The 1153433-nt window shown below is 44.2% G+C and overlaps 2 protein-coding genes and 1 long non-coding RNA gene across 6 annotated transcripts; all 3 read right to left on the bottom strand.

Annotated features, from left to right (window-relative positions):
- Window positions 1–223241: 223241 nt before the first annotated feature.
- On the bottom strand, window positions 223242–226519 carry LOC117353625 (rRNA methyltransferase 1, mitochondrial-like). Its single transcript, XM_033929787.1, is given in 3 exon segments — window positions 223242–223462; window positions 223710–223932; window positions 226490–226519. Coding segments are annotated over 3 exon segments (474 nt in total).
- Window positions 226520–294707: 68188 nt separating this feature from the next.
- LOC117353611 lies at window positions 294708–335465 on the bottom strand. Its single transcript, XR_004537988.1, has 3 exons — window positions 335370–335465; window positions 334880–334943; window positions 294708–295185 (listed from the first exon to the last, which is right to left on the bottom strand). It is a non-coding gene; the product is annotated as an uncharacterized LOC117353611 (long non-coding RNA).
- Window positions 335466–335974: 509 nt separating this feature from the next.
- Window positions 335975–859475, bottom strand: KHDRBS3 (KH RNA binding domain containing, signal transduction associated 3). 4 transcript variants are annotated; one of them, XM_033935054.1, is made up of 11 exons: window positions 858980–859475; window positions 754699–754776; window positions 725764–725882; window positions 719721–719768; window positions 687007–687123; window positions 684079–684225; window positions 647690–647826; window positions 602405–602570; window positions 486762–486844; window positions 348577–348635; window positions 335975–336493 (listed from the first exon to the last, which is right to left on the bottom strand). In XM_033935054.1, the coding sequence occupies exons 1-11, from the start codon at window positions 859065–859067 to the stop codon at window positions 336402–336404; spliced, it is 1134 nt and encodes a 377-aa protein (XP_033790945.1). In that variant the 5' UTR covers window positions 859068–859475; the 3' UTR covers window positions 335975–336401. The 4 variants fall into 4 exon arrangements, with proteins under 4 accessions (XP_033790945.1, XP_033790947.1, XP_033790946.1 ...); XM_033935056.1 differs by lacking the exon at window positions 754699–754776 and having other exon boundaries at window positions 858980–859473; XM_033935055.1 differs by lacking the exon at window positions 719721–719768 and having other exon boundaries at window positions 858980–859470.
- Window positions 859476–1153433: the final 293958 nt, after the last annotated feature.

Below are 1153433 nucleotides of genomic sequence, written 5' to 3' on the forward strand. Positions count from 1 at the left end.
TGCGCATGCGTCAGGATTGCTATTCAGAGATCCCTGCAGTCGCTTGGTGGCGTGATTCCGATCGCCCTCATTGGCATGAGGGCGATTCGTGAATCAGCCCCCCCGGACGTGGATCGGATCCGTGCCCTTAGTGAATCTAGCCCTAAGTCTTTTGAATAAGTTAAGCACCTAGATTGGCTGGGCAGGCGGCTTTTATACATAGAATCAGGGCCTCGGTGCTTATTTTTTCAGGGCCTTTTACACAATCTAGCCCTCCTATATAAAGCAGAACTTATAAAGTGTTCAAGACGTGCATTGGTTAGTTCGTATTCTATTTGATTCAGTACCTTTAAAGGCCAAATCTAATCGATGTGCCTACATGTGTGTATCCTTTGTATGTGTAAATGTCTACAATACTAGCACTTATGCATGAATGTGTACACATTCCCGTATAAGTGCCAGCAGGGTACCTAAGCGCTATTTGGCAATACCCTACTACCACTACTTATCATTTCTATAGCGCCGCATTGTACATTTTATTATCCATATAAGAGAAAATCCCTGCTTGACAGAGCTTGCAATCTAATCCAGTGCATCGCAAACGGTGTGCCGCGGCACACCTCCTGAGATTTCAGCTGCTGCCGCAGCACACTGGGGAGAAGGAGAGGCGCCGGCTGACTGCTTACGGAACATGCCTCTCGCGGCGAAAGGCACGTCCTGTGGGCAATCAGCCGGCGACAGTGCCTCTCCTTCTCTACGGCCCTCTTCCCTGCTGGCAAACCCAACCCCCCTGCCACTGGCATCTCGGGGCCACCTGAAGGGCCTTCGCGCGGACGTCAATGTGATGATGTCATGCATGCATGTGACGCACCTCCGGGCGTCTCAAGCTGTGACCCACTACCTTTAGTTTGCAGGCCACTGATCTAATCAAACAAACAGGACAATTGGAGGTAGGGAATTACAGAGGGAGTGACAAAATAGACACGGGTACCCTTAACTTACGTAATATATATTTACGGGGGAGCAAATACATAACTGGAGCATATGTAGGGCTTCTAATTATGAGCATAACTTGCAGAATAGTGCAAGTTACACATGTAACTGTCACATTTAGGCCCTTGCACTCAGTGGCGTGGTAAAGGGGTGCGGGAGAGTAGCCCGCCTCGGATGCGGTATTCCTTGGGGCGCTGTCACCCCTCCTGCTCTCTGCCCCCCTGCCGCGTGAGTGCCCCTTTCCTTCCCCCAGTGCCTTTTTATGTTCGGCGCAAGCAGTCGCAAAGTAGCTGCATGCGTCGGCTTTGGCGATCTCTGACATGACTTCTGGGACCCATGCCTAAGGAAGTGACGTCAGAGGGCGCTGAAGCTGACACGAGAGCGACTTCATGGCTGTTCACGCCAAACTTAAATAGGCCTGGGGAAGGGACACACATGCGGCAGGGAGGGCGGGAGAGGGGCGCCACTGCCCCGGGTGCCGCTCAACCCCACTACGCCACTGCTTGCACTCATACCTGGTCTATGGTTGGTGTTACTGCAGCCAATAATGTTAGGCATGCCAATAGCAGATTGTGCTGGTGCTCTGTAACGGAACTTCGGTCGTACATCCTCAGTGTGCCCAAATGGCTTACAGATATAGGCCCTCTTTTACAAAGGCGCGCTAAGCGTTTTAGCGCGGATTTAGCGCACGCTAAATCAACGCGTGCGCTAACCGCTAATGCGTCCATGGGATACCATGCACGCGTTAGCGTTTAGCGAGCGCCAATATTTGGCACGCGCTAAAAAGCTTAGCGCACCTTTGTGAAAGAGGGGGATAGTTTCGCGTTTATTCTGTTTGATGTACCGCTTAAGTACCTGGGAAGTTTACATAAAATGAATTTAGCGGTTACAACATTGATTTCACACACATTTGCTGCACACATTAAAAAAACTTTGGGCTCAGGACTGCTTCCAAATTTCACCAGTTGATGAATAGTTGGCATGCATTCCCAAGCTCCGTGAGCCGAACAGATTGGCTAACTGAGCAACCCCCCCTCCCCTCCCCCCATGCTGTATCAGCAGCGAGGAAGCCAGGAGGATTGCTTCAGACGCTGATGCTTCCACTTCTACGCATGCTCAGTTCTAAGCTCAGGTAGGAGCCTGCGCAGACGTGCTAGCGTCCGCTAGTAAAACATCCCGCTGGCTTCCTCGCTGCTGAGGCATCACGGGCCAGCGAATCTGTTTGGCTGTTGGAGCTTGGGCATCCCTACCAGCAAAGATATGTGTGGGGTCAGAGGAGAAAAAAAAAATAAATCTGAAGAGATGCTTATCCCCTTCTACAAAAGAACAACAACAAAAAAATCAGACTTCTGGTTATGTGGCGCAGTGGTTAAAGCTACAGCTTCAGCACCCTGAGGTTGTGGGTTCAAACCCACGCTACTCTTTGTGACCCTGGCCAAGTCACTTAAACCCCCCCATTGCCCCAGGTACATTAGATAGATTGTGAGCCCACCGGGACAGACAAGGAAAACTGCTTGTGTACCTGAATAAATCCATGTAAACCATTCTGAGCATCCCTGGGAGAACAGTATAGAAAACTGAGTAAATAGTGTGAAAAGTTACAGCCTCTGATAACCAGAGCTGAGATTGTGATGTCATAATGCCTCCTTCCACCAATGCCTAAGAGCCAACCTCATCAGTGATGTCACAATGGCTTGATTTCTTATACTTGGCTTACTTTTACTACACTTTGATTTCTAGACTGGCGCAGTGGTTAAAGCTACAGCTTCAGCACCCTGAGGTTGTGGGTTCAAACCCATGCTGCTCTTTGTGACCCTGGGCAAGTCACTTAACCTCCCCCCTCCATTGCCCCAGGTACGTTAGATAGATTGTGAGCCCACCGGGACAGACAGGGAAAACTGCTTGAGTACCTGAATAAATTAGTATAAACTGTTTTGAGCTCCCCTGAGAGAACGGTATAGAAAACTGAATAAATCAACTAAAATCTACCCACAAGTTGACAAGGATTTTTTTTTTTTTGCTTTGTAAATCTCTCATGGGTAATGGCATGTGGTAATGTGTTACTCTATAGGTGTTTAATGATTGGAGAGTTATCTGGCTAGCAGTGATTCCCTGATGTAATGATGTTCTTCATTAGATTTGCAAATGTAGCCGTTGCTACACTCTGACCAGAACATAAGAACATAAGAATTGCCATCTCCGGATCAGACCTTGGCTCCATCGAGTCCGGCGATCCGCACACGCGGAGGCCCCACCAGGTGTACCCTGGCCTAGTTGTAGTCCCCATATCACCGTATGCTTCTCAAGGGAGATGTGCATCTAATTTACCCTTTCTATGTTTATATAACCATAAGTCTCTATGACATCATAATGCAGGTGTAAAGAGTCTTAGCCTATAGGGAGAGGACATGCAAATATTAAGAACACTAGTCTTTAAGCCCGTTACATTAACGGGTGCTAGAACATATGTGTGTGTGTCTGTCTTTATTTCTTTCTCTCTCTCTCCTTAGCCGCTTTTTTTAGTTTTGCCTTTCTTTTTCCTTGGCTGTCCATCACCACCCCTTGCCTGCTCCCCCTGTCCATTTTCCCTTCCTTTTACCTCCCCTGTGTCCACCACCACCCCTTCACTGCTCTCCTTATGCAGCAGCAGCCCTTCTCCCTTTGTTTTACCTCCCCCCTGTCCAGCAGCACCTGTTTCCTTCTCCCCCTGTCCAACATTAGTCCTCCGTTCCTTTTTCTTCACCCCCCCCCTGTCCATCAGCATCTCTTTCGTTCTCCCCCTGTCCAACGGGTGCTAGAGTAGACTGTTTTTTTTTTCCTTTCTCTCTCTGTGCTTGGATGCTGTCTGTCTGTCTGTCATTCTTTCTGTCTGTGTCTCTGCCTTGTGCCCTGCCTGCCTGTATTTCTCCATTGCGCCATGCCTGCCTATCTCTTGGTGTGTGCCCCCAGCACACCATTCCCCCCAAAACAGCCCCGTTTTCCAATGCCCCTGCCCCCTTTTGTGCCATGCCTGCCTGCTCCGTGGCCCCCTTCTGTTTCCCCCCTATGATTGCTGCTGGCCCAGCAAACCCCTCACCTCAAAGCAGCCCCCTTTCCCTCTCCCCTTGTTGAGCCATGCCTGCCTGCTCTGTGATCCCGTGCCCCCAGCACACCCCTACCCCCAAAGCAGCCCCTTTCCCTCTCCCCCTGTTTGTCTGCCATGCCTGCCTGCTCCCTGTGCATCAGCATCAGCATTTCCCTCCCCTTCACCTGTTCCTTCGTAGCAGCATGCAGATAAAACGGCTCCCTTAGTTATTTGCTGGATTTTTTTTTTTTTTAAGTTTAAAGATGCCGACGCGGCTCCTCTCACGATCCCGCCTGTGTCGGAAGCCTTCTCTGACACAGGCCGGGATCGTGAGAGGAGCCACGGCGGCAGCGTTAAACTTAAAAAAAAAATCGAACAAAGAACTAAGGTAGCCGTTTTCAAAGCCGCCGCCGCGGCTTAAGGGACAGGATTGTACAGCTGGACTTGCTCCTGGGCCCGCGTCTGCCCTCCTTCAACAGCCGGCTCCCTCGAAGCCCTCCTCCCCCCCCCTTTCCCTTCCCGCGGTAACTAAGGGAGCCGTTTTCAGAGCCGCCGCCGCAGCTTAAGGGACAGGATTGTACAGCTGGACTTGCTCCTGGGCCCGCGTCTGCCCTCCTTCGACAGCTGGCTCCCTCGAAGCCCTCCTCCCCCCCCCTTTCCCTTCCCGCGGTAACTAAGGGAGCCGTTTTCAGAGCCGCCGCCGTGGCTTAAGGGACAGGATTGTACAGCTGGACTTGCTCCTGGGCCCGCGTCTGCCCTCCTCCGACAGCTGGCTCCCTCGAAGCCCTCCTCCCCTCCCCCTTTCCCTTCCCGCGGTCCGTCTGGCTGCGGTCCGGCCTGTGGAGGCGATTGGCTGGTGACGTACAACCCGCGCATGCGCACTAAAAAAAACGCGACAGCTCAGGGAACACGATTTTTTTAGTGCGCATGCGCGTCCTACCATTTTATTATATTAGATAAGAATTGTCATCTCCGGATCAGACCCTGGCTCCATCAAATCCGGCGATCTGCACACGCGGAGGCCCCGCCAGGTGTACCCTGGCCTAGTTGTAGTCCCCATATCACCGTATGCTTCTCAAGGGAGATGTGCATCTAATTTACCCTTTCTATGTTTATATAACCATAAGGCTCTATGACATCATAATGCAGGTGTAAAGAGCCTTAGCCTATAGGGAGAGGACATGCAAATATTAAGAACATAAGAACATAAGAATTGCCATCTCCGGATCAGACCCTGGCTCCATCAAATCCAGCGATCCGCACACGCGGAAGCCCCGCCAGGTGTACCCTGGCCTAGTTTTAGTCCCCATATCACCGTATGCTTCTCAAGGGAGATGTGCATCTAATTTACCCTTACCCGTATCACTCTATGCCACTCTTAAGGAGATGTGCATCTAGTTTACCCTTAAATCCTGCTTGTTTTCAGGGAATGCTAAGACCAAAGTGCCGAAACACGACAGAAACCTATCTTCATGACTCTTGGGTATTCTTATCTTCTCCGCCCCCCCCCCCCCTCCTTTTCTCCTGACTCCGGTGTTAAAAGCAAGAAAATTGAACAAGCCGAAATCTGTAACAGTACAAAAGGCAGTTGGAACAGTAATAAGCACCCTTCTCACTGATTGTTAGTCATTGCTTCGGTCTCCTCATTAGCAAGAAAAACCTGTCTCTACATGCATTTCGACAAAAGAATTACTGGCTCAGGCCTGAAAAGATAACAGCTGGATTGATATGATTAATGATACGGGTAGAATGAAAATTACTGAGAAAACTGAATGGTCTGAATTGACTAATCCAGACCCCTGAGTATTATATAAGTTACTTTATTAAGGGCACGGCTTCTTATTCTTCCCTCAGCCAGAGGTCTATTGTTTTGGGGTGGATTGTTAGGCCTAGAAGATAGAAACTAACAGTATCTGAATGTAATTTGAGTACATCCATACATAACATAACTTTATTTTTCTATACCGCCTCAATCAAAAGAATTCTAGGTGGTTTACACAAAAGAGGAAACTGGACAATCAGCGAAATACAAAATATTAATGGTAAAAATACAGCATATTAACTAAAAAGACATTAAAAATATTTATGTTAATACAGTAAAATTATTATGTTAACAATAAAACCTCGAATTAGGAGATAAATTTATCAAAAAGTACTGTTTTAATTTCTTTTCGGAAGGCGCCGTAAGACAGCATGGCTCCGCTAATATAGTTACCCAACCAGGACTGTTGTTTACTTGCTTGAAATGCGGGCTTTCGGGGCAGGAGCGATCTTCCTACACTCCTGACCCGTGTAGATCGCCAATAGGAAATGGCTGTGGGGAGTTCCCGTCGTAGTCTTGAGAGATCTGCACGGGGCAAGAGCATAGGAAGATCGCTCCTGCCCCGAAAGCCCGCTAGACCACCAGGTAAGGCCGGGATGCCGGGGGGAAGGCAGGAGGGAGGCAGGGGTGGGTCAGAGCCGGACCAGAAGATATTTGCAGTATTTCACCATTCGCTAGGCTCTGCCCCTATCCCCCGCGAATCCGGAGGGAGAAGTGTACTGCCTAAAATCTTTGGGTATGCAAATAAGTTACAATTCCTGGTTACCCTCACGGGGTTATATAGCACGAAATGAGAAAAAAAGTAGGTAGGGGCCAATCCCCAGACCAACTTAAAACAAAGGCATGAAAATTTAAATATTACTCGTGCTTCCACTGGTAACCAGTGTAATCTATATATATAAAATCGGAGGTATGTATGTGTGTGTGTATGTGCCGCGATCACGCAAAAACGGCTTGACCGATTTGAACGAAACTTGGTATGCAGATCCCTCACTACCTGGGATGATATGTTCTGGGGGTCTCGCGGCCCACCTGCACACGTGGGCGGAGCTACAAACAGAAAATCAGATTTCACCCATTCATGTCAATGGAAAAAATGTAAAAAGCTGCCATTCTCACAGTAATTCAAAAACGGCTTGACCGATTTGAACAAAAATTGGTATGCAGATCCCTCACTACCTGGGGTGATATGTTCTGGGGGTCTCGCGGCCCACCTGCACACGTGGGCGGAGCTACAAACAGAAAATCAGATTTCACCCATTCATGTCAATGGAAAAAATGTAAAAAGCTGCCATTCTTACAGTAATTCAAAAACGGCTTGACCGATTTTAACGAAACTTGGTATGCAGATCCCTCACTACCTGGGGTGATATGTTCTGGGGGTCTCGTGGCCCACCTGCACACGTGGGCGGAACTACAAACAGAAAATCAGATTTCACCTATTCATGTCAATGGAAAAAATGTAAAAAGCTGCCATTCTCACTGTAATTCAAAACTGGCTTGACCGATTTGAACGAAACTTGGTATGCAGATCCCTCACTACCTGGGATGATATGTTCTGGGGGTCTCGTGGCCCACCTGCACACATGGGCGGAGCTACAAACAGAAAATCAGATTTCACCCATTCATGTCAATGGAAAATATGTAAAAAGCTGCCATTCTCACAGTAATTCAAAAACGGCTTGACCGATTTGAACGAAACTTGGTATGCAGATCCCTCACTACCTGGGGTGATATGTTCTGGGGATCTCGCAGCCCACAACTCTATGTTGCTTGCTCAAGGGTGGGTTCACCCAAGAATTTATATATTCTTGCTCCAGGAGGTGAAACTAAAATTGTTGTTTATAATCACGTTTTGCGTTAGTTGTATTGTATTCATTTTGTCAAATATTTCACATTATCATTTGAATATTGTACTTTTTATTAAGCTGTAAAAAAATAATTTCATTCACCACTATAAAGTATCTTTATTTGAATCCATTTACAGTGTTATTGCTATAATTAAATACCCGTGCAATGCCAGGGCATTAGCTAGTAATCAATAATAAGGACTGATGTGATCGTTTTTCTTCAGCCCAAATCCATTGCACAAGGATGACGCATGAGTCATCAGTACAGATTCTACAAAAGTTTGGCATCTGTTTCTGTCACATTTGCAGTATCTTTCAGTCAAGATGTTGTAAAGACTGTTATGCATGTCACACTCCATTGTTTAAGTTAATATCTTAGGGCCCGATGCCCAAAAATCCCCGTTAAAATCCTGTGAGCTCTTGTAGTGCCCATAAATTTTCAAAATTTATTTAGGGACTTATATACACCTATCAAGGTTATCTAAGTGGTTAATAATCAGGTACTCGAGCATTTTCCCTGTCTGTCCCAGTGGGCTCATAATCTATTTAACGTGCCTGGGGCAATGGAGGATTGAGTGACTTGCCCAGGGTCACAAGGAGCAGCACGGGATTTGAACCCACAACCGCAGGGTGCTGAGGCTTCAGCTCTAACCATTAGGCCACTCCTTCCTCCGATGCTCAAAAACCTTCTCATGCAAATGAGGTCCACCAGAATTCCATCTGATCCGATGGAGAAAGCTACTGACACCTGCGCAGAATATTTCACAGAGAGAGGCATAAATATGCTCATGCCCCAGGAAAAGCTACATTGTAGGCACGCATGTCATAAGCATGTCTTATTGTAGCACATCATAAGTGCCACTGGGAGGGCAGAAAACTACCGTGGATGACCCGTTTCAGAATTTTGAGTTCACACCTGGGGACGTTTACAACGAACTGGCAAGGCTAAAGGTAAACAAGGCCATGGGACCGGACAATTTACACCCAAGAGTGCTCAGAGAATTGAGAGACGTTCTGGCAGAACCGTTGGCAGTGCTCTTCAATCTCTCACTAAGTACGGGGAAAGTTCCGTTAGACTGGAAAACAGCCAACGTCGTTCCTCTACATAAAAAGGGCTGCAAGGCTGAGGCTGCAAACTATAGACCGGTAAGCCTCACCTCAATAGTGTGTAAACTCATGGAAACACTAATTAAGTATAAATTAGATACGATCCTGAACGAGGGAAATCTCCGGGATCCCAACCAACATGGATTCACCAAGGGTAGGTCATGCCAGTCAAATCTAATCAACTTCTTTGACTGGGTAACAAGAAGACTGGACTCAGGAGAGTCCTTGGACGTCGTGTACCTAGACTTCAGCAAAGCGTTCGACAGCGTCCCACACCGCAGGCTGCTGAACAAGATGAAATCGATGGGATTAGGAGAGACTCTAGCTGCATGGGTTAAAGATTGGCTTAATGGCAGACTTCAGAGGGTGGTAGTTAACGGTACCCTCTCTAAAATGTCGGAGGTGACTAGCGGAGTGCCACAGGGTTCGGTCCTGGGCCCACTCCTCTTCAACATATTCATTGGGGATCTGACTCAAGGGCTTCAAGGCAAAGTAACCTTATTCGCTGATGACGCCAAACTATGCAATATAGTAAACGGCTATAATCTACAGGATGCTATGGAACAAGACCTGCGTACTTTAGAAAATTGGTCCTTGATATGGCAGCTGGGCTTTAACGCCAAGAAATGTAAGGTCATGCATCTCAGTAACGGAAATCCTTGTAAAACTTACACCTTGAATGGAGAAACTTTAACCAGAACTACGGCAGAACGAGACTTGGGAGTAATCATCAGTGCTGACATGAAAGCAGCCACTCAAGTGGAGAAGGCTTCATCTAAAGCACGGCAGATGATAGGTTGTATCAAGAGAAGCTTCGTCAACAGGAAACCTGAAGTCATGATGCCATTGTATAGAGCCATGGTGAGACCTCATCTGGAGTACTGTGTGCAATTCTGGAGGCCACATTACCGTAAGGATGTGCTCAGAATTGAGTCGGTTCAGCGGATGGCCACCAGGATGGTCTCGGGGCTAAAGGGTCTCCCGTACGAGGAAAGACTGAGCAAATTGCAGCTCTACACTCTTGAAGAGCGTAGGGAGAGGGGAGACATGATTGAGACATTTAAGTACATCACAGGACGGGTCGAGGTGGAAGACGATATCTTTCTTCTCAGGGGACCCTCGACCACAAGAGGACATCCGCTCAAACTCAGGGGAGGGAAGTTTCGTGGAGACGTCAGGAAATACTTCTTCACGGAGAGAGTGATCGAGCATTGGAACAAGCTTCCAGTGCAGGTGGTCGAGGCACGCAGCATCCCAGACTTCAAGAACAAATGGGATACCCATGTGGGATCCCTACGAGGTCATGCCAAGGATAGGGTCACTAGGTCTTGAATGAGCGGGTCAGTAGAGTGACAGTATAATTACAATTATACTTAAGAGGTCAGAAGACCTAAGAGGGTGGGTAAATAGTGTGGGCAGACTTGATGGGCTATATGGCCCTTATCTGCCGTCATTTTTCTATGTTTCTATATTTCTACCAACAATCCATGCCAATGGGTTTGGGGTTTTTTTTTATTTCTACCTCATGCAATCAGCAGCCCCAGAGCTGCCAGCATACGTTTTATTGAACGCGCCTGAGACATGCTTTTAACACATGCTTATTGCAAGATATACAGTATATGCTTCTTCTGGTGCCTCCCAATCCTATAAAAGTATGATGAATTTATTTATTTTTTCACTTCCATCTCTCATGCAATCAGCAGCCCCAGACCTGCTGGCATATGCTTTTAACACACACGGAACAATGCTACCGGCACATCCAGGCCTGTCAGTAATTTTACATAAGAACTTAAGAATAGCCTTACTGGGTCAGCCCAATGGTCTATCAATCCCAGTAGCCCGTTCTCACGGTGGCCAATCCAGGTCACTAGTACCTGGCCAAAACCCAAGGAGGAGCAACATTCCATGCTCCCAATCCAGGGCAAGTAGTGGCTTCCTCCATGACTTTTTCAATAACACTATGAACTTTTTCTCTTGGAAATTGTCCAAACCTTTCTTAAAACCAGCTCCGCTATCTGCTCTTAGTTGGTTTTAAGAAAGGTTGGAGCATTTTGTGTTTCATCCATGTTCTGTTTATTTGTATTTTCACATTTACAAATTCTAATAAACAATTTGAACTGGAAAAAAAAAAAAAGTCAGTGCTTCATTTTGTGCCTCACCCGGCAATGTCTCGGCATCACCCAGAGTGTTCATTTTCTGGGCTGGATTAAAGGGTAGGCACGTGCCTCGGGCCCGAAAATATCAGGGGGGCCCCCTGGGCCGAAGATAGGGGGAAGAAAATAGGGAAGGAGGCCCCTGACTGCCTGGTGAGGTCAGCTTCCCTCCCTTCCACTCCCCTCGCTGCCCTCTTGCCCTCCGCCCACAAGCGAACTGAATCCATGCTGCGGGGCTTTAACACTGCACGCACCGGCTTCCCTTCTTGTCCGAGAGAGGAAGTTATGTCATTCCTGATTCAGAGGAGAAGGGAAGACGGCGTGCGCAATGTTAGAGCCCCTCCGCCCTCCCCCGCCTGGGTTCAGTTCACTCTAACAGTGCGTGCCCTGGCTTCCCTCCTCATTATGTATTGAGGGAGAGGGAGGAGAAGGGAAGCCAGCGTGCACAGTGATAGAGCGAACTGAACCCAGGCGAGAGGGGAGGGGCTCTAAAACTGCGCGCGCCGGCTTCCCTTCTCCTCTGAAACAGGAATGACATAACTTCCTGTCTCGTACGAGAAGGGAAGTCGGCGCGCGCAGGGTGCTCAGTGGACTTGTGTGCCTAGGGGCCCTCGACGAATTAATCCTGCCCTGTTCATTTTAATATTAATGAAACCTTTTCTAGTTCCGCTATATGGTGTTTTTTTTTTGGAGATGAGGCGACCAGAATTGAACGCAATACTCAAGGTGAAGTCTCGCCATGGAGCAAAACAGAGGCATTATAACATTCTTAGTCTTGTTTAGCATCCCTTTTCTAATAATTCCTAGCATCTTGTTTGCCTTCTTGGCCACTGCCACACATTGGGCGGAAGGTTTCGGCGTATTGTCTACAAGGACACTCGGATCTTTTTCTTGGGCGCTAACCCTCAAGATGGACCCTAGCGTCTGGAAACTATGATTTGGGTTATTCTCCCAATGTGCATCACTTTGCATTTGTCCACATTGAATTGCATCTGCCATTTGGACGCCCGGTCTTTCAATTTCCTACGGTTTTCCTGCAGTTTTTCACAGTCGGCATGCATTTTAACAACTTTGAACAGTTTAGTGTCATCTGCAAATTTAATCACCTCACTTGTCATTCCATTATTAATATTCAGATAAAAATAGAATACATTAAAAAAAAAAAAAAGTAGATAGAAACAGAAACATAGAAAGATGACGGCAGATAAGGGCTATAGCCCATCAAGTCTGCCCACACTGTTGACCCACCCTTTTAAGTCTACTGACCCCCTTGATTATAGTTATACTGCCATTCTATTGACCCGCTCTTTCAGGTCTATACCCCACTGACCCTATTCTTTTGTTTGACCCTCGTAGGGATCCCACATAGGTATCCCATTTATTCTTAAAGTCTGGGATGCTGCTGGCTTTGATCACCTGCACTGGAAGCTTGTTCCAATGCTCAATCACTCTCTCCGTGAAGAAGTACTTCCTGGTGTCTCCACGAAACTTCCCTCCCCTGAGTTTGAGTGGATGTCCTCTTGTTGTCGAGGGTCCTTTGAGAAGAAAGATATCTTCCACCTCAACATGTCCCGTAATGTACTTAAATGTCTCAATCATGTCTCCCCTCTCCCTACGTTCTTCGAGAGTGTAGAGCTGCAATTTGTTCAGTCTTTCTTCGTACGAAAGACCCTTTAGCCCCGAGACCATCCTGGTGGCCATCTGCTGAACCGATAGCCTATTATAAGAATATAAGAACATAAGAATAGCCTCACTGGGTCAGACCAATGGTCCATCAAGCCCAGTAGCCCATGGGTCTCAAAGTCCCTCCTTGAGGGCCGCAATCCAGTCGGGTTTTCAGGATTTTCCCCAATGAATATGCATGAGATCTATGTGCATGCACTGCTTTCAATGCATATTCATTGGGGAAATCCTGAAAACCCAACTGGGGGAAATCCTGAAAATCCGACTGGATTGCGGCCCTCAAGGAGGGACTTTGAGATCCCTGCAGTAGCCCATTCTCACAGTGGCCAATCCAGGTCCCTAGTACCTGGCCAAAACCCAAAGAGTAACAACATTCCATGCTACCGATCCAGGGCAAGCAGTGGCTTCCCCCATGTCTTTCTCAATAACAGACTATGGACTTTTCCTCCAGGAACTTGTCGAAACCTTTCTTAAAACCAGCTACGCTATCCGCTCTTACCATATCCTCTGGCAACGCGTTCCAGAGCTTAACCATTCTCTGAACTGTTTGAAAGGATTTTTGTCATCTATATTACATTGCTATATGGCCCCTATTTATTTTTACAGTGGTTTCTGTGTTTGTCTTTTATATGTTGTACTCTGTATATATTTTAAAGTTCACAGAATGCTTAAGTGAATATTAAATTATCTATATTTCAAAACCCTGCTTATAAAGCAGAACTCCAGGGCATCTTCCCTTGATCAGTGAGATGCAACAATTTACATTGTTATCTAAACACTGGCTACCTTGTTTTCACTCTGTTTTTATTTATTACGCCCATAGGGTCTCTTCGAAAAGTGCAGAGAGATCATCAGATTATACCATAATAACTATATTATACAGTACATCCAAATATACGACTCAGTTCTTTCGATTTCTCTTCAGTGTTTTAAGTCCTTACCACAGCCTCAGTAAGGCAAAAGGTAGACGTGGGAAATTAATGGAATTTGTATAGCACCATATTTCGTGAGTGTTTAAGGGCTTCTTTTACGAAGGTGCGCTAGCGTTTTTAGCGCACTCACAAGATTAGCGCGCGCTATAGTGTGCGCTAGCCGAAAAAATACCGACTGCTTAAAAGGAGACGGTAGCGGCTAGCGTGCGTGGCATTTGTAAAAGGAGCCCTGCATCGATCAAAAATGGTTCCGTAACTAAAGCGAGCAGGACTTTGGCGCACCGACAATCCCGCGGTGACCTTTGCATGCCGCCGCTTCAGCAGTTCCCATTAGCAATGTGAGGGGGGATTGTGGGAACTACAATTAGAAGTGATCACGCTCCTGTGGGGGAGGGGGGCTTGGGAGGGGAACCCCCCAGTACACTGGAAACTCCTGTTTTCCTTCTGGTATTTGGGAGTTTCAGTGTAGTGTTGGGGGGGGAGGAGATTCCCACACACACACCCCCAACGGGAGCACAAACATTTCTAAGTTTAGTGGGGGGTTCCCTCACACACACCCTCAGAGCGCTAACGGGAACTGCTGAAGCAGTGGCACACATAAGTCCTGCATGCATATGTCACCATGGGATTGTCGGCGCGCCAAAATCCGGTGTGTTTTGATGGGTCACTATCAAAATGTGTTCGTGATACATGTCAATAGATTTTTTTTTTTTTTTTTTTCAGGAAGGGTGGTTGGAATATTATTTTCTCCCTTTTCCTTTATTAAAACCCCTCAGGGCTGACCCAATGGTCATATATCCCTCCATAAAATCCTGCCGTTATAAGAAGTTCCTTGAGAGAACCCTCTCATTTCAAGCTGCTAAATTGAATGTATGGCCTGAAAAATTATGTTAGAGGTCTCTTCCTATCTTGATTTTAGAACATTGTTAAAGACTCAACTCTGCTTCATTTTTTCAATCAAGTTCCTTATATTCAACTTGATGTATTTGATCTGTTCTATGTATTACGTCTTTCCCTGCCATACTGGTATTTTCTGCATTATATTGTAAATGCTTTCTGTCTTTATCTGTTTTTAAGTCCATTATTCTAATTTGTATTTTATCTGGATCCCAAGTATTAGCTCACCTTGTTGTGAACCGCCTAGAACTTTTCCGGTATGGCAGTATATAAGAATAAAATTATTATTATTTTTTGAGATTCTGTATAGAATCTTGTTACTCTCTGGGATTCTGGAATCTTGATAGGCTGGTATCTTAATGCATTCTGCTTCATTTTTTCAATCAAGTTCCTTATATTTAACTTGATGTATTTGATCTGTTCTATGTATTACTTCTTTCCCTGCCATGCCGGTATTTTCTGCATTATATTGTAAATGCTTCCTGTCTTTATCTGTTTTTAAGTCCATTATTCTAATTTCTATTTTATTTGTATCCCATATATTAGCTCACCTTGTTGTGAACCGCCTAGAACTTTTTCGGTATGGTGGTATATAAGAATAAAATTATTATGATTATTATTATAATGCCCAAGATGAACTTTCAACTCCCTTTTCCCCCCACTCCAGGGGTAACTCAAAACCTTACATCCACCTCCACCCCCATAGTCCAGCATCTTCCACTGCCCCTTCCTTACCCCCTCCCCCCTTACATTCCAGGATCGCCCTTTCCCTCTCAACCTCATTCCAACAGCCCAGCTTCTCTTATTAACTCTTTTCCACCTCCCCACAGTCCACTTTTTTCCTTTTCCTTTCATACTTCCCCCTTGTACAGCATCTCCCATTCCTCTCCCTAATCCGCCTCTCCAGCGTCCAATATCTCCCCTAATGCATCCAGTATATCCCTTCTCTTTATCTCTTCCTTCTAGGACTGCCCCAGGTATATTAGATAGATTGTGAACCCGTCAGGACAGACAGGGAAGTACCTGAATAAATCCATGTAAACTATTCCGAGCTCCCCTTGGAGAACGATATAGAAAATTGAATAAATAAATAAATATAATGAGTCCAATGAAGCATACTTTAAAACTAAAGATAAAAAGTGTTAACAAAGATGAGGTGGGAAACTACAAGTCGATTTGTGGAAAATTAATGGAGACACTGCTGAAGGAAAGGATATTTTTATTTGTTTTTTTCAAAGTCCAATGGGTTGCAAGATCCAACGCAACATGGTTTTTTTTTTAAACCAGAGGCAGATCATGCCATACAATTCTGATTGACTTTTTGATTGCTTTAAACAATTAGGAGTATAGAGTCTATATTGCCGGTATTCCTTTATAACTAAATCAAAATTAATTACCAGCTTCTTTAATGTATTCATCCAAAACTGTAATTTTTACTAATTTATATTCTCTAATCTTGCTGTTGAAATTATTTTGTTATTTCTTATAAATAAATAAGTGCTCAGTGTCTTGTCTCCTGCATAAGAGCCACAGCGAGATCATTCCAGGACCATCATCGCACTTATGGGTCCCTTATTACACGTTGTGTCTGATCTCAAAACAAAAACCATCCAGCCTGTGCTTATATATTTTCTATTACGTTAATCAACTAATAAATATTGCACTTATCTTGTTCGACATGGGTAATCAGAACTCGTGGCTCCGCAGTCTTACTTTAATCTGTGCAAATGTGCAAACTGTTAAACTTTCTCTGCTCCCCAACTCAGACCTGAGTTTCGCCGCAATGGCTTCTTCAGGAGGAGTATTGACTACAAATAAATAGCACTTATTTATTTATCGTCAAATATATTTTTTATTGAGCACCAAGAAAAAACAACAATCCAAAACAAGGTCAAAGATCAACAAGGCAGCTCAAAATTTCACACCAGAAACCGACAAACCCACCCCACCAACCCAACCCACAACCCATTCCTCCCCCCACCCACTCTCACTGACGCTAAAACAAAAAACACATGATAAACTAAATAAGAAATACAAATACCAAGGGGCTAGCAGTTCAAAAGGTGGCTACGGGCCACCGGAGACAATGTGGTCCAAAAAGGCTCCCAAATTCGTTGAAAGGCTCGTCCGGGCAAGGAAAAAATGTCTTGGACTCCTCTCCGTTCCCAGGAAAGCCACGTAATCATGTGACTACGCCAAAGGGAATAGTCAGGCGCCTCCGCTTCCTTCCACTTGAGCAAAATGCATTTGATAGCAATCACTGTCGTCCAACGCAGGAACGCGGAGGCCCCGGGCCTATGGGGATGAAAGTGGAGGGAGGCTCCAAATAACACCAAGGCAGATCGCTGAACTGTAATGTTCCAGATGTCGTCAACAAAAAGGAAAACAGCATCCCAAAAGGTCTGAATGGATGGACAAGACCAAAACATATGTCCAAGACCGGCGTCCGGAGCACCACAGCGTCGGCAGTCCGCTGTCTGGCAGAGCCCCACCAGAAAAGCTCTCCGAGGAGAGATGTACAGGCGAAGAGTCAATTTGTAGTGTTGTTTCCAAAAAATAGCATATTTACTATACAGAGGTAACTTTTTGATAGCATTCAAAATTACTTCATCAGAGAATTCCACATTCAAATCTCCCACCCAAGCATCTCGCAATTCAATACAAGCAAGCATAGGGGACTCGTCCTTCAGATGTCTATGGTGAAATTTCAAGGGGACAGGTTGTTGAGAGCACTTATTTATTTATAAGAAATAACACAATTATTTCAACACCAAGATTAGAGAATATAAATAAGTAAAAATTACAGTTTTGGATGAATAAATTAAAGAAGCTGGTAATTAATTTGAATGACTTTTTGATTGGTCATGCAATGGATGTGGTGCACTTGGTGCACGTCAGTAATTTCGCCGCTGTGTTTGCACCATTAATCTAAACTGGTCGGGTTAAAAAATTCTTCTGATCAGCCTTCATTTCCTTAACATCGCCAAAACTTTCTTGCCCCCTTCCCCCTCTTTTACAAAGGTGCGCTAAGCTTTTTAGCGCTTGCTAAACACGCGCTAAACGCTAACACGTGCATGTTATCCTATGGACGCGTTAGCGGTTAGCGCACACGTTGATTTTGCGCCCGCTAAATCCGCGCTAAAATGCTTAGCGCGCCTGTGTAAAAGAGGGCCTTAGATACAGCTTGTACCAGTGATCCAACTGTCAAAAGGTTGTCAAAAGGACCTCCAAAATTTTGAGTTGAGACTCTAGTTCAGTCCCTCAAGTGCCAATTCTGATCCACTCTTTAGTAATCTCTAGAATCGATTACTGCAATGCCCTCTATAAAGGAATTGCACAGAATGAAATAAGACGACTTCAAATAATACAAAATACTTCAATTAAATTAATAACAAGGACAAAAAAATTTGATCACGTAACACCACTCCTCAAGAAAGCTCATTGGCTGCCAGTGTCCCATAGAATAACATATAAACTAAGCCTACTCACTTTTAAAGCAATGTTTTTTAAAACACCTGCATTTATTTTTAATACACTAATTCCCTACTCTATAAATAGAACATTACGATCCAACGAACAGCATTTATTAACAATTCCATCTCTCAAAATCATTAACACTAGAAGACAATTTATCTTCTCTGTTACTGCTCCACAAATTTGGAATTCTCTGCCAATATATTTAAGGAAAGAAAATGATATTGAGAAATTTAAAATTAACTTAAAAACATTTCTTTTTAAAGATGCATTTGATTAACAAGTTCTTCCCTTGAATTTAATAATGCTGCTTTCGACAATTCTTTGAACTCCCATCCTTATGTTTTTCCCTACCTACTTTTCTATTATAAATTGTATTTCATTTCCCCTTTTTCCCTTCGTTCATGTTTGTTTTTATTTAATGGTTATATATTAATTAATGTTTTATTGTTAATTTTAAAAATGTAATTTTATCTTATAGTTGTAATTTAAATATTTTCTTTTATGTATGTACATCGCTTTGAAGCAAGATTAAGCGATTAATCAAAAATTTTAATAAACTTGAAACTTGAAACTTTTGTAATAAAATTAAATTGATTGAAATACCTAAACAATTGACCCGCTCTCCCCTCTCTCTCCCCAATAACGGTCCCCAACCTCTTACCCTTATCCTCTCTCCCCTCCTTAGCCCCCTTGAATTTCACGGTACTGTGATACATATAAACTGTTATCTTAATCATATCGTAATTTTTCGCTGTATTATCTGAAATGTGCGGCTTATTCCAAACAGGTCCGCTCAGACATTACCTACCAAACTGTATATCTTATACTCAATTTGTATTTCTATATTCTTGCTTTCTTAAAGTCTCTGCTCTCTGTATTTCCTCTGACTATCTGCATATTGTAATTCGCTGAATGTCCAGCTCTCTTAGAAACATAGAAACATAGAAAGATGACGGCAGAAAAGGGCCACAGCCCATCAAGTCTGCCCACTCTATTGACCCACCCCATTAAGTCTGAGTGCTAGTGACCTGGTTCCTTAACTCGACCCTCGTAGGGATCCCACGTGGATGTCCCATTTATTCTTAAAGTCGAGCACGCTGGTGGCCTTGATCACCTGCACCGGAAGTCTGTTCCAGTGATCTACCACCCTTTCTGTGAAGAAATACTTCCTGGTGTCACCACTAAATTTCCCCCCTCTGAGTTTGAGCGGGTGCCCCCTTGTGACCGAGGGTCCCCTGGGGAAGAATATATCGTTTTCCACCTCGACACGACCCGTGACGTACTTAAATGTCTCAATCATGTCACCCCCTTTCCCTGCGCTCCTCTAGGGTATAGAGCTGCAGTTTGCCCAGTCTTTCTTCGTATGAGAGACCCTTGAGCCCCGAGACCATCCTAGTGGCCATCCGCTGGACCGACTCAGCTCGAAGCACATCTTTCCGGTAATGTGGCCTCCAGAATTGCACACAGTATTCCAGATGGGGTCGCAAGATTGGGGTCGCAAGATTGTGGCAGTATAGAAGAATAAAGTTATTATTATTATTATTACTACTACAAATTTATGACATAGCCCTTTTGAAAGTCAATGAAATCGGCATATCTAGGGGAAAAGAGTATGAACGATCAGTTGTGGCTAAGAAGGGAGACTTGATCATTTTCATAATTAATCTTCCTTCTATGAGTGTCTTTAGAGAGCTAGAGAACAACCCAAGAAAAGCCAAATATCTTCATTTCACACCAGGCAATAGTCAGATTTACTATTATTCAGACATTGTTCTGCTGAAAGCCAAAATGATTTCAAGTATAAGTAGCTGGTGGCAAGGAAATGTCTCCTAAGCCACCCACAGTGTCTCTTGTCATAGCATAATACAACATAGCACATAATCTTATATGCCGTTGACACCGCACAGTTCAAAGCGGATTACAAAAGAGAACACTGAAGCTTATCTCCAGGATAACACCCACATAAAGCAAATTTAAAAAGCCAAGATCACAAAATTATTACCTTGGACATATTTTCTGAATAACCAAGTTTAAATTTTATTATTATTATTATTTTTTAATCTAAAATCTAAATACGAATGGGAACTTTGAAAGAAGTCCAAGATGTATTTCCAAAGTTTGGCAGACTGAAATGCCCAAAAGAGTTCCAGTGGCTTTAATCTCTTTGTATCATTGGGAGAAGGAAAGCCTATTCAATTGGAGTTGTTTGATTTACAGATCCTAAAAGAATTGGCAAAATTAGCACGTTTATATAAATGAAATGGTGCTAAACCATACAAGGGGCCGCTGAAAAGTTCCCACAACAAGTGTAAACCTCGCTGGTTAGGGTTCAATTTCAAAATTTTTTTTGGACTTCCTTGGATCACATGCTTCCGACTAAGCATAACGTTCCTCACGTTCTTGCACGTACCAACGTAAGCACCGGGAGCGGTGCTCTACTGATTAAAAACCTGAGCGTTCTGTCAGCTCGCCGCCATTTTCAGATTTACATTCATACGGAGGACACATGAGAATTTGGTTCCGTAAGTTGCTACATTAAATTTCGCTTAAACATATCTTGTTACAATGCAACCAAGAAATAAATGTAATAAATAAAATTTTGTATTTCAGGCACTGCTAACTTTCCCCTGCGGAAGCCACATCGGGTGAAACGGTGGCCCCGTTGGGAACCAGTGCTGACTATTCAGAGATAAGTGCTTTTGAAATTTTGCACTATCTTATTATAAAGTTCTATATTTATTTCTTAAAATAAGAAAACATAAAAAAACTTGAATAATCAAAAATAATATTTAAAATAAGTGACTTAAAATGTAAACACACGCCAGTTGCCAATGAATGAGAGCTTGACTGATGAGATGCAACATATAAATTTGTGCTAGATGATTCAGTCTCTGAGGCACGGCCAAGTTTACATAGAAATAACTTAGGAAGTAATTGTGTACTTTAGAATTCAATTGATACTTCCCTAGTATTTGTAATTTGGTTTTACCGCTGAAAAGTTCCCACAACAAGTGTAAACCTCGCTGGTCAGGGTTCAATTTCAAAATGGCACAAAAGCCCTCAATACATCAGCATATGAGATTGTTCTGTTTAAGCTTATATCCTACCTTCTGATTACATATGGCTGTATGCTCATTACTATTTTACTTTTGTCTGTTTTCAAAAAAATAAATAAACAAAAAGCATTTAATCTTTTACTTATCCATTTAATGCAGTGTCTCTAGCATGTCCCGCCGGGACCCGTTTCGCCCACACGGGCTTTTTCAAGGGTTCAAAGAAGAGCTTTGCATAATACAAAAAAATCAATTGTGGCATACATTGTTGACACCTTAAAGGCTGTGTTTTAACCTGAAATTAATTAATATACATAATTGATCACGTTATAAATATACATCATTGCTAATATTCTCGTAGTGCCGCAGAAAAGTTCTCGGCTCAACCAAGAAGAGAATGATGTAACGCCATGAAACTTTCAAGTTAGTCTGCACTTTTCTTGACACTTTTCGTTTCAGTGAGGCAAATGCATCTAGCAAATGGGCCCAAACCATTGTGACATCACTGATGAGGCTGGCTCTCAGGCATTGGTGGAATAAGGCATTATGACATCACAATACAAGGGGGCCACTAAAAAGTTCTCAGCCCAACCAAGAAGCGAATGATGTAAAGCCAAGTTATTCCGCACTTTTCTTGACACTTTTTGTTTCAATGATATGAATTGAAACAAAAAGTGTCAAGAAAAGTGTGGAATAACTCGTTATGTTTTCGTATTAATCGTGAATAAGGATAGGTAAGGTAGGACACAATTGTGCAACATTCCATCAGTGGAATTTGTATGTGGAAAGTCCCCGTTGTCCTATACATGTGTCATTCAATATTTTATGCCGATTGTAATTTGCTGTGGATACATGTTTTTATGTATCAGCAGACTATAAATCTGTTTAAATAAATGAAAGCTAGTGTATTCGCTCAACCAAGAAGAGAATGATGTGGATAAGGTTCAATCAATGATCTGAAACAATGTCAAAACAGAATTTCATTTAATGAACTAAGATAACAATCTTTTCAGCTACAGTGGAAAAATAATGCCTAGAATTTAGGAAGTTGGTTGGCTGGGCTGAGAACCTTTCAGTACCCCCTCGTATGTAATAAAGGTGAGCCAAGTATAGGACAATCGAGCCATTGTGACATCATTGATAAGGTTGGCTCTTATTGGTGGAATGAGGCATTATGACATCACAGTCTCAGCTCTGGTTACCAGAAACGGAAAGGTCTTCACACTACGAGGGGGTGCTGAGAAGTTCTCAGCCCAGCCAAGAAGAGAATGATGTGGGCACGGTTCAATCAATGGTCTGAAACAATGTCAAAACATAGAATTTCGTTTCTGCAAACTGGCATTTAATGAAATAAGGTGACACTCTTTGCAGTTACAGTGGCAAAATGACGCTCAGAATTTAGGAATCTGGTTGATTGAACATAAGAACATAAGAGGCAGAAAGCGATATATTCTTCCCCAGGGGACCCTCGGTCACAAGGGGGCACCCGCTCAAACTCAGAGGAGGGAAATTTAATGGTGACACCAGGAAGTATTTCTTCACAGAAAGGGTTGTAGATCACTGGAACAAACTTCCAGTGCAGGTGGTCAAGGCCACCAGCGTGCTTGACTTTAAGAATAAATGGGACATCCACGTGGGATCCCTATGGGGGTCGAGCTAAGGATCTGGGTCATTAGCACTCAGACTTGATGGGGTGGGTCAGAAGAGTGGGCAGACTTGATGGGCTGTAGCCCTTTTCTGCTGTCATCTTTCTATGTTTCTAAGAAATGCCTTCGCCGGATCAGACCCTAAGTCCATCCTGTCTGGCGATCCGCACATGCGGAGGCCAATCCCGGTGTTCCCTTCTAAGACCTTGTCGGTGTTCCCTTCTAAGACCTTGTTTACCCGTATCTCTCAATGTGGTTTGGGCTGAGAACTTTCAGTACCCCCTTGGAATCCCCCAAATTTAAAGGAGTCAAAGCAACTTCATAAGCTTTCAGTTGTAAGTTTACTGTAAGTTTTCTGAGACTCTTCACATATGTTAAGGGGAAGGGATAAAACGCGGACCTCACAGACCTTACGGACCTCGCGGATCTAAAACCGCACATCCTTAAAAATCCGAGGTCCGCGCCACTTTTGAGGTCCCTGCCACTTTTTGCCTCTGGCTCTGACAGAGCTCTATGACAATTTAACTCTGACGGATCCTAATGCTTTTCCCTCCCTATGCTAGGATCTGTCAGAGTTAAATTGTCATAGAGCTCTGTCAGAGCCAGAGGCTAAAAGCGGCGCGGACCTCGGATTTTTAAGGATGTGACGTGCAGTTCAGATCCGTGAGGTCCGCGAGGGAGCCGGGAGCCTGAGCTGAGCTGCAGGGAAAGCGAAGGCGGACGTGTCAATGCACGGACCTCAGATTTTTAAGGCTGTGCGGTTTTAGATCCGTAAGGTCCGTGAGGTCCGCGTTTTACCCCTTCCCTATGTTAGGCACTTAGAACAATATTTTCATGCCTCAGTACACCCACTATTAAATTCTTAAACCCACTGCACACCGATGCCTTTCTATAGAAACAAAAGTGGTCTAATTATTGTGGCCTGCTTATTAAGCACATCTGAAAAATTAGCTGGGTTGCTTGATTTGTTAAAAAATTACATGCTACATTTAATCAGCCATTCTTTAAAGGAAAAAATGTCATTAAACACCACTTAATTAGCCGGTTCTACATCCCGCTGTGTGAGCAATTGCATCCTTGACTGGTGCAAAACATGTTTAAGGTCAAACGCAGTGAAAAAAAAAAAAAAGGATCGTGGAATGCCCTCTGGTAAAAATAAAAATAAAAATAAATGAAAGTGCAAGTTATTTCCACAAAATGAATAGATTAGCTCACGATCACAGTTCATCAGAATTTGACAGTTACTACCCTGCACAGACTTTTAAGATATACTGCAGCAGAGTTTAAAGTTTGTTTATAATCGCGCCGATTTGCAGCACTGAGGCCCTCTTTCACTAAGGCGTGCTAAGCGTTTTAGAGCGCACTACATCAACGCGTGCGCTAACGGCTAACGCATCCATAGGATAACATGCGCACGTTAGCGTTTAGCGCATGATTAGCACCTGCTAATATTTAATGCGCGCTAAAAGGCATAGAACGCCTTAGTAAAAAGAGGGAGTGAATAAGAGGGTACACCGACAAATCCGCACACAACTGCGCTCCAACAAAAGCGCCCTGACAATTGCGTGCATGGACAAATGTACACACAATTGCGGCCCGTCGATTGTGCCCCGTGACTGAATCTGCCATAAGTGGATATGTGGAAGGCCCTGATTTGCTCAGACTCCTTAGATTCCAACCCTTGGGAGGGGCTTGAGGCACCTGAGGCACCTCAAGCACCTCCCAAGGGGCGGAGCCTAAGGAGTCTGAGCAAATCAGAGCCTTCACTTATGTAAAGGGTTCCCATAATCATCACGTAAACCTTACCCTAACACTAGATATCAAGTGAATTTTTTAAATGTAGTGGGGAGTCTCCCCCACCCCCTCAAAAAAGAGGGTTTCTTTGTAACCCTCAAAAAGACAAAAGAGTATCCACCATTGATGATGTAAACCTTACCCTAACACTAGATACCAAACATAGAAACATAGAAAATGACGGCAGAAAAGGGCCAGGGCCCAACAAGTCTGCCCACTCCAATGACTCACCCCCTAATTTCTTCCTTGAAGTGATCCTACATGCTTATCCCAAGTGAATCTTTTAAATGTACTGGGGGTTCCCCCCACCCACTCAAAAAGACAAAATAGTATCCACCATCGGGGCGCATTTGACAGGTCACCTCCCATTCAGTGCGCGCATTTGTCATGCACGCAATTGTCGAGGTGCGTTTGTCGGAACGCAATTGTTTTGCGCGCAATTGACGGGTCACCGAGTAAGGAGAGTTAAATGGTCCTGAAACTAAAGATCTGCTCAGATTATAATGTAGTGTGGGTCAGTGGCATAGCAAGGGTGAGAGGCGCCCCTCCCCGCCTTCATCTCTGCCCCCCCGCTCCTTCCCTGCTCCCCCATGCTGCATGCGCGTGCCTCCCTTTCCTTCCCCCATATCTCTAGCTGCTCACCACTGCGAGTAACAGTTCCTCGCGACCACGGCGGCTCTCCCTCTCATGTCACTTCCTATGCGTGGCAGGACAGCGCGGCAGGATGGCAGGATAGCTGATGCATTTACGAGAAATACTATAGGTGAAAAACTTGAGGTATGGGCAAAGGGAAGGGGGCGCGTGCATGGTAAAGGGAGGAGGGGCAGAGAGGTGGAGGGGTGCCGCCCCCTCCCCCCCCCATTACTACGCCATTGGTGTGGGTTCTTGCCTTTCAGATGAGTAAAAGTATAAACATGCAGGATCCAAATTTTCAATATGGCATCCGGTAAGGGTACACCGAAACAGGAGATGTCACTTTCCCAAAGTCTTTTTGCTTTTGCGGCAGCAACATTGGTTAGACAGAGAGACCAAAGCCTGTCTTATTTTTATCTTTTCATCTTATTCCAAGAATAACAGGTGACACAAATTAATCTTACTCATAAGTTCAAGATTCGGACTCCTGAGGTAGGCCTTAGTGAGTCTTAATAAAAACAAAGGAATTGAGCACCATGGGTCATCTTTAGTGTTATCCAGCAAGGGTACACAAGCTTCAGGGCAGCGAAAACCTGCCACACTGGGCCTTCCGCTCTAGCAGTTTGAACTCATTCCTTCATTCGGCCACTCTGCTTCTCCTCATTTCTGCCTTACGACTGTTGTATGCGTGAGTACGTGTGCAATCTAATTAATGAATGCACATGCATGGGCATCATTAGAGAATAAGATCACCGTTTATGTATTTTTTGAGGCACTAATGTTGGTACTGATGATAATATGTGGCAATAAAGAAGTTAATTCTATCAAGGATTTAACAAATTCAATCAATTATTTATTATAATTATATTCAAGTGCATCCAAATAGAATTTGTACATTTAGGCCCTCGTTTACAAAGGTGTGCTAAGCGTTTTAGCACGCGTTTAGCGCATGCTAAATCAATGCATGCGCTAAGCGCTAACACGTCCAAAGGATAACATGCATGCATTTCAGTGCGTGTTTGGCATGCGTTAAAAAGCTTAGCACACCTTTGTAAAAGAGGGGGCATTTAGGACAGTTAATTTTATTTATATAATTTCAACAAAACACATGAATTTATGTACTTTTTTAAAATATTACCTAGGGATGCTTGGAATGCCCTGGGAGATACGGCCAGAGAAGAATTGCTTATGTTGAAGAAATGAAGAAGGTAAGGCAAGCTATATTAACAGAAAGAAAAGTTTTAACACGCGGGCTTGCCGATTTATAAAATGAAAGTTCTTGAATTTTCAAGTTTCAAGTTTTATTATGATTTGATGAATTGCTTATTCGAAATTTACTAAGCGAATTGCAATAAAATAAAAATAAACATAAATTTAGGCATACTATTTAAAATTTGCATTTAATGGGCTAGACCGACAAACTTACAGACAAAATTGATACACAATGGGGCGAAGGGATAAAGTTATAAAATGAGTGCTTTGAAGAAGAAAAAGAGAACCATGAATGGAAAGAACACAAGGGAGGGCAAAGTGTATCTTTCGGGGGCCACTACGGTACTTCACTGCTTAAATATGAACTAAAGATTAAAAGCATCTTTAAAAAGAAAGCTTTTTAAGTTATTTTTTTAAATGACTAAGGTCCTTTTCCACTCTGATATATATTGAGGTAAAGTGTTCCAGAGTTTGGGGGCCATCACTGAAAACATATCATGGCGTCTGTTTCCGATCACTTTCAAAGAAGGGACTATTAAGAGCTTTTGAGCTGTAGAACGGAGCAAACGTGGTGTATTGTAAGGAATAAGCATTCTATTAATAACTTAGGAACACCACGTTTTCTTTTCCCTTCGGATACATCTAAACAACAATTAAATTTCAAATGTGGATTTTTATATTTTTATTTTACTTTTTTTTTTCTGAATGGTCATTCTTTACTTTTTTTTTTTTCTGAATGGTAATTCTTTACTTTTTTTTTTTTTTTTTCTGAATGGTCATTCTTACGCTATAAGGGCCAAATTCTATTTCTAGTGCAAAAGGCATGCGGGTCTTGAACCAGTGGGTTTTGTATCCCTACTCATGATTTGCTCTGTTTTATCTTTGGAATTTTGGGAAATTTTTTTGTCCAGTTTCAGAGGCTTTCTGGTCCTAAAGCAGTACCCAGTTCTCCTGGATGAGCTCTGCCTCTGGAGACACAGACCTTAGGTGGCAGAATGCTAGGAATGATAAAGAAGGGGATCACGAACAGATCGGAGAAGGGTATCATGCCGCTGCACCGGGCCAGGGTGCGCCCTCATCTGGAGTATTGCATCCAGCACTGGTCGCCGTACATGAAGGACATGGTACTACTTGAGAGGGTCCAGAGAAAAGCGACTAAAATGGTTAAGGGACTGGAGGAGTTGCCATACAGCGAAAGATTAGAGAAACTGGGCCTCTTCTCCCTCGAACAGAGGAGATTGAGAGGGGACATGATCGAAACATTCAAGGTACTAAAGGGAATAGACTTAGTAGATAAGGACAGGTTGTTCACCCTCTCCAAGCTACGGAGAACGAGAGGGCTTCTCTAAAGTTAAAAGGGGATAGATTCCGTATGAACGTAAAGAAGTTCTTCTTCACCCAGAGAGTGGTAGAAAACTGGAACGCTCTTCCAGAGTATGTCATAGGAGAAAACACCCTCCAGGGATTCAACACAAAGTTAGACAGGTTCCTGCTGAACCTGAACGTACGCAGATAGGGCTAGTCTCAGTTAGGGCGCTGGTCTTTGACCAGAGGGCCGCCGCGTGAACGGACTGCTGGGCACGATGGACCACTGGTCTGACCCACCAGCGGAAATTCTTATGTTCATAAGTAGCTGTGAGGGCCATCCTGTTACAGAGCATCAACCTAGCCGGCCTGCATTAATTCCCTTGTGGCTCATAGACCATTCCTCTTAAAGCAGTGCCTATCCCAGGCTGTGCCAGGGCTGGAGCTTTATTTTGAAAATCAGATATCGTCCATAGTTTAAAATCTTGGTTTCTATTAGTTGAGACAATTTCATTCAATTCATCCATTTTTAGAAACGGAAGCAAAAAAGACAATTGTTTATTCACCGATCCTTTCAAAATTGGACCACTGCAAATAGTATTGATGCAGGTTTATCTCGGGTTCAGATTTAAAGGTTACAAACCGTTTAAAATACAGCTATTCGCCTACTTTCAAAAGCATCACGTTATGATCATCTTACTCCTTTATAGGCCTCACATCAAAGACTCCCTTTTTTACCTTTTGCTTTTTTCCTCCCCTTTCTTTTTTTTTTTAAACAATGTATCCTCCCTATTTGCCCATGTGTATCATGTTGTGTCTGTATTGCAATTGTTTATGTGTTCCCTTTACGTTATTTTTTTTATATTTTAAACTTTTTAACACTTTGTATTAATTGGAAACTGCTTTGATTATAAAAGCGGTATAGCAAGACGTAAGTAAAGTTGAAAGCTGAAACTTGCTCCTAATTCAATTTCGAATAAAATTTAAAATTCTAATTTTGACTTTTAAATCGTTGCCTCAAGACTATCCTCCCCAGTAGGAACTAGTGAATAAAGTGCATTGTAGACGGTAAAAAACTCAGAGAAATAATCTAAAAAAAACCAGTTCATAGACTATCAATATCAATTTGCAGTTAGATGATCTGTAACTTCAATTTATTTTATTTTTACTTTTTATTCATTTATTAAATCTTAGAAGTTATACACTCATTCTAAAAATACAGAGTACTTACCAAACTAAAGAAAATTATGAAACAGCCAGAAACAATAACCTATGGAATACATCTCTTCCTTAGACCATTATCAATGGGCGAGAGAAACAACAATTTAAGTATTGAGTCTCATGGAAGGCTTAGACGGACTCTGTAACTTCAATTTAGGGCTCCTTTTACTAAGGTGCGCTAGGGTTTTTAGCGCATGCAGGAAATTACCACACGCTATGCTTCTAGAACTAACGCCAGCTCAATGCTGGCGTTAAGATCTAGCGTGTGCGGCAATGTAGCATGCACTATTCCGCACGTTAAAGCCCTAACGCAGCTTAGTAAAAGGAGCCCTTAATGTGAAAAAGAAAGCTTTCCCGCATTGTTATCCACTCCTTGTGGCGAACACTGCGTTAGTTCCAGAGGACAAACAGATGCACTAACACTTGCTGTAGCCTCGCTCTACATCCGATGGAGTTTCGCTGTAAGCGTCTTCAGGAGTCAAGACTTCCATAGAGTAATCCACAGGACTATGGGCTCCTTTTGCTAAGGTGCATCAGCGTTTTTAGCGCCCGCAGCAGATTAGCGCACGCTAACCCCGCGCTAAGCGGCTAGATCTAACGCCAGCTCAGTGCTGGCATTAGCGTCTAGCGCGCGGCTTTGTGGCACAAGCTATTCTGTGCATTAAAGCCCTAACGCAGCTTAGAACATAAAAACATAAGAAGTGCCTCCGCTGGGTCAGACCTGAGATCCATCGTGCCCAGCAGTCCGCTCGCGTGGCGGCCCAACAAGTCCAAGACCTGTGCAGTAATCCTCTATCTATAACCCTCTATCCCTTTTTCCAACAGAAAATTGTCCAATCCCTTCTTGAACCCTAATACCGTACTCTGTCCTATCATGCCCTCTGGAAGCGCATTCCAGTTGTCAACCACCTGTTGGGTGAAAAAAAATTTCCTAGCATTTGTTTTGAATCTGTCCCCTTTCAACTTTTCTGAATGCCTTCTCGTTCTTGTATTTTTTGAAAGATTGAAGAATCTGTCCCTCTCCACTTTCTCTATGCCCTTCATGATCTTGTAAGTCTCTATAATGTCCCCTCTAAGTCTCCTCTTCTCCAGGGAAAAGAGTCCCAGTTTCTCCAATCTCTCAGCGTATGAAAGGTTTTCCATACCTTTTATCAAATGTGTCGCTCTTCTCTGAACCCTCTCGAGTATCGCCATATCCTTCTTAAGGTACAGCGACCAATATTGTACGCAGTACTCCAGATGCAGACGCACCATCGCCTGATACAATGGCAGGATAACTTCTTTCGTTCTGGTTGTAATACCCTTCTTGATTATACCTAGCATTCTATTCACTCTCTTAGCGGCCGCTGCGCACTGTGCCGTCGGCTTCATTGACTTCTCCACCCCCAAGTCCCTTTCTTGGGTACTCTCATTCAATAACATCCCTCCCATCGTATAGCTGTATCTCGGGTTTCTGCTTCCTACATGTAATACTTTATATTTCTCTACGTTGAACTTCATCTGCCATCTTGTTGCCCATTCCTCTAGTTTGTTCAAGTCCCTTTGCAATTCTTCGCAGTCCTCTTTAGTCCGAGCACCACTAAATAGTTTGGTGTCATCTGCAAATTTTATTATTTTGCACTTTGTCCCTGTTTCTAGATCATTTATAAATATATTAAATAGCAGTGGTCTGAGCACCGACCCCTGCGGAACACCACTCGTGACCTTCCTCCAGTCTGAGTAGTGGCCCTTCACTCCTACCCTCTGTTTCCTAGCCGCCAACCAATTTTTGATCCATCTGTATACGTCTCCTTCCACCCCATGGCTCTTCAGTTTCCGAAGTAGGCGTTCATGGGGTACCTTGTCAAAGGCTTTTTGGAAATCTAGATATTTGATGTCTATGGGGTCTCGTTTGTCCATCTGTTTGTTAATTCCTTCGAAGAAGTACAATAAGTTTGTTAGGCATGATCTCCCCTTGCAGAATCCATGTTGGCTGGTTATCAGAAGTTGTCTTTTATCAGTGCTTCTGCCATCTTCCCCGGAATCTAGGTCAGACTCACCAGTCTGTAGTTTCTGGGGTCACCTCTTGATCCCTTTTTAAAGATGGACGTAACATTGGCTATCTTCCAATCCTCCAGGATCACGCCTGTTTTCAGGGATAGATTGCAAATTTGCTGCAGTATTTCCGCTATGTCCTCCTTTAGTTCTTTCAGAACCCTTGAGTGGATTCCGTCCAGACCCGGGGATTTGTCAGTTTTTAATTTTTCTATCTGCCTGCGTACGTCTTCAAGGCTTATTTCCATGGATGTTAATTTTTCTGCTTGGTCTCCTTTGAAGATTTGTTCAGGTTCCAGTATGTTGGATGTGTCCTCTTTTGTAAATACAGACAAAAAGAACATGTTAAGTCTTTCTGCCACTTCTTTCTCCTCCTTCACCACTCCCTTCCTGTTTCCGTCGTCCCTATGTGTCTATGAACATAATCAAACATCAACAATCTAACATGATTCACTAATAAATGCATGAATAATATACACAAAACTATCCCCCTCTTTTACTAAGGTGCGCTATCCTTTATAGCGCGCATTAAATATTAGCACGCGCTAATCATGCGCTAATCGCTAATGTGTGCATGTTATCCTATGGCTACGTTAGCGGTTAGCGCACGTGTTGATTTAGCGCGTGCTAAATCCACGCTAAAGCGCTCAACGTGCCTTTGTAAAAGAGGGCCTATATTGTAATACAAACAACAATATAGTGCCTTACGGCAGCTATGATCAAAAGTCCACGTCGCCAAACAGCTCATTAACGTCAAATGGAGAAAAAGGAGACCTCGGAAAAAGAATCATGCTCCTTATTTTCAGCACATCAAGTCCTGCAATCGAGTCATTGGTCTCTCAAAAAACTCCGCAAAAAAAAAACCCCAGCTCCTTCCAATATTTTCAACAGTTAACATACGATGCAATAATTTGTGGTGCTATGTTACATATTAAACCTCCCCTTGATAAATTTAAAAGCCGTCTTTTCTTGATTTTAACTGGAATTGCGGTTCAATTAATCACAAAAAACTGGAAAAGCCATGATCGATTAAATTATACAGTTTGGTGGACAAATGTATGTAATACTTATAAATATGAGAGAGTGAACGCAGAATGTTTGGGGTTTAGTGTTTTATTTAACAAAATATGGAGTCCATTGACTTTATTTGCTGCTTCACATTGAAAGATAATATATTACCTTCTGAGTTTTTTCATTACACATCTGGGATGGCGGGGGGGGGGGGGTAAGGTAGGGAAAGGTACTGGAAAATGGATATTAAATCTTCATATTATAGTAATAAAGATGTTTAGTATTATTAATAATTGATGGAAGGGGGTTAGGCATAGTTATGTTTGAAATAATGTATTCTCTGTAATAATTTACTATTTTCAATCAAATGTATTACACTGTTGTAATTTAATAAAATAATAAAAATGTTTAAAAAAAAATACTCCACAAAAATAAACCAGCTCTTTCCAATATTTTCAATAGTTAACATACGAAGCAATAATGTTTAGTATTATTATTATTATTATTAATTGATAGAAGGGGGTTGGGCATAGTTATGAGTCTATATATTATTTGTTTGAAATAGTGTATTCTCTTTAATAATTTACTATTTTCAATCAAATGTATTACACCAGGGGTGCCCACACTTTTTGGGCATGTGAGCTACTTTTAAAATGACCAAGTTAAAATGATCTACCAACAATAAAAATTTTTAAAAAACACAAAGCACATTGTATGCAGAGAAAATGTTAATTATCATTTATATTCCGGGATTTTAAAGAGGTCAAGGCAGATGACTCTATGCACTGTCACCTCAGTAACAACCATACAAAAACAGACAAATATACCCCCCTCCCTTTTTACTAAACCGCGATAACAGTTTTTAGTGCTGGGAGCTGTGCTAAATTTCCCGCACTGCTCTCAACGCTCATAGGCTCCCTGTGCTAAAAAACGCTATTGCGGTTTAGTAAAAGGGGGCCATAGTGCAAAATATTGACAGCAGATATAAATTCTCAAAATGGACACATTTTGATCACTAAATTGAAAATAAAATCATTTTTCCTACCTTTGTTGTTTGTTGATTTCATGAGTCTCTGGTTGCACTTTCTTCTTCTGACTGTGCATCCAATCTTTCTTCCCTTCTTTCAGCCGGTATGCTTCCTCTCCTCCAGACCTCATTCCCTCCCCCAACTTTTTCTTCCTCTCTCCCTGCCCCTTTCTTTCTCCCTGCCTCCCTTTCTTTTTTTTTTTCTCTCTTCATGCCTCCTTTCCTTCCTAATTAACTCCATGGCCTGGCATGTCTCCTTTCCTTCTCTTCTATCTCTTCCTCCCCCGCTATGCTCTGGCATCTCCTCTCCTTCCTTTCTCTCTGGTCTGGCATCTGTCTCCTTAATTTCCCTTCCCTCCCCCCATGCCCCGGCATCTTTCTGCTCTCCTCTTCTATCTCTCCCTCCCCCCTCCATTATCTGGAATTTTCTCTCCTTCCTTGCCCCTGGTCTGGCATCTGTCTCCTTCCCTTCTCTCTCCTTCCATGGTCTGGTTTCTCTTTTCCTTCCCTTCTCTCAGAAGCCCGTGGCATTTACTGTGCTTCTGCTGCTGCCTCCGTGTTTGGTAGCCAGGCTGGAGGTAAAGGGCAGCATCACCCCACATGTTACAAGGTCCGGTTTGGACCTCTCAGACTTGCCTACTAGTGGCCAAGCAATATAGATGCATTATAATATTTTTTGTTTTATTTTTAATCCCTACTTGCCCTGCCTTCTGGAGAAGCCCCAGTGAAGGAACGGGACACAGCTGGAGAGGGTGACAGAAAAGTTGGTGGGGAGAGCGGCACTCATCCTTTTATGTTCAGCGGTGCTCTCCTTGGGGGTGGACATGAGCAGAAACTTTACACAGGGGGGGAAGCCGACGCTCAGAGCAGGGCTGCCGCATCCTGCCCCTTCGACAGTCCAGATACATGCTGCTGTGGCTGCGCGGGACGCGCCTGCGGCTGCAGCTAGTTACCGAGAGTGTCGTGTCCCGAGGCAAGAGTTTGCAGGGTGCGTAGTTCCTGTTTCGGAGCACGCATTGTTATAGGAACTGAACCCGTGGGGGTGGGGCCTCTAACACTGCACGCGCCGGTTTCCCTTTTCTTCCAGCTTCCCTTCTCTTCTGAAACAGGAATGATATAACTTCCTGTTTCGAAGAAGAAAAGCCAGCGCACGCAGTGTTAAAGCCCCTGAGTTCAGTTCGCTTATGGGCAAGAGATCAATGTGTGAATGGAAGGGAGGGAAGCTATCTTCTCCAGGCAGTCGGGGAGAGGAAAGCTGATCGGCCGGTAGATTGTGAAGGCAATGCGAGTCGATCACGGAGCCCAGGATGGGCTCCTTGATCGACTCACTTTGCCTTGGCGATCTACCGGTCGATCGCAATCGACCTATTGGGCACCCCTGTATTACACTGTTGTAATTTAATAAAATAATAAAAATATTTAAAAAAAAAAATACTCCACAAAAATAAACCAGCTCTTCCCAATATTTTCAATAATATTAATAAATATGCAGTCAGGTACTTAACCTCATAATTGCCAGGGATGGTCAGTCATAGGTAGAAATATAATGGGCGCCTTAGCATTTAGCGTACGCTAAATCGGTTAGCGTGCCTTAGCAGAAGGACCCCTTATTAATTTAACTCATGAAATCAGAGCTTTATTGCCCAACTTGCCCATGGTTAAACCCCTCTTTAACTAAGGTGTGCTAACCAATTAGCACGCACTAAATGCTAACTCATCCATGGACTAACATACAAGTGTTAGCGTTTAGCGCGTGCTAATTCAATGAGCGCACGCTAATTGGTTAGCGCACCTTAGTAAAAGAGGGCCTAAGTGTACCTCATTGTTTTAAACCGTGTGTACCTGCAAACAGAAAATAACGAGTCGCTAGGGACAGCGATTAAGAAAAAGAAAAATGTTTTTGTTTTGTTTCTTTTTTTTCCCCAATTATTTATATATCAATTTTGCAAAATTTAACAAGCATTTTGAACATCTTGTACAGAAAAGATTACGTAAATTAAGTAAAGCATGGAGAAAAGAATCAATGTATACACCAAGCATAATAATCTCTAGTCCACAAGTCATGATCCAAGATTTTCATTGAGTGGATAATATAATTAATAAGTAAATAAAAAAATAGAACGCAAGACTAACCCCCTCTTTTACCAAGGTGCGCTATGCTTTTTAGCGCGCGGTAAATATTAGCGTGCGCTAATCGTGCGCTAAACGCTAATGTGTGCATGTTATCCTATGGACGCGTTAGTGGTTAGCGCAGGTGTTGATTTAGCGTGCGCCAAACTCACACTAAAACACTTAGCGCACCTTGGTAAAACAGGGCCTAACTAATCGCTAAACAAGGGGCTCCTTTTACTAATACGTTACAATGCCCCGCGCGCTAGATGCTAATGCCTCCATAGAGCTTGCATTAGTATTTTTAATTTAGCGCGTGGTTTGCGCGAGCTAATCTTCAGCGCACGCTAAAAATGTTATTGCACCTCAGTAAAAGAGGGCCTAACTAATCGCTAAACAAGGGGCTCCTTTTAATAATGCGTTACAATGCCATGCGCGCTAGATGCTAATGCCTCCATAGAGCTTGCATTAGTATTTTTCATTTAGCGCATGGTTTGCGCGTGCTAATCTTAAGCGCATGCTAAAAACATTAGCGCACCTCAGTAAAAGAGGGCCTAACTAATCGCTAAACAAGGGGCTCCTTTTACTAATACGTTACAATGTCGCCCGCGCTAGATGCTAATGCCTCCATAGAGCTTGCGTTAGTATTTTTCATTTAGCGCGTTGTTTGCGCGCGCTAATCTTCAGCGCATGCTAAAAACATTATTGCACTTCAGTAAAAGAGGGCCTAACTAATCGCTAAACAAAGGGCTCCTTTTACTAATACGTTACAATGCCCCGCGCGCAAGATGCTAATGCCTCCATAGAACTTGCATTAGTATTATTCATTTAGCGCATGGTTTGCGCACTAATCTTCAGCGCACGCTAAAAATGTTATTGCACCTCAGTAAAAGAGGGCCTAACTAATCGCTAAACAAGGGGCTCCTTTTACCAATACGTTACAATGCCGCGCGCGCTAGATGCTAATGCCTCCATAGAGCTTGCGTTAGTATTTTTCATTTAGCGCGTGGTTTGCGCGCGCTAATCTTCAGCGCACGCTAAAAATGTTATCGCACCTTGGTAAAAGAGGGCCTAACTAATCGCTAAACAAGGGGCTCCTTTTACTAATACGTTACAATGCCATGTGCGCTAGATGCGCGCTAGAATGCCATTTTCAGCATCATAATTAGTATTTTTCATTTAGCGTGTGGTTTGCGCGCTCTAATCTTCAGCGCACGCTAAAAACGTTATCGCACCTCAGTAAAAGGAGCCCAAGGAGTCAAATTAAATCATTGTCGTTCCCTCTTTCTCAAAGCACTTCAAGGTTGGTTAGGTGAACTGGGTCAAAGAATATATACTTATTAGTTCCATATTTAACAACACACTTGCACGGAAAATGAAGAAAGCAAGCCCCCCCCCCCCCCCCAATTGAAATTATACCAGGTTTTAATAGTAGAAACTTGCGTCTTTGGGTCTGGGTCTCTTTACAGACATCTGGGATAACCTGTATTTTCCTACCAAGGAACTCTTTGGGCTCCTTTTACAAAGGTACGCTAGCGTTTTTAGCGCACACCTCGGATTAGCGCACGCTACCTGAAAAACTACCACCTGCTAGCCTGCCGGCTAGCGCACGTGGCATTTCAGCACGCACTATTCCGCGCGTTTAGGCCCTAACACACCTTTGTAAAAGGATCCCTTTATTTCTTTTTTTTTTTTAATTGTTTCATCAGCCAATTCTTATGTAAAAAGCGCCGGTTACCAAGAGGACTTTGTTTTGTTTCTTAAGGCAGAACCATTTACTTTGTTGTGTCAAGAAAAATTACCTACACGAAAAGCGAGCTCACATTCTCTACAGAAAGGTTTTCTCTAGGATATAATGAAAGCAGAGCTTATCGTTTCTTTTCAATATCGCTGCCCATGGAATTTGCATAATGGTGTACAGGCTCATTATTGCTCCCACTATGCTAATTTTTTAATCAATATGCCACTTTCAGCCTCCTGCAAAGCCTATAAGCATCTTTGAATGTATTCTTGTTTATTCACCTGCTCTCCTTTGTAAGTCGTTTATTCCAGACTCCTGTCTGGCTTCAAATTGGGTAAATCAGTTTCTAATAAATGAAGGCAGCGAAAAAGACTCCATGTGTAATTTTTACCTGTTCTCTTGTCTTTTGCGGGTGTGTTTGCGGCAGTCCAGTGCTGTGTGCACTATGTAGCAGTAACTCCCCCAAAGTTCATCCGGAAGAAGTCAGAGAATGTAAAGATGGTGACTGTTGAGAGCTGAATATGTAGGGTTACCGTATGGCTTCAGAAAAAAAGAGGATGGCTTGAGACATCCAGGTTTTACTTCCACTGAAAGTACTACTACTATAAATCATTTCTATAGCACTACCAAAAGCACGCAGCGCTGTACAGAGTCACAAAGGAAACCGTCCCTGTTCGGAAGAGCTTACAATCTAAACAGACATGACAAACAGGATGTCATGGATACAGTTAAGGGGGAACGGTTAATCAGCTGGCTGGGTTGGAGGGCAGTGAGGAGTACAAGACAATCAATCCATTGTGACATCACTGATGAGGTTGGCTCTTATTGGTGGAATGAGGCATTATGACATCACAAGCTCAGCTCTGCTTCCCAAAGACAAACAGGATGTCATGGATATAGTTAAGGGGAACGGTTAATCTGCTGGCTGGGTTGGTGGGCAGTGGGGAGTACAGGACAATCAAGCCAGTGTGACATCATTGATGAGGTTGGCTCTTATTGGTGGAATGAGGCATTTTGACATCACATTTTCAGCACTGCTTCCCAAAGACTGAATCTCTTCACACTACTACTACATGAGCAAACTTTCGAGCTCCCACCCGGCCCTGTGTCGCTCCCTGAAAGGCTGCTGCCAGTTCTCACAGGACTCACGGCTCTTGCAGCAGCCATTCAGGGAGCAGCGCAGGGTCGGGTGGGAGCTCGAAAAGCTTGCTCCTGCGTGCCAGCCTGGGTGCGCCGCTGGCTGCTGGCCACGAGATCAGCAGGAGAAGTTTAGAATGGGATACACCACTGGACCACCAGGGAGGGAGTATCGGCCGGGACGGGAGACGAGAGGGATCCCTCCTGTCCCGGCCTACAACTAGAGAACTAGAGGGGGAAGAGGGTATAGGGAAGGAAGGTGGGACAGGGTACAGAGGCTGGCAGGGAGGGGGGACAGGGTACAGAGCCTGGCAGGGAGTGAGGGGGTCAGTTTCAGAACCTGGCAGGGAAGGGGGCTTTCAGAGTCTGGGAGGGCAGGGAAGGGAAGGGACACTGGGTGCAGATCCTAGCAGGGCATGGCACTTGAATATTAAGCCCTCGTCTCATATTCGAGTCAACCAATTTTCCTCCTTTTTGGATGGGAAAATGGGGGTCTCGACTTATATTCGAGTATATAAGGTACTTAGATAGTGGACTGAATATCTCTGCTAACCAGATACATCCCAGTACCTCCCTGAGTTCTTCCCTGGACTACCAGGATAATGCCATTTTCAGCATCATAATCTAGCTAAGAGCCTCTTTCACAAAGTCGCGGTAGTGAGTTCCATGAACCAAATGCAATGCAGCCCATTCAATTACTATGGAGAATTTGCTATCTTTAAAATAAGCTACCCAGCTATCAACTGTACATGCCTAATGATTGAATCTCCCACTATAACAGCCATCCTAGCCCTTCCCTCCTGGGCAGAAGCCTCTGGACAGAGGGAATTAAAGCCTAAACTGAAGGTGCCTGTGCCTTTTAGCCATGCTTTATTCTAATACTAAAATAGCCCCTCAAAATGCTAGCCTATGTGCACTAACAGAGACTTCCTATGCTAAAAAAAAAAAACCCAACTATCCCTAAAACAGTAGTGCCACAGTAGTGAAGATTCCAAAACTTTTCAAACTTCCCTGAAGCGCGCGTTTGAAAAGTTTTGCAACCTTCACTATTGTGGCACCACTGACCGTCACTGCACAGAACTCACAATGGTCACACATCTTTTCAAATTGTTGAATGGAGCGTCTTGTCGATTCTGATAAGTGGCTCTAATTTGCTATTGGGTTTACTGAAGAAGCCAGCGAAACGTGGTCCGTGTCGAGGCCCTATAAACAGGTTCCACATGTAAGACTCCTCTGGAAACTGCAAGGCCATGGAATAGAAGGAGATAAACTAAGATGGATAGGCAAATGGCTGGAGAACAGAAGGCAGAGAGTGGGCATAAATGGGAAATTCTCAGACTGGGAGAATATGACTAGCGGTGTGCCCCAGGGCTCGTTACTTGGGCCCATCTTATTTAATATCTTCATCAATGACCTGGAGGATGAAACATCCAGTGAGATCAAGTTTGCAGATGACACAAAGCTATGCCGGGCAATCAAATCGCAGAAGGACAGTGAGGAACACCAGAGCGATTTGAGCAGATTGGAGAATTGGGCAGATAAATGGCAGATGAAGTTTAATGTGGAAAAATGCAAAGTGATGCACTTAGGCAGAAAAAAATAAGGAACACAAGTATAGTATGTCAGGTGCAACTCTGTGAAAAATCAAACAGGTAAGGGACCTGGGCGTATTAATCGATAGGACCCTGAAGCCGTTGGCGCAATGTGCAGTGGCAGCGAAGAACGCAAATAGAATGTTAGGCATGATAAAGAAGGGAATCACAAGTAGATCGGAGAAAGTAATAATGCCGCTTTATAGAGCGATGGTCAGATCACACTTGGAATACTGCGTCCAACCTAAAGAAGGATATAAAACTGCTGGAGAGGGTGCAGAGACGAGCAATGAAGCTAATAAAAGGTATGGAGAACTTGGAATACGAGGAAAGACTTAAGAGACTGGGATTGTTCTCCCTTGAGAAAAGGAGACTGCGAGGGGATATGATCGAGACTTAAGGAATCGACAAAATAGAGCAGGAAAAAAAATTATTTACAATGTCCAATGTGACACGGACAAGAGGGCATGGACTGAAGCTAAGGGGGGACAAGTCCAGGACAAATATCAGGAAGTTCTGCTTCACGCAACGAGTGGTGGACACCTGGAATGCTCTCCCAGAGGAGGTTATTGCGGAATCCACCGTTCTAGGATTTAAGGGTAAGTTAGATGCACATCTCCTTATGAGTGGCATGAAGTGACATGGGTAAGGGTAAGCTAGATGCACTTCTCTTTACGAGAAGCTTAGAGTGATATGGGGACTAAAACTATGCCAGGGTACACCTGGCGGGGCCTCCGCGTATGCGGATCGCCGGACTTGATGGACCTAGGGTCTGTTCCGGAGATGGCACTTCTTATGTTCTTATGTTTAAGATAAGTGCACACTGTTCAGTTATAAAGAAATTCTTTATGCAATGTGTTTTCATATGCACTGATTGGGTGGTAAGCTCCCCTAATAGGAGCAAGGTTCCTAGGGGCTTCATGTCTCTGAGCATATGATAAAGACTAATATAAAACCAATATAAAGTCTCACACACAAGCTACATTTATGAGGAATGAATTGATAAATACTTTTGATTTCTGATTATATGCCCTGTTTTTTGGAGAAAAAGATTTCCCTGCCTATATATTTTTTGACTACAGTCAAGAAGAGGCAGGCAATTCAAACCCTGTGCTACTCCTTGTGACCCTGGGCAAGTCACTTAGGGGTCCTTTTACTAAGGTTCGTTAACCAATTTAGCACGCGCTAAATGCTAAGGCACCCATCGGTCGGCTAAATCGATTAGTGCGCGCTAAATCAATCCTCCTCTGCCCCAGGTACATTAGATAAACTGTGAGCCCTCCAGGACAGATAGGGAAAATGGGGAGGATGCGCTAAAAGCCAAAATAAATGTTGAACAACTGTATTCGAGGAATATCTCTGTAGCCCATACCACCTTAATTTTCTGCATCTCATTTTAGTTCGAAACATTCAAGATTTTGAAGGGAATTGACTTAGTAGAGAAAGAGAGACTGTTAACCCTCTCCAAGGTGAAGAGAACGAGGGGGCACTCGCTGAAGTTAGAAGGGAAATTATTCCGTACAAACGTAAGGAAGCTCTTCTTCGCCCAGAGAGCGGTAGAAATCTGGAACGCTCTTCCAGAAGCTGTTATAGGGGAAAACACCCTCCAGGGATTCAAGACAAGGTTGAATAAGATCCTACTGGAACAGAACATACGTAAGTAAGGCTAGACTCTAATAGGGCGCTGGTCTATGACCTAAAGGCCGCCGCATGAGCAGACTGCTGGGCACGATGGACCACTGGTCTGACCCAGCAACGGCAATTCTTATGTTCAATTATTATGTTTGCGTCAACTAGACATTATGCGTTCTTTTATTTAGGCCCTCTTTTACTAAGGTGCGCTAACCGATTAGCGCACGCTAAACGCTAACGCGTGCATGTCAGTCTATAGACGCATTAGCGGTTAGCATGCATTAACTTGATTAGCGCATGCTAATCGGTTGGTGCACCTTAGCAAAAGAGGGGGTTAGTTCCGCGGCTATGGAATAACTTCCCATAGACGAGAAAGTGTAGTTACTTACCTGTAACGTGGGTTCTCCGTGGACAGCAGGATAGTCAGCCACATATGGGTGTTGTCCCAACAGCTCCCAATTTGCGGATAAGCTCTCCAATAGCTCAGAGAGATTTTTTTTTTTTTTTTCTCTGAGCACGTGCAGTGCCCGGGCCCCACTGGGCATGCCCGAGCCCTACCCATTTCCCCCTGCTTCCCCCTAATCCCCAGGTCGGCCGTATGGGGAGGCGGGTGGGTTGTGTGGCTGACTATCCTGCTGTCCACGGAGAACCTACGTTACAGGTAAGTAACTACACTTTCTCCTAGGACAAGCAGGATGAGTCAGCCACATATGGGTGACTCCCTAGCCGAGGGATGTACCGACTGGACCTGCGCCTTAGCGCTTTGTGCATCCCTCGCCTGGCTGTGGAGGCCGAGCCGGGCAGGGTAATCAGGCAAAGTAGGTGAAGTTGTGGAAACAAGGTTTTAGATAAAGTGCTGTGTTAACTGAGCAATAATACTCACAGAACAGTGAACTGGTCAATGACAATCAATGAACAGTGAGAAACCAACTGGTCAACATGACCATTCGTACTTGCATGTGAGAATTCATACTTGCCTATTCCACATTCAGTCTAGACAGGAGTGCTGGAAGACCTACTTAACTCACAAAACAGCGAAACTGGTCAATGTCAATCAATGAACAGTGAGAAAACCAACTGGTCAACAGTGACAATTCGTAACTGGTCAACAGTGACAATTCGTATTTGCATATGAGAATTCATACTTGCCTATTCCACATCCAGACTAGACAGGATTGCTGGAAGACCTACTTAACTCACAGAACAGTGAAAACTGGTCAATGACCATCAATGAACAGTGAGAAACCAACTGGTCAACAGTGACAATTCTTACTTGCATGTGAGAATTCATACTTGCCTATTCCACATTCAGTATAGGCAGGAGTGCTGGAAGACCTACTTAATCAATATCTATAACACCCTACTTGATCAGTGTTTGTCGATATTTATAACACCCTACTTGATCAGTGTTTGTCAAGGCTGTGCTAGTGGTTGCTGACCCTCCCGGGAGGGAAGAGCCACTTCCAAGACTGCTCGGCCGAATGCATTTGGAGCGTGGAATGCTATGTCGAGGCAGTAGTGCTTGGTGAAGGTGTGCATGGAGGACCAAGTGGCTGCATCTCAGATGTCCCCTATTGGTGTGTGGTGCAGATGAGCCGTTGTGGTGGCTATGGTTCTGCGCTGGTGGGCGTTGGCTCCCACCTGCGGTTGATGCTGCGCTTTTCTATAGGTGAAGGGGGTGCACTCTTATATCCAGCGCGAGCGCCTGCGTTTGGTGGCCGGAAGTCCTGGTCTGTTTTGGTCGTAGGAGACGAACAATTGAGGCTTGTCTAATCTGCTGCATAGTCAGGGCCCGCACACAGTCCAGGAGGTGTTGCTGAGGTGGCGGTGTGCCTCCCTGTGGGGAGATGTAGATTGCCGGGAGGCACGCTGAAGCTACCTTCAGCAAGAATCGGGGGTAGGTTCTGGGTACCACCCTATTCTCATGGAGGAGTGTGTTGGCCGACACGATGGTCAAGGTTTTCCCGGCCAGGAATACGGGATCTGCCTCCCCCAAAGGTTTGAAGGGGTCGAGGTGAGCTGATGCGGTACCAAGTTGAGGTCCCATCCGGGTGGTGGTGGTCTGACCGGTGGGTGCAGATTGGACAGTCCCTTCATGAAATTTTGTGATTACTGGATGCCTCGACACTGGTTTGTTGTCTAGGCCAGCGTGGTATGCCGTGATTGCACTTAGGTGGACCTTGATGGAAGTGGGTTTTAGATCCCCCTGAGATAAGCTCAGTATGTACTGCAGGATGTCCAGTATGGGGCAGTTGTAGGGGTCTCGCTGCGTGTCTATGCACTGGTAGCGGAACCTTCTCCCTTTCAACCCATAGCGTTTTCTGGTTGAAGGTCTTCTGGCTGCCATAAGAGTGTGCTCCACGTCTTGTGGTAGGTTCATCCTCTCATCATCCATGCGGTCAGGGCTAAGGAATGCAGGTCGTGGTGGAGGGTAAGGTTCCCGCGTCGTGTAATGAGAACTGCACTGATTGGGAGGGGGGAGAGGTGGGTGAACCGCTATCCCTTGCCGGAATGGGAACCATAGTTGCAGGGGCCCGAACAGGGCAATTATGATCACCGTTGCTCTGTCCTGAAGAATCTTCTGCAGGACTTAGGGTGTGGCGGGTAGGCATATAAGAGTCCGTGGTTCCAACTCACAGACAGGCCGTCGGGGCTGAGACGGCGATGGATTGATCTCTTTGCGCAGAAGGTTGAGTATTTTGAGTTCGGTTCGGTTGCAAACAGGTCGATGCTCGGTGTGCCCCAGGTGCTGAAGATCTTCTTCATCGCCGCTAGGTTGAGACACCACTCATCGGGATCCAGCTGGTGGCTGAGTTTTTCTGCCAGGTTGTTCTGCTCCCACGGGAGGTAAGTTGCCTGGATGGGGCATTGAATGGAGTTGGAGAACTCCCACATGTGGCAAGCTTCCTTGCAGAGCGAGGTTGACCCTGTCCCTCCCTGTTTGTTGATATAGTGCAAGGCCATCTGGTTTTCTGTTTGGGTGAGTACTGCCCTGCCTGTTTGAAGGTTTTGAGGGCATTCTCTATGGCCCTGAGCTCCAATAGGTGGGTGGTCAGAGGTTGGGTACACTGGTCCCAGTGACGTCTGAGGTGCCCTTTCAGGGATCTCATGAGTAGTCTGGTGTGCTGCACAACAAAGACTGGAGCGGGCTGACAATGAGCTGCTGGCAGGGATGCACTGGGCCAGGGATGTCATGGCGTCGATCTGGTAGTCCCGTAGGACAGCCTTGGTCTGTGTGGTGTCGATGACTGCCCAGATGAACGATATCCCTTGGGTGGGTATCAGGTGGGATTTCATGTAGTTGATGAGGAACCCCAGTTCTTGGAGGAGGGTTATGGTGGTTGACGGGGCTGCCAGCTGTCGAGATAAGATAGGACGCGCACCCCTTGAAGGCGAGGATGTGCCACTGCCACGCACTTTGTGAACGCTCTTGGAGCCGTTGAGAGTCCAAGGGGCAGGACCTTGTACTGGAGGCGTCTGTCTTGGCTATAGAAGCGACGATGCCTCCTGTGGGCTGGGTGCATGGGATACTAGCCAATACTCGGGCTGTAACAGGGCCAAGAATGTACCCAGAGAGTGCATCTGGACCTTGTGTATGCACCTGTTGAGCTTGCAGAGATCCAGGAACGAGCGTTGTCCTTGTCCATGGTGACGCGGGGGTTCCTGGAGTAGAAACCCCATGGTGATCTCCTCTGTTCGTCACCGCCTCTATTGATTCTGCCGAAGCAGGTCCTCTCCTTGCTGCAGGAAAATTGGGTCGTCCGATGGAGGGTGCCCCGCCCACTCGGAGGGGGTGGGCGGGAGTGGAGACGAATTCGGAATCCCTGCTTGATGATGCTGAGGGCCCACTGGTTGGTGATCCTGGGCCAAGCCTTCGCAGACAATCTGATCCTGCTGGGCCGGAGGGTGGTCAAGGTTCTGTTTTTGCCTTGGGGAGAGGGCTGCCCTTGGATGCCCCTGCACCTCGGGCGGTGCTTGTTTGCGTAGCAGTTATGTTACTGTTGCGAGTGCTGGGGCACAGACTGCTGCCAGTGTGGACTGGCTCAGTAGTGAGCTGGAGTCCCTATTTTATTTTATTTATTTATTTCCTCTCACTGGCCTCCTGATAAAGCCGCATCTGGAACTGGAGCGCAGCAATTCGTGCGCTCAGCATTGCGCCCTCGAAGGTCTTTTTCCCCATGGAAACCAGGGTTTTTCAGGTCCTTCCCTGACGGGGGTTGGAGGGGGGGAGTCGTGCTGCCCTGTTTCTCTTAAGCTACTGCAATGTCCATGTATGGCTGCTGCGGGTTGTCGAATCCCTGGGCTGGAAAGATCTAGTACTTCAATCCCAGTCTCCTTGATGTTGGTTGCCCTGAGGAGGGAGTCAGCCAAATCTTGTCTCTGCAGTCCAGGAGGTTCTTGTGGACTGGAATCGCCACTGCCTGCGTGAAGTACTGGTACTGGTAGTTCAGGCCTTGTAGTACTCTGTCTTGGGTACTTGTTGTCCACCCACGTGGATCTTAAGAAAGGCTGTGAGTTTCTGGAGGGACTTGGGGTGAGTCCTCGTTTGTGGGCTTTCTTTTTTAGTGAATTATTTATTTATTTATTTTTTGTGGGTGGTGACTCGGGGCATGGCTGGAGGCTGGTGTGTAGCTTGTTCCTCCGTTGCTTGGGTGCATGGCATGCCGCTGGAATGCGCCATGTTGTTGTGCGTGGCTCCCTCTAAAGGGGGGCATTGTGGGGAGTGTAGCCCGCTGAGAGAGGAGTGGGTCAGCAGGAGGATTAACTGTGGCTGCTGGTCCCACCCCTGGTGGTTCGCAGGTTCATGTGCTGTTCCACTTGACTGGTTAGGTGGCTCCATGTACCCCACCGCCCTTCTCTGTCCTTCTTGAGAGGGGGGGAGAGCCTGCAGAGGGGGCAGGATGCACCCCTTCATCTGTGCCAGTGCTCCTGGCTGCGTTTCCCACTGTGCCTGGAGGCAGAGAAAGAGGAGTGATAATGCCTCTTGAGTGGGCTTCTCCTGCTGTACTGCCTATTATATATTAAACTGTACAGCGCTGCATATGCCTTTCAGTGCTATAGAAATCATGAATAGTATCATAGTCCCTCATGCTAGCTGGAAAAGCACTCTGCCTAGGTTTTATGAAGAGCAAACAGCTTTTTAGACTGAGGAGTTTCAAACCCCCACCTTTGGAGAGGCATGGTCTGACCTGCCGCATCTCTGATGATATCAGCACCCTGCTGAGAAAGGCAGACTCCTGGTTCCCAACATGAGAGGGGGAGGGGGGGCAGGGTGGGAGAGGTGTGAATTGAAGACTCTGCAGGACCCCAAGAGGGAAAGAAACATCGAGTTGGTTTTGTTTTTGGTTTTTTTTCAGCATGTCCTTTACAAGCTGAACTCTGGGGCAGCATGTCTCCTACTGGGGGGAGAGGTCTGCAGGTCCCCTCCAAGGGAAAGAAGCATGGGAGATTCTTGCTCCTTAAATTCAGATTGGGAGGAGGGTGGGGCAGAGTCCTCGGGGCTGCAACAGATTATCAGAGGTTTTCCCAAAAACAAGCAGATAGGACTTACCTTTGAACCCCGATCGGCTCCCTGCAGAGGCTAGCTGTAGTGGCAACATGCAGGGACTCCTGGAGAGATCTCTCAGTCTGGCGAGACTCCTATCGGCTGCCCTGCAGAGGCTGGCTGAAAGCGGCAACATGCAGGGACTCCTGGAGAGATCTCTCAGTCTGGCGAGACTCCTATCGGCTGCCCTGCAGAGGCTGGCTGAAAGCGGCAACATGCAGGGACTCCGGGAGATATTTCTCTACCAAGCCAAGTGCAGGCGGGGGGATTAGCTGAGCCAGGGCATCCTGTAGGCTCCTTGCCACTGTAGCTTGTGGATCCCCCGCTGCTGCATTCCGATGAGGATGGCTGCTGGAGGAAGATTCTCGGGCCTCACTTCTCTTCATGCCCTGCAGAGGCTGGCTGTAAGCAGCAACATGCAGGGGCTCCTGGAGAGATCTCTTGGTCTGGTGAGACTCCTATTGGCTGCCCTGCAGAGGCTGGCTGTAAGCGGCAACATGCAGGGACTCCGGGAGATATTTCTCTACCGGGCCAAGTGCAGGCAGGGGGATTAGCTGAGCCAGGGCATCCTGGAGGCTCTTTGCCGCTGTAGCTTGTGGATCCCCCGCTGCTGCAATCCGATGAGGATGGCTGCTGGAGGAAGATTCTCGGTCCTCACTTCTCTTCATGAAGTCTCTCAGTGCAGTGGCGTACCTAGGGGGGGCGGGGGGGGCGGGCCGCCCCGGGTACCAGCCCTAAGGGGGTGTTCCCGGCCTTGCCGTTCAGTCCCCCGCCACCCCCGAAGGACCGCTCGCCCCACTGACCTTCCTGCACCACCTGTGAAGCAGCCCGAAGCAGGATCGCGAAGTCAGCGTCAGCATCCCTGCGCTGCTTCCTGCGCCGCGATCCCGCCCCTCCTCTGACGTCAGAGGAGGGGCGGGACTGTGGCGCAGGAAGCAGCGCAGGGATCGCTGACGCTGACTTCGCGATCCTGCTGCGGCTGCTTCATAGGTGGTGCGGGGAGGCCAGGGGGGCGAGCGGTCCTTCGGGGTGGGTCGGGGCATCAGGCCTTCAGGGTGGGGCGGGCGGGCAGGCAAGCAGGCTTTCAAGGGGGAGGGGGTGACAGGCAGGCAGGCAGGCCTTCAAGGGGGGACAGGCCTTCGGGGGGGGTGCAGACCTTCAAGGGATGCAGGCCTTCAAGGGGGGGGGACAGGCCTTCAAGGGGGGGTGCAGGCCTTCAAGGGGGGTGCAGGCCTTCAAGGGGGAGACAGGCCTTCAAGGGGGGGAAAGGCAGGCAGGCAGGCCTTAAAGGGGGGACAGGCCTACAAGGGGGGGACAGGCCTACAAGGGGGTGGGACAGGCCTTCAAGGGGGGGGACAGGCCTTCGGGGGGGTGCAGACCTTCAAGGGAGTGCAGGCCTTAGGGGGGGTGCAGTCCTTCAAGGGGGTGCAGGCCTTCAAGGGGGGGAAAGGCAGGCAGGCAGGCCTTCAAGGGGGGGACAGGCCTACAAGGGGGGGAGAAGCTACAAGGGGGTGGTACAAGCCTTCAAGTGGGGGACAGGCCTTCGGGGGGGGTGCAGACCTTCAATGGAGTGCAGGCCTTCGAGGGGGGTGGTGCAGGCCTTCAAGGGGGTGCAGGCCTTCAAGGGGGGACAGGCCTTCAAGGGGGGAAAGGCAGGCAGGCAGGCCTTCAAGGGGAGACAGGCCTACAAGGGGGGGGGGGAGAAGCTACAAGGGGGGGGGACAGGCCTTCAAGTGGGGGACAGGCCTTCGGGGGGGTGCAGGCCTTCGGGGGGTGCAGACCTTCAAGGGGGGGACAGGCAGGCAGGCCTTCAAGGGGGGGACAGGCCTACAAGGGGAAGGGACAGGCCTTCAAGGGGGGTGCAGGCCTTCAAGGTGGGACAGGCAGACCTTTAAGGGGGGACAGGCCTTTGGGGGGGACCATGATTTAGAAGTACACGGAGGGAAGGGGGTGTTCAAAGAGACATGCATATGCCAAACTTTGGGGGAGGGGAAGAAATAATGGGTCTGAAAATAGAGGAGAGGGAGAGAGATGATGGACCATGGGATTTAGGGAGGGAAGGAACAGAAAGGGAGAGAAATTGGACACAAGGGATGGTGTGGAGGAGGGATAGAGATACTGGATAGGAGGGTAATTAGGAAAAGAAACGGAGAGATGGTGGACTCTGGGATGGTGGGGAAGGAGGGAGAGATGCCGGATGAAAGGGTATTTAAGAAAAGGTGGATCTATGGAGGGAGATGAAAAAAAGGAAAGATACCAGACTTCCTGGGAAGGGAAGGGAAATGGAAAGGGAGGACAGAGTTGGCAGATGGATGGTTAGCATGCAGAAAGAAGGAGACCCTGGCAAGCAAGTTATCAGAAGAAAACCAGAGCCTTGGACCAACAAGATTTGAAATATAAACAGACAACAAAAGGTAGAAAAATTAATTTTATTTTCTGTTTTGTGATTATAACATGTCAGATTTGAAATGTGTATCCTGCCAGAGCTGGTGTTGGACTGCAAACGTGAGCTAGGATTTAACAGAAAGAGGAAAAGTCCTTTTTGTTTCTTTATTTTATTTACACCACAGCGCCAGTGTGGTTAGGAGAAGCCAAAGGGGGTGAAAAAGCTATAAAACCCACCAGGAGTTTTGAAAAAAATCACCCAACTGGGCAGGAAAATCGAATTGAAAAACCAATTCAATAGGGCTGAATCGAATCAAAATTTTTTTTTCCTGTATCTGGCAGCATTAGTTTGCGCTACTGTCTTAGACTTTAGGACCTGGGATTGGGGAGAGATGGCATCCTCAGTACTTTATAATGCAAGTGAAACGAGGATTTGGTCAGACTTTTGAAGGGTCTGCAGAAAAAAAATATTGTATAGGCCGGGGACATGAGACAGCAGGAAATGGGAACTTTTCTTCCTTCTATTTTTGTGAATGGAAAGGCTGAGGATGTCAGAGAGGTCAGTTAAAATATGTGCTTTATAAGAAAATATAATAATGTGTTTTATAAAGTTTATAGCATAGCTGGCCTACCCAGTGAGGTGTTCCTAGTGGTGATGGTGGCAGCGTATCAATGTGTTGAGAGGAAGAGGTGGTCTGGGAAATTCTGCTGAGCAAACTCCGGGCCCATTTCCACCCCCCAGTTAGTCCACTCCACTCAACTGATTCACACACTGAGTGGGTCTTTGGGTGTTGTTTTGGGATCTCTTCCAGTGGTTTATCTCCTTCTGGTCCAAGGAAGGAAACTTTGTTATCCTTAGCATTGACCTACAGAATATGTTTGTAACAGCGCTGCTTGTGTGGCATTAGGCTATGTAGTGATCGAAAGAAAAAAAACAGACCTTTGCACATTTTTGCACTATATGGTGGGTGTATGAGGAGATTCACATTTCCTGCACAGCTAAGTCCATGTGAAGTTACCTTGTGCTGTATTTGACATCTAGCAAGGTCTCTGTTTGAAAGGAAAGATCTAAACTTAAAAATGAAGTGGCCAGAAGTTATGGTAAAAGCAGATAGTGTAGCTGGTTTTAAGAAAGATTTGGACAAATTCCTGGAGGAAAAGTCCATAATCTGTTATTAAGACATGGGGGAAGTGTCTGCTTGCCCTGGGTCGGTAGCATGGAATGTTGCTACTCTTTGGGTTTTGACCAGGTATTAGTGTCCTGGATTGGCTACCATGAGAATGGGCTACTGGGCATGATGGACCATTGGTCTGACCCAGTTAGGCTATTCTTATGTTATGTTCTCATCTGTAGGGGCCTTTGTTTTCACTTCTTATTTTAATGTATTTTTTTTCTGGGAACTTATCAGTGTTTTTTATAATGGGAACAAAAATGGAAGAGAATTAATGTGTGTGGAATGGGGGGGTAACTAATTTCTTCAGCTAAATAATTCAATCCACTTTAAACAGACATAGGAGAACTCACGCACCATTCACACACCCTCCAACCAAAAACGTCAAAAGAAAAAAACTGTTCGACAACCTCCTAGCCATTCGAGCTGCAACACTCGACCCCCAACTCTACAACCAATTGATATCAACCACAGACTGCAAAACCTTCAAAAAGAAATAAAAACCCTTCTATTCAAAAAACACATAAAACCGAACTAACACAATCAGAACTGTCCCAAGCATCACCTGCAACTACTCCATATGTACTTCTAATGTCATGACAATTTAGACATAATTTATGTTATGTTATGTTTGGAATAATGGTTACATATATGAGGTTCAATAAAAGAAAATTTTCACTGCCTGTTTCTATTCTGACCATTTATTCCATTTCATGGTTATTGCAAAAAAAAAAAAAAAAAAAAATTTTTTTACATGGGGGGGGGGGGGGTGTCAAAAAATGATGGGCCCCGGGTGCCACATACCCTAGGTACGCCACTGTCTCAGTGCCCTCTTCCTTAGCTTGCGTGCACGTGGTGACATGTGCGCACAATGCAAGCAACACGGAAACCTCGAGCGCCGGATCCAATCAGTGGGTGCACAATTCATGAGGATCCAGTGTGTTCATCCTCCTCCTGCATCCCAGTTGTTTCTTTAGATGATTCAGGCATCTTCAAGTTGATGAGTAGAAAAGTTGTAATGGAGAGCTGTAGAAAATCCGACCGATGGGAACGGGCGGAAACTAAAGACTGGGGATTAGGGGGAAGCAGGGGGAAATGGGTAGGGCTCGGGCATGCCCAGTGGGGCCCGGGCACTGCACGTGCTCAGAGAAAAAAAAAAAAAAAATCTCTCTGAGCTATTGGAGAGCTTATCCGCAAATTGGGAGCTGTTGGGACAACACCCATATGTGGCTGACTCATCCTGCTTGTCCTAGGAGAAAAGAAGAATCATATATAAATTTTAAAAAGACATCTAAAAGCACATTTTTTAAACTGGCTTTTTCAAATTGAAGAATTGAGTCTAGGACTGTAATCTGTATTCATGCAATGATTAATTTCTGCTATGGAGATTTTTAGTTGTATCTATTAGTTATGGTTTATTGAGATTTGATTGTTTTACTGTTTCATTATTAGAATTTTTATTATTGAGGTGTTGATTGTTATAGTATTTATGAGAAAAAAAATTAATTTTTGCATTTAGGCCCTCTTTTACTAAGGTACGTTAACCAATTAGCCCGTGCTAAACGCGTGTATGTTAGTCTATGGGTGCGTTAGCATTTAGCACGCACTAATCAGTTAGCGCAGTGTTCTTCAACCTTTTTACACCTAAGGACCGGCAGAAATAAAAGAATGATTTTGTGGACCGGCATCGGTCCGCAAACCAGCGGTTGAAGAACACTGGGCTAGTTGTGGGCCAGACCCCGCCCATCTCTACCCAATCTCCACCCCAGACCCTGCCCCCAGAGTCCTAATTGTAACACTATTTTTTCCATTCATTTTTCATAGATACACATAATATAATCTTATTAAGAACGCATCGATCGCACCGCGGACCGGCAGTTGAAGAACACAGTTTTGGGCCTGATGCACATGCCGGCCCTGTGGACCGGCAGGAAATTTCTGTGGACCGGCACCGGTCCATGGACCGGTGGTTAAAGAACACTGGGTTACCGCACTTTAGTATAAGAGGAGGTTATTCTTTCCTTTCCTATTTTTAAATGGAGTTCTTTTCTTAATGAAAGTGTAAACCGCTTGGATCCTTTTTAGGCTGTTATGCGGCGTGTAAATTTTTTAATAAACATAACCTGTTCCGAGTTCTCTGGGGAGGAGGGGATATAAAATGAATCAAATAAATAAATATAGGCTGCATTTTCTTCATGTTCAGATATCGCTGGTAAAATGAGTGCTACTGTTCTCCGCCTTGTCCAGCTGTGCCTGCATCTGGTGAAAACACTGCGGATCACCCAGGTGCGCTAACCAATTAGCGCGCACTAAATGCTAACACGTCCACAGGCTAATATGTACACGTTAGCGTTTGGCGTGTGCTAAATCAATTAGCGCACCTTAGTAAAAGAGGTTCCTAAAAGTGGCCTGGATGGTGCTCAGCGGTAATAAATTACAGGGAGTCATTTACAACCCACTGACCTCAAAAAAACTGCAGGGGCTGGTCTTTCAGGGCCCGATTCTCAACACTTTAACGCAGTCCCTAAACCAGTTCCAGACTGTTTAGCCCGCATGCATTATAGGGGCAGATTATCAAAACGGCTTATCACGGTCTTTAGCGAGCTTTCTAGCAGTCCCCGACACTGCCAAGCAAATGGGCTCTTGAATATTGAAACGAGCCCTCTGGTGGATTCTTAAAAATCACCGAGTCATTCTCCAAGTACGGCGTCTACTTTTGGCGACGAAATAAATCAGTGACTGGTCCGGGGCTGCCGGCACAGTGACAGCACTGTTAAAAGTGCATCTTGTGGCATGTATTACACGAAGAATCATAAATTGTAGTCTTTTTTTAAAGTGAGAGTAGTAAAAGCACACTTCTTGAGTGCGTGTATTATAGGCCCCATCGGCAGTGGGAGAGAGGCCCATGCTCTCCCGACACCACATAACCCCCGCCCTCTCCCACTTACCTTACTTTCAGATGGCTGGCCAGATGGATGCTTACTTCCTCCATCTAGCTGTCTCACCTCATCAAAATGGCGGGCCTTCCCCTCCCCGTTGCATCCTGGGATGCACTGGGGAGGGGCCTGAGGCTCTGATTGGCCCAGGTTATTTAAGGCCCCTCCTATGGGCTTTTTTTTTTTTTTGCTTTTTTTTTTTGAAGAGGTGGGTCTGCTGGCCGGAGAGAGTAGGCATTCCTCCAGCCAGCCATCTGAAAGTAAGGTAAGGAGGAGAGGGCATGGATCGATGGAGGCATGGGGGTATTGCATGGCGGCAAGAGAGTATGGGCATATCTCTCGCTGCCAGGGGATGTTGGGTGCTTTGTTGCTTGGCAGCGGGAGAGATTGGGCATTTCTCCTGTTGTCGGGTGTTGATTTTTTAGTGTTGGGTGTTGGGGGAGGGGGTTGCCTTTATTCTGCATATCACCAGCGATGGGCATATGCAAATTTAGCAAATCTTCGCTACTCTCCGCCAACCTCATTTGCATGAGCATTTTTGGGAGAATAACTCGCTTTCTTAAAATCACTACTATAACGGCTGCGACAGCAGTCCGTCGGTTTTTAACGTAACTTTTAGAGAATCTAGGCCTCAGTGTGATAATTTCCCTAGTGCATTCTCTCCCTCCCTATGATGCTGTACTCAGAGCATCTCTGCTGTCTCTCAGTCCCTAAAGACCTCAATGGTATCATTCAGTTTGTTTAAACATATAGAAATAAAAATGCTCAATCATTGGTTTTAAAATCTATGCACAGCTCTAGCAATTTTACTTACCCTAATTTGTGGCAGGGAAAGGGAATGGGGACTTGTATACTGCCTTTTTGTGGCTTTGGCATCACAAAGCTGACATTCAAAGCGGTGGACACCGGAGGCTGCTCCTTGTGACGATGGGCAAATCACTTAATCCGATTAAGTGACTTGCCCAGGGTCACAAGGAGCAGCACCGGGATTTGATCTCACAACCTCTGGGCACAGAGGCAGCAGCTCCACCAGCTTAATTATATTGGCAAGAAATCCTGTCTAACAAGCACTTGATCCAAAAGAAAAAAAAAAATGCTGTGGAGAGGATGTTCTTGATGCAAACACTTATTCCAAATTCTAAAAGACAAATTCATCCACAATCACTTGATACCATATCCTCCAACATATGCAAAATATATTTCCCTTGCAATTAGAAGCACAGAGCAACCTTTGGGACAAAAACATCTTTCTTAACGCATGAAGGCAGCGTTTATCATAGAGGCTCCATGTGAGTGTTTACGCAGAGCTTTTCATAAAAGAATGAGATATGAAAAGTGAAAAAATCTGAGTCAGGAGAAACTTTCTCTCTTTTTGCGACTGACAGAAATAATAAATAACTTCTTGCAAATCTTTTCCAAGAAGAAACAAGAACTATAATCAAAACGGCTGTAACATCTAACGTAAATGCTTTGCTCTCACAGGCTCTATTCAACTGATCTTTTCTGTGCCTGATCCACAGCTGTTTGGCTATTATTGTCTCTAGGCTAATGGACACCAAACAAGCATGCCTGAGTGGTGCACCTTGTCTCCCAGCATGGCGGGGGATTTAGGCCCAAACTCTCTAAATGGCTCATAACTTAGGTGGCAGTGCCTCACTGCCACATAACTTAATTGATTTAATTGGTGTTAATTAGTGTGGTAACTGACTGTGTCATTTAAAACCAATTAAAATGTCAATTAAAAAATGTACCTTTTTCGGGAAAAAAACGTATTTAAATATCATTTCGGGGTTTTTTTTATTACTATTATTTATGGAGTATAACAATTTATTATACATACAGTGTTCTAAAGAAACATGAGTCCACATCAAGGAGGAGAAAGTATTCTTAAACATAGTTAAACCTAAAGAAAAATTTTAAAAACATAAGAACATAAGCATTGCCCCTGCCGGGTCAGACCAGGGGTCCATCGCACCCAGCAGTCCGCTCCCGCGGCGGCCCCCCAGGTCCAAGACCTGTAAGTGCCCCTTACCTAAGATGTTTATATCCTATTTACTTAATGTCCTGTAAGTAACCCTCTATCTGTACCCTGCTATCCCCTTCTCTTTCAGGAAGTCATCCAGTCCCTTTTTGAACCCCAATAATGTACTCTGTCCTACATATTTTAAGGCAGTGGTTCATTGGGAGCTACTTTTTTCTTACAATTTCCTGCCAAATGTATGATTACCTATTTAAATATGTCATATGCTCTTTTTGAACCTGATAGAGAGACGGATGTTCAAATAAAGTGCACCACCAGCCAGTCAGGTTTTCAGGATAGCCCTAATGAATATGCATGGAACAGATTTGCATGCCTTGTCACCTCTATTATATGCAAATCTCTCTCATGCACATTCATTAGGGTTATCCCGAAAACCCAACTGGCTGGTGGTCCCCCAGGACAGGGTTGGGAACCACTGTTTTAAGGGATCCTTTTACTTAGGCCCTCTTTTACTGAGGCGCGCTAATCAATTAGCGTGCGCTAAAGTGCTAATCAATTTAGCGCGCACTAATTGATTTAGTGCGCGCTAACACGTGCATGTTAGTCTATGGACACATTAGCGTTTAGCGTGTGCTAATTTGATTAGCACGCGCAATCAGTTAGCACACCTTAGTAAAAGAAGTGGTAAGGTGCGTTATGCTTTTTGACACTAGCTAAATATTAGTGTGCACTAACCACGCGCTAAATGCTAATGTGTGCATGTTAGTCTATGGATGTGTTAGCGTTTAGTGCGTGTATAGATTTAGCGCGCTAATAAGCTTAGCACACCTTAGTAAAACAGGGGATAAGTTTTGGATCTTATCCCCTCTTTTACAAAGGCGCACTATACGTTTTAGCGCATGCTAACTGATTTAGTACACGCTAAACACTAACGCATCCATTATATCCTATGGATGCATTAGCGCACGCTAAATCAGTTAACGTGCACTAAAACGCTTAGTGTGCCTTTGTAAAAGAGGGGGTTAGTTTGAACATCCGACTCTCTATCTAACAGGTAACCATACATTTCTTCAGTATAAATCTCGAGTACTATCATTGGGAGCTACTTTTTTCCTTCAATTTCCTGCCAAATGTATGGTTACCTATTTAAATGTAAGATTACCTATTTAAATATGTCATATGCTGTTTTTGAACCTGATTGAGAGTCAGATGTTCAAATAAGGTGCACTATGTGTTTTAGCATGTGTTTAGTTTGAGGGGGGAGGCTGGGCCGGGAGAGAGAATGAAAGACAGAGGTGGCGGCAGGGAGAGAGAAAGAAATGAAAGAAAGAAAGGATGCACAGTCAGAACGAAGTGCAACCAGAGACTCATGAAATCACCAGAAAACAAAGGTAGGAAAAATGATTTTATTTTCAATTTAGTGATCAAAATTTTTCAGTTTTGAGAATTTATATCTGCTGTCTATATTTTGCACCATATTTAACGGGTTCTGGGATCCAGGAGGATCTGGAGGAGGGTCCGGACCTGTTTTGTGGGAAAAAATAAATGGTCACGTTAGGTTTACAGCAGAAATGACCTTAGGAGCTGCTGGGCATCTCCATAGATGCAATTCACATCAGACATAGGCTCCAGGAAAGTAGGCCTTCAAAACCTTCATATGTTCAACAGTAGGCGTGATTCTGCAAATGGCGCCATAGTGTGACTCGCAAGCAATTGGTGGTGTTTTCTTTCGCAGCTGCTGATGGAGGCGCCACTTGCAGGATCTGGCCCTTAGGCCCAGATTCTGTAACCGGTGTCGATTGCATGTCGGTCATGCCAGGATTTTCCAGGCCTACATTTGCAGTGCCTACCTTTGATGTGAATTACGCCTGCTTAGGCGCTTTGGACCCCCTAACGCCATTTTCAGCGATAGCCATGCCCATATTGGCGTTAGGCGGCCTAAAGCACCTGAAGAAGTGTGATTCTGGTTATAGGCGCCTTGAAACTCAGATGAAAACATTGTTTAAATTGCTTTCTTTTTTTTTTTTTTACTGAGCTTGGCCGCCTACCTAAATATCGACGCCGGTTAGAGAATCCGGGCCTTAGGCCCTCTTTTACTAAAGTGCGCTAAGAGTTTTACTAAAGTGCGTGCTTAAACAGCGCGTGCACTAACCGCTAATGTGTCCATAGGATAACATGCATGCGTTAGCGTTTAGTGCGTGATTAGCACACGCTAATATTTTCAGCGCGCTAAAAAGCATAGCGCACCTTAGTAAAAGAGGAGGTTAGTGTCCAGGATTAAACAGGTGGGTAGCTGATATGCTCTTTTTGCAGCTCCTAGAATGATATTTCATTTTGGTTAATAAATGGAAGCATTTTTATGCAAAATCAGTTTATCATATTTATTTTGCCAACTGCCATTATTAATCCTATAAAATAACAAGCAATTTTTGCATGCAGTGAAACAATTTATCTTTTTCTGTAATGATACACAGTACAATTGAAATGTTATCTATATCATTTAGATTAATAAGGGTAACCTTGCCTGGTCTAGTGATTGCAAAAATTAATAATTCACAGCCAAAACAAATTACTCTTTCTTTGCTCTAGATAATTACAATTAATTTCATTAGGGCTCTCTATAAATTATGAAAGATGGTTACTTTTTGTTTGTTTGCGGTCTTCCCCTTTCTTTCCTTGCTCTGCCCTGCTGCAGGTCTGTTAGGTCGGTCGCAAACTACCCTACCCTGGTCTTGGCCTGTGTGATTGCTCGGAAGTACAGTGTCTGCTGCAAAGTGATTTTTTTATTCCAGCCAACAAAGAATGATAGGGTTACCATAGGGCTCCAGAAAAAAGGAGGACGGATTGAGACATCCAGGTTTTACATCCACTGAAGGAAATGAAAGTAAAATCTGGATGGCTCAATCCGTGCTCCTTTTTTCTGGAGCCCTATGGTAACCCTAAAGAATGGGAAAGGTGCTTCAGAGAAGACACACCTGAAGGAAGAGGCGGACAGGGTGCGGGTGCTGTGAGGCGTCCCATGCTGGTAAAAATTCTGCTACTGCTGTACAGGGAACTGGAGAGGGAGAGGGAAAGGGGGCTGCTTTGGGGGGAGGGGTGTGCTGGGGGGCAGATAACAATCTTGGTTTGCTCTGGGGAGGAGACAGAAGGGGGCCACAGAGAGACAGGTAGGCATGGCGCAACAGAGAAAGGCAGGCAGGCAGGGGGCCAGGGAGGAAGACAGACAGAAAGAATGACAGACAGACAGGGGGCCAGGGAGAGACATAGACAGAAAGAATGACAAACAGACAGGGGGCCAGAGAGACAGACAGACAGCGGCCAAAGAGAGAGAGGCAAAGAAAAAAAAACTGACAGACAGCGGCCAAGGAGATACAGAGAAAGAAAAAAAGACAGACAGACACAGCCAGGGTGAGACATAAACAGAAAGAAAGACAGACAGACAGGGGGCCAGGGAGAGACACAGACAGAAAGAATGACAAACAGACAGGGGGAGAGAGAAACAGAGAGACAGCGGCCAAAGAGAGAGAGAGAAAGAAAAAGACAGACAGGGGTCCAGAGAGACAGACAGAAAGAAATACAGACAGACAGACAGCGGCCAATGAGAGAGAGACAAAGAAAAAAAGACAGACAGACAGCAGACAAGGAGAGAGAGACAGAAAGAAAGAAAGACACATCTATTCTAGCAGCTGTTAATGTAACTGGCTTAAAGACTAGTAATAAAATAAATAAATAACCTATGCCAGTGGTGTGAATCGGCATTGATCGGACCCTCCTGGAATGATCCTCAGACAGTTAAAACTACCCCATTAAGGTCGACTGTGTCCTGTATTACTAAGAATGTGATCTAAGCGATTACCTGTCCCTGTGTGACAAAATATATGTGAGAAGGAGCAATAGACCTATAACAACACATCTTACTGAACATAAATCAAAGATTAACACCTGGTTTAGCGCTGGCAGTCTAAACATTATGGTATCTCTGGCATAAGATAGTGCATCATTGAATCTGTGGAAAGTGAGCGGTTGGGTGGTGATATGCAACGTAAAATAAATTTTAGAGAGCAGTTCTGGATTTTTAAACTGCATGCAGTCGAGCCCTACGGCTTAAAGAAAGAAACTGAAAGGATGACGCTAATTTAGATCTTCAAGCTGATTGGGTGTTAGTATCGGCGACGAGTCAAAACCGCACGAGACAATCGCACGCGGACAATGCCGGCAGACAATCATGCGCAGGACGTCAGCGCACTGGATTAAAACACTATTTTAAAGCACTCCGAGGGGAATGTGGGGGGAACCCCCCACTTTACTTAGAACTGTTGGCGCTCCTGTTGGAGGGGTGTGGGGGGGAACCCCATTACAGAGGAAACTGTAATTTTTCCCTAAAAAAGAGGGGAAAAGGCTGTTTCTGCTATAATGGGGGTTCCCCCCCCCCCCCCCCACACACCCTCGGAGCGCTTTAAAATTGTGTTTTAATCTAGCACGCTGACGTCCTGCGCATGATTTTCCGCCGGCAATGTCCGCGCGTGATTGCCTCACGCAGTTTAGTCTATGTACCGTTAGTATCACATGCCCCTAGCATCTGGTGAATGAAAGAGACGCTTTGGCCATGTTATTTTTTTAATTATTACTTATTTATCAATTTTACATATTATTAACAAGCATAGAACATCTTGTACAGAAAGACTGCCTGAATAAAGAAAATAACTATTATACATTTAGCCAAATATAAACAAATGGGGAAAAAAGGGGATATACTGTATATACTCCCCGTAACAATTAAAGCAATCTCTAGTCCAGAACTAGCAAATCTATGATCCAAGACTTTCACAGAGTGATTTTAACATTTACAGGAAAAATAAAGAGTGTAAAGGAAAAAAATAAGTGACTGAAAGCTGAACCTGGGGGGGTTACATCTTATAGCCATTAAATCTCAGTTGTTCCTTCTTTTTCAAGACATTTCAAAGCTATGACGCTTCGGCCATGTTTAATTCTGAAATACATACTGTTGAGATATCTTGCTATGAGGTACGTCCTCGGAGGAATCCGTTTAGTATTTTCAAATATGTCAGTCTTTTATAATGGCTGTATTTATAAAAGCTTTTTCCTGACGCGTTTTTGTTTTGTTATCTCCAGGGGATTATTGCCTTGAAAAAGCCTGTGTAGGCGAAACATGAGTTCGGATCATCTATCCCCCTGCTGCTATTTAAGATAAGGGAACTTAATTGCTAAGATTTTAAAGCATTCCTATAAAGCGTCTAATATATAAAATATTGCAATTGGACTGATAAAGAGCGATCTCACTGATAATGCTTTGAGATTTTTACCTTTGAAGGTCTAATAAATGTTTGCTTAATGCGTATTGGATACGTAGCTTTTCTGATAGACTTTTTTTTTATTTTTCAAAATAAATATACAAAGTATACAAATAATTATTATAAATATGCAAATATTCAAAAGGGGGCATTCGGAGAAATTAAAAGGGGACAGGTTTAAAACAAATGCCAGAAAGTTCTTTTTCACCCAGAGGGTGGTGGATACATGGAACGCGCTTCTGGAGGCTGTGATAGGCCGGAGCACGTTACAAGGCTTCAAAGAAGGTTTGGATAGGTTCCTAGAGGATAAAGGGATTGAGGGGTACAGATAGGAGTAGCGGTAGGTTATAGGGATAGTCTGGGACCATTGCTCAGGCAATGGGCCTGATGGGCCACCGCGGGAGCGGACCGCTGGGCGAGATGGACCTCTGGTCTGCCTCAGCGGAGGCAACTTCTTATGTTCTTATGTTCTTGTAACTTAAACATGAAACAGACTAGTTGTACGTATCACAGTTAATAAGCGGGAAGATAGTATTATTTATAAGTCATATATTACAGATATACATATCTGATATATTTTAGAAAATTAAGTGCTCCATATTCTGTTATCAGATTAAAAGGGAAACATTGTGGGGGTCCTTTTATTAAGGTGCGCTAACCGATTTAGCGCGTGCTAACCAATTTAGTGCATGCTAAAGATTAACGCATGCTAAATTCTAAAAGCCCAAAGAATATAATGGATGCTTTTGCATTTAGCGCGCGCTAAATCGGTTAGCACACCTTAAAAAAATGACCCCTTAATTAGCAAAACTTCAATTCATCCCTAATAAGAAAGCTTCTGATTCTGAATAAAATGCCAAAATACATAAGTTTATCTAATCCAATGCCATTTCTGAGGGAAATTAAGGTGCATTGATTGATCATTTGTTTTCACTGAAGTAATCCCTCGTCAGCTTTCCAAAAGAGAAATGTTTTAACAGGAATACGTTAATCATATACTCCAGGGGTGCCCAAGGTCGATCGCGATCGACCGGTAGCTCGCCAAGGCAAAGTGAGTCGATCATCCAGGACTCACTTTGCCTTGGCGATCTATCGGGCCGATCAGTCTTCCTCTCCCCGACGTCAGTTCTGTCGTCGGAGAGGAAGTTTGGGCCAGCCAATCGCTGCCTGCCTGGGTGGAACTTCCTCTCCGACGGCAGAATTGACGTCGGGGAGAGGAATGCTGGTCGGCCCGAAGCAGGGAGAGCATGGGGCAGTGGCGGCGGCTTTGGGGCCTGTTATCCATTGGTGGTGTTTGGGTCCTGTTCCCCGATGGCAGCGGCAGTGGCTTGGGGAAGGGCAGGGAGAAAGAAAGAAAGGGGGCAGGCAGGGAGACAGAAGGAAAGAAGAGAAACAGAAAAAAAGAAAGGGGGCATGAAGAGAGAAAGAAAGAAAGGTCAGGGAGAGAGGAAGAAAAATTTGGGGGAGGGAATGAGGTGTGGAGGAGAGGAAGCATACAGGCTGAAAGAAAGATTGGATGCACAGTCAGAAGAAGAAAGTGCAACCAGAGACTCATGAAATCACCAGACAAGGTAGGAAAAATGATTTTATTTTAAATTTAGTGATCAAAATGTGTCTGAATTTATATCTGCTGTCTATATTTTACACTATGGTCCCCTTTTACTAAACCGCAATAGTGGTTTTTAGCGCAGGGAGCCTATGAGCGTCGAGAGCAGCGCTGGGCATTCAGCGCAGCTCCCTGCGCTAAAAACTGCTATCGTGGTTTAGTAAAAAGGGAGGGGGTGGGTATTTGTCTATTTTTGTATGGTTGTTACTGAGGTGACAGTGCATAGAGTCATCTGCTTTGACCTCTTTGAAAAAACCCCGGAATAGGAATGATAATTAACAATTCTATGCGTACAGTGTGCGTTGTGATTTTTTAAAGTTTTATTGTTGGTAGATCATTTTGACTTAGTCATTTTAAAAGTAGCTCGCGAGTCAAAAAAGTGTGGGCACCCCTGATATACTCATATTTCCCTATGCCTTCTAATCTTTGTTTCCAAAGAGGCCAAACCATTGGCACCTGAAAATCTTTCTCTGCATTCCATGCTCTCTCTTTCTCGGTCTGTTTCAGCCACTCTCTTGTCACTCCATGTCTGTTTGTGAATCTCCTACTTTTGACAAACAGAACCAGTTTCAGCATTTATCCAAGAGGTGCCTGTCATATTTTGCCCTATTTGACGCCTTTTGTCTTGCAGTTTTGAAAGCTAAACAAATAAAAGAAAAAAAAAAGAGGTCCATCCTCAATTTGATGCCAATACACACAGCAGGCAGGCAACGGTTGCTTGGCAACCAAAGGAAGCTGTGCCAGAGGGGCAGGAGAGGGCCTACACTGGAAAGATGTGAAAATGGGCAAGTAATACAGCTAGCGCATGCTTTAAATGCTGTCTCTAAGCTGGGGGTTTTAATTCTCAGATTGAAAAAGTGTCACTCCAATATAAAGGGAAGGGGAAAAAGATTAGGATTTACATACCGCCTTTTTGTAGTTTCACAACCACATTCAAAGGAGTGCTTCAAGCATTTTCCCTATCTGTCCAAGTGGGCTCACAATCTGTCGAATAGAAACAGAATACTTAGCGTTATACCTAGCGTGACCATTTATTTATTTTCCTCAAAACGGGACAGGACCCCCTTATCATCCCCTCCCTCCTCCTCCCCCCCCCAGAACCTCCGGATCTCATTTAATATAGTGCAAAATATAGACAGCAGATATTAATTCTCAAAACTGACACATTTTGATTACTAAATTGAAAATAAAATCATTTTTCCTACCTTTGTTCCTTCTGACTGTGCATCCTCTCTTTCATTTCTTTCTTTCTCTCTCCCTGCCCCCTTTCTTTCTCCCTCCCTGCCCCCCCCAAGCCACCCTGCTTCCCTGACGCAGCCTGCTTCCCCTGTTCTCCCAAGCCAATCCAAGCCACCCTGCTTTCCCGACACACCCTACTTCCCCTGTCCCCCGACAAGCCAAGCCACCCTGCTTCTCAAACGCACCCTGCTTCCATGACGCAGCAACACCAAGGCGCATGCAGCGACTGCACTGCACAAGCACCGGGACTACAAGCCTTCCTCCCCACCCCCACCGTCAATTCTGACGTTGGAGAGGAAGTTCCGAGCCAGCCAATCGCATGTGTAGTGCAGTCGCTGCAGCACCTGGCCTGTTGCTGCATCAGGGAAGCAGGAAGAAATCCTGGGCTCTGAAAACGGGACATTTTGGGTGTGCTTCGGGACAACGGGACAAGGTAATTAAAAACGGGACGGCCCCGTTCAAAACGGAAAGTATGGTCACGTTAGTTATTCCTAGAGGCATAGTAAGGAGGGGGGCAGAGGGGACGGGGGGGCGGTCCGCCCTGGGCACACTCTTGGTAAGGGTGCCAGCACCTGTCCTCCTCTCCGCTCCCCCTCCTTCCCGACCCCCCCCTGCCGCGTGCGTGTGCCTCTTCCCTTGTACCTTTCTAATTTTCCTTGCGCGAGCAGCATTACAAACTTGCTGCCCGCGTCGCTGTCGCCTCTCTCTGATGCCATGTCCGGTCCCCGCATCAAGAAAGTGGCATCAGAGGGATAGCCAACATGACACGGGCAAGTTCATGATGTTTCTCGCGCCTGGAAAATTAAAAAGGTACACAGGGAGGGAAGGGGGCACAGCAGGGAGAGTTGGGAAGGAGTGGGAGGACAGGGAAGAAGGCAGGGGAGGGGCGTTACTGCCCTGGGCGCCACTCACCCTCACTATGTCACTGGTTATACCTACACCTTACCCTTGTAACTTCTCCTACTCAAAATCCTTACTCCTTGTAAAGAAGCCTCTATTCTACCTTGTACCCTGTATTTATCACCTGAAAATGAACACACACTCTACTGAATGTTCTAAGTATGTAATTCTGTAACCCGTTCTGTATTATGTATGTAACCTTCTAACCCATTCTGAGCTCTTCTGGGTGACGGGCTATAAAACTAAATAAATAAAAATATTGAGATGCGAGTCGCTTGTTTTCACTTTCAAAAAATACTAGGACTAGGGAGCTTGCAATGAAGCTACTAAGATTTAAAACCAAACCAGAGAAAATATTTCTTCACACAACATGTAATTAAACTGTGGAATTTGTTGCCACAGAATGTGATGAAATAAGTTAGCTTAGCAGTGTTTAAAAAATATTTGGATAATTTCCTAAAAGAGAAGTCCATAGTCCATTATTGAGTTGGCTTGGGGAAATCCACTGCTTATTCCTAAGTTAAGCATCTTAAAATCTGTTTTACTACTTGGGATCTAGCTAGGTACTTGGAACCTGGGTTGGCTACTCTTGGAAACATTATAATGGGCTTGTTGGATCTTCAATCCGGCCCAGTTTGACAACCTTGATGTTCTTCTGTGAGCCAACTACAGATCAGTCAAGCCATTGTGACATCACTGATGAGTTTGACTCTTAGTCATTGGTGGAATGAGGCATTATGACATCACAGACTCAGCTCTGGAATGTTGCTGCTATTTGGGTTTCTGCCAGGTACTTGGTACCTGGGTTGGTCACTGTTGGAAACAGGATACCGGGCTTGATGGACCTTCGGTCTGTCTCAGCACAGCAATTCTCATGTTCTGATGTTGTTTTTATTCCCCCTCCCCCTTCACATCCCTAGGCTTAAGGTGAGATGCAATCAGGTAGGTAGCTCCATGCCCGCGAGAGTTCACAATCTAAGATGCCTATTCACAATGGAGCCAATACAGCAAAGCCACGCATTAGAACTCTGCGTCAATGGCTCAGTTCACAGCTTGTAATATCAGTGTAATTCTGGGCTCAAGCAATCGCTTAGGTAGCCACCTTGAGCTTGGAAAAGAGACGGTTGAAGGGGGATATGATTGAGGTCTAGAAAATCATGAGTAGGTAAAAATGAATCAATTTTTCGCTCTTTCAAAAGTACAAAGACATGGAAATTTCTTTTAAAACAAATAGGAGAAAATTTTTTTTTTCCCACTGAAATAACGATGGCCCGTCATAACCGTGAGGGACAAACACGCACCAACAATGGCCCACCAACAATGGCACGCAAGACTTATGCGCACTGGATTAAAACAGTTACTGTAAGCATTCCGAGGTTGTGTGTGGGGGGGAACCCTCCCATTAAACTTAGAAGTGTTCATGCTCCCGTTGGGGGGAACCCCCCCCCAATTATAGAGGAAACTGCCGATTACCCCCCAAAATGAGGTAAAACGGCAGTTTCCTCTGTAATGGGGGATTTCACCCTCTCCACCCTCCCCCCCAAGGGAGTGCAAACACTTCTAAGTTTTCCTCCCCCACACACACCCCTCAGAGCGCTTACTGTAACTGCTTTAATGCAGCACGCATAAGTCCTGTGTGCCATCGGCACGCCATTGTTGGCACGTGTTTCTCCCGCGCGTTGTAGTTAGTGTACCCAAATACACTTCCCCCTCAAACAGAGGCTCAAGGGATGATAGCCCAGGAGGGGGCCGGTAGGGCTAGAAAACCCAGAGGAAAAGCGGGGGAGTGGGGTGGCGGGAATGTGGGGAAACCGAAAGCTACGAGGGTAAAGGCTGAGGGCAAAGCAGAAGCACAGGGAACAGGAGAACTGCCAGAAATTCAAGGGGAGGCGGCCCAGGTAAATACGGAGGTGGAGGAAAAACGACGGGACCTGCGGTGCTTATACGCAAATGCAAGAAGCCTCATGGCCAAGATGGGTGAACTAGAGGTCGTGACCAAGGGGGAGGACCTGGATATAATTGGAATTACAGAAACATGAGGAGAATCAATGGGATGTGGCGCTGCCGGGGTACAAGCTCTACAGGAGGGACAGGACCCACAAGAAGGGGGGAGGCATAGCACTATATATAAAGGACTCTATCTACTCGGTCGGGATGGATATGGCAAAGAAGGCAGAGGGGCTGGAATCGCTATGGGTCAAATTGCTGGGAAACAAGGGTGCAGGCATAAAACTGGGGCTGTACTATCGCCCACCTGGTACGCCGGAAGAAGTCGGACACAACTTGGAAGCTGAACTGAGACAAGAATGCAGGACTGGAAGTGTAACAGTGATGGGGGACTTCAACTACCCGGGGATTGACTGGAGTACGGGTCACTCCAACTGCACTAGGGAAACAGGATTTGTAGAAGCTGTGAGGGACTGCTTCATGGAGCAACTAGTCAGGGAACCGACGCGAGGGAGTGCTACTCTTGACCTCATCGTAAACGGATTAGGGGGGCCTGCAAGAGGGGTAGAAGTGGGAGGACCGCTAGGCAACAGTGACCACAACGCGATCAGATTCACATTAGAAAGGGGGACACCCACAGTAAAGAGGACCGCAACAACTGCGCTCAACTTCAGGAAAGGGAACTATGTTGCTATGAGGGAAATGGTGGGGAGGAAGCTCAGAAACATCTTTAGGATGGAGACTGTAGGAAGCGCCTGGACCCTATTCAGGGACACCCTGCAGGAAGCACAAAGAATGTACGTCCCCAGTTTCAGGAAAGGCGGCAAGAACAAGCAGTCAAAGGACCCGGTTTGGATCTCAACAGAAGTAAAGAGGGCAATAAATGACAAGAAAGTGTCCTTCCGGAGATGGAAAAAGGACCCAACGGAGGAAAATCACCAGGAGCACAGGAAATGCCAAAAAGAATGCCACCGAGAGGTTAGAAAAGCATAAGGGAAATACGAAGAGGGGCTGGCCAGGGAGGCGAAAAACTTCAAGGCATTCTTCAGTTACGTAAAGGGGAAGCGACCAGCGAGAGAGGAGGTGGGACCGTTGGACGATGGGGATAGGAAGGGAGTGATTAAGGAGTATAAAGAGGTAGCTGAGAGGTTGAACACGTTCTTCTCGTCGGTTTTCACGAGAGAAGACACATCTAATATACCGGACTCAGAGGAACTCATGAGTGGGGAACAGGCTGAAAAATTGGAACACATAGAGGTAAGTAAAGAGGATGTCCTCAAACAGATAGACAGGTTAAAATGCGGCAAATCGCCAGGCCCGGACGGGATCCACCCAAGGGTTCTGAAAGAACTAAGACAAGAAATAGCGGGCACAATCCAGCATGTTTGCAACCTATCCTTGAAAACTGGAGAGGTACCAGAGGACTGGAAATTGGCGAATGTCACACCTATCTTCAAGAAGGGATCGAGGGGTGACCCCGGGAACTACAGGCCGGTGAGCCTGACTTCAATTATAGGGAAGATGGTGGAAGCTATGATCAAGGACGGTATTTGCGAGCACATCGAGAGATATGGCCTACTGAGAACAAGCCAGCATGGATTCTGTAAGGGAAGGTCATGCTTAACGAACCTTCTGTACTTCTTTGAAGGAATAAGCAGTCGGGTGGACAATGGGGAACCTATAGACATCATTTACCTCGATTTTCAAAAGGCTTTCGACAAGGTGCCACATGAAAGGCTGCTTAGGAAGCTGTGGAACCACGGGGTGGGAGGGGATGTGCACAGATGGATCGAGCACTGGTTGTCGGGTAGACTGCAGAGGGTCGGAGTAAAGGGACAATATTCTGACTGGTGGGGAGTCACGAGCGGTGTGCCACAGGGATCGGTGCTGGGGCCGTTACTCTTCAACATATTTATCAATGACCTGGAAAAGGAGGCAAAGTGCGAGGTTATAAAATTTGCAGACGATACCAAACTGTGCGGCAGAGTTAGGTCCAGGGAGGAGTGTGAGGACCTGCAAAGGGACCTGGACAAGCTGGAAGACTGGGCAAACAAATGGCAAATGCGCTTTAACGTGGAAAAATGCAAGGTCATGCATATAGGGAAAAAGAACCCGTTGTTCGACTACAAATTGGGGGGGGGCATTGTTGGGAGACAGCAGTCTTGAGAGAGACTTGGGTGTGCTGGTGGATGCATCACTGAAGCCATCTGCACAGTGCGCAGCAGCCTCGAAAAAAGCCAACAGGATGCTGGGTATCATAAAGAGGGGCATAACAACCAGGACGCGGGAAGTCATCATGCCATTGTATCGAGCGATGGTGCGTCCGCATCTGGAATACTGCGTTCAATATTGGTCGCCGTACCTCAAGAAGGACATGGCGGTACTTGAGAGAGTCCAAAGGAGAGCAACGAAACTTGTAAGAGGGCTGGAACACTGCCCATACGCCGAGAGGTTGGATAGGCTGGGGCTCTTCTCTCTGGAAAAAAGGAGGCTCAGGGGAGATATGATAGAGACCTTCAAGATCATGAGGGGCATAGAGAGGATGGATAGGGACAGATTCTTCAGGCTGAAGGGGTCAACAGGTACGAGGGGGCATTCGGAGAAACTGAAGGGAGATAGGTTCAAAACAAATGCAAGGAAGTTTTTTTTTCACACAAAGGGTCGTGGACACTTGGAATGCGCTACCGGAGGAAGTGATCAGGCAGAGTACGGTACAAGGATTCAAACAGGGATTGGACGGATTCCTGAGGGATAAAGGGATCGTGGGATACTGAGAGAGGTGCTGGGAGAAACCCAACCAGGTCGTGCATGTGCAGGACCGGAGGGTTAGGGCTTCGATGGGAAGATAGGACTCAATGGGAAACCAAGGTGGCAAGGGGGCCCCTTCTGGTGAGTCAGACAGGTCGTGACCTGTTTGGGCTGCCGCGGGAGCGGAATGCTGGGCAGGATGGACCTATGGTCTGACCCAGTGGAGGCACTGCTTATGTTCTTATGTTCTCCCCATTCGCGGTTTCGACACTCATAGTTTCACATATTCGTGATTTTTTTTTGGGGGGGGGGGAACCCCATAGTTTAGGACGTTCCTGCCTTCCTCCCGGCATCCCAGCCTTACCTGGTGGTCTAGCAGGCTTTCGGGGCAGGATCGATCTTCCTACACTCCTGCCCCGTGTAGATCGCCAATAGGAAATGGCTGCGGTGAGCTCCCATCTTAGTCTCGAGAGACTACGGGAACTCACAGCAGTCATTTCCTATTGGCGATCTGCATGGGGCAGGAGCATAGGAAGATCGCTCCTGCCCCGAAAGCCCGCTAGACCACCAGGTAAGGCCGGTATGCCGGGAGGAAGACTGGAGAGAGGCGGGGGTGGGTCAGAGCCGGACGAGGAGTTATTCGCGTTTTTTCTCCATTCGCAGTCCGGCTCTGCTCCTATCCCCCGCGAATACCGAGGGAGAAATGTATTAGTTAAGCTCTGGGACTCATTGCCAGATGTGGTACCATAGCTTGTGCACTGAAACATGCCTCTGCCTCAGTGTAGAGAGTATGGGATTTTTCAGGGAGTCACAGGGTTGTGCGAGTATAGATAGTAAAGAGAAGTGACTGGAGCTGGAGGCACTTTGCCTGAGTGGGAGGGGGGTGAGGTATATAAGGGGAGAAAGGAGTGGTCGAGGCTTTTGGTAATCCTAATCTCCTGCCAGAGTGCTAGGGATGAGGAGGAAACCAAGCTTTTAGTTATCCTGCTAGTAAAAATGTATAATTTGCTAATAAAAAAATATTTAAAGAAAAATGCCTCCGTATAAATCATTGGTATGCTGAATCTGAAATAAAAGTCCATAACTCCAAAAGAGATACAGAACGAATAGAGACAATCAGGAGAGGAGATCCCATAAAATAAACAAGAGTCTATATCATAAGTTTGATAAAGGAGAGGTTGCTGCAGCCATTTTGTTGAGGCAGCTGCTAGGGTCACCAAGTAGTGTGACCATATGGCTCCAGAAAAAAGGGGACGGATTGAGACATCCGGGTTTTACTTCCATTGAAAGCAATGGAAGTAAGGAGAACAGATTGAGACATCTTGGTTGCTTTCAATGGAAGTAAAACCCGGATGTCTCAATCCATCCCCTTTTTTCTGGAGCCATATGGTCATGCTCTGTCTTTGGCCCTAGTCAAATCCAGTCTAAAGGCCCATCTTTTTGAGGATACTTTTAACTCTTAACCCCCTTTTTCAGCTACTTAGGCCTAGATCCGTGGGTGATCAGTGGCCGAGTCTTGCCGGGCTACCGATTCACTAAACCAGGGGTGCCCATAAGGTTGATCGCAAAAGCAACGCCATCCCGGGCTCAGCGATCGACTCGCGTTGCCTTTGCATTCTCTCTGTTCCCCAATGCCACAACAGGCCAGCAGCAACTATGAAAGCGCCAGGCAAGCCAGTCTCCCCCCCCCCCACCCCTCCTCCTCAACATCAATTCTGACGTCGGAGAGGAAGTTCCGGGCCAGCCAATCGCTGCGGGCTGGCCCGGAACTCCCTCTCCAACGTCAGAATTGATGTTGGGGGGAAGGCTGCATCGTCGGGAAACAGGGAGAACTCGGCAGCAACGGCGTTGGTGGTTTGGGGGCCTGAGTCCAGACGACAGCCCCGGTAGTGGCTTGGGGAGAAAAAAAAGGGAGACAGAAAGACAGAGAGGCAGAACGGGGAGACAGAAAGGGAGGCAGAACGGGGAGACAGAAAGTCAGACAGGGAGACAGAAAGAAAGAAAGGGGAGGGGCAGGGAGACAAAGAAAGAAAGGGGAGGGGCAGGGAGAGAGGAAGGAAAAGGGGAAGGGAATGGAGTGTGTTGGGTGGCAGGGGGCAGGCAGGGAGAGAGGAAGAAAAAGTTGGACTCATGGAAGGACAGAGATGTTGGTTGGGAAATGGAATGAGGACTGGAAGAGAAGAAGCATACAAGCTGAAAGAAGGGAAGAAATATTGGATGCACAGTCAGAAGAAGAAAGTGCAACCAGAGACTTATGAAATCACCAGACAACAAAGGTAGGAAAAATGATTTTATTTTCAATTTAGCGATCAAAATGTGTCCATTTTGAGAATTTATATATGCTGTCTACATTTTGTACTATGGACCCCTTTTACTAAACCGCAATAGCGGATTTTAGTGCAGGGAGCCCACGAGCGTCGAGAGCAGTGCGGGGCATTCAGCATAGCACCCTGCGCTAAAACCTATAATCGCGGTTTAGTAAAAAGGGAGGGGGTATATTTGTCTATTTGATATAGTTGTTGCGGAGGTGACATTGCATATTTTAAAGTCATCTGCCTTGACCTCTTTGAAACCCCCCCCCCCCCAAATATAAATGATAATTAATATTTTCTCTGCGTACAGTGTACTTTGTGTTTTTAAAAATTTTATTGTTGGTAGATCATTTTGACTTGGTCATTTTAAAAGTAGCTCGCAAGCCAAAAAAGTGTGGGCACCCCTGCACTAAACAGTCCTCATACAAACTATTTGATAGAAGGCATGTCCCACACCGACCCCACGGATCGCTGCAGAGCGATCCAGATGCATGCACAGACCATCCACTTTGCCTGTAGCTATGATCCGCGCATGTACTTGCTCTCCACACAAGTGAAGTCAAAACAAAGAGGGAGGGGTGGCATAGGTACAAACAGGGCCCGAAAGGAAATTGTGCAGGCAGAATGGAACAGAACACGCTTTAAACCCCTGGGTTAAAACCGTCAACATGTTTCTATTTTATTCCATTTATATTTCATGTTGTCCAGTGATTTTAATTTGTTTTGCTCATTGTTTTGTTTTGTTTTTTTATTTTTCATAGACTCCTGATGCAAGCCTTAGGGCCGAAACACGAATCATGTTGAATCTTTGTAATGTCATTCATTGGTTTCCACAATAAAGGCAGTTGTATTTGATTTTTGTCGTCCAGTTTGCGCGTCTCTGTCAATGCCGTGGAAGCACAAGTCATCCCCCGCCCCCAAAAAGTTCAAGACAGAAAAATCTGCAGGCAAAGTTACGGCAACTGTCTTCTGGGAGATGAAGGGCTTTTGCTTCTGGAGTTCATGCCACAGAAGACCACCGTAACCGGGAGACAATCAAGGTGAAAAGATGAGGAAAACTCCACAGCAGGCGTGGACATGTCACGCCAATCACAGGCTGGCATCTGAGAATGTGGGTTTCAGCATCTGAACAATCCACCCTACAGTCCTGACCTGGCTCCCTTGAATTATCTTCTTTTTCAAGTTTTGAAGAAATCTCTCCACGGACAGCGGTTTTCAAGTGATGAAGACGTCAAGGAAGCTGTGGCGTTCTGGTTTAAAGGTCAAACAGAAGAATTCTTTTCTAAGGGGTTAAAGAATCACTATGGGAAACGTGGATGAAGTGTATGGAGCTATCAGGTGACTGTTGTGAAAAATAAAACAAAAATTTTATGAAAACTATTTTCTATCCTGCTGAGGTAGATAAATTATTGAGTGTCCCTCATATATACGGAGCTATTAATGCTACACAAGTTTCCAAGTTGTAAATTTGATTGAACGCTTATCAAATACTAACCCCCCTCTTTAACTAAGGGGTGCTAACCGATTAGTGCACGCTAATCGAATTAGCACGTGCTAAACGCTAACGCGGCCATAGACTAACAGGCGCGCGTTAGCGTGCAGCACGCGCTAATTGGTTCGCGCACCTTAGTAAAAGAGGGCCTAAGCGTTTTACAACAATAACATAGGGGGAAGAACAAAATTAAAAAGAACAATAATGAACAGTCCAAATTTACTCAAACATAAAACACAAAATAAAACGTACTAAGAACGAGCAGGAAAGGGGGGAGAACTGCAATATATACAGGAAAGAGAACATATATGGGAGAAAACCAAAAGGACTGAGGGGGGGGTCAACGAGAAAAGAATAACGGGTTCAATAGTCAAAAGCGTCAGCGAATAGGAAGCTTTTTAAAGCTCCTTTAAATTTTGCTATGCCCGAAGATGAGCAGGAAACGCATTCCAAAGTGTTGGTGCGGTAACAGAGACTATTGTTGATCTACGGGTATTTATTATTTTTAGAGAAGGAACCCAGAGCAGATGTTGTCCAGAGGATCTTAAGGATCTGGTAGATTCATAAGGTATAAGATTTTTGTCGAGGAAAGCCGGCTCTTTAGTTTTGAGGGTTTTGAATAGTAGGAGGGCAATCTTATAAGTTATCCTGCGTTGGACTGGAAGCCAGTGGGTAACGTGTGATAAGCAGTAATAGTAGTGGTAGTAATAGTAAAGATACATTCCAGCAGTCGGCATTAAAAGCTTGAGTATATCATTGTCTCTCACTCGACCCTTTCCTCCTCCCCTATCTACTGCCTTCTCTCTCTGTCTCTAGCATACTTAACATTGCAGCATCCATCAGCTTTTCGGTAAAGAAATACCCCTCCCCCCCTTCTCTTTGGCACTTCTTCCTTCTCACTTCATACCAGGGTCCCATCTGGGAAAAGACTTAAAAAAAAAAAAAAAGTTAGGGATTTTGCACCAGCAGGGGTTAAAAAAGAATGCTTGGCTAAAGAGCAAGCCTGCTGTAGATTAGTTCACTCCTCTTTTGAATTTAGGATCCTATCACTAATGAGAAATCTTCTTAGTAAATAAAGACTCTTCATTTGATTTACAGTGGGCGTTAATTACTTTAATGCATGCAATCAATCAGTAATGTGATTTTGCTAAATTCAATTTAAGGTGACCTAGGTTGGAGCAAACTCAGTTCTCAAGAGATGTATCCTCCACAGCTCTTTCCATTGCAAAAATCAAACAGGCTTTCTAAATAGCTTGGTCATGTGAATACTTTTCTTTAAAAATAAAAAAATAAATTGCTCTACCTGTTGAAATTATTATATGATGTTGCTCTAGTGGACTGGAGATAGAGCTACTGGAAAGCAAGAGAAGTACCTGGGTGGAGCAAGAGAGGCCTGTTTGATGTAAGAGGATCCTGTGGTCCCTGAAGGAGCTCCCCCAGTGCTGAAAGGCAGCCCTTTGATATGTTATTATGTTATTTATATACCACCTATCAATGGGGCAATGGAGGATTGGGTGACCTGTGCTGCTTATCCTAGGAATAAGCACTGGAATTCCCCAAGCCATCTCAATGATGGCCTATGGACTTCTCTTTTAGAAAATTATCCAACACTTTTTTAAACCCCGCTAAGCTAACTGATTTCACCACATTCTTTGGCAACGAATTGCAGAGTTTAATTACATGTTGAGTGAAGAAATTTTCTCCGGTTTGTTTTAAATCTACTACTTAGTAGCTTCATTGCATATCTCCTAGTCCTAGTATTTTTGGAAAGAGTGATTCACATCTACCCTATCCACTCCATTCAGTATTTTATAGACCTCTTATCATATCATCCCTGAGCTGTCTCTTCTCCAAGCTGAAGAACCCTAGCTGCTTTTGCCATTCCTCATAGGGAAGTCATCCCATCCCTTTTATCATTTTTTGTCACCCTTCTCTGTACCTTTTCTAATTCTACTACAGTGGAACCTTGGTTTAAGAGCATAATTCGTTCCAGAAGCATGCTCGTAAACCAAAATACTCGTATAGCAAAGCGAGTTTCCCCACAGGAAATAATAGAAACTCGCTTTGATACGTTGCCACACACCCCCAAGGCCAGCGGCGCTGCTCCTCCCCCCCCCCCCGCTCGCAAAGCCCCCCCCTCACATGAAACGTCACCCCCCCCCTCCGCACGAAACAGCACCTCCCGCCCGAACACCCCCCCCCTTCTGGCACCGGCACGCAGACCACAGGACGTGCCGGTGCCGCTTGAAGATCTTCCTGCCTCTGCCGGGCCTTGAGCATGCATCTGCACATGCTCAAGGCCTTCTTTCTCCCTCTCGCCGAGTGGGGCAGTATTCAAGGTGCGGCCATACCATAGAGTATACATTCCTTGATGCAACCAAAATTGCCAAGGAGGCGATTAGTTTTTGAGAGAGATTTTAAAAATACACCCACACCTCCGCCCCAATCTACCACCTGGCACCATCCCTTAGCTCACCTCAACTCTGTGGCCATGGCAATAACTTAAAAACATAAGAATAGCCTTACTGGGTCAGACCAAAGGTCCATCAAGCCCAGTAGCCCGTTCTCACGGGCCAATCCAGGTCCCTAGTACCTGGCCAAAACCCAAGGAGTAGCAACATTCCAGCAACTCAAAGAATAGCAAGATTCCGGAACCCCAATGAGAGCAAAATTCCAGAGCTGAGATTATGATGTCATAATGCCTCATTCCACAATGCCTCAGAGCCAACCTCATCAGTGATGTTACAATGGCCTGATTGTCCTATTCTTGGCACATGTAAGAGCATAAGAACAGCCATACTGGGTCAGACCAATGGTCCATCAAGCCCAGTAGCCTGTTCTCACAGTGGCCAATCCAGGTCACTAGTATCTGGCCAAAACCCAAAGAGTAGCAACATTCCATGCTACCGATCCAGGGCAAGCACTGACTTCCCAAGGGTCTTTCTCAATAACAGACTTTTCCTCCAGGAAATTGTCCAAACCCTTCTTATAGCCAGCTACTCTATCCACTGGTTTTAACAAGCTACCACCTTCCAGCTACCTCCTTATTAAACGTCATCTCCTGATGAAGTGACGGGATAATCGCGCGCCGACAATCCAGCGCCGACAATTCGGCAGAAGACAGAAGCACGCGGGGGAAAAAATAATTTTTAAAGAGCTCTGACTGGGGGTTTGGGGTGGCAACCCCCCCACTTTATTGGTTAGTGTTCGCGCTGCCATTGCGGGGGGGGGTTGAAACCCCCCATATTATACAGAAAACGGAACTTTTCCTGAAAAAAATCAGAAAAAGTTCAGTTTTCGCTATAATGGAGGTTTCCAACCCCCCGAACCTCCCTCCAACAGCAGCGCGAACACTAACCAATAAAGTGTGTGTGTGTGGGGGGGTTGCCACCCCAAACCCCCCGTCGGAGCTCTTTAAAAATTCCTTTTTCCCCGTGCGCTTCTGTCTTGCGCCAAATTGTCGGCGCTGGATTGTCAGCGCGCTGACGTCTTGCGCTCCACTGTCTATGAACCCCTGATGCTATAGGACCAGCTTTGCATTAAGGGTGGTGAGATTTTGCTGCCACAGAAGCAGGAGATGTCTTATTAATGCATTTCGCTGAAGATGCAAGGGAATACTTCTGTGCTGGAGTTCTTGGCACCTTAGTTCTCAATTTTAGTACAGCTCATTCAGCTTTGGCTGTGGCCATTGCTATCTGTGGTACTTTGCCTTGCATCTCCCTCTCTACAGCAGCTGGGATACTGCCCTTGAAGCTCCAGCTACGGCTGTGTCTTCCTTTCGGTTCTCCTTCCTCCCATCTCAGCTCGCACTTTGCTTTTGGGTTCAGGGCGTGGAATGCCGCCAGAAAGGAGATCTACAATTTGGCCTCCTCTACATTGGGCAGCCCTGAGGCAGCCGCCGCCTCCCTCTTATTTTTTTTTTCCAAATTATATTTGCAGGGTTACTCCAACTAGCTCCATATTACTGTGCCACCAGCACAACTGGCCCAAGATTTTGTCCTTTCACAAGGATTCATTGTCAATGCTGATTAAATCCAGAGGAACTGGGAACTTTGTCAATAGCCAGCAAATAAATAATGAAATACATAATAAGAAAATAATTTACTTGGAAAAAAAAAAAATCTAATTAATTCACAGGATTAGATAGTTTCGACATAGAATTGAAATGATTGAGGCTTATGAACAGGCTGAGATGGAATATATGTTTTTATTACTTCACTAAGCTTTTTATTACCGACATAAATACTATAATTTTACAAATATGATTGCTTCAGTAGATTATCATCCGTCTGAAGCATTACAGAGGATATGAAGACTATTTCTTAACTTTAATTTCTTTAGACATGAGGTCCAACCCGGAGACCAAAACCAGTTGGCTCACTCAGACTGCCAGAAGGTCCCTCCCTACACTAGTCTAGCTGAGGATATCACCCAGCTGTCACCCCATACAAGCCTGAAATCCTACGCTATTTTAACTGTAGCCATCGCCATTGTGTCGCCATTACCCCCATCCATGGTATTAAGGATGCATCCCAGCTGTCAGATGTTCAGAGCTGACTGCTTGCCCATTTCCTTTTGTTCACAAAGCACAAAGTTAGGCTGCACCACACGGCAGGAAATGTGTCACCAAGTGCCAAGATCGGAATCAGTCTCTCTGTGTACACGGAGAAGGGGAATTGGATTAAAAATGCTGGTGTCCTGATTCTAAAATTTGATGCGGGCCTACGACGGTCCACATCAATCCCAGTTCATCCAAATTCCTCATTTTAATATGAGCGGTTAATTTATTTTTGTTTATTCATCATGAGGTATTCATTCATTTTTTTTTCTATTTCAGTTATGTGTTTATGGCATAATATCACCGATGGTGTAAAGATTTCTCGCAGGCCATCGTTTCCTATCGTTGGCAGAAGTGAAATGGACAGGACAGGGGGCGCCAGTGGGTGAATTAAACAGGATGCAACTATAACTCGGCATGGTCTTGTAGGTAAGTATCGAAAGTTCAACAGAAAATAAAAAATACTGTGGCCACACCATATGGAGGGTTGCCAGCTGGTGCCTGATTTGCCTGACAGCCTGATTCAGTCCTGGATTTATCCCACTGCATGAAGAGACCTCTGGTTCTGATTCTCTAGTGCAGTGTTTCTCAACCTTTTCAAGCCAAGTACCCCCTAAGCCTAACAAATACCAACTGAGCCAACAAGTACCCCCTAAGCCTAACAAATACCCGCCCAAGCTCCACCCCAGACCAATACAAACCCTTCCCCAGACCTGCCCAAACTCTGCCCCTGACTCCACCCCCATAATAATAGTACTAATTGTAATGTAATTTCTTCCATCCATTTTTCATATACACACAATATAATCTTATTAATATGTAAAGGTAATCACAAAATTAACAAAACACAAAGCACACTTTACACAAGAAAATGTTAATTATCATTTATATTCAGGCTTGTTTCAAAGAGGTCAAGGCAGATGACTTTAAAATATGCAATCAGTAACAACTATAGAAAAAATAGATGAATATAGAGCAAAATGTAGACAGCAAATATAAATTCTCAAAACTGACACATTTTGATTGCTAAATTGAAAATAAAATAATTTTTCCTACCTTTGTTGTCTGGTAATTTCATGAAGCTCTGGTTGTACTTCTTTCTGACTGTGCATCCAATATTTCTTTCTTTCTGCCTCCTGCATGCTTCCTTTCCCTCAACCAACATCTCTCTCTCTGTCCCTCCATGAGTCCATTTTCTTCCTCTCTACCTGCCTTCCCGCCCCACCCCTGAAGCCTACCCTGCCACCTGACACACCCATTCCCTCCAACTTTTTCTTCCTCTCTCCCTGCCTGCTCCCTCACTGAAGCCACCATCACCGCCACTGATTCCTCCTTCCCCATCCCTGAAGCCGAACCTGCCACCCGACAAGCTCTATTCCCACCTCCACCGCCATAGCAGCTGCAGCAACAGGAATGGGCCAGGCGTATGCAATGACTGCACACAGCCAGCCCACAAGCCTTCCCACCCCCGACATAAATTCTGACATCAGATAGAAGGCTCCGGAACCTTCTCTCCGACATCAGAACTGACATCAGGGGAATGCTTGTGGCCTGGCCATGTGTAGTCGCTGCATGCGCCTGGCCTATCCCGTCCCTGTTGTTGCTGCTGTGGCAGCAGCAAGGTGGGTGGATGGGAATGGAGCATGTTGGGTGGCAGGGTCGGCTTCAAGGGTGGGGCAGGGAGGGAGAGATCCCAGGTGGCAGCAAGCCCGTCTACCCCAACAGGTGGCCCACGTACCCGAGGTAGGCATACCACAGGTTGAGAAACACTGCCCTAGTGCATTCCCTAAGAAAATCAAGGCCACAAGTACCTGAATACTACTATTTATCATTTCTATAGCGCTGTACATTTAACATACAATAGACAGTCCTTGCTCAGAAGAGCTAACAATCTAATTTGACAGACAGGAAATCTCAGGGTTGGGGAGATTATGATAGAGGAAATGATACTGTGGGTATAGGTATCTGACAGCAGTGAGTGGGAGTTAAGAGTTGAAAGCAGTTTCAAAAATGTGGGCTTTTAGCTTGGATTTGAAGACTGCCAGGGATGGAGCATAATGTATTGATTCAGGCAGCCTGTTCCAGGTATACGGTGCTACAAGAAAGAAGGGACGGAATCTGGAGTTGGCAGTGGAGAAGAAGAGGGGCTTCCCCGATGAACGGAGTGACATAAACCCAGCACTGTAACAACCTTTTGTATAAATCAGGACCAGTTAGAATTCCTAATTACATATGCACTTGTAATGTAATGTAATGTAATTTATTTCTTATATACCGCTACATCCGTTAGGTTCTAAGCGGTTTACAGAAAATATACATTAAGATTAGAAATAAGAAAGGTACTTGAAAAATTCCCTTACTGTCCCGAAGGCTCACAATCTAACTAAAGTACCTGGAGGGTAATAGAGAAGTGAAAAGTAGAGTTAGAGGAAAAATAAAAATAAAATAAACATTTTAACAAGACAGCATAGATGTTTATTTACCAATGTGAACACCTAATATGTCTAAACTGGAGCTTGCAGCACTTAGCATATGTAAAATGCAGCTCATGTCTTTGTCTATCGTACATCGCCAGGAGTAGATACGAACTGTCAATACATACATTCAGTGGCGTACCTAGGGTATGTGGCACCTGGGGCCAATCATTTTTTGACACCCCCCCCCCCCCCCCCCCCCATGTAAAAAAATTTTTTTTTTTTTTTTTTTTTGCAATAACCATGAAATGGAATAAATGGTCAGAATAGAAACAGGCAGTGAAAATTTTCTTTTATTGAACCTCATATATGTAACCATTATTCCAAACATAACATAACATAAATTATGTCTAAATTGTCATGACATTAGAAGTACATATGGAGTAGTTGCAGGTGATGCTTGGGACAGTTCTGATTGTGTTAGTTCGGTTTTATGTGTTTTTTGAATAGAAGGGTTTTTATTTCTTTTTGAAGGTTTTGCAGTCTGTGGTTGATATCAATTGGTTGTAGAGTTGGGGGTCGAGTGTTGCAGCTCAAATGGCTAGGAGGTTGTCGAACAGTTTTTTTCTTTTGACGTTTTTGGTTGGAGGGTGTGTGAATGGTGCGTGAGTTCTCCTATGTCTGTTTGAAGTGGATTGAATTATTTAGCTGAAGAAATTAGTTACCCCCCATTCCACACACATTAATTCTCTTCCATTTTTGTTCCCATTATAAAAAACACTGATAAGTTCCCAGAAAAAAAAATACATTAAAATAAGAAGTGAAAACAAAGGCCCCTACAGATGAGAACATAACATAAGAATAGCCTAACTGGGTCAGACCAATGGTCCATCATGCCCAGTAGCCCATTCTCATGGTAGCCAATCCAGGACACTAATACCTGGTCAAAACCCAAAGAGTAGCAACATTCCATGCTACCGATCCAGGGTAAGCAGACACTTCCCCCATGTCTTAATAACAGATTATGGACTTTTCCTCCAGGAATTTGTCCAAATCTTTCTTAAAACCAGCTACACTATCTGCTTTTACCATAACTTCTGGCCACTTCATTTTTAAGTTTAGATCTTTCCTTTCAAACAGAGACCTTGCTAGATGTCAAATACAGCACAAGGTAACTTCACATGGACTTAGCTGTGCAGGAAATGTGAATCTCCTCATACACCCACCATATAGTGCAAAAATGTGCAAAGGTCTGTTTTTTTCTTTCGATCACTACATAGCCTAATGCCACACAAGCAGCGCTGTTACAAACATATTCTGTAGGTCAATGCTAAGGATAACAAAGTTTCCTTCCTTGGACCAGAAGGAGATAAACCACTGGAAGAGATCCCAAAACAACACCCAAAGACCCACTCAGTGTGTGAATCAGTTGAGTGGAGTGGACTAACTGGGGGGTGGAAATGGGCCCGGAGTTTGCTCAGCAGAATTTCCCAGACCACCTCTTCCTCTCAACACATTGACACGCTGCCACCATCACCACTAGGAACACCTCACTGGGTAGGCCAGCTATGCTATAAACTTTATAAAACACATTATTATATTTTCTTATAAAGCACATATTTTAACTGACCTCTCTGACATCCTCAGCCTTTCCATTCACAAAAATAGAAGGAAGAAAAGTTCCCATTTCCTGCTGTCTCATGTCCCCGGCCTATACAATATTTTTTTTCTGCAGACCCTTCAAAAGTCTGACCAAATCCTCGTTTCACTTGCATTATAAAGTACTGAGGATGCCATCTCTCCCCAATCCCAGGTCCTAAAGTCTAAGACAGTAGCGCAAACTAATGCTGCCAGATACAGGAAAAAAAAATTTTGATTCGATTCAGCCCTATTGAATTGGTTTTTTCAATTCGATTTTCCTGCCCAGTTGGGTGATTTTTTTCAAAACTCCTGGTGGGTTTTATAGCTTTTTCACCCCCTTTGGCTTCTCCTAACCACACTGGCGCTGTGGTGTAAATAAAATAAAGAAACAAAAAGGACTTTTCCTCTTTCTGTTAAATCCTAGCTCTTGAGTGTCAGAGGAGGGGCGGGATCGCGGCGCAGGAAGCAGCGCAGGGATGCTGACGCTGACTTCGCGATCCTGCTGCGGGCTGCTTCACAGGTGGTGCAGGAAGGTCAGTGGGGCGAGCGGTCCTTCGGGGGTGGCGGGGGACTGAACGGCAAGGCCGGGAACACCCCCTTAGGGCTGGTACCCGGGGCGGCCCGCCCCCCCCGCCCCCCCTAGGTACGCCACTGCATACATTAATTTGGGTCTTGGGTTGACCATTGTTGGAAACAGGATACTGGGCTTGATGGACCTTCAGTCTGTCCCAGTATGGCAGTTCTTAAGTTCTTATGACATGAAAAGTAGTTTACACTTATCTTTTCCAGCAAATGATCACTTTCGATACACTCAATGTGTTTCTATAGTCCCGCAGCTCCTCTGAGAAATTTAAAAGGGTTCAAAAACATGAGGTCCTAAACATCGACAAAGACTAGCATTTCACTAACAAAGCCCAGAAAACTGGGTTTGATGCCCATTAGAACTCCTTGTGACTCTGGGCAAGTCATTTCTTGGACCTATCTTGTTCAATATTTTTATAAACGACCTGGAGGAGGAAACAACATGCAATATAATAAAGTTTGCTGATGATACAAAACTATGTCGGGCGGTTGGCACTCAAAGGGACTGCGAGGACCTCCAGAAAGATCTGAACCAGCTGGAAACGTGGGCAACAAAGTGGCAGATGAACTTTAACATAAACAAATGCAAGGTGATGCATCTGGGAAAGAAAAACAAAGAACACGAGTATAAGATGTTGGGGGTGAAGTTAGCAAAATGCAAACAAGAAAGGGATTTGGGGGTGCTGATTGACAGTACCCTAAAGCCATCGGTACAATGTGCGGCGGCGGCGAAGAAAGCAAACAGGATGTTGGGCATAATTAAGAAGGGGATTACGAGTAGATCGGAAGATGTCATAATGCCACTATATAGAACAATGGTCAGACCGCACTTAGAATACTGTGTCCAACACTGGTCTCCATACCTTAAGAAGGATATAACTCTGCTGGAGAGAGTGCAGAGGCGAGCCACGAAACTTGTCAAAGGGATGGAGCATTTGAGCTACGAAGATCGACTTAGGAAACTGGGACTGTTTACCCTCGAGAAGAGAAGACTGAGAGGGGATTTGATAGAGACTTTTAAAATATTAAAAGGATTGGATAAAATAGACCAAGAAGCAGCATTACTAACATTTTCAGATGTGACATGGACAAGAGGTCATAGCCTGAAACTGAGTGGCAGCAGGTTCAGGACAAATGTCAGGAAGTTCTGTTTCACACAGCGTGTGGTAAGTGCTTGGAATGCACTCCCGGAGGAGGTTGTGGAGGAGACTACTGTACTGGGATTCAAGCGCAAGTTGGATGCACACCTTCTTGCATATCATATTGAGGGATACGGTAAATTCGGGTCTCCAAAAAGGAGTACTTAAATGGGCCGCTGCGTGTGCGGATCGCCGGACTAGATGGACCTCGGTCTGATCCGGTGAAGGCGTTTCTTATGTTCTTATTTGATCCTTTGTTGCCCCAGGTACAATTCTTAATTTGTGAGTCCACTAGGGACAGAGAAAAATATCTGTATATAATAATTATAAAATTGCTTTAATTGTACCACAGAAAGGCAATATATCAAATCCCTTTACCCTTAATTATTTATTGGCTGTCCACTTTGTTGCAGCTAGGAAGAGACTTACCTGCATAGTAAGGTAAAGCAAAAATGTGTTGGGAGAATAGTAGAGATGTAAAGTGTCCCATAATTTCTTGTTCCTCGGAGAAAATGGGATGGCCATACTAGCAAGAAAAGTTTGCCATTTCATCTAAAGAAACTTCCCTTTACCTGCAGGGCTGATGAAGCTGGCAATTATATTAAGACAGTAGTTTATAAAAGCCAATTTTCAGACTCCCACACACGGACCTTGAAGCTTATCAAATTCCTACATAAACTCTCAGCAGAATAGGGTACAAGAACAGGTACATGTGGATCGAATTTTTATACTGCATCAAGATTAACAAAGGCTAGGAGACACTTGATGAAGTCACAGAGTAATACTTTTAGAACCAATTGGAGGAAATATTTTTTCACTCCGAGAATAGGTAAGATCTGGAATGCGTTGCCAGAGGATGTGGTAAGAGCGGTTAATGTAGCTGCTTTTTTTAAAAAAAGTTTCAGACAAGTTCCTGGAGGAAAAGTCCATGAGCTGCTGATGAGAGAGACATGAGAGAAGCCACTGCTTGCCCTGGATTGGTGGCATGGAATGCTACTACTATTTGATTTTTTACCAGGTACTTGTGAAATGGATTGACCTCCATGAAGACATGATACTGGGTTAGATGGGCCATTGGTCTGACCCAGTAAGGCTATTCTTATGTGAATCCCATTTACCACCACCCTCTGTTGTCTTTCAGTCAACCAATTTCTGATCCAGTTCACTACTTTAAGACCCACCCCCTTGGCACTCAGTTCACTTATAAGCATCCTATGAAGAAGAGTGTCAAAGGCTTTGCTGAAATATGAGGATGCCATATTTCAAATGCATGACCTCGATCTAGTTCTGTGGTCACCCAGTCAAAGAAATCAGATGCATTTGGCATGATCTTCTTTTAGTAAAACTATGTTGCCTCGGATCTTGAAACTCATTTTGATTCTACAGTAGAAAGTTTACTGTTTCTTTCAGTAGTGTCTCCATAGGTTTTCCTACCACCAATATAAGCCTTACAAGCCTGTGGAGTTCAAGAAGGGATTGGACAACTTTCTGAAGGAAAAGGGGATAGAAGGGTATAGATAGAGGGTTACGTAACAAGTCTGGACCTGATGGGCGCCGCATTAGCGGACTGCTGGGCATTATGGACCTCTGGTCTGACCCAGCAGAGGCACTGCTTATGTTCTTATGTAAATGACAGCAGATAAAGACCTGAATGGTCCATCCAGTCTGCTCTGTAATTACATGCATTACAATTTTGTGATTAAATTTAAATGTCTTATTTCTTTGTTGTTCCTGGGCCATAGACCTAAGAAGTCCACCCGGTGATGTCCTTAGGTTCCAACTACTGAAGTTGCCGTTGAAGCTCTCTCCAGCCTATCTAAACCATCTTCTTTGCGGGATTCAGACCCTGAAAATTTACCCGTTCGTTTTCTAATTAGAGATCCTCTGTGTTCATCCCACGCTTTTTTTGAATTCTGTCACCATTTTTTTTCTCCACCACATCCCATTTTTGGGAAAAGGGACCATATCAGTCCTTCTCCAATCCCGCGGAACCTCTCCCATCTCCAGGAGTCTGTTACATACATCATTTAGAGGACCCACCACAACCTCTCGAAGTTCTTTCAGTATCCTAGGATGTATTTCATATGGCCTCACGGCTTTGTCCACCTCAGGGCTCCTTTTACAAAGGTGCGCACGCACCGGATTAGTGCGCGCTATAGCGTGCACTAGCTGAAAAACTACCGCCTGCTCAAGAGGAGGCGGTAGCGGCTAGCACGCGCGGCATTTTAGCGCACGCTATTCCGCGCGTTAAGGCCCTAACGCACCTTTGTAAAAAGAGCCCTTAAGTTTTGCATAAACATTTTCTTCCATGAATGGTGTGGTATGATTGAAGTCTACAAAATCCTGAGTAGAGCAGAACGGGTACAAGTGGATTGATTTTTCACTCCGTCAAAAATTACAGACTAGGGGACACTCGGTGAAGTTACAGGGAATTACTTTCAAAACCAGTTGGAGGAAATTTTTTTTCACGCAGAGATTAGTTAAGCTCTGGATCACGTTGCCAGAGGATGTGGTAAGAGCAGATAGCATAGTCTATTATTGAGAAAAGCACGTGGGAAGCCACTGCTTGCCCTGTATTGGTAGCATGGAATATTGCTACTCCTTGGGTTTTGGCCAGGTACTAGTGACCTGGATTGGCCACCGTGAGAATGGGCTACTGGGCTTGATGGACCATTGGTCTGACCCAGTAAGGCTATTCTTATGTTCCCACATGTGCTTGGTGAGTCATTAGAGGTCCTTCTCCAGGATTTTCTTTTGTGAACACAAAATTTTATTTATTTATTTTTTTTTTTTCAATTTCAAATATTTTTATTGAGTTTTCAGTAACAAAAAGAGAAATCAATAATGGAACAAAAAACATCAGTTAACAAGTGAACAGTAAGGTTCAACAGAACCATCCAGAACTCCAAAGGGATGACATACATAGTATCTCAAAGAGAATCTTTTTTTTTTCTTTCCTTTATTTATTGGATTATTCATTACAATATCTCTGTAACAAACATACATGAATGAACACAAAAAAAAAAAATACAAAATACAAGATGTAAATTCCAAAATAGGAATTAACATAATATAAGAAAACTAATTCAACCATATCCTAGTCCACATTAAAAGTGATCACCAGTACAAATAAAACATCAAAGCAAAACTTCTATCTACTTTCTAGGAACAGGCAAATGGCTATTATATATATTATACATCGTCCTCCAAAAATAAACCAAAATAAGGAATTAAACTTTCAACAAAGGTTTCTCTTTGATAAAATCTTCCACCTGGGCTGGATCAAAAAACACATATTTATCATTTCCATATGATATCAGGCATTTACATGGAAATTTTAAGAAGAAAGTAGCTCCGACTGCCAAAACCTTAGGCTTTAGCTGAAGGAACTGTTTCCTCTTAAACTGAGTTTGTCTAGAGACATCTGGAAAAATTATCACCCGTTGACCACAAAACATCTCTTGCTTTTTCAGGAAATATAATTTCAAAATATCTTGTTTCTCAAGTTCTGTCTTGAAGGTCACGAGAAGAGTTGCTCGTTTCTCAATTATGTCTTTAGAAGACTCCAAAAACTGTGATACATTCAGACTCTCTGGTGATACTATTCTATCCATTCCACCTTCCTCTACCTTTTCTTTGGAATCTCTTGAAATGTAATATAGATTATCGACCTCAAAGGTCTCCACTTTGTTATAATGTAATATCTCCCTCAAATACATTTTCAAAAGTTCCATTGCAGAAAGGTAATGTGTGGTAGGAAAATTTAGCAAGCGAAGATTTTTAACTCTAATAGCATTTTCCATTTTTTCTAGCTTAGCATGTAACATCATACTATCCTTTATATTAGAAACAGCACTAGCTTGTAAATTACCTACTGCCTGATCTAACTTTTCAACCTTTACAGCTGTTTCTCCAATTTTATTATTTTGTTCTTTAATTTTCACAGTTACATCAGATGAAAATTGACATAAGTTCAAAACGGTTTTTTGTAAAGATGACTCTATTCTGTTAATACTAAGCCAAACATCATTTAGAGTGATCACTTTATCCCTGGGGAGAGCATCCGAGCTTTGCCCAGTACTCATCTGCACTGGGGTTAGTTCTTTAGCCTGTCCCAGGGACTGTCCTGAAACCTCCAGACCAGATACTGACAATGATTGAAGGGAAGAAGAAATTATTCCTTCCTTAAAAGGGGAAGGAGATTCTTCTAACCGTAAGGAATATGATGGTTGAGGAGGTGGTGTTGGTTCCCCAGAGGATAAGGAGACAGCTTGAATATTAAAAGTTACCTGTTCCTCAACAGGAGGCAAGATGGGAACCACAAGATGGCGATCCATCGGGCCTGTTGTTGCAGCAGATGGTATTGCCTTAGCTTTCCTCTTACCCATGCTGAAGAGATGGTAATCCTGCTCCCTGCTCCTCTTAGGCTCTGAAGGGGCTCAAAAGGGGCAAGCCCCTTTAGCCACGCCCCTTCAGCTCGCGACCCGAGGCTCGCGACCGCGGGCCGCGTACCGCGGCTGCTCCGATTTTCAAGGCTCCCCGGAGGACCCTCTCAGCTGGCTGGGTCGGGCTGCTGCGGGACTGCCTGTCCCGATGAAGACAGTGCTAAACAGCACTAGCGACAGGCTCCCTCGGCAGCTGCTCCGATTTTCAAGGCTCCCCGGAGGACCCTCTCAGCTGGCTGGGTCGGGCTGCTGCGGGATTGCCTGTCCCGATGAAGACAGTGCTAAACAGCACTAGCGACAGGCTCCCTCGGCAGCTGCTCCGATTTTCAAGGCTCCCCGGAGGACCCTCTCAGCTGGCTGGGTCGGGCTGCTGCGGGATTGCCTGTCCCGATGAAGACAGTGCTAAACAGCACTAGCGACAGGCTCCCTCGGCAGCTGCTCCGATTTTCAAGGCTCCCCGGAGGACCCTCTCAGCTGGCTGGGTCGGGCTGCTGCGGGACTGCCTGTCCCGATGAAAACAGTGCTAAACAGCACTAGCGACAGGCTCCCTCGGCGGCTGCTCCGGTTTTCAAAGGCTCCCCGGAGGACCCTCTCAGCTGGCTGGGTCGGGCTGCTGCGGGACTGCCTGTCCCGATGAAGACAGTGCTAAACAGCACTAGCGACCTCAAAGAGAATCTTAGGGGAAAACCAGAGGGTCCAGGGGAACCAAGTGAGAACCTGAGGAGGAAGCAATAAAAGGCGAGACAAGAAAGATAAGAAGAAGATGAGCAGGGACATTGAAACAGTAAGAGAGAGATGCGAGTGTGTAAAGGATTTAGGACGAACATCCCACCCCCAGGAGGGGGAGCAGAGAAAGAAAGAGGATATAGGCGGAATCAGCAGGATCAAAGGGAAAGACAACAGTTAAGGAGAGAAATGTTGAATAGGTTCCCAAATTCGGGAGATAAGCAGAGCTCTGTTAGAAAATTCTGCCGCTTTCATCTCATACAAATGGATCATAAGAACAGTGTTCCACCAGAAAACAACGTTAAGTAAATCGGCAGACTTCCAATTGTGAAGAATCAGCTGAATCGTCAAGGCGATCAGTATATTAAGAAGAGATTGTTGACTGGCGGAGAGAGGGTCTGGCACTGCTAAAGCTCTGAAAAGTAGAACATCAAATGAGAATTCAGAAGAGATAGGAATAATGCGCTTGATAAGGTGCCATATGAGTGTCCAAAACTCCTTAATGATAGGGCAAGCAAAGATCATGTGATGAAGATCCCCCAGCTCCGAGGTGCAATGCCAGCATAAATTGGAATCTCTGAGTCCTGCAATAAACATCTTATTAGGCGTCCAGAAGACCTTGTATGCAAGAAAGTATAAAGATTGAGATAAGCTGGCAGATGCCGTTGGGCGAACAATTTTACTAAAGTATCGATCCCAGTCCTGGCCAGATCCACGCCAAGAGGTATGGGATGACCAAACATCAGTAGATCTCCTAGATCTAGGATATAAATGGGATCGGAGTTCTTTGTAGAAGAGCGACGTGGTGTGACCGAGTTCCAGGCCTATATGTGTGAATGTCATGAAGGCAGAAGTCGGAGTATAGGTGAAGATGGAAGGAGAACATTTCAGCAAGCAATGAGAGAGCTGAATCCAATGAAAGCATTCTGACGGTGGTAAGGCAAACTTATCCATGATCTGAGAAAAGGATAGGAGCTTTCCATCGTCTAAGACTTGGCTCAATGTCCAAACCCCCCTATCCATCCAGAGGCGCCAGCAGATAAGACGATTATCGATACGAAAGGAGGAATTGTACCAGAGAGGCGAAGAAGTCATAAGACGTCTGTCGGATCCAGAAATGCGATCAAAATGATGGATCGCTTGAAGAGTAGGGCATAGACAGGGGGTGGGTAAGCAGAGTGGGCAGACTTGATGTGCTGTAGCCCTTTTCTGCCGTCATCTTCTATGTTTCATCTTCTATGTTTCTAAGTCTATATGGCAGTGGATTTAGATGGCAGTGAAGAGGGAGAGAGGAACGGCAAGCTGGATAGTGGGATCGGGCGTACAATATGCTGTTCAATGCGAAGCCAGGCAGCTGATTTCAGGGGCAAAGTAGGATCCTGAGTCCACAATGAGCTGTAGCGCAGGAGCGATGCTACATGGTAAAGAAAAAAATACGGGAATCCCAAGCCCCCATTTTCTTTAGAGGATTTGAGGATTTTCAGTGAGATGCGAGGGGTCTTTTTACACCAGAGATATGTTGATAGTTTGCTCTCGATGGTTTTGTAGAACTCCTTCGGGGCCAGCCTAGGGAGCATGGAAAGATAATAATTAACAATCGAAGTAATAGTCATTTTAATAGCTTCAAGGCGACCCCACCACGACAATGAAAGAGGGGTCCATCTCTTCACCAGAGCATCTACCTTAGTTGTTAAAGCAGATAAATTAATAGACATCATAGTATCAGTATCTTGATGGAAAAGGGTACCAAGATATTTCAAGGAAGAGCTGGCCCAACGGAATGAAGTAGGTCCGCAATTGGCTAAAGAAGTGACTTCGGATTTGTCCCAATTTATACGATAACCCGAACATCGAAAAAATTCGGATACCAATTGGAGGAGTACGGGAAGAGGAAGCAGGTTTAGAGAGAAACACAAGTTAATCGTCAGCATACGCTAATGTTTTGATTTGAAAGGAGCCTACTGGGACTCCCATTAGGAGAGGGTGTTGACGGATGGCCAATAACAGTCGTTCGAGGGCTATATTAAATAAAAGCGGAGACAAGGGGCAACCTTGTCGGGTGCCTCTGTGGAGGTATACGGGGCCAGATAGAGAGTCATTAATTCGTAGCCTAGAGTAAGGCTTGGTATAGAGTAGTTGAATCCAATGCACAAAGTCCGAACCACAGCCAAACCAATGGAGAGCGGCAAACAAGTGATCCCACTCTACCATATCAAAGGCCTTCTCGGCGTCCAAGGAGATCGCAATCAACGGGTCAGGAGATGAGTGAGCGATATCCAGAACAGCATGGAAAGTGCGCGCGTTATCACCGTTAAATCGGGATTTCATGAAGCCAACTTGGTCAGGATGAACTAGACTGCCCAGAACTTTATCCAATCGTAAGGCCAAAATTTTGGCCAGAATCATACAGTCAGTGTTAAGCAAAGAGATAGGTCGATAGTTAGCCACTAGGGTGTCATCTCTTCCCGCTTTAGGTAAAACTATAATATGTGCCTCCGCAAATCCACCCTGATCCATGGGATTAGAAAAAAGATAATCAAAGAGATGTTTCAGCAGTGGAACAAGATCGACAGAAAAGGTTTTGTAAAATTAAATCGGAAATCCATCAGGCCCCGGCGATTTGTGGGAAGGTAGAGACTTGATGGCTTCCAGAATCTCGGCCTCTAAAATAGGTGCTCCAAGGCTGGTAGCCTGAGAAGGATCTAAGGAGGGACGGGAGATGTCATTGAAAAAATCAGTACTAGATATAGAGGAAGAGGACGTAGACGAGGAGTATAAAGCTTTGTAAAAGGTAGTGAAAAGATGAGATATGGAGGTATCATCTGTAGCGGAAGTTCAATCCTCCCTCAATAAAGCTGCCACTCTAGATCGTTGTTTACGATTAGCAAGATAACGGGCTAAAAAGCACCCGGATTTGTTAGCAGACATATAGGTACCAGTTTTGGAGATTAAAAAGTCTTGCTGGGCTTTAAGTCGAGAGAGTAGATTGAATTCAACTTTTTGTGAACACAAAATTAAAGTATTTTGGTTAGATTTTCAATTGTTTAGCATCACCTCTAGATGGATGTAGAGTTAAAAGCCAAGTGCTAAATGATGAGAGACGGGGTAGACAGAGAGATCAGAGCTCCATGTAGGACATTTTCCAAATATTGTTAATTAAATCCATTTTGTCCTTTGGATGGGAGGGAATATGGAGGTGGGAGAGATTACTTGACTGGTAAATTGAATACTGCAGCAATGCTTGGAGATTTGGTTATAACCACAAATCATCTCCATCGTGTTTGGCTGCCTGTATATGGTTAGCATGATGGTGACTTCACAGCCAGCATTTAAACATGGGTGACTGGAGACTGCACAGAGCTGCGGGTGCGGTCTGGCCATGTCGTTGAGCAGGCTGGATGGACCGCGAGGGTCTTTTTCCGCCGTCATTTACTATGTTACCGTGTGTATTTAAATTTCCTGTAATAGATGTATTTTCTCAAATAAGGTCTCTCATTTTAAAAAAAGAAAAAAAAAATCCGGTGTAATAAAAGACGAATTCGATGACTTTTTAATGCGCAGCTCCCTTGTTGCAGCTATTACCGTCTTCCAGAATTTCAAATACCAATTAAAGAAAAAGTAACTTACACTTAATAATATGAATTCGCAGCTTAGTGAAGTCCTTTCATAGCAGCAGAGTAACAATTAAGGGGAAAGTTACTCTTAATAAATGAGAACTTCTTAATCAAGCGAATTTCTTTCATGAAAATAATGACCATTTCAAGACAGCGCCACTGTAATCTCTTCAGAGCACTCGCGCAATATCAAGTGCCTCTCAGCTTTGCAGTGGATGCATGTGGCTCTCATTACTCACTCTAATTACTGTTGCCATTCTTGGTCTTCCTTGCAATAAATAGCAGCTTAAGTGAAGCAGTTTAGCCTGCGTGATGACAAAGATTGCTTCTGACTGTGAACATGCAATTGTGTTAATGCAGCTAAAGCTCTTGGCCTTTTTCCTGTTGTTGTCCATGGCAAAAAAAAAAACACGTTTTTGGAGAGCAGAACCTATAGCACGATGCCCTTATAATCTCTAATTGGAAAACGAAGGATGTCAATTAAAGAACTAACACATCAATAAATGGCTATGGTATCTTAACTTATATATCAGTCCAAATAATGAAGTAGTACACCACCAAACAAGGACTAGACATTCAAAACCTTGCTTGCACAAGTTTTGTATTTGGAGTCGGATGACAGCGGCTACCTCGGGAGACCCTTGATAAAGCGTAAATACGCGAAACATGTCGGGTCTGGCTCCCAGGTTGGCGGATGCAGAGATAAGTACACAGTATTATAAATAAGTAAATAAAAAGAGAATGACACATAGCACTTTAAACGCACATTTAAGTATATTTTTTAATTATTTATGCTTCAAATACTTACGAATGCGGAATAGCCAATGATGAAGGTTACCACGTAATTCTCCCCGCAGGCGCAAACGGTAAAGCGGTGGACTGAGGCTTCCACATACAGTTATTGAAGAATTTTTTAAGAGGTTTTGAATATCTAGTCCTTGTTTGGTGGTGAATTAAAGCAGTAAGGCTGGTATTGGACAGACTTGCATGGTCTGTGTCCCGTATGGGGCGATTTGGTGTAGGTTGGGCTGGGGAGGGGATCGGTGGGAACTCTACTACTTGGAACATGAGGAGGTTACTGGCCAGACTTTATGGTAGATATCCCGCAAACAACGGGATTGGTTGGAAAGGCTGGCGTGAGCTTGGACGGCAACTTCAGCATTTGGAACTTAGGGCGATAGCAGACTTTACAGTCTATGGCCCAGAAATATCAAAGAAGAGACAAGATAATCTAATCATGTATTTTTTAATGGTTATAACTTATGGGCAGACTGGATGGACCGTTCAGGTCTTTATCTGCCGTCATTTACTATGTTACTACGTTATAGCAAGAGTAGAGCAGTATTTGCAGACATTTGAGAAAGTGCAAAAAGCAATGAATAGATTTTCTTAAAGGGGATCATAGACATATGAATAAGGGTAAGCCCCCTATACCTGGAATAAATTACCCGAGTTTGACTGCTATGCCCTTACCCACCTTTTTGACATAGCTTTTATTAAGTCGTCTGGTTAAAGACTAATCTAATCTAATCTAAACCTTAATCTAAACCTAGTTTCTGCTGGGTCTCCTCTCCTCAAGTCGCTTAATTGGCTCCCCATCCATTTCCAAATACAGTTTAAATTCCTCTTGCTGACCTACAAGTGCATTCGCTCTGAAACCCCCCGATATCTCTCCTCACTCAACTCCTCCGCTCTCCCCATGATCTCCACTCGTCGGGCAAGCCCCTCTTATCTGTATCCTTCTCTTCCACTGCCAACTCCAGACTCCGTCCCTTCTTTCTCGCGGCGCCGTATGCCTGGAACAGGCTGCCTGAATCAATACGTCGTGCTCCGTCCCTGGCAGTGTTCATATCCAAGCTAAAGGCCCACTTTTTTTTGAAACTACCTTCAACTCTTAACTCCCCCTCACTGCTGTCCGATACCTAGACCCACTATAACCTCCCCAACCCTGAAATGTCCTGTCTAAATTTAGATTGTAAGCTCTTCAGAGCAGGGACTGTCTACTGTATGTTAAAATGTACAGCGCTGCGCTATAGAAATAATAAACAGTAGTAGGTGTCAATACCACATATGTTGATACAGAACCCAGACGGTCTCACAGCTATTTGGAACTAACAAGTGTTTTTATTTCAGCGGGGACCCTCCAATCCAGAATCCAGAGCTGCTCATTGAAGATATGATTCAGTATTTTGCACTTATGTATGAATTCATAATATCTGCCCATTCAGTTTAGATACCGGGATGCCCGGATATTCTGTACGCCGCATAGTGGAAATGATCGTGTCAGTTATTTCTGTCATATATCATAAAATAAGTGAATAACATTTGAATGGATGTAGCTGCTCCAGCATACAGTTTTATGGAGTAAGCCTTTCTTATTGTGTCTCTGTAAAAAAAAAAAAAAAAAAAGTAATTCTCTTGTATGCATATCCCAGAGGCACTCCAGGATGTTTCCAAAGCTCAGCTAATTACAGCCCACAGATGAAGTGAGAGCAGATGATTTGCAGATCAAGAATTGTACGACTCTAGCAAAGAAGTATGACAGCACTGAACCTTATTAGGAAGCTGAAGTGGATTAAAGAATGAAAATCTGCTCAGAGAGATACACGGGTTGCTAAAGCATCTGCAGAAGTTATTAGGCAGCTAAAACAAGTAATGGACTTCAAGAAGAAATGGCATAAGAACAGGGAATCGTTAGCTGGAAGAATAAATTGGCAGCTGGGTCTGACTGTGTGTTGCAAATATACAGATAACTATAATTCTAGACTAGAGAATGACACGGGGTCAAATTTGTCCCCGTCCCTGCGAGTTTTAAAACTGTCGCTGCCCCATTCCTGTGAGCTCTGCCTTAACCGCTCAAGCCTCGAACACTTATGATTTTAAAGGGTTTGAGGCTTGTGCAGATGAGGACGGAGCTGAGGCATTGGTGGAATGAGGCATTATGACATCACAATCTGAGCTCTAGAAAGTTGTTACTTATGATTTTAAAGGGTTTGAGGCTTGTGCAGATGAGGACGGAGCTGAGGCATTGGTGGAATGAGGCATTATGACATCACAATCTGAGCTCTAGAATGTTGCTACTTAGGATTTTAAAGGGTTTGAGGCTTGTGCAGATGAGGACAGAGCTTGCAGGGATGGGGCAGGGCCAGGAAAAGAACTCACCAGGATGGGACAGGAAAATGAGATCCTGCAGGGACAGGGAAAAATTTGTTCCCATGTCATTCTCTAATCTAGAAGCACTAGCTTTCCCTCTTCTCTCTAAGTAGGAGTCCTCTTCCTCCTACAGTCCTACCAGTGAAGGGTTTTAGTTCACCATCATGTTTTCAATAGTGAGGGACAGGCAAGCTCTGCAGGACTCCAGAGAACCTTCCGGTCCCTAGGAGCTGAAATCACAATATTGAAGCATGCTTCCTCCTCCTGCTTACAACTTCCTCTCAGCTTAGAACAGAGGTGGGTAACCTTGGGCCTCGAAGGCCACGACCCAGTTAGATTTTCAGGATTTTGCCAATGAATATGCATAAGGCCTATTTGCATGCACCATTCCATTTTATGCAAATATATCTCATGCATATTCATTGGGAAATCCTGAACAAGGACCGAGGTTGCCCACCCCTTGCTTAGAGGAACCAGTGCTCGGTTTGGACCATAATTAGGAACAGTTCATGGATATTAGGCACCCTAGGCAAAACCTAAGCATTACACCACCTCAATTAATCTTTAGGCCACTTGGGGAAGATTCTCTAATGTTCACAGTAAAATCCAAAAGGCCGCTGTCGCTGTTGCCATTGTAACAATTTCAAAAAGACGAGTGATTCTTTCAAAAACACAAATTTAATGAGATTCATGGGTCACTAAATTTGCAAGGAATGAGTTGCTAGTGATAGCGACTGGCACATGCGCAGAATACACCCACAAACTGTTAAAAAAAATTTTTAAAGACCCCCAAATCTAAGATTGGTAGGAAGGATGCCTACTCGGTCCTGCTGCCACCTTCACCCCCCACCCCCACCCCATCACTACCCCAACAACCTCCCAGCAGCGGAAGGGATGCCCACTCCTCCCGCCACCATTGTCAAGCAACCCCTGCCGACCCCCCCCCCGGCAGCGGGAGGGATGGCCACTCCCTCCTGCCGCTACCGTCAAACAACACCCCTCTGGCAGTGGGAGGGATGCCCACTCCCTCCTGCTGCTGCCGCTATCACACAAAACCTCCAGGTGGTGGGAAGGATGCCCACTCCCTCCCACCACCACCGTCAAGAAATCCCTGCCGACATCTCCCCCGCAGGAAAAAGAGCTTTCTGAAAATCTAGATGCATTATATCAACAGTCTCACCTTGATCCACATGTTTATTCATACCTTCAAAGAAGTGAAGCAAATTGGAGGGGAGGGGGGAATGACTTGTATTTCACAGCTTCAGGAGTTTTAATGCACTTTGCACGCATATGGTTTGCCCAGCTGTTGGGACCCTTTTTAGTGTGTGTTCCATCTACGAGTGAATTTCAGTGGCGGGAGGACAAATGTATGCAGTGATGGTCCGATTGGGCAGCATATGCTTTGTTCACTTCATGTTGAACACTCATAGGCTGTGGGTCTGAGAGCTACACATAAAGTAATATTGCTATTTTTTTTGATGGTTTGAGATATTTATTCCCATAGTATATTCTGTTAATTTTAGTAAAACCATGTTGCCTCGGATCTCGTAACCCATTACATTCTAGGAAATTTACTATCCTTTCCTTCATCAGCGCTTCTATTATTTTTACAATAACCGAAGTGAGGCTGTAGTTTCCCACTTCGTTTATGGGACCACTTTAGTGAAGAGGGACCACATGAACCTCTCCCATCTCCAAGGCTCTATTGAGCAGATCTTTAAGAGGACCCACCAGAACCTCTCTGAGCTCCCTCAGCATCCTGGGATGGATCCCATCCAGTCGCATGACTTTGTCCACCTTCAATTTTTTCAAGTTGGTCGTAAACACTTTCTTCCGTGAACAGTGCGGTATCAACTCCATTCTCACATGTAACTTTGCCAGCCAACAGCAGTTGTACCACAGAAAGGCGGAATATCAAATCCATGACCCTGTAGCCTTGATCGCTTCCTGTGAATATCTTTAGCTAGAGCTATGTCCAGTTCCACCGTCTGTGTCAAAAATCTATAGATCGCAGAGGTATATGGATAGAAGTACCATGTCCTCTTTCCAAGATTTTCCATAGCATTTCCTCCATTCCCCACTACTCCTGCCTTTCATTTGTTTTGATACTATTTTCCTCATTTAAAGCTTCCCTTTCGCTGCAATCTTCAGCCTTCCTGAATATATTAGGGTCAATATTAAAAGGGAGTTATCCCGGTAGGAACAGCTCCTATCCATATACTTCCTGCGTATGGGGCCAAACTTGGATATTCAATGGCATCTAACCTCAATCCCCTCTCCCCATTACTCCGTTCATAACGCTCCTCATCAAATTGCTACAATGTAGCATATGCAGTTTATGATTCCTTATATCGTAAGTCGCCTTGAACCTATTGTGGCATAGTGCGACTCAGAAATACTAGATTAGATTAGATTGGATCTACCCAAACTGAAGAAGAAACTTCATATTTTCTTTCCTCCTCCAGACTCACTTCCTGTTGCTATGATCTCATTCCCATCCATCTACTCAGCACTATCCCGCCTACTGTCATCCCTTCTAGCTGTCGTATCCTCACTCTTTCACTTGCCACTGCTACTGTTCCTGATGCCTTCAAACATGCTGAGGTTGCACCACTCGTCAAAAAAATCTTTGCTGGACCCTACCTGCCCTTCCAACTATCCTTCCTTTTCTTATCTAGGCTACATCAGTGTGTTGTTCAATTGCCGTTGTCTTGGCTTTCTTTCTTCTCGAGTTACTCTTGACCCACTTCAATCAGGCTTTTGCCCTCTACATTTAACTGAGACAGCTCTTGCTAAAGTCTCCAGTGACCTGTTCCTGGCCATATCCTCACCCTTCTTGATCTATCTGCCGCTTTTGGCACTGTTGATCACCACCTATTCATTGATGCGCTGTCCTCACTTGGATTTCAGGCTCCATTCTTTTTTTGTTTTGTTTTCTTATGTCACCCATCACACTTTTAGTATATGTTCTGGTGGATCCTCTTCCACTGCTATCCCACTATCCATCAGGATCTCTTCTTTCCCCAATCTATACTTATTCCCTTTGTGCTCTGATGCTCTGATCTCCTCCCATGGTATTCAGTATCATCTTTATGCTGATGACTTCCAGATCTACCTCTCTCCACCAGAAATTTCAGCAGGAATCCAGACCCAAGTCTTAGCCCATCTGTCTGACTTTGCTGCCTTAATGTCTTACAACCATCTGACAAGATTGAGCTTCTTATCTTTCCCCCTAAACTTACCTTTCCTCTTCCTCCATTCTCTATTTCTGTAGATAACACTCTCATGCTCCTCGACTCATCATCTTGCAACCTTGGGGTCATCGTTGATTCCTCTCTCTTTCTCTGCATAAATCCAACAGATTGCTAAAACTTGTCATTTCTTTCTCTATATCTCTAAAATCTGTCCCTTTCTTTCTGAGCACACTACCAAAACCTTTATCCACACTCTTATCACCTCATGCCTTGATTACTGTGACTTGCTTCTCCCAAGTTCTCTGTTAACCCATCTCTCTCTCTTCTTCAATCCGTTCAAAATTCTGCTGCATGACTTTGTTTTGCCGGTGTCACTGTGCTCACGTTACCGCTCTCCTCAAGTCATTTCAATGACTCTCTATCCATTTCCGCATACAACTGAAACTCCTCATATTGACTTACACGTTTATTCACTCCGCAGCTCCTCAGTATCTCTCCTCTCTTATCTCTCCCTACACTCTTCCCTGGAAACTCCTACGTTATAGAACTCACTCCCATTAAACATGAGGCAAGAAATCAATACAGTGGTGCCTCACACAACGAACTTAATTGGTTCCAGGAGCAAGTTTGTTATGTGAAACGTTCGTTATGTGAAACGCGTTTTCCCATAGGAATACATGTAAAAAAAAATAATTCGTTCTGCAGCATAAAATATGCTAAGATGACATAAAAAAGATAAATTTTTTGTTATTATTTTTATTTAGATACATCTAAAAACATACATCTCCCTGTCCTTTTACTTCCAATATCTTCCTATCCCATCTCTATTCCCTTTTGTCCCTCTCCCCATGATCAATCATCTCACCACCTCTCTCTGCCCTCACCCTCAGGGTTCAAGATTGCTTCCACTCTTTTTCCTGTTGTTCTCTCTGCCTGTCACCCTATGATTTAGCATCCCTTCTGCCCTTGTCCAATATTTCCCCTTCTCTCCCTCCCTCTCATCCCCTGCTCCAACATGTGCTTTCAGCGGCCTTCTCCCCCCTTAAGCGTCTTTTCTTCTCCACTCCACCTTTCCTCCCTCCCTGCCTCCCCCTTTGTGGCGCTTTTGCACCCGACCGACAACAGAACAGGCCCGGTCGGACAAATCTCCCTGTCCTGTAGCCGCGAATCTAAATTACCTTCTTACAGCAGCTGGATTATTGAAGCTGCTGTAAGAGGTAATTTAGATTCGCGGCTACAGGGCAGGGAGGTTTGTCGGCCGGGCCTGTTGTCGGTCGATCGGGGGACCTGACCAGCTGTGCACATTCTTCGGGGCGGACCGCCCCCTCCCCCCTCTTTCGTTCACCATTGCCTTCTTCCTACCTGCCCTGCCGCAGCCGCACACAGCCGACCGGAAGTCTTCCTGATGTCAGCGCTGACGTCGGAGGAAGGGAGGGCTTTGCTTAAGCCCTCCCTCCGACGTCAGCGCTGACATCGGGAAGATTTCCGTTCGGCTGTGTGCGGCTGCGACAGGGCAGGTAAGGAGAAGGAGACTACCCTCGCGGCTCGACCAACCCCGCTGCGATCCAACCCCGCAGGAACCCCGGAAGTATGCAGCTCGGGCGACTTCGTTGTGTGAAACGAAGTACGTTATACGGATCACGACATAAAGTTCGTTGTGCGCAGCGTTCGCTGTGCGAGGCACCACTGTACTGCCAAATTCAAATCTAACCTTAAAGCCTTTCTTTTCAAAGATGCGTATGAGGTTTAGACCTGGAGCCTGATTTCAATTATACATAACGTGACCATTTATTTTTTCATCAAAACGGGACATCTATTAATTGTCAGTCCTGCCCCAATCCCGCCCTAGTCCCGCCCCCAATCTCACCCCCAATTTCTTCCATTCATTTTTCATGTACATGTGGAGGGGCATAATCGAAAGGAACATCTAAGTCCGTTTTCATCCAAGTCGCAAGTCATCCAAAGTAAAAAATAGCTTAGTACACATTTTCGAAAAATACGTACAAATTTTTTTCGTTTCTTTATATGTCCTGCTGATCTGATCATCCAAGCCGCTAAATCGTCCATCTTTATACCACATTTTCGTCCAAGTCAAAAACGCCTAGAACAAGCCCTGTTGGATGTGGGAGGGGTCTGCAAAGTGATGGATTGAACACCCAGACATGGCACCTAAATAGTTGGGTACCTTACAGGGCACTGCTGTGAACTTCACAAAAAGGGTGCCATGTGTTCATCTCACTATAGCTCCCTTATAGAGCATTGTGAGCCCCCAAACCACCTCCAGAATCCCCTAGACCCACTTATCTACCACTCCAATTGCCCTTATGGCTGCAGGAGTCACTTATATGCTAGTAAAAAAGGGTTTGGGGGATGTATAGGGGAGTGCACATGTTTCAATATCAATGCAGTGATTACAGGGGCTTATGGGCATGGGTCCACCTCTCTATGGGTCCCTAACCCACCCCCAAAATGGTTTAAGATGCCTCTGCCTCTGTCCAGCACAACTAGGCTTTCTTATGCCAGGCTGCCAGGTGATGATGTTCTGGAGGCACAATTTTCAAGTTGTGATTAATATTTTTATGGGGGGGGGGGGTCAGTGATCACTGGGGTAGTGTGTGGGGGTCTGTATTATGTGTTTTCATTGCTTATTTGGTCACTTTAGATGGAGTTTTGTGACTTAGACCATGTTTTAAATGGTCTAAATCACAACGTCCAAGTTCCGTCGATCCTGGGCTGTATAACTTTCGGTTATATATGCTGTACAACTAAGTCTAAGCCTGCCAACGTGCCACCCAAATCCCGCTCTCGACACTCCTCCTGAAATACCCCATTTAGCTATGGTCGTTCAGCGGCACTATGAAGGCCTAGGTCGTTTAGAAATACGTCCAAAACCCAGTTTTATTATCGGCACTTGGACGTCTTTCATTTATGATCGTCCAAATAATGACTTAGGCTGGTTTTTGGAAGTTTTGCTCTTTCGATTATGAGCCCCATAATATCTTAATTCATAATGGTAACCATAAAATTAAAAAAACCCACAAAGCACACTATATGCAGAAAAAATGTTAATTATCATTTATATTTGGGGGGTTTTCAAAGATATCAAGGCAGATGATTTTAAAAATGCAATGTCACCTCAGTAACTATAGAAAAATAGACAAATATATTGCAAAATATAGACAGCATATATGAATTCTCAAAACTGACTCATTTTGATCACTAAATTGAAAATAAAATCATTTTTCCTACCTTTGCTGTCTGGTGATTTCATGAGTCTCTGGTTACATTTCCTTCTGGCTGTGCATCCTTTCTTTCATTTATTTATTTCTTTCTGCACTCAGGCCCAACAATTGTCCCTTTCTATTCCCTCCCTCCTTCCTTCCTGTGTCCTTAGTGCCCCCAGTGCCTCCTTCCTATGTCCTTAGTGCCCTCCATCAGTGGCGTACCAAGGGGGGGGGTGGGGGGTGGTGCGCCCCGGGTGCCAGCCCTGAGGGGGTGCTCCCGGCCTTGCTGTTCAGTCCCCCCATCCCCGAAAGACCGCTCGCCCCACTGACCTTCCTGCACCACCTGTGAAGCAGGATCGCAACGTCAGCGATCCCTGAGCTGCTTGGACGCTGCTTCCTGTGCCACGGTCCCGCCCCTTCTCCGACGTCAGAGGAGGGACGGGACCGCGGCGCAGGAAGCAGCGCAGAGATCGCTGATGTCGCAATCCTGCTGCGGCTGCTTCATAGGTGGTGCGGAGAGGCCAGGGGGGTCGAGCGGTCCTTCGGGGTGGGTCGGGGCATCAGGCCTTCAGGGTGGGGCGGGCGGGCAGGCAGGCAGGCTTTCAAGGGTGAGGGGGGGGACAGGCAGGCAGGCCTTCAAGGGGGGACAGGCCTTCAAGGGGGGGGACAGGCCTTCGGGGGGGGTGTGCAGACCTTCAAGGGGTGCAGGCCTTGAAGGGGGAGGGACAGGCCTTCAGGTGGGGGGTGCAGGCCTTCAAGGGGGGGGGGGACAGGCCTACAAGGGAGGAAAGGCAGGCAGGCCTACAAGGGGGGGACAGGCCTACAAGGGGGTGGGACAGGCCTTCGGGGGGGTGCAGGCCTTCGGGGGGGGTGCAGGCCTTCGGGGGGGGTGCAGACCTTCAAGGGGGTGCAGGCCTTCAAGGGGGGGACAGGCCTACAAGGGGGAGGACAAGCTACAAGGGGGTGGGACAGGCCTTCAAGGGGGGGACAGGCATTCGGGGGGGTGCAGACCTTCAAGGGGGGACAGGCCTTCAGGGAGGGTGCAGACCTACAAGGGGGGACAAGCTACAAGGGGGTGGGACAGGCCTTCAGGGGGGTGCAAACCTTCAAGGGGTGGACAGGCCTTCAAGGGGGGGACAGGCCTACAAGGGGGTGGGACAGGCAGACCTTTAAGGGGGGACAGGCCTTTTGGGGGTGACCCTGGTTTAGAAGTACACGGAGGGAAGGGGGTGTTCAAAGAGACGTGCATATGCCAAACTTTGGGGGGGGGGAAGAAATGGGTCTGAAAATAGAGGAGAGGGAGAGAGATGATGGACCATGGTAATTTAGGGAGGGAAGGAACAGAAAGGGAGAGAAATTGGACACAAGGGATGGTGTGGAGGAGGGATAGAGATACTGGATAGGAGGGTAATTAGGAAAAGAAAGGGAGAGATGGTGGACTCTGGGGTGGTGGGGAAGGAGGGAGAGATGCCGGATGAAAGGGTAGTTAAGAAAAGGTGGATCTTTGGAGGGAGATGAAAAAAAGGAAAGATACCAGACTTCCTGGGAAGGGAAGGGAAATGGAAAGGGAGGACAGAGTTGGCAGATGGATGGTTAGCATGCAGAAAGAAGGAGACCCTGGCAAGCAAGTTATCAGAAGAAAACCAGAGCCTTGGACCAACAAGATTTGAAATATAAACAGACAACAAAAGGTAGAAAAATTAATTTTATTTTCTGTTTTGTGATTATAATATGTCAGATTTGAAATGTGTATCCTGCCAGAGCTGGTGTTGGACTGCTAGGATTTAACAGAGAGAGGAAAAGTCCTTTTTGATTCTTTATTTTATTTACACCACAGTGCCAGTGTGGTTAGGAGAAGCCAAAGGGGGTGAAAAAGCTATAAAACCCACCAGGAGTTTTGAAAAAAATCACCCAACTGGGCAGGAAAATCGAATTGAAAAACCAATTCAATAGGCTGAATCGAATCTGGCAGCATTAGTTTGCGCTACTGTCTTAGACTTTAGGACCTGGGATTGGGGAGAGATGGCATCCTCAGTACTTTATAATGCAAGTGAAATGAGGATTTGGTCAGACTTTTGAAGGGTCTGCAGAAAAAAAATATTGTATAGGCCGGGGACATGAGACAGCAGGAAATGGGAACTTTTCTTCCTTCTATTTTTGTGAATGGAAAGGCTGAGGATGTCAGAGAGTTCAGTTAAAATATGTGCTTTATAAGAAAATATAATAATGTGTTTTATAAAGTTTATAGCATAGCTGGCCTACCCAGTGAGGTGTTCCTAATGGTGGCGGTGGTGGAGGCAGCGTGTCAATGTGTTGAGAGGAAGAGGTGGTCTGGGAAATTCTGCTGAGCAAACTCCGGGCCCATTTCCACCCCCCCAGTTAGTCCACTCCACTCAACTGGTTCACACACTGAGTGGGTCTTTGGGTGTTGTTTTGGGATCTCTTCCAGTGGTTTATCAATATCTCCTTCTGGTCCAAGGAAGGAAACTTTGTTATCCTTAGCATTGACCTACAGAATATGTTTGTAACAGCGCTGCTTGTGTGGCATTAGGCTATGTAGTGATCGAAAGAAAAAAACAGACCTTTGCACATTTTTGCACTATATGGTGGGTGTATGAGGAGATTCACATTTCCTGCACAGCTAAAGTCCATGTGAAGTTACCTTGTGCTGTATTTGACATCTAGCAAGGTCTCTGTTTTAAAGGAAAGATCTAAACTTAAAAATGAAATGGCCAGAAGTTATGGTAAAAGCAGATAGTGTAGCTGGTTTTAGGAAAGATTTGGACAAATTCCTGGAGGAAAAGTCCATAATCTGTTATTAAGACATGGGGGAAGAGTCTGCTTGCCCTGGATCAGTAGCATGGAATGTTGCTACTCTTTGGGTTTTGACCAGGTATTAGTATCCTGGATTGGCTACCATGAGAATGGGCTACTGGGCATGATGGACCATTGGTCTGACCCAGTTAGGCTATTCTTATGTTATGTTCTCATCTGTAGGGGCCTTTGTTTTCACTTCTTATTTTAATGTATTTTTTTTCTGGGAACTTATCATTGTTTTTTATAATGGGAACAAAAATGGAAGAGAATTAATGTGTGTGGGATGAGGGGGTAACTAATTTCTTCAGCTAAATAATTCAATCCACTTCAAACAGACATAGGAGAACTCACGCACCATTCACACACCCTCCAACCAAAAACGTCAAAAGAATAAAACTGTTCGACAACCTCCTAGCCAATCGAGCTGCAACACTCGACCCCCAACTCTACAACCAATTGACATCGACCACAGACTGCAAAACCTTCAAAAAGAAATAAAAACCGTTCTATTCAAAAAACACATAAAACCGAACTAACACAATCAGAACTGTCCCAAGCATCACCTGTAACTACTCCATATGTACTTCTGATGTCATGACAATTCAGACATAATTTATGTTATGTTATGTTTGGAATATAAGAAAATTTTCACTGCCTGTTTCTATTCTGACCATTTATTCCGTTTCATGGTCATTACAAAAAATATTTTTTTACATGGGGGGGTGTCAAAAAATGATGGGCCCCGGGTGCCACATACCCTAGGTACGCCACTGCCCTCCGTGCCTCCTTCCTATGTCCTTAGTGCCCCTTCCCATTTCCTTAGTGCCCTCCGTGCCTCCTTCCTATGTCTTTAGTGCCCCTTCCCATTTCCTTAGTGCCCCCAGTGCTTCCTTCCTATATCCTTAGTGCCCCTTCCCATGACCTAAGTGCCCTCAATGCCTCCTTCCTATGTCCACCTCAATGCCTTCCAGCCTTTATCCCACCCCCTCCCCCTAAGCCTACCTGCCTGCCTGCCTACCTCCCTACCGCGTTAAAGCCTGCCTCCCTCCCTCCAGCACTGATACAACCCCCTCCCCCCAGATCCGCCGCAGCTGCTGCTTCTTGCCGCCCAGGAGCCTTCTTTCTGATGTCAATTCTGACGTTGGAGAGGAAGTTCCAGGCCAGCCAATCGCTGCCTGGTTAGCCCAGAACTTCCTCTCCAACATCAGATTTGACATCGGGAAGAAGGCTTCTGGGCGGTAAGAAGCAGCGGCTGCGGCGGACCGGGGGGGAGGTTGAATCGGCGCTGGAGGGAGGCAGACTTTAGCACAGCAGGGAAGGGAAGCGATCACCGGTCCGTTGTCCCCGTGCACAGCTTCTAGACTCTGTCCCTAAAAACGGAACATTTCAGCGTCCCAAAGCGGTGGGGCGAGACAACGGGACAGTCCCGTTGAAAACAGGACGTATGGTCACCTTAATTATACAAACAAACACTCAAATACAAGCAGAATATAAAAAAATAAAGTATAGCCACCAACAGATATTCTAGAATTATAGCCCCTTCCCAGAGACATGAGTGCCAGAGTAGAATGGAGAGCTTTTTTCTAGTACTGTATTGGAATATTTTTTTCCCATCTAAGCATTGTCTTGGTCAGGTATTAAAGTCATTTTTTTCAACTTGGGAAATGTGGTTGCTGATTGGCTAAGCTCCCTCTCATGGACTGTGATTGGCTTGTCAATAAGTCAAGCCACCCCCTTTTTAAAGCCGAGTCAGACGCCGAGTGGCCATTTTTTTGATGATGATCTTTGAAGCAGGAGCTCATTATGTAAAGGTGAATGTTTTTGAATTACTGTTTTTCAGGTTTGGATGTTCTAAATAAGGAACTGATTGTGATGTTTTTTGTCCTTAGAAATTCCCCTGATGCAGTTTGACCGTGAAACAGGGCCTGTTGGGAATACTAAGATTACTCCTAGTGCAAAGCTATATTAAAAGAAATTAGCACCGGGAGCTCTTTCACTGTGCTGCGGTGATCTTGCCTACACCAGAGGATACTTAAGATAAGTGCGGGTTTTTGATTCTATTTAAACTATTTTGAAGACTTTCAAAATTTTGAAGTTTATGAATATTGAATTTAAATGGAGTTTTTCTCTGACCAAGGATGTGTTATCTATGACTAATTTGTATTTGTCATAGTAGTTTCCGGAGTTTGTTCTCTGGAAACACTGAGGTCTTTTCTCAGTAATTTTTGTTACCTGCTCTGTCCAAGTCTCTGGAAAAGGGCTATAATTCTAGAATATCTGTTGGTGGCTACACCTTAATTATACAACACTAGTCTTTAAGCCCATTACATTAACGGGTGCTAGAATATGTGTGTGTGTGTGTTTCTTTCTTTCTCTCTCTCTCTCTCTCCTTAGCCTGTTTCTGTATTTCTTTCTTTCTGTCTTTCTTTTTCCTCTGCTGTCCACCACCACCCCTTGCCTGCTCCCCCTGTCCTTTCTCCCTTCCTTTTTCTTCCCCTGTGTCCACCACCACCCCTTCACTGGTCCCCTTATCCAGCAGCAGCCCTTCTCCCTTTGTTTTAACTCCCCCCTGTCCAGCAGCACCTCTTTCCTGCTCCCCCTGTCCAGCAGTAGGCCTCCCTTCCTTTTTTTGCCCCCCTGTCCATCAGCACCTCTTCCCCTGTCCAGCAGTACCTCTTTTCTGTTCCCCCTGTCCAGCAGTAGGCCTCCCTTCCTTTTTTTTGCCCCTCCCCCGTCCATCAGCACCTCTTCCCATGTCCAGCAGTACCTCTTTTCTGTTCCCCCTGTCCAGCAGTAGGTCTCCCTTCCTTCCCCCCCTGTCCATCAGCACCTCTTCCCATGTCCAGCAGCAACCCTTACCTCCACCGACATCTGACTAAAGCCGCCGCGGCCTGCAGGCACCGACAGCCTCTGCGACCTGCTCCCACTCCCTCCTCGCCGTCGCTTGCCATGCCGTTCCCCCCCCCCCCCCCGGGAAGCTTCGTTTCTGGCTTCGGCAGCCTCCTGTCTGCAGGCCGCCCGCCCGCCCATGTTTCACTTGAAAGCCGACACCGCAGCTCCTCTCTCGATCCCCGCCTGGTGCGGTTCGAGAGAGGAGCCACGGCGGGCGGGTGAGGAGGGTGAGAAGATCCTGGCAGGTGCGCCTGTGCCCCCCCCCCCTCCAAATCAGCGGCAGACTCTGGGGTGAGTGACGGCGAGGGGGGAGTGTCTCCGAGTTCTGGCCTGCCTCCGTGTTCGAAAATCGAATTCGGCATGGAGGCACACCTCACACCACCAGGAATCACGCTCTTTGAAAAGCACATGCGCGCTTAGCCTTTTATTATTATTGATGCCCTTTTGTCTTTTCCTCCCCCATCAATTTTTTTATTTTTTTTTTAAAGTTCAATAAGTTTTTATTGAATTCCATATAAGTGAAATAGAAACAATAGATAACCATCAACAAAACAGTCTTGCAGGTGTACAACAAGGCATATATTGGGACAAAATAAATTGGGTTTACCATAATGAAGCAGGAATAATAAGGAAATAGATATCTATAATGGTCGACACCCTTCTAAAATGGGAGACCATACAGAGGTAAATGTAGTTAAGGTATTCATTTTTTCAGCATTTTTTATTTTTAGCAATGTAAACCTACCTGTCTCCCTTTTTGTTTTCTGTGAAGTTTCCCTCATGGTTTGTTTTATATTTTAACTGTGTATCTCAGACCCCCCCCCCCCCCCAATTGTATTTTAAATTTATTTTTAGCTTTGTGTTATGTAAACTGCTTAGGAATGTTAAGTGGTAGATCAAGCTTAATTAAACTTGAAACTCCGTTAATCAGGTAAATCTCTCTTATCTATGCCCGTCTTTTCTACTGCCAACTCCAGACTCTGTTCCTTCTGTCTTGCTGCACCATATGCCTAGAGCAGACTTCCTGAGTCAGTCAGTATGTCAAACTACATCTCTGGCTATATCCACATCTAGGCCCACAATCATCTTGCTTGCTTAATTCCTCGTGGACATTGTTCCAGGAAGACTTGGAACTTTCAAGCTAAGTGTTTTATGAACTTTTGAACACAGTTATATTTATATATCATTGTATGATCTTTTGTGTGGCCTTTTCCAGCTTGGCTTGATAGTGCTTGTTATATGTTATATGTTGTTATATCTTGTCTGGTTTGTTTGTAGTGTTTGTATGGTGTTCTGTGTATGCTGTTCTATGAAAATTTTCTGATATTTTTGCAAATTTTAAATTAATAAATATGTACAATATTTCTACAAAAAAAAAAAAAATGCATTCACGTTTTTTTGAAATTCGGGGGGGCTTTCCGGAACAGAACCCCCGTGAATTTCGGGGGAGTACTGTACCCAGATATTCAGCACTGATATCCAGAGGTGGTCCAGTGCTGAATATTCAGGTATAAAAAGACCGAGACAGTCAGTGTTTTTTTTTTGGTTTTTTTTTTAAAACCTGCTCACTACTTGTTGTCTGCTATGGCCACATTTCATTTCTAGAACTCAATTAATCATATTTCTTTAAGAGCAACAATATGTAAATCTTTTCACCATAAAGCTGAAGTCCTGGAAGAATGTGATACAGAGAAAATGATCATTGAAACACTTTATAAAGTGTCTACTTTGTCACCTTAAAACTGTGCTAACGTTAGCACAAGCATATGAATTTTCAACACTTTCATTAAAAAATGATAATTTAGTAGGTCAGTTGGGTAAGTCATTTATCATAGTTTCCATGTATTTTGGAAGCATCCCTTTGAGTAAATAGTAGCATTTACATGTTTAAAGGGACCTAGACATGAAAATTTATTTCTTTATTCAGTTTTCTATACTGTTCTCCCAGGGGAGCTCAGAACTGTTTACATGAATTTATTCAGGTATTCAAGCATTTTTCCCTATCTGTCCCAGTGGGCTCACTCTAATGTACCTGGGGTAACGGAGGGATTAGGTGACCTTTCCCAGGGTCACAAGAAGCAGGGTGGGTTTAACCCACAACTTCAGGGTGCTGAAGCTGAAGCTTTAACCACTGCGCCACACTCTCCCCTAAGTGGCTTTTCACAACAGAATCCACCAATTAAAGAGCAAACTACTCAACACAGCAAAATACTACTACTCTAATTAGCCTAAACTGAGGACTATTGCAAGCAGTGAGTGGCACCGGGGGCGGTGGCGACGCTCCCCCCCCCCCCCCCCCCCCACTCCTTCCTGCTAAAGAATGACACGGTGACAAAATTCATCACCGTTCCCGCAAATAACCGCGGGAAATAATCCCATGTCATTTTCTAGTGTCTATTTCAACCTCGGTCCTTCTACACCAGCATTCTTCAAAGCAAAGCTTACAGGTCAGTGGCTGTGGCCATTCATGCTCTGATTCTTATGGGAGCCAAGGATAATGAAGCCATTGTGATATCACTGATGTGATTGGCTCTTAGGCACTGGTGGAATGAGGCATTATGACATCACAATATCTGCTCTAGATACCAGAGACTGTCATTCTGTAGTGTCTGTTTCAACCTCGGTCCTTCTACACCAGCATTCTTCAAAGCAAAGCTTGCGGGTCAGTGGTTGTGGCCATTCATACTCTGATTCTTATGTGAGCCAAGGATAATGAAGCCATTGTGACATCACTGATGTGATTGGCTCTTAGGCACTGGTGGAATGAGGCATTATGACATCACAATATCTGCTCTGGATACCAGAGACTGTCATTCTTCAGTGTCTGTTTCAACCTCAGTCCTTCTACACCAGCATTCTTCAAAGCAAAGCTTGTGGGTCAGTGGTTGTGGCCATTCATACTCTGATTCTTCCCTCTCTCCTTAAAGAAAGACATGAAGATGGTTTCCCGCGGTTATCCGCGGGGACGGGAACAGTGATGAATTTTGTCACCATGTCATTCTCTACTTCCTGCCCCCTCTGCCACACGTACCCTCTTCCATTCCCCCATACCTTTTAAATTTCCAGGCGTGAGCAACATGACAAACTTGCTGCCTGCATCATGTTGGCTATTCCTTTGACATCACTACCTAGGCGTAGGGCCAGGAAGTGATGTCAGACAGAGGCGACACCAACAAGTGCAGGAAGTTTGTAATGTTGCACACGCAGGAAAAATTAAAGAGGGAAGGGCCGCACGCATGCGGCAGGGGGTGTCGGCAAGGAGTGGGGGATGGAGAGAAGGAAGGGTGCCAACGCCTCAACAGAGACCCTGCCCAGCGCGGACTGCCCCCCTTACCTCACCACTGATTGCAAGGCTAATTTTTTTAATCAACTTTTTAAAAACATGAACCTCAAAACTCCAAGGAGACACCTACTTTCAGACTTTTCATATCTCACAATATGGAGTATCCAGCATTATCATCGGTTCTAGTCACTCTTAGGAGAGAAAAAAAACACAGCAAAAAAAAAAATAAAAAAATCCAACAGATTAAAAACGCTTTCCTCTAGCAGATGAAATTTAATGTGGACAAATACAAAGTGATGCACATTGGGAAGAATAACCTGAATCACAGTTACCGGAAGCTAGGGTCCACCTTGGGGGTTAGCGCCCAAGAAAAGGATCTGGGTGTCATTGTAGACAATACGATGGCACCTTCTGCCCAATGTGCGGTGGTGACCAAAAAAGCAAACAGGTTGCTAGGAATTATTAAAAAAGGGATGGTTAACAAGACTAAGAATGTTATAAGGCCCCTGTATCGCTCCATGGTACTTCCTCATCTGGAGTATTGCGTTCAGTTCTGGTCTCCTTATCTCAAGAAAGATATAGCGGCACTAGAAAAGGTTCAAAGAAGAGCAGCCAAGATGGCCAAGGGGATGGAACTCCTCTCGTATGATAATTACACAGACTAGGGGACACTCGATGAAGTTACAGGGAAATACTTTTAAAACCAATTGGAGGAAAATTTTTTTCACTCAGAGAATAGTTTAGCTCTGGAACGCGTTGCCAGAGGATGTGGTGAGAGCGGATAGCGTAGCTGGTTTTAAGAAAGGTTTGGACAATTTCCTGGAGGAAAAGTCCATAGTATTTTTTAAAGAAACCAGCTGAATATAGCACTGGGAAGAGTAAGGAGTCCCTGGTGTCAGAAGTTTGAGTGGACCAGGAAGGATACGGGCTTACGGAGGCCATTTTGGACTATATCTTTGAAGGCCAAGTTTTCTTTTGAACCATGAATGTTATTTTGGGATCTTTTGAAAATTTAAGTTCCAGATGGAATAAAGTACTTTAAGTAGGAATCAATCCAGGTGTTTTTATTACTTGATCCACCACTCCAATTGGGAATGGATTAACCGCTCGGTCAGCGCCGTGTACTCTGGGCTCTTTCGGCCAAACCTGCTTGGGCGCGGCCCGGCCTGGTGATGCACGGTGACAGCGGCCAGTCACTTTCACTTGCAGCTATTGCTTCATCATAATTATTTTGCATCTAACCAACTTAAACATTGTTATCAACATCACTGTCGTAATCCTGCAAATAGTGGTACAGCGGGGCAGTACTGGAGAGAGGAGTGCTCCAGCTTCATCCCTCTAGCCACCCGTGATCTCCACGGGTAAGTCCCTGGGTTGAAGGCAGTGCTGGGGAGGACTGGGAGAGGTGAGTTTTAAGTAATGAACGAGCCTTCCGGTTTAGTGAAGGTTCAGGGGGTTCAGAGCCACAGGAGGATTTGGGGATCAAGCTGGGATGGGGATTGGGTTTTGCAACTGGCACTAGCCTTTATGTGGGTCCTGGCTGATATTCAGGCCAACTCGGTATGAGTATGACTATCAGCTGGGAACCACATATGAGATGTTTCAAACGCTTGGCCAGTCAGACTCAGATAGCCAATGCTAGAGTGGATTAGGATCTGGTTAAAAGTACAGAAAATAGAATGTATAGATAAATAGCTAGTTTTCTCAATAGGGAAAGATGAAAAGTAGAGGACTTAAGGATCTTTATTGGGAATGGTGATTTTTAAAAAATATTTATAAATGTAAAATAGGAACAATGAATGACGTAATCAGATTTGCAGTGATAGGAAGTCATACAAGAAGATTGTGGAAAAATTGCAGGAAGACCTTGAGAGACAGCGAATTAAAATGTTAATAGATTTTCAGAAACAATATGTAAAGGAAATAATTAGAAAACAGATGCACTCAAATGTAATTCACCTTGAGCAACTGTTGAAAAGCTGTGAGCTAATTCCAGCAATTGCCTAAAAACATCCTCCTAAATAATGTCAAATATATATATTAAAAAAACAGATAATTCATTCATAATCCCTAAAGACTATCACATGAGTGAAGAGCTAAATGTAAAATGTGAAAAACTGAGAACAGAAAAAGAATAATCAAAGACAAATGTCTCTTTTCTTATGTCATGCTCCTTGCAGCTTCTCTGGGTATGGGACCTGACTCATTTGGCGCATGGTACCTCCACCTGGTAAAAGAGGTGCTAGCGGAACTGGAACAATGGGAAGAAGGGGGGGAACTACAATCTTGAAAGGAAAGAACACGAAGGGGAAAGAGGACACAATGAAGTCATTGAATCGTCCTTAAAAGAACAGTTATAGTCCAAAGGCGTCGTTGAACAGAAATGGTTTTGGTTTGGACCTAAAAGTAATTTAGGGTTGTCTTTTCTCTTATATAATTTGGGGTAGAATTCCACAGAGCGGGGGCAATGCCTACTGACATCTAAGAATGCTTCGGCGCCACTGGACACCATTCTATAAATGGTACCTAGTGGATGATTGACAACTGCACCAAATGGCACCTAGGAGTTAGACGCTATTTATAGAATCAGGACTAAAGGGTTCCAGGTCTACTATGTCCAACAGGTCCCAGGATCAGCAGCAGTCCACCAGTATTATCTTGTTGACCCTGATCGATTTTCAGAGGGTTGTGTTCGTGAAGAGCTAGCGAAAATAAAGGTAGAGAAAGCAATGGGGTTGGATGGTGTACATCCGAGGGTGCTGAAGGAACTTAGGAAACTTCTGGTGGCTCAGCTGACTGACTTTTTCAATGAGTCTCTAGAGTCGGGAGTGGTATCGGAGGACTGGAGAAAGGCGGATGTGGTTCCTCTCCACAAAAGTGGAAGTAAGGAAGAAGTAGGGAATTTCAGGCCTGACTTCTGTGGTAAGCAAATTAATGGAAACGCTTTTAAAACGGAGAGTGATCAAGTTTCTGGAATCCTGTTGATCACAGGACCGGAGTTAACATGGATTCACTAGAGGTAGGTCTTGTCAGACAAATCAGATCAATTTCTTTGACTGGGTGACCAGAGAATTCGATAGAGGATGTGCACTAGATGTGGTGTATTTAGATTTTAGCAAAGCCTTTGACAGTGTTCCACACAGACATCTAATAAATAAACTGAGTGCCCTCGGGATGGGCCTCAAAGTGACAGGCTGGGTCAAGAACTGGTTGAGTGGAAAGTGACAGAGGGTAGTGATCAATGGAGATTGCTCTGAGGAAAGGGATGTTACCAATGGTATGTCTCATGGTTCTGTTCTTGGTCCTGTTCTTTTCAACATTTTAAAAATGATATTGCTGAAAGGTTGTTGGGTAAGATTTGCCTCTTTGCGGATTATACCAAAATCTGCAATAGCGTAGACACGCCGGATGGTGAATAACATGAAGAAAGACTTGGCGAAGCTTGAAGAATGGTCTGAAATCTGGCAGCTAAAATTTAATGCTAAGAAATGTAAGGTCATGCATTTGGGCTGCAAAAACCCAAGGGAACGGTACAGATTAGGGAGTGAAGAACTTATGTGCACAACGGGACTGTATGTATGTGATGATCTTATGGTGGCTAAACAGGTTGAAAAAGTGATAGTGAAAGCTAGAAGGATGCTAGGTTGCATAGGGAGAGGTATGGCCAGTAGGAAAAAAGAGGTATTCATGCCTCTGTATAAGACTCAGAGACCTCATTTAGAATATTGTATATAATTCTGGAGGCCGCACCTTCAAAAAGATATAAAAAGGATGGAGTCAGTCCAGAGGAAGACTACTAAAATGGTGTGTGGCCTTCGTGGTAAGGCGTATGGGGAGAGACTTAAAGATCTCAATCTGTATACTTTGGAGGAAAGGCGGGAGAGGGGAGATATGATAGAGACGTTTAAATACCTACGTAATATAAATGGGCATGAGTCGAGTCTCTTTCATTTGAAAGGAAACTCTGCAATGAGAAACATAGAAACATAGACGATGACGGCAGAAAAGGGCCACAGCCCATCAAGTCTGCCCACTCCAACAACCCTACCCTCTTGAATTTACCCCCCTAGAGATCCCACATGTGTATCCCATTTCCTTTTAAAATCCTTCACGCTGCTGGCCTGAATCACCTGAGGTGGAAGTTCATTCCAACGATCGACCACCCTTTCGGTGAAGAAGAACTTCCTGGTGTCGCCATGAAATTTCCCACCCCTGATTTTCAGCGGATGGCCTCTTGTGGCAGAGGGACCTTTAAAAAAGAAGATATCATCCTCCACCTCAATACGGCCGGTGATATATTTAAACGTCTCTATCATGTCTCCTCTCTCTCTCTACGTTCTTTGAGTGAATATAGCTGCAATTTATTCAGCCATTTCTTCTTTGAGTCCCGAGACCATTTTGGTGGCCATTCTTTGAACCGACTCAACTCTCAGCACATCCTTTTGGTAATGTGGCCTCCAGAATTGTACACAATACTCCAGATGAGGCCTCACCATGGATCTGTACAATGGCATTATAACTTCGGGCTTCCGGCTGATAAAACTTCTTCGGATGCAACCCATCATTTGTCTTGCCTTTGATGAAGCCTTCTCCACTTGATTGGCAGTCTTCATGTCTTCGCTAATGATCACCCCCAAATCACGTTCCGCCTTGGTCCTAACTAAGGTTTCACCATTTAGTGTGTAAGTTTTGCATGGATTCCTGCTGCCGAGGTGCATGACCTTACATTTTCTAGCATTGAAGTTTAGCTGCCAAGTCGAGGACCAATGTTCCAATAGAAGTAGGTCCTGCGTCATACTGTCTGGTAAAGTGTTCTCACTTACTATGTTGCATAGTTTGGCGTCATCGGCGAATAATGTGATTTTACCCTGAAGCCCCTGAGTCAGATCTCCCACAAATATGTTGAAGAGGATCGGGCCCAAGACCGAGCCCTGAGGCACTCCACTGATCACCTCCGACGTTTTTGAAGGGGCACCATTTACCACCACTCTCTGAAGTCTACTGTTTAGCCAATCACCGACCCTTGTAGTTAACGTCTCTCCCAGTCCCATTGATTTCATCTTGTTCAATAGTCTGCGGTGCGGAACGCTATCAAAAGCTTTACTAAAGTCCAAGTAAACGACGTCTATAAAGCTTTTGATAGCGTTCCGCACCGCAGACTATTGAACAAGATGAAATCAATGGGACTGGGAGAGACGTTAACTACATAGGCATAGGATGATATTAAGAGGTGTTAGGCTCCAGAGTAATCTGAGGAAATACGTTTTTACAGGAAGGGTGGTAGACGTGTCGAGCAATCTCCCAGAAAAGTTGGTGGAAAAAGAGACTGTCTGAATTCAAGAGGACCTGGGATAGCCACGTGGGATCTCTCGGAGAAAGAAAGAAGTAATGGTTACTGTGGATGGGTAGACTAGATGGGCTATTTGGCCTTTATCTATCGTCATGTTTCTATGATCATCTCATGTTTGTAGACTATAGACGTTTACTATGAAATTTTACTTTGTTCTCTTTTTCATCTGTAAAAGGTTGTTCACATAAAAGATATTTCCATAGATTGTCTTTTCAGGCTGTGACATGGGAGAAGGAATTTAAAGCCCCTTTTACGAAGCCGTGTTAGCCTTTTTTATCACCGGTGTGGCCGTGTCAGGCCCCGGGCAAGTGGGGAAACCCGGCTCAGACCACAGATAAGATTTTTATGCGCCTTTTGTATGGCTGGTAGAAGGAAAACCCGGACACTGGATTCAGTCCAAACAAAACTTCACCGGGTTTATTGTAAAGAAAAAGAAAATCCAAAACATAAAACTGCTTTTCACAGTCATGAGTCACACTGTTCCTACCACTTAGCTCCAGTGCAGGATGTCTGTGCTTTAGTTAATGGACTGGACAGTCCTTGTCCTCAAGAATGTAAATCAAAATCAAAACAGGCTTTTCAGAATCTCGGATTCTCCAAGTTTCCCACCTTAGGGCTGCTGGCAGCTATTAGCTACAGTTCTTGCCAGCTCTGGCTGAGCACTACAGGTGCCAGCCCTTCTTTAGTCAATCTTCAGACAAAGAGAAAAAAAAAACGTCCTCTCTGCCACTGCTTTTATTTTATTTCTGTCCCCTATACGGATTTTCACAGCTCTGCCCTGCAGGCTGTGTGGAAGCAAGCCTCCCTTCACTCTCAGCTGTTCAGGCCCTCCCAAACGCCCCCAAACTCCAATATCTTTTTATGCTTTGAGGACCTTGCTAGTAAGGCTACAAACGTTTTCTCCTTCAGGCACTGTTGCCTTGCTATTTCCTACAGCTGCAATTAGGCTCAGGCATCTCTGGGCAAAGGATTGACTTTTCATGGAGGAAGTTAGTAACTTTTTACATTCAAATCACATCTCCATACCTTCCTCGAGCACACAGAACTCTGGTTCATCCTCACTATCCCTCCCACAACCTGTATCACTGGGGCTCTAGTCCATTAGGTCTCCTGTTTCACTTTTTTTTTTTTGTCCAAAGATGTATCCCCTGTTCGTTTAGTAGAATGTCATGTATAAGATGTGTATTTTAAATTCCGTTTTATTTTATGTAAAACGCTTTGAAATTGGAAAAGCGTTTAATCAAACAATTTAATAAACTTGAAACTTGAAAACTAAACTTCCACCTCCCATCCCCCTTCCTGGGTGTTTGGGACAGATTCAAAGCAGGAATCTTCCTGGCTTGAACTAACTTCTAGCCCTACCTCCCAAGGCTTATATGGGGTATTACCATACCTCTCTAAAGGGAATATTCCTGCCCTTTCTTCCTGACCTGGAACAAAACTCCTGCTTTATTGATAAGGGAAGTTTTTTTCTGGGCTGTTCCTCGGGTGCTGTGTCCTGCCTCTCCTGATAGAATCAGCTGGAGTTAATTTATTCATCTGCAGTCCAGCTTGAAGCTGAGGTGCCTGCCAAGCTTTGGGGTTAACTCCACCCCCTCTGGGTTGATCTTGTGTTTCTCTATAGCTCTGGGAAAGGAATAATATGAGACAGACTGTGTTTTCTGTGCCCTCCCTACCTGAATACCTGGCTGTGACATCATCTGCCTTTCTCCCTTCTTTCTTTTTGTCCTAAACTAGGGCTTTTAGCAGGGTGTAAAGGCTTTATTTTAGGGATTGCAGGTTTGAGGGCTGTACTTTTGACTGGGCTAGCAGTCTTTTTAACCGTGACAGGAGCTTCCCCGTCACACCGGCCGCAGTGGTATTAGCTCCGAGTGTCAGAGCTAATACTGCTGCGCCCAGCGCTAAAAAAGCCTACGCGGCTTTGCAAAAGGGAAGAGGGTTAGTATTTTGATAACCAACTCTATTTCATACCAACATTATAGGAAATTGCTTAAAACTTCTCTGTGTAAAAAAATTTTGCCAGCTTAAGTTTGTATCTCACTGTGATTGTACATATTTCTTTTATTGCTAACTCCATCGAAATGCAAATAAACCTTTATGTTATCTTATGTTTTGTTATTATCAGTCTATATCGTGGATTGAAGTCTAATGGAAATAAGTATGTTTTTAATAGCACTTTGAATAAGGGAAGAGAAATCTCAATGTGTTGTTAATATTTATTCATTCTTGCTCTATGATATAAACAGATTTTGATGCATTTAGGCCCTGATTCTATAAATGACATCTAACTCCTAAGGGCTGTTCAGCATGGTCTTCAATCATCCGCTAAATGCCATTTATAGAATCACACCTAGCGGCAGTCTTAACATTCATAGGTATCAGTAAGGAAGTTCTTCTTCACCCAGAGAGTGGTAGAAATCTGGAACGCTCTTCCGGAGGCTGTTATAGGGGGAAAACACCCTGCAAGGATTCAAGACAAGGTTGGATAAGTTCCTACTGGAACAGAACATATGCAAGTAGGGCTAGACTCAAATAGGGCACTGGTCTTTGACCTAAGGGCCGCCGCGTGAGCGGACTGCTGGGCACGATGGATCACTGGTCTGACCCAGCAGCGGCAAATCTTATGTTCAAGTTCCAAGTTTAATAAACAGTTTGATAAACCGCAATTTCATACTTCAAAACGATGTACAATATAAAATATAGGGAAAACCGACTACATTCATTACAATAAGATGTGGGCAAAACAGGCAGGTCCAAAAGGAAAAACGGGTGGAGCTACAAATTAATTAAAGAAAAGAATGACAAATAAAGCTAAGAACAGAAAGGGAAGGGATGTCTTTATCCAATAAAGATAAGCTAGTAACAGTTTTATGATTCAAATACATCCTTATATAGCCTTTTTTACACAGATGCTCAAGAAGCAGGATCTTCATTCACCGGCACCGGCACGTCCTGTGGGCTGCGTGCCAGTGCCAGATGGGGAAAGGCTTCTGTTTGGGCGGACGGGCGATGCCGGGAGGGGGGGGAGTTCACAGGCTAGGGGGAGCGATGCCGGGTCTCAGGGTGGGAGGTGGTGGAGCAGCGCCGGTGGCCTTGGGGGGGAGGGGGGGAACGAATCAAGCGAGTTTCCCTTACTTCCTATGGAGAAACTCGCTTTGATATATGAGCAATTTGGTTTACGAGCATGCTTCTGGAGCGAACTATGCTTGTAAACCAAGGTTCCACTGTATTTGCTTTAAATCAATTTTTGGTATGTCTCCAGGTTACCTGGTTTCCCATTTCTCTTTAAACCACTCTAACAAGTCCACACGTAGAGTTTATTATTTTCTTACCCTACCGTCAAATTATATAGTTTTAAGAGATTTCTCAAGGGGACCTTCTCTTTTCAGGCAGCCAAAATGAATGTCTGGTTTGGTAAAATTATGCCAGGAGTCCCATCTTATTATTCTTTTAGAAAATTATTAAAGACACAACTATTAGACAAATTTGTAACCAAAGCTCCCTAATTTCTTTTAAAATATAATTATGTACTGTTTACACTTTTTACGAAATTGATGTACTTCTTTATGAATTCTATATTTCTTGAATGTTCAGCTTACTTGTTGTGAACCGCCTGGAACCATCTGTGGTCTGGCGGTATATAAGAATAAAGTTATTCTTATTATTATTCCATGATCAACTGAAGTCCACAATTTTGAGATCCAAGATTTAAACAATGGAGGACTCGGGATAAAACTTCACATTTAAATTTTTTAAAGTTATTTTTACTTTTTTCACTGCAAAATGGGCAAAGTCAAAAACTTACCCTCTCTCTTACAAAGGTGCGCTATGCTTTTTAGCGCACGCTATAATACTAATGTGCACTAAACATGCGCTTTACGCTAATGCGTTCATGTTATCCTATGGACGCGTTAGCGGTTAGTGCATGCATTGATTCGGTGCAAGCTAAATCCGCACTAAAACGCGTAGCGCGCCTTCGTAAAAGAGGCTCTTAAGTTATGCTAATTTGATATTTGGGATTGATATTTAGTCTTATGAATTATCAGCAGAATATTTTCCTTTCTAAACTAAACTAAACTAAACCTTAGGTTTGTATACCGCGCCATCTCCATGGTGATAGAGCTCGGCACGGTTTACAGGGATTGAATGAGAAAGGAACTCCAGGGAAAGGGTTAGATGAAGATCGGAGGAAAGAAGAGTGTTAAAGAGCTAGGATGTCAGATGAGGAGGGAGTGATTAAATTTTTGAGAAAAGCCAGGTTTTCAGATGTTTAAGGAAGGGTTGGAGAGCACTCAGGTTCCGAAGAGGGGAGGTAAGGTTATTCCTTTTTAGTTGGACTCAGTCTTGTCTTTCCACATTTCCCCAATGAGCAATGAAGGATAGGTTTTGTGTTGTAAAGATGTTTATTCTATATTGTTTTGTGCCGGTGCCCATCAAACTCACGGCCCACCAGGTACTATTTTGAGGCCCTCATAAAGAATAATTCTTCATGGAAAACCCGTGCCCCACATGTCTGGCAGTCGTGTTCTGGACCATTGCCCACCCCTCTGCTGCCACCCCCCACGCTTTCCTGCATCTGCACGCGACCGAGGTGGAGAGGACAATTGTGCACAAATGCAGGAAAGTGCTTGTGTGAGGCTACAGCAGTGTGGCGGGCAACGCTCCAGAACGTAAGGTAACCGTGAAATTATTTTTCCCTTATTTAAAACTGGAGGGAAAATGCAGTCTTGCCAACCCTAGTGCAGTCTTTCAGTTCTCCTCCTTACTTTTCCTGCAGCACTGCTTTCATCTTTTGGTCTTTAAAATATGCATGTCACATCCTTAGTTGAAAGGATAGGATGTCCTCAAGTCACCCACAACACAAAGGCGATTTGTCCTAGGATTTGGATGGCGTGTGCAGAAATATTTTACAGATGGGTCTCTGGATTTCAGTAAACGCAAAGTTTCAGCACGGAAGGCAGAGGCAGCATTGAGGTTCAGTCTCCAAATACCGGGACGAATCTGCCAAATAAAATGCTAAGTGGCGCCTTCTCCTCACGGATGATTTTTGGAAGGAGGAGAGAGAATTGTTCATGGGCCGGATGTTTTAAATAATAATATTGGGCAATTAAAAATAATAACTTGTTGATTAAAAACACCAGACAGAGACACGTTATTGATGACTTGTGATGCAGATAGTTTGGTCCAGATTTTAGTAAATAGCACTCAAAAATCATCGTTGGAAAAAATAAAAAAATAAAAAAAAATCAGCATTCAGGCCCAGATTCTATAAACAGCGCCTGAAGATAGATCAGCCCACCTAATCGAATCACTAACAGCAGGTCAGCAATTTCATGTTTGAGTTCTTTTAGTACCCTGGGATGTAAACCATCAGGTCCAGGCGATTTATCACACTAAATGCTTTGATGCTTATAGGAATTCTGTGAACGTCAGAGCAGCATTGGAGCATTTAGTTCTTTGGGCCACATTAGAAACCTTTGTAAAAGGACCCCTTACTAAAAGGGGGGGGATAATTTTTTTATTTGCTTAATCAGTGCCATTAAGGAGCAATAAAGAGCTCCTAATTGGCCAAAATTAAAATTAATTGGGTGGTAAGGCACCTAACCCAGTAAGCGCCTATGACTTTCAAGTAGGCGCCCAGGCCAAGGTACCTACCAGAAAGGGGGCACGGTTAAGGGCAGATCCTGGCCATGTTTTGTATCTAGGTGCTTAAATAGGACTTAGGCAACTGTATTTAGACTGAGAAAACCCTGGCGTAAATAGGGGGGTGCCTAAGGTTTTTTACACCTACCAGTGGCGTAGTAAGGAGGGTGCGGGGGTGCGGTCTGCCTTGGGTGCAGTCTTCCTAGGCACGGCGACATCCTTCCTCCTGTCTACCGCCTTCCCCGCTTGCTCCCCTGCCCGCTAGCTCCCTGCTCTTGTTCTTGCCGCACACCCCCCTCGCCTTCCCCCGTACCTTTTTGGCACTCTCTCTGATGTCACTTCCAGGACCCACACCTAGGAAGTGACATCAGAGAAAGCACCAAAAAGATACAGCAAGAGGGAGCAAAGAGGGACGCAGTGGGGAAAGGGCATCGTCGCCCCAGACTCCCCTCACCCATATTACACCACTGATGCCTAAAGTCCAATTTAGGCACTGCTAGGCACCATTCTGTAAATCAGGGGTGCCCAACTTCGGCCCTCGCCATGCCAGGTATTCAGAAGTTCCCAAATGAATATGCATGAGATCAATATGCATACAATGGAAGCAGTGCAGGCAAATAGATCTCATGCAGATTCACAGGGGAAATCCTGTAAACCCGACTGGATTACGGCCCTCGAGGAACAGAGTTGTGCACCCCTGCTCTAAATGGTGCCTACCTCAACACTGACAAGTGATATGTGCCACATTCCTGGGTGTCTGTCTTTTTAGCACCTTTTATAGCATCAGGGCCTCAGTCACTGGCGTAGTAAGGGGAGTGCAAGGGGGCAGACTGCCCCGGGCACAGTCTGTGTAAAGGGTGCAGGCAACCATCCTCCTCTCCGCCACCCCTTCCTTCCCGACCCCACCCCCACTGCGCACGTGGGTCTCTTCCCTTCCCTCGTATCTCTTTCATTTTTCCTGCACGAGCAACATTACGAACATGCTGCCCACGTTGGTGTCGTTTCTCTCTGATGTCACTTCCGGGCCCTGCGCCTGCATTTGGGCTACAAAAACCCAAAGAAACAGTACAGTTTAGGGGGTGAAGAACTTATGTGCACGACAGAAGAGCGGGACTTGGGTATGATGTGATGATCTTAAGGTGGCCAAAGTTAGAAGGATGCTAGGTTGCTTAGGAAGAGGTATGAAGGATGAAGCGAGGGGCGAACCCAAAGCTAAACGCCTCAACACCCAATCATTGCATATTGTTAACACCTTTGTGAAAAACATTTTCTCTTCATTGCATAAGCTGAGATAAGTGTTTTGGATTTTTTTCAAGTTATCAATCGCTTGGACTGCTTATGCAGTGAAGAGAAAATGTTTTTCACAAACATAGTAACATAGTAGATGACGGCAGATAAAGACCCGAATAGTCCATCCAGTCTGCCCAAAGATGTTTAACAACATGCAATGATTGGGTGCTGAGGCGTTTAGCTTGGGGTTCGCCCCTCGCTTCAGCCTTCATGTCTCTGAGCATATTTTGTGACCAATTTGTGAATATATATTCATTATTTAAAGAAGTTTGAGTGTTTGTATAGGAGAGTGATTTTTTGATTGTTCTATTATCTTCTTTTTTCACTCCCACTGATATTTTCTCCAAGACTTTGCTTCCCCATTTTTGTTTTGACTAGGAAGAGGTATGGCCAGTAGGAAAAAGGAGGTATTGATGCCCCTGTGTAAGACTTTGGCGAGACCTCATTTAGAATATTCTGTACAATTCTGGAGGCCGAACCTTCAAAAAGATATAAAAAGGATGGAGTCGGTCCAGAGGAAGGCTACTAAAACGGTGGGTGGTCTTTGTCTTAAGGCGTATGGGGACAGACTTAAAGATCTCAATATGTATACTTTAGAGCAGTGTTTTTCAACCGCTGTTCCGCGGCACACTAGTGTGCCGCGAGATGTTGCCTGGTGTGCCGTACGGTCAGGGCCGCCATCAGGGCAGTACCACCAGTCTAGGGAGAGGGGCGGTCCGCCCCACGTGGACAGGAGAGAGCTGGACGGGGGACCCGCGGAGTTCAATACATCTCGAGCCGCGAGGCTCGTCTTCTGTTCCTGCCTGCCCTGCAGCTAACATATAGCCGATCGCAAGCGTTCCCCGATGTCAGCGCTGACGTCGGAGGGAGGGCTTAAGCAAAGCCTGCCCTCCGACGTCAGCGCTGACGTCGGAGAATATTTCCGTTCGGCTATTTGTGTGCGGCAGGGCAGACAGGAAGCAGAAGATAAGCCTCGCGGCTTGAGCTTCGTTTTGCTGAGAAAGTTGCAAAGATGGGCTGGTAGGCAAACACGGAACACAAAAGGGGGGAGGGAGTGCGTTTTGGACACAAGGCATGAACTTGGGAGAGAGGAAGGGAGGGAAAGAGATGCTGAGGTGGGGGAGGGAATGGGTTTTTGGACACAGAAGGCATGGACTTGGGAGAGAGGAAGGGAGGGAAAGAGATGCTGAGGTGGGGGAGGGAATGGGTTTTTGGACACAGAAGAAATGAACTTGGGAGAGAGGAAGGGAGGGAAAGAGATGCTGAGGTGGGGGAGGGAATGCGTTTTTGGACACAGAAGAAATGGACTTGGGAGAGAGGAAGGGAGGGAAAGAGATGCTGAGGTGGGGGAGGGAATGAGTGTTTGGACACAGAAGGCATGGACTTTGGAGAGAGGAAGGGAGGGAAAGAGATGGTTGTGTACATGGGGAATAGAAGAAAGGAGAATTTTTGGTCATAGGGAGTGAGTGAGGTACAGATAGTGGCATACCAGGGTGGGGGGGGCGGTCTGCCCCACCCCGGGTTTACGTCCCAAGGGGGTGCACAGCTGGCCACCCTCCAGTGTTGTCCCTAGGCCGGCAAACTGCGGCTCTTTAGCCACTTGAGTGCCACCGCCGCCAACGGTGTTGTTGGCGGTGGCAGCATTAAAAAATACTTTCTTTGTGTTTATTTGATTCCTATTCAAGAGAATTACTTTATATATAGTCAATATAGGCACAGAGTTAAATTTTTTAACATTTTCTAATGGTGATGTGCCTCGTGATTTTTTTCATGAAACAAGTGTGCCTTTGCCCAAAAAAGGTTGAAAAACACTGCTTTAGAGGAAAGGCGGGAGAGGGGAGATATGATAGAGACGTTTAAATACCTACGTAATGTAAATGCAAATGAGTCGAGTCTCTTTCATTTGAAAGGAAACTGCAATGAGAGGGGATAGGATGAAGTTACGAGGTGATAGGCTCAGGAGTAATCTAAGGAAATACTTTCTAACAAAAAGGGTAGTAGATGCGTGGAATAGTTTCCCGGTAGAGGTTGTGGAGTCAGAGATTGTGTCTGAATTCAAAAAAGCCTGGGATAGGCACATGGGATCTCTCAGAGAGAGAAAGAAATAATGGTTACTGCGGATGGACAGACTAGATGGGCCATTTGGCCTTTATCTGTCATGTTTCTATCTCTATAATAAAACCCTAAGCCGCGCATGCGCACTTCTACTTGCGTGTTCTGTATGTCCGTGGCCTGAAGAAGTGTGCATGCGCGACTACAACTGCCCCACACTCGCGGCCCTGTTTGCATTCCAGTGGCAGCAACTGAGTGGTGGACAGCAGCCCCACTCCGCCCGTTGACCCTCCACAAACCTCCCGGCTCCAGCGGCGTAGGCAGCACCAGTGGCAGCAACTGAGAGGTGGAGAGCAGCCCCGCTCCGGCCGTTGACCCTCCACAAACCTCCCGGCTCCAGCGGCTTAGGCAGCACTATAAACATGCTGCTTCGTACCCTTCTACTGCCGATTTCCTCTGCCGTGTCTCTGATGACATCATCGGAGACAGACGCGGGAGAGGAAATCGGCAGTAGAAGGCTGCGAAGCAGCGTGTTTAAAGTGCTGCTTACGTGGCTGGAGCCCAGAGGTTTGTCGGCAGTGGGAGGGTCAGGAGCAGGCCAGATCAAGCAGGACAACGGCAGTAAAAGAAGGGGAGGGGCCGAATGGAGCAGGGAAGGGTAAGGGAAGAGAAGGGAAAAGGGGGTGGGGGAAAATGCTGCTACTGCTACACAGGGACTTGGAGGGGAAGGGAAATACCACTGCTGCTTCTGCACAGGAAAGGGGGGGATAGGAGGGAAATGCTGTTGCTGCTGCATAGGGAAGTGGGATGGAAATGCTGCTGTACAGGGAAATGGGGAAAAATGATAGACAGACAGCGGGAGGGAGGGAGACAGAAAGAAAGAAAGACACAGGGGCAGGGAGAGGGACAGAAAGACAGACAAAGAAAGGGGGCCAGGGAGAGAGAGAGAGTCAGTGGGAGGGAAACAGACAGACATATATTCTAGCACCCATTAATGTAACGGGCTTAATGCCTAGATAATAAAACCCTAAGCAGCGCATGCGCACTCCTACCTGCGTGTTCCGTATGTCTGTGGCCGGAAGGAGTGCGCATGCGCGCCTACAACTGCCCCACACTCGCGAAGGGAGAAGATACAGAAACAAAGAAAGACTGACAGACAGCCAGGGAGAGAGACAGTAAGACAGGGGGGCAGGGAGAGAGATAAAAAACATAAAATAAGAAAGAAAGAAACACCTCAGCGACCCATTGTGCTAAAATTCTATACATCTATTCTAGCACCCGTTAATGTAACGGGCTTAAACACTAGTGTTTCTCTAATAAGGCTCCCAGAGCAATAAGCAATCTTATGGAGAGCTATCATCATCATTGGTCACAAAAAAAACCCTCATCTGCAATGTACTAATATTCAAAGTTAAACAAAATAATATTATTCATGTCCAGGAAACTGAGGAGGAGTGTGTGGCGCGGTGGATGAAGCTACAGCCTCAGTACCCTGAGGTTGTGGGTTCAAATCCCGCGCTGCTCCTTGTGACCCTGGGCAAGTCACTTAATCCTCCATAGCCCCAGGTACCTTAGATAGATTGTGAGCCCGCCGGGACAGATAGGGAAAATGCTTGAGTACCTGATTGTAAAAACCGCTTAGATAACCTTGATAGGCGGTATATAAAATCCTAATAAACTTGAAAACTTCGACATTCCTCACAAATCTATATGACTTCCAAAATCTATGAGGGCTGATTGAAAAGTAATGAAATAGTTTGGGGTTTTTTTTTATTCAGAATCAGATCTCAAGATCTCAACATTTTTCTTTTTCAAAGTAGCATCCTTCACATTTAAGTTTTGTGTTTTTCTTTACAGCAGTTCAGAAATGATTCAAAGACGTGCAGTAAACTGTTTTGTGATATCATTTTTAATGCTATGGCTAATTGTTTCACCAAAATACTGCGACAGGGCTAATTGTTTCACCACTGTACAAGTATTCTTACTCTAACATTTTAAGAGTTTCATTGCCAAAATCTATTCTCCCTTAACATCAATAAATCAAAGGCGATGCTCTTTTCGACCAAAGAGAACAAAATAAACATAGTAACATAGTAAATGACGGCAGATAAAGACCGAACGGTCTATCTAGTCCGCCCAACCATAAATTAATTTAATTTAAATGGTCCTTTTTCTTAGATATTTCTGGGCCAGAAACCCAGAGCCAAATCCTTTCTTCTCTGTTATGCATTTCTTCAGCCCCAATTCAGCTAGTATCAAATATTAAACTCTTAAGTGCGACTCTTGATATTGCACTTCCTTTCAAAACACAAATTAGCTCTGTAATTCAAAAATGTTTCTTCAAACTCAAGATGTGTCAATTCTAGAAGCAAAATCTCTTAATTTTCTCATTCATTCTCTGGTCATTTCCACCTTGGACTACTGTAATTCCCTTTACTATGGAATCACCCAAAAAGAGACCAGGAGATTACAAATCATTCAAAATACTGCCATAAAAATTATCTTTAACGCAAAGAACTTTGACCATGTCGCACCTCTTTTGAGAAAGGCCCATCTCCCATAGAATCACATTTAAAATTCTTTCTTGCGTTCAGTGTACAGGCCAATCACTCTCTCTGGTTTATCGACAGACTTCTGACCCCGTACGAAACCTCATGTACACTACGATCGTCTCAGTAACATCTTCTTACAGGGTGGCAAGTTCTAGAAGATGTGACCAGGCAGGCTGTATGCCTACCATGGTCACGGTGGTTTGCTGGCTGTTCACCAGGGAGAGCTAGAACAAAGCTAGAACTTAGAGCCCACAGAGAAACCAGTATCCAGGTCATCACCGGGGGAGCCAGAGAGAGGAACAGATCCCTGCTGACTCAGGCAGAGCAGGGCGTGTCCCTCTCCTAGAAAAACCAGCAGTCCGGAACAAGCTGTTGGGCAGGATAGGGAGGAAGCTGAGAGCTCTCTCCCTCGAGGACCTCCCTGGCTCAAGCAGGCGTAATAGCTGTAAACCCATGGAGGTTGAAGAATCTGAAACCTTACCAGATTTAACAGCAGCTGAGGAGGAGATTCCCATGGAGCTTCACATGGAGCCTCCTATTGAAGGGGTATGTGAAGCCAGTGAACCGATGGAGGTGGGAGTAACAATCAGATCGGACTAAGCAAAGACTGAGTTTTTGTGGATTTCTAATTTTTGTGACTGGGTTCTTTTTCCTTCTCCCAGTCATTTTTCTGGACTGTGTTTTGTTTGTGAAACTCAGAGTGAGTTGGGGGGAGAGAAGTTTGCTGACACCCGGGAGGGAGTTTTGAAAGCTGTGTGTGTGCTTTTTGGAAAGGCAAACTTAGACCACTCCTCTGTACCCAGCCCGGATATATTGTTAGGCTGGAGCTTTCTTTTTGGTTCATGGTTTTGAGACCAGGAAGACTGAAAGGTGAAAACATTATTTTTTGCAAGAACTGTTTGGGGACTTGTGAACTGCACTTACCTGAGCTCTGCTTGGGAGCAGACTTAGGTGGAAAAGAAACTCTGGGAAAAGTGAAAAATCCTGAAAGCTGCCAGAGTTTTTACTCTGGCCCTTTTTTCTTTTGTTCTGGACATTTATTTGTTTGTTAAGTTCTGAGCCATTCTGATTTGTGGAACATTATGACTTTATTTTGAAAAGTAAATTTTGCATATTGCCATTCTACAAGCCGTGTCTGTGGTTTGATTCCAGTTCCTTTAGAAAACCTGCAGGGTGACTCAAGTCCGGGTCACACGCCGGTGCACTTTTTGTTAGTGGCCATTGAAGGCACTGCTGAGTCCCGGCCTAGGGCTGCAGTGTGGCTACAAAGCAGAGCGTGCGGTAATTTCTTGCATGTGCTAAAAACGCAAGCCCACCTTAGTAAAAGGAGCCCCTAATCTTAAAACCTTTCTCCATATCGTTCTTTCCATTACCTGCTCAATTTTTTATTTTATAAATTGTAACCCTCCTGTACCATGTCTCGCCAATTCAAATTTTCATATGCATGTCCTTTCCCTTGTTTTTATTTATCCTTGGTTTTGAATTTTTTTTTTATAATGTAAACCACTTTGGTACTAAAGCGGTATATGAAACCATAATAAACTTGAAATTCAATTGCACACCTCTGGCTTACTCTCACAGAGAAGCCTTCCTCATCTGCTATGACAGAACATATGGCGTTCTTCCTCTTGCAGTCCAACCGCAGGTTCAGAAACGTCGATGTATGAGCTTCACAAGAACCAGCAGAGCATTGCCACTTCCTGAAAAGAAAACCGGGGGCAGTCTCATTACTTTTCGATCAGCCCTCGTATAAGTGAAAATTGAATAGTCCGTGAGTGAGGACAGAATAATCTGTAGCAACTTGCAGTAGTTCTAAATTTTGTTTAAAATCAGTTACTTATCTGAATGTCACAAAATGCAATTCTCCCGGCTCTCATAACTTAGAATCCAAACTTTTTTAAAAACTCTCAACAGAAGGACTTTTGTTTCGCTTGCACATTCGCACTGCGTCAGGGCGAAAACAAAATCCGTCCATCTCCCAACCCACTTCATTTACTGAGGTCATTTTTTTTTTCCCCTCACAGCATGCGTAATGCATGCATTCTCTATTTTGAGTCTCGGTTTCTTTCCGACAACAGTACGTTTAAATATTTAGTTGTCTGTGTCCATGTTATTTAGTGGTTTCACACCATGAAAAACATCATTTGCCAGTTTAGGTTTCAAGAACTTAATGACAGCCCAATGGTTTGGCATATGCGAGTACTTTCTAAAACAGGGGTAGGGAACTCCGGTCCTCAAGAGCCGTATTCCAGTCGGGTTTTCAGGATTTCCCCAATGAATATTGTGGCAACCCTGGGGTGCTGACTGGGACTCTAGAGCACCCCCAGTGGTTGCAAGAAAAATTCAAATAGCGTGTGACCCGGACCGGAGTCACCCTGCAGGACCGGACTAACCAAAGAAAACCAGGAACAAAAAAAACCAACCCACTGCTACTGTGGTTCCATCAAAATATATGTATAACTTTTAATTGTCAATAAATAAAGTCAGACATGGCATCAATAACCAATAGCCACTGATTCTTGTTCAGAAGCAAACAAAAAGCCAAAAATAGATGGCTCAAAAAAAAGTGAAGATCAGTTTTCTTCTTTTCAACTCAACAAGAAAATTCAAGTCCTGAGCACTGGCTCTCCTCCGAGCCAACAAACATACTGTGCTCTAAGCCTGCAGGATAAACTCTTACAAAAAAAAACCAAAATGCTAGGCTCAGTTCATAGCACTACTCATAGTCCTTCTCCTGAAGCCTCCAGCAGATTCAGGTAACACTGCTGGGTCAATTAGGAGGGTCTCCAGGTTTGTCTTACATTAATAGCTTTTAAAGTAGCTATCCAAAATCCCTTCCCAGAATCTTAACAAACCTCACCCCACAAAAGGAGAGCTCCTAGCTCCAGGGGATTACACACAAAACATTGCAGTGCTCAAACAAGGAAGTCCCAACAAAGCAAAAACAAAACCAACAGCATCCCAAAACACCAACTCACTGTTGATTGCAGGTCCTTATTAAACTCCTCAGGAAGGCTCTCTTATTCACCTCCCACAACGTGGCTTTCTTCACAGTATTCAAATCCCAAACTTTTCCAGAGTCCAGTTACCAGCATAGGTTGAACTGCCTTTACCTCTACCAGGTCTTGGGGAGTCCTGCTGAGAAACACCTGATCCTTCCCCTGAATTACCTCCCCATCTCTCAGCTGGCTGTCTTTTCTAGTAAAGACCACACCCTGCACTAGCCAAGTCAGCAGGAATTACCTCAGCCCTTGGGCTCCCCCTGGTGGCGACCTAAATAGCTACACCTGCAGAGCACCTAAGTCCCCGGGGTCTCCCTGGTGGAAAGACAGGAAAACAACATGACCAAGGCAGCGCAGAGCCCGCTTGGTCACAATATGCATGAGATCTATTTGCATGCACTGCTTTCAATGCATATTCATCGGGGAAATCCTGAAAACTCGACTGGAATACGACTCTTGAGGACCAGAGTTCCCTACCCCTGTTCTAGAAAGTACCGTACAGACAGCATTTATTTGTCCGTGAGAGCAGGTCAAGATTCAAGCTTTTAATTATGGAATGTCATTCAAGTCAAATGATGTTTTTATCATTTAATTGAAGCAGAAGTGCCCTCTTTTTCCTCTTCACACATACATCTGTAAAACACAGCAGGAGTGGGAAAGCTGTAACCTAAGGAATCAAAGGAAAGATTTGGTGATTGTACATAATGTACCTTACTGTACATATATGCAGGTTAAAAAAAAAAGTCTCTGCAAGAGATGTGAAACAGGCCCTGAATCCATAATGGCTTTCTTCCAAAATGCACTTATGTTTCTGTTAATGCTTTTCAGTGTTTTCTAAGCCCAGGCAATCTGCTACCAAGGTCATAGACTTAAATGCTATGGACCATACGAAGATTCTAAAGAACAAGAGTGAACATGGCAATGGTGAAATATTGTACATGCAGTTCCTGATTGATGAGGCCCGACTTAGTGCAGGAAGAGGCGGTTGGAGCATACAGTGATTTCCTGCACTTGCCAGCGCTCCAGCTGATCTCTCCTGCCTCTCCAGCTGTCCTCTCCTTGTCGGCGGTTCGCAGTTGGAAAATACCACGAATGACCGGGACTGTGAACTGCCGACCGTGAGAACACTGTATATTGATTTTTATGTATGCTGTTTATATATGTTTTTATAAGAATATTAGAATTGCCACCGCTGGGTCAGACCAGTGGTCCATTGTGCCCAGCAGTCCACTCACGCGGCGGCCCTCTGATCAAAGATCAGTGCCCTGAGACTAGCCCTACCTGAGCACATTCCGGTTCAGCAGGAACTTGTCTAACTTTGTCTTGAATCCCTGAAGGGTGTTTTCCCCTATGATAGACTCCGGAAGAGTGTTCCAGTTTTCTACCACTCTCTGGGTGAAAAAGAACTTCCTTACATTCGTACGGAATCTATCCCCTTTTAACTTTAGAGAGTGCCCTCTCGTTCTCCCTACCTTGGAGAGGGTGAACAACCTGTTTTTATCTGCTAAGTCTATTCCCTTCAGTATCTTAAATGTTTCGATCATGTCCCTTCTCAGTCTCCTCTTTTCAAGGGAGAAGAGGCCCAGTTTCTCTAATATTATTTACCTTGACTTCCAAAAAGCCTTCGACAAGGTACCACACGAGAGACTGCTTAAGAAGATATGGAACCACTGGGTGCAAGGGGAGGTCCACCAATGGATCAAAAACTGGCTGGCAAACAGGAAGCAGAGGGTTGGTGTAAAGGGCCATTACTCAGGCTGGAGAGGGGTCATGAGCGGAGTTCCGCAGGGGTCGGTGCTGGGACCGCTCCTGTTCAATATCTACATAAACGATCTGGAGGCGGGAACCAAGTGTGAGGTCATTAAATTTGCAGATGACACCAAACTATACAGCAGGGCTCAAACCAGGAAAGACTGCAAAGATCTCCAAAAGGATCTAACGCAGCTGGAAAAGTGGGCCGAAAAATGGCAAATGAGCTTCAACATAGGAAAATGCAAGGTCATGCACGTGGGGAAAAAGAACCCGATGTTCACGTACAGAATGGGGGGAACACCGCTAGGGGTCAGTAACCTGGAGAGAGACCTGGGAGTGATGGTAGACGCAACACTGAAGGCATCGGCGCAGTGCGCCACAGCCTCAAAGAAAGCAAACAGAATGTTGGGTATCATTAAAAAGGGTATTACGACCAGGACAAAGGAAGTCATCATGCCGCTGTATCGTGCAATGGTGAGGCCGCATCTGGAGTACTGTGTCCAGTACTGGTCGCCGTACCTCAAGAAGGACATGGCAGTACTTGAAGGAGTACAAAGAAGAGCAACTAAACTGATAAAGGGAATGGAAAATCTCCCATATACCGACAGATTGAAGCAGTTGGGACTTTTCTCACTGGAAAAGCGGAGACTTAGAGGAGACATGATAGAAACCTTCAAGATCCTGAAGGGCATAGAAAAAGTAGACAGAGACAGATTTTTCAATTTAAGGGGCACCACAAGTACGAGGGGGCACTCGGAGAAATTAAAAGGGGACAGGTTTAGAACAAACGCTAGGAAGTTCTTTTTCACTCAGAGGGTGGTGGATACATGGAACGCGCTTCCAGAGGCTGTTGTAGACAAGAAAACATTAAATGGTTTCAAAGAAGGTTTGGATAGATTCCTAGAAGAAAAAGGGATTAAAGGGTATAGATAGGTATAGACCACTACTCAGGCAATGGGCCTGATGGGCCGCCGCGGGAGCGGACCGCTGGGCAGGATGGACCTATGGTCTGCCTCAGCGGAGGCAACTTCTTATGTTCTTATCTCACTGTACGGCAACTCCTCCAGCCCCTTAACCATCTTAGTCGCTCTTCTCTGGACCCTTTCGAGTAGTACCGTGTCCTTCTTCATGTATGGCGACCAGTGCTGGACGCAGTACTCCAGGTGAGGGCACACCATGGCCAGTACAACGGCATGATAACCTTCTCCGATCTGTTCATGATCCCCTTCTTTATCATTCCTAGCATTCTGTTCGCCCTTTTCGCCACTGCCGCACATTGCGTAGACGGCTTCATCAACTTGTCGATCAGAACTCCCGATCATGACTTTTGTAGAATAAATTCCTGCACCCTGTACATTTTCCTGCAGTTTGGTTTTTGGGTTTCTAACATTTAGGTACATCCAGTGGCGCAGTAAGGGGCAGTGGTCCACCCTGGGCACCGTCTTTCTATGGGCATGACACTCCTCCTCCTTTACGCCCCTTGCCCTGTACCTTTTCTACTTCCCGGCACAAGGTTGCTGCCCGCGTTGGCATCGGAGCTCTCTCTGACGTCACAGTCGTATTTGACTGATCGTACTTACTCAGCCAACTATTCAAATACCTTTTCTCATCCGTACCCATTGAAATCAGCAGTACCGCAGGGTTCCATTTTAGGTCCAACATTGTTCAACATTTTTTCTTGTGTCGCTTGCTCTCGTTCTGCAGTCGCTAGGCTTTATATTTTACATTTATACTGATGACATTTAACTTATTTTGCCCTTAGACCAGGGGTAGGGAACTCCGGTCCTCGAGAGCCGTGTTCCAGTCGGGTTTTCAGGATTTTCCCAATGAATATGCATGAGATCTATTTGTATGCACTGCTTTCAATGCATATTGTGGCGGGGCCGGGGTTAAGCCTAGCGCTAGCAACCCAGCTCCCGCCCCAGGCGTAAGGACCAAGCGCTCCCAGGAGGACTTCCGCTGGGAAACAGTGAAATAATTAATGGAGGCTGCGTTAGTGGTAAAGTTCAGCTTTTCGTTTATTTCCCTCAGTTTACAGCACTAGGGTTCACGCAGTCCCTCTGGGTTGAGGAGACTTAAACAAAACATATTTTCATACAGTCCAGCCTGAGGTCCAGGCAGAAAAGCCAAAAATAAAACCAAAAACGTTTTCTCCTGATTTTGCTTTTTCTGTTTGAAAAATCGTTAGGCAGCTTTAGCACTGTCCCACCTGAAGCCCAATGCCCCCACTACCCCCAAGCTCTCAGGGTAGGGCTAGGGAACTTTACAACCCAACCGTTTCAGACTGCTGTTAGTCCCCTCCCAAAGTTCCTGCTTCAGGGTTAAACTATATCGGGACTCTAAGTTCCGTGCAAGCTTTCTAAGGAGGTTAATTACAGGTTCTCACCTCCTTCCCTATCTTCACAGGCTTTCCTCTCGGGCCCTAAGTAATTTATGCATACTAGTTCACAGTTAGACTAAGGGAGAAAGAACGCTACTTCCAAACATTCACTTTCATTCCCCTCCCCCATTCATACCTCGTTATCTGGGACTCTCCTGAAGCTCCCATGCTGCGAGATTGCATTCCATGTCACTGCTCTCAGATAACGCCCTTTCTAATTCCATTAGGGAATCCCCATTCTCTGAGCTAGGGTAAGAACTCCCTTCAGGGCCAGCTAACGGACAACCCTGTCCTGGAAGTCTTGCTACTCCCCTGCACTGCTGTTGAGGAGTTAGAAGTCTGGTCATTCGGGAGGGTTGTAAGACCAGCTGTGCTCTAGCTAAGGTCTGGGACAGAGACCTCTTGGCAGGCTCTCTCCTGCTTAGTGCAGCCTGGCCCTTCCCTGCATTCCTCCTTCCACTCCTCTCTCCAGTATTCTCCACAGTGTTCGTAATCTCCTCAGCCCTTCCTATTGTTTCCACCTGGGCTCATTTTATGCTGCAAGCCTAATCTCACTCTCCCTCTGGGTTCGTCCTGCTTGCTAGCCACACCCCCCTCATTAACCATGCCTGTGCTGGTTTTCTTTCTCATAGGTTTTGTCAGCTCTTTGCCCAAGGGATCATAAAAGGAATTATAGTGCCCCAAACTAGACGTTATGGTTTCTGTCCTTGCCTCTCTGCCTTGCCCTGCCTGTTGGCTCTTAGTGATAGGCACAGGGATACTAGACAGTTTCCTGGGCTTAGGAATAGGGACCGCCCTTTGCAAGGCAGGGTTTAAAACCGGGTTTAAACTGCTGACAGGCACTTCCCTGTCACAATATTCATTGGGGAAATCCTGAAATCCCGACTGGAATACGGCTCTCGAGGACCGGAGTTTCCTACCCCTGCCTTAGACACACATTCTCACGTGTCCTATCCATTGATTTCTGCAAAGCTGGACACCATTGCAGACTGGCTTATGGTAAATAAGCTCAAGATTAACTCTGAAAAGACAGCAGTGTTGCTTTTTTCTTCAAAGAATTCACCTGAAAATACTTTACACTTCACTATGACAGGAGTCTCCTTACAATTCTCATCTAAACCCAAAATTCTTGGAGTAACAATAGATAATATCCTAAGCTTTCACTCACACATCTCTAAGTTGTTTTCCTCATCTTTCTTTGCTCTCCGCCAAATTTGATCCATTCGTTCATTTCTTCAACAAAATTCACTCCGTATTCTAATACACTCCCTTGTTTTGAGCAAACTTGACTATTGAAATTCTGTTCTCACTGGACTCCCGAAATACCAATAACACAATTACATCGTCTACAATTAGTCCAGGACACTGCAGTGAGATTACTCCATCACTGCTCTAAGTTCAATCGTCTCACCATGTCTAAAATCAGAACACATGCTTCCGGTGGCATATTGCATCCCCTTTAAATATAATATCCTTTTTCACTAGATTCTATCGAGTGGTCTTCCCTCATTTTTATATACAGTGTTCCCCTGTGAATTTGCAGTTCGCAAATCACAGACTCAGTTATTCGCAGTATTTTCTGACTGCCTCTTCCGGTCAGAAAATACAGGGAATGAGTCTACGAATCAGCCTTCTGCACAGCCAATTCCTCCTCCTCTCACTCCCTGGTCAGCCAATCAGCCTTCTGCACAGCCGATTCCTCCTCCTCTCCCCCCCCCCCCCCTCCCCGGTCAACCAATCAGCCTTCTGCACAGCCAATTCCTCCTCCTCTCACCCCCTGGTCAGCCAATCAGCTTTCTGCACAGCCGTTTCCACCTCCTCTCCCCCCAGAGCATACCGGGTATGATTTACTGCACCCGCCGGCGCCCCGGCTGTCCTCCCCTGCCTTTTTACAGATTTAAAACCGCATTCACGGTTTTTTGAAATTCGCGGGTGTTCCTGGAACGGAACTCCCGTGAATTTCGAGGGAGTAATGTAATCTTCTGTACTCACCTCAAAGACCCTTACGCTCCTCACAACAGCAGTCATTAGTCATTCCCTCATTTAAACAACTTTTCCTGGATTTCTATAGGAAATTTTCATTCTGTGTTATGGCTCCTACTCTCTGGAATTCTTGGCCTTTTTACCTTCGTTCAGAGAAATCATTTGTAACTTTCAAGGTACAATTAAAGCCATACGACTTCTCTTTGACCTTTAGCTCTTAACTTACTTCCTCTTAATGGCTACTTTTTCTTTTCCCCTCTTTTACTAAGATGTGCTAACCGATTAGCTAATCGAATTAGTGCACACTAAACGCTAATATATCCATAGACTAACATGTACGCATTAGTGTTTAGCATGTGCTAAATCGATTATCGCGCGGCTAATCGGTTAGCACACCTTAGTAAAAGAGGGCCTTTGTGTGGGCAGAATTAAATTATTTTGTTTTCTCCCTTTCCACATTATTCATCCCTTTCCCCCAACCGGTGGATATAATATACTTGGACTTCCAGAAAGCGTTCGACAAAGTTCCACAAGAAAGGCTTCTCAGGAAACTACAAAGCCATGGAATAGAGGGAGACATACTAAGGTGGATAGGCAAATGGCTGGAAAACAGAATGCAGAGGGTGGGCATAAATGGGAAGCTCTCAGACTGGGAGAAAGTGACTAGCGGTGTGCCCCAGGGCTCGGTTCTTGGGCCCATCCTATTTAATATTTTCATCAACGACCTAGAATAATAATAATAATAATTTATTCTTGTATACCGCCATACCCGTAAAGTTCTAGGCGGTTCACATCCATTAATTAAGGTCCGTGATAACACACGGATTTACAAAATTTTGACAAAGATACAGGCAATGAAGTGGGGGGGGGAACTCTTTGAAGAGATTAGGTAGAGGTAACGGTAATACAGAAGGAAGGGTTGTAAGATATGATATAGCGAGAGAGAGATAAAATCGGGAGAGGGGGGGGAGAGAGGGAAAGCCGAAGGGGCGGGGTAGGGGCGGGGTAGAGAGGGAAAGGGGAGAAAATAGGGGGCAAGGGGGATTAAAAGGCCTGTTCACGGAAAAGGTGCGTTTGAAGAAGGAACGTCCAGTGGAATCATCAAGTTTGCAGATGACACTAGGTTATGTTGGGTGATCAGATCGCAAAAGGACAGCGAGGAACTCAAGAGACTTGAGCCAGTTAGTGAGATGGGCAGAGAAATGGCAGATGAAGTTTAATGTAGAAAAATGCAAAGTAATGCATTTGGGCAGAAAGAACAAGGAGCACGAGTATAGAATGTCAGGTGTAATATTGGGTAAGAGCGAACAAGAAAAGGACCTGGGTGTACTGATTGATAGGACCCTGAAACCGCCGGCGCAATGTGTGGCGGCGGCAAAGAAAACAAACAGGATGTTGGGCATGATAAAGAAAGGAATCACGAGGAGATCAGAGGAGGTTATAATGCTGCTTTATAGAGTAATGGTCAGACCACACTTGGAATATTGTGTCCAACATTGGTTTCCCTACCTAAAGAAGGATATAAAACTGCTGGAGAGGGTGCAGAGGCGAGCAACAAAGCTAGTAAAAGGTATGGAGAACTTGAGCTACAAAGAACGACTTAGAAAACTGGGACTGTTCTCCCTTGAGAAGGGGAGACTGCGAGGGGATCTGATTGAGACTTTCAAAATTCTAAAAGGAATCAACAAAATAGAGCAGGAGAAAGTCATTTACGATGTCAAATGTGACTAGGACAAGAGGTCATGGACTGAAGCTGAGGGGGGACAAGCCCAGGATAAATGCCAGGAAGTTCTGCTTCACACAGCGAGTGGTGGACACCTGGAACGCTTTCCCAGTGGAGGTTGCTGCGGAACCCACTGTTCTAGGATTTAAGGGCAAGTTAGATGCACATCTCCTCGCAAGATGCATAGAAGGATACGGGTGACTAAGGATTCGCCAGGCTGGGCCTCCGCATGGGCAGATCGCCGGACTTGATCGACCTAATGTCTGATCCAGAGATGGCAGTTCTTATGTTCTTATATTGTAATCCCTGATTCCCTCTTTCCCTGTGTTCTCAACTGTTTTTCTTTATGTTTTGTCTTCCTTTTGTTCTTACCCTATTCAATTTTAACTTTTTATCATAAACCGCTTAGATTTGTCTTTTGGTTTTATATTTGTGGCATATTAAATAAATTGAACTTGAACTTCCTGGAAGCCCGCCTAGGAACTAGCATCAAAGGGTGAGCCGACACAGACATGGGTATGCTGCTCAAGCCGGAGAAATTACAAAGGTACGGGGACAGGGAAGGGGAGAGTGCGTGCAACGGGGGGGCAGGGTACCACAGCTCCGGGCAGCGCTCACCCTTACCACGCCACTAGGTGCATCCATTTCTCGAGTTCTATCTTCGTGTCCTGGTGGAGATCTTTCCAGTATGGTTGCTGTGGGATTGCAGTCAATTACACTTCCCCGTCCGTATTCGCGGGGGTTAGGAGCAGAGCCAGCCCGCGAATATTGTTGGGAATTGTATTCTATGCTTTATAAAATCAATAAAACTCTTTGAACGTAAAAAAATAAATAAATAAATAAAATAACTGCGAATAATATTCGGGCCAGTTCTGCCTCTTCCCCCGGCTATTTTAAGCCCCCTCCCTTAAGCCTTACCTGGAGGTCTATCGGGTTTTCAGGAAGGAGCGATCTTCCCACGCTCCTGCCCCGTGCAGATCGCTCGCAGGAAATGGCTGCCTTGAGCTCCCATAATCTCTCGAGCCATTTCCTGCGAGCGATCTGCTCCTGCCCTGAAAACCCGCTAGACCACCAATTAAGGCTTAAGGGGGGGGCTTACAGGGCATAGTGGGGAGAGTGTGGTACAGTGTAGAGAATGACACGGGGAGCGATCCCCGCAGGCAGCTGCGGCGTGGCTGCGGTTTGGCTGCGGGTTATGGAGACTCCAAAGCCAAATCGCCGCAGACACGGGGACAAAAGTTTTCACCGCCCGCAAAAACGGTGAAAAGATTTGTCCCCGCAGGCCAATGTACCCCCTTCTAGGAACCGCTATTTACCTGTGTTTCACCGTGCTCCTCATTTGTCAGATCAACCCTTCCTGCCAATAGAACCCGCCCCCCCCCCGACGATCGCCGGCAGGAAGGTGCTCAGCCCTTCATGCCGACAGAACCAGCCCTCCCCAACGATCGCGGCAGGAGGGTACCCATCCCCTCCTGCCTACCCCAACAGCCCCCCCGACGATCGCAGCAGGAGGATATCCAACCCCTCCTGCCAGCTCCCCAACAGCCCCCCTATGATCACTGGTAGGAGGGTGCCCAACCCCTCCTGCCGGCCCCCCCAACGGCCCCCTATATCGCCAATAGGAGGGTGCCCAACCCCTCCTGCCGGACCCTCCCCCAACAAACCCCGCCATCCCGAAACACCACCCTTAGTCTTACTTTCCAAGTTGGACCGGACAGCTCCTCGCTCGTCTGGCCAGCAGGCCTGCCTCCGTCCAAATGAGGCGGGCCCGCCCCTCCCCTCCCCTGCCTAACCCACAGGATCCTAGGGCCTGATTGGCCCAAGCACCTAAGGCCCCTCCTATAGCGGGAGTGGCTTTAGGTGCCTAGACCAATCAGGCCCTAGGATCCTGTGGGTTGGGCAGGGGAGGGGCGGGCCCGCCTCATTTGGACGGAGGCAAGCCTGCTGGCCATACGTGTGAGGAGCCGTCCGGTCCAACTTGGAAAGTAAGACTAAGGGGGTTCCGGGGTGGGAGGGTTCGTTGGGGGGGGGTCCAGCAGGAGGGGTTGGGTACCCTCCTGCCGGCGATCTTAGGGGAGGCCATTGGGAGGACCGGCAGGAGGGGTTGGGTACCCTTCTGCTGCGATTGTCGGGAGGGCCGTTGGGGGGGGTCTACAGGAGGGGTTGGGTGCCCTCCTGCCGTGATCGCTGGGGGGAGGGGAGACTTGCAGCCGTAGCCGCGGTCACTATGCTAATCACGGCAGGGAGATCTTTGCCGCGATTAGGTACAGCGGCCGCGTCTACTTACCATGTAGGCTAACATTGTAAGCATTAAAAGTACATGTCGTGTTTGTTTTTGTATAGTTATTAACTAATATTTAACTAAGTTTTAAAGTTTTAAAGAATGTTTCCTTTATACGTAAATAAAGAAAAGTATTTAAAATTGTACCCGTTTGAGGCTTTTATGTATGCAGCGGTGGCGGTGACGGGGCGGTGAATGGGGTTGCAGTGGCGGTGACGGGGCGGTGAAGGGAATGGCGGTGATGGGGCGGTGCAGAGGATGGTGAGACGGGGACGGGGCGGTGACGGGGACCAATTTTTTCACCGTGTCATTCTCTAGTACAGTGGTTAAAGCTACAGTTTCAGCACCTGAGGTTGTGGGTTCAAACCCACACTTCTTGTGACCCTGGGCAAGTCACTTAAACCCCCCATTTGCCCCCAGGTACATTAGATAGATTGTGAGCCCACCAGGACAGACAGGGAAAAATGCTTGAATACCTGAATAAACTCATGTAAAAACTGTTCTGACCTCTCCTGGGAGAACAATATATGTAGAAAACTGAATAAATAAAAAAATAATAAAAATTAAAATAGCCTGAAAAATGAAAATGCATTTTTTTGATTTAAACCCACGAATAAGCGAACCAGTAGATACGTAATTCACGAATATGGAGGGGGAAGTGTAATGAGACCGGTGCTGGTGGACGCAGTGCACGAACGCCACGTCCTTAGAGCTGAGCCGAGTTCATTGAAGCAGGGCGGCCGCGCTCTGGCGCATCCGTTGATGTCGCTTTCCGGCTTTCGTACCGGCACGTTCTTAGCTCTCTGCCCCCTGAGATGCTGCCAGAGACTCCTCCGCAGATTCTGCTGTCGCTCGTCGATGGCAACAAACTGAGCTATTAAGTTTTGGCAGATTGCTCTTGGCTTTGTTAAAATCTGCTCCTCTACCCAAATGAAGGGTCCTTGGGACTTTCCTGCTCTGTGCTGAATTTCTGGTTAACTAAGAACATAAGAACATAAGAAGTTGCCTCCGCTGAGGCAGACCATAGGTCCATCCTGCTCAGCGGTCCGCTCCCCGCGGCGGCCCATCAGGCCCATTGCCTGAGCACTGGTCTATACCTATCTATACCCCCCAATCCCTTTTTCTTCTAGGAATCTATCCAAACCTTCTTTGAAACCATTTAATGTTTTCTTGTCTACAACAGCCAACCCTCTGCTTCCTGTTTGCCAGCCAGTTTTTGATCCATCGGTGGGCCTCCCCTTGTACCCCGTGGTTCCATATCTTTTTAAGCAGTCTCTCGTGTGGCACCTTGTCGAAGGCTTTTTGGAAGTCAAGGTAAATGATGTCTATAGATTCCCCTTTATCCACCTGGCTGTTCACTCCCTCAAAGAAGTACAATAAGTTTGTGAGGCATGACCTACCCTTACAGAAGCCATGTTGACTCGGTTTTAGCTGCCCATTTTTTTTCGATGTGCTCACAGATGCTGTCTTTAATCAGTGCCTCCATCATCTTTCCCGGGACTGAGGTCAGGCTCACCGGCCTGTAGTTTCCCGGGTCCCCCCTTGCGCCCTTCTTGAAGATGGGCGTGACATTTGCTATTTTCAAATCCTCCGGGATCTCTCCGGTTTTTAAGGATAGGTTGCATATCTGATACTGTAAATTAGGTTTTATTCCCCTTCTTTTGTTAATTAGGCTGTTTTCGCATCTGTTTGAGCCGTTGATTGGCTACTTACCTTCTCAGCATTTCTTTGAGGGGTTTTTCCAGATAATTTTGACTCTTCTCCAATATTCTCCTTGTCTTATGTATTTCTGCCACTGCCTTAGGGGGCATATTCTATAAATAGGGCTTCCCGATTGTAGTTGGAGGTAGGCATCCTTTTGCTGTCTAACCAGCCAATCGAGGCGCACGTTTAAAAAAAAAACAACAACAAAAAAAAAAAACCACGCAGAGGCAGGTCGCCTACACCGTAGGCATCTGTCGCGGTTGAGGGAATCACGTAGGGATACTTAAGCTCTTTCAAGGCTAGGCGTGGGTGTGGTTTCGCCTAGAAGTGGCCGTGGGTGGGCTTAGATGGCCCTACGCATCTCCCTAGGGCTGCAATAGGTTCCCGAAATGTAGGCCAAAACAAAAATCTGGTCTACATTTCAAATCTCGCTGCCACAAGCAGCTGAGCGGCCGCAACAGGGAACTCGCCCCCCTCCCTCCCCCGCAAAATCGGGCAGCAGGAGGGATGCTCACCCCCTCCTGCCACCACTGCCCCAATGCATCTCCCAGCAGGAGGAGAACCCAATTCCTCCTGCCAGAACCTCCCCTACCCACCCAACCGCGATAGGCAGAAGGAATGTCCACTCCATCCTGCCACAACACTCCCCCACCCGGTGACTAACAGAGGGGTTTGGGGAAGAGGGCGGGGGAGGGGTGCCTCTCACCCTTATTACATCTCTGGGAGGAAATATGCACTTCGGACTTTGCCACTAAAGATTACAGAACCGAGATCCTTTTTAGGATTAAACAATTTTTTTTTGACAGAAACAATGCGGATCCATAGCAAAAGTTCAGAGTACAGAATACAACGAAATAAGCGGGAATTCTGCTAGAACCAGACATAACAGTACCAAGTCATGTGTCATTTACATCAACCCCCATATCCCCGTGAACCCCCAGAAATCCCCCCTGGGACTGCTGCCTCCGTGCCACACGGGAGTCCGAGCCTCCCCCACCACTCTCCCGGAGATCATTTTTAAAAGGTAGGCATGGTTAGGTTCCTAGCTATTTCCAGACAGGTGACTGTCTCTGGAACTGCAGGCCTTATAAGCCACTGCCATTAGAAACGGAAGCCTGGCGACGTATCTCCTGTGCAATGTTCGAGAGCTCTAACAGTGCTGAACTAAAGCAAATGAATACATTTTCCATTTTCTAAATTGTTCATTTCCCCAATGGGCCCTTCCAAACACTTTGCAATCTCATATCATAGAAGGGTTTCCAAGGGCTTAAAGGTCAATGAAATTAAGAAACACAAAATCTTTTTTACATTAACGTCCTAATTGTTTTTATTGCAGGGTTTTCACTCAAATGTCAAACTTAATCTCTGCTTTCCATGTCACAGGTCGCAGATGTTTAAGTTTCTAGGGAGATATATAATGAGCCTTTTTATCTCTGTGATATCTGGCTATTTAAAATATGATTAGCTTTATCTGTTATGCATTGGCAAGAACAGGGAAGAGTAAGTGCAGTGATTAAAACCGTTAGGTTGGTTGGGCACCAGTTTTAAGAGGAAGCTTTTCCTATAGAAATGGTCTTTATTTTTATATAGTTATTAGCTGATCGCCTTGGCGTTACCCAGATATGTATTAATCCCAAAATGTCCCATCCCTCCACATGTCCCACAGAAATGTCCCTCTCTAAGGGGCTGAACTTGGACTTAAACAGCATCGGGAATGTCAGCATTCATCTCAGTGAAAACTATGGGTTAGACACTAATCTGTCAATTTCGATAAATTTACATGTCACCCCCTTCCCAACACCACAGTATTTTTCCCCAGATAGTAAGTGATATGTATACCAAGTTTGGTTGAAATCTCTCCATGCGTTTATGGATTAGACACTAATATCTGTCGTTTTCAATGTCACCCCCTTCCCACCCTCTGCCCCCCCACATGTCACTCGCTTCCTCCCCCCACAGTATTTGTCCCCAAATAGTAAGTGATATGTATACCAAGTTTGGTTGAAATTTCTCCATGCGTTTATGGATTAGACACTAATATCTGTTGTTTTCAATGTTACCCCCTTCCCACCCTCTGCCCCCCCCCACCCACATGTCACTCGCTTCCTCCCCCCACAGTATTTGTCCCCAAATAGTAAGTGATATGTATACCAAGTTTGGTTGAAATCTCTCCATGCGTTTATGGATTAGACACTAATATCTGTCGTTTTCAATGTCACCCCCTTCCCACCCTCTGCCCCCCTCCCCACCCACATGTCACTCGCTTCCTCCCCCCACAGTATTTGTCCCCAAATAGTAAGTGATATGTATACCAAGTTTGGTTGAAATTTCTCCATGCGTTTATGGATTAGACACTAATATCTGTTGTTTTCAATGTTACCCCCTTCCCACCCTCTGCCCCCCCCACCCACATGTCACTCGCTTCCTCCCCCCACAGTATTTTTCCCCAGATAGTAAGTGATATGTATACCAAGTTTGGTTGAAATCTCTCCATGCGTTTATGGATTAGACACTAATATCTGTCGTTTTCAATGTCACCCCCCTTCCCACCCTCTGCCCCCCCACATGTCACTCGCTTCCTCCCCCCACAGTATTTGTCCCCAAATAGTAAGTGATATGTATACCAAGTTTGGTTGAAATCTCTCCATGCGTTTATGGATTAGACACTAATATCTGTCGTTTTTTATGTCACCCCCTTCCTACCCTCTGCCCCCCCCCACCCACATGTCACTCGCTTCCTCCCCCCACAGTATTTGTCCCCAAATAGTAAGTGATATGTATACCAAGTTTGGTTGAAATCTCTCCATGCGTTTATGGATTAGACACTAATATCTGTCGTTTTCAATGTCACCCCCTTCCCACCCTCTGCCCCCCCACCCACATGTCACTCACTTCCTCCCCCCACAGTATTTGTCCCCAAATAGTAAGTGATATGTATACCAAGTTTGGTTGAAATTTCTCCATGCGTTTATGGATTAGACACTAATATCTGTCGTTTTCAATGTCACCCCCTTCCCACCCTCTGCCCCCCTCCCCACCCACATGTCACTCGCTTCCTCCCCCCACAGTATTTGTCCCCAAATAGTAAGTGATATGTATACCAAGTTTGGTTGAAATTTCTCCATGCGTTTATGGATTAGACACTAATATCTGTCGTTTTCAATGTCACCCCCTTCCCACCCTCTGCCCCCTCCCCACCCACATGTCACTCACTTCCTCCCCCCACAGTATTTGTCCCCAAATAGTAAGTGATATGTATACCAAGTTTGGTTGAAATTTCTCCATGCGTTTATGGATTAGACACTAATATCTGTTGTTTTCAATGTTACCCCCTTCCCACCCTCTCTGCCCCCCCCCACCCACATGTCACTCGCTTCCTCCCCCCACAGTATTTGTCCCCAGATAGTAAGTGATATGTATACCAAGTTTGGTTGAAATCTCTCCATGCGTTTATGGATTAGACACTAATATCTGTCGTTTTCAATATCACCCCCTTCCCACCCTCTGCCCCCCCCACCCACATGTCACTCGCTTCCTCCCCCCACAGTATTTTTCCCCAGATAGGAAGTGATATGTATACCAAGTTTGGTTGAAATCTCTCCATGCGTTTATGGATTAGACACTAATATCTGTCGTTTTCAATATCACCCCCTTCCCACCCTCTGCCCCCCCACATGTCACTCGCTTCCTCCCCCCACAGTATTTTTCTCCAGATAGTAAGTGATATGTATACCAAGTTTGGTTGAAATCTCTCCATGCGTTTATGGATTAGACACTAATATTTGTCGTTTTTTATGTCACCCCCTTCCCACCCTCTGCCCCCCTCCCCACCCACATGTCACTCGCTTCCTCCCCCCACAGTATTTGTCCCCAAATAGTAAGTGATATGTATACCAAGTTTGGTTGAAATTTCTCCATGCGTTTATGGATTAGACACTAATATCTGTTGTTTTCAATGTTACCCCCTTCCCCCCCTCTGCCCCCCCCCACCCACATGTCACTCGCTTCCTCCCCCCACAGTATTTTTCCCCAGATAGTAAGTGATATGTATACCAAGTTTGGTTGAAATCTCTCCATGCGTTTATGGATTAGACACTAATATCTGTCGTTTTCAATATCACCCCCTTCCCACCCTCTGCCCCCCCCCACCCACATGTCACTCGCTTCCTCCCCCCACAGTATTTTTCCCCAGATAGTAAGTGATATGTATACCAAGTTTGGTTGAAATCTCTCCATGCGTTTATGGATTAGACACTAATATCTGTCGTTTTCAATATCACCCCCTTCCCACCCTCTGCCCCCCCACATGTCACTCGCTTCCTCCCCCCACAGTATTTTTCTCCAGATAGTAAGTGATATGTATACCAAGTTTGGTTGAAATCTCTCCATGCGTTTATGGATTAGACACTAATATTTGTCGTTTTTTATGTCACCCACTTCCTACCCTCTGCCCCCCCCCCACCCACATGTCACTCGCTTCCTCCCCCCACAGTATTTGTCCCCAAATAGTAAGTGATATGTATACCAAGTTTGTTTGAAATCTCTCCATGCGTTTCAGAGTTATGCCGGAATGTACATACACACATCCGATTTATTTATATAGATAGATAGATAGATAGATTTAGTTATTATTTATTTTAAAAATTTCTATACCATCTAATTCCTAGGTGGTTTACGATATATCACGTACATAATACTTAATCAGTACAAAAGAGAGACAAAGCATCAAAATTTAAATTCGCAGTTAATCTTCAATCGGGACACGTCAGACCCTATAAGAATGCATTAACAAACAACTGCGTTATGAGGAACTTTCTAAAGATTCCCTATCAGCACATTTTCTCAACTGCCCCACCACCGAATTTCATAATTTCACCCCAGCACAACAAAAGGTCGTTGCACAGATTTCTACATATTTCGGAGTAACATTGACCTTTAATAAAGCAGAATTTTCAGAGCGCAACGATATTTTGGGCTGATGAATGGTCATCTTACTCTTGAAATACTCTGGAATCGTACCATAAAAAAATTGATGACAGATCATCACAATCTTATATTTATTTTAAAACCTTTATATTCTGCAAATCACAAAGCTCTATGCAGATTAAAAGGCAGATACTAACAGAGTAAAACAATCATAAATTAACATTTGAATTTAGATTACAATGTACTTTTCCCTTTCATAGAGCAGTGGGGTACCAAGGGGGGGGGCAGGGGGAGCAGTCAGCCCCGGGTGCACGCCCCAAGGGGGTGCACAGCTAGCCACCCTCCAGTGTTCTCCCTAGGCCAGCAAACTGCGGCTCTTTAGCCACTTGAGTGCCACCGCCGTCATCGGGAACAGGCCGGTGCCGAGTTCTCCCTGCTCTTCCCTGCGGGGTCAACCAGCTCTCGCCACCCGACGCCAATAACTGCCTGGCTAGCCCAAAACATCCTCTCAGACTTTAGAATTGACGTCGGGCGGCGAGAGTTGGTCAGCCCCGCGGGGAAGAGAAGCAGGGTGAACTCAGCAGTGGCAGCCTATTCCCCAGTGGCGGTGGTAGCATTTTCCCAATGGAGGTGGCATGGGGGAGGGGAGAGTAGGGAGAAAGAAAGAAAGATGGGGGACAGGGAGCCAGAAAGAAAGAAAGGGGACAGGGTGAAACAAAAAAAATGGGGCACAGAGAGAGAGAGAGAAAGACAGGGAATAACTGATTCAATATATTCCCTTCAAGCGGGGTTCAACCAAGCCCGGTTTTGGTGATAAGGTATCTCTTCGTCAGGAACCCATTATTAGCAGTTTGTATCAAGGTTAAAAACAAGCAAAATGCCCAAAGTCCCAACTAGGATCCGAGTTTCGGTGAAAACATCGCCTTCCTCAGGGGACAATTGTGAGCATGTCGGCATCTCTTCAACCAAAAGACAGATTGCTGGTTTCAAACCCACTGTTCACAAACATTGTAAGCATCTCCTGCTCTACTAGGGAGACATGTATAGCTGCCTAGGTTCGCCTAAGATGACTTCCGGGGCAAACCACGCCCACAGGCAAACCTAGGCAGCCATGCAGGCCTCCCTAGGCTCCCGGAGTGGCCTCCAATGTAGGAGGCCTGCCTGGGGAGCATTTTTTAAGAAAAAGTGTCCCCCGATTGGTTAGATAGCTGTAGGACGCCTACAGCTGCCTACAATCGGGACACTTTGCAGAATTTGTGCCTAAGGGCCAGATTCTATAAAAGGCACCTAACTCAGGCACCTAGAAAAGTGTACCTACCACATGTCATTTAAAGTTAGGTGCCATTTGTAGAATTGCACCTAGCGGTGCTTAAATCAACTCAGGTGCCATAGGTGTACACACCTTAGGCGCTGGTATATTAAGCCAGGGTTTTCTTTGCCTAAAATACCAACACCTAAGGTAGGGACTAACTCAATCCACACCCAAACACATCTGTTCTTAATTATGCCTAATTATGCTGTTTTACTACTAGCTAGGTATTGGGTTGGCCACTGTTGGAAAGAGGATGCTGGCTGGATGAACCTTCGGTCTGTCCCAGTACAGCAATGCTTGTGTTCTTATGTGAGCCAAGTATAGGACAATGAAGCCATTGTGATATCACTGATGAGGCTGGCTCTTAGGCATTGGTGGAATGAGGTGTTATGATGTCACAATACCAGCTCTGGAATGTTGCTACTATTTACGTTTCTGCCAGGCACTTGGGACCTGGGTTGGCTACTGTTGGAAAGAGGATGCTGGGCTTGAAGGACCTTCAGATTATCCCAGTAAGGCAATTCTTATGGTAAGCGCCTTGGTGTAGACGCATACATTAAAGATGTAGGCACCAACCAGAAAATTAATTTTTGACGTTGTTTTTAATTGGCTTTTAATGGCACTTTCAATTATTAGCACCAATTAAAAAAATTTAAGTTAGGTGCCTTGACACCTAACTTAAATTTAAAAATTTTTTAAATTTAAAAATTTTAGTTTAAAAAATTAAAAAATTTTAATTTTAAAAATTTAAGTTAGGTGCCCCGATCTAGGTGCCTAAATTTAGGCAGAATTTATAGAATCAGGCCTCGATTATAGGACACCGATATCGGCTTAAAAAGCAGCCACCGATTGCAGGTCAATCAGACAATGGCGCCCTATAGAGAACCACGCCTCTGTGACAGATAGGCACCGGAAAGGTAGGCCAGGCTTTTCTGGGCCTACATTTCTGGCATCTGCCTTTATCGTGAATCGCACCTATGTAGGCGCTCTAGGTTGCCTAATGCCACTTCTGACATTAGCTACACTCATAGTGGCGTTCGCTGGCCTAAAGTGCCTAAAGGCCCGATTCCGGCACATATTATTAGACATTGTAACGGTGCCTTATGGAGACACCCCCCCCCCCCTCTTTTACAAAGGTGCGCTAAGCTTTTTAGCACGTGCTAAATATTATCATGCGCTAAACGCTAACACGTGCCTGTTATCCTATGGACGCGTTAGCGGTTAGCGCATATGTTGATTCAGCACGTGCTAAATCCGCACTAAAATGCTTAGCACGTCTTTGTAAAAGAGGGCCGCAGCCTTCTTTTTTTTTTTTGCTCACATCAATTTTTATTGAAAAAGCTTTCAATCACAAATACAGTGGGACCTTGGTTTGCGAGCATAATTCGTAAACCAAAGTGCTCATATATCAAAGCTAGTTTTCTAATAGAAAGTAAGGGAAACTCGCTCGATTTGTTCCACATCCCCCCCCCCCCCCCATGAGGCCACCGGCGTTGCTTGCTTCCACCCCACCCCCATCCTATCCTAAAAAGACCCCCTCCACCCCTGAGGCCACTGGCGCGCTTCCACCCCTCCCCCGAGAACCAGCATCAACCCCCCCCCCCACACACACCCTGCCCGCGAGCCCTCACTCCCGCCAACCGGCATCACCCGTCCAAACCCAAACTCTTTCCGCGATCTGGCACCGACATGCAGCTTACAGGACGTGCCGGTGCTGGAAGAGCCTACTTTTTGCTGCTGATTTCTGCTGGGCTGGGCCTTGAGCATCTGCGCATGACTCAAGGCCTTCTGGCTCCCGCTCTCTCCACGAATCTCATTTGAATCTCAGAGAGAGCGAAAGCCAGAAGGCGTTGAGCATGCGCAGATGCGTTCCTCGTAAACCGAGGTTTGACTGTACATGTAACCCGAACAATAAGAAACAAAATCAACATACAGACGTAAACAGAAACATCCCATGGAGACATGATGGTGGAGGACTGCGTTAACACAATCTCAATTACATATCCTAGTAGATCAATAGACCAAAAGTGGTTGTCAAGTTTTGTTAGAAGTCCACAAAAAGCCTCTGATTTTGCAGTTCTCCCTTTGTACTTAGCAATCAGACACAAGTGATTCCACCAAAAGACTGATAATTGGGCAACTTGATGATAATGAAAAGTAACTATGCCCCATTGCATTAAGGGCATGCTCTGAGGGTTTTCCGTCTAAGTTAATTCATTCCAATTTGTAAGAGGGTCCATTCAGAGATCACTAGCTTAACTGCCCCAGCCAGCATAATGTCTAACAATTTTTTTTCAGATGAGGATGGAAGGAATCTGGTAAACAAACAGATCGGAAAATGACAAGTTTGTGAGATAAGGGAATAAAACAGGGGAAACAAAACCACAAACACAAATACAAACCGGCCTGCCTCAGGAGTCATGGGAGTCTTCTGGGTAATGTCAAAGGATGTTCTGGATGATATGTGGGAATGCATATCAGTGCTACATTATAGAGTGCTACTCCGGATCGCCCAGATCTTTTGGCTCCAAGCACTACCGTATAACACTCTAGATCAGTGGTCTCAAACACGCGGCCCGGGGGCCACATGCGGCCCTCCAGGTACAGTTTTGAGGCCCTTGGTATGTTTATCATAATCACAAAAGTAAAATAAAACAGTTTCTTTGATCATATGTCTCTTTAGCCATAAATTACAATATTATTAAGACTTGGCCAAAAGGAAAGATTAATAAACTATAAAGAGTTTTACCTCATGCAAAATTGTCATTTCTTTAACAAGACATTAACTATTTTTTTCTGAGGCCCTCCAGGTACCTACAAATCCATAATGTGGCCCTGCAAAGAGTTTGCGTTTGAGACCACTGCTCTAGATTGTAGCTCCGATTTGTATTTCCACATATCATCCAGAACATCATTTGACATTACCCAGAAGACTCCCGTGACTCCCGAGGCAGGCCGGTTTGGCCGAAACATGTACATGTCGAGTCGAGTCATTGAGTTATTTGATGAATAAAAGGACATTTTCATAACGGCTTGTGCTCACCAGTCGCATTAAGATAATTCCAGTCCTTATTTTATATATAAGTTTGTAAGATAACATTATCTGTCAAGGGATAACTTGAGAAATTTACGCCGGGTTTTACTAAATGGCGAGAAAGGTTTCTACCACGGGCTGGCGAGTTAAATGCTCTGACGCTCTTAGAATTTCTAGGCGCATCGGAGCATTTGACCTCTACCGTCGTTTAGTAAAAAGGGCCCTTAATTTTCCCACCTCTTGCTGTAGTTACTTAATCATCATTTATGTAATTTTGAGACAATATAAGATTCATATACAACCCTTTCTATAGGAGTTAAAGGCAGTCTTTTTTTTTTTTTAAGTCTTTTTTAAAAAAAAAAAAAATTAAAGAAATTAACATAAATTCACATTTTGTCCCCCTTTTACAAAACCGAGCAGTTTTTAGTGCCGGCCGTGGCAGTAACAACTCCGACACTCAAAGGGATTTTATGAGCGTTGGAACTATTATTGCCTTGGCTGCAGCTAAAAACCGCACTACGGTTTTGTAAAAAGGGGGGGAGGGGAGGTTCTCAATGAATATTCAGACATTAATAATAATATTCCAGGCAAAAACGCCAAATCATGTATAATACTCAAAAATACATAACAAAGGGGTCCTTTTACTAAGGCACGCTAGTGCCTCTTAGCGCGCGCTAAATATTAATGCATGGCAATGTGTCCTTAGGATATAATGGATGCATTAGCATGCCTTAGTAAAAGGACCCCAAAATGTTGGTGCCCCAAAAAAAATTTTTTTTTTTTTTAAACCAGAATTGACATATCAAAAACAGGAAGAAGGATATGAGTAAGGCTGAAAGCCAAGATTAAGCGAACACTTCGGGAGAAGCATTTATTGATGCAAATTGATTCTCTCCAGCCATTAGAATTACAGACCAATTCATCTTAGAGAAGAAACCAGTATTAGAAAGATTTAAAAGTTCCCTCAAAAGCTTCCTTTACACGGACGCATTTGATAAATAATTAAGACCAAATCAACAGATAAACATTACTCTGCACGATCATTATTCTGCGACGTTTATAAATTAGGCTTTTGAGGCAAACCCTTATCCCTCCCCTTAATGTTTTCCCCTTGTTTCTCTTTTTTTTAACATACGGTAATTGTGGTTCTACCTTTTTACCTCAATTTCAAGTTAGTCATGGCTTGTCTGTCTCTTATATGTTTCTACTATTGTTTTAGCCCGTTACAGTAACGGGTGCTAGAGATTCCTCTTCCTCCTGCCCTTGTTCCCTCTGTTAGGCGGTGTGGTTTTTTGTTCCACTCAATTTGAAGCCGTCACCGAGATCACCGTTAAAGCTACAGAAGAGCCTCCGTTCGCCTTTGTTTAATTTTTTTTTTTTTTTTTTTCTTTGTAGGCTTCTTCCCCCTCCCTTTCACCTTCCCGTCCCACCTTTCGCTTTTTCAACCCCCTTGCATTTCCCTTTGCACAGTCTCCCTCGTGCTGTGATCATCCGCTCCTTCTCCTAGCCTCACCCTGTGGCGGCGCTGAGTTAACTTCTCCCTTTCTTCCCTCCCGCTTCGCGCTATTCAAAGAGATCGGGCAGCCTTTCCTCGCTTTCCCTCCTTTCCTATGCCTGTTCGGAGGGGAGGCTCTTTTCCGGGATCTTGCTGTCACGGGGGAAGGGAGCCGGCGGAAAACTCCGGAGTGATGGCTTCAGCCTTGCCCTCCTCCCGCTTTTTTTTTCCTGCCCCCTCGGACTTCAACTTAGAGACGATAACGGGATCAAGGCCGGCACGTGAAAAAAAAAAAAAGAAAACATTCCCTACCTGTATCACCAACTGCCTCGCGCATGCGCACTCCTGCCGGATCACAGATCAGGAGTGCGCATGGGCGCTTAGGATTTTATTATAGTAAATATGCCTGTTTTTATTAATACAAATCGCTTAGAAATTTTTTACAAGCGTTTTGTCAAATCAAGAATAAAAATTGCTTGACCTCTAATACCAACAAAGCAGCTACAAGAAAATTTCCAATATAAAGTCAAAGACCTGTGGCTAAAGTGACAGGAAGTCTTTAGCCCCTCCCCCCCATCCCCCCCTATTCAGCCTGCGGACGTCAGCATTTTTCTATGCTAGCTAAATTATGCCCCGATACTTAGGCCCTCTTTTACTAAGGTGCACTATCCGATTAATGCGCGCTAAACACTAATGCGTGCATGTTAGTCTATGGACGTGTTAGCGTTTAGCATGCGCTAATTTGATTAGTACGCGCTAATCGGTTAACGCACCTTAGTAAAAGAGGGGGTTAGTGCCGGGCCATAAGAGGGATGCGAAATCTGGCCGAATGTCAGGCTGGGGCCCACATAAGTATTAGCCCCGTCCAAAATCCTGAGCCCCCTCCCAACCCACTGACCACCTCCGCCCCTCAACCTATGCCCCACCCAAGGGCAGTTATGCACATAACTGAAAATTAGCACCAATTAATAGCAATTAGAATCAGTAATTGTTTGCCAATCAATAGCTAATTATTAACCCCCCCCCCCCCCTCTCCCTTTTACAAAGCCTCATTGAAAAATACAATATTTTGACAAAGGACGAAGAACAGAAGTAATTTTCTCTTCGGCTAGTAGCCACCGAAAGAAGTTTCCTTCTCCATCAAAGGCGGCTCTTATGTCATAGACCGTTTATTTGTCGAGTGCACAAGAATTACAATATACTGTTAAGTTTAGCAGTATTTTGAAAAAACAACAAGATGGGGGCGATCCCTAATCTTTGTTTAAGTAAAAACTTTGTGTGGTTTTTCATTTTTATATAAAGGAATAAAATTAGCCTTGTGGACAAACCAAATGTGTTAATTAATTTTTTTTTGGACCAACCTAAATACGCCTAATTCTTTGGGTAGTTTATTTTTTAAAAGTTTCTAAAAGTATCCATTCAGTAGACAAAAACTGAAATACGGAGTGCTTGATAGATGGACTCCATAACGCTCTTCAGTTTTATCATGCCCTTGCTCGTTTGCTGTTCGTACGGGGCCTTTTATGACCTGGAGGTGTTCTTTGGTGCTGTTATTAATTCCCTCTCTTGTGTGACCTGATAGGAATGTTGCAGACAACATAATGTACAGCAAATGCAGGGCTCAGGGGCAGAAACCTGAGGAGAAGATCAGTTACTGCAGGATGAAAAAGAATAGCTTCTATCATATTGGACTGTAGCTATGCAACCTTGCGCCAACACATCCCGCAAAGTATGCAACAGGACAGCTATCCACAGGGTTTGCAGCCTGCTGAACCCCTACGGTTCACTGCGTCTTAAGTTATTCTCATATAGTTGAGCACATCTCTGCTTTGAAGTCTTTGGTCTTCTTTCTCTGTTGCCTTCAGCTTTTTTTTTTTTTTTTTAATCTGTTCTTGATTTGGTAAGAAGGACGGGGCTAACTAAACTAAACTAAACTAAACCTTAGGTTTGTATTCCGCGCCATCTTCGCAAGCGTAAAGCTCGGCACGGTTTACAGAGTTAGGATAGGAAGGAACTCCAATGAAGGGTTATGGGATAGGAACTAAGAGGGTATAGAGAGGCCAGGGTGCCAGAGAGGGGGGAGGTGTTACATTTTTGAAAAGAGCCAAGTTTTCAGGTGTTTGCGGAAAAGTTGGAGGGAGCTTGAATTTCTGAGCGGGGATGTAAGATTGTTCCAGAGTTCTGTGGTTCCAAAGGGGAGGGATGTTCCTAGTTTTCCTGCACGGGATATACCTTTTGTAGAGGGGAATGATAGTTTTAATTTTTGGGAGAATCTGGTGGAATTAGGGTTTGAGGAATTCCAAAAGAGTGGAATAACGGGAGGAAGGATGCCGTGTAGGATCTTGAAGGCTAAGCAGGCACATTTAAAGAGGACCCTGGAGGGTACTGGAAGCCAGTGAAGCTTGGACAGGAGTGGTGAGACATGGTCAAATTTGCTTGTTGCGAAAATAAGCTTAGCCGCGGCATTCTGAATCTGCTGGAATTTATGGAGGTTTTTCTTAGTTAGGCTTAAGTAGATGGAGTTGCAATAATCCAATCTGGAGAGGATGGTGGATTGTGTAAGGATGGCAAAGTGATTTTGATGAAAGCAGGATCTCACTTTCCTCAGCATATGAAGGCTAAAAAAGCATTTTTTTTACCAAGGAGTTGAGGTGGTCATTGAAGGAAAGAGAAGAATCTATGATGATGCCCAGGACTTTGCTTAAAAATTCAAGCTGAAGAGTGGGGCCGGAAGGCAATGGGATGGAGGTGGGTAAATGGTCTAATATTAGGCCGAGCCAAAGTAACTTTGTTTTGGACTCATTTAGTTTCATTTGTACAGAGTGGGCCCAGGATTGGAGGTTCATTATACATGTGGATATATTATCAACGAGATTAGTGAGGTTCGAGTCGGTCTCGAGGAGGATAAGGATGTTGTCGGCATAGGTGTAGAGAGTTTCTAGGGGGGATAGAAGGAGGAGTTTCAGAGAGGACATGTAGATGTTGAAAAGAATAGGAGAGAGGGATGAGCCTTGCGGGACTCCACATATCGGTTTCCAGGGGGAGGATGAGGTACCGTTTAGGTAAACGGTGTAAGAGCGTAGGAATTTCGAGAACCAATCTAGGACAGTGGAGCTTATGCCAATTTCGGAGAGTTGGAAAATTAGAATATTGTGATGGACGACGTCGAAGGCTGCGGAGAGGTTGAATTGTAGAAGAACAGCGAATTTGTTGCGAGAATGGAGTTGTTGAGCCCTAGAGATTAGTGAGGCCAATAGGGATTCGGTGCTGAAGTTGGGTCTGAAGCCGAATTGGTGGGGTAGGAGAATAGAGAATCTTTCTAAATAGGATGAGAGTTGGGTGGATATGATAGATTCTAACATCTTGGTTAGGAGAGGGATATTTTCTATTGGACGGTAATTGGATGGTATGGAGGTATGGGGCTACAATAGCTTTTGTTATATAAAGAGATAAAATGTCTTTACAGAAATAAATTTGTGACCAGCAACCTTTGCTTATGCTTGCTGGAGCTGAGGAAGTCATAGACGGAAGGCTGACCCTGTGGCTAAGCTTTAAATGCATTGAGTTCATTTTGAATTAAATATTTGGGGCCAAAATGGTGTCTCAAACTGACTTGTAAGTGAGAACTCCAGGAGCCTCTCTTAAGATTTAGCTGTTTGGAACCCCAATATGCAGGGACGGATTAAGACCCTTAGATGCCCTAAGCACTAACTAATTTTGGTGCCCCATTACACTTGTAATTCAAAATATTAAAACAATAAACCAAAAAATACAATTTTATTTATCAAAAATTCAAAATTAAACAAAACTTACAGTAAAAAGGAAAATAATATTTATTTCTGTATGCCTCCATTTTATTTATGGTTTAATAATTTCCTCCTACTGTTTTTTCTTGCAAAGTCTGTGATCGGAACTTCATAATCAGTATTACGTAACACATCTGCTTCTATACACCAGGGAGGGGCCTGGGCCTGATTGGCCAGGCACCTAAGGTAGGAAGACCTGTCCGGCCGACCAACTTTTAAGGTTAGTGGGGGGGGGGGTGTCTTCGCAGAGGGGTCTTTGCAGGGGGTGCTGGGCCTTCCAGCAGGAGGTGTTGAGCACCCTCCTGCTGGCGAACATCAGGGGGTCTCCCGGGTAGGAGAGATTGGGCATCCCTCCTGCCTCATTCGTTCGGGGGGGGGGGAGGGAGACTGGCGGCCGCAATCGCAGCCGCTATACTTATTGTGGCAATACTATACTTATTGCCGCAATAAGTGTAGCGGCCATGTCTACAGTAACCCGGTTTTGTAACCGGCATCTGTAACATGGACGTCGGTTATAGAATGGGGTTTATTGTAGGCCCGATTCTGTTTAGGACGCCCGTTGGCTTTTGAGAATACAGAATCCGGGCCTTAGTGCATGCCAATTTGGAGGTCTGAGCATTAAACCATTTTAAGCTGTGGTAGTACAGCTAGTACAGGGGTGTCCAACCTAATGCCCGAGGGCTGAATGTGGCCCAGGTCGAGGGCGATGCAGTGTTTTCCTCTGCTGCCCCCAGGTGTTTACCATCTTGCTGGCTCCCTCCTCTGTCTTGCTGCAGCGTTTGCGTGTTTGTGCAGCCCCGGAAACAGTTTTTTTTTTGGCCAATGCGGCCCAGGGAAGCCAAAAGGTTGGACACCCCTGAGCTAGTAAAAAAGGACCCCTTTTACAAAGCCGCACTAGGGCCTTAACGCGCCGAATTGCGCGCGCTAAATTGCCGCGTGCGCCAGCCGCTACCGCCTCCTTTTGAGCAGGCAGTAGATTTTCGGCTAGCGTGCGCTAATCCAGTGCCTGCGGTAAAACCGCTCGCGCGGCTTTGTAAAAGGAGTCCTAAATGTTTTAAGGCACAATAGCAAATTCACCTCCTTACTGCTAGCCAGGATAGGGGTATCAAGAAAGACGTTCAGAGAATGAGCGCCAGCCCACATTGGCTTTGTAGTACCAGAGAAAGGAAGCAAAGAGTCTCTCAGTCGACCGCTTGAATACTTGCTCCATGAATTATCGAGTGACTTTACTGCTGAACGTCAGCTCAAACAACAAGCCAAACCTTGACATTCTGAGCAATGATCTATTTACACTTCTAATAGACTTTCAAACATCTGAAAACCTGGCTTTTCTCAAAAATGTAAGCCTCTCTCCAACTTTGGTATCACAAGTCCTCAAAAACTCTTCATATCTGGCATCCCAAGGCCTCTAAATATTCTTCATACTTTGACCTCTAACCCTTTGTTGTAGTTCCTTCCTATTTCATCTACTGTAAACCGCGCCAAGCTCTACGAACGTGGAGATGATGCAGTATACTAACCTAAGGATTAGATTAGATTAGCCCACTCTGACTCAAGCACTGAAATTACACTAATTTCTAATACAATAAATCCCTAAGCGCGCATGTGCACTCCCACCTGCGTGCTCCCATTTTCCGTGCAATATAGGGCACCACAGGTAGGAGTGCGCATGCGTGAGAATCCCCCGAAGTGGCTGTCGGCGGCGGCTGCAGGCCACAGCAGTAGCTGTCGGCAACTGCAGGCCGAAGCAGAAGATGGCTGAAGCCTGGCTGGAGGAGGACGAGGAGGAGCTGCGAGAGCTCCGCAGAGGCAGGAGGTGATGGATTCGGGGGAGGGAGTGGGAGAAGGGAGAGATGTTGGACTCAAGTGAGGAAAGGAGAGAGAGACAGAGACAGATGGATGAGAAGAACAGAAGGGCTACTAGGGGGACCAGGAGAGATGGTAGGGGATAGGGAGAGATAAACTTCAGGGAGTGTGGAGGGGGCAGGAGAGAGAGATGGTCTTGGGGAAGGATAGAGGGGGACAGGAAAGGGAAAGATGGTAAAAGGGTGAAACAGGGTCAGAGAGAGATGGTAGAGGGTGTGAAAAGGGGAAAGGGAGAGATGGAAATGGTAAGACCACTGCTGCTTTGGGGCACTGAGGGAGGAAAGGTTGGTACGTCAGGGCTGCTGCTGCCGCCTCGGGTAAGTAAAGACCCTGTCAGGAGGGCCAAAGGGTACAAAGGAAATGGTGAAAGGTGAGGTGGTGGGACTGGGATCAGTGGGAGGCAGGGTCCGGGCATGATAGAGGTGGGGCATGGGTGGGGTCAGAGTCAGGGTCAGGGTATAGGTGGGGCTTTTCTAGCACCCGTTACTGTAACGAATGTAACGGGCTAAAACACTAGTACTATATAACCTGATTAGTTGTCTGCTTTTGTGTCCCGATTGGCTGCTTTTTCATGACGTATGTTCAGTTTTTAAGCGCTGTTTGCTTGCAGCTCTGTTAGCTCCTCCCCCCTTTTTGCCGGCTTGTTTGCTCCTGTTACTGCTCATGGCCGAATGACTACTGTTCATTTAACACTACAGGTTCCTGAGGAAGGGACCCAGAGTCTCCGAAACCGGCCTTGGTAGAATCTGACTTTGGCAGTGGGTTCCTGCGCCCCGCCATTGCTTTCAACTTCGGACCATGTTCTCAAGCTAAGTCTGCTATTTTTTCCCATCTGGGAGTCGGCTGGGGGACTTTCAGAGTATTCTACTCTGTTTTCACTTTAGCACTGTGATATTGTGATTTATGATTATCACGTATTAGTTTTTTCACTGATTTATTGATTTGAGCACACGGGAGGGACCCAGTGATGGTGTGCAGGTGGAGGTTATTATACCTTCACCAGAGTATGTGAGCTCTGGAGTAGAGAATGACACGGTGACAAAATTCATCACCATTCCCGTCCCCGCGGATAACCGCGGGAAACCATCTTCATGTCATTCTTTACGGAGAGAGGGAAGAATCAAGAGTATGAATGGCCACAACCACTGACCCACAAGCTTTGCTTTGAAGAATGCTGGTGTAGAAGGACTGAGGTTGAGATAGACACTCCAGAATGACAGTCTCTGGTATCCAGAGCAGATATTGTGATGTCAAAATGCCTCATTCCACCAGTGCCTAAGAGCCAATCACATCAGTGATGTCACAATGGCTTCATTATCCTTGGCTCACATAAGAATCAGAGTATGAATGGCCACAACCACTGACCCACAAGCTTTGCTTTGAAGAATGCTGGTGTAGAAGGACTGAGGTTGAAATAGACACTAGAAAATGACATGGGATTATTTCCCGCGGTTATCCGCGGGGACGGGAACGGTGATGAATTTTGTCACCGTGTCATTCTCTACGCTGGAGTATTGCTCTCCTTTCGCGTAGCCTTCACACTGAGGGTCCCCCCTTCACAGGTTATATAGTATTAGTGTAATTTCAGTGCTTGAGTCAGAGTGGGCTACCTTGAAAGTCTATTAGACTTTTTGCTGCTGTTTGTGGCTTCTATTTAGTATCTTGTGCAGTATTTTTTTGGAGTTAGTTTGGCTTTTTACACTTCTGGCGTTTATTTTACATCAAATAATTCAAACCGAAATCTCGACTGTTTCTCATCGCAAATAGCAGTGTCTCTCAAAACTATGCGCCACGGCATACTGGTGTGCCCCGAAGAGATTCCGGGTGCGCCACGAGAGATTCCAGAATTTTATTTTATTTTTTAAAAATTCCCTTCATAAGTCTACACTAGAATAGATGACATGTACATCGCGTCCGGAAGAGTCTGTCAATGTTATGAGCATCTGTGTGTGTGTAAGGATACAACCGCCCAGACAAACATCATTCTTTGTGATTGGTCCTGGAAAACTAACAGCAAGTAATTTTAGTTTTAATTTATCTTTTACGCAGTAGTTATCCTAAGTTGAGCAACAAAGCAATCAAGGCTTTGTTACCATTTGACAAAAATTAAATAAAAAAAAAAAAAAAGAGAACAACTGGAGATGGTAGATGATGAAATGTGTTTAATTGTCGACTATCGAGTCACGTTTTGAGTTAATTTGCACTCAAAAACAAGCACATCCATTGCATTGCAATTCTCTTTATTTATTCTTTATTCAATTTTCTATACTGTTCACCCAGGAGAGCTCAGAACAGTTTACATGAGTTTATTCAGGTGCTCAAGTACTTTTCCCTGTCTGTCCCGCCGGGCTCACAATCTATCTAATGTACCTGGGGCAGTGGGGGGTTTAAGGGCTAGATTCACTTACTTGACTCTCCGTGGCCGATCCGTGCAGGCCCGACCAATTCACAAAACAACAAAATTAAAATGAGGGCGATCGGAGGAATGCCCCCTCCGACCGCACGGATCGCTAGTGTGTGATCCTGACGCATGCGCAGACCATCTGCTTTCCCTGTAGATGGTCTGCGCATGTGTTCGGTGTTCGTTTTTGCTTGCGGGGGATGGGGGGTGTTTCTGGCCCTGAGTCTCTGGAAGGGCGATCCTGGCATTTAAAAGCAGGCAATTATTGACTCTCCTGCTCTCTGCTGCCCTTCTCCACGCTTTAAAACCACAGGCTCGAACTGCAGGGAAGGGTGGTAGAGAGCAGGAGAGTCGGGGCAGCAAGAGCAGGGCTCAGCTGGAAGGAGTAGAGAGCAGAGCGGCTCCATTCTCAGTTGTAAATTACCAAAAGGCCTAGAAACACTGAAGAAGTTAGGGAGAGAGAAGTGGCAGCGAGCAGGAGAGTCAGTGGAGCCAGAGAGAGTCAGAGGAGCCAAAGAGAGTCAGTAGAGCCAGGGAGAGTCGGGGCAGGCAGAGAACAGGTCACAGCAGAGAGCAGGAGAGTCAGTAGAGCCAGAGAGAGTCAGAGGAGCCAGAGAGAGTCAGGGCAGGCAGAGAACAGGTCACGGCAGAGAGCAGGAGAGCTGGGGAGCCAGAGAGAGTCAGTGGAGCCAGAGGAACCAGAGAGAGTCGGGGAGGCAGAGAGAGTCGGGGCAGGCAGAGAGAGTTGGGGCAGGTAGAGAACAGGTCATGGCAGAGAGCAGGAGAGTCGGGGAGGCAGAGAGAGTCAGTAGAGCCAGAGAGCAGGAGAGCTGGGGAGCCAGAGAGAAGAGTCGGGGCAGGCAGTACTTCAAGTGGAGCTTCGCCAAAGACAGAACAGAGAGCAGTTTTTTACACAAGCCAATGGTCCTCACCAGTCGCTTGTTCATCATCGGCCAGCCAGTCGGTGTCAGGATAAAAGGGCAGTGAATTGCGTCCTTCCTGCTTTGCATGCCTATTCCCCTCATTTGCATGCACGGATTGGGATTGGATCGCTACACAGGTTAGTGAATCGGGTTGGCGGGAAATCGGGTTGCAAAGGGCTCGCAAACCGATCGGTACACGATCAGTATGCTTAGCGAACTAGACTTTCCTTTAGTTTCACCATTATTACAATTGCCCACACATAAGGCTCCTTTTACAAAGGTGCGTTAGGGCCTTAACACGCGGAATAGCGCGCGCTAGCCGCTACCGCCTCCTTTTGAGCAAACGGTAGTTTTTCGGGAAGCGCGTGCTAATCCGCTGCGTGCGCTAAAAACGCTAGCGCACTTTTGCACAAGGAGCCCACAGCTTACAAAACTTTAAATAAACAACTCTCAAATGTAATTTTTTGTTGGTTTTGCAATTTTATAATTTCAATTATTACTGTGCCGTGAAAAAAACTTGCTCCATCTAGTATACCCGAGCGAAATGAAACATTTGGGAGACGCTGACATAAAAGTTTTTAAACTTGAAATCAAAGTGTGAACCATTTTTGTCAACATGTTCTTCGCACACAGCGTATGGCCGGGGCCTTTGGAGAGAAATGCAGAAGCGTCGTAGTTTTCCTGCTCCCAAGAAAAGATTGCAAAGGCTTCTAAAGGACTCAAACTGGGCTGCGTTATCTTTTCCGTGCCCCTTAAGAAAAAGCAAGCAGACAATGCAACAGAAAGCCAAAGCAACTCGTCATCGGTGTTCTATTTGTGTCACATATGTGGTCCCCGATGCTATAGTTAAACTAGGATATACCATAATCGGTGTCACTAGAATGCTGTCTCCACCCTGGGGTGAGAAACCCACTAATTGTCCACGTGCTTTCTGCTCTCCAGAGCAAAGAATCAAGTTAGCTGGGGACTGTTTTGCTCATTTTTCCTGTTGTTTCCAACCCCCAGCTGAAAATAAGCTCAAGAGGAGGGCAAAGGCTGTTATTAATTGCCAGTGCTTCTTTATTTTCTATTTATATATACAGTAAAGCCTTGGATTGTAAGTAACTTGGTTTGCAAGTGTGTTACAAGACAAGCAAAACATTTGATTAAATTTTAACTTGATATACAAGCAAAGACTTGCAATACAAGTACATACAGTATACACGCGTCACATCATCACAGCTGAGCCGATGGTTCTTCTCTCTCTGACGCTGCAAGAGTGAAGTGACTGTTCTAAACGAGCAAAGTCTTGCAATACGAGTACGTACAGTATACACGCTTCACATCATCACAGCTGAGCCAATGGTTCTTCTCTCTCTGACACTGCAAGAGTGTAGTGACTGTTCTAAACGAGCGAGATCTTGCAATACGAGTATGTACGGTATACATGCGTCACATCATCACAACTGAGCCGATGGTTCTTCTCTCTCTGATGCTGCAAGAGTGTAGTGACTGTTCTAAACGAGCGAGATCTTGCAATATGAGTATGTACGCGTCACATCATCACAGCTGAGCCGATGGTTCTTCTCTCTCTGATGCTGCAAGAGTGAAGTGACTGTTCTAAACGAGCAAAGTCTTGCAATACGAATACGTACAGTATACACGTGTCACATCATCACAGCTGAGCCGATGGTTCTTCTTTCTATGATGCTGCAAGAGTGTAGTGACTGTTCTAAATGAGTCAGGTCTTGCAATACAAGTACGTATAGTATTTTGTATTAAAGTTTATGGGTTGTGGAACGAATCTTCTGAGTTTCCATTGTTTCTTATGGGGAAATTCGCTTTCATATACGAGTGCTTTGGATTACAAGCATGGTTTTGGAACGAATTATGCTCGTAAACCAAGGTTTGACTGTATATATTTATTTCCTGTAATACCCTCCCACTTTTCCCTCCTCCCCCCACTGCTTTGTTTAAGAGATCACATTTTATTTTCTGTAACATCTAGTCACTGTTATGTTGTATTTCTTTGTTCATTCGTTGGCCTTGGCATGGAACAGACCGTAATGTAAATACCGACAACTTTTTTTTCCCACAAAGGCATTGAAAAAATAGAACAGTACAACCACTACTTTCAGAAGTTTTTGCAAGACCTTCAGAAGTGCCTCTCGTGAGCACACAACTTTTGCTTCAGAAGAATCCGCGCACTCAAGTCGTCATCAACTCTGCTTTATATTTCTTAATACTTCTTAAAATTTAAGTGAACTGTGAATTATAATAATAGTAATAATAATAAAGAACATAAGAATAGCCTCACTGGGTCAGACCAGTGGTCCATCAAGCCCAGTAGCCCGTTCTCACGGTGGCCAATCCAGGTCCCTAGTACCTGGCCAAAACCCAAGGTGTAGCAACATTCCAGTATCTCAAAGAATAGCAAGATTCCGGAATCCCAATGAGAGCAACATTCCAGAGCTGAGATTGTGATGTCATAATGCCTCATTCCACAGTGCCTCAGAGCCAACCTCATCAGTGATGTTACAATGGCTTGATTGTCCTATACTTTGCACATGTAAGAGCATAAGAACAGCCATACTGGGTCAGACCAATGGTCCCTCAAGCCCAGTAGACCATTCTCTTAGTGGCCAATCCAGGTCACTAATACCTGGTAAAAACCCAAAGAGTAATAACATTCCAGCATCTCAAAGAATGGCAAGATTCCGGAACCCCAAAGAGTAGCAACATTCCAGTTCAGAGCGATTTACATCAAGAGAATCTGCCAGCGCAGCAAAAATATATACAAGAACACATTCAATATTCATAGAGTACATCACTAAAATAATTTAAACAAATTTATCAAATAAATGAGTCTTCAAAGATTTTCTAAACGTTTGGTGTGAAACAGAGTTCAAGAGTATGGGCTCCTTTTACGAAGGCGCGTTAGCGGTTTAATGCGCGTAATAGCACGTGATTAAAAGTCTGGAGCAAAACTATAAGTGATATAAGGCTCCTTTTAGCGGCTTCGTAAAAGGAGCCCTATATCACTTATAGTTTTGCTCCAAACTCCAGCCTGATAAGATAGAGTTTTATCCCCCAAATTTTTGCAAACACATCTCTATGGGCTTCGGGCCCATTAGCGCAGGGCAGCCGCTACTGCAGCTTTGTAAAAGAGGCACTTAGTCTCTTGATAGTTCTCTTCAAAGACCCCAAGTATATAATATTACAATAATCTAAGATACTTAGAATCAGAGACTGAGCTAATAATCTAAAGGATTTATATTGCATAAAACCAGTGAAGTCTGCTTACATGACTCTTGGATTCATTGATGTGTTTTAGCGCACAGCTGAGAGATCTCCAGCTTCCTGTTCCCCACAGAATTACTTACGAAATTGCCTTACATACCTTTTAAAAACACATAGAAACATAGAAATAGACGGCAGATAAGGGCCACGGCCCATCCAGTCTGCCCACCCTAATGACCCTCCCCTGCCTTTACCCTGTGAATAGATCCCACGTGTCGATCCCATTTGGCCTTAAAATCAGGCACGCTGCTGGCCTCAATCACCTGCAGTGGAAAACTATTCCAGTGATCAACCACCCTTTCAGTGAAAAAGAATTTCCTGGTGTCACCTCGCAGTTTCCTGCCCCTGATTTTCCACGGATGCCCTCTTGTTGCCGTGGGACCCTTGAAAAAGAAGATATCTTCCTCCGCCTCGATGCGGCCCGTGAGATACTTGACCGTCTCGATCATGTCTCCCCTCTCTCTGCGCTCCTCGAGTGAGTATAGCTGTAATTTGTCTAGCCGTTCTTCATACGGGAGATCCTTGAGTCCCGAGACCATCCGGGTGGCCATTCTCTGAACCGACTCCAGTCTCAGCACATCCTTGCTATAATGCGGCCTCCAGAATTGCACACAGTAGTCCAGGTGGGGCCTCACCATGGATCTATACAACGGCATAATGACTTCCGGCTTACGGCTGACGAAACCCCTGCGTATGCAACCTATGATTTGGATGAAGCCGGCTTTCTTCGACAAACTACTCATTCCTCATGTTCCGCCCAGAGTTCTCAGATCTACCTCCCACGTAGGGATGCTTAAGCACGCCCAAGGCCACTTCCGGGTGAAATCATGCCCGCGTTCCACCTTGGGTGTGCTTAAGCATCCCTGCGCGTCTCTGTAGATGCGCTTCAGACGCCTCCAACGTAGATGCCCATCCTCGCTCCATTTTTTTCTAAAAAATGTGCGTCCCAGTTGGCTGCCAGACGCCTGCAATTGGAATGTGCGATCCGAGAATCAGGCCCTTATTGCCTACAAAATGGGTGGCGGTAAGGGTCATCACACTACCGACCACATGCTAATAGTGATATTAGTAGGTCCATTATTACAATGACTAGGGTTACCAATGTCTGGATTTCCCTGATCATGTCCACCAAGACAGCACCCCGGGTGGCTTACCCCACCACTGGGTGTGCATAATTCATAACCAAATGACAAACTGCGCTTCCAGATCTGAGCTTGCTTTCAATACGTTTTTTAATGAGGTTCCCATTTGACTGGTTGTACCATCACATTCCAGACACCTGTGAAATCTCCTGAACGGTCTGTTAAAAAAAAGATTTCATGGTGACGCCAGGAAGTACTTCTTCACGGAAAGAGTGATAGATCATTGGAACAAGCTTCCAGTGCAGGTGATCAAGGCCAGCAGCGTCCCAGACTTTAAGAATAAATGGGATACCTACGTGGGATCCCTACGAGGATGAGGATAAGGAATAGGGTCACTAGGGTGTAGACTTAAGGGGGTGGGTCAGTAGAGTGGGCAGACTTGATGAGCTGTAGCCCTTTTCTGCCGTCATCTTTCTATGTTTCTAGAACTCAAGGTCAGTCTTGGAAACTCAGTTATAACTTGAGATATCCTAATGAAAGCAGAGAAACCCCTACAGCAGAATTTTACGCAGCAGGGCTTGGTTTGCTGAATTTTGCCTTGCTTCAAAGTCAAAGAATAAAGACGAACTTTCTAAGTACGACTTTCAAACCAAAATGTTCAACATTGTTAAGCCACTTCGGGAGATTTCATTCAAGATAAATGTCTTTCATGGAGGAGGAGTGAAAATGGCTGCATTTTTTTAAAATCTATTTCAGCACAATCAGGTTCCCCTGCTCCCTTCTGCAAACTAAAAGACTTTATTAATCCCTTTCAGGCTACGCATACGGTACATTGTACTAACACCGTGACAAATGAGACACCGTATCTCCTTTTTACTGCCTGCCTTCAAAGAGAATCAAAGGTTCTGCAGACGCAGGTTCTGAAGCTATTCACTTTCAATACACTGTTACTAAGAACTGTAGAACCGCTTGAAGAATCCCTGGCTTTATCCACGCAAAGAAGGTAATCTCAAGGAGCTGATCTAAAGAACAGAGAAAGGAGTACAAGACTTTTCACAGCTCCCAAAGCTCTATACAATGCAACAGAAACAATGAGGACTCTGACTCATATTGGTGACCCTTTACGAATGTCATAGTTTAATTTAGCATTTATAGCCGCTCTTCTGTCGTGCATTCAAGTTCTTCACCCCCTAAACCAGGGGTGTCAAAGTCCCTCCTTGTGGGCCGCAATCCAGTCGGGTTTTCAGGATTTCCCCAATGAATATACATGAGATCTATTAGCATACAATGTAAGCAATGCATGCAAATAGATCTCATGCATATTCATTGGGGAAATCCTGAAAAACCGACTGGATTGCGGCCCTCGACACCCCTGCCCTAAACTGTACCTTCCCTCGGAATTTTGGAGCCCAAATGCATGACCTTGCATTTCTTAGCATTAAATTCTAGCGGCCAAATTTCAGACCATTCTTCAAGCTTCGCCAGGTCTTTCTTCATATTATTCACACCATCCTGGGTGTCTACTCTATTGAAGATTTTGATATCATCCGCAAAGAGGCAAATCTTACCTGACAGCCCTGTAGCAGCAATATCCTATATAATAAAATGCTAAGCACGCATGCGCACTCTTACCCCGTGTTCCCTGATCCCTAATCTGTCGGGCTGTGGCAAGTAAGAGTATGCATGCGCGCGTCTAAGGACCGGCGGCAGCTAACACGCCGCAACTTCCCCCCCCCCCGCCACTGACCCTACCTGGCACAACAGTAACACGCCGCAACTCCCCCCCCCCACGCAGCCAACCCTACCCGGCACACACGAAACCCCCGTTGACCCTCCCAGCCGACCCACCGCGAGATGAACAGAAACCTCCCAGCTTCAGCAGCGTCCGAGGCACAGTAAACACGCTGCTTCGCGGTCTTCTACTGGTTAATTTCCTCTGCCGCATCTCTGATGTCATCAGGGACACGGCAGAGGAAATTAGGCCAAGGGGATGGGAGGCAGGCAGGTAGGCTGGCATCGGGGGTGGGGGTGGGACAAAGTCTGGAAGATAATGATGGGGACATAGGAAGGAGGCACTGGGGGCACTAAGGACATAGAAAGGGGCACGAAGGACATAGGATGCACTGAGGGCACTAAGCAGGACAGAGGCACTGGGGGCACTAAGGACACATTACGCAGGCACTGGGCCACTAAGGACACAGTACAGAGGCACTGGGGCACTAAGGACATGGGAAGGAGGCACTGGGGCATTATGGATATAGGAAGGAGGTACTGGGGGCACTAAGGACATAGGAAGGGGCACTAAGGACATAGGAAGGAGGCACTAGGGGCACTAAGGACATAGGAAGGGTTACTAAGGATATAGGAAGGAGGTACTGGGGGCACTAAGGACATAGGAAGGGGTACTAAGGAAATGGGAAGGAGGCACTAGGGGCACTAAGGACATAGGAAGGGGCACTAAGGACATAGGAAGGAGGCACTAGGGGCACTAAGGACATAGGAAGGAGGCACTGAGGGCACTAAGGACATAGGAAGGGGCACTAAGGACATAGGAAGGAGGCACTAGGGGCACTAAGGACATAGGAAGGGGCACTAAGGACATAGGAAGGAGGCACTGAGGGCACTAAGGACATAGGAAAGGGTACTAAGGATATAGGAAGGAGGTACTGGGGGCACTAAGGACATAGGAAGGGGTACTAAGGAAATGGGAAGGAGGCACTAGGGGCACTAAGGACATAGGAAGGGGCACTAAGGACATAGGAAGGAGGCACTAGGGGCACTAAGGACATAGGAAGGAGGCACTGAGGGCACTAAGGACATAGGAAGGGGCACTAAGGACATAGGAAGGAGGCACTAGGGGCACTAAGGACATAGGAAGGGGCACTAAGGACATAGGAAGGAGGCACTGAGGGCACTAAGGACATAGGGAGAGACACAGACAGAAAAAATGACAGACAGACAGGCAGTGTGCAAGGAGAAAGAGACAAAGGGAAAAAAACCCCAGAAAGACAGCCATCTACTCTAGCACCCGTTAATGTAACGGGCTTAAAGACTAGTCATTTATAAAAATGTTAAAAAGAACAGGCCCAAAGAACAGAACCTTGAGGCACACCACTGGTAACATCCCTTTCCTCGGAGCGATCTCCATTGACCACTATACTCTGTCATCTTCCACTCAACCAGTTCTTGACCCTGTCACTTTGGGGCCCATCTTGAGGGGACTGTATTTATTGGATGTCTGTGTGGAACACTGTCGAAGGCTTTGCAAAAATCTAAATACACTACATCTAGCGCACTTCCTCTATCCAATTCTCTGGTCACCCAGCCAAAGAAATTGATCAGATTTCTCTGACAAGACCGACCTCTAGTGAATCCATGTTGCCACCGGTCCTGTAATCCACAGGATTCCAGAAATTTCACAATTCTCTGTTTTAAAAGCGTTTCCATTATTTTGCTTACCACAGAAGTCAGACTTACCAGCTTGTAATTCCCTACTTCTTCCTTACTTCGACTTTTGTGGAAAGGGACCACAGCCGCCCTTCTCCGTTACCACTTCCGACTCTAGAGACTCATTGAAAAGGTCAGTTAGCGGAGTTACCAGAATTCCCTAAGCTCCTTCAGCACTCTCGGATGTAAACCAACAGGCCCCAATGCTTTGTCTACTTTTATTTTAGCTAGCTCCTCACGAACACAACCCTCTGAAAATCAATCAAGGTCTACCACTCCTCCATCCCTATTCATGCTTGCCTTCTGTGGTCCCGCTCCCACAGCTTCAGCCGTGAACACAGAACAGAAATATTTGTTAAGCAATTCAGCCTTTTCTTTATCAGCGTCTACATATTTCTCCCCTTCAGCTTTGAGTCTCACAATGCCACTTTTGCACTTCTTCCTATCCCTAATATATCTAAAAAATGTCTTGTGCCCCTGTTTTACCGTGTCGGCTATTTTTTCTTCCATTTGCATCTTTATTTTTGCCTGTTTTCCCTTTTCTATGATCTTTTGTAGTTTATGAAAGCTAACCTCTTATTCCTTACCTTCTCAGCTACTATTTTTGAGACCCAATAGGAGGAAATTTTTTTCACTCAGAGAATAGTTAAGCTCTGGAACGCGTTGCCAGTGGATGTGATAAGAGCGGATAGCGTAGCTGGTTTTAAGAAAGGTTTGGACAAGTTCCTGGAGGAAAAGTCCAGAGTCTGTTATTGAGAAAGATACGGGGGAAGCCACTGCTTGCTCTGGATCGGTAGCATGGAATGTTGCTACTCTTTGGGATTCTAGAATCTTGTTACTCTCTGGGATTCCGGAATCTTGCTATTCTTAGAGATTCTGTATGGAATGTTGCTACTCCTTGAGTTTTGGCCAGGTACTAGTGACCTGGATTGGCCACTGTGAGAATGGGCTACAGGGCTTGATGGACCATTGGTCTGACCCAGTAAAGCTATTCTTATGTTCTTATGTCTTTATCTGTTGTCATGTGCTGTTAATATGTTACTTCTGTGGAAAGTGTGAGGTGATACCTGCAGTCATAAGAGTTACTGGAGTGGTAGACAGGTGGGTACAGTAGGTTTTGGGGGAGTTTTGTAGGGCTCACCATATAATGTAAGGGGATTAATATGAGCACAATATAATGTAAGGGGGTTAATATGAGCACCATATAATGTAAGGGGGTTAATATGTAAGGGGGTTAAATGAGCACCTGGCACCTTTAATGTGAAGTTCACAGCAATGACCCCCTAGGGTGTACCACTGCTCTGCTAGCATGCCTGTGTGACCAGTCCGTTACAAATGCTGGCCCCTCCTACATGCATCTAAATGTTAGCATATTAATGCCAACTTATTTTAGTATTATAAAGTGAAAATTACACATGGAATTGCCATTATACAATTTACATTTGGAGACATTTTACTAAGCTGTGGCAGAATTACCGCAAGGTAAAAAAGCATTAGCGTGAGGCGTGCGCAGGCAACCCATCGTACTACCTTGTGGGATTCAAAATGAACATCTTAAGACTGCGTATTATTCAGAATACTGCAATTAAACTTATATACAACCAAAGAAAATACGATCATGTTACTCCATTGTACCGCGAGATACATTGGCTCCCCGTGGAAGCGCGCATTGTTTTCAAACTAGGTTGTTTGTACCACAAAGTCGTCACTGGTCAGGCCCCACAATACCTGACAGATTCATTTGTTTTTTCATCTCAGAAACACTTGAGAAAAGCTCATGCATTGTTTGCCTTTCCACTAGTTAATGGCTGTAAATATAAAAAAAATTTCACGAGCGACAACTCTCTTTCCAAGCTGCCTTGCACGATAGTGATTTCAGACATTTGTGCTCATTGTCTCTCTCTTACGTTCAGTTTAGAAGAGCCATCTCTTTAACAAATTCATAGGTAATTAGATCTCTTCATTCGGATTATTTCTGTACCCTTATTACTCTTTTGTGAACCGCATAGAACGATGTGGTTATGCGGTCTAGAAATTGATTTATTGTGTATTGTGCATTATTGTGTACTTTCAGGATTGACACATACTCCCCACATGCTAAAAAATATGTTTTATTTTTTAGTGGGGTGGCATAGGGGCTGATAGTAGGTGTGCCCAGTGTTCTGGTGGGGATGGGAGTTGAGAAACTTTGGTGTCGCAGCCCCAAGAAGGATTTGTTGGCTCTCCAGTTCTTTTGGACTCAAAATGGCCTCAACTTAAAAATTAGTGAAGACCGTTGTCTTGCCTTAGACAGTTTGATTCCTCCGAACGATGCCTAATGCATATGTACTGTGGATTACTTTCCACTGGGTAAAGAGTGGGCAGTTTTCAGACAGGTCTTTTACCTGACTACATTTGTAATTACCCAGGGTAAACGGTTTTTTGAAACGACTCTCTCCATGAGTAACAGAGTCTGAAACAACATATTTCTAAGCCGGCAATGACATTATTAAGATGTTCTACGAAGGACTCCAAATGCTCCACCATGCATAAAGAACGTGGCGACATATTAAACCAACCCAACAGCTGCATAGATGCTGGATGCAACTCTAAAACAAAACGGGGAAAAGTGACCAGCCAAGGAGAAAATTGGGGCGCCAGGACAGGGAATTGAAAATGAAATTGCTGAACATGAGAAAAATGCTGAAGCATTAATGGAATATGTTCATGATGTCTTTTATACGTGGAAGCACCAAGGTTATCCCACCTGAATTTAGCTAAGACTCGCATCTTGCTTGGATAACTTCAGGACCAGTAAGGAAGGGGGTGCACTTGAATTTTAAACAAAGACACGTGTTCTCTTTCCATTGGCAATTGCTGTTATCCTACATATTGACGACGCTAATCGTTGGGAGCAGGAGGGGTGCCCGGTCCCTCCTGCTCCTTAGGCCTCCCCATGCACATCTTCGGGAGCAGGAGGAAGCACAAAGTCCTCCAGCTCCTGCTGCTCCTAAGGCCGCTACGCAAATTCCATGAAACACCACACTCTGATATCCCTCCGTCAACCTGTTTCTGGACCATAATTGTTGCTGTTGTCCAGGTCTCGCTGCATCTGGGTAGCTAGAACCGACATTTCAGCCATCATGCTGTGGCTCCCAAGGGCTGCTAGTCCTCTGCCCTGAGCTCTCTGCTCCCAAGATTTGCCGGTCCATTTCTTCAAGAGTGTTCCTTTTGGTACAACTCGACTAGCTCTAAAAAGAGCTCGGTGTCAGCCACTGACAGAGTTTCCCCATTTGCTCATTTGCAACATTGAAAATCAGATTTGAATAATTTATCTGTACAATAATATGCATGCAGATTTACATCACTAAAACGTAAAGAGGTTGATTCACCCTTTTCATCACATCATAGCAGCCAGTGGTGAACTGCCGTTCAAGCAGGCCAGCAAACAAAATGTTTGATGTGCAAAGCCGAAGGAAGGGCTGTGTAAGAGGGAATGGTATCAAATGAAACATTTCAGGCCTGTGCAGCTGCAAGATGCAAAATGCATTGGCTGCCTCATTGCCCCATGAATGATTCTCATTATGAAGGTGGCTCTAAAACAGAGCACCTGGTATGGAGCCTACCTCAAACCTATAGAATGCTAGTGCAAATGGCGGAAAATATGGGGTGCACCTAGGCACGACCATAGAAACAGAGAAAATTAAGGAAGATAAAGACCATATGGCCTACCTAGTCTGCCTAACCATGGCAGAGATCCAACTTACTTATTTATCCCTGTCTTCACGGTGGCCAATCACAAGTACCTGGCAATGAGTAGATGTGAATCGCTTGATTACGCTTTCCAAAAATACTAGGACTAGGGGGCATGCGATGAAGCTACTAAGAAGCAAATTTAAAACAAACCAGAGAAAATAATTCTTCATTCAACCTGTAATTAAGGTCTGGAATTTGTTCCCAGAGAGTGTGGTGAAAGCAGTTAGTTTAACAGGGTTTAAAAAGGGTTGGATAATTTCCTAAAATGAAAGTCCATGGGCCATTATTGAGATGGCTTGAGGAAATCCACTGCTTATTTCTATGATAAGCAGCATATAATCTGTTGTACTCCCTGGGACCTTGCCAGGTACTTAGGACTTGGGTGGGCCACTGTCGGAAACAGCATTTTGGGCTTGATGGACCTTCGGTCTGTCCTAGTATGGCAACTCATATTTCTTATGTGAGCCAAGTATAGGACAATCATGCCATTGTTACATCACTGGTGATTTTAGCTCTTAGGCATTGGTGGAATGAGGCATTATGACATCACAATCTCAGCTCTGGAATGTTGGTGCTCTTTGGGTTTCTGCCAGATACTTGGGACCTTGGTTGGCCACTGTTGGGAACAGGATGCTGGGCTTCAACGACCTTCAGTCCCAGTATGGCAACTCTTATGTGAGCCACGTATAGATCAATCAAACCATTGTGACATCACTGATGAGGCTGGCTCTTAGGCATTGGTGTCTGAGTGAGAGGGAAAGAGAAATGGTGCATATGGGGAAATGAAGAACGAGGTTAATTGTTGGGCATAGGGAGGGAGAAATATTGGACATGGTGGTAAGAGAGGAGTAAGGTACAGATGCATGGGGAAGAAAGAGACGACAGGGAGAAATGTTGGATGTGGTGGTGAAGAGAGAACAGTGGGACGGATGAAGAATAAAAGTAAGTGTAAACCTCTTATCTTGTCTTTCTATTTAAACTACAGTACTTTATTTTGAGGACTGTTTCTTTAATGTTTTTATACAGTCTGTACTGATCTGAGAACGGTATTGTGCTCTGTTGGGTATGTCCATAATGCCTGATGCTGTCAAAGCACCCGTAATCTCCTTTCAGTTTCAGTTCTTAGCAGGGATGGAAGGAAGACAGTATCCACTAGGGCAGGGGTCAGCAAACAGCCGATTTATCCATAATATTTGACCCAAGATTTACAAAGAGCTGCAAGGTGTAGGTTCTCTCTACTCCAACCCCTTGCAAGTCTCTGCACCTCTCATTCCTCCCTTCCCAGCTCCTCCCCCAAACCATAGCCACGGTTCTCTTTCTTCTCCAAGCATTGACCCTTTAATCTCCCTCCCAATCCCACGAGTCCCCCTCCCCCCCACCTCCCGGGCCTAATGATGTGGTCAAGTGGGATTCTTTGTGGCAGGAATGTAGCTCTCTCGTTCCTGCCTCCTAAAATGGCTGCCGCGACCTCTCATGTCAACTCACGATACTACAGGATGTAACTGGTCTAGATAAAAAACGTACTTTTTGTTAGACTTGGATGTGTATTCCTGTTCCATTATTGTTGAAAGATGTCCTAACTTTGGGGCCTGCCCTACTTCCACCCAAAACATGCCCATAACAAACTCAGTGGAAAATGTCCAAAATTCTATCTATTGGAAAATTGCGATTTAGACAGATGTACGTATTTTTTGGCCATTTTGAGACCTCTATCTGCTTCAAAAATGAGCACTGTAATGACCTAATAGGATTACCAGACGTCCGGGTTTTGAAAACCTATGTCGGGTAGGGAGGTGGGATTAGGGCCGTCTTGGAGGCGGGGCTAGGGGGATTCGGATTTTCCAACAGGAAAATCTGGCATCCCATGACCTAATTTATATGTTTTTAAACAGTCTGGTATATTTTCTGGCACATCCATGTTGCCCCCAGGGAGGAACTGACAATGAGAAAACTCGTGCGAATAACATACCTTTAGATGCTCAGCGGTCTTAGTGAATGCTATGTTTGTTATCGCATCTTTAATGCCCATTAATACATACAGTCAGTGGCGTAGTGAGAATAGGAGGTGCCCCTCCCCCGCCCTCGTTTCCGCCACCCCACTCCTTCTCCAATTCCCCTTTCCGCACGTGCGCCCCCCCCTTCCCTTCCCCCTACCTCTGGTTGCTCACCGCTGTGAGCAACAAGGACTTCAACGTGCTCCTCGCAACTTCCTATGCGCAGTACCCAGAAGTGACTTCAGCGAGAGAGACGACGCGGTTGCAAGGAGCACGTTAAAGTTGTTGCTTATTGCGGTGAACGCTTATTGCGGTGAACGGGGAAAGGGAAGGGGGGAGTGCGGAAGGAGTGGGAAGAGGTGGGGGCATCCAGGCGGACAGCCCTCTCCCGCCCCCCTCCCCTCTTACTACATTACTGCATACATTAAGCCTCTGTATAGGGCTCCAGAAAAAAAAAAGAATGGATTGAGATATCCGGGTCTTACTTCCATTGAAAGCAATGGACATGAAACCTGGATATCTCAATCCTTCCTCCTTTTCCTGGAGCCATATGGCAACCCTACCTCTGTGCTTGCTGCTTATGGCTTCTTTTTCTTTCCAATTGCCATACAGTTTGTGAATTATACGCCACATTTTCTTCCATATGTCAGGGAGGGCCGTATCTTGCACTGTCCATGAACTATTGTGAATTTTTAACCGTTTAGTTACAGGCGGTTTAGTTTAGACATTTTTAAAAATAAATAAGGTCTGCAAATTAATGCCTGTAAAAATGATGAAAAAAAAAAAAAAAAGTCCTAAAGGAAATCATCTCAGAAAACTGCACTGTCTTTCGTAGCTTTCCAGGGGACCGATCCTATTAGGAAGATTCTGCTCGGTTTTTGAGAAGTCTTCCATCAAGAAGCATTGTTGCTAGACAGGGAAAAGCACAAAAAAGAACATAGACTCCAGTTTCAGTTATGGGGGGGGAGAGGTTTCTAGCAAATACAAAGCAGCAAGTGTAGTGCCTAAAACAGAGGAGGTTCATGTTTTATCACTGAAAGTGAATGTGACAGTATGTTGAAATGCTAATGGAGGGGGGGGGGGGGGGGTAGGTGGAAGGAGGCACGGGCTAAAGAGCAAGGTTCCAGAGCTCTACTGTTCATTGCTTGATCTCTGCCCTGCAAGACTCCGGTGCTTAGACTAGTCTGCTAATCCGCAATTAGTTGCTTGCAAAAAGAGCTGCTTTCCAGCCGGTCTGTCCACGCAGTGACGTGCAGTGACTTATGCTACAGCGGTGAAAGCATTGGATACACCAGGGTTTCTCACCCGGTCCTCCGGACATGCCCAGCCATTCAGGCTTTCAGGATATCCCAAGATTTTAAGTTTATTAAAATGTGATATGCTGCTTTAAAAAAAAGTTGTCAAAGCGGTGTACATTACATTAAAAAATAAAAAAAATAAAAATATATATATATAAATATAAATATATATATAAAATTGGGAAAATATAGCTGATACTTTAGACGAAAACATGACAAACTGAAACATAAGGGAAAAGAGGTAGAACTACAATCATTGGGGGGGGGGAAGCTATGCTCTTCCTTAATTATTTATTATTTTTGTCAGAAATCTGTAGTCTGGGCAGGGCAGGAAGTCATCCCCTATAATAAAACCCTAAGCATGCATGCGTACTTAGGAGGCCGTGATCCTTGCCACTGTGCTGTGTGCTTCCATGGCTGTGTTCAATTGGTGTCACGTGTGGCGTGCGTCAGCTTGTGGCACATGCGGCAGTTTAAGTGGCGGCGAGAGCAACGGCAGGAGGGTGTCCTTCGGCCTGGATGAAGCGGACAGGGTGCGGGTGCTGTGAGGCATCTGGCTGCTACTGCTGCACAGGAAAGTGGAGGGGGAGAAGGAAAGGGGGCTGCTTTGGGGGGAGGGGTGTGCTGAGGGGGCAGGCAGCAATCTTGGTTTGATCGGGGGGGGGAGACAGAAGGGGGCCACGGAGAGACAGGCAGGCATTGCGCAACAGAGAGAGATAGGCAGGCAGGGGGCCAGGGAGAAAGACAGACAGAAAGAAAGACAGATAGACAAGAGGCCAGAGAGAGACATAGACAGAAAGAATGACAAACAGACAGGGGGCCAGAGAGACAGTCAGACAGGCAGCGGCCAAGGAGAGAGAGAGAGAAATAAAGAAAGACAGACAGGAGGAGAGGGAGAGACACAGACAAAAAGAATGCCAGAGAGACAGACAGAAAAACAGACACAGGCCAAGGAGAGAGAGAGACAGAAAGAAAGACAGACAGACAGACATATCTATTCCAGCACCCGTTAATGTAACGTTATGTAAAGAGTAAGATGGCCGCGGCGTCTGACCTCGGGTTATATATATTAACTACAGTCATTCATAAAACCTACACCTCCCCCACAGAATCTGATTGGACAAATCCCTAGCCAATCAAAGACATCCACTCTATCTCAGCGTTTAGACCCAAAGGTGTTACAGTATCCAGTGTGAAAATGTACCTCTGTTCACTCTCATTCAGTTTATTGTGATCTTTCCCACCATCCCTCCCAAAAACTCTCCTAATGACACGTCATCTCAAGTCTTCAATCCTGTGCTTAGGTTTTATGAATGACTGTAGTTACTATATATAACTCGAGGTCAGACGCCGCGGCCATCTTACTCTTAACATAACTATGAGTCGGATGACTAGCGCGTACTCGGTAAGCACTACTTTTCCAAACTTTAACACTATTGAAATAGAAGGCTAAGCTGAGGGACAGTAATGCAGAAAACTGTTTCCTTTCTAATCTGTATTTAGGGAGACCCTTGATACGCCGCCGTTTGGCGCAAAACATGTCGGGTTAGACTCCCAGACGTTGGCTGACAGAGCTAAGTATTTCGCATCACCTTTATATAGAGGATAATATTTTATGATTGCATGAATGATTTTTCACGGTTTTACATACATACTAAAAAATATGAGCAGCCGATGATGAAGTGCCACATAAATCTCCACGCAGTCACAAGATAGCACAGCGGTGGAGTGGTGGGGCTGAGGCATACTCATGAAACATCAAAAAAGTAAAGTTATTATTTGAAACTGTTTTCACTAGTCCGGTTTAGTGATATTCCTTAATCTTGGTGTCAGTTATTAAGTATTAATTGCACTAACCTTAAAATATAACAAGAAATTATAAAAATGTACTTTTTTGTTAAAACGGTACGCGATAAAAAATTTTAAACATGATTTTCGTGATCAGCAGCCAAAAATCTGTAAGAAAAGAACATAAGAATAGCCTTACTGGGTCAGACCAATGGTCCATAAAGCCCAGAAGCCCATTCTCATGGTGACCAGTCCAGGTCACTAGTAACTGGCCAAAACCCAGGGTGTAGCAATATTCCATGCTACCAATACACGGTGGCTTCCCCCGTGTCTTTCTCATAAACAGACTATGGGCTTTTCCTCCAGGAACTTGTCCAAACCTTTCTTAAAACCAGATACGCTATCCGCTCTTACCACAACCTCTGGCAACGCATTCCAGAGCTTAAATATTCTCTGAGTGAAAAAAATTTCCTCCTATTGGTTTTATGTTTAAAACTGTTTTTTATTAACAAGAAAAACCACACAGCAACGAATGCAACACAGCAAACAAGAATTGAAATTATACAGAAAAGTATTTCCCTGTAACTTCGAGTGTCCCCTAGTCTTTGTCATTTTTGACAGAGCGAAAAATCGATCCATTTGTACCCGTTCTACTGAACTCAGGATTTTGTAGACTTCAATCTCCCCTCAGCCGTCTCTTTTCCAAGCTGAAGAGCCCTAACCTTTTCATTCTTTCCTCAAACGCAAGGAGTTCTATCCCCTTTACCATCTTGGTCGCTCTTCTTTGAACCTTTTCTAGTGCCGCTATATCTTTCTTGAGATAAGGAGACCAGTCAATGTTGAAGAAGCAAAATCTTTGTTGTCCGATGCCATGTATGTCATATATAATGAAGGCATCACCTACAAATCCAGTAGTATAGTATGGGGTGTGCGCAGAGGGGGTGGTCTACCCCAGGCACAGTCTTGCTCACGGCGCTGGCACCCCACCTCCTCTCCGCCCCCTTTGCCACTCCCCTCCTGCTGTGCACACGCTCCTTCCCCTGTATCTTTTTAACTTCTAAACGAGCTGCCACCGACTTGCTGCCCACGTCAGCTTCGGCGCTCTCCCTGATGTCACTTCCGGGACCCCAGGAAGTGATGTCAGAGAGAGTGCCGAAGCCAACAGCAGGCAGCATTTGGGGGTTGCTTGCGCCAAAGTTAAAAAGGTACGGGGAAGGGGCATGCGCGGTGGGTTGGGGCAGGGAAGAGGGCAGGAGAGGGGCACACAGGCGTCGCTCACTCTTGCTACGCCACTGTGCAAATTTATCTTATGCTTCTTCACTGGGGATATCCTGAAAACGTGGACTGGCTAGGTGTGTCCTGAGCATGGAGAAAATCTCTGGGCTAGACTAATGGGCCAATCTAAGGGCTCCTTTTATCAAGCCACGCTAGCGGTTTAACGCGCGTAATAGCGTGCATTAAACCACCGGCCGCACTAGCCCCTACCGCCTCCTCTTGAGCAGGCGATAGTTTTTGGCCAGCGCGGGGGTTAGCGTGTGATCAAACATCACGTGCGTTAACCCCCGCTAGCGCGGCTTGATAAAAGGAGCCCTAAGTGCTCAGGTACTTGCATGTGTGGAAATCTAAGCAGAGCAAGTGGATTTTCTAACAAGTTACCTGAGCACATTGAAACTATCACTTCCTGCTCTGGTGCAGATGAACTCTCCGATCCTCCAATTTATGTGCAATTTTTGCAGACTTTGTGCTGATATTTTATATCACATAACCCCCATTAGAGAATGACACGGGGTAAAAATTCTGTCCCCGTCCCCACCCACCATCCCCTTCACCGCCCCGTCACCGCCATCCCCTTTACCGCCCAATCACCGTCCCCGCAGCATCCATAAAAAACCTCAGTACTGCAATATTTAGTTTATTCCTTCTTTATAAATCAAAGTTTTGGCTGCTGAACTAGAGAAAGAGATGTTCAGCTGGCAGGGCTTTGTTTATAAATTTTTATCAACACAACTAATATACTACTTTATCCCAAAGAAAAGAAAAAAAGAAAAAGAAAATAAATAGAATTTTTTTTTCTACCTTTGTTGTCTGGTTTCTGCTTTCTTCATCTTCTCATTCAATTCCTTCCATCCACTGTGTATCTTCTCTCTGCATCTTCCATTTGCTCTGTTACCCCCCCCCTCCCAATTGGTCTGGCACCCATCTTCTTCCCTCCACTCCCCCATAGTCTGGCATCTGTCTTCTTCCCTTCCAGTGTCTTCTCCCCACTCTGTCTTCCACATTTCTCTTCAGCGTCTGTTCCTCTCCACCCTCCTTCAAAGTCTGTTCTATTCCTTTCCACCACCACCCTTCCCTCCCTTCTTCACCATCTGTTCCTTTCTACCACCCTTCAGCTCCCCTCGTGCGGTCCGACCCCCTCCCTCCCTCTTACCTTCGTGGCGCATTACAATGTAATTTGTGCAAGCCGCCAGAGCCTGCGAGCTCAGTTCCTATCCCATCCCCACAAACCATCTCGTTTCTGTGTTCCTATTTTCCCCATTTCTAATATCTCCCCTATGTATCTGGCATTGCCCCCCTGTGTCCATCTACCATCCCCATGTATGTCCCCTTTATGTCTCTGTCCCTATACCCCCATGCACATAATTCCCCCCATGTATCTCCCCTTTATGTCTCTGTCCCTATGCTCCCTCTGTTTCTGTTACCTTCCTGTGTCCAGATTTCCCCTCTCTTCCTCTTCCACACCAATGTGTCTCTTCTCTGCAACCCCATCTAGCTTCTTTCCCTCTTTCTTCCCCTGCTTCCAGCATCTGGCTCACCTTTCTTTCCTGCTGTGGGTTTGTTTCTCTCCCTCTTCATCCCCTTGGCCCAGAATCTCTTTCCCTTTCACTCCCTCCTTCCTAGTGTGAGCCGCCTCCTCCCGCCCGATCGCAGCGTTCCGCCATCTCCCTCCCTCCACCTCATCTTAGATGCCGAGTTTGCCGACTTTAATTTTTTTTCTCCCAGCCACATGCTTTCAAAAAGCCACACACGCGCGGCTGCTCGAGTTGTTCAATCTTCTCTGACGCAACCGGAAAGAGGAAATTGCAGCAGAGGAGAAGATTGAACAACTCGAGCAGCTGCGTGTGCGGCTGGAAGAAAAAGAATTAAAGTTGGCAAACTTGGAGTCGGCATCTAAGGTGAGGTGGAGGGAGGGAGATGGCGGAACACTGCGATCGGGCGGGAGGGGGCTGCTGGACCGCGCAATCCGTGATTGCCTCACTGCGGAGACAAGACCATTCACCGCTCCACAGGGCGGTGAATGGCCTTGTCCCCGTCCCCGCAGCGATCACTATTTTTTCTCTCCCCGTTTCAGCGGGTTACCCGCGGCTACTTGCGGCTAGCTGCAGGTAACAACTACCGTGTCATTCTCTAACCCCCATGAGAGGCCAAGCTGAAAAGTTCTCAGCCAGACTACGAAGAGAAGGATGTGGAGCCCTAAAACTTACAAGTTATTCCCACTGTTCTTGATACTTTTCATTTCAATGATATGACATGAAACAAATGCGTCTGTGCTGGTCTGGAGGGACTAAAAGAAAGAAAATTAGCAGGTAAGAACCTAATTTCTCCTTATGTATATTGGTATTAGATCCCAGTATGTGTCAAGTTAGGAGAAAAACTTATATTGAAAAACTTGTACTGTAACTATGGCAAATTGTAATCCATTAACTGTATATTATATGTGTTAACCTGTAACTTGTTCTGAGCTCGTTGGGGAGTATGGAATAGAAAATGAATTAAATAAATAAATAAATAAAAAGTGTCAAGAGAAGTGTGGAATAACTTATAAGTTTCATGGCTCCACATCCTTCTCTTCTTAATTGGGCTGAGAACCTTTCAGCTTGACCCCCTCGTATTGTGATGTCATAATGCCTCATTCCACCAATGCCTAAGAGCCAACCTCTTTGATGATGTCACAATGGCTTGGTTTCCCTGTACTTGTGCCCATTTGCCAGATGCATTTGCCTCATTGAAACGAAAAGTGTGGAATAACTTGTAAGTTTCATGGCTCCACATCCTTCTCTTCTTAATTGGGCTGAGAACCTTTCAGCTTGACCCCCTCGTATTGTGATGTCATAATGCCTCATTCCACCAATGCCTAAGCAGAAACCAGAGACAACAAAGGCAGAAAAAAATGTTCTGTTTTTCATAGCATTGACCACTAGGCTACTCCATCCACTTGCTTGCTGCTTCCTTAGAAATGACCATAATATCTGGAACTGTCATAGAGCCTTGTATCTACTGTCACTATCACATCTTTAGGGGGTGGGAGTGAGTGAGGCCTTGATCCCTCTAGTGGACACCTGGTCTGTTAAAGCACCTTGTACAGACTTATGGCTCAAACAGGTCTCCATAAACATACTATTACTACTGTAAAGAGTCACAAAGAAGACGGTCCTTCTCGAAAGAGCTTACAATCTTGTACTTCTTTTCTGCCCTGGATCTTTTTTTTTCAGCTTTTATAATCTCAGAAAAACATCCTGATTTTAACCCCGCCCAAGTCTCACCCAAACCACGCCTCCAACATTCCCCCTTGCTGTTTGGACAAACCCGGTGCAAAACATCCCAATTCTGCCTTTTTAAAAATCATGATTTTAGACACTTTGGGCAGAAAAAACATCCATCTGCCACCTTGAGCTGCTTTTGAGACTTTTTTTCTCTTTTGAAAATGAGCACCAAAGCATACATTATACGCGCGCCATTCCCAATGACGCTCCGCCCACGCTCCACCCATAAGTACACCTATTTGTAACGTGTGGGCTATGTAAGCTTTATGCCTATCTACAGAATAGCGCTGAAACGGAAGTCTGGAAAACGCACACATCTGTGTGTCCATCCATGCCATGGTCCTAATGACACAACACATAATTGTTTGTGTGTACTTTATAGAATTTCTCTGCACACACCTTTTAGCCTTAATTCTCCCAGTATGAAAACAGGGCTGGCAAACTCAGAACGTCTTAGCTTGGGATTATTTTTTTTTTTAAAGTGATATATAGTAAATTGACAGGCACAGTATGTGTCGAGGAAGATAAAACTGAGGCTATGACAGGTATAAATTTGAAGCTGTGTAGCAAAAAGATTCTTTTTTTTTTTCAGTGCCCTGAAAGGGGGAAAAAGTCTTTGAAAACAGCTATTTGTAAGATGCTGCTTGAGTGGGACCTAAAAATCACTGCTATTTATTTCTATTGCTGCCGTTGTAAGCGCTCAGGCAGTTGTACAGATGAATGCTTTCAGAGCTGCATAAACACCATTATCAGACCTCTGTTCTTATCAGTTCGGTACGTCTTTATAATCTTATGGAAGTTAGAGCACTGTAAAGGACCTTAAAAAGTCATTTAATCCACCATCTACACCAAGACAAGGTCTACCGTACATAAATGATCCCAGACAGATGGGGGGAGGGGGGGTCATTTCATCCTCTCCACAATTCCCTATTGATAGAGATTTACCATTTTCAGAGCTAACTTGTTCCAGTGCTTAAGTACAAAATAGTTCCAAAATTCTTCATAATGTCCAAGTTAAATCATCCATGTTCCACTTTCAGTCCATTACTTTTCTCTGCTACCCTCAGAAGAGACAGAGAAAAACAATCTTTGTTATACAATTTTCTCCATTGTATGTTTCAATACTGCTTTCAATTCATCCCTCATTCTTTTCCTATTTAGCCTAATTAAGCGATAAATGATAGAATATTTCTACATTATATTAAGTGGCTGTTGTTAGACAAGTTTGCAAAACATATTCTGCATTGGATCTGAGTTTTAAAAAAAAGTTTTTAAACAAAGACATTGTGACTGTTCTTTATTTTGTCTTTACTTTTTCTGCACCGTTGCCATTTGCAAGCGAGAGGAGAGAAGCTATTGAGAACGCGTTCTCTTAGGCTTCCGCGGCTGGCGTCATGATCGTTGCTGCTGTCTGGGTCTTGGGGTTTTACAGCCCTTGACGCAGCCCTTATGAGGGCAAAACGCGGCCATGTCGGACTTGCACCTCCCTTGTACGAAGCCACGGCAGAGGTTTCTACCGCAGCCCGGAGTGCTAAATGCTCTGACGCTCATAGAATTCCAATGAACGTCAGAGCGGTGTTAGAGAATTTAGCACCCTGGGTCAGTAAAAAGCTCTACTGTGGCTTAGTAAAAGAAGGCCTTTGTATGTTTGATTTTATGTGGTGAATAAATTGTGCAATGGAGTTTTAGACCTCCATTCTGATCTACTGGGTTTTTTTGGTGGGTTGTTGAGGGGGGGGTTATATTCTGGATTAGAGAATGACACGGGGACCATTTTTTCCCCGTCTCCGCAGGATGCAATGGGATTTAAGTTTTTAAATAAATATTTATTTATTTAAAAACTTAACGGGTCCTTTTATCAAGCTGCGGTAGGGGTTTAACGCGCGTAATACCTTGCGTTAAACCGCCTGCCGCACTAGCCGCTAAGGCCTGCATTGAGCAGGTGTTAGTTTTTTAGCCGGCCGTGGGGGTTAGCGCGTGGTGAAATGTCCGACGCGCTAACCCCGCTAGCGCGGCTTGATAAAAGGACCCCTTAATATACCACCTGGAATCCCAGCGGTTTCCAAATAAACATTCATAGATCGAAAAACAAAGCCAATACAGATCATTCATCAAAATAATATCAACACATATGAAAACAAAACCTACCAATTCTTCAATAACATACCAATTCTTCAATAACATACCAGAATATAACCCCCCCCTCAACAACCCACCAAAAAAACCCAGTAGATCAGAATGGAGGTCTAAAACTCCATTGCACAATTTATTCACCACAAAAATACCCAAAATGTTAGGAAAGACAGATCATAAGTATGCGTCTACAAACGGCTTGGTTTTACTAAGGTGCGCTAACTGATTAGCGCGCGCTAAATGCTAACGCGTCCATAGACTAACATGCACGCGTTAGCTTTTAGCGCGCGCTAATTGGTTAGTGCACCTTAGTACAACAGGGCCATAATTTTAATTGCCCGGTAAACTTGTTCCAGTATGAAAGTCCAGAAATGAAGAACACTTGAAGTTGAGTTGACACATATCTTACATCATCAACTGTCAGCGCTACCAATTTCGTTTTCCCTTCAAAGCGCAATGCCCTCGGAGGTTTATAAAAAATTAGGGGTCCTTTTACTAAGACGCGCTAAGCTGATGTAGCACGCACTAAATGCTAATGCGTCCATTATAGTCTATGGACGCGTTAGCGTTTAGCGCATGCTAATATGTAGCGCACGCTAAATCAGCTAATGCGCCTTAGTAAAAGAGGGGGGTTAATCTCACATACTCTAGTTTATAAAATGTTCTGCTTTCAATAAAACTCATATATCTAGAGTTTTTGTGTTGTTGTTTGTTTTTTTTACTACAGCCCACCGAAAAATGCTAAGGCCTTCGTGGTGAAAAGCGATACAAGGGCATTATAACATACTCATCTTTGGGCACAGCAAGCAGCAGGCAAAATCAGAGGCGGCAGAGGCCTGAACAAATGGGCTCATGGGATTCGCTGGCATCGCAATGGAACGAAGGTTGATGAAGGCCTCACTGTCAGTTCCGCCCACCTTCCCCACCCTCACCAACCTCCGATGTCAGGTATGATCTGCCTGCTGATTGATCTCATGAGCTGGAACTTCTTTTTAGATGTAGAATTCTCTCCTACCAGAAGGTTTATTTGAAAAAAAAAAAAAAAACTGCACACATAGTTCTATGACAGTTAAAAATCTGGAGACAGTTGAAACGTCCAATTCCATATATTAAAATAATTAGAACAAAAACATTAATACTCATCTTTAATTCTTTAAAATCCAGAGAAACTCAATAAATAAATAAATAAATAAAAACTCAAATGCAGCTATCCATTTAGTTCATCGGTGTTTCTTGTTGGGACAAAAACTCCTTCAGCTTTTCAGGGTCTTCAAACTGGTAGAATTTTTCTTTATAAGTCACCCTCATTAGGGCAGGAAAGTAAAGCCCATATTTTGCCCCTATATCAGGGGTCTGCAACCTTTAAGACATAAAGAGCCACTTGGACCCGTTTTCGAAAAGAAAAAAAAACTTGGAGCCGCAAACCATTATAAAACAAATCTAACACTGCATATATTGTTTCTTATCTTAATGCTATATACAGGATCACTAAATTGAAAATAAAATCATTTTTCCTACCTTTGCTATTTGGTGATTTCATGAGTCTCTGGTTGCACTTTCTTCTTCTGACTGTGCATCCAATCTTTCTTCCTTTCTTTCAGCCTCCTGTATGTTTCCTCTCCTCCAGACCTCATTCTCTCCCCCAACTTTTTCTTTCTGTCTCCCTGTTCCCCCTTCTTTCTGTCTCCGTGCCGTCCCCCAAGCCACTCGGTTTGCTGCCACCGCAATCGGGGAACAGCCCCCAAGCCACCGCCGTCCCAAGCTTTCCCTGCAGAAGTGTTGCGCTGACCAGCATTCCGCTCCCTGACGTCAATTCTGACGTAGGAGAGGAAGTTCCGGGCCAACAAGGCATTTCTCCTCATTCCATCCAGCCTGAGCCCCATCTCTCCTTGATCCAGCATTTCCCTTCTGTGTCTGTCAGAATTACCATTCCACCTATTTTCCAGCATCACCCTTCTTTGTGTCCATCTCACCTATATCCCTATCTCACCACTTTTTCAGAATCTTCATTTGTCTCTGTCCTTGTCTTTACCCCATGTTCACCATTTGCCCTTTCAATGTCTTTATCTCCCCCCCCACACACACTTTTTCAGCATGTCTCTATTTAACCTCCTCTTCATGTCCCTTCTGTATCTCTATCCTTATTCAGTAGGTCCTGCTTACCCTTTCTCTTCTTTGTGTCATTATCTCCATTTTCAGCTTTCCCCCCTTTTCCTTTGTTACTGCACCCTGTAGCTAGAATCTTTCCACCCTCCCTCCACTCCGGCCCAGCCCAGTATGAAAGATTTCCTTTTGTTTCCCTCCCCTCTCTCTTTCTCTCTCTCTTCTCCTCCCTCACCCACGAGTCCTGCATCTAGCCCTCTCCCTTCTACCTGCACCTGGCAACACCCCCCTGCTCCGCGGCTCTCTTCAGCAACTCGTCAGCAGCAGTGATCAAGACAAGCTGCCGACATCGAGGCCTTCCCTCTACGAGTCCCGCCTTTGTGGAAAAAGGAAGTTGAAACAAGCGGGACTCGCAGAGGGTAGGCCCCGACGTCAGAAGCTGCTGCTGAGTTGCCGAAGAGAGCCGCGGAGCAGGGGATGTGGCCGGAAGCAGGTAGAAGGGAGAGGGAGATAGGAAGGCTGTAGATCTCCGGAGCATGACACCGACCCCGGCCAGGATGATTTCTTTTTCAGGTACCTTACAAGTCCAGCGTCGCGGCGGGAAATAGCCATGCTGAGCAGTGAGCTTAGCACTACACAGATGAAAGCCTTGCTTGCTGATTGGTCCGGCGGGGCGGGGCGGGGCCGCCGGACCAATCAGCAAGCAAGGCTTTCATCTGTGTATGTGCTGAGCTTACTGCTCAGCATGGCTATTTCCCGCCGCGACGCCGGACTTAAGCTGCATGCCTGCGTGACACACTACCGGAGCCGCAGCAAAGGTGGAAAAGAGCCGCATGCGGCTCTGGAGCCGCAGGTTGCCGACCCCCGCCCTATATCCTTCAATTGTTGCCTCATTTGTAGAAATTGTTTGCGAAGAAGCACTGTCGCACTTGCAAAGTCTGGGACAAACATAATATTTGAATCCTTGTAAGACAGATTTTTTTTGTCTCTTTTGCCACCCTTAAAATTTCTAAAACGTGCTGGAAACGTAGCAGGTGAAAAATTATTGGGCTAGGTGTCACCTGGCCGTGAGGTCTCCTTCCCGGGATCCTATGTGCCCTCTCTATTTCCAATGGCACCTTTAAGTTTAGGGGGAGTATTTTTTGAATCAGTTCTTCCAGGAAATACAACATATTTTTCCTTTCCACCCCTTCCTTTGAGTTTAAACTTAGGATCCTCACATTATTTCTTCTTGCCCAGTTTTCATAGTCTGTCATCCATTTTTTCCATTTCTTTGATAATCTTATGATCCTTTTTACACTGCTGCTGCTCTTGTTCCACTTTCTACATTCTGGTCTCCATCTGATCCATTCTGGCATTAACCATATCCATTTTGTTTCCCAGATTTGCCACTACTTCCTTCACCGCCACAATCTGCTCTGTGACATCCTTCAAAGCTGACCTAATATTTCTCAGCTCCTCTAAAAGTTCAATCATATCAAGAGCGTCCACAGGCAGGGGAGTCTTAATAGGAGAGGGTGGATTCTCTTTCAGTCTCTTAGCCTTTCCACCTGATTTTGAAGTTGTTTCAGGTTTAAATTGTTTACTAGAAGCCATTAGTTGAACAATTCCAGACTTTCTACCTTTAAGGAGAAAAATTATAAAGCTGAAAACCAACAAAAGGGTGTCCAGGGATGAGAGCTCAACAGCTACACAGCCATTTCCTGTGTCCAGTGGCGTACCTAGGGTATGTGGCACCCGGGGCCCATCATTTTTTGACACCCCCCCCCCCCCCCACCTCATGTAAAAAAAATATTTTTTGTAATAACCATGAAAAATAAATGGTCATAGTAGAAACAGGCACTGAAAATTTTCTTTTATATATGTAACCATTAATCCAAACATAACATAAATTATGTCTGAATTGTCATGACATCAGAAGTATATATAGAGTAGTTGCAGGTGATGCTTGGGACAGTTCTGATTGTGTTAGTTCGGTTTTATGTGTTTTTTGAATAGAAGGGTTTTTATTTCTTTTTTGAAGGTTTTGTAGTTTGTGGTCGAGGTCAATAGGTTATAGAGTTGAGAGTCGAGTGTTAAGAGGTTGTCGAACAGTTTTTTTTCTTTTGACGATTTTGGTTGGAGGGTGTGTGAATGGTGCGTGAGTTCTCCTATGTCTGGTTGAAGTGGATTTAATTATTTAGCTGAAGAAATTAGTAACCCCCCCCCCCCATTCCACACACATTAATTCTCTTCCATTTTTGTTCCCATTCTAAAAAACACTGATAAGTTCCCAGAAAAAAAATACATTAAAATAAGATGTGAAAACAAAGGCACCTACAGATGAGAATATAACATAAGAATAGCCTAACTGGGTCATACCAATAGTCCATCATGCCCAGTAGCCTATTCTCATGGTAACCAATCCAGGTCACTAGTACCTGGTCAAAACCCAAAGAGTAGCACCATTCCATGCCACCGATCCAGGGCAAGCAGACACTTCCCCCATGTCTTAATAACAGACTATGGACTTTTCCTCCAGGAATTTGTCCAAACCTTTCTTAAAATCAGCAATGCTATCTGCTTTTAGCATAATTTCTGGCCACTTCATTTTTAAGCTTAGATCTTTCCTTCCAAACAGAGACCTTGCTAGATGTCAAATACAGCACAAGGTAACTTCACATGGACTTAGCTGTGCAGGAAATGTGAATCTCCTCATACACCCACCATATAGTGCAAAAATGTGCAAAGGTCTGTTTATTTCTTTCGATCACTACATAGCCTAACGCCACACAAGCAGTGCTGTACAAACATATTCTGTAGGTCAATGTTACTATCGGCAGTTGGAACCCAAGCACAGTACCGGGTAAAGCTTTGGATTCTCGCCCAGAAATAGCTAAGAAGAAGAAAAAAAAAATTTTAATTGAATCAGGTTGGGCAGACTGGATGGACCATTCGGGTCTTTATCTGCCGTCATCTACTATGTTACTATGTAATGCTAAGGATAACAAAGTTTCCTTCCTTGGACCACAAGGAGATACTGACAAACCACTGGAAAAGATCCCAAAACAACTACCCAGGCACAACACCCAAAGACCCACTCAGTGTGTGAACCAGTTGAGTGGAGTGGACTAACTGGGGGGTGGAAATGGGCCCGGAGTTTGCTCAGCAGAATTTCCCAGACCACCTCTTCCTCTCAACACATTGACACGCTGCCGCCACCACCGCCACCATTAGAAACACCTCACCGGGTAGGCCAGTATTGCTTATAAACTTTATAAAACACATTATTATATTTTCTTATAAAGCACATATTTTAACTGAACTCTCTGACATCCTCAGCCTTGCCATTCACAAAAATAGAAGGAAGAAAAGTTCCCATTTCCTGCTGTCTCATGTCCCCGGCCTATACATTATTTTTCTTCTGCAGACCCTTCAAAAGTCTGACCAAATCCTCGTTTCACTTGCATTATAAAGTACTGAGGATGCCATCTCTCTCCAATCCCAGGTCCTAAAGTCTAAGACAGTAGCGCAAACTAGTGCTGCCCGATTCAAGAAAAAAAAAAAAAAATTTTGATTCGATTCAGCCTATTGAATTAGTTTTTCAATTCAACTTTCCTGCCCAATTGGGTATTTGTTTTTTCAAACATCCTGGTGGGTTTATTTTATAGCTTTTTCACCCCCCTTTGGCTTCTCCTAACCACACTGATGCTGTGGTGTAAATAAAATAAAGAAACAAAAAGGACTTTTCCTCTCTGTTAAAACCTAGCTCACGTTTGCGGTCTAACACCAGCTCTGGCAGGATACACATTTCAAATCTGACATATTGTAATCACAAAACAGAAAATAAAATTAGTTTTTCTACCTTTTGTTGTCTGGTTATTTTTCAAATCTTGTTGGTCCAAGGCTCTGGTTGTCTTCTGATAACTTGCTTGCCAGGGTCTCCTTCTTCCTTCTTTCTGCATGCTATCCCTGTGCTGCCTCCTCTAATGTCAGAGGAGGGGTGGCACCGCGGCGCAGGAAGCAGCGCCGAAGCAGCTCAGGGATAGCTGACATCGAGATCCCGCTGCGGGCTGCTTCATAGGTGGTACAGGGAGGCCAGGGGAGCGAGTGGTCCTTCGGGGTGGGGCGGGCAGGCAGGCAGGCAGGCAGGCCTTCAAGGGGGGGTGACAGACAGGCAGGCAGGCCTTCAAGGGGGGGGGTACAGGCAGGCCTTCAAAGGGGATGGGGGGACTGAACGGCAAGGCCGGGAGCACCCCCTCAGGGCTTGCACCCGGGGCGGACCGCCCCCCCCCCCCACCCCTCCCTTTAGTACGCTACTGCCTGTGTCTCCAAGTTCCGGAATCAAACGGGTAATAGCCAAACAGCAGGGGCATTTTAAGAAATTTAGGGATGTTTGGGAGCCATTAACAAAATATTGTACAGAATGAATATTATTTTCTCCCTTTGTTCATACACATCCAGAGTGGGGAAGGGGGAGGGAATACTTTCTGATTTATTATGATTAAATACAATTGTTGGGTATAAGGGAGGGAGGGATATTTGATGTGAGTTAAACTTTGATGGTATATTAAGTGATGTTAAAGTATAAAATGATTGTATCTTATGTTACACTTGTTGAAAGTTTTTAAAAAGAATAAAAACGTATTAAAAAAACAACAACATTCTCATCTTTGGTTTCCATTCCTTTCCTGATAATTCCTAACATTCTGTTTGCTTTCTTAGCTGCCAGCACACGTTGAGCCGAGGGTTTGAATGTATTCTCAATGATGATATCTTGATCCTTTTCCTGGGCAGTGGCTCGTAACGTGAAACCCTGCCTCATCAGCACACACATAAGCAGTGTGTAAGCAAAGCATAAATGGCCTCACACACATGTAATTTATAGAATTCTGTAAGTTATGAGTTCAATATTCAACATGATTTAAAGAGGCAGGAGAGGCTTCTTAAGCGATAGTCCTGCCAAAAATGCCCAGTTAGCTGAAAGCAGCTACTTTGGGGGCATTCCAGGCGGTGTGGGCACTTAACCAATTATTTGTTTATTTAATTCATTCATTTTCTATCTCGTTTTCCCCCAAAGAGCTCAGAATGGGTTCCCCCATCAGCTGAGCGGTAGGGAGTCCCAAAAGCCGCGATTCTGTAACTAGCACCCAAGTTGGATTGCCTGTCAATCATTCAAGGGTGCTGGTTACAGAATCATGGCTTTTGGGACTCCCTACCGCTCAGCTGATGGGGGAAGGGGGTGGAATACCCCTGCTGCAATCAGCTGAGCAGGATGGATGCCCACTCCCTCCTACCGGAACCCCTGAAATAACCCCTGGCAGGAGGGATGCCCAATCCCTCCTGCCACCACCCTTAAAACAATCCCTGACAGGAGGGATGGCCAATCTGCCTTGCAGCACTCCTGCAACATCCCCAGCAGGAGGGATGACCACTCCCTCCTGCCAGCACCCCCCCAAACACATGACTCCCTGAAACCCCCCTCCCCCTTGAAACTCCCCCAGCCCCCCTGGTACCTCTGTCTGCAGGTCCAGCCAGAGGGATGCCTACTCCCTCCAGCTCGAATGCCCGCTTCTTCAGAATGGCGTGCCTTCCCCTTCCTGGTGCATCCTGGGATGCACCGAATGGGACCTAAGGCCATGATTGACCCAGGCGCCTAAGGCCCCCTCCTATAGGAGGGGCTTTAGACACCTTGGCCAATCGGAATCTTAGGCCTTCTTCCCAGTCTATTCTGGGATACACTGAGAGTGGCCTAAGACTCCGATTGGCCAGATCCTTATGACCCCTACTGCCAGGGATGTTAGGGCAGGAGGGATGCACCGAATGGGACCTAAGGCCATGATTGACCCAGGCGCCTAAGGCCCCTCCTATAGGAGGGGCTTTAGACACCTTGGCCAATCGGAATCTTAGGCCTTCTTCCCAGTGTATTCTGGGATACACTGAGAGTGGCCTAAGACTCCGATTGGCCAGATCCCTATGGCCCCTACTGCCAGGGATGTTAGGGCAGGAGGGCTTAGGCATCACTCCTGCTTGGGCACCGTCTTGGTGGGGGTGCCGGCATCTTTCCCCCTCTTCACTTACCCTTGCTCCTTCCTGACCCTGCCATGCATGTGTGCCCCTTCCCTCCACAGGGTAGGAGCAAGAGAGTGGAGAAGATGGTGGGGAGGGATGCCACTACTCAGGCGCCACTCTTCCTCGTACCGCCACTGTCTCTCCCTTTGCACCCTAACATCTTTCTAGCTTTCACCGTTGCCTTTTCAACATATTTGGCCATCTTAAGATCACCAGTACAACCACACACTGGTCCTGATTGTCAGTGGCATAGTAAGGGGGGGGTGGTCTGCCCCAGGCACTGTCTAGGTGAGGGCGTAAGCACCCGTCCTCGTCTCCACCCACCCTCTCCTTCCCTGCCCCCCCCCCCACTGCCCCAAGTGGATGCTGCTTCCCTTCCCCCATACCTCTGTAATGTTCCTGGAACGTGCAGCAACCCAGAACCTGATGCTGCGCCTCTGACATCACTTCCTGGACCCGCACCTAGGAAGTGACATCAGAGGAAGAGCCAACTTTGATTTGACAATAGCATGGGGTTGCTGCTTGTGCCAGGAATGTTACAGAGGTACAGGAGGGGGGGGAGGGAGGGAAGTAGGTGCGTGGGAGGCAGGAAGGGACAGGGAAGGAGTGGGTGGAGGTGGGGCAGAGAAGAGGGCAGGGAGGGGCGCCACCACCCCAGGCACCTCTCACTCTCTCTGCGCCACTGCCAGTTGTCCTGGAGCAGCTTTAATTAGCAAAACACTGGCCACTGACAGTAGGGGGGACCAAATATCAAATACCAGTACTGTACTCCCCTGTGAACTCGCGGTTCAGTGTTCGTGTTCACGGCCCCAGTCGTTTGCGGGGTTTTTTTCCCTCCTCAAAACTATTACCCCATGTGCTTCTCTCCCGCGCCCTGAATACTCAGCACTCCGTGCAGCCGCTTTCTCCAGCACCCAAAGTTTTTCTGTTGCAGCTTTCCCTTCCAGGGGTTCTGTCTAGCTGAGGGGTAGGCAATTCTGGTTCTTGAGAGCCAGACAGGTCAGGTTTTCAGGATATCCACAATAAATATACACGAGATAGATTTGCATCTCAAGGAGGCAGTGCAGATCCATCTCATATATATTCATTATGGATATCCTGAAAACCTGACCTGTGGCTCTCAAGGACCGGAATTGCATACCCCTGGTCTAGCTAGAAGGGATGGCTAGCTACACTTGCATATACTCTCTATTGAACATAAGAATAATCTTACTGGGTCAGACCAATGGTTCATCAAGCCCAGTAGCCCATTCTCACGGTGTCCAATCCAGGTCACTAGCACCTGGCCAAAACCCAAGGAGTAGCAATATTCGATGTTACCGATATAGGGTAAGCAGTGGCTTCCCCCATGTCTTTCTCAATATGGACTTTTCCTCCAGGAACTTGTCCAAACTTTCCTTAAAACCAGCTATGCTATCCACTCTTACCACATCCTCTGGCAATGCATTCCAGAGTTTAACTATTCTCTGAGTGAAAAAAAATTTCCTCCTATTGGTTTTAACAGTATTTCCCTGTAACTTCATCGAGTGTCCCCTAGTCTTTGTAATTTTTGACGGAGTGAAAAATCGATCCACTTGTACCCGTTCTACTCCACTCAGGATTTTGTAGACTTCAATCATATCTCCCCTCAGCCGTCTCTTTTCCTAGCTGAAGAGCCCTAACCGTTTTAGTCTTTCCTCATACGAGAGGAGTTCCAGCCCCTTTACCATCTTGGTCGCTCTTCTTTGAACCTTTTCTAGTGCCGCTATATCTTTCTTGAAATAAGGAGACCAGAGTTGAACACAATACTCCAGATGAGGTCACACCATGGATCGATACAGGGGCCTTATAACATATTTAGTCTAGTTAACCATCCCTTTTTTAAAATAATTCCTAGCATCCTGTTTGCTTTTTTGGCCGCCGCTGCACATTGGGCGGAAGGTTTCATCGTATTGTCCAATGATACCCAGATCCTTCTTATTGCAATTTCTTTTTTTATAGGTTTGCCTTGTTCACAGGACTCCTTGTGTGAAAATGTTAATAAGTTAAAATAGCTCAAACTTTAAAAATGTGTCCTTAAGCTGTAGTCCTAAAAGAATGGCTTCAAACCTTCCCACCATTGCCGACTCACTACTTCGTGGTGGTTGGATTCTGCCCCTTTAAATGCAAAGATCCCAGCAAGCTGGTGAAAGTGATCTTGTCTGTCTCCGCTGCTAACCATCTCTGCAGGGGTTCTATTAAATATTTAATTCCCTCCCCCTCCCTCCCCCCCCCCCGAGACGATAACAGAAGTCATTTTCCCCATAGTGGCTTCAGAAGCTCAGCAGCGTGAATTTGCCTGTTAGCGTTTAAAAGTGCTGACTAGCAGCATTCGGTGACACTTCTCGCTCTGTCTCTTCCCAAACCTAAGCCTTCACTTTAAATTTCGTAGGCGTTTAGCCCTCTCAATACTCCCAGAATGAATAGTACTTTTTCAATACGCTGGCTGTCAGGACTCTTGATGCTCAAAGTGCGAGATGGATTTTTTTTTTTTCTCTCTCTCTCTCTCTCTGTCAACTCTTCCAAGGCATTTGAGCTGTTTCTAATGGGTTTTTGTAAGCTTTGGGACAAGATTCAGGGGTCCTTTTACAAAGGCGCGGAATACCGCGCGTTAAACCACCTGCCGCGCTAGTACCTAACGCCTCCATTGGCGAGGCATTAGGATTTTAGGCTGCCGCGGGGGTTAGCGTGTGATGAAATGGCTGACGCACTAACCCCCTTAGCGCGCCTTGATACAGGGAGCCCTCAGTAAATAATAATAATAATAATAACAACTTTATTTTTGTATACCGCCATACCCCGAAGAGTTCTAGGCGGTTCACATTAGTTAAACAGAGATTACAAGTGGTTACATATCAAATTGATCATAGAGTTGCAAACAGCAAGGCTAGAGTAGTTACAAGTGGTTGCATATCGAATTGATCATAGAGTTGCGAACAGCAAGGAGCGAAGTGGGGGGGGGGGGAGAGGAGGGAGAAGGGGGAGGGGAGTAGGTCAGGACGGGGGAAGGAGGAGGGTAGGAAAGGGGCATTAAGGGTCTTGGTCTCGGAATAGGTGAGTTTTGAGTAATTTTCTAAAGTCGAGGTAGTTGTAGGCCTGGAGGACCATTTGGGCTAGCCAAGGGTTTAGTTTGGTGGCTTGGAAGGCGTAGGTTTCCCAAAGTTATGTGCCGTTGAAATCTGCGCTTAAGGGCAAATTCTATAAGAAGCGCCAAAAACGTAGGCGCCGTAGGCACTGTTCAGCGCGACTCAAGTAAAATTGGGTGCTGTTTAACGAATCTCGCTGAGCGGCGCCTATTTTGGAGGGCGCCCAATAAATAGGCCCGCTCTAGGCACCGCTAAAAGTTAGGCGCCTAGGTGAGCGCCTAGGCACGCTTAAGAGCAGCGATTCTGCAGCAAGGCGCCTAACACGTAGCCACGCCCACGGCTAACGTGCATAGCGCCTGTTTATGTGAAGGCCACCTAAATTTTTAGAGGCGCCTTGTTGCAGAATCGCTCTTTCTTGATAGGCGCCTAAGTTTCAATTATTGCTGATTAAAAAGCTTAATTGAGCTTGTTAATCGATTTAGAGAGGCCCTTGTCTAGTTGGGCGCCTCCGAAATAAGTGTCTAACATTAGGCGCCGGTTACAGAATTTGGGCCTTAGCGCTTATTCTGCTACTACTTATTTCTATAGTACTTATTTCTACATTCCAGAGACAGTCCCTGCTCAGTAGAACTTACACTCTAATCAGGTAAACAGGACAAGTTAGAGGGTTTCTAAGGCATGAGTGCTTTATAAGCGAGTAGGGGTTAAGATAGATCTTACAAGAATTCTTTGAGATTTATAAACCGAGATCTAAATGGGATGAAATTAACCCCCTCTTTTACTATGATGTGCTAACTGATTAGCGCACGCTATTCGATTTAGTGCATGCTAAACGCTAATGTGCACTTGTTACTCTATGGACGCGTTAGCATTTAGCGCGCGCAAATTCGATTTAGTGCATGCTAAACGCTAACGTGCACTTGTTACTCTATGGACGCGTTAGCATTTAGCGTGCGCAAATTCGATTTAGTGGACGCCAAATGCTAACGTGCACTTGTTACTCTATGGACGCGTTAGCATTTAGCGCGCGCTAAATCGATTTAGTGCACGCTAAACGCTAACGTGCACTTGTTACTCTATGGACGCGTTAGCATTTAGCCCGCGCAAATTCGATTTAGTGGACGCTAAACGCTAACGTGCACTTGTTACTCTATGGACGCGTTAGCATTTAGCGCGCGCAAATTCGATTTAGTGCACGCTAAATGCTAACGTGAACTTGTTACTCTTTGGACGCGTTAGCATTTAGCACATGCTAATTCGATTTAGTGCATGCTAAACGCTAACGTGCACTTGTTACTCTATGGACGCGTTAGCATTTAGCACACGCTAATTCGATTTAGTGCACGCTAAATGCTAACGTGCACTTGTTACTCTATGGACGCGTTAGCATGCGTTAATTCAATTAGCACGCACTAATCAGTTAGCGCGCCTTATAACACAGGGGGTAAATTTTGAGGGTAGAATGTCGACTATGCATGCTCGGATCGGAGCATCGATGATAACTGTGGCTGGCGTAGAATTATGGGATGCCTTGCCTGGTATTCTGCGGTTTTGTGTGGGGAGGATGAATTTTAAGAAAATGCTGAACACTCAATTATTTGCCAATGCCTTCTTATGTTAAGGGATATTTCAGTTGATAATTGCCTTTTAGAATTTTTTTGACAGCAATGTATGATTTAAAGCTTGATAGTATTTCTGAATTGATTGAATTTGCGCTCTATCCCAATTTATAATAGGGACGATTAATGATGTTATTTAGACATGTCTAGGTTATATGTGATAATCGTAGGGAAACAAGATTTTATGTATGTGGTATGGAAACTGCATAGTTGTATGCGGTATATAAATTTTAAAATAAATAAATAAATAAAATTTTGCACCTGGAAAAAGAGGACGTGCCATTCCGCCCAATTCCACCCCAGCCAGGCACCATTCAGCACCCCCACAACCCCAGCCCCATGCAAACCTTTTCGCTTCAGGCCAAGACTGGAGTTCATCTTCGCGTGCGCACATGCAACGCGCTGATATTGCATGCATGCGCACAATCATGTGATGTCACCGCGTCGCATCCACGCATGCGCAGATGCACTCCAGATTCAGCCCCCGATCTCAACAACTTTTCAAAACCCAGACAAATTGCCGGGTTTTGAAAAGCCGTCCAGACTGGTAACCCTAGGTTAGAAGTTTAAAAGCAACCTCAAAAAGTGAGCTTTTAGCATGGATTTGAATACTGCCAGGGACGGAGCTTGATGTACTGACTCAGGCACTCTGTTCCAGGCATATGGTGCAGCAAGAGAGAATGGACGGTATCTGGAGTTCGCAGAAAAAAAGAAGGGTACAGATAAGAGAGACTTGCCCAATGAACAGAGTTCCCAGGGAGGAATGTAAGGAAAATTACCAAGGAGATGCAGAATGAATATACTTGTAAGTCATTAAGAGGAGTTTGAACTGTATGTGTAAATGGTTAGGCAGCCAATGAAGTGACTTAAAGAGAGGGGTGATGTGAGCATAGCAACTTTGGCGGAAGATAAGTCATGCAATAGAAATTTGAATGGATTGAAGGGGAGATGATGATGTGGAAGACCTGTGAGAAGCAAGTTGCAGTAGTCTATCCAACCCAGCCCATGTGCCCAAGTTACAGTAGTCTATCCAACCCAGCCCATGTGCCTAAGGCCCCGCCCACAGGGCCTAGTCCGGTTGGTCCAGGTGCCTAAGGCTCCTCCTGTGGGTGGGGCCTTAGGCGCCTGGCCCAATCAGACCCTAAGGCCCGCTATTCAGCAGATGGCGGGCCTGCCAGGCAGACAGGCTTGGGACCCGTCCGCCCAGCCAACTGATTGTAAGTAAAGAGGGGTGTCAGGGGTAGGGGGGATGGTTGGGGGGTCACGGGGTTCAGGGGTGATTAGGGGGTTTGGGGGGCAGTTGTGGGGGGGTATTGTGGGCAAGAGGCACTGGGATCCCTCCTGACCGTATTTTAGGGGGGTGCATCATAGACAGGAGGGCCTGGGATCCCTCCTGCCCATATTTTAGGGGGGTAATCGTTGGCAGGAGGGGTTGGGCTTCCTCCTGCCCATATCTTAGTGGTGGGGGGGGGTGCATCGTGGGCAGGAGAGGTTGGGTTCCCTCCTGCCCGTATTGGTTCAGGAGTGGGGGGGGGGGTCGCGTCTCGACAGGAGAGATTGGCACTTCAGAGTGAGGATCACGGCAGGGGAGATGAGGCATCTCTCCTGCCACGATCATTGTGGTGGGGGGTGGGCAGGTTGTCGGGGCCACTGAGCTAATTGTGGCAGCCACAATCAGTTCAGCGGTCCCTTTTCAGAACTTATACCTGTTATGACTTGGTCTAAGTCAAAACGTATAAGTTCAGACTAGGTAACCTGTTCAAGGTTTTGATTATACTTGCTGTACGATTAAGTCTAGGTCGTCCCACCTATCACCCACCTCCCGCCCTTTCTCCTCCTCTAAAAACGCCTCTTTTCGCTCTAGGTGTTTAGAGGCAGGGGAAAGGCCTAAGCTGGTTTTAGATATGTCTAAAACCAGCTTTGATTAATGGTACTTGGACGATCAGGCTTTTGATCGTCCAAGTAGGCCCCTTTTTGGACTTTTTTTTTTTTTTTTATTATGTGCTCCTTAGTCCAGTGAGTTTCCAGTTTTTTCGTAAGCTATTTTTTCTACAATACGAAAAAACTGGAAACTCGCTGGAGTCCTTGACAGAGACGCATCCTAAGGTACCAGAATTTAATATGGTATTTTTGAATCAACGGGAGAGATGAAAGGGTCATGTAGGATTTGGAATGGGAAAGTGAAGAGCTTGATGTAGGGGGAAACCGCGAATAAGCGAATCTGTAGATACGGAATTCGTGAATACGGAAGGGGAAGTGTACTTACATATCAAATCAAATTACATATAACACACATGTCTCATCAACGACGGATATCTTTTAAGGCCCAAACTGGCCAAACCCACACATAACATCAAAATATAAAATTCCATAAGTCATACAAGATGCCTCAATAACAGACATCAATAAACCAAATAAAACAAACCAGACCATGGAACACCTCCGGGGGATGGAGGAAGGGAAGGGGGGAGGGGTAGAGATGAGGGTGGGGAAGGGCGCCTCTCACCCTCACCATGCCACTGTGATAAGGTAGGGACTTCCAGTTTCTAGCAAACTTCTGTTGAGTGAAATCGCATGAGGTGATAAAGATGGCTGGGTCTTCGACATTTAAGCGCTCTGTTTAAGTCAAATTTTTTGATTTAGTAAGTTAAAAAGATACCAATATTTAGGTTAGGTACAAGTTGTTTGGTGTCTGATAAGCCAAAGTAAAGAAAAAAAATTGTGTTCAATCAACTGTTGATTTTAACCAGACAGCATGAAGTAACTTTTCTGGGTTGAGTCCTGCTGTGTCATGAGTCCATTAGAAAGCTGTTCTGGACATCCTACAGACTGAAGCGAAATGTTATTTGGGCTTTTAGCTGCCCACTTTGGTCGTGTTGAAAACGAAGCCGACTAAAGCTGGTACCGACCTTAAATACACTTTAAGTCACTTCTATTGTAGCTCATGCACTTCAAGACGGACTCAATGAGCATTTTGGTCATTAACGTCACTGCAAAGATTTGATTCTGGGCTGCGGTTGTGCTGCCACAGTTTCATCGGGGTAAAGGTGATGAAATACAAAGAACTTCTTTTCAAAGTAATGAAGTCAGTGAAGCTGTCATCGGAACAAACTGTACCAGCTTTATCCAGTAATGACTGTGGTGATGAAGATTGCTTTTCCGTTTTTCAGAATGTTGATGGCAGTGCAGAGGCTTACCTAGTATATTTGACACCCGGGGCCAATCATTTTTAACACACACAACCTCCTCTACATAAAAAAAATATTTTTATTTATAATCTATGAGTCAACGCAGCAAGAATGTACCTAGAGAAAGGCATAATCTAGTTCTCACTGCACTGTTTAAGAACATCAATACACCTATTGTAGAACTAAACAAGCCAGTTATTGATATTGATCCTGCACGGTCAATGCTAAAAAAAACAAACCATATCTTTTTCAAACACACAGAGCGCAGATACATCCTCGCCCAGTATGAAATAAGTAATCACAAGCTAAAAATAGAAATATGTAGACAGAAGTTATACTGAACCACCAAGAAACCAGACTCTGTATACAATGCAACACCACAGAACCAGTGATATGTTCCCTAATACTGTGCAAAATATAAAGATAGCAGATGTAAATTTGAAAAAACCCCTACAAAATACAAATCACCACTTTACAAATTAACAAATACTGTAGAAATAAAACAAAAAAAATAGAAAATAATAAAATACCATTTTATTGGACTAATCCATATTCTAATTAGCTTTCTGAGGTCAAAACCTTTCTTTAGGTCTGTTATGGTATCCTGTCCTGACCTAAGGAAGAGGGTTTTGCTCTCTGAAAATTAGTAAACAAAATGTATTAAAATTAGTCCAATGAAAAGATTAGCTTATTTCCATTTTCTATTTATAAATGTTTATCAATATAGTGTCACACAGCTATCCCCTGCTCTGACTGGCAGGCAGCTTAGCTGTGCTGAACCTGTCGGTGTGGCTTCCCCAGGAAAGAGGAAGGCTTTTCAGGTACAACAGACCTAGGCACATGCCTAGTCTGCCAGGCCACACTGAGATACTTTTCTAAAAAGAAGACACGATTCAGGTTTGTTCAAATTCGCATACTTAGGCTTTATTGAACAGGGGGTCTGAATACTTTCAGCCACCCTCATGGAATGCAAAAATTAAGCATAAAACAAAAATATCATACAGTTGTCAGAATTGTCAGAATGGCTTTAAGTTCAAGTATGGCATACAATTGCAGTTCCCTGGACTTTCTCTGCTTTAAAGATAGTCCTCTTCACCAGGGTTCAAATAAACAGAAATGCCATGAAAATAAACTTCCAAACAATGAAAGCAAACTGCATCACAAAGCAGATACATGAAGTGGCAAACTTTAGAAATAAAGTTTCAGGCTTTTCAGCTAACTTAGCTGGGTAACGTGTATAGTTTTCAGAGCAGACTCCTAGGCTCATTAGCATTAGCTGAGCTTCCCAGCCGACGGAGCACAGCGGGATAAGCTGGTAGATTTACAAAGGCTTTAACCCAGAGGCTTCACGCTATCAAAGATACAGTCCCTTTAGCAAACAACAATCTCCGGGCAGTCCCAGAGTGAGAGGTTTTCCTTCTCTCCCTAATCAATGACACCTGGGTTCTGGTTGCAGAGAGCCAGCACTCAAACGCAGCTTAGTGAGACAGATACTTGGCTTCCCTTCAGCTTATGGACTAACCTCCATTCCCTCTGGGTTATAGTCAGCTTCTGGACACACTTCAGCAGTGTCCATTGCCTCCTCTTTTCCAGCTGCTGGGCTCAAGCTTGGGAAGTCCTCTGCCATCTCCATGTCCTCACTACTGTGGGGTTGAGGAGGGAGACTTCTCTCCTCATCTGCCTGTTTGCACTGCTGCTGGTCGTACCTTTGCCTTGGTTCCTCAGCTTCCCCTCTATTCCTGCTCCCCCTCTGTGATTCAGGGCTCTGCTTTTACGTGTGTCATATCCCCACCTCTCTCTCCTAGGAGCAGGGGGGTTGGGCAGGAAATCCCTAGGGAAATAACTCTGGTTTCTCCTAGGCTGATAATGTACATACCTTGCAAGACTAGGTCTCCACTTCTTAGTAAAAGTCCTATCAGGCTTTCTGGTGTACTTATTCTGATATGGCACTCTCTGCTGGATATTCTTAGGCTCATACCTTTCCTGCTCTACCTCATTGTCTGAGGGGTAGTCAGCCATTTCTATATCCTTACTTGTAACCTGGTCAGCTCTCCTGACCAGGGACCGTGCTCTGCTTTTATCCACTACAGGGACAAAGCTGGCTAGGGGTTTGTCACAATAGCTACAATAATACTTTATTCTAGAGCAACAAAAATAATCTTTTTTCTACTTTTTGTCATCTCTGGTTCCTGCTTTCATCATCTTCTGTTCACTCTCCTTTCGATTCAGCATCTGCCCTATTTCTTTCCATCTCCTTTATACATAATTCATTTCAGCTTCGTCCCCTCTCCATTTCTCTCTCTCTCTCTCTCTCCATTCCCCCTCTATGGCATCTCTTTCTTCTCAATTTTTTCCCACCCCACCCCATGGTCTGGCATCTCCGTCTCCTTCCCTTATCCCCATGCCCTGGCATCTCTCCTTTCCTCTCCTTCAATTTCTCCCTCTGCATGCTCTGGCATATCCTCTCCTTCCTTTCCCTCCCTCCCTTCTTGATGGTCTGGCATCACTCTCTCCTCTCCGTTTCCTTCACCCTCCCAATTGGATGGCTTTATTCCTTACTCCTCCCTCTCTCCAATCAGTGCAGCATTTCATTACCCCCCCCCCCCACACACACACACACACACACAGAGCTCTCTATTTCTCTCTCATTGTTGGCAGCCTTTACAACTTAATGTTCTACCAGTGTCAGGCCTTTCTCTCTGCCAGGTCCTGCCTACCTCCTGCTTCTGTGAAGGTAGGACCCCGCAGAGAGGAAGGACTAATGCTGGCAGAGCAGCAAATTGTGAAGGCTGCCACTGCCAGAAGGTAAAGTTCTCAGATCATGACGCTGACCCTGAGAGTAACCCCCTTATGTTCTACACCCAAGGCAGACCGCTCCCACCCCACCCCCTTTGGTACACCACTGTGGCAGTGACAGAAGTGATATTGCTGCTGAACTGAACCTACTTCTAAATGACAAATCGCATGAAGTAATCAATGTATCACAGTTTCCTTATATGAAGGAGTTGATTTTTGAAGTATAATGTATTTGCTTTCAAGTGTTATTCAGCATGGGTGGACAAATTATGACTCATGGAAAATGCAGAATGACAGACAAACGTGTTGTAATGAGAACTGTTTAGTTAAAGCATGTTTTATGCTTCAAAACCAGTGCCTTGATATGAGGAAACTGTCATTGGACCTATAACTGACACTTCAACCTTTCTGATTGAACAAGTTTTTTTTTCTTTGCTGGCATTGTCACCAGAAGAAGACTGCCTGGTGATGACATAGGGAGGACTGTGGAATATAGATAATGTTTGATTCCTACATTGCTCACATGCTAGCTATTTTCATGGGTTTATTTTTCCTTATTTGCTTTAAACATCTCTAATTGTATTGGATCCCTATATTTGAGGACTTGAGCATTTTGGTGCTGATTCTGTAAGATGCGTCTGACGCTGCAGGCACTAGTGGTGCTTGCTGCGTGTCAGTCACGGACAGCCACCACTTTCAGAATCGTGGCTAGCAAGGACCCTGGGCCAGATTTTTAGTGGTCTACATTTCTGATGCCTAGGGTCCTTATAGAATCACAGCCAGTGGCACCTAGTGATGCCAAACTCCAGTGCCACCCCTAAACATGCCCACTTCCAGGCTTCGGCATCCCTAGGCACTATGGACTAAGGTGCCGGTCCTGGAGGGTGACTAGCAGCACCTAATTTTTTGGAAAAATCTGATTTAAATTGTATTTTAACGGCACAATCAATTATTGCACCACTTAAAACCAATTACAACACTTAAGTTAGGTGCTGGCAGGCACAATCTACATGCCTGTCTGTGCCTAACTTTCGGCGGCTTTTTTTAGAATCCAGCCCTTTCTGTGTAGATGTTTTCTTTGATAATGGATGAATTTCCAACGGCTAGAATTAATTTTATGGAATGTCAAACCAACTGTTTCCAAAAAGTAAATATTACTTTCATAGTAACTTAACATTATTACTTTCATTAAACAAATAACTAGTAACTGTAATATATGACTTTTTCCTTGCAGTAATTAGTAATTCACTATCCTGCCTTTTTACAAAACCACGGAAGCAGTTTTTAGCACAGGCCGGAGCACTGAATGCTCTGCGCTGCTCCTGACACTCATCATGAGTGTCAGGAGCAGCGAAGAGCATTCAGTGCGCCGGCCTCTGCTAAAAATCGATTTTGCTGTTTTGTAAAAGGGGGAATGGGGGGGGTTAATATTATTTTTACAATGTAACTCGCCCAACTCTGTGCTTGGTTGATAAGATTGGGATTAGAGAATGACACGGTGACAAAATTCATCACCGTTCCCGTCCTCGCGGATAACCGCGGGAAACCATCTTCATGTCATTCTTTAAGGAGAGAGGGAAGAATCAGAGTATGAATGGCCACAACCACTGACCCGCAAGCTTTGCTTTGAAGAATGCTGGTGTAGAAGGACTGAGGTTGAAACAGACATTACAGAATGACAGTCTCTGGTATCCAGAGCAGATATTGTGATGTCATAATGCCTCATTCCACCAGTGCCTAAGAGCCAATCACATCAGTGATGTCACAATGGCTTCATTATCCTTGGCTCACATAAGAATCAGAGTATGAATGGCCACAACCACTGACCCACAAGCTTTGCTTTGAAGAATGCTGGTGTAGAAGGACCGAGGTTGAAATAGACACTAGAAAATGACATGGGATTATTTCCCGCGGTTATCCGCAGGGACGGGAACGGTGATGAATTTTGTCACCGTGTCATTCTCTAATTGGGATGTCATGTGATTGCCAAGGTTAGCTGTGTCCTCTAGTCTTCCTAGTTTTTTGAAAGAGCAAACCACCAATTAATTTGAAATGTGTTCCATGTGAATTTGGGGCCAACTTTGATCTCAAACAGAATGCATTATGTATTAATTTATTTGGATGTATTGACACAGTTTCTTTGAGAGTGATTCAGAATACTGCCGTTCACCTCATTTTTGGTTAAAAAAAATGGGAGCATATCCCTCCTTTTTATTTGAAACTCCATTGGTTGCCGATAGAGTCGAGAATTCTGTTCAAATTTTCTTGTATTTGTTAAAAATCAGTTTCGGGTTTGTTACCAGGTTATCTTGTGTCTCATTTTTCTTAGACTCACCCCAAGAAGACCATACGTAGAGTGCACTTGTTTTCATATCCCTCATTAAAATCTTGTCATTATAAGAAGTTCCTTGAGAGAACCCTCTCATTTCAAGCCGCTAAATTGTTAAAGGCTGGTATCGTAATGCAATCTGCTTCATTTTTTCAATCAAGTTCCTTATATTCAACTTAATGTATTTTATCTGTATTATAATGTATTACTTCTTTCCCTGCCAGGCCGGTATTTTCTGCATTATATTGTAAATGCTTCCTGTCTTTATCTGTTTTTTAAGTCCATTATTCTAATTTGTATTTTATCTGGATCCTATGTATTAGCTCACCTTGTTGTGAACCGCCTAGAACTTTTCCGGTATGGCGGTATAAAAGAATAAAATTATTATTATTCTTTGAGATTCTGTATGGAATGTTGCTACTCTTTGGGGTTCTAGAATCTTGTTACTCTCCAGGATTCCGGAATCTTGCTATTCTTTGAGATTCTGAATGGAATGTTGCTACTCTTTGGGATTCTAGAATCTTGTTACTCTCTGGGATTCTGGAATCTTGATAGGCTGCTGTCTTAAGGCATTCTGCTTCATTTTTTCAATCAAGTTCCTTATATTCAACTTGATGTATTTTATCTGTTCTATGTATTACTTCTTTCCCTACCATGACGGTATTTTCTGCATTATATTGTAAATGCTTTCTGTCTTTATCTGTTTTTAAGTCCATTATTCTAATTTGTATTTTATCTGTATCCCATGTATTAGCTCACCTTGTTGTGAACCGCCTAGAACTTTTTTGGTATGGCGGTATATAAGAATAACATTATTATTATTATTATTAATAATAAAGCACAACGCCTCAGTCTCTGATTTGAATTTGTAAAAGCATATCACATTCATGAAAGTGAGGATTCTCTAAACTGACAGTTGACATTTGAAAATAAAATCCTAGAAGTCCCTACTTTATTCAACACATATCGAATGACAAGTGTTTTCAGTGTAAAAGTCTGAAGTCTCTCCCAAGTGGCTTCAAGATAACCTTTTCATTATGACTCTCCATATTCCTCTCATTGGCTGCTCAGTTTGACTTCTAGGGATGCCATTTTCAAGAATATTCTTCCCAAAAAGGGAACGCGGCAGCCTGAAACCACCAGTGACCTATAAAATTACCTTCTCAATAAGCTGGCACGTTTGTCATCTTTTACAATTACCACACCAGTGATGACAAATGTGCTGTATACCCTGGAATCCCATATAGCTGGTCTGACTGTTGTATTGATTTCTGAAGCCTTGTTTGCTTGCTTAATAAGAAAAAAGTTGCTTGAAACTGAGTCTGATCAGCTTAAAGATGTTATTTACTTTTTGAAAGGTGAGCTGAATTATGATTAATACGACGAACAGCAGAAATCCATTCCAGGCCATGCTTCTTCATATCCCCCAGATACCGAGTACTTGCGAAAAGAACTGAACAATTTTGCATGAACCCCATGACTCCATTTCATCTGTCAAAGAGGCATTTTTACCCCCCCCCCCCCCACATACTTCTGAGTGGCTTAAGCATTACAGGTGTAGCCAGTGTTTCTTAACTCGGTCCTGGAGTACCCCCTTGCCAGTCAGGTTTTCAGGATATCCACACTGAATTTGCATAAACTTGATTTGCATACACGGCCTCCATTATATGCAAATGTCTTTCATGCATATTCATTGCGGCTATCTTGAAAACCTGACTGGCAAGGGGGTACTCCAGGACCGAGTTGAGAAACACTGCAATAGAAAGTCTGCGGAAGTGCTTTTGTTAAGGCTGCGTTCCTCAGTTTATTCACAAGTTCCCGAGTCAGTAGTTGACTGCAATAAGCAGGCAGACAGTCTGCAGATTCTGAAAGACAGAAAGACGGGACAGATGTGATCTTTTAAAATCATCATCATTCTCTTTTTAATTGCCCCCCCCCCCCAAAAAAAAAAAAAATCAAAACCTCCAGCTACCTTCAGGGTCCTTTTACTAAAACACGTTAAGACTTTCCTGTATGCTAAGGGGCTCATAATCGAAAGAGAAATACGTCCAAAAACCGGCCTAAGTCGGCACTTGGACGTTTTTGAGAAATGTTCGTCCAAGTACCGATACTAATAACGGGTTTTGGACGTATTTCTAAACAACCTAGGCCTACATAGTGCCGCTGAATGACCAAAGCTAAATGGGGCATTTCAGGAGGAGTGTCGAGGGCGGGAGTTGGGCGGGACGTGGGCCAGCTTAGACTTAGTCGTACAGCATGTTGAGCATGGGGCATTGACGCCATTTGTGAAAGCTTCAGGTTTGAAAATAATTCTACATGCAAAATGACACCAGCGCAAGGTTTTAAAATTATAACCAGGATTTATTGAATTATTGGTTCTATTTTCCCATTATTAGATCAAAAGAATAGCATAATTGCTTACGTTGCGCTCATGGGAGATCATCATCGTGGCCAAAGACTGGCCTTCTCACAATGGTCTCGTTTTTCTATCTCATTACAGTCTATTATATAACTTTTGGTTTAGTGACATCATCAAGTTTGACGACCAATAACATTTCTATGGGTGGTCTCAAAGTTTAGACAAAGAAACATTCCTCCATGTTTAAAAGTTAGTCAAAGTTTCAGATGATTTCTGAATTAACATTAACATTCAAAAGAATTCACAATTATTAACATGGTAAATTCTCAGTCCTTCCATGCTGACAAGTTCTGAGCCTTAAAGGAAAAAAAAAAACTCCTAAGCTGACAGATGCAAATTGCACAGCCTTACACAGAAATCTTACTCAGGAGGAAAAGGGGGGGTTAAATCCCCCTCTCCTCTTCCTGAAGCGTGTTTATGCTTATAAAACCATTTATATAAACCATTTATATTTTACACAATCATATCATCACATATTACATCCATGGGCCCCAAACATTCATAATTTCATTCATATCTTGGCCATTCATACTTCATACATTTTATATCTCAGTTTGGAATATGGAATCTAATATGCTTTTTCTAACTGGTCTAAGCACATCTGTTTTCAATTAGAACCACGAGGCTAAAGGCAGGAAGCTGAACAAAGAACAGAAACTATTCACTGGCACAAGATGCTGGCCTAAGACAGGACAGTCATAGTAAAGAACCTAAACTGGACTCCATGTCTCATGTAGTCATGATTTCCACTATGATTTAGCTCAAACAGCAAAGTACACAAAAAACACCATTCTTTTCCTTATATTAATCTTTAGTATATTTTTCTTCTGGCCTTAGCTACATTATATTTAAATGTTTTATTCACCTATTTTTCGTACGCTTCTATTTGGGCGTGGTCCTTAACTAACACAGATGTTTGTCTAACTAGAATTACCCAGAATCATATGAAAAACTGGCTTTTTGTAGAAAAAAAACTCCACAAAAAATACTGCACTTATCATGTCCTAACATCCATTCTCATTTCCGTCCCATAACCAGCACCCCCTGCTGGCCACGAGCCACTACTCAATCCCCTCTTGGATATTACTGAATTTATGAAGTAATATTCATAATTGAGCTCGTGGTCTTATCTGTGGCGCTGGGGTTCACTCAGGGTACGGTTCTTCTCATGGATCAGTGTGTGTCTGTGCAAGTATATTCTTTTAAATGCCAATTAGATAGCAAAAGCCAGAAAAATGTACTACCTAGGCCTGCAACGGCAGGTGCCTAGAAGATCTTACCCAAAGCTTACTTGAATTCTCTAGTGAGAATGCAAGCAAATTCCATCCACTATTCTAGATAAAACCATCTAAGTGTACATTTATGTAAGTTGCTGTCTAAACCATATCATATAGGAAACTTACCATTCCAGTGGTAGTTAGACAGTGTCTGTTCTAGGTGCAAGTACAGTCCTAGAGCAGAGACGTCTGTTGTTTTATTCATAGAGGTATTCATGAAACTCCAGTACTTTTAAAGTTAAAAAGTCAGAAATTTAGAGAAAGTATAGTTAAAGAAAAATAGAACCCTAGATTTCCCTAAGATAAAGAGAACCTCAGTATTACCTAATTTAATTAGTCCCTATGCTCAAAAGTGTTATGTTATAACACCTTGGAATTATATCAATAAAGTGTAAAATAATGTACAGTGTTAAGAAAACCCAAATATATGCTTAATATGGAAATGTACTCATGTGCAGATAATGCATGCACATCAGATATAAGTTTTCTTTTTCTGTGTGTGTTGCAGGAACTCATTTCTCAAATTTAAATTAAAATCATTAAAAGGACTGATGATATCAGCTGTTAAACCCAATTAAACAATATTGTGGCACTGTGTTACAGCTTAGAAGCTGCCACTGTGTATAGAAATACAGTCATATGAAATAAAATTTAAAATACAGGATAAACAAAATATTTTCTGAGAACAAAGCATGAAAACAATGATAAAGAAAATACAGTTATTAATACAATATCAGAATAAGTCTATGAAATTATGCAAAAGCATAATTAAAGTTCAGAAGCCTAATTCAAATGAAGTGATTTAAAGTAACGTGGTTTAAGATAAAGTCTGTTTTTTTCGTTCAAAATTTTTTATATGAGTCCAGAAATGTCTTTTGCAAATAGTTTTAGCAACTTGTAAGGTCGGAGTCTCTAAATTAATTTCAGTGAAATTTAAATCATGGCTTTAAAAAGTTCATGCTGCAACGTTTTCATAATTCAAGCTTGGCTTTTCTGTAACTGAAAGCTTGGCTTTTCTGTACAACTGAAAGGTAAGCACAGCTCATTAGTTGAAGACAAAGGAACACTGAAATTCCCGCCGAAAATTCAGCATCGGAATTTTTTCTCTGTGTTCTCCACAGCTCTAGTGGTGGAATGTGGTACTGCTGGTCAGTGTAAATCCTGGAAGGAAAGCACATGTTCATTAACAAAAGAACAAAGAAAAAACACATAGCACTTTATCCCCTCTGCAAACTGTACCAATTCTTGTATTGCAGAGTTACAGTTTCTGTGTTGAATTGTTGAAAGGATTCAAAGAAGGTTCTTAACTGAAACACAAAACATACAGATTAAATAGACTTTTTTCAGGGTCCTGTAGTACCAAAATTGGCCACAGGAAAATTTAAACATGCAGACACATTCTCTACATGGTAAAATTAGACTTTCTTTTTTTCTAACATCAGGGAATTATTCTCAATTCCATATTCTTTATTAGGTTCCTATCCTGAAGAGCTTACTTGTAAAAAGTAAACAAAATTTCAATTCCGAATTCATCCACTTAAATAAAAGTTTATTATAATTGTTCTTTTCCGTTAACCAAGTTAGCAAGCCCTTTGTTTCACATTTATTTCGATTTTCAAAAAAATATAGGTACTTAACCTCTACTTTTCTTAATCTTTTTATTTTAAACTTCCCAATTTAATTTTAAAATGCATTTAAATTTAATTACTCCCTAATCATACATTCCAGACAATGCACAAGTTTAAAAATACTTTATAAACCATGCAGGGGCACAAAAATTCATATTCAAAATTAATTTGAAACACTGAGATAAAACACAAAGGCAGGGATTTTATTTTTCCCTTATGCACACTTGCCTGCTTTTAAGCATGGTATCTGTTTTTTGGAATAAATCTTTTTCTTTTCCACAAAATTATCCTTTCATTGTTGAATACCAAGTCCAGCAGAATTCTTTTCTTTTCTCCCATCTTCCCTATCGAACTTCTCCATATCAGATCCCTTACAATCAAGGAATTAACATTTCACAAGCTTTCTTTCCACATTCCTGTACATTCGTTCTACAAACTATCTCCCTGCTTTGAAACAGCCAAACATTTAAACGATCTAGCTATTCAAACTTTCTTTTCCTTTTCAATTCACTTTCTTGTTTAAAAATCACTTTCCAATTCCTTCTGATCCTACAGTTCTGTTCTTCCAATATTCTGATAACCTTTTTTAAAATATAAAGAAACAACATACAGGCTACATAACATCTTTTTAATGCATTCTTTAACATAGCCCTAGGCTACAAACAGCTCTGAAGCTACTAAAGTACCTCAATTGTTCTTAACAGCACAGATCTACACTACAAAAACAACATACACAAACTTTCCGGAACTCTAAACAGCATGCTGGTAAAGTTTTATCAGAGAGAGACCACATTGAATTCACACTACATAAGCTTTTCTTTTTTTTTTCTACTACATCGGAAACAAATTTAAGCTACGGATACATAGGATTCTCATGTCTTGTTAAACTACCAGTTCTCAATAAACCCTTTTAATATGCAAACAGACTTGCTCCGAGATAAGCAAATACCTGTTGGAAATCTGTAGCCCTGAGACAAAGGACTCCATTGCTGCTATTCCCTCCCCCTCTTTCCTCCCCCTTCCCCTCTTCCTGGTAATGAACAAAGGAGAAGCCCGCCTTCAGCTCACGTGTGTGGAAGGCATAGAGGAAGGAAAAAGGTGGGGGTGAAAATCCCCCATTTGCAGCCCGCTCTTTCAAACAAAGGAACAGCATAGCAAGGGAACGGGAAGCCATTAACTTTATTTTTCTTTTTCCAGAGACAAGAGAAAAAGTTAGGGCAAAGCAAAAAAGACAGAGAGACAGAACTGGAGTTTAGAAAGACAAAACTGAGAAACACAATTTCTTTTTTCTTTTCAAAGTAGTTACTTCAGATAGGCACTGAAAATGCAGAGAGAGAGACAAAGAAGGAGGGGGTGCCCTCAGCCCGTTTTTTTCAAACAAAGAGACGGGTGAGGGAAACTTTTCAAAGTCAGATTAAAACAGACAGTTTTCTTTTTTCACAGAGAGAAACAAGTTAGTTCAGAGACAAAGCTTAGACACACAGCAGGAAAGAACAAATTTGTTTTTTTCTTCAAACTTAATGACGCATTTTCAAACAAGCAAAAACTTACGTTCACAGAGGAGACCTGCTCAGATGGAAAAATGCCAGCACTGCAAGGAATTTTTTTCTTTCTTTTCACAACATTCTTTCTGTGTTACTTTTATTTCTAATTTTTTTTCTTTTTTCTTTTTCCATTAATATTTAATTTCCACTAACTTCATATAATTATGTACAGATATATACAAGCATGCATGCTCCTTACTGTTAAATAATTTTTTTTTTTTTTTTTTATTATTTTTAATTAATTTTTTTTTTATTAATTTTTTTTTTTTTCTTTAAACAGGCGTAATACTCACAATTTTCCAGTTTTCCGGTCCCGTTTTATCTCTAATTTCCGCCATATTCCTGCGCAGCCAGTCAACCTGTGACTACCTTTTGTTACACAACCATGCGAAATCTCCAGAGCTCCTAGAGTTTCCATGAATAACCTATAAGCTTTTTCAAGACGTCAAATTAGTTAGTTCCCGGGTTTCGGCACCAATTGAGCATGGGGCATTGACGCCATTTGTGAAAGCTTCAGGTTTGAAAATAATTCTACATGCAAAATGACACCAGCGCAAGGTTTTAAAATTATAACCAGGATTTATTGAATTATTGGTTCTATTTTCCCATTATTAGATCAAAAGAATAGCATAATTGCTTACGTTGCGCTCATGGGAGATCATCATCGTGGCCAAAGACTGGCCTTCTCACAATGGTCTCGTTTTTCTATCTCATTACAGTCTATTATATAACTTTTGGTTTAGTGACATCATCAAGTTTGACGACCAATAACATTTCTATGGGTGGTCTCAAAGTTTAGACAAAGAAACATTCCTCCATGTTTAAAAGTTAGTCAAAGTTTCAGATGATTTCTGAATTAACATTAACATTCAAAAGAATTCACAATTATTAACATGGTAAATTCTCAGTCCTTCCATGCTGACAAGTTCTGAGCCTTAAAGGAAAAAAAAAAACTCCTAAGCTGACAGATGCAAATTGCACAGCCTTACACAGAAATCTTACTCAGGAGGAAAAGGGGGGGTTAAATCCCCCTCTCCTCTTCCTGAAGCGTGTTTATGCTTATAAAACCATTTATATAAACCATTTATATTTTACACAATCATATCATCACATATTACATCCATGGGCCCCAAACATTCATAATTTCATTCATATCTTGGCCATTCATACTTCATACATTTTATATCTCAGTTTGGAATATGGAATCTAATATGCTTTTTCTAACTGGTCTAAGCACATCTGTTTTCAATTAGAACCACGAGGCTAAAGGCAGGAAGCTGAACAAAGAACAGAAACTATTCACTGGCACAAGATGCTGGCCTAAGACAGGACAGTCATAGTAAAGAACCTAAACTGGACTCCATGTCTCATGTAGTCATGATTTCCACTATGATTTAGCTCAAACAGCAAAGTACACAAAAAACACCATTCTTTTCCTTATATTAATCTTTAGTATATTTTTCTTCTGGCCTTAGCTACATTATATTTAAATGTTTTATTCACCTATTTTTCGTACGCTTCTATTTGGGCGTGGTCCTTAACTAACACAGATGTTTGTCTAACTAGAATTACCCAGAATCATATGAAAAACTGGCTTTTTGTAGAAAAAAAACTCCACAAAAAATACTGCACTTATCATGTCCTAACATCCATTCTCATTTCCGTCCCATAACCAGCACCCCCTGCTGGCCACGAGCCACTACTCAATGTATAACCGAAAGTTATACAGCCCACGATCAACGGAACCTGGACGTTGTGACTTAGACCATGTAAAACATGGTCTAAGTCACAAAAACCCACCAGAAAAGTCACCAGATAAGCACTGCAAACACATAAAACAGACCCCCACACACTACCCCAGTGATTACCGACACCCCACCCCCATAAAAATATTAATCAAACCTTTAAAATTCAGCCTCCAGACCATCATCACCTGGCGCCTCGCATAGGAAAGCCTAGTCGTCCAGCACAGAGGCAGCTTAAGTCGTCTTGGGGGTGGGTTAGGGACCCATAGAGAGGAGGACCCATACCCATAAGCCCCTGTAATCACTGCATTGATACGTAAACATGTGCACTGTCCTATAGACCCCCAAAACTCTTTTTAAATGGCATATAAGTGACTCCTGCAGCCATAAGGGCTATTGGGGTGGTAGATAAGTGGGTCTAGGGGATTCTGGAGGTGGTTTGGGGGGCTCACATAACCTATAAGGGAGCTGTAGTGAGGAGAAGCCTTGGTACCCTTTTTGTGAAGTTCACAGCAGTGCCCTGTAAGGTACCACTCTATTTAGTTGAAATATCTGGGTGTGCAGTCCATCACTTTGCAGACCCCTCCCACGTCCAACAGGGCTTGTTCTAGGCGTTTTGGACTTGGACGGAAAGTTGGACGAAAATGTGGTATAAAGATGGACGATTTAGCGGCTTGGACGATCAGACCGGCAGGACATATAATTAGACGATTTTTGAAATGAAAAAAAAAGTTGGACGTATTTTTCGAAAATGTGTCTTAAGTTGTTTTTTACTTTGGACGACTTGCGAGATGGACGTAAACAGACTTAGATGTCCCTTTCGATTATGCCCCTCCACGTCTATTTCTATAGAGGCAATATTTAAGATATTCTACTGCTGCTACTATTAAGATATTTTTTTTGATAATAGATGAATTTCCAATGGCTAGAATTAATGTTATGTAATGTCGAAAGAACTGTTTCCAAGAAGTAAAATGTAACTGAAAGTAATATTACTTTTACAGGAACTTAACATATTACTTTCATTACACAAGTACCGTGTTTCCCCGAAAATAAGACCTAGGGCTCCTTTCACTAAGGTGCGCTAGTGTTTTTTGCGCATGCAGCAGATTAGCGCATGCAGCAGATTAGCGCACGCTATCCCTTGCTATGCGGCTAGAACTACTACCAGCTCAATGCTGGCATTAGCATCTAGTGCACGGCATTGTAGCGCGCACTATTCCATGCATTAAAGCCCTAATGCAGCTTAGTAAAAGGAGCCCCTAGTGCGTTTTTTTGGCCCCAAAATTAATATAAGGCAGTGTCTTATTTTCAGGGTAGTTCTTATTTTTTTATCATGTAAAATGATCTTTTCTCCCTTCCTCTCCTCCACCCCAGTTCTTCCTCTTTCCTTTCTCTCCTCCACATGTGCAACATCTTTCCTCCCCTCTCACCCATCCCCTTGTGCCTTCCCTCTGCAGCATCTTTCTATCCCTCCCTCCCTCCCCCCGTACAGCAGAACCCTTGCACAGTATCTTTCTATCCCTCCCTCCCATCCATCCCTTGCACAGCTTCTATCCGTCCCTTCCTCTCATCCTCACATGCAGCATCTTTCTATCCCTCCCTCCCATCCCCCCCACTGCGCAGCCAAACCTCCGCTGACCCTGCCATCTCTCCCTCCCATCCTAACCCCACCAACTACGAGACCGACATACCTTCTTTCAAACGGCAGCGTCAGCAACAATCTAAACAGGCTGCTTCACAGCCTTCTCCTGCCGGGGCATTCCGTGTGCCACGTTGATAACATCCTTGCAGTAACTAGTAACTTCACTATCCTTACCCCCCCCCCCCCCACACACACACACACTTTTACAAAACTGTTGAAGTGGTTTTTAACGCAGGCCGGTGCGCTGAACGCTCTGCATTGTTCCCGACACTCATAGAGTTCCTATGAGTGTCGGGAGCTCCAAAGCTCAAAGAATTCCTATGCGTATCACTAAAAGAGAGCCTAATTTTTTTTTTTTTTCAGGTAATGTCAATTGTCATTTTAGAGAATCCTCACTTTTGTTAATGTGATATGCCTCTGCAGTTTCATAGCAGAGACAAACTGAGGTGTTGGGTTTAATTAACATCAGAGAACTATGTGTCAATACAACCATATAAATTAATACATAACGCATTGTTTGAGATCAAAATTGGCCTCAAACTCACATGGAACACATTTCAAATTAATTGGTAACTTGCTCTTTCAAAAACCATGAAGACTAGGGGACACAGCTAACCTTGGCAATCACACGCCATCCCAGTCTTATCAATCAAGCACAGAATTGGGCAAGTTTCATAGTAAAAATAATATACCACCTCCCCCTTTTACAAAACCACAGAAGCAGTTTTAAGTGCAGGCCTAAAACTCCCATTGGCCAGATCTCTATGACCCTAAGACTCCAGTTGGACCGTGTGCTTAAATTCCCTTCTATGGGAGGGGCCTTAGGCACCTGGCCCAATCAGGGCATTAGGCCTCTCCCCGGTGCATCCCAGGATGCACTGGGAAGGGGAAGGCCCACCATTCAGAAGAAGCGGGTCTGCCGGCCAGAGGGAATGAGCATCCATCTAACCAGCCTTCCAATATAAGGTAAGGAGAAGGGTCCAGGTGGGCTTCGGGGGTGGGGGTATTAGTGGGGGTGCTGGCAGGAAGGACTGGGCAACCCTCCTGCCAAGGATGTTCAGAGGGGCTGCCGGCAGAAGGGGTTGGGCACCTCTCCTGCTGGGGATGTAAGCAGGGTGTGGGAGCGCCAGCAGAAAGGAGTGGGCATCTCTCCTGCCGCCTAATTTGAGGTTGGGTACAGGGATTCCTTGCCAAGACTGCTCTCAGCTGATCGCGGCAGGGGAATCAGCGAGCTACAGCAATGGAGAGAGGATTGAAAATTGTATAGAGGGAGGTTAAGCAGGATTTTATAAGGAGGGGGATAAATAACTAGGTAGGAATTTTCATAGACTTAGAACAGCAATGTGGAATAGAGAGTCAGTAGGTTGGGAGTCCCTGTTACTAATGACTGGGGAGTCAATTCAGAGCAGTTTGCATGAGCTTCCGTAAAGGTGTTACAATACAGAGTTACAAAGAGCTTCTGCAAGGAGTTATAATGCATGTTACAGGGGCTTCTGTAGCAGTGTTACAATACAGAGCTATTAATACCGGCATAATTACATATGCCATAAGAAATCATCCTCCTTATGTTACTGGCAATTAAACATTATTGTTACTATTCAGTAAATAGTAAAAGAAACTTAGAAACCTTGCTCACCAGTAATCCATGTTATCCAGAGCTTCTGAAAAGAATTTGAAGTATGATTAAGATAAATACGTGGACTGGATAAATAGGCATGTTAGGCCTTGAAGCTTCAAATCAGAGCCTTTGTGCTGCATTTAACGAATGAAACATTCAGTTAGACAAGATTATCTTACTTTCACTGAGAATTATAAGGAAACAAGCTTTTGTTCCTGAGTTTCTAAGGAATGCAGCACTTTGCAATGAAACATGGACATTTTAGCAGTTGGTTGGAATAATTGTATGCAGCAGTAACTATTTATTTATTTAATTCATTATCTATCCCGTTTTCCCCAGAGAGCTCAGAACGGGTAGGCAATGAACTTGCTTTGTGAGCTCGAAAGAATACACTGGTGTAGTTTGCTACTGACCATCAAAGTGCTCCCTATGATTATTGATGACAAATCTGCACTCATCTCCAGTTCAGTTTTGACATATTGGGTTTCTTCAATCGTTTGATTAGAGCTTTCTCTGTATAACGCATGAGTTTACAGCTTTATTCGTTTGCAGAATATCAGTCAGTGATGGTATGAACGTGTCATATTACCAATACAGAATATGTAGCTTATGCAAAGACTCTAAAGATGGTGAGAGCCGGTTTGGCTGCTTTTGTTTATCTTCTTGCTTTTCAAAGATTTCTGAGCAAACCTTCTTAATGTCTCTGACATGTTATTAGCTCTGTCTCTTATTCTTGCTGTCACCGTAGAGGTAGGGTTACCATATGGCTCCAGAGAAAAAGAGGATGGATTGATACATTTAATTATTCAGTTTTCTATACTGTTCTCCCAGAGCAGCTCAGAAAGGTTTACATGGATTTATTCAGGTACTCAAGCATTTTTCCCTGTCTGTCCTGGTGGGCTCACACTCTATCTAATGTGAGATTAAGTGACTTGCCCAGGGTCATAAAAAGCAGTATGGGTTTGAACCCGCAACCTTCGGGTGCTGAGGCTGTAGCCTTTAACACTGTGCCACACTCTCTCTCCAACTGGGTTTTACTTCCACTGAAAGCAATGGAAGTAAGGACAGAGACATCTGGGTTTTACTTTCATTGAAAGCAATGGGAGTAAAACCCAGGTATCTCAATCCGTTCTCCTTTTTCTGGAGCCCTATGATAACCCTACACAAAGGTGTAGCCATGGGCTGGTCTGGGGCCTCTCTGTTCTGCTCTCATATCCATGTGTACCAGTCTGTATGGTATTGATAGCCTTTCACTAAGGGCATAGCAAGGGTTGAGCAGCCAGTGTGGCCATACAGGAAGCAAGGGAGCCTAGGGCATGTGGTCCACAGAGCATGTTTTCTGCTCAGAACACTTCTGCATATAGCTAATGTAAGAAATTTCTTAGAACCAGTAATAGATGTATTGGACTTGACAAATTTATTAGAGACAGTGTACTGTAGCCACACTTTTTGCTCAACGAGCTCTAGATTCAAATAGAGATTGGCTTTTGAAGATGTTTTTCACGTATAAAGATGTATTATTTTTGAATCAAAAAATCAGAATGTACCCAGATGTCTAGATTAACACGAAAAAAGAGGAAACGAGTTTTGCTTTTGAGACCTCAGGTTTTAAAACTGGGAGCTACTTTTGCATTAAGATTTCCATGTAAATGTTTGGTTAATTTTAAAGGAGCTCGATACATTTTCTTTGAATCTTCACAGTTATCTAGATTCATAGTAGATAAAGAAGTGGTGACAGCAAGTACCCTGAGCAATAGACAAGAATAAAGCTCTTGGTTAGTATTCTAGGCCCACTTTAGGTTCTCTGTCTGAGTTGCCTATCAAAGTATGTTGGAGTAAATTAGTCTCCAGTTTTGTAAACTCCTTCTCCAATTATTGTGGACTAACAGTTAAAAGAATGTTTAATTTCCTTTTATATTATTTCTTTAAGTATTTGGATGTTATGGATACTGTTGATTTCAATATGATTGTAGTTAGCTTAAAAATGTGAAACTATTGGAACAAAAAAAGAAAGTGGGGAAGGGACACAGGTCAAACCACTGTGTGGACAAATGCATTTATTTAATATGTCAATCAAATTTCAAATAAAATCACACAGATATATGAATAAATAAAATGTGGCAGGCATATAAAGTCCTTTGTAATAAAGCATATACTGGACCCCAAAACGGTCCGTGTTTCGGCCACAACGGCCTTCTTCAGGGGTGTAAAAAGTAGCCCAGTAGATGGCGCCAAATGGCATGAAATCAAGTAAAAAAGATGTAACTTGTAGTGAGTATTACAAGGTTTCTGCCGCCTGGCACATTGCTAAAACAAATGCGAACTCAAGATGATGCTGCGATAAAACGGAATCGCTGCAAAAGACGTTATATGCCTGCCACATTTTATTTATTTGAAATTTGTTTGACCTATTAAATAAATGAATTTGTCCACAGTGGTTTGACCTGTGCCCCTTCCCCACTTCCTTTTTTTTGTTCCAATGTTTTCATGTGATACATTCTCTCTAGTTTTTCTGAGACCTGCCTTGCATATACCTCATTCTCAAGGCATCCCTAGCATTATTGCATCACTTATGATCCCTTTAACAAAGTCGCAGTAGTGATTTTCCTGCGGCAAAAGCACTGAAGCCCATAGGAATCGAATGGGCTTTGGTGCATTTGCCGTGGGCAGTGGCATAATGAGTGTGAATGGAACCCAGAGCGGTAGCACCCCTCCCCCACCTTCTTTGCCACCCCCACTCCTTCCTGACCCTCCCTTGCCGCATATGTGCCCCCCTTCCCTCCTGAATTTCCCCAGTGCGAGCAGCATCACAAACTTGCTGCCCGCATCGAGCCAGCTCTCCCTCTGATGTGACTGCCTAGGCGTGGGATCCAGAAGTGAGGTCAGAGCTCACACCGACATGGGCAGCAAGTTCGTGATACTGCTCACACCTGGAAAATTAAAGGGAAGGGGTGCACGTGAGCAGCAGGGGGTGTGGAAGTGGAGTTGAGGATGGGTGCCAGTACCCCACCAAGACAGAATCACTCCACGCCTCCCCCACATTACGCCATATACAGGTCATATACAATGACACATTCAACAAATCTTCATTCCTTCATGTCTGCTACCTATAAACACAAAAATGGTTTTATTTGGATCAGTCAGAGACAGCAGGTCTCTCCATCAAATTTCTCTATGTTGGGAATAATGCTAAAGCCTGTTCTGGAAGGAGACCCTAATTCTGATATAGATCAGCGAAATATAAGCTTTGTCAACACGGATCTTCCTGAACTTTTATAGATAAGTCTCTGATTATTAAGCATGATTTCGATTTAATGTGTATTTAAAAAAGCATAGTTACAATATTTTTCTCTACAAAAGGGCCAATGAAGCATCATGACATGATTGTCCTCCAAAAATTGAAGGAGAGACTGGCTGTTTCTGACTGGTCCGTATTAAAAAAATAAAATAAAAAAAAATCATGTTTAAAGGTAGCAGATATGAAGGAATGAAGATTTTTTGCATCTGCCATTGTATATGGATTTCTAATTACCGTAAGTGATGTAATAAAGCAGATATGATATACCCCCGCTGAAACAGATTTGACCATTTTTAAATGGTTTATATTTCAGTCAGGATGTAACAGTTGATCCTACAGGTCAATTCCAGAACTGTGTAAGAAAATCTCCATCTTCACTCACTTCTTCAAGCAAAGTCATAAAAGCATAAGAATGACTATACTGGGTCAGACCAATGGTCCATCTAGCCCAGTATCCTGTTTCCACAGTAGCAAATCCAGGTCAGAGGTGCCTGGCAGAAACCCAAATAGTAGCATCATTCCATACTACCGATCCCAGGGCAAACAGTGGCTTCCCCCCATTTCTGACTCAATGGCAGAGCATGGGCCTTTCCTCCAAGAAATTGTCCAAACCTTTCTTAAATCCAGCTTTATGCTTATTCCAAATTGTTACATAGTTAACATATTTGCACTTTGAGGAGGAAAAAGCGCTTGTAATATTTTCTTCATAACCTCATAAGAATCCACATATGTCCAACAAAGCTTTATCCCCCCCCCTTTTTTTTTAACAAAACTGCAATGAATATTGGGGTACTAAGTTCTTAAATGTAGTCTTCTAAGTTAAGGCCTTAATTTTGTGCCTTTCTTGCTCTTCAGTTGTGCAGGATGGATGATCCTTGTGCTGAAAATCAGTGCTAAATTCCTTCCCTTTTTTTCCTGCCGTAAATCCACTTGTTTTTATGCTTCCAAATTGACCTTATAGATTGACTAGAGCGGAGCACGTGTTGTAAATGTGTAATTAAAATCTCACTAAACTCTGCCCCTGGAATGCCTCAAAATAGCAAGTCTTGCTTTACATGTCAGCACCATTTATTTATTTAATTTTCTATACCGTTCTCCCAGGGAAGCTAAGAATGGTTTACATGAATTTATTCAGGTACTCAAGCAGTTTTCCATCTGTCCCGGCAGGTTTACACTCTATCTAATGTTTGACGAAGATGGCAAACCAAAGTTTACAAAGCATGGTAAAAATATAATATGACAAAAACATTTAGGGCTCCTTTTACAAAGCTGCGATAGCGTTTTTAACATGCACAGAACTTTAGCGTGTGCTAAACCCGCGCTACACAGCTAGAACTAACACCAGCTCAATGCTGGCGTTAGCGTCTAGCGCACATGCTAAGACCGCTAGCGCAGCTTTGTAAAAGGAGCCCTAAATGTTTACTTTGTCTCAGTCTATGGATCAGTGGTTCCCAAACCCTGTCCTGGGGGACCCCCAGCCAGTCGGGTTTTCAAGATATCCCTAATGAATATGCATGAGAGATTTGCGTATAATGGAAGTGACAGGTATGCAAATCTCTCTCATGCATATTCATTAGGGATATCTTGAAAACCTGACTGGCTGGGGATCCCCCAGGACAGGGTTTGGGAACCACTGCTATGGATAGTGTGTCAAAGATAGTGCCTGTCTTCTTAGTAAAAAGGCACCAATTCTTAGCCCAATCCATTTCATTACCTGAAGTCCACCTTGAAGGACCAGTCATCATTACTTGATTCTCTGGCTGCAGATTTGATGCAAAAGTATTCCAGCAGCCACAGAAACATTCAAGGACTCCATTGCCATATGCACCTCTTTTCCCAGAGGGATGGTGAGCAGATAGCTACACAGGCTTCTTGTCTCAGGGGAAAGGCCCTTGTTTCCCACAACTAACAATGTAGGCTCTTCCCACAGAAATTCTGAGCGGCTGATAACAGGAACATCACCCACTGTATAAGATTTCCCAGTCGTTCCTATAACCCAGGGGTCCCCAAAGTCCCTCCTTGAGGGCCGAATCCAATCGGGTTTTCAGGATTTCCCCAATGAATATGCATGAAATCTATGTGCACGCACTGCTTTCAATGCATATTCATTGGGGAAATCCTGAAAACCCGATTGGATTCGGCCCTCAAGGAGGGACTTTGGGGACCCCTGGGTATAGGAACGACTGGGAAATCTTATACAGTGGGAGTCAGCCCAGTTTTATTTTAGCCTTCAGGAATTCCTGGAGGCTGGAAGTGCTGTAAACCTCCATAAACTCCATGGCTCCAGTACTAGCCATGCTGACTACTGGAATCAGGGGGCAACTGTTTTCTTGGCTAGTGACCACTTTATCTACTTTCAGAAAATATGCAGAACGGAGGACTGCTCTCAGGTTTATAGGATCTTAAAGATCATCCAGCACCAACCAGAAGCATTGCTGATTTTAAGCACATTTCATTTGGAATTACGGAATCTAGAGTTTCTTCTAAGGTCAAATAATGCAAGGGGCTAGCTTCTAAGCTGAGTCCCTGGTACACATGGCCCTCACAGAGGGCATCCAGCATTTTCCTTAAAACAAGCTGAACAAGTATGTTACGAGGTCTGGGCTCTAACCAGTTAAGTGCCACTGAAAATGACTGGTTGGCCCTGAACAAGCAATTTAACTGGCCAAAGCTGTTTTTGGCCAGTTAAATTGGCCAACATGTATTGCCTTTTGAAATAAATCACATAAAATGGATAACTGACTATACAGTAATAGGTCCAAGAAAACAACAATGCAACTGATCTAAAAAGATAGTGCAAAGATGGAAGAGCATGCCATATATACAGTGTATTGCTTATTGCATCACCGCAGCACACAAGGTAAGTTACAAACCACAGCACTGATTTACAACTTACTGGTGTGTTGTAGTGATGTCAGAAGCTACAGAGTGTATAACCGGTCTGTTATTTCATATACAGTAACTGGAAGCTTACAAGCAGGACTAAAACCCGCTCTGGTATTGCAAAAAAAAAAGAAAAAAAAAAAAGCTTAAAATGCTACTGTCACATATGATCAATCCACTGTTTAAAAACTGACTAGTTGAAACTGTGATCAGAAAACTAGTCTTAGAAAAGAAAGCTATTTTCTGATTATATTTAGGCTTTTGTTCATCAACAATAAACACATTTCATTCAAGTAGATAGTGAATGGCACAGTGGTTACTGTTATTTCATATACAGTAACTGGAAGCTTACAAGCAGGACTAAAACCCGCTCTGGTATTGCAAAAAAAAAGAAAAAAAAAAAGCTTAAAATGCTACTGTCACATATGATCAATCCACTGTTTAAAAACTGACTAGTTGAAACTGTGATCAGAAAACTAGTCTTAGAAAAGAAAGCTATTTTCTGATTATATTTAGGCTTTTGTTCATCAACAATAAACACATTTCATTCAAGTAGATAGTGAATGGCACAGTGGCTACTGATGTGGTGGAGACCCAGCTGTCTGCATATGCAATATACATGCCTGACTGGGCAGTCTGATGCTTATTCAGATCACTTGTCTCGAGAGACTTTTTCTCATTTGTTTTATAATATGTTATAATAAACTGCTAATATTACTTCTAAATCTGAAGCAATATTTCACATGTGGTTTTGTGTTAGTGTACCTAAAACACATCCCATTATTGCAATAAAGAATGTAGCTTGATTATCACCTCCTAAACTGTAAACTCCAGCGTAGACTGAGGTCCAGAACTGTGAATATCACATCTGCAGAAATTGTTCATTTTTTTTCTCAGATAGTTAATATATATGATGACATCTCAAAATTAGACATCTACGTTCTGATTTGCTCCATTATTTCTATTATGTGGGAAATACAAACCCAAAAAAGAGACTGCAGAGATGATGTACAAAAAGCCAAGACTTTATTTAAATCGATAAACAATTTGTATCCAAAGAAGATGGTTCACTTTATGTTTGTGACCTGGACCCGACATCTTCTTCAGGGGTCCTAGATGTGTAAAAAACTCAATTTCTGAGAACCATTTGAAATACAAACTGGATTGAAGTTTCTTTAAAAAGCTTCAATTTGATATTTCAAATATGATTTTCGTCCTCTGGCCCAGTAGAGTTTGCCATAAGCATTTTTCACATTGTGTTGAATTTGTATTGACATGTCTAACGAACAGACATGATTTATCACATCCTCCATAACCAGCTAACAAACGGTACAAATCTATCCGGAAAAGATGATAAAAATTAAGGCGAATGTCTTACAATGAATAAATCACATTCCCTATTGTACCAAAGAACAAAACTTCAGTCTTCAAGGATCTTCAGACCACCACCGAGTAGCTTAACTTCAGAAAACATTATCAACTGTGTATCCTTTGCATACCAATAAGCAAAGATTTGGAATGAACTGCCAATTGCAATTAGATCCTCATCAACTGGTTTGCTGAGTCAGGTTTAGCAGTTAATGTATCATGTTTGATGGTGGAATATTTCACCACTAGACCACCAGGTAAGGTCTGGGGGAAGGTCCAGGACGCAGGAGGGAGGCGGGGGTGGGTCAGAGCCGGCCCTGAAAGTTATCCGCGATATTTCAATATTTGTGGGCTGGCTCTGCTCCTAACCCTTGCAAATATTGAGAGTCTGATGTATTCCATTTCAACATTTCATTCAAGCCCCGAGGTTGTACGGTGTTAAGTAAAATATCCAATATTGCTCACAGAGCTGTATAATAGCTAGCCTGTCACCCCTATAAGCCAGAGATTCTTGATTCTCCTGCCATTTAAATTGTAGGTTTATTTCCCTGGCACACATTGCTCCATATATATATTTTGCTTTTCTTTCACACTATTTTCACAGTTTTACACTGATTCACTTTATGGTAACACACACTTGAGCCCGATGATGGTGTGTGACAGTTATGTGAGCTTTTTGCTCTCTTGTTCTGCCTAAGATTAAGTGCTTGAGCTGCAGTTTCTGTCAGCTCTTTAGCTTACCTTCTCACAATGAGGGCTTTTATCACTCATTATTGATCATTTTTGATCTTTGTATTATCCATTTTATGGAGCCTTTTGGCTTTGCTGCTTGTTTTTTTGCCTCTTTTAAGTATCTTAGTGCAGCATTTTTTTTAGATTAATTTTGCTACTTAAACCTCAGACATTTAGTTTGGCGATTTCAAGATTTCCTCAAGGAATATGCATAAGATCTATTTGCATAGAATGGAAGCAATATATACAAGTCAATCTCATGTTTATTCTTTGTGTTAATCTTGAAAATCTGACTGGATTGTGTTTAGAGAATGACACAGGGACAAATTTGTCCCCATCCTCACAGGAACTCAATTTCCCTGTCCTGTCACCATGACTTTTGCTGCTGTCCCGGTCCCATTCCTGTAAGTTCTGCCGTAACAGCACAAGCCTTGAACACTTATGATTTTAAAGTATTTGAGGCTTGTGCATATGGAGCTTGCAGCAGGAATAGGACAGGAATGAACTTGTGGGGCCTGGCCGGTAAAAATGAGTTCCTATGGGGACAAAGAAAAATTTGTCCCCGTCATTCGCTAGTTGTGTTCCTTGAGGACAATGGTTGCCCATCCCAGGTCTATTGAGTGTTTTTCAGCATTATCTGGATATCACCGTTAAAATAATTATTGATCCATCTTGAGCAGTGGTTCCCAAACCCTGTCCTGGGGGACCCCCAGCCAGTCAGGTTTTCAAGATATCCCTAATGAATATGCATGCGAGAGATTTGCATATAATGGAAGCAACAGGTATGCAAATCTCTCTCATGCATATTCATTAGGGATATCTTGAAAACCCGACTGGCTGGAGGTCCCCCAGGACAGGGATTGGGAACCACTGATCTTGAGCATGGGGGGGGGGGGGGAAGGGGGTGTCTGGGAGAATTATACAGATAGCAGCAGTATTGAGTCTGCTATCAGGATGGGCGGAGTGGGTTGTGACAGCCACTCCAGCAGTGGGGCACTGCAGCTAATGGCTGATGGATCTCTTCATTCTGTGTCCTGTATGTGGCAAGACAGAGCAGGATTTGCTGGAGTAGGTTTTGTTGGCAACTATGGCAGTTTGGTAGTAGGGCCAGTGCAGGGCAGTCTTTAACATTCTGAGCCCTGAAACTGGCAAGGAAAAATTAGGAGCAAGTATGTATTTTTTATACCACATTCATAGCATGAGTGCAGGTCATGTATATCACAGTGGGGGAGGGGAAGACATCGTATAGTGCAACCTAGTTCAACTTTGCTCGATAATGTGACTATTGGGCAGGCTGGATGGATGGACCATGTCCGTATTTATCTGCCTTTAGACTATGCTATTATCTGACCACAAAAAAAAGTTTTATGATATCCAGAATAGTTATCCTGATGGTTAGCCCTGCTATCTGGATAATTTTGGCACACACCACTCTCGCTATTTGGCGCTGCTCACTACTTGGATTTGTTTGGATTTTTTCAAGCACTACAGCTGGTGACTGAATATTGGCCTAATAGCTTATCAAACACTAACAAAAGGTAAAAAGAACAAGGTTAATATTGAACTAGAAAATCATTATAGAAACTCTAGGTATATCTTCCCTCCACAAAATGTGTCACAGACTTGCATGCACTGGATCCTCAGCTGTACATGCAAGAAAAAATTGTGTGTAGTAACATGGAAAAGCCTCTTGCTATATTTGAATTTAGTGTTCAATAATAAAACATTCAAGATGTAGAAATCAGAAACCATGTTCTCATTTCTTGTATGTAGGAGTTGGAAAAATGTGTTGTGCTTTAGGTATTGTATAAAAAATACATTATCAATGCATGAAAACCCATCTTGAAAAGCCAGGAGTAGAAAACATATTGTGGTAGATATTTTTATTATCAGAGGAAAGAGAACCTCCTCATGAGAGTTATTAAATTAGGATCACAGTGTATTGGTAAGAGACACAGAATGAACAGCATAACATGGCCCACTGGGCTTCCAACCTCTGCATTAAAAAAAGTACAAAAGAAAATGCAAATCAGATTTATACTACATGTACCAGTAATACTACTTCTCAGGCTGTCCAGTAACCTATTCATAAGAGATTAATGCAAATGAAACATTTTTGTTTTCCCAACTTACTGGTCTATATTGTACTCATATTAAAGGTTTGCATAATAGACAGCTCACAAAGCCACAGTCTTCAATTCAGTTTGCCCTTCTAGTGATCCTACAGTATATCTGTCTAAATTAGTTATGTACCACAAGAAGGGAAAGGATTTTTTGGGTGTACATTGTTTTTTAAATTGAAATTTTAGTAGAGGCTCTTTATTAACTGCTGCAGGATGGAACAACGATTTTATAGATCAATATACTAAGGTGTTAGCAAGAATTGTAAAAAAAAAGAACACAGAAAATGAAAACATTATAGTATTACTTAGCTTTTAATACATGAAATTAAAATATATACAAATGATTGTCAGGCTCCGGTGGTTATTTCATCATTGCTTAGGCACGCTGGCGAATATTGGATACTGCTGTTATGCAGTTCATAATTAGGCTGTGGAACAGTCCCTGGAAAAGAGCAAAATGACACACATTTATATACATGTGAAAACTAATAATTGCCACTGAGCCTCTAGGGGTTCTCAGGTTACAGGCAATAGAAAAAGGCAATTAAAAATTCAATAAGCTGATGCAGATCTCTGGAAAACAATGCAGAAATTGTAGCTAACTGTTCAGCGTGAGGGCATGGACTACAAGGCAGCTTGAACTTAATGAACATAAACTCAACAATTATGTGATTAATTATCATTATTAAAACAAAATTCACCTTCATTGTCTTTCCAAATGCAATAGAATCACTAATGAATATACGTAAGGTATGGCCAGGTCAGTTGACCTTGTGGCTTGCTTCAGATATGATTATAGGCAACAGAAAGAAAAAAAATAAACGTATTCAGATAGGCTGGAGTGAATTTTGATGGCAATTCCAGTAGCTGGAATGTAAGGGTGGCTGAATATTCATGAGGATTGTGGAGTGCTGCTATCTGAATAGCACTCCAGAAAATGTTATATAAGAATTGCCATACTGGGACAGAGCAAAGGTCCATCAAGCCCAGTTTCCTGTTTCGAGCAGTGGCCAATCCAGGTCACAAGAACCTGGCAAGATTCCAAGGAGCAAAACAAAGCAGCGGACCAAACAAGATCCAAATGAAAGGTCTTTATTCAAAATACTCCCAGGAACACAAAAAAGTGCTCGACGTGGACAGGGACAAACTAAAAACCAAAAGAAAGCCAGAAATAAAAAAAACACAATTTGTTTTGTCACACAGTGGATGTAGTGGACCGGGGCTACCATCTTGTTTTCTTAAGATCCCAAGGAGTAAAACAGAACAACAATTTTTCTGTGTGAATTTTACATAGATGGTTAACCACCAAATAATAGCTGATACCACTATTTGGGTAACATCCTGGTCTACCTAGGTAAATTCAGTAAAAAAAAAAAAAAAAAATCAGTGCCCTTTATAGAATAGCATGTAGCACCAAAATCTGTGCCAACTTTGGGTGGAAGGATTTATACCAACTGAAACCAAGTATAAATCCCGGTTTGCAAATTGGGTGCGAATCCTCCTAATTCTATAACACTGTGCACATTTTAAGGGAAAACCCCTGATCCACCCATGTCCCTCCCATCATGAAGTCCCCTTTACAGACCTGCTGTATAACTGGGAATGTAAGTGTAGGTCCGGGTGGATTTGCCATTTTTGGCCCAATTCAGTGCCTTGCTTCCATTAGAATGTTTTTTTCCCACACTGAAAAATTGGTGCAGAGATTAACGCATAATATTAGGCGCCATATATATGAGGAATTCCCTAGTAGCATAACATCACATCGTACTTATAAACCACATAACCGTAAGTTCAATGTAACTGGATAGCACCAAGACAGTCTCAGTATATTCAGGATAGCCAGGGATAACCAAGGCCAATCCATTTATCTGTATTTAACAGCTGCCATTATCCATAGCTTTGAATATTGGGTCCTTTTTTGACAGGCTATTTAAAGTATTACACACTTTTGAGAGGAAAGGATTTTGGATTTATCTTGTGCCTTTTTCAGTTTTGTGTTCCTGGAGGGCTTACAATTTAAATATGGATTTGAGGCAAAGGAGAAGCAGTATGATTTGAACCGGGCTTTCCTGTGTCTCAGCCCGCTGCTCTAACCATTACACTACTCCTCCGCTCTGGCATTTTCTTCTGATAGCATTTTGGCATTTGATATGCTTCAAATGTTTTCACTCAAATTAACTGCACGCTTAATTAAGAACCTTGGCTTTTCTCAGTAGTTAGTGTCTTTTTCATACCATTTGCACATTCAACATGTCGACTGTTCTGGATACACTGTTAATCATTATTTTCTTTTTAGTTTGCAGCTCCTTGTGACTCTGGGCAAGTCACTTAATACTTCATTGTCCCAGCTACAAAATAAGTACCTGTCTAGAAAATATGTAAACCGCTTTAATGGTGTAAGCCACACAGAAAAAGTGGTATACAAGTCCCATCCCCTCTACCCTTTAAATTCTCTTCTGGAGCTCAACTGGAATTTACTCCAGAAGCAGAAGTACCCAGCTTTTCCTAATACCTAAAGCAAAGTTCACTTCTCTGGAGAAAAGGGTAAGCACAAGATAAGAAAAAAAAAACAAAAAAACAAGACAATTTACAGAAAATGTAAAAAAAAAACCCACAACTTGATGTATTACTAAGAAAAACAAACTAAGCATTAAGCTAAAATTGCAGTCACATTTCTTTGTATTGTAAGCTATCCATTCACTTATAATTTTCATAAATAACAGGAACTTCTAGAGAAAAGAACCACCCTTATACCAGTAATGCTGATTTTTACAGCTACAAATTGTAATGCCACCAACTCACTGAATGCTATAGCAATGATGGAGTCACAAACAGGTCTGCTTTTTAGATATCTGTGCTGAATATGCCTGAGATACATTTGAGTACAACCAAAGCAATATGTGCAAATACATCTCATACATATTCATTGCAGACATCCAGGAAATTGGATTCATTTGTGGCCCTTGAGGACGAATTAACTTCCCTGTTTTTAATACTGTCATAGTACAATACTGAAAATAAACAAAAAAGCTCTAAACCAAGGATGTAGCTATACAAGGGCCTGGATGGGGAGAGGCCCACCCAGTCCCTCAGCCAATGAGGTGCTGATTTTCCTATAGGTGCCTCTCCTTTCCCACACACAGGTCAAATATCTCTCCCTGCCTCTACCCCCTACTTAGGTCTGGCATTTCTTTATCCCTTCTCCCCTTCCCCCCACTCTGTGGGTTCTATATCTCTCACCTCACCCTCTGGAAATGATAAAACAGACTGCTTCTAATTAGTCCTGTGGTCTTCCTTTAGCCATGATCTGCCGTCTCCACTATAACTTCATGTTGGCTTGTGGGCAGGTCACTGTAGACGTAGAGAGAAAGCACCAAGGTTGGCCAGAGGCAGTTTGACCTCATTGCTGCTGGTAAAAACACAGAACACTGCCCTCAGAATGATCTATTCCCTTGGAAAATTTGACCACATCACCAACAGCTTCCTAGATTCACACTGGCTTCCAATACAAGCCCGCATCCAATTCAAACTATACTGCATGTTATTCAAAACATTAAACGGAACGGCACTCACCCACTTAAACAACCGTCTAAATAGGAACCTCTCAACCAAGACAGAAGAGAACTCAGTCCCCTTTCTCCTACCCCCCTTTTAAAGGAACTAAACGCAAAAAGATGTATGACAACTTACTAGCAACACATGCAGCTAAATTGGACCCCACCATCAGCTTCAACTGACCTCAAGGCTTTCCGCAAAGAAATCAAGACCCTACTATTCAAGAAATTCACCCAAATGTCCTAACCCCTTCCTTTTCCCCTCTCGCCCCCTCTTAGCATCCTCACTTCAAAATTGTTTTAGACCTTACGCCTTTAATTGTATTCCTCTTCCTGGAAAAGTCCAGTTATCTTTTTGATGTACAGGTACAGGCGGAATATAAGCCATTAATGTAATGTAAAAAAGATATGCAAGTTGGGAGTGTAACAGGGACATAATAGACTTTCACAGGGGATGAGCGAGAAAGATGTTAGACCTGTGTGGCAGGAGGAGAGAGAAAGAGATGCTGGAGTCATGTGGCATGGAGGTGAAGAAGGGAAAAAGAAATCACGTAATGTAATGTAATGTAATAAGCTAGACCTGTGTGGGGTGTGGGAGAAAGATTCTGTGCCAATAGGGGAAGAGGACAGGGTGAAGGAGGGACAGAGATGCTTAGTGCCAACCCAAGTTAATTCTGGGCCCATCCAAAATATCAGGCTAGGCTATTCTATCACTCTGAATTAAACTCCTCGGCTGCCTTCCAGCTGTAAAAGCCGACTGTGTGCAAAAGGCTAGCTCTATATTAGGATGCTCCAAGCACCAGAGAGGGAAGAGCCTCAGGATACATGACCAGTCTGCAGAGGAAAGGGAAGACAAAGAGAAGCTGGTCCCAGGGATACATACTATCTTACAAGATGCAAGGATAAACTGAGAAGTGTGGTGTTCGTTAAGGGATGTTCTGTTTGCATGGAAGAAAAAGGACTAGGAGCAAAGCTATTCCTGGAGAACTGCATAGGAGGCATGGGATAAAGGCAGCTGAAAAGAGAATGTACAAACTCAGGTGGATGATGAAATGCTCTGCTTGAAGGAGTTAAGCTATCCTTAGAAAAAGGTGCACCAGAAGCACAGTGCTAAGGAGCTGGAAAGGATTGAAAGTTGCTCTTTAGAAGTTTGCAGGAAGTTAAAGGGTATCTTTAAGGTTTGGAAACTCACAATTGCAAAAGACAAGCTGAAGGGGAAACCCCTTGATAGGAAAATGCCTGAGCAGAGAAGTGTTTATACAGTGGATTCCCCAGTGGGGAGTCTACAAATTAGAATGGTCTAATGTTTGGCAGTTGAGATCTAATGGAAAGAAGTACAAAATGATGCACTTTAAGTGCAGAAATCCAAGAGAGCAGTATATGGAAATGGGTGATGGTGTCTGAAGATCTGAAGGTGGCAAAACAATGTGACAAGGTAGCAGCTGTGGCCTAAAGAATGCAAGGCTGCATAGAGGCGTAACCAGCAGAAGAAAGGAGCTGCTGATGCTCCTGTACAAGTGTTGGTGAGGCCCCACTTGGAGTAGTGTCCAGCTGTGGAGGCTGTATTTCTACAAGGATGTAAAAAGACTTGAGGTGACTCAGAGGAGGGCAACAAAAATGGTAGTTTGTGTCAAAAGACGTATGAGGATTTAAATATGTAAATGCTGGAAAAAAGAAGAAAGTTGATATGATGCAGACCTTTAAGTACTTGAACAGTATTAATATTCAAACAAACCTCTTTCAGAGACATAGGGGTGGTAGAATCAGAGGATTTGGAGGTTACAGGGAGGTAGACTCAGGCGTAATATCAGGAGATACTTTTTCCACAGAGAGAGTGGTGGATGCTAGGAATGCTCTTCTGAGAGGTAATTTTACTATGATATATTCAGGGATGGCAACTGTAGACAAGTCAGAAAGGGTCTGAAAGAGGTGGCAGAGTCCAAAACTGTGAACAAATTCAAAAATGCATGGGATAGACACAGGGGATGCTTAAATAGAAAGAAGATGGAAATAAATACATGGCAAGAATAGTAGGAGCCGAGGCAGATGCTGGACGGATTTGAATGGTTTGTCCCGCATATAGTGAGAGACAAAGAGTGGCCAAATCCAGCATGGGGGAATGGAGCCCAATGCCAGACTTGAATGGTCTGTGTCCTGCACATGGCGAGAGATAGGTGAAGGTTTAACAACTCTTTTGTTGATAATTTTAGTATCATATACTGCGAGTGGGGGAACTGCGTCCAGAACTGATCGCTGTACATGAAGGACACGGTACTACTCGAAAGGGTCCAGAGAAGAGTGACTAAAATAGTTAAGGGGCTGGAGGAGTTGCCGTACAGTGAGAGATTAGACAAACTGGGCTTCTTTTCCCTTGAAAAGAGGAGACTGAGAGGGGACATGATCGAAACATTCAAGATACTAAAGGGAATAGACTTAGTAGATAGACAGGTTGTTCACTCTCTCCAAGGTAGAGAGAATGAAAGGGCACTCTCTAAAGTTAAAAGGGGATAGATTCCGTACAAACGTAAGGAAGTTCTTCTTCACCCAGAGAGTGGTGGAAAACTGGAACGCTCTTCTGGAGGCTGTTATAGGGGAAAACACCCTCCAGGGATTCAAGACAAAGTTAGACAAGTTCCTGCTGAACCGGAATGTACGCAGGTAGGGCTGGTCTTTGACCTAGGGGCCGCCGTGGGAGCGGACTGCTGGGCATGATGGACCACTGGTCTGACCCAGCAGAGGCAATTCTTATATTCTTATGTCTTTGTCACAGTGTATGGAGACAGACTTAAAGATCTCAATATGTATACTTTGGAGGAAAGGGGAGATATGTTAAGAGATGTTTACATACCTAAATGGCATAAATATGCATGAGGCAAGTCTCTTAATTTAAATGAAACTCTGGAATGAGGGGGCAAAGGATAAAAAGTGAAAGGAGATTGACTCAGAAGTTACCTCAAAAAATACTTTTTCATGAAAAAGGTAGTGAAGGTGTGGAATGGCCTGCTGGTGGAGGTGGTGGAGACAAAAAATTCAAAAAAGCTTGGGACAAGTTCATTGGATCTCTAAAGGAGAGGAAGGGATAACAGACAGCATGATTAGGTACACAAGATAGGCCATATGGTCTTTATCTGTCTTCATTTTTTCTGTTTCTGTGTGAAAAGGAGAAAGTTGTGCTGTTTGTTAGTAGGTTGTATAAAGTCTAGTATGTGGTCTTGTATTGGATGGAAAACAGCTGCTGAGGGATAACAGCCCACAATAAAGAGGCGAAAAACCTGTCACAAGAGGGGGCAAAGTAACATGCAGACAAAATGTTCCCTGGATAGTGCTGGATCCAGAATGGGAATTGTTGCCCAGGGAGAGGAGTGAACCTTGAAACTGACACCAGGATACCTCCTAGCTGTGATAAGTGCCAGGCTATTTTTTTAAGGCTGTATGTATTCAATTTTGCAAAGAAAATCAAGATAAAGGAACAAATGAATCATTGAAATGTTATAAAGGATTTCTAAATAAATCTAACTATGGATATCATTATATAGGAGAAGATTCAGTTATATGACTGTATGTTGATACTAGAATGAGAGAATCAAATCAACATATCTTACACTAGCTAATACGACAATCCAATGAGAAGGGAAAATATGCAGAAATTTATATAATAAAAATGTGCAAAAGGGAATGCATGATTTTAAACAATTAAATCACATTTAAATTTCTCTGATAATACTATTCTGCTCATCAGAATATGTTTTAATATGAGATATGATTCCACCATTTTCTTAACATTAGTGTAAAGTCCCATGCATAATGATGTGGAAAAAGGCTCTGAGTGTACAGTCACTCTCCAATCCTTCCTTGTCCCTTGGTGCTCCCCTATTCTCAGACAGATGCCAGAGGGTGGTGGTTAATGGAAGTCGCTTGGAGGAAGGAAAGGTGAGTAGTGGAGTCCCTCAGGGATCGGTGCTGGGGCCAATCCTGTTCAATATGTTTGTGAGTGACATCGCTGAAGGGCTAGAAGGAAAGTGTGCTTTTTTGCAAATTATACCAAGATTTGTAACAGAAAAGACACCGAAGAGAGAGTGGTAAATATGAAAAAGGATCTGCAAAAGTTAGAGGAATGGTCTAATGCATGGCAACTAAAATTCAATGCAAAGTAATGCATCTGGGGATTAATAATCGGAAGGAACCATATATGCTGGGAGGTGAGAAGCTGATATGCATGGACGGGGAGAAGGACCTTGGGGTGATAGTGTCCGAAGATCTAAAGGTGAAAAAAGTGTGACAAGGAGGTGGCTGCTGCCAGAAGGATGCTGGGCTGTATAAAGAGAGGCGTAGCCAGTAGAAGGAAGAAGGTCTTGATGCTCCTGTACAGGTCATTGGTGAGGCTCCACTTGGAGTATTGTGTTCAGTTTTGGAGTCCGTATCTGGCGAAGGACGTAAGAAGACTTGAAACGGTACAGAGAAGGGTGACGAAAATGATAGGAGGCTTGCACCAGAAGACGTATGAGGAGAGACTGGAAGCCCTGAATATGTATACCCTAGAGCAGGGGTGTCCAAGCTGCGGCCCAAAGGCCGCATGTGGCCCCGTGAAGTATTTTGTGCGGCCCTGGTCGAGGGCGATGCAGTGTTTTCCTGTGTTTACCATCTTGCCGACTCCCTCCTCTGTCTTGCTGCAGTGTTTGCGCGGCCCCAAAAACATTTTTTCGGCCAATGTGGCCCAGAGAAGCCAAAAAGTTGGACACCCCTGCCCTAGAGGAAAGGAAAGACAGGGGAGATATGATTCAGACGTTCAAATACTTGAAGGGTATTAACGTAGAACAAAATCTTTTCCAGAGAAAAGAAAATGGTAAAACCAGAGGACATAATTTGAGGTTGAGGGGTGGTAGATTCAAGAGCAATCTTAGGAAATTCTATTTTATGGAGAGGGTGGTGGATGCCTGGAATGCGCTCCCGAGAGAGATGGTTGAAAGGAAAATGGTGACTGAGTTCAAAGAAGTGTGGGATGAACACAGAGGATCTAGAATCAGAAAATAATATTAAATATTGAACTAAGGCCAGTACTGGACAGACTTGCATGGTATGTGTCTATATGGCCGTTTAGGGGAGGATGGGCTGGAGAGGGCTTCAATGGCTGGGAGGGTGTAGATGGGCTGGAGTAGGTTTTGATGGAGATTTTGGCAGTGGGAACCCAAGCACAGTACTGGGTAGAGCTTTGGATTCTTGCCCAGAAATAGCTAAGAAGAAAAAATTTAAATTAAATCAGGTTGGGCAGACTGGATGGGCCATTCGGGTCTTTATCTGCCGTCATCTACTATGTTACTATGTGGGTTTTTTAAAAAATAAGCATAAATTCATTGCTACCCATGTGATATAGGTTGAAAATTATCCTCTGTCAATGAAATTTTTGTCAATGTAATGTGACAAAGCATTAGCACAAATAGTTTTTGGAGCACAGTAATTAAAAGCCCTCTTTTACCCTGAGCGTCGGAGTAATTAGCGCTCTGGGCTGCAGTAGAAACCTCTACTGTGGCTTCGTGAAATAATGGGGTAAGTTACCAACACAAACAAATTACTGAAGGACTGATCCTGCCCACAAAGTGTCACTATCCAGCTACAATGATGCACGATAGCATAGGTATCAGAATGTAGTGGGCCACCCTAAGCATTGGCTTGACTCAATTGAGTTGTTTAGAGTGGTGGGAACCTGTTTCTTCTCTCCTGTAACTGCTGCAAGGAAGACACCTAAATGATTTTGCATACATAGATGATTATTAAATTGATGTTTTATGTGTTATATATTCATATATTGCACTTTTGAAGTATGGAAAATCAATAAAGAATTATTAATTCAATTTTCTATACCATTCTCCCAGGGGAGCTCAGAACGGTTCCCTTTCTGTCCCGGCAGGCTCACAATCTATCTAATGTACCTGGGGCAATGGGGGGATTAAGTGACTTGCCCAGGGTTACACGACGCAAAGGTTTGAACCCACAACCTCAGGGCTGTGTTGGACAGTCTATTCCATGACCTGGACAGAAGACCTCTGGTGAAACTGTAGTTTATGATATAATAAACCATTAAACTGGATGTCCGTCAAACTTCAACTAAATGCCTCCAAGACGAACTCCTTTGGATCCGCAAAGAATACTGTGACCATGCCTGTCCCCCGTGCTGTGACTCAACTACTCTAACTGCAAAAGATCAAGTGTGCAGCCTAGGAATACTCCTTGACTGCAACCTATTGCTCTCTGACCATATCTCTCAGGTGGTATCTTCCTCATTTTACTACCTGCGACAACTCTGAAAAATAAGGAACTACTTTTCAGAGTCTGACTTTGCCCAACTACTCTATGCCCTAGTACTCTCCCACATGGATTACTGCAATGCGCTATTCAATGATCTCACGTCAAAGAAAGCTAGTGTTCAAATCCTTGCACGACATGGCATCGGGCTATGTGATGGCTAAACCTCCTCCGTATGTGCCAAACTAGGTCTTCTGTTCCCAGGATGAAAATACGTCACAAAATGCCCCCTGGTCGTGCCCTTCAACTACAAACTGCCAAACGACGGTCCTACTCCCACTTCATACCGAGCCACTAGAATTGACTGCCATCACAGATCAGATCTCTTGAAGGTCTCCTCAACTTCAGGAAAGCAATAAAAACATACTTCTTCATCTGACCCCTTGCTCTTGATCCAGAATTGTATATTGGTAACCGAACCAGTCTAAGTCACGTAAGGATAACTACACCTAATATGTGCCAACTAGGACTAGGATGAAAACTTGCATTGTAATCTTGTACTGATATTATGTATGTTTAACCTGTAACCTGTTCTGCGCTCTTTGGGGACAACGGGATAGAAAACACATTACCATTTTCTCATTATCTCCTGTATAGATTACTGTAACGCCCTCTTCAAGGGCATAACAAAAAATGAAATAAGGTGCCTTCAGATAGTGCAGTATACTGTAGTAAAAATCATATTTAATGCAAAAAATATGATCTTGCACAAAGCACACTGGTTACCTGTAGAACACAGAATTAGCTACAAAATCTTCTTCTAACTTTTAAAGCTTGTCTAAGTAACCAGCCCAAATTCATTGACAGACTTCTCATTCCGTATAATCCCTCCAGATCTCTTCGATCCCCGACTCAGAATCTTCTTACTATTCCTTCTTTAAAGCATATCAACACCTTGAAATCAAATATTTTTGTGGTGACTGCACCCTCTCTCTGGAACTCCTTACCTAATTACCTGCGTGAAGAAACATCTCTAAGTCATTTTAAGACAAAGCTAAAAATATTCTTATTCCTTGATGCTTTCGAATCATAATTGTCCTTATAAGGGCTAAATCATTCTGGAGGTGTTTTTTTTAAACAATTTACCCCCTCCCTTTGTTCTATCCCTATTTGTTCTCTTTTCTGTGTATATTGTAGTTCTTACCTTCTCTCCTCCCGTTTTGATTTGGCTTTGGTGTAAGTCTTTGTTTCTACTAATTATCCTCATGTATGACTTGTAAAGCTATGTTTTAACCTTGACTTATGATTGTTGTATGTTGTATAGATTTTTTATTATTGTACACTGCTTAGAAATTTGATTAAGCGGTATAAGAAATTTTTAAATAAAACTTGAAACTTCAAAAAATCCATTCTTCATTTATTACACCTCCAACAATAACTCATGTGCAACCTGTCCCAGCTACTCACTCACTCTCCAGTATTTTCTCAGCCTTCAATATCAGTACTTAAGTCATTAGTCTCATCAATGAAAACTACTGTAGCCCCTCATGACCCAATACCCCAAAGACATTTCATTTCCTTTGTATCATTTATTCATAGAATGATTTCCAATTGCATCATTCAAGGCATAGTGTCATACTCTTGGAAATTAGCCATCAACCCAAAAGTTAAAAATACTTGTCAATCTATCTCAGACAGCTCAAACTACCATTCAATCTGCAATCTTCAATTTTATGCAAAAATTGCTGAAAAACAGATCTCTAACCACTTAACTGCTGTCCTTGAAAAAGCAAATGCCCTCCACCCCTATCAAACTTCACTCCTTGGACTTACAACCGCATTACATTGATCTCAAACCAGTATTACCGATTTCCCTAGATCTTACTGACGCATTCGATACTGTTAACCACAATATTCTACTATCACACCTGTACAAACTTGGTATTACTGACAGCTCTTCAATGGTTCAAATCTTATCTAACCAATAATCACTATATTCTAAAGTTACAAGATTCATTCAATGGGCCTTTTACCCTACCCTGTGGGATAACCCAAGGATCCATTCTTGAACCTATTCTATTCAATATCTTTATGTCACCACTGCTCACACTTGACCAATCCATTGGCTTCACTACACTCATCTACACAGACGACATTCAACTTCTTCACCCTACTGATATCTCGGATCCCAAAGAAATACAACACATTAACCAAAAACTCAACTTGATCTCTATAATTAACCTATTGTGTACACCTCTTTCTTTTTTTTATTTGCAAATCGCTTAGCAAATTAAATTAAGCGATTCAATAAGTTAAAAATAAACTTGAAACTACATCAGTGTTCTTCAACCTTTTGACACCTATGAACTGGCGGAAATAAAATAATTATTTTGTGGACTGGCACCGGTAAGCAGACTGGCAGTTGAAGGACACTGGGCTAAGTTGTGGGCCAGACCCCGCCCATCTCCACCCAATCTCCACCCCAAACCTCGCCCCATAATAGTACTAATTGTAACACCATTTTTTCCATTCATTTTTCATATATAGTATATACACACACAATATAATCATATTAATACATAATGGTTAACCACAAAATTAAACTACATAAAGCACACTGTATGCTTCTCAATATTCATTCCTACCAGAACACAGATAATCCCCATGCAAATATGGGACCAAACACTAAAAGTACTAATATATACAAACAAACTCTAAGGTGCTTGCAGTGCAACCACAGAGGAAAAGAAACAAATGCATTTCTTCCTGAACAGACAGTGGATGTAAATCAATCACTAAATTAAAAAATAAAATCATCCCCTCTACTGTTGTTGTCTCCCTCCCTCCATGCGGTGCTTTGCCTTCTGGCCTGCCCCCTGGTGTTATCTTCGGGCCAGCTCCCTCTTCCTCAGTGCTGCAGTGCACAAAGTCATGGGCAGCGTCTTCTTGCACGTCCTGCGCCTCATTTGGAAGCCATCCTTCTGACATTGCGATGTCAGAGAGAAGGCTTTTGGTTCAGATGCAGGACGCGCGTAGAAGCCTCTGCCCATGGCTTTGTGCACTGAGGAAGAGGAAGCCGGCCTGAAGACAACACCGCATCGATTGCAACGTGGACTGGCGGCTGAAGAGCACTGTCTGGGGCCCGATGCACCATGCTGGCCCTGTGGACCGGCAGGAAATTTCTGCGGACCGGCACCGGTCCACAGACCAGCAGTTGAAGAACACTGCTCTACATGGCTTCACACTAATCATCTATCACTAAATCCTCAAAAATCTAGCCACGCTTTTTTGTACATTAATACCTTCTCCATTGATACTTTCCAATACTCTAATCCCATTTTCATCATCACTAAGAATTTTAAGTGTCACATTTGATCCCAAATTATCCTTTCAACCATAAATCTCCACTACCGTGCAACGCTGTTACTACAAATTATGTCTCATAAGCTTGATATCCCATCTCTTACTTCCCTCTACTATTGGATTGTATGGAATTTATTGCATTTGATATACCGCTTGTACATGAGTATTAAGCAGTTTATAATACTAATACATTAGGAACCCTCTCTGACCCAAACGGGCTCACAATCTAACTATATTACCTAAGAGAAAACATCACTTATATAACAAAGATATATAGAAAGAAGGAAGAAGATACCCCCAGAGAAAAACTTCAGAACATTAGTAACAAAGAATCCAAAGATCCAAGAAAAATAAAATAATATGGCTACTTTGCAAGGAAAAAGATAAAATAAAAATCTAACAATATAATATATAAATATCAGTATCAAGGCAGAAAATAAGAGAAATAAAAGTAAAAGAAATAAAAAGCAGAAATGAAACAAACCCAGCAAAATAAAACAAAAGAAGTTATAAAATAAGATAAACTCCAGTCTTTTATTAGATCTAAGCTTCATTCCAGTCCAAAAGAGAGGTACATCTGCCTCAACTTCACTATTTATTTATGTTGCAGTTCCGGTAGCAAACTCCAAGATTGTAGAGTAACAAAGGATGAACCCTCTGGAACTCCAACAAGGTCTGGGAGATGGACACAAGTAGGGAATCAGGGTCAGAAGCAGGGTGCAGAAACTATCAGGACATGCAATCACCAAGCCAAATTCTCTGTGGCCACCAATGGAGGCAGCTCCAGGCAGAGAACACCAGGCTAGACTAGGGATGAATACCAGCAGACCCAAAAGAACAAAGTGGGAATATATAAGACACTCCAAGCTCAAAGATAAATAACAATTCCCCTGCCAAAATTGATCACCTTTAATAGCGCCGCTGCAACACCAGTCTCTCTTTCAAAGGGTCTGCTGCTGGAGTCACAAGATCCTAAGCTCTGCCTCAGCAGAAAGGGGCAGGGCTCATTGCTGTACCACCAAGCAAAACAGCCTCCAGCAGCATGGGAGGAAAACCAACGGGAAGCAGAAACAGGCCAAAGATGCAGGCGAAGACAACTCACCTCAAAAGAAAGAGGACTATAATCTTCTGATGGATGTCAACACAGATGATTCAGGCCTTTATAATCATTGGACCAAAGTTCTACAACGGTCGAAAATGAAAAAATCAGTAGTAATAAATAAAGACTGAAGCCTCTAATCCACTTAGACTAGGTTAGAACAAACAAAACAAGGCAAGTGAAACAAAAAATGCAAAATAAAACAAATGGAGGCACCACAGCCCAGACCTAACCAGGTGTCATCTAGTCCATTTTTTTAGTAATTAGTACATTTGATTACTGTAATTCCTTATATTTTGGCATTAGACTCAAAGATCTACATTTACAATTAGTTCAAAATACCTCCATAAAACTAAAAACTGGAAAAAAAGAAGTTCGATCACGTCACCCTCCTCTTAAAATCAGCTTAGTGGTTTCCCATCATCTACCACTTGACATATTAGATTCTGCTTCTGGTCTTTTAAGACATATTCCAGTCAATCTTCTTCCTACCTTGATAATTATTTAATACTATACTTACCATTCCACACACTTTGCTCCCTCCAACAAAATCTTCTCACAATTTCACCTGTAAGATATATCACATATGCATCTACCAGAGAACGTATCTTCTCAGTCAATGGCCCACAGCTTTGGAACACCCTCCCTAATCATATCAGCCTTGAACATTTTAAATCCCTCCTAAAAACCTTCTTATATTCAGACACATTTGACTAACAGCCCTTTCTCATTCCCTCACCACTTTTTCACACAGAATTCTGTGGAAATCAATACGAATATAGAAGCATGCTCCTGATTTTCCACTAAACTGTTCTCATCTTTACTATCAAATATGTATTTCCCTCTTCCTACTACTCTTTCTTACTTCAACCTAACTCTACACACCTCTCTCTTAAAAACTATTACATTATTTTATAATGAAATGTAAACTGCATAGATGTTCTTGCCAATGCAGTATATCAAACATTAAATAAACTTGAAAATTGGAAACTGTTACAGAGTCTTGCTCACAGAGTCCTCAGAGCACTTTCAACCCATTAGTGTTTAGTAATCTAATCTAATATTTTTGAGTTGTGCTATGCCTAAATAGGTTCAAGGTGACTTACAATATAAGGTATTACAGAATGTATACTTATGTTTACTGGGGAACCACCTAGCCTCATCGGGAGTTAAGAGCTATAGTTACACCAATGACATCATGGTCCTCCTCCCAATATCCACTGTGCTGTCAAAGGAATCAAAGCGAATTGAAGGGATCATCCAAATAGAAGACTGGATGACAAAACACAAACTGAAACTAAACCCCGAAAAACCAAGTTCTTCTTTGCAAGCCCCTCAAACCTCAATGAGGAAAACATCACGATCAGCGATATAACTCTACTGCTACAGTCCACTGTCAAAATCTTAGGAGTGACTCTAGACCAGGGGTGTCAAAGTCCCTCCTTGAGGGCCACAATCGTCAGGTTTTCAGGATTTCCCCAATAAATATGCATGAGATCTATTTGCATGCACTGCTTTCATTGTATGCTAATAGATCTCATGCATATTCATTGGGGAAATCCTGAAAACCCACCTGGATTGCAGCCCTCGAGGAGGGACTTTGATACCCCTGCTCTAGACCAAAAGATGACCATGGAAAGCTAAATCGCTGCTGTGGTTCGCAAAGGCTTTTGCAGCACTCTGGAAACTATCAATCCGTTCTTACTTTGACACCCTTCCCTTCCAAATCCTATGCCAAGCCCTGATCCTCAGCGTACTAGACTACTACTGCAACCTCATTTACATCTCATGCCCTAAGAAACACTTCAACAGACTCCGGACGATTCAGCACACAGATGTGCGCCTTATCTTTGGCCTAAGGAAAACTGACCACGTCACACATTACTACAAGCAACTGTACTGGCATCTGATTGAGGCATGTTCACTATTTAAACTGGGTTGCTTTATGTACAAGGCTCTTTATGTCCTTCTACCAAATTACATGACAAAAGTATTTGAGTTTACTACCCCCCACCGCCACCGACCCGCCTTTTGCGCTCCAACTCCATTTTCGCCTTCCCCTCCCTGCAAGGGTTTCTTGGAAAAAAGATTGTATCAAGTCTTTAGCAATGGTCAGTACTCCAATTCTGGGAGTAACCCTTGTGGGGTACCTCAAGGTTCACCATTATCACCCACTTGTTCAACATCTATGTTGCTTCCTTGGCCAATCTTTTACAAAGCTTAAATGTAATCTTTTATATTTATGCTGATGACATCACAATACTGATATCAGTCATTTCTTTTACCACTGAAATAAAAAATCAGATTACTTTTATCCTAAATCAGATTGAACAATGGACCATTGAATTTAAATTGAAATTAAACACTGAAAAAACCAGATTCTTTTTGGCTAGTCCCAACGATAAAATTACGGATAAAACTCTGTTTAAGAGGACAAGAATATCAAATAGCCTCGTCTCTTAAAATTTTAGGAGTCATACTCGACAGCTATTTAACCCTGGGGGAGCATACTGATATGCTTGTAAAGAAATGTTTCTTTGCATTATGGAAGTTGCGCTCCATCAAAAAATACTTTGACTCTACTTCTTTCAGATTACTAGTTCAAGCATTAATTTTATCTATTCTTGACTATTGCAATATAATCTATTTGGGAGCTTATAAAACCGTCTTAGGAAGATTAAGGCTAATTCAAAATACAGCGGTTCGTTTAATTTTCAGATTAAAAAAACATGAACATGTCAGCCCTTACTACTGTCAGCTGCACTGGTTAAGAACATAAGAATTGCCGCTGCTGGATCAGACCAGTGGTCCATCGTGCCCAGCAATGTAAGCAAGAGTATTTTTCAAATTTGCTTGTATTTGCTATAAGATGTTATTTGTATTAGCTCCGCTATATCTCCTCTCTCATTTTGAATGGTACCGTTCAACTAGGCCTACTTGGCGTACTGATTTATTTACTTTTCCTAATCCCCAAAATTGCCATTATAAAAAATATTTTGATCGATCTTTGGCTTATCAAGCAGGTAAAGTTCAAGTATGGTTAGATGACCTGATTCAACAATCTGCATCTCATTGCACCTTTAGAAAATTGGTTAAGACCTATTTGTTCAAAAAATTTGTTACTTGATTGATGACTATGTCATAGTTTCTTATTGTATTTTTCCTTTTTTTTTTCAGTTCAAATTTTTTATTATAAATTTTACAGTACAAAATAAAATCAAAATATAACAGTGAACATGTTAGCTGCCGAAGGGCATCATACAACACTAACGGTCTGACAACACAGCTCATCAACTCTGTGAAAGTAGTAATGAGAGGATACAAAAGAAAGATAGAGAAAGTGAGAAGGGATAAAGTGTAGAACAGGATTATGATAGCGGAATGGTTGGCAAGCAGAATGTGTGTACTTTTCAAGAAATTTCCAAGGTGATACAGTTGGAATGTAAGAAGACATTCTAGAGATATGACATTTTTCAATAGCATATTGCTCGTGTTTATTGTACAAACATAATGAATTCCACCAGAAGGTGTAGTCTAAGTGAGAGGCCGATATCCAGTTCTTGAGAATATACATGATAGCAGTTACAAACATAGAGTCAATCAGCTTTGAAGGGCAGTCAGAGTTGTCAAAACAGGGGTGCTGAGAGCATAGCATGACAATATCAAATGTAATATGAGTGACATGAAGTGATATTTTTAATGGTCTTCCATATGCTGGACCAGAATGGACGAACAGCGTTACAGTGAAACATCATATGGTCCAAAGTGCTATCAGGACCGAGGCAATATTAGCATTATTGTATTTTTCACTATTGAAATATTGTACTGCTTTTCTGGATGCTTTGTATTATCACTAGAATGCCCAGTCCTCTTTATTCTGTGAACCGCCTAGAACTTTTTGGGTGTTGGAGGTATAGAAAAATAAAGTTATTATTATAATAAAAAAAGCTTACTTGACAAAACTACTATCCTATCAAGCAGCTCATCTCAGTCAGGAACTACTCCCCATTTAGGGTCTTCTTTGTCATACATGCATTTCAGTTGAGGATTGAAAACATGCTTGTTCAACAAATTCTGTGCCCTTTTTGTGTGTCTCACATGCTCCTCATGACGATGGAAAAGGATCTATGCACAGACTCATTACTATCTGCCCCCTCACCTTTTAGGTCTCCATATCTATCTATACTGGTATTCAAAAAGCTGTTCATCTACTTGAGTTCTTCTCGTATTACCATACCATAATTGTATTTGACTCTGACCTTATCATGATCCTATGTTATTTGTACTTGTGTCCTGACCTCTCATGTACGGTCTTCTACTTAATTCCTGTTAACTGCATCAAACTTCACAATGTATTGCGGTATACAAATAAAAGTTAGTTATATTATTATATCAATTTGAGGAGGGCAGAATTATGAATGGAGTAATGGGAAAGAGAGAATGGAGGTTCTATGGCTGCACTGGTACAGTGAGTAGTGTGGGATTTAGTGACATTAGGTATTTTGAGTTAGTTGTCTGTGGTGTGTATGTACTTGAAACCATTTAGTTCTATCAGAAAAATATTTTCACACACTTCTGTTTACAGGCACAAGCCAGATGGTTACTTCTGGCTATCTGACATGGGTAAGGCTTTCTTGCAATTGGTGTTTAGTTTGAGTAGGTGTCCCTGGATACTCAGATTGCTGCAGCTGTTTGTTTGTTTTTTTTTAAGCTTTTTTTTCCCCAAATGCTCATTGTGCCAGCTTTGCAGTGTTTTTCACCAAGCTGATTTGGCAACAGTTTGCTATTTCTCTAATGAATAATTGTAATATTCTTTATGTGAGGCTTTCCTAGAGGAAAATGAAGAGACTGCAACATATTCAGAAAACTTGAGCAGGGATGCGAGGTATCTCACCTTAAAAAACACTCTGCTGAGTTACTGTTAAATGCAGATGACAATTTAAATAACTGTTATGGATGTTGTCCCAAAGCTGTGTGTGAGGATAACGGGACAGGTGGTCTGAAAATGGTCACCTTAATCTTGCCGGCCCTGTGCAGACTGGCGGAAATTTCCTGAGGATCGGCACCAGTCCGCAGACTGGTGGTTGAAGAACAGTGGCCTAGAGAATGAAATATACAAACCATCAAACTTCAAACAGCAGATGCATATCAGAGCACACAGCAGGTACAAACATAGCATGCTCAATGAGTTATCCAATACAGATCCCCCCCAAGCAAACAAACAAGAATGAGGTGTGTTATGAGCAAGAAGTTAAAAGTTTAAAATATGACTCCTCACAGCTGGAGAAAAGGAATTCCAAAATGCCTCCAGGTATGTGTGAAACACTTCCCTAACAACAAATCCATAACCTGCACCTGGGTGCATTCCAGTTTAAGTAGGGTGATCATTTGTAATCTCCACTGAAGTATGGAAGGTCCACTTGCATCCAGCCATCTCAGCAGCAGTATAACTTTTTTCCTAAGCATAATTTCACACTATAAGGAGGAGGAGTATCCTTTAGGTGTTCATGATTGTAATGAAAAGACATCAAATAGAATTTGAGGTTCAAGCTTAATACCATAATTCCAAAGAGATGAAATGATACGAAGCAACAAGGACCAAAATTGTTGGACTACAAATCAAAGCCAGAACATATGTCCAAGGGTAGCAGCTGGTGATCCATGTTTAGGGCAACAAGCAATAGTGGTGATGCTAAGAATTTGTGCTTGTCATGGTGAGATATGCAGGCAAAGTGCAAACTTGTATTGTAATTCCCAGCAGACATCACTGTCTCTCACCTTACGGATAAGTAAGCTCAGGAGACATATATTGCAATGATTTGTGATGGTAAAAAAGAGGTACTATTATTTTGCAAGCCCAAGCTGTAAAGCACAGCTAATTCTTCCTCTTCCTGAACATCTTCTGCCAAATCTGTCCAAAGTAAACTACCAACGTAATGCTTGAATTGTAGATATGGAAAAATATCAACCAGAGAGAATATTCTTGTTGCAACTTCATAAAAGATTTCACCTTGCCCTCCTCAGAACATGGAATACATATTTAAGACCTTGCTGGTTCCCAACAAAGAAAGGCAGAAGAAGTCATGCCTTCAGAAAATGGAGGGTTGCCCTGGATAGCCAAATATGGCTAGGTCTTTACAAATAGTTTTTGTTCACATCTTTTTTACATTTATACACAGAGAAAAGTTGTGATACGTTATTCTACACTGAAATTCAGGTATACCTTTGAAATATTTATAATCTGTGTTTGGTTCCAGGATTTTCACAATTTATTAACAATGTAACATACCCCAGTAATGTATATTATTACTGGTCATACCTTCAGAAAGATTGTGCTATAACTATCTTACAATATTTTGTGCTCATGCCCTAATCAAAAAAGCACGCATTGGTTTCCACAGTTAGATTATAACATTTTAATCACTAAAACTGTCATGTTCTTAGTTTTTAAGACAATTTTCAAGCTTTTATTTTAATCGCTAAGTTATTGTATCATTTTCTTACATCATATAACTCATTCTTCAAACAATGTTTATGATTAAAAATGTGTTCACTGAGTGTTTTCCTTTTTTGTGGTTGTATTATGCATCTCTTAGAAAAATCTCTTGGTTTTAATTGTTTTTATAGTTATATTATAAACTAGTGTTTAAGCCTGTTAGATTAACGGGTGCTAGAATAGATGTTTAGACTTAACAGTTAAAAAAAATTACTGAAAACTTACCGTGAGAGCTTTAATATCCATTGTACGGTTGATTTCTTTTAAGTTTTTCTATTTTTCTTATTTGTTGTTGGATGCTTTGGACCTAAAAAATTGTTTGCTTTCCCATTTTTCCAGCAGATCTGTGTGCCCCACTGGAGCATATAGGTGCAATTAAAAACCCCAAATTGTCGGAGAAATCTCCTCATCTCGTGAGATCCTTCTCTCCTGTAACACTCTAAATGGCAATATTTTTATTCCAAACTGCTCCCCCCTCCCCAACTATCTATACAAACATGCAGACCAAAGCCTCAGTTACCCCAAACCTCCATCAACTGAACATAACACACATACTTTCCAGACAACAAAAGAAACCCTGACTAACTCAAGGGTGTAAAGGAATGCCTGGTGCTCAGATGCTTCTCTGTTTGGTGGTTATATTATACTGTCCATGTGCAGGCATGGAGTTTAAAAGTGTGCATGCGCAGCTAAGGGTTTTATTATTATTGTTAAGATAATTTTTAAAATTTTTTAAAATGTATATCTATAAAATTTCCTTATAGACAATATTCCTTGTGAAGAGTCTGTTTGAGTTTGGTAATAGTTTTCCTTGGTTAGGGCCATCTACAACTGTCATCAGAATGTCAGAAAAACTTCTAACTCTAGAAAAAGCTACATATAAATGGCCATGACTGAATACTGGTTCTGGCAAGTAAATGCCCACTTTTTCTAAAGTTTGCCCCTGAGCTTTATTAATTGTCATGGCAAAGGCTAATGTGACTGGAAATTAATAATAATAATAATAACTTTATTCTTCTATACCGCCATAGTCGTGAGACTTCTAGGCGGTTCACACTGAAGAGAGCTGGACAGTCAGCGAGTTACAATATGTTGAAGTCCTAAATACAGTATATAGAAACTTACAAAAAGCATATAGAATCTTACAAAAGGTCTGGGATACAGCGTATAGAATCTTACAAAGAGCATATAGAGTCTTACAAAAAGGCAGAGAGATACATACAGCATATAGAATCTTACAAAAGGCAGAGAAAATACAGCAAACAGAGTCTTAAAAAGGCAGCAAAATATAATGTTAGACATTTCAGACTTGAAAGCAGGAGAGGACATATGTAGTGTTAGGTGTAGATACTTTTTTAAGTGACAATTCTGTTGAATAAGGCAGTTTTTATGGTTTTTCGAAAGGCATTATATGTCAGTCTTGCTCCATTTATGTAGCTGTCTAACCAGTGTTGTTGTTTGTTAGCTTGGTACATAAAAGTTCTATCCAGGAAGGTTTTGTATTTGCAGCCGGTAATGCTTGGGTATGCAAATAGGTTGCTGTTTCTGGTTTGTCTCATAGGATTGTATAGAGTGAAGTGAGGAAGCAGGTATGTAAGAGCTAGTCCCCAAACCAGCTTGAAACATTTGCAAGAGAACTTGAATATTATTCGTGCCTCCATTGGCAGCCAGTGAAGCAGTCTGTAGTAGGGGCTAACATGGTTGCTCTTTTTTAATCCAAATATCAAGCAGACCGCTGTGTTTTGGACAATCCTAAGTTTCCTTACAGTTTTTTTGGGTATACCCATATAAACAATATTGCAGTAGTCCAGTGTTGAAAGCACTAGTGATTGCACTAGTAGTCTAAATGATAGAGGGTCGAAATATTTTTTGATGGACCTTAATTTCCAAAGTGTCAGGAAACATTTTTTTACTACTATGTTCGTGTGTTCTACCAATGTCAAGTGTGTGTCTAGTGTGACTCCCAATATTTTTATTGTTTTAGTAATCAGGTATGCATGATCTTTTATATGTAACGTTGTACTGGTAATTTTGACTGTTGGGCTTGCAAGGAAGACTTTTGTTTTTTCTGTGTTTAGTTTCAGCTTGAAGTTTATTGTCCAGTGTTCTATTTCGGTCATAATTTGAGAAATGTATTCTGAGGCCTCGTTTGTTATGCTGTTTACTGAGATTAGAATGGAAATGTCATCTGCATATATGTAGTGGATTAGGTTTAGCTTTTTTAGGAAGTATCCTAGGGATGATATGTAGATGTTAAATAGAGTAGGTGACAGCGGTGAACCTTCGTAATGTAAAGGGCAAATCAGTGGCGGTTGGAGCCAAATCAATACGTGGAATAAAAACTAATTCTCCTTCTGCTGAACTGGTTATGACTTGAGCAATGATGAGGTTGTTCTTTAAGTCATTAATGATGAGGCGGGTACCATTGCACAATCCTCTTTTAGTATTTAGATTTCTAAGCAGAATAATGATTGCTCCTTTTTTAAGGTTGAGTTTATGTTTTGGCATTCCTGTTAGAGTTAGTTCATTGAGGAACTCTATGGGATAGTTTTGTGTCTTCTTGAGTTGAGTCATCAATTGAGGTGGAGCTGAGATATGTTACAGTTTGTTCTTCCAAAATGTTGAGTACCTCTTCATTTATGGTGTTAACATCAGTTTTTTGGGGCAAAGTATAGATTTTTTTTTGTTAATTTTGGAATATCTGCAATAGTAATTTTTTTTCCAAAAAAGTCTGATGATATTTTCTGTGGTTAAAATTTGGGAAGGGATTTCAATGATGTCATCAGGTAAGCCGTCAATGTGTGGCGTATCACCATTACCAACTTTGATGAGCCAAATGCTGAAATCAGTGTTGACTGAGCAAATATTGTTTTTAAGGTTGAGGACTTTGAATTTGGGCCACAGGTTGTTATTCTCTATACATACCTCTACAATTTTTGTCCGGTCACCATGAGGCAGCACGGGAAGTGTTTGACGGAAATCTCCATCAAGTAAGAAAACTTTTCCTCCAAAGGGTTTGTTGTTATCCATTATTTCTTGCAGTAGTTTGTCAACCACTGTAAGAGCTATAGAGGGGGCCATAGTACATTCATCCCAAATGATTAGTTTAGCGGATCGTAAATTGTCAGCATCAGTAGAATTTAGACGCATATTTGATATTGAGTTCTCAAGTATAGGCACGGGAAATTTGAATTGGGAGTGGTATGTTTTCCCACCCTTAAGAAGATTTGCTGCTATACCTGTGGAGGCTACAGATAGTGCAATGTTACCTTATACACAAAATGTGCTGAGAAGTGTTGTGTAAAGGTAGGTTTTACCACTACCTCCTGGGCCATCCAAGAAGAAACAACGGTGGGAGAGGTTGTTATTTTGGGTTGCTGACAATATTTCTTGTAAAGCTGTTTTTTGATCTACGTTTAAGGTTGTCATCATTTGTTCAGCTGTTTGTTTTTCAAAGTTTTGGTCATAGGTATTTGTTAGTAGGTTAGTATTTGGTAGTGTGTATGGTAATCCAAAATCTTCCATTTACAGTTCTTAGATTTTCAAAGGATTGTGCACCAGAAACATTGAGCAACAGGAGGCACAGAGAGTAGTGTTCTGGATCAGATAGTAAATTCACAGAATACATGTGTCCAATAATTTTCAGCACCCCGTTGATGTAATTTTCAAGTACAATGGTCAGAGTCAAACACATAGTGTAAAGGAATGTCTGGATATAAAATACTCCTTGCTTCTTCGTGGTCTTGATTTAGTTTGAACCAAGATGTCAAATGAGTATTGTGTTGTGAAGCTATCTGTGCTGCTGTGAAAATGTTATTTGGGTTGAAAAATACAGTTTTTTTTAAAAGTTCAATAAAGTTTTATTATTTCAAAAAGGAACAAAGGTAACATTGTACAAGAACAAATACATACAGAAGTGCAAAAAGGACACCAAAATTTCAATCGTACAGTAGGACAATTGCCATGGTAAGAATGCAGACAGAGAAAGACATGAATTGTTTACAGCGATAAGAATACCCCTATATATAAAAGGGAGACATCTTTTCAATTTGGAGAAGAAACAGAAACATCCAGTAACAATTTCCAAGTGTGTTCAAAAGAGCACAAAGCTCTATTTTTAAGGGCCGCAGCCCGTTCATATTTGGCTACAATACAGATTTTATTCCACCACATAGAGAAAATCACCAATGAAACATTCTTCCAATTTTGCAATATTAATTTGATAGCCAATTGTAGCAACAGAGTGAAAAGTTTCGAATCACCCGGGCTCAGAGCAATGGATAGTTGGTGAGAGCCAAGGATGACAATGGCAGGAGTGAGAGGATCATTAATGTTAAATAACTCAGTTATATACTTCCAGATAGATTTCCAAAAGGGAGTAATCATTGGGCAGAAGAAAAGTTGATGCAGAAAGGTACCAGTGTCTTTGGTGCAAGACCAACATCGTCCAGATTCATTGGTCTTAAAATGCAACAATTTATGGGGAGTCCATATAGCCCTATGCATTACAAAAAAAAGAGATTGTTTAAGTGATGAAGAACAAGAATTCCGGGTTAAAGAAAACCATATCAATTTCCAAGAATCCAATAGTGGAGGAATTTGCAGATCAAACTCCCAGGTGTGTTCTGTGCCATTCGGATGATTGTGTAGTTCATTTTGTAGCCACTTATACCAGCGAGATGCACCGCCCCTGGAGATGTGCAAGGAGGAGAACAAAGTAAGCAAGCTCGGTGGTTCAGTGGCAAGGGGAGTCTGATGAGTGGCAGATGATAGGCAATGTATCAGTTGGATCCAATGAAAGTGTTGATTGGCGTGTAGGCCATAACACTGCTGTAACTGATTAAAGGACAACCAAGTGTTGTCTTTTTTCAAGACCTGTACCGTCATTATTCCATTTCTCTGCCATTCAACCCAATAAACTGGTTCATTCTGTATTTTAAAAGCAACATTGTTCCAGAGAGGCGCAGACATGGTAAGTGACCAAGGATGAGATAAGAACTTCTCCACCAACCCAATTGCAGATTTTGCACTGTGAAGTATAGGATTAGCAGTCTTGGTGATATGTTATAAGAACATAAGAACATAAGCAGTGCCTCCGCTGGGTCAGACCATAGGTCCATCCTGCCCAGCAGTCCGTTCCCGCGGCGGCCCAAACAGGTCACGACCTGTCTGAATCACCAGAAGGGGCCCCCTTGCCACCTTGGTTTCCTATTGAGTCCTATCTTCCCATCGAAGTCCTAACCCTCAGGTCTTGCACATGCATGACCTGGTTGGGTTTCTATACTTATTTTCTGGTTAGCTTTCTCAGTATCCCACGATCCCTTTATCCCTCAGGAATCCGTCCAGTCTCTGTTTGAATCCTTGTACCGTACTCTGCCTGATCACTTCCTCCGGTAGCGCATTCCAAGTGTCCACGACCCTTTGGGTGAAAAAAAACTTCCTTGCATTTGTTTTGAACCTATCTCCCTTCAGTTTCTCCGAATGCCCCCTCGTACCTGTTGTCCCCTTCAGCCTGAAGAATCTGTCCCTATCCACCCTCTCTATGTCCCTCATGATCTTGAAGGTCTCTATCATATCTCCCCTGAGCCTCCTTTTTTCCAGAGAGAAGAGCCCCAGCCTATCCAACCTTTCGGCATATGGGCAGTGTTCCAGCCCTCTTACCAGTTTCGTTGCTCTCCTTTGGACTCTCTCAAGTACTGCCATGTCCTTCTTGAGGTACGGCGACCAATATTGAACGCAGTATTCCAGATGTGGACGCACCATCGCTCGATACAATGGCATGATGACTTCCCGCGTCCTGGTTGTTATGCCCCTCTTTATGATGCCCAGCATCCTGTTGGCTTTTTTCGAGGCTGCTGCGCACTGTGCAGATGGCTTCAGTGATGCATCCACCAGCACCCCCAAGTCTCTCTCAAGACTGCTGTCTCCCAACAATGCCCCCCCCAATTTGTAGTTGAACAACGGGTTCTTTTTCCCTATATGCATGACCTTGCATTTTTCCACGTTGAAGCGCATTTGCCATTTGTTTGCCCAGTCTTCCAGCTTGTCTAGGTCCTTTTGCAGGTCCTCACACTCCTCCCTGGAGCTAACTCTGCCGCACAGTTTGGTATCGTCTGCAAATTTTATAACCTCGCACTTTGCCTCCTTTTCCAGGTCATTGATGTTGAAGAGTAACAGCCCCAGCACTGATCCCTGTGGCACACCGCTCGTGACTCCCCGCCTGTCAGAATATTGGCCCTTTACTCCGACCCTCTGCAGTCTACCCGACAACCAGTTCTCGATTCATCTGTGCACATCCCCTCCCACTCCGTGGTTCCACAGCTTCCTAGGCAGCCTTTCATGTGGCACCTTGTCGAAAGCCTTTTGAAAATCGAGGAAAATGATGTCTATGGGTTCCCCATTGTCAACCCGACTGCTTATGTTGAAATGGTCTAAGATGAAGAGGTTGGAGAGATGAGCAACGTTACAGATGAGTACAACGTTACATATAAAAGATCATGCATACCTGATTACTAAAACAATTTCCCAAGACAGCCATGACGGGACATAATCATCCAAAGATGGCAGGAACCAAAAGGAAGATTGTTGCATGATGAAAGCTATGTGATATTTGTGAAAATCAGGGAAATTAACACCCCCACTCTCCTTGTTGGCTTTGAGCTTATGCAAAGCAATTCTGGGAGGTTTAGATCCCCACAAAAACGTAGAGAGAGCTTTTTCAACTGTGGAGTAAAAAGAGAGAGGAAATAGGATTGGAATCATGTTCAAAAAGTAATTTATCTTGGGAGCGATCATCATCTTTATAGTGCTCAGTCGTCCCCACCAGGTAAGGCGCAGGGGTGTCCAACGTGACAGAAGATAAGAACATAACATAAGAACATAAGAAATGCCTCTGCTGGGTCAGACCCGAGGTCCATCGTGCCCAGCAGTCCGCTCACGCGGCGGCCCAACAGGTCCAGGACCTGTGCAGTAATCTTCTATCTATACCCCTCTATCCCCATTTCCAGTAGGAATTTGTCCAATCCTTTCTTGAACCCCAGTACCGTACTCTGCCTTATAACGTCCTCTGGAAGCGCATTCCAGGTGTCCACCACACGTTGGGTAAAGAAGAACTTCCTAGCATTTGTTTTGAATCTTTAAGATCTTTAATAAGAGAGGTTAATTTCGTCACATTAAGCGATATAGTTTCATCGATCGTGGGAGCAAAAAATATTCCCAGATATTTCAGTGCAGAGTCGGCCCAAGAAAATTCAAAATGCAGGAGATCGTGTTTGACTTCAGGATGATTGAGAGGCATGATTTCTGATTTGGATTGGTTAAGTTTGTAGCCTGACACAAGGGCATAATCAGAGATGGTTCGGAGAATATAAGGTAGAGAAGCTGGAGTGGTATAGAGTAATATGTCATCCGCATAGGCCGAATACTTGACAACAGTTGAACCCATCTGCATGCCAATGATATTATTATTGTTCTTAATAGAGAGTAAAAGCGGTTTCAAAGCGATGTTAAACAGCAGTGGTGAAAGAGGACAGCCTTGATGGGTTCCACGGTTGTGATGAAAAGGCGATGATAATTGGTTATTGATCAAGACGCTAGTGGATGGCGAGGTATACAGAACTTTAATCATGTCGATAGCTGATTCAGAAAAACCAAATCTTCGCAAGGCGTGGAAGAGAAAGCTCCATTCCACCCTATCAAAGGCCTTTTCGGTGTCTAGTCCAAGAGCAATATGAGGCGTGTCAAGCGTCTCTACGTGTTTAAGTACGTTGAAGAAGAGTCTGGTGTTGTCATGTGAAAGATGTCCAAGCATAAATCCAGTTTGTTCATTTGAAATCAGCTTAGGAAGGATTTTTTGCAGTCCGCCAGCAAGGATTTTAGCATAAAGCTTGGCATCCACGTTTATCATGGAGAGAGGTCTGTAGCTTTGAACTTGTTGTTTGTCTTTTCCAGGCTTGGGTAAAACCACTATGACCGCTTCAGTGAAAGAGCCAGTGACCTTTTGAGTTCGAACCAAATACTCAAATAGGTTCAACATCGGAGTAATAAGTAGGGATTGGAATGCCAGGTAGAACTCCACTGGGAAACCATCGGGGCCAGGCGTTTTCCCTTTAGCCATGTCAGATAGAGCTGCAGTAAGTTCAGTCTCGGAGATAGGTGAGCTAAATAAGGTATTATCGTCATCAGTGATTACAGGGCCTTCCAGGTGATTGAGGAAAGCGTCAACATCAGTGACTGATGGCGATTGTGACGTATATAATGTCTGATAATATTCCTGAAATCTCGCCAATATATCAGTACTACCCGTCAGGGTAGTATCGTCAGCAGATTTGATAGATGTGATAAATGTTCGTTCTGTCTGTGATTTGAGATAATTGGCCAATAAATGACCAGAGGAATCATGTTCAGCATAGTAGGTAGCCTCTCTCATAAACAGCGTCTTACCTGCCGTATTCGCTAAGAGGGTATTGTATTGCAGGCGTAACTTCATGAGATGATCAAGGGAAGTCTTATTGTGCGGGTCAGAGCAGACGAGGGCTTCAAGTGATCGTATTTGTGATTCCAAGGAAGAACGGAGAAGTGCAGAAGTTTTATTTTTTTTGGCTTTGTAAGAGATGATTATGCCACGCAAAAATGCTTTAAGCGTGTTCCAGAGTGTAGTCCAGCAACTATGTTCAGCAGTGTTGAAAAGAAAAAATTATTTAATGCTATCAGTGATAAGTGTCACAAATTCAGGTTCTTCTAGGAGTGAAGAGTCAAATCTCCAGCAAGGTTTCAATGAAGTGAGACCTAGAGAACTAAACTCCAAGCTAATCATAGCATGATCAGACACCATGATAGGATGTATAAGCGTACTGGTAACAAAGGGCAGTAATGTAGCTGATACTAAAAAAAAGTCAATACTTGACAAAGAAGAATGCGGTGACGAAAAAAAGGTAAATTGAGATGTGTCCGGATGTGCAATTCTCCATGGGTCAGTAAGATTTAGGTGTTGGATTATGTCTGAGAGAGCTAGCCAAGCCTTAGAGGATTTAGGAGAGGCAGAAGACTTCCTGTCCAGGGTGGGATCGATGACTAGATTAAAATCCCCTCCAATAAGTGAAGGAATTTCACCCATAGTAGTGATATTATTAGCCAGATTGTGAAAAAAATCAGGACAGTCTTTATTGGGAGCATAGATATTAAATATTGCTAGAGAAGAATGTTGAAAAGAGAGTGTGGCTCTTACCCATCTGCCCTCGGTATCGCAGGCTTGGTCAGTGACAACGAGATCTGGATGCTTCTTAACTAACATGAGGACTCCATTTTTCTTGTCTTTAGCAGGTGAAAAAATAGGAGGTAAAGCCCAGCTACATTTAAATTTAGAAGCTTCCGGTGCATCAAGGTGCGTCTCTTGCAGGAGGACAATGTCCGGGTGAAGCTGGGAAATATATTGAGATATTTTGATTTTTTTCAAAGGGTTATGCAAGCCTTTCACGTTCAGTAAAACACATTTAAGAGGCATCATATATGAAAACAAAGTCAAATGCATATACTGTACTCATAATCAAAACAAAAACAGCACTTCTGTATAATGTACATTCTCTGTAGCAAGAAAAAAACATAATGTACAGAGAATAGACCAACGGGTCAGTGAGTGAGGGAAAAAAGGCAAACATGAACAAGCAACGGCAAACCTATGCTTATAATGACAGATTCATATTGAATCAAGTAATAATCAGCAACATCTAGAATGAAATGAGACAGTGAAAGCCCAGTAAAAGGCAGGAGCGAGGCAGATGTTGAAATCTTAAAGAGAGTAGAAATACTAAATAGAGAAATGGAGGCACTGCCAAAAGAAAACACATAGAGTAGTACTGACACTAAAAGCATTGATGAAGGAAACAAATATAGCTTACGGTCATGGAAACAGAAAAAAGTGGCAGGAAAAAGGGAAATAAGCAGAAAGGCAGGCAAAGTCAAAATGGAAATGACTTAGCAATAAGAAGAAAATGAACAGTACAAAATCTGTGGCACATAGAACCAGATGAAAGTACAGGCAATATGGTAATTAAAAAGTCAAGTAACATCAATCGTGCTAGGTGAGATGGATTCCAGATAGTCACCCAGCATGTTCGGATCTGTGAAATCTTTAGTGCAGTTCTGGATCGTGACTCTCAGTCGAGCAGGGTAAAAAATCCCAAAGCAAGCGTTGAGTGCTTTGAGACGAGGCCTGTATTCAAGCAGCTGTTTTCTTAGTCGTGCTGAGGTCTTACTCAGATCGGGAACGAACATGATATTCTGCCCTTCAAATTTCAGCGGTGCCTTCATTTTCGCCTTCTGCATGATCTCAAGTGTCTGGTTGAAACGAAGCAGGCTCAGTATTACCGGCCTTGGAAAATTCTCAAATGGAGTGCGCTGCGAGTTGATGCGGTGAGCGGCTTCAATCTCGAGCGGCTGGGTAAAGGTGATGTCAAGTAAAGTAGGTATGGTGTCTTGCAGAAATTTTATTAGATTCTGGCCCTCCCGACCCTCCGAAAGACCAAGGATACGGATGTTCCTCTTACGGGCATGATCATTTGCCTCGTTCAGATCAGACTCTAGCTGTGCCACGCGCTTAAGATGGCGCTGCAAATCTTTCACGTTTTCTGTGACACGCTGTTTCGTCTCGAGAGATTCTACTCGAGTGCGAAAGTGGAGAACATCTGTTTTCATAGTAGCCATATCCTGTTTAATGTCTTCAATATTGGATTAGTCTCCGAAATCATATCTTTTAGTGCACGTATCTCTTCTATGAGCACCGTCATCGGTACATCCTCCGATTTCGAGGCCTGAGGTTTTGATGGAGAGGGAGGATCAATTTTCGTGCGTTTCCTACTTTTAGATGCCGACATCGCTGTATATTGATTGAGAAGCCTCTCTAGATTACGCGATGAGCAAGTGGGAGAAAATTAAGCAGCGTTGAGAAAGTGTATTCTTGATTTTATAGCAGAGGTTTACCGGAGCTCAAATTCAAGCTGCCACTCCTCCTGAAGCTCACTAGCGCCCCCCGAAAAATACAGTTTGATTGTCAGGCAGATGTACCGCTAATCTGTGCATGGTATGTGATTGATAATGCATTTCAAATCCATTCAAACGCCATGCTGCTTCTGGAGCACTCACATATCTTGAATTCATAAAAGTTTTAATTTCATCATGATTTAAACTACCGTGTTCTTCAATTACAACATTTGCATAATCATGACCTTTGTATACATATTTAAAAAGGTATTTGACGCTTTTCACAGAAGCACGTACTTCAACATTAATATGGCAATTGTACTTGAGGGCTAAATATGGATTACATGGTATAACCTAAGTATTATCAATTGTCTTGCAGTTAAAATTTGAAATTTGGCCTGTATTTCATCTTCTGTATTTGGGATAACCATTAATATTTGCAATAGTTTGTTGTTGAAATCAGTTTGGGTAATCCTTAGTGCATTTGCCATTTGTCATACACGGAGAATTTAGATTGTGTACTCCACATGGTCCATGAATCATATGTTTTGTTACAATTGCATATAAGCGAGGAATGGTGGTTATATTTGGAATTTATGCAGATACAATTTTGTCTATCACTTCTTCTGTTTTTGGTTTACTATCATCTTTAAGAATGAGTAGTATGTGAGCATGTGGTAAACCCCTCTTTTGAAATTCAATTACGTATACAATGGCTTTTGTTAGTCCAAAAATATGTTTTTTTACAGATATCATTGATCAGAGATTTTAGTTTTATGTGAAATACTCTTGCAACTAAATCTGGGCATGCATCAGCAGTTTGACCATGTTGTAGGTTATTAACAATCTCTTCCCATTTCGGGTTGCACGTCATTGTAATGAAAAGATAAGGCTTGCCATATTTTCTGACAATTGCTATTGCATCTTGATAATTTTGTAGCATCTTTCTGGGGCTAGCTGTAAATGTGGAAGGCAAAATATAAGTTTTTCCAGGAATTAGGCCTGCATCATTGGCTTCATTAATTAAATAGTCCATTAATCCTGAGTATTTTTCTGCTATTAATTTTGGCTGATTTTGGCATGTGTAATTTAGTCTGTTGACTTCAGTTTTGACATATGCATCTATGATATATTGTTGTGTAAGCCGGCCAGCATGTAAGAAGGGATTAAAGACATCTCTGATGGAAAGATGGTACCCATAATATTGCATTTGTGTTATCCTAACTCTAGGATTTCTTGACTGATTTGTTAAGCCTACTAAGGATTGTGGTCTATATTGCAAAGGTATGTCAATTCCCCAGCTTTGATCCCCATATGGGAAGAGCAATGGGTAAACCATGGGTTCCAGATTAGGATCAAGGACACTAATTTTTTGCGTTATCCTTTGTGTTGGATTGTCTGCACTTGATTTGCAGTGTAAAAGGAGATCTCATTCAAGTGGTGGTTCTCCATCATTATTTTGAAAAATAAATGCAACTTCATTATGTGTTGGTGCGTTATAGCGGCTTTGGTCATTTTTATGATCTTGCACTATTGTCATAGTTACCTCCTTAGTAACATTGCCTATTCTGATGGCATCCTCTTCATATTCTTTTTCAACCTGTTGCAACATTTTGCAGGCCTCTGCAAATAGATTGTATTGCGCCATAAGTGTGCTTAGTGTTCTGATTTATTCCAGAGTTAGGTGAAATTAGCATTCTTTGTTCTGCAGCTTCAGAGGGATCTAAAATATATAATTGTGCATACTGTCCGTTTTGTCCCTGTTGCGGGTGTAGTGTGCCTACTCTGTGACAAATTGATCCATCGATGCAGAAACAGTATGGGCCATGGCCAGCAGGTGGAGCAATGTTTGCTCCCATGGAGGCAAATGCTAGGCCACAATTTATGGATCGTATATTATTGAAGAAATTTTTGCTGTAGTGATATTGACCGGTCATGAGTTGCTAGATGAAACGATTTGTAGTAATTGGGGGAAGATAGAAACATAGAAATAGACGGCAGATAAAGGCCACGGCCCATCTAGTCTGCCCACCCCAATGACCCTCCCCTAACTTTCTCTGTGAATAGATCCCACGTGTCTATCCCATTTGGCCTTAAAATCAGGCACGCTGCTGGCCTCAATACTGAAGTGGAAGACTATTCCAGCGATCAACCACCCTTTCAGTGAAAAATAATTTCCTGGTGTCCCCATGCAGTTTCCCACCCCTGATTTTCCACGGATGCCCCCTTGTTGCCGCGGGACCCTTGAAAAAGAGGATATCTTCTTCCACCTCGATGCGGCCCGTGAGATACTTGAATGTCTCAATCATGTCACCCCTCTCTCTGCGTTCCTCGAGTGAGTACAGCTGCAACTTATCCAGCCGTTCCTCCTACGGGAGATCCTTGAGTCCTGAGACCATCCGGGTGGCCATTCTCTAGACAGACTCCAGTCTCAGCACATCCTTACGGTAATGCGGCCTCCAGAATTGCGCACAGTATTCCAGGTGGGGCCTCACCATGGATCTATACAATGGCATAATGACTTCAGGCTTACGGCTGACGAAACTCCTGCGTATGCAACCTATGATTTGCCTTGCCTTAGACGAAGCTTGCTCCACTTGATTGGCAGTCTTCATGTTCTCACTGACGATCACCCCTTAGTCTCGTTCTGCTTCAGTTCTTGTTAGGATCTCACCATTAAGGGTGTAAGTCTTGCATGGATTTTGGCTGCCCAGGTGCATGACTTTGCATTTTTTGGCATTGAAGCTGAGTTGCCAGGACCTAGACCAGCGCTCCAATAGGAATAGGTCGTGCATCATGTTGTCGGACATTGAATTTATGTGTGTTGTGCTTTTGCCCACTACATTGCTTAGTTTGGCGTCATTGGCGAATAATGTTATTTTACCTCGCAGCCCTTCTGCCAAGTCTCTTATAAAGATGTTGAATAGGATCGGGCCCAGGACCGAGCCCTGCGGCACTCCACTGATTACCTCCGTCATTTCGGAGGGGGTGCCGTTCACCACTATCCTCTGAAGCCTACCTCCAAGCCAGTTCCCAACCCATTTCATCAATGTGTCGCCCAATCCTATAGAACTCATCTTGCTCAGCAACCTGCGGTGTGGTACGCTATCGAATGCTTTACTGAAGTCCAGGTATACGATGTCCAGGGACTCCCCAACATCCAGCTTCCTCGTCACCCAGTCAAAGAAGCTGATCAGGTTGGATTGGCAAATCCATGTTGACGGGGGTCCCGTAGATTCTCCTCATTCAGGATTGTATCCAATTGGCTTTTGATTAGAGTTTCCATTAGTTTGCACACTATTGATGTGAGACTCACCGGTCTGTAGTTTGCTGTCTCCATCTTGGAGCCTTTCTTGTGGAGTGGAATGACGTTAGCCATCTTCCAGCTCAACGGGACGTTACTCGTACTAAGGGAGAGATTGAAGAGCGCGGATAGCGGCTCCGCCAAGACATCACACATCTCCCTGAGCACCCTGGGGTATAGTCAGGCCCCATTGCCTTGTTAACCTTAAGCTTTGACAGCTCGCAGTAGACACCACTGGGTGTAAACTCGAAATTACTAAATGGGTCATATGCGTCAACCCTTGTCTGTAGCTGAGGGCCGAGTCCTGGTGCCTCGCGGGCGAAGACTGAGCAGAAGTATTCATTTAACAGTTGGGCTTTTTCCGAGTCCGCTTCTACATAGTCTCCGTCTGGTAAGACGTACTATCCCACCTGAGTTCTTATTTCTGTCACTGATATACCTGAAGAAGAATTTATCTCCTTTCTGGATGTTCTTCGCTAGAGACTCCTCCATGCGGAATTTGGCCTCCCTAACTGCTATTTTGACGGCTTTTGACTTGGCCAGATAGACTTCCCTAGAGTCCTGTTTCTCTGATTGTTTGTAAGAGATGAATGCTTTTTTCTTCTCCTTGATGAGGTCCGAAATCTCCGCAGAGAACCACTGTGGCTTATTGTTCCTTCGCCGTTTACTTACTGATTTAACATAGCGGTTTGTTGCTTCTTGTATGGTGGCTTTCAAAGTCGATCACATTTCTTCCATGTTATCGGTTTCTGCTTGGCTTTGTAGCGCCTGGTGAACGAAGTCTCCCATTTCTTTGAAGTTTGTGTCCTTGAATTTGAGGACCTTGGTCAGTGTGGTAGATTTAGTGAAACCTTTCCTGAGATTGAACCATACCATGCTGTGGTCACTGGAGGCCACTGTGTCGCCCACCGAGACCTCTGTGACACTTTCTCCATTGGTAAGTATCAGGTCCAGTATTGCCTGATCCCTTGTTGGTTCCAACACGTTGCCTGAGTCTTGCTCCCTTCATAGAAGCAGAGGAAAGCGTGTCCCAATCCACATCAGGCATGTTGAAGTCACCTAACAATACTGTGTCCCCATGCAAGGTGATATTCTCTATATCTCCGATTAATTCCATATCTAGGTCATCCTGTTGTCTTGGGGGGTCTGTATATTACGCCAAGATACAGGCATTTGTCCTTCCCTCTGGCCAAATTTACCCAAAGGGATTCCCCAGTGTAGTGGACATCTGTGATTCTGGTGACCTTAATGTCATCTTTAGTATATAATGCTACACCTCCTCCCATTTTGCCCTCCCTGTCCCGGCGAAGCAAGTTGTAACCCGGTATGACCATGTCCCACCCGTGTGAGTCCGTGAGCCAGGTCTCAGATATCACCACCACATCCAGGTCGGCATTCCTCATTTCTGTTTCTAATTCCAGGATCTTGTTTCCCAGACTGTGGGCGTTTACGTACATAGCCCTCCATGTTGCATGTTTGTTACGTCTCAGTGGGGATGTTCCCGCTTGAGCTACTTGGACACCTTTAGCATTTTCGCATGTTTTGTACTTTCCCTAGACCCAGAGTTACAATGTGCACCTATCCCGGACTCCCCAGACCCAGAACTACAGTGTGTTCCTATCCCAGACTCGGAAATGTGTGTACCCTGTGGGGGTATTCCCGCTTGGGCTACTTGAACTCCTTTAGTACAATTTGCAATGTGTGTTCTCTCGCTGGACCCAGAATTACAATGTGTACTCCCTCTAGACCCAGAATTACAATGTGTACTCCCCCTAGACCCAAAATTACAATGTGTACTCCCTCTAGACCCAGAATTACAATGTGTACTCCCTTTAGACCCAGAATTACAATGTGACCCAGAATTATAATGTGAGCCAACCCCAGACTCGAAAGTTTGTATACTCTCCCCTGACCCAGATCGATGTACTTTTCCTTTTGAGCAACATTGTGAAAATTTACAATCTGAAGGTCTTTCTGCTTCAAAATGTTTAGCATTACAAAAGTTGCAGATGTGATCTAAATATCCACATGTGTGTGTTTTAATGTTGTCCTCGTTAATATTTTGCATGTCATTCAGAACTGCCATTGGTTGTATTCTGGGCCTCGACTGTTGGGTATGGATTTTTTTCTTTTGTGACAGATGTGTTATAATGGGTTGGTATAGGTTGGCGTGTTGCTTTGTTTGTGACTGTTGTTTTTCTGGAGTAATAATTTCTATTTTAGTTCTTTGGTGTTTTGACTTTTTTTGGCGTTGATTTTTCTTTTGTTCGATAGTTATATTTGCTAGTCTTTGTTTTTTTCTTTTTGCATGTTTCTGACGCAGTGATTGCTGTTCTTCCAGAGTGAGAGTTGCTATTTTAGTTTTTTTTCATTCTGAATTTATTTTTTACATTGATTTTCTTTTTCTTGAATAGACATAGTTTGCTTGTCTTTGCTGTTTTGTTTTGGCGTTGTTTCTGACGAAGTGATTGGTTTTCTTCTGGAGTCAGAGTTGCTTTTTTAATTCATTTTTGTTCTGCATTTTTTTAACGTTCATATTCCTGTATTTGTTTGTCTTTGTTTTTCTCTTTTGGCCTTTTTTCTTTTCAACTCTACCTGCTGAGGAGACTGTTCTTCCTGTAGATGTCTTGCAGTAGCCAAGGTGTTTTTCAAATTTTGTGTGAATTTTCCTTTAAGTGTGTTTGTTTAATGTTATGTTTGGAGTAGCTTGCTGTTGACACTGTGTAGTGTAAAACAGTGAGCATTGACACTGTGGAGGCTATTTAGGTACACTGACTGCTGACACTGGTTTTTAGGTACACTGAGTGCTGGCACTGTTTTTTTAGGGATACTGAATGCTGTCACAGTTTTTTTTTTAAAGGCACACCGAGTGCTGTCACAGTTTTTTTTAGTCACAATGAGTGATGGAATTGGTTTTTTTGGCACACTCACTACTGTCACTGCAACCAAGCACAACCATCCCACCAAAGCAAAGCAAAATCACTCCCTAACCCCAACCAATCACACCCCTCCCCCAAAAGCAAAACAATATCACTCCTTGACCCCAACCAAGCACACCCCCTTCACCCAAACCAATGCAAGATCACTCCCTGCCTACCTCCCCAGCACACCCCTCCCTCCAAAGTAAATTAAGATTGTTCCTTGCCCCCTACTAACCACACCCCTTCCCTTAAAGCAAAGCAAGATCACTCCCTGATTCCAACCAAGCACACCCCCTTCACCCAAACCAATGCAAGATCACTCCTTGGCCCCCTCCTCAGTACACCTCTCGCCCAAATCAAAGTAAAATCGCTTCCTGCCCCAAGCACACAAGTTTTGGCTTATCTGAGAAATCTCCCATTTTATAAAGCAGCTCTATCAGGGTCTGACGCAGGCTCCTTGTAGATAGGGAAACTGCTACTGGAGAAAACAGCTGCACACAAATCACCGCAGTTGCTAGAATATTTGTGTAGAGATAGGCATTTCTTTATTTATTTCCTGTATGTGTGTATTTCTTTCTCTCTCCCTGGCCCCTTTCTGTCTCTCTCCCTTGCCCACTGTCTGTCTGTCTTTTTTTTCTTTCTTTCTCTCTCTCTCCTTGACCGCTGTCTGTCTGTCTTTTTTTTTTTTTTAATTGTCTCTCTCTGCTTGGCTGCTGTCTTTCATAAGAACATAAGAATTGCCATCTCCGGATCAGACCCTGGGTCCATCAAGTCCGGTGATCCGCACACGCGGAGGACCCACCAGGTGTACCCTGGCATAGTTTTAGTCCCCATATCACTGCTTCTCAAGGGAGATGTGCATCTAATTTACCCTTAAATCCTAGAACGGTGGATTCTGCAATTACTTCCTCTGGGAGAGCATTCCAGGTGTCCACCACTCGCTACGTGAAACAGAACTTCCTGATATTTGTCCTGGACCTGTCCCCTCTCTGCTTCAGTCTATGTCCTCTTGTCCGTGTCACACTGGACATTGTAAATAACTGCTTTCCCTGCTCCATTTTGTCGAATCCTTTCAGTATTTTGAAAGTCTCGATTAGATCCCCTTGCAATCTCCTCTTCTCAAGGGAGAACAATCCCAGTCTACTAAGTCATTCCTCGTAGTCCAGGTTCTCTATACCTTTCACTAGCTTTGTTGCTCGTCTCTGCACCCTCTCTAGCAGTTTTATATCCTTCTTTAGGTATGGAGACCAATGCTGGATGCAATATTCCAGGTGCGGTCTGACCATGGCTCTGTAGAGTGGTATTATAACTTTCTCTGATCTACTCGTAATTCCCTTCTTTATCATGCCTAGCATTCTATTTGCTTTCTTTGCTGCTGCTGCACATTGCGCCAACGGTTTCAGGGTCCTATCTATCAGTACACCCAGGTCCTTTCCTGTTCGGTCTTTCCCAGAGTTACACCTGACATACTATACTTGTGATCTTTATTTTTTTCTGCCTAAATGCATCACTTTGCATTTTCCACATTAAAATTCATCTGCCATTTATCTGCCCACTTTCTGTCTGTTTTTTTTTTTTTTTCTTTCTCTCTCTCCTTGTCCGCTGTCTGTCTTTCTGGACCCCTGTCTGTCTGTCATTCTTTCTTTCTCTCTCTTGCCTTGGACACTGTCTGGTTATTTTTTCTTTGTCTTTCTCCTTGGCCGCTGTCTTTCTGTCTGGTTATTTTTTTTCTCTCTCTCTCCTTGGACGCTGTCTGTCTCTCTGGCCCCCTGTCTGTCTGTCATTCTTTCTTTCTCTCTCTCTCCTTGGCCGCTGTCTGGTTTTGGGTGTTTTTTACCCCTTTCTCTCTCTCTCTCCTTGGCCGCTGTCTGTCTGTCTGGTTATTTTTTTCCTTCTCTCTCTCCTTGTCCGCTGGCTGTCTGTCTTTCTTTCTGTCTGTCTCTCTGGCCCCCTGTCTGTCTCAGAGTCGCAAACCAAGGAGAAAGGGAGAGCCTATACGAGAGCTTCTTATGCCGGTGGTTGGTATGTGACGTTCGTTTAATTGAAATCTCCCCTTCCGTCTTGATAAAGATTATCGAAACGCGTTGGCGTTTTGGGGATTGATTACTATGCTACGCTGAAAGCTAAGTAAAGTTCTTTTCTTAATGGACATTGCAGAGATGCATAATTAACAAAAGCAATAAGGAAACAAGTAAACTTAAAGTAAGATTGAATAATAATAATAAAAATTTTTTTTTGATAAAAATCGCATTAAATAGGAGGAGGAGGCACCGTTGGGTAAATGAGGAATTTTCCCACAAACATAGTTTGTTTGTTGGGCTGTCTGATGCCCGTATAGGCTCTCCCTTTCTCCTTGGTTTGCGACTCTGAGACTGGTGCTGTACATTATTTTCATTATTAAGAACATTTGAAAGGATATATGGCCCCTGTCTGTCTGTCATTCTTTCTTTCTCTCTCTTGCCTTGGACATTGTCTGGTTATTTTTTCTTTGTCTTTCTCCTTGGCCGCTGTATTTCTGTCTGGTTTTTTTTTCTCTCTCTCTCCTTGGCCGCTGTCTGTCTTTTTTTTTCTTTCTCTCTCTCTCTCCTTGGCTGCTGGCTATCTTGTCTTTTTTTTCTGTCTGTCTCTCTGGCCCCCTGTCTGTTTGTCTTTCTTTCTGTCTGTCTCTCTCCCTGGCCCCCTGTTTTTCTTTCTGTATGTCTCTCTGTCTCTCTCCCTGGCCCCCTGCCTGCTTGTATTTTTCTGTTGTGCCATGCCTGACTGTCTCTCCGTAGCCCCCTTCTGTCTTCCAACCCAAAGCAAAGCATGATTGCTGTCTGCCCCCCAGCATATCCCTCTCCCCCTCCACTTCCCTGAGCATTTGAGAATGTTTAGCAGCATGGGACATCTCACGACACCCTCCAGCTGTTCCTCTAGGTGCCAGCTATCAGCAGTGAAACTGCCACCGCTGCTGAAATGCCTGCACGCGCCGACAGCTGTTGCATGCGCCTCAAGCTGCCGTGTGCCGTAAATAGAATATGGCCACGGAAGGACACAGCATGCTGTCAGGGATCACAAAACCCTAAGTGCACATGTGCGCTGAGGGTTTTATAGAGGATTCAACACTTATTTATTATCTATATGACTTAAATGTTTTTTTTTTTAAAAGTATGTTGTCCTCATTCTTTATGGCATTTCTAAGACACTTAAGTTTATGTTCATTTATTTAAATATTTTTAAAATGTTTTAAAAAATAATTTGTAGACTCCTGAGGCAGGCCTCACAGCTGAAACACGTATGCTTCAAGTCCTGATTGCAATAAAGATATTGAGCATCACAAGTCGCCTTCTCCATTTTGTGTTTCTGCTATGACGAGGTAGGATCTCCTGTTTGGGTGCATGTGTAGGTCTTTACAAAAAAATGGTGTCATCTGGAGACTTACTGCCAAGCAGTGATTGCAGAAGAAAGACTATGAGATTTATACAGTACCTCAGGCAGCCAAAGTCCCAATGAGTGCAGGAAGCAGCTAAAATGAACATTCCCCATAAGAGACAGCTCCAAAGGAGTGGCAGAGAAGTCCTCCACAGCATGATACCAATTGGTAATATGCCTCTGTAAGATAATGTATGTTCAAGAGTACCAGTCCCCCCCCCCCCCCCAATTAGCCGCTGGAGCACTGATAACAGAATAAGAAAGCCTTGCCCTCTTCCCCAACCAGAAACAAGACTGTAAAGTCTTATATCATTTTCTCTCATCACAAGATTTAAAAAATAAAGGCAACATTTGAAAAATGTAAAGCCATTTAGGTGCCAAAATCATATTGAAAAGATGAATTCAACCCATCAAGGAAAGAGGGTAGGCTCGCCATAGGTTCAGTTTTACAGTAGTTTCCTGCAATAAAGGCAATACATCAAGGGGATAAAATTGTGATAATTGTGCTGAAATACACACTCCTAGATACGTGAAACTGTGATCTACACACCATAAAAAAAAAGTCCCAGACCAATCAGTGTGAGTCTTTGGAAAAAACAAGAGCGTTAGACTTGTGCAAATTTAGTGTAAAACTTGAAACTTGAACTTCAAAGACCTCTGTGGATCCATAAACACAATCAAAACGTCATCCACATAAGCCAGGACTTTTACTGGGGTCGGCAACAAGGGAACACCCAGAACATCAGACGAGTGTTTGAGTACATGCAGCAGGGGCTCCAATGTTAAGAGAAACAAGAGATAAAGGACACCCCTGCCGTGTGCCCCTCAGAACAGGAAAGGAACCAAATTCCATTAATTAGAACACAAGCCCTAGGAGAACTATATTGCCTGGAGATATGGGCCCTGCAAACCCACATGAGAAAGAACTGTAAAGAACTGCCAAAAAACCTTATCAAAGGTCTTCTCTGCATCCAAAGATGACAATAGATGATAACTCATGGACCTGACAATATGCCACAGCTATAAAGCACAGTTACTTACCGTAACAGGTGTTATCCAGGGACAGCAGGCAGATATTCTTAACACATGGGTGACGTCACCGACGGAGCCCTCGGTACGGACCTTTTTAACTAGAAGTTTCTAGTTGGCCGCACCGCGCGTGCGCGAGTGCCTTCCCGCCCGACGGAGGAGTGCGTGGTCCCCAGTTAGGATAAGCCAGCTAAGAAGCCAACCCGGGGAGGTGGGTGGGACGTAAGAATATCTGCCTGCTGTCCCTGGATAACACCTGTTACGGTAAGTAACTGTGCTTTATCCCAGGACAAGCAGGCAGCATATTCTTAACACATGGGTGACCTCCAAGCTAACAAAGAGGGAGGTGGGATGGTTGGCCATTAGGAAAATAAATTTTGTAACACAGATTGGCCGAAGTGTCCATCCCGTCTGGAGAACGCATCCAGACAGTAGTGAGTAGTGAACGTGTGAACTGAGGACCAAGTGGCCGCCTTGCAGATTTCCTCGATGGGCGTGGAGCGGAGGAAAGCCACAGAAGCAGCCATAGCTCGGACTCTGTGGGCCGTGACAGTTCCTTCCAGTGAGAGACCGGCCCGAGCGTAGCAGAAAGCAATACAGGCAGCAAGCCAATTTGAAAGTGTCCGTTTGGAGACAGGACGACCCAAACGGTTGGGGTCGAAAGACAAAAAGAGCTGAGGGGCTGTTCGGTGAGCTCTGGTACGATCAAGATAGTAAGCAAGGGCACGCTTACAATCCAGCGTGTGCAACGCCTGTTCCCCAGGATGCGAATGAGGCTTAGGGAAGAAGACGGGCAGCACAATGGACTGGTTGAGGTGAAAAGCTGAGACCACCTTGGGAAGGAATTTAGGGTGGGTACGCAGAACAACCTTGTCATGGTGAAAAACAGTGAAAGGTGGGTCGGCAACCAGTGCATGCAGTTCGCTAACCCTCCTGGCAGAGGTGATGGCAATTAGGAAAAGCACCTTCCAGGTAAGAAGCCTGAGAGAAGTTGTGGCAAGAGGCTCAAACGGAGGTTTCATGAGAGCTGAGAGAACCACATTCAGGTCCCAGACGACAGGAGGAGGCTTGAGAGGCGGTTTGATGTTGAAGAGTCCTCTCATGAATCTGGAAACCAGAGGATGAGCCGTGAGAGGTTTTCCGAGAATAGGCTCATGAAACGCAGTGATGGCACTGAGGTGGACTCTGATGGAGGTAGTTTTGAGGCCAGCGTTGGACAGTGAGAGCAAATATTCCAAGACAGTTTCCACCGCTAAGGAGGTGGGTTCTTGATGATGCCGGAGACACCAGGATGAAAATCTGGTCCACTTCTGATGGTAACATTGGAGAGTGGACGGTTTCCTGGAAGCGTCCAAAATGAGGCGGACCGGTTGAGATAGATTCTCCGGAGAGGTCAGCCCGAGAGAAACCAAGCTGTCAGGTGGAGCGAAGACAGATTGGGATGTAGCAGAGACTGATGCTGTTGCGTAAGTAGAGTAGGAAACACAGGAAGTAGAATGGGTTCCCTGGAGCTGAGCTGGAGCAGGAGTGAGAACCAGTGTTGGCGAGGCCACCGAGGTGCGATAAGAATCATGGTGGCGTGGTCTTTGCGGAGTTTGGACAAGGTCCGCAACATCAGAGGAAGTGGAGGGAAGGCATACAGGAACCGATCCCTCCAATCGAGCAGGAATGCATCCGGGGCCAGACGGTGAGGAGAGAAGAGTCTGGAGCAGAATTGGGGCAGCTGATGATTGTGAGGTGCTGCAAAGAGGTCCACCTGCGGAGTGCCCCATCGAGCAAAGACGGAGAGCAGAGTCGGAGGGTCCAACGTCCACTCGTGGGGTTGAAGGATGCGACTGAGATTGTCGGCCAGAGAGTTCTGTTCGCCCTGGATATAGACCGCCCTGAGAAAAAGATTGCGGTCCGTGGCCCAGGTCCAGATGCGCAGAGCCTCCACACAAAGGGGGCGAGATCCGGTGCCGCCTTGCTTGTTTATGTAGTACATGGCGACTTGATTGTCCGTGCAAAGGAGGAGGACTTGAGGGCAGAGGAGATGTTGGAAAGCCTTGAGGGCATAGAACATGGCTCTGAGTTCCAGGAAATTGATGTGATGACGACGCTCCTGTGGGGTCCAAAGTCCCTGGGTGCGTAGATCTCCTAGGTGAGCTCCCCACGCGTAGGGGGACGCATCTGTGGTGATGATCATAGAGTGGGGGGGCAGATGAAAAAGCAGACCCCTGGAAAGATTTGAGGAGTTCAACCACCATTGGAGAGATTGCTGAAGAGATGATGTCACAGAGATGGGATGAGAAAGAAGGTCCGTAGTCTGTGACCATTGGTTGGCGAGAGTCCACTGAGGCGTACGAAGGTGGAGGCGTGCCAGAGGAAGGACATGCACCGTCGAGGCCATGTGACCCAGTAGGACCATCATCTGTCGGGCAGGGATGGAGGGGTGCATGAGTACCTGACGGCAGAGATGGAGCAGGGTCCGCTGGCGATCGGAGGGGAGAAAGGCCCTCATTAGCGTGGTGTCCAGAACTGCTCCAATGAATTGAAGTCGCTGGGTGGGAAGCAAGTGCGACTTGGGGTAGTTGATCTCGAACCCCAGGAGGTGGAGGAGAGAGATGGTGTGATGAGTGGCTTGTAGCACGAGTTGAGATGAAGGTGCTTTCACCAACCAATCGTCCAAGTAGGGGAACACCTGGAGGTTGTGAGACCTGAGGAAGGCCGCTACCACAATAAGGCACTTGGTGAAGACCCTGGGTGAGGAAGCTAGTCCGAACGGTAGCACCTTGTACTGATAGTGGTGGTGCAGTACCTGGAACCGTAGGTAGCGGCGAGAATTCTGGTTGATGGAGATGTGAGTGTAGGCCTCTTTGAGGTCCAGGGAACATAGCCAGTCGTGTTGAGAAAGAAGAGGGTAAAGCGTGGCAAGGGAGAGCATTCTGAACTTCTCCTTGACTAGACACTTGTTGAGGTCCCTTAGATCGAGAATGGGACGGAGGTCTCCCGTCTTTTTGGGGACCAGGAAGTAGCGGGAGTAGAATCCCTGACCCCTTTGATCTGGAGGTACTTCTTCGATGGCATTGAGAAGGAGGAGGGATTGAACCTCCCTCAGGAGGAGGGGGGTTTGAGATGAGTTTGAAGCAGACTCTACGGGAAGGTTGTCCGGAGGTAGAGTCTGGAAGTTGAGAGAGTAGCCGTGGCGGATGATGTTGAGGACCCACTGGTCCGACGTAATGACTTCCCAACGGCTGGAGAAAATGGTGAGACGACCTCCGATGGGTTGTGGAAGAGGTAGCAAGGGTGGATGACTGGCTATGCCCTGGAGAGAAGAGTCAAAAGGGCTGAGTTTGTTTAGTAGGCTGAGAAGGCTTAGAGGGTTGAGTGGCCTGAGATCGAGCCTGAGCATGATGTTGCTGTTGACGGGGCCGCCGAGATTGCTGGGGGGGCGGGTTGAGTGGTCTGGCTGAGAATCTCCGTTGATAAGATGTTTGTGGCCGATAAGGTCGGGTAGGCGGTGCCTTCTTTTTCGGCTTGATCAGGGTGTCCCACCTGGTCTCATGGGCAGAGAGTTTCTGGGTGGTGGAATCCAGTGACTCTCCAAAAAGCTCATCCCCGAGACAGGGGGCGTTGGCCAGACGATCCTGGTGATTGATGTCCAGGTCGGAGACTCTGAGCCAGGCCAAGCGACGCATGGCTACGGCCATGGCAGAGGCCCGAGAGGTGAGCTCGAAGGAGTCGTATATCGAGCGGACCATATACTTGCGCATTTGGAGAAGGCCAGAGATGTGCTGTTGGAATAGCGGGACCTTGCGCTCAGGAAGGTACTTTTGGAGGGCAGACAGTTGTTGGACCAAATGTTTCAGATAGAAGGAAAAATGGAAGGAATAGTTGTTTGCCCTGTTTGCAAGCATGGCATTCTGGTAAAGCCTCCTGCCAAACTTGTCCATGGTTTTACCTTCTCTGCCAGGAGGGGTAGAGGCATAGACACTGGAGCCCTGAGTCTTTTTTAAGGTGGATTCAACCAGAAGGGACTCATGGGGCAATTGAGATTTGTCGAATCCAGGAATGGGAATGACACGGTAAAGGTTGTCCAGTTTACGGGGGGCTCCCGGTACCGTGAGGGGATTTTCCAAGTTTTTGTAGAACGTTTCCCGTAGAATGTCATGCACGGGAAGCTTGAGGAACTCCTTAGGAGGTTGCTCAAAGTCTAGAGCCTCTAGAAAGGCTTGAGACTTTTTTGAGTCCGATTCCAGAGGAAGGGAAAGGGCAGCAGACATTTCTCTCAAAAATTTAGAAAATGAGGACTGCTCTGGTTTAGAGGTGGCATCGGGTGCCGATGGTTCCTCATCAGATGAGGAGGGATCCTCCTCGGTACCGAGAGGGGTTTCCTCCCATAAGTCAGGGTCCCTGACTTCTGGTCGAGACACCGGGGTGGAGGGCGCGGTATGTCGAGTTTTGGACAAGGACTTTCCAGAGCGCACCGAAACGGTACCAGGGGAGGACGACCGGCGTCTATCTCGGTCCCGAGAAGAATGCCGTACCGCCTGGTGCCGAGGAGGATCCAATGTGGCCTGAGAAAGAACCACCGGATCGCCTTGAAGTTGTTGGGCCGAAAGGATCGGCATGGATGTGTTCACCGGTACCGAAGGGGTGGACACCGGGGGCTCGGTACGGGGCTCGGGCCGGTCTGGTACCGGAAGGAGCGGTGCCAGGATAGTGGGCAACAGTTGTTCAAGTTGTTTCTTCAACTGTTCTTGGAGTTGAGCCTTTAAGATGGCCGAGATACGGTCATCTAGGGGTGGCATCGGAACCGCTTTCTTTTTCTTCGGTTCCTTAGATGCCGCTCCACGCCCCGGCGATGAGGAGGCCGATGACGAGGCACTCACCGAGATCGGGGCGGAGCGTTTGCGGGACCGGTGCGATGCCGGTAGGGACGGTGTCGCCACCGTAGCCGGAGGGCGCTCGAGGGAAGAGGAAGGCTTCTTAGCCGGCTTACCTGGCGCCAGTGACGCCGATGCGGGGTCGGTCGGTGTCGAGGACGACGGTGCCGATTTTTGAGGTACCGCTGTTGAAGGTGAGGAGTCCATCGCCGACTCGGTGCCGAAGAGGAGAGTTTGCTGAATTCTTCGGTTTTTAAGGGTTCTTTTTTGAAGAGTAGCACAGCGGGTGCAGGAGTCCGCCCGATGCTCCGGACCCAGACACTGCAAACACCAATTGTGTGGGTCAGTTATGGAGATCGGGCGTGCACACCGCTGGCACTTCTTAAAACCGACCTGCGGGGGCATGAAGGGGAAGATAGCCTCCGCAAAATCGAAGCCCGAGGCCTGTATACTGGCAACAGGCCCCGCCGGGGCAAAAACGAAAGAAAAAGGGAAAAAAAGCAAAGTTTTTTTTTTTTTTGCAAATCAAAGAAAAATAAACCCGAAGGTAAAGGAAGAAAAATTAAGGAAAAAAGCGCGAGCGGGAAGGCAAAAAAGTGGTTTCAACGGCCGTTGAAAAAACACACGCGTCTTCTTCGCTCCGCGGAAACGAAGAAACTGGGGACCACGCACTCCTCCGTCGGGCGGGAAGGCACTCGCGCACGCGCGGTGCGGCCAACTAGAAACTTCTAGTTAAAAAGGTCCGTACCGAGGGCTCCGTCGGTGACGTCACCCATGTGTTAAGAATATGCTGCCTGCTTGTCCTGGGATAAACAGTTTTCTAACATTTAAAACTGATTTACACCCTCTAATGCAGTGGTTCCCAACCCTGTCCTGGAGGACCACCAGGCCAATCGGGTTTTCAGGCTAGCCCTAATGAATATGCATGAGAGAGATTTGCATATAATGGAAGTGAGAGGCATGCAAATCTGCTCCATGCATATTCATTAGGGCTAGCCTGAAAACCCGATTGGCCTGGTGGTCCTCCAGGATAGGGTTAGGAACCACTGCTCTAATGAATCCAACTTGTTCTTCCCCTAGTACAGGGGTAGGGAACTCCGGTCCTCGAGAGCCATATTCCAGTCGGGTTTTCAGGATTTCCCCAATGAATATGCATTGAAAGCAGTGCATGCAAATAGATCTCATGCATATTCATTGGGGAAATCCTGAAAACCCAATACGGCTCTCGAGGACCGGAGTTCCCTACCCCTGCCCTATAAGATAGGGCAACACTGCAGCCAGCCTGGACACCAGAATGGCAGACATCAGCTTAAAGTCTACATTATTTAAAGAAATAGGCCAATAAGAAGTAACTAAGTCGGAGATTACCTTTGCTTTAGGTAATAAGTAGAGAATTATCACAAATCTATAGGACATATATTTCAGGTTGGACATTCACAATATTAATCCCTATTACAACTTGTAATGCCACTCTTATTTTTAAAATATTTTTATAATGCTGTGTGTATTGTATCCACAGTATTAATTAATAAATATAAATAAATATTGATAAAGTGCTCAGTGCCTCCACCCAGTCATACTAATGCAGTTCCTTTTTGACCAGCCACCAACAAACTTTCCTAACAGGTTCCTCAATATTACCTTATAACATTGTGCCAATCAAAGAGAATTCTAAATATTTTACTTACCATAAGATGCATACTAGATTTAGATTAGGAAAACAAGGAAAAAAACCATTCTAAACCAAATTGTATACTAATATATACCAGGCTCTGCACTCAGCCCCCCTCACTCTCTGCCAGATTCTGCACCCTGTCCTCCCTCCCCTCTATATCATTTTGCTAACTGAAATCTATATAAAATACACATCTTCCAGCATCTTGCACAGGGCCCTGCAACCAAACACTTCCACTGTGTGCCAGCCTATTAGCAGAAGGGAAGTCAGGCCAGGTAAGGTATACAAATTCAAGAGGCTGCAGCCAGCAGCAGTAACCTCTGGAGCCAGTAAAAGCATCGTTACCCTTTAATTTAAAAGTTAAAAACTTCATAGCACTTTTTAAAAAACCTGTTATTTCACAGCCATCCAGCCACCACTTCCTCCAGAATTCAGTGTTTCAGGTTCACAGCCATAACTCCTCCCGAATCCACATGGTGCCAGGGTACCATCACACAGTTGGTGGCTGTTCCAAAATGTGCTAGTGGCTAGGGAGAAAGGCCCCTGTTTGGCCTGTGAAATTCAGTTCAGTTCTCCAGTCCCCTTTGGTGCTCATCAAATAAGAATGCTAATGGCACTGCAGATGGGAAAGACCACTTCACTGTCCAATAGGAGTGAAGCAAGAAACTGGGCCTTTGCTCAATGTATGAACACATAATATTCCAAACTATAGGATGAGCAAAAAGACACCTTTTTCAATGAAATCAAGCACACTTATATACACATTTTGTCTAAACTCTAGGAACTGTATTGAATTATGCCTTAACACTGCTTTTTTCTGATATTGAATGCCATTTCTGCTCAGATGTTACATTTTAAAGGATCTTGATATTTAAAGGCATGCTTTGATTCCTTGCTTTAGCCCCTTTTCCTTTGGCGATTGTGAACTGAGGGTGGAAGTTGCATGCCATCCAAATTATGAAAGGAAAGAGATTCCTTCTTTTTTCTTTGCTTTTAGAAGATGTTCTATACTTAGCAATGCTAAGGAAAGGGTGGCGGTGGAAGGATGAAGACATAACACAAGATGATATGAACATTATAAACTAAACTAAACTAAGCCTTAGGTTTATATACCGCATCTTCTCCACTGAAGATATAAAGATTCATAATCAAAACAATGAACAGGCTTGGAAAGAGATTTTAAAGTGGGAACTTCTTCATGCTAAAGAATGTCCATATGAGCCAACATTGATTCGCTTTGGAGGTAAAGCTAAATTGTATTCTCCCAGAGCCAGAATTTGCTCTTGGATGGGGTACGAGTTACCTTTTCACAGGCATGATTGGATTGTTATTGATTATTATGATGAAGGAAAAGTAAAAAGAGACTTTCAGTTTACTATCCTTGATGTCCGTCCTGCTGTTTGGGACAAAATGAAAGTTGCACGGTGGTGTTGGACATAACAACTACCTACATTAATTCCTGTATTGTAATGTGAGCTACAATTGCAAATAAAGTTCCTAAGAAACCAAAAAAAGATGTTCTAAACTTACGACCAGAAACAAGGGAGGGCGTGGAAAGAAGGCCAGTCGCATACAAGCACGCCAATGCCCGGGCCTGCATTAGTGCGCTGCTGCGTGGGTGCAGGCCACCCCAAAACCACTGCTGCCAGTTCTCGCGGGACTGAAAGTAGCCATTCAGGAAGTGGCGTGTGCCCACGCAGCAGCGCACCAGTGCGCCACTGGCCCCAACACAGTAAGCAGCCATCCAGCGAACACCCAACTGAAGAATTGCTGCGGGCCCAGAAACCAGCGCGCCTGTGTGCTGCTGGCCGCGACATACTCAGCAGGCAGCCATCCAATTTACAGGTACCACCAAGGGGGGGGGGGGGAGGGTGTATATTTGCTTCATAAGATGCACCCTTATTTCTACCCACTTTTTTGGGGAAACAAAGTGCGTCTTATGGTCCGAAAAATATGGTATCTTTTCTTATCTTGTTGGTTCACTCGTTGTTCATTTTGTAAAGTTCCAGTCATATAACTCATGATGTTGCTCTCTATCGGGGCGACTTTTACTGCATATTCATGATTACTGTGTAAAAAGTGATCAATTCAATGCCAGTGCTCAATTTAAAATACTAATTGCTTAAACACAATAGAATGCAATTGAACCAAATGGTCATGTCTCAATGTCCACTAACCCAAGCTGGGTTTCACCATCATCCTCAGGGAGAATCACCCTAGGAGGAACTGCATCACAAACTCTCGTTTATTACTTTTCTACAACTTGACAATAACAAAGTTTTTGAAACTCAGCAATAGAAAGTTTTTCCTATTCAATTATCATAAATTTCTTACTTCTGCTCGGCTGCCGTGCCACTCCTGGGACTCCAATCTCAGTTCGTCTGTGGAAGACAACATTTTAGGTTAGCTTATGAAGATCATAAGATTACGTCCCAGCAAATCCACTGGCTGCTGCCATAATACTGGGTTTCCATGGATACCCTCCACCAGGGTCAATTACACTACTGGCCACTCAATCTCCTGACTGAGACCCTGGGGAGGGGGGGAGGGAAGGCTACTGTTTGCCATGTATAAATGAACTTCTGTTCTTTTCGCAATAATGTTTGAAATAGGTCTCCCCAATTCTGTAAGGTGACCTGTAGAAGAACTAAAAAATGTAGTTGTTCCAAGTGCTGTTGGCAGTGGCGTACCTAGGGGGGGCGGGCCGCCCCGGGTACCAGCCCTGAGGGGGTGTTCCCGGCCTTGCCGCTCAGTCCCCCCCCACGCCCGAAGGACCGCTCGCCCCACTGACCTTCCAGCACACCTATGAAGCAGCCCGCAGCAGGATCGCGACGTCAGCAATCCCTCAGCTGCTTGGGCGCTGCTTCCTGCGCCACGGTCCCGTCCCTCCTCTGACGTCAGAGGAGGGGGCGGGACCGCGGCGCAGGAAGCAGCGCCCAAGCAGCTGAGGGATTGCTGACGTCGCGATCCTGCTGCGGGCTGCTTCATAGGTGTGCTGGAAGGTCAGTGGGGCGAGCGGTCCTTCGGGCGTGGGGGGGGCAGTAGCTTAAGGTAGCCCGGCACAGGAAGCAGCTCCTAAGCAGCGCAAAGATAGCTGACGTCGCGATCCTGCTGCGGCTGCTTCATAGGTAGTGCGGGGAGGCCAGGGGGGCGAATGGTCCTTCGGGGTGGGTCGGGGCATCAGGCCTTCAGGGTGGGGCGGGCGGGCGGGCAGGCAGACTTTCTAGGGGGAGGGGGGTGACAGGCAGGCAGGCAGGCCTTCAAGGGGGGGTGCAGGTCTTCGGGGGTGGGTGCAGACCTTCAAGGGGGTGCAGGCCTTCAAGGGGGGGACAGGCAGGCAGGCCTTCAAGGGGGGGACAGGCCTCCAGGGGGGGGGGACAGGCCTACAAGGGGGTGCAGGCCTACAAGGGGGGGGGGACAGGCCTTCAAGGGGGGACAGGCCTTCAGGGGGGGTGCATGCCTTCAGGGGGGGTGCCGACCTTCAAGGGGGTGCAGGCCTTCAAGGGGGGGACAGGCAGGCAGGCCTTCAAGTGGGGGGACAGGCCTTCGGGGGGGTGCAGGCCTTCGGGGGGGGGGTGCAGACCTTCAAGGGGGTGCAGGCCTTCAAGGGGGGGACAGGCAGGCAGGCCTTCAAGGGGGGGACAGGCCTACAAGGGGGTGGGACAGGCCTTCAAGGGGGTGCAGGCCTTTGGGGGGGTGCCAACCTTCAAGGGGGGGTGCAGGCCTTCAAGGGGGGGGACAGGCCTTCAAGGGGGGACAAGCAGGCAGGCCTTCAAGGGGGGGACAGGCCTACAAGGGGGGGGGACAGGCCTTCAAGGGGGTGCAGGCCTTTGGGGGGGTGCCAACCTTCAAGGGGGGGACAGGCCTTCAAGGGGGGACAAGCAGGCAGGCCTTCAAGGGGGGGTCAGGCCTTCAAGGGGGGGACAGGCAGGCAGGCCTTCAAGGGGGGGACAGGCCTACAAGGGGGTGGGACAGGCCTTCAAGGGGGTGCAGGCCTTTGGGGGGGGTGCCAACCTTCAAGGGGGGGTGCAGGCCTTCAAGGGGGGGGACAGGCCTTCAAGGGGGGACAAGCAGGCAGGCCTTCAAGGGGGGGACAGGCCTACAAGGGGGTGGGACAGGCCTTCAAGGGGGTGCAGGCCTTTGGGGGGGTGCCAACCTTCAAGGGGGGGACAGGCCTTCAAGGGGGGACAAGCAGGCAGGCCTTCAAGGGGGGGTCAGGCCTTCAAGGGGGGGACAGGCCTACAAGGGGGTGGGACAGGCAGACCTTTAAGGGGGGACAGGCCTACAAGGGGGTGGGACAGGCAGACCTTTAAGGGGGGATAGGCCTTCAAGGGGGGACAAGCAGGCCTTCAGGGGTGGGGTTTAGGCGTTCAGAGGGGGACAGACCTTCGGGTGGGAGGTAAAGTCCTTCGGGGGGTGCAGGTCTTCAGGGGTGGGGTGTAGCCCTTCTGAGGGGGGACAGACCTTCGGGGGAGGGTGGTTCTGGTGTAAAAGTACACAGAGGGAGAGAGGGAAGGGGGGGTTCAAAGATACGTGCATATGCCAGACTTTGGGGGTTAGAAATAATGGGTCTAAAAACAGAGGAGTGGGAGAGAGATGGTGCATAATGGGATTTAGGGAGGGAAGGAACAGAAAGGGAGAGAACTTGGAAACAGGGGATGGTGTGGAGGGGGGATAGAGATACTGGATAGGAGGATAGTTGGGAACAGAAAGGGAGAGATGGTGGATCCTGGGGTGGTGGGGAGTTGAGAAAAGGTGAATCTGTGGATGGAGACAAAAAAAAGGAAAGATGCCAGATCTCCGGGAGAGGGAAGGGAAACGGAAGGGGAGAACAGAGATGGCAGACGGATGGTTAGCACGGAGAAAGGAGACCCTGGCAAGCAAGACAACAAGAGCCTGGGACCAACAAGATTTGAATATTGATCAGAGAACAAAAGGTAGAAAAAATAATTTTATTTTCTGTTTTGTGATTACAATATGTTAGATTTGAAAAGTGTACATGAGACAGCTTGAAATGGGAACTTTTCTATTTTTGTGAATGGCAAGGCTGAGTTCAGTTAAAATATATGCTTTATAAGAAAATATAATAATGTGTTTTATAAAGTTTATAAGCATTGCTGGCATACTCGGTGAGGTGTTCCTAGTGTTGGTGGTGGTGGTAGCATGTCAGTGTGTTGAGAGGAAGAGGTAGTCTGGGAAATTCTGCTGAGCAAACTCTGGGCCCATTTCCACCCCCAGTTAGTCCACTCCACTCAACTGGTTCACACACTGAGTGGGTCTTTGGGTGTTATTTCTGGGTAGTTGTTTTAGAATCTCTTCCAGTGGTTTGTCAGTATCTCCTTCTGGTCCAAGGAAGGAAACTTTGTCAACCTTAGCATTGACCTTCAGAATATGTTTGTAACAGCGCTGCTTGTGTGGCATTAGGCTATGTAGTGATCGAAAGAAAAAAACAGACCTTTGCACATTTTTGCACTATATGGTGGGTGTATGAGGAGATTCATTTCCTGCACAGTTAAGTCCATGTGAAGTTACCTTGTGCTGTATTTGACATCTAGCAAGGTCTCTGTTTGGAAGGAAAGATCTAAGCTTAAAAATGAAGTGGCCAGAAGTTATGTTAAAAGTAGATAGCGTAGCTGGTTTTAAGAAAGGTTTGGACAAATTCCTGGAGGAAAAGTCCATTGTCTGTTATTAAGACATGGGGGAAGCGTCTGCTTGCCCTGGATTGGTGCACTCAGCAGCAACAAATACTAGTTTTGGCTGGCTCTTTCCCCGCATTTCTCCTCTCTTCCCCACGATTTAATATCCAGTTCAGGCAGTAAGTAAATGCATCGGCAGGGGGGGTCTGGTAAGTCTTGGGGGCTGGGGATGGAAGGTGAGAATCAGTTCTGTAGGCTATCAGAAATTTGCTTAATTATCTACTCACACAGAAAAGCAGTAAAGTCAATAGGTTCTCTGAGTGGGAACAACCTGTTTGATCTTGCACTCTTGTGATTGACCAATTGTTTATCACTGTTTAATTTATCACATTGATTAATTTGAGCACACCTGAGGTGTCCTATGATGGTGTGCACTGCAGGCAGAGGAGCCTTATTGTGTAAAGCACTGGAGAATTCTCTCCTCTCGCTTACCTCTCACGCTGAGGACACCCTGCTTCAGTATAATCATTTATATGATTTATCTTATAAACATTATTACGTGGTCTTTTCCTCAAGTGCTGAGACATCAGGTTGTTCCCACTTGGAGAACCTATTGACTTTTACTGCTTTTCTGTGTGGCTTTAACATTTTTGCTATTCAGTATACCTAAACTATTATTCAGTAGAAAAAATATGGTTTGTTCAATCAAATCCTGTGTGGACATTGGACTTCTATGAGTGAATGTTCTGCTTGATTGAACAAACTAAATTTTTTCTACTGAATAATAATCTAGGTACAATGAAAGTAAATAGCAAAAATGTTTGAGTAGATAATTAAGGAAATCTTTTTCATATTGCTTGCTTATGGACTGGGAAAAAAGACTGTTCAAGCAAATGTCTCCAGAACTGCTTTAATGGAAAAATGTGATTTTTTTTTTTTAAGTACTTTGTGAAATTTATTGTTGTTGTGAAATTTATTGTTATACTTTGTTTAAACTTAAAAAGCGGTGTCATTAACAGTGAATCTAATCGAAAAATCGATTCAACAGGGTGAATCGAATCGAATGAAATATTTTTCTCTGAATCGGGCAGCACTATTGGCTACCATGAGAATGGGCTACTGGGCATGATGGACCATTGGTGTGACCCAGTTAGGCTATTCTTATGTTATGTTCTCATCTGTAGGGGCCTTTGTTTTCACTTCTTATTTTAATGTATTTTTTTCCTGGGAACTTATCAGTGTTTTTTTATAATGGGAACAAAAATGGAAGAGAATTAATGTGTGTGGAATGGGGGGGTAACTAATTTCTTCAGCTAAATAATTCAATCCACTTCAAACAGACATAGGAGAACTCACGCACCATTCACACACCCTCCAACCAAAAACGTCAAAAGAAAAAAACTGTTCGACAACCTCCTAGCCATTCGAGCTGCAACACTTGACCCCCAACTCTACAACCTATTGACCTCGACCACAAACTACAAAACCTTAAAAAAAGAAATAAAAACCCTTCTATTCAAAAAACACATAAAACCAAACTAACATAATCAGAACTGTCCCAAGCATCACCTGCAACTACTCCATATGTACTTCTGATGTCATGACAATTCCGACATAATTTATGTTATGTTATGTTTGGAATAATGGTTACATAAATGAGGTTCAATAAAAGAAAATTTTCACTGCCTGTTTCTATTCTGACCATTTATTCCATTTCATGGTTATTGCAAAAAAAAAAAAAAAAAAAAAAAAATTTTTCCATGAGGGGGGGGGGGGGTGTCAAAAAATGATGGGCCCCGGGTGCCACATACCCTAGGTACGCCACTGGCTGTTGGTCAGCCCAATGTTAAAGGAGCCTCAATTCTGCCTGTTCGTATGTTGCTCAAATGCTCTGCTATCCTAATTTTAATGGAGGCGCTGCGTATGCCCAATATAGTATAATTTACAGGGGCAAATAATATAGTATATGACCCTTGATGATATGCAATCTGTGTGCTGTTTTAATTTGAATGTGGCATGTCAATCTCTGTGATTACTATCCCTAGATCACAACATTTACATTTCCCACACCTAAAATGTCCCAGTTCAGTTGCCACTGCATTCTGAGTCATTTTCACTATTTCACCCACATTTTTACTGCGAGAATAAGCAAATTGTGGAACATTGCATAATGGTTGATGAAGAGCAAGAATGTGCCAATGCTTTCTAATTATCTTTTGTATGTTGGGAGTTATATGGTAAAACACACAACAAATCAGTTTGCTCCCCTATATTCTGAGTTCTATTATTGCTTTGATGCCAATGAGTATGTGTATATTTAGCTCTTTTATAAGCTTTCTTAATGAGTTTTTCCGGATATCCACGTTCTCTAAATCTGTTGGACAATTCCATAGCCTGTGCTTTATATATATCTGGATTAGAGCACAACCATTTCATTCTAGGAAATTGGCCATAGGGGATGCTATCCCTTAAATTTTTGGAATGGTAACTCCTATAATGGAGCAGGGTATGCCTATCAGTTGTTTTCCTAAACAGATGGGTTTCAAACTTCGTATCAGTTTTAATGATCTCAATATCTAGAAATTGTATATTCTTGTCATCCCATGTGTGTTAAAATTTGATATTGTCATCTACATTGTTTATATAGTTGATAAATTCTTGCAATTCTGCTGTTGTTCCTGCCCACATCATGTCATCAATAAATCTTCTCCAGGAAATGATGTGGTGTTTAAATCTACTTGTATAGATATATTGCTTTTCAAATTGGGTCATAAACAGGCATGCCACCGAAGGAGCCACTATAGCCCCCATGGCTACTCCCTTGAACTGAATAAAATAATCTTCTTGAAATCAAAAATAATTACAATTTATCACCAATTCCAACATAGATTGTAATAAATCAATCTTCTGGGACGAAATAGGTAATGTGTTGAGATATTCACCTATTACCATGACTCCTGGGGAATATTTGTATATAATGATATAATATCAAGTGTAACCATTACTATGGACTCAATTTTAATATCCTGCCCTTTAAGCTGTTGTAAAATAGTAATATAATCTTGTGAGTCCTGAACATACAAGGCTGCTTGGGAGACAACGGTTTTAAATAATAATCCACATACTGTGAAAGGGGCTCAAGTATTGATGATCGTCCCGAGACTATAGGTCTCCCCGGAGGTCTTGTAAGATCTTTATGAATTTTGGGGAAAAATGTAGATATAAGGCTTCTTAGGGTGTTGCTGATATAGAAATTTAAATTCTTTAGCCGTGATTAGCCAAGCAGAAGTAAGAAATTTATGATAATAGGAAAAACTTTCTATTGCTGAATTTCAAAAACTTTGTTTATTGTCAAGTTGTAGAAAAGTAACATAGTAACATAATAGATGACGGCAGATAAAGACCCGAATGGTCCATCCTGTCTGCCCAACCTGATTCAATTTAAATTTTTTCTTCTTAGCTATTTCTGGGCAAGAATCCAAAGCTCTACCTGGTACTGTGCTTGGGTTCCAAATGCCAAAATCTCCGTCAAAACTCCCCCAGCCCATCTACACCTTCCCAGCCATTGGAGTCCTCTAAAGCTCATCCTCCCCTTAATGGCCATATACAGACACAGATTGTGCAAGTCTGCCCAGTACTGGCCTTAGTTCAATATTTAATATTGTTTTCTGATTCTAGATCCTCTGTGTTCATCCCACGCTTCTTTCAACTCAGTCACCGTTTTACTCTCCATAAGCTCTCTCGGGAGCACATTCCAGGCATCCACCACCCTCTCCGTACAGTAGAATTTCCTAAGATTGCTCTTGAATCTACCACCCCTCAACCTCAAATTATGTCCTCTGGTTTTACTATTATCCTTTCTCTGGAAAAGATTTTGTTCTACATTAATACCTTTCAAGTACTTGAACATCTGAATCATATCTCCCCTGTCCCTCCTTTCCTCTAGGGTATACATATTCAGGGCTTCCAGTCTCTCCTCATATGTCTTTTGGCCCAAACCTCCTATCATTTTCATTGCCCTCCTCTGGACCACTTCAAGTCTTCTTATGTCCTTCGCCAGATATGGTCTCCAAAACTGAACACAATACTCCAAGTGGGGCCTCACCAATGACCTGTACAGGGGCATCAACACCTTCTTCCTTCTACTGACTATACCTCTCTTTATACAGCCCAGCATCCTTCTGGCAGCAGCCACTGCCTTGTCACACTGTTTTTTCGCCTTTAGATCTTCGGACACTATCACCCCAAGGTCCCTCTCCCCATAAACAAGAGTTTGTGTTGCAGTTCCTCCTAGAGTGGTTCTCCCTGAGGATGATAGTGAAACCCAGCTTGGGTCGGAGGACATTGAAACATGACACATGCACAGTAATCACGAATATGCTGTAAAAGTCGCCCTAATAAAGAGTAACATCAAGAGTTATGTGACTGGAACTTTACAAAGTGAACAACGAGTGAACCAACAAGATAAGAAAAGATAAGCAAAATATTTAGAATTCTCTTTGACTGGTATAATATTATGAGGTAATATTGAGGAAGCTGTTAGGAAAGTTTGTTGGTGGCTGGTCAATAAGGAACAATAAAGTGTAGTGATGGTTCCTAATCTATCGTGGTCATAAACTGCATTAGTATGAATGGGTGGAGACACTGAGTACTTTATCAATATTTATTTATATTTATAGTTATATTTATTAATACTGTGGATACAATACCTAAAGCATTATAAAAATAATTAAAAAATAAGAGTGGCATTACAAGGAATAAGTACAGAATGACACGGTGCCCGTTTCCCATGGTTACTTGCGGCAACCGCAGGAATGAGCAAAAATTTGATATATGTACCACCAGTGCGAGAGGCTTTGATCCCGTGGGGGAACCCCTCCCCCAACAAACACAGCAACTCAGCTCGCATCACTATCCCTCCCCCATCACGGGTCTGGCAGCTCCAGCCCCCCCCCCCCCCTTGCTCACAGGTTCGACAGTTCTAGCCCACCCACCCCTGTCTGGTGGCTCCAGCTCACTCCCCACCTTGTTCATGGGTCTGGCAGCTCCAGCCTTCGCCCTAACACGCTGGCCTGGTGGGTCCAGCCAGCTTTCCTCCCTCTCTGCTGCTAGCATATACCTTGAAGAATGAGCCTATCGACGGGGGATGGGGGGACAGAAGCTGGCTGGACCCCTAAGGTGGAGGGGCTGAACCTGCGGAACTGTGAGAGCAACATCACGAGTTATGTGACTGGAACTTTACAAGATAAGATAAGTAAAAAATACAGTAATCTCTTTTTGCAGTGCAATAAGTGTGCCATTCTGGACAAGCAGGACATACAAAAGAAATCTAGTGAAGGATGGCCTCGCCAGCAAGTAGCACTGAGGACCACAAAGGCACAGTGCTCCCTTGCCACCACATCCACTCTGTAAAACTTAGCGAATGTATGTATTGTGGACCAAGTCGCCACCTTACAAATCTCCGCTGGAGAGACTGCCCTAGCTTCTACCTCTGTTGCTCTCTGTGTGTGTCTGCCTTTCTGTCTCTCTCTCTCTCCTTGGCCGCTGTCTGTGTGTCTGTCTCTCTCTTTGGCCGCCGTCTGTGTGTCTGTCTGTCTCTCTCCTTGGCCACTGTCTGTGTGTCTCCTTCTCTCTCTCTTGTTGGCCACTATCTGTCTGTCTTTCTGTCTCTCTCCTTGGCTGCTGTCTGTGTGTCTGTCTTTCTGTCTCTTTCCCTCCCTCTCATTCCCCGGATGCACCCCGCTCCCCTTCCTCAAATCCCTATCCGAAAGGGCCGCCTGGTAAGAGAGGAGACGCTGAGAGGATTCTTTATTGCGACAATCCTTTACTGATGGAAAGTTAAAAAGACCATGGGAGCTTCATGTACGTTTGGACTGGACAGTAGTAAATGAATCAGTTAGTTAGGTGCAAGACCAAATAGAACTTTAAAGCAAAGACAGCCAAATTTAAATTTAACTGATGCCTCATCGGGCAACCAGTAAAGTTCCCGGTAGAAGGGGGCTGCATGGTTGAACTTCCTCAAACCATAAATCAAGCGGACCGCAGCATTCTGGACTATTTGCAGCCTAGATAAATTATTTTGTGTGCCTGCCAAATATACTGTGTTGCGATAGTCCAGTTGGCTCAACAGTAAAGATTGCACCAATAATTTAATGTTGCAACATCAAAGGAGGATCTTATACTACGTAGCTTCTATAATGTGTAGACGATTTTCTGCACTAGTACATCTACTTGGTTTTGCATAGTTAAATTCTGATCTAAGATGACACCAAAGATTTTAATGGTGGATTGTATTGGGTATGTGACATTATTTAATAACAAAGATGTTTCAGTAGGAGTTTGACCTGAAGATACAAAGAGGGCGTAATAGGGCAGAGTACGGTACTGGGGTTCAAGAAAGGATTGGACAATTTCCTGCTGGAAAAGGGTATAGAGGGGTATAGATAGAGGATTACTGCACAGGTCCTGGACCTGTTGGGCCGCCGCATGAGCGGACGATGGACCTCAGGTCTGATCCAGCGGAGGCATTGCTTATGTTCTTATGTTTAATTTTAATTAAAATTCTGACATCCAAGCTTCAATGACCTAAAATAGCGCCTGTACCTTATTTCTGATATGTGAAATTGGTTGAGAAAAAGGTAGGATGATAGTAACATTGCCATATCATCTTCTGAAGAAAACTGAAAACCCATCTGTTCGACACTTAATCTCCTGCATCCTCTCTTCTTCTCTTCCCCTTCCACCTCCATTCTTTCCCCTTCCCCTCCCTCTCTCCCCCTCTTATCTATCCTCCTCCCCTATCCTCCCTCCCTCTCCCCTCTCTTTAAAGTCGCCTTGAGCCTGTATAGATATGAGTGACCCAGAAGATTAGATTAAAATCATCAGTGAAACTGAATAATTTTATCTCCAGAGAAGTTTTACACCTAATGAGGACAGAAACACATTGAATAATAAAGGGAAAGTGGGGAGCCTTGCCGAACACCACAAGAACTCCTCCATTTACCAGAAAATTTATTATTAAATTTAACCTGATACGAATGGGTGGATAGAAATCCTTCAAAACAATTGTAAACTCCTTCATGTATACCAATAGCTTTCAAACATTCCAACAGTTTTGCATGATCCATCAAATCAAAAGCACTGCTCAGATCAAACTGCTTGACCAGCGCATTGGAACCCTTTACTTAACAAATTGTGCAGAAAATCTAAAATGGCAGCTAACACTGTTTCTGTACGAAACAGAGGACGAAAATCCGACAGATTCATGGAAAAGTGAATGGGATTCTAAATAATCCAATAATTCCAAGGACAGATCTTTCCATCATCTCTTGCTCTTTTGCTGTTCTCTTTTCATTTTTTATTCTCTGCCTTTCTTCAACCTCCTTCCTTTTTGTCTGCCTTTCCTTCTGTAGTTCTTGTCTTCTGGTCTAGAGAGGTCGACAGGGACAGTCTGATTAGGTCCAACACTCCCAACTTTCTCCCACTGATCTTTTATAAAGGTTAACTCAAACACAAGCATCTTCTCTCTGCTGCTGTCAAAAAGTATGTGTATTCCTTTTACACAGGCAGAGTTACATCCCACTTCAGTACATCTCTATTTCACACTTGCAGGTATGTATGTCCATCAGTGTATTGAGCTTCTCCATAAATCTGTCTTTCTCTTCCAGTTTTTGCTGTCCACAGAAACTTTGCTGGCTTGTTCCTACATGCTGTGGGGTTGTCGGCACCTCTCCGCCCCCCAAGCCATGCTCGCGTCCTCCCTTCCCAACCCCCTTGTACCTCTTTAAAATCTTTGCCAGTGCAAACAACTACTCTAGCCTGCTGCTTGCGCCTGCTTGGCTCTCTCTGAAATCACATCCAGGTTGCGGGGCCAGAAGTGATGTCAAAGGTAATCCAATGCAAGCAGCAGGCTGGAGAAGCTGCTCATGCTGGCGAAGATTTTAAGAGGTATGGGATGGGAAGGGAGGGTGCAAGTGTGGCGTGGAAGGAATGGAGAGGAGGGCATGGGGGTTGGAAGAAGAAGCAGGGGGCAGAGGAGGGCACAGGGTTGACACAGGAGTGGGGGGAAGCAGAGAGGAGAGCGCAGAGGGGTACCACCGTCCTTGGCGCTTCCTACCCTCGTTATGCCACTGCCTACATGGATTTCAACTTTGCTTTAATCCTAACATGCTGTTTAAAACAGGACAACTGAATTTTGGATTTGCTTTGTACATCTAAAGTAATCTAGTCATTGGATCACTGACCAGTTCATCAGTGCTGTAATCTGTGTCTTGATCACTTATGTCTCTCAAATACAATCCATATGTAATGAGATCCCTTACAGTTGGTAGTTCAGCTACAGGTATTTCTCTGCCTGATCTCACTTAATGAAGTAAATGAGTCCAAACTTGCAGTCTTGTATTTCTTTTAGACCATTTCAACATTAGACAATGCTCTGTTGAAGACCTGTGTCTCAGAAAATGAAACTAAGGTATTAGTCAATGTGGATGAATAAGTAAGAAGTTTATAATTGAGGCACAAAAGGCTTTAATATGAAATGCAAATACAAAAACTATAATCATAGCATTTAAACATATTTCAGTAATTTGTATATTTTTGCATAATTTCCTAGAAATTCCAGGTAGGTAACATTACACAAACTTTAAATCTAGTTGATTTTCTAAATGAAATTGTATCATTTTTTCACTAGTGCTTTTTAAAATTATGACCTCTCCATAATTGACACATCCTAGTAGCTTAATGTGATATCAGTGCACCTTAGATTTATACCCTTGCAGGTACATCAGCCACAGGCTTGGCATAAATGTGGCAGGAATGCATTCTATAACAGGGTTTCTCAACGCACGGTATGTGGGCCGCTTGTTGGGGGTACACATGCTGATCACTGTCCGCCTGTTGCCGCTGCTCGCTAAATTTAATTATAGCCCCGCTGGTGCCGCAACTACAGAAAGGGAAGGGCCAGGCGCGTGCAGCGATTGCATGCTGCTGGCCCACAAGCCTTCCCTCGACGTCAATTCTGATGTCGGAGAAAAGGTCTGGGTCAGCCAATCCCAGACCTTCTCGCCGACATCAGAATTAACGTCGGGAGGTGGGGGGTAAGCTTGTGGGCTGGCGGCATGTAATCGCTGCATGCGCCTGGCAGTTCCCTTCCTGTAGTTGCGGCACCAGCGGGGCTGTAATTAAATGTAGTGAGCAGCGAGTGATAGCAGCGGACCGGGTTGGGGAAGAGGAAGAATCGGCAGATGGTTAGCATGGGGGCAGGCAGGCTTCAGCGTGGCTTCACAGGCTTCGGGGGAGGGGGCACTAACTTGGGACATAGGAAGGAGGGAGGAAATAGAAAGGGACAATTGTTGGGCATGGGTGCAGAAAGAAAGGATGCACAGTCAGAAGGAAGTGCAACCAGAGACTCATGAAATCACCAGACAACAAAGGTAGGAAAAATGATTTTATTTTCAATTTAGTAATCAAAATGTGTCAGTTTTGAGAATTTATATCTGCTTTTTCTATAGTTGTTACTGAGGTGACATTGGATATTTTAAAGTCATCTGCCTTGACATCTTGGAAAAAACCCAAATATAAATGATGATTAACATTTTCCTCTGCGTACAGTGTGCTTTGTGTTTTTTTAATTTTGTGGTACCATTATGTATTAATAAGATTATATTGTGTACACAGTGTTCCCCCGTGAATTCGCGGTCTGCTCCGACCGCCTCTTCCTGTAGTAAAGTCAGGCTACATCAATCAGGAGCTGCGTGTCAAAGCAGCTCCTGATTGGTGTAGTCCGACTTTACTACAGGAAGAGGTGGTCGGAGCAGACTATGAGTGATTTTCTTCACCTGCCAGCACTCCAGCTGCCGTCTCCTGGAACAGAACCCCCAAGAATTTCAGGGGAGTACTGTATATGAAAAATGGGTGGAAGAAATTGCATTACAATTAGTATTATTATTAGTGGGGTGAAGTCAGGGGCAGTGTTTGGGTTGGTCAGGGGCGGAGTTTGAGCAGAGGTACTTGATTGGTATTTTTTAGGCTTAGGAGGTACTTGGCTTGAAAAGGTTGAGAAACACTGTTCTATAAGTTACATGCCTAAGTGGGTCCCACCCATTGCATTCTACCTTGCATTTATGCATTATGCCACTTCCATGCACTGTTATGCAATAGCACTTAGTTGCTCTGTTGTCACTTTTGTGGATAAATGTACACATATGTCCTTTAAGTATTCTGTATATTTACATATTCAAGTGGCACATGCATGTGAGCTCCCTGTTACAGAATTGCTCCTCAAGAAAAGAGAGCACAATTAATATTCTTAATATTTGTACTGTGTTAACAGATAATGTAAATATTGAGTGTATTTAATCTTAACTCCAGCTGAGATTTCTTATCTGCAGGTGTTTAAATACAAATACTTCTATTCAGCTCAATTCCTGAATTGTGTAAACAGCTTATTATCTGAAGACAACCCATGGGCTATTTTCCTCAAGTTGACCTGAAGAGTATTTGGGTGTGTTTCTCAGAGATATGCTGCTGTGCATAATTTGCTTTTCACTCCTGAATTTTTCAGAAACTGTTAGTTCACACAATAATGTAAACGAATGGCCTGAAATTTAAATGCATTTATCTGGGTAGCAGCACCTGCTACCCAGATAAATGCCACTGACCTGGGCCAGACATCGATTTTCAGCAGCAGTATCTTTATAGACAGCAGCAAAACTTTATAGACAGCTCCAACGCTATCCGGATACTGCTGATGCTTCCAGAATGGCACTGGAAATATTCATAGTACTGGTATCAGGAAAAACTTTCACTCTCCTAATTTATCCAAGTATGGGTGCTGAATATTGCTATTATCTGGATATTTTCTGATCTGTCCCAGCACTATCTGGATAGTATCAGAAGAGTCTGTACGTAATGATTTGTAGCAACATAATTTGGATAATGCTGCTGAAAATCAGTGGATGGTCTTGGGCCTAAGCTACCCTGTTATCTGAATACTGGCAACTATCATTAGAATACCCAGATATTCAATGCTGATATATAGGTAACATCTGGTACAGAATACCCAGATACATTTTTAAACATAAATTGCAGTGCTTGTTGTAGGTTTCTGGGTCTCACTGCATCTTTGTCAGGTAGAAACTGATATTTCAGCTAACATGTTGTGGCTTTCTTCAGGGTGTGCGCTGAAGTCTACAGTGTGACTTTGGAAATAGTGGGTTCATTGAACTGATTGGGAACAGGGCAGTCCACCAATTTGAATTTTGGCGGGAAAGTCTGTTGGTCAGAAATCTGATCAGTGAACCCACTATTTCCAACGGGGAGAACATCTTTAAACCTACCAAAGACTTTTCCATTCTATGGACTTTCCTGCCAAAATTCAAATTGGTGGACTGCCCCGTCCCCAATCAGGTCAGTGAACCCACTATTTCTAAAGTCACACTGCAGACTTCATAGCATACCCTGAAGAAAGCTACAGCATGATGGCTACCACAGGGTTATGCTACTGGTACTAAAGTAAGATTATTGAATTTGCAACCAATTTTTATTGTTAAATGTAAATAAAATGAAGTAAACTTATTCTTATGGATGTTAGCAACATACAAAATTGAAAGTGGGAACACACAACGTAACCCAGAGGGCTTTAGAAAGTAGGAGCTGAATAAGTGGAAAAAATAATGATTCACACTCAAAATAAACTTTATGGTATACTTGATCTTACTGCAAAAAGTATTTGGAATTTAATATTTTAGTCCTCTCCCTTTTTCAGTTTTTATCATTTCCCATTCTGTCTTCTCTTTGGGACTTTTCAGTTATGAAAGATTAGATTCTTACCATTGCTAATCTTCTGTCTTGTAAATCCACACTTTATTCCAGAACGAGTGGGTTATTTCCGTCCACCCGCCTGGACTTTGTAGGAAGCTTCAAATTTCAGAGGCTTTAACCCCCTTCCCCTCATACCTCATCACTGAGCATACTTCTCATCTTACCAGCCAGTAGTAAAGCAGCCAAGAACATCTGTAGAGGATAAGAACAAGAGAGGTACGGGGACACTCACTGACAAGTATATTCTGCTCACAGTTATAAATGCAAAACAGCAACAAGGAAACATAATCAGGATATCAATCATCAGTAATCTGAATGATAATAACAGTGTTAGCAGTAGAAACAAAATGTACTGACAAAAGGGGGGGGGGCCCTAACTGGGGACACCCCCCAAACTGAATGCTAACCCCATTTTGAAGGCACTCTAATAAAAACTGGACAGAAATAGAAATCCAGTTTACCAGTACTTGAATCAGCAAGTATAGGGTGGATTCCCAGAATAAAGTGTAGATTTACAAGAAAGACCAATAGGACATAACAAAGCAGTCCAGAAAATTCAGGGTGGGACTGATAAGCCTGCTGCCAAAACAGAGGCACCAAAAGCTGCATCCTGCTTGGCTACCACATTGATCCTGTAGAATTTGGTGGACGTATGCAAGGAGGACCAGATAGCGGCTGTGCAAAACTCATCTAGATAAACAGCCGATTCTGCCTAAGAGAACAAAACACCTCAGGTTGAGTGCGCCCGCATCTCAAGAGGGGGCTTCTTTCCATCTGCCACATAAGATGCGGCAATGGCCATCTAGAAACAGTGGCCTTCATAGCTAGCCTACCCCTGTGGGCAGGGTCTACCAGAACAAACAGGTAGTCAGAGAGACAAAACTCGTTGGAGACCTCCAGATATCGCAACAAAATCCTACACACGTCCAAGGACCGCAAAACCTGGTCCTGCTCCCTCGAACCAGAGGAAGCAACAGCAGGAAGCTGGACTTCCTGATTCACATGAAAAGTGGAACCACTTTTGGAAGCATCACCGTGGAATCCATAATACACAGAACAGGATCCCTGAAGGAGAGGGCCTGAAGCTCTGAATCTCTAAGGTCAGAGGTAACTGCCACCAGGAAAACCATTTTCACTGTGAGACATCAGGATCGCCTGTTCCATAGGCTCATATGGTGGTCGAGCCAGAGAGCAGATAAGCAGATTAAGGTTCAAGGTGGAACAGGAAAAGCACAAGGGAGGCCTAAGCCGCAGAGTGCCTCGTAGAAAACGTGCTACATCTGGATGAGCTGCCAAGGAGCTCTTCAAAAAAGGAGAGTCCACACATGAAAAACCGGCAATTGACACCCGGAGTGAAGCTACCACTAGTACCTGGAAAAAACTGCAGACCCTGAGAAATGGAGGGAAGAAACTGATCCACCTGACTCAGGATGCTACAGGTCGGGCACACCTCCAAGCCTTTGCATAGGCCACTACTGTGAACTTACTTGTGTTGTGAAGCAACGTGGCAATTATGGCTGAGGAATAGTCCTGGCTAGTGAAGACCACACGCACAAGAGCCATGACATGAGACCAAAGAAGTCTGGATTCTGCAACACAATTTGACCCTATGAGAGAAGGCAGCAATGACAAGGTAGGCGGAGCCCCCGATCCTTCTGGAGCCGAACCTAGTCGGCATACCACGGCTGCCTTGGCCAATCGGGAGCCACAGATCCATGTGAGCAGCTATCCACCTCAACAAACGCCCTTTCATGGGCTACGGAGGAAAGACATAGTGGAGGCCTTGTCATGGCCAGGACTGAACCAGAGCATCCAGGTCTTTGATGCTCACCTCGACAACTTATAGATCATGTTACCAAAAAGTTCTATGCAGTTTACAAAAAGATTATAAACATCAAACATAATCGTATATTTGAATGAGTCAGCTAGTCAGGCAATTTGGAGAAAAGATAGGTTTTTAGCTGTTTTCTAAAATGTCTGTAAGAAACAGCTGTGAGCAACAATGACCAAAATTCTTTTTCATGAGAAGCAGCCTGAGATGCTAAAGAGTGATTTAGGAATTTCTTGCTTTTACAACCTTTTACAGAAGGGAAATTGAACAAAGCATGAGTTTTTCTACTGCATTCGTGCATAGCTATGGAAAAACTATTAGCCAGATAAGTAGGGACTGTACCATATAAAACCTTGTAACAAAAACAGCTCAACTTGAACAATACCCAAGCTTCCACAGGCAACCAATGCAATTCGCAATAAAATAACGTAACATGATCGTATTTCTTCAATCCATAAATCAATCTAACTGCTGTGTTCTGTATCAATGATAATTTCAATAATTCCTTCTTAGTAATTGATAAATAAGCAAGAGTGCGATAGTCAAGGAGCCTCAACAGTAATGACTGGACCAATAATTTAAAGGCTGAAAATTCAAAATAGGGTCTAATTGTTCATAGTCTCCATAAAGTAAAAAACTTTTATGTACAACAGCATCTATCTGGGTTTTCATAGTAAGATGTTTATCTAATACGATTCCTAAAATTTTAATCATTGGATGGATTGTATAAGATGTTGAAAGTATATTGATGGCAGGTTCATGAAAAATTTGGTAGGAGATGCTACAAAGAACTTTGCTTTATCAGAATTAAGCTTAAGTTTGAATCACTGCATCCAAAGATTCATCCTTTCCATTACAGTCTCAATTTGAGTAGTAATCTGAGATAGAACCTCATTACAAGGTAAAACTATTGTGATGTCATCGGCATAACTGAACAGTCTTATATCCAAGATTGCTTAGGCACGAACCTAGTGATGAAAGGTAAATAATGTAGGTGATAGTTGAGATCCTTGAGGCATGTCACATGAATTTCTCCAACTAAAGAAGAATCGAGTCTGAAATCTGACTTGATAGGATCTAGATTCCATAAATCCCTTAAAACATGAGTAGACATTGCCATGTATACCTAAAGCGTCCAAGCAAATTAGTAGGTTGGTATGGTCTACCAGGTCAAAGGCGCTGCTCACATGAAATTGGAGCACCAGTGCACTACTGCCTTTACTTATTAAGTTATTTAAGTGATCCAGCAGTGTAGCTATCACTGTTTCAGTGCTGTATAGAGATCTAAATCCAGATTGTGTATTATGAAGTAATAAATGTTGTTCTAAATATTTTGTCAATTGTATATGAACCAAGCCTTCCATAAGTTTTACAAAGAAGGGAATTGATGCAATCTGTCTATAATTAGACGGCAATGAGGTAGATTCTTTGGTATTTTTAATTATCGGAGTGATGATTATATTGCCATCTTCTGAAGGAAATTTTCCCACATCCAAAGAGTCAGTTATCCACTCAAATAATTAAAATTTAAAGTGTACAGGAGCAACCATCATTAAATCTGGGGGACAAGGATCTAACTAGCAGTAAGACTGCACATATTTTTGGAAAAGTTTAATGAAATCATGCCAATCCGGCTTATCAAAGTTGAACCAACACTGATCTTCAGGAACTCCATACTCATTTAAGTTAAAATTAAAATAAGAATCTAAATTCAAAGAACAAGATGGATTTAAAGATCTCAAGGATAGTACCTTAGAGCTAAAAAAGGTAGCTAAATCGTCCGAAGATAGAAGGGGTAACAAAGAGGATTGCTTCTTTTTGGTAACATCAAATGCAGAATTAACTAATTGAAATAATTTTTGAACTTTAGTGCTTGTAAGCCCTACTTTGGCTGTATAATATACTTTTCGTTTTCTTGTAGACCGCAGTCGCCATGAAGACAAACACAGAGCACCCCCCACTGATCGACTATGTAGTTGAATGTTCTTTGAGAGAGTAACCACTCTCTGAGGTACAGCCTCAGACTGAGAAAGTCTGCTCGAACGTTGTTCACACCTGCCATGTGCGCTGCAGACAGTGCCACATGGTGTCTCTGCCCACCAGAAGAGCAGCTGAGGTTTCACACTCAGAGAGGGACATCTTGCTTCCTCCTGTCGATGGACGTAAGCCACTGCTGTGGCACTGACCGAGAATACATGGATGGCTCGATGACAGTGATGACCATCGAAGTGAAGAGCCAACCGAAGTGCCCCAAGTTCCAGGCCCTTGATCGACCACTTGCGCTCTGAGGGCGCCCATCAACCCTGAACAGGGATGGTCATGCACATCGATCCCCAGCCTTTCAGACTCGCAACCATAGACAGAATCACCAAATCCAAGATCCAGAGGGGAAGGCCCCTGGAAAGCAAGAGAGGTCACAAACCCCATGCAAGACTGTTTCGTGCCACAGTTGTCCAGGTTAGGAGTGCATGTAATAGGTCCCGCTGTGGAGTCAAGAGTGAAAGAGGTACTACCATGCCTTCGAGACTGGAGTGGTTAGAAGGTCCATGAGAATCGATCATAACTTCTCCTGATGGAACACTTGCAGAAACACTGTGTTGTGGCCCTTGTGAACTCGAATTCCTAGGCAGTCCAAATCCTGGGCTGGCTAGAGGCGACACATCCTGAAGTTGATCACCCAGCACAGGCACTGAAATAACTGTACCACCTGATGGACAGCTCTGATGCCCCTCTGACAGCGAGGGAGCGCTGGTCAACCAGTCGCCCAGATACAGGAGGACCAGGACATCCAGGGTGCAAAAATGGAGAAGGTCCTGGGCGCCATTGCCAATCCAAATGATATCGCCGCAAACTGGAAATCGCACCACAAGAGAATATGGGGATATGCCTCCATCAAATCCAGGGAGGCTAGAACTCCCCCGGCACCACTGAAGCTATCACTGAGCGCAGTTTCCATGAGGAAGTTAGGCATTTTCAGCACCGTATTGACTGCCTTGAGGATCAGAATAGTTCTCTAATCACTGGATCCTTTCCATGGAATGATGAAGTATGTCGAGTTTCTCCGAGTCTGATTCTTGCTCTGGAATAGATTCTATGGCCGCAATATCCAGTAGCCTGCTGACTGTGACCTGTACCAGAATCACCCTCTCAGGCAGCCAGCAGAGGAATCCAGAAAACAATGTCAGAGGAAAGAGAAACTCCATTATATAGTCATCCCTGAGAACCTCTAGGAACCTCTAGGACCCAGTGGTTGGAGGTAATGGCCTGCCATTCTGCCAGAAAAGCTGACAACCATCAACCAATGCGCGGGGAGAAGACAGCAGCCTGGCATCATAACTTTTATTTTTGGAAGCCACAGGCCAACTTGCCTTGGACTGCTGATGGTGAGACCCGCCGAAGCACGGTCTGTCAGATGAGGAGGACCATTGTCCCCTGGAAGAACCTGTAAACTGACAAGAATACCTGAAGGGAGGAAAAGTAGAATGCCTAGAACCCCTGGAAGGGAGGGATCTATACCCAGGAAATGCCTTGGGCCTACAATCTTGCACACTGGCCATTAGGTTATTCAGACCCTGGCTGAACAGGAGCTATCCCTTAAAGGCCAAACAGCTCAAGGTCTCTTTAGAAGATGAATCACCAGACCACTGCTGGATCCAAAGTAGTCTATGAGACAAAACAGAATGGGCGCCAAGTTTGATGACAACTGTGAAGATGTTGTATAAGATATCAGCCATATAAACCACTGTGGAGATGAGCAAATCTGATTTGTGAAGCACCACAGCGTCAGGATCATGGCACAGCTTGGAATGGCACTCCTCAGCCACAAAATAGGAGGCTGATGCCACCTTAACACTAGCAGTGGCCAAAATCAGACAGATGTTTAAGAACAAAACCTACATGTCAATCTTCAGGACTTCTCCCTCATCACTGTGGAGAGAAGTGCGCTTGGGGATCTATGCCACCGTAGAATTCACCTTCAGAGAAGTAAAGTGCTGTTAAAGGCAACCACCATGGGAGAAAGCCATGCCATGACACAAGCCCATTTCAATGAACCCTCAGGAGCCTCCCAGAGATCAGTAAGAATCCAAATGAGGTCAGGATGAACAGGAAGAGAGGCATATTGTGGTCTTTGGTCACTCATGAGGGAACATTCTTCAATGACAGTCTGGGCAGCCTGCAGCTGCAATTCCTGCAGAGATTCAGAGATCAAATCAACATGGTGTAAGTGCTGGGAAAAAAAAAATAAAAATCTGTGCACAGGGGGGGATCTTCCCCCAAATCAGGGGCTCTGCACAGGTCTGGATCCTGGAGATATGCCAAATTTGCCACATCTGTGAGTGCTGCAGCGCCTCTTGGTGAAAGAAGAGGCATGGAAAAGTGTCTGTCACAACTGCAGGCACAGCCGTCTTATCTACCGGCACCGCCAAAGGAGGGCAAGAGGACAGATCCTGGTCTACCAGAGCAGTGATCCCTGTGATCGGTACAGAGGCCGGCAAAAGGAAACAGGCAGAGACTTTAACTAAGTAAATATTGAAGTAAAGCCAATATTGGGCAGACTTGCACGATATGTGTCTGTATATGGCCTTTTGGTTGAGGATTGGCTGGGGAGGGCATAGATGGGCTGGAGTAAGCTTTGATGGTGACTTAAGCAGTTGGAACCCAAGCACAAAACTGGGTAGAGCTTTGGATTCTTGCCCAGAAATAGCTAAGAAGGCGTACCACAAGGATTCCCGCTATTCCCTGCTCTCTTCAACCTATACACTGCATCTCTCGGAACATACCTAGATAATCTAGGCATCACCACCTACAGTTATGCAGATGACATTACCATTCTCATACCTTTTGATCAACCAAAGACCGCCATGACAAACACACTACACCGAACACTAGAAACAGTAGCAACCTGGATGAAAGATCTCAAACAAACTCAACACAGACAAAATTAAATTCATCCTCCTTGAAAATGACAATCCCAACCATAACCAATATAGAAATTAACACAATCAACTATCCCATTCAAACTACCATAAAACTACTAGGAATGACTATAGACCGATGCTACACCATGCAACTGCAAATAAATAAAACAATACAGAAATCCTTCGCAGTGATGAGAAACCTAAGACAAGTCAGGAAATTCTTCGAAAAAAACACAATTCCAGCTTATAGTACAATCCCTAATTCTAAGTCTACTAGATTACTGTAACATCCTCTACCTTCCTTGCCCTGCTACAATGACTAAACAACTACAAACAATCCAAAATACAGCTCTGAGACTCATCTACTCATTGAGAAAACGCGACCATATTACAGAAGCTTACATCAACTCACATTGGCTACCAATCCAAGAAAGAATATTACATTACATTACTGATTTCTATTCTGCCATTACCTTGCAGTTCAAGGCAGATTACATCCAAACTAAAACAAAATTACATTCAAAATTTGAAGGAATAGAATAAGCGATGACATAGAATTTTTAATTGGGTAAAGAGTTACCAAAGGGAAGTGGAGGTCTTTAGGAGATAAGAATAGGGTGAAATTATGGGTTTTAGATAATGTTTGGTAGATAAAAGAGTATTAGAGAGTTCTAAGGGTAAATAGAATGTTGGATATTGGGTTGGGATTGGTTGTGCTGGATAGGTTTTATGTGTTTTTTGAAGAGTATAGTTTTAATGTCTCTTCTGAAGGCTTTGTAGTCTGTAGTCGAAGATAACAGAGTGGTGATTTGTCTGTCCAGTTTAGCTGCTTTGGAGGCTATTAGGTTATCATAAAGTTTTTTTCGTTTGACATCTTTGGATGATGGGTGAGTGAATAGTGAGTGGGATCTTCTGTGTCTGGTTGATTTAGTCGGTTATTCCAGTAGGTTGGGCTTTCTCCGTTGAGAGCCTTGTAAAGTAAGCAGTAGAATTTGAAGTGCACTCTCGCTACTATTGGAAGCCAGTGTGAGTCATGATATGCCTCTGTGATATGGTCATATTTTTTTAGGAAATAGACAAGTCTCAGGGCTGTATTCTGTATTGTCTGCAATTGCTTCATCATAGTCGCAGGACAAGGTAGGTATAGTATGTTGCGGTAGTCTATCATCCCAAGGATAAGAGATTGTACCAATAGTAGAAATTGCTTCTTTTCGAAGAATGTTCGGATTTTTCTTAGATTTCTCATGGTCATGAACGATGCCTTTATTATTTTGTTAATTTGGAGTTGCATGGTGCAACCTCTGTCAGTTGTGACTCCTAGCAATTTTAGTGTAGGTTGTATTGGGTATGAGATCGAGTTTATTACAAGATTAGTTAATGTTGGAGTTTTGTTGTTTTCTAGTAGGATGAAATTTGTTTTGTCAGGGTTAAGTTTGATCACAATACTATTTAATTTCTACTGTATGTTATTTAAAGCCTTAAACGGAGACAGCCCAACCTACCTGAACAACTGCCTCATCCAAACCCTCTCAATCAGACATAGAAAAACACACACTCCATTCACACACCCCTCGATCAAAGAAGTAAAACGGAAAAAACTATACGATGGCCTCCTGGCCACTCAAGCAGCTAAACTAGATAACCAAATCTCCAATTTACTGATAACGACTCCAGACTACAAGACGTTCAGAAAAGAAATAAAAATTACATTCTTCAAGAAATTCCTGAAACAGCCCTAACTTCAAACTTACCGTCCTTCCCCCCTCCCTCTTCCCGCCACACAGAAACTACATAACCTACTCTTTACCTCTCTAGAAAGGACAAATGTTCTTCCATTGTAACCCTCCGTTTTTTATCTCTTTTGTAATCCACCTTGAACTGCAAGATAATGGTGGAATAGAAATCTCTAATGTAATATGATGTAAAAAACGGACACATAGTAACATAGTAGATGACAGCAGATAAATACCTGAATGCTCCATCCAGTCTGCCCAACCTGATTCAATTTAAATTTTTTTAATTTTTTCTTCTTAGCAAACTTATTATCTAATGCAACATTATTTCCAATTGTAAGGGATAAACTATGAAAGTATTTATCATCAAATGACAACCCTCAAAACCAGAAAACAGGCTTCAAAATAGACCATTATTGGGTATCAAAAGCCCAGCTCATATCACTGGCTTACTCTTAACAGTTGGGAAAAACAGAACAGTAAAAACAACTCCTATAAAAGAATAGGAGAAAAAGATTGTTCCACAAAAACCCACTCTATCATTCCAAATCAGCCAGCCTTGTTCCAGCAATTGGAAATAACCCAGAAGAGACCACAATTGGGCGGGTGGGGGGGGGGGGGGCATGCAAGTTTATGTCACTAAGAAGATGGCCTCTGGAGTAGGGATACCTTATAGAGATGTGAGACTGAGGCAACCCCCCTCTTGAATGGAGGGGCTTGCATACTGAAGAACATTAACACAGACAAGACTTGGACACACATGCAACTCCCCCCATGGCTTGTATGGCTGGGGACAAATGGGAAGGAGAAACAATGGGTGGCCAGGCAAGCTTGTTACGGTTACCTGGCCTCAAAGGGGCTTAAGACATCCAGTTTTCATGGAGATGCCTATAAGTTCCAATCAGCTGAAAGGTTTTGCAAAAGTTACAGTGCATAATGTAGCCCCACTGCAGCTCATTGTTCATGTCCATTGATTAGTAATCTTGTTGTAAACTGCGTTGACTCCTTGCTGAAAATTGCAGTATATAAGAACTTGCATGGTATATTAGTAATCTAACTGGCAGACCCCTCCCTCCCCCGACTCCTAAGCAATGTCGTGAAAGGATTGTTCCGCAGATAACTTAGTATTGGGTTTAGGTTTTGGATTGTTGTGTAAACTATTCAAGGAAGTATGTGTTCTAATCTAATCTAATCTAGTCTTCGATTTATATACCATATCATTTCCCAGCGGAGCTCAACTCGGTTTACAAGTAATTAAAGAACAGCAAAAAAACGAACACGAGCATAAGAGAAAATATAAAGGTGGTGTTGATGTTAAATGTTGTATCAATAAATTTTTCTTTGTGGAAGAAACAGCAGGTGTGAAGTCTAACTCAGTTGGCGACTACCTACTTTAAGAAATGGCCCGCTCCTAATTAGAGCAGGTCCAGCACAAGGAGGTGGAATCGAGAGGTGGAGGGAAAGGAAGGGTGGCAGAGGGATAGAAAGGGAAAAAGGCAGAATTGAGAGGGGTAGGGAAAGGAAGGGTGGAGGAGAGATAGAAAGGGAAAGAGGTGGAATTGAGATGAGTAGGGAAAGAAGAGACAGGTTAGCGCAGACCATGGAGAGCAATAGAAGGGAGAAGCAAGTGGGAGGGAGAGACAACTGTGTCTTAAGACTTGCAGGCAGTAGGTCCTCACTGCCAGTTGGATTGCATCCAGCAGTGGTAATTGGTCAGGGGAGGCCATGAATGACTGGGGGGGAGGGGGCGATGGCGGAGGAAGAGATGGGAGGTCTGAGCTGTCAAACCTTATTTTCCTGTCATTGCCTGAACCAATTAGCACTTAGGCACTGACAGGATAGTAAGGCTACAACAGATCAGATTCTGCTGTTATAAAGTTTGAATGAGAAACAATGCATTTTCCTGCTGTGCATTACATGGAGTGCTCATTAGAATACTAATGAACTTCTTGTAATGCATTTGCATAAGGTTCAAGGTGGCTGCTACAATAGGTAACAGCTATAGAGAAGCCTTTTGTTCATCGGGAGGAAAGTTTCCTTGCCAATTAAGACTGGTTAAAAACAGTGGGCACTGGAAGCATTTCAATTCTACTCACTGAGACGACACTTCCTCCTGCTTACCGACCATGCCCCTCTCACAAAGAATCTAATGGTTGCTTCATGCATGGTTCATGCATCTTCCAGGTTTTTGACTTTGAAGTTCGACACTGAGAAGGCCAGGCTCGTGCAAATCCAGATTCTCTCTTTTGGGTGGTGGAACCTGGCCAGGCAGTCACTCAACTAGACGTGGTTGAGCTGAGAGGGAGATGATGTCCCATATAGCTGTGGCTATGGTAGTACCTCCCATATTGCGTAAGGTACTGCTTCTGGATACCTGGTTGAGAGTCTAGAACCACCAGGATATATTTGTTGCCTCGCTTGGCATGCTCTAAAAGTCTAACAAAGTCCATAACTACACGCATGAACAGGGTATCAACCACAGGCATAGTTATGAGGAGGGTTGGTGGAACCCTCACCGGACTGCTCAACTGGCAGATGGAGTAGGACTGGCAAAGTCCCTTCCCAAGGAAATCATGATAATACTGCCACTTCCAAATGGACCTGGTCTTGAAGAGTCTAGAGTCCAGTCTGATCACACTGGATTTGCTGTTACATAAGAAGTTCCCTACTCACCAGAGTCTTAACACTGCCCAAGTCTAACATGAGTGGATAGTGTCTCCCATTTAACTTGACTTCCAACAGGCAATTTCTTCTGCCAGAATGAGGGTTCTCTACTAGGTTACAGATATGTGGTTCTACCATATTTACATCCATGGTTTCATCCATCAGCTCTAGACAGTCCCTCATGAAATGACTTTTGGTCCCGCATGCAAAACAGGTGGTAGTGTTTACATCTTGTCCACAGTTCAATCAGGTTCGTCCTGTTTCACCAGATTTTTCTCTCTGGTTGTCCCAGTTTCCCAGCATCCAAGCTCTCTCCTTGGGGAAAAAGGCATATTTTTGGCATATCCTTTCCAGATCCTGTCTATCAGGGAGACTCTCATCTGGTTTATAGTCTTTACGTCCTCCTTCACTTTGAGCCTGGTGGAAGGCTTTGACGGTCTTAACTGCTGTCGGTGAGTTTAAATCCAACTGTTGGTATATCTACTGCTTCATGGATGGAGGTAGTCCTTACAGGAATTGTTTCAAGAGTACAAGTCTTGTGATATTGGGACCCTATTTCCCCTCAGATTGCAGCCACCGACATGCTATTTCCTTCAGCCAGAAAAAGAAACTCTGTGGGTTCTCTTTCCCTTGCAATGAGGTGTTCCTGAACCATTAGCAGTAAATTTCTGGGGTACAACTGGTGTGTTTCAAAATGGCATCCTTCATCTGTGCCAAGGTTGCCAGTTTGATGGAGTTTACATCCTAGAAGGCCGAAGACTACTTTCTGTTAAATTCCCCAGATACGCTGTCCAGGTGTGACAAATGGGCTATTTATTCAAAGTTAGTCAGGAATTAGCCAGGATCATCCTCTGGTCCCATCTTTTTTAGCAACAGAACGGGAAGTCCCAGGAACCATACTTGGGCTGGAGAGACAGATGTTGGTCATCCCTGTAGGTCTTGCTGAAACTCCATCTTCTGTAGTATTTGTACTTGTTGCTGTTCTAGAAGAGCTTGCATAAACCATTGCTGCTGCTGTTGCATCTGTTACTGCCCCTCCAACACCACCTGGATCAACTTCTCCAAGACAGCTATCCCTCTTTACTCACTCAGTACTGGCTCCCCTTAGAGAAAAAGAAGAATAAACCCCAAATTTCTGCCTGTTCGACTAAATTTTTTTCTGTATCAGGACAGAGCTTACCTCCTTATCCCTTTTTAAAAAAATATAAATCTTTTCCCAAGCCCAGAAGCTATGCGGGTTAACTCCTTTATATAAACATAGAAACATAGAAAAAGACGGCAGAAAAGGGCTATAGCCCACCAAGTCTGCCCATTCCAATTATCCGCCCCCCAGAGTTCACTCCCCTAGAGATCCCACGTGAATATCCCATTTCCTCTTAAAATCCGTCACGCTGCTGGCCTTAATCACCCGCAATGGGAGTCTGTTCCAATGATCCACCACTCTCTCGGTGAAGAAGTACTTTCTGGAGTCGCTACAAAATTTCCCTCCCCTGATTTTCATCGGATGCCCTCTGGTGGTTGAGGGTCCCATGAGACAGAAGAGATCTCCTAGTGGTACCTCCATATGTAAAATGGATAAAGTTACAGCAGAAAAAGCTTTGCAAATAAATAAATAAAAGATTTACACACTCTCTTGCGCTTGATTCTGCTCGGATTCAAGTAACAATAATACATTCAAGAAACCAAAAGCTAAAAGTAAAGTTCTGTGTTGCAAACAAAATATGCTTGTGTTTAGCAGCTACCACACTTCAAACACAGGGTTAAGAGAACTCTCTCTAGCACCCAGGTGTGGCCCTAGCCAGGCTTCAGAATAATGTTCACACTTCAAGAAATTAGTGGCTTACCTCAGCATGGTAGTATGTGAAAACAGTTTATAACCTCCCTTTTCCTATCTTCCTTTGGGCTCCCTTTTTTCCCCGCTAGCCCATCCTTTTATGTTTCCTGAGATTTACTTTCTGGTCTCCTCCTATTCTCTCTTCCCCCACCCACCCACTTAAGGAAGAAGCACAATTCTTAAGGTGGCTCTGAATCTGAAGGGACGTGTCCAGGAGAGGGAGAGGCAGGTTTACATAGTTTCCCTCACATAAATTCTTAAGGGGGTGCTAAGTTTGTGGGAAAGTTTCCCCAAAAAGGGATAGGCAGGGTTCTATATACTCCCTCACAGTGAACAAAATCATAGGACCAGAGGGGATCCATCCAATTATACTTAGGGATCTCAGAGAGGTTCTGGTAGATCCACTTAAAGATTTGTTCAATAATTCCCTGGAGAGAGGAGAGGTCTCATGGGATTGAAGAGCGGATGAGGTCCTTCTTCACAAAATGGTCACAGAGATGAAGAAGCAAACTATAGGCCAGTAATCCTCACTTCAGTTATTGGAAAAATAATGGAAGTATTGCTGAAGGAAAGGATAGTGAATTTCCTAAAATTTTATGGGTTACAAGATACAAGACAACATGGGTTTTAAGTTTCAAGTTTAATAAAAATTTGACATACTGCCTATCATACTTCTAGGCGGTTTTACATTGTAAAACAATGAAATAATTAAAATGATTAAACAAGAAAATCAGTAATAAAAAAGGGAGTTGACGAACAAGAGACTAACAGGACTAACTGGAACAAAAACAGTATTGAGGTAGGAAATCCATTTTAGAATAGAAAAGTAATCCAAGCAAGGGAAAATACAAAAGGAAGGGGATTCTCATCTGAAAGCTGGAGCAAGAAGGGGTCAAGATAAGACAGAAGAGATTTAAAGATTAAAGGTATCTTTAAAGAGAAATGTTTTAAGTTTCATTTAAATTTTTCTAGGGAGTTTTTGTTGCGTAGTTCAGTGGGTAATGAATTCCAGAGAGTTGGGGTAGTAACTGCAAAATTTGTTGTACGTGTGGTGCTTAAGATACAAAGTGATGGAATAGCAAGTAGATTTTGAGACTGGGATCTGAGTAATCTGGACTAAGCATATGGAATTAAAATATTGTTTAAGAAATCTGGTTGATTGGTATGAATCATTTTGAAAATTAAGAGTGTGATTTTATAGGTTTTACTAAAGGTAAATTGTGCCAAACAAATCTGATTGAATTCTTTGACTGGGTGACCAGAGAACTTGATCAAGGATGTGTGCTAGATACAATTTACGAAGATTTCAGCAAAGCCTTTGACATGGTTCCTCACAGGAGGCTTTTGAACAAACTTCTGACAGATTGAAGTTAGGATGAAAAATGGTGAACTGTTATAGAAATTGGTTGATGGACAGATGTCAGAGGGTGGTGGTTAATAGAATTTGCTCAAAGGAAAGGTGAAGAATTGGTGCTGGGACTGATTCTGTTCAATATGTTTGTGAGCAACTTTGCCATGGGGTTAGAAGGTAAGGTTGCCTTTTTACAGATGATTCCAAGATCTGTATCAGAGTGGACACCGTGGAGGGAATAGAAAACATGAAAAAGGATCTGCAAAACTTGGAATGATGGTCTAATGTCTGGCAACTAAAATTCAATGTAAAGAAAAGCAGAGTAATATATTTGAAGAGTAGAAATCTAAGGAAGATGTATGTGCTAGGATGCAAAAGGCTGATAAGCACGGTTGGGGATAGGGACCTTGGAGTGATAAGTGTCTGATGATCTTAAGGTGACAGTGTGACAAGGTGGTGGCTATATTCAGAAGGATGCTAGGCTGTGTAAGAGAGGTGTAACCAGCAGAATGAGGTATGATGCATCATAGAAACATAGAAAGATGACGGCAGATAAGGGCCATAGCCCATCAAGTCTGCCCACACCATTTACCCACCCTCTTAAGTCTACTGACCCCTAAAGTACAATAATTATACTGTCATTCTACTGACCCACCAATTCAAGTCCTAGTGACCCTATCCCTTGGCATGACCTCGTAGGGATCCCACATAGGTATCCCATCTGTACAGGTCATTGGTGAGACCCCACTTTGAATATTGTGTTCAGTTTTGGAGGCTATATTTGGCCAAGGATTTAAGAAGACCTGAAGTGGTCCAGAGGAAAATGATGAAAATGGTAGGGGGTCTGTGTCAAAAGATGTACAAGAAGAGATTGGAAGACCTGTACATATATACTCTAGAGCAGTGTTCTTCAACCTTTTGACACCTATGGACTGGCAGAAATGAAAATTATTTATTATTATTTAGCAGGCCAGCAGTTGAAGAACACTAGGCTACATCATGCCCATCTCAACCTAATCTCCACTCCAGACCCCGCCCTCATAATAGTACTAATTATAACACCATTTTTTCCATTCATTTTTCATATATATATATATATATATATATATATATATATATGTGTGTGTGTGTGTGTGTGTGTGTGTGTGTGTGTGTGTGTGTATACATATATACACACACAATATAATCGTATTAACACCACATAATGGTTAACCACAAAATTAAAATACACAAAGCATACTGTATGCTTTCCAACATTCATTCCTACCAGAACAGATAACCTCATGCAAATACAGGACCAAAAACTAAAAGTACAGTGGAACCTTGGATTACGAGCATAATTCGTTCCAGAAGCATGCTCGTAAACCAAATTGCTCGTATATCAAAGCAAGTTTCCCCATAGGAAGTAAGGGAAACTGCTTTGATTGGTTCCACCTCCTCCCCCCCGAGGCTACCGGCACTGCTCCATTCTCCCCCCCCCTTGAGGAATCCGACGCTGTTCCAACCACCCCCCCGGCGATCCGTCATTCCCCCAGCGATCCGGCATCCCCCCGGCTCGCGTTGCCCCCCCCCCCCGAGCAGTCAATGACACCCTTTACCCGACTTGGCACCAGTGCCGGTGCCCGAAGATCCTCCCTCTTCTGGCATGGCTGGGCGGTGCGTCGGAGATCCTCCTTCTTCTGGGCTGGGCTGTACTGGTTTTGAGCATTTGCACATGCTCAAAACCTTCTGGTCTCGCTCTCAATCTCGGAGAGAGCGAGACCAGAAGGCTTTGAGCATGCGCAAATGCTCAAAGCCAGTCCAGCCCAGCCCAGACTAGAAGGAGGATCTCCAATACACCGCCCAGCCCAGGCCGCGCCAGAAGAGGGAGGATCTTCGGGCACGGCACTGGTGCTAAGTCGGGTAAAAGGTGTCATTGACTGCTCGGGGGGGGGGGGGGGGGAAGTAGGATCGCGGTGGAGGGGGGCAATGCGAGCGGGGGGGGGGGGGATGCCGGATTGCTGGGGGAATGCGCTCGTACAGCGAGGCAAGCTCGGTTTACGAGGCATCAAGTTTGCGAATGTTTTGCTTGTCTTGCAAAACACTCGCAAACTGGTGCACTCGTAAACCGAGGTACCACTGTACTAATATTTACAAACAAACCATAAGATACAAGACTCTGCAAGCAGTACAACCCCAGAAGAAAAGAAACAAATGCATTTCTTCCTGAACAGACAGCAGATATAAATCAATCACACTAAATAAAAAAATAAAAGCATTCCTCCTATTGTTGTCTTTCTCCCTCCATGCTGTGCCTTGCCTTCTGGCGTGACCCCCGGTGTTATCTTCGAGCCGGTCCACAGGGCGATCAATGCGGTGTCTTTGGGCTGGCTCCCCGAGTGCTGCAGTGCACAAAGCTGTGGGCAGTGTCCTGCGCCACATCTGGAAGCCTTCCCTCTGATGTTGCGACGTCAGAGACCTCTACTGTTCAATATATTTATTAACGATCTGGAGGCAGGGACAAAATGTGAGGTTATCAAATTTGCTGATGACACCAAACTCTGCAGCAGGGTTAGAAACATGGAAGACTGTGAAGACCTGCAAAGGGACCTAACGAAACTGGAAGACTGGGCAAAAAAGTGGCAAATGAGTTTTAACGTAGAAAAATGCAAGGTCATGCATATAGGGAAAAAGAACCCGATGTTCAGCTACAAAATGGGGGGAACACTACTAGGGGTGAGTAACCTTGAAAGGGACCTGGGGGTGATGGTCGACACATCACTGAAACCATCGGCGCAATGTGCGACAGCCTCAAAGAAAGCAAACAGAATGCTGGGCATCATCAAAAAAGGTATTACAACCAGGACGAAGGAAGTCATCATGCCGCTGTATCGCGCAATGGTGCGCCCGCACCTGGAGTACTGTGTTCAATACTGGTCACCGTACCTCAAGAAGGACATGGCGATACTCGAGGGAGTGCAGAGGAGGGCAACTAAACTAATAAATGGTATGGAAAATTTTTCATACGCTGACAGGTTAAAAATGCTGGGGCTGTTCTCCCTGGAGAAGAGGAGACTTAGAGGGGACATGATAGAAACCTTCAAAATCCTTAAGGGCATAGAGAAAGTGAATAAGGACAGATTTTTCAAACTGTGGGGAGCCACAAGCACTAGGGGTCACTCGGAGAAACTGAAAGGGGACAGGTTTAGAACAAATGCTAGGAAGTTCTTTTTTACCCAGAGGGTGGTGGACACATGGAACGCGCTTCCAGAGAATGTGATAGGCCAGAACTCTGTACAGGGGTTCAAGGAGGGTTTAGATAGGTTCCTGGAGGATAAGGAGATAGAGGGGTACAGATATAACTTGAGGTAGGTTATAGAAATAGGCAGAAACCACTTCACAGGTCGCAGACCTGATGGGCCGCCGCGGGAGCGGACCGCTGGGCGAGATGGACCTCGGTCTGACCCAGTGGAGGCAACTTCTTATGTTCTTATGTTCTTAAGACAGATCATTAGGAATTACATTAAAAAAAACGTTGAAACATTGTAGTTTTAAAAAATTTTACGGAGAACCTGGAAGGAAATACATGATTGTATATGTTTAACTTTTTTTATTTTTACCAAATCTTTTCCAGAGAAGGGAAATTGGTAAAACTAGAGAGCATAAATTGCAGGGTGGTAGACTTAGGAGCAACATTAGAAAATTCATTTTCACGAAAAAAGGTGGTGGAAACCTGGAATGCCCTCTTGAGGGAGATGGTGTAGAGGAAAATGGTGATGGAATTCAAAAGAGTGTGGGATGAACAGAGGATCTATAATTAGAATATGAATGGTATAAACTGAAGAACTAAGGCCAGTACTGGGCAGACAATGTGTGTTCCGTATATGGCAATTTGGTTTAGGATGTGCTTGGGAGAGCTTTGATTTGAGGCCCAGCGATTTGGAACAAGAGGACGATGTTGGGCAAACTTTCATAGTCTGAATCCTGTAAACCAGTGTCTCGTAAAATTTGTAGTGCCGCAGCACATTAAACAGTGGTCATGGCTCGAGGAATCGGGATATTACATTACATTACATTACATTAGTGATTTCTATTCCGCTTGTGCCTTGCGGTTCTAAGCGGATTACAAGTTAGAAGACTGGACATTTCCAGTAGCATTGCAGTACATGTAATCAAGAATGCGTTAAGTTACAATTGTTATTCTGGACTTTTCCAGGATAAATTGGAAGCAGATAGTAGATAGTGATAGGTTGTTTAGACGAATAGAGATAATATTGTCCGGATTCTGTTGTTTAGACGAAAAGATATAATACTGTCCGGATTCGAGGTGTTGCTGGTGGTGGTGTTAGGGTAGTCATGAGAGCATTTTCTAATACTTTTGTGAGGTTATGATGATGGGAAGTGTTTTTTGAAGAGATGAGTTTTGATTTCTTTTCGGAATACTTTAATGTCTATTGATTTGGTCAGTAGATTGGTGATGGTAGTATCGATCTTTGCTGCCTGTGTCGCTAAAAGGCTGTCATATAGTTTCTTTCGTCGTGCAGATATGCACAGACATCAACGCAATGATGTCACGCGCATGTATGAAGGCCCTCCAGATGGATCCTGATCTGCCAGTGGGGGTTCCAGAAGGGAGGAAATGCTGGCACCAGCTGATTAACTACAGAATATGCCTCTCGCCTCAAGAGACACATCCTGTTGGCAGTCAGCCGGTACCAGTGCCTCTCCTCCTCCCCAGCATCTCATGGCACACTAGTGTGCCGCGGCACACAGTTTGCGATACACTGCTGTAAACGATGAGACAGTTTAGATAGGCTGGCGTGAGCTTCTAACAGCAACTCCAGTAGTTGGAACCTAAGGACAGTACCGGGCAGACTTCTAAGGTCTATGACCCAGAAATAACAAAAAACAAACAAACACTCTTTAATTATGAAATTGTAATGCATGTAAATATAGGGCAAACTGGATGGACCATTCAGATATATCTGCTGTCATCTGGTATGTTTATTAACACCGACAAGACTTGGACATACACGGAACTCTCCCTAGTTTGTACAGCTGGGAACAAGTGGGAAGGAGAAACAATGGAAGGCCAGGCAAGCTTGCTACATCTACTTGGCCTCAAAGGGGCTTAGAGTACCCAGCTTGCATGGCGATGCCTATATGCCATCGGCTGAAAGGGTTTGTAATGTTGTAGAATAAAATACATTAGTGATCTTACTGCCCTCCCCTCCCCCCCCACCTCCCCGACTACTAATCAACATGGAAAAAGGATTGTTCAGCAGATAGTATACTACTGGGTTTTGGATTGTTGTGTAAGTTACCGTGATAGTATATGTTGAAATATGTGTTGCATTTATGAACATGTTAAAGAAGGTGTTGCTGTTAAATGTATATCACTGCTGCAAAAATATCAATAAAATTTTCCTTTGCAGAAGAAATAGCAGGTGTGGAGTCCAACTCAGTTGATGACTACCCTCTTTGTGCTTCTTCTGTTGTACATCACACTAAATATGTGTGGATCCGGGTGGGAGCGATAAGCCTGCTTTCAAATCTGAGGCTCCAAAGGAGGAGTCCTCTTGAGCTGCTACATTTGGCCCATAAAGTTTGGTTCAGTAAAACTCATCCGGAGGAATGGTCCTGGCTTCAGCCCAGGAATAAGCAATCCTTCTTGTCGAATGCACTTGAAGCTCAAAGGGAGGCTGCCTACCGCAGTCAACGTAGCATGATGAAACAGCTGACCTGATCCATTTTGAAATGGTAGCCGGCCTCATCTTGAAAAGGTAGCCTTGGAAGCTATCCTCCCTTTCTTAGCCAGATTCGTCAACATGAAGAGATGGTCCAAGAAACAAAAGTCATTCGTAACCTCCAGGTAATGCAAGATAGCCCTCTGGACATCCAGCACTTTCAGGACTTTGTCCTTCTTAGAACCTGAGGGCTGGAAAGCTGGAAGGCAAACTTCCTGGTTGATGTGAAACACTGATACCACCTTTGCAAGAAATAGGGAACAGATCTAAATGAAACCCCAGCCTCTCCGATAAGCAGTTAAGAGTCCCTGCATGGCAAGGCTTGCAGTTTGGAAAAGCACCTTGCAGAAGTGATAGCAAACAGAAACACCGTCTTGATAGTCAAGTTCATTAGGGTGGTCTCCTGTAAGCACTCAAACAGAGCCCTTGAGAGTCCTTCCAACACAATGTTTAGATTTGAGGTGAACCAGAGGCCAAAGCCTTAGAGCACCCTTGAAGTACCTAACAACATCCGGGTGCACAGAAGAGAACATCTGGCATCCGGGAACCTGAAATAGGAAATTCCAGCCACTTGAACTTTCAGTGAAGTAACCACCAGCCCCGTATCCCGACAGCCGAAACCGAAGTGGCAGGATCCAACTTCTCCTTGCAGCACCATTGGACGGTATCCCATGCTTTGGTGTATGCTGTGAATGTGGCAGGTTTCTTGGCTTTCAAAAGAGTGCGTACCACCAGATCCAAGTAACCTTTCTGGCTCAAAGCCGAGTACTCAAGAGCCATGCCATGAGACTAAAGCCATCCAGATGAGGGAAGGAGTAACCCTAGCAGCTATCTTTTACAAAATACTACCACTGTGTGTGATCCTTAGTGATAGAATTACCAATAGATGAGTGGGTACTTTAATTTTATGTTACATCTGCACAAAGGATCCTTTTATTTAGTCTGCTGTAGATAAAATAACTACAATTCCTGAGCTATAGTTATATTTTCTGCAAAAAAATTAGTCTACAAAAAAAACTTACTTCATGCACTAGTTTTGAATTTTATTGTTTAAATAAATTAGTGAGCTGCTTTGCAACATTTTGTTTTGCTAGTGAAAAATTTACATAGAAAACTTTCAGTGCTAATTCTATTGCAAAGTGCCTCCTCAAAAGTATGTTATGCAAAATTTACCAAAAAATGCTTGAACTTTGGTGCATTTCTAGGCATTTTGTGCAATTTTTCATGCAAAGTAAACTTTTGTGAGGTTACTTTGCACTTTACTACAAAGGGCCTTTAGATGATCTATACAACGTTATACATAGTAACATAGTAGATGACGGCAGATAAAGACCCGAATGGTCCATCCAGTCTGCCCAACCTGATTCCATTTTTTTTTTTTTTTTTTTTTCTTCTTAGCTATTTCTGGGCGAGAATCCAAAGCTTTACCCAGTACTGTGCTTGGGTTCCAACTGCCGAAATCTCTGTTAAGACTTACTCCAGCCCTTCTACACCCTCCCAGCCATTGAAGCCCTCCCCTGCCCATCCTCCTCCAAGCGGCCATGCACAGACACAGACCGTACAAGTCTGCCCAGTAACTGGCCTAGTTCAATCTTTAATATTATTTTCTGATTCTAAATCTTCTGTGTTCATCCCACGCTTCTTTGAACTCAGTCACAGTTTTACTCTCCACCACCTCTCTCGGGAGCGCATTCCAGGCATCCACCACCCTCTCCGTAAAGTAGAATTTCCTAACATTGCCCCTGAATCTACCACCCCTCAACCTCAAATTATGTCCTCTGGTTTTACCATTTTCCTTTCTCTGGAAAAGATTTTGTTCTACGTTAATACCCTTTAAGTATTTGAACATCTGAATCATATCTCCCCTGTCTCTCCTTTCCTCTAGGGTATACATATTCAGGGCTTCCAGTCTCTCCTCATACGTCTTCTGGCGCAAGCCTCCTATCATTTTCGTCGCCCTCCTCTGGACCGTCTCAAGTCTTCTTACGTCTTTCGCCAGATACGGTCTCCAAAACTGAACACAATACTCCAAGTGGGGCCTCACCAATGACCTGTACAGGGGCATCAACACCTTCTTCCTTCTACTGACTACGCCTCTCTTTATACAGCCCAGAATCCTTCTGGCAGCAGCCACTGCCTTGTCACACTGTTATTTCGCCTTTAGATCTTCGGACACTATCACCCCAAGGTCCCTCTCCCCGTCCGTGCATATCAGCTTCTCTCCTCCCAGCATATACGGTTCCTTCCTATTATTAATCCCCAAATGCATTACTCTGCATTTCTTTGCATTGAATTTTAGTTGCCAGGCATTAGACCATTCCTCTAACTTTTGCAGATCCTTTTTCATATTTTCCACTCCCTCTTCGGTGTCTACTCTGTTACAAATCTTGGTATCATCTGCAAAAAGGCACACTTTTCCTTCTAACCCTTCAGCAATGTCACTTACATACATATTGAACAGGATTGGCCCCAGCACCGAACCCTGAGGGACTCCACTAGTCACCTTTCCTTCCTTCGAGCGACTTCCATTAACCACCACCCTCTGGCGTCTGTCCGACAGCCAGTTTCTGACCCAGTACACCACTTTGGGTCCTAACTTCAGCCCTTCAAGTTTGTTCAACAGCCTCCTATGAGGAACTGTATCAAAGGCTTTGCTGAAATCCAAGTAAATTACATCTAGCATATGTCCTCGATCCAGCTCTCTGGTCACCCAATCAAAAAATTCAATCAGGTTCGTTTGGCACGATTTACCTTTTGTAAAGCCATGTTGCCTCAGATCCTGTAACCCATTAGATTCAAGGAAATACACTATCCTTTCTTTCAGCAACACTTCCATTATTTTTCCAACAACTGAAGTGAGGCTCACCGGCCTGTAGTTTCCTGCTTCATCCCTGTGACCACTTTTATGAATAGGGACCACATCCGCTCTCCTCCAATCCCCAGGAATCACTCCCGTCTCCAGAGATTTGTTGAACAAGTCTTTAATAGGACTCGCCAGAACCTCTCTGAGTTCCCTTAGTATCCTGGGATGGATCCCGTCTGGTCCCATCGCTTTGTCCACCTTCAGTTTTTCAAGTTGCTCATAAACACCCTCCTCCGTGAACGGCGCAGAATCTACTCCATTTTCTCGTGTAACTTTGCCGGACAATCTCGGTCCTTCTCCAGGATTTTCTTCTGTGAACACAGAACAGAAGTATTTGTTTAGCACATTTGCTTTCTCCTCATCACTCTCCACATATTTGTTCCCAGCATCTTTTAGCCTAGCAATTCCATTTTTTATCTTCCTCCTTTCACTAATATATCTGAAAAAATTTTTATCTCCCTTTTTTACATTTTTAGCCATTTGTTCTTCCGCCTGTGCCTTCGCCAAACGTATCTCTCTCTTGGCTTCTTTCAGTTTCACCCTGTAGTCCTTTCTGCTCTCCTCTTCTTGGGTTTTTTTATATTTCATGAACGCCAACTCTTTCGCCTTTATTTTCTCAGCCACTAGGTCGGAGAACCATATCGGCTTCCTTTTTCTCTTGTTTTTATTGATTTTCTTCACATAGAGGTCCGTAGCCATTTTTATCGCTCCTTTCAGCTTAGACCACTGTCTTTCCACTTCTCTTATGTTCTCCCATCCTAACAGCTCTTTCTTCAGGTACTTTCCCATTGCATTAAAGTCCGTACATTTGAAATCTAGGACTTTAAGTATCGTGCGGCCACTCTCCACTTTAGCCGTTATATCAAACCAAACCGTTTGATGATCGCTACTACCCAGGTGAGCACCCACTCGAACATTAGAGATACTCTCTCCATTTGTGAGGACCAGATCCAATATCGCTTTTTCCCTTGTGGGTTCCGTCACCATTTGTCTGAGCAGAGCCTCTTGAAAGGCATCCACAATCTCCCTACTTCTTTCCGATTCCGCAGACGAACATTCCAGTCCGCATCCGGCAGGTTGAAATCTCCCAACAGCAGAACCTCCTCTTTCCTTCCAAACTTTTGGATATCCATAATCAGATCCTTATCAATTTGCTGCGATTGAGTCGGAGGTCTGTAGACTACACCCACGTAGATAGAAGTTCCATCTTCTCTTTTCAGAGCAATCCATATCGCTTCTTCCTCTCCCCAGGTCCCTTGCATTTCGGTCGCTTGGATATTGATCTTTACATAGAGAGCTACTCCTCCACCTTTATGACCATCTCTGTCCTTCCTAAAAAGATTATATCCCGGTATGTTTGCATCCCATCCATGTAATTCACTGAACCATGTCTCTGTGATAGCAACAATATCTAGATCTGCCTCTAATATCAGGGCTTGCAGATCATGAACTTTGTTGCTTAGACTGCGAGCATTTGTGGTCATCGCTTTCCTGCTATTTTTCAGCGATAATCTCCTTTTTCGTATGGATTTTTGTGTCGTTTCACTTTCCGTTTCAATACTAAGAAATGAGTTGCTGATATTGCTTATGTTGCAGCCTTTACTACTATCACATCTTTTCTTTTGCCGGGGGTGGTCTCTATAATTGTCCTTCGTACATACACCACCCCCACCTTCTAGTTTAAATGCCTAGAAAAATATTGTCTAAATTTCTCTGCAAGGTTTCTTTTTCCTGCTGTAGTAATATGTAGCCCATCAGTGCAATATAGCTTCTTGTCCTTCCATGTATTTCCCCATCCTCCTATGTACCTGAAGCCTTCTTGATGACACCAGGCTCTGAGCCATCTATTAAAGTCCTCTGTGTTTTTCATTCTTTGCTCTCCTTTTCCATATGCAGGCAGTATTTCAGAAAAAGCTAAAGTCTTTACAAAAGGTTTCACACCCTCACCAAGCTCCCGAAAAGCTTTCTGTGCTGCAAGTGTGGAGTTGTTGGCCAGGTCATTTGTTCCCAGATGGATAACAACATCAGTGTTAAAATCCTTAGTTTCTTCCTTAATTATAGTCAGTATTTGCCTGGAACTCCTGGTAGCTGAGGATCCTGGAAGACATTTCACTATTTTGGACTCCTCGCCCTGTGTTCCAAGGTTAATGCCTCTGATGATGGAATCCCCCAACAGTAATAGTTTTCTGTTTTTGGCTTTTTTATTTGTACTTAGGGTGCTCTTGTTCTCTTGAGTTTCCTTCATTGGTTCCAGTCCCACCTCCCTTCTGTTTTCCTGAGTATCGCAGTGCACTAGTGGAGCGAAGGAATTCTGTAGAGGTAATATTAGTGAACGTGGATGTTTCTGTGTTACATGTCGCAGTCTTCCTGAGCCTACTGTGACCCATTTATTCCTGGGCTGTTTTATTCTTTGAGGTAGAGGTGGTAAGTTGGTATGATTTTGTGGAGTGATGGAAGCTGCTTTAATTGTATTCAATTCCTGTTTAAGTTTGCAGAGCTCCTCCTTAATACTGGCAAGTTGAAGACAGATGGGGCAAGCCTTAAGCCTCCAAATAGTATGTATGTCTTGGAATTAAAGCACCACAGTGATTGCATAGAATAAAGGTCATCTTGATTGGTTGTGAAGTCCTGATTATATGGGTCTCTATATATGAATAGTGGTCCCTGGGGTTGGTGGGACTATAAGTAAGACTACTAGTAAGGCAGAAATATAGGCTCTATACCACCTAAAACACAGTATTTTAAACAAAAATGCAGGTTCTATCAGTGCTACCCTAAAATACAGGATTTATAACAGGATTTTCCCTACTTTAGTCACCCTGAGCCACAGGCACCAGAAATATAGGCTCTATACCACCTAAAACACAGTATTTTAAACAAAAATGCAGGTTCTATCAGTGCTACCCTAAAACACAGGATTTATAACAGGATTTTCCCTACTTTAGTCACCCTGAGCCACAGGCACCAGAAATATAGGCTCTATACCACCTAAAACACAGTATTTTAAACAAAACTGCAGGAAGAGGAAATAAGATTTAACAGAGGAAAGAGAAGGATTTTTTTGTGCTTTTTTATATTTTTTTTTAGTAAGAAACAGGGAGGAGAAGAGAAATTAAGCAGATTTAATGCTGAAAACCAGTGAAAAGAGCAGAATATGAAATGCTGAGTAACTTAGCTTTTAGAAGTTCACAGGGCAGCCTTGTTTCAGCAATGTCCCAAAGATATCTGGCACCAGTGCACAGGACATGCTGGTGCCCGAAGGTCTTCCCTCTTCCTTGTGCTGGGCTTTGAGCATCTGCGCATGCTTAATGCCTTTTAGTTCTCACTCTCTCCGAGATTCTCAGAAATCTCCGAGAATCTTGGAGAGAGTGAGAACTAGAAGGCCTTGAGCATGCACAGATGCTCAAGGCCCAGCACAAGGAAGAGGGAAGATCTTCGAGCACCGGCATGTCCTGAGCGCTGGTGCGAGATAGGGGTAAGAGAATGTGTTTGGGTGGGTGATGCCAGATTGCGGCGGGGGAGGAGGGGGCGACACGAGCGGGGGGATGCCGGATCATGGGGGGGAATTCCGGATCGCAGGGTGTGTGTGTGTGTGTGGAGTAGCGCCAGTGGCCTCGGGAGGGGGGGGGGGCGGAGTAAGGTAGAGCAGCGCCGTTAGTCAAGGGAACGGGGGAAGGAGGTGAAACTAATCAAGCGAGTTTCCCTTACATCCTATGGGGAAACTCGCTTTGATATACAGTACAAGTAAACTGGTGTATGAGCATGCTTCTAGAACGAATCATGCTCGTAAAACAAGGTTCCACTGTATTTGCAAACTCTCCAAAGTAGGTATAATATGTGCATGTACTCTAAGCATGCATTAATGTATTTTATAAAATATGTGTACATCCCAATTTACTCCAACTCTGTCAAACTATACTCTGGGAACACATATATATTATACACATATAAGTACACATATATACTTTAGGGTAAATTTGTAAACTGTCATTTCTATGGGCAAACAGGATGGGCCATTTGGCTTTTATCTGCCATCATGTTTCTGTTTCTATAAAATCCTTCCCAATTGTCAGGAATTTTGCCTGTTTATAAAAGTCTGTGCTGAATTCCCCCAGGTGCTGTGAAAAATTGATGACTTTTGTAAAATAGAAGTTCAGTGGTTTAAAATACTGATTTATATCAAGTCCATCAGAATAATTGCTCAAAACCCAGATGGGCTGTGTACACAAATTGTTATGTATTTAGATACAACACTTAAAGAAATTTAGTAACAGTTTGTTCTTACTTCTTATCTTGTTATATTATGTTAGAAAAAAACCCAAAAGGCTGATTCATGATATATGTGGATATTCACAACACTGATAAAATCTTTTCAATTGTTTTGTAAGCTCTGAACACTTTGTTATTTTCACAATATTTAAATGGCCTGCCTATACAACTTAGTAACTGTTAAGCATTGATGGGCCCATTTTGTGCTAGGCTAGGTTAAATTTCATTTATTCTGGTCTTATGATTTTTGAAAACCAAGTTGAGCTCTGTTCGGAGATGACCCGATATATAAACCAAAGATTAGATTAGATTACTATCAGTCAAACAAAATGAATGGGAAACAAACAATTATGTTGTGAGCCCTTCAGGCTTTAAAACTGAGGGTGTGCAGTTATGCAGGTATATATGTAAGTTCATTTATGCACAAATGCACTACACACTATTCTATAAGACAGTGCAAAATTTCAAGGGGGGAATATATGTGGGCAGAGCATGTGCAGGACTTAGGCAACTATGTTAGTCACGCTGCATTTAGGCATATCCACTTACTCCTGCCATTGATCTAATTTAAATGATTGTGTGTAAATTTAGGTACAGCAATGAAGGTTTTCACTAGCATTCTATAACCGAATCTCAGAACCAGAAGTCGCTATAGAATAGGTGTTCCCTGTGCAGCATTAGGGCACCTAAATGGTGGAATCCCCTTATAGAATTGCCCCCTATATTTATAACACTAGTCTGCATGATTTTGGGTGAGTGAAAACTAATATGTGATATCACCTCACATTTTTATGCCGATTCCAGAATTGTTCTTAGTTTTCTTCTATCATGTACAGTTTTTTCACAATTTTACTTCACAGATTTATTTCTGTGCCAGTAGGTATTGAGTATTGTTGGAGGGAAATTTCTCGATACTTTAAGCGAAATTTCTCAGTACAGACCTGTAAGCCTTTAGGCTGGCACAACTGTTGCTGCTAGTTGTTATTGTGTGACCTTGGAAGTGTTTTTTATCTCAAACACTTGCATTATCAGTGCTTCTCATTTTTATTTCTCTATTGCAGGTACTACAATGTCTACACGCAAGTGTGTGAACAATCCAAATGTTTTCTGTTACATTTGTGAAAATTATACAGTGCTTAAGCAAAGTGAACGAGCAAATTGATAGTGGGAAGCCGGTGGACATAATATACTTGGACTTCCAGAAAGCGTTCGACAAAGTTCCACACGAAAGACTTCTCAGGAAACTACAAAGCCATGGCATAGAGGGAGATATACAAAGATGGATAGGCAAATGGCTGGAAAACCGAAAGCAGAGAGTGGGCATAAATGGGAAGTTCTCCGACTGGGAGAAAGTGACTAGTGGTGTACCCCAGGGCTCGGTACTTGGGCCGATCCTTTTTAATATTTATATCAATGACCTGGAGGAAGGAACATCCAGTGAGATCATCAAGTTTGCAGACGATACAAAACTATGCCGGGCGATCAGATCGCAGGAGGATAGAGAGAAACTCCAGAGCGACTTGTGTCGGTTAGAAACATGGGCGGAGAAATGGCAGATGAAGTTCAATGTGGAGAAATGCAAGGTAATGCATTTAGGCAATAAGAATAAGGAATACGAGTATACAATGTCAGGTGCAACTCTGGGGAAGAGTGAACAAGAAAAGGACCTGGGTGTACTGATAGATAGGACCCTGAAGCCGTCGGCACAATGCGCGGCAGCGGCAAAGAAGGCAAATAGAATGTTGGGCATGATAAAGAAAGGAATCTCGAGTAGATCGGAGAAAGTTATAATGCCGCTTTATAGGGCAATGGTCAGACCACACTTGGAATACTGCGTCCAACATTGGTCTCCCTACCTAAAGAAGGATATAAAATTGCTGGAGAGGGTGCAGAGACGAGCAACAAAACTGGTGAAGGGTATGGAGAAACTGGAATACGAGGACAGACTTATAACACTAGGATTGTTCTCCCTTGAGAAAAGGAGACTGCGTGGGGATATGATCGAGACCTTCAAAATACTGAAAGGAATCGACAAAATAGAGCAGAGAAGATTATTTACATTGTCCAATTTGACACGGACTAGAGGACATGTAATGAAGCTAAGGGGGGACAGGTTCAGGACTAATGTCAGGAAGTTCTGCTTCACTCAGAGAGTGGTTGACACCTGGAATGCCCTCCCAGAGGAGATTATTGCGGAATCGACCGTCCTAGGCTTCAAGAGCAAACTAGATGCATATCTCCTTAAGAGAGGCATATAAAGATATGGTGGACTATAAATTACGCCAGGTGTACACCTGGCAGGGCCTCCGCGTGTGCGGATCGCCGGACTTGATGGACCGAAGGTCTGATCCGGAGATGGCAGTTCTTATGTTCTTATGTTAAGCAAAGAACGGATATAACAATTTGTGAAAAAAGTTTACTATGCTTATTTTAAAGTGAAACTTGGTGACCAGGATAAGGCCAAAGAAAGTTTGCCGCTATTGTGTTGAGAGGTTAAAATTGTGGACAAAAGGAAAGAAAACATGCATGCCATTTGCAATTCCTATGCTGTGGAAGGAGCTTAAAGACCACCTCTAATGACTGTTCCTTCTGTTTAATTAATGTTTAGGGGTGAAATTCAAAAAATAAGAACCAAATTGTGTATCCAACCATTCCTTCAGCCATTAGGCCAGTTCCACTTGGAGAAGACCTGCATGCTCCTCTTTCTCTAGCTGTTTTAGAGAACCTGGCAGAAGATGATGTTGTAAGTTAACTTGATACAATCACTAAAGGCGATACTGATGTCTACCAGCCTGAAAGCACACTTACCGTAACAGGTGTTATCCAGGGACAGCAGGCAGCTATTCTCACATGTGGGTGACGTCATCCATGGAGCCTGGATGTGGACAGCCTCGCAAGCAGACTTGCTTGTAGAAAAATTAGAAGTTTCGAGTCTGCCGCACCGCGCGAGTGCCTTCTCGCCCAGCACAGGGCACGTCTCCACAGTTCAGATAGCTAGCAGAGAAGCCAACCAGGGAAGGTGGGTGGGTTGTAAGAATAGTTGCCTGCTGCCCCTGGATAACACCTGTTATGGTAAGTAACTGTGCTTTATCCCAGGACAAGCAGGCAGCCTATTCTCACATGTAAGTGACCTCCAAGCTAACCAGAATGGATGGTGGGAGTGTTGGCAACTTAGGAGAATAAATTTTGTAATACTCTCTGGCCAAAATGGCCATCCTGTCTGGAGAAAACATCCAGACAATAATGAGAGGTGAAAGTATAAACCGAGGACCAGGTAGCAGCTTTGCAAATTTCCTCAATAGGAGTGGATCGGAGGAAAGCTACTGAAACTGCCATGGCTCCGACTTTGTGGGCTGTGACTCGACTCTGTAGATGCTGTCCATCCTGAGCATAGCAGAAAGAGATACAAGCAGCCATCCAGTTGGAGAAGGTAACATAGAAACAGACGGCAGATAAGGGCCACAGCCCATCTAGTCTGCCCATCCCAATGACCCTCCCTCCCTATCTCTGTGAATAGATCCCACATGTCTATCCCATTTGGCCTTAAAATCAGGCACTCTGCTGGCCTCAATGACCTGAAGTGGAAGACTATTCCAGCGATCAACCACCCTTTCAGTGAAGAAGAACTTCCTAGTGTCACCGTGCAGTTTCCCGCCCCTGATTTTCCACGGATGCCCCCTTGTTGCCACGGGACCCTTGAAAATGAAGATATCCTCTTCCACCTCGATGCGGCCTGTGAGATACTTGAATGTCTCGATCATGTCACCACTCTCTCTGCGTTCCTCGAGTGAGTACAGCTGTAACTTCCCTAGCTGCTCCTCGTATAGGAGATCCTTGAGTCCCGAGACCATTCGGGTGGCCATTCTCTGGACCGATTCTAGTCTCAGCACATCCTTACGGTAATGCGGCCTCCAGAACTGCACACAGTACTCCAGGTGTGGTCTCACCATGGATCTATACAATGGCATAATGACTTCAGGTTTACGGCTGACGAAACTCCTGCGACTGCAACCTATGATTTGCCTTGCTTTGGAGGAAGCTTGCTCCACTTGATTTGCAGTCTTCATGTCCTCACTGACGATCACTCCTAAGTCTCATTCCGCTTCAGTTCTTGTTAGGATCTCGCCATTAATGGTGTAAGTCTTGCATGGATTTTTGCTGCCCAGGTGCATGACTTTGCATTTTTTGGCATTGAAACTGAGTGCCAGGACCTAGACCAGCGCTCCAGTAGAAGTAGGTCATGCATCATATTAACTAGCATTGAATTTTTGTCTGTTGTGCTTTTGCCCACTACATTGCTTAGTTTGGCGTCATCGGTGAATACTGTTATTTTATCTTGGAGCCCTTCTGCCAAGTCTCTTATGTAGATGTTGAAAAGGATCGGGCCGAGGACGGAGCCCTGCGGCACTCCACTTATCACCTCCGACATTTCGGAGGGGGTGCCGTTCACCACTACCCTCTGAAGCCTACCTCCAAGCCAGTTTCCAATCCATTTGGTCAATGTGTCGCCCAATCCCATAGAACTCATCTTGCTCAGCAACCTGCGATGTGGTACGCTATCGAATGCTTTGCTGAAGTCCAGGTAAACGATGTCCAGGGACTCCCCAACATCCAGCTTCCTCGTCACCCAGTCAAAGAAGCTGATCAGGTTGGATTGGCAGGATCTCCCCTTAGTAAATCCATGTTGACGGGGATCCCATAGATTCTCCTCATTCATAATCGTATCCAATTGGCGTTTGATTAGAGTTTCCATTAGTTTGTTCACTATTGATGTGAGACTCACTGGTCTGTAGTTTGCTGTCTCCATCTTGGAGCCTTTCTTGTGGAGTGGAATGACGTTAGCCGTCTTCCAGTCCAACAGGACGTTACCTGTACTAAGGGAGAGATTGAAGAGCACGGACAGCGGCTCCGCCAAGACATCACACAATTCCCTGAGCACCCTGGGGTGTAGGCTCTCAGGCCCCATTGCCTTGTTAACCTTGATTTTTGACAGCTCGCAGTAGACACTGCTGGGTGTAAACTTGAAATTATTAAACGGGTCAACTGATTCAATCCTTGTCTGTAGCTGAGGGCCGAGTCCCGGCGCCTCGCGGGTGAAGACTGAGCAGAAGTATTCATTTAATAGTTGGGCTTTTTCCGAGTCCGTTTCTAAATAGCCTCCGTCTGGTTTTCTGAGACATACTATCCCGCCTGAGTTCTTATTTCTGTCACTGATATACCTGAAGAAAGATTTATCTCCTTTCTGGATGTTCTTTGCTAGAGACTCCTCCATGCGGAATTTGGCCTCCCTAACTGCAGTTTTGACGGTTTTTGATAGTCTACTCTAGAGTCCTATTTCCCTGATTGTTTGTAAGAGATGAATGCTTTTTTCTTCTCCTTGATGAGGTCCGAAATCTCCGCAGAAAACCACTGTGGCTTATTGTTCCTACTCCATTTACTTACTGATTTGCGTGGTTTGGTGCGTTCTAAGTAGAAGGCTAAAGCACGCTTAGAGTCCAGGGTATGAAGAGCTGATTCTCCAGGATGAGAATGATGCCTTGGAAAAAACACTGGCAGTACAATGTATTGATTGAGATGAAATTCTGAAACCACTTTAGGTAAGAATTTAGGATGAGTATGGAGGACCACCTTGTTATAATGGAAAACTGTGAAACGTGGATCAGCAACTAAAGCTTACAGATCACTGACTCTTCGAGCAGATGTGAGGGCAATGAGAAACACCTCTTTCCAAGTGAGATATTACAGATGAGACAAATCCATTGGTTCAAAAGGAGGCTTCATCAATTGAGCAAGAACAATATTGAGATCCCAAACCACTGGAGGCGGTTTGAGAGGAGGTTTGACATTGAAAAGTCCTTTCATAAATTTGGAAACCACCAGATGAGCAGAAAGGGGTTTCCCTTCGATAGGCTGATGGAAAGCAGCAATTGCACGGAAATGGACTCGAATGGATGTAGATTTGAGGCCAGAGGTAGATAAGTGCAAAAGATAATCCAAGACGGAAGACAAGGAGGCATCTTGAGGCTCCTTGTTATGAGAGTTATGATGGTAGCATTGTCTAGTGGCAGGCTTTCAGGAAGCCTCTAAAATGTCTCGAACAGGTTAAGAAAACTGAAGAGGATTTATGTTTAGAGATACCAAGTTGTCAAGTGCAGAGACTGCAGGTTGGGATGAAGTAGAGATCCTTGACTCTGTGTATACAGAGATGGAAAATCTGGTAGAAGGTATGGCTCCCTGCTGCTGAGCTGAAGTAGAAGGGAGTACCAAGGTTGCCTGGGCCACCGAGGAGCTATCAGAATCTTGGTGGCATGATCATTCTTCAGCTTGACAAGTGTCTTGAGAATGAGAGGGAATGGAAGAAATGCATACAGGAAGAGATTCGTCTATTCCAACAGAAAAGCATTTGCCTCGAGGCGATGAGGAGAGTACATCCTGGAACAGAACTGAGGCAGTTTGTGGTTGTGGGGAGATGCAAAGAGATCTATCTGAGGAGTTCCCCACTGAGAAAAAATGTGATGAAGAGGCGAGGAATTGTGTGTCCCTTCGTGAGGTTGCAGAAGACGACTCAACTTGTCTGCCAGACAGTTTTTCTCTCCTTGAATGTAGACTACTTTTAGGAAGGTGTTGTGATGGATCGCCCAATCCCACACCCTTTGAGCTTTCAGGAAGGTGTTGTGAAGGACTGCCCAATCTCAAACCTTCAGAGCTTTTTGGCAAAGAGGGAAAGATCCTGTTCTTCCCTGTTTCTTGACATAGTACATGGCGACTTAGTTGTCCGTCCGAATAAGGTCGTGGAAGATGTTGAAAAGCTTTGAGAGCATTGAAGATCGCTCCAAGTTCCAACAGATTGATATGACACCGACGATCTTTGCTGGACCAATGGCCTTGAGTACGGAGACCGTTAAGGTGAGCCCACCAAGCGTAGGTCAAGGAATCTGTCGTGAGGACCTTCTGATGAGAGGTTTTCTGAAACAGTAAACCTCTCAAGAGATTAGAAGAGAGCATCCACCAGTGGAGAGACTGTCTCAACGAAGGAGTGACTGTATTGTGTCGAGAGAGTGGATCATAAGCCTGCGTTCACTGAGATGCCAGGGTTCACTGAGAAATTCTGAGGTGAAGTCTGGGAAAAGGAGTCACGTTAACGGTCGAGGCCATTTGATTGAGTAGTACCATCATGTGTCTCGCTGAAACTTGAAAAGGAAGACACTTTGAGACGCAGCTGAAGAAGAGCATCCAGACGCTGCTGAGGAAGGAATGCTCTGAGCTGGATAGTGTCCAGGATAGCTCCGATGAACTGAAGATTCTGAGAAGGCTGAAGGTGGAATTTGAGAAAGTTGATTTCGAATCCCAAGCTTTGTAGGAACCACGTAGTCCATTGGGTCGCTACAATAACCCCCTGAGATGTTGAATCTTTGATGAGCCAATCATCCCAAGTAGGGGAATACCTGAAGACCATGGTTCCTTAGAGCTGCTGCTACTACTACTAGGCACTTGGTGAACACTCTGGGAGATGATGCCAGGCCGAAGGGTATCACTCTGTATTGAAAATGCAGAATCCCCACCAGAAATCTGAGGTACTGTCGGGAGGCTGGATGAATGGGAATGTGAGTGTAAGCCTCTTTGAAATCTAGAGAACATAACCAATTGTTCTGATCTAGAAGGGGATAAAGGGATGCCAGGAACAACATGCAAAATTTTTCTTTGACCAAAAATTTGTTGAGAGCTCTGAGATCTAGTATGGGTCGCAGATCGCCCATCTTCTTCGGAACTTTGAAGTGACGGGAGTAAAATACCCTGTTCTGCTTTCCAAGGGAACTTTCTCGATGGCACAGAGACGAAGCAGAGCTTGAGCTTTGTTGAGGAATTTCTGAAACTTACAGGTGCGATGGATAAGAAAGACAGCTTCCTGAAGAAGGGTGGGCTGGGATGGATTGGAAGGATACTCTCTTGGAGGAAGCTGAAAATGAAGCGTATCCTTCCCTGATTATTGACAGCACCCAGAGGTCGGATGTAATGATCTCCCATTGATGGTAAAAATGATGGAGACGACCTCCTATTGGGAGAGGAGAGGACAGAGGCAGAACGAAAGAGGTTATGCTCTGTGTGAGACAGTCAAAAAGGCTGAGAAGCCTTAGGTGTAGCAGAAGGCTGAGGTTTGTATTGCTTCTGCTGTTGTTGTTTCTTGAGCGGTGATCGAGTGTAAGGAGCTGCCCTTCGAGGATAACGCCTCTGATAGGTTTGAGGTGGTCAAGAAGGCTTTGCAGGAGTTGGCTTAGGCTTTGGTCTGACGATGGAAGCAAAAGACTTCTCATGCTCAGACAACTTCTTGGTGGCGGCATCTATCGATTCATCAAAGAGATCATTGCCCTCACAAGGAATATTAGCCAGATGATCCTGAATGTTGGGATCCATATCGATGGTGCGAAGCCAGGCCAGATGGCGCATCGCTACAGAGAATGCAGTAACCCTTGAGGAAAGTTCAAAGGCATCATAAGATGACTGAAGAAGATGCAACCTGAGTTGTGCCAAAGTGGCAATGACTTGCTGAAATTCTAAAAGCCCGTGTTGTCCAAGTCTTTAGAGAAGCCAGGGAGTATATCAATAAAATACTTCAAATAAGTAGTAAAGATGAAATTATAATTTAAAACCCTGGAGGCCATCTTCGAATTTTGATAAAGATGATGGCCAAACTTGTCCATGGTCTTGCCCTCTCTTCCAGGAGGTACGGTAGCATAGACCCTGGAATTATGACTCCTCTTCAATGAAGATTCCACAAGAAGGGATTGATGAGATAGTTGGGAGTTCTCAAAGCCCTTGCAATGTAGAGTTCTATACCTCGATTCCAACTTGCCTAGAACAGCAGGGATAGCATAAGGAGTCTCCAGGTTTCGTTTGAAAGTCTGAGACACAAGCCTGTTAAGAGGAAGCTTGAGAGACTCTGCAGGAGGTCGAGGCATACTCATTTCCTCTAAATACTCCTTAGAGTACTTCGATCCAGTGTCCAATTTAAGATCCAGGTCCTCAGCCATCTAATGGAGGAAGGAGGAAAAGGACAACTGATTCACCAGAGCATGGCCTCGAGAGGGACTCAATGACCTCGAGGCGCCTCGAATGGAAAATGAAGGTGAGGCCTCTCTGGAGTACTGGTATCCCAGCAAATAGACAGACTGGGACAAGGCATTGAAATCAGCTGAGTCCTCAGGTTCTGCGATCGGTGTCTTTGATCAAGAAGTTGGAGGCCTCGAAGAGCTGGAAGGCCTGGACAAGGTAGGCTTTTCTCTGGAATAGGACCTGTGCCTCGATAAGGGCCTCGACCGGCGACAAGAGTGCTGTCTGGAAGCAAGTCTCGTGTGAGGTCAAGGAGACTTTACCCTGTGCTTCGAAATGGGCTGGAAGCTGTAGATTGAAACCCCATAGATTCAGTGGTTTGGATCGAGGAATCTCAAAACACTCCCAAAGACTCGGCTCCTTGTATGGAGTGTGAGGATTCCAGTCAAGACACTCGCAAAGACTCGACTCCTTGCATAGAGTGTGAAGATTTCAGTTGAGACACTCGCAAAGACTCGACTCCTTGCATAGTGTGTGTAGATTCAGCTCGAGGCAGAGGCAAGGACTCGACTTCTTGTGAGACTGCTGAGTGCCCAGGCTGGACTGCAGGAAGCATAGTCGAGCAATAACAAAAGAAGGCAGACCTAGTCACTTCAAGGTTCATTAAGGGGACGCTCAGGAACACAGGCTGTGCAGACCACACAAACCACATACAATATAGTGTGAATGATATCAAAATGAAACATAGTTGAGGCAGGACTGAACATATTCCCACTCTAGAATGGTCTGGATGGTAGCCTGCAATTGTGGATCCGAGTCTGAAACTGGACCACTTGCTGAGACTAAAGGCTCCGAGGTGGCAGAGGAAGAATGCTTTGATTTGGAGGAATGATGCTTGGGTAGCTTGAGAACTACCTGCTGAGGTATCTGACCTGAGGGAAGCTCAGGAGAAGACTTGGCATATTTACTCGAGGGCGAGGATGTTCCAAACGAGGAAGGTCTTATGAGACTCGAGGTCGGAATTGTGGAGGCAGGAGGACACCCCACAATAGGCTTGACCAAGTCAGAGGTCGAGGGTATAGCAGGGGTTTCCATACTAAAAATCTTCTCCACTTGAATTCGACCATGTCTGAGGGCTCGAGGTTGAAGGGTAGCACAGCAGATGCACGACTCCAGGCAATGGTCAGGCCACAGGCACTGAAGACACCAGCTGTGTGGGTCAGTGAGGGAGATCGCACGCTGACACTGGCTACACTTCTTGAAGCCCGTGACCGGCCGGGACATAGAAGGAAAAATAGCTGTCGCAAAGTCGAAGCCCGCAGGCTGAGGGTGTGCAGCAGGCCCTGCCAGTCAGTCAACAAAAATAATTTTTTTTTTTTTAAAAAGAATGAAAACCCTCCCTCCCCCCCCCCCAAAACACAGTGACACGGTAATAAGAAAAGAAAACACAAGCCGTGGTAAGAGAAGGCACGGACTTCTTGGCTCCACAGAAAACTGAGAACTGAGGAGACGTGCTCTGTGCTGGGCGGGAAGGCACTCGCACATGCGCGATGCGGCAGATTCAAAACTTCTAAATTTTCTACAAGTTAGGCTGTCTGCATCTGGGCTCCGTGGATGACGTCACCCACGTTAGAATAGGCTGCCTGCTTGTCCTGGGATAATATGACTTTACTCCACAATGGTTCTTTCAGAGTGCACTTACATTACATTAGAGATTTCTATTCCGCTATTGCATTGCGGTTCAAGGCGGATTACAAAAGAATTATAAAAAAGGTATTACATGAAGAAGATATCTGGTAATTTCTAGAGGAGATATGGAGTAGATGAGGTTGCTTTGGGGAATCAGGAAGGTATTAGGGAGTGATGTTGGGAAGTGGGAAGGAGCTAGCGGTATTAAGTTGTTTGCAGGAATTTTTTGAATGATCTACTATGTGATTTGAATTTGCCTAAGCAATCTGCAGAACTACTTGGGTCCCGGCTTAAAAGCAAGAATCTTCTGGAACCAGTAATACATTGCTCATGGTACGGACACAGAGAAAAAGAACTAGTTCCTTTATTCTCACAGAACGATTCCTTGGTTTACTGCAATAACATAAATGAGTTAATGCACTTCTATGGCACTATACATGATCCTACTCAGTGGAGACTTTTTATAGACTCATCAAAGAGGAACATCAAAGGTGTGTTACTGCATAATGGGAATGTGTATGAGTCTATTCCTGTGGCCCGTTCAGTTCAAATGAAAGAGACATTCGAGAACATGAAGCTACTTTTAACAAGTATCCAGTATGAGGAACACAAATGGCTTATCTGCAGTGACTTCAAAGTTATAGAAATACTATTAGGACAACAAGATGGGTTCACAAAAATGCCTTGCTTTCTATGTGAATGGGACAGTTTGGCAAAGCAAGGACATTGGAGTGTGAGAGTATAGCCAGAGCAGCAAAATTTTGTGCCCGGAACTAAAAATATTCTGCATGAACCACTTGTAGACCCCCCAAAAGTCCTGCTTCCACCACTACACATCAAATTGGGATGAAGCAGTTTGTAAGGGCTCTACCATAATATGGGCCCTGCTTAAAGTACCTTTCTAAGAAATTTCCCTTCATCACACAAGAAAAATTGAAAGCTGGAATTTTTGTTGGTCCTCAAATAAAGAAACTGATGAAGGATGAAGATTTTGATAAAACAATGAATGAGAGAGAAAAAGACGCATGAACTGCCTTCTGATCTGTTACTGAAAACTTTCTAGGGAATAACAAAGATCCTAATTTCAGGGCCACTGTTGAAACAATGTTGGAAAATTTCAAGAAGTTGGGTTGTAGCATGAGTGTAAAAGTTCACTTTCTATATTCCCATATAGACTACTTCCCAGAAAATCTGGGACATTATAGTGAAGAGCAAGGTGAACGTTTTCACCAAGATATTAAGGAAATAGAGAGGAGGTACCAGGGGAGATGGAATGAAACTATGATGGCTGACTACTGTTGGATGTTGAAGAGGGACAGTCAAGGTCTTCAAGGATCTGCAAGGAAGTCAAAGAGGAGGAAGTTTGAAAATTAATGGAACACCGTTTTTTTGTTTTGTTACAGGGTAGTCAAGAAATACATTAGGGCAGTTCTTTACAGTATTTTTAAAATGTTTGCAATAAAAACTGACCTCATGTGAAATAGTTATTGAATACATTTGTGCTTACAGTAGTTAAAAATCATGAAAACATAACTTCTTATTTTGTGTAAAAACATGACATGATAGGCAAAAATCATGTCAGAATCAGCATAAAAAATTGATTCATCTGAGTAAAAGATTTAAAATGCAGACTGGTGTAATCACTCTTCAACAAACCAAAAACATGAGAATTTACATCATCTCTCATGTCGCCAGAAGCGAAGAAAGAAGCTGATCTATGGTTGGAGATCTGAACAGGAAGGATTAAAGATTATACTCTTATTATGTTTATCTGTTTTGGAAGAATCACAGTGGTTACCTTCCCATTAGGAATGCCAGAGAACTTATAATGATTTGGACAGGTTGTGTTTTTTTTCTACTTGCTAAATTCATTTTGTATTCTATTAACTACTGTGTTGGGAAAGGAATGATAGTTTTCAAATGTTTAAAATTGTTCATAGCACTATTAAAAATACCTACCAATGGTTCTGCATAATTAAGATATTTTTCTTCTGTTTGTTTCCCCCATGACAGTTAATGTTTCCTGGCAAGAGAAAAAAAATCTATTAATTTAACTCATCTAAATGGCACCACTTGTATATCGACATCACAAATTTAATAGGAGTACAATTAATATTAAAGCTAAATCATTAAAGAAAGAAAATCTTTAGCCAACATTAATAATTTTTTAAGACAAGTTCTTGGTTACCAAACTTTATGGAAAAATAAAGTATTACAAACTGCTAGTTATGACGTTTTACATATTGTTTAATAGGAAATAATTTGCTCCAATTAAAATGGCTTAACTAAGGCTTTTTAGATTGCTATAAATTAAAAATTTTAAATAATTTATATGTTCTTAAAACTTTTCTAAATTCTAAACTGAACTTTCTAATTTGTATTCTCCCTGATTTTATTGGTTATATTAAGATAAATTAAGTGAGATTAAAATCTTATTTGATTTATTTACCTTTGCAAATGAAGACCGTTTTAAGGGTTACACATCCTCTGTCTCTGATGAATGCGACCTCAATTAGTCAAGTCAGAATGTCTTTAAAAGCTTTGTGTTAATTGCTTCCAGCACGGAGTGAGATGTTCATTAAGGTAGCAAAATTCTCATAAAAATTCCAAAGTTGCACTAGTGAAAAAATGCTCAACAAGATGAAAACTAGTCATATCTTTTCAGAAAATTCATTATCTATTTTAAAGAAACATTTTAAACAAGATTTTTGTTTGCACTGTTTTAAGGTGGCACACAAGCAGACGAATATCATTTGAATACTTTAAACAGCATTTAAATCTACCATGTGCATATAAATGTATATTTATGTTTATACCAAATTTAAAAAACTGAACAAGATTTAGTGTGAACCTTTTATGACGACCACTGATCATTGTTAGATGAAATTTTTTCCCTGTTTACTACTATTTATATGTTTTTAAATAAGGCATAAAATTACTTTCCCACACACATGGACTTTCTTTCAAAAGTTTATTTAGTATCAAGCAAGAGTTGGCTTTTGCTCAACACTACAGAACATTTCAAGATTTGAATTACAAAAGAATATCACATTATTTGCATTTGTAATTTTTCCTCTTTAATGCATGTTTACAAGAGAAAACTTGAAAATGGTTAAAAGATAAAGGTAAAAGAACTAAGTTCTGTTCAAATCCTTTAAAATAAAAAGTTACGCTTATGTTAAAAGAATGGACTAACATATTTAGTAGACCTAGTTTTTGTTTAACACTAGTTAAAGGTTATTTTTTTTCTTTTGATCTCCTATTTTTTTCAAATACAGATTGTAAATAACAAACTTCCTCCGTTTACATATCATTCTGTTCAGTCTTGATTCTTGCAATAAAACTGTTTTATGTTCAGTCCAACCATTCAGAATGTATGCACTTTTGTTTAATAAAAAGGGATTGTTTATAGAAAAAAATTACTTTGAACAATATACAGGACTGGAGGAGACTGTGTATTTCATAACATCACAGAGTACAATCAGTATCTGGCATATGGCTGGTCTCTGTAGGCTCCCTTTGCTGTTCTTGCTGAAGGTCCCTTGTGTCTTGAGTTAGCCCACTCTTCTTGTCCTATCACAGGGAAAACAAGTATAATTAGAAATTATCTAAATGTTCTATGCTTCTGGTTTCCTATTAAACAATCCAAGCAATTACTTCAGCACATTTACTCCTAAAAACAAAATATTTTGTTAATGATTTACTGAACAGATAAAACGGAAAAAAACAAAAACCCCAGAAAAACAAGTAAATTCTAGAATGTTGTCCGATTAAGACCTGAGCTTCAGTGCTCCCTCTTTTGGTTTTTAATTTTTAGTTCAATTAGTTTTATTTTACAGGTTTTAATTTTATTTTGTTTCTTTCATCTACTTTATTTATAGTTTTATGTTGTTCTGTTAATTTTACTTTTAATTTTACCCTGGGCGTGTCACAAAATCACTAACATCTTTGAATGTAGGAGTTTGACAGTTATAGAACCTAAAGGCCTTGAACTGTTAATCTTTAGTCAAGGACTTTCCTACCTGTGTTTGGTGATGGCTGAGGATCGTTGCAGGATCGCAGCTCTTCTTTTCTCTCTTTTGGAGGCCGAGGTTGTGACTGAGTGGAGCGGCTGCTGTGTTTGGGCCCAGTTCTGCCCTGTGCTCTCTCTTCTCATCTTCTGCTTGTTGGCTGCACTGTGGATGCCATTGCTTGCATTGGGCACAGAGTTGGAGTGGGTCTTGGGGATCGTAGCTTCCCTTTTGTGCTGGTGGGACTGCGTTTTACCTGATGGCTGCACTGTTGGCTCCTTCCTTCCGGCGCCGGAGATTGTGGAGCACCACTTTTCTGGCGGGCTGGGACCAAGGATAGTTGACAGAGGCTATGTTGTTGGCTTGCATCAGTGGGGCCTGCCTAGATTGTGTGCAGTGGGTTGGTGACAGCGTCGGATGACCTTTCGTGGCTTGCCTCTTCTTCCTGGTTTCTTTGCCTTCTGGCTTGGGCCCTTATTGCAGCTCCACAGCCCACCATCACTTCTCTGTGTCGATACTTCCTTGCAGATGTGTAGCTCTATTGGACCGGACTCATGATTGGACTTAGCACTAGATTGGAATTTATTTTGCTCAATCTCTTAAATTTATTTGTACATTTTAAAAGAAATAAAAGAATAAAATTATCTTTTTCTTTTTTTTATTATTTCCCTCACAATTCTTGGAATTCTGTTATATCTTTTCTATTTTAATAATTGTTTACTCAGGTACTTTAGCTAGATTGTGAGCCATTGGGACAGATAGGGACGTTCTAAGTACCTGTATTTTATTATAAACCGCTTAGATCTGTAATGTACTTAAGCGGTATATCAAATGTTAATAAAACATAAAACTAGCTCCTTGTTATGGTGATTACTGGAGATGTGACAGCTTAAGATTAGGAAAGGAGAAAAAAATAAGAAGGGTGTGGGCAAATACTCTTCTTAGAAAACAAATGCTTCCAATAAGTATTTCATGTTCATTGAAGAGTTGCATTCTTAGTGACAAAACATAAGAAACTAGCTAAATATTATCTTAAAATAAAAGATGGAAAGATAACAAATACGTTAGATAGATTGTGAGCCCACCGGGACAGATAGGGAAAATGCTTGAGTACCTGATTGTAAAAACCGCTTAGATAACCTTGATAGGCGGTATATAAAATCCTAATAAACTTAAACTTGAAACTTGAATATGCCAATAAAAAACAGAAAAACCTAAATTTTTTATTTCTTTACTCGACAACCAATAAAAATGGGCATAAAGGCCATAATTTCCTAACAAGCTGGAGTGTTTAGTAAAACATCCAAAAAAAGTGTGTTTTATAACAACTTTGGACATCTAAGAGAGGTGGAGATATTAAAAGATGGCTACACAGAAGAGAACAAAGGATAATCTTTGAATTGCAGACTGTGGAACCAGATAGTTTAAATACAATGTGGAGTGGAAGGCATTTTTAAAGTAATTGTGGCTCCTTCAGTTGATAATTCCTTTTTGCTGTTTGTTTGCAACTATTTTTTGAAATTATTAAAGTTTAATTTTTGCTTTTTTCTAATTTTGAGCGGTGGGTAGGTGGGTTCTTAATTTTTATAAAAATAAACTCTTTAAACAAACTGATAAATTAAATAAACTCTTACATAGGAATATTTTTAGTGTGGGATGGGGGAGGTATGTCTTGTATTTTAATGGGTTTGTTCCTGATGAATGGGCTGGGTGTGGGTGGGGTCTCTTTTATATGCAATTAATAATTGTTAAGAATGTCAAGTGATTTTGTACGAATTAATTGATTGAATATTGTACACTTGTTGCAAGATTTGAAAATGAATAAAGAATTAAAAAAAATAAAATAAAATAAACTCTTTAAACATAAACTAATAAATTACACAAAAATATAAAAAAAACAAAAAAGTTTGCACTGTTGTTTTGGTTATGCTTTTTCTGGATGCATTATGCTGTTTAGTTTTTGACACTTTTTCGAATTCCTCTGAAACTCATTTGAAATCTTTTTGAATCTCACTCGCTGGATGATGTCACTTGATCAGCCTTTTTTAGCCTCGCCCTTCTCCTTCCGGTTGCAGCTGTTAGCAGAGAGGTCAGTTTGTTCCTGTTGTTCCCGACGCAGCACAATCTATTGCAAAACAAGGTTTGTCTTGTTGAAGATGTAAAAAATCTGGGTTGTGACCAGCCTACTGAGTTTTTGTTTCCTGCCAAGGACTGTGGCCAGATTTTCACGGCACTGCCCTAGACGGTGGTTAGAAAGCCGCACATCGATACAGCAGAAGGCAACACGGAAACCGCAGCTAAGCTAAGTGTTCTGCTTTTGTGTTTTATCAGCTGTTTTATATCTGTATTTGTAATACGCTGTTGATAAGCTGCTACCCTGGCCTTTTTCAAGCTTGCCTCCTGATACTACGTCCCTTAGTGGCAGGAGTTCTTGAGCCTCTGTTTGATATAAATATAGCCCGGAGATTAAAAGTCTAGGAAGCTTTTTCCCCCTTTTGGGGTTTTCTCCCTAGTTAATTGTCTCCAGTGTGGACCAGTAATAATCCGTTAGTCTCCATTCTTCAAGTCTTGTTACTTCAGGGAGCAATATCCGGTGGATTTTGAGGTCCATTTGATAGACACTGACTATTTTTAGGCTCTGATACTTATGACACTAAGGGCTCCTTTTACAAGGTGCGCTAGCGTTTTTAGCACACACATCAGATTTGCGTGAAAAACTACCACCTGCTCAAGAGGAGGTGGTAGGGGCTAGTGCACGCACGCTATTCCGCACGTTAAGACCCTAACACACCTTTGTAAAAGGAACCCTAAGTGTGACACTCAATTTTTTTGTTTGATTACTTGATAGTAAGTGTCCTAAGCTCTCGATTGTGTTTTATAAAAGCAAAAGAGGTGTCTATGTCCCCATATGTTCAAAACTCACCGTACCTTTAACCATCAATGCTAAATCAGTTTTAACTTGCTTAGCATCAAAGTATTTCAGCTATCCATACCCAAAATGGCAGATCATGATCTTTTCCGTGGTTTGTAGCAGCCTCCAATAATCATATGTAAATAGATTACAACGAGCTCATCAATATTACAACGAGCATTCTGATCGATGCCCAGATGATACCCAAGATGAAACGCTGGTTTTTAATGTTCCAAAATCTCCGACAGGCTTGGAGGTGCCGGTAGTGTTAAAAAAGGCACCTTGAATAGCAGCTTATTATTTTTTTTTTTTTAATCTTTATTAAATTTTCAAAGCTAACAAAAAGTGCAAAATATACATACATATATTAATAATCATAATAAGCACTTATAATCAATCAGTAACAATACAGAAAGAATAAAATCCCTCTCCCTTCCAGCGTTTTCAATCAGGGAATAAAACCAAACAAAAGAGATACCACCCCTCAAACAAAAGAGATACCACCCCCCCTCCCACGGATGTGCGTGCTAAAACAGAAAATAAAGATAAAAGACAACTATAACGAAGCCACAAAAGTCGTCAATGGACCCCAAACTAATTTGAATAACTTATTATGTCCCAGCATGTCAGCGTTCAACTTCTCATACTTGTAACATAAGCATAAATTTGCCCACCAAAAAGTATAACTTAGGCGATCCCAATTTTTCCAATTACGAGTAACCATTTACATGGCTATTCCGGTCATAATAAGGAAAAGCTAACATTTATATCAGCCCAATGGGGGTTTAAGATGCAATATAATCCCACATATGACTACATCATATGTCAATGGAATCGATGACTCCAGTATGGTATTAATCTGTCCCCATATTGACCTCCAAAAGTTGAGTATCAAAGGACAATAGAACAACAGATGATCCAGTGTCCCTAAGTCTAGATGACAGTGCCAGCATCTATTAGATTTAGAACTATCTAATTTCTGCAAACGAACAGGAGTCCAGAAACTTCTATGTAACAAAAAAAAACCATGTTTGTCTCAAAGATGCTGACGCGGTACATCTCATCCTCCAAGTCCAAATCCGTGGCCATCGAGTAGCAGAAATCTGCTGCTTAATCTCAATGCTCCAAATATCCTTTAGGCTCGTTTTTGGTTTCCTATTAAAAAATTCAGATATTAATTTATACCACTTGGCTGTCTGATGCCCTAGCAAATCTGTCTGAAAGCATAGTCCCGGCAAGCTATACTAATTATTTAAATTTCACCAATCAGGGAACCCTTTCTGAATGGCCTGCTTCAACTGCAACCACTTACTGTATTTTTGTGACCATAAGACACACTTTTTCCAAAAAGGAGGGTGCGTCTTATGTACCAAATACAATTTTTTAAAAAAACACTCGCCCCATCCTCATTTTGTAAATGCCGGTGGTCCAGCACGGTCTTGGCAGGAGCTTTCCGTGCTCCTTGCCCCTCCCTCACTGGATGACTGCCCTTTCTTGATGTGGAGTGTGCCACCTGCCTGGTCCCACGCTAATCTCTATGGCAGCAGCCGCACACACACTGCTTCCTCGTGCTTCATAGCCCCGCCCCTTCCATACAGCCCCACCTCTCCCATCTAGTACCCCGCCCCAACACGCGTTTGTGTGCGATCCCCGCTCTTCCTGCTCCACCATTAGTCTCTGGTCCAGAGCTCCGTCCCCTGCAGCGGGTTAAGTTTGCTCTCCACCACCGACTTGTTGCTCCTCCGCCGCTCCATGGCATACAGTCAGGGTGGAGGGAAGAAGGTCTACTCCTACTACAATGGTGAGTAACGGGGACGCCACGGATTCCCCTCCCGGAAGCACAGCAGGGACTCTAGGCTCCGCAATAGCAAGGGGGATGGGCTGCTTCACTGGGCCTGGTGGGGGGAGTGTCATGGTGCTTGTAGCGTGGGGGGGAGGGAGGTCTGAGGCCCTGAAGCACAGGGACCTTCTTTATAGAGGGAAGCCAGCAGCAAGTAACAAAGGTTGCAGAAAGCCCTTCACTCTCTTGAGATGCTCAGCTCCAGAGCCAAACACACCTGCACTTCCAGTGCTCAAACGCTGCCCTGATGCATGCTCCTGCATCACCCCCATGTCCCTAAACCATCTCATACACAGCCCCCTGCATCTCCCCCCCCCATGTCCCTAAAGCATCATCAGACCACCAGACGCACCTATATGTAGAGGAGGGAAAACTTATGGTCTGAAAAAATTCTGAAACAAAAATTTTTTTTCTTGGTTTTTCCTCATCTACAAGTGGTGCGTCTTATGGTCCGAAAAAATACAGTATATGCTTGAGACTTTGTAATGCCAAATGATTGTTGTAGTCATGAAAAATCAAGCATTGTCCCATTTGATAATACATCATCTAATGTACATATGCCTGCCTGCAGCCAATTCTTCCAGAGGATCTTAGACTCACCAATTTAAATCTTGGAATTCAACCATAAGGATTGAAACGTGGACTGTTGTACCGGTACAGATGTTAAGTTATTGATTAATTTTAAGGTTTTCCATGTGGCAAAAAGAATGCTATTGTCCTTATAAATCCTGGGTAATTTGATAGTCAACACATGACATAATTGTAATGGGGACATGAGCTGCTATTCTAAATAAAGCCAATCCGGAAGATGCTCCAAGATTTCAGGAAGGATCAAATACATACCCTGACGCAGAATAAATGGTTGATGGTATCTATAAAAATTTGGAAAATTTACCCCACCTGCCGCAATTGGTTTTTTTGCAAAGATACTAAAGCTATTTTACCAGTTTTATCCAGCCAAATAAATTTAGTATGAATACCATTTAATTTTTTATAGAAGGACCCTTGAAATAAACTGGCAACATACAAATTTGGTAGCAAACTACAGGCAAAATCATCATTTTGACAGTTTGGACTCTCCCCCCACCAAGAAAGATATAAGGGATTCCAATGTTCACACATTTCAGCAATAAAGATTTTTCATTTACTGTCATCGCGTCTTGCAATGTTTTCTGAATCATAATACCTAAATATTTTATACCCTCTTCCTTCCAAAGGAAAGGGAATGAATCAAATAATCCTTTTGCATGTTTAACGGAAGAACCTCCGATTTGCTCCAATTTACTTTGTATCCAGAGAATTTACCAAACCTATCAATCAATTCCAGTAAATGCGGAATGGTGGATTCGGTATTCTTCAAATGAAGCAAGATATCATCTGCATAAGCAGATATCTTATATTCTCGACCTGCATAAGGAATCCCCTGTATCTTCTTTGCCTGCTGTATAGCCAACAAGTGTTCCAGAACAATATCAAAGAGCAAAGGAAACAAGGGACACACCTGTCTAACTCCCCTCTTCAGACAGAAATGCTCCGAAAATGTATTATTAATATATAGTCTGGCTGAGGGGGAACTATACAAGGTTTGAATCGTTTGAATAAATCCGGATCCTATACCAAACCAATCCATTGCCTGATACATGAAAGTCCATTCCACACGATCAAAGGCCTTCTCTGCATCCAAAGAGACAGAGAAAGCCGGATCATTCATTTTTTTTTAAATAAAGTTAGCATATGAAATGCCAATCTGGTATTATTTGAAGAATGTCTTTGAGCAACAAAACCCGTTTGGTGCATACCGATCATATATGGGAGAGCCTTGGCTAATCTTAGAAACAATAACTTATCCAAAAGTTTTCCATCCACATTAATTAAAGAAATAGGCTTGTAGTTTGAAACCAACATGGGATCTTTATTTGGCTTTGACAAAACATAAAAGTTGTGCCAGGATATCCCCCCCCTCCCCACCGACAGCCCACATCACTGAACTTTAAAAAAAAAAATAAATAAATAAAAAATTTGCAAGAGGGAAGCCCACTCCCTCCTGCCTCAGCCACCTGTACTCCCTCAAAAGCCCCGAAACTTAAGATCTGCAGGAGGGATACTCTTGCCTTTCTGCCAACAGGGCCCCACCATGAACCCCCGTACCTCTCTACATACCTCTAAATTGAAGATAAACAGATAGGATGCTCACTTCCTCCTGCTGCCCCACATACCTCTAAATTGAAGTTCAGCAGGAGGGATGCTTACTCCCTCCTGCTGCTGGGGTCCCGCTACAAACCCCCCAACATACCTCTAAATTGAAGATTGGCAGGAGGGATACCCACTCCCTCCTATCGCCCCATCCCACAAACCCTTAAATCTCCCCACGTACCTCTAAATCAGCAGTCTTAAACTTGCGGCACACGGGTGCTATTTTGTGGCCCATGGTCTTGCACCAGATCTCGCACTCTGGGCAGGAAGAGAGGTGCCGGTGTCAGCTGACTTGCAACTTCCTGCAGCCATCACGTATGCCTAGACTCCTGCCTTCGCCTAGATACACGAAGGTAGGAGTCCAGGCATACGCGACAGCTGCAGAAGTTGCAAGTCAGCTGATGCTGGAGCCTCTCTTCCTGCTCAGAGTGCGAGATCGGGTACAAGACCGCAGCTGCAAAATACAGGTATTGCTGGACAGGGGAGGAAGGAAGAGAGAAGGGGTACTGCTAGACAAGGGGAGCAGGGGTGGGAGAAGGGGTACTGCTGGACAGGAGGGGGAGGTAAAAGGAAGGGAGAAGGGGTGCTGCTGGACCTGGCAGAAAGGGAGGGAAAGGAAAGGTCCTACATACTGGAGGAGAGGGTGAGATGGTGCATGGGGAGAGAGCATGTTGGGTTGGGTGGTGGGAAGGAGGGATGCCAATTAAGGAAGAGGCAAGGACAGAGCGAGAGAGAGAAAGCGTGCAGGAGGAAGGAAGTGGACTCATGGGGAGGACAGAAAGGATGGAAGGAGAAATGTTACACTGGGGAAGGGGGAGAGGACAGAGAGTGAAAAGTTGGACTCATGGAGAGGTGAGAGAGACAGAGAGACAGAGACAGACAGAGACAGACAGAGAGAGAGAGATGCTGTTTGGATGAGGGAAGGAGGACTAGAGAAGAAGCATGCAGGAGGAAGAGAGAAAAAAAATGTTGGACTGGTAGAAAGGAAGGAGAAATGCTGGACTGGTGGAAAGGAGGGAGAAATGTTGGACTGGGAGTGGGGTCAGAAAGGAGGAAGGGAAGGGAGATGGACTACAGTGGGCAGAAAGGGAAAGAGAAATGTTATACTGTGAGAGAAGGAGAGAGAGGTCAGACTATGGAAATAGGGAGGGAAGGAGAAAGAGATAGGAAGGGGAAAGTAGATTTTGAGAAGAAAGCAGAAAAATTGAATGTTAAGATAATGCCAAAGATGGATGCAAGTTTGATCCAAACAGACTGGGGATTTTAAATTACAGTCCACTTGAGGGGGCAATACTTTCAAAATGGAGTTGTGGGTTCAAACCGCTAAAGTTGGCACCGCTCATCTTGAAATATCTAGGCCAGGACCGAAATCCACAAGCAGAAGCCAGGAGCTGTGAGGAACACATCCATCAGCCTGCGGGAGATAGAGAATACTGGTTGGCCAGGAGGCTGTGCATCCAATAAGGCTGACAACTCAATTCTCTCTATCTCCACCTGCTGGTTGATGGACGTAATCCCATTAGTCTCTGGATTCATCTGCTGTTGATGACAAGAAGAAGCAGATTGTGGCCTCTTGTCACTCATGAGGAAATGTTATGCAGTGACAGGTTGCTCAGACTGCAGCTTTAATTCCTGGAGAGATTCAGTGATTAACTCCTCAAGATGTGCATGCTTGAAAAATCTGCACACAGTGGGATCCTACCTCAAATCAGGGACTCCACACCAATCTGGATCCCGGAGATCCGCTAGATTTGCAGCCGCTGTGGTGCTCTCCTGTGAAAGCAGCAGCATGGAAAGCTATCAGACTCAACTACAGATACAACCAGCTTACCTGCCAGCACCTCCAAGGGGAGGCAGGAGAGAAGACCCTAGTCCATTGGCTGCCGATGGAGGCACGTGTGAAATTCAAATTTGGTTGTTTCTGCTTTAAGGTACTTTACGGCCTAGCCCCCAGATATATAACCGACCTTTTCTCTTTCTCAATCGACTTTTCTCTTTCTCAATCGACTTTAAGAGAAGCTCAAACTTGAATTTTGTTTCCCCACTGGTTAAAGGATGTAAATTTAAAAAACATCATCAACATCTCTTCTCTTACCAGGCAGCATTATGGGGTAAAAATCTGAAACAATTACTCATGCTTGCGAATACTTATGGGGAATTTAGGAGAAACCTAAAAACATATTTGTTCCTAAAGTACTTAGACAATTACACTGAACAATCTTTCCCCACAATAACTAATGGCTAAATCTCAACTCCACGAGTACTACTCAATCTGTAACTTTTAATTATTGTAAACCACATAGAACTTCACGGTCCTGCGGTATATAAATTGTTATTATTATTATTATTACTGGCATGGAGTCCAGAGGAAGGGAAACAGGCAGAGACTTTCTAACCAAGTATGCCTGATAAAGCATATTAACAAAATCTGGAAAAAATCCATCCTTTGCAGCAGAAGCCAATCCCTATGCACTAGATTTGGACTGTTTGGAGGATTTACTGAGTTTATCTCCTGTGAGAAGCTTGCATTTCGCCAAAATGTCACCTGCGCACTCCCTAGAGCTCAAAAAGCCATTTTGGCAGGAGTCAGGACAGAAGACGCTTGAAGACCCTCCTTGGAGGTCAAAGCACTGAATCCGGGCAAACCTCGCACCCTTCACGGGCCGATGTGCATCCGCCAGCCATCTACTGCAAATGAGGCATAGATCCATGATATCATGCTCTGGGGAGGTCATGTGTGGTTTTCTTTCAAAAATGAAACTGGCAAGTATTAAAAAACCCTTTAAAATCAAATCTTCAAAAATCCAAGATGGCCACCGAGGGACTATTCTGACTAAAAATAACCTGCAAAAACCACGGGGAACCCGCAAAAAATACGATTTTAGGATTGTAGGGGTGGGGTAGGGCATGCAAGGAAACCACTTAAAACCCCCTTTTTAGAAACACCCCCCCCCAATCTCTGATTCAAGCTGTCAGCTTGTACTCACAGAAACATGTGCTGACAGGAAAACACTGCAGGCAGAGCTGAAACAGCTCACAGGGAGATACTCTGCCTAAACTTGCTGGAAAGCTGAACTTTGAATCTTCTGACTGCCCCACCAGCCTGATGTACACGGCCGGTCACCTCTGCCATCTTTGGACACACTGCGCAGCAAACCTGGTGGAGGAATGCAGTCTGGCCCTGATCCTAGGTGCGCCTCCACAGATCCATGCAGCCAGCACTCAACCCACTAGTGGACAAACCTGGGGTGAGCTAGCTCCCAAGGGAACGGTCACTTAGGCTGTCCAGAGGGCTTGCTGACAAGCAGGGATCCCTCCAGAAGCAGCCTATTCACAAAAGGTATGCGATCTCCCGTAGTCGGAGCTCTTCTCACAGGGAACCTCCATAGCATGATGGGAACCTTCACAGCACGATGGAGACAAACTGTGAATGCAATTTCAGTTTTGCATTTGCAGTTTGTCTCAAATGCTCTTTGAGACAAAGACCACTCTCAAATGCTCTTGAACGCTCTTTGAGACAAAGACTGAGAAAATGGGAACCTCCACAGCACGAACGCAACTGCGAATGCAAAGACTGAAATTACATGAAATAAAACATGAGCAGAAAAGACAAGCTGCTATAGCCTGGCTTGTAGGAAGAAGAACTGATGTTCACAGGGACAGTGATGAGGTAAGAGGGGGGAGGGGTTTAAGCCTCTGAAGTTTAAGGCTTCCTACAAAGTCCTGGTTAGTAGAAGTAAAATAACCCACTGGTTCCAGAATAAAATAGGATTGTACAAGAAAAGCCTTACTCACTGTGCTTGACCTGTGCCAACAATGTACTGCAGCCTGCCTCAGCTCCAAAGGTAGCTGGATCAGGGAGAAGAAACCATTCCCTCAAAGAGAACATCCATCCAGCCCTGAATCTTTGGGCTACCATTCAGACGGTGCCTGACCGAGCCTCAACCCCCGCAGACATGCCAAAACCAAAAGGGGAGGCAAAATGCAGTCTGCACACCACCACTGAGCCTCCTATGGATGCCTAACAGACCAGGGGACAGCCCTGAGATCAAGGCATCTGTAGGTTGGCTAACAGGTCAGGACCTGTCAGCTGCAGACCTTAGTCTGCTTCTACTCCATATAGGCAGAGCTGAACCCTCAAACAGGGGAGCTCTTAACACTGAAAACTGAGGAAAAAAAAAATGACTGGGGGGGAAAAAAAAAAAAAGCAAGCAGAACAGGCTCATGCGCAGAAGGAATAAACTGTAGGGGGCAGCAGACCCATCTAAGAAGTAGGAAGGATTCAGAAAAAAATCCAGAGTGGATTCCTTCTGCAACGCTCGTGGCTACAGGGAAATAATCCGCTTGTCCAGAATGACACACATATTGTACTGGAATATTGGCTTCACAATATTTTCAATTCAAGACTGTGTCACAAATTGCCTCTTCTAGCATTATTGCAACAGTAAGGAAAGCCCTTACACTTTCTAGTGATAATTTCACATAATCAAGAGCATGAAACTATCTTATGAATGTTAGATTGAACTGGGTATTCAGAAATCTTACTAAATATAGTTCCTAATATGTGTTAGAAATTAATACTTCTTATATTAGCTCAAATCTGAAGGATTATTTTTTTTCTTAAATTTAAAAGCTTCAGGATTTCTACAAAGATTTATAATCCATGAAATAACACAGTAACTCAACTGGATTAATTACTCACCATAAGAATCATATGGGTCCTCACCAATTCCATGGGCATAATCATAATAATCAGCATCACTGAAAGAAAAAAAAATGAGAGATTAGTCCTATAGTAATATGTAATCATTCCCTAACATGACTAAGTTTTATATAAATTGAAGTACATTACATTACATTACAGATTTCTATTCTGCCATTACCTTTCGGTTCAAAGCGGATTACAAAAAGAGTTATGGAAGAAGGGTTACAACGTTAGATCAGAGAAAGTTTCCAAGAGAGGGAAAAGTAGGTTCTGGGGTTAGGGAGGGGATGGTAAGAGGGGGGTTAAGCTTTATCATGGTATTAAGCTTTATTAAGGGATTTCTTGAAGAGTATAGTTTTTATTTCCTTTCTGAACATCTTGTAGTCTGGGGTTGTTGTCAATAGGTTGGAGACTTGGTTGTCTATCTTCACTGCCTGAGTGGCCAGTAGTCCGTTGTATAGTTTTTTCCATTTTACTTCTTTGATTGGGGGGGTAAGTGAATGGGGTGTGTTTTTCTATGCCTGGTAGAGGTGGTTTGGATGAGGTGGTCGTTTAGGTAGGTTGGGCTGTCTCCATTTATAGTTTTAATAGTATACAGTAGAATTTAAATTGTATTCTTTCCTGGATTGGAAGCCAATGAGAATTGATGAATGCCTCAGTAATGTGATCATGTTTTTTCAATGAATAGACGAGTCTCTGAGCTGTATTCTGAATTGTCTGTAGTTGTTTAATCATTATTGCAGGGCAGGGGAGGTAGAGGATGTTGCAATAGTCTAGGATACTTAGGATTAGAGATTGTACTAGGAGTTGAAATTGTGTTTTTTCGAAGAATTTTCGGACTTGTCTAAGGTTTCTCATAACTGCGAAAGATTTCTGTATTGTTTTGTTAATTTGTGGTTGCATGGTGCAGCCTCTGTCAATAGTCATACCTAGAAGTTTTAGGGTGGTTTGCAAAGGGTAGTTGATAGAGTTGATTTCTAAGTTGATTATGGTTGGTATTTTATTTTCTAGGAGGATGAATTTAGTTTTGTCTGGGTTGAGTTTCAGTTTGTGGTCTTCCATCCAAGTCATAAAGCACAGTTACTTACCGTAACAGGTGTTATCCAGGGACAGCAGGCAGATATTCTTGACTGATGGGTGACGGCACCGACGGAGCCCTGGCACGGACACTTTTAGAGTGATTGCACTCTAAGAACTTGGAAAGTTCTGGTAGGCCGCACCGCGCACGCGCGAGTGCCTTCCCGCCCGACAGAGGCGCGCGGTCCCCAGTTATGATAAGCCAGCTAAGAAGCCAACCCGGGGAGGTGGGAGGGACGCAAGAATATCTGCCTGTTGTCCCTGGATAACACCTGTTACGGTAAGTAACTGTGCTTTATCCCAGGACAAGCAGGCAGCTATTCTTGACTGATGGGTGACCTCCAAGCTAACAAAAAGAGGGATGGAGGGAAGGTTGGCCATTATGAAAACAAATTTTGCAAAACAGATTGGCCGAAGTGTCCATCCCGTCTGGAAATTGTGTCCAGACAATAATGTGATGCAAAAGTATGAACTGCGGACCAAGTGACAGCTTTGCAGATTTCCTCAATGGGCGTGGACCGTAGGAAAGCTACAGATGCTGCCATAGCTCGGACTTTATGGGCTGTGACAGAACCTTCCAGTGTCAGTCCGGTCTGAGCATAACAGAAAGAAATGCACGCTGCCAGCCAATTAGACAACGTACGTTTAGAAACAGGACGTCCTAACTTATTCGGATCATAGGACAGAAAAAGCTGAGGAGCTGATCTGTGGGGTTTCGTACGCTCCAGATAGTAAGCGAGAGCCCTCTTACAGTCCAAAGTATGTAGAGCCTGTTCACCAGAATGAGAATGAGGTTTTGGAAAGAAGACAGGCAGAACAATGGATTGGTTGAGATGGAAGTCGGAGACAACCTTAGGGAGAAACTTTGGATGTGTACGCAGAACTACCTTGTCATGATGAAAGACCGTAAAAGGTGGAGCAACTAGTGCATGAAGCTCACTGACCCTCCTGGCAGAGGTAAGGGCGATGAGGAAAAGTACCTTCCAAGTGAGAAACTTGAAAGTGGTAGTAGCCAAAGGTTCAAATGGAGGCTTCATTAAGACGGAAAGAACCACATTGAGATCCCAGATAACAGGAGAGGTTTTAAGAGGTGGTTTCACATTGAAAAGACCCCGCATGAACCTGGACACCAGGGGATGAGCTGAGAGGAGCTTTCCATGGACCGGCTCGTGGAATGCTGCAATCGCACTTAAGTGGACTCTGACTGAAGAAGACTTGAGGCCAGAGTCAGACAAAGTAAGGAGATAATCCAACAAGGTTTCCACTGCAAGGGAAGTGGGATTATGTTGATGGAGGAAACACCAGGAAGAAAAACGTGTCCACTTCTGATGGTAACATTGCAGAGTGGCAGGTTTCCTGGAGGCATCCAGAATTGAACGAACAGGCTGAGATAAAAGTGTATCATGAGAAGTCAGCCCGAGAGATACCAAGCTGTCAGGTGCAGAGACTGGAGGTTGGGATGTAGAAGGGTCTCCTGCTGTTGTGTAAGCAGAGAAGGAAACAGTGGAAGAAGAAAAGGTTCCCTGGAACTGAGTTGAAGTAGAAGGGAGAACCAATGTTGCCTGGGCCACCTTGGAGCAATCAGAATCATGGTGGCTCGTTCCCTCTTGAGCTTGAACAAGGTTCTCAACATGAGAGGCAGAGGAGGGAAAGCATACAGAAACAGATTGGACCAGTCGAGGAGAAATGCATCCGCTGCCAGACGGTGAGGAGCGTAGAGTCTGGAGCAGAATAGGGGCAGCTGGTGATTGTGAGGGGCTGCAAAGAGGTCTATCTGAGGAGTGCCCCACTGAGTGAAGATGGACTGCAGAGTGAGAGGATCGAGTGTCCACTCGTGAGGCTGGAGAACTCTGCTGAGCTTGTCCGCCAAGCAATTCTGTTCTCCATGAATGTAGATAGCTTTCAGGAATAGATGGTGATTTATGGCCCAAGTCCAGATCTTCTGGGCTTCCTGGCACAAGAGGCGAGAGCCCGTTCCACCCTGCTTGTTGATGTAGTACATCGCAACCTGATTGTCTGTGCACAGCAAGAGAACTTGAGGAAAGAGGAGATGTTGGAAGGCCTTGAGGGCATAAAACATCGCTCTGAGTTCCAGGAAATTGATGTGATGCCTCTTTTCCTGGGCTGTCCAAAGTCCCTGAGTTTGGAACTCGTTCAAATGAGCTCCCCAGGCATAAGGGGAGGCGTCGGTGGTGATAACCAGTTGATTGGGAGGTAGATGGAACAGAAGACCTCTGGATAGATTTGAGGATATCAACCACCATTGTAGAGACTGACGAAGAGATGATGTTACAGATATGTGTCGTGAGCAGGGATCCATCGCTTGGGACCACTGGTTGGCTAGGGTCCATTGAGGGGTGCTTAGGTGAAGACGTGCAAAAGGGGTGACATGAACTGTAGACGCCATGTGACCCAAGAGAACCATCATGCGCTTGGCAGAGATGGACGCCTGTAGAAGCACCTGTTGACATAGAAATTGAAGCATGAGAAGACGGTTGGACGGTAGGAACGCTCTCATGAGGACTGTGTCTAAGACTGCTCCAATGAATTGAAGTCTCTGAGTGGGGATGAGATGAGATTTGGGTAGATTGATCTCGAATCCCAGCAAACGTAGAAACAGAATGGTCTGGTTGGTGGCCGTGAGAACTGTCTGAGGTGAATTGGCCTTGATCAACCAATCGTCCAGATAAGGAAACACCTGAAGGTGGTGGGTACGAAGAAAAGCAGCCACCACAATCAGGCATTTGGTGAACACTCTTGGAGAGGAGGCAAGACCGAAGGGCAGTACCTTGTACTGGTAGTGACAACGATTGATCATGAAGCGGAGATACTTCCTGGAGGCTAGATCGATCGGTATGTGAGTGTATGCTTCTTTGAGATCGAGGGAGCATAGCCAGTCGCCTTGATTGAGAAGGGGGTAAAGAGTGGCCAGAGACAACATTTTGAATTTCTCTTTGACCAAGCATTTGTTGAGGTCCCGAAGATCTAGAATGGGTCTGAGATCTCCTGTTTTTTTGGGGACTAGGAAATAACGTGAGTAGAATCCCTGCCCCTATTGATCTAGAGGAACTTCCTCTATGGCGTTCAGAAGGAGGAGGGATTGAACTTCCTGAAGAAGGAGGGAGGACTGAGGAGAGTTCAAAGCAGACTCTTTTGGAATACTTTGGTCCGGAAGAGTCTGAAAGTTGAGAGAGTAGCCGTGGCGGATGATGTTGAGGACCCACTGGTCCGAGGTGATGGATTCCCAACGGCTTATGAAGAGAGTAAGGCGTCCTCCTATGGGCTGCGGAAGAAGGGCAGCAGGATGGAGACCGGCTATGTCCTGGAGAACTAAGTCAAAAGGGTTGAGTGGATTTTTGTGAAGGGGGAGGCTTCACCTGTTGTTGCTGCTGTGCTGGTCTAGCAGCTGGCCTCTGTTGTTGCCGCTGACGTCTGGGTTGTTGCGGGACTTGTGGCAAAGGACGAGCAACAAATCTACGTTGGTAGGCCGACTGCTGGCGAAAAGGCCTGGAAGGTGGGGTTTTCTTTTTGGTTTTGAGGAGAGTATCCCACCTAGTTTCATGTGCTGACAACTTTTGAGTGGTGGAGTCCATGGATTCTCCAAACAGCTCATCCCCCAGGCACGGTGCATTAGCCAGTCGATCTTGATGATTGACATCCAGTTCTGACACTCTGAGCCACGCCAGTCGACGCATAGCCACCGACATAGCTGTGGCCCGAGAGGTCAGCTCAAAGGTGTCATATATCGACCTGACCATGAACTTCCTAAGCTGCAACAGTGATTAAGTAGTGTGGCGAAAAGCAGATTTTTTACGGTCAGGGAGGTACTTCTCAAAAGCAGTTAGATCTTGAACGAGATGTTTAAGATAAAAGGAGAAGTGGAATGCATAATTCCCTGACCTGTTGGCTAACATGGCATTTTGGTATAGCCGTTTGCCAAATTTGTCCATGGCCTTACCCTCTCTGCCAGGAGGGACTGAGGCGTATACACTAGCTCCCGTGGATTTTTTTAGAGTGGATTCAACCAATAGGGACTCATGTGGGAGCTGTGGTTTGTCAAACCCAGGAATTGGGATGACCTTGTATAAGGAGTCTAATTTGCGAGGTGCTCCAGGGATGGTCAAGGGTGTCTCCAAATTCTTGTAAAAAGTTTCTCTCACGATATCATGGAGAGGTAACTTGAGATATTCCCTTGGAGGTTGGTCAAAATCCAGTGCTTCAAGAAAAGCTTTGGATTTTTTCGACTCAGCCTCCAAGGGAATAGAGAGAGAGTCACACATCTCTTTTAAAAAGGATGAAAATGAAGTTACATCTGGTCTAGAGGATGGATCTAAAGTAGAAGGATCCTCATCACCAGATGAACATTCCCCTTCAGAGAGCATAGGGTCTTCTGAATCACCCCACAGATCAGGGTCTCGAATTTGAAAACTGCGTCGAGATTCCGGAGTGGAGGGATCTAGGTGTCGGGATTTGCGTACCGACTTTCCTGATCTCATAGAGACGGTACCGGGAGATCGCGGTTGCACCGGTGCCGACGTCTGAACAGCCTGATGCTGAGCAGTCGACTCCGGTGCTAGGACTGGCATGGAAGTAGACTGTGTCGGTGCCGACAAAGAGGAAACCGAGAGCATGGGCTGTGGAACTATCGGCACCGATGGCTCAGACCGGACCGGTACCGGAAGGTTCGGTACCAGTAGTGCAGGAAGGAGTTGCTTTAACTGATTCTCCAATTGCACTTGTAAGACGGCAGCAATGTGCTCGTCTAAAGAAGGCACCGGTACCGCTTTTCTCTTCTGCGGTACCTTGGGTGCCGCTCTACACTCCGAAGAGGAACCCGATGTCGAGGGGCTTACCTCTATCGGAGCGGAGCGCTTCCGTGGGCGCCTCGCGGTCGGCAGGATTGGGCTCTCTGCTACTTTGACCGGAGGACGCTCCAGCGGGGAAGGCTTCTTAGCCGGCTTACCTGACTGGTGCGACGCCGACGCGGTATCGCGCGGCGTCGACGAGACGGGTGCCGACTGCGTCGGGGTCGAAGTAGGGACCGGTGCCGCCGAGTCCGACATGTCGGTACCGAATAATAACCGTTGCTGAATTTGACGGTTTTTAAGGGTTCTTTTCTGGAGAGTGGCACAGCGTGTGCAGGTGGACGCCTGATGGTCAGGTCCGAGGCACTGCAAGCACCAGTTGTGCGGGTCAGAGTTAGAAATAGGCCTCGCGCACCGCTGGCACTTTTTAAAGCCGGGTTGGGGGGGCATGAACGTAAACACGGCTTCTGCCAAATCGAAGGCCGAGGCCTCGATGGTGGCAGCAGGCCCCGCCGGGGTGAAACGAAAAAAATGGGAGAAAAACCAAAATTCGGGTTTTTTTTTTTTTTTTTTACAAGGAAAATAAATAAAAAGAGGGAAACAATATTTCCCAAGGAGTTTACGCGAGCGGGAAGGCGAAAAAATTAGAAAAAGTTCAACAGCCGTTGAAACGTGCGTCTTCTTAGCTCCGCGGAAACTAGAAAACTGGGGACCGCGCGCCTCTGTCGGGCGGGAAGGCACTCGCGCGTGCGCGGTGCGGCCTACCAGAACTTTCCAAGTTCTTAGAGTGCAATCACTCTAAAAGTGTTCGTGCCGGGGCTCCGTCGGTGCCGTCACCCATCAGTCAAGAATAGCTGCCTGCTTGTCCTGGGATAACTGTAGCTAGAGTTCTGTGTAGTGTGTCTGACATTAAGAGCATTGGTTGGTTGAAAGGAATGAGGATGGTGATGTCATCAGCATAGCTATAAGAGGATAGGCCTTGTTTGTTCAGGTAAACGCCAAGAGAGGCCGTATATAGGTTGAAGAGAGTAGGGGACAGTGGGAACCCTTGTGGAAAGCCGCAGGGGTTGAACCAAGGTTTGGATTTTTCTTTGTCTGATTTTACTTTGTATGTTCTGGATTTTAAGAAACCTTCAAACCATGAGTATACTTTATCTGAGATGCCTATTGAGTCCAAGATTTGCAATAGGATGTTATGGTCTACCAGGTCAAATGCCGCCGTCAGGTCCAACTGTATGAGCAGCATTTTTTTCCCAATGCTGAGGTGTTGTCTTGCTGTGTCAATAAGGGAGCCTAGTAGTGTCTCTGTGCTGAATTGCGTGGGGTGGAGTAAGTTATGGTCCTCAAAATAGTTGGTGAGGAATTTGGCTACTAATCCTTCTGTTAGTTTGATATATAGAAGTATTGAGGCTATTGGTCTGTAGTTGGATGAGAGGTCTGTTGGTCCTTTTGGGTCTTTTAAGATTGGGGTGATGATGATTTCGCTGAGGTCATTTGGGAAAATGTCATCTGTGAGCATGGTTTGTATCCAGTGTAGGAGTAAGGTACGGAACTTAGTGCTCGCTGATGACAGGAGATTTGTCGGGCAGTGGTTGAGTTCAAATGATGCGTGGCTGTACTTATTGTAGAGTTTGTTGAATTCGGTCCAATGTATCTTAGGGAATTGGGACCAAGATCTGTCTGCAGCACAAGATTCATTTTCTGTGGGGAGTATTGTGACTTCAAGTAGGTGGGTTGGGTTACTAATGAGAGTAGCTCTGGTGATTGTAATTTTATTCAGTTTATATGAATTTATTCAACTACTCAAACATTCTTCAATGTCTGTCCCTGCAGGCTCACAATCTGTCTAATGTACCTGGGGCAATGGGGGGGGGGATTGAGTGATTTGCCCAGGGTCACAAGGAGTAGTGTGGGTTTGAACCTATAACCGCCGGGTGCTGAGGCTGTAGCTTTAACCACTACACCACACTCTTCCCTAGCTTGGGCCAGGCTCTCAGAGTGATTTTATTCCTATGTGCCAGGTAGAGGCAAGTTTGTGAATGCTGGCAAAGAGGTCATGGAGGTTGACAGAGTCCGGACTGAATCACCCCAAAGTCTCCCATAGATAATCCAGCCTGGGCATAGCAGAATGAGATACAAGCTGCCATCCAGTTGGAGATGGTACGCTTAGAAATAGGATGTCCCAACTTATTTGGATCGAAGGAGACAAAAAATTGAGGAGCAGATCGGTGTGGTTTGGTATGTTCCAAGTAGAAGGCCAAAGCACGTTTACAGTCCGGAGTATTTAAAGCTGATTCCCCAGGGTGAGAATGAGGCTTTGGAAAAAACACTGGAAGTACGATGGATTGGTTGAGATGAAATTCTGAGACTACTTTAGGTAGGAATTTTGGATGAGTACGAAGAACCACTTTGTCATGATGGAACACCGTGAATGGTGAGTCAGTGACTAAAGCTTGCAGCTCACTGACTCGTCGAGCAGAAGTGAGAGTAATGAGAAATAAACTTTCCAAGTGAGATACTTCAGATGAGCCTTATCCATTGGTTGAAATGGGGGCTTCATGAGTTGAGTAAGGACAACATTGAGGTCCCAAACCACAGGAGGCGGTTTGAGCGGAGGTTTGACATTGAAAAGTTCTTTCATCAATCTGGAAACCACTGGATGAGCAGAGAGGGGTTTCCCTTCAATAGGCTGATGGAAAACCGCAATTGCACTGAGATGGACTCAAATAGATGTAGACTTGAGGCCAGAATTGGATAAGTGCAAAAGGTAGTCCAATACAGAAGATAAGGAGGAATGCTGAGGCTCATTATGATGAGAAAAACACCACGTAGAAAATCTAGTCCATTTTTGGAGATAGCATTGTCTAGTTGTAAGCTTTCTAGAAGCTTCTAGAACGTCTCTTACAGGTTGAGAAAACTGAAGAGGGGTTATGTTGAGAGGTACCAGGCTGTCAGGTGTAGAGACTGCAGGTTGGGATGAAGCAGAGATCCCTGACTCTGTGTAAGCAGAGAAGGAAAAAATGGTAGAAGATATGGCTCTCTGCTGCTGAGTTGAAGTAGAAGAGAGTACCTCGGCCATCGAGGAGCGATCAGAATCATGGTGGCATGATCGTTCTTCAATTTGACCAGAGTCTTGAGAATAAGAGGGAATGGAGGAAATGCATAGAGGAAAAGATTTGTCCAGTCCAGAAGAAAAGCATCTGCTTCGAGGCGGTGAGGAGAGTATATCTTGCAGCAAAACTGAGGCAGTTTATAGTTGTGGGGGCTGCAAAGAGGTGTATCTGTGGTGTTCCCCATTGTGAAAAAATGTGATGAAGAGGTGAGGAATGGAGAGTCCATTCGTGAGGTTGCAGGAGGCGACTCAAGTTGTCCGCTAAACAATTCTTCGCCCTTTGAATGTAGAAAGCCTTGAGAAAGGTGTTGTTGCGGATTGCCCAGTCCCAAACCTCCAGAGCTTCTTGACAAAGGGAGGCAGACCCTGTCCCTCCCTGTTTGTTGACATAATACATGGCGACTTGGTTGTCCGTGCGAATGAGGACTACTGTGTTGTGAAGGAGATGTTGAAAAGCATGGAGAGCTTTGAGGATCGCTCTGAGTTCCAACTGATTGATATGACACTGACGATCCGTACTGGTCCAGAGGCCTTGAGTACGGAGACTATCGATATGAGCGCCCCAAGCGTAGATCGAAGAGTCTATCGTGAGGACCTTCTGATGAGGGGGCGTTTGAAAAAGCAAGCCTCTGGAAAGATTGGAAGAGAGCATCCACCAACGGAGAGACTTCATGAAGGAAGGAGTGACTGAAATTTGTCGGGAAGGAGGGTCGCAAACTTGCAACCATTGAGATGCCAGGGTCCACTGAGGTATTCTGAGGTTAAGTCTGGCAAAAGGAGTCACGTGGACTGTGGAGGCCATGTGACCCAGAAGAACCATCATGTTTCTTGCCGAGATGGAAGATCGGGAAGACACTGTGTGACAAAGTTGCAGAAGAGCTCCAGACGTTGTTGAGGAAGGAATGATCTGAGCTGGACAGTGTCCAAAACAGCTCCAATGAATTGTAGATTCTGTGAAGGATGAAGTTGGGATTTTGGAAAGTTGACCTCGAATCCCAAACTTTGTAGGAACCAGATAGTCCGTTGGGTCGCTACAATAACCCCTTGAGATGTGGAATCTTTGATGAGCCAGTCGTCTAGGTAGGGAAATACCTGAAGACCATGATTCCGTAGAGCTGCTGCTACCACTACTAGGCACTTGGTGAACACTCTGGGAGACGAGGCCAGGCCGAAGGGTAGAACTCTGTATTGGTAGTGCAGATTTCCCACCCGAAATCTGAGGTATTGACGGGAGGCCGGATGGATAGGAATACGGGTATAGGCCTCCTTGAGATCCAGAGAGCATAACCAGTCGTTCTGCTCAAGAAGGGGATAAAGAGATGCCAGGGACAACATTCAAAACTTTTGACTAAAAATTTGTTGAGAGTCCTGAGATCCAGAATGGGTTGCTGATCGCCCGTCTTCTTCGGAACAAGGAACTAACGAGAGTAAAAACCCCTGTCCTGCTGCTCCAGGGGAACAGGCTCGATGGCATGGAGATGAAGCAGAGCTTGAGCTTCCTGAAGAAGAAGGGCAGTCTGGGATGGATTGGAAGGATACTCTCTTGGAGGAAGCTCTGGTGGAAGCTGAGCGAAATGAAGAGAGTATCCATCCCTGATGATGGTAAGCACCCAGAGGTCTGATGTAATTATCGTCTATCGGTGGTGGTAGAAATGATGGAGACGACCTCCGACAGGGGGAAAAGGGGACAGAGACCGAACGACGGAGGTTATGCTCTGTTTTAAACATTCAAAAAGGCTGAGAAGCCTTAGGAGAGCAGAAGGTTGAGATGGCTGTTGCTTCTGAGGATGCTTCTTTTTCAAAGGAGGACGAGTATAAGGAGCTGGCTTTGGAGGAAAACGTCTCTGATAGATGACAGGAGGGCGTGTAAGTTTTGGTGAAGTCGGCTTTGGCTTCGGTCTGACGATGGAAGCAAACAATTTTGCATGGTCAGATAACTTCTAGGTGGCCGCCTCGATGGATTCATCAAAGAGGTCGTTGCCTTGACAAGGAAGATTATCCACACGGTCCTGAAGGTTAGAGTCCATGTCAATGGTTCGAAGCCAGGCAAGACGACGCTTAGTCATTGAGCAAGAAACCGCTCGAGCAGATAGCTCAAAAGCATCATAAGATGATTGAAGGAGATAGAGACGCAATTGAGAGAAAGAAGCAATCAATTCTTGAAACTCAAAATGCATTTGGTTGTCCATGTAAACCAAAAACTTTGGCAGAAGGGAAAGAAGAAATTCAAAATAAGTAATGAAATGAAAATTATAGTTGAGAACTTAGCATTCTGGTAGATGCGACGTCCAAATTTGTCCATAGTTTTCCCCTCTCTCCCAGGAGGAACTGTGGCATAGACCTTGGAAGGATGGGATCTCTTTAAGGAGGATTCAACAAGCAGGGATTGATGAGAAAGCTGCGAGTTGTCAAAGCCTTTGTGATGCACAGTTTTATACCTCGAGTCCAACTTGACTGGAACTGCTGGTATGGAAAAAGGAGTCTCCATGCATCGAGCAAAAGTCTGATTTAAAAGCTTATGAAGAGGAAGCTTGAGACTCTCAGCCAGAGGCTGAGGGAGACGCATGACTTCTAGATATTCCTTAGAATATTTGGAGTCAGTATCCAATTTCACATCCAAATCCAGAGCTATCTGTCGCAAGAAAGAAGAAAAGGATAGCTGATCTGGTAAGGCTTGATCTCGAGAAGGACTCGAGGATGTCGAGGCAGCTTGTGTCGAAGAAGCTTCAGCATGGAAAAAAGCATTGAAGGAACCTGGTGACTTGGATGAGGCAACTGAGACCAGAACATCCTCGAGGTCCGGCATCGGAGACCTTGACCGAGGAGTCGGCGGTCTGGTCGAGGTCAGAGTAGAACGAAGCTTCGAGGAAGAGGGAATATCCTGCGAGGAACGATGCCTGGAAGAATGCCTCGATGAAGGCCTCGAACGATGATGAGAGCTGTGTCTAGAACCAGATCTCGAGGATCGAGGAGACTTCGCCTCGGAGACACAAGGAGCCGATGCCATCGTGTGAATAGGGCTAGAGGCTGTAGAACGAAGCTCCAGAGGCTTGGAAAAAGAACCTCGATGCACTTGCAAAGACTCTGCAATTTGCTGAGAGTGTGAGGATTCTTGTCGAGGCACTTGCAAAGAATCTACTCCTTGCTTTTCGTGCTTGGATGGCAGACCATACACTCGCAGAGACTCTGCTCCCTGTGAAGGTCCCGGCTGAGACATAGGAGGCGGCTCGACCTCGCAGGAGCCTGCCATTTCAATGTAACATGTTAAAATTATATTGTAACCTATGTATATCTCTCCTCTTGCCAATTTGTACCATGTAATCACTGACCACCCAGTGACCTCTGCTTTATCTGTACGCTGTAATTCGTTGACTGTACAACTATTCTTCACTGTGAACCACCTAGAAGTCGCAAGATTATGGCGGTATAGAAAAAATAAAGTTATTATTATTATTAAATGCCCAGGCAGGATAATAGGAAGCAGTTTAGGACCCATAATGGTAAGGTACTGAAGAAACTGCTTCTCTAAGATGGTCTGGAAAGAAGCCGCGTCTAAAACCGCATCTGAAACCAGCCCACCTACCTTGGCTGGAGGTTCCTTCGAGGTAATGTGAGAGTGCTTCGACTTTAGTAGTCTTGGACACTTTAATCACCACCAGTGGAACCGACTGCTAAGCTATCTGACCTGAGGAAACTGGGGAAGATACAGCAGGTGGCGTCGAAGCAAGAGCCACTGCAAACAATGAAGGTTTGATGAGGCTCGAGGTGAAGCAGGAGGCACCGAAGGAGCATCGATGGAAGTCGAGGACAAAGAAGTCTTCGAAGTCGAGGGATCAGATGGAGACTCCATGTCGAAGAGCTTATCCACCAAAATGCAACGACACTTGAAAGCTTGAGGTTGAAGTGTTAGGCAAGACAGGCATGAGGTTGGACGATGTTTCGGCCCAAGGCACTTGAGGCAGTGTCTGTGAGGGTCCTTAAGGGAGATTGTGCACTGACACTTGCTACACTTCTTAAATCAAGTAGCAGGCTGTGACATAGGCTGAAAAATAGCCGCTGCAAAGTCGAAGCACGCGGCCTGCGGCCGAGCGGCCCGTCCCGGAGAACGAACGGAAGATGAAAAAATCTTTTTTTTTTTTTTTTTTAAACAAATGAAAACAGCGATTCGTGACGAAAAAAACACAAACTGCGGTCGAAGAGAAGGCAAAAGTGAATGAAGTTGAATGCAGAGAGTCAAAGACGGACTTCTTGGCTCCACGGAAAACTAAGAACTGAGGAGACGCGCCCTGTGCACTGGGCGGGAAGGCACTTGTGCATGCGGGCGACTTGAAACTTCTAGTTTCTTCAAGAAAGTCTGCTTGTGAGGCCTCCGCATCGGGGTTCCGTCGGATGACGTCACCCACATGTGAGAATAGCCTGCCTGCTTGTCCTGGGATAATAGACTAAACTCACAGAACTGCCTTGCTTGCATCAGCTCATTCTGTAGCTGGACAAAGGAGAAGATTCCTGCCTCAGACAAGCATATCAGATCCTCCAGAAGTTTGTCTCTTTAGGTTGTCTTTTAGAAAGGCTCAGAGCCTGAAACCCTTGACTCTACTAGCTCCTCACGCATCTTTGAGGGGGAGGACACAGCTGGCACTCAGAGCCTGAAACACTCGACCCCACTAGCCCCTCACGAATCTTTGGGGGGGGAGGGGAGGAGGAGGACAAAGGGCCACTCAGCTTGCGCTCAAGCACCTGATAAATCAGGGGCATGCTGGGCTCCCAGAGGAACACACCCCACACTATCCTGTTAATGCAGGCCAGATAGATAGGTTCCCTGCAAAAGGGTTGCCCTCACCACCATCACCAGCTACAGCCCTCTGAATTGGAGGGTGTATCTTCTCCCAGACAGAGCTGTCCCAGAAATCCTGAGAACCTCTGGGGCACTGAGAAGCCTCACACTTCGAATTAAAACCCAATTGCAGAGCAGAAGAGACATCTCCTCAACTCACTTTCAAAAGGAAAAACTGAGGAGATAGAGACTGTCCACTGACACAAGGAGGTGGAGCTGAAAAGCTGTAGATGACTCCTTTTGCAAAAACACACGGGTAGAGATGACTAACCCACTGGTCAAGACTCAAGTTCCTTTTGTACTGGAAAGCTACCAATACATTTCTCATATATCGAAAAAGATAAGTGCTGTTAACAAAAGAAAGAGAACCAGGAATTACAATACAGTCCTTAATGAGTTGACAATCTCATACTTCACATTTTACATTTCTCTATAATATATTTTTGAAAAAGGTGGATTTTAAGATTTTTTTTTTTCCAAAAGATCTTATAAGTTACTTCAGATCTTAAAAGATAAAGTAACCTATTCCTATTTTAGCAGCCTGAAAACCAAAAGTCCTAACGTGTAATGCAATTTTAGATTGCCTGGAAAATGAAATCTAAAATGATCTCAGACATACATGACTCTGGGTTGATGGAAGTTTTAACAATACTCTATAATAAAACCCTTACCCTCGCAGTTGAAACAGCGTGATCCCTGCCGCTGTGATTTCTGCTTGCATGCCATGTTCCATTTGTGGCACGCGGCGGCTTGAGGCGCATGCAGCGATTTCAGCGGCGGTTTGACTCCTGTGCTGCCGCGATGCCTCTCCTCACCCCCGGACCAGCAAACGCAGCAGCCGCGGGGCATTTGCTAAGCCAGCCTACTTCGATAAAGTGAGGTAGGCCGGCCTAGCAAAAGTCCCGAGGCTGCCCGGGCTAGCGGATGCTGGACAGGAGGAGTAGGGAAAGGAGAAGGGGTACTACTGGATAGGGGGAGCAGGCAAGAGGTGGTGGTGGTGGACAGCCGAGGAAAGAGAGAGACAGAAAGAAAGAAAGACAGATAGACACATCTATTCTAGCACCCGTTAATGTAACGGGCTTAAACACTAGTTCATTCATATATGATGAATTTTCTCCATGAAAAACTTTAAAAACTCACTGTAGAAATTTTAAAATTGGCTTTAATCTCAATGGGAAGCCAATATAACTTTGCAATGGAGTAACTCTTTCAAATTTACTAGCTGAACATAACCTAGCTGAAGTAATTTGTAACATTTGCAGCTTTTCAGTTCTGAATCTCATTGATAGAGCAAGTGGTAAAATGAGTTAAAGTACCAGCTTGTATCTTGGTTTTTAAAAGGTCTGGACAAATTCCTATGGAAAGTTTATAAATCGTTTTTAAGGTAGGCCTGGGGAAAGCTACTGCTTATCATTGAGGTTAAATAGTGAAGAGTCTTCTTGCTTGTCGTTCTTGCAAGGATTGACAACTCCCAAGGCACTGGCTTCAATGCTAGATGCACTTTCAAAAAGGTGGTCATCTGGCTCAAAGCTCTGATCTTCCCCATGAACATTATGCATGTCATTTCCAGAGCTGCAAGAACCCTCTGTCACTACTGCCCACCACTGAGCAACAACTTTCTCCATAGTAAAAACTGATTGTTCTCGAATGTATTTTTTTTTTTTTTTTGTATATGTTCATTATTCAATAAAAAGAATGGAACTAAAAAAAAAAAAAAAGTAAAGATTTAGCATAACTGCACAATAAAATATACCACTTTAAAAGTAGATATCTTATGAACACTGCCAGTGAGCCTGCCAAGCTTGAAACAAATTTACAATGGTATAGAAACCCAATCAGAAATATTTATTGTTGAAGTAGCATCAATGGTGCTTTTCATGTTGTATTTTCATCTGCTATTTGCCTGCATGCTACCTTGATTCTTCATTACTTCAGAGAATGGAATGTTAGTCATTCAGATTTATATTTTGGAAGATCCTCTCTCTCTCCTTTTTTTTTTTTTAAAGAGCAAGGGCAGAAAGCAGTAGAATTATAGAACAAATAGTTACTCAAGGCAAGGGGCAGTGCCTTTCGTTTACAGGTGATAAAGGCTGTTAGAGCAAAAAGATAGATGAATAGCTGGTAGGTAACCAAATTTTTTTTTCCTCGAGAGGCTACATTTAGCTATTATTGAAAACAGTGTTTTGTTTTGTCTAACATAATATGCTGATAAACACATACAGGATCACCATTAAGGAGTGAGGTGGCCAGTAAGGTCTTACCTTTACACTAGCTATGTCCCCTGCTACCACCAGAGTCTCCATGAAAAAGCAGCATTGCAAATATTGCCCTTAGAACACACTGCTTTTAGGGGAAACAATCTAGATTGCTACAAATCCTTACACAGAAACTAAGGAGCAAATTCTATAAACGGTGTCCCAATTTTAGGCGGCCTACCGCTGCCTAAAAGCCAATCGGGATGCATATTTCTGAAAAACAAAAAATCCCCTCCTGAGGCAGGCTGCCTACATTGTAGGCGCCGCCGGGAATCTAGTGAGGCGTGTAGTAGAGAATGACACGGGGAAAAACTCTGTCCCCGTCACTGCCCCATCACCGGACCACCATCCCCTTTACCACCCCGTCCCATCCACCCTTCCCTCTTGCCCTTCGGCACCCTTCGGCACGCTTCTTGCCCTTCGGCACCTCACTGCCCTTCGGCACCCTTCGCGCGGTCTGTGCATCACCCTCCCTCCCCCTACCTACGCAGCGTGTTTAAGGTTTGAGTAGATTATTGAAAGCCGCTGGAGTGTTCGTGCAGTCGCGTGCGTGTGTGGGCGGATGTTTCTCCTCTGACGCAACCGGAAGTTGCATCAGAGGAGAAGCTTCCGCTCACACATGCACGCGACTGCACGTACACCCTGGCGGCTTTCAACATGTCTCAAACCTTAAACGCGCCGTGAAGGTAAGGGAGAGGGAGGGAGATAAGATAGATTCAGGTAGGTAGGAAGGAGGGAGGTGACCGCGCGCATTCCCTCCCTTAACTGCGGGGACAAGGCCATCCACCGCTCCATGGGGCGATGGATGGCCTTGTCCCCGTATCTGTAGTGAGCACCTTTCCCCCCTCCACTGTTTTGGCGAGTTACCAGCGGCTACTCGTGGGTAACATCTACCGTGTCATTCTCTAGCGTGTAGGGCCGCCTAACCTCACCTAAGGCTAGGCGTGGGTGTGGTTTTGCCAGAAGTGGCCTTAAGCAAGCTTAGGTAGCCCTAGATAACTCCCTAGGCTCGTGGAAGGCACCTGAAATATAGGCCAGCATTTTGCTAGCCTACATTTCAGGCACCTTCAAGTAAACGCGGCTGCTGAACTGATCGACCTCTCCCGAAGCCGGGCCTCCCATCCCTGAATGTCCGCAGCAGGAGGAGTGCCCAATTCCTCCTGCCGCCACCCCGCTGACACATGCTGGATATCCTCCCTCCCCAAAGGTAGGCTGCCACCCCCATTCCTAGACAGATCCTCCCAGCCGGACCACTCACCCTACCTTTAGTAGTTGACCAGCCAGAAAAAGCATCCTTCCATCTGGCCAACTACTAAAGATAGGGGGTGGAGGTTGGGGGGGGGTTGGGTGGGCTAGGGGATTGATCCAGCTGGGCTAGGCGGGGGAGGGTTCCGGCTGGGAGGTGGGGTGTCAACAAGAGGAATTGGGCACACCTTCCGCCGTGGACATTTGGGTATGGTGAGGCCGGCTTCGGGGGTCCCGGAAGGAGGGACAGGGCAATAGCATGCAATCGCCAGTAAAAGGGAAGGAAGAACTGTGCTCAGAAGAAAAATCGCTAGCAGAGCTCCTCCTCCTGCCTACCTGTCCAAAAAAAAGCAACCCTTATTTTTCCTGCCTGAACCTGCAAGCAAGAAGAGCAGGGGTTCATAGACAAAATCGCGTGAGACAACGGCGCGCCGAAGAAAAGCACTATTTTAAAGGGTTCTGACGGGGGGTGTTGGTGGGGAACCCCCCTATTTTACTTAACAGACATCGCGCTGGCGTTGTGGAGGGTTTGGGGGTTGTAACCTCCCTCATTATACTTGAAACCGAACATTTTGCCTGATTTTTAGGGAAAAAGTTCAGTTTTAAGTATAATGTGGGGGGTTACAACCCCCCAAACTCCCCACAACGCCAGCGCAATGTCTGTTAAGTAAAGGGAGGGAGGAGGGGGGGAGGGAGGAGGGTGAGGGAGGAGGGGGGTGTCCCCCCCACCCCCCGTCAGAGCCCTTTAAAATAGTGCTTCTCTTCGGCGCGCCGTCAACCTTACGCTCAGTTGTCTGCGCTCAGTTGTCGGCGCGCCATTGTCTCGCGCGATTTAGTCCCGTCACCAGAGCAGGGGTTGTTTTTTTTTTTGTTTTTTTTAAATTGACACAGATGTGTGTGCATAGCATACACACACACAACAGCTGCACCTATATAAAAAAATAAGCCCTCCCCCAATAAGCCTGTTAGTTTAGAGGGTCGTCCCCCCCTTCCCCCCCGCCGGCAGGAAGGATGCTCACTACCTCCCACCAGTAGGCCTACCTATTCCAAATGGCGGGCCTTTCTCTTTCTGGTGCATGATGGGATGCACCAGGGAGGGGCCTAAGACCCTGATTGGCTCAGGCACCTAAGGCCCATCTCATAGGAAGGGTCATAGGCACCTGGGACTATCAGGAAGTGGAAGGATTGCTATTTTGAAGAGGCGGGTCTTCAGCTGGTCTTCTAAAAAAGGTACCGGGGTGGGTGGGTGGGTGGGATGGATGGAGGGAAGAACGGCCCACTAGAGCACTAGGCTTTTGTGGTGGGGGACTGTTGGCGGGGTGGGGGGAAGCTTGCTGCTAATGGGCATGGGGGGAGAGTCTGAGGGGGAACAGCCCACTGGACCACCAGGATTTTGTGGTGGGGGGCTGTCAAGCTTGCTGTTGTGGGGGGGATTTTTTTTTTTATAGGCACAGTTTTTGTGTGCGCTATGCAGACACAACAGATGCGTCCATTATAAAAAAGCTTGTGGTAGGAGGGAGTGGGCATTCCTCCTGCTGATCTTCCATATGGGGTGGGGGCATCAGCGGGAAGCAGCAATGGTGGGGGGCACTAGACCATCAGGCTTTTTTGGGCTACTTTTATGAAGAATCGAGGGCTGGTGGCGGATTTGAGCTGCTTTATTTTCCTGTCAGTGCCTGAGCCAATCAGCACTCAGGCATTGACAGAAAAGTAAGGTTATGACACAGCTCAGACTTTGCCGATAAATATCGCTACTAATTCCTCGTAAATGGAAGGGTGTTCCTTTATTAATGACCTCATTATACTACAGTTTTACTATTAATGGACTCATTGTACTACATTTGCATAGTACAATCAGAGACTGCTAGAAAGCTTGGAAAAGACCACGGTGAGCTGCTTTAATAATCAGGTGGTAAAATCCGTGCATTTAACAATGGTTTAGTGCCATCGTTAAATGCACAGTGACTTTAGAGAATCTGCTTCTAAGTCAATTTTAGTAGGCAATTGAAAAGCTTCTGGAACTTAGTAGAACTAAGTACACCTTAGAAGAAAAAAAAAAAGCTGACTGGAAGTGTGAAGGCTTCTAGCCCTTTGAAAAGCAAAAGCTTTCATTATTTTTGCTTCAGGGCACTGAAATGATTGACAAGAGTCTGGCCAGATCAGATACACAGCCTGCAATGTACAATTTCTTTTCTTCCTCAGAGGCTTCAAATATGTTCTGCAGAAAATATTGCTGTGACATTATATTGGTAGAGCTATTACTGTATGGACAGAAATTGGAGTCATTTTCAAGATGCACTAATGAGGTTCTGATAAATTTTTTATCCTTCCTGGGCCTCACAAATAAGACCTCTTAAACTAGGTTCTACATAGTCAAGTTATTAGACCCTGAAATTACAGGAATGTAGATATACCTCCTACAGAAAATAATACATTCAAACTGCCGAGGGAAAATTAGAACTTCTGCAGATTTCATCTACAGAAATAAAACCATTCATTGTAATGATCTGTCCTTTGGAGTTTTGTACAGCAATCAATTTGTTGCAATGTCTTGAAAGGGCAATGTTTTAGAACAATTAACCAAAAAGTATTAATACCCTCCTACTGACAGTATGCATGCAATTGCATTCTATTTTTTGATCTTGAAGTTAAATATGGACCATAGAAAGTTAGCAAAAATTGGAAATTTATGATGTTAACTTAGATGACAGTATTTTTTTTATATACTGTATTTGAAAGCTTTTTTTTTTAAAAAAAAAAAAACCTGAGTCCTATTTAATGCTTGATTTGGTAAATCATAAGAACATCTATAATAATAAAACCCTAGAGCGCGCATGCGCTGTTGAAATATCGCGAGTCCTGGTGGCGTGAGGTGTGCTTCTGTGTCACTCCTCACGGCGCCTGCGCTAGCTGGAGGCGCATGTGCCAGCGACTCCTCAAAATTCAGCCGGGGGTGGGGAATCCGAATTGCACACGTGCTCCAGCTCCGGATCGGATCCCGCTGCTCCTCTCTCTCCCCCCCACCCCTTTCCCGGCTGCGGAGGGGAATTGGTCTCAGCCCCGGGTGGGGGCGCGTGCCGGTCCCCAGTCCGATCCTGCCTCCAGTTCAGGTTTTAGCCGCTCATCGGTTACCCCGGTTCCGCTTCGGGATCGGAACCGGCTCCGGCCGCAGCGGGGCGCCGACTCGGCTTCTCCCTTTCTTTTTCTCGTCCTGGGAGGAGGATCGGGGAGGGAAAGACGTCAGTCCGGAAACAGCTGGGCAAAGCCCAGCCCCGTGGGGAGAGAGGCAAAACTTGGATCCGGCAGGACAAGGCGGTCCAGACTGGCATCGGGGGGGTGGGAGGGTTTCAGTGGAAGGGGGAAGGGAGGCAGGCAGGCTGGCATCGGAGGGGGGTGGGGGGGTTAATGGAAGGCAGGCAGGATGGTATCGGGGGGTTTCCATGGAAACATGCTGCTCAGGGGGATGGGAGGCAGGCAGGCAGGCATGGGGGGGTTTCAATAGAAGGGGGATGGGAGGCAGGCAGGGAGGCTGGCATCGGAGGGGGTGGGGGGTTTCATGGAAACATGCTGCGGGCAGGCAGACAGACTGGCATCAGGGGGTTCAATGGAAGGGGAATGGGAGGTAGGCAGGCAGACTGGCACGGAGGAGGGGTGGGGGGTTTTCAATGGCAGGCAGACATGCTGGCATTGGAGGGGGTGGCGGGGTTTCAATGGAAGGCAGGCAGGCTGGCATCGGAGGTGGGGTGGGGTGGTTTCAATGGAAACATGCTGCTCAGGGGGATGGGAGGCAGGCAGGCTGGCATGGGGGGGTGTTCAATGGAAGGGGGATAGGAGGAAGGCTGGCATCGGAGGGGGTGTGAGGTGAGGAAGGAGGCACTGGGGGCACTAAGGATATAGAAAGGGGCACTGGGGGCACTATGGACATAGGAAGGGGCACTAAGGACAAAGGAAGGAGGCACTGAGGGCACTAAGGACACAGGGAGATTCACAGACAGAAAAAATGACAGACAGGAAGCGTGCAAGGAGAGAGAGACAAAGAAAAAAATACCCAAACAGACATCTACTCTAGCACCCGTTAATGTAACGGGCTTAAAGACTAGTAAGAACATAAGCAATGCCTCCACTGGGTCAGACCTGAGGTCCATCGTGCCCAGCAGTCCGCTCACGCGGTGGCCCAACAGGTCCAGGACCTGTTCAGTAGCCCTCTATCTATACCCCTCTATCCTTTTTTCCAGCAGGAAATTGTCCAATCCTTTCTTGAACCCCAGTACTATACTCTGTCCTATTACGCCCTCTGGAAGAGCATTCCAGGTGTCCACCACACGCTGGGTAAAGAAAAACTTCCTAGCATTCGTTTTGAATCTGTCCCCTTTCAACTTTTCCGAATGCCCTATTGTTCTTTTATGTTTTGAAAGTTTGAAGAATCTGTCCCTCTCTACTCTCTCTATGCCCTTCAAGATCTTGTAGGTCTCTATCATGTCTCCTCTGAGTCTCCGCTTTTCCAGGGAGAAGAGCCCCAGCCTCTCCAATCTTTCAGTGTATGAAAGGTTTTCCATGCCCTTAATCATTCGTGTCGCTCTCCTCTGGACCCTCTCAACTATTGCCATATCCTTCTTAAGGTATGGTGACCAATACTGAACACAGTACTCCAGGTGCGGGCACACCATTGCCCGATACAACGGCAGGATGATTTCTTTTGTTCTGGTTGTGATACCCTTCTTAATAATACCCAACATTCTGTTTGCCTTCTTTGCGGCTGCTGCGCATTGTGCTGTTGACTTCATTGTTGTGTCCACCAGTACACCCAAGTCTCTTTCAAGGTTACTTCCCTCTAATACTAATCCCCCCATTTGGTAGCTGAACATCGGGTTCTTTTTCCTTATATGCATGACCTTGCATTTCCCTACATTGAAGCTCATCTGCCATTTATTCGCCCACTCCTCCAGTTTGTTCAGGTCCCTTTGTAGGTCCTCACAGTCTTCCGCAGTTCTAACCCTTCTACAGAGTTTAGTGTCATCCGTAAATTTTATAACTTCACACTTCGTCCCCATTTCCAGGTCATTAATAAATACAGAGCGGTCCGAGTACCGACCCCTGCAGAACTCCGCTCGTGACCCTCCTCCAATCAACTTGGATTGTTGCTAGGAAAGATGTTCAAATAACTAAAAATCAGCTCCAACTTTTGCTTTACTTTCTACTCAAAAAGGAAGATGTAAAATAAATGTTTACTAAAAGATCAGAGGTTTGTTCGTGGCTAGTTATCTGGTAACAAACCTTTTTGATCATTATCAGAGAGGATGACATTTATAAGTTGATTTCTGTTTAAGTATCTAAGAATAAGTAGTGCATAAAGAAACAGATAAAAAGGTCTGTCAAGAAATAAAATATCAAAAATATTTGAGTTCTTTTACTTAGGCGCGCTAGCCGTTTTAGAGCGTGCTAAACGCTAACGTGTCTATTATAGTCTATGGACAAATTAGCGTTTAGCGCATGCTAAAACGGCTATCGCACTTTAGTAAAAGAACCCCATTATTCATAAACTGTAATAAAAGATAAAACACATATAAAGATGAAAAGGGAAAATATATAACGTAAAATGCATTAAAAATACTATTTTATATAACTAGGCATGCTATCAACCAGCAATATGAATGAAACTAAACAATATAAGTAAAACATACCACATCGCTCTTGATGGTGCATCACTTTTCCACTAAATGAAACAATGCACATAAAGCACCATAAAATAGTCACAAGTCGACTAATAAAAGAAAAATAAAAACAAATAAAACAAAACAGTCACAAATTACCTGATAAAATAAGACCACAGAATTAAAATGATAAAAAGTGCTAAACAAACAGAACAGAATTGGGCGAGATGAAAAAAAGATAACTTATCTCTGACAGATTTAAAAAAGCACTTAAACTTGCAATGAAATATACAAAGGTGAATCAAAAATTAAAAGCAATTGTTAAACTGCGTGATAACCAGAACAGAGCTAGCGAAATGCAACATATGTACATTGTGTGACAGTTCATACCTTGCAGTCAACCCTGTCACCCAGGAAGAGAGCAGCAGTCCTTCCAGACAGTTTAAAAAAAAAAAAAAAAAAAAAAGGCATGCACACAATGGAAATCAATCCAATGTATTCAGAGCTGTCTATCCCCAGCCAGAACTCAGACAAATCCCTTCTATGAGAGAGCAGGAAAATCTCCTGGGTGGCCACAAGGGGAGCTGAAGTCTGCTTCCCTCTCAACTAGGTTAGGGTGTGGCCCTGCAAAACTTCAGCTCAGCTTACAGAAGTTAAGCAGAAAAGTGCAGGAGCAGTTGCTGCAAAAAGCTCTCCAGGCCAAGCAGTGGTCATAAGTAATACATTGTTCAACGTTTGGCGCTCCATATCCTCTAAACATGATTCCACCACACTCCCCTCTTCTCCATCTGCCGAGGATCTAGCAAAATTTTTCAATGAGAAAGTCACTTCCTTACGACGCTCTTTCCCACCAGCACCCTCTTATAACTCCCTGGTGCTCACCGTCTCCAACCCTATCTTAACCATCGCCAACCATATCCCAGCCGACAGATCTTGGTCCGCCTTCGAGCTCATATCAGATTCCCTGGTTTCCAAACTCTGCCTTAAGCTAAAATCCTGCAACTGTACCTTGGATCCTTTTCCCTCCTACCTATACGAGAAAATTCCCACACAAGCCATCTCAACTCTCACCAAACTTATAAACTCCGCCCTACTTTCAGGCCTATTCTCGGCAGAAATGGGACACATTGCCTTATCCCCTCTACTGAAAAAAGCCGATCTAGACCCCTCAACACCCTCCAGCTATCACCCAATAGCAAATATTCCTCTCCTGACCAAGATGCTGGAGTCCATCATAGTCACCCAACTCTCATCCTATCTCGAGAGATTCTCCATTCTCATACCCTACCAACATGGCTTCAGACCCAACTTCAGCACCGAATCCCTACTGGCCTCATTAATCTCAAAGGTCCAACAACTTCACTCCTGCAACAAGTTCGCTGTCCTTCTTCAATTCGACCTTTCTGCAGCTTTTGACATTGTCCATCATGACATACTAATTCTCCAACTCTCTGAAATTGGCATAAACTCCACAGTCTTAGACTGGTTCTCAAAATTCCTACGCTCCCGCTCCTACTCTGTTAACATGAACGGCACCTCAACCTCTCCTTGGAAACTGATTTGCGGAGTTCCTCAGGGTTCTCCTCTATCCCTAATTCTCTTCAATGTGTATATGACCTCCCTGAAACTCCTCCAACTATCCCCCTTGGAAACACTTTACACTTACGCCAATGACATTCTTGTCCTCCTCGAGACCGATTCCAACCTCACCAACCTCTCCGAGAACATTTCTTCATGTATAGCGAACCTCCAATCCTGGGCTCTCACCATACAAATGAAACTAAACGAGACTAAAACAAAACTACTTTGGCTCAGCCTAGATTTAGATCAGCTACCCACCCTCATCCCACTATCCTCTGGCACCACATTGAAGCTTGAGCACTCAAGCAAAGTTCTGGGAATCATCATTGACTCTACACTATCCTTCAACGATCAACTCAACTCCTTAGTAAAAAAAATGCTTCTTCAATCTACACATGTTAAGGAAAGTGAGATCCTGCTTCCATCAACAACACTTTGCCGTCCTCGTCCAATCCATCATTCTTTCCAGATTAGATTACTGTAACTCCATCTACTTAAGCCTAACAAAGAAAAGCCTTCTTAGACTTCAGCGGATTCAGAACACTGCGGCTAAACTAATCTTCGCAAAAAGCAAATTCGACCACGTCTCCCCGCTTCTGTCTAAGCTTCACTGGCTCCCAGTAATCCTTAGGGTTCACTACAAATGCGCCTGTCTAGCCTTCAAGTCTCTACACGGTATCCTTCCTCCTCTTTTCCCACTATCTTGGATCTCCTCGAATCCTAACTCCACCAGATCTACACAAAAATTCAAACTATCCTTCCCCTCTTTAAAAGGAATATCCCACACAGGAAAACTAGGGACATCCCTCCTCTTCAGGATCACCGAGCTGTGGAATGGCTTTTCTGCCCCGCTTCGGAGTACAACCTCCTTCCAACGCTTCCGAAAACATTTGAAAACCTGGCTTTTTTTCTAAATTGTAACTACTCCCCCCTCTTTGATATGCTAAGTCCCTCTATCTTCCTCTTTACTAAGTCCTTCCCCTCTTCATTCGAGTTCCTTTCTATATCAATTCCTGTAAACCGTGTCGAGCTCTACTTTTGTGGAGATGATGTGGTATACAAACTTAAGGTTTAGTTTAGTTTAGAAGAAGGCCTGATGGAATGGCAGAGTCCTGAGGAACCACAGATCCCAGAGCCATGTGAAGGGATTGAAAGCATGGAAGTTGCTGAGCCAGAGCCTGTGCCTGCTGAGGAAATGGAGGTGAACTGGTCTGTGGTTGGCAAGTAACAGTTTATTTGCTTTTCTCTTTTGGATTAAGAGAGACTGAGGCCTGTTTCTGCGTTGTTGTTTTTTGAAAACCCATCTAAGTTTAAAGAACCGTGTTGCTGAAAGAGCTTTCAGCAAGCTGCTAGAAAAGAACTGCTGAACAGGTTTTGTTTTTTTCTCTTTTTTGCCTTTTTGGGGGAAAAGGAGTTTCTCTTTTCCTTTCTTTGTTTTTCCCTATCCTTACCAGAGCCTTAAAGCAGGTGGCACTGCTGGGGATTGTTAAATTGGGGAGTGTGCTGTGACATCTGGGTGGGAAAATTCTTTTTGATGGATACTTTTTGTGCTATCAAAAAGTAGTTTAAAGCAGACACAGTTCTATGGAGCAAGAACTGCCAATGCTTGGGTGAAGCAGGAAAGAGACACTGTATTAATAATGTGACAAACCCTTATGAAAGGTAAACTCTTGTGTTTGTTGCAAGGGCCCAGTGAAGGGAACCTTGCAAGGACTACTGAAGTCTGGGCACCTTGCTGGGTTGTAGCCTGTTACCTGCCCAAAAGGAGTTGGTGTTTTTGGGACTTACTGATACTTGTTGAACTGTTAGAAACAAGTGTTTTTCTCTTTTTATGCTGGTACCTGTTGGCATTAAATTGTATAGACTTAACTGAGAATTTGAGCTTTCCACCTTTTGGGGAAGTGAATATAATAAATCTGAACTTTTCTTTTGGAAGCAAGAACCGTTTGAGAAGTTTACCTTCCTGATTGAATGTTTAATCTCACCTTGTTACAGCCTTTAGGCACTAACACCCTGAAGGGCCATTCTCCTTTTTGAGTGGCACGCTTGTGGGTGACAACGGCCTGTTGGATAGTTCATCCACGCACAGTGCAGCACTCAGCCTTTAGTCATGTGGCAGCCACGAGGTCAAAAACATGTATGCTCCATTGCAAAATAGCACCAAAGAACGTGCACTAGTGTGCTTTCTCTGGGCAGAGGAAATTCACAGTCAGATATTGACTCAGTGCTGAGTGAGGATCTGCTAAGGCAGTGTCTCAAACTTTTTTTTTTTTCTTTTTAGCTCTGGCACACTAAACAGAGCAAATGTTTTTAGCAGCACATTATAATTAAATTTATAGACTTGCAAAACTGACAAAAAATTAAATCTGAGAGTTATTTATTTAAAGTTCTTTAAGCTATGTATGGGTAATTATAACAGTGAAACTAAAGTAGATAGAATAGAATTGCTAATCAATGCTATGGATGTGCTTGTTTTTCAGTGCAAATTAACTCAAAATGTGGCTCGATAGTTGACAAGCAAGTACGCATTTCATCATCCACCATCTGCAGTTATTCTCTTTTTTTCAATTTACTTTGTCAGAGCTGAAAACCCAGGTTTGCAGAGATAAGAAGATCCAAATAGAAACAAAGCCTTGATTGCTTTGTTGCTCAAGTTAGGATAATAACTGCATAAAAAATAAAATTACGTGCTGTTAGTTTTCAAGGACCAATCACATCAAAGAATGATGCTTGTCTGTGCGGTTGTATTCTTACGCACACAGACACTCATAACATTGACAGACTCTTGCGTACGCGATGTACATGTCTTCTATTCTAGTGTATACTTATGAAGGAAATTTTTTAAAATAAAATAAAATTCTGGAATCTCTCATGGCACCACCACTGTGCCATGGCACACAGTTTGAAAGACACTGCTAAGGGGAACAAAAACTCCATTGGAATATCTATCTGCTAGCATTCAAACTTGGGTTTCAGTAGGTTATTTCAGTGTCCTCCTCTTTTACTTCTTAGTTCAGTACTTTGCTTTTACAGCAGAGTCAGTTTAGGCAATAGAGTAGCCCAGTGTTCATCAACCGCCGGTCCGCAGAAAATTCCTGCTAGTCTGCGCAAGGCCAGCGAGATTGACGAGCTGCAATTTCTTTCTGGTCTGCAATTTCTGCCGGTCTGCAATTTCCTGCCTCCGACAGTGGCTTTCTTCCCTCCCAGCAGCTCTCGGTACTTGCCAGCACATAACATATAACTAGCAATCTTAGGGAAACTTAGAGTACATATTCCAACTCACATAGCAACTTAAAAAAATCACCAATATTAATATGCTGGCAGCAGTCCAGCAGCAAGATTGGGGCTATCCAGTCTTTTGCACTGAGTGTTACATGTTTGATTATCTCACATCTGACAAGTCATATGGGTGTGCTCGGTGTAAAGAGCTCTTAGTACTCAGGGAACGGGTTTGATCTCTTGAGGCTAGGAGTAGAAGATTTGGAGGAGCTGAGGGAGGTACAAAGAGGAAACCTACAGGGATGTTGTAGAAAAGTTCCACCTCCAGTCTGGCAGCCTCTGTGCTGCTTCAGAGGAGGGAAATAAGCATCACTCTGGTGAAGTAGGAGGCAATCTTGTATCCAGGACTTGCCCAGGAGATGCAATGTCTTCTCCCATTGAGGATGTGTCTACAGGGGTTTCTGCCCAGGAGAGAAGGGCTAGAATGGCCGTTATAGTGGGTGATTTGATCATTAGTCTTGTAGATAGCTGGGTGGCTGGTCGTGAGGATCACTTGGTCACTTGCTTGCCAGGTGCGAAGGTGGTGGACCTCACGCGTCACCTACATAAGATTTTAGACAGTGCTGGGAAGAAGACAGCTGTCTTGGTACATGTAGGTACCAATGACATAGGAAAACGCAGTAGGAAGGTTCTGGAAGCAAAATTTAGCTCTTAGGAAGTTAAAATTCAGAACCTCCAGGGTAGAATTTTCAGAAGTGCCCCCTGTTCCACACACAGGATCCAAGAGACAGGCAGAGCTCTAGAGTCTCAATGCGTGGATGAGGCGATGGTGCAGGGATGAGAGATTTAGATTTGTTAGGAACTGGATGACATATTGAGGGAGGGGAAGCCTATTCTGCAAAGATGAGCTCTACCTTAACCAGGGTGGAACGAGGCTGCTGGCATCAACATTTAAAAAGGAGATATAGCAGCTTTTAAACTAGAAACTGGGGGAAGGTCAACAGTCGCTCAGAAGAGCATGGTTCGTGAGAAGGTATCTTTAAAAGATATCATCATAGAAGGGGAGACAGAGTATTTTGATAGCGAAATTGGAATACAGACCACAGACGACCAGATTACCTTAAATATAGAGGAGGCTGATTTTAAAGATTGGAAATTATCTGTGCAAACTGCTAAGCAAATTGTAAATAGATATGACAAACATTGTTTCAAATGTCTGTATGCAAATGCCAGAATTCTAAAAAACAAGATAGGAGAGTTAGAATATATTGTACTAAATGAAAGGATAGATACAATATATATATCTGAGACCTGGAGGAAGGAAGAAAACCAATGGGACATTGTCATACCAGGGTACAAACTTCGAATTGGTGGAGGTGTAGCATTATATGTTAAGGAGAGCCTTGAATCGAATGGACTAAAATTTTTACAGGAACAAACACATCTTGGAATCCCTGCCATGGAATCATGGGTAGAAATCCCATGTGTAAAGATGAAACAAATAGTGATAGGAATGTACTACCGTCCGCCTGACCAGAATGAATGGACAGATGTTGAAATATTATCAGAAATTAGGGAGGCTAACAAACTGGGTAACACAGAAATAATGGGCTATTTCAACTTCCCCAATTGGGTAAATGTACTATCAGGACATGCTAGGGAAATAAAATTCCTTGATGAAGTCAAGGACTGCTTTATGAAGCAGCAGGTTCAGGAACCGACAAGAGGTGAAACAATTCTAGATCTAGTTCTTAGTAGAGCGCATGAATTGGTGTGGGAGGTAATGGTGTTGGGGCTGCTTGATAACAGTGATCATAACATGATCACCTTTGATATAATCTCTGGAATAAGATCACACAGGAAATCCAATACAATAGCATTTAACTTTAAACAGAGAGATGATGATATGAGGAAAATGGTAAAACAAGAAACTTGGAGGGACAGCTGTAAAGGTCAAAAATATACATCAGGTGTGGATGTTATTCAAAAATACCATCCTGGAAGCCCAAAGGAGGAAAGAAGACCAAATGGCAGCCAGCATAGTTAATGAGTGAGGTGAAGAAAGCTATTAGAGCTAAAAAGGAACCATTCAAAAGCTAAAAGGGAACCATAACAAGGCCATAACAGAGAGATTAAATGAATTCATTGCCTTGGTCTTCACTGAGGAAGATGTTGGAAAATTACCGGTGCCAGAAATGGTATTCAATTTTGTAACACTGGAAGATGTAATGGGTCAATTTGACAAATTGAACAATAGCAAATCACCTGGACAGGATGGTACACATCCCAGAGTGCTGACAGAATTGAAAAATGAACTTAGAGTTATTGTTAGTAATTTGTAATTTTTCTTTTAAATCCAGCAGAGGGTGGCCAGCATGATGCCAATTTTTAAAAAGGGTTCCAGATGTGATCCAGGAAATTATAGACCAGTGAGTCTGATGTTGATGCCAGGCAAAATGGTAGAGACTATTATAAAGAACAAAATGACAGAACATATACATAAGCATGGATTAATGAGAGAAAGCTAGCACGGATTTAGTTACGGGAAATCTTTCCTCACCAATCTATTGCATGTGCGACTGCCTTCCCGCCTGAAGAGGATCGAGGTACCTCAGTTCTTTGAAGGCAGTTTAAAAAAAACAAACACATCATTGGACAGTTTTGTGATTTATAACTATTTGTTCCCTTCTCACTGAAACAATACTGTCTTTTTGAAAAACATTTTTTTTGTCACAGATATGTTATTATTAACATGTAAAATAATTGAAAATAAATAAGACTTAATGATGTACGGGACAGGACTTATTTAGACAAACAGTCTGGTGCAAGTCACCAATGAGTTGTCTGCCCAGGGTAAAAATTTTATAAAAATTGAAAAACGATGAGTTTGGTTTACCCAAGACTGAAATCTTTACATTAATACTGATATTCTTCTTGTTGCTGTTAGCAGAATATAGACATCAGTGTTTGTTCTGAGTAGGATTGAAACTTAGTTGCCAATTGTTTTTTGGTTTTGACACATTTTGGCAAATTATAGATTATTTTTTTGGTACATTATTTTCTGTACATAACTCTAAATTCCAAGTAACCAACCACTTTTCTATATCAGTGTTTCTCAACCTTTTCAAGCCAAGTACCCCCTAAGCCTAACAAATACCAACCAAGTACTCCGCCCAAACTCCGCCCAAACTCCGCCGCAGACCCACCCAAACTCTACCCCTAACGCCATCCCATAATACTACTACTAATTGTAATGCAATTTCTTCCATCCATTTTTCATATGCACACAATATAATCTTAATACATAATGGTAACCACAAAATTAAAAAAAACACAAAGCACACTGTATGCAGAGAAAATGTTAATTATCATTTATATTCAGGTTTTTTCAAAGATGTCAAGGCAGATGACTTTAAAATATGCAATGTCACCTCAGTAACAACTATAGAAAAATAGACAAATATAGTGCAAAATACAAATAGACAGCAAATATATATTCTTAAAACTGACACATTTTGATCACTAAATTGAAAATAAAATCATTTTTCCTACCTTTGTTGTCTGGTGATTTCATGAGTCTCTGGTTGCACTTCCTTCTGACTGTGCATCCAATATTTCTTTCTTTCTGCCTCCTGCATGCATCCTCTCCTCCAGAATTCATTCCATTCCCCAATCAACATCTCTCTCTGTCCCTCCAGGAGTCCAACTTTTCATCCTCTCATCCCCCAGATCATGTGCACCATTTTTCACCACTGCACACCAGCCTCATGCCCATTTCTCCTTCTATCACCCCTCTCCAACACCATGCCATATCTCTCCATCCAGCACTATGCCCGATATTCCTTGCATCCCATTCAATCTATCCCTCTGTACCCTCTATATCACCATATCCCTCATTACCTCACTCCTCTTCCTTTCCCCATGTACACCATCTCTTTCCCTCTCACTCACACACTCAGGCCCAACAATTGTCCCTTTCTATTCTTTCTTTCCCTCCCTCCTTCCTATGTCCCAAATTAGTGCCCCCTTCCTCCCTCCCTTGTGTAAAATGGCCGCATTTACTGTTTTTCCTATTAATGCCCCCTCCCTTCCTTCTGTGTCCCAAGTTTGTGCCCCTCCCCCTCACTGCCGCCCTATTAATGACCCCTCCCTCCCTTCCTTACATGTCCCGCATTTATGCCCACTCCCCCTCACTGCCTTCCAACCTTAGTCCCACCCCCTTCCTCCCTCTCCTGAAGCCTGCCTTCCCCCTAAGTTGACCACCACCGATTCCTCCCCCCCAAGAATCTATTCTCCGATGTCAGAATTGACATGGGGGGGGGAGAAAGTTTGTGGGCCAGCGGTGTACATAAGAACATAAGAATTGCCGCTGCTGGGTCAGACCAGTGGTCTATCATGCTCAGCAATCCGCTCACGTGGCAGCCTTCTGGTCAAAGATCAGCGCCCTAATTGAGACTAGTCCTACCTGCGTATGTTCTTGTTCAGCAGCAACTTGTCTAACTTTGTCTTGAATCCATGGAGGGGGGCTCTCCCCTATGACAGACTCCGGAAGAGTGTTCCAGTTTTCTACCACTCTCAGGGTGAAGAACTTCCTTATGTTCGTACGGAATCTATCTCCTTTCAATTTTAGAGAGTGCCCTCTCATTCACCCTACCTTGGAGAGGGTGAACAATGTGTCCTTATCTACTAAATCTATTCAGTATCTTGAATGTTTCGATCATGTCCCCTCTCAATCTCCTCTGTTTGAGGAAGAGGTCCAGTTTCTCTAATCTTTCGCTGTATGGCAATTCCTCCAGCCCTTTAACCATCTTAGTCGCTCTTCTCTGGACCCTTTCAAATAGTACCGTATCCTTCTTCATGTATGGCGACCAGTGCTGTACGCAGTACTCCAGATGAGGGCGCACCATAGTCCAGTACAGCTGCATGATAACCTCCGATCTGTTCATGATCCCCTTCTTTATTTTTCCTAGCATTCTGTTCACCTTTTTCGCCGCCGCCGCATATTGCATGAACAGCTTCATCGACTTGTCGATCAGAACTCCCAAGTCTCTTTCCTGGGAGATCTCTCCAAGTACCACCCCGGACATCCTGTATTTGTGCATGAGATTTTTGTTACCTACATGCATCACTTTACAGTTATCCACATTGAACCTCATCTGCCATATTGATGCCCATTCCTTGAGCCTGATTATGTCCCGTTGCAGATCTTCACAATCCCTCTGTGTCTTCACTACTCTGAATAACTTCGCATCGTCCGCAAATTTAATCACTTCACTCGTCGTACCAATGTCCAGATCATTTATAAAGATGTTGAAGAACACGGGTCAAAGCACTGAGCCCTGCGGCACCCCACTGGTGATGCTCTTCCAGTCCGAGTATTGTCCATTTACCCCCACTCTCTGTTTCCTATGCTCCAGCGAGTTTTTAATCCAGGTGAGTATTTCACCCTCGATTCCATGGCTCACAATTTTATGAAGTAGTAGTTCATGTGGAACCTTGTCAAACGCCTTCTGAAAATCCAGATATACAATGTCGACCGGGTCACCCTTGTCTATCTGTCTATTTACTCCCTCAAAGAAATGCAGGAAGTTCATCAAGCACAATCTGCCTTTGCTAAAACCGTGCTGACTAGTCCTCATCAGCCCGTGTCCGTCAAGGTGATCAATGATGCGGTCCTTTATCAGTGACTCTACCATCTTTCCCGGTACCGAGGTCAGACTCAACAATCTGTTATTTCCTGGATCTCCCCTCAAACCTTTCTTGAAGATCGCCGTAACATTCGCCACCTTCCAGTCTTCCGGAATCTATCCCGATTTGATCGACAGATTGGCTATTAGTTGAAGCAGTTCAGCTATGGTCCCTTTCAGTTCCTTGATGACCCTTGGATGGATGCCATCTGGTTCCGGGGATTTATCACTCTTAAGCCTATCAATCTGCCTACACACCTCCTCTAGACTGACAGTCAATCCTGTCAGCTTTCAGTCTTCGTTTCCTGATGTATGCTGTGTATATCCTCTTCGATAAATACAGACACAAAAAATGTGTTCAGTTTGTCGGCGATTGCTTTGCCCTCCTTTAGCGCTCCCTTTAAAATGGTTAAGGGGATGGAAGAGTTGCTGTATAGTGAGAGATTAGAGAAGCTGGGCTTCTTCTCCCTTGAAAATAAGAGACAGAGGGGACATGATCGAAACATTAAAGATAATGAAGGGAATAGACTTAGTAGAAAAAGACAGGTTGTTCACCCTCTCCAAGGTAGAGAGAACAAGAGGGCATTCATAAGTTAAAAGGGGATAGATTCCGTACAAACATATGGAAGTTCTTCTTCACCCAGAGTGTTAGAAATCTGGAATGCTCTTCCGGAGGCTGTTATAGGGGAAAACACCCTCCAGCGATTCAAGACAAAGTTACACAAGTTCCTGCTGAACCAGAATGTAAGCAGGTAAGGCTAGACTCAGTTAGGGCACTGATCTTTGACCTAAGGGCCGCGGCAGGAGCTGACTGCTGGGCATGATGGACCACTGGTCTGACCCAGCAGCGGCAATTCTTATGTTCTTATGACAGCCAATAACTTTAAACTGGCATTTGCTATCATTTCATACAGGACTTGATTATTTATTGTAAAACTGCCATCAAGCCTTGAGGCCTACAGCAGCTGAGTCCCACTGCAGTACCTGTCAATCCTGTCAAAAGTGGCTCTGCAGTGTTTTGTTTGAGATCACTAGATATCCATTAGAAAAGAAAAGAAAAATTATAGTTTACTTACTGGATATATGTTCAAGGAAAGGGCAATGAACAATCTATATTTAAAATTGTTTAGATTTATTTTTGGTAGCTACCTCTTTTTAGAAGTAGTTACAATCTTTTTTGTATATATTTATAATTCAATCTCCCAGCCAAAAGGGCTGCCCAAAACAGCTTGCAAAATAAGTAGGTACTTAGTAAGCCAGATAAAAATAGAACATATTAAAATTTTGAAATTAAACAAACAAATTGAACTTAAAAAAATATATAGCATTAACAAAGACCAAGATAACAACAGCTGCTTGAATGGCATATAAATCAAACACATTACTATATTAAATACAATAATAAAACGCAATAAAAACAAAATAAGCTATCATAGAGAACCAGAAAATCTAACTTTTGAAGAAAAGAGCCATGCCTCAACTAATTTATGGGAGTGCAAACAGTTTATTTTGATTTGTACTGTCTGTTAACTTATCCAGGGAACAGGAATCATCATTGAGAATGTTCTTGCTTGTGTCACAGGTTTCCTAGCATTTTTGTAAACTGAAGAAACCACCAATAGTGCACCCTGACTTACTTGATTGAGTTGACAAGAAGGCATGTACTAAGTCAGTTTATTTTACAGAGTTTAAAACCAAGCATCATTAAAATTGTTATAGACAACCATCAATGGCATAGTTGGGGCAGTGGTGCCCAGTATCCCCCACCACCACCAGTAGTGAAAGGTCTCTTAAATGCATTCTCTTGCTCCTTAACTCTTCTAGTTGTCATCAGCAGCAACGAGAGATATGGTAAGGGGGAATGCATTTAAGAGACCCCTTTTCACGCCCGATCAGGAGTAAAGAGATGTCTGCATCCCTACAAAGCTGACACCTGGGGTGCTCCCCCCCTTACTACACCCACTGTAACCAATGTAAATTAGTTAAAGGGCCCCTTAGTGACATACATTGCTCTTATTGAATTTAACAACATAACACTGGCAATAGGGACAGATCAATGGTCCTTCTAGCTCAGTATCCTGTTTCCAACAGTGGCAAATCCAAGTAACAAGTACCTGGCAAAATAAACAAAGAGAGGACTAGAACAGACTTTTGATGCTCCTCACCTGAGCACAGAAAGGGAAGGACAGAGGTTGTCTGAGAATTGAGCCTAGGATCTCACAACCCCAAAGCAAGAATCATACCCCTAGACCAGTGGTCGGCGAGCCGCATGCGGCTCTTTAGCCACTTGAGTGTGGCTCATGACTTGTCTAGAGCAGGGGTGCCCAACCTGCTTCCCTGCTGAAGCGCTGGGCTGACCAACCTTCGCCACCCAACGTCAATTCTGATGTCGGAGAGGAAGTTTTGGGACAGGGAGACAGAAAGAAAGAAAGAAGGGAGACAATGACAGGGAGACAGACAGAAAGAAAGGGAGCACAGAGAGAGAAAGACAGACAAACAGAAAGAAAGGGGGTATGGAGAAAGAAAGAATGGGGCAGGGTGAAAGAAAGAAAAAGTTGATGGAGGAAATGAGGTCTGGAGGAAAGAAAGCATACAGGAGGCTGAAAAAAAGGGAAGAAATATTGGATGCACAGTCAGAAGAATAAAGTGCAACCAAAGAATGATGAAATTACCAGACAACAAAGGTAGGAAAAATGATTTTATTTTCAATTTAGTGATCAAAATGTGTCCTTTTTGAGAATATATATCTGCTGTGTATATTTTGCAATATGGCCCCTTTTTACTAAACCACAATAGCGGTTTTTAGAACAGGGAGCCTATGAGCATCGAGAGCAGCACAGGGCATTTGTGGTTTAGTAAAAAGGGAGGGGGTATATTTGTCTATTTTTGTATAGTTGTTACTGAGGTGATATTGCATAAAGTCATATGCCTTAATCTCTTTGAAAACCCGCGGAATATAAATGATAAGTAACATTTTCTCTGCGCACAGTGTGCTTTGTGTTTTTAAAAATGTTATTGTTGGTACATTTTGACTTGGCCACGAAGCTAAGGGGGAGGGAGGGAGGACAGCTGCTGAAAGACATCTAGTAATCCTTGCAGGCTTGACTGCAGGGAATTATTTTTGTAAAATCATGTTTTGTTATGTGACTGGCATTATTTAGACTTTAATTTCTATGAATGAATAGAATGAAAATGATATAAAATTGCTTGCTTGTTTTTATGTGTGTGCACTGAAGGGAAGTGGAGAGAGAGTGGGCTGAGGACGCTGAAGGGAAATGGGGAAGAGAGAGAGGGGAGAAGATGCTGATTTATAAATTGACAATTGTACAGAATATTGTTTCTTTTTATACTTTAATATATAATAAGTTCAGTATAAACCTATTTGAGGCTTGTGTGGATGGAATCAGATGTGTCATTCTCTAATCTCTGCCATGAATTGATTTCGACTATGTGCGGGCGAGCGGGGTGTCATTCGGGTTGACGTAGCCATCGTAGCGCAAGCGGGGGGTATGGCTCGTAAAAGAAATCTTAATCGTTGTACTGCTGATCTTTGGCTCTTGACTAATGAGTTTACCTACCACTGCCCTAGACCAACAAGCCACTTTCCTCTACATTTGACAGTTTGGCCCTTTTATCAGACACACTGCTTAGCAAAGTCCTCAATAAGGCCTTAGCACACTTAGTTGAAAATAGGCCACTAACCTGCAGGAAATCCCACAGATTAATATATCTCAATATGATATTTTATACTATCAAGGTGTTGAGAAGGGAGGAGAGAGAGAGAGCGCGAGAGTCCTGCACAGGTAACAGGTGAAGAGCCTACCCTGAAATCCCCTAACGTATTAGGCCAATAAACACAACTAAAGGCCTAAGATGGCTGAGAATGCTCCGACTAAAACTGTCAAGCCTTTGCACAATCTATGCTTGCTGAAATCAGCAAGCCAAGCGAAAAATGAGCGAGTGAAACGAAACTTATTCTTTTACATGGCAAATGGTGTCACATCTATTGTAATGCCAGGGAAGTGGATCTAAGAAGGATGAGAACATATTTTGCAAGAATATCCTGTGATGGGCAGGCTTTTACTGGCCGATGGCTTGAAGTTGCTGATGTGGTAGATTAAAGGGGCATATGCGGGAAAAGATAGATTTTCTGGTAAACAGGACATTCATATGGTATGACACAGATATTATGAAACAATCATCCCCACTTAAACTAGAATGTGTCTGAAAGTTCTATTTTACTAACAGGAGTAAGCCTCAGTAATGGAGCCTACGCGTAGTCAAAATCAATGACTGGGGTATTCAGCGTAGTTGTTTCTTGCTCCTTATTCTCCAATCATTGGCTTCACTCCTTCACTCCTATTTATTGACTTTATTTATCAAAAGACTAAAACTAATATAAATTCGTGGTGTTTATTTTAAATCGTTTTATACTAATTCTTCATTTTATAAAAATCCTATATTTAATTTATTTCCATTCCTTTCATTACACTCTTGTGAACTTCATGAAACTACATTCAACGGTTAATTCTTATTAAATTTAGGCAACATTTCTTATTCAGAAAGCCTACTTATCTTGAATCAGCGCTTGCATTATAGAAAAGCCAACGTGGCCATCGTTTTGTGGGCAAAGATTCCAACACACTGCATCAGGGCCGATTATGTTAGAAAACAAGCCGTTACTGCTCACTGTGTAGTTGAAAGCGGTTGAAAAGGATAAGTTTTCTGTCTCTGTCTATGCTGGAAGTAATCAAATGCAAAATGTTCTGTTTACTCTCTTAATGGTTTGGGAAGAGGTCATTTAATTTATGTTAACTAGGTTAGTTGTCTGAGACATGAAGGCTCAACCCCCCACAGCTCTTAACACCTTTAAGATTTAAACAATGAAGTACATATCCTGCTCACGCACCCCCTCCCCTCTTTTGTCCATCCCCCCTTTCCTGTGATGGTTACCACTGACCCATGTGAAAGGATATATAACTGAATGTATTCTGGAAATAAAACAGGTAATTTCTTTGGGCCTTCTGTGAATCCTTCTTACCTAAGGAAATTGCCTCCAGACGTCTGTAATAGATGATAGAATGTTTTTGCAGGACGATTTCGGGACCAAGAAACGGATCCTGTTCGTTTCAATTTGGGGGCTCGTCCGGGATGGACTTGACATTACCAATATTTTGTGAGTATTTCTGAATTTTGAATTCTGTTCTTTAATACTCACAGGTATTGGCATCATGTTCCAACCCTTTATTTAAATTGTAGGGTTTTTGGTAAACCCGCCGCTGTTACTGTCCTTTTGGCAAGGACAAATATTAATGTGGAGTTTTCGGTAAATTTCCGCCGCGAAAATAAGCAGCTGCCATTCTTTCGGGAAGAATGAAATTAAGTGAAGACTTTTGAAAAGTCTCTATTGTGGATTTATAGAAACGTCTGCACATTCTGTCATCTGTACCATTCTTTAACATAGTAGATGACGGCAGATAAAGACCCGAATGGTCCATCCAGTCTGCCCAACCTGATTCAATTTAAATTTTTATTTTATTTTTTTTTCTTAGCTATTTCTGGGCGAGAATCCAAAGCTTTACCCGGTACTGTGCTTGGGTTCCAACTGCCGAAATCTCTGTTAAGACTTACTCCAGCCCATCTACACCCTCCCAGCCATTGAAGTCCTCCCCTGCCCATCCTCCTCCAAATGGCCATGCACAGACACAGACCGTACAAGTCTGCCCAATAACTGGCCTAGTTCAATCTTTAATATTATTTTCTGATTCTAAATCTTCTGTGTTCATCCCACGCTTCTTTGAACTCAGTCACAGTTTTACTCTCCACCACCTCTCTCGGGAGCGCATTCCAGGCATCCACCACCCTCTCCGTAAAGTAGAATTTCCTAACATTGCCCCTGAATCTACCACCCCTCAACCTCAAATTATGTCCTCTGGTTTTACCATTTTCCTTTCTCTGGAAAAGATTTTGTTCTACGTTAATACCCTTTAAGTATTTGAACGTCTGAATCATATCTCCCCTGTCTCTCCTTTCCTCTAGGGTATACATATTCAGGGCTTCTAGTCTTTTGCATGCGCTTTTCTCTTCTATCGCTTAGATAAGATTTTATAGAGTATAAGATTATATTGTATATTATTAATGTACCTCGTAAGGTAAGTAAGGTAAGCGAAAATTTCTGCATTGTTATATTGTTTTTTTTTATTGAAAAAATTCCTGCATTGTGATATTGTTTTTCTAATGGGTCATAAAGGCACTTAGGATTCTCCACCTCCTAGACAGATGAGACTTTGTTTGCTTCAGTAATAATAATAATAATGGTAATAACTTTATTCTTCTATACCGCCACAATCTTGCGACTTCTAGATGGTTTACATTTAAGAGAGCTGAACATTCAGCGATTTACAATATGTGGAGGGAGTACAGAGTACAGAGACTATTAGGAATCAAAATTACAAAATATAATGTTTGCTAAGAATTTCGGAGCTGACCTGTAAAGAAAAATTGCAGCTTTCCTGAAAAAAGGGAAAAAATTACAATGTACAGTTTGTTTAGAGCAGGGGTGTCAAAGTCCCTCCTCGAGGGCCGTAATCCAGTCGGGTTTTCAGGATTTCCCCAATGAATATGCATTGAAAGCAGTGCATGCACATAAATCTCATGCATATTCATTGGGGAAATCCTGAAAACCCGACTGGATTCCGGCCCTCGAGGACCGACTTTGACACCTGTGGTTTAGAGATTCAGAAACAGCACGAATTAGGATTTCAGAGAGCATTGTGAAAAGAAAGAGTACTTGGTGAGGTTCTGTTTAGGTGATGTATCTGTCGAATAGGGTAGTTTTTATGAGTTTTCTAAAGGCATTGTAGGTCAGTTCTGTTTTATTAATGTGACTGTCTAGCCAATGTTGTTGTTTATTTGCTTGGAGCATGAAGGTTCTGTCCAGAAAGGTTTTGTATTTACAATTGGTTATGCTTGGGTATGCAAAAAAGATAGCTGTTTCTGGTTTGTCTTGTTGGGTTGTGGAGTGCGAAATGGGTTTGTAGATATGTAGGTGCTGGTCCCCAAACTAGCTTGAAACATATGCAGGAGAACTTGAATAATATTCTTGCCTCGACTGACAGCCAGTGCAATGGTCATTCTTTTTTAATCCATATATCAAGCGGACAGCTGAGTTCTGAATGAAACCCAAATAAATGATATTACAATAGTCCAGGGTAGAAAGCACTAGTGACTGCATTAGTAATCTAAACGATAGTGGGTCGAAGTATTTTTTGATGGTCTTTAATCTCCATAGCATCGTGAAACATTTTGTTGCCACTATATTCGTGTGTTCAATCATAGTGAGGTGTGTGTGTCCAATGTGACTCCCAATATTTTTATTGTGTTGGTAATTGGGTAATCATGGTCTTTTATATGTAGCGTTGAATTGGCAATTTTATCCGTTGGGCTTGCAAGGAAGATTTTTGTTTTTTTCTGTGTTAAGTTTCAGTTTGAAATTGCTTGTCCAATGTTCTATTTCAGTCATTATATGAGTAATGTATTTTGAGATTTCATTTGTTATGCTGTTAGGATGGAGATGTCATCTGCATATATGTATTAGATCAGGTTTGGTTTTTGCAGTGGGTGTCCTAGAGCTGATTCTGTGGCAGTCTTTGGCGGGAAGAGGGGGAGTGCAGCCCCTCCTTCTCATCCTCCTTCTCCTTTGTTGTAGTGACAAGCAGGCTGACTAGTTCTCAGCACTGTTTGTGGATAGCATGGAGTATCTGACGGGCCGGCTGAGAACTTTTCAGCAGCTTGTCTTTCCCGTATGTGTTTGCACTGCTTATAGGTTTAAATTTCTGCCGTTTCTTGTGCTGTGTCGCCGGAAAAAAAAAAAGAGAAAAAAATAAAATAAAAAATAAATTCCGTTTTAGGTTTCAGGTTTGTTTGGGGAACTTACCGAAACAAAATGAAAAAGGGTAGAAATACATTTGTGTAATTATTAAAACAGACAGTCAGAAAGGCATATATTTAAAAACAAAGCAAAACAAATTATAATGAAAAAGAAAGAGAGAAGGATGAAAACAAAAGGGAGGAAACAAAAAATAAATAATCTAGCACTTTGTAGAAAAGATTAAAATGAATAAGAAAAGCAAGGAGCAAAGTCCCATTACAGTCCTTAAAAGGACTATTATACTCCAAATGCGTCTTTAAAAAGAAAGGCCTTCAAGCTAGTTTTAAATTTATCAAGTGATGAACTTTATTAGTATGCATGGTGCCAAGGTGTCTTAAAGAGGGAATGGATAACAGGTTTTGATAAGAAGAATGTAATGTGCGATGCAGGTTGTGGGAGATTGATGAAATCAGGTAGACCGGAAGCTATGGTTTTATGTATCAGTAACATTATTTTATAAGTAAATCAATGATCTATGGGAAGCCAATGGGAGTTAATCAAAAGTGGTGTGACATGATCAAATTTTTGAGCTTTTAAGGTGAAATGATTTTAATGGTAGTATTTTGAATAATTTGGAGGCATTATCTTTCTTTCTTACTGATGCCTTTATATAATGCATTGCAACAGGATCGAGATACAATGCAGATAGAATTGGAAAGAGTAAAAAGTGATTTGACAGCCAGAAAAAAAAACAAAAAAACCACAGTGTTAGTGCATAGGGATGTCCTGACTTTCTGTATCTAAATACCAAGGTCACTCAAACCTTCACAGCCCTGCCGGACTCCTATCACTTTCCTGTGGACTTAATTTTGGAGACGCAGGATAAGGGAAAGAAGTCAGACCCTGAATTCAGCTTTGATTTTGGGCACTTGTGGCCGCCCCAATATTAATACTACCAAAGAGGATCAGGATAAATTAACTTTAATTAATACAGGGGCCAGAATTAGTTTTACAGATAGAGCAAGAAAAATATGGAAATTTGTGAGATTAAAGTTTCAAGTTTATTTTTAACTTATTGAATAGCTTAATTTAATTTGCTAAGCGATTTACAAATAAAAAACAAAAGGTGTACACATAAGCTTATTTATAGTAAATTACATGAGTTTGACATATTGACATACAAACTAACAGATACATAAGGAAAAAAGGGCAGAACTACAATTGTATTAATAAAGCACAAAAGAAGACATGAATGGTGAAAACAATAGGAATAGGGAATAAATAAATTAAAGGCGTCTTTAAAAAGGAAGCTCTTCAGATTGCCTTTAAAATGGTTTAGGTCATTTTCTTCTCTTAAATGCTGAGGTAAGGTGTTCCATAATTGTGGGGCCATTACAGAGAAGATATCATGATGATGAGTTCCGATAACTTTCAGTGATGGAATTGTTAAGAGTTTTTGATTAATGGATCTTAAAGAAAGTGATATACTATGGGGAGTAAATAGTTATTAATGAATTGGGGTTCGTTCAAAGACAGTGTTTTAAAAACTAAAAGTAGGATTTTAAAGGTAATGCGATGAGTAACAGGAATCCAATGTGATTCGATTAGGATTGCAGACAGAGCTTGATAGGTGTGGAAGAGGTTTAATGAAACCTGGACCCAAGAGGCAGGACTTAGTGCCCATGCAAATATGGATTTCCTACTTCAGACTTTCCTTTCTAACCTCCGTTCTCCTTTACAGATTCTGGTCAAACAAATGATTTCAGAATGGCCCACTAGTTCTCGTGCATAATTTCAGATTGAAAAAAGGAGCAGTGCGGGGTTTGAACCCCCAAGCCTCAGGTTCCTTAGGCTGTAGCGCTAACCACTACGCAACACTCTCCTACGCTTTGAGATCTCTAAGCCTCGGGAAATCCTGCATTATTAGGGCCAGCTACCTACCTGGGGACCGCGCCTGTCCGCTCCTCGTGGAAGAGGGGGTCACGGGTTTCGTAGCGGGCGGGCCCCTGTCTCCGATTGAGATGGTAATAATCCATCTAGAAGTACTGGATGTTTTAATTGCAGAGACCCTGGTCACTGGCTTAATCAATGCCCATCTGGCCGGTGCCCAAAGCCGCCCTTCGGACGGACTTTGGTGCAAAGAGGGGAAACCCTGTATACCAGCTGCCCTTGTTATTGCTGACATGTTCTCCCGATAACCTGAAGTTTTTTCCCACTACAAATGAAACTGCTCAGACTATGGTGAACATTTTACTTCGCGAAATCATCCCTAGGTGGGGATGTCCCACACACATCAACTCAGATAATGGTACTGCTTTCACTGCCAGAGTATGCAAAGATTTAGCTATCGCATTCCGCATTGAGTGGAAATTTCATCTCCCATATCACCCACAGAGTTCCGGTATTGTCGAACGCATGAACAGGATCAGGACTATTAAAGATAAAATCTGGAAAGCCACAGCTGGCACATTTGTGATTTGGAAAAAAATTCCTTCCTATTGTTTTAGCTGAAATTAGGATGTTGCAAAATTAAAATGTGTTTTTCTTTTCTTTTTCTTAGCAGCGGTTCGGATATATGCATACCCATCCCAGTTTTGGCACTAGGATATTTCTGGTGTTTTCCAGGGATTCTCTTTGTCACTGCAGAGATAAAGACGATCCAAAGAGACATTAGCTTTTCTAAATATGAGATGGTTATGATATGCATTATTTGTCCATATACTTTACTCATGTGTTCATCTCTGTTTTGTTTTTCTATAACAATGTGTTCATTTCCAGAGATAAGTTCAGCTCTGAACACTTGACCGATGGAAGAATAGTTTGAAGCCTAGAGCTATGTGTTTTGTGTCTTGTCTGTGCCATGTGGTCTGTGTTTTGTCTACTTGTTTTGGTTTGAGGGGTACCTCAGGATATAAAATATTGGCCATTTCTAGAGCTAGCTCTTTTCCCACTTTTTACTAGCCCAAATGCGCAATGTTCTTTTTCCCCTATAATTTGCATATGCTAAAAGTAGCTTAGTTAGGGGTTAAATTTTTAAGAAAAGGTTTTATTCTATATCTATACAGTGTTTATTCTATGGTGCTCACTTGATATGAACCATTCAGTACACATTTCTGACTGACATAATTTTTTTTTTAATACATTCAGTACAGAATTATGGTCTCTCTGAATTGCCATAATAGTTATATGCAGCACACAAAAACATATCTTTTTGGAATGTCTGATTAAGAACCTTAAGTACTTGAATATTGTCTCTCTTTTGCCATAACTATAACAAGTAAATGTATTAATATTGTCACATGTTGCCACATTCAGTACAGGCAACCTGGTCTCTCTCTCTCTCTCTACATTCAGTACAGGCAACATGGTTTCTCCTCCATTTTCTATCTCTTATTTGGATCACACTGGAGTACAGCTGCTGAATGATATCGGGACTCTTTTCAAATCCATCCCTGAATGCACAAACATCATTCCATCTCAAGGGTGAATACCACTAATTTGCAGTGACTGAAAGATCCTGTGCAAACATCAGATCCTGTGCAAACATCATTTCATCCCATCTCACCAGTTTAAAGAGACTGCCGGTTCCTGCTGGACTAATTCATCTTCCTGCACCCTGACTGCAAAGACTTTTCCACACATGCTGTACACAATGTTTGCTGTTCATCGGAGATAGCCACCTTCCTAAGAACCCTTTGCTGTACAATTCCACCTATTTAATCTATTCTATGGACATTTCAGACTTTATTTCATATGCTGTACATCCACTACCTCTTGGAATGGGGAATGAGACATTCCAAAAGCTGCTGAACTTTACTGAACTCCATACTTACATTGAACAACTTAAGAAAACCTCCAAAGAAGTGAATCATACTATCACTTTTGAAAATCGACAGATTGCACAAACTATAGAAAATTTGCTACGAGACGCTCATGTCTCAGTTTGGGAACTTTTCTTTGAGTATTCGCCCACTGCAAACCATGTATTTAATGTTTTAATTCATCCTATCTTAACTATTCTACAAATTTTGCTATGTATTGTTATGATTCTCCTTTGCTGTAGAGTGAAACACGTGTACATTTCTTTTAGCTTTTAAGGCAGTTATACATGAATTTCCAGTATCTTCTCTGACAACTTGCTAATTTGGTTCTAATTTGGTTTTAATTTGGCATGGCCTATTGCATTACCATTACCAGGGTCAGAGATAATATTATCCCATATCCCATACTTACATACTCTCTTATGACATCCTTGTACCTTTTTGCCTGGGCCTCCTGAGAAAGTTTCCTGCACCTCTTATGCACCGTTCATTCGCTCAACGACGGGTAAGATATAGATAGGACCTATGCAACCTAAGACAGAGGTTTGAACTCATAATGGGAACTGTTCATCTTCATAGCTTGGAGGACAGCTATGATATACTGTTAGAGATTGGCAAGGCATAAGCGAGGCAAGCTGGCTAAGGGTACCACAAGTTTGCTTTCATTTCAAAGAATATGGAAGATGTCAGCATAGCCGTTGCAGGCGTTCAGCATTTTCGGTTGGCATAGCTGGTGTCACCAAAGGCCTATGGGAAATTGTATCAATCTGACTCTGGCATGGGGATGCAGATAGACCCTGAGGGCAGGAAGATGGTTTCAAGTAGTCCTGATTAAATCATGATTAGCTAAAATGTGTTAATGTATTAATCAGAAACTATTGTCCGAGGCATACTGGAAATTTAACTACAGCCTAGTATTCTTTTTTGGAAATTATAGGTATGCTTCACTGTTGCCGCATTAGATTTTGCTTTAGGTGATATTTACTGGCTCTGTGGAGACCTCCGGCTCCGTGTTAAACTACCCAGCCAGTAGATAGGCCAGTGCGCTTTAGCTATGAGATAGGGGTCCCAAGAGGGGTCCCAGATGAATTCAAGGCCCGAGACCAGGTTAAGGCTAGGTTTGAGTCCCTTATTACTATCAATAAGAATGTTGATTGGATTAATTACATTTATTATAATCAGCAACGCTTTGTTGGGTGTCTAAAATTCTCCCCAGTACTTTATCCTGTTGCACCTTTATTCCTGACAATGCAGGTCCCACGGGTAAGGTTACTATGGCCATTAAAAAATTAGAAGACCTCTCTGCTGAACTTAAACTGGTTTATCTAATCATTGGGATCTGTATTTTAGTTGGATGCAGGGGTGGGTGAAAGACCTTATTGTTATATCTGCACTCTTGTTGCTTATGTAATTTTTAGACTGTTCCTGCGCTGTTTGACTCATATTGCAGCCCCTAAAACCCCTCCTCAAGAGACATATCTAGAATATCTCTCCCTCCACGCTCATGCTGTGCATTTATGATGTCATTTTCATGACGTAAGAGGGGATTGAAAGGAAAGGATAAGTTTTCTGTCTCTGTCTATGCTGGAAGTAATCAAATGCAAAATGTTCTGTTTACTCTCTTAATGGTTTGGGAAGAGGTCATTTAATTTATGTTAACTAGGTTAGTTGTCTGAGACATGAAGGCTCAACCCCCCACAGCTCTTAACACCTTTAAGATTTAAACAATGAAGTACATATCCTGCTCACGCACCCCCTCCCCTCTTTTATCCATCCCCCTTTTCCTGTGATGGTTACCACTGACCCATGTGAAAGGATATATAACTGAATGTATTCTGGAAATAAAACAGGTAATTTCTTTGGGCCTTCTGTGAATCCTTCTTACCTAAGGAAATTGCCTCCAGACGTCTGTAATAGATGATAGAATGTTTTTGCAGGACGATTTCAGGACCAAGAAACGGATCCTGTTCGTTTCAATTAGGGCTTATTTTTGGGGCAGGGCTTATATTAAGACCTACCCCAAAAATCATGCTAGGGCTTATTTTTGGGGAAACACGGTATTATATTTACATAAAAAAAGAACATTAACTATCAGAATTCCTTGAGTTTAAGCTGGTAATATAAAACCTTTTAGTTGAATAAAAGCAAAAATAAAATGCCGATATGAATATCACCTAGCAACAATGGAAAAATTTTTTAGGAGGCATACAACATTTTCATGAATTACAAGTTTGTGACAGTAGAAACATAGAAATAGACGGCAGATAAGGGCCACGGCCCATCTAGTCTGCCCATCCCAATGACCCTCCCCTACCTTTCTCTGTGAATAGATCCCACATGTCGATCCCATTTGGCCTTAAAATCAGGCACGCTGCTTGCCTCAATCACCTGAAGTGGAAGACTATTCCAGTGATCAACCACCCTTTCAGTGAAAAAGAATTTCCTGGTGTCCCCGTGCAGTTTCCCGCCCCTGATTTTCCACGGATGCTCCCTTGTTTCCGCGGGACCCTTGAAAAAGAAGATATCTTCTTCCACCTCGATGCGGCCCGTGAGATACTTGAATGTCTCGATCATGTCACCCCTCTCTCTGCATTTCTCGAGTGAGTACAGCTGCAACTTATCCAGCCGTTCCTCGTACGGGAGATCCTTGAGTCCCGAGACCATCCGGGTGGCCATTCTCTGGACCGACTCCAGTCTCAGCACATCCTTACGGTAATGCGGCCTCCAGAATTGCACACAGTATTCCAGGTGGGGCCTCACCATGGATCTATACAATGGCATAATGACTTCAGGCTTACGGCTGACGAAACTCCTGTGTATGCAACCTATGATTTGCTTTGCCTTGTATGAAGCTTGCTCCACTTGATTGGCAGTCTTTATGTTCTCACTAACGATCATCCCTAAGTCTCGTTCTGCTTCAGTTCTTGTTAGGATCTCACCATTAAGGGTGTAAGTTTGCATGGATTTTGGCTGCCTAGGTGCATGACTTTGCATTTTTTGGCATTGAAGCTGAGTTGCCAGGACCTAGACCAGCGCTCCAGTAGGAGTAGGTTGTGCATCATGTTGTCGGACATTGAATTTATGTCTGTTGTGCTTTTGCCCACTACCTTGTTTAGTTTGGTGTCATCGGCGAATAATGTTATTTTACCTCGCAGCCCTTCTGCCAAGTCTCTTATAAAGATGTTGAATAGGATCGGGCCCAGGACTGAGCCCTGCGGCACTTCACTGATTACCTCCGTCATTTCGGAGGGGGTGCCGTTCACCACTACCCTCTGAAGCCTACCTCCAAGCCAGTTCCCAACCCGTTTCGTCAATGTGTCGCCCAATCCTATAGAACTCATCTTGCTCAGCAACCTGCGGTGTGGTACGCTATCGAATGCTTTAATGAAGTCCAGGTATACGATGTCCAGGGACTCCCCAACATCCAGCTTCCTCGTCACCCATTCAAAGAAGCTGATCAGGTTGGATTGGCAGGATCTCCCCTTATAAATCCATGTTGACGGGGATCCTGTAGATTCTCCTCGTTCAGGATCGTATCCAATTGGCTTTTGATTAGAGTTTCCATTAGTTTGCACACTATTGATGTGAGACTCACCGGTCTGTAGTTTGCTGTCTCCATCTTGGAGCCTTTCTTGTGGAGTGGAATGACGTTAGCCGTCTTCCAGTCCAACAGGACGTTACCCGTACTAAGGGAGAGATTGAAGAGCGCAGAAAGTGGTTCCGCCAAGACATCACACAACTCCCTGAGCACCCTGGGGTGTAGGTTGTCAGGCCCCATTGCCTTGTTAACCTTAAGCTTTGACAGCTCGCACTAGACACCGCTGGGTGTAAACTCAAAATTACTAAACGGGTCATCCACGTCAACCTTGTCTGTAGCTGAGGGCCGAGTCCTGGCGCCTCGCGGGTGAAGACTGAGCAGAAGTATTCATTTAACAGTTGGGCTTTTTCCGAGTCCGCTTCTACATGTTTTAAAAGGAATCTAAAAATGTGTGCACCCAATTCTGTGAAAGCATTAACTTTCAGGGGACTTGGGCTTTTTTTTAAACCAAAATGAAACATTTTATGTACAAATTATTATTTTTTTTTAATCTGGGATTTTTTTTTTAAACTAGCATTCAGAATTCCATGTAGCTAATTAAAAATGTTTTTCTACCATTCCCCACTGCTTCAACTAAAAAAGAATGATTTTCCAACAATAGAAAATACTTTTTGCTAGTTTTCTCTACTGAATATATGACATTTATAACAATTTCCAGGTTGATTATAATTAAATTTTGAACTGAGAGGTAGCCAGAAAAGTATAAGCCACACCAAGCATTTTGTGCTGGACCCATTCCCCAACTGCCCACATGCTGCAGTAGCACAGAATCTGTCCTTACTTCCCCCTTGTAGGAATCTACTTATCCATCTTGTCACACAACACATTGGCAAATCTGCTAGTTCCTGAGTGGACCCATGTAACGCTCTCTTTACAGAGGCCTTCCCACTCCCCCCCCCCCCCCCCATAGATATGAAAAACAAAATTGGGATAGTCAGATCCACGAAGCACGGCTCCTTTACTTTCCAAACATCTATTTCATCACAGCTAAGATGACAAATCAAAGCAATTTTACTTTCCAAACATCTATTTCATCACAGCTAAGATGACAAATCAAAGCAATAGGTGTAAGTGAAACAGGCAGTCACTACTTGCTTGTGGATTTTTACTTCATTTTATTATTTTGTAAGTAAACTGCTGCAGCCAAAACAACGCTAGGGTGCTGAAAGAAAAGCATAGGATCCTGAAAACAAAAGACAAAAGGTATCCAGCAGCAGTAACATTTCCTGGTTGTGTTGCTAGAGAGAAGGACAAGGAAGCAGCAGGTTGGCATCCAGACTGAGCAGGTTTATAGCTCATGTCGTTCTACCTGCCTCTTCTTTCTCCGAGGAAATGCAAACTGACTAACTGGTCCCCTCCATTGCCCAACATTGTTTGGTATCCAGGCAGTTCTGCCCCTCATCTTTGCACCACACTCATCTATGCAGAAGAAAAGGCAAAGAAGAAGCTCCTGGGATCTGTACTGTGGTCAGTGTAGGAGAGAAGCTATTATCATAAGGCTGCATGATTTGGCAACACTAGTGACAAGGACACTCCAGGTACCCATGTGAGCTGGTTCCCCTTTTATTTTTTTATCACTATGTGGCCTTGAAGAACTGCAATGGATGCTATCCCCTCACCATCAGTAAACTGGTGGCACAGTTGCAAGTAGCTTGGACTTGTATCTATGTACATGGAACCACGCTGAAAATTTGTTTGTGGTAATAATAATAAACGCTAAGTGCACATGCGCACTCGCGCCGCGTGTTCCCTGATCCCTGAACTGTCGGGATGTGGCGGCAAGAATGCGCAAGCGCGCTTACTACATCACCAGAACTCCAGGACGCACGGAGTGGCGGCTGCTGGGAGGAGGACTGTCGGCGGAGGGCATATGCCGAAAAGGGCTCGGCACAGTGGAAAGAGGGAGGAGGCAGCGGCAAAAAAACAGCTCTCTCAAGACCCGCCCCCCCCCCCCCGTCCCGGTACCCCATCCTCCTCCGGGCCAGCATGCACCTCTCACACCCTGTCCCCTGTACTACCTTCAAAATTGTGTGAGGTACGTTGGACCCGTCTCTGCCTCGTCCAGCTCCACCGGAAACAGGAAATTGTGTCGAGGAGGGGGGGAGGGACACAATCGAGGGAAGATTGCGAGGCTGTGGTTGACAACAAGGAAAAATTATGTTCTTACCTGTTAATTTTTTTTCCCTTAGATGCAGCAGATGAATCCAGAGACCAATGGGATAGCCCACATCTACCAGCAGGCGGAGATAGAGAAACTGATTAACAGGTGGTCCTATTGGCTGGCACTCCTCCTGTTTATCCAGTATAGCTCCTTGCCCAAGCATCCGTAACCATCAATAGGCATAGCATGTAAAAAACTTCTTTCCCATAATAAATCTCAAAATGCAATAATACAGAAAACAACCCGCCAAAATAACAAACTGCGAAAGTTGCAAAAGAGAAAACCGAGAGACAATAACTAGAAAGGGTGGGGCTCTGGATTCATCTGCTGCATCTAAGGGAAAGAAAATTAACAGGTAAGAACATAATTTTTCCTTCCCTAGCAACAGCAGCAGATGAATCCAGAGACCAATGGGATGTAGCAAAGCAATCCACAATTTGGGTGGGAAGCAAACGCCGCCTCCGCAACAACCGAAGCACAAAACGCCCCTACCGCATGCGCCCCCACATCCAAGCAGAAATGCGGAGAGAAAGCACTCTCGGAAGACCAAGTAACCGCGAGACAAATCTCCTCCAAGGAAAAAAACCTCTGGGCCAAGCCCAAGAAGTAGCCATCGCTCCGGCGGAATGGTCATGAAGTTCTTTCGCCAACCGCTTCTCTGCCAGCAAACAAGCATAAAGAACGTCCTCCTGGAGCCATCGAGCGATGGAGGCTTCGGACGCCGCCATATGTTTGAGGCGTCCCTTGAAGAATACAAAAAGGAGATATAGACAACTAAAAGTCGTTAGAAACCGAGCTCGCGGAGAACGCTACATACGTACCAAAAAATGCAGTGAATAAAAGCACTGCTCCCAAGTTCTCCTCCCAGGAAGAAGGAAGGAAAAGTGGGTGTGATATAAAAGAAAGGATGACACCCCCCTTAGAAGGAAATAGTGGTACCATCCAAATTGATACCCCATATTTCGGAAATCAGAAATAGGAATCCCCGCTGAACAAGGCCTGCAACATAAAAAAATGCAGAGCTGAAGCCATGGCCACAAGAAACCCCGTGTTCAACGGCACAGCCCTTCAGAGTCCCAAAAGACAAGGATGAAATGAAGCCTTCGGTAAACTGAGAAGAAGTACGTTAAGATTGTAATCCAAACCGGGCTTTCTAAGAGGTGCATGAAGATACCACACTCTGTGTAGGAACTGAACTACATGAAGCTGAGAAGTAAGCGAAGAGCAATATACCTAGCCCTTGTAACAAACCAAGAATGGCACTAGAAGCCGAAGGGAATTGAACGCTAAGCCCTCGGCAATACACTCGTGCCCAAAAAGGAACTCTGGAGTGGTTCAAACGCTAAGAAGCACCCAAGAAAGGAAAAAACCTCCAAAAGGAAGCAGAAGCCACAGGAGAAGACATCCGTAGCACCTGAATAAAAGAAGAAACAACCTGCTTCGCATAACCCTTACACATCAGCCAAGACCTGTCCAAAAAGCTAGGTCGTAATACTAAAGTAGTACAAATATCCATGTAGATTGGACACTAGACGAGCAAAGCCGGAGATACCAGGAAACGTCTTAGTCCGGCTGTCGAAAGACTCATCAAATCCGCATAGTAAGGATGGCCCGCCAATCCAGAGATTCTACCAATACAGTGCCCAGAAAGCGAGCTCAAGATGGAAAATCCAAGCCATCATCAGCCACCGGAAAACACTGAAAAAGAGAAGGCAGAGGCGAAAAAGTATCCACGCAGCAACCTCCTCTAACTCCCACTCCCTGGGCCCGTCAAAGAAGCTAGGAAGCTTAGAATTGAGAGACGAGGCCATGAGGTCCAGTTCCAGGAGATCTCACGTCCATAAAAATAGCTAGAACGCCAGAGCCACAAATCTCAACATCCAGGATGTAGATTACACTATTACTAACATGCACACTTGCCCGAGCGCACACAGCGCTGTACACTGTAACATACAAGAAATAGGCCATGCTCAGATTCCGCAGAGAGAAAGTCTATCCAAACTCACATCCTGATCCAGAAAAGGATCTGCCAACAGAAGATGAACAATTTCACCTGCCAACTGAGCACAACACCTACTGCCCAAGCTGTAGAGAAATACCCCCATCCTAATACTGACCAAAAGGACCCTCAGCGGCATTCCGGAAGAATGATCTGAAGCTCCAGAAAAGTAGCCTTACCCTGCTCAAGAGTAGAAGAATGAACAAGTACTGAGTCGCTTCTGAAGACCAGACTTCTGGAGCTGAGGATGGAAGCCATCGAGCTCCCCAACCCGACAGCCCGGAATGGTCGGTGGTCATGAGCTAGTCCAGCAAAGACCGACGCATGCCTTGAAAAGAGAAATCTCGCTGAGCCACCAAATCATACAGAGCGATGCAGGAGGAGCATACCAAATAATTGGAGCCCTGAGATACCGGGAACCACTGGAACCAAAGCGACTGCTGTAGCGTCAGAAGGGGAAAGCAATCCGAAGTTCCCAGTGGAGTCAGCAATATGGATCCTAGAACCTGTACAGAATCCCATACTCTTGGACATGGTAAGCGAAGAAGAATGCCAATCTGAGACCGAGACCCCACGCCCAAGTCTCCGGAAAGAAACACGTCTCTCCTATATGAATAAAAACATCATCCCGATATACCTATAAATAGTACAGGAGAAAAGCGCTGCATATTCGAAGATGTACGTGTAAAGAACTGAGGAAAAGAAACCACCCTTTTCTTGTCAGTCAAATGGCCCGACTGGAAGTCGTCCGAATCAAGCAGGCAGTCAAGAAGAAATTAGATGAATCGCCTGGTAGCGCCAAAACGGTACCACCGCCCACATCATCTAAAATGTTTGTGAATCCTTGGGTAGGCAAAATGGCATGTGCCAAAACTGAAAGCGCTGCTCCAAGAGAGGCAGACAAACCTAGTGCCGATTCGGAGTCCATAGAGAAAATTAAATATACTCCCAGGTTATCAGCAGAAATGTGTAACCCTGAGAAACTAATTGCAGCAGAATGGGATCCAGCCTGCCCAATGCCCCCGTCTTGGCTACCATGCAGTAAGTGGTTCCCTAAGAACTACAATAACTGTCCTGAGGACCAGTAACACTTCAAAGAGAAACACAAAACAGAGAGACTCCATGAACGAACTGGAAACCTGAGGAGGAAGCAAAGGTGCAAGCATCCTGAAAAATGTTCACAGCCCCCTGACCTGTTTTTGTTTGTTTTTCAGTATAGCGACTACTCCCTCATGAGAAAGCCTGACGAGGCCTTGGAAGAAGTCAAGATCCCCTCAGAATGAAGTGCAAAAGGTCAGTAAACGGCAGGATGAGCACTATAGGAACTGGAAGAAGAAAAATTCTCCTAAGAAAAAAATCAAGGTTCGTAATGTAACCCATGAAAACAGTACTAACTCCATGCAACGTGAGCGAAATACGTATGGCATTCTAAGGGAAAACGTACTAAATGCAATCAAGAGGCTGTATCTACCGCCCTTTGGAAAATAACAGCAACTTAACAGGTAACAGACAAAAGCGTTGTGACCTGCCCATATGACAGCTCCCTGTCCATGAGAAAGCTGAGAGAGCTGACAGCGGAAGAAATGACCCCCACAAAGTGCAGCAGCGGTCATAAAACGTGCCGGAGGACAATCACAATTTCAGCAAAGAAGAAAGGAACACTCCTGAAACCCAACTATTCTCGCAATGTAGTAATGACCAAGACAGAAGACTGAAAAAACAATAGGAAACTGCGGCAGCCTGCAGTAACTTAAACTGCATGCAAGGTGCTCCAAAAACCAACCGCCCCCAAAGGGCAACCTTGTTTGGGTGTCATTTTTTTTTTTTTTAATTCTTTTTCACAGTAACCAAGGCGGCTCAAGCCCCTAGAACCGCACCATGCACCATAGGGACATAAAGCAGTTCCGCAGCACTACCAGACACACGCAGCACTGCCCATAGGCAGAAAAATCAAGGAAACCGGCACACACACACACACACACAGTCCCACTAGTCAGGGACCCCTAGAGAGAGAAAGAACCACCCAAATGAAACGTGGGCACTCCCTGCCCCCCCCCCCACTTCGCTGTGCCGCCTGCCAACCCATTCCGGAGAAGAACTGAGTACAGGCGGCTAACCCAGTGCAGAATCACATGTGAAAGTGCCTGGAGACAGAACAAAGCAGGCCCAAGAACAAAAGGCCGCCGCTCTGCAAGAGAAGCTGGGGGAACACACATACACACCAAACTTGACCACCTCAACAACGAACAAAGCTGTGGCAACGGCACCGACTCAGATGATAAGCCGCAGCACGCTCCGAGACAGCCAACTATACAACACAACCCTCTGAACGCTGCGGTGCAGGAGACTCAAGCGCGTGACAGTTTCGCGCCAAAATATGCCGGTACCGAAAACAGCACTGCAGAAAACAATCCCGGAGGCCCGCGCTGACATAGCAACACACATCCGAGACTCACCGTGAATAAAATACACCCCGGGGGAGGAGACGTATGAAAGGAGGTTTGGTCTCAACAGCGTTGGAGAACCCCCGCAGGCCACATGCGCTCCGCAAAGCCCCGGCTTCCGGACAGTCTCAGAAGAACACATCGGGAGCCGTCCTCATCACCCCGAGAGCCGCACAAACATGCAGCACCCCAAGGCAACACTGGGAGCTGTCCAAGTACGCGCCACCCCCCCTGGCCGCTATACTGCTGAGCAGAGTGAGCCCCAGAAACCGACCAATGCAGCGCACCAGCGCCAGGGAAGGAAAGGAAGCTCGCATCCCAAATGCGCGGGAAAGCACAGGCTCCCTCAATCGAGAGTAGCCCTTCACAGATGCAACCCCAAGAAAGCCAATTCCACCGCATCAAAAAGAAAAACTCAGCGCTTAACAAAATAAGCATCCCGCAGTTCAAACACCAGAAGAAGTAAACACTTACTCACAACCTCGTGATTAGTGTCAGCAGAAGCCCAAATGCCGTTGCCGAGCATGTGCAGGGCAGAAAAGTAACTGCAGTGTCCCCTTTTTTTTTGTTTTTTAATAAGGGAAAGAAGAAAAAAAGGGGGAACTAAGGCAGACCCTCTATCAATGGAGGGAGGGTGAAGCAGGGACCTGGGGGGGCCCAGGTGTAACCCCTAAAGCCGGCACCGTTCAGCCGGACATCCCTGAGTCACTGAAGAGAAAATCTCAACAGGAGAAATAGAACCAAAATCTCATTGAAGAGAAAACCTCAACAGGAGAAAATAAGATACCAGTCACAGCTAGTTGAATAGCGACCTTCCCCTGCTGGGAGATAGAGCATACTGGATAAACAGGAGGACTGCCAGCCAATAGGACCACCTGTTAATCAGTTTCTCTATCTCCGCCTGCTGGTAGATGTGGGCTATTCCCATTGGTCTCTGGATTCATCTGCTGCTGTTGCTAGGGAAATATGAATTGTTGCTGCTGGGCGCTGGTGAACTCCCAGAGACAAGTTTGAAGGTAGGGCACGGACGGTTTGAGAATGAGGGAGAGAACATAGCTGGGGAGAGTGGAAAATTGAAGGAGAGGCGCTCTCTCTGAATTTACTTTACATTTTTCATTTGTAATGCGCACTTACCAGAATCAGATCAAAGCTCACGGAAAGAATGCTGGGAATTCCCACAATTAATGTAAGTGTGGGGGGGGGGCAGTTAATTGTGTGTGTCACAGACTTAATGGGTGTGACTTGGTATCTTTGGCGTCAGGTTTTGGTTTGATTGCATCTACCTTTGTCACCCGTGGAAGCCAGCTGTTAAACTGGCCTGGTTTACACTGGATCCTAAGTTGTGTAGGGATGAAAGGGTTTGAGCTGTGCAGGTACGCTTCAGATCAACGTTTTCTATCACCATTACTTCTCTTCACCCCCCCAAAAAATTATATTTTACATTCAAACTATCCCTAATCTGTCGGGCTGCGGCGGCAAGAGTGCGCATGCGCTACAAAGGACTCCAGGGGCAGCGTGGGATTTGAACCCACCACCTCAGGGTGCTGAGGCTATAGCTCTAACCACTTACTTGGGCCAGGGGGAGAGGTAAAGGGGGCTGCTTTGGGGAGAGGGGTGTGCTGGGGGCCAGACTGCAAACATGCTTTGCTCTGGGAGGGGAGGAACAGAAGGGAGCCATGGAGCAGGCAGGCATGGCACAACAGGGGGCCAGGGGGAGAGAGAAAGGGGCCTGCTTTGGGGGGATGGGTGTGCTGGAGGGTAGGCAGCAATCATGCTTTGCTCTGGGGGGGGGAACAGAAGGGGGCCACAAAGCAGGCAGGCATGGCACAACAGGGGGCCAGGGAGAGAGGGAAAGGGTGTGTGCTAAAAAAACAAAACAAAACAAAAAACAGACAGACAGCGGCCAAGGAGAGAGAGAGAGAGAGAGAGAAAGAAAGACAGACACACACATCTATTCTAGCACCCGTTAATGTAACGGGCTTAAAGACTAGTAATAATAATAATATGTTGGGCAGCAGCAACATAGTGGAGCCACACACTGCACAGAAGAAAATGGCAAACCACTCCTGTACTCTGTCGTAAAACATCACAGGGTAGATTCCTACTGTGTGTGTGTTGCCATGAATTGATGGCGGACTTGGTGGTTTGATTCAGTCATCCAATATAGTACTTATTTATTTTAAAAAATTCTAACCTGCTTAAACCTAAGCGGTTCACAGGATATGTGCATAATCATCAATGGAACGATATAGTGACAAACATCACATATTCGTCTAAAAACTCTAAATAAATAAATCATTCAAGAGAAAGCCTCTACAAACAAAGTTGTTTTCAACACCTTCTTAAATTTCTGGATGTTTGAGAGTAGCCTAAATGGTCCAGTCTAATTATTCCATAGCAGTACCCCTGCCACCAAAATTATCAAGGCCCTTATATTTGCATAATGTATGCTTAACAGCTCATCACTGCCTAATCATAATATCCCCTCTGACTTTAAAGGTCTGCGAGGCCGATACACTTTCAACACCTGTGTCAGATACCAAGGGATCTTATAACGAATCACTCTGAAAATCAACAAAAGAACTTTGTAAACAATGCAAAATTTGATAGGTAACCAGTGAAGCAGTTTCAGCAATAGTGTGGCATATTCAAATCTGCTTCCTCCACATATTAACTGCACTGCTACATTTTGAATAACCTGTAGTGCTTTACATCGTGAAGATGTTATCCCTAAATAGAGCACATTACAATAATCCAATCTCTGGATAATTACTGTTTGGACTACGAGATGAAAATCATAGCTTGATAACAGATTTTAATCTGCTAAGCAACCGCATATGGAAGAAAGTAGATTTGAACACAGCCAACACCTGGTCTTTCATACTCAACGTTGAAACCAACCAGACCCCCAGTATCTTAAGTCACTTATGTATTGGAATTCACATATTGTGAATTTCAATACATTGAGGCCACATAGGATTTTCATTCCTACCAATTAACATCACATCAGCCTTGGTATGGTTTAACACCAATTTATGGTTCACCATCCATGTGATCAACAGCATGTTGACAATTTTAACTGCAGTTCAGTTTCCCAGTCGTCCACTGGAGAAAAGATCATCTGCATAGAACAATAGCTCACATTCAGCTGTTGAAATACATTTCAAAACAAAACTATATAGAGGTTAAACAACAGCGCAGAAAACAAGGAAACCTATGGTACCCCTTTACAGATAGACACAGTCCCTGATACTTAACCATTACTCTGTACTTGAATTGATCGCTCCTAGAAAAAGGCTAAGAATCAGTCAGACAACACCTCCTATTCCCATTGTCCTCAATTTAAGCAACAGAATATCAGTATCAACTGTGTCAACTATATCTAGGGAAACCATACAAAATGTTTTATTTTTGTCTACCCCTTTCCTTAGCTCATCCACAGTAGTTACAAGCAAGGATTTAACACAATGGCAAACCCGGAAACCAAATTGACGTCTGTCAAGTAACTTTTCACTCAACACAAAAGCCTATATTGTTTTAACACTATTTTTTCTATTACTTTCCCCATAAAGGTAGCACTGCTATGGGCCTATAATTACCTAAAACAGTCCCATCCATCTGCACTTTGTTAAACTTTGGCTTAACTGTAGCAATTTTCAGTAAAGTTAGCACTGTATTTGTGCTTAATTTATTCACAATCATAGACAAAGACGGAATAATCCCGTCCCTCAACTTCTGCACTACTAAGAGGGAACACGGATCATCTAATAATCCCGTTGGAATTAAAGATTGCAGGATTAGTAAATCTCCCTGATCATTTACCTAATCAAATTCTTCCCATTTAAGTGCCATATCATTAAGAACAGGCAATTTCCTATCATCAACGCGAGAGAAATTTTCCTGTAATTTTTCAACTTTCTTTATTAAAAAATTGAAATAATCATCCGCATTTAGTCCTTTAGCATCTTCCTTAACAATTTGTCCCTCAATCAAAAATGTCACTGTCTTAAATGACTCTCATAGTCTATTGGCCACAGTCTATCTTTTCACAATTAATATTCAATCAGACGGAATGAATAGTTGTCAAAATCATCTACATCTTTTGACTTTCTCCACAATCATTCAAATTTTCTTACTTCCTTTCACAACTCCTGTGTAACTTCTGTTCTCCAAGGGCAAGATCTACTAACCAGAGCAGCATTAGCCACTCACAAAGGAGCAATGTCATCCAAAGTTTTCTTCAAAATCTTATACCAATCATCAGTCATGGCAGAAACATCTGTACCAACTGCTGTACTGTCCTTGTGATAGTATTTTTTATTATTATTTCTTTATTCAATTTTCAAAAATACAATTCAAGATTTACTTGTACAGAAAGCTGTTAAGTCAAGAAAAAAAAAATCACAATAATATTATAAATTCAAAGATACTTAATTAAACTTAATTCAGCTCAAGTCCACATAGGATCCAAAATGTTATTATGAACGGAGAGAAACAAGAAATTATTATTAAGGAAAATAATGCTAGTCAGCTAGTGAGGACATCTATTTTTCTATACTCCTTCTTTCTTTTCCTTCTCGAGCCGAGAAAGAGATAGGAAGGATGTCAGCTGGTAAGGCTCAAAGAAAACATATTTTTGAGAATTATATTGTATGACGCATTTACAAGGATATCGTAGGAAAAATGTTGCTCCAAGAGCTATGATTCCCGGTTTTAACATAAGAAACTCTTTTCTTCGCCTTTGTGTGTCTCTAGCTAAGTCTGGAAACATTTGTATTTTAAGTCCCATAAATTCTTTCGCTCTATTTTTAAAGAAAAGTCTCAAAATCCAATTCTTGTCCATTGTTAGAGCTAAAGTTGCCACTAATGTTGCGGGAGTAGCCATTTCTCTATCTGATAATTCCAATAATGCCGATACATCCATTGGTCCTTGGCTTTCTTCCTGTTGCTGAATTTGATTTTTCTTGGGAAGATAGTACACCTGTGTAAATGGAGGTAATGAACCCTCAGGAACATCTAATATTTCCGTCAGGTATCGTTTTAACATCTCACGCGGAGTGATGGTTGTAATTCGTGGAAAATTAATCAATCTGATATTGTTGTCTCTTGAAAAATTTTCAAATGACTCAATCTTCCTTCTCAAATTTACATTGTCCTTAATTAAAGTCTCTTGAAGCTGTTTGGAAGATTTTAATTCACTTTTGATACTATCCAAAGATATATTTGAGTCAGCAATGTCTTGTTTTATTGAGGAAATTTCTTTTTCTTGGTCTTTCATTTTTCCCTCCACTTGCACTTGTTGAATAGTAGTTGTTTTTACCATATTAGCCACCAAGGCATCTAGAGTAACTTCTTGGGGCTTGACTATAATAGGAAATTGTAAATGAGTAATCAAAAGTTTTTGCTCACCAGTCGACCGCTCTCCTCCACTTCCCTCCGCCAGAGTAGGTCCAGATTCAGTTGTTACTGCAACCCCGTCCGTATTCAGGCTCTCCTGCAGAGCTTGTGAGCCTGAAACGGCTTCCTCAACACTGCTCCGCGCAGCCTCCGGGGGAGAGCCCATCCCGACTTCCGGTAGGCTCTCGACCCCTGGGGAGCTGGTTGCACGGGGGTGCATAGGAGGAGGTCTTACGTCGGGACTCAACGTGGTCTCAAAGCTTTGGTGAGACACCTCTGTCCGTTCACATGAGGTGTCTCTAACCGCAAATCTCCCGACGTCGTCATGGTGCCCTGGAATCGCCGAAACAGCGCTTCAATATTTCTGGAGGTAGGTGTTCCGGAGCGCAGGGAGGCCCCACCAGTGCTCTTTCCCCTTCTTTTCGGCATGTTAAAGAACAGATTAAAGCTCAAAGAAGAGCTCAGAAATCGTCAACTTGGCGTCTGTTCAGCGACCTGCTTTAGCGACTTGCATCCTTTCCTTGTGATAGTATTAGTGAGGTTTTCTGGCACCTGTAAAGTAAATCTTACTAACGAATGACCTGTCCATATCAAGGATTGTACTTTTGGGGGAGCTGTCAATTTTCCCAGCATCTCTGCTGGTAAAAACACCAAATCCACTCGTATGGCCTGTATTATGAGTCATTGTCTGTACTACCTAAGTAAAAGAACATATCTCAAACATCTGAATGAAGTCGCAATCTGCCTTATTTTCCTTTATCCAACATACCTTAAGTGGAACATTGAAATCACCTGTTATGCAAAATTTTTCATATCCACTGGGAGTTTCTCCAACATCTTTAGCAGAAACAATCCCTAACTAACTTTCCCAGAAGACTGTAAATAGTGTAAAACACTACATATTCCAGTAAAGAAGATGTTTCAGCAAGGCAAGTAATTTAAAACCTAAACCACATAAAAAAACAAAACAAAACCCATCAAAAACTACCCCTCAATTTCTTCTATCTGCTCTACAACTCCATTCCCAAGCATAAAATTATGGACAACATTGTTGCTCAAGTACATCATCAGAGTTTTGTAACCAAGATTCAGTTTAGAGAATGACACGGGGAGCGATCACCGCAGGGAGCTGCGGCGTGGCTGCGGGTTATGGAGACTCCAAAGCCAAATCGCCGCAGACACGGGGACAAAAGTTTTCACCGCCTGCAAAAACAGTGAAAAGATTTGTCCCCGCAGGCCAATGTACCCCCTTCTAGGAACCGCTATTTACCTGTGTTTCACCGTGCTCCACATTTGTCAGATCAACCCTTCCTGCCAATAGAACCCGCCCCCCCCCCCCCCGACGATCGCCGGCAGGAAGGTGCTCAGCCCTTCATGCCGACAGAACCAGCCCTCCCCAACGATCGCGGCAGGAGGGTACCCATCCCCTCCTGCCTACCCCAACAACCCCCCCGACGATCGCAGCAGGAGGATATCCAACCCCTCCTGCCAGCTCCCCAACAGCCCCCCTATGATCACTGGTAGGAGGGTGCCCAACCCCTCCTGCCGGCCCCCCCAACGGCCCCCTATATCGCCAATAGGCGGGTGCCCAACCCCTCCTGCCGGACCCTCCCCCAACAAACCCCGCCATCCCGAAACACCACCCTTAGTCTTACTTTCCAAGTTGGACCGGACAGCTCCTCGCTCGTCTGGCCAGCAGGCCTGCCTCCGTCCAAATGAGGCGGGCCCGCCCCTCCCCTCCCCTGCCTAACCCACAGGATCCTAGGGCCTGATTGGCCCAAGCACCTAAGGCCCCTCCTATAGCGGGAGTGGCTTTAGGTGCCTAGACCAATCAGGCCCTAGGATCCTGTGGGTTGGGCAGGGTAGGGGCGGGCCCGCCTCATTTGGACGGAGGCAAGCCTGCTGGCCATACGTGTGAGGAGCCGTCCGGTCCAACTTGGAAAGTAAGACTAAGGGGGTTCCGGGGTGGGAGGGTTCGTTGGGGGGGGGGGTCCAGCAGGAGGGGTTGGGTACCCTCCTGCCGGCGATCTTAGGGGAGGCCATTGGGAGGACCGGCAGGAGGGTTTGGGTACCCTTCTGCTGCGATTGTCGGGAGGGCCATTGGGGGGGGTCTACAGGAGGGGTTGGGTGCCCTCCTGCCGTGATCGCTGGGGGGAGGGGAGACTTGCAGCCGTAGCCGCGGTCACTATGCTAATCACGGCAGGGAGATCTTTGCCGCGATTAGGTACAGCGGCCGCGTCTACTTACCATGTAGGCTAACATTGTAAGCATTAAAAGTACATGTCGTGTTTGTTTTTGTATAGTTATTAACTAATATTTAACTAAGTTTTAAAGTTTTAAAGAATGTTTCCTTTATACGTAAATAAAGAAAAGTATATAAAATCGTACCCGTTTGAGGCTTTTATGTATGCAGCGGTGACGGTGACGGGGCGGTGAATGGGGTTGCAGTGGCGGTGACGGGGCGGTGAATGGGGTGGCAGTGGCGGTGACAGGGCGGTGAAGGGAATGGCGGTGACGGGGCGGTGCAGAGGATGGTGAGACGGGGACGGGGCGGTGACGGGGACCAATTTTTTCACCGTGTCATTCTCTAATTCAGTTATACATAATACATCAAACTGCTTTTCATTTAATAAATCATATACTGTATTATTATAGCCTTATTCCTGATGGAACATACATTAACTCAGTGGTCTCAAACTCGTGGCCAGGGGGCTACATGCAGCCTGCCAAGTACTATTTTAAGACCCTCGGTATGTTTAGCATAATCACAAAAGTAAAATAAAATAGTTTCTTCATCATATGTCTCTTTAGCTATAAATTACAATATTATTAAAACTTACTCCCTCTTTTACTAAGGTGCGCTATGCTTTTTAGCGTGTGATATAGAGAGCTGCACGGGAACGGGGACGACGGGAATCCCGCGGGACCCGCAGGCATCCCGCGGGTTCCCCCTTCGGGTCACGGGGATCCCGTGGGGATGCCCCCTAGGGTCCCGGGGATCCCGTGGGGACGCCCCCTAGGGCGCGAGGTACCTGCGGGGCTGGATGTACTCAGTCGCGCGGCTCTTCTCTCTACCTGCTCTGCTTGCAGCACAGAGCCGAACGGAAGTTTTGCTGACGTCGGAGGGGAGGGAGGGCTTAATCAAAGCCCTCCCTCCCTCCGACGTCAGCGCTGACGTCGGGAAGACTTCCGTTCGGCTCTGTGCTGCAGGCAGGGCAAGTAAGGAGACGGAGAGTAGCCTCGCGGTTCGAGTGGCTACCAAGGGAGGGGGCAGTTCGCCCTGGATGCAGCACAGCCGGCCAGGTCCCCTTACTTTTGTGGCGCTTCCCCGACTGACCTACAACAGCCCCGGTCTGACAATCCTCCCTGCCCTGTAGCCGCGAATCTAAATTACCTTCTGACAGCAGCTGTAAGAAGGTAATTTAGATTCGCGGTTAAGGGCAGGGAGGTTTGTCGGACCGGGGCTGTTGTCAAAAAGTGCCACAAAAGTAAGGGGACCTGGCCGGCTGTGCTGCACCCGGGGCGGGAGAGAAGGAGGGGGGAGAAGGACGCTGAAAGGCCATGGGGAAGACAGGCCGGAGGGGGGGGGGGAAGGACTCTGAAAGCACTTGTGGAAGACAGAGGGGGGAGAAGGATGCTGAAAGCACATGCGGAAGACAAAGGGGTGGAGAAGGACGCTGAAAGCACATGCGGAAGACAAAGGGGTGGAGAAGGACGCTGAAAGGACATGGGGAAGGGGGGGGTGGAGAAGGATGCTGAAAGGCCATGGGGAAGATAGAGAGGGAGAAGGACGCTGAAAGGACATGGGGAAGCAGAGGGGGGAGAAGGACACTGAAAGCATATGGGGAAGACAGACGGGGGAGAAGGACGCTGACAGGACATGGGGAAGTTGGGGGGGGGGAGAAGGACGCTGAAAGGAAATGGGGAAGAGAGAGTAGGGAGAAGACGCTGGCAGGGAAGAAGACAGATGCCAGACTATGGGGGGAGCGGAGGGAAGAAGATGGGTGCCAGACCAATTTGGAAGGGGGAAGAAAGGAAGAGGCACAGTAACAGAGCAAATGGAAGATGCAGAAGGAAGAGAGACAGTGGATGGAAGGAACTGAATGAGAACATGAGGAAAGCAGAAACCAGGCAACAAAGGTAGGAAAAGAATTCTATTTCTTTTTTTTTTTTTGCTTCAGGATAAAGTAGTATATTAGTTGTGTTGGTAAAAATTTATAAACATTAGAGGCTCTGGTAGAAACCCGTTTACAAAGTATGTATTCTTCCCAATTAATATTTCCAAATTAATAAAGTCTTTTTGCTTATTTGTAAATGGGTTTCTACCAGAGCCTTTAATTCAGTAGCATAATTAAATGAAATAACTATTTCAGAAGTTTATAGGGACAGGCGGGGATGGAGGGGATTCCTCACGGGGATGGGTGGGGATGGAGGGGATTCCTTGCGGGGACGGGTGGGGACGGAGGGATTCCTCACGGGGACAGGTGGGATTCCTCACGGGGACGGGTGGGGATGGGTGGGACTTTGGCGGGGACGGGTGGGATTTCTGTCCCCGCGCAACTCTCTAGTGTGATAAATATTAGCACAAGCTAAATGCTAATGTGTGCATGTTATTCTATGGATACGTTAGCAGTTAGCGCACATGTTGATTTAGCGCGCGCTAAAACACTTAGCGCACCTTGGTAAAAGAGGACCATATTCAAAAGGAAAGATTTATAAACTTTGAAGAGTTTTACCTCATGCAAAATTGTCATTTATTTAATAAGACATTAACTTTTTTTTTTTTCTGAGACCCTCTAAGTACCTACAAATCCAAAATGTGGCCCTGCAAAGGGTTTGAGTTTGAGACCACTACATTAATTAATCCAATATGGAGAGACATATTCTGTGTATCTCCATGTTCAGTTACAGCTACCTCTTTTAAAGCGATTGTCTTTCCTGGAACCAAACACTTAAAAGTTGGAATATGGGCTAACTCCTCATACCTCCTTGTCCCCAATACAACTGATATACAGTATACCCCATAAGAACTAATAATAAATAACCAAATTAAAACAATAACTAAATAAAATACAGAATCAATGAGAAATAACAAGCTTCTATTAGTAATGACAGGGGTTGCTATGCAGCTTATTTTAAGAAATTGGAAAAACTGGGATAGGTTGAACTATACATTCTGGTGGGAATCCCTGTGTTATTATACATATAAAATGAAGCGTTGCATGGCCATACAACAGGGACGATTTAAGAATTTTATTGATGTTTGGGAGCCATTGGCTAAATACTGTAAATACTGTAAAGAGAAATAATTAATTTTATTTTATTAACAAGTAAACATACACATCCTGGGGGGGGGAGGGGTAAGGGAAGGGAGTGGAATTGGAATTGATCCGGGGATTTTATGAATAGTTTCATGAAGGTTTTGATATACAGTATTTATATGATATTGCTGAAGGGTTGTCGGGTAAGATTTGCCTGTTTGCGGATGATACCAAAATCTGCAATAGAGTAGATATGCCAGATATGGGGGGGAGTGGGGGAATTTCTTTGTGCAGTAATATTTGTAAGTTTGTTGCGCTTATTATATAATGTACAAAAATGTGAATCATTTATTGCGCTTTTGTAGTTTGAAAATCAATAAAGAATTTAAAAAAAAAATACAGAATACCAAACCGGCTCACACCATGAACTAAACTGCCAAGTTTATTCAATGAATTGCTTCTCAAAAGCACGCACCTTAGATAATGCACCATTAGGCGCCTCAAATATATATCTGAGGGATCTGACATCACAACAGGACAGAAGCTGCTCCCAGGACTGATCAAAACAGCACAACCGGTTTGCAGCTAAAAAGTCTCAAAGGATGAACTTGTGTATATAATGTTGTCAGTGTGCATAGCACTATAAAACCTGATTTTAAGAATTCTTCCTTAAAGAGCTTACAATCAAAGGTCCTTTATTAAAATAGACTTGTCCCTATTCTATGCCCATGGAAAAATATTAATCAAATAAGGAACTTCATTTTATTATGAGGCGTAAATAAATTGCTCAAAGTAACACCAAATAGAGAAATCAACTCCCAACTGGATCCTACAAAGGAGTCAAATGGGATTAAATGAAAGTCAAATTAACAATAAGCTTCTCATAAGAGTCACAAAAGGAATAGCAGACATATTTCTCATAATCATCCTCTAAGGCCGGGGTAGGGAACTCCGGTCCTCGAGAGCCGTATTCCAGTCATGTTTTCAGGATTTCCCCAATGAATATGCATTGAAAGCAGTACATGCTAATAAATATCATGCATATTCATTGGGGAAATCCTGAAAACCCGACTGGAATACCCCTGCTCTAAGGCTTGCCTACTAAATACTTACACAAGAGAAACAAAAGCCTCAGTATTGGTCAAAGAGACAAAGATATCAAGACATCAGAAGCTTAAATGCATGTGCAACAGGAAATCAAATTAACAGTCCGTAGTACTAACAGATCAATTTCTACAAAAAGCAGAGTACAAGATATTGATTTACCACACACCATAAGGATGCCCTAATGTAAGAGTTCAGAAAACAGGGCAATAATTATGAGTTGAAGGCATTGCACAGAAAAAAATCAATGTGGAGTGACGATGTTCCCAAATGGACTTTATTTGAAAGTATCAAAGTTCCAAATGTACACTAAAATCATCCACATAAAATAATTCCTTCCACATAAAAGTAAATAATCCACATAAGATCCTTAAAGGACCTAGTCCGCTAGGGATACAGGACCCAACACGGTCCGTGTTTCGACAAAAAGTCTTCTTCAGGGGTCCCTGGGGGTCCTATAAAGGTGAGTACGTGGGAAACAATTGTGTGGTGAACCGGAAATAAGACACTGCTTTCATTTGCACTTCATGTTCCATGGAGAAGACGACAAGACACAAGATGTTTGAGAAGTTAGTAGCAAAAATTAAAAGTAATTAACTTGTTTGTACTACTTACTTGTATACATCCCATCAACAAAATAACCAAAAGCTACGGAATTTCTGACTTTAAAACAAAGGGAAAGAATTCACACAAAAATTGGTTTATTTCAGTTTTTCAAAGTGTTTTGAATACAGTTGACCATTTCACTGTTTTCACTATATTAAAATGTGCCCTTAAAAAAACAAAACAAACCAACAACATCCCCCCCCCACACACACACTTATTATCATTATCACATTAGAGACTGCAACATATCTGTCTCAGTTTTTCCTCACTTAGGGGGAAATTCTAGAAATGGCACATTAGGCGCCCTACTGGCACCTAAGAAACAAATGCCATTTAAAATGACAAAAACCTGACACCAAAATAATACATGCTGGAATTATGCCTACATAGACATTTTAGGTCATCGAATGTGACTAATGCCAAAAGTGGCTTAAAGCACCCATGTATGCATAATTCATAGCATAGATAGGTGCCGGAAATGTATGCCCGGAAAACCCTGGCCTACATTTATGGTGCCTATTTTTAATGTTGGTGTAATTTTCTATAGGGTGCCATTGCATGATTGACACGCAATCAGCAGCCACTTTTTAGGCAGCTGCTATCGGTGTCCTAAAGAGCAGTGTTTCTCAACACGCAGTATGCGCACCTTTGGGGGTACACGGGCCACTTGTTGGGGGTATGTGGCTTGGCCGCCACTGCGGATCCCTCCCTGCCCACCCCCTGCTGAAGCCACTGCCAAGAATCTCTCCCTACCTACCTCCCTGTCCGGTGCACCACCCCAACCTCCAAAGCTGACCCTGTTACCTCATTGGAGCCAAACTGGCTCCCTCCTCCCCCAGCAGCGTGTAGGGATGCAGGCAAAGACTCACAAGCTGCGTAGCTGACCCAGAACATATATGATGTCAGAATTGACATCAGAGGGAAGGCTTGTGGGCCATTCACATGCATGTGAATTGCTACACATGCTGTCCCTGGACAGAGTTGCTGCTGGGGGAGGATGGAGCAAGTCTGGCTCTAACAAAGTAACAGGATTGGCTTTGGGAGTGAGGTCTGTGGAGTGTTCATCTTGTGAGCGCCATTGTCATCTTGTCTGGCCAGACGTTTTCATCCACGGCGTTGTGTGGACCATGGATCCTAAGCTAAGTGAAACTTTTTGGTTTTTCTTTTCCTGTGCACAGTGATGGGTTTTGTCACCCTTTGATAAATACATTTCAGTGGTGGTGGGAGTTTTTTTGCCTATGATAGTAAATGAAACAGATTTGAATGTTTATCATTTTTGATTGTTGGCTGCTGACATATATGAATTTTGAGGCTTTTTCTCCACCTTTTGATGAAATGTTTATTGGGAGTGGGTTTTTTTTTTTGGTTTTTTTTTTTATTTTTTGGATTTAAACATCTCTATCGTATCTCCCCTCTCCTGCCTTTCCTCCAGAGTATACAGATTGAGATCTTTAAGTCTGTCCCCAGACGTCTTATAATGAAGACTACATACCATTTTAGTAGCCTTCCTCTGGACTGACTCCATCTTTTATATCTTTTTGAAGGTGCGGCCTCCAGAATTATACACAATATTCTAAATGAGATCTCACCAAAGTCTTATATAGGGGCATCAATACCTCCTTTTCCCTACTGGCCATACCTCTCCCTATGCAACCTAGCATCCTTCTAGCTTTCGCTGTCACCTTTTCAACCTTAAGCCACCTTAAGATCATCATATACAATCACAACCAAATCCCACTCTTCTGTCATGTACATAAATTCTTCACCCCCTAAACTTTACTGTTCCCTCGGGTTTTTGCAGCCCAAATACATGACCTTGCATTTCTTAGCATTAAATTTTAGCTGCCAAATTTCAGACCATTCTTCAAGCTTTGCCAGGTCTTTCTTCATGTTATTCACACCATCTGGCATATCTACTCTATTGCAGATTTTGGTATCATCCGCAAACAGGCAAATCTTACCCGACAACCCTTCAGCAATATCATTTATTTAAATGTTAAAAAGAACAGGTCCAAAAACAGAACCTTGAGGCACACCACTGGTAACATCCCTTTCCTCAGAGCGATCTCCATTGATTACTACCCTCTGTCGCCTTCCACTCAACCAGTTCTTGACCCAACCTGTCACTTTGGGTCCCATCCCAAGGGCACTCAGTTTATTTATTAGATGTCTGTGTGGAACACTGTCAAATGCTTTGCTACAATCTAAATACACCACATCTAGCGCACATCCTCTATCCAATTCTCTGGTCACCCAGTCAAAGAAATTGATCAGATGTCTGACAAGACTTACCTCTAGTGAATCCATGTTGCCTCCGGTCCTGTAATCCACAGGATTCCAGAATCTTGACCATTCTCTGTTTTAAAAGTGTTTCCGTTAATTTGCTAAACCACAGAAGTCAGACTTACCGGCCTGTAATTCCCTACTTCTTCCTTACTTCCACTTTTGTGGAGAGAGACCACTTCTGCCCTTCTCTAGTCCTCCGGTAACACTCCCAACTCAGCAACCCTTAGAAAATCATCCCATGGTCCAGGAAGCCAAAATGCTCTCGATGACACCATCCAAGCAGTCATCTCTTCCCTAGCATTTACCCTCAATAGGGATGATGGATGAGAACAACACATGTGCACCTGACCAGGGCTGTGGAGTCGGTAGATAAATGTCCCGACTCCGACTCCTCAGTTTTTTGTACTTCAGACTCCGACTCCGACTCCAGGTACCCGAAATTTCCTCCGACTCCGACTCCACAGCACTGGTTAATTTTCAGATCGTTAAAATAGAATGTCAAGTTGAGAGAAATGAGCATTTTCGACACCACCTTCTTTTTGCTTTTAATCAAGGTTCTAAGGCCGCAGAAGCTGCTCGCAACATTTGTGCTGTGTATATAGTGGGTGCTATAGCTGAAAGAATCGCTCGTGATTGGTATGCCAAGTTCAAAAATGGAGTCGGTAGATAAATGTTCTGACTCCGACTCCTCAGTTTTTTGTACTTCTGACTCTGACTCCGACTCCAGGTACCCGAAATTTCCTCCGACTCCTCGACTCCGACTCCACAGCCCTGCACCTGACTGCATCACTTTCTCTCCCTGAGCCACAATAGAAGATTAGGTTTTTACCTTAAATAATCTGTTAGTCCCTGTAGGATTCCATAAGTGTTCAATCCCTTCGTGCAATCCAGGAGTTGCAAAAATCCAAACACTATTCTGAGCATGAGCTCCCCTACCTTAGAGAGAGTTAGAGCCCCCTACAGTTAAGGCCCAAAGCCAAGCAACTATACCGGAACTAATCCAGGACAAAAGAAGGGGGCATGGGAGAATCTCCCCTGCAACAAACAATTTCTGTTATGGTCTGCTCTGCAAAATATAAAAACAAGTAATAAACAGGCAAAATGCAACACAGAAAAACCTTTAGGGAACAATGTAGAACTAACCTGTTATGTTTTTTGTTTGTTCTTATTGAATTTTTTAATGTGTACTTTATTCTATTTTGCAGTTTAAGGACATAATTGATTTTTAGTCTTCATCTGTTGTCTGATATTTTAACATTTAACTGGTATGTATGTGCGGTATTCTGGAACCGCATGTCACATTAGTCACACCATGTATTTCCACCTAGCCTTTCGTTCCCAGTGGAATCACTGTTCACCATGGCCTTTTTAGTTTTTAGCACCTTGCATTAGAGAACTTTCTGGTTCTTGTCAACTTTATGACTAGTCACCTATACTAAAGTCTTTTAAACAATCAATTACAAGCCATTTGTAATTATTCAGATTATCTTTAGCCACCTACATATGCTCATTAAATGAATAGCACTCATATTATTGGACCACATCACCTTTGCACAATTTTCAATCACTCATGCAATCCATTTAGGTGGCCCCAATTTCACTTCACAATTTCACAGTAGCACCTTCACATATTAATACAGTCAAAATTTTAACATTTTTAGGACCCCTGAGGAAGGTGTGTCTGCTGAAACAGACTGTGTTGGGTCTGTTAGGATCAACATATATGGACTATTTTTTTAATATATATATTTTTAAATTTTTATTGTGGAGATTTTCCAAAATAACATCTTCAGCCAGCCTCTTTTTGGTTTTATCTCGTGTGCAAAGAGCACCCACATGAAAACAGCCATTTGTAATACGCATACTCGCAGAAGAGCCGAACTTCCCACGGGATCTGTCAATTGGCTGGAAGAGCCTTAATCCTGTAGGGAGAATAACCGAGGCAGAAAGAGAGGCAGGCAATTTTGAACAACTGAGCATACACAAAGAGGGTGGGTCATATAGAATCCTAAAGAGACTAACAGAAAGAAGATTATTGAAGGTAAAAACCTAATCTTCAATTCTTTTACAACCCTTCTGGATTCCATACTCTAGGTGATGTACCAAAGCAATAGCATGTCTAGGGAGGGACAGAAGAGCCTGCTCTCAACACCGAGTTAATAATAATAATAATAAAGCTTTATTTATATCCCGTCATACCTTTTCAGTTCAAGACGGTATACAGTAGTGGAAAGGTACAAAGTGAATAATGAACCTATTCGGTTCTAGATAGTGTACAATAGTGGAAACAGAAGTTGATGGCTACAAAATGAGAGTGTGGGTACTGTTATCAATACAAATAAGGGGGAAGGGGAGTAGAGGGGGAAAGGGGAGGGAAGCAGGAAGAGAGGGGCAGAGGGGTTTGGAGGATCAGACAAACTTGTCGAATAGATGGGTTTTCAGTGCTCCTCTGAGGGCTTGGTACATTAGGGAGTTTAGGAGGAAGTTGCTTAGGGTGTTGTTCCAGATGCCTGCTTGGAAGGAAAGTGTTCTATCGAGAAATCTTGTAGTGGCATCTCTTGGGGGTAGAGAATGAGAATATCAACGTATTGCGGGAGGGACAGGGTTTGTCCTGTAGGACAAAGTGATTCAGGAGGTAGTGGGTGAGGTGCCCAATAGTGTCTTGTAGCAAAGGCAACCAAATTTAAAGATGATTCTGGCCTTGATCGGCAACCAGTGCTGTTTTCTGTAATATGGGATTATGTGATCAGATATTTTCAGGCCGAAGATCAAATGCACCACCATGTTTTGGATCATTCTTAGTCTTTTTATGGTTTTCTTATGGTATCCTAGGTATATAATGTTGCAGTAGTCCAGTGAGCTTAGTATCAAAGATTGGACTAGGAGTCTAAATGTGGCGAAATCAAAGAATGGTTTTAGTGTGCATAGTTTCCATAGAAGGTTAAAGCATTTTTTGATTAGGATGCTGGTATGGGCCTTGAATGTGAGTTGTTGATCGATGGTATACCTAAGATTTTTATCATGGAGTTGATTGGGAAGGTTCTTCCATTTATGTCAAGTGAGGAATTGGTGTTTTTGGTGGTCGGGGAGGTCATGAAGAATTAATTTGTGTATTTTCATTTTTTTCCGTTCGTGTATTTTTGACCAGGTTTCCGGTCTTCCTCTGGCAACCTGGCCTCGCGGGGCCACGGCTTTCTTTTTCTTATGTCCCGGCCTCATTCCGGTTTTAAAAACTGAACTAAGTGCAACCGGGTTATCTCCATCACCGATCCTCATCGTTGGTGTGTGGAGTGCCTGGGTGCAGAGCACCGCGCTGAGTCGTGTCCCTGTTGTGCGACCTTGCAACCGCAGGCTCTTCGTCGGAGGGTGGCCAAGATTCTCCAGCTCTTTGGCCCCATGGATCCTGCGGGACAGGCCTCGAGCTCAGCCTTGGCACCCTCGGTGTGTGCCTTGGCCTCGAAGTCCCCATCGGCCTCGAAGGCTCCGGCCTCGGTTCCTCCTGCTGCTCCAGCCTTGGGTAAGTCTCCACTTTCCTCCTCAGGTGTGCCGGCAAAGAAGCCTTCTTCGGAGTCTCATGTCAGCGCCGCCTCGTCGGTGTCTTTGAGACATCACTCTAAGCGTGCCTCCTCATGTAGGGAATACTCTTCTTCAAGGTCGTTACACGACTTCGAGGCAAAGTTACACGAGAAAATGGAGTAGATTCTGCGCCGTTCACGGAGGAGGGTGTTTATGAGCAACTTGAAAAACTGAAGGTGGACAAAGCGATGGGACCAGACAGGATCCATCCCAGGATACTAAGGGAACTCAGAGAGGTTCTGGCAAGTCCTATTAAAGACTTGTTCAACAAATCTCTGGAGACGGGAGTGATTCCTGGGGATTGGAGGAGAGCGGATGTGGTCCCTATTCATAAAAGTGGTCACAAGGATGAAGCAGGAAACTACAGGCCGGTGAGCCTCACTTCAGTTGTTGGAAAAATAATGGAAGTGTTGCTGAAAGAAAGGATAGTATATTTTCTTGAATCTAATGGGTTACAGGATCCGAGGCAACATGGCTTTACAAAAGGTAAATCGTGCCAAACGAACCTGATTGAATTTTTTGATTGGGTGACCAGAGAGCTGGATCGAGGACATATGCTAGATGTAATTTACTTGGATTTCAGCAAAGCCTTTGATACAGTTCCTCATAGGAGGCTGTTGAACAAACTTGAAGGGCTGAAGTTAGGACCCGAAGTGGTGAACTAGGTCAGAAACTGGCTGTCAGACAGACGCCAGAGGGTGGTGGTTAATGGAAGTCGCTCGAAGGAAGGAAAGGTGACTAGTGGAGTCCCTCAGGGTTCGGTGCTGGGGCCATTCCTGTTCAATATGTATGTAAGTGACATTGCTGAAGGGTTAGAAGGAAAAGTGTGCCTTTTTGCAGATGATACCAAGATTTGTAACAGAGTAGACACCGTAGAGGGAGTGGAAAATATGAAAAAGGATCTGCAAAAGTTAGAGGAATGGTCTAATGCCTGGCAACTAAAATTCAATGCAAAGAAATGCAGAGTAATGCATTTGGGGATTAATAATAGGAAGGAACCGTATATGCTGGGAGGAGAGAAGCTGATATGCACGGACGGGGAGAGGGACCTTGGGGTGATAGTGTCCGAAGATCTAAAGGCGAAAAAACAGTGTGACAAGGCAGTGGCTGCTGCCAGAAGGATTCTGGGCTGTATAAAGAGAGTTGTAGTCAGTAGAAGGAAGAAGGTGTTGATGCCCCTGTACAGGTCATTGGTGAGGCCCCACTTGGAGTATTGTGTTCAGTTTTGGAGACCGTATCTGGCGAAAGATGTAAGAAGACTTGAGGCGGTCCAGAGGAGGGCGACGAAAATGATAGGAGGCTTGCGCCAGAAGACGTATGAGGAGAGACTGGAAGCCCTGAATATGTATACCCTAGAGGAAAGGAGAGACAGGGGAGATATGATTCAGACGTTCAAATACTTAAAGGGTATTAACGTAGAACAAAATCTTTTCCAGAGAAAGGAAAATGGTAAAACCAGAGGACATAATTTGAGGTTGAGGGGTGGTAGATTCAGGGGCAATGTTAGGAAATTCTACTTTACGGAGAGGGTGGTGGATGCCTGGAATGCGCTCCCGAGAGAGGTGGTGGAGAGTAAAACTGTGACTGAGTTCAAAGAAGCGTGGGATGAACACAGAAGATTTAGAATCAGAAAATAATATTAAAGATTGAACTAGGCCAGTTACTGGGCAGACTTGTACGGTCTGTGTATGGCCGTTTGGAGGAGGATGGGCAGGGGAGGGCTTCAATGGCTGGGAGGGTGTAGATGGGCTGGAGTAAGTCTTAACAGAGATTTCGGCAGTTGGAACCCAAGCACAGTACCGGGAAAAGCTTTGGATTCTCGCCCAGAAATAGCTAAGAAGAAAAAAAAAAAAAAAAAAATTTAAATTGAATCAGGTTGGGCAGACTGGATGGACCATTCGGGTCTTTATCTGCCGTCATCTACTATGTTACTATGTTACTAAGTAATTTTTTTTCTGGGTTTAATTTAAGTTTATAATTGTTTGTCCACTGCACTACCTGATTGATGACTGATGCAATGAAGTCACTAGCTTCGGACGAAAGGTTAGAGATGGGGATGATGATTGTGATGTACATGTACGATTTGAGGTTCAGTTTTAATACAGTGTGTCCCAGAGAGGCCATGTAGAGATTGAAGAGGGTAGGAGAGAGAGGAGAACCTTGAGGGACGCTGCAGGGGTTGGTCCATGATTTGTGAGTAGGCTTGTTCATTGACAACTTGATAGGAACAGGATTTCAGGAAGCCTTTGAACCAGTTCAGTACATGGCCCGTAATGCCGATATCATTCGGGCAGCTGAGTAAAATATTGTGGTGCTTGTTTCCCGGTGCTAAGTATATGGGAGATGTGATCTACAATTGAGGCTATGGCGGTTTCAGTGCTGTGGTGTGTGCAGAAGCCTGATTGGCATTCGTGTAGTGCTGAGAATTTGTCCAGGTAGTTTGTCAGGGCCGTGTTGATCAATCCTTCCATCAGTTTGGTGAAGAAGGGGATGTTGGCTACTGGAAGATAGGGATATTGGATCTTTATGGTTTTTGATGATGGGAGTGATGAGTATGTGGCCAAGATCAGTTGGGAATTTACCATTGATCATTTGTGAAATCCAATCATAGAGCAGTGCTTTGAAGGGTGCGGGGGCAGATTTCATGATGCTGGGTGGACAGCTGTCAAGGCAGCAATAGGAGGTGGAATATTTGTTGTAGGGTTGGAGGAATTGGAACCAATTGGGGGTTTTGAAACGGTCCCAGTACAGGTCGGCTGGGATTGAGTCAAGACGGGGGCACGTACTGGTGAAAGGGTGTTTGGGGGGGGAGGGGAAGAATTTTGGAAGGATGACCTTAGCAATAGCATGTCTAGGGAGGAGCAGAAGAGCCTGCCTTCAACACTGAGTTCCCAAAAGCAGCATCAGAGTGAACCGCCACATCCACTTGGTAAAACAGGGGAAAAGGTATGAAGAGAGGACCTAGCAGCTGCCCTGCAAATTTTATCTGAATGAATCACTCAAGAATCCACTCATGACAAAGCAACACTTCTAGTCCAACGGGCCTTAAGAGAAACCAGTGGCTGCTTGCCGTAGACAATATAAGTTCTCATGTTAATTCTTGAGCGGTTGCTGCTGAACTTGATTGCCATAGGTGTCTCTACTTCACGGGCAATCGAGGTCTTAGAAGCCGGTCTACCTCGCCGAGACAAAGTAATCAGGGAGTGTGTGGTACAGTGGTTAGAGCAGGGGTCTCAAAGTCCCTCCTTGAGGGCCGCAGTCCAGTCAGGTTTTCAGGATTTCCCCAATGAATATGCATTAGATTTATGTGCATGCACTGCTTTCAATGCATATTCATTGGGGAAATCCTGAAAACCTGACTGGATTGCCGCCCTCAAGGAGGGACTTTGAGAATCCTGGGTTAGAGCTACAGGCTCAGCAACCTGAGGTTGTAGGTTTGAATCCCACACTGCTCCTTGTGACCCTGGGCAAGTCACTTAATCCCCATTGCCTCAGGCACATTAGATAGAGTGGGAGCCCACCGGGACAGTTAGGGAATAATGCTTGAGTACCTGAATAATTTGTAATCCACATAGAATTGTAGGATATGCGGAATATAAATTATTTTATAAAACGAGATGATCAGATAGCCGAAAGTCATTAGTCCTCTCCAAATAGTGGAGCAAGACTCTCCTGATGTTCAACTTGCATAAGATCTAATCTTTTTGCTCTGATCCCGTAGAGCAAAACGCAGGACTCCTGGTTGACATGGAAATTGGAAACCACCTTTGGCAGAAAAGAAGACTTTTGCACAGATTGCTTGCAGAAATTGAAACTGCAGGGGGCTCTAAGTCTCTAAGGTAGGAAGAGCACATGCTCAGAAAAAAAGATTATGTACTTACCATGGTAAACTCTTTTCCAGTAGACAGACGAGACATTCTAGACAGATAGGCAGTGTCTCCATGGTCGCGTGCCATCTGCAGAAGGAGTCCACTCTGAATTTTTTCTCTGTGCCTCTGCAGTACTTCATAATGCTCTCTTGCTCCACCTACAGTTAGTACCCAAGCACTAAGAGTCACCAAATCAGCATGAAGTAGAGACACCCATGGCAATCAAGTTCAGCAACAACTGCTCATGAATTAACATGAGAACAACTACAAATAGCCAGCAAAGGATTCAAAGGAGCTCAAAAACTACTCCCACAGAAAAAGTAACATATATACAGTATTCTTTCCCAGCTCCTAAGGGCTGACAGGTATCCAAGAAACAACATGGATAAGCATAAACAGACAGACAGTAGGCAAGCTCAGGAAGGACAGGGGGAGTCTATAATGTCTCGCCTATCTACTAGAAAAGAGCTTATCAGGGTAAGTACATAATGTCTTTTTACAGTGCAATAGGTGAGACATTCTAGATAGATGGGACTTACAAAAGCAGTCCCCTAAAAGGTAGGACAAGCTTTCTGCGCCGGTCCATAAGACTAAGGACCAAAGCAGAGCCCTGTCTTGCCACTACATCAACTCTGTAAAACTTTGCAAACATGTGTACGTAGAGAGGACTACGTTGCCACCCTGCAGATCTCCTCAGGGGAGACAGCTCTAACTTCGGCCTATGAAGAAGCTACACTCCTGGCAGAATGTGCCTTGATGGAAACAGAAGACTGTTTCCTGGAAAGAATATAGGCTGACGAAATGGCCCTACGGAACCATCTGGAAATCATGGCCTTGGATGATGGTCAGAGAGATGAAATTCATTAGTGACCTCTAGGTAGCAAAGAAGCACTCTGCGTATATCCAGTTTCTTCAAAAGGCAATTTTACTTCTTGGAACCAGTAGGCTGAAAAGCAGGCAAATGCACTTCCTGATTAACATGGAAAGCCAAAACCACTTTCAGCAAGAAGGAGGGAACTGTACACAGTGAAATCCCAGTTTCTGAGATGTGGAAGAACAGTTCCCTACAAGGGAGTTCCGAGACCCGCCGCCCAGAAACATGGTCTTGAGCCCGCCACTTCCTGGGTGCTTCTTGTCTTCCTGTTTTCATGTCTCATCTTGGGGCTCAATCTTGTACTCATAAACTTATTACCTTCTAGAAGAAAATTGCGAGTTAACAATTTTGGACCGAATTTCTTAAAAAGTTTGCTTTCTCCCAGAAACACAGTCTTGGGAGAAAATTCAAGATGGTGTCTTAGAAGGACGGATGCTATGAGGCTCCAAGTTTGGGGAATTTTTCTTCAAAACATTTACGTTTTGAAACAGCGATTAGATGGGTAAGAGGAAGGGGAAAGTCAGGACTTACCCTTCCGAGTCCTCTCTGACTCCCCTTTCCACCATCGACTGATTTGTGACCTGCATGGCGTGTGTCCCGCAGATCGGGTGCTGGCGAGGAGGCGGCCTTACCTATGCTCGATGTTACACTGAGCCCGGAGAGACTTTCGCCCTTGGATCCAGGCATTGAGCCGTACAGCGAGCTCTCGATGAGCCTGCTGGGAGAGGGAAACCTCTCACTGTTCGTTGCTGCGATCCTATCAGGCTAAGTGTTTGTTTTGGGGTTTTATTTGAAACCTTATCCACCTGGGACCCCTGATGAAGGCGTGTTTACTAAAACACGGACCGTGTCGGGTCCCTTGGTATGGTACAAGGTGGTAACATTAACCGCATTCATGATCTTGGTTTAAATAAATTTAGCCTGCATCCTTGTACATTGGTCTGCAGTTCTCTTTTGTTTTTGGATTGCTCTCTTCACTGCAGATTTTGTTGGATTTCTTTCCTTAGGGACATGGGGAAGCCAAGAGTGGGCAGAAGAGGTTGGAAGGGAAATGGGGAAGACAAGAGTGGGCAGAAGACAGAGATGCCAGACTATGGGGGGAGCGGAAGGAAGAAGATGGGTGCCAGACCAATTTGGGGGGGGGGGGGTGAAGGGAGAGGCACAGTAACAGAGCAAATGGAAGATGCTGAGAGAAGACAGACAGATGGAAGGAATTGAATGAGAAGATGAGGAAAGCAGAAACCAGACAACAAAGGTAGAAAAAAAAAATTTCTATTTATTTCCTTTTTTGGGGGGCTTTAGGATAAAGTAGTATATTAGTTGTTTTGATAAAAATTTATAAACAAAGCCTTGCCAGCTGAACATCTCTTTCTCTAGTTCAGCAGCCAGAACTTTGATTCATAAGGAAGGAATAAGCTAAATATTGCAGTACTGAGGCTTGTATGGATGCTGCGGGGATGAGGCGGAGAAGGGGACGACGGGGACAGGGCGGTGAAGGGGATGGTGGTCCGGGAACGGGGCAGTGACGGGGATAAAATTTTTTCCCGTGCCATTCTCTAATAGACATCTCTCCCGCTGTGGGGGAGGGGGTGTTGGTTGGCAATGGGAGAGACTGAACATCTCTCCCGCTGTTGTGTTTTTTTGTGGGGTTGTTTTTCTTTTTGCGTTTATTTTACGCATGTGCCCATCACTATCACCAGTGATGGGCACATACAAATTTAGAGAATCTTCACTACTCTTTGCCAACTTCATTTTCATGAGAATTTTTGGGAGAATGATTCTCTTTTTTTAATTTGCTACCAGAATGGCTGTGATAGCAGCCTGTTATTTTTTAACATGGTTTTTTAAGAATCCAGTAGTTAATTTTATCAGTAGTTAATTTTATTTGTAATGATCAGACCTGAAAAAATGAAACATTTTCCCACAAAGAGGTTCAGTTTAGAAATCACTGAAAATTACAACATTTCTGCTTTGTAACAAGAATAAAAATCCCTGAGTTTTCACTTTGTGGCTTCTGGCTGTCTAAAAGCAAATTTAAACTGTTGCACATCTATTACAGTACTTTCAAACTGATGGTTTCCCCTGTTAACACACATTCATTGCTCTCTTCTGACATACAACTTAAAGCAGATAATGACCATTCATTGTTAGTAGCCAGGTAAACAAACCTGCACCATTTTCAGCAGCCTTGTCACTTAGAGAAAATTTGGTAACAAACCTCTTTAACTTGGCATGTTAATTCTCTGTAGCATCTGTCACTGCTATGAATGGTTGATCATAAGTACCTCTGAAGTCATCTTGGTGCCATTAAGCAGATGGCAACGGTAAATCCAAATGATGTAGTACATCTCCCTGGTGGATTCTGTTTCTATACAATGTCATTATTTTACAATTCCTTAGTGATAAATCTCATGTATTATAGAGAACATTAAATAGTGAATTGACAACACAATTGATTTATTGGCTCTTGCTTGCCTTTGCTCTATTATTATCTGCATAAAGTTTTGTTTAGATCATACATGAAGATTCATTCCACAGTCTACAGTACATAATAAGTGTGCCATACTGAGACAGGCTGAAGAAGGTCCATCATGTCTTGTTTCAAACAGTGGTCAATTCAGGTCACAAGTGCCTGACAATCCCAAAAGAGTAAATATTTTCTTTATAATGTCTCAAATACCACCTAGAAGCCATAAAGCTATTAAAGCTGTGCACATTCAGATAAACCATATATTTTGCTATTCTCAGAAGGATTGTAATCTAAATTTAAACCTTGATGAAATGGAGGATTAAGTGATTTGCCCAAAATCACAAGGAGTTGCAATGAGAATTGAGCCAGGCTCCCATGGTTCTCATCCTGCTACTCTAACCATTAGGTTAGTTGCCCCCCCCCCCCCCCAACCTATAAAAAGCCTATTTTTAGGAAGGCATTTTGAAGGGATCCCTCTAACAATCAGGGTTATATAGCTCTATGCACCCATAACTAATCACCTGGTTGCACCTTTTTTTTATATTATTGAGGTCACAATTTTATATAATACCAACCCATAATTACATAAATTACAGCAAGATAAGATAGCCTTTTAATCAGCAGTCAGTTTCAGAATTTTTATTTTTTTAGATACAGTCCCTAACTGGTTTTTTTTTTTTTAAGTTATTCTCTAACCTGTTAGATTGATAATCCTGAGGAGCTCAAAGCATTCAGGCAGCTGCTGGAAGCATTTTAAGGAGCTTGTTCTAAAGGGAGTGGATTTTTCAAAATCATTTATATTGCAGATAAATGTTTCTGAGGAGGGATTTGTACAGTATTGTCCCAGATTCATGAAAGAAATTGTCCCATTTTTATATCAGTAGAAAGCTGTTTGTCGCTTGAAAAGGACCTTGCAACTGTATAGAAAGTATGTTTGGACATTAAGGCTTTGATTCTATAAAGGGCGCCTAAGTCATGCCTAAAGTTAGGCGTGCTTTAGGCGTCCAATCTAAGTAGTTAATAAGCCAATTAAGGATCTTAACAAGCGATATTGGTACTTAAGCGTCCAAAGGACATAGACGCCACTTTGTAAATGCAGCCACAATTTCATGGACTCCCATGTTTAAAACTCATGCCTAACTCAATAGGCATGGGCTTGGTTTGGGCAATGACTCAATTTAGGCATTCTATGATTCATTTACATAATACTGAGCGACCTAGGATGTCCATATGATGCCTATATTGTAGGCAAATGAAAACCAAGTCTACTTTTGAGCTTCAAATTGATTCAAGTTCTATGGACGAAACTTAGGCACTCTTTGGGCGTTCTTAATGTGACCTACTAAATAGCTCTCTGGGATTTATTTTTGCTTTATTAAGTTCAAAATACATTTAATAAGGCACTACATAAACGATGCATATTAAAACAGATATATTGTATGCAAAACCTTCTACTTTTGTGGACAAACAGCAATGCTATTTGCTAATTAGAGGAAAAGATCCATTAAGCACAGCACATAAAAAACATAGCTTTAGTTTTCTTGCTACAAAAGATACCCTTTCTTTTCTGACTAAACAGTGCTCTAATCAGCTCATTTTTGAAAGCAAAGAAAGCACATGGCAAAAAATATAGAGTGCATAGATAACTTCATTTGCAAAAGCTTAAAAGCATGAAAAAAAAACCCCAAACTTAGCATGGCTTCTACTTCATTGCAAATGGAGATTTGCAGCTGCACAATGGTGACCTCATTGTGAGATCCTGCAAGGTAGAATGCCACAATTAAAATATGTCCTGGGGGAGCTGGTTGGGATTTGAACTTATGACCTCTGGAAGAAGAGCACAGGGCTTTTACTTATTGAGCTATAGCAGCTTCCAGGCAGGTGCAGGTGTCTCTGACTGCCCTGTGATATAGCAGCTTAGCAGATCTCTAAGCTATCATATCACAAGGCAGTCTGATGGAACTGAAGAGAGTATCCTTCCCTGACGATGGAAAGGACCCAGAGGTCGGCGACCACATTTCTTCCACATTATCAGTTTCTGCTTGGCTTCACCAGGCGCTACAAAGCCAAGCAGAAACTGATAATGTGGAAGAAATGTGGTTGACTTTGAAAGCCACCATACAAGAAGCAACAAACCGCTATGTTAAATCAGTAAGTAAACGGCAAAGGAACAATAAGCCACAGTGGTTTACTGCGGAGATCTCAGACCTCATCAAGGAGAAGAAAAAAGCATTCATCTCTTACAAAAAATCAGGGAAGCAGGACTCTAGAGCAGACTACCTGACCAAATCAAAAGCCGTCAAAACAGCAATCAGAGAGGCTAAATTCCACATGGAAGAGTCTCTGGCAAAGAACATCCAGAAGGGAGATAAATCCTTCTTCAGGTATATCAGTGACAGAAGAAAAAACTCAGGCGGGATTGTAAGTCCTAGGAATCCAGACGGAGACTATGTGGATAAGGATTTGGAAAAAGCCCAACTATTAAATGAATACTTCTGCTCAGTCTTCACCCGAGAAGCGCCGGGGCTTGGCCCTCAGCTACAGACAAGGGTTGGCGCAGTTGACCCTTTTAGTAACTTTGAGTTTACGCCCAGCAGTGTCTACGGTGAGCTGTCAAAGCTCAAGGTTAACAAAGCAATGGGGCCGGACAACCTGCACCCCAGGGTGCTTAGGGAACTGAGTGATGTCTTGGCGGAGCCACTGTCCGCGCTCTTCAACCTCTCCCTTAGTACAGGCAGCGTCCCGTTGGACTGGAGGACGGCTAACATCATTCCACTCCACAAGAAAGGCTCAAAGATGGAGACAGAAAACTACAGACCAGTGAGTCTAACATCGATAGTGAGCAAACTAATGGAAACTCTAATCAAACACCAATTGGATAAAATCCTGGATGAAAAGAATCTACAGGATCCCCGACAACATGGATTTACTAAGGGGAGATCATGCCAATCCAACCTGATCAGCTTCTTTGATTGGGTGACGGAGAAGCTGGATATTGGGGAGTCCCTAGACATCGTGTACCTGGACTTTAGCAAAGCATTCGATAGCGTACCACACCGCAGGTTGCTGGGCAAGATGAGTTCTATAGGATTAGGTGACACATTGACGCAATGGGTTGGGAACTGGCTTGGAGGTAGGCTTCAAAGGGTGGTGGTGAATGGCACCCCCTCCGAAATGACGGAGGTGATCAGTGGAGTGCCACAGGGCTCAGTCTTGGGCCCAATCCTATTCAACATCTTTATAAGGGACTTGGCAGAAGGGCTTCGAGGTAAAATAACATTATTCGCCGATGACGCCAAACTAAGTAATGTAGTGGGCAAATGCACAACAGACGAAGATTCAATGCCCGACAACATGATGCATGACCTACTCCTGCTGGAGCGCTGGTCTAGGACATGGCAACTCAACTTCAATGCCAAAAAATGCAAAATTATGCACCTGGGCAGCCAAAATCCATGCAAGTCTTATACCCTTAATGGGGAGATCCTAGCAAAAACGGTAGCAGAACGAGACTTGGGGGTAATCGTCAGTGAGGACATGAAGTCTGCCAATCAAGTGGAGCAGGCTTCGTCCAAGGCAAGACAAATAATGGGTTGCATACGAAGGGGTTTCATCAGCCGTAAGGAGGAAGTCATTATGCCATTGTATAGATCCATGGTGAGGCCCCACCTGGAATACTGTGTGCAATTTTGGAGGCCGCATTATCGCAAGGATGTGCTGAGACTGGAGTCGGTGCAGAGAATGGCCACCCGGATGGTCTCGGGACTCAAGGATCTTCCATATGAAGAACGGCTTGACAAATTACAGCTATACTCGCTCGAGGAGCGCAGAGAGAGGGGAGACATGATCGAGACGTTCAAGTATCTTACGGGCCGCATCGAGGCGGAGGAAGATATCTTCTTTTTCAAGGGTCCCACGACAACAAGAGGGCATCCGTGGAAAATCAGGGGCGGGAAACTGCGAGGTGACACCAGGAAATTCTTTTTCACTGAAAGAGTGGTTGATCGCTGGAACAGTCTTCCACTACAGGTGATTGAGGCCAGCAGCGTGCCTGATTTTAAGGCCAAATGGGATAGACACGTGGGATCTATTCACAGAGAAAGGTAGGGGAGGGTCATTAGGGTGGGCAGACTAGATGGGCCGTGGCCCTTATCTGCCGTCTATTTCTATGTTTCTATGTTTCTAACAGTCGTCCATTGGTGGTAAAAATGATGGAGACGACCTCCGATAGGGGGGAAAACGGGAAATGGCAGAACGACTGAGGTTATGCTTTCTATGAGACAGTCAAAAAGGCTGAGGAGCCTTGGGCACAACAGGTGGCTGAGGCTTCTGCTGCTTCTGAGGATGTTGTCTCTTGACAGGCTGACGAATGGCAAGAGTCTGCTTCGGTGGAAAACACAGTTGGTAAATCAGAGGAGGGCGTGCAGGACGAGGAGGAGCTGGCTTCGGCTTCGGGCAGAAAATAGAAACAAAAGACTTCTCGTGGTCCGAAAGCTTCTTGGTGGCAGCCTCAATAGACTCATCAAAAAGGTCATTGCCAGCGCAAGGAACATTAGCCAGCCGGTCCTGCAGGTTAGGATCCATATCGATGGTACGGAGCCACGCCAGACGCCGCATGGCCACTGAGCAAGCAGTAGCTTGAGCACACAGCTCAAAAGCATCATAGGAGGACTGAAGAAGCTGCAGACAAGTTGGGACAAGGATGCAAGGACTTCTTGATATTCAAAATGTGCCCGAGAATCCAGATAAGGCATGAACTTCTGAAGGATGGAGAGAAAGAACTCAAAATAGGTGATGAAATGAAAATTATAATTGAGGACTCTGGAGGTCATCATGGAGTTTTGGTAGATGCGACGACCAAATCTGTCTATCGTTTTCCCCTCCCTGCCCGGAGGAACAGTAGCATACACCTGGGAAGGGTGAGATCTTTTCAAAGAAGATTCAACCAGAAGTGATTGGTGAGACAACTGAGCATTGTCAAACCCCTTGTGATGAACAGTCCTGTATCTGGAATCCAATTTGCCTGGAACAGCTGGAATGGAATAAGGAGCTTCCAGACAGCGGACAAAGGTTTGATCCTAAAGCTTGTGGAGAGGAAGCTTGAGGGATTCAGCAGGAGGTTGAGGAAGATGCATGGTCTCGAGATACTCCTTGGAAAACTTAGACCCAGTGTCAAGTTGAATATCCAAATCAGCTGCCATCTGACGCAGAAAAGATGAAAAAGACAGCTGATCTGCCAAAGCCTGGCCTCGAGAGGGACTCGAGGATGTCGAGGCGGCTTGCTCCAATGAAGAAGGAGACCTGGATGGAGAAAAAGAACCCACTGGGTCTTCGAGATCCGGAAGCGGAAGGGTCGAAGCAGGCAGTGGGGAATATTGAAGGAAAGGCTGCTTCCGATGAGGTGAGGCATACCTGGATGAATGCTTCGAAGAATGCCTCGATCGATGATATGAGCTGTGCCTTGAAGTAGGCCTCGACAATCGAGGAGAGCATGTCCCCGCCGAAGCCCCCAGAGAATGGATAGGGCTGGAGGCTCTGGAACGAAGCATAGGAGGCTGAGTAGAAAAACCTCGAGGCACTCGCAAAGACTCTGCTCCCTGTAGAGAGTGTGCATACGACTGAGGCACAGGAGGCGGCTCGACCTCACGGGAGACCTCCGCATGCCCAGAGAGAGAAGCTTCGGCCCCATGGTAGTAAAGAGCTGAATGAATTGCTTCTCCAATAAGGTCTAGAACGAAGCCGGCAAGGATGGATCCGCGTCTCCAACGGGACCACCTGCACGGGCTTTGATCTCCCTTGAGGCAGTGTGAGAGTGCTTAGAGTTAGAAGCCTTGGGGACTTTAAGCACCACCGGGGGAATGGGCTGCTGTGCTATCTGACCTGAAGAAACAGAGGAAGATGCTGCAGCAGGCATCGAAGACATAGCCGGTACAAATGAGGCAGGTTTGATGAGGCTCAGAGCACAAGCTGTGGAAGCCTGGAGAGCATTGGATGATGTCGAGAGCGAAGCACCCTTTGAGGACGAAAGCTCCATCGAAGACTCCATGCTGAAAAGCTGCTCCCACAGGATGCAACAACGCTTGAAAGCATGAGATGTAAGTGTTGAGCAAGGCCGGCATGATTTCGGGAGATGTTGAGGCCTGAGATACCGAAGACAGTGTCAATGAGGGTCCGTCAGGGAAATCGTGCGCTGGCACTTGGAACACTTTTTAAAGCCGGTTGCAGGCCGGGACATAGGCCAAAAAAGCTCCGCCGCAAGATCGTAGCCGTGGGGCTGCGGCCACATGGCTTGCCTGATCGAACAAACGGAAGAATTTTTTTTTTTTTTTAAAACAAGAAAAAATAACCTAAAACCACGAACAAAAGAAGGCACAAGTGAAAACACTTCACGCAGAGAGTCGAAGACGGACTTCTCGGCTCCGCGGAAAAGTAAGAACTGAGGAGATGTGCCCTGTGTACTGGGCGGGAAGGCACTCGCGCATGCGCGGTGCAGGCTACTCGAAACTTCGAGTTTCTTCAAGCAAGTCTGCTTGTGAGGCGTCCGCATTGGGGCTCCGTTGGATCATGTCAGAATACCTGCCTGTCGTGTCCTGGGATAAAGATCAAATTGAGGAGTACCCCACTGAGAAAAATGTGATGGAGCGGTGACAAATTGAGCGTCCATTTGTAAGGTTGCAGAAGAAGACTCAATTTGTCCACCAGACTGTTTTTCTCTCCTTTCAGAAAGGTGTTGTGAAGAATTTCCCAATTCCAAACCTTCTGAGCCTCCTGGCAAAGAGGGAGAGATCCTGTTCCTCCCTGCTTGTTGCCGTAGTATATGTCTGTCTGAATAAGGACTACTTGACATGAAGAAGATGCTGAAAAGCTTTGAGAGCATTGAAGATCGCTTTGAGTTCCAACAGATTTATGCGACACCTACGATCTGTGCTGGACTAATGCCCATGAGTACAGAGACCATCGAGATGAGCCCCCCCAGACATAGATCGAGGAACTGTCGCGAGGACCTTCTGATGAGGGGGAGTTTGAAATATTAAGCCTCTGGAGAGAATAGAAAAGAGCATCCACCAGTGAAGAGACTGATTCAACGAAGAAGTCACTGTAATGTGCTAAGAGAGTGAGTCGAAAGCCTGCGCCCACTGAGATGCCAGTGTCCATTAAGGAATTCTGAGGTAAAGTCTGGCAAAAGGAGTCACAAGAACTGTAGAGGCCATGTGACCTAGCAGAACTATCATGTGCCTCCCTGAGAGTGAAGTGAGAGATGATACTTTTTGACAAAGTTGAATGAGAGCATCCTGATGTTGTTGAGTAAGGAATGCTCTGAGTTGCACAGTGTCCAGTACAGCTCCAATGAACTGTAAAGTCTGAGAGGACTGTAGCTGGGATTTCGGAAAGTTTACTTCGAACCCCCAAACTTTGGTGGAACCAAATAGTCTGTTGGGTCGCTACAATAACCCTCCGAGATATTGAATCTTTGACGAGCCAGTTGTCCAGGTATGGGAAAACCTAACTACCATGGTTGCGCAGAGCTGCTGCTACTATCACTAGGTACTTGGTGAAAATTCTGGTAAATTATGCCAGGCTGAAGGGTGGCACACTCTGTACTGAAAATGCAGACTCCCCATCAGAAATCTGAGGTACTGTCGGGAGGCTGGATCCAGAGAGCATAACCAATCATTGTGATCTAGAAGGGGATACAAGCATGCTAGACACAGCATTCAAAATTTTTCTTTGACAAGAAATTTGTTGAGAGCTCTGAGATCCAAAATAGGTCAGAGATCTCCCATCTTTTTCGGGACAAGGAAGTAATGGGAGTAAAAACCCCTGCTCTGCTATTCCAGGGGAACTTCCTCGATGGCACGGAGATGAAGCAGAGCTTGAGCTTCCTGAAGAAGAAAGGTGGTCTGCTACGGATTGGAAGGATACTCTCTTGGGGGAAGATCTGGTGGAACCTGGATGAAGTGAACAGAGGACCCAGAGGTCGGATGTAATGAGCTCCAATTGTTGGTAAAAATGATGGAGACGACCCCCAATGGGAAGAGGAAAGGACAGAGGCAGAACGATTGAGGTTATGATCTGTGTTAATAATAATAATAATAACTTTATTCTTCTATACTGCCATAGTCGTGAGACTTCTAGGCGGTTCACACCGAAGAGAGCTGGACAGTCAGCGAGTTACAATATGTAGAAATCCGGGATACTGTATTTAGAAAACTTACAAAAAAGCACATAAGAATCTTACAAAAGGTCCGAGATACAGTATATAGAATCTTACAAAGAGCATATAGAGTCTTACAGAAAGGTAGAGAGATACAGCATATAGAATCTTACAAAATGCAGTGAAATATAGCAAGCAGAATCTTAAACAGAGACTTAAAAAGGCAGCAAAATTAATGTTGAGCATTTCAGACTTAAAAACTGGAGAGGAAATATGTAGTGTTAGATGTAGATACTTTATTAGGTGGTGATTTTGTCGAATAAGGCAGTTTTTATGGCTTTTCTAAAGGCATTATATGTCAGTCTTGCTCCATTTATGTAGCTGTCAAACCAGTGTTGTTGTTTGTTAGCTTGGTACATGAAAGTTCTATCCAGGAAGGTTTTGTATCTGCAGCTGGTAATGCTTGGGTATGCGAACAGGTTGCTGTTTCTGGTTTGTCTTGTAGGGCTGTATAGAGTGAACTGAGGTAGCAGGTAGGTAGGGTTTGAACTAGTTTGAAACATATACAAGAGAACTCCTGATGCAGAATAGTTTCCAATATATTCTGCAAAGCCGGCACCAAGACCACTGAATCTGGTACATTTGGTGTGGCTATGATCTCCGAGGAAGACGACCTCGAGGAAGAGTGTTGCATCAATTTTGATACATGTTTCCTGGATAGCCTCGGACTTACCGGTTCTAAGGGTGGCATGTCCGGAGGGGTTGGCTGAGCTATTTTACCTGAGGGAGACAGTGAGGATAACGGCGCCTTGGGAGAAGATTTAGCTGATTTCCCTGAAGACAAAGACTTCCCCATCAAGGAAGGTTTGAGCGAGGTCGAGGTTAAAGGTTTTTGCCCTGTAGAAGACTTTGCTGGAGTCGAGGTCAGGGCTGGAATCGGGGTCAAGGCCTTAGGTAACGGCTGATCCATTCCCCCGAATATTTTTTCAATCTGGACTCGACGACATTTAAGGGCTCGATTTTGAAGTGTAGCACAGCGGTCGCACGACTCCAGACAATGATCAGGTCCTAAACACTGTATACACCACTTGTGTGGGTCAGTGATGGAGATCGCGCGTTGACACTGGCTACACTTCTTGAACCCTGTGACCGGCCAGGACATGGAATGAAACACGGTCGCGGCGAAATCGAAGCCCTTAGGCCAGGGGTCTCAAAGTCCCTCCTCACGGGCCGCAATCCAGTCGGATTTTCAGGATTTCCCCAATGAATATGCATGAGATCTAGCAGCATATGATGAAAACAGTGCATGCAAATAGATCTCCTGCATATTCATTGGGGAAATCCTGAAAACCCGACTGGATTGCGGCCCTCGAGGAGGGAGTTTGAGATCCCTGCCTTAGGCTGAGGCCGGGGAGTAGGACCCACCATGACACAATCAGAAAAACAAACAAACTTTTTTTTTAAACAAACTTGAAAATAATACAGTGACCCTGTAAATAAAATACAAAAGCCATGGTGAGAGAAGGCACAAGTTTAGATCTAACTCTCTCGCAGAGCTTTGAAATGAGGGCTCCGCGGAAAACTTAGAGCTGAGGAGACGTGTGCCCTATGTCGGGCGGGAGGGCACTTGCGCATGCGCGGTGCAGCAGTTGCAAACTTTCTAAAAGTTCTTCAAGCAAGTCTGCTTGCGCTGCTGTCCGCATTAGGGCTCCGTGGATGTCACCCATGTGAGAATATGCTGCCTGCTTGTCCTGGGATAACTGCACTCAGCATTTGAGACGCAGTTGCATAATGGAGTGATACAAAGATATAATATTCTCATTTTTGCTTTCCATTCCTTTCCTAATAATTCCTAACAGTCTGTCTATTTTCTTAGCTACTGTTGCACACTGAGCAGAAGGTTTCAACGTATCATCAATGACGACACCTAGATATATTTTGTGGAGCAGTGGCTCCTAGGGTGGAACCTTGCATCATAGCTATAGTTTGTGTTCCTCTTTTCTATATGCATCACTTAGCACATGCTCACATTAAATGTCATCTGACAGAGATGCTCAATCTTCCATTCTTGTAAGATTCTCTTGTAATTTTTCACAATACACTTGTGATTTAACAATTTTGAATAGCTTTATGTCATTGGCAAATTTAATTACCTTGCTAGTTATTCCCATTTCTAGATAATTAAAAAATATGAAATGTACTGAACATGTTATATAGCACAACTTATTTACAGTTACTAAACAAGTAACAAATAATTCTATATTGCAAAGGGAGTGAAGACCACAGATGGAAAAAACAGGCAAAGTCATAATCTCTACACCTCTGCAACAATGATCAAACAGAATTCCCTCTCCTAATGTACTTACCCTCATTGTCTCGCTCTCCTATCCAATATTATATTTCTTCCCCAGATTTTACATAATTTACCTACATATGCCGCTTAGATAAACTTGTACTTAGATATGGGTTGTATTTGAAAGACATCAGTGATCAAGACAGACAAACTTAGTAACGAATGGATTACTTGCTCAGTGGTACAAAGCAAATCCAAGATTAAAGCTAATTGAAATCCATGTAGGAACAAGCAAGCCCAGTTTCTGTGAGCAGAGCAAAAACTGGAGAAAGACAGATTTATGTAGAAGCTCAACACACTGATGGACATACCTGCAAGTGTGGAATAGAGTTGTATTGTTGTGAGATGTAACTCTGCCTGTGTCAGAGTAATAACACATACTTTTTGACTGCATTAGAGAGAAGATTCCTGTGACTGAGTTAGTCTTTATAAAAGATCAGAGAGAAAGTTGGGAGTCTTGGACCTCAACAGATTGGACCAGTTGACCTCGCTAAGACCAGAAGACAAGAACTACAGAAGGAAAAGAAAGCAAGAAAGAAGGATGATGAAGAAAAGTGGAGGATGAGTGAAAAAAAGAGCAAGATAAAAGGGATGTTATGACTTCCCTATGAGGAAAGGCTAAAGCGGCTAGGGCTCTTCAGATTAGAGGAGAGATGGCTCAGGGGTGCTATGATAGAGGTCTATAAAACAATGAATGGAGTGGAAAGGGTAGATGTGAACAGTTTTGTTTACTCTTTCAAAAAATACTAGGACTAGAGGGCATATGATAAAGCTACTAAGTAGTAGATTTAAAACAGACTGGAGAAAATATTTCTTCACACAATGTGTAATTAAACTCTGGAATTTGTTTCTGGAGAATGTGGTGAAATCAGTTAGCTTAGCAGGGTTCAAAAAAAGATTTGGATAATTTTCTAAGAGAGAAGTCCATAGGCCGTTATTGAGATGGTTTGGGAAAATCCACTGCATATTCCTAGGATTAGAAGCATAAAATCTATTTTACTATCTTGGATCTAGCTAGCTACTTGGGACATGGGTTGACCACTGTTGAAAACAGGATGCTTGGCTTGATGGACCTTCGGTCTGTCTTAGTATGGCAATTCTTATGTTCTTAAGAGATGACAAGAGAGATCTGTGCTTGAGATGGAACAGGGAGGGTCTAGATAACATGGTGGAAGAACCGATGGAGGAAGCTCCTGTTGCTCTAGAGCACATGTGTCAAACACAAGGCCCGTGACAATGTTCCCGAACATCCCCTTCTCCTTCCAGCGCTGGTCCGACATATGTCACACCGGAAAGTCTGCCGGCTTCGGCAGCGATTCGGCAATATTGTCCCTTCCTGTCTTCCGGCCACCACGGTCCACCCAGGAGGAAACAGGAAGTTGCGCGTCATTGGAGACAGACCGAGGCAGGCGAAAAGTAGGAGGGGGAGCCACGCTTGGCGGCAACATCGGACCGGCGCCAGAGGGAAAGACACGCCAGGGTGTGAAGAGAGAGGGACAAGCAATGTAGGGAAAGGCATGCTGGGCTGTGAAGAGAGCGAGATGAAGGGAGAGAGGTTGGACCTGGGGTAGGGTGGAGGAAGAGGGGATAAAGATACTTGAAGGGAGAACCGTTAGGAAGAGAAAGGGAGAAATGGTAGACCTGGGGAGGGGAGAGAGGGAGGGAGGCAGGCAAGACAGGGGGAGAGATGGGATGGGGGCATTGTTCAGCATCAAGGGGGGAGGGAAGAAGAACAGAAAAGAGAGGGAGCAAAATGTTGGACCAAGAGGAGAGAGGAGGAAATAGGAGGTTGGGAAAGGAGGAAATAGGAGGCTGGGAAAGGAGTGAGCTGGGAAATGAGCACACTACAGAATAAGAAAGATGGAAAATTGATAGGTAGCTGAAAATTTAAAAAGGAGAAGGATGAGAAAGAGGGTGAGGTTTGAGTAGACAGAGGCAGAAAAGAAAAAAGGAGAAAAGTTGGAAGGGACAGGGACTGGAACAAGAGAGAAGAGGAGAAAAAAATGGACAGCAAACACTGGAAAGAGAATTAAAAGACAGACAAAATTAGAAAGAGAAACTGGGATTAAAAGCAAAATGACCAGACAACGAAAGGTAGAATAAATAATTTTATTTTCTATTTTGTGATTATAATATGTCAAATTTAAAATGTGTATCCTGCCAGAGCTGGTGTTAAACAACAAGTGTGAACTAGGTCCTAAAAGAGGAAAAGTCTTTTTTATTTATTTTGTAGCCGGCATGGGGTTGGAGAGGTGTATCCCTATACTTCTACTAAGATTAACCCTCTCCTTTGCAGGCGCGCAGTGTCGGTTTTGGCGCCGGCAGCGGCAATTGATCCAACGCTCACAGAAGTCAAGTGAGCTTTGGAGCCGCTACTGGCGCTGGGGCCCATGCTGTGCTGGTGTGGGTTGTGTGTAACCTGCGAACTACCATTTAAGCACTTGGTGACTGCTTTAGATAGCAAGACATTAAGCAACAAAAAATGGGCATGACCCACTGGAAAAATGAGGGAATTCTGCTACTAAACAAATTCATTCTGATTTTATTAAGGAAACTGCATATCTTCTCTCCTCTTCCAAACCTACTACCTGCGCCTTGGATCCCATTCTAACCCACCTAGTCGGCACTATCTCTCCCACTGTCATCCCTCCTCTATTTGTCACATCCTCAACCTATCAGTCTCCACTGCAACTGTTCCCGATGTTTTTAAACATGCTGTAGTTAAACATCTCTGCAAAAAACCCTCACTAGATCCCACATGCACTTCCAACTACTCACCCCATTTCCTTCTTATCCAAGCTACTACAACATGCTATTCACCATTGTTGACTGGAATTCTTTTCATCTCAAGCTATTATTGACGTACTTCAATCGGGTTTTCGTCCACTGCATTCCATGGAATCTACCCTTGCTAAAGTCTCTAATGGCCTGTTCCTGGTCAGATCCAATGGCCTTTACTGTATCCTCATCCTTCTCGATCTATTTGCTGCCTTTGATACCGTTGAAATACTCCATGATATGCTGTTCTTGCTGGGATTCCAGAGTTTTGTTCTCTCCTAGTTTTCATCCTCTCTCTCCCATCGCAATTTCAGTGTATACAATGGGGCATTCTTCTCCACTACTATCCTGCTGCCAATCGATGTACCTGTCTTGGGACCTCTCCTTTTTTCCATCTATATCAGCTCCCTCAGTGCACTGTTCTCCCATAATTTTCAGTATCAGCTCAATTCTGATGATTCCCAGATCTACCGTATTTTTCCCCCCTGAAAAAAAGGGCGCATCCTTTGGAGCGAATACCCAATCCCCCCCCCCCCCATTACCTTATTTAGATCGGTGCCTGCCTCTCGCCCGCTGCCACCTCTGCTGGTCTCTACTCCTGGCTGCAATAAATAGAGAAAGGAAAAGGCAAGGTGGGTGCAGCGATTGCACGCCGCTGGCCCAGAAGTCTTTCCCCCGACAGCAATTCTGACGTCGGACTGAAGGTCTGGGTTAGCCAATGGTTGGCTGCACCCACCTGGCCCTTCCCAGCAATTTGTTTATTCGTAGTGGGTGAAAAGCTGCTGTAGGGTCCCTGCTCATCCCTCACTCTCGGTGCCCGTTCTCGGTGCTTTAGACAGGAGTCCCCCCTTGCTGCTTTGTGGACGTGTTCTCACAGCGGCAAGCAATTAAAACCAGCAGGAGGGCGGGCAGGCAGGCTTGGGGGGGTACAGAAGAAGACAGGCTGGAAGGCAGTGAGGGGAACATAGGAGGGAGGGAGGAAGAACAATTGTTGGGCCTGAATTGGGGGGGGGAGGTAAGATGACCAAGGCAGTGAGGGGAACATAGGAGGAAGAGACAATTGTTGGGCCTGAGTTGGGGGAGGGGAAGATGACAAAGGCAGTGAGGGGAACATAGGAGGGAGGGAAGAAGAGACAATTGTTGGGCCTGAGTTGGGGGAGGGGAAGATGACAAAGGCAGTGAGGGGAACATAGGAGGGAGGGAAGAAGGGACAATTGTTGGGCCTGAGGAAAGAAAGAAATCACCAGACAACAAAGATAGGAAAAATGATTTTATTTTCAATTTAGTGATCAAAATGTCAGTTTAGAGAATTTATATCTGCTTTCTATATTTTGCCCTATATTTGTCTATTTTTCTATAGTTACTGAGGTCACATTGCAGATTTTAAAATCTGCGCCCTGTCCCATCCTACCACTAGACCACCAGAGAGGGGACAGGGTGCAGAGCCTGGCAATGAGTGTGGGGTTGGGTGCAGAGCCTGGCAGGGCGAATTTGGTTTTCTTGTTTTCCTCCTCTAAATTTAGGGTGCATCTTATGATCAGGTATGTCTTATGGAGCGAAAAATATTGTATTTCAACACCAGATATCTCTACAGGGATCTAGGCCTGAGTTTCAGCCTGCTTGTTTGACACTGCCTCCTGGATGTTTCACCATCATCTAAAACTGAATACAGCTAAGACTGAGCTCCTTATCTTCCCATCTAAATCCACTCCCCCTTTCCCCCATTTTCTATCTCTGTAGACAACACTCCCCTCCTCCCTGTCTCGTTGGCTCGCAGGGTTATCTTTTACTCCTGTCTCTCCTTCTCCGCTTAGACTTAACAAACTGCTGAAGCCTGTCGATTCTTCCTCAATATTACCAAAATCCGACTTCTCCTTTCCAAGCACTCTACCAAAACCTGTATCCACATTCATCACCTCTCGCTTAGAATACTGCAACTTGCTTCTTTCTGATCTTCCACTCAACCATCTCTCTTCCCCTTCAATCCGTGCACAATTCTGCCACATGACTTATATTGTGAGAGCTGCCATGCTCACATTACCCCTCTCCACATCACTTCACTGGCTCCCCTTCCATTTCCAAATACAGTTCAAACTCCTCTTGCTGACCTTCAGAGTGCACTCACTCTGAAGCCCCTCAATATCTTCACACACTTCTCTCCACCATGAACTCCATTCATTGGGCAAGTCCCTTTTATCTTACCCTTTTCCTCCACTGCCACCTCCAGACTCCATCCCTTCTGTTTTGCTATGCAATATGCATGAAACAAACTGTCTGAGTCATTACATCAGGCGCCATTCTCTGGACATAGAGAACATCACCTTGCGCGGTGACACAGTACTGTTAGGAGACTTCAATATGCCAGATGCAGACTGGAACACCCTCTCCGCGACTACGAGTGGTAGCAAAAGAATATTGACCACCATAAAGGGTGCACAACTCAATCAAATGGTATTAGAGCCCACCAGGGAAAAGGCAATACTGGACCTGGTACTCACAAATGGAGACAGTGTCTCGGAAGTATCAGTGGGAGACACGCTGGCCTCTAGTGACCACAACATGGTTTGGCTCAACCTCAGGAAAGGCTTCTCTAAATCAAACTCAGCAACGAGGGTCCTCAACTTTAGGGGCGCAAACTTTGACCATATGAGAGACTTTGTCCATCAGGAGCTGCAAAATCATGCAGAAACTGACAATCCGGAAACTATGTGGTCATATATAAAATCCATTCTGAACGAAGCATCTAACCGCTACATAAATACAGTAAGCAAACACCGGAGAAACAAAAAACCACAATGGTTCAGCAATGAAATTTCTGGCCTCATTAAAAAGAAAAAAGAAGCATTTATCACCTACAAACATCTTGGAAAAAAGGAGGCAAAAGAAGACTATCTGGCCAGATCTAGAGCTGTCAAGAAAGCAGTCAGAGAAGCCAAACTTCAAACAGAAGAAGATCTAGCACGGAATATTAAAAAGGGGGACAAATCATTCTTCAGGTACATTAGTGACAGGAAGAGAAACAAAGATGGGATAGTACGCCTTAGGCAATCAGACGGAAACTACGCAGAATCTGATAATACCAAGGCAGAACTGCTAAACGAATACTTCTGCTCAGTATTCACCTGTGAAGCGCCAGGAGCTGGTCCACAACTACAGCAAATAGACATCCAAAATGACCTGTTTCATGATTACGAGTTTACACCCAGTAGCGTCTACCACGAACTTTCAAGACTCAAAGTAGACAAAGCCATGGGACCAGACAATCTACACCCCAGGGTACTCAGAGAGCTGAGTGAAGTTCTGGCTGAACCACTAGCCGTGCTCTTCAATCTTTCCATGCGCACGGGAAAAGTACCCCTAGACTGGAAAACAGCTAACGTAATTCCACTTCACAAAAAGGGCTGCAGAACAGAGACAGAAAATTACAGACCGGTGAGTCTTACATCCATAGTGTGCAAACTCATGGAAACACTGATCAAACAGAATCTTGACAAAATTCTAGACGAAGAAAACTTACGTGATCCACACCAACACGGATTTACCAGGGGAAGGTCCTGCCAAACTAATCTGATTGACTTCTTTGACTGGGTGACCAGTCACCTGGATGCCGGGGAGTCCCTAGACGTGATATATTTGGACTTCAGCAAAGCTTTTGATAGCGTCCCACACCGCAGGCTGTTGAACAAACTAAAATCGATGGGATTAGGAGATACATTCACTACATGGGTAAAGGATTGGCTGGATGGTAGGATTCAAAGGGTGATGGTAAACGGTACCCCCTCCAAAACGTCAGCTGTGACGAGTGGAGTACCTCAGGGCTCCGTCTTAGGGCCGATACTATTCAATTTATTCATAGGAGATTTGACCCAAGGACTTAGAGGAAAAGTATCACTGTTTGCCGACGACGCCAAACTATGCAACATAGTAGGCAAAAGCAGTGTACCTGACTTTATGACGCAGGACCTACGACAGTTGGAACAGTGGTCATCAACTTGGCAACTAAGCTTCAATGCCAAAAAATGTAAAGTAATGCACCTAGGCAAAAAAAACCCACACAGAACTTACACACTAAATGGTGAAACCTTGTCCAGTACCACGATAGAACGTGATTTAGGAGTGATCATTAGCAATGATATGAAGGCTGCAAATCAGGTGGAGAAGGCTTGGTCCAAAGCAAGACAAATGATGGGCTGCATCCGTAGGGGTTTTGTCAGCAGAAAACCTGAAGTCATAATGCCACTGTACAGATCCATGGTGAGACCTCATCTCGAGTATTGTGTTCAATTCTGGAGACCACACTACCGGAAAGATGTGTTGAGAATTGAATCGGTTCAGCGAATGGCTACCAGGATGGTCTTGGGGCTCAGGGATCTCACATATGAAGAAAGACTAAAAAAACTGCGGATGTACTCGCTGGAGGAGCGAAGAGAGAGGGGGGACATGATTGAGACCTTTAAGTATATCACGGGGCGTATAGAGATAAAAGATGATATCTTCAGTCTTACAGGGCCCTCGATAACCAGAGGACACTCGCTGAAAATCAGGGGAGGGAAATTTCAGGGTGATGCTAGAAAGTACTTCTTCACCGAAAGGGTGGTCGATCATTGGAACGAGCTGCCTCAGCAGGTGATTGAGGCCAACAGCGTGTCAGATTTTAAGAGAAAATGGGATATTCACATGGGATCAATAGGGGAGTAAAAGTCAGGGAGTAGGTCATTGGTATGGGCAGACTCAATGGGCTATAGCCCTTTTCTGCCGTCAATTTCTATGTTTCTATTCAAATACAAACTAAAAGTCCACTTTTTCGATGCTGCCTTCAACTACTAACTCCCACTCACCATAGAATTACTATGCCCATCCAATCATTCTCTCTGCAAGAAACTCCCCTGTCTGTCCAAGTAGATTGTAAACTTTTCTGAGAAGGGACAACACTGCATATGCTTTTCTTTTCAGCACTATAGAAATTATAAATAGTAGCAGTAACATGCTGAGTTATTGCAAAATAGAGGGATATTAAGGCAGATAGAGACTTTAAATTAAATTAGGAAATCCAAGATGGCCACATCGATAGCGATTTTAGCACTAAAAACAGCTCAGGGAAGCAAATTTGAAACACCAAAAATTCAGGGAAAGGGACTTTTAAGGTGGAAGACCCCCAATCTAGTCTCTGAAACATTTAAAACAGAAATTTTAAGACCCCCTTGATTTATCCCATAGGTTGCAATAGTCAGTAATCACATATGCCTGCTTATGCTGGAACTGCCTGAGCTGTAACTGTAGATGAAACAGAAAGAAGACTTCTGTCTCATGCAAGCACCAAAAACAGATGCTTCTTCGAGCTGCCAGCTGAACCTTCACAAAAGGTAGGCTGAGGACTCGACCCGCACAGCATCTCATGCATCAATGGGAGGAGTAAAGTATGCAGCCAGCATCCTTTCCAGCCCTCAGGACTGAATTGGGGCCACACAGCCTGCACTCAAGCCCTGGACAAAATTTGGGGTGAGCCTTTCTATGAGGGGGATGGTCCCCAAGCAGCCTCAAGCAAGCAGGCTGGCTAGGCAGGTACCCTGAGATCAGAGAACCCTAACACCTGACCTCTTTAATGAGCACCTGTGTCTTCTCTCAGTCAGAGTTGTCCCAGGGAATCTCTGCAGCACTGAAAGCCTTGAGATCCGGTAAGAAAACCCCCCCAAAATAAAACAAAAAAAATCTGAGCAGATCGGATACCTTCTGAACATGCCAACAGAAGGGAAAAATAGAGGCTACAGCACAGCCCACTGGGGAAGGAGGCAGATATGAAGAAAATGATTGATGCCTTCTGCAAAAACACACGGTTTGAGGGTGACTACCCAACTGTTCAGGACCTCTCTACCCATTGCACTGGAAAGTTGATTACTCGAACTCAAAACTGTCGATGTTCCCCTGGCTATAAGAAGAGCCTAAGGGGCCTAGAAGACCACAGAAACAAAACTTTGTTAAAATGATATAAAAAAATGTAAGATAGGGAAAAAATATGAAAAAAGAAAAAAACAAAAACAAACATACAGGTAGGCACAGAGATCCAAAAGTTTTACATACTGAGGAAATTGAAAATCCAATCTCAATGCTCCGCAGAAAACTTGAATGATGATCCCACACTCAAGCAGGCTTGCAAATGTGCAGTGTGGGCACTGCCTCAAAGATTTATAGTAACAGTACACTTGGCAGTGTCCGCACTGAGCTCCATGGATGACATCACTCACATGTGAGATTATGCCTGCTTCTCCTAAGAAAAAAAAGTACTACCATCTTTTCTTTTCCTTAAGGTATCCTGTGTCCTTGTTCCATGTTTCCCTGAATTTAGATACAGTCCTCTTCTACATCACCTTCAATATTTCCTTAGATTACTCCTAAGCCTGTCTCCATTGTCCCTCATTTTTGCTTACTTGGTCAAAAATATTTTGAAAAGATAGTACTCGCACAACTACAAGGCTTAATGGAGACAAACTTTATCCTCTTCAACTTCCAATCAGGCTTCAGGAAACATCAGCACAGAAAGTGCTATTGGACATCATAGATGACTACTGAAAAATTCTAGATTAGAGAAATGATGCATTGCTGGTACTATTAGACCTAAGTGCCACCTTTGACACCATCGACCACTCTCTTCTCCTGTCTTGGCTACATACCATCAGAATCCGTGATGCTGCACTGGGATGGTTTCTCCTCATTCCTAAATAAAAGATCACAGAGAGTACTGCTCGAACAATCCTTATCTGAACCTAAGTTGCTCCACTACAGAGTGCCTCAGGGTGCCACTCCTCTTCAACCTGTATGTTAAATCAGTACTGGACATAGCAGAAAAATACCAAATTAGAATCCACTCATTCGCTGACAACTTACAACTCTTATCTCCCCCTAGGCCAACACCGAGATGCACACATCAAGAATATCCAGTTATGCTTAACTGAAATAAAGACCTGGATGACTGTAAATAGACTACAGCTAAACGAGTCCAAGACAGAACTTGTTTGGATCCACAAAGATCCTTGCGTATACCCCCGCCCATCCTTTTCTTGGGGCATAGACATCCTTATGGCCAAAGAAAACATCCACAGCCTAGGAGTAATTCTCAACTCAATGATCACTCACAGATCATGTATCCAAATTAGTATCATCTTTCTTTTACTACCTCCGCCAGCTAAAATGCATATGTGCATACTTCTCAAAAACTAAATTCGCCCAACTACTGTATGCTTTTGTACTATCCCGCTTAGGTTTTTGCAACACACTACTAGTGTGTCTACCTACCAAAACCCTCTCCTGCCTCCAAAGTGTGCAAAATGCTGCAATCTGCCTCCTGAAAAACCTAGGCATCCACGACCACATTACCCCTGCACAGGCTGCTCATTCAAAAACACTGCGTCTTCAAGGCTCTGGTCCTTACCTTCAAAACCTTCCACAAGATGATTCAGAAATATATGACAACTAAACTACAAATGTACTTCCCAAAGCGACCACCGAGATCCCAAGGAGAGAGACAACTGACTCTGCTGCCTAGTTGCTCTCTCAAGACCAAAACAGCCTACAAACGCTCGTACTTGCATTTCATACCTAGACTATGGCACATCAACCCCCATCTGTCAGAACGCTAGATGGACTATGGAGCTTCAGGAAGGCCATGAAAACCTTACTCTTTACAAACCCAGCGCCCAGGAACTTGGCACCTCCACTACCCAACCTATAAATGTAATTCCTAGTATAACGTAACTGTGCTACCTACTGTCACTCAGATGCTGCATAGTGAATTGTTATATTTTGTCATGTCTATATTGTCAACTATGTCATGTCTTGGTCCATAATGTGGGCTCTGGGAGGACATGCTAAACAAAATAAGCAAATAAATAAATAATGGAGGACAGTCTGCATAGCTTAAAGTCTGTTCTGAATGGATGGGTAGGTTGAATAGACCATACGTATTTATCTACTGTCATTTAATTTGTTTCACTAATAACATATCTATAACACTTGTAAGCAGGCTGGATGCAAAGGGAATAAAAGTTATCAAAGTATAGTTGAGAAAACACATTATTAGTTAGGGAGAATACTACAGAAATAAATCAAAGTTCAGATTTTTTGCAAAGAAAATAAAATGTGTTCCTCATCACTAATCATAATAATGTAAAAAAATAAAAATATATAGATGTATATAATTTGTATTTCCCAATGTGTACCAGTGTTTAAACATATGTACATAAAGCCAAATTATTCAGACCAAGGGAAGATCATAAACTCTTCTGCACAGCATACAAAGTACCATTTAAATCAATATTCACTGTTTATGATGGAAACATAGAAACATGATGGCAGATAAAGGCCAAATAGCCCATCCAGTCTGCCCATCCACAGTACTGTAAATTTTATTTCAACTAAGTAAATCAAAAGCAAATTGCTAAAATGAGAATAGCTCTGTGTTGCTTAAACAGGAACATGATCAAGATTTATATTTATCTTCACTGCAAAACTGTTTGTTGATTTAGGAGGCAGGTTTTCTAACCTATAATTTACTACAAATGGAAGTGGCAGGAAGAGGATTAAGTGCCCTCTGCTGATCTAAGTGTCCTGTTAACCTGTTTTCCCGACATCAACAGATGGAATTTCATACAGTACTTGGTCAGACAACAGGATTAAAACCCCTCAAAACAGACATTCATTTCTTCAGTTGTTTTCTAGTGTTTGACTCAAACCTGATTGTTACATGGTGCTTGAAATAATGCAGTTGTGCAAAACAGTATCTGCTGAAGCTTAATGAAAGATTAGGTTCTTACCTTTGCTAATCTTCTTTCTTATAAATCCCACACTTTATTCCGGGACCAGTGGGTTATTTTCGTCTACCTGCCAGGACTTTGTAGGAAGCCTCAAACTTCAGAGACTTAAATCCCTTCCCCTCTTGCCTCACCACAGTCTTAAAGCAACCAGGAACATGTGTAGAGGATAATAACGAGAGAGGGGAATGGAGAAACTCCCCAGCACGTCAGTCAATTCTGTTCATAACAAATGCAAAACAGCAACAATGAAAACCAAGAGAACAAGTTATGACACATTAGAAACCTCAATGACAAAACAGTGCTATAAGGAGAAACAGCTTGCACTGTTAGGAGGCGCCTGAACCAGGGAACCCCCCCAACCTAAGTGCTAAACCCATTCTGATGGCACTCTTATAAAGGCTGGTCAGAAAACAGAAATCCAGATTACCAGTACTTGTAAAGGCAAGGTATAGGGTGGGTTCCCGGAATACATTACATTACATTACATTAGGGATTTCTATTCCGCCATTACCTTGCAGTTCAAGGCGGATTACAAAAGGTTAATTTAAATAAAAAACAGAGTTACAATGATTAGCTAGAGAGGTAAGTTGTAGATCTTTTAAACATTTAACGGGTTGTTGAGGGTGAGGTGGTTTGTAAAAGAATTAATAGGTGGTCATAGTGGAGGTTCTTTTGTTATTATTAGTGCAGTGATGGGTAGATCAGATGTCAGTTTTAGAGTTACAAAGAGGTCGTGATGTTATTGCTGCTTCAGGAATTTCTTGAAAAGTGTGGATAAAGTATGGATTTACAAGAAAGAAAATTAGCAAAGGTAAGAACCTAATCTTTCGTTCTTGTACAATCCCACTTTATTCCGGGACCAATGAGACGTAACAGAGCAGTCCAAAAAATCAGGACAAATGAGCCTGCTGCCAAAACAGAGGCACCAAAAGCAGCATCTTGCTAGGCCGCAACATCAATCCTGTAAAACTTGGTGAATGTATGCAAAAAGGAACAGGTAACAGCTCTGCAAATCTTGTCCATAAAAGCAACTGATGACTCTGCCTAAGAGGATGAAACACCTCTGGTAGAATGAGCTCGCACAAGGGGAGGGGGGCTTCTTTCCAGCCACCATGGAGGTGGCCATACGGATCCACCTGGAAATGGTAGCCTTAGAACAGGAGTGTCAAAGTCCCTCTTGAGGGCCACAATCCAATCGGATTTTCAGGATTTCCCCAATGAATATGCATGAGATCTAGCAGCATACAATGAAAGCAGTGCATGCAAATCGATCTCATGCATATTCATTGTGGAAATACCTGAAAACCCAACCGGATTGCAGCCCTCGAGGAGGGACCGAAACCCCTGCCTTAGAAGCACACCTACCTTTGTGGGCAGGACCCACTTAAACAGGTGGTCAGAGGCGAAACTTATTGGTCACCTCCAAATACTGAAACAAAATCCTGCACACATCCAAGGACCACAACACCCGGTCCTGCTCCCTTGAACCAGAGGAAACCGAACAGCACAGTTACTTACCATAACAGGTGTTATCCAGGGACAGCAGGCAGATATTCTCTACATGTGGGTGACGTCACCGACAGAGCCCCCTAGCGGATGTTTTCGCAAGCAGACTTGCTCGAAGGCCTTCAGGTTTGCGATTGGCCCGCGCATGCGTGTGTGCCCCTTCCACCCTGCCTAGGGCATGCGTCTCCTGAGTGTGGCCTCAGTTCAGATAGCAAGCAAAGAAGCCAACCACGGGGAGGTGGGAGGTGGGTGGGTTGCGAGAATATCTGCCTGCTGTCCCTGGATAACACCTGTTACGGTAAGTAATTGTGCTTTATCCCAGGACAAGCAGGCAGCATATTCTCTACATGTGGGAGACCTCCAAGCTAACTAAAAAGGGGATGGAGGAAGAGTTGGCAATTTAGGAGAATACATGTTGCAAAACAGATTGGCCGAAACGGCCATCATGCCTGGAGAAAGCATCCAGACAGTAATGCGAAGTGAACGTATGAACTGAGGACCAAGTGGCAGCCTTACAGATTTCCTCAATGGGAGTGGAGCGGAGGAAAGCAACAGACTGCGCCATCGCCCTGACCTTGTGGCCTGTGACTCGATCCGGTAGGGAGAGACCAGCCTGAGCATAACAGAAAGAAATACAAGCGGCCAACCACTTAGAAATGGTCTGCTTAGCGACAGAGCGACCCAAGCAAATAGGATCGAAAGAAAGGAACAGCTGAAGAGCAGAACGATGAGGAGCAGTGCGCTTCAAGTAGAATGCCGGCGCACGCTTACAATCAAGAGAATGTAGAGCCACTTCTCCAGGATGAGAATGGGGCTTCAGAAAAAACACAGGAAGAACAATAGATTGGTTGATGTGAAAATCAGAAACAATCTTAGGCAAGAACTTAGGATGGGTACAGAGAACCACCTTATCGTGATGGAAGACAGTGAAAGGTAGATCCGCAACCAAGGCTTGAAGCTCACTGACCCGACGGGCAGAAGTGAGAGCAATAAGGAACACAACTTTCCAAGTAAGATACTTTAAGTGAGCCCGCGCTAGCAGCACGAACGGGGGTTTAATAAATTGTGCAAGGACCACACCCAAACCACCAGATCCCAAAGATCCCAAACCACCAGAGGAGTTTAAAGGGGGCAGATGAATGTGGAAAAGTCCTTTCATGAAGCGGGAAACCACAGGATGAACAGATAGGCTTCCCGTCTATCGGCTGATGAATAGCAGCAATGACACTAAGGTGGACTCGAACCAAAGAGGACTTGAGCCCAGCGCCAGACAAGTACAACAGATAATCCAGGACAGCTGACAAGGAGGTGGACAGCAGCTCCAGCTGCCAAGTAGCACACCAGGAAGAAAAGCGGGCCCACTTCTGATGGTAACATTGGTGAGTGGATTCCTTCCGAGACGCCTCCTGGACATCCAGCACAGGCTGGGAGAACTGGAACGAAGGCATTAAGTCTCGAGGAACCAAGCTGTTAAGTGCAGAGACTGGAGGTTGGGATGAAGCAGAGAACCCTGACTCTGTGTAAGCAGAGAAGGAAAAACAGGCAGAGGAAGAGGCTCACTGGAACTGAGTTGCAACAGAAGGGAGAACCAAGGTTGACAGGGCCACCCAGGATCTATCAGAATCATGGTGGCACGCGAAGACTTGAGCTTGACGAGAGTCTTCAGAATCAGAGGGAATGGAGGGAACGCATACAGAACTTGTTCGTCCAATCCAGAAAGAAGGCATCCGCCTCGATCCTGAGGGGTGTAAACCCTGGAGCAGAAGCGGGGCAACTTGTGATTGAGGCGGGACGTGAACAGATAGACATCCGGGGTCCCCCAACAAGCAAACCTGAGGATACAATACAGGGCGACCTGGTTGTCTGTGCGAACCAGCACCACCCTGTCGCGAAGCAGGTGACAAAAGGCCTTCAAAGCAAGGAAAATTGCTCTAAGCTCCAGAAGATTGATGTGATAAAGGCGGTCTGTACGGGATCAAAGACCCTGGGTGCATAGACCGTCCAGAGGAGCCCCCCAAGCATAGGTCGACGAGTCTGTCGTGAGGACTTTTTGCGGAGGAGGAGCCTGAAACAGAAAACCTCTGGAAAGATTGGAAGAGAGCATCCACCAACGGACAGACCTCTTCAACAAAGGAGTCACGACAATGCATCAAGAGAGAGAATCCCGATCCTGGTTCCATTCGGACGCCAGGGTCCATTGAGGAATATGTAGGTGAAGTCTGGCAAAAAGAGTCACGTGAACCGTGGAGGCCATGTGACCTAGGAGGACCATTATGAGTCAAGCGGGTGCCGCGGGCAAATGGGTCACCATTCGACACAAACAGATAAGGGCCTGCTGTCGAGGCCGAGGCAAGAAGGAACGGAGACGAACCGTGTCCAGGACCACTCCGATGAACTCAAGAGACTGAGATGGGCAGAGGTGAGACTTGGAAAAGTTCACCTCAAAGCCGAGACTCAGAAGGAGCATGGTGGTCTGATTCATCGCTCACAGTGCTTCGTCGCGAGAGGACACTTTGATTAACCAGTCGTCGAGGTAGGGAAACATCTGCAGGCTGCGGAGGCATTGGACCGCAGCTACCACAACCAGACATTTTGTGAAAACCCTTGGAGAGGCCACCAGGCCGAAGGGGAGAACACGATACTGGAGTTGGAGATCCCCCACCCGGAATCTCAAATACCGGCGAGAGGCCGGGTGTATCAGAATGTGCTTATACGCCTCCTTGAGGTCCAGTGAGCACAGCCAATCCCTCTCATCCAAGAGGGGATACAACGTGGGAAGGGTGAGCATTCTGAATCGTTCCCGGACCAGAAACTTGTTCAGAGCACGGAGGTCCAGGATCGGACGTAGATCCCCCGTCTTCTTGGGTACCAGAAAGTACCGGGAATAAAATCTGGAGTTCCACTGATCCAGGGGAACCTCCTCGACCGCCCGAAGACGAAGCAGGGCCCGAGCTTCCTGCAGAAGGAGAGGGAGCTGAGAATGAGCAGAAGGAAACTCTCTTGAAGGCATGTCCGGGGGTACGCGACTGAAGTAGAGGGAGTACCCCTCCTGGATAATAGACAGCACCTAACTGTTGGTGGTAAGACTCTCCCACTGGGCATAGAAATGGTGGAGACGACCCCCGATGGGGAAGGTGGAAGACTCCAGAAAGGGAGCCCGAAAGCTCGGACTGGAATTGTCAAAAGGATGGCCCCGTCTTCGCCGGGGCCGGTGGCTGAGCCTTAGGTTGACGGGGCTGCTGCTGCATGGGTCGTTTTGCAGGAGACCTCGAGACAGCAGGAGTGGATTTTTGCGGGTACCTCCGGAGAGGAATTTTATACTGGTGAGCCGGAGGAGCTTTCGGCTTAAGTTTCACCAGAGACGCGAAGGACTGCTCGAGGTCCGAGAGGCGCTTAGTGGCAGCTTCGATGGAATCATCGAAGAGCTCATGACCCACACACGGGAGATTGGCAAGGCGATCTTGCAGATTCAGATCCATGTCTACTATCCGGAGCCAAGCGAGGCGACGCATGGCGATGGCAAAGGCTGTAACTCTCGAGGACAATTCAAAGGCGTCGAAAGAGGCCTGAAACATTTACAGGCGGAGTTGGGAGAGGGTCTCCTCAAGGAGACGAAACTCCCGATGCCGAGGTTCTGCAATGACCTCCTGGAACGAGCGGAGGACAGTGACGCAGAATCAGAGGTAGGAAGTGAAGAAGTTATAATTAAGGACACGGTTCGCCATCATCGAATTCTGATAAAGACGGCAACCAAATTTGTCCATTGTGCGTCCCTCCCTGCCCTGAGGGACAGCAGCTTAAACCCTCGAGGGGTTTAATTTCTTCAAGGAAGACTAATCCACCAAGGACTGGTGGGAAAGCTGAGCACCCTCAAACCCTTTTACTGGGACAGTCCGGTAACGGGACTCCAACTTAGAGGGAATAGCCGTAACAACATATGGTATTTCCAGGTTCCGGAGAAACATCTGCCGGAGAACCTGATGTAACGGGAGGCGAAGCACCTCACGAGGCGTGTTGTCAACTCCCAATTCCGCCAGGTATTCCTGAGTAAAGCGAGAGTCAGATTGAAGATCTAGGTTCAGAGCTCTGCCCATGTCAGAGATGAAACGTGAAAAGGAGGAGGTCCGAGAAGACGACTCATCCTCCGGGGAGACTCCGACCGAGATTGGGGAGCAGCCGAGAACGAGGGAGAAACCTCCCTGGAATAGTAAGCCGGGGCCTCAGAGTCCTATGAACAGGAGACTGAAGAGGTTCGACTAAGGTGTGTAGGGGGCGTCGAGGAACAGCCCCGTGCCAGATGGACCGGTGAAGACCCCAGAGTTCGAGGAAACCACTGGGGAAGCCTCGAAGAAGACGGGGTAAAGGTAAATTCCCCACCTGGCTTTGAAGGAGGCCCTTGAGAAGCCGGTAAACGCCTCGAAGGGGAACAGACACTAGAGTCCAATTCGAGGACAAGCATGTGGCGAGAGGGTCTTGAGGGCGGACACCTGCCCCGACAGGGCAGAGAAGCCCGGGGCTTTTTAGAAGAGGCGAGCCTCACTGCAGTAGCAGAGGAAAATGTTGTCCCCGGCCTGGAACCCCAAAAAGTCACCGGTGACTCAGGGGAGGATGACTCATCTCTCGAGGAAGGCCTCGAGAGATGAGAGAACGCTCAGGCTGGCCAGACCGTGACTGGGTCGAGACCGAGGTCAAAGGCGTCGAGGTCGGGACTAGTTGGCTGACCACCGAGGAAAACTGTGTGGTAATAATAGCCTTAAGCTTGTCCTCGAACATAGGCACCGAGATCAAAGGCAGGTGGGTCGGAGGTGCAGCAGTGCGCTCCTTCGGGGGCAACCTCGAAGAAGAGTATTCCCTACGTGAGGAGGCACGCTTAGAGTGATGTCTTGAAGACGCCGACAAGGCAGCGCTGACATGAGACTTCGAGGAAGGCTTCTTTGCCGGCACACCTGAGGAGGAAAGTGGAGACTTACCAGAGGCCGGGGTAGCAGGAGGGGCTGAGGCCGGAGCCTTTGAGGCTGACGGGGACTTCGAGGCCGAGGCACTGAGGCTGAGACCGAGGCCTGTCCCGCAGAATCCATGGGACCAAAGAGTTGGAGAATCTTGGCCACCCTCCGACGAAGAGCCCGTGGTTGCAAGGTTGCACAATGGGGACACGACTCAGTACGGTGCTCTGCACCCAGGCACTCCACACACCAACGATGAGGATCGGTGATGAAGATAACCCGGTTGCACTTAGTGCAGTTTTTAAAGCTGGAACGAGGCCGGGACATAAGAAAAAGAAAGCCGCGGTCCCGCAAGGCCAGGCGGCCTGAGGAAGACCGGGAACCTGGTCAAAATTATACGAACTGGAAAAAATGAAAATACAGAAAATAAAAGAGGCGAGCACAGCGACTCAAAGGAAACAAATGGAATAGGCCGAGGTGCAAGAGGGACAAATAGAACGAGCGAAGTAAGGGAGCAGTGCTTCTGGCTCCGCGGAAAACATTGAACTGAGAACACGCTGAGGAGACGCATGCCCTAGGCAGGGTGGGAGGGGCACGTGCCCATGCGCGGGCCGATCGCAAGCCTGAAGGTCTTCGAGTAAGTCTGCTTGTGAAAACGTCTGCTAGGGGGCTCCGCCGGTGACGTCACCCAAATGTAGAGAATATGCTGCCTGCTTGTCCTGGGATAATTCTGATTCACATGAAAAGCAGAAATCACTTTCGGAAGAAAGGAAGGAACAGTACACAGCATCATAGTAGAATCCGTAATACGCAGAAAAGAATCCTGGAGAGAAACTGAAGCCCCCAAAACCCTATCGGCTGAGGTAATAGCCCCCAGAAATACTGTCTTGATTATGAGATCTATAAGGGACGCTTGCTCCAGAGGCACATACGGCGAATGAGCCAGAGCATGGAGAACCAGTTTAAGATTCCAGGTCAGACAGGGAAGGCGAAATGGAAGCCTAAGTTGCAGAGCTCCCTGTAAAGAATGAGCCACATCTGGATGAGCTGCCAATGAGCCCCTCACAGAAGGAAAGCTAATACACGAAAAACCAGCAATCTGCATCCGGAGCGAAGCTACCACTAGGCCCTTCTGCAGAAACTCCAGGGCCCAAGGAATTGATGTAACAGATGGGTCCACCTGTCTTAGGGTGCACCATGCCTGGTAACACCTCCAAACCTTTGCATAGGCTGCTACTGTGGACTTCCATTTGCTGTGAAGCAACGTGGCAATCACAGTCGAAAAATACTCCCGGCTAGTTAAGACTGCAAGCTCAAGAGCCTTGCTGTAAGACCAAAAGCGATCCAGATCCTGCATGCAAATGGACCCTGCATGAGGAGGTGAAAATGACAAGGTAGTCGGAGCCCCCGATCCTGCTAGAATCGAACCAAATTGGCATACCACGGCCACCTTGGCCAAACAGGTGTAAACAAGAACACTGGACCTCCATGGGCCACTATCCATTTCAACCTATGCCCTATCATGAGCCACGGAGGGAAGACAGAAGAGACCTTCCCGTGGCCAGGGATGAACTAGAGCGCTCAGGCCTGCGCTGCTGGCCTTGCGACAGCGACTGAAGAATTGATCTGCTTTCCTGTTGGCTGCAGTCACCATGAGATCAAATGTGGGACACCCCCACTGATCTACTATGCAAATCAAATTCTATATGAGACAGGGTATACTCTCCGGGGTCCAGTGTTTAACAACTGAGAAAGTCTGCTTGAACATTGTCCATTCCTGCCCTGGGTGCTGCTGACCGCACCACATGTCTCTCCACCCACCAGAAGAGAAGCTTAGCCTCCACACTCAGAGGGACTCCTTCTGCTCAGCTGTCAATTGACATAAGCCACTGCTGTGGCATTGTCCGAGAAGACATGGGCGACTCAATGATGGAGACAATCCTTGAAGTGGAGAAGAGTCAGCAAAATCGACCGAAGCTCCAGGCGATTTATCGATCACTTGCGCTCTGAGGGTGCCCACTGGCCCTGAACAGGGACAGTCATACACACGGCTCCCCAGCCTTTGAGACTCTCATCCATAGACAGAATCACCCAATCCGAGATCCAGAGGGGAAGGGAAGGGCAGGAGTACATGTAATGGGTCCCCTAGGGGATTCTAGCATGAAAGCAGAGCATTCTGCATCAGACGCAGACAGGCTCTGGTCCAAGGACCACATCAATCGTTGCCACCATGATCCCCAGAACCTGGAGGACTACCATGCCATCAGGACCATAGTGGTCAGAAGGTCCCTGACAACCTGAAGCTTCTCCTGACTGACATAGGCAGGAACAATTTATTCTGTCCAATGTGAAATCGAACTTCCAGGTATTCAAATCCAGACATGGAACCGCAGATACGTCTGGTGGTCTGGGAAAATGGGAATGTGGAGATATGCCTCTGTCAGATCCAGGGAGGCTAGAAACTCCCTCGGCGCCACTGATGCTACCACTGAGCTGTCTCCATGCAGAAGCAATGCACTTTCAGCAATGACTGATTTGAGGTCCAGAATCGATCGCCAATCATCAGATCCTTTCTTTGGAACGATGAACTATACTGAGTATCTCCCAGAGCCCAAGTCTCGCTCTGGTACAGGTTCTATGGCTGCAATATCCATAAAGCACAGTTACTTACCGTAACAGGTATTATCCAGGGACAGTAGGCAGCTATTCTCACATATGGGTGACGTCATCAACGGAACCCGGATGCGGATGCCTCACAAGCAGACTTGCTTGAAGAAACTTGAAGTTTCGTGTCAACTGCACTGCGCATGCGCGAGTGCCTTCCCGCTTAACACAGGGCGCATCTCCTCAGTTCAGATAGCTAGCAGAGAAGCCAACCAGGGGAGGTGGGTGGGTTGTGAGAATAGCTGGCTTCTGTCCCTGGATAACACCTGTTACGGTAAGTAACTGTGCTTTATCCCAGGACAAGAAGGCAGGTATTCTCACATATGGGTGACCTCCAAGCTAACCAGAATGGGATGGTGGGAGTGTTGGCAATTTAGGAGAATAAATTTGTAATACTGTTTGGCCAAACTGTCCATTCCGTCTGGAGAAAGTATCCAGACAATAGTGAGAAATGAAGGTATGAACCGAGGACCAAGTAACAGCTCTGCAAATTTCCTCAATAGGTGTGGATCTGAGGAAAGCTACTGAAGCTGCCATTGCTCTGACTTTATGGACTGTGACTTTACTGTGAAGGTTAATCCAGCCTGGGTATAGCAGAAAGAGATACAAGCCGCCATCCAGTTGGAGATGGTACACTTAGAAATAGGATGGCTCAACTTATTTGGATCGAAGGAAACAAAAAGTTGAGGAGCAGTTCTGTGTGAATTGGTGCGTTTCAAGTAGAAGGCCAAAGCACGTTTACAGTCCAGAGTATGAAGAGCTGATTCTCCAGGGTGAGAATGAGGCTTTGGAAAAAACACTGGGAGTACAATGGATTGGTTGAGATGAAATTCTGAGACCACTTTAGGTAGGAATTTCGGATGAGTACGAAGAACAACTTTGTTTTGATGGAACACCTTGAATGGTGGGTCAGTAGCTTGCAGCTCACTAACTCGTCGAGCAGAAGTGAGGGCAATGAGAAACACCACTTTCCAAGTGAGATACTTCAGATGAGCCTTTTCAATTGGTTCAAATGGAGGCTTCATGAGATGAGTAAGGACAACATTGAGGTCCCAAACCACATGAGGCTTGAGGCCAGAATTGGATAAGTGCAAAAGATAGTCCAAAACAGAAGATAAAGAGGAAATCTGAGGCTCCTTATGATGAGAAAAACACCATGTAGAAAATCTAGTCCATTTTTGGTGATAGCATTGTCTAGTTGTAAGCTTTCTAAAAGCTACTAAAACGTCTCTTACAGATTGAGAAAACTGAAGAGGTGTTATGTTGAGAGGTACCAGGCTGTGAGGTGTAGAGACTGCAGGTTGGGATGAAGCAGAGATCTTTGACTCTGTTTAAGCAGAGAAGGAAAAACTGGTAGAAGGTATGGTTCCCTGCTGCTGAGTTGAAGTAGAAGGGAGTACCAGGGTTGTCTCGGCCACCGAGGAGCGATTAGAATCATGGTTGCATGATTGTTCTTCAATTTGATCAGAGTCTTGAGAATGAGATGGAACGGAGGAAATGCGTAGAGGAAAAGATTCGCCCATTCCAGAAGAAAAGCATCTGCCTTGAGGCGGTGAGGAGTGTATATCCTGGAGCAAAACTGAGGCAGTTTGTAGTTGTGGGGAGCTGCAAAGAGGTCTATTTGTGGTGTTCCCCACTGTGAAAAAATGTGGCAAAGAGGTGAAGAATGGAGAGTCCATTCTTGAGGTTGCAGTAGAAGACTCAAGTTGTCCGCCAAGCAATTCTTTGCCCCTTGAATGTAGACAGCTTTGAGGAAGGTGTTGTGGTGGATTGCCCAGTCCCAAACCTCCAAAGCTTCTTGACAAAGGGAGGTAGACCCTGTCCTGCCTTGCTTGTTGACATAATACATGGTGACTTGGTTGTCCGTCCGAACGAGGAATACTGTGTCGTGAAGCAGATGTTGAAGAGCATGGAGAGCTTTGAGGATCGCTCTGAGTTCCAACTGATTGATATGACACTGACGATCCGTACTGGTCCAGAGGCCTTGAGTATGGAGACCATCGAGATGAGCGCCCCAAGTGTAGGTTGAAGAGTCTGTCATGAGGACCTTCTGATGAGGGGGCGTTTGAAAAAGCAAGCCTCTGGAAAGATTGGAAGAGAGCATCCACCAACGGAGAGACTTCTTCAAGGAAGGAGTGACTGAAATGTGTCGAGAAGGAGGGTCGCAAACTTGCATTCATTGAGATGCCAGGGTTCACTGAGGAATTCTGAGATGAAGTCTGGCAAAAGAAGTCACGTGTACTGTGGAGGCCATGTGACCCAGAAGTACCATCATGTGTCTCGCTGAGATGGAAGAGCGGGAAGACACTGTGTGGCAGAGTTGAAGAAGAGCTTCCAGACGTTGTTGGAATGCTCTGAGTTGGACAGTGTCCAGAACAGCTTCAATGAATTGTAGAGTCTGAGAGGGCTGAAGTTGAGATTTGGGAAAGTTGATTTCGAATCCCAAACTTTGTAGGAACCAGGTAGTCCGTTGGGTCGCTACAATAACCCCTTGAGATGTGGAATCTTTGATGAGCCAGTCATCGAGGTAGGGAAATACCTGAAGACCATGATTCCTTAGAGCTGCTGCTACCACTACCAGGCACTTCTTGAACACTCTGGGAGACGAGGCCAGGCCGAAGGGTAGTACTCTGTATTGATAGTGCAGATTCCCCACCCGAAATCTGAGGTATTGACGGGAGCCTGGATGAATGGGGATATGAGTGTAGGCCTCCTTGAGATCTAGAGAGCATAACCAGTCGTTCTGATCTAGAAGGGGATAAAGGGATGCCAGGGACAACATTCAAAACTTTTCTTTGACTAGGAATTTGTTGAGAGCCCTGAGTTCTAGAATGGGTCGCAGATCGCCCGTCTTCTTCGGAACAAGGAAGTAACGGGAGTAAAACCTCATGTTCTGCTGTTCCAAGGGAACTGGTTCGATGGCATGGAGATGTAGCAGAGCTTGAGCTTCCTGAAGAAGAAGGGCGGTCTGGGATGGATTGGAAGGATACTCTCTTGGAGGAAGCTCTGGTGGAACCTTAGTGAAATGAAGAGAGTATCCTTCCCTGATGATGGTAAGCACCCAGAGGTCAGATGTAATTATTGTCCATCGGTTGTAAAAATGATGGAGACGACCTCCTATAGGGGGAAAAGGAGACAGAGACAGAACGGTGGAGGTTATGCTCTGTTGTAAACAGTCAAAAAGGCTGAGAAGCCTTAGGTGCAGTAGAAGGTTGGGGTTTCTGTTGCTTCTGAGGTTGTTGTTTTTTGTTTTTTTAAACTAACACAAAAGAAATAAAATAAAACAGCGATTCGTGAAGGAAAAAACACAAACCGCGATTGAGAGAAGGCACAAAGTGAACGAAGTTAAATGCAGAGAGTCAAAGACGGACTTCTCGGCTCCGCGGAAAAATGAGAACTGAGGAGACGAACCCTGTGCTGGGCGGGAAGGCACTTGCGCATGCGCGGTGCGGGCGACTCGAAACTTCTAGTTTCTTCAAGCAAGTCTGCTTGTGAGATGTCCTCATCCGGGTTTCATCGATGACATCACCCATATGTGAGAATACCTGCCTGCTTATCCTGGGATAAGTCTGTGGACTGTGGCCTGCACCTGAACCACCTACTTGGGACAGCCCGCAGGTGAATCCAGAAAATTATTGGTCAGAGGACAGAGAAACTCCAGTTTGTAGCCATCCCTGAGAATCTCCAGGACCCAGCGGTCAGAAGTAATGGCCCCGCCCCCATAACGAGCAATAGGCTGTACTCACAATTCTGTCAGGTGTATCAGCTTCACACAGCAGCTGGGCTCTGGAGAAGATTTTCTGCCTCAGAAAGTTTCCAAGTTTAATAAAAGTTTGCTATTGAAAGTCAAAGGGGTTTACATGCCCTCAGGAATACTGGGACCTCTTGGTCACTGGAAAGCCTGATAGAATCAGATAAAAACCTGAAAATAATAAACCAGATGTAGAACAGAAGAAAATACATCTTCACGATCCGCTTGCAGAAGGAAAAACTGAGGGAGAAGGGTACTGCCTAATGACATGAGGAGGCAGAGCTGAAGAACCTGAGTGCTCGTATATCAAAGTGAGTTTCCACATAGGAAGTAAGGGAAACTCACTTGATTGGTTCCCCCTCCCACAGGCCACCGACGCTGCTTACTTTCCACCCTCCCCCCGAGAACCGGCATTGCCCTTACCCTTACCGTGCAAACCCTTACCCTGATTTGGCACTGGCACGCAGTACCAACCCGCAAGACGTGCCGGTGCCTGAAGATCCTGTCTCTTGCCATTGGGCTGGGCCTTGAGCATCTGCGCATGCTCAAGGCTTTCTGTCTCCTGCTCTCTCCGAGTGTAAACTGCCTAGAACTTTTGGTTATGGTGATATAAAATAAGTTGTTATTATTATTATTGAGCATGCCATTTATGGCACCTTAATACCACACCTCCTTAAACATAATCATCTTAAAGGTGTTGCTTAGAATTTTGAATAAGCGATTAATCAAATCTATAATAAACTTGAAACTTAAACATATTACTTACCAGAAAGATTAAAGAAAATAAATGAAATATAAATTGTACACGCTTCTTTAAATATTTGTAGAAGGAAAACGCTGAAAGCTCAAGCTGTTATATAATAGGAAACCTGTCACATAGCTGAGGACATAATTGTAACTTTTTCAACCATGCTTTAAATGCACAATCAATGAAGGTTTAGTTGTTTTGGGAACCTTGTTTAGTAATATAGTTTTATTATCTGTTTCCAAAGGAAAATAGTAATTTACATTCATTGCGGTAAGCAATTAAAAACATTTTGAGTAAGCAGGTTTTCCTTTTATCTACTGTACATAAAACTTTCTATCTAATTTTTATAATCTATTTATATAGCAATCAATTCACTCATGGTAGTTTTGGTCTTGAGAACACAAACAGGGGTCATAAAACACGTGTTTCCTTATTTTTATGATAAAAGCATAAGAACATAAGATTTACCGCTGCTGGACCAGTGGTCCATCGTGCCCAGCAGAGAATCTAGTCTTACCTGCATATGTTCTGGACCAGCAGGAACTTATCTAAACTTTTCTTGAATCTCTGAAGGGTGCTTTCCCCTATAACAGGCTCTGGAAGAGCATTCTAGATTCCTACCACTCTCGGTGAAGAACTTCCTTACGTTTGTACAGAGTCTATCCCCTTTTAACTTTAGAGAGTGTCCTCTCGTTCTCTCCATATGTATGGTCAATCTGTTTATCACAGTTTTGAAACTTGCAAAAAGATACTTTGCCCCCCCCCCCCCCAAAGATATACATACCAATTAAGAACAGAAGCTGGCCTATACATTTCATTATAGACTACAAGCTGTTCCTGTTGATGCAACAAATTATGATTCACACTCTTAAGTTTTCTACCTGACAATTTTATTCCTCCACTGAGCCAAGTCTCCTGCAGAAATCTGATTTAAAGCATCTGAGTGGCCAATTAGAAGCAGGCTAAAATTTTAACCATTCTTAGTGAAAAATCTTAGCCCTTCAAGATAATACCTCTGAATATCTTTACAGACTACCTGAGCACTATGTGGATAGCACTGGGGCAGAGCTAGGGTGGTCCTGGAACTACCGTATTTTTCGCTCCATAAGACGCACCGGACCATAAGATGCACCCTAGATTTAGAAGAGGAAAACAAGAAAAAAAACCCAAACATTCTGAACCAAATTTTCCCTGCCAGGCTCTGTAACCAACCCCACACTCCTTGCCAGGCTCTGTACCTTGTCTCCCCTCTAGTGGTCTAATGGTAGGCCGGGACAGGGAAGGCAGGCAGGCCCCACGCGCCCCCCCCCCAGTACGTTGGTACTTTTTTAAATCCCAGCAGTCTAGCGCTTTATTGGCAGGAGCTTTCTGCGCTCCTGCCCTTCCTTCACTGGATGGCTGCCTCCTGATGTCTTCCGGCAGAGGCAGAGCGGCGCACAAGGCAGGAGTGAGCTTTTTGAGTGCCTGCATTGTCCTGTGATACTCCCTGAATGGCTGCCGTCAGTTCTTGCAGGACTCATCCAGCTGAAGCAGTGGAATGTTCTCATACTCCAAACTCCACCAACTCAACTGGAATTTGAAGATACGGTATTATAATTTTTGCTGAATGACACATCTTTAGTATGTTCCTTTTTGCCTCCCTTCCAAATGATGCTACAGACAGTTCACAGCATTATTTATGGTAATTTTTAGTAACAAAATCCTGTTCCCAGAAGGTTACAAGCATTATTGCTGTATATGACTTTGCAGACTGCTACTACCCAAAAAACTCACTTACAGCAAAGCCTTCAGGAACTTACTAACCTGAGTTAAACACTGACCTTACCTTTCCCCATCCCCAAGGCCCCATTGATAGGGAGAGTGTAGCACCTCCTTAGCTTGCCCATTTCGGCATTGCACATGCTGATCACTTTAATACGCAGGGACTTGCAAGCCTCCTTCTGCTTCTGAAGGTTGGTCTCCATAGCGATAGCCGCCAACTCTCTACTATCCCTGTGGATGGAGGAACATCGCCAGCGCTCCTACACGCCAAACAGTTAGTGGAGGCCAGTGGAGCAGGGCGGGGTTTGGCGCTTCACTTACAAACCCCATTCTGGAACGCGATGAGATCATAAACACGGAGGTCTTCGTTCGGCTTGTAAAAACTCACCTCCCCTCTACCCCTCGCGCTAGTTTAAATTTTACTTAAAAGGGTGGGGTTGGCTTGCTTACATCCAATAAGGTTTCAGGATGGATAGGAAGTGGGAGGAAGTTTCTAAGTGGCACCCGTTCAGGGTGGGACAGGCAGGAGCGCAGCAAGCTCCTGCCGATACAGCACTGGAACGCAAGGATTAAAAAAAGGTACTGGGGGGGGGGGGGGGGGGTGTATTTCCTCAATAAGACGCACCCTTATTTCCACCTACTTTTTTGGGGAAAAAATGTGTTTTATGGAACAAAAAATATGGTAATCAGGATAGTCACAATATGCAGTCAGCTATCCAGATAACAGAACACTGAAAAGGCGATTGCTAAGTTATCCAGGTATGCAATTGGACAACAAAATAAATATTGCCACCATCTAGATAAGACCCAGACATAACCACCTTATTCGTATACACAGTACTAGCTTCTATCTGGATAGTGACACTAAATATCTAGATACTGTACTTTTATTATTGTTATAGCCAGCATTATTAAAAGAGGCTGATGAATACTGACCAGAGTATTTTTCACGTAACTATGCATTGGTTGAATGATCTAAAACATGGCTTCTTACACAAACAATGGACAATGCATACATTAAAATGTTATGTTAATCATGTTTTCTATTCTGCCTTTACCTATTCAGTTCAAGATCAGATTACATTACAAGAGGTTGGGTCAGTTACTCAGGAAGTTACAATGAACAGTTTGACATGGACATTCAATAGGGTAGCTATTATATGTGGATCAATACAACAATTAATGCAGATAGGTCATAATTACAAATACATGGGGTTGTGCATTAGCATGGGATTGTACATTGGCGAGTCTCCAGCCATAGTCGATGCACCTGAAGTTGAACCACTCACTTCCCTTCAGTTCACTCTCTGCTTTTTATCTACCCACAGTAGATGAACTGCAGGCCATAACTCAGAGCCTAAATCCAAGCATAACTATTTAGAAAATCTGTCCCCTACCATTCTTAAAAATCACTTTAGCATCTTTGATCCATTCCTACTTGACATGATCATCAAAAGCCTCTCTACCGACTACATACCATCTTCTTGGAAATCTGCTCTTGTATTCCCAAAGCTTAAACAAATAAATATATCCGAAAACCAAATCAATAAGTACCGTCCTATCGCTAACTTACCTTTCCTAACAAAAATAATCGAAAAACTAGTCTTCAATTAACTGTCCAACTTCACTGAAAAAACTAATGCTCTATATCCCTACCAAACAGGGTTTTGGAAAAATTATTCCACTGAACTCTCACTCATCGGACTAACTAACCTCAATTCATTATTTTAAAGACCACCATAAATCCTCTGTTCTAATTTCTTTAGACCTCACTTCCGCTTTTGACACAATTGATCATTCCCTACTTCTTACACGACTAGAATCTATCAATATTTCTGGTACAGTTTTGCAATGGTTCTCTTCTTACTTTCAAGATCGAAACTATAAAGTCAATTTCAATGAATATCTCCTCCACTATTAACCAAAACTATGGAGTCCCCCAAGGCTCTATTCTCTCTCCCCTTCTTTTTAATATATTCCTGGCACCACTACTCACTCTGGTTCAATCTATAGATTTCACCGTATTTACATATGCCGATGATATCCAATTACTTCACCCCTTAAATCCTACATCCCCTGATGAAATAACTGAAATTAATCAAAAACTCAAAAAAATCAGCCTCTGGCTTTGGCATAATAAACATTCACTGAACATTCTTAAAACTATTAGTGTCCTTTTCTCGCCCTCTCCAGATGAACATTTATGTCTACCCATCTGTATCGACTCCTCTTCAATTCAAACGGATAGTAAAGTTAAACTTCTTGGAGTCATTCTAGACAAGGACCTCACCTTTCATGAACAAGTTAGTGCAGTTATGCAGAAATGTTTTCATTAGCTTAGATTCATCTGTTCTATTTCTTCTTTCTTGATCCCTCCTCAATTAATATCCTGATTCACTCCCTAGTAATTTCAACTATAGATTACTGTAATGCCCTTTATCAAGGTATAACCCAGAAAGAAATCAGTCATCTACAACTATTGCAAAACACTGCTCTTAAAGTAATCTATAATGCAAAAAAAAAAAAAAAAATTGACCATGTCACCCCTCTCCTCCGCAAAGCACATTGGCTACCTATTACTCATCATCTCTCCTATAAAATACTCCTCCTCACTTTTAAAACAAAAAACTCTAACCAACCGGCGTTTATAGATAAACTTTTGATCCCTTATTCATCATCTAGGACCCTCCAATCAAATAATCAAAATTTATTCTCCATACCATCAATACGGGAACTATTTTACGATACTACTCACAAATCCATCTTTTCAGTTACCGCCCCCTCTCTATGGAATGCCCTCCCATTAGACGTTCGAATAGATAACTCGCTTGAAAAATTTAAAGCCAAACTTAAAACTTTCCTCTTTAAAGATGCCTTTATTCTTTAGTATTAGCTTCAGCTTCTTAATTCCTTGATTCATGTGAAGCTTTGAAACATCTAATACTTCTTTTGAAATGATTCCCCTCCTAATGTTTTTGCCACTCCCCATTTACCATCCTTTTTTATTAATTTTACTTTGATGTATTTTAAACAACCTTTCCTTCCTATACTTTCCTTCCGTCTCATGTACGTTAATCTGAATTCATCTAGTATTTTTAATATTTGATAAAATATTGATTTTATTTACCTATTTTAATTGTCCCTTACAATCTTTTTATATTGTACACCATCTAGACATTTGTTTTGATAGATGGTATATAAAAAATAAAGAAACTTGAAACCATAAAGTTTCTTGAATTGCAACTTTCTGGCTTTAAACGACCTTTTCTGCAGATGAGAGAAGATAGAGAATGACATGGGGACAAATTTGTCCCTATCCCCATGGGATCTCAATTTCTCAGTCCGTCACACGAGTTCTGTCCCTGTCCCATTCCTGCAAGCTCTGCCTTAACTGCACAAGCCTTGAACATAATGATTTTAAAGTGCTTGAAGCATGTGTAGATGAGGACAGAGCTTGCAGAAAAGGGGCAGGGACAGAGCTCGAGGGACAGAATGGAGATAGAGCATGCAGGGATGGGGAAAATTTGTCCTTGCGTCATTATCTAAGCAGAGCGTGCAGGAAATATGTCCATGATCAGGACCTAGGCACTAGATGTACCAATTATGCGGGTCTTTAACTGAAATGGTCCTGTAGCAGTAAGTGTACCCCCTAAAGCCACTAGAAGCCTTGTAAATCAAAAGAAAACCCACCAATGTGAGGAGGTCAGAGTACTCTATGGTCCAGGAAGGTCCAGGCTGAAAAGAGCCCAAAGGCCCAAAAAACAAAGTTGGTTAAAAAAAAAAAAATAAAAAAATCTATTTTTTTTAACTCAACAAGGGAGAAAGACAAAAAAAAGTAAAATTATGACTAAAGTTAAAAGGAAAAATGAATGGGAAGGCACAAAAAGATTTTATCTTGATGCACTTCTCAGCTGTATGGAAAACTGATGGTCTGCGAGTCGTAGAGTGGGAAGGCACCAGTATGGGCAGTCAAAGTTTTAAAGTGACAGTACACTTTTTGACTATCTGTGCCAGGTTCCATGGATAACATCACTCACATGTGGGAATATAATGACCGCTTGTCCACGGAGAAAGGGAAAATAATAATAACAACTTTATTCTTCTATACCGTGTCACCCACCACCCCAGGGCAATGTGTCCAGGGCTGTGGGGACAAGGAATATCTCTTGTGGGCTGCGGAAGGCGCCACAAGGAAAGGAAAAATCAAAAGGTTTAGAACAAGGATTTTGCCCACAAGTCAGGTAAGTCTTTCAGGAAAACCAGGACTGGATTTATTTGGGTTGCATAACAGTGTAACCAAAAACATTAAAAAAAATGATTGTCAGGAATTTCAACCAAGCAATCCAGTCTTCCAAAATCTAGAGCTTCAATATCATACCCAATAAAGTCTTTCAATTCACATAACAAAAATTGCTCTGTATTCATCAATGAGCATCAATTTAAAGTTCTTTCAAAAGAAAAACTAACCAAAAAAAAAAGTCTCTTCCCTTTGGTAGTGTACTCAGATCACTGTCAGTGACACAGCACTGCTCTCTCTCAGCAATAGAAATGCTGACCAGGTGGTTTGCTCCATGTGATGGATTACTGCTACACAATAGAGCCCACTATCCCACCTCAAAACATGGGGCTAATTCCCCCACCACACTGGCAGGGTAAAGTGCGCACTCCCTCCCCAAATGGAGAAACTTAGCAAACTATTAAGCATAAGTTTTTCAGTCTTAAACTCCTGTGCTTCCCTGCTTCAGCTTCAACAGGGCAGGTAAAGTACAGCTTCAAAAATAAACCAAAACATTTCCTACAAAAACATAAGTAATAGAAATCCTCCTTAGGCAGTTTCCTTACTTGCCTTGAAGAGACACACTTCCATGGGTTGAGAATCCAGCTGAACCTCTGCACTTGGTTCTAACTCCAATTCCATGGCTTGTGGAACTTCAGAGAGGTCAGGAGTTATCCCAGCACCAGCTTCGGCAAACTCCATGCACTCAGGGGTTTGTTGGCCTGCAGAGCTCTCAGCCCTGAGCTAGGCTGCCAGAAAGACCCGTTTCAAGACTTCAAGTTTATGCCCAGTAGCGTCTACTGCGAACTTTCAAGACTCAAAGTAAACAAAGCTATGGGACCAGACAACCTACACCCCAGGGTGCTCAGAGAGTTGAGGGAAGTCCTGGCGGAACCATTATCTGTGCTCTTCAATCTCTCCCTAAGCACAGGAAGAGTCCCCTTGGACTGGAAAACAGCTAACGTTATTCCACTCCACAAAAAGGGCTTCAGGACAGAGACGGCGAATTACAGACCGGTAAGTCTCACATCCATAGTATGCAAACTCATGGAAACACTGATCAAACAGAAACTTGATACAATCCTGGATGAAGAAGATCTATGTGATCCCTATCAACATGGATTTACCAAGGGCAGGTCCTGCCAATCAAATCTGATTAGCTTCTTCGACTGGGTAACAAGACAACTGGATGCCGGGGAGTCCCTGGACATAGTGTATTTGGACTTCAGCAAAGCTTTTGACAGCGTCCCACACCGCAGGTTATTGAACAAGTTGAAATCGCTGGGATTAGGGGAAACACTAGCTGCATGGGTTAAGGATTGGCTGAGCGGTAGACTTCAGAGGGTGATGGTAAATGGTACCCCATCCAAAACATCGGATGTGACCAGTGGAGTACCGCAGGGCTCGGTCTTGGGTCCAATCCTATTCAACATATTCATAAGTGATATGACCCAAGGGCTCAGAGGTAAAATATCATTGTTCGCCGACGCTGCCAAACTGTGCAACATAGTAGGTAAAAGCACTATGCCTGACAGTATGACGCAGGACCTACTACTATTAGAATAATGGTCATCGACTTGGCAGCTCAACTTCAATGCTAAAAAATGCAAAGTGATGCACCTGGGTAAAAGAAATCTGTGCAGGACTTACACGTTAAATGGTGAGACCTTAGTTAGGACCACGGAAGAACGGGATTTAGGTGTAATCATTAGTGATGACATGAAAACTGCCAATTAAGTGGAAAAGGCTTCCTCAAAGGCAAGGCAAATGATGGGTTGTATCCGTAGAGGTTTTATCAACAGGATGCCAGAGGTCATAATGCCACTGTACCGGTCCATGGTGAGACCTCATTTGGAATATTGTGTTCAATTCTGGAGACCACATTACCGGAAAGATGTGCTGAGAATTGAGTCAGTTCAGTGGATGGCCACCAGGATGGTCTCGGGGCTCAAGGATCTTCCGTATGAAGTAAGGCTGAATAAATTGCAGCTGTACTCACTTGAAGAATGAAGAGAGAGAGGGGACATGATTGAGACATTTAAATATATCACGGGTCGTATCGAGGTGGAAGAGGATATCTTCCGTCTTATGGGACCTTCGTCCACCAGAGGGCATCTGCTGAAAATCAGGAGAGGGAAATTTCATGGTGACTCCAGAAAGTATTTCTTCACTGAGAGGGTGGTCGATCATTGGAATGAACTCCCACGGCAGGTGATTGAGGCCAACAGCATGGCAGATTTCAAAAATAAATGGGATATTCATGTGGGATCTCTAATGAGGTAAGGGCAGGGGGTGGTGAGCAAAATCAAGAAGGGTCACTAGAGTGGGCAGACTTGGTGGGCTTTGGCCCTTTTCTGCTGTCATTTTTCTATGTTTCTACTTTTCCTGCGACTGTTCTCCTTCTCTCCAGTTCTCCCTCTGCCTTTCTAACTGTTCAGACCTGAGTTTAAGGAACCTGCAGCCCCGCCCAACACTCCCAGGTGCGAAGCATTTCCAGTCACAAGACTTGGGAAGGTGTGGGGGAGGGGAAGACTGCAGCTCAGCCCCTAAGCTCCCTCTACTGGACACAGTAGGAATAGCAGGAAAAAGGGTAAACTGGTGTTTAGCTTGAGCAATTTGAGAACTAACTGCTCCAGGCACAGACCTTATGCTAGGGCCAGTCCTAGCAGGCACACCTCACATACCACAACCGCCATAATCTTGCGACTTCTAGGCAGTTTACATTGAAGAGAGCTGGACAATCAGCGAGTTACAATATGTAGAATAGTCAGTGAAATTATAGTAAGTAGAAACTTAAAAGAAATGCAGCGAATTACAATGTACAATTTGTTAAGAATTTCAAAGGGGACATATTATGGCAGAAGCAATGGAACATGTGTTTGGTGTAATTACTGTTTATGTGATATATCTGTCGAATAAGGCAGTTTTTATGACTTTTCTAAAAGCGTCGTAGGTCAGTCTAGCCCCATTAATATAGTTGTCTAGCCAGTGGTGTTGTTTATTTGCTTGGTACATAAAAGTTCTATCCAGAAATGTTTTGTATTTACAGCCGGTGATGCTTGGGTATGCAAATAGCTTGCAGTTTCTGGTTTGTCTTTTTGGGCTGTATAATAAGAAGTGAGATAGCAAGTATGTAGGAGCTAGTCCCCAAACTAGCTTGAAGCATATACAAGAGAACTTGAATATTATTCGTGCCTCGATTGGCAGCCAGTGCAGTAGTCTGTAGTAGGGGCTAACATGGTCGCTTTTTTTCAATCCAAATATCAAGCGGACCGCTGCGTTTTGAACAATTCTAAGTTTCCTCACTGTTTTTTTTGGGTATACCCATATAAACGATATTGCAATAGTCCAGTGTAGAGAGCACTAGTGATTGCACTAGTAATCTGAATGATAATGGGTCAAAGTATTTTTTGATGGTCTTTAGTTTCCATAATATCAGGAAACATTTTTTTACCACTATATTCGTGTGTTCTGCCATTGTCAATTTTGTGTCTAATGTGACTCCCAATATTTTTATTGTTTTAGTAATCGGGTAGTCGTGGTTTTTGATATGTAGCGTTGTTTTGGTAATTTTGTCCGTTGGGCTTGCAAGGAAGATTTTTGTTTTTTCCGTGTTTAGTTTCAGTTTGAAATTGATTGTCCGATGTTCTAGTTCGGTCATAATATGGGAAATGTATTCTGAGGTTTCGTTTATTATGTTGTTCACTGGAATTAAGATGGAAATGTCATCTGCATATATGTAGTAGTTCAAGTTTAGCTTTTGCAATAAGTCTCCTAGGGATGATATGTAAATATTGAATAGTGTAGGTGATAGTGGAGAACCCTGTGGTACTCCCGAGGGATTTCTCCAGAAGTTTGAGTATGTCCCACCACTAACCACATGGTATGATCTCTTTATTAGGAAACCCTGTATCCAGTTTGCTACTCTTCCCGTAATTCCTATTGCATGTAATGCAGCATTATTTTGTGATCAACGAGATCAAAAGCACTGCTGAAGTCTAGTTGTAAAATCAGAGCACTTGTTCATTTGCTGAATAGGCTGTATAGGTGATTTAGTATTGAGGCTAGGACTGTTTCAGTGCTAAAACCTTTCCTGAATCCTGATTGGTGTTCATTGAGAATGCTAAATTTGTCTAGGTGGTTCACTAGCTCCAAGTTTACCAATCCTTCAAGTACTTTGGTAAATATAGGGATGCTTGCTATGGGTCTGTAGTTGGTTTTCAAGGCTAGTGAGTTTTTTTGATCTTTAGGGATGGGTGTGATAAGTATTTGTCCCATTTCCTCGTGAAATGTTCCTTCGGTGAGAGTGATTGTTATCCAGTTAAATAGATCCTTTTTAAAATCTAGTGTGGCTGCTTTCAAGGTCTTGGAAGGACATATGTCTAGAAGGCAGTTTGATTTAGTATATTTATTGAACAGGGTTAGAAATTGGTGTCAATTTGGAGGTTCAAAATGGTTCCAGATCATGTCTACTCTAGGTTCTTTTTCGTGGGGTCCGAGTTGGAATTCGAAGTTGGGTGAGGGTGAAAGTATGGTCGCTCTTACGTCTAAGATTTTGTTGTTGAAAAAAGTGGCAAGGGTTTCTGCTGAGGGCATACATTCACTTTCCCGTAGCAGGATTTGGGTAGTGTCTTGTTAAGTCTGTTTACCAACTTGAACAATTCTTTGCTATTAGTTTTGGGTGTCCCTATTTTTTGTGCGTAGTGTTTTGTTCGTTTTTCTCTAATCAGATTTTTGTAGTTTTTCATTTTTAGTTTCCAGTGTGTTTTGTCTTCCTCTGTTTGTTTTTTGCCAGATTCTTTTTAGTTTTCTCAGTTCCTGTTTTAGAGTTAGTAACTCAGAGTCGAACCATTCATTTAGTTCCCTTTCTTTCTTTTTGTGTGTTTGGAGAGGTGCTATTTGATCTAACACTTCTTTGCTAAACTTTGCCCATCTAGTTGGAAAGTCCTGTATTTCTTCAATTTTGGGTTGTAGTTCGTAGTGAGCCCAGAATCTGTTGGATTTATAGTTCCTCTTCTGGTGATTGTGGTTGGTTTGTGTGCTTTTTTTAAAATTTTTGTTGGGGTGATTGTTTTTGCCAATATAACTCAAAATTACATATGTAGTGATCTGACCAGATGCATTTTTCCCAGGTCCCTGTGCTATGGTGGATCTTTGGGTCAGGGATATCTTTTTGCGAAAAGTTTGTGTCTAGTTTGTGGCCTTTTTCGTGTGTTTTCTCTGGTTTTGGTATTATGAAACCGAGAGTTTTTAAGAAGGTGTTTATTTCTATCACGTCTGGTTTTTCCACCTGCTCTAGGTGAATGTTTTAGTCTCCCAGTAGCAGGTTGTACGTTCCTTTTATGGTATTAATAGTGAGGTATTCGAAGCACTCTTCTCTAGTATTTGTCCACTTTTTGGGGGGAATGTAGAATAGTGTCACGGTTAATGCCTCTTTCAGTTGGGTGCTGGTGACCTTGCAAGTTAATATTTCTAGGTCTTTTGTGGTTTTTGAGTCTATTTTGCTATAATCAAAGGTTTCTTTTAAAATTATCGCTATACCACCCCCTTTTTTCCAGTTTCTAGATAGTTTTATTATTTTGTAACCTTGGGGTACCTGATTACTATTCAATGTACTGTAAACTGCTTTGGGTGAATCTCTTCATGAAAAAGTGGTTAATACAGCCAAATAAATAAATAAGGGTGCATTAAGGACACTTTTTACTTTACCAGTTTCAGTAAGTACTTCATCTCATATGTTTATATGTTTTAATGTAACCTTCGCAGAATTGTGGAATGTAGCGGCTATAAATTTTTTAAATAAAGAAATAAATAAAACCCTAAGAAAAAAAATAAAGATTAAAGTAATAACATTTATCAAATATAACAGTGACAATCCTGTTACACTGCAAATGGCAAAGCATTTAAAGGTTGAGAACAAAAGAAAATGTCAAGTTGTCAAAGTCGAAATTAATATATCAAAGCAGATTACTGAAGCTGTTATAATTGTCCAAATCAGGGTTCAATGCTTTTGATGCTTATATAGCCTTATTGAATATTAAAAATATGAGACTGAAGTTTGAGTAAGCCTTCTATAAAATGCATTTGATACAGAGTTAGAAAAATGTGTATTTCGATCCATGCATTTAAAAACCATCTAGTATTTTAGGAGAGGCTTAGCAAACATGATGCATCTTCTAAATGAAGACGTTTCTTTGGCACATATCAGAAGAAACCATTTGATAATACAAAATTTTAAAAATTGCATCATGACTTGAGGATTTGTACATATAAGCAGTGCTACTTCCATACGTCAGAAACAAAATTGTTACTTATGCACATGAGTGGCAGATTTTGTAAAACTGTACATCCAACAAGAACAGATTAAGATGCTCAGCTATAAAATATAGCTTTGACATTTTGAGATAGGTATGAGAGGAAAGCATTATTTCCCCCCCCTCATGGTCTCTTCTAAAAGCTTGTTTGAATGACTCAGACTCAAAGCAGGTACAAACCCTAATATAAAAATTTTTCTTACATATACAAGTACTGCTTTTCTAAAATATGGAATATACATATACCGTATTTTCACGCATATAACCTTGCGCGTTATACGCGTGAGCGTGTTGTACAAAATTTTTTTTACATAGTTCCCCCCCCCGACGTCCGATTCACCCCCCCACAGGACCGCTCGCACCCCCACCCCGAAGGACCGCTCGCATGCACCCGCACCCCCACCCCGAAGGACCGCTCGCACGCACTCCCACCCGCACCCCCACCCTGAAGGACCGCTCGCACCCCCACAGCCTCCCGACCCCCCCCCATCATGTAGAAACTCCTACCGGTGTCTTGCTGCTTCCTCTTGGTGGTCCCAGCCCTTCTGTGAGCCCTGCGTCTGCGCTGCTTCCTCTTCCGGCGGTCCCGCCCTTTCTCTGACGTCAAGCCCTCTTGCCCCGCCGACTCCCTGACTCGATCGGGGCAAGAGGGAGCTCAAGCCCTCTTGCCCCAGCCAACCGCGGCACCCCCGACACGATCGGGGCAAGAGGGAGCTCAAGCCCTCTTGCCCCCCCGACACGATCGGGGCAAAAGGGAGCCCAAGCCCTCTTGCCCCGCTGACTCCCCAACAATATAGAGCCAGGAGGGAGCCCAAGCCCTCCTGGCTCTGGCGACACTCCCCCCCCCGCTAGTTGTTCGGGCCAGGAGGGAGCCCAAGTCCTCCTGGCCTTGGCGACCCCCCTACCCCCACCCCGCACTACATTACGGGCAGGAGGGATCCCAGGCCCTCCTGCCCTCGACGCAAACCCCCCTCCCCCCAACGACCGCCCTCCCCAAGAACCTCCGACTACCCCCCCCAGCCGACCCGCGACCCCCCTGGCCGACCCCCACGACACCCCCACCCCCCGTACCTTTGTGTAGTTGGCCGGACAGACGGGAGCCAAACCTGCCTGTCCGGCAGGCAGCCAACGACGGAATGAGGCCGGATTGGCTCATCTGTCCCAAAGCTCCGCCTACTGGTGGGGCCTAAGGCGCCTGGGCCAATCAGAATAGGCCCGGGAGCCTTAGGTCCCTCCTGGGGGCGGGGCCTTGGGCACATGGTCGGGTTGGGCCCATGTGCCTCAGGCCCCGCCCCCAGGAGGGACCTAAGGCTCCCGGGCCTATTCTGATTGGCCCAGGCGCCTTAGGCCCCACCAGTAGGTGGAGCTTTGGAACAGATGGGCCAATCCGGCCTCATTCCGTCGTTGGCTGCCTGCCGGACAGGAGGGTTTGGCTCCTGTCTGTCCGGCCAACTACACAAAGGTACGGGGAAGGGGGGTGGGGGTCGGCCAGGGGGGTCGCGGGTTGGCTGGGGGGGTGGTCGGAGGTTCTTGGGGGGGGCGGTTGTTGGGGGGAGGGGGGTTTGCGTCGAGGGCAGGAGGGCCTGGGATCCCTCCTGCCCGTAATGTAGTGCGAGGTGGGGGTAGGGGGTCGCCGTGGCCAGGAGGGTTTGGGCTCCCTCCTGGCCCAAACAACTAGCGGGGTTGGGGTCACCAGAGCTAGGAGGACTTGGGCTCCCTCCTGGCCCGATATTGTCGGGGAGTTGGGGAGTCGGCGGGGCAAGAGGGCTTGGGCTCCCTTTTGCCCCGATCGTGTCGGGGGTGCCGCGGTTGGCTGGGGCAAGAGGGCTTGAGCTCCCTCTTGCCCCGATCGTGTCGGGGAGTCGGCGGGGCAAGAGGGCTTGACGTCAGAGAAAGGGCGGGACCGCCAAGAGGAAGCAGCAGGACACCGGTAGGAGCTTCTACATGATGGGGGGGGGGGTCGGGAGGCTGTGGGGGTGCGAGCGGTCCTTCAGGGTGGGGGTGCAGGTGCGTGCGAGCGGTCCTTCGTGGTGGGGGTGTGAGCGGTCCTGCGGGGAGGGGGGTGAATCGGACGTCGGAGGGGGGGGGGCATCAGGCTTTCAGGGTGGGGACAGGACTTCAAGGGGGAGAGGAGAGTCGGGGCGGGCGAAAGGAGAGTCGGGGTGGCCAGAGGAGATCCGGGCGGGCGAAAGGAGATTCGGGCGGCGACGGGAGAGTCGGGCAGCATGCGCGATATACGGGTGTGCGCGGTATACAAAAATTTTGTTACATATATTTGTTTCCCTTGCGCTATACCCGTGTGCGCGTTTTACACGGGTGCGCGTTATCTATGTGAAAATACGGTACTTTGATGGAACACTCAAATAATGCTTCCTTCAGATCTCCATGCGCTGCATCAAAAAGGTGTATGTAGCACATTTTCTAAAATTGTATATACTTGAATGCTTATTTACAAGTATAAAGCCAAAATTTGCAGATGTAAATGGCATGTAACAATTCAGATAACCTCTAGTGCCTCTCGGTATCTCTAGTGGAATAGATTTTTATAGATGTAATGTATAGCTTTATCTGGAACTAAGATCAGATAATATTAGCATATACTATAAAATCAACTTTTTTCCACTGATTTTAGCTTAATGCATACATTTTAAAATCCAAATTTTAAATGATATGCTTGGAGCATTTCTGTTTTCTTAAAAAAAATTATATATGACTTAACTCATATCCATTCATCGATTAACATGCAATATATTGATTTAGTGTGGATTCATATTTTTTTTTAACAAATGCTAATGAACTAAATGTGCACCAACATAAGCACCCACATGTATACTGCGTTTGGGGTGTTGTAAACTCCTAACATCTCTCCACCCCTGCCCTCTTCAGAGTTAGGCCAATTTGAAACCATACTTTCCCTTTTCACCTGTCCCCAGCCATCTCTTCATTACACTTTATGAAAAGAAGATGAAGACCATCACCTTCCCTCCAGCTCATGTGAGCTGCCTTCTTCTGATTCTCTTCAGCCCATGAGGGCTGTTTATAACGTATACATATAAGTATACATATATATATAAGTAAGACAATTGATATGCCGGTAACATAAGTAGGATGATTGATTAATTTATGCCATATTTATTCTGGTATTAATTCTGTATTGTAGCACCGCCACAGAAGCCCCTGTAACTTTGTATAGAGCCCATGTATTGTAACACTTCGCAGAAGCTCTTTGTAACTCTGTATTGTAACACCTTTTTTCCACAAAGTCATGGAATAGAAGGGGATGTACTAAGATGGATAGGAAAATGGCTGGAAAACAGAAGACAGAGAGTGGGCATAAATGGGAAGTACTCAGACTGGAAGAAAGTAATTAGCGGTGTGCCTCTGGGCTCGGTTCTTGGGCCTATCTTATTCAATATCTTCGTAAATGACCTGGAAGAAGAAACAACCAGTGTTATTGTCAAGTTTGCAGATGACACAAAGCTATGCCGGACAATCAGGTCACAAAAAGACAGCGAGGAACTTCAGAGAGATTTGAAGCAACTTGAGAGATGGGCAGAAAATTGGCAGATGAGTTTTAATGTGGAAAAATGCAAAGTGATGCACCTGGGCAGAAAAAACAAGGAGCATGAGTATAAACTGTTAGGTATAACATTGGGGAAGAGCGAACAAGAAAAAGACTTAGGGGTACTGATAGACAGGACCCTAAAGCCGTCGGCTCAATGCGTAGCGGCGGCAAAGAAAGCTAACAGGATGTTAGGCATGATAAAGAAGGGAATCACGAGTAGATCAAGGGAGGTCATAATGCCGCTTTATAGAGCAATGGTCAGACCACACTTGGAATACTGTGTCCAACACTGGTCTCCATACCTGAAAAGGATATAACACTGCTGGAGAAGGTGCAGAGGCGAGCGACGAAGCTAGTAGAAGGTATGGAGAACTTGAGCTACAAGGATCGCCTCAGAAAACTGGGATTATTCACCCTTGAGAAGAGAAGACTAAGAGGGGATCTGATAGAGACTTTTAAATTGCTAAAAGGAATTGACAAAATGGAGCAAGCTCACTCACCAGCAGGGGGAAAGGATGGAGAGCAAGAAATAGCCTTATTCACATTGGCGAATGTGACCTAGACTCGGACCAGAGGTCATGGCCTGAAGCTGAGAGGGGACACGGCCAGGACAAATGTCAGAAAGTTCTGCTTCACACAGCGAGTGGTGAACGCCTGGAACTCTCTCCCGAAAGAGATGGTGGAGGAAACTACCATTCTAGGATTTAAGGGAAAATTGGACGCACATCTTCTTGCAGGACACATTGAGGGATACGAGTGACTAATGTATGCATCAGGGTACGCCTGGCTGAGCCTCCGCGTGTGCGGATCACCGGACTGGATGGACCCCAGGTCTGATCCGGTGCAGGCATTTCTTATGTTCTTTTACAGAAGCTCATGCCAATCGCTCTGAATTGACATCCCAGTCATTAGTAGCGGTATAGAAGTTCACAATAAACAATAACAGTTGCTCCTCCTTTTGCCTACTTGGGCTGTTGATGCTACTTCCTTTCCTTCACTATGTAGGTCACTGATGCAAAAAGGTCTGGGTCAGTAACCTGGCATAAATTCACTATTTGTCTATTAAAAATATCAGATGTACCCACGATAGGTGGGTATATCAAATCTAAATAAAACTTGAAACTTAAAGTATAAATGCAGAATATAAAATTAACACATCCAAACCAATCCACAATTTTATAAATAATTTCAGTTGTACTCATTTCTTGCAGCTTTTAATACAACAGAATATCAATGTATCATATGTAATGCTTTATATATATGGTATAAAATAATAAAAGTATACTATTATCTTTGTTTTAACAAGTGCTCTCTGAAAACAATAGTTCACAAGTCATACATGTGGCCACAAGAAAGCCATTGGTAAATAATAATGTTAAAAGGTATTTTAAAGCAAAACCTTTTTTTTTAAAAAAAAAACAACTTTTATTGGTTGCCAAGGCACATTATACAAAACATGTCCATAAAAATATAAACAAAATAACCATAGATCTGAAAAGCATTATACACAAGATGTCCATTATAGTACAGAAAACAACCTTAAAGCAAAACCTTTTGACTGCTCATACAGTACATGGTGGTAGTTTCTGTACTCCAGTTACTATTTACATAGATTTGATTAGGAGATGGAATAACTTTGAAGAGGAGGAAGTTGGATTAGTATCAGGGCCAGAACAAGAATATTAAGCGCTCTAGGCAAACCTTCAGCCTTGCACCGCACTCTTGATTAACCCTCAGGTCCCTAGCCTCTTGTGAGAGTTTCATAGCATGCTCAATATTCATGGTCACCCTATCATCACCCTAGTAAACTGTCTGCTTTTCCTCTGGATAAACATATGTCAATGGCTCTTGAGTTAGGGGCTGTGGGGATCAATTGTTTAGCTATGGCTGCAGATGCTACATAAGAATAGCCTTACTGGGTCAGACCAATTGTCCCAGTAGCCCATCTTCACAGTGGCCAATCCAGGTCACTAGTACCTAGCAAAACCCCCAAAAGTAGCAACATTCCATGCTACTGATCCAGGGCAAGCAGAGGCTTCCTCCATATCTGCCTCAATAACAGGCTATGGACTTTTTCTCCAGGAAATTGTCCAAACCTTTCTTAAAATCAGCTACATTAAATCATTCTTCCCACAACCTAGTCTTCCTAGTGGTTAAACTTGTCCTGATTAGTAAGTTTCAGGTTTATTTAATCTTGATATACTGCATTTTGTAAGCATCTATGTGGTTTACATTATATTATCTAATAATAGTGAGCTAAGGGAGAGAGAAAGAGGAATGATAGGGGGAAGAACTACGATAATTGACAGAACAGAGAGAGGAGAGGATGGATAGAGAAGCAGGTAAGTTGTGCAAAGCAGTCTCCACAAGAGCAAGCCAGGTGTGGTGGAGGGAGACTCACTCAAAAGCATTCTTAAAAAAAAGGATCAATAGAGGATTCCTGTCTTAAGTCATTGGGGAGGGTGTCCTACAGGGTAGAATCTATCACTGAGAAGATATTTCTGGTTGAGTCGTAAATGATCGGATGTGGTGAGGGAACAAAAGAATAGCCTTACAGGATCAGACCAATGATCCATCTAGCCTAGTATTCTGTCTTCACAGAGGCCAATCCAAGTCACAAGTACCTAAAACTCAAACAGTAGAAGCATTCCATGTCACCAATCCATGGCAAGTAGTGGGAATGATTAATAGGTTCTGCTAAGGTGATTTAAGGGTGTGAGTAGGCAAATAAGGAATTAAAAGATTGTCCAGATAGGGAGGGAAACGAGATTGATGTGTTTTATAGACTAGCAATAGAATCTTATAAGTCAGCCAGTGTCGCACAGGGAGGGTGTTACATGGTCAAATTTCTTTCTTCCAGTAATCAAATTAATGGATACATTTTGGATATCTGTGAACACTGAAGGTCTTTAGATCTGATACTATAATAAAGGAAATTGCAAAAGTCAATATGACTAATTACCAGAGAGTGTTACTAAGATATTGATTGTAGGGAGATGTAAAAGATTAGACATTGAACGAATCATACGTAATTTGAAGAAGCAGTATTGTATGACAGATGAAATTTGAGACTGGAAAGTCAGTTTTACGTTGAAAATGACCACCAGGATCTTGAGTGTCGGTGATAGTCCAATACATATATTAGATAGAATTAGGGGCAGGCAAGGTCTGGAGTATCATGATTGGCAAAGAGAAGTGATTATCATGATGCCAGGATGTTATTTTATCTAACTTTAATGTACTTGAAGGGTGTCAGAGATATCTAGGGATGGAGGAGTTTTATATTGTCATAAGAACATAAGAATAGCCTTACTGGGTCAGACCAATGGTCCATCTAGCACAGTATCCCATCTTTGCAAAGGCCAATCAAAGTCAGAAGTACCTGGCAAAAACCCAAATAGCAGCAGTATTCCATGCTACTGTCCCATGTCTGTCTCAACAGCACACTATGGACTTTTACTCCAGGAATTTGTCCAAACCTTTTTTAAAACCAGCTACATTAACTGCTCTTACCACATCCTCTGGCAACACGTTCCAGAGCTTAACTATTCTGAGTGAAAAAATATTCCTCCTATTGGTTTTAAAAGTATTACGCTGTAACTTCATCGAGTGTCCCCTAGTCTTTGTAAATATTAATGAAGTATAAAAATCGATCCACTTGTACCCGTTCTACTCCACTCAGGATTCTGTAGACTTCAATCATATTTCCCCTCAGCTGTCTCTTTTCCAACCTGAAGAGCCCTAACCTTTTTAGTCTTTTCTCATACGAGAGGAGTTCCATCCACTTTATCATCTTCATAGATGAAGGATGTAAAACCGATTGATTGAGCAAGTGTGAGTAGCGGGGGACATGAAAATGTTAAATAGTGAGGGAGCATGGAGTCCTGGGGTACACCATGAGGTAGAATGTAGGAATCAGACTACTGTATATATTCGAATATAGGCCGAGATTTATGGGCCAAAAAAAGGCCCAAGAATGGGGGTCTCGTCCTATATTTAGGTCATACAATGAAGACCCGACCCCCCCTTCCGGATGTTGCAGGCCTCAACCGGCCTGCCGTATGACTTGGTAGGCTGGGACAGGAGGACCTCTCCTGTCTCCCATCCCAGCCAACTAACAATTTTTTTTTTTTTAAATCCCTACCCCGTGCTTACCTTTTTGCACAGTTTTAATCCTTGGTTGTCCAGCGGTTTATGGGGCAGCAGCGATTTGAACACGCCCTGCCCCATGCTGAGCCTCTCCATCCCTGGTTCCCATTTCGTGGCCAGTGACACACCCAACAGGGCCGAGCTTTTTGTGCTTCCTGCTAGGCCTCGTGCCGCTGTCTGAGTGGCTGCCGCCAGTTCTCATTCCACAAGAACTGGCGGTTGACATTCAGACAGTGGCATGGGGCTGAGCAGGAAGCACCAAAATCTCAGCCTTTTCGGGTGTGCTGCTGGCTGTGAAATGGGAACCAGAGACGGAGAGGCTCAGGACAGGGCAGGGCTCGGAAAGATCATTCCTGCCCCATACACCGCTGGACCACCAGGGATTAAAAACAGGGGGAGTGGGGTTAAAAAATTGTTAATTGGCTAGGACTTGAGACAGGTGGCATCCCTCCTGTCCCAGCCTACCAATAGACCACCAGAGGGGGTACAGGGTAGGAAGGTGAGACAGGGTGCAAAGCCTGGCATGGCAGGGAGGGAAGAGGGCTGGGTACAGAGCTTGGCAGAGCATGGAGGGAAGAGGGCTGGGTACAGAGCCTGGCAGGACAGGGAGTGAGGGGGGGCTGGGTACAGAGCTCTGCAGGGCAGGGAATGAGGGGTGGGGGGCTGGGTACAGAGCCTGGCAAGGAGTGAGGAGGGCTGGGTGCAGAGCCTGGTAAGGAAGGGAAGAGGGCTGGGTGCAGAGCCTGGCAGGGGAGGGCATGAGAGTGGAGACACTGGGTGCAGATCCTAGCAGGGCATGGCACTTGAATATTAAGCTCCCGTCTTATATTGGAGTCAACCATTTTTCCTCCTTTGGGGGGGGAATGGGGGTCTCGACTTATATTTGGATCGACTTATATTTGAGTTTATACAGTAATCAACTGCCATCTTCAGAAAATATTCCCTAGTTAAGAGTTGTCTTCAACAATTGTTAATGGGTAAGGAGTATTTTGTTGGGGAGAAATATAATCCAAACAAGACAGGGGGCATTGCCATGAAATGGAAAGTTCATGTTTGGGGCTGATCAAAGACACTGGTTATGTTGTTTCTGCTCAAAAATTAAGGGTAGGTTTTGACTGAAAACTTGCTTGCAGCTTTGCTACCTCCTTTGGGCTTTTGGGACGCTGCTGTTACTGCCTTGTCCCAGACACTTGAAGAAAATCTTGGTATGATCATCAATGGACACTTTGTTGCACTTCAGACAGGCCTTAAATTCACTAGTCTTCTTGAACATGAAAAAGGAAACTATTGTCAAACCAAACAAGGAAATTCTAGGAAAAAAAGCTTTCCACCACTTTGCTAAGTTACAGAGAAGCTAGTGAAAGGGGTTGGCAGAAGAATAAGAAAACTGCTTTATAATGCTGTGAAACTGCTGGAATAAACTGGCATGGTAGACTAAGAGGAACAGAAGAGTGTTGTAGGTCTAGTGTAGAGTACAAACAACTGTGCATGAGCAATGAAGGGCTTTTTTCTCAAAAGTGAACCAAGAATAGTGTTACAATTAAGTAGTCTTAGACCACAAGATAGTTAGCAAGCATTTATATTTTAAAAATAACAGATTTTAATCTCACCTTTCTGTGTGGGTGTTATAACTGTTATCATAAGAGTCATAGCTTGGTTCATCATATGCTGTACCATATCCATCATCATAATCCTGAAAGATAAATTAAATTAAAATTACTTGTAAAAAATGAAACTGAGCAATCTGGTTGATAAATAGATTGAACTTTTCAATTCAAGTCAGCAACACATTCACTAAAGATACATCTCAGCAGGACATTTTTCAAAGTCCCCTTTATGGGGGTAAAAAAAAACAATTTCTCACTCAAATCAATACCCTATATGGAATCAGATACCTACTTTGCAACACTAAAAGGCCTTAATCAGACACATCAGTCATTCACACAGCACAACATAGGAAAGCAGGAAAAAGAAAAAGAAAAAAAAAGAAGTGGAGAAAGATATTGCATAGAAGTGATCCAAGATATTGTATAGGAGGCAGATAAAAAAACAGAAACAACTTAGCTGCTACTGGCGTCCAGGAACTTCTCAGTCTAACCTCAACCTCCTGGGCCTTGCAGCCAATTTTATCTGCCTCCTATGCAATATCTTGGACCCGTAGTGCTGAAGTGCTCACTTACCCACAATATCACGATTTGGGGCTATGTGCCCCGGCGTGCTGTCTGACATCACTCTGCAGGCTATTACAGTGCTTTTTTCTATATTTTTTGTTTACATGCAGGAGTGTTTATTTTTAAGAAGTGGAGTTTTTTGCCAGATGAAGCAGAACTGAGGCTTTTTCTCCACTTCTTATTTTCTTTTTCTTGCTTTCCTATGTTGTGCTGTATGAATGACTGATGTGTCTGATTAAGGCCTTTTAGTGTTGCAGAGTAGGTATTTGATTCCATAGAGGGTATTGATTTGAGTGAAAAATTGGATTTAACAGACCCTGGTCCCTAGGTGAAGTGTTTAGTGGTAAAAAAAAACAAAAAAAACCCACGCTTTATTATTATTCAACAAATTTGTATTCTGTATTATCGCTGCTAGTTCTAAGTGGAGTACAAAACATCACATACATAATAAAAGTAAATAAACAAATAAAACTACAACAAACTAAAACATTACTAAGGCATTATTACCTACTGCAGAATGACATGGAGACAAATTTTTCCCCATCCTCGCAGGAACTCATTTTCCTGTCCCGGAGAGTTCTTTTCCTTTCTGCCCCATTCCTGCAAGCACCGTCATCTGTACAAGCCTCAGACTTTAAAATTATAAGTGTTTGAGGCTTGTGCGATTAAGGCATAGCTTACAGGAATGGGGCATGGACGGGGAAATTGAGTTCTTGCGGGGATGGGGAAAAATTTGTCCCTGTGCCATTCTCTACTCCCTACCCATTAATATATATAAACAGTCATATGATTTTTCTTCAATTTACATCTCACAGATTCTATAGCATAGCTTTAGTCTCTACCAGCACCAGGACCACATCACTAAATACCTCCATAAGCTTGTACAAAGAAAAATGTTTTCCATTCCCTTTTAAGTTAAGAGATACTGTTGCTGGGGGATTTCATCCTGCTGGATGCTGATTGGAAAATTCCATCTGCAGAATCGGAAAGAAGTAGAGAGATAGTGGATGCCCTTCAAGGAGCTCTGCTCATACAAATGGTGACAGAACCGATGAGGGAAAAAGCAATATTGATCTGGTGCTCACAAAAGGGAAAAGTGTCTCTAATGTCTGAGGGAAGTCCCACCTGGGAAGTAGCAATCATCTTATGGCTTGGTTTGATATAACAGCCAAAGTGGAGGATGGCCACACAAACCTCAAAGTCCTGGATTTCAAACGTGCAGACTTTAGTATCATGGGGGAGTACCTGAAGAAAGAGCTGACAGGATGTGAAAACATAAGGGAAATGGAAAAATAGTGGCCAAAGCTGAAAGGTACAATAAAAAGAGCTACTGAGCTTATATGAGAAAAAGAAATAAAAATAAGAGAAAAAGAAAACCGACGTGATTCTTCAAGCTAGTGGCAGATAAAATAAAGGCAAAAAGAGTTGGCATTCGTGAAAATATAAAAAAAACTTGAGGAGCACAGAAAGGAACATAGGATGAAACTGAAAGATGCCAAGAGAGAGATACGTCTGGCAAAAGTGCAAGCGGAAGAGCAAATGCTAGTAATATAAAGAAGGGAGAATAAAATTTTTTCAGGTATATTAGTGAAAGGAGGAAGACAAAAAATGGAATTACAAGACGAACGTATGAACCACCATGTGGAGAGTGATGAGGAAAAAGCAAATGTACAAAACAAATACTTCTGCTCGGTGTTCATGGAAGAAAACCTTGGAGAAGGATCGTGATTAGTTAGCAAAGTTAGACCTTAGAATGGAGTGGATACCATACTGTTCATGAAAGAAAGTGTTTATGAACAACTTGAAAAATTGAAGGTAGACAAAGCTATGGGACCGGACAGGATCCATCCTGGGATATTGAGGGAGCTCCAAGAGGTTCAATAAATCTTTAGAGACAGGAGAGGTTCCGCAGGACTGGAGAGGAGCAGATGTGGTCCCTCTTCACAAAAGTGGTCGCAGAGATGAAGCTACAGAGAAACTACAAGCTCGTAAGCCTCATTTCAGTTACTGGAAGGAAAGGATTGTGAAATTCATAGAAACTAATGGATTACAGGATCCGAGGCAACATGGCTTTACTAGAGGTACTGTAGATCGTGCCAAACTAATCTGATTGAATTCTTTGACTGGATGACCAGAGAATTGGATCAAGGACGTGCACTAGATGTAATTTACTTAGATTTCAACAAAGCCTTTGACACGGTTCCTCATAGGAGGCTCTTGAACAAACTCCATGGACTGAAGTTAGGGCCCAAAGTGGTGAACTGGATTAGAAACTGGTTGATGGACAGACACTAGAGGGTGGTGGTTAATGAAATTCGCTCAGAGAAGGGAAAGGTGAAGGGCTCCATTTTGCTCCCTCCTTCCCTCGCCAACCATGACAGCGACGCCAAGACCTGCCAGGCTCCGCCCTCCAGCTCTCCTCCAAGCCCTACTGAATGGCCAACGACCAGCGGACAACCGACCGTGCTCCAGGCAGAGGAAGGAACAAGTCCTCCTCCATTATGCTCCCTCCTTACCCCGCTAATCATAACAGCGATGCCGAGACCCGCTAGGCTCCGCCCTCCAGCTCCGGCTCTCCTCCGAGCCCTACTGAAGGGCCAATGACCAGCAGATGACTGACCGTGCTCCAGGCAGGGGAAGGAACAAGGAGTCCTCCATTTTACTCCCTCCTTCCCTCGCCGATCATCACAGCGATACCGAGGCCTGCCAGACTCCGCACTGAGTGGACCAGAGAGACCAAGCCAGGAGCCTTACCCATTACCCATCGTAACAGGGTAAACCCACCAGGGAACAATCCACCTCTCCCCTCTGATCTCACCCTGCTACCCCCCCCCCACACACACACTTTTAGCAGTAATACCCTCACCCCCCTTCCAGCAGCAATATTTTGTGCTCCTTGAACATAGATAGCTTTGAGCAATTGCACAATTTCAAATCTCCTCATCTTCTTGACAGTCAAGAGTCCGTCCCTCCTTGATTGTCTATGTAACATAGTGCAAACAAGGGGGACAGGATTGGATATACTGTTGAAAAGTCTTCAGAGAATTCCGAAGCGCTCTGAGTTCCAAGTGGGTTATGGATCATTCCATGCCAAGTGGACCAGAAGCCCACGCTCGACCCCCCTTGAAATCCAACCAAGTTTTACGGGGTGTTGTCTAGGGTCTCAAATAAAACTGCAAAATTTTTTGGATCTATCTCAATTTGATAAGGAGCTAGGGGTGGTTGAACAAAAGCAAATCGATCCATTCCCATGCTTCGTATGACCTAAAACGCCAACTTTGCTTAAGCACTGCAGCAGAAGAAAACTACCTAGGAGTCTAAAATTTTGCAGTTTGGTACAACACCTTGGGGCAAGTTTCTGTGCCAAGTTTGAAATCTTTTGCGAAACTGCTTCCATTTCTACATGTCCAAAGTAGGCAAAAAAATTCACGAATAAGAACATAAGAACTGCCATCTCCGGATCAGACCCATGGTCCATCGAGTCCGGCGATCCGCACACGCGGAGGCCCAGTCAGGTATACACCTGATGTAGTTTTAGTCACCCATATCCCTCTATGCCTCTCGTAAGGAGATGTGCATCCAATTTGCCTTTGAATCCTAGCACAGTGGATTCCTTAACAGCCTCCTTTGGGAGAGCATTCCAGGCGTCTACCACTCGCTGCGTGAAGCAGAACTTCCTGACATTTGTCCTGGACTTGTCCCCCCTTAGCTTCAAACCATGTCCTCTTGTCCGTGTCACGTTGGACAATGTAAATAATTTATTTTCCTGCTCTGTTTTATCGATGCCTTTCAGTATTTTGAAAGTCTCGATCATGTTCCCTCGCAGCCTCCTCTTCTCAAGGGAGAACAGTCCCAGTTTCTTGAGTCATTCCTCATATTCCAAGTTCTCCATACCTCTTATTAGCTTCGTTGCTCGTCTCTGCACCCTCTCCAGCAGTTGTATATCCTTCTTTAGGTTGGGAGACCAATGTTGGACACAGTATTCCTAGTGTGGTCTGACCATTGCTCTATACAGCGGCATTATGACTTTCTTCGATCTACTCGTGATTCCTTTCTTTATCATGCCTAACATTCTGATTGCTTTCTTTGCCGCTGCCGCACATTGTGCCGATGGCTTCAGGGTCCTATTTATCAGTGCACCCAGGTCCTTTTCTTGTTCGCTCTTACCCAGAGTTGCGCCTGACATTCTATACTCGTGTTCCTTATTCTTACTACCTAAATGCATTACTTTGCATTTCTCCACGTTGAACTTCATCTGCCATTGCTCTGCCCATTTCTCTAACTGATACAAGTCGCTCTGGAGTTTCTCGCTATCCTCCTGCACAATTTAGCTCTATACTGCTGTTGGTAGGTAAGTCAGCTGAGGGTACAACTTTACCAGCAGACATGTACCATGAGGTACTTCCAAGATTTGCAATATGAGCTCTTACAGTCAAGTGAAGCTGAAGATATGACCATCTCAAAAAATATGGCTTTATGCATTTATGCAAATTTTCACAGTGTGGGCGGTTTTCAGTATTGGTCCACTTGACATGGAATGACCCTTATGTGGAACTTCTGTTCTTGAGCAGACCAGTGACCCTGTGATCAGAGACTGTCCAGGAGAGCTTCCCAAGCAGATATGTATGAGTCTGTGGTCAAAACTTTCTGATGTGGAGGCATTTGAAAGAGCAGCCCTTTGGAAAGATTTGACTAATTTATCCACCACTGAAGAGATTGAAGAAGTGATGATATGACTGCAATCTTCTGAGAGAATGGATCAAGAGCTTGAGACACCAGGGATCACTGAGCTGTTCTGAGATGAACGTGAGGGGGGTAACGTGCACTGTAGACGCCATATGACATAATAATTTCATTACTGGAATGACTGAGCTGGATTGTAGATGATAAGAGTTGAATGCATAGGGGAACAAATGTTTCTAACTTTACTGAGGTAGGAACCGTGTCAAACCGTGTCAAGCATCACAGGTTGTCTCTCCCTCATGGTATGCATCCTCATCGAGGTCAACCACCTGCTTTACCTATGAAGTATAGTGGTCCCTATAAAGTATAGTGGTTGAGAGGGATTTTGAAAAGCTGACTTCAAACCCTAAATGTTGACTGTATTGTTGTGAGCTGTTAAAGCTGCTGCTGCTGTTACTATCCAGCAATTAATAAACTCTCTTGGGAAAGAGGCCAGGCTGAAAGGCAAAACTCTTGGAAGGTTTTCTGCAACTGCCGTTGTAGATCTCATAGGTCAGACCAATCAAAGCAGAGCCAGCATTTGTGAAAGGAAAAGGGTATCTGAAAAAGATTCATTGACTTCCTTTTCACCTTAGGATTCAGTTCAAATGTGCATGCATTGTGTTCAAACTTTTGTTCGGTATTTTTATATTTATGGTACAGTTATCTTGGAATACCCAAAAATCATGTTTTGCAAAGAGCATCCAAAGATTTAAACTCTCGTTTCCCTCATTTAAAGGAATAAAATCTGTTGGGAAACTAGGTCAATCATACATTTTTAAATAAACTAAAACCTGGAATGGGATCCCATTTACTATAAGAGGACCAGGCTCTTTTCAATTATTCCGTAAAAATTTGAAAACATTACTGTGTTCTCCCCAGGGCTTTTTAGCCAGGCGGTCCGCCCGGCAAATTTAGATGACTGCCCGGCTGTCATCTATCGGGAATCCTGCTGCTGCTGCCGCTCAACACAAAAAAATCCCCCCCCAAAATCATCTCTCACCGGCTTGGAGATGCGAACTCATGCTTAGGGGCTCTAAGATGTGCGTGCCGGCTTCCCTTCTCTTTCCTCCGAAACCGAAGATACGTCCGGGGGGGAGGGGGGCAGAAGGGAAGGGAAGCCGGCACGCACACCTTAGAGCCCCGAAGCATGAGTTTGCTACGGGCTAAGGCAGAAGACTGGTCAACGACGGATAGAAGCTTACAACTTGCTTCGGGCCTTCCTCGCTGCCGGGTCCTGCCTACTTTCTGTTTCCGCGAAGGCAGGACCCGGCAACGAAGAAGGCCCAAAGCAAGTTGTAAGCTTCTATCCATCGCTAACTTATGCCTAATGAGTCAAAAAAGTCACGGCACAAGGGAAGCCTCCCCTTCCTCGCTTGGAAACTTCACCGCAGCATAGGATGCCTATGATGCAGGACAAGACACTGAACAAATCGGACCTCGCACTCTCTTCCACGCTGTCCTTCGCAACCTCGTAGCGAACAAGGAATCTTTCCGGGAGCTCGAGTATGTGATGTCATTGCGCGAGGGGGTTGCTGGTAGAAGAAGTCAGGTGGCCTGGTCTGGACTTGTACGTTATAGAGGTGTGAGTGACATATAACTCCATGATTGATATGACTGATTACTAGTTGACAAAGGGCCAAAATTCATTTGTGGATATGTTTTGATATTATTTTATATTTAGCAATTTGTCACTGGAAAAAAAAAAAACTGTGCAGGTACAGTAGTACTGTGGTATTTCCCCCCCCCAGGATTTGAAGTTACTGTAAAATTATTTAAAGTTTGTTTAGCTCTTGGTAGGATAGTAATTGTGAATTATTTCAAACCAAAATTTGTATGTCTACTCAGTAAACAGAAACGTTCAAGATGCTGAATGCAAAAAAAAAGAGAGAGAGAAAACTTAAAAAATGGGGAACATGTGTCATATGAATATAAAGGAGTGAAAAAGCACAGTTACTTACCGTAACAGTTGTTATCCAGGGACAACAGGCAGCTATTCTCACAAGTGGGTGACGTCATCTGATGGAGCATCGATGCGGACGCCTCACAAACAGATTTGCTTGAAGAAACTCGAAGTTTCGAGTCGCCCGCACCGCGCATGCACGAGTGCCTTCTCACCCAGCGCAGGGCGCGTCTCCTTAGTTCAGATAGCCAGCAGAGAAGCCAACCCGGGGAAGTGGGTGGGATGTGAGAATAGCTGCCTGCTGTCCCTGGATAACAACTGTTACGGTAAGTAACTGTGCTTTATCCCAGGACAAGCAGGCAGGTATTCTTACAAGTGGGTGACCTCCAAGCTAACCAAAGTGGGATGGTGGGAGAGTTGGCAACTTAGGAGAATAAATTTTGCAATACTGTTTGGCCAAACTGTCCATCCCGTCTGGAGAAAGTATCCAGACAATAGTGAGAAGTGAAGGTATGAACCGAGGACCAAGTAGCAGCCTTGCAAATTTCCTCAATAGGTGTAGATCTGAGGAAAGCTACTGAAGCTGCCATTGCTCTGACTTTATGGGCTGTGACTATACCCTGTACTTGAAATCCAGCCTGGGCATAGCAGAAGGAAATACAAGCCGCCATCCAGTTCAAGATGGTACACTTAGAGATAGATGTCCCAACTTGATTGTATCGAAGGAAACAAAAAGTTGAGGAGCAGTTCTGTGTGGTTTGGTGCATTCCAAATAAAAGGCCAAAGCACGTTTACAGTCCAGAGTATGAAGAGCTGATTCACCAGGATGAGAATGAGGCTTTGGAAAAAACACTGGAAGAGTAATGGATTGGTTGAGATGAAATTCCGATACCACCTTAGGGAGGAATTTAGGATGAGTATGGACCACCTTGTCATGATGGAAGATAACTTTCCAAGTGAGATAGTTCAGATGAGCCGTAGATTTTGGTTCAAATGGAGCAAGAACAACATTGTGGTCCCAAACCACAAGAGGCGGTTTGAGAGGAGGTTTGACATTGAAAAGTCCTTTCATGAATCTGAAAACCACCGGATGAGCAGAGAGGGATTTCCCTTCAATAGGCTGATGGAAAGCTGCAATTGCACTGAGATGGACTCGGATCGATGTAGATTTGAGACCAGAAGTGGATAAGTGTAAAAGGTAATCCAAAACAGAAGATAAGGAGGAATGTTAAAGCTCCGTATCATGAGAAAAACACCACATAGAAAATCTAGTCCATTTTTGATGATAGCATTGTCTAGTTGTAGGCTTCCTAGAAGCCTCTAAAATGTCTCTTACAGGTTGAGAAAACTAAAGAGGAGTCATGTTGAGAGGTATCAAGCTGTCAGGTGTAGAGAATGCAGGTTGGGATGAAGCAGAGATCCCTGACTCTGTGTAAGCAGAGATGGAAAAACTGGTAGAAGGTATGGCTCCCTGCTGCTGAGTTGAAGTAGAAGGGAGAACCAGGGTTATCTCGGCCACCGAGGAGCAATCATAATCATGGTGGCATGATCGTTCTTCAATTTGATCAGAGTCTTGAGAATGAGAGGGAATGGAGGAAATGCTTAGAGGAAAAGATTTGTCCATTCCAGAAGAAAAGCATCTGCCTCGAAGCGGTGAAGAGTGTATATCCTGGAGCAAAACTGAGGCAGTTTGTAGTTGTGGGGAGCTGCAAAGAGGTCTATTTGTGGCGTTCCCCACTGTGAAAAAATGTGGCAAAGAGGCGAGGAATGGAGAGTCCATTCTTGAGGTTGCAATAGAAGACTCAAGTTGTCCGCCAAGCAATTCTTTGCCCCTTGAATGTAGACAGCTTTGAGGAAGGTGTTGTGGCCGATTGCCCAGTCCCAAACCTCCAGAGCTTCTTGACAAAGGGAGGCAGACCCTGTCCCGCCTTGTTTGTTAACATAATACATGGTGACTTGGTTGTCCGTCCGAACGAGGACTACTGGGTCGTGAAGCAGATGTTGAAAAGCATGGAGAGCTTTGAGGATCGCTCTGAGTTCCAACTGACTGATATGACACTGACGATCCGTACTGGTCCAGAGGCCTTGAGTATGGAGACCATCGAGATGAGCGCCCCAAGTGTAGGTCGAAGAGTCTGTCATGAGGACCTTCTGATGAGGGGGCATTTGAAAAAGTAAGCCTCTGGAAAGATTGGAAGAGAGGATCCACCAACGGAGAGACTTCTTCAAGGAAGGAGTGATTGAAATGTGTCGAGAAGGAGGGTCGCAAACTTGCATCCATTGAGATGCCAGGGTCCACTGAGGAATTCTGAGATGAAGTTTGGCAACAGGAGTCACGTGTACTGTGGAGGCCATGTGACCCAGAAGTACCATCATGTGTCTCGCTGAGATGGAAGAGCGGGAAGACACTGTGTGACAGAGTTGAAGAAGAGCTTCCAGACGTTGTTGTGGAAGGAATGCTCTGAGTTGGATAGTATCCAGAACAGCTCCGATGAATTGTAGATTCTGAGAGGGTTGAAGTTGGGATTTGGGAAAGTTGATTTCGAATCCCAAACTTTGTAGGAACCACGTAGTGCATTGGGTCGCCACAATAACCCCTTGAGATGTTGAATCTTTGATAAGCCAGTCGTCTAGGTAGAGAAATACCTGAAGACCATGGTTCCATTGAGCTGTTGCTACCATTACCAGGCACTTGGTGAACACTCTGGGAGATGAAACCAGGCCGAAGGGCAGCACTCTGTATTGATAATGCAGATTCCCCACCCGAAATCTGAGATATTGACAGAAGGCCAGATGAATGGGTATAAGAGTGTAGGCCTCCTTGAGATCCAGAGAGCATAACCAGTCGTTCTGAACTAGAAGGGGATAAAGGGATGCCAGGGACAACATTCAAAATTTTTCTTTGACTAAAAATTTGTTGAGAGCCCTGAGATCCAGAACGGGCCGCAGATCGCCCGTCTTCTTTGGAACAAGGAAATAACAGGAGTAAAACCCCCTGGTCTGCCGTTCCAAAGGAACTGGTTCGATGGCATCGAAACGAAGCAGAGCTTGAGCTTCCTGAAGAAGAAGGGCGGTCTGGGATGGACTGGAAGCTCTCTTGGAGGAAGCTCTGGTGAAACCTGAGTGAAATGAAAAGAGTATCCTTCCCCGATGATGACAGCACCCAGAGGTCAGATATTGTTGTCTCCCATCGGTGGTAAAAATGAAGACGACGACCTCCAATAGGGGGAAGAAAGGGGTGAAACAGAACGGTGGAGGTTATGCTCTGCTTTAAACAGTCAAAAAGGCTATGTAGCTTTAGGTGCAGCAGAAGGTTAAGATTAATGCACAGGTCCTGGACCTGTTGGGCCGCCGCGTGAGCGGACTGCTGGGCACGATGGACCTCAGGTCTGACCCAGCAGAGGCATTGCTTATATTCTTATGTTCTGATTCTGCTGTTTTTTAGGAGGAGAGCGAGTATAAGGAGCCGTCCTCAGAGCAAAATGCCTCTGGTAAATAGGAGGCGGGCGTGCAGGCTTGGCAGGAGCTGGCTTTAGCTTAGGTATGACAATAGAAGCAAAGGAAATTTTCATGCTCAATTTCTTGGTGGCTGCCTCAATAGATTCATCGAAGAGGTCATTGCCTGCACAAGGAATATTAGCCAAGCGGTCTTGAAGATTAGGATCCATGTCAATTGTATGAAGCCCGGCAACGCATTGCTACAGAACAAGCAGCCGCCCGGGCAGACAACTCAAAGGCATCATAAGAAGACTGAAGTAGATGCAATCTGAGTTGTGATAGAGAAGCGATGACTTCCTGAAATTCAAAGTGCTTTTTAGTATCTAAAAAACTAAGAAATTTAGTCAAAAGAGCAATGAGGAACTCAAAATAAGTGACAAAATGGAAATTGTAATTGAGGACTTTAGAGGACATCATGGCATTTTGACAGATGCGACGTCCAAATATGTCCATAGTTTTCTCTTCTCTTCCAGGAGGAACGGTAGCATAAACCTTGGAAGACTCCACAAGTAGGGATTGGTGAGATAACTGTGAATTCTCAAATCCTTTACAATGGAGAGTTTTATATCTGGAATCTAATTTGCCTGGAACAGCTGGAATTGCATAAGGGGTCTCCACACATCTGGTAAAAGTTTGAGACAAAAGCTTGTGAAGAGGAAGCTTAAGTGACTCTGCCGGAGATTGAGGAAGATACATGACTTTGAGATACTCCTTAGAGTATTTGGAACCAGCATCCAATTGAAGGTCCAAGTCAACAGCCATCTGACAAAGAAAAGAGGAGAAAGATAGCTGATCCGGTAAAGCCTTGCCTCGAGAAGGACTCGAGGTTGTCGAGGCAGCTTGGGTCGAAGATGAAGCTTCGGCTGGAAAAAAGGCATCAAAAAAATAGGGAGACTTGGAAAAGCAATCAAAACCGCCGAGTCCTCGAGGTTTGGAAGTGGAGACCTCGATTGAGGAGTTGGTGGTCTAGTAGAAGTAGTTGTAGATCGAGGCTTAGTTGAAGAAGGATGCTCTTTAGAAGAACTATGCCTGGAAGGATGCCTCGATGAAGATCTCGATCATAAGATCATAAGAAGTTGCCTCTGCTGAGGCTCCCGCGGCGGCCCATCAGGCCCATTGCCTGATCAGTGGTCCCTGGTTATTCCTATACTTACCTCTCACTCCTATCCCTAACTCTACTTTTATCTGTAACCCTCAATCCCTTTGTCCTCTAGGAACTTATCTAAACCTTCTTTGAAGCCCTGCAACGTGCTCCTGCTTATCACAGCCTCCGGAAGCGCGTTCCATGTATCCACCACTCTCTGAGTGAAAAAGAACTTCCTAGCGTTTGTTCTAAACCTGTCCCCTTTCAACTTCTCCGAGTGCCCCCTTGTACTTGTGGTTCCCCATAATTTGAAAAATCTGTCCCTGTCTACGTTTTCTATGCCCTTCATGATCTTGAAGGTTTCTATCATGTCTCCTCTAAGTCTCCGCTTTTCCAGAGAGAACAGCCCCAGCTCTTTCAGCCTGTCAGTATATGAGAGGTTTTCCATACCCTTTATTAGCTTTGTTGCTCTTCTCTGGACTCCTTCAAGTACTTCCATGTCCTTCTTGATGTACGGCGACCAGTACTGGACACAGTACTCCAGATGCGGGCGCACTATTGCACGATATAGTGGCAGGATGACTTCCTTCTTCCTGGTCGTAATACCTTTCTTAATGATGCCCAACATTTTGTTTGCTTTCCTTGAGGCTGTGGCACACTGCGCCGACGCCTTCAATGTTGTGTCTACCATCACTCCCAGGTCTCTTTCAAGGTTACTTACCCCTAGCGGTGATCCCCCCATTTTGTACGTGAAAATTGGGTTCTTTTTCCCTACATGCATGACCTTGCATTTCCCTATGTTGAAGCTCATTTGCCACTTTTTGGCCCATTTTTCCAGCGTCGTCAGATCCTTTTGGAGATCTTCGCAGTCTTCCGTGGTTTTGACCCTGCTGTATAGCTTTGTGTCATCCGCAAATTTAATGACCTCACATTTTGTTCCTGCCTCCAGGTCGTTGATAAATATATTGAACAGGAGCGGTCCCAGCACCGACCCCTGCGGAACTCCGCTCGTGACCCATTGCCAGTCTGAGTAATGGCCCTTTACTCCAACCCTCTGTTTCATTGGTGAGAACGTTGCTTGAAAACAGATCTTGAAGATCGAGGAGACTTTGCCCTGGAGAGAGAAGCAGCCGATGTCACCAAAGAATGGATAGGACTGGAGGCTGTGGATCGAAGCTCCAGAGGCTTGATGGAGGAACCAGGATGCACTCCCAAAGACTCTGCTCCTTGATGGAGTGTGAGGATTTCTGCCGACGCACTTGCAAAGAATCTACTCCTTGCTTCACGTGCTTAGATGCCAGATCAGACACTTGCAGAGACTCTGCTCCCTGCATAGAGTGTGTAGACTCAGACTGAGGCATAGGAAGAGGCTTGACCTCGCGGGAGTCTGCAGAATGCCCAGGCTGGATTAGAGTAGCTAGCCTCGGTCCCATTTTGGTGAAAAACTGAACAAATTGCTGCTCTACCATGGTCTGGAAAGAAGCCGGCAAGGCTGGAGGTTCCACCGAGGCAGTGGAAATGTGCTTCGACTTAGAAGTCTTAGGCACCTTAAGCACCACCGGTGGAACTGTCTGCTGAGCTATCTGACCTGAGGAAACAGAAGGAGATACTGCAGACATCATCGAAGAAAGAGCCGCTGCAAACAAGGAAGGTCTGATGAAGCTCGAGGACGAAGCAGTGGAAGCAGGAGGACCCTCGGTTGAAGGCGAGACCGAGGTCGGCTTCGGAGTCGAGGAAGTGGTCGAATCCATCTGGAAGAGCTTCTCCACTGAAAGCAGACGACGTTTAAAGGCTTGAGGTTGAAGAGTAACAAAGTGCTCGCACGATTTCGGGTGATGCTGTGGCCCAAGGCACTTGAGGTACCTGCTATGTGGGTCCATGAGAGAAATTGCACGCTGGCACTGGCTACACTTCTTGAAGCCTGTAGCTGGCCAGGACATAGAAGGAAAAAACAGCCGCTACAAGGTCAAAGCCCCTGGGCTGCGGCCGAGTGGCCTGCCCTGGCAGCCGAACGGAAGAAATAACAGTTTGTTTTTTTTAACTAGAAATAAAATAAATAAAATACAGCAATTCGTGAAGAAAAATAACACAAACCACGGTGAGAGAAGGCACAAAGTAAGTTAAACGCAGAGAGTCAAAGACAGACTTCTCAGCTCCGCGGAAAACTGAGGAGATGCACCATGTGCTGAGCGGGAAGGCACTTGCGCGTGCGCGGTGCAGCTGACTCGAAACTTCTAGTTTCTTCAAGCAAATCTGCTTGCAAGGCTTCCGCATCAAATCTCCATCGGTGACGTCACCCATATGTGAGAATAGGCTTCCTGTTTGTCCTGGGATAACTGACATACTGGAATATTTGTTAAGGGTTGATACCAGCAGTAATGAGTTATGTGGGTCATCAGACCCTGGACAAGAATGAGTCCAGTGTTCTCAGAGAAATATCTCAGTAAGCCTGCCATATAATGGCAACTTGAGAAGCTCTTTGGGAGACTCAGCATAGTCCAAGAACGTATGAACTCAGCGGTAGGTACAGTTTCAGCTTCCAATTTAACAGGTAGGACTGCGCCCAGCTGCCAAATATATCCAAGAAAATAAAGATCCACTGAAGGTCTTCTCCTAAAAGGCAGTTCCTGTAACAGTTCAAAAGGACTGCCATAAGACTCAGGCTTATATGAAGTAAGTGCACCATCTGAGTCCAATTGGAAATTTGAATTATAGAGAAGGTCATGTCTTCAAAAAATCTTACAATGTCCTTGGTACTGATCTGATGAAGATCAATGAGTTTCTCTTGTTTGGTCAGATGCATAAGATCGACACGATGAGAAAGAATGAAACCTTGGCTTAGAATGCCTTTTTGAAGAAGAGCATCTATGCTTCAAAAGAGTGGATCGTGTTTTCGATAGAGATCGCCAATCTTGTAGAAGATCCATGAGAAGTAGCATGATGCTCCGATGGATAGCTGACACTGGTACCTTAAAGCCTCGTAGCACTATGCTTAAGTGGGCAGTACTGAGGGAGTCGATGCTAGAAGTAGCATTTTATGCACATTAAGCATACTACCGAGCTCCCTCCAGAAGAGCTCATGGAGTGTCACCCAGAAACATGTACAAGTACCAATGGTTCAACAGGAGGTGCCCTTGGTGCAGCAGGTTATTTCAGAGAGGGTGCCTTGATGAGTGTACAATGTGAAGGAGAAAATCTATAAAGATGAAGAACGATGACGTTGCTGTTTGGTCTGCATCAAAGGACCCGATGCCGGTGAGACCAGCAATGCCTTGAAAGAATGCACTGGTACTTATACCTCAACAGCCGGTACCATTGGTGAAGCAGGTTGTCTCGAAGTGGTTGACCTCGATGAGGATGCACAGCATGAGGGAGCGACAACCTGTGATGCTGGAGAGCATTGGCATCGCTATTCGATCTGCATCAAGAGACTCAATACTGTAGAGACCTATGATGCTTGTTGGGAAGTGGATGCTTCTGAGCTGGCTCCCCCGATGTCAAAGTCAATGCAGAAGCTTTCAAAGTGGATGGCTGAGCAGATCTGGCGATGTCCATGGTCGCGTCGAACAACTGCTCCTGCTAGGCTCAACGAGCCTTAACAGAGCGCGATTTGAAAAGGAACACTGAGTATAAGCTCCAATGTAAAGTTCAGGGTCTAAACTCTGAAGATAGCAATTATGAGGGTTGGCTACAGAAATACACCGCTAGCACAAACCAACATTCTCAAAACCCATCAAAGGACACGATATGGACGGAAAAAATAAACTCGGCGAGTTAACTGAATTCTGAAGCACAAAACCCGAGAACATCCCCCCCCCCCCCCCAAGTAAACAGGGAAAAAAAGAAAATAAAGCTTTTTTCTACTCACTTGACATTAGCAAAAGGAAACTGCTCCTTATTTCTATTATGATGTAATTGATCTGTATTCAAGTTGTAATCGCTATACTTTTTTTTTTTTTTTCTTATTTATTTATCATTTTAATGCATCCTATACAAGATGTTTAAAGAAATACAGAAATATATTATTCTCTTAGTCATATTACATACCAAGAATTGAAATTTAAACATCCATATAAATCATATAATACAGTCCACAACTTAAGGAGAAGAGACAAGATGAAAGTAAAACCCCTCGGGAAAGGGGAATATACAAAGGAAACTAAAAACTTTAAGAAATAGAGCAGTCAGATCTTACCTATCCAAAATAAACTTAACCGCATTATTAACCTGTATCATTCGGACTGTGTAGAGATACCTTTACCTTCAAGGAAAAAACCTAATTGGGAAGGTTCGAAAAATATATATTTACTTCCTTGATAGGAAATAAAACATTTACAAGGAAATCGCAACTGAAAACTTGCCCCCAAAGCAATCACCTTTGATCTATGTAACAGAAATTCTTTCCTTCTGGACTGCGTCCACCTTGAAACATCAGGAAATATATATACCCTTTCCCCCAAATAGGAAATCTGCTTTAAATTGAAATATAATTTCAGCAACATCTCTTTATCTTGAAGAAATACCAACGAGACCAATAAAGTTGCTCTTCCCTGAATTTCAATGTCAGAAGATTGCAGAATATCAGAAACATCTAATTGAGCATTTTCATCTGCTGTAGCTTTTTCTTTCTGCACTTGTTTTATATAGTAAATTCTTTGTATCGGGGGAAGACTTACTTCAGGTACATTTAAGACATTCAACATAAAGTTCTTAAAGAGTTCTTTAGGAGACATAAACTTGGCGTAATCGCTATACTTGATTGTAACAAGAAAGAAGTTATAAATTAAAAGTAAAAAAAAAAACAACGAAAGGAAAGAAAAACAAATGAGAAAGGAATAAAATTACGCGAAACAGGAAGGCAACGCCGACTAAATGGAGTTCAGCCAAAAACAGACTCCTTTGTTCTGTGGAAAACAAAGAACTGAGGTACCTCGAGCCTCTTCGGGCAGGAAGGCAGTCGCGCATACGCGGCATGGATAGTCATGAGCACTTTAAAAATTTTAAGTGACTGTTCACTTTCAGACTGTCTGCACCAGGCTCCGTGGATGACATCAGCCATATGTGAGAATATGTTGCTTGCTTGTCCTAGGCTAAAGGTCTTTATCTGCCGTCATTTACTATGTTACTATGTTTAAGTTCTCTACAATTTTTCAACTGTCTCATTTCTACTGGCAACAGATTTCATATACGAGACCTAACAACATAAGCCAAATAACTCTCTAAAGTAATCACTTTATGAAAAGGAATTACTAATAAACATTTGTCAAGAGATCTCAAAAATCTTGGCAGCTGGTAAATATGTAACTTGGCAGCAACCAGTGCTGAAGCTTGTCCAATCAGTAGTTTACTCAGAATTTTAAATTTAATCCTGTAATCCACAGGAAGCCAGTTCAGTTCCTTTAATACTAGAGAAATATGTGCAAAACAGTTACATGTTGATTCCATTAAGTCCTTATTCTTATCATCTTTTTTGTAGAGATAATCCTACAAGTGGGCAGTAATGCTACAATGAGCATACTCTTGTATTTTTCAAAGTACATAAACTTCTTTGATCTGAATACCGTCCACAGGAGATGCAAGTGTAAATGCTGACAGGCATTTTTCCCTTAGGCAGCTTTCAAAGGAAAAGCACACCTGTACTTTCCCTTTGAAAACTATCTAAGGAAGACTATAAGAAAGACTAGCACCTTCTTTTCCTATGGATACTTTTGATTACTAAAATGTGAAGTTTTTGAAACATACAACTACAGTCAAACCTCAGTTTGCAAGTGTTTTGCAAGACAAGAAAAACATTCTCGCAAAACAGAGTGTTGACTCGATTTGCGAGCACCCCCCCTCCTGAGAACCGGCATCGCCCACCCCCCCCCACTCGCAAAGGCCCCTCCGCGCGAATTGGCATCCCCCGCCCGAACAACTTGAAACTTACCCCCCCATCTGGCACCGGCACGCAGCCCATAGGACGTGCCGGTGCCGCTTGAAGAACTTCCTGCCTCTGCCGGGCCCTGAGCATGCATCTGCTCAAAGCCTTCTAATTCTCCCTCTCGCAGAGAATCTCGGGCACTATGCAGATGTTTGCTAGCTCCCCTAGGGTTCAACAGCTGAGTCTTTTTTCCCCCAAGCTCAGTCAGGCAAATTCTTGCAAGGAACTCTCCTGTTTTGTTTTTTAATCAGGTGAGGAAGGAGGAAGGGAGCAGGCCACACAGAAGGGACCTGGGGAGGGGTGGAGGGCAGGTAGTGACCTGGCACCTCCAGGTGTACCCCTAAATCAGGAATTCCAAACCTGAACCCACAGCCGAGTTAGTGAACTGAAACAGGAGCAAGGCCATAGACAAAGTCAGAAACATGGAAGACATCTATCCATCCATCCATCCATCCTCCTGCTGGAGATAGAAAAATACTGAACAGCCAGGGGTGTACCATCCTATATCACAGAAGTAAGTTTAGTGTTCTCTGTCTCCGTCTGCTAATGTCTGGATTCATCTCCTGCTGATGACAAGGAATGATACTCTTGTGGTCTACTACTAGAGAGCATCTTTCCATATAAGGGGTTTCTGTGCATTAGCTGTCAGTTGGCTACACCTCTGGAAGTCCAAACAAGGCCAGCCTTTCTATCACAAATCGCTACGCCCATTCTCAGAGCCAATTGTTACGTCAAATAGTGATACAGGATATTCTCAAGAAGATAGTAGGCAAACATCAACCTGCTATAGACTCCTGAGGCAGGCCCTGGTGTGGCCGAAACATGGTTATGTCAAGTCGCGTCATAATAAAAGACATTTGAACCCCAGAGTCTTCCTTCGCTGTTTGTTTTGTTGCTGTTTTTAATGCAGCAGATATTAGCATTGGGCAAAAGCTAAATGTTTACAATTTAGTAAAACCAGTGTTCACTGCTTAATGCAGTTTAGTGAAAGGGCCCTAAGTTTTCAATTGAAAATCATATTAATTTGAAGCTTAAAATTTATGATAAGTTTAGGCTGACAATTCATCTGCCTAGATTTATAAATCTAATTTATGAGGCTAGTACTTACAAAACAATGCTAAGCTCCTAAAGTATTTTTATGCAACCTACTTTTTATGCTCTTAAATTTAGGAGTTTAATGAAAATTTATTAAAATTTATGCACTCAGTTCTATCTAATCCATTTTCAGAGTCGCCTATTTAGAAGCATAACCACTCAAAGGGGTCAATTCTGTTCAACATTTCCTTAAGCAATACTGTAAAAAAAGTTATGCTTTCGTAGATAAAACTAACAGAGCAAAACACCCTCCAAAAGGGTAGACAAAATAAAATGATCTAAAGAAAAACCAGATGACCAGACAAATGCTTGGCAGTTGAGCTTCAGAGTAAAAACATACTGAGTGATGTATTTCTGGTGCAGAAATCTGAAACAGTTTTATGTGGTGGAGATCAGGAAGAAGAGTGATGTGCTTAGAACTGGATGGGCAATGTATAAATGTTTTCAAATTAAAATAAAATTGTGACCTCCATAAAAATCTATAAAGAAAAAATTATTTTTTTTTTCATTCTTGAAGTAAAGCCAGTAAGTGCAGATTTGTGATTTATATGAATTATACAATGATCAAGCTACTCAGAAGACTCAGAAGATAATTAATGTAAACTAGGAAATGTTATTGTCCTTATTTAAATAGGAACTGAGATCTACGAGATCTAATATAGTGGTAAACTAGATTTAGAAACTGATATCTTTGCACTATCTTTTTATTTAGATAAAAAGGTCCCTAAGCTTCTCTTTATACATTTAAAAAGCATTTTCACAAACAACCTTGTCATGGGATGCACTCCATCTTAATTAAGTTTCTTATTATGGAAAACAAGCTAATTGAAGTAGCTCAGAGACTAGTCAACTGTCAGAAATTATTCGAGTCATCACAGCACTGGGAAAATATGCCATCTCTGTAACCCTCTTCTGAACCCAATTCAAAAAGCATCATTAAAATATCTACCCATTTAATAAAGAACATCACTGATAATCAACATCTGTTAGAAAAAAGAAATGGAAAGGAATTGGGACTTGTATACCACCTTTTGGTAGTTTTACAACCACACTCAAAGCGGTTTACGTACAGGTACTTTAAGCATTTTCCCTATTTGTCCTGGAGGGCTCACAATTTATCTAATGTGGCTTGCCCAAAAAGCAGTGTGGGGTTTGAACCCACAAGCTCAGGGTTCTGAGGCTATAGCTCTAACCACTATGCCACACTCTCCTCCTCATGCAAACCATAGCACCCTTCTCTCTTTCCATCCTCACTGGTTAAAGAACCTCAAATAACCACAGATACTGTTTTGCATAAAAGCAAATAATGGAATATATAGAGCTACCAACTATTGATACCCTCAACCCAGTAGCCAGCCAGAAATTGCTCCCACCACCAATCATCTCAGGAAAAACTGCTTAATTTTGAATCTAGCACCGCCCTCAACTAATGAGAAAATTTCCTATTGCCTATTTGCTCCAATATGCTTCATGAAGTCATTTTTCTTCCTACTTTGATCAAGGGGATTGTACGCCTTACCAGGTAAAGATATTGGCTATGCTGATGACATTTTAACGGTATTAGCCGAGCCTGCTAAGTCTCTCTCTTCCTTGCTTATAGCCATAGGGGATTATGGGCAACTACTGTATAAGGCTTTACTTTGAACTTAGCGAAGTCAAAGGCCCTTCCTCTCCTTTCAGAGGTGCAGGATGGGTGGGAGGGGACTTTCCCTCTCCAATGGGTAACTTCTGACCTAAAATATCTAGGGGTTGTTATCTCTGTCAATTTAACCTGATTGTTCTCACTCATCTCCTGTTTACAGAAACCACTTCTAAACTGAATATGTGGCACACCTATCCATTGTCACTGACAGGCCGCATTCAGCTGTTTAACATGATACTGGTATCTAAAAGGTTAAAATAACTTTTGGACCACTCTGCTCTCTTATATATCCTCTCTTTGGGAGTGTGGAATTAAACTGGACCCTTTAATTCTTTTTGAGGTTTTTTTTGCTTGTAGTCCCTTGTCCCAAAAGGATACTGGCTTTTCCTTCAAAAGGCAATCTTGATGGATAAAAAAGTGATTCTGCTCTGCTAGCTGGATCCAAAGCCCCTTACTATACAACAGTGACGTCTTCAGATGATAACTTAGCTCAAGGCTGAGTGAACTCAAATTAGATCTCTGCATTCCCCTCAGTGGAGGACCTTCTAACAAATCTGGAGGGCTTTTTGGGACTCTCTAACACCGCAAATACAGTTATCTTTTAAATATGTAATGTACTAGCTTTGGCTGTATTAATTTGCACTCACTCCTGGTTCATCACTTCCTTGTTATGAGGTGGGAAGCAGTAGATTAGGGAGGGTGGAGATGGGTCTTATTTTGTACCACTCTTTTCATACTCTATTGTAATGCTTGTTTGCTCTGGTTGTCAAGAAAAATGATTTATACAAAAAAGGGTTCACAAAGTGATCTAGGAAATTATAGACTGGTGAGTCTGACATCAATTTCTTTATAATAGAGACTATTATAAAGAACAAAATTACAAAGCAGATACATAAGCACAAATTAATGAAACAAAGTCAACATGGATTTAGTCAAAGGAAATCTTATCTCACCAATTTAATACATTTCTTCACAGTGGTGAATAAACATGGATAAAGGCAAGCCGGTTGATATTGTGTATTTGGATTTTCAAAAGGCATTTCACAAAGTACCTCATGAAAAACTTCTGAGAAAATCAGGAAGTCATGGGATAGGAGGTAATATCCTATTATCGATTAAGAACTGGTTAAAGGGTTACCATATTTTCACGCGTTTAGGGCGCATGTTATACACGATTTTACAAACCGAGCATAACCATGCGTGTTATATGCGTGAGCGCGTTTTACAATTTTTTTTTTACATTGCTGGTTCCCCCCCCTTCCCCCCGACGTCCGATTCATCCCCCAGCCCTGAAAGCCTGATGCCCCACCCCGAAGGACCGCTGCCCCCCCACCCTGAAGGATCGCTCGCACCCCCCGAAGTCCGATTCATCCCCCAGCCCCCCCCCCCCCGCACCGTTTGCAGTGGAGCAGCAGCCTACCGTGGGTTCGCGATGCCAGTGAGCCCTGCTGCTTCCTCTGCCGGCGGTCCCGCCCCTTCTTTGAGCCCTGCGCTGCTTCCTCTGCCGCGGTCCCGCCCCTTCTCTGACATCAGAGAAAGGGCGGGACCGCAGCAGAGGAAGCAGCGCAGGGTTCAGAGAAGGGGCGGGACCGCCGGCAGAGGAAGCAGCAGGGCTCACTGGCATCGCGAACCCACGGTAGGCTGCTTCTCCACTGCAAACAGTGCGGGGGGGGGGCTGGGGGATGAATCGGACGTCGGGGGGGGTGCAAGCGGTCCTTCAGGGTGGGGCATCAGGCTTTCAGGGTGGGGACAGGACTTCAAGGGGGGACAGGCAGACCTTTAGGGGGGACAGTCAGACCTTTAAGGGGGGACAGGCAGACCTTTAAGGGGGGACAGGACTTCAAGGGGGGACAGGCAGACCTTTAAGGGGGGACAGGCAGACCTTTAAGGGGGGACAGGACTTCAAGGGGGGGACAGGCAGACCTTTAAGGGGGGACAGGACTTCAAGGGGTGGGGGGGGGGGGCAGTGTGGTTAGGAGAAGCCAAAGGGGGTGAAAAAGCTATAAAATAAGCCCACCAGCGTGTCAATGTGTTGAGAGGAAGAGGTGGTCTGGGAAATTCTGTAGAGCAAACTCCGGGCCCATTTCCACCCCCCAGTTAGTCCACTCCACTCAACTGGTTCACACACGAGTGGGTCTTTGGGTGTTTGCCTGAATAGTTGTTTTGGGATCTCTTCTAGTGGTTTGTCAGTATCTCCTTCTGGTCCAAGGAAGGAAACTTTGTTAACCTTAGCATTGACCTTCAGAATATGTTTGTAACAGTGCTGCTTGTGTGGCATTAGGCTATGTAGTGATCGAAAGAAAAAAGACAGACCTTTGCACATTTTTGCACTATATGGTGGGTGTATGAGGAGATTCACATTTCCTGCACAGCTAAGTCCTTGTGAAGTTACCTTGTTCTTTCTGTATTTGACATCTAGCAAGGACTCTGTTTGGAAGGAAAGATCTAAGTTATGGTAAAAGCAGATAGCGTTGCTGGTTTTAAAAAGGTTTGGACAAATTCCTGGAGGAAAAGTCCATAGTCTGTTATTAAGACATGGGGGAAGCGTCTGCTTGCCCTGGATCAGTAGCATGGAATGTTGCTATTCTTTGGGTTTTGACCAGGTACTAGTGACCTGGATAGACTACCATGAGAATGGGCTACTGGGCATGATGGACCATTGGTCTGACCCAGTTAGGCTATTCTTATATTCTCATCTGTAGGGGCCTTTGTTTTCACTTCTTATTTTAATGTATTTTTTTCTGGGAACTTATCAGTGTTTTTTATAATTGTAACAAATATGGAAGAGAATTACCGTAATGTGTGTGGAATGGGAGGGGGGGGGGGGGTTAACTACCGTAATTTCTTCAGCTAAATAATTCAATCCACCTCAACCAGACAGAGGAGAACTCGCGTACCATTCACACACCCTCCAACCAAAAACGTCAAAGAAAAAAACTGTTCATTCTTATAAACTACCGTATAACTTTTAATCTAGAGTTAGTGAGTATGAATTCAGCAACAAGAACAGAAATCACATATTCATTCTTATAAACTATAACATTTACCGGTAATCTAGATCAAACGAAGTATCGAGGACAAAATAATCTAAATACAGTTACCATAATTACGGCAAAAGTTGTAAATAAACAAAGTTTACTGGTTTATTCCGTCATCATCATCACAGTCATCTGAATCGTTGAATCCATCAAAATCCGAATTGTCATCATCGTCATTAAATAAAGTGAGCACGGCCTGCAGACGATCCTTGTTTATTTCCGAAGTGATATCGTCATCATCATCATCGCTGATATCTGTGTTGTTGCCTCCTTCCACTGCATGATTACCGGTAGTAGTGTCATTGGTTTCATAAACAATGCCCGCTTTTCTAAATCCGTTTCGAATAGTATCTGGTGTTATTTTATCCCATGCTGAAGCCACCCACTTGTAGACTTCTGTGAAAGTTGCCCGCTTCAGCCGCCCCACGGATGTGTACTCGTGCGTGCCGCTCTGCATCCACTCCTCCCACTTCTTTCTAACAAGTCTTGAATGGATGATTCACTGCGATGTCAAGTGGCTGCAGCTTACACGTCAGGCCTCCAGGTATCACAGTGATGTGGGCACCAGTAGAATTAATGTAGGCCTGAACATTTTTTTCTTTGTGGGCAGCCATGGCCTCAAAAATTGCCCTAAAGCATTTATCTACCCACAATCTCATTACGTCACAGTTCATCCATCTCTTCTTGTTGCGCAGTGCACAACCACACTGGTGGGCAGTTTTTCACGGGGCATAGTGACCCTTTTGAAAATGACCATGGGCTTTAACTTAACCCCGCTAGCTGAGCAACCAAGAACTACTGTAAAACACGTTCTTTCATGCCCAGTTGTGGTGATGGCAACAGATTTAGTACCTGTGGGGGCTATGGTTCTTGTCGCTGGAATGTCGAATGCCATTGGAATTTCATCCATGTTGATGACGTTCTTTGCAGTGATGACAAGTTCAGATATTTCTTTGGTGACAAAGTCACGGAAATCGATCAATTTTTGCTGCCAGTCATCCGGAAGTCACTGGCCAACAGTTGTTCTCATTCGAACCGATAGTCCGTTCCTTTTCATAAATTTCGAGATCCATGTCAAGCCAGCTTTGAAGTCGGGTATTCCTCTTCCATTGGCAAGTAGTTTTGCCTTCATCTGAATTGCAACGGTAGAGACTGATTGATTTTGCTCCCTTCTCCCCAGAATCCACTGCTTCAAGTCATCCTCCAGCTGAGGCCATTTTGGTTTGGCCCCACGATGTGCCAGTTTTCACGGATTGCATTTCTCCAGTTCCTTCTTATCTTTTCTCCATTCACGCACCGATGTTTCTCCAACATCGAACTCTCTCGCTGCAGCCCGGTTGCCTATTTCCTCAGCTTTCGCAACGACTTTAAGCTTTAAATCTGCTGTATATGACTTTCGTCTCATTCCTGGCATTATGGCAGTAAATTTAAATTTAATTGATAAACTCTACTAGATAAATGCAGAATACCAATCTGAAGAGATCAAATTAAAATGTGGGCTCTACATGCAGCATTAATAATCTTTTATAGGCTTACCCAAAGGCTGGGATGCTGTTGTATAGGCAAAATCCTATTCAATGGGTCACTGGGCAAATTACAAGGCCAGATAGACAACAGATTGAGATGAAGGGGGACACGGCTACAGTGATCAAAAGCGCGCCGCGACAAAGGCCTGCCTTGGTGACAGGTCAAAAGCGCGCCCCGACAAAGGCGCGCTGACAACCCGGCATCAGAAAACTGAGCGCAAGCATGCTCAGACCATCTTCTTTGTCTGTAGATGGTCTGCGCATGCTTACAGAGCTGGGAGCAGGGCAGGGCGGCGAGAGGCGAGTCGGGACGTCAAGGCAGGAGCAGGGTGGCGATTCGGGACAGAGCTGCGAGAGGAGAGTTGGGGCAGAAGGCAGGGCGGCGAGAGGAGAGTCGGGACGTCAAGGCAGGAGCAGGGCGGCGATTCGGGGCAGAGCTGCGAGAGGAGAGTCGGGGCAGAGGGCAGGGCGGTGAGAGGAGAGTCGGGACAGCAGAAGAAGGTTTTAATTCAATGAGCAGCATGCGCGGTATACGTGTGTGTGCGCTATATATTAATTTATTTACATAAATTTCTTTTTCCCGCACACTATACCCGGATGCACGTTTTACACGGGTGCGCGTTATACGCGTGAAAATACGGTAAATGGTCAATATTCTCAATGGAGAAGGGTAGAGGGGTACCTCAGGGGTCTGTGCTAGGACAACAGCTTTTTAAGATGGGAATAATTAGTGTGATACCATATATACTCAAATATAAGTTGAGACCCCCCATTCCACCACAAAAAAGGGAGGGAAAATGGTTGACTCAAATATAAAACAGGGGCTTAATATTCACGTGCTATGCCCTGCCAGGATCTGCACCCAGTGTCCCCTCCCTCATGCCCTCCCCTGCCAGGTTATACACTCAGCCCTCCTCCCTGCCAAGTTCTGCACCCAGCCCCCCTTCCCTACCAAGCTCTGCACTCAGCCCCCCTTCCCTACCAAGTTCTGCACCCTGTCCTACCATCCTTCCCTGTACCCACTTCCCCCTCTAGTTGTCTAGTGCTAGGCCGTGATAGGAGGGATCCCTCCCGTTCGATACTAACAATTACCCCCTTCCCTCTGTCGCATACCTTTTCCCTGATGGTTCAGCGGTGTATCTTGCACTGAACCCTTCCTGCCGATCTCACGACCAGCAGCGCACCTGAGCCGGCACACAGGAGCAAGCTTTTCGAGCTCTCACCTGGCCCTGCACTGCTCCCTGAATGGCTGCCATGAGAACCGTTTGTCCCGTGAGAATTGGCAGCATTCTTTCAGGAAGCGGCACAGGGCCGGGCGGGAGCTCTGAAACCTCGCTCCTGAGTGCAGGCCCGGATGCATCGCTGGTTGCGAGATCGGCAAGAGGAGTTCAGCACGGGATACACTGCTGGACCACCAGGGAAAAGGGAGGGAGGGAGGGAGGGATGGAGGAGGAGGGGAGTAATTGTTAGTATCGGTCGGGACGGGAAGGATCCTTCATGTCCCAGCCTAACAGCAGGCCTGCAGCAAGTCCAGGAGAGTGTTGGGTGGTCACTGGGTGATGACCCAAATATAGGATGAAAAATGGTTCTCCCAAATCTATCTGGCCCATAATTTTTTTAATGAACCTTTTCTTCAGGAATGTGTCAAAGCATTTTTTGAATCCTGCTGCGTTAATTGCCTTGATCACATTATCCATCAACATATTCTAAAAGTTCATTATGTGCGGCATGGGAAGGGAGGGGAATCCAAATTTGGATGCAGATACCAGCTTCATGTACAAACTAATCGGTTAATGAGCCATTAACAATCAATTACTGATGTTAACTGGAACTAATTAGGACTTTAGCGTGGGTCTGTCTATATGCTATGCTATAACTCTGGGAGCTCGATTTTCCAAAAACCACAAAAACCCCTAGGGGCTGCTATCACAGCTATTATAGTAGAGACAGTAAAAAAGCAAGTCATTCTCAAAAAAACCCCACTCATGCAAATAAGGTTGCAGAGAGTGCAAAGACTTGTTAAATTTATATGCGACCATCGCTGGTTACAGTGATTGACATATGCACAGAATAAAAAATAAAAAAGCAAACCCCACAACAGCAACAGCAGGAGAGATGCCCAATGTCTCCCGCTGCCAAACACCCCCTCCCTCCAACTCCTCTCGGCAGCAATAGAAATGCCCAATGTCTTCCGCTGCCAAACACCTCCCCCCCAACTCCTCTTGGCAGCGGGTGAGATGCTCAATCTCTCCCACCCGATGCCCCAACTCCCCTCGCCCACAGCAGAAGAGTTGCCCATGCTCTCCCGCCACCACACAAGGAAGGAAAGTTTCCCAAGCAGGCAGAGAACATGCAGGTAAATTGAGCCCAACTGGTCTATCAGGGAGACTGCAGCCCAGGTTCTCAGAGCCAGGAGGAAATGGGAAAGCACAGACAGCCTCCTTAGGCACAAAGCTCCCTGCTGCTTCATATCCCAGCCACTTGAATTCCCAGGAGAGCCCTACTGAGAAAAGGAAAGTTCTTAAACCTAAGGTAGCAGTGTGAGAAGGTGTGGGGGAAGGGGAAGCATTTGAAACTGCTGAGAATGCTTGTTTATCTCCTGAAGCAGAGGGCAGGAAGGATTGTGCAGAGCCTGATTGCTTAATGGATTATGAAGATGTTGAATCTGTTTATATCAGTGGTCTCAAACTCAAACCCTCTGCAGGGCCACATTTTGGATTTGTGGGTACTTGGAGGGCCTCAGAAAAGAATAGTTAATGGCCTAATCCTGAACTCCCTAACATAACATTCTTTCAGAAAATCACTGAAAGCCCAGCTATTCGACAAATTTGCCTGATCCCCCACAAATCAGCACTACACCTACCTCTTTTTACACATTCCTCTCTCTTGCCCATGCCACCCTGCCACTTAACTGTATCTACCCCTTCCCAAATCTAATTGATGTTACCTCGCTGTACTTACAACACCTCTTGTTGTACACCTTCTTGAACTGAAAAGGTATGGTGGGATATAAATAAAGTTATTATTAAAGAAATGACAATTTTGCATTCTGAGGTAAAATTCTTTATAGTTTAAAATCTTTCCTTTTGGCCAAGTCTTAATAATAATATTGTAATTTATAGCTAACGAGACATATGATCAAGAAACTGTTTTTACTTTTGTGATTATGATAAACATACCAAGGGCCAAAAAATAGTACTTGGCGGGCCGCATGTTGAATCTGTTTATACCGTGTTACCCCAAAAATAAGACACTTATATTAATTTTGGGCCCAAAAAAAGGTCTTATTTTGGGGTAGGTCATATTTTTTTTCATGTACAATGATCATCTCTCTCTTCCTCTCCTCCACCCCAATTCTTCCTATTTCCTTTCTCTCCCCCACATGTGCAGCATTTTCCTCCCCTCTCACTCATCCCCTTGTGCAGTATTTTTCTATCCCTCCCTCCCAACCTCCTGTCTAGCAGAACCCTTGCAGCTTCTATCCCTCCCCTTGTGCAGCAGAACCCTTCAAGCTTTTCTCCCTCCCTTCTTCCCTGCCATTGCGCACCCCCTCTGCTGACCCTTTTTATCTCACCCTCCCATGCGGACTGTGAGCAGTGTCAGCAGCACATGCTGGATCATGGCTGCCCTTCTCACGTCCGGGCGTTCCTCTGCTGCATCACTGATGTCATCAGCAACACGGCACGGAATGGCCAGGTGTAAGAAGGGTAGGCCGCGATCCAGCCTGTGCTGCAGACACTGCCGTTTGTTTCCAGGTATTTTGGCTTGCAGTCAAGGTTCGCATGGGAGGGAGAGATGGAAGAGTCAGTAGGGGGCGTGCTGGGGCAAACTGTGTTGCCGGTGATTAGGGCTTATAGTAAGACCTACCCTGAAAATTTTCAAGCTAGGTCTTATTTTTGGGGAAACACAGTAGTGATCCAGAACAGGGCATGGAATGGCTAACTGAAGGAGAAGCCTGTGTAAATGAAGAGATGTTTGAATAAAGCTTCAGTTTAAACCAGCGGTCTCAAACTCGCGGCCCTCCAGGGACTATTTTGCAGCCCGTGGTCTGTCCTCTCCACTTCACAAGTTTTCCGACTGTGGAGAGGACAATCGCGTACAGACCGCGACTGCTGTAATTGGACTTGCATCTCTCTGGCGAGAATGTCGGCAAATGGCTCGCTGCTCGCCTAAAGCAGGGGTCCCCAATCTGCTTCCCTTCCCTTCTCACTGCCCTCCCCTAAGCCACCGCAATCGGGGAATAGGTCAGCGCCAAGGTCTTAGCTCTCCCTGCTTATCCTCCCCAGCTCGGAACCAACCAATTCTCACCACCCAACGTCAATTCTAACGTCGGAGAGGAAGTTCCAGGCTAGCCAATCGTTGCCTGGCTGGCCCAGAACTTCCTCTCAGATGGCAGAATTGACGTCAGGTGGTGAGAATTGGTCAGCCCTGCGCTGGGGAGGATAAGCAGGGAGAGCTAAGACCTCGGCGTTGGCCTGTTCCCCTATTGTGGCAGTGGCAGCCTGTTCCTCAATGGTGGTGGCTTGGGGGAGGGCAGGGAGAAATAAAGAAAGAAAGGAGGGAAAGGGAGACAGAAAGAAAGAATGGAGACGGGACACAGACAGAGAGGGGCATGGGGAGAGAAAGACAGAAAGAAAGGGTGGGCATGGAGAAAGAAAGAAAGGGGGAACAGAGAGAGAGAGAGAGAGAGAGAGAGAGAGAGAAAGACAGACATATAGAAAGAAAGGGGGCATGGAGAGAAAAAGAAAAAAAGAAGGGGGCAGGGTGAAAGAAATAAAAAGTTGGGGGAGGGAAGGAGACCAGGGGAAAGGAAGGAAGGAAAGAGGGAGTGAGAGAAAGGAAAGAAAGAGATGTCAGACCATGGAAATAGGGACGGAAGAAGAGAGAGATAGAAGGGAAGGTAAGACATGGAAACATAGATTTTGAAAAGAAAGCAGAAAGTGAAGACGGAGAGAAAAACAGTCAAAGGACAAGAAGGCCCTGGAAACATAGTTAAAAGCACATAAAAATAAAGTCACCAGCCAACAAAGGTAGGGAAAATGATTTTATTTTCAATATAGTGATTGAAATGTGTCAGTTTTGAGAAAGGAAAGATATTAAACTTTAAATGTGAGGACTGCAGAAAAAATAGGGTACTTGGAGGGCCGCAGAAAAAATAGTTAATGACAATTTTGCATAAGGTAAAAACTCTTTATAGTTTATAAATCTTTCCTTTAACTGTTAAAGGAAAGATTTATAAACTATAAAGAGTTTTACCTCATGAAAACTTGTCATTTCTTTAATAAGACATTAACTATTTTTCTGCGGCCCTCCAAGTACCTACAAATCCAAAATGTGGCCCCACTAAGGGTTTGAATTTGAGACCACTGGTTTAAACCAATGGGGTATGAAAGTAAATGCTGCAGTTGGTTTCAACGGAAAGTGTGTGTACGTGTGTGTGTGTGTGTGTGTGTGTGTGTGAATGTTACTGAATTCCCCAGCTAGGAATGGGGGATGGGAATTCACTGCACAAAATCTAGGTGGGAAAACTTAGGAAGCTAAAAGCTGCCCTTCTACCAGAGGTCTAGGGCACTTATAAGAGGGCCGGAAGGCATGATTCCAACTGTTATGCAGGGAGGAGTGTCCCCCAGCACTCTAGCCACGAGCAAACTGGTCAGCAGTACCATAGCCCAACCTGGACAAAAGTGCTGAGAGAAGCATTGCAGTGAGCTTAGCTAAGGAGGAGTAGAGAGAGGAAAATTAAAAAAAAAAAAACCACCCAAAAAAACCCAAAAACAAAACAAAACACCTTCCTATGTAGTGGGGAGCAGGGGAGAGAAAGCAGAATCCCAGCCAAGAGGTTAGGGTTTCCTTTAACCCACTCTTGGTGGGAGGGACAAGAAGCTGCTGGAACTGTTTTTAATGAGAAGCAGCACTTTGCATCAAGCACTACCATTCCTACTGAATTAAAAAAAAAAACAGTTGAACTGTGAAAAAGCTTATTTTGCTTATTTAGAAGTTCCTGATATGGACCTTATACAAATTAAGGCCAAACGCTACCTAGGAGGAACTGCCTCTAAGTGAGAATTGTCTTTGTTTCAAGAAAGAATAAAAATGATTTCTGAGAAAAAATACTGACTGGGACCTTTTTCCTTGGGGCCCAGAGCCTCGTTATCACTGGCACTCCAAAGAGGCACAGATACCAAGCATGTGACTGACACCATGTCCCTCAGGCACCTATAACCCCCACCACAGTCCATACTTTCTGAACATATTCACTACATCTAGCTTTGTTTTCCAATAGAGCATAATTACTTACCATATCCAGGGACAGCAGGCAGCTATTCTCACATGTGGGTGATGTCATCCACGCAGCCCGGATGTGGACAGCCTCGCAGACTTGCCTGAAGAAACTCAGAAATTTCTAATCTGCCGCACCGCACATACGCGAGTGCCTTCCCGCCCAGCACAGGGCGTGTCTCCTCAGTTGAGATAGCTAGCAGATAAGCCAACCAGGGGAGGTGGGTGGGTTGTGAGAATAGCTGCCTGCTGTCCCTGGATAACACCCATTACGGTAAGTAACTCTGCTTTATCCCAGGATAAGCAGGCAACCTATATCTCACATGTGGGTGACCTCCAAGCTAATCAGAATGGGATGGTGGGAGTGTTGGCAATTCAGGAGAATAAATTTTGTAATACTGCCTGGCCAAAATGGCCATTCCGTCTGGAGAAAACATCCAGACAATAATGAGAGGTGAAAGTATAAACCGAAGACTAGGTGCCAGCTTTGCAAATTTCCTCAATAGGAGTGGATCTGAGGAAAGCTACTGAAGACTCTGATTTTGTGGGCTGTGACTCGACTATGAAGATGCAGCCCAGCCTAAGCATAACAGAAAGAGATACAAGCAGCCATCCAGTTGGAGATGGTTCGCTTAGAAATCAGATGTCCCAACTTCTTTGGATCGAAGGAGACAAAAAGATGAAGAGCAGATGTGTGTGGTTTGGTGCTTTCTAAGTAGAAGGTCAAAGCACGCTTACAGTCCAGGGTTTGAAGAGCTGATTCTCCAGGATGAAATGAGGCCTTAGAAAAAACACTAGAAGTACAATGGATTGATTGAGATGAAATTCTGAAACCATTTTAGGTAAGAATTTAGGATGAGTACGGAGGACCACCTTGTCATGATGGAAAACAGTGAAAGGTGGATCAGCAACTAAAGCTTGCAGCTCACTGACTCTTCAAACAGATGTGAGGGCAATGAGAAACACCACTTTCCAAGTGAGATATTTCAGATGAGCCATATCCATTGGTTCAAAAGGAGGCTTCATCAATTGAGCAAGAACAACATTGAGATCCCAAACCACTGCAGGGGTTTGAGAGGAGGTTTGACATTGAAAAGTCCTTTCATAAATCTGGAAACCACCGAATGAGTAGAAAAGGGTTTCCCTTCGATAGGCTGATGGAAAGCAGCAATTGCACTAAGATAGACTCGAATGGATGTAGACTTGAGTCCAGAGGTAGAAGTGCAGAAGATAATCCAAGACGGAAGACAAGGAGATATTGCGAGGCTCCTTGTCATGAGAGATGCACCACATAGAAAATCTAGTTCATTTTTGGTGGTAGCATTGTCTAGTGGCAGGCTTTCTGGAAGTCTCTAAAATGTCCCGAACAATTTGAGAAAACTGAAGGAGTTAAGAACATAAGAACATAAGCAATGCCTCCACTAGGTCAGACCTGAGGTCCATCGTGCCCAGCAGTCCACTCACGCGGTGGCCCAACAGGTCCAGGACCTGTGCAGTAGCCCTCTATCTATAACCCTCTATCCTTTTTTCCAGCAGGAAATTGTCCAATCCTTTCTTGAACCCTAGTATCGTGCTCTGCCCTATTACGCCCTCTGGAAGCGCATTCCAAGTATCCACCACACGCTGGGTAAAGAAAAACTTCCTAGCATTCGTTTTGAATCTGTCCCCTTTCAACTTTTCCGAATGCCCTCTTGTTCTTTTATGTTCTAAAGTTTGAAGAATCTGTCCCTCTCTACTCTCTCTATGCCCTTCATGATCTTGTAGGTCTCTATCATGTCTCCTCCGAGTCTCCGCTTTTCCAGGGAGAAGAGCCCCAGTCTCTCCAATCTTTCAGTGTATGAAAGATTTTCCATGCCCTTAATTATTCGTGTCGCTCTCCTTTGGACCCTCTCAAGTATTGCCATATCCTTCTTAAGGTACGGTGAGCAATACTGAACACAGTACTCCAGGTGCGGGCGCACCATTGCCCGATACAATGGCAGGATGACTTCTTTCGTTCTGGTTGTAATACCCTTCTTAATAATACACAACATTTTGTTTGCCTTCTTTGAGGCTGCTGCGCATTGTGCCGTTGACTTCATTGTTGTGTCCACCAGTACACCCAAATCTCTTTCAAGGTTACTTCCCTCTAATACTAATCCCCCCATTTGGTAGCTGAACATCGGGTTCTTTTTCCCTATATGCATGACCTTGCATTTCTCTACATTGAAGTTCATCTGCCATTTACTCGCCCACTCCTCCAGTTTGTTTAGGTCCCTTTGTAGGTTCTCACACTCTTCCGCAGTTCTAACCCTGCTACAGAGTTTAGTGTCATCCGCAAATTTTATAACTTCATACTTCGTCCCCGTTTCCAGGTCATTAATAAATACATTGAACAGCAGTGGTCCGAGTACCGACCCCTGTGGAACTCCGCTCATGACTCTCCTCCAGCCCGAGTAGTGACCTTTCACTCTAACCCTCTGCCTTCTGCCTGCCAACCAGTGTTTGACCCATCTGTGTACGTCCCTTCCACCCCGTGGTTCCACAGCTTCCTAAGCAGCCGCTTATGGGGTACCTTGTCAAAGGCCTTTTGGAAGTCGAGGTAAATGATGTCTACGGGTTCCCCTTTATCCAACTGGCTGTTTACCCCCTCAAAGTAGTGCAGTAAGTTTGTTTGGCACGATCTTCTCTTGCAGAAGCCATGTTGGCTCGCTTTCATCAGCCCATTTTTTTCGATTTGCTCACAAATGCTGTCCTTTATCAGTGCTTCTACCATCTTGTCCAGAACCGATGTCAAACTTACCAGCCTGTAGTTTCCCGGGTCTCCTCTCGACCCCTTTTTAAAGATTGGTGTAACATTTGCTATCTTCCAGTCCTCCGGGATCTCACCAGTTTTCAAGGATAGGTTGCAAACTCGTTGGAGTATTCCCGCTATCTCATTTTTTAGTTCTTTTAGTACCCTAGGGTGGATTCCGTCCAGGCCTGGTGTTATGTTGAGAGGTACCAAGCTTTCAGGTGTAGACTGCAGGCTGAGATGAAGAAGAGATCCTTGACTCTGTGTAAGCAGAGATGGAAAAACTGGTAGAAGGTATGGCTCCCTGCTGCTGAGCTGAAGTAGAAGGGAGAACCAGGGTTGCCTGGGCCACCGAGGAGCTATTAGAATCATGGTGGCATGATTGTTCTTGAGCTTGACAAGAGTCTTGAGAATGAGAGGGAATGGAGGGAACGCATATAGGAAGAGATTTGTCCATTCCAGAAGGAAAGCATCTGCCTCGAGGCAATGAGGAGAGTATATCCTGGAGCAGAACTGAGGCAGTTTGTGGTTGTGGAGAGAAGCAAAGAGATCTATTTGAGGAGTTCCCCACTGAGAAAAAAACGTGATGAAGAGGCGAGGAATTGAGTGTCCATTCGTGAGGTTGCAAAAGACGACCTAATTTGTCCGCCAGTTTGTTTCCCCTTGAATGTAGACTGCTTTCAGGAAGGTGTTGTGATGACTCGCCCAGTCCCACACACTTTGAGCTTCCTGACAGAGGGAGAGATCTTATTCCTCCCTGGTTGTTGACGTCGTACATGGCGACTTGATTGTCTGTTCGAATAAGAATTACCTGGTCGTGAAGAAGATGCTGAAAAGCTTCGAGAGCATTGAAGATCACTCTGAGTTCCAACAGATTAATGCAACACTGACGATCTATGCTGGACCATGGCCTTGAGTATATAGTGGCCCTGTGGAGATGAGCCCCCCAAGCGTTGAGGAATCTGTCATGAGAACTTTCTGATGAGGGGGTGTCTGGAACAGTAAGCCTCCGGAGAGATTGGAAGAGAAGCATCCACCAGTGGAGAGACTGTCTCAACGAAGGAGTGACTGTAATTTGTTGAGAGAGCGGGTCGCAAGCCTGCGCCCACTGAGATGCCAGGGTCCACTGAGGAATTCTGAGGTGAAGTCTGGCAAAAGGAGTCATGTGAAGGGTCGAGGCCATGTGACCGAGTCTAACCATCATGTGTCTCGATGAGAGTGAAGAAAGGGAAGACACTTTGCGGCAAAGTTGAAGAAGAACATCCAGACGCTGCTGAGGAAGAAATGCTCTGACTTGTACAGTGTCCAGAACAGCTCCAATGAACTGTAGGTTCTGAGAGGGCTAAAGGTGGGATTTGGGAAAGTTGATTTTGAATCCCAAGCTTTGTAGGAACCACGTAGTCCATTGGGTCGCTACAATAACCCCATGAGATGTTGAATCTTTGATGAGCCAATCGTCCAAGTAGGGGAACACCTGAAAACTATGGTTCCGTAGAGTTGCTGCCACCATCACTAGGCACTTGGTGAACACTCTTGGAGATGATGCCAGGCCTAAGGGTAGCACTCTGTACTGAAAATGCAGAATCCCCACCCGAAATCTGACGGGAGGCCGGATGAATGGGGATGTGTGTGTAAGCCTCCTTGAGATCTAGAGAACAGTCATTCTGATCTAGAAGGGGATAAAGGGATGAAAGGGACAGCATTCAAAATTTTTCTTTGACTAAAAATTTGTTGAGAGCCCTGAGATCCAGTATGGGCTGCAGACACCCCCGTCTTCTTCGGAACTAGGAAGTAACGGGAGTAAAACCTCCTACTCTGCTGTTCCAAGGGAACTTCCTCGATGGAAAGGAGGCGAAGCAGAGCTTGTGCTTCCTGAAGAAGGGCAGTCTGGGATGCATTGGAAGAATACTCTCTTGGAGGAAGCTCTGGTGGAATCTGAGTGAAATGAAGTGAGTATCCTTCCCTGATTATTGACAGAACCCAGAGGTCAGATGTAATGGTCTCCCATCGATGGTAAAAATGATGGAGACGACCTCAGATGGGAAGAGGAAAGGACAGAGGCAGAACGATGGAGGTTATGCTCTGTTTGAGACAGTCAAAAAGGCTGAGAAGCCTTTGGTGCAGCAGAAGACTGAGGTTTTGAAGACAAAATTGTAGTTGAGGACTTTGGAATTCAGCATAACATTTTGATAAAGACGACATCCAAACTTGTCCATGGTCTTACCCTCTCTTCCAGGAGGAACTGTAGCATAAACCCTGGAAGGATTGGTTCTTTTCAATGAGGACTCCACAAGGAGGGATTGGTGAGATTACTGAATTCTCAAACCCTTTGCAATGTAGAGTTCTATACCTCAAGTCCAACTTGCGTGAAAAGCAATGTTACTTACCGTAACAGTTGTTATCCAGGGACAGCAGGCAGCTATTCTCACTAGTGGGTGATGTCATCCGACAGAGCCCCGATACAGACGTCTCACAAGCATGTCTTGCTTGAAGAAACTCAGAAGTTTCGAGATGCCTGCACCGCGCATGCGCCAGTGCCTTCCCGCCCGATGGTCCGGGCGTGTCTCCTCAGTTCAGGTAGCTAGCCGAGAAGCCAACCCAGGGGAGGTGGGTGGGACGTGAGAATAGCTGCCTGTTGTCCCTGGATAACAACTGTTATGGTAAGTAACATTGCTTTATCCCAGGACAAGCAGGCAGGTATTCTCACTAGTGGGTGACCTCCAAGCTAACCTCAATGGGATGGAGGGAGAGTTGGCAACTTAGGAGAATAAATTTTGTAACACTGTTTGGCCAAACTGTCCATCCCGTCTGGAGAAAGTATCCAGACAATAATGAGAGGTGAATGTATGAATCGAGGACCAAGTGGCAGCCTTACAAATCTCCTCAATCGGTGTCGATCTAAGGAAGGCTACAGAGGCTGCCATTGCTCTGACCTTATGGGCTGTAACCTTACAGGGAAGGGATAATCCAGCCTGGGCATAGCAGAAAGAGATACAAGCCGCCATCCAGTTGGAGATGGTGCGCTTCGATACAGGTCGTCCCAACTTGTTCGGATCAAAGGAAATGAAAAGTTGAGAAGCAGTTCTGTGTGGTTTGGTGCGATCCAGGTAGAAAGCCAAAGCCCGTTTACAGTCCAGTGTGTGAAGAGCTGATTCTCCATGATGAGAGTGAGGCTTTGGAAAAAACACTGGAAGTACAATGGATTGGTTGAGATGAAACTCAGAAACCACTTTAGGCAGGAATTTCGGATGAGTGCGGAGGACCACCTTGTCATGATGGAATACTGTGAAAGGTGGATCCGCCACTAAGGCCTGAAGCTCACTGACCCTGCGAGCAGACGTGAGGGCCACCAGAAAAATCACTTTCCAAGTGAGGTACTTAAGTGGAGCCTTGTTGAGAGGTTCAAAAGGAGGCTTCATAAGTTGAGAATTGAGATCCCAAACCACTGGAGGAGGTTTGAGAGGAGGATTGACATGGAAAAGCCCTTTCATAAATCTGGAAACCACAGGATGAGCAGAGAGAGGTTTCCCTTGCAGCGGCTGATGGAAAGCCGCAATAGCACTCAGGTGGACTCGTATAGATGTAGACTTGAGACCAGACTGAGACAGATGTAAAAGATAGTCCAAAACAGAGGATAGGGAGGCTCGCTGAGGCTCCTTGGAATTGGAAACACACCAGGAAGAAAATCTAGTCTATTTTTGGGAGTAGCATTGACGAGTAGCAGGCTTCCTGGAAGCCTCCAAGACATCCCTCACCGCCTGAGAAAACTGGTGAGGAGTTACGTTGAGAGGATCCAAGCTGTCAGGTGGAGAGACTGCAGGTTGGGATGAAGCAGTGATTCTTGATGTTGAGTAAGCAGTGAAGGAAACACTGGAAGAAGGACCGGCTCCCTGCTGCTGAGTTGAAGTAGAAGGGAGAACCAAGGTTGCCTGGGCCACCGAGGAGCTATCAGAATCATGGTGGCCTGGTCTGATTTCAACTTGACCAGAGTCTTTTGAATGAGAGGAAATGGAGGAAACGCATAGAGAAAGCGATTCCCCCAATCCAGCAGAAAGGCATCTGCCTCGAGGCGATGAGGAGTATAGATCCTGGAGCAAAACTGAGGCAGTTTGAAGTTGTGGGGAGCCGCAAAGAGGTCTATCTGAGGCGTCCCCCATTGTGCAAAGATCAGATGAAGGGGGTCGGAATGGAGGGTCCATTCGTGAGGCTGGAGGAGACGACTCAAGTTGTCCGCCAGGACATTGTCCTTCCCCTGAATGTAGACAGCTTTGAGGAAGGCGTTGTGGCGAACCGCCCAGTCCCAGACTCTGAGAGCTTCCTGGCAGAGGGAGGCCGAGCCCGTGCCCCCTTGCTTGTTGACATAATACATGGCGACCTGATTGTCTGTGCGAATGAAGACCACCATGTCGTGAAGCAGATGTTGAAAAGCTTGAAGAGCATTGAAGATGGCTCTGAGCTCCAGCAGATTGATTTGATGGAGGCGGTCCGCACTGGTCCAGAACCCCTGAGTGCGAAGACCATCCAGATGTGCTCCTCAGGCATAGGTCGAGGAATCGGTTGTGAGAACCTTCTGGTGGGGAGGAGTGTGAAACAGCAAACCTCTGGATAGATTCGAAGAGGTCATCCACCAAAGTAGAGACTGCCGAAGAGCAGGAGTGACAATGATGTGTCGAGTCAACGGGTCCGACACCTGAGTCCACTGAGAAGCCAGGGCCCATTGAGGAATTCTGAGATGGAGTCTGGCAAAAGGCGTCACATGAACTGTCGAGGCCATGTGCCCCAGGAGGACCATCATGTGTCTCGCTGAGATAGACTGGCGAGAAGATACAGACTGGCAGAGACGAAGAAGAGCATCCATGCGCTGAGGAGGAAGGAATGCTCGAAGTTGAATGGTGTCCAGTACCGCCCCAATGAAGGGAAGAGACTGGGTAGGCTGCAGGTGAGATTTTGGGAAGTTGATCTCGAAGCCCAAACTCTGCAGGAAGCAAATCGTGGTCAAGGTCGCCGAAATGACCTCTGGAGCTGACGGGGCCTTGATGAGCCAGTCGTCGAGGTAGGGAAACACCTGAAGACCCCTGTTCCGGAGTGCAGCGGCCACCACCACCAGGCACTTCGTGAAGACTCTGGGAGACGAGGACAGGCCGAACGGAAGCACTCGATACTGTAGATGCAGATGTCCCACCCGAAATCTGAGGAACTTGCGAGAGGCCGGATGAATAGGAACCTGAGTGTAGGCCTCTTTGAGATCCAGAGAGCATAACCAGTCGTTCTGCTCGAGGAGGGGGTAGAGAGAAGCAAGGGTCAGCATGCGAAACCTCTCTTTGACCAAGAACTTGTTGAGGATCCGAAGGTCCAGAATGGGTCGCAGGTTGCCCGTCTTCTTCGGGACGAGGAAGTACCGGGAGTAAAACCCCCGGTCGCGCTGGTCCACCAGGACCGGCTCGACGGCCCGAAGCAATGCCTGAGCTTCCTGAAGAAGAAGGGCGGACTGAGTCAAGTTGGAAGGATACTCTCTTGGAGGGTGGTCCTGGAGGATGGAATTGAAGAGAGTATCCTTCTCTTACGATGGAAAGGACCCAGAGGTCGGTGGTAATAGCCTCCCATCAATGATAAAAATGGTGGAGGCGACCCCCGATGGGAAAAACAGGGGAATGCAGAACGAGGTCGGTTATGCTCCCTGGAAGAGTGTCAAAACGGCTGAGTAGCCTTGGGTGCAGCCGGCGTCTGAGGCTTCTGCTGAGCCTTTTGGGGAGGCTGTCTCTTCACCGGTTGCCTCGCAGCAGGAGTCTGCCGTGGAGTGTAGCGCCTCTGATAGATCAAGGGCGGTCTAGAAGGTCGAGACCGCTGAGGCTTGGGCTTCGGCCGAAGGATAGATTGGAAAGACTTCTCATGGTCTGAAAGTTTCTTGGTGACAGTCTCGATCGACTCGTCAAACAGATCCGCACCCGCACAAGGCACATTGGCAAGCCTGTCCTGAAGGTTCGGATCCATATCAATCGTTCGAAGCCATGCCAAGCGACGCATGGCCACGGAGCAGGCGGCAGCACGTGCCGAGAGTTCAAAGGCATCATACGAGGACTGCATCAACTGGAGACATAGCTGGGAAAGAAAGGCTACCACCTCCTCGAACTCGAATCGAGCCTGAGAGTCGATGAAGGGAGTAAACTTGCGGAGGACCGGCAAGAAGAACTCCAAATATGAAGAAAAGAAGAAGTTATAATTAAGAACTCGTGAAGCCATCATCGAGTTCTGGTAGATTCTTCTACCGAACTTATCCATCGTTCTGCCCTCCCGACCCGGCGGCACAGAGGCATAGACCTGGGAGGGATGAGAACGCTTGAGGGAGGATTCGACCAGCAGGGATTGGTGAGAGAGTTGAGCCCCCTCAAACCCCTTATGATGGACAATGCGATATCTGGCATCCAACTTGCTTGGGACCGCAGGAATCGAGTACAGTGTCTCAAAGCATCGCATAAAGGTTTGATCCAGCAATTTATGGAGAGGAAGCCGAAGAGACTCAGCAAGAGGATGAGGCAAGTGCATGGTGTCGAGATACTCCTTCGAATACCGAGACCCAGTGTCCAAAGTAACATCCAAGTCATTCGCCATTTGTCGGAGAAAGGAAGAAAAAGACAACTGGTCTGCCAGTACCGGTCTCCGAGATGGGCTGGACGAAGTTGAAGCTTCAGGATCCAGAGAGGCCTGGGAGCGGCAAGGAGAATAAGAGGTAGACGGTTCCTCGTACTCCGATCCCTCCGGGGGCGATAAATCAGAGGAAGAGTACCCCAGACGTGGCAGCTTCTTCTGTGGCGAAACCTCAGAATGGCGTGAGGAGTGCCGCAACGAGTGCCTGGATCGATGCCCCTCCCGGTGCCTGGAGGGAGAGCGAGAACGTCGATGCTTCACATGGTCCCCCGAAGCTTCCAATGAATGAATAGGACTGGAAGCAGTAGAGCGAAGAGGCGGGATTGAGGCCGCCTCACGCGATGCAGCCCAGGCCTGGTATGGAGTGCAGAAGAATTCTTCCTGAGATCTACTATGCCCAGGACTCCGATTATCAATCGGGGGAACAGCACCTTGTTGGCGCGGAGGCGTAATGGGCTCCAAAGGAGGCATGTCACTAAGGGAAGCCCGCCTCGAGGAACCGGCCGCCATCCGCCGCTCCTCCTCGCCAAGCAGCGAGATCGATCGGCGAGGGGGAGGGGGCGGTCCGCCCCCCGGGATCGGGACCGGGAGGTCACCCTGGATGGAGGCGATTAACCGAGGTCCCATAGTCTGCATGAGCTCGACAAACTGAGCTTCAAGCAGGGACCGAAGCGAAGCCGATATGGGGGGTTCCGCACCGAAAGGGGGTCCCCCAGCACGGTCTTCGCGCTCCTTCGTGGTCGAGTGCTTCTGCTTGGAAGCTTTCGGCACCTTAATGACCACAGGTGGAATAGTGGAAGGCAGTACCTGAGTCGAGGAGACAGGAACAGGCACCGGCGCCGAACTCGGGGCCGAAACCGGAACAAACAAAGCCGGCTTCAGAAGGCCCGGAGTATCAGGAGTGGCAGCTGGCTTTGCATGGACAGGCGAAGCGGTCGATGACGTCGAAGCTGAAGGTTCTTTAGCAGCTTCCATCTTAAACATCGACTCCCACAACAGAAAGCGCTGCTTAAACACCCGCGCTGTAAGAGTGGAACAAGGCCGGCACGATTTCGGGAAATGTTCTGGACCTAGACACTGCAGGCAGCGTCGATGCGGGTCCGTCAGCGAAATCGCACGCTGGCACTTGCTACACTTTTTAAAACCGGTGATTGGCCGGGACATAGGCCGAAAAAGCTCCGCCGCAAGATCGAAGACGCGGGGCCTGAGCCACGTGGCCGACCCGGCCGGCTCGCCGGAAGAACAAATTTATTTATTTTTTTTAAAGAAGAATGAAAACAAAGAAAATGCACGATAAAGAGTAAAATAAACCCAAAATCGCGGTGTTAGAAGGCAAAAACGGGAATTCAGTCAGCGCAGAATTGAAGTAAAACTTCTCAGCTCCGCGGAAAGAAAAGAACTGAGGAGACACGCCCGGACCATCGGGCGGGAAGGCACTGGCGCATGTGCGGTGCGGGCATCTCGAAACTTCTGAGTTTCTTCAAGCAAGACATGCTTGTGAGACGTCCGTATCGGGGCTCTGTCGGATGACATCACCCACTAGTGAGAATACCTGCCTGCTTGTCCTGGGATAACAGCAGGTATAGCATAAGAAGTCTCCAGACATCGTTTGAGACAACAGCCAGTTAAGAGGGAGCTTAAGGACTCTGCAGGAGGTCGAGGCAGATGTATTACCTCTGGATACTCCTTAAAGTGTTTAGAACCAGCACCTAATTGAATTTCCAGGTAATCAGCCATCTGACGAAGGAAGGAAGAGAAAGACAGCTGATCCACCAAGGCCCTTCCTCGAGAGGGGCTTGTGGCGCCTTGAGTGGAGAATGAAGACAAAGCCTCTCTGGAAAAGTGGCAATGGAAGCAGCTGAGTCCTCGGGGTCTGGAACGGCGACTTCGATCGAGGAGTTGGAGACCTCGAAGAGCTGGAAGGTCTGGAATGAGGCCTGGATGAGGAAGGCTGCTCTTTGGAATTAGTCCTGTGCCTCGAAGAATGTCTTGATGAGGGCCTCGTTCGACGACGAGAGTGGTGTCTGGAAGCAGGTCTCGAGTAGGATCGAGGAGACTTCGCCCTATGGATGGAAACAGGTTGGTGAATGAATAGGGCTAGAAGCTGTAGATCGAAACTCAGTGGTTTGGATCGAGGAATCTTGAACCACTCCCAAAGACTCTGCTGTATTGAGTGTGAGGATTCCTGTCGAGACACTTGCAAAGACAGTCAGTCGACGACAAAAATAGTGTTTTGTTTTTTTTAAGAGAAAAGTAACATAGCGATTCATGACTAAAAAGAACACAAACCACGGTGAAAGAAGGCACAAAGCAAACGAAGTTCAACGCAGAGTGTCAAAGTACAGACTTCTAGGCTCCATGGAAAACTGAGAACTGAGGAGACTTGCCCTGTTCTGGGCGGGAAGGCACTTGCACATGCGCGGTGCGACCGACTCGAAACTTCTGAAGTTTTCTACAAGCAAGTATGCTTGTGAGGCTGTCCACATCCGGTCTCCATAGATGACGTCACCCATATGTGAAAATAGGCTGCCTGCTTGTCCTGGGATAACTTTTTATCATCAGAATTTGTATCTTTTCATGTGATAAGACTAACATCTTCCGATCACCTTGTGATTTTGGTAATTTTGTCACTCACAGTTCCTTCTTACAGCCATTTCCTGTGCTTCATCCATATTTTTAATCATGTTCACCACACCCAGTTTTATCTTCATTTAGCTCTTCTATATTTTCACATTCTAGGTCTTTAGGCAGGTTTACATTCAATCAATATAGAATTGTATATAGCATCTTACGTTCTTATTTACACAGCTATTTTTGTTCCAATCCATATTCACGGACAACAATCAGGTTAGTTAATATCACATCTGCGTCACTCTCTCTCTATTCCAATCAGTCACGATTACATGAGATATCCTTATCCAATTAAATTGTATTTACCTTGGTGTTTCTTTACTTTTTTTTCCTGTCATCATTTCTTATTATCCATCACATCACCTGTTCTTGGGTATTTAGACTTCATTTTGTTTCAATGAACCCATTTCTCACTTCTCCTCACTCCATTAGACACAACAAATACGCTCATTATTTTTCACATCATAATCATTTAGGTTTATTTGTGTTTGACATCTATCCTATTCACACATAGCAATAGAGGTTTGGTATGTTATCATCCATTTTAGGTTCCATTGAGACAGGGATAGTTTTAAACATTGCTCCTCCTATGAGCCAGGGTTTTGGAGGGGATGACATCAGGTTGTTCCGCTCAGCTGTCTCATACGGGGTAGTTAAATAGGGTAAGAAACAAACCACCGTCATCTTTACTTGGTAAAAAGACGGTGGTCAAGATCGATGGCATTATACCATTAGGTAAGCAAAGTAACAAGAGGTGAATAGGTATTATAGCTATTATGGTTTTGAAAGCGATTTAAGAGCTAAGGATGTGCGCTCTGAATATGTGGCTGTGTTTCTTCACAGGGACCCAGCCTTGATAAAGCATTTCATCGCGAAACATGTTGGTGCAAGAAGTCTCTACAATGACCACACAACTAAAAGCTAAGACATTTTGACTAAACTTCTTTAATCAATAGCTCTTTATAATATTTAAATGATTAATTTAAATTGAAAGCACATAAGTTACTATAAATTACGATAGATTGATCCAGGGAAGATTTTGCACATCAAGCTTAACGTTATGATAAAGTTTGAACATGGAGTGGTGCATCTGAGGATCAATCAAGCATTCCCTGAAGCCTGGTTCTCAATTGAATGAGGTTTGGTTGCTGCTATCATCCATTTATGCACACCACATAACCATACTATTTTTATTTTCATTTTTATCTTTTTTTTCCAAAATTTTATCATAGTTTGATAGATTAATAATCTATTTTCATATTCATTCCTGTGATGATCTGGTGTAGGATTGGGCTGGGGAGGGCATCAATTAGAATTCCACTAACTTGGAACATGAGGATGTTACTGGTCAAACTTTATGGTAGATATCCTGCAAACAGGATGGTTGAATAGGCTGGAGTAAGCTTGAACGGCAACATCAGCATTTAGAACCTAGGACACTACCAGGTGGACTTTACAGTCTATAATCTAGAAATATCAAAGAAGAAACAAGTTAAGTTAATCATGTATTTTCAATGCGTATAACTAATGGGTAGACTGGATGAGCCATTCAGGTCGTTATCTGCCGTCATTTACCGTATTTTCGCGGATATAACGCGCACCTGTGTAAAACGCGCACAGGGGTATAGCGCGCAGAAATCACGATGATATGTACCAAAACTTTTCTATACCGCGCTCAGGCATATAACGCGCATGATGCCCGACGCTCCTTTCGCCCGCCCTGACTTTCCGTGCGCTGTCCCGACTCTCCGTTCACCCCCCCTGACTTCCGTGCACTGTCCCCCCTTGAAGTCCTGTCCCCCCTTGAAGGTCTGTCCCCATCCTGAAAGCCTGATGCCCCCCCCCGACGTCCGATACATCCCCCCCCCCCGGCAGGACCACTCGCACCCTCACCCCGAAGGACCGCCGACTACCCCAACAATATCGGGCCAGGAGGGAGCCCAAACCCTCCTGGCCACGGCGACCCCCTAACCCCACCCCGCACTACATTACGGGCAGGAGGGATCCCAGGCCCTCCTGCCCTCGACGCAAACCCCCCCCCCCCCCCAACGACCGCCCCCCCCCAAGAACCTCCGCCCGTCCCCCAGCCGACCCGCGACCCCCCTGGCCGACCCCCACGACTCCCCCACCCCCCTTCCCCGTACCTTTGGAAGTTGGCCGGACAGACGGGAGCCAAACCCGCCTGTCCGGCAGGCAGCCAACGAAGGAATGAGGCCGGATTGGCCCATCCGTCCTAAAGCTCCGCCTACTGGTGGGGCCTAAGGCGCGTGGGCCAATCAGAATAGGCCCTGGAGCCTTAGGTCCCACCTGGGGGCGCGGCCTGAGGCACATGGGCCAAACCCGACCATGTGTCTCAGGCCGCGCCCCCAGGTGGGACCTAAGGCTCCAGGGCCTATTCTGATTGGCCCACGCGCCTTAGGCCCCACCAGTAGGCGGAGCTTTAGGACGGATGGGCCAATCAGCCCTCATTCCTTCGTTGGCTGCCTGCCGGACAGGCGGGTTTGGCTCCCGTCTGTCCGGCCAACTTCCAAAGGTACGGGGAAGGGGGGTGGGGGGGTCGTGGGGGTCGGCCAGGGGGGTCACGGGTCGGCTGGGGGGGCGGTCGGAGGTTCTTGGGGGGGGGCGGTCGTTGGAGGGAGGGGGGTTTGCGTCGAGGGCAGGAGGGCCTGGGATCCCTCCTGCCCGTAATGTAGTGCGGGGTGGGGGTAGGGGGTCGCCGTGGCCAGGAGGGTTTGGGCTCCCTCCTGGCCCGATATTGTCGGGAAGTCGGCGGTCCTTCGGGGGGGGGGGGGATGTATCGGACGTCGGGGAGTCGGCCGGGCAAGAGGGCTTGGGCTCCCTCTTGCTCCGATCGTGGATGCGGGTGCGGGTGGGAGCGCGTGCGAGCGGTCGTTCGGGGTGGGGGTGCGAGCGGTCCTGCTGGGGGGGTGAATCGGGCGTCGGGCGGGGTGGGAACTATGTTTAAAAACTTTTCTATACCGCGCTCAGGCATATAACGCGCGAGGGGTATGCGCGGTAGGTAAAATCGTGTATAACGCACGCGTTATATCCGCGAAAATACGGTACTATGTTACTATCCTGTCAAAGGACCCCTTAGGAAGGTAAAGTACTGCCAAAATACGGTCCATGTCTGTGAGCATTAAGTATATGGTGCAATTACTGTAATAATTTTGACATACTTTCTGTACCTTATATGTTTTTGTTATTATATGGAATTTTGTGTGCAATAAATTCATAAATAGAAGCTAACTATCTCCAGAAACTACTGTTCCACTTTTTGTGGTTTTGTATGTTTTGAAGTCACATGTTCTTGCCATGTGGGCCTTTTTCTTTTACAAGTTCTCATACAAGCTCCTCATTTCTCTTGATGGTGATTATACCTACTTTGATTCTACACATTTGGAACTATTCTTGGCTGGTACCTTTAGAACAGAGTCACTCTAAAGAAGGGGTAGGGAACTCCGGTCCTCAAGAGCCTTATTCCAGTCGGGTTTTCAGGATTTCTCCAATGAATATGCATGAGATCTATTTGCATGCACTACTTTCAATGCATATTCATTGGGGAAATCCTGAAAACCCGACTAGAATACAGCTCTCGAGGACCGGAGTTCCCTACCCCTTCTCTAAAGGAATGTACATAAAAAGCAAAGGCATTAAGTTTAGCTTTATTTTTTCAACTTTGCTTGACCATCATCTTTCTTCTCAGTAATGTAGGCTAATGGTTAACTATCTGATATGTTGATATTTATTTTTCTTTAATATGTCATTTTTTTTCTTTGTGGAATTTATATTGAAATGTAAAAAAAAAAAAAATAACCAGGGAATTTTTATCTTTAATATTAATAATTTATTTTTGTATACCGCCTAACCAGCAGTTCATAGCGATTTACACAGTAGGTACACAGCATACAATATAACAGTGTTCTCCCCAGCGCCTTTCAGCCGGGCGCCCCGCCCGGCTAGATTAGGTGAGCGCCCGGCTGTCATCTTGGCTGCAAATTCGCCTCCGCCTGACTTTTTTTTTATTTTTTTTTTAAGCGCCAAAAAAAGGGTTTTCAGCTTTACTTTTTTAAACAATTTTCCTACTGCTGGTCGATTTTTACAGTCGCAGTTGGAGGCAGAGGCAGGGGCTGCAAGCTCATTATGACCTAGTGCAGAAACAGGAAAAACCCCGACGTCGTGTTTACTTTTGTTCTGCAGCTTATCGCACAAGACGCTCCTGCACAAAGCGAAACCAATCGGAAAGAGGAGAGGCGGAAGCTTGCAGCTGCGTGCTTCAGTAATTGCTGCTGGCTAACGGAGAGAGAAGGTACCGAAGAGAAATGAAGTAGGTCTGAGAAATAGATTCGCTACAGGCTAAGGCGGGAGATAGGGCAGGGAGGAAAGCTTATAATTTGGTGTTCTTGCTTGCTTCGGGTCTTCCTCGCTGCCGGGTCCTGCCTACTTTCTGTTTCCATGAAGGCAGGACCCAGCAGCGAGGAAGGCCCGAAGCAAGGAAGAGCTCCAAGTTGTAAGCTTACCTCCGTCGCTGACCTATCTCCTGCCTTAGCCTGTAGCGAATCTGCCGACCGAGGCGGGGGGGAGGAGAAGAGATGAGGGGAGAGAAATGCTGTTACTGCTGCACCCAATGGGGGGGGGGAGAGGAAGACCAGGGAGAGGAGAGGAAAGAGATGCCAAGACCATAGGAGGGAGGGAAAAGAAAGGATACTAGACTACTGGGGGGGGGGAAAGGAGACAGATGCCAGACCAGGGGAAAGGAAGGAAGGAGGGAGAGAAAGGAAGGAGTGGAGATTACAAGATAATGGAGGGGGTAGGGGAGAGGAGTGAAATGCCAGGGCATGGGGGAGGGGAGGGAAGGGAAACTAAGGAGACAAATGCCAGACCAGAGGGAAAGAAAAGAAAGGTGCCAGAGCAAGGAAGCAGAGGGAGACATAGGAGAGGAGAGAGATTCCAGGGCATGAGGGGAGGGATGGGAAGAGAAATGCTGCTGCAACATCCAATTGGGGAGGGGGGGAGAGGAAGAGAAGTGCTGCTGCTGCACACAATTGGGGAGAGAGAGGGGAGAAGGAAGAACAGGGAAGGGAGAGGAGAGGAAAGATATGCCAAGACCATAGGAGGGAGAGAAAGGAAAGGAGCTACCAGACCATGGAGGGGGGAGAGATGTCAGGGCATATGGGTGGAGGGGGAGGAGACAGATGCCAGACCAGGTGAAAGGAAGGAGAGAAAGGAAGGAGAAAAGATGCCAGATAATGGAGTGGAAGGGGAGATGGAAGGAGAGGAGAGAGATGCCAGGGCATGGGGGGAGAGAAGGGGATAGAGGTGCCAGAGCATAGGGGAAGTGGTGGAGACAAAAAAAATGGAGAGGGGGTGAAGCTGAAATGGAGAGAAAGGGCACAGGAGTACAAAGGCACAAAGTACAAAGGTCACAGAGTACAAAGGAGAGAAAGGGCAAAGGATATACAGTTTATTGGGACATAGAAAGAGGGAAGATGCCATATGGAACAGAGAGAGGGCGGACACTGGATGGAAAGGGCAGAGAGGGTGGAAGGGGCAAAGAGAGAGGACAGATGTTGCATGGAAGGGAGCGAGGACAACCGCTGAATAGAAAGAAGAGAGTGAAGAGAAGATGATTAAAGCAGAAACGACAAAAGGTGGAAAAAAAATTTGTTGTTGCTTTATGTAGAATCAAGTAGTATGATTAAAGTTTATCAATAGAAAATGGAAATAAGGCAGTTTTTTGGGGACTAAACCCCTTTCCTCCCAGGACAGGATACCATTACAGCAGTATACTGTACTGTCTTGAAGAAAGATTTGGCCTCTGAAAGCTAATTACTACTAATTGAAAAATGGATTAGTCCAATAAAATGGTATTTTCTTATTTCTCTCTTCCCTGTTTTATTTATATTTGTTAATTTGTAAAGTGGTGATTGTTATGTAGCAGTTTTTTCAAATTTACATCTACTGTCTTTATATTTTGCACAGTATTAGGGTACGTGTCACTGTTTCTGTGGTGTTGCATTGTACGCAGAGTCTGGTTTATTGGCGTTTCAGTTTAACTTTTGTCTACATATTTCTATTTTTAGTTTGTGATTATTCCATATTAGGCGAGGGTGTATCTCTGTTCTGTGTGTATGAAAAGGGCATGGCTTTCTGTTAGCAATGATTGTACAGGATCAATTGACTGTGCAGGATCTGGCTTGTTTAGTTTTACAATGCATGTGTTGGTGTTCTAGTGCTCACTGCAGTGTTTAAGATGCTGCCTTTTCCTAGGTGCACCCTTGTTGTGTAACTCATGGATTATTACTAAAAATAACTTTTTTTATATAGAGGAGGGGGTTATTAAAAAATGATCAGCCCTGGCTGTCATATATACTAGGTACGCCACTGGATTTAATGATCCTATGCTAACTTTACTGTTGATGTAGGTGTTGTCCCCCCCACACACACTATAATGAATTAAATTAAAGCTGTATTAACAGCTGTATTAATTAAAGCTGTATTAACAGCTTTCAAATGACATTATAAGCAAATAAAAATAAAATGTTTTTAATACATTGCTAATTATTACCTGCATTTTTACCTAAACTGTTTTGCCTAGCTCTCACTTTGATTTTTATCTGCTACTTTTTTATTTTGCTGTAGTGCGATCACACAGGTCTCCTTCAAATTATGTGGAAGAGGTTTGGAAGTGGGGATCGCATCTATTTCATATCCTCAGTGAGACCTCAGGAAGGAATATAGTGATCAAAATATTATTAGAGGTGCTGTAGAGATGTTTCTTGTATGACTGGATGAGCTATATTTATCTTTTTTTTAGTTGTTTAAATTCATGCAGAAATAAATGGCTAGATTGAACCTAATGATTTCATTAACGCATTTCCCTTTTTTAAATCTGTATACCAGCGGTCTCAAACACGCGGCCGCGGGCCACATGCGGCCCCCCAGGGACTATTTTGCGGCCCGCAATCTGTCCTTGCCTAAAGCAGGGGTCCCCAATCTGCTTCCCTTCCCCACTGCCCTCCCCCAAGCCACTGCAATCGGGGAACAGGTCAGCGCCCGAGGTCTTAGCTCTCCCTACATATCTTCCCCAGCTCGGAGCCGACCAATTCTCGCCAACCAACGTTCAATTCTAATGTTGGGGAAGAAGTTCTGGGCCAGCCAATTGCTGCCTGGGGAAGATATGCAGGGAGAGTTAAGACCTCGGCACTGGCCTGTTCCCCGATTGTGGCGGCGGCGGCTTGTTCCCCGATTGAGGTGGCGGCAGCTTGTTCCATGATTGCGGTGGTGGCGGCCTGTTCCCCAATTGTGGTGGCGGCGGCCTGTTCCCCAATTGTGGTGGCGGCAGCTTGTTCCCCAATTGCGGAGGTGGCGGCCTGTTACCTGATTGCGGCGGTGGTGGCCTGTTACCTGATTGCGGCAGTGGCGGCCTGTTCCCCAATGGTGGTGGCTTGGGGGGGGGGGGGGACAGAGAGACAGAAAGAAAGAAAGAAAGAAGAGAAACGGGACACAGACAGAAAGGGGCATGGAGAGAGAAAGGGCGGGCATGGAGAAAGAAAAAAGAAAGAAAGGGGGCACGGAGAGAGAGAGAGAAAGACAGACATATAGAAAGAATGGGGGCATGGATAGAGAGAGAAAGAAAGAAGGGGGCAGGGTGAAAGAAATAAAAAGTTGGGGGAGGGAAGGAGACAGATGCCAGACCAGGGGAAAGGAAGGAAGGAGGGATGGAGAGAAAGGAAAGAAAGAGATGCAGACCATGGAAATAGGGACAGAAGAAGAGAGAGATAGAAGGGAAGGGAAGACATGGAAACATAGATTTTGAAAAGAAAGCAGAAAAATTGAATATTAGGTTAATGCCAAAGATGGATGCAAGGCAGAAAGTGAAGACGGAGAGAACAACAGTCAAAGGACAAGAAGACCCTGGAAACATAGTTAAATGGACAGAAAAATAAAGTCGATGCACAAAAGGGAGAAAGAAAGTCCAACGTAGTCTGTAGTAAACAGCAACCAGAAAACAACGAACAGACTGCAGATAATGTACAAGATGCAGGTGTTGTTTATTAGTAAATGCAGTAACATATACAACCTTATAGCCAAACAAGGGACCCGACACGGTCCATGTTTCGGATAACACGCCTTCCTCAGGGGTCCATGGTGGTTAAGGTATAAAGCAAACTGCATAAAAGATAACAAACACATGCCAATCACGATCAAATGGCATTGTGTAAGACTTGTTGACCCCATTTGATCGTGATTGGCGTGCGTTTGTTATCTTTTATGCAGTTTGCTTTATACCTTAACCATCATGGACCCGTGAGGAAGGCGTGTTATCCGAAACACGGACCGTGTCGGGTCCCTTGGTTGGCTACAAGGTTGTATATGTTACTGCATTTACTAATAAACAACGCCTGCATCTTTGTACATTATCTGCAGTCTGTTCGTTGTTTTCAGAAAAATAAAGTCACCAGACAACAAAGGTAGGGAAAATGATTTTATTTTCAATATAGTGATTGAAATGTGTCAGTTTTGAGAAAGGAAAGATATTAAACTTTAAATGTGAGGGCTGCAGAAAAAATAAGGTACTTGGAGGACCACAGAAAAAATAGTTAATGACAATTTTGCATGAGGTAAAACTCTTTATAGTTTATAAATCTTTCCTTTAACTGGTAAAGGAAAGATTTATAAACTATAAAGAGTTTTACCTCATGCAAAGTTGTCATTAACTATTTTTTCTGTGGCCCTCCAAGTACCTACAAATCCAAAATGTGGCCCCACTAAGGGTTTGAGTTTGAGACCACTGTCCTATACCATTTGAAAGAGGGCGAATATCTAATTATTCACTTCTAGAATTGGATACTTTTTAAATTTAGTAAAAATATTCTGGCACAAGTGTCAAACCTTAAAAAAAGGAAGCAATAGTGAACATTGGAAAATAATAATTAATAAAAATAGTACACATTTAGGGCTCCTTTTACAAAGGTGCGCTAGTGTTTTTAGCGCACACACCGGATTAGCGTATGCCATATGAAAAACTACCGCCTGCTTAAGAGGCGTTAGCAACTACATGCGCGGCAATTTAGCGCACGCTATTCCACGTATTAAGATGCTAACGCATCTTTGTAAAAGGAGCCCTTAATTTTCCCCACCATCAAATTTCCCTGTCTTACCCACCCCACCCAGCTACTTTTTCATGCCACCCGGCTGGAAAAAATTTCTGGGGAGAACACTGATATAATAATATCATACATAATAAAATTCTAAGTAACTAATACAAGCATTAAAACTAATGAATAGGGAAAACACAATATAAACTAAAATAAGTATAGATAAAAAGTACATTATAACTATATGACATTATATTGTTTAAATAAGTGGGTTTTAAGATCTTTTTGAAATTGATAGTAAGTAAAAAATGGAGAAACAGGAAGATTCAAACATGAATTCATTAATCCTGCTTGGAATCCAAAAATTTTTTGTAACAACTTTATTCTTCTATACCTCCATAACCAAGTGATTTCTAGGCGGTTTACATAGAAGAAGACTGGACAATCAGTGAAATACAAATGATTAAAAATACAACAGGTTTGTTACATATACATAGTGTAAAAAACGACATGCATTTGCTGAAGGAAAATAAAACCAACCAGATCTACGAATATTTTTCTTAGAAATTAAGAAACTAAAATGAGAAACAAGGTAAGCCAGTGCTAAGCTAAATAAAACTTTAAAACAAATATATCCAAATTTAAATAACACTCTAGCCTCAAACGGTAGCCAGTGAAGCGTTTGATAATATACACTGATATGATCGTGTTTTTTCAGATTACAAATCAAATGAATAGCTGTATTTTGTATGATTTTTAGTCGGATAGTGGTTATTTTATACGATCCCAGATAAATAACATTACAATAATCCAATATTGAAAGGATTGAAGATTGAACCAGGATTTCAAATGATATAAAATCAAAATATTTCCTAATAGTATGCAGCTTCCAGAGGACAATAAAACATCTCTTAACCTGAGAATCTGTAGGGGCCTTAAAAGATAAGGAACAATCTAAAATAACCCTTAAAATTTTCAAGGTAGGAGATATCGAATAAGATTGACCATTTAAAAGTAAAGTTGTTTCAGTAAACTTTTCATTAGGACTAGCTAGAAAGAATTTTGATTTGCCCAGATTTAATTTCAAACTAAATGTAGATGTCCAAGTTTCCACTTGTGTGTGAATAAAAGCTATATAAAATTAACACTTCTGAAGTGAGTTCAGTTAAAGGGATGAGTATTGAAATGTCATCTGCGTAAACATAAAATTTTACTTGTAAACTAAGTAATAAACAACAAAGGTGCTAGGTAAACATTAAATAAAGTTGGAGAAAGTGGTGAACCCTGAGGGACTCCACTTTCATTTACCCATCCAGCACTGACTACCTGGTAAGACCTATTTTTCAAAAACCCTTGAAACCAATTCCACACCCTACCTGAAATTCCGATGGAATCCAAACTTGCTAGTAGTATATCATGGTCAACTAAGTCAAAAGCACTAGTCAAATCCAGTTGTAGAATAATTGCGTTTGAACTCGATTTGAATAGGCTATGGATATGATCTACTATTGAAACTATAACTATTTCAGTGCTATATCCTGAGCGGAAGCCAGATTGAAAATTATGTAAAATTTCAAAATTTATCTAAATAATTCACTAATTGCACATTTACTAAATCTTCAATCAAACTTTTATAAATAAGGGAATAGAAGCAACTGGTCTGAAATTGGATGTATTAGTTATAGTTTCTTTTGTATCCTTTATAATAGGAGTGATTAAAATCTGACAAATCTCACTTGGAAATGACCCAGCCACTAATAACAATAAAATCCAATCAAAAAGTTTTGATTTTAAAGTGAGCGGAGCATTTCTTATTCAGAGGGTCCTTTAAGAGGATCCTGAGCACTCAAGACAGATGCCCTACACAAGACTTGGGTCTAGAGTCCATAAAAATTCTGCCTAAGCCACTCCAAAGCAGAATTGTGGCCCGAAAGATATTGCAAGTTCCCCTGTGGAACCTTGGGGGTCACTCCTGAAAGGAACAGAACTTAACCCAATAAAAAACATGGTCTACTGACAAAATACTGACATCCAAAGACTGGCATACTGAGGCATGAACAAAGGTCTCTTCCAAATGCTGCCACTCAAAGGGTAATGGCTCCAGGAGATTCACTGAGTCACCCAAATGCTCTCCTGAAGCTTATGAATTGCATGTGGGGCAGAAGAGGGAGTAGTACTTATTTGCCAATTTCTACTAATCTAACAGCATCTGCCTTCTGGTATGCTTTTGAAACCGACCACACTAAAAAGACACATCTAAAAATAGCTGCTGCTATGGGCAGTTTTCCTCTAACCTTAAACTATAAGAGGGCCATGGACTTCCCTAGTTCTTGTTTAGGCAGAGACAGCAGCTTCTGTAATTTTGATCCCTCTGTCTAACAAACTTTAAAGTAACCTTAATCCTTTGCTAAAATAGCAAAGCTATCTGACAGATTATTACAGGGTCTTTTTAGACCATCTGCAGAAATAGAAATAATTTGGGCTCCCTTAATTTGATTAAGTGATGGCCTTTGTGCCAAGATTCAGAGCTGTGAAGGGACAGTGAATCCCTAAAGGCTATCCAAGAGATGAATCATAATCTGACTCCTGGGAGTCTACACTGGCCAGCCTCACCCACTGGACAAAGGTCATAGCATGTGTCCAATCAAACAGGGACTCTTACTATATAATTTGTACTGCACCCATCTGTGGAGGCAGAAAAACATTAAGAGGATCTCTGTTATAAAATATTAAAATTTTTATTTTTTCTCTGCATCCATCTTACTTCTACTAGTTGGAAAATACGGCAAATGCTAGGAAGACTTTTATAATCTATGTCCTCAAAAATGGCAAAGAGATCAGGATGGGCTGGAGTAGGCTTCAACAGCAACTCCACAGTTGGATATTTGGAAGTAAGGCCTGTGCCAAGCAGCATTCTATGGTAGTGATGCCTGATTCAGGAAAAAGAATTTCAATTTGATTTAGTTCAGCCTATTGAATCAATTTTCCATTTGATTTTACTGCCCAATTTGGTTTTTTTTTCAAGCATCCTGGTGGGTTTATTTTATAGCCTATTCACCCACCCCACCCCCTTTGCCCTCTCCTACCCACACTGGCGCTGTGGTGTAAACAAAATCAGACTTTTGCTCTTTCTGTTAAGTCCTAGCTCACATTTGTGGTCTAACACCAGCTCTGGCAGGATACACATTTCAAATCTGACATATTGTAATCACAAAACAGAAAATAAATTTATTTTTTCTACCTTTTGTTGTCTGGTCATTATTTAAATCATGTTGGCCCAGGCTCTGGTTTCTGTTTGTTTTCCTGATAACTTGCTTGCCAGGGTCTCTTACCCATTTGGCGTTTTCTTCTTTCTCCATGCTAACCATCCATCTTCCATCTCTGTCCTCCCCTTACGTTTCCCTTCCCTCCCAAGGAGGTCTGGCTTCTTTCCTTTTTTGTCTCTATCTCCACAGCTGCAGCAATGGACCCCACCATTGCCAGAGCCACCATCTCTCCTTTTCTCAACTACCTTTTCATCCAGCATCTCTCCCTTCTTCCCTGCCACCCCAGGGTCCACCATCTCTCCCTTTCTCTTCCCAACTACCCTCCTAACCAGTACCTCTTTTCCACTCTACATACCATCCCTTGTGTCCAACTTCTCTCCCTTTCTGTTCCTTCCCTTCCTCCATCCCATTGTCCACCATATCGCTCCCTCTTCTATTTTTAGACCCATTATTTCTTCCCCTCCCCCTCCCTCAGTCCGGAATATGGTAAATTCATAATGTCAGGGGCAATTTTTCTATCTAGAAGATATTATCACAGATGTTTGGTTTGGCATTTCTCAAAACTACATTTGTGTCTGCAAAGTAACATGCTGCTTCTTCTCATCAAAAATGTTATATAATATACAACTGAGAAAAAGACCTTAGTCTCATTGTTCCTTTGCAAATCGATGTACACAGAATTAGCCCCTTATCTTTTAAATGCCATTTATATATTTGCACAAGGAGTTAAGTGTGAGAGAGGAGCAAGCAGTAAAAATGAAAGTGAAATTTTTTGATCAGAACATTCCACAAGTCTTGGGGTCTTTGTACGTATAGCCTGAGGTTATACGTACAAATCTATAATGTGTCAGGCGGTAAGAGACCCAGTTTGGGAATATTTTAATGAAGTTCCTCTACCTATGGGAAAGGCAGGCAAGCAAACTGGAAATATTGCAACAAAGAAACACAAGGCCTGATAGTCTGTGCCTTGATGAAGAAAAAACATGATTTAAATCAAGTCTTTCTGACTAGTGATTTAAATTGTGATTTATGTGGATTTGATAGGTAAGAATGAAAATGCTGAGCAATAAAAAAAAAAATAAAAAGGAAAGTTACATGTTGTAACAAGCCCAGCACTACTGCTAGTCTTGTTCCAGTTAAAAAACAAAAATCCACAGCCCTTAAACTGAGGAGAAATGACCAGTGTAGCAGCTCAGCTCCTTTTACTGATCAAGACTCTGATTCTGGTCAAGTTTTCCAAAAGCAGGAGCCCTGGGAAGATTCAGCACCCTATGAGGGTAAAAGCACCTTTTTTTTTTTTTTGTTCAAATTTTTTATTGAAAATTTAGGAATAATACAAACGGTAACCAGAAAAACTGGGAAAGTACAGTCAAACAAAAGCTAAACACTGTTAGGACACAGCCAAGGAAACAGGTACTGTCCCCTTTAAACCCACACTTGCTCAGGTTAATTACTGAGCAGGAGAGAACACAGAGGGAGCTGAAGCCTGTGCCTCTCCCTTATGGTTTGGGCGTGGCACTCAAAGTCAGCTAGAGCAGTGCAAACCAGAGGCAAATGGTCAAGCAGAGGAGGTAGATCCATGGCTGAGTGTTCCAGAGCTCAGGCAAGATAATGAGATAGAAATGCAAGATTGGGAGGAATCTATGCCTTTAAAACAATCAGAATGCCTGAAACAAGAGGAACCTATGGATATTACAGTGCAACCTGTTTGTGAAAACATGGGTGTAAGCTGAATTTTTTTTCATGAGAAACTGACAACTGCTATATGTTTTTGTGAAAGGAACTGTGTGTTGCTGGCTGCCTGTGAACCTAGCAGCCAGGAGTCATTTGTGGAGTTTAAAAGGAAACCTGAGAGAAAGATGCTGCACCACAGAAAGGACTATTTTTGCTGTGTTTGTTTTTGAAAGAAAATACAGGGTCTGCAAAGACTGCTATATTATAGCACCACTGAGCATAGGAAGAAATTATCAGTGCTGTTTGTAGAACTTTGTGTTTTGTTTTTTCTTTGCTTTTCTCCTTGTTTGGCTTTCACAAGCCACTCATTGTTGTGGTAGAGATTGGGGCAGAATCCACAATATATCCAAGGGTTGTGGGGCCTGAAAGGCCAATTACTTCAGTGGATTCAGCAATTCTCCCCTCCCCCAACTCACTAAAGTTGGTGGTGAGCCTGGCTGAATTCAAACAGGTCCAGTGAGGTTTGCAAGAGAGTGTTCTGGACTATATGAACTGCTATATGAATACATGATTTTGTTATGATCTTTTGCTTGAGGAATACCAGAAGTTTAATTCCTGGACTTGCCCTGAATGAAGGCTGTAGCAAGCCATGTGCTGACCCGGCAGCCTGAGGAGCTGCATTGTAACCCCAGGAACAGGTGAACTGTTTTGATTTTTTCTTTATTTTATGTCTCTGCTACAACCTGTGAGGGGGAACTGTGATGCCCTGGCATATAGTTAACTGGGATATAGGAAGCTGGGGGTGCTAAGCAACTGAACTGAATCTACCTTTTTTTTTTTAGCTTAAATGTTTCAAAAGACACCGAGTACTGAATAAATGACCACTCCATCTTACCAGTGGCTTTATTGTGGTCTTATTTTGCTTTTGAGCATTGCCAGCATAAAGGTTATCGCAATAGGGCTTTCAACTCTTGAAGGCACACCAGAACTGTGATTAGCACTCAGTGAGGTCACCTGCCCATGGACTGGGACCCGCTGTGAGACAATGTAAAGATAGCAAAGGAAATTAAACAATTTAAATTTGGCCAATACAAACTAATTTATCAAATATCATGCAGTATTTCAATTGCTTCTATCATGTTCACACTAAATATCTCCCATTGTTACATAAGGTATCTAGCATCAGGAAGATAACAAAATAAAGATTTACCCCCTCTTTTACTAAGGTGTGCTAACCGATTAGTGCACGCTAATCGAATTAGCATGTACTAAACGCTAACGCGTCCATAGACTAATATGCACTTGTTAGCATTTAGCACGTGCTAATCAGTTAGCGCATCTTAGTAGAAGAGGGCCTTAGCAGTAGTACAGGATGGGCAAATTTCTACAGCTTGGATTGTTGAAATGAATTACACACCTGAATGTTGAGAAAACTTTAAAGTAATTATACTGATCATTTAAATACCAAGTGATAATTAAGATCCTTAACTGTAGAATCTCAAGTGGCATTCTGTAATTTATTAATGCAGTTTATTTCAGGAAAAGGGCAAGAAGTTTAAATTTAAACAAAGAGGTTGATTCTAAATACTTACATTTCTGCATCACTAATAATGTTAGGTGCCCCACTTGTTTGCAAGAGATTTCTATGCTCATATTTATAGAATCGGAGCTTGTTCAACGAGACTTCACACAATAATTTCTCATTACCTAATGGTAAACTAAGCTAGTAAATTTTCCTAAATATGGTGTTATCAGGATATCTCATGAGGTTTATCTATAATAGGAAATTTTCCTCTATAAAATAGTGTAAAGTAGGATTTATAAGGAATGAATTAGATTAATACACACACTATACTTTCACAGACACAAATAAAAATGAACCATTGACTTCTGCTTTTTTCCTTTGTTGTTTGAATTGAATCTTGAGACAACAAACAGATCCAACAAAGTCTTCAGTACAGTAAGCATGAGCAAAAAACAAGAAAAAACTGCAGATCAAAATGTACAAGATGCAGGCTATGTTTATTTGTAAATATTAATGCAGTTACTGATATCACCTTACTACAAACCAAGGGATCCAACACGGTCCGTGTTTCGGAGAACACACCTTCTTCAGGGGTCCATGATTGTTAAGGTTTAAGATAAACCGCAATGAGAATGGTATAAAACAAAAGCATGTGTGAATGAAACTCAAGCCGACAGTGCAATGAAGGTGTGGTCTCCAGAATTGTACACAATATTCTACTAAATGAGTCTTACGAGAGTCTTACACAGGGACATCATTACCTCCTTTTTCCTATTGACCATTCATCTCCCTATCCACCAAGCATCTTTCTAGTTTTTGCCATCACATTTTCATCCTGTTTCATCACCTTAAGATCATCACATACTATCACACCCAAGTCACGCTCCTCTTTCATGCACAAAAGTATTATTTCTATAGCGCTACCAGAAGCATGCAGCACTGTACAGAGTCACTAAAGACAGTCTCTGCTCGAAAAAGCTTACAGTCTAAAACGGACAAGACAAACAGGATGTCATGGATACAGTTAAGGGGAACGGTTAATCAGCTAGCTGGGTTGGTGGGCAGAGGAGTAGGGTTATGGATTGAAGGCTATATCAAAAAGGTGGGGTTTCAGTTTGCTTTTAAACAAGGGAAGAGAAGGGGGGCTTGGTGGACAAACTCAGGTAATTTATTTGAGGCATAGAGAGCAGCTCAATGAAAGGAATGAAATCTGGAATTGACAGAGGAGGAGAAGGGTATAGCTAAGAGCAGCTTATCTGAGGAATGGAGTTTTTTTAATCTCTAAACTGTGCTGTTCCCTCAGGCCTTTGTAGCCCAAAATGCATGACATTGCATTTCTTAGCATTAAATCTTAGCTGCTAAATTCTGGAAAATTCTTCAAGCTTCACTAGATCCTTCTCCACACCGAGTGTTTACTCTTGCAGATTTTGGTATCATCTGCAAGGAGGCAAATCTTACCAGAGAGCCCTTCAGCAAAATTGCTTATAAAATCGTTAAAAAGAACACGACCAAGAACTAAACCTTGAGGCACTGGTATCATCCCTTTCCTTAGAGCAATCTCCATTTACCATTGTCCTCTTGTCACCTTCCACTTACAGTTCCTGACCCCATCCACTTTGGGGCCCATACCAAGGGCATTCAAATTATAGATGTCTGTGTGAAACAGTATTTCAAGGCTTTACTAAAATCCAAATACACCATATCTAACGCTCTCTCCCTCTATCTAACTCTCTGGTCACCCAATCAATGAAAATGATCAGATTTGTCTCACAAGAATTTCCTCTAGCAAATCTATTGGATTCCAGAAACTTCAACATTCTCAGTTTTAAAAGTGTTTCCATTAATTTAATTTACTTGTACCATTGAAGTCAGATTTACTGGCCTGGAGCTCCCTAACTCTTCCTTACTCCCACCTTTCTGGAGAGACACCACATCCACCCTTCTCCAGACCTATTATCATGTCTGACTCTACAGAAGCATTGAAAAAGTCAGTTAGTGGAGCTGCTCAGAACTTCCCTAAGTTCTTTCAGCGCCCTTGGAATTATGCCATTCGGCCTCTTCGCTTTGTCTACCTTTAATTTAGCTAACTCATTTGGGATCTACTACACATCCATCCCCATTTGAGTTTATCTTCTGCAATCCTGTTCCCAACACTTCAGCTGTGAACACTAACCATAACTATTTCTTAAGCAACTAGTCTTTCTGGAACAACTTGTCATGGAAAATATGAGAGGAAATGCAATTCTAGACTTAATTCTAAATGAACTACGAGGACCAGCACAAGGTGTAGAAGGGATGCTGGGAAACAGTGATCATAACATGATTCAACCTAGACACAGGAACAGAAAACTTCATCCAGATCGACAGCCACAGCACTGAACTTCCGAAAAGGGAACCACGAAGGGATGAGAGTCATGATGAAGAAGAAGATTAGGAAGAGGATAAGCACTGTAAATATGCTAGAGCAAGCATGGTTCCTTTTTAAGGACACAGTCACAGAGGTGCAAAATTTATATATACTGCATATCATCAAGGTTTCCAAGAGGAAGAAGAACAAGGAACCGGCATGGCTCACTGTAGCAGTGAAGGAAGCGATCAGAGACAAGAAGACTTCGTTTAAGGAATGGAAAAGGACAAAAACGGAAGAAAAAAGGAAAAAGCACAAACATCAAAGCAAGTGCCATAAGGCAGTAAGAGGGGCCAAAAGAGACTACGAAGAGCCAAGGAGGCCAAAATCTTAAGCCATTCTTTCAATATATTAAGGGGAAATGACCCTTGAAAGAAGCTGTGGGGCCGTTAGATGACCAGGGAATAAAGGGGGTACTAAAGGAGGACAAAGTCATCACCGACAAACTAAACACATTTTTTGCGTCTGTATTTACTGAAGAGGATATATCCAATATACCAGAAGCCGACAAGCTGTACACAGGAAATGAAGACGTGAAACTGACAGGGACGACGGTCAGTCTAGAAGTAGTATACAGATTGATAGGCTTAAAACCAATAAATCCTCAGGACCGGACGGCATCCACCCGAGGGAAATCAAGGAACTGAAAGGGGTTATAGCTGAACTGTTCCAACTAATAGCCAATCTGTCGATCAAATCGGGAAATATTCCGGAAGACTGGAAAGTGTCTAATGTTACGCCAATCTTCAAGAAAGGTTCAAAGGGAGATCCGGGAAATTACAGACCAGTGAGTCTGACTTCAGTACCGGGAAAGATGGTAGAGGTGCTGATAAAGGACTGCATCGTCGATCACCTTGACAGACACAAACTGATGAGGACCAACCAGCACGGCTTCAGCAAGTCAATGAAGCGTTGGTGGCAAAAAGGGCGAACAGAATGCTAGGAATGATTAAAAAGGGGATCACAAACAGATCAGAGAAGGTTATCATGCCGTTGTACCGAGCCATGGTATACCCTCACCTGGAATACTGCATCCAGCACTGGTCACTGTAGAAGGACACGGTACTACTCAAAAGGGTCCAGAGAAGAGCGACTAAAATAGTTAAGGGGTTGGAGGAGTTGCCGTATAGTGAGAGATTAGAGAAGCTGGGCCTCTTCTCCCTTGAAAAGAGGAGACAGAGGGGACAAGATCGAAACATTCAAGATAATGAAGGGAATAGACTTAGTAGATAAAGACAGGTTGTTCACCCTCTCCAAGGCAGAGAGAATGAGAGGGCGCTCTCTAAAGTTAAAAGGGGATACATTCCGTACAAATGCAAGGAAGTTCTTCTTCACCCAGAGAGTGGTAGAGAACTGGAATGCTCTTCTGGAGTCTATCATAAGGGAAAACACCCTCCAGGGATTCAAGACATGGTTGGACAAGTTCCTGCAGAATCAGAACGAATGCAGGTAGTGCTGGTCTCAGTTAGGGTACTGGTCTTTGATCTGGGGGCTGCCATGTGAGCGGACTTGCTTGGCGCGATGGACCACTGGTCTGACCCAGCAGCGGCTGTTCTTATGTTCTTGACAAACTTACTGCACTTCGAAGGAGTAAATGGGCAGATAGACAAGGGTGATCCGGTCAACATCGTATATCTAGATTTTGAGAAGGCATTTGACAAGGTTCCGCATAAATGCCTACTTTGGAAAAATTGCGAGCCATAGAATTGAGGGTGATATACTCACATGGATTAAAAACTGGTTGGCGGATAGGAAACTGAGAGTGGGGGTGAATGGACAATACTCAAACTGGAAAAGCATCATGAGTAGAGTGCTGCAGGATTCGATGTTCTTCAACATATTTATAAACGACCTAGAAATTGGCACAAGTGAGGTGATTAAATTTGCGAACGATACAAAGTTATTCAGAGTAGTGAGGACACAGAAAGATTGCGAAGACCTACAAACAGACAAATACGCTCAAGGAATGGGCCGTATTGCAAAGACCTACAAAGAGAAAAATACGCTCAAGGAATGGGCCGTGAAATGGCAAATGAGGTTCAACGTGGATAAGTGCAAGGTGATAAATGTTGGTAACAAAAATCATATGCAGGATGTCCGGAGCTATACTCGGAGAGAGCCCCCAGGAAAGAGAATTGGGAGTACTCGTAGACATGTCAATGAAACTGTCCGCGCAATGCGCGGCGGTGGCGAAAAGAGCAAACAGAATGCTAGAAATGATTAAGAAGGGGATCACAAACAGATATGAAAAGGTTATCATGCCATTATACCGGACTATGGGTTGCCCCCACCTGGAATACTGTGTCCAACACTTGTCGCTGTACATGAAACAGGACATAGTACTACTTGAAAGGGTCCAGAGAAGAGCGACAGAAATGGTCAAGGGACTGGGGAGTTGCCGTGCAAGAGGCTAGAGAAACTGGGCCTCTTCTCTCTTGAGAAGAGAAGACAGAGTGGACATGAAACATTCAAGATATTTAAGGGAATTGACTTAGTAGAGAGAGACTATTCACCCTCTCCAAGGTGAAGAGGGCACTCACTAAAGTTAGAAGGGAAAAGATTCCGTACAAACGTAAGGAAGTTCCTCACCCAGAGAGTGGTAGAAATCTGGAATGCTCATCCAGAGGCTGTTACAGGGGAAAGCACCGTTCAGGGATTCTAGACAAAGTTGGATAAGTTACTACTGGAACAGAACATACACAAGACTAGACTGAAATAGGGCACTGGTCTTTGACCTAAGGACTGCCATGTGAGCAGACTGCTGGGCATGATGGACCACTGGTCTGACCCAGCAGCGGCAATTCTTATGTTTATCTTTATCAACTTCTACATATTCCTTCCCTTCACCTTTGGGTCTCACAATATCACTTTTGCACTTCATCTTATTAACATATCTAAAAAAATGTCTTCTCCCCCTGTTTTGCCACGTTGGCTCTTATCATCCATTTGCATCTTTGATTTCCTGACTGCTTTACCAGCTTCTCTTAATTTTTCCAGAAATTTTTGTCTGTCTTCCTCTTTCTGAGATTTTGTGAGATCCAGTCGTAAAGTAGTGCTTTCAAGGGAGTGGGGGTGGATTTTATGATGATTGGGGGGCAGGTGTCGAGATGGCAGTAGGAGTTGGCTTATTTGTTGTAGAGTTGGAGGAATTTGAACCAGTTGGGTTTTTCAAAGTGATCCCAGAGCATGTTGGCTCGGATGGGGTCAGACTGGGGGTTAGTGGTGGGGAGGGGTGTTTTGGGAGGGTGTGCGTAGCATAAGGATTTTAGTCTTGAAGTGAGATGCAAGGGACTCAGCAGATGGCAGTTGGATGGAGGGTGATCTTTTGTGGTGACTTACGTCAAACAGTGTGTTTGTTTGAAGAGTTGCTTACTGTTGGTTGAAGGGGAGCTTATTTTAGACGAATAATAGGTGCGTCTTTTTCTTTTAAAGTTCTTTTGTATTCGTGGATCTTGGATCTCCAGATTGCTTTATCTTTCTTGTTTTTTTGATTTGTTCCAGATTCTTTCTAGTTGTTGTGCCTTTTGTTTTAGGGTTGTTAATTCTGAGTCATACCAATCGTCTATTATATGTTGCCTTTTTTTCCCTTTCTTTAGCGGTGCAATTTTGTCAAGGATCATGGTGCTGGTGCTTTTCCAGAGTTCGGAGAAGTCCCTATTAGTGTTGGGTAGTAGTGTGAAGTGGGACCAGAATTTGGTGGGGTTGGAGGGTCTGAAGGTTGTAGTTGGAGCATTCTTTCTGTGGTTAGCTATTGGAGTAGGCTTTGTACTGCTCCACAGTAGTTGAAAGCTGGCCAGCAGGTGATCTGACCAGATAGTGTCAGCCCAGGTTTCATTTGTAGAGGAGATTGGGAAGGGGGTGGGTCTTTGGAAGAGAAAGGAGATGACCAACAGAGAATTCCCAACTGATCTTGGACACATCCTCATCACCCCCATCACTAAAAATCATAAGGAGCCTATTTCTTCAACCTCCAACTGCAGACCACTAGCCAATATCCCATTCTTCACCAAACTGATGGAAGGATTGATCAACACTGCCCTAAAACTATCTGGACAAATTTTCTACACTAAATGAATATCAATTGGGATTCCGCAAACACCACAGCACTGAAACAGCACTAGCCTCCATCGTATATTACATTTTACATATACTTAGTGCTGGCAACCAAGCACTAATACTCCAATTTAACCTGAGCTGTGCCTTTGACTTGGTGGACCATGAAATTCTACTCAACCGCCTGGACACTATCGGAATCATGGGCAAAGTCCTAAACTGGTTCAAGGGCTTCCTGAAATCCCGTTCTTACCAAGTCATCAGTGACCAATCCTACTCACTATCCTGGGTCAACCCCTCTGGCGTCTCGCAAGGTTCCCCTCTTTCTCCCACTCTTTTCAACCTATACATGTCCTCCATAGGCCAAACTCTATCAAAGCAGAACATCCAATCCTACATATACGCAGACGACATCACAATCATCATCCCCATCACTCTCTCGACTGAAACCAGATCAGTCATCGACCAGGTATCACAATGGACAAAACACTCCAATCTTAAACTAAACCCAGACAAAACCAATTTCTTCATGGCAACCCCATCAAACCCTCAATCAATCTAAATGGAATCATCTTCCCAATCAATCCTACCATAAAATTCCTGGGGCTGACCATCAACCAACAACTCACCCTTGAAGCCCATACCAACATCCTGATCAACAAATGCTTTTGCCTATTATGGAAACTACGCATACTAAAACCTTACTTTAACTTTGCCACATTTAGGTGGCTAGTCGAATCTCTAGTTCTAAGCTCTTTGGACTATTGCAACATAATTTATCTAGGATTCCACAAGAAAACTATTAGGAGACTAAGAGCAGTCCAAAACACGGCAGTAAGACTGATCTTTGGCCTGAAAAAATTTGACCACATCTCCCCATACTTCAAAAAAAACTGCACTGGCTTCTTCTAGAAGCAAGAATCATCTTCAAATTCGGCTGCATTTGCAATAAGACTATGTTCGGCACCTCGCCCACCTACCTCATGAAACACTTCGTGCTATAGAACCATCCATGCCCCTCCCACAAAATACTTCTATTTGCATTCCCCCACTCCCAAGGGATGTCGCTACAAAAAATTTCTTAATAGGCCACTATCCTTTCAGGCTGGCATAGAAACATAGAAACAAGTCTGCCCACACTATTTACCCACCCTCTTTAGCCTACTGACCCCCTAAAGTATAATTGTAATTATACTGTCACTCTACTGACCCGCTCATTCAAGTCCTAGTGACTCTATCCCTTGGCATGACCTCGTAGAGATCCCACATAGGTATCCCATTTGTTCTTGAAGTCTGGGATGCTGCGTGCCTCGACCACCTGCACTGGAAGCTTGTTCCACTGCTCAATCACTCTCTCCGTGAAGAAGTACTTCCTGGCGCCTCCACGAAACTTCCCTCCCCTGAGCTTGAGCAGATGTCCTCTTGTGGTCGAGGGTCCCTTGAGAAGAAAGATATCATCTTCCACCTCGACCCGTCCCGTGATGTACTTAAATGTCTCAATCATGTCTCCCCTCTCCCTACGCTCTTCGAGAGTGAAGAGCTGCAATTTACTCAGTCTTTCTTCGTACGGGAGACCCTTTAGCCCTGAGACCATCCTGGTGGCCATCCGCTGAACCAATTCAATTCTGAGCACATCCTTACGATAATGTGGCCTCCAGAATGGCACACAGTATTCCAGATGAGGTCTCACCATGGCTCTGTACAATGGCATTATGACTTCAGGTTTCCTGTTGACGAAGCTTCTCTTGATACAACCTATCATCTGCCGTGCTTTAGATGAAGCCTTCTCCACTTGAGTGGCTGCTTTCATGTCAGCACTGATGATTACTCCTAAGTCTCGTTCTGTTGTAGTCCTGGTTAAAGTTTCTCCATTCAGGGTGTAAGTTCTGCAAGGATTTCCGTTACCGAGATACATGACCTTACATTTCTTGGCGTTGAAGCCCAGCTGCCAGATCAAGGACCAACTTTCCAAAGTATGCAGGTCCTGCTCCATAGCATTCTGTAGATTATAGCCGTTTACTATATTGCATAGTTTGGCGTCATCAGCGAATAAGGTTACCTTACCTTGAAGCCCTTGAGTCAGATCCCCAATGAATATGTTGAAGAGGAGTGGGCCCAGGACTGAACCCTGTGGCACTCCGCTAGTCACCTCCGACATTTTAGAGAGGGTACCGTTAACCACCACCCTCTGAAGTCTGCCACTAAGCCAATCTTTAACCCATGCAGTTAGAGTCTCTCCTAATCCCATTGATTTCATCTTGTTCAGCAGCCTGCGGTGTGGGACGCTGTCAAACGCTTTGCTGAAGTCCAGGTACACGACGTCCAAGGACTCTCCTGTGTCCAGTCTTCTTGGTACCCAGTCAAAGAAGCTGATTAGATTGGACTGGCATGACCTACCCTTGGTGAATCCATGTTGGCTGGGATCCCGGAGATCTTCCTCGTTCAGGATCGTATCTAATTTATACTTAATTAGTGTTAAATGGAACAACATCCTAAGCGCATTCCTCCTGAACTCCCTGTCATACCAATCCTTCAGAAAATCCCTAAAGACCCACCTATTAGACAAATTTATCAGACCCTAAGAAACCAGCTCACCTACTATCCCTATTTGCTCCTCCTCCATTCTCTCCTCCCATACCTGCTCAGTCCCCCTCCCCCCCTCAACCTATACTTTAACCTCCCTGCTCTCTTCTCTTGCATTGATACCTGCAGTATCCACACTGTATTTCCACTTTACTGTATACCGTCTTAAACTGAAAAGGTATGACGGGATATAAATAAATCTATTATTATTAACTACTATTATTGAGGTCTGCCACAGCCAGATGAGATGGCTCCTGGTGCAAGCCGCTGTGAAAAAACAGACACATCCGCTGACTGCGTCAAATGAGCTGGGTCTGAAGAATACACTTTCCAAAGGAGCCAAATAAAGTCCGGTGAAAAGTCACATCCCACGTCCTTGGCAGGCATCTGCTAAGGCACCTGCACCATGCCAAAAGAGAGTCCCCAGATTCAGAACGCAGGCATTTGGCGCCAGACTCCAGAATGTACTCTGGGCAATATTTTTTTCCTTGAACTCACAAACCCAGGCCGGTTCCCCAGCCCTGGAGTATCCAGAGCAGGCAAAGTCTGAAGATCCAGCCCCCTCCCAAGCGTGCTACAGAACACGCTACATGGTAACATAGTAAATGATGGCAGATAAAGATCCAAATAGTCCATCCAGTCTGCCCAATTGTACACTCTATAAATTAAATGGTCTTTTTCCCTTAGATATTTCTGGAGCTCTGCCTAGTAGTTTGCTTAGGTTCTATCTATTGGAGTCTCTGTCAAAGCTCACTCCAGCTCATCTAAGCCATCCCAGCCATCAAAGCCCTTCCCAGCCCACCCTCAAACTTAATGGCCATATAAGGGACACAGACTGTGCAAGTCTGCCCAGTACTGGCCTTAGTTCTTCAATATATACACATTTTCTGATTAGAGATTCTCTGTGTTCACCCCATGCTTTTTTGAACTCTTATCACCATTTTCCTCTCCACCACCTCCCTCAGGAGCGCATTCCAGGCATCAGCCACTCTCTCTATAAAAAAGAATTTCCTAACATTACTCCTGAATCTGCCACCCCTTAATATCAAATTATGCCCTCTGGTTTTCTTTTCTCTGGAAAAGATTTTGTTCTATGTTAACACCTTTCAAGTATTTGAACATCTGAATTATATCTCCCCTGTCCCTCCTTTCCTCTAAGGTATACATATTCAGGCCTTCCAGTCTCTCATCATACATCTTTTGGTGTAAACCTCCTACTATTCTCATCGCCTTTCTCTGGACAGCTTCAAGTCTTCTTATGTCCTTTGCCAGATATACTCTCCAAAATTGAACACAATACTCCAAGTGGGGCCTCACCAACAACCTGTACAGGTGAATCAACACCTCTCTATATGCAGCCTAGCATTCTTCTGGCAACAGCCACCTCATTGTCACACTGTTTCTTTACCTTTAGATCTTTAACCCGCAGGGCTCGGAGCTTGGACCCATGCTCTTTAACATCTTTATAAATGATCTGGACATAGGTACGACGAGCAAGGTGATTAAATTTGCAGATGATACGAAGTTATTCAGAGTAGTAAAGACGCAGGGGGATTGCGAAGATCTGCAACGTGACATAATCAAGCTCGAGGAATGGGCATCGACATGGCAGATGAGATTCAACGTGGATAAGTGTAAAGTGATGCATGTTGGTAACAAAAATCTCTTGCACGAATACAGGATGTCCGGGGCGGTACTTGGAGAGACCTCCCAGGAAAGGGACTTGGGAGTTCTGATCGACAAGTCGATGAAGCCGTTCACACAATGTGCGGCGGCAGCAAAAAGGGCAAACAGAATGCTAGGAATGATAAAGAAGGGGATCATGAACAGATCAGAGAAGGTTATCATGCCGCTGTACCGGGACATGGTACGCCCTCACCTGGAGTACTGCGTCCAGCACTGGTCGCCGTACCTGAAGAAGGACACGGTACTACTCGAAAGGGTCCAGAGAAGAGCGACTAAGATGGTTAAGGGGATGGAGGAGCTGCCGTACAGCGAAAGATTAGAGAAACTGGGCCTCTTCTCTCTCGAACAGAGATTGAGAGGGGACATGATAGAAACATTCAAGGTACAGAAGGGGATAGACTTAGTAGATAAGGACAGGTTGTTCACCCTCTCCAAGGTAGGGAGAACAAGAGGGCACACTCTAAAGTTGAAAGGGGATAGATTCCGTACAAACGTAAGGAAGTTCTTCTTCACCCAGAGAGTGGTGGAAAACTGGAACGCTCTTCCAGAGGCCGTTATAGGGGAAAACACCCTCCAAGGATTCAAGACAAAGTTAGACAAGTTTCTATTGAACAAGAACGTGCGCTGGTAGGGCTAGTCTCAGTTAGGATGCTGGTCTTAGACCAGAGGGCCTCCGCATGAGCAGACTGCTGGGCATGATGGACCACTGGTCTGACTCAGCAGTGGCAATTCTTATGTTCTTATGTTCACATATCGATACATATCTTTTAGTCTCACAATTCCATTTTTCTTCTTCCTTTCACTAATATATCTGAAAAAAAATTTGTTTCCCTTTTAACACTTCTAGCCATTTGCTCTTCCGCTTTCGCCAAATGTATCACTTGGCTTCTTTCATTTTCACCTGGTAGTCCTTTCTGTACTCCTCTTCTTGAGTTTTTCTTATATTTCATGAACACTAACTCTTTTGCTTTTATTTTCTCTGCCACTAGTTTTCAGAACCATATCGGTTTCCTTTTTCTCTTGTTTTTATTGATTTTTCTCACATAAAGGTCAGTAGCCTTTTTTATTGCTTCTTTCAGCTTAGCACTGTTTCTCCACTTCTCTTATGTCCTCCCTTCTTAACAGCTCTTTCTTTAGTTACATTCCCATTTTTACTAGTCCATACATTTGAAATCTAGGATGAGTTTTGTGTGGCCGCCCTCCATTTTAGCTGTTATAACAAACCAAACCGTTTGATGATCGCTGTGTCCCAGGTGGGCACCCACTTGAACATTAGATACTCTCCCCATTTGTGAGGACCAGACCTAGTATCACTTTTTCCTTCGGGGGGTCTATCACCATTTGTCTGAGCAGAGCCTCTTAAAAAGCATCCACAACCTCCCTACTTCTTTCCGATTCCACAGATGGAACTTTCCAGTCCTTATCCAGCAGCCAATCTGTCGCAATCAATGTACACATTCAAGAGATTAGGGGCTGGGGAGTCCATCTCAAATGATTTTTAATCAAATCAAGGGGTTTTGAGGCAGAAATAAAAAAACCTTTTTTTTTGGGGGGGGGGGGGGAATCAATAAAAAGCCAAGATGGTCACTGCCAGCGAATTCACACCAAAAACGGCAAAAATAAACAAAAATAAAAAATAGCAATTTTGGGTCTTGGGAGGTGGGGGGATCTGAACTCTACCTCCAAAAACTGTGAAAAACAAGTTTTAAAATGTTTTACAAACCACCCCCCAAGTTCCCATAGGAAATAATGGAGGTTTACTCGCAGTCTCTGAAGTGCCAGCCTATCAGCTCTTTACACAGCAGCTGAATGGAAGAAAAGGATTTTCTGCCTCAAAATAGCTCCAAAATGACCAGCCTTGAAGATCTTCGGACTGCCAGTCGGCCGGACATCGACTATATCCCCTGCCTCCAAAGATACTCTCTACGTGACTGGGGGCGGGAATTGCAGCCTGCACCCTGAAACCCAGGGGATTTTCACTTAGGATGCATACAGCCTGCGCTTAAACCCCTGACAAGGGCATCGGGAACCAAACTCCCAGGGGAATCGGCCCAGAGTCCAGGAATGGTGGCATACAGCAGGCTGGCTCCACAGATCCAAAGTTGCTCTATGAAACAGCAGTCTGAACTTGCAGGATTGCATCCTTTTCTGCAACAGAGGACCTCTGGAAAGGGGTCTCAAGGCACTGAAGCTACCAACAAAGATGAACTTTAAGCGAAAAAGAAGCAAAGCAATCCAAAAGACTTCTGCATGGAATGCTTGCAGAAATTGAAACTGCAGATGGCTCTAGCTCTCACTTTAAGGGGGAGGAGCATGTGCTCAGAAAAGTGTTTGGATTTCTGCAACTCCTGGATTGCAGAAAGGGTTTTAACACCTAGCATATGGAATCTGGAAGAAATGTAACAGAAATGAAAAGAACCCAATAATCCTATCTCTCTTTCACTGGAAGTATGTTTGTGTCCTTACGAGCTATCAGTGCACAAAAGGCACAAAAATAAAGTGGAGGAGACTGACATGCCAGGAAAAGGTGAGAGAGTATTAGGGGAAGTAGTGTTTGTCTGGCATATATCCAACACTCATATTAAAGGTTTTTTTCAGGGGTGTTTCATCTGTTTATCAGTTAAAGCCTAAAATCAGAAGCCCTACATAAAATTTATGGAAAGACTTCCTGAGAATGTATTATCAAAATGAACTACAATCCTGCCCCAGCTCCACCAATCACAATAGCAAGCTTTAATTGCTCTATATGACATATATCAGTATTTTACAAACACTGAAACAGATTTATTTTCCAACAGCTGTTGCTGTGATGCAGGGTTTATCATGGGAGTAGTTTGCAAGAACAGCTTTGACAAGGAACAGTTGGTTTGAAAGGCATTTAAATGACCGACCTTGATAGAATCAGTTTAACTTTGTCTGGTGTATTGTGACAGGATTATAGAAGGCACAGTACACAGTACAATTGCACACTCTGTCATGTTTGCTATTGTATGAGAGCTTAACTATGTTTATAAATAAGATATTATACATACTTAGTAGTAACTACTAGATAGTGGCACACACATGTAAAGAGTAATAAATATAGAAAGCCAACCTCAAAGAGAGAAGTGGATACATGCTTATACTACTATTATACTGATAAGATCCTGTACTTTTCCCATTTCATTCAGAATTTGGCACCCTTAGAAACAAAGGTCATCTCAGTCAGCAAAGTGTCATCAGTATTACAGGTTGTATCAAGCACCACAGATAGCACTGCACAGAGAATAAATATGGAGAAATGTTTTACTTGTTCAAGTCCTCCATGACAAATACATCCATTGTCAATACTGTCATCTTTGAGGCAACTGAGAAAAATCTGTTGCTTTATAATATGGACAAATAACCTTATGCCTATAACCAGGGAGCTCCAATGTGCACAAATGAGTTTACAAAAGAGTTCTGATCAAACTGACTGACTCCAACATACTAAGATGTGCTGAGAGTTGAGTCGGTTCAGCGTATGGCCACTCGGATGGTCTCGGGACTCAGGGATCTCCCGTATGAGGAACGGCTGGATAAACTGCAGCTATACTCACTCGAGGAACGCAGAGAGAGGGGAGACATGATAGAGACATTCAAATATGTCACAGGCCGTATCGAAGTGGAGGAATATATCTTTTTTCTCAAGGGTCCCACGGCAACAAGAGGGCATCCATTGAAATTCAGGGATGGGAAATTTCATGGAGATACAATCTTCCGCTACAGGTAATTGAGGCCAGCAGCGTGCCAGATTTTAAGACAAAATGGGATTGGCAAGTGAGTTCTCTTCATAGAGGAAGGTAGGGGTGGGTCATTAGTGTGGGCAGACTAGATGGGCCGTGGCCCTTTTCTGCCGTCAGTTTCTATGTTTAACAAGCTGACCAGATTGTACCAATGTCTGCTTAATCTTATTTCAAAACAGCTCTCTGTAAAATTGTGAAAAGCTTCTATGTTTTAGGAGGGGGTACTGAAAAGTTCTCAGTCCAACCAAGAAGGGAATGACATGGAGCCATGAAACTTACAAGTTATTCCATATATTCACCCCTAAGATCAATACACTTGGCACATGGTGTCAAAGTTTCTTTAAACCTTCCAAACAATACTCTGATATCTGGTCACTGACATACTGCTCTGCAGCTGCAAATCACCTTCTAATCCCTCAAAAATTGTCATCCTTTCAAACTCTTTTTAAGGGTTGGAAATAGAAAATACTGTAGTCAGATGGAGCAAGATCTGATCAGTAGTGTGGATAGTCTATGAACTGAAACCCCAACTGCATCAAAACATCTTATCATTTTGCCAGCCTTCTGAGCAGGTGCATTGTCTTGCAAAAAACAAAAAAATCCTTTTCATAGCTTCCCTCCTCTTTTTCTTTCAATGCCTCTTTTAATTGGCACAGCAAGTTACAATAGTATTCTGCATTAACTGTTTGGCCCCTTGAATGACAGTCATTACAACACCTTCCTGATCCCAAAACAGTGGCCATGACCTTTCCTGCTGACTTTTGGGTCTTGAAATTCCTTGGCTTTGGAGAACCTGAATGCTGCCATTGCATGGACTGTGGTTTTGCCTCAGGATCATAATGGTATAACCATGTTTCATCAACACCCCAGGATTCTTAGGGAGTTGTGTGATGTCCTGGCGGAACCGCTATCCGTGCTGTTCAGTCTTTCCCTGAGTACCGGAAAAGTCCCCATGGACTGGAAAACAGCTAACGTCATTCCACTGCACAAAAAAGGTTGCAGAACGGAGGATGCGAATTACAGACCGGTGAGTCTCACCTCAATAGTGAGCAAACTCATGAAAAGACTTATTAAACACGAATTAGATACGATCCTGACCGAGGAGAATCTACAGGATCCCCACCAGCATGGATTCACAAAGGGAAGGTCCTGTCAATCCAATCTGATCAGCTTCTTTGACTGGGTTACAAGGAAACTGGATATGGGGAAGTCTCTGGACGTCGTGTACTTGGACTTCAGCAAAGCTTTTGATAGCGTCCCGCACCGCAGATTGTTGAGCAAGATGACTCTAATGGGATTGGGAGCGACATTGACGACATGGGTCAATGACTGGTTAAGCGGTAGACTCCAGAGGGTAGTGGTTAACGGTACCCCCTCCAATACAGTGGAGTGCCACAGGGATCGGTCTTGGGACCGATCCTTTTCAACATATACATAAGAGACCTGACTCAAGGGCTTCAAGGTAAAATAACACTATTCACCGACGACGCCAAACTTTGCAACATAGTAGATAACAGCACCCTGCCCGACAGTATGGAACAGGACCTGCTCTTATTGGAACATTGGTCCTCGATTTGGCAGCTAGGCTTCAATGCTAAAAAATGTAAGGTCATGCACCTTGGCAGCAGAAACCCGTGCAGAACTTACACTCTAAATGGTGAGACCTTAGCTAGGACTAGGGCAGAACGTGATTTGGGAGTAATCATTAGTGAAGACATGAAAACTGCCAAGCAGGTGGAGAAAGCTGCATCCAAGGCTAGACAAATGGTGGGATGCATCCGTAGAGGTTTCGTCAGCCGGAGGCCCGAAGTCATAATGCCCCTGTACAGATCCATGGTGAGACCTCATCTTGAATATTGTGTTCAATTCTGGAGACCACATTATCAAAAAGATGTGCGGAGAATCGAGTCGGTTCAGCGAATGACCACCAGGATGGTCTTGGGACTCAAGAACCTCCCATATGAGGAAAGACTGAATAAACTGCAGCTATACTCGCTAGAGGAACGTAGAGAGAGGGGGGACATGATTGAGACTTTTAAATATATCACGGGCCGCATCGAGGTGGAAGACGATATCTTCTTTCTTAAAGGACCTTCGACCACAAGAGGTCATCCGCTGAAAATCAAAGGCGGGCAATTTCATGGCAACGCCAGGAAGTATTTCTTCACCGAAAGGGTGGTCGATCATTGGAATGAACTTCCAATGCAGGTGATTAACGCCAGCAGCGTGCTCGATTTTAAAAAGAAATGGGATATGTATGTGGGATCTTTAGCGGGGTGAAGTCTGGGGGTGGGTCATTAGCGTGGGCAGACTTGATGGGCCACAGCCCTTTTCTGCCGTCATATTCTATGTTTCTATGTTATTTTAATTCTGGTGCCCTCCCTTGCTGGACACGGCTGCCTGCCTGGTCAGCTGATGTGGCTGCCTCCTCTTCCCTTCTTCTGCCTGCCTGGTCACACGCCGCTTCCATTCTCACAGTAAGTAGTGCGGGACCAGGCAGGCAGCCTTGTACGCCACTCTGCCGCTAGAGAGGCAGCTGGAGATAGCGAGTCCTGCTTCTCACACATGCAGCAGCTTCCCCGCAGGCAAGGCACAAGCAGCAGCCATTGGAACCAGAAGCCGCTGAGAATCCCGGCATGGCAGCACGGTCCTGACAAGACATTGAGCGGCTACGGCAACAGCAGCGGCTCTCTCCCTTCCTCCATGGCAGCGCTGGGTGGCACATCCAGGCCTCAGCCACCTCCACCGCTGTTCCTCTGACTCCCTTTGCGTTCGCCTTAGCCCCCGCGGCAGGTGGGACATGGAGGAATAGGCACATCAAGCTGCACCGGAGGAACTAAAATAAGGTAAGGGGAGAGTTTGGAGGGGGTATGGGGGTGCACTGCCTGCCTTGGGGTGGGGGGGGGATGAGTACAGGAGGAAGGAAATGAAGCTTGACATGGGGAGGGAAAGAGACAGAGCAAAGAAATGCTGAAAGAGGAGGGAGCATAGGGACAGGGACATGGAATAATGCCAGAAAGAGAAGGAATAAAGATGCAGAGATGTGATACATAATGGAAGGGGAGGAAATGGTACACATGGATAGTGAAGAAGAGAAGTAAGATTATGCACTTTGTGGGGCCCTGCCTGTCACTAGGCCTGCCTGCCCTGTGCCCTGTCCCTGCCTACCAACAAAAGGGGGACAGGTTATAGAGCCTGGCAGGGAGAATTTGGTTTAGAATGTTTTTTTTTCTTGTTTTCCTCCTCTAATCTAGGGTGCATCTTATGGAGCGAAAAATATGGTACATATATATTTACATACAAATGGACCCTCAGTGGGGTCACAAATCATTAACCAGCATTCTTTGGTGCCCACATTTAACTTACAACAAATACGGAGTCAAATGAAGCTCCTGTGCTGTTAATTGTAACCATAACCACACATCGTTGGAGGCCTCTAATGTGGTATCTAGCAACAATGACAATATTTAACATGTGACCACAAGTAGTATATATTATTTGCCCAAAAGAATATTAAAAACCCCATCCAAGTCTCTACAATCTTATCTATAACTATCTGCAGATTGGTTCAATTACAGCTTGACGAGGTATTCTGTTTGAATCTTCCTCAGGATCAATAACTGCAATATAATCAGAACTAATTCCAAAATAACTTTTGTTCATATGCTGAGATCTACCAGCTAACAAAATATGGACTTACAATGTGTTAAGAGGTGAAACCTTCTAGGACAATTTTTAATGACTAAAACATGAAAAATGATCTGCAAAAGTTAGAAGAATGGTCTAACGTCTGGCAAATTAAATTCAATGCAAAGAAGTGCAGAGTGATGCATTTGGGGGGTAGAAATCCGAGGGAAGCATGGATGGATAGAGGGACCTTGGGGTAATTGTGTCTGAAGATCTAAAGGCATCTAAACAGTGTGATAAGGCGGTGGCCGTAGCCAGAAGGATACTAGGCTGTATAGAAAGAAATAACCAGCAGAAGAAGGGAGGTGTTGATGCCCCTTTATATGTCATTGGTGAGGCCACACTTGGAATATTGTGTTCAGTTTTGGAGGCCATATCTGGTGAAGGATATAAAAAGACTTGAAGTGGTCCAGAGGAAGGTGACAAAAACAGTAAGGAGTTTCAACCAAAAGTACGAGAAGAGACTGGAAGACCTAAATATGTATACTCTGGAGGAGAGAAGGGACAGGGGAGATATGATACAGCCATTTAAATACTTGAAAGGTATTAATATAGAACTAAATCTTTTCCCAAGAAGAGAAAATGGTAAAACTAGAGGGCACAATTTGAGGTTACGGGGAGGAAGACTCAGGAGCAATGTTAGGAAATTCTTTTTCACAGAGAGAGGGTAGTAGATGCCTGGAATGCCCTCCCCAAGGGAAATGGTGATGGAATTCAAAAAACCGTGGGATAAACATAAGAGGTTCGCTAATTAGAAAATTAAGAATGTAAATTAAAGTGTTACGGCCAGTACTGGACCGACTTGCACGGTCTGTGTCCCATATGTGATGATTTGGTGGGGGGGAGGGCATAAATGGAACTCCACTAACTTGGAACATGAGAATGTTACTGGCCAGACTTTATGGTAGATATCCTGCAAAAAGGATGGTTGGATAGGCTGGAGTGAGCTTGGACAGCAACTTCAGCATTTGGAACCAAGGACAATACCAGGTGGACTTTACAGTCTATGACCCAGAAATATCAAAGAAGAGACAAGTTAAATTAATCATGTATTTAATGGGTATAACTAATGGGCAGACTGGATGGACCATTTAGGTCTTTATCTGCCGTCATTTACTATGTTACTACCATATGTTACATGGAGGCATTACGTTGACTGACACTCTTGAGTATTTTTCAACTGTTATAAATTGTCCAATTGTCCAATAAGGTTTCTGGTGTATGCTAATGTATAATCCATCTGTTTTCCATGGATCCTTGGTAGTCTGCAAGATCATTACAGGGTAGGGTTGGGATGTCAGAGTTTAACAAAATAATCATGTGGCTTTAATCCTTGTAAATTGAAAGCAGCAGCCTTTGTAAACATCAGATCAGCAATGTCTGTGGGGATACATGAAGTGACAGTGGCAGCTGAAGTTCAAAGGTGAACATGCAGACCAACAAGAAAAGCAACAAGAAATCAGTAGCAAATCCTTTGGCAGAGATGGTACCAGAAGTGGCATGGGCCAGAAACAGCAATGGCTAACTGGATGGGATTTGCAACTCTCTTGACGTTCAGAAGCAGAGATGCAGAGTCCAGCAATAGCTTGAAGGACCTGGGAAGAGTAGTGAAGTAGCCAAAGGGGACAAGAGGGTCTATTAATGCACAGGCTTGTCCATTTTTTTTGGAGGTGCTGACTTTCAAGGGGATGGTTCATACCCCCATTACAGCTTAGCTAGATTATTGTTATTACCTTTGTATGGGCTTGCCAGTCAACTGTAACACACAGGGGGCTCTTTCATTAAAGTTCATTAGACAACACATGGTTTAGAGCATAGCAACAGCTAATGCATAAATGTGATATTTTCAAGGTTACCATGTGCTAGAATCCAAGTTAAGGGCATTTTATGTTAGGCAAGGCATGGAGAGCAATGTTTCCTCTAAGGACTGGTCAGGTGCGTGCAAATATTTTCTCACGTGAGCACATAAGTTCTTTAAAAAAAAAAAATTGTGTGAGGAACAAGTTCTAAAAACCAACAGTTTTCCAGATTTGCAAGTATTTTTGTGAGTGATCATATAAAATTTGTGAGCGACAGTACTAGAATTTATGAGCGATTGCTCATGTGCTCAGCTTAGAAGGAACATAGATAGAGTATACAGCAATTAAGCACAGTTACTTACCGTAACAGGTGTTATCCAGGGACAGCAGGCAGATATTCTCACATGTGGGTGACGTTATCTACGGAGCCCAGACGCAGACAGCTTTTCAAGTAAACTTGATTGAAGATTCAAGTTTGCTGTGCTGCACCACGCATGCGTGCCTTCCTGCTCCACTAGAGGGCGCATCCCCTCCTCGTGGTCTCCAGTTCATATAACCAGCTAAGAAGCCAACCTCGGGGAGGCGGGAGGGTTGCGAGAATATCTGCCTGCTGTCCCTGGATAACACCTGTTACGGTAAGTAACTGTGCTTTATCCCAGGACAAGCAGGCAGCATATTCTCACATGTGGGTGACCTCCAAGCTAAACAAAAAAGGAACGGAGGGAAGTTGGCAATTCAAGAAAAAAGATTACACAAAACCGACTGGCCAAACCGGCCATCACTCCTGGACAAAGTATCCAGACAGTAGTGTGAGGTGAAAGTGTGAACCGAAGACCAAGTGGCAGCTTTGCAAATCTCTCAATAGGCGTCGACCTGAGGAAAGCGACAGAAGCCGCCATCGCTCGGACCTTATGCCCCGTAACCCGACCATGCAGTGCGAGACCAGCCTGAGCGTAGCAAAAAAAAAAAAATACAAGCCGCCAACCAGTTGGACAAGGTGCGCTTGGAAACAGGATGTCCCAACCGATTAGGATCAAAGGACAAAAACAATTGAGTAACCTTCCGATAGGACATAGTGCATTGAAGAAAAAAAGCCAACGCCCTTTTACAGTCCAGCGTGTGAAGCGCCACCTCGCCAGGATGAGAGTGGGGCTTGGGAAAAAACACCAGAAGAACAATGGACTGATTGAGATGGAAATCAGACACCACCTTAGGCAAAAACTTGGGGTGAGTGCGAAGAACCACCTTGTCATGATGGAATACAGTAAAAGGCAGATCTGCCACCAGAGCCTGAAGCTCACTAATTCTGCGAGCAGAAGTGAGCGCAAGCAGGAAGATCACCTTCCAAGTGAGAAACTTGAGATGAGATTTATCCATAGGCTCAAACGGAGGTTTCATAAGTTGAGCCAGAACCACATTAAGATCCCAAACCACCAGGCGAGGCTTGAGAGGAGGATGGACATTCAAGAGACCCCTCATGAAACGAGAAACCAAAGGATGGATAGAAAGGGACTTGCCATCAAGCTGCTGGTGAAAGGCAGAAATCGTGCTAAGATGCACATGAATAGAAGTTGTCTTAAGACCGGAACGAGACAAATGAAACAAATATTCCAGAACCGAGGACACAGGGGCCGACAAAGGTTCCAGATGATTTGAAGAACACCAGGAAGAGAATCTAGTCCACTTCTGAGAATAGCAGAGCCTAGTCTTAACCTTACGAGAAGCTTCCAAAACCTCCATGACCGGCTGAGATAACTGAAGGGAAGTCAGGTGGAAAGGAACCAAGCCATCAGATGTAGAGACTGCAGATTGGGATGTAACAGCGAACCCCGACTCCGAGACAGCAGAGAGGGAAAAACAGGCAGAAGTAGAGGCTCCCTGGTACTGAGTTGAAGAAGCACGGCTGCCGAGGCCACCGAGGAGCAACCAGGATCAGAGTGGCATATGTAGACTTGAGATGTACCAGCATCCGCAAGATCAGAGGAAAAGGCGGAAACGCGTAAAGGAACTTCCCCTCCCAAGCGAGGAGGAAGGCATCTGCCTCGAGGCGATTCGGGGAGTACATCCGGGAACAGAAGAGAGGCAGTTTGTGATTTAGGGAGGAAGCAAACAGATCTATCTGAGGAGTCCCCCACCGCTCGAACACCTAGTGCAAGACCTGAGAATGAAGAGACCACTCGTGCAGCTGGAGTAAGCGACTCAGCCTGTCCGCCAGACAGTTCCGCTCCCCCTGAATGTAAACCGCACAAAGAAAGATCTTGTGTGAAATAGCCTACTCCCACAGACGAAGAGCCTCCCGACACAGGGACCAAGACCCCCGTGCCTCCCTGTTTGTTTACATAATACATCGCCACCTGATTGTCCGTGCGGACTAGAACCACATGATCCTGAAGCAGATGGCGGAAAGCCACAGCAGCCAAATAAATGGCCCGAAGCTCCAAAACATTGATGTGACAGCGACGGTCCTCCGCTGACCACAGACCCTGAGTGTGGACCCCGTCTAGATGAGCCCCCCAAGCATACTCCGAAGAGTCCGTGGTGAGGACCTTGTGGTGTGGAGGGGGGAGAAAGAGCAAACCCCTTGAAAGATTGGAAGAGTCGGTCCACCAACGGAGCGAGCGTCTCAAAGAGGGAGTCACCGCAACGGGCCTGGAGATCGGGTCCTGGTCCTGTTGCCATTGAGAAGCCAACGTCCACTGAGGGATCCACAGGTGCAACCGGGCAAACGGTGTGACACGGACGGTGGAGGCCATATGTCCCAGAAGAATCATCATGTGCTTCGCCGAGACCAAGGGCAGCAGAGAAACTTGCCGGCTCAGACGGACGAGTGCCTCCAGCCGAGGAAGAGGAAGGAACGAACGCAGGCGAACCGTGTCTAGCACAGCCCCGATGAATTGTAGGGATTGAGAAGGGTGCAACTGAGATTTGGGAAAGTTCACTTCGAACCCCAGACCCTGAAGAAATATAATAGTCTGTCGGGTCGCTGAAATAACCCCCTCCCTCGACGGTGCTTTGATCAACCAATCGTCTAGGTAGGGAAACACCTGAAGGCCCCTGGACCGCAGGGCCGCCGCGACCACCACGAGACACTTCGTGAAGACTCGGGGGGATGAAGTCAGTCCAAAGGGGAGGACTCGATATTGAAGGTGCAACTCTCCCACCTGAAAGCGCAGGAACCGGCAAAAGGCGGGATGCACCGAAACGTGTGTGTAAGCTTCCTTCAGATCGAGGGAGCAGAGCCAGTCCCCCTCGTCCAGTAAGAGATACAGAACCGGAAGGGAAAGCATCCGGAACTTCTCCCGAACTAGGAATTTGTTGAGACGCCTCAAGTCCAGAATCGGACGCAGGTCCCCGGTCTTCTTTGGAACTAAGAAGTAACGGGAGTAAAAACCCCGTCCCTGTTGACAAGGGGGGACTACTTCCACCGCCCGCAGGCGAAGAAGAGCTCGAGCTTCCGAAAGAAGGAGGGGCAACTGCGCCAGATTGGAAAGACACTTGCTTGGGGGGCTGTCGGGGGGGACCTCCCGGAAGTTGAGAGTGTATCCGGAGGCAATTACGCCCAAGACCCAAGCGTCCGACATGATAGTGGCCCAACGAGGATAGAACAGTATCAGACAGCCCCCGATCGGAAGAGGATCTGACATCCATCCGCCCAAGCCGTCAAAAATACGAAGAAGGCTTGGTAGCGGTTGAGATTTGGGCAAAGCCCGAGGATGCGCCTGCTGGCGTCTCGGTGGCGGACGCGAAAACGCCGGGGTGGTCTTCTGGGGGTATCACCTCGGAGGGGCCCGATAGGGCCTCGACCCAGACGGCTTCGGCTGGACCAAAGAAGCAAACGACCTCTCGTGCTCCGAGAGGCGCTTCGTAGCAGCCTCTATCGAATCATCAAAGAGTTCGTTCCCAACGCAGGGTAAGTTGGCCAGATGATCCTGAAGGTTCGGATCCATGTCGACCAGGCACAACCACCCCAGTTGGCGCATAGCCAACGCAAAAGCGGAGACCCTGGACAAGAGTTCGAAAGCGTCGTACGCAGCATGGAACAGGTGGAGACGCAACTGGGACAGATCCTCAATGAGCAGGCCAAACGCCACCTGGCGGGAGGCAGGCAAGTCTGCCTGGAAAGAGGGCAACGACCTAATCAGATGTCTCAGATAGGAAGTAAAGGTGAACTAATAGTTCAACACCCGAGAGGCCATCATAGAATTTTGATAGAGCCTGCGGCCAAATCTGTCCAGGGTCCTACCTTCCCGCCCCGGCGGAACCGCCACCGAGACGGGTGAGATTTCTTGAGTGAAGACTCAACCAGTAACGATTGATGGGACAATTGAGCGCTTTCGAACCCTGGGCAGGGGAACGTACGGTACTTGGATTCCATTTTCAAGGGCACCGCAGTGACCGCGTACGGAGTCTCCAGGTTTCTAATGAAAGCCTACCGGAGCACAGGGTTCAGCGGAAGCCTAAGAGACACCCTAGGCGGAGACGGCATGTCCAATTCCTCCAGGTATTCCTTAGTATATCTCGAGTTAGACTGGAGGTCCAGGTTAAGCGCCCAACCCATGTCCTGCACAAATCTCGTGAAGGACGGGCGGGTCGCCCCCCTGGCCTCAGGGGGTGTCGCCGAACGGGACCGCCCCGGTACAGAGAATGAAGGGGAAGCCTCCCTGGAATACCGAGGTTCCCTCTCCGCACCGCGCTTCGAACCCCAAGAGGCACTCAAAGAGCGCGACAGGGTCGAGGACCTACGCCGTCTCGAGGAGCCCCTCGGAGACGACCCCGGGGTACGAGGCACCGACCGATGACAGCTCGGGGACCTGTCCCCGGACTCCCTCGGCGAAAGCCTAGAGCCTCGGCCCAGAGCCCCGGACCGAGGGGGAGTCAGCAACAACCGAGGGTTTGCCAGAGACAACTCTGAAACCTTCAGCGGTCCCATAGCACGAGTAGTCGGCAAACGGCCACGCCTCGGTGGGGAACCTCGGGCCCGTTTGGCTGACCTCCGGACCAAGGTCGAAGCGGGCTTCGAGGGACGCTTCGCCCCCCAGAGCCCCGAGGGGGAAGACCGCCTCGAGGCCCAGGCCGAGGAGTCTGAAGAAGACGAGAGCCGCCTGGATCGGTGCACCTTGCCCCCAGGCGCCTCGACACGAGACTCAGGCTGGTCCGGCGCACGCGAGGTAGGGGCCGGATGGAGATGGGCCAGTGCTGCGGACAGCTCCGACGAGATCATCGCCTGGAGCATGTCCTGAAACACCGGCACAGACAGCAACGACGGCATGTCCGAGGCTGTAGTGCACTCCACCGAGGGCAACCTCAATGCAGAGTATTCCCTTGCGGTGGAGGCACGCCTCGAGGGCTTGGAGGGCTTTCGCTGGGGCAACCGGCAAGGAACTCCCACCATGCCTGGCCGGAGTCCCCGAGGGTGGCTTCTTCGCCGGCGTGGAACCTGCTGGAGGAAGAGGGGACTTACCCGGAGCCGAGGCCTTCGACGACACCGAGGGCTTCAGGGCCGAGGTACCCGAGGCCGAGGTCATGGCCGGGGCCGAAGCCGAAGGTTGATCGACCGCAAAAAGGTCTGCCATGTGGGCCTGACGTCGAACAAGAGCCCGATGCTGGAACGTGGCACACCGGGGGCAGGACTCCGTGGGATGATCAGCCCCCAGACACAGAATGCACCACCGATGCGGATCGGTTATCGACAGGAGTCGATCGCACCTGGTGCACTTTTTAAACCCGGATAAAGGCTGGGACATACAGAATAAAATAGGCCGCGGCCGACGAGGCCACGCAGCCGCAACAACCCGGGAGCTCCCGGGCTGCAAAAATGACCGCAAACTCGCAGAAAAAAGCAAAAAGAATAAACTACATGCGCACAGCAACTCTCCCAAAAAAAAACAAGAAAGCCGCGGTGCTAGAAGGCACTTTCGGGCAGAGACCAAAAACAGGATTTCTTGGCTCCGCGGAAATGAAAGAACTGGAGACCACGAGGAGGGGATGCGCCCTCTAGTGGAGCAGGAAGGCACGCATGCGTGGTGCAGCACAGCAAACTTGAATCTTCAATCAAGTTTGCTTGAAAAGCTGTCCGCGTCAGGGCTCCGTAGATGACGTCACCCACATGTGAGAATATGCTGCCTGCTTGTCCAGGGATAAGGGCATTTACCATATGCCTATTAACACATTATTAGTATAAAACATTATGGTTTCCTAAATAGGAGGTGTCAAGTGCCTCCTTGCTAACTGCAAACCGAGTATCACATGCTAATGCAAATATTAATGCATGAGTTACAATGGATACCACTTGGTGCAACCTTACGATTTGCCATATTAGATTTGCAGCTATCGCATGTTAATTCTCTACGTTAAGCCACAGTAACTGTAAATCTGTATAAAATGCAGGACCCCAGGAGAACACCAAATGCATTCCTGCACTGACTGTTGACTGTGGTTTGTGTGTGGTTCAAGTTATACGTGTTTCCGTATATGGTGTTAAAAAGTGAAGGACTTGCTGAGGGGCGTGACAAGATGGCCAACAGAGCAAGTGGGTCAGTAGAATTCTATTTGATTGTCTTTTGACCGTCGGGGTACTCATGGTTAAGCACAAGGGGAAAGTAAGCACTTACCCATTCGGTGATGCTTCTACCCCTAATCTGGAACAGGAATCAATCACAGGATTTGTTACCCAAAGCAGAGTGAGTTTGGACCCGAGGAGTCAGGAACTTGGTATTGGAGGGACTTTCATGTTAGTGCACGATATCTCACTTAGTCCAGGCACACTTGAGACTCCTCCCTAACCAGGAAGATTGGATAGTAGTGATCTGCAGGAGGTAACCGGAGCCATGGAAGTGGTTGTTTCAATGCCTCCTGTGTCAAGGCAGTAACTACTAATGCACCCTCTCCTGTTTCTCCTCTGGTAGTGTGAGCAGAGGAGAATTGTCATCCAAGTGGTAAAGCAGACATTATCCAGCAGAACAACATTGGATTAGTGCAGCTGGGCCCTGGAGAAGTGAAGTGAAGCACTTGGAGGAGGTAAGAACATAAGAAGTTGCCTCCACTGGGTCAGACCAGAGGTCCATTGCGCCCAGCGGTCTGCTCCCGCGGCGGCCCATCAGACCTATGACCTGTGAAGTGGTCCCTGACTATTCCTATAACCTACCTCTACTTCTATCTGTACCCCTTAATCCCCTTATCTTTTAGGAATCTATCTAAACCTTCCTTGAACCCCTGTAGCGTGCTCTGGCCTATCACAACCTCCGGAAGCGCTTTCCATGTGTCCACCACCCTCTGGGTAAAAAAGAACTTCCTAGCGTTTGTTCTAAACCTGTCCCCTTTCAATTTCTCCGAGTGCCCCCTTGTACTTGTGGTTCCCCACAGTCTGAAGAATCTGTCCCTATCTACCTTCTCTATGCCCTTCAAGATTTTGAAGGTTTCTATCACGTCTCCTCTAAGTCTCCGCTTTTTCAGGGAGAATAGCCCCAGCACTTCCAACCTGTCAGCGTATGAAAAGTTTTCCATACCTTTTATCAGTTTAGTCACTCTTCTCTGAACTCCCTCAAGTACTGCCATGTCCTTCTTGAGGTATGGTGACCAGTACTGGACACAGTACTCCAGATGAGGGCGCACCATTGCACGATACAGCGGCATGATGACTTCCTTCGTCCTGGTCGTGATACCCTTTTTAATGATACCCAACATTCTGTTCACTTTCTTTGAGGCTGTCGCACACTGTGCTGATGCTTTCAATGTTGTGTCCACCATTACCCCCAGGTCTCTTTCAAGGTTGTTTACCCCTAGCATTTTGTAGCTGAACATCGGGTTCTTTCTCCCTACATGCATGACCTTGCATTTCTCTATGTTAAAGCTCATTTGCCACTTTTTGCCCACTCTTCCAGCCTCGTTAGGTCCCTTTGCAGGTCTTCGCAGTCTTCCGCGGTTCTAACCCTGCTGCAGAGTTTGGTGTCATCCGCAAATTTAATAACCTCACATTTTGTTCCCGCCTCCAGGTCATTAATAAATATATTGAACAGGAGCGGTCCCAGCACCGACCCCTGTGGAACTCCGCTCATGACCCATAGCCAGTCTGAGTAATGGCCCTTTACTCCAACCCTCTGTTTCCTGCCAGCCAGCCAGTTTTTGATCCATCGGTGGACATCCCCTTGCACCCCTTGGTTCCACAGCTTCTTAAGCAGCCATTCATGGGGTACCTTGTCAAAGGCTTTTTGGAAGTCAAGGTAAATGATGTCTATGGATTCCCCTTTATCCATCTGGCTGTTTATCCCCTCAAAGAAGTACAGTAAGTTTGTGAGGCATGACCTTCCCTTGTAGAAGCTGTGCTGGCTCGCCTTCAGCTGTCCATTGTTTTTTATGTGTTCGCAGATGCTGTCTTTAACCAGTGCTTCCATCATCTTTCCTGGAACCAAGGTCAAGCTCACCAGCCTGTAGTTTCCCGGGTCACCCCTTGATCCCTTCTTAAAGATGGGCGTGACATTTGCTATTTTCCAGTCCTCCGGGATCTCCCCAGTTTTTAAGGATAGGTTACATATTTGGCAAAGTGTTTCCACTATTTCGTTTCTCAGTTCTTTTAGTACCCTTAGGTGGATGCTGTCCGGACCTGGTGATTTGTCGCTCTTCAGTCTGTCTATCTGTTGGAGGACATCCTCTTGGCTTACCTCTAGTTGGACCAGCTTTTCATCCTGATCCCCACTTATGATCTCCTCGGGTTCTGGAATATTGGATGTGTCCTCTCTCGTGAAGACTGACGAGAAGAACTTGTTTAATCTGTCAGCTATCTCTTTTTCCTCCTTTACCATTCCCTTCTTGTCTCCATCATCCAATGGTCCCACTTCCTCCATGGCCGGTTGCCTCCCCTTCACGTACCTGAAGAATGGTTTGAAGTTTCTTGCTTCCCCCGCTAGTCTCTCTTTATATTCTCTTTTTGCTTTCCTAACCACTCGGTGACATTCCTTTTGGTGTCTTTTGTGCTCCTTCTGGTTGTCCTTGGTTTGGTCCTTTTTCCATTTTCTGTTTTCTTGTCCCTTATCGCCTTTTTCACTGCATTTGTTATCCACTACCGGGTTTTGTGTTTGATTCTTTTTGCACCCTTTCCTAAACCTGGGGACGTACAGGTTCTGTGCTTTGTGCACCATGTCCTTGAGTAGGGACCAGGCTTTTTCTACGGTCTCCATCTTCCCTGGGCTGCTGCTGAGTTTCTTTCCCACCATTTTCCTCATGGCCTCGTAATTCCCTTTTCTGAAATTGAGTGCTGTCGTTGTGGTTCTTTTCACCTTTGATGTTCCTATTGCTAGCTTGCACTGGATCATGTTGTGATCGCTGTTTCTTAGTGGCGCTAGTACTACCACCTCCTTTGCGGGTCCCCCTAGCCCATTGAGGATTAGGTTGAGAGTGGCATCTCCTCGTGTTGGTTCCTTGACCAGTTGTTCCATGAAACAGTTCCTCATAGCCTCCAGGAATTTTGTTTCCCTCGTGCAGTTTGAGTGTCCAATACTCCAGTCTATTCCAGGGTAGTTGAAATCCCCCATCACCACCACACTTCTGCTTTTGCATACCTGCCTCAATTCAGCCTCCAGGTCCTGGTCATTTGCTTCTGATTGTTCTGGCGGGCAATAGTACAGTCCCAATTTTATGTCTGCTCCATTTCCTCCTGGTAGCTTAACCCATAGGGATTCCAAGCCGTCCGCCCTTACTGTTGTTTCCATCCTGGTTGAAGGAATGGAGTCCTTTATATATAGCGTTATTCCTCCACCCTTCTTGTATGTCCTGTCTCTCCTATAGAGCTTGTACCCTGGTATGACCACATCCCAATTGTTGTCCTCGGACCACCATGTTTCTGTGACTCCAATTATGTCTAGATCCTTCTTACTGGCTATGACTTCTAGCTCTCCCATTTTGGTTCTTAGGCTCCTTGCATTAGTGTATAGGCAATTTAAGTCCCGGTTGTTTACCTTCCCTGTTGGTTTTCCTCGTGGTTTGGTGCTCCTGCCGACCCCCTCATGGGCTGCCAGTAACCGATCCTCGTTTCGTTCATCCTCCTCCTGTGGTATGTCTATCTTGTCCTCAGCCTGCTTCTCCATTTTTGGATGTCCCTCTGGCTCCTGCTGTTCTCTCTTCTTCCTGCTCTTTAGTTTCGTTTGTTCCTTGGGCCCCTGTATTGCATCTTTGGGTCCTTTTTCCAAAAATTCCCACTCAGTCTCGAGCCCTCTTTTACATGTTCCCGGCTCAGTATCCTTGTTTGATACTCTTGTCCGATGTGTCGATGTCAGATCGACTATTGACTTTCCCCTTCTCCTCAGTTTAAAGCCATGTCTATGCCGTTCTGGACGGTGTGTGGAAATATAACGGGGGGGAAAAAAACTTTGCTAGTAAAGACTGATAAAGTTTTAGAAGGGAATGTCTCATCATCGGATTAGTGCAAGGGCTTTTTTTTTTTTTTCGGCAGCTGGACCACTTTTGTGGAACTCATTACCAGCAAACATTAGGATGGAGAAAAACTCTTTCTCTGTCTTGCTATGAGCTGGAGTATGATCTCATACTGGAACCTATGTTTTATTTCATTATTTCAACTATACAGCAGACAGAGGTTGTATAATGTTAAGTGGGCCGAGGTGGTGCGGCCTTCAGGGGTCTTGATCTATTCACTGGTTTTGACACTGTAGACCACCACCTTTCTTCTTGATAAGCTCTCCTCACTTGGATTTCAGGACTCTGTTCTTTCTTGGTTCTCTTATCTCTCACATTGCTATCCCACTATCAATTGGGGTACCCCAAGGCTGTCTTGGGACCTCTTCTTTTTGCCATCTAGTCTTATTCCCTTGATGCTTTGATCTCCTCCCATGGTTTTCAATATCACCTCGATGCTGATGCCTTCCAGATCTACCTCTCTATACCAGAAATCTCTACAGGAATCCAGACCCAAGTCTCAGTCTGCCTGTTCTAAATTGCTGCCTGGATGTCCCACTATCATTTAAAACTGAACATGGCCAAAACTGAACTACATATCCTTCTACTTAAACTTACCTCTCCTCTCTCCCCACTCTCTATCTCAGTGGATCCTCTCTGTGTTGTCAGCTTGTAACCTCAAGGTCATCTTTGACTCCTCTCGCTTTCATTCTCTGCATAAATCCAACAGACTGCTGAAATCTGTTGTTTCTTTCTCTTATCATATTACCAAAATCTGACCCTTCCTCTCCGAGGACACTACCAAAACCCTTATCCACATCCTTTATCACCTCTCACCTAGACTACTGGAACTTGCTGCTCACAGGACTTCCATGTAACCATCTCTCTCCCCTTCAATCCATTCAATATTCCACCAGAGTCACTATGCACACATCACCCCACTCAAGTCACTTCATTGGCTCCCTATTCATTTCTGCATACAGTTCATACTCATCTTATTGACCTATAAATGCATTCACTCCTCCCCCAGGAACTCCATTCAATTCCTATTTGTACCCTTCTGCCAACTTCAGACTATGTTCCTTCTATCTTGCTGCCCCATACGCATGAAAGAGAGTGTCTATCAGTATGTTAAGCTCCATCCCTAGCAGTAGTCAAATCTAGGCTAAAAGCCCACTTTTTTTCAAGGTTGCTTTTAATTCCTAACCTTACTCTTTTATAAAGCATCCATACCTGAGAAACTCCCTCCCTACTTATCCTGTTTGATTAAATTGTAATCTCTATTGAGCAGTAACTGTCTCTTGAATGTTTTAATATACAGTGCTGCACAAGTCTAATATCTCTAAGAAATGATTAGCAGTAGTATTTACCTTGGGGGAGCATAGTCTATATATTGTTAAATTCTATTTAAATTTATACTAAAGTTAAACACCACAAAAAACAAACTACTCTGGTTCCAATGTGAAACACAATCTGTCCCTACAAGCCTGACCTTGCCCTCTGGTGCTTCATTAAAAGTTGTAAAGACTTCCAAAGTACTTGGAATCCTGTTGGACTCTACACCAGTGTTCTTCAACCACTGGTCCATGGATCAGTGCCGGTCCACAGAAATTTCCTGCCGGTCCACAGGGCCAGCATGTGCATCAGGCCCAAAACAGTGTTCTTCAACTGCCGGTCCACGGTGCGATCGATGCATTATCTTCGAGCCAGCTCCCTCGTCCTAACTGATTCAGTGAACAAAGCCATGGGCAGTGGCTCCTAAGGGCATCCTGCACCTGAACCAGAAGCCTTCTCTCTGACGTTGCAACGTCAGAGGGAAGGCTTCCAGATGAGGCACGGGACGTGCAAGGTGCAATTAGTATTATTATGGGGGTGGTGTCTGGGGTGGAGATTGGGTAGAGATGACGGGGTCTGGCCCATGACTTAGCCCAGTGTTCTTCAACCGCTGGTCCACGGACCGATGCCGGTCCACAGAATAATTCTTTTATTTCTGCTGGTCCAGAGGTGTAAAAAAGTTGAAAAACACTGCTCTACACTATCCTATGGACTCCGAATCGCCAATCTCTGGAATAAAACATGTTTTTCTACTGTTTAAAACAACTGAGACTTATCAAACCTTACTTTTACAATAATCATTTTGCAATTCTGGAACAAATTCCAAACAATTCAGAACACTGCAGTATATATATATATATTATTATTCTTTTTTTTTTAATTATATATTTTAATTATTTATATATATCTCTGAATACTATTCCAGGCTTCATTGGCTACCTGTAAATGCTTGAATCCTGTTTAAGCTTTCCTACATTGTGCACCATGCTCTAAATGTTAACTCGCCAGAACAGATAAAATATGTTCTCCACCTCCCACTTCATCTCACTAAGGATTAACACCACCCTACAACTATTGCCCCCTCATCTAAGGGAGTGAAATACAAATGAATATTTAACACTCTTCATGTTTGCTGCTGGAATGCACCCTGAAGAACAGAACTTAATTACCACAACTTTAGAAAACTACTTAAAGCTTACCTTTTTGTTAAATACCTATCTGTTCAATAACTCTGCTTCTTGGAGATTTTCTCTCCTGTTATGATTTTTATTGAATGACTGTATTATTCCCTCTCCCTTCCTCTATCTGTGCCCGTTATGTATTATAATAATTGTTTACTCATTCCTTTTCATAGGTACTACAGTTAAATTGTGAGCCCATTGGGACAGAGAGGGAAATTACTTAAGTACCGGATTAGATTTTTGACCATTGTATAAAAGTCAATTTTTATTTGTTTTCTTGTAAACCACTTCAAAGCCAATGTGATGATTTAGCGGTATATAAATTCTGCATTAAATTAAATTTATTTGTATGTAACTATTCATTTTGAACTGTTTAAAGATTATAATAAGTCGCTTGAAAAATTTTTTTTCTTTTTGTTTGGAGAAGGGGTAAAGGTAAAATGGCTTCGGGGAAACAAGTAAAAAATGATTCAATGTTTGGAACCACCGGAAGCGTAAAAAGAGCGAAGCCAGAGCCTGAAACCCCTCTGAAGACGCCATTACCAAAAGAAGCCGATAATGAAATTATAAAAGAATTGAAAGAAATAAGAGATTGTGTTGGCAAACGCTAAGAAATTAAATGATCTGACGGATGAAGTGGCTAACCTAAATAAAAGAATGGAACTGATGGAAATAAAAGCAAATCAGTTTGAAAAAAGAATGGAAGAAACGGAAATAGAATTATTTCAAACTAAACAAGATCAAGTGAAAATGGAGGTGTTTACCCGGAAGCTGGAGGACTGTTCATATCGTGAGGAGGAGGAGCAATTTAAGAATCCTGGGTCTACTAGAAGGGGTGGAGAAGGGTAACCCTATCTCCTTCCTTGAGAACTTTATACCCAAAATATTACCTATTAAAACGAAGTTCCTTCTAGAGATTGAGAGGGCACATAGAATACCTGTGAGAAGGTAAGATAGGCAAATGGGTCCACGGCCATTAATATTTAAATTATTAAGGCATCAGCAGGTGATAGAGATTTTCCAATTGGCAAAACAAAATAAGAATTTAAAATGCCAAGATGCTCGTATTCATATAGTGCCTGATTTTGCCAAAACACGACAAATAAGAGGAAAAGATTTTTGGAACTGAGGCCACAATTACGAGCTATGGGGGCCAAATAAGGGCTTCTATACCCTGCAATCATGAAGATTACTATTGAAAATAAAACAACTACTTTCGACAATCCAGGAAAATTTCAAGATTTTATACACCAGCGGAAACAGCCAATGTCTCCATAAATCCTCCACTGGATGTTTGACTAAAGAAATAATATGGAAAAATTATGTTCTTACCTGTTAATTTTTTTCCTTTAGATGCAGCAGATGAATCCAGAGACTAATGGGATAGCACACATCTACCAGAAGGCGGAGATAGAGAAACTGATTAACAGGTGGTCCGATTGGCTGGCACTCCTCCTGTATCTTCAGTATAGCTCCTTGCCCAAGCATCTGTAACCATCAATAGGCATAGCATGGAAAAAACTTCTTTCCCATAACAAATCTCAAAAAGGCAATAATACAGAATACAACCATCAATAATAACAAACTTCGAAAGTTGGAAAAGAAAAAAACCGACAGACAATATCCATAAAGGGTGGGGCTCTGGATTCATCTGCTGTGTTTTAAAGGAAAGAAAATTAACAGGTAAGAACATAATTTTTCCTTCCTTAGCAACAGCAGCAGATGAATCCAGAGACCAATGGGATGTAGCAAAGCAATCCTCAATCTGGGTGGGAAGCAAACGCCACCTCCACAACAGCTGAAGCACTAAACGCATCTACCGCATGCGCCCCCACATCCAACCAGTAATGTTGAGAGAAAGCACTCGAAGACCAAGTAGCCAAGAGATAAAACTCCTCCAAGGAAAAAACCTCTGGACCAAGTCCAAGAAGTAGCCATCGTTCTGGCAGAATGGTCATGAAGTTCCTTCGTCAACCGCTTCCCTGCCATCAAGCAAACGTAAAAAATGTCCTCCTGCACCCATCGAGCGATGGAGGCTTTCGACGCCACCATACGTTTGAGGCGTCCTGTGAAGAATACAAAAAGGTGATCTAAACAACTAAAAGTTGTTAGAAACCTAGCTCGCGGAGAACGCTACGCACTTTCAAAAAAAAAAAAAAATGCAGTGAATAAAAGCACGTCTCCCCATTTCTCCTCCCAGGAAGAAGGAAAGAAAAGTGAGAGTGTCATAAAAGAAAGGACGACACCGAAAATGTGGTACCGTCCGAACTGACACCCCAGATTTTGTAAATCAGAAATAGGAATCCCCGCCAAACAAGGCCTGCAACTCAGAAAACCGCCGAGCTGAAGCCATGGCCACAAGAAATCCCGTGTTCAACGGCACAGCCCTTTAGAGTCTCAAAAGACAAGGATGAAATGAAGCCTTCGGTAAACTGCGAAGAAGAACCTTAAGACAGTACTCCGGAAAGGGCTTTCTAAGAGGTGTACGAATATATCATACTCCGTTTAGGAACTGAACTACATGAAGCTGATAAGTAATTGAAGAGCAATATACCTGGTAACAAGCTAAGAATGGCACTTAAAGCTGAAGGGAATTGAACGCTAAGCCCTTGGCAATACACTTGTGCCAAAAAAGAACTCTGGAAGGATGCAAATGTTGAGAAGTACCCAAGAAAGGAAAAACCTCCAAAAGGAAGCAGAAGCCACAGGTGAAGACGTCTGTTTCGCCTGGATAAGAGAAGAAACAACCTGTTTCGCATAACCCTTACACGTAGTCAGAACAGCAAAGAGAGAATATGAAGAGAAACTTGCAAAGGAGGCATGGAACTTTAAACCTTTCTTTCGATATGTGAAAGGGAAACAGCCGGCGAGGGAGGAAGTGGGACCCCTGGATGAGGGGGATAGGAAAGGAGTGGTAAAGGAGGAAAAGGAAGTGGCGGACAGATTAAACACGTTCTTCTCGTCGGTCTTCACAAAAGAGGACACATCCAATGTTCCGAAACCGGAAAAATTCTTCAAGGGGGACCAAGAGGAAAAATTATCATGCATGGAGGTAAGCCTCGAAGACGTACTCAAACAGATAGATAGGCTAAAAACTGACAAATCGCCAGGCCCGGACGGAATTCACCCAAGAATACTAAGAGAACTTAGAAACGAAATAGCGGAGTTACTGCAGCAGATTTGTAACCTATCCCTGAAAACAGGGGTAATACCGGAAGACTGGAGGATAGCAAATGTTACACCTATCTTCAAGAAAGGAACCAGAGGCGACCCGGGGAATTATAGACCAGTCAGCTTGACCTCAGTTCCAGGGAAGATGGCCGAATCATTGATCAAGAACAGTATCAGTGAGCACATAGAAAAAAATAAGCTGATGAGAACAAGCCAGCATGGTTTCTGTACTGGAAGATCCTGCCAAACAAACCTACTGCACTTCTTCGAGGGGATAAGCGGACATTTGGACAAAGGTGACCCCATAGATATAGTATACCTAGACTTCCAGAAAGCCTTCGACAAGGTACCTCATGAGCGCCTTCTAAGGAAACTGTGGAACCATGGGGTGGAAGGGGACATACACAGATGGATCAAAAACTGGTTGGCAAACAGGAAACAGAGGGTAGGAGTAAAGGGACACTATTCTGACTGGAAAGGGATCACAAGTGGCGTCCCACAAGGGTCAGTGCTGGGACCGCTGCTATTCAATATATTTATTAATGACTTGGAAACAGGGACAAAGTGTGAAGTTATAAAATTTGTGGATGACACAAAACTCTCCGGTAAGGTTAGATCTGTAGAGGAATGTAAAAAACTCCAAAGGGATCTGGACAAACTGAGTGAGTGGGCAGATAAATGGCAGATGAGTTTTAATTTGGAGAAATGTAAAGTTATGCACATAAGGAAAGGGAACCTGATGTACAACTACACGATGGGGGGGATGACATTGGGAAAAGGCAACCTAGAAAAGGACTTGGGGGTTTTGGTGGATAAAACAATGAAACCGGCAGCACAATGCGCAGCGGCCTCAAAAAAGGCGAACAGAATGTTGGGCATTATCAAAAAAGGTATCACTACCAGAACCAAGGAAGTTATCCTCCCACTGTACAGGGCAATGGTGTGACCGCATCTGGAGTACTGCGTCCAGTACTGGTCGCCGTACCTAAAGAAAGATATGGCGATACTCGAGAGGGTCCAGAGAAGAGCGACAAAAATTATAAAGGGCATGGAAAACCTCTCGTATACTGAGAGGCTGGAGAAGTTGGGGCTCTTTTCTCTGGAAAAGAGGAGACTTAGAGGGGATATGATAGAAACTTATAAGATCATGAAGGGTATAGTGAAGGTAGAGAGAGACAGATTCTTCAGACTGGCGGGGGCAACAAGAACTAGAGGACACTCAAAAGAATTGAAGGGAGATAGGTTTAGAACAAATGCTAGGAAGTTCTTCTTCACCCAGAGGGTGGTGGACACCTGGAATGCGCTTCCAGAGGGGGTGATTGAGCAGAGTACGGTTTTGGGTTTCAAAAAGGGATTGGACGAATTCCTGAAGGGTAAGGGAATCCAGGGGTACAATTAGAGGGTTACTATACAAGACAAAATGCTCTTGAGTAATAGATCACTACAGGTCATTGACCTGGGGGGCCGCCACGGGAGCGGACTGCTGGGCATGATGGACCTATGGTCTGACTCGGCAGAGGCCATGCTTATGTGCTTATGTCAGCCATGACTTTTCAAAAGCTAGGTCGCAATACCAAAGTAGTACGAATATCCATGTTGATCGGACCCTAGGTAAGCAAATCCAGAGATACCAGGAAACTCAAAAATCCGGTTGTCGAAAGACTCATCAGATCTGCATAGCAAGGATGGTGCAGCCAATCCAGAGATTCTACAAAAACTGTGCCCTGAAAGCGAGCTTGAGATGCAAATCCAAGCCATCATCACCCAGGGGAAAACACTGAAAAAAGAGAAACCAGAGGCGAGAAAGAAGCCACGCTGCTACCCCCTTTTACTCCCACTCCCATTCCCTGTGCCCGCCGAAGAAGCTAGGAAGTTTAGAATTTTGAGACGAGGCCATGAGGTCTAGTTCCAGGATATCTCACTTCCATAAAAAGAGCTGGAACGACTGAGCCAAAATTCTCAATATCCAGGATGTAGAAGATTTCACTAGTACTAACATTTATACTTTCTAGAGTGTACACAGCGCTGTACACTGTAACATACAATAAATGGGCCATGCACAGATTTTGTGGAGAGAAAGTCTATCCAAACTCTTTTCCTGACCCATAAAATGATCTGCCAACAGAAGAGGAAGATGAGGGTCCACCCATTGAAGTAGAACCACAACTTTACCTGCCAACTGAGCACATCACCTACTGCCCAGGCTGTAGAGAAATACCCCCATCATAATACTGACTGAAAAGACCTTCAGCGTCATTCCGGAAGAATAGTCTGAAGCTCCAGAAATGGCAGCCTGATCATGCTCCAGAGAAGAAGAATGAACAAGTACTGAGTCTCTTAAGATCAGACTCCTGGAGCTAAGGATGGAAGGCACCGAGCCCCCCAACCCAAGATTATTGGTGGCCATGAGCTAGTCCAGCAAAGACCGAAGCATGCCTTTGAAAAGAAAAATCTCGCTGAACCATCAAATTATACAGAGCGATGCTTGAGGAGCCTACCAAATAATTGGAGCCCTAAGATACCGGGAACCACCGGAACAAAAATGACTGCTGTAGCGTTATAATTCGAAAGCAAGCCGAAGTTCCCAGTGGAGTCAGCAACATGGATCCTAGAACCTGTACAGAATCCCATACTCTTGGTCATGATGATTAAAGAAGAATGCAAACCTGAGACTGTGACCCATCGCTCTAGTCTCTGGGAAGAAACACATTTCTCTCCTATATGAATAAAAACATCTCCCCGATATACCTATAAATAGAGCGCTGTGCAAATTCGAAGATTCACGTCCAAAGAACTGAGGAAAAGAAACCACCCTTTTCGTGTCAGTCAAATGGCCCGACTGGAAGACGTCCAAATCAAGCAGTCAGTCAAGAAGAAATTAGGTGAATCGCCTGGTAGTGCCAAAACGGTACCACTGCCCACATTTTCTAAAATGTTCATGAAGCCTTGGATAGGCGAAATGGCATGTGCCAAAACCGAAAGCGCCGCTCCAAGAGAGGCAGGCAAACCAAGTGCCGATTCGGAGTCCATAGAGAAAATGTAAATATACTCCCAGGATGTCTGCAGAAATGTGTAACCCCGCGAAACTAATTCAGCAGAATGGGATCCAGCCTGCCCAATGCCCCCGTCCTGGGCACCATGCAGTAAGTGGAACAACGTCCCTTAGTTCCTGAAGAACTACAAGAACTGCCTTGAGGACCAGTAACACTTAAAAGGGAAACACAAAACAGAGACTCCAAGAACGAACCGGAAACCTGAGGAGAATGCAAAGTTGCAAACATCCTGAAAAAAGTTCACAGCCCCCTGACCTGACATTATAGCGTCTTCTCCTTCATGAGAAAGCCTGAAGAGTCATTGGAAGAAGTCAAGATCCCCTCAGAATGAAGTGCAGAAAGTCAGGGAACGGCAGGATGAGAACTTTGGATCTGTAAGAAGAAAGAAATTCTCCTAGGAAAAATCAAGTTTCGCAATGTAAAGAGGAGTATACTGGAACCATGAAAACAGTACTAACTCCATGCAACGTGAGTGAAATACATATGTCCTTTAAAGTGAATACATACTAGACGCAATCAAGATGCTGCCTCTACCACCCTGTGGAAAACAACAGCATCCTAACAGGTATAGACAAAGCTCACATCGCTAATGAGAGCTTCAGGGATGAGGCTAACCGCCACACAGCGCGTGCTCCTCCGTGCGTTTGACAGATTAGGTAACTGGTTCCTGGTTAGAAGAAGCTGCATAGCCCTTCCTGTCTGGTCGGGGGGTCCGTCTAGCATGTGCCATGAGAAGATGGCGATAGGAGAAACCAGTGTGATAAGAATGGAAATCTGAAGTCCAGGCCCCCTCAGAAATAGAGAAAGAGAGTCCTGGCCACAGGAAGATGCTAAGTGTCATTATGCCCATAGAGACAGCCTGAACTTGGAAACTGTTAGTACTACCTTTAGGCATATATATCCTATGCCACTACTAGACACATGCAGTGCAGCACAGAGGCCCAAATAAGAAGGACAGTTACCAATAGACAAAGGCTCAATCTGCAGGGACTCCAAGAGAGACAATGAGATACCCATGTGAAATACAGGGTACTATCTTACTGCTGATCTCACTATGCTGTGAGTTGCTGTATGTCGACCCAGTCCAGAGACAAACCGAGACTGGATGACCTAGCACAGGTCAGAGTCTGTCTGGTAATCCCCTTGAGTGCTAACCCCAGAGTCCGATTAAACTAGCAGCTTCCTTCATGGGAATACAGCAGGAACACAGACATAGACATATAAATCTGCCCAAGCTTGTCCCAAAGCTAGTGAAACACGTACAACTTGTCTGAACCGGAAAGGAGAGAAGCTGCGGCATACCCTGACCAAAGTCAGCTGTAAATAAACTACTGGAACGCTGCAGCTCTCCCGCCATCGCCGGAGACCCAAGCGCACGCCTGATTCTCGCTGACACATGGCCGCCGCATCAATGCTCCTAGAAACATAGTTGGATTCAAGCCCCGTAAAATTTACCCTGCCACGGCCTGCATAGAAAGAAAAACTCGGGGAATAACCAGAAGAACGGTGCGGTGCTTCCCACAGCGCCGGAAAAAACATGTCCCATCTCATGCGCGCTGCTATAAACCGGCACCTGCACAATCAGCTGCACATGGCTGTGACAAACACTGACAAAAAAGAGCCTCGGAATAAACAGGACTACTACTGCTGCACTGAAACCCAATGAGGAGAACAAGTGTGAGCATGAAATCGCACCGCTACTGCCGCGCGGTAACCAACAAGGAAACCAAGCGCATACATGCAAAGGGCGGGAAAGTCCCGGCTCCCTCAACGGATTTCTAGTCACAAAAACATCCATGCCTTAAACATACGTTGACCGAACCCACAGTACTAAGACTCCCAAACAGAATCTGAAGTTCAAACAACAGTAAAACACACATACATACTCACAAGCTTGTTGTTAGGGCTGGTTGAAGCCAGTTAGAGCTGGATGTGCAGTACTAACAGAGCAGAATGTAGCAACTGTGGTCTCCTTTTTTTTTTTTATTTTTTTTTTTTAAACAGAGAAGGGAAAGAAGAAAAAATCAAGACCCAGTCAGACCCTCTGGCAATGGAGGGTGGGTGAGGCAGGGACCTGAGGGGGCCCAGGTGTAACCCCTAAAGCTGGCACCATTCAGCCGGACACCCCTGTCTCACTGAAGAGAAAATCTCAACAGGAGAAATAGCATTGCCAGCTCACTGAAGAGAAACCTCAACAGGAGAAAATAATTTTCCAGTCACAGCCAGAATTCAGGAGCTAGTTGAATAGCGACCATTTCCTGCTGGGAGATAGAGTACTGGAGATACAGGAGGAGTGCCAGCCAATAGGACCACCTGTTAATCAGTTTCTCTATCTCCGCCTGCTGGTAGATGTGTGCTTTCCCATTGGTCTCTGGATTCATCTGCTGCTGTTGCTAAGGAAATTAGGATATGTTTTTTCTTTTGAAATTAGTTGTTTTGATTTATTTCTAAAGGTTGTTATAATGAAAATCAAATATAGAATCTTTGCTTCCATAGAAGTCTAATGAAAAATGGAAAAGAATGTTATGGATTCAATTTAAACCACTGTTCTTCAACCGCCGGTCTGCGGACCGGTGCCGGTCTGCAGGAAATTTCTGCCAGTCCGCACAGGGCCAGCAAGATTAAGGTGACCATAGGTCCTATTTTCATGCCCTGTCCCTACCTGTTGCGCGCAAAAAAAAAAAGCCTCCCTCCTTCCTTTCCCCGGGTCAGCTGCTATCTTACTTGCTGCAGCTACTGCTAAAGCAGACAGGAAGTCTTCTTTCCGACGTCAATTCTGACATATGAGAGGACGTTCTGGGCCAGCCAATCGCTGTCTGGCTGGCCCAGAACGTCCTCTCCGACGTCAGAATTGACGTCGGAAAGAAGACTTCCTGTCTGCTTTAGCAGCAGCAGCAGAAGCAGGGCGGTAAGATAGCAGCCGACGCAGGGAAAGGAAAGAAGGAGAGAGGAAGACAGGCAGGCAGGCTGGCTTCAGGGGTGGGGGTGGGACAAAGTGTGGAAGGCAGTGAGAGGGGCATGGGAAGGAGGCACTGGAGGCACTAAAGACATGGGAAGGAGGCACTGGGGGCACTAAGGACATAGGAAGGAAAGAGGGAGGGAATAAAAAGGGACAAATCTTGGGCCTGAGTGCAGAAAAAAAGAAATGAAAGAAAGGATACACGGACAGAAGGAAACGCAACCAGAGACTCATGAAATCACCAGACAGCAAAGGTAGGAAAAATGATTTTATTTTCATTTTAGTGATCAAAACGTGTCAGTTTTGAGAATTTATATCTGCTGTCTATATTTTGCACTATATTTGTTTATTTTTCTATAGTTACTGAGGTGACCGAGCTCGCGAAGATGGGGCGGAAATGGGTTTTTTAAATTTTAGTCCTAGTAGTTTGCTGGTCCACAAAATAATTCTTTTATTTCTGCCAGTCCACGAGTATAAAAAGGTTGAAAAACACTGATTTAAATTGTTTTATTCAACGGATCCTAGCATGAGAAATAGAATGGTCATCTTAAACTCTGATTTGAGTCATAATCTCACCAGATGGAAAGGTAGTGTCTCTAATGAGAGTTAAAGATATCATAATATGGGGCTAACATTGAAAGCACTGAGATTGATTGCTATGATAGTCTGACTGCCTGCTTGCTTCAGTCAGAGCTTGTTAATTACAAGCGCGTGCGAGAGTACTGCTTCAAGGTGCTGGAAAAGCAGAAAAGGAACTTTAAAGCTGTATACCAAGCCGGGATTTCCTTTCACCAGCTGGGAAATTATGAGTGCCCTGCACTGCCTGAGGAAAGCAGAAAGACAGGAGCCCAGAGACATGAATGTCCTGAGATAGATATTTTAAACTTGTAACGTGGTTTTAAGAAGGTTCTATTTAACAAGGAAAGGGTAGCAACATAGTGGTTTACAACAAAGATATCACATTCCAGTTGCCTCGGTTCGTACTGAGGAATTACGATTTAGTAGTACTGGGATGAGTTTGCTTTGCTTATTTAAATACACTTTGTACACGTCGAGTGTACGCTTACCCGATTCTGGTGAACTATTTGTTACTTGTTTAGATTATAGTTAGAATAGCTACTGAATTTAATAATTAAAGTTATGAAAATATGAGTTTCTTGAGGATAACTGGATTTGATAAAGGTGAAGAATTTCTGGAATAAGTGATACAAGTATATTAAGCTCAAGGTCTCCGGTATCTGTATAGATTCTGAGTGGATGGAAATTCTGTGCTTACGACAATAGACAATTAAACAGAATTGAAATACGTCTTGAAATATAGGGTGGCTATCAAAGGTTATTTCAAAGATAGAAACACAATATTATGAGAGGATGATGAGTTTGTTGTGAAATATATTAACGAGTCTATACAGATATAGGATACTCTTATATTAACTTGTCCTTCATTTAACTCATGATATTAATTTAACACATTTTAAGTTTAGTCGTATACAAATATTTTTACCGGGAAGTGGAAGAGAGACACATTACAACTGATATATAAGATGAAATTGAATTCCTGAAGGCTTTTACTAAATGATAGATTTCAATATATATTTATTTATGATTACATTTAGAATTTGAAATGTGTGAGATATTTATTGAATGATTTTAAATGAGTTATAGTTTATTTAAGAGATACCATGAGATTTTGTTCAGATAGAATAATAGTTTCATAAAATTATAATAATTAAATTATAAGAAGGTGATAACTGAATTAATACAATACAATAAAGGAAAGTAATATTTAATGACAATATGATGTAATAGATAAATTAAAATTTAGATTGATATTTAACTTGGAGGTTATGAGTTTATTTATAGATTTACGTAAACCTTAATTAAGTTTAATTAAGTTAGAGTAATTATATTATTAAAATGTATTATTTAACTGGTTAGAGATTCAAAATATATATTAATTTTTGATTAATGGATTAGAAAAAGTTATATAATTTATGAAAATGGATAAGATTTTGATGAATTATTATAAATGTTTCAATGACTTATATTTTAAGAGATTATTTAATGATAGTCTGTCAGGGAACCTTCGGTGCCTGGTCCAAAATGTGTCACCAAGTTTTCACTTTTAGTAGTAAATTGGGGAGGGAGAGTGGGTGAAAGGATGGGGATGAGTGGGTTTGGGAGGGAGAAATTTAATATTCAAAATTTTAAAAGATGGAAAATGGTGTCTGTTCATACTAATTCAAATAAATCTAATTGCTTTGGTCGGATTATATTTATGGAAATAGAAATGTACAATGGAGATTAAAATTTTATCACTAAATGTTAATGGCCTCAACCATCAAATAAAAAGGAAAAAAATGCTTGATTTCTTGAAACAACAGAATGCGGATATTTATTATATACAGGAGACACATCTATCAGCGGTAGAGTCCAAAAAGTTGGAAGGAGGCTGGGTAAAACAGTGTTTTTTTGCCCCTGCATTGGAGAAAAAAGCAGGGATAGCCAAATTAATAAATAAGAAATGTACAGCTAATTTTAAATTGATTGATTCAGATCCTTTAGGAAGATGGATACATGTGGAAATGAGCATGAGAAATAGTACCCTGGCATTATTTAATGTGTATGCCCCTAATTCGAATCAAATTGATTTAAAAAAAAAAAAATTACAACAATTGATACTACCACTGGCTGCTTCTAATTTAATAGTGGCTGGAGATTTTAACACTGTTAAGGATCCGCTGATGGATAAAAAAACAAGCAAAGTTATGAAATCATTAGGGTTAGATAATTTAATACAATCTTGTGATTTGAAAGATATATGGCGGATACTTCATTTTGATGACCGGAAATTTTCTTTTTGCTCACAAGTTCATAAATCCTCTTCAAGAATTGACTATATTTTGTTTTAAATCAAATAGTGCAACAGGTGACACAAGCCTCCATAGATCCAATCATTTTTTTTTATTATTATTTATTTAATTTTTCTATACCGTTCTCCCAGGGGAGTTCAGAACGATTTACATGAATTTATTCAGGTACTCAAGCATTTTGTCTGATCATGGTGGTGTGTGGATTGAATTTAAGATTGCAGAACAAGAAAATAGTAGATCTGTATGGAGATTTGATAATACATTGATTGCGGATTCAAAATTCCTTGAAGAGTTTAAATTAAAAATGAATGAATGAATTCTTTCAAATTAAAACATCGGAAGAAACCTCCATGGAAATTTTATGGGTAAATATAATGAAATATCTTCAAAATTAGTAAGGAAAGATTTGTTTTCCCAGCAGACTTTGTATTATGGAAACTCAAATAAAGCGGGAAGATTATTAGCAAATTATCTTAAAGCAAAGAAAAGAAAAACAAAAATTATTGCAATAAAAGATGAGAAAGGTTATACACATACTCAAATTGGAGATATTTTAAATCAATTCTTAAATTTTTATAAAGACTTATATTCTTCTGAGCCTTATGATAATAGTGGAAAGGATGGATTAGAATTTTTGAAGTTAATTAATAGACCGAAAGTTCATGAGCATATTAAAAGAAGTTTAGAAGAGCCTATATCATTAAAAGAATTAGGAACAGCGTTGAAATCTCTTAGAGTTGGATCCGCTCCATGTGGTGATGGTTTCACGGTAGAATTTTATAAATCATTTCAAATTACCCTATTACCTTATTTATTAAATTTATATCAGACTCAACTAACTAAGGGTTGCATTACAGGTACTATGGAAGAATCATTGACTATAGTTTTACCAAAGCCAAATAAAGATCCCACATTGGTTTCAAATTACAGGCCTATCTCACTAATCAATGTAGAGGAAAACTTTTGGCTAAGACATTGGCTTTACGCTTGGCTAAGGCTCTCCCTTTTATTATTGATATTGTGGCGGGGCCAGGGATAAGCCTAGCGCTGGCAACCCGGTTCCCGCCCCAGGCGCAGGACGGAGCACTCCCTGGAGAACTCCCGCTGGATAATCCCAGTAGAAAATACAATACACTGCTCACTTTTGTAAAGTTCAGACTTTTCTTTTTATTATCCCCAGTTTAAGGCACTGGGTCTCAAATAGTCCGTCTTGGCTGAGTGGACTTGAAACAAAGAATACATCAGCAATGCTTCTCCTTTATAAGAGAGTCCAGAATGCTGTTCAGGCAGATAAACCAAAAATAAACAAAAACGTTTTTTCCTTCAGTTTCACCAATTGTGCCTGTGGATACTTCAGGAAGCTTTTCCCACCTGACCCACCTGAAGTACAATGTCCCCACTACCCTTAAGCTCCTGGGGTAGGGGCTGGGGAACCATCCACCCTTTTCTGACTGGTTTAAGTCCCCACCCAAAATTTCCCCTTTTCAGGGCTATGTAACTTCAGGTCACTGAATTCCCGTTCAGGCTTTTCTCGGAGGTTATTTAGGGTTCCCACCTCCTTCACTCTCTCTGCAAATCCTATCTCTCGGGCTCTAATTGACACATTCACACTTCCTTACAGACCTGCCTAAGGGAGAAAGAACGCTGCACAGAAAGACGTTAACTTTCATTCCGCTCCCCCATTCATTACCTTATTGACTGTAGTTAGATAGGAGATCCCAGGCTGCCAGACTGCACTCCATTTCACTTCCTTCAGAGACCTCTATCTCTATTTCCATTAGGGACGCCCCGCTCTCTGAGGCTGGATAGGAATTCCCTTCAGAGACAGCTACCGGCCAGCCCTGCTCTGGAAGCCTTTCTCCTCTGTTGAGCTTCTGCCTGGGAGCCAGAAGTTTGTTAATTCGTGAGGGCTGTAGGACAGCCTGTTCTTTAGCCCTGGACTGTGAAAGAAAACTCCTAGCTGTTTCCTTCCTGCTCTGCACGGCACGTCTCTCACTTGCAGTTCCTGAGTTCCCCCGAGTGTTCCCAGGTGTGTTGGTTTTATGCTGCAGGCTCGTTCCCACTCTCCCTCTGTGTTCGTCTTGCCTGTCAGCTCCGCCCCTTTCCTTAACTCTTCCTGGGCTAGTTTTCTTTACCAGAGGCTTTACTGGAGAACTGCCCAAGGAATTATAAAAGGGATTATAGTGCCCTAAATCAGGTATTGTGGTTTCTGTCCTTCTCTCTCTGCCTTGCCCTGCCTGTTGGCTTTTTACAATAGGAACAGAGTTAATGGGCAGCTTCCTGGGCTTAGGAATAGGGACAGCCCTTTGCATGGCAGGGTTTAAAACCGGGTTTAAACCAGTGACAGGTGCTTCCCTGTCACAATATGCACCAAACTGGGTTTGTTGCTAAGAGACATTCATCTAATAACACAAGATTGGCTTTTCATATGTTGAATTTAACAAAAGCCATGAAAGATCCAGCTTTTTCTGTGTCTTTGGATGCAAAAAAGGCCTTTGATTGGGTGGAATGGACTTTTGGAATAGGTTCAGGATTTATACAAATGATTCAAACATAATTTTTCAGAACGCTTTAGTTTGCATAGGGGGTTAGACAAGGCTGTCCCCTATGCTTTTTGATATTGTTTTGGAACCCTTGTTATTAGCTATTCAGCAAGTACAGAAGGGTATTCCTTATTCAGATCGGGAATACAAAGTCTCTGCATATGTAAATGACATACTGCTTCATTTGAGAAATCCAGAAACAACCATTCTAAGCTTACTTGAATTGATTGAGAAATTTGGAAAATTTTCAGGATATAAGAAATTGGAGTAAATCTTAAGTTCTTCCACTAAATGTGTATTGTACAAAAGGCTTGTTTGATTCATTTTCTTTTGTATGGAAGGAAGGCGGATTAAAATATTTAGGAATTTGGATTAAAAAAACGCTGGAAGACACAATGAAAGAGAATGAAAAATCTTTATTACAGAAGGTAATAGAAATGTGCGAGCAATGGAATCCATTACATCTGTCTTGGTGGGGGAGAGTCTAAACTATTAAAATGATGATATTGCCTGTGGTTTGTTATCAAATGGGAATGTTACCAGTTTTTTTTTAAGGGGTCCTTTTATAAAAAGTTATTCTTACAAAATTTGTTTGGCTAGGTAAAACTCCTAGAATCGCTTTAGTATCTTTACAAAAACCAAATGCGGAGGGTGGGGTAAATTTTCCCAATTTCTATAGGTATCATCAAGCCTATATTTTGCGTCAGGGTATGTATTGGGTCCTCCCAGAGCTCATTGATAATACCCCAGACTGGTTGTGGTTGGAATGGCGACTCATGTTCCCTCTACGTTTATGTCATGTTCTTAGCATTAAAATGCCTAGATTGTATAAAGAAAACAGAATATTAATGGATATGTGGAAAACTGCGATATGTCAGTAATTTAACATCTATTCCAACCTATAAATCGAAAAATCAAACTATATGGTTAAATTCCAAGATTCAAATTGGCGGATTTAAGGTCATCTGGAAGCATTGGATGTTAGCAGGTATACGGATTTTAGGTGATGTTATTTCAAATGGTAAACTGCTTGATTTTTCACAGCTGCAACATAAATATGGTCTTAATAAATCACAAATCTTTAGATAGTTGCAGCTGAAGCAGGCCATTCAGGCACAATTTTTAGAAAATAATGTTGGAAACTGTATAGAAGGAGACAAAAAGACAGAGCTGAGGCTGAAGGTAAAGAGTGCAAAACTGGTGGGAACTGGTCCAGGGAAGGGAGCAGAGAGAAAAAAAAAAGAACTTATGGGGACTGGCTGGGAATAAAGACAGGTGAAGTGAGGCAGGGCAAGAGAAAAGACTGGTGCTAATAAGAACAGACTTGACATTGAGGGAGGAGGCAAGTAGCATGCCGGAAACAGACTGGGGAGGTCGAATTTTCTGGAGCTTAAACAAAGGTCCACACAGCCAAAAAGGCTGTTATTATGCATCCTATTATACAATTTTACTGCTAATGCATAATGTTAAGTCATATGTGATCACAGTAGCTTTAGAAAATCCACATTGATAATGAAGTACTAGGAAACAACCTACTTAACATTTGAAACTGATCATTTAACATTCCTTTCTGAAAATAGTTTTATTTTGGTCTGTAAACAGAGTATTAAATAGAAGTCAGATTTAAATGTGAAACAGATGCATTAGCATTAGGTGCCACTTACTCGTGTTCAAGTCCAAGCAACTTGATGAATTACAGATCTAAAAAGAAATCTGTTTTGTGCTAATTCTGCAGACACAATTGATGTAGGAAAGAACCATTACAGGTTGAGAATGTACAGTACCTTAAAATACAAGTAACGGGCAAATCATTCTTTCCTGGACAAATTCAATAATGATATTTTAATACTTAAATGAGATTATAAGCAGAAACTGATTTCTCAGGAAACAGATACTTGAAAAACAATTGTTAGACCTTACTGAGTTAAAAAAAAGGTTGTAATTACAATATATTGGATATATAGAAATGATTAGTAGCCAACAAGGAGAAAACAGAACTATTACAAAGCAATGGAGCCGGATAGTGTACATCCTAGGGTGTTGAAGGAACTTAGGGAAGTTCTGGTAGCTCTGCTAACTGACTTTTTCAATGAGTCTCTAGAGTCAGGAGTAGTACCAAAAGACTGGCGAAGGGCAGATGTGGTCCCTCTCCACAAATGTGAAAGTAAGGAAGAATTAGGGAATTACAGGCCGGTAAGTCTGACTTCCGTGGTAAGAGAATTAATGGAAACACTTAAAACAGAGAATGGTCAAGTTTCTGGAATCCTGTTGATCAAAGGACCGGAGTTAACATGGATTCACTAGAGGTAGGTCTTGTCAGACAAATCTGATCAATTTCTTTGACTAGGTGACCAGAGAATTGGATAGAGGATGTGCGCTAGATGTCGTGTATTTAGATTTTAGCAAAGACTTTGACAGTGTTCCACACAGACATCTAATAAATAAACTGAGTGCCCTCGGAATGGGTCCCAAAGTAACAGGCTGAGTCAAGAACTGGTTGAGTGGAAAGTGACAGAGGGTAGTGATCAATGGAGATCGCTCTGAGGAAAGGGATGTTACCAATGGTGTGCCTCAAGATTCTGTTCTTGGGCCTGTTCTTTTTTATTGCTGAAGGGTTGTCGGGTAATATTTGCCTCTTTGCGGATGATACCAAAATCGGCAATAGGGTAGACCTGGCGAAGCTTGAAGAATGGTCTGAAATTTGGCAGCTAAAATTTAATGCTAAGAAATGCAGTCATGCATTTGAGCTGCAAAAACCCGAGGGAATGGTACAGATTAGGGAGTGAAGAGCTTATGTGCACGACAGAAGAGCGGGACTTGGGTGTAATGATCTTAGGGTATGATTGTATGTGATGATCTTAGGTGGTCAAACGGGCTGAAAATGTGACGGTGAAGAGCTAGAAGGGTGCTAGGTAGCATAGGGAGAGGTATGGCTTGTAGGAAAAAAGAGGTACTGATGCCCCTGTATAAGACTTTGAGACCTCATTTAGAATATTGTGTACAATTCTGGAGGCTGCACCTTCAAAAATATATAAAAAGGATGGAGTCAGTCCAGAGGAAGGCGACCAAAATAGTATGGGGACAGACTTAAAAGATCTCAATCTGTATACTTTGGAGGAAAAGCAGGAGAGGGGAGATATGCACATTTATATTACATAGGTATTTTTTTTTTAATCTTTATTGATTTTTAATTGAAGACAGTGACACATAAAAGAACAATAATTTTTACATACAATGCACTATTAGCTATTTAGGTAACATATATATTATTCAAGATTTTCTAGATTCCCTACATTTAATAATAACATAACATATTATATAATGTAAATGAAAATAAAATAAGTTACCCAAATGTCATCATCAATATTTAATCCCCCAACCTCCAACCCCCCTCCTCCACTGGATGTGTAAAGGTAATTTAACAGAAGGAAAGAAAAAATAAATAAACATTATTATTATAGTTACACAAAATTGATCAATGGGATCCAAATTTTATTAAATACACTACTAAAATCCCTATATTCCGCATTAATTCTTTCATATCTGTACATTGTACACAAATTCACCCACCAAAAAGTGTAACTTATTCTGTCATGGTTTTTCCAGTTACTCGTAATCAATTGAACAGCTATGCTTGTCATGATCATAAAAAGACGGTTCTTATATTTATCTAAACTGGGTTTAACATGTAGTATTGTTCCACATATTATAGCTCCATATGATAATGGAATATTTGAATCCAGAACCATATTAATTTGTCCCAAGATTGACTTCCAAAATATAAATATAAAAGAACACAAATATAACAGATGATCCAGAGTCCCTATATCAGTATGATAATGCCAGCATCTATTAGACTTAGAACTATCTATTTTATTTAACCAAACTGGGGTCCAAAAAATCCTATGTAACAGAAATAACCATGTCTGTCTCATAGATGCTGACATTGTACATTTCAATCTCCAAGTCCAAATTCGTGGCCAACGAGACACAGAAATATACTGTTTTATCTCAATGCTCCAGATATCTCTAAGACTATTTTTGGCTTTTTAATCAAGAATCCAGAAATAGCACAGTAACTTACTGTAACAGGTGTTATCCAGGGACAGCAGGCAGATATTCTCTACATGTGGGTGATGTCACCGACGGAGCCCCCTAGCGGACGTTTTCGCAAGCAGACTTGCTCGAAGACCTTCAGGCTTGCAATTGGCCTGTGCATGCGTGCGTGCGTGCCCCTCCCGCCCTGCCTAGGGCATGCGTGTCCTCAGTTCAATGTTTTCCACGGAGCCAGAAGCACTGCTCTCTTGCTGCGCGCAATTTCGTTGTCCCTCTAGCACCGCGGTTTTCTTTATTATTTTCGTTTAAGTCGCTATACTCGCGTCTTTATTATTTTCATTTTTTGAGTTTGTATATTTTTGACCGGGTTCCAGGTCCTACTCTGGCCGCCTGACCTCGCGGGGCCGCAGCCGTACTTTTTCTTATGTCCCAGCCTCGTTCTGGTTTTTAAAAACTGTTATCTCCATCACTGACCCCATCGTGATGTCACCCATATGTAGAGAATATGCTGCCTGCTTGTCCTGGGATAACAATTTGTACCACTGGGCAGCCTGATGTCCTACTAGATCAGTTTGGTAGCAAAGGATCTGCAAGCTAAAATAAGTTTTTAAATTTTTCCATTCGCCTCTATCATGAGTCGTGTTTCTTTCATTTGAAAGGAAACTCTGCAATGAGAAGGCATAGGATGAAGTTAAGAGATGATAGGCTCCGGAGCAGGGCCGGATTAAAGGAAAGGCCCAGTAGGGCCCGAAATTATTAAGGGGTCTGCTGAAGGAGGGCAAAGAGAGAGCCTTTTTTTCCCCAAACAGCAATGGGTATCGCCCCCCCCCTCCCCGCAACACAACTCAGGGATTGTGCATTTTTTTAATTTAGTTCCAAGGTTATGAAATAGCTTGCCTATAGATGGAAGAATCATATATAAATTTTAAAACATTTAAAAGCATATTTCTTTCAACTGGCCTTTTTAAATTGATGAAATGAATTTGGGACTACAGTCTGTATTTATTCATTTATTTTCATAAATGGGTGAATATATTAATTTTTATTATTACGGATAATCTGATTGTTATAGAGTAGTATGGGGTTTTTTTTTCTTTTTCTATATGAATGGAGTTCTTTTCAAAATTGTTTTGAATTATATTGTAAACCGCTTTGATCCTTTTTGGCTGTTATGCAGTATATAAAGTTTTTAACATAGATAATGTCCAACATAATAACAACCCTGGTACTGTCGATTTTTGATTACTGCAATGCAATCCTACTGGGCATCCCTAAATACATGATTAAACTAATTTCAAATGGTACAAAACGCAGCAGCAAGATTTCTGTTGGGAAAATCGAGGCACATGAGTGCCACCCCACTACTGAAAGAACTACACTGGCTCCCGGTTAAAAGCAGGGTGAAATTCAAGATCCTACTGATGACGCACAAAATCATTAATTTCTCTGAACCACAATAGCTACTGGCCAGACTACATCGGCACACAATACGCACACTATGCTCGAGCCAAAATCACCTACAGGGAATCCCCTCCTTCAGAGACATCAAATACAAAAGTATCAGGAAAAGAATGTTCTCGGTGATTGCTCCAAGGTGGTGGAATGCCCTCCCGAAGGAACTAAAACTAGAAAAAGCTACCGGAAAGTTCAAGACAGGGATAAAAACCATCCTCTTCATAGACTACTTTAGCCAATAAATCAACATAGAGGGGACAGTTGGCTAGGTCCCCCTCCTCCCCAATCAGGAACTCAATAGGAAGAACACAATAGGATATAAATAAACCAAGGGCTAAAGACCAGAAAACTAGACTGAGGAAGATAATACGTCAAAGATAAACATAAAACACGATACAGATACATGTATATAGACTATATTTAGTTGAATAAGCCAAACTCCTTAGGAGGTGTATAAATATTGTGTACTTAGATGCAATAGTAAACCTAATATTATATGTGAATATAGGTAGGACGATTGATTTGGTATGAACATATGCATCTAAGTAGAACGATCTATGTACTGGTAGCATAAGATGACCGATTATGCCATAGTTATGCCAGTATTGATAACTCTGTATTGTAACACCACTAATAAATCCTCTGTAACTCTATATAGAGCCCATGTATTGTAACACCTCGCAGAAGCTCTTTGTAACTCTGTATTATAACACTTCTACAGAAGCTCATGCAAACCGCTCTGAATTGACTCCCCAGTCATTAGTAGCTGTATAGAAGTTTAAAATAAACAATATTAGAAGTGCATAGAACCTTATCAAGTAATTCCTTATATATTATATGCTTCAAATATTTCTGTATCCATTCTTCTTCCTTTTTAACTTAGCTTGAATATCTTTTATGCCACTGTAATCAAAGACATATGGTAACATGGTGAAATAGCAGCCTAGTAGTTAAAGCAGCAGGTTGAGAACCAGAATAGAAATCCCATTGACACTCCTTGTAATCTTGAGCAAATGTTTTAGATTCAGATACAACAATTGTTTCTCTGGAGGCAGACAAATAATTGCTGTATCAAAATGTAACTTGCCTTAAACCGCTACTGAAAAGACACAACTAAAATAAATCTTGCATAATAATGGTATGGTATGGGTATGCATTTGATATACTGCACAGCTTTTCTGAGGTACAACCAAAGTGGTTTACAGAGAAGCTCCCATCATAGTCTCAAGAGACTACGAGAGCTTGCGACAGCCATTTCCTATGAGTGATCTGCGCGGGGCAGGAGCATAGGAAGATCGCTCCTACCCCGAAAGCCCACTAGACCAGCAGGTAAGGTTCCGGGGAGTCTCAGAGGGCTTAAAAATAGCCCCCCCAAATTAAAATCGATTAAAAAAAAAATTGCACAGAACCGAATCAGAGGATACTGAAACCGCGGATTCGGAGGGAGAAGTGTATTCTTTTCCCAAGAGCAAAGAAGTTTCCCTGCAAAACCAAGCTGTGAAACAGAGAATCAACCCAGAAGGGGGCGGGGCTACACCTGGGAAGCTGCTAGCATGTACCTTCAGACGTGAAGCAGAAGGGAAATAAATTAAACCCAGCTGAGGCTAGAGGGGAATTCACAGCATGGAGCCCACAGCTCCATGCTGGACATTCCCTCCACAGAGACAGTAAGGCAGCTCTTTGCCAACCAGAGAAGGACAACCAAATTCCCCAAGCAGCTAAGTACTGGGACCTTGCAGAGGAATTTGTAAGGGAAAGGCAAAGTTATGCTACAGAGGGGGAAAGGGAAGCTTGGCCAGCCAGCTCTTCTAACTACCCTGAAGGAGGAGGGGAATGGGAAAATGTAAATGCAGAAAGCATGGAAATAGTTACGATTGTGATACCAATAGAATGGGCTGGGAGAGCTATACTAATATCCCAGAATAATATAATTTGCCAGAAGAAGGCATGGAGTTGTAACTGCTCACCAGCACTGCTCTTTGCAAATGTTTCTTCAGCCAGAATATTAAATGAGCTAGGAACGTGTAGGTGCTGAGGGAGGGCTACAGAGTGCTGACAAGAAACAGGGACACAGCACAAGTGCTAGGGGAACTAGCCATTCTCTGAACAAACTTCTAAACTGCCATGACGTAGCAAGGGGTGCTTGGAAAATTGGGTGGGGCATAGAACAGCTATATGCACAAGAAGGGTTGTTTGTTTCCACTTCCCACTGCTTGGCAAAATGGGAGAAGTCCCAAGAGAGAAAAGCAGTGAAAGCTGAGAAGCTAAAAGTCAATGAGAACTGCTTTTGTTTAGTGTTTGGACTGGCCATGATATACCAGGCATTGCCTTAAGAGAGGGGAATAAACTGGCAGAGCACTCCCGAAAAGGGATCCCAGCAACCTGCAGGTAGGGTCCCCATGGAGACTTTAATAGTAGTTGGGCCTGGGTTATTAGGGGAAAAGGAAACCTGATGGCAAGGAACTTTGAAATGAAATACAATTAAAATGAATGCTTTACCCTGGTGGCAGTAAAGACTGAACTGCATTGAAATTATCACTGGATTTAAGTCTAATATCTTTGGGTTTTTTCCTTTATGGACAAATAAAGAGTAAACCTTGTTTTGAACTGAATCCAGGAAACTCTGTTTTTCTTTTCACCAACCAAATCAAAGGCACCCAAAATATAGCCTGCGGTCCGAGCTCGGACTTTCACTTGCTGAGAGCCTGGCTCGGCCACAACAGGTATATTCTCTATCCCAAGTGGGCTCACAGTCTTACAGGTACAATAAAGTATGATCTATGCAATTGAAGAACATGTGTAACATCACAAAGGGGAAGCTATTCCAGCTCAGTAATACAAAAAAAGCTTTCGAGCTATCTCACTGTGGCAAGTTGCCATTTCCTGTCTGCCACTGTCCTGAGGATCCACTTCAGTCTAGATATCCCTAAAAAGAGATTGTTCTTATCTTGATAATATCTTTGCCAGAAGATAGAGGTGGTATGCTGAACCACAGGGTTGTCCATCTGTGCTCGCGAGCCTACTACAGCACTATTTCAACAACACTACAGACCTCTCTGAGAATACATCCAATAAAGATGAGAGAATCAGTTCTCTTACCCCCTTTTTCTTCCTCTTTTCTTGTACGTGGTCCTACACAAACATATCCATGTTACTCGTACCTACTGTTCAAGAAGATCAACTGAAATACTGTAATGGTTTCCACTTGTAGTTCTATTTCCTGCACCTTCGGTTAATAGGATGTTATATTGTAACTCTTGTTTGTAGAATTGTAATCCGCTTAATACACCAGTGCAAGCGGATTACAATCCAATCCAATTAATCGCAATGAGAGAAGAGCAAGCTATAACCACCTGGGGTGTCCCAGCATTCAGAAAACTTTGCAAATGTAGTGGAGCTACAAACATGTGATTATGACAGATATTTTAGAAAACAATTACAGGGAAACAGTACCTAGAGCAAGAACCTCAATATTCTCTTTTCCTTTCTGGCCTAACAATGCTCCCAAACCAATCTACTTTTTGCTGCCGTTGATCACTGCATTTACTTTCACCCAGATAAGAACAATTCTGTATATAGCAAATTTGCCCATGTAAATTGCTTCTACAAAATTACCTTCCCCAAGTATGGTTTTATAATAACAAAATATAAAATAAAATAAAAACAAATTTTTAATGACAAGAAATAACATTTTACTGGTAAGCAAAAAATAAAGGTAATTCCCTTATTAATTGTAACAAAGATTACTTACATAGTCCCCATATGGTGTCTGGACTGGAGGCAGTTGCCGGTAACCTGATGATGGAGGAGCTCCTCTTGCTCGAGGGGTAAGAATTCCACGACTACGTGGCACCCCTCTAGAAGCCGATGCCCCTCGTGGTGCACTTGCTGGTAAAGGTGGTACTCCTCCACGACCCCTATGGGAAAAAAAAACCAATATATCTTTCAGCTCTCTGGTTTTTCCCTTTACCTACATTGAACCTACAGCTAAATTACGTTTATTTACTGGTTCTAGCTAATAGGAATGCAACAAAAAGACCAACTGAAAAACACTAATATTTATTTAACTAGTCCAATTAATTGATTCTCCAGCTCAAACCAACTGTCTAAATTGATGATTTCCTTATAATCTCAACAGTGGGAGGGCTGGAAGCCAGAGCACTAACACTGTCAGATGAAATTTATTATGGACAAGCACAATACATTGGAAATAATAAGCCAAATTATAACTAGGTTCCACATTAGGAGTCACCACTCAAGAATGAAATAGTCTTCTCGGTGTACAGCGGTAGCCAAAAAAGCAAATAAAATGTTAGAAATTATTAGGAAAGAAAAATAATAAAACAGACTGTCATAATGCCTTCAAACGCTTGCTAATCTTGTTTCTTCATACTCGTTTTCAGAAGGAAGAACTGATGGGGGAATCAGCTCAGGCAGGAGGCAGAGTGAAAAGCTGCGATTCATATCTTCTGTATAGTACTCAAGAGTATGTATGGATAACCTATGGCTCAACATACCATCTCTATTGCATTGGAAATAAAAAAACAGTTACTTACCGTAACAGGTGTTATCCAGGGAGAGCAGGCAGCTATTCTCACATATGGGTGACGATCATCCACGGAGCCCAGATGCGGACAGCCTCGCAAGCAGACTTGCTTGTAGAAAACTCAGAAGTTTTGAGTGTGCCACCCAGCACAGAGCGAGTCTCATCAGTTCAGATAGTTAGCAGAGAAGCCAACCAGGAGAAGTGGGTAGGTTGTGAGAATAGCTGCCTGCTGTCCCTGGATAACACCTGTTACGGTAAGTAACTATGCTTTATCCCAGGACAAGCAGGCAACTTATTGTCACATGTGGGTGACCTCCAAGCTAACCAGGATGGGATGGTGAAAGTGTTGGCAACTTAGGAGAATAAATTTTGCAATACTCTCTGGCCAAGATGGCCATCTTGTCTGCAGAAAACATCCAGACAATAATGAGAGGTGAAAGTATAAACCGAGGACAAGGTGGCAGCTTTGAAATTTCCTCAATAGCAATGGATCTGAAGAAAGCTACTGAAGACGCCATGGCTCTGACTTTATGGGCTGTGACTCGACTCTGTAGATACAGTCCAGCCTGAGCATAGCAGAGAGAGAAACAAGCTGCCATCCAGTTGGAGATGGTTCGTTTAGAAATCTGATGTCCCAACTTGTTTGGATCGAATGAGATAAAAAGTTGAGGAGTAGATCTGTATGGTTTGGTGCGTTCCAAGTAGAAGGCCAAAGCACATTTACAGTCCAGGGTATGAAGAGCTGATTCTCCAGGATGAGAATGAGGTCTTGGACAAACACTAGAAGTACAATCGATTGATTGAGATGAAATTTTGAAATCACTTTAGATAAGAATTTTGGATGAGTACAGAGGACCACCTTATCAAACTGTGAAAGGTGGATCAGCCACTAAAGCTTGCAGCTCACTGACTCTTCGAGCAGATGTGAGAGCAATGAGAAACACCATTTTCCAAGTGAGATATTTCAGATGAGCCATATCCATTTGTTCAAAAGGAGGCTTCATCAATTGAGCAAGAACAACACTGAGATCCCAAACCACTGGAGGGGGTTTGACATTGAAAAGTCCTTTCAAAAATCTGGAAACCACTGAATGAGAAGAAAGGGGTTTTCCCTTCAATAGGCTGATGGAAAGCACCAATTGCACTCGAATGGATGAGGACAGAGGTAGATAAGTGCAGAAGATAATCCAAGACGGAAGACAAAGAGGTATCTCAACGCTCCTTGTTATGAGAGATGCAGCACGTAGAAAATCTAGTCCATTTTTGGTGGTAGCATTGTCTAGTGGCAGGCTTTCTGGAAGCCTCTAAAACATCCCGAACAGGTTGAGAAAACTAAAGAGGCATTATGTTGAGAGGTACCAAGCTGTCTGGTGGAGAGATTGCAGGTTAGGATGAAGAAGAGATCCTTGACTCTGTGTAAGCAGAGATGGAAAAACTGGTAGAAGGAATGGCTCTCCCTATTGCTGAGCTGAAGTAGGATTGCTTGAGCCACCGAGGAGCTATTAGAATCATGGTGGCATGATCGTTCTTGAGCTTGACAAGAGTCTTGAGAAAGAGAGGGAATGGAGGGAACACATACAGGAAAAGATTCGGCCATTTCAGAAGAAAAGCATCTGCCTCGATGCGATGAGAAGAGTATATCCTGGAGTACAACTGAAGAAGTTTGTGATTGTGGGGAGACGCAAAGAGATCTATCTGAGGAGTTCCCCACTGAGAAAAAATGTGATGAAGAGGCGAGGAATTGAGTGTCCATTCGTGAGGTTGCAGAAGATGACTCAATCTGTCCGCCAGTTTTTCTCTCCCTGAATGTAGACTGCTTTCAAGAAGGTGTTGTGATGGATCGCCCAGTCCCATACCTTTTGAGCTTCTTGACAAAGAGGGAGAAATCTGTTCCTCCTTGTTTTTGACATAGTACATGGCAACCTGATTGTCTGTCCGAAATAAGGACTACCTGGTCGTGAAGAAGATGCTGAAAAGCTTTGAGAGCATTGAAGAAAACTCTGAGTTCCAACAGATTGATATGACAGTGATGATCCGTGCTGGACCAGTGGCCTTGAGTACGGAGACCATCGAGATAAACCCCCCAAGCGTAGGTCGAGGAATCTGTTGTGAGGATCTTCTGCTGAGGGGGTGTCTGAAATAGTAAACCTCTGGAGAGCATCCAACAGTGGAGAGAGACTGTCTCAATGAAGGAGTGACTGTAATGTGTTGAGAGTGGGTTGCAAGCCTGCGCCCACTGAGATGCCAGGGTCCACTGAGGAATTCTGAGGTGAAGGTCTGGCAAAATGAGTTATATGAACAGTCGAAGCCATGTAACCATCATGTGTCTCGCTGAGAGTGAAGACACTTTGTGGCAAAGCTGAAGAAGAGCAACCAAACATTGCTGAGGAAGGAATACTCCGAGGTGGATAGTGTCCAGAACAGCTCCGATGAACTGTAGATTCTGAGAGGGCTGAAGGTGGGATATGGGAAAGTTGTTTTCAAATCCCAAGCTTTTTAGGAACCACGTAGTCTGTTGGGTCTCTACAATAATCCCGACATGTTGAATCTTTGATGAGCCAGTCGTTCAGGTAGGGGGAACACCTGAAGACCATGGTTCCGTAGAGCTGCTGCAAACACCACTAGGCACTTGGTGAACACTCTTGGAGATGATGCGAGTCCAAATGGTAGCACTCTGTATTGAAAATACAGATTCTCCACCCAAAATCTGTGGTACTGACAAGAGGCTGGATGAATGGGAATGTGAGTGTAAGCCTTCTTGAGATCTAGAGAGCATAACCAATCTTTCTGATCTAGAAGGGGATAAAGGGATGCCAGTGACAACATGCAAAATTTTCTTTTACCCACAATTTGTTGAGAGCCCTGAGATCCAGTATGGGTCGCAGATAGCCCCGTCTTCTTCGGAACTAGGAAGTAACAGGAGTAAAACCCCCTGCTCTGTTCTAGGGGAACTTCTTCGATGGCACGGAGACGAAGCAGAGCTTGAGCTTCCTGAAGAAGAAGGGTGGTCTGGGATGGATTGGAAGGATACTCTCTTGGAGTACGCTCTGTTGGAATCAGAGCAAAATGAAGAGAGTAGCCTTCCTTGACTATTGACAGAATTCAGAGGTCGGATGTAATGGTCTCCCATCGATGGTAAAAATGATTGAGACGACCTCCTATGGGAAGAGGGGAGGACAGAGGCAGAATGATTGAGGTTATGCTCTGTTTGAAACAGTCAAAAAGGCTGAGAAGCCTATGGTGTAGCAGAAGGCAGAGGTTTCTGTTGCTTCTGCTGTTGTTGTTTCTTGGGGGGTGCTCGAGTGTAAAGAGCTGCCCTCGGAGGATAACGCCTCTGATAGGAGCTGGCTTAAGTTTGGTCTGATGATGGAAGCAAAGGATTTCACATTCTCAGACAACTTCTTGGTAGCGGCCTCTATAGATTCATCAAAGAGGTCATAGCCTTCACAAGGAATATTGGCCAGACGATCCTGAATGTTGGGATCCATATCAATGGGGCGAAGCCAGACAAGATGGCGCATCACTACTAAAAAAGCGGTGACCCTTGAGGATAGTTCAAAGGCATCATAAGATGACTGAAGAAGGTGCAACCCGAGTTGTGCCAAGGTAGCAATGACTTGTTGGAACTCTAAAAGCTTGTGTTGACCAATGTCTTTAGAAAAACCAGGGAGTATATCAATAAAATACTTGAAATAAGTAGTAAAGATAAAATTATAATTTAAAACCCTGAAGGCCATCATCGAATTTTGATAAAGACGACGGCCAAACTTGTCCATGGTCCTGCCCTCTCTGCCAGGAGGTACAGTAGCATAGACCCTGGAAGGATGACTCCTCTTTAAGGAAGATTCCACATGAAGGGACTGATGAGATAGTTGGGAGTTCTAAAAGTCCTTGCAATGTAGAGTTCTATACCTCGATTCCAGCTTGCCTAGAACAGCAGGAATGACATAAGGAGTTTCCAGGTTTCGTTTGAAAGTCTGAGAAAGAAGTCTATTCAGAGGAAATTTAAGAGACTCCGCAGGAGGCCTAGGCATACTCATTTCCTCTAAATACTCCTTAGAACCAGCGTCCAATTTAAGATCCAGGTCCTCAGCCATTTGATGGAGGAAGGATGAAAAGGACAACTGATCCACCAGAGCATGGTCTCAAGAGGGACTCGATGACCTCGAGGCGCCTCGAGTGGAACACAAAGGTGAGGCCTCTCTGGAGTACTGATATCCCAACGAATAAACAGACTGGGGCGAGGCACTGGAATCAGGCGAGCCCTCAGGTTCTGATACTGGTGTCCTGTCTCAAGGAGTTGGAGGCCTCTAAGAACTGGAAGACTTCTCTCTGGAGGAGGACCTGCGCCTCAATCAATGCCTCGATGAATGCCTCGAAGAGTGTCTCAATCAGCGGAGAGAGTGCTGCCTGGAAGGTCTCGTACGAGGTCGAGGTGACTTCGCCCTATGCCTCGAAACGGGCATTGCCTGAAATGAGGATATAGGGCTAGAAGCTGTAGATTGAAGTCCCATAGACTCTGTGGTTTGAATCAAGGAATCTCGAAGCATTCCCAAAGACTCGACTCCTTCATTGGAGTGTGATGATTCCAGGCCAGACACTCAAAGATTCGACTCCTTGTATAGAGTGTGCAGATTCAGCTCGAGGCACAGGCAAGGACTTGATCTCTTGTGAGCTTGCTGAGTGCCCAGGCTGGACTGCAGGAAGTAGAGTTGAGGCAGGACTATATTTCGTCAGTAACTGAACAAATTCGCGCTCTGGATAGTAGCCTGCAATTGTGGATCTGAGTCTGAAACTGGACCAGTTACTGAGGCTAAAGGCTGCGAGGTCGAAGATGAAGAATGCTTCGACTTGGAAGAATGATGTTTGAGTAACTTGAGGACCACCGCTGGAACTGTATGCTGAGGTATCTGACCTGAGGGAAGCTCAGGAGAAAACTTGGTAGATTTACTTGAGGTTGAGGACGTTCCAAACGAGGAAGGTCTGATGAGAGTCGAGGTCGAGGGCGTGGAGGCAGGAGCACACCCTATAGCAGGCCGGTTTGAATCAGAGATTGAGGGTGCAGCCGAGGTTTCCATACCGAAAATCTTCCCCACTTGAACTAGACGACATTTGAGGGCTCGAGGTTGAAGAGTAGCACAGCGAATGCACGACAACGGGCAACAGTCAGGCCCCAGGCACTGAAGACACCAGCAGTGTGGGTCAGTGAGGGAGTTCGCACGCTGGTACTGGCTTCATTTCTTGAAGCTTGTAATCAGCCAGGACATAGAAGGAAAGATAGCTGCCGCAAAGTCGAAGCTTGCAGGCTGAGGACATGCAACTTGCCCCGCCAGTCACTCGACGAAAAAAATTAACTTTTTTTTTAAAAACAGAGACCAAAAGAAAAGCACAGCGACACGGTAAGAAGTAAAATAAAACACGAGCCGTGGTGAGAGAAGGCACGAAGCAAACTAAGTTGAGCGCAGAGCGTCAAAGACGGACTTCTCAGCTCCGCAGAAAACTGAGAACTGAGGAGACGCACCCTGTGCTGGGCGGGAGGGCACTCGCACATGCGCGATGCGGTAGACTCGAAACTTTTTTAGTTTTCTACAAGCAAGTCTGCTTACGAGGCTGTCTGTATCTGGGCTCCGTGGATGACATCACTCACATATAAGAATAGGCTGCCTTCTTCTCCTGGGATAAATATACATACAAGGGTTGTTCAAAAAATTTCTCCAATTTCATATTTTCACAGTAAATGGTTGGGGAAAGGGAAGGAGAAGTGTTAAGAGGGCATGTCGTAGAATGTCATGTGACTAGTTAGGCAAGCTGGCTTACTTTACAGGTAGTGATGTAATTTGCTTTTGAGATATTTAATAAATAGAGTTTACAAAAAGCACAGTTACCGTAACAGGTGTTATCCAGGGACAGCAGGCAGCTATTCTCACATATGGCTGACGTCATCAGCGGAGCCTGGATGCGGAAGCTCGCAAGAAGACTTGCTTGAAGAAACTAGAAGTTTTGAATCGACCGCACCGCGCATATGGGAGTGCCTTCCCGCCCAGCTTAGGGCGCATCTCCTCAGTTCTCCTCAACCAGGGGAGGTGGGTGGGTTGTGAGAATAGCTGCCTTCTGTCCTTGGATAACATCTGTTACTGTAAGTAATTGTGCTTTATCCCAGGACAAGCAGGCAGCCTATTCTCAGATATGGGTGACCTCCAAGCTAACCAGAATGGGATGGTGGGAGTGTTGGCAATTTAGGAGAATAAATTTTGTAATACTGTTTGGCCAAACTGTCCATCCCGTCTGGAGAAAGCATCCAGACAATAGTTAGAAGTGAAAGTATAAACCAGGACCAAGTAGCAGCCTTGCAAATTTCCTCAATAGGTATAAATCTGAGGAAAGCTACGGAAGCTGACATTGCTCTGACTTTATGGGCTGTGACTCTGTTGTGTAGGGGTAATCCAGCCTGGGCATAACAGAATGAGATATAAGCAGCCAACCAGTTGTAGATGGTACTCTTAGAGATAGGATGTCCCAACTTATTTGGATCAAAGGAGACAAAAAGTTGAGGAGCAGTTCTGTGTGGTTTGGTGCATTCCAAATAGAAGGCCAAAGCACGCTTACAGTCCAGAGTATGAAGTGCTACTTCTCCAGGAAGAGAATGAGGTTTTGGAAAGAACACTGGAAGAACAATGGATTCATTGAGATGAAATTCCGATACCACTTTAGGGAGGAATTTTGGATGAGTACGAAGGACCACTTTGTCATGATGAAACACTGTGAAAGGTGGATCAGCAACTAAAGCTTGCAGCTCACTGACTCGTTGAGCAGAAGTGAGAGCAATGAGAAACACCACTTTCCAAGTGAGATACTTCAGATGAGCTTTGTCAATTGATTCAAATGGAGGCTTCATCAGTTGAGCAAGTACAACACTGAGGTCCCAAACCACAGGAGGCGGTTTGAGAGAAGGTTTGACATTGAAAAGTCCTTTCATGAATCTGGAAACCACTGGATGAGCAGAGAGGGGTTTCCCTTCATTAGGCAGATGGAAAGCTGCAATTGCACTGAGATGGACTTGGATCAATGTAGATTTGAGGCCAGAAGTGGATAAGTGCAAAAGATAGTCCAAAACAGAAGATTAGGAGGAATGTTGAGGCTCCTTATCATGAGAAAAACACCACGTAGAAAATTTAGTCCATTTTTGGTGATAGCATTGTCTAGTAGTAGGCTTCCTAGAAGCCTCTAAAACGTCTCTTACAGATTGAGAAAACTGAAGAGGAGTCATGTTGAGAGATACCAAGCTGTCAGGTGTAGAGACTGCAGGTTGGGATGAAGGAGAGACCCTTGACTCTGAGTAAGCAGAGATGTAAAAACTGGTAGAAGGTATGGCTCCCTGCTGCCAAGTTGAAGTAGAAGGGAGTACCAAGGTTGTCTTGGCCACCGAGGAGCAATCAGAATCATGGTGGCATGATCGTTCTTCAATTTGACCAGAGTCTTGAGAATGAGAGGGAATGGAGGGAATGCATATAGGAAGAGATTCATCCATTCCAGAAGAAACGCATCTGCCTCGAGGCGATGAGGAGAGTATATCCTGGAGCAGAACTGAGGCAGATTGTAGTTGTGGGGAGCTGCAAAGAGGTCTATCTGAGGCGTTCCCCACTGTGAAAAAATGTGATGAAGAGGCAAGGAATGGAGTATCCATTCGTGAGGTTGCAGAAGACGACTCAAGTTATCCGTCAAGCAATTCTTCGCCCTTTGTATGTAGACAGCTTTGAGGAAGGCGTTGTGGCGGACTGCCCAATCCCAAACCTTCAGAGCTTCTTGACAAAGGGAGGCAGATCCCATCCCTCCCTGTTTGTTGACATAATATATGGTGACTTGGTTATCCGTCCGAATGAAGACTACCTGGTCGTAAAGAAGATGTTGAAAAGCGTTGAGAGCCTTGAGGATCGCTCTGAGTTCCAACAGAATATGACACGACACTGACGATCCGTACTGGTCCAGTGGCCTTGTGTACGGAGACCATCGAGATGAGCGCACCAAGCTTAGGTCGACGAATCTGTCGTGAGGACCTTCTGATGGGGGGGCGTTTGAAAAAGCAAGCCTCTGGAGAGATTGGAAGAGAGCATCCACCAACACAGAAACTGCTTCAATGAAGGAGTGACTGTTATGTGTCAAGAAAGTGGGTCGCAAACCTGCATCCAATGAGATGCCAGAGTCCACTGAGGAATTCTGAGGTTAAGTCTGGCAAAAGGAGTCACTTGTATTGTGGAGGCCATGTGACCTAGGAATAGCATCATGTGTCTTGCTGAGATGGAAGAGCGGGAAGACACTGTATGACAGAGTTGAAAAAGAGTTTCCAGACATTGTTGTGGAAGGAATGCTCTGAGTTGGACAGTGTCCAAGAGCTCCGATGAATTGTAGATTCTGTGAGGGCTGAAGTTGGGATTTGGGAAAGTTGATTTCGAATCCAAACTTTGTAGGAACCAGGTAGTCCGTTGGGTCGCTACAATAACCTCCTGATACGTTGAATCTTTGATGAGCCAGTCGTCTAGGTAGGGAAATACCTGAAGACTATGGTTCCGTAGAGCTGCTGCTACCACTATCAGGCTCTTGGTGAACACTCTGGGAGATGAGGCCAGGCCGAAGGGTAGAACTCTGTATTGGTAGTGCAGATTTCCCACCCGAAATACGAGGTATTGACGGTTGAAAATAGTATCTTATGTATTTTAAATCCCCCCTCCCCTCAAAAAAACTCTAACTAACAGTTGCTATTTGTATATCAAAAGACAAATATTTGTCAAAAATCAGAACAGCAGAGCTTAAGTGATTTGGATAACTTTCTGGAGGTAAAGTTCATAAACTGTTATTAAGGCAGATCCAAGGAAAGCCACTACTTATCCCTGAAGTCTTGCTACTTCTTGAGATTCTGCCAGGAACTTATGACCTGGCTTGGCTACAGCTGAAATCAGAATACTGGGTTAAAAAAATCTTAGTGTGATCAAGTATGACAGCTCATTATAACATAGTAACATAGTAGACGAAGGCAGATAAATCCATCCAGTCTGCCCAACCTGTTTCAATCTAAAAAATTGTTTTTTCTTCTTCTTAACTATTTCTGGGCAAGAATCCCAAGCTCTGCCCGGTACTGTTTTTAGGTTCCAACTACTGAAGTCTCCGTCAAAGCTCACTCCAGTCCATCTACACCCTCTCAGCCATTGAAGCCCTCCCCAGCTCATCCTCCATCAAACGGCCATATACAGACACAGACCATGCAAGTCTGCCCAGTACTGGCCTTAGTTTTTCATTATGTACTATTATTTTCTGATTCTAGAGACTCTGTGTTCATCCCATGCTTTTTTGAACTCAGTCACCATTTTCATCTCCATCACCTCTCTCGGGAGCTCATTCCAGGCATCCACCACCCTCTCCATAAAGAAGAATTTCCTTACATTGCTCTTGAATCTATCAACCCCTCAACCTCAAATTAGGTCCTCTGGTTTTACCAGTTTCCTTTCTCTGGAAAAGATTTTGTTCTATGTTAATACCTTTCAAGTATTTGGACATCTGGATCATATCTCCCCTTCTTTCCTCTAAGGTATACATATTCAGGGCTTCCAGTCTCTCCTCATATGTCTTGTGGCGCAAACCTCCTATCATTTTCGTCACCCTCCTCTGGACCGCTTCAAATCTTTTTGTGTCTTTCGCCAGATACGGTCTCCAAAACTGAACACAATACTCCAAGATGAGCCTCACCAACGACCTGTACAGGGGCATCAACACCTTCATTCTTCTACTGGTTATGCCTCTCTTTATACAGCCCAGCATCCTTCTGGCAGCAGCCACTGCCTTGTCGCACTGTTTTTTCGCCTTTAGATCTTTGGACACTGTTACATTACATTACATTACATTAGTGATTTCTATTCCGCCATTACGTTGCGGTTCAAGGCAGATTACATAAGGAGTTATTTGGACATTTAGGAATACATAAGGAGTTATCTGGATATTTCTTGTGGTATTATGGAATGGAGCAGGTTGCTATTGGGGATTGAGATGACTCTTGCTGTGTTAGTTTGTCTTTAAGGATTTCTTGAATAGCAGGGTTTTTATTTCTTTTCTGAAAGTTTTGTAGTCTGGGGTCGTCATTAGTAAATTGGAGAATTGGTAATCTAGTTTTGTTGCTTGAGTGGCCAGGAGGCCATCGTACATTTTTTTTCGTTTGATGTTTCTGATTCGAGCGTGCGTGAATGGAGTGTGGGTTCTCCTATGTCTGGTTGTGGATTTTGGGAATAGTCGGTTGTTCAAGTAGGCTGGGCAGTCTCCGTTTATGGTCTTAAATAGTAGACAGTAGAATTTGAATAGTATTCTTGCTTGTATTGGGAGCCAGTATAAATCGAGGTAAGCCGCTGTGATGTGGTTGTGTTTCCTCAGTGAGTAGATGAGTCTCAGAGCTGTGTTTTGTACTGTTTGTAGTTCTTTTATCATGGTTGCGGGGCAGGGGAGATAGAAGATGTTGCAGTAGTCTAGAACAGTGGTTCCCAACCCTGTCATGGAGGACCACTAGGCCAGTCGGGTTTTCAGGAAAGCTCTAATGAATATGCATGAGAGAGATCTGCATATAATGGAGGTGCCAGATATGCATATCTGCTTCATGCATATTCATTAGGGCTATCCTGAAAACCTGACTGGCCTGGTGATCCTCCAGGACAGGGTTGGGAACGACTGGTATAGAAGACCCAGGACTAGGGACTGGATCACAAGCTGGAATTGTTTTCTGTCGAAGAATTTTTGAACTTGACTTAGGTTTCTCATGACTGAATGATTTCTGTATTGTTTTGTTGATTTGTGGCTGCATGGTACAGCCTCTGTCTATCAACATTCCCATCCATGCATATCAGCCTCTCATCTCCCAGAATATACAGCTCCTTCCGATTATTAATCCCCAAATGCATTACTTTGCATTGAATTTTAGTTGCCAGATATTAGACCATTCCTCTAACTTTTGTAGATCATTTTTCATGTTTTCTACTCCCTCCTCTGTGTCTACTCTGTTACAAATCTTGGTATCATCATCAAAAAGGCAAACCTTTCCTTCTAATTCTTCAGCAATGTCACGCACAAACATATTGAACAGGATCGGCCCCAGCACCGAAACCTGAGGGACTCCACTACTCACCTTTCCTTCCTCCGAGCGACTTCAATTAACCACTACCCGCTGGCGTCTGTCCGACAGCCAGTTTCTAACCCAGTTCACCACTTTGGGTCCTAACTTCAGCCCCTCAACTTTGTTCAAGAGCCTCCTATGAGGAACCGTGTCAAATGCTTTGCTGAAATCTAAGTAAAGTACATCTTGCAAATGTCCTCGATTCAGTTCTCTGGTCACCCAATCAAAAAATTCAAACAGATTCGTTTGACATGATTTACCTTTAATAAAGCCATGTTGCCTCGGATCCTGTAACCCATTAGATTCTAGGAAGTTCATTATCCTTTCTTTCAGCAATACTTCCATTATTTTTCCAACAACCGAAGTGAGGCTTACTGGCCTGTAGTTTCCCACTTCATCTCTGTGACCACATCTGCTCTTCTCCAATCTCCAGGAACTACTCCCATCTCCAGAGATTTGTTGAACAAGTCTAATAGAACCCACCAGAACTTCTCAGCTCCCTCAGTATCCTGGGATGGATCCCGTCCGATCCCATTGCTTTCTCTACCTTCAGTTTTTCAAGTTGTTAATAAACACTTTCATCCGTGAACGGTGCAATCTACTCCATTTTCCCGTGTAACTGCCAGACAACCTCGGTCCTTCTCCAGGATTTCCTTCCGTGAACACAGAGCAGAAGTATTTGTTAAGCACATTTGCTTTTTCCTCATCACTCTCCACATATCGGTTCTTAGCATCTTTTAGTTTAGCAATTCCATTTTTCATCTTCCTCCTTTCACCGATATATCTGAAAAAAAAATTGTCTCCATTTTTTACAATTTTAGCCATTTGCTCTTCTGCCTGTGCTTTTGCCAGAAGTATCTCTCTCTTGGCTTCTTTCAGTTTCACCCGGTAGTCCTTTCTGTACTCCTTTTATGTATTTTTCATATTTCAGGAACGCCAACTCTTGCCGTTATTTTCTCTGCCACTAGTTATAAACTTTCACAATGAACTGTCAGCAGATAATGTATTAATTATGGAGTCCTGACTTACTAGAAAGGAAGCCCAGTATTGGTATCCATGATATCCATAACAGGGAGAATGAAATGGTGGCTTGGGAACATGTACTTACCTTAATATCTTTTTCATTAGATAGGCGATTTACTCTAGACAAGTGAGTTATCTGCAGAAGGAATCCACTTTGGATTTTTTTCTGTGTCCCTTCCTCTATTTCACTGGGAGCTCTATTGCCACCTGTTAGTACCCAGACATAAAGAGCTTCATCAACAGTACGTGAAGTAGGGACAACAACTGTTATTCTTAAATAAAGAAACTTTAGAACATCAAATATTAAACCAGCCAACAGAAGCATCAAAGGAGCTCAGGAACAATCCCTGCATATAATTTGAACATATATACAATATACGTTAAGGCACAAAGGGCGACTGGCATCCAAGCATAAAACATGAAGCAGAAACAGAATGAAACAGTAGGCAGGCACAGGAAGGACAGGGTAGGAATCTAGAATGGCTCACTTATCTACTGGAAAAGATACTATCAAGATAAGGACATGATCTCATTTTCCAGTGCAATAGCTGGGTCAGTCTAGACAAGTGGGATGTACAATAGCAGCCCCAAACTCCTAGGGCAGGCTGACTGTGTCAACCCTCAAGACCGAGGACCCAAAGCAGAGTCCTGTCTTGCCGCCATATCCACTCTGTAAAATTTGGCCAACATAAGCAGAGTAGACCATGTAGCTGCTCTACAAATCTCCTCAGGGGAGATCACCCATAGTCCCAGACCACAAGTAAGTTATACTCTTGGTAGAATGTGCCTTAACAGAAACAGGAAACTGTTTACTGCATAGAATGTAGGCTGATGAAATGGCCTTGGAAATAATGGCCTTGGCAGTAGGAGTGTCCCGCTTAGAAGAATGAGTCAGCGAAGTAAAACACATTCATGAGCTCTAGATAACTCAGAAGAACTCGGCACACATCAACTTCTTCAAAATGTTGTTGTGCTGCTTAGAACCAGTAGGCTGAAAAACAGGCAAAACGCAGTACTTGATTAACATGGAATGACGACAACACCTTCAGCAGGAACCATGCAGAGAGATCCTAGTCTCCAAGATCCTCAAGAAAGGCTCTCTACAAGATAGAGCCTGGAGTCCTGAGACATGTCTTGCTGAGGTAATGGCGAACAGAAAAAAAAACTACCTTATACACAAATACAGGATGTCCAGTGCAGTACTCAGAGAGACCCCCCCCCCCCCCCCCCAGGAAAGAGACTTTGGAGTAATGGTAGACACGTCAATGAAGCCATCCGTGCAAAGTGCAACGGCGGCAAAAAGGGCAAACAGATGCTAGGAATGACTAATAAGGGGATCACAAACAGATCGGAGAAGTTTATCATGCCACTGTACCAGGCCATGGTACGCTCCCACCTGGAATACTGTGTCCTGCACTGAAGAAGAAGAACATGAAGAAGGACATTGTACTACTCAAAAGGGTCCAGAGAAGAGCGACTAAAATGGTTAAGGGGCTGGAGGAGTTGCTGTACAGTGAGAGAATAGAGAAACTGGGCCTCTTCTCCTTTGAAAAGAGGAGACTGAGAGGGGACATGATAGAAACATTCAAGATAATGAAGAGAATAGACTTAGTAGATAAAGACAGGTTATTCACCCTCTCCAAAGTAGAAAGAATGAGAGGGCACTCTTTAAAGTTGAAAGGGGATAGATTCCGTACAAACGTAAGGAAGTTTTTCACCCAGAGAGTGGTAGAAATCTGGAATGCTCTTCCGCAGGCTGTTATAGGGGAAAGCACTCTCCAGGGATTCTAGACAAGGTTAGACAAGTTCCTGCAGAACCGGAACATATGCAGGTAAGGCTAGAAAATCAGGGCACTGGTCTTTGACCTAAAGACCACCGCGTGAGTGGACTGCTGGGTACGATGGACCACTGGTCTGACCCAGCAGCAGCAGCAAATCTTATGTTCTTAGCATCAGGTCCAAGAGTGAAGCGTCTTTCAGAGGCTCAAATGGAGCTTTGGTGAGGCCAGACAGAACCACGTTAAGGTCTCACAAAAGGAACAGTGGTTTGATTGGTGGTCTAAAGTGAAAAGCACCTTTACAGAAATCTGGCCACTTCAGGGTGAGACACAAGTGAACGACTATGATCCTGGGCTCTGAAACAAGAGAGCCCAGCAACTTGGACCCAAAGAGAAGTTATGGTGAGGCCCCTTACAGAAAGGCTAACACCACTGAAACTGGAGCAGAATACGGCTCCACACTTTCCTGGTCGCACCAATAATGGAAAGACTTCCACGCCTTAGCATAGGCAGACACAGTACTTGACTTCATAGATTTCAGAATAGTAGAAAGGACTATATCAGAATATCCTTTGCACTGATGCATTACGCTCAATACTCATGCCGAGAGAACAGAGCAATCCAGATTCTCCATGCAGACTATACTCAGAGAGGTGATCTGAAGAGCCTGCAACCGAAGGCCGCGACCCATGCAAAAATGAATCAGATCTGTGTACCATGGTCTGAGAATCCAGCCTGGAGCCATCAGAATGAAACTTCCCTGATAAGCCGCAATCCATCAAAGGATCTGACCTATCCTGGACCTGGGAGAAAAAACAGAGCAGGACTCCCTGCAGCCATTGCTGTACTAAAGCATCAAGGCCCTCGCTTCTCAGCTCTGATCTTCAACTGAAGAATTGGCTCATTTACGAGTTCTTCGCCGTTACCATTAGGTCAAAGTGATCCAAAATTGTCAGCTGAGAAAGTCTGCTTGTACAGTGTCGACTCCTGCCACATTGCTGACGAGAGCGCCTGGAGATGATGCTCCACCCAAGGAAAGAGGAGGCAGTCTGGGCTCCTCACTGGCGAATGACACATGCTATCGCCGACACATTGTCAGAGGAGCATCTGACTGCTTGGCCCTCCAAAGTGTTCTGCAATTTCACCAGAGTCAAACAAATGGCCCTCAGTACCAACTGGGTGATTGACCAATTCTGTTTGGAGGGCAACCAACGTCGTTGAATGGAAAGACGGTTGCAAGAGGCCTCACAGCTCAGGAGACTGACATCTGTCATCACCACTCAGGAAGCAATCAGCAGCGGCATGCCCCTAGAGAGGGACTGCGGAAGGAGCCACCAAGCCATGCTGGCCCAGGCCTCCAGAGTCCAGGGAAGACATGTCTGGAACGCGTCTGCCTGAGGAGCGCAGTGTGAGAGCTTAAGAATTGCTCTGAACAAAAGGAAAGCCAGAAAAGAACAAAAATACTGAATAAAATAAGAAAAAGGGGAGAACAGAACAGAAACACTTCTTCAGGCATGCTCCCAGTGAAGTACAAGAGTCACAGAAAAATTCTTTCTTCATATGGCATGTGGCCATTGGGATACAACCCACTTGTCTAGAATATCTCACCAACTGCACTGGTAAGTGTATCAGGCACCAAATTAGGGTTACCAAATTTCTTCCACATGACCCATTCCATTCCACCCCAAGCCCCCAGCCTCAGCCCCACACAAACCTTGCGTCTTTCCCCAAGCTCTGAAGTCAGAAGGAAGGGACACAGAACAGAGGGAAGGAAGGACTATGAGGGTTGTGCTGGGACACAGAAGGGAGGAAGAGGGGGCACATTGGCACAGTAAGGGAGAAGCAGGGTTGCATTGAGACACAGAAGGAAGGGAGGGAACACAAACTTTAGACAAAGGATGGAAGGAAATTAGAAAGGAGTGAGGGAACATGAACTTGGGACACAGGATGGAAGAATGGAGTGAGTGAGAGAAAGAGATACTAAGGTGAGGAGGGAATAGAAAGGAAGAATTGTTGGGCACAGGAGTCTGAATGAGAGGGAAAGAGATGGTGCACATGGGGAAATGAAGAAAGAAGGGAATTGTTGGGCATAGGGAGGGAGAGAGAAATATTGGTCATGGTGGTGGGAGAAGCGTGAGGTACAGATGCATGGGGAAGAGAGATGAGAGGGAGAAATGGATGTGGTGGTCGAGAGGGAACAGTGGGACGGATGAAGAACTAAAGTAAATGTAAACCACCTATCTTTTCTTTCTATTTAAAATACAGTACTTTATTTTGAGGACTGTTTCTTTAATGTTTAATGTTTTTATAGACTGTACTATACAGTATCCGAGTTTCATACAAATTCAACTTAACAGTTTAAAAAACGGAACTTGTTTTTAAACCGGGAACTGCCTGTACTCAAGCATTTTCCCCTGTCTGTCCTGGTGGGATCACAATCTATGTAATGTACCTGGGGCAATGGGGGGGATTAGGTAACTTGCCCAGGGTCACAAGGGTCAGCGCAGGTTTGAACCCACAACCTAAGGTTGCTGAGGCTATAGCTTTAACCTCTGTGCAACACTCTCCCCCTCTCATAAAATGATTATTCTAAAAAACAAATTACTTACTCATGAAGCAGTAAAGTATCTGCAGATTCAATGACAAATGAAAATAAATGGCACCTGTATTTAACAAAAATGCTGACAAAGATATCCAATTGACAGCTTCAATGTGGCAGTGAAACTACCAATGAAAACCAGATGGTGAATGATATCATGGATGGTGAATGATATCATGGGTTGTTTTTTTTTTTTTGTTTTTCTTTTTTAATGCTTTCCACTCAATAAGATTGAATTCTCTTGAACCTCAAGGACTTGACAAACAAAAAGTCCATCGTTGTTCCATCTGAAAAAAGCATATACTTGTGCAAAATACAATAATTGAGAACATCTTTTATTCACAGCTACTCAAAGGAGAGATGAGATATCCATATCATTTGTAACCCAGCATACTAATGCTAGTTTTGTGTTGAATAGATTAGTCAGTCAGAAAATACTAGGGTATTGTGAAGACACACAAGTTGTTTACAGATACTGCTTTGCAAACTACCTACTCACACAGTAAAAATTTAATTCTGTCTATCCGATTTACCATCTGTGAACCAAGCCTGAACACATGGACTTATTGGTCATTTCAAATGTGGAAATTGTAGTAACTGTGCAATAACTATGCAGACCATCATGTTCAACAACTCTGTAGATGGCAAGGTTTACCATTTTAAACATTTCAGCAACTGTAACAGCAAGTATGCCATCTAAATAATTGTTTGCCCATGCGATAAAATTTATGTAGGGAAGACAACTAGGTGCTTCAAAATTAGGTTAAATGAACTTTGCTCGAGTTTAAAGAATAATAGAAGCACTGTTGGTTTCACATTGCACTAGTCATAGCACTTTGAACAGTTGATGTTGCATTACTGACACTGTACCTGGTGACCAGTGTGGAGGACATTGTGCTAAGTTTCAAGTTTATTATAAATTTGATTAATCGCTTATTCAAAATTCTAAGCAATGTACAAAACAGTAAAATTACAAATTTCTGGGGGAAACGAAACAAACGAATAAGACTAACCTGACAAAAAGCAATGTTACTTACCGTAACAGTTGTTATCCAGGGACAGCAGGCAGCTATTCTCACTAATAGGTGATGTCATCTGACAGAGCCCCGATACTGACATCTTGCAAGCATGTCTTGCTTGAAGAAACTCAGAAGTTTCGAGATGCCCGCACCGCGCATGTGCCAGTGCCTTCCCGCCCGATGGTCCGGGCGTGTCTCCTCAGTTCAGGTAGCTAGCAGAGAAGCCAACCCAGGGGAGGTGGGTGGGACGTGAGAATAGCTGCCTGCTGTCCCTGGATAACAACTGTTACGGTAAGTAACATTGCTTTATCCCAGGACAAGCAGGCAGGTATTTTCACTAGTGGGTGACCTCCAAGCTAACCTCAATGGGATGGAGGGAGAGTTGGCAACTTAGGAGAACAAATTTTGTAACACAGTTTGACCAAACTATCCATCCCGTCTGGAGAAAGTATCCAGACAATAATGAGAGGTGAACGTATGAACCGAGGACCAAGTGGCAGCTCTACAAATCTCCTCAATCGGTGTCGACCTGAGGAAGGCTACAGAGGCTGCCATTGCTCTGACCTTATGGGCTGTGACCTTACAGGGAAGGGGTAATCCAGCCTGGGCATAGCAGAAAGAGATACAAGCCGCCATCCAGTTGGAGATGGTGCGCTTCGATACAGGTCGTTCCAACTTGTTTGGATCAAAGGAGACGAAAAGTTGAGGAGCAGTTCTGTGTGGTTTAGTACGATCCAAGTAGAAAGCCAAAGCGCGTTTACAGTCCAGAGTGTGAAGAGCTGATTCTCCAGGATGAGAATGAGGCTTTGGAAAGAACACTGGAAGCACAATGGATTGGTTGAGGTGAAATTCAGAGACCACTTTAGGCAGGAATTTCAGGTGAGTGCGGAGGACCACCTTGTCATGATGGAATACTGTGAAAGGTGGGTCCGCCACCAAGGCCTGAAGCTCACTGACCCTGCGAGCAGAAGTGAGGGCCACCAGAAAAACCACTTTCCAAGTGAGAAACTTTAGTGGAGCCTTGCTCAGAGGCTCAAAAGGAGGTTTCATAAGCTGAGAAAGGACAACATTTAGATCCCAAACCACTGGAGGCGGTTTGAGAGGAGTATTGACATGAAAAAGTCCTTTCATAAATCTGGAAACCACAGGATGAGAAGAGAGAGGTTTCCCTTGTAGAGGCTGATGGAAAGCTGCAATAGCACTCAGGTGGACTCGTATAGATGTCGACTTGAGACCAGACTGAGACAGATGTAAAAGATAGTCCAAAACAGAGGATAAGGAGGCTCGCTGAGGCTCTTTAGAATTGGAAATACACCATGAAGAAAATCTAGTCCATTTTTGGGAGTAACATTGACGAGTAGTAGGCTTCCTGGAAGCCTCCAAGACATCCCTCACCGCCCGGGAAAACTGGTGCGGAGTTACGTTGAGAGGAACCAAGCTGTCAGGTGGAGAGACTGCAAGTTGGGATGAAGCAGAGACCCTGATGCTGAGTAAGCAGTGAAGGAAACACTGGAAGTAGGTACGGTTCCCTGCTGCTGAGTTGAAGTAGAAGGGAGAACCAAGGTTGCCTGGGCCACCGAGGAGCTATCAGAATCATGGTGGCATGGTCGGACTTCAGCTTGACTAGAGTCTTTTGAATGAGAGGGAAGGGCGGAAACGCATACAGAAAGCGATTCCCCCAATCCAGCAGAAAAGCATCTGCCTCGAGGCGATGAGGAGCATATATCCTGGAGCAAAACTGCGGCAGCTTGAAATTGTGGGGAGCCGCAAAGAGGTCTATCTGAGGCGTTCCCCACAGAGCAAAGAGCTGATGAAGGGGCTTGGAATGGAGTGTCCATTCGTGAGGCTGGAGAAGACGACTCAGTTTGTCCGCCAAGACATTGTCCCTCCCCTGAATGTAGACAGCTTTGAGGAAGGCGTTGTGGCGAACCGCCCAATCCCAGACTCTGAGAGCTTCCTGGCAGAGGGAGGCCGAGCCCGTGCCCCCCTGCTTGTTGACATAATACATGGCGACCTGATTGTCGGTGTGAATAAGGACCACCATGTCGTGAAGCAGATGTTGAAAAGCTTGAAGAGCATTGAAGATGGCTCTGAGCTCCAGAAGATTGATTTGGTGGAGTCGGTCCGCACAGGTCCAGAATCCCTGAGTGCGGAGCCCATCCAGATGCGCTCCCCAGGCATAGGTCGAGGGATCGGTTGTGAGAACCTTCTGGTGGGGAGGAGAATGAAACAGCAAACCTCTGGATAGATTCGAAGAGGTCATCCACCAGAGTAGAGACTGCCGAAGAGCAGGAGTGACTGTGATGTGTCGAGTCAACGGATCCGACACCTGAGTCCACTGAGATGCCAGGGTCCACTGAGGAATTCTGAGGTGGAGTCTGGCAATTGGCGTCACATGAACTGTAGAGGCCATTTGGCCCAGGAGGACCATCATGTGTCTCGCTGAGATGGTCTGGCGAGACGACACAGACTGTCAGAGATGAAGAAGAGCATCCATGCGCTGAGGAGGAAGGAATGCTCTGAGACGTACGGTATCCAGGATAGCCCCGATGAAGGGAAGGGACTGGGTCGGCTGTAGATGAGACTTGGGAAAGTTGATCTCGAATCCCAAACTCTGCAGGAACAGAATCGTCGACAGGGTCGCTGAGCTGACCCCTGAGGCCGAGGGAGCCATGATCAGCCAGTCGTGGAGGTAGGGGAACACCTGAAGACCTTGGTTCCGGAGGGCCGCGGCCACCACCACCAGACATTTTGTGAAGACTCTGGGGGACGAAGACAGGCCGAATGGAAGCACTCGATACTGCAGATGGAGATGTCCCACCCGAAATCTGAGGAACTTGCGAGAGGCCGGATGAATGGGAATATGAGTGTAGGTCTCCTTGAGATCCAGAGAGCATAACCAGTCGTTCTGCTCGAGGAGAGGGTAGAGAGAAGCAAGTGTCAGCATGCGAAACCTCTCCTTGACTAGGAATTTGTTGAGGGCCCTGAGGTCCAAAATGGGTCGCAGGTCGCCCGTCTTCTTCGGAACAAGGAAGTACCGGGAGTAAAACCCTTGGTTCAGTTGGTCTGTCGGGAACGGCTCCACGGCACGAAGCCGGAGCAAAGCCTGAGCTTCCTGGAGAAGAAGGGCGGTCTGAGTCAAGTTGGAAGGATACTCTCTTGGAGGGTGGTCCGGAGGGACCCGATGGAAATGAAGAGAGTATCCTTCCTTGATAATAGTAAGGACCCAGAGGTCGGTTGTTATGGCCTCCCAGCGATGATAAAAATGATGGAGGCGCCCTCCGATGGGAAAAACAGGGGGAGGCAGAACGAGGTTGGTTATGCCCTCGACGAGACAGTCAAAAAGGCTGAGTGGTCTTAGGGACAGCAGGCGTCTGAGACTTAGGCTGACCCTTCTGGGGAGGCTGTCGCTTCGCCGGTTGCCTCGCAGGTGGAGTTTGCCTCGGCTGATAACGTCGCTGATAAATCAACGGCGGACAAGAAGGTCGAGACTGCTGAGGCTTAGGCTTCGGCCTAAGGATAGATTGGAAGGACTTTTCGTGGTCAGACAACTTCTTCGTAACAGTCTCGATGGATTCGTCAAAAAGATCCGCCCCAGCACACGGGACGTTCGCCAGGCGGTCCTGAAGATTCGGGTCCATATCAATGGTCCGCAACCAGGCCAACCGGCGCATTGCCACCGAGCAGGCCACCGCTCGGGCTGAGAGCTCGAACGCATCATAGGCAGATTGCATCAACTGAAGTCGAAGTTGGGACAGCGAAGCAACCACTTCCTCAAACTCAAACCTAGCCTGGGACTCGATGTACGGAGTGAACTTCCGAAGCACAGGTAGAAAAAATTCCAAGTAGGCTGCAAAGTGGAAATTGTAATTCAGGACTCGAGACGTCATCATCGAATTCTGATAGATGCGTCGACCAAACTTATCCATGGTTCTGCCCTCGCGGCCCGGAGGCACCGAAGCATAGACCTGGCCAGGATGAGACCGCTTGAGCGAGGATTCGACCAGGAGGGACTGGTGAGAAAGCTGCGGACCCTCAAAGCCTTTATGATGCACCGTGCGGTACCGCGCATCCAATTTACCAGGGACCGCTGGGATAGAGTAAGGAGACTCGAAACATCGCATGAAGGTCTGGTCAAGGAGCTTGTGCAGGGGAAGCCGCAAGGACTCTGCCGGAGGACGAGGCAAGTGCATGGTATCGAGGTACTCCTTGGAATATCGAGACCCAGCATCGAGAGTAATGTCCATGTCATCGGCCATCTGCCTGAGGAACGATGAAAAGGACAGTTGGTCCGCTGTCGCCGGTCTGCGAGACGGACTAAAAGAAGAAGAGGCTTCAGGCTCCAGAGAGGCCTGCGAGCAACAGGACGAGTAGAAAACCTCGGGGTCCTCGAACTCCGGGCCCGGAGGAGATCCAGTCGAAGCAACATACCCCAACCGAGGCAATTTCTTCTGAGGCGAGACGGTTGAGTGTCGAGAAGAATGCTTCGAAGAATGTCTGGATCGATGTCCCTCTCGATGCCTGGAAGGGGATGGAGCCCGTCTGTGAGAAACTGGGTCAGATGCCTCCAAGGAGCAGATCGGACTCGATGCCGTCGATCGCAGAGGCGGAAGAGTTGGCGCCTCCCCCGACGACGCCCAGGCTTGATAGGGGGTTCGGAAGAACTCGTCCTGCTTCCTGCTATGCCCAGGACTGGGTGACCCCGAAGATGGACGCCACACTGAGTCATGGGGCGGAGTAATCGGTTCCAAGGGAGGCAGGTCACTAAACGAGGCTTTCCTCGAGGGGATGGGCTCCAAGGGAGGCATATCACTAAGGGAGGCCCTCCTCAAGGGAATCGGTTCCAAAGGAGGCACAGCCGTAGCGGAGGACCTCCTCGAGGACCCGGACACCGCTCGCCGCTCCTCCTCGCCGAGCAACGAGGTCGTGCGGCGAGGAGGAGGAGGAGGGGGCGGTCCGCCCCTCGAAGTCAAAGCTGGGAGGTCACCCTGGATGGTGGCAATCAGCCGAGGCCCCATGGTCTGCATGAGCTCCACGAATTGAGCTTCCAGAAGGGACCGCAACGAAGCCGATATGGAGGGATCCGCACCAAAAGGGGGCCCTTCCGCACGGTCTCCGCGCTCCTTCGGTGCTGTGTGCTTCTGCTTGCCAGTCTTCGGCACCTTGAGCACCACCGGTGGAACTGTAGGGGTCGATACCTGCTCTGAGGAGACGGAGGAAGGCTCCGGCGCCGAAGCCGGGGCCGAAACCGGTGTGAACGATGCCGGTTTCAGAAGGCCCGAAGCAGCCGGGGAGGCAGAGGGCTTCACTGAAGGAGTCGAAGTACCAGTCGATGTTGAAGCTGTAGGTTCCGATGAAGCTTCCATCTTGAACATGGACTCCCACAGTAGACAGCGGCGCTTAAACGCTCTCGCCGTCAGAGTGGAGCAAGGCCGGCACGATTTCGGGAAATGATCCGGTCCCAGACACTGTAAGCAGCGTCGATGAGGGTCCGTGAGCGAAATCGCGCGCTGGCACTTGCTACACTTTTTAAAACCGGTAATCGGCCGTGACATAGGCCGGAAAAGCTCCGCCGCAAGGTCGAAGGCGCGGGGCCCCAGCCACGCGGCCGACCCGGTATCGGAAGGAAATTTTTTTTTTTTTTTCAAAAAAAAAGAAATCAAAGAAAGAAATAAACTCACAGGAGAGCCAAAAGAACTCAACCCGCGGCAAAATAGAAGGCAAAAAAGAGATTCAATGGGCGCAAACTGAAGATCAACTTCTCAGCTCCGCGGAAGAAAAAGAACTGAGGAGACACGCCCGGACCATCGGGCGGGAAGGCACTGGCGCATGCGCGGTGCGGGCATCTCAAAACTTCTGAGTTTCTTCAAGCAAGACATGCTTGCAAGATGTCCCTATCGGGGCTCTGTCGGATGACATCACCCACTAGTGAGAATACCTGCCTGCTTGTCCTGGGATAACATATTAAACAAAAGGAAAAAACGGGGAAAGAAATACAAGTTGTTGATAGTAAATAAGACAAGTAGGGGGAAAAAACAATAGGAAGGGTGAGAGCGGTGGGCTTCAAATAAGTTGGGAAATAGGATTCAATTGAGGTTCCTAATCTAGCTTTCTAGCTGTCAAATGCATCTTTAAAAAGAAAGCATTTTAACTTGCTCTTGAATCTGTCTAGATTGCGTTCTCCCCTTAAATAGGAAGGAAATTCCATGTTTGGGGGGCTGTGACAGAAAAGATGACTTGCCACTGTGTGTTAATGTTTTTGAGAGACGGAACATTTAATAAAATGTTGGTCATTTGACCTAAGTAATTTTGTTGGAGTGTGGGGAATCAATAATCTATGAATGAAGGTGGGAGTTTTATAAAGAGGAGATTTGAGAGTCAGCAGACTTAATTTATATGTTATACAGTGAGCAACTGGGAGCCAATGCGCTTTCTTAAGGAGGGGTGTCAGTCGAATTTCTTAGCTTTCATTATGAGTTTAATTGAAGCGTTTTGGATAATCTGTAAACGTCTGGTTTCTTTTTGGGCTATTCCCTTAAATAGAGCATTACAATAATCGATTTTTGAGATTACCAGTAAATGAATTAATGTGTTAAGTGACTTGGGACTTAAGAATTTTGAAATTGAATGAATTTGAGGTAGTCTGAAGAAAGTTGATTTGACAATACTACTAATGTGGTCGTGATAAGTTAGTTTATGATCAAAAATAACCCCTAGGATCTTAATGCTACTGATCGAATGTAGAGTGGAACTTTTGATAGTGTTTGGGAAACTGAACTTAGGACCATCTTTCCAGTGAAAGAGCATAACATTTGATTTATTAATACTGAGAGCTAATCTGTTAGCCTCAAGCCATTGGTGAATCTGTTCAAGTTTCTTATTGATTGCTGTTGCTTCAAGAAGGTTAGTGGAGTCTAATGGGTGTAAAAGCTGAATTATCATCTGCGTAAGCGAATACGTTAAAACTGATGGATTGGCAGAGAGTCAGAGGTGCAAGAAAAATATTAAACAAAAGTGGTGAGGGAATGAACCCTTGGGGAATACCATGAGTTGCTGAGAAACTTTCTGAGGTAGTATTGTTGAAAGACACAATTGAGGATCGATTAGAGAAATAGGATCTAAACCAAGAGAGGACCTGATTCGTAAAGCCATCTGCAGTCTATCTAAAATGAGGTTATGGTCAATTGTGTCGAAAGCAGATAAGAGATCAATAGAAATTAGGAGAACAAATTTATGATGATTCAGGTAGTAAAGTATGGAGGTAGACATGCTAATTAACGTAGAGTGATGCTGCCTGAAGCCTGTTTGATTTGGATGCAAAATGTTTTTTCTATGAATTCTGATATTTCTTTGAATATCACCTTCTTTGTCAGCTTTGCTAGGAAGGGGATATTTGCGATTGTTCTGTAATTTGATTTATTCTCAGGACTGGTTTTATGATCCTTAATAATGGGACAAATAATTGTTTCTTTCCAGGTTTTGGGCATTTATTTATTTATTTATTTTATTTATTTATTTAGATTTATATCCCGTTCTCCCAGTAGCTCAGAACGGTCTACAAGTAAACATACACAGTAGAAGTAGTTAGGCAAATAAATGTGCAATAGGTTTAGATGCTTGGACATACAAGATTGTGCAGTATTTATCAGGTTACAGACAATTTTTCAGAGTACAGACAATTTATCAGAGTACAGACTAAGAGAGGACTATACTGAAATTTAGGAGAAGTTAAATAGGGGAGAGAAGAGAGAGGTGGGGTTTAAGGGGGGGTGTAGACTGAGGGAGACCTTTAGTTGAAGAGGAGGGTCTTTACCATTTTACGGAATGTCAATAAAGAGTTCTGTTGCCTGAGTTGGGGGGGGAGTTTATTCCAGAGATGTGGGATGAAGTGGCTGTAGGATCGTTTGCGGGCAGTTTCTGAGAGGAGGGACCTTCCAGGCATGATGCTTTGCTGAAGACTCATTAATTAAGGCAAGGATAAATGGACCATAAATTGCAAAATATTAAGGATGAAGGGAGGGATTGTTTCAACTTGGGAACCCTTAATATTTATGGTCTTAATGAGGGATTCAATCTCCCTAAGATTTGGTAGGTTGAATTGCAAGCATTTTGAGGATAATGCCATTAGCTCAGCTTGCTCTTGATGTAGAATTGATCACTGATTTAAGGTAAGATTTTTTTCCTGAGGTTATTAACTTTATCTATGAAATAATTTGCAAGTTCCTGGGCAGTGGGCAGGTTACTGTTTGTCTGACTTTGCCTTTTGGTTGTAGAAGTTATCAATTTTAATATAGAGTAAAGTGCAGAAGAATTTTTGGCTCTCTCAATTTGGCTTGAGTAATTTCATTTTTGCCTGATTTATTTTTGATTTATACAGTCTTGAATGTTCTTTGAATTTATCTAGATTGGTAGGGGTTTTTTCACTTCACCTACATTCCAAGGATCAAAGCTGTTTTTTGATAAGCGCAAGTTCTGCCGTAAATCAAAGGTTAGAAAGTTTTGTGCTGAGTGATCTGAGCTGAATCAGCGCTAGTTCATCTAATAACAGTTTTGTGGATACATTCCATTGGGATAGATAATCTTCCAAGGAACTGGTCTTTAAGTCTGAGAGCTCTAATTTAAAGGCTGAGGTAATCGATTCTAAAGATTGCTGAAGTCTCTAAATTTAATAGCTTTATGTGTTGAATGAACCTTAATATGAGAAATTGTATAGACTATTGAGACAAGATAATTGTCTGACCATGGGACTGGAAAACTGGGACCTATCAAGTAATTAGCAATTGCAGAGTTAGGAATTAGGAATTAAAACCATATATATTGTATGTCCAGCTTGGTATGTTGGAAATGTTAATAGTGGGCATAAATCAAGGTGGTTAATGTGGGAAATAATTTCTTTAGTGTGGTTATTGTTAAAATCGTCAAAGTGGATATTAAAGTCTCCAAGGATCAGGGGATTTGTAGTAGAAGAACCAAAATCGAAAAGAAGTGACTGGAATTGAGTAAGATTTTCATGATTAATTGGTGGGGCAAATAGAGTAGAAGAGCGTCTATTTTTGGTCTGACATGTAAAGTGAATTGCAGGAATTCAATAAGAGAGTTTGCTGGGGAATATTAAATGCCTATTGACAGGAATCACGAAAAATAATTGCTAACCCTCCTCCACGCTTTTGGCGGCGCTGATTATAAAGAAAAGAGAATCCTGGTGGGCAAGTGTAGGAAAGATAGGCTTCTTCCCCTTCAGCAAGCTATGTTTCAGTTAAACATAGTAGATCAAAGGAACACTGAACATTTAAGTCTTTGAGAAGATATTTGGTTTTAAGGGAGCGGATATTAATTAAACTGATTTTAATTTGTTTGACCACCGGGTCTAATGATATTGAGTTTATACTAGGGGAGACTATTTGATAAGGTGCCAGAGGAATATCTATTCTCTCAGTGTTGCGAAGAGAAGAGGAAATGCTAACATTATTATTTGGCCGATGACCACAATGACTGGGATGATAGAGGAAGATTTATCCATTATGAGAAAGATATTTGAATTAAGCATGCAAGATGGAGATAATTCTAAACTAAAATGAACTGAATAAAAGAATAATGAAAGAAATAAGTAAGAAACCATGAGTAAAGACGATCTTTTAAAGAACTTACTTGATAGAATTGCCGAGTTTTTTTGGGAGCACAGAGCTGCACACACAGGAGCACATTAAGGAGCATGAACTGCTCCTTAATCGCACTCCTTTGGCGTGCACCGCAAGAAGCCTGAATTTAAATAGCATTTACCAGTTTCTGGGGGCGGAGTCCACAACGTGCCACCGCTATGCAGCGGCAGAGGAGCCTTAGGGAAATCTGGAGGAGAGATATTAAAAGCAAAGGTAAAAACAACGTAAAAACTTAAAACTTAACATAGTATTAAAATAACAATTAAAAGGCAGATATTGCAATGCAGAGTGGAGCAGTGTTTCAGTTGTTAGGTGGGCGTGCGCCGCAAGGAGCCTGAATTTAAATAGCATGTACCGGTTTCTGTGGGCAAGTAGTGCAATGCAGAGTAGAGCAGTGCTTCAATTGTTCAGATATTGCTCCAAAAGAAACAATGGCGGATTTTTTGTTTGAATTCTCTTGAACCTCATTGTGTGGAAAGCATTTTTAAATACAATCTGCAATATCATTCACCAAGTCTGGTTTTCATTAGAAACAGAGTATGATAGCAGATAAGGGCCGGAGGCCCAACAAGTCTGCCCACTCAAGACTAACCCTCCCTCCCTGGGGTATCCATCTTTTAAGCATAACTCTGTGGTACCCTTACCTGTTTGTCCAATCGACTCTTGAAGTCGAGCACGCTACTGGCCTCGACCGCCATTGATCAATCACCCATTCGGTGAAGAAGTACTTCCTGGTGTCACCATGAAATCTTCCCCCCTTAAGTTTCAGTGGATGCCCTCTTGTTGCCGTGGGACCCTTTAGAAAAAAGATTTCTTCCTCCACTTCAATGCGACCCATGATGTATTTGAATGTTTCTATCATGTTCCCCCTTTCATTGCGCTCCTTGAGAAAATATAAGCGCAGCCTGGTCAGACGTTCTTCATATGGGATGTCTTTAAGTCCTGAGACCATCCTAGTGGCCATTCTCTGGATCAACTCCATCCTCTTCACATCCTTTTGATAATGTGGCCTCCAAAACTGGTGAGGTAGTTTCACTGCCATATTGAAGCTGTCAACTGGAGATCTGTGTTGGCGTTTTTGTTAAATACTGGCACTTTTTTTTGTTATTTGTCACTGAATCTGAAGATACTTTGCTGTTTCATGAGTAATTATTTTTTTGAATAATCATTCCTCCCCTCCCCCTTTACAAAAGAGTGGAAGAGGTATTCTAGCGTCAGCCAGCGTGCTGAATGCTCTGCGCTGCTCCGACGGTCCTAGAGTTCCTATGAATGTTGGAGCAGAGCAGATCATTCAGCATGCCGTCTGGCGCTAAAATACCTCTTCCGCACTTTTGTAAAAGAGGGGAGTTTATGAATATTTCATAACTATAAAGTTTCCAATGTGCTTCTTCTCTTCATCAAATTTCAAGTTGATTTAAAATTTCTTATACCGCTCAATCAGACTTCTGAGCAGTGTACAATAAAAATACAGCTTTCGTCATATAAAATAGGGGTAAACATTTGACAAATAAAATCTACATAATAAGTTCAAACAAAGACAAACAGAAACAAGCAGGAAAAAGGGAAGAACTACAATATTTTTTTTTTAAAAAAAGAGAACAGGTAGGGGAAGAAAATTGCCATCTGCAGTCAGCATGTGTCTATTAAATGTCAAAATGTACAGTGCTGCATAAGCCTCAGTGCTATATTAAGGCAGTGTCTCTCAAACTTTTCCAAGCTGCGGCACACTAAAATTGGCTCCACAGCTGGAGGGTCTCCACACATATGCAGACTTCATGTGCATGTGTGATGTCATCACATTGCCATCTGCACATGCGCAGAGGCACTCCAGACAGGGCCCTGAAATTACTACACCGGTGGAGAGGTGTCCAAGAAGAGGAAAGGCGCCGGCACCAACTGACTCGCCTACACAACGTGCCTCTCGCGGAACAGTTTGCGATAAATCAATATAAGTGATAAATAGTAGTAGTACTAGTTTGTTTGTTTCGCAGTTTCGATATGATAACACTGGATATTGTTCCTTTATATACATCTGTTCCACAAGAGGGAGCCTAGGATATGAGTAAAGCACTGGAAAAACAATACAATGGGAACTGATTGATAAAAAAGGACATTTGGCAGCAGCACCTTAGGAGGAAATGAGGGACACACCCTATGATGAATTTTAGTTTAAAATGGATAAATTACTAAGGCCTAAATATGCCTAACTCTGAGCCAGAATGACTGCAACAAAAGGAAAAAGGAAAAAAAACTTCCCAGCTCAGACACTTCAGGCCAATTGCACGTGTAAATTGTTAACCATGGAGATACAGTCAGCTAGCCATGTGGAGATAGTTCTCTTGGTAACAAGGGCTCCACGTTTATTAGGATCGAAGGACAAGAACAGTTGAGTAGAAGTTCTATGAGGCTTGGTGCAATCTAAGCAATGAGCAAGAACATGTTTACAGTCAAAAGTGTGGAGTGCAGCTTCACCAGGGTGAGAGTGTGGTATTGGAAAGAACACAGGAAGAACTATGGAGTGGTTCAGATGAAAATCCTTGACAACCTTCGGGAGGAACTTCAGATGAGTACAAAGAACTACCCTATCATGGTATAATATATATATATATATATATATATATATATATATATATATATATATATATATATATATATATATATATATATATATAAAATCGGAGGTATGTATGTGTGTATGTGCCGCGATCACGCAAAAACGGCTTGACCGATTTGAACGAAACTTTGTATGCAGATCCCTCACTACCTGGGATGATATGTTCTGGGGGTCTCGCGGCCCACCTGCACACGTGGGCGGAGCTACAAACATAAAATCAGATTTCACCCATTCATGTCAATGGAAAAAATGTAAAAAGCTGCCATTCTCACTGTAATTCAAAAACGGCTTGACCGATTTGAACGAAACTTGGTATGCAGATCCCTCACTACCTGGGGTGATATGTTCTGGGGGTCTCGCGGCCCACCTGCACACGTGGGCAGAGCTACAAACAGAAAATCAGATTTCACCCATTCATGTCAATGGAAAAAATGTAAAAAGCTGCCATTCTCACTGTAATTCAAAAACGGCTTGACCGATTTGAACGAAACTTGGTATGCAGATCCCTCACTACCTGGGGTGATATGTTCTGGGGGTCTCGCGGCCCACCTGCACACGTGGGCAGAGCTACAAACAGAAAATCAGATTTCACCCATTCATGTCAATGGAAAAAATGTAAAAAGCTGCCATTCTCACTGTAATTCAAAAACGGCTTGACCGATTTGAACGAAACTTGGTATGCAGATCCCTCACTACCTGGGGTGATATGTTCTGGGGGTCTCGCGGCCCACAACTCTATGTTGTTTGCTCAAGGGTGGGTTCACCCAAGAATTTATATGTTCTTGCTCCAGGAGGTGAAACTAAAATTGTTGTTTATAATCACGTTTTGCGTTAGTTGTATTGTATTCATTTTGTCAAATATTTCACATTATAATTTGAATATTGTACTTTTTATTAAGCTGTAAAAAAATAATTTCATTCACCACTATAAAGTATCTTTATTTGAATCCATTTACAGTGTTATTGCTATAATTAAATACCCGTGCAACGCCGGGGCATCAGCTAGTGTTGTATAAAGTGGATCCGATACAAGTGCTTGACTCACAGGCAGATGTGATGCAAGCTAAGAATATTGCTTTCCAAATGAGATGTTTGAGAGATGAAGACACAAGTGGTTCAAAGGGAGGGTTTCGGTATAATTTAGTATAACATTAAGATCCCAAGCAATTGGAGGAGACTCAATTTGAGTTTTGTTATGAAGATCTTTCATGAATCTGGAAACTAAAGGGTGTGCTGCTAAAGGTATTTTTTATCCAGAAGGGTATGAAAAGCTGCAATAGAACTGAGATTATCTCTGACTGAAGTAGATTTGAGACCAGAGTGAGAGAGGTATAGGAGGTAGTCCAGAACCAATGGATGTTGCTATTCTTTGGGTTTTGGCCAGGTACTAGGGGACCTGGATTGGTCACCGTGAGAACGGGTTACTGGGCTTGACGGACCATTGGTCTGATCTAGTAAGGCTATTCTTATGTTCTTATATATGTGCACACGTGAATTTAGCTGATACGCTTGTATGAGCATATCAAGTTGGTGGTCCCAAGGGCAGGGTTCAGGAGGGCAGTGCACTTGCATGGATATTACAGATTTCCAAATATACGTGCATGTTTACATAAAAAAGTAAAAACAAAATATGCAACACCCTTATATCAAAGTAACATACTTCTTAGTTCAGTATCAAGGCCTACGGGCCAAATCAATCCTGCCTGGCTGTTTTATACAGCCCGCAGTGCGATCGATGCGGCGTTTTCATTGCCGCCCCTGGTGTTATCTTCTGGTCGGCTCCCTCCTCCTCACTGCCGCAGTGCACAAAGCCGTGGGCGGCAGCTCCTATGCGTGTCCTGCACCTGAACCGGAAGCCTTCTCTCTGACTTTGCAACATCAGAGAGAAGGCTTCCGGATGAGGTGTGGGACGCGTGAGGAGCAGCCGCGGCTTTGTGCACACTGTGGCAGTGAGGAACAGGAAACCAGCCAGAAGATAACACCAGGGGCGGCAATGAAAAGGCGCATCACACCACGGGCAGCATAAAACGGCCAGGCGGGAGCAGGCCAGAAGATAAGACACCCACACCAGAGGGAGGCACTGTTCAGGAAGAAATGCATTTGTTTCTTTTTCTCTGGGGTTGTACAGCATACAGAGATTTGAATCTTAGGGTTTGTTTATATATATATTAGTACTTTTAGTTTTTGGTCCCTATTTGCATAGGGGTTATTTGTGTTCTGGTAGGAATGAATGTTGAGAAGCACACAGTGTGCTTTCTGTAGTTTAATTTTGTGGTTAACCATTATGTGTTGTTAATAAGATTATATTGTGTGTACATATGAAAAATGAATGGGGAAAAAAAATGTGTTACAATAAGTATTATTATGGGGTGGGGTCTGGGGCGGAGATGGACAGGGTCTGGCCCACGATTTAGCCTGTGTTTTGGATTTCAGCTCCTTAATGTGATTTAGTTCGACACCCCTGCCTTAGACGAAAGAAAAAAAAGCATAGTTACTTACCGTAACAGTTGTTATCCAGGGACAGCAGGCACCTATTCTCACATATGGGTGACGTCATCCACGGAGCCCGGATGCGGAAAGCCTCACAAGCAGACTTGCTTGTAGAAAACTTTAGAAGTTTAGAGTCAGCCACACTGTGCATGCGCGAGTGCCTTCCCGCAAAGCACAAGGCGAGTCTCCTCAGTTCAGAAAGCTAGCAGAGAAGCCAACCAGGGGAGGTGGGTGGTTTGCGAGAATAGCTGACTGCTGTCCCTGGATAACAACTGTTACGGTAAGTAACTGTGCTTTATCCCAGGACAAGCAGGCAGCCTATTCTCACATTTGGGTGACCTCCAAGCTAACCAGAATGGGATGGTCAGAGCGTTGGCAACTTAGGAGAATAAATTTTGTAATACTCTCTGGCCAAAATGGCCATCTCGTCTGGAGAAAACATCCAGACAATAATGAGAGGTGAAAGTATGAACCGAGATGGCAGCTTTACAAATTTCCTCAATAGGAGTGGATCTGAGGAAAGCTACTGAAGCCGCCATGGCTCTGACTCAACACTGTAGATGCATTCCAGCCTGGGCATAGCAGAAAAAGATACAAGCAGCCATTCAGTTGGAGATAGTACGCTTAGAGATTGGATGTCCCAACTTGTTTGGATCGAAGGAGACAAAAAGTTGAGTAGCAGTTCTGTGTGGTTTGGTGCGTACCAAGTAGAAGGTCAAAGCACGTTTACAGTTCAGAGTATGAAGAGTTGATTCTCCAGGATAAGAAAGCACAGTTACTTACCGTAACAGGTGTTATCCAGGGACAGCAGGCATATATTCTCACATGTGGGTGACGTCATCTACGGAGCCCCAGCGCGGACAGCTTTTCAAGCAAACTTGATTGAAGTTTTAAGTTTGCTGCACTGCACCACGCATGTGCATGCCTTCTTGCCCACTAGAGGGCGCATCCCCACCTCGTGGTCCTCAGTTCCATAACCAGCAAAGAAGCCATCCCTGGGGAGGAGGGCGGGTTGTGAGAATATATGCCTGCTGTCCCTGGATAACACCTGTTACGGTAAGTAACTGTGCTTTATCCCAGGACAAGCAGGCATGATATTCTCACATGTGGGTGACCTCCAAGCCAACCAAAAAAGGGCAGGTGGGAGGATGGCAATTTAGGAAAACAGATTACGTAATACCGACTGGCCAAACCGGCCGTCGTTTCTGGACAAAGTATCCAGACAGTAGTGGGAGGTGAACGTATGAACCGAAGACCAAGTGGCAGCTTTACAAATGTCCTCCACAGGAGTAGACCGGAGGAAAGCAACAGAAGCTGTCATCGCTCGGACCTTATGCCCCGTGACTCGACCATGGAGCGTGAGACCAGCCTGAGCGTAGCAAAAAGAAATACAAGCAGCTAGCCAGTTGGACAAGGTGCGCTTGGAAACAGGATGTCCCAGCCGATTAGGATCAAAGGACACAAATAATTGAGGAACCTTCCGATGAGACTTGGTACGTTGGAGATAAAAAGCCAACGCCCTCTTACAGTCCAGCGTGTGAAGCGCCGCCTCACCAGGATGAGAGTGGGGCTTCGGGAAAAACACCGGAAGGACAATAGACTGATTGAGGTGGAAATCAGACACAACCTTAGGTAGAAATTTAGGATGGGTGCGAAGAACCACCTTGTCATGATGGAACACAGTAAAGGGCGGGTCCGCAACCAAAGCCTGAAGCTCACTAATTCGGCGAGCAGACGTGAGCGCAAGTAAAAAGACCACTTTCCAAGTGAGAAACTTAGGAAGAGACTTGTCAATTGGCTCAAAGGGAGGTTTCATCAGCTGAGCCAAAACCACATTCAGATCCCAAACTACAGGAGGAGGTTTCAGAGGAGGATTAACATTAACTAAAGCCCTCATGAAACGAACTACCAGAGGATGAAGAGAGAGAGAACGTCCCTCTAGATGTCGATGGAAAGAAGCAATAGCACTGAGATGCACCCGGATGGAAGTCGTCTTCAGCCCAGACTTGGACAAATGCAGCAAATATTCCAGAACCGAGGACACCGGAACCAAACTCGGGTCCAGATGGTGCGAGGTACACCAGGATGAAAATCTGGTCCACTTCTGGGAATAACAAAGCCGAGTCGAGGCCTTACGCGAGGCTTCCAACACCTCCCTGACCGCCGAAGTCAGGGGGAGAGGAACCAAGCCGTCAGATGTAACGACTGAAGATTGGGATGCAACAGCGAACCCCGACTCTGAGACAGCAGAGAGGGAAAAACTGGCAGAAGTAGAGGCTCCCTGGCACTGAGTTGAAGGAGCAGGGAAAACCAGTGCTGACGAGGCCAACGTGGCACTATGAGAATCATAGTGGCTCTGGATGACTTGAGGTGAACCAACGTCTTCAAGATCAGAGGAAAAGGAGGAAACGCATAAAGGAATCTCTCTCCCCAGTCGAGAAGGAAGGCATCCGCCTCGAGACAGTCCTGGGAGTAAATCCGGGAACAATAGAGGGGCAGTTTGCGAGTCTCGGGGGAAGCAAAGAGATCCACCTGAGGAGTCCCCCAGCGGTCGAAGACCTCGCGTAGGACTCGGGAGTTTAGCGACCACTCGTGCGGCTGGAGAAGACGACTGAGTTTGTCTGCGAGACAATTCTTTTCTCCCTGAATGTAGACCCCCCGCAGGAAGATGTTCTGGGAGGTCGCCCATTCCCAAAGGCGCAAGGCTTCCCGGCACAGGGACCAAGAGCCCGTTCCCCCTTGTTTGTTTACATAATACATTGCCACTTGGTTGTCCGTCCGTACCAGGACTACCTGATTTCGCAGCAGATGACAGAACGCTCGAGCTGCCAGGAAAATGGCGCGAAGCTCCAACACATTGATGTGACAAAGACGGTCCTCCGCCGACCATAGAGCTTGAGTTCGCAGACCGTCGAGGTGAGCCCCCCACACGTACTCCGAAGAGTCCGTGGTCAGGACCTTGCGATGTGGAGGGACGAGAAAGAGCAAACCCCCGGAAAGATTGGAAGAGTTGGTCCACCAACGGAGCGATCGTCTCAAGGAAGGAGTCACCGTTAGAGGACGGGAGAGCGGGTCCCGATCCTGACGCCACTGTGAGGCCAAGGCCCACTGAGGGAGTCTCAGATGCAATCGGGCAAACGGTGTGACATGAACTGTCGAGGCCATGTGGTCGAGTAGAATCATCAGCCTGTGTGCAGAGACGGAGCGCAGCAGCGAAATCTGACGGCCCAGTCGAAGCAGAGTCTCCAGTCTCGACGAGGGAAGGAACGCACGGAGGCGAACCGTGTCCAGCATGGCCCCGATAAACTGAAGGGATTGAGCCGGGCACAGCTGTGATTTGGGAAAATTTACCTCGAACCCCAGACGTTGAAGGAAGATGATAGTCTGTCGGGTCGCTGAGGTAACCCCCTCCCTGGATGAAGCCTTGATCAGCCAATCGTCCAGGTAGGGGAAGACCTGTAGCCCCTGAGATCTCAGGGCAGCCGCGACCACCACCATACACTTCGTTAAGACCCGAGGGGACGAGGCCAGCCCGAAGGGGAGGACGCAATACTGGAGGTGCAACTCCCCCACCTGGAACCGTAAGAACTTGCGGAAGGCGGGATGCACCGGAACATGCGTATATGCCTCCTTCAGATCTAGGGAGCACATCCAGTCCCCCGATTCTAACAGAGGGTACAGGGCTGGAAGGGACAACATACGGAACTTCTCCCGGACAAGAAACTTGTTGAGCCTCCGGAGGTCCAGAATGGGGCATAAGTCCCCTGTCTTCTTCGGGACCAAAAAGTACCAGGAGTAAAACCCCCTTCCTCTTTGGTTCAGGGGTACCGGCTCCACCGCCCGAAGGCTCAACAAGGACTTGGCTTCCGACAGGAGAAGAGGAAGCTGGTCTCGACAGCCAAGAGAAGCCCCCGGCGGATGTTCCGGCGGCCTGGCTAAGAAGTTTAGCGAGTAACCCTTGGAGATGATCCGGAGCACCCAAGCGTCCGACGTGATCTCGGCCCAGGCTGGAAGAAAGGCCTGCAACCGGCCCCCGATAGGAAGGGGGTCCTTTGACAGTGCGGAGGGGGCCCGCCCCCAACCGCGCATCACGTCAAAAAGACGGAGCGGGTTTAGACGCTCCCTGCGCCTGAGGCTTTGGTTGGGACGCTCTGCCCTGCTGCTGGGGACGCCGGGGCGGAGGCCTGGAGAAGGCCGACGTCGACTTCTGCGGGTACCGCCGCGGAGGAGGTCTAAACGGCTTCTGCGGCGGGGCCCGGGGTTTAGGACGGACCAATGAGGCGATAGAGCGCTCATGTTCAGACAAGCGTTTGGTCGCCGCCTCCAAGGACTCATCGAACAACTCGGAGCCAACACAGGGAAGGTTGGCCAGACGTTCCTGCAAGTTCGGGTCCATATCCAACGCACGAAGCCATGCGAGACGGTGCATCACCACCGCAAAGGCGGATACGCGAGAGGCCAACTCAAAGGCATCGTAGACTGCGTGAAAGAGGTAGAGGCGCAGCTGGGATAGATTGGCCATAAAGGCGCCAAAATCCTCCTTATGGGAATCAGGCATGACTCCATAATACCTGGGCAACGCCTTGACCATCTGCCTCAAATAGGAGGAGAAGGTGAATGCGTAATTAAGGACCCTGGCGGCCATCAAGGAGTTAGAATAGAGGCGACGACCAAACTTGTCCAGGGTCCGCCCCTCCCGCCCGGGGGGGGGTCGCAGCCGAGACCCGAGAAGGCTGGGACTTCTTCAACGCCGATTCCACCAGCAACGACTGGTGAGACAACTGCGTTTTATCGAAGCCCTTGCAGGGGACTGTGCGGTACTTCGACTCCATCTTAGACGGAACAGCTGTGACTGTAATAGGGGAGTCCAAGTTCCTCAGGAAGGTCTGGTGTAGAACCTTGTTAAGAGGCAGCCGGGGGGTCTCCCTGGGAGGTGAGGGCAAATCCTGCTCCTCCAAAAATTCCTTCGTATATTGAGACCCTGACGCCAGATCAAGGTCCAAGGCTCTTCCCATATCAAAGACAAATCTGGAAAAAGAAGAGGGCTTCGAAGGAGGCGAGGGAGAACGAGAAGCCTTCGTCGCCAAGAAGGAAGGGGAAGCCTCACGGGAATAACGAGGCTCCCTCCCCGTGCCCGAACCCGAACCCCAAGAGGCCGCACCAAGCGACCTCGACGGGGTCGGGGACCGGCCACGCCCCGAGGAACCCCTGCGGGAAGTCCCCGGGGTATGAGGGATCGAGGCACGCCCCCTCCGTCTCGGCGAAGAGTCCCTCGAGAACTCAACCTCGGAGGAACGGAGAAGCCTCGGATTATCGAGGCGAAGCTCGGAGACCCGAAGGGTCTCGGCCCCGGTCAGCGAGGAGCGACCGCGTCGTCGAGGAGAAACCCGTTGACGTTTGGGCTTCCTCGACCGACGCTTCGCCCGAGGCCGACCCGAGGGCGAGGAGCCCCGGGAGGACCTCGATGAGGTCAAAGAGGAAGAGATCCTCCGAATCCTCCGCCCCTTATCCCGAGGCCGCACGCTCCGCTCAGGCTGGTCAGCCGAAGTCAAGGGCAAGGCCGGGGTCGAGGCCGAAGCCGTCCCGGGGGCCGAAGTCGAGGGTACCGAGGCCGCCGACGCCGGGGCCACCGAAGGCAGCTGGAGGTGCGCGAGGGCACCGGACAGCTCCGAGGTAATAAGCGCACGGAGTAAGTCCTTAAAGGCCGGTACCGCCATCATGGCAGGTAGATCCAGGGCCGGCGGGTGCTCCCTCGAGGGCGACCTCGGTCTCGAGTATTCCCGCGGGGCACCCAACTTCGACGCTTGGGGCGGGGCCGAGGACGACCCACCCGCCCCCGTCAATGATCCAGAGGATGGCTTCTTCGAGGCTGGAAAAGAAGAAGGAAGCGGGGACTTACCCTTTGTCGACTTCGGGGTCGAAGAGACCGGCTTCGACGAAGCGGGCTGTCGGGGCGAGGTCGAGGGAGACGAGGCCGAGGTCAAGGCCGGGGCCGAAGCCGAGGCTGACGTCGAGGCCTTCCCCCCCCCCGGTGTCCACCGTAAAGAGCTCCGCCATCCGAGCGCGACGGCGGCGGAGGGCCCTGTTTTGAAAAGTAGAGCACCGAGTACAAGAATCCGTCGGGTGCTCAGGGCCCAGACAAAGCAAGCACCACCGGTGAGGATCGGTGATCGAAAGGAAGCGATTGCACCGGGTGCACTTTTAAAAACCCGTCAAGGGACGGGACATGGGCACGAAACCCGGCCGGGAACAAAAGAGGTCCTGCGGCCGCGGCTACCGGGAGCCCCCGGAGCCGACGGAAGAAAATAAAAGTTATTTATTATTTTTTTTTTTTTTGACGAAACTCGATACACAATCAAAGAAAAAATCAAAATAAGCACAGCGACCGAGAAAAAAACCCTCAGCCGCGGTGTCAGAAGGCTAAATACGAAGAGCACAATTTCCACAGGGCTTCTGGCTCCGCGGAAAAGACTGAACTGAGGACCACGAGGTGGGGATGCGCCCTCTAGTGGGCAAGAAGGCATGCACATGCGTGGTGCAGTGTAGCAAACTTGAAACTTCAATCAAGTTTGCTTGAAAAGCTGTCCGCGCTGGGGCTCCGTAGATGACGTCACCCACATGTGAGAATATCATGCCTGCTTGTCCTGGGATAATGAGGCTTTGGAAAAAACACTGGAAGAACAATGGATTGGTTGAGATGAAATTCTGAAACTATTTTTGGTAAGAATTTAGGATGAGTACGAAGGACCACCTTGTCATGATGGAACACTGTGAAAGGTGGATCAGCAACTAAAGCTTGCAGCTCACTGACTCTTCGAGCAGATGTGAGGGCAATGAGAAACACTACTTTTCAAGTGAGATATTTCAGATGAGCCGCAGATATTGGTTCAAATGGAGGCTTCATTAACTGAGCAAGATCAGCATTGAGATCCCAAACCACTGGAGGTGGTTTGAGAGGAGGTTTGACAATGAACAGTCTTTTCATAAATCTGGAAACCACCGGATGAGCAGAAATGGGTTTTCCTTCGATAGGCTGATGGAAAGCAGCAATTGCACTGAGATGGACTCAGATAGATGCAGACTTGAGGCCAAAGGTGGATAAGTGCAAAAGATAATTCAGAACAGAAGATAAGGAGGAACGCTGAGGCTAATGAGAGATGCACCACGTAGAAAATCTAGTCCATTTTTGATGATAGCATTGTCTAGTGGTAGGCTTTCTGGAAGCCGCTAAAATGTCTCTTACAGGTTGAGAAAACTGAAGAGGAATTATGTTGAGAGGTACCAAGCTGTCAGGTGCAGAGAATGCAGGTTGGTATGAAGTAGAGATCCTTGACTCTGTGTAAGTAGAGACAGAAAAACTGGTAGAAGATATGGCTCCCTGCTGCTGAGTTGAAGCAGAAGGGAGTACCAAGGTTGTCTCAGCCACTGAGGAGCTATCAGAATCTAGGCGACATGATCGTTCTTCAACTTGACAAGAGTCTTGAGAATGGGGGGGGGGGTGGATGGAATGCTATGCAGGAAGAGATATGTCCATTTCAGTAGAAAAGCATCTGCCTCGAGGTGATGAGGAGAATATATCCTGGAGCAGAACTGTTCAAGTTTGTGGTTGTGCGGAGTTCCCCACTGCAAAAAAATGTAATGAAGAGGTGAGAAATTGAGTGTGCACTCGTGATATTGCAGAAGACGACTCAATTTGTCTGCCAAACATTTTTTTCGCCCCTTGGATGTAGACACCTTTCAGGAAGATGTTGTGGAGTCCTAAATCTTCAGAGCTTCTCGACAAAGGGAGAGAGATCCTGTCCCTGTTTGTTGACATAGTACATGGTGACTTCATTGTCCGTCCGAATGAGGACTACCTGGTCGTGAAGAAGATGCTGAAAAGCTTTGAGAGCATTGAAGATCATTCTGAATTCCAACAGATTGATGTGACACTGACGATCCGTGCTGGTCCAGTGGCCTTGAGCACAGAGATGATCGAAATGAGCCCCTCAAGAATAGGTCGAGGAATCTGTCATGAGGACCTTCTGATGAGGGGGCGTTTGAAACAGCAAGCCTGTGGAGAGACTGGAAGAGCATCCACCAGCGGAGAGACTGTCTCAACGAAGGAGTGACTAATGTGTCGAGAGAGTGGTTTGCAAGCCTGCATCCACTGAGATACCAGGGTCCACTGAGGAATTCTGAGGTGAATTCTAGCAAAAGGAGTCACGTGTACTGTGGAGGCCATATGACCTAGGAGGACCATCATGTGTCTTGCTGAGATTGAAGAGCGGGAAGACACTGCGTGACAGAGTTGAAGAAGAACATCCAGACGTTGTTGAGGAAGGAATGCTCTGAGTTGGATAGTGTCCATAACAGCTCCGATGAACTGTAGATTCTGAGAGGGCTGAAGTTGGGATTTGGGGAAGCTGATTTCGAATCCTAGGCTTTGTAGGAACCACGTAGTCCGTTGGGTTGCTACAATAACCCCCTGAGATGTTGAATCTTTCATAAGCCAGTCGTCTAGGTAGGGAAACATCTGAAGACCATGGTTTCTTAGAGCTGCTGCTACCACCACTAGGCACTTGGTGAACACTCTGGGAAATGAAGTCAGGCCAAGGGGTAGCACTCTGTATTGGTAATGCAGATTCCCCACCCGAAATCTGAGGTACTGATGGGAGGCCAGATGAATGTGAGTATAAGCCCCCTTGAGATCTAAAGAACATAACCAATCGTTCCGATCTAGAAGAGGGTAAAGGGACGCCAGGAACAAAATTTTTCTTTGACCAAAAATTTGTTGAGAACCCTGAGATCAAGAATGGGTCGCAGATCACCCGTCTTCTTTGGAACTAGGAAGTAACAGGAGTAAAAAACCCTGTTCTGCTGTTTCAGAAGAAGTTCTTCGATGGTACAGAGACGAAGCAGAGCCTGAACTTCCTGAAGAAGGGCTGTCTGAGATAGATTGGAAGGATACTCTCTTGGAACCTGAGTGAAATGAAGCGAGTATCCTTCCCTGATTGACAGCAGCCAGAGGTCAGATGTAATGGTCTCCCATCGATGGTAAAAATTATCGCAACGAACTCCTATGAGAAGACGGGAGGACAGAGGCAGAAGGATGGAGATTATGCTCTGTGTTAAGCAGTCAAAAAGGCTGTGCAGCCTAAGGCGGAACAGAAGGCTGAGGTTTCCGTTGCTTCTGCTGCTGTGGTTTCTTGGGAGATGCTAGAGTGTAAGAAGCCACCCTTGGAGTATAACGCCTCTGCAAAACTAGAGGAGGGTGTGAAGATTTTGCAGGAACTGACTTTGGCTTTGGTTTGACAATAGAAGCAAAGGATTTTTCATGTTCAGCCAATTTCTTAGTGGCAGCCTCTATGGATTCATCAAAGAGGTCATTGCCCTCACAAGGAATGTTAGCCAGACAGTCCTGAAGATTAGGGTCCATATCGATGGTGTGAAGCCAGGCCAAGCGGTGCATCGCTACAGAGAAAGCAGTGGCCCTAGCAGACAGTTCAAAGGCATCATAAGATGACTGGAGAAGATGTAATCTGAGTTGTGACAGAATAGCAGTGACTTCTTGGAACTCAAAATGCCTATGCTGATCCAGGTTTTTCCAGAAAACCTGGAAGAATATCAATGAGGAACTAGAGATAAGTAGTGAAGACAAAATTGTAGTTAAGGACTCTGGAGGACATCATAGCATTCTGATTAAGACGACATCCAAACTTTTTCATGGTCTTACCCTCTCTTCCAGGTGGAACTGTGGCATAGACCCTGGAAGGATAGGTTCTTTTCAAAGAGGACTCTACAAGGAGGGATTGATGAGATAACTGTGAATTCTCAAACCCTTTGCAATGTAGAGTTCTATACCTCAAGTCCAACTTGCCTGAAACAGCAGGTATAGCATAAGGAGTCTCCAGATATCATTTGAAAGTTTGAGAAAAAGCCGGTTAAGAGGGAGCTTAAGTGACTCTGCAGGAGGTTGAGGCAGATGCATTTCCTCTAGATACTTCTTAGAGTATTTAGAACCAGCGTCTAATTTAATGTACAGGTCATCAGCCATCTGATGAAGGAAGGAAGAGAAAGACAGCTGATCCACCATGGCCGTGCCTCGAGAAGGGCTCGATGACCTCGAGGCGCCTTGAGTGGAGAACGAAGGTGAAGCCTCTCTAGAATAGTGGCAATCCAAAGAATATGGAGACTTGGAGGAGGCAATGGAAGAAGTTGATTCCTCAAGGCCTGGAAGTGGTGACCTCAATCGAGGAGTTGGAGGCCTCGAAAAGCTGGAAAGTCTGGAATGAGGCCTGGACGAGGAAGGATGCCCTTTGGAAGAAGACTTGCACACCGAAGGATGCCTTGATGAGGGCCTTGATCGACAATGAGAGTGGTGTCTGGAAGCAGTCTCGAGAAATATCGAGGAGACTTCGCCCTATGGATGAAAACAGGCAATGCTGCTGGTGAATGAATAGGGCTGTAGATCGAAACTCAGTGGTTTGGATCGAGGAATCTCGAAGCACTCCCAAAGACTCGGCTCCTTGTATGGAGTGTGAGGATTCCTGTCAACACACTCGCAAAGACTCTGCTCCTTGCATAGAGTGTGTAGATGACAGACCAGACTCTCGCAAAGACTCGGCTCCTTGCAGAGTGTGTAGCTTCAGCTCGAGGCACAAGCAGAAACTTGACCTCGCGGGAGATTGCTGATTGCCCAGGCTGGATTACAGGAGGCAGAGTCAAGGTAGAACCATATTTTCTCAGTAACTGAACAAATTGCTGCTCCAACATGGTCTGGAGAGAAGCCTGCCATTGTGGATCCGAGTCTGAAACTGGATCACTTGCTGAGGCTAAAGGCTTCAAGGTGGCAGTGGAGATGTGCTTCGACTTGAAGGTCTTGGAGAGCTTGAGGACCACCGCCATAACCTTCTGCTTAAGTATCTGACCCAAGGGAAGCTCAGTGGAAGATAAAGCAGGTGTATTTGAGGCCAAAGACGATCCAAACGAGGACGGTCTAATGAGACTCGAGGTCGGAATCGTAGAAGCAGGAGGGAGGAGGGACTGAGGCAGCACTCGAGGTCAAGGGTGTCACTGAGAGTCCAACCTGAAGAGTTTTTCCACTAAACCCGACAACTTTTAAGGGCTCGAGGTTGAAGAGTAGCACAACGCTCCCACGACTTAGGACTATGGTCAGGCCCGAGGCACTTAAGGCACCAGCGGTGTGGGTCCGTGAGAGAAATTGCACGCTGGCACTGGCTACACTTCTTGAAGCCCGTTACTGGCTGGGACATAGGAGGAAAGATAGCCGCTGCGAAGTTGAAGCCCGCAGGCTGCGGCTGAGCGGCCTGCCCCACCAGTCGACTAAGAAAAATAAAGTCTTCTTTTTTTTTTAAGAAATAGAAATAAAGAAAGTAACACAGCGATTCACTACTAAAAAGAACACAAACTGCGGTGAGAGAAGCGAACGAAGTTCAGCGCAGAGCGTCAAAGACACTTCTCGGCTCCGCGAAAAACTGAGAACTGAGGAGACTCACCCTGTGCTGGGCATGAAGTTACTCGCGCATGCGCGGTGTGGCTGACTCAAAACTTCTGAAGTTTTCTACAAGCAAGTATGCTTGCGAGGCTGTCCGCATCCAAGCTCCGTGGATGACATCACCCATATGTGAGAATAGCTGCCTGCTTATCCTGGGATAACTAAAGCACCATTGTCACATGTTGCAAACTCATGACAACTCATTGTACCAGTCTCTAACAATGCAATGCTCGATGACCTGTTAAACACACAGAAGGAAGGAAAAAACCTCAGAACCCTTCCCAGAGGCTTTTTCCTTCCTTCTGGGTGTTTAATATGTCATTGAGCATTGCATTGTCAGAGACTGGTACAATGAGTTGTCATATGAGTTTGCAACATGTGACAATAGTGCTTTAGTTCATTCTATCGTCTAAGGAGTGTGTTACTTTGATACAAAGGTGTTGCATATTTTGATTAACCTTATGAACTTGTTTGTTGGTCTACATAAGAAAATACCCATATAAATAGCAGGTGAAAACCTATAGGTGCTTTTTTCCCCAAATCAATGAAAAGTACCCAAAGACTTTACATATAGAACACTCAGGAAATTGTCCCTCGTTAAATAGATCTTGAGATATAATAAATTCATAACTTATTTAATAAAGGATTGTATTATGTTTCAGTACCTTACTGAAGCAGAGACTGATGCTCCCCGTGCTCGCAATGAAGGTTTTCCACGCACTGGAACTTCTACAATTTCTGAGCCACCATTTAAATATGTTAGTTCCTGAAGCTGAGCTTGCCGTATCTCATCATTGTAATCCTAGATCAAAGGAAACAAATATGTCAGGCCATTACAAAGTGCATAAATAGAGCAATATAAGAAATTAATGTACAAATACACACACAAGTTAAAATCATTCATAGTACCCAAATGATTGGAGAATGGTCAATTTAATGCCAATTTTTAAAAAGGGCTCCATGGGAAATCTGGGAAATTAGACTGGTAAGCATGACTTCAGTTCTGGGCAAGATAGTTCAAGCTATTATAAAGAATAAAATTATAGAACACAGACAAACATAGTTTAATGGTGCCCCCCTGGTAACTGAAATAGGCCACCATAAAGAATAAAACTATAAAACACAGACAAGCATAGTTTAATGGTGCCCCCCTGATAACTGAAATAGGCCACACCAATGGCATTGTCTGAGAGAACTCTAACTGACTTGCCCTTCAGCAAGGTCTGGAATTCCACCAATGCTAGCCGAATGGTTCTAGTCTCCAGAACATTGATCGACCAAGACACCTCCACCAACTGAGGAGACTGGCGTCTGTGAAAAGCACTGTCCCCTGGGGCTGTTCAAGACTCACTCACAACCTGAACCAGATTGGAAGGCTGGAGCCACCAGCACAGGCTGCGATGAACTAATCCCCGAAGCAGGACAAAAGAGTCAAGATTGTGAATCTGTGGCGACCACCCCAAAGCAGCGCATACTGAAGAGGACACATGTGAGCCCGAACCCACTGGACCACTTCCAAGGAGGCTGCCATGGACCCCCAACACCTGCAGAAAGTATTGCACCAACGGACTTCTGCAATGCATCAGAGAGCAAATCTGCATCCACAATGTGCACACCCTGCCCTCTGGAAGTCAAACACTCCCCAAACTGGTGTAGAAAAGAATGCCGAAATACTCCAAGCACTGATACTGAGTCAACGAAACTGGTAAGAGGGCTGGAACACTGCCCATATGCCGAGAGGTTGGATAGGCTGGGGCTCTTCTCTCTGGAAAAAAGGAGGCTCAGGGGTGATATGATAGAGACCTTCAAGATCATGAGGGGCATAGAGAGGGTGGATAGGGACAGATTCTTCAGGCTGAAGGGGACAACAGGTACGAGGGGGCATTCGGAGAAACTGAAGGGAGATAGGTTCAAAACGAATGCAAGGAAGTTTTTTTTCACCCAAAGGGTCGTGGACACTTGGAATGCGCTACCGGAGGACGTGATTGGGCAGAGTACGGTACAAGGATTCAAACAGAGACTGGACGGATTCCTGAGGGATAAAGGGATCGTGGGATACTGAAAAAGCTAACCAGAAAATAAGTATAGAAACCCGACCAGGTCGTGCATGTGCAAGACCGGAGGGCTAGGACTTTGATGGGAAGATAGGACTCAATAGGAAACCAAGGTGGCATGGGGGCCCCTTCTGGTGATTTGGACAGGTCGTGACCTGTCTGGGCCGCCGCGGGAGCGGACTGCTGGGCAAGATGGACCTATGGTCTGACCCGGCGGAGGCACTGCTTATGTGCTTATGTTCTTATGTTAACAAGCTTTTGGACAGGTTGAACACCCAGCCTAGGGACTGCAGAAACTTCACAACCCGAGTCATAATCCAGGAAACTCTCCTGCAACAACTTTGCTCAAATCAACCAATCATCCAGATAGGGTGCACCAGAATGCCCTCCTTGCGCAAGGCCGCTGCCACCACAACCATAATTTTGGTGAAGGAATGCGGTGCTGTAGGTAGACCAAAGGGAAGCGCACTAAATTGATAATGCTCTCGCAAAATCGCAAAGTGAAAGAAATGTTGATGGGACATTCGACTGGGTGCATGCAGATAAGCCTCCATTAGATCAAGAGAAGTCAGAAATTCTCCAGGTTTAATAACAAGAATTACTGACTTCAGGATTTCCATACAAAAAGACAACCAAAACCGCTCTGTTGAAACCTTTGAGATCCAAAAATGGGCAGAATAGACCTCTCTTTCTTGGGCACCACAAAGTAAATGGAGTATCTGCTAGTGTGAAACTCCTGAGCAGGCACTGGGACTACCACTTTGAGGTCCAGCAACCACAGCAGTGTCTGTTGAAAAGCCCTCCTTTTCCAAGTTGCCTGACAAGGAGAGGAGAGGAAACGATCTGGCAAAGATTGAGAAAACTCCAGACCAAAACCGTCCCGAATCACCTCTAGGAACCAACGATCCATTGTGATTTCAGCCCATCCCTGGTAAAACTCCTGCAACCAAACTCTGACTGGAACTGGGGGAAGGACCTGCAACAAAGTCAATGGACTGGATGGGTGGTGGAGAAGCATCCGGAGGAGGCGGCATGACCAACCCCACCCCACCTCCCGTGGACTGCATGTATAGCACAGTTACTTACCATAACAGATGTTATCCAGGGACAGCAGGCTGATATTCTCACATGTGGGTGATGTCATCCACGGAGCCCCGATGCAGATAGCCTCGCAAGCATACTTGCTTGTAAAACTTTAGAATGCTTGCGACTGCCACGCGGCGCATGCGCAAATGCCTTCCCACCCGACGTAGGGCACGCGTCACCTCAGTTCAGATAGCTAACTAAGAAGCCAACCAGGGGAGGTGGGTGGGTTGTGAGAATATATGCTTGCTGTCCCTGGATAACACCTGTTACGGTAAATAACTGTGCTTTATCCCAGGACAGGCAGGCAGCATATTCTCACATATGGGTGACCTCCAAGCTAACCAGAATGGGATTGTAAGTGTTGGCAATTTAGGATAATAAATGTTATAAAACTGCCTGGCCAAAATGGCCATCCCGTCTGGAAAAAGAATCCAGATAATAATGAGAGGTGAAAGTATGAACCAAGAACCAAGTGGCATCTTTGCAGATTTCCTCAATAGGAGTAGATCTAAGGAAAGCTACTGATGCCGCCATGTCTCTGACTTTATGGGCTGTGACTTGACCCTGTAGATACAGTCCAGCCTGAGCATAGTAGAAAGAGATGCAAGCAGTCATCCCGTTGGAGATGGTGCGCTTGGATACTGGATGTCCCAACTTGTTTGGATCAAAGGAGATAAAAAGTTGAGGAGCAGATCTATGTGACTTAGTGCATTGCAAGTAGAAAGCCAAAGCACACTTACAGTCCAGAGTATGAAAAGCTGTTTCTCTAGTATGAGAATGAAGCTTTGGAAAAAACACTGGAAGTATAATGGATTGGTTGAGATGAAATTCTGAAACCACTTTACGTAAGAATTTAAGATGAGTACAGAGGACCACTATGTCACCTGTGAAAGGTTGGTCCGCTACTAAAGCTTGTAGCTCACTGACTGCGAGCAGACGTGACATCAAAAAGAAAAACCACTTTCCAAGTGAGATATTTGAGATGAGCCGAAGCCATTGGTTCAAATGGAGGCTTCATCAATTGAGCAAGAACAACATTGAGATCCCAAACCACTGGAAGCGGTTTGAGAGGTGACTTGACATTGAAAAGTCCTTTCATAAATCTGGAAACCATAGGATGAGCAGAAAGGGGTTTCCCTTCGATAGGCTGATGGAAAGCAGCAATTGCACTGAGATGGACTCAAATAGATGTTGATTTGAGATCTGTTTGAGATAAATGTAACAAGTTATCCAAAACTGAAGACAAGGAGGTAGATTGAGGCTCCTTGTGAGGAATGGTGCACCAAGAAGAATCTAGTCAATTTCTGGTTGTAACATTGTCTAGTGGTAGGCTTCCAAGAAGCCTCTAAAATGTCCTTGACAGATTGAGAGAACTGGAAACCGGCAGTTACATTGAAAGATGCCAACCTGTCAGGTTTAGAGACTGCAGGTTGGGATGAAGGAGAGTCCCCTGACTGTGTAAGCAGAGAGGGAAAAACTGGTAGAAGTAGTGGCTCCCTGCTGCTGAGTTGAAGAAGAAGGGAGAACCATGGTTGTCTGGGCCACCGAGGAGCTATGAGAATCACGTTCATTCCAGAAGAAAAGCATTTGCCTCGAGGTGATAAGGAGAGTATATCCTGGAGCAGAATTGAGACAGTTTGTTGTTGTATGGAGATGCAAAGAGATCTATTTGAGGAGTCCCCCACTGGGAAAAAATATGATGGAGAGGCGAGGAATTGAGTGTCCATTTGTGAGGTTGCAGAAGATGTCTCAATTTTTTCACCACAGTTTTTCTCTCCTTGAATATAAACCGCTTTTAGAAAGGTGTTGTGAAAGATTGCCCAATTTCACACCTTTTGAGCTTCCTGGCAAAGAGGGAGAGATCCTGTACCTCCCTGCTTGTTGATGTAGTACTTGGCGACTTGATTGTCTGTCCGAATGAGGATTACTTGATTTTGAAGAAGATGCTGAAAAGCTTTTGGAGCACTGAAGATCGCTTTGAGTTCCAACAGATTTATGTGACACTGACGATCTCTGCTGAACCAATGGCCTTGATTATGAAGACCATCGAGATGAGCCACCCAAGTGTAGGTCGAGGAATCTGTCGTGAGTACCTTCTGATGAGGGGGAGTTTGAAACAGTAAATCTCTGGAGAGATTGGAAGAGAGCATCCACCAGTGGAGAGATGTCTCAATGAAGGAGTCACTGTAATGTGCCGAGAGAGTGGGTCAAAAGTCTGAACCCACTGAGATGCCAGGGTCCACTGAAGAATTCTGAGGTGAAGTCTGGCAAAAGGAGTCACGTGAACTGTAGAAGCTATGTGACCTAGGAGAACCATCATGTGTCTCACTGAAAGTGAAGTAAGGGATGACATTTTGTGACAAAGTTGAATGAGATCATCCTGACATTGTTGAGGAAGGAATGCTCCGAGTTGCAAAGTATCCAGTGTTGCTCCGATGAACTGTAGAGTCTGAGAAGGCTGTAGTTGGGATTTTGGAAAGTTGATTTCAAACCCCTAACTTTGGAGAAACCAAGTAGTCCATTGGGTCGCTAAAATAACCCCCTGAGATGTCGAATCTTTGATGAGCCAATCATCCAGGTACGGGAAAACCTGAAGACCATGATTTCGCAGAGCTGCTGCCACCACCACCACTAGGCACTTGGTGAAGACTCGGAGATGATGCCAGGCCGAAGGGTAGCACTCTGTACTGAAAATGATGATTTCCCACCCGAAATGTGAGTAACTTGCGAGAGGCTGGATGAATGGGAATGTGGGTATAAGCCTCTTTGAGATCCAGAGAGCATGACCAATCGTTCTGATCTAGAAGGGGATACAAGAATGCTAGAAACAGCATCCGAATCTTCTCCGACAAGAAATCTGTCGAGTGCTGAGATCCAAAATAGGTCGCAGATCACCCGTCTTCTTCGGAATTAGGAAGTAACAGGAGTAAAAAAAACCCTACTCTGCTGTTCCAGGGGAACTTCCTCGATGGTACGGATACAAAGCAAAGCTTGAGCTTCCTGAAGAAGAAGGGTGGTCTGGGATGGATTGGAAGGATACTCTCTTGGGGGAAGATCTGGAAGAATCTGGATGAAATGAAGATTAACCTTCCCTGATGATAGAGAGGACCCAGAGGTCGGATGTAATAGCTCCCATCGGTGGTAATAAAGATGGAGACAGCCCCCTATGGGACGAGGAGAGGACAGAGGCAGAACGATTGAGGTTATGCTCTGTGTGAGATGGTCAAAAAGACTGAGAGGCCTTGGGTGCTGCCGTTATTGCTGCTGCTGTTGTTTCTTAGGAGGCAGCCTTAAATAAGGAGCTGCCTTCTGAAGAAAACGCCTCTGGTAGGATGGAACAAGTCTATAACCTTTGGCAGTGGAAGGCTTTGGTCTAATGATGGAAGCAAAGGACTTCTCATGCTCAGATAAGCGTTTAGTAGCTGCCTTAATAGAATCAAACAATTAATTGCCCCACCATGGGATGAAAGCCAATCTTGCAGATTTGGGTCCATGTCCATGGTACGAAGCCAGCAAGGCGATGCATGGCCACCGAAAAGGCAGTGACTCTAGAGGACAATTCAAACGCATCATATGCGGATTGAATGAGATGCATGCAAAGTTGACCCAGAGTGTTTTGTAGTTGTTGAAACTCAGGAAGTCGATGTTGGGGAAGATATTTGAAAAAAATCAGGCATGACGTTGACCAAATGCTTGAGATAAGATGTGAAGACAAAGTTCTAGTTCAAAACTCGGGTTCTCATAATTGAATTTTGATACAGTCGACGACCAAACTTGTCCATAGTCCTTGCCCTCTCTTCAAGGTGGGACGGTGGTATAAACTTGGCAAGATTGGTTCTTTTTAAAGAAGATTCCACAAGAAGAGACTGATGGGATAATTGAGACTTCTCAAATTCCTTACAGTGGACCATCCGATATCAAGATTCCAACTTTGCTGGTACAGCAGGAACGGAATATGGTGTCGCAAGATTTCTTTTGAAAGTTTAATAATAATAACTTTATTTTTCTATACCGCCATAGTCAGATGACTTCTAGGCGGTTCAACATCGAAAGAAGGCTGGACATTCAGCAAATTACAAATGCACGAGGGGAAAGTTACAGAAGAAAGGGTAGTGGTGTAGGGAAATGTAAGAGGGGTTGAAAGTGGGAGGGAAAGTGAGAGGAGTAGGAATTGTCTGAAGATACTTTGGGTTGAAGGGGGAAAAAGCGTAGTGAGTGCGGATTGATCTGTTTAGGTGATGAATTTGTCAAACAGAGTGGTTTTGATAGATTTTCGGAATGCATTGTAGGTCTGTCTGGTTTATTTATGTAGTTTCCCAGCCAGGATTGTTGTCTGTTAGCTTGGAACATGAAGGTTCTGTCAAGGTAGGATTTGTATTTGCAGCCAGTATTTTAGGATAGGCGAAGATGTTTTTGTTTCTGGTTGTTCGTGTGGTGTTATGTAGAGTAAAGTGTGTTTGCAGATAGGAAGGTGCTAGGCCCCAGATTTGTTTGAAGCAGATGCATGCAAATTTGAACAGTATTCGCGCTTCCATTAGTAGCCAGTGCAGCTTTTTGTAGTATGGGCTAATGTGGTCTTGTTTTCTCAGTCCGAAGATTAAGCGAACTGCAGTGTTTTGTACTAGTCTCAGGTTTTTTGTTTGTTTTTTTGTGGGATACCCAGGTAGACGATGTTGCAGTAGTCCAGGGTGGATAGAATCAGCGATTGCACCAGTAACCTGAAGGATGTTGTGTCAAAGCATTTTTTTAATAGTCCTTAGCTTCCATAGAATGTAGAAGCATTTCTTCACTGTTAAGTTTGTGTGGTCAACCATGGTCAAGTATGTGTCTAGAGTGACACCCAGGATTTTTATGGTTTTGGAAATCAGATATTCATGGCTCTTTATTTTTAATGATGTTTTCTTTATTTTGTTGTTGGGGCTTGCCAAGAAGACTTTTGTTTTCTCTGTATTTAGTTTCAGTTTGAAATTGGTGGTCCATTTTTCAATTTCTCTCATTGTGTGTGAAAGGATGTCTATAATTTCAGTTGAGATGTCATTTAAGGGAATTAGGATGGATATATCGTCTGTGTATATGTAATGTGTTAAGTTTAATTTTTGTAGGCGGTGACCTAAGGATGCTATGTAAATGTTGAATAAAGTAGGCGATAGAGGGGAGCCTTGGGGTACCCCTGACGGGTTATTCCATGGGTTGGAGTGTTTTCCATTGTTAGCTATTCTGTAGGATCTGTTTGTTAGGAATTCTTGGAACCATTTCTTTACCTTTCCCGAGATTCCCATTGCATCAAGGCACAGTAGCATGATTTCATGGTCTACTAGGTCAAACGCAGTTTGAGAAAGTTTGAGAAAGAATGCCATTTATGGGTAATTTGAGAGACTCCCTAGGAGAATGAGACATTCCTAGTTCTTCTAGATGCTCAGAGTATTTTGAGTCAGATTCCAAAGTGATGTTACTCATTTTACATAGAAACCTGGTAAAAGATACCAGGTCTGAAGAGATATGACCTTGTTGAGAAGGTGATCGAGAGCCCCTTGAGGTACCTCTCATAGCAGAGAATGAAGGTGAAGTTTCTCTGGAGTATTAATACCTTATATCTGAGTCCAGAGAGGCAAAGATGACCCACTTCTGGAATGTGAAGAAAACCTTGCAGGTGAAGAACTTGACTGAAGAGGGTGGTGAGGTTCCATAACAGATCTCCTCGACAAAAGGAGTTGGTGGTCTCGAAGAGCCTCGATGACTGGAGAAACGAGACCCGTCTCCAGAAGAAGACCTGGACCTCAATGGAGAAGTATGTCTCGAATCACGGTCTCGTGATTGAGTCGGATCCAAACTGGAAGATGAATGTTGAGGCGTCCTCACCATGTGCTTCGAAAAGTGCAACGCCTTATGTGAAGAGGTAGGCCTGGAAGTTGGAGAATGAGGTTGAGACACCAAACAGGACTTAGCTCCTTGTAACGAGCTATATCGAGGCACTCTTAAAGACTCGGACTCGACTTCTTATATAGAGTGTGTAGACTGAAATCAAGGCACTCACAAGGACTCAGCTCCTTAGATAGTCTGTAGATTCATCTGGAGGCACTCTTAAGGACTCGACTCCTTGTAATACTGCTGAGTGCTCAGGCTGGACTGCAGGAAGCAGAGTCGAGACAGGAGTGAATTGGGCAAGCATGTTACCAAACTTCTGATACAGAATAGTTGCCAACATATTCTGCAAAACCGGCACCAAGACCATTGAATATGGTACATCTGGTAACATAGTAACATAGTAGATGACGGCAGATAAAGACCCGAATGGTTCATCCAGTCTGCCCAACCTGATTCAATTTAAATTTTTTTAATTTTTTCTTCTTAGCTATTTCTGGGCAAGAATCCAAAGCTTTACCCTGTACTTTGCTTGGGTTCCAACTACCGAAATCTCTGTTAAGACTTACTCCAGCCCATCTACACCCTCCCAGCCATTGAAGCCCTCCCCAGCCCATCCTCCACCAAACGGCCATATAAAGACACAGACCATGCAAGTCTTCCCAATACTGGCCTAGTTCAATATTTAATCTTATTTTCTGATTCAGATCCTTTGTGTTCATCCCACGCTTCTTTGAACTCAGTCACAGTTTTACTCTCTACCACCTCTCTCAGGAGCACATTCCAGGCATCCACCACCCTCTCCGTAAAGTAGAATTTCCTAACATTGCCTTTGAATCTACGACCCCTCAACCTCAAATTATGTCCTCTGGTTTTACCATTTTCCTTTCTCTGAAAAAGATTTTGTTCTACGTTAATGCCCTTCAAGTATTTGAACGTCTGAATCATATCTCCCCTGTCTCTCCTTTCCTCTAGGGTATACATATTCAGGGTTTCCAGTCTCTCCTTATACGTCTTCTGGCGCAAGCCTCCTATCATTTTCGTCGCCCTCCTCTGGACCGCCTCAAGTCTTCTTACGTCCTTCGCCAGATACGGTCTCCAAAATTGAACACAATACTCCAAGTGGGGCCTTACCAATGACCTGTACAGGGGCATCAACACCTTCTTCCTTCTACTGACTACGCCTCTCTTTATACAGCCCAGCATCCTTCTGGCAGCAGCCACTGTTTTGTCACACTGTTTTTTTCACCTTTAGATCTTCGGACACTATCACCCCAAGGTCCCTCTCCCCGTCCATGCATATCAGCTTCTCTCCTCCCAGCATGTACGGTTCCTTCCTATTATTAATCCCCAAATGCATTACTCTGCATTTCTTTGCATTGAATTTTAGTTGCCAGGCATTAGACCATTCCTCTAACTTTTGCAGATCCTTTTTCATATTTTCCACTCCCTCTTCGGTGTCTACTCTGTTACAAATCTTGGTATCATCTGCAAAAAGGCACACTTTTCCTTCTAACCTTTCAGCAATGTCACTCACAAACATATTGAACAGGATTGGCCCCAGCACTGATCCCTGAGGGACTCCACTACTCACCTTTCCTTCCTTCGAGCGACTTCCATTAACCACCACCCTCTGGCGTCTGTCCGACAGCCAGTTTCTGACCCAGTTCACCACTTTGGGTCCTAACTTCAGCCCTTCAAGTTTGTTCAACAGCCTCCTATGAGGAACTGAATCAAAGGCTTTGCTGAAATCCAAGTAAATTACATCTAGCATATGTCCTCGATCCAGCTCTCTGGTCACCCAATCAAAAAATTCAATCAGGTTCATTTGGCACGATTTACCTTTTGTAAAGCCATGTTGCCTCGGATCCTGTAACCCATTAGATTCAAGGAAGTACACTATCCTTTCTTTCAGCAAAACTTCCATTATTTTTCTAACAACTGAAGTGAGGCTCACCGGCCTGTAGTTTCCTGCTTCATCCCTGTGACCACTTTTATGAATAGGGACCACATCCGCTCTCCTCCAATCCCCAGGAATCACTCCCGTCTCCAGAGATTTGTTGAACAAGTCTTTAATAGGACTCGCCAGAACCTCTCTGAGCTCCCTCAGTATCTTTGGGACATCTTTGGGACATTGCTGTGAACAAGGCTGCCCTGTAAACATCTAAAAGCTAAGTTACTCAGCATTTCATATTCTGCTCTTTTGACTGGTTTTCAGCATTATATCTGCTTAATTTCTCTTCTCCTCCCTGTTTCTTACTAAAAAAATATAAAAAAGCGCAAAAAAATAAATCCTTCTCTTTCCTCTGTTAAATCTTATTTCCTCTTCCTGCATTTTTGATTAAAATACTGTGTTTTAGGTGGTATAGAGCCTATATTTCTGGTGCCTGTGGCTCAGGGTGACTAAAGTAGGGAAAATCCTGTTATAAATCCTGTGTTTTAGGGTAGCACTGATAGAACCTGCAGTTTTGTTCAAAATACTGTGTTTTAGGTGGTATAGAGCCTATATTTCTGCCTTACTAGTAGTCTTACTTATAGTCCCACCAACCCCAGGGACCACTATTCATATATAGAGACCCATATAATCAGGACTACTCAAATCAAGTCACTTCACAACCAATCAAGATGACCTTTATTCTATGCAATCACTGTGGTGCTTTAATTCCAAGACATACTATTTGGAGGCTTAAGGCTTGCCCCATCTGTCTTCAACTTGCCAGTATTAAGGAGGAGCTCTGCAAACTTAAACAGGAATTGAATACAATTAAAGCAGCTTCCATCACTCCACAAAATCATACCAACTTACCACCTCTACCTCAAAGAATAAAACAGCCCAGGAATAAATGGGTCACAGTAGGCTCAGGAAGACTGCGATATGTAACACAGAAACATCCACCTTCACTAATTTTACCTCTACAGAATTCCTTCGCTCCACTAGTGCACTGCGATACTCAGAAAAACAGAAGGGAGGTGGGACTGGAACCAATGAAGGTAGCTCAAGAGAACAAGCGCACCATAAGTACAAATAAAAAAGCCAAAAACAGAAAACTATTACTGTTGGGGGATTCCATCATCAGAGGCATTAACCTTGGAACACAGGGCGAGGAGACCAAAATAGTGAAATGTCTTCCAGGATCCTCAGCTACCAGAAGTTCCAGGCAAATACTGACTATAATTAAGGAAGAAACTAAGGATTTTAACACTGATGTTGTTATCCATCTGGGAACAAATGACCTGGCCAACAACTCCACACTTGCAGCACAGAAAGCTTTTTGGGAGCTTGGTGAGGGCGTGAAACCTTTTGTAAAGACTTTAGCTTTTTCTGAAATACTGCCTGCATATGGAAAAGGAGAGCAAAGAGTGAAAAACACAGAGGACTTTAATAGATGGCTCAGAGCCTGGTGTCATCAAGAAGGCTTCAGGTACATAGGAGGATGGGGAAATACATGGAAGGACAAGAAGCTATATTGCACTGATGGGCTACATATTACTACAGCAGGAAAAAGAAACCTTGCAGAGAAATTTAGACAATATTTTTCTAAGCATTTAAACTAGAAGGTGGGGGTGGTATATGTACGAAGGACAATTATAGAGACCACCCCTGGCAAAAGAAAAGATGTGATAGTAGTAAAGGCTGCAACATAAGCAATATCAGCAACTCATTTCTTAGTATTACAACGGAAAGTGAAACGATACAAAAATCCATACAAAAAAGGAGATTATCGCTGAAAAATAGCTGGAAAGCGATGACCACAAATGCTCGCAGTCTAAGCAACAAAGTTCATGATCTGCAAGCCCTGATATTAGAGGCAGATCTAGATATTGTTGCTATCACAGAGACATGGTTCAGTGAATCACATGGATGGGATGCAAACATACCGGGATATAATCTTTTTAGGAAGGACAGAGATGGTCATAAAGGTGGAGGAGTAGCTCTCTATGTAAAGATCAATATCCAAACGACCGAAATGCAAGGGACCTGGGGAGAGGAAGAAGCGATATGGATTGCTCTGAAAAGAGAAGATGGAACTTCTATCTACGTGGGTGTAGTCTACAGACCTCCGACTCAATCGCAGCAAATTGATAAGGATCTGATTGTGGATATCCAAAAGTTTGGAAGGAAAGAGGAGGTTCTGCTGTTGGGAGATTTCAACCTGCCGGATGCGGACTGGAATGTTCCGTCTGCGGAATCGGAAAGAAGTAGGGAGATTGTGGATGCCTTTCAAGAGGCTCTGCTCAGACAAATGGTGACGGAACCCACAAGGGAAAAAGCGATATTGGATCTGGTCCTTACAAATGGAGAGAGTATCTCTAATGTTCGAGTGGGTGCTCACCTGGGTAGTAGCGATCATCAAACGGTTTGGTTTGATATAACGGCTAAAGTGGAGAGCGGCCGCACGATACTTAAAGTCCTAGATTTCAAACGTACGGACTTTAATGCAATGGGAAAGTACCTGAAGAAAGAGCTGTTAGGATGGGAGGACATAAGAGAAGTGGAAAGACAGTGGTCTAAGCTGAAAGGAGCGATAAAAATGGCTACGGACCTTTATGTGAAGAAAATCAATAAAAACAAGAGAAAAAGGAAGCCGATATGGTTCTCCAACCTAGTGGCTGAGAAAATAAAGGCGAAAGAGTTGGCGTTCACGAAATATAAAAAAAACCCAAGAAGAGGAGAGCAGAAAGGACTACAGGGTGAAACTGAAAGAAGCCAAAAGAGAGATACGTTTGGCGAAGGCACAGGCGGAAGAACAAATGGCTAAAAATGTAAAAAAGGGAGATAAAAATTTTTTCAGATATATTAGTGAAAGGAGGAAGATAAAAAATGGAATTGCTAGGCTAAAAGATGCTGGGAACAAATATGTGGAGAGTGATGAGGAGAAAGCAAATGTGCTAAACAAATACTTCTGTTCTGTGTTCACAGAACAAAATCCTGGAGAAGGACCAAGATTGTCTGGCAAAGTTACACGAGAAAATGGAGTAGATTCTGCGCCGTTCACGAAGGAGGGTGTTTATGAGCAACTTGAAAAACTGAAGGTGGACAAAGCGATGGGACCAGACGGGATCCATCCCAGGATACTAAGGGAGCTCAGAGAGGTTCTGGCGAGTCCTATTAAAGACTTGTTCAACAAATCTCTGGAGACGGGAGTGATTCCTGGGGATTGGAGGAGAGCGGATGTGGTCCCTATTCATAAAAGTGGTCACAGGGATGAAGCAGGAAACTACAGGCCGGTGAGCCTCACTTCAGTTGTTGGAAAAATAATGGAAGTGTTGCTGAAAGAAAGGATAGTGTATTTCCTTGAATCTAATGGGTTACAGGATCCGAGGCAACATGGCTTTACAAAAGGTAAATCGTGCCAAACGAACCTGATTGAATTTTTTGATTGGGTAACCAGAGAGCTGGATCGAGGACATATGCTAGATGTAATTTACTTGGATTTCAGCAAAGCCTTTGATACAGTTCCTCATAGGAGGCTGTTGAACAAACTTGAAGGGCTGAAGTTAGGACCCAAAGTGGTGAACTGGGTCAGAAACTGGCTGTCGAACAGACGCCAGAGGGTGGTGGTTAATGGAAGTCGCTCGAAGGAAGGAAAGGTGACTAGTGGAGTCCCTCAGGGTTCGGTGCTGGGGCCAATCCTGTTCAATATGTATGTAAGTGACATTGCTGAAGGGTTAGAAGGAAAAGTGTGCCTTTTTGCAGATGATACCAAGATTTGTAACAGAGTAAACACCGAAGAGGGAGTGGAGAATATGAAAAAGGATCTGCAAAAGTTAGAGGAATGGTCTAATGCCTGGCAACTAAAATTCAATGCAAAGAAATGCAGAGTAATGCATTTGGGGATTAATAATAGGAAGGAACCGTATATGCTGGGAGGAGAGAAGCTGATATGCACGGACGGGGAGAGGGACCTTGGGGTGATAGTGTTCGAAGATCTAAAGGCGAAAAAACAGTGTGACAAGGCAGTGGCTGCTGCCAGAAGGATTCTGGGCTGTATAAAGAGAGGCGTAGTCAGTAGAAGGAAGAAGGTGTTGATGCCCCTGTACAGGTCATTGGTGAGGCCCCACTTGGAGTATTGTGTTCAGTTTTGGAGACCGTATCTGGCGAAAGACGTAAGAAGACTTGAGGCGGTCCAGAGGAGGGCGACGAAAATGATAGGAGGCTTGCGCCAGAAGACGTATGAGGAGAGACTGGAAGCCCTGAATATGTATACCCTAGAGGAAAGGAGAGTCAGGGGAGATATGATTCAGACGTTCAAATACTTAAAGGGTATTAACGTAGAACAAAATCTTTTCCAGAGAAAGGAAAATGGTAAAACCAGAGGACATAATTTGAGGTTGAGGGGTGGTAGATTCAGGGGCAATGTTAGGAAATTCTACTTTACGGAGAGGGTGGTGGATGCCTGTAATGCGCTCCCGAGAGAGGTGGTGGAGAGTAAAACTGTGACTGAGTTCAAAGAAGCGTGGGATGAACACAGAAGATTTAGAATCAGAAAATATTATTAAATATTGAACTAAAGCCAGTTACTGGGCAGACTTGCACGGTCTGTGTCTGTGTATGGCCATTTGGTGGAAGATGGGCAGGGGAGGGCTTCAATGGCTGGGAGGGTGTAGATGGGCTGGAGTAAGTCTTAACAGAAATTTCGGCAGTTGGAACCCAAGCATAGTACCGGGTAAAGCTTTGGATTCTTGCCCAGAAATAGCTAAGAAGGAAAAAAAAATAAATTTTAAATTGAATCAGGTTGGGCAGACTGGATGGACCATTCGGGTCTTTATCTGCCGTCATCTACCATGTTACTATGTAGTATCCTGGGATGGATCCCGTCTGGTCCCATCGCTTTGTTCACCTCCAGTTTTTCAAATTGCTCATAAACACCCTCCTCCGTTAACGGCGCAGAATCTACTCCCATTTTCTCGTGTAACTTTGCTAGACAATCTCGGTCCTTCTCCAGGATTTTCTTCTGTGAACACAGAACAGAAGTATTTGTTTAGCACATTCGCTTTCTCCTCATCACTTTCCACATATTTGTTCCCAGCATCTTTTAGCCTAGCAATTCCATTTTTCATCTTCCTCCTTTCACTAATATATCTAATTTTGTTTCCCTTTTTTACATTTTTAGCCATTTGTTCTTCCGCCTGTGGTTTCGCCAGACGTATCTCTCTCTTGGCTTCTTTCATTTTCACCCTGTAGTCCTTTCTGCTCTCCTCTTCTTGTTTTTTTTTATATTTCACGAACGCCAACTCTTTCGCCTTTATTTTCTCAGCCACTAGGTTGGAGAACCATATCGGCTTCCTTTTTCTCTTGTTTTTATTGATTTTCTTCACATAAAGGTCCGTAACCATTTTTATCGCTCTTTTCAGCTTAGACCACTGCCTTTCCACTTCTCTTATGTCTTCCCATCCTAACAGCTCTTTCTTCAGGTACTCTCCCATAGCATTAAAGTTCATACGTTTGAAATCTAGGACTTTAAGTATCGTGCGGCCGCTCTCCACTTTAGCCGTTATATCAAACCAAACCGTTTGATGATCGCTACTTCCCAGGTGAGCACCCACTCGAACATTAGAGATACTCTCTCCATTTGTGAGGACCAGATCCAATATCGCTTTTTCCCTTGTGGGTTCCTGCCGACAAGGCAGAGCCTCTTGAAAGGCATCCACAATCTCCCTACTTCTTTCCGATTCTGCAGACAGAACATTCCAGTCCGCATCCGACAGGTTGAAATCTCCCAACAGCAGAACCTCCTCTTTCCTTCCAAACTTTTGGATATCCACAATCAGATCCTTATCAATTTGCTGCGATTGAGTCGGAGGTCTGTAGACTACACCAGTGTTCTTCAACCTTTTTACACCCGTGGACCGGCAGAAATAAAAGAATTATTTTGTGGACCGGCAAACTACTAGGACTAAAATTTAAAAACCCCGTTTACGCCCCATCTCCGCGAGCTCGGTCCCCGCAAACCATCTGATCTCATCTGCACAAGCCGCAATTATGATTTTATATTGAACGTATTTTATTAAAGTATAAAAAGAAACAATATTCTGAACAATTGTGATTTTATAAATACAAATATACAGAGCACAGACCAACAAAACCCCTGTCTCCCCTCCCCTTCACATATATCCCCTCTACTATCAAGAAAACTGAACAAGCCAAGTTATTATAGAATGCTACATAGAAATATCATGCTAACAGAATACTGCTGTCCCCAGTTATGTCTCTAGCAGGATATATATTTCAAATCTGATATATTCTAATGACAAAATAGAAATAAAAATTATTTTTTTCTACCTTTTGTTGTCTCTGGTTTCTGCTTTCATCTTCTTTTCACTCTTTTCCTTCCAGCATCTGCCCGTTCCATCCAATGTCTGCCCTCTCCCCCTTCCATATGTATCTGACTTCTTTCTATGCCCCTCTTCCCTGTCCATCCTCCTCGCTCCTTTTTACATCATTCATTCCAGCTTCACTGACTTCTTCATTTTATCTCTCCTACACCAGATCTAGCATCTTTATCCCTCTCTCATTTCTTTGCTGACCCTCTTTCCAGCATCAATGTCTCTCTACTTTCTCATTCCTCTCTCTCCCCTTTCCCTCATCTGATCTCTCCATTCCACCCTGACCCCCTTCCCCTCCTGTAATCTCCCTGCCAGCTGTTTCCTTCCTTTTTTCTTTCTCCCTACCCTCCTTCCTTTTTTTCCTTCTCCCTTCCCTCCTCCCTCTATCCAACATTAACTCTCTTCCCATCCCTTTCCCTCTTCCCCTCCCAGCAGCATCTCTCCTTCTTCTCCCTTCCCACCTCCCTCTATCTAACATTAACTCTCTTCCCATCCCTTTCCCTCCTGCCCTCCCAGCAGCATCTCTCCTTCTTCTCCCTTCCCTCCTCTCTCTATCCAACATTAACTCTCTTTCTATCCCTTTCCCTCCTCCCCTCCCAGCAGGATCTCTCCTTCTAACTCCCTTCAAGTCCAGTAACAGCTCTCCCTTTATCCAGCACCTTCCCAGCCCCCTACAGTGGCTTCCTCCCCTACCAGCAGCTCTCATTACTTGCCTGCAGGAAGTTGCCGGTAAATCACTGCCCTGGCAAATAGGAGAGCTGGTGGGAGGGGAGACAGCCACTGTGAAGGCTCCCCAGGATCTTGTTCACACACGCTGACCATCTCCCTCCACCTGCACCTGAATCTGCAGCTCTCCCCGTTCTAATCGCAACTTCCCCGCGGCCCTCTTCAGCTACTCGGCAGGGGCGGCGATCAAGACACGCTGCCGACGTTAGGACTTTCACTCTCTATTTTGTTTCAACTTCCTGTTTCTGAACAGGCGAGACTCAGAGAAGGAAGGCCCCGACATTGGCAGCCTATCTTGATCGCCTGAGGCTGGGAAGAACATTAGTCAGCAGGAACCGCAGTCGGGAGGAACCGCAGTCGGCAGGAAATTTAACTGCCGACTTGATCTCACCGGCCCTGCGCGGACCGGCAGAAATTTTCTGCGGACTGACACCAGTCTGCGGACCGGCAGTTGAAGAACTGTGGACTACACGCACATAGATAGAAGTTCCATCTTCTCTTTTCAGAGCAATCCATATCGCTTCTTCCTCTCCCCAGGTCCCTTGCATTTCGGTCGCTTGGATATTGATCTTTACATAGAGAGCTAAACCTCCACCTTTTTGACCATCTCTGCCCTTCCTAAAAAGTTTATATCCCGGTATGTTTGCATCCCATCCATGTGATTCACTGAACCATGTCTCTGTGACAGCGACAATATCTAGATCTGCCTCTAACATCAGGGCTTGCAGATCATGAACTTTGTTGCTTAGACTGCAAGCATTTGTGGTCATCGCTTTCCAGCTATTTTTCAGCGATAGTCTCCTTTTTCGTATGGATTTTTGTTTCGTTTCACTTTCCGTTGCAACACTAAGAAATGAGTTGCTGATATTGCTTATGTTGCAGTCTTTACTACTATCACATCTTTTCTTTTGCCAGGGGCAGTCTCTATAATTGTCCTGCATACATACACCACCCCCACCTTCTAGTTTAAATGCCTAGAAAAATATTGTCTAAATTTCTCTGCAAGGTTTCTTTTTCCTGCTGTAGTAATATGTAGTCCATCAGTGCAATATAGCTTCTTGTCCTTCCATGTATTTCCCCATCCTCATATGTACCTGAAGCCTTCTTGATGACACCAGGCTTTGAGTCATCTATTAAAGTCTACTGTGGTTTTCACTCTTTGCTCTCCCTTTCCATATGCAGGCAGCATTTCAGAAAAAGCTAAAGTGTTTACAAAAGGTTTCACGCCCTCACCAAGCTCCCAAAAAAGCTTTCTATGCTGCAAATGTGGAGTTGTTGGCCAGGTCATTTGTTCCCAGATGGATAACATCATCAGTGTTAAAATCCTTAGTTTCTTCCTTTATTATAGTCTGTATTTGCCTGGAACTCCTGGTAGCCGAGGATCCTGGAAGACATTTCACTATTTTGGTCTCCTCGCCTTGTGTTCCAAGGTTAATGCCTCTGATGATGGAATCCCCCAACAGTAATAGTTTTCTGTTTTTGGCCTTTTTATTAGTGCTTAGGGTGTGCTTGCTCTCTTGAGTTACCTTCATTGGTTTCAGTCCCACCTCCCTTCTGTTTTCATGAGTATCGCAGTGGAGCGAAGGAATTCTGTAGAGGTAATATTTGTGAAGGTGGATGTTTCTGTGTTACATGTCGCAGTCTTCCTGAGCCTACTGTGACCCATTTATTCCTGGGCTGTTTTAGTCTTTGAGGTAGAGGTGGTAAGTTGGTATGATTTTGTGGTGTGATAAAAGCTGCTTTAATTGTATTCAATTCCTGTTTAAGTTTGCAGAGCTCCTCCTTAATACTAGCAAGTTGAAGACAGATGGGGCAAGCCTTAAGCCTCCAAATAGTATGTCTTGGAATTAAAGCACCACAGTGATTGCATAGAATAAAGGTCATCTTGATTGGTTGTGAAGTGACTTGATTTGAGTAGTCCTGATTATTTGGGTCTCTATATATGGTGGAACTATAAGTCTTACCCTTATTCCTATGAAGGGAAAGGGAAAGAGGAAATACGATTTAACAAAGGAAAGACAAGGGTTTATTTTTTTTGTGTGTTTTTTTGTTTTTTTTAAGTAATCTCCAAGAAAGACAACCTCGAAGAAGCAAGAGGTCTCTATTTTGAGACACGTTTCTTTGGAAGCTTAAAAATCACCGGCTCTAAGGGTGGCATGTCCGGAGGAGTTGGCTTAGCTATCTTACCTGAAGGAGACAGTGAGGATAACAGCTCCTCATCAGAAGAGCTCGCTGATTTCCCCAAAGACTTCCCCAAAGACTTCCGAAACGAGGAAGGTTTGATTAAGGTCGATGTGAAAGGTAGTAGCCCCGTAGAAGACTTGACTGGATTTGGGGTCTAGGTCAGGGTTGAAATCGGAGTCAGGGCCTTAGACAAAGGGTTATCCATACCACCAAATATTTTTTCTACCTGAACTCGACAATGTTTAAGGGCTCAAGTTTGAAATGTAGTACAGCGGGCACACGACCTCCGGACGATGGTCAGGTCCTAAACACTGTACACACCAGTTGTGTGGGTCGGTGAGGGAAATTGCACGCCGACAGCGGCTATACTTTTTGAAGCCTGTGACCGGCCGGGACATAGAATGAAAAACAGCCACGGCTAAATCAAAGCCCGCCTGCTAAGGCCGCGGGTTAGGCCCTGCCGTGACACAAAGAAAAAAAGAGACCAAATATATTATTTTTTTTCAAAGAAAATGAAACGTGCAATAACCAGTGACCCTGTAAGAAAAAAGAAACATAACAGTTGGGGGCGTGGTAAGATGGCGGCGGTGTGAGAACCGCTAGTGAGAGGCTGATCTGGAATCCGACGAAGCTGGTGCTTCCTTTATAGATATCTTACCTTGTATATCTATTTTACTATGCCGCATTCTAAAAGGAAGGGGGTGTTAAGGGCCTTTCCCTCGCCGGCCCTATTTTCAACGCCCGTCCAGCAGACCGTCGATCGCTTCTTTGCGGTTCAATCCCCGGTTGCTCCACAAGCCGGAGGAAGTGTCCCGGCATTGGGGGAAGACGTAGGAGAACCTCTCCCCCTTTCGGGGTTTGAAACATCCTTATCCCCTCCAGCTCCATCAAAACCTGCGTGTCCAGCATCTGTCGGGGCTTTGTTGCAGGAGGACTACGATCCCGGAAGGGATTCTACGGGGCTTCCTGGAGAGGGCGACAAGCCGGTAATGGCAGGGCAGCTGAAGACTTTAACAACATCTACAGAGAGAGAGAGAATTCACTCCTCTCCCACGGAGGCTTCCTTGGGAGACATTTGGTCACTCCTTCAGCGGGTGGAGATTTCATCGAGCAAAACAACTGAGGAGGTAATTAACATTAATACCAAGATGGACAATCTTACTAAAACTGTTGACTCAATGAAATTGGAATTCTCAACCCAAACTATACAAATGCAGGACGATATAAAACAATTGCAAACATTTAAGAACGCAGCTATTAAAGATAACTCCTTTATTCATAGGAAATTAGAACAAATTGAAAACTATAATAGGAGATTGAACCTTTGTATTTTGAACTTTCCATTCTCCCCTGGAACTTCTCCTATAGTCTATTTGAATAGATATTTAATTTAAAATTTGAATATTCCCTCTGACAAAATTCCTCCAGTAAACAAAATATATTATCTTCCAAATAAAAAGATGCCTCAAAAGAATTGGATAAACAAAATGAAGGAGAGAATCAGATTGATTTTGGGAATGTGACTGCGTTATTGGAACAAACTTTGAATGCAGAGACAGAAAGAGCAACTCTTCTAATTTCCTTTGTTTTTGAGCAAGACTTAAATATGGTGTTAAGATTATATTTTAAGAATTCTCATAAATTATATGGAGAACAACGGATTTGGATGTACCCAGATGTCTCTAAAGTCACACAAGAACGAAGAAAGGATTTCCTATCTCTGCGTAAAGAAACTCTTAAGTTGGGGGCTACTTTTCTATTAGCTTATCCCTGCAAGTGTTTGGTGAGGTATTTGGGAATTAAGTATACTTTTTTTTCTCCAGACCACTTGAGGGAGTTCCTGAAAGTCAAAAATATCATCAAGGACTGATTATATGATGGATTATGAGTAAAGATAGTAACCGGTTTCACATTAAGCCTTTTCTTTAGAATTTAATACCACTTTAATATCTCCAAACTTTAAAAGATTTCCATGCCCCCTATTATTGTGGTCTAAGAAAGGGATAAATAATATTTCTGTATTTGATTTTTGGTTTGAATGGTAAAATGGTTTCCTTCCTGTGTTACATGGAACAAGATTAGTCTTGTGATTTGTTGTGAAAGTTTAATAAAGATAATTATAAAAAAAAAAAAAGAAACATGAGCCGCAGTGCGAGAAGTCACGAGTAGAACTAAGTCTAGCACAGAGCGTCAAACCGAGGGATTTTTGGCTCCGCGGAAAACTGAGAACTGAGAAGTGCGCCTAAGTCGGGCAGGAAGGCACTCGTGCATACGTGGTGCGGCAGTCGTGAACTTTCTAAAGTTTTAAAAGGAAGTCTGCTCATCAGAGCTCCATGGATGACATTTCCCACATGTGAGAATATGGTGCCTGCTTGTCCTGGGATAATGGAAGAAATGTCCTCTTGAAGGAAAAGAAGTTGCTCTCCGGCCAGGGCAGTCCCTACGAAATTCACTCAAATGTCCCCGGACAGAACCACCTCGTGAAGCCTCGCAAGATCGGTCCTCCGGTAACTGAGGCACCTTAAAAACATAAGAATAGCCTTACTGGGTCCGACCAATGGTCCATCAAGCCCAGTAGCCCGTTCTCACAGTCACTAATCCAGGTCCCTAATATCTGGCCAAAACCCAAGGAATAGCAACATTCCATGGTACCAATCCAGGGCAAGCACTGGCTTCCCCCATGTCTTTCTCAATAACAGACTATGGAATCTTTCTCCAGGAAATTGTCCAAACCTTTCTTAAAACCAGCTACGCTATCCGCTCTTACCACAACCTCTGGTAATACACCCCAGAGCTTAACTATTCTCTGAGTGAAAAATATTTCCTCCTATTGATCAATCAAGGCCTGAACCAGCTTATCTAACTCCTCTGTGAAGTAAAAGGAGCCCCAAAATGTAAACTTACTAAGCTTAGCCTTAGATGCCGCATCTACTGACCAACCTCGAAGCCACATGGTACAGCAGGTCACTGCACCAAGAGCCATGGACTTTGTTGAGGCATGCAACAGATCATATTTGGCATCAGACAGATAGGAAGCAACTTCCAGATCCACTAAGAACCAATCAGCCATCTCGCAGTCAACAACTCTCACAGACCACCGGAAACAAGCCTGGGCTACCAGAACACCACAAATTTCTGCCTGGACAGCCAGGGCAGCCACATCAAAACTTTGTTTAAGTAGAACCTCCATTTTACGGTCCTGAAGGTCTCAGGGCTGAGCCACTTTAAGAACATAAGAAGTTGCCTCCACTGGGTCAAACCAGAGGTCCATCGCGCCCAGCGGTCTGCTCCCGCGGCTGTCCATCAGGTCTATGGTCTATGAAGTGGTTTCTGAGCATTTCTATAACCTACTTTTACTTCTATCTGTACCCCTCAATCCCCTTATCCTTTAGGAACCTATCTAAACCTTCCTTGAACCCCTGTAATGTGCTCCGGAAGTGCGTTACATACGTCCACCACCCTCTGGGTAAAAAAGAACTTCCTAGCATTTTGTTCTAAACCTGTCCCCTTTCAACTTCTCCAAGTGACCCCTTGTACTTGTGGTTCCCCACAGTCTGAAGAATCTGTCCCTGTCTACCTTCTCTATGCCCTTCAGGATTTTGAAGGTTTCTATCATGTCTCCTCTAAGTCTCCGCTTTTCCAGGGAGAACAGCCCCAGCATTTTCAACCTGTCAGCGTATGAAAAGTTTTCCATACCTTTTATCGGTTTAGTCTCTGTTCTCTGGACCCCCTCAAGTACTGCCATGTTCTTCTTGAGGTACGGCGACCAGTACTGGACACAGTATTCCAGATGTGGGCGCACCATTGCACGATACAGCGGCAAGATGACTTCCTTCGTCCTGGTTGTGATACCCTTTTTAATGATAACCAACATTCTGTTCGCTTTCTTTGAGGCTGTCGCACACTGTGCCGATGCTTTCAATGTGGTGTCCACCATCACCCCCAGGTCTCTTTCAAGGTTGCTCACCCCTAGCAATAATCCCCCCATTTTGTAGTTGAACATCGGGTTCTTTTTCCCTACATGCATGACCTTGCATTTCTCTATGTTGAAACTCATTTGCCACTTTTTTGCCCACTCTTCCAGTCTCGTTAGGTCCCTTTGCAGGTCTTCACAGTCTTCCGTGGTTCTAACCCTGCTGCAGAGTTTGGTGTCATAAGCAAATTTAATAACCTCACATTTTGTTCCCGCCTCCAGGTCGTTAATAAATATATTGAACAGGAGCGGTCCCAGCACCGACCCCTGTGGAACGCCGCTCGTGACCCATTGCCAGTCTGAGTAATGGCCCTTTACTCCAACCCTCTGTTTCCTGCCTGCCTGCCAGTGTTTGATCCATCTGTGGACATCCCCTTGCACCCCGTGGCCCACAGCTTCTTAAGGAGTCGTTCGTGAGGTACCTTGTCAAAGGCTTTTTGGAAGTCAAGGTAAATGATGTCTATGGATTCCCCTTTATCCATCTGGCTGTTTATTCCCTCAAAGAAGTACAGTAAGTTCGTGAGGCACGACCTTCCCTTGCAGAAGCCGTGCTGGCTCGCCTTCAGTTGTCCATTGTTTCCTATGTGTTCGCAGATTGTGTCCTTAACCAGTGCTTCCATCATCTTTCCCGGAACCGAGGTCAAGCTCACCGGCCTGTAGTTTCCCGGGTCACCCCTTGATCCCTTTTTAAAGATGGGCGTGACATTTGCTATTTTCCAGTCCTCTGGGATCTCCCCAGTTATTAAGGATAGGTTATATATTTGGCAAAATGTTTCCGCTATTTCATTTCTCAGTTCTTTTAGTACCCTTGGGTAGATGCCGTCCGGACCTGGTGATTTGTCGTTCTTCAGTCTGTCTATCTGTCGAAGGACATCCTCTCGGCTTACCTCTAGTTGGACCAGCTTTTCATCATGGTCTCCGTTTATGATTTCCTCGGGTTCTGGGATATTGGATGTATTCTCTCTCGTGAAGACTGACGAGAAGAACTTGTTTAACCTGTCAGCTATTTTTCCTCCTTTACCACTTCCTTCCTGTCTCCATCATCCAATGGTCCCACTTCTACCCTGGCTAGTTGTTTCCCCTTCACATACCTGAAGAATGGTTTGAAGATTTTTGCTTCCCCCGCCAGTCTCTCCTCATATTCTCTTTTTGCTTTCCTAACCACTCAGTGACAGTCCTTTTGGTGCCTTTTGTGCTCCTTCTGGTTTTCCCTAGTTTGGTCCTTTTTCCATTTTCTGAACGATGTTTTCTTGTCACTTATCGCCTTTTTCACTGCATTTGTTATCTACGCCGGGTTTTTTGTTCGATTCTTTTTGCACCCTTTCCTAAACTTGGGGACGTACAGGTTTTGTGCTTCGTGCACCATCCCTTGAATAGGGCCCAGGCTTCCTCTACGGTCTCCATCTTCCCTGAGCTGTTGCAGAGCTTCTTTCCCACCATTTTCCTCATGGCCTCGTAATTTCCTTTTCTGAAGTTGAGTGCTGTCATTGTGGTTCTTTTCACCTTTGATGTTCCTATTTCTAGCTTGCACTGGATCATGTTGTGATCGCTATTTCCTAGTGGCGCTAGTACTGCCACCTCTTTTGCAGGTCCCCCTAGCCCGTTGAGGATTAGGGCAAGAGTGGCATCTCCTCGTGTTGGTTCCATGAACAGCTGTTCCATGAAACAGTCCCTCACCGCTTCCAGGAATTTTGTTTCTCTCATGCAATTTGAGTGTCCAATGCTCCAGTCTATTCCAGGGTAGTTGAAATCCCCCATTACCACCACACTTCCACTTTTGCATACCTGTCTCAATTCAGCCTCCGGGTCCTGGTCGTTTGTTTCTGGTCGTCCTGGTGGGCGATAGTACAGTCCCAATTTTATGTCTGGTCCATTTCCTCCCGTCAGCTTAACCCATAGTGATTCCAAGCCATCCGCCCTTACTGTTGTTTCCATCCTGGTTGAAGGAATGGAGTCCTTTATATATAGCGCTATTCTTCCACCCTTCTTGTATGTCCTGTCCCTCCTATAGAGTTTGTACCCTGGTAGGACCATATCCCATTTGTTGTCATCGGACCACCATGTCTCTGTGACTCCAATTATGTCTATGTCCTCCTCCTTACTGGCTATAACTTCTAGCTCTCCCATTTTGGTTCTTAGGCTCCTAGCATTAGTGTATAGGCAATTTAAGTCCCGGTTGTTTACCTTCTCAGTTGGTTTTCCTCATGGTTTGGTGCTCCTGCTGACCCCCTCATGGGCTGCCAGCCCCCTCCTGTGGTGTGTCTGTTTCATTCTCATCCCCCTCCTATGGTGTGTCTATCTCATACTCATCCCCCTCCTGTGGTGTGTCTATCTCATCCTCAGCCTGCTTCCCCATTTTTGGATGTCCCTCTGGTTCCGGCTGTTTCCTCCTTTTCCCGCTCCTTAGTTTTAATAATTCCTTGGGCCCCTGCATTGCGTCTTTGGTTTTTTTTTTCAAAAAATGTCCTCTCAGTCTTGAGCCCTCTATCGCCTTTTCCCGGTTCAATATCCTTGTTTGATACTCTAGTCCGATGTGTCGATGTCAGATCGACTGTCAGCTTTCCTCTTGTCCTCAGTTTAGAAACATAGAAACATAGAAAGATGACGGCAGAAAAAGGCCATAGCCCATCAAGTCTGCCCACTCCATTAACCCTCCCCAAACAACCCCCTAAGGAGTCGCTCACAGGTGGCATCACTGCCCTCGTAAAGATCCGACTTGGGCATCCCATTTATTCTTAAAATCTTGTATGCTGCTGGCCGCGATCACTTGCTCTGGGAGTTTGTAGCATGGAATGTTGCTACTCTTGGGTTTTGGCCAGGTACTAGGGACCTTGATTGGCCAAAGTGAGAGTGGGCTACTGGGCTTGATGGACCATTGGTCTGACCCAGTAAGGCTATTCTTATGTTCTTAACTGCTTTGAGTGTGGTTATAAAACCCCCCCACAAAAAGGCAGTATATAACATAGAAACCATGTCTATGCCATGTCTATGCCGTTCTGGATGTTGCATGCCAGCATCCTCGTCCCAGTCGTGCTCAGATGCAGTCCGTCCCTCCTGTAGAGCTTGTTTTTCCCCAGGAAGGTTGTCCAGTTTTGTACAAAGTGGAAACCCTCCTCTTCGTACCATCTCCTCAGCCAACCATTTGTTGCTTGCAGCTCGGCCTGTCTCCTTGCATCCGCCCTCTGTACTGGCAGGATCTCTAAGAAGTATCTTCCTTGTCCTCAGCTTCAGTTTCCTCCCCAGGATCTTACTGCTCGGTCAGTGTAGTCCTGTTGTAGTTCCTTCTGCTGACGTCGTTGGTTCCAACGTGGATTATCACTGCTGTCTCCTCCATCTCAGCTCCTTCCAGGATTCTCTCGATTCTGTCCAAGATGTCCTTTGTTCTCGCCCCCGGGAGACATGTCACTAGTCGGTCTTCTCTGCCTCCTGCTATGTGACTGTCCACCTCTCTCAGGATTGAGTCTCCCACTAAGATTGCAGATTTCCCTTTTCTCGGCATTCTGACCCCTGCTTCCTCCGACTCCCTCCGGCTTCTTCCCTCTGTCTCCTCTGCTTGCCTGCCTCTGCTACGCCTGCCTCAGCCGCCCACACTTCCTACCTCCACGCAGCTGCTTTCCACCGGAACAGTATGTCTGTGCACAATAGCTGAGACTACCGCATCAACCATCATCCCCTTCTTAGATCCTCTAATCCTTCCTCCGGGTTCTGATGGGTCTTTGCCTCCTCTGCCCGCTCAGTTCCTCCGCAAGGTCCTCCCCCCCCTGGCGTCTGGTGGATTCTGTCCTCCATTTGTTGGTTCCCTTCTGAATTGCTGTTGATCCTGTGCCTCTACCATCTTGCAGGCCTCCTCGATGAATCTCTCAAGCTCTCTAACCTGTTCGTTGATGTGGCTCTCTCTGGTGGTATCCTCTGTTGCCTCAATTGCCCATGGTTCCTCTACGGTGCGGAGTCCCTCCAGCTCCTGGATCTTGAACTGCAGTCTCCCGACCTCCTTCTTCAGGCTATCCAGTTCCTGACATCGACCGCATATGTACGCCTGCCTCCCCGAGGGGAAGTAGTCATTCATATGACATTCGATGCAGTATACTGGGAAGCTTCGCTGGGTATCTGCTGCCTCCATTTCTCTTTTCTCGTACCTAAAGCTCCTCGGTGTGGTGGAGTGTGCTCGGCGTGCAGCTAGCTCCACGCGACTGCTGAGGTCTTACCGCTGCTGGCTCTTCCTTTTAAGGGGGAATCCGGGCTCTGAAGCCGCTGGTGAAGCGGTGCGGGTGGGCGGAGCTAACTCTCACCGCTACCCGCTGCTCACCGCCGCTGACCCCTGCTTCCTCCGACTCCCTCCAGCTTCTTCCCTCTGTCTCCTCTGCTTGCCTGCCTCTGCTACGCCTGCCTCAGCCGCCCACACTTCCTACCTCCACGCGGCTGCTTTCCACCGGAACAGTATGTCTGTGTACAATAGCTGAGACTACCGCATCAACCACAGGAGACGTTTTACTATTTTATTGCTTTTATACTAATACACACGAATACTCTTGTTTCAGTAATGCGGAAATAAAAATAAATTAGTAAATTACAAAATTAGAAATATAACTTTTCCCCTTCTTAGACCACAAACTTAAAGAAGATTTCCCAAAGGAGGAAGAGAACTTCAATTGTATAACATATTAAGTAAAGCAACCAGGCAAACCCGGAGTGGAATTGGTTTAACGGAAGGTCCCAATATCTCAAATGCTGATCAACTAAACAGTTCCAGTCATATCTAAAAAAGGTCCTTAATTGCTCCGGTAAATATAATGTATATTTCAAACTAAGATATTTAATCAAACATTTGCAGGGATATGCCAACAAAAATGTGGCTCCTAATGCTAGTTTCAGATCGCATTTCAAGGAATAATATTCTTAGATCCTGCGTTTGTCAGGTGATGTCAGGATACATCCAAATCCTTTTCCCATAAAACAATAGTTGAGATTGACGAAAGTAAGTTCTGAATATGGCATTAATGTCTTGTTCAAAAACTAGTGATACCAATAATGTGGCCCTTTCTGTTGATTCTGAAAAGCTGGTTTCAAGAAGGTCAGATACATTAAGATTTTGTTTCATCCAGATTCATTGCCCCCCCTCCCCCCGCTCTAGATTCGGACCTAGTTCCTTCTTCATTGGTAAATAATAAGAACATAAGAATTGCTGCTGTTGGGTCACACCAATGGTCCATCGTGCCCAGCAGTCCAGCGGGCCTTGGTCAAAGAACAGCGCCCTAACTGAGACTAGCCCTACCTGTGTATGTTCTGGTTCAGCAGGAACTTGTCTAACTTTGCCTTAAATCCCTGGAGGGTGTTTTCCCCTACAACATACTCCAGAAGAGCGTTCCAGTTTTCTACCACTCTCTCCGAGTGAAGAAGAACTTCCTTAGGTTTGTACGGAATCTACCCCTTTCAATTTCAGAGAGTGCCCTCTCGTTCTCCCTACCTTGGAGAGGGTGAACAACCTGTCCTTATCTACTAAGTCTATTCCCTTCAGTACCTTGAATGTTTCGATCATGTCCTCTCTCAATCTCCTCTGTTCGAGGGAGAAAATTTTATTGACTGGTGGTAAATTTTCTGGAGGAAACTTCAAAACTTCAATCAAATATTTTTTGAAGAGATCTTGGGGGGTCATAAGCAAAGATTTTGGAAAATTCAATAAACGCATATTTAATCTGTGGTTATAATTTTCAAGCTGTTCTATTTTTCTGGTCAGTACATTTTTATCCTTCACAATCCCAGTAGTCAGATTTTGTAACTGCTCCACATTAAATTTAACTTCTTTTATTTCAGAAGCAAAATCCTCTTGCATACTGTTTATCTTTTTACCAAGAGCATCTACAGTACTTACAAGCTGCTTTGAGAATGGAGGTAGGGAGATTGGCGGCTGCTGTGATGCTCCAGGAGCTGGAGTGAGGGAGATTGATGGCTGCCATGATGTCAAGCCTCCAGACCACCACAAATTATTGCCTGGACAGCCAGGGCAGCCACATCAAATCTTTTTCAGAGAAAGGAAAATGGTAAAACCAGAGGTCATAATTTAAGGTTGAGGGGTGGTAGATTCAAAGGCAATGTTAGGAAATTCTACTTTACGGAGAGGGTGGTGGATGCCTGGAATGCGCTCCCGAGAGAGGTGGTGGAGAGTAAAACTGTGACTGAGTTCAAAGAAGCATGGGATGAACACAAAGGATCTAGAATCAGAAAATAAGATTAAATATTGAACTAAGGCCAATACTGGGCAGACTTGCACGGTCTGTGTCTGGTGGAGGATGGGCTGGGGAGGGCTTCAATGGCTGGGAGGGTGTAGATGGGCTGGAGTAAGTCTTAACAGAGATTTCGGCAGTTGGAACCCAAGCACAGTACAGGGTAAAGCTTTGGATTCTTGCTCAGAAATAGCTAAGAAGAAAAAATTAAAAAATTTAAATTGAATCAGGTTGGGCAGACTGGATGGACCATTCGAGTCTTTATCTGCAGTCATCTACTATGTTACTATGTATATTTTGTTTAAATACAGACTCCATTTTATTGTCCTGAGGGTCTCTCAGGGCTGAGCCACTTTCCACTGGCACAATATGTCTGCGCGCAATAGCTAACACCACCGTACCAACAACAGGAGACTTAAAGGTTTCTCTATCCCCATCAGGAATGGAGTAGAGTCTGGCCATGGACCGGTTTAAGCGAAAAGGCGCATCTGGAACTTTCCATTGAGCATGCACTACATCCCGAATATCCTGATGCCTAGAGAAAGAGTGGGATGTTGACTGGATCCCTCTAAGCAGAAGGTCCACCATCAAGTCCAGTAGCCCGTTCTCACAGTCGCCAATCCAGGTCCCTTATATCTGGCAAAAACCCAAGGAATAGCAACATTCCATGGTACCGATCTTGGGCCAGCACTGGCTTCCCCCCATGTCTTTCTCAATAACAGACTATGGATTTTTCCTCCATGAAATTATCCAAACCTTTCTTAAAACCAGCTACGCTATCCACTCTTACCAAAACTTCAGGCAATGCACCCCAGAGCTTAACTATTCTCTGAGTGAAAAAAATATTTCCTCCTATTGATCAATCAAGGCCTGAACCAGCTTATCTAACTCCTCCGCTAAGTCAGCAACGGAGGGAAGCTTACAACTTGCAGCTCTTCCTTGCTTTGGGCCTTCCTCGTTACCGGGTCCCGCTTTCGCGGAAACAAAGTAGGCAGGACCTGACAGCAAGGAAGGCCCAAAGCAAGTAAAAGCAGCAAGTTGTAAGCTTCCGAATGTCATTGATCTGTCTCCTGCCTTAGCCCATAGGGAACTCATGCTTTGGGGCTCTAAGGTATGCGTGCTGGCTTGCCTTCTCTTCCCTCCGAAACTGGAAGTTTCATCCCGGGGGGGGAGGAGAAGAGAAGGGAAACCGGCAAGCACACCTTAGAGCCCCAAAGCATGAGTTCACTACAAGATAAGGCAGGAGACAGGTCAATGACATTGGGAAGCTAACAACTTGCTTCTTTTACTTGCTTCGGGCCTTCCTCACTGCCTGGTCCTGCCTACTTTCTGTATCCGCGAAGGCAGGACCCGGCAACGAGGAAGGCCCGAAGCAAGGAAGAGCAGTAAGTTGTAAGCTTCCTTCCATCGCTGACCTATGGAAAATAGGTCAGCGATGGAGGGAAGCTTGCGACTCTGCCAATGGGAGGGATGTGAAGAGAAATGCTGCTGCAACCAACTGAGGAGGGGAAGAGAAGTGCTGCTGCTGCACCCAATTGGGGAGGGAAAGAGAAGTGCTGCTGCTGCACCCAATTGGGGAGGGGAAGAAAAGTGCTGCTGCTGCACCCAATTGGGGAGGGGAAGGAAAGTGCTGCTGCTGCACCCAATTGGGGAGGGGAAAAAAGTGCTGCTGCTGCACCCAATTGGGGAGGGGAAAGTGCTGCTGCTGCACCCAATTGGGGAGGGGAAGAAAAGTGCTGCTGCTGCACCCAATTGGGGAGGGGAAGAAAAGTGCTGCTGCTGCACCCAATTGGGAAGAGAGAGGGGAGAAGAAAGACCAGGAAAGGGAGAGGAGAGGAAAGAGATGCCAAGACCATGGGAGTGAAGGAAAGGAGCTACCAGACCATGGAGGGGGGGAGAGATGTCAAGATATATGGGGGGAGGGGGAGGAGGCAGATGCCAGACCAGGTGAAAGGAAAGGAGAGAAAGGAAGGAGAAGAGATGCCAGATAATGGAGTGGGAGGGGGAAATGGAAGGAGAGGAGAGAAGCTAGGGCATGGGGGGAAGGAAGGGAAACTAAAGGAGACAAAATGCCAGACCAGAGGGAAAGAAAGGAGAGGAGATGCCAGAGAAGAGAGAGCGAAAGCGAGAGCGAGTGAGTAAGAGAGAGAGAGAGCAAGAGACTGGGTGGAAGGGGCAAAGACAGAGGACAGATGTTACATGGAAGGGAGCGAGGACAAACGCTGAATAGAAAGAAGAGAGCAAAGCGAAGATCATTAAAGAAGAAACGACAAAAGGTAGAAAATTTTTTTTGTTGTTGCTTTACATAAAATCAAGTAGTATTGTAACTGTATTGATTAAAGTTTATAAATAGGAAATGGAAATAGGCAATTTTTTAGGGAATAAACCCCTTTCCTCAGATCAGGACAGGATACCATAACAGCAGTATACTTTACTGCACGGGTGCCCAAATGGATGATCACGATCAACCAGTAGATCGCAAAGGAAATGCGAGTCAATCGCGTTGCTTTTGCAATCTTTTTCTTCCTGCTTCCCCGAGCCAGGCCAGGCGCGTACAAGCACCGGACTCACAAGACTTCACCTCTGACGTCAATTCTGTCGGATAGGAAGTTCTGGGCCAGCCAATCGCAGCCTGGCTGGAACTTCCTCTCCGACATTAGAATTGACGTCGGAGGTGAAGTCTTGTGAGTCCGGTGCTTGTACGTGCCTGGCCTGGCTCAGGGAAGCAGCAGGGAGAAATTGGCGTGGTGGCTTGGGGAGTAGGGAAAGAATCAGGGAAGCGGAGAAATCAGCGCGATGGCTTGGGGGGGGCAGGGGGAGAGAGAGAAAGAAAGGCAGAAATAAAGAGGAGGGCAGGAGGAAAGAAAGAAAGACAGGCAGGCAGTGGGGAGAAAGGAAAAAAGAGAGAGATAGAAAGAAAATGGGAGGGGCAGAAAGAAAGAAATATTGGATTTACAGTCAGAAGAAGGAAGTGCAACCAGAGACTCATGAAATCACCAGACAAAAAGGTAGGATAAATTATTTTATTTTCAATTTAATGATCAAAATGTGTCCGTTTTGAGAATTTATATCTGCTGTCTATATTTTGCACTATGGCACCCCTTTTACTAAACCGTGGTAGTGTTTTTTAGCGCAGGGAGCCTATGAGTGTCGAGAGCAGCACGGGGCATTTAGCGCAGCTCCCTGCGCTGAAAAACGCTATCGCGGTTTAGTAAAAGGGGAGAGGGTATATTTGTCTATTTTTGCATAGTTGTTACAAAGGTGACATTGCATATTTTAAAGTCATCTGCTTTGACCTCTGAAAAGAAAAAAAAAACCCCGAATACAAATAATTAACATTTTCTCTGCGTACAATGTGCTTTGTGTTTTTTAAAAATTTTATTGTTGGTAGATCATTTGACTTGGTCATTTTAAAAAGTAGCTTGCAAGCCAAAAAAGTGTGGGCACCCCTGCTGTACTGTCTTGAAGAAAGATTTGGCCTCTGAAAGCTAATTGAAAAATGGATTAGACCAATAAAATGGTATTTTCTTATTTCTCATTATTTGTTTTATTTCTATTTGTTAATTTGTAAAGTAGTGATTGTTACGTAGCAGTTTTTTTTCAAATTTACATCTACTGTCTTTATATTTTGTACAGTATTAGAGGATGTGTCACTGTTTCTGTGATGTTGCATCATGCAGTCTGGTTTCTTGGTTAAGTTTAACTTTTGTCTACATAGTTCTATTTTTAGTTTGTGATTATTCCATATTGGGCGAGGGTGTATTTCTGTTCTGTGTGTATGAAAAGGACATGGTTTTCTATTGGCACTGACTGTACAGGATCTGGCTTGTTTAGTTTTACAATGTATGTGTTGGTGTTCTAGTGCTCACAGCAGTGTTTAAGATGCTGCCTTTTCCTAGGTGCACCCTTGTTGTATGACTCATGGATTATTACTAAAAATATCTTTTTTATATAGAGGGGGTTGTTAAAAAATGATCAGCACTGGCTGTCACATATCCACTGGATTTAATGACCCTATTCTAACTTTACTGTTGGTATAGGTGTTGCCCCACCCTACACCCCCACCCCCACACACACCATAAAGAATTAAATTAAAATTGTATTAACATCAAGCAGCTTTCAAATGACATAAGCAAATAAAAATAAAATATTTTTAATACATTGCTAATTTTTACCTGCATCTTTACCTAAACTATTTTGCCCTAGCTCTCACTTTGCACTACACCAAATAAAAAAGTAGCAGATAAAGATCAATCACACAGGTCTCCTTCAAGGCTCAGTAACACCTCCATAAATTATGTGGAAGGGAAGTGGGGATTGCATCTATTTCATATCCTCAGTGAGACCTCAGGAAGGAACCTAGTGATCAAAATATTAGAGGTGCTTTAGAGCCATTTCTTAAATACTGGGCCCACGACACTTCCTAATTGTGCCCTGGTGCTTCGGTGGTTTGCTACCTGCTGATTACTGGCATGTCAGGGCCAGTGGCGCACAAGCGTACTGCTGTGTGGGTGCGCACCACTTCTGAATGGCTGCCTCAGTTCTCATGAGGAGCTAGCGAGAACCGAGGCAGCCATTCAGAAGTGGCGCGCGCCCACACAGAAGCGCACTTGTGCGCCACTGGCCCTGACATGCCGGTAAACAGCAGGCAGCTGTCTAGCAAGCACCAGCGACCGGCACAATTAGGAAGTGTTGCAGGCTCAGGCATTAGTGTGCTTGTGCGCTGCAGGACCTGACAAGCAGCAGGCAGCTGTCCACCAACCTCCAAAATTTAAAGGTACCGCCTGGGGGGGGGGGGTATATTCACTTCATAAGATGCACTCTTATTTATTTATTTATTTAGATTTTTATCCCGTCCTCAGAACGGCTTATAAGCACCCACTTTTTGGGGGAGAAAAAGTGCGCCTTATGGACCGAAAAATACGATAAATGTTTTAAAACAAATTAAATTTTAAAAAGTAAAATGATGAGATCATACAGAGTATTCGCTATAAAATTCATACTAGCTGGGAGCATTTAGGAATCCTCGTCATGCTATGGGACAGATGTTCTAGACAAACATGTATGGCAAACACGTGCTACAAAGGAAGTTGCACTGCCACCTTAATCCCTAAGGCTAAAGCTTCAAATTGCCATTTAAGGAGCAAGTCCACTTTATGGTCCTGTGAATCCTTTAATATCACACCACCCTCACTTGGCAGGAAGGTGCGTTTAGTGATCTACGCCAGTGGTTCCCAATCCTGTCATGGAGGACCACCAGGCCTGTTGGGTTTTCAGGATAGCCCTAATAAATATGCATGGAGTAGATTTGCATGCCTGGCACCTCCATTATATGCTCATCTGTCTCATGCATATTCATTAGGGCTATCCTGAAAACCCGACGGGCCTGGTGGTCCTCCAGGACAGGGTTGGGAACCACTGATCTACGCCACCAGCGAATCCACCTTTGGCTGAACAGATGCTGTTGGAAATCCGAAACCATCGGGTAAAACTTGGCCATACCTTAACCACCAACAGGGACCCCTCTGGAGATGCCCAGTGGTCTCTAACCAACAGTGATGGCTGGATGTGAGGGAAAGCATGCTGACTGAGCAACAGAGCTGTTCATAACCGAGCACTGAGACAAAAGAACTGGAGGAATTTCCAGCCCTTGAGGACTCAAATGAGGTTCAGTCGGAGGTTCCAGCCACAACCCATGCACTCTGCTGAATGCAGGACATGAATGTTCCTCGGTCGGGCATCCATCACAAACCTGGAATGACATAGGAGTAAAAAAGCAAAATCAAGGAGTTTTGAGGAAGATGGGAACTTTAGAAAAAAAAGATTGTTTAAAATCCAAGATGGTCACTGCCAGGAAAATCGTGCCAAAAACAGCCTGTGGAGACCTCCGTGATGGACAAAAAATACAGGGAAATTGGTTTTAGGAGGGGAGGGGGAGAGCCTAGGTCTCCCCTCCCCCCTCCTAAAACCAAGGTCGGTCAGTCTCAGCACCCAAAAAATCTCATTGTGCAGGGAGGAGGATTATGTAGACGGCCCAATATTAATCTCGACCTAGCCGAGAAGGAGCCCAACAGTCTGCGCTCAAGCTCCTGACTAAATCAGGGTTGCAAGGAGCTATGTAGGGCATGACCCATGAGCTATAAAAAATGCCAGCACACTGGCTATGTGACCCTGAGGAACTGATCCTGCTACCAGCAGACTTCCACAGCGCAAGTCTGCATCTTCTCCCAAGCAGAGGTTCCAACAAGTAGAAACGCCTCCAAGCAAATACTGAGAAAAAAATGCCTGAAAATAATAAAACCACAGAGCAGATCAAAAATGCTTCTGAGCAACTTGCTTCCAGAAAATATACTTTTTGGGGGGAGGTACAGGAGTAGCTCCCTGAGAAGGAGGTGGAGATAAAAACATGATTGACAGTTTTCTGCAAGCAACTTGCAGGATCAGAGGCAAGACCCTACAGTACAAGACCACTAGACACATTGCACTAGAAAAGTTCTTATTTAACTTTTCATTTTGATGTTAGCATTCTTAATTTTACAATTAAGTGATATTTAAAAATAGAAAATCTATGGCAATTATTTGAAGAATACAAATGTAAAAAAAGTAGTTATAATACTAACTGGGATGAGAAATTTCTTTATTTCTTCCAGTGCATGTCCCATTCTGGCATATGCCTCTGCTGGAGGGGCAAATACTTCAATAAGAACATGTAGGTCATCATGTAAATGGAAGTACTTTGCTTCTCCACTTTTTCTCAACTCTTCTTCCTTGGAAAAATACAAAAGCTAAAAATCATTTTTCAGGATGATAAAATCAGTAAAATTTACCTTATACTGTAATATGCTACAAATTATTTATAGAAACAATACTATTCAACAAGGAAACAGATTATCATTAATTAGTTCAGGTGCAGTTCATCAAGCATTTTCAAAATAAACAGTCTCTTCTTAGAGATAAAACCATGGGTTATTATGCTCTTTGGCACTTTTGATCAAGGACATCTGCATATCCCAGAATGCTGGATCAAGAGGGAGCACTAGTTGTCGTGTTGTGTGTTAGCAAAACCTTTGACACTGTTCCACATAAACAGCTAATAAACTGAAAGGGGGACAAACTCAGAAGTAATCAGAAAAAATACTTCTTCACAGAAAGGATGGTAAATTAATAGAATGGCCTCCGGGTAATGTATGAAGGAATATCGAGTGTTTACGTAATGAAATTGTATAAATTTAAGTGGTACACTTGTTGTTATATGAAAAATGAATAAAAAACTTAAAACAAGAATGGCCTCCGGGTGGAAGTGGTAGAGATGAAAACAGTAACTGAATTAAAGAAAGTTTGGAAGAGGTACATAGGATCTCTACAGGAGAGGAAGGGATAATAGATGGCATGGATTGGCAGACTAGATAGGCAATATGGTCTATCTGCGTTCATTTTTCTATGGGGTGTATTTTTCCTAAAGTGGGGGGGAAAGACTTCTGATGCTAAGACTTCAGTATGCTCAGTAGATAGACAAGAAAGGGCAAGTCTCTTTTGCTTTATTGCTGATTTATTTATCATTCTACTAGAACTCATTCATTCTGACTTGTAGAGAGCATAACACATATGTTTATTCATTTTGACATTTTAGTGGAACCAGGTCATCCTAATCTGACACAAACCATAACAGTCTGCCCAGCACTGGCTTTAGTTCCTCACAGTCAGTCACCATCTAAGCACCCTCAATACATTAAACATGCATGCAGTCATGTAGGTTTAATACCATCTACTTTTTAATTAGAGACCCTTTGCACTAAATGAGGTTCTAACAATACTCTCAGCAAGAAAGAGGGTAGCTCAAAACTGCTCTCTTGGCCATCGTCACTCTTGCAAGGAGTAGTTCTATGTAAAAGCAACAGAGGAGGAAGTTTGCAGCATAAAAGAGCAGAAGTTGGGGTAATATATCCAACTAGTCTTATAGCCCATTACATTAACAGGTGCTAGAATATATGTGTGTGTGTCTGTCTTTATTTCTTTCTCTCTCTCTCTCCTTAGCCGCTTTCTTTCTTTCTGTCTTTCTTTTTCCTTGGTTGTCCATCACCACCCCTTGCCTGCTCCCCCTGTCCATTCTCCCTTTCTTTTACCTCCCCTGTGTCCATCACCACCCCTTCACTGCTCTCCTTATGCAGCAGCAGCCCTTCTCCCTTTGTTTTACCTCCCCCCTGTCCAGCAGCACCTCTTTCCTTCTCCCCCTGTCCAACATTAAGCCTCCATTCCTTTTTCTTCAGCCCCCCTGTCCATCAGCACATCTTTCCTTCTCCCCCTGTCAAGCAGTAGGCGACCCTTCCTTTTTCTCCCCCCCTCCTTCTTAGCCCTATGATACACTTACCTTGCTCTGCCCCTGATCAGAGGTTCCCGACAGCCGCCCAGTTGCATCCATTGGAAAAGTTCCCTCTGCCGCATCCTGCACTCCTCCTGTCTTTCTGTGTATCTCCATGCCCCTGTGTCTTTCTTCTTTTCTTTCTATCTCCCTTCCTCCCTCTGTCTGTCTGTCCGAAGCAGCATTCCCTCCCCCCACACCAGTTCCCTGTGCACCTGCCCCTGTATCTTTCTTCTTTTCTTTCTGTCTCCCTTCCTCTCTCTGTCTGTCTGTCCAAAGCAGCATTCCCTCCCCCTCCATTTCCCACCCCCCACACCAGTTCCCTGTACAGCAGTATTAGCGTTTCCTCTATCCCCCTTTCCCTTCCTGCGGGCCCGACTACACATGGAGATTCAAGCAGCGTGTGCAGCAGTCTTCACACGCTGCTTCGGGTCCTTCTACTGCCCTGATTTACTCTGGCACGTGCCTGATGACATCATCAGAGACGCGGCAGAGCAAATCAGGGCAGTAGAAGGCCCCGAAGCAGCGTGTGAAGACTGCTGCACACGCTGCTTGAATCGCCGGGTAGGTAGTCGGGCCCGTGGGAAGGGAAGGGGGGGGCGGCAAAGGGTCAGTTTAAGAGCCGGGGCGGAAAGTTGCTAGGCTCCTCGGTGGGGGCGCTGAGCGGCGGCGATCCCTCTCCTCCGAGACACCCCCCCACCCGCCCGCCCGCTGGAGGAACAGAGATCGGCAGCTGGCTGCGGTCCCTGCTTGTGGAGGCATCGGCGGCTGGTGACATAAGCGCACATACGCACTCGTATCTAAGGTGCCCTACATCTCACAGAAAACGGACGCACGCAGATGGGAGTACGCATGCGCGGCCTAGCATTTTATTATATTAGATGATCTTAAGGAGCCCAAATAGGTAGAAAAGGTAAATGTAAAAATCAGAAAGATACTTTTGAGTGCATAGGGAAAGAAATGGCAGCAAAAACGGAGGTAATAGTGCCAATGTAAAGTCTCTGGTGAGGCCCTATTTAGCAGTGCTATGTGCAATTCTGGAAACTGTTCCTTCCAAAAGATAGGATGGAATCAGTCCAAATGGAAGGTACTAAAACGACCAATGGTCTTTTTCATAAAGTGTATTGTGAAAGACAAAGATTGCAAAATCTGAATGAATGTACTAAAATAAAAGTATTATTTTGCTTACCTTTGTCTTATCTCTCATAGAACCTTTTCCCAAAATAGACATTTTTGTCAATGTGTCTTCCTGTAATCTCTTCAGGGAATTACCACGTGGGCCCAGAAGTTTGCCAACGAAGTTGAACTATTAACAAAAATAAATATTAAAAAATAATAAACTGGTTTTAACTAAGATCTCCACAGATAGAAACAAGCTGATATATTTCATTAATACAGATGAGTGACTAAGAGCTCCATTCCCTCATCAGAAAGCTGATACATGAACTACCGTAATATTCCACCAACAACAAATCAGATACCATAGTACATAAAATCATTTCTGACAGTTTTAGAAACATAGCTGCTTGCAACATTTTACTTAAATTAAAGGAAAACACCTTAAAATATTAAATATATACTTGAAGGTAATTTTATAAACCATTTTTATGTGTAAATGGTCTCTTATATACCTAACAGTAAGCACAATACAAGCCAGCATGTACTTTTATAGCAGGCATGTGCAGGGGTGAAGCATGGGCATAACTGCAATTTCTGTGCATATTTTATAAGATACGCACATAAACGTATAAAATATGTATTATTTACACCTGATCTTAAACAATAATGCTCACTCCAATCTAGGCTTCAAAATCTTGAATAAAAAAAATATCACCATCCACCTGGGAAATAATGGAAATGCAGTGGAACCATGGTTTACGAGCATAATTTGTTCCAGAAGCATGCTCGTAAACAATTTACTCGTATATCAAAGCGAGTTTCCCCATAGGAAGTAAGGGAAACTCCCTTGATTCATTCCCCCACCCCCAAGGCCACCGGTGTTCCTCCACCTTAACCCCCCCTCCCCCCCGGCTGCGATCTGGCATCCCCCACTCACCCAAACACAATCTCTTACCCCGATCTGGCACCGGCACCAATGCACAGGACATGACGGTGCTGATGCACGAAAATCCTCCCTCTTGCTTGGGCTGGGCCTTGAGCATCTGTGCATACTCAAGGTCTTCTAGTTCTCGCTCTCTCCGAGGGAGGATCTTCGGGCACCGGCACCGGCATGTCCTGTGCGTTGGTGCTGGTGGGTGGGTGAGTGGGGAATGCCAGATCGCGGGGGGGAGGAGGGGGAGGGCTCACAAATCAAGTCAACGCTCGGTTTGTGAGGCACGATTTGCAGGAATGTTTTGTTCATCTTGCAAAACACATGTAAACCGCGTTACTCACAAACCGAGGTTTGATTGTACTAATAAAAAATGAAAAATACAATCCATAGATGAATATGAAATATAGATCTAAGAATAAGGAAAAAGAAAAAGAAAAAATAGTTTTGAGAATGCAAACCCATCCTTCAGCAGCATGCATAAGGGTTATACAATAATATGCACATCTTCCTTAGCTTTAAGAAAATCTTCTAATTGCTTGGGTTCTAAGAACAAATTGTTTATCCTCAAAAATTATAAAGCATATATTCATATACTGACAGACTGAAAAAAGCTGGGTTTTTTCTCCCTGGAAAAGCGGAGACTTAGAGGAGACATGATAGAAACCTTCAAGATCATGAAGGGCATAGAAAGAGTAGACAGGGACAGATTTTTCAAATTATGGGGAACCACAAGTACAAGGGGGCACTCAGAGAAATTGAAAGGGGGAAGGTTTAGAACAAACGCCAGGAAGTTCTTTTTCACCCAGAGGGTGGTGGACACATGGAACACGCTACCGGAGGATGTGATAAGCAGGAGCACGCTACAGGGCTTCAAAGAAGGTTTGGATAGGTACCTGGAGGATAAAGGGATAGAGGGGTACAGATAGGAGTAGAGGTAGGTTATAGGGATAGGATTAGAGGATTAGAGGCAGTTACAAAATTAGTCAGGGACCACTGTTCAGGCAATAGGCCTGATGGGCCGCCACGGGAGCGGACCGCTGGGCAAGATGGACCTCTGGTCTGCCTCAGCGGAGGCAACTTCTTATGTTCTTAAAATTTGAACAAAATTAGCACCCAGGGCTATAACCAGGTCCAAAGAGCCTGGAAAGCCTTATGTCTCATCTGTGTCTTTCTTCAAAGATCAGAAAATACCCAAACATTTGAGACCAAAAAGCAATGTTACTTACCGTAACAGTTGTTATCCAGGGACAGCAGGCAGCTATTCTCACTAGTGGGTGATGTCATCAGACAGAGCCCCGGTACGGACGTCTCACAAGCACGTGTTGCTTGTAGAAACTTAAAAGTTTCTAGATGCCCGCACCGCGCATGCGCCGGCGCCTTCCCGCCCGGAGGTCCGGGCGTGTCTCCTCAGTTCAGGTAGCTAGCCTGAGAAGCCAACCCAGGGGAGGTGGGTGGGACGTGAGAATAGCTGCCTGCTGTCCCTGGATAACAACTGTTACGGTAAGTAACATTGCTTTATCCCAGGACAAGCAGGCAGGTATTCTCACTAGTGGGTGACCTCCAAGCTAACCTCAGTGGGATGGAGGGGGAGTTGGCGACTTAAGAGAATAAATTTTTCAATACTGTTTGGCCAAACTGTCCATCCCGTCTGGAGAGAGTATCCAGACAATAATGTGAGGTGAATGTGTGAACCGAGGACCAGGTGGCAGCCTTACAAATTTCCTCGATTGGTGTTGATCTGAGGAATGCTACTGAGGCTGCCATTGCTCTGACCTTATGGGCTGTGACCTTACAAGGAAGTGATAATCCAGCCTGGGCATAGCAGAAAGAGATACAAGCCGCCATCCAATTAGAGATGGTGCGCTTTGATACGGGTCTTCCCAACTTATTAGGGTCAAAGGAGACAAAAAGTTGAGGAGTGGTTCTGTGTGGCTTGGTGCGATCCAGGTAGAAAGCCAGCGCACGTTTACAGTCTAGAGTGTGAAGGGCCGATTCTCCGTGGTGAGAATGGGGCTTAGGGAAGAATACTGGAAGTACAATGGATTGGTTGAGATGAAATTCTGAGACCACCTTAGGCAGGAATTTCGGGTGAGTGCGGAGGACCACCTTGTCATGATGGAATACTGTGAATGGTGGATCCGCCATCAGTGCCTGGAGTTCGCTGACTCTGCGAGCGGACGTAAGGGCTACCAGGAAAAGCACTTTCCAGGTGAGATACTTAAGAGGGGCCCTGTTGAGTGGTTCAAACGGGGGCTTCATGAGACGGGAAAGGACTACATTGAGGTCCCAAACTACTGGGGGTGGTTTGAGAGGAGGGTTAACATGGAAGAGTCCTTTCATAAATCTGGCGACCACCGGATGGGCCGAGAGGGGTTTCCCTTGTAGGGGCTGGTGGAACGCCGCAATAGCGCTCAGGTGGACTCGTATGGATGTAGACTTGAGCCCGGATTGAGATAGGTGTAGGAGATAGTCCAGCACGGAGGATAAGGAAGCTCGCTGAGGTTCCTTTGATTTAGAAACACACCATGAGGAGAATCTAGTCCATTTCTGGGAGTAGCATTGTCGAGTGGCGGGCTTCCTGGAAGCTTCCAAGACCTCCCTCACTTCTTGAGAGAAGTGGTGAGGGGTTACGTTGAGAGGAACCAAGCTGTCAGGTGGAGAGACTGCAGGTTGGGATGAAGCAGTGATCCTTGATGTTGAGTAAGTAGTGAAGGAAACACTGGAAGTGGTACTGGTTCCCTGCTGCTGAGTTGAAGTAGGAGGGAGAACCAAGGTTGTCTGGGCCACCGAGGAGCTATTAGGATCATGGTGGCCTGTTCGAGTTTCAGCTTGACCAGAGTCTTCTGGATCAGCGGGAATGGTGGGAACGCATATAGAAATCGTTTCCCCCAGTTCAGTAGAAAAGCATCTGCCTCGAGGCGATGAGGGGTGTAGATCCTGGAGCAAAACTGAGGCAGTTTGGAGTTGTGGGGAGCCGCAAAGAGGTCTATCTGAGGCGTCCCCCACTGTGTGAAGATTTGGTGAAGGGGGCTGGAATGGAGAGTCCATTCGTGCGGTTGTAGTAGACGACTCAGTTTGTCTGCTAAGACGTTGTTCTCCCCCTGAATGTAGACTGCTCTGAGGAAGGCGTTGTGGCGCACCGCCCAGTCCCAGACTCGTAGAGCTTCATGGCAAAGGAGGGCCGAGCCCGTGCCTCCTTGCTTGTTGATATAATACATGGCGGCCTGATTGTCTGTGCGAATGAGGATTACCATGTCGTGAAGTAGGTGTTGGAAAGCTTGGAGCGCATTGAAGATGGCTCTGAGTTCCAGTAGATTGATTTGGTGTAGTCTTTCCGCACTGGTCCAGAATCCTTGGGTGCGGAGACCATCCAGGTGGGCCCCCCATGCATAATTCGACGAATCGGTTGTGAGAACTTTCTGATGGGGGGGAGAGTGCATCAGCAAACCTCTGGATAGATTCGAAGAGGTCATCCACCAAAGTAGAGACTGCCGAAGAGCAGGTGTGACTAAGATGTGTTTGGATAGTGGATCGGACGTCTGATTCCACTGTGATGCCAGGGTCCACTGGGGGATCCTGAGATGGAGTCTGGCAAAGGGTGTCACATGTACTGTGGAGGCCATATGGCCCAGGAGCACCATCAGTTGTCTCGCCGGTAGGGTTTGGCGAGTAGACACCGACTGGCAGAGATGAAGAAGAGACTCCATGCGTTGCAGAGGCAGGAATGCTCGGAGTCGGGTGGTGTCCAGGACCGCTCCGATGAAGGGGAGGGACTGGGTGGGTTGTAGATGAGACTTGGAAAAGTTGATCTCGAAGCCCAAATTCTGGAGGAAGTAGGTTGTAGCCAAGGCCGCCGAAGTGACCTCTGGTATGGGAACACCTGTAGACCCCTGTCCCGGAGTGCCGCGGCCACTACCACCAGGCACTTTGTGAAGACTCTGGGGGACGAAGATAGGCCGAATGGTAGCACTCGATATTGTAGGTGCAGATTTCCCACCCGAAATCTGAGGAACTTTCGGGAGGCCGGGTGAATGGGGATGTGAGTGTAGGCCTCCTTGAGATCATGGGAGCATAACCAGTCGTTCTGCTCGAGGAGGGGGTATAGAGAAGCCAAAGTCAACATGCGAAACTTCTCTTTGACCAGAAACTTGTTGAGGGCCCGAAGGTCTAAAATGGGTCGCAGGTCGCCCGTTTTCTTCGGGACGAGGAAGTACCGGGAGTAAAACCCTCGGTTCAATTGGTCTGACGGGACCGGCTCGACGGCCCGAAGCTGAAGTAAGGTTTGGACTTCCTGAAGAAGAAGGGCGGTCTGCGTCGAGCTTGAAGGATACTCTCTTGGAGGATGGTCCGGGGGGACCCGATGGAATTGAAGGGAGTATCCTTCTCTTATGATGGTAAGGACCCATAGGTCCGTGGTTATGGCCTCCCATCGATGGTAAAAAAGATGGAGGCAGCCCCCTATGGGAGAGGCTGAGTGCAGAACGGTGTCGGTTATGCTCCCGGGAGGGGAGTCAAAAGGGCTGGGGAGCCTTAGGTGCAGCCGGTGGCTGAGGTTTTTGCTGAGACTTCTGGGGAGGTTGTCTCTTCGCAGGTTGTCTCGCAGCAGGCGTTTGTCTGGGCATGTAACGCCGCTGGTAAATCAGGGGTGGCCTGGAAGGTCGAGACTGTTGAGGTTTGGGTTTGGGCCGCAGGATGGATTGAAAAGATTTTTCATGATCCGACAGCTTCTTGGTAACAGTTTCGATAGACTCATCGAACAGGTCAGCTCCAGCACATGGTACGTTGGCGAGTCTGTCCTGGAGGTTGGGATCCATATCGATTGTACGGAGCCATGCCAGGCGACGCATGGCTACCGCGCTTGCGGCGGCACGTGCCGAGAGTTCGAATGCATCGAAGGAGGATTGCATCAGCTGGAGGCGTAATTGGGAGAGGGAGGCTACCACTTCCTCGAACTCGAATCGAGCTTGGTTGTCTATGAACGGAGTGAACTTGCGGAGCACCGGCAAGAAGAACTCCAGATAGGAAGAGAAAAAGAAATTGTAGTTCAGCACCCGTGACGCCATCATGGAGTTTTGATAGAATTTTCTACCAAATTTGTCCATCGTTCTCCCCTCTCGGCCCGGCGGTACAGAGGCGTAGACCTGGGAGGGATGAGAGCGTTTAAGAGAGGACTCGACCAGTAGGGATTGGTGGGAGAGTTGAGGGCCCTCAAACCCTTTATGGTGCACGATGCGGTATCGAGCATCGAGTTTGCTGGGAATCGCCGGTATGGAGTACGGTGTTTCGAAACACTGCATGAAGGTCTGATCCAGCAATTTATGCAGGGGGAGCCGAAGCGACTCCGTCGGAGGGTTAGGTAAATGCATGGTGTCCAGATACTCTTTGGTCAAGGGTCAAGGGTCACATCCAGATCATCCGCCATTTGTCGGAGGAATGATGAGAAGGACAATTGATCCGCCAGCGTCGGTCTGTGGGACGGGCTGGAGGAGGAGGAGGCCTCCGGGTCCATGGACATCGGGGAGTGGCAAGGAGAATCGGGCACCGGTGTCTCCTCGTACTCCGGGCCCTCCGGAGGGGACACCTCTGATGAGGAGTATCCCCTACGTTGCAGTTTTTTCTGCGGTGACACCTCCGAATGGCGTGAAGAGTGCCAGGATGAGTGTCTTGATCGGTGCCCGTCTCGGTGGCGGGACGGGGATCGGGATCGTCTGTGCATAGCATGGTCTCCCGAGGCCCCCAAGTGGTGGATAGGGCTGGAAGCGGTGGATCGCAACTGGGGTTGCGATGCGGATTCTTGCGATGCTACCCAAGTCTGGTAAGGAGTACGGAAGAACTCTTCCTGACTATGCCCAGGGCTTTGAGTATCGATCGGAGGTCTGGTCCCATGTTGGAGCGGAGGCGTAATGGGTTCTAATGGCGGCATATCGGTAAGCGAGGCTTGCCGCATGGGCATCGCCGCCCTCCCCCGTTCGTCCTCGTCGGTTTTCGAGGTCGAACGGCGTGGAGGAGGGGGAGGGGGCGGACCGCCCCTTTGGACCGGTACCGGGAGGTCACCCTGTATGGCAGCGATGAGCCCGGGTCCGATGGTCTGCATGAGCTCAACGAATTGAGCTTCCAGCACGGACCGTAGCGAAGCCGATAAGGAGGGATCCGCAACGAAAGGGGGTCCTCCTGCACGGTCATCGCGCTCCTTCGAGGCCGAGTGCTTCTGCTTAGTAGCTTTCGGCACTTTGATGACCACTGGTGGCACTGTGGAAGGAAGAGGTACCTGAACCGAGGAGACCGGGGCAGGCACCGACGTCGAGCTCGTGGATGGTGTCGGGATGAACGATGCCGGTTTCACCACACTCGATGCAGGAGGGGTCGATACCGGTTTCGCCCGAACCGGGGAGGTATCAGATGAAGTGGAGGCTGAGGGATCCTTAGCTGCGTCCATCTTGAACATCGATTCCCACAATAGGCAACGCCGCTTGAATGAGCGTGCCGTAAGGGTAGAGCAAGGCCTGCACGATTTCGGAATGTGGTCAGGGCCCAAACACTGCAAACAGCGCCGGTGAGGGTCCGTGAGTGAAATCGCGCGTTGGCACTTGCTGCACTTTTTAAACCCGGTGATTGGCCGGGACATAGGCCGGAAAATCTCCACCGCGAGGTCGAAGCCAGTGGGCCTGAGCCACGTGGCCGGCCCGTTCGACCCGCCGGAGGAAATAATCTTCTTTTTTTTTTTTTTTTTTTTTACTGAAAAAGAAAAGTACTGTTAACTGTAATTAAAAGAAAGCGAAAACGCGGACAAGGAAGGCAAATTTAACTGAATTCAGCTAGCGCATGATGAAGTTGAACTTCTCAGCTCCGCGGAAAGAAAAGAACTGAGGAGACACGCCCGGACCTCCGGGCGGGAAGGCACCGGCGCATGCGCGGTGCGGGCATCTAGAAACTTTTAAGTTTCTACAAGCAACACGTGCTTGTGAGACGTCCGTACCGGGGCTCTGTCTGATGACATCACCCACTAGTGAGAATACCTGCCTGCTTGTCCTGGGATAAATAAAGGATCTAAACATCTAAAAGAAAATTTCAACACAGAATTGTGGTCAGAATCCAGGCCAAAAGATACTACCAAAATAGTTCTTTGTGTAATCACTTCCAGGGAAGATTCCAAAAATTATGTGAAATTTATATTATCCCCTTGTCCTTGGCAGGCCAAGTCTCCAGATCTTCCAGAGCCGAGAATATCCCAAAAGATAAGGTTCTTACCTATGCTAACCTTCTTTCTTGTAAATCCACACTTTATTCCGTGACCAGTGGGTTATTTCCCTCTACCTGCCAGGACTTTGTAGGAAACCTCAGAATTTCAGACACTTAACCCCTCCCCCTCATCACTATGCCAATATCCCAGCTCCTCAGTCAGTATAAAAGCAGCCAGGAAAATATGTGGAGCACAAGAGAGAGGGGAATGGGGAGAACTCACCTATAAGTAAATCAATTCTGCTAATATCAACAAATGCAAAACAGCAACAATGAAAAAGGAGAGAACAGATCATTAAACAGTATAAACTTAAACGACAAAACAGTGCTATAGGTCGTAGACACAGCCTGCATTGTCAGAAAGGGGTGCCAGAACCAGGGACCCCCAAAGTAAGTGCTAAACCCATTCTGATGACACTCTTATAAAAACTCATCAGAAAACCAGCTTACTAGGTACTTGTAAAGGCAGACAATCAGCAAATCAGCAAAGAAAAGAGCAGATTCCCGGAATAAAATGTGGATTTACAAGAAAGAAGATTAACAAAGGTAAGAACCTAATCTTTCATTCTTGTCAATCCTACTTTATTCCGGGACCAGTGGGACATAACAAAGCAGTCCCAAAAAATCCAGAGGTACCAAAAGCAGGATCCTGTTTGGCCGCCACATTGATCTTGTAAAACTTGGCAACGTATGCAAAGAGGACCAGGTAGCGGCTCTGCAAATCTCTTCCAGAGAAACAGCCAACAACTATGCCCAAGAGGACGAAACACCTCATGTTGAATGAGCTGGTCCCTATTCACAAAAGTGGTCACAGGGATGAAGCAGGAAACTACAGGCCGGTGAGCCTCACTTCAGTTGTTGGAAAAATATTGGAAGTGTTGCTGAAAGAAAGGATAGTGAATTTTTTGATTGGGTGACCAGAGAGCTGGATCAAGGAGATATGCTAGATGTAATTTACTTAGATTTCAGCAAAGCTTTTTGATACAGTTCCTCATAGGAGACTGTTGAACAAATTTGAAGGGCTGAAGTTAGGATTCAAAGTGGTGAACTGGGTTAGAAACTGGCTGTTGGACAGACGCCAGAGGGTGGTGGTTAATGGAAGTCGCTTGGAGGAAGGAAAGGTGAGTAGTAGAGTCCCTCAGGGTTCGGTGCTGGGGCCGATCCTGTTCAATATGAAGGGTTAGAAGGGTTAGATGATACCAAGATTTGTAACAGAGTAGACACCGAAGAGGGAGTGGAAAATATGAAAAGGGATCTGCAAAAGTTAGAGGAATAGTCTAATGCATGGCAACTAAAATTCAATGCAAAGAAATGCAGAGTAATGCATTTGGAGATTAATAATCGGAAGGAACCGTATATGCTGGGAGGTGAGAAGCTGATATGCACAGACGGGAAGAGGGATCTTGGGGTGATAGTGTGAAGATCTAAAGGCGAAAAAACAGTGTGACAAGGCAGTGGCTGCTGCCAGAAGGATGCTGGGCTGTATAAAGAGAGGCGTAGCCAGTAGAAGGAACAAGGTGTTGATGCCACTGTACAGGTCATTGGTAAGGCCCCACTTGGAGTATTGTGTTCAGTTTTGGAGACCGTATCTGGCGAAGGACATAAGAAGACTTGAAGCGGTCCAGAGGACGGTGACGAAAATGATAGGAGGCTTGCGCCAGAAGACGTATGAGGAGAGACTGGAAGCCCTGAATATGTATACCCTAGAGCAGGGGTGTCAAAGTCCCTCCTCGAGGGCCGGAATCTAGTCGGGTTTTCTGGATTTCCCCAATGAATATGCATTGAAAGCAGTGCATGCAAATAGATCTCATGCAGATTCATTGGGGAAATCCTGAAAACCCGACTGGATTCTGGCCCTCGAGGACCGACTTTGACACCTGTGCCCTAGAGGAAAGGAGGGACAGGGGAGATACGATTCAGATGTTCAAATACTTGAAGGGTATTAACGTAGAACAAAATCTTTTCCAGAGAAAGGAAAATGGTAAAACCAGAGGACATAATTTGAGGTTGAGGGGTGGTAGATTCAAAGGCAATGTTAGGAAGTTCTACTTTACGGAGAGGGTGGTGGATGCCTGGAATGCGCTCCCGAGAGAGGTGGTGGAGAATAAAACTGACTGAGTTCAAAGAAGCGTGGGATGAACACAGAGAATATTAAATATTGAACTAAGGCCAGTACTGGGCAGACTTGCACGGTCTGTGTCTGTGTATGGCCGTTTGGTGGGGGATGGGCTGGGGAGGGCTTCAGTGGCTTGGAGGGTGTAGATGGGCTGGAGTAGGTTTTAACGGAGATTTCGGCAGTTGGAACTCAAGCACAGGACCGGGCAGAGCTTTGGATTCTTGCCCAGAAATAGCTAAGAAAAAAAATTTAAAAATGTAAATTGAATCAGGTTGGGCAGACTAGATGGACCATTCGGGTCTTTATCTGCTGTCATCTACTATGTTACTATGTTTCCAGCTGCCACATAAGTTGCGAAAATGGCCACGTGAATCCACCTGGAAATGGTAGCCTTAGAAGCCGGCCTACTTTTGTAGGCAGGACCCACCAGAACAGGTGGTCAGAGAGATGAAACTCAGTGACCTCCAGATACTGCAATAAAAGTCTGCCCACATTCAAGGCCCATAATACCCGGTCCTGCTCCCTCAAACCAGAGGAAGCAAAAGCAGGAAGCCAAACTTCCTGATTCACATGGAAAGCAGAAACCACTTTAAGAAGAAAAGGAACAGTACGCAGCATCACAGCAGAATCCATAACACACAGAAAGGGAGCCCTGCAGGAAAGAGTCTGGAGATCCGAGATCCTTTAGGCCGAGTTAAGAGCCACCAGAAAGACCATCTTGATTGTGAGATCCAGAGACGCCTGCTCCAGAGGCTCATATGGTGGACAAGCCAGAGAATGAAGAACTAGAGAATGACATGGAGACAAATTTTTCCCCGTCCCTGTGGGAACTCATTTTCCCATGCAATGATTTCTTTGCCTGTCCCTATCCCATTCTTGCAAGCTCCGTCCTCATCTGCACAAGCTTCAAACACATGTTTTTGAGGCTTGTGCGGTCAAGAAAGAGCTTACAGGAATGGGACAAGGACAGCAACAAAACCCACAAGGATGGGACAAGGAAATTGAGTTCCTGTGGGGATGGGGAAAAATTTGTCCTCGTGTCACTCTCTACGAAGACCCAGATTACGATTCCAAGTCAGACAGGGAAGGCACAACAGAGGCTGAAGCCGTAGAGTGCCCCGCAGAAAACAAGCTACATCCAGATGAGCTGTCAATGAGACCCTAAAAGAAGGAGGGTCCATATACGAAAGAGTGGTAATCTGTACACGAAGCAAAGCTATCGCTTGGCCCTTCTTCAGACCATCCTGCAGAAACTCCAGGACCTGAGGAATTGAAAGGAGAGATGGGTCCACCTGTCTCAGGGTGCACCAGTCTTGGTAATACTTCCAAGCATTCGCACAGACCACCACTGTGGGCTTCCTTTGGCTGTGAAGCAATGTGGCAATCAAAGCCAAAGAAGAGCCCCGGCTAGTTAAGGCTGTGCACTCAAGAGCCATGTCATAAGACCAAAGCAGTCCGGATCCTGCATTGCAATCGGGCCCTGTGTGAGAAAGTGAGAATGACAAGATAGTCAGAGCACCTAATCCTGCTGCAGCCAAACCAAGTCAGCATACTACGGCAGCCTCAGCCAATCGGGTACAGCTAGAATCACTGGACCTTCTTGGGCTGCTATCTGTCTCAACAGATTCCCTCATCATCAGCCACGATGGAAAGACAGAGGTGGCCTTCCCGTGGCCATGGCATTTATTCCCAGTCCGCAAGGGCTGACAATGGATCAGATTTTCAGGATACTCCTAATAAATATTCATGAAAAAGATCTGCATGCCTAGTACCTATACTGTATGCAAATTTCCCTCTTGCATATTCATTAGAGATATGATGATAACCTGACCCAATGGTGGCATTTGAAGGCAGTGTGAATATCCTGATTCCGTATGCAAAGAATTTAACAAGCTTTCAAAAGACTCTCTCACTCGTACACTATTTTCACACACTATCACTCTTTTGCCATCTCTTTAAAACAATTTAAATTCCTGATCATTCATCAGCTATCAGCTCTTCCTCAGGATTTTCTTCCTGAAACATATTTCTGAGCATTAGTTTGAATTGAATATAAAATAACAGCCAGGACCTTGTATGTTTATGATCTAAAATAAGGTGCATGAGCTATAAAATGCAAAACAAATTTAACAGTTCCACCCAGCTTAATGTCCTATTTGGCAAGAAGTGTTTTCCTTCTCCTATTCTACTTACTGAGTAGGACTTACTGAGTGGCCTGCTAAGAAAACCATTGCTGAAGACTGTGATTAATGGTCAACACCATAGAGTAGTGGAAATGGGATGTTTCTACTCAAAATAATTGAACATGAATGTTTCAAGTCAACCTTGTATAAGAGGTAATGTAGCACTGCCAGCAGTTATAACAGAAAGCTTTCATGCCAGTGTCAGTTAATAGACCGAGAAAAAGAAAACTGGCAGTAGCTGTTCCTTTGGGATAGCAGCAGGAGCAGTGGATATTTTGCTGGTATATTGATGCTGACACTAAATTTTAACCTCTTTATGTTTCAAGGACAGCTGCAATTTTAAAAAAAAAATACTCTAAAAATGAAATTGTTAGAGAGTATGAGGTTTTGATAGGAAATTTTGCATTTCCTTATAAGAACATAAAAATTGCCACTGTTGGGTCAGACCAGTGGTCCATTATGCCCAGCAGTCCGCTCACGCAGCGGCCCTTGGTCAAAGATCAGCGCCCTGAGACTAGCCCTATCTGCGTATGTTCTGGTTCAGCAGGAACTTGTCTAACTTTGTCTTGAATCCCTGGAGGGTGATTTCCCCTACAACAGACTTCGGAAGAGCGTTCCAGTTGTCTACCACTCTCTGAGTGAAGAGCTTCCTTACATTCCTACAGAAGAGTGCCCTCTTGTTCTCCCTACCTTGGAGAGGGTAAACCACTTGTCCTTATCTACTAAGTCTATTCCCTTCAGAACCTTGAATGTTTCAATCATGTCCCCTCTCAATCTCCTCTGCTCGACAAATTTCTTCCCTTTTCCGTTTTGCAATAGTTCATCTCTACAGGTATGGAACAAAAAGATCATAGTTCAATTGTTCCTCGTTACTACTTCTGGGTGCAGAGCTTCTGTCGGCATATTCCTGGAAGGAAGACATGACATACTGCAGCGTTAAAGAAGACTACCAAGTATTCTAGGGATCAGGACAGAACCATATGGGTTTTGGAAATTCATTATCCAGCCCAGAGCCACGTGGGCTACCAGGTGAACCAGAAAGACCAACTTAAGTAAATGGGTAGCTACCACCACCATAACCTTAGTAAAATGTGTGAAGAACTGTAGCCAGCCCAAAGGAAAAAGCTCAAAACTGGTAATGGCTGTCCAAGGACATGACCTCTGGAAATTTGTGTTCCTAAAAGATGGGAAAGTGTAGGCAATTGAATCTTGAATGGAAGAATTCACATTGAAAAAGAATACAGAAAAAGCTGATTTTTTTCCGCATCTCCAAATCTAAATGAAGATGTTACATCTATCGCTTTAAATGCTAAAATGTACAGTATCCAACCAACCATAAAGATACTTGGTGTAATTTTAGATCGAACTCTTACCATGAAAAATCAGGTTGATTTGTTGGTTCAAAAGGGCTTTTATACTTTATGGAAACTAAGAACTATTAGAGCATATTTCGATATTAACTCCTTTCAATTACTAGTTCAATCACTGGTCCTTAGTCAAGCTTGATTATTGTTCATCTTGCTGTAGCTCAAAAAAATCTCCAAAGACTACGCATAATACAGAATGCAGCAGTTAGATTAATTTTTTATTTGAAGAAGTATGATTATGTCACCTATTTCTATCGCCAACTGTATTGGCTTTCAGTTGAAGCACAGATTAAATTTAAGCTGGTTTTATTTGCTTTAAGGCACTAACAGGTTTAATCCCAGAGTATCTTATGGAATCTTTCATTATTACAAACTCCAAACATTCTAGGACAGTTATCTTCAACTTTTTGACACCTATGAACCGACGGAAATAAAATAATTATTTTGTGGGCCAGCACCAGTCCACGGACCGGCAGTTGAAGAACACTGGGCTAAGTCGTGGACCAGACTCCACCTATCTCCACCCAATTTCCGCCCCCATAATAGTACTAATTTTAACACCATTTTTTCCATCCATTTTTCATATACACACACACACAATATAATCGTATTAACAACACATAATGGTTAATCACAAAATTAAAATACACAAAGCACACTGTTTGCTTCTCAACATTCAATCCTACCAGAAAACAGATAGCCCCATGCAAATGCAGGACCAAAAGCTAAAAGTACTAATATATACAAACAAACCCTAAAATGCAAGACTCTGCAAGCAGTATAATTCCATCCTGAACAGACAGCATATGTAAATCAATCACTAATTTAAAAATAAAATCATTCCCCCTACCGTTTTCCTCCCTCCATGCTGTGCCTTGCCTTTTGGCCTGTGCCCAGGTATTATCTTCGGGCCGGCTCCCTCCGCTGCAGTGCACAAAGCTGTGGGCAGCGGCTCCTCGCACGTCCCGCGCCTCATCTGGAAGCCTTCCCTCTGACGTTGCAATGTCAGAGAGAAGGCTTCCAGTTCAGGCGCAGGACGCATGTAGGAGACTTTTCCCACAGCTTTGTGACTGCAGCACTCAGGAAGATGGAGCCAGCCCTAAGACAATGTCACGTTGATTGCACCGTAGACCGGAGGTTGAAGAATACTGTTTTGGGCCAAATGCACATGTCAGCCCTGTGGACCGGCACCAGTCCACAAACCGGCGGTTAAAGAACACTGTTCTAGGAAATCTCATTCATTATTCTTGTTTCCTTCTGCAAAGGGATGTAAATGTAAGAAATTCCAGGAGCGTCTATTGTCCTATCAGGCAGCTTCATGGATTAGGGATCTGACTGATATATTCACATTTTCTAATTCGTATCAACAGTTTCAAAGTGCTTTCAAGACGCATCTTTTTACAGAACCTTTTGGAAGTTAGATACTGGTTACTAATTCATTTATATTGCTAATCCCTGTGAACTGCATAGAACTTAATGGTATTTGCGGTATACAAATGAGTTTTTATGTAATGTTATGTAAGCCTCTGTTAAATCTAGTGAGGCCAGCAATTCCCCCAGAGCCACCACCGCTATGACTGATCAAACTGTTTCCAGGTTAAAGTGTGGCTTTTCAACACTGCATCGACATTGAAAGATCCAGAATGGCGTGGGCGCACAAACTATATGGAGTATGTGCCCCAGCCCGAATATTCGGGTGGCCAACTCTATGGTCTGAACATCTAACAGTCTCTGAACAGTAGCTGTGACTTTGCATTGCTTTCTCAGGTTGCCTCATCTGGGAGGCCACAAACCAGTCCATTAGGGACTGGGCAAATTCAAACCAGCTGCTCTGAATGATCTCCAGCACCCAACTGTCTGAAAAGATCTGCACCCAGACCTTTGCATACTCAGAGCAGTCTCCCTATCTTCAAGGGCACTAGTCAGGACCAGGCATTGTGCTTTTTTGTAGGTTGGTGCGAAACGAGAACTAAAGGCTTGGCTTTGGCTGGGACTTGAGAATTTTTGCCTGGCTCCCTGGAAGGATCTACAAAAGGAGATGCGACCCGAGTACTGCCAAAAGCGTCCGGAGTCACAAAATTAGCCCACCTGGAGCCTCGATAGGCTCAGGGTCTGCAGTCAGGTAGAGATTTTGACCAACAATCTACCATGTTGGTCTACTCTTCCTAACAGAAGCTGGGGCAAAGGCTCACCAACAGCCAGCTCGAGCCTCTGCAACATGGTATGACAGGCGCATATCCCAAAGGAAACTGCTGCAGCTGCTTGATTCCCAAGGCCAGCACTTTGGTCTTAAGAATCACATCCACTCTGTAATCCTGCATATATTTTAATACCATGCCTCCCTTGCTCAGCAGGGAAGTGTGTTTGATTATCTGCACTACCAAAGAATTTATCTTGGGATAAGTGAACAGCTGTGGGATGGGAAAAGGGAGCAATGTCTGGAAAGCAGTATATATTAATGCTCAAAATATGGGAAACAAGATTCTGGATCTAGAAACTGCAATAGAAGATGAGTTGGATATAGTGGCAATCACAGAAATGTGGTTCAAGAAGAACCATGACTGCAATGTAGATATATCGGGCTATAATCTGTTCAGGAAAAACAGGGTAGGAAGAAAAGGATGAGGAATAGCTTTATATGTTAAAGATCATACTAAAGCCACACAATTGCAAGATATGCAGGGCAAGGAAGAGGCACTGTGGTTCATTTTGGAAGGAGGAAATGGTAAATATACTTACACTGGTGTGATATACAGGCCTCCTGCACATATGGAAGAAGTGGACAGATTTAATAGTAGACATTCAGAATATATCTAAAAATGGGGAAGTTTTACTAACAGATGATTTTAACAAGCCGGATATTAATTAGAGTATCCCTATTGCGGAGTCTTCTAGAAGTACAGAGATCCTGGATTTTCTACAAGGAGAACTGTTCCAGCAGTAGGTAATGGAACCCATATGAACTTAGTGCTTACAAATGGGGAAAGTTTTCCGATGTTATATTGGGTGATCATCTGGCATCCTATGATCACTGCATGGTACAGTTTAATTTTAAGACGGGTAGAAAGGGCTCATTCAAAAGTTTCTAGCCTTAAAAACAAACAAACCTAACTTTGTTCAGATGGAGAATTAAGTTAAAGAATTCTCTGGATGGGAATGTCTGAAGGAATAGAAATGCAGTGGGTAAAATTGAAAGGAGTTATTGTAAGGGCGACAAACCTTTTTGTGAGGCAAGTACAGTAGACTCTGCTTAAGTGCAAGGCCTTCGGACCGGATCGCTACATGCACTTAAATGGAGTGTGCACTTAAGAGTACGACTCGTCAGTCATGAAATTACAGTGCACTGTAGTCAAATGCAATAAAACTTTTTTTAAAACCAAAAACACACCAAATACAATGTAATACGGTACAGTTGTAGAAACAGTACTGTTCAGTCTAATGCAATAAAACTTTTTTAAAACCAAAATCACAGTACAGTAGTTGTCAACAGTGCCAACATTCTACATGTTACTAAAATAATCAGTCATTGATTTCTGTACACAGATTGCATGATTCAGGCTGTGTATCTGACAACTGATGCTGTAAAACTGTCCATAGTTGTGACAGCCCTTTATCTCCAGATAACAACGCAGTGTGTGGATGAAGTGTCTGCTTCAGTTGTCTCAGATGTGTGAACAAAGCTCGCCCGTCAATAGCAATTTGAAACCATTGATGAGACGACTCCATGCCTCCCATACCATATGAAGAGAGTCGAGCACCGTAATTTCTCTCAACAGCTCAGCAGCTCAGGGGCTGGATTCTGTGCTTGCATCAATCACTGCCATTACATATCATAAGATGAGTAACCTGTAATGACGTTTGAAGTTTGCGATTATCCCTTGGTTCATCAGCTGGATCAAAGAGGTCATTTTTGGTGGCAGAAACATGAGTTTGATGTTGGTTAGTCTTACGTCATTGCTGTGTGCTGCACAGTTATCACACAGCATTACAATGTGCCTCCTACACCGTCTAATCAGATTGTCAAGCTTCTATAACCATTCAATCCACAATGTCGCTGCCATCCATGTGTTTTTGTTGCTTTCATATTCAATAGGCATGCGTTTAATGTTTTTGAAGCACCAAGAATTCCGATTCTTCCCAATCACCAGTGGCATGAGCTTTCCACTACCATCCATATTGCAACTGAGCAGCAATGTCAATCTTTCCTTTGTTACTTTGAAGCCAGCAGCTTCGCTGCATTTGAAAGCCAATGTTCCATCAGGAATGGCACGCCAATAGAGGCCCATCTCATCAGCATTGAACATGGCACTGAACACGTCACATGGTACATATCCACCAATGACTGATGGAAACACCTCTATGACCCATCTTTCAGGACCAAATTCATCTGTGTCTTGTTTTTCGCCATGCTACTTCTATGCCATTACGAACTTTCCACCTCTCTAACCATCCGTTTGTCGCTTTGAAGTCTTGTACATCCAGTTCTTCAGATAAATGTGCTGCTTTCTCCATCAGCAGAGGTCCACTGATTGGCAACTGTCGACTTCTATCTTCCGCAAACCTTCGCAGCAATGCCTGTTCAAAGTCTCCAGCCTTCCCAATTCTTTTTCGTTTTCTGGTAGGATTGCTGTTCCGCCAGTTTTTCAAAATCGCTTCCTTTTTTTTCATAAATCCGAGAAATTTGGCTAAGATGAACGCTGTAATGTTTTGCAATAGAGACCTGACTCTCTATTTGGTCAAGTCTCTAACACATCGACACGTTCAGCCAAAGACAATGATTTTTGTCACGTGATGCCACAAAAATCATTGTCTTTGGCTGAACGTGTCGATGTGTTAGAGACTTGACCAAATAGAGAGTCAGGTCTCTATTGCAAAACATTACAGCGTTCATCTTAGCCAAATTTCTCGGATTTATGAAAAAAAAGGAAGCGATTTTGAAAAACTGGCAGAACAGCAATCCTACCAGAAAACGAAAAAGAATTGGGAAGGCTGGAGACTTTGAACAGGCATTGCTGCGAAGGTTTGCGGAAGATAGAAGTCGACAGTTGCCAATCAGTGGACCTCTGCTGATGGAGAAAGCAGCACATTTATCTGAAGAACTGGATGTACAAGACTTCAAAGCGACAAACGGATGGTTAGAGAGGTGGAAAGTTCGTAATGTACAGTATGTACAGTACTGTAACTTGGCTAGGCCTAGACTGTAGTTCCGAAACACATGGCTCATCCAATATGTACAAATGTGTGCATGTGTGTGAGGGTAAGTCTGATTGGCTTGTCTGAACGTGTAAATGCAGTTAACCGGAGAGCACAGTTACTTACCGTAACAGGTGTTATCCAGGGACAGCAGGCAGATATTCTTTACGCATGGGTGACGTCACCGACGGAGCCCCGGTACGGACCTTTTTAACTAGAAAGTTCTAGTTGGCCGCACCGAACGTGCGCGAGTGCCTTCCCGCCCGACGGAGGAGTGCGTGGTCCCCAGTTAGGATAAGCCAGCTAAGAAGCCAACCCGGGGAGGAGGGAGGGACGTAAGAATATCTGCCTGCTGTCCCTGGATAACACCTGTTACGGTAAGTAACTGTGCTTTATCCCAGGACAAGCAGGCAGCATATTCTTTACGCATGGGTGACCTCCAAGCTAACAGAGAGGGAGGGGGGATGGTTGGCCATTAGGAAAATAAATTTTGTAACACAGATTGGCCGAAGTGCCCATCCCGTCTGGAGAAGGCATCCAGACAGTAGTGAGTAGTGAACGTGTGAACTGAGGACCAAGTGGCAACCTTGCAGATTTCCTCGATGGGCGTGGAACGGAGGAAAGCCACAGAAGCAGCCATAGCTCTAACCCTGTGGGCCGTGACAGCACCTTCCAGTGATAGACCGGCCCGAGCATAACAGAACGCAATACAGGCAGCCAGTCAGTTGGAAAGCGTCCGTTTAGAGACAGGACGACCCAGACGGTTAGGATCGAAGGTCAGAAAGAGCTGAGGGGACGAGCGGTGAGCCCTGGTACGGTCAAGGTAGTATGCAAGGGCACGCTTACAGTCCAGCGTGTGCAACGCCTGTTCCCCAGGATGAGAATGGGGCTTAGGGAAAAGACAGGATGAGAATGGGACAGGGAAAATGGACTGGTTGAGGTGAAAAGCCGAGACCACCTTGGGAAGGAGTTTAGGATGGGTACGCAGAACCACCTTGTCATGGTGAAAAACGGTGAACGGTGGATCGGCGACCAGTGCATGCAGCTTACTAACCCTCCTGGCAGAGGTGATGGCAATGAGGAAAAGCACCTTCCAGGTTAGAAGTTTGAGCGAAGTTGTGGCAAGAGGCTCAAAAGGAGGTTTCATGAGGGCTGATAAAACCACATTCAGGTCCCAGACGACAGGAGGAGGCTTCAGAGGTGGTTTGACATTGAAGAGGCCTCTCATGAAACGGGAAACCAGTGGATGAGCCGTCAGAAGTTTTCCGAAGATAGGTAGATGAAACGCCGTGATGGCACTGAGGTGGACTCTGATTGAGGTAGACTTGAGGCCGGCGTCGGATAGCGAGAGCAAATAGTCCAGTACAGTTTCCACCGCCAATGAGGTGGGATCGTGATGATGCCGTCGACACCAAGAGGAGAACCTGGTCCACTTCTGATGGTAAATCAAAATGTATACAAGGACGTATTGAAATCAGATTTTAGTAGCTGGACATCATTCACACCACATTAACAAAGACCTTATGACTACACACCATCAATAAGACAACATATGAAAAATAATATATATATAAGACAACGGAGAAAAATGAACCTCAATTGTGGGAGGTCAGGACTACACAAGTGCCTGAACCAACTCACATCATCACGGGTTTAATTTAAACAGTGAAGATACTTCTACATCAGAAGACCAGGATGGGGATCAAGGCCAAAACAGACAAACCACAGGTCAAATAAGAGGGGGAAGAAATATTCGAGGCAGAGGGACATATCGGGGACGGTCACGAGCCCGACTACAGAAGAAACGGAATTAACTGTAATAAACATATCTAACAGAATATTAACTGTAGAAGAGACAACCCTATTGTCTAAAGGGTTGACTTTTGTTCCCATGGTAGCCCATAACCCCTTCCAAGCTCAGATAGATTTAGAAAAATTTTTACGAAGGCTAAATCTATGTTCATTTTTTCATGAGCACCCTGGTTCTGAAACTGATCTGTCTTGTGTTCAACCAAAATCTAAATGGAACCCTCCGGGCCCTGTAAATCCGATAATACAAGCTTTTAAAAACTTAATGACTCAGGAACTTAAACATGTTGAAGAAGTGGCTAAGATTCAGAGAAGATCTTATAATTTGTCTTCTAAAGAATGGACAGCTTTACAGCATTTAAGTAGAGACCCAACAATTGTTATTAGACGAGCAGACAAGGGTGGTGCGGTTGTTGTGTGGGGTGTAGATCTGTACATCGCTGAAGCTAATGCTCAATTGCTTAATGAAGAAGTTTATTTGAAATTACAATATGACCCCTCTTTAGAAATCTTTACAATGATTGGGGAAATTTGTTCCAAAGCAGTAAAACAAGGTTTTCTAACAAAAAAAGAATTCAGCTTCTTGACCCCGCAACATTTTAAGGTACCTATATTTTACCTTTTACCAAAGGTACATAAGAATGCTCAATGCCCTCCTGGCCGCCCCATAGTATCGGCTCGTGACTCTCTATTGGAGAAAACTAGTAAATACATTGATAAAAAATTGTATGGTTTCTTGAAAGATATTAAATCATACATACAAGATACTACGCATTTTTTAAAAATGTTAAATGATTTGCAAATGGCAATCCCTACGAATTATATTTTGGTGACATTTGATGTTTGTTCATTATATACGAACATCCCGCAGGAAGAGGCCCTTGCAGTACTTGAGACTTTATGGAACACTTTACCTAATGGGAATAACAATTTTACACTTTTTCTGAAAGAATTAAGTGCTGTTGCTTTAAAAAATAACTACTTCATCTTTAATGGAGAGTTTTACAAACAACTGTCGGGGATTGCAATGGGTGCTTCATTTGCACCAACTATAGCCAATCTCTACATGTCGTGGTTTGAAGAGTCTTTCATCTATACACTTTCCGAATTTCAATATGCAGTTCAATGGTGGCGTTTTATTGACGATATTTTTATGATATGGTCAGGTACTTTGCAACAACTACAGGATTTTGAACTGTTAATCAACCAATGTCATCGATCTATTAAATTTACTATGTCACTAAGTATGGATAAGATCAGCTTCTTAGATGTTCTAATTCAGAAGAAAGATTATGGATTTGAAACCTCTATTTATCGTAAAGACACTGATAGAAACACTTTGTTAAAATTTGACAGTATGCATCCTGCTCATTTAAAAACTAGCATTCCTTTTGCTCAGTTTCTAAGATATCGACGGATATGTAACACTAAAGATATATTCATTCAAGAAGCTAAAATCTTGGAACAAAGGTTAATTTCCAGGGACTACCCATGTACAGTGGTCAAAAAAGCAAAAAAAAGAGCTTTGCACAATCCGAGAGAAGTGCTATTGGAATACAGAAGACCTCAAATAGAAGAAGAATTAATTCCATGCGTTATAAAACAAACTCGCATGTCTCAGCAGATTATTAAAAAATATAAAAAACATTTGCCATTACTTAAAACTCTGCCATGTTTTGCTGAAAAGAAATTTATTTTTTCTCAATCAAGAAACAGAAACTTAAGCGATTGGCTATGTCATACATCTAAAGAAAATTTTGACCAAGAGAATATGGATATTGTACCTGGACATGGTCCTTGTGGCCATTGTTCCAATTGTAATATAATGGTTACAACTTCTATTTTTATTAATCCGAGAAACGGCAAGAGATATAATTTACGTCATATCTCCACTTGTCAATCAACAAACATTATATATATCCTTCAGTGACCATGTGACCTGTTGTACGTGGGTCAAACCTCACGTACGTTAACAGTGAGAATGACGGAACATAAAAGTTGCCTGAACACTCGAAAATTAACGGCTCCTATAGTGACTCACTGTGTTCAACAAGATCATAGGTTTGAAAACCTGAAATGTTATGTGTTAGAGAAGTTAATGACATCTTTAAGGAGAGGCGATATTAGAAAAGTACTTTGGCAGAAAGAGCAACAGTGGATCGATCGGTTGCAAACGTTAGAGCCTGAAGGTTTGAATACTGTACATGAATGGCAACCTTTTTTATGAAGAGTTTCAGTTCCGGGTCTGTTTATTCTGTCTTTGTGATGATCTAAGTAGCTTGGAGAATACAATATAAGATGATTAATTGTTAGCTGGGGTTTAGCCTATCACGCATCACGTTTTTGTGATGACGTCATGACGCCCGGTTCGTTCGTCTTTTTGTTCGAGCCGGGCGCGTCTCACAGTCCCAGAACCATTTGGAGAGGAGCCAGCTTTATATTGATTGTGTTGGAAGAAGCGTGAAAATTTCTGGACAATGCAATACTCCCCTGAAGTAGCCTTTTAGGAGAAACAGAAAGACTTTTCTGTTGGGACACGAACTGAGGAAACTTTAGAACCATCTTGTTTTTTCAGATGAGTGAACGTTTTTTTCTCTTATTGTTGTTACTATTTTCATGCCTCTACAACTATTTACACCTGTGAAGTTGAGCTGTTGCCCTCGTTAAATTTTTGGTTAGCTTGGTTCCGGTTCACACCGAAAAATAGATTGTTAATACTGTTGACTTTGCTCACACAGAAAAAGTTTGAAAAAGAAAAATAGTTTTTGAAAAAACGTATGAATGAGAATTATTTAAATGTACACGGAGTTTTTTTATGAACCCGTGATGATGTGAGTTGGTTCAGGCACTTGTGTAGTCCTGACCTCCCACAATTGAGGTTCATTTTTCTCCGTTGTCTTATATATATATTATTTTTCATATGTTGTCTTATTGATGGTGTGTAGTCATAAGGTCTTTGTTAATGTGGTGTGAATGATGTCCAGCTACTAAAATCTGATTTCAATACGTCCTTGTATACATTTTGATTTATTTGATTGAATCCCCTGTTATATCTAGTTGTATAACCACTTCTGATGGTAACATTGGAGGGTGGTCGGTTTCCTGGAGGCGTCCAAAATGCGACGGACAGGCTGAGATAGATTTTCTGGAGAGGTCAGCCCGAGAGAAACCAAGCTGTCAGGTGGAGCGAGGACAGATTGGGATGCAGTAGAGATTGACGTTGCTGCGTAAGTAGAGTAGGAAACACAGGAAGAGGAATGGGCTCCCTGGAGCTGAGCTGAAGAAGGAGGGAGAACCAGTGTTGGCGAGGCCACCGAGGAGCGATGAGAATCATGGTGGCCCTGTCCCTGCGGAGCTTGGACAACGTACGCAACATCAGAGGGAGTGGAGGAAAGGCATAGAGGAACCGATCCGTCCAGTCGAGCAGGAATGCGTCTGGGGCCAGACGATGAGGAGAGAAGAGTCTGGAACAGAACTGGGGAAGCTGATGGTTGTGAGGGGCTGCAAAGAGGTCCACCTGTGGAGTGCCCCAGCGAGCAAAGATGGAGTGGAGTGTTGAAGGGTCCAGAGTCCATTCGTGAGGTTGAAGGATGCGGCTGAGATTGTCGGACAGGGAGTTCTGTTCGCCCTGGATATAGACAGCCTTGAGGAAGAGGTTGCGGGCCGTGGCCCAGGTCCAGATGCGGAGAGCCTCCTGACAGAGGAGGCGAGATCCGGTGCCGCCTTGCTTGTTTATGTAGTACATGGCGACTTGATTGTCTGTGCACAGGAGAAGAACCTGAGGGCAGAGAAGGTGCTGGAAGGCCTTGAGAGCATAGAACATGGCTCTGAGTTCCAGGAAATTGATGTGATGTTGACGCTCCTGGGGGGTCCAGAGTCCCTGGGTGCGTAGATCTCCGAGGTGAGCTCCCCACACATAGGGGGAGGCATCCGTGGTGATGATCATGGAGTGAGGGGGCAGATGAAAGAGTAGACCCCTGGAAAGATTTGTGGAGTTCAACCACCATTGAAGAGATCGTTGAAGAGATGATGTCACAGATATGGGATGAGAAAGAAGATCCGTGGTCTGTGACCATTGGTTGGCAAGAGTCCATTGGGGTGTCCTGAGGTGGAGTCGTGCCAGGGGAAGCACATGTACCGTCGAGGCCATGTGGCCCAGAAGGACCATCATCTGTCGGGCAGGAATGGAGTGATGAAGGAGCACCTGACGACAGAGGTGGAGCAGGTTCCGTTGACGATCGGAGGGGAGAAACGCCCTCATTAGTGTGGTGTCGAGAACTGCTCCAATGAACTGAAGTCGCTGCGTAGGAAGTAGATGCGACTTGGGGTAGTTGATCTCGAACCCCAGGAGATGGAGGAGGGAGATGGTGTGATGAGTGGCTTGAAGCACAAGTGGTGATGTAGGTGCTTTCACCAACCAATCGTCCAAGTAGGGGAACACCTGGAGGTTGTGAGACCTGAGGAAGGCCGCCACCACAATAAGGCACTTGGTGAACACCCTGGGCGATGAAGCAAGGCCAAAAGGAAGCACACTTTGTACCGATAGTAACGGTGCTGTATCTGAAACCGTAGGTAGCGACGTGAAGTCGGATTGATTGGGATGTGAGTGTAGGCCTCTTTGAGGTCCAGGGAACATAGCCAGTCGTGTTGAGAGAGAAGAGGGTACAGCGTGGCAAGGGAGAGCATTCTGAACTTCTCCTTGACCAGACACTTGTTGAGGTCCCTGAGATCGAGGATGGGACGAAGGTCTCCTGTCTTCTTGGGAACCAGGAAGTAGTGGGAGTAGAAACCCTGACCCCTTTGGGCCGGAGGCACTTCTTCGATGGCATTGAGGAGAAGGAGGGATTGGACCTCCCTCAGGAGGAGGGGGGTTTGGGGGGAGTGAGAAGCAGACTCGACGGGAGGATTGTCTGGTGGAAGAGTCTGAAAGTTGAGAGAGTAGCCGTGGCGAATGATGTTGAGGACCCACTGGTCCGATGTGATGATCTCCCAACGGCTGAGAAAGATGTGGAGACGGCCTCCGATTGGTTGAGGAAGAGGCAATGAAGGCGGGAGACTGGCTATGCCCTGGAGAGAGGAGTCAAAAGGGCTGAGAGGGCTTAGAAGGTGGAAGTGGCTTGGCGGGTTGGTTGGATTGAGACCGAGCCTGGGTGTGGTGTTGCTGACGGGGCCGCCTAGGTTGTTGTGAAGGCGGATTGAGCGGCCTGGCTGAGAACCTGCGTTGGTATGAGGACTGTGGTCTGTAAGGTCGAGCAGGTGGAGCCTTTTTCTTGGGTTTAACCAGGGTGTCCCATCTGGTCTCATGGGCCGAGAGTTTCTGGGTGGTTGAATCTAGAGACTCCCCAAAAAGTTCATCCCCAAGACAGGGAGCGTTGGCTAGACGGTCTTGGTGGTTGATGTCCAAATCAGATACTCTTAGCCAAGCCAGGCAGCGCATGGCAACAGCAATGGCAGAGGCACGAGAGGTCAGCTCAAAAGAATCGTAGATAGAGCGTATCATAAATTTCCTCAGTTGAAGGAGACTGGAAATTTGTTGCTGGAAAAGTGGAACCTTTCTCTCAGGGATATATTTTTGAAGGGCGGACAGCTGTTGAACCAGGTGTTTCATGTAAAATGAAAAGTGGAAGGTGTAATTGTTCGCCCTGTTGGCCAGCATGGCATTCTGGTAGAGCCTTTTGCCAAATTTGTCCATAGTTTTGCCCTCTCTGCCAGGAGGGGTGGAGGCATAAACACTGGCGCCCTGAGTCTTCTTCAAGGTGGACTCAACAAGGAGAGACTCATGGGGCAATTGAGGTTTGTCAAACCCCGGGATAGGGATAACCCGGTAAAGGCTATCTAACTTACGGGGGGCCCCGGGGACTGTGAGGGGATTCTCCCAGTTTTTATAAAAGGTTTCCCGTAGTATGTCATGCACGGGTAACTTGAGGAACTCCTTAGGTGGTTGCTCAAAATCCAGGGCCTCCAGAAAGGCTTGGGATTTTTTGGAGTCTGACTCCAGAGGGAGCGATAAAGCCGCTGACATCTCCCTGAGGAACTTGGAGAATGAGGATTGCTCAGGTTTAGAAGTGGTTTCGGGCGCTGAGGGTTCCTCGTCCGATGAGGAGACATCCTCCTCGGTACCAGGAGGGGATTCTTCCCATAAGTCCGGGTCCCGGACCTCCGGTTGCACATGCCGAGAAACCGGGGTGGAAGGCTCGGTATGGTGGATCTTAGATAAAGACTTGCCCGAGCGCACCGAAACGGTACCGGGAGAGGAAGATCGGTGTCGGTCCCGGTAAGAACGGTGCCCTGCCCGGTCCCGAGGTGGATCTGTAGTGGTATGTGAGGGAACTACAGGATGGGCACGGAGCTGCTCAGCCGAGAGAATCGGCATGGAGGTATTAAGTGGCACCGATGGGGTGGATACCGGGTGTTCGGTGCGGGGCTCGGGCCAGTCTGGTACCGGAAGGAGCGGTGCCAGGATAGTTGGTAACAGGTGCTGGAGTTGATGCTGCAGCTGTTCCTGTAACTGCTTCTGGAGGATGGCCGCGATGCGTCATCCAGGGGTGGCACCGGAACCGCTTTCTTTTGTTTCGGTTCCATAGGTGCCGCTCCACGCCCCGGCGATGAGGAGGCCGATGACGAGGCACTCACCGATATCGGGGCGGAGCGTTTCCGGGGCCGGCGTGAAGCCGGTAAGGATGGTGCCGCCACTGTGGCTGGGGGGCGCTCGAGGGAAGAGGAAGGCTTCTTAGCCGGCTTACCTGGCGCCAGCGGCGCCGATGTCGGATCGGGCGTCGTCAAAGTGGTGGGAGTCGATTTTGGTGGTACCGCCGACAACGCCGTGGATTCCATCGCAGATCCGGTGCCGAATAGGATGTTCTGCTGGATCTGGCGATTTTTAAGTGTTCGTTTTTTAAGGGTGGCACAGCGGGTGCAGGAGTCCGCCCGATGCTCAGGACCCAAACACTGCAAGCACCAATTGTGTGGGTCAGTGAGGGAGATCGGGCGTGCACACCGCTGGCACTTCTTAAACCCTGGCTGCGGGGGCATGAATGGAAATACGGCCTCCGCAAAATCAAACCCGGAGGCCTGTATAGTGGCAACAGGCCCCGCCGGGGCTGGTTCGAAAAAGAAGAAAAAGAAAGTAAAATTTTTTTTGCAAATGAAAAGAAAAAAGGAACCCGAAGGTAAGAAAGTAAAATAACAGGAAAATTCGCGAGCGGGAAGGCAAAAGGGAAGATTTCAACGGTCGTTGAAAAAACACGCGTCTTCTTCGCTCCACGGAAACGAAGAAACTGGGGACCACGCACTCCTCCGTCGGGCGGGAAGGCACTCGTGGTGCGGCCAACTAGAACTTTCTAGTTAAAAAGGTCCGTACCGGGGCTCCGTCGGTGACGTCACCCATGCGTAAAGAATATGCTGCCTGCTTGTCCTGGGATAATGAATGTCACGTGAGAGAATGGCGGTTGGACCTATAACATGTGTGCGCATAAGCAGATTGTATATTTATCAGAAGTGCAATTATCCAGAGTTTATGTCCGTTTACTTTAATGTAAAAAAAAAAAAAAAAAGGAGTCAACTGTAAGTAAAAGAAAGGAAAAGAAGGCCGCTTTGGTTCTCAAAAATAGTAGCTGAGAAGCTAAGGAATAAGAGGTTAGCTTTCATAAACTACAAAAGATCACAGAAAGAGGAAGGCAGGCAAAATTATCTGGAAACGTTAAGAGAAGCTAGTCGAGTAGTCAGGAAAGCAAAGATACAAACAGAAGATAAAAATAGCTGACACAGTTAAACAGGAAGACAAGACATTTTTTAGATATATCAGTAATAGGAAGAAGTGCAAAAGTGACACTGTGAGACTCAAAAGTGAAGGGGAGGAATATGTAGACACTGATAAAGAAAAGGTTGAATTGCTTAACAAATATTTCTGTTCTGTGTTCACGGCTGAATCGCTGGGAGCAAGATCGCAGAAGACAAATGCGAACCCTGATCAATTTTCAGAGGGTTGTATTCGTGGGGAGCTAGCTAAATTAAAGGTAGACAAAGCAATGGGGCCGGATGGTGTACATCCGAGGGTGCTGAAAGAACTTAGGGAAGTTCTGGTGGCTCTGCTGACTGATCTTTTCAAAGGTTCTCTTGAGTCGGGAGTGGTACCGGAGGACTGGAGAATGGTGGAGAATGGTGAAGTTTCTGGAATCTGGTGGATTACAGGACTGTGAAGTTTCTGGAATCTGGTGGATTACAGGGCGAGGCAAACATGGATTCACTAGAGGTAGGTCATTGTCATACAAATCTGATCAATTTCTTTGACTGGTGACCAGAGAATTGGGTAGAGGGAGTGTGCTAGGTGTGGTGTATTTAGATTTTAGCCTAGCCTTTGACAAGAGTTCCACATAGACGTCTACTAAATAAACTAAGTGCCCTCGGGATACGCCCCAAAATGACAGGCTGGGTCAAGAACTGGTTGAGTGGAAGATGATAGAGGGTAGCCGTTAATGGAAATTGCTCTGAGGAAAATGATGTTACCAGTGGTGTGCCTCAAGATTCTGTTCTTGGGCCTGTTCATTTTAGCGCTGGAAGAGTTGCAAAGGGGATTTGATAATGGTGGTCAATATCGGGCCATTTTTCTTACGTTTCAGCAGTTTTTGACATGTTGGACCAGATACTATTAAGTCGATTGGAAGCTTGTGGTATTATAGGATTGGTCCTAGCATGGTTTCAGTCATTTCAACAATTGAAGGCAATGAACGGTGACATTTTACACCGTAGTACAGTACTGACAGGTGTGCCTTAGGGTTCAACGCTCTCGGCCGCCCTTTTCAGTCTATACCTTCTCCCTCTATGTAAGCTATTCCGAGGTCATCTACCAGCTTTATGCTGATGACATTTTACTCTTGCTGCCTGTTGAAGGGAACTTGAGAGAAATGGAGGACTGACTGCAAGTAATGATGACGAGTGTGAGGGAATGGATAGAGGGTAGCCGGTTAAAGCTGAATGTTCAAAAAATGAAAATAATGTTAAGGAGATTGTAGGTGCAAGAAACCTCTGGGTTTTTACAGTTTTAGGATACCCTATAAAGCTCTCTAAAGAGGTTAGGTATCTAGACATTGTGGTGGACACAAAATTGACTTTTAAAAGTCATGTTCAGGAATTGATAAAAATATTTTTTTCAGATTCCAGCTTTTCAATAGGCTTTGACTGTATTTGCCTGCTTGCACATTTAGGGTCGTTCTGAAGTCAACGATATTATCGTGTCATGGACTATTATAATCTTGTGCTCTTGGGCCTACCAGCAATGTTGAGTGCATTACAGAGTTGCTCAAAACTCAGCAGTTACGACTTTTTTGCTTGGAAAGGACTGAACATGTAACAGAATATTAGATGAATCTATACTGGTTGAAGTTATAAGACTATATATACTTTGGACTGGTTGTGATGGTTTATTTGTGTATGCATAGTATGGCTCCTGCAAGTTTGGTAGGTATTATTCAGGCTTATGACCCATTATCCAAGTTACGTTCTGTCCATCATGGTGATTTGTTTGTGCCACCTGTAAAGGAATTGAGACTGAATACCTCACGTGTAAGCATGTTTTCCTGTAGGGGCCCCCAAGAAAGGAATTGGCTACCTTTGTACATTAGAAAGCAATATAATTTTGATGCTTTTAAGAAGTTATTGAAGAGACATCTATTCTGTAACATGAAATATGGGCATTAAGGCATTTGTAATTGTGTAAGCACTGGTTGCTTATTTATTTGTGTTTTTATATGTATTTTATGTATTTTTTTTATTGAGTATGTTTAAATTGTGAGACGCCTTGGGAAAGGTGAGTCATAAATAAAATAAAACAAACATTTTTATAAGCAATATTGCTGAAGGGCTGTCAGGTAAGATTTGCCTCCGAGGATGATACCAAAATCTGAAATGATGTGAACAACATGAAGAAAGATCTAGCAAAGCTTGAAGAATGAGCATTAAATTTTAGCTGCCAAATTTCAGCTAAGAAATGCAAAGTCATGCATTTTGGCTACAAAGGCCAGAAGGAACGGTACCGTTTAGAGGTGAAGAACTTATGTGCATGACAGAAGAGCAAGACTTGAATGTGATTGTATGTGATGATCTTAAGGAAGTATTGATACCCCTGTCTAAGACTCTGGTGAGACCTCATTTAGAACATTGTGTACAATTATGGAGAGCGCCCCCTTCAAAAAGATATAAAAAGAATTGAATCAGTCCAGGAGAAAGGCTACTAAAACGGTGGATGGTCTTCGTCATAAGGCGTTTAGAGTCAGACTTAAAGATCTCAATATGTATACTTTAGAGCAGTGTTTTTCAACCGCTGTTCCGCGGCACACTAGTGTGCCGCGAGATGTTGCCTGGTGTGCCGCAGGGCCGCCGGGCCCGGAGCTGACAGGGGGCCCGAGGCAGGGGCGCCAGTAGCTCGCCAAGGCAAAGTGAGTCGATCACCCAGGACTCACTTTGTCTTGGCGATCTAATCTATCGAGCCGATAAGTCTTCTTCTCCCCGACGTCAATTCTGCAGTCGGAGAGGAAGTTCGGGCCAGCCAATCGCTGCCTGGCTGGGCGGAACTTCCTCTCCGATTGCAGAATTGATGTCAGGGAGAGCATGCGTCGGTGTCGGCTTTGGGGCCTGTTATCCATTGGTGGGTCCTGTTCCCCGATGGCAGCGGCAGTGGCTTGGGGAACGGCAGGGAGAAAGAAAGAAAGGGGGCAGGCAGGGAAACAGAAGGAAAGAAGAGAAACAGAAAGAAAGAAAGAAAGGTCAGGGAGAGAGGAAGAAAAAGTTGGGGGAGGGAATGAGGTGTGGAGGAGAGAAAGCATACAGGCTGATAGAAGGGAAGAAAGATTGGATGCACAGTCAGAAGAAGAAAGTGCAACCAGAAATCACCAGACAAGGTAGGAAAAATGATTTTATTTTAAATTTAGCAAAGTGGAGGCAGTATTACCACAGTTTTCAAAGGAATTTGCCCAAATAACTTAATAGTTAACTGGGTAAATTCCCAGAGATGAAAACTTCCCTTCACTTACTATGCACAGTTCTGAATTTATATCTGCTGTCTATATTTTACAATATGGTCACCTTTTACTAAACCGCAATAGTGGTTTTTAGTGCAGGGAGCCTATGAGCGTCAAGAGCAGCGCTGGACATTCAGCGCAGCTCCCTGCGCTAAAAACTGCTATTGTGGTTTAATAAAAAGGATGGAGGGTATATTTGTCTATTTTTGTATGCTATAAAAACCAAATACAGAGAGAAACTGAGAGCTGTTGACGAAGAGCTACGTGTGTGTCTTTCTTCGATTCCAGCCAGAATATCAGCTTTGTGTTCAGCCAAACAGGCCCAGGTTTCGCACTGAATAAAGTATTTTATAATTTTTATAATTTTTATTTCGTAATAAAGTAATTATAAAATACTTTCTTTGTGTTTATTTGATTCCTATTCAAGAGAATTACTTTATATATAGTCAATATAGGCAGAGAGTTAAATTTTTTAACATTTTCTAATGATGGTGTGCCTCATGATTTTTTTCATGAAACAAGTGTGCCTTTGCCCAAAAAAGGTTGAAAAACACTGCTTTAGAGCAGTGGTCTCAAACTCAAACCCATTGCAGGGCCACATTTTGGATCTGTTGGTACTTGGAGGGCCTCAGAAAAAATAGTTAATGTCTTATTAAAGAAATGACAATTTTGCATGAGGTAAAACTCTTTATGGTTTATAAATCTTTCCTTTTGGCTAAGTCTTAATAATAATATTGTCATTTATAGCTAAAGAGACATATGATCAAGAAACTGTTTTATTATACTTTTGTGATTATGATAAATGTACCGAGGGCCTCAAAAAAGTACCTGGCGGGCCGCATGTGGCCCCCGGGCCGCTAGTTTGAGACCACTGCTTTAGAGGAAAGGCGAGAAAGGGGAGATCTGATAAAGACGTTTAAATACCTACGTGGCGTAAATGTGCATGAGTCGAGTCTTTTTCATTGGAAAGGAAGCTCTGGAATGAGAGGGCATAGGATAAGATGTGATAGGGCATAAGAGGTGATAGGCTCAGGCTCAGGAGTAATCTAAGGAAATACAGTACATTTTTACAGAAAGGGTGATAGATGCGTGGAACTAAAAAAACCATCAAACGCTTAAGACTCGTTCAAAATACAGCCGTTCGACTCATCTACAATCTCAAAAAATCTGACCATATAAGCCTCTTCTACAAAAAACTGCACTGGCTGCCAATGGAGGCAAGGATTATCTTCAAATTTGCTTGCCTCTGCTTCAAAACCCTAACAGGCTCGTCTCCAATCTACCTGTCAGATCACTTTGTCCGTCCTAGCCCCACCCGCACACGTAACACCCACTTGTTTGCCTTCCCGTCCCTAAAGTGCTGCATCTACAAGAGATTCCTTGACAGATCCCTGGCGTTCCAGGCAGGCAAATGGAACAAATGTCTATCCACTCTCATTTCTAATACTCCCTCCTACCAAACTTTCAGGAAATCTATCAAAACTTATCTCTTTGACAAATATCTCTGACTCCCACCATCCTTGTAACTCTACCTTTAACTACCTTTAACTACGCCTTGTACCTCCTACCTACCTGCACCCGACTTCCTAAGCTACGCTGATTGACTTGTTTATAACTTCGCTATCTCCTTCTTGCCTGCTCCCGACTTGCTAAGCTATATTGATTGTTTGATTTATTTGTAACTTCGCTGTCGATATACAGTCTCTTGTCATGTAAGCCGCTTTGAACTATTCTGGTACTACGGTATACAAAAGTAAAGTTATTATTATTATTATTATTACTGGATGAAGTGGTGGAGACAGAAACTGTGTCTGAATTCAAGAAGATGTGAGATCTCTTAGAGAGAGGAAGAGATAATGGTTACTTCAGATGGGCAACACGGATTCACCAGGGGAAGGTCCTGCCAATCTAATCTGATTGACTTCTTTGATTGGGTGACCAGTCATCTAGATGCCGGTGAGTCCCTTGACGTGATATACTTGGACTTCAGCAAAGCTTTTGATAGCGTTCCACACCGCAGGCTGTTGAACAAACTAAAATCGATGGGATTAGGGGATACATTCACAACATGGGTAAGGGATTGGCTAGATGGTAGGCTTCAAAGGGTGATGGTAAACGGTACCCCCTCCAAAACGTCAGCAGTGATGAGTGGAGTACCTCAGGGCTCCGTCTTAGGGCCGATTCTATTCAATTTATTCATAGGAGATTTAACCCAAGGACTTAGAGGAAAAGTATCACTGTTTGCCGACGATGCCAAACTATGCAACATAGTTGGCAAAAGCAGTGTGCCTGACTTTATGACGCAGGACCTAAGACAGCTTGAACAGTGGTCATCAACTTGGCAGCTGGGCTTCAATGCTAAAAAATGTAAAGTAATGCACCTAGGCAAAAAAAATCCGCACAGAACTTACACACTAAATGGTGAAACCTTGTCCAGGACCACGGTAGAACGTGATTTAGGAGTGATCATTAGCGACGATATGAAGGCTGCCAATCAAGTAGAGAAGGCATCGTCCAAGGCAAGACAAATGATGGGCTGTATCCGTAGGGGTTTTGTCAGCAGAAAACCTGAAGTCATAATGCCGCTGTACAGATCCATGGTGAGACCTCATCTCGAGTATTGTGTTCAATTCTGGAGACCACACTACCGAAAAGATGTGTTGAGAATTGAGTCGGTTCAGCGAATGGCTACCAGGATGGTTTTGGGGCTCAGGGAACTCACGTATGAAGAAAGGTTAAAAAGACTGCGGATGTACTCACTGGAGGAGCGAAGAGAGAGAGGGGACATGATTGAGACCTTTAAGTATATTACTGGGCGTATAGAGGTGAAAGATGATATCTTCAGTCTTACAGGGCCCTCAGTAACCAGAGGACACTCGCTGAAAATCAGGGGAGGGAAATTTCAGGGTGATGCGAGGAAGTACTTCTTCACTGAAAGGGTGGTAGATCATTGGAACGAGCTGCCTCAGAGGGTGATTGAGGCCAGCAGCGTGTTAGATTTCAAGAGAAAATGGGATATTCATGTGGGATCTCTAGGAGAGTAAGAATCAGGGAGTGGGTCATTGGTATGGGCAGACTCGATGGGCTATAGCCCTTTTCTGCCGTCAATTTCTATGTTTCTATGTTTCTACTAGATGGACCATTTGGCCTTTATCTGCCATCATGTTTCTATGGTTCTGTGCCAGTGGATACAGCCAAACCATTGACGTGGCTACTTTAAGGAACCCTTCAGAAGCATCCCAATACTCCATGATTAATACACTGATGTCAGTTTGCTAGGTGGAAACGAGGAAGATTGGGCTCTCACTCCATTCATTAGAGAGCAAGGAGCAGAGGGGACCTCCTGGGAGTCCAAGTTTTAACTCCTGGAAGTTTAACTTCGCAATAATCTCAATCAGAGTCGAGGGTCTGAACAGCAGTGGACTATGGGGTCATCTCCTTGATTGAGGGCCACCACTATATCTTGCGTATTTTCACCAGCTTGTGATACTGCATCTCTCAATAGGGAGGGCTCGCTCTATGACAGTAAAGGCATACAAATAGACTCCTCCATTGAGTGAATCTCTCTCAGAAAGGCTCACTGTGGAATGTGTGGTGCAGTGGTTAGAGCTATAGCCTCAGCACCCTGAGGCATACACTGGATCCTGGTCAGGCTCTGACACTGAGGCAGATGTGCCCTTGGAGCGATGCCTCCTTGCGCACCTTGTGCTACCAGACTTCTCCAGGAATTTCATCCATCCCAATTGGCTCTCCACATCAGATTGACAAATTCTGGAAAAAGTGTCATATTAAGCAGCACAGAGTCTCCTTTAGATAGCTCCAACTTGAGTTTCTTGAGCTCCGCGCCTTCACGCTCCTGTGCTTAGAATGACTGCAATTCCGGGACTCTGAAAGAGATTTATTCCCAACTGATAAGACCTCCCAACCATTCTTCAGCCCTAGAGAGTAAAAGGGAGGCTAAGCCAACCGCTCCTGTCCCCCTTCATATGCTACACGGTACGTGGCACAAAGGCGCTCTTCGGGCACCCATCTAGCACAAACCTAGTATATGTATTCTAACTGAGGAATAAATTAGGACACCCTACACCCTAATAGCTAGTGTTACCCCTTTGGCTGAAATAACTGCAATGAGACGTTTTTTGGAGCCATCTATCAGTCTCTGACATTAGTTTGAGGAAAGTTTGGCCCACTCCTCAGTGCAGAATTGTTCAGCTGTGAGATATTTGAGCAGTTTCTTGCATGTACAGCCTGTCTGAAATCACCCTACGGCATCTCAATGGAATTAAGATCAGGGTTCTGACACGGCCACTCCAGGACACTCCATTTCTTAATTTTCAGCCAGTCCTTGGTGGATTTACTGGTATGTTTTGGGTCATTGTCATGTTGCAGGGTCCAGTTCTGCTTCAGCTTCAGTTTTTTTACAGATGGTCTCACATGTTCCTCAAGAACCCTCTGATACATGGTAGAATTCATGGTGGATTTTATGATAGTGAGCTGGCCAGGTCCTGCTGCAGCAAAGCAGCCCCAAACTATGGCACTTCCACCTCCATGCTTCACAGTTGGTATGAGGTTCTTTTCCTGGAATGCTGTATTTGGTATACGCCAAACATGTCCTCTTTTCTGGTGTCCAAATAATTCAATTTTAGACTAATCTGTCCGTACAACACTATTCCAGAAGTCCTGGTGTTTGTCTACGTTCTTCTCTGGCAAACTTTAGTCTGGCCTTGATGTTTCTCTTAGAGAGCAAGGTTTCCTCCTTGCACACTTCTCATGCAAGTTAAATTTGTGCAGTCTCTTTCTGATTGTAGAGGATGCACTTTCACATCAACAGTAGCAAGAGCCTCCTGTAGGTCCCGTGATGACATTTTAGGGGTTTTGGAGACTTCTTTTAGCATCTTGCAGTATGCTCTGGGGGTCAACTTGCTTGGACAGTCAGACTTAGGCATGTTAGAAGTTATTTGGAAAGTCCTCCACTTGTTATTTTCTGGACCATGGAATGGCTAATGTCAAATTCTTTCGAGATCTTTTTAAATCCCTTACCAGACTTATAAGCTGCTACAATCTTCTTTCTAAAGGCCTCAGACAACTCTTTTGATCTCACCACAGCAGTCATGCACACCAAACTAAATGCTGAGTAACGATGTTCTAATCATGTGCATCTGATGGGATACACCTGTGTGTGATTTGAGCCACTTTAAGTGGGAGAATATGAGAGGGTGTCCTAATTTATTCCTCAGTTAGAATACACATTTTTGTGGATATCTTTTGTTTCATGTGTAAATGAAGGAAAATTTTTGTTGTTTATCTGCAATTACTGTATTTTTCACTCCATAAAACACACCTTTTTCCACCCAAAAATGGGTGGAAATTTTGGTGCGTCTTATGGAGCAAATATATCAAATTTTTACGGTGGCCACCCGATTCTGCCGGTTTTTTATTGTCGTGCGGCTTCAGGGGCAGTTGGCTTCCCTCCCCTTATGGTACCAAAACCAGGCCCTGGGGGGAGGAAGCAAATGACATCGATTGCTTAAAGTTTTCTTCAGCACTGCGGCTTGAGTGCGCCGACGCGGGAACCGCCATCCATAGCAGCTGTCACGTCGGTGCTGAAACACAGTTCCCTCCTGGTCCTAGTACCTCCGGAGCAAATGACAAATTTTTGCGGTGCCCACTCGATCTTGCCGGTTTGTTATTGTCGCGCAGCTTCGGGGGCAGTTCGTTTCCCTTCCCTTGCAGTGCCGAAACCGGGCCCTGGGGGAGGAAGCAAGCAGCATAAATTGCTTAAAGTTTTCTTCAGCACTGCGGCCTGAGAGTGCCAGTGTGGGAACCGCCGTCCATAGTGGCTGTCACATCAGCGTTGAGAAACAGTTCCCTCCTGTTCCCAATCCCTCCCTTTGAAAACAAACAGCGCCCCATTTTGAAGGCTGCTCACCGGGAGGGGTAGAAAGGGAGGCAACTTGCAGCAGATACTTTACTGTGGGTACAAGGCCTTGTCCCTGTACCTGTGTTAACTAGTCTTCCCCCCCAGCCCCAATACCCATACCAGATCTAGCAACTGTCTCCCTTCTCTTCATCTCCAGCGTCCAGCAGCCCAATCAACACCCTTCCTCCCCTTTGCAGGTGCTGCAGCCCCCCTCCCTATCACAGGTCCAACAGCCCCCTACCCTAGCACCCTTCCTCCCTCCTGATGGTGGGGGGCAAAAACAACAAAAAACAAACCTGTGACTCTCCTGGGTCAACCCCTTTGCACCTCCCAGGGTGGGCCTATCAGCCTGTTAGAAGGTTCCAATCAGAACCTTCTTGCTGCCAAGTCCCTCCTTCCGATGTAATTTCACAAGGAAGGCTGCTCACTGAGAGGGGTGTGAAGGGAGGCAATTCGCAGCAGATATTTTACTGTGGGGACAATCAGTCTTCCCCCCCCATTCCTGCAGATTACCCACGGCTAGCTGCATGTAACAATCACCGTGTCATTCTCTAGTACAGGCATTGAGAATGTCAGTAGAGAAAAAGGTATCTACACTAATACACAGAGCGCGTGGGCTCCAATATCTAAAGCAGAAGTCTTTAAATCAAAATAAATACATGCATATGTATTTAGTTATTAAAATCCCAACTCAATTTTTGGTACACATTCTGTACTGTTTTTATATTCTCTCAGAAGCATTTTCAGTCATATCCCCAAACATGGAATTATGGCATATGGAACTCTAACCCCTAGCATGCCACCTCTTACAGATCAGTGGTAGTGAGGTCAGGATGAGGAAAGGACAGGTAACAGCAGCCCTGGGTATTTGTCTTTCTGTACTTCCAACAGAGTTAACAGTAAGATTTACGGTCTCTTTTACAAAGCTGCGCTAATGGCCCCGAAGCCCATAGAGATTTAAAGGGTTTCAGGGCTGTTGCCATGCGGCAGCCGCTAGCGTGGCTTTGTAAAAGAGGCCGTTAGTCAATGAAAAAAAAAGCTTACTACTTACCTTAGGAAATTGCTTCACTGGTATTAAAACTTTCTGTGACAGCTTCATGTTTTTATTAACAACAACATCAATGTACTTTTCATCATCTTTTTCTTCATCTTTTTGAAGTTTTTCAATTTCTGAAATCAAATATATAAAATGCTGTTATGGTTAAGAAACCACAACGCCAAGCTTCTACTTTATAATTTTACTATATATATTTCATATAACAGCACACACAGAATTATCAAAGCTTTTCATTCTAGATTCTGAAATCATAATTATCTGTCAAAAAGTCTTCTTGAAGAATACCAATTAAATAATTTATTTCAATAATATACATCATGTATTTGAATATTAACAAAAATACTTAATCAAATCTCAATATACGAGAAACAAAAATTTAACAAAAGGATACAGAAAGTTGAAAGCTCTTTAAAACATATTTTTCTTTCATCACAAATATTTAAAAAATTTGATACCATTACTTGCTCACAACTAACCTTCGGAATCTTACCTCTGTTGTGTCTCACCCAGAAGCATGACTTTACAGAGGGAAGGCTCTGAGGTTAGCCACAGATAGCAGGGGCTGATGAAAAGTTCTCAGCCCTACCAACAAAGTTGGGGCAGTCTCCATTCTGTATTTTTCTGAAGGAACAAAAAAAGTGGAAAATCACTGGACTAAATGTATAGCCCTCTATGGAGACTTCCCCAACTTTGTTGGTTAGGCTGAGAACTCTTCAGCAGATCTTCGTATAATCCAGCTGATAGGAATCCCTAACTACAGGATGCCTTTACAAAAGAGAAAAAAAGAAAATATTGTCAAAGGGTGACAATTTCATTTTCTTGGCTAAAATGTCATCTAAATTTTATTACAGACTAAGTCAAAAACAAAAACTAGGAGAAAACACAATTCAAAAAGAAGCGTGAAAGGTTGATTCAATAATAACAACACGCTTACTTAGAACACTTAAATAAACTCACAAAAATATCAAGAGTTTGCAGTTCAAATCTCATATATGGAAAGATTGTGTTCAGAGACATGGAGGAAAAAGGGGACAGAGTCCCCAAAAAACCTCACCACCCAATCATTGCAGTACTTCCACTTTTTTTTTTTTTTTAGTTCAAAAGATTATTGGAATTTTTGCAAAACAGAAAATAAATATAAAAGTACTGTAAATTCCGTACATATAGAATTAAACATTCAATGAAAACATCATGAACCATGTAGTAAGGTCTGAAACAAATACCAACCAAGCGGGTATAAGGAAGTGTATAATATACATAGTAGAAAGAAAGAAAAAGAAAAGGAAGATAATGATCAAAAGAAGCAAGAGATGGAGTGGTCTACTAATTAGAATGAATAAACTGATCAAGAAATTTCCGTGGAGAGGAAGAACTCTATTTCATTGTTTAGCCCAGCCGGAAATAGGGTGTTTAATTTGTAGATCCATTTTTATTCTCTACTCCATAGGACACTTACAAGATCACCTCAAGCTAGTCGTGGAAGTTCTAACACTGAATATTGTACTTGTGCTATGGTGTGCTGGCATAAGAGCCAATGTTGTACTAGGGGGGCTGCAAGGGTCTGAGTACAAATCCTGCTTACGTGTCCCCTATATGGGATCGTACCAATCTTATTGTATGTCCCACATAAAGCTTAGGGAAAGGGTACTGAATAATAAAATGACCCCGCTCGTTTCACAGGTGGGAAAACTTCGACTCCCACATTTGTTAACCCATTCAGGAAGGTCCAAATCTCTCAAAGGATCACTGAGATCACACATTTTGCACTTGCCACAAGCATAGTGGCCTCTTCTGATCATACTGTCCCCATCATGGCTGGATCTGAATTGAGATGTCATCAATGTCTGCCATAAATAGAAATAGAGTGGCAAGCTTTTCTTGCATCCTAAATCGCTGTTTTTCTGTTTGTTTTCCATCTTATTTTTCATATACTTTTTATGCCTGCATTCTTTCAGAGGTGATTTGTCCTGTGTTACCATCCGTAGCAGAAGGGCACGTTTTTGCACGTCAAGTCTGTTGACGCTGTCCGGTGCTAATTTTTCTCTCTTTTTAAAAACACACTGTTGGCGTCCCTCTGCTGCCAAGAGCAGAGGAGTGGAACATGTTTAAATTTTAACTAATGAGCTTTAGACGGTACCCTTCCGTTTTGTCTTAAATTACATTACATTAGAGAGAGATTTCCATTCTGCCATTACCTTGCAGTTCAGGTTACTTTAACATTAGTTTCATATAATTTTGTTGAGTGCTATTTAGTCACTTTTACTTGTCAACATAACGCTATTTTGGGGTTTGTGTTTCAGAAACTGACACCCAGTATAGAAGACTGTTGTCTTTTAAAGGCTTCGTTTGGCTTCCTGAAGAAATACTGAAACGCGGCACGTCGAGGCCAAAGAACTTTACACACAAGATAAGTATTGTTGGTTCAACATTTGATGCTTTTGCACTATATTTATAATATTACAAGTGGAAGTACTGCAATGATTGGGTGGTGAGGTTTTTGGGGACTCCATGTCTGAGTACAACCTTTCCACATATGAGAATTTGAACTGTAAACTCTTGATATTTTTGTGTGAGTTTATTTAAGTGTTCTAAGTAAGCGTGTTACTTATTATTACCTGAATTTTACTGGCAAAAGCAAACTGAACATGAAAGATAAAGAGCCGCAGGAGAATGGAGTTATACTCTACATCTCAGAATCCTAAGGATAGACTGATTAAACCTACTATGATCAAGAATCCCACTCCAAAGAATAATGTGCTATGAATGCATGGACAAAAATACACAATGTGGTTTTGTAGAACATAAGAAGCGCCATCTCCAGATCAGGCCTTCGGTCCATCAAGTCCGGTGATCCGCATACGCGGAGGCCCTGCCAGGTGTACACCTGGCATAATTTTTAGTCACCCATATCCTTCTATGCCTCTCGTAAGGAGATGTGCATCTAGTTTGCTTTTGAATCCTAGGACGGTCGATTCCGCAATAACCTCCTCTGGGAGAGCATTCCAGGTGTTAACCACTCTCTGCATGAAGCAGAACTTCATGATATTTGTCCTGAACTTGTCCCCTCTTAGTTTCATTCCGTGTCCTCTTCTCCGTGTCAAATTGGATAATGTAAATAATTTTTTCTGCTCTATTTGTCGATTCCTTTCAGTATTTTGAAGGTCTCGAACATATCCCCTCGCAGTCTCCTTTTCTCAAGGGAGAACAATCCCAGTCTCTTAAGTCGATCCTCGTATTCCAGTTTTTCCATCCCTTTTACTAGTTTCGTTGCTCATCTCTGCACCCTCTCCAGAAGATTTATATCCTTCTTTAGGTTGGGAGACCAATGTTGGACGCAGTATTCCAAGTGGGGTATGACAATTGCTCTATAAAGCGGCATTATGACCCTCTCCAATACGTGATTCCCTTCTTTATCATGCCAACATTCTATTTGCTTTCTTTGCCGCCGCCGCACATTGTGCTGTCGGTTTCAGAGTCCTATCTCTCTGTACACCCAGGTCCTTTTCTTGTTCGCTCTTACCCAGAATTGCACCTGATATTCTATATTCGTGTTCCTTATTCTTACTGCATTACTTTGCATTTCTCCACATTAAACTTCATCTGCCATTTCTCCGCCCATTTCTTTAACTGACACAAGTCGCTCTGGAGTTCCTCGCTATCCTTCTGTGATCTGATTGCCCGGCATAACTTTGTATCGTCTGCAAACTTGATGATCTCACTGGATGTTCCTTCTTTTAGGTCATTGATATAAATATTAAATAAGATCATCCCAAGTACTGAGTCCTGGTATATACCACTAGTCACTTTCTCCCAGTCGGAGAACTTCCCATTTATGCTCACTCTCTGTATTCTGTTTTCCAGCCGTTTGCCTATCCATCTTTGTACATCCCCCTCTATAACATAAGAACATAAGAAACGCCCTCACCGGATCAGACTGAGGTCCATCTAGTCCGGTGATCCGCACACGCGGTGGCCCATTTAGGTACTCCTTTTTGAAGACCCGAATTTCCCGTATCCCTCAATATGCTTTGCAAGAAGGTATGCATCCAACTTGCGCTTGAAACCCAGAACAGTAGTCTCCGCCACAACCTCCTCCGGAAGAGCATTCTAAGCGCCCACCACTCGTTGTGCGAAACAGAACTTCCCGACACTTGTCTTGAACCTGCTGCCACTCAGTTTCAGGCTATGACCTCTTGTCCGTTTCACATCCGAAAATGTTAGTAATGCTGCTTCCTGGTCTATTTTATCAAATCCTTTTAATATTTTAAAAGTCTCAATCAAATCCCCTCTCAGTCTTCTCTTCTCGAGGGTGAACAGCCCCAGCTTTCGGAGTCGTTCTTTGTAGCACAAATTTTCCATACCTTTGACTAGTTTTGTGGCTGGCCTCTGCACCCTCTCCAGCAGAGTTATATCCTTCTTAAGGTATGGAGACCAGTGTTGTACACAGTATTCCAAATGCGGTCTGACCATTGCTCTGTAAAGTGGCATTATGACTTCTCCCGATTTACTCGCGATCCCCTTCTTAATCATGCCTAACATCCTGTTTGCTTTCTTCGCCGCCGCTGCGCATTGAGCCGAAGGCTTTAGGGTTCTGTTAATCAGTACCCCTAAATCCCTTTCCTGTTTGCATTTAGCTAATGTCACCCCCAACATCCTATACTCATGTTCTTTTTTTTTCCTTCCTAGATGCATCACCTTGCATTTGTCTATGTTAAAATTCATCTGCCACTTTGTCGCCCACATTTCCAGATGGTTCAGATCCTTCTGAAGATCCTCGCAGTCACTTAGAGAGCCAACCGCCCGACATAGTTTTGTATCATCTGCAAACTTTATTATATCGCATGTTGTTTCCTCTTCTAGGTCATTTATGAAAATGTTGAACAAGATAGGCCCGAGAACCGAGCCCTGGGGTACGCCGCTAGTTACTCTCTCCCATTCCGAGAATTTCCCATTTATGTTAACCCTCTGCATTCTGTTCTCTAGCCATTTACCGATCCATCTGTGGACTTCACCTCCTATTCCATGGTTTAATAGTTTTCTCATAAGCCTTGCATGAGGGACCTTGTCAAATGCTTTCTGGAAGTCCAAGTAAATTATGTCCACTGGATTACCACTATCAATTTGTTTGTTCACCTTCTCAAAGAATTGAAGTAGATTTGTCAAACATGACTTCCCTTTCCTGAAGCCGTGTTGACTAGCCCTAATTAGGTTGTGCTCTTCCAAGTGTTGTCTTTAATTAGTGCTTCAATTATTTTCCCAGGAACCGATGTGAGGCTCACAGGTCTGTAGCTTCCTGGTTCACCTCTTGATCCTTTTTTGAAAATTGGAATGACATTTGCTATCCTCCAGTCGTCTGGTATTTGCCCGGTTCTAATTGACATGTTAGCTACGGTTTGTAATAGTTCGCCAATTTCTACCTTAAGTTCCTTTAATACTCTCGGGTGAATTCCATCCGGTCCAGGAGATTTGTCACTTTTCAGTTTGTCAATCTGAAAGTATATCATGTCCAACTCCACATTTACTGTTGCGAGGCTTTTCTCTATACCTCCCGTGAATATCTTCCCTGTGTCTGGCATTGTTGAAGTGTCCTCATTTGTGAAGACAGAGGCAAAGAATGAATTAAACCTATCGGCAACTTGTTTGTCTTCTTTAATTGACCCTTTCCTTCTTTGATCGTCGAGAGGGCCCACTGCCTCTCTTGCTGGTCTCTTTCCTTTTATATACCTAAAAAAGGGCTTGAAGTTTTTGGCCTCTTGCGCTATCTTTTCTTCATAGACTTTTTTGGCTTCACTTACCACTTTATGACACTTTTTCTGGTCGATTTTGTGACTGTTCCAGGCCTCTATCGTTTTTTCCCGTTTCCATTTTTTAAACGAGTTCCTCTTTTCCCTCACTGCATCCTTCACCTCTTTGGATAACCAAGCTGGTTCTCCTTTGTTTCCTGAGAAGTCTTTCGTGTGGAACTTTGTCGAAAGCTTTCTGGAAGTCTAAGTATATTATGTCCACCGGTTCTCCACTATCAATTTATTCGTTCACGGTCTCAAAAAATTGAAGTAAATTCGTTAAACATGATTTCCCTTTCTTGAAGCCATTTTGACTGGATTTCATCAGGTTGTGTGTATCCAAGTGCCGGACTATGCTATCTTTAATCAGTGCTTCAACCATCTTTCCAGAAACAGATGTAAGGCTCACAGGTCTGTAGTTGCCCGGTTCTCCTCTTGATCCTTTTTTGAAAATTGGCATGACGTTCGCTATCTTCCAGTCGTCCGATATCTGTCCAGTTCTAATTTGTCAGGTTGGCAAGTTTTTGCAATAACTCTCCGACTTCAACCTTCAATTCTTTTAAGACTCTCAGGTCAATCTGGTAGTATATCTGGTCCAAGTCCACTTCTACTGTGGTGAGGCTTTCTTCTATTACTCCTTTAAACACTTCCACTGCTTCTGGTATTGCTGCGGTGTCCTCCTTCGTAAAAACGGACGCAAAGAAGGAATATAGTCTGTCTGCAATTTGTAGATCTCTGTGGTGGCCAACCGTAGGTGAGCACTGCATCTGTCAGGCCTCTGACTACATGACCTACCCTTCCAAGACCAACTTTGTATGGGCATAAATAAGATAACATCTACAAGTCAACTGAACATTCAGATTTGTTGAAGTAAAAAGAAACAAAGCTACGTGGACTTTAAGGGGGGTTTTTACTGTTACAGATAAAAGACTTAGGGCTTCTTCTTATCAAGCTAAATAGCATGGGCCAACATAGCAAATGTACCTAAGCCCATAGGGACTGAATGGATTTCAGTGCATTTGCCACATGGCACTCAGCTTCAATGCCAAAAAATGCAAAGTTATGCACCTGGGCAGCCATAATCCATGCAAGACTTATACCCTTAATGGCGAGATCCTAACAAGAACGGTAGCAGAACGAGACTTAGGGGTGATCGTCAGTGAGGACATGAAGGCTGCCAATCAAGTGGAGCAAGCTTCATCCAAGGCAAGATAAATCATAGGTTGCATACGCAGGGGTTTCATCAGCTGTAAGCCGGAAGTCATTATGCCATTGTATAGATCCATGGTAAGGCCCCACCTGGAATACTGTGTGCAATTTTGGAGGCCGCATTATCGCAAGGATGTGCTGAGACTGGAGTCGGTTCAGAGAATGGCAATCCGGATGGTCTCGGGACTCAAGGATCTCCCGTACGAAGAACGGCTAGACAAATTACAGCTATACTCGCTCGAGGAGTGCAGAGAGAGGAGGGACATGATCGAGACGTTCAAGTATCTCACGGGCCGCATCGAGGCGGAGGAAGATATCTTCTTTTTCAAGTGTCCCACGCCAACAAGAGGGCATCCGTGGAAAATCAGGGGCGGGAAACTACGAGGTGACAACAGGAAACTCTTTTTCACTGAAAGTGTGGTTGATCGCTGGAATAGTCTTCCACTGCAGGTGATTGAGGCCAGCAGCGTGCCTGATTTTAAGGCCAAATGGGATCGATACATGGGATCTATTCACAGGGCAAAGGTAGGGGAGGGTCATTAGGGTGGGCAGACTGGATGGGCCGTGGCCCTTATCTGCCGTCTATTTCTATATTTCTATGACTTGATAAAAAAAAGACCTTATGCCCTTACAGTCAAATGTATGCAAGGCACATTCATCATAATAGGAATTCAGCTTGTGAAAACATGCTGGAAAAATGACTAAGTGAATACAAAACAATACAATGAACATATACTGTACATCCCCCACTTTCCCAGTCTGTGCGGTAACAGTTAAGAAGTTAGGTATAGTTAGGAATTAACAAGGTATCATAAATAATTCATATATTATTCCCAAATTTTCTGAGGAGATAGTTTTTTGTTTTAATGATCTTCTGAACTGCCTAGAAAGCACAGTTACTTACCTTAACAGTTGTTATCCAGGGACAGCAGGGAGCTATTCTCACATGTGGGTGGCATCATCCATGGAGCCCCGATGCGGACAGCCTCGCAAGCAGACTTGCTTGTAGAAACTCAGAAGTTTCGACTCTGCTGCACTGCACATGCGCGAGTGCCTTCCCGCCCAGCACAGGGCGCGTCTCCTCAGTTCAGATAGCTAGCAGAAAAGCCAGCCAGGGGAGGTGTGTGGGTTGTGAGAATAGTTGCCTGCTGTCCCTGGATAACAACTGTTACGGTAAGTAACTGTGCTTTATCCCAGGACATTTGAGCCATCTTCCTATATTCCTAATATGTGTAGAGGAAAACCTCACACTTCTTTACGAAAAGTCAAACCAAAACAGTTCAAACAATACATTAGATGCTACCAGTGGTGTGCCTCAAGGTTCTGTTCTTTTTAAATATTGCTGAAGGGCTGTCTGGTAGCATTTGCCTCTTTGCGGATGATACCAAAATCTGCAATAGAGTAGACACCCAGGATGGTGTGAATAACATGAAAAAAAAATGGTCTGAAATTTGGCAGCTAAGATTAAACACTAAGAAATGCAAGGTCATGCATTGGGGCTGCAAAAATCCAAGGGAACGGTACAGTTTATGGGGTGAAGAACTTATGTACACAATAGAAGAGCGGGACTTGAGTGTGATTTTAGGGATGATCTTAAGGTGGCCAAACAGGTTGAAAACTAGAAGGATGCTAGGGTGCATTGGGAGAGGTATGGCCAGTAGGAAAAAGGAGGTGTTGATGCCCCTGTATAAGACTCTGGTGAGACCTCATTTAGAATATTGTATGCAATTCTGGAGACTGAACCTTCAAAAAGATATAAAAAGGATGGAGTTGGTCCAGAGAAAGGCTACTAAAATGGTGCATGGTTTTCATCATAAGGAGTATGGGGACAGACTTAAAGATCTCAATATGTATACTTTGGAAGAAAGGTGGGAGAGGGGAGTTATGATAGCGATGTTTAAGTACCTTTGTGGCATAAATTTGCATGAGTTAAGTCTCTTTCATTTGAAAGGAAGCTCTGAATTGAGGGCACAGGAATAATCTAAGGAAATACTTTTTTACAGAAAGGGTGTTAAATCCGTGGAACAGTCCCCCAGAAGATGTGGTGGAGACAAAGACTGTCTGAATTCAAGAAAGCCTGAGATAGGCACGTGGGATCTCTTAGAGGAAGAGATAATGGTTACTGTGGATGGGCAGACTGGATGGGCCATTTGGCCTTTATCTGCCATCATGTTTCTATGTTCTATGTTCTATGATGTGTCATCAATGTTATTTTTACTCTTTCACAATCCAATTCACCATAGAGAGTACTTCTTGGGAGTTCAGATTTCCACCCTTATCAAACAGATGCAGGTGGTGGGGTTCTTCATAATTTCTAGTACTTCATCTACTTTCTATTTTTATATTTCTTTTTTATATAAATTATTTTTTCATTTCCTAATTTTATTGATAAATATATAAACAGTATAACTTAGCCTTTGTTAGAACTCCATTCCCCTTCCCGACACGTTTCGCCTAGCTTTCTCAAGGTCGGGGAAACTGAACATTACAGCATAGCTTCTCCTGTTATAACCAGCCGTCTGCGGTTCAAAAAAGTTTGAACCGCAGACGGCTGGTTATCAGGAGAAGCTATGCTGTAATGTTAAGTTCCCCCGACCTTGAGAAAGCTAGGCAAAACGCGTCAGGAAGGGGAATGGACTTCTAACAAAGGCTAAGTTATACTATTTATATATTTATCAATAAGATTAGGAAATTAAATAATGAAAAATTAATATATATAAAAAAGAAATATAAAAGTAGAAAGTAGATGAAGTACTGGGAATTATGAAGAACCCTATCACCTGCATCTGTTTGATAAGGGTGGAAATCTGAACTCCCAAGAAGTACTCTCTATGGTGAATTGGATTGTGAAAAAGTAAAAATAACATTGATGACACATCCAGCGCTATTGTATTGTTATCCCAGGACAAGCAGGCAGCCTATTCTCACATGTGGGTGACCTCCAACCTAACCAGAATGGGATGGTGGGAGTGTTGGCAACTTAGGAGAATAAATTTTGTAATAATTTTGTAAAAATGGCCATCCCGTCTGGAGAAAACATCCAGACAATAATGAGAGGTGAAAATATGAACTGAGGACCAGGTGGCAGCTTTGCAAATGTCCTCAATAGAAACATAAAAACATAGAAACATAGAAATAGACGGCAGATAAGGGCCACGGTCCATCAAGTCTGCCCACTCTAATGACCCTCCCTATTTATCTTTGCGGATAGATCCCACATGTCTATCCCATCTGGCCTTAAAATCTGGCACGCTGCTGGCCTCAATAACCTGGATTGGAAGACTATTCCATCGGTCAACCACCCTTTCAGTGAAGAAGAACTTCCTAGTGTCACCGTGCAGTTTCCCGCCCCTGATTTTCCACGGATGCCCCCTTGTTGTCGCGGGACCCTTGAAAAAGAAGATATCCTCTTCCACCTCGATGCGGCCCGTGAGATACTTGAATGTCTCGATCATATCTCCCCTCTCTCTACGTTCCTCGAGTGAGTAGAGCTGCAACTTCCCTAATCGCTCCTCGTATGGGAGCTCCTTGAGTCCCGAGACCATCCTGGTGGCCATTCTCTGGACCGATTCCAGTCTCAGCACATCCTTGCGGTAATGCGGCCTCCAGAATTGCACACAGTACTCCAGGTGCGGTCTCACCATGGATCTATACAGTGGCATGACGACTTCCGGATTGCGGCTGACGAAACTCCTGCGTATGCAGCCTATGATTTGCCTTGCTTTGGATGAAGCTTGTTCCACTTGGTTTAGGAATAGATCTGAGGAAAACTACAGAAGCCGCCATGGCTCTGACTTTGTGGGCTGTGACTTGACTCTGTAGAAGCAGTCCAGCCTGGGCATAGCAGAAAGAGATACAAGCAACCATCCAGTTGGAGATGGTACGCTTAGAAATTGGACCGAAGGAGACAAAAAGTTGAGGAGCAGATCTGTGTGGTTTGGTATGTTTTAAGCAGAAGGCCAAAGCACATTTACAGTCCAGAGTATGAAGAGCTGATTCTCCAGGATGAGAATGAGGCTATGGAAAAAATACTGGAAGTACAATGTATAGATTGAGATGAAATTATGAAACCACTTTAGGTAAGAATTTAGGATGAGTACAGAGGACCACCTTGTCATGATGGAAAACTGTGAAAGCTGGATCAGCAACTAAAGCTTGCAGCTAACTGACTTTGAGCAGATGTGAGGGCAATGAGAAACACCACTTTCCAAGTGAGATATTTCAGGTGAGCCAAAGCTATTGGTTCAAAAGGAGGCTACATCAATTGAGCAAGAACAACACATTGAGATCCCAAACCACCGGAGGTTGGTTTGAGAGGAGGTTTGACATTGAAAAGTCCTTTCATAAATTTGGAAACCACCAGATGAGCAGAGAGGGGTTTCCCTTCAATAGGCTGATGGAAAGCAGCAATTGCACCGAGATGGACTTAAATGGATGTAGACTTGAGCCAGAGGTAGATAAGTGCAAAACATAGTCCAAAACAGAGGACGAGGAGGTATCTTGAGGCTCCTTGTTATGAGAGATGCACCACGTAGAAAATCTGGTCCATTTTTGGTAGTAGCATTGTCTAGTGGCAGGCTTTCTAGAAGCCTCCAAAATGTCTCTTACAGGTTAAGAAAACTGAAGAGGAGTTATGTTGAAAAGTACCAAGCTGTCAGATATAGAGACTGCAGGTTGGGATGAAGCAGAGACTCTTGACTCTGTGTAAGCAGAGATGAAAAAACTGGTAGAAGGTATGGCTCCCTGCTTCTGAGTTGAAGTAGAAGGGAGTACCAAGGTTGCCTGGGCCACCGAGGAGCTATCAGAATCATGGTGGCATGATCGTTCTTTGAGCTTGACAAGAGTCTTGAGGACGAGAGGGAATGGAGGAAATGCATACAGGAAAAAATTCATCCATTCCAACAGAAAAGCATCTGCCTCGAGACGATGAGAGTACATCCTGGAGCAGAATTGAGGGAGTTTGTGGGGAGATGCAAAGAGATCTATCTGAGGAGTTCCCCACTGAGAAAAAATGTGATGAAGAGGAAAGGAATTGAGTGTCCATTTGTGAGGTTGCAGAAAACGACTTAATTTGTCCGCCAGTCAGTTTTTCGCCCCTTGGATCTAGACAGCTTTCAGGAAGGTGTTGTGGAGGATTGCCCAGTCCCAAACCTTCAGTGCTTCTTGGCAAAGAGAGAAAGATCCTGTTCCTCCCTGTTTTTTGACATAGTACATGGCGACTTGGTTGTCTGTCCAAATGAGGACTACCTAGTTGTGAAGATGTTGAAAAGCTTTGAGAGCATTGAAGATCGCTCTGAGTTCCAACAGATTGATATAACACTGACGATCCATGTTGGACCAATGGCCCTGAGTACATAGACCATCGAGGTGAGCCCCCCAAGTGTAGGTCTAGGAATCTGTCGTGAGGATAAGGGGGCGTCCTGAAACAGTAAACCCCTAGAGAAATTGGAAAAGGGCATCCACCAATGGAGAGACTGCTTCAAAGAAGGAGAGACTGTAATGTGTCGAGAGAGTGGTTCGCAAGCCTGCGCCCACTGAGATGCAAGGGTCCACTGAGGAATTCTGAGGTGAAGTCTGGCAAAAGGAGTTACGTGAATGATCGAGGCCATGTGACCGAGTAGTACCATCATGTGTCTCGCTGAGAGTGAAGAAAGGGAAGACACTTTGTGACACAACTGAAGAAGAGCATTCAGACACTGCTGAGGAAGGAATGCTCTGAGCTGGACAGTGTCCAGGATAGCTCCAATGAACTGTAGATTCTGAGAGGGCTGAAGGTGGAATTTGGGGAAGTTTATTTTGAATCCCAAACTTTGTAGGAACCACATAGTCCGTTGAGTCGTTATAATAACCCCCTGAGATGTTGAATCTTTAATGAACCAGTCGTCCAGGTAAGGGAAGACCTGAAGACCACAGTTCCTTAGTGCTGCTGCTACCACTTCTAGGCACTTGGTGAACACTCTTGGAGATAATGGCACCTCATCCTCCCCCTGGATACCAATCTGTGGAGTCCCGCAAGGTTCACCTTTATCTCCTATCCTTTTCAACATTTAGATGTCCTCTCTAAAACTCCTCCATCTATCCCCCCTTGAATTTACACCTATGCCGATGACATCCTTGTCCTTCTTGAGACCTACTCGAACCTCACTAATCTCTCAAAGAACATATCCTCTTGTATCTCGAACCTCCAATCTTGGGCCCACACTGTCCAAATGAAATTGAATGAATCCAAGACAAAACTACTTTGGCTTGGCCCAAAATTAGTTCAGCTACCCACCTCAATCCCACTGTCCTCTGGCTCCACTCTACAGCTTGAATTCTCCAGCAAGGTCCTGGGCGTCATCATTGATTCTACATTGTCCTTCAATGACCACCTCAACTCCCTGGTAAAAAAATGTTATTTCAGCCTACACATGCTGAGGAAAGTAAGATCCTGTTTCCATCAAAAACATTTTGCTGTTCTCGTCCAATCCATCATCCTCTCCAGACTGGACTATTGCAATTCAATCTTCATAAGCCTAAACAAGAAAAACCTTCACAGACTCCAACGGATTCAAAATGCTGCGGCCAAGCTTATCTTTGCAAAAAGTAAATTCGATCACGTCTCACCGCTCCTTTTCAAGCTTCACTGGCTTCCGATAATTTCCAGAGTCCACTTCAAATGCATCTGCCTAACTTTCAAGATCCTCCACGGCATCCTTCCTCCATTAATTCCACTTTCTTGGAACTCCTCAAATCCTAATACCACAAGACCCACCCAAAAATCGAAATTATCCTTCCCCTCATTAAAAGGCATTTCCCTCCCAGGAAAACTGGGGACTTCCCTCCCCTTCAGATTCACCGAGCTCTGGAACAACCTTACCTCCCCTCTTCGGAACCTGAGTGCCCTCCAACCCTTCCGTAAACATCTGAAAACCTGGCTTTTCTCAAAAATCTAACACTCCCTCCTCATCTGACATCTATAGCCCTTTAACATCCTTCTTTCCTCCGATCTTCATCTAGCCCTTTCCTTGGAGTTCCTTTCTCATTACAATTCCTGTAAACCGTGCCGAGCTCCACGACTATGGAGGTAGTGCGGTATACAAACCTAAGGTTTAGTTTAGATAATGCAAGGCCGAAAGGTAGCACTCTCTATTGAAAATGCAGATTCCCCACCCAAAATATGAGGTACTGATGGGAGGCTGGATGAATGGGAATGCGAGTGTAAGCCTCCTTGAGATCTAGAGAGCATAAAGGACAGTTACTTATCGTAACGGGTATTATCCAGGGACAGCAGGCAGATATTCTCACTGATGGATGACGTCACCACAGAGCCCCCGGTACGGACCACTTTAAGAACTTGGAAAGTTCTTGGTTGCCCGCACCACGCATGCGCGAGTGTCTTCCCACCTGGAGGCACGCAGTCCCTCAGTTAAGGTAAGCCAGCTAAGAAGCCAGCCCGGGGAGGTGAGAGGGTTTTGAGAATATCTGCCTGCTGTCCCTGGATAACACCAGCTACGGTAAGCAACTGTGCTTTATCCCAGGACAAGCAGGCATATATTCTCACTGATGGGTGACCTTCAAGCTAACAGAAATGGGTTGGTGGGAAAGTTGGCCATTAAGAAAATTAATTTTGTAATACAGATTGGCCAAAGTACCCTTCTCATCTGGAGAAAGACTCCAGACAGTAGTGAGAAGTGAAGGTATGAACTGAGGACCAGGTGGCAGCCTTGCAGATTTCCTTAAATTGGAGTAGACCTGAGGAAAGTAACAGAAGCTACCATAGCTCGAACTGTATGGGCTGTGACACGGCTCTCCAGTGTCAGTCCAGTCTGAGCATAACAGAACGAGATACAGGCGGCTAGCTAGTTAGAAATTGTTCGTTTGGAAACAGGATGTCCCAAATTATTTGGGTCAAATGAGATGAAAAGTTGGGGAGAGGATTTGAGGCTTGGTGCGATCCAGGTAGTAAGCCAAAGCTCGTTTACAGTCCAAAGTATGCAATGCCCGTTCCCCAGGAATAGAATGAGGTTTTGGAAAAAAAAACACTGGGAGAACAATGGACTGATTGAGGTGAAAGTCAGAGACAACTTTTGGGAGAAATTTTGGATGAATACGGAGAACCACCTTATCATGATGAAAAACTGTAAAAGCTGGATCCGCTACCAGTGCATGTAACTCACTGACCCTCCTGGCAAAGGTGAGAGCAATAAGGAAAACTACTTTCCAGGTAAGAAACTTGATATGAGCCGTGGCCTTTGGTTCAAACTGAGGCTTCATCATACTGGAAAGAACCACATTAAGGTCCCAGACTACAGGCGGAGGCTTGAGAAGTGATTTCACACTGCAAAGTCCCTTCATGAATCTGGATACCAGAGGATGAGCAGTAAGGGGTTTGCCCTGCACTGGTTCATGAAAAGCAGTAATAGCACTGAGATGGACTCTAATGTATGTAGACTTAAGACCAGAGTCCGACAGAGAAAGGAGATAATCCATTACTAATTCCATTGCCAAGGAAGTTGGATCATGATGATGAAGTAAACACCAGGAAGAAAACCAAGTCCACTTCTGTTGATAACATTGCTGTGTGGCCGGTTTCCTGGAATCATGAGAGAGGAGCATCTGAGTAGAGCTCAGCCCGAGAGAAACTAAGCTGTCAGGTGTAGAGACTATAGGTTGGGATGTAGAAGGGATTGCTGATTCTGAGTAAGCAGAGTAGGAAACACTGGAAGTAGTATGGAACTGAGTTGTAGAAGGGAAAACCAATGTTGTCTGGGCCACCGTGGAGCAATGAGAATCATGGTGGCTTTTTCTCTCTTGAGCTTGAACAAAATTCTCAACATGAGAGGAAGTGGAGGGAAGGCATATAGAAACCAACCCGTCCAATCCAGGAGAAAGGCATCCGCCACCAGACAGAGAGGAGAGTAAAGTCTGGAGCAAAACTGGGGCAACTGGCGATTTGTGAGGTCCTGCAAATAAGTCCACCTGTGGGGTGCCTCATTGAGCAAATACTGACTGGAGAGTTACAGTGTCGAGAGTCCATTCGTGAGGTTGGAGAATTCTGCTGAGGTTGTCTGCTAGGGAATTCTTCTCTCCTTGAATGTAGACAGCTTTCAGGAACAGATTGCGAGCTGTCGCCCAAGACCAAATCTTTTGAGCCTCCTGACACAACAGAAGAGAACCCGTGCCTCCCTGCTTGTTGTTGTAATACATTGCTACTTGATTGTCCGTGCAAAGGAGGACTAGAGGATAAAGGAGATGCTGAAATGCCTTGAGGGCATAAAACATCGCTCTTAATTCCAGAAAACTGATATGAAAAAGCTTTTCTCTGGCAGTCCAAAGACCCTCAGTATGTAGATAGTCCATATAATAATAATAATAATAACAGTTTATATACCGCAATACCGTGAAGTTCTATGCGGTTTACAAAAGATTAAGCAAGGTACAAATTGATTGAACTTAAAAGGGGAGGAAGAAAGAGTTGGTGGGACAGGAAATCCATTTTTGAGGATAGAGAGATTAATAGGATATGGTGATCAATATCAAGGGGGAAGGAGAAGAGGGTCAGTTGTCTAGATATTTTAGGAACAGGTGTGTTTTTGTACGTTTCCTGAAAACCTCATAAGTGGTGGGCGAAAGCAATTGTTCTAGGTCCCTACCCCACAGCGCTGCTTGATGTGAGAGAAGGTGTTTGTGGTGTTTTTTCAGTTTGCAACCTCTAACTGGGGGGGGAAACGAAGTTGGAGTGTGAGCTCCTCTTGTGTCTGTTGGCTGAGAAGGAGAAAAGGTCAGTTATGTATTTAGGGCAAGTCCGTATAGTGCTTTGAAGCAGAAGCAGGCGAACTTAAACTTTACGCGTGCCTCCATCGGTAGCCAATGCAGCTGCCAGTAGTAGGGTGACACGTGATCGAACTTTTTTAGCCCAAAGATCAGTCTGACCGCTGCGTTTTGCATTACTTGTAAATGTCGCATATTTTTTTGGGAAATTGCCAAATAGGCGATGTTACAGTAGTCAAGTAGACACAGTATGAGGGATTGGACCAGGGTTCTGAAAGCCGCCACAGACGCGCCCCCCAGGCATAAGGGGACGCGTCTGTGGTGATGATCTTGTGATGAGGTGGCAAGTAAAAAAGAAGACCTCTGGAAAGATTGGAAGAGGTCATCCACCAATGAAGAGACTGCAGAAGAGACAATGTAACGGATGTGTGTTTCGAGAGACGATCCGTGGCTTGAGACCACTGGGACGCTAAAGTCCATTGAGGAGTGCGCATATGAAGCCTTGCCAGGGGTGTGACCTGGACCGTGGAAGCCATATGTCCCAGAAGAACCATCATGTGTCTGGCAGAGATGGTCTGAAGAGGAAGCAATTGCTGACAGAGATGGATGAGAGTCTGAAGTCAATCTGGTGGAAGAAACGCCCTCAGAGTAGTGTCCAGAATTGCTCCAATGAATTGGAGACGCTGTGTTGGAATGAGATGTGATTTGGGAAAATTGACTTCAAATCCCAGAAGTTGAAGAAAGGAGATGGTTTGAGATGTTGCATGAGCCACACTCTGAGATGAAATCTCCTTGATCAACCAGTCGTCCAGGTAAGGAAAGACCTGGAGACTGTGTAATCATAGACAGGTGGCCACCACAATCAGGCATGTCATGAATACTCGTGGAGATGTTGCCAACCAGAAGGGAAGAACCTTGTACTGGTAATGATGTTGATGTATTTGAAACCAAAGGTACTTCCGAGAAGCCATGTGCATGGGTATATGCGTGTAGGCTTCTTTGAGGTCTAGGGAGCATAGCCAATCGTTGAGATTGAGATGAGGATACAGGAGAACTAGTGCCAACATCTTGAATTTTTCTCTGACCAAGAAGTAAGTTGTTGAGAGCTCTGAGATCCAAAATGGGTCTGAGTCCCCCCGTCTTCTTGGGGACCAAGAAGTAACGGGAATAAAACCCTTTCCCCTGTTGGTCGAGAGGAACTTCCTTGATGGCATTTAGCTGAAGAAAAGATTGTACTAGAACGGAGGACTATGCAGGATCCAAAACAGACTCTCTTGGAGGGCAGTCTGGAGGAAGAATCTGAAAATGAAGAGTGTAACCCTGACGGGTGATGGTGAGGACCCAATGACCGAAGTAATGAGTTCTCAACAGTTGATGAACCATTGAAGATAAACCCCTATGGGCTGAAGCAATGGATGAGAAATGCTGAGATTGGCTATGCTCCGAAGAAACAGGTCAAAAAGGCTGTTGGGGCTTAGGTTGTGCAGCCGGTTGTTTCTACTGTTGCTGGCGAGGCTGCTGTTGTTGAGGCTGCTGTGGTTTACCAGGTTGAGACTGAAGTTGTTGCAAAGGTCTAGCAGTAAACCTACGTTGGTAAGTAGATTGTGGCCTGTAAGGATGAGCAAGTGGAGGCTTTTTCTTGTTTTTAATTAAAGTATCCCACCTGGTTTCATGAGTTGAGAGCTTTTGAGTCGTAGTGTCTAAAGACTCACCAAAAAGTTCATCGCCCAAACAAGGAGCATTGGCCAGACAATCTTGATGATTGACATCCAATTCAGAAACTCGAAGCCAAGCCAAATGTCTCATAGCAACAGACATGGCAGTAGCACGAGAGGTAAGCTCAAAGGTATCATAAATAGAGCGAACCAAAAACTTCTTTAATTGCAACAAAGAAGCAATATACTGCTGGAAAAGAGGAAGCACACGGTCAGGTAAATATTTCTGAAAAGCAGACACTTGTTGAATTAAATGTTTAAGGTAAAAAGAAAAATGAAAAGACATGCTTAAGCTTCCGCAGGGACTTGCCTGATTGGACCGACATCGTCTCAGGTGATGTCAATGAAGAACAATGTCGAGTCAAATCCGACATCGCACCGGAAGACAAAACTGTCGTCACCCATGAAAATTTTTTAGACGGTGTCAGTGCATGAAAAATTGGTTCTGCCAAAGTTGATGTCCGGATCAATGGCTCAGACCTGGTCAGTGCCGCCAAAGTCAATGCCGAAACCAGGTGCTCAGAACGAACCAGCACCAGAGCAGCTGGTGTCGCCATCACCAGAAGCAACAATTGCTCTTTCATCACCACAGCAATTGTGTCCGAGAGACTGCATCGGTACCTTTGGTGCCGCTCTGTGCTCCGGAGATGAGGAAGCCAATGACGAGGCACTCATCTCTATAAGAGCCGAGCGTTTTTTAGGACGCCTCAAGGTCAGCAGGACTTGACTCACTGCAGTAGTGACTCGAGGACCTGTAAGGGAAGGAGAAGGCTTCTTAGCCGGCTTACTCACCGACACCAAGGGAGAATCATGTGATGTCGAATGATGCGAAGTCGACTTCGGTATAGACTCCGACGCCAGGACCAATGCCAAATCCCCTTCCATACCGGGCCCGAACAGCAACCGTTGCTGGATCTGACGGGTGTCCTTTTCTGTAGAGAATAAAAACGGATGCAGGATTCAGCCCTATGATCCGGCCTGAGACACTGAAGACACCAGCGATGCAGATCCATGAACGAAAATCGGGCGAGCACACCATCCACACTTTTTAAAACCCGTAGATGGTCGTGACATTGAAGGAAAAATAGCCTCAGCCAAATTGAAGGTCGAGGCTAGAGGCTGAGAAGAGGCCCCACCGGGCCGAGTTTGCAAAACTGAAAAAGTAAAAAAAAAATTTTATTTTTTTATTTATTTATTTATTTTTTACTTAAAGGAAAAAGAAAAAAGGAACAAATCCTGAAGAAAAAATAGAAAAAATAAGTACCGTGCGAGCATGAAGGCAGAAAAATTGACGCAAGCAATAACAGAGCAACTGACTAGCTCCGCGGAAATGAAAAAACTGAGGGATCGCGCTTCCGTCGGGCAGGAAGGCAATCACACATGCACGGTGCGGGCAACTTAGAACTTTCCAAGTTCTTAAAGTGGTCCGTACCTGGGGCTCCATGGTGACGTTACCCATCAGTGACAATATATGCCTACTTGTCCTGGGATAACCAATCGTTCTGATCTAGAAGGAGATAAAGGGATGCCAGGGTCAACATGCAAAATTTTTCTTTGACCAAAACTTTGAGAGCCCTGAGATCCAGTATGGATCGCAGATCGCCCCCATCTTCTTCAGAACTGGAAGTAACGGGAGTAAAACCCTCTGCTCTGCTGTTCTAGGGGAACTTCCTCGATGGCACGGAGACGAAGCAGAGCTTGAGCATCTTGAAGAAGAAGGGCGGTCTGGGATGGATTGGAAGGATACTCTCTTGGAGAATGATCTGGTGGAATCTTGAGTGAAATGAAGAGTATCCTTCCCTGATTGACAGCACCTAGAGGTCGATTGTAATTGACTCCCATCGATGGTAAAAATGATGGAGACGACCTCCTATGGGGAGAGGGGAGAATAGAGGCAGAAGGATGGAGGTATGATCTGTGTGAGACAGTCAAAAAAGCTGAGCAGCCTTAGATGCAGTAGAAGGCTGAGGTTTTTGCTGCTTTTGCTGCTGTTTCTTGGAAAGTGCTCAAGTGTAATGAGCTGCCCTGGGAGGATAACGCCTCTGATAGGATGGAAGAGGCCGAGAAGGTTTTCCAGGAGCTGGCTTAGGCTTTGGTCCGACGATAAAGGTAAAAGATTTTTCATGTTCAGACAACTTCTTGGTGGCAGCCTCTATGGATTCATCAAAGAGGTCATTGACCTCACAAGGTATATTAGCCAGACAGTCCTGAATATTGGGATCCATATCAATGGTGCAAAGCCAGGCCAGGCGGCGCATCGCTACTGAGAATGCGGTGACCCTGGAGGAAAGTTCAAAGGCATCATAAGATGACTGAAGAAGATGCAGCAGGAGTTGCACCAAGGTAGCAGTGACTTGCTGAAACTCCAAATGTCTGTGTTGACCAAAGTCTTTTGAAAAGTCTGGAAGTATATCAATCAAGTACTTGAAATAAGGAGTGAAAACAAAATTATAATTTAGGACTCTGGAAGCCATCATTGAATTTTGATAAAGGTGACAGCCAAACTTGTCCATGGTCCTACCCTCTCTTCCAGGAGGTACGGTGGCATAGACCCTGGAAGGATGGGTTCTCTTCAATGAAGATTCAACAAGAAGGGATTGGTGAAATAGTTGTGAATTCTCAATGCCCTTACAATATAGAGTTCTATACCTCGATTCAAACTTGCCTGGAACAGCAGGGATAGCATAAGGAGTCTCAAGGTTTTGTTTGAAAGTTTTTGAGACAGAAGTCTATTAAGAGGAAGCTTAAGAGACTCTGCAGGAGGCAGAGGCATACTAATTTCCTTTAAATACTCCTTAGAGTAATTAGAACCAGCGTTCAATTTGAGATCCAGATCCTCAGCCATTTGCTGGAGGAAAAGGAAAGTTGATCCGCCAAAGCATGGCCTTGAGAGGGACTGGAAGACCTCGAGGCGCCTCAAGTGGAAAACGATGGCGAAGCCTCTCTAGAGTACTGGTATCCCAGTGAATAGACAGACTGGGACAAAGCTTTGGAATCAGCTGAGTCCTCAGGTTCTGCTATTGGTGTTCTCAATCGAGAGGTTGGAGGCCTTGAAGAGCTGGAAGGCTTCTCCCTGGAAGAGGACCTGCACCTCGATGAATGCCTCGATGAGGACCTCAACCGGCAACAAGACTGCTGTCTGAAAGGAGGTCTCGTGCAAGGTCGAGGAGACTTCACCCTGTGCCTCGAAAGGGGCAATTCCTTTGGTGAGGGTACAGGGCTGGAAGCTGTAGATCGAAACTCCATAGACTCAGTGGTTTGGATTGAGGAATCTCAAAGCACTCCCAAAGACTCGGCTCCTTGTATGGAGTTTGAAGATTCCATTTGAGACACTGACAAAAACTCGACTCCTTGCATAGAGTGTGTAGATTCAGCTCGCGGCACAGGCAAGGACTCGACCTCTTGCGAGACTGATGAGTGCCCAGGCTGAACTGCAGGAAGCAGAGTTGAGGCAGGACTGTATTTGCTAAGTAACTGAACAAATTCCCGCTCTAAAATGGTCTGGATAGTAGCCTGCAATTGTGGCTCCGAGTCTGAAACTGGACCACTTGCTGAGGTTAAAGGCTCCGAGGTAGCAGAAAAAGCATGTTTCAGCTTGGAGTGCTTGGACAGCTTGAGGACTACCGCCGGAACCGTCTGTTTTAGGTATCTGACCTGAGGGAAGCTCAGGAGAAGACTTGGCAGATTTACTTGAGGTCAAAGACGAGCCAAACGAGGAAGGTCTGATGAGATTTGAGGTCAGAGTTGTGGAGGCAGGAAGACACCCTGCAGAAGGGTTGACTGAGTCTGAGGTCAAGGTCAAGGGTGTAGCAGAAGAGTCCATCCTGAAAATCTTCTCCACTTGAACCCAACGATGTTTGAGGGTTCATGAAGAGTAGCACAGCGAATGCATGACTCCAGGCAATGGTCAGGTCCCAGGCACTGAAGACACCAGCAGTGTGGGTCAGTAAGGGAGATCGCACGCTGGCACTGGCTACACTTCTTGAAGCCCGTGACTGGCCGGGACATAGAAGGGAAGATAGCAGCCGCAAAGTTGAAGCGGGCGTGAGGCAGGCCAGTCAGTCGATGAAAAAAATTAAAGTTGTTTTTTTGTTTTTTTTTTAACAATAACGAAATTAAAAGCATAGTGATCCCGTAATAAAGAAAATAAAACACGAACCGCGGTGAAGAGAAGGCACGAAGCGAACTTAGTTCAGCGCAGAGTGTTAAAGACGGACTTCTTGCTCCACGGAAAACTGAGAACTGAGGAGACGCGCCCTGTGCTGGGTGGGAAGGCACTCGCGCGTGCGCGGTGTGGCAGACTCAAAACATCCGAGTTTCTACAAGCAAGTCTGCTTGCGAGGCTGTCCGCATCCGGGCTCCATGGATGACGTCACCCACATGCGAGCATAGCTGCCTGCTTGTCCTAAGATAATTTGATATTTTTAAGAACATAAGAATTGCCGTACTGGGAGAGAGCGAAGGTCCATCAAGCCCAGAATCCTGTTTCCAACAGTGGTCAACCCAGATCCCAAGTACCTAGCTAGATCCCAAGTAGTAAAACAGATTTTATGCCGCTTATCCTAGGAATAAGCAGTGGATTTCCCCAAGCCATCTCAATAATGGCCTATGGGTTTCTCTTTTAGGAAATTATCCAAGCCTTTTTTAAACCCCACTAAGCTGATTTTACCATATTCTTCAGCAACAAATTCCAGTTTAATTACACACTGTGTGAATAAATATTTTCTCCGGTTTGTTTTAAATCTACTACCTAGTAGCATCATTGCATGCCCCCTAGTCCTAGTATTTTATAGTCTTCTATCATATCATCCCTGAGACCTAGCTGCTTTAGCCTCTCCTCATAGAGAAGTCATCCCAAACCTTTTCTTATTTACGACGCCCTTCTCTGTACCTTTTCTAATTTTGTTATATCTTTGTTGAGATACGGCAACCAGAACTGCACACAGTATTCAAGGTGCGGCTGTTCCATCGAGTGATACAAGGGCATTACAACATTTTCATTTTTGTTTTCCATTCCTTTCCTGATAATTTCTAAGATGGGACTGGGTGAAACATTAACCGCATGGGTTAGGGACTGGCTTAGAGGTAGACTTCAGAGGGTAGTGGTAAACGGTACCCTCTCCGATACGACGGAGGTGATCAGCGGAGTGCCACAGGGCTCGGTCTTGGGTCCGATCTTATTTAACATCTTCGTAAGAGACTTGGCTGAGGGGCTTCGAGGTAAAATTACATTATTCGCCGATGATGCCAAACTATGTAACATAGTAGGCAACCGCACAACATATGAAAGCACAGTGCCCGACAAAAGCTCAATGCCCGACAATATGACGCAGGACATACTCTTGCTGGAGCATTGGTGAAAGACTTGGCAACTAAGTTTCAATGCCAAGAAATGCAAGGTCATGCACCTTGGCGGCAAAAATCCATACAGGACTTACACCCTAAATGGTGAGATCCTTGCAAGGACTGTAGCAGAATATGACTTGGGGGTGATTATTAACAAAGACATGAAGACTGCCAATCAAGTGGAGAAAGCTTCATCCAGGGCTAGACAAATTATGGGCTGTATCCATAGAAGTTTCGTCAGCCGTAAGCCCGAGGTCATAATGCCGTTGTACAGATCCATGGTGAGACCCCATCTGGAATACTGTGTACAATTCTGGAGGCCGCATTATCAAAAAGATGTGCGGAGAGTTGAGACGGTTCAGCGAATGGCCACCAGGATGGTCTCAGGACTCAAGGATCTCCCGTATGAGGAACGACTGGGTAAGTTGCAGCTGTACTCACTCGAGGAACACAGAAAGAGGGGAGACATGATCGAGACGTTTAAATATGTCACGGGGCGTATCGAGGTGGAAGAGGATCTCTTTTTCCTTAAAGGACCCAAGGCAACAAGAGGGCATCTGTTGAAAATCAGGGGTGGGAAATTTCATGGTGACACCAGAAAATATTTCTTCACCGAAAGTGTGGTTGACCGCTGAAATAATCTTCCACAAGAGGTAATTGAGGCTAGCAGCGTGCCAGATTTTAAGAAAAGATGGGATTGACATGTGGGATCTCTTCATGGAGGTAGTTAGGGGGTGAGCAGACTAGATAGGCCGTGGCCCTTTTCTGCCGTCATTTTCTATGTTTCTAAGATTGGTTAGAAAAGACTTCAAAAACAGTGGTTCCTTGGTTTGCGAGCATAATTAGTTCCAGAAGCAAGCTCGTAATCCAAAGTGCTCGTATATCAAAGCAAGTTTCCCCATAGCAATTAATGGAAACTTGGATGATTCATTCCACATTGCAAAAACAGGCCTATGTCTTCTTGTGGTCTAACACTTCTCCCTCTTTTCCCTTCTCCTCTCCAACCCAGAATATGTACTCCCCGCACTTTCAATCCCCACAGACCATCTTTCCCTTTTCTCACACTCCCGCTCTCACCTCAAGGCTCACTCCTCCGTACAGGCACCCTCTCAGCCACCAGCCGCTCCGAGAGTGTTAAAATTCCAGCATTACCTCAAAGTGCCCGTTATTGCTCCAGGTTCCAGTCCCACTTCACGGGCCCATCTCGTTCTGGTTTCCCGCTATCGCTGGTCTCTCACCTCAAGGCCACGTTTCGCACTGATTGCCTTTCTACGGGTGTTAGCAGTTCCACACAGGATGAGAGAGGCAATAGTAACAGGGTGTCAGGGCTGAAGAAAACGAGGCAGCGGGGAGGGGGGGCTCATGTTCCAGAGCCAGAATGCAGCATTTCTTCAGTGAAGCTCCACCCCCTTTTGCTACCACTTCCTGCATAAGCTCCTCCCTGCCACTACGAAGTAGCAGAAGGAACCGAGACACCTTCTTTCCTGCCTGCCCTCCGCCAATCAGGGCTAGAGGAAGGACTTTTCACAACTCTCCCTGCCCAGGAACATCCAGGCAGCACCGCCCCTACAAGTATCAGAAGGAACGGAGATGTCTTCTTTCCTGTATACCCGCCGCAAATCAGGGCTAGAGGGAGGACCTTTGCACAACTCTCCCCGCCCAGGGACATCCAGGCAGCAATGTCAGGAGTAGATTGCAAGGCGGTGGTGCCGGCTTGAGGTAATTGTTTGGGGGGTGGGCCATGGGGGGGGGGGAAACGCGCTCGTTGATCAAGTCAATGCTCGTTTTGCAAGTTAAAGTTTGATCAAATGTTTTGCTCGTCTTGCAAAACACTCGCAAACCGAAGTTTGACTGTAATTAGAATTCAATAAGAATAAATAATTAGAATTCAAATAATTGATAAGAAAACAGACCTGAAAAAATGAACTTTAATTTCATATTTCTCAGATATGGGAAGCACAACGACTAAGATAAACAGCATTCCAAGATAGGCGCCCTATCGCTACCTAACAATTGGTAACACCATTAAAAAATGATTAAAAAGTGATAACAAAAAAAATGTGGGCATCCGCCAGCGCCTCAATCGTGTCTTTGGCGGCACCTTAGAAAGGACAGGTCGAAGTAGGTGTTAAGTCCAGCAACAACCTTCAGAATCCTTAGGCACCTCAGTAGATGCAATCCACGTCAAACGTAGGCACCAGAAATGTATTAGGCCTTCAAAACCCAGGCCTGTATTTCCAGCACATAAGTTTGAGGTAGCCGCGATTCTACAAAAGGAGCCATTACATCAGGGGTGCCCAATAGGTCGATTGCAATCGACTGGTAGATCGCCAGGGCAAGGTGAGTCGATCAGACTCACTTTGCCTTGGCGATCTACCGAGCCGATCAGCCTTCCTCTCCCCGACGTCAATTCTGCCGTCGGAGAGGAAGTTCAGGCTAGCCAATCGCTGCCTGGCTGGGCGGAACTTCCTCTCCGATGGCAGAATTGACATCGGGGAGAGGAATGCTGGTTGGCCCGACACAGGGAAGCAGAGAGAGCTTGGTGCGGCGGCGGTGGCTTTGGGGCCTGTTACCCGATGGCGGCAGCAGCGGCGGTGGCTTGGGGGCCTGTTCCTCGATGGTGGTAGCAATGGCTTGGTGGAGGGTAGGGAGAATGAAAGAAAGAAAGGGGGTAGGCAGGGAGACAAGGAAAGAAGGGAAACGGAAAAAAAGAAAGGGAGGCAGGGAGAAAGAAAGAACAGGGAGAGAGGAAGAAAAAATTGGGGGAGGGAATGAGGTATGGAGGAGAGGAAGCATAAAGGCTGAAAGAAGGGAAGAAAGATTGGATGCACAATCAGAAGAAGAAAGTGCAACCAGAGACTCATGAAATCACCAAACAAGTTAAGAAAAATGATTTTATTTTCAATTTAGTGATCAAAATGTGTCTGAATTTATGTCTGCTGTCTATATTTTGCACTATAGCCCCCTTTTACTAAACCACAATAGCGTTTTTTAGCGCAGGGAGCCTATGAGTGTCAAGAGAAGCATGGGGCATTCAGCGCAACTCCCTGCGCTAAAAACTGCTATTGTGGTTTAGTAAAAAGGGAGGGGGGTATATTTGTCTATTTTTGTATGGTTGTTACTGAGGTGACAGTGCATAGAGTCATCTGCCTTGACCTCTTTGAAAAAGATCCGGAATAGGAATGATAATTAACATTTTCTCAGTGCACAGTGTGCTTTGTGTTTTTTTTTTTTATTTTATTGTTGATACATCATTTTGACTTGGTCATTTTAAAAGTAGTTCGCAAGCCCAAAAAGTGTAGGCACCCCTGCATTACATGATTGACACATAATTGGCAGCCATGTTTTTAGGCTGCCACCAATATTGGCACAGTTTGTAGAATCTGGCCATTAGAGCCTTATGCTTCTTGGATGGAAAAATGATCATAATCAACCTAACATGAAATACATCCATGACCAATAAAATCAAAATAAATAATTTGAAAATGATCTGTGCTTTTTATGTAAATCATTTTGAGTGTGGTTGTATAACTACAAAAAGGCGGTATACAAACCTAATCCCTCATCCTGGAAGCCAATGTAATTTTACAAAGAAGCGATACTTTCAAATTTAGATATGCCTTCAAATTTAGAGACTTATAAATAATGTATGCTGCTGTCTTTTGTAGGGTTTGAATTTTATTTTATTATTATTATTTTTTTTAATGACCATAGTAATGTGGGATAAAATTAAAAAGTTTGAACTACAAGCCAGAAAGAATCTTGATCAAAGCTAGCTCTAACACTGACTTTTAGGAATCTAAATACCTAACAACAACTTTATTTGTAGATCGCAAATACCTCGTAGTTCAATGCAGTTAACAACAAGAGGGAAAATGTATAAGCACAGTAATAGTACAACAAATTAACATTAATAATATCATCAATGTGATAAAATTAGCATATTATTGTAGAGATTTACCAAACAAATAAGTTTTCAATGATTTTCTGAAGTCTTTGTAAGACAAAGGACATAATCAGACTACTTAGATTCCTATTCCATTTACCTGTTTGAAAGGCTAAAGTCTTTTCAAGAAATCTTTTATATGTGCAACCTTTTAAGGATGCAAACAATATGATACTACGGGTTCTGCAATTGATTTTAGATAACACAAAATGTTTCAAGAGATAACTAGGAGCAAACCAAATATTGTTTTATAACATAAGCAGGCAAATTCAAAAAATAAACCTCACTTCTACCGGGAGCCAATATAACTTTTGATAGTAAGGAGTTACATGATCCAATTTTTTCAATCTGAAAATCAAACGCACTGCTGTAATTTGGATAACTTTCATCCTTTTGATAGTTTTCTTATAGGAACCCAAATAAATGATGATGCAATAACCCATTGCAATAATCCTCCGAAATGGAATGCTCTGCCAGGATGTTTAAGGTTATATAGAACAATATATCTTTTAAGAAGCAATTAAAAACATCTGTTTGTGAGAGCTTTTTACTAGGTTAGATTTCAATAGCCTATATTACTGAAGTTTTACTAGCTTTAGCATGTTAGATAACTGTGATGAGTCAATGTATTATGCTGTCTTGATTATGTGAGTTTACATGATTATGTATGTCCTCTTTGTAAATCGCTTAGATTTTAAGCGGTGTAGAAAATTTTAAAATAAATGAAGTCTGAAAGATTTTGAAAAATCGAAATAAGTTTATAGTTCGAAGTTTCCACAGAACAAAGAAACTTTTTTTTAAACAAGGTGTCAATTTGATTCTCAAAAGTCAGAGGTGATCGATCTAGAATAATTCCTAAGATTTTAATAGTTGGATTAATAGCATAATCAATTCCATTTATTTATACTGAAGCCTCTTTGATTTTGTTTGTCGAGCTCGCCAAAAAGATTTTCATTTTTTTAAGCATTTAATTTTAACCTGAAATCATTTGCCCATTGTTCTACCATTTCAAAACAGTTGATATAAAGAACTGAGTATGGGATGTTAGAGAAAGAATAGGAATTACTTTAGCTTTAGTTTTGACAATTTATTGCCTAATGAGGCCATATAAATGTTTAAAAAAAAGAGACGGAGAAAGTGGGGAACCCTGTGGAACTCCATAGTCATTATAACAGACCTGGGAATATGATCCTTCGCTGTAAACTTGATAACTTCGATTCTTCAAAAAAACCTTCAAACCATCTTAATACATCTCCTGAAATACCAATAGCATCAAGACAGTTAAGCAAAATTGCATGCTCCACCAGATCAAACGTACTACTCAGATCTAATTGCAAAATTATAGCACTCTTTCCTAAACTAAATAGTTGATGAAGATAATCAACTAAAGAAGCGAATAATGTTTCTGTACTGTAGCATGCAGAGAAATGGTGTGGCAGCCATGTTAGTCCACTCTTAAGATAATATGTAGAAATAAAACAAAAAGAATTTATTGGACTAACTAACTAGAGCAGGGGTCAGCAACCTTTTTAAGCAAACAGTCATTTTATCCTAAATGTTTGACCCAAGATTTACAAAGAGCCGCAATGGGTAGAGAAGGGGGTTTGAGACACAATTTTTAAAGTGATAAGTGTACTTCCCCAACCTCACTTACAAATGTTCTTTCTGCTTCAACAGGTCAGTGGCAGAGGAGGGACTTCCAGGTTAGCAGCAAACAGCTGTACGAGTTGCTACTGACCCACTGAAGCAAGAAAAATGAATGAGACTACATTAGCTCAATGCCAAGAGGTACAGTAAGAAGAGCCGCAGCCATGGGGTCAAAGCCATGGGGTTGCCGACCCCTGAACTAGATAATGATTAGATTAGTTTTCAAAGATACTGTATATACTCAAATATAAGTCAATCCAGGTATAAAGCAAGGTACCCTTTTTACTCCTAAAAGGGAAGAAAAAAGGTTGACACGAATATAAGATGGGGGGGGGGTTCATATGCCCTGTAGCATCTGTGCCCTGTCCCCCCTCTCTCCCTCCCACATTCCCCTGCCAGGCATTTTACCCAGCACCCCCCCCCCCCCTTCTCCCATAGCTCTTTATCCAGTCCCACCTCCCTGCCTGGCTCAGCACCCAGCCCCCTTCCTCCCTGCCTGCAAGGTTCTCCACCTTGTCTCCTCTCCCTCCCTCCCCTTTACCCTGCCCCATCTCTCTCCGGATGTCCTGCAGGCCTCTACCAGACCTGCCTAATGACCTGGTGGGCTGGAACATGAGGGATCCCTCCCATCTCCTGTGCCGGCCAACTGCCAATTTTATTTTTTACCTCCCTTCCACCTCCCCCCCCCGCATACCTTTTTTAATCCCTGGTGGTCCAGGAGTGTACCAGGCAGGAGCGAGCTTTCTGCGCCAGGAGAGGAAATGGGAGGGATCCTTCCTGTCTCGGCCAACTACACCAGGCCTATGGCAGGCCCAGCAGAGGCCTACAACAAGTCCAGGAAGGGGTCAGGTGGGCGATGACCCGAATAAATGATGAGCCCCATTTTGGGGCCTTTTCTTGGTCCCAAAATCTCATTTTATATTCAAGTATACACGGAAATCCTTCTTCAGATCCGATATAAGCAAATGTAGACAACTATTAGTACATAAGAGAAAAACATCAAAGTATTCAAATGACTGCCTTACAGGAAGAGGGTGGGAGACAGGAGAGGTGGGAAGGTGGGAGACGGGAGAGGGTAGGAGACAGGGAGATAAGTAAGGGTGATAATTTTCACTGCTTTGACACCTTATGATTTGTAATGCAAGAGAAAACCAATGTCTTGGTTAAGACCTGTCTGGTGGGTGTCAAAAATATTTTATCATTTTGATCTCAAATGTCTTGCATTCCTTGACTCATAAAATTTCCTTTTAATATCCTCACAGAAAAACAAAACAAAACGACCCAAATTTCCTCAGGATAAGGAGCAAAGCAAAAACAAACAAAACTGTGGAAAACACAATGTTCTGGACCTCTGTTATTTCTTCCAACAATCTTTAAAACAGTCTTTGGAACTCTGTCCGCCAGGCATAAATGTGGACAGAGTTCCAAAGACTATTTTAAACACTCTTAATATCCTCACCATAAAAATCACTGATGCAATGTTCTGGTTTTTTGAAATGTTGTCCTACTAAGGAAAAATTATGTTCTTACCTGTTAATTTTCTTTCCCTTAGACGCAGCAGATGAATCCAGAGACCAATGGGATAGCTCACATCTACCAGCAGGCGGAGATAGAGAAACTGATTAACAGGTGGTCCTATTGGCTGGCACTCCTCCTGTTTATTCAGTATAGCTCCTTGCCCAAGCATCCGTAACCATCAATGGGCATAGCATGTAAAAAACATCTTTCCCATAACAAATCTCAAAATGCAATAATACAGAAAACAACCATCAATAACAACAAACTGCGAAAATTGCAAAAGAAAAATCCGAGAGACAATATCCAGAAAGGGTGGGGCTCTGGATTCATCTGCTGCGTCTAAGGGAAAGAAAATTAACAGGTAAGAACATAATTTTTCCTTCCCTAGCAACAGCAGCAGATGAATCCAGAGACCAATGGGATGTAGCAAAGCAATCCTCAATCTGGGTGGGAAGCAAACGCCGCCTCCGCAACAACCGAAGCACTAAACGCATCCACCGCATGCGCCCCCACAGCCAACTGGAAATGCTGAGAGAAAGCACTCTCGAAAGATCAAGCATCTGCGAGACAAAACCCCTCCAAGGAATTAACCTATGGACCGAGTCCAAGAAGTAGCCATCGCTCTGGTGTAATGGCCATGAAGCTCTTACGCCAACCACTTCCCTGCCATCAAGCAAGCGTAAATAATGTCCACCTGGACCCATCGAGCGATGGAGGCTTTGGACGCCGCCATATGTTTGAGGCGTCCCTTGAAGAATACAAAAAAAGGTGATCTAAACCAGTGTTTTTCAACCTTTTTTGGGCAAAGGCACACTTGTTTCATGAAAAAAATCACGAGGCACACCACCATTAGAAAATGTTAAAAAATTTAACTCTGTGCCTATATTGACTATATATAAAGTAATTCTCTTGAATAGGAATCAAATAAACACAAAGAAAGTATTTTATAATTACTTTATTATGAAATATTAAGTAAACAGAATAGTGAAAAATTATAAAATACTTTATTCAGTGCGAAACCTGGGCCTGTTTGGCTGAACACAAAGCTGATATTCTGGCTGGAATCGAAGAAAGACACACACGTAGCTCTTCGTCAACAGCTCTCAGTCTCTCTCTGTATTTGGTTTTTATAGCATACAAAAATAGACAAATATACCCTCCATCCTTTTTATTAAACCACAATAGCAGTTTTTAGCGCAGGGAGCTGCGCTGAATGCCCAGCGCTGCTCTTGACGCTCATAGGCTTCCTGCGCTAAAAACCACTATTGAGGTTTAGTAAAAGGTGACCATATTGTAAAATATAGACAGCAGATATAAATTCAGAACTGTGCATAGTAAGTGAAGGGAAGTTTTCATCTCTGGGAATTTACCCAGTTAACTATTAAGTTATTTGGGCAAATTCCTTTGAAAACTGTGGTAATACTGCCTCCACTTTGCTAAATTTAAAATAAAATCATTTTTCCTACCTTGTCTGGTGATTTCTGGTTACACTTTCTTCTTCTGACTGTGCATCCAATCTTTCTTCCCTTCTATCAGCCTGTTTGCTTTCTCTCCTCCACACCTCATTCCCTCCCCCAACTTTTTCTTCCTCTCTCCCTGACCTTTCTTTCTTTTTTCTGTTTCTCTTCTTTCCTTCTGTTTCCCTGCCTGCCCCCTTTCTTTCTTTCTCCCTGCCGTTCCCCAAGCCACTGCCACTGCCATCGGGGAACAGGACCCACCAATGGATAACAGGCTCCAAAGCCGACGCCGACGCATGCTCTCCCTGACGTCAATTCTGCAATCGGAGAGGAAGTTCCGCCCAGCCAGGCAGCGATTGGCTGGCCCAAACTTCCTCTCCGACTGCAGAATTGACGTCGGGGAGAAGAAGACTTATCGGCTCGATAGATTAGATCGCCAAGACAAAGTGAGTCCTGGGTGATCGACTCACTTTGCCTTGGCGAGCTACTGGCGCCCCTGCCTCGGGCCCCCTGTCAGCTCCGGGCCCCTGAATGCAGGACTGGTAGTACTGCCTGATGGCGGCCCTGCGGCACACCAGGCAACATCTCGCGGCACACTAGTGTGCCGCGGAACAGCGGTTGAAAAACACTGATCTAAACAACAAAACGTCGTTAGAAACCTAGCTCGGGAGAATGCTACGCACTGTCAAAAAATGCAGTGAATAAAAGCACAGCTCCCTATTTCTCCTCCCAGGAAGAAGGAAGGAAAAGTGAGTGTCACAAAAGAAAGTGTGACATCTCCTTAGAAAGAAAGTGTGGTACCATCAGAACTGACACTCTAGATTATGTAAATCAGAAATAGGAATCCCTGTCGAACAAGGCCCACAACTCCGAAAACCGCCGAGCTGCAGCCAAGGCCACAAGAAACCCCGTGCTCAACAGCACAGCCCTTTAGAGTCTCAAAAGACAAGGATGAAAGAAGCCTTCGGTAAACTGAGAAGAAGTACCCTAAGACTGCACCCCGGACAGGGCTTTCCCAGAGTTTAACGAATATACTGTACTCCGTTCGGGAGCAGCACCACATGAGGCTGAGCAGTAAGCTAAGAGCAATATACCTAGTCCTTGTAATCAGCTAAGAATGGCACAGGAAGCGGAAGGGTATTGAATGCTATGCCCTTGGCAATCCACTCGTGCCAAAAAAGAACTCTGGAAGGGTGCAAATGTGGAGAAGTACCCATGACAGGAAAAAACCTCCAAAAGGAAGCAGAAGCCACAGATCTGCATCACCTGGATAAGAGAAAAAAACAACCTGCTTCGCATAACCTTTACATGTCAGCCATGACATTTCAAAATCTAGGCCGAATTACCAAAGTAGTACGAATCCCCAAGTTGATCGGACCCTAATTGAGGAAACCTGGAGATACAAGAAAACTCAACAGTCCGGCTGTCGCAAGACTCATCAGATCCGCATAGCAAGGATGGCGCAGCCAAACCAGAGAGTCTACAAATACTGTGCCCTGAAAGCGAGCTGGAGATGACCAATCCAAGCCATCAATCGCCAGGGGAAAACATTGAAAAAAGAGAAATCAGAGGCGAGAAAGAAATCACGCTGCTACCCCCTCTGACTCCCACTCCCTGTGCCTGCCGAAGAAGCCAGGAAGCGTAGAATATCGAGACGAGGCCAAGAGGACTAGATCCAGGAGATCTCACTTCCAGAAAAAGATCCGGAACGCCTGAGCCAAAATGTGCAATTCCAGGAAGTAGAAGATTTCACCATGACCAACATGCACACTTGCTAGAGCGTACACCGCGCTGGACATTGTTACATACAAGAAATGGGCTATGCTCCGATGTCATGGAGAGAAGTCTATCCAAACTCCTTACCTGCCCCATAAAATGATCTGTCAACAGAAGAGGAAGATGAGGGTCCACCCATTGAAGTAGAACCACAACCTTACCCACCAACTGAGCATAGCACAAACTGCCCCAGCAGTAGAGCAATACCCCCATCAGCACACCGACTGAAAGGACCGGTAGTATCATTCCTGAAGAATGGTCCGAAGCTCCTGAAACCGCCTGACCACGCCCCAGAGAAGAAAAAGAACAAGTACTAAGGCGCCCCCTAAGACCAGACCCCTGGAGCTGAGGACAGAAAGAACTGAGCCTCCGAACCCGGCAGCTTGGTACGGTGGACTACTAGATAACAAACCAGCAAAGACCATAACAGGACATGGAAAACACCTATCTCGCTGAGCCCCCAAACTACGCAAAGCGAAGTGTGAGGAGCCTAGTAAATACCACCACTAGACGATGGAGATACCGGAAACCATCGGAACCAAAGTGGCTGCAGCAGCAGGCCCATGCAAAGGCGATTCTAAGGGGACAGCAGAGACACCACTATAAATTCCAGCACCTATATAGAAATGCAGAACATAGATCCAGGAGACTAAACAAGAAGGGGAACCTGAGACAGTAACCCGTCTCCCCCTAGTATCTGTGAAGAAACACACTGTGCCCCCACTTGGCTAACAACACAGCCAAACATTCCAACAAGTGGCAGAGGTAAGAGAGATCTTTGGAATAAAATGAAGAAAGGAAATCAGCCAATGGCGTCTGCCCAATTGAGTGAGCGGCAAGATGGCCCAAGAAGCAGACGTCCAAGTAACAAACCCCTGAATACCCCCTGATTGCCAAAAAGCCACCCCTAAGGGCCGCAACCCATAAAGAGTTATTGGAGTCGCGGCTAGGATAAATGGCATGCGCCAAAACAGAGAGAGCTGCCCAAGAACATATAAGCGGAGACATTGCTGATGCTGTGGCCACCAGGAATAGGAAATGAACTCACCGTTTCAGGGTGGAAATGTCTAACTCTGAAAAAATACAAAAACATATTGACCAGTATGAGAATCAAGTCCCAAGTTGATCAACTACATCTCCCCGGGCAGCATGAATTAAACAGAACAATTTCTGTGAGCTCCGGAAGAACTAAAACTATGGCCCCAAGTGCCCGTTACCCGTAAAAGGGGTTCTCGTACCAACATAATCGATGGAAGCCCAAAACCTCGTGATCCCAAGAAAGAATCTAAAAAGGAAGAAGAGGATTCAAAGTTGCAAACCTCCTGAGGAATGGCCAAATCCTTTGACCCGACAACATAGCATCCCCCCTCCACGAGGACGCCTAAAGCGAAATAAGAAGTCAAAACCCCTTCAAAGTGAAGCGCAGGAAAATCAGAAATGGGCTGTTCGAGAGCTGAAAGGACAGACAAGAAACTCTGCCCAACCAGACCCCGGCAGGCGAAGTAAAAAAGGGGCCTGGCGAAAGCCTGCAAATAGTCTCAACTTCATGCCTGCCACTGGAATACAAGACACCCTAGGCGGAATCCATAAGGAGCATTCGCCTCTAAATAGAAAACGATCTGCACCCTGATGTATAGCAGGCAACGCTCCCAAGCTAAAAGAGAGCCTCAGGGACGACGTCAACAGGCATATCGTGTTTTGCACCGCAATCATGCGGAAGAAGAGAAAACTCGTCCCTAGTCCGCAGCAACCTCCGAGACCAGTCTGCAAGATAGGAGGACTGCCTAGTACGCGCCAGCAGCAGAAGGCGACCTGCACACCATAAGCCTCAAGGACCTGCCGACCTCGGAGACACCCATACCCACCGGAAGAAGTGAAGAGGTAACAGGCCCCAAGAGAGTCCCCTCACTGGGAAACCAGCTAAAAAATGTCAAAGAAGTAGGGTAATAGCGCTACCAGACACATGCAGCGCTATACACCGGAAGAAACAGCAAAGAAACCTCCAACCTACATAGATCCACCCTGCATGGACCCGGACAGAGACAATGAACTAGCTGTAGGAAAAACGGGAACTCTCTGGGCACTGCCCAGTGCCCACTGACAATCCATGACATAGAAAAAACGAAGCGCAGGCGACCCCACATGTCAGAATCGTTCTCTTGAAGTCCCCTGAGACATAACAGACCCAAGAAAACTAGCAGCCTATCTGCCAAGGGAAGTAAGGGGAAAAATACAAACACACCCCAAATTTGAGTACCGCCACAAAGGGTAAGGCTGTCTTAACAGGCCCGACATAGCACACTCCGAAAAGGATAAGCCGTGGTACACGCTAATAAATGCACCCATATAAAATAGCTCCCTGAACTCTGCGGCAGGCCCGCTCGCGTAGGAGACCCAAGCGCGGGAAGTTTCGCGCCAAAATATGTCGGCTCCTAGAACAGCGCTGCAAACAGACCCGGAGCCCGCAATGAAACAGACACTTACACCGGCGTCGCCCAAATTTGAACATTCACCTCGGGGAGGAAAAGAAACAAAGTTGCTCGGACTCAACAGCAGTTGAGAACCAGCGGGAGCCTCTTGCGCTCAGCAGAGACACGGGTCCTGGCCGGTGACCGAAGAACACCCCGGAGCCGAGCTCACCTCCCCGCGGGCACACTGGGAGTCATGCAATCATGCACCTCCCCAAGTCAACACCGGGAGCCGTCCAAACATGGCCTCCCTCACTGGCCGCGGCAACTCCGAGAAGGGACAGCCCCAGAACCTACAAACATTGCAGCTCCCGTGTCCCCGGCAAGAAGAGAAGCTCTCGCTTCTGCCGCGTGGGAAGGCACCTACTCCCGAAACCGAGTGTAGCCCATTACCGAAGCCACACTGAAGAAAACCAAAAAAAAATTTATTTTTTTTTATACTCTCCCCACAACAAATATCGTATAACAACAGAAAAGAAGAACCACTCCACGGGGAACCACCAGCGTTCATATCAGCACAAAACAGCCCCGCAGTTCAAATACAAAGTGAAGTAAACATATACTCACAACCTTGTTAGTAGTGCTGGCAAATGCTCAGCACTAGCAGGGCAAAACAGTAGCTGTGAAGTCCCTTTTTTTTTTTTTTTTTTTGAAGGGAAAGAAGAAAAATTAGGGACTAAGGCAGACCCTCTATCCTCGGAGGGAGGGTGAGGCAGGGACAAGGGGTGGCCCAAGTGTAACCTCTAAAGCCGGCACCGTTCAGCCAGACACCCCTGTCTCACTGAAGAGAAAAATCTCAACAGGAGAAATAGCATTGCCAGCTCACTGAAGAGAAACCTCAACAGGAGAAAATAAAGTTCCAGCCACAGCCAGAATTCAGGAGCTAGTTGAATAGCGATCTTTTCCTGCTGGGAGATAGAGAATACTGAATAAACAGGAGGAGTGCCAGCTAATAGGACCACCTGTTAATCAGTTTCTCTATCTCCGCCTGCTGGTAGATGTGAGCTATCCCATTGGTCTCTGGATTCATCTGCTGCTGTTGCTAGGGAAGATATCATTCTGGTTGGCATAACAATTTTTAATATAATATCTGTGTAGATTAATCCTAGTCTTTTAGCACCTAGCTTTCTCCAATGTAGCATCTTTCTCTACACCTTTTCCATTGAACAATATAAACTACATTTGAGGATGAGAATGTGAAGGATCCTCTCTTGCTGAATGTTTTTCCCCATGTGGGTGACTGTAGGGTCACATTGTGAAATGTTGATATAATTTGCAGCTACTTTTATTGCAGGGAAGAGTGCCATTCTCTTCCTTTATGTATGTTCTTCACTAGTTGCTGTTTCAGATTGGGTGACTGTTGGAAAACCAGCATGGGTGAAACTGGGAATATTTTCAGTAATTCATCCCCCTGGAGCTGTGGCTGTATATCTTTTGTGATTTTCCTGTTTTCCCTGCTCTGGGTTGTATGTCGCTATTGAGATTCTCTCTGTGGTTTTCTTGCCTTTGTACTGCAATGGGTTTTTTCTGGGTATTTCAAGAGAGAAGGCAAGATTCTTGGAGAACATTTTGGGGTTCTATCCTTGTTGTTTAAAGGATTTAGGGAGTTCTATCCTTGTTTAAAAGATTCAGTCAGGGTTCTGAGGTGTTATGTGTGTTACAAACAAATATTTGAGATCTTTACAGAATGCTCAGAACTCTGTGGCAAGGTTAATAATTGGAACTTCTAGATTTGAACATTATCACACCTGTTCTTAAAGAATTGCACTGGTTGCCAAATGAGTATCATATTCATTATAAATTGTTGCTACTTGTTTTTAAAAAATTGGCTGGCAGGAAATCTCCAGTCCTTTTGTATTTATGAACCAACACAGAATCTACATTCCTTGAACAGTAATGCCCTAGTAGTCTCATTTGTTCATGAAATTCACAGTGAGGAATATAGGAAATTTATATTCTATGGGCACAGACCACAGTTATGGAACCAATTTCCTGAACAACTTCAGGGGTTTGATGTTGACCGTTTCAAGATTCTGTTGAAAACGTTTTTGTTTAAGGAGGTATATCAATGTTGATTTTCTAAATGTTTTTAAGTGTTTTGAAGTTTATTAAGTAATTGTTGTTTTAATATATTTGTTATAAATTATGTATGTTTGTTGGAATTCGCCTAGAAGTGTTGATACAGCAGAAGGAAAAATTATGTTCTTACCTGTTAATTTTCTTTCCCTTAGACGCAGCAGATGAATCCAGAGACCAATGGGATAGCTCACATCTACCAGCAGGCGGAGATAGAGAAACTGATTAACAGGTGGTCCTATTGGCTGGCACTCCTGTCTCATCAGTATAGCTCCTTGCCCAAGCACACGTAACCAGCAATAGGCATAGCATGTAAAAAACTTATTTCCCATAACACATCTCAAAATGCAATAATACAGAAAACAACCTGCCATAATAACAAACTGCGAAAGTTGCAAAAGAAAAAACCGAGAGACAATATCCAGAAAGGGTGGGGCTCTGGAGTCATCTGCTGCGTCTAAGGGAAAGAAAATTAACAGGTAAGAACATAATTTTTCCTTCCCTAGCAACAGCAGCAGATGAATCCAGAGACCAATGGGATGTAGCAAAGCAATCCTCAATCTGGGTGGGAAGCAAACGCCGCCTCCGCAACAACCGAAGCACAAAACGCCCCTACCGCATGCGCCCCCACATCCAAGCAGAAATGCGGAGAGAAAGCACTCTCGGAAGACCAATTAGCCGCGAGACAAATCTCCTCCAAGGAAAAAACCTCTGGGCCGAGCCCAAGAAGTAGCCATTGCTCCAGCGGAATGGTCATGAAATTCTTTCGCCAACCGCTTCCCTGCCAGCAAGCAAGCATAAAGAATGTCCTCCTGGACCCATTGAGCGATGGAGGCTTCGGACGCCGCCAAACGTTTGAGGCGTCCCTTGAAGAATACAAAAAGGAGATATAAACAACTAAAAGTCGTTAGAAACCGAGCTCACAGAGAACGCTACGTACATATCAAAAAATGCAGTGAATAAAAGCACTGCTCCCAATTTCTCCTCCCAGGAAGAAGGAAGGAAAAGCGAGCATGACATAAAAGAAAGGTTGACACCCCCCTAGAAAGAAATAATGGTACCATCCGAACTGATACCCCATATTTCGGAAATTAGAAATAGGAATCCCCGTTGAAAAAGGCCTGCAACATAGAAAACTGCAGAGCTGAAGCATGGCCACAAGAAACCCCATGTTCAACGATACAGCCCTTTAGAGTCCCAAAAGACAAGGATGAAATGAAGCCTTCGGTAAACTGAGAAGAAGTACGTGAAGATTGTACTCCAAACCGGGCTTTCTAAGAGGCGCATGAATATACCGCACTCTGTTTAGGACCTGAACTACATGAAGCTGAGAAGTAAGCGAAGAGCAATATACCTAGCCCTTGTAACAAGCCAAGAATGGCATTAGAAGCTGAAGGGAATTGAACGCTAAGCCCTCGGCAATACACCTGTGCCAAAAAGGAACTCTGGAGTGGTTCAAACGTTAAGAAGCACCCAAGAAAGGAAAAACCTCCAAAAGGAAGCAGAAGTCACAGGAGAAGATGTCCGTAGCACCTGGATAAGAGAAGAAACAACCTGCTTCGCATAACCCTTACAGGTCAGCCAAGATTTATCAAAAAAACTAGGTCGTAATACTAAAGTAGTACAAATATCCATGTTGAACGGACCCTAGGCAAGCAAAGCCGGAGATACCAGGAAACTTCTTAGTCCGGCTGTCGAAAGACTCATCAAATCCGCAAAGTAAGGATGGCGCCGCCAATCCAGAGATTCTACAAATACTGTGCCCGGAAAGCGAGCTCGAGGTGGCAAATCCAAGCCATCATCAGCCAGCGGAAAACAATGAAAAAGAGAAGGCAGAAGCGAGAAAGGAGCCATGCAGCTACCCCCTCTAACTCCCACTCCCTGGGCCCGCCGAAGAAGCTAGGAAGCTTAGAATTGAGAGACGAGGCCATGAGGTCTAGGTCAAGCAGATCTCATAAAAAGAGCTAGAATGCTTGAGCCACAAATCTCAATATCCAGGATGCAGAAGATTACACTATTACTAACATGCACACTTTCCAGAGCGTACACAGCGCTGTACACTGTCACATACGAGAGAAAGTCTATCCAAACTCTTATCCTGATCCATAAAAGGATCTGCCAACAGAAGACGAAGATGAGAGTCCACCCATTGAAGCAGAACAACTTCACCTGCCAATGAGTACAACACCTACTGCCCAAGCAGTAGAGAAATACCTCCATCCTAATACTGACCAAAAGGACCCTTAGCGGCAATCCGGAAGAATGATCTGAAGCTCCAGAAAGGTAGCCTGACCCTGCTCAAGAGCAGAAGAATGAACAAGTACTGAGTCGCCTCTGAAGACCAGACTCCAGGAGCTGAGGATGGAAGCCACGGAGCCCCCCAACCCGACAGCCCGGGATGGTCGGTGGTCATGAGATAGTCCAGCAAAGACCGAGGCATGCCTTGAAAAGAGAAATCGCGCTGAGCCACCAAATCATACAGAGTGATGCAGGAGAAGCATACCAAATAATTGGTGCCCTGAGATACCGGGAACCACCGGAACAAAAGCGACTGCTGTAGCGTAAGAAGGGGAAAGCAAGCCGAAGTCCCCAGTGGAGTCGGCAATATGGATCCCAGAAACTGTACAGAATCCCATACTCTTGGTCATGGTAAGCGAAGAAGAATACCAATCTGAGACCGAGACCCCACGCCCAAGTCTCCGGAAAGAAACACATGTCTCTCCTATATGAATAAAAATATCACCCAGATATACCTATAAATAGTACAGGAGAAAAGAGCGCTGTGCAAATTCAAAGATGCACGTGTAAAGAACTGAGGAAAAGATATCACCCTTTTCGTGTCAGTCAAATGGCCCGACTGGAAGTCGTCCGAATCAAGCAGGCAGTCAAGAAGAAATTAGATGAATCGCCTGGTAGCGCCAAAACGGTACCACCGCCCACATCACCTAAAACATTCGTGAAGCCTTGGGTAGGCGAAATGGCATGTGCCAAAACCGAAAGCGCCGCTCCAAGAGAGGCAGGCAAACCAAGTGCCGATTCGGAGTCCATAGAGAAAATGTAAATATACTCCCAGGATGTCTGCAGAAATGTGTAACCCCGCGAAACTAATTCAGCAGAATGGGATCCAGCCTGCCCAATGGCCCCGTCTCGGGCACCTTGCAGTAAGTGGAACAACGTCCCTTAGTTCCTGAAGAACTACAAGAACTGTCCTGAGGACCAGTAACACTGAAAAGAGAAACACAAAACATAGAGACTCCAAGAACGAACTGGAAACCTGAGGAGGATGCAAAGATGCAAGCATCCTGAAAAATCTTCACAGCCCCCTGACCTGACATTATAGCATCTTCTCCCTCATGAGAAAGCCTGAAGAGTCATTGGAAGAAGTCAAGATCCCCTCAGAATGAAGTGCAGAAGGTCAGGGAATGGCAGGATGAGACTGTAGGATCTGCAAGAAGAGTCTCCTAGGAAAAATCAAGTTTCACAATGTAAAGAGGAATATACTGGAACCATGAAAACAGTACCAACCCCATGCAACATGAGCGAAATACGTATGTCCTTTAAAGTGAATACGTACTAGACTCAATCAAGGTGTTGCATCTACCGCCCTGTGGAAAACAACAGCATCCTTACAGGTAGCAGACAAAGCTCACATCGCTAATGAGAGCTTCAGGGATGAGGCTAACAGCCACATAGCGCGTGATCCTCCGTGGGTTTGATAAAATAGGTGACTGGCTCCTGGTTAAAAGGAGCTGTACAGCCCTTCCTGTCTGTTCGGGGGGGCCCGTCTAGCATGTGCCATGAGAAAATGGTGACAGGAGAAACCAGCGTGATAAGCATGGAAATCTGAAGTCCAGTCCCCCTCAGAAATAGAGAAAGAGAGTCCTGGCCGCAGGAAGATGCGCAGTGTCATTATGCCCACAGAGACAGCCCGAACTTGGAAACTGTTTGTACTACCTTTAGGCATATATATCCTGTGCCACTACTAGACACATGCAGCTCAGCACAGAGGCCCAAATAAGGACAGTTACCAACAGACAAAGGCTCAATCTGCAGGGACCCCCAAGAGAGACAATGAGATACCTGTGTGAAATACAGGGCACTATCTTACTGCTGATCTCACCGTGCCATGAGTTGCCGTATGTCGCCCCAGTCCGGAGACAAACCGAGACTGGGTGACCTAGCACAGGTCAGAGTCTCTCTGGTAAACCCCTTGAGTGCTAACCCCAGAGTCCGATTAAACAAGCAGCTTCCTTCAAGGGAGTACAGCAGGAACACAGACATAGACATATAAAACTGCCCAAGCTTGTCCCAAAGCTGGTGAAACACATACAACTTGTCTGAACCAGAAAGGAGAGAAGCCTCGGCATACCCTGACCAAAGTCAGCTGGAAATAAACTACCGGAACGCCGCAGCTCTCCCGCCATCGCCGGAGACCCAAGCGCACGCCTGATTCTGACACGTGGCCGCTGCATCAACGCTCCTAGAAACATAGTCAGATTCAAGCCCTGCAAAATTTACCCTGCCGCGGCTTGCATAGAAATAAAATCAGACTCAGGGAATAACCAGAAGAACGGCCCACAGCGCCGGAAAAAACATGTCCCATCTCATGCTGCTATAAACTGGCACCTGCACAATCAGCTGCACATGGCCGTGACAAACACCGATGAAAGAGAGCCTCAGAATAAACAGGACTACTGCTGCAATGAAACCCAACAATGAGAACAAGTGCGAGCAAGAAATCGCACCGCTACTGCCGCGCTGTAACCAACAAGGAAACCAAGCGCGTGCATGCAAAGGATTTCTCCAAGGATTTCTAGTCATAAAACTTAGCCACAATAAAATATCCATGCCTTAAATGTACGATAACCGAACCCACAGTACTAAGACTCCCAAACAGAACCTGAAGTTCAAACAACTGTAAAAGCCAGACATACTCACAGCTTGTTGTTAGGGCCGGTTGAAGCCAGTTTGCATCAAAAGCATGGCATAATGTAGCAACTGTGGTCTTTTTTTTTTTTTTTTTTTACAGAGAAGGGAAAGAAGAAAAAAATTGAGACCCAGTCAGACCCTCTAGCAATGGAGGGAGGGTGAGGCAGGGACAAGGGGGGGCCCAAGTGTAACCTCTAAAGCCGGCACCGTTCAGCCGGACACCCCTGTCTCACTGAAGAGAAAATCTCAACAGGAGAAACAGAATGGCAGTCTCACTGAAGAGAAACCTCAACAGGAGAAACAGAATGGCAGTCTCGCTGAAGAGAAACCTCAACAGGAGAAACAGAATGGCAGTCTCGCTGAAGAGAAACCTCAACAGGAGAAAATAAAGTTCCAGCCACAGCCAGAATTCAGGAGCTAGTTGAATAGCGACCTTTTCCTGCTGGGAGATAGAGATTACTGATGAGACAGGAGGCGTGCCAGCCAATAGGACCACCTGTTAATCAGTTTCTCTATCTCCGCCTGCTGGTAGATGTGAGCTATCCCATTGGTCTCTGGATTCATCTGCTGCTGTTGCTAGGGAATATACGTTTTTTTAAAATAAATAAATCTGTCTTTTAGATCAGAGAAAATATAGTGGTATCTTTGGCTTGGCTGTGTATGATGAATTTTTTGTGTGTGTGAGGAGTGGAAGCTGGAGTTCTGGAGAAAGCTATCGCAATCTGTAGGTTTTCTGTATAAAGATGTTTATATGTACCCATTGTTGATGGAAACAGTGGCGTCTAAAAAGTTGACTTTCTCTGAGTAGTTCATTTTGAATTTGATTGTACAATGTTATGTATGCTTTAGTACAAATTATTTTTTAAAAAACCCAAAAACAAAAACAAACTCGATGTACTGGTAGTATTTCAGGGGGTTTATGCGATATGCATTTCTATTCTGCCATGAAGAAGTTAGCATATTGAAGTGCCATTCTGGTACCCACAGCAGTGCCTATGATTTCTAGACAGATATTGTTAAAGTGGAAAGAGTTGCGATTAGAATAAATTTAATTAATGTGGTAATAGTTTCCACAGCTGTGGCATTGTCCAAGAAGATCCTGACTGACTTGCCTTCCAGGGTGGTCTCCAATGGCTGCAGCACTAGACAAGTGGCTTGAAGCTCCATTCTGTTGATGGTACATTTCTGTTTATACAAACAAACAGAAATGGACACTGGTGTTTTTAGTTGCTCCATTTCTGTTTATAAAATCAGTCCCCGAGTGAGCACTTAAAAAAAAAAAAAAAAAAAAATCTATCTCCTCTTTTACTAACCGATTAGCGTAAACACTAACACGTCCATGACTAACATGTACACGTTAGTGTTTAGTGCACGCTAAATCGATTAGCGCATGCTAAATCAGTTAGTGCACCTTAGTAAAAGAGGGCCCAAAATTTCACAACAGAATAAAAAGCATTTTAAAAAAAACAAAGGGGACAAGCATCATTTCCAGTTCATTTTCTTGCAAACACTGTCAATATCTTATACCAGGGTTAAACCTTGAGTGCAGAAGAGGCATTGGCTATGACATGGGTATCTAGAAATCATCCATCTGTAAATGCCAACTATAATAAAACTTCAGAACTAAGGGGAAATCATTCAATAAATACATGTTTGCTAATGATGTTCTAAAGAAAGCCATACCAGTGAACATCACTTATTAAGCACTTGGATTTAGAGATTGTTGAAGTAATGATTTCACTTTTAAAAGTAATAGCTTCTTCTGCTGGCATAGAAAGAATATTCTCTTCCTGTGGACTCATTCATTCCAAATTGAGCGTCAGTCCACTTTCCAAATTAATATAAAGACATAAAACAAAAACAAAGGAAATTGACTCAATGCGTTTTATGATGAGCTTTGAACAATTGTTGACAAATATCAGTATTTATAAAGGAAAACACGAAAGCATTTCAGGGATAGGATGAGGGAAGGAGGGGAGGATGGGTGGGCAGGAGACAGAAAGGTGCTTTCATGTTTTCCTTATACAGTGGTACCTCGGTTTACGAGTGCACCGGTTTGCGAGTGTTTTGCAAGATGAGCAAAACATTCGCAAAATCAGCACCTCGGAAACAGAGCTTGCCTCGATTTGCGAGATGCGCCCCTCCTCCCCCCCCCCCCGCGATCCGGCACCCTCCCCCCACCCCTGCGATCTGAAGTCCTCCAGACCCACCCCAACAGGCTTCTTACTTCCATCTTGGCCTCGGCACCGGCAAGTTCACAGTCTCTCCGAGATTCTCGGAGATCTCGGAGAGAGCATGAACTCGCAGGCCTTGAGCATGCGCAGATGCTCAAGGCCCAGGAAAGAAGAGGTGGCCGATCTTCGGGCACCAGCACCAACGCACAGGACATGCCAGTGCCGAGATGGAAGTAAAAAGCCTGTTCAGGTGAGTCTGAGGGACTTCAGATCGCAGCGGGGGAGTGCCGGATCGCGCGAAGGGGGGCCTTCAGGGGGAGCAATGCCGGTTCTCGTGGGGGGGAATAGATCAGCGCCACTGGCCTCGGGGGATAGGGGTGAGTGGGAACGAATCAAGCGAGTTTCCCTTAGTTCCTATGGGGAAACTCGCTTTGATATAAGAGTATTTTGGTTTACGAGCATACTTCTAGAACGAATTATGCTCGTAAACCAAGGTACCACTGTATATTGAAGTCCGCCTGTTATTACGGCCTCAATAACTGACCTCATGACAACCCAATATGCTGGTATAAGTAATATATATTTTATTAACAATCAATAACAGGTTACAAGAACAAATCTTTCAGCATATGGAGCCGACAGATTAATATACATCAAGTGCTTGAGTATACCTGGGTGTCTGTCAAAAGACCGTCCTTTTATATATTTCTGACAGTCTGAGACCACTTTGGTATATTATGTGTGTAATTACTATTGGACATACAGTTTTGTCATGTCATTTGCTTATTTCTGATCTGAGAAAGGGTTACCTTCAAAAGCTCATCATAAAATGCATTGAGTTAAGTCCAATAAAAAAAGGAATAACCTTATTTCTTTTGTTTTGTTTTATTTCTTTATATTCCAAATTGAGAAATCGTTTGGGACCTAATAAAGCAGGAAAGCTTGGTTTTCTTTTCCAGATTATGAACAAAACAAGAAAGATGAAGATGAGTGAACTACAGAAGACAGTGTATATATATATATATTTTTTTTTTTTTTTTTTTTTTTTTTTTTTTTCACAACCCAAAGGCTCACCAACCTCTCACCATGAAGCCACCCTCGTGGCCCTTTCTCCTCCTATTTTGCTTTTCCCTTAACACCACCCTCTGCGTAATACCCCCTTCTCCCGATCTTCTCAATTCCACGAATATCAATAATATCTGCCCTGGCCTTTAAGTCCCCACGTTGATTCGCACCAGACCACATCCTTCCAAAAAAAAAAAAAAAAAAACCCCGAAGGATCAACCATGCTTCTTTAAAGTTAGTCTCCCCTGCCAATCTCCCCAACCTTGCCTCTGACTCGCTCACCCCAGTCCCAACACTTTACTGCAATGCAAGATCCGCTTGCAACAAGATTCAAATTCTGAAGGACCTACTTGAAGATTCTGACCCTGGTTTCCTATGCATCACGGAATCATGGATTAAAAAAGATGACCTATTTACACAACATGAACTCTGCTCCCATGGCTACCAAGGTCTCTTTTCACCTAGATCTAACCGTAAAGGAGGTGCCCTGGCATTCCTCTACAAATCCTTTGTCGATGTTCAGCTCCTCGAAAGGGGTTGCCACACCTCACTAGAATACATGCTTGCTTCCGTCAACGATGAACTTCATCCTCACCCACTGAACATCCTGCTCCTATACCGCCCACCTACCCCTTGGAACAACTCCTCCGAACTCGTCCTTGAGACTATAACAAATGCCTTCCTCAAGTTCCAAAGGTTATTGATCATCTGAGACATCAATCTCCACCTAGACGACATCACCAGCAAGGATACGATTGAACTTATTAGCTTCCTTACCTCCCTTGGCCTCTCCCCCCTGCACCATCCCCAACCCACGAAAAGGGGCACACACTAGATCTCATTAGCTTCCTTGAGCTTACAGCTCACAAGACGTCAGTTGACGACACTCGCTGGGAACATGTCCCCTGGTCTGACCACCTCCTAGGGATTTTCTGTCTCCCCATCTTTGTCGCACCTTGGGGCTTCACCCCGCACATCCAACCCCATTACCTACCGCAAAAAAATCACAAGCGACCTGTTCTGGTCTAAATTTCTCAATCTATTCTCCTCTGCCCCTAAGCCTGTAGACTCAGGTACCATTTGGCATAACTGGGTCGCTCTCTCCGAATCCACCTATCTTTCCCTCACCCCTCTTTCCACTAAATCCATCTTCTACCCCCGCAAGGCCCCTTGGTACCTCCCTTATCATAGAGAGCTAAAACAGAAATGTCAAGCTCTGGAGCGCATATGGAAAAAATCAAAATGTCCCATAGACAGACACTCCTGGAGAGTCAATATCAAGCTGTACAATACAGCGCTAAAAAAAGCAAGAAAGAACTTCTATGGTGACAAAATCTCCAGGTCCAACAATCAGAGCAGTATACTATTCAACATCTAGCGCTCCCTAACCTCCAAAAGAGACCCCACCGTGCTCCCCTCCTCTCCCTCAGACGATGTTCTAGCAAAATTCTTCAACGATAAGGTTTCTTCCTTGAGATGCTCCTTCCCTCCTTCAGTCTCCTACAACTCCCTAGTGCCCACCGATCCCACTCCCACCCTAATGGTCTCCAACCCAATCCCAGTTGACAGATCCTGGACCACCTTTGAGCGCGTATCTGAATCCCTGGTTCTCAATCTCTGCCTCAAACTGAAATCCTGTAATTGCTCCTTGGACCCATTTCCCTATCTATATGAGAACATTCCCGCTCAGGCTATCTCTTCTATCACCAATCTCATAAACTACGCCCTTCAGTCGGGTCATTTCTCCCCAGAAATGGGTCATATCGCCTTGACCCCACTACTGAAAAAAGCTGACCTTGACCCTTCCATACCATCCAGCTATCGCCCAATTGCAAATATCCCTCTCCTAACCAAGATGCTAGAGTCCATCATTTCTACCCAACTCTCATCATACTTAGAGATTCTCTATTCTTCTACCCTATCAATATGGCTTTCGTCCTAACTTCAGCACCGAATCCCTACTGTTTTCCCTGATTTCAAGGGTTCAACAACTCCACTCTCGAAACAAGTTTGCCGTCGTCCTACAATTTGACCTTTCCGCTGCCTTCGACATGTCCACCATGATATACTTGTTTATCAACTCTCCAAGATAGGCATCAACTCCACAGTCCTAAATTGGTTCTCGAAATTCCCCCGCTCTCGTTCTTACATTGTTAACATGAATGGCACCTCATCCTCCCCCTGGAAACCGAATTGTGGAGTCCCACAAGGCTCTCCATTATCTCCTATCCTTTTCAATATCTATATGTCCTCCCTGAAACTCCTCCACTTATCCCCCCTTGAAACAATTTACACTTATGCTGACGACATCCTCGTCCTCCTCGAGACTGACTCGAACCTCACCGACCTGTCTAAGAATATATCCTCTTGTATAATGAACCTACAATCCTGGGCCCACACTGTGCAAATGAAATTGAATGAGCCAAAACTTTGGCTTGGCCCAAAACTAGACCACCTAACCACCTCCATCCCACTACCCTCTGGCTCCTCTCTGCAACTTGAGTTCTCTAGCAAGGTCTTGGGCATCATCATTGATTCCACATTATCCTTTAATGACCACCTCCAATCCTTGGTTAAAAAAAAAATGCTTTTTCAACCTTCACATGCTGAGGAAAGTTAGATCCTGCTTCCATCAAAAACATTTTACCCTCCTTGTCCAATCCATCATCCTCTCCAGATTGGACTATTGCAACTCTATCTACTTAAGCCTAACCAAGAAAAACCTCCACAAACTCCAACGAATTCAGAATGCCGCGGCCAAGCTCATCTTCGCTAAAAGTAAATTTGATCATGTCTCCCCGCTCCTGGCCAAGCTCCACTGGCTTCCAATAATCGCCAGGGTCCACTATAAATGCGCCTGTTTAGCTTTCAAAATCCTACACGGTATCCTCCCTCCCCTTATCCCTCTTTTTTGGAATTCCTCAAACCCTAATACCACCAGATCCTCCCACAAATTAAAACTATCCTTCCCCTCACTAAAAGGCATTTCCCACAAAGGAAAGCTAGGGACCTCCCTCCACTTCAAAATCACTGAGCTCTGGAACAACCTTACCTCCCCTCTTCGGAACTTGAGCTCTCTCCAAATCTTCCGCAAGCATCTGAAAATCTGGCTTTTCTCAAAAATGTAAGTCTCCCTCCAAATTAGGAATCAAGGAAACTCTTATCTCGGAATCCCAGGTCCTCTAAATTTTCTTCACACTTCTACCTCTAACCCTCTGTTGTAGTTCCTTCCTATGTCTTCTACTGTAAACCGCGCCGAGCTCTACGAATGTGGAGATGATGCAGTATACAAACCTAAGGATTAGATTAGACTGCAATTCGGTTAACCTTGGGATTGAAAAAAAGGAGATAGAATTTAACTTCTCCCTCCAAATCCACGGTTTCAGTCTCCGCAGATTCGGTTATTTGAGGGTTTTTTGTTGGGGGTTTTTTGGTGTTTTTTTTTACAAACACACTATTTTCATTTTTTGGCAATTTTTAAGCCTCAAGACTACAACGGGAACTCACGGCAACCACTCTGATGATGGCTCTGCACGGGGCAGGAGCATAGGAAGATTGCTCCTGTCCCACTTCACCATTAGACCACCAGATAAGGTTCCGGGGACGCAGGAGGGAGGCGGGGGTGGGTCAGAGCCGGCTGAGAAGTTATTTGTGATTTTTCACACTTTGCGGTCCGGCTCTGCACCTAACCCCCACAAATACCGAGGGAGAAGTGTACACCATATCTGACAAAGCTCCACTGGCTTCCTGTGGAAGCCAGAATATGGTATAATTTGTTCTGTATGTTTAAGATATATCAAAGAGAAGCACCAAATTCAGAATAGGGTTGCAAGCCACCACCACCCACACCCCCCCCCCTCTCTCTCTGAACCCAGGACCTGAATACTTCTAATCACATGACCAGAAAAAGCCAGGAAAATGCACCTTCTCTGAGCAACCCAAATTCAGAATAGGATTGCCAGAAAAGCAATGTTACTTACCGTAACAGTTGTTATCCAGGGACAGCAGGCAGCTATTCTCACTAGTGGGTGATGTCATCTGACAGAGCCCCGATACGGACATCTTGCAAGCATGTCTTGCTTGAAGAAACTCAGAAGTTTAGAGATGCCCGCACCGCGCATGCGCCAGTGCCTTCCCGCCCGATGTACCGGGCGTGTCTCCTCAGTTCAGGTAGCTAGCCTGAGAAGCCAACCCAGGGGAGGTGGGTGGGACGTGAGAATAGCTGCCTGCTGTCCCTGGATAACAACTGTTACGGTAAGTAACATTGCTTTATCCCAGGACAAGCAGGCAGGTATTCTCACTAGTGGGTGACCTCCAAGCTAACCCCAATGGGATGGTGGGAGAGTTGGCAACTTAAGAGAACAAATTTTGTAACACTGTTTGGCCAAACTGTCCATCCCGTCTGGAGAAAGTATCCAGACAATAATGAGAGGTGAATGTATGAACCGAGGACCAAGTGGCAGCCTTACAAATCTCCTCAATCGGTGTCGATCTGAGGAAGGCTACAGAGGCTGCCATAGCTCTGACCTTACAGGGAAGGGATAATCCAGCCTGGGCATAGCAGGAAGAGATACAAGCCACCATCCAGTTAGAGATGGTGCGCTTCGATACAGGGCGTCCCAACTTGTTTGGATCAAAGGAGACGAAAAGTTGAGGAGCAGTTCTGTGTGGCTTTGTGCGATCCAAGTAGAAAGCTAAAGCACGTTTACAGTCCAGAGTGTGCAAAGCAGATTCCCCAGGATGAGAATGAGGCTTTGGAAAGAACACTGGAAGCACGATGGATTGGTTGATGTGAAATTCAGAGACCACTTTAGGCAAGAATTTTGGATGAGTACGAAGAACCACCTTGTCATGATGGAATACAGTGAACGGTGGATCCGCCACTAGGGCCTGAAGCTCACTGACCCGGCGAGCAGACGTGAGGGCCACCAGAAAAACCACCTTCCAGGTGAGATACTTAAGTGGAGCCTTGTTGAGAGGTTCAAACGGAGGCTTCATGAGATGAGACAGGACAACATTGAGATCCCAAACCACAGGAGGAGGTTTGATAGAAGGGTTGACATGAAAAAGTCCTTTCATAAATCTGGAAACCACAGGATGAGCAGACAAAGGTTTCCCCTGTAGAGGCTGATGGAAAGCCGCAATAGCACTCAGGTGGACTCGTATCGAGGTAGATTTGAGACCAGACTGAGATAGGTGTAGAAGATAGTCCAATACAGAAGAAAGGGAAGCTCGCTGAGGTTCCATCGCATTGGAAACACACCAGGAAGAAAATCTAGTCCATTTTTGGGAATAGCATTGTCGAGTAGCAGGCTTCCTGAAAGCCTCCAAGACCTCCCTCACTGCTTGAGAAAACTGGTGAGGAGTTATGTTGAAAGGAACCAAGCTGTCAGGTGGAGGGACTGCAGGTTGGGATGAAGTAGTGAACCTTGATGTTGAGTGAGTAGTGAAGGAAACACTGGAAGAAGTACCGGCTCCCTGCTGCTGAGTTGAAGTAGAAGGGAGTACCAAGGTTGTCTGGGCCACCGAGGAGCAATCAGAATCATGGTGGCATGGTCTGATCTCAAGTTGACCAGAGTCTTTTGAATGAGAGGAAATGGAGGAAACGCATATAGGAAGCGATTCCCCCAATCCAGTAGAAAGGCGTCTGCCTCGAGGCGATGAGGAGTGTAGATCCTGGAGCAAAACTGAGGCAGTTTGAAGTTGTGGGGGGCTGCAAAGAGGTCTATCTGAGGCGTTCCCCACTGAGCAAAGATCTGATGAAGGGGGTCGGAGTGGAGCGTCCATTCGTGAGGCTGGAGAAGACGACTCAATTTGTCTGCCAAGACGTTGTCCTTCCCCTGAATGTAGACAGCTCTGAGGAAGGTGTTGTGGCGGACCGCCCAATCCCAGACTCGAAGAGCTTCCTGGCAAAGAGGGGCCGAGCCCGTGCCCCCTTGTTTGTTGACATAATACATGGCGACCTGATTGTCTGTGCGAATAAGGACCACCATGTCGTGAAGCAGATGCTGAAAAGCTTGGAGAGCATTGAAGATGGCTCTGAGCTCCAGAAGATTGATTTGATGGAGTCGTTCCGCACTGGTCCAGAACCCCTGAGTGCGAAGACCATCCAGATGAGCCCCCCATGCATAGTTCGATGAATCGGTCGTGAGAACTTTCTGGTGGGGCGGAGAGTGAAACAGCAAACCTCTGGATAGATTCGAAGAGGTCATCCACCAGAGAAGAGACTGCCGTAGAGCAGGAGTGACTACAATGTGACGGGACAACGGGTCGGACACCTGAGTCCACTGAGATGCCAGGGTCCATTGAGGAATTCTGAGATGAAGTCTGGCAAAAGGCGTCACATGAACTGTAGATGCCATGTGGCCCAAGAGGACCATCATGTGTCTCGCTGAGATGGATTGGCGAGAAGACACCGACTGGCAGAGTAGAAGGAGAGCATCCATGCGTTGAGGAGGAAGGAATGTTCGAAGTTGGATGGTATCCAGGACAGCCCCGATAAAGGGGAGAGACTGGGTGGGCTGAAGATGTGACTTGGGAAAGTTGATCTCAAAGCCCAAGTTCTGCAGGAAACAAATTGTAGTCAAGGTCGCCGAAACGACCCCTGGAGCCGACGGTGCCTTGATGAGCCAGTCGTCGAGGTATGGAAACACCTGGAGACCCATGTTCCGGAGTGCAGCGGCCACCACCACCAGACACTTCGTGAAGACTCTGGGCGACGAAGAAAGGCCGAATGGAAGCACTCGATACTGCAGATGCAGATGTCCCACCCGAAATCTGAGGAACTTGCGGGAGGCCGGATGAATCGGGATGTGAGTGTAGGCCTCCTTGAGGTCCAGAGAGCATAACCAATCGTTCTGCTCGAGGAGGGGATAGAGAGAGGCAAGGGTCAGCATACGGAACTGCTCCTTGACCAAAAACTTGTTGAGGACTCGAAGGTCCAAAATGGGACGCAGATCGCCCGTCTTCTTCGGGACCAGGAAGTACCGGGAGTAAAACCCTCGGTTTTGCTGATCTAACGGGACCGGCTCGACGGCCCGAAGCCGAAGCAAAGCCTGAGCCTCCTGGAGGAGAAGAGCGGTCTGCGTTAAGTTGGAAGGATACTCTCTTGGAGGGTGGTCCGGGGGGACCCGTTGGAAATGAAGAGAGTATCCCTCTCTTACGATGGTAAGGACCCAAAGGTCCGTGGTGATTGTCTCCCATCGATGACAAAAATGATGGAGACGACCCCCTATGGGAAAAACGGGGGAAGACAGAACGAGGTCGGTTATGCTCCCTGGAAGAGAGTCAAAAAGGCTGAGTAGCCTTGGGTGCAGCCGGCATCTGAGGCTTCTGCTGAGTCTTCTGGGGAGGCTGTCTCTTCGCAGGCTGTCTCGCAGGAGGAGTCTGCCTCGGTTGATAACGCCGCTGGTAGATCAGAGGCGGTCTAGAGGGACGAGACTGCTGAGGCTTCGGCTTAGGCTGCAGGATAGACTGGAAGGACTTCTCATGGTCCGAAAGCTTTTTAGTAACAGTCTCGATAGACTCATCGAACAGATCCGCTCCCGCACAAGGCACATTTGCAAGTCTGTCTTGGAGGTTCGGATCCATATCAATGGTACGAAGCCATGCCAGGCGACGCATGGCGACCGAACAGGCCGCAGCACGTGCCGAGAGCTCGAAGGCATCGTAGGAGGATTGCATCAGCTGCAGGCGTAACTGGGACAGGGTCGCCACCACCTCTTCAAACTCGAAACGAGCCTGAGCATCGATGAAAGGGATGAACTTGCGGAGCACCGGCAAGAAGAAATCCAAATATGAAGAGAAGAAGAAATTGTAATTGAGCACTCGAGTCGCCATCATCGAGTTCTGATAGATACGTCTACCAAACTTATCCATCGTTCTCCCTTCTCTGCCCGGAGGCACGGAAGCGTAGACTTGGGAGGAATGAGATCGCTTGAGGGAGGACTCGACCAGAAGGGACTGATGAGAAAGTTGAGCTCCCTCAAACCCCTTGTGGTGAACGATGCGGTATCGAGCATCCAGCTTACTGGGAACTGCAGGTATGGAATACGGTGTCTCAAAACAACGCATGAAAGTCTGGTCCAGCAGTTTATGTAGAGGAAGCCGGAGCGTCTCCGCTGGAGGGTGAGGCAAATGCATGGTGTCCAGGTACTCTTTAGAATATCGAGAGCCAGTGTCCAAAGTCACATCCAAGTCATCCGCTATCTGTCGGAGGAAGGATGAAAAAGACAGTTGGTCCGCCAAGGCCGGCCGGCGAGACGGACTAGAAGAAGTGGAAGCCTCCGGTTCCAGGGAGAGCTGGGAGCGGCACGGAGAATAGGAGGTAGATGGTTCCTCATACTCCGGTCCCTCAGGCGGGGATAAATCCGACAAGGAGTATCCCAAACGCTGCATCTTCTTTTGCGGAGACACCTCCGAATGACGTGAGGAGTGTCGAGAAGAGTGCCGAGATCGATGCCCCTCCCGGTGACGGGACGGGGAACGAGATCTTCTATGCATCGATCGATCCCTCGAAGCCTCGAAGGAATGGATAGGACTAGATGCAGTGGATCGCAGAGGTGGCAAAGATGCGGACTCACGCAGTGCCACCCAGGTCTGGTATGGAGTGCGGAAGAACTCCTCCTGCGATGTAGTATGCCCAGGACTCCGATTATCAGGGGCCGACCTAGTACCCTGTTGTCGTGGAGGCGTGATGGGCTCCAAAGGCGGCATATCAGGAAGGGAAGCCCGCCTGGAGGATTCCGCCGCCCTCCGCCGATCCTCCTCGTCGAGCAGGGAGATCGAACGACGAGGGGGAGGGGGAGGGGGCGGACCGCCCCCCAGAACCGGGACCGGGAGGTCACCCTGAATAGTGGCGATAAGCCGGGGTCCCATAGTCTGCATAAGCTCGACAAACTGAGCTTCTAGCAGGGATCGTAGCGAAGCCGATATGGAGGGATCCGCACCGAAAGGGGGTCCTCCTGCACGGTCTTCGCGGTCCTTCGTGGCCAAGTGCTTCTGCTTGCTAGCTTTAGGCACTTTGATGACCACCGGAGGGACAGTGGAAGGCGGTACCTGAACCGAGGAGACGGAGGCAGGCACCGATGCTGAACTCGATGCTGAAGCCGGTGTGAACGATGCCGGCTTCACAATGCCCGATGCAGGAGTCGTCGATGCAGGTTTCGAACGGACCGGCGAAACCTCAACAGAAGTTGAAGCAGACAGGTCCTTGGCAGTCTCCATCTTGAACATCAACTCCCAGAGCAAGCAGCGCCGTTTAAACGAGCGCGCAGTGAGCGTGGAACAAGGCCGGCATGATTTCGGAACGTGTTTTGGACCAAGACACTGAAGGCAGCGTCGATGCGGGTCCGTCAACGAAATCGCACGCTGGCACTTGCTGCACTTTTTAAAACCGGTGATTGGCCGGGACATAGGCCGGAATATCGACGCTGCAAGGTCGAAGGCGCTAGGCTGCAGCCACGAGGCCGGCCCGGCCGAACCGCCGGAAGAAATAATTTTAACTTTTTTTTTTTTTTTTTAGAAAATATAAATTAAAATTGAAATAAATTCAAAGAAACAAAAAACGCGGGTTAAAGAAGGCAAAATACTGAAATTCAGTCAGCGCAGAATGAAGAGAAACTTCTCAGCTCCGCGGAAAGAAAAGAACTGAGGAGACACGCCCGGTACATCGGGCAGGAAGGCACTGGCGCATGCGCGGTGCGGGCATCTCGAAACTTCTGAGTTTCTTCAAGCAAGACATGCTTGCAAGATGTCCGTATCGGGGCTCTGTCGGATGACATCACCCACTAGTGAGAATACCTGCCTGCTTGTCCTGGGATAATCCAGTCACTCCCTTCCAACCATATGTAGTCTAATGCAGTGTTTTTCAACCGCTGTTCCGCGGCACACTAGTGTGCCGCGAGATGTTGCCTGGTGTGCCGCAGGGCCGCCGGGCCCGGAGCTGACAGGGGGCCCGAGGCAGGGGCGCCAGTAGCTCGCCAAGGCAAAGTGAGTCGATCACCCAGGACTCACTTTGTCTTGGCGATCTAATCTATCGGGCCAATCAGTCTTCCTCTCCCCGACGTCAATTCTGCAGTCGGAGAGGAAGTTCGGGCCAGCCAATCGCTGCCTGGCTGGGCGGAACTTCCTCTCCGATTGTAGAATTGACGTCAGGGAGAGCATGCGTCGGCGTCGGCTTTGGGGCCTGTTATCCATTGGTGGGTCCTGTTCCCCGATGGCAGCGGCAGTGGCAGTGGCTTGGGGAACGGCAGGGAGAAAGAAAGAAAGGGGGCAGGCAGGGAAACAGAAGGAAAGAAGAGAAACAGAAAAAAAGAAAGAAAGGTCAGGAAGAGAGGAAGAAAAAGTTGGGGGAGGGAATGAGGTGTGGAGGAGAGAAAGCAAACAGGCTGATAGAAGGGAAGAAAGATTGGATGCACAGTCAGAAGAAGAAAGTGCAACCAGAAATCACCAGACAAGGTAGGAAAAATGATTTTATTTTAAATTTAGCAAAGTGGAGGCAGTATTACCACAGTTTTCAAAGGAATTTGCCCAAATAACTTAATAGTTAACTGGGTAAATTCCCAGAGATGAAAACTTCCCTTCACTTACTATGCACAGTTCTGAATTTATATCTGCTGTCTATATTTTACAATATGGTCACCTTTTACTAAACCGCAATAGTGGTTTTTAGCGCAGGGAGCCTATGAGCGTCAAGAGCAGCGCTGGACATTCAGCGCAGCTCCCTGCGCTAAAAACTGCTATTGTGGTTTAATAAAAAGGATGGAGGGTATATTTGTCTATTTTTGTATACTATAAAAACCAAATACAGAGAGAGACTGAGAGCTGTTGACGAAGAGCTACGTGTGTGTCTTTCTTCGATTCCAGCCAGAATATCAGCTTTGTGTTCAGCCAAACAGGCGCAGGTTTCGCACTGAATAAAGTATTTTATAATTTTTATAATTTTTATTTCGTAATAAAGTAATTATAAAATACTTTCTTTGTGTTTATTTGATTCCTATTCAAGAGAATTACTTTATATATAGTCAATATAGGCAGAGAGTTAAATTTTTTAACATTTTCTAATGGTGGTGTGCCTCGTGATTTTTTTCATGAAACAAGTGTGCCTTTGCCCAAAAAAGGTTGAAAAACACTGGTCTAATGTACACTGAACTAGATCCACTCTGTTTGTGAATTGAAGATAGAAATACACATCCCTCTCCATATTCGCAGGGGTTAGGGGCAAAGCCAGCTCACAAATACAAAAAAATTGCAAACAACTTTAGGGACGACTCTGACCCACTCCTGCCTCCTAGACCTCTCCAGTGTACTTGCTTTATAAAGCCTAGTGGTCTAGCGATGAAGTAGGGCAGGAGCAATCTTCCTACATGCCTGCCCTGTGCAGAGCTGGGAACAAAAACGACTGCCATGAGTTCCCATGAGACTGTGAACTGAGATCTGAGGGAAGGATGTGGCTGATTAATGTCATGGAAGACATAATTCATTATGTGAAAACTAAGAATTCCATATTTTCTATTGTTTGAGTAAAACATTGGAATTCCCTTCCTGGGGCTCTGAGATTGTGTGAAAATCGTATGTGGTTAAAGACACAGTTATTTGTAGATGCCTTTATGTGATGTTTATAGGGTTGCTATTGCTTTTTATGATGTTTTGTTGTGTTTTCTAGGATTGAGATATGCTGAAGATGTCTAGAGTAGTATGTGATTAAAATACTTTTAGGTTTAGTTGGTGTTTGTTTGGTGAACTGTTTGTTTAAAATATTATGAATGTTCCTTCTGTTCATTGCCTAGATTTTAAGCTGTTTATAAATTTTAAAAATAATAAATTAAGTCCAGTATCCTGCTTCCAACACTGGCCAACCCAGGTCCCACCTATTAGTGGTTAATGTTAATAACTGAGGGTTTCCTTACACAAATTTACATTATATATTTGATTTTTGTTTCATTTTACCATATCATATACTCGTATATTAATGCCAGTGTACCTTAATTGTATTTTTGTCAGAGTGAGTTTGTTTTGGCGTTTCTTTATTCTCTTTCCAGAATAGGCAATTTTTAGGGTTCTCTGATATTTTCTCTGGCATTATGGAAATCCCTTCCTGGCAAAAGACTTTATATTATTCAACAGACCAAGTGTGTCCATTACAAAATACATCTTTATTTCAAGAGCAAACTATGGATTCTGGCATAAATATCAGCCAGTTACAGGAAAAATGATCGAAGTTAACAGAAAATGTTAATCCAACTGGAACTGCATAGCATCTCTCTAGTGGAATACAAGAAACAGCACATGATCCCTAGAGCAGTGGTTCCCAACCCTGTCCTGGAGGAACACCAGGCCAATTGGGTTTTCAGGCTAGCCCTAATGAATATGCATGAAGCAAATTTGCATGCCTATCACTTCCATCATATGCAAATCTCTCTCATGCATATTCATTAGGGCTAGCCTGAAAACCCGATTGGCCTGGTGTTCCTCCAGGACAGGGTTGGGAATCACTGCCCTAGAGGACTCAATGACTAAAGTTACCACTTCATTCACTCAATTTTTTTTCTTTGATAAATGTACAGCTATCCTAAATAAATGTTCATTAGATCTTATTGGATTAATAATGGAAACGATACAGGAACTAATAGTTTGTATTTGTATTTATTTATTTATTTATATCCCGCCTTTCTCAAGGTGGATCACAATGAAATACGTGCATAAGCAAAATCACATACATTACAACAGATAAAACATAATAATAATAATAATAATGTAAGGCCTTACAAAATTACAAAGAAGCTACCAATGCCTCACATTAAAAAAACAACAAAAAACAACACACCTTTAAATCAAAATCCCATATTTCATCTTACAGAAAAGATGTTTCTGCATCATTTTCTTGAAACTACTCAAATTTGTTTGCTGCCATAAATGTCCTGGGAGCTTATTCCACTCCTGAAGACCCACACATACGAAAACATGCTAGCTCTAGACACAGCTAACATCAGTTGTTTCACTGTCGGAATATGTAGATCAGCATGAGTCACTGAACACAACATACGCTGCAATTCATGTGTCAGAATGATATCCATCAAATGCCTCGGCGCCTTATTGTGACTACAAAGATACACCATGACTAATAATTTATAAAGAATTTGATGTTCTAATTTCAGCCAATACAATGATATATATAGCATTCTGTCACATGATCGCTCTCACTTAGTCAAAACAAAGTTCGAACAATCAAATTCTGGGCTACCTTCAGCACACTCAATGCCGATGCAATTACACCTAGAAAAAGCAAATTGCAATAGTCTAGACATGGTAATACCACACTCGGCAAGACAGTCCTAAACATAGTGGCTGACAAATATGAGCGCAAATTGCGCAGCAAACACAATTTGAAAAATACTTTTTTTTTTTTACCACTGCACATACATGCTCCCTGAACATCAGACAAGAATCTACTAAAACCCCTAAATTTTTAACCTCTGTGGACATTGCAACAGTAGTGTCTATTAGGTTGATTTTATCAGGAAAAGCATATCCCAACAAACAAACAAAACATATGACCTTTGTTTTCCCAAACATTCAGTTTTAATCTGTTACAAGTCATCCAACTATTAATCTTTATTATAACCCTCTGCAGCCGCTGAAATGCCTTTCCAAAATCCCCATCAATGGGGAGCATAAACTGAAAATTATCCATGTAAAGCCAATATGAAACCTGCACGGACCGCAGCAGTCTACAGAGGAGGGTGAGATAGAGATTAAACAAAGCAGCTGACAGGGCACAGCCCTGGAGACAACCATAGTAAGTTTCCGCCGGTGAGACAATACACCATCCACTAAAACTTCCTGCTGCCTATTCCGCAAGAAGGCAGAAAACCATTTTAAAACTACTACTCCAATTCCACAATAGTTGCCACCACTCAAAGAAATGCAGTGCATTTGGAGCTACAAACAAAATTATCAGGTCTTTCTCTTCAGGAGTATGTCAATCTTCACTGGAAGATTTCAGGAAAAAAGAAAGAGAATGGTAAAAATTAAAAAATTTCAAAGATAAGGAATTTCAATCAAGAATGGACTGGACCATGAACACAGTCCCGCAGTCCCAAGTATCTTCAGTAAATAAACGTCCAGGGGGAAGACTTGTATGGCTTAATTCTCTGTATATAGTAAGCCAAGGTACATTTACAGTCCAATGTGTGAAGAGCTGTTTCTCCAGGATAGGAATGAGGCTTTGGAAAGAATACAGGTAGCAGAAAGCACAGTTACTTACCGTAACAGGTGTTATCCAGGGACAGCAGGCATATATTCTCACACATGGGTGACGTCATCTACGGAGCCCCAGCGCGGACAGCTTTTCAAGCAAACTTGCTAGAAGTTTCAAGTTTGCACACTGCACCACGCATGTGCTAGCCTTCTTGCCCACTAGAGGGCGCATCTCCACCTCGTGGTCCTCAGTTCCATATCAAGTAAAGAAAAGCCATCCCCGGGGAGGTGGGCGGGTTGTGAGAATATATGCCTGCTGTCCCTGGATAACACCTGTTACGGTAAGTAACTGTGCTTTATCCCAGGACAAGCAGGCATGATATTCTCACACATGGGTGACCTCCAAGCCAACCAGAAAAAGGGTAGGTGGGAGGATGGCAATTTAGGAAAACAGGTTACGTAACACCGACTGGCCAAACCGGCCGTCACTCCTGGACAAGGAGTCCAGACAGTAGTGGGAGGTGAACGTATGAACCGAAGACCAGGTGGCAGCTTTACATATGTCCTCCATAGGAGTAGAACGGAGGAAAGCAACCGAAGCTGCCATCGCCCGGACCTTATGCCCCGTGACTCGACCCGAGAGCGGGAGACCAGCCTGAGCGTAGCAAAAAGAGATACAAGCAGCTAACCAGTTGGACAAGGTACGCTTGGAAACCGGATGTCCTACCCGATTAGGATCAAAGGACAAAAACAATTGAGGAACCTTCCGATGAGACTTAGTACGTTGGAGATAAAAAGCCAACGCCCTCTTACAGTCAAGCATGTGAAGCGCCGCCTCACCAGGATGAGAATGGGGCTTCGGGAAAAACACCGGAAGAACAATGGACTGATTGAGGTGGAAATCAGACACAACCTTAGGCAAAAATTTGGGATGGGTGCGAAGAACCACCTTGTCATGATGAAACACAGTGAAAGGAGGATCCGCAACCAAAGCCTGAAGCTCGCTAATCCGGCGAGCGGACGTGAGCGCAATCAAAAAGACTACTTTCCAAGTAAGGAACTTAAGAAGAGATTTGTCGATCGGCTCAAAAGGTGGTTTCATCAAATGAGCCAAGACCACATTAAGATCCCACACCACAGGAGGAGGCTTGAGAGGAGGATGAACATTCACAAGACCCCTCATGAAACGAGAAACCAGAGGATGCAGAGAGAGGGAACGACCCTCGAAAAGTTGGTGGAATGCAGCAATGGCACTAAGATGCACTCGAATGGAAGTAGTCTTCAGACCAGAATTCGACAGATGCAACAGATATTCCAGCACCGAAGACACAGGAACCGAACTCGGTTCCAGGCGGTTCGAAGAGCACCAGGATGAAAATCTGGTCCACTTCTGGGAATAACAAAGCCTAGTCGAGACCTTCCGAGAGGCCTCCAAAATATCCCGTACTGATTGAGAAACCGGAACCGAAGTCAAGGGGAAAGGAACCAAGCCGTCAGATGTAAAGACTGAAGATTGGGATGTAACAGCGAACCCCGACTCTGAGACAGCAGAGAGGGAAAGACAGGCAGAAGCAGAGGCTCCCTGACACTGAGTTGAAGAAGCAGGGAGAACCAGTGCTGTCTTGGCCAACGAGGCGCAATGAGAATCATAGTAGCTCTGGTCGATTTTAGATGAACTAGCGTTCTCAGAATCAGAGGAAAAGGAGGGAACGCATAAAGGAACCTCCCCTCCCAGTCGAGAAGAAATGCATCGGCCTCGAGACGGTCCCGGGAGTACATCCGAGAACAGTAGAGGGGCAGTTTGTGAGTCTCGGGTGAAGCAAACAGATCCACCTGAGGAGTCCCCCAGCGGTCGAAGACTTCGCGTAGGACCCGGGAGTTCAGTGACCACTCGTGCGGCTGGAGAAGACGACTGAGTTTGTCTGCCAGGCAATTCAGCTCCCCCTGAATGTAAACCGCCCGCAAGAAGATGTTCTGAGAGACGGCCCATGTCCAAGGCGCAGGGCTTCCTGGCACAGAGGCCAAGAGCCCGTCCCCCCTTGCTTGTTTACATAATACATGGCCACCTGGTTGTCTGTCCGAACGAGAACCACTTGATCGCGCAGGAGGTGACCGAAGGCCCGAGCAGCCAGATAAATGGCACGAAGCTCCAACACGTTGATGTGACACCGGCGATCCGCAGCCGACCATAGGCCCTGCGTTCGCAGACCGTCTAGATGAGCCCCCCACGCATACTCCGAAGAGTCCGTCGTCAGGACCTTGCGATGCGGAGGGACGCGAAAGAGTAAACCCCCGGACAGATTGGTAGAGTTGGTCCACCAACGGAGCGAGCGTCTGAAAGACGGAGTCACAGTCAAGCGTCGAGATACTGGGTCGCGGTCCTGACGCCATTGCGAGGCCAAGGTCCACTGAGGTATCCTCAGATGCAACCGGGCAAATGGGGCCACTTGAACCGTCGATGCCATGTGCCCCAAAAGCACCATCATGCGTTGAGCCGACACTACCTGCAGTTGCGAAACCTGCCGGCCCAAGCGAAGCAGTGCCTCCAGTCGTGGAGAAGGAAGGAAGGCACGGAGGAGAACAGTGTCCAGCACGGCTCCTATAAACTGGAGGGATTGAGCCGGGCGCAATTGAGACTTGGGAAAGTTCACCTCGAACCCCAGACCCTGAAGAAGCGTGATAGTCTGTTGGGTCGCTGAAATAACTCCTTCCCTTGTCGGGGCCTTGATCAGCCAATCGTCCAGATAGGGGAAGACCTGCAACCCCCGGGAGCGCAGAGCAGCCGCGACCACCACCATACATTTCGTGAACACCCGAGGGGACGAAGCCAGACCGAAGGGTAGTACACGGTACTGCAGGTGCAACTCCCCGACCTGAAATCTTAAAAACTTCCGAAAGTCGGGATGCACCGGAACATGGGTGTACACTTCCTTCAGATCTAGGGAGCACATCCAGTCCCCCTCGTCCAATAGAGGATACAGAATCGGAAGCGATAACATACGGAACTTCTCCCTGACCAGGAACTTGTTGAGCTTCCGAAGGTCCAAAATGGGGCGCAAGTCCCCGGTCTTCTTTGGGACCAAAAAGTACCGGGAATAAAATCCCCGGCCCTGCTGATCGCGAGGCACCAGTTCGACCGCCCGGAGGCTCAACAAGGCCCTGGCTTCCTCTCGGAGAAGGGCCAACTGGCTTCGATTGGACGGGCACGCCCCGGGAGGCATGTCCGTAGGCTGCCTGGAGAAGTTTAACGAATAGCCCTCTGAGACGGTCCGGAGCACCCATGCGTCTGACGTAATCCCTGACCAAGCCCTGGCAAAAGCCGTGAGCCGACCCCCGATGGGGAGAGGGTTGGGCGACCTCGCGGCGGGGGCCAGCCCCCAGCCGCTCATCCCGTCAAAAGGACGGCGCTGGCTTGGATGCCCCCTTCGCAGCGGGCTTGGAGGGCCCCCCTCTACCCTGTTGGGTTGGACGTCGGGGTGGAGGTCTCGAAAAGGCCGGTGTCGATTTTTGAGGATACCGCCTAGGTGGCTGTCTAAACGGCCTCTGAGGCGACGGCTTAGGCTTCGGGCGATCCAGAGACGCCAAAGAGCGCTCTTGGTCAGAAAGCCGCTTGGTAGCTGCCTCCAAGGAGTCGTCGAATAACTCCGACCCGACGCAGGGTAGATTGGCCAATCGCTCCTGCAGGTTGGGGTCCATCTCGAGGGTCCGCAGCCACGCCAACCGGCGCATGGCTACCGCACAAGCCGATACCCTCGAGGCAAGCTCAAATGCGTCATATACCGCATGAAACAGATAGAAACGTAGTTGGGACAGGTTCGACACAAAAGTGGCAAACCTATCCCTGTGGGAATCCGGGATCACCCCCTGAAAGTCTGGCAGATCCTTCACCATTGATCTGAGGTAGGAAGAATAGGCGAAAGCATAGTTAAGGACCCTCGTGGCCATCTGGGAATTAGCATACAGACGACGGCCGAATTTATCGAGGGTCCGACCCTCTCTCCCAGGGGGGACCGCAGCCGAAACTCTAGAAGGCTGCAAACGCTTAAGAGCCGACTCCACCAGGAGCGACTGATGGGAGAGCTGCCCCTTGTCAAACCCCTTAGGGGGAAGAGTCCGGTATTTGGATTCCATCTTGGTGGGCACTACCGCCACTGTAAGAGGGGTCTCAAGGTTCCGCAGCAAGGTCTGAAGGAGGACCTTGTTCAGCGGCAGTCGGGGAGATTCCCGCTGAGGGGCAGGAGAATCCTGTTCCTCCAAAAATTCTTTGGTATAGTGTGACCCTGCCGACAGGTCCACTCCCAGAGCCTTCGCCATGTCATGGACAAATTTTGAAAAAGAAGATGTCCGTGCAGGCGGAGAGGGTGACCGAGACTTCTCAACAGAGCCGAAGGGAGAGGCCTGGCGAGAATACCCGATCTGCCCACCCGATCCCGAACCCCAGGAGGCACGATCCCGTGACCTCGAAGGGGTTGGGGACATAGTCCGCCGAAGAGACCCCCTGGGGGAACCCCCCGGAGTACGGGGTATGGAGGCCCGTCCCTTCCGCCCCGGCGAGGAGGCACGGGAACTTTCCTGGATCGGGGAACGCAAGAGATCGGGGTTGTCGAGGCGGAGTTCCTCGACACGCAAAGCCCCGCCCTCGGGCGGCGTCGAGCGATGACTCCTCAGAGGCGAGGCCCGTCGAGGTAGCCGAGGGGTCCGATGTCGAGGCCGAGGTCGAGGCCGGGGCCGAAGCCGAGGCCGAGCTCGAGGCCTTCCCCGTCGGGGTATCGACGGCAAAGAGATCCGCCATACGGGCCTTGCGACGAGTATGGGCCCGTTTCTGGAAGGTGGCACACTTAGGGCAGGATGCTGTCGGGTGATGGGGCCCCAAACACCTTAAGCAGCACCTGTGAGGGTCAGTGATGGACAAAAGCCTATCACACCTACCACACTTCTTAAATCCCGTTACGGGCCGGGACATGGGCCCAAAACAAGGCCGGGAACAAACGAGGTTCCTCGGCCACGGCTACCGGGAGCCCCCGGAGCGACGGATGAAGTTAAATTTTTTTTTTTTTGAAAAAATAAGAAAAGAAAGAAAACACAGATAACGCAGCGACCGCGTCGAAATTCCGCACACAGCCGCGGCGACAGAAGGCAAATACGAGCACAATTTATCCACAGGGCTTCTGGCTCCGCGGATGAAAATGAACTGAGGACCACGAGGTGGAGATGCGCCCTCTAGTGGGCAAGAAGGCTAGCACATGCGTGGTGCAGTGTGCAAACTTGAAACTTCTAGCAAGTTTGCTTGAAAAGCTGTCCGTGCTGGGGCTCCGTAGATGACGTCACCCATGTGTGAGAATATCATGCCTGCTTGTCCTGGGATAATATATTGATTCAAGTGAAATTCCACAACAACTTTGGGAAGAAATGTAGGATGAGTTCTGAGAACCACTTTATCATGACAAAATAGTATAAATGGTGGATCAGGAATCAGAGCCTGTAGTTCACTCATGCAAAGAGCAGAAGTGACACAGATCAAGACAACTACTTCCCAAGAAAAACGTAAGATGAGTAGTTGCTGTCAGCCTAGTATTGCTAGCAGTCAGCATTTTTGGTTGGCCTAACCAATGTCGGCAGAGGCCTATGGGACTTTATATCAATCTGACTCTGGAATGTTGATGCAGATAGATCCTAAATGCTCATGCACAGAATTCACATACATTAAGCATCTAGCCAGACTGGTTTATCATGAAGATATATAGACTGCAGATAGATCATGTAGGTCCTCTTCCTTTAACTGCTAGAAAAAAAACAGATTTTTACCGACTGTGATTGATTCATTTTCACATTGGGTAGAAGCATTCCCAGTACCAGATCAGAGAACCAGGATCACAGCTGAAATTCTCACTATAGATGGGGAATCCCAAAAACCATTGACTCCAATAATAGCCCTGCTTTTGTTTCCCAGCTTATCAAAGAATTGTTTGAGTTTCTAGGCAGAGAACAGCAATTACACATCCTATACAACCCCCAAGCAGCAGGGCAGGTAGAAAGAATGAACCAGACCATTAAGGCCCATCTCAGCCCTATGCTGAATCTGACTGGAAAAAACGGAGATCAAGTACTCCCTTTGATTCTTTTGTGTATCAGAGCTAATGTTTGTAAGTCCACAGGTTTTGCACCTTATGAAGTCTTAATGGAAGGCCAATGCCACGGTGGGAAAATCTGTTGTGTCCTTTCCTTCCAGAGGACCAGATGGTAATTCTTGCCAATGAGTGGATGAAATCCCTGCAAGAACATCTGAAAGAAATACAGACCACTGTGCTGGCTAACACAGAAAAGTCTAGGGATTATTTGCAGGAAATACATGCATAAGGTTCTAATTTAAGGCCCCTCAAGGTCGGGAGTAAAGTCATGTTCCTGAACCCCAGATCTAACTTTCCCTTTGGGACAGCAAAATGGGATGGACCGTATTTGATAACAGATACCCTAGGCCCAAGCCTATACCAAATCCTAATGCCTGACAACCAGCAGGGTTGGAAACACATCACTCAGTTGAAACCGTATGGGTAACATCTGTTTATCAGCCTCTGTTTTCAGGTTCCACCTGCAGACAGCATGGACAGCTGCTTTGAAGAGGAAAAGTCACAAGGGGGTGGTAACTATATTATTCACTCCTGCTGTATAGTTGATGACTCCTAGCTACAGAACAGGCGTGCAATAGTTATATAAATACGTAGTAGAAATTATTTTAATTATTGCATTTTATATGTAGTAAGTACTAGTTAATTAGTTTCAGTTTATTAGTGCGATTAGTATTATTATGTCATGGTTCCCTTTTACTCTTGTATATGCTCTCCTTTACCCAAGTATCATTACAGGAACTATCATTCGAATATGCACACCTTTTCCTGAAGGAACAGGCCTTGTCATCTTGAGTTTTTGTTCTGTACAGGACAAGTCAGTGTTCTATTCAGTGAATATCTTCAAGTACTGTGGGCACCTCCTATCCCCACTTCTTTAGAAAGAATGCAGAACTGAAAGCACCCCCAGAGAAGTACTTTCTAGGCCCCCCATCCCCCCCTTGATTCTGTATAATATTTCCTGTCAGGATAGAAGTAACTGGAATATTTCTTATACATGGGTGCAGAGCAATCAACAACACTACTGAAACTTCTTTCTTTTTTATGTATCTTACTTTCCTACTACTCTCCCTCCTCCCACCTCTCACAGTACCTCAGTCCCTCCTGTAATCTACCTTTCTGATATCAATCTGTTTCAGGAAGGCAAGCCCTTTCAGTCTTATCTTGGTTCCAATCTTATTTCTCGAATCGTTCTTCAGCCGTCTTCTTCAACAATACAATTTCTGATACTTTCTCTACAACACACGGCGTTCCTCAAGGTTCCATATTGTCTCCACTCTTATTTAATATATTTCTAGCACCTCTGTTGACTTTATGTCAATCAATCGGCTTTAATACATTCGCTTATGCCGACGACATACAACTTCTGCATCCCATAGATACTAATAACTCATCTGACATAACTTTAATTAATACAAAACTCGGAAAAATCCACCACTGGTTAAACAATAACCGACTTGCATTAAACATCAATAAATCCAATATGTTGCTCTTTCCCTGGAAAGATAATCCTAAACTTATCCTACCAATCTCTATTAATGGGCTTCCTTTACAAGTTGTACAAAAAACCAAAATACTCGGAGTAATTTTGGATTACAAACTCTCCTTTCATGACCATATCAGTAGCGTCATTAAATCCTCATTCTTTAGACTTAGACAAATACGTTCTATCTCACAATTACTCAGTACCGACTCTCTGAAAATTCTCATTCATTCACTCGTTATTTCGAAATTAGATTACTGCAACGCTTTGTTTAAGGGAATAGCACAAAAAGAAATTAAACGTCTACAGATTATACAAAACACAGCCATTAGGCTTATTTCAAAAGCTAAAAAATTCGAGCATATAACTCCTCTTCTTAAGGAAGCCCATTGGCTTCCAGTGGCCCACAGAATAATATACAAACTTAGCTTACTCACATTTAAATCTCTTCTTTTCAAAACTCCGGCTTTTATTCATAAATTATTAATCCCTTACTCTTCTAATAGAACTTTAAGATCAGATGAACAGCATTTATTAACGATCCCCTCGCTAAAAATAATAAATACGCGCTGGCAGTATATCTTTTCAGTCACAGCGCCCCAAACCTGGAATTCTCTCCCCAGTTATCTACGAGAAGAAATCAACTTAGAAAAATTCAAAAGTAAACTGAAAACTTTCCTTTTTAACGATGCCTTCGCAATTTAACACTATTGATTTCTTTTAATAATATTTTATAAGTCTTGGAAATAACCTTTTCTTTTCTCCACAACCTTTATTCAATCATCTTTATTTTTATCCCTTCCATATGTGTTTTCCATTTTTGTCTCCCACTCTGCTATAATATATTGTAATTTCTTCCCCCACCTATCCCTTCGTTTCCAGTTCGTGTTGTAATTGTTGGTGTCCCGTTAGCCCTTATCTATTTTAAAATTTCTTTTATATTGTAATTTTAATTACGTGTAAATCGCTTTGAATAATGACAAAGCGATTAATCAAATACATATTAAACTTGAAACTTGTCAAATATGATGCACCACATGATGTTTTATATGAAGTAGAATACTATTTTCTTACTTGGCATTTATTTCCAAAATTGTTTTTAGTTACTTATAGATACCCAAATTGCTCGCAATTTGTTTGCTAACCACATACATATGCTGAATACTTGGTTTCTCACAAATCTTAAATGTAAACAAGGACGAAATCAACAAAAATTGGGGTGTCAATCTGACACCCCATATCGGCATATTCTATATCACTGGAATTTTGTTATTTTGGTGAATACTTGGTTTGACATGCAGTCAGTTAGAGCCCAAACCAAGCAACGTAGACATAAGCGTGAATTATTGGACACCATTTTAGGTGGTACAGGAACTGCACTGGGTGCTCTTAATATAATTGATATAGAGGTACTTCACAATAAGATGGGATTCACCGCAGCATATTTTTGGCTTTGACATTTCAAAGCAGACATTCAAAGCGGTGGGCACTGGAGGATTAGGTAATTTGCCTAGGGTCACAAGAAGCAGCACTGGGATTTGATATCACAACCTCTGGGTGCAGAAACTTCAAGGGGTGAGAGATGGATGAGCAGGAGACCTGAGAATATGTTGCAGTAGTCTAAGCGTGAGGTGATGAGTCAACCACCACCTTCCTCCTGACTTAAAGATATTGCCCTTGTGTCTAATAGCAACGCTTCCTCCCCTCCTCCCCACCCAACCTAAATTTAAAACATAAAAAGTTCCTGATGTCTAGTAGAGATTCCTGACCCCTTGTTCAGGTTCTCCCGACTCCCTGCTCATTGTTTTCCAATTCCCTAATTTAAACATTTCTTTGAAGGAGTGACTGAACATGTGGACAGAGGTGAGCCATAGATATTGTGTATCTGGATTTTCAAAAGGCATTTGATAAATTATCTCATGAAAGACTTCTGAAGAAATTAGAAAAAGTCATGGGATAGGAGCTAACGTTCTATTATGGATTAAGAATTGGTTGAAAGGTAGAAAACAGAGTAGGGTTAAATGGTCAATAGTCACAATGGAGAAGGGTAAAGAGTGGGATTCCATAATCACTAATAACCCTAACACAGCTACTAATTATATCAAAAACAAAATAAGCTGTGAATGTCTCTTTTGAACCAAAAATTGCAGCATGTAAATACTGCAGGTTTTTTTGTTTTGTTTAGATGGAAGATTTTTAGAGGAGGAAAAGCCTCACAACCCCTTTACGGAATAATCCTTCTCTAACTAGAGGGCTCGGTAATGTTATCGGCAAAAAAACTCTTCACTCTGTTACAGCTGATGTTTACAATTATTGGTTTGCTATTAGCAAAATCCGGCAGTTAGCGCAATTTGTCAAAAAAAATATTGAATGTTACTAGGTTTGTTGCTGTTAGCAAAAATACTATTAACAACTATTAGCAAAACATTTAATGCTGTGAACACTGGCTAAAGAAAGATGTTACTGTCAGGGCCGGATTAATGGGTAGGCCCAATAGGCACATGCCTAGGGCCAGAAATTGTCAGGGGGGGCTCACTAAAGGAGACCAGACAACTCACCTTGCCAATTTTTTTTTTTTTTTCAAACAGTGACTGCCCCCTCCCCCCCCCCCCAGCATTGACAGCAACACGGTTCGGGCCTGCCTCACCGCCGCCAATCAACGGCAACGCGGCCAGCTGTGCTCCAGGAAGGTCCCGCGATGACTGCGTCTGCTGGTCCATCCCCCTCCGACGTCACTTACCTCTTCTGGAGCAGAGCCAGCAGACGCAATCATCGCGTGACCTTCCTGGAGCAGAGCCAGCCACGTTGTCATTGATGCCACCAGCTGTACTAACTATTTCTGCTTTCGGGCTGTCTTTTGTCCTTTATGCCTTTTTGTATTTCATGTCTGTCATATTCCTCTCTTGCCCCGGCCATGCTTAATATTTTGACTTCTGCCACGTTTACATTCCTTTTATGTTCCACTGCCACCTGATTAGGTATTGCCCCACTTAGCATTTCCACGTTTTCTCCCACATGAAGCCATTCATTCCACACAATGTGCTGTCCCGCCGTTCAGACCACAGCTGCTGCCCATAGACATTACTGTATTGGCTCCTCTTGTCTCAGTTCTCACCTCACACTTTTTCACATGCTGTTTTGTTTTAGTCTTCTGTATTACAGCTTGAATATATCTTTCACATGCTGGCATCTAAGTTTATTTCACACTGGCTCACCTTGGTCTTATTCTAATCCTCAGGTCTCACCACATTTTCCATACATTCACGGTTTCTTTTTGCACTTCTTACTCCTATCCGCCTTACTATCACTTTGACTTTTTCCTAAACACAATTTATTCTACACTGGTCCCACTCTAGTTAAATTTTTTAGTTTATACACTCCACACATAAGCTCTCATATTTTTCTTCTATATTTTCTCTTACGTATATCTTTTAAGGCTATCTCATAGGTTGTTTATGCTAGGTACGCCACTGTGCTGGGGTTTTTTCTTTTTCCTTGGGGGAAAAATGACACCTGTGACATAGTAACATATAACATAGTAGATGACGGCAGATAAAGACCCGAATGGTCCATCCAGTCTGCCCAACCTGATTCAATTTAAATTATTATTTTATTTTTTTTTCTTCTTAGCTATTTCTGGGCGAGAATCCAACGGTACTGTGCTTGGGTTCCAACTGCCGAAATCTCTGTTAAGACTTACTCCAGCCCATCTACACCCTCCCAGCCATTGAAGTCCTCCCCTGCCCATCCTCCTCCAAACGGCCATGCACAGACACAGACCGTACAAGTCTGCCCAGTAACTGGCCTAGTTCAATCTTTAATATTATTTTCTGATTCTAAATCTTCTGTGTTCATCCCACGCTTCTTTGAACTCAGTCACAGTTTTACTCTCCACCACCTCTCTCGGGAGCGCATTCCAGGCATCCACCACCCTCTCCGTAAAGTAGAATTTCCTAACATTGCCCCTGAATCTACCACCCCTCAACCTCAAATTATGTCCTCTGGTTTTACCATTTTCCTTTCTCTGAAAAAGATTTTGTTCTACGTTAATACCCTTTAAGTATTTGAACGTCTGAATCATATCTCCCCTGTCTCTCCTTTCCTCTAGGGTATACATATTCAGGGCTTCCAGTCTCTCCTCATACGTCTTCTGGCGCAAGCCTCCTATCATTTTCGTCGCCCTCCTCTGGACCGCCTCAAGTCTTCTTACGTCTTTCGCCAGATACGGTCTCCAAAACTGAACACAATACTCCAAGTGGGGCCTCACCAATGACCTGTACAGGGGCATCAACACCTTCTTCCTTCTACTGACTACGCCTCTCTTTATACAGCCCAGAATCCTTCTGGCAGCAGCCACTGCCTTGTCACACTGTTTTTTCGCCTTTAGATCTTCGGACACTATCACCCCAAGGTCCCTCTCCCCGTCCGTGCATATCAGCTTCTCTCCTCCCAGCATATACGGTTCCTTCCTATTATTAATCCCCAAATGCATTACTCTGCATTTCTTTGCATTAAATTTTAGTTGCCAGGCATTAGACCATTCCTCTAACTTTTGCAGATCCTTTTTCATATTTTCCACTCCCTCTTCGGTGTCTACTCTGTTACAAATCTTGGTATCATCTGCAAAAAGGCACACTTTTCCTTCTAACCCTTCAGCAATGTCACTTACATACATATTGAACAGGATTGGCCCCAGCACCGAACCCTGAGGGACTCCACTAGTCACCTTTCCTTCCTTCGAGCGACTTCCATTAACCACCACCCTCTGGCGTCTGTCCGACAGCCAGTTTCTGACCCAGTTCACCACTTTGGGTCCTAACTTCAGCCCTTCAAGTTTGTTCAACAGCCTCCTATGAGGAACTGTATCAAAGGCTTTGCTGAAATCCAAGTAAATTACATCTAGCATATGTCCTCGATCCAGCTCTCTGGTCACCCAATCAAAAAATTCAATCAGGTTCGTTTGGCACGATTTACCTTTTGTAAAGCCATGTTGCCTCGGATCCTGTAACCCATTAGATTCAAGGAAATACACTATCCTTTCTTTCAGCAACACTTCCATTATTTTTCCAACAACTGAAGTGACATCACCATCTCCCCTCTCTCGCTCTGTGCTACTAATTAAAAATAATAAATAGTAATACCATTGAGCGGCAGCAGCAAGAAGGGGGTGGGGGCTGGAAGTAGCACAGGTCGCAGATCCACGGGCTGCTCTGGGAAGGACTAGATTATAAAGTGAATTCCATGGTGGTGCCTTTGGCTGGTTACAGCCTGGAGATTGAAGTGAGCTGCAGGTATGCGATGCTCTGCCCGGGTATCGTGTCACGGGTTCTGGGGAGAGCATGAGCCGCAGGCAGGTAGATGCTCCTCCTGTCTGGGGAACGCTGGCTGCAGACAGGATGGTGGACAGAGATGTCGTGTTTAACACAGTAACATAGTAAATGACGGCAGATAAAGACCTCAACAGTCCCATCCAGTCTGCCCATAAGTTATACCCATTAAAAAAATACATGATTAGATTAACTTGTCTTTTCTTTGATATTTCTGGGCCGTAGACTGTAAAAGTCTGGTATTGTGCTAGGTTCCAAATGCTGAAGTTGCCGTTCAAGCTTACTCCAGCCTATTCAACCATCCCGTTGTTTGCAGAATATCTACCGTAAAGTCTGGCCAGTAACATCCTCATGTTCCATATTAGTGGAGTTCACATTGATGCCCTCCCCAGCCCATCCTACACCTACCTAATCACCATATATGGGACACAGACCGTGCAGGTCTGTCCAATAATGGCCTTAGTTCTTTAATTTACATCCTTCATTTTCTAATTAGAGAGAAAACGAGAGAACAAGAAAGAGCGAAAGCGAGAGAGAAAAAATAAAAAAAAAGAAAGAGAGAGAGAGAGACAAAGAAAAAGAGAGAGAAAGAGAGAAAAGCAGGCCTAAGTCTACACATCTATTCTAGCACCCGTTAATGTAACGGGCTAAAAAACTAGTGTATATAAAAAAAACTAGTTTTAAAAAATAAACAGTTTGAAAAAAAAAATTAACACTGTTAATGTGTGTTTTCCACATGTTCGCTCTGGTTTGTTTTTGCTTTTGCCAGCTATTTCAGCTATATTAACCAATCAAAATGAAGTAGGTTGGTTATATTCAACACGTCAGATGCCAGCGAGCCTCTTTGCAGCGCTGGCACTAAACACAAGTTTAGTGCCGAACATAACTTGAATCAAGTAGCAACATATTCCTTTTGCTGTTTTTGACAGATGGGGCCAGTCAGCTCTATTGCGAGGATTTTTGAATCCGCTTCTCAGAATGAAATTTAAAAATAAAAGTATCCCTTCTATGCAAAACCCAACCCTGCATCTGATTTCTATAACAAAACCTGTTTTTGCTGCAGGCTCCCTGCTTTCATCTGAATGTCTTCTGAGCCTCTTTTCTTGCTTACTTGAGGACTAAATGCTGACCAGATATATACCACTAATAAGAAACTATGTGATTAAATCCATCACTGCTTGAAATAGTACTTGTATATGTAAACATTTTAGAAGACAGTAAATTTAGATTATTAAACCTTAAATAATCAAGAGTTAAATCCTCAACTCTATCAACAAAAGGGTTAAGCTACATATCTCACTTTTAATTGCAAAGGTCATTACGTGTACTGCAAAAGACCAGCTATTATATGCAATTATCAGGCTCTAGAGGTCACCAATTAGAACCCTGCATGGATTTGAATTAAAAAGTCTTTGTGATTAGGTGAAGTAATGATCCAAAAAAAGATTAGTTCTGTTCAGACTATTCTCATTATGGAAACCCATTTCCATTGTGTGAAGATTCAATGTGTCTCATTTATCCCGCTGGCGTTATCACACTATGAGATAGAAATATGACTGCACTAATGACATTCTATAAGAGGCATGCAATAAGAATATTTTACCTTACAGCTTACTATAATTCAAGCTGTAAAAGTATATAGACATAAAACTTCTTTGTTCAGGTACACAAACCTAGCAAATAATGAGACAAATGATAGCTATGTGACAGTTACATTTAAATGAGATATAGATAAGCAATAAATTCTGGTCCATAACTTTGCCCTTTTAAATGTATGTTCTACTTCATTCTGCTTTTAGAATCAAACTCAGAAACCTACTACACACTGCCACACAATCAAAATAAGAAGGTGAAAGATACTGTGCTCTGTAATTGGTCTACCAGCCTATACACATCTACAGTACATACCATCCATCAGTAGCAAATACTTGGGGATTTCTCATCCTAACAACCACAAAACACAAATTTGAGAAATTCCAATTAACCTACAAAGATGTGGAAACCACAATAACAATGTTTTAAAACTATATTCCTGTCGATAAGAACAATTACTTTATATAAGATATCCTAACCAATTGTTACGTTGCTACTAAGGGATTTAAGTAGTAAGGTTAGAATCTTTATTGTCCTACCACAGCTCAAGATTAGATAGAGTAAGCATTAAACAAAAAAAAACAAAAAAAAAAGAAGCAGCAGCTCTGGCACATCTATATGATTTTTTTTTTTTTTTTGTTAACTTAGGGATCCTTTCATTACAGTGCAGGTCTTCCCCAACTGCGGGTCCCAACAACAAAAGGAACTGCAAAACCCACATTTTGTGTTAAGACCTGGAGAAAAACCAGGAACTAAATCATCAGCTCATGCTTCCTGTCAGATGCATGCTATAAGCCAGCCTGTGTAGGCTCCAGGGAAGGCAGGGGATGAAGGCAGCATTGTCTGCACCGCTGTAGGAGAGTAATGAGTAGCAAACATAGAGAAGGCCTCCAGAGGTAGCATGCTTTTATTCATACTGTGTGTTTATATTTTTTTTCTAGCCCATTTTGTCTGAAGATCTTTAAAATCAGACAAAATGGGCTAGAATATTTAAAGAACAAGCCAAACCTTTATACACTGTCAAGACCAGAGGTCCTCAAGGATCATCACCCTCTGTACCTTCATCAAAAGAAATTGTATGATGCGATACTCGCCAGTTCATTATAGCTGGTTTAACTGTATAAACAACTTGCTTTGAGTTTAACCTCCCATTTGTTTATCCCAATGCTCTCTGTATCACCCATCTTGCCCCATCTAATACCTACATTTGACCCCTCTGCTATAGGATACGAGCTGTATTACAGAACATTAGCATCATGTCTATGTTATTTGAATGTACTGATTTATGCTTATTAGATGCTTCATAAGTATTAAGTTTTCTTTTTAGTATATATTAAATCTTTTCTTTGAATTTCAGTGTCAAGCATATTTTGGAACTGTTTTATGCTTGTCCTATTATTACATTTCAATTTAATGATTTTGACTTTACCTCATTTGTTCTATTTACGTTTATACAAATATTTGGTCTTTTTACTACTGTTATGCAATTACAAAATTGTACATTTTATGTTGAATTATATCTGCTGTACACCACATTTGGTGAATCTCTTCATAAAGGTGGTTAATAAATCCCAATAAATAAATATCCAAGGACACACGGTTTGGAAGTGTATTAAGTACAGTCGACTCCACCTAAGTGCATGTCACTTAAACGCACACTTCGGTTATCCGCCACAGTCCCGGGGGGGGTTCTTTTTACATTAAAGTCAATGGACGTAAACTCCGGATATTTGCAATTCTGATAAGCACACAATCCACTTATGCGCAATTTGATGTTATAGGTCCCACCTCTATTCGTTCACTCCAATCACGTTCTGATGTTGATGAGCCATGAGTTCGGAACAGCAGTCTAGGCCTGGCCAGATGTTCGAACTTACAGAACTGCACCATGGCATTGAGTGGACAAAAATCATCGTCTGCCTGAATGTGTCCACCATGCTAGACACCTGATTATATGCCTCCATTGTTAAACTACGCAAAAAATAGAGTATTCAATTTGAGACAAGATTTGTTTTCTTCATTTTCCCGATAAAAAGGGTAAAAGATGAATAATTCAACATGGTCATATCAAGATGCTAAACGATGGAAATTTCTACCAGGTCAAATAAGTCAGTAACATAATTACAGGAGTTTTAGAAAAGTTATAAAAACCTATCTTTTTAAGGAATATGTTTTTAAAAATTTAATTTTTATTAAATGTAGAGTTTTATTTGTTGTTTTTTTGTATTATGTGAACCACTGAACTTCTGAGAGATATTGGCAGCATACAAATAAAGATTGTATTGTATTGCAGCTAAACTAAATAACCAAATCTCCAATCTACTGATAACGATACCAGATTACAAGATGTTCAGAAAAGAAATAAAAACTATATTCTTCAAGAAATTCCTGAAACAGCCCTAGCTTCAAACTTACCGTCCTTCCCCTCTCCCTCTTCCCGCCACACAGAAACTACATAACCTCTCTAGAAAGGACAAATGTTCTTCCATTGTAACCCTCCGTTTTTTATCTCTTTTGTAATCCGCCTTGAACCGCAAGGTAATGGCGGAATAGAAATCTCTAATGTAATGTAATGTAATGTAATTGTACTGTTCTGGCAGTATGTGATCTGCTGCTGGCTTTATCCTGCGAGTTCTGAAAAATCAGCCTGTATAACTACCTCGCATGAAATGGACAACTGGCATGGACTGCTTGCAAGTTTATTTATCCTTTATGCGGCAACTGAAGAGCGACAGCTGATCACTGCAACATACACCAAGAGAAGAGTCCAGACACAAGCAAACCTATATTCAGATCACAAAATGAGAACCCAAATCACGTTAACCCTATCATTACTATACATCAACTGCATAGCTGCAACCCACCACCTCATGGCACCTCACACAACAAAAATTTAAACCCTCACAACAAACGAACATACATAAATCAAGATGACACTTCAGATCAAACCCATTCTTTGGAATAAATGCAATAAGAACAATAACGACAACAAACAAAAGAAAAAACCTCTTTTCAAAGCAAACATCACTCTAAAGTAGTGGTCTCAAACTCGTGGCACGGGGGCCACATGCGGCCCGCCAGGTAATATTTTGAGGCCCTCAGTATGTTTATCATAATCACAAAAGTAAAATAAAACAGTTTCTTGATCATATGTCTCTTTAGCTTATAAATTACAATATTATTATTAAGACTTAGCCAAAAGGAAAGATTTATAAACTATAAAGAGTTTTACCTCATGCAAAATTGTCATTTCTTTAATAAGACATTAACTATTATTTCTGAGGCCCTCCAAGTACCTACAAATGCAAAATGTGGCCCTGCAAAGGGTTTGAGTTTGAGACTTAAGAGACTGGGATTGTTCTCCCTTGAGAAAAGGAGACTGCGAGGGGATATGATCGAGACTTTCAAAATATTGAAAGGAATCGACAAAATAGAGCAGGAAAAAAAAAATTATTTACAATGTCCAATGTGACACGAACAAGAGGGCATGGACTGAAGCTAAGGGGGGACAAGTCCAGGACAAATATCAGGAAGTTCTGCTTCACGCAATGAGTGGTGGACACCTGGAATGCTCTCCCAGAGGAGGTTATTGCAGAATCCACCGTTCTAGGATTTAAAAGCAAACTAGATGCACATCTCCTTACGAGAGGTATAGAGGGATATGGGTGACTAAAATTACGCCAGGTGTACACCTGGCTGGGCCTCTGCGTGTATGGATTGCCGGACTTGATGGACCGAAAGTCTGATCCGGAGATGGCAGTTCCACTGCTCTAAAACCCACCAATCATCAACACACTAAACCAAACAACAAAACTGTCACCCCAATCCCATGCATGTATGTTAACGCCAGGTCAGAAGAACGCAGAGAGAGGGGAGACATGATCGAGACGTCAAATAAGTCACGGGCCGTATCAAGGTGAAAGAAGATCTCTTTTTTCTTAAAGGATCCACGGCGACAAGAGGGCATCTGTGGAAAATCAAGGGTGGGAAATTTCATGGCGATACCAGAAAATACTTCTTCACCGAAAGGGTGGTTGATCGCTGGAATAGTCTACCACAACAGGTAATTGAGGCCAGCAGCGTGCCAGATTTTAAGAAAAGATGGGATTGGCATGTGGGATCTCTTCATGGAGGTAGATAGGGGGTGGGTCTTGGTGTGGGCAAACTGGATGGGCTGTGGCCCTTTTCTGCCGTCATTTCTTTGTTTCTATGTTTCTAAACAAACTGCTACTCTTAAATTAGCTAATCACAACCAATAACAGAGTTGTCTCTCATCACAGAAACATGGCTAGAAGAACAAAATAGCCCAGAACTACCTCACCTGTGCCCCCAAGGATAAAACATACTCCAGATACCTAGAAAACACAAGCGAGAAGAAGGACTAGCAATAATCTAGAGACTCATACCATCACAGAAACAGACTCAGCCATCCACCCAGACCTAGAATACATAATCTGCAAACTAGAGGACAAACCCAACTCCACACTAAACAACATAGGAATTCTGTTCTACAGGCCCCCAAACTCCCACTCAAACACAGTCTCCAAACTGTTAGAAATAATAGCAAACCTGGCATGCCAACACACCAACCTGCTTAACATTGGAGATGCCAACCTACCTCTCAAACTGACCAACAATAATGATGTCTCTAAACTCAGGACCCTACTTGAAGATTGCCATATTCTATCATGCCCTCAGGCCCAACTCATAAAAAAGGATACACTCTTGACCTACTCGCTACTACCCCAATCTCACCACAAATATCAAATGGTCCCCTGTCCTCTGGTCTGACCACTACCTTCTCAAATTCAACCTGAGCCTCACAGTAGAAAACCATGCAAGCAAAACAGCAAAAGAAGTAAAACTAATATAAAAAAAAAAACAATTCAGACCTCTTCTGGAGACAAGTAACGACATTTCTGATCTCCCCCTCAAACAGTACTGCAATTATGCTAGCAAACTGGAACAAGACCATAATCGATACCTTAGATGTTCTCTCCCCCCTACAGCCCCGCCAAATAGTACCAAGCTGGACCTCCCCCTGGTATACAGAATCTCTAAGAGCAGAAAAACAATTAGGCAGACGACTAGAAAGGAGATGGCGAAAGAACAAAGCAGAGTGTTATGGAGAGCAGCAATCAATAAATATAAGTTCAACATATCAGAAGCCGGGAAAAGCTACTACAACAACATAATAGGAACCGAAACCATCAACAACAAAAAGCTATTCCTTCTAGTAAACAGCTAACCACCTCCCCCAAACAAAACACTACAGATCACCTCAAAACACCTACAGTCCAAGAGCTGGCAGACTACTTCCTGAACAAGATCAAAACTGTGCAAATAGAAGTAGCCAGAAAGCCACCAGCACAAGCACATCCCAGATGACACCTAAACAATCCACAGAAGCCATTAAGGCCAATCTCATCTGGTCCACCTTCACTACCCTGTCCATCTCTGACACTCAAAAACTATTAGGCAAGCTGGTCACCCGATGCAGCCCCTTAGACAATTGATCTCCCCCCCTCAGCACCCAAGGAGATTATCATATGGATCAACTCCCTCCTGAACAATTCCCTAAACCAAGGATGCCTACCAGAAGAAATGGGGAAAATAGCTTTAACACCAATTCCTAAGTCTTCTAATACAGATTTCGCTGGCATCTCCATCCTCACCAAACTTCTTAAAACCCACATAAGCAAACAATTAACAGAATACATAGAGCAACATTCATGCCTTCAGACACAATTCGGTTTCAGACAACACAGCACGGAACTCCTAATCCTAACCTTATTAACCAAAATCAAACAACTACTAAGTACAGGCTGTCAGGTCATACTTCTTTGACATATCCACAGCTTTTGACTCAGTTGACCATCAATTACACCTTACAAAACTCTCTAAGATAGGGGTAACAGATACAGTACCACGTTGGTTCACTGACTTCCTGATGAACAGAGAATACACAGTCATAAAAGATGGTATTTACTCCAACAACTGGAGGGATCACCGCTCTCACCTATTCTTTTCAACCTGTTCATGAGCTCACTCGGAGACATCCAACTTGTAGATGAGAGCATAATGTCAGATGCATATGGCATCTTACTCCTCATACCGGTGACAGGAAATCAAGCTGACACTCCCAAGAAGCTTTCTGATAATATAGGAAAAAATCCAAGCATGGGCAACGCCACCAAAACCAAAGTCCTCTATTTCCACAATACCCAACAAACAGCACCAACAAGTATCATGCTCCAATTGGGCAGTATACTTACTGTAGAAAAACCTTCTAAAATTCTGTAAACCTCTAAAAAGCTGTAAACTAGTAACTCCAAAGAAAAACTGCCACAGGAGCTTACAAAACATACAAACGTGAAGGCAGTAAAAAAAAAAAAGTCAATAAGTTCTGAGAGTGGTATTCTGGTAGTAAAAAATGTGTGAACACAAGGCAAACCCTCGAGTCTGTTACATATATAAAATATTTTGTGAAACGGGATATCCTCAGTGTGAGAGGTCAGCGAAGGGAGGAGAACCTCCAATGTTTAGCACAACAAGGCAAGGGCTAACAAGCCACTACCCGCACATCATCATCGAATATCTCACATGTGCCTCAACCGAAATTGTGAAATTAATTACAATAATTGTGAAAAATAATTACAATAATCACACAAGTGAATTAAAACCAAAATACCGCTCTGAGAACCCCCAGCCAACTCCCAAAAATCAACTCAGACTTAGCTTGGATTAGGTGAAGGCGGTTTCCTCCGATAAGACAGGAAAGTCCAGGGAATTGCCACATTCTAAGGATCCCCTTATGGCAGGGTTCAACTAAGCCCGGTTTCAGTGACAAAGCGTCCCTTCATCAGGAACCCACTGGGATTGAAAAGCTGTAAGAATCAATAGCCACACTGGTGAACAATCCAAGCCGGCTGGAAGGAGTGCGGAGCTAACAGAGTGAAGCGCACACTATGCTTAAAAGCTGAATAGGAAATACGTCAGGAGAGGAGAACCAATGAGAATCACACAAAGGGGCAGCGGCTGAGGGCGCATGGTGAGCCAGGAGAGCGCGAGGCGAGCGGCAAACTTTTTTACATCCATCGGGGCAGCAGCGAGAGTAACTCCGCCCACCCCCATCGCATCAGCAGAAGGCGCCCGGGCCCCTCCATAAAAGGAGGTGGGCCAACGGCGCGCAGCCGTTCGGCGCGCGGCAAAGGCGCTCGCCTTAGCGAGAGCGCCTTTGCGAAGAGCCTTCAGAAGAGCCAAACCCAGGGCAACAGGACACTGTAGGGCACCCTACTGCTCAGATCTCTCTCTAACACCTAACACCTAACTTTTCAACTTTACTTCTATCTTACCCCTCAGAAGCACATAGTCTATACTATCTCCCATACTATCTCTTATACTTTCAACTTTACTTCAACTTTACCCCCTCAGAGGTCTTAGCCTCACATACTCTTATACTATCTCTCATACTATCTCTCATACTTACTCTCTCTCTTTTTGTTTTGGCAGGGCGGACGAGGAGTGTGAAGACTACAAGCAAGGTTGGCATCCCCTGCACTGAGGTGATCCAGGAGATGAATTCAACCTACGCACAGACAGAGGAGAACACAGCCCCGGGAAAGGATGTCTCCAAGCAGACCGAGGCCATCCAACAGCAGTACATCACGGCCTCTACACAGACAGAGGAGGTCGGTCAGCGGGATGAAGACATCATGCAGGAACTAAGAAGCCTTAGGGAGGAGGTGAAACGTCTGAGAGGCATTAGAGAGGATGAGGCCTACATCGATGGGTTAGTGCAGGAACTATCCCAAATCACAGAACAGGCCCGTGACGGATCACCCATGATGACTCCTGGGCCGCCGACAAAGAAACCAACTGTTGCAGTTCAGGAGATGGATGGAGACACTGACTCCTGGCAGTTAGTGACCTTCTCCACAGGTAAACGTAGGAAACCCCCCCCCCCCCCCCATTTACAATCTCCTCACCTTCTCACTCTTTCTCTCACCAGGGCAGCTCCACATCGACTCCACAGCTGAGCCTGAATAACAGATTCCAGGTCTTGCAGGAAGAGACTACTGACGTGGACCAGGATCAACACACTTCTCCAGCTCCAGGGACGATGGATCGACACCCCCAAAAGAAGCGTAGAGTAATAGCCATTGGGGACTCCATGTTGAGGGGCACCGAGGGACCAATATGCAGACCGGATATCAGTCGAGGGAAGTCTGCTGTCTGCCCGGAGCCAGAATAAGAGATGTGACCACCTGTCTTGATAGACTTCTCAGGCCCAAGGACCACTTCCCCATGCTACTCATCCATGTCGGAACGAATGACACTGCCAAGAACACCCTGGAGGACATATCTAGAGACTTCGGAGCTCTGGGAAAGAGGCTGAAGCAGATAGGAGCACAGGTAGTATTCTCTTCCATTCTTCCTGTTGGGGGCAGAGGAAGGGACAGGGAAGAACGCATCCTGAAGACGAATGAGTGGTTACAACGATGGTGCCAGGAGATGAACTTCGGATTCCTGAATCACGGAGAGACACTACAGGGACTACAGGGACCAGACAGACTACACCTGACCAATAGAGGTAAGAATGTTTTCGGACACAGACTAGCCCGCCTACTTCGAAGGGCTTTAAACTAGTTAAGTCGGGGGTGGGTACCCACTTTTACACCGAAGCAGTAAGTAACAATCCAGATGTAGGGAACCAACATTACGCTTCTAGGTCTGAGGTAAGTACCCTTACTGCAAACGAATCGCTAGGAGACAATTTGACTCAAACGGGTGGCTCACAACAGGAGCTAAGCAAACAGAAAGAGTGGAGAGCTATGTATGTTAACGCACACAGCCTAGGGAATAAATTTCTAGAATTAGAAACAGAAATAGTTAATTCAGACCTAGACATAGTAGCAATATCCGAAACATGGTTCACAGACTCTCATGGGTGGGATATAAACATACCAGGATACAACCTGATTAGACAAGATAGAGAGGGTAAGTTAGGTGGTGGGGTAGCACTTTATATCAAAGAGAACATTAAGACAACCAGGATCACAGACGTCAAGTATACTGGAGAATCCATCTGGGTAAACTTGGCCAGAGGTGGAGAAAAATGCCTGTACCTTGGTGTGGTATACAGACCTTCGAGACAATCGGAGGATAAGGACGCAGAATTAATTGAAGACATTGAGAATATCACCTTACGGGGGGAGGCTGTTCTATTAGGAGACTTCAACATGCCTGATGTAGACTGGAACACATTATCAGCGACAACTTGTGATAGCAGGAGGATATTAACGTCCATGAAGGGAGTTCGGCTCAAACAAATGGTACTAGAGCCCACTAGGGCCCAGGCCATCCAGGACCTGGTACTTACGAATGGGGAAAGCGTCTCGGAAGTCTCGGTGGGAGAGACGCTAGCCACCAGTGACCATAACATGGTATGGTTTAGCCTTAGGAAAGGCTTCCCTAGATCACAAACAAAAACAAGGGTACTCAATTTCAGGGGCACTGACTTTGCACGTATGGGAGATTTCGTCTACCAGACGCTGCAGGTTCAAGAAGTAACTGATAATGTGGAAGCTATGTGGTCAACCTTGAAATCGATCCTTCATGAGGCAACTATCCGCTACATAAAATCGGTAACCAAACAACAAAGAAAAAGGAAACCCCAATGGGGGGTATCATACCTCGTCAAGGAGGTATCATACCTCGTCAAGGAGAAGAAAAGAGCATTTCTCTCATACAAACGCATGGGGGGGAAAAGAAGCAAACATTGAATACAGGGCAAAGTCTGCAGCGGTCAAAACAGCAGTCAGGGAGGCCAAACTTCATATGGAAGAAACTCTAGCGAAGAACATCAAGAAAGGGGACAAATCCTTCTTCAGGTACATTAGCGACAGGAATAAAAACACAAACGGGATAGTACGCCTTAGAACGCCAGATGGGAATTATGTGGAAACTGACTCCGATAAAGCCAAACTACTGAACGATTACTTCTGTTCAGTCTTTACCTGCGAGGCACCAGGGCACGGGCCTCGGCTGGACACAAAGCAATGCATGGATGACCCATTTCAGAAGTTTGAGTTCACACCAGCTGATGTTTACAGAGAGCTGTCAAGACTCAAGGTGAACAAAGCCATGGGACCGGACAATCTGCACCCAAGAGTGCTCAGAGAGCTATGCGATGTCTTGGCGGAACCGTTAGCCATGCTCTTCAATCTCTCCCTAAGTACGGGGAGAGTCCCCCTGGATTGGAAAACTGCCATCGTTGTTCCTCTGCACAAAAAGGGTTGCAGAGCGGAGGCTGCAAATTACAGACCAGTAAGTCTCACATCAATAGTGTGTAAACTCATGGAAACTCTACTTAAAGGGAAATTAGACACGATATTGGATGAGGGGAATCTGAGGGATCCCTGTCAACATGGATTCATTAGGGGCAGGTCATGCCAATCCAATCTTATCAGCTTCTTTGACTGGGTGACAGGAAAGCTAGACTCGGGAGAGTCTCTGGAAATAGTGTACTTGGATTTCAGTAAAGCGTTTGACAGTGTCCCACACCGTAGACTATTAAACAAGATGAAATCAATGGGGTTAGGTGAGAAGCTAACGGCATGGGTCAATGATTGGCTGAGTGGAAGACTTCAGAGGGTGGTGGTCAATGGCACCCTCTCTAAGACATCGGAGGTGGCTAGCGGAGTGCCACAGGGCTCAGTCCTGGGACCATCCCTTTTTAACTTATTTATAAGGGACTTGACCCGAGGGCTTCAGGGAAAAGTAGCGCTGTTTGCCGACGACGCCAAACTGTGTAACATAGTAGGTGAAAGCGATCTCACGGATGGTATGACGCAGGATCTGATCAAGTTGGAAAACTGGTCCTCGACATGGCAGCTGGGCTTCAACGCAAAGAAGTGTAAGGTGATGCATCTCGGCAGCAGAAATCCATGCAGAAAATACACCTTGAATGGAGAAACACTAGCTACGACTTCAGAAGAACGGGACTTGGGAGTAATCATCAGTGCAGACATGAAGGCTGCCAAACAGGTAGAGAAGGCCTCATCCAAGGCAAGGCGAATGATGGGATGTATCAATAGAAGCTTCGTCAGCCGTAAACCTGAAGTCATAATGCCACTGTACAGAACCATGGTGAGACCTCATCTGGAGTACTGTGTGCAATTCTGGAGGCCACATTACCGTAAAGATGTACTTCGAGCTGAGTCAGTCCAGCGAATGGCCACTAGGATGGTCTCCGGACTCAAGGGTCTCTCATACGAGGAAAGACTGGGCAAGTTGCAGCTCTACTCTCTAGAGGAGCGCAGGGAGAGGGGTGACATGATTGAGACATTTAAGTACGTCACAGGTCGTGTCGAGGTGGAAAACGACATATTCTTTCCTAAGGGACCTTCAGTCACAAGGGGGCACCTGCTCAAACTCAGAGGAGGGAGATTTGGTGGTGACACCAGGAAGTATTTCTTTACAGAAAGGGTGGTGGATCACTGGAACAAACTACCGGTGCAGGTGATCAAGGCCACTAGCGTGCTCGACTTTAAGAATAAATGGGACATCCACGTGGGATCTCTACGTGGGTCAAGCAGCACTCTGACTTAATGGGATGGGACAGTAGAGTGGGCAGACTTGATGGGCTATAGCCCTTTTCTGCCGTCATCTTTCTATGGTTCTATGTTTCTATGTTTCACTACAAAATGGTGTTCCACTCGATGCTGTCATTGAGTCCATCGGGTTGTACAGACCGCAAGTGGAAAATCCAGAATTGCTCTTTTAGTTGAATACGGGACATTTTATCATTTTTAAAGTCCCCAGCAGTTGTTCAAGAACAAACCAGGTGAGATCATGGAATCCATAGCCCTTGTCTAGACAATGGGGAACCAGAGGAGCAGACAAAGAATTGGTGTTAAGCCTGCTTTTATGATCAGACAATCTGATCTTAATTTTCCTACTGGTCCGCCCCACATAGATAAGGTTACATGGGCAAATAACGTAAATTACCCACTGGGAGTCACAAGTAGTGTTATGTCTCAAATTGTAGACCCGCTGGGTTTGAGGATGTTGCCAACTGGAAATGGAGAGTGTTGTGACACATATTGCAGTGCCCACACGCCTTATGGCTACCCGAACTGAGACAAGGAGTCATAGGAGTTAGTAAATTACTCAAGTTCTTGGGATGGGACGTGGGGGTTTCTTAAATATGGTGTGAGAATCCAGAACATGCCAATGTTTTTTAATAATCTTCGCAACTGTATGAGCTTGGTTGGAAAAGGAAAGCACACACATCTGACGATCCGAGCTTTTATTGGACGTCATGGTGCGGAGTAGCTGGGGGTTGGCATAGCGGGCTCTGAGATAAGCCCTTTTAATAATCCAAATCAGGATAACCCCTGGTCTTGAAGCGCTGGGTCAAGATTTTGGCTTGAGTTTTGAATTCAGCAACAGTAGAACATATGCGCCGTATTCTGAGAAACTGACTAATCGGGAGCGACTGCTTCAAACGTTGACGGATGACAACTAGAATAACTAACGTAAATATTGCGATCTGTTGGTTTCCTAAAGATTGTCGTCACCAACTTGCAAGAAGACTTAGTAATCACAGTATCAAGGTAAGTGACTGTTAAGGTGTCCACAGCAACCGAAAACTTCAAATGAATGTCCAAGGAATTGAGCCACTGTAAAAACTCATGAAATCTTCCTAGAGTATCAGACCAAATAAGAAAAACATCATCTATATATCGTAAACAAATCTTAATATTGGCCATTCAAGCAGAGGGATAAAGATGCTTCTCCTCAAAGTAAGTTACGTATAGATTAGCGACACTAGGTGCCATGGCTGTCCCCATCGCGACACCATGAGTTTGTAGGTAAAAAAAAAGTCACCCTGCACTTCAAAAAAATTATTTTGCAAAACCAGAGAAGACAACACCATCAAAAAAGATTTAGTTATACGAGTATCATTGCGTAACGTTGATAGAGTAGCGTCTACAATCCTCAGGGCTTCTAGTTGTGGAAAATTGCTGTATAAAGCCTCAAGGTCCATGCTAATCAACAAGTCAGTTTGAGAGACAACTAAAGGTTCAATGAGATTAAGAAAATGAGTAGTGTCCAAAACAAAAGACTTAGCTTTGGCAACCTGAGGTTTCAAAAAATAATCCACCATTTTGGACAGGGGTTCCAGGATGGTACCCCTGAGGGAGACAATGAGTCTTCCCAGCAGTTTTAAAAGTGTAAAAAGATGGAGTATGGCTGGGGGTTTGGGTCAAGAATTTGGCCTCTCCTTTGATAATGTTATCCTTACAAGCAGATTGAACCACCTGGCTTGTAGTTGGGAGAGAAGGGTCATTATCTAATTTGGTGTACCACACAGCATTGGAGATATGAGACTGGATCTGTGCAAGATATTGAGTTTTGGATTGTACCACTACTGCTCCGCCCTTATCACCGGGCTTGATAAGATTGGGATCAGACCGCAGTGTGTTTAGGGCGATATATTGGACCAGAGTGAGATTAGAATAACTGTTCAAGTTGCAGGACGTATCTAGCTCTTCAATGTCTTTCAAAACCAAATCCCGGAACACCCTAACATGAGGGTCCAAGGGCACAGGAGGAACCCAGTGAGATTTAGCATAAAAAAAGGGAATCATCCCCTATTGGGTTCTTTATTAGCAAAAAACACTTAGCAAACTCTCCTGATGCTACATTCCCCAACAACATCTGTCCTGGCCTCAGAATCCCCACGCTAGTACCCACCAGACCCCATCATTTCAAAAAGCACCGAGGAATTAACCTCACCGCCTTAAAGCCTGTTCCCCCAGCAAACCTGCCCAACCTTACCTCAGACTCTCTCGCCCCAGTCCCTACTCTCTATTGTAACGCCAGATCCGTCAGAAATAAGACCCAAATAGTAAAAGATTTACTCGAGGATTTTGATCTGGGTTTTTTGTGCATCACTGAATCATGGATCGAAAAAGATGACTTACTCACTCAAAATGAACTCTGTCCCCCAGGCTACCATGGTCTTTTCTCTCCCAGAATAAACCGGAAAGGAGGAGGTTTAGCCCTTCTCTACAAATCATTCTTTAATGTTGAGCTCCTCGAAAAGGGCAGTCATCCTTCCTTAGAATTCATGCTAGCTTCTATAAATGGCGAACTTCACCCCCACCCATTAGGCATCCTGCTACTTTACCGCCCACCCACCCCCTGGAATAAATCCTCTGAACTTGTTCTTGAGACCATAACAAGGGCCTATCTAAAATTCCAAAGATCATTGGTGACTTAAACCTTCACCTAGATGACAACACCAACAAGGACACAACTGATTTCAAAGACTTCCTCATTTCCTTAGGCTTCACTGCCCACCCCTACCCACGAAAAGGGGCACTCCACTGACATCATTAGCTTTCTTGACCCGACTGAGCACAAAACTTCACTGATGAGACCCGTTGGGAACATGTCCCCTGGTCTGATCACCTCCTAGGCTCTTTCTGCTTCCCTGTCTTCATGTCAGCCCTTAGTACCCCAACCCGAGCCACAAACTCCATCACCTATCGCAAAAAAATCACAAGTGAATTATTCTGGTCCCAGTTTCTCAACAAACTCCCTCCGCTTCCCAATCACACGGACCCAGACTCAATCTGGCACAACTGGGTGACTCTTTCCGAAACCACGTACCGTACCCTTGCCCCTCAACCCATCTCCTACTCTCATAAGGCTCCCTGGTATCTCCCATACCACAGGGAACTAAAACAGAAATGTCAGGCCCTAGAGCGAAAATGGAAAAAATCGAAATCCCCTTTAGATAGGCAATCCTGGAGAGAAAACATCAAATTCTACAACTCCGTACTAAAAAAAGCTAGGAAGAATTACTATGGAGATAAAATCTCCAGGTCAAAAAACCAAAACAGTACACTGTTCCACATCTGGCGAAACCTAACTTCTAAAAACGACTCCTCCCCCTCCCCCCCCCTCCCATCTCCAAATGACCTAGCCAAATTCTTCAACGAGAAGATCACTTCCATAAAGAGTTCGTTCTCCCAGCTATCTCTTACAACTCTCTTCCTCAGAAAGACTCCGACCCTATCCCTGCTGACAGATCATGGACTACATTCGAACTTGTATCCGAGACCCAGATCTCTAAACTTTGCCTCAAACTCAAATCCTGCAAGTGCATCCTAGACCCCTTCCCATCCTACCTTTACGAAAACATCCCTGCGCAGGCCATCTCTTCCCTTACTAACCTTATAAATAAAGTTTTACTATCGGGCCTGTTCTCCACAGAAATGGGACACATTGCCTTATCCCCTCTTCTGAAAAAAGCCGTTCTCGACCCTTCCTTACCATCGAACTACCGCCCCATAGCTAACATCCCTCTTTTAACAAAACTTCTAGAGTCCATAGTCGCTACTCAGCTCTCCTCTTACCTAGAGAGATTCTCCATTCTCCAACACTACCAATACGGATTTAGGCCCAATTTCAGCACCGAGTCCCTCCTAGTTTCCTTAATTTCAAAGGTGCAACAACTACACGCTCGAAACAAATTTGCTGTCCTTCTACAGTTCGATCTCTCCGCAGCTTTCGACGTCGTGCACCATGACATACTAATCTACCAACTTTCTGAGATAGGAATAGACTCCTTTGTCCTAAAGTGGTTCTCAAACTTCCTTCACGCTTGTTCCTACATCGTCAACACAAACGGCTCCAAATTCGCTTCGTGGACACCATCCTGTGGTGTCCCACAGGGCTCTCCCCTATCCCCTATTCTCTTCAACATATATATGACCTCCCTGAAGCTCCTCAAACTATCCCCCCTTGAAACAATTTACACATATGCTGACGATATCCTTATCCTCCTCGAAACAGATCAGAACCTTACAAACCTCCAAGAGAACATCACTTCATGCATAATGAGACTTCACGCCTGGTCCCTCTCTGTACAGATGAAATTAAATAAATCAAAAACAAAATTACTCTGGCTCGGCCCAAAATTAGTACACCTGCCCACCCTCTTCACTCTACCCACAGGTCCTGCTCTGCACCTTGAGTTCTCAAACAAGGTCCTCGGCATCACTATCGATTCCTCCCTTTCCCTCAACGATCACCTGAATTCCTTGGCAAAATCATGTTTTTTCAGCCTCCACATGCTGAGGAAAGTCAGATCCTATTTTCACCAAAAACATTTCACCGTCCTTGTACAATCCATCATCCTATCCAAACTCGATTACTGTAATGCCATTTATTTATGCCTAACGAAAAAAAGTCTTCGCAGACTCCAGCTTATCCAGAATACTGCAGCCAAGCTGAATTTTGCTAAACGCAAATTTGACCACGTCTCCCCACTACTTACCAATCTTCACTGGCTCCCAGTACTTTCCAGAATTCATTTCAAATGCTCCTGCCTGGCTTTCAAGATCATTCATGGCATCCTTCCGCCCCTAATCCCTCTATCCTTCCTCGCCCTGACTCCTGCTACCACCAGATCAGCCCACAGACATAAACTATCCTTCCCCTCTCTACACGGCATCCTCCATGCAGGTAAACTGGGAAGATCCCTCCTCTCCAAAATCACGGGCTTTTGGAACGATCTCACTATCCCGCTGCGGAACCTGGGCTCCCTCCAACTATTCCGAAAACAACTGAAAACCTGGCTTTTCTCTAACATATAACATCTCTTCTCCTGTTTACTTCCCCTCTTTTATATGCTTTTGTAAATCCTTCTCCTCTCTCTTCCTATATTTTTAAGCTTTGTAAACCGTGTCGAGCTCCACTTCCGTGGAGATGATGCGGTATATAAACTTAAGGCTTAGTTTAGTTTAGTTTACTTTGATTTGTAGAAGTCTGGTAATATGGGCAATATTCCTGTGGGTGGTAAAGCAGTAAAAAAAAAAATGTCCCTTATTCAACTAAGAGAGTAATTCTGGATTTTCCACTAGCGGTCTGTACAACCCAATGGACACAATGACAGCATCGAGTGGAACACCATTTTGTAGTGCGGCCCCTTTGTGTGATTCTCATTGGTTCCCCTAATCCCATTATCCTTTAACACCTTGAGGCCTGCTTCCACCAGATCCGCTCACAGACATAAACTATCCTTCCCATCTCTACACAGTATTCTCTATGCTGGTAAACTGAGAAAATCCCTTCTCTTCAAAATCACGGGTCTTTGGAACAACCTCACTATCCCGCTGCGGAACCTGGGCTCCCTTCAATTATTCCGCAAACAACTGAAAACCTGGCTTTTCTCTAATATATAATACTATTTCCCCCCCCCCTTTCTCTTCCCTCTCTATATATATATGCTCATGTAAACCTTTCCCCTCTCTCTTTTTATTTTTTTAAGCTTGTAAACCGTGCCAAGCTCCACTTCCGTGGAGATGATGCGGTATATAAACTTAAGGCTTAGTTTAGTTTAGTTCTCCCTCTTCCAACATATTTCCTGTTCAGTTTTTAAGCGCAGTGTGTGCTTCGCTCTGTTAGCTCCGCTCTCTTTCCAGCTGGCTTGGATTGTTCACCAGTGTGGCTATTGATTCTTACAGCTTTTCAATCCCAATGGGTTCCTGATGAAGGGACGCTTTATCACCAAAACGGGGCTTTGTTGAACCCTGCTATAAGGGGATCCTTTGAATGTGGTAATTCCCAGGACTTTCCTGTCTATCGGAGGAAATCGCCTTCATCTAATCCAAGCTAAGTCTGAGTTGATTTTTTGGGAGTTGGCTGGGGGTTCTCAGAGCAGTATTTTGGCTTTAATCCATTTGTGTGATTATTGTAATTATTTATTACATTATTTTTCACAATTTCGGTTGAGGCATATGTGAGATATCCAATGATGGTGTGCGAGCAGGTGCTTGTTAGCTCTTGCCTTGTTGTGCTAAGCGCTGGAGGTTCTCCTCCTTTCACTGACCTCTCACACTGAGGATATCCTGTTTCACAAAAAATTTTATATATGTAACAGACTCGAGGGTTTGCCTTGTGTTCACACATTTTTTACTACCAGAATACCACTCTCAGAACTTATTGACTTTTTTACTGCCTTCACGTTTGTATCGTTTGTAAACTAGATGACATATTATCCATGGAACCTCAAATATCCCATCTTCAAAAGAAAGCCCTCTTCACCATTAAAGAGCTAAGACTCATCAGGCCATACTTTCACCAGCATCACTTTGCCACCATTGTCCAGATGATGATTCTATCCCAACTGGATTACTGCAATGTCGCCTACCTGGGAATCAACACCACCCTTACCCACAAAATGCAACTTATTCGAAACACTGCAATAAGACTCATCTTTGGTCTGAAAAAATACGACTATCGCAACCTACCGCAAACAACTCCATTGGCTAACCATCACAGCTCGTATAAAATTCAAAGCAGCCAGTATCATGCACCATACTTCGACACCTCAGCATTCAGAATTCTGGTTCAATCCCTAATACTAAGCCACCTTGATTACTGCAACATTACCCATCTGGCAATCTCTAGGAAGCAAATGCAGAGACTACAACTTATACAAAATGCAGCAGTCAGGTTGATCTTCGGGTTGAAGAAGTCCGACCACATAACCCCTTCCTACCGACTCCTGCACTGGCTGCCAATGGAGGCTCGCACGAAGTTCAAGCTAGGATGTCTCTGCTTTAAGGTATTATCAGGCCTAGCCCCTAAATATATAATAGACCTCTTCTCATTCCCAACTAACAGACATGAAAGAAGCACACACCTGAAATTCGTTTCCCCACCGGCTAGAGGATGCAGATATAAGAGACATCATCAACAACTTCTATCGTACCAAGCAGCCTTATGGGGCAAAGACCTAGGAAAACTAATCACACACTCAAACAACTATAGCGAATTTAGGAAACACCTAAAAACATACCTGTTCCTGAATTACATAGGTAACGAATAAGGACAATAGCCCCCTTCCTAATTCCACCCATATCTGATCTTGCAAACTGTTAACCTCTAATCTCTAAACTATGAATGTTCCAATCAATTTATGAAACTTTTCTAACTCATTGTAAATAGCACGGAACTTCCCGGTCCGGCAGTATATAAACTGTTGTTATTATTAATGTTGTTAATTTCAGATGTTCACTGTTATACTCTGTAATTCGCTGTCTGTACAGTTTCACCTCATTGTAAACCGCCTAGAAGTCGCAAGATTATTGGCGGTATATAAGAATAAGAATAAAGTTATTATATTATGTACAGCAACCCAGCCATCCCACTCAAACTCTTAACTGATGCATGGCCCACCTCACGCAGAATTCTCAACAGGATCCAATTGAACCTCCCCTCGACAAAAAAATCTCAATTACAAAAGAATCTTCCAGTCCACTCCTTCCTCGGAGTTAAAATCTGGTATGATCTCACAGAGACTATAAGAACAGAAACCAATCATACCCTATTCTGAAAGAAACTGAAAACTTCACTCTTCGACAATTAATTCCTCCAAGATCTTCATAAGCACCTGACAGTTAATTTGCCTAAGTTTTTATGTTTCCTGTCCCCTTTCCATTCCTTCCCCCATCCTATCCCTCTCCCCTCCCTTACCTCAAGTCGCCTAGAGCTTGTTTAGGTGTGCGCGCGACACAAATATTAGATTAGAAAGAGGAGCAGAACTTGGGAATGATAATATGTGATGATCTTGAGGTGGCCAAACAGGTCAAAAAGGAGATGACAAAAACTAGAAGGATGCTAGGGTGCATAAGGAGAAGTATGGACAGTAGGAAAAAGGAAGTATTGCCGCCTCTGTATAAAATTCTGGCGAGACCTCATTTAGAATATTGTATACAATTCTGGAGACCACGCCTTCAAAAGATAAACAGAATAGAGTCAGTCCAGAGGAAGGCTACTAAACTAATCAGTGGTATTCATCATAAAGCTCTCAATATGTATACATAAAGAGGAAAGACGGGAGAGGGGAGATATGATAGAGGCATTTAAATTCAAAACTCAAAAAACAAATGTTATTAGCCAAATGGTGGAAGAACCCTCTGAAAAATCATTTAAATAAAGTGGAGAAATAGCCTCAACTAATAGTCCGTATGGTTTGTGCTACATAGGTCACACTGTGCGATGTTTAAAAACAAGACTATTTGAACATCGTTCTAATATCACCCATAAAAGGCAAGTAGATGTACTTAAACGACATTGTGCCAAAAAAACAAACACACACACTACTCGTTTCAGGACTTCCGGTGTTTCGTGTTGGATCATATCCCTGTTACAGCATGCCGCGGTGATGTGAAAACGATGCTCCATCAAAGTGAACAAAGATCTATATTTTTTCTAAATACTATCTGGTCCAAAAATAGAATGGGGTGCATTTTATTAATTTTTTTTGACTGGTGATTGATGTAATACTAGTTGGATTTTCAACGGAAATGACGTCATATGCTGGAAGTTTAAAATCAAGCGACAGACAAGGGTTGACGCAGATGACCTGTTTAATAATTTTGAGTTTACACCCAGCGGTGTCTACTGCGAGCTGTCAAAGCTTAAGGTTAACAAGGCAATGGGGCCTGACAACCTACACCCCAGGGTGCTCAGGGAGTTGTGTGATGTCTTGGCGGAATCGCTATCCGCGCTCTTCAATCTCTCCCTTAGTACGGGTAACGTCCCGTTGGACTGGAAGACGGCTAACGTCATTCCACTCCACAAGAAAGGCTCCAAGATGGAGACAGCAAACTACAGACCAGTGAGTCTCACATCAATAGTGTGCAAACTAATGGAAACTCTAATCAAACGCCAATTGGATACGATCCTGAACGAGGAGAATCTACGGGATCCCCGTCAACATGGATTTACTAAGGGGAGATCCTGCCAATCCAGCCTGATCAGCTTCTTTGACTGGGTGACGAGGAAGCTGGATGTTGGGGAGTCCCTGGACATCGTATACCTGGGCTTCAGTAAAGCATTCGATAGCATACCACACCGCAGGTTGCTGAGCAAGATGAATTCTATAGGATTGGGCGACACATTGACGAAATGGGTTGGGAACTGGCTTGGAGGTAGGCTTCAGAGGGTAGTGGTGAATGGCACCCTCTCCGAAATGACGGAGGTAATCAATGGAGTGCCGCAGGGCTCGCTTCTGGGCCCGATCCTATTCAACATCTTTATAAGAGACTTGGCAGAAGAGCTGCGAGGTAAAATAACATTATTCGCCGATGACGCCAAACTAAGCAATGTAGTGGGCAAAAGCACAACAGACATAAATTCAATGTCCGACAACATGATGCACGACCTACTCCTACTGGAGCGCTGGTCTAGGTCCTGGCATCTCAGCTTCAATGCCAAAAAATGCAAAGTCATGCACCTGGGCAGCCAAAATCCATGCAAGACTTGCACCCTTAATGGCGAGATCCTAACAAGAACTGAAGCAGAACGAGACTTAGGGGTGATCATCAGTGAGAACACGAAGACTGCCAATCAAGTGGAGCAAGCTTCATCTAAGGCAAGGCAAATCATAGGTTGCATACACAGGAGTTTTGTCAGCCGTAAGCCTGAAGTCATTATGCCATTGTATAGATCCATGGTGAGGCCCCACCTGGAATACTGTGTGCAATTCTGGAGGCCACATTACCGTAAGGATGTGCTGAGACTGGAGTCGGTCCAGAGAATGGCCACCCGGATGGTCTCAGGACTCAAGGATCTCCCGTACGAGGAACGGCTGGATAAGTTGCAGCTGTACTCAATCGAGGAACGCAGAGAGGGGTGACATGATCGAGACATTCAAGTATCTCATGGGCCGCATCGAGGTGGAAGATATCTTCTTTTTCAAGGGTCCCGCGGCAACAAGGGGGCATCCATGGAAAATCAGGGGCGGGAAACTGCACGGGGATACCAGGAAATTCTTTTTCACTGAAAGGGTGGTTGATCGCTGGAATAGTCTTCCACTCCAGGTTATTGAGGCCAGCAGCGTGTCTGATTTTAAGGCCAAATGGGATAGACACGTGGGATCTATTCACAGAGAGAGGTAGGGGAGGGTCATTGTGGTGGGCAGACTAGATGGGCCATGGCCCTTATCTGCCGTCTATTTCTATGTTTCTATGTTTCTATGACATTCTGAGCTAAGAAGTGAACGGAGAAGGAGAGAACAGGAACTTCCCTGACAGCCACGGGTTCAAGAGCCTTGTTGGATTTTGAACAGCTAGTCACTTATCTTCATTCCAGTGTGGAGTTTGCTATAGCAGGAAGATCGTTGTGCTGTATGAAGCATGTTTTGCTGAATGGTAAACATCAATGAAGATAAGTGAACGGTGTCTTGTTCTTTTTCCTTTGTTCCCTGTGCACAGTGGTGGGATTTTTCCTAGCTTGAAAAATTGCATTTTGAAACATGGTGGAGTTTTTTGCCTGTGATACAGAATAAGAAGGACTAAAAAAACTCATTGGGTTGTCGTCTGCATATCTCTATTAGTTGAGGCTTTTTCTCCACTTTATTTAAATGATTTTTCAGAGGGTACCCCCACCACTTGGCTAATAACATTTGTTTTTTTGAGTTTTGAAATTGAATTTTGTTATTATTACTAGTATTCTGGAAAAGCATTTAAATGCCTACATTGAATAAATGCTCATGAAGCGAGTCATTTGAAAGGAAGTTCCGGAATGAGAGAGCATAGGATGAAGTTAAAACCTTGAGGCTCAGGAATAATCTAAGAAAATGCTTTTTAAAAAAAGAAAAAGAAAAAAAGATGTTTTGTGTTTGGTTTTTGTTTTTTTGTGTTTGTTTGGTGGGGGGGTTAACCAGAAAAGATGGTAATTGTTTTGTTTTGAGTTTGCTGGTTTTATTTTAAGTTTTTAGCCTTGTTAATCACATTATATAACCCCTTTTTAATGTTCTGTAAACCGCTAAGAAGTTTTGATTTGGCAATATAACAAATAAACTTGGAATAGGCTCCCAGTAGAAGTGGACAGAAAAACTGTCTCTGAATTCATCCATTGCAAATGCAAGCAGTGTCTCACTTCCGGCTCACCACAAATTAGCTTTCCCACGTATTCATCATTATAGGATTCCCAGGGACCCCTAAAGAAGACTTTTGGTAGAAATGCGGACTGTGTTGGGTTCTGCATCCCTAGCGGACTAGGTCCTTTAAGATTTTTATGTGGATCATTTTACTTATGTGGATGATTTTATTTTATGTGGATGATATTAGTGTACCTTTGAAACTTTGACATTTTCAAATAAAGTCCATTTAGGAGCATTGTCATTCCACAGAGTTCAGAAGAAACCAAAAATTCAAGAGAGCGTGGGACAGGCACATGGGATCTCAGCGAGATGAGATAGTGGATGCTGTGGATGGGCCATTTGGCCTTCATCTGCCATCGTATTTCTCTTTTTTTGTATTTATATTTTATTGAAATTTTATAACTATTATCATCAAGCATATACTTGTACAGAAAGAAATATATAGTGGCAATCAACTTCAAAATTAAATTACCACCAATATAATTAATTATACACTTCTCAAGTCCACTATATTTGGATCCAAGATGTCAAAAAAGTGGATTTGAATAAAGAAAGAAAAAGAAAAGTGTAATAAGGAAATTTGTTCCTTTCTAAAGTCCAAAAAAGCACAGTTACTTACCGTAACAGGTGTTATCCAGGGACAGCAGGCAGATATTCTCACATGTGGGTGACATCATCCACGGAGCCCCAACGCGGACAGCTTTTCAAGCAAACTTGAAAGAAATTTCAAGCTTGCTATGCTGCACCACGCATGTGCATGCCTTCCCGCTCCACTAGAGGGCGCATCCCCACCTCGTGGTCCTCAGTTCCATAGCCAGCAAAGAAGCCATCCCCGGGGGGGAGGAGGGCGGGTTGTGAGAATATCTGCCTGCTGTCCCTGGATAACACCTGTTACGGTAAGTAACTGTGCTTTATCCCAGGACAAGCAGGCAGCATATTCTCACATGTGGGTGACCTCCAAGCCAACCAAAAAGAAGGGCAGGTGGGAGGATGGCAATTTAAGAAAACAGATTACGCAAAACTGACTGGCCAAACCGGCCGTCGCTCCTGGACAGAGTATCCAGGCAGTAATGGGAGGTGAAAGTATGAACCGAAGACCAAGTGGCAGCTTTACAGATTTCCTCAACAGGTGTAGACCAGAGGAAAGCCACAGAAGCCGCCATCGCTCGGACCTTATGCCCCGTAACCCGACCATGCAGCGCGAGACCAGCCTGAGCGTAGCAAAAGGAAATACAAGCAGCCAACCAGTTGGACAAGGTGCACTTAGAAACAGGACGTCCCAGCCGATTAGGATCGAAGGACAAAAACAATTGAGGAACCTTCCGATGAGACTGAGTGCGCTGAAGATAAAAAGCCAACGCCCTCTTACAGTCAAGCGTATGAAGCGCCACCTCGCCGGGATGAGAGTGGGGCTTCGGAAAAAACACCGGAAGAACAATGGACTGATTCAGGTGGAAATCAGAAACAACCTTAGGCAAAAATTTAGGATGAGTGCGGAGAACCACCTTGTCATGATGAAATACAGTAAAGGGTGGATCCGCTACCAAAGCCTGCAGCTCACTAATCCGTCGAGCGGAAGTGAGCGCAAGTAGAAAGATCACCTTCCAAGTCAGAAACTTGAGATTTATCCATAGGCTCAAACGGGGGTTTCATAAGTTGAGCCAGAACCACATTAAGATCCCAAACCACAGGAGGAGGCTTGAGAGGAGGATGGACGTTCAAGAGACCCCTCATGAAATGAGAAACCAAAGGATGAAGGGAGAGGGACTTTCCCTCAAGATGCCGGTGGAAAGCAGCAATCGCACTAAGATGCACCCGAATAGAAGTTGTCTTCAGACCGGACTGAGACAAATGAAGCAAATACTCCAGGACCGAAGCCACAGGAACCGACACAGGGTCCAGATGATGAGAGGAACACCAAGATGAAAATCTGGTCCATTTTTGGGAGTAGCAAAGCCGAGTCAAGACTTTGCGAGAAGCCTCCAAATCCTCCCGGACTGACTGAGATAAAGGAACAGAAGTCAGGGGGAAAGGAACCAAGCTGTCAGATGTAAGGACTGAAGATTGGGATGTAAAAGAGACCCCCGACTCTGAGACAGCAGCGAGGGAAAAACAGGCAGAAGCAGAGGCTCCCTGACACTGAGTTGAAGAAACAGGGAGAACCACGGCTGGCGAGGCCAACGAGGCGCAATTAGAATCTTGTACAGACTTGAGATGTACAAGAGTCCTCAGGATCAGAGGAAAAGGTGGAAACGCATAGAGGAACCTCCCTCCCCAATCGAGAAGGAGGCATCGGCCTCGAGACGATCCGGGGAGTACATCCGTGAACAATAGAGAGGCAGTTTGTGATTCACCGGGGAGGCGAACAGATCTATCTGAGGAGTACCCCACCGGTCGAACACCTGTCGCAGGATCCGAGAGTGCAGCGACCACTCGTGCGGTTGGAGAAGGCAGCTGAGTTTGTCCGCCAGACAGTTCCGCTCTCCTTGAATGTAAACCGCTCGAAGGAAAATGTTTTGGGAAATCGCCCACTCCCAGAGACAAAGAGCCTCCTGGCACAAGGACCAAGAGCCCGTCCCCCCTTGCTTGTTCACATAATACATCGTCACCTGGTTGTCCATCCGGACTAGAACTACCTGATCATGAAGCAGGTGGCGGAAGGCCCGAGCAGCCAGATAAATGGCTCGAAGCTCCAAAACGTTGATGTGACGACGGTCCTCCGCCGACCACATTCCTTGAGTGCGTAGACCGTCGAGATGAGCCCCCCAAGCGTACTCTGAGGTGTCTGTGGTTAGGATCTTGCGGTGCCGAGGGGCGAGAAAGAGCAAACCCCTGGAAAGATTTGAAGAGTTGGTCCACCAACGGAGCGAACGTCTCAAAGAGGGAGTCACCGTCACCTGAGTGGAAATCGGGTCCCGATCTTGACGCCACTGAGAGGCCAACGTCCACTGAGGTATTCGAAGGTGTAAGCGGGCAAACGGCGTGACATGGACTGTAGACGCCATATGACCCAGGAGAATCATCAGGCGGTTCGCCGAGTCCGAGGGAAGTAGCGAAACTTGCCGACTCAGGCGGACCAGGGTCTCCAACCTAAGAGGAGGAAGGAACGACCGGAGGCGAACCGTGTCCAGCATAGCCCTGATAAACTGTAGAGATTGAGAGGGGCACAACTGGGATTTGGGAAAATTCACCTCGAACCCCAGACACTGAAGAAAGATGATAGTCTGTTGGGTCGCTAAGATAACCCCCTCCCTGGACGAGGCCTTGATCAGCCAATCGTCCAGGTAAGGAAAGACCTGCAGCCCTCGGGATCGCAGGGCTGCTGCGACCACCATCAAGCACTTCGTGAAGACTTGAGGGGACGAAGCCAATCCGAAGGGGAGGACCCGGTATTGAAGGTGCAACTCCCCCACCTGAAAACGCAGGAATTTGCGGAAGGCAGGATGCACCAGAACATGGGTATAAGCCTCCTTCAGGTCGAGGGAGCACATCCAGTCCCCCTCGTCCAGCAGCAGGTACAGAACCGGAAGGGAGAGCATATGGAACTTCTCCTGGACAAGGTATTTGTTGAGCCGCCGGAGGTCCAAAATGGGGCGCAGGTCCCCGGTCTTTTTCGGGACCAAAAAATAGCGGGAGTAGAACCCCTTGCCCCGCTGACAGGGGGGGGACACGCTCCACCGCCCGGAGGTGCAACAAAGCCTTGGCCTCCGACAAGAGAAGGGGGAGCTGCGATCCGTTGGAAGGACACGCGCCGGGCGGACTGTCCGGAGGAAGTTCCCGGAAGTTGAGGGAATAACCCTCTGACACGACCCGAAGGACCCAAGCATCCGAGGTGAGAAGGGTCCAAGAGTGATAGAATGCGCGAAGACGACCCCCGATGGGCAGCGGGGTCGACGACAGTGCGGAGGGGGCACACCCCCAACCGCCCAAGGCGTCAAAAGGATGGAGTGGGCTTAGAAGCCCCCTGCGCCTGAGGCTTCTGCTGCTGCGCCCGAGACTGTTGAGGAGGTCTCCTAGGTGGTGGCCTGGAGAAAGCCAGCGTGGTCTTCTTCGGGTAGCGCCTAGGCGGAGCCCGGGAGGTCTTAGGAGCCGACGGTTTCGCCTTGGGGCGCACCAGAGAAGCAAAAGACCGTTCGTGCTCCGAGAGGCGTTTCGTGGCCGCCTTGAGGGACTCGTCAAAGAGCTCCGAGCCCACACAGGGCAGATTGGCCAGGCGCTCCTGCAGGTTAGGATCCATATCAACGATCCTGAGCCACGCCAGTCGGCGCATAGTGACCGCAAACGCAGAGACCTTGGAGGTCAGTTCAAACGCGTCATAGGTCGTGTGAAACAAATACAGACGAAGCTGGGAGAGAGACTCAATCAGCCTCCCAAACTTGTCTCGGTGAGATGCCGGCAAGACCCCGTGAAAGGTCGGCATAGACTTCACCATGTGACAGAGGTACAAAATGAATGTGAAGGCATAATTCAGAACCCGATTCGCCATCATGGAGTTCTGATACAGTCTCCGTCCAAATTTATCAAGGGTGTGACCCTCGCGCCCCGGTGGAACCGCAGCGGAAACCCGAGAAGGCTGGGACTTCTTGAGGGAGGACTCCACCATCAAGGACTGGTGGAATAACTGAGCCCTTTCAAACCCTTTACAAGGCACTGTGCGGTACTTGGATTCCATTTTGGAGGGGACAGCCGTCACCGCATACGGGGATTCCAGATTCCGTAAAAAAGCCTGCTGCAGAACCGGGTTCAACGGGAGGCGGGGAGACTCCCTAGGCGGGAAAGGCAAATCCTGCTCCGCCAAGAATTCCTTGGAATACTGGGACCCCGCCAAGAGGTCCAAATCCAATGCTCGCCCCATGTCCTGAACAAACCTCGAAAACGAGGAGGGACGCAGACCGGACCGGTCATCCTCCGGGGAAGGCGAGCGAGAACCACGAGCCGCCGAAAAAGAAGGTGAGGCCTCGCGTGAATAGCGGGGCTCACGACCATCTCCCACATCCGACCCCCAAGAAACAGCGCCGAGGGAATGCGCCGGGGTTGGAGACCTCCGAGGTCCCGAGGAGCCCCTCGGGGAAGACCTCGGGGTACAGGGCACAGAAACCTTCCGACGCCTCGGAGAGGAATCCCGGGAGCCCCGGGGCGAACCCTTCCGAGGAGGAGATCGAAGCAACCTCGGATTAGAAAGGGAAAGCTCAGAAACCCGGAGCGCCTCGACGTCCCGGGCCAGCGGGGAGCAACCACGCCTCGAAGGCGAACCTCGAGAACGCTTCGGCCTCCTGGAATGGCGCTTCGCCCGAGGCCGACCCGAGGGCGAGGAACCCCCCGAGGCCTTGGATGAAGATTCTGAGGAGGAGAGCCGGCGTGTCCGGCGCACCTTGTCCCGGGGCACTCGGACGCTGCGCTCAGGTTGGGCCGAGGCCGGGGCCGAGGAAGGCTGCAAATGGGCTAAGGCCGAGGACAGCTCCGAGGAAATAAGCGCCTGGAGCATGTCCTGAAAAAGCGGGACTTCCATCATGGACGGCATGTCGGACGCAGCTGGATACTCCGCAGAGGGCGACCTCGGTAACGAGTATTCCCGAGGAGTAGATGACTTAGAAGACCGGGGCGGAGCCGAGGTCGACCCACCCGCCCCCGTCGAGGACCCCAAGAAAGGCTTCTTCGACGGAATGGCGCCTGAGGAGGGAAGCGGGGACTTACCCTGAGGCGGCTTCGAGCCCGACTACAAGGGCTTCGAGGACGAAGACAGCCGAGGCGGGGCCGAGGAGACCGAGGCCGAGGTCAAGGCCGGCCGAGGCCTCTACCACAAAAAGCTCCGCCATGCGTGCACGACGGCGGCGGAGGGCCCGAGGTTGAAAAGTCACACACCGGGGACAGGAATCCGTAGGGTGGTCCGAACCCAAACACAACAGGACCCACCAATGGGGGTCGGTGATCGACAGCAGCCGATCACACTTGGTGCACTTTTTGAACCCCGACAAGGGCCGGGACATGAAAAACCAACAGGCCGCGACCGATCGAGGTCCAGCGGCCACGGCAAACCGGGAGCCCCCGGATGCCGAACACGAAGGAAAAAGTTGTTGTTTTTTTTTTTGAGAGCAAAAAACAAACAGAATAAGACAACGCACACGACTCCGACAAAACAACAAAGCCGCGGTGCTAGAAGGCACTTCACACGGAGAGAAAACAAGAAAGGGCTTCTGGCTCCGTGGAAACTACAGAACTGAGGACCACGAGGTGAGGATGCGCCCTCTAGTGGAGCGGGAAGGCATGCACATGCGTGGTGCAGCACAGCAAGCTTGAAATTTCTTTCAAGTTTGCTTGAAAAGCTGTCCGCGTCGGGGCTCCGTAGATGACGTCACCCACATGTGAGAATATGCTGCCTACTTGTCCTGGGATAAACGTTAAAACATTCCACAAAAAACTCGGGGAAACTGTGCACAGCACATAGGAAAAACCCCTCGATCCTGAAGTTACTCCAGCAGGTACAGGACCATTAGCAGCCAGCTTTAAGTACCGTATTTTTCGCGCCATAAGACGCATCTGACCATAAAATGCACCCTAGATATAGAGGAGGAAAAAAAAAACATTCTGAACCAAATTCTCCCTGCCAGGCTCTGTACCCTGCCCCCCCTCTGGTGGTCTAGTGGTGGGCAAGGCACAGAGCAGGCAGGCCTAGTGACAGGTAGGCAGGCCTAGTGGCCTAGTGACAGGCAGGCAGACCCCCCCCCCAGTACCTTAAATCACGCTCAAGTGCCCTCAGTACCTTTAAATCATCCCCCCATATCCCCAAGTGCCCTCAGTACCTTAAATCATCTCTCCATACCACATGCCCCCGTACCTTTTTTAATCACCTCCTCCATACCTTTAATCATCCCCCCTCAGTACCTTTTTTAATTCCTCCCATCTTTCCCAGCTAGTGGTGCACAGGCCAGAAGCGCAGAGATCAGGAGCAAGTCCTCCGCGCTCCTACCTGGGCCCGTGCCGATCTCCAAATGGCTGCAGTCAGTTCTCTTGAGTCCCGCGAGAGCTGACTGCAGCCATTCGGAGGTTGGCGCGGGCCCAGGCAGGAGCGCGGAGGGCTTGCTCTTGATCTCTGCGCTTCTGCCCGGGAAATTCGCTAGACCACCAGGTACGACGGCAGCGGGCGGGTGGTATTAAAGTTGCAGCAGTGGTGGGTTTGTTTGGGTTTTTTTTAAATATGCAGCAGTGGGTTTAAAAAAAAAAAAAAAATTTATATATATATATGCGGCGGCAGGGGCGTTTAAAATATGCAGCAGCGGGGGGTGGGGAGGGGTTAAAATATGCAGCAGTGGCAGCAGCGGGCTTAAAGTTGTATCTTTGCTTCGTAAGACGCACTTACTTTTCAACCCCTTTTTGGAGATGGAAAAAGTGCATCTTATGGAGCAAAAAATATGGTAAATCTTTTCATTTTTTAAATTGGTCTTGTCAATGTTTACTACCCTATTTATATATTTCTGAATTGACATCTGCATAATGACGATATAAATAATTCTGAGTAAAAAGAGATAAATTTCCTCTAGATGAGGTAAAACAGAAAATACTATGGAATAGAGGTGATAACTTTTTACTTCATTTCCCTCCTCTTATAACCCAACAGCTAGAGATAATGGTTACTGCAGTTGGGCAGAGTGGATGAGCCATTTGGCATTTATCTGCCACCATGTTTCTACGATCTTTTTTTCCAGTCTTCACAGACATTTCAACGACGCTCTTCTGTACAAACCTGTCCATAAGAGTAAAAGCCAACAATGGGCAAAGGATACACAAAATTTGATTCTGTATTTAGTGCCAAAAGGTTTATAAGGGAAGGAAAGCTGTGGAGCTTAGGAAAATGCAATCTCCTGGCTCACTGCATGCCCATGCCCCTCATCTCACTGGATTTTATCTGTCCCATGATTTCAGTGGTTCTCAAGTAAAGTGAAAGATGACTTTGTTTCAAGTTTTCATTAAAATGTGATATACTCACTTATTTTGTTTTACTAAGCGAAATACAAAAAAAATAAGTTAACACACATGTACTTTTACAGTTTAGAAACTAACTATAAAATAGGGTAAACAATTTGACATACAGACCAACTGATACAGAAGGGTAGAGGGGATACAACTACAATTTAGTATTTCATGATTTTATCCAGGAAGTGGTCTTATCTGACACATTTAAAATTGTATTTGACCTTTGCAAAAGGACAATAGTGCAGGAATTATGATCACAAAAAGAGTACAGGCCTAACAGCTGAAGAGACCTACTAATCTAATGGAACTCCATTCATTTTTGTGGATATTCAATTATTCTTGACAGTTCATAGATTACCAGACCCTTGATCACCCTATTGAAGAAAGATGTGCCTTGGACATGGGTCCTGAAAAGGAAACTACTATGTAAGAATTGAAGGATCAGCTTAGCCATTTCCCTTGTCTCGCATACTCTGAAGCTAATCATGAATTCTTCATTGACACTACGAGTGCTGTTTTATATTAGAAATAAGATTCTAATAAACGTGTTTCTAGCCTATGCCAGGAAAGGATTCACGGATGTTGAAAAGTACTCAGATTGTGAGAACGCACAGCTGTCCACTGGTTGGGCTCTTCAAAATTTCCGAAGTTACATTCAAGATGAGAAATTTGATCATGGAGACATGTCATCAACCCATTAGTTTCTTGGGTAGATGGGATACAAACTGGTTGCATCTCCAAAAGCTGGATAATCACTTGGATTTTGGATCTCCAAGGATGGCCTTTTGAGGCTTTTTTTTTTTTTTTTTTTTGAGGGCGCCTTAGGGCAAAAGCTGCAGGGGAGAGGGGGGTATTGACCATCTCCCCTAGGAATATACCTTGGGCACGAAAAAGGCCCAGAACTTCCAACCAAAGTAGAAACTACAGTGGGAGCCCACTTGTGTTAGCAAGGTCCAGGAGCATGGGTGAAGCCATCTATTCGCCTGCTGGAAATAGAGTATACTGGATGTATGAGGAGCATGCCATCTGGGAGACAGAGGTCATCAAATCTATGATCCCTTTCTCCGCATGCTGGTGGGTGGACTTAACCCATGTGTCTGGATTCATCTGCTGCTGATGACAAGGAACGGGTTATTTCTTCTTTATTGTACTGACAAGTGATAAGACATTTGAGCAATGGAAAGTACCATGTATTAGGTTTCTGTAACCAACACCTCACATGTAGCTTGATGGCTATCTTGACTGAACTCCAGGAATGGGAACCCCTCCCCCCACATTCTTAACTGCTACTAACTGAAATCTGATAGAATTGTGAATGTAATCTAGGTCTTGGGCATGAAATTAAGACTTGAGTAAGCAGCCCTTTCAGAAAATACAAAGCTTGACAAAGTAAATGTTATTCTAGGGCATGTTAAGACTCTTGTCTCTTGTCAAATACACCTGCCAATTGCTGAAGATTATGAAAGAGTAATACAATTTCTTGGTTAGACCTAATCCAGCTTTGAAACTGACCTAGGACTTTCAAGTTCATGCTAGCAACCCTCAAATATTGGAAAACACCAAACTTGTATTTTCTACTTTTCTTTACTAACTTTTTTCAGTTTGAGACCTTTCTTTTATGATGTGTCCTGAAAATAGAGCAAACTACTTTTTCAGCCAATAATAGTTGCAGGTGCAGGATGTATTGAACATTGCTGTTGGAATGAATGATTTTATAAGCATTAACCTCCAATGTGGAGTAAATGTACAGTTTTGTAGAGGATTTTAAATCTGTGCTTGTTTTACACTTTAAATCTTTTAGATGACTTAAAAAATGCTTCTATTTTAATCTTGCACAGTTGTTGTCTGTTATTCCAAGGAACATTTGTTGACCTTGGTATCTTCAGGGAATCCTTAACTGATCATTTTCTATAATTAGGTGGTGCTGTTTGAAGTCTAGCAGATTGGCAGTGTACCCAAATGTCACTTTTTAAAGTAAACTGTAATAAGTTGAAAAACAGAACTATGTAAGAGTAACACTTCTTTTAAAGTTTTTTTTTAAACAAAATTACCTTTCATTGTTTGGTTGTACTAATTTCATTTTAGTCCTGATGTTTGCCTAAAATTCATATTTTATATCACGTATTTTCATTGATTTTTCCCAAAAATACAGTACACAGGTTCCATTTAGTGAACATATGTGTTTAATTGGATTGAACTTACACTTTGATTAAGGTACACTAGGTATTTCCTTGACACTGAAGGGTTTATAATCTAAGTTTGTATCTGAGGCATGGAAGGTTGACTTACAGAAGGTTGATCAGAAGGAGGTTTACCTGGTTCTCATCCTGGTGCTCTAACCACTAGACTACTCAGCTTCCTATATTAACTTTTATAGGAGGATACTAGCCAATTATACAATATTTTGTCTAATGATACAAAAGGTTACATGTATAGTACTGGAAATGCAGGAAGATATACATATTTCCAGATTTCCTTAAAATTGGTGGTCGGTATTTTTGAATGAACTTGGGTGTGATAGTATGTGATGATCTTAAGGTGGAAAAACTCCGTAAAAAAGGTTGACAAAGCAACGGCGAAAGCTAGAATGATGCTTGGGTGCATAGGGAGAGGAGTGGCAAGTAGGAAAAAAGGTATTGATGTCCCTGTATAAGATTCTGGTGCGATCTCATTTAGAATATTGTGTACAATTTCTGGAAATCACACTTTTCTTTCTTCTATTTTTGTGAAATGGCAAGGCTGAGGATGTCAGAGAGTTCAGTTAAAATATGTGCTTTATCAGAAAATATAATAATGTGTTTTATAAAGTTTATAAGCATTGCTGGCCTACCCGGTGAACTGTAACTAGTGGTGGTGGTGGTGGCAGTGTGTCAATGTGTTGAGAGGAAGAGGTGGTCTGGGAAATTCTGCTGAGCAAACTCCGGGCCCATTTCCACCCCCCAGTTAGTCCACTCCACTCAACTGGTTTACACACTGAGTGGGTCTTTGGGTGTTGTGCCTAGGTAGTTGTTTTGGGATCTCTTCCAGTGGTTTGTCAGTATCTCCTTGTGGTCCAAGGAAGGAAACTTTGTTAACCTTAGCATTGACCTTCAGAATATGTTTGTAACAGCGCTGCTTGTGTGGCATTAGGCTATGTAGTGATCGAAAGAAAAAAATCAGACCTTTGCACATTTTTGCACTATATGGTGGGTGTATGAGGAGATTCACATTTCCTGCACAGCTAAGTCCTTGTGAAGTTACCTTGTTCTTTCTGTATTTGACATCTAGCAAGGTCTCTGTTTGGAAGTAAAGATCTAAGCTTAAAAATGAAGTGGCCAGAAGTTATGGTAAAAGCACATAGTGTTGCTGGTTTTAAGAAAGGTTTGGACAAATTTCTGGAGGAAATGTCCATAGTCTGTTAAGACATGAGGGAAGGAAGTGTCTGCTTGCCCTATGTTATGTTCTCATATGTAGGGGCCTTTGTTTTCACTTCTTATTTTAATGTATTTTTTTTCTGGGAACTTATCAGTGTTTTTTTATAATGGGAACAAAAATGGAAGAGAATTAATATGTGTGGAATGGGGGGGGTAACTAATTTCTTCAGTTAAATAATTCAATCCACTTCATCCAGACATAGGAGAACTCACGCATCATTCACACACCCTCCAACCAAAAACGTCAAAAGAAAAAATTTAAAAAACTGTTCGACAACCTCCTAGCCATTCAAGCTGCAACACTCGACCCCCAACTCTACAACCTATTGACCTCGACCACAGACTACAAAACCTTCAAAAAAGAAATAAAAACCCTTCTATTCAAAAAAACACATAAAACCAAACTAACACAATCAGAACTGTCCCAAGCATCACCTGCAACTACACCATATGTACTTCTGATGTCATGACAATTCAGACATATGTTATATGTTATGAATAATGGTTACATATATGAGGTTCAATAAAAGAAAATTTTCACTGCCTGTTTCTATTCTGACCATTTATTCCGTTTCATGGTTAGTACAAAAAAATATTTTTTACATGGGGGGTGTCAAAAAATGATGGGCCCCGGGGAGTGCCACATACCCTAGGTACGCCACTGGTCAGGTGCGTCTTATGGAGTGAAAAATACAGCAATTCTTTTCAAATTTGCCTCTGTAGCTAACCAGCAAAGAACTTGCTAACTGGAACACAGGAAAATGAAGCCCAGTAACTACAGAGGAGAGAAGTTGCCCGATATAAAGGACAGGAAATATAGTTGAACAAACAAGAACTCCCTAAGAGCAGCTAAAAATTTAAGTACATGCATTTCTCTCTGTTTAGCTATACTGCTGGGTCACCTTTGCAGGACCAGATATAAAGCATTAACTTTTTAAAAACACTTTAAGATTATTTTTCCAAAACATAATCAGAGTTACAAAATTTTGTTTATCCCTGATCCTAATACTTGACAGTCTAAGAGTTTAAGTTATTTCATTCAAAAATTGTGCCATACATAGAGCACCAAGAAAACGCTTGCCTTCATATGCTCCAACACTTAAAATTGCTACTAAAAAATTAAGAAGTTCAGTTGAAAATATCAGAGCACAATGAAAAATCAAACATATTCAAAGCAGCTCTGCAATTAGTAAGGCTTGTAATCATCTACAGATCATTTCTCATCTAGCTTCCTATAAAGATAAACACTAAGGCCCTGATTCTGAATAGGACGCCCAGGAGAGGTGTCCTATACAGAATAGGTCCTACACTAAACCCCGATTCTGTAACTGGCATCCATGGTACAGACACCGGTTAGAGAATCGGGTTAAATTAGACGCGGCCGCTATACTTATGGCAGCAAGGGATCTCCCTGCTGCAATAAGTATAGCGGCCGCGGTTGCAGCCGCCTGTCCCATCGCCGACAGGAGGATGCCAGTCCTCCTATCGGAACCCCCCTGGAACTCCCCTCCCCCCCAAACTGGTAATCGCGGGCAGGAGGATGCCCAGTCCTCCTGCCGGAACCCCCCTCCCCCCCAAACTGGTAATCGCGGGCAGGAGGATGCCTAGTCCTCCTGCCGGAAAGCCCGACGACACCCCCCCCAAAAAAAACTAAACTTTACATGTTGGTCGGCTGGATGGGTCTTGCTGCCGTCCAGCCGACGGGCCCGCCTCATGGAAATGAGACGAGCTCGCCCCTTCCCGGCCCATCCCCGCTAAATCTAAGGCCTGATTGGCCCAGGATCTAGAAGCCTGGACCAATCAGGCCTTAGGCATAGCGGGTCCGCCCATCCCCACTAATCCTTGTGCCTAGCCTGGGCTAATCAGGTCTTAGGATTAGTGGGGATGGGCAGACCCGCTATGCCTAAGGTCTGATTGGTCCAGGCTTCTAGAGCCTGGGCTAATCAGGCCTTAGATTTAGCGGGGATGGGCCGGGAAGGGGCGGGCCCGTCTTATTTCCATGAGGCGGGCCCATCGGCTGGACGGCAGCAAGACATAGAAACATAGAAACATGACGGCAGAAAAGGGCTATAGCCCATCAAGTCTGCCCACTCCACTGTCCCACCCCATTAAGTCAGAGTGCTGCTCGACCCACGTAGAGATCCCACGTGGTTGTCCCATTTATTCTTAAAGTCGAGCACGCTAGTGGCCTTGATCACCTGCACCGGTAGTTTGTTCCAGTGATCCACCACCCTTTCTGTAAAGAAATACTTCCTGGTGTCACCACCAAATCTCCCTCCTCTGAGTTTGAGCGGGTGCCCCCTTGTGACTGAAGGTCCCTTAGGAAAGAATATGTCGTTTTCTACCTCGACACGACCTGTGACGTACTTAAATGTCTCAATCATGTCACCCCTCTCCCTGCGCTCCTCTAGAGAGTAGAGCTGCAAATTGCCCAGTCTTTCCTCGTATGAGAGACCCCTGAGTCCGGAGACCATCCTAGTAGCCATTCGCTGGACCGACTCAGCTCGAAGTACATCTTTACGGTAATGTGGCCTCCAGAATTGCACACAGTACTCCAGATGAGGTCTCACCATGGCTCTGTACAGTGGCATTATGACTTCAGGTTTACGGCTGACGAAGCTTCTATTGATACATCCCATCATCCACCTTGCCTTGGATGAGGCCTTCTCTACTTGTTTGGCAGCCTTCATGTCTGCACTGATGATTACTCCCAAGTCCCGTTCTTCTGAAGTCGTAGCTAGTGTTTCTCCATTCAAGGTGTATGTTCTGCATGGATTTCTGCTGCCGAGATGCATCACCTTACACTTCTTTGCGTTGAAGCCTAGCTGCCATGTCGAGAACCAGTTTTCCAACTTGATCAGATCCTGCGCCATACCATCCGTGAGATCGCTTTCACCTACTATATTGCACAGTTTGGCGTTGTCGGCAAACAGCGCTACTTTTCCCTGAAGCCCTTGTGTCAAATCCCTTATGAATATGTTATAAAGGGATGGTCCCAGGTCTGAGCCCTGTGGCACTCCGCTAGTCACCTCCGATGTCTTAGAGAGGGTGCCATTGACCACCACCCTCTGAAGTCTTCCACTCAGCCAATCATTGACCCATGCCGTTAGTTTCTCACCTAACCCCATCGATTTCATCTTGTCTACGGTGTGGGACACTGTCAAACGCTTTACTGAAATCCAAGTACACTATGTCCAGAGACTCTCCCGAGTCTAACTTTCCTGTCACCCAGTCAAAGAAGCTGATAAGATTGGATTGGCATGACCTGCCCCTAGTGAATCCATGTTGACAGGGATCCCTCAGATTCCCCTAATCCAATATCGTGTCTAATTTCCCTTTAAGTAGAGTTTCCATGAGTTTACACACTATTGATGTGAGACTTACTGGTCTGTAATTCGCAGCCTCCGCTCTGCAACCCTTTTTGTGCAGAGGAACAACATTGGCAGTTTTCCAGTCCAGGGGGACTCTCCCCGTACTTAGGGAGAGATTGAAGAGCATGGCTAACGGTTCCGCCAAAACATCGCATAGCTCTCTGAGCACTCTTGGGTGCAGATTGTCCGGTCCCATGGCTTTGTTCACCTTGAGTCTTGACAGTTCTTTGTAAACATCAGCTGGTGTGAACTCAAACTTCTGAAATGGGTCATCCATGCTTTGCTTTGCATCCAGCCGAGGCCCGTGCCCTGGTGCCTCGCAGGTAAAGACTGAACAGAAGTAATCATTCAGTAGTTTGGCTTTATCGGAGTCAGTTTCCACATAATTCCCATCTGGCGTTCTAAGGCATACTATCCCGTTTGTGTTCTTTTTCCTGTCACTAATGTATCTGAAGAAGGATTTGTCCCCTTTCTTGATGTTCTTCGCTAGAGTTTCTTCCATACGAAGTTTGGCCTCCCTGACTGCTGTTTTGACCGCTGCACACTTTGTCCTGTATTCAACGTTTGCTTCTTTTTCCCCATGCGTTTGTATGATAGAAATGCTCTTTTCTTCTCCTTGACGAGGTATGATACCTCATCTGTGAACCATTGGGGTTTCCTTTTTCTTTGTTGTTTGGTTACCGATTTTATGTAGCGGATAGTTGCCTCATGAAGGATCGATTTCAAGGTTGTCCACATAGCTTCCACATTATCAGTTACTTCTTGAACCTGCAGCGTCTGGTAGACGAAATCTCCCATGCGTGCGAAGTCAGTGCCCCTGAAATTGAGTACCCTTGTTTTTGTTTGTGATCTAGGGAAGCCTTTCTTAAGGTTAAACCATACCATGTTATGGTCACTGGTGGCTAGCGTCTCTCCCACCGAGACTTCCGAGACGCTTTCCCCATTCGTAAGTACCAGGTCCAGGATGGCCTGGGCCCTAGTGGGCTCTAGTACCATTTGTTTGAGCCTTACTCCCTTCATGGACGTTAATATCCTCCTGCTATCACAAGTTGTCGCTGATAGTGTGTTCCAGTCCACATCAGGCATGTTGAAGTCTCCTAATAGAACAGCCTCCCCCCGTAAGGTGATATTCTCAATGTCTTCAATTAATTCTGCGTCCTTTTCCTCCGATTGTCTCGAAGGTCTGTATACCACACCAAGGTACAGGCATTTTCTCCACCTCTGGCCAAGTTTACCCAGATGGATTCCCCAGTATACTTGACATCTGTGATCCTGGTTGTCTTAATGTTCTCTTTGATGTAAAGTGCTACCCCACCACCTAACTTACCCTCTCTATCTTGTCTAATCAGGTTGTATCCTGGTATGGTTATATCCCACCCATGAGAGTCTGTGAACCATGTTTCGGATATTGCTACTATGTCTATGTCCGCATTAACTATTTCTGTTTCTAGTTCTAGAAATTTATTCCCTAGGCTGTGTGCGTTAACATACATAGCTCTCCACTCTTTCTGTTTGCTAAGCTCCTGTTGTGAGCCACCCATTTGAGTCAAATTGTCTCCTAGCGATTCGTTTGCAGTAAGGGTACTTACCTCAGACCTAGAAACGTAATGTTGGTTCGCTACATCAGGATTGCTACTTACTGCTCCGGTGTAAAAGTGGGTACCCACCCCCGACTTACCTAGTTTAAAGCCCTTCGAAGTAGGCGGGCTAGTCTGTGTCCGAAGACATTCTTACCTCTGTTGGTCAGGTGGAGTCCGTCTGGTCCCTGTAGTGTCTCTCCAGCCGACCAACATGCAAAGGTTAGTTTTGGGGGGGGGAGTGTCATCGGGATTTCCGGCAGGAGGACTGGGCATCCTCCTGCCCGCGATTACCAGTTTGGGGGGGAGAGGGGTTCCAGGGGATTTCCGGCAGGAGGACTGGGCATCCTCCTGCCGGCGATTACCAGTTTGGGGGGGGAGAGGGGCTCCAGGGGGGTTCCGACAGGAGGACTGGGCATCCTCCTGTCGGTGATGGGACAGGCGGTCGCGACCACGGCCACTATACTTATTGCAGCAGGGAGATCCCTTGCTGCCATAAGTATAGCGGCCGCGTCTACTTACAATGTAGACCAGCATTTTGCTGGCCTACATTTTAAGCGTCTCTTCCTCTACTAGGGAGACGCGTAGGGCCGCCTAGGTTCGCCTAAGGCCAGCCTAAGGCCCTTAGGCGAGCTTAGGCGTCTTGCGGGTCTCCCTAGGCTCCCAGAGGCGCCTTCAATATAGGCGGCCTGCCTGGGGAGCATTTTTTTTTAAAAACGTGCATCCCGATTGGCTGATTAGACAGCTGTAGGACGCCTACAGCTGCCTAAAATCGGGACGCACTTTGGAGAATCAGGCCCTAAATCTCTACTGTGCTTATTAAGCAATTCAATTAGTATAGACTGTTTTATTAAAAAAGTCCGTTTCAATGGGAAAATGAATACCAACAATGTTAAGACCCCCTTCATAATTTTCCCAATTGATCTTATTAAATATGACTGACCCTCAGAAATGCCACCAGCCACTCAAATATATTTCATAGAGGTTGGATTTATACATTAAATCCTCACTGGGTCACTTTAACTGTACTTTCCAAATTTGTGAATATGGTGATTTTTTTCAAAAGTGCAAAGTGCAAAAGTAAGACTTTTTATAAATATAAAGCTAACACTTAGTTTAGCTTAGGTGGCTGGTGGCATTTCTGAGGGTCAGTTATACTTAATAATATCAATTGGGGAAAATTATGAAGGGGTCTTAACATTGACAAACCTTTACAGTGTATATTAAGCAATTCAAAACACAAATAACAATATTTAATATTATGACCATACTTCTGTGTTTTCTTGTGTGGAGGAGTAGCCTAATGGTTAGTGCAGTGAATCAAGCACCTGGGGGCAGGATTTGATTCCCACTGTGGCTTCTTGCAACTAAGCAAGTCATTTAATCCTCCATTGTGAGCCCAGAGAAAGTACCTGCTTCTAAAATGTAAACTGCTCTGGTTGTAGCACAGTAAAGCAAATCCATTACCCTTTATTGGAGGCCTATATTAGCCACTGTGAACTAAACGGTCAAATTCCTTTTAGATTGCATTTTGGACTAGTGACTGCATCCAAGGACTTGGTTTCATGACGATTGCTGCTACCCACCCGATTAACTAAAAGGTCCACTGTGTATTTTCCGATCCGATCCAACTCATGCAAATAAGTAAAACCCCAAGCAAAATAGCCAAGTGATTGATTCACTAAGATCTATTTGGCTATTTTGATTCACTAAGATTTGCTTGGCTATTTTGCATTGGGTTTTACAATCCTAAAACCAGACTGCTGTAGACCTGTCAGTAACTGTGTTACCAGTATACAAAAACACATTCACATGGATCATGCAATAGATTAGAACAGCTACAACACAAGCCAAATGTGCCATCACTAGGAGGAAAAAGCCTCAGACGAAGCCCTCCCACCGCCACAGCTGTGGCATGAGGTGTTCAGGTGGAGAACCTCATTGGCTCCGACCAGGCTTTGAAAAAATTGAAACATTGAAAAAGATAAGTTTGAGTCACTTTAGCACCTAATTTTTGACAACACAGAGTCCCACAAGGCCCCACTAGAGGGTTTTTTGCCAATAAGGTTCTCTGCCTGAACACCTTATGCCACGGCTGTGGCAGTGGGAGGGCTTCATCCGAGGCTTTTTCCTCCTAGTGGTGGCACATTTGGCTTGTGTTGTAGCTGTACTATTCTATTGCATGATCCATGTGAATGTGTTTTTGTATACTCATATTGGATTTTTCACTACTTCTGAGTTAATAGTAACTGTGTTACCAACAGGTCTGCCTGTTTTTTTTTTCCATGGCACAGATATTTTGCGTATATTACATACACAAAATATCTGCCCCAACTTAGAGGTATGGGGAGGGGGCAAGAGGGAGCGGGCATCCCTCCAGCCATTTGTTTCAGGGGGGAGGAAGGAGAGGGGCCGATGGCAGGATAGAGTGGACTTTCCTCCTGCTATAAGTTCAGCAGGAGGGCGGGGGTCAAGGGAAGTTCTGCGGGAGGGAGGGAGCCGATGGCAGGAGGGAGTGGGCGGAAGTGCTGCCGGGGAGGGGGGGAGTTCTGCTTGGGGGGGAGTGTCGATGGTAGGATGGAGTGGCCATCCCTCCTGCCATAAGTTTGGTGGGCAGGCGACATAAGCCCTGACAGCAGTGATAGGAGGCTGCTTCTCACTGAGCAATTGAGTTGGGGAGTTTGCATGCAAACTTAATAATGAATCAATAGCTGTTTAAAAATCAGACAGAGAATCGGCCAACAGTGACTGAATCGCTATCTTTAGTGAATCTGGGCCTTTATGTTCATTCAGATTAGCATTAACTCCCAAAAATCAGATTACACCACACACTATACATTTACATAAAATGGATATGTAACATACGGTATATACTCGAATATGAAGTTGAGATTTTGGGTATCTTAAACTTTGCCAGAGTTTGTTTGGGTCATTAAGATTCAGCATACAAAGTTTCATCAAAATCTGTCATGGTGAGGTGGGGCACTTTTATAAAATTAGACCACTTAACATGGAATATCCCAGTGGGCTTTTTCTCCAGCTGTAGTAACAGGAGAATTGTCAGACCATAACAACTGGAGATCTAACATAAAAATCTACAAACAATTGATAAAAGACAAACGTAAAGCATTCTGCTCTTCTAAAATCAACTTATCTAGCACTAGTTCAAAAGGAATCAATACAAAAGAGCTGTTCAACTTGGTTACAAATTTATTTGACAACACATGCCAAACTCAACTCGTGCACAATATTAAAATACCTTCAGCAAATGATTTAGCACAGCATTTCGATTCAAAAATTAAAAACCTAAGAAACAACCGTTCAACAAATGACACTAATGGTCATCAAATAGCTAACATACAAGGAAATGAAATACCAGCAGACATGATCTGGAGTTCCTTTCAAGATTTAGAATGGAATAATTATATCAAACTATATAACAAAAACTCTAAATCATACTGCGGTCTGGACTCATGTCCCCTGGAAATTATGAAAGCGGCTCCATTAGAATTTAAACTATCTTTGCTGAATTACTAAGCCCATAACTTAAAAAATGGAAAGTTCCTCACTAATAATGGTCACATAATAATAACCCCAATTCCAAAAAATAGTAAAGAATCATCAGCACTGGTAACCAACTATAGACCAGTAGCACCCATTCCATTTATTATAAAAATCATGGAAGGAGTGGTACATACCCAACTGATGGAATATCTTGATCAGTTCTCTCTCTTGCATGAAACTCAATCTGGTTTTAGACCTTTGTTCAGTACTGAGACAGTAATTGCGGCTATCTTAGATAATCTACGTTTCTTGTTCAGTAAGGGCCTTAATGCTCTGATCATGCAATTTGATATGAGCTCTGCCCGTACCTTTGTGTAGTTAGCCGGACAGACGGGAGCCAAACCCACCTGGCAACCAACGACGGAATGAGGCCGGATTGGCCCATCCGTCCCAAAGCTCCGCCTACTGGTGGGGTCTAAGGCGCCTGGGCCAATCAGAATAGGCCCGGGAAACTTAGGTCCCTCCTGGGGGCGGGGCCTTGGGCACATGGTCGAGTTGGGCCCATGTTCCTTAGGCCCCGCCCCCAGGTGGGACCTAAGGCTCCCAGGCCTATTCTGATTGGCCCAGGCGCCTTAGGCCCCACCAGTAGGCGGAGCTTTGGGACGGATGGGCCAATCTGGCCTCATTCCATCGTTGGCTGCTTGCCGGGCAGGCGAGTTTGACTCCCATCTGTCCGGCCAACTACACAAAGGTACGGGGAAGGGAGGTGGGGGTGTCGTGGGGGTCGGCCAGGGGGGGTCACGGGTCGGCTGGGGGGGGGGCGGTCGGAGGTTCTTGGGGGGGGGCGGTCGTTGGGGGGAGGGGGTTTGCGTCGAGGGCAGGAGGGCCTGGGATCCCTCCTGCCCATAATGTAGTGCGGGGTGGGGGTATGGGGTCGCCGTGGCCAGGAGGGTTTGGGCTCCCTCCTGGCCCGAACAACTAGCGGGGGGGGGTTGCCAGGGCCAGGAGGACTTGGGCTCCCTCCTGGCCCGAACAACTAGCGGGGGGGGGGGGGTCGCCAGGGCCATGAGGACTTGGGCTCCCTCCTGGCCCGATATTGTCAGGGAGTTGGGGAGTCGGCGGGGCAAGAGGGCTTGGGCTCCCTTTTGCCCCGATCGTGTCGGGGAGTCGGGGGGCAAGAGGGCTTGAGCTCCCTCTTGCCCCGATCGTGTTGGGGGTGCCGCGGTTGGCTGGGGCAAGAGGGCTTGAGCTCCCTCTTGCCCCGATCGTGTTGGGTGTTGGGACCGCCAAGAGGAAGCAGCAGGACACCGATAGGAGCTTCTACATTATGGGGGGGGTAGGGAGGCTGTGGGGGTGCAAGCGGTCCTTCAGGTTGGGGGTGCGGGTGCGTGCGAGCAGTCCTTCGGGGTGGGGTGAATCGGACGTCGGGGGGGAACTATGTAAAATAAATTTTGTACAATGCGCTCACGCGTATAACACGCAAGGGTATGCGCGGTATGTAAAAACCACGAATAACGCGCGTGTTATATGCGAGAAAATACGGTAATTGTAATTGTCGCATATTCTTTTGGGAAACTGCTAAATAGGGGATGTTACAGTAATCAAGTTGACTCAGTACGAGGGATTGTACCAGGATTCTAAATGCTGGCATTTCAAAATATGCTCTAATGGATCAAAGTTTCCAGAGAGTGAAAAAAAACCCTTTCTGATTAAGGAGTCTACCTGGTCCTTCATGGTTAAGCACTGGTCTAGTGTTACACCCAATACCTTCATAGTAGACTGGATAACTAAGTTTATTGATGCATAGCGGTGTTTTGGTGTCAAACGGGTGTGGCGAAGCTACAAAAAATTTTGTTTTTTCTGAGTTAAGTTTCAGTTTGAATTCAGTCATCCATTGCTCCATCAAATTTAGTGCTTCTGATGCCTTGGGAGTAATTTCCGAGAGAGAGTTAGTAAATGGAATGATGATCATAAAATCATCTGTGTAACTGAATAATTTTATCCCCAACTGGATCAATTGCGCACCTAGTGAGGACATGTAGACATTGAAAAGCAATGGGGATAGTGGTGATCCTTGCGGTACGTTGCTCCAGGTATCAGAGAGATCGTAATTGAAACGTACTTGATAGGTAAAGGACATAAGGAAGGCTCGAAACCAGTCCAACACCTGTTCCCTAATACCAATTGCATCTAGGTATTGTAACATTTTCCCATGGTTAACTTGAGCTCCCTCTTGCCCCGATCGTGTCGGGGAGTCGGGACCGCCAAGAGGAAGCAGCAGGACACCGGTAGGAGCTTCTACATGATGGGGGGGGTCGGGAGGCTGTGGGGGTACGAGCGGTCCTTCAGGGTGGGGGGTGCGGGTGGGAGTGCATGCGAGCGGTCCTTCGGGGTCGGGGTGCGTGCGAGCGGTTCTTCGGGGTGGGGATGCGAGCGGTCCTGCGGGGGGGGGGGTGAATCAGACGTCGGGGGGGGGCATCAGGCTTTCAGGGTGGGGACAGGACTTCAAGGGGGAGAGGAGAGTCAGGGCGGGCTAAAGGAGAGTCGGGGTGGCCAGAGGAGAGTCGGGGCGGTCGAAAGGAGAGTCGGGCGGCAACGGGAGAGTCGGGCAGCATGCGCGGTATACGGGTGTGCGCAGTATATAAAAATTTCTGTACATAAATTTGTGTTTTTTGCGCGCTATACCCGTGTGCGCATTTTACACGGGTGCGCGTTATCTACGTGAAAATACGGTAGTACAAAATGCAGCGGTCAAACTGATTTTTGGGCTGAAGAAGTTTGATCATGTGACATCTTACTACCGACAGCTGCATTGGTTACCGATGGAGGCACGCGTGAAGTTTAAGTTCGCCTGTTTCTACTTTAAAGTACTATATGGTCTAGCCCCGAAATACATAACTGACCTTTTCTCCTTCTCAGCCAACAGACATAAGAGAAGTTCACATTTGAAATTCGTCTCCCCTCCAGTTAGAGGATGTAAACTCAAGACACCATCAACACCTTTTCTCACATCAGGCAGCATTATGGGATAAAGATCCAGAACAATTACTTACACCTACTACTTATGGGGAATTCAAGAAACGCCTAAAAACATATCTGTTCCTGAAATATCTAGGCAGCTGACCCGTACAACTCTCTCTCCTCAATAACTGATCCCATGAGCCGATAATCACTAGCTTCCACCCTGTAAAGCTCAATCTATTTATACCATCTTTTAATCTTTGTAAACCGCATAGAACTTCACGGTCCTGCGGTATATAAACACATTATTATTATTAATACTAGGTGCATTTTTGATCAAAATCTTACTTTGCAGCACCACCTAGCTTACCTGTTTCTCTGGAACTCTGGCTGTCTGCATTAAGCCATTTCCAGGAACTGCTTTTACCGACTTGGCATCTCCTTTACTACAGTGTTTGTTTGGCAGTGTTCAAGTTGGGGCATTGTCAGCAAGCTATAAGGCTGTTCCAGGCGTCTTTCTCAAATTTCTTGTTCCTCTGTAATGGCTTGGCTTACAGTTCCTTAAGGGTTGACATAATAGAGATAGCATTCTTAACTCTTCCTTAGCCTCGCAGCTGGATGTTGTACAGTTTCTAAGAGGATTTAATTGGCTTAAGCCTCCTTTGCAACAGCTTAGTCTAGTTTGGCGTCTTATCCTGGTCCATGGGGGAATTGCAGAAGGCCCCTTTGACCCCTTTTCTAAGGCCACACTCAAAAGATTTGACGATGGTATCAGCTTGCAGAATGTCAGAGATGCAAGCACAGTTCTGTTGGGATCCTTTCCTTTGCTTCTTAGATGCGGGGGTCACCATATGAATGAGATGAAGCATGGAGACCACCTTGGTAAACAAGACAGAACCAATCAGTCTCTGTTCTTGTGGTCTTTCAGAGAAAGAGACTATGGGCAGAAGTTCAGGTCACTTCATCTCCTTGATGTATAGAGAGTGGTCATGAGATACCTTCTCATCACACGACTTGCCTGTTCTGACCATCTACTCATTCTGTTTTCCAGAAGCAATAACGGAGCTGTTACCTAGAAGGCTACAGTAGCGCACTGGATTAGGAAGATGTTTGTTTCAATTTATATGCTTTGTTAAGCAGCTTCCTTCTTCTGCATTTAGGGATCCTTCCACCGGAGTAGTGGCAACTTCTTCGGCAGAGATTGCATGCTTTTCACTTCATGAAAATTTGTAAAGCAGCAATTTGGTTCTCATTGTACACGTTTTCCATATATATAGACTGCATGTAGTAGCTTGTTCGACACTTACTTCAGGTATTGCGGGGACAATGGAATGCTTCCATCTCTACTTAAGGACTGCTTTGAAACATCACACTTTGGGCCAGATGCACTAAAGTCAGCGATCGTCTATTGTCATTAAACCAGTTTTGACTGGTTTAGCAACAATCGCTTTTAGTGACCTGATGCAGAAAACAGCTCACCACATAGGTTTCTGCACAATTATTCATTCTTCGATCTGACCATGCAAATAAGCTCAATATTGAAAAGCTCATTAATATTGAAATGCGATTGATGCTCTAACAATCCCAAAAAAACAACTGGTCAAGACCAGTCGCTCACCTGTCTAAACATAGTTTTAGCCCTTTTTAAAAATTTATCTATCATTTATATATACATCAAAAAAGATATTCAATGTGTAGGAAAACAGTCTTGCCACAAAAAGAAAAAAACAATTCCAAGCATTACAGAAAATTTAACAATGCAAGAAAACTCCTAACAGTCCTCCTTGAGATGCAAATCTATCTCATGCATATTTATTGTGGATATCCTGAAAACCTGACCTGGCTCCGGCTCTCGAGGACTGGAATTGCCTACCCCTGTCCTAGGGGTACGGAGCAGCTTGTGGGGGGTAAAAGGCATGGCCCCTTCCTCCAGCAGCATGCCCCCCTCCACTCCACTGAAGAGCCTACTCGTACACACACTCAAGAAGGTCCTGTCGGCTCCACCCACTGGCACGTTTGCATCAGATGGGACGGTATCAACAGGGCCTCATGAGCGATAGACTCGAAGGCTCTGTCAGTTAAGCTAGCACCAGTGCCAGGCCTTGTATAGACTCCGGACTTCCTGACAGGCAGCAGGAAATTGGCAGAAGACTGAGGGCTCTTCATCACTGGAGTTAGCTTGGTGTTCAAACTGCCCAGGCTAAATGTCCGTATCGAGTGGTTAGCATTTTTCTATGCTTCTTTGAAAGCTAGCGCCAAGGAGGTGAAAGCAGCAGATTGATTGGTTGTAAGAGAAGGTGTTGTGGCTTTGTGGAAGTTTAAGAAGGCTTGCATCTCTTGGTTTCAGGCGCCATTTTCTCCATAGCAGAGCTATTGTAAGAAAGCAGGAGTCTCTCCCCAACTAAGTGGAAGTGAAACCGGGATTTCCCTGTCAGGGTATCTTACAAAGTGGGTATCTGTTAAAAAAAAGAGTGATGTCTGAAGAGTGGTGGTCAAGATAAGTACATAAGGTGAAATTAGGTTCTTACCTGTTAATTTTCTCTCTTTTAGCCTCTCCAGACCAGTATAGCTGTAGATATTACAGATGGTGCGAGTTGTACCCATCTCCCTTGGTTAAGGCTGTTAGAATTTGTTTAGGGCTCTACTGGCTCTCAAAGCAGTATGCCTTACTTGAATTTGGATATGACAAAAAAATACTACCCTCTGTAGGTAATAATCAAACTTTTTGTAATACCAGCTTTACATATGATAAGAATAGCTCAGAGACATGAAGGGGCACAACAAAGGGTTTAAATCCCCAGCCATCTCACCATTACTTAATCCTTCATACTTTTAACCTTTTTAAATTTTCAAAAATTAATGGTGAAGCTCTCAATTTCCCAAAAAACGTGTATTAGGTGAAAAGCACTTAGCTAAAGCTTGGTTTCTTGGTGTCCGACATGTCTACATCTTTAACGTGCCGACATCTTGCCTCTTTAAAATTTTTGAAGTTTGCGTTAAGTTTTGCCTTTACATAGCCTATTTTTGAGAGGTAACCTGCGTGATAAGTGCTGTTATGTATTTAACAATATTAAGGCATTTTTAATGTTTATGATATTATGCGTTTAACATTGAAGTAAGAAGTTTGTGTTTGAATTTTTTAGATACACTCCGTTTATTTCTGTCTTTGCATAAGTTGAGTTCACAGCTGTTTGGTTTCCTGAAGCAGTATAACGAAACATGGACACATTGGAACCAAGAAACCAAGCTTTAGCTAATTGCTTTTCACCTACTACACATTTTGGGAGAAACTGATAGCTTCACCATTAATTTTTGAAAATTTAAAAAAAGCTTAAAAGTACAAAGGATTAAGCAATGATTGGGTGGTGAGGTGGCTGGGGGTTTATACCTTCTGTTGTGCCCCTTCATGTCTCTGAGCTATTCCTATCATATGTAAAGCTGGTATTACAAAAAGTTTGATTATTACCTACAGAGGACAGTGTTTTTTGTCATATATTTTCACTCCCCATTGTTGGATACCATTGGGTATTTATTTTTTCCCTGTCATTTTCTTTACTTTTTCTTTGGATATTGCAGTGGGTGTCTAAGGTGACTCCTAATATTTTTATAGTTTTTGATATTGGGCGATCGTGACCATTTAGGTGTATTGATGTTATGGTGATTTTGTCCTTTGGGCTTGCCAAGAAAATTTTTGTCTTTTCTGTATTTAGTTTCAATTTAAAATTGATAGTCCATTGTTCAATTTCCGTTATGATATGGGAAATGTGCTTTAAAGTTTCATTGGTCACGTTGGTCAGAGGAATTAGGATAGAGATGTTATCAGCGTATACATAGTATTTTAGGTTGAGCTTTTGTAATAGATGACCTAAAGATGAGGTGTAGATATTAAACAAGGTGGGAGATAGAGGGGAACCCTGAGGTACTCCCAAAGGGCTTTTCCAAAAATTAGAGTATTTCCCATCGTAGACCACTTGATAAGATTGTTTGGTTAAAAAGCCCTGGAACCAGTTCCAAACTCTTCCCGAGAGACCCATTGTGTCTAGGCAATTCAGCATTATTTCATGATCCACTAGGTCAAATGCGCTGCTAAAATCTAGTTGTAAGATCAGAGCGCTAGTACCTTTGCTAAAGAGATCGTATAGGTGGTTGAGGATAGAGCCTAGGACTGTCATAAGAACATAAGCATCGCCTCTGCCGAGTCAGACCATAGGTCCATCGTGCTCAGCAGTCCGCACTCGCGGCGGCCCCCCAGGTCCATGACCTGTAGTGTTCTTTCACTTAAGACATTTTATCCTTTATAGTACCCCTCTAGCTATACCCCTCAATCCCCTTTTCCTTTAGGAACATGTCCAACCCCTTTTTGAAACCCAAAATCGTACTCTGCTCTACCACCTCCCCCGGAAGCGCATTCCAGGTATCCACCACCCGCTGGCTGAAGAAGAACTTCCTAGCATTTGTTCTGAATCTGTCTCCCTTCAATTTTCTTGCGTGCCCTCTTGTTTTTGTTTCCCCCGCCAGTCTGAAGAATCTGCCCCTCTCCACCTTCTCTATACCCTTCATGATCTTGTAAGTTTCTATCATGTCCCCTCTGGTAGTGATTCCTTTTTTAATAATTCCCAACATTCTGTTCGCCTTCTTGGAGGCCGCTGCGCATTGTGCTCCCGACTTCATTGATTGGTCCACTAAAACCCCCAAGTCCCTTTCTAGGTTGCTCTTCCCCAATACCATCCCCCCATCTTGTAGCTGAACATCAGGTTTCCTTTCCCTATGTGCCTCTGTGCTGAATCCTTTTCTGAAGCCTGATTGGTGTTCGTTGAGAAGGTTGAATTTGTCTAGGTGATTTACTAGTTCCATGTTGACCAACCCTTCCAGTAGTTTGGTGAATAAGGGGGTACTCGCTATGGGTCTATAATTGCACGTCAGTGCGATTGAGTTCTTCTGGTCTTTGGGGATGGTGTAGAGTCTCTATGGGCCAAAATTCTGGGAACAAAAGGAGTGGAAACAAAGATCGGCATCTACTACTGACCCCCAGGGCAGTCCGAAGAAATTGATGGAGAAATGACAAGAGGAGATTAAACACAACTGCAAGGGAGGCAACGCAGTCATCATGGGTGACTTCAATTATCTGGGGATAGACCGGAACCTAGGCGCCTCAGGCTGCAGGAGGGTGACCAAGTTCCTGGATGCTATAGGTGATTGCTTCCTGGAACTTGTCAAGGAAAATACGAGAGGGAATGCAATTCTGGACTTAATTCTAAATGGATTACAAGGACTGCCGCAAGGTGTAGAAGTAGAAGGGACGCTGGGAAGCAGTGATCACAATATGATCCGGTTCAACCTGGACACGGGGGAAAAACATTGATTCAGAACGACAGCAACAGCACTGAACTTCCAAAAAGGGAATTACAAAGGGATGAGACTCATGGTGGGGAAGAAGATTAGGAAGAGGATAATAAGCACTGTAAAAAAAACTAGAGCAAGCTTGGTCCCTTTTTAAGGACACAATCACCGAGGCGCAAAATCTATATATACAGCATATCAACAAGGGATCCAAGAGGAAAAAGAACAAGGAACCGGCGTGGCTCACTGTTGAGGTGAAGAAAGCAATCAGAGACAAGAAGACTTCGTTTAAGGAATGGAAAAGGTCAAAAACAGATGAAAACTGGAAAAAGCTCAAACATCAAAGCAGGTTCCATAAGGCAGTAAGAGGGGCCAAAGGAGACTACGAGGAAAAAATATCCAAGGAGGCGAAAAACTTCAAGCCGTTCTTTTGATATATTAAGGGGAAACGACCCGCTAAGGAAGCGGTGTGGCTCTTGGATGACCATCGCCGACAAACTGAACACATTTTTTGCATCTGTATTTACCAAAGAGGATATACACAACATACCGGAAGCCGACAGGCTATAAGCAAGAAACGAAAACAGTAAACTGACAGGGTTGACGGTCAGTCTAGAAGAGGTATACAGGCAGATTGATAGGCTTAAAAACGATAAATTCCCGGGACTGGATGGCATCCATCCTAAGGTAATCAAGGAACTGAAAGGGGATATAGCTGAACTGCTTCAAATAATAGCCAATCTGTCGATCAAATCAGAAAGATTCCAGAAGACTGGAAAGTGGTGAATGTTACGCCAATCTTCAAGAAAGGTTCGAGGGGAGATCTGGGAAACTACAGACCGGTGAGTCTGACCTCGGTACCGGCAAAGATGGTAGAAGCGCTGATAAAGGACCGCATCATTGATCACCTTGATGGACACAATCCGATGAGGACCAGCCAGCACGGCTTCAGCAAGGGACGATCTTGCTTGATGAACTTGCTGCACATCTTCGAGGGAGTAAGCAGGCAGATAGACAAGGGCGACCCGGGTGACATTGCATATCTGGAATTTCAGAAGGCATTCAACAAGGTCCCGCATGAACGACTACTTCGAAAACTTGCAAGCCATGGAACTGAGAGTGAAATACTCATGTGCATTAAAAACTGGTTGGCGGATAGGAAACAGAGAGTGGGGATAAATGGACAATTCTCAGACTGGAAAAGCATCACAAGTAGAGTGCCGCAGGGTTTGGTGCTTGGACACGTGCTCTTCAACATATTTATAAACGACCTGGAAATTGGTAAGACTAGCGAGGTGATTAAATTTGCCGAAACGGGCCACAACATGGCAAATGAGGTTCAACATGGATAAGTGTAAGTTGATGCATGTTGGTAACAAAATTCTTATACACTAATACAGGATGTCTGGTGCGGTACTTGGAGACCCCCCAGAAAGAGACTTGGGAGTACTGGTCGACAAGTCAATGAAGCCGTCTGCGCAATGCGCTACAGCTGTGAAAAGGGTGAACAGAATACTAGGAATGATTAACAAGGGGATCACGAACAGATCATAGAAGGTTATCATGCCACTGTACCGGGCCATGGTATGCCCCCACCTGGAATATTGCATCCAGCACTAGTTGCCATACATGAAGAAGGACACAGTACTACTCAAAAGGGTCCAGAGAAGAGCGACTAAAATGGTTAAGTGGCTGGAGGAGTTGCTGTACAGTGAGAGATTAGAGAAACTGGATCTCTTCTCCCTTGAAAAGAGGAGACAAGAGGGGACATGATTGAAACATTCAAGATAATGAAGGGAATAGACTTAGTAGATAAAGACAGATTGTTCACCCTCTCCAAGGTAGAGAGAACGAAAGGGCACTCTCTAAAGTTAAAAGGGAATAGATTCCATACAAACATACGGAAGTTCTTCTTCACCCAGAGAGTGGTAGAAAACTGGAATGCTCTTCCAGAGGCATTATAGGGGAAAACACCCTCCAGAGATTCAAGACAAAGTTAGACAAGTTCCTGCTGAACCAGAGCGTACGCAGGTAAGGCTAGTCTCAGTTAGGACACTGGTCTTTGACCTAAGGGCCACCGCAGGAGCAGACTGCTGGGCACGATGGACCACTGGTCTGACCCAGCAGCGGCAATTCTTATGTTCTTAACTCACTCACCATTTGTAAGATCTACAACTATACCCGTCTGGAAGGTTGCTAAAGAATTACTTATTTGCTTGTGTGTGCCTGCTTTAGAGCTGGGTTCATTTTCTGTGACTGGATACTTAGCTTTAGTGGAGTTTTTTGACAAATGATGGTGTTCTAGCCCCTGCCTTTGGATTACTGATGTAATTGAAGCGTGCCAATATATCTGAAGTCTCTTTCTCCACTTTAAGGAAAGTTAGTAGTTCCAGTCTCAGAAGGACCTTAGTCTCTCGTTTGAAATTGTGGTATGTGTGATTTAGGACTCGCACCTATTTGTGGACTTTTTTTTTTTTTGAGGCTACTAAAAAGACATTTCAAAACAATACAGGAACATAAAAACTTTGAAGTTAAAATGATGAAATATTTTAACATCCACCAGACAGGGCTTAAAGATTTAGGTTTCCTATCTCATTATAAATCATAAAATTATACTGCTATGTCACCCTTGCATCACTCATCCATCTCTCCCTATTTCTCCTCCCTATCCCACCCACTCCTCCCTTTCTCCACAAGGCTGTCATTTGAATTTTTTTTGTTTCACAGATATAGTCTGATGTGTCATCATTTGCTCATTTCTGAAGAAGATACTGCCTTTGAAAGCTAATCAAAAAAGTATTGTTAGTCCAATTAAAAAAAAGCTATTTTCTTTTGTTTAATTCTATTTCTTACCTTGTTGGGTCTGAAGAACATACGTAAAAATTCTCTTCATTATCCAATTAACCTTCATTTCTTCAACTTTCCCACAAACACATTTTTCTTTCTTAAATCTAGTCTCCAAAACCAAACTTTTTGAGGCTGATTTTAAAATGTTTAACCACAAGTTCTGCTAGTCATAACACGGTAGTATTAACCATTTTCTCCATCAACAAAAATTCCAAAATCTTTCATCCCATCATCACTAGATTGTACATACTCTTATATATTTATGTGTACAGTATAGGGTTGCATATATTAAGGAATGCTACAGAAATAGTAGTACCATTAGAAGACAAGTCATTCTAATTTATTTATTTTGTTCTAGTTATGTTCTTTACCAATATTGCACAAAGCAATTAATACAAAAAAGTATAAACCCACATTAATCCTGACGGAGATAGAAAGAGATAATAGTTACTGCAGATGGGCAGACTACATGGGCCATTTGGCCTTTTATCTGCCATCATGTTTCAATGGATAGAAGCCAAGTTTTCAAAATGATTGGGAATACAGAACTCAAGGCAGTTTACTCACCCAAAGCACCCAAAGTGCTGGCACCTATGTTCAAAGTTATCAGTACAAAATAAGTTAAAATTATTTGTTTACGTTGTTTCGCTTTTGTTTTACTTTTCACATTACAGATTTGCACCTATTCATCTTCCCTAACCTAATAAAGTAGCATTAAATTGCCAGAAGGCAGGCAATATGTTTGATCAGTGTTCCCCATATTAAACCTTTCTAAGTCCTTGGCTGATGAGAAATATGCTCGCCTGTAGATGAGCAGAAACAGTCAGCTCATGAAACTAACATATTAAGTTTCATTTTAGATCCCCAGAAAAATATATATATATTCCTCTTGCAAAACTACAAGGAAAGGAAAAGGGTCATGGATTTGATTTTCCACCTTTCTGTAGTGTGGTTTACATTTACAAGTATTTTTCTCTTTCCCAGGTGGTCTCACAATACAAGTTCTATACCCAGAGCAAAGGGAGATACAGAATTGAACCCAGGTTTTCAGACCATTCACTAACCATTATGCTACTCCTCCACTCATCAACAACAAATGCTGCTTTGACAGGGTACTTTAAGATTATCAGAAAGCTAGCTGATTGGCTCAGAACACACAAAACTTTGGCCAATCAAAAATGCAGCTTCTCAAACATACAATGCAGCAGTCTCCCAATGATTTCACACAGTTCTGTTTGTGTCCTTACTTTGTTCATGCAGTACAAGAGAGAAGGGAAAAAAAAAAGTTATGGCCAAGCACAACCAGGGTTTGGAAGGTATACCTACTGCTTTGTAGATAAATTAGTTTCACTCCATTTAACTTCAGTTTCCTATCTCACTGGTATCATCCATTCTCTACAATATCTGTGTCCCTTTCATAAATATTTCTCAAATTAAGCATGTTGGCCAGTTTTAATTAATTAAAAAGTGCTGCTGTGTTTGAGCAGTTTGGTCATTTCTCCAATTTAAAAAAAAGTGCCAGACAAATTTCTCATGCTAATTTTAGGTTAGAAACAAAGGAGAAAACCAACTTATTTGATGAACACTTAAAAAAGTATGGTGTCATTGCAACAGTCTAAAGTTTTCCATATATTGTTTACAAGATATTACATTTTAAAATTACATAGAATTGTTCAAGTAAATTTAAATCTCAAAAGTAAACAAAACCAAATGCAAGCCTTTTGAAGATCTGTTTCTAGATATCAGGGTAGAATCCAGCTGATCTTTGTGAAAGTTATTTTTCTCTCACATGTTGTATGGGCAAAACAGAGTCACTGAGAGTTGAATCCCTGGAGGTATAGGCAGACACAAGGCAGACACAAAGCAAAGCAGAACCTGGATACTGAATGGAAAATCATCCTCAGAGAAATATGCTGGAAAAGGGGCACCTGCTCAATAGTTTTCCAAACAGAACCACTACTTTTTAAAAATTACTTTTAACTGTTTTGTAAGAGCCCATGATTACAAGTACTGTATGTATAGCTTGAATCACTTAATTATTAATATGATTGAATTACTTTCTCCCTGGCTGAATGGAAAAAGTTGGAAGTAAACAAATATGAAGTTCTTTATATTTTAAGGTGTCAGCTATAAAGGTAGAAAAAACTGCACACAGAAACAGTGACAGAAGATGAGTGAAACAAGATGAAGACTGAAAATCTTTACACACACACAAAAAGATGTATCAACAAAATGAACTGGTGTTTTAGTGTGAGTTAACTAGAGGCACACTATTCTAGGGACCAACATCCAACCTGCAAGCCAAATTTGCAGATACAGAGGAGATTCAACAAGGACACTTCACACCAGTCACAGGTTTCAACCCCACAGAAGTCATTATTAGAAATCAGATCGCAATCATTTTCATCATGTTTCTCTATTCTCACAGAATAAAATCTCCAGCTGTTTGCAGAACACTAAAATATGAATGAAACTAGGTCCAGGCGCTTTGTCATTTCTTATTTTAGAAATGCCAAAGAAGAAAGACTCGTGCCTTTTAAGAGATCATTGCTGCTAATCACATACTGTATGCTAAAAGCTGCCATCACAGCACTACCTGGCAGGTGTCAGCGGAAACTTTCATGCCGACACACAGCTTCAAATTTAAAAAAAAAACATCCGCCTCAGCCAATACAACCGTGATTCTCTCAGCAGGAGGTAATATTTTTTTATCATCACATATTTTCTATTTTAACAAAAAGCCTTTGAATTAAAGCTCACAACGGCGCGACCTTCATTTTCAAATTAAGGCCGTGAACTTTTAACCCTGCAAAGAGAAACCCCAATCAGCAAATGCGTTGGGGATGTCTAAGCCCCTAAACGCTCGCTCTCACTTCAGCGACCTAAAAAAAAGCTGCAGAAATATTTCACTGAAACGCAACAGCTCGAGCTGGCTGGAGACGAGAGCGACCACGCCATCATCTGTAGCGTTTATCCAGAGGTGGTTTATTATTATTATTAACATTTCGAGCACGATCCGATGCCAAAAGCCTTCCCCGCCAGAGGCACTGGGGATGAACATGCCCTTCCCCCCCCCCCCTCGACTTCATACGAACCCTCCCCTCCAGATTTCAATACCCGCACCTGTAAGCCCGCCACTACTCCAGCGCACCAAAAAAAACCCAACAAAACAGGCGGGAGAGTCTGACACTGCCATTTCCCCCCTCCCCTGAGGAGCTTACTCCCCCCCCCAGAACCCGATCTCCCACTCAAACCCCCTCAAGCTACCTGTAAAGCCAGAATAAAGTCATGTATATAAAGGCATGCCAAAGCGGCTCCTCCAGAAGATCCAAGCGCCCCCCTCCAAAAAAAAAAATGTAAACACACACCTATAGTTATTTCGCCCTAAAAGGCTCCTCGACCCCCCCCCCCCTCTTTAAATTTCTTTTAGGAAGTCTGAGCATTTGGTGCTGGCCACGACATTGTCTCCTAAATATAACAGCTGTCAACGAGTCAGGCAGAGTAACCACTGCCCCTCCCTCCACACATCTTTTAAAACAGCAGCATACACATTTCCCCCCCCCCCCCAGCCTTCTGGGGCAGGAGTGCGGGGGGAAGTGGCCCAACCCCGAGAAAGGGCCGGCTCCGGACGGCATCATTCCCCCCCCCCTCTCCCCCCTTACCTCGGTTAATCATCCGCAAGGCATGAGTGAAGGAAAAGTCCAGAGAGTCCTTCTCGGCCAACAGCTCGGGCAGGTACTTCTCGTCCATCTTCCTCCCCCCCCCCTCCCCAAATATCACCGCTGGCGGGGGGGAATGAAGGAAAAGCGGGGGCTAGGGAGCCCCCTAAAAAAAAGCCAAAAAGTCTGTAGGTGTCAGCGAGAAGAAGGGCAGCAGAAGCGAGTTGTCGCCGAACAGCTGTTTCACCTCACGTCGCTCGTCTTCTCTGAGGCAAGTTCCCGTCCTCTGGCTGTCATCGGCGCGGCCCGGGATCACACGGGCTTATTGCCGCCCCCCTCACGACGTCCCCCTCCCCCCAGCGGGACCCAGGCAGCGAAGTTATCAAGCTCCGCACGGCTCGCTTGAGACAGGCGCGTGTCTGCGCAGCTCTGAAGAGACGCGCGTGCTTTTTGAACGTGTACCAGGCAACGTACCCAACCCCCCCTCCGCTGGTCGCGCGAACCGTTCGGCTTCGGTTATCCAAACAAAAACAACCCCCCCCCTTCCTCCTCACCCCAAGAAAAAAAAAAAAAAAAGGCGTCAGAGGCAACTACTCACAACTACCCCACACGCTGGCTGCCAGCGAAGTGCCCCCTCCGCTGCCTCAACTCCACACATTGGCTCCAAAGCGATCAGTTTTCAAAAAGATAAACCAGTTAACGGTATCTACCCTCCTCTCCTCCCCCCTCCGCCCCGCCTCTTCGGCTCGCTCCCCGCGTATCCCTCCGCAGCCCCGCCTTCAGCTCCGCCCCAACCGTTCTCCGCTCCGGGGCTACAGCCCCGCCCGCCCTTCGGAATGTTCGCCCAGAGGCTGCGCCCACTGCGGAAGGGAGAAGGGGGCGGGGCGAGCGCGAGGAAAATGATGGAGAAGAAATAGTCCCGCGTGTGGTTGGCTCCTAGTGGAGCGTGAACGAGACAGCTGCGATGATCGCGCGGTCCTCCTTGGGTTTTTTTTTTTTTTTTTTTTGCTGAATGGTGCTTCCCCCTCCCCCCACACACGGCCGGTTTATTTTGGTTTTGCTTCCAAGTCTCCGGCGCTTCTGGATCGTTATTATTATTTCTTTTTTGTAGCGATATTTATCGTACAACTCAGCCTTGGCTCAGTTCACTAACTCTCCTTCCACTCGTTTCCGTGACTCGCCCTTCTGTCACAACAGATTTTCTTCCTTCCGTGCATATTTGCTTAATACAAATTTCTTTCTCTCCCCCCCCCCCCTCCCTTTGGAAAGGTGCGAACAATCTGGATGGAGCTCCCTGTATCGGCTAACCTTTTTGGAAAAACCATCATTGCAGGGCTTGTCCTCCCTAGCAAAGATATCTTACTATTATGGTTACTCTTTTATTATTTCTTTTGCATTTAGCTGATGCCCTTCATTGGTTCCTGAAGACGAGTTGCCCCTTATATGTAACCGCTCTATTACTTTGGCAGTCGTGCAGATTATCTGAACCGCAGCTTAGGTTTGACATTTGATATTGTCCCCTCTGGCTAACTTTAGCCGCTGGACCTAAGTTGCCCGAATGCTTTAACAGCGGGTTGTAGAAACACAGACCAAAGCTCTGATTTATGCGTAAATAAAAGTGTTGTTTTGGGTTTTTTTTTTAAATCCCTGCGGTTAAAAATAAGGTCTAGGAATATGAGCTTGTGCTTTTCTATACCGTGCTAGTACTTCTATGTTGATCCTCCCTCTCTGCCTGTAAAGCTGGAGCCCAGCAGAGAGAGTCAGTCCTCCTGATGAGCCAGGCTCTGAAGAGGATGGAGGGCTGGAAATGCTGCTAGCTGAGCAAAAGTGATCCAACATTTGCTATATTTTGCACGCTGGTGATGATTATCCTGCTTCTAAAGTGCTTTTGGTATTCTCTGCTGAAAGCCAGCGTTCCCAAACCTGTAATCAGTCTCCATTGCTGGCTCCAAACTTACATGACAACTTTCCAAGTGAAAAAGGAAGCATGAGCAATAGTGATGCTGGTATTATTAAGCCATTATTTGATGAATTGTTGCTTGGTAGAATGACTTTACAAAGACTATTTTAAAAGAAGCATTATTCTCCTAGCTCTTGACCCATAAGGGTTGAAATTTACCCAGATATCTGACTATAAATTTTTGTAATTCATAGACCCCAGGAATTGTGTGACTTCCCTTGTAGCTAAGGGGGTCCTTTCTAGTCCCCGATGGCCCTTTTTCCTCAGCATTGTTTCCTTTGAACTGGAACTTGTTTTCCTGGAAATCTGGAAGCTGAACACCTCAATGGACACCTATTTGCGCCCTCCTTTCCTCACTCAGGGTGATGATGTAATTCCCCATGAATGAATAATTTACATTGGTGTCTGGCACCTTTCATCTAAACAAGATCTCAGTGCATTTTTCAAGCATAGCTTGTTTTGTAACTTTTGCTGTGCACTGCAACCTATGACAGTATCTGAGGTGAAGAGGAAGAAAATGGGGTTTTTTTTGTTATTACACAATTATAGCTGGTTCAACCTCTGAGCACAGAGAGTCAGTGGAAGAGCAAAGATTCACCCCCAGGAATCTCTATGTTGAGAAAGCCTGGAAGAGGGGAGAATCCATATTGTTGCAATGTAATTTTTACAAAACACTTGTTTTCTTAAATTTTATGCAGTTCTGATAATACACAAGGGCATCCAAGGAGACTATTTAACCTGGCTTATGACAAAATGCCCATCAGAGAACTCTAATTACACTGGAATACTTGACTATTTTAGGGCCATAGATATATACAGTAGAACCACATAATGCTGAAAAGCTTCAGCATCTTATTCCTGTAACTCCTTTTGTATAAGAGCTAGCTACTTGTTAATTTATTGTACAGCTCATTGTCTTTCATCTTGACCATTCAAAGATTCTTGCAAAGAAGGATTTCATCCAAAATCATTTAGAGATTCTCTTCTGCAATATTATTAAAATACTCCAAGCACCTTCAGTTTTAGGAAACGTTCCACTTTAAAATTAAAATGCCACTTTGTGATTGGTTTTCATAGGATTAGTACATTATTATACAACTGCTCTGCTGCACAAGACATCCACAAAAAAAGCAGTGTGCTGTGATGTATTTTGAAGGCTGTATGACTTTTTTTTAGTACAGTATTTGAAAGATATGGTGTCCCTTCAGCTATTAAGGTCTGGTGATATAAGAGGATAAAGCTACCACAAGTATGAGTATTTTCATCTTCGGCCAGAGTAGTGAGCAGATTCTTGTCCTCTCTTAATCCTCTATAGCAGGGGTAGGAAACTCCGGTCCTCGAGAGCCATATTCCAGTCGGGTTTTCAGGATTTCCTCAATGAATATGCATTGAAAGCAGGGCATGAAAATAGATCTGCATATTCATTGGGGAAATCCTGAGAAAACTCGACTGGAATACGGCTCTCAAGGACCAGAGTTCCCTACTCCTGCTCTATAGCCTCAGGTACAAAACTCACCCCCTCCTTTACAAAGCCGCTCTAGCGTTTTTAGCGCTGGCAGCTGTTATTGCTACGGCTGGTGCTAAAAACGCTAGCGCAGCTTTGTAACGGAGGGGGAGAATTCCTATGAGTGTGCAGGCTGTTGCTGCCATGGCCGGCGCAAAAAAATGCTAGCGTAGCTTTGTAAAGGAGGGGGTTAGATTGTAAGCAGAGCAATACCTGCTTAGATTAGGAATGAGGGGTCAAGGTCTAGGAATATTATATGGGAGGTGGTGGGAGGAGACCAGTTCAGCATCTGTACTCGGGACTTGTGAGGATACTGCTCCACCGCTAATAGAGCTTGCCTGGACTTTGGATTTGCAATGGCAAATCTAAAACCCAAATCCAAGAAATTTTAGGATCCTGACAACACATTATAAATTGCCTCCAAGTGCCTTTTATTAACTTGAAAACAAAGTTAATTAGTTCACAGTTTGGATTTCAATGATTGCTTGCTTTTCTTTCCAAGGTCACTTACAGCTCAAGTGCTGTGGTTATTTTCCTACCCAAGGTGGAGGGAGGCGCTTACAATTTAAGCTGTGCCTGGGGCAGTGGAAGAGGAAGCAACATTTCCAAGTGACATCAGCAGAGGAAGTGGGAACTGAACTTTAGCTCTCCTAGTTTTCAAGCCCACTCCTCCTCCACATGTTCTATAAAACTAGGACTAGTGTGCACAATAACATGTTGCCTTAACGTCAATCACGGTGTCTCTCAAACAGACTCCAGAAACAGCTGTGATGGAAAACTACATGCATATATGGAGGAGAACAGCCTTTTACTAACAGAATTTGGAAAGTGCAGTTATATGGTGAAGAATGGAGCAATCTCTCTGCAGGATGCTTAGTGCTAAATTTGTGCAGTCAGTCAAATGTGAGACCTGGTTAACCATGCATCATTTATCCTGATAGAAATAACACCTAGCAGCCAGTCTTCTAATTAAAAGATAGTTCTGTCTTCTGATCAATCTGCAGTAATTCAAGCGTGCACCTGACCAGCACTAATATTCACCGTGCATCAATGGAAAATGCTGCTGCTGAGATATTGTACTTTTTAATTATTTACTCTGCTCTTCTGCAATTCCCCAGGGGTATACAGTTGAACGAGATACTCACAAATTACTTCAGACCCACCGGACCCAGCTGGCTCGTATTGACTGCAGTGTCACAAATGATAACACATACAGTACGCTGCTGCATGAACTAATACAGAGAAGTTAGCCTGTAATGTTGTTTTGAACATGGATGCTCCCAGTGGTGTCAGGGGAGTTTGCAGGGAATCAAGGTGAAGCAAATGAAAGCTAGTAGCATTTTAAACTGCTTGCTGAGTGTGGGTTTTTGTGGGGGGTTTTTAAACACTGCGCACTACATGAAAGGTACAGTTTTATTTTAAGCCATATTATTGTACCACCAAGGAAACACATCATCATAATCCTGGGCAGTTAACGGTGATTTCAATGAAAGTTTAGAGGTACAGCTGAAGAAAATTTGCCCCTTCCTCAGCATCCTGCTAGACTAGACCAGACTGGCTGTGCTCTCCCAATTAGCAGATGGTAGAGACAGAGAATACAGCTTTGCAGTGACATTACCGCCTATAAGAGGGTGTGTCATTAGTTAGCTGTCAGTATTCTCTGTCTCCAGCAGATGGTGACATGTGCAGGTCTGATTTAGCAGAATTAATCTCCCTGGGCCTGGTTGATCTTCAGAATGTGTGTGTTCCCCCCCTACCCCCCAAAGTCTATCTGCCAGGACAGCAGTTTCCAAGCCATCTAGCACTGGTCAAGATCTTCTAGAGTGCCAGCCTCTGGGCTCCCTCCTTTGTCAAATTGCTGTTATGAGACAAGTGTTGGAACAGGGCATTGGTCTTGCTCCCACTTTCTCTGGGTCTGTCTGAGCAGCAAAGTCATGTAGGACCCAACTTGTGAGAGCCCAGGGACAGACAAAACATTAGCCTTTTGTTCCACTACTCACTGTAGATGTCCTTGTGTGTGTGCGTGACCTTTACCCACCCCCATCTAGCAACTCAACAGTACATAAAAAAGCAAAGAGATGGAAAATTTGTTTTGAACAGACAGGACAGTGTTTCAGCTTTGTCAGATACTTGTGGAAAGGAGCATAAGAGGAAGCCCCAAATTCTTCTGTTTGGGCGTATCTGGGTGTCATTGTAGACAATACAATAAAACCTGCGGCAGCGGCTGAAAAAGCAAACAAGATGCTAGGTATTATTTAAAAAGGATTGGTTAACAAGACTAAAGATATTATAATGCCTCTGTATCGCTCCATGGTGCGACCTCACCTAGAGTATTGCATTCAATTCTGGTCTCCTTATCTCAAGAAAGATATAGCGGCACTAGAAAAGGTTTAAAGAAGAGCGACCAAAATGATAAAGGAGATGGAACTCCTCTCATATGAGGAAAGACTAAAAAGGTTAGGGCTCTTCATCATGGAAAAGAGAAGGCTGAGGGGAAATATGATTGATACAAAATCCTGAGTGGAGTAAAATGGGTACAAGTGGATCAATTTTTCACTCTGTCAAAAATTATAAAGACTAGGGGACACTCGATGAAGTTGCAAGGAAATGCTTTTAAAACCAATAGGAGGAAATATTTTTTTCACTCAGAGAATAGTTAAGCTCTGGAACAGGTTGCCAGAGATTGTGGTAAAAGCAGATAGCGTAGCTGGTTTTAAGAAAGGATTGGACAAATTCCTGGAGGAAAAGTCCATAGTCTGTTATTAAGAAAGAAATGGGAGAAGCCTCTGCTTGCCTGGATTGGTAGCATGGAATGTTGCTACTCTTCGGGTTTTGGCCAGGTACTAGTGACTTGGATTGGCTACTGGGCGTGATGGACCATTGGTCTGACCCAGTAAGGTTATTCTTATGTTCTTGAACAGTGAGGCATGCAGCATTTCTCAAAGATGGGGACAGAAGACCCTTTGTAGTTTGTCAGCTGACTGTTCATAGATCTGATAACAGCTTCTGCTGCGCTAACTACAGCACAAGGACCCAAAGAATTTGGGCTTACAATTCCCTGTGCACAGAAGGCAAATTAAGTGGGAAGATGCTCCCATCCCTGCAGGGGTAGGCCAATAGAGAGTGAGATGATGCTATTTTGAATGAGCTGCATGTTTCTCTGGATCATCTTCTCCTCCCAGCAATGAATGAAGATGGAAAGAGTGATCCCCCAGTAAGTCCTCTAGGTCTGGGGATTCTAGAGGAGTTCCTTGGAATTTGTCATTGTGATGCACCAAGCCTTCTATAGAATGCAGAAGCTGAGTACTCAGCTAGCTGTTTCATTGGCTATATCAGGGTTGTCAGCAGGAGGAGGCCATATAGACCAAAGATCAGGGGCATTGGAGAGGTTAAATAAGTCCCAATCATTAGGCTAAGAGACCAAGTCTGGCAGGGATAATAATAACAATAATAATAACTTTATTCTTCTATACCGCCATAGTCGAGAGACTTCTAGGCGGTTTACATTCGAAGAAGGCTGGACAATCAGCGAATTACAGGAGGCAAGAATGAGGGTTACATAAGATATAGAAAGAGGATATTAAATTGCATCATGAAAGATAGGGAATATATCCTTGAGAGTGGAGAGGCTTCTGTTTAGGAGATGAATTTGTCAAACAGAGCGGTTTTAATTGATTTTCAGAATGCGCCATAAGTCAGATTGGTTTTATTTATGCAGTTATTCAGCCAGGATTGCTGTCTGCCTGCTTGGAACTTGAAGGTTCTGTCCAAAAAGGATTTGTATTTGCAGCCTGAGATCTTTGGGTATGAAAAGATGTTTTGGTTTCTGGTTGGTCTTGTGGGGTTGTGAAAAATGAAGTGAGGTTGTAGGTAGGAAGGTGCAAGACCACAGGCCTGCTTGAAACAAATACAGGCAAATTTGAACAGAATTTGCGTCTCCATTGATAACCAGTGCAACTTTTTGTAGTAAGGGCTAATGTTGTCGTTTTTTCTCAGTCCGAAGATTAGACGGACTGCCGTGTTTTGCACTATTCTTAATTTTTGTACTGTTATTTTGAGCCCTGGCTGATATTCAGCCAGGGCCCATATTAGATAATTGGGTGAATTTAGGACAGATTTTGGGCTGTCCTAACTTCACCCGCTTATTTATGTGGACCCTGGCTGAACATGGCCGGAGCCCACATAAGCCTTGGCTCCTCCCCAGCACTGATCCTGACCCGCCCCTAACTGAACCATTTTTTGGGGCTTCTCAGAGCAGTTATTCATTGGCATTGCGTGGCTTACTGCTGCTGAACATTGGCCACCAATAGGCGATTTAAGCTGGCCAGAGCCTCCTTGGCCTGCTTAAATTGCTCTGAATATTATCCCCAAAAGAATAGGAATCAAAGGACTATAGACCTGATCCATCACTGGGCAGCATCTAGCTTTTCTGAGCAAGTCCAAGACTGTTCTAGCAAGATTAAAGGAAAGGAAATTGACAGGTAAGATTATATTTCACCTTTCATCTTATTTAAGAAGCATCCCCACATGTAACTTGTACACATTTCCATAAACTTAAGAAACATTTTAGAAAGGAGGCTATTTACATGTGGCACCTTATTTATATTTCTCACCATATTTACATTGCCAGGAGGTATGGTTCAGGCAGACCTACCATATTGACATGGGTTGCTCATCTTGCCATCTAGAAATTGGCATTTACATTTGCTCCCATGCACACAAGTACCTGCTCTAAAGGGTAGATGCTAATAAACCCATCACCCCACCCTCAAGCATGGTCTTCTCCCCTAATCATGACTGCCGGCCACCTATGTTCCCTATCCTCCCCCAAACACATTTGATCACCCCAGGCACCTTCCTGAACAGAACCGCCCCCAACCTGGCACCCCTCTGGCAACACTGAACCGTCCCCCAAGACCTCTTCAGTAGACCCTTCTCACCCCCTGAGTCAGAGGCCAGCGGTTGTGATGGCATAAGAGGGGAACAATGTTGAGGGGTGGAGGAATCAGGGCAAAATTGAGCATGGAGGCAGCTATTTCAAAAAGCTGTTGCAATAATTAAAATACTAGAAGAAACAAGAGAAGAAATAAAGGCTGTTGGAGAATGGACATATATTTTCTCATATGCAACGTTTTGAAATCGCTGTTCAAGTTGCAGCCCTTTTACAACATAGTAGTATAGGATAGTTGATAATAACTTGCATGGTCCTTGTCTGCCCAATAAGGTGGCCAGAGACACACCTGCTAGAGGTAGGTCGTGTCAGACAAATCTGATCAATTTCTTTGACTGGGTGACCAGAGAATTGGATAGAGGGAGTGTGCTAGATGTGGTGTATTTAGATTTTAACAAAGCCTTTGACAGTAGTCCACACAGATGTCTAATAAATAAACTGAGTGCCCTTGGGATGGGTCCCAAAGTGACAGGCTGGGTCAAGAACTGGTTAAATGGAAGGCAACAGAGGGTAGTGATCAATGGAGATCGCTATGAGGAAACGGATGTTACCAGTGGTGTGCCTCAAGGTTCTGTTCTTGGGCCTGTTCTTTTTAACATTTTTATAAACGATATTGCTGAAGGGCTGTCGGGTAAGATTTGCCTCTTTGAGGATGATCCCAAAATCTGCAATAGAGCAGACACACCGGATGATGTGAATAACATGAAGAAAGACCTTGCGAAGCTTGAAGAATGGTCTGAAATTTGGCAGCTAAAATTTAATGCTAAGAAATGCATTTGGACTGCAAAAACCAGTGAGAACGGTACAGTTTAGGGAGTGAAGAACTTATGTGCATGACAGAAGAGCAGGACTTGGGTGTAATTGTATGTGATGATCTTAAGGTGGCCAAATAGGTTGAAAAAGTGACGGCGCTAGAAGGATGCTCAGGTGCTTAGGGAAAGGTATGGCCAATAGGAAAAAGAGGATATTGATGCCCCTGTATAAGACTCTGGTGAGACCTCATATAGATATTTGGATTCTGGAGGCCGCACCGTCAAAAAGATATAAAAAGGTTGGAGTCGGTCCAGAGGAAGGCTACTAAAATGGTGCCTGGTCTTCGTCAAAAGGCGTATGGGGACAGACTTAAAGATCTGAATCTGTATACTTTGGAGGAAAGGCGGGAGAGGGAAGCTATGATAGCGATGTTTAAATACCTACGTGATGTAAATGTGCATCAGTCGAGTCTCTTTCATTTGACAGGAAGCTCTGGAATGAGAGGGCATAGGATGAAATTAAGAGGTGATAGGCTCAGGAGTAATCTAAGGCAGTGGCGTACCTAGAGGGGGCAGGGGGGCGGTCCGCCCCAGGTGCATGGGCCCAAGGGAGTGCACAGCTGGCCTGCCACCGGGGAAAGGCTGCCATTGCAATCATCTGAAAGAAGCCGGCGCCAGTTCTCCCTCCCTCCGAATTCGCCCTGCTTCTTTTCCCGCGGGCCGACCAACTATAGCCATCCGACCTCAATTCTGACGTCGGAGAAGACGTTCTGGGCCAGCCAATCGCTGCCTGGCTGGCCCGGAACGTCCTCTCTGACCTTAGAATTGACGTCGGACAGCCAGAGTTGGTCGGCCCGCGGGAAAAGAAGCAGGGCGATTTCGGCGCCAGCCTGTTTCCGATGGCCAGTGGCAGCCTTTCCCCGGCGGTGGTGGCAGCATGGTGCTGGTGGCGGCGGTGGCATGGGGGAGGGCAGGGAGAAGGAAAGAAAGGGGGGAGACAGGAAGCCAGAAAGAAAGAAAGGGGGGGACAGGGAGCCAGAAAGAAAGGGGGCAGGGTGAAAGAAAGAAAAAAATGGGGCATGGGGAGAGAGACAGACATAGAGAAAGAAAGGAGGCATGGAGAGAGAAAGAAGGGGGCAGGGTGAAACAAAGAAAGAAATGGGGCACGAAGAGAGAGAGAGAGAAAGACAGACATACAGAAAGAAAGGGGGCATGGAGAGAGAGAGAAAGAAAGAAGGGGGCAGGATGAAAGAAAGAAAAAGATGGGGGAGAGAATGAGGTCTGGAGGAGAGGAAGCATACAGGAGGCTTTAAGAAGGGAAGAAATATTGGATGCACAGTCAGAAGAATAAAGTGCAACCAGAGAATGATGAAATTACCAAACAAAGGTAGAAAAAATGATTTTATTTTCAATTTAGTGATCAAAATGTGTCCGTTTTGAGAATTTATATATGCTGTCTATATTTTGCACTATGGGCCCTTTTTACTAAACTGCAATAGCAGTTTTTAGCGCAGGAAGCCTATGAGCGTCAAGAGCGGCGTGGGGCATTCAGCGCAGCTCCCTGTGCTAAAAAATTCTATCGCGGTTTAGTAAAACGGGAGGGAGTATATTTGTCTATTTTTGTATAGTTGTTACTGAGGTGACATTGCATAAAGTCATCTGCATTGACCTCTTTGAAAACCCACGGAATATAAATGATAATTAACATTTTCTCTGCATACAGTGTGCTTTGTGTTTTTAAAATTTTATTGTTGGTAGATCATTTTGACTTGGCCACGAAGGTAAGGGGGGGGAGAGGGTGTAGCTGCTGAAAGACATCTAGTAATCCTTGCAGGCTTGACTGTGCAGGGAATTATTTTTGTAAAATCATGTTTTGTTATGTGACTAGCATTATTTAGACTTTAATTTCTATGAATGAATAAAATGAAAATTATATAAAATTACTTGCTTGTTTTTATGTGTGTACACTGAAGGAGAGAGTGCATGGAGAGAGAGTGGGCTGAGGACGCTGAAGAGAAATGGGGAACAGAGAGTGGGGAAAAGACGCTGATTTATAAATTGACAATTGTACAGAATATTGTTTCTTTTTATACTTTAATATAATAAGTTCAATATAAAACAATTCAAGGCTTGTGTGGATGGAATCAGGTGGTTTGCGGGGATGGGGACCGAGCTTACGGGGATTAGTCCAATAAAATGGTATTTTCTTATTTCTCATTATTTGTTTTATTTTTATTTGTTAGTTTGTAAAGTGGTGATTATGTATCAGTTGTTTTCAAATTTACATCTACTGTCTTTATATTTTGCACAGTATTAGAGGACATGTATTACTGTTTTTGTGGTGTTGCATTGTATGCAGAGTCTGGTTTCTTGGCAGTTCAGTTTAACTTTTGTCTATATATTTCTATTTTTAATTTGTGATTATTCCATATTGGGCAAGGGTGTATCTGTCTGTGTGTATGAAAGGGACATGGCTTTCTGATAGCATCGACTGTACAGGATCAATTGACTGCAGGATCTGGTTTGTTTAGTTTTGCAATGTATGTGTTGGTGTTCTAGTGCTCACTGCAGTGTTTAAGATGCTGCCTTTTCCTAGGTACACTCTTGTTGTGCGATATGTAGATTGTTACTAAAAATCATATTTTTCATATAGATGGGGGGTGTCAAAAAATGATGGGCCCCGGGTGTCACATATGCTAAGTACGCTACTGATCTAAGGAAATATGTTTTTTTTACAGAAAGGGTGGCAGATGCGTTGAACAGTCTCCCGGCAAAGGTGGTGGAAACAGAGACTGTCTGATTTCAAGAAAGCCTGGGATAGTCATGTGGGATCTCTTAGAGGAAGAGATAATGGTTACTGCGGATGGGCAGACTGGATGGGCCATTTGGCCTTTATCTGCCATTATTATTATTATCTGTTGTTATTATTATCATTATTATTATTATATTATGTTTCTATGTACTCTGTACAGGTTACAATCTATCATTATCAAATACTGGCATCACAAATAGTAGGCAGTCACACAATCATGGGAAAGTGGTTTTATAATTTATGTTGCAGCATAGTTACATATATTCTCAGTACTTAATTAAAGGACTCATTTTCAAAGCTTTTAGACACACAAAATACCAGAGTAACCTATGTATCTAGGCTATTATGGTACTTTGGGTGCCTAAGTGATTTGAAAATGCGCCCTTAAATCAGCAATCCAACAATGTTGCAAACTTACAACCTTTTGCTCACTATCAATCTTAAGGGGTCTTCCCTCTCCCTCTGAGATACTCTCATAGCATGTGATATGAATGTAACACAAAATCACACACTGGTTCTTGATTTGTTCCTGCTAGTCATGAGTCACAAACCGTAGAAATCCTATTAAAGCAGCACAGTCGACTGCACCCAGGCCCATATCTAACTAGTACACTTGTGGTGAAAAGTGTGAACCCTCTAATACCCACCCAAAACCTACTGTACTGTTATATAGGGCAGTGGTCTCCAACCCTGTCCTGGAGAACCATCAGGCCAATTGGGTTTTCAGGCTAGCCCTAATGAATATGCATGGAGCAGATTTGCATGCCTGTCACTTCCATTATATGCAAATCTCTCTCATACATATTCATTAGGGCTAGCCTGAAAACCCGATTGGCTTGGTGGTCCTCCAGGACAGGGTTGGGGTCCATTGATATAGGAGACCCCTACACACATAAGGACTATTGGGGTGGTATACAGTTGGGTACAGTAGGCTTTGCCAAACTTTTGGAGGGCTCACTATACAATATAAGGGGTTTATGGTGAATGTCTACCTGGGCCTTTTTATGTGCTGTTCACTGCAGTGTACCCTAGAGTGCTCCACTGCTTTGCTGGGATGTCTGTGTGGCAAGTCTACTAAGAATGCTGGCCCCTCCTTTGTCCTAATGGCTGGTGTTTGTGCATTTTTCATTTGGACCTTTTTTTTTTTTTCAAAAATTGTTCAAAACGTTAGATGCACTGAGGACAAATACATCTCGGAGATGGCCATTTTTAAAATAAAAAGATAGATGTTTTCCTGTTTTGAAAATGATCATGTTCGCTACTAGATTTTTGGATGTTCTCTGCAAAACGTCTGAACTTGGATTTAGACATCATATCGAAAATGCCTCTCTATACGAACTACCACATGCAAAAATTGTACAAGACTTCTGAATTTTAAAAGGTTAATCATTTCATTGCCAAATGCATGTGTTCATCTTACCCATGTTTGCTCATGATATATGTATGCCAGATATACTTATGTGTACATTTTGCATTAAACAATATCATTCATAACCATAGTTATTAATTTCAGTGTGCTATTGGAGTACAAGACAGTGTAACCAGAATGAGGGGAATATATTATAGCGATGTACACATGAAAAAAAGTCAATTTTCTCTTCATTTGGCCTTACCCTCACCTCCACCCCCACCCTTGATTCTCTCATTCTTTGGGTTCATTTAACATGTTTTAATAAACTTGTTTAATGTACATGAAAACTTTTTAGTGCATGCTAATCTTAGAACATAAGAACATAAGAATTGCCATCTCCGGAGCAGACCCTGGGTCCATTAAGTCCGGTGATCCGCACACGCGGAGGCCCCGCCAGGTGTACTACTACTACTACTACTAATAATAACAGTTTATATACCGCAGGACCGTGAAGTTCTATTCGGTTTACAATGATTAAAAGGTATTACAGATCGAGTGGAATAAACAAAGTCCAGAGTTAGTGAATAACAGTTCTAAAGATCATTTGTTGAGGACTAAGATTGTATAGGTCAGTTACCTAAGTACTTCAGGATCAGGTATGTTTTTAGGCGTTTCCTGAATTCCCTATAAGTAGTAGGCACGAGCAGTTGTTCCAGGTCTTTACCCCATAATGCTGCTTGATGTGAGAAAAGATGGCATAGTTTTAGTCCCCATATCACTATATGCTTCTCAAGGGAGATGTGCATCTAATTCACCCTTACCCGTATCACTCTATGCCACTCTTAAGGAGATGTGCATCTAGTTTACCCTTAAATCCTAGAACGGTGGATTCTGCAATTACTTCCTCTGGGAGAGCATTCCAGGTGTCCACCACTCACTGCGTGAAACAGAACTTCCTGATATTCATCCTGGACCTGTCCCCCCTCAGCTTTAGTCTATGTCCTCTTGTCTGTGTCACATTGGACATTGTAAATAACTGCTTTCCCTGCTCCATTTTGTCGAATCCTTTCAGTATTTTGAAAGTCTCGATCAGATCCCCTCGCAGTCTCCTCTTCTCAAGGGAGAACAACCCCAGTCTCCTAAGTCATTCCTCGTAGTCCAGGTTCTCCATACCTTTCACTAGCTTAATTGGTTGTCTCTGCACCCTCTCTAGCAGTTTTATATCCTTCTTTAGGTATGGAGACCAATGCTGGACGCAGTATTCCAGATGCAGTCTGACCATAGCTCTGTAGAGATGTATTATAACTTTCTCTATTCTACTCGTAATTCCCTTCTTTATCATGCCTAGTATTCTATTTGCTTTCTTCGCCGCCGCCACAAATTGCGCCAACGGTTTCAGGGTCCTATCTATCAGTACACCCAGGTCCTTTTCTTGTTCGGTCTTTCCCAGAGTTACACCTGACATACTATACTTGTGATCTTTTATTTTTTCTGCCTAAATGCATCACTTTGCATTTTTCCACATTAAAATGCATCTGCCATTTATCTGCCCTCTTCTCTAATTGATTCAAGTCGCTCTGGAGCTCCTCGCTGTCCTTCTGTGATCTTGATTGCCCAGCATAGCTCTGTGTCATCTGCAAACTTGATGATTTCACTGGATGTTCCTTCTTCCAGGTCATTTATGAAAATATTAAATAAGATGGGTCCAAGTACCGAGCCCTGGGGTACACCGCTAGTCACTTTTTCCCATTCTGAGAACTACCCATTTATGCCCACTCTCTGTTTTCTGTTCTCTAGCCATTTGCCTATCTTAGTATATCTCCCTCTATTCCATGGCCTTGTAATTTCCTGAGAAGTCTTACATGTGGAACCTTGTCGAATGCTTTCTGAAAGTCCAAGTATACAATATCTACCGGTTCTCCACTATCAATTTGTCTGTTCACTGTCTCAAAAAATTGAAGTAGGTTCGTCAAACATGATTTCCCTTTCCTGAACCCATGTTGACTGGCTCTCATCAGGTCGTGTGTGTATTTCCCTGTAACTTCATCAAGTGTCCCCTAGTCTGTAATTTTTGACATTGTACCCGTTTTACTCCATGGGATTTTGTAGACTTGAATCATATCTCCCCTCAGCCATCTCTTTTCCAAGCTGAAGAGCCCTAACCTCTTTAGTCATTCCTCATAAGATAGGAATTCCTTCCCTTTATCATCTTGGTCGCTCTTCTTTGAACCTTTTCTAGCACCGTTATATCTTTCTTGAGATAAGGAGACCAGAATTGAACGCAATAATCCAGATGGAGCGATACAGGGGCATTAGGACATTCTTAGTCTTGTTAACCATCCATTTTTTAAATAATTCCAAGCCAGCATAGTTACCTACATCTGCAAATCACAAAGCAAGGGGCACCAACAGATGAAAAGAAAAGAGGAAGACCAATAAAGGCCTGGCATAGCACATTTAGAGATCTTTAGTACCATGGTACCAAATGGAAAAAAATGGAAACTGTTGCAGCTGATTGAAGATGCTGGGGAACCCTTGCTGCTCAACATGGCCAGATAAACAGCGCTGGTGGGGCTAGTCTCAGTTAGGGCGCTGGTCTTTGACCAGAGGGCCACCACGTGAGTGGACTGATGGGCATGATGGACCACTGGTCTGACCCAGCAGCGGCAATTCTTACGTTCTTATGTTCTTATCCAAAATCTAATCAGCTGACATTCTAATTCATAGATTAACGCATGTTAAATTGATCTTTAAGCACATTGAGGAGCCCTTTTTCTAAAATGTGTTAAAATCTGGGCCTAATGCATTTTAATGCAAGAGTTTCCTGCACTCTTAAGTCCAGATTTAATGCATCAATATTTAAGGCCATGTAACTATGGTTTTTCTTGCAGGTCCCATGTGAATTTTTCCATTACCGCATGGGACTTGAAAAATGTTAAAGTGGGAACACTTACTACCTCCTATTTAGGAAGTACTATCTACTCTTGCGTTAAGTCTGCATTAGTCAATTAGCATGCCTAATGCAAACATGCTTGCAGATCTAGGGTTACCAGATGTCCGGATTTCCCCAGACATGTGCTCCTTTTGAGGACATGTCCAGGGGTCCGGATGGCATTTCAAAACCCGACACTTTGTCCGGATTTTGAAAAGCTTCCCAACATAATCGCGTCGGGAAGAGGCATCCGCACATGTGCGGATGTAATGAGGTAACATCACCTGCGTGTGACGTCATTGTGTCATGTCCGCTCATGCGCGGATGCCATCTTGGGCGGAACAGGGCAGGAGAGAGGCAGAACTGGGGGCGTGGCCATGGGTCCGGATTTTCCCAAAGGAAAATCTGGTATCCCTATGCAGATCATGCTTCCATGCCCATGCCCTGCCAATCAGAAAGCAACAGAGAGCAGACTAGTTTCAAGTTTCAAGTTTTATTGATTTTGATATACCAACCATCAAATTAATATCTAGCTGGTTAACAATCGAATTAAAAAGATAGAGAAAACTGAGAAAAATAAAAATGTGTGAACATATAATAAAGCAAACAAACAAACGAACAAACAATTACCAGACGTACTGGAATGTGAGGGTGGAATAATGGGATGGGTAAAGTTACATATTAAAGAAGAAGAAAGGAGATAGTAGGGGTTGGGTAGTACATAAAGGGAGGGGTTGCTTTGTCAAAGAGATTGTTGTGAAAAGGAAGAAGAAGAAGAATAATAGTTCTAATGATTATTAAATGCATCACCGAATAGGAGAGTTTTAAGACCAGTCTTAAATTTGTCAAGTCGAAGTTCATCACGGAGATGCTGTGGTAGGGAGTTCCAGAGAGTAGGTGCAGTTACTGCGAAGTTTACTTTCCGTGTATAGTAGAAATCTTTTAAGGAGGGGATGAAAAGAAGTTTTTGGTCGGTTGATCTTAGTGTGCGTGGAGAACTTTGAGGAATAAGAAGTTTATCTAGGAACGAGGGCAGATGATAGAGTTTTATTTTAAAGGAAAGTAAGATGATTTTATAGGTGATGCGATGAGTGACATGGAGCCAATGTTCTTTTTTTAAAAGAGGAGTGACATGGTCATATTTACCTATTTTATATATAATTTTTATTGCAGTATTTTGTATTAGTTGTAGGCGTCTGATTTCTTTTTGAGGGAGACCATTAAGGAGTGAATTGCAGTAATCTAAATGGGAAATTACTAATGAATGAACCAGAATAATGATTGAACTGGTTTCCAGTACAGAAGGTAGAGATCGAATAATACGTAATTTAAAAAAGCAGGTTTTAACAATTGAACTTATATGATCATGAAAAGAAAGTTCCCTGTCAATAGTGACGCCTAAAAGTTTTATTTTGGTATCCATATGAATAGATGTAGAAGCGAGTAATTTATTACAATGAAGACCTGACATGGCCATATTTTGCCTAGAAAGGCTGCATTTGTCCTATTTATCCTGTCTATGTGTTCTAATTCAATTCTAAGCTCTGTGCAAGGACATGTTTAATGTATAGTGCTGCATACACCTTGCAACACTATAAAAATAAGTAGTAATGGTATAGGCTATTGAACCAAACTTATAAATTAATTAAAAAGAAAATTAATAATAATATATAATCACAAATATCCATACATGCAAATAAAATAACATTTAAAAAATCATATAAAATGCCATTACAAAATAGAAATAAAATAAACCATGACTCAAGATGAAATGAATAAGATCCAGGACTGAGCATTGTCTCAACACTTAAAGTTGAATACTGACAAAACTAAAGACCCCTTTTACAATGCCACAGTAGTGACTCTCCTGATTGGCCACCATGAGGCCGGGCTACTGGGGTTGGTAGCATGGAATGTTGCTACTTTTGGGGGTTTTACCAGGTGCTAGTGACCTAAATTGGCCACCGTGAGAACGGGCTATTGGGCTTGATGGACCATTGGTATGACCCAGTATGGCTGTTCTTATGCTCTTACATGTGCCAAGTATAGGATAATCAAGCCATTGTAACATCACTGATGAGGTTGGCTCTGAGGCACTGTGGAATGAGGCATTATGACATCACAATCTCAGCTCTGGAATGTTGCTCTCATTGGGGTTCCGGAATCTTGCTATTCTTTCAGATGCTGGAATGTTGCTACTCTTTGGGTTTTAGCCAGGTAATAGTGACCTGGATTGGCCACCATGAGAACGGACTACTGGGCTTGATGGACCATTGGTCTGACCCAGTAAGGCCTTGTATCTCTGATATGCCTCTGGATATGCCTGACTTCTCTCGACTTACTAAGCTAATCTGAATGTCTTGTATGTAACATCGCTGTCTGTGTACAGTCTCTTCCTCTGTAAACCACTCTGAACTATTGTGGTACTGTGGTATACAAAAATAAAGTTATTATTATCAGCCAAACTGATCTTCTCAAAACGTAAGTCTGACCATGCCTCCCCACTCCTTGCCAAACTTCATTGGCTCCCAATAATATCCAGAATCCATTTCAAATGTTCCTGCCTGGCTTTCAAGATCATTCACGGAATCCTGCCTCCTCTTATCCCACTGTCTTTCAACTCCTCCAGTCCCGACTCCTCCAGAACCGCCCAAAGGCTTAAACTAGCCTTCCCCTCTCCACGCGGCATCCACTATTCAGGCAAACTGGGAAAATCCCTTCTCTTCAAAATCACAGGTCTTTGGAATGACCTCACCACCCCGCTGCGGAACCTGAGCTCCCTTCAGTTATTCCGCAAACAACTGAAAACCTGGCTTTTCAGCAAATTGTAGCTCTATCCTTCCCCCCCTTTCTCTCCCCCCTTCTACACATAAGTTCATGTAATCCTTTTTCTTCTTCTCTACCCACTATTTTAAGTTCTTGTAAACCGTGTCGAGCTCCATTCTCATGGAGATGATGCGGTATATAAACGTAAGGTTTAGATTAGATTAGATTAGATTATTAATATTATTCTTATGAATGAATAAATAAATAATGAGCCGAACACACACTAATAAATGAAGAGCCCTCATATATAGCAAAAACATAGAAAGGGGATGGAAGCAAGTAGAGCTATGTAAGGCCATGAAAACTTGGCAATGTCTCAAACCTCCCATTCATCTCAAAAATATTGAAAAAGACAGTATTCACGCAATTGCAAGACTTCATGGAGACAAATGCCACCCTCTCCAACTTCTAATCGGGCTTCAGGAAACACTACAGCACAGAAACTGTGCTTTTGGACTTCCTAGATGACAGCTGGAAAATCCTTGATGACAGAAATGATGCACTGCTGGTACTATTAGACCTCAGTGCCACCTTCGACACCATCGACCACTCTCTCCTCTTGGCCAGGCTAAAGTCCATTGGAATCCGTGACAATGCACTTCAATGGTTCTCTTCATTCCTGACCGACAGATCGCAGAGAGTCCTACTAGGAAAATCCTTATCTGAACCCAAACCACTCCACTATGGAGTGCCTCAAGGAGCCTTACTATCACCTCTCCTCTTCACACTCTATGTCAAACCAGTACTGGACATAGTGGGAAAACACCGAATCAGAATTCATTCCTTTGCTGACGACCTACAACTCTATCTTCCCCAAGGCCGTCACCGAGATACATAAATCTACAACCTCCAATCTTGTTTAACTGAAATAAAGACCTGGATGACCGGAAACAAGTTACAGTTAAATGAATCCAAGACAGAACTTCTCTGGATCCACAAAGATCTATGCGTATATCCCCGGCCATCCTTTTCCTGGGCCACAGACATCCTTACACCCAAAGACAATGTCTGCAGCCAAGGAGTAACTCTTGACTCTAACTTATCAATGATAGATCACGTATCCAAACTAGTATCATCCTCCTTCTACTACCTCCGCCAGCTAAAAACCATACGTGCATACTTCTCAGAACCCGAATTTGCCCAACTACTCTACGCTTTTGTACTATCCCGCGTAGACTATTGTAACACTCTACTAGTGGGCCTGCCTACCAAAACTCTCTCCTGCCTCCAAAGGGTGCAAAATGCTGCAATCCGCCTTCTGAAAAACCTAGGCATCCGCGACCATACACTGGCTGCCAATTCAAAAATGCTGCACCTTCAAGGTCCTGGTCCTCGCTTTCAAAACCTTCCATGAAACGATTCCGTGCTACATGAAAACTAAACTACAAATCTACTTCCCAAAGCGACCACTGAGGTCCCAAGGAGAAAACCGACTGACCGTACCTCCTGGCCACTCCCTCATAACTGAAACAGCCCGCAAACGCTCCTACTCACATTTCATACCCAAACTTTGGCACACCATCCCCCCATCTGTTAGATCACTAGATGGACTCTGGAACTTCAGGAAGGCCGTGAAAACCTAACTCTTTACTAACCCAGCGCCTTAAAGTCATTCACCCAGAAATGCCACTCAGTCAACACACCTACGCCACCTAATCTCACCAGATGCTACTTAATGCATATGTTTTATTGTCATGTCTATATTGTAAATTATGTCATCTCTCTTCTGTCTGGATTATTATGGATGTGCTTTGTAACCCGTTCTGGGCTAAAAAATTGAATAAATCAATAAATTAATCTCTATTGTACTAAATATGGCTTCTACATTATAGTTATGTAACGCATACAGCATAGAGCGTAGTTGGCAATGAAATGCCCTTCATTTTTTTTAAATCAACGGGAATATATAAATAAGAGTTCTTTAAAAATTGCCTAGAAAATTAGCTGACTAAGTGCCAAGATGTTTGGCCTTATCGATGCTTTATTTCTACATTCTTTTTTTTTTTTTTTAAATTAACAAGAAAAAATAGTGCATAATGCAACTTCCCCAATTAAATAATTACGCCGTTCCTAGTGGAGCTATAAGGTTTTATTGACTTTAGAATAGTTCACCTATCATGTAGTTCAAGTAGAAGTGCGAGGCTTGAAAAATGGCATATAAATGAGCCTCTTAAATTAGTTTAAGACGCTAAGGATATCTTTACAGCGTTAGTACTTGGTAATTGATGAGCTCATCCTAAATCTCGACTTTGCTGTTGCAGCGAGTCCCAAAAATTAGCATAGTAGAACCAAGAATAAATGAATCCCTGGTTGCAAATTGCGCTGCATTTTATTATTCTCCATTCTCTGCTATGCCATCCTCTGCTACGTTTGTTCCATAAATATGACAGAATTTCTGTACGTCTTGCTGTATGGTTAATCTTCGTTCTCTCGTTTTTTGTCAGATGCTAGCCTTGATGTAGCGTTTCCCTGGTCTCTTTTTTAAATACTATTTCAGTCGAAGAAAATGGTATTTGTATGGAAAACAGAATCACTCAATTTGCCTCCCGATTGCTTAGCAGCACTGTCTTTCTCGTTCCTGGAAGCGTTCCTCTGCCAAACCTTTGAATGTTCATTAAGAATGAAGCATGCCTTTATGTAGGGATTTTTTTTTGTTTTGTTTTAGGAAATGCCAAGAGTCCTTATACAAATGCGTGATTATAAAACAGCTTAGAAATTATTGCAGCACGCTGAGTCTAATTTGGCAGCTCTTTTTTACACTGGGAATTGCACATCTTAAAATTAGTTTAGAGCTGCCTGTCGTTATTGCCACTTGAATTTCCTCCATTAATGGACTCTACAAATTACAAAGAAGAGGTTCTAGGTTAGAGAATGACACGGATAACCGCGGGAAATAATCCCATGTCATTTTCTAGTGTCTATTTCAACCTTGGTCCTTCTACACCAGCATTCTTCAAAGCAAAGCTTGCGGGTCAGTGGTTTTTTAAGAATTCATACTCTGATTCTTATGTGAGCCAAGGATAATGAAGCCATTGTGATATCACTGATGTGATTGGCTCTTAGGCACTGGTGGAATGAGGCATTATGACATCACAATATCTGCTCTGGATACCAGAGACTGTCATTCTGTAGTGTCTGTTTCAACCTCAGTCCTTCTACACCAGCATTCTTCAAAGCAAAGCTTGTGGGTCAGTGGTTGTGGCCATTCATACTCTGATTCTTCCCTCTCTCTTTAAAGAATGACATGAAGATGGTTTCCCGCAGTTATCCGCAGGGACGGGAACGGTGATGAATTTTGTCACCGTGTCATTCTCTATTCTAGGTCTTCACTAATTTGGAAGTTAGGGCCTTTTGGATTTCCTCCAGACAGGTCCTCCTTTTCGAGGACATGTCTGTGGGTCCGGAGGGCTTTCCAAAACTGGCACTTTGTCCAGGTTTTGTAAAGCTTTTTGTAAAAATTGCATCGGGAGGGGGTATCCGCCCATGCATGGCTGCAACACAGTGACATCACACGCATGCGCATGTGTACATGCATGCGACGTCATCACATCGTGTCCGTGCATGCATAGATGGGGGCAGGGCTGGGGGACGGAAATGGGCAGGCCTGTAGGCCTGTAGGCCTGTAGGCCTTCAGGAAAATCTGGTAATCCTACTTTGGATCCAAATGAGGTAAAGGAGAGCCCATCAATTATCTTCCCTTGCAGTGCATGTCTATTACATCCATCCCTACCAGGTCATTGTCAAACATTTTATTGGGTGTATCCTCAAGGAGGTGGGCATTTCCAAATGCATTTTCTTTCTTCTATTCTGAGATGCCTTGTCCTTCGCGCATGCAGTTCTTCCCCCATCCACTTCCTGCTTTCTGTCACAAGCTTGAGAAGAGAGGCAGAAAGTAGTAAGAAAAAAAAAAACAGAGTCCAGGATTCTCAAAAACCCGCGTTAAAAAGCGGCGGTCTGCTAATGCAGCCATTTTGATAGCAAATCGAAAAAAACCGAGACATTCTTGAAAAATCACACGTGCAAATGAGGTCGGCAGACAGCAGTGAAAATTCACTAAATTTGCATGTGCCCATCGCTCGTCTTGCAAAACACTCGCAAACCGCGTTGCTCACAAACCGAGGTTTGACTATATTGACGGTATATCAAATAAAATAACTGTAACTCTAATATATCTTTAAATGCAGGGGGATGGGAGCATAATGCAGGATCCCCAGGACATAGCTGAAAGGGACCTGTAGTTCTAGAGAGTCAGGTATCTAAGCCTATCAGGAAAGCCGGGAGGGAGATCCAGGACAAAGGCAGAAGCACGCTTCCCCAGGAAAATATATGCAACCCTAGTCTCACTCTTAATATCCTGGGCGCTGGCTAAGCTCTTTGGGCAAGGCACCTTGACCAGAAAATTACAAAACCAGATAGAGTTGTTGAGCTGAGTGCAGGCTGGGCATGGACTAATCCCAGTAGGCAGAAGGTTACTTCCCCCTGGGTTTTATATCCAGACTGATCAGAGGTAGGGTTATCAGACGTCCAGAAAAACCCAGATATGTCCTCTTTATAGAGGACTGCCAGGTGCCCGGATGGAATTTCCAAAACTCGGCAGTTTGTTCGTGTTTTGGAAAGCTCTGATGAGCTCCGACTGCATCTGGGAAGCCTCCGCCCCCCTCCCCCTTTAATACGCCACTGCCTGCAGCTCTAAAGAGTCTACGTGGCCAAAGCAAGGTTTTGAGCTTCCGCGCATGCTCAAAGCCTGCTCTTTCCCATCCCCTCTGAACTTCCAGTTTCAAGGAAGTGGGATGTTGCAGGTCTGAGCTGTGTAGGTGTTCAAATCCTGTACTGGCTAGACCAGTAGTCTCAAACTCGCGGCCAAGGGGCCACATGCGGCCCGTCAGGTACTATTTTGAGGCCCTCGGTATGTTTATCATAATCACAAAAGTAAAATAAAACAGTTTCTTGATCATATGTCTCTTTAGCTATAAATGACAATATTATTATTAAGACTTAGCCAAAAGGAAAGATTTATAAACTATAAAGAATTTTACCTGATGCAAAATTGTCATTTCTGTTAGGAGGGCGGTCCACCCCGGTTGCTGTCATGGTGAGTAAGCCGTCATCCTCTCCATTCCCCGCACCTTCTCCACCCCCCACTACCACGTGTGCCCCTTCCCTGCCGTCTTGATGGGTGTGCCGTCCTCCACTCACCGCTCCTCCCCTGCCCCCCCACCACGCGTGCCTCTTCCCTGCCATCTTGGTGGGTATGCTGTCCTCTCCACTCCCTGCTCCTTCCCTGCCCTCCACTACCGTGCGCGCCCCTTCCCTGCCCTCTTGGAGGGTGTGTCTTCCTCCTCTCCACTCCCCGCTCCTTCCCCGCCCCCCACTAACGCGCGTGTCCCTTCCCTTCCTCCACACCTCTTTAACATTCTAGGCATGAGTCGCAACCCCGACTCGCTGCTCACACCAACGTCAGCTCTTCTAACCCATGCTGGAAGAGCTGATTCTGGTGCGAGCAGCAGGTTGGGGTTGCTGCTTGCGCCCGTAACGTTAAAGAGGTGCGGGGGAAGGGAAGGGGCACTCGCAACGGGAAGGGATGGGGAAAAAGTGGATGGGACTGAGGGCAGAGAAGAGGGCGGGGGAGGGATGCCACCACCCCGGGGGGCCTCTTACCCTCGCTATGTCACTGGCTGCAGGCTGGCAGCAGCACATCAACGACTGCAAAGTGGGAAGATATAATGGAATTAGAAAAGGTACAGAGAAGGACGACAAAAATGGTTAAAAGGATAGAACAACTTCCCTATGAGGAAAGGTTAAAGCGGCTAAGGCCTTTCAGCCTGGAAAAGAGATGGCTCAGATGTTTGTCTGTCTTGCCTGTTTAGATTGTACGCTCTTTCGAGCAGGGACTGTTTTCTTATTCTTTGTGACTCTGTGCGGCGCTGTGTGCATCTGGTAGCGCTATAGAAATAATTCATAGCAGTAGTAGTAGTAGTGTGAAGAGTTTCAGTCTTTGGGAAGCAGAGCTGAAATTGTGATGTCATAATGCCTCATTCCACCAGTAAGAGCCAACCACATCAGTGATGTCACAATGGCTTGATTCTCCTGTACCCCCCTCTGCCCTCCAACCTAGCCAGCAGATTAACCGTTCCCCTTAACTCTATCCATGACATCCTGTTTGTTTAGATTGTAAGCTCTTTCGAGCAGGGACTGTTTTCTTCTTCTTTGTGACTCTGTGCAGCGCTGCGTGTGTCTGGTAGCGCTATAGAAATAATAGTAGTAGATATGATACAAGTAGAGGTCTATAAAATATTGAGTGGAGTGGATCGGGTAGATGTGAGTCACTTGTTTACTCTTTCCAAAAATACTAGGACTAGGGGGCATGAATGTGATGCAAGCAGTTAACTTAGTAGAGTTTGAAAAAGGCTTGGATAACTTTCTAAAAGAGAAGTCCTTAAGCCAGGGGTGTCCAATGTCGGTCCTCGAGGGCCGCAGTCCAGTCTGGTTTTCAGGATTTCCCCAATGAATATGCATGAGATCTATTTGCATGCACTGCTTTCAATGCATATTCATTGGGGAAATCGTGAAAACCCGACTGGACTGCGGCCCTCGAGGACCGACATTGGACACCCCTGCCCCTTAAGCCATTATTAAGGTGGATGTGGGTAAATCCACTGCATATTCCTAAGATAAGCAGTATAAAATACCGTATATTTTACTCTTTGTGATCTTGCCAGGTACTTGGGACCTGGGTTGGCCACTGTTGGAAACAGGATATTAAGAACATAAGCAATGCCTCCACTGGGTCAGACCTGAGGTCCATCGTGCCCAGCAGTCCGCTCACGCGGCGGCCCAACAGGTCCAGGACCTGCGCAGTAATCCTCTATCTATAGTAGGCTTGGCAGAGTGAAGGGAAGGGAAAGATGCTGGACAGATTGGGTATCAAGAGAGAAGGGGGAGGGGGCATATTAGACATCTTGGAGGGGATAAAGAAGCGTAAGGAAGGGGAGATACTGGACATTTGTGAGGTGAGGATCCGGAAGATGCTTGATACTATTAAACTAGGACGATCTAGAATAATCACGAATAAGTTATTATATTAAATCCAAGTATATTTAAGCATAATATAGCTCAAAATTCATCATTATTAAAGACTTTAACTGATTCTTATAAGAATAAGGCCTCAGAAACACCTCCCACCGCCTATGATAATGAACTTATATCAGGCAGGAATTTTGGTGTATATTTATCCTCACTGGCTTTAATTCATATTTACCAAAGTATTTACTTTATCTTGATTCATTTATTAAATAGAGACTTGTTTTCTTTGTAGAATATATAAATATTAATCCGATGAATTTCATACTCAGGCTAAATTTAAATCAAGATGAATTTAAGTTGAGTATGAAATTCATCGGATTAATATTTATATATTCTACAAAGAAAACAAGTCTCTATTTAATAAATGAATCAAGATAAAGTAAATACTTTGGTAAATATGAATTAAGGCCAGTGAGGATAAATATACACCAAAATTTCTGCCTGATATAAGTTCATTATCATAGGCGGTGGGAGATGTTTCTGAGGCCTTATTCTTATAAGAATCAGTTAAAGTCTTTAATAATGATGAATTTTGAGCTATATTATGCTTAAATATACTTGGATTTAATATAATAACTGATACTAGGAGGAAGCGCCTTGATCCACAAGGGGTGGACAGGGGAGGGGGCTACATGGCCGAAGGTTAACTTAGGACAGGGATAGGCAATTCCGGTCCTCATGAGACGTAGCCAGGTCAGGTTTTCAGGGTATCCACAATGAATATGTATGAGATGGATTTGCATGCACTGCCTCCTTGAGATGCAAATCTATCTCATGCATATTTATTGTGGATATCCTGAAAACCTGACCTGGCTCCGGCTCCGGCTCTCGAGGACCTGAATTGCCTACCCCTGACTTAGGATATCAGATATCCCTGGGTCAATCCTGCTTGTTTGTCTAGCACAGGGGTAAGGAACTCCAGTCCTCGAGAGCCATATTCCAGTTGGGTTTTCAGGATTTCCCCAATGAATATGCATTGAAAGCAGTGCATGCAAATAGATCTCATGCATATTCATTGGGGAAATCCTGAAAACCCACTGGAATACGCTCTCGAGGACCGGAGTTCCCTATCCCTGGTCTAGCAGGAAAATCATGAGATTGTTGGTGATTGTTTCTGGATGTAGGCATTTATCCAGGTCAGTATAAAGTATTTATTCCGCAGGATGATATAATTGCAAGTAACTTTTTTTTTTTTTTTTGTTTAATGACTTCAGCAAAGCTGTTAAAGCACATGCCACAGTGGCCTTATTTGATCTTCTTACTTGCTCATATTTTTGACTAAAAGACGTCTTGATGAAGGCAGCTTGTCACATCAAGGCACCTGGAAACATTTTGCTTTGCTGGTGATGTTCTCTCTCCAGGTCCCATTCACCAAAAATGCAGGAAGTCACAGTAGCATCAAGCATTGCAACAATTATCAAGATCTTGCTTGACATTTATACCACCTAATAGTCTATTGGCACATATATAGCAAAACTGTGGGTATAATTTGATAAGGAAATGATTTTATGTGTGCATGTAACCGACATATTGATAAGCTTTAGGGTCCTTTTACTAAGCTGCAGAAAGCACTAGCATGTGCTAACTGTAGGTTTCGAGTTTCAAGTTTATATATTTCTGATATTTCGCCGGTTTATAAATAGGTTTACAATGCATTAAAAAATAAGCGAGGATCTACAGTCATCATTTAATTGAGAAACACAGTTTAAAATGACAAAAAACATTAATGGTAAAGTACCTACCAGTGCCTATATAAAAGATGCTGGAATCATGTCTATGTAGGCGCTTTACAGCACTTAACGCCATTATGGGTGTGGCTAATGCCGGAAATGACATTGGGCACCGTAAAGCGCCCACATAGGTGTGATTGGTAACAAAGATAGGCCTGAAAAAACCCTGGCCTACATTTCCAGCGGCTATCTTTCCGGGAGGCGCGATTCTCTATGTGGTGCCATTGCGTGATTGTCACTCAATCAGCACAATCCGGGCCACAATGGATAAAGAGACAGAGATAGTTCATAATAAATAGACAATTACAAATACAGTCCAGTTATCGTCCATAAGGGACTATATAATTAGGAATACACTTCTCCCTCCATATTTGCTGTGATAGGGGATTAACAGAACCGCAAATACAGAAAAACCGTGAATAACTTTTTCATATATTATTCGCTGTTTTCTATTAAAAACCATCGTGAATATAGTGAAACCGCGAATAACATGGTGGGAGACCTGGCCTGTTCCTGAAGGAGAGGCAAAACACGGTGAAGAATGTGCTGGGAATCAGCAATTTTCTTTGTAAACACTTGGAATCAGCGATTTCTCTATGTAAGCTGATGTAATTTGGGGGGCAGAGCCAGCAAGCTAAAAAACGTGAATAATCAAAACCGCGAATGCTGAAACCACGAATATGGAGGGAGAAGTGTACTCCCCAATGTGATGATGTTGGTTATCAACCTGACCACAAGGAGGCCCGGGTAGGGACAACTGCTTTTCTTAGTAGGGATATAGACTAATTGGGAAATGCATCATTGAATAAACAAGTTTTTAATGCTAGTTTAAAGGCTGAATAGGAGGATTCCATTTTCAAATTGGCAAGAAGTTCCGAAGAGTGGGGGCTGTGATACTAAATATTCTACTTTGAATAGTGTCAGGTGTTATAATCCGAAAAGAAGGAATGGTTATTGAATTAGGTTGTGATGACCTAAGTGAGCGTGAAGGGGCATATGGAATCAGCAGGCGAGATCAGTGGCTCTCCTTGAGTAAGTGCAAGAATTTTATAGGTTATCCAATGGGTAACTGGCAGCCAATGTTCTTGATGTAAAAGTGGGGTTACATGATCATATTTGCAAGAGTTGGTGATGAGTTTAATTGCAGAATTTTGTACTGTCTGTAAGTGATGAAGGTCAGATATATGACTGCCTTATAGGAGAGCATTACAGTAGTCTACGGTAGATTCTATCCAGAGAGCAGTGACATTTGGTGTGGTCTCTGAATAGTTATATGGATAACATTAAGGCAGCCTTTCCCCCCCCTAAATATTACTGCTCTGCAGATAACTTCCAAGTCTACTTTCACACTGGATAGTGAACATAAGAACATAAGAAATGCCTCTGCTGGGTCAGACCCGAGGTCCATCGTGCCCAGCAGTCCGCTCACGCGGCGGCCCAACAGGTCCAGGACCTGTGCAGTAATCTTCTATCTATACCCCTCTATCCCCATTTCCAGTAGGAATTTGTCCAATCCTTTCTTGAACCCCAGTACCGTACTCTGCCTTATAACGTCCTCTGGAGGCGCATTCCAGGTGTCCACCACACGTTGGGTAAAGAAGAACTTCCTAGCATTTGTTTTGAATCTGTCCCCTTTCAACTTTTCCGAATGCCCTCTTGTTCTCTTATTTTTTGAAAGTTCGAAGAATCTGTCCCTCTCTACTCTCTCTATGCCCTTCATGATCTTGTAAGTCTCTATCATATCCCCTCTAAGTCTCCTCTTCTCCAGGGAAAAGAAACCCAGCTTCTCCAATCTCTCAGAATATGACAGGTTTTCCATACCTATTATCAGACGTGTTGCTCTCCTTTGAACCCTCTCGACTAACGCCATATCCTTCTTAAGATACGGCGACCAATATTGGACGCAGTACTCCAAATGCGGGCGCACCATCGCCCGATACAACGGCAGGATAACTTCTTTCGTTCTGGCTGTAATACCCTTTTTGATTATACCAAGCATTCTATTCGCTCTCTTAGCAGCCGCTGCACACTGTGCCGACGGCTTCATTGTCATGTCCACCATTACCCCCAAGTCCCTTTCCTGGGTACTCTTATTCAATAACATCCCTCCCATTGTATAGTTGTACCTCGAGTTTCTGGTCCCCACATGTAATACTTTACATTTTTCAATGTTGAACTTCATCTGCCATTTCGCCGCCCATTCTTCTAATTTGTTCAAGTCCCTTTGCAACTTTTCGCAGTCCTCCGTAGTCCGAGCTCCATTAAATAGTTTGGTGTCGTCCGCAAATTTTATTATCTCGCACTTCGTTCCTGTTTCTAGATCATTTATGAAGATATTAAATAGCAGCGGCCCGAGCACCGAACCCTGCGGGACACCACTCGTGACTCTCCTCCAGTCGGAGTAGTGACCCTTCACTCCTACCCTTTGTTTTCTACCCTCCAACCAGTTTCTGATCCATCTATGTACGTCTCCTTCCACCCCATGGTTCTTCAGTTTCCGGAGTAGACGTTCATGGGGCACCTTGTCAAAGGCTTTTTGGAAATCTAGATATATGATGTCTATGGGGTCTCCTTTGTCCATCCGTTTGTTGATCCCTTCGAAGAAGTGCAATAAGTTCGTTAGGCACGATCTTCCCTTGCAGAAACCATGCTGGCTGGTTATCAGAAGTTCATGTTTTTCAAAATGTTGATCGATGTTTTCTTTTATCAGTGCTTCTGCCATTTTCCCCGGAACCGAAGTCAGGCTCACCGGCCTGTAGTTTCCCGGGTCACCTCTTGATCCCTTTTTAAAGATGGGCGTAACGTTGGCTATCTTCCAATCTTCCGGGATCTCGCCTGTTTTCAGGGATAAGTTGCAAATTTGCTGCAGTAGTTCCGCTATCTCCTCCTTTAATTCCTTCAGAACCCTTGGATGTATGCCATCCGGACCCGGGGATTTGTCAGTTTTTAGTTTTTCTATCTGCCTACGAACGTCCTCAAGGCTCACTTCTATGGATGTTAATTTTTCTGCCTGACTTCCGTTGAAGAATTGCTCAGGTTCCGGTATGTTGGACGTGTTTTCGTTTGTAAATAGTGCTGAGGTAGTCTATAAAAATCTAGGCATTTTGAGCAAATATTTATGGACAGCCATGCCTAAGCCATTAATCTGGAGAATGGCCATTTCTTTTTTTCTTTTTTTTTTTCTTTATTTATTTATAATTTCTATACAACCATAAAATGGTACAGGAAATACTGAAATACAAATATTTAGTCAATACAGACTAAAGAAAGTATACAAAGCAATATACTAACTATATAGTCCTCAATTTAAGGAAGTAGGCAAGACAAAAAGAAAAAAACCCCTGGGGAGAGGGGATACAAGTACAATAAAACATATAGCAAAAGGAGCAGCAATAAGATTTAACCTACTTATTTAATCTAAATTCCGCACTAATCACTTGATTCATTCTGGCTGCGTTGAGATCCCTTTACTCTCCAAAAAGAAACCTAATTGGGCAGGCTCATAAAATATATATTTATTCCCTTGATAGGAAATAAAACATTTACAAGGAAATCTTAACTGAAAAGTTGCCCCCATTGAAATCACTTTAGGACGAAATTACAAAAATTATTTCCTCCATTTTGAGACATCAGGAAATATATATACCCTTTCACCTAAAAAGGTGATTTGTTTTAAATTAAAGTATAATTTCAACAGCATTTCCTTATCCTGTAAAAACACAAGAGATACTAACAATGTCGCCCGACCCACTGTTTCAATTTCAGAAGATTGCAATATAGCTGATACATCTAACTGTTCAATTCCACCTTCTAAAGCTTTTTCTTTTTGTATATTCTTTAAATAATAAATTCTCTGGGTTGGAGGTAGATTCGATTCTGAAACTTTTAAGACTGTCATCATAAAGTTCTTAAAGAGTTCCCGAGGAGACATAAATTTAGCTATTGGAAAGTTAAGAATCCTTAAATTCAAATTTTTCTGTTGATTTTCCAAATTTTCTACCTTCCTCAGAAACATCATTCTATCAGTCATTTGTTTAGTCACCAAGTTCTTATTCTCAACTGTTAGGTTCTCTAGTTTAGAAAGCTCAGTCTTCTGCTGTTGAACTGAAGTCTCCAAAAGGGTTATCCTGGAAGAAGTATTTAAAGTAATGGATATAAAGTTGGTACAAACCGAGTGCAGGTTTTCAATCGCAGACCATATGGAATCAAGAGTCACTGCCTGTGGTTTCTCCAGTGGCTTGAGGGGGGAGATAAGTGCCAGATTCCCATGGGCTAGATCCCCAGAGAGCAAACTCCGGGCTCCCTCGTCCTCTCCACCGCTGGTCCCCTCAGGTTCTATGCTCCCAAGGTGCAACGACTCCTGTCCCAGAGTCGGCATCGCTGGAATCACTTCCGGGTCAATCTCAGGTGCAGTGCGCGCCATGCTCGGTACGTTCGGCATGCCCTCCAGCAGCGTCTGATCTCCCAATGTTTCGCCGGGCTTTGGGGGCGTGTGCGGTCCTCGTGGGCTCAGCGAAGGTTCGCCATCCAAGCTGTGTTCTACCCCGGTCACAGCAGCGGATTCGCCCGGTAAGTAGGGTTGGACTGTAAATGATGTTATTACAGTCTGTCGTGGGGTTGATGAGCCAGAGATAGGTGGAGGGAAACCTCTCTGTTTCCCTCTTCTTTTAGGCATCTAGAAGGTATATTTCAAACAGTTTTCAAAAAGAAAATTGCCGTGTGAAGAGGAGCTCTCTAACCAACGTCTGCTCAGGACGCCATCTTGCCAACTGCCATTTCTAATATACTCTGAATACTTGGCTTTGTTTGTGTTAGTCAGAGGCCCTCTCAAGAAGAACTCCCAGCACCTTGCAATGGAAACTTATGTTGGAGGAAGGGAAATGTTGACTGGGTCAGGTGTTTGTGCTAGAAGTGACGTCTGCATTCAGAATGCACCATTGGTAACCGCTGATGCCTCTGGTGTCCATGCCTACTCATTGCTCAGGGGTGGGAAATTTCATAGGTGACACCAGAAAATATTTCTTCCCCGAAAGGGTGGTTGATTGCTGGAATAATCTTCCACTACAGGTAATCAAGGCCAGCAGCGTACCAGATTTTAAAACAAAATGGGATTGGTACGTGGGATCTCTACATAGGGGAAGGTAGGGGTGGGTCATTGGTGTGGACAGACTGGATGGGCCGTGGCCCTCTTCTGCCGTCAGTTTCTATGTTTCTATTTTAGTTAATAACAGAACATTTTTTTTATATTCTTCAATAACCTTGTGGTTCTAAGTGAATAACAGTCTTAAGAGCTCAACATTTCCAGGAATTACAATCATAAAACAATATCCATCCACACATCAAAACAATTCTATTCCTGAGCTCCTACAAAGTCTTGAAACAAATATGATACTTGTTAGCATCTAGTGATAAAAAGCACTGTTAACCTTGAACCAGACCACTGTTCCAGAACTCTGGGAATATCGCATGGTGTAGTTGCATTGTCCATCCTGTGGGGGTGCTAAGAACTAGGCAGTGAGCGGCAAACTCTGCTTGTCGTTCCTCATGTCTGCATGATTTGCATCCATCCCTCTCCTCCCAAAAATAAATTAGTAGACCCTTCTTGCTGTTATTACTATAGTGCCCAGGAGAGTGTAAAAGTATTTGAATTTTATGTTCCAGTGAGGACCTTTAGAACAAGGATCTCTGAAAATGGGCATTTTGCTGCTTCTGCTTTGTTAGGTGATAAACAGCTATGGCCTCAGCTATGGGGGTGGGGTGTATGTGTGTGGAATTGGACTTGTATAGCACTTTTTTTGTGGTTGCACATTCAAAGCAATATATATGCACACAGGTACCCTTGGGGCAATAGAGGGTTAAATAACTTGCCCTGGGTCACAAGGATCAGCCCTGAGATTTGATCCCACAACCTCAGGGTGTTGAGGCAGTAACTCTACCACTAGGCCTCTCCTCTCTGCTAAGTTCCCTCTGCTGTTTCCACTAAAGCATATAATAGAAAATAAGGATAAGGTTATATCATTTTTCCAAGCCAGGGGTTCTCGGTCAATTCCTTATGGCACTCCAAACCAATCTGATTTTCAAGCAATAGCCACATAAATTTGCATGCCTCAGTTGTATGCAAATCTAACTCATGCATGCGTACTTGTGGATATCTATCTGCCTGGGTGTGTGTTAGTGTCTTGCAAACTTTTCTTAGCTCCGGCACACTAACGGAGCAAATGTTTGTCGTGGCACACAGAAAAAGAGGACATGTGGCTCCACCCTGCTCCACCCCCCCAGCCTCGCCCCCATATGAACCTCATCTCATCTTCTCTGAACTTGGGGCCACGTGTAAAGAGCCTCCAAGCATACGCAGATGTCGACATAACGACATCACACATGCATGCATGCAACATCACTGCGCTGTCGTCCACGCATGCTTGGAGGTCCTGAGCTTTTGTGCTGGCAAACATTTACACGGATACGCCGGAGGGTGGCGAGGAGGAGAGGCACCGGCGCCGGCAGTGACAGACTCGTGGTCTTGAATTCCTGGCGGCACCCCCGGAATCTCGTCGCAGCACACAGTTTGCGATACACCGGTGTATGTGAAAATTGGGCTGAGAACCACTGATCTGCGCTGAAGTGTAAACCTGCGATATCAAAGTGGTATAACTCGCACTATTTGTGTGTGGGGAAAAAAAGACAGAAATACCACTCAGGCGTTTATTGCAGCATTATGTTATGAGAACTTCAGAAAGATGGACGTGTGGAACAATGTCTTTTGGGGAAAAAAATCAGCCTGGTAAGAAGTCAAATGCTCTTTAGTGTGGATGCGTATTTTGGAATTCATTTTCCCCTTCTTGTACTAAGGTGCACTAATCGAATTAGCGCGCGCGCTAAACGCTAACATGTCCATAGACTAACATGCACGCATTAGCGTTTAGCGTATGCTAAATTGATTAGCGCACACTAATCGGTTAGCGCAACTTAGTAAAAGAGGGACTTTGTGTGTTTGCTTTCGCAGTTAGCTTCTATTTGTATATGGGGCTGGAAGTTAAAATAATAACACGTAGTACCTCTGTGAACAGAAAACAACCCTGCTTTCAAGAAGGGCTACATTAAAGGTGAGCATTGCTTATGCACTGGCAGCGTCTGTGAAAACGGGGTGGCAGGTGTAGCACAGTAGCATTACTGCCAATAAATGTATAATTAAAGATTGCAGTTATTCTATGAGTTTGTGAGCTCTGCGTGCTTTACTGTAACTTAGGCAGCCTTTAGTGACATACAAAAAGGCACGAGGGGGGTCCTTTTATTAAGGCACGAGGGGGGTCCTTTTATTAAGGCACTCGTCACACCCTTATTTTTTCAGTAACCGCCCCTTTCACCTGGAACTCTCTTCCTTTATATTTAAGAGCAGAACGTAACTTGCAGAAATTTAAGAGCGGTTTAAAGTGTTTTCTCTTTAAGGATGCATATAATTGCTAATGAGTTATCTACCTATCTTAACTTCAGCACCGAATCCCTATTGGCCTCATTAATCTCTAAGGTTCTCTAACTTCATTCTCGTAATAAGTTCGCTGTTCTTCTATAATTCAACCTTTCTGCAGCTTTTGACGTTGTCCATCATGATATTCTAGTTTTCCAACTCTCCGAGATAGGCATTAACTCCACAGTTCTAGACTGGTTCTCGAAATTCTTACTTTCCCGCTTTTACACCTTTAACATGAATGGCACCTCATTCTCCCCCTGAAAACTGACATGTGGAGTCCCGCAAGGTTCACCTCTATCTCCTATTCTTTTCAACATCTATATGTCCTCTCTGAAACTCCTCCATCTATCCCCTCTAGAAACACTTTACACTTATGCTGATGACATCCTTGTCCTCCTCGAGACCGACTCAAACCTCACTAACCTCTCTGAGAATATATCCTCATGTATAACAAACCTCCAATCCTGGGCCCTCACTGTACAAATGAAACTGAACGAGTCCAAAACAAAATTACTTTGGCTCGGCCTAAAATTAGACAAATTACCCACCTCCATCCCATTGTCCTCCAGCTCCACACTACAGCTTGAGTTCTCAAGCAAAGTTCTGGGCATCACCATGGACTCTTCACTGACCACCTCAACTCCTTGGTAAAAAAAAAAATGCTTTTTTAGCCTTCATATGCTATGGAAGGTGAGATCCTGCTTTCATCAAAAACACTTTGCCGTCCTTGTACAATCCATCATCCTCTCCAGATTGGACTGTTGCAACTCTATCTACTTAAGCCTAACCAAGAAAAGCCTCCATAGACTTCAGCAGATTCAGAATGCCGCAGCTAAGCTTATTTTCGCAAAAAGTAAATTTGACCATGTCTCATCATTCCTGTCCAAGCTTCACTGGCTTCCAGTAATCTCCAGGGTCCACTTTAAATATGGCTGCCTAGCTTTCAAGATCCTACGCGGCATCCTTCCTCCCGTTATTCCACTATCTTGGAATTCTTCAAATCCTAATTCCACCAGATCCTCCCAAAAATTAAAACTGTCCTTCCCTTCTATAAAAGGTATATCTCATGTAGGAAAACTAGGGACCTCCCTCCCCTTCAGAATCACTGAGCTCTGGAACAACCTTACATCCCCGCTTCAAAATTCGAGCTCCCTCCGATTTTTTCATAAACATCTGAAAACTTGGCTTTTCTCAAAAATGTAATACTTCCCCCCTCTCTGGTACCCTAAACCCTTCTAAACCTTCTTTACACTTAATCCTATAACCTTCCATTGGAGTTCCTTTCTATCCCAGCCCTGTAAACCGTGCCGAGCTCTACGATTGCAGAGAAGGTGCGGTATACAAACCTAAGGTTTAGTTTAGTTTAGTTTAACAAATTCAACTGTTTCTTTTTATTCCCATGCCATTAATTTCTTAATCATTTTTTGATTTTATCTCCCTTCTCCCATTGTATTTTCCTTTTATATATTCTTTCTATAAAAATTATATTTCCGCCCCTTTTTCCTATTGTTTTAAAGATTTGAGTTTGTCTGTTTAGTCCTGGTTTGTCCAATAATTTAATATATATATGTTTTACATTGCAGACACGTCTGTCTTCCTGTAATTTTTAAATTTTGTTCAACGCTTTGTACTGCTAGATAAGCGTTTAATCAAATACTTTGAATAAACAATAAGGCATGCTAACTGATTTAGCACACGCTAAACGCTAAGGCATCCATTATATTCTATGGGCGCCTTAGCATTACAGTGCGTGCTAAATCGGTTAGCGCGCCATAATAAAAAGACCCCATGATTAGGTAGAGTTTATTGCAAACAAGCCCCATTCTTTCTAACATGGTCTGTGTACTAATGCCGTGTATTTTCCTAGTTAAAATGGAAACACAGCTTTGTGAATAAGGGGTAAACATAAAGAAAGCAGCATAAACTTATTTTGTTCTTTTCTAGCTTTGACAGCCGGAACACACCGTTTTAGTTCAAGGTGATAACATGATATAAATAAATTAGGGACTTGAGGATAAACCAAAATTGTCTATCTAGTAATAACATGTAAGTTTAAATCCAAATAAGCTAGTAGTTTTGGGGGTGTGGGAGGGAAGCAGCATGGGCGGGTCAGGGGTGATCACTAAAGATGTGTGCACTGGTACAGAATTTAGGGGATCCATGCCTAATTTACAAGTGAGAATTTATACCAGGTTCTAGTTGGCATAGGTCCTTGTGCCCAAAGTTGGGTGTGGATCTCAGCGCCATGCGCTAATCTAAAGATGGCAGAGTGCCATTTATAGAACAGTGCTCAGGGCTCATTCTTTTTGACACTCAAATTTGGGTACCACTTATGGCAGATCACTTAACCCTCCATTGTTTCAGGTACAAAAAGCACCCCAAACTAATCCCTCCCCCTTCTTTTACAAAGCCAAGTTGCTGAGCAGCGCAGGCTAAATGGCAAGTCACGCATTCTAATCCTATGGGCGGCTCAGCATTTAGCTTGCACTGCTTGGCAACAAGACTTTGTAAAAAGGGGGTAAGGCTATGAGCACAGTAGGAGCAGAGAAAGTATTTACATTTAATGTGTACAACACTGTGTACTTTAAATTCTGAACTCATCCCTTTCTGCAGTGGAGAATAGCTCCTTCAGCTGGTACCATAACAATCGAACTCCACTGAAACAGAAGAGAAGGAGGAGCATGAGAAACCTCCCTGGCAACAAACCATATTCTGTTCTGTTCTTTAACTTATGATAAAAGAACAATGATGAATAAACATTTAGCAATTTAACAATGAACAACAAATTACGTACATGAGTAGCTAGGAAACAACCTGCTAAGTGCAACTAGTATGAGCCATAAATAAAAACCCAAAGGAGAAAGGGAACAGAAGCTCTCATGTCCCTGTAGTTTTATTTCTGCTAAATCTTAGAAGAGGTCCCAATATGGACTCTGGTAATGTCCGAGGCAGAAATCAGGCATAGCAAAGGCTTCGATAGGGTGGGGCACACAGAATCCTAGGTCTTCTATCTGATAGAAGATTACCAAGGTAAGAACCTAATCTTTCATTCTGTAGTGAAGATCTAAGATTCTGTACAGTAGCTGATGTACCAAAGCAGTGCCAGACATCAAGGGAGGGACGGATGAGCCTGCCTGCAGTACTGAGGACCCAAAAACAGCATATTAGAACATACCTTGCACAAGGAAAAACTGAAGAAGGAGCTATTCTCCACTGCAGAAGGGGAGGAATTCAGAGATTTAAAGTGACATCCTTCTGCAGATTCACGATAAATGGAAAACAACAGCTACTGTACAGAATCTTATCCTATAATTTAGACATGACCATTTACACCTGCCAAAGTCGTATTTTTGTTACATTTTATAGGGGGAAGCAGCTTTGAAACAGCTTGAGGGCGAAACATGAATTCGTGTTGGCAATGAGAATATCTCCCGATACGATTTAAGATAAGTAATTCACAAAGCATAAAGTATAAAGTCAAGTGAAAATTTTTACAACAAATTTATAGTGAATGATTGAAGCAGCTTGAAGATAATTTTTATAATATACTGTATTGTATACATATAAAAAAAATGGGCTAATGAAGATTTTGGTGAATAAGTATTCTCATTGACATTTCCTTGAGAATCTCACCTCTGAAGGTCCAGAAAAAGGTTTAAAATTTTTATGGGAGGGTATGTGTTGTTGATGGTAAAGTGTATGGACAGTTGTGAACATATTCTGTGAGAATTGAATTGAAATTGGCCAGCTTGGTTTACTATTGTAGTTATCATGGCACATTAAAAAAAGGTTTGGACATAGCCCCGGATGAAAAGTCCATAGTTTGTTACTGAGGCAGACATGAGGGAAGCCACTGCCGTCCCTGGGATCAGTAGCAAGGAATGTTGCTACTTTTTAGGATTCTGCCATGTACTTGTGGCCTGGACTGACCACTGTCGGAAGCAGGATTCAATAGCTCCAGTATGGTTATTCTTGTGTTCTTAAAAAGTCCTTTGGCTGTGATGTAAGCGTTATGTTAATCAGAGAAGAAAATTGCTTTATCACCTCTTCCCCCAGTTCCTGATTTTTGGAAAGAAAATAAATGCAGCCTTTTATTTCTGAGTGCCCAGCTTGTTCTGTTCAATTTCTGCTCTCATGGTCAGAAAGCTCTCTCTGATTAAGACACAAGATGGATAAAAAAAAAAAAAAAAAGCAGGCTGCATCTGTGGTTAAGTATCGGTTCGCTCACCAGTGTGGTTTATCACTTTTACTGGAGATGTTTTCAATAGCATGTTAAGACAGGGTCAGATACATCAGCCTCTAAGCATTCTGCTCATGCACTTGTGATATATTTCCTGCACCCTGATGTGCCTGTCTGTAAGCTGGCCGGTTTACAATAATGCTGCTGCGCTGATGTGCTTGGAGTTAGGCCCTTAGAACAAACAGCACTAGAGAACTGAGCTCCAGAGGGACAATGCTGCCTCCCAGTGGCCTCTGCAACTACTTAACAGGTTATTATGGAGAATTTAAACTAATGGTCCTGAATTTACCACTTCCCCCTTAGCTTTCAGTCAATGAATAAAGAAAACACAGGAGCTTGATTGTACCAACAAATATCAATGCACTAAATATGCATAGATTAAAAAACTTTCATGTTCTTTTTTTTTTTTTTGCCTTTATTTTCAGTTGCTGCCTTTTCTGAGTGTTTCACAGGTTTGTAATTAGTAAGGTTTGTTTAGCTCTCTCTTGTGTGTGTACATATATAAAGTTGTTCACTGTGCAGCTTTCATTTTTGTCTGAAATATGCCTTAGAATGAAGTTCATTTGCATTAAGGTGAATTAACTCAATACTTTATTCTATATTGCCAAGAGTGCTGTGTAAATGCCATGATAATCCTCGTTTTATTCTGTCCTGTTTCACATTTACGTACAGGGCTCCTTTTACTAAGCTGCGCTAGCAATTTTAGCACGCTACAATACCGCGCGCTAGATGCTAACGCCTCCATTGAGCTGGCGTTAGTTTTTCCGTGTAGCGCGGGGGTTAGTGTGCGCTAATCTGCAGAGCGTGCTAAAAACGCTACCGCAGCTTAGTAAAAGGAGCCCATAATCTTTTTCTCCTTATCCTCCTACAAATAATAAAAGGCACAAAGTATCAAAAGCAATTGTAAATAAAATAAAAAGGGAACATTTAAAAAAAAAAAAAGAGTTTGAGAGGGGAATTTACTAAAGTGCTGTAAAGTTGGTGTTTTACTGTAACTTAGTAGATGTGAATCGCTTGTTTAGTCTTTCCAAAAATACTAAGACTAGGGGGCATGTGATGAAGCTACTAAGTAGTAGATTTAAAACAAACCGGAGAAAATATTTCTTCACACAACGTGTAATTAAACTCTGGAATTCGTTGCTGGAGGTTGTGGTGAAATCAGTTAGCTTAGCGGGGTTTAAAAAAAGGTTTGGCTCATTTTCCTAAAATAAAAATTTATAGGCCATTATTGAAATGGCTTGGGGAAATCCACTGCTTATTCTAAGGATAAGCAGCAAAAAATATATTTTATTACTTGGGATCTAGCTAGGGGCTTGGGACCTGGCTTGGCCACTGTTGGAAACTGGGCTTGATGGACCTTCGCTCTGCCTCAGTATGGCAATTCTTATGTTCTTTGTTTACTGTGGGAGTCATTAGCCTGTGATTTCTCAGCACTACAGGTTACTGACTCCCACAGTACATGAATAATTCATTGCAAGCAGCCTTGCAAGCAGCATTATTCATCCTGCCTGGAGAATTGGGCTCCTATGGCCCAATGCTCCCAAGGAGCCTCCTTAGAGAAGACCAGAGCCTCTACTACTATGACATACTACTTATCCTTTCTAAAGCGCTGTACATTAAAACAATCAAGACAGTCCCTGCTCAGAAGAGGTTACAATCTAATCAAACAGACAAACAGGACAAATAGGGGGTTAAGGAGGTTCTTAGGCTCTCTTGCAAAATTCCTAGATCAAGCTTTGCTTAATATTCGTACTCATTCTTTAGTAGTTGCCTGCTTAGACTATGGTAACGCCCTATTTAAGGTAATTACAAAAAAGGAAATTCGACACCTACAGATTATTCAGAACACCACTGTCAAAATGATCTTTAATGCAAAAAAATTTGACCATGTAATGCCTCTGATGGTCAAAGCACACTGGTCGCCTATCCCCCATCGTATCACCTATAAAATACTGCTGTTAACCTTCAAAACTAGACAAACAGGGCAGCCTGAATTCATTAATACAGTGTTCTTCAACCACCAGTCAGTGCCAATCCACAGAAATTTCCTGCCGGTCCACAGGGCCAGCATGTGCATCAGGCCCAAAATTGTGTTCTTCAACTGCTCGTCTGCGGTGCGATCAATGCGTTGTTAATAAGATTATATTGTGTGTATATATGAAAAATGAATGGAAAAAATAGTGTTACAATTAGGATTATGGGGGCAGGGTCTGGGGTGGAGATTGGGTAGAGATGGGCAGGGTCTGGCCCACAACTAGCCCAGTGTTCTTCAACCGCCAGTCTGCGGACCGATGCCGGTCCACAAAATAATTCTTTTATTTCTGCCGGTCCATAGGTGTAAAAAGGTTGAAGAACACTGCATTAATAGACTTTTAAATGTAATACCCCTCACTTCTCAATGTACTCTCCAGTCATCTAATCATAATCTGTTAACAATTCATCACTAAAAATTATTAATACTATGCGCAATGCACTTCTGCTTCCAAATCCGTGGATTCAATTATTCGCGATTTATTTTACAAAAAAAAAACTACAACGGGAACTCACGGCAGCCATTCTGATGACGGCTCTGCACGGGGCAGAAGCATAGGAAGATCGATCCTGCCCTGTTTCACCGCTAGACCACCAGGTAAGGTTCGGGGGAGGCTTGGGCGGCTTGAAAATAGCCAAAAAATGAAAATAGTTTTTTTTTTGTAAAATAAATTGCGAATAACTGAATCCGCGGATACTGAAACCGCGGATTTGGAGAGAGAAGTGTATTGCGCATAGTCTTAATAATTTTTAGTGATGAATTGTTAACAGATTATAATTAGATGACCAGAGAGTACGTTGAGAAGTAAGGGGTATTAGAAGTCTATTAATGAATTCAGGCTGCCCTGTTTGTCTAGTTTTGAAGGTTAACAGCAGTATTTTATAGGTGATACGATGGGGGATAGGCGACCAGTGTGCTTTGACCATCAGAGGAAGATCGCTGCTGCTCCGCTTCACTGCTAGACCACCAGGTAAGGTTCCGGGGGACGCAAGAGGGAGACACGGCCGAGAAGTTATTCGCGATTTTTCACACTTCACGGTCCGGCTCTGCACCTAACCCCAATGAATACCGAGGGAGAAGTGTAATATTTTTTCTGTTACCGCCCCCACGCTCTGGAATTCAACACCGGCTTATCTGCAAGAGATCCACACATTAGATAACTTTAGGACCAGCCTAAAAACAATGCTTTTTAAAGATGCCTTTGCAGTATGATTGACCTTTTAAGGACAATTGAACTGAACTTTAGCCTATAGTAGCTCAGAAAAATGAAAAAAAAAAAATAAAAAATTTTTTTTAGTACCCCTTGCCTCTTGTTTTCTCCTTGTTTTTTTTCTTTCACTTACTGTAGTTCTATCCTTTTCCTTTCATGTCAGTTTGATTTGTAAGATGTTGTAGTCGTTTTTATAGGATACTAATTAGCTTTTCATTTGAACGTGTCTGTATTACCCTGTTTTTGCTTTTTATTGTAAAACCGCTTTGTAAATGTGAAAAGGCGGGATAACAAATTTTTAATAAACTTGAAACTTGAACCTCGAAGAATTTTCTATACCATTCTCCCAGGGGAGCTCAGAATGGTTTACATTAATTTATTCAGGTACTTAACCCTTTCAGGACCAAGGGACATATTTGTCCCATAACTTTAAAATCCTATAAATTTTGATTGGGATAGTCTACAGTTCTAAATTTGATATGTACGGATTCCATAGGATACTGCCTTTATGTAAACAAACTGGTTCCGACATTCATTCATTAGCGTCGTTGCCAGATTGACGAGAAGATTCACTTGCCACACTGTCCATAAGCCAGAAGTGTGATTTTTTTAAATAAAAATAATGATATTTCACAAAAAAAATCAATTTTTTGGCATCTGCAAGCCCTTTTTACCATCAAAATGTCGTCAAAACCACAAAAATTGGCCTACGATCCTTATGGTCCTGAAAGGGTTAAGCATTTTTTTTCCCGTCTGTCCTGGTGGGCTCACACTCTGTCTAATATACCTGGGGCATTGGTGGGATTAAGGCCCTCTTTTACTAAGGTGTGCTAAACCCTAACGCCTGCATGTTAGTCTATGGATACATTAGAGTGTAGAATGCGCTAATCGGTTAGCGCACCTCAGTAAAAGAGGGGGTAAGTGACTTGCCCAGGTTTGAACCCACAATCTCAGGGTGCTGGGGGGCTGTAGCTTCAACCATTGTGCCACACTCTCCCCTAATTGGCATCGGATAATCCACCACCCTTTCCATAAAGTATTTCCTTAGATTACTTTTCAGCGTCCCGTATTCCCTTTTAAGTTCATCTTATCCCCCTCCCATTCCAGAGTTTCCTTTCAGTCGAGAGAGACTTACCCCCTCTTTTACAAAAATGCGCTATGCTTTTTTTAGCGTGCGCTAAGCATTAACGCGTGCATGCTGTACTATGGATGCATTAGCAGTTGGCGCACGTGTTGATTTAGCACGCACTAAATGCGGGCTAAAATGCTTAGCGCACCTTTGTAAAAGAGGGCCTTAGAGTAGAGAGTTGCACGGGGACAGAAATCCCACCCATCCCCGTCAGGATATTCTCCGTCCCCACCCATCCCCGTCAGGATCCTCTCCGTCCCCACCCGTCCCCGTCAGGATCCTCTCCGTCACCTCCCATCCCCGCCAGGATCCTCCCTGTCCCCACCCGTCCCTATCAGGATCCTCTCCGTCCCCACCCGTCCCCGTCAGGATCCTCTCCGTCTCCACCCATCCCCGCAAGGAATTACCTCCATCCCCGCCCGTCCCCATAAAAAGCAGCAATTACTTCTGACAGGATCATCAACTCCACAGTTTCTTTTGTGTTTGCGCTGCTGTTTTCCTTGTGGAATCTCTATGGTGGAAATCGTTCTGCAAAAACAGAACCCTTTTTTTGTTTTCTGTTCAGGTAATTAACTTATAAACCCCCTCTTTTACTAAGGCTGACGTGTCCATTATATTATATGGACGAACCCTGCTTCCAAAGCCTTCCATCCCCGTGGGAGTCCCTTTGGCTAGAAGGGGGTCCCCGTAGGAGTCCCGTGGGCCAGAGGGGGATTCCCGTGGGACTCCCGCTGGACCCGCGGGATTCCCGCGATCCCCGTTCCCTTGCAGACCTCTACCTTAGAGCTAGAGTCTCTAAAGGGCGCCTAAACATAGGCACCTAACTTAATTGGCAAAATCCCCTTAATAGCCATGATCGTTGAAAAAAATAATGAATTGGGCGATAGGCACCTGCTCGATTCTATAAAAGGTAGGCACCTGTTGCATGGCAGTGGTACCTAACGCCTGAGTGGGCATTTTTACAGGCAGCGTAACTTAGGCGCCGCTCAGCGCGATTCTGTGAAAACGTAGGCACCCGAAACGTAGGCCTTTAAAACCCTCGCCTACATTTCTGGCACCTAAGTTTTTACGTAGGCGATGCTAAATGCGATTCTGTAAACAACGCCGAAAAGTGATTGGCACATGGCTGGCGCCACTTTTCCAGGTGCTGTTTACAGAATCTGGGCCTTATGGTCTATTCAGTTTTGATGGACCACCCCAATTGCATGACGACAACTGTAGGCAGGTTCCAAATATAAAAATGACAAAAGAAAAAGGAATTATAATTCAAAGATAGGAAAGAGAGAACCATTCGAGGAGGGTATGGACATCCTTGTAAGAGCAGAAATCCAAGCTGCAGAGTTTGGAGAACCTACAAGATAAGGCAACCTATCCTGCTTTACATTACATTACATAAGTGATTTTTATTCCGCCATTACCTTGCGGTTCAAGGAGGATTACAGAAGAGGATTTCTGGACGTGGCCAGAGGTGTTACAGAGTAGAGCGGGTTGTTTCAGAGGATTGAAATGTTTCATACAGTGTTAATTAGTCTTCATGGATTTCATGAATAGCAGGGTTTTTATTTATTTTCTGAAAGTTTAGTAGTCTGGGGTCACGATTAGTAGATTGGAGAGCTGGTGGTCTAGTTTTGCTGCCTGAAGGCCATCGTACAGTTTTTTTCCATTCGATGTCTCTAATTGGAGGGTATGTGAATGGTGTCTGGGTTCTCCTGTGTCTGGTTGTGGTAGTTTGGATTAGGCGGTTGTTACAGGTCTTGAGAGATGATTCAGCTAGGGTTGCCAGATTTTACTAAAGTAAAATCCGGACACCCCCCCAGCTCCGCCCTAGTGCTACCAAGCCCCATCCTGTTACACCCAGCCCTGCCCTTAATCCCGCCCCCCGCTGCTTGCTCTTATCGAGCAGGAGGAAATCCACGCATGCGCAGATGTCCTCCTGCCAGACGCGATTTAGGGGATGCTTTTCAAAACCCAGACAAAGTGCTGGGTTTGGAAAAGCTGTCCAGACCGCTAGGTTCGGCACTTATGGGTAAGGGTCTGTTCTACAAAACAGGGGCTCAAAAAAGAATTCCTAGTACATTCATGTCAGACTAACGAAGTGCCACCCACCTGGGCAGCAGCAGACGGGCAGTGTTGGAGGTGGAGGATCACGTTATCAAATTTATACTGCACAGAAGAAAGGCCTCTCATTACTCCCCATCCCCATCCCCCTACCCTTCCTTTTATTTTTATTTATCATTGTAATTAAAACTTCCCTAGCTCCCAAAACCTCTTGTTTCTAATCAGTCCTAATTCATCATAGTTTTAGGTTTACCCTCTTGTTATTTTATTTCACCTAATTCAAAAATTATATTAGACCTTTCTAATTTTTAATATTGTAAACCGCCCAGATAACATGTGATGGTCGGTATATCAAGCCATGAACACACTTGAATCTTGAACTTGGTATCATTATCGCTAGGACTCGAACACGAGTCAATGGCACCTAACAGTCCATTCACATTTGGCCTGAGAAGGACCGGGGTGTATTTATGCCACGGAGATATTTCAATGTATCTGTCATATCTCTTCTCTCCCGCAATTCTTCCAAAGTGTAAATACTGAGGTCTATAAGTCTGTCGCCCATATGTTTTACAATGAAGTCATGCGGATAAGATGCCAAGTAATCAGCCACGGGTATACTAATCTGGAGTCACTTTATTGATAAATGTGCTACGAAAGATCATAGATTCGACACTGGCAGTGTTCCGGCGGTTGTGCCTTTATTAAGAGACTTGAAGGGTTGACACAGTACAGTACACACGGACACTATGAATGAAGCGCTGGTGAAATATCTGGAGGATACATAATGCAATCCTTCTCTCTTGCTGCACCACACGCCTGGAACCAAATTGCCTGAGTCATTACGTCGAGCTCCGTCCCTGGCAGTATTCAGATCCAGGCTAAAAGCCCACTTCTTCGAGGTTGGTTTTAACTCCTAACCTCACTTGCTTGAAAAGCAGCCGTGCCTGCCTGAGAAACCCTTACTATGCCACTGCTGTCTCACAACCTGTAACCAGGAGCTGGAAAACTAGGCATATTTAGAAGTCATAGATCAGCCTCACGAAGAGGCTGAGACATTTACCCTTTTTTCCCCCCTCCTCAGACAGCGTTAGCACCGGAGGGCAACTTTAAACTTTTAAATCAAATCCTGTCCCATGCTACTAATCAAAACTGCAGTAGAGGAGATTAAAAGAGCACTGTGAGAAAGACGGGCCAAAGAAGACTTGTCCATGCTATTAGGAAGCTCAGCAGAACGTTAATAACTCGGCTTCTTTTTATACCAGTGTTTCGCAGACTTTTTCGAGCCGGGGCACACTAAACCTAGCGTCCCCGGCTCGAGACACCCAAAAGTGTGCTGGGGTGTCAGGTCAAAAGCGCGCCGGGACAAAGGCGCGCCCAGACAATTGAGCGCAGCGCAGAGGTGCGCGCCGCTCAAAATTCATGTTTTTAGGGCTCTGACGGGGGGGGCGTGGGGGGAACCCCCCCACTTTACTTAATAGACATGGCGCCGCGTTGTGGGGGGTGTGGGGGGTTGTAACCCCCCACATTTTACTGAAAACTTCACTTTTTCCCTGTTTTTAGGGAAAAAGTTAAGTTTACAGTAAAATGTGGAGGGTTACAACCCCCCAAACCCCCCATAACACCAGCGCGATGTCTATTAAGTAAAGTGGGGGGGGTTCCCCAACAAAACCCCCCGTTGGAGCCCCTAAAAACAGTAATTTTGAGCGGCGTGTGCCTCCGCACTGCGCTCAATTGTCTGGGCGCGCCTTTGTCTTTCGCGACGTTGTCTATGAACTGTGTGCTGGTGTTGTCGTGATGACATCATGCGCATGCGTGATGTCAACATGCTGACGTCAGCACATGCGCAAAGGCCCTTCAAACGGGCCGTGCGCCGAGAGGAGAGAAGGGCCAGCAGAGAGAATGAGAGAAGCGAGAAGAGCTGGAGAGAAGGGCCGACAGAGAGAAGGAGAGAAGAGAGAAGAGCTGGAGAGAAGGGCCGGCAGAGAGAAGGAGAGAAGAGAGAAGAGCTGGAGAGAACGGCCGGCAGAGAGAAGAGGTACTGGTGTCGGGAGATTGCTTACAGGATGTGTCTCTCTTCGCGAGAGGCACGTCCTGTAGACAGTCAGCTAGTGCCGTCATCTCTCCTCTTCCCCAGTGTACCATGGTTACACCTGAAATCTCAGGACAGGAGGGACACTGGTGCGCCGCAGCACACAGTTTGCGATACACTGTTTTATACAGAGTGAAATCAGGACTCTTCTGTTTAGGGCACAGATCTTCCAGAACAGGGAAGTCAAAAGCAAACGATTGTAGAGCATATAGGGCCCCTTTTATCAATCCACACTAGAGGTTTTTAGCACAAGCCAGCGCAGTAAATGCTCCAACGCTCATAGAATTCCTGCGAGCGTCGGCGTATTTACGTCACTGGTCCGCACTAAAAACCTCTAGCGCCATTTAGGGCTCCTTTTACTAAGGTGCGCTAGCGGTTTTAGCGCGTTCTACAATGCCCCGCGCACTAAACGCTAACGCCTCCAAAGAGCTTGCGTTAGTATTTTTCATTTAGCGCGTGGTTTGCACACACTAAAAATGCTAGCGCACCTTAAGGCTCCTTTTATCAAGCGCTAGCGGGGTTAACGCGCGTGACGTTTCATTACGCGTTAACCCCCGCGCTGGCCTAAAAACTACCGCCTGCTCAAGGGAGGCGGTAGTGGCTAGCGTGGCCGGAAGTTTAGCGCGTGGTATTACGCGCGTTAAACCGCTAGCACGGCTTGATAAAAGTGGCCCTTAGTAAAAGGAGCCTTTAGTAAAAAGGGGCCCATAATGAGAGGTTATATGAAATGCTAGGTAATATTCCCAATCCTACCAAGGTCACTGTCTCTGAGTGAGCAGAGATGGTACAGCAATAAAAAGATTTTATAAAAAGGATGACAGTTATGCAGCTCTGTTTGGTCATAACATTCATTCACGTTTAATTCTTTTTTTTATTTTAATTTTTAAAAAAAACATATTTATCAACTCCTTGAACACAATCCCTCCAAAGCTGTGCATAAAATGATATATAAAATGAAATAACAGAAAACCACAAACCAACAAAAAACACCATCTGTGAAAAACAGATGAGAAAGAGGAAGTAGGCAAAAATTTTTGGCAACGTAATTTTTGCTGTAAAAATACATCAGGTCTGAGTAGTAATTTACTTGTTATTAGCTACTTGAAAGAATAATTAACCGAGGTTGTTGATTAGTATTGTAAATAAAGTGGGATACACTCCATTATAGTTCATTTCTCTGCAGTCTACCGTAAACTGAAAATTCTTTATTACCGTATATACTCAAATATAAACCCATATGAATATAAATTGAGGTAACATTTTTTTTCCCTCCAAAAAGAGGGAAAAACGTTGACTTGAATATAAGCTGAACTCATGACAGTCTCACAAAGTTACTGTAGGAGGAACTCGTGTCAGCCATTTTGAGTAGTGAGACTGCACAAAGCAAGAGCATAGGAGGACCACTCTTGAAGGAAGGTGTGGCTTATTGGTAGAGGAGGAAGTTGTGTAGCTCACTGGTAGAACTGCTGTCTCTGCACCCAGAGGTTGTGAGACCAAATCCTAGTGCTGCTCCTTCTGACCCTGGGCAAGTCACTTCATCCTCTAGTACTCATTCCTTTGAATGTCATCTTTAAATGCCAAAGCCACAAAAAGGCAGTATACAAGTCCCCATTCCCTTCCCGTGGCTCACCATTCGACCAGCAGGGCTTAAGGTAGGCCCAGGGAGATGTCTGCAATGGGTCCATGTCTGTTATATTATTCTTTCTTTGAAAAATTCCCTAACCCCTATTTGTCCTGTTTGTTTTAATTAGACTGTAAGCTCTATTGAGCGGGGAATGTCTCTTACATGTGTAATGTACTGCACTGCGTATGTCTTGCAGCACTAAGACACAAATATAAACCGAGAGCCCCATTTTTGGGCCATTTTTTGATTCAAAATTCTAGGTTTATAATCGAGTATATACAGTAGGTCTCTAGGCCAGCTTCATTTTGGGAAAAGTTGTACCCTGTTTCAGAAACTGTGGGGGTAATATTCAGCTGTGTTGGACAAGTCTGCCCAGCTTCAGCCTCAAATGCCATGTTACATTTCCATCTTTTTTCTATATAGGCATCTCCTGTGTCTATCCCATGCATTTTTGAATTTGTTCACAGTTTTAGACTTTACCACCTATCTCGGTAGGGTGTTTCATGCATCCATCACCCTCTCTGTAATAAAGTATTTCCTGATATTATTTCTGAGTCTACCTCCCTGCAACCTCCATTCTTGTCCTCTAGTTCTATCGTCCCTCTTCCCTATGTCTCTGAAAGAGAAATATTTGAATATTAATACATTTCAAGTTCTTAAAGGTCTGTATCATATCACCTCTCTCTCTCTCTCTCTTCTTTTTCCAGCATATACATGTCTTATGTCACAAACCCTGTACTATTTTCATCATCTTCCTTTGAACCCCTCGCCTTTTTACATCCTTGTAGAGATATGGCCTCCAAAACTAGACACAATTCTCAAAGTAGGGCCTCACCAATGACTTGTACAGGGGCAACAACATTTCCTCTCTTCTGCTGGTTATGTCTGTCTCAGAGCAGGCTAGCATACTTTGGGCAACAGCCATTGACTTATCACATTGTTCTGTTGCCTTGAAATCTTCAGATACCGTCACCCCAAGGTCTCTCTCTTGATCCATGCATGTCAGTCAGTCATCCCCTAGCACATGCTGTTCTATGAAATTTCTGCACCCCTAAGTGCATCTTCACATTAATTAACTGCCAAACATTAGACCATAGTAACATAGTAGATGACAGCATAAAAAGACCCAAATGGTCCATCCAGTATGCCCAACCTGATTCAATTTAATTTTTTTTTCTTCTTAGCTATTTCTGGGCAAGAATCCAAAGCTCTACCCGGTACTGTGCTTGGGTTCCAACTGCCGAAATCTCCATCAAAACCTACTCCAGCCCAACTACACCCTCCCAGCCATTGAAGCCCTCTTTATCCCATCCTCCCCCAAATGGCATATATAAACACAAACCATGCAAGTCTGCCCAGTACTGGCCTTAGTTCAATATTTAATATTATTTTCTAATTCTAGATCCTCTATGTTCATCCCACGCTTCTTTGAACTCAGTCACCGTTTGCCTCTCCACCACCTCTCTTGGGAGCACATTCCAGGCATCCACTACCCTCTCCGTAAAGTAGAATTTCCTAACATTGCTCTTGAATCTACCACCCCTCAACCTCAAATTATGTCCTCTGGTTTTACCATTTTCCTTCCTCTGGAAAAGATTTTGTTCTACGTTAATACCCTTCAAGTATTTGAACGTCTGAATCATATCTTCCCTGTCCCTCCTTTCCTCTAGGGTATACATATTCAGGGCTTCCAGTCTCTCCTCATATGACTTCTGGCGCAAGCCTCCTATCATTTTTGTCGCCCTCCTCTGGACCGCTTCAAGTCTTCTTATGTCCTTCGCCAGATACGGTCTCCAAAACTGAACACAATACTCCAAGTGGGGCCACACCAATGACCTGTACAGGGGCATCAACACCTTCTTCTTTCTACTGACTGCACCTCTCTTTATACAGCCCAGTATCCTTCTGGCACCAGCCACCGCCTTGTCACACTGTTTTTTCACCTTTAGATCTTCGGACACTACTACCCCAAGGTCCCTCTCCCCGTCCGTGCATATCAGCTTCTCACCTCCCAGCATATATGGTTCCTTCTGATTATTAATCCCCAAATACATTACTCTGCATTTCTTTGCATTGAATTTTAGTTGCCAAGCATTAGACCATTCCTCTAACTTTTGCAGATCCTTTTTCATATTTTCCACTCCCTCTTTGGTGTCTACTCTGTTACAAATCTTGGTATCATCTGCAAAAAGGCACACTTTTCCTTCTAACCCTTCAGCAATGTCACTCACAAACATATTGAACAGGATCGGCCCCAGCACCAAACTCTGAAGGACTCTACTACTCACCTTTCCTTCTTCCGAGCGACTTCCATTAACCACCACCCTCTGGCGTCTGTCCGACAGCCAGTTTCTAACCCAGTTCACCACTTTGGGTCCTAACTTGAGCCCTTCAAGTTTGTTCAACAGCCTTCTATGAGGAACCTTATCAAAAGCTTTGCTGAAATCTAAGTAAATTATATATAGCATATGTCCTCGATCCAGCTCTCTGGTCACCCAATGAAAAAATTCAATCAGGTTCGTTTGACACGATTTACCTTTTGTAAAGCCATGTTGCCTTGGATCCTGTAACCCATTAGATTAAAGGAAGTACACTATCCTTTCTTTTAGCAACACTTCCATTATTTTTCCAAAAACCGAAGTGAGGCTCACTGTCCTGTAGTTTCCCGCTTCATCCCTGTGACCACTTTTGTGAATAGAGACCACATCCACTCTCTTCCAATCCCCGGGAACCACTCCCGTTTCCAGAGATTTGTTGAACAAGTCTTTAATAGGACCCGCCAGAACCGCTCTGAACTCCCTCAGTATCCTGGGATGGATCCCGTCTGATCCCATCGCTTTGTCCACCTTCAGTTTTTCAAGTTGCTCATAAACACTTTCCTCCATGAACGGCGCAGAATATACTCCATTTTCTTGTGTAACTTTGCCAGACAATCTCGGTCGTTCTCCAGGATTTTCTTCTGTGAACACAGAACAGAAGTATTTGTTTAGCACATTTGCTTTTTCCTCATCACTCTCCACATATTGGTTCCCAGCATGTTTTAGTTTAGCAATTCCATTTTTCATCTTCCTCCTTTCACTAATATATCTGGAAAAATTTTTGTCTCCCTTTTTTTACATTTTTAGCCATTTGTTCTTCTGCCTGTGCTTTTGCCAGATGTAGCTCTCTCTTGGCTTCTTTCAGTTTCACTCTGTAGTCCTTTCTGCACTCCTCTTCTTGTTTTTTTTTTATATTTCACGAACGCCAACTCTTTCGCCTTTATTTTCTCCGTCACTAGTTTGGAGAACCATATACGCTTCTTTTTTCTCTTGTTTTTATTTATTTTCTTCACATAAAGGGCCGTAGCCATTTTTATCGCTCCTTTCAGCTTAGACCACTGTCTTTCCACTTCTCTTATGTCCTCCCATCCTAACAGCTCTTTCTTCAGGTACTTTCCCATTTCCTTAAAGGCCATACGTTTGAAATCTAGGACTTTAAGTATCGTGCAGCCGCTCTCCACTTTAGCCGTTATATCAAACCAAACTGTTTGATGATCGCTACTTCCCAGGTGAGCACCCACTCGAACATTAGAGATACTCTCTCAATTTGTGAGGACCAGATCCAATATCGCTTTTTCCCTCGTGGGTTCCGTCACCATTTGTCTGAGCAGAGCCTCTTGAAAGGCATCCACACTCTCCCTACTTCTTTCCGATTCTGCAGACAGAACATTCCAGTCCACACCTGGCAGGTTGAAATCTCCCAACAGCAGCACCTCATCTTTCCTTCCAAACTTTTGGATATCCACAATCAGATCCTTATCAATTTGCTGCGATTGAGTCGGAGGTCTGTAGACCACACCCGCGTAGATAGAAGTTCCATCTTCTCTTTTCAGAGTGATCCATATCACTTCTTCCTCTCCCCAGGTCCCTTGCATTTCGGTTGCTTGGATATTGATCTTTACATAGAGACCTACTCCTCCACCTTTTTGACCATCTCTGTCCTTCCTAAAAAGATTATATCCCGGTATGTTTGCATCCCATCCATGTGATTCACTGAACCATGTCTCTGTAATAGCGACGATATCTAGATCTGCCTCTAACATCAGGGCTTATAGATCATGAACTTTGTTGCTTAGACTGCGAGCATTTGTGGTTGTCGCTTTCCAGCTATTTTTCTGTGGTAATCTCCTTTTTCGTATAGATTTTTGTTTTGTTTCACTTTCCATTGCAATGCTAAGACCATTCTTCTAATTTTTGCAGATCCTTTTTCATATTGTCCACACCCACTGGGGAGTCCATTCTGTTGCAATTCACAAATATTCTGAATAGGATCCCTGAGGTACTCTACTACTTACATTTTTATCCTCTGAGAAAACTCCAGTAAATATCACCCTCTGCCATCTGTCTGTCAACCAGTTCTCAATCCAATTCACAGTGTCCTAACTTTAGCCCACTGTTATTTACGAGCCTTACCGAAATCCAAGTAGACTACATCCAGCGCATGTCCACCATTCTTTGGTCACCCAGTCAAAGAAATTGATCAGAATTTTCCTTTGATAAAGCCATGTTGCCTTGGATCTTGTAACCCACTGGATTCCAGGAAACTCACTAACCTTTCCTCCATTACCTTTTCAACCATTGAAATAAGGGTTATTGGCCTATAGTTTCCCGCTTCTCTGCCTTCGGTTTTGTGATGAGGGACCACATTTGCTCTTCTCCAATCCCTCGGAACCTCCTCCATCTCCAAGCATTTATTATACAAATCTTTAAGAGGACGCACCAGAACCCCTGTGAGCTTTCTTAAGATTTTGAGATGGATTCCATCCGGCCCCATGGTTTTGTCCACTTTCAGTTTTTCAAGTTTAACAGCCAGCAGAGATCCTACTCCTGGATTTTCCTTGGTGAAAACAGAACAGAATTATTTGTTCAGCACCTCTACTTTTTCCTTATCACTTCCACATAGTGGTTCATAATATCTTTCAATCTCACAGTGGCCTTCCTCCTTTCACTAATATATCTTAAAATCTTGTCACCATTCTTTATGTTTTTCATAATTTGTTTTTCCGCCTGTGCCTTCCCAGCCATATTTCTCTCTTCACTTCTTTCAGTTTTATCTGATAATCTCTTCTGTGTTCCTCGTCCTGTGTTCTTTATATTTCACAAACACCACATCCTCTGTTTTTATTTTCTCGGCGACTTATTTGGTGAATCACATTGGTTTCCATTGTGTCTTGCTCGCTTTAACCTTCCATATAAAAGGATCAGTTGCTGATTTTATAGTTCTCTTCAGTTTAAACCACAGGTCCTCCACCACTTCTATGTCCTCCCAACCCTTCAGCTCTTTCTTCAGGTACTCCCCCCCCCCATTTAAAAAAAGTCAACATGCTTAAAATCCAGGAGTTTGAGTTTTGAATGGCCATAGTCTGCTTTATCCTTTACACTTCTCCCTCCGTATTCGCTGTGATGGGGATTAACAGAACCGCAAATACTGAAAAACCGCGAATAACCTTTTTATATGTTGTTTGCTATTTATTATTAAAAATCATCATGAATATGGTGAAACCACGAATAACATGGTGGGAGACCTGGCCTGTTCCTGAAGGAGAGGCAAAACACGGTGAACAAAGTGCTGGGAATCAGCGATTTTCTCTGTAAACGCTTGGAATTGGCGATTTCTCTATGCAAGCTGATATAATTTGGGGGGAGGAGCCAGCAAGCTAAAAACCGTGAATAATCGAAACCGCGAATATGGAGGGAGAAGTGTACAAGAAACCATACAGTATGATGAGCACTGTTGTCTGGTGGGCACCTACCTTGACGTTGGACACAACCTTTCCATTTGTGAGCAAAGGATGTAGCACCACCCCTCCCCTCGTGGGTTACATCACCATTTGTCTCACTTTGAAAAGCATCTACAATCTTTCTGTTTAGTGTTGGTTATGTTGCCAGGTATTGATTGTATTTCCATATTTCTTATGTTGGTTATATACCACCTAGAATGGCATATAAATGATATACTATCTATTATTTATAAAGCGCTATCAACTATTTTAAGGGGTCCTTTTACTAAGGCGTGCTAACCATTATATTCTATGGGCGCCTTAGCATTTAGTGTGCGCTAATATTTAGCATGCATTAAATCGGTTAGCGCGCCTTAGTAAAAGGACCCCTAAATAAATAAATCCATAAAAATGGGGTTAATTCCCCAATATGACCCCACTGAGAGTTCAATGATGTTATGATTGTGCTAAATACCCTTAATGTAAAAAACCAAAACCAAAAAACAAACTAAAATAAAAATAAACCCCGACTGACTGAAAAGCAGAGCAGATGGAAATTCACAAGATTAAAATAAAATCCATTCATGAACATTTGCAACATTTGAGTTCTTTGTCTGAGTGATTAATTCCCCTATTTACCTTTTGACCTTTATCTGTGCACCTTTCCTTCCTTGAACTCCACAGGGAATTGGGGATCTTGTAATTTTGCTAAAAATAAAAATGGCTTTGCCAAACACCAAAATGAAAATAGGCTGCTTTAATGCACTTATGAGCACTTCGTTAGATCACTCTCATTAACAAAGTACAGTTGCAAGCAATTTTGTTACCCAGACTGATTCTAAATATTCACAACTAATGGGGTTTGTCCATATGGTTACCCAAGGGTCTTGCAAAAATCCCCAAGGGAACTGCAATTAGAATCCGTACAAACCAACTAAAGAGTAAATCCACGTAGATTGCACAGATGACATAATTTATAACCCCAATTAATCAGTAAAAGCTCACATGAGAATTCCTGCAGAAAAAGGTGCCTAAATAGTAGTACTTTGACCTTTTGAAATACTAACATTGCTAATTGTCCATTTGGTAACTTTAGCATCATTTTAAGAAGACCTCAAAACTGATCCCCCCCCCTCCCTAAAAACACAACTATCAAGTTTCAAGTTTCAAGTTTTATTTATATTTGATTAATCGCTTAATTAAAAATATATCTAAGCGAGGTACAGTGTATGAATAGACATAATACTAAAATAGTAGGTAACATGAAATATTATAAAATTAACAAATTTATACTAAAATTTACTAACATAGTAAATAACATAAAATATTATAAAAAATTAACTATTTATACATTAGGTCATAATATAAGGCTAAAAGTTTATAAATGATGTAAAAAAAAAAAAAATAGTTACATGTAAGAGGAGCTCATAATTAATTCTAAAACTAAATGTTAAAAGCATCCTTGAATAAAAAGCATCTTTATTTCTCTCTCCTCTCCACCAACCCTCAACATAGGGTTACCATATGGCTCCAGAAAAAGGATGGATTGACACATCCGGGTTTTACTTCCATTGTCTTGTTTTGTTTTGTTTTTTTGATTATGTATGTAATTTTGGAACCCGCTTAGTATTGTTGGATTTGCGGGATATAAATATTTTAAATAAGTAAAATCTGGATGTCTCAATCTGTCTTCCTTTTTCTGGAGCCATATGGTAACTCTACCTGAACATATCTTGACATTTGGCATGGATAGGAAGTCAGACCAAGAAGTTAGTAGGAAATATGCAATCTGATGATCATAAGAACATAAGAATAGCCTTACTGGGTCAGCCATGAAGTCCAGTTGCCTGTTCTCATGATGGCCAATCCAGGTCACTAGTACCTGGCCAAAACCGAAAGAGGAGCAACATTCCAGCATCTCAAAGAAGAGCAAGATTCTGGAACCCCAATGAGAGCAACATTCCAGAGCTGAGATTGTGATGTCATAATGCCTCATTCCACAGGGCCTCAGAGCCAACGTCATCAGTGATGTTACAATGGCTTACCGGTAATTGTCCTATACTTGGCTCACTTAAGAACATAAGAATAACCATTTATGGGTCAGACCAAAGGTCCATTAAGCCCAGTAGCCCGTTCTCACGACAGCCAATCCAGGACACTAGAACCTGGCAAAAACCCAAAGGGTAGCAACATTCCATGCTACCGAACCAGGGCAAGCAGTGGCTTCTACCATGTCTTTCTCAATAACAGACTATGGCCTTTTCCTCCAGGAAATCGTCCAAACCCTTCTTAAAACCAGCTACTTCTATCCCTTTGGAAAAATGACCTACAAATGGAAATGCTGCGAGTATTAAAACTCATTTAAAAATTAAGGCGAGCTTTGTAACTTCAAAAACATGCCAGATACTGCAAGGCAAAGTTCTTCACTTTTTTGGAAGAGCATATTTCCATTTTGGCATGAAGCGTAGGCAGGTATGACAGTATTACTAATATTGCAGAAGTACTGTTGCCATGTCAGGTCTTATGATCCTTCTCTTAGCTGTTTGTCACGTACTGAGCAGTTTCATGCCTGGAGCTAATTTTTAAGCAGCTGTTGCTGAAAAGGAGTGAACAGAATCTTCTTTTGGAATCATAATAATACATTGACTAGCAAACTGCTCTAAAACATGATTGTATATCTTCTTTCTTTTGTCCTTCCTATTTGGCTCCTTCAGAGCACTGTAGAAGAAAAACATTTATCGAAGCAATTTTCAGAGTTCTACAGGTTAATTGGTTTTTATCCCTGGGGAAAATAACTTTTGAATTTCACCTTTTCCCCCAGGGAAAATAAAAGAACTTGCCAGCTGCTATTCAGTGGGTAACGGTCAAATGGTTTTTAGGGTTTTTTTCAATGCTGTCATCAGCTAGATTAGCACTGGATAATCAGTGTCAGACCATAATTTACACTGCCCTGGCTGCCAGAGTTTATGCGGATCCTGGCCCATATTCAATCGGGGCCTGTGTAAGAAAGTTATGCAGGGCCTGGCTGAATATCAGCTGGGACTTGCATAACTACTTTTGAGTTTAAAAGCCCTCCTGATCCCCTAAATAGTACTGCAAGCTGCCGTAAGAAGTCACAGCATGCATTTTGCAAGTGTAGCCACAAGAGGCAGAAGCAAGGGGGCTTGGTTTAGGGATGGAGAGGGGGCGGGGTTCGTTCAGGAGGAGGAGTGGGAGGAGCGTTGATACTCACAGGCTGGGAAGGAGGATGTAGGAGGGAGGGGTCTATTTGGGAGGCCAGGAAAGAGATCAGGATGGCTTTTAAACTCAAAATTAGTTATGCATTTCTGTCTGACATTCAGGGGGAACTTCTGTAAATGGTGTCTAAAAAGATAAGCGCCTATCAATCACACTTAAAACACAGGCACCTGTAATGTAAACCAGGGTTTTAAAGGCCTACATTATAGGCGCCCGAGTCCTTAAGAGAATCACCTTCTCTGCCCCTAAACATGCCTGTTTTGGAGTTAGGTGCCTATATTTTGTAGAATCGTGCCTACGATGATAGGTGCCTTTTATATTTTTCAATTATGAGCTTGTAAAAGCTCATAATTGAAGCCAATTAAATAATTAAGTTAAGCGCATAATTTAGGTGCCTATTTTTAGGCTCTTGTAGAATTTCCCCCTCAGTGCCTGGGCCTGAATTTAGGCAGCTTGTGAGTTGTCTTAAATTCATCCATTACCTATGCAGGTGTCTGCACCCACAGAAACCGAGGATCCCTCTAATACCGACCTCAGCGCTGCCCCTGACGTGCCTAATTTTTGATGGACAATCTGTGAGGATATTCAATGTCACTGTCCAGCTAAGTGCTGTAGGGATCACTTAAGCAGTGGAAAGCAATTTAAACGGGCAGAAACCTAAAACCATAAGAGCAGCCATACTGGGTCAGACCAATGGTCCATCATGCCCAGTAGCCCGTCCTCAAGATGGCCAATCCAGGTCACCAGTGCCTGGCAAAAACCCAAAGAGTAGCGACATTCCATGCTACTGATCCAGGGCGAGCAATCGCTTTGAATACCAACCTGTTGATTTTTTTTTTTTTTTTCTCACAGCACTAATGATCATGTTTTCATGGTGAGGTTTGGCAAATTTAATAAAAGCTGTACTCGTGACGTATGTGTATATTATCATGAAAAATGGCTTAAATCTGCTTTGATTCCAACAGTGAAATGTGAAATAAATTAAACTCATAATACCACTTTGATTGAATTCTTTTCCTTTTTTTTTTTCATCAGATTTTTTTTTATCACCACTGCATTACCCCTCTTTCCTTACGTGCATGTACACACACACTGTTACCCAGATATCCCCCTTCCCCACTCTTCTGTCCCCTAGAACTTCCACAAATTCCTTTCCCCCCCTCTACAGTCCCCCCACCCCCCAATCCCTCAACCCATACACACCTTCCTCCCTCCAGGACTTCGGGAGACATCACTAGACCCCTAGTCACCAGATATCCGGTTTTAGCTGGACATGTCCTCTTTTTAGAGGGCATGTCCAGGTGTCCGGACGGCTTTTCAAAACCCGTCACTTTGTCTGGGTTTTGAAAAGCAAATTGAATTGGGAGGGGATGCCCCCCTGACCACAATGAGCTGGCTGAAGAGGACAGGGTAGGGTTGGGGCTAGGGTGAGGCTGGGGCGTGGTATGGGCATAATGGGGCGGGGTTAGGTGGAACTGGGCATGCTGGGGCCGGATTTAGGGGTCCTACTAGTCACACATATCATCCAGCCCATCCACGCAAATTACCCATCCACTAAGCAGAATATCAAACCCTTACACACACACACACACACACACACACACACACACACACACACACAATAATGTCCAACACGACAGTGCTTTCTCCTGATGGATGGTTCAAGAAGCAACCAGAAACAAATCCACTCATGAGATGCAGCATCAGGTGTTAGGTATAACCAATCCGTCTGCCTGACTGGCTACTTCCCCTTGAACATCAGGCCTCCTGTTCTGGTAGCACTGCGGTGCCGCTGGCCACCAATATTTCTCCAACTGTTGGGCTGTGAACTTGATAGGGGTCATGTCATCCTTAGCTATAAGAACCTCCTTGCATAGCAGGTTCCATGCCTCTGGCACCGTAGTCACTCTCTTATGAATCCCATTGATCGTAGCCAAAAGTCTGAATGGGAACAGCCAGCAATATCTGATATTCTTCTGTTTCAGTAATGTTTGAACAGGTCAGAATTTCCGCCTTTTCTGCCATGTAATAAGAGGAAAGATCCTAAAATATTTCCACTTTATTGGTTTTCCACATGATAGCACCCACCTCCTGGGCTTTTCTCAACAGATTCTCTTTATCAGTGAAATTATGCAGACATGCAATTATATCTCTGGGATAGTCACTTTTCTTAGGACCCAATGTCCGACGAGCCCTATCCACTTTCAGGGTTGAAGCAGAAGTCATCACCTTCTGGGGCAAACATGTAATTATATATAACTCACACCACTTCAGTTATATCTTTGTATTCCTCTGTGTCCGAGCATTATGTCAACGCGATCTATTTCAAGATCTTCAGCTCCGAGATAAGCAATCCTGCAGATCTTGTTGGGTCTCACTGACCACAGAATGTAAGCCCCGCATTGCTTCCTCCTGATCCCCGATCCACTTCTCATTCTCCTCCACCCACCCCTGGAGGTTAGCAAAATCTTGCCCGATTTCTTTTGCGCCTCATTAATCTTGCCCTTGAGAACTGCAACTTCGCTCTTAATATCTGAAGCCCACTGTTGGAGGTCAGCTTTTATGACTGAGGCTGAAGTGTCTGTGTGCTGAAGTCTAGGGGAGGCTCCCCGTTCGGACTCGTCCTCTGATGCACTCTCTCCCGATTCATGCACAGCCATACCAGAGGCTCTGTGCACATGCCACGGGCCACTCTTCTCCAATCCCTTCTCCAGCTGCCTGTCATCCTTGGATTTCTTCTTAGATGGCATAATCTCACACCTATGAAGCTACATAAGAACATAAGAATTGCCGCTGCTGGGTCAGACCAGTGGTCAATCATGCCCAGCAGTCCGCTCACGCGGCGGCCCCCTGGTCAAAGACCAGCACCCTAACTGAGACTAGCCCTAACAGCGCACGTTCTTGTTCAGTAGGAACTTGTCTAACTTTGTCTTGAATCCCTGGAGGGTGTTTTCCCCTACGACAGACTCCGGAAGAGCATTCCAGCTCTCCACTACTCTCTGGGTGAAGAAGAACTTCCTTATGTTCATACGGAATCTATCCCCTTTCAACTTTAGAGAGTGCCCTCTCGTTCTCCCTACCTCGGAGAGGGTGAACAACCTGTCCTTATCTACTAAGTCTATCCTCTTCAGTACCTTGAATGTTTCGATCATGTCCCCTCTCAATCTCCTCTGTTCACTAAATAAATCCAAATTCAAAGCAAAACCATATGGATGAAAGGAGGCTAATCAATCTCAGAAGTCAGATCTAGCATTTTAACCATCCATTTCGTTGGTGACGTCTCCGGAAGCCCCTAACTCAAGCATTTTTAGCATGCAAATGCTAAAATATCAGTAGCATCAACATAGATTAAGATAAGAAAGGGCTTCTTTTACTAGAAGTTTTTAGGGCAGACTGGAAAGGTAAATGATCTAATACTCATAGAATTTCTATGAGTGTCGGAACATTTACCTCGCTGGCCAGCGCTAAAAACCTCTACGCTGTTTAGTAAAACCCAGTGAAAATGTTTAATACTAATATGGTGGTGAACGCCTGGAACTCTCTCCCAAAAGAGCTGGTGGAGGAAACCACCATGCTAGGATTTAAGGGAAAATTGGACGCACATCTTCTTGCAGAAGACATTGAGGGATACGAGTGACATTGTATTCGCCAGGGTGTGCCTGGCTGAGCCTCCGCGTGTGCGGAACTAGATGGACTAGACGGACTAGATGGACCCCAGGTCTGATCCGGTGCAGGCATTTCTTATGTTCTTATGTTCTTAAGTATGATGACATAAAATTTCTCACTGAAATTCAAAGCGGTTGTTGAGAAAATGGCAAAAAAACCCACTTTTTTCCTTCACTCTGTATATTTTAGGGAGAAACTAAGGGCTCGAATGAAAATGATTTAAATGGCCAGGAAAGGCTTCTGACCATTTAAGCAGCTTGTGTGAAGCTAAATGGCAATATTCGGCAGACCGTGCCTCTTAATGGCCAGGGCACAGTTTAGGCAGAGCATGGACATAGCCTGGCACTGAATACGAGGGGGTGCTGAAAGGTTCTCAGCCCAACCAACCAACTTCTTAAATTCTGAGCGTTATTTTGCCATTGTAGCTGAAAAGAGCATTACCTTATTTCGTGAAGTGTCAATTTGCAGAAACGAAATTCCATGTTTTGATATTGTTTCAGAACATTGATCAAACCATATCCATGTCATTCTCTTCTTGGTTGGGCCCCTCATAGCAATATTCCAGAATTGAAATTGTGATGTCATAATGTCTGATTCCACCACTGCCTAAGAGTCAACTTCATCAGTGATGTCACAATGGCTTGATTGTTCTATACTTGGCTCACATAAAAACAATAGCCACACTGGGTCTGACCAATGGTCCATCTAGCCCAGTATCCTGTCTCCAACCGTGACCTATCCAGGTTATAAGAACCTGGCAGAAACCCAAATAGTACAAGGGGGTGCTGAAAAGTTCTCAGCCAAACCAACCAACTTCCTAAATTCTGAGCGTTATTTTGCCACTGTAGCTGAAAAGAGCGTTATCTTATTTCATTAAGTGCCAATTTGCAGAAACAAAATTCTGTTTTGACATTGTTTCAGAACATTGATTGAACCATATCCAGGTCATTCTCTTCATGGCTGGGCTGAAAATTTTTCAGCACCCCCTCAAATCAGGGACTAATTTAGCCAGTAAGTGACTGCTTTAAAACATGTATTGAAGTATAAAAAGAATATTAGATGCCACAGGAAATAGCAAAAATGTTTTCTTTAAAAGTTATGTAATAATTATCTTTACTGATTAGTCTATGCAAATGGTTCAGCCCACACAATTATCTGAACTCTCCTTTTGATAAAATAGTTTTACATTGCTGTCATTCTTGAGTGCATGTTATACAGCAAAGATAACGTAACTTTCTTTTTCTTCATTACTACATCTCCCTGAGTTCCCTTTTCTCCCCTGCTGCTGAAAGCTGAAAAGTGTATTCCAGACATATTGATCTGTTTGTTATGAGAAGTGCTAATTACAACTGTTAGAAGTCAATTCTTAATCTAATGCAGCTGTCATGAATACCAGCCTTTTCAGTATTGTTTTTATTAGTCTGTGGCATATTGTCTCAATAAATGATAATTATATATATTTGTACTTCCTGATTAAATTCAATTGTTGTGTGGATTATTTTTAAAAATTCTTTAATGGTATCACGGGTGCAGATAAATAGTGAAATATGGACTTTACCAAAATGCTGTGATTTTTATTAGAGGGAGTTTTCTGTAATGTTTTTAAGCTGCAGAAAAAAAAAATGTTTTTTAAGTAAAAAAAATAAATAAATTGTGGTCCGGATGAATATATTTCATTTCCATAAACCATTGCTCATTGAAATGAAATAAGCTAGAAATGTGGGACATATGGATTCTGTAGGAAATATTCAACCCAGAAGTTTGGTTTTTTTTAAGTTCAATAAAGATTTATTGAAGTTTGAGTAAAATAACAACAGTACATCAATGAAAAACAAAACATTATAGAATAGAGTATCATAATCACAAGATGCCATACATTGCATAGATAAAGGACCATTAACATCTTACATAGTCGGATAGTTTAAGGGAATATATTAACATATAAGCATCAAGTGATTCAATAAGGGTTAAAGAGAAGTAAAGTAAGAAGACAAAGAAGGATGTATTGGGTACGAAATATGGAGAATAATGACAGGAAGTATGAAGCAATGTACCCAATTAAACGGGAAAGTGAGAAGAAGAGAAAAAGGGTCACCTGGATGTCTAAGTCTGTAGAGATATGCAAAAGAACAAGCAGAGCTATGGTGAAGACAGTAGTGTCCTTAAAAGGGTTATGACTGTGTATTCCGACCTCAAAATTAAGTTCTGAGATGATATGGAGATGAAATATATGACCTTAAGGGCACCCAAACCCTGTTGAATCTGCAGAGGGCATGAGATCTTTCTGCTGCAATACGTTCATATTTGGCTACCAGACAAACTGTATTCCACCAAGTGTTGTATTCTGCCGCAGCCAAATTCTTTCAGTTGGTTAGAAGTATTTTGATAGCTATTAGGATTAGCAGGCGTAATAAATCATTATCATCTGGGGATAGAGGCAATTAACCTTGTTCACTTGCCAAGATAAGAATGGTGAAAGAGAGTGGTTGAGTAATATGAAATATCGAACAAATATCATTCCATATTCGCCTCCAATAATCATGTAGTAAGGGACAATCATAAATCATATGTCAAAAAGTACCACCATTATTACCACATGACCAGCACCTCTTCACTGAGACCAGCCAGATCGGGACCAGCGTGGGAGCCCTGCTCCGCCCCCCCCCCCCCGATCCAGCCGGAGGACACACTGATAAAAGGCCCAGCGCCTTCATCTCTTCACTGAGACCAGCCAGATCGGAACCAGCGTGGGAGCCCTGCTCCGCCCCCCCCCCCCCCGATCCAGCCGGAGGACACACTGATAAAAGGCCCAGCGCCTGCACCTCTTCACTGAGACCAGCCAGATCGGGACCAGCGTGGGAGCCCTGCTCCGCCCCCCCCCCTGATCCAGCCGGAGGACACATGATAAAAGGCCCAGCGCCAACGGCGCGCTGCCGTTCGGCGCGCCGACAAAGGCGCACGACAAAGGCGCCTGCGCCTTAGTGAGCGCCTTCGTGAAGTGCCTGCGCCCCATAGACCAGATCACTGAACTCCTGTCGACCTCCAAGTCAGGTAACAACTTCATATCACAGCTTCTCACCGTTATTCTGTTACTGCATCTTGTATTTAATTGCCTAGTCTTATCTTGTTTAGTCATTACCCCACTGTTTACCCGTCTCTACAGCACATAATTTTCTGACTCAGTACCCCACTTTTTGTACTACCACTTACACGCTACTCTGTTAAATCAGTGCATTAACATGGGACCCCCTCATCACAGCATGTGGTTACTTCTTATTATCTTACACTTACTTAGCTCAAGAAGCAAGGCAACCTCCCCACCCTTCCTCCTCCCTCCCCCCACCCCCTACTCTATTCGCACCTTCAAGCCCCAACCCCCCCCTACCCGTATCGAGGCTTCCTTCGATATCCAAGAGATCCCAATCCTAACTACTTTCCACAGACCTTCCAGACCCTATACCAAAAAAACCAGAGTACAGTGGTGCCTCACACAACGAACTTAATCCGTTCCAGGAGCAAGTTTGTTATGTGAAACGTTCGTTGTGTGAAACGCGTTTTCCCATAACAATACATGTTAAAAAAAATAATTCGTTCTGTAGCATAAAATATGCTAAGATGACATAAAAAAAGATAAATTTTTGGTTATTATTTTTATTTAGATACATCTAAAAACATAATTGTTTTTTAAAACAACACACATTTTTTAAATTTAAAGACAGACTAAGTAGAGTCTAATTTTACAGTGAGAGGGCAGAGTCTCAGCGGCAAAAACTGGGACTTAACTGTTCATTTTTTTTTTTTTTTTCTACCGTGTTTCCCCGATGATAAGGCAGGGCCATCAAATAAGACAGCCCCCCCTTTTTAGAAAAAAATGTAAAATAAGGCACCCCCCCGCAAATAAGCCACCCACCGATACCTGCGCTTACCCGAATCGGGTGGTACGGTGGGTGACTCCGTGTGGTCCCTGGCACCCCCGACACGATCGGGGCAAGAGGGAGCTCAAGCCCTCTTGCCCCCCCGACTCCCCGACACGATCGGGGCAAGAGGGAGCTCAAGCCCTCTTGCCCCCCCGACCCCCCGACACGATCGGGGCAAGAGGGAGCTCAAGCCCTCTTGCCCCCCCCCCGACTCCCCGACACGATCGGGGCAAGAGGGAGCTCAAGCCCTCTTGCCCCCCTGACTCCCCGACACGATCGGGGCAAGAGGGAGCTCAAGCCCTCTTGCCCCCCCGACTCCCCGACACGATCGGGGCAAAAGGGAGCCCAAGCCCTCTTGCCCCGCCGATTCCCCAACTCCCCGACAATATCGGGCCAGGAGGGAGCCCAAGTCCTCCTGGCCACGGCGACCCCCTAACCCCACCCTGCACTACATTACGGGCAGGAGGGATCCCAGGCCCTCCTGCCCTCGACGCAAACCCCCCCTCCCCCCAACGACCGCCCCCCCCAAGAACCTCCGACCGTCCCCCCCAGCCGACCCGCGACCCCCCTGGCCGACCCCCACGACACCCCCAACCCCCTTCCCCGTACCTTTCTGTAGTTGGCCGGACAGACGGGAGCCAAACCCGCCTGTCCGGCAGGCAGCCATCGATGGAATGAGGCCGGATTGGCCCATCCGTCCCAAAGCTCCGCCTACTGGTGGGGCCTAAGGCGCCTGGGCCAATCAGAATAGGCCCGGGAGCCTTAGGTCCCTCCTGGGGGCAGGGCCTGAGGCACATGGTCGGGTTGGGCCCATGTGCCTCAGGCCCCGCCCCCAGGAGGGACCTAAGGCTCCCGGGCCTATTCTGATTGGCCCAGGCGCCTTAGGCCCCACCAGTAGGCCCCACACAAATATCAACCCAGTAGGCCCCAATATCAACCCACACAAAAGGCCACCAACTGGACATTGTATCACTGACCAATTCACATTCAACAAACCCTACGATCCGATTGATATCAGAAACCTGGTCAGACTCACTTTGGTCCGACCACAAAATATGCAACTTCGAGTTGGAATGCCAACAGACACCAACCACGAGGAAAGCAAAACACAAACCCACCCTATTTAAAACAAGCAGAGGCAAACTCAACCCCGTAGAATTCTGGTCTCACTATGACATTATCCACAGCCACGACGAGGATCCCAACCTCTTCATGAACTCCTGGATCTCCACCAGCACCCAAATCCTAAACGAAATGGCCCCACTGAAGAAAAGAAGGTTCAGACCTAGAAACCTATCGGGCTGGTTTGACTCAGAGCTCCTTGGGATAAAGAGAGAATTAAGAAGATTAGAAAGGAAATGGACAAAGTTAGGAACACCAGAATCCAGAGATGCCTGGCGCCAAATGCTAGCTAACTACAAAAACACCATCTCTAAAAAGAAAAAAACCTTCTACGCCAACATTATAGGCAACACCTCCTTAAACAGTAGCAAACTATTCAAACTTGTCAACGACCTGTTTGACACCCACCCCTACACAAACCCAATAGAAGATTCCACGATCACAGCACACGACCTGGCTGATTTCTTCAACTCAAAAATATCTAAATCAAGACTTGCCCTCCCAAACACACAAGACTCCCACTGGAACTACACCATCCTCCAGGATCCTGACTCCTCTTCTAAAGCCGACATGAGCTGGTCCAACTTCAAGGAAACTGACTGGCTATCGTTCATCAAGTTCTACAATAAATATACAAAATCTTACTGCAAATTAGATCCCTGCCCCCCCCAACGTGATGAAATCTGCCCCCATTAGCTTCAAAACCAACCTTCTAATCTGGATCAATCTACAATTATCCGTTGGGAAATTCCCAGAAGACCTATGCCAAATTATTATTACCCCTATAAAAAAGAACAAAAAAGAAGCAACCAACAACATCTCCAACTACAGACCCGTCACAAACATCCCTCTGGCTGCCAAATTAATGGAAGGCCTGGTAAATGCTGACCTAAACAAATACTTAGTCAAATTCAACCTACTGCATACCAACCAATCTGGTTTCAGACCCGGCTTCAGCACCGAAACTATAATGGCCTCCCTTCTAAACTTCCTACACTCCCTTCTCAGGCTCCAACACTTTGATCCTCCAACTGGATCTAAGCAGCGCCTTTGACCTAGTTGACCACTCCATCATGTTGAACTGTTTAGAGTCAATAGGCATCTCAGGAAACACCCTTACCTGGTTCCGGGGATTTCTCGAACTCAGGTCTTATCAAGTACTCAAAGATGATAATCTCTCCTTCAGCTGGAACAACAACTATGGACTCCCCCAAGGCTCCCCGCTCTCACCGACCCTCTTCAATATCTACCTCATCTCATTGGGACACCTACTACAGAGCTTAAATCTCACCTTCCACATTTACGCTGACGATATCACCGTCGTACTTCCATTATCCGATATTTCTCCGAATTTCATCACTTACCTATCCAATATCCTAAACCAAATATAACTCTGGATGAAGGCCTACAAACTCAAACTGAACATGGAAAAAACCAAATTTTTCCTAGCCTCTCCCAACGAGCAGATAAAAGATAACAAGATCCACATGAATGGCAAAGATTACGAAATTGATCAATCTATTAAAATACTAGGGGTTACCCTTGACAGACACCTAACACTAGAAAAACACACTGATCTAATGTTCAAAAAATGTATCTCTTTTGGAAACTTTGCACCATCAAAAAATTCTTCGACGAAACTTCCTTTCGTCTACTAGTACAAGCCTCCATCTTGAGTACTCTGGACTATTGCAACATCATATTTTTGGGAGCATACAAAAAGTCCCTCCAAAAGCTAAGATTAATCCAAAACACTGCCGTCCGTCTCATCTTCGGACTCAAGAAATGGGAACATATCTCTACATACCTCCAAATACTCCACTGGTTACCAGTAGAATCCAGAATACTTTTCAAGTTTGCCTGCATCAGCTTCAAAGCGATCTTGGGAATGCTACCAACCTACCTAGCTTCCCAATTCCTCACCTACTGCCCAAAAAAGACCTCCCGCAGAACAAACCTCTTTACCTACCCATCCCTGAAATCATGCCACTACAAGAAGTACCTAAACAGAATGCTTTCCTTCCAGGCAGCTCAACTGAACACATGGCTAGCAAAACCAATACTCGAAGCCACATCATTCGCGGACTTCAGAAAATCTCTGAAGACCCGCCTCTTCAACACCACCTAAACTCTCCCCCTACCAGTTATAAACCACCTCGAAAGTCCTCCCCCTTCCTTTTCCCCTCTCCCAACGCTTAATGCTGTACCTCTCTTACGCTTATCATATATATCTAGCTGTAAACAGCATTGTATCATCCTATAACTTAGTATAACATCCTGTATCTCATTGTAAACATCCTGTAACTGTTCTTCGTGTTGATATCTCGCACCTTTTGTGATCACCCCAGTACCTGCTCACTTTGTATTATCCTGTATCCTACTGTTAACACTGTACTCTCTCTAGACACGACTTCACTGTAAACCGCTTCGAACTTAGGGTATAGCGGTATATAAGAAATAAAATTATTATTATTATTATTGTCATCAGTTTTAGTATTGATTTTAGATAAGCGTTGTGGAGTCCAATAGGCTTTATGAAGTAAAAAGAATGAAGTTTGACGATACGCAGCCGATCAACATATTTTAGAAGCTCTGAACCCCAGGTTTCTCCATACATCCGGTGTGATTACCAGTCCCAGTTCTTGATTCCACTTATGTTCAAGATTGAGTAAACTCTGTGACTTTTTTGATCAGTTTATACCATTGAGCCGCTTCTTTATAATTGGTCGTCAAAGTTGAACAAATGTTTAAAATGTCGGGAACATCATCAGTCAACTGTGATGCTTTCATCATAGATTGTAATGAGTGGGTTAGTTGAAGCCAAGAATAGTAGCCACTGGGGGTAAGGTTATACCTTACTGCAATAGCATCATCATAAGATAGCCAATCTGCACCATCTTTCAAATGTCTGATCTGCCAAATACCAGTGCGCTACCAGTTTCTCCAATTAATCATAGCATTTTGGATCTTAATGCGTTCGTTTCTTCATATTGGGGGGGGTGTCATGGTCGCCCAAGGAATTTTCAACATCTCCACCTCGTGAATTACTTGCTGCATTGAAGCCAAAATGGGATCAATTGTCTTCTCCATTATAGTGAATGACATGAATGGCAAGGAAGGGAGAGAGAATAACCCATACCATGCTTCTTCAAATCTACGCCAATTTCCGTCCTTCTCCATATAGGAGCTAGCGAATGCCTTGTCTCATCAAGAAAGCACAGTGGTAGTCATAAAAACAAGGGAAGTTTACACCCCCATCCAATTTTGATGCTTTCAATTTCTTTAGAGCAATCCTCGGTATGCTTTTGTTCCACAAATAATGAGTCAATGTAGTGTCTATTTTTTTTGTAAAATGAAGGTGGTTGGAAAAATGGCAACATATTCAAAATATAGTTGATTTTTGGAGTCACAATCATCTTTATAGATTCTAATCTCCCCCACCATGACAATTTTAGTGGAGACCATTGAAGAATTAAAGAATTTATGTTTTGCATTATTTGTGTTGAGCACAATTTCATTGTCTGAGTTAAGGTGTTACCAAAGCTTATACCTAGATATTTTAATTTCTGAGGAGACAATTGAAAGTTGTAATTCTCAACATAAGCTTTCTGGTCTTGCTTGTATTTAATTTGCATCCTGACACTGTAGCATATGAGTCAATAACCTCTGCTAAAGATTTCAAGGATGCAGGAGTTGTGTATATCAAAACATCATCAGCATACGCAGAAAATTTCACTTCTACTTGAGCTTTTTTAACTTCAACAATGTTAGGATTATTACGTATAGAAATTAGTAATGGTTCCAAAGCGAGGTTAAAAAGAAGCGGCGACAGCGGGCAACCTTGCCTCGTACCTCTGGTGGGATGAAATGAAGCTGAAGACAAGCCATTAATACGTACATTCGTGGTGGGAGAAGCATATAATATTTTAACCATCGCAATGAATTCCTTGCTAATTCCAAACCAGCGCAATGTGTCAAAGAGGAAATTCCATTCAACGCGATTAAAACGCTTTTTCTGCATCTAGTGCCAGAGCTAGCAGTGAAGTTTGACATTGACTGGCATGTTGAATCACATTTGCAAACATTCTGGCGTTATCACTGGCAAGTCTACCCATTATAAAACCATTCTGTTCTGAGGTGAAGGAAGCGATCAGAGACAAGAAAACTTCATTTAAGGAATGGAAAAGGTCAAAAACGGATGAAAACTGGAACAAGCACATACAACATCAACGCAGGTGCTATAAGGCGGTAAAAGGGGCCAAAAGAGACTACGAGGAAAAAATAGCCAAGGAGGCGAAGAACTTCAAGCCGTTCTTTCGATATATTAAGGGGAAACGACCCGCAAAGGAAGTGGTAGGACCTTTGGATGACCATGGAATAAAGGGAGCACTAAAGGAGGACAAAGCAATCGCTGACAAACTGAACACATTTTTTGCATCTGTATTTACCGAAGATGTACACAGCATACCGGAACCCATCAGGCTATATGCTGGAAACGAAGACAGAAAGCTGACAGGATTGACAGTCAGTCTAGAGGAGGTATGTAGGCAGATTGATAGGCTTAAGAGCGATAAATCCCCGGGACCGGATGGCATCCATCCGAGGGTCATCAAGGAACTGAAAGGGACCATAGCTGAACTGCTTCAACTAATAGCCAATCTGTCGATCAAATCGGGAAAGATTCCGGAAGACTGGAAGGTAGCGAATGTTACACCGATCTTCAAGAAAGGTTCGAGGGGAGATCCAGGGAACTACAGACTGGTGAGTCTGACCTCTGTACCGGGAAAGATGGTAGAGTCACTGATAAAGGACAGCATCATTGACCACCTTGACGGAAACGGGCTGATGAGGACCAGTCAGCACGGTTTTAGCAAAGGCAGATCGTGTTTGACGAACTTGCTGCACTTCTTTGAGGGAGTAAACAGACAGATAGACAAGGGCGATCCAGTCGACATTGTATATCTGGATTTTCAGAAGGCGTTCAACAAGGTTCCGCATGAACGACTACTTCAGAAAATTGCAAGCCATGGAATTGAGGGTGAAATACTCACGTGGATTAAAAACTGGCTGGAGCATAGGAAACAGAGAATGGGGGTAAATGGACAATACTCGGATGGAAGAGCATCAGTGGGGTGCTGCAGGGCTCGGTGCTTGGACCCGTGCTCTTTAACATCTTTATAAATGATCTGGACATAGGTACAACGAGCGAGGTGATTAAATTTGCGGATGATACGAAGTTATTCAGAGTAGTAAAGACGCAGGGTGATTGCGAAGATCTGCAACGTGACATAATCAAGCTCGAGGAATGGGCATCGACATGGCAGATGAGGTTCAACGTGGATAAGTATCAAGTGATGCATGTCGGTAACAAAAATCTCATGCACGAATACTGGATGTCCGGGGCGGTATTTGGAGAGACCTCCCAGGAAAGGGACTTGGGAGCTTTGATCGACAAGTCAATGAAGCCATCCACACAATGTGCGGCGGCAGCAAAAAGGGCAAACAGAATGCTAGGAATGATAAAGAAGGGGATCACGAACAGATCAGAGAAGGTTATCATGCTGCTGTACCGGGCCATGGTACGCCCTCACCTGGAGTACTGCATCCAGCACTGGTCGCCGTACCTGAAGAAGGACACGGTACTACTCGAAAGGGTCCAGAGAAGAGCGACTAAGATGGTTAAGGGGCTGGAGGAGCTGCCATACAGCGAAAGATTAGAGAAACTGGGCCTCTTCTCTCTGGAACAGAGGAGATTGAGAGGGGACATGATCGAAACATTCAAGGTACTGAAGGGGATAGACTTAGTAGATAAGGACAGGCTGTTCACCCTCTCCAAGGTAGGGAGAATAAGAGGGCACTCTCTAAAGTTGAAAGGGGATAGATTCCGTACAAACGTAAGGAAGTTCTTCTTCACCCAGAGAGTGGTAGAAAGCTGGAACGCCCTTCCAGAGGCTGTTATAGGGGAAAACACCCTCCAAGGATTCAAGACAAAGTTAGACAAGTTTCTGTTGAACAAGAACGTGCGCTGGTAGGGCTAGTCTCAGTTAGGGTGCTGGTCTTAGACCAGAGGGCCGCCGCGTGAGCGGACTGCTGGGCATGATGGACCACTGGTCTGACTCAGCAGTGGCAATTCTTATGTTCTTATGAGTTTAGGTAGTATCTTTTGTAAGCGAGAGGCAAGGATCTTTGCATATATTTTTGCATCTACGTTTATTAACGAAAGTGATCTGTAGTTAGGGATGAGCAGAGGATCTTTGCCCGGCTGGGTAGGACTATGATATTCGCTTCTGTGAAAGAACCTGACACCTGTCCTGTGGCAATTAGATGTTGAAAGAAAGCAAGAAGATGAACACCTAATAAGTCTTGTAAAGCAGTGTAGAATTCAGTTGTTAGGCCGTCTGGCCCTGGCGATTTTTTCTTTGCCATCCCTTTCAGCGAATCAAGAATATCTTCCACAGTGATAGGAGATGACAAGAATTCGTTATCATCCCCTGTAATAGTAGAGTGGCTTATTTGGTCTTGTAAAAATGATTCTGTTGAGGATAACGTGGTTTCGGATGTATATAGATTTTCATCAATCCGTCTTCTAAGTATAACACGAACAGCAATTTTCTCTTACAGCACCTACATTTTGGAACGCAATGGCCCTAGAATTATGGGAAGAAACAACATGTTTCAAAGGCAAATTAAAAACATTTTTATTCAAGGACATATTTAATCTCTAACATTTTTTCCCCTCAAATTTCTACTTACAGACAGGATCCCCCCTATCGTTCAACCCCTTAATGGCTTCCTATCCTATTTGACTTGTAGTTCTTACCCCTTATGCCTAGTCTACCAGTAGTTACTCCAGGTTATGGCTAGCCCTGACCTTCCGGCCACGTCTGGAGGACCTCTGAGCATGAGCGGATGACGTCACATTGGAGACCCTCCATATGTGGCCTGGAGGACGGAAAACAAAGATGAGGCTTTGCTGGGAGCGAGGCTAGAGGCGGAATTGGGTAGGTCTAGGGACAGAAAGGGGCGGGGACACGTGCCTGGGTTTCTCCAGACAAAAATCTGGTAATCCTAGCTTAGGTGCTGGTAGGTGTCCTAATCTTAGACACATCCTTTTTATGCCAGGGTTTTCATTGCCTAAATGAGTGCGCCTAAGTTAGGTGCCTACCAGCGTCTAAGTCCAAAACTGGCACCTATCTAAAAAAAATACACCCACGATCCGCTTCCTAGCCATGCCTACTTTTTGGTAGGCATCGTTGGACTAGGAGCCTACCTTAAAGTGGCAGGCAGCGTAGGCGCCTACCAAGCTAGGTGCCTACCATCAAATTAAGTGCGATTAATGTCAATTCTGAGTTGTTAATTGCCAATTATTGGCACTAATTAATCCTTTCTATGAGCATCAGAGCTTTAGCGCTGCGGGCCACGGTAGAAACCTCTACCACAGCTTAGTGAAATGGGCGGGGGAGGGGAGAATAAGTTAGGCACCTGGATTGGTGCACCAATCTAGGTGCCTAACTAGACGTCATCATTTATAGAATCTGGGCCTTACTGCCTAAAACATGGTTGACAATATGTGCTTAGGCAGAGGTTAAAAAAGAAAAAAATGGCTGTGTGTTAACGGCATCAACAGCGCATGGCCTTTAATGCAAAAAAAAAAAAAAAGAAAAAAAGCATTTTTTAAAGGCTGCGGTAAAAATGATCTTAGCATGCAGGCAAGACCCGCGTAAGGGCATGCTAAGGCCAATTCTCGCTGCAGCTTAGTAAAAGTGTCTCTAATTAAACTCAGCTTTCTTTAACAATATGAACATGCCTTGTTCGGTCCTCCTTTTCTTAATGCATACCTCATTTACATACGAACATAAGAATTGCCGCTGCTGGTCCATCGCGCCCAGCAGTCCGCTCACGTGGCGACCCTTAGGTCAAAGACCAGTGCCCTATTTGAGTCTAGCCTTACCTGCGAACGTTCTGGTTTAGAAGAAACTTATCTAACCTTTTCTTGAATCCCTAGAGCAGGGGTCTGCAACCTTTAAGACATAAAGAGCCACTTGGACCCGTTTTCGAAAAGAAAAAAAATCTTGGAGCCGCAAAACCATTATAAAACAAATCTAACACTGCATATATTGTTTCTTATCTTAATGCTATATACAGGATCACTAAATTGAAAATAAAATCATTTTTCCTACCTTTGCTATTTGGTGATTTCATGAGTTCCTGGTTGCACTTTCTTCTTCTGACTGTGCATCCAATCTTTCTTCCTTTCTTTCAGCCTCCTGTATGTTTCCTCTCCTCCAGACCTCATTCTTTCCCCCAACTTTTTCTTTCTGTCTCCCTGTTCCCCCTTCTTTCTGTCTCCGTGCCGTCCCCCAAGCCACTCGGTTTGCTGCCACCGCAATCGGGGAACAGCCCCCAAGCCACCGCCGTCCCAAGCTTTCCCTGCAGAAGTGTTGCGCTGACCAGCATTCCGCTCCCTGACGTCAATTCTGACGTAGGAGAGGAAGTTCCGGGCCAACAAGGTATTTCTCCTCATTCCATCCAGCCTAAGCCCCATCTCTCCTTGATCCAGCATTTCCCTTCTGTGTCTGTCAGAATTACCATTCCACCTATTTTCCAGCATCACCCTTCTTTGTGTCCATCTCACCTATATCCCTATCTCACCACTTTTTCAGAATCTTCATTTGTCTCTGTCCTTATCTTTACGCCATGTTCACCATTTGCCCTTTCAATGTCTTTATCTCCCCCCACACACTTTTTCAGCATTACTTCTATGTCTCTATTTCACCTCCTCTTCATGTCCCCTCTGTATCTCTATCCTTATTCAGTAGGTCCTGCTTACCCTTTCTCTTCTTTGTGTCACTATCTCCATTTTCAGCTTTCCCCCCTTTTCCTTTGTTACTGCACCCTGTAGCTAGAATCTTTCCACCCTCCCTCCACTCCGGCCCAGCCCAGTATGAAATATTTCCTTTTGTTTCCCTCCCCTCTCTCTTTCTCTCTCTCTTCTGCTCCCTCACCCACGAGTCCTGCATCTGGCCCTCTCCCTTCTACCTGCACCTGGCAACACCCCCCTGCTCCGCGGCTCTCTTCAGCAACTCGTCAGCAGCAGTGATCAAGACAAGCTGCCGACATCGAGGCCTTCCCTCTACGAGTCCCGCCTTTGTGGAAAAAGGAAGTTGAAACAAGCGGGACTCGCAGAGGGTAGGCCCCGACGTCAGAAGCTTGTGTCGATCGCTGCTGCTGAGTTGCCGAAGAGAGCCGCGGAGCAGGGGATGTGGCCGGAAGCAGGTAGAAGGGAGAGGGAGATAGGAAGGCTGTAGATCTCCGGAGCATGACACCGACCCCGGCCAGGATGATTTCTTTTTCAAGCACCTTACAAGTCCAGCGTCGCGGGGGAAATAGCCATGCTGAGCAGTGAGCTCAGCACTACACAGATGAAAGCCTTGCTTGCTGATTGGTCCGGCGGGGCGGGGCCGCCGGACCAATCAGCAAGCAAGGCTTTCATCTGTGTATGTGCTGAGCTCACTGCTCAGCATGGCTATTTCCCGCCGCGACGCCGGACTTAAGCTGCATGCCTGCGTGACACACTACCGGAGCCGCAGCAAAGGTGGAAAAGAGCCGCATGCGGCTCTGGAGCCGCAGGTTGCCGACCCCCGCCCTAGAGGGTGCTTTCCCGTATAACAGCCTCTGGAAGAGCGTTCCAGATTTCTACCACTCTCTGAGTGAAGAAGAACTTCCTTATGTTTGTACGGAATCTATCCCCTTTTAACTTTAACGATTGCCCTCTCGTTCTCTCCACCTTGGAGATGGTGAACAATCTCTCTTTCTCTACTAAGTCAATTCCCTTCATTATCTTAAATGTTTCGTTCATGTCAAGGAAAAAGAGGCCCAGTTTCTCCAATCTCTCACTGTACAGCAACTCCTCCAGCCCCTTAACCATTTTAGTCGCTCTTCTCTGGACCCTTTCGAGTAGTACTGTGTCCTTTTTCATGAACAGCGACCAGTGCTGAATGCAGTATTCCAGGTGAGGGTGTACCCTGGCCCGGTCCAGCGGCATGATAACTTTCTCCGATCTGTTTGTGATCCCCTTCTTAATCATTCCTAGCAAATGTCAGTCCAGGGTGCCACTAAGAAAATTTGCAGCAATCCCGTTGGCACCTGCCCACTCTTGTTTGCCTGTGGGTTAGTCAGCTCCCAAAAAATATTGCCTGTAATCACTGGAGGAGCTAAGGACAAATTGCTTTCTATGATTACCCTGGGTGCAGGGATCTTAAATAACACTGAAACAGCACACAGGCTCTCCTGCATTTTCTCTCCTGCAGTAAAACATCTGATTCATGAAAGCAAGTTGTCAAATCAATGTCCCCGTCCGTCATGCTGCAATATATTTCAAGGAACCTCTTACGCAATGTGCAGAGGGGGATGCAAGCAGTGCCACGCTCGTAACTTTCCCCCCCTGACTCGATGCCATAAACATTGATCAGCTCGCATTTAGCAGAGAAATCGATAGAAATGTAATTCACCCTGCTCCAAAAATATTTATGAAGAACAGTTAAAAACCACTGATACAATGCAACATGATACTTGCAGAATTATTCATCGCTCCACACACACACATACAATTTCATGATCTGATATTTCCAGCCTCTCAAATATTTTTCAAGATAGGTTGTCAGTGGCATTTGTCTTTAGCTGAAGGTAGGATCTGTGTGTTCTCATCTTTATCCATGTGGCATTTGATATCTTATATTGGTTGCTCTAGGAAACAGTAAAAAAGGCTTTATTGAAATTGCTCTGCAGTGTAAATATGATTTTCCTCGAGCACAATCCTCGAGCCTTTTCTGGTTTTTACTTTCAAGTGCATCCCTCCAGACAAACACGTATATTGGCTCCCCTTTATAATATAAATACAGTGCATTTTCCTAGCAAATAAGATGCTGGTAATCAAATGCCAGACCATCCTTCAGGGGTGGGGTGATTGCTGAAGGACCTGTCCCAAAATAGCAAGGACCCCTTCACCACCCACAGAATGTATGTTCTACAGCAGTGATCTCAAACTCGCGGCCCGGGGGGGCCACATGCAGCCCGCCAGGTACTATTTTGAGGCCCTCAGTATTATAAAGAATGATTCTTTATGGGAAAAATTTTGCCTTCGGTGTCCGACGGCCGTGTCCGGCAGTCGCGTTCTGGAACGTTACCCGCCTCACTGCTGTAACCTCATGCAAGCGCTTTCCTGCGTATGTACGCGATTGTCCTCTCCACTCCACCTCACAATCACGAACAGACGCAGGAAAGCGCTATCGTTAGGTTACGGCAGCGAGGCGAGCAACATTCCACAACGTAAGCTACATTGGAGGCAGTGCAGCTTATGCGTGTGTCCGGTGCTGGAGGAGGTGAGAGCCGAAGGTGGTGGCGGACGTGACCGCCGGACACTTAAGGCGCAAGTTTTTCATAAAGAATCATTCTTTGAAATACTGAGGGCCTCAAAATAGTTGGTCCAAAATCTTGTCTCTTGCAGTTGATACATTGATGTTTTTTTCCCTTTCTGCATGTTGCACTGCTTTCAGCTGTGTATAGCTGAAATGATCAGAAGCAATTAAGGAAAGATTTATAAATCTTTCCTTAATTGCTTCTGATAATTTTAGATTTCAGATAATCCACATTTTGGATTGGTAGGTACTTACCTCATGCAAAGTTGCCATTTCTTTAATAAGACATTAACTATTTTTTCTGCAGCCCTCCAAGTACCTACCAGTCCAAAGGGTTTGAGTTGGAGACCACTGGCTTAACTGTAACCATGACATCCTGATTGTTTTTGGGAAGCAGAGCTGAGATTATGATGTCATAATGCCTCATTCTACCAATAAGAGCCAACTTCATCAGTGATGTCACAATGGCTTGATTATTCTGTTCTCCCCTCTGGCCTCCAACCCAGCCAGCTGATTAACCGTTCCCCTTAACTCAGTGGTCTCAAACTCTTTAATAAGACATGAACTATTTTTTCTGAGGCCCTCCAAGTACCTACAAATCAAAAATGTGGCCCTGCAAAGGGTTTGAATTGGAGACCGCTGGTCTACAGAGTCTGTGATCTTTCATTAATACTTGAGAACAACAGGTCAGTTTTAGCAGGCAATGGAAAAGATGCCAGTACTCAGTACCCCTGAATTAGGGTTACCAGATTTTATGTCAGTAAAATCCGGACCCCCCCCTAGACCCGCTCCCGGGTCCGCTCAGTTCCATCCATCCCCGCTCCCGGCCCCATCCCCACCGCTTGTTCATCGGACAGGAAGGCATCCGCACGTGCGTGGATGCGGCACGATGACATCACAAGCACGCGCGTGGGCGCATGACGTCGCTGCATTACATCCGCGCGTGCGCGAATGCCCCCTCCCGACGTGAATTCTTTTCAAAACCTGGACACAAAGTGCCGGGTTTTGAAAAACCGTCCGGACCCCCGGACATGTCCTCGAAAAGGAGGACATGTCCGGAGAAATCCGGACGTCGGATAACCCTAATCCAAAGGGCCCTAACTTCAAAATTAGTGGAGACCTAGAACCTTTTCTTTGTAATTTCTAGAGTCCATTAACAGAGGAAATTCAAGTGGCAATAACATAATGCAGCTGGTAATCCTACCCTGAGTACCCCCTAAAAAAATAGGTCCCATATAAATACATTTTAAAACGCCTACAAAAACATCACTGAATTGGCATATCTAAGAGGGCCTCTCTTTAACATCTTGGCCACCAATAAGTGCTTAGCTTGCTCATACCTTAATTCTATCCTGTCTTGCCCTCTCATCATTTTTGGTTTATTCGTCCCTATTTCTAGTGCTTTGCGTTCCCAGTGTATTCCCTGCAGAAGGCAGGCAACTTCGGGGTAATTTTAAAATGTTTAAAAAAACCAAAACAAACTAAGACCTCCTTTTACGAAACTGTGATAGCAGTTTCTAGTGCGGGAAGCTGCGCTGAATGGCCCACGCTGTTCCCGACGCTCATTGAGTTCCTATGAGCGTCGGGAGCAGAGCGGGCCATTCAGCATGGCTCCCCGCGCTAGAAACTGCTATCGCAGTTTCGTAAAAGAGGGAGTAAGTATACAATTACATTATCAGTACTCATTTCAAGAAACCAATAGTCTCGGGAGGAAAGAGAGAACCCCCCCTCCCCCAATTCTCCTTGATACAAAAGATAAGCAAAAAGAAATGTAACTTGGCCTATCTCATGACTATTTCCATCACCACCTAACAGACCTCACCCTCCCCTCTTTTTAAAAAACCGTAGCACAGTTTTTAGTGCCGGCTGCGGTGCTAACAGTTCCGACGCAAACTATGAGCGTCAGAGCTGTTACCACTGTGGCTGGTGCTAAAAAACAGTTTTTGAAAAAAAAAAAAAAAAAAGGGGGGGGAGAATAATTAATCAGCTTCCCTATCTGAATCTTTCCAGTTGATCTGGTTTAAAGAAAATATATTGTGTCTTTGAAAAGGCAACCGTACACTTGGAGGGAAATTTTTTTTAAAAAATGTGGTCCCCAGAGCCAAAATTCTAGGTTTAAGCTGAAGAAATTATCTTCTTCTAACTTGAGTAGCTCTAGAGACATCTGGAAATATCCGAATCTTCCCTCCACAAAACAGAAACTCTTTTTTTTTTTTTTTTTTTTAAAGAGACTCTTCATAATCATAGCTTCATCCATCTGAAAGGGAAACTAATTAAAAAGGGTTTAAGCAGGCAGAAGTTCCTGCCCGCTGAAACCCCAGTCAGCAGGCCATCCCTGGATATTCAACAGCATGTAACTGTACACTGCCCCTGCCGAATGCTGGGCTGCTATCTATTTAGTGCTGGGGCAGTCTGTGAATGGGAATCAGAGACACGTCAGCAGCTATGCAGGCATTGCCAGTGACGACATAGCTAACCAGGCAAGTAGAAATGCACAAGAGGCAGTCCTACCTTTTCTTGGTCGGCTACAGGTGCTGGCATTGAATCCTGGCTGGCACCTGCATAAGTTCTGAGTCTGTGGCTTCCCAGGTTAGATTCAGCTTGTGGTGGACAGTGGCTTTTAAACCACCCACTACTGCAGGCTGAATACTATGGGGTGTAGGAGGGGGGGGGGGGACTTCCAACCATGTTAACAGGGCATTATAGCAGGTGCTGAATAAATACCTGTTTATGGGAACAAGTATATGAGTATGCATCCTTTTACAGACGTGGATCTCCTTCCTTCTGGGCCCTGACCAGTACCATTCATGCTCAGTTTTATTGCTGGGTAGCAAGCCTCATATAAAAAAGAAATAAATGCATGAAAGTAAAGTGGTCCACGTGAGAAGAAGTGCTGCCCTTACATTTCACATGCATGCATTTACTTGGTGACATTTCAGTGTGCAGCAGGTTTGACTCAAAGGCAATTATTTATTTTTCACATTTATAACCTGCGCACAGTATGAACATAGACAGTAAAAGAAAAAAACAGACCCAATTTCATTTTACAGCTTAACTTTCCAATGACCTGTTCTTGGCCAGATCCAAAGGCCTCTACTCTATCCTCATCCCTCTCGATCTGTCTGCCGCCTTTGATACTGTTGATCACCGCCTGCTCCTTGATACGCTGTCCTTATTGGGATTCCAGGGTTCTGACCTCTCCTGGTTTGCTTCCTATCTCTCCCATCGCACCTTCAGTATATGAAATGGTGATTCCTCCTCCACAGCTTCCCATTATCGATTGGTGTACCTCAAGGCTCTGTCCTGCGACCACTCCTTTTCTCAATCTACACTTGCTCACTTGGAGCGCTGATCAACTCCCACAGCTTCCAGTATCACCTCTTTCCTGACGACTCCCAGATCTACCTCTCTGCGCCAAATATCTCCACTGAAACCCAGACCAGAGTCTCAGCCTGCCTGTCCGACATTGCCACCTGGATGTCTCACCACCATCTAAAATTGAATAGGGCTAAAACAGAGCTGCTCATCGCCCCGCATAAACCCACCTCTCCACTTCCCTCATTCTCCGTTTCTGTGGACAACACTCTCCATCCTTCCTGTTTTGGCCACCCTCCAGTCTTCCGGTACTATGCTGGATTTTAGAGACAAATGACAAATTACTAACAATAGCTCTGCAAGTTCATTTCTCAATTCTATCAGCACTTTGGGATATATACCATCCAGTCCAGGCGATTTGCTACTGTTAATTGGACTTAATTGAAAGTTAGGCCCCTAACTCAAACATGATTCTATAAAAAGTAGGTGTCTAGTCCAAAGTGCCTGCTTAAAAGTGTGTAAAGTTAGGGGTCAATCATGGGCATGTTTTCAATTTAAGCACCTCTTTGTGAATTAGGCACAGGTATTTAAGCAAAGAAAACCCTGCTATAAATGGGATTCACCTGAGGTTAGGATGTGTGTCCAGTTTTTATTGAATCAAGCATAGCGCTCTACTAGTCAGCACCTAAATTGTAGGAATGCTTTATAGAACAGGGCCCTAAGAGCCAGATCCTATATAGGATACTTACATTGGATTTTCTGGACCTACATTTAAGCTGCCTATCTTGGCTGAATTTAGGTGTAATTTAGGTGAATTTAGGTGTAATTTAGGTGTACGGTAATTCTGTAACCGGCACTGTTGAGTGACTGACACATGATCGGTGGCTGCTTTTTAGGTGGCCACTGACATAGGCGCTGGTTACAGAACCCGGCCCTTATGTGTCCAGACTCAAGTGCAGGAGAGAGACTCGTTCTGGTGAGAAATAAACTTTATTTCTCACCAGAGAAACGCCTATGCACCCCCCCAGGAAGGTCCATCCTGTCAGAAACCACCCGCAAACGCTCCTACAGCCACTTCATCCCCCAACTCTGGAAACAACTCCCCCCCTGAATCAGACTACAGAACTCATTGATGACTTTCCGGAAAGCAGTAACGACCCTCCTCTTCAACTAAAATTCAACCACAGTCTACGCCTCACCCCTCTTAAACCCCCCTCCCCCTAACCTCTCTTCTCCATTCAAATCTTCTACTTAAATTGCTGTGCAGTCCATTTTTAACCTGTACTTAAATTACTGTATAGTCCTTGTATTTAAACCTCTGTATAGTCTTTGTATTGTCTAAATGTACTCCACTGTGAATGTTTGCTGTAGACCGTTCTGAGCTACTGGGAGGACGGAATAAAAATCTAAATAAATAAATAAAATAAAATTCATATAACCCCCTAGTAGGAATATTACTATATATATATTGTGGCAGACACACTGCACACGCTGATGAAACATTCCCACTGCTCAAGCCATCTCCCATGTTAGGAAATAAAACAGCTTATATTCCTTGTCTAGGAACAAGGTTGGGGGAGGGGTAGAAAAGAGAGAAGCTATGCAGGGCCAAAGCGCCTGAATAAAACTTTCCCTGACTCAGGAGAATTCAGGAGGAAGAGGGGAAAGTTGCCCTTTACAAGCACTGAGAAACACACAGGGGAATTTCTGAAACACCTGATATCTGGTGGCCATAGGAGGTTGGGTGAATCAGGGCACTCCCGTAGAAGCCAGGAACTTAAAATCAGCTCAGAGGATTCAGGAGATGAGGAGTTCACCAGGTCACCGCTCTCCAATGTCCCTCCTGAGGTAGAAAGGGAACAACTACCAGAGGAAAGACTGCTGGTGGCTGACCTAAGCAGAAAGCAGAAAGAGCCCAGTGAGTAGGAGGCTGAAATGGGGCCAGAACTCATGGAGTGAGTCTGAGCAATGTATCACACAATGCAAAGGAAAAAAACACAACCCCACGTGCAGGATATGACAACGAAAAAGGAGTGGGGAAGGGGCACAGAGTCAAACCGCTGTGAGGACAATCAATTTATTAAAACATCATATATTCATAACATATATATATATATATATATATATATATATATATATATATATATCATGTACATAAAATACGACAGGCCTAAAAATATAAATGTATAAACTGGACCCCAACACGGTCCGCGTTTCGGCTAGGGTAGCCTTCCTCAGGGGTTTAGAGACTAGAAGCCCAGTAGATGGCGCCAGATTGCTGCCAATCAAAAAGGACTGCTCTCAAAGTCTGCTATCTGGCACAGTGCCAAAAAAGAACACCGTGCCGGTGCTGAGAAGAATGCTGCAAAATACAAAGTACCGCCGCTGAATGGGTCTGAGCAATACATGCTGCAACTGCAAGGCAAGAATGAAGTTTAAGCTGTGTTTTTCTGGTGTTTTCCCCTTTTTCGTTTTCTGCTCAGCCACGCTGGCTGGGGCAGAGAGTGTTGGGCTACTGAAAGCCGTGCCCCGTTTGAGAGAAAAGTTTTCCTCTTGAACTGTGATATATGCTATTGAGAAAAGTGTGCTTAACAGAACGAACTATTGAATTTGCTAATGAATTGCACGGGCGCCTAAACTAGGAAAGTGAATGAAGGGCATTGTGGGAATTGAGGTTTGGTCTAATTACTGGGGTGTTTTTCCTTTTTGAATTTACAAGAAGTATGTTTTTGCTTGAACTGAGGAAACTCGGGGTAAAAGTGGGAGAAATCCTGGTGTTAATGGACTAATGGTGCATTCTGACAACAATAAAACTTCGATGAACTCTGACCTGTCTCTACTCAAGTTTGTGGAAAATGCAATGGCCTGCTAGTGAGAGTTCATGAGGACACACTGGCAGTAGCCACAATATATGTATGTACCGTGTTTCCCCGAAATAAGACCTAACCCGAAAATAAGATCTAGCATGATTTTTAAAGATGCTACTAATATAAGCCCTCTCCCCCAAATAAGCCCTAGTTAAGATCGACCCCTGAAGCCACTCCCCAACTCCATCCCTGACACTAGTGCTGCCCAATTTTCTAATCATCTCTCCCTCCCTCTCCTCCATCCCAATTCTTCCTCTTTCCTTTCTCTCCCCCCCCATGTGCAGCATCTTGCCTCGCCTTTCCCCCGTCCCCTTCTGCAGCAGCTCCCGAGGCCTCAAAGAAAACAGCGGCAGCGCTTTGAACGAGCTGCTTTGCTCCCTTCCCTGCCGGGGCCTTCCCTCTGCCATGTCGCTTCCCTCTGTCACAGAGGGAAGACCCCAGCGTGGAAGCAGCCTGTTCAGAGCGCTGCCACCGCTGCTCTTTTGGAGGCTTTTGGAATAGAGGTATGTCAGGCTCACGGAGGGAGGTTCGGTGGGGTTCCGCTACACAGAGGGATGGGAGGGAGGGATAGAAAGGCCAGGTCCCGGCAGAGAAGGCTGTGAAGCAGCCCGTTCAGAGCACTGCTTCTGTTTTTGGAGGCCTCGGGAGCTGCTGCACAAGGGGATGGATGAGAGGCGAGGCATGATGCTGCACATGGGGGGGAGGGGGAGAGAGAAAGGATAAAGGAATAATTGAGATGGAGGAGAGGAAGGGAGAGATGATTGTTGTACATGAAAAAAATAAGTAATTCCCCTAAAATAAGACAGGGTCTTATATTAATTTCTGTTCCAAAAAAATGCACTAGGATTATTTTCTGTGTGTGTATATATATATACACACAGAAAATATATATATATATATATAAAATATATATACTATATATATATAATATATATAATATAATATAATATATATAATATATATTATATATATATATATTTATAATGTTATGTAGCCTTGTGATGTCTAATAGTTTTGCTTTTAAAGATGTTTTGGAGGTGAAGGCTGCAAAAAATCTTACATATTCAGTGGTAAATTTCTCAAACACACACACGCACAAGCATACAACTAGTACTGAAAGCATTTTATAATGTTTGAACACTAATGTAATTGTTAATATTTCTCCAATTACATTTTTGAAAATATGTAAGAAATTCACAGCAGTGAAAGCTGAGGGGAAAGAGATTAGTATCCTGTGTTTATGCCACTTGCTATTTATTACGTCTTCCCAGAGCTATTAAAATTTTCTGGGAAGTGAAAGATATATGACACATTCTAAAAGTTAAGTGTTAAGTTTATGCAATGTGAAGCAATGTGTTATTTACAAAATCTGTGTTTAATTGCACATTCCAAGAAGACTTGTAAAAGAAGGATTTACCATCATTAAGCAGCGCTGATCTGATTCGACGTCAATCCATGATATGTCCACGTTGGGAAGATGTTAGGACAAAATAGAATACTTTTGCGGATTAGTTCAAATAAATTCAGGGCTGGTCTAAGAGTATTGGCACGCTATAAGTACTGATTTATTAACATTTCTTTGCCCAGAGGCACATAACACTATTAGAGACATAATCACAACATAAAGATGTCTAGAAAAACTGGAATAAGTCGGTACGTGGATGTTCCAATCCACATCCAAGTGCCAATTTTCTAAAATTGTTTTCCTGGATACCTAGCGAGAGATTTTTCCCGCGGTGCATCCAGAGTTCTTGGGGGAGCGGGGTGTTATAGGCAGGCTTTGGACATGCTTAAAGTTGTTTGTTGGTTTATCTCCCGCTCTTATCCAGGGCGAGTAACACTTTTACATACAAAATAATACATTACATTTAACGTACAGATCATATCAACACAACCATCATTCTAACCAAAATACACACATACATAAAAAAATATAAAAATACAAGTAACATACAAATTGCATCAACAGCAAGCATCGGTATACATCAAGATATAAAATTTCCTTTAATATACAAATTTCTGCCATGCCAAGTATCATTAAAACCAATAAAACAAAATAGACCATGGAATACATCCGTTACCCGCACTCTGCACTCGACAGTCACCACTGCTGCTCCCTCGAGCACTCTCATACCCCGTGTTTCATCGTACAGAACAAGTGTCTTTTCAATACTTTCTTAAAGTTCTATAAATTTTGTTGATGGCGGATATATTCTGGAAGGTTGTTCCATTCCCTGGGGGGGGCAATACAATGGAAAACACTATTCCTGGATGTTGAAAGTCTCAACAGCCTCAACAACAACTTGGATGTGTTGCGACAATAAATTGAACCTTTTTCAAGACGTCCTGTATGGAACATGGACGTTTTTGGCTAGGCCTGTTTTGAAAGCCTCTAAGTAACACAAAGCTACCCAAAATGACCAGATGACCACTGAAGATAAATAAGCATGACCCCCCCTAGTGGTCACTGACCTCCTCCCACCCCTCAAACGTCTGAATAAAATAGTATATACCTGTCTATAGAATAGAAGTATCTGGTTTGGGAAAGCTTAGTAGAGCAGCACACAGGTGTGTTAAGTAGCCTAATAGATGGGCTAGTGAACCATAGAGAAGAGGACCCAGACCCATATGCCATGCTAACCACATTTATAGTGGCAAGTGTGAGGCCACTAAAATCCTATTATACTGCCATATAGATGCCAGACCTGCAGGGCAGGAAATGGGAGGACAAAGATGCCAGACCACAGTAGGGCGAGGAGGAGGAGGGAAGGAGAGAAGAGGAGATACCAGACCACAAGAAGGGGGACAGGGAAGGGGAGAAATGTTGGACTACTGGAGGGAGAAGGAAGGAGAAAGAGATGCCAGACCAGGGAAGAGGAGAGAGGTAGGTGAGAGGGGGAAGAAAAGGAAAGGGAGATGCAAGACCACAAAGGGGGAAGAGGAAAGGGAACGAGGGGCGAGAGATGCCAGATTATGGGAAGGAGAAGAGAAAGATGTCAGACCACCAGAGGGGGAGAGAAGGAGGAGATGTTGCACAGGGTTGGAGAGGAAGGGGAGAAAACAGGGATGAGATGCTGCACAGGGAAGAGAGATTCAAGAAAAGTTGTGAATAAGGGAGAAGAGAGAGGGAGGGGATGGTGCACATGGATAGATGGGAAGGGAAGACATGGAACAGTAGAAGATTTGAAAAGGAAGCAGTGAAAAGGGCGAACAGAATGCTAGGAATGATTAAGAAGGGGATTACAAACAGATCGGAGAAGGTTATCATGCCGTTGTACCGGGACATGGTACGCCCCCACCTGGAATACTGCGTCCAGCATTGGTCGCCGTACATGAAGAAGGACACGGTACTACTCAAAAGGGTCCAGAGAAGAGCAATTAAAATGGTTAAGGGGCTGGAGGAGTTGCCGTATAGTAAGAGGAGACTGAGAGGGACATGATCGAAACATGTCTATATGTCTAGACTTAGCAGATAAAGACAGATTGTTCACCCTCTCCAAGGTAGGGAGAATGAGAGGGCACTCTCTAAAGTTGAAAGGGGATAGATTCTGTACAAATGTAAGGAAGTTCTTCTTCACCCAGAGAGAGATAGAAAACTGGAACGCTCTTCCGGAGTCTGTTATAGGGGAAAACACCCTCCAGGGATTCAAGACAAAGTTGGACAAGTTCCTGCTAAACTGGAACGTACGCAGGTGAGGCTGGACTCATTTACAGCACTGGTCTTTAATCTAGGGGCCGCCACGTGAGTGGACTGCTGGGCACGATGGACCACTGGTCTGACCCAGCAGCAGCAATTCTTATGTTCTAATATACTTAGTAGATAAAGACAGGTTGTTCACCCTCTCCAAGGTAGAGAGAACGAGAGGGCACTCTCTAAAGTTAAAAGGGGATAGATTCCGTACAAATGTAAGGAAGTTCTTCTGCACCCAGAGAGTGGTGAAAAACTGGAACACTCTTCTGGAGGCTGTTATAGGGGAAAACACCCTCCAGGGATTCAAGACAAAGTTAGATAAGTTCCTGCTGAACCAGAATGTACGCAGGTAGGGCTAGTCTCAGTTAGGGTGCTGGTCTTTGACTTAAGGGCTGCCGCAGGAGTGGACTGCTGGGCACGATGGACCACTGGTCTGACCCAGCAGCGGCATTTATTATGTTCTTAATGTCATAGAAGAATGTAGGGCAGAAAGTGAAGAGAGAAAAACAGCAAGTGAATAAGTTAAGTGTGCAGACAGAATGAAGTTCAACCAGAAACTGGGAAAAGATGATTAGGAAAATAGAATTACCAGACAACAAAAAGGTAGGAGAAATGATTTTATTTTCAATTTATAGTGATTGAAATATGGAGGTTTTGAGAATTTCCATCAGCTGTCTCATATGAGAAAAAAACTAGAGAGGTTACTCTTTGTGTTACTCTTCAGCTTGGAAAAGAGATGGCTGAGGGGAGATATTGCACAGGGTTGGAATCTACAGAATCCTGAGTGGTATAGAACGGGTACAAGTAGATCAATTTTTTTTCAGCATTAAAGATCTACAAAGACTAGGGGACACTCTATGAAGTTACAGAGTAATACTTTTAACACCAATAGGAGAAAATATTTTTTCACTCAGCGAATGGTTAAGCTTTGGAATGTGTTGCCAGAGGATATAGTAAGGGCAGTTAATGTAGCTGGTTTGGTTTGGACAAGTTCCTGGAGGAAAAGTCCATAGTTTGCTGTTGAGACAGACATGGGATGGTAGCATGGAATGTTGCTACCATTTGGGTTTTTGCCAGGTACTTGTAACTTGGCTTGGCCTCTGCAAAGATGGGATACTGGGCTAAATGGACCATTGGTCTGACCCAGTAAGGCTATTCTTATATTCTTATGTCTATATGTTGCACTGTTAAGGAATAAATGCATTTGTTTCTCTTTCTTTGGTGTACTGGCATTTTATGATTTTGTTTGTGTATATTAAGACTTGTGGTCCTGTATTTGCATAGCATTTGTCTGTGATCTGCATGTGTGACCAAGGCCAGGTGTACTGGTAGGAATGAATGTTTGGGGGGGAGGGGTTGTAATTCTTTATTGATTTTCAATTCGAATACAAAGTGCAAAAATTTTACAACAAGTAATATATTGAACAGTCAAATAATAACACAACAATCAAATAATAATAATCAAATCAAATAATAATCAAATAATAATCAAATAATAATCAAATCAAATAATAATCAAACAATCAAATAATAATCAAATCAAATAATAACACAACAATCAAATAATAACACAAAATATATTTTCCCCCCTCCCTCCCCCTCCCTGGATTTGTGTGAGTGTCAAGTAGGAATTAAGGCTTATACAATTAATCTGATTTGACAAATTCCGCTAATGGACCCCATGTTGTTTTAAATATTTTATTATGTCCCAATATTTCCAAATTCATTTTTTCATATCTATAACACTGACACAAAGTTCCCCACCAAAAGGAAAAATGTAGCTTGTCACAGTTCTTCCAATTCCTGGTGATCATTTGTATGGCAACCCCTGTCATAATTATAAGAATTCTGCTGTTATACCTATCTAATGGATTTTTAGCTTTCAACAATGTCCCACATATGACCACATCGCAGGACAACGGAATCGATGTTTCCAGTATCATATTAATTTGTCCCCATATTGATTTCCAAACATTGAGTATCAAGGGACAATAAAACAACGAATGATCCAATGTCCCTACTTCAAGATGACAATACCAGCATCTATTAGACTTTGAACTATCTAACTTTTGCAAACGAACTGGGGTCCAAAAACTTCTTTGTAACAAAAAGAACCAGGTTTGTCTCATAGATGCTGACGCTGTACATCTCGTCCTCCAAATCCAAATCCAAATCCGTGGCTGTTGAGTAACAGAAATCTGCTGCTTTATCTCAATGCTCCAAATGTATTTTAGGCTTGTTTTGGTTTTTAATTCAAATATTCAGATAGTAATTTGTACCACTTGATGGCCTGGTGCCCTTGCAAGTCTGTCTGGAAAGGAATGAATGTTGAGAAGCACCGTACAGTGTACTTTGTGTAATTTAATTTTGTGGTTAACCATTATGTATTGTTAATAAGATTATATTGTGTGTATACATGAAATATGAATAGAAAAAATGGTATTACAATTAGTACTGTTATGGGGTGAGTTCTGGGGCGGAGCTTGAGCACCCCCAATCATTTTGAAAAGTTGACTTCTATGACTGTGGACAATGCTGGAAAGATGGGAAGCATGAAAGGTCTTAAATGCTGGCTCCTAACATTTTTTGAGCTGGATCCTAGATTTAATGAAAATGTTTTAAGGCCAGACTTATGCAAACTGTGGGTAGATTTATGGGTATAACAAATTAGTGCAACATAAATAAGTAATGTGCATATAGTTTCTAGGGCAACCCATAAACACCTTATCCAGGGTTGGATTTTGCCAGTTTATACTAAGGCAGAGACCAGAGCTATATGAAATATTTTATTATAGAAATAGAAAAATATAATTCACCAGCCAGCAGTAAATAATAACTAATTATTGTTCACAATATCTCTGTAAACATACATGTATCTCATTACATAATTATTATACAATAATCCCTAAGTAAATGAGTAAATACAACTAATTCTCACACACTAGGTAATTCCTTCTAATAATAAATTCCTGATTATAGCAGCAATCTAAAATAGCTTATCATCAAAGGAGCTTCACTTTCCTTATCCCAAAGACAATAGAATTCTATTTAGCCCTCAGATCAGTTCTTGTCAGATCAGGGAGATGGAATACGTCTGTTTCCTTAGCGCAGCAGTGGATAGAATTCTTCTGATCAGGAACAGTCCGTTAGTCACTGGAAAAACTGTAAATTAGGTCTGCCACAGTTCCTTATGTGAGGTAAAAACCAGATCTGTATAAAGAGTTCTGTTTTCTCCACTCTCTGGAAGAGAGCTAGTCACAAGAGGTAACTTATCAGATTTTATTATATTGTGGTGTACAGAGAAATCTATGCGAAGATCCAAGCTTCCTTACATCTCAGCATAGACTGCCTATTAATTAGACACCTTCTCCTTAGTTTTCATCAGATGACCTCCTCGGACCAATCTAGAAACAATACCAATTAGTAGCCTTTCTACTTCTCTTTTGTGAGAGAGAGGTGCCTCAGTAGATAAGAGAGACACATACCGATCCTAGCAGCTCATCCCTCCTCCAACTTTCTTAGGAGCTGAGCTGGGCAAATGTCCTTAACTGAAGAAACACAGAGTTCTTGTAAACAAGCCCAGAATGCACCTGGCAGGCAGCAGAGATGATTTTTCTTGCAAAAGATGGTTCATGCTTCTTGACATCAGGGAGAGGCCTAACCTTCAGGTGTAAGGAAGGAATCACCCTTACAAAACTATCAGTCTTATGCTTCTCTGCCCCTTCAGTTAACTTTTAGGCCCCTAGCTCTCAAACCCCCCCCCCCCCCCCCCCCCCAAGATTTGATAAGTAAACTCAACAATCATGATCTTTCCAACACCATCCACTGAAATTCATATTGAGATATTTCTTTTGTCTGGAGAAGAGATTGCTTAGGGGGATATATGATAGAGGTCTATAAAAATACTGGAGTGGATTGGAATGGGTAGATGTGAATACTAGAAATGGGGCATGTGATGAAGCTACTAAGCAGCAGATTTAAAACAAACCGGAGAAAATATTTCTTTACTCAACATGCAATTAAACTCTAGAATTCATAGTGGGGGAATGCGATATAAGCAAGGTTTAAAAAAACGTTTGCATAATTTCCTTAAACAAAAGTCCATAAGCCATTTTAAGATGAACTTGGGGAAATCCACTGCTTATTCCTAGTATAAGCAGCATAAAATCTGTTTTACTCCTTGGTATCTTGCCGGGTACTTATGACCTGGGTCGACCACCGTTAGAAATTGGATACTGAGCCTGATGGAACCTTCGGTCTGTCCCAGAAAGGCAACTCTAATGTTCTTATGTTTTAATAAAGCATAAAAAGGAGGGATGAGCATGCATTAAATTCCTCAGTATGCTTTTAAAAATGTTGTTCTGTTGAAATTGTGTTGGAGCATGCTGAATCAGTTTAACAAACATTAACCTGTGAATTAATGCCTGCTAAGTACACATAAGTGGACATTACACTTTGAAATATTAATGTTTGCATTGTATATTGTTTATTCAAAGTATTTGATTAAACGCTTATCCAGCGGTACAAAGCGTTGAACAAAGTGTTTAAAAATTACAGGAAGACAAACATTTCTGCATTGTAAACCTATATGTATTAAATTACTGGACAAACCAAGACTAAACAGACAAACTCAAGCCATTGAAACAATAGGAGAAGGGGGCAGAAATACAATTTATTATAGAAAGAATATATAAAAGGGAAATACAATAGGAAATGGGAAATAAAATCAAAAAATAATTAAGAATTGGTGGAATGGAAACTAGAAACAGTTAAAATTTTTAAAGTAGGTAGATAACTCATTAGCAATTATATGCATCCTTAAAGAGAAAACACTTTAAACTGCTCTTGAACTTCTGCAAGTTTTATTCGGCTCTTAAATACAGAGGAAGAGAGTTCCAGATCAAAGGAGCGGTCACTGAAAAAAATAAGGGTGCGACGAGTGCCGATTATCTTCAGGGATGGGACATTAAGGGGCTCATAATCGAAAGAGAAAAACGTCCAAAAACCGGCCTAAGTCGGCACTTGGACGAACATTTCTCAAAAACGTCCTAGTGCCGATAATAAAACCGGGTTATGGACGTATTTCTAAACGACCTAGGCCTTCCTAGTGCCGCTCAACGTCCAAAGCTAAACGGGGCGTTTCGGGAGGCGTGTCGAGGGCGGGAGTTGGGCGGGACGTGGGCCGGCTTAGACTTAGTCGTACAGCATGTATAACCGAAAGTTTAACAACCGAGCCTAGACGGAACTTGGACGTTGTGACTTAGACCATGTAAAACATGGTCTAAGTCACAAAAACCCTCCTAAACTCACCAGATAAGCATTGCAAACACATAAAACAGACCCCCACACACTACCCCAGTGATCACCGACCCCCCCTCACCCCCATAAAAATTATATTCACAACTTTAAATTTCAGCCTCCAGACCATCATCACTTGGCCTTATGGCATAGGAAAGCCTAGTCGTCCAGCCCAGAGGCAGCTTAAGTCATCTTGGGGGTGGGTTAGGGACCCAAAGAGAAGAGGACCCATGCACATAAACCCCTGTAATCACTGCATTGATACTTAAACATGTGCACTGCCCTATACACCCCCAAAACCCTTTTTGACTGGCATATAAGTGGCTCCTGCAGCCATAAGGGCTATTGGGGTGGTAGATAAGTGGGTCTAGGGGATTCTGGAAGTGGTTTGGAGGGGTCACCATCATCTATAAGGGAGCTGTAGTGAGGAGAAGCCATGACACCCTTTTTGTGAAGTTCACAGCAGTGCCCTGTAAGGTACCCCACTATTTAGGTGGCATGTCTGGGTGTGCAGTCCATCACTTTGCAGCCCCCTCCCACGTCCAACAGGGCTTGTTCTAGGCGTTTTGGACTTGGACGAAAAGTTGGACGGAAATGTGGTATAAAGAAGGGTGATTTAGCGGCTTGGACGATCAATTAGACGATTTTCGAAAATAAAAAAAAGTTGGATGTCTCTATCGAAAATGTGTCTTAGGCTCTTTTTAACTTTGGACGACTTGCAAGATGGACATAAACGGACTTAGACGTCCCTTTTGATTATGCCTCTCCACAGGCCTACACTAACCCGTGTCGACTCATTCCCTGCCAAAGTCCCTCCTCCAGCCACAATGAAGCAATACTTTTAAAGGTCCATATAGTGCCATTCATTCATTCTGTTTCGGTGGGGACGGTGCAAGCAGAAATTTTTTAACCCTTTCTTATCCTTACTTTTCTGTGACACTCGCATGGCTATGTCCTTCGTGCGTGGACTCTCTCTCTGGTGAATTTTACTTAAAAAAATTTTTACTCTCTTTTCATCCTATGAGACTTGCCACCATCCGTGAGCCTAATTGAAAGGTAAAACCATATTTCTTATTTTTACAGACACCTTTTTAAAAAAATTATTCCTGTCTTGAGTTGGAGACGGAGAAATATTTTTAAAACCAATAGGAGGAAATTTTTTTTCGCTCAGAGAATAGTTAAGCTCTGGAATGCGTTGCCAGAGGTTGTACTAAGAGCAGATACCATAGCTGGTTTTAAGAAAGGTTTGGACAAGTTCCTGGAGGAAAAGTCCATAGTCTGTTATTGAGAAAGACATGGGGGAAGCCACTGCTTGCCCTGGATCGGTAGCATGCAATGTTGTTACTGTTTGAGATTCTAGAATCTTGTTACTCTCTGGGATTCCGGAATCTTGCTACTCCTTGGGATTCTCTATGGAATGTTGCTACCCCTTGGGTTTTGGCCAGGTACTAGTGACCTGGATTGGCCACCATGAAAATGGGCTACTGGGCTTGATGGACCATTGGTCTGACCCAGTAAGGCTATTCTTATGTTCTTATATCTATCCAAATAGTAAAAAATGTTTTTTGGCAAACCATATTGCTGCCTTCTATGATTTAATGTTTTTTTTTTCCATTCTGATTTTATTTCAAACTCTGGGAAAGACGCCAGTGTCATTCAAGCTGGTGACATTTGGATTTAAATTTAGCTAACTCGTGTATACCATATAGCCTTATGATTCCAAAGCTTTGTTTTCCTAACAAAAGGAGCTAGAAAGGTGTCAAAAAGAGCACTTCATGCCATTTCTCAAAAAAACATGATGGATATAAAACAACATGCTCCAGTTGTGGTAATACAATATGCCAGAACTTGCTGGGATCTATTTTCTTCCTGGTTAGAGAAAATTTGAGGGTGTTTACAGTAGTAATGATCTGATCAGAGTGTAGGTTTCCAATTAACATCATAAATAGACCGATTAGAAGATTGCTCAGAAGAAAAAAAATATATATTTAGATAGTAAATAGAATAAGGCCACGGGAGGACACAGCACGCTGTCACGGATCACAAACCCCTAAATGCGCATGCACGCGTAGGGTTTTTATTATAAAGGATAGATCATTAACCTTAACACCTCTGAACCTGCTATTTTGAATGCAATGATAGAAAGGCAGGTCTTTTTTTGAAATTACTGCTTGCCCTGTATTGATAGCATGGAATATTGCTACTCCTTGGGTTTTGGTCAGGTACTAGTGATCTGGATTGGCCACCATGAGAACAGGCTACTTGGTCTGACCCAGTAAAGCTATTCTTATGTTATATTCTTGTGGATTGGTGCCATATGATTATGATATCACTGTGATGTGCCCTATAAGCTGTGCCTGATGCCGAGGGGCCATTTTGCGATGAGCTCTTGAAGCAGAAACTGTATTCAGAAGGTACTTTTTGTACTGTTTATAATATATTTTTTTCTTTTTCTTTTTTTTAAATGCTTCTTTTTTTACACTCTATAAGCGTTTCCCCTGATGAAGTAGTTTGCGAAACAGGGCCTTATTGGGAACTCTATGAAGCGAGCCTGTTTCTGGGAGCGAGCGGTGAAAAATACCTTGAAGATTTAAATATGGTGCTCATGCCCCAGAACTTTACATTTCTACAATCCTCGCATTTTGCCTCAGAGAAACTGGACTACGTGCAGATAAGTGACTGGCTATTTTGTTTATTTGGTACATTAACGGGTGCTAGAATATATGTGTGTGTGCCTCTCTATTTTTTTTTTTCTCTCTCCTTAGCCGCTTTCTGTATTTCTGTCTGTCTTTTTTTTTTCCCCCTTGGCTGTCCACTACTACTACCCCTTGCCTGCTCCCCCTGTCCATTCTCCCTTCCTTTTACCTCCCTTGTGTCCTCCACCACCCCATCACTGCTCACCTTATCCAGCAGAATCCCTTCTCCCTTTGTTTTACCTCCCCCTGTCCATCATCACCTCCTTCCTGCTCCCCCTGTCCAGCAGTAGGCCTGTCTTCATTTTTCTACCCCACCTGTCCCAGGTGGGTAGAAAAATGAAGACAGGTGGGGAAGACATGGGGGACACCTCTTCCCCTGTCCATCAACCCCTTTTCTGCCCCTCCATTTCTGTGTGCTGCAGCATTTCCCTCTGCAGTATTTTCCTCCCCCCCCATACCTTCCTCCTTAACTCCATGCCCTACCATCCTCTCCCCTTCTGCTCCCTTTCCTCCTTCAACTTCATCGGGCAGCAGCAGCAGCAGCAGCATTTATAATTAATTGCTGTTGACGGCTTCAAGTCTTCCTCTCTGGCAGGTCCTGTCTACTTCATGAAAACATGAAGTAGGCAGTACCCGCCAGAGAAGAAGGCATGAAGCCGGCAACAGCATCGAATTTTAAACGCTGCTGCTGCCCGAAGAAGCCAGGCCTTAAGCACAAAGGTGGGGGAGAGGGTTTTAAAAGGTATTCCGGCGTCAGCGGTGGTGGTGGTGGTGGGGGGGGGGGTTGAAAAGCCATCGTTTAAAAGCCATCGTTTAAAAGCCATCGTTTAAAAACTTATTTTAAAATGCTGTCCAGGTTTGGCTGCTGCGGCATTCGATATGATGCGACATTCGACTCGGGCCGCCACGGGGGGGAGGGAGAGAGAGAGAGAGGCTTCGGGCGGCCAGCAGCCACCGCAGCCGACATCCGCCTCAGGCTGCTGCGGCCGATATCCACCTGGAGGGTGGAGAGTTCACAGAAAACGGGCGCACGCAGGTGGGAGTGCGCATGCGCGGCCTAGCGTTTTATTATATTAGATATCTGAAGAATTTGAAAGATTGATTTGATTTAAAGAATAGAACTGGTAATGGAGGGTTTTTGTTTTGTTTTTTTACCTAAGATGTGTTCCGTGCCTCATTTTTAATTGTGAAGCAGCAGAGTCCTTGGGATATTAGTTCATTCTATATCTCTGAGTACACTGAGGATTTTTCCTCCATTTACCTGGTTTGTCACTTAATTAACTGCCTCTTTTACAAAGCAGCGCAGCAACAGCCCCGAAGTCCTTTAAATCTCTATGGGCTTCGGGGCCGTTAGCGCAGGGCAGCCGCTAGCATGGCTTTATAAAAGAGGCCGTAAGTTATTTTTATACATAAGAACATCAGAAAAGCCTTACTGGGTCAGACCAATGGTCCATCTAGCCCAGTAGCCCGTTCTCACGGTGGCCAATCCAGGTCACTCGTACCTGCCAAAAACCCAAAGAGTAGCAACATTCCATTATCTCAGAGTAAGGAAGATTCTGGAACCTCAAATAGTACCAATGTTCCATGCAGAATCTCCAGAGTAGCAAAATTCTAGAATCCCAAAGAGTAGCAACATTCCATGCTACCGATCCAGGGCAAGCAGTGGCTTCCCCCATGTCTTTCTCAGTAGCAGACTATAGACTTTTCCTCCAGGAAATTACTAAATATTTTGATAGCTTTAACTCTTACAAATTATACCAAACAATTGGAAATCTGTTCATCTACTAAATAGCAACCTCTGATGGATGACAGTTGCAAAGATTCATAAATATGAATGCAAGGCAGCTATTTTTTAAAAAAAAATAAACTGTATACCATCAATAAGATTTGGGTACCAATCTCAAATATATAGAGCTCTTTTTACGAAGCTGCGGTAGCGGTTTAACGTGCGTAATAGTGTGCGCTAAACTGCCGGCCGCGGTAGCCGCTACCGCCTCCCCTTGAGCAGGCGGTAGTTTATCGGCTAGCGCGTGATTAAAAGTCGCGCGCGTTAAATCCGCTACCGCGGCTTCGAAAAAGGAGCCCATAGTTCAACTGACACTGCAGGTAATAAGAATAATATAATAGACTAGTATTATAGCCCGTTACATTAACGGGTGCTAGAATATATGTGTGTGTGTCTGTCTTTATTTTTTTCTCTCTCTTTAGCCACTTTCTGTATTTCTGTCTTTCTTTCTTTTTTTTTTTTTTTTTTCCTTGGCTGTCCACTACCACCCCTTGCCTGCTCCCGCTGTCCATTCTCCCTTCCTTTTACCTCCCTTGTATCCTCCACCACCCCATCACTGCTCACCTTATCCAGCAGAAGCCCTTCTCCCTTTGTTTTACCTCCCCCTGTCCATCATCACCTCCTTCCTGTTCCCCTTGTTCCCCCGTCTTCATTTTTCTGTCCCCTCCCTGTTAATCAGCACCTGTTCCCCTGTCCATCAACCCCTTTTCTGCCCCTCCATTTCCGTGTGTTGCAGCATTTCCCTCCCACCCCACTTCCCTGTGCAGTATTTTCCTCCCCCCATACCTTCCTGCTGAACTCCATGGCCTACTTATGTTAACGGCCTGCAACCGCCGACAGCTGCCGCGGCCAGCAGCCACCGCGGCCGACATCCGCCGGGGGGGGGAGGAAGAGAGAGAGAGAGCTTCGGGCGGCCAGCAGCCGCCACGGCCGACATCCGCCTCGGGCCGCCGCGGTCGACATCCGCCTGGGGGGGGGGAGGAAGAGAGAGAGAGAGCTTCGGACGGCCAGCAGCCGCCGCTGCTGACATCAACTTGTCTTGCCTTGTGAGGCCAGACCATAAGCCGCGCATGCGCACTTCCTATGTGTGCTACAGCTCACAGAAAACGGACGCACGCATAGGAAGTATGCATGCGCGGCTTACCGTTTTATTATATTAGATGGTGTCCTTTCACTGGTATTTTTGTAGATGAATGTATTTTGGCGATTGAGTTTAAAAGAACAAGTCTACAGGCATTTGTCTCCCCCCCCCAAAAAAAAAAAAAGAAAAATTGCAAATATTTGAAACAGTTAGTAGGGCATTATCTGGTATCATTTTGGGAGTATTAATTCACAGTGAATACACCAGAGATATTCACTGGTTTTGAAGTTTGCGATAAGTAAAAGCTTTTCATGTCTATTTTAGTAACATATTAGGAGACACTACGCTTACCAGACATCCGAATGTACCTGGACATGTCCTCTTATTAGAGGGCATGTCAGGGTGTCCGGCAGCTTTTCAAAACCCAGCACTTTGTCCGGGTTTTGAAAAGCAAATCGCGTCGGAAGAGGCATCCGTGCATGCGTGGATGTCCTCCTGACTGAGACGAGCAGGCTGAGGGGGCGGGGCTAGGGCATGGCATGGGCATAACAGAGTGGGGATAGGTGGAACTGGGCGGGCCTGGAGGCGGGTCTAGGGGGGTCCAGATTTTACATATGTAAAATCTAGTAACCCTAGGAGACACACCAGACTAATCTAGTATGTTAATAACATTAGCTGAGTTGAGTACCTGCAGGTGGGATTTGTGTAATTGGGTTGGGGGTGGGTTAGGGATAAAGGGAGGTGAGGTGGGCAGTCAGTGTGTTTGGAAGAGTTAGCAAGAATGCAACGGAATTCTTGAATTGGTGGAGCTAAATAAACAGTGGGATTGGTGGAAACTTGTGGCGGGCTTGAGGGATATAGACCCTCTTTTACTAAGGTGCGCTAACCGATTCGTGCGCGCTAATCGATTTAGCTTGCGCCAAACGCTAACGCATGCATGTTAGTCTATGGTCGTGTTAGCTTTTAGTGTGCACTAATTCAATTAGCGTGTGCTGATCGGTTAGCGCAGTGGTTCCCAACCCTGTCCTGAATGACCACCAGGCCAGTCGGGTTTTCAGGATAGCCCTAATGAATTTGCGTGGAGCAGATTTGCATGCCTGGCACCTCCATTATATGCAGATCTCTCTCATGCATATTCATTAAGGCTAACCTGAAAACCTGACTGGCCTGGTGGTCCTCCAGGACAGGGTTGGGAACCACTGGGTTAGCGCACCTTAGTAAAAGAGGGGGTTAAGAACATAAGAACATAAGCATTGCCCCTGTCGAGTCAGACCAGGGGTCCATCGTGCCCGGCAGTCCGCTCCTGCGGCGGCCTCCCAGGTCCATGACCTGTAAGTGCTCCTAACCTAAAACATTCTTACCCTATTCATTTAATATCCTGCAAAGTAACCCTCTATCTGTACCCTGCAATCCCCTTCTCTTCCAGGATGTCATCCAGTCCCTTTTTGAACCCCAGTATTGTACTCTGTCCTATCACCTCTCCTGTAAGCGCGTTCCAGGTGTCCACCACCCTCTGCGTGAAGAAGAACTTCCTTGCATTCATTTTGAATCTGTCTCCTCTCAGTTTTTCTGAATGACCTCTTGTTTTTGTTGTCCCCGCTAGTCTGAAGAATCTGTCCCTCTCCACCTTCTCTATGCCTTTCATGATTTTATAAGTCTCTATCATGTCCTCTCTAAGTCTCCACTTTTCCAGGGTAAAGAGCCCCAGCTTGTCCAACCTTTCAGCATATGAAAGGTTCTCCATGCCCTTTATCTTTGAGGAACAGGGAAGGAGAGGATTAGATGGCACCTGTTGTCATTTTCCCCACACCCCCTCCCGTGTATTTTGTTTTGTGTTATGATGGATTTGGTGGTTCTTGGTGTGGCGCTTAGACTTTGTGGTGGAGGGTTAGCAAGGGTTTGGGGTACGGTGGAGAGGTCGCAGCTGCGGAGTGAGGGCGAAAAATGGTCTCAGATATGGCCGGGAGATGCAAAGTTCATAAATAATTAAAATGTAGCACTTTTTAAAGGTCAATCTTTTTATTGAAGAATAACAGAAAACAAATTTCAGGAAACATAAACAGTTCACCGAAAGTTAAGACCATCATATCACCATATCAGGGAGAGAAACAGCGACTTAGGCCCAAAACGGACTTAGACGTTTCTTTCGATTATGCCCCTCCACCTGTTCATTGAGTTAAAAGAAATATTTTCTTCTATACATTTTCAAAAAAAAATTTTAAACAGAAATATTTGATTATACTTCTCCCTCCGTATTCGCTGTGATGGGGGATTAATAGACCCGCGAATACAGAAAAACCGCGAATAACTTTTTCATATGTTATTCGGTTAGTGTGCCTTAATAAAAGGACCCCTTAGAGCAATGTCTTTCAAACTGTTTTAGCTCTGCCACACTATTTATTTATTTAAAAAATTTACATACCGCATAAAAACTATGCAGTTTAGAAAATTACACTAGATGGAGCAAATGTTTTTTTGCGGCACATTACAAATTATGAAATTATAAAATTGTAAAACCAACAAAAAAATTACCCCCCTTTTACAAAACCGCGCAATAGGTTTTTAGCGCCGGCCAGCAGGCTGAATGCTTTGTGCGGCTTTGACGGTCATGAGCTTTAGAGCAGTGCAGGGCATTCAACGCGCCAGCTGGCACTAAAAACCTCTTGAGCGGTTTTGCTCATCAATGTGATGGATGTGCTTGTTTTTGAGTGCAAATGAACTCAAAACGTGACTCGACAGTCGACAAGCAAACATGCATTTCATCATCCACCATCTGCAGTCGTTCTCTTTTAATTTATTTATTTAATTATTCAGAGCTGAAAGTCCAAGTTCACAAAGATAAGAAGATCCAAACAGTAAGAAAACCTTTTTTGCTTTGTTGCCCAAGTTAGGCTAACTACTGCATAAAAATGAAAATAACCCTCCCCCCCTCCCGTTTTACAAAAGCATGGCGTGGCTTTTAGCGCTGGCCATGGCGGTAACAGCTCCTAGGCTCATACGAATTCTATGAGCGTCAGAGTTGTTACTGCCGCAGTTGGTGCTAAAAACCACACTAAGCTTTTGTAAAAGGGGGGGGGGGATAATAATTTGTTTTTGGTTTTCAAGGACCAATCACGTCAAGGAAGTTCTTCTTCACTCAACGGGTGGTAGACACCTGGAACGCGCTTCCCGGAGAGGTGATAAGACAGAGTACAGTTCTAGGGTTCAAAAAGGGACTGGATGACTTCCTGGAAGCGAAGGGGATAACAGGGTACAGATAGAGGTTTACCTTACAGGACATTGAGCGAATAGGGTATGGACAGGTTAGGTAGGGAAAACTTTCAGGTCATGGACCTGGAGGGCCGCCGCGGGAGCGGACTGCCGGGCACGATGGACCCCTGGTCTGACCCAGCAGAGGCAATGCTTATGTTCTTATGTCAAAGAATGATGCTTGTCTGGGCGGTTGCATCCTTATGCACACAGACGCTCATAACATTGACAGATTTTTGCGCACGCAACATACATGTTATCTTATCTAGTGTATACTTATGAAGGGAACTTTTAATGATAATAATTTATTCTTATATATTGCCAAAGCCATAATAGTTCGAGACGGTTTACAATAAGAAGGGCTGGAGAATCAGAGAAAAAGCACAATATAAAATCATCAGAAATACAGACATACAGGATAAAAAGAAGTACAACAATGAATCAGGTTACAAATCGATTAAACAATTTTGTTTTTACTGATTTTCTACAGCTAAAGTAGGATGTGGAACGCATAATAATATTACCCAGCCAATCGTTCAATTTACCTGCCTGGAAAGCAAGAGTTCTGTCCAGGTATCTTTTATAACGGCAGGCCTTTATTGTTGGATAAGTGAACGTATGAATTCTACGTGTAGGCCTGTTAGAACAATCCAAAATAAAACGAGAGACCAAATACGCAGGGGCCAAAGCAAATAGTATTTTAAAACAAAGACAAGAAAATTTAAACCCAACTCTTGCTTCCTGCGGCAGCTAGTGTAATTTTTGATAATAGGGACTTATATGTTCCTATTTTTTCAAACCCCAAAATTAGTCGAACTGCCGAATTTTGAATAACTCGAAGCCTTTGAATTCGGGAATCTCTTGCGACAAACCTGCAATCCCTTCGGGGCACACAGTTTGAGAGACCCTGATTCACCCCCTCTTTTACTAAGGCGCGCTAACCGATTTAGCGCGCGCTAACGATTAGCGTGCGCTAAATGTTAACGTGACCATTATATTCTATGTACACGTTAACATTTAGGGCTCCTTTTACAAAAGTGCGTTAGCGTTTTTAGCGCACGCACCGGATTAGTGCGTGCTATAGCGCGCGCTAGCCGAAAAATTACCGCCTGCTTAAAAGGAGGCGGTAGCGGCTAGCGCATGCGGCATTTTAGTGCGCGCTAAGCGTGGGCTAAAACCGCTAGCGCGTCTTTGTAAAAGGTGCGCGCTACATTGGTTAAAGGAGCCCTTAAAGCAGGGGTGTCAAAGTCCCTCCTGGAGGGCCGCAATCCAGTCGGGTTTTCAGGATTTCCCCAATGAATATGCATGAGATCTATTTGCATGCACTGCTTTCATTGTATGCTAATAGATCTCATGCATATTCATTGGGGAAATCCTGAAAACCCGACTGGATTGCGGCCCTCCAGGAGGGACTTTGACACCCCTGCCTTAGAGCAACCAGATTCAAAGATGTGCCGTAACTTTTAACAAATGACTGCAACAGCAGTTTAATGTGTCTTTGCATTTGCATCTTCCTATATCCTTGTCTGACTCGGTGACATTCTATCATGTCTAGCTGTTGCAAAAAAAACAGATGGCTAGATAACAGCTTGTCAAGTGTTTTTAGTTTCTTTGCTATTCTTATTTCATCCGATGTATTAGTAAAGGTTAAACTTTTGCTTTGTCTGGCTAACAGAATAGCTATAAGTCCAATAGTGGAAAAGGTTGTCACATCCAGAGACAAAAAAAATGGTGGAAAAATCTCAGACACCCTAGTGCTCAGTATTACAACCATACACGACTGCTAAAATAAGGATTTATTTTATTTAGGTATTGGGATTTATTACAGTATATACTCAAATATAGGACGAGATTTATGGGCCCAAAAATGGGGGTCTCGTCTTATATTCGGGTCATCACCCTAGCACACTGAAAAATAATCTTCCTACCTCCCAATTTTTTTGATATAAACAGTATCTTAAGAAGCCCATCCAATCTGCCCATCCGCAGTAACCATTATCTCTTCTTAAGAGATTCCACATGCCTATTCCACAGTCTTTGTCTCGAACCACCTCTTTTGGGATACTGTTCCACACATCTACCACCCTTTCTGTAAAAAAAAAAAGTATTTCCTTAGATTACTCCTGAGCCTATCACCTCTTAACTTCATCCTATGTCCTCTCATTGAACAGTTTCCTTTCAAAACAAAGAGACTCGACTCATGTGCATTTACATTACGTAGGTATTTAAATGTCTGAAGAACACTTTGACTGCCTTCTCTGACAGGAAAGATTGCAATTCCAGCAAGGCCAATCGAATGGCTTTCAGTTCCAAACAATTTATGAACCACTTGCTTTCTGGAGGGGGTGACTGCAGCAGTGAGCCCCTAGCCACTCAGACTGGCATCAGTTGGAAGCATCTGCCACACATAGATTCTGAGAGGCAAACCCCTCGACAAGGGATTCCCCTGGAGCCACCAACACAAGCTGCGCTTTCCCTCTGCAGTCTAGGGGAACTGTGTATGCAGGGAGCAGCACAGCAGAGACCACTTGAGCAGAAAAGAGTCCTGGAGCAGCCACCTATAAGCTCTCACCCAGGGATGAACTTCCAAGAATGCTGCCATCGAGCCCAGCACTTGAGGGTAATGTCTGTCCATGGGGCTTCGTAAAGCCAAGATCTCTAAGATCTGCTTCCTTAATTTCTGTTTGCTTGGCTTGGGAATACAGCCCTGAGCCATGTCGAAGTGCACTCCCAGAACTTCTAAGCATGGAGTCAGCTGAAGGTGACGGAAATTGACATTCTAGACTCGGCTCTGTAGGAGATCCACCACCTTCTGCATTGGTCCCCGCCGCAACGAAAGGCCGGCGTCAGCTGACTTGCAACTTCCTGTTGCAGTCGCTGTGCCGGGACTCCTGCCTTCGCCGGGACTCCTGCCTTCCACCGCGTTTGCCTCCTGCCTTGTCTCCGCACCTCCAGACCAGCAGCGGCAGCTGTGTATGCTTTTAACTTCGGCACAGAGCTGCCCCTAATCAATAGTTTAGCGCGGTTTCATAAGGCAGCCTCGGGGCCTTTGCTAGGCCGGCCCACATCGCATCATCGAAGCGGGCCGGCTATCAAAGGCCCCGAGGCTGCCTCATGAAACCGCGCTAAACTCTGTGCCGAAGTTAAAAGCATACAGAGCTGCCGCTGCTGGTCTGAACTCTTGGGCCGCTGAAGGAGGGCAAAAAGCAGCTGTCCTGGAGGTTTCCCTTCCTCTCGCCTTTACAGGTTCCTTTTTTCCACCTTTTTTTTTCCTTCAAACGGCAACGGGCCCCAGCATCGACATCAATCAAGTAAGTTCCACTGTCAATCAAGCGGTTCTGCTCGGCCAAAGCTTCCCCTGTGACATGAGCCACCCTCAGGGGAAAGAAAGTGACCCACAAAGGTGAGGGGAAGGGGGGCAGATGATGGAAGTTGGGGGGGGGGAGAGAGAGAGAGAGAGAGAAGGGGCAGATGATGGAATGGAGGAGATGAGAGAGAGAGAGAAGGGGACAGATGATGGAAGTGAGAAGAAGGGAGAGAGAGCAGAAGGCAGATGGATGTCAGTTGAGAAGGGAGAGCAGATGCTGAATGGAAGTGGGGAAAGAACACATACTGGATGGAAGGAGGAGATAAATAAAGGGGGAAGAAAATAGTAAGATAATGGAGGGGTGAGAGAAAGGGGTGACAAGCTGTGTGTAGACACAGTGAAAAGAGGGAAACGGGACTAAATAGTAAGAAAGAATTTAATTTAGATGGAGGCAGAAAATAGAGAAGGAAGACCAGAGAAGAAAAGGGAAGAGAGAGCAGAGAATGATCAGATCTGAGTGGAGGAAATGAGAAGAGAGATATGCTAAAAACCACAGGGGGGAGGGAAGGATAGAGATGCCAGACCATGAGGGGAACAGAAGGAAGATGATGGATGCTAGACCAAATTGGGGGGCAGGAGGAGAGATGGCAGGGAAAGACAGACAGTGAATGGAAGGGGCAGATGCTGGACTGAAGAGACAGAGAAGGTTATCATGCTGCTGTACCGGGCCATGGTACGCCCTCACCTGGAGTACTGCGTCCAGCACTGGTACTTTAAGAAGGACACGGTACTACTCGAAAGGATCCAGAGAAGAGCAACTAAAATGGTTAAGGGGCTGGAGGAGTTGCCGTACAGCGAAAGATTAGAGAAACTGGGCCTCTTCTCCCTTGAGCAGAGGAGATTGAGAGGGGACATGATAGAAACATTCAAGGTACTGAAGGGAATAGACTTAGTAGCTAAGGCAGGGAGAACGAGAGGGCACTCTCTAAAGTTGAAAGGGGATAGATTCCATACAAACGTAAGGAAGTTCTGTGGTAGAAAGCAACATATTTATTTGGCTCATAACTTGCTGGCGCCCGATATTTTTAGCTCACAGTGAAAAAAGTTTGCTCACAACACCCGCCCGCTTAGAGGGAACACTGCTGGACACCCAACCTGTATAAGAGGACCGCTAAAATCACAAGCAGCTTAGCAAAGGTGCGAGGGAGCCATGTCCTTTCTGAAAAGGAGCACCACAAATTGGAAGGGTTGCGGTAGAAAGAGGAAACAAAGATATTTTCAGAGATCCAGAAAGACGATGATGAGAAGATATGCCTCTTTGAAAGCCAGAGGCAAGGAATTACCCCAAAGCTACCACTGCTATAACGGAGTGGATAGTCTTTCTGTGAAAGCAGGAGACCTTTAGGGCCTCGTCTACTGATCTCAAGTCCAGAATGGGCCTTGTGACAGGGAGAGCCCTGTCATGCTGGAAGAAACCCTGCAGTGCTCTGAAATTAGCCCAAACCTGCTCGTAGAAGCAGGCAGGTTAGGGAAACCGCCCTGCAGAATTTATCCCAAGTGAAAGGCAGCCCAAAATTGGCCCGATTATACTTGCCAAGTTCCGGTGTAGGGAATGCTAAAAGCAAAGAACTACAAGTACTAGCAGGCACCAGGCCAGGGATAGCAAAACCCACAAAGTGATTAGCTCCTGCAATCAGCTCTGCTGGTGGCAGGGCTAATCAGAAGGGAAGCTATCCAGGCTCATTTGCAAAGAACCAGAAAACCCCAGGTGAACGTAGAGACAATCAACACCGGGTTAGTGAAAAGGGTGTGGTCTCTAGGCAATGGGGGCATCCACCAACCTTTAACCTGGCTGAACCCTTGGAAAGAGGCAGCCCAGGAGACAGAACCAGAAACTAGCATTTCCCACGGGAAACAGGGAGAAACTCTCAGGACTGAAACTTGTAAATACTCTTCTGAAGGTAACAATACTTTTTATGTAGAAATGCCAGAAGAAATTTGTACAATTGATTATGACATGGAACCTGATAACTCCTGTCTGCCTGAAGACATGCTTATGGAGTAAAAGCTTGGGAAACCATATGCTGTTTTGATAAGGCGGAGTTGCCTCACAAACCCTGATAATAGAAGGGTGAAGAATCACTGTTTCTAATTAAATTAGAGAGACAGAAGAGTGGGAAGTACTACTTCTGGTATTGTACCAAGCACAAGAGTACTGTGAGAGAAGCGGGCTGAGCAGTCCCAGCCGGTTCCTGGTCTTTGATATTGAAAGTTTGGGGGTTTTTTGTTTTGTGATAAAGACTGGCAGAGCAGAGCTTGCTGAAAGCATATGTTTGGTGGAAAATTGCCAGAGTGTGGTCCTGTAAAACTGTGGAAGCCTGGTTGGGCTGGCTGTGTAGCCACCAGAGCAAGTCTGTGTTTTGTTTTCATTTCGCCAAAGTATAAGCCAGAAAATAAAGAAATAATAATTCACACTGAAACACTTTTGTTGGACATTTTTATTTGATTCAGACACCCCTCTACCCTCCATACCTCGCTCAACCACTCGGCTCAGGCTTGGATGACCCAGGATAAGTTCCTACTGGAACAGAACATACGCAGATAAGGCTAGACTCAAATAGGGCACTGGTCTATGACCTAAGGGCCGCCGCATGAGCGGACTGCTGGGCACGATGGACCACTGGTCTGACCTAGCAGCGGCAAATCTTATGTTCTTAGGTCAGGACTCGGGCTAATCCAGTCCAGGTCTTACCCAGTCACAGCCTCCATTCTTCTGTGCCTTGCTTGGGCACAATGAAGAAAAAAACCCCCATCTGCTTGAGCATGATTCTTCTATAGGGAACTGGTGCTATGGCATGAATGTCCAAGAGTTTTTGCACTGTCGCTTTGACTCTGGTCTCTTTCTCCAGGTATCCAGCTGGAGGGAGGAGGAACAAATCTGGAGAGGGCAAAGAAAACTAAATCCCATGCCCCCTTTTTACTGTTCAAAGAGTTTTATTGATTTTGTAAAATAATACAATATAATACCAACAATGTGAGTGTTCCCTAAAGGGGGAACACATAATAACAAGCAACGTACAGAACCCATCAGGGGGACAAAATCTGTTCCCATTTCCTCCAGAAATCTGACAGTTGCCCACTGATAAAAAGGAGCAGCTGCCACCCTGGTATCATCTTGGGTACATGGATACCGAGCCACCATGCGATCCCGAGGGTTGATGGTGCCATATCAGATCTCTGCTGGACACCTGGAAGGGCCTCTGAGAAGAGTAACCGGAAATAAGGAGGCGGGACCTCCTAGAGGCACAAAAACTGCCTCTGCCACCCCCAGTAGAATGACGACCCCTGATGTCCAGGAGGGATTTCAGATGGTGATCCGCCATACTAACCATGAAATCATCAGAACACACCTTCTGAGTTCACTTGCAGAAGGAAAAACTGAAGAGGGAGCTGTCTTCCACTGCTGAAGGGAAGGAGTTCAAGATCTTCTACAGTTTTGTGGGAAGTGGGATTCAACAGCTAAAGTATAGAAACCTATGTATATGTAGCAGAAATTGTATTTAGGTGGTTTTTTTTTTTTTTAACCCTGGGGCAATGGAGGGTTACGTGATTTGTCCACAGTCAGAAGGAGCTGAAGGGGAAATTGAATCCTGTTCCCAGCTGTTACACCAGGGGTGTCCAATGTCGGTCCTCGAGGGCCGCAATCCAGTCGGGTTTTCAGGATTTCCCCAATGAATATGCATGAGATCTATTAGCATACAATGAAAGCAGTGCATGCAAATAGACCTCATGTATATTCATTGGGGAAATCCTGAAAATCCGACTGGACTGCGGCCCTCGAGGACCGACATTGGACACCCCTGTGTTACACTAACCATTAGGCTACTCCTCCACTGGTGACGGCATGACATGAAATCTCAGTTGAGATGATGGAGACAAAAGTGAAAACAGGATTCAAGAGAGAAAAGGATAAGCATAGAGGATTCTTACTGGTGATGAAAGGAGGGAAAAGCTAATGTTATAATGGAGGTTAGATAGGTTTTATGGTTGTCATCTGACACCGTTAGTCTCTGCTTCCAGTTGTTGGCAATATAAATGAAAGCCAGCATACAGAAGAAAATCTGCTATATTAGATGTCTTTCTGGCTGCTATGCATAGCTCAGAAAAGCCATTAACACAGCAGAAAGCACAGTTATCCTCTAAATAGCACAGCTGAAGGGAATTGCTGTTGAGTATTAAAGTAATCCAAAGGGATTCTTTCCAATACCAAACAAAAAGCTGACTATAGTATGAACTTTAACGATGGGCAGAAAAATAATTGCAGAAGATATGGAGAAAGCAGAAATGTTTCATTTCGTTTAAATATCTCTATTCATGTTCAAAAGCCAACAGTAAGTGTAGCATATAAGCAAACAAATAATACAATAATCAGCACTCCATTCAATAATAAATATATATCACCTCCTCCCATACCCTCCCACCCACCCTTCCGGGATGTGCCTAAAAGAAATCAAAGGGGAATACATATGATCAATTCTTACAAAATTCTTACTAAACAAGCAGAAATGTTTCAAAGCTAGCCTGAACCTACAGAAATTAATCAGAGGGGCTATATGGGAAGGTGGGTGCATATGTGTGCGTAAGCATATATTTATTTTATCTATTTATTTTTAGTATTTATATACCATTTATGCCTAAGTGGTTTACATTCAGGTACTCAAGCATTGTTCTCTGCCTGTCCTGGTGGGCTCACACTCCATCTAATGTACCTGGGGCAATGGGGATACTAAGTGACTTGCCCAGGGTCACAAGGAGCAGCATGGAATTGAACCCACAACGTCAGGGTGCTGAGGATGTAGCTTTAACCAACACAACACCCTAGAAATCAAAATGTAGTGCAAGTGAGCCAAGTATAGGACAATCAAGCCACTATGACATCACTGATGAGATTGGTTCTTAGTCATTGGTGGAATGAGGCATTATGATGTCACAATACCAGCTCTGGTTATCAGAGGCTGAAGCTTTTCACACTATTTATTCATTCAATTTCTATACTGTTCTCCCAGAGGCGCTCAGAATGGTTTACATGAATTTATTCAGGTACTCAAGCATTTTTTCCTGTCTGTCCTGGTGGGCTCACACTCTGTCTAATATACCTGGGGCAATGGGGGGATTAAGTGACTTGTCCAGGGTCACAAGGAGCAACATGGGTTTGAACCCACAACCTCAGGGTACTAAGGCAGTAGCTTTAACCGCTGTGCCACTCTTGAAGTCAAAATGTAGCAAAAGTGAGCTAAATATAGGACAATCAAGCTATTGTGACATCACTGATGAAGTTGGCTCTTAGGCATTGGTGGAATGAGGCATTATGATGTCACAATACCAGCTCTGGTTATCAGAGGCTGAAGCTTTTCACACTATTTATTTATTCAGTTTTCTTTACGGTTCTCCCAGGGGAGCTCAGAATGATTTACATGAATTACATCAGGTACTCAAGCATGTTTCCCAGTCTGTCCCAGTGGGCTCACAATCTATCTAATGTACCTGGGGCAATGGGGGGATTAAGTGAATTCCCAGGGTTACAAGGAGCAGCATGGGTTTGAACCCACAACCTCGGGGTGCTGAAGCTGTAGCAATGTTGGTATGTGGGAGAGGTATGTATATATGTCTGGGTGTGAAGCCATCTCTGTTTATTGCAGAGGGGGTAGAGTGTATATCTAGTAGGTGTCTGTATGTGCATGTGAGGGTCCAAGTGAAATATGTGTGTGTGTGTAGAGGTTGTATATACTATATATAGCAGCTGTGTGCATCTCTATATGGTTGAGCGTATCTATGGTAAAGTGTGTATGTCTCTGGGTGAGAGGATTATCTGTGTAGGTAGGTGGTAGTGTGTGAATGTTGTGTGTGGGAGGGTGGAATAGCCTATAAGAGGAACATAGAATGCATGGGTGCTTGGGTCAGGTGCAGAAGATATATGTGAGTAAGGCATGTGTCTGCAAGAGGTTATGGTTTATGTCTGAGCTGTGGAGTAGGGAGGGTGAGAAGCACCCCAACTCACCCTCATCTCTTTCCCCCACCTCCACATGCTCCTTCTGTGCCCCCTCCTGCCCCGCTTCCCTTCCCCCGTACCTTTGTAAGGTTCTTGGCACAAGCAGCAACCCCCAAGCTGCTGTCGCGTCAGCTCTTCCTCTGATGTCACTTCCTAGTGCAGGAAGTGACATCGGAGGAATAGCCGACACTGGCGCGACACCAGCTTGGAGGTTGCTGCTCATGCCAGGAACATTACAGATGTACCGGGTAAGGGGTGTGGCATGCACACGCGGCAGTAGGGGGCCGGAAAGGAATGGAGGGGCGGAAAGGACGAGTGCCTGCACCCTCACCAAGACGGCACCTGGGGCGGACTGCCCCCCCTTCCCCTTTACTATGTCACTGTGTCTGGGCTATATTTTTGTGTGCATGTGTGATGGGCATGGAAGCCCTAATTTTATAACTATGTGGATAAATTAAAGGAACATCTCTGATCTGCCCATGACGTCTTCATTTTCATGACTCATGGGGATCGCATGCCTACATGTGCACACAAAGGGCCGTGTTCTACATATGGGGCAGTATATTCTCATGCATAGGTCCCAGGGAATGGAACAAGCTTCCATTATACATCTGCCAGGAGAACTGAAGGAGTCTGGGACTGGTTTTCCTGAGTTTAAAATTAAGTTTTCTCTTTAATAAAATGCTGAATTATGTTTAGCTGCAGACCTAACTTATCTCATGTTCTAGCCTGCCTGCACTGGGTGTTTTAGCTTGGGCATTTTAGCTTCTTATGGTTATATCAGCATACATGATATTGTATTCCACCCTCCTGGGCATGTAACAGAAAGGCTGCAGGGCTTAGATAAGTGACCTGCTAGTGTGAGCTTAGGACCAATAATTGTTAAGAAAAGTAACACGTGAGGTGTTCTTTCTAGAATTCAGTTGTATAGCCAGAAAAGTGTATCAATATCTCTGTAACTTCCTGGTTTTGGGACTTCTGAAGCCAGTTTGGAGCTCAGGGGTTCGCATATGCTGAATAAAATATACCTGTCGCTTTCTTCAAGTCTCTAAGTTTTGTGGCTGACTAAAACGACCTTTCAGAATAATTTGCAGAATTTAAAAAAAAAAAAAAAAGTGACTGAAAAAACATCTTTTTTTATAACATGAAGAATGGAATCTGAATTCTGTGTCTTATGTCGTGTGAAGGTGCGCCGGTCACCTAATTAGCTATTTTATTGTTTGTGACTGGTTTTTGTACGCATGTGGTGATGATGATTTTGTATGTATTTGTTGTGACTCACTTTGGGAAAGGTGGGATACAAATAAATAAACTCTAGACTACGGTGCCCGAAACATCAGCGCCAACTAGAACAGCACGTAGCTCGATTCTATAAAAGGCACACATACCTTACAGAATCGCGCTAAGTGCCAGTGCGTGTCTTAACTTTTAAGTGCACCCATTTAGGCCAAGAAAAACCAGGCCTACACAACCACACTAAGTTGTGCACCGAAAAGACGTATTCTATATCGGTGCGCATAACTTATAGGAACACCCGTGATCCGCCGTGCTCCTCCCCTGGTCGTGTCTCCTTTTCAGATTCGTAGAATATGCCTACCAAGTTGTATGCATACGTTTTAATTAGTGCCAATTGGCATCAGTTATGAGTTGTTAATTGCTAATTATCAGCGCTGAATATTCTTGCTAATTAATTAAGCTGTGCACGCAGTTCTGATGTTTCTTTTTACATTTGTTTTGTTATTTTTTAAATTCTGTATGTTTGGTTGTAATCCACCTTGTTTAAAGGCGGAAATTAAATAATAAACTATAAATTAGCTGTGTGCACCAATGTGCACACACAACGTAAGGTACCATATACAGAATTTGGAAGGCATAAGAACATAAGAACATAAGAAGCGCCATCTCCGGATCAGACCTTCGGTCCATCAAGTCCGGCGATCCGCACACGCGGAGGCCCTGCTAGGTATACACCTGGCTTATTTTATAGCCAACCATATCTTTATATGCCTCTCTCAAGGAGATATGCATCTAGTTTGCTTTTGAAGCCTAGGACTGTCGATTCCGCAATAATCTCCCCTGGGAGAGTATTCTAGATGTCAACCACTCTCTGTGTGAAGCAGAACTTCCTGATATTAGTCCTGAACTTGCCCCCCCCCCTTAGCTTCATTTCATGTCCTCTTGTCCGTGTCAAATTGGACAATGTAAATAATCTTCTCTGCTCTATTTTGTCGATTCCTTTCAGTATTTTGAAGGTCTCGATCATATCCCCACGCAGTCTCCTTTTCTCAAGGGAGAACAATCCCAGTGTTTTAAGTCGATCCTCATATTCCAGTTTCTCCATACCCTTCACTAGTTTAGTTGCTCGTCTCTGCACCCTCTCCAGCAGTTTTATATCCTTCTTTAGGTAGGGAGACCAATGTTGGACGCAGTATTCCAAGTGGGGTCTGACCATTGCCCTATAAAGCGGCATTATAACTTTCTCCGATCTACTCGAGATTCCTTTCTTTATCATGCCCAACATTCTATTTGCCTTATTTGCCGCTGCCGCGCATTGTGCCGACGGCTTCAGGGTCCTATCTATCAGTACACCCAGATCCCTTTCTTGTTCACTTTTTCCCAGAGTTGCACCTGACATTCTGTACTCGTATTCCTTATTTTTACTGCCTAAATGCATTACCTTGCATTTCTCCACGTTGAACTTCATCTGCCATTTCTCCGCCCATTTTTCTAACCGACACAAATCGCTCTGGAGTTCCTCACTGTCCTCCTGCGATCTGATTGCCCGGCAGAGTTTTGTGTCGTCTGCAAACTTGATGATCTCACTAGATGTTCCGTTTTCCAGGTCATTGATATAAATATTAAAAAGGATCGGCCCAAGTACCGAGCCCTGGGGTACACCACTAGTCACTTTCTCCCAGTTGGAGAACTTCCCATTTATGCCCACTCTCTGCTTTCGGTTTTCCAGCCATTTGCCTATCCATCTTTGTATATCTCCCTCTATGCCATGGCTTTGTAGTTTCCTGAGAAGTCTTTCGTGTGGAACTTTGTCAAATGCTTTCTGGAAGTCCAAGTATATTATGTCCACCGGCTTTCCACTATCAATTTGCATAACCCTTAATTGATCCTAATTAACACCAGTAATCGCTTGTTAAAAAATTAATTCTCAACACTAATTAGCTTGTTATTCAATACAACTGCACGAGCAATCTTGGTACACAACCAAAACTGCACATGCAAGGTTTGGTGCTTATAGAATTTTGGGGAGGGGGAGAGGGTGTTCTCGGTAATTGGCAATTGACCCTGAATTGTGGTGGTGCTGCAGATTTAAGATGTTGGCAGTCATAGGCAGGACCAGTGAGTGAGGGCCTGGATCCTCTCTTATGGCTCAGAGAATTAAGGAGATCCCTTGGAGACTGGAAAGGAAAAGTGGAGAAATTGGGTGACAGTGCTAAGGTGATACCTCTTTAAAGTGGCACCGGTAGACGGCCCTTTTTGGCCCAGATAATTGGCATTGTCAATACACGCCGCCCCCCCCCCCCCTCCTTGGTAGTTGCCATTGTGCCTATGCCTAAATCTGGGCCTGGTAAGAAGACCCTTACAAAAGTTGATGATTTTCCACTAGATAGCATAAAGAAGAGAGAAAGGAGGATTGAACCATTATGGTTTGATGCCTTTCTCTAGGAATTACTAATAGTGGTTGAATCCAAAAGAATTGATCGTGTGTACAGCAAACTGAGCAGAGCACTTGAGAGTTCTTTGAAAGAGAAAAGGAGGCAGACATAAATTATTTATTTCTTTATTTAAAAATTGACACTGCTCCTGCTTACCAAAGTTCTAGGTGGTGTCATATAAAACATATACAATCCCATAACACACATGCATGATAAAATTATATCAGTAACATCCTATGTTGAAACATATACTGTACATCTTCAATGCTTTTCGGAAATCATTCATATCCATTAAAGCCCTTATCTCATTTGGTAACTTGTTCTAATGCCTTGGAGCAAAAAATACAATAGCTCTTGATCTTGTGATCTGCAGCTTATCAGCCTTAACAGACACCATTACATGTGGGCATTGTGGTTATTTGTGGAGCAAAAGAATACGAGGGTAAGATTACATTACATTAGAGATTTCTATTCCGCCATTACCTTGCGGTTCAAGGCGGATTACAAAAGCGTTGTAGAAGGTGGGTTACAAAAGATCTCTGGTCATTTCCAGAGAAAGTAAAGAGTAGATCGGGTAGGTTCGGGGAGTCAGGAAGAATATGGGAAAGAAAGAAGGTACTCGTGGTGTTAAGACTTATGAATGCAACTTCAAAAAGCTGGGTTTTATGCTGGATTTGAATAGGGTCAGAGACGGAGCATGATGTTCTTGACTTAGGATATATATTCCAGGCATATCGAGCAGTAAAGTGGAAAGAACTGAATGTGGAGTTGGTGGTAGGAAAAAAAAAAAGGAGTTCCTGAGGAGGATTATAGGTACTGTAGTGGATGAGAGGAAAGATGAGGTAGTGGTGGAAAGAGTGTGAGGATCTATAGTAATAGCGTAGCTGGTTTTAAGAAAGGTTTGGATAATTTCCTGGAGGCAAAGTCCATAGTTTGTTATTGAGAAAGACAGGGGGGAAGCCATTGCTTGCTCTGGATTGGTAGCATGGAATGTTGCTACTCTTTGGATTTTGGCCAGGTACAAGTGACCTGGATTGGTCACCGTGAGGACAGGCTGCTGGGCTTGATGGACCATTGGTCTGACCCAGTATGGATGTTTGTATGCCAAGTATAGGACAACATTATTGATGAGGTTGGATCTGAGGCACTGTGGAATGAGGCATTATGACATCACACAATCTCAGCTCTGGAATGTTGCTCTCATTAGGGTTCCGGAGTCTTGCTATTCCTTGAGATGTTGCTATTCTTTGGGGTTTGGCCAGGTACTAGGAACCTGGATTGGCCACCGTGAGAACAAGCTTCTGGACTTGATGGACCATTGATCTCACCCAGCAAGGCTATTCTTATGTTCTTATGTAAAGACACTGGATCAGATTGTGGGGGAGGAGGGTAGTTATGTCTGAGCATTATCAAACAATGATAAGAGAAGAGAAAACCTGAAGTCGAGAAGTTTAAGAGGACACAGTTGTTATACTGGACTTGCTCCATGGAATGCTTTTCCTAAAGAAATAACTGATATTACTAGCTACCTTAGTTTTCGTAAAGCAGTAAAGACCTGACTTTTTATTAGTTCATTTATTTAGAGAAGCTTGTGTAGCTATGATGGTTAACTGATTTGTATTTTCTGTCTGTTTGTGGGGTTTTATATTTTTTTACTAGCTGATGCCCCGGCGTTGCATGGGTATTTAATTATAGCAATAACACTGTAAATGGATTCAAATAAAGATACTTTATAGTGGTGAATGAAAATATTTTTTTACAGCTTTATAAAAAAGTACAATATTCAAATTATAATGTGAAATATTTGACAAAATGAATACAATACAACTAAAACAAAACTTGATTATAAACAACATTTTTAGTTTCACCTCCAGGAGCAAGAACATATACATTCTTGGGTGAACCCACCCTTCCCATGTGTGCAGGTGGGCCGTGAGACCCCCAGAACATATCACCCCAGGTAGTAAGGGATCTGCATACCAATTTATGTTCAAAGCGGTCCCACAGCTTTTTACATTTTTTCCATTGACTTGAATGGGTGAAATCTGATTTTCTGTTTGTAGCTCCGCCCACGTGTGCAGGTGGGCCGCGAAACCCCCAAAACATATCACCCCCAGTAGTGAGGGATCTGCATACCAATTTTCATTCAAATCGGTCCCACAGCTTTTTACATTTTTTCCATTGACTTGAATGGGTGAAATCTGATTTTCTGTTTGTAGCTCCGCCCACGTGTGCAGGTGGGCCATGAGACCCCCAGAACATATCACCCCAGGTAGTGAGGGATCTGCATACCAATTTACGTTCAAAGCGGTCCCACAGCTTTTTACATTTTTTCCATTGACTTGAATGGGTGAAATCTGATTTTGTTTGTAGCTCCGCCCACGTGTGCAGGTGGGCCGCGAGAACCCCAGAACATATCACCCCAGGTAGTGAGGGATCTGCATACCAAGTTTCGTTCAAATCGGTCCCACAGCTTTTTACATTTTTTCCATTGACTTGAATGGGTGAAATCTGATTTTCTGTTTGTAGCTCCGCCCACGCGTGCAGGTGGGCCGCGAGACCCCCAGAACATATCACCCCCGGTAGTGAGGGATCTGCATACCAATTTTTGTTCAAATCGGTCCCACAGCTTTTTACATTTTTTCCATTGACTTGAATGGGTGAAATCTGATTTTCTGTTTGTAGCTCCACCCATGTGTGCAGGTGGGCTGCGAGACACCCAGAACATATCACCCCAGGTAGTGAGAGATCTGCATACCAATTTTCGTTCAAATCGGTCCCACAGCTTTTTACATTTTTTCCATTGACTTGAATGGGTGAAATCTGATTTTCTGTTTGTAGCTCCGCCCACGTGTGCAGGTGGGCCGCGAGACCCCCAGAACATATCACCCCAGATAGTGAGGGATCTGCATACCAAGTTTCGTTCAAATCGGTCAAGCCGTTTTTGAATTACTGTGAGAATGGCAGCTTTTTACATTTTTTCCATTGACATGAATGGGTGAAATCTGATTTTCTGTTTGTAGCTACGCCCACGTGTGCAGGTGGGCCACGAGACCCCCAGAACATATCACCCCAGGTAGTGAGGGATCTGCATACCAAGTTTCGTTCAAATCGGTCAAGCCGTTTTTGAATTACTGTGAGAATGGCAGCTTTTTACATTTTTTCCATTGACATGAATGGGTGAAATCTGATTTTATGTTTGTAGCTCCGCCCACGTGTGCAGGTGGGCCGCGAGACCCCCAGAACATATCATCCCAGGTAGTGAGGGATCTGCTTACCAAATTTCGTTCAAATCGGTCAAGCCGTTTTTGCGTGATCGCGGCACATACACACATACACACATACATACCTCCGATTTTATAAATATAGATAGATTATGACTTGTGTAGAATGAGTATCATCTGTTGTAAATTATTTATTGAAAATTGCTGTGGTATTATGACATATATCAAATGCTATTAAACCAAATCAAAAGGACTACATCAAGGTAGCGTCCATTCTGGGAAATAATGGTTAAGCAGAATTAGAGGTCAAATGAAGACGTTGAAGCGAAAAACTGAGGAATGAACATCAGAATGATCATCAGGACAGTTCAAGAAACAAAGAATCCAGGCATCAAAATCTGATAAAGGAAGCAGGGAAAATTGAGAGCTACATAGAGAGAGAGTAGAATAGAGTTAATCTCCTAATCTGTCCTCCATACTTCCATTGCTTTCAATGGAAGTAAAAGTCAGATCTCTTAATTTATTCTCTATTGCTATGGCTTTGCCATACTTTCTCTTCCTCAGGCTAACTCTCCTCAGCCTCAGTGCAGTGGGTTGAGCTACAGCCTTAGCACCCTGAGGCTATGGGTTCAAATCCCTTGCTGCTCCTTGTGACCCTGGGCAAGTCACTTAATCCCCTCATTGCCCCAAGTACACTAGATAGAGTTTAAGCCCGCCGGGACAGATAGGGAATTATAATAAAAGTACCTGAATGTAAAACCACTTCGGATATAAGTGGTATATAAATAATAATAAATAAATGATCTTAACATTTAAGACCTACAGAGCTTTCTATTTTCCTCCGATTCAGTCATTTGCAATCTATTGTTCTCTTGTCTTTATTCTCTTGGTTCACCTCCTAGAGAAACCATGTGTGATGACATTGACGAAGGTGAGATGTTCTCAAGGAGATTGTAGGTGGTTGAATCAGAAAAACAAAAAGCTCTAACGCTCAAGAACAGAGGTCAAGGTAAAAGACAAAATAGGTGGCAAAGCAGAGACTGTACAGAATGGATAGTATGGTTTCGAATTTTAAGATAGTTCATTTATTTAGAGAAGCTTGTGTAGCTATGATGGTTAACTGATTTGTATTTTCTGTCAGCACTGGTCACTGTACTTGAAGAAGGACACGGTACTACTCGAAAGGGTTCAGAGAAGAATGACTAAAATGGTTAAGGGGCTGGAGGAGTTGCCGTACATTGAAGATTAGAGAAACTGGGCCTTTTCTCCCTCGAACAGAGGAGATTGAGAGGGGACATGATTGAAACATTCCAAGGTACTGAAGGGAATAGACTTAGGGCTCCTTTTAAGAAGTTGTGCTAGCGGTTTTAGTGCATGCACTAGATTAGGGCGCACTAGCCAAAAATCTACCGCCTGCTCAAAAGGAGGCGGTAGCAGCTAGCGCGCACGGCAATTTAGCGCATGCTATTCTGCATGTTAAGGCCCTAGCGCGGCTTTGTAAAAGGAGCCCTTAGTAGATAAGGACAGGTTGTTCACCCTTTCCAAGGTAGGGAGAACGAGAGGATAGAGAATGACACAGGGACCGTTTACCATGGTAAACCGCGGGTCACCGCAGTAAATCCGCAGAAATGGAGACATTTGCAACTGGTTTACCGCAGGAATGGGGACAAGACCTTTCACCGCCTTGTGGGAGCAGTGAAAAGTCTTACTCCTGTGGTAAAAAAAATTGCGCCTGTGTCAGACTCGGCATCTTCTCCCCAGCTCCTCTTGCGCCTATTTTACCTTCAGGAGCCAGCCATGCCACGATGAAGACAGAAGGAACCTAAAACCAAAGCCTGAGACCAATGTGATTTGAAGAATAAAATTATCTGACAACAAAAATAAAAAAAATAAATTTATTTTATATTTTGTGATTAGAATATTTCAGATTTGAAATATATATCCTGCTAGAGCTTGTATTAGACATAACTGGGGACTGCAAAGTCCAGGCTGTGCTTCTTTAGCTTCCAGCTAGCTTAGGGCTCTCTCTCTGACCAGGAGGCAGTTGCCCTAGTTGCACTCCCCTAACATTATTCTTGCCATATGTGACTAAAGTATTCTGTTAGCTTGATTTTTCTATGTAGCATTCTGTAGTAATTTGGTTCATTCAGTTTTCACAATAGTGAAAGGGATATTTGTGAAAGGGAGGGGAGATGGGTTTTGTTGAACTTTGCTCTGTTTTATTTGTGTTTATAAAATGACAATTGTCAAAGGAGAAGCTTCCGCCCACACACACGCGATTGCAGGGCGGCACAGGCAGGCTTCGCTGGCATCAGTTTCTTTTCTAAAGCGCCATGAAGATAAGGGGGAGGGAGGGAGATAGATTTGGCCAGAGGGAGGGAAGGGGCCATGCGCGCGATCAGTGATTGCGCACCTTCCCTCCCTTAAGTTTCTTTATGCCGCGAAGGTAAGGATGAGGGAGGGAGATTCTCGGGCCGCTGAAGGGCGGTGAGGTGGCGAGAGGGAAGGGTGGATACTGCAGGGACGGGGCAGTGAAGGGGACGGCAGGGATGGGGAGGTGAAGGGGAGAGCGGAGACGGGGCAGTGAAGGGAATGGTGGTCTGGTGACAGGGCAGTGACAGGGACATATTTTTCTCCATCTCATTCTCTACGAGAGGGCACTATCTAAAATTGAATGGGGATAAATTCCATACGAACATAAGGAAGTTCTTTACCCAGAGTGGTGGAAAACTGGAGCGCTCTTCCGGAGTCTGTCCAGGGATTAAAGACGAAGTTAGACAAGTTCCTGCTGAACCGGAACGTACTCAGGTAGGGCTAGTCTCTGTTAGGGTGCTGGTCTTTGACCAGAGGGCCACCGTGTGAGCGGACTGCTAGGCATGATGGACCACTGGTCTGACCCAGTAGCGCACAATTCTTATGTTCTTATGTATTCTTATGTTATTAATCTGCCACTGTTCTTACAATAACTGGACATTGTTACATTAACTGGACTCACATTATTACTTCAGGAAAATGTTAGAGACATACCTCTCTTCTATTTAATCCATATTTAATCCATATTTTTGACCATATTTAATAGTTTAAGAATCTTATTGTACATCGCATTGAATCCTCGCTGAAATTTGAGGGATATAAGAAACTGAATAGTATGGTAAGTAGGGAATAAGTCTGGGGAGATTTGGCGTGAGGAAGGGGAAGTGTGACAAAAGCCAGAGAAGTAGAGAATAGGTGACAAATTAATCCTGATAAAATGAATGTGCTGTGGATCGGAGGTCATGAGGAAGACATGTAGAAACCTCTACCATGGCTTAGAAAAGGAGGGCCTCAAAAATTTCACTTCGTTCATATATTAAAATCTTGGGAGTTGCAATGGACTCCATTCAAACAATGGAAAAACAAATAATGGAACTATTAGGAAAACATTTACCAAATTGGAATTGTTATGAAAGATTAAACCATTTTTGGATCCATCACATTTAGCAACACAGGCTACAGCATGTCTGTTAGATTACTGCAACATTGCATTATAAGATTTACTGGAAAGGCAACTACGTAGACTTCAAATTGTGAAAAAGCTGTGGCCAAACTGATTCTGGGAGATAAATTCACAGATCATGGTACCCCATTTTTGCCAAAACCGAAATGGCTCTTGATAAAAGCAAGAATTGACTTTAAACTCTTGACTACAGATTTTAAAAATGTGATATGGTCTAGCTCCAGAATATCTCGGTACTCTGATCCCCTTATATACCCCAAACAAAACTTTATGTTCCTTTCAAGAAAGTCAGTTGAGTGAGGTGATTAAATCTGCAGACGAAACGAAGTTATTCTGAGTAGTGAAGACGCAGGAGGATTGCAAAGACCTGCAACGTGACATAAACACGCTCGAGAAATGGACCGTGACGTGGCAAATGAGGTTTAACATGGATAAGTGTAAGGTGATGCATGTCGGTAAAAAAAAATCTTATACACAAATACAGGATGTCCGGTGCAGTACTTGGAGAGACCTCCCAGGAAAGAGACTTGGGAGTACTGGTCGACAAGTCAATGAAGCCGTCCACGCAATGTGTGGCGGCGGCGAAAAGAGCAAACAGAATGCTAGGAATGATTAAGAAGGGGATCACGAACAGATCGGAGAAGGTTATCATGCCGCTGTACCGGGCCATGGTATGCCCTCACCTGGAATACTGCGTCCAGCACTGGTCGCTGTACATGAAAAAGGACACAGTACTACTCGAAAGGGTCCAAAGAGCGACTAAAATGGTTAAGGGGCTGGAGGAGTTGCCGTATAGTGAGAGATTAGAGAAACTGGGCCTCTTCTCCCTCGAAAAGAGGAGATTGAGAGGGGACATGATTGAAACATTCAAGATAATGAAGGGAATAGACTTAGCAGATAAAGACAGGTTGTTCACCTTCTCCAAGGTAGAGAGAACGAGAGGGCACGTTTTAAAGTTAAAAGGGGATAGATTCTGTACAAACGTAAGGAAGTTCTTCACCCAGAGAGTGATAGAAAACTGGAACGCTCTTCAGGAGTCTGTTATAGGGGAAAACACCCTCCAAGACAAAGTTAGACAAGTTTCTGCTGTATCAGAACGTACGCAGGTAAAGCTAGTCTCAGTTAGGGCACTGGCCTTTGACCTAAGGGCCGTCGTGTAAGTGGACTGCTGGGCACGATGGACCACGGGTCTAACCCAGCAGCGGCAATTCTTATATTCTTATGACCAGATACTTGGAACAAGTTCCCCAAAACATTGAGATCTGTAGAACTTTGCCACCTCTTTAGCCATCGTTAGAAAGCACAAATATTTCACATTTCAAATTTATTTAAAATTTGATGCAAACGCTTATAAAATTTCTAAGCGGTGTACATCACTAAAATAGGGGGGTACAAGAATGTTTAAAATACAAACTAGGACAAATGGACAAACCTGGAACAAGGGGAAAGGCGGCAGAACTACAATGTTTAAAGAAAAGAAAACAATGAGGGATAAAACCATTGGGTTGGGGTAAGAGCGAGTCCAGCAAGTCATGTGCAAAAGGAATGAGAATCGATGAGGGGGCAATCTAATGGCCGACTGTGCCGAGCCTCAAAATTTAGATTTCGAAAGCATCCCTATACAAAAAGGTTTTCAAGGAACTCTTGAATCTATCTAATAATGGTTCATCTCTAAGATGAGCAGGGAGGGAGCTCCATATCTGGGGTGCGGGGGTTGAACAGATCTCATTGCGTCTAGTGCCAACGATCTTTAAGGAGGGTATTGAGAGGAGATATGTAGTGAGATAGGTATGTGTTTGGAATTTCTTTACAGGTGGTTGTTTTATTCTGGTCAAGAAATTTGTTTTCTTAGGATTTATTCCAATTTCTTGCGCTATCCATCTTGAGCCATGTATGGTTAAGCAGAATATAAATGTCCATATTAGATTAGATAAGCATATATACAAAACTCCTTTTCGTTGTCCTTTTTGATGTTTGGGAGCCGATTGATTTTGTTCTTTGATCATACATGTCCAGGGTGGGTGGGTGGGGAGATACTTTTAATTTGAGGACAATTGTTGGATATGTAGAAAGGGGGGGGGGGATGATATATGTATTTGTCTTAAAATATAATTTGATGGAATTTAAGTGCTGTTAAAGTATAAAATGTATGTATAATGTGTTACACTTTTTTTGGTTTTAAAATGAATAAAGATATTTAAAAAAAAACAAACCCCAAACCAAACTCCTTTTCATTTTGATTGGATTTTCTTTATCCCCTGTTATGAAACTTACAGTATTCTACGATTTTCTTCTATTTAGTCAAAATGAAATATGATTTTGTTTCTTTTGATTAACTAATGTTTGGTTTTTTTGGTGTTTTTTAAAATTATTTATTTTTATTTGAACAAATTATCAAGAATAAACTTATTGTACAGAATATGATTAAGACATCCATTAATATCCAATCCAATAAAAAAGAGGAATAATAATTAGAAGAAAAATTATTTGCTTAATCATTTTAAAGTCCCAAATATAGAGATCCAAGATGCTAATCATGAGTGAAAGAACAAAATAAAGAAAAAAGACAATATCAAGTTACCAATTAGGCGGATAGCTGAATATGATACAAGAGTATTCTGATTAATTAAGTTACTGGGCAGACTTGTACGGTCTATGTCTGTGCATGGCCGTTTGGAGGAGGATGGGCAGGGGAGGGCTTCAATGGCTGGGAGGGTGTAGATGGGCTGGAGTAAGTCTTAACAGAGATTTCGGCAGTTGGAACCCAAGCACAGTACCGGGTAAAGCTTTGGATTCTCGCCCAGAAATAGCTAAGAAGAAAAAAAAAAAAAATTTTTTAATTTGAATCAGGTTGGGCAGACTGGATGGACCATTCGGGTCTTTATCTGCCGTCATCTACTATGTTACTATGTTACTATGTTACTATCTCCCCTTCAAGGCATTTCCTGGAGAGAAATCCCGTTAGCTGTGAAGGTTCGAAGAATATATAATTACAGGACTTATACTTTACAATTAATTTGCATGGATATTGTAATAAAAATAGTGCACGCATTGCAGTGACCCCTGGCTTAAGGAGCAAGAACTGTTTCTGGGTTTCTTTAGTCAGATCAGGAAATATCTGAACTTTGGCCCAAATTCTGTAACCAGCACCTATAGTTAAGCACCTATTTCGGAGGCGCCCAACTAGATAGGCGCCTATCTAAATTGAATAACAAGCGCAATTAAGCTTCTAATCAGCACTGATTGAAACATAGGCGCCTATCAAGAAAGCGTGATTCTGTAACAAGGCGCCTCTAAAAATTTAGGCTTCCTTCAAAAAAAAATAGGCGCTATGAATGTTAGGAGCGGGCGTGGGCACTTACAGGACATTGAGCGAATAGGGTATGGACATTTTAGGTTAGGTAGGGAAAACTTTCAGGTCATGGACCTGGAGGGCCGCCGCGGGAGTGGACTGCCGGGCACGATGGACCCCTGGTCTGACCCGGCAGAGGCAATGCTTATGTTCTTATGTATCCAAGAAATTTTTTATGTCTATTCTTGAAGTACAACTTTAATATCCAGTTCTTATCAGGTGATCGAACCACCATGACTAATAAGGTAGCTGGTCTAGCTACCTCCTTCATTGAGGTTTCCAACATCGTTGTTAAGTCCATCTGTTCACCCTGTTCTTGTTGTTCTAAAGGATATCGTTCCTCCAATCTTTTTGTTGGAAGATAGTATATTTTTGAAATAACTAATGTTTGTTGTTGGCCTTGTCACTTTGGATAAATAAATATGGGGTCCTTTTATTAAGGCGTGCTAACAGATTTAGCACGCATTAATTGATTCAGCACACGCTAAATGCTAAGGCACCCATAGAATATAATGGATGCCTTAGCATTTAGCGTGCGCAAAATTGATTAAAGGGCTGAAGTTAGGACCCAAAGTGGTGAACTGGGTTAGAAACTGGCTGTCAGACAGACGCCAGAGGGTGGTGGTTAATGGAAGTCGCTCGGAGGAAGGAAAGGTGAGTAGTGGAGTCCCTCAGGTTCTTGCTGGGGCCGATCTTTTTCAATATGTTTGTGAGTGACATTGTTGAAGGGTTAGAAGGAAAAGTTTACCTTTTTGTGGAAGACACCAAGATTTGTAACAGAGTAGACACCGAAGAGGGAGTGGAAAATGTGAAAAAGGATCTGCAAAAGTTAGAGGAATGGTCTAATGCCTGGCAACTAAAATTCAATGCAGAGTAATGCATTTGGGGATTAATAATCGGAAGGAGCCGTATATGCTGGGAGGAGAGAAGCTAATATGCACGGACGGGGAGAGGGACCTTGGGGTGATAGTGTCTGAAGATCTAAAGGCGAAAAAACAGTGTGACATGGCGGTGGCTGCTGCCAGAAGGATGCTGGGCTGTATAAAGAGAGGTGTAGCCAGAGGAAAGAAGAAGGTGTTGATGCCCCTGTACAGGTCATTGGTAAGGCCCCACTTGGAGTAATGTGCTCAGTTTTGGAGACCGTATCTGGCGAAGGACATAAGAAGACTTGAAGTGGTCCAGAGGAGGGTGACGAAAATGATAGGAGGCTTGCGCCAGAAGACGTATGAGGAGAGACTGGAAGCCCTGAATATATATATACCCTAGAGGAAAAGAAGGACAGGGGAGATGTGATTCAGACGTTCAAATACTTGAAGGGTATTAACGTAGAACAAAATATTTTCCAGAGAAAGGAAAATAGCAAAACCAGAGGACATAATTTGAGGTTGAGGGGTGGTAGATTCAAGAGTAATGTTAGGAAATTCTACTTTACGGAGAGGGTAGTGGATGCCTGGAATGTGCTCCCGAGAGAGGTGGTGGAGAGGAAAACGGTGACGGAGTTCAAAGAAGCATGGGATGAACACAGAGGATCTAGAATCAGAAAATAATATTAAATATTGAACTAAGGCCAGTACAGGGCAGACTTGCATAGTCTGTGTCTGTCTGTATATGGCCTTTTGGGAGAGGATGGGCTGGGGAGGGTTTCAATGGCTGGGAGGGTGTAGATTGGCTGGAGTCAGTTTTGATGGAGATTTCGGCAGTTGGATCCCAAGCACAGTACTGGGTAGAGCTTTGGATTCTTGCCCAGAAATAGCTAAGAAGGAAAAATTTAAATTGAATGAATTTGGGCAGACTGGATGGACCATTCGGGTTTTTATCTGCCGTCATCTACCATGTTACTATGTTAATAAAAGGACCCCTATGTTGTTTATCTTTCGATTGCTGCTCTGTATAATGATGGTTGCCTACAGCCTGTGGCTCTGACTCCTACAGAGTCTTCAAAGTCTCAAGGCTCTCTGAGGTGAATTTTGGAATGTGTAAAATGTCATTTCCTCATCGCTGTGCAGTTTACGTCAAACGTATTTGAAGCTCAGCTGGAGAAAAATGTGAAATTCATTCAAAGGAAAGTTAAGTGAAAAACTGTGGAGTTTTATCCAGCGCTCCAGGTTTCTTTTACTATTTTCTGTTTATGAAATATAGAAACTGAATAATTTAGGAAGAACTTGAAAATGGAAATGGGATTAAAAACAGGAGAACCAAGGAGAAGCAAAAGGGTGAGAGATTTAAATTACAGATCACGCTGGACTGATGGACATTACAAAGGGAGCTAGAAAGTCAATTTAATCAGGCCAAGAGGAATAATCTGCAAATCCTGGGTATTCGTGAAGAGGCAGACGGCTCTGAATTGATGACGTTTATGGAGTCTCTCTTGCCTCAACTGGTGAGGCTGTAAGCAGAAAGACCTTTTGAGCTTGAGTTTTCATGCCGTGTTCCAGCCTCCGGATCATCGGCCTCAAAATGTCCTAGGCCAATAGTGGCGAAGGTACTTCGTTTTCCTCATGCATTAGAAACATTATGACAGGTGAAATTAAAAGCAGTTTTACAATTTGAAGGACAAAAAGTACTGATTTTCCCTGATTTAACTAAGGAAACTGTCAAGAAGGAAACAGTTTTTAGCCATGAGAGATACAGCTTTGGGAGCACAGTTTGAGCTTTTTTTTTTTCCTGTATGCTTGCGGATAACTTTATTTAATTCTACTAAGACATTTGATGAACCTGTTCTGTTAAGCAAATATTTGGACTCAGCTGTTAATATGGACTTAATTGACACACATTTATTGGAGAACGGTTTTTGAATCTTAGTAGTGACAGTTCGAATGTTCCATTTACCTGCCCTGCCTGACTTCTAAGATGGGTTGTATACTGTATATCTTAAGCTGGTTACATATAAAGCAGTGGTCTCAAACTCATGGTCTGGGGGCCACAAGCGGCCCACCAGGTACTATTTTGAGGCCCTCGGCATGTTTATCATAATCACAAAAGTAAAATAAAACAGTTTCTTGATCATGTGTCTCTTTAGCTATAAATGACAATATTATTATTAAGACTTAGCCAAAAGGAAAGATTTATAAACTACCTCATGCAAAATTGTCATTTCTTTAATAAGACATTAACTATTTATTTCTGAGGCTCTGCAAGTACCTACAAATCCAAAATGTGGCCCTGCAAAGGGTTGAAGTTTGAGACCACTGGTATAAAGGGACTTGAATTTTGCGCCTTGCTTGGGGGATTATTGAGTCAACTCACTAGTGCACAGTAGGTAGCACCATGTTTGTGCAACACAGAGTGATGTGGTTGTATGTATTGCGATGGGGTGTTGGTAAATTAGTTATTATAGAATTATTTGGGACAAATAATTTATCTGTTCTTGTATGATAATTGCTAGTCTAAATGTAGAAGGGCTCAACAATCCCTTCAAACAGATAAAAAATATTATATTATCTGCAGCAATTAGATGTTGACTGTGCTTATTTGCGAGAAACCCATTTATCTTACACTGACTCTAAGGTATTCGCGAACAATCTCTATGGAGTAATTGTTTTTTTCCCCCCAGCAGTTGCAAAGTGAAATGGTGTTTTCATACTGTTGTAGAAACAGTAGCATTTTAATGTCGTATCACGTGCCTCAGATAAAGAGGGTCAATGGGTTTCTGTGCAACGTGGGCTTCAGGATAATCTTTTTTAAGCTTATTAATGTTTATGATCCTAATATTGACTCTCCAGATTTCTTTCAACAATTAACTTTTTCACATTGTGAAGGAAAGGTCTTTTTATATTGTATTGGGTGGTGACTTTAGGTAGGTTCAGGATTGCATTTTAGATAGGCAGTCGTCAGGTTGTATACGCAAAACCAGATCCAATGTCGCTATTGCCTCCATAATGGAGCAATTAGGCTTGGTAGATCCCTGGCGTGATGGGGGCTGCACCTCCTCCTTCCAGGAATACAGCACTGATAATTTTAAACTTCCACCTTTACGCCATTGACTTGCTGTTGTCAGGGCAGGATTAACCAATAGGCCAAGTAGGCAGATGCCTAGGGCCCGAAATGGTCAGGGGGGCCCGATGAAGGAGGGCATCAACATTGTTTTTTTCTAAACAGTGATGGGCCCCTCCGGCATCAATCGGCAACGCGGACCCCCCCACCCCGGTCAGCAATGCGGGCTCCCCCCATCGATGGAAAGTAAGACAAGCAAGCAATGCGGGTAAGAAAGGCAACGGGAACTGTAATTGTGCAAGCGGTGCTACTTGCCCAAAGCTTCCCTCTGACACAGCTTCCTGTTTCCGCCTGGGCGCATGGTGGGGTGGGGCGGGGCAGGGAGCCCAGTGTACTTGGGTGCCTAGGGGCCCTCGATGAATTAATCCTGCCCTGGCTGTTGTGGGGGGAACATATAAACTCCTCTTTCTGTTTTTGTGCTTAATATTCACCGAGGGCTACACTGGCTTGTGGAATGTTCAGACATCTCAAATTTCTGAAACTAAAACAATTCTCAAGTTTCTCAGGGTTTGGCCGGGTTTTGAAAAGAAATTGCATCGAGAGGGGGGCATCCGCGCCTGCGTGGTCCAATGCAGTGACATCATGCGCATGCACACATGCACGTTACATCATCGTGTCGCATCCGCGCATGCACGAATGCCTTCCTGCCCAATGAACAGGCAGCGGGGCAGGGCTGGGGATGGAGCTGTGGGCAGAGCTATGTGCAGAGCTGAGGCATAATGGGGCAGGGATGGATGGAACAGGGCAGACCTGGGGGGGCAGGTCTAGAGGTCCGGATTTTACAGAGGTAAAATCTGGTCACCCTATCCAGAACATATATCAGACAAAAGAGATCAGGCAAGAAAAGACTGAGCCCTGTATCACACACTCACAACAGAAGGAAAATTCCAAGACATCTAAGAAAACGACAAAATAAACTCGTGGAGGGGCATAATCGAAAGGAATGTCTCAGTCCGTTTTCGTCCAAGTTGCAAGTACACTTCTCCCTCCTTATTCGCGGGGGATACGGGCAGAGCCGGACCGCGAATGGTGAAAAACCGCGAATTTCCGGCTCTGACCCACCCCCGCCTCCCTCCCGCCTTCTCCCGGCATCCAGGCCTTACCTGGTGGTCTACTGGTTTTCGGGGCAGTAGCGATCTTCCTACGCTCCTGCCTTGTGCAAATAGCCATTAAGAAATGGCTGTGGGGAGTTCCTGTAGTCTCTCGAGAGACTACGAGAACTCCCCACAGCCATTTCCTAATGGCTATCTGCACGGGGCAGGAGCGTAGGAAGATCGCTCCTGCCCCGAAAACCAGCTAGACCACCAGGTAAGGCCGAGATGCTGGGGGGAAGACAAAAATATGGTTTGTTTGTTTTTCCTCCTCTCCCCCCAAAAAATAAAATCGCGATTATGTGAAATCGCGAGTAGGGAAACCGCGAATGGGGAGGGAGAAGTGTAGTCCAAAGAAAAAAAACAGCTGAGGACACATTTTCAAAAAATACGTCCAAATTATTTTCCATTTCGAAAATCATCTAACTATACGACCTGCCGATCTGATCGTCCAAGCTGCTAAATCGTCCATCTTTATACCACATTTTCATCCAACTTTTCGTCCAAGGCAAAAATGCCTAGAAACAGACCTTTTGGATATGGGAGGGGTCTACAAAGTGATGGACTGGACAACCAGACATGGCACCTAAATAGTGGGGTACCTTACAGGGCACTGCTGTGAACTTCACAAAAAGGATGCCATGTCTTCATCTCACTACAGATCCCTTATAGATAATGGTGAGCCCCCCCAACCACCTCCAAAATCCCCTAGACACACCTATCTACCACCCCAATAGCCCTTATGGCTGCAGAAGCCACTTATAGAGCAGTACAAAATGATTTGGGTTTTTTTTTTAGGGGAGTGTACATGTTTAACCAGCAATGCAGTGATTACAGTGGCTTATGGGCATGGATCCTCCTCTCCATGGTCCCTAACCCACCACCAAGACGACTTAAGCCGCCTCTGTGCAAGTCGACTATGCTTTCCTATGCCAGGCGCCAGGTGATGATGGTCTGGAGGCTGAATTTTCAAGGTGTGATTAATATTTTTAGGAGGGGGGGGATCGGTGATCACTGGGGTAGGGTGTGGGGGTCTGTAGTTTGTGTCTGCAGTGCTTATCTGGTGACTAGGTGGGTTTTTGTAACTTAGACCATGTTTTAAATGGTCTAAGTCACAACGTCCAAGTTCTGTCTATGCTGTGCTGTATAACTTTCGGTTATACATGCTGTACGACTAAGTCTAAGCCTACCCACGTCCCGCCCAAATCCCACCCTCGACACTCCTCCTGAAACGCCCCATTTAGCTATGGTCGTTCAGCGGCACTGTGAAGGCCAAAACCCGGTTTTATTATCGGCACTTGGACGTTTTTGACTGATGATCGTCCAAGTGCCGACTTAGGCCTGTTTTTGGACGTTTTTCTCTTTCGATAATGAGCCCCATAGCTAATAAAAACAGAGCAAGATAGAAAAAGAAAACACACTTGTATCAGTGTAAGTAAAGATATTCACGAAGGAAAGATTCCAGAAAAGATAGTACAGAGAGAACAAGGAAGAAAAAGAGAACATAATATCACATACACTATAGTCCTTTACAGCGTGAATGATAAAGGATAGAAAGTACAGAGGTAAGGAAAAATTAGATAAAGGTATCTGCACATTACCTAAAGACATTTCTGTGAAGTATAGCTTGGCACACACCATTGAGGTGGCAAGAACTCATGCAGACCCCAATGGAAGTCCACCATACACACAGAAAGATGGGGATTTCAGTCAGGTCAGCAGGAGATCCCACTGACACTGACCAACCCCCCCCCCCCCCCCGAACATGAGTAATAATAATAACTTATTTTTATATACCCAATAACACAAAGAGTTCTGAGCGGTTTACAGACAGCGATAATACAAAAAAACTTTCGAAATGACATTAGCATTTTAAGATTAATCGGGCTTATCTGGGAGTGTTTTAGGAATGCATCAAGGCAGAAGTGAAGTCAAGGCAGAGATAAGTTTTGATTGGCTTCCTGAAAGTTTGATAAGAAAGTATGTTTGAAATAAAGGTGGTTAAACGTTTGTTCCATTTGCCTGCATGGAATGATAGTGTTCGGTCAAGGAATCTCTTGTAGACGCAGCCCTTCAAGGATGGAAAGGCGAACAAATAAGCACTACGTGTACAGGTTGTGTCTGGAAATTCAAAATGGTGACACAGGTAGATTGGGGATGAACCTGTCATGGTTATGAAGCAGAGGCAAGCAAACTTAAAGATGACTCTTGCTTCCACAGGCAGCCAGTGTAGTCTTTTCTAATATGGGCTTACATGATCCGATTTCTTGAGGCCAAAGATTAGACAGATTCTCAGATTCTCAGTCGTTTGATAGTTTTCTTAAAAGATCCCAAGTATATGATATTGCAATAGTCTAGGGTATTTAAGATCAAAGATTGAACCAGCGGTCAAAAAGAGGAAATCAAAATAATGTTTAATGGTACGAAGCTTCCATAAGGTGGAAAAACATTATTTAACCTGAGAGTTGGCCAAAATGGAGAACACCAATCAGCCCTTCCTGACCTTGAGAGTCAAGGAAATATCGTTATCCCAATTTTGAAGTGACAGTGCTCTCATATGAATCATAACTACATTTTTGCAAAAAATAATGTACTAAATATAATATTTTCTTGTGATAATGAAATCATACCCAGGTGTTTGTAATTCCTTGCCAGAAATAATTTCAAGGGTTCCACTAATTGGACTTGGCGACAGAAGAGGCAAACCCAGAAGTTCAAGATGGGGGCAAAAAGTACCAAACTATCCATCATTTTTGTCAGACAAGGCCACATGCCCCCAAAACCTTCTCAGTACAGTTATACCTTATCTGAGCAGACAAAGCAATTTAATTAAACAACTTTTGGCCCACCCTCCATGACCTGATCAAAGAGAATGGCCTATCCTAAAAGAACATGATGATTGAAAAAAGGCAGAACAAAAGTCAGATTAATCTATAATAATAAAACGCTAAGCGCGCATGCGCACTCTTAATGCCGTGTTGCCTGATCTTTAGTTCCGTAGCTGGCAGAGTGCATATGCGCGCTTACCACGCATCTCTCTGTCTCGCAGCGGGCTTGCTGGCTCCAGCCAGACAAAGTTCATTTTTTTGTTCAAAGCCCCTACCGCAGTTCCTCTATCGAACCTCACCAGAGTCGGAGAAGACTTCCGACTCTGGCGGGGATCGAGAGAGGAGACACAGCATCGGCTTTGAACTCAAAAATGAACTTAGTCTGGCCGGTGCCGGCAAGCCCACTGCGAGACAGAGAGATGGCATCTGAATATTAACAGTGACTCGGCAATGGGGGAGGGGGAGGAAACCTAAAGTAAGCCATGCTAGGGGTGGCTGCACATTTTTGTTTTTTGGCAGAACGGATGATTTTCAACAGACAAAGCCGCGGTGGAGGCTCCTCTCTCGAGCCGCACCTGCGTCGGAGAAGGCTTCCAATGCAGGCGGGGATCTAGAGAGGAGCCGCGAAGGCGGCTTTTAAAACAAAAATAAACTTCTCAAAGTAACTAAGGGAGCCGTTAGCCTAAGGGTAGTCTAAAAACAAAGTTGCCAAAATTCAGTCGTAGGAGTCAAGCTTACGTCTGGCCGGCTCCCTTACTGCCCCCCTCCCCCTTCCCTTCCTGCGGTCCCGACTACAAATCTGCCGATTCCAGCAGCGTGTGCAGCACTCTACACACGCTGCTTCGGGGCCTTCTACTGCCCTGATTTGCTCTGCCGCATCTCTGATGATGTCAGAGTAAATCAGGGCAGTAGAAGGCCCCTAAGCAGCGTGTGTAGAGTGCTGCACACGCTGCTGGAATCGGCAGGTTTGTTGGGACCGCGGGAAGGGAAGGGAGCTGGCCAGACGCGGGAAGAGAAAGGGGAGGTAGGGGAAACGCTGCTGCTACACAGGGAAGTGGTGTGGGGGGAGGGAAATGGAGGTGGAGGGAATACTGCTGTGGCTGCTGTACAGGGAAGTGGGGGAGAGAAATGCTGCTGCATAGGAGGCAGGGAGAGAGATAGATAGAAAGAAAGACAGACAGCGGGAGGAAGGGAGACAGAAAGAAAAGAAGAAAGACACAGGGGCATGGAGAGACACAGAAAGACAGACAGACAAAGGGGGCCAGGGAGAGAGACAGACAGAAAGAAAGACAGCGGGAGGGAAAGAGAGAGACAGAAATAAAGGCAGACAGACATATATTCTAGCACCCGTTAATGTAACGGGCTAAAGTACTAGTTAGTCATAAGAAAAATATAAAACAGTTCAAGGAGAATGAGGCCTGCAAGCCTTGTCTAGCTGGCAAATATTCTTGTTTACAATTTCTGTGAATATTTCTATTTATCTCCCTTGGGATTAACCCATTCTCTCTGTTTGCCCACCGGTGTTTCTGCTAGCCAGGCCTAGTGCATGTGGCAAAAAAAAAAAAAAAGAAAAAATTAAGGCAGTCTATACTGTTTGTTAAACTCCATGTTCTCCATGCACTTACACCTGCAGCTACACGCTACAGGAAAAGCGGGCTTGGTAGCTGTTTTGAGCATCTGCCTCGATGATGCCACTCCAGTGCACCTCTCTCACCCGGGATGCTGAGTTCAAGTTTTCAAGTTTATTAGGATTTTATATACCGCCTATCAGGATTATCTAAGCGGTTTTTACAATCAGGTACTCAATTATTTTTCCCTCTCTGTCCCGGTGGGCTCACAATCTATCTAACGTACCTGGGGCTATGGAGGATTAAGTGACTTGCCCAGGGTCACAAGGAGCAGCGCGGGGTTTGAACCCTCAAACCCAGGGTGCTGAGGTTGTAGATCCAACCACTGCACCACACACCACATGAGAAAACCTTCAGTCCCAGGAAAGGCAGAAAAGGTAAGGATGCTCCTTCTCACATACCAGCTGCTCCCCCCTGCAAGATGTCTCAACTTCACCTAGCACCAGGAAACGTGGGCTGTTGTTCTGGACCTCTGCCTCGATGATGGCATCCCATCGTGCCTCTCTCACTTGGGACACTGAGAACACCTTCAGTTCCGGGAGAAGCAGAAAAGGTAGGGATATCTTCTTCTCACACATCAGCTGCTCCTTCCCCATGAGGTTTCAACTCCCTGTTCTTATGATCTTACTGTATATTAACATGCTATTAAATAAGTTTGTGAAATTTTTATTTCATCTTGAATTGCAAGTGAAAGCAAAACCAAAAACAAATAATGCTTACTTTTTTCCATTTTCTGCATGTTTTCTTTTACTGATCTGGTGAAGCTGGAAATGTTTGTATAAGATCTATTAGCTTTTAAGTGCTTTTGAAGTATCCCTAATAATGCATAATTGGAAAAGAGCCAGTGTGCGACATCATAATAGCAAAGGAAGCAAGATAGTAAATGTACATAATGTGGGAAGAAGTATGTCAGCAATGTAAAAAGAGAGAGAGGACATTAATAAAATGTGGAAATGGTTCTGAAAGTTTACGAGAACCAGAGTCAACAAAGCCACGCTGAAGTTCATCATTGATTGATGACCTGACACGGCCGTGTTTCAGCAAGTGCCTGCATCAGGGGTTCTTGATTTTCAATGTGAGTAAACTCAATGGACCCAATATTCCGCCCACGGCGATGAGTAATTTTTCAAACGCTGACCATTACAGGTAAGATTTAGCCCTGGATATTCAATGTTCGTCCATGCCCGGGCACATCATTGAATGTCCTGGGGTAAATGAATTTAAGGAAGCCGCTGGAGGTTCTGCAGGTTTCTGCTGATATTCAGTCAGCAACCAAAGAAGACACTTATGGAGGCCCCAGATGGATATCGGCTGGGACCTGCATAGGGTGCAGTGGCATAATACATGGGTGCAGGGGGGGGAACCCCAGATGCCATATTGGTGGGGGCACTGGCACCTCTTTGCCCCTCCACGCCATACTCGCACCCTCCCTTCTTCGCCCTGTACCTCTTTAGATCTTCTATGCTAATAACCAGGTCTTTATAGTATATATCCAACCCATATACAAACTATTATAGGAATAAGGGTCTGCGGATAATTAAAAAAAAACCAAAAACATTTACCTTGCAATCTCAAGCGCAACTTAATGCTGTCAATTTTCACAATTAGAACCCTATTTTTGAGATACAGTCTTTAGAACACTAAAATCAATCCCCATACATTCACTGATCCCAAGTGACAAATACCGTAACCTAGGAGGGCGATATATCATATGATTAGAACGGGGGGGGGGGGATATTTTATTATTACATATTCTATATGTTAATGGAATATATGGTAGGGAGGGGTGGAAAGGATAATAGTTTATGTAATGTACCAATGATAGCTTGTAAGTGATGTATTTATTGTTAACGTGATTGAATATATATAACACTTATTGTAATTTTGAAAATGAATAAAGAATTTAAAAAAAAAAGAACAAATCTCAGTGCATAGGACCTCACATAACTTATATGTTATCCCAAGTCCACATTCTGTTTAATTTATAACATATAATCATTTATATCACTACCTCTTTCCCATCCCTTATATCAGTGTAGCATCTTATATATTCATTATTCAATCTAAAAATCTTGTGTATTTTCCATATTTACAGATGAAACTCAGAATTTAATTTATGGCGCAGCACCACTTATCTCATGTGGCAGTTTCTTCACCAGCGTGAGCAACTACTCTGACCTGCTCGCGCCCGCCTGGCTCCCTCTGAAATCAGTTACCGTATTTCCCCACATATAGGCCACCCCCCTGTATAGGCCGCAAAAATGCCTATACGAGTTTAAAAAACTGGTAGATAAACCGCCCCATTTTAGTAGCCGCGGCTTATCTACCAGTAACTGGGTGGCCTATGCAGCATTTTAAAATCATCCCCCCGCCCTCCCCTTATCACCCTCGCTGGCGGCAGCCTCCTCAAATTGCACTGCAAGCATTGCAGAGCAGGAGCAATTTTTTTGTCTGCAGGTTGTCCCCCACCTCCCTCGTTGGCGGCGGCCTCCTTGAACTGCGCCACCAGCGTTGCAGAGCAGGAGCGATCTTTGCAGGCCGGCCCTGTGCTGCTTCCTGTATGGCTTTGCCATCAGTTCTCACAGGACGCGCGAGCCCCGCGAGAACTGAAGGCAAAGCCATATAGGAAGCAGCGCAGGGACAGCCTGCAGATGCAAAGATCACTCCTGCTTTGCAGTGCTGGCTGCGCGATTCGAGGAGGCCGCCACCAGCAAGGGAGATAAGGGGAGGGAGGTAAGGGAGGGCAGGGGGATGATTTTAAAATGCTGTATAGGCCACCCCAGATATACAAGCCACACCCGTTTTGCAAAACCCATATATAGGCCATGGCATGGTGTCAAAGTACCCACACTTTTGATAATATGAGGTTAGACGTATTTATTGACAATTCAGTACGTCCAACAAGCCGTCCCCTGGAAGACTTGACGTAATACGTCCATTTGGTCGATTATGGACAAATCTGAAAGACGTCTAGGCCACGTTTATTGGTACGTTTAAATCCAGGGGGCCGGGATATGTCTATCTGTTCGGAGACACCTTCCTATCTACTGATGCAATCCTAATTCGTTTGCTGGATGTTACAGATTACATGGTCTGCCTTTTCAAGCCTGTGGCTGTATTCAGGTAAGCAAGTATTCCTGCTTCATCTATGATGTTTTACATGATTATAGAAATGTCTGGGCCTCACGTTGCTGGTTACCCTCTGGAAAGCCTGTTTGAAACAGCGTTTAGAAAAACAGGGGTGGGGGAGGAATCTGTATAGGGGCCGTAACAGGGTAAGGGCAAAGACTGGGTGAGCTTCCTGGAACATACCTCTTCACTCTCCCCGTTCACAATCCCCGTCCTCAATGCCACCTCCTTCCTCCAATGATTGCTTCACCTTACCCCCCTCCCCTGGGATTCATTCCTTACACACCCTTGATCCTGGCCACAGGTGTATGTGTGGCCTTGTTGGTGGCTCAGCTGTTACAGCTTTTTGGTGTCATTGGGAGGGGGGGGGGAAATACCTTCTCAGTTGACACTGGTCAGCTTCCTAATGCCTCACCTTGCACATGTGTAGCTCTTAAGGGATCTAACTGATTGCATATGAACGGCAGCATTGCACAGCAGTCACTAGCTCCCTTTTACACGAGTCCTCAATCATAATATGTCCCTTCAGTCGAGGGTTAGCACAGGCCTCTAGAAAGAGGTCAGACAGTCAGGTGTTACATCCATTGCAAATCATGGAACTCACAAGTCTACATCTCTCCCTTTTTTCTTGAACTGTGACTAACACCCCATCTGTCTCAGGTCCTGCATGCGACATGGTCCTGGTTTCATCCAGATCTTACTTACAAGATGGCCACGTTCCCACTTTCAGTTGGCCGCCTGCCTGCCCTATTGTTAGGTGCAGGTCAGTGACATGTTATCAAGGGATCACACATGACACCCAGTTTAGAGGTAGATATCTGGTATTTATTTTGTTCTTTTTTGTAGTCAAGAATCAAAAATAAATGCATACACCTTTGCTGAGGTAGACATGAATGGTAGAACACCTGGTCACAAATGACTGTCATAGAACACTCGCCATACATATATGTACGCATTATGAGAACATACAATATCATACTTATGGTAACAACATGGCACACGCCTATCCAATTGCCCCAACATGCCTAACACTGCTCCAGCCTGTGCAAAGTTAGCGAGCAGTTCTGAGCCTCACATACGTTTTCATTTGTAAGGGTCAGCAAATATCTGTGAGGGCTGCCCTGCTGCAGCAGCCTCTGTCTCCAGAGGTTGTGGCTTCTAATCTCAATGGTGCTCCTTGTACCCCTGCCCTGGTTACATCATCATCCATTGGCCCATAGGTTATAGAAGCTATTTGTGACCTCAGAAATGCAGCCTAGCATTCCCACTTTTGCAGTGTCAATCTTTATGGCCTCCTCACCACATCCCATCTGATGGTAGGGTCTTTTCATTTCACTGCATACCTCTTTTCCACTGATATGGGGAAAGTACCCTTTATTGCGTATAACACTGTCCCACCATATGCATGTCTTCCTACCCTAGTCATGGGATTGGAACACACCTTTAGTGCAACTATTGCACACCTTAACCATCATAGAAACATAGAAATTGACGGCAGAAAAGGGCCATAGCCCATCGAGTCTGCCCATACCAATGACCCACTCCCTGATTCTTACTCTCCTAGAGATCCCACATGAATATCCCATTTTCTCTTGAAATCTAACACGCTGCTGGCCTCAATCACTCGCTGAGGCAGCTCGTTCCAATGATCGACCACCCTTTCGGTGAAGAAGTACTTCCTAGCATCACCCCGAAATTTCCCTCCCCTGATTTTCAGCGAGTGTCCTCTGGTTACCGAGGGCCCTGTAAGACTGAAGATATCATCTTTCACCTCTATACGCCCAGTAATATACTTAAAGGTCTCAATCATGTCCCCTCTCTCTCTTCGCTCCTCCAGCGAGTACATCCGCAGTTTTTTTAACCTTTCTTCATACGTGAGATCCTTGAGCCCCAAGACCATCCTGGTAGCCATTCGCTGAACCGACTCAACTCTCAACACATCTTTTCGGTAGTGTGGTCTCCAGAATTGAACACAATACTCGAGATGAGGTCTCACCATGGATCTGTACAGTGGCATTATGACTTCAGGTTTTCTGCTGACAAAACCCCTACGGATACAGCCTATCATTTGTCTTGCCTTGGACGAAGCCTTCTCCACTTGATTGGCAGCCCTCATGTCGTCGCTAATGATCACTCCTAAATCACGTTCCACCGTGGTCCTGGACAAGGTTTCACCATTTAGTGTGTAAGTTCTGTGTGGATTTTTTTTGCCTAGGTGCATTACTTTACATTTTTTAGCATTGAAGCCTAGCTGCCAAGTTGATGACCACTGTTCAAGCTGTTTTAGGTCCTGCGTCATAAAGTCAGGCACATTGCATCTGTACATCATATCTCAACACTTGCAATCATTGGCAGAGAATATGGTGACAGCATTGTACACGACAGCCAGTAACATCAAGTAGGTTAACATCCAAGTATGTCCCATTGAGATACAGTAGGTAAAGTCTCCTGAATATGTGAAGGAGAGGCCGTGTGATGTCCTTTCAGTCATTGGCTTTCTGGCAGCTACTTGTGAGCTGTCAGGGACACTGTTGGGAACATGATTGGGGCCTCAATAGCCCATTGGCAGCTTGGCCTTCAGTTTAGCCCCTTCACCTCCTATATTGGCTCCTTAAATATGGCAACCAGCTGCCGCAGAAGGCTAACAATCTCCTGCAGGGTCTGCATTGTTTCGCACCTCCCCTCCTGCAGTTCACTGCGTATTTGGCCCACAATGTTCAGTAGCTCTCCATATGCCTCAGGAGGGGGGGCAACTATTGGGGCCGCTGGCTGCACATCATGGCATGGGGCCGGGGCTGCTGCCTCCATTATCACCTCCTCATCCCCTTCAAGAGGGGACATGTCCTCATAGAGATCAGGGACCTCCCATGCTCCCTGCTCCTCAACCACATGCTGCTGGTCCACCTCCGCCACCACCTGTGCCTCCACCTCCGCCACCACTTGTGCCGCATCCTCCACCTCTACCACCTGGGCCTCGCCCTCCACATCTGACACCTCCACAACATCCTCAGGTGGCAGACTTTCCTCGGATGCAGAGTAGCCTTCCACCTCCTGTTCTGCCTCTGCCACTGCCTCCCTGGCTGCCTGTAGGCACATGTCCTGCACCACCTCCTGGGCTAGGCCCTCAGCAGCATGCTGTGCGCGACCTGTGTACAGTAAGAATATGAAGTTAGGGTTACCATAGCGTGCATTGGTTGCATACTACATACACAATAACCTATCAGCCCCCCCCCCCAACCCAGTGAAACTAAGTGGGAGACAGGTCAGGCCAGTGTGTGAACACATATATACACTACTTTCTGTGTACAGTTACACTGGTATACATCTAACAAAAGGTGGCCGGCAGAGGTCATTCAGAAAAACTGAGAGGAGACAGATTCATAATGAATGCAAGGAAGATCTTCTTCACTCAGAGGGTGGTGGACACCTGGAACGCGCTTCCCGGAGAGGTGATAAGACAGAGTACAATTCTGGGGTTCAAAAAGGGACTGGATGACTTCCTGGAAGCGAAGGGGATAACAGGGTACAGATAGAGGTTTACCTTACAGGACATTGAGCGAATAGGGTATGGATATTTTAGGCCTTGATGTATTTGTTGACACAGTGGACTGACCAGTATCCCATCACCCACATTTTGGGTGGCAATAGGTTGCATACCAGAACAGCTGCCAAGGAAGAGCACATTGACAAGAAGGTGAGCTTTGAGAGGTAGCAGACATGAGATGACATAGGATAGAGGGTGACAGGTGCAACTATGAATCACACATTATGCTTAGAATCGGATATAGAACATAGAAACATAGAAATAGACGGCAGATAAGGGCCACGGCCCATCTAGTCTGCTCACCCCAATGACCCTCCCCTACCTTTCTCTGTGAATAGATCCAACGTGTCTATCCCATTTGGCCTTAAAATCAGGCACGCTGCTGGCCTCAATAACCTGAAGTGGAAGACTATTCCAGCGATCAACCACCCTTTCAGTGAAAAAGAATTTCCTGGTGTCCCCGTGCAGTTTCCCGCCTCTCTGAACCCCTGCTCTGCAATGAACTGCATTGTCAAGGAGGCATAACTGAACAAGGGATATATGCTTCCACAACAGCAAGCCTGACATTGGTCTGGAGCTATGAAGGTGACCTCCAGACCAACATGTGGCCGGCAGCTTCTGAGGCGTATATCCTTGTTCAGTCATGCCTCCTTGACAATGCAGTTCATTGCAGAGAAGGGGTTCAGAGAATGAGCACTCAGTATGCTACCAGCACCGATATCAACTGGAGAGATATTCATTGATGTGACAATTACCTCCCGTTCCTCCATTATAGCTTTTTAGCATCTGATAGTCATCTACACGTTTCAGGGTTTCTGGTATGTCTTACATGGCAGCTGCCATACCTGTGCTGGGGGGGAGGGGGGGGAGCTGCCACTTACGTCCAGCTCTGAGGCGGTGTCTGGTGCGCCGGATGAGGACTGGATTGTCCCGGTGGACCCTGCGCCACCTGCGCCTCAGTGACTCGAGGTCTCGGTACACACCATAATGTCTGCAAGAAGAATATGGTGGAGAATAGGGTCAGGTGACAGTCCTTTTCAAACATATGCAGGGTTATGAGGGCACTGAGCACATCACATCTGTCATGTATATTCTGATGAGGTAGGGACATATATTGTTATCCTTTTTTATCTATCTATCTATGCTTCCTTTATACATATATCTATATCTATATATTTTTATAGAACACACAATAAGCAAAATGTTCCTTGAAAGATAGGGGTGGGAGCAATAGGTGACAGGTTTAGAAACTAGGACACACTGGCTACATAGGGGCTCTCACCTATGCAGGGTGTCACGTATTCATGACCAGGCCCTCATGGCAACATTGCGGGGTGGTCTTCTGCCATTGTGGCCAAACACCCTGACCTCATACTGGAGGCACAGCTCCACCAGGGACTCGGTCTCCCCTAGGGAGTAGTTTGGTTCCCTTCTTTCCACCATCACACCCGCACGCACTCACACACCCTATCACACACTCACCCTGGTGGCCACACACTCTTCCTAGCACGCCCTTCCTCACTACACGATCTCTCACTCCCACAATCACTCACACTGACTCTCCTGTCTGTCACCCTTACACCCTCTCTCACTTGCTCTCACACACACACTCACAGAATCACTCTCCAAACACTCAATCCCACTCAGTATCGATCTATCTAACCTCTCCACCAACTAACTCCTAACTATCTCCTAACTCCTCACACAACGCCTACTACACCCACAAGGGTCGCACTTCCACGTGGTGGTTTATATATGGGCAAGCAGGACGTTATTGGGGACAGTGTGACATCAGTAGGACATGTGCCAGGACAACTAATAGATAAAGAGCGCTATACGACTAGCAAGTCGTCCAGAGGATTGCGGCGAAAATAGTTGTATGTCTTGTTTGGACGATTGCCATTTTAGTAGGTAAACTTGAACGCTTCGGTATAGCGCATGTGGACGTGTTTATGCTGGACATCGTTTGTGCTGATAATCGATTGACTTGGACATCTTTTCATTATTGACACATTTCCATGGACGTCTTACGCCGCCGACGCATAGAGCTTTTATACGACCTATTGATTATGCCCCGCCACATAGCTTTGAATGTATCTAATATTTTGAGGAAGATTATTCCAAATGCCTGGAGCCTGATAAATAACACTGGCAGGAAAATGAACTCTCGGTCCGAGACAGGATTTGGAAAAGAACGTATTTAAAGGATCTCAAGAGTAATATGTGTTCAAATAAGTCAAATAAAGAGGAGCCAAAGCAGACCTTATATTGAATCTGGACCTCTAAAGGTAACCAGTGTAATTTCACCAGTAAAGATGTTGCCTGTTCATAACCTAAAGCTATTTATGACACTATAAACCAGTGTACCGCAAACTGTGTGCCTCCTGAGATTTCAGGTGTGCCGCGACTCACTGAGGAGGAGGAGAGGCGCTGGCTGACTGCCTACAGGACGTGCCTCTCGCGCCGAGAGGCGCTTCCTGTAGGCAATCAGCCGGCGCCAGCGTCTCTCCTCTCAGGCCCTCTTCCCTGCTGCCCCCCCTTCCCCCCACTGGCAGCTCAGGGCCTGCCCAGAGGGCCTTCACACATGCGTCCGAACTGTCACCGCGGCGGCTGGCGCTGAAAACGCTAGTGCAGCTTTTCAAAGGAGGGGGCAAATACATACATTTCTCCCTTTCTTCACTCTTTCCCATCCCTTCGTTTCATATTTCCTCTAATTTGTCCTTATAACTCTCATCTGTATCTGTCTATAAATTGTATCATATTTATATACTGTCATTTCATGTATACATAGCAATGTTGTTTGCAATGCTGAAGTTTATTTCATTATTACTTTCGCTGGTAGATTATTCTAGGCATCCACTATCACCTCAGTAACAGAAGATTTCCTCATATTTCCTCTGATATTCCTTCCCTCCAGTTTCATATCATGATCTCTTGTCCTTGATATGTTTTCTCTTTGGATAATACTTCCTTGAAGTCTGCTAGACATTTGAAGGTTGATGTATTCTTTCCCTCTTTCCTGTGTATATTCTCCAGAGAGCCGTCTCTGTGCAGAGCTTCTGTTAATAGGTCCTATACCAGACACGTTCCTCTACCTTATCCCAAAGGTTAATGGTATGATGAAAAACAACATGCATTTCTTAGAAGTGATAATGTTGCTAATGAATAATGAATTGAAAATGATAATAAGCTGTTCAAAGTTAGGTCCAATCTGTAAAATGCATGTAAAGGGTGTTTGTGTTATTTTTCTGAACTATGTGGGGCCTTGGACTTGCATTTTCTAACCTATAATTTTAACATTTCAACAAATAACTTTCTGCTCACAGCTTATCTGTGTTCTGAACTCGGGTTTTGGCAAAGTTCCTCATGAGAAGCTCCTGAGAAAACTAAAGAGTCGTGGATAGGAGACGATGTTTTGTTACAATTACAGTTATTTTGTTTGATATATCGCCATTTTTAACCAAAAAAAAAATCAAATCAAAGCGGTTTACAAAAATAAAATAAAATCGATAAAAACAAACAAGGGAAATAGACATAGACAAATAAACTAACCTGGAGACAGGTAGGCAGACAAGGGCAGGAACGGTTTACAATATCATAAGGAAAAACCAAACCGGATTAGAACAAGAGAAGGGTAGGTTAAAGTGCAGAATGAAAGAAGAAATAAAGAAATAATTAATAAGTTAAGAAATTGATTCCCAGATCGCTAATAGTGTGAAAAAAAAAGTTGCAAAGTGTCAGACTATTAGGAACAAGGTTCAAATGCCATTTTGAAATAATAAGTTTTCATTTGAGACGTAAATGACTTAAGAGATTTTTCAGATCAAAAATATAACAGAAGGGAGTTCCAAAGTGTTGGTGCCATTATAGAGAAACTAGAGTCTCTGTAAAAAAATCCAGAAACATCTGTCTGAAAGATGGAATAGATAGTAAGTGCTGATGGGAAGAATGCAGGTTCCGCTAGGGTGAATATGGAATCAAAAGAGTAGATAAAAATTAGGGAAGACCAAAAGTCTGAATCTGAAAAGTAAGAATGTTAAATTTGAAAGGTGTCCTAAAGGAAATTGAGAGCACATGTTCAGATTTGAGAAGTGAAATCATTTGATCAAATTTTGACCGATGAGAATGAAGCCTGAGTGCAGCATTTTGAACGAATTGGAGTCGGCGCAGCTGGTACTGAGGAAGTCCAAGTAATAATGAGTTACAACAGTCTAGAAATAACCAGGGAATGTAGAAGAATTCGTAAGGAGGTGTGACTTAATAGAGACCTAACTGAACGAAGCTGACGAAGCCGTAGGAAGGAAAAAGAAACTACATTGGAGATGTGTGAGTGAAACGACAAGGTGGTATCCAAGGTGACATCTAGGATTTCTATAGATGATGAATATGACAAAGGACTTTCCTTCGAACTAAAAATAAGACTAGGAAGATTCAATGTGCATTTAATTGGAGAAAAGATCATAGAGGTTTTCTGAGAACTGTTTTTTAGTCTATTCATAGTTAGCCAGTCAAAAACCTTGTCTAATTTTGAGAAATTAACGAATAGTCATTAGGATTGTTGGAATTGAAAGGATGCAATAACAGTATATCATCTGCATAGATTAAAAAAAAAAAAAAAGGTAAAACCAAGTGTCTGTAGCAGTAAAGTTAGAGGAGCGAGAAAGATATTAAAGAGTTTGGGCCCAAAACAGAACCCTGTGGAACACCAGACAAGAGCTGATGAGAACAGGAGAGAGAGCCAGAATGAGAAATAGAGTAGGATTAGGAATTGGTTATCAGAAAGAAAACAGAGGGTAGGATTAAATGGCCATTGTTCTCAAAGGAGGAGGGTAAACAGTGGAGTGCCACAGGGATCTGTACTGGGACTGGTGCTATTTAGTGTTCCAATTTCCAGATCATTTATAAATATGCTAAAGTCCACGCATTTGAAATCCAGGACTTTAAGTTGTGTGTGGCTGCTATCCACTTTAGTGTTATATCAGACCAAACCATTTGATGATCACTACTGCCCAGGTAGGCACCCACTTTCACATTAAAGACACTTTCCCCATTTGTGAGCATCAGATCCAGTATTGCTTTTTCCCTCTTTGGTTCTGTCACCATTTGTCCGAGCAGAGCACCTTGAAGGGCATCCACTATCTCTCTATTTCTTTCTAATTCCACAGATGGAACTTATGAATCCACATCCAGCAGGTTGAAATCACCTAGCAAGAGCACCTCTCCTCTCCTCCCCCTCCCCCAGCTTTTGGATATCTGCAACAAGATAGAAGTTCCATCTTCTCTTTTCAAAGCTATCCATACTACTTCTTCCTTTTCCCAGGCTCCCTGCATTTCAGCCGCTTGAATACCGGTCTATGTAAAGTAGCTCTCTATGTGGCTACTCTTCCACCTTTTCGACCTTCTCAGTCCTTCCTAAAAAGATTATTGTCCGGTATGTTTGAGTCCCATCCATGGGAATCACAGAACCATGTCTCTATGATCGCTACACAATCCAAATCTGCCTCTAAGATCATGGTTTGCAGATCATGATTTTTATGCCTAGATTGTGAGCGTTTGTGGTCATTGCTTTCTAGCTACTTTTCAGTGGCAATTTTATTTTTTGACTAGTTTTTTTGTTTAGTCTCACTGCCTGTTGCTTTGCAAAGAAGTGTATTGGTAATATTGTTATTTGCCTTGCTATCTTTACTACCGCCACCTCTTGTCTTTAGAAAGACTAGGGGACACTTGATGAAGTTACAGGGGAATATTTTTAAAACCAATAGGAGAAAACATTTTTTAACTCAGAGAATAGTTAAGCTCTGGAACACTTTGCCAGAGGATGTGGTTAATGTAGCTAGTTAAAAAAATGATTTTGACAAGTTCCTGAAGGAAAAGTCCATAGTCTGCGATTGTGTCAGATACGGAGGAACCTAATGCTTGCCTTGTGATTGGTAGCATGGAATGTTGCTACTATTTGGGTTTTTATCAGGTATTTGTGACCTGGATTGGTTATTATGGAAGGAGGGTGGTGGGCTGGATGCACCATTGGTCTGACCCAGTATGGCTATTCTTATGTTTCTATGTGAGCCAAGCATAGAACATTCAAGCCATTGTGACATCACATGGTAGAATGAGGACAACGTCTGGAACACTGTACTACCAGGATACAAGGTGGGGGTATTGCCCTATACATAAAAGAGGGAATTGAGTCTACCAGAGAGAACACGCCGGAAACGAACAATAAGGTAGAGTCTCTATGGGCCAAAATACCGGGAACAAATGGAACAGATATGAAGATCGGCATCTACTACCGACCCCCAGGGCAGTCCGAAGAGAATGATGAAGAAATGACGGACGAGATTAAACATGAATACAAGGGAAGCAATGCAGTTATCATGGGCGACTTCAATTATCCAGGGATAGATTGGAACCTAGGCAACACCAGCTGCAACAGAGAGACCAAATTCCTGGATGCTGAAGGCGATTGCTTCCTGGAACAACTTGTCAAGGAAATTACGAAAGGAAATGCGATTCTGGACTTAATTCTAAATGGACTATGAGGACCGACACAAGGTATATAAGTAGAAGGGACGCTGGGGAACAGTGATCACAATATGATCCACTTCAATCTGGACACAGGAACAAAAAATCAATCCAGAACAACTGCCACGGCACTGAATTTCAGAAAAGGGAACTACAAAGGGATGAGAGTCATGGTGAGGAAGAAGATTAGGAAGAGGATAAGCACTGTAAATACACTAGAGCAAGCGTGGTCCCTTTTTTAAGGACACAGTTACCGAGGCGCAAAATCCATATATACCGCGAGGAAAAAGAACAAGGATCTGGCTTGGCTCACTGTAGCAGTGAAGGAAGCGATCAGAGACAAGAAGACTTTGTTTAAGGAATGGAAAAGGACAAAAATGGACGAAAACTAGAAATAGCACAAATAACATCAAAGCAAGAGGTAAGAGGGGCCAAAAGAGACTATGAGGAAAAAATAGCCAAGGAGGCAAAACATTTTAAGCTGTTCTTTCGATATAATAAGGGGAAACAACCCGCGAAGGAAGCAGTGGGCCGTTAGATGACAATGGAATAAAGGGAGTATTATAGGAGGACAAAGCCATCGCCGACAAACTGAACACATTTTTTGCATCTGTATTTACCGAAGAGGATATATCCAATATACCAGAAATCTACAGCTATACACAGGAAATGAAGACAGGAAACTGAAAGGAGTGACGGTCAGCCTATATGAGGTGTGCAAGCAGATTGATAGGCTTAAAAATGATAAATCCCCTGGCCCGGACAGCATCCACCCGAGGGTAATCAAGGAACTGAAAGGGATCATAGCTGAACTGCTTCAACTAATAGCCAATCTGTTGATCATATCAGGAAAGATTCTGGAAGACTGGAAAGTGGAGAATGTTACGCCGATCTTCAAGAAAGGTTTGAGGGGAGACCAGTGAGTCTGACTTCGGTACCGGGAAAGATGTTAGAGGTGCTGATAAAGGATCACATCAATGATCACCTTGACGAACGCAATCTGATAAGGACCAGCCAGCACAGCTTCAGCAAAGGAAGATCTTGCTTGACAAACTTACTGCACTTCTTCGAGGGGGTACAGGCAGATAGACAAGGGTGACCCGGTCGACATCGTATATCTAGATTTTCAAAAGGCATTATACAAGGTCCCGTATGCGAGCCATGGCATCGAGGGTGATATACTCATGTGGATTAAAAACTGGTTGCTGGATAGGAAACAGAGAGTGGACAATACTCGGACTGGAAAAGCGTCACGAGTGGGGTGCCACAGGGTTTGGTGCTCAGGCCTGTGCTCTTCAACGTATTTATAAATGACCTGGAAATTGGTATGACGAGGTGATTAAATTTGCGGACGATACAAAGTTATTCAGAATAGTGAGGACACAGAAAGATTGTGAAGACATACAAGAAGACATAAACACACTTGAGGAATGGGCCGCGAAATGTCAAATGAGGTTCAATGTGGATAAGTGCAAGTTGATGCATGTTGGTAACAAAAATCATATGCACGAATACAGGATGTCAGGTGCTGTACTTGGAGAGAGCCCCCAGGAAAGAAACTTAGAAGTGCTTGTAGACAAGTCAATGAAGCCGTCCGTGCAATGTGCAGTGGCAGCGAAAAGGGTAAACAGAATGCTAGGGGATCACAAACAGATCTGAGAAGATTATCATGCTGCTGTACTGGACCATGGTGCGTCCCCACCTGGAATACTGCGTCCAACACTGGTCGCCGTACATGAAAAGGGACATAGTACTGCTCAAAAGGGTCTAGAGAAGAGCAACAAAAATGATTAAGGGGCTGGATGAGTTGCCGTACAGTGAGAGATTATAGAAAATGGGCCTCTTCTCCCTTGAAAAGAGGAGACTGAGAGGGGACATGATCGAAACATTCAAGATATTGAAGGGAATTGACATAGTAGAGGAAGAGAGATTGTTCACCCTCTCCGAGGTGAAGAGAACCAGAGGGCACTCGCTAAAGATAAAAGGGGACAGATTCCGTACAAATGTAAGGAAGTTCTTCTTCAGCCAAAGAGTGGTAGAAATCTGGAACGCTCTTCCAGAGGCTGTTAGATAAGTTCATGCTGAACCAGAACATTTGCAGGTAGGGCTATACTCAAATAAGGCACTGGTCTTTGACCAAGGGCCGCCACATGAGCAGACTGCTGGGTGCGATGGATCACTGGTCTGACCCAGCAGCGGCAATTCTTATGCATTGGTGGAATGAGGCATTATGACATCACAATCTCATCTTTGGAATGTTGCTACCATTTGGGTTTTTACCAGGTACTTGTGACCTGGATTGGCCACTGTGGAAGGAAGGTGGTGGGTTGGATGGGAAATTGCTCTGACCTAGTATGGCTATTCTTCTGTTTTTATGGTTTCAATAAAACCTTTTTGGTCCCAAACTGAAAACTTTCAAGTTATGTGCTATAAGATGCACACTAGCCATATTTTCATGCTCCTTAGTCAATTGTTGCAACATAATGTTCATATCAATGGCTACTACTGAGATGTGAAAGTTAATTTGAACCTGATTGGTAACCCTGTACCCTAAGTATCATTCACTTGCGTAGGCTGAAGGTGATCAGAGCTGGGTTTTGCTTCGAAAGCTCATATATATAAATCTCTAAGTCAGTGTTCTTCAACCACCGCTCCATGGACCAGTGCCGGTCCACAGAAATTTCCTGCAGGTCCACAGGGCCAGCACATGCATCAGGCCCAAAACAGTGTTCTTCAACCGCGGTCCACGGTGCGATCGATGCGGCATTATCTTCGAGCCAGCTCCCTCTTCCACACTGATTCAGTGCACAAAGCCACGGGCAGTGGCTCTTAAGGGCATCCTTCCCTTCAGAGGGAAGGCTTCCAGATGAGACACGAGACATACAAGGTGCAATTAGTACTATTATGGGGGCAGTGTCTGGGGTGGAGATTGGGTAGAGATGGGCAGGGTCTGGGCCACGACTTAGCCTCGTGTTCTTCAACCGCTGGTCCACGGACCGATGCCGGTCCACAGAATAATTCTTTTATTTCTGCCAGTCCATAGGTGTAAAAAGGTTGAAAAACACTGCTCTAAGTGGCCTGAAAACTGAACAAAAAATGAATAGTCTACCTGAAAATGTAACTTTGGAAGGTGAACTTTGAAATGCTAAGTAGGATGGAGTCAATTCACACTACACCTACACCATCACAGGTACACATGGATAAAAAAGCAGGGAGAGATATAGGGAAGGAAAAGATAGATGGCAAGGCAGCCAAAGGGACAATGTTTTTTAAAAGTAAATCTAAAAAACATGCAACGATATTCAATCAGATCAGTGAAAATAAACCCCCTCACCTCTTTTATTTTCAAGATCTGCAAAAATAATTTCTAAAATATATCTTTTCTCTTGTTTAGGTCTTACCTCAGATGAAGAAGAAATGGAAAAACAGGTGAAAAAAAACCCTGTGGATGGAGGATAATGAATTTCTAATATAAATCTAGCCCTTTCATCTTGCTGATTCCTGTCATGATATGTCACATAGGGCTTGATTCAGTTGTTTAGATATGCCGTGCGCCTCCTCTCCAGAGAGACATCTATATAGAAAAAGGCTGAGTGGCTGATTTAACTTTTTTTCCACTGCATAAATCCTTTTAATAAGGGAATATGGCTATTTCAGGTGCTGTATATAGAGCGCAATTATCCAAATTTGGCAGCAAAAAGTTTCATGATTTTTCACGTTTCTTTCATGCTTTTCTTAGCAATTAACAATTATCTCCTAGATAAAACCAAAAAATACACAATGCAATAAATTAATTAATAACAATAAACAATAAAACAGCATTAAGCATCACAGTCCTGCTGCTTTTGTACAGGTTCAATCTTCCATCCTGAGCCTGCTCGATTATTGCAACATTATTTACTTGGCATCCTACAAAAAAACCATCCTAAGACTCGGAGTCATTCAAAACACGGCAGTTCGGTTGATCTTTAGGCTGAAGAAATGGGAACACATAAGCCCCTACTATCAGAAACTCCATTGGCTGCCTCTAGAGGCGCGGATCCTGTTTAAGTTCTCCTGTCTTTGTTACAAATCAATATTTGGCCTAGCCCCCACTTACCTCGTTTCCCACTTCAATCTGGCCAGTTATCTTAGACCCACAAGAAGAATACATCTGTTCTCCTATCGGACAATAAAGGCCTGCCACTACAAAAGATTCTTGGACAGAACTCTTGCCTTCCAGGCAGGCAAATGGAACGATTGGCTTAGTATCGTTTTCGCGCTCTCATCATCCTACTTCAATTTTAGAAAACAGGTAAAAACGAGCTTGTTCAATCGATTTGTTAACTAAGAATCTTCTCAGCTCTGCTTAATCAACCAGTATCCCTAGTGAACTAAACAGCTTTCATATTCCTTCTTTATGTAAGATTGTATAACTCTCATATTCCTTCATTATGTAAGATTGTATTGCTGACTTTGATTGTAACCTCTTCGCTGATTGTCCAGCGCTTCTTGCTGTAAACCGCCTCGAACTTCTATGGCTTTGGCGGTATATAAGAATAAAATTATTATTATTATTATTACTTCATTCCATACAAAATAAAAATAAAGTGCATACAAATTGAGAGCAAATATGGTTTTAGGTTTCAAAGCTTCCAATTTTACAAAGACAAACCACTTGTATAGAAAGGCCCTGATTCTATAAATGGTGCCTAGACTGGGGCCTAGTCAAAACAAGACCCGTGAGACCTCATAAGCTAAGTCACAAGTATTTTTTGACGGTTTTTTATAATAATTTATTTATTTAATATTGAAAAATTCACAATTGATATAAATCACTTATAAAACATTCCATACACAGTGATTGGGTGGTGGGTTCGGCTATTGGGGCTTCAGTCCATGGCTGAATTACACAATTCTGAGTGTATGAGAATTTAAAGCTAATTTAACATCCAGGCTAACGGACATCTAATTGGAGACTATTTGTTGGTTAAGCCTAGATTAGGGCTCTTACTGATATAGGTGCCTAACTTACCCCCACCCCCTTTTTATCAAGCCGCATTGTCAAGCAGTGTGAGCTTAAGAACATAAGCAATGCCTCCGCAGGGTCAGACCTGAGATCCATCGTGCCCAGCAGTCCGCTCACACGGCGGCCCACCAGGTCCAGGACCTGTGCAGTAATCCTCTATCTATCCCCTTTTCCAGCAGGAAATTGTCCAATCTTTTCTTAAACCCCAGTACCGTACTCTGCCCTATTACGTCCTCTGGAAGCGCATTCCAGGTGTCCACCACACGTTGGGTAAAGAAGAACTTCCTAGCATTCATTTTGAATCTGTCCCCTTTCAACTTTTCCGAATGCCCTCTTGTTCTTTTATTATTCGAAAGTTTGAAGAATCTGTCCCTCTCTACTCTCTCTATGCCCTTCATGATCTTATAAGTTGATATCATATCCCCTCTAAGTCTCCTCTTCTCCAGGGAAAAGAGACCCAGTTTCTCCAATCTCTCAGCGTATGAAAAGTTTTCCATACCTTTTATTAAATACGGTGTTCTGCAGGGGCTCTGTTGTCTCCCCTATTATTCAATCTCTACTTTAGACCTCTTAGGCAGGCTAAGTGCTGAAACACTGCCAGTGTCAGGTCTTTGACTTAAATATAGAATTACTGGTCTCATTTCTTTAGGCGTTTACACTTCTTTGTGGGTAGAGTTGTTTGATAGAACATGTTTATATATCACTCTATTTTGCTTGTGCTCTTCTTGGATATGTCTGTATTCTCATATAATGAATAAAATAAAATAATTTTTAAAAATCCCAGCTGAGAAGTGTCATCATGTGACTGGGCCAAGCGTACACCCGTCACATATCCACCCCCAGGCACCTGCTAAAACCAAACACAAAGCATACAGGGTTACATCTATTCAGAAAACACTCCATTAAAATCTCTGACCAGGTCTTCCTAACTCCTCCTGGTCAGTCCCCAGGTCCTCCTTGAACTCTGTCTCTCCAGGTCTCCAGGTTTGACCTTCCGTTGGCCCTCCCAGTCTTTGGCAGTGTCCAGTACTATTACCGGTCTCTCTGCTGGTTGCCACTGTCCCTGCTAGTCTCTCTGCCAGACCGTTCCTCAGTCCTTTGGCCAATGCTCCCGCCCTCCCAGTCTTTGGCAGTGTCCAGTACTATTACCGGTCTCTCTGCTGGTTGCCACTGTCCCTGCTAGTCTCTCTGCCAGACCGTTCCTCAGTCCTTTGGCCAATGCTCCCAGGATACTTGGACTCTCCCAGCTTATCTGTCGCCTTATCAAGTTTTCAAATTTTATTTAAAATTTCTTATACCGCTCAATCAGACTTCTGAGCGATGCACAATAAAAAAAATAATTTAACGTCATTATCTGGCACACATGCAATGAGGGCTCTCCTAGCACCTTAGTTGCCTTCTCGCCGATGCACATATTGAGGGTTGTCACTCAGTCATCTTATCCTGCACACATGCACTGAGAGCATCTTCTTGCAGATGCATACACTGAAGACCCACCTGGATTCTTCTTCACCGGTCCCACCTCTGGTCATCAAACCTAAGCCCCTTGACTTCAGGCTCTAGCAGGTCCCCAGCTACTTCTTCAGCTCTTTCCCTGCTGGTGTATAGGTCCCTGTGGCCCCTCCCACCACCAGACTTCTGTTCTCCACTGCACCAGTCCCCCCATCAGGACTAGTTAGCCTAGCTACTCTATTCCACTGCACCAGGTCCCCTATCAGCACCAGTCAGCAGTGGCCTTCAGGACTTCCTGAAGTATCTAGACAGCTGACCCGTACATTTCTTTCTCTTCAATAACGGTTCTCTTGACCTATTAACCACTTTCTTTCACCTCTATTAAGTTCAATTAATTTGTACCATCTTTTAATCTTTGTAAACCGCATAGAACTTCATAGTCCTGCAGTATACAAACTGTTATTATTATTATTACTGGGAGTTAGGCTAAAGCCAGCATTCTTCCTCCCATGGGTCACCCAGTTCCCAAAACAGCACCTTGCTTTTTAAACTCGCTGTGCTGGGAGCTGTTCTTTTCAGCACCACAATCCACTCAGGATGAGTGGACAGCTCCTAGCAGCACTTGCAGCTCTATGCAGATTAGCTCTCCTAGCTGCTCTACTGCTTGGGCTCCCTCCACCGGCTAGTGACAGGTATGCCAACCTGTCACAAGAGGGCTCAAGAAAAACATACTCACATGTCCTTATATATTGCAACAAATTTACATGGATTTTAAGGAGAAACATCGTTCCAGTATAAGAAATTGTTGTCACTTTTGCATAACCCTTACAACACTGATGGAGTATGAAGAGTTTGCAAACATCTAGAATATTCCTGTTCCAAACAGTATAAGGCTTGGTGCAAGAAAACTAGACACTGTGTAAAGAAGAACATGAGAATGACATTAATAACAAGTCTGTCAGTGCAAATTACTGACTACCATTATGTAGAGAAATGCAAGATTCTGAAGAACCAAGAAATAAAGTCAGATACCAAGAAAATGTGACAGAAACAACCAGAAATATTCCTATCAGGCTAGGTACCTTAAGTCTGATTAAAATCAATTTCCAAGTATACTGTGATAGATTGCCCATACATATTACATCTTACGAACTCCAGATAGAAACTCTTTTTGGAACAATGCAAATACTGCGGCAGGCATTAGCAGTAAATTTGCGAGCCTGAAATCATTCTCCACATACCCAAGCTTAGGAGTGGGATACATTACTGCCAGGATATATAAGAAACTAAGTTTTTTGGAGACATAGCCCGTGACAGAATCTTTACTAAAGAATGAACTTCTATAGAAAGAGGGATATGACAGAAACATTGACATATTTAGCTGGCTTCCAGAAAATTAAGGAGCTTACATATTCCACAGAACACGAACCATAAGGGACCAGGGGTCAGGATATGAAACTGGAGATAAGAAGGCTCAAAGAAAATGTGACAAAGTACGTAAAATGAAGACATAATGGACATCTACCATTAAGAATGACAACAATCAAAATAATCACATAATTCATGTATTTGCTTGATAAAATAGGTAGGGTAAATTGGACAGAAAAGATGAAATAAATGATCTGCAGTTAATGGCAATCACTGGAGGAGAGGAGGGACAGGGGAGATATGATACAAACGTTTAAATACTTGAAAGGCATTAATATAGAACCTAATCTTTTCCAGAGAAGAAAAAAATGGTAAAACTAGAGGGCTTAATTTGAGGTTACGGGGAGGAAGACTTAGGAGCAATGTTGGGAAATTCTTCTTCACGGAGAGGGTGGTAGATGCCTGGAATGCCTTCCCGATGGAAGTGGTGGAGAGGAAAACGGTGATGGAATTCAAAAAAGTGTGGGATAAAAATAGAGGATCTCTAATCAGAAAACAAAGGATGTAAATTAAAGAACTAAGGCCGGTATTGGACAGACCTGCACAGTCTGTGTTCCATATATGGTGATTTGGTGTAGGATGGGTTGGGGTGGGGAACTCTACTAATATGGAACATGAGGATGTTACTGGCCAGACTTTATGGTAGATATTCTGCAAACAACGGGATAGTTGGATAGGCTGGAGTGAGCTTGGACGACAACTTCACCATTTGGAGCCTAGGACAATACCAGACTTTACAGTCTACGGCCCAGAAATATCAAAGAAGAGACAAGTTATGATAAAGTACCTGAATGTAAACCACTCAGGATATAAATGGTATATAAATAATTAAATAAATAAATAAGTTAATCTAATCAGGTATTTTTGTGATGGGTATAACTTATGGGCAGACTGGATGGACCGTTTAGGTCTTTATCTGCTGTTATTTACCACGTGTAAATTATATCTTTAAAAGATTTATCCCAGAGTATCAATTGCAATCAATTCAGGATGTGAAAATCATTTTAACATAATAGTCATTCTGGGCCAGACCAATGGTCCATCTAGTAAAGTATAGGTCAGAAACACCTGCCAGAAGCCCAAATGGTAGCAACATCATATGCTATTGATCCCAAGGGAGGATCGAGTCCGGAGGGTGAACGACTGGCTGCAGGAATGGTGCAAGGAGATGAACTTTGGGTTCATGCACCACGGAGAGGCACTGCAAGGACTGCTTGGACCAGACGGGTTACACCTGACCAAGAGGGGGAAGAACGTCCTTGGACACCGTCTAGCCCGCCTACTACACAGGGCTTTAAACTAGGTAAGTTGGGGGAGGGTACGGGCTACCAATACTATTTTGAGACTGAACTAAGTAAACACTACATTTCTGGGTCACATTACAATTCTGGGTCTAAGGGGAGTACACATAGCAATTCTGGGTCTAGAGGGAGTACACACTGTAATTCTGGGACCAGCGAGAGTACACACGTTGCAAATTGCACTAAAGGAGCTCAAGTAGCCCAAACGGGAATACCCCCACAGGGTACACACATTACCAAGTCTGGGATAGGAGCACACTGTAGTCATGGGGAGTCTGGGATAGGTACACGCTGTAGCTCTGGGTCTAGGGAGTGTAAGAGACACGCGAAAAATACTAATGGTGTCCTAGTTGATATAGAGGGATTGTCCCCACTGAGATACAACAAGCACACAACATGGAGGGCTAGGTACGTCAATGCCCACAGTCTGGGAAACAAGATCCTAGACTTGGAAACAGAAATGAGGAATGCCGACCTGGATGTGGTGGCGATATCTGAGACCTGGCTCACAGACTCCCACGGGTGGGACATGGTCATACCAGGTTACAACTTGCTTCGTCGGGACAGGGAGGGCAAAATGGGAGGTGGGGTAGCATTATATACTAAAGATGACATTAAGGTCACCAGAATCACAGATGTACAGTACACTGGGGAATCCCTTTGGGTAAATTTGGCCAGAGGGAAGGACAAATGCCTGTATCTTGGCGTAGTATACAGACCCCCAAAACATCAAGAAGACCTAGATTTGGAATTAATCAGAGATATAGAGAATATCACCTTGCGGGGGGACACAGTATTGGTAGGTGACTTCAACATGCCCGATGTGGATTGGGTCACGCTTTCCTCTGCTTCCGGCAGCAGCAGGAAGCTATTAAACTCTTTGAATGGAGCAGGACTCAGGCAACTGGTATTTGAGCCAACAAGGGATCAGGCAATTTTGGACCTGGTACTTACCAATGGAGAAAGTATCGCAGAGGTCTCGGTGGGTGAAACTTTGGCCTCCAGTGACCACAATATGATATGGTTCAATCTCAGGAAAGGTTTCACGAAATCTACCACACTGACCAAGGTTCTCAAGTTCAAGGACACAAACTTCCAAGACATGGGAGACTTCGTTCACTAGGCGCTACAAACCCAAGCAGACACCGACAGCGTGGAAGAAATGTGGTCAACTTTGAAAACCACCATACAAGAAGCAACAAACCGCTATGTTAAATCAGTAAGCAAACGGAGTAGGAACAACAAGCCACAGTGGTTCTCTAATGAGATCTCGGACCTCATCAAAGAGAAGAAAAAAGCATTCATCTCTTACAAACAATCAGGGACACAGGACTCCAGAGTAGATTATCTGACCAAAACAAGAGCCGTCAAAGCAGCAGTTAGAGAGGCCAAATTCCGCATGGAGGAGTCTCTAGCAAAGAACATCCAGAAGGGAGATAAATCCTTCTTCAGGTATATTAGTGACAGAAAAAAGAACTCGGGTGGGATAGTACGACTCAGAAAACCAGACGGAGACCATGTAGAGACGGACTCGGAAAAGGCCCAACTGTTAAATGAATACTTCTGTTCAGTCTTCACCCGCGAGGCGCCGGGAATCGGCCCTCAGCCACAGACAAGGATTAAATCAGTAGACCCGTTTAGTAATTTCAAATTTACACCCAGCAGCGTCTACTGCGAGCTGTCAAAAATCAAGGTCAACAAGGCAATGGGGCCTGACAACCTACACCCTAGGGTACTCAGGGAGTTGGGTGATGTCTTGGCGGAACCACTATCCGCGCTCTTCAATCTCTCCCTTAGTACAGGTAACGTCCCGATGGACTGGAAGATGGCTAACGTCATTCCACTACACAAGAAAGGCTCCAGGATGGAGATGGCAAACTACAGACCAGTGAGTCTCACTTCAATAGTGAGCAAACTAATGGAAACCCTAATCAAACGCCAATTGGATAGGATCATGGACGAGGAGAATCTGCGGGATCCCCGCCAACATGGATTTACTAAGGGGAGATCCTGCCAATCCAACCTGATCAGCTTCTTTGACTTGGTGACGAGGAAGCTGGATGTTGGTGAGTCCCTGGACATCGTCTACCTGGATTTCAGCAAATGATATCAATGATATCAAATGATAGCGTGCCACACCGCAGGTTGCTGAACAAGATGAGTTCTTTAGGTTTGAGCGACACATTAACCAAATGGGTTGGGAACTGGCTTGGAGGTAGGCTTCAGAGGGTGATGGTGAATGGCACCCCCACCGAGATGTCGGAGGTGATAAGTGGAGTGCCACAGGGCTCCGTCCTGGGCCCGATCTTGTTCAACATCTATATAAGAGACTTGACAGAAGGGCTCCGAGGTAGAATAACATTGTTCGCCGATGATGCCAAACTGAGCAATGTAGTGAGCAAAAGCACAACAGACAAAAAAGCAATGACAGACGATATGGTGCATGACTTACTTCTGCTGGAGCACTGGTCTAGGTCCTGGCAACTCAGTTTCAATGCCAAAAAAATGCAAAGTCATGCACCTGGGAAGCCAAAATCCATGCAAGATCTACACCCTAAATGGCGAGATCCTGACAAGAACTGAAGCAGAAAGAGACTTGGGGGTGATTGTCAGGGAAGACATGAAGTCTGCAAACCAAGTGGAGCAAGCTTCATCCAAAGCAAGGCAAATCATAGGTTGCATACGCAGGAGTTTCGTCAGCCGTAAACCTGAAGTCATTATGCCACTGTATAGATCCATGGTGAGACCACACCTGGAGTACTGTGTGCAATTCTGGAGGCCGCATTACCGCAAGGATGTGCTGAGACTGGAATAGGTCCAGAGAATGGCCACCAGGATGGTCTCGGGACTCAGGGAGCTCCCGTACGAGGAGCGGTTGGGGAATTTGCAGCTCTACTCACTCGAGGAGCGTCGAGAGAGGGGAGATATGATCGAGACATTCAAATATCTCACGGGCCGCATCAAGGTGGAAGAAGACATCTTCTTATTCAAGGGTTCCGCGGCAACAAGGGGGCATTCGTGGAAAATCAGGGGCGGGAAACTGCACAGTGACACTAGGAAGTTCTTCTTCACTGAAAGGGTGGTTGATCACTGGAATAGTCTTCCACTTCAGGTTATTGAGGCCACCAGTGTGGCGGATTTTAAGGCCAGATGGGATAGACATGTGGGATCTATCCGCAAAGATAGTTAGGGAGGATCACTGGAGTGGGCAGACTTGATGGGCCGTGGCCCTTATCTGCCGTCTATTTCTATGTTTCTAAGGCAAGGAATGGCTTCCCCCATATCTGTTTCAATAGCAAACAAAGGAGTTTTCCTCCAGGAACCTGGCCAAACCTTTCTTAAAGCCAAACATCTGGCAATGAATTCCAGAGACACATTTGCATGTCTGTCACTTTCATTATATGCAAATCTGTCTCTTGCATATTCATTAGGGATATCCTAAATACCGAACTGACTGGTGTCTCCCCCAGGACAGATTTGAGAATTTGGTTGCTAAGGTTTAATACGGGGTCATGCATTTAGGCTGCAAATCCCAAGGAAGCAGTACAGTATAGAGGACTAAGTAGTTTGTGCATGGGTGCAGCAGCAACATTTCTCTTCTCTCCCCCGCCCCCCCCCGGTCTTCTTTCTCCCTCTTTTTCAATCAATGGGGTTACCGGTGGACAAATCAATGAAGCTGTCGGCACAGTGCGCAGTGGCCGCTAAGAAGGCGAACAGAATGCTAGCTATTATCAAGAAGGGTATCACAACCAGAACGAAGGACGTTATCCTGCCATTTTATCGGGCGATGGTGCGCACGCATCTTGAGTACTGTGTCCAGTATAGGTCGCCGTACCTTAAGAAGGATATGGCGATACTTGAGAGAGTTCAGAGGAGAGCAACGTGACTGATAAAAGGTATGGAAAACCTTTTGTATGCTGAAAGATTAGAGAAACTGGGGCTCTTTTCCCTGGAGAAGCGGAGACTTAGAGGGGACATGATAGAGACTTACAAGATAATGAAGGGCATAGAGAAAGTGGAGAGGGACAGATTCTTCAAATTTTTGAAAGCTACAAGAACGAGAGGGCATTCGGAAAAACTAAGAGGGAACAGATTCAGAACCAATGCTAGGAAGTTCTTCTTCACCCAAAGGGTGGTGGACACCTGGAATGCGCTTCCAGAAGGTGTGATAGGACAGAGCACGCTATTGGGTTTCAAGAAGGGATTGGATGCTTTCCTGAAGGAAAAGGGGATTGAAGGGTATAGATAGAGAAATACTATACAGGTCCTGGACCTGATGGGCCGCCGCATGAGCGGACTGCTGGGCGCGATGGACCCCTGATGTGACCCAGTAGAGGCACTACTTATGTTCTTATGTTCTCTTTCTCCCCAATTGGGTGCAGCAGCAACATTTCTCTTCTCTCCCCCCTTTGGTCTTTCTTCTCCCTCTTTCTCCCCAATTGGGTGCAGCAGCATTTCTCTTCTCTCCTCCCCCCCTCTGGTCTTCCTTCTCCCTCTTTCTCCCCAATTGGGAGCAGCAGCAGCATTTCTCTTCTTCCCCCCCCCCCTCTGGTCTTCCTTCTTCCTCTTTCTACCCAATTGGGTGCAGCAGCATTTCTTTCCCCCCTCCCTTCCCCCAGCTGTTGGCAGTGCAACATTCACAAATCACTGCTTCTGTTTGCTTAGGGTCTTCCTCACTGCCGGGTCCCACCTACTTTCTATTTCTGCGAAGGCAGGACCCGGCAGCGAGAAAGGCCCGAAGCAAGCAGGAACAGCGAGTTGTAAGCTGCCCTATCTCCTGCCGTAGCCTGCAAGCAACTTCACCCATGCTCCGGAGCTCTAACACTATGCTTGCCAGCTTCCCTACCCTTCTCCTCAGAAACCGGAAGTTACGTCATGAGGGGGGAGGGAAGAGAAGCGAAGCTGTCAAGCATAGAGTTAGAGCTCCAGAGCATGGGTGAAGTTGCTTGCAGGCTATGGCGGGAGATAGGGCAGAAAAGTCTACCAGCAGAGGTGATGGAGATATGGACCGCTTCTGAATTCAAAAAGCATGAGACAAGCACAGGAGGATTTCCAAAGGAAAAGAAAAGCATTGGGATCATGACCATAAAAGAACTGTGGAAAATGAAGAGATTATGTAATCACCTGGAACAATCCTCTCTGACTGACAAAACGCTGGATGCCGGAAAAACAGATATCGTAGTAAAAGAGAAAAACACCAGAACAGCATTGAATATAGAGATGTTGGTCCCAAGCGATTACTCAGTGAATCACTGGGAGAGAGGGAAGATCCTCGGGTATCAAGAGATGCAGTCTGGAACTAAGAAAATGCAGTAGAAAATTACAAAAATATTTCCCGTTGTTTTGGGTGCCATAGGCTTGATCAAAGAGAACTTCCATGTGCACTTGGATAAGTTGCCTGTATTACTTTTGTACTGCCTATCAATGGAGGTTCTAGGTGGTTAGCTCTAAAAAAAAAAAAGCCTGCTCCGAGTCTCCTGACAACCACAATAAGCATCTCAAATTATAAAGGGTGGTCAACTTAGTTATGGGGAGACTCATACATTTCAGAAGAATCCACCAGGGGCAGGCACTTTGGAGGACTTACTCTGACATCATCTGGGGTCCTCCCAAGCAGTTGAAAACACCGATGAGCTGGTGGAGCAACTTGAGAGGAGTGCTATTGTCTGCAGGAGGAGGGAAGCTTTTTGTGGACCTTTCTACTCTAAGTGCCGTGAATCGGGCAGGCACTTTGGAGGACCTACTCTGACATCATCTGGGGTCCTCCCAAGCAGCTGAAAACGCTGATGAGCTGGTGGCACGTGGCCAAGGGGCATGGCCAAAAGGGCTCCCCTAGATACTCTGTGTTCATCCCATGCTTCTTTGAACTCCGTCACCGTTTTCTTCTCCACCACCTCTCTCGGGAGCTCATTCCAGGCATCCACCACCCTCTCCGTAAAGTAGAATTTCCTAACATTGCTCTTGAACCTATCACCCCAGAACCTCAAATTATGTCCTCTGGTTTTACCATTTTCCTTTCTCTGGAAAAGATTTTGTTCTATGTTCAAGTATTCAAGTACCCTTCAAGTATGTATTAGCAGTGATCTGAGAGACTGAGATCGTACTCCACATGCCCCAGCTTAGAAGTGAGGTTCATTCCTGCAACGATAGGGTTACCATGTGGCTCCGGAAAAGGAGGACGGATTGAGACATCTGGGTTTTACTACCATTGCTTTTCTGGAGCCATTTGATGACCCTATGTAACGATATGTGCAAAACTAACCCATTTTGGAGAAACTGCTCCAAGAGGAAGGGAGCTTAGAATTTGCTGTGGATGAGCAAACTGGATAAGACATGTGAATCTTTCTTTAACTGCCATCATTTTTTTTGTTTCTGTGTTCAATTATTTCCAAGAATGTATTTTCCATAAAACGATTGTTAAAAGCTCCTCGCACTTGCAGTAGACCCTGGCTTGACGCATCACATTTCAACTTCTTGGTTTTTTGTGGTATAAAAAAAGTGTCCACCAATTGAATTCATTGGACAGAGCTAGGCAGCAATGGATTGCCATTTTAACTAGAGCTTTGATAACCAAAAATTGCCCTTTCACCTTCCTTCAATTCTTGCTCTTTTTCCTCCTTTTCCTGTTTTCATAATTATTTATCAGCTATTTTTTTCTGCACGATCTAATCTAGATGTTGACTCCCGCCTCCTTTGCAGCCAGACGATTTATTTTATTTTAATCTTAAACTCCAAAGGGACAAATCAACTGCTTCAAGTAACCGATATCCTCAGAAATCTAAGAACCTGCTTTAGAGATCTAATAAAGACCCATTTTGGATCACTGGGAAGCGAGGGCAGAAAGTGGCGTGCAGTGGTTTCGTTAGAGAAGTTTCAGTTAATTTGCGACAGCACATTTGGTTGCTTTGGCTTTAAAAAGACAGAAGAAATTTAACTCTCAGGCGGAGATTGCATTTTCCATAAAATGATTGAATACTTCAGCTCAGTAACAGGCAGATGGCAAAAGCCCTGGCAAGAGAAAGAGAAACCGAGGAATTAGTTGATTTTGAAAGCACAAGCTACATTTCCAAGGGCCTAGTCTCATTATAATATAAATAGAGTTCGTACCCACTCAAAAGCGTAAGAACGATCTGCATAATTTTCCACTCATTGTGATAAAATATCTCCACTACGTTTTGCCTCACGATCTATATCACATATCCTTCATTTGCAAAATAAATAATTAAACAAATGAACCCCCATCCCCCCCCAACCTAGATCTCTTGAGGTTTGCAGACAAATTCTTTACATTGTAAGTTTAATGTGCGTGGATGCTAGCGCTTCTGTTCTGCCGCTTGCTTGAATACTTTAGTGCTAGCAATATGGCAAGTTTCTGCCATATGCCCAGTTCACCAGTGATAACTCTGTGCTAATTTCTTTACAGCTGTTATGGCCCAACTCTCTGAAAGAATTAATTAGCCAGTTTTATATCACTGCAGTGAAGCACACTTCCAGTTTCAGTTGGGCTCTGTATAAGAGGGCTACACCGGCAACACACTGCTACTTTCACGTGGGGAGACCTGACTTCTCTAAACAACTTCCACGCGTGCTTATAACGGCGTGATATTGGCACCGGAACAGACCGATGCTAGCTTTAGTAAAATGTGGAGGGTTACAACCCCCCAAACCCCCCACAACGCCGGCGCAATCTCTATTAAGTAAACTGGGGGGGGGCTCCCCAACAAAACTCCCCGTCGGAGCCCCTAAAAACTGTAATTTTCTTCGGCGCGCGCCTCCGTCTTGCGCTCAGTTGTCGGCGCGCGCCTTTGTCTTTCGCCGACTTGTCTATGAACCGATCTGGGCATACCTCGTTCACATGGAAAAAGCCGATGGCCCTGATTTTATAAAAGGCGCTTAACATGCAGATGCCAAGTTAGGCCCCCGTTTATAGAATCAAGCCTAAGCAGCCTTAGGTGCTGGGAAAGAGGTGTGGCCTAGTGGTTAGGACTACTGCCTCGGCACCCTGAGGTTATGGGTTCAATCCCAGTGCTGCTCATTGTGACCCTGGGCAAACGATTTAACTCTCCTTTGCCCCAAGTACCATGGTTAGATTGTGAGCCAGTCAGGACAGATAGGGAAAAGCTCTCAGCATACCTGGTACAGTGGCACAGCATGGGTGGGCCCCCCTGTGCCTACTCTGTGTCCCCCTGCTCCTTCCGTGCCAACACCCCCTCCCACGCCCTCCTCTTCACACCTCCACACCACACTTCCCACCCCATACCTCTAAATCTTCTCCAGCGCGAGCAACTTCTCTGCATGCTACTCACGCTGGCTTTCCCTCTGACTTCACTTCCTGGCCCCGTGACCTGGAAGTGATTTCAAAGGGAGCCAGTCTAGAGTAGTTGCTCGCACTGGAAAAGATTTTAAAGAGGTACGTGGGCAGGGACGGAAGGCTGTGAGCGTGGCGTAGAGGGGGAGAGATGTGCCGGCGCCCCCACAGAGACACCGCTGAGGGCGGTCCGCCCTCCCCCCGTTACTACTCCACTGACCCGGATGTACAATACAGCTGATGCCTTTCGACGGAGTTAAAACAAACTCTGGTGATTGCCGTCGAAAGGCGTCATCCCTATTTTTTTTTTTCCCAAAACAGTTTATTAAACGAGAAATCCACTTTTGCCATTTATTTTTCGAAAACAGGTTCCTCCAGATCACTGAGGACGATGTTTTAATCGAAACTAAAATAAATAAATAAATAAGAATTCCATCCGTTTTTTTTGTTTTTTTTTCGCAAAATGTGGGCTAGATGGAATTCTTATATAGGGACAGGTAATGAATATGACATGATTGCATTTCTATATTTCTATATTCTTAAGCTTTGTGATGTAACATTGTTGAAAAGTTTCTAATAAAAAAAGAAGAATTTCATCAGTACTGACATTGAGGCAAATCCTTTGTTTGTAAATTATTATTTTATGTACAATTTTCTGTAAGAAACAAAGAAACATGATGGCATATAAAGGCCAAATGGCCCATCCAGTCTGCCCATCCACAGTAAACATTATCTCTTCCTCTCTCTAAGAAATTGCATATGCTTAAGGTCCCCTTTTGTTAAACTGTGTCGGGATCAGCGCGGGGCACTCAGCGTGGCTCCCTGCGCTAAAAACCTCTAGCGCAATTTAATAAAGGAGGGGCTTAGTTTTAGGCAGGGTACAAATTAAAAATAAAAATATTACTCTTTTAGGACCCCTTTTATCAAGCTGCATTAGGGTTTGTTTGCTTTTAATTGCAGGCCGCTCGCAGTAAGAGCTCTGATGCTCATAGAATTCATCTGAGCATTGGAGCAGCCTCAGAGCATTTAGTGCCCTGGGGCCATAGTAGAAACCTCTACCACAGCTTAGTAAAAGAGAGACTTTAAGCTTTGGAAGGGGCCTTAAGCACCTGGCCTACATTTCAGGCGGCTACCGCGGGCCTAGGGAGGTGCCTAGGAGTGCTTAGGGCGGCCTAAGCTCGCTTAAGGCCACTTCCAGGCGAAACCAAGCCCATGCCTAGCCTTAGGTAAGCTTAGGCAGTCCTACTTGCCTCCCTAGGCTCGCGGAGGCGCCTACATTTTAGGCGGCCTGCTTTGGGATTGGCTAATAGGCCGCGGTAGGCTACCTAAAATCGGGACGTCGTTTATAGAATTTGCCCCTAAATGCTCTGACGCTCGTAGAATTCCTATGGGCTCCAGAACAGTGTTGGAGCATTTAGGGCCTGATTCTCCAAAGTGCGTCCCGATTTTAGGCAGCTGTAGGCGTCCTACAGCTGTCTAATCAGCCAATTGGGATGCACGTTTTTAAAAAAAATGCTCCCCAGGCAGGCCGCCTATATTGAAGGCGCCTCCGGGAGCCTAGCGAGACCCGCAAGACGCCTAAGCTCGCTTATGGGCCTTAGGTGAACCTAGGCGGCTCTACGCGTCTCCCTAGTAGAGGAAGAGACGCTTAAAATGTAGGCCAGCAAAATGCTGGTCTACATTGTAAGTAGACGCGGCCGCTATATTTATGGCAGTAAGGGATCTCCCTGCTGCAATAAGTATAGCGGCTGCAGTCGCGGCCGCCTGTCCCATCGCCGACAGGAGGATGCCCAATCCTCCTGCCGGAACCCCCCTCCCCCCCCAAACTGGTAATCGTGGGCAGGAGGATGCCCAATCCTCCTGCCGGAAAGCCTGACGACCCATCCCCCCCACAAAACTAACCTCCCTCCCCCAACTAACCTTTACATGTTGGGCCGACGGGCCCGCCTCGTGGAAATGAAACGGGCCCGCCCCTTCCCGGCCCATCCCCGCTCTCCTCTCCTGGGCGTCCTATACAGAATCAGGGCCTTAATGCCTTGGGTCGTACTACAAAGCTCTACCGTGGCTTAGTAACAGAGGACTCAAAGTTAATAAGGTATATTCTTTGAAAAGTTGTATTTAGGTTCTGGTTTTTTAACTGGGTTCTGAAGATTTCTTTTATAAATAAAATTCAGTATTTTGCTTTTTAATGAAAACCGTCTGTTATATGACTCCCTCTGAGTAAATGAATGTTAAGAAGCTTTTAAATGCGCTTTGCTGGAAGCATCCTGCTCTACTCTACAAAATTCTCCGAGTGTTGTTGTTCAAATCATTATACTTCAGTGTTATTAGAGGAAAATTTATGCTCTCCATCATAAAAATAGTGACAAGTAATGCATTTGGCCTACATAATTGGATTCTTTCAAGGATATCTTTCAATGGAGCAACATAGCACACGTTCCAAAAATGATGCTTTACATGAGCTTTTAAGACCACTTTGGATTCTTTTTTTCAGACGTGAAAGCTCCAGTGATGAGCCGGGGATCAACAAGCTGATGAATATAACTTCTGTTGTGGCTAAATTTAAAGTTTAAAGATTTTAATCATAGTCATAGAGAAGTGTCTCTCAAACTGTGTGCCCCAAAGAGATTCCAGAATTTTATTTTATTTTATGTTTAAAAATTCCTGTCATAAGTTTGCACTAGAATAGTTGATGTGTATGTCACCTGTGCAAGAGTCTGTCAATGTTATGAGCATTTGTGTGCGTAAGGATACAACTGCCTAGACAAATAACATTCTTTGACATGATTAGTCTTTGAAAACTAACAGCAAGTAATTTTATTTTTATTTTTTATGCAGTAGTTATCTTAATGAGCAACTAAGCAATCAAGGCTTTGTTACTGTTTGAATCTTCTTATCTTTGCGAACTTGGATTTTCAGCTCTGACTAAAATTAAATCGAAAAAAAGAGATCAACTGCAGATGGTGGACATGAAAATGCCTGTTTGCCTGTCGACTATCGAGCCACGTTTTGAGTTTATTTTCACTCAAAAACAAGCACATCCATTGCACTGATTAGCAATTCTATTCTATCTAGTTTAGTTTCACTGTTGTTACAATTATCCATACATAGCTTAAAGAACTTTAAATAAATAACTCAAATTTAATTTTTTGTTGGTTTTGCAGTTTTATAATTTAAATTATAATGTGCCATGAAAAACATTGCTCCGTTTAGTGTACCAGAGCTAAAAAAAAAAGTTTGAGATAGTCATAGAGATACTGTAAAAATGGGGTCCGGACATCTGGTAACCCTACATATATCAAGCCAGAGTTTTCTTGGCCTAAAATACTGGTGCCTTCCGGTGCCTAACTGAATCCACACCCAAACTTTGTCCTAAATCTGTTTCTAATGATGCCTACTTGCCAGTAGGCACTTTGGTGTAGACGCCTACCTTGAAGTGGTAGGCACCTACCGTCTAATTTTTTAAAATAATTTTTTTATTGGTTTTTAATGGTACCTTCAATTATCAGTGCCAATTAATCCAATTAAAAAAAATTAAGAGCTCCTTTTCCTAAATAGCGGTAGAGGTTTCTACCATGGGCTGGCGAGGTAAATGCTCCAACGCTCATAGGAATTCTAAGATTGTCAGAGCATTTAACTCACTGGCCCGCGGTAGAAACCTTTACCACCATTTAGTAAAATCCAGTGTAAGTTAGACTTCTAGATCTAGGCACCTAACCATAGGCGTCTTATATAGAATCAGGGTCTATATTGTAATTAATCCCAATTAGCGCTGATAATTGACTATTAGCACCCAGTTATTGGCATTAATTGTTATTCAATTAAATTGCATGCGGAAATTGGATACGCGCCCAAATTTTCATGTGCAATTTCTAGTGCCATTTATAGAATCAGCATATAGCCAATTTTAGAATAAATAGCATACTGTCATTTCATCAATTAACTCCCAACCAGACAGTAAAACCATACATAATTCTGTTTGTTGTTAGCTGGATCTTCAGAAGTGCTATCTATGGGCTCAATGTTTTAGTCCCACATCGTGACGAGATCTTTCATCATTTTTTGTTCTTTTTATAACAGTGCAGGAAAAACAGTTATTTACAATGTCCAATGTGACACGGACAAGAGGGCATGGACTAAAGCTGAGGGGGGACAAGTCCAGGACAAATATCAGGAAGTTCTGCTTGACGCAACGAGTGGTGGACACCTGGAATGCTCTCCCAGAGGGGGTAATTGCAGAATCCACTGTACTAGGATTTAAGGGTAAACTAGATGCACATCTCCTTATGAGAAGCATAGAGTGATATGGGGACTAAAACTATGCCAGGGTATACCTGGTGGGGCCTCCGCATGTGCGGATCGCTGGACTTGATGGACCTAAGGTCTGATCCGGAGTTGGCAATTCTTATGTTCTTTTTTTTTTTTTAAATTTCCTTATTGATTTTTAATCAAAAACAGTGTCATACAAATGAAAGAACAAAAGATATTCCACATATTCCACTATTATCTATACAGTTAACATAAATATCATTCAATAATTTCATTTTCCTGCATATAATAATATCATAATATATCCTAATATACAATACAAATAAAGAATAAAGTTACCCAAATATCACTATCAATATTTATTCCCCTCCCTCCAACCCCCCACCCCCCTGGATGTGTAAAGATAAATAAACCAAAGAAAAGAAGAGATATGATGAAAATACATTATTATGTTTTTACAAATTTAGTCAATGGGCTCCAAATTTTATTAAATACCTTACTAAAACCCCTATATTCTGCGTTAATTCGTTCGTATCTTATGTTCTTATGTTCTTTTCAAAATATCTACTTATAAAAAGTTTTTTATAAACTTATAGAAATTAATTTCTCAGAATACCTTAGCTTATAAGCTATATTCAAATTTCATCAATGCCTGGAGGGGACCAGTCGTTCCGACATGTTTCGCCCTAAGGCTTCTTCAAGGAAGTTCCCCTTCTAATTTGCTCCGCACCATCCCGACTCGGTTATCTCCATATTAGCAATACACTTTCATTGCACTTTAATTGTAGGCTAATACAGCGATAACTGAGTCAGGATGGTGTGGAGAAAATTAGAAGGGGTGACTTCCTTGAAGAAGTCTTAGGGCGAAACATATTGGAACGACTGGTCCCCTCCAGGCATTGATGAAATTTGAATTCCAACATGTTTCACCCTAAGGCTTCTTCAAGGAAGTCCCCCAAGCGCAGTGAAAAATGCTGTTCAAGTTACATTTTTCACAGATTTTCTTTTTTTTTTTAAATATAAATTTTTTATTCATTTTTATACTTACATCAGGTGCATCAAAAAGTTACACCATTTTAACTTAAGTACATCACTTGAAATTCTACATTCTTCATATTAAATAGAATTATCCCTTTCCCCCCATCTCTTCAGTATCTCATAACACATATACCATATAATAAATTCCCTCCTTCCCCCACCCCATTCTTTCATTTGTACAAAACAGGGAAATAATACCTATTCATTGCCATATTTTGTTAATGGCCCCCACACATCTTGAAATTTATTAAAATTCCCTTTTTGAATAGCTATTGTTCTTTCCATTTTATAACTATGACACACTGAATTCCACCAAAAACTGTAGTTTAATCTATTCCAATTTTTCCAATTACATGTTATTTGTTGTATGGCAATTCCTGTTCAAATAAGTAAGAGTTTATTAATTTGGAAGAAATTTGACTCTTAACCCTCATAGACATGCCAAATAATACTGTCATACGATTTTCTAATAAACTATTAATTTGGCCCCAAATTGATTTCTAAAAATCCATAATAAATGGGCAATAGAACAATAAATGATCTAAAGTCCCTGCCTCAAGATGACAATGCCAACATCTATCAGACTTAGAGCAATCTAATTTTTGTAAACGAACAGGGGTCCAGAATACTCTATGCAACAGGAAAAACTATGTTTGTTTCATAGATGCAGACATTGTACATCTCATCCTCCAAGACCAAATCCGTGGCCATTGAGACGCAGAAATTTGATGCTTAATCTCAATATTCCAAATGTCCCGAAGACCAGTCTTTGGTTTTTTATTCATAAATCCAGATATTAATTTGTACCACTGAGCGGCCTGATGTCCCAGGAAATCCACTTGAAAGCATAAGAATTCCAAACTATATTGATTATTAAGATTTTTCCATTCAGGGAAACCCCACCTGAATGGCCTGCTTCAGTTGCATCCATCTAAAATTTTGTGATTTATTAAAGCCATATTTATGTTGCAACTGTGAAAACTCAAGCAGTTTACCATTAGAAATAACATCTTCTAATACACGTATTCCTGCAATCATCCAATGCTTCCAGATGACTTTAAATCCACCAATTTGAATCTTGGAGTTCAGCCATATAGTTTGATTTGTTGATTTGTTAATTGGAATAGGTGTTAAATTACTCACATATCTTATTGTTTTCCATGTGTCTACAAATAATTTATTTTCTTTATATAATCTAGGCATTTTGATACTGAGAACATGGCACAATTGCAGAGGAAACACTGATTTTCAAGGTGCCTAATGGTCACGGTTGCAGACAGGATACCGGGCTAGATGGACCATTGGTCTGACCCAGTAAGGCTATTCTTATGCTCTTATATGAGCCAAGCATAGAACAATCAAGCCATTGTGACATCACTGAAGAGGTTGGCTCTTGGGCATTGGTGAAATGAGGCATTTTGACATCACAATCTGAGCTCTGGAATAGTTGCTATGAGGGGCCCAACCAAGAACAGAATGACCTGGATATGGTTCAACCAATGATCTGAAACAATTCTGTTTCTGTAAATTGGCACTTAATGAAATAAGATCATTTTCAGCTACAGTGGCAAAATAACGCTCAGAATTTAGGAAGTTGGCTGGTTGGGCGGAGAACTTTTCAGCATCCCTTCGTAAAGCTATGGGCTCCTTTTACGAAGGTGCGCAAGCGGTTTTATCGCACGCACTGGATTAGTGCACGCTATAGTGCGTGCTAGCTGAAAATCTACCGCCTGCTCAAAAGGAGGTGGTAGCGGCTAGCGCGCGCTATTCCACGCGTTAAGCCCCTAGCGCACCTTCGTTAAAGGAGCCCTATATTTGAGTTTAATTCTTGTGCGCTGAATATTCCGAATTCATTTGTTTCTGCTAGAAAAACGCAATGTTATAAGCAAAATCTTCCCTCTTTGTTTTTTTTTTTTTTTGCATATACAATGTATGCATCATTTGGAGTCATCGTTTGCATACCAGGGACCCAGGATATGGAATAGTTTGCCTTTCCAGTTAAGACAGCTTGATTCTTATTACTGTTTCTGTAAAGCGTTGAAAAATTATCTTTTTAATGAAGCTTACTAGCTGTGTTGTATTGTTTGATTCTATTTGTAGCTCCCTAGGATGAGGGAAAACTGGTTTTGTGATCCACATAGAATCACAGTTGCAATTTGCGGGGTATGAAAAACAGAATTGAATAAAATTGAGTGCCAGCAGGATCCAGGTCTAGAGTCACCAGGACACTGCAGGCAAAAAGACGTTAAGAGTTGGAACGGACTGGTTTTAGATTGGCTTTAGGAAGAAGGTTTTTTTTATTTTCTGGAAAGCCGTCGTACCTTCTCTATTTTACACAATTATGAAATGAAGTCATCAAAATCTATTTGACATTTCTTTTGCCATCATAAGAGTAAAACAGGAGGCCCATAAATCAACATCTCCCGACTTTTGTGCCTTTTTCTCAGACCCATAACATTCCCAAGTGTATTTTTAAAAAATTAATGTCCTGGCTTTTGTGACTTTTTAAGACCTATATAATCTTCTTATTCCATTTTTAATGAATATAATAATTAGATTAGCATGGTAAAATAATGGAAATGTATCTGGAAAAAATAGGAACAAAGTAAGTTTAGCAGGCCCCAGAGTCATACGAGGGGCTGCTGAAAAGTTCTCAGACCGATCAAGAAGAGACTGACGTGGAGCCATGAAAACTTACAAGCCATTCCACACTTTTCTTGACACTTTTTGTTTCAGTGATAAGAAATGATAGAAAGGGCCTCTTCCACCAAACTGCTAGTGCAGTTTGTAGCACGGTGAGCTGCGCTGAATGGCCTGCGCTGCTCCCGATGCTCATAGAGTTCCTATGAGCATCGGGAGCAGCAAGGGCCATTCAGCGCGGCTCTCTGTGCTAAAAACTGCTAGCGCAAGTTGATAGAAGAGGCCCAAAGTGTCATATAAAGTGTGGAATAACTTGTAAGATTCACGGCTCCACATTTTTCTCTTCTTAGTTAGGCCGAGAACTTTTCAGCGGCCCCCTCGTATATATTCTCTTAAAATGTGCTGAAAATCTTTGCACAGCGATTTGCATTCCTCCTGCATTTCTCAAAGAGTTCCAGACTAACTAGCGATTTCCAAATGTTCCTCCTCAAAAACTACTGTACAGATCTCATTAATCTGAACTGGGATTACTATGTTAGTCTCTTTGGATATGTAGAAATAAGGGTCAAGAAACAAAGGCCCTCTTTTACAAAGATGCACTACGCATTTTAGCACGCTAAATCAATGCCTGCGCCAACTGCTAACACGTCCATAGGATAACATGCACGTGTTAGCGTTTAGCACGTGATTAACGAGCACTAATATTTACCGTGTGCTAAAAAGCATGGCGCACCTTAGGAAAAGAGGGGGGAAAGTGTACGTGATGCATTTTCGTGTCTATTTATTATGTGTTGGGTTTTTAAAAAAAAATGTAAAATAGCCCACATATTTAAAACTCTATCTAGATTAATATATGGATTAAAAACTGGTTGAGAGACAGAAAACAGAGAGTAGGTTTAAATGGTCAATATTCTCAATGGAGAAGGGTAAATAGTGGGGTTCCAAAATCACTCCAAAAAAACTCCTGCACAGCTGAAATCTATAATTCTGTCACCAAAAAGCCATGCAACTCAAAAAAAAAAAAAAAAAAGTGAAAAGACAGCCGTGCTGGATTTGTGCTTGTAAGGGAAAGGAGGAAAAACCTCAGAGCCCCGTTAGGGAAGAGCCCTTCTCCAACTTGAGAGGGCAAGTAACGTCCTTGGCAGAAAAACCTCCTTCCGCTCCACAAATTCTCTATTGGTGCATTAATCACTGTTAGTATAAATTCCTTTTAGTGTATTAAAGAAATATCTCAAGCACAAAACCACTGTTAGAGTGAACCAAAAAAAAGGCCTTATCTTTGCAGCATGTCCAGCCAAGCTCCTGCCCTCAAAACCAATGATGACCCAACGGTTTCGCCTCACAACTGCGTCGGGGAAAAGGGGAGGTAGAGATTTTTCATTCGGCACAAACGTGCTCACTGTAGCCCATGCACGATTGGGCCATCGTTAAGTTTTGGGGCAGGAGCTTCGCTGGACATGCTGCAAAGATAAGGTCTTTTTTTTTTTTTTTGGTTCACTCTTACTGTGCTACGCTTCAGCTTTCACACTTGATTGGGTCAACTGCTCAAAACATTATGATATCCCACGCTGACTTAGGGCTCCTTTTACTAAGGTGAGCTAGCGTTTTTTAGCGCACGCAGGAAATTACCGTGAGCTACGCTTCTAGAACTAACGTCAGCTATTCCGCGCGTTAAAGCCCTAGCGCACCTTCGTACAAGGAGCCCTTAGTCTGGCTTTTGACAGAAAAAAGCAACATTGTTCACCTGTAATAGATATTTTCCATAGAGAGCAGGATTTATAAGGCATCTAATCTGCCCAGTTCCCCAAGAGTTGACTCATGTTTGAGCTTTGCAACTGAGGACTTGAGGAGAATGCTGTGTGTGGGAAGTTCTGAGTTCTAAGAGTAGTTCTGTCCTGGCACCATTAGATGACATCATCCACTTGTGTCCCTTCTCAATCCTGCTGTTTACGGAGAACATTTATTACAGGTGAACAACATTGCTACCTGTTTGTCAGCATAAATTTGCACATTCTGAGGCTTCAGCTTTTCACTTTTAAATCATTATTTCAATTTTGTAGAAAATACTCGGGTTTTTAAGTTTCTTTTCATAGACTTTAGGGAGAAGAATTTGTGCCATTTAAGTAGCCTTCATCTGTATATTTATGCTATGCCAAGGTGGAGTCCTTTCTTTCAGGACAACTCCCCCTATGCTAGAAGGTTGCCCAGTTCCTAACATATTTAAATCCCTCATCCCTGCACCATCCTCTGAACCACACATTGAGGCTTTGCAGCTCTGCCTGCCTCTAGGGTCCTGTGCGTGGAACTGGGAGCATTTCTGAAAACGCTACCTTGCAGGAACTGAATTCCAGCATCCTTAACCCTATATGCCACGTATGTCTATACAACTTAAGAGTGTAAGCTCTTCTGAGCAGGGACTATTAAATGTCAAAATGTACAGCGCTGCGGGCACCTTTCAGTGCTATATAAATGATAAAAAGAAGGAGTAATTAAGGACTGTTGCTTCTGACACTTATAAAAATGCAGGGGTGGGAATGAGTGGGTTTTCATTCTGCCACCACCGTCCCCGCAGGATCACCAGCCATCCCGCAAGTTGGAGGGGTGGGAGGGGGTGGAGGATTTTGCGTAGTTAGGGGGGAGAGATGTTTGGAGTCTCATGGCAGGATGGAGGAGGATCAGAACCAGAGAGGGGGAATCGGAGGGCCTCTGCGGGGTTTTTTTTTTTGTTATGCAGGCCCTGGTTGATGTTTTGCAAGGGCTGACATAACTGTTTTATGCGGGTTCTCTGCCGCAGACGCTAAACTGATTGTGGCAGGAAGATTCTCTAACCGGCGCCTGGACAATGGGCGCCAGTTAGAGAGTCGTAGTGGTGAGGCGGCTTAGGGAGATTCTGTACAGGCTACCCGTGTGTGATTCTCAAAAGCCGCTTAGGCGGCTTCTGAGACCGGGCGCCCTATATAGAATCTGGGCCTTAGTGACTTGCCAGAGGTTAAGGATAGGGTCGTGGGAACAGACTGTGTGGCATTGTGGAACCGTAGTAATTTGGTTTTCTCCAAGCGCTCATTTAGCAAATGGAACCTTTTATCAAATTATGGTAGAGGGTTTTACCACGGGCCAGTGAGGTAAATGCTCCAACGTTCATAGAAATTGAATGAGCGTTGGAGCATTTACCTCATTGGCCTGCGGTAAAACCCTCTACCGCGGTGTGATAAAAGGAGCCCCATGTAAATTGTGTGGATGGAAGGTGTAGGAGTCATGCATTAACTACAGCTTTCAACCATTAACTCCCACTCACCCGCAATTACCTTTACCCATCGTAATATAGAAACATAGTAGATGATGGTAGATAAAAACCCGAATGCTCCATCCAGTCTGCCCAACCTGATTCAATTAAAATTTTTTTTCTTCTTCGCTATTTCTGGGCAAGAATCTAAAGCTCTACCCGGTACTGTGCTTGGGTTCCAACTGCCGAAATCTCTGTTAAAACCTACTCCAGCCCATCTAAACCCTCCCAGCCATTGAAGCCCTTCCCAGCCCATCCTCCACCAAACAGCCATATACAGACTCAGACCGTGCAAGTCTGCCCCGTCTGCAAGTCTGCCCAGTACTGTCCTTAGTTCAATTTTTAATATTATTTTCTGATTCTAGATCTTCTGTGTTCATCCCACGCTTCTTTGAACTCAGTCACAGTTTTACTCTCCACCACCTCTCTCGGGATCGCATTCCAGGCATCCACTACCCTCTCCGTAAAGTAGAATTTCCTAACATTGCCTTTGAATCTACCACCCCTCAACCTCAAATTATGTCCTCTGGTTTTACCATTTTCCTTTCTCTGGAAAAGATTTTGTTCTACGTTAATACCCTTCAAGTATTTGAACGTTTGAATCATATCTCCCCTTTCTCTCCTTTCCTCTAGGGTATACATATTCAGGGCTTCCAGTCTCTCCTCATACGTCTTCTGGCGCAAGCCTCCTATCATTTTTGTCACCCTCCTCTGGACCGCTTCAAGTCTTCTTATGTCCTTCACCAGATATGGTCTCCAAAACTGAGCACAATACTCCAAGTGGGGCCTTACCAATGACCTGTACAGGGGCATCAACACCTTCTCTCTTCTACTGACTACGCCTCTCTTTATACAGCCCAGAATCCTTCTGGCAGCAGCCACTGCCTTGTCACACTGTTTTTTCGCCTTTAAATCTTCGGACACTATCACCCCAAGGTCCCTCTCCCCGTCCGTGCATATCAGCTTCTCTCCTCCCAGCATATACGGTTCCTTCCTATTATTACTCCCCAAATGCATTACTCTGCATTTCTTTGCATTGAATTTTAGTTGCCAGGCATTAGACCATTCCTCTAACTTTTGCAGATCCTTTTTCATATTTTCCACTCCCTCTTCGGTGTCTACTCTGTTACAAATCTTGGTATCATCTGCAAAAAGGCACACTTTTCCTTCTAACCCTTCAGCAATGTCACTCACAAACATATTGAACAGGATTGGCCCCAGCACCGAACCCTGAGGGACTCCACTAGTCAACTTTCCTTCCTTCGAGCGACTTCCATTAACCACCACCCTCTGGCGTCTGTCTGACAGCCAGTTTCTGATCCAGTTCACCACTTTGGGTCCTAGCTTCAGCCCTTCAAGTTTGTTCAACAGCCTCCTATGAGGAACTGTATCAAAGGCTTTGCTGAAATCTAAGTAAATTACATCTAGCATATGTCCTCGATCCAGCTCTCTGGTCACCCAATCAAAAAATTCAATCAGGTTCGTTTGGCACGATTTACCTTTTGTAAAGCCATGTTGCCTCGGATCCTGTAACCCATTAGATTCAAGGAAATACACTATCCTTTCTTTCAGCTACACTTCCATTATTTTTCCAACAACTGAAATGAGGCTCACCGGCCTGTAGTTTCCTGCTTCATCCCTGTGACCACTTTTATGAATAGGGACCACATCCGCTCTCCTCCAATCCCCAGGAATCACTCCCGTCTCCAGAGATTTGTTGAACAAGTCTTTAATAGGACTCGCCAGAACCTCTCTGAGTTCCCTTAGTATCCTGGGATGGATCCCGTCTGGTCCCATCGCTTTGTCCACCTTCAGTTTTTCAAGTTGCTCATAAACACCCTCCTCCGTGAACGGCGCAGAATCTACTCCATTTTCTCGTGTAACTTTGCCAGACAATCTCGGTCCTTCTCCAGGATTTTCTTCTGTGAACACAGAACAGAAGTATTTTTTTAGCACATTTGCTTTTTCCTTATCACTCTCAACATATCGGTTCCCAGCATCTTTTAGCCTAGCAATTCCATTTTTCATCTTCCTCCTTTCACTAATATATCTGAAAACATTTTTGTCTCCCTTTTTTACATTTTTAGCCATTTGTTCTTCCGCCTGTGCTTTCGCCAGACTTATCTCTCTCTTGGCTTCTTTCAGTTTCACCCTGTAGTCCTTTCTGCTCTCCTCTTCTTGGGTTTTTTTATATTTCACGAATGCCAACTCTTTCGCCTTTACTTTCTCAGCCACTAGGTTGGAGAACCATATCGGCTTCCTTTTTCTCTTGTTTTTATTGATTTTCTTCACATAAAGGTCCGTAGCCATTTTTTTTTTAATGTTCAAACAATTTTTATTGATGCAAATAATATCAAATCCAAAACTCAGGCGCCAAAGTGCGCCATACACACATATATGCATCTATTTAAATATATTTCAAGTATTCACTTGTACAGAAAGTTGGTTAGTGAAATATACTTGTATCTAAAATAAATCACATAAACTTAAGAAAATTCTTTCAACTATCCCAACTCAAGTCCACAAAAAAGGATCCAAGATTACATAAGCGAGAGTAAAAAAAAAAAGAAAATTATAAAGGTTAAACTCTTACAGACAAAACTGAGATTAATGAGCTGGTTAAATAAATTATAGAGCTATAGATGATTCTTCTTTATCCAGTCGATGTGAGGCCAGAAAAACAATTAACTGGTAGGGTTAAAAAAAAACATATTTGACTGAATGGTAACAAATGATGCACTTGCAAGGATATTTCAAGTAAAACGTCGCTCCCAAAGAAGTCCGTAGCCATTTTTAACGCTCCTTTCAGCTTAGACCACTGTCTTTCCACTTCTCTTATGTCCTCCCATCCTAACAGCTCTTTCTTCAGGTACTTTCCCATTTCCTTAAAGTCCATACGTTTGAAATCTAGGACTTTAAGTATCGTGCGGCCGCTCTCCACTTTAGCCGTTATATCAAACCAAACCGTTTGATGATGGCTACTACCCAGGTGAGCACCCACTCGAACATTAGAGATACTCTCTCCATTTGTGAGGACCAGATCCAATATCGCTTTTTCCCTTGTGGGTTCCGTCACCATTTGTCTGAGCAGAGCCTCTTGAAAGGCATCCACAATCTCCCTACTTCTTTCTGATTCCGCATCCGGCAGGTTGAAATCTCCCAACAGCAGAACCTCCTCTTTCCTTCCAAACTTTTGGATATCCACAATCAGATCCTTATCAATTTGCTGCAATTGAGTCGTAGGTCTGTAGACTACACCCACGTAGATATCATTTATTTTGCTAGAGACACCTGAACCCTGAAATGTCCTCTCTGTCCGAATTAGATTATTAAACCCCACATAGATATTTTATTATATTATTGTTGTATATAAAATTTAATAGCCCATAAACCACAAATCCAGACAAGGATTCCTTTTCCATTCAGTCACTTTTTCTAGCCTCAGTATCTAATCTAATCTAATCTATTTTTGTGTCGCTCATACCTAGGTAGGCTTAAGGCAACTTAAAGAGGGGGGGTGAGGAAGGAGGGGAGGAGGGGGTAGGGAGAGGGGTGGAGGGGGAAGGAGAGGATACAGGTGATTAAGGGCTCCTTTTACAAAGGTGCGTTAGGGCCTTAACGCGCGGAATAGCGCGTGATAAATTGCCTTGTGCGCTAGCCGCTACCGCCTCCTTTTAAGCAGGCGGTAATTTTTCAGCGAGCGCGTGCTAATCCGGCTCGTGCGCTACAAAAGCTAGCGCACCTTTGTAAAAGAAGCCCTAAGTGTCAAATAGATGAGTTTTCCGTTTCTTCCAGAATATGGTAACATAGTAACATAGTAACATAGTAGATGACGGCAGATAAAGACCCGAATGGTCCATCCAGTCTGCCCAACCTGATTCAATTTAAATTTTTTTTTTTTTTTTTTTTTCCTTCTTAGCTATTTCTGGGCGAGAATCCAAAGCTCTACCCGGTACTGTGCCTGAGTTCCAACTGCCAAAATCTCCGTCAAGACCCACTCCAGCCCATCTACACCCTCCCAGCCATTGAAGCCCTCCCCAGCCCATCCTCCACCAAACGGCCATACACCGACACAGACCGTGCAAGTCTGCCCAGTAACTGGCCTAGTTCAATATTTAATATTATTTTCTGATTCTAAATCCTCTGTGTTCATCCCACGCTTCTTTGAACTCAGTCACAGTTTTACTCTCCACCACCTCTCTCGGGAGCGCATTCCAGGCATCCACCACCCTCTCCGTAAAGTAGAATTTCCTAACATTGCCCCTGAATCTACCACCCCTCAACCTCAAATGATGTCCTCTGGTTTTACCATTTTCCTTTCTCTGGAAAAGATTTTGTTCTACGTTAATACCCTTTAAGTATTTGAACGTCTGAATCATATCTCCCCTGTCTCTCCTTTCCTCTAGGGTATACATATTCAGGTCTTCCAGTCTCTCCTCGTTAGGTTCCATCCTGGTCATTTCAGTGAGGTCATTCCAAGCTTTTACGCCTGGAAAGGTGAGCATGGGGTGGAAAACACGTTTGCATTGCAGATTTTTTTGTGGAAGGGAGATTTAGAAGTGTTCTGCGGGAAGTAGACCATGCCTTGGAGAAGAGTTGGATGAGAGGCGCCGCGGAGTTTCCATAAAGTATACGGCGAATGATGCGTGCAGTTTTGAAGGTTGTTCGCGACTATATAGGTAGCCAGTGCAGTTGCCTCACATATTAAAGGCAGTTTACGACATAATCCCTTCTCTTCCTTATCTACCATTCATTTATTCCCATTCACTAATTTCAACTAACAAGCTCTTTAATAAATTCATTTTACTCTTATTAACATTGGAAATATTTTATTATATATTCATAGGAACCTTCTGGATTAAACCTGCAGCTGTACTTCAGACCTGGGCAATACATGTTTTAAACTCCTTTAACTCAGTTCATGCTCATTGATATGGCATAGAATCTTTATTGCATCATGCATGTTTGAGACTTCTCCTTCTGGTTCTCAAAAAGTAATTAAGATAGTTCAATGCATAACACCCACATAATTAGGTCTTCTGAGCAGAGACTGTGAAATGAATGTTAAATGTACATAAGAACAGCCTTACTGGGTCAGACCAATGGCCCATCAAGCCCAGTAGCCCGTTCTCATGGTGGCCAATCCTGGTCCCTAGTACCTAGCCAAAACCCAAAGAGTAGCAACATTCCATTATCTCAGAGTAAGATTCCGGAACCCCAAATAGTAGCAACATTCCAAACAGAATCCCTGAAGAGTAGCAAAATTCTAGAATCCCAGAGAGTAGCAACATTCCATGCTACGGATTCTGGACAAGCAGTGGCTTCCCCCATGTCCTTCTCGATAGCAGACTATGGTCTTTCCCTCCAGGAATTGTCCTAACCTTTCTTAAAACCAGCTACACCACAGTTCTTCAACCGCCGGTCCGCGGACCAGTGCCGGTCTGCAAAAAAATCTTGCCGGTCCGCAAAGGATTCGGTCCCCGCTGCAACGAAAGGCCGGCGTCAGCTGACTTGCAACTTCCTGTTACAGTCGCTGTGTCGTGACTCCTGCCTTCCACCGCGTTTGCCTCCTGCCTTGTCTCCACACCTCCAGACCAGCAGCGGCAGCTCTGTGTACTTTTAACTTCGGCACAGAGCTGTCCCTAAGCAGTAGTTTAGCGCGGTTTCATGAGGCAGCCTCGGGGCCTTTGCTAGGCCGGCCCACATCGCATCATCGAAGCGGGCCGGCCTAGCAAAGGCCCCGAGGCTGCCTCATGAAACCGCGCTAAACTACTGCTTAGGGACAGCTCTGTGCCGAAGTTAAAAGTACACAGAGCTGCCGCTGTTGGTCTGGACTCTTGGGCCGCTGAAGGAAGGCAAAGAGCAGCTTCCTGGAGGTCACCCTTCCTCTCGCCTTTGCAGGTCCCTTTTTTTTTTTCCTTCAAACGGCAACGGGCCCCAGCATCGACATCAATCAAGTAAGTTCTACTGTTCCTTGCAAGCGGTTCTGCTCGGCCAAAGCTTCCCCTCTGACATGAGCCACCCTCAGTGGAAAGAAAGTGACCCGCAAAGGTGAGGAGAAGGGGGGCAGATGATGGAAGTTGGGGGGGGGATAGAGAAAAGGGGCAGATGATGGAATGGAGGAGATGAGAGAGAGAGAAGGGAACAGATGATGGAGGTGAGAAGAAGGGAGAGAGAGCAGAAGGCAAATGGATGTCAGTTGAGAGGGGAGAGCAGATGCTGAATGGAAGTGGGGAAAGAACACATACTGGATGGAAGGAGGAGATAAATAAAGGGGGAAGAAAATAGTAAGATAATGGAGGGATGAGGGAAAGGGGTGACAAGCTGTGGGTAGACACAGTGAAAAGAGGGAAACAGGACTAAATAGTAAGAAAAAATGTAATTTAGATGGAGGCAGAAAATAGAGAAGGAAGACCAGAGAAGAAAAGGGAAGAGAGAGCAGAGAATGATAACAGATCTGAGTGGAGGAAATGAGAAGAGAGAGATGCTAAAAACCACAGGGGGGAGGGAAGGACAGAGATGCCAGACCATGAGGGGAACAGAAGGAAGATGATGGATGCCAGACCAAATTGGGGGGGGGGGAGGAGGAGTGATGGCAGGGAAAGACAGACAGTGAATGGAAGGGGCAGATGCTGGACTGAAGAGAACAGAGAAGGTTATCATGCCACTGTACGCCCTCACCAGGAGTATTGCGTCCAGCACTGGTCACCGTACATGAAGAAGGTACTACTTGAAAGGGTCCAGAGAAGAGCGACTAAGATGGTTAAGGGGTTGGAGGAGCTGCCGTACAGCGAAAGATTAGAGAAACTGGGCCTCTTCTCCCTCGAACAGAGGATATTAAGAGGGGACATGATCGAAACATTCAAGATACTGAAGGGAATAGACTTAGTAGAGAAAGACACTATTCACCCTCTCCAAGGTAGGGAGAACGAGAGGGCAATCTCTATAGTTGAAAGGGGATAGATTCCGTACAAACGTAAGAAAGTTCTTCTTCACCCAGAGAGTGGTAGAAAGCTGGAACACTCTTCCAGAGGCTGTTATAGGGGAAAACACCCTCCAAGGATTCAAGACAAAGTTAGACAAGTTCCTGCTGAACAAGAACGTGTGCTGGTAGGGCTAGTCTCAGTTAGGGTGCTGATCTTAGACCAGAGGGCCGCCGCGTGAGCGGACTGCTGGGCATGATGGACCACTGGTCTGACCCAGCAGTGGCAATTCTTATGTTCTTAGGGCAGACGCTGGATGGAAGAGAGTGAAAAGGCAATGAAAGCAGAAACCAAAGACGACAAAAGGTAGAAAAAAATAATTTTATTTCTATCTTGTGATTCAAATATATCAGATTTAAAATATGTATCTTGCTAGACATAACTGGGGAGTGCAAAGCCCAGGCAGTGCTTCTTTAGCTTCCAGCTGGCTTAGGGCTCTCTCTGACCAGGGGGCAGTTGCCCTAATTCCATTCCCCTAACACCATTCCTGTCATGTGTGACTGTGGTATTCTGTTACATGATATTTGTGTAGCATTCTGTAATAATTTGGCTTATTCAGTTTTCTTGATAGTAGAGGGGAGGGGAGGGGAGACAGGGGTTTTGTTGATCTTTGCCCTGTATTATTTGTATTTATAAAAGACAATTGTATAGAATATTGTTTCTTTTTATAGTTTAATAAAACATGTTCAATATAAAATCATAACTATTTGAGGCTTGTGCGGATGGGATCAGATGGTTTGTGGGACCGACCTCGCGGGGACGGGGCGGCGATGGTTTTTTAAAAAAAATTTCAGTCTTAGTAGTTTGCCGGTCCACAAAATAATTATTTTATTTCCGCCGGTCCATAGGTGTAAAAAGGTTGAAGAACACTGAGCTACACTATCCGCTCTTACCACATCCTCTGGCAACGCGTTCCAGAGTTTAACTATTCTCTGAGTGAAAAAATATTTCCTCCTATTGGTTTTAAAAGTATTTCCCTGTAACTTCATTGAGTGTCCCCTAATCTTTGTAATTTTTGACAGAATGAAAAATCGATCCACTTGTACCCGTTCTACTCCACTCAAGATTTTGTAGACTTCAATCATATCTCCCCTCAACCGTCTCGTTTCCAATCTGAAGAGCCCTAACCTTTTTAGTCTTTCCTCATACGAGAGGATTTCCATCCCCTTTATCACTACATTTGCCTTTCAGCACTATAGAAATGATAAATAGTAGTACACTTCCCCCTCCGAATCCGTGGTTTCAGCATCCATGGATTCGGTTATTCGCGGTTTTAAACTCAAAAACCCATTTTAATTTTTTGGACTATTTTAAGCCCTGAAAGCCCCCCCCTTAAGCCTTACCTGGTGGTCTAGCGGGTTTTCGGGGTAGGAGCGATCTTCCCACGCTCCTACCCCGTGCAGATCGCTCACTGGAAATGGCTCGAGAGACTACAGGAGCTCAAGGCAGCCATTTCCTGTGAGTGATCTGCACGGGGCCGGCTTAAGGGCAAGCGTACAGGGCTTAAAATAGCCGAAGGGAAGCGGGGATTAGGGGCAGAACCGGCCCGAATATTATTCACGGTTTTTTAATATTCGCAGGCTGGCTCTGTCCCTAATCCCCGTGGATACGGAGGGAGAAGTGTAATGAACTTGTGGGTATGAAAGGAGGGGACGTTGAAAAGTCATTAACATAGCAATTGATCAGTAAACCTGGTAGGGCTGTAGAAACAAGAATGGCTGCCCGAGTTGCTGGAGTCAAAAAGGAAGCATTTTTTGGAACGATCCCACTTTTCTCTGAAAGACCCTTGCAAGGAATACAGTAGCAATTATTCTAGCAGCCTTATTGGTAACCTAGTGTGTCAGATATCGCTGCCCGGCAGTTGCAAATCAACAAGACACAGGTTGAAAGCATGGACCATGCAGAGCTACATTCTCTGAAGGCTGAAAAATCTGATAGAAGAAAAATCAACAGCAACTATTAGGAATGATGAACTGAAGATACAGTGGGTGTTATATATCTCTCTCTATATATTCTGGACTGTCCAGTGATGATCAAACATGATGGCCCACAGAGCTAATGGTTTTATGTAAGGAGTGGTCATACCGTGAGTCATTTACGCATGTGCAAGTGGAGTGCTCTGTCTGGAGTGTTTGATAGATTAGATATAGCACAAATGGCAAATAATACTAATGATGCTTTGTTGAGAATGGCATGAATTAGAAAAAATAACCTCACATATATAGGAATAAAAGGGAGCGGTCAGAAGTGCTAAGTCGTTTAGGACAGAGAGTATATATAGTACAGTTTTAGAAAACCAATTCTTTGGATTACAACAGGCAATTTTAAACAGAAGGATGCCAGCTATACCGGTCCCAAAAAAATGAAGGCCAGTACTGGGCAGACTTGTACGGTCTGTGTCCGTATATGGCCATCTGGTTGAGGATGGGCTGAGGAGGGCTTTGACGGCTGGGATGGTTTAGATGGGCTGGAGTGAGCTTTGATGGAGACGTCAGTAGATGAAACCTAAGCTTAGTACTGGGCAGAGTGTTAGGTTCTGGCCCAGCAATAGCTAAGAAGAAGAAAACTTTAAATTAAATCAGTAGTTTAAAGAGTGGGTAGGGTTGGTCAGACTGGATGGCCCATTCGGGTCTTTATCTGCCGTCATCTACTAACTTATACCCATACCGTATGCTAACCAATTTACTGTACGAGCATTAGAAATCCCACACTGGGTTAGATCCATGGCCCATCAAGCCCTGCATCCTGTTTCTGACAGTGATCAAGCTGAATAATTCAGAAGCACCTTATAAATCCCAAAGGAATGTTCCCTCCCCTACCACTGACTTCAAGATTGCAACCGAAGGAAGATATAGCCTAATAGTTAAAGCAGCAGGCTAGAAGCCAAAACTCCAGGGTTCAAATCCTACTCTCTGGAATCTTGAGCAAGTCACTTACGGCATTCCACAAGGCTCTATTCCAGGGGTGCCCAAAAGGTCAATCACGATCGACCAGTAGATTGCAAAGGCAACGTGAGTCGATCGGGAGCCCATCCCGGGCTCCGTTATAGACTCACATTGCCTTCCGTTCTACCTGCTTCCCGACCCTATAAAGAGGATGCTGAAGCGCCGGGCTGACCAACGTTCCTCATTCGACATCAATTCTGATGTTGGAGAGGAAGTTCCGGACCAGCCAATCGCTGCCTGGCTGGCCCGGAACTTCCTCTCCAACATTAGAATTGACATCGGGTGGGGAAGGTTGGTCGGCCTGGCGCTTCAGTGTCCTCTTTATGATATCACCCTGTTTCCTGATGGCGGTGGCGGCCTGTTCCCCAATGGCAGCGGCGGTGGCTTTGGGGACAGCAGGGAGACAGACAGAAAGGGGGCATGGAGAGAGAAAGACAGGGAGACGGACAGAAAGGGGGCATGGAGAGAGAAAGACAGACATACAGAAATAAAGGGGGGAAGGAAGACAGAAAGAAAGACGGAGAGAAAGAAAGCAAGGGGAGGAGGGCAGGGAGAGATGAAGAAAAAGTTGGGGGAGGGAATGAGGTCTGGAGGAGAAGAAGCATACAGGAGGCTGAAAGAAGGGAAGAAATATTAGATGCACAGTCAGAAGAAGAAAGTGCAACCAGAGACTCATGAAATCACCAGACAACAAAGGTAGGAAAAATGATTTTATTTTCAATTTAGTGATCAATATGTGTCCGTTTTGAGAATTTATATCTGCTGTCTATATTTTGCACTATGGTCCCATTTTACTAAAGTGCAATAGTGGTTTTTAGCGCAGGGAGCCTATGAGCATTGAGAGCAGCGCAGGGCATTCAGCGCAGTTCCCTGCCAATTACCCCAAACAAATAACCTTACCCATTTCTTACTCCTTTTGAAAATGACCAATTTATTTTTTTTTGTAAGTTTTTGTTGTAATACATCTTGGATAATTATTTTGTAATCCGCCTTGAACTGCAAGGTAATGGCGGAATAGAAATCCCTAATGTAATGTAATGTAAAAACCGCTATCGCAGTTTAGTAAAAAGGGAGGGGGTAAATTTGTCTATTTTTGTATAGTTGTTACTGAGGTGACATTGCATAAAGTCATCTGCCTTGACCTCTTTGAAATCCTGTGGAATATAAATGATAATTAACATTTTATCTGCATACAGTGTGCTTTGTGGTTTATTTAAAAATTTTATTGTTGGTAGATCATTTTGACTTGGTCATTTTAAAGGTAGCTCGCAAGCCCAAAAAGTGTGGGCATCCCTGCTCTATTCTCTTTCCTCTACTCTTTAACATCTTCTTAGGTCCTCTACTGACTCGAGCACAATCAATTGGATTTACCACTTTCGCCTTTGCCAACGACATTCAACTTCTGCACCCCATCAACCCCACAAATATCAATGACATTCAAGAAATTAATACCAAACTTGACAAAATTAGTTTGTCACTCCGAACTAACAGACTTTCTCTTAACATAGCCAAATCTCGAGGAATATTATTCCCAGTTAAAAACAATGAAACTCTAAAAGGACAAATATGTATTGAATCCTGTCCACTTCAAATCGATGGATGGTTAGCACAGAGAAAGAAGAAAGAAGGAGACCCTGGCAAGCAAGTTATCAGAAGACAACCAGAGCCTGGGACCAACAAGATTTGACTAATGACCAGACAACAAAAGGTAGAAAAACTAATTTTATTTTCTATTTTGTGATTACAATATGTCAGATTTGAAACGTGTATCCTGCCAGAGCTGGTGTTAGACCGCAAACGTTGGCTAGGATTTAACAGAGAGAGGAAAAGTCTTTTTTGTTTGTTTATTTTGTTTACACCACAGCACCAGTGTGGTTAGGAGAAGGCAAAGGGGGTGAAGAGGCTGTAAAATAAACCCACCAGGATGTTTGAAAAAAACCCACCCAATTGGGCAGGAAAATCGAATTGAAAAATCGATTCAATAGGCTGAATCGAATCGAATTTTTTCCCCCTGAATCGGGCAGCACTAGTATCTACCCTGTTTTGTGATAGGTTCTCTTGATCTCTTGATGCCTGTTTTGCTTTTTGTCTTTACGTCTTGCCCTTATTAGGGACTCCTTAGCCGAGTATGAGGTTTTGCCTGTTGTGTGACTGTGGGGAGTGGTTGTGCGTTGGTTGAGGGAGGGGTACGAGTGGAGCCCTTCTTTTCTTTTCTTCTCTATTTTCTCATCTCTTTTCACTTAATACCAGGCATGTGCACACCAGTCTCATATCTTTGTTGCCGTGCTGCTCGTTGAGGATGGCTTCTTGTTCTAGAGCTTTACATGCGCATTTGTTTGAGCGATTGTATTTCGTCCTGCTTGTTACTATTCCCTGTAGATTGCTTGTTTTTCTATTACTGCCTCTTCTGACGTTGTTATACCTTTGGTTGCATTTTGCCTGAATAAAGATGATTATACAAAAAAATAAATAAATAAACTTTGACCAATCCGCTCCATAACCTCTGTTCTCGAGCCAGCTTCTGTTCAAACTCTAATTCATTCCCTGATTATTTCACACATCGATTAATGCAATTCTTTATATCATGGAATAACTGAAAAGGAAATCCGCCAACTGCAACTGATCCAAAACACCGCCATCAAACTTATCTACAAAGGCAGAAAATATAACCACATCACCCCGCTACTTCGAGAAGCACATTGGTTACCAGTCTCCCATCGAACAACATATAAAATACTTCTACCCATCTTCACAATTAAACTTACCCATTCACCAGCTTTTTTTATATTACATTACATTGATGTCTTCTATCCCGCCAATACCTTTACAGTTCTAGGCAACAAGAAATTAGCCTGGACATTTCCAGGGAGATTACAAGGTTGATAGCTATAGTATGCGTCGGGATCTGGGAATGGTCGATATGGTTTGGTTGGATCATTTGACAAATTTCTTGACTAGTACAGTTTTCAGTTCTTTCCTGAATGTTTTATAGCTTTCATGGTCAGCAGATTTGAGAGGTGGCAGTCTATTTTTGCGGCTCTTGTGGCTAGCAGATCGTCATATATTTTTTTGCTTTGCATGCCTTTGATAGGGGGGGGGGGGTAAAGTGTGTTTGAGTTGTCCTTGGTCTGGATGGGTTTAGACATCTTATTCCATATACATCTTACAGGGCCCTTAGATCCGCTGATCAGAATTTACTGATGGTCCCCCCCCCCCCCCGATTAAAAACTTTATTATACTAGAAACACCATCTTCTCCGCCACAGCCCCTGTTCTTTGGAACGCAATGAAAACTCTCTTGACAAATTTAAAACCAAACTTAAAACTTGTCTATTTCAAGACGCTTACCAAAATACCAGATAAGATCCTTTCTCCAACCATCTCCCACACATAATGAGAACCGCTTTTAAGATACGACTTCCCTTTCCTCTCTGTATTTTCCCTTCCTTTCTTCCCACCCTTTAATTTTTACTTTTTGATGTAATTTTAAATCTTCCCCTCCCCCAGCTATCTTGTCTATGGCCCCACTTGGAGTATTGTGTTCAGTTTTGGAGACCGTATCTGGCGAAAGACGTAAGAAGACTTGAGGCAGTCCAGAGGAGGGCGACGAAAATGATAGGAGGCTTGCACCAGAAGACGTATAAGGAGAAACTGGAAGCCCTGAATATGCATACCCTAGAGGAAAGGAGAGACAGGGGAGATATGATTCAGACGTTCAAATACTTGAAGGGTATTAACGTAGAACAAAATCTTTTCCAGAGAAAGGAAAATGGTAAAACCAGAGGACATAATTTGAGGTTGAGGGGTGGTAGATTCAGGGGCAATGTTAGGAAATTCTACTTTACGGAGAGGGTAGTGGATGCCTGGAATGCGCTCCCGAGAGAGGTGGTGGAGAGTAAAACTGTGACTGAGTTCAAAGAAGCGTGGGATGAACACAGAGGATTTAGAATCAGAAAATAATATTAAATATTGAACTAAGGCCAGTACTGGGCAGACTTGCACGGTCTGTGTCTGTATATTGCCGTTTGGTGGAGGATGGGCTGGGGAGGGCTTCAATGGCTGGGAGGGTGTAGATGGGCTGGAATAAGTCTTAACAGAGATTTCGGCAGTTGGAACCTAAGCACAGTACCGGGTAAAGCTTTGGATTCTTGCCCAGAAATAGCTAAGAAGAAAAAAATAAAAATTTAAATTGAATCAGGTTGGGCAGACTAGGTGGACCATTCGGGTCTTTATCTGCCGTCATCTACTATATGTTATATACTATATGTTTTTGTCCTTGTCCTATCCACATTTTGCCCTATTTTATTTTATAACTTAAATTTTAGTATTGTCGATGGTCGGCATATCAAATTATAAATAAACTTGGAAACTTAACCCTTTGTAGTCATACAAAATTACCCTATCCCCTTTTCCAAAACCGTACCGCATTCTGTGACGGCAACAGCTCTTATGCTCATAACTGCGTTACGGTTTTGTAAAAGGAGGGAGGTGTTAGATTGCAAGCCATGTGAAGACAGAGAAATAATGAGAATAGAAGCAGATAACTTACTGTGAGCTAAATCCCAATGAACAAACTCTACAGCTGACCTGCAAGGCAGGATTAATTCTTTGGCAGGCCCTAGGCAAACAAGCCCATTGGGCCCCTTATCATAATCTAAATGCATTTCAAAAGTTTCAGAATGGGGTCCTCTTGGCCCTCGCTGCAGAGGAAAACCAGCAAAGGACAGCACAGCAAGGAAGAACTGCTGCTTGCTGATTCCCTTCCTGCCTGGAGAATGACGTCAGACACACTGCTCTGGCCTCCCCCAGCCAACCATTCTTTCTGCTTGCAACTTTCTTACCAGGACCTTGGCAGAAATTGAGAGCGCCCCTCCTAAACGTTTAGGCCCCCGGCACATGCCTAGTATCCCTATGCATTAATCCTGCCCTGCTGATCTGGTGAATAACTATTAATGCTTCACAAATTTGTCCAAACCTGTCTAATACCTTGCAATGCTATTAACCTTGTCTACATCCTCTGGCAATAAATTCCCCATTTTTTGTACATTGACTAAAAAAAAAAAAGGAACTTTAATAAAAATGTTTTAAATTTGTTATCAGTTGCATGGATTATATCTAATGTTTTCTTACCTTTTAGTTTTGCATATTTGCCTGGAGAATCCATCATGTCCTCTCACATGGTTCAGTTCTGTTATACTGTATATCCTTGCACGGAGCCACCATAATCCATTCACAAAATGGAATAAGGCAGTGCTGGTTTTAGACATTCAGGGGCCCAGGGCAGAAACTGGGAAAGGCAAAGCCCTCTTTCAGCTTGAGGCAAGTTTGGTGTCCCATGTGGTCTGGAGGCTCAGGATAATTTCCTTGTTTGCCAATCCCTAACACCAGTCCTAGGATAAGGTTCTTTATGGTGCTAGCTGGCAGGAAAATTTATAAAGTTAAGATGTCTTTATCCTTGCAAGCAGAAGAGCTAAAAACAGCCTTAATAATTCCAGTATATGTAGGGTTACCAGATGTCTGGGAAAACCTGAAAATGTCCTCTTTTTGGAGGACTGTCCGGGTACCCGGAGGGATTTCCAAAACCAGGCAGTTTGTATGGGTTTTGGAAATTTCCGAGCTGGAGGCCCTCTGTGCATGCGTGAACGTTGCTGCGATCACATCACACATGTGCACACATGCGTGTGATGTCATCATGTTGATGTCCGTGCATACACAGAGGCCCTCCAGACCTCAGGGAAGGAGATGGGAGGTTCAGTCAGGGACGGGGAGGAGCCATTGATGGGGTGGAGCCGGAGGCAGAATAGGGAGGAACTAGAGGTAGAATAGCGAGGAGCTGGAGGTGGAAGGGGGTAAGGCCAGGCGACCTCTTTTTAAAGAGAAAATCTGGCAACCCTAAGTATATGGCCAACTGAGGAGGCAGCAACATTTAATGAGGTACAGATGGAGGAGTAAGAATCTTCCTGCATGGACCCCATTTTGAGCTTAGGAAGAGGAAATGAGAACCCATGTAAAATAGAAAGAGACAACAGAAGTCTCATAAGAACATAAGAATAGCCATACTGGATCAGACCAATGGTCCATCAAGCCCAATAGCCCGTTCTCACAGTGGCCAATCCAGGTCACTAGTACCTGGCCAAAACCCAAGGAGTAGCAACATTTCATGCTACCGATCCAGGGAAAGCAGTGGCTTCCCCCTTGTCTTTCTCCAAGAAATTGTCCAAACCCTTCATAAAACCAGCTACGCTATCCGATCTTACCACAACCTCTGGCAATGCGTTCCAGAGCTTAACTATTCTCTGAGTGAAAAATATTTCCTTCCTATTGGTTATATAAGTATTTCCCTGTAACTTATGTTCTTATGTTCTTAACTTCGTCGAGTGTCCCTTAGTCTTTGTAATTTTTGACAGAATGAAAAATCGATCCACTTGTACCCATTCTACTCCACTCAGGATTTTGTAGACTTCAAACATATCTCCCCTCAGCTGTCTCTTTTCCAAGCTGAAGAGGCCTAACCTTTTTAGTCTTTCCTCATACGAGAGGAGTTCCATCCTGTTTGTCATCTTGGTCGCTCTTTGAACCTTTTCTAATGCCGCTATATCTTTCTTGAGATAAAGAGACCAGAATTGAACCCAATACTCCAGATGAGGTCGCACCATGGAGCGAAATAAGGGCATTATAACATTCTTAGTCTTATTAACCATCCCTTTTTTAAATATTTCCTAGCATCCTGTTTGCTTTTTTAGCCACCGCCGCACATTGGGCGGAAGGTTTCATCATATTGTCTACGATGATACTAAGCCCCTAGAATGCTCTCAAAATAGCTGGTTTCAGCTTAGGCACTAACTGGGCATTTTCAGTGACAATACAGTAGGAGGTTGAGTCTATAAACGTTGCCTAAATCGGCTGGTGCTTAAAAAAAATGTCAATTACACATTGGTGCCATTTACAGAATTGCAATTAGTGACACCTACGTAAAAACTTAGGCACCTGAAATGTAGGCGAGGGTTTTAAAGGCCTAAGTTTTTGGAGAATCATACGTAGTGAGTGGCGCCTATGTCACGCTCCACCCATAGAAACGCCCACTTAGGTGTTGGCGCGGCTAAGCACCATGCAATAGGTGCCTATAGCTATTAAAGGTATTTTGCCAATTAAGTTAGGTGCTCTTTAAAGAACCAGCCCCTATCTGTTATGTGCCACTGAAAATGACTAGTTAGTCGTAGATGGGATTTAAAAGGCCTCTTATGATTGTTTTTAATTTTTTTTTTTTAATCATAAATGGCCCTTGATTTTCAAGTGATATGTACTTTGAATTCTTTTATTTGTTAGAGAAAGTCAACACTACTGGCTATCAAAGAAGATCAAACACAAACAGCAGATTGTACTGAAACTTCAAGGGCAAAGTTGACTTTTTTTTTTAAGGAGAACAAACATTTGATGGAAGGGAAAAACAATTAGCCACCCTGGAAAGCTGCTGGACACATCATACGGTTCAGCAACACAATCAAACACTTTGTTCCAAGAATTGCACGTCAAAACAAATATAAAAATGCTTTGACTGCAAATACACTAGTGCCCAGAAGAAAAGCAGTGTCAATCATGTGTAACATTCAGAGTCCCAATAATATGGAAGAATTCAGGAGTGAACTAAACCAAGAAAAGTTTCTGGCGATTTATCCTGAGGCATCCAACCCAAAAAACAGCAGCAATTTCCCCCTGTTGATAAGCCAACCCAACGTCTAGTAGCCATGAAGAAATGAAAGCTGGGCCTATTGAAGCATCCATTAGGAACACACAACTCATCTGAAAAATGGGTAGGACTGTGTGTTGGCAAACTGAATAGTAGCTACCGTACTTTGATACAAACAGAATGGACGGTAATGGTGCTGTTGCCAGTTGTTATAGGAAGATGATATATGTTTAATTCAGGCAAGAGAAAGTCCTGAGTAGAAACATACTTGGATTCTGGAGCCTACATACTTGAGGTGTTCGCAAGGACATATTCTGGTACGCATCCCCACCTGTCCCTGTCGTATTGTTACCATCCCCGCACCCTCTCCATAGTTTTGTTTCCCACCTGCAACTTGTATTTAACAGGACATGTAATGTCTTGCGCTCATCCCCAGGTTCATCTTTCTCTCTCCCTCTACCCATAGTGGAGAGACTGAATGAAATCTTTGCTTCGGCCTTTACGGAAGAAGATGTAAAAGATCGATCTGAATCAGAAATGGTTTTTGAGGGTGATAATGCGGGAGGACCTGAAAGAAATCTCCGTTAATCTGGAAGATGCACTAAGTCAAATCGACAAGTTAAAAAGCGATGGACTGGATGGTATACATCCCAGGGTACTAAAAGAACTCAAACATGAAATTGTTGACCTGCTGTTAGTGATCTGTGTAACCTGTCGCTAAAATCGGCTGTAGTACCTGAAGATTTGAGGCAGCCAATGTTACGCTGGTTTGTAAAACAGGTTCCAGAGAAGATCTGGGAAATTACAGACCGATAAGCCTAACTTCAGTGCTGGCAAAATAGTGGAAATAATTACAAAAAGTAAAATTGTGGAACACGTAGACAAACATGATTTAATGAGACAGAGTCAGCATGGGTTCAGCTGAGGGAGATCTTGCATCAACAATTTGCTTGACTTCTTTGAAGGTGTGAAAAACATGTGGATAAAGGTGAGCTGGTTAATGCAGTGTAACTAGATTTTCAGAAAGCTTTTGATAAAGTTCCTCACGAAAGGCTCCTGAGAAAATTAAAGAATCATGGGAAAGGAGGCAAAGTTCAGTTGTGGATTAGGATTTGGTTATCGGATAGAAAACAGAGGGTAGGGTCAAATGGTCATTTTTCTCAATGGAGGAGGGTAAATAGTGGAGTGCTGCAGGGATTTGTACTGGGACCGGTGAAATTGGAATGATAAGTGAGGTCATTAAATTTGAACTAAACTGTTCAAAGTTGTTAAAACGCATGCAGGTTGTGAAAAATTGCAGGTCAGAAGTGACACAGCAGAGAAGAGGCCCTACTGGGACTGATTGGAAACAGCCTGTTTACCGGCGCTTCCTCTGATACTGGCCGTCGCTACTGCTTCATCGCTCTGCTGCTTCAGAGAACGGAGGGAGTGAGGGAGGGGGGTTGTCAGACTGACTCTGCTACTTCAGGGAACGAAGGGGGGGGGGTTGTCAGTTCTGGCTTCCCGTTGCTTCCTGCTACTTCAGGAAGGGAGGGAAGATGATTTTTGTAGCTGCTGCGTTTTGGAAATCCCTCAGGGCACCCAGACAGTTCTCTAAAAAGAGGACATGTCCGGGTTTTCCCGGACGTCTGGTAGCCCTATCTTGGGCCCACAAATCCGGGCGCCATATATAAAATCCAGAAGTATGACACTGATAGAATAGAGCTCTGGGTACTTGCATGCTTAAGGCATGCATAGATGCAGACGCATACTTAGAGAATTGCTCTGCTTGTGGCCTGTGTGAGGCATGCTACTGCACCTTTAAGTAAAATGCTACTGACTCACTTCCTGTCTTCCCATAAGGCTTCCAATGTCATTGTTTGCTAGGCACCCCTGTTCCCATTCCAGTATTTTCTCAGGCTGCTATTTTGTTATGCAACAAACTCAACATGCCAGTAATACAAGTTACTGGAAACCAATCTAAATTGACATTGACTAGAGAGCCAACGCAGTCAAGAGCATTCTGGATGATCAGATTTCTGAATCTGTATTCATGACAAGTTGCAATCAGATACAAAAGGTATGTTATTTGCTACGGTGAGCTTACAATCTTCTAAGGGGGTCTACGTATTAAACTATGTATGACAATAAGGCGTCATTTGCCAATAAAATGTGTTAATTAGCAGTAGCATGCATTAATGGCCAATATTGGAGCTTAATGAAAATCGTGTTTTCTTTAATGCAATTCAATTAATATAATAATGAGCTGTGAAGCATGTAAATGCATTCAAATTGAATAAAGTAGCTTAAATTAACTAGACTGTTTAGGAACGGCTGTTCATAGGCATATGGCCCAGCAAATTGGAAGAGATGTCAGGAGTTGGTGATGGAAAAGAAAGGTACAGAAGAGCAGTTTGTGTGATGAATGAGGGGTGGTGTATGGGATGTACAAAAAACGACAGCGAATGAGGGTCTGCAGAGTCAGTTGTAGATGAGTTAGAAGTTGGAACTGTATGTGAATGTGGCTGCAACTCCTCTCACTAAGTACAATGACTTAATGAGAGGAGTTACATTTGCAACGATACTGAAGAAAGACAAGTGAAGTAGTTGAATTCTGGATAGACTGCGTTGCAGGTACGAGGGGGCGTTCCATAATTTATCTACCTCAATAGGAAAGACGAGTTTTCAAAAATGTTTGTTTTATTTTTCAATATAGTCCCCTGATAGCTCCGTACACTTCATCCACTTTTCCTGCAATGACTTTAACCCCTTTGAACAGAATTCTTCTGTCTGACCTTCAAACTAGGATGTCACAGCTTCCTTGGCGTCTTCATCACTTGAAAACTGCTGTCCACGGAGAGATTTCTTGAAAACTTGGAACAGGAAATAATCCGAAGGAGCCAAGTCAGGATCATAGGGTGGATGGTTCAGCTTCTGAAACCCACATTCTCAGATGGCAGCCTGTGATTGTCATGACAAGTGCACTGGCGCATTGTCGTGATGAAGCATGGTAACATAGTAAATGACGGCAGATAAAGACCGGAGTGGTCCATACAGTCTGTCCAACTCCATTAATTTAATTTAAATGGACTTTTTTCTTAGATATTTCTGGGGCAGAAACCCAGAACCCTGCCCAGTAGTGTGCTTAGGTTCCATCTACTGGAGTTTCCATCAAAGCTCACTCCAGCCCATCTTAACCATCCCAGCCATTGAAGTCCTCCCCAGCCCATCCTCAAATGAATGTCCATATACGGGACACAGGCCATACAAGCTTGCCAATACTGGCCTATCAATATATACCCATTATTTTCTGATTAGAGATCCTATGTGTTCATCCCACGCTTGTTTGAACTCTGTCACCATTTTCTTCTCTACCACCTTACTGTGAGTTTTCCTCGTCTTTTCTCCTTGATTGACTCCTGCAAAGCAATCATTGTGTTGGCGTAACTCCCCCTGGTTATGGTTGCATTGTGTGGCATGAACTTCAGAAGCAGAAGTCCTTCATCATCCCAGAAGACAGTTGCCATGACCTTGCCTGCAGATTTTTCTGTCTTAAACTTTTTTGGGGTGGGGGATGACTTGTGCTTCAACTGCATTGACTCTATTTTGGACTCAAGATCTCTGTGACAGACCCAAGTCTCATCTCTAGTCACTAAACGATGAAAATATTTCACCTGGTCTTCACAGAGCATCTCCAACTTCTTCTGACAACACTGGATCCTAGTGGCCTTCTGACTTGGTTTCAGCATTCTTGGACCCCCATCTTGCACTAACCTGGGACATGCCCAACTTCTCATGAATTATTTTCCAAACTGTACCTGTTGAGATGCCCATTTCTTCAGCTATTCAGAAAACCTTAATTCGTCTGTCTGACAAAATTAAATCATCGACTTTCCTGCACATTTCTGTGGAAGTTGCATCCAGTGTGAGGATCATCTTCAATGGACTCTCTACATCATTCAGTGCAAAAAAGGCAACGAAGCATTTTACAAGCCAAATGCTAAAGACCAGAATCAACCTACATAGATATATTAAAAATTGCAATACCAACCAGGATGTCACCTCTGTTGGACAACACTTGGAAAAACTGACCACTGCACCAATGATTTTATGGTGAGAATACTAAAAGGGATCTTTAAAACAATCCAAGAACGTAAAACCTTTGAAATAAAAATGGAGGTATTTTGACACCTGCATAAACGTGAGAATAAATCAACGTCAAGTTTGATTGAATCACCAGACCTCAAATACCCCAGACACTACTTAAATAATTTTTTGTGTCTTTACTGGGGTAGTGGAGTTCATCATTGGTCTTGGTAAAGTGACATGTGCTCTAAGTTAATTTTTTAAACTTTGATTTGATAACATACAATAAATATAAAGTGCTTTTAGTGCTTAAGGGGCTAAAGAAAGGAAGGCTCTCTTTCCCACCTATTTTTATTTATTTATTTAAAACATTTATATCCCATAATCTATGTGGGTTACAACCAAACATGTACACATTAACACAAAAACATTCCAAAACATTCTCTTGTATCTTTTATAGAATCACGCTAAGTGCCAGCGCATCGCATAAATTTTAGGCACACCCATTTAGGCCAAGGTTACAACTTTTAGGAATGCCCACGATTAACCTGTGCCCTTCCTCCTCCATGCCCCTTTTGGAATTCACACACTAGAACTGGCTCATACTTTTCATAGAGTCATGCTTTCCAAGTTGTGCATATCACTTTTAATTAGTACAAATTAGCATCAATTATGAAGTGTTAATTGCCAATTATGGGTGCCCGGTAGGCCTATTAAACAAATACATTGGCCAGGATTCACTAAGCATCGGTTTGCGAGCCCTTAGCGAGCAGATTTCCCTCCGGCCTGATTCACTAAAGTGTTTAGCGATCCCCTCCTGATCCGTGCATGCAAATGAGGGAAATGGCATGCAAATTTGGGAGGGCAGCGATTTACTAAACACTTTAGCTAACACCGATTGGGCTTGCCGATCAGAAACTGGTGTTCAGCAGTTGCTTCTATCCTGGCCGACTCTCCTGCCCTCTTCTGCCCTTTAAAACTACGGGCTCGCAATGCTTTTTAGCAGAACAAGCCCGTGGTTTTAAATCCACCGCTGCCGCTGCCATCGGGTCTGATGCTGCCCACCCAGTCCCCGCATATATGGCAGGACGGATGCCAACTCCCTCCTGCCATTGCGAAACCGCCTTTGGCTCGGCCTGGCCTACCCTTCCTCATACCTTACTCGGGCTCTTTAAAATTATGGCAGGAGGGTTCCCACACCCTCCTGTCATATCTACAACTACTAACCCCCCTCCCAACAAGTATCCCTAACTCCTCTCCCTCCCCAAACCCTCCCAAAAATTTGCCCCGCAGCCGCAATCAAAAATAATTATGGCAGGAGGGTTTCCACTCCCTCCTGCCATCGGTCCCACCCAAAAACTAATATAACGGCAGGAGGGATGCCAACTCCCTGATGCCACCCCCCCGGACGCCTCCTCCCCACCCTCCCTCCCCGTACCTTTAACAGAGCAGGAGGGGTGCTCAATCCCTCCTACTCCAATGCCTCCTGCAACGAGCCTGTGGCCTTAGGCCATGCCCCGGTGCATCGTGTGATGCACGGGGTGGGGCCTAAGGCCCTGATTGGCTGAGACGCCTCGGGCTCCTCCCTTTCCCCAACCTTTTTATTTTTTTTGTTATCCGTTGATTCCCGCTTTCCTCATATTCTCAATTGTATTTTATGTTTGTTTGTTTGTTTTTGTTTCCTACCCTATTTAATTTTTACTTTGAAGGTTCAAAAAAATTTTTTTTTATTGTAAACCACTTGGATTTACCTGTGGTTTTATATTTACGGTATATTAAATAAATTGAACTTGAACTTACAGGAATGGTGCAGGGACAGGGACAAAACTCATGGTCCCAGGATGGGGAAATTGAGTTCCTGTGGGGATGGGGCAAAATTTGTCCCCGTGTCATTCTCTTTTACACCCAATAGGAGGAACTATTTTTTTTCAATCAGAAAAGAGTTAAGCCCTGGAATGCGTCGCCAGAGGATGTGGTAAGAGCAGTTAATGGAGCTGGTTATAAAAAAGGTTAGGACAAGTTCCTGGAGGAAAAGTCTAGGGTGAACACCTCCATTTTTAGGCCACTTTTAAATATTAAACTCTAGCTTTTCTTGGTCGTAGCCCTGAAGATTGCAGCCATGCTTACTGTAATGAACACATTTCCTGAAACCATCAGTTTATCACGACTGAATGTTTTGACAGGATTGTGAGCTCCATTGGAGCAAGAGCGGCGTCTCTTGTCTGGACTGTGCTAGGCACATCCTGTATCACTATACAAGATATTAAATACTAGTCTTGTAGTAGGATGGTAGGGGTTGTTCAGCCATTCAGTTTTGTGCTTGTGTTCATGTTCTTTGAAGTATTACAAGCTCGGATTCTTCTCCTTATTACACAGACAAATATAAATAGTTGCTGTGTTGAAGCTGAACGTGTCAAAATTCTTCCCAAAGGAAGAATCAAGAGTTCTGTGGCCAGGACAGTGCCTTGTCCTGGATGGACAGCAACTTTGAGCAAAAATATATCTTTTTGGTCAAAGGAAAGTAAAAGGCTTTTAGAGATTTGAGTGATGTGGTTTTTGTGGGCTTATGAATGGGTGGTCCAGGGATAGTACTCTTCTTGGTTCTTTTTGGGAACTCAGTTATTTTTGATCGGATTTGTTTTAAAATATTTATATATGCATGAATTTTTTTTCTACATTTGATGCAATTAAAAGTTGTTATATATTCAAGAGGCCGCTGAAACTTTCAAGTTATTCCACACTTTTCATGACACTTTTCATTTCAGTGAGGCAAATGCATCTAGCAAATGGGCACAAGTATAGGGAAACCAAGCCACTGTGACATCACCGATGAGGTTGGCTCTTAGGCATTGGTGGATTGAGGCATTATGACATCATAATGCAAGGGGTCAAGCTGAAAAGTTCTCAGCCCAATTAAGAAGAGAATGATGTGGAACCATGAAACTTATAAGTTATTCCACACTTTTCTTGACATTTTTTGTTTCACGGATATGAAATGAAACAAAAATAACGTGTAAGTTTCATGGCTCCATACCATTCTCTTCTTGGCTGGGCTGAGAACTTTTCAGCGGCCCCTCATATAGGTAGCACTGCACTGTCACTGAAGGCTGGAATTTCACTGCACTGCACCTTTACCTGCTGTTATTTTACTTTGCTTAGATTTTATTATTTTACTGAAGTGTTTTACCTGTGCATTCATTCTTCTTCTCTACAGTTCTCTCAAGGTCCTTCAGCCGCCGCATAGCGGCGGCCCGCTGTGGACTCCGCCCCCCTGCCGGTACATGCTCTATAAAATCAAGCACTTTGCGGCGCACGCCAAAGGAGCGCGCTTAAGGAGCAGGTCCTGCTCCTTAATGCGCTCCTTTGTGCGTTACTGCAGTGCGTTTTCTATATTCCAACGATTATACCTTACAGATTCACAAATACTTCCAATTCTAATAATATACCTTACTGCTTTTTTTCTTCTCCTGACCTAAATACTAATGATACTTGTATTACTCAATACTTAGTTCCTAATTTCCATTCACTTAATATGGATAACTCTATTACTTCTATCCCTGTTTTCTGGGGACATAGGCCTTGCAAAACAGCTAACTTCATAACAAATCCCCATCTGCCTGTACGTTCCGAAATTAATGTATCCTCTCCCAAAAGTACCGAAAATCCGCATCTCAATATAGGATTAATAAATGTTCGATCAGTTAAAACTAAACATCACTTAATTAAAGATTTAATTTCACAACATTCTTTTGATGTCATATGCTTAACCGAAACTTGGCTAGCTGATGGAGAGGAAGCTTACCTCTCCTACAGTTGTCCCTCTGGATTTTCATATTTCTTCAATCATCGTCAGTACAAACACGGCGGAGGTCTAGCCATCATTTTCCGTACATCATTAATAACAGCTATAGATTACTCTCCGTCTAATTCCCCTATTGAATTTTTACAATTCTCTTTTCATACTAAGCCTAAACTTGACGCTCTACTCCTTTATTTACCTCCCCCAGTTAATAGTGAAAATTTAATTCTACTACAATCCTTGCTCTTTGACTTCGGTTCCTCTACTTTAAACCCTTTAATCTTAGGAGATTTTAACATCCATTTCGATATTCCTACCGATTCTCAAACTAAAACTATCCTAACACACATTGATCATTTAGACATGCATCCTCTCATATTGGAACCTACACACAATTTAGGGCATACTATTGATATGGCACTCATCCCATCATTTCAAATCGATAACTACACTTTGAATTTCTGCCAACCAGTTCCCTGGTCGGATCATTTCCTGATATCAATGTCATATACTCTTAATTTCAAAGCATCCACATCTACCAAAAAAATAATCAAATTCAGAGACTTCAATAATCTTTCTTCTGAAAATATTGCGGCCGCACTTCCGTCAGATTTCTTTGATTTAAATTGTACATCATTAGAAGACTCAATCAAATGTTGGATCAAAAACACCCGTCAACTATTGGATACATTAGCTCCTCAACAATCAAAAATCATCTCTGGAAGAAAATCTATTAATCCTTGGTATACTGCAGAACTCAAACTTATCAAAAAGCAAGTAAGATCCTTGGAGCGTAAATGGAGGAAAGATAAATCTGTAGTTAACTCTGAACTATTTAAAGAACACTCTAAATTCTATAAATCAAAAATAAATCTTGCAAAAACAAAATTTTACTCAGGACTAATTCAGAAAGCCACAAATTCCTCCACTCTCTATCGTATATTAAATTCAATTACTCATTTTAATCAGCGTAAAAAACAAGATACTGAAATTAAACTCACTTCTCAAGAACTCGCTACTTATTTCATCGAAAAAATTGACAATATCAGATCCACATTCACTATAAACTCATCAATTAAATCTGATCAAGTACTAACGGAGCTTAGCTCATTTTCTTCAAAATGTTCTTTATTTAATATTCCTACTTTAGTAGAGATTGAAGCTACTTTAAAAACTATTAATTTAAAAGGTTCCCAAACTGATTCTATTCCTCCCTTCCTCCTTAAGCGATTCTTTAAGACTTTCGGGCCAGCAATTCTTACCCTGGTTAGTAACAGTCTAAAAAAAGGTATCATTCCTACGGTTTGGAAACACTCAATTATTCATCCGATCATTAAAAATCACAAAATTAGTCCTGAAGATATGTCGAACTACAGACCGATAGCCAATATTCCATTTTTATCTAAACTAACTGAGAAGGTGGTGTTTAACCAGATTTCAGATTTTATCGAAAAAACTAATATTCTTCACCCCAATCAGACTGGCTTTAGGCAACATCATTCTACAGAACATTCACTAATAGGCATGACTACCATTATTCACTACTTTCTAGACCATCATCAATCAGTTCTCTTAGTTTCTTTGGATCTTTCGGCGGCTTTCGACACAATTGATCATGAGCTATTACTAACAAGGCTCCAGTCAATTGGTATCACAGACCAAGTTCTATCTTGGTTTCACTCTTACTTTTCTGATCGTTCTTCATCTGTTTTTTTCAATAATTCAACTTCCAATACTTTCCCCTCTTCAAACGGTGTCCCACAAGGTTCTATACTTTCTCCTCTTCTATTTAATATATTTCTTGCTCCTTTGTTAACTTTATGTCAATCTATCGGCTTTAATGTCTTCGCTTATGCCGACGATATCCAACTTCTGCACCCCATTGATACCAATAATCCTTCTGATATATCAGTAATCAATACAAAATTAGAACAAATACATAATTGGTTAAACAATAATAAACTTGCATTGAACATTTCAAAATCTAATGTACTACTTTTTCCCTGGAAGGATAACCCCAAACTAAGCCTCCCAATTTCTATTAAGGGTCATCCTTTACAAGAGGTAAACAATATTAAAATACTCGGAGTTACTTTCGACCACTCTCTCTCCTTCCATGACCATATTAGTAATGTTATAAAGTCCTCATTCTTCAGGCTTCGACAAATCCGCTCTGTATCACAGTTCCTTAATGCCAACTCTCTAAATATCCTCATTCATTCACTTGTCATTTCAAAGATAGATTACTGTAATGCCCTGTTCAAAGGTATAGCACAAAAGGAAATAAAACGCTTACAGATTATACAAAATACATCCATCAAACTTATCTATAAAGCAAAAAAATTCGATCACGTAACGCCGCTCCTTAAGGAAGCCCATTGGCTTCCGGTGGGTCATCGAATAATATATAAACTCTGCTTGCTCACCTTTAAATCCCTTCTCTATAAAACTCCGGCTTTCATTCACAAACTGCTTATCCCTTATACAGCTAATAGAACTTTAAGATCAGCTGCACAGCATCTTCTAACGATCCCATCGCTAAAAATAATAAATACGCGTCGTCAGTTTATTTTTTCAGTCACTGCTCCCCAGACATGGAATTCTCTACCGAGCTTTATAAGGGAAGAATCTAATTTAGGAAAATTTAAATGTAAACTAAAAACATTCCTATTTAATGACGCATTCTTAAACTAACTATGCTTCTAAGTGTTTTTTTTTAAATAATCATGAGAATTTTATAAAGTTTTCTTTCAAGTCCCTTTTCCAATTTTACTCTCCTACTAAATTTTATCTTTTTAAAATTATTATCATTATCCCTCCCTTATGTGTTTTCCCTTTATGTTTATTCTTTTTATTTAAAATGTAACTTTTTCCCCATTCTTTCCTCTTGTCTCCAGTTTCGTCAAATTTGTTTTATAACCTTGTTAGTATTATTTTCTATGAAGCTGTTTTTACATTGTATTTTATCATATTGTACATCGCTTCGAATTTAGATGAAGCGATTAATCAAAAACATATTAAACTTGAAACTTGAAACTTTAAAACAGGAGCTGAAGGAGGATAGATAGGGACTGGGTGTGATTAGATGAACAACAAGGTAGAAAGTAACTGTTAATTTGAGATGATTCTGCACTTCACTGCTGTCAGAATAAGCTTGTCAGTCTGCTCAATGAGCCCATTCTGCTACTGTGCATTGCTTATATGTCTTCACAACAAGATCTGATGAGAGTTGTTGACGCAGATAGAGAGTGACTGAAATGAGATGAGCAATGCAAATTCTCCACCGTTGCCGAATTTTGAGCACAGGTCCCACCTGTCTGTTTTTATTTTCAGCTGTAGGAGCCGATGTGCTAATAAAGTGACAGAACATCAGATTTTTTTCACGTACAATACTCATGAAAAATTCAACAGAAAAGGCTTCCTTTTTTTTTTGTTGCTTGTCGGCAAAAAACGTGGTTTGTACCTCAAGAAAAGGGATGCAGCTATTTCGGGGACGCTTTCACGTCTTTGGGGCTTTTAAGCGCGCCTGGTTATGTCTCCTAACTTCAGATCTGAGTTCTTTCAAGGAGGCTTGCGTTCAGCTTTTTATTTTCTTTGGTCAGGGAAATATGATGTTACTGCTTAACTAGGTTAGCTTCTCATCACTTCAAGGATCGGTGGAAGCTCCCTGGGATGTCACAAGCCAACTAAAATAAAGGTGCAAAAAAAAAAAAGAAAGAACTTCTGCAGAAAAACGAATTTGCCAGCAAGGCAAATACCTTTTTTAAAAAAATTTTTGTCACTAGTTTTCAGTTTGTCATCTAGTGATATTGCTTGGTGCTACTTTGAGAATGCATTTTTTTAAATGAAAACCCTCAGCGTGATTATTTCTCGAAGACAATTAGCACTTTAAAAATAAGATGTAAAAAGTCCCACTGGGTTGAATATATTCGCCACATTCTTCAGATTAAGAAAGTATACAAGGGGAGATGTGCGACTTTTTTCAGAAGCAAAATGAATTTTAAACAATCCCTCATTAGCAATAGCAAGATTGATTAGTGTATTAATGACAGAGTAAATTGCTCATCTGTTGATCCGCTCTGTGCCACTTGTCTTCTGAAGTGCTGGGTAAAGATGATTCTTCCTTACAAAGGCAACTTAAAGCACATTTACCAGGTTAAAAAAAAAAAAAAAAAAAAAAAAAAGATTCTGGGAATCTTTGCATCCTATATGGGAAAGACCATAGGGGATACAAAAGAGCTAGAAAGCGCTGGAGTCTTTGAGCGCACTGTTTATAGCTGAGCATAGTGGTGTAGCGAGAGTGAGAGGTGCCCGGGGCCGCGGCACCCTTCCCCCACCCCCTCCGTCCCTATTATGCTCCTTTCCCGCCCCCCGCACCTACTGCCACGCGCACACGCCTCTTCCCTCATACCTCTGTGACGTTCCCGGCACGAGCAGCAACCTCCCAACCTGCTGTCGCACCTGCGTGAGCTCCCCCCTCCCATGTCACTTCCTAGGTACGGGTCCAGGAAGTGACATCAAAAAAATAGCTGATGCAGGCCACTATCTCTTCCTCTCCATGAGAGATCCCATGTGCCTGGCATTAAATATCTAGGATCTCACTTAATTCGTGCTTAACTCATGATGTGCTTTCTCCATAAACACTTTTGAGACCTGTAATGCATCCTATATTTTATCAGTGCTCACTGCCATCATGCAAGACATAATTGGCCGACAACGTAAGAATGACGTGAGGTTTGACAGCAAGTACCGTCTCACAAAAGCAACAAGTAACTTAGAACGTCACTCGTCTCAAGAATCAGCCACAATCACCTTGCCTAATATCTCTTAAGTGTTCCGTGACTTTGATGGTATCACAATACAAAGCTTCAGTTTTCTAATCTAAAGAGACCACATTTGTTTATCTTGTCACTGTCGTTGCCATGGAGATAAAACAATAATCAAACTCACTACCTAGACGATAGTGAGAGAAGGGAAAAAACCTCTCCCCAAATGACACATGTCTCAATTTACATAGCTGAGTTCTGCAACACAGAGAAATCCTTGTTGGCAACATAAAGCATCGACATCAGGACAAAATCAGCCTGAATTACTGTTTCTAACGAGAACTATATCGGTACATAAACACAAAGTCCCATGTTCAGCATTCCAGAAAAAATACTGTCGCAGAAACTGTTATTCCAGAAAAGATATATCTATTTATTTACCGTTTTTTCATGAAGAGATTCACCCAATGCGGTTTACAATATATCGATGAACTCTGCTGCAAGATTGATTGTGGGTACTTCACATATAGTCCATATTACCCCAGTTCTGAAGCAGTTACAGTATATTGGTTTCCTGTACACCAGATAGTCCAATATAAAGTGCTCTTGATTGTACATCAGGTATCATATCATCCAGCTTATGGATGTTTTCGAGATTTGTTGGAGTTGTATTGTCCAAGAAGGGCATTAAGATCTGCACAGGATACGAGATTGTCATTGATACAGCCCAAGGTCGGGAATTCTCTGTTTTCAACAGTAGGGGTGAAATTTTGGAACTACTCATTGACAGGTCGGTTACGATTATGTAAACCCAGGAATACTTTTAAGAAGCTTTTGAAGACACTTATTTGTAAATGTATGTGAAGAGAAATACAGTAAATATTGGAATAATTAAGATGAGGTGCAGGGCATTGCAAGAAGTACAAAATGCAGCGGCCAGATTGGTAATGGGAACGTCGAAATATGTTTGCATCACACCTTACCTTCAACAATTACACTGGCTTCCAGTTGCATTCAGAGTCCAGTACAAAGCAGTGATGATTTGTCATCAATCCCTGTACGGCAGGGGTATCAAAGCCCCTCCTCGAGGGCCGCAATCCAGTCGGGTTTTCAGGATTTCCCCAATGAATATGCATGAGATCTATTAGCATACAAAGAAAGCAGTGCATGCAAATAGATCTCATGCATATTCATTGGGGAAATCCTGAAAACCCGACTGGATTGCGGCCCTCGAGGAGGGACTTTGACACCCCTGCTCTACAGTCTGATCCCTGAACTCTTCAAGAGTAAGATAGCCAATCACCAAATGAAAAGATCATTGTGCTCTGAAAATTCAGTGTTTTTAAAAGCAAATGTCTACCCAAAACATGTAGAAACCAGCGCAATGACCTTTTGTTGTGCAGGGGTAAAATTGTGGAACTCACTTGTGGGGCAGATACGGAAATGTGGGAATAGAGGTACATTTAGGGCTCCTTTTACTAAGGTGCGCTATGCGATTTAGTGTGCGCTAAATGCAAACGCACCCATTGACATATAATGGGCGCATTAGCGTTTAGCGCACGCGTATATTTAGCACACGCTAAAATGCGTCACGCACCTTAGTAAAAGAGGAGGATAGGAAACTACTCAAAACACAACTGTTTGTAGAAGCCTTTTTCAAGGCGTTGATTTTTCCTGATTGCTGATTTTCTGAGGATCTGATTATTTATGTTTATTTGTTTTTTAAATTTTGTTTTAAAACTTATGTAAGATTTTGTAAACCGTTTAGGTTTTAGACAGTATAGAAATTTTTAAAATAAATAACCCCCTCTTTTACTAAGGCGCTCTAGCTGTTTTAGCGCGCTAAACGCTAATGCATCCATAGAATATAATTGACGTGTTAGCGTGTAGTGCACGCTAAAATGGAGGATGTTGGAGAGTCTATGTTGTATTGTTGCTATTTATTTTGTATGTTTTTTTGTAAACTGCCCAGACTCTAGGCAGTATTACATTATTTATTTATTTATTTCGATTTCTATCCTGTTCTCCCAGAAACTCAGAACGGGTTACAAGTAGACATTCACAATCGTTTGAAAACAGACTAGTCATGACAACTAATAGGTTATAGTAGATAATAACTGAGGTTGTATAGGAGTCGAATTGCTGAGTTCTGGACTTTTTTGAGGTGTTTTAGATCTCTTGCAGTGATGCCATTGAATAGGAAGTCAATTAAACCAGCTGAAATTCTTTACGATTTGCAATTGGTATCAGATTCATCAAAAAATTGAATAGGATTGAATAGAGAGTTGCAGTAGTCTAGTCTACATTACATTGGTGTCTTCGATCCCGCAAGAATCTATTTGTTAGTTCTTCTGTCGGTTCACAGCATGTATAAAATCTTTCTCAATCACCAAAGCTCAAATGAGTCAATCTTCTTTCTCTCTTGTTTCCGTAGTGTCCAGCTTTAGCATCCGTAATTGACCACTGAGAAAATGAGTGCATGAAGAAGTCTTATCTTTAGTTGGAGTGCTATTTCCTTGCCTTCAAATAATTTGTCAAGAGCCTTCATTGAAGAGTGATCGAGTGCTATTCTATGGAGTATTTCTTCCCTGCTAGTTGTGCCTTTGTTTTACAAAAGAGCCCAGGAGATTGAAATCCTCTACAACTTCTATTCTATCACCTTCGAGTCCAAAATCTTCATCATTTTCTGTGTCTGTGAGCTTCGTCTTATGTTCAGTTTATTGGATTAAGTTATGCTGGCTTTTACAAAGCTGTGGTCGAACTTTCTACTGTGGGCAGGCGAGGCAAATGCTCCAATGCTCATAGAATTCCTATGAACATCGGAGCATGGAATATTGCTACACCTTGGGTTTTGTACAGGTACTAGTGACCTGGATTGGCCACCGTGAGAACGGGCTACTTGGCTTGATGGACCATTGGTCTGACCCAGTAAGGCTATTCTTATCAACATCAGAGCATTTATATCGCCGGACCACAGCAGAAACCTCTACTGTAGCTTTGTAAAAGGAGCCCTTAGTGCATTGTTTGATTAGCTTTCGAAGGTGACCCTTCTTCCTCAGGTCTAAAATAGGCAAATGTTGACAACTGTCAGTATATGTAAGTGGCAAAACAAGGAGTGGAAATGTCCTATACAGACTGGTGGACTCAATATATTTCAAAAATGTCTTTTTAGTCATCCAACAATAACTCAATGACTTGACATGTACATGTTTTGGCCAAGATGGTCTGCTTCAGGAGTCTTAAAAATCTCAGATTGATTTGTCCACGAATACACAAACTTTTAAGCCATGATTGAATCCTCTGAAAAGGCTGGTGCTGAAGCCAAAACGATTCCCTTGGCATTCAAAGTATATGTGAGTGAACATAACATAACATATATCAGACATTGTTTGCATTATGCTAATTCCAAATTATTGTCCATCAATAAATATATTATCCCAGGGAAAAGCATTGTCTGTCTGTAAGTTTTTATGTGCCTCGGAAACTGGAAATGTGCTGCCGACGCAGCCAGCCCGAGCTGAAATATTCTACTGAAATATTAAACCGAGCCTTGTGATTTGATTTGAGTGAAAGGCACAGTGTCAGTCCAAATTAATTTGTACTATTTCTTTTTATGGGTAGCTATAATTTTGCTGCAGTATGAGAATTCAGGAAGGTTCATTGTAGTTCACAGTGCACTAGGAAATTAGCACAGAACTAAAATTACTTTGATGACCTTTGAGTTGGCAATTACAAATAAATACAGTGCGAAGTTAAAAAGTCAAGAACCAGGGGGGGCGGGGGGAGGAAGACACCAGCACTGAGCAAAACAAAAGGAAATAAAAAGAAATGAGAAGAGAAATATGTTAAGGGTGTTCAGTAAACTTGGGAAACTGAACAAAGAAGGTTGAGGATGGAGGAACAGAAAGTTTACAGGGGAGAAAATAATTTCCAATTCAAATATTAATAGAGATCAATGGATTAAATATGGGAGTGTACAAGCTGACTGCAACACTGCGAGTACTTCTAACTGGGGTACAGAATGGGAGTACATGCCATTCTTTTCTTGGCTGGGCTGAGAACGTTTCAGCGGTCCCTCGTACATTACAATGACAACACAATACAATATATGGTAAAACATTTTAATAGACAGCACAGGGTGTAAGTAAAGATGGAACATATAGTTCAGGGGTCTCAAAGTCCCTCCTTCAGGGCCGCAATCCAGTCGGGTTGTCAGGATTTCCCCAATGACTATGCATGAGATCTATGTGCATGCACTGCTTTCAATGCATATTCATTGGGGAAATCCTGAAAACCCAACTGGATTACGGCCCTCAAGGAGGGACTTTGAGACCCCCCTGGTTTAATCTGACACATCATTTGTCTAGCTCAGGGGTGGGCAACTCCAGTCCTCGAGGGCCGGAATCCAGTCGGGTTTTCAGGATTTCCCCAATGAATATGCATTGAAAGCAGTGCATGCAAATAGATCTCATGCAGATTCATTGGGGAAATCCTGAAAACCCAACTGGATTGCGGCCCTCGAGGAGGGACTTTGAGATCCCTGATATAGATGGATAAAATAGAGTAAAAGGGGTAAGAAAATATGGGAACTAATGTAGGGGCCCTTTTATCAAGGTGCGCTAACCGATTTACTGCGTGCTAGATGCTAAGGCGCTCATAGAATATGATGGATGCTTTAGCGTGCGCTAAATCAGTCAGCCCGCCTTAATAAAAGGCCCCCTTAAAGAAGTTGCATATGAGGTCAACACCCTCCCTTTTATTTTTTCCCTATTATGTTCTCTTTCTTACTTGATAAATTGTAGTTCTACTCTTCTTCCCTTTCTTTGTTTCTGTTTGTTTTTGTATTGTTTTTAAATGTTTTTAATAATGATTATTGTTTTAAAGGATGTATAGTTATCCCATATATGTTTTTTTAACATAATGTTCACCGCCTAGAAGGCCGATCGGGCGGTTTATAAAATTTTTAAACAAACTTGAAACATGGTGCTTGAAAATTTTCAGCTAGGGTATGTCAGGGTAGGTATTGGATCCTTCCTGAAGTCTTGGAGCATCTTCTGGACTGGCTTTACTTAGAATGGCAACTCATGTCTCCTTTAAGATTGTGCCATTGTGATTCTGAGTATTAAACTGACAAGGATTTATAAGGATAATCGTATTCTTCTTGATAGATGGAAAACTTTAAAATTTGTTAACAATCTCACACCTGTACCAGTGCAACAATCCACATCTCAGTCCTTATGGTTGAACCCCAAGATTCAAATTGGCGAGTCTAAGGTCCTTTGGAAGCATTGGATGCAGGCAGGTATACGTACTCTGGATGATGTGTTATCACATGGGAAACTGCTTGATTTTTCACGACTGCAACACGTATTCGGTATTACAAAGTCTCAAGCATTTAAGGGGTTGCAGCTGAAGCAGGCCATTCAGGAGGGGTTCCCTGAGTGGCGAAATTTTAAAAATCAGTACAGCTTGCCTGGCCTATGCTTCCAGACAGATTTGCAAGGGCATCAGGCAGCCAAGTGGTATAAATTAATTTTGGAATATTTGAATAAGAAACCAAAAACAAACCTAAGGGATATTTGGAGCATTGAGGTAAAGCAAAAGATTTCTGCTACTCAATGGCCACGGATTTGGTCTTGGAGGATGAGATGTACGGCGTCAGCATCTATGAGACAAACCTGTTTTTTTCTGTTATATAGGATTTTTTGGACCCCTGTTCGTTTGCAAAAATTAGATAGTTCAAAGTCTAATAGATGCTGGCATTGTCATCTTGATATAAGGAGGCTGGATCACATGTATTTTTGCCCTTTAATATTAGGCTTCTGGAAGTCAATCTGGGTTACAATTAATAGGATATTGGATGGGCACGAAGGACAAGGCTAGAAAGATGGACATATACCAGGGACACGGACCAGCGGCTGGAGAATCAAGAGAAGATAGCAATCGTCGTGGGGGATTCCATCATCAGACAAGTCGACAGCCACATAGCGGGAGAAAGACTGGATTGGCTGGTGACCTGCCTACCGGGAGCCAAGGTAGAAGACATAGTAAGCCGCATTGACAGGATCATAGACAGTGTGGAAGAAGAAGATATGGCGGTGGTGATCCATATGAGGATGAACAACGTGAACAACAGGAACTACAACAGGGAAGTACTGAAGGACCAGTTCTGGATGCTAGGAAGGAAGCTGAAGACCAGAACGCAGAGGATAGCATTCTCGGAGATCCTGCTGATACCCAGGGCCAATGGGAAGAGGCAGATGGAGCTGCAAGTCAACACGTGGATGCGGCGCTGGTGTAAGGAAGAAGGATTCCACTTCGTGCGCAACTGGACGACGTTCTGGGGAAAAAGCAAGCTATTCAGGAAGGACGGACTCCACCTCAGCAGAGACGGAACGAGGCTACTTGCAAGCAACATTAAAAGAGAAGTTGAGAAGTTTTTAAACTAGGAAGAAGAGGAAAGCTGACAGTCGACCGAAAGAGAGAGTCGATGGTTCGGAAACCGGTTTACCCGGAGGATACCATGCAGGAAGATAGAGGGGAAGACTCACCAGATCACAGGCAAGACAGATCGAAAGGGACACAAGAGGGAAGGAAATGCAAGAAAGGAACAGGCCACAAATTCTGAGACCCAAGAGGAAGCTGAAAAAAGGGAAATCTGCAGTCATAGTGGGAGACTCAATCCTGAGGGAAGTGGACAGTCACGTAGCAGGAGGCAGAGAGGACAGACTAGTGACATGTCTCCCAGGGGCGAGGACAAAGGACATCTCCGACAGAATCGAGAGAATCCTTGAGGGAGCTGAGACGGAGGAGACAGCAGTGATAATCCACGTTGGAACCAACGACGTCAGCAGAAGGAACTACAACAGGACCACACTGACCGAGCAGTTTAAGATCCTGGGGAGGAAACTGAAGCTGAGGACAAGGAAGATAGCCTTCTCAGAGATCCTGCCAGTTCCGAGGGCGGATGCAAGGAGGCAGACCGAGCTGCAAGCAATAAACAGTTGGCTGAGGAGATGGTGCGATGAGGAGGGTTTCCACTTTGTACGAAACTGGCCAACCTTCCTGGGGAAAAGTAAGCTCTACAGGAGAGATGGACTGCACCTGAGCACGGCTGGAACGAGGATGCTGGCACGCAACATCCAGAACGGCATAGACATGACTTTAAACTGAGGACAAGGGGAAAGCCGAGAGTTGATCCGACATCGACACATCGGACTAGAGTATCAAACAAGGATACTGAACTGGGAAAAGGCGATAGAGGGACTGAGTGGACATTTTTTTGGAAAAAAAACCAAGGACAATAGAGGGACTGAGTGGACATTTTTTGACAAAAAAACCAAGGACGCAAAGCAGGGGGCCAAGGAACAAATGAAACTAAAGAGCGGAAAAAGGAGGAAACAGCCAGAGCCAGAGGGACATACAAAAATGGAGAAGCAGGCTGAGGACGAGTTAGACGCACCACAGGAGCAGGGCGAGGATGAAACAGACACACCAGAGAAGGAGGATGAACGAAATGAGGCTCCGGGGCTGACCAACCATGAAGGGGTAGGCAGGAGCACCAATCCACGAGGAAAACAAGCAGAAAAGGTAAACAACAGGGACTTAACTTGCCTATACACAAATGCGAGGAGCCTAAAAACCAAAATGGGGGAGCTATAAGTTATAGCCAGCAAGGAGGACCTAGACTTAATTGGAGTCACAGAGACATGGTGGTCCGAGGACAATAAATGGGATGTGGTCCTACCAGGGTACAAACTCTATAGGAGAGACAGGACACATAAGAAGGGTGGAGGAATAGCGCTATATATAAAGGACTCCATTCCTTCAACCAGGATGGAAACAACAGTAAGGGCGGACGGCTTGGAATCGTTATGGGTTAAGCTGACAGGAGGAAAGGGAGCAGACATAAAATTGGGGCTCTACTACCGCCCACCAGGACAACTGGAAGCAAACGACCAGGACCTGGAAGCTGAATTGAGGCAGGTATGCAAAAGCGGAAGTGTGGTGGTGATGGGTGACTTCAACTACCCTGGGATAGACTGGAAAACTGGACACTCAAATTGCACGAGAGAAACAAAATTCCTGGAGGTGGTGAGGGACTGTTTCATGGAGCAGCTGGTCAAGGAACCAACACGGGGAGATGCCACTCTTGACCTAATACTCAATGGGCTAGGGGGACCCACAAAGGACGTGGTAGTACTAGAACCATTAGGAAACAGCGATCACAGCATGATCCAGTGCAAGATAGAAATGGGAGCATCAAAGGTGAAAAGAACTACAACAACAGCATTTAACTTTAGAAAAGGAAATTATGAGGCCATGAGGAAAATGGTGGGAAAGAAACTCAGCAACAGCTCAAGGAAGATGGAGACCGTAGAGGGTACCTGGGACCTACTTAAGGGCACGGTGCACGAAGCACAAAACCTGTATGTCCCCAGGTTCAGGAAAGGGTGCAAAAAAAATCAAACCAAAAACCCGGCATGGATAACAAATGCGGTGAAAAAGGCGATAAGAGACAAGAAAACATCATTTAGAAAATGGAAAAAGGACCAAACAAAGGACAACCAGAAGGAACACAAAAGGCACCAAAAGGACTGTCACCGAGAGGTTAGGAAAGCAAAAAGAGAATATGAGGAGAGGCTGGCGGGGGAAGCAAGAAACTTCAAACCATTCTTCAGGTATGTGAAGGGGAAACAACCAGCCAGGGAGGAAGTGGGACCGTTAGACGATGGAGACAGGAAGGGAGTAGTAAAGGAAGAAAAAGAGATAGCTGACAGGTTAAACAAGTTCTTCTCGTCAATCTTCACGAGAGAGGACACATCCAACATCCCAGAACCTGAGGAGCACATAAACGGAAACCCTGATGAGAAGCTAGTCCAACTAGAGGTAAACAAAGAGGATGTTCTCAGAAAGATAGACAGACTAAAGAGCGACAAATCACCAGGTCCGGACGGCATCCACCCAAGGGTATTAAAAGAACTGAGAAACGAAATAGCAGATACACTAAGCCAAATATGTAAACTATCCTTAAAAACTGGGGAGATCCCAGAAGACTGGAAAATAGCCAATGTCACGCCCATCTTTAAGAAGGGATCAAGGGGTGACCCGGGAAACTACAGGCCGGTGAGCTTGACCTCGGTTCCGGGAAAGATGATGGAAGCACTAATCAAGGACGCAATCTGCGAATACATAGAAGGCAATGGACAACTGAAGGCGAGCCAGCACGGCTTCTGCAAGGGAAGATCGTGCCTCACGAACTTACTGTATTTCTTTGAGGGAATAAACAACCAGGTGGATAAAGGGGAATCCATAGACATCATTTACCTTGACTTCCAAAAAGCCTTCGATAAGGTACCTCACGAAAGACTACTTAAGAAGCTGTGGAGCCACGGGGTGCAGGGGGATATCCACCAATGGATCAAACACTGGCTGGCAGGCAGGAAGCAGAGGGTTGGAGTAAAGGGCCATTACTCAGACTGGCAATGGGTCACGAGTGGAGTTCCACAGGGGTCGGTGCTGGGACCAATCCTGTTCAATATATTCATCAACGACCTGGAGACGGGGACGACATGTGAGGTTATCAAATTTGCTGATGACACCAAGCTTTGCAGCAGGGTTAGAAACGCGGAAGACTGTGAGGTCCTGCAAAGAGACCTAACAAGACTGGAAGAGTGGGCAAAAAAATGGCAAATGAGTTTTAATATAGAGAAATGTAAGGTCATGCATGTAGGGAAGAAGAACCCGATGTTTAGCTACAAAATGGGGGGATCACTGCTAGGGGTAAGCAACCTTGAAAGAGACCTGGGGGTGATGGTGGACACAACATTGAAAGCATCAACTCAATGCACAACGGCCTCAAAAAAAGCGAACAGAATGTTGGGCATCATTAAAAAGGGTATCTCGACCAGGACGAAGGAAGTCATCATGCCGCTGTATCGTGCAATGGTGCGCCCACATCTGGAGTACTGTGTCCAATACTGGTCGCCGTACCTCAAGAAGGACATGGCAGTACTTGAGGGGGTCCAGAGGAGAGCAACTAAATTGATAAAAGGTATGGAAAACTATTCGTATGCTGACAGGTTGAAGATGCTGGGGCTCTTCTCCCTGGAAAAGCGGAGACTTAGAGGAGACATGATAGAAACCTTCAAAATCCTGAGGGGCATAGAGAAAGTGGACAGGGACAGATTTTTCAGACTGTGGGGAACCACTAACACAAGGGGTCACTCGGAGAAATTGAGAGGGGACAGGTTTAGAACAAATGCTAGGAGGTTCTTTTTTACCCAGAGGGTGGTGGACACATGGAACGCGCTTCCGGAGGTTGTGATAGCCCAGAGCACATTGCAGGGTTTCAAGGAAGGTTTAGACAAGTTCCTAAAAGAAAAGGGGATTGAGGGTTACAGATAAAAAAGAAGAGGTAGGTTACAGAAACGGACAGGAACCACATTACAGGTCATGGACCTGACGGGCCGCCGCGAGAGCGGACCGCTGGACGCGATGGACCAATGGTCTGACCCAGTGGTGGCAACTTCTTATGTTCACAAATGCAAGGAGCCTAAGGAATAAGATGGGTGAATTAGAAGCTATGACACAAAAAGATAACGTGGACATCATCGGCATCATGGAAACATGGTGGACTGAGGAAAACGTCTGGGACACTGTGCTACCGGGATACAAACTATACTGCAGAGACAGAGTGGCTCAAAAAGGTAGGGGCATTGCCATATACATCAAAGAGGGAATTGAATTTACTGGAGAGAACATGTCACAACAGATGGATAAGATAAGAGTCTCTATAGGTCAGAATTCCGGGAACAAATGGACTGGAAATGAAGATTGGCATCTACTACCGACCCCCAGGGCAGTCCAAAGAAATTAATGGAGAAATGACAGATGAGATTAAACACAACTGCAAGGGAGGCAATGCAGTTATCATGGGTGACTTCAACTATCTGGGGATAGACTGGAACCTAGGCACCTCTGGCTGCGCTAGGGAGACCAAGTTCCTGGATGCTGTAGGGATTGCTTCCTGGAACAACCTGTCAAGGAAATACAAGAGGAAATGCAATTCTGGACTTAATTCTAAATAGACTGCGAGGACCGGCACAAGATGTAGAAGAAACAGCGATCACAACATGATCCGCTTCATCCTGGACGCAGGGGAGAAACATCGGTCCAGAATGACGGCCAAGGTACTGAACTTCTGAAAAGGGAATTATGAAGGGATGAGACTCATGGTGGGGAAGAAGATTAAGAAGAGGATAAGCACTGTAAAAACGCTAGAGCAAGCTTGGTCCCTTTTTAAGGACACAGTCACGATGTGCAAAATCTATATATACCGCGTATCAACAAGAGGAAAAAGAACAAGGAACCAGCGTGGCTCACTGTAGCGATGAAGGAAGCGATCAGAGACATATATGCTGGGAGCTGAGAAGCTGATATGCATAGATGGGGAGAAGGACCTTGGGGTGATAGTGTCTGAAGATCTAAAGGTGAAAAAACAGTGTGACAAGGCGGTGGCTGCTGCCAGAAGGATGCTGGGCTGTATAAAGAGAGGTGTAGCCAGTAGAAGGAAGGATGCCCCTGTACAGGTCATTGGTGAGGCCTCACTTGGAGTATTGTGGTCAGTTTTAGAGACCGTATCTGGCGAAGGACGTAAGAAGACTTGAAGCGGTCCAGAGGAGAGCAACAAAAATGATAGGAGGCTTGCGCCAGAAGATATATGAGGAGAGACTGGAAGCCCTGAATATGTATACTCTAGAGCAGGGGTGCCCACACTTTTTGGGCTTGCGAGCTACTTTTAAAATGACCAAGTCAAAATGATCTACCAACAATAAAAATTTTTTTAAAAACCCCACAAAGCACACTGAAAGGCAGAGAAAATGTTAATTATCATTCATATTCCGGGTTTTTTTCAAAGAGGTCAAGGCAGATGACTCTATGCAATGTCATCTCAATAACAACCATACAAAAATAGACAAATATAACCCCTCCCTTTTTACTAAACCACATAGCAGTTTTTAGCGCAGGGAGTTGCGCTGAATGTCCCACGCTGCTCTCGACGCTCATAGGCTCCCTGCGCTAAAAACCGCTATTGTGGTTTAGTAAAAGGGAGCCATAGTGCAAAATATAGACAGCAGATATAAATTCTCAAAACAGACACATTTTGATCACTAAATTGAAAATAAAATCATTTTTCCTACTTTTGTTTGATGATTTCATGAGTCTCTGGTTGCACTTTCTTCTTCTGACTTCTACTCACTTCACACTGACTGCACTTCTTCTGACATCTTCTGATTTCAGCCCACTCCTTCTTTCAGCCTCCTATATGCTTTCTCTCTTCCATACCTCATTCTCTCCCCCAACTTTTTCTTTCTTTCTCCCTGCCTCCTGTTCTTTCTTTCTCTCTCTCTCCATGCCCACTTTCTTTCTGTCTCCCTGCTTGCCCCCTTTGTTTCTTTCTCCCTGCCCTCCCCCAAGCCACTAGGTTTGCCATCGCCACCGGGGAACAGGCCTCCAAGCCACCGCCCCCCAAGCTCTGCATGCAGAAGCCTTGCACTGACCAGCATTCTGCTCCCCTTCAATTCTGATGTCGGAGAGGAAGTTCCGGGCCAGCCAGGCAGCGATTGGTTGGCCCAGAAATTCCTCTCCGATGTAAGAATTGATGTCGGGGAGAGGAATGCTGGTCAGCGTTAGGCTTCTGCAGGCCCAAATCTCTGGATCCCCAGGGCCGAGGAAAAGAAAAGAAAAAAAGCCAGTCTTCCATGAGAGCCGTTCCAGTCTCTTTTTAGCACAACACTCAACTTCCCATTTTCAGGCTCAAGACGTCAGAGCAGCAGCAGCAGCTCCGGCATTTTTGGGCAGAGCACCTCCTGCTCCCGACCGCCTTTCTCCAGTCTGGCTTGTCAATTCCGCCAGGGGCAGCCGGCGCTCAGCTCTCAAGGGTGATGACTTCCCTAGACCTCCCTCCCGCCTTCTCCCAAAGGAAGTGACTTCATCCCCCAGTCGGAAGACGGGTTCTGGCAGTCGGGCAGGAAGGGCGCAGCAAGAATGAGTGTGCGTGGGGAACCTTGGGGAGAGGAAGGCTGATCGGCCGGCCGATTGGAACGGCAACACGAGATCGACTGGCGTTGCCTTCCCGATCGACCGGTCGATCGCGATCGACGTGTTGGGCACCCCTGCTCTAGAGGAAAGGAGGGACAGGGGAGATATGATTCAAACTTTCAAATACTTGAAGGATATTAACGTAGAACAAAATCTTTTCCAGAGAAAGGAAAATGGTAAAACCAGAAGACATAATTTGAGGTGGAGGGGTGGTAGATTCAAGAGCAATGTAAGGAAATTCTTCTTTATGGAGAGGGTTTTGGATGCCTGAAATGTGCTCCTGAGAGAGGTGGTGGAGAGGAAAACAGTGACAGAATTCAAAGAAGCGTGGGATTAACACAGAGGATCTAGAATCAGAAAATAATATTAAATATTGAACTAAGGCCAGTACTGGGCAGACTTGCACGGTCTGTGTCTGTCTATATATGTCCATTTGGGAGAGGATGGGCTGGGGAGGGCTTCAATGGCTGGGAGGGTGTAGATTGGCTGGAGTCGGTTTTGACGGAGATTTCGGCAGTTGGAACCCAAGCACAGTACCGGGTAGAGCTTTGGATTCTTGCTCAGAAATAGCTAAGAAGGAAAATATAAATTGAATCAAGTTGGGCAGACTGGATGGAACATTTGGGTCTTTATCTGCCGTCATCTACTATGCTACTAAGGAAAACTTCGTTTAAGGAATGGAAAAGGCCATGAACGGACAAAAACTGGAAAAAGCACAAACATCAAAGCAGGTGCCACAAGGCGGTAAGAGGGGCCAAAAGAGACTCCGAGGAAAAAATAGCCAAGGAGTCAAAAAACTTCAAGCCATTCTTTCGATATATTAAGGGAAAACAACCCGCGAAAGAAGCGGTGAGGCCGTTGGATGACCATGGAATAAAGGGAGTGCTAAAGGAGGACAAAGCCATCGCCAACAAACTGAACACATTTTTTGCATCTGTATTTACCAAAGAGGATATACACAACATACTGGAAGCTGACATAAGCAGGCAGATTGATAGGCTTAAAAATGATAAATCCCTGGGACAGGATGACATCCGAGGGTAATCAAGGAACTGAAAAGGACTATAGTTGAACTGCTTCAATTAATAGCCAATCTGTCGATCAAATTGGGAAGGATTCCGGAAGACTGGAAAGTGGTGAATGTTATGCCGATCTTCAAAAAAGGTTCGAGGGGAGATCCAAGAAACTACAGAACAGCGAGTCTGACCTCGGTACCGGGAAAGATGGTAGAGGCGCTGATAAAGGACCGCATCATTGATCACCTTGATGGACACAATCTGATGAGGACCAGCCGGCTTCAGCAAAGGAAGATTTTGATTAACGAACTTGATGCACTTCTTCGAGGGAGTAAACAGGCAGATAGACAAGGGTGACCTGGTCGACATTGTATATCTGGATTTTCAGAAGGCGTTCGACAAGGTTCCGCATGAATGACTACTCCAGAAAATTGCGAGCCATGGAATCGAGGGTGAAATACTCACGTGTATGGGTCAATTGATCCTTATCTTCCGTGACCAACCATGTTTCTATGAAATACACAATGCTGTACGATACAATTCACAGGGGTTGCAAGCCCTTGGACCACACAGAGTGCAGGTTAAACTTGAAAAAAGGTTAAATTGTTTCTATGAGGTCACAAGTTATTGATGAATAGGAAAAGTCTAGCAGAATTTTCTGCTTTGTATTTCTATACATTAAACAATGCATAGTCTGTTATTGAGAAAGACATGGGGGATGCCACTGCTTGCCCTGAATCAGTTACATGGAATGTTGCTACTCCTTGTGGTTCCGGAATCTTCTGTTACTCATTGGGATTCCAGAATCTTGCTATTCTTTAGGATTCTGAATGGAATGTTGCTACTCTTTGGGTTTGGGCCAGGTGCTAGTGACCTGGATTGGCCGCCATGAGAATGGGCTACTGGGTTTGATGGACCATTGGTCTGACCCAGTAAGGCTATTCTTAGGTTCAGATAGTAGGCTGCCTTTGTAAGCAACATTACTGCGGTGGTTCTTCATTTTAAGCCCTGGCGAGTGTTGCCAAATTATGGGCAGCCAATCCATTTCGGTTCATTCATCACTTCCGTGATGCTAGGGAGTGGTGGAAATCGGTATCTCTGCAAGTCTGCCAAAACCGAATTAGCGCACCAGAGTATTAAGCGGTGTTGAGAACAAAGGTTTTCATCCCTAGTCTTAGTCTATTTAATAACAATGTAAGGGAAACCAGCAAATCCCACCAGCGACATGCGTACCGTAATCCCTTATGGAAATACAGCAAAGCCGCAGTCACAAGATACTTCAAAACATGATTTGTCTGTGCACATTTGCTGAAACAAGGCAGAGTAAGTGTCTTGCAAGTAATATCAGCCAAACAGAGCTGAATATCACTAACAGAAGAAATTATTTAACAGAAGCTGAGCCTTTTCCACAGAGCCTTTTATTATTACTATCATTATTGAAGATATGTAGTTATTCTTCTAAATAAATACAGCCTTCAACTGCAATATAGCTTTGAATCTGAAGAGAAATAAAGTTGCAGACTTCCTCCGACAGTATGTGATTTAAGTACGGACAATAGATTACTAGGGATAGCAATTGAATTTGCAATAAAGAATGCAGGGATGGGTTTCACAGTCATTGTGCGCCTGCAAGCCACAAAAATATTTTAGGCTGCTCAAAAACGTTCATTGTCATGCAAGCCAGCCTGCTTATTTTGATAAACTGGCATTGTGACTCTGGCAAAAATGCAACTTTTTCTCCTGCGCCAATTCATTGTTGCTTTCTTAGGTTCACATGTCCTCTGGGAAGTTCAGCTGCCAACAAGAGGGCCACCTCAACTCTTTGTTAAAAAAAAAAAATGCTGAGGAAAGTGACATCCTGCTTCCACCAACATTTTGCTGTCCTTGTACAATCCATCATCCTTTCCAGACTGGACTATTGTAACTCCATCTACTTAAGTCTAACCAAGAAAAGCCTTCAAAGACTTCAGCGGATTCAGAATACCGCGGCTAAGCTAATCTTCGCAAAAAGTAAATTTGACCATGTCTCCCCGCTCCTGTCCAAACTTCACTAGATTCCAGTAATCTCCAGGGTTCACTTTAAATGCACCTGCCTAACTTTTAAGATCCTACACGGCATCCTTCCTCCCCTTATTCCACTATCTTGGAATTCCTCGAATCCTGATACCACCAGATCCACCCAAAAATTCAAACTATCCTTCCCCTCATTAAAAAGCGTATCCCATGCAGGAAAACTAGGGACATCCCTCTCCTTCAGAATCACAAAGCTCTGGAATAACTTCGGAATCTGGGCTCCCTCCAACTATTCCGAAAACATCTGAAAACTTGGCTATTCTCAGAAATGTGATACTTCCTCCCTCTATGGTATACTAAGTCCCTCTAAACATTCTTTTACTAAGTTCCTCTAACCCTTCATTGGAGTTCCTTCTTTATATCAATTCCTATAAACCGTGCTGAGCTCTACGATTGTGGAGAGGACGCGGTATACAAACTTAAGGTTTAGTTTAATTTAGACTCCAAGATGGTATCCAAAAACGAACACATTGCAAGGAGCTCTGACTCCAAATGTGAGGGTTTTTTGGGGGATTTTTGTTTACCTTGACTACATCTCCCTGTTCATAAAAACACAGAATTTTGACTGGTAGAACCTAACAGAGGAGTATGCAAAATAGTTTAAAACAACAACAACAAAAAAGTCTCCCCTGACCCCTAAAAGGTGGGAAGATAGAGACGGCCACCCAAACCACAATCTAAATTACTAGCGTAAGTGGAAAAAGTCCTCAGTCTCACAGCTCGCAGATGGGAAATTACAAACCTTATATGCAAAGCTGCCACATCCCAGGACTAAACCACAATTTTGCAATAAAGTGCACTAAATAAATGTGCTAAATAGTGAAATGAAGTGAAAATCTTAAAAATTCAAGACATCTCTGTCCCTCAACCTGGGGGTACACAGCGACCAAAGTTCATATGAGCCTACAAAAATTAATCAAGCTGGACTCAAAACTGAAAAACATAAGATTTGCTGCTGCTGGGGCAGTCCGCTCCCGCGGCAGCCCTTAGGTCAAAGACCAGTGCTCTAACTGAGACTAGCCCTACCTGCATACGTTCTGGTTCAGCAGGAACTTGTCTAACTTTGTCTTGAATCCCTGGAGGGTGTTTTCCCCTATAACAGCCTCCAGAAGAGCATTCTAGATTTCTGCCACTCTCTGGGTGAAGAAGAACTTCCTTATGTTTGTACAGAATCTATCCCCTTTTAACTTTAGAGAGTGCCCTCTCGTTTTCCCTACCTTGGACAGTGTGAACAGTATCTTTATCTACTAAGTCTATTCCCTTCAGTATCTTGAATGTTTTGATCATGTCCCCTCTGAGTCTCCTCTTTTCAAGGGAGAAGAGGCCAAGCTTCTCTAGCCTCTCATTGTACGGCAACTCTTCCAGTCCCTTAACCATTTTTGTCGCACTTCTCTGGACCCTTTTGAGTAGTACTATGTCCTTCTTCATGTATGGCGACCAGTGTTGGACGCAGTATTTCAGGTGGAGGTGTACCATGGCCTGGCATAGCGGCACGATAACCTTCTCCGATCTGTTTGTGATCTCCTTCTTAATCATTCCTAGAATTCTGTTTACCCTTTTCGCCACCGCTGCGCATTGCGCAGATGATTTCATTGACTTGTCTACAAGTACTCCCAAGTCTCTTTCCCGGGGACTCTTTCTGAGTATAGCACCGGACATCCTGTATTCGTACATATGATTTTTGTTACCGACATGCATCACCTTGCACTTATCCACGTTGAACCTCATTTGCCATTTTGCGGCCCATTCCTCGAGTGTGTTTATGTCTCGTTGTAGGTCTTCGCAATCCTTCTGTGTCCTCCCTACTCTGAATAACTTTGTATCGTCCGCAAATTTAATCACCTCACTCATCGTGCCAATTTCTAGGTCGTTTATAAATATGTTGTAGAGCACAGGCCCGAGCACAGAACTCTGCAGCATGCCACTTGTGACGCTTTTCCAGTCCGAGTATTGTCCATTTACCACCACTCTCTGTTTCCTATCCACCAACCAGTTTTTAACCCATGTGAGTATATCACCCTCGATTCCATGGCTCGCAATTTTTCGAAGAGAGACTGAACAAATTACAGCTCTACACTCTCGAGGAACGTAGGGAGAGGGGAGACATGATCGAAACATTTAAGTACCTCACGGGACGTGTCGAAGTGGAAGATGATATTTTCTTTCTCAAGGGACCCTCGGCCACAAGAGGGCACCCGCTAAAACTCAGGGGCGGAAAATTTCATGGCGACACCAGAAAGTATTTCTTCACAGAGAGAGTGGTTGATCATTGGAACAAGCTTCCAGTGCAGGTGATTGAGGCAGACAGTGTGCCAGACTTTAAGAATAAATGGGATACACATGTGGGATCCCTACGAGGGTCAAGATAAGAAAATTGGGTCATTAGGGCATAGACAGGGGGTGGGTAAGCAGAGTGGGCAGACTTGATGGGCTGTAGCCCTTTTCTGCCGTCATCTTCTATGTTTCTATGTAATCTTGTCAAACGCCTTCTGAAAATCCAGATATACGATGTTGACTGGGTCACCCTTGTCTATCTCCCTATTTACTCCCTCAAAGAAGTGCAGTAAGTTTGTCAAGCAAGATCTTCCTTTACTGAAGCCGTGCTGGCTGGTCATCATCAGTTTGTATCCATCCAGGTGATCGATGATGCAGCGCCTCTACCATCTTTCCCGGTACCGAAGTTAGACTCACTGGTCTGTAGTTTCCCGGATCTCCCTGCAAACGTTTCTTGAAGATCAGCGTAACATTCGCCATTTTCCAGTAGGATGTGCTCAGTAAAGCTGCGTGCTATCCATGTCCAACGTGGCTCCGTTTCAAAGGTCCAAAGACCCCCCCTTCCTCAGGAACCAGCACTGCTATCACTGCTCGCTCAAATATATAAACGTCCCAGCACTTTGAGAAGAGGCAGGTTTGAAGAATGGCACTGATAATATTTTAGATTGTGGTTTGGGCGGCCGTCTCTGTCCTCTCACCCTTTTGCGGTCATAAAAACATGATGGCAGATAAAGACCAAATAGCCCATTCAATCTGCCCATCCGCAGCATCCACTATCTCCTCCTCTCCCTGAGAGATCCCATATGCCTGTCCCACTCTTTATTGAATTCAGACACAGTTTTTGTCTCCACCACCTTTATTCCACTCATCTACCATCCTTTAGGTAAAAAAGTATTTCCTTAAATTACTTTGGAGCCTCTTAACTTCATCCTATGGCCTCTTATTGCAGAGATTCTTTCAAATGAAAGAGACCCGCCTCATGCACATTTATGCCATGTAGGTATTTAAATGTCTCTATCATATCTCCCCTCTCCCACATTTCCTCCAAAGTATACATATTGAGACCTTTACCGCTCTTACTAAGTACACTTCAATGGGACCTTCTCCCAACCCTGGCATAATCCTTGCGGAGTTCCTCAGGGCTTCCCTCTTGCACCCTCTCTATTCAATGTTTACATGGCTTCACTAGGTCATATGCTATCCAACCAAAAACTAAAATCATATATCTACGCAGACGACATCACTATTATCATTCCCATTACCTCGCTTTCACAAGAGATTGAACAATTCACCTCATCCATCCTCACCAAGATAGAACAATGGGCCACTCAATTCAAATTAAAGCTGAACCCAGAAAAAACCAAAATTTTCCTGGCCAGTCCCAACAACAAGCTAACAAACACCTCCCTGAAACTTAACGGGTTAGACTACCCAATTAACCCCACAATCAAAATCCTTAGAGTCATCCTGGACCGCTGCCTTACTTTCGAAGCCCACACCAATGCTCAGATTAAAAAATGTTTTGGTACCCTCTGGAAACTCCGCACCATCAAACACTACTTTGACTTCTTCTCCTTCCGATTACTGGTCCAATCACTAATTCTAAGCATCCTAGACTACTGTAATATCATCTACCTAGGTTCATTTAAAAAAACCATCAAACGCTTAAGACTCGTTCAGAATGCAGGCATTTGACTCATCTATAATCTCAAAAAATCTGACCATATAAGCCTCTTCTACAAAAAACTGCACTGGCTGCCTATGGAGGCGAGGATTATCTTCAAATTTGCTTGCCTCTGCTTCAAAACCCTAACAGGCTCGTCCCCAATCTACCTATCAGATCACTTTGTCCGTCCGTGCCCCACCCGCACACGTAACGCCCACTTGTTTGCCTTCCCGTCCCTAAAGTGCTGCATCTACAAGAGATTCCTTGACAGATCCCTGGCGTTCCAGGCATGCAAATGGAACAAATGTCTATCCACTCTCATCTCTAATTCTCCCTCCTACCAAACTTTCAGGAAGTCAATCAAAACTTATCTCTTTGACAAATATCTCTGACTCCCGCCCTCCTTGTAACTCTACTTTTAACTATGCCTTGTACCTCCCACCTTCCTGCACCTCCCACCTACCTTCCTCCTCCCTACCTACACCTCCCACCTACCTGCACCCGACTTCCTAAGCCACGCCGATTGACTTGTTTATAACCTCTCTATCTCCTTCTTGCCTGCTCCCGACTCGCTAAGTTATATTGATTGATTGACTTATTTGTAAATTTCACTGTAGATGTACAGTCTCTTGTCATGTAAACCGCTCTGAACTATTCTGGTACTGCGGTATACAAAAATAAAGTTATTATTATTATTATTATCCCCATACGCCTTATGACAAAGACCACACACCATTTTAGTTTTGAATTTTGACGGGAAAATCAGTTGTTCAGAAATTTGACTTTTGTTGTGAAAGTCCATAGAATGGAAAAGTCTAGGGTAGGCTTAAAGGTGTTCTCCCTGCCAAAATTCAAATTGGTGGACTGCCCTGTTCCCAGTCAGGTCAGTGAACCCGCTATTTCCACAGTCACACTGCAGACTTCAGACCATACCCTGAAGAAAGCTACAGCACGGTGGCTGAAACGTCGGTTTCTACCTGACAAAGACACGGCAAGATCCGGAAACCTGCAACAAGACCTTCATGGAATTTGCACTTAGCATGGTAACCTATATAGAATCTACCCCCGTATCTGCAGTAAATCATAGTTCAAGGAACTTTTCTAACATATCACTGCCAACCTGACTAGAGCCTGACTGAAGACTGAATTCCTGGTTTCCACTGAAAACAAAATTGCTCCCCAACAGCCGCTACTCCTTCCCCCCCACCAGACCAAAAAAAGCCCCCTGCTGGACACACACGCTGGTGACATCGGCGCCTGCCTCTTCCGCCGCCTCCTGTATTGCCTCATGGGCGATCCCCTGGGCCAGCTCCCCATGAGCATGCTGTCCTTGGCCTGTGTGTGGTAAGAACATACTGTTAGGATGACCCATCATGCATGGGTTGCATACTAGGGCAGCTGGCAGAGAATGGCACATGCTCAAGGGAGTGAGCTCTGAGAGGTGGCAGCAGTCACATGACAGGATAGTTCCCTTCTCAGGTGAACCCCTGGTGGCAGCCTCTTCCTGGGCCTACTTTGTTGGTGGGTAGGGGGCATGAGAGTGTCTGTACTTGCTCCTGCACACAGAGGGAGGGCTTGAGGCTGGCATGAGCAGAGGATGGGGAGAGGAGAAATGCCAAAAGTCTTCAGCTAGTGGGGCTTAGAGATTCCCACCAGCCACATTGCAGCTGGGTGGGGCTGATGGGAATCTCTGGGAGGGGCTGTGCCCACCTAGGCCCACTCGTGGCTATGCCACCACTCTGAGAACTTTGATAAAGGAAGTGTATTTTGGAGAGAATAAATGGACATTACATTGGGAAATCTAATCTAATTTAATCTAATCTGAGATTTACGAATCCCGCTATGCCTAAAAAGTTTCAAGGCAACTTACAATACAATTTATGGAGAAACAGTTTAGTACAGAGCATGAATGCAATAGAGACACATTATCTTTCTTTTGAGATTCTTTGAGGTAGAGATAATTAGTAAAACTAAAAGGAAGATCTGTAGAAAGTGTGATTTAATGAGATGCAATCAGAGAGGCTTTTCATGGGGAAGGAAGGAAAAAATGTTGAGGAAAGATTGAGCAGAGAACTGTGGTCACATGAATATGCGGAAATAAGAGTCAACATACAAGTTATAGGTGATACCCCTTTATTGGACTAACTTCAGGATCTACATAGAAAAAAGACTTTTTGATTGAGTGCATGGCTTCTACTATGAGCTTACCAACAAAATATTTCAAGCCAATTCAGTTAATTATATGCAAATTTGAAGCACAAAAATTCCTGTGTGCTAATCAGAGAAAGTCTGCTGGATGCATGCACGCAAGGTTCTCCAGTGAAGGCAACTAGCGCTGCGTGAACGTCTGAGCAACACAAAAAGTGTCAGCACGCACCTGTGCGTGTCCTGGAATGTTATTCCATGCAGACATATCAACCACACGAAAGTTTCTCGCATGCAAGATTTCTGCGAGGACGATATTTATATGTGCAGAACAACATAAGCTCGTGCACAGATATAGACGCGATGCCCAGATAGGGCTTTCCCTTGCGCCGAGGCCACCTTTAGCATGGCAGTAAAAGGGCCCCGTTTTGTGTTTTCCTATTAATGACTAGGCGCTATCTACCCCCGTTAACACACGGTCATCTGTTCACGAGCTCCTATTCTGTAGATGCTAACCACGCACTGATCAGTTAGCAGGTGGCACTGATTAGCACAGTATAAGCCTAGTCTTCTGCCTAGGCAAACAAACAGTGGAGATGTCCAAAAACGCCAGTCTACTTGATTATTCCAACAACTCTGCTTCAAAACTGCTCAAAATACTGCCGTTAGAGTTATATCCTCGATACCCAAATATGAAAGGATTACACCTTACTTTCTTCAATTACATTGGTTACCAATTTCTGCTAGGATAACGTATAAGCTCTGCGTATTGGTTTTTAATATTTTACATGGCCTAGTTCCTTCTTATTTGCTGGATTTAGTGTCCTTAATGATTGGTAGACAGGGTCATATACAACAAAATCAATTCCGTTTACAATTTCCAACGCCTAAATCAATTAAGCTATTACGTCAACTTAGTGCTTCTTTTAGTTATCAAGCTCCGACTACTTGGAATAAACTTCCTCTCGCTGTTAGATCAGAAACTAATTATTTTGTTTTTAGAAAGCTTTTAAAAACAGTTTTATTCAAGACATTTTTGGATTGTTTTTATGATTTTTTTTCAATATTGCCTGTTTGTTTCCGGTCATCTGCTTTCTTATAATCCGTCTGGAACTCATAAGGGCTATGGCGGAATACAAAAAGCTTTGTAAATGTAATGTAATTTATGCGATGACTCGACACGCATGTGTTTTGGATCAATCAACGATCGATTTTTGGAGACGCCTTAGTTAACAGACCGAAGTTTGTTGTAAAGGAAGGAAAACTCTTTCAGATATTCCCGTTTCTCTTCGAAGTATTGCTTCCAGATCACTGCAATAAAGGAGTCAGACTTCACTGCCTCCTCCTATATAGGACAAATAGTGAGACTTCCGAGGCAGGCCGCTTGGGCCAAAACACATGCGTGTTGCCATTGCATAAAGTATTGAAATAATCAAGAACACTGGTGGTTTTGAACATCTCCACGGTTCGCCCGTTATTGACCCGAGGAGGCGACTCTCCTGGCTTTGTTTACTCTTCTCCCTAGACATGTCCCAGCATTAAAAACTAAAATCTACTTTTTAGCACTTTGGAACGGCGCGTCGATGCTGAAATTACCTCGGGATTCCTAAGTGCACCCCCAAGGTAGTGGTTTTTAAACCTGCTGTAAGAACGTGTTGGTGCTTACCGTACTTTGTAAAAGAATCCCATAATTTTTTTTTTTTTTTCCCTGCTCAACTCTGTGTGTAGAACCGTCACCTCATTCTGTCTTCAAAGTTGCAGGCAATTGTTATGGTCACAGCAAAATAAAAAGAAGAAAAGAAAACGGCATTAAATCCCCAAAACCAACATACAATCCTCTCATCTATACCTTCTCAGACTTGGCAGTAAATTTCTCACATTGTATTTGCCTTAAAATCTTGGAAGTACTGTTCTTTTTTTTTTTTTCTAATTCTTTCTTTAATTTTTAATTAAGTACAGAATTGTGCTTAACAGGAAATATTGATACATATAAATCAAAAATAAATCAAAAAGGTAATAATACAAATTAATAAATCCAATTGTCTATTGGTTTAAACAGAATAAATCAAAAAGTATTATTCAACTTAAACATAGTCCTCAAGCAAAGTGGAGGAGGAAAACAAAGAAGGAAATTCTTCCAGGGAAGAACACATATTATCATTTGCACCATAGTGATTTCCGGAATAATTCAAGTCCATCGTTGAGTCATCGGTTTCACTTTAATTTCCTGTTATTAATGATAATATGTGTTGGAAGTACTTTTCTGCGGTGTGGCAAAACCACCAACAGCCTTTCATTTTAAAATAGTCTCCCTCTTTTTACTAAACTGTGATAGCGGTTATTAGCACAGTGAGCTGCACTGAATGCTCCGCGCTGCTCCCGACGCTCATAGGAACTCTATGGGGTCTTTTACTAAAGTGCACTAACCGATTTAGTGCGCACTAAAGATTAGGGAGAGAGTGGCGCAGTGGTTAAAGCTACAGCCTCAGCACCCTGAGGTTGTGGGTTCAAACCTACGCCGCTCCTTGTGACCTTGGGCAAGTCACCTAATCTCCCCATTGCCCCAGGTACGTTACATAGATTGTGAGCCCACTGGGTCAGACAAGGAAAAATGCTTGAGTACCTGAATAAATTCATGTAAACCGTTCTGAGCTCCCCTGGGAGAACGGTATAGAAAAATTGAATAAATTAAAATGAAATTAGGTTGCACTAAATGCTAAGGAGCCCGTTATATTCTATGGGCGCCTTAGCATTTAGCGAGCGCTAAATCGGCCAGCGCGCCTTAGTAAAAGGACCCCTATGAGCGTTGGGAACAGCGCAGAGCATTTGACGCGGCTCCCTGCGCTAATAACCGCTATCAGGATTTAGTGAAGGGGGGAGGGGAGTGCACTGTTGTCTACCACGCAAATTAACTTCAGCAGGGAACTCCTTTCCAAATCATCTGCCTATTAATACGCACGTGGACCTCTCGCAGGCACTGCTCGCTTCTTCTCGCAGCAGCTTCTTCCGTGAAGCTTGTTTGGCAAACTTTCCAGAATTAAACTCTTTTTTTTCCCCCCCCCCCCCCATCAACTCACTGAAGAAACAATGGAGTTTAAACAGTGCAAACTTGTCTAGGTTTCGGGTTGTTTGCATAGGTTAGTAAAGCTCAGTGAAATAGGGGGGGGGGAGGGGGGATAGAAAGAGATGAGATGATAAACATTTCACAGATCAAAGACCCTCCATCTGATAATGGTTGAGAAAGCCAGTCCTTTTGTATCAATCTGATAAGCGTTTGATCATTACATCTGAAATGTTTTCCATTCCTGCCTGCTCCAGAAGTTTCCTTCAAGCACTATTATTGAAAGGTCCTTAAAAACCCTTTCAGGACCATAAGGATCGTAGGCCAATTTTTGTGGTTTTGACGACATTTTTATGGTAAAAAGGGCTTGCAGATGCCAAAAAATTGATTTTTTTTGTGAAATATCATTATTTTTATTTTAAAAAAATCACACTTCTGGCTTATGGATAGTGTGGCAAGTGAATCTTCTCGTCAATCTAGCAACGAAGCTAATGAATAAATGTCGGAACCAGTTTGTTTACATAAAGGCAGTATCATATGGAATCCGTACATATCAAATTTAGAACTGTAGACTATCCCAATCAAAATTTATAGGATTTTAAAGTTATGGGACAAATATGTCCCTTGGTCCTGAAAGGGCTACGTGAATGATCTTTGAGGAAAATGTTCACTTACCGAGCTGTCATTTTGGGGGGGGGGGGGGGGAGGTTTCCTCCTTAAGTTTATGTTATGCCTATGAAAATTGTTACATCCACAAAATTTAGCTTTTTTCCCCACTGTAGTATCATCTGCATTATTTTTTTTTTTTTTTTGCACTGAGTCACAACAGTACATTCATAGAGAAGCATGGATATGATCCTTTTGTTTTAAATTTCTTTCCCTTAAATGTGTAACTTTGGGGATCCTGCGGTATGTGCTGGTCTAAACGTGAATCAGGTGGCAGTAAAAAGAAACTAGACATGCTCCTGCAATGAGGCAGAAGCCCTGCAGGGGGTGCTGGTCTGAACCACCGAGCACTCCAATTCTCAGACAACCCAGACACAATAGTATAAAACACAAAAGAGTCCCTTTTTCAAAATGGAAAAATAAAAGGTTTATTATACAAGCCTTCGCATTCAAAAACCCATTGCAAAGAATAAAGCAGTTTGAGAAAAAACCATAAACAATAATGGCCAGCAGCAATAACAGATGGTAATGGTTCACTCTTCAATGGAGCCAGGTTCCAAGATGGCCGCCGTGGTTCTGGCAGTTTGTAGCTGGGCCACGCCGGTTTCCAGATTGTGGGTAACTTTCAGGTTTTTCTCCAAAATAAAAGAAGGCAAAAATCAATAGTTACTTCAGTGCATTGTTTTAGCTTATTGCATCAGGCTTTAGTCAATGTTCTTATCAAACCAGGTGTTTTAACCTTTGCAGTTTGGGAAAAAAGGTCTTAATTGGCAGCTTTTCTTTAATGCAGAAAAAAAAAACATTCAAGGAAAAATACAGTATTAAAGTCTTGCCTGTGGCAGTTCTCCTGAAGCCACCACATCCAGCTTCCTAATTCCTTCACCAGTGGCAAAAGATTATCTCCTGGCACCAGTGGCGTACCTAGGGTATGTGGCACCCGGGGCCCATCATTTTTTGACACCCCCCCCCCATCTATATGAAAAATATGATTTTTAGTACCAATCTACATATCGCACCACAAGAGTGTACCTAGGAAAAGGCTGCATCTTAAACATTGCAGTGAGCACTAGAACACCAACACATACATTGTAAAACTAAACAAGCCAGATCCCGCACAGTCAATTGGTCCTGTAGTCAATGCCAACTGAAAACTATGTCTTTTTCAGAACACACAGAACAGAGATACACCCTCGCCCAAAATGGAATAATCACAAACTAAAAATAGAAATATGTAGACAAAAGTTAAACTGATCCGCCAAGAAACCAGACCCTGGATACAATGCAACACCACAAAAAACAGTAACACATGTCCTCTAATACAGTGCAAAATATAAAGACAGTAGATGTAAATTTGAAAAACCTGATACATAACAATCACCACTTTATAAATTAACAAATAAAAATAAAACAAATAATGAGAAATAAAAAAATACCATTTTATTGGACTAATCCCCGTAAGCTCGGTCCCCATCCCCGCAAACCACCTGATTCCATCCACACAAGCCTTGAATTGTTTATATTAAAGTATAAAAAGAAACAATATTCTGTACAATTGTCAATTTATAAATCAGCGTCTTCTCCCCACTCTCTTCCCCATTTCCCTTCAGCATCCTCAGCCCACTCTCTCTCCACTTTCCTTCAGCGCACGCACATAAAAACAAGCAAGTAATTTTATATCATTTTCATTCTATTCATTCATAGAAATTAAAGTCTAGATAATGCCAGTCACATAACAAAACATGATTTTACAAAAATAATTCCCTGCAGTCAAGCCTGCAAGGATTACTAGATGTCTTTCAGCAGTTCCCCTCCCTCCCTCCCCCTTACCTTTGTGGCCAAGTCAAAATGATCTACCAACAATAAAATTTTAAAAACACAAAGCACGCTGTACGCAGAGAAAATGTTAATTATCATTTATATTCCGCGGGTTTTCAAAGAGGTCAAGGCAGATGACTTTATGCAATGTCACCTCAGTAACAACTATACAAAAATAGACAAATATTCCCCCTCCCTTTTTACTAAACTGCGATAGCGGTTTTTAGCGTAGGGAGCTGCGCTGAATGCCCCACGCTGCTCTCGACGCTCATAGGCTCCCTGCGCTAAAAAACTCTATTGCGGTTTAGTAAAAGGGGGCCATAGTGCAAAATATAGACAGCAGATATAAATTTTCAAAACGGACACATTTTGATCACTAAGTTGAAAATAAAATCATTTTTCCTACTTTTTTGTCTGGTGATTTCATGATTCTCTGGTCCTTCTTCTGGTCCTTCTTCTTTCTCTCTCCCCCTGGCTCCCCTCTTTATTTCTGCCTTTCTTTCTCTCTCCTCCTGGCCCCCCTCTTTCTTTCTGCCTTTCTTTCTCTCTCCCCCTGGCCCTCCTCTTTCTTTCTGCCTTTCTTTCTCTCCCCCTTGACCCCCTCTTTATTTCTGCCTTTCTTTCTCTCCCCTTGGTCCCCCTCTTTCTTTCTCTCTCCCCCTGACCCCTCTTTATTTCTGCCTTTCTTTCTCTCTCCCCCTGGCCCCCCCTCTTTATTTTTTCCTTTCTTTCTCTCTCCCCCTAGCCCGCACAAAGCCATCGTGCCGATTTCTCCACTTCCACGATTCTTTCCCTACCCTCACCCCCAAGCCAGCAGCCGATTTCTTCCTGCTCCTTCCCCGATGTCCTGATGTCCTGAACTTCATCGGGCAGCAGCAGCATTCACAATTCACTGCTGTTGCCCGCTTCAGGCCTTCCTCTCTGTCGGGTCCTGTCTTCATGAAAACTGGAAGTAGGCAGGACCAGGCAGAGAACAAGGCCTGAAGCCGGCAACAGCAGCGAATTGTAAACGCTGCTGCTGCCCGAAGAAGGTAATGGAGCACCGAGGCAGTCCGCTTCTCCCCCCTCCCAGCCGAACCCCCGCTGACCCTCCTATCTCCCCCCCCCCCGTGAACCTTTCCGACCTTCCCAGCGAGAGCAGCAAACCTCCTTCGCGGCTTTCTCCTCCCTCTGCCGCGTTACTGATGACGTCATCAGTGATGCGGCAGAGGGAGGATAAAGCCGACGCTACTGGAGGGAGGTTTGCTGCTTTCGCTGGGAGGGTCGGAAAGGTTCACTTGGGGGAGGAGAGATAGGATGGTCAGCGGGGTTTCGGCTGGGAGGGGGGAGAAGCGGTCTGCCTTGGTGCTCCAAGGCCTGGCGCCATTACCTTTTTCGATAATGGCGCCGATGCTGCTTTCGCTGGGAGGGTAGGAGCGCGATAGGGACCGGGCCAGCTGTGCACCCCCCCCTAAGGCGGCACCCGGGATGGACCTCCCCCTCGCCCCCCTTGGTACGCTACTGCCCTGGGGAAACAGCCTGCAACAAGATCGCGCGATGCCAGAGATCTTTGCCTGCTTCGGCTGTTTCCTCCGCCGCGGTCCCGCCCCTCCTCTCCCCTGACATCAGAGGAGGGGCAGGACCGTGGCGGAGGAAACAGTCGAAGCAGGCAAAGATCTCTGGCATCGCGATCTTGCTGCAGGCTGTTTCCAGACGCGACACCCGGCGCAGGGGGGGGAACTGGACCGGACCGGGAGCACCCCCTCAGGGCTTGGTACCCGGGGCGGACCGCCCCTCCCGCCCCCCCTTGGTACGCCACTGCCTGGCACGACTAACAAAAAAGTTTCCAAAGATCAAAAATAAACCAGAAATGTCCCCAAACAAGCACTCAGTTTCATAAGAGTGTTACAGGCACTTCACTCACTTGTGCACAGCTTGCTACAAGGCTTCTATCCAGCTTGGCTACTTAGAGAGAGGACAGCTTCAAGTAGTAATGCACCCAGTAGCAAATCTCTTCAGTCCATAGCTTCTCCCAGCCCTGCTTCATATGTATGTGGACAGCTCTGGGTCATTCTCCAGCTTCAGACACATCTACCAAGTCCACATCAGGGCTTTTCTCAGACTGGTGACTGCTGGGAGGCAGTATTCTGGGTTCTGTTCTGCTCCTCCAGGGCAGTGACACTGGTCTTGCTTCCTCCCAGTTGCTGGTCGCTCTGCTGTTTCCTTTACTGCTCCCTTTGCTGCCTCCCCCTGTTGACTCAGGGTCAGGTTTAAATAGGGGAGAGTCCTGCCTACACCTATATGGGATAGGCATGTTCCAAAACTCTCTCTGACTCCCCCTTTGGCGAGACTGAATATTGCAGTTGGGAAAAAACTGCTGTTTTTTTCCTGAGCAGAGGCAAAATGGCCTTTCTGTTTGTTTCTGTGTGCTTTCCCTTGGTGCTGCACTGGGCTTGCTTACCAACGATCCAGGCTATGGGAACTGGACCTAGAATAGACAGCGCTGCTTGCCTGCTCATTGGGGAAACTATCCTGATGGGCTTTAAACCCCTTTAATCCTGGCTTGCCCTGTTAATTCCCCTATAGCAAGTTGGGAATGTCACTAGAATTGCCACTGTGTGTGTGTGTGTGTGGGGGGAGGGGGGTGTTAAGATTTTGTTTACAGTATACCTCTAATACATTTTTCTTTCTGATTAAGTAACTGGGAGAAAGTTAGAATTGGAGGTGGGGAAATTATGATTTTTAAAAATCATTTTCATTCATGACAGGGTGCTGAAAAATTCTCAGCCCAACCAACTAAATTTCTGAGTGTTATTTTGCCACTGTAGCTGAAAAGAGCATTATCTTATTTTGTTGTGCCAATTTGCAGAAATGAAATTCTGCGTTTTGACATTGTTTCAGATCATTGATTGAACCGTATCCACGCCATCCTCTTCTTGGTTGGGCTGAGAACTTTTCAGCACCCCCTCATAGTGTGAAGGGTTTCAATCTCTGGTAACCAGAGATGAGATTGTGATGTCATAATGCCTCATTCTACCAGTAAGAGCCTCATCAGTGATGTCACAATGGCTTGATTGTCCTCTACTTGGCTCACTTTTATTACATATGAGGGGGTGCTGAAAAGTTCTCAGTCCAACCAACCAACTTCCTAAATTCTGAGCGTTATTTTGCCACTAAAGATGAAAAGAGAGTTATCTTATTTTGTTACGTGCCAATTTGCAAAAATGAAATTCTGTGTTTTGACATTGTTTCAGATCGTTATTTGAACCATATCAACGTCTTTCTCTTCTTGGTTGGGCTGAGAACTTTTCAGCACCCCTTCAAATTTCTGGATTATACTGTATGTTACCACAAGCAGTACATGTTCCATGGTTTTCCTCGCCTTATATTGTATCAACTGGTTTTTGTTTTTTTTAAATGCTTTGAATGAAGATGCAATTGTCTTGAAAATAATTTTGGGGTGCAGTTTCAGTTTCCATCAGCCAATCTAGGTTACAAGTAACTGGCATGATCTCAATAGAGAAAAACAGATTTTATGCTGCTTAGCCTAGAAACAAGCAGTGGATTTTCCCAAGTCCATCTTAATAATGGCTTATGGACTTCTCTTTTAGGAAATTATCCAAACCTTTTTTTAAACGCTGATAAGCTGACACTTTCACCATATGCTCTTGAAACAAATTCCAGGGTTTAATTTCACTATGCTATGCTAGCTAAAAGAAAAATGATCCTAAAATGACATGAAAAGTGGCATGAAAGAACAGATAAAGGAAGACCGTAAAAACATGGAAAAGGCTTAGCCCCCACCCTAAAAGTTTATTCAGGTGGGGGCACCTTAACATGACTGAGCCATGAAGAAGAAGGAGGGAAGAAACAGGTTAATGGTAGAGTTCCTTAGTGCTGGTAATCGGGTGGAGTTAAGGAGGGAAGAAATGATTGGTACGAATGACACTGCCAGGAACACCCCAGAGACCATCACCAGAGACTTCGGAGCCTTGGGTGAGAGGCTGAAGCAGACAAGTGCGCAGGTAGTCTTCTCATCAATCCTCCCAGTTAGAGGCAAGGGAAGAGCCAGAGATGAATGCATCCTGAGAACGAACGAAAGGCTACAAGGATGGTGTTGAGATATGAACTTCGGATTCCTGGATCATAGAGAGGCGCTGCAGGGACTACAGGGACCAGACGGACTCTATTTGACCAGCAGAGGTAAGAACGTCTTCGGACACCGACTAGCCCGCCTGCTTCGCAGGGCTTTAAACTAGGTAAGTTGGGGGAGGGGACCTACTCATATACTGGTGTGGAAAGGAACTATCCTGATGGGACGAGTCGACACTCTGTTTCCGAGGTAAGGACCCAATTTGCAAACAGTTCTCTAGGAGCCACACAGACTCAGTCAGGAGTAGCCTTACAGGGACTCAGCAAACACAAACACAAAGTGTGGAGGGCCATGTATGTTAATGCACACAGTTTAGGCAATAAAATTCTAGAACTGGAAACTGAAATAAGGGATGCCAACCTGGACGTGGTGGCAATATCCGAGACTTGGTTCACGGACGCACATGGGTGGGATATGGCTATACCGGGGTACAATCTACTTCGTCAGGACAGAGAGGGCAGGTTAGGTGGAGGGGTAGCACTATACATTAAAGAGGACATCAAAACCACCAGGATCACTGATGTCAAGTATACCGGGGAGTCCCTCTGGGTAAACCTGGCAAGAGGTGGCAAAAAATGCCTGTACCTTGGTGTGGTATACAGACCTCCAAGACAACCGGAAGACATGGACGCAGAATTAATTGAAGACATAGAGAATATAACTCTACGGGGCGACACTGTACTGCTAGGGGACTTCAACATGCCTGATGCAGACTGGAACACATTTTCAGCAACAACCAGCAACAGCAGGAGGCTTTTGACCTCCATAAAAGGAGTACATCTCAGACAGATGGTAACGGAGCCCACTAGGGCCCAGGCGATCCTAGACCTGGTACTCACCAACGGGGAAAGCGTCTCAGAGGTCTCGGTAGGAGATACGTTAGCCTCCAGCGACCATAACATGGTATGGTTCAACCTTGGGAAAGGATCCCCTAAATCAAGTACAAAAACAAAGGTGCTCCAATTCCGGGGCACCGACTTCACACGCATGGGAGATTTCGTTCATCAGACGCTGCAGGACCAAGCAGAGACCGGCAATGTGGAAACTATGTGGTCGTACCTGAAATCATCCATACACGAAGCAACTAATCGCTACATAAAATCAGTAGACAAACCCCAATGGTTCACTGAAGAGATCTCGCACCTCATTAAGGAGAAGAAAAAAGCATTTCTTTCCTACAAACGTACGCAGAGAAGAGAAACTAAAGTAGAATATAAGACCACATCTGCAGCGGTCAAAACAGCAGTTAGGGAGGCCAAACTTCGAGTGGAAGAAACTCTGGCAAAAAACATTAAAAAAGGGGACAAATCCTTCTTTAGGTATATCAGTGAATCCTTCTTTAGGTATATCAGTGATAGGAAAAGGAACACAGACGGTATAGTACGCCTTAGACAACCGGACGGAAACTACGCGGTGGCGGATTCAGAAAAAGCAGAACTACTAAATGAATATTTCTGCTCAGTCTTCACCTGCGAAGCACCGGGACACGGACCACAGTTGATAAAACAAGACGTGGATGACCCGTTTCAGAATTTCGAGTTCACACCTGGGGACGTTTACAACGAACTGGCAAGGCTAAAGGTAAACAAGGCCATGGGACTGGACAATTTACACCCAAGAGTGCTCAGAGAATTGAGAGACGTTCTGGCGGAAACCGTTGGCAGTGCTCTTCAATCTCTCACTAAGTACGGGGAAAGTTCCGTTGGACTGGAAAACAGCCAACGTCGTTCCTCTACATAAGAAGGGTTGCAAGGCTGAGGCCGCAAACTATAGACCGGTGAGCCTCACCTCAATAGTGTGTAAACTCATGGAAACACTAATTAAGTATAAATTAGATACGATCCTGAACGAGGGAAATCTCCGGGATCCCAGCCAACATGGATTCACCAAGGGTAGGTCATGCCAGTCAAATCTAATCAGCTTCTTTGACTGGATAACAAGAAGACTGGACTCAGGAGAGTCCTTGGACGTCGTGTACCTGGACTTCAGCAAAGCGTTTGACAGCATCCCACACCGCAGGCTGCTGAACAAGATGAAATCAATGGGATTAGGAGAGACTCTAACTGCATGGGTTAAAGATTGGCTTAGTGGCAGACTTCAGAGGGTGGTGGTTAACGGTACCCTCTCTAAAATGTCGGAGGTGACTAGCGGAGTGCCACAGGGTTCAGTCCTGGGCCCACTCCTCTTCAACATATTCATTGGGGATCTGACTCAAGGGTTTCAAGACAAGGTAACCTTATTCACTGATGACGCCAAACTATGCAATATAGTAAACGGCTATAATCTACAGGATGCTATGGAGCAAGACCTGCATACTTTAGAAAGTTGGTCCTTGATATGGCAGCTGGGCTTTAACGCCAAGAAATGTAAGGTCATGCATCTCGGTAACGGAAATCCTTGCAGAACTTACACCCTGAATGGAGAAACTTTAACCAGGACTACGGCAGAACGAGACTTAGGAGTAATCATCAGTGCTGACATGAAAGCAGCCACTCAAATGGAGAAGGCTTCATCTAAAGCACAGCAGATGATATGTTGTATCAAGAGAAGCTTCGTCAACAGGAAACCTGAAGTCGTGATGCCATTGTACAGAGCCATGGTGAGACCTCATCTGGAGTACTGTGTGCAATTCTGGAGGCCACATTACCGTAAGGATGTGCTCAGAATTGAATTGGTTCAGCGGATGACCACCAGGATGGTCTCAGGGCTAAAGGGTCTCCCGTACGAAGAAAGACTGAGCAAATTGCAGCTCTACACTCTCGAAGAGCGTAGGGAGAGGGGAGACATGATTGAGACATTTAAGTACATCATGGGACGGGTCGAGGTGGAAGATGATATCTTTCTTCTCAGGGGACCCTCGACCACAAGAGGACATCCGCTCAAACTCAGGGGAGGGAAGTTTCGTGAAGACGCCAGGAAGTACTTCTTCACGGAGAGAGTGATCGAGCATTGGAACAAGCTTCCAGTGCAGGTGGTCGAGGCACGCAGCATCCCAGACTTCAAGAACAAATGGGATACCTATGTAGGATCCCTACGAGGTCATGCCAAAGGATAGGGTCACTAGGACTTGAATGAGCGGGTCAGTAGAGTGACAGTATAATTACAATTATACTTTAGGGGGTCAGAAGACTTAAGAGGGTGGGTAAATAGTGTGGGCAGACTTGATGGGCTATAGCCCTTATCTGCCGTCATCTTTCTATGTTTCTATGTTTCTATGGTTTGGGCTTTCACGCTTGCAACCAATTGGCTCAGAATTATTGAGCGGGAAAGAAGGAGGGAGTTTGGGTGGATGTTGGGTTTTTTTTAAAAATGAGTACAGGCAGGCAAGTCGGTTGCATCAACCGTCCCACCCTGCTTATTCTTATACTAGTATTTTAGCCCGTTACATTAACGGGTGCTAGAAGTCTGGTCGGCTCTCGTAGTCCCTTACCGCTGCTCCCCCTTCCCTTTCCGCTGTCCTGACTCCAAACCTGCCGACTCCAGCAGCGTCTGCAGCAATGTACACACGCTGCTTCGGGGCCTTCTAGAGTGATGCAGACGCTGCTGGAGTCGGCAGGTTTGGAGTCGGGACCGCGGGAAGGGAAGGGAAGGGGGGGGGGCAGCAAGGCGAAGAACTTACTTTTACCAGAGCAGGGAGTCCAGCGCTAGCGGCCAGTCCTGCCGGCGAGTGTAGTTAGATGCTGTATGGCTGGGGACCCGTACATGCGCACTCCTGCCACCACGGACCTACATCTCATGGAACAGGGAAAATGGAACACGCAGGTAGGAGTACGCATGCGCGGCTAGGGTTTTATTATATAAGATGGGTTTGCATGGGGTCATGCTTTGTTTGTTTGTTTGCAGGTGGGAAAGTTGCCAAGGGAAAAAGAGAAGGTTTGTTCTGTCACACCTGCTAACAGGATAAGGTTACAGGGGTCATCTCTCTTAGTGTGATGGATTGGGAAGAAAATGTGTTAACTATTTCATGAAACCTTTGAGTTAAGTGGTAATATGAGGGGCGCTCAATAATTTATCTACCTAATTATGAAAGAAAGTAGCAAGCATGTTGAAACAAGTCTGTGCATGTTGTGACATGTCTGAAGGTTCCTCAAGCACAGTTGCGGCTCAGTGGAAGTCTAACATTCCAAGAGACAGGATGTCAGAAGAGTCCTCATGCAATTCAAGTAAGCAACTGCTAGATTTGGAGCACCGTTCAGTGATAAAATTGCTCACAAAAGGGAAAAAGCCAAAGGAGATCCATGAACGCATGATTGCAGTTTGCGACTAAAATGGTTAAGGGGCTGGAGGAGTTGCCGTACAGCGAGAGATTAGAGAAACTGGGCCTCTTCACCCTCAAACAGAGGAGATTGAGAGGGGACATGATCGAAACATTCAAGATACTGAAGGGGATAGACTTAGTAGATAAGGACAGGTTGTTCACCCTCTCCAAGATAGAGAGTATGAGAGGACACTCTCTAAAGTTAAAAGGGGATCGATTCCGTACGAACGTAAGGAAGTTCTTCTTCACCCAAAGAGTGGTAGAAAACTGGAACGCTCTCCCGGAGTCTGTCGTAGGGGAAAACACCCTCCAGGGATTCAAGACAAAGTTAGACAAGTTCCTGCTGAACCAGAACGTACGCAGGTAGGGCTAGTCTCAGTTTGGGCGCTGGTCTTTGACCAGAGGGCCGCCGCGTGAGCAATTCTTATGTTCTTATTTTATCTACTGTACCTGAATGGAACTTACCTTGAGCAGCTACCAAAAAAGCGTGTGTTCAATCTGGGCTTACAAAAAACCCCCCACAAAACCACAAAGAAACTCACGAATGTGCAGAAATCGTTCTCTTTTTGGCCCGAAGACACTGCCAGCTTTAAAAAGCAATTAACCTGTCATCTCAGGTGATAGGGGAAAACTCGACTGTCAGTATACATATGTCCCTGAAAGCAGGCAGTCTCAGAATTCGAAAAAGGGGGCTATTGGGATCAGTTGCTTTTGAACATAATATACAGAGAAAATGCATGTTGTCAACAGCTCTTATGTGCTTCACTTCAGTTGTGAATATTTGTCGACAGCTGTGAATATTGATGACACAGACTCAAACGCTATCATTAATTTATTTAGTTATTTAAGAAGTGATGACAGCATACTTTTCGCTTGATGTCTCCTGAAGTGTACAGAGAAAGTCGGCAGGGAAGCAAATGGTTGCTTTTGTAACTGGTATTGGTGAACTATATAGCAGACATGTACTGAGCATGTGTTTTCTTTAATTTGGAAAATTATTCTTTAAGTAGTTTGCCTCATAATTTGCCCACACTTTATTAATTTTTAAGATTCTTGATAGAGAATGACACGGTGACAAAATTCATCACCGTTCCCGTCCCCGCGGATAACCGCAGGAAACCATCTTCATGTCATTCTTTAAGGAGAGAGGGAAGAATCGGAGTATAATTGGGCACAACCACTGACCCGCAAGCTTTGCTTTGAAGAATGCTGGTGTAGAAGGACTGAGGTTGAAACAGACACTGAAGAATGACAGTCTCTGGTATCCAGAGCAGATATTGTGATGTCATAATGCCTCATTCCACCAGTGCCTAAGAGCCAATCACATCAGTGATGTCACAATGGCTTCATTATCCTTGGCTCACATAAGAATCAGAGTATGAATGGCCACAACCACTGACCCGCAAGCTTTGCTTTGAAGAATGCTGGTGTAGAACGGCTGAGGTTGAAATAGATACTAGAAAATGACATGGGATTATTTCCCGCGGTTATCCGCGGGGACGGGAACAGTGATGAATTTTGTCACTGTGTCATTCTCTAATTCTTGACATACAGTGGTACCTTGGTTTACGAGCATAATTTGTTCCAGAAGCATGCTTGTAATCGTATATCAAAGCAAATTTCCCCATAGGACATAATGGAAAATCAGACAATTTGTTCCACAACCCAAAAGGGGTGCTATAAGGAACTGGGAGGAATGGGTACCTGCCTAGATGATGTCCGGGTGCCGCAGCCCCTTCAGCAGTTTGTTGGTGGCCAGGCGCTGGCAACCCTCGGGCTCCCCGTACAGCTGCGGGCAGCACTGCATGTCACCGCCCTCCCGATGGATGTGCTTCAGGGCAATGCTTCTGCTGTCCGCTAGTCTCCCTTTCCATACCACTTCGGAGAACCCATGAGCCAACGTAGTGGAGCGCCGTCCCGCTAAATGATCACATACATGCGTATTACACATAAACACGCACGTCGATGAGCGTGGCACAGAGCGCTCATCGACATGCATGCTTATATGTTAACCTGGGTGCACACGCTCGTTTATCAAGACAACTCTTGTTTTTTGGTATTTATATTTTCACCAAATTTTTACAAGAAAAATAACTTCTTGTTACAGAAATACAGTAGAATAATATTAATATAAATCCAAAAATATAGAAGTGGAATAATTTTACAGCCTTCCTTAGATCACAGTTAATGGGGGAATGTTGCCTAAATACTATGAGAAAATAAATTTAACTAGCATAAAAAATAAAAAATAATAAGTCAAGACAACACTTGTTTTATAAGTTAAAATTTGCTGGACTGTTTTGCTCGTCTTGCAAAAACACGCAAACGTACTACCTTTCTGCGATACAACTAAAGTGGTTTATATAAAGGTACTTTCTCTGCCCCTAGGAGGCTTACAACCTACAATTCGTACCTAGAGTACTAGAGGATTAACACTGGGTGTTACTAAATGGCGGTAGAGGTTTTTTTTATCACGGGCCTGCAAGGTAAATGCTCCGACGCTCATAATTTCTAAATTAGTTACCCAGAGTCACAAAGAGCTTGCAGCAGGAATCAAACCCTATCCCTGCCCCTAAACATTAGGCCACTTAGGGTTACCATATGGTGCCAGAGAAAGGAGAATGGATTAAGACATCCAGGTTTTAGGAATTCTATGAGCTTTGGAGCTTATACGGCAGCAGCCGGAGATTTAAAAAAAAATCCTAATGCGGCTTGATAAAAGAGGGCCTATCTTTAAATCTCCTCTTATATTTTTTCTTATTTTGGCCTGTGTGCTTTTATGATAGAAATTTATTTCTGTATTTGTTTCCAGTACAAGTACTGGTATGACAATAGTAAATTGTGTTTTACTGAATTGATACCATTTATGTCTTGAAGTACCTGTATGTAAACCGCTTTGAGTGTGGTTATAAAACTACAAAAAGACGGTATGCAAGTCCCAATCCTTATCATATGTATACCTTGGAGCAGGGGTGTCAAAGTCCCTCCTTGAGGGCCACAATCCAGTCGGGTGTTCAGGATTTCACCAATGAATATGCATGAGATCTATTAACATACAATGAAAACAGTGCATGCAAATAGATTTCATGCATATTCATTGGGGAAATCCTGAAAACCCGACTGGATTGAGGCCCTTGAGGAGGGATTTTGACACCCCTTGCCTTAGAGGAAAGGAGGGACAGGGGAGATATGATTCAGATGTTCAAATACTTGAAAGGTATTAATGTAGAGCAAAATCTTTTCCAGAGAAAGGAAAATGGTAAAACCAGAAGACATAAATTGAGGTTGAGGGGTGATAGACTCAAGAGCAATGCAAGGAAATTCTTCTTTACGGAGAGGGTGGTGGATGCCTGGAATGCGCTCCCGAGAGAGGTAATGAAGAGGAAAACGGTGACGGAGTTCAAAAAAGCATGGGATGAACACAGAGGATCTAGAATCAGAAAATAATAGTAAATAGTGAAGAACTAAGCCCAGTACTTGGCAGACTTGCATGGTATGTATCTGTATATGGCCTTTTGGTGGAGGATGGGCTGGGGAGGGCTTCAATGGCTGGGAGGGTGTAGATCAGAGGTCTCAAAGTCCCTCCTTGAGGGCTGCAATCCAGTCGGGTTGTCAGGATTTCCCTAATGAATATGCATGAGATCTATGTGCATGCACTGCTTTCAATGCATACTCATTGGGGAAATCCTGGATTGCGGCCCTCGGAGGGACTTTGAGATCCCTGGGGTAGATGGTCTGGAGTGAGCTTTGATGGATACTTCAGTAGTTGGAACCAATGTTCCCTCTAAGGATTGATGAGGTGTGTGCAAAAAAAAATATGGATGAGCGACAAGTTACATACTCCACAAATTTATGAGCAGGCACGGAGGATGCATTTTTAAACAAATGTAGTTTATCCTTATGTATTTTTAATCATCTATGGATATGTTTGTATGTTTATTGTTCAAATTGTTTTATTTATTTCCCCAAATTTATTTTTGATATATGCATTGAAAATATTTGATATTGCGTTTAAATCAAAATCTCAATAAACTTGAAACTTGAAACGAGTGCCCGTGAGATTGTGGGAGGGTTAAATACTCAAAACTTAGAAGAATAACAATTTACTTAAAGTTTTTGCTTCGCCAGCTTTCTGGTATCTTTACATACAGTGGCGTACCTAGCATATGTAACACCCGGGGCCCATCATTTTTTGGCACCCCCCCCCCCATCTGTATGAAAAACATGATTTTTAGTAACAAGCCACACGTCACATATGAGTACCTAGGAAAAGGCAGCATCTTACATATTGCAGTGAGCAGTACATCAATACACCCATTGTAAAACTAAACAAGCCAGACCAGCACAGATCAATCCTACACCGTCAATTCTAACAGAAAACCATGTCTTTCGAACACACAGAATACAGAAAATACCTTCGCCTAGTATGGAATATGTCATCACAAACTAATCCCTCCCCTTTTACAAAACTATAGTGTGGATTTTAGCCACAGTGGTAACAGCTCTGACGCTCATAGAATTCTGAGCATCAGAGCTGCTACCACCACGGCTGGCGCTAAAAAACGCTCCACAGCTTCAACGCTCTAGCTCAGGGGTGCCCAAACTTTTTGGGCTTGCAAGCTACTTTAAAATGACCAAGTCAAAATGATCTACCAACAATAAAATTAAAAAACGCTGAGAAAATGTTAATTATCATTCCTATTCTGGGTTTTTTTCAAAGAGGTCAAGGCAGATAACTCTATGCATTGTCACCTCAGTAACAACCATACAAAAATAGACAAATATACCCCCTTCCTTTTTATTAAACCACAATAGCAGTTTTTAGCGCAGGGAACTGCGCTAAATGCCCAGCGCTGCTCTCGACGCTCATAGGCTCCCTGCGCTAAAAAACACTATTGCGGTTTAGTAAAAGGGGGCCATAGTGCAAAATATAGACAGCATATATAAATTCAGACACATTTTGATCACTAAATTTAAAATAAAATCATTTTTCCTACCTTGTCTGGTGATTTCATGAGTCTCTGGTTGCACTTTCATCTTCTGATTGTGCATCCAATCTTTCTTCCCTTCTTTCAGCCTGTATGCTTCCAATCCTCCAGACCTCATTCCCTCCCCTAACTTTTTCTTCCTCTTTCCCTGCCCTTTCTTTCTTTTTTCTCTCTTGATGCCCCCTTTCTTTTTTTCTGTTTCCCTTCTGTCTCCCTGCCCCCTTTCTTTCTTTCTTTCTCCCTACCCTCCACAAAGCCACTGCTGCCACCATCGGGGGAAACAGGCCCCAAAGCCACCACCACGGCTGCCCCAAGCTCTCTCTGCTTCACACCGTCGGGCTGACCAGCATTCCCCTGACGTCAATTCTGCCGTCGGAGAGGAAGTTCCGCCCAGCCAGGCAGCGATTGGCTGGCCCGAATTTCCTCTCCGATGGCAGCCTTAGGGGGGGTGCACAGCCGGCCAGATCTGGACCTGGCAGCTGTGCACTCCCCCTAAGGCTGCACCCGGGGCGGACCGCCCCCTCCCCCCCGGTACACCACTGAAGACATGGCAGCGGCTCCTCTCACGAATCCCCACCTGCGTCGGAAGTCCGATGCAGTCTGGGATCTTGAGAGGAGCCGCTGCATCTTTCAACTTAAAATACACTAAGGCGAGCAGGGCAGACTGCTGCCGCCGCTTCCTCTCACCTCTGCCCGCGACACGAGCTGAGCGACATGATAAAACGTATGAGCGACGCCACTGAAAATAGTGAGTGATCGCTCATGCGCTCAGCTTAGAGGGAACATTGGTTGGAACCTAAGAACAGGACCGGTCAGAGCTTCGGATTCTTGCCCAAAAATAGCTAAGGAGAAGAAGGAAAATAAAAAAACCCCAACAAATTTTTAGATTAAATCAGGTTGGGCAGACTAGATGGATTATTCGGGTCTTTATCTGCCGTCATCTACTATGTTACTATGTCTGTTTATTATTAGCGTATTTAGTGAACTGTGTAAACTTTTTACCCCCTCTTTTATTAAAGCCGGCAGTGCGGGCCGGCGCAGTGAATGCTCCGATGCCCATAGGAACTGAATAGGCGTAGGAGCATTTGCTGCGCGGCTCTCGCTGCATAGCTTTGTAAAAGGGGGAGAGGGGTCTTAGATTGTGCGGTATATAAATCTGTAAATAAATACGCAGTTGTCCTCCCAACTACTCCATTGCCAGCTTTATTTCAAAAGTTTTCCTAAACTAAACTAAAGCCATTTTGAAATAACTTTAGCATGCTAAATATTTACTAAATGAAAACAATTTCATTGACTTTTTTGGGGAGGGATAGTATTTCCAAAGGTACTTCTTTTTTTGGGGGGGGGGTCTTTTACTAAGGCACGCTAGCCGATTTAGCGTGCGCTAAATGCAAACGTGCCCGTTGTATTCTATGGATGCATTAGCGCGCACTAAATCGGCTAGTGAGCCTTAGTAAAAGACTTGGTGAAGTGGCCTAGTAGTTAGAGCAGCTGCCCTCAGCACCCTGAGGTTGTGAGTTTGATTCCTACTGCAGCTTCTCGTGACTCTGGGCAAGTCGCTTAACACTTCGTTGTCCCCGAAAAAGCAGTAAATCAAGTCCCATCCCCTTTTTTTAAAATATGTCATGGCAGGAATGATCCTCACACCTAAACTAACCCCATCTTTTACTAAGGTGAGCTAACCGATTAGCGCGCGCTAATTGAATTATTGCACGCTACACGCTAATGTGTCCATAGACTAACATGCACATGTTAGCTTTTAGCGCGCGCTAATTCGATTAGTGCACCTTAATAAAAGAGGGCCTAAGACATGCTGGGCATAATCTCAGTCTATTTCCCTCTAGTGCTTGATAAAGAAAGCTAAGAAAGAATATGAAGAGAAACTTGCCAAGGAGGCAAAAACTCATACTAACAATTTTTTTTAGATACATCAGAAGCAGAAAACCTGTGAGGGAATTTGTGGGATCAAGGAGCAAAAGGGGCGCTCAGGGAGGATAAGGCCATAGCAGAGAGACTGAATGAATTCTTTGCTTTGGTCTTTACGGAAGAAGATGGGTGGTTGGAAGGTGGGATACCTTTGAACAGGTTAGCGACTGTTGGTGAGATCATAGGCGCATGTCATCCAATGATTTCCACTGGTGACATTTGTCCTGTACAAGTGTTGAGGAGTTTGGGGGGAGTAGGATTGCACCGAGTGTGACACTAACGGAGTCGGTTCAGCGAATGGCCACTAGGATGATCTCAGGACTCAAGGATCTCCCATATGAAGAACGTCTAGGTAAGTTGCAGCTATACTCTCTCGAGGAACGTAGAGAGAGGGGAGATATGATAGAGACATTCAAATATGTTACTGGTCTTATTGAGGTAGAAGAAGACATCTTTTTCCTTACAGGACCTAAGAGGGCATCCATTAAAAATCAAGGGTGGGAGATTTCATGGTGACACTAGGAAGTATTTCTTCACCAAAAGGGTGGTTAATCGTTAAAATGATCTTCCACTTCAGGTAATTGAGGCCAGCAACGTGCTCGATTTTAAGAAAAAATGGGATAAGCATGTGGGTTCACTTCGAGGAAGTGCGTAGGAGAGAGGGTTCTTAGAATGGCCTTAGAGTGGGCCTTAGAGGGTTCTTAGAGTGGGCCGATGGCCCTTTTCTGCCATCAAATTCTATATTTCTATGTTTCTAATGATGAGCTTGATGTTCTAAGAGGGTGAGGTATCGGAGATGTTGAAAGTTGTGACTATAAAATCTTTAGTAAAAGATAAGAAACTTGGAAATAATGTGATCAGTAATTTCCATCCTGGAGCTTCACTGCCCTTTTTGGGGAAGATTCTGGAGAGACTTGTGTATTTGTAGCTGGTTAAGTATCTCCAGGACCATGGAATTTTAGATGATTGCCAGTATGCTTTTCGGAAGCACCACAGCACTGAGACCCTACTGGTGTCATTGCTGGTCGCCATACATGAAAAAGTACTACTACTCCAGAGAAGAGCAACAAAAATGGTTAAGGGACTGGGGGAGTTACTGTACAATGAGAGGCTAGAGAAACTGGGCCTCTTCTCCCTTGAAAAGAGGAGACTAAGAGGGGACATGATCGAATCATTCAAGATATTGAAGGGAATTGACTTAGTAGAGAAAGAGATTGTTTATAGAAAAGGTAGACAGGGACAGATTTTTTAGATTATGGGGAACCACAAGTACAAGGGGGCACTCGGAGAAATTAAAAGGGGACAGGTTTAGAACAAATGCCAGAAAGTTCTTTTTCACCCAGAGGGTGGTGGATACATGGAATGCGCTTCCGGAGGCTGTGATAGGCCGGAGCACGTTACAAGGCTTCAAAGAAGGTTTGGATAGGTTCCTAGAGGATAAAGGAATTGAGGGGTACAGATAGGAGTAGCGGTAGGTTATAGGGATAGTCTGGGACCACTGCTCAGGCAATGGGCCTGATGGGCCGCCGTGGGAGCGGACCGCTGGGCGAGATGGACCTCTGGTCTGCCTCAGCGGAGGCATCTTCTTATGTTATTATGTTTACCCTCTCCAAGGTGATTAGAACCAGAGGGCACTCGCTAAAGTTAGAAGGGAAAAGATTCCGTTCAAATGTAAGGAAGTTCTTCTTCACCCAGAGAGTGGTAGAAATCTGGAACGCTCTTCTAGAGGCTATTATAGGGGAAAACACCCTTCAGGGATTCAAGAAAAGGTTGGATAAGTTCCTACTAGAACAGAACATATGCAGATAAGGCTAGTCTCAAAAAGGGCACTGGTCTCTGACCTAAGGACTGCTGCGTGAGCGGACTGCTGGGCACGATGGACCACTGGACTGACCCAGCAGAGGCAAATGTTCTTATGGTTTTGACAATGGGAAAGAGCATCTGGCAATATTTCTTGATGTCTCGGCACCGTTTGACATGTTGGATCATGTTATTTTACTTGATAGACTGAAAGGTTGTGGAATTGAAGGAGTAGTTTTAAGATGGTTCTCCAACTTATTGCGGAATAGGCAGCAAGAAGTTTTGGTGGATGGTGTATTGTCCCACCGGCGGAAAGTTCCGACGGGTGTTCTGCAGGGCTTAGCCCTGTTAGCTGTTTTTTTAAATCTCTATCTCATCCCCCTCTGTAGACTGCTGCGGTCCAAGTAGGTCTCGTATCGGCTTTATGCGGATGACATTCAGTTTATGCTCCCTATTGATGGGGACTTTGGAAAGGCAGCCCCGCGGCTTCAGAGTGTGATGACAGAGATTAATAGCTGAATGAATTATAACAGATTGAAACTGAGTGTTCAGAAAACGAAGGTTATAAGTTTTGTATGTTCTTTGGGATATGCTCTTCCTGATAAAATCGACCTATTAGGTACTATTGTTGCAATATCCACAGAGGTAAAATACTTAGGGGTTTTACTAGATTCTTGTCTGACGTTCAGAAGGCATGTATGTGCAGTGGTAAAAAAGGTATTTTTAAATTGCGTCTGTGGAACAATTTGCGCCCATATTTGTCTGCCTCCATGTTTAGGACCGTCTTGCAGAGTATGGTATGATCATGCTTAAACTACTGCAATTCGGTGCTTCTGGGTCTATCTGCATCAGCACGGAGTGCGCTGCAGGTAGCCCAGAACGCGATTGTTCGAACTCTGTTTCGATTAAGAAAGAGTGATCATGTGACAGAATGCTATATATCTTTGTTTTGGTTAAAATTAGAACATCAAATCCTTTATAAATTACTGGTCATGGTGCATCTTTGTATATACAATAAAGCACCGAAACGTTTGATGGATAGCATTTTGTCATACGAACCACAGCGCATGTTGTGCTCGGTGACTTATGATGACCCACATATTCCAGCACTGAAACAGCTGCAGCAAGCTGTTTCTAGAGCTAGCATATGGGTGGGTCCTCGGGAGTGGAATAAGCTTCCGGGATATTTATGACAGCAAACATGTTTGAGTAGTTTTAAGAAAATGTTGAAGAAACACCTCTTCTGTAAGATGAAATATGGGACTTGATTTATAGCTTTTTGATGTGAGGCGCTGGTAGCCTCTTTGTAATTTTAGGGGGCTTTACATTATCACTGTTATGTTTTATTCATGTTCGATTTGTTATAATGTATGTGATTCTGTTTGTGTATGTATTCTATTGTGACCCGCCTTGGGAAAGGCAGAGTATAAATAAATAAATAATAATAAAAAAAAGATGTAAGAGATCTACCTGAACCATTAATTGTTTTCAAGAGTGGATGATGCAGAAGAACTGAAAGAAATATCGGTGAATATGTAAAATGTATTAAGTCAAATTGACAAGTTAAAATGTGATAAATCACCTGAACTGGATGGTATACATCCCAGGGTACTGATAAAAATGAAAACATGAAATTGATGACCTGCTGTTAGTGATGTGTAACCTGCTGCTAAAATCGTCTATAGTACCTGATAGAGAATGACATGGGGACCAAATGTGTCCCTGTTCCCATGGTTAACCATGGGAAACCATCCCTGTATCATTCTTTTAAGGAGAGAAGGAAGAATCAGAGTAGGAATGAGCACAGCCACTGACCCTTAAACCTTATATTGAACAATGCTGGTGTGGAAGGGCTGAGGTTGAGATAGACACTAAAGAATGACATGGGACAGTTTCCCACAGTTATCTTCAGGGACAGGGATTCTGTTCCCATGTCATTAAGTAATCCTGAAGATTGGAGAGTGGTCAATGTTATGCTGATTTTTAAAAAGGGTTCCAGGATTATTGGATCTAAGATGTTTTTTCCATGTCGGCTGCAGTGAGGACGTCGCTGAAGTTTTTTCTTATTTAATAATGCCGAAAAGACGATGAAGGAACACCGGAGGAGCCTCCCGGCGACCCTTAACCCCAGTGGTTACTATTGATGATTTTCTCCGACGCCTACAACGGGAACAAGAAGGACCGGGTGCTAGCTCGTTGGGGATACCGCCGGAGAGTAGTGCGGTGGGTTCCCCTGAGCATGATATCACTCTTAGCCCCGACGTTAGGACGCCACCCCTCCAACCGACGCCGCAAGCTGCCAGCTCCCCACGGGACCAGAATCCACCTGAGGAGGTGGTTTCTTCTCTGTCCACAGAGGCTAGTATGGAGGGCTCGCCGAATATGACAACGGGACTTGCGACCGGGACAACAGAGGTTGGAGGAACACAAGACGTCAATGAGGTAAAGCTAATCTCAGAACATTTAGATACTACACCATTACAACTTTTCTCACCTACAAAACCTCCTACAGTCACACTCGAAGCATTATGGGACTTGGTAGTGAATTTGGGGAATTCCTTAAATCCTCAAATAAAAAATTTGGACAAAGAATTAAAAGAACAAAAGGAAGAAATAAAAGTTTTAAAGCAGGACATGTCACAATTTAAAATAGAGACACAAAATACAAATAAGGAGTTAATGTTATTGAAACAAAATCAAGATATGTTGGTTAAAGATAATATATTACTCAGGAAGAAGTTGGAAGTGCAGGAGAATAATGGTCGAATAAATAATTTGAGATTTATAAATTTTCCAAGAATCCTGTCAACTTCTCCTAGAGAAATGGTGAAAAGATATTTTATGGAAATTTTGGAAATTCCTGAAAACTCCTTACCTCCTCTTACAAGAGTGTATTACTTACCTACTAAGCCCCAATTCAAAGAAGAAGAAAGAATTGAGGAACCCCGGGAGAGGTCATTGGACATTTCGGCTATACTGGAACAATCAGATAGAGAATTGGCTGTTCCAGCTACTCTCTTGTTGTCTGTTGCTTTGGCTCCAGACAAGGATTGGATTTTAAAACTTTTCTTTTTGAGATACCCATGTAAATGTGTAGTTAGATATTTATCATTGAAATATATATTTACAGAGCCATCTCAACTGATTAGTTTTCTCTCAATGAAACGTCTAGAAAAAGGAATAACAACATAATAACGTCCATGGAAAGCTAGTTCCCTGCACTTTAGCCAGATAAGGATTTTTTTCTTACTTAATTAATTTGAATTATATATATTCTACTCTTAGTTATGGATCCAATAATATTGAGGACTAGTGTGAGATCAGCTAGTTTAATATTTCCTTGTAGTAAATGTTAATTTTGGAATTTTAGTCTAATATGTTGTTTGATCTCACTTTACTGTACAAGATGTATATGCTTGGAAATATTGTAAAACTCTATAAATAAATAATAATAAAAAAAAAGGGTTCCAGGGGCCATCTGGGAAATTACAGCCTGATTTCAGTGTTGGGCAAAATAGTGGAAACAATTATAAAAAATAAAATTGTCCAACACATAATTTAATGGGACAGAATCAGCATGGGTTCAGCCAAGGGAGATCTTGCCTCACCAATTTACTTGATTTCTTTGAAGGTGTGAATAAACTTGTGGATAAGGGTGATTCGGTTGATGTAGTGTATCTAGATTTCCAGAAGGCTTTTGACAAAGTTCATCATGAGAAGCTCTTGAGAAAATTAAAGAGTCATAGGATAGGTGGCAAAGTTCAGTTGTGGATTAGGAATTGGTTATCGGATAGAAAACAGAGGGTAGAGTTAAATGGTCATTTTTCTCAATGGAGGAGAGTATACAGTGGAGTGCCAAGGGGATCTGTATTGGGATTGGTGCTATTTAACTCATTTATAAATGATCTGAAATTAGGAAAAAATTAGGTGATTAACCCCCCTTTATACAAAGCTCCAGTAGTGGCTCCTGCACAGCAAATGCTCCAACGCCCATTTCTGTGGCTTTGTAAAAGAAGCCCTAAATTTACAGTTGATACTAAATGATTTCCTCTCAGACAATAACTGGGACATCTTCTAAATTACCAAAACCTGGCTTAAAGATCATGATGAAGCTACCTTGGGTATGCTTTGCCTACTAGGGTACTAAGCAATAGCTTGCTCACACATTGACACTAGACGTGGAGGTGTAGCTGCCATTATTAAGTTCAGCCTCAACTCAAGACTGATAGACACCATCACACTAGATGCACTAGAGTTCTTTACCTTCTTGGTGGATCACAACGGAGACCTAACTTTCACCATGATATATAGAGCACTGCATTCTCCAGTGGCCATCTTAGATGACCTGCTATCCATCCTTAGCAAACTGGTCATCACATATAACCAAGTCATCATACTTGGAGACTTTAACTTTGCATGCTACTCAAACGAGAGTGGATCCCCAGCATTCATCACTTCATTCTCAGACCTAGGCTTCCAGCAAATGGTCCCCTCACCAACTTACTCTGCAGGCTACATCCTAGACCTAATCTTTTTTATTTATTTATAATTTTTTTTAAAAAATCTTTATTGATTTTCATATATCAACAGTGCAATACAGAAATATATAAACATAATAAACCAAGAAAAGCATATTCATCTTACAGACATACATGAGCATTTAAACCCACCCTCCAATAACTAGTCAACAAAAACATAAATACATAGATTCTTTCAATAACCTTTCCCTATTTAAAGTAGTAACGTAATCCCACTCTCCTCCCACCCACCTGAATGTATGTATTCAAAGGGCTAAAATTAAGATAAAAGTATCTCTCCCCCCACTCTCACCCTTCCCTGGATGTGTATGAAAATAAACAAAAATTAAACACAAAAGACAACTATAATGAAGAAATAAAAGATGTCAATGGTCCCCAAACCAACATGTCAGCATTCATTTTCTCACATATATAGCTAGAACATAAATTCACCCACCAAAAAGGAAAATTGAGGCGATCGTAATTTTTCCAATTACAAGTTACCATCTGCATGACTATCCCGGTCATAATTTGAAAAAGCCGGCATTTATAATTTTTCAAAAGCAATACAGTCAACATAACATATCAGCATATAAATATGAGCCAAAAACCAGCCCACTCCATCAGTTACAACATGTTGTACAGCATTTCTTCAGTACAAGCTAGACTTAATCTTTATTCAAAAAGATACTCTGCTCAACATAGGAGCTCCTCGCTGCACCACCAAACTAGTACCCTGGTCTGATCACCAGTTGATCACATTCAACCACACCTACACAATGAATAAACCATCAACCAGGAAGCAAACCCAACATAAGAAGATATACAACAACGATGTTATCAACTTAGAGGATCTTTCCACGGGGCCTTTCCAACCTAGTGGAATCATTAAATATGTTGACGAGACTGCCATGCCATGCCATGCCATTAAATTATTGAATCTATTGACGAGACTGCCATGGACTGGCATACTGAGGTAAAAGCCCTATATGAAGGGCTAGCACTAGTTAAAGAGATCAAATACTATCCCCGCAAATACTCCTCCCCCTGGTTTACTGACTTAAGAACTAAGAAAAGAGAACTATGAAAAGTGGAAAGGAAATGGTACAAATCCAGGCTTAACAGTGACAGGTCCAAATGGAAGGAACTGCATGGAAGAATATAAAAAGGTCACCCTAGGGGCTAAAAAGATATACTATCCCCAACTATTAAAGACCCTCAATAGATCAAAAAACCTTATAAACTAACAAAAAAGATATAACATCGCAAGGAGACAACCAATGCCTTAACACTGAACTCCACAGTGAAAAGCTCTCAGACTACTTCGCTAACAAAGTAGACAAAATATAGTCCCACTACAGACATCATCCCACCACATCGCAGACAAGATAATTAAAACTACAACTGGGAACCTAACTCAATTTGAAACTATCTCCCATATCACCAAGATACTAGCCACTATTCACCCTTCCTGCTCCAACCTAGACCTCTGTCCACCATGCCTCCTAGTGGCTGTGAAAGATGGCTTTGTAGACTCCATTCTTCCTCTAATCAACACCTCTCTACAAACAGGCATAGTGCCCACAAACTGGAAGTCATCAGTCATCAGACCAATCTTGAAAAACCCCACCCTAGAGCATAACATGACCAACAACTTTAGACCTGTCTCCAACCTACCCTTCATCTCCAAGATCCTGGAAAAAAACAGTGCTAAACCAATTACACTCCTTCATCAACAAACAAGGAGCCCTATCCACCTTCCAATTGGGATTCAGGAAATTTCACAGTACTGAAACCATACTTTTCAACATCATCAATGACTACTGGAAACTCATGGATAAGGGTAATGATATCCTTCTGGTGCTGCTGGATCTCAGCATGATGTTTTGACACTATTGACCATCCTCTCCTCATTGCACAGCTCTCAGAAATTGGAATCTGAGATACTGCATTACGATAGTTCACCTCCTTCCGAATAATAGATTCCAAAGCATACTGCTCAATGATGCACTATCGAAATAAAAACCAATCAAATATTGTATTCCACATGGGACTCTACTTTCCCCCCTATTATTCAATCTCTACATTCCCCCCTATTATTCAATCTCTACATTAGACCTGTTCTAGACATAACCTACAAATACAGATTCATTCCTTTGCGGATGACGACCAACTATACCTACTACTAGGAGAAACCCGTGATGCCCAGATCATGAAACTCTTAAAATACCTCTCGGAAATAAAAAACTGGATATCCATCAACAAATTGCAATTAAATGCTTCCAAAATGAAATTCCTTTAGATCTGCAAAGAACACTTCAAACACACCCGGGCCTCGCTACACTGGAACTTAACTATCATAACTGCAAAAGACCAAGTATACAACCTAGGAATACTCACTCCTTGACTCCAACCTATCACTTTCTAACCACATCTTTCAGTTCGTATCTTCCTCATTTTACTACCTGTGACAATTCCAAAAAAAAAGGAACTACTTTGCTGAGTCTGATTTCACCCAACTACTCTATGCCTTAGTCCTCTGCCACATGGATTACTGCAACACTTGAGAATCTTCCCCTTAGTTCCTATGAGCATCAGAGCATTTACCTCCCTGGCCCGATCTTGATAAAAGGGGGCCTTAATACATTTTTTGATTAGCTTTCAAATCAGAAATAAGCAAATGTTGACAAATATCAGTATATATAAGTGAAACATAAAAGTATTCTACTGGCAGTCTCATAGAAAGAGGGAAGGGGTGGGTCGGGTGAGAAACAGGGAAGGTTAGGCAGGTGAGAGACAGAGATATATGGATGGATGATAAGTAGGTGACAAAGCAATATAATTTTATAGTTTGTACTATGATAGGAAACCAATATTTTTGTTAAGTCCTGTCTGGTAGGTGTCAAAATATTTTATCATTTGGATTTCCTTTTAGTATTCTCACCATAAAATCATTGATGCAGTGTTCTGGTTTTCTGAAGTGCTATCTGACAGAGGTGATATCATGGTTAGCACTGCAATGTTTAATATGATATCTGTATAAATTGAATCTAGTCTTTCGCATCTGGCTTGTTTCACCAGTGTAGCACCCTTCGTTATACTTTTTGCATTGAATGATATATAGCACATCTACTCTATTATTATCCCTTCATTAAGTCATTTTGGGATTCAATTTGGACTCAAGTAAATTTTTATTGGAAAACCATGTTGCGCTCTCATATGATACTGTTTTATTTGGAATGGCTATGAGAAAAAAGAGTCAAATTTCAACACATAACAGCAAACTTTTATTAGTTATGACAGGGGTAGCCATTCAACATATTACCAACAATTGGAAAAATCATAAGAATCTTAATCATGCATTCTGGTGGAATTCGTTGTGCCATATTTTTAAGATGGAAAGAGTAATAGCAGTACAAAAAGGGACATATAATAACTTTATAAAGATATGGGGGCCATTGGAAAAATATTGTGATGAATAGACATCGTTCGTTTCTGTTCCTTTTCTTTTCTTTCTTAGTTTTATCTAGCACACTCAAGGGGGGAGGGGGGATTTGGGATGCAATTAAATATGAGATGTTATAATATTGTTGCATAATATTGCATATTCTATTTTAATTGAGCATGGGATGAAGGGGGGAGGGGGAATTTTACATGATTATAGTTCATATGTTAGATAATTACAGTGCTATATTGAAATTATTTTTATGATACATTTTTATGCACTTATTGTTTGATTTGAAAATGAATAAAGATTTTTTTTTTTAAAAAGAAGATGTGCATGTATTACTTGTAAAATTACATAGGTATTGGCAGAATAGAAATCTCTAATGTAATGTAATGTACTATACATAGGACATAGAACATGTGTAGTATACATAAGATGATTGATTTGGTATAAATGTGTGCATATAAGTAGGATGATCAATGTGCCAGTAACATGTAGGATTATGGCATAATCATGCCGGCATTAATAACTTTGTATTGTAACATCTCTATAGAAGCTCATATATTGTAACGCCTTTGCAGAGGCTCATGTAGACCGCTCTGAATTGACTCCCCACACTGTGAAGGATCCCCTTACGTTGAATGTTTTTCCCCTGCGAGAGACGTTGGGGGTCTTGTGAGATGTGCTGGCATAGTATGCAGCTTGTTTTATCGCAGGGACCGTGTGCCATTCTCTTTTTTTATGAGCTTCCGTGGAGGGTTTTGCTTTTCGCCAGTCTTTGTTTCTGATTAGGTGGCTATTAGAATGCCTGCATAGGTTGAGCTGGGAATATTTCTTTCAGTAATTCATCCTCCTGGCTTAGTGGCTGTAGATCTTTTTTTCTCAGTTTTTCCAGCTCTGGATTGTATGTCGCTACCAGGGGGATTCTCTCTGTGGTTTTCTTTTCTTTGTATTTCAAGGGAGGAAGCAATTTTCTTGGAGATTATTTTGGAGTTGTATCCACCCCACACATATTAAAAAACATCCTTTATGCAATGCCAAGCCACACAATAGAAACATGATGGCAGATAACGGCCAAATGGCCCATCCAGTCTCTCATCCGCAGCATTCACTATCTCCTCCTCTCCCTATTGGCTAAGGCTCTTAACATTTGCTTCTCCTCTTCCTATAGGCTAAGGCTCTTTACACCTGCATTGTGAGGTCATAGAGCTTTATGGTTATAGAAACATGATGGCAGATAAAGGCCAAATGGCCCATCCAGTCTCTCATCCGCAGCATTCACTATCTCCTCTTCTCCCTATTGGCTAAGGTTCTTAATATTTGCATCTCCTGTTCCTATAGGCTAAGGCTCTTTACACCTGCATTGTGAGGTCATAGAACTGCCATCCGCAGTAACCATTATCTCTTCTCTCTCTCTGAGAGATCCCACATGCCTGTCCCAGGCCCTCTTGAATTCAGACACAGTCTTTGTCTCCACCACCTCTTCCGGGAGACTATTCCATGCATCTACCACCCTTTCTGTAAAAACGTATTCCCTTAGATTATTCCCGAGCCTATCGCCTCTCAACTTCATCAAATGAAAGAAACTCGACTCGTGCGCGTTTACATCACATAGGTATTTAAACATCTCTATCATAACTCCTCTCTCCCGTCTTTCCTCCAGAGTATACCGATTAAGATCTTTAAGAGCTCCTTTTACTAAACTGCGATAGCGGTTTTAGCGCGCGCTGAATTTCCGCACGCGCTAGACCTTAACGCCAGCATTGAGCTGGTGTTAGTTCTAGCCGTGTAGCGTGGGTTTAGCGCGCGCTAAAAATGTTATTGCAGCTTACTAAAAGGAGCCCTAAGTCTGTCCCCATACGCCTTATGACGAAGACCACACACCATTTTAGTAGCCTCCCTCTGGACCGACTCCATCCTCTTTATATCTTTTTGAAAGTGCGGTCTCCAGAATTGCGTACAATATTCTAAATGAGGTCTCACCGGAGTCTTATAGAGAGGCATCAATACCTCCTTTTTCCTACTGGCCATACCTCTCCCTATGCAACCTAGCATCCTTCCAGCTTTGGCCACCTTAAGATCATCACGTTCAATCACACCCAAGTCCCACTCTTCCGTTGTGCACATAAGCTCTTCACCCCTTAAACTGTTCTGTTCCCTCATTTTTGCAGCCCAAATGCATGACCTTGCATTTCTTAGCATTAAATTTTAGCTGCCAAATTTCAGACCACTCTTCAAGCTTCGCCAGGTCTTTTTTCGTGTTATTTCTTTATTTATCCATTTCTTTTGCCCGTCTTCCCAAAGGAGCCCAGAACAGGTTACAAAGGTACATTCACAATTTAGAAGAACAAAATTATTGATTTTTGGCAGACGTAGCTTAGAAGAATCTGCGGCATTCGTAGAAGATATTACATGGCATCGTATAGATTTAGGACAGCATTCACTGTACTAATAGAACAGAACATAATTGTACTAAAGTTTTAGTGTTGTAAGCGAATACATGATTGGTGGTTGGCAGTTTAGGTCCCATGAGTAGCGTCGGTCATTACGGAGCTCGTGAGTATCCTGAGTGTCTACTCTATTGCAGATTTTGGTATCATCCACAAAGAGGCAAATCCTTACTTGACAACCGCCATATCTGCTCTGACCCAAGGGACAGAGAGAAATATCTCAAAACCCTGACTGAATCTTTCAAACATAATGGGTCCAATTAGCCTAGTGGTGAATGCAGTGGCCTGAGAAGCAGGAGAACTGGGCCCAATTCCCAGCTCCTTGGGACTCTGGGCGTGTCATTTATCCCTCCATAGTCCCAAGTACAAAATAAGTACCTGTACACAAGAGGCCACTGAAAAGTTCTCAGCCCAACCAAGAAGGGAATGACATGAAACATACAAGTTATCCCACACTTTTCATATCATTGAAATGAAAAGTATGAAGAAATGTGTGGAATAACTTGTACGTTTCATGGTTCCACATCATTCTCTTCTTGGTTGGGCTGAGAACTTTTCAGCAACCCCTCGTATTGTGATGTCATAATGCCTTATTTATTCCACCAATGCCTAAGAGCCAACTTCATCGGTGATGTCACAATGGCTTGGTTTCCCTATACTTGGGCCCATTTGCTAGATGCATTTGCCTCATTGAAACGAAAAGTGTCAAGAAACATGTGGAATAACTTGTACGTTTCATGGCTCCACATCATTTTCTTCTTGGCTGGGCTGAGAACTTTTCAGCAACCCCTCGTATTGTGATGTCATAATGCCTTATTTATTCCACCAATGCCTAAGAGCCAACTTCATCGGTGATGTCACAATGGCTTGGTTTCCCTATACTTGGGCCCATTTGCTAGATGCATTTGCCTCATTGAAACGAAAAGTGTCAAGAAACATGTGGAATAACTTGTACGTTTCATGGCTCCACATCATTTTCTTCTTGGTTGGGCTAAGAACTTTTCAGCAACCCCTCGTATTGTGATGTCATAATGCCTTATTTATTCCACCAATGCCTAAGAGCCAACTTCATCGGTGATGTCACAATGGCTTGGTTTCCCTATACTTGGGCCCATTTGCTAGATGCATTTGCCTCATTGAAACGAAAAGTGTCAAGAAATATGTAGAATAACTTGTATGTTTCATGGCTCCACATCATTCTCTTGGGCTGAGAACTTTTCAGCGGCCCCTCGTATTGTGATGTCATAATGCCTTATTTATTCCACCAATGCCTAAGAGCCAACTTCATCGGTGATGTCACAATGGCTTGGTTTCCCTATACTTGGGCCCATTTGCTAGATGCATTTGCCTCATTGAAACGAAAAGTGTCAAGAAATATGTGGAATAACTTGTATGTTTCATGGCTCCACATCATTCTCTTGGGCTGAGAACTTTTCAGCGGCCCCTCGTATAATATGCAAACCACTTTGATTGTAATCGCAGAAAGGTCTCGTCAAGTCTCATCTCATTTCCTTTCCCAATAATATTACTAGAAGGGAGAAAGAAGATCTCAGTTGGCTGAGTGCACCAGTTTACAATTTGTAATTTCTACTACTTTCTATTAGCCCCCATTCCAATCATAGGTCAAAAAACACCCAGCTTCATACAGATATAGTATGATTTTGTAATTTCTTCCGTGCACAGTTTTTATCTTCAACATCCACCTCTTCTTGTGAATAATTTTATTTGGCTGCACAGCATTGCAGAAATGATATGCAGCGGCTGTAACTGTGCATTTAATTGTATGCAAATTTGCTTTTGCATCTTTGTCACTTTCATGCCACCAGAGCTTGTATCTCCGTAGTATGAGTCAATCTTCCTTTTCCTTTTGCTGAATATGTAATAATTATTTTCATGAACGCAGCAATAACATTGTAATGTGGTACAGATGTTCTGGAGGGTTTGTGCTTCCTTACACCTTTGAGACTAAAAGCTTCCACTGCTGAAAAACCAGATAAAACGGCTGTACTGCTAGGGCCGGCATTTTCAGAATAGATTTGTGCATGAGTCGAGTCTCTTTCAATTGAAAGGAAGCTCTGGAATGAGAGGGCATAGGATGAAGTGAAGAGGTGATAGGCTCTGGAGTAATCTAAGGAAATACTCTTTTTTATAGAAAGGGTGGTACTGTATTTCTGCAAAAATTAAAACAGCGCCTTATATTAATTTGGGGGTCCAAAAAATGCACTAGGGCTTACTTTCAGGGGATGTCTTATTTTTTCATGTACAACAAATATCTCTCCCTTCCTCTCCTTCACCCCAATTTTTCCTTTCTCTCCCCCCATGTGCAGCATCTTTCCTCCCCTCTCACCCATCCCCTTGCGCAGCAGAACCCCACCGGCCCTCCCACCATGAGACTGACATACCTTCCCTCCGAGGCCTCCTAAAGCAGCAGGAGTAGGAGTTGCTGAATCAACGAGTTCAATTTTTTTAGCAAATCAGGCAGCACTAGTGTCGGGGATAGAGTCAGGGAGTGTCGGGTATATTTTTTGGGGGGTGGGGGCTTCAGGGGTCGATCTTAACTAGGGCTTATTTTCGGGGTAGGGCTTTTATTAGGAGCGTCTTTAAAAATCATGCTAGGGTTTATTTTCGGGATAGGTCTTATTTTCAGGGAAACGGTAGATATGTGGAACAGTCCTCCGGAAGAGGTGGTGGAGACAGAGACTGTGTCTGAATTCAAGAAAGCCTGAGATAGGCATGTGGGATCTCTTAGAGAGAGAAAGAGATCATAGTTACTACGGACGGGCAGACTGGATGGGCCATTTGGCCTTTATCTGCCATCATGTTTCTATATTTATGTGGCCAAGTAGGCTGATTTTTTTTTAACAGGAAACTTTATAAGTGAAAAGTCTAAAACGTAAACCTCCTTTATAAGGGCAGTAAAGTTCTGCAGCTACCTCATCTCCCACACTCACCCCGCTCCTACCGCTCTCCCCCTTCCCCCCCTTACTTGGTTTCTCTCTCGTTATTCTCTTATCTTCCAACCCAAACCTTCGACGTTGCTTGTACTTCTGATAAAACTCTGTTAAAGCGTTCCCACTCTCCCTTCTTCGTTGCTTGTAACTTTGACAAAATTTTGTAAATCCGTGCGTCATCGCGGATCTTAATTAACTGATGTGAACCGCCTAGAACTTCTTGGGTATGGCGGTATACAAGAATAAATTATTATTATTATTATTATTATTATCTTAATTGCCAAAATTACTGGGCGGTAATTGCAAAGCTTCTGCGTTAACTGTTGGGCGCAGAGTCATCGCGAAGGTGAAGGGCTCCTGGGGCGGTGGTGCCCCTCCCATGCCCCCACCCACTCCTTCCCCCTTCTCCTGCCACACTCATGCGCACCCCTTCTTCCCTCCTCCCCCTGTACCTCTTTAATATTCTCGGCACACACAGCCTCCCCCATCCTGCTGCTCACACCTTGGCACAGGCCCAGGAAGTGACTTCAAAGGAAGAGCTGACGCCGGCGCGAGCAGCACCTCGGGGGGTTGCTGCTCAGGCCGGGAACACTGCGCATGTGAGGTGGGGGGGGGGTGGACAGGTGCCGGAGCCCCCCCAAGCCAGCGCCCGGGGCAGACTGCCCCCCTTACTACGCTACTGGGTGAGTGTGCATCTTTCTCCCAGTTTATTCCAGTTTATCCCTTCGCAAGCATCTCTTTTGGCCTACAATATAATACCAGGAGACTCTGAACCCCGCTGGCACATGCAGCGGATCAGATCCCATGAAGGACTCCTCAACTTTGGGAGGGTAGTGAAAGCACGCCTCTTCACCTGACTCCCCTGCCCATAACCAGGCGATTCCAAAGAAATGTACATTGACACTAGGTGGCAGTGTTGTGACGAAGGGGCTCAAATCCCTGGCTGCTCCTTGTAATCCTGGGCAAGTCACTTAATCCCCTCATTGCCCCAGGTACACTAGATAGAGTTTGACCCCACCGGGACAGATAGGGAAATATGATAAAGTACCTGAATGTAAAACCACTTAGGAAATGTTTGAATACCTGAATAAATTCATGTAAATTGTTCTCAGCTCCTCTGGGAGAACAGTATAGAAAAACTGAATGAATAAATAGTGTGAAAAGCTTCAGCCTCTGATAACCAGAGCTGGTATTGTGATGTCATAATGCCTCATTCCACCAATGCCTAAGAGCCAACCTCATCAGTGATGTCACAATGGCTTGATTGTCCTATACTTGGCTCATTTATGCTACATTTTGATTTCTAGAGTGGCGCAGTAGTTAGAGCTACAGCCTCAGCACCTGGTGATTGTGGGTTCAAAACCACGCTGCTCCTTGTGACCCTGGGCAAGTCACTTAATCCCCTCATTGCCCCAGGTACACTAGAGTTTGAGCCCACCGGGACAGATAGGGAAATATGATAAAGTACCTGAATGTAAAACCACTTTGGATATAAGTGGTATATAAAACATAAATCCCGGTATGTGTCAAGTGGGGATAAAAACTTTTATGGTACAATGTGTGCTCAATCTATGGCAAATCGTAACCTGTTAACTATAACTTTACATTATGTATGTTTAACCTTTAACCTGTTCTGAGCTCGTTGAGGAAAACGGGATAGGAAATGAAAAGAAATAAATGAGAGAGAGGTCACTGAATTTCTACTCAGCTTCCCTCCAGTGCCAATTACCGGGGAATATTTTGAAGTGATTCAAAACTCTGCAAAGACCTCAGATCCTGTCAGTGTAAGAACCGCCTCTGTGGGTCCCAGGAGCTCCTGAGCACACCCAGTATTGAGCAGGCTCATTCACCGTGTCTGGGAAGAGTAATTTGCATTTTGGCTAAGCGCTGGCACCTATATCTTCCTGGACCCTGACAGAGCAAATAATAGCACTGCCAAGACTCACACAGGCATCGTCTCTACCTACAAAATGGCAACGCTATTAAATATTATGCTAGGCCCTAGAACGGCAATACATCTCCTGTTGGGAAAACAGAATAAAGCAGGGCTAGGTTTTTTTTTTTTTTTTTTTTTTTCAGATCCTTCCACAGCAAGTAGCTCTGGCAGAATACTGCACCTCATTCACACGAGCGAAGCATCGACAGGCCCATGCCGAATAAAGAACAAGGGAACACGAATCAAAGAGAAATATGCAGACAAAAAATATATATATATATAACTGAGAGCCCCCGGAAGTCAGACTCTGCATGCAGAGCAACATTGGAGAAATAGAAACCGAGATTCATTTCCTCTTGTAGTGAGCAAAAACATAAAGATATCAGAGAGATGCATTTCCCAAAGCTGAAATAAACCAAGAAGCAAGGTTTTACAAACAGCAGTGAACAAAGAAAATAAAAACCAAGAGAAAACCACAGGAAAGATGCTTATTTGTTTCCTTTTCATTTCCAAAGCCGACGTACTCCATTGAAGAATATTCATTAAAGGTAAAATCTTTATTGTCTAGACCAGGGGTAGGCAATTCCAGTCCTCGAGAGCCACAGGCAGGTCAGGTTTTCCACAAAGAATATGTATGAGATGGATTGGCATACGCTGCCTCCTCGAGATGATCTAGAAACAGGGACGAAGTGTGAGATAATAAAATTTGCGGACGACACCAAACTATTTAGTGGAGCTCGGACTAAAGAGGACTGTGAAGAACTGCAAAGGGACTTGAACAAACTAGGGGAATGGGCGACGAGATGGCAGATGAAGTTCAATGTTGAGAAATGTAAAATATTACATGTGGGAAACAGAAACCCGAGGTACAACTATACGATGGGAGGGATGTTTTTAAATGAGAGTACCCAGGAAAGGGACTTGGGGGTATTGGTGGACATGACAATGAAGCCGACGGCACAGTGTGCAGCGGCCACTAAGAAGGCAAATAGAATGCTAGGCATCATCAAGAAGGGTATTACTACCAGAACGAAATAAGTTATCCTGCCGTTGTATCGAGCGATGGTGCGTCCGCATCTGGAGTACTGCGCCCAATATTGGTTGCCGTACCTTAAGAAGGATATGACGTTACTCGAGAGGGTTCAGAGGAGAGCGACGCGTCTGATAAAAGGTTTGGAAAACCTTTCATACGCTGAGAGATTGGAGAAACTGGGTCTCTTTTCCCTGGAGAAGAGGAGACTTAGAGGGGATATGATAGAGACTTATAAGATCATGAAGGGCATAGAGAGAGTAGAGAAGGACAGATTCTTCAAACTTTCAAATAATAAAAGAACAAGAGGACATTCGGAAAAGTTGAAAGGGGACAGATTCAAAATGAATGCTAGGAAGTTCTTCTTTACCCAACGTGTGGTGGACACCTGGAATGCGCTTCCAGAGGGCGTAATAGGGTAGAGTATGGTACTGGGGTTCAAGAAGGGATTGGACAATTTCTTGCTGGAAAAGGGGATAGGGGTATAGATAGAGGATTACTGCACAGGTCCTGGACCTGTTGGGCCGCCGCGTGAACGGACTGCTGGGCACGATGGACCTCAGGTCTGACCCAGTAGAGGCATTTCTTATGTTCTTATGATGCAAATCTACCTCGTGCATACTTATTGTGGATATCCTGAAAACCTGGCTCTCGAGGACCGGAATTGCCTACCCCTGGGCTCTAAACATTTTGGGCCCAATATTTACAAAGATCTAACCCAGGGGGTCTCCAAAGTCCCTCCTTGAGGGCCGAATCCAGTCGAGTTTTCATGATTTCCCCAGTGAATATGCACAAGATCTATGTGCTTGCACCGCTTTCAATGTATATTCATTGGGGAAATCCTGAAAACCCAACTGGATTCGGCGCTCAAGGAGGGACTTTGGAGAACCCTGATCTAAGCAAATAGGAGAGGATTCGGACTGCTTAAATTGCGCTGAACCTCTTGTAGATACAACCCTTCGGTGTTGGGAAAGAAAACAAATAATCTCTACGTGTACAGCTGGTAGCGCCAGGCAGGGATCTCAAAGTCCCTCCTTGAGGGCCGGAATCCAGTCGGGTTTTCAGGATTTCCCCAATGAATATACATTGAAAGCGGTGCAAGCACATAGATCTCATGCATATTCATTGGGGAAATCCTGAAAACCCGGCTGGATTGCGGCCCTCAAGGAGGGACTTTGAGACCCCTGCGCCAGAGAGATCAATCTTCTTTCTGTCTTGTTTCCGTAGTGTCCAGCTTTCTCATCGGATACCACACTGAACACTAGCAATTCAAGAGAATTTCTAGGAGGAAGAATGTATGGATATTTAATTCCAGATAGAGGCTGGCACTGAATACCCCAATATAGGGTTACCAAACATCCAGACTTCCCCGGACATGTCCTCCATTTGATTAAAGTAAAATCTAGTACCTCTACTCCTGTCTTTGTCAGTTCCTCAATTCCTCCCTTATATCTATCTCAGTCATTGATCTCTTTTAGTTCTTGCCTCCATTTTTTTTTCTTTTCTGCCTTTCAACTCAAATTGTTTTCAATCTCCCTTTTTATATCTTTCACCTATCAATATTGTTATTAATGCAAAGGAACCCGCAAGCAGTACAACAGAGTAGGTACAGAAACAAGCCATCCATATAGACTTCAAGCTGCAGGAAATGCTGACATCTGAGTTCAGCTGTGAGAGGGTGTTGAAAAGTTCTCAGACCAACCAACTTCTTAAATTCTGAGCACTATTCTGCCATCGTAGCTGAAAAGAGAGTTATTTTATTTTGCAAAGGGCCAATTTGCAGTACCGCAATGCTATATTTTGACATCGTTTCAGATCATCGATTTGAACCGTGTCAACGAAAAATGTGGAATTTTCAAGTGTGGAACTCCGAGACGTCACGAAGTTCCTATTCCTGCAGAAGAAAGCGCACAAAGGAAATTCATGAATGAATGATGCAAACATTGAATGACAAATGCCCATCATACTAATGGAAACATGATGGCAGATAAAGGCCAAATGGCCCATCCGCAGTCAAGAAGGGGTGACTTGCCCAGGGTCCCAGGGAGCAGTGCAGGGTTAGAACTCACAACCTCAGCGTGCTGAGATGGTAGCTCTAACCACTGCCGTAGAATGAGAGATTAGAGAAACTGGGCCTATTTTCCCTTGAAAAGAGGAGACTGAGAGGGGACATGATCGAAACATTCAAGATAATGAAGGGAATAGACTTAGTAGATAAAGACAGGTTGTTCACCCTCTCCAAGGTGGCGAGAACAAGAGGGCACTCTCTAAAGTTAAAAGGGGATAGATTCCTTACAAACGTAAGGAAGTTCTTCTTCACCCAGAGAGTGGTAGAGAACTGGAATGCTCTTCCGGAGTCTGTTATAGGGGAAAACACCCTCCAGGGATTCAAGACAAGGTTAGACAAGTTTCTGCTGAATGTACGAGGTGAGGCTGGTCTCAGTTAGGGCACTGGTCTTTGATCTGGGGGCCGCAGCGTGAGCGGACTATTGGGTGCAATGGACCACCGGTCTGACCCAGCAGCGGCAATTCTTATGTTCATCACATTCTCCTCCCTAGAAAGCCTCTTAGAAAACAAAAAAGCCCAACATTATGGACTAAAACTTTATCCACATCTGTTCCAAAGGTGGCCTCCAACGAAGCTGTAGTTCAGTAAATCTCAATTCTGTCTTTAGGACACACCCAGACAGTTAAGGATTTTCAGGCTATCCACAATGAACATGCATCTGGCAGATTTGCATACCAAGTGCAAAAATATCTCATGCATATTCACTGTGGATATCCAGAAAACACGAATGGCTGGGTGTTCCCTGAGGACTGGGGTTGAGGACACCTAGTGGATACTTGGACGCCATTTTCTAGTGGAATGAGATGGTGAGACCCTTGTCCCTCTGGCTGCATTTTAAAATCACTCTGTTTCCTGAAGAAAACCCATTTGCGGGTGAAACCAGCGACCAGGGTTAAAAATGGATAGATTATCGGGACTGAGTTTTGGAATACTGTTAAATAGAAATCAAGTTGGTACCATCCCCAACCTTTTCATGTCCTACCCACCCTTTTATTTTATTTTTACATTGTATTTAATCCAGTTTTATTTTTTTTTCCCCCTTATTTTTTTTCTTAGTATTTTTATAATCACAATGTTTTTAATAGCATGTTTGTTGAAATTGTTTTGATATATTTAGTTTTGTAAATCGCATTGGATTTAGATATTGCGATTATATCAAACACTAGCTGATGCCCCGGCGTTGCACGGGTATTTAATTATAGCAATAACACAGTAAATGGATTGAAATAAAGATACTTTATAGTGGTGAATGAAATTATTTTTTTACAGCTTTATAAAAAGTACAATAATCAAATTATAATGTGAAATATTTGACAAAATGAATACAATACAACTAACACAAAACTTGATTATAAACAACAATTTTAGTTTCACCTCCAGGAGCAAGAACATATAAATTCTTGGGTGAACCCAACCTTGATCAAGCAACATAGAGTTGTCCATGGGAAAAACAGGGGGATCTTAAATCCACTCCACAGTATGTAATAGTCTGTCCCTGTGATTTGTTGATTGTGATAGAGAATGCAAGTCTCACTGGAATTTGCAATCTCTTAAACTGAAAAGGAAGATCTGTTGGAATAAGTGGCATCCAAAAGTTTCAGTATTGATTTAAACAACTCAATATGTGGAAACTCAGGTTGAAAAGAAACTCCATGCAGTTTTTTCCCGGTTCAGAATGGAACCTGTGTTCCTAGTTCAGCATATGTGAGTACTCATGTAATGTAATAACATTATGAACTGGGGTGCATGAAGGAAACAGTTACAAACACAGTTAGAACAAACAAACTCTATATGTATGGTGTCCGTGGTAGAATAGAAACGATGTCCCTAGTGGTTATAGTGTCATAGAAAGTGTTTTATAGTTGGAATTACTGTGAGAATGGCAGCTGTTTACATTTTTTCCATTGACATGAATGGGAGAAATCTGATTTTCTGTTTGTAGCTCCGCCCACGTGTGCAGGTGGGCCGCGAGACCCCCAGAACATATCACTCCAGGTAGTGAGGGATCTGCATACCAAGTTATTGATCAGAAAAGATGCTACATGGCTTAGCTAGGCCTTAGGCCTACAAAAGGTGAGATACTGGGGATACTCCTACAGGAGAATGCATCCTCAGTAGGGAGTTCCACCCTGCTCACCCATGTTAGAATATCCCCCAGGATGCCACAGATCTGAAAGAAAGCTGATTTGTATTACCGGTGTGGAGAGACACATTCACCAATGCTATTTGTACCACATGTCTATCCGTAGGAGCTACTGGAGTGCCAACTGCACACAGCACCATTTTCATTTCTCCTTTCCTCTCCCCCATCTCGAAATATTAGGCGAGCTGCCCCTGAAGTAGCGCCAAAGGGCCAATAATGAGATGTATAGTGGCTTCCCAACTAACTGATCATTTGGACTCATTTTACATATGTCACAATCAGGTTTTAGATCACAACATAGCACAAAAACTGCCGTTGGCTCTTTATTTACGCTGGGTTGTACCAAAGGGCAGTAGAGGTGTCCACCGCAGGCCGGCGCGTCAAACGCTCTGACGCTCCTAGACACGAGGCTGCAAAGGGAAGGGAGGGGGCGATCGGTTTACACGTCAGGACCCTTGGGGAGTGGTTAAGAGAGAAATGGATAGACGACGGATGAACATAGGGAGGGATGGAGGGGGGGTTCAGCAGTGCATGCAGCCTCTGCCACTGTGCTGGGCTCGCTCAATAAAGCTGCGCCCCTGCCTCTTACATGCGAGCTTAAAGATGAGTGATTAGGGCAAGCGCGCATGTAAGTGGCAGCTATTCTGCATTGAGACATAAAAACATAAGTAAATGCAGGCGTGCTTTGTATAGCCCCCAGGTACGTTAGGGCAAATGTTTGAGAACCTGATTGTAAATCCGCTTAGATATACATAAATCGAATAAACTTGAAAGGAATGTGCCAATTGTGCTTTAATTCTATTGTTATACCAACTTTATATTTATTGTAAGAAGCATTATATGAAATTAATAAATGAGAAGAAAATGAAATTTTGAACAGGGGTTACTCTAGGAAGTCATTTAGAACCTAAGAATAGCCTGACTGGGTCAGACCAGTGGTCCATCAAGCCCAGTAGCCCCTTCTCACGGTGGCCAATCCAGGTCCCTAGTACCTGGCCAAAACCCAAGGTGTAGCAACATTCCAGCATCTCAAAGAATAGCAAGATTCTGGAACCCCAATGAGAGCAACATTCCAGAGCTGAGATTGTGATGTCATAATGCCTCATTCCACAGTGCCTCAGAGCCAACCTCATCGGTGATGTTACAATGGCTTGATTGGCCTATACATGGCACACATATGAGCATAAGAACAGCCATATTGGGTCAGACCAATGGTCCATCAAGTCCAGTAGCCTGTTCTCACGGTGACCAGTCCAGGTCATTAGTACCTGGCCAAAACCCAAGGTGTAGCAATATTCCATGCTACCAATACAAGGCAAGCAGTGGCTTCTCCCGTGTCTTTCTCAATAACAGACTATGGACTTTTCCTCCAGGAACTTGTCCAAACCTTTCTTAAAACCAGCTACGCTAAACACTTTTACCACAACCTCTGGCAATGTGTTCCAGAACTTAACTATTCTCTGCGAAACTGGATGGCATTCTGGGGAAGAAGCAGATACTATAGAAAGGACGGCCTACACCTCACCGCGCAAGGAGTGAGAGTATTGGCTGAAAACATTAAGAAGTCCATCGAGAAAGCTTTAAACTAAGGATCAGGGGAGAGCCGACAGTCGACAACCAGTCGATGGCCTGGGCATCAGGTGACTCCAAAGAAGGAACTACAAGCAACTGCTCGAATAAAGGGGAAGAGCATGTTGAAATCAAAACTGACAGAAAAAGAGCGCAAATAGATCCAAAAAGGGAGCAAATAGGTGCAAAAAGGGATGCAAAGTTTAAAAAGTCCAAGAAAGTAGCACGAGAGGAACTTAAATGTATGTACACGAATGCCAGACGCTTCAGAAACAAAATGGGGGAACTGGAAGCACTAGCGAGACGAGAAGAATTAGATATCATTGGAATTACAGAAGCATGGTGGAATGAGGAAAATGAATGGGACACAGTACTGCAGGGCTACAAATTATACAGAAGAGATAGAATAGGACAAAAAGGGGGAGGTATTGCCCTCTATGTCCATGAAGGAGTAGAGTCTATCAGAGAAGGGAAGACAGAAGAAAAAGAAAAACTGGAATCCCTCTGGATTAAGATTCCCAGACAATACGAAGCAGACACAAAAATTGGACTCTTTTACCGACCCCCCCAGGACAGACGGAGGAAATAGATGCTGAAATGATGGAGGAAATCAACCATAGATGTAAAATGGGTAACGTAACGATCATGGGAGACTTCATCTTTCCAGGGATAAACTGGAACCTTGGAACCTCAAACTGCGGCAAGGAAACAAAATTCCTGGAAATAATAGGGGGCTGCTTTTCCTGGAACAAATGGTAGAAGAACCGACAAGAGGAACTGCAACTTTGGACTTGGTCATGAATGGCGTAACTGGAAGGACATCAGAAGTAGAAGTCACGGTCCCAGCATGGTCAACTTTAAAATCGGCATCGGGAAGGGGAAACGAACCAAGACCCAAACCACAACCTTTAACTTCAGAAAAGGGAAATATGACAGCATGAGAGCCATGGTAAAAAAAACGGCTCAAGAAAAGGACGGATAAACTCAAAACGGTCGAACAAGCATGGTCCCTACTAAAAAAATACCATCACTGAAGCACAGAATCTCTACATCCCGCAGATATCCAAAGGAAGGAAAAATAAGAACAAAGGAGAACCAGCTTGGCTAACTAAGGAGGTGAAGGATGCGATAAGGGAAAAGAGGAACTCGTTTAAAAAATGGAAACACGAACGAACAACAGAGGCCTGGAACAGTCACAAGGTTGACCAGAAGAAATGTCACAAGACGGTAAGAGAGGCCAAAAAGGTCTAGGAGGAAAAGATTGCGCAAGAAGCCAAAAACTTCAAGCCCTTTTTTAGATACATAAAAGGAAAAAAAACCAGCACAAGAGGCAGTGGGCCTCTAGACGACCAAGGAAGGAAAGGGTATATCAAGGAAGACAAACAGATTGCAGATAGGCTAAATTCATTCTTTGCATCTGTCTTTACCAAGGAGAACACTGCAACAATACCTGAAACAGGGAGAGTATTCAAGGGAGAAATTGAGGAAAGCCTCACCACAGTGAATGTGGATTTGGACATGATATACTATCAGATCGACAAACTAAAAAGCGATAAATCCCCTGGACTGGATGGAATTCACCCGAGAGTGCTAAAGGAGCTTAAGGTAAAAATCGGAGAACTGTTACAATCCCAAGCTAACTTGCCAATTAGAACCGGACAAATACCAGACGACTGGAGGATAGCAAATGTCATCCCAATCTTCAAAAAGGGATCTAGGGGAGAACCAGGAAATTACAGACCTGTGAGTCTTACGTCGGTTCCTGGGAAGATGGTTGAAGCACTAATTAAGGATAGCATAGTGCAGCACCTGGATAATCATGACCTGATGAGAGCTAGTCAACACGGTTTCAGGAAGGGGAAGTCATGTTTGACAAATTTGCTTCAATTTTTTGAGAAGGTGAACCAACAAATTGATAGCGGAGAACCGGTGGATATCGTATACTTGGACTTCCAGAAAGCATTCGACAAGGTACCACACACAAGGCTCATGAGGAAACTACAAAGCCATGGAATAGAAGGGGATATACTAAGATGGATAGGCAAATGGCTGGAGAACAGATTGCAGAGGGTGAGCATAAATGGGAAGTTCTCGGACTGGGAGAAGGTGACGAGTGGCGTGCCCCAGGGCTCGGTTCTTGGGCCCATCTTATTCAATATCTTCATAAATGACCTAGAAGAGGAAACAACAAGTAACATAATCAAGTTTGCAGATGACACAAAACTATGTCGGGCAGTTGGGTTGCAAATGGACAGAGCTGCACTTCAACTGGGGAAATGGGCGGAAAAGTGGCAGATGAAATTTAATATAGAAAAATGCAAAGTGATGCACCTGGGTAAGAAAAACAAGGAACATGAATACAAAATGTTAGGTGCAACATTGGGCAAGAGCGAACAAGAAAGGACCTGGGGGTACTGATAGACAGGACCCTGAAGCCGTCGGCTCAATGCGCAGCGGCGGCAAAGAAAGCAAACAGGATTTTAGGCATGATAAAGAAGGGCATCACGAGTAGATCGGCGGATGTCATAATGCCGCTTTATAGAGCAATGGTCAGACCACACTTGGAATACTGTGTCCAACACTGGTCTCCCTACCTAAAGAAGGATATAACCCTGCTGGAGAGGGTGCAGAGACGAGCCACGAAACTAATAAAAGGTATGGAGAATTTGAGCTGCAAAGACCGCCTCGAAAAACTGGGATTGTTCATCCTCCAGAAGAGAAGGCTGCGAGGGGATATGATAGAGACTTTTAAAATGCTAAAAGTTTTCGACAAAATAGAGCAAGAAACTTCGTTATTCACATTGTCAAAAGTGACTCGAACAAGAGGTCATGGACTAAAACTGAGGGGCGGCAGACTCAGGACTAATATCTGGAAGTTCTGCTTCACACAGCGAGTGGTGGACGCTTGGAATGCTCTCCCGGAGGAGGTTGTGGCAGAGACCACCATTCTGGGATTCAAGAGCAAGTTGGATGCTCACCTTCTTGCAAATCACATTGAGGGATACAGGGAACACCTAGCTTGGCCTCCGCGTGTGCGGGTAGCCAGACTAGATGGGCCTAAGGTCTGATCCGGTGAAGGCATTTCTTATGTTCTTATGTTCTCCGAGTGAAAAAAAATGTCCTCCTATTGGTTTTAAAAGTATTTCCCTGTAACTTCATCGAGTGTCCCCTAGTCTTTGTAATTTTTGACGGAGTGAAAAATCGATCCACTTGTACCCGTTCTACTTCACTCAGGATTTTGTAGACTTCAATCATATCTCCCCTCAGCCATCTCTTTTAAAAAGGATTTACATGTTTATGTCCTCCTCCTCCCCCTCCCCCCCCCAACGCCTTTGAACTTCATTTCTTTAACCAAACTATTTCTTAATCACACCTGCCAACGAACATTCTGAATCTAAACTGGGCAAACTGAGCACAAAAGAGAAATCCAACAGTTCATCCTCAAGACTTGTTTTTATGATTCTGCCTTGCAGGGACGGAAGAAGATGCAGGCGGTACGGACGAAGCCAGGAAAGCAAGCGCTGAGGCGGCATTCTAGAGGCCTGTCAGCCATTATATTCATTACTTTGCTCTTACGGGAAACGTAAAACTTGGCTTGTCAACAGAGCAGAGAAAATGTTTGCACTGAAGATGATTTATTGTTCCTTATGTAATGTTATATAGGAAGAAGCACACAACAGAGTCTATAGTGACCATCTCCTGAAATATCATATCTTAATGCAATACACCAAACAATGTGAAATGCTTGTTAAGTGAAAACTTTCTAAGAAAGAAGATATTAGGGCGGGGGGGGGGGGAGAGGAAAAAAACCTGCATTATTTTTCATTTAATATTTATCTAGGAATTTAAACACTGGCTAGCTCATGTTTGGGTGCATTATGATTCAATAGGTCAGAGAAGAGCATTTTTCTTGACCCCTGGAAATAGGATAGCTTTGATTGTTCCAACAATTATGATGCCAGCCGCGGAAGCCTAGGAGAATAAAGGATAGCTTTCTTTAGATTATATAAGAACAGAGTAGAAGATAGCAGAGAAAGAGCTATTCACTTTCCAGTATGCCTTGTTTCTCCAGTCTACTGTAAGGACAGCATAGCTGGTTTTAAGAAAGGTTTGGACAGTTTCCTGGAGGAAAAGTTATTGAGAAAGACACGGGGGAAGCCACTCCTTGCCCTGGATTGGTAGTATGGAATGTTGCTACACCTTGGGTTTTGGCCAGATACTAGGGACCTGGTTAGGCCACTGTGAGAACGGGCTACTGGGCTTGATGGACCATTGGTCTGATGCCAAATACATGTGCCAAATATAGGACAGTCAAACCATTGTAACATCACTGATGTGGTTGACTCAGAGGCCCTGTGGAATGAGACATCACAGTCTCAGCTCTGGAATGTTGCTCTCATTGAGGTTCCGGAATCTTGCTGTTCTTTGAGATGCTGGAATGTTGCTACTCTTTGGGTTTTGGCCAGGTACTAGTGACCTGGATTGGCCACCGTGAGAACGGGCTACTGGGCTTGATGGACCATTGGTCTGACCCAGTATAGCTGTTCTTATGTGTGCCAAGTATAGGACAGTCAAGCTATTGTGACATCACTGATGAGGTTGTCTCTTAAGCATTGGTGGAATGAGGCATTATGACATCACAATCTCAGTTCTGGAATGTTGCTACTCTTTGGGTTTCCGCCAGGTACTTGGGACCTGAGTTGACCACTGTTGGAAACAGGATACTGGGGCTTGATGGACCTTCGGTCTGTCCCAGTATGGCAACTCTTATGTTCTTATGTACATATTACTGCATATTCTAAGTAGATTCTATGCTATTTTAAAACTCTGTCTCTTTGCAAATGTCTGGGTCATTACTTGTCAATCACATTAGATATATTATTATTTCTATGGTTCCTAGAATATTCTAGACTGACAGGTTGAGAAATTCTCTATGAATAACGATTAGTGGATCTCCTGGGTTTCACTCTTCCTCAGATTAAATCTGGTCGATGCATATGTTGCTTGTACAACATGTTATTAACTGAAAATTGAAACTTTATTCAAGAAAAATGTGACTTTTAAAACTAATATGAATTTTCTAATCCAACAGTAATAAATATAACTGAAAGGGCTGGCTTATAAATAATGTAAAAGTTTAATTTATTTACGGTTCAGGTTTCCTGTGTGGTAAAATGATTGAAATCTGAAAAAAAAAAACGGAAAGAAGGTTTGAAAATGAGTTGGAGAGGAACGGGCGGCCTCAAGATTATGAACCCGAACATGGAAAGTTCTCTAAATTGGAAGAGAAGGCAGAGAAGTCATGCTATAATAAATTGCTGATCTCTGAAGCCTAGTGGCTGGAGCATTATGTCACCAACAAGGAAAGCCGGTACCCCAACAAATCCGCGCACGGCAAATTTCCCCCAAGAAATGCGCCCTGACAACTACGCGTACGGATAAGTGCGCGCAGGACAATGGCGCCCCGTGACGGAATCTGCCATGACTGGATATCTGGGAGGCCCTGATTTGCTCAGACTCCTCAGGCCCCGTCCCTTGGGAGATGCCTAGGGACATCTAAGCTTCCCCAAGGCTGGGTGTGTGCGTGGTTTCGCCTGGAAGTGGCCTTGGGCGTCTCCCTAGGGCCCATGCCAGACATCTGAAATGCTGGCCTACATTTCAGATAGATGCGGCCACTGAGCTGATCCCCGATTAGCTGAGCCCGTCAGGCCTTCCCGAAGTCGTGGATGAAGAAGTGTGATCTAATCTGAACTGCCTGTATCAGTGACATTGTTCTGCATGGTCCTTGTCCGAGTTAACATATTAGTTGTTTAGGCCAGATAAATGGTTTGGAAAACAAGCAACAACATGGAGGCTTAAATAAGAAAGCAATTGGCCATTATTTATAAGGCGGGAATGTTCGGGAGGGGAGGGGGAAGGGATTGGGACTTGTGCACTGCCTTTTCTTGTAGCTTTATAACCACACTCAAAGTGATTTACATACAGGCACTTCAAGCATTTTCCTTTTCTGTCCCAGCGGTGGCAATGGAGGATTAAGTGACCTACCCATGGTCACAAGGAGCAGCGCAGGGTTTGAACCCACAACCTCAGGGAATGTTAAGCTGAGACTCATACATTAGATGTTAAAAATAATCTGTCTAGACCAGTGTCTCTGAAACTTTCTCAAGCTGGGGCACACTAAAGGTTGCGGCCACAGCTTGAGGCACCCAGAAGTGTGTGGACGTTGCCGTGATGACATCATGTGTATGCATGACGTCACATGTATGCATGACGTCACGTGTATACATGACATCACATCGATGTCCGTGCATGTGCAGAGGCCCTCCAGATGGGCCCTGAGACGCCAGTAGGGGGTGCCAGCAGAGAAGAGGGCCTGAGAGATCGAGAGGCCCTGGCGCCAGCTGATTGTCTACAGCAGTGTTTCTCAACTACTCCAAGCTAAGTACCCCCCCTAAGTCTAACAAATATCAACTGAGTACCCCAACCACAGACCTCCCTAGGCCCACCCAAGCTCTGCCCCAGATCCCACCCCCTCTACTAATTGCAATGCAATTTTTTCCATTCATTTTTCATATACACACAATATACACAGCAGATACAATTTCTCAAAACTGGCATATTTCAATCACTATATTGAATATAAAATCATTTTACCTTCCAGCGATACTCTGGAAGCTGCTGTAATTCGCTTTAAAGGTGAGACCGGGAGGCCAGGGGGGAAGCCAGAGGACGCTAGAGAGAAGGGGGAAACATGCAGGCCTTCGGCAAATCGGGCAGCGCTGGCGCTGTACCGCGTAGGGAAGTCACCTGGCAGGCGCCTCTCTTCCTCCTCAGTGTGCCGCGGCACACTTGGAATCTCAGGAGGCACAGTTAAGAAATTGCCGTTAAGCCCCCTCCTCGTAAGTCCTCACTATAAATGGGGGTAGTGGATATGGTTCTGTCATTAGTGGGACGATGGGGGGTATCATTTCAAGGTGCTTAGGTTTGACAAACAGTGCGTTCACTTAGTAAAGGATATATACAGGTCAGTATTTAAAAAAATACTTATCCAGATTACAGCACTTGCTATCTAGATACGTGTTATGGAACAGGATATTCGTAGGCGCCGTTTCTCAGATTCTAATATGGTGTTCAAATTTGGGCGCACTGTGGCCAGATTCAACAAACAGTGCTGGTATCGGTGGCCGCTTAGAAGACAGCCGCCCATCACACATTAGTCTCGCAATGGCGCCGTTTGTGGCATCGCCAGAAATGTGGACCAGGGTTTTCGAGGCCTGCATTTCCGGCACCTATTTTTTTTTACATGAATCGCATGTGCGGTGGCGCGTAAGGATGCCTACGGTCGCTTCTGGTGTCAGCCATGCCCGCTTCGACCTCAGGCGCTGCCATAAACACGATCTAGGCGCTGGAGTAAGTGTATAACCCTCAATGGAGGCTGCCCCAGCTTTGGGCTGAGAACTTTGCAGTGGCCCCTCGTAGTGAAGGAGCACAAATGTGGAATGCTTTGCCAGATGGATCACGGGCTTTTTCCAGGGTTATTGCAATTTAGGAAGTCAAAGACTCTTTAAATTACACAAGTTTACCTGTGACAAGAAGTAGCATTTAAAATAATGAGCGTGGCTGTGACTAAAAATTATTTGATTTGATATGATTATTAGTGAGTCTCTGCTTATTCTGTGGTTTTATCTTTTTATATTGTCCACGCCAGGGCAGGATTAACCAATAGGCCAAGAAGGCAGGTGCCTAGGGCCCAAAATGGTCAGGGGGGCCCGATGAAGGAGGGCATCAATATTGTTTTTTCCAAACGGCGATGGGCCCCTCCAGCATCGATCGGCAATGCGGGCCCCCACCCAGATCGGCAACGCCCTCCCCCCCTCTCATCGACGGAAAGTAAAACAAGCAAGCAACGGGAACTGTAATTGTGCAAGCGGTGCTGCTTGCCCAAAGCTTCCCTCTGACGCAGCTTCCTGTTTCCGCCTGGGTGTATGGTGGGGTGGGGCGGGGCAGGGGGGCCCAGTGTAGTTATGTGCCTAGGGGCCCTCAACGAATTAATCCTGCCCTGGTCCACGCTCTTGTAACCTCACGCTAAGATTGCTGCAATCTACTCCTAACTGGTCTCCCGCAGTGACGCCTCTGCCCCTTGCAAAACTCTGCTGCGCGACTCATCTTCTACCAACCTCGCTACGCTCATGTCACCCCTCTCCTTAAGTCACTTCACTGGCTCCCTATCTACCATCGATTATATTTCAAGATCTTATTGCTGACCTACAAGTGTGTTCATTCTGCTGCCCCTCAATATCTCTCCTCGCTTCTCTCTCCTTATACATCTCCCAGAGGACTCCGTTCCTCAGATAAGCTGCTCTTAACTTTACCCTTCTCCTCCACTGCCAGTTCCAGACTTTGTTCCTTTCATCTAGCTGCCCCCTATGCCTGAAATAAATTAACCAAGTTTGTCTGTCAAGCCCCTTCCCTTCTCTTACCGTCCAACCCAGTCAGCAGATTAACTGTTCCCCTTAAGTGTATCCATGACATCCTGTTTGTTTATCTTGTCTGTTAGATTGTAAGTTCTTTCGAGCAGGGACTGTCTTCTTCTTTGTGACTCTGTACAGGGCTGTGTATGTGTGGTAATAATTCATAGTAGTAGTAGTAGTGTGAAGAGATTCAGTCTTTGGGAAGCAGAGCTGAGATTGTGACGTCATAATGCCTCATTCCACCAATAAGTGCCAAGTATATTCCCTTCAGTATCTTGAATGTTTCGATCATGTCCCCTCTCAGTCTCCTCTTTCCAAGGGAGAAGAGGCCCAGTTTCTCTAATCCAGGGGTGCCCACACTTTTTTGACTCGCGAGCTACTTTTAAAATGACCAAGTCAAAATGATCTACCAACAATAAAATTTTAAAAAAACATAACGCACACTATACGCATAGAATTGTTAATTATCATTCCTATTCCGGGGGTTTTTCAAAGAGGTCAAAGCAGATGACTATATGCACTGTCACCTCAGTAACAACCATACAAAACTAGACAAATACCCACCCCCTCCCTTTTTACTAAACCACAATAGCAGTTTTTAGCGCAGGGAGCTGCGCTGAATGCCCAGCGCTGCTCTCGATGCTCATAGGCTCCCTGCGCTAAAAACCACTATTGCGGTTTAGTAAAAGGGGACCATATTGTAAAATATAGACAGCAGATATAAATTCAGACACATTTTGATCACTAAATTTAAAATAAAATCATTTTTCCTACCTTGTCTGGTGATTTCATGAGTTTCTGGTTGCACTTTCTTCTTCTGACTGTGCATCCAATCTTTCTTTCAGCCTGTATGCTTCCTCTCCTCCACACCTCATTCCCTCCCCCAACTTTTTCTTCCGCTCTCCCTGACCTTTCTTTCTTTCTCTCTTCATGCCCCCTTTCATTTTTTCTGTTTCTCTTCTTTCCTTCTGTTTACCTGCCTGCCCCCTTTCTTTCTTTCTTTCTCCCTGCCCTTCCCCAAGCCACTGCCACTGCCGCTGCCATCGGGGAACAGGCCCCAAAGCCGCCGTCGCCGCCGCCCCATGCTCTCTCTGCTTCGGACCGAACAATCTTCCTCTCCCCGACGTCAATTCTGCCGTCGGAGAGGAAGTTCCGCCCAGCCAGGCAGCGATTGGCTGGCCCAAACTTCCTCTCCGACGAAAGAATTGACGTCGGGGAGAGGAAGATTGATCGGCCCGATAGATCGCCAAGGCAAAGTGAGTCCTGGATGATCGACTCACTTTGCCTTGGCGAGCTACCGGTCGATCGCGATCGACCTATTGGGCACTCCTGCTCTAATCTCTCACTGTAGGGCAACTCCTCCAACCCCTTTACCATTTTAGTCGCTCTTCTCTGGACCCTTTCGAGTAGTACCGTGTCCTCACACTCTACCCAATGTGCCTGGGGCAAATGGGGATTAAGTGACTTGCCCAAGGTCAAAAGGAGCAGAATGTTTCAGGAGAGAGTGGGGCCACACCGAGTTTGTAACTTATTCAAGATTTGAGTTCTAGCTTTCAGGGACATAACATTCAAATGTGGCATCCAGAAGTTCGGGAAGTCCTTTTTATTTTCTGTTAGAATAGCAAGCAGTTCTCACCTCCCAACACATCAGTTCATGTAACTTATTCCTCCAACATGAAAAGGAGGCCATCCAATGGATCAAGATGCACTTCTTTCCAACAACACAGCTTTTGCAAAGTAATAGCTTCTCGGAAGCATGAGTCACTTCTAGCAAAGAAAATGCAGAAAACATCACAGGCATCACAGACAATAAAACTGAATATTTCAATACGTGTTGCAAAAAAGTAGCAATTGCTCTCCAAAAGGCGTAAATTCTTTCACTGTCCCACTTACACTGAAAATAGGAATTGGCCTTGGTGGTACGCTTCATGCAAATCTTTGCATCTATTCTTCCCGCATTGGTATGCCTGAGACTGAGAAAAATAAGCCCTAAGGAGAGTATGAAATCGACATTCCTGTAATTCTGCATTATGCACTGTTTTAGGGATCTGCCCGAGAGCTCTATGCAAAATGCCCTGTCTAAGGGGCCTACCCAAGTTATTGTGTACGGTGTAAGGCATGTTGTAGCTTTCACCCATGGAAATAGCAGTTTTATAAAATCACTGTTTATAACATGTACAGATTTTGTACTTTCCAAATGCCATTATTTAAATGAGCAAAAGTCACACCATCCTTCTAAAATAACCTTCAACAAATACCGAGACCAAATAATGGAAGAGTTAAATATATTAATAGGAACACGAACTCTAACGGCGGATTAACACTCTACCTCACATAAACTAAAAGGTCACGGGCATGAAATATATTTACATTTAAAAAAAATGAATAGTTAAGTGGATGAATTTTGATTAGAGTCCTATTTGAAAGTGCATAATTAATGGAGAGCAGGAACAGTCAAATATAATGGGGTTATCAGCTGATAAGACTACTTTAGTTGTATTCAGTTCTAGTTTTTTATATTTTAAATAGAGTTACAGAAGGAAAGGACAATACGCAGGACTAAAAGAAAGTGGATGAAAGGAATAGAACACAAATTGGCTAGGTGTGCCGATGTAGGCATTTAACTTTAGGTCGGCTATATAGCATTTGCCAATGTAAACGCCTTTCTTAATTTAGTTGGATTACTGTAATGCACTATACCTGAGATTGGTGAAGATCAAATGTAAAGCCTTGCGGCAACTGATGAACTCTGCGGCAAGGTTGATTTCGGGAATCCCACGCAGAGGACATATTACTCCGGTGTTGAAGTTTCAAGTTTATTATATTATTTGATTAAACGCTTTTCAGAATACAAAGCGTTTTACAAAGAAATAAAATTAAATTTCTAAAATCACAAATACATTGTAATTAAAATTAACTACTTTAAATTAAAAAATAAAAACAAACTGGGGTAAACAATCCACATGAAACAATAGGAAAGGGGGAAGAAAGAATAAAAAATACAATTTATAAATAAAAAAAAATAAGCAGGTCGGGTTAGTACATAGAGAAGGTATGAAGAAAAGGAAAAAAAAAAATAAAAAAATTTTGAGAACTAGAAAATCTAAAGAGAAGGGAACTATAATCTGAATTTAATGAAGAAGAAAAAAATTCGGAATTAATCGGAAAATTAAACTTTTAGTTAAAGGCTTCTTTAAAAAGAAGACATTTTAAACTATTCTTAAATTTTTTCAAGTCTTGTTCAAGCCGTAAATATAGAGGGAGAGAGTTCCAAATAGATGGGGCAGTAACTGAAAAGATCAGGTCACGGCGAGTACCAATGATTTTTAATGAAGCAGCTGCACTGGCTCCCAGTGGCACAAAGGATCTGCTTCAAGGTTCCATCAGTGATGCATCATAAGAACATAAGAATTGCCGCTGCTGGGTCAGACCAATGGTCCATCCTGCCCAGCAGTCCGCTCACGCGGCGGCCCCTAGGTCAAAACCAGTTCTCCAAATGAGTCCAGTCTCACTAGTTTAGCAAGAACTTGTCCAACTTTGTCTTGAAACCTTGGAGGGTGTTTTCCCCTATAATAGACTCCGGAAGAGCGTTCCAGTTTTCTACCACTCTCTGGGTGAAGAAGAACTTCCTTACGTTTGTACGGAATCTATCCCCTTTCAACTTTAGAGAGTGCCCTCTCGTCCTCCCTACCTTGGAGACGATGAACAGTCTGTCTTTCTCTACTAAGTCTATATTCCCTTCAGTATTTGAATGTTTCAATCATGTCCCCTCTCAGTCTCCTCTTTTCAAGGGAGAAGAGGCCCAGTTTCTCCAATCTCTCACTGTACGGCAGCTCCTCCATCTCCTTAACCATTTTAGTCGCTCTTCTCTGGACCCTTTCAAGTAGTACCGTGTCCTTCTTCATGTATGGTGGTGTTCCTCTGAATTTTCAAATTCTATGGGAGGTATACCAACTCTATGGGAGGTATACCAACCGAGGAGATGCTTAAAGTCTGAAGGCACGGCGAGATTAATTTTGAGGAAGGAGAATACTGTCCGGTTTGAAAAATCAAGAATAGCACTGATGTCCATGGCAGGAGTAAAACAATGGAATCTCCTCCCTGGCATCCTGAGGACCTGTTCGGACCGATTACAGTTTAAGCGAATGCTAAAAACTCAGTTGTATGTAGATGCCTTTCTCTGATGCTATGTGGAAGGGAGATGTTTAAAGAGGATTCTGAACTATGAATAATGCTCTTGATTGATTAACGATTGATGACATGCAATCCTACTGTAGTTCCAAGCAATTTTTAGTGGGTTAAATGTATATACTGAAAGTATTGTTACAAGTTGCTCTTTGAATCATAGTGAATGTTTTATGCTGTAAACTGCTTAGTTATAGGCAGTTAAGAAATTTTAGAAATAAAAAAAAATAAAAAAAATAAATAGTTTTTTAAAATTTAATTTATTTGTATTCCGCTTTACCCAAAGCGGGTCACAACAATTGATTAATAGGCTTAATCAACACCAATGAGCCTATTAATTGCTGTTAATTGGACTTAATTGAAAATTAGGCGCCTAACTCAGGGGAGAGTGTGGTGCGGTGGTTAAAGCTACAGCCTCAGCACACTGAGGTATCAAATTGTAAAAAGATGCGATAAACATTATTTGAAATGTCTATGCAAATGCCAAAAGCCTAAGAAATAAGATGGGAGAGTTAGAATATATTACACCAAATGAAAGATAGACATAATAGGCATCTCTGAGGCCTGATGGAAGAAAGATAACCAATGGGACACTGTCATACTGGGGTACAAACTATATCGCAGTTGAGGCAAGGATCATCTTTAAGTTCGCCTGCCTCTGTTTCAAAACTCTTACAGGATCTTCCCCAATCTACTTGTCTGAGCACCTTGAAATAGCAGGCCCCTCTCGCACACGAAACGCCCACCTATTCACCTTTCCCTCCCTAAAAGGCTGCCTCTACAAGAGATTCATTGATAGAACCCTAGCATTCCAAGCGGGCAAATGGAACAATTGCCTTACCGCCCTCATCTCCAACTCCCCGCCCTACCACCTGTTCAGGAAGTCACTAAAAACCTACCTCTTCGACAAATTCCGCTAACGCTGCCTTCCCTCCTTCCCTGCACCCTCCTGACCTCGACATGCCTCCATTCCCTCTGACTACGCCCCCCTCCCAAGCCACTATGGCCTCTCTTTCTCAATCTCTGTTTTATCTAATTGCCCTGCCTTTTCATTGCCTCCATTTACCACCGCTATAACATGTAACATCGCTATATACGTACTGTCTCTTCTTTAGTATATGCCTTTTTATTACTGCTATTTATGTAACATCTCTGTAAATGTAACAACACTGTAATATGTATCATCGCTGTAAATGTACAGTCTCTTCTATTGTTAACCGCATTGAACTTCCATGGTATTGCGGTATACAAGAATAAAGTTATTATTATTATTATTATTATCGCAGTGATAGGATAGATTGAATTGGTGGAGGTGTAGCGTTATATGTTAAGGAGGGCCTTGAATCGAATGGACTCAAAATTCTACAGGAGCTGAAACACACCTTGGAATCTCTAAGGGTACAAATTCTGTGTGTAAGGGGGAAAAGGATTTTTATTTATATAGTCATTTATTTAGCCCGTTCTCCCAAAGGAGCCCAGAACGGGTTACAGGAGTACAGTCATATTATGGGTAGGACAAATTTTAGTGAGATATAGACTTTACAGCATGGACAAGGGTTTAGATTACAGCAATTACAGTATGGATATAACATTTAGACTTACAAACACAGGCTTAGTGGACATGGGGTGGTTTAAATGTAATGTAATGTAATTTATTTCTTATATACCGCTACATCCGTTAGGTTCTAAGCGGTTTGAAGAAAATATACATTAAGATTATAAATGAGAAGTAAGAAGGTACTTAAAAATTCCCTTACTGTCCCGAAGGCTCACAATCTAACTAAAGTACCTGGAAATTAATAAAGAAGAGAAAATAAAGATGGTTGAAAAAAGAAAAATTCTATGTGAACTTATAGGATGGAAATTAAACTGACAGTGAAGAACTGTATGAAAAATACATATGGAATGCAGTTAGAGAGGGTAGGTTACAATCTATTGATGGTATTTGTTTAATTGGAAGGTGTTAAGGTGGGTAATTTGGGGGAAGGTTATCTGAAGGTAGGTGAATCTTCTGGAGGTAAAAGAGGAGGGGTTAAGATATTTGGATGAATTTTTTGAAAAGCAGGGTTTTGATTTCTTTTCTGAATGTTTTGAGGTTGTCTGATATTGTCATAAGATTGGAGATGGAATGGTTGATTTTTGCTGCTTGTGTTGCCAGAAGGTTGTCAAACATTTTCTTGCGATGTGTGCCTTTGAGTGGGGGGAAGGCGAAAGGGTTCGAGGTTCTTCTGTGTCTTGAGGTGGAGATTTGGTTTAAGCGGTTGTTTAGATAGGAGGGGGAAGAGCCGTGTAATGCTTTGAATATCAGGCAGTAGAATTTGAATTGGATTCGTGCTTGTATGGGTAGCCAGTGAGAGTCTAAGAAGGCAGTTGTTATGTGATCATATTTTTTGAGTGAGTAGATCAATCTGAGGGCGGTGTTTTGTATGGTCTGGAGTTGTTTTATCATAGTGGCTGGACAAGGAAGATATAGGGAGTTGCAATAATCCAGCAGACCTAAGACTAGGGATTGGACGATTAGTCTAAATTGTGCTTGGTCAAAGAATTTTCTGATTTTACGGAGATTTCTCATGGTTAGAAAAGCTTTCTGGGTTGTTTTGTTGATCTGGGGCTGCATTGTGCAACATCTGTCTATCGTAACTCCTAGGAGTTTTAGTTCGGGTTGTATTGGGTATTTGGTATTTTTGATTTTCAGTTCAGTGATGGTAGGAGTTTGGGCTTTTTCGAGCAAAAGGAATTTTGTTTTTTCAGAATTTAGTTTTAGTTTGTGATCCATCATCCATTTTTCTACTGTGTCTAAGGTTGTTTCTAGCTTTGTTGTGGTGGTGGTCTCTGATGGGTCGAAGGGGAGGATTATGGTGATGTCATCAGCATAGCTGAAAGATGTGACATCTAGGGTATCTAAAGTGGCTCCTAGGGAGGAGATAAAGAGGTTGAAGAGCGTAGGTGAGAGAGGTGATCCTTGTGGAACTCCGCAGGGATTTGTCCATGGTTCTGATTTTATATCATTGTATTTTACCCTGTAGGTTCTAGATTTGAGGAACCCCTGAAACCATTTGTAGACCTTGCCTGAGATTCCTATGGCGTAGAGAATTTGTAGTAGTAAGGTGTGGTCAACTAGGTCAAATGCTGCGGAGAGGTCTAATTGTATTAATATCATTTTTTTACCTTTACTGATGTGTTGTCGGGCTGTATCTAGTAATGTGACAAGTAGTGTTTCTGTGCTATGGTTAGTTCGGAATCCTGATTGTGAGGGGTGGAGTAGGTTATGTTTTTCCAGATATTCGGTGAGGTATTGTGCCACTAGGCCTTCTATTATTTTAACATACAATGGTATTGAAGCGATAGGTCTGTAGTTGGAGGGGCTATCTATTGGGCCTTTGTGATCCTTTATGATTGGAGTGATTAAGATCTCTCCTAGGTCCTGTGGGAATTGGCCTTCTGTCAATGTGGTTTGAATCCATAGCATGAAGTTGGTTTTGAATGTAGTGGAGGCGTTTGATAATATGTAGGTGGGGCAATTATTTAGGTCACTGGAAGCATGGCTGTATTTATTGTAGAGTCGGTTCATATCCGACCAGACTAGAATTGGGAAATCGGACCAGCTTCTGTCTGCTACGATGGCTTTGCTAGTTGATGGGTTTGTTGTTATCTTTTCTAGATGGGTGTGTGTGTTGATGAATGTAGATCTGATATTGGTGATCTTGTTTTTGAAATGGTCTGCTAGGTGGATGGCTGTTGGTGGGTTGATACCTTGGGTGGAGAGGTAAGTTTTGGTATCTGTGAGGTTCTTTACTAGATTAAATAGCTTTTTTGTGTCTGGGGTTTTTTTGCCTATCATTTTGGAGTAGTAGGCTTTTCGTTTTTCCTTGAGTTTGGTTTTGTATTGATTAATTTGGTATCTCCATGCAGTTTTAGTGTGTTCTAAACTCTTGTTTTTTTTCCAGACTCTTTCTAGTTGTCTGCAGAGCTTTTTAGATTGGAGAAGTTCGGTGTCGAACCATTTATCAGAAGGTCTGCATATTTTGAATTTTAGTTTTTCTGGGGCTAGCTCATTTAGAATGGTTTCGCTTATGGATCTCCATTGGGATATAAATTCGTTGGGAGCTATGTTGGTGGTGGCGTGGTCTGCTTTATCCCAGAATATGGAGGGTTCGATTTTTTGGCGTGTTTTGAAGGAGGTTTTTATTGGAGGTTGTTTGTTAATGCTTTGAGGCCAGTTGATGTCAAAGGTGTATTTATAGTGATCTGACCAAAGGGAGGGGTGCCATGCCCCATTAGAGATATTGATTTTGGGTTTGTGAGGATGTTGGGTCATATAAGCAGCAAGATCTAATTGGTGTCCTTTTTCGTGTGTGGATTGGGGATTGAGGATCTGGTAGTTTAGTGCATTGAGATATGAGAGTAAATTTATTACTTGTTTTGAGGTGTGATCTTCTAGATGGAGGTTTATGTCTCCTAGGAGAAGGTTATGAGGTGATGTTAGGGAGTTCTGGTAAATAAATTCTTCAAGCGCTTGTTTGTTGTCATTCCATTTTCTTGGTGTTGAGTAACAGAGGATGCATGTTAGAGTTTCTATGAGAGAATCGTCGGATAGTTGACAGGCTAGGAGATCTAGGTGGGGAGTGGAGTGTTTGTCTAGGGTCTTTATATTGATGTTGTTTTTGAGTATGATGGCTAGGCCTCCACCACGTTTTTTTTTCCTGCAGATTAATTCAATTTTATAACCCATTGGGCAGAGTTCTGTGATGGAGGGATCGGATTCTGAGGTTAACCAGGTTTCGGATAGGAATAAGCAGCTTAGTTGTTTTTTAATTATCCAGTCCTTAATAAGGTCTGCTTTTGTGCTTATTGATCTGATGTTCATATATGCACAGGATAATGTAGTGTTAAGTGTTTGGGGAGTGGGTGAGCAGTTTGGGTGGAGGAGATTTTCTTTGGTTAGTGGGTGATAGTTGTGGTTTATCGATTTTGGTTTTAGGGTTGGTCTATTTCTCCAGTTGGTTGGTATGCTGATATGGTTGAGTGAGGAGCAGTCTATCAAGTTTCTGGGCGAGTATAGTTTTCTGGTAGGTGGAGGGAATCTATGGGATTTTGTTAAGGTTGGGACAGAGGATGTATGATATCCTTCTGCTTTTCTGTTGGTTAGGAGTAGGAAGAATATTAAATGTAGGAGTGTGATTGTAGATAAACTGGGAGGCATAGTGATTTTTGTTTAGGGAGTCAGAGAGTCTGGAGTTAGGTACTTGGTGTGCGGCTATCAATATTATGTAGGGTATTGCTGGTTCATGGGGAGCTAATAGTGTTAAGTAGGATTAAGGAGATCTATCAATGGGATATAAGAGTATCGGCAGTAGCAATTTGTCTATGCTTGTCAGGTAGTTTTGGAGATAAACAGTACTATCAATTTAACAGGATCTATGAGGTTATGTAGAAATACAGTACTATCAGCTTGACAGGCTATATAAAGATATATGGTTATTTAGAGGATATCTAGTATTAATAGCTATCAGGCTCTAAGAGTGTATGTAGGTTCTTTTGGAGATAAATAGTATTATCATTTATCAATCTATATGTAGAATTATAGGTTATTAAACAGTATTATCATTTATCATTTATCATTTATTAAATTGCAGCATTTTCAGTGTAGATAAACTAGGAAGTGAAATAGCTTTTCTTTGCAGGTGGGTGCAACTTTGTTGTCAGAGAATGTGGTAGTAATCTATATAATAAAACCGTAGGCGGCGCATGCGCAGTCTTATCGGCGTGCTTCCATGATCCGTATGTCCGTGGCCGCCAAGACTGCAGCATGCCCCGCTCTTACTACGGCCCCACTGCCCTACACTCTCCAGAAGGACTGGACTGTACGAGTCCCCAGCAGAAGCGCGTCGGCTCGAGCCACTTCTTATCTCTGCCTTGATTACACATAACAATAAAAAATGCCCCAGACGTTAACACCAGCCAGAGAGCAAGAGGAGCGCCTGCGATCCACTGTCACGTGAGCCCTGCATTTGACACATAGGAAGTGTGCATGCACGGCTTACGATTCTTTGAAAGACGCGGCGGTGGCTAATCTCACGATCCCCGCCTGCGTTGGACTTCCGACGCAGGCGGGGATCATGAGAGGAGCCACCGCCGCATCTTTCAACTAAAAAAAAACAAAAAACCAAGGTGGATGTCGGCCCGATGGCTGGAGTTCACCGCTGAGTCCGGTGAGGAGTGCTTCCCTCAACAGGAACCGTCGGGTCTAATTCAAATACTCCCAGCAGGTCGGGAGGGGGCGGAGCAGGTTCGCACGCCTGGCGCGGACCGGACAGGAACTAGACTCCCTGCAGGAGCCATCCTGTTGGCTGGAGATCACCGGACTGGACAGGGGGAGCAGGTAAGGGGGTGCTGCAGTACAGGAGGAGCGGGGAAGAGGTGATTCTGGACAGGGGGGGAGGTAACAGGAAGGGAGGCCTACTGCTGGATAGGGGAAGCAGGGAAGAGGTACTGCTAGACCGGGAGGGAGGGGGGGGGATAAAAGGAAGGGAGAAGGGCTCCTGCAAAGGAGAATAGCTACTGCTGGATATGGGGAGCTGGAAATGGGGTGATGCTGAACAGGGGGAGATAAAAGGAAAAGGGCTACTGCTATATAGGGGGAGCAGGGAATGGGTGGGGGTGCTGCTGGACAGGGAGGAGGTAAAAGTAAGGGAGAAGGGCTGCTAGCACCCGTTAATGTAACGGGCTAAACAACTAGTTCAGGTTATATTTGCAGTGGCATGCGAATTTTAGCAAGATTCCGTTTGGTATATTAGGTATATTTGGTATATTTGGGATTCCATCTGTCCGGGGTGTAGATGTGAGTCTTCAAGGAGCTGGATTTCTAAAGAGGAAGGTTTTCACGGCTTTTCTGAAGTTCCAAAGACTGTCTAGTGATCTTATGGATGGGGGGGGGGATGACGTGCCACATGTAATGAGAGTATGAGCGTCTTTGGGCTGTCACAGATGTGAGTGAGTGGCCTGGTGGCAGGACCAGCCGTTTTTCTGTTTGGGATCTCAGTGATCGGTTGGGGACGTAATTTTGAAGTTTTGATCCTGTGTAGTTTGGTGTCATTTTGTGGAAA

Source organism: Geotrypetes seraphini, chromosome 2, assembly GCF_902459505.1.
Source record: "Geotrypetes seraphini chromosome 2, aGeoSer1.1, whole genome shotgun sequence".
NCBI lineage: Eukaryota > Metazoa > Chordata > Amphibia > Gymnophiona > Dermophiidae > Geotrypetes > Geotrypetes seraphini.

Excerpts from the sequence above, each read along its gene's own strand:
- KHDRBS3 (XM_033935054.1), bottom strand. The coding sequence starts at position 859,067 with ATGGACGAGAAGTACCTGCCCGAGCTGTTGGCCGAGAAGGACTCTCTG. Across the intron at positions 725,883-754,698 it reads GCGAAGGATCATATTCCCAG|AAATTGAAAAACTTCAAAAA; the intron begins GTCTGTTATAAT and ends ATTTGATTTCAG. Across the intron at positions 348,636-486,761 it reads TATAACACCCACACAGAAAG|TGATGCTGATTATTATGATT; the intron begins GTGAGATTAAAA and ends TTTTTCTTTCAG.